This window comes from Daphnia pulex, chromosome 4, assembly GCF_021134715.1.
Source record: "Daphnia pulex isolate KAP4 chromosome 4, ASM2113471v1".
Lineage (NCBI taxonomy): Eukaryota > Metazoa > Arthropoda > Branchiopoda > Diplostraca > Daphniidae > Daphnia > Daphnia pulex.
In genome coordinates this window covers 49,812-1,101,362 of record NC_060020.1, presented here as the reverse complement: position 1 = coordinate 1,101,362, position 1,051,551 = coordinate 49,812, and the positions used below count along the sequence as shown (strand labels likewise).

The 1,051,551-nt window shown below is 41.5% G+C and overlaps 133 protein-coding genes and 37 long non-coding RNA genes across 312 annotated transcripts; 91 read left to right on the top strand and 79 right to left on the bottom strand.

Annotated features, from left to right (window-relative positions):
- Positions 1-2,476: 2,476 nt before the first annotated feature.
- On the bottom strand, positions 2,477-18,770 carry LOC124192354 (protein phosphatase PP2A 55 kDa regulatory subunit-like). Of its 2 annotated transcripts, XM_046585587.1 has the most exons (7): positions 17,538-18,770; positions 10,586-10,672; positions 6,118-6,183; positions 5,938-6,035; positions 5,581-5,859; positions 5,140-5,482; positions 2,477-4,667 (listed from the first exon to the last, which is right to left on the bottom strand). In XM_046585587.1, the coding sequence occupies exons 1-7, from the start codon at positions 17,563-17,565 to the stop codon at positions 4,129-4,131; spliced, it is 1,440 nt and encodes a 479-aa protein (XP_046441543.1). In that variant the 5' UTR covers positions 17,566-18,770; the 3' UTR covers positions 2,477-4,128. The 2 variants fall into 2 exon arrangements, with proteins under 2 accessions (XP_046441543.1, XP_046441544.1); XM_046585588.1 differs by lacking the exons at positions 10,586-10,672; positions 17,538-18,770 and adding an exon at positions 6,384-9,015.
- Positions 18,771-22,518: 3,748 nt separating this feature from the next.
- On the bottom strand, positions 22,519-35,081 carry LOC124192179. Of its 5 annotated transcripts, none has more exons than XM_046585373.1 (6): positions 34,749-35,077; positions 28,999-29,223; positions 28,734-28,913; positions 24,689-24,712; positions 24,487-24,577; positions 22,519-23,034 (listed from the first exon to the last, which is right to left on the bottom strand). In XM_046585373.1, exons 2-6 carry the CDS (start codon positions 29,123-29,125, stop codon positions 22,872-22,874), a joined length of 585 nt encoding a protein of 194 aa, XP_046441329.1. In that variant the 5' UTR covers positions 29,126-29,223; positions 34,749-35,077; the 3' UTR covers positions 22,519-22,871. The 5 variants fall into 5 exon arrangements, with proteins under 5 accessions (XP_046441329.1, XP_046441331.1, XP_046441328.1 ...); XM_046585375.1 differs by having other exon boundaries at positions 28,734-28,910; positions 34,749-35,076; XM_046585372.1 differs by lacking the exons at positions 24,487-24,577; positions 24,689-24,712 and adding an exon at positions 25,633-25,750 and having other exon boundaries at positions 34,790-35,081.
- Positions 35,082-42,029: 6,948 nt separating this feature from the next.
- On the top strand, positions 42,030-45,334 carry LOC124192639. Of its 6 annotated transcripts, none has more exons than XR_006873763.1 (7): positions 42,030-42,166; positions 42,379-42,471; positions 42,629-42,770; positions 42,825-43,474; positions 43,549-44,070; positions 44,130-44,526; positions 45,182-45,334. It is a non-coding gene; the product is annotated as an uncharacterized LOC124192639 (long non-coding RNA). The 6 variants fall into 6 exon arrangements; XR_006873765.1 differs by having other exon boundaries at positions 42,379-42,770; positions 43,549-43,699; positions 43,807-44,070; XR_006873766.1 differs by having other exon boundaries at positions 42,379-42,770; positions 44,130-44,272; positions 44,373-44,526.
- A 2,492-nt stretch (positions 45,335-47,826) lies between these two features.
- LOC124192638 lies at positions 47,827-48,737 on the bottom strand. The gene is made up of 3 exons (XR_006873761.1): positions 48,426-48,737; positions 48,189-48,324; positions 47,827-48,109 (listed from the first exon to the last, which is right to left on the bottom strand). It is a non-coding gene; the product is annotated as an uncharacterized LOC124192638 (long non-coding RNA).
- A 996-nt stretch (positions 48,738-49,733) lies between these two features.
- On the bottom strand, positions 49,734-60,667 carry LOC124192635 (huntingtin-like). Of its 3 annotated transcripts, none has more exons than XM_046586040.1 (40): positions 60,329-60,660; positions 60,130-60,254; positions 59,772-60,067; positions 59,512-59,714; positions 59,272-59,452; positions 58,935-59,206; positions 58,642-58,855; positions 58,149-58,574; positions 57,754-58,076; positions 57,493-57,688; positions 57,032-57,429; positions 56,782-56,967; positions 56,523-56,704; positions 56,338-56,464; positions 56,115-56,275; positions 55,899-56,047; positions 55,702-55,835; positions 55,327-55,590; positions 55,063-55,244; positions 54,836-54,999; positions 54,535-54,773; positions 54,296-54,466; positions 54,000-54,229; positions 53,833-53,937; positions 53,588-53,777; positions 53,189-53,507; positions 53,007-53,127; positions 52,761-52,946; positions 52,571-52,694; positions 52,391-52,509; positions 52,089-52,320; positions 51,824-52,021; positions 51,573-51,760; positions 51,317-51,503; positions 51,106-51,253; positions 50,958-51,042; positions 50,720-50,882; positions 50,479-50,645; positions 50,307-50,394; positions 49,734-50,226 (listed from the first exon to the last, which is right to left on the bottom strand). In XM_046586040.1, the coding sequence occupies exons 1-40, from the start codon at positions 60,593-60,595 to the stop codon at positions 50,125-50,127; spliced, it is 7,812 nt and encodes a 2,603-aa protein (XP_046441996.1). In that variant the 5' UTR covers positions 60,596-60,660; the 3' UTR covers positions 49,734-50,124. The 3 variants fall into 3 exon arrangements, 2 of the variants coding, with proteins under 2 accessions (XP_046441996.1, XP_046441998.1); XM_046586042.1 differs by having other exon boundaries at positions 54,000-54,226; XR_006873760.1 differs by lacking the exons at positions 49,734-50,226; positions 50,307-50,394; positions 50,479-50,645; ... (2 more) ...; positions 51,106-51,253; positions 51,317-51,503 and having other exon boundaries at positions 51,619-51,760; positions 52,089-52,132; positions 60,329-60,667.
- Positions 60,668-60,825: 158 nt separating this feature from the next.
- Positions 60,826-63,432, bottom strand: LOC124192637. Of its 2 annotated transcripts, XM_046586045.1 has the most exons (7): positions 63,227-63,426; positions 63,085-63,163; positions 62,736-63,018; positions 62,347-62,503; positions 62,144-62,270; positions 61,906-62,076; positions 60,826-61,820 (listed from the first exon to the last, which is right to left on the bottom strand). In XM_046586045.1, exons 1-7 carry the CDS (start codon positions 63,293-63,295, stop codon positions 61,651-61,653), a joined length of 1,056 nt encoding a protein of 351 aa, XP_046442001.1. In that variant the 5' UTR covers positions 63,296-63,426; the 3' UTR covers positions 60,826-61,650. The 2 variants fall into 2 exon arrangements, with proteins under 2 accessions (XP_046442001.1, XP_046442000.1); XM_046586044.1 differs by having other exon boundaries at positions 62,736-63,163; positions 63,227-63,432.
- LOC124192636 (SEC23-interacting protein-like) lies at positions 60,889-67,394 on the top strand. The gene is made up of 13 exons (XM_046586043.1): positions 60,889-61,037; positions 64,052-64,282; positions 64,345-64,576; positions 64,652-64,766; positions 64,866-64,979; positions 65,092-65,373; positions 65,460-65,645; positions 65,724-65,954; positions 66,099-66,234; positions 66,351-66,545; positions 66,632-66,774; positions 66,875-67,065; positions 67,161-67,394. Exons 1-13 carry the CDS (start codon positions 61,022-61,024, stop codon positions 67,231-67,233), a joined length of 2,145 nt encoding a protein of 714 aa, XP_046441999.1. The 5' UTR covers positions 60,889-61,021; the 3' UTR covers positions 67,234-67,394.
- Positions 67,395-83,981: 16,587 nt separating this feature from the next.
- On the top strand, positions 83,982-95,514 carry LOC124192631. The gene is made up of 9 exons (XM_046586036.1): positions 83,982-84,861; positions 87,121-87,296; positions 87,385-87,447; positions 89,641-89,887; positions 90,609-90,756; positions 91,236-91,403; positions 93,670-93,900; positions 93,992-94,584; positions 94,707-95,514. Exons 1-9 carry the CDS (start codon positions 84,723-84,725, stop codon positions 95,402-95,404), a joined length of 2,463 nt encoding a protein of 820 aa, XP_046441992.1. The 5' UTR covers positions 83,982-84,722; the 3' UTR covers positions 95,405-95,514.
- Positions 95,515-95,518: 4 nt separating this feature from the next.
- On the bottom strand, positions 95,519-97,577 carry LOC124192634 (origin recognition complex subunit 4-like). The gene is made up of 8 exons (XM_046586039.1): positions 97,326-97,577; positions 97,140-97,265; positions 97,017-97,065; positions 96,795-96,946; positions 96,411-96,713; positions 96,172-96,306; positions 95,899-96,048; positions 95,519-95,808 (listed from the first exon to the last, which is right to left on the bottom strand). Exons 1-8 carry the CDS (start codon positions 97,518-97,520, stop codon positions 95,644-95,646), a joined length of 1,275 nt encoding a protein of 424 aa, XP_046441995.1. The 5' UTR covers positions 97,521-97,577; the 3' UTR covers positions 95,519-95,643.
- A 154-nt stretch (positions 97,578-97,731) lies between these two features.
- On the top strand, positions 97,732-103,543 carry LOC124192633. 2 transcript variants are annotated; one of them, XM_046586038.1, is made up of 4 exons: positions 97,732-97,860; positions 99,986-100,829; positions 100,949-101,221; positions 101,418-103,543. In XM_046586038.1, the coding sequence occupies exons 2-4, from the start codon at positions 100,694-100,696 to the stop codon at positions 103,172-103,174; spliced, it is 2,166 nt and encodes a 721-aa protein (XP_046441994.1). In that variant the 5' UTR covers positions 97,732-97,860; positions 99,986-100,693; the 3' UTR covers positions 103,175-103,543. The 2 variants fall into 2 exon arrangements, with proteins under 2 accessions (XP_046441994.1, XP_046441993.1); XM_046586037.1 differs by lacking the exon at positions 97,732-97,860 and having other exon boundaries at positions 99,078-100,829.
- A 2,139-nt stretch (positions 103,544-105,682) lies between these two features.
- Positions 105,683-107,039, top strand: LOC124192630 (cation channel sperm-associated protein 2-like). Its single transcript, XM_046586035.1, has 3 exons — positions 105,683-105,792; positions 105,946-106,046; positions 106,165-107,039. Exons 2-3 carry the CDS (start codon positions 105,947-105,949, stop codon positions 106,899-106,901), a joined length of 837 nt encoding a protein of 278 aa, XP_046441991.1. The 5' UTR covers positions 105,683-105,792; position 105,946; the 3' UTR covers positions 106,902-107,039.
- A 1,674-nt stretch (positions 107,040-108,713) lies between these two features.
- Positions 108,714-113,329, top strand: LOC124192627. Of its 6 annotated transcripts, none has more exons than XM_046586032.1 (5): positions 108,736-109,033; positions 109,167-110,315; positions 110,783-110,929; positions 110,992-112,232; positions 112,373-113,229. In XM_046586032.1, the coding sequence occupies exons 1-2, from the start codon at positions 108,901-108,903 to the stop codon at positions 109,922-109,924; spliced, it is 891 nt and encodes a 296-aa protein (XP_046441988.1). In that variant the 5' UTR covers positions 108,736-108,900; the 3' UTR covers positions 109,925-110,315; positions 110,783-110,929; positions 110,992-112,232; positions 112,373-113,229. The 6 variants fall into 6 exon arrangements, with proteins under 6 accessions (XP_046441990.1, XP_046441988.1, XP_046441989.1 ...); XM_046586033.1 differs by having other exon boundaries at positions 109,167-110,631; positions 111,002-112,232; XM_046586028.1 differs by having other exon boundaries at positions 109,167-110,631.
- Positions 113,330-113,474: 145 nt separating this feature from the next.
- Positions 113,475-117,522, top strand: LOC124192628. Of its 5 annotated transcripts, none has more exons than XR_006873758.1 (10): positions 113,475-113,809; positions 113,887-114,026; positions 114,083-114,759; positions 114,835-114,985; positions 115,093-115,343; positions 115,403-115,816; positions 116,485-116,554; positions 116,665-116,777; positions 116,844-117,068; positions 117,467-117,522. It is a non-coding gene; the product is annotated as an uncharacterized LOC124192628 (long non-coding RNA). The 5 variants fall into 5 exon arrangements; XR_006873757.1 differs by having other exon boundaries at positions 115,066-115,343; positions 116,665-116,751; XR_006873754.1 differs by having other exon boundaries at positions 115,066-115,343.
- Positions 115,650-116,679, bottom strand: LOC124192629. Its single transcript, XR_006873759.1, has 3 exons — positions 116,462-116,679; positions 116,274-116,362; positions 115,650-116,180 (listed from the first exon to the last, which is right to left on the bottom strand). It is a non-coding gene; the product is annotated as an uncharacterized LOC124192629 (long non-coding RNA).
- A 3,680-nt stretch (positions 117,523-121,202) lies between the features above and the next one.
- LOC124192626 (huntingtin-like) lies at positions 121,203-124,941 on the bottom strand. The gene is made up of 14 exons (XM_046586027.1): positions 124,310-124,941; positions 124,063-124,247; positions 123,875-123,996; positions 123,695-123,813; positions 123,393-123,624; positions 123,129-123,326; positions 122,878-123,065; positions 122,622-122,808; positions 122,416-122,563; positions 122,268-122,352; positions 122,030-122,192; positions 121,789-121,955; positions 121,617-121,704; positions 121,203-121,536 (listed from the first exon to the last, which is right to left on the bottom strand). Exons 7-14 carry the CDS (start codon positions 122,901-122,903, stop codon positions 121,435-121,437), a joined length of 966 nt encoding a protein of 321 aa, XP_046441983.1. The 5' UTR covers positions 122,904-123,065; positions 123,129-123,326; positions 123,393-123,624; positions 123,695-123,813; positions 123,875-123,996; positions 124,063-124,247; positions 124,310-124,941; the 3' UTR covers positions 121,203-121,434.
- A 550-nt stretch (positions 124,942-125,491) lies between these two features.
- LOC124192624 lies at positions 125,492-127,789 on the top strand. Its single transcript, XM_046586026.1, has 4 exons — positions 125,492-125,581; positions 125,679-126,205; positions 126,272-126,437; positions 127,126-127,789. The coding sequence occupies exons 2-4, from the start codon at positions 125,693-125,695 to the stop codon at positions 127,413-127,415; spliced, it is 969 nt and encodes a 322-aa protein (XP_046441982.1). The 5' UTR covers positions 125,492-125,581; positions 125,679-125,692; the 3' UTR covers positions 127,416-127,789.
- Positions 127,790-131,292: 3,503 nt separating this feature from the next.
- On the top strand, positions 131,293-142,613 carry LOC124192619 (FHA domain-containing protein FhaA-like). 2 transcript variants are annotated; one of them, XM_046586021.1, is made up of 4 exons: positions 131,293-131,430; positions 131,612-132,160; positions 141,985-142,144; positions 142,216-142,613. In XM_046586021.1, exons 1-4 carry the CDS (start codon positions 131,334-131,336, stop codon positions 142,346-142,348), a joined length of 939 nt encoding a protein of 312 aa, XP_046441977.1. In that variant the 5' UTR covers positions 131,293-131,333; the 3' UTR covers positions 142,349-142,613. The 2 variants fall into 2 exon arrangements, with proteins under 2 accessions (XP_046441977.1, XP_046441976.1); XM_046586020.1 differs by lacking the exons at positions 131,293-131,430; positions 131,612-132,160 and adding an exon at positions 140,538-141,865.
- Positions 135,201-139,046, bottom strand: LOC124192623. Its single transcript, XR_006873753.1, has 3 exons — positions 138,784-139,046; positions 138,510-138,618; positions 135,201-138,283 (listed from the first exon to the last, which is right to left on the bottom strand). It is a non-coding gene; the product is annotated as an uncharacterized LOC124192623 (long non-coding RNA).
- Positions 142,544-146,676, bottom strand: LOC124192611 (lon protease homolog, mitochondrial-like). Of its 2 annotated transcripts, none has more exons than XM_046586009.1 (11): positions 146,090-146,676; positions 145,935-146,023; positions 145,716-145,885; positions 145,184-145,593; positions 144,656-145,100; positions 144,397-144,518; positions 144,032-144,298; positions 143,884-143,949; positions 143,494-143,818; positions 143,115-143,392; positions 142,544-143,047 (listed from the first exon to the last, which is right to left on the bottom strand). In XM_046586009.1, exons 1-11 carry the CDS (start codon positions 146,570-146,572, stop codon positions 142,697-142,699), a joined length of 3,006 nt encoding a protein of 1,001 aa, XP_046441965.1. In that variant the 5' UTR covers positions 146,573-146,676; the 3' UTR covers positions 142,544-142,696. The 2 variants fall into 2 exon arrangements, with proteins under 2 accessions (XP_046441965.1, XP_046441964.1); XM_046586008.1 differs by having other exon boundaries at positions 145,184-145,644; positions 146,090-146,664.
- A 13-nt stretch (positions 146,677-146,689) lies between these two features.
- LOC124192614 (ankyrin repeat and LEM domain-containing protein 1-like) lies at positions 146,690-148,898 on the top strand. Its single transcript, XM_046586015.1, has 5 exons — positions 146,690-146,913; positions 146,983-148,025; positions 148,102-148,307; positions 148,367-148,496; positions 148,563-148,898. Exons 1-5 carry the CDS (start codon positions 146,831-146,833, stop codon positions 148,721-148,723), a joined length of 1,623 nt encoding a protein of 540 aa, XP_046441971.1. The 5' UTR covers positions 146,690-146,830; the 3' UTR covers positions 148,724-148,898.
- A 10-nt stretch (positions 148,899-148,908) lies between these two features.
- LOC124192618 (glycosylated lysosomal membrane protein A-like) lies at positions 148,909-150,775 on the bottom strand. Its single transcript, XM_046586018.1, has 5 exons — positions 150,490-150,775; positions 150,131-150,388; positions 149,877-150,077; positions 149,586-149,813; positions 148,909-149,520 (listed from the first exon to the last, which is right to left on the bottom strand). The coding sequence occupies exons 1-5, from the start codon at positions 150,604-150,606 to the stop codon at positions 149,083-149,085; spliced, it is 1,242 nt and encodes a 413-aa protein (XP_046441974.1). The 5' UTR covers positions 150,607-150,775; the 3' UTR covers positions 148,909-149,082.
- A 125-nt stretch (positions 150,776-150,900) lies between these two features.
- LOC124192621 (NADH-quinone oxidoreductase subunit B 2-like) lies at positions 150,901-151,998 on the top strand. The gene is made up of 4 exons (XM_046586024.1): positions 150,901-151,191; positions 151,264-151,367; positions 151,445-151,654; positions 151,714-151,998. Exons 1-4 carry the CDS (start codon positions 151,041-151,043, stop codon positions 151,915-151,917), a joined length of 669 nt encoding a protein of 222 aa, XP_046441980.1. The 5' UTR covers positions 150,901-151,040; the 3' UTR covers positions 151,918-151,998.
- On the bottom strand, positions 151,987-153,535 carry LOC124192620 (cyclin-dependent kinase 7-like). Its single transcript, XM_046586022.1, has 7 exons — positions 153,390-153,535; positions 153,267-153,329; positions 152,914-153,195; positions 152,705-152,832; positions 152,463-152,640; positions 152,219-152,391; positions 151,987-152,164 (listed from the first exon to the last, which is right to left on the bottom strand). Exons 1-7 carry the CDS (start codon positions 153,459-153,461, stop codon positions 152,023-152,025), a joined length of 1,038 nt encoding a protein of 345 aa, XP_046441978.1. The 5' UTR covers positions 153,462-153,535; the 3' UTR covers positions 151,987-152,022.
- Positions 153,536-153,595: 60 nt separating this feature from the next.
- Positions 153,596-155,510, top strand: LOC124192613 (DET1 homolog). Of its 2 annotated transcripts, XM_046586014.1 has the most exons (3): positions 153,811-154,093; positions 154,161-154,910; positions 154,968-155,510. In XM_046586014.1, the coding sequence occupies exons 1-3, from the start codon at positions 153,956-153,958 to the stop codon at positions 155,472-155,474; spliced, it is 1,395 nt and encodes a 464-aa protein (XP_046441970.1). In that variant the 5' UTR covers positions 153,811-153,955; the 3' UTR covers positions 155,475-155,510. The 2 variants fall into 2 exon arrangements, with proteins under 2 accessions (XP_046441969.1, XP_046441970.1); XM_046586013.1 differs by having other exon boundaries at positions 153,596-154,910.
- On the bottom strand, positions 155,511-156,674 carry LOC124192622 (cAMP-regulated phosphoprotein 19-A-like). The gene is made up of 3 exons (XM_046586025.1): positions 156,514-156,674; positions 156,199-156,309; positions 155,511-156,035 (listed from the first exon to the last, which is right to left on the bottom strand). Exons 1-3 carry the CDS (start codon positions 156,586-156,588, stop codon positions 155,838-155,840), a joined length of 384 nt encoding a protein of 127 aa, XP_046441981.1. The 5' UTR covers positions 156,589-156,674; the 3' UTR covers positions 155,511-155,837.
- Positions 156,675-157,037: 363 nt separating this feature from the next.
- On the bottom strand, positions 157,038-159,732 carry LOC124192612 (nucleobindin-2-like). 3 transcript variants are annotated; one of them, XM_046586011.1, is made up of 8 exons: positions 159,410-159,732; positions 159,182-159,289; positions 158,699-159,100; positions 158,525-158,627; positions 158,263-158,443; positions 158,036-158,192; positions 157,718-157,843; positions 157,038-157,595 (listed from the first exon to the last, which is right to left on the bottom strand). In XM_046586011.1, the coding sequence occupies exons 1-8, from the start codon at positions 159,545-159,547 to the stop codon at positions 157,128-157,130; spliced, it is 1,683 nt and encodes a 560-aa protein (XP_046441967.1). In that variant the 5' UTR covers positions 159,548-159,732; the 3' UTR covers positions 157,038-157,127. The 3 variants fall into 3 exon arrangements, with proteins under 3 accessions (XP_046441967.1, XP_046441966.1, XP_046441968.1); XM_046586010.1 differs by having other exon boundaries at positions 159,383-159,691; XM_046586012.1 differs by lacking the exon at positions 157,718-157,843 and having other exon boundaries at positions 159,410-159,725.
- Positions 159,733-159,859: 127 nt separating this feature from the next.
- LOC124192616 (ecdysone 20-monooxygenase-like) lies at positions 159,860-162,613 on the bottom strand. Its single transcript, XM_046586016.1, has 11 exons — positions 162,219-162,613; positions 161,979-162,107; positions 161,709-161,888; positions 161,615-161,633; positions 161,254-161,441; positions 160,979-161,177; positions 160,752-160,905; positions 160,530-160,699; positions 160,392-160,470; positions 160,132-160,332; positions 159,860-160,072 (listed from the first exon to the last, which is right to left on the bottom strand). The coding sequence occupies exons 1-11, from the start codon at positions 162,358-162,360 to the stop codon at positions 159,965-159,967; spliced, it is 1,569 nt and encodes a 522-aa protein (XP_046441972.1). The 5' UTR covers positions 162,361-162,613; the 3' UTR covers positions 159,860-159,964.
- A 273-nt stretch (positions 162,614-162,886) lies between these two features.
- Positions 162,887-170,961, bottom strand: LOC124192610 (ras GTPase-activating-like protein IQGAP1). Its single transcript, XM_046586007.1, has 10 exons — positions 170,819-170,961; positions 170,585-170,635; positions 168,145-168,491; positions 166,179-168,068; positions 165,871-166,116; positions 165,630-165,801; positions 164,813-165,565; positions 164,631-164,749; positions 163,317-164,537; positions 162,887-163,248 (listed from the first exon to the last, which is right to left on the bottom strand). The coding sequence occupies exons 2-10, from the start codon at positions 170,613-170,615 to the stop codon at positions 163,120-163,122; spliced, it is 4,908 nt and encodes a 1,635-aa protein (XP_046441963.1). The 5' UTR covers positions 170,616-170,635; positions 170,819-170,961; the 3' UTR covers positions 162,887-163,119.
- LOC124192617 lies at positions 168,629-170,760 on the top strand. Its single transcript, XM_046586017.1, has 7 exons — positions 168,629-168,783; positions 168,881-168,974; positions 169,060-169,285; positions 169,364-169,606; positions 169,664-169,953; positions 170,010-170,247; positions 170,310-170,760. Exons 1-7 carry the CDS (start codon positions 168,738-168,740, stop codon positions 170,511-170,513), a joined length of 1,341 nt encoding a protein of 446 aa, XP_046441973.1. The 5' UTR covers positions 168,629-168,737; the 3' UTR covers positions 170,514-170,760.
- Positions 170,962-188,097: 17,136 nt separating the features above from the next.
- LOC124192606 (lachesin-like) lies at positions 188,098-200,183 on the top strand. Of its 2 annotated transcripts, XM_046586002.1 has the most exons (12): positions 188,098-188,214; positions 188,309-188,474; positions 188,597-188,796; positions 192,937-193,253; positions 195,014-195,150; positions 195,660-195,845; positions 196,717-196,909; positions 196,994-197,065; positions 197,143-197,199; positions 197,346-197,465; positions 198,853-199,023; positions 199,106-200,183. In XM_046586002.1, exons 4-12 carry the CDS (start codon positions 193,187-193,189, stop codon positions 199,429-199,431), a joined length of 1,329 nt encoding a protein of 442 aa, XP_046441958.1. In that variant the 5' UTR covers positions 188,098-188,214; positions 188,309-188,474; positions 188,597-188,796; positions 192,937-193,186; the 3' UTR covers positions 199,432-200,183. The 2 variants fall into 2 exon arrangements, with proteins under 2 accessions (XP_046441958.1, XP_046441959.1); XM_046586003.1 differs by lacking the exons at positions 188,098-188,214; positions 188,309-188,474; positions 188,597-188,796 and adding an exon at positions 189,704-189,930.
- Positions 200,184-200,785: 602 nt separating this feature from the next.
- On the bottom strand, positions 200,786-201,923 carry LOC124192609 (survival motor neuron protein-like). Its single transcript, XM_046586005.1, has 4 exons — positions 201,763-201,923; positions 201,386-201,689; positions 200,949-201,299; positions 200,786-200,893 (listed from the first exon to the last, which is right to left on the bottom strand). The coding sequence occupies exons 1-4, from the start codon at positions 201,802-201,804 to the stop codon at positions 200,832-200,834; spliced, it is 759 nt and encodes a 252-aa protein (XP_046441961.1). The 5' UTR covers positions 201,805-201,923; the 3' UTR covers positions 200,786-200,831.
- Positions 201,924-202,093: 170 nt separating this feature from the next.
- Positions 202,094-204,389, top strand: LOC124192605 (SURP and G-patch domain-containing protein 1-like). 2 transcript variants are annotated; one of them, XM_046586001.1, is made up of 6 exons: positions 202,094-202,422; positions 202,485-202,831; positions 202,930-202,987; positions 203,080-203,401; positions 203,463-203,668; positions 203,732-204,389. In XM_046586001.1, exons 1-6 carry the CDS (start codon positions 202,202-202,204, stop codon positions 204,087-204,089), a joined length of 1,512 nt encoding a protein of 503 aa, XP_046441957.1. In that variant the 5' UTR covers positions 202,094-202,201; the 3' UTR covers positions 204,090-204,389. The 2 variants fall into 2 exon arrangements, with proteins under 2 accessions (XP_046441957.1, XP_046441956.1); XM_046586000.1 differs by having other exon boundaries at positions 202,116-202,422; positions 202,918-202,987.
- LOC124192608 (tRNA (adenine(37)-N6)-methyltransferase-like) lies at positions 204,154-205,538 on the bottom strand. The gene is made up of 4 exons (XM_046586004.1): positions 205,314-205,538; positions 205,086-205,236; positions 204,919-205,017; positions 204,154-204,862 (listed from the first exon to the last, which is right to left on the bottom strand). The coding sequence occupies exons 1-4, from the start codon at positions 205,360-205,362 to the stop codon at positions 204,190-204,192; spliced, it is 972 nt and encodes a 323-aa protein (XP_046441960.1). The 5' UTR covers positions 205,363-205,538; the 3' UTR covers positions 204,154-204,189.
- Positions 205,539-231,804: 26,266 nt separating this feature from the next.
- On the bottom strand, positions 231,805-256,225 carry LOC124192604. Its single transcript, XM_046585999.1, has 5 exons — positions 255,419-256,225; positions 244,276-244,439; positions 237,373-237,583; positions 234,186-234,602; positions 231,805-233,213 (listed from the first exon to the last, which is right to left on the bottom strand). Exons 1-5 carry the CDS (start codon positions 255,492-255,494, stop codon positions 233,071-233,073), a joined length of 1,011 nt encoding a protein of 336 aa, XP_046441955.1. The 5' UTR covers positions 255,495-256,225; the 3' UTR covers positions 231,805-233,070.
- Positions 256,226-305,847: 49,622 nt separating this feature from the next.
- On the top strand, positions 305,848-307,986 carry LOC124192603 (protein odr-4 homolog). The gene is made up of 8 exons (XM_046585998.1): positions 305,848-306,211; positions 306,277-306,482; positions 306,551-306,728; positions 306,797-306,988; positions 307,053-307,163; positions 307,235-307,328; positions 307,402-307,565; positions 307,670-307,986. Exons 1-8 carry the CDS (start codon positions 305,942-305,944, stop codon positions 307,868-307,870), a joined length of 1,416 nt encoding a protein of 471 aa, XP_046441954.1. The 5' UTR covers positions 305,848-305,941; the 3' UTR covers positions 307,871-307,986.
- A 5-nt stretch (positions 307,987-307,991) lies between these two features.
- On the bottom strand, positions 307,992-319,701 carry LOC124192602 (tolloid-like protein 1). 3 transcript variants are annotated; one of them, XM_046585996.1, is made up of 18 exons: positions 319,302-319,701; positions 316,526-316,769; positions 314,945-315,257; positions 312,935-313,378; positions 312,747-312,861; positions 312,608-312,671; positions 311,405-311,511; positions 311,210-311,336; positions 310,919-311,143; positions 310,731-310,853; positions 310,310-310,651; positions 310,118-310,240; positions 309,863-310,023; positions 309,509-309,695; positions 309,191-309,444; positions 308,904-309,117; positions 308,593-308,843; positions 307,992-308,423 (listed from the first exon to the last, which is right to left on the bottom strand). In XM_046585996.1, exons 2-18 carry the CDS (start codon positions 316,737-316,739, stop codon positions 308,265-308,267), a joined length of 3,423 nt encoding a protein of 1,140 aa, XP_046441952.1. In that variant the 5' UTR covers positions 316,740-316,769; positions 319,302-319,701; the 3' UTR covers positions 307,992-308,264. The 3 variants fall into 3 exon arrangements, with proteins under 3 accessions (XP_046441952.1, XP_046441950.1, XP_046441953.1); XM_046585994.1 differs by lacking the exon at positions 319,302-319,701 and adding an exon at positions 316,925-317,681; XM_046585997.1 differs by lacking the exon at positions 319,302-319,701 and adding an exon at positions 316,925-317,681 and having other exon boundaries at positions 316,526-316,758.
- A 308-nt stretch (positions 319,702-320,009) lies between these two features.
- On the bottom strand, positions 320,010-375,845 carry LOC124192598 (collagen alpha chain CG42342-like). 17 transcript variants are annotated; one of them, XM_046585976.1, is made up of 29 exons: positions 374,906-375,822; positions 332,941-333,011; positions 332,353-332,388; positions 331,994-332,029; positions 330,675-330,710; positions 330,200-330,271; positions 329,221-329,292; positions 328,389-328,442; positions 327,788-327,833; positions 327,502-327,653; positions 327,219-327,297; positions 327,051-327,068; positions 326,887-326,975; positions 325,698-325,815; positions 325,500-325,588; positions 325,289-325,378; positions 325,096-325,140; positions 324,132-324,158; positions 323,707-323,745; positions 323,592-323,625; positions 323,448-323,518; positions 323,324-323,368; positions 323,190-323,252; positions 322,784-322,864; positions 322,483-322,509; positions 322,231-322,266; positions 322,020-322,160; positions 321,504-321,613; positions 320,010-321,282 (listed from the first exon to the last, which is right to left on the bottom strand). In XM_046585976.1, exons 1-29 carry the CDS (start codon positions 375,348-375,350, stop codon positions 321,168-321,170), a joined length of 2,337 nt encoding a protein of 778 aa, XP_046441932.1. In that variant the 5' UTR covers positions 375,351-375,822; the 3' UTR covers positions 320,010-321,167. The 17 variants fall into 17 exon arrangements, with proteins under 17 accessions (XP_046441932.1, XP_046441933.1, XP_046441935.1 ...); XM_046585977.1 differs by lacking the exon at positions 322,483-322,509; XM_046585979.1 differs by lacking the exon at positions 328,389-328,442.
- Positions 355,918-356,752, top strand: LOC124192601. The gene is made up of 3 exons (XR_006873752.1): positions 355,918-356,025; positions 356,198-356,358; positions 356,476-356,752. It is a non-coding gene; the product is annotated as an uncharacterized LOC124192601 (long non-coding RNA).
- Positions 375,846-377,217: 1,372 nt separating the features above from the next.
- Positions 377,218-379,286, top strand: LOC124192595 (protein Peter pan-like). Of its 2 annotated transcripts, none has more exons than XM_046585973.1 (7): positions 377,218-377,407; positions 377,494-377,973; positions 378,038-378,222; positions 378,287-378,412; positions 378,506-378,634; positions 378,708-378,919; positions 378,981-379,286. In XM_046585973.1, exons 1-7 carry the CDS (start codon positions 377,375-377,377, stop codon positions 379,226-379,228), a joined length of 1,413 nt encoding a protein of 470 aa, XP_046441929.1. In that variant the 5' UTR covers positions 377,218-377,374; the 3' UTR covers positions 379,229-379,286. The 2 variants fall into 2 exon arrangements, with proteins under 2 accessions (XP_046441929.1, XP_046441930.1); XM_046585974.1 differs by having other exon boundaries at positions 377,252-377,407; positions 377,497-377,973.
- LOC124192596 (protein phosphatase PTC7 homolog) lies at positions 379,276-381,182 on the bottom strand. The gene is made up of 5 exons (XM_046585975.1): positions 380,458-381,182; positions 380,212-380,394; positions 379,952-380,150; positions 379,634-379,890; positions 379,276-379,574 (listed from the first exon to the last, which is right to left on the bottom strand). Exons 1-5 carry the CDS (start codon positions 380,717-380,719, stop codon positions 379,525-379,527), a joined length of 951 nt encoding a protein of 316 aa, XP_046441931.1. The 5' UTR covers positions 380,720-381,182; the 3' UTR covers positions 379,276-379,524.
- Positions 381,183-383,828: 2,646 nt separating this feature from the next.
- LOC124192594 lies at positions 383,829-386,432 on the bottom strand. The gene is made up of 4 exons (XM_046585972.1): positions 386,227-386,432; positions 385,605-386,116; positions 384,537-385,520; positions 383,829-384,339 (listed from the first exon to the last, which is right to left on the bottom strand). Exons 2-4 carry the CDS (start codon positions 385,767-385,769, stop codon positions 384,010-384,012), a joined length of 1,479 nt encoding a protein of 492 aa, XP_046441928.1. The 5' UTR covers positions 385,770-386,116; positions 386,227-386,432; the 3' UTR covers positions 383,829-384,009.
- A 51,784-nt stretch (positions 386,433-438,216) lies between these two features.
- On the top strand, positions 438,217-443,757 carry LOC124192593. The gene is made up of 4 exons (XR_006873751.1): positions 438,217-438,299; positions 438,465-438,566; positions 438,770-438,978; positions 439,791-443,757. It is a non-coding gene; the product is annotated as an uncharacterized LOC124192593 (long non-coding RNA).
- A 14,283-nt stretch (positions 443,758-458,040) lies between these two features.
- Positions 458,041-461,903, top strand: LOC124192592 (thyroid transcription factor 1-like). The gene is made up of 2 exons (XM_046585971.1): positions 458,041-459,908; positions 460,834-461,903. Exons 1-2 carry the CDS (start codon positions 458,957-458,959, stop codon positions 461,526-461,528), a joined length of 1,647 nt encoding a protein of 548 aa, XP_046441927.1. The 5' UTR covers positions 458,041-458,956; the 3' UTR covers positions 461,529-461,903.
- A 7,618-nt stretch (positions 461,904-469,521) lies between these two features.
- Positions 469,522-470,477, top strand: LOC124192512. Its single transcript, XM_046585872.1, has 3 exons — positions 469,522-469,691; positions 469,747-469,985; positions 470,431-470,477. The coding sequence occupies exons 1-3, from the start codon at positions 469,531-469,533 to the stop codon at positions 470,475-470,477; spliced, it is 447 nt and encodes a 148-aa protein (XP_046441828.1). The 5' UTR covers positions 469,522-469,530.
- Positions 470,478-470,540: 63 nt separating this feature from the next.
- Positions 470,541-470,831, top strand: LOC124192591. Its single transcript, XR_006873750.1, has 2 exons — positions 470,541-470,674; positions 470,755-470,831. It is a non-coding gene; the product is annotated as an uncharacterized LOC124192591 (long non-coding RNA).
- A 5,737-nt stretch (positions 470,832-476,568) lies between these two features.
- Positions 476,569-481,631, top strand: LOC124192590. The gene is made up of 3 exons (XR_006873749.1): positions 476,569-476,644; positions 476,837-476,938; positions 477,144-481,631. It is a non-coding gene; the product is annotated as an uncharacterized LOC124192590 (long non-coding RNA).
- Positions 481,632-501,662: 20,031 nt separating this feature from the next.
- On the bottom strand, positions 501,663-516,508 carry LOC124192588 (coiled-coil domain-containing protein 186-like). Of its 2 annotated transcripts, XM_046585968.1 has the most exons (16): positions 516,282-516,508; positions 516,005-516,108; positions 515,562-515,781; positions 505,167-505,246; positions 504,806-505,099; positions 504,610-504,748; positions 504,352-504,543; positions 504,154-504,273; positions 503,812-504,090; positions 503,600-503,742; positions 503,348-503,528; positions 503,047-503,286; positions 502,832-502,978; positions 502,503-502,763; positions 502,053-502,202; positions 501,663-501,986 (listed from the first exon to the last, which is right to left on the bottom strand). In XM_046585968.1, the coding sequence occupies exons 5-16, from the start codon at positions 505,048-505,050 to the stop codon at positions 501,900-501,902; spliced, it is 2,184 nt and encodes a 727-aa protein (XP_046441924.1). In that variant the 5' UTR covers positions 505,051-505,099; positions 505,167-505,246; positions 515,562-515,781; positions 516,005-516,108; positions 516,282-516,508; the 3' UTR covers positions 501,663-501,899. The 2 variants fall into 2 exon arrangements, with proteins under 2 accessions (XP_046441924.1, XP_046441923.1); XM_046585967.1 differs by lacking the exons at positions 515,562-515,781; positions 516,005-516,108; positions 516,282-516,508 and adding an exon at positions 502,339-502,359 and having other exon boundaries at positions 505,167-505,256.
- On the top strand, positions 505,259-507,548 carry LOC124192589 (hexosaminidase D-like). The gene is made up of 4 exons (XM_046585969.1): positions 505,259-505,986; positions 506,061-506,620; positions 506,694-506,928; positions 506,994-507,548. The coding sequence occupies exons 1-4, from the start codon at positions 505,432-505,434 to the stop codon at positions 507,303-507,305; spliced, it is 1,662 nt and encodes a 553-aa protein (XP_046441925.1). The 5' UTR covers positions 505,259-505,431; the 3' UTR covers positions 507,306-507,548.
- Positions 516,509-531,256: 14,748 nt separating the features above from the next.
- Positions 531,257-534,762, top strand: LOC124192586 (homeobox protein slou-like). The gene is made up of 2 exons (XM_046585966.1): positions 531,257-532,257; positions 533,450-534,762. The coding sequence occupies exons 1-2, from the start codon at positions 531,654-531,656 to the stop codon at positions 534,376-534,378; spliced, it is 1,533 nt and encodes a 510-aa protein (XP_046441922.1). The 5' UTR covers positions 531,257-531,653; the 3' UTR covers positions 534,379-534,762.
- A 17,325-nt stretch (positions 534,763-552,087) lies between these two features.
- Positions 552,088-571,741, top strand: LOC124192585 (homeobox protein B-H1-like). Of its 2 annotated transcripts, none has more exons than XM_046585964.1 (6): positions 552,088-552,235; positions 552,416-552,505; positions 552,711-552,903; positions 565,322-566,841; positions 566,914-567,449; positions 569,939-571,741. In XM_046585964.1, the coding sequence occupies exons 4-6, from the start codon at positions 566,360-566,362 to the stop codon at positions 571,105-571,107; spliced, it is 2,187 nt and encodes a 728-aa protein (XP_046441920.1). In that variant the 5' UTR covers positions 552,088-552,235; positions 552,416-552,505; positions 552,711-552,903; positions 565,322-566,359; the 3' UTR covers positions 571,108-571,741. The 2 variants fall into 2 exon arrangements, with proteins under 2 accessions (XP_046441920.1, XP_046441921.1); XM_046585965.1 differs by having other exon boundaries at positions 552,133-552,235; positions 552,381-552,505.
- A 5,255-nt stretch (positions 571,742-576,996) lies between these two features.
- LOC124192584 lies at positions 576,997-577,313 on the bottom strand. Its single transcript, XR_006873748.1, has 2 exons — positions 577,187-577,313; positions 576,997-577,120 (listed from the first exon to the last, which is right to left on the bottom strand). It is a non-coding gene; the product is annotated as an uncharacterized LOC124192584 (long non-coding RNA).
- A 3,723-nt stretch (positions 577,314-581,036) lies between these two features.
- LOC124192573 (hematopoietically-expressed homeobox protein hhex-like) lies at positions 581,037-588,363 on the top strand. 2 transcript variants are annotated; one of them, XM_046585956.1, is made up of 5 exons: positions 582,604-584,589; positions 585,638-585,924; positions 585,998-586,048; positions 587,531-587,705; positions 587,885-588,363. In XM_046585956.1, the coding sequence occupies exons 1-4, from the start codon at positions 584,187-584,189 to the stop codon at positions 587,687-587,689; spliced, it is 900 nt and encodes a 299-aa protein (XP_046441912.1). In that variant the 5' UTR covers positions 582,604-584,186; the 3' UTR covers positions 587,690-587,705; positions 587,885-588,363. The 2 variants fall into 2 exon arrangements, with proteins under 2 accessions (XP_046441911.1, XP_046441912.1); XM_046585955.1 differs by having other exon boundaries at positions 581,037-584,589; positions 587,531-588,363.
- An 808-nt stretch (positions 588,364-589,171) lies between these two features.
- On the top strand, positions 589,172-591,720 carry LOC124192567 (4-hydroxybutyrate coenzyme A transferase-like). Its single transcript, XM_046585940.1, has 9 exons — positions 589,172-589,757; positions 589,829-589,977; positions 590,051-590,072; positions 590,193-590,450; positions 590,525-590,668; positions 590,736-590,807; positions 590,873-591,010; positions 591,082-591,207; positions 591,284-591,720. Exons 1-9 carry the CDS (start codon positions 589,463-589,465, stop codon positions 591,466-591,468), a joined length of 1,389 nt encoding a protein of 462 aa, XP_046441896.1. The 5' UTR covers positions 589,172-589,462; the 3' UTR covers positions 591,469-591,720.
- A 125-nt stretch (positions 591,721-591,845) lies between these two features.
- LOC124192577 (RNA transcription, translation and transport factor protein-like) lies at positions 591,846-593,264 on the top strand. Its single transcript, XM_046585959.1, has 3 exons — positions 591,846-592,124; positions 592,188-592,487; positions 592,552-593,264. The coding sequence occupies exons 1-3, from the start codon at positions 592,064-592,066 to the stop codon at positions 592,914-592,916; spliced, it is 726 nt and encodes a 241-aa protein (XP_046441915.1). The 5' UTR covers positions 591,846-592,063; the 3' UTR covers positions 592,917-593,264.
- Positions 593,265-593,795: 531 nt separating this feature from the next.
- Positions 593,796-595,770, top strand: LOC124192581. Of its 2 annotated transcripts, none has more exons than XR_006873745.1 (4): positions 593,796-594,001; positions 594,070-594,457; positions 594,793-595,045; positions 595,457-595,770. It is a non-coding gene; the product is annotated as an uncharacterized LOC124192581 (long non-coding RNA). The 2 variants fall into 2 exon arrangements; XR_006873744.1 differs by having other exon boundaries at positions 593,797-594,008.
- A 1,933-nt stretch (positions 595,771-597,703) lies between these two features.
- On the bottom strand, positions 597,704-598,178 carry LOC124192583. The gene is made up of 3 exons (XR_006873747.1): positions 598,132-598,178; positions 597,919-598,057; positions 597,704-597,810 (listed from the first exon to the last, which is right to left on the bottom strand). It is a non-coding gene; the product is annotated as an uncharacterized LOC124192583 (long non-coding RNA).
- A 13-nt stretch (positions 598,179-598,191) lies between these two features.
- On the bottom strand, positions 598,192-598,586 carry LOC124192582. Its single transcript, XR_006873746.1, has 3 exons — positions 598,495-598,586; positions 598,310-598,400; positions 598,192-598,249 (listed from the first exon to the last, which is right to left on the bottom strand). It is a non-coding gene; the product is annotated as an uncharacterized LOC124192582 (long non-coding RNA).
- An 854-nt stretch (positions 598,587-599,440) lies between these two features.
- LOC124192566 lies at positions 599,441-601,701 on the bottom strand. Of its 4 annotated transcripts, none has more exons than XM_046585939.1 (11): positions 601,380-601,701; positions 601,249-601,322; positions 601,149-601,181; positions 600,964-601,083; positions 600,532-600,891; positions 600,398-600,471; positions 600,266-600,334; positions 600,049-600,196; positions 599,861-599,980; positions 599,666-599,796; positions 599,441-599,602 (listed from the first exon to the last, which is right to left on the bottom strand). In XM_046585939.1, exons 3-11 carry the CDS (start codon positions 601,165-601,167, stop codon positions 599,534-599,536), a joined length of 1,110 nt encoding a protein of 369 aa, XP_046441895.1. In that variant the 5' UTR covers positions 601,168-601,181; positions 601,249-601,322; positions 601,380-601,701; the 3' UTR covers positions 599,441-599,533. The 4 variants fall into 4 exon arrangements, with proteins under 4 accessions (XP_046441895.1, XP_046441891.1, XP_046441894.1 ...); XM_046585935.1 differs by having other exon boundaries at positions 601,149-601,322; positions 601,380-601,460; positions 601,529-601,701; XM_046585938.1 differs by having other exon boundaries at positions 601,149-601,322; positions 601,380-601,473; positions 601,529-601,594.
- A 142-nt stretch (positions 601,702-601,843) lies between these two features.
- Positions 601,844-603,151, bottom strand: LOC124192574 (vacuolar protein sorting-associated protein VTA1 homolog). The gene is made up of 6 exons (XM_046585957.1): positions 602,963-603,151; positions 602,778-602,896; positions 602,616-602,716; positions 602,456-602,548; positions 602,252-602,396; positions 601,844-602,193 (listed from the first exon to the last, which is right to left on the bottom strand). The coding sequence occupies exons 1-6, from the start codon at positions 603,069-603,071 to the stop codon at positions 601,936-601,938; spliced, it is 825 nt and encodes a 274-aa protein (XP_046441913.1). The 5' UTR covers positions 603,072-603,151; the 3' UTR covers positions 601,844-601,935.
- Positions 603,152-603,395: 244 nt separating this feature from the next.
- On the top strand, positions 603,396-604,036 carry LOC124192579 (transmembrane protein 107-like). Its single transcript, XM_046585961.1, has 4 exons — positions 603,396-603,498; positions 603,563-603,627; positions 603,703-603,803; positions 603,867-604,036. Exons 1-4 carry the CDS (start codon positions 603,403-603,405, stop codon positions 604,034-604,036), a joined length of 432 nt encoding a protein of 143 aa, XP_046441917.1. The 5' UTR covers positions 603,396-603,402.
- A 32-nt stretch (positions 604,037-604,068) lies between these two features.
- LOC124192568 (vacuolar protein sorting-associated protein VTA1 homolog) lies at positions 604,069-606,391 on the bottom strand. 8 transcript variants are annotated; one of them, XM_046585941.1, is made up of 10 exons: positions 606,243-606,391; positions 606,017-606,177; positions 605,837-605,958; positions 605,674-605,771; positions 605,481-605,573; positions 605,287-605,419; positions 605,147-605,231; positions 604,942-605,066; positions 604,755-604,851; positions 604,069-604,590 (listed from the first exon to the last, which is right to left on the bottom strand). In XM_046585941.1, the coding sequence occupies exons 2-10, from the start codon at positions 606,123-606,125 to the stop codon at positions 604,262-604,264; spliced, it is 1,191 nt and encodes a 396-aa protein (XP_046441897.1). In that variant the 5' UTR covers positions 606,126-606,177; positions 606,243-606,391; the 3' UTR covers positions 604,069-604,261. The 8 variants fall into 8 exon arrangements, with proteins under 8 accessions (XP_046441897.1, XP_046441900.1, XP_046441902.1 ...); XM_046585944.1 differs by having other exon boundaries at positions 604,942-605,054; XM_046585946.1 differs by having other exon boundaries at positions 604,942-605,012.
- Positions 606,392-606,507: 116 nt separating this feature from the next.
- On the bottom strand, positions 606,508-611,647 carry LOC124192564. Of its 7 annotated transcripts, none has more exons than XM_046585928.1 (19): positions 610,880-611,647; positions 610,701-610,819; positions 610,518-610,615; positions 610,333-610,425; positions 610,142-610,274; positions 609,833-609,934; positions 609,586-609,762; positions 609,444-609,519; positions 609,231-609,377; positions 608,951-609,174; positions 608,811-608,892; positions 608,614-608,720; positions 608,348-608,465; positions 608,120-608,199; positions 607,930-608,052; positions 607,820-607,861; positions 607,551-607,628; positions 607,099-607,183; positions 606,508-607,024 (listed from the first exon to the last, which is right to left on the bottom strand). In XM_046585928.1, exons 1-19 carry the CDS (start codon positions 610,980-610,982, stop codon positions 606,744-606,746), a joined length of 2,268 nt encoding a protein of 755 aa, XP_046441884.1. In that variant the 5' UTR covers positions 610,983-611,647; the 3' UTR covers positions 606,508-606,743. The 7 variants fall into 7 exon arrangements, with proteins under 7 accessions (XP_046441884.1, XP_046441885.1, XP_046441886.1 ...); XM_046585929.1 differs by having other exon boundaries at positions 609,833-609,928; XM_046585931.1 differs by having other exon boundaries at positions 606,752-607,004.
- Positions 606,508-613,270, bottom strand: LOC124192575 (proteasome inhibitor PI31 subunit-like). Its single transcript, XM_046585958.1, has 6 exons — positions 612,923-613,270; positions 612,714-612,863; positions 612,404-612,645; positions 612,184-612,323; positions 612,020-612,106; positions 606,508-606,743 (listed from the first exon to the last, which is right to left on the bottom strand). The coding sequence occupies exons 1-6, from the start codon at positions 613,049-613,051 to the stop codon at positions 606,682-606,684; spliced, it is 810 nt and encodes a 269-aa protein (XP_046441914.1). The 5' UTR covers positions 613,052-613,270; the 3' UTR covers positions 606,508-606,681.
- A 337-nt stretch (positions 613,271-613,607) lies between these two features.
- Positions 613,608-624,808, bottom strand: LOC124192562 (eukaryotic translation initiation factor 4 gamma 1-like). 5 transcript variants are annotated; one of them, XM_046585922.1, is made up of 33 exons: positions 624,649-624,808; positions 624,229-624,477; positions 623,047-623,159; positions 622,860-622,980; positions 622,708-622,796; positions 622,518-622,640; positions 622,408-622,449; positions 622,138-622,215; positions 621,556-621,640; positions 621,429-621,479; positions 620,757-621,398; positions 619,434-619,702; positions 619,259-619,361; positions 619,072-619,197; positions 618,870-619,000; positions 618,698-618,769; positions 618,439-618,636; positions 618,236-618,373; positions 617,968-618,174; positions 617,819-617,898; positions 617,566-617,752; positions 617,181-617,499; positions 616,904-616,995; positions 616,481-616,835; positions 616,183-616,293; positions 616,019-616,113; positions 615,781-615,953; positions 615,520-615,721; positions 615,211-615,312; positions 614,964-615,140; positions 614,822-614,897; positions 614,609-614,755; positions 613,608-614,552 (listed from the first exon to the last, which is right to left on the bottom strand). In XM_046585922.1, the coding sequence occupies exons 2-33, from the start codon at positions 624,365-624,367 to the stop codon at positions 614,362-614,364; spliced, it is 5,034 nt and encodes a 1,677-aa protein (XP_046441878.1). In that variant the 5' UTR covers positions 624,368-624,477; positions 624,649-624,808; the 3' UTR covers positions 613,608-614,361. The 5 variants fall into 5 exon arrangements, with proteins under 5 accessions (XP_046441878.1, XP_046441877.1, XP_046441879.1 ...); XM_046585921.1 differs by having other exon boundaries at positions 620,757-621,479; XM_046585923.1 differs by lacking the exon at positions 622,408-622,449 and having other exon boundaries at positions 620,757-621,479.
- A 384-nt stretch (positions 624,809-625,192) lies between these two features.
- LOC124192570 (glycosyltransferase 8 domain-containing protein 1-like) lies at positions 625,193-626,903 on the top strand. Its single transcript, XM_046585949.1, has 6 exons — positions 625,193-625,383; positions 625,453-625,792; positions 625,859-626,022; positions 626,115-626,394; positions 626,461-626,573; positions 626,631-626,903. The coding sequence occupies exons 1-6, from the start codon at positions 625,359-625,361 to the stop codon at positions 626,825-626,827; spliced, it is 1,119 nt and encodes a 372-aa protein (XP_046441905.1). The 5' UTR covers positions 625,193-625,358; the 3' UTR covers positions 626,828-626,903.
- Positions 626,904-627,759: 856 nt separating this feature from the next.
- LOC124192578 (protein PXR1-like) lies at positions 627,760-629,707 on the bottom strand. The gene is made up of 4 exons (XM_046585960.1): positions 629,526-629,707; positions 628,997-629,089; positions 628,790-628,934; positions 627,760-628,723 (listed from the first exon to the last, which is right to left on the bottom strand). Exons 1-4 carry the CDS (start codon positions 629,565-629,567, stop codon positions 628,422-628,424), a joined length of 582 nt encoding a protein of 193 aa, XP_046441916.1. The 5' UTR covers positions 629,568-629,707; the 3' UTR covers positions 627,760-628,421.
- Positions 629,708-629,937: 230 nt separating this feature from the next.
- LOC124192580 lies at positions 629,938-631,037 on the bottom strand. The gene is made up of 4 exons (XM_046585963.1): positions 630,655-631,037; positions 630,509-630,564; positions 630,386-630,439; positions 629,938-630,311 (listed from the first exon to the last, which is right to left on the bottom strand). Exons 1-4 carry the CDS (start codon positions 630,730-630,732, stop codon positions 630,128-630,130), a joined length of 372 nt encoding a protein of 123 aa, XP_046441919.1. The 5' UTR covers positions 630,733-631,037; the 3' UTR covers positions 629,938-630,127.
- Positions 631,038-634,116: 3,079 nt separating this feature from the next.
- LOC124192571 (solute carrier family 25 member 36-A-like) lies at positions 634,117-637,427 on the top strand. 3 transcript variants are annotated; one of them, XM_046585952.1, is made up of 7 exons: positions 634,147-634,358; positions 634,418-634,486; positions 634,979-635,272; positions 635,452-635,630; positions 636,414-636,529; positions 636,616-637,019; positions 637,081-637,427. In XM_046585952.1, exons 3-7 carry the CDS (start codon positions 635,124-635,126, stop codon positions 637,115-637,117), a joined length of 885 nt encoding a protein of 294 aa, XP_046441908.1. In that variant the 5' UTR covers positions 634,147-634,358; positions 634,418-634,486; positions 634,979-635,123; the 3' UTR covers positions 637,118-637,427. The 3 variants fall into 3 exon arrangements, with proteins under 3 accessions (XP_046441907.1, XP_046441908.1, XP_046441909.1); XM_046585953.1 differs by having other exon boundaries at positions 634,150-634,252; positions 634,331-634,486; XM_046585951.1 differs by lacking the exon at positions 634,418-634,486 and having other exon boundaries at positions 634,117-634,358.
- A 2-nt stretch (positions 637,428-637,429) lies between these two features.
- LOC124192572 (mitochondrial 2-oxoglutarate/malate carrier protein-like) lies at positions 637,430-639,091 on the bottom strand. Its single transcript, XM_046585954.1, has 7 exons — positions 638,865-639,091; positions 638,562-638,798; positions 638,404-638,494; positions 638,217-638,340; positions 638,041-638,130; positions 637,879-637,978; positions 637,430-637,807 (listed from the first exon to the last, which is right to left on the bottom strand). The coding sequence occupies exons 1-7, from the start codon at positions 638,918-638,920 to the stop codon at positions 637,576-637,578; spliced, it is 930 nt and encodes a 309-aa protein (XP_046441910.1). The 5' UTR covers positions 638,921-639,091; the 3' UTR covers positions 637,430-637,575.
- A 95-nt stretch (positions 639,092-639,186) lies between these two features.
- Positions 639,187-643,682, bottom strand: LOC124192563 (condensin complex subunit 3-like). Of its 2 annotated transcripts, none has more exons than XM_046585926.1 (10): positions 642,655-643,682; positions 642,431-642,591; positions 641,914-642,364; positions 641,557-641,847; positions 641,252-641,494; positions 640,940-641,185; positions 640,751-640,875; positions 640,428-640,680; positions 639,783-640,345; positions 639,187-639,721 (listed from the first exon to the last, which is right to left on the bottom strand). In XM_046585926.1, the coding sequence occupies exons 1-10, from the start codon at positions 643,186-643,188 to the stop codon at positions 639,301-639,303; spliced, it is 3,288 nt and encodes a 1,095-aa protein (XP_046441882.1). In that variant the 5' UTR covers positions 643,189-643,682; the 3' UTR covers positions 639,187-639,300. The 2 variants fall into 2 exon arrangements, with proteins under 2 accessions (XP_046441882.1, XP_046441883.1); XM_046585927.1 differs by having other exon boundaries at positions 639,187-639,726; positions 639,812-640,345; positions 642,655-643,518.
- A 184-nt stretch (positions 643,683-643,866) lies between these two features.
- Positions 643,867-644,901, top strand: LOC124193141. The gene is made up of 4 exons (XR_006874103.1): positions 643,867-644,026; positions 644,084-644,327; positions 644,394-644,506; positions 644,572-644,901. It is a non-coding gene; the product is annotated as an uncharacterized LOC124193141 (long non-coding RNA).
- LOC124193140 lies at positions 644,872-646,760 on the bottom strand. Of its 2 annotated transcripts, XM_046586810.1 has the most exons (5): positions 646,548-646,760; positions 646,333-646,423; positions 646,104-646,269; positions 645,819-646,030; positions 644,872-645,749 (listed from the first exon to the last, which is right to left on the bottom strand). In XM_046586810.1, exon 5 carries the CDS (start codon positions 645,666-645,668, stop codon positions 644,916-644,918), a length of 753 nt encoding a protein of 250 aa, XP_046442766.1. In that variant the 5' UTR covers positions 645,669-645,749; positions 645,819-646,030; positions 646,104-646,269; positions 646,333-646,423; positions 646,548-646,760; the 3' UTR covers positions 644,872-644,915. The 2 variants fall into 2 exon arrangements, with proteins under 2 accessions (XP_046442766.1, XP_046442765.1); XM_046586809.1 differs by having other exon boundaries at positions 646,333-646,760.
- Positions 646,761-646,996: 236 nt separating this feature from the next.
- Positions 646,997-649,504, top strand: LOC124193139 (anaphase-promoting complex subunit 5-like). Its single transcript, XM_046586808.1, has 3 exons — positions 646,997-648,323; positions 648,395-649,009; positions 649,080-649,504. The coding sequence occupies exons 1-3, from the start codon at positions 647,052-647,054 to the stop codon at positions 649,467-649,469; spliced, it is 2,277 nt and encodes a 758-aa protein (XP_046442764.1). The 5' UTR covers positions 646,997-647,051; the 3' UTR covers positions 649,470-649,504.
- Positions 649,505-649,796: 292 nt separating this feature from the next.
- Positions 649,797-656,213, top strand: LOC124193138. 7 transcript variants are annotated; one of them, XM_046586806.1, is made up of 12 exons: positions 649,797-650,006; positions 650,074-650,421; positions 650,482-650,607; positions 650,676-650,795; positions 650,872-651,376; positions 651,437-652,121; positions 652,190-652,536; positions 652,595-652,924; positions 652,986-653,262; positions 653,329-653,487; positions 653,590-653,772; positions 653,843-656,213. In XM_046586806.1, exons 2-12 carry the CDS (start codon positions 650,141-650,143, stop codon positions 654,061-654,063), a joined length of 3,234 nt encoding a protein of 1,077 aa, XP_046442762.1. In that variant the 5' UTR covers positions 649,797-650,006; positions 650,074-650,140; the 3' UTR covers positions 654,064-656,213. The 7 variants fall into 7 exon arrangements, with proteins under 7 accessions (XP_046442762.1, XP_046442760.1, XP_046442761.1 ...); XM_046586804.1 differs by having other exon boundaries at positions 653,581-653,772; XM_046586805.1 differs by having other exon boundaries at positions 652,187-652,536.
- A 1,689-nt stretch (positions 656,214-657,902) lies between these two features.
- LOC124192644 (aminopeptidase N-like) lies at positions 657,903-661,621 on the top strand. Its single transcript, XM_046586052.1, has 14 exons — positions 657,903-658,182; positions 658,255-658,463; positions 658,527-658,682; positions 658,749-658,916; positions 658,989-659,098; positions 659,164-659,197; positions 659,279-659,398; positions 659,461-659,524; positions 659,591-660,032; positions 660,098-660,156; positions 660,236-660,434; positions 660,491-660,765; positions 660,846-661,036; positions 661,097-661,621. The coding sequence occupies exons 1-9, from the start codon at positions 657,940-657,942 to the stop codon at positions 659,912-659,914; spliced, it is 1,428 nt and encodes a 475-aa protein (XP_046442008.1). The 5' UTR covers positions 657,903-657,939; the 3' UTR covers positions 659,915-660,032; positions 660,098-660,156; positions 660,236-660,434; positions 660,491-660,765; positions 660,846-661,036; positions 661,097-661,621.
- Positions 661,622-663,271: 1,650 nt separating this feature from the next.
- On the top strand, positions 663,272-665,571 carry LOC124192645 (phosphatidylinositol 4-phosphate 5-kinase type-1 alpha-like). 2 transcript variants are annotated; one of them, XM_046586053.1, is made up of 4 exons: positions 663,272-663,594; positions 663,691-663,823; positions 663,896-664,090; positions 664,157-665,571. In XM_046586053.1, the coding sequence occupies exons 1-4, from the start codon at positions 663,341-663,343 to the stop codon at positions 664,394-664,396; spliced, it is 822 nt and encodes a 273-aa protein (XP_046442009.1). In that variant the 5' UTR covers positions 663,272-663,340; the 3' UTR covers positions 664,397-665,571. The 2 variants fall into 2 exon arrangements, with proteins under 2 accessions (XP_046442009.1, XP_046442010.1); XM_046586054.1 differs by having other exon boundaries at positions 663,896-664,280.
- A 6,862-nt stretch (positions 665,572-672,433) lies between these two features.
- Positions 672,434-673,209, bottom strand: LOC124192646 (46 kDa FK506-binding nuclear protein-like). The gene is made up of 2 exons (XM_046586055.1): positions 672,961-673,209; positions 672,434-672,890 (listed from the first exon to the last, which is right to left on the bottom strand). Exons 1-2 carry the CDS (start codon positions 672,998-673,000, stop codon positions 672,538-672,540), a joined length of 393 nt encoding a protein of 130 aa, XP_046442011.1. The 5' UTR covers positions 673,001-673,209; the 3' UTR covers positions 672,434-672,537.
- A 1,600-nt stretch (positions 673,210-674,809) lies between these two features.
- On the top strand, positions 674,810-679,920 carry LOC124192642 (aminopeptidase N-like). Of its 3 annotated transcripts, XM_046586048.1 has the most exons (20): positions 674,810-674,967; positions 675,148-675,151; positions 675,518-675,983; positions 676,061-676,281; positions 676,400-676,555; positions 676,642-676,809; positions 676,888-677,031; positions 677,090-677,209; positions 677,271-677,334; positions 677,405-677,561; positions 677,630-677,711; positions 677,786-677,907; positions 678,011-678,069; positions 678,128-678,326; positions 678,385-678,659; positions 678,727-678,917; positions 678,980-679,150; positions 679,234-679,377; positions 679,478-679,556; positions 679,622-679,920. In XM_046586048.1, exons 1-20 carry the CDS (start codon positions 674,922-674,924, stop codon positions 679,784-679,786), a joined length of 3,033 nt encoding a protein of 1,010 aa, XP_046442004.1. In that variant the 5' UTR covers positions 674,810-674,921; the 3' UTR covers positions 679,787-679,920. The 3 variants fall into 3 exon arrangements, with proteins under 3 accessions (XP_046442004.1, XP_046442005.1, XP_046442003.1); XM_046586049.1 differs by having other exon boundaries at positions 674,823-675,191; XM_046586047.1 differs by lacking the exon at positions 674,810-674,967 and having other exon boundaries at positions 675,064-675,151; positions 675,397-675,983.
- LOC124192647 lies at positions 679,464-679,739 on the bottom strand. The gene is made up of 2 exons (XR_006873768.1): positions 679,597-679,739; positions 679,464-679,507 (listed from the first exon to the last, which is right to left on the bottom strand). It is a non-coding gene; the product is annotated as an uncharacterized LOC124192647 (long non-coding RNA).
- A 1,510-nt stretch (positions 679,921-681,430) lies between the features above and the next one.
- LOC124192643 (aminopeptidase N-like) lies at positions 681,431-687,850 on the top strand. The gene is made up of 18 exons (XM_046586051.1): positions 681,431-681,738; positions 683,216-683,715; positions 683,798-684,018; positions 684,135-684,290; positions 684,451-684,618; positions 684,707-684,816; positions 684,896-684,929; positions 684,998-685,117; positions 685,200-685,243; positions 685,307-685,565; positions 685,634-685,755; positions 685,825-685,883; positions 685,945-686,143; positions 686,203-686,668; positions 686,736-686,906; positions 686,971-687,114; positions 687,179-687,260; positions 687,338-687,850. The coding sequence occupies exons 2-18, from the start codon at positions 683,311-683,313 to the stop codon at positions 687,482-687,484; spliced, it is 2,907 nt and encodes a 968-aa protein (XP_046442007.1). The 5' UTR covers positions 681,431-681,738; positions 683,216-683,310; the 3' UTR covers positions 687,485-687,850.
- A 53-nt stretch (positions 687,851-687,903) lies between these two features.
- Positions 687,904-692,644, bottom strand: LOC124192641 (aminopeptidase N-like). The gene is made up of 19 exons (XM_046586046.1): positions 692,068-692,644; positions 691,786-691,991; positions 691,553-691,708; positions 691,312-691,476; positions 691,113-691,200; positions 691,020-691,041; positions 690,885-690,918; positions 690,700-690,819; positions 690,553-690,616; positions 690,317-690,473; positions 690,170-690,251; positions 689,892-690,072; positions 689,623-689,821; positions 689,283-689,557; positions 689,015-689,205; positions 688,798-688,956; positions 688,590-688,736; positions 688,442-688,517; positions 687,904-688,375 (listed from the first exon to the last, which is right to left on the bottom strand). The coding sequence occupies exons 1-19, from the start codon at positions 692,527-692,529 to the stop codon at positions 688,049-688,051; spliced, it is 3,111 nt and encodes a 1,036-aa protein (XP_046442002.1). The 5' UTR covers positions 692,530-692,644; the 3' UTR covers positions 687,904-688,048.
- A 1,673-nt stretch (positions 692,645-694,317) lies between these two features.
- LOC124193199 (aminopeptidase N-like) lies at positions 694,318-699,227 on the bottom strand. The gene is made up of 20 exons (XM_046586914.1): positions 699,103-699,227; positions 698,439-698,928; positions 698,154-698,356; positions 697,937-698,092; positions 697,813-697,851; positions 697,621-697,749; positions 697,433-697,542; positions 697,333-697,366; positions 697,112-697,262; positions 697,006-697,038; positions 696,775-696,931; positions 696,616-696,697; positions 696,359-696,539; positions 696,069-696,273; positions 695,724-695,998; positions 695,472-695,662; positions 695,249-695,407; positions 695,044-695,190; positions 694,901-694,976; positions 694,318-694,824 (listed from the first exon to the last, which is right to left on the bottom strand). The coding sequence occupies exons 2-20, from the start codon at positions 698,919-698,921 to the stop codon at positions 694,417-694,419; spliced, it is 3,219 nt and encodes a 1,072-aa protein (XP_046442870.1). The 5' UTR covers positions 698,922-698,928; positions 699,103-699,227; the 3' UTR covers positions 694,318-694,416.
- A 1,350-nt stretch (positions 699,228-700,577) lies between these two features.
- Positions 700,578-704,942, bottom strand: LOC124193200 (aminopeptidase N-like). The gene is made up of 14 exons (XM_046586915.1): positions 704,477-704,942; positions 704,194-704,396; positions 703,918-704,073; positions 703,669-703,836; positions 703,453-703,596; positions 703,268-703,384; positions 703,121-703,184; positions 702,813-703,039; positions 702,545-702,728; positions 701,841-702,487; positions 701,604-701,762; positions 701,399-701,539; positions 701,254-701,329; positions 700,578-701,171 (listed from the first exon to the last, which is right to left on the bottom strand). The coding sequence occupies exons 1-14, from the start codon at positions 704,846-704,848 to the stop codon at positions 700,752-700,754; spliced, it is 3,078 nt and encodes a 1,025-aa protein (XP_046442871.1). The 5' UTR covers positions 704,849-704,942; the 3' UTR covers positions 700,578-700,751.
- A 1,298-nt stretch (positions 704,943-706,240) lies between these two features.
- LOC124193201 lies at positions 706,241-707,935 on the top strand. The gene is made up of 4 exons (XR_006874112.1): positions 706,241-706,573; positions 706,638-706,801; positions 706,870-707,021; positions 707,272-707,935. It is a non-coding gene; the product is annotated as an uncharacterized LOC124193201 (long non-coding RNA).
- Positions 707,936-708,867: 932 nt separating this feature from the next.
- Positions 708,868-709,271, bottom strand: LOC124192392. Its single transcript, XR_006873709.1, has 3 exons — positions 709,215-709,271; positions 708,996-709,140; positions 708,868-708,924 (listed from the first exon to the last, which is right to left on the bottom strand). It is a non-coding gene; the product is annotated as an uncharacterized LOC124192392 (long non-coding RNA).
- A 676-nt stretch (positions 709,272-709,947) lies between these two features.
- Positions 709,948-710,502, bottom strand: LOC124192963. The gene is made up of 3 exons (XR_006873946.1): positions 710,246-710,502; positions 710,064-710,151; positions 709,948-710,002 (listed from the first exon to the last, which is right to left on the bottom strand). It is a non-coding gene; the product is annotated as an uncharacterized LOC124192963 (long non-coding RNA).
- Positions 710,503-710,976: 474 nt separating this feature from the next.
- Positions 710,977-715,656, bottom strand: LOC124192959 (aminopeptidase N-like). The gene is made up of 21 exons (XM_046586553.1): positions 715,553-715,656; positions 715,123-715,491; positions 714,834-715,036; positions 714,614-714,772; positions 714,464-714,536; positions 714,269-714,366; positions 714,083-714,195; positions 713,973-714,006; positions 713,775-713,894; positions 713,677-713,702; positions 713,584-713,621; positions 713,366-713,522; positions 713,208-713,289; positions 712,954-713,137; positions 712,682-712,877; positions 712,343-712,617; positions 712,072-712,262; positions 711,842-712,009; positions 711,606-711,749; positions 711,453-711,546; positions 710,977-711,346 (listed from the first exon to the last, which is right to left on the bottom strand). The coding sequence occupies exons 2-21, from the start codon at positions 715,483-715,485 to the stop codon at positions 711,047-711,049; spliced, it is 3,018 nt and encodes a 1,005-aa protein (XP_046442509.1). The 5' UTR covers positions 715,486-715,491; positions 715,553-715,656; the 3' UTR covers positions 710,977-711,046.
- Positions 715,657-716,902: 1,246 nt separating this feature from the next.
- LOC124192960 (aminopeptidase N-like) lies at positions 716,903-721,508 on the top strand. The gene is made up of 12 exons (XM_046586554.1): positions 716,903-717,465; positions 717,525-717,680; positions 717,738-717,902; positions 717,960-718,220; positions 718,292-718,355; positions 718,415-718,653; positions 718,721-719,097; positions 719,172-719,449; positions 719,507-719,874; positions 719,938-720,081; positions 720,145-720,217; positions 720,289-721,508. Exons 1-12 carry the CDS (start codon positions 716,987-716,989, stop codon positions 720,421-720,423), a joined length of 2,739 nt encoding a protein of 912 aa, XP_046442510.1. The 5' UTR covers positions 716,903-716,986; the 3' UTR covers positions 720,424-721,508.
- Positions 721,199-725,884, bottom strand: LOC124192962 (G1/S-specific cyclin-E-like). 4 transcript variants are annotated; one of them, XM_046586556.1, is made up of 9 exons: positions 725,511-725,884; positions 723,588-723,670; positions 723,434-723,527; positions 723,313-723,369; positions 723,186-723,253; positions 722,927-723,128; positions 722,742-722,853; positions 722,112-722,680; positions 721,199-722,046 (listed from the first exon to the last, which is right to left on the bottom strand). In XM_046586556.1, the coding sequence occupies exons 2-9, from the start codon at positions 723,599-723,601 to the stop codon at positions 721,792-721,794; spliced, it is 1,371 nt and encodes a 456-aa protein (XP_046442512.1). In that variant the 5' UTR covers positions 723,602-723,670; positions 725,511-725,884; the 3' UTR covers positions 721,199-721,791. The 4 variants fall into 4 exon arrangements, with proteins under 4 accessions (XP_046442512.1, XP_046442516.1, XP_046442513.1 ...); XM_046586560.1 differs by having other exon boundaries at positions 721,199-722,042; positions 725,511-725,686; XM_046586557.1 differs by lacking the exon at positions 725,511-725,884 and adding an exon at positions 724,267-724,357.
- Positions 725,885-727,387: 1,503 nt separating this feature from the next.
- Positions 727,388-731,007, bottom strand: LOC124192961 (GPI ethanolamine phosphate transferase 1-like). Its single transcript, XM_046586555.1, has 11 exons — positions 730,669-731,007; positions 730,483-730,603; positions 730,314-730,413; positions 730,018-730,246; positions 729,834-729,961; positions 729,589-729,770; positions 729,291-729,521; positions 728,978-729,221; positions 728,548-728,908; positions 728,283-728,482; positions 727,388-728,219 (listed from the first exon to the last, which is right to left on the bottom strand). Exons 1-11 carry the CDS (start codon positions 730,884-730,886, stop codon positions 727,561-727,563), a joined length of 2,673 nt encoding a protein of 890 aa, XP_046442511.1. The 5' UTR covers positions 730,887-731,007; the 3' UTR covers positions 727,388-727,560.
- A 185-nt stretch (positions 731,008-731,192) lies between these two features.
- Positions 731,193-732,180, top strand: LOC124192958 (transcription and mRNA export factor ENY2-like). The gene is made up of 4 exons (XM_046586552.1): positions 731,193-731,299; positions 731,382-731,438; positions 731,801-731,946; positions 732,023-732,180. Exons 1-4 carry the CDS (start codon positions 731,289-731,291, stop codon positions 732,100-732,102), a joined length of 294 nt encoding a protein of 97 aa, XP_046442508.1. The 5' UTR covers positions 731,193-731,288; the 3' UTR covers positions 732,103-732,180.
- Positions 732,181-732,292: 112 nt separating this feature from the next.
- On the top strand, positions 732,293-741,217 carry LOC124192957 (protein CBFA2T3-like). Of its 2 annotated transcripts, none has more exons than XM_046586549.1 (6): positions 732,293-733,253; positions 737,382-737,801; positions 738,504-738,680; positions 738,791-739,083; positions 739,405-739,696; positions 739,767-741,217. In XM_046586549.1, exons 1-6 carry the CDS (start codon positions 733,218-733,220, stop codon positions 740,517-740,519), a joined length of 1,971 nt encoding a protein of 656 aa, XP_046442505.1. In that variant the 5' UTR covers positions 732,293-733,217; the 3' UTR covers positions 740,520-741,217. The 2 variants fall into 2 exon arrangements, with proteins under 2 accessions (XP_046442505.1, XP_046442507.1); XM_046586551.1 differs by lacking the exon at positions 732,293-733,253 and adding an exon at positions 734,076-736,832.
- Positions 741,218-742,837: 1,620 nt separating this feature from the next.
- LOC124192956 (E3 ubiquitin-protein ligase Ubr3-like) lies at positions 742,838-744,043 on the top strand. Of its 3 annotated transcripts, XR_006873945.1 has the most exons (5): positions 742,891-743,073; positions 743,154-743,187; positions 743,254-743,442; positions 743,508-743,642; positions 743,716-744,043. XR_006873945.1 is itself a non-coding variant. In XM_046586547.1 (4 exons), the coding sequence occupies exons 1-3, from the start codon at positions 742,844-742,846 to the stop codon at positions 743,605-743,607; spliced, it is 519 nt and encodes a 172-aa protein (XP_046442503.1). In that variant the 5' UTR covers positions 742,838-742,843; the 3' UTR covers positions 743,608-743,642; positions 743,716-744,043. The 3 variants fall into 3 exon arrangements, 2 of the variants coding, with proteins under 2 accessions (XP_046442503.1, XP_046442504.1); XM_046586547.1 differs by lacking the exon at positions 743,154-743,187 and having other exon boundaries at positions 742,838-743,073; XM_046586548.1 differs by lacking the exon at positions 742,891-743,073 and having other exon boundaries at positions 743,080-743,187.
- A 2,415-nt stretch (positions 744,044-746,458) lies between these two features.
- LOC124192954 lies at positions 746,459-748,099 on the bottom strand. Its single transcript, XM_046586546.1, has 4 exons — positions 747,191-748,099; positions 746,969-747,110; positions 746,721-746,899; positions 746,459-746,651 (listed from the first exon to the last, which is right to left on the bottom strand). The coding sequence occupies exons 1-4, from the start codon at positions 747,923-747,925 to the stop codon at positions 746,577-746,579; spliced, it is 1,131 nt and encodes a 376-aa protein (XP_046442502.1). The 5' UTR covers positions 747,926-748,099; the 3' UTR covers positions 746,459-746,576.
- A 2,201-nt stretch (positions 748,100-750,300) lies between these two features.
- LOC124192511 lies at positions 750,301-752,589 on the bottom strand. Its single transcript, XM_046585871.1, has one exon. It carries the CDS (start codon positions 752,587-752,589, stop codon positions 750,301-750,303), a length of 2,289 nt encoding a protein of 762 aa, XP_046441827.1.
- A 519-nt stretch (positions 752,590-753,108) lies between these two features.
- Positions 753,109-755,426, bottom strand: LOC124192933 (nucleolar protein 9-like). The gene is made up of 7 exons (XM_046586523.1): positions 755,184-755,426; positions 754,917-755,113; positions 754,519-754,861; positions 754,141-754,457; positions 753,945-754,073; positions 753,286-753,883; positions 753,109-753,225 (listed from the first exon to the last, which is right to left on the bottom strand). The coding sequence occupies exons 1-7, from the start codon at positions 755,377-755,379 to the stop codon at positions 753,167-753,169; spliced, it is 1,839 nt and encodes a 612-aa protein (XP_046442479.1). The 5' UTR covers positions 755,380-755,426; the 3' UTR covers positions 753,109-753,166.
- Positions 755,427-755,549: 123 nt separating this feature from the next.
- LOC124192942 lies at positions 755,550-856,156 on the bottom strand. 3 transcript variants are annotated; one of them, XM_046586534.1, is made up of 2 exons: positions 856,001-856,115; positions 755,550-756,004 (listed from the first exon to the last, which is right to left on the bottom strand). In XM_046586534.1, the coding sequence occupies exons 1-2, from the start codon at positions 856,091-856,093 to the stop codon at positions 755,696-755,698; spliced, it is 402 nt and encodes a 133-aa protein (XP_046442490.1). In that variant the 5' UTR covers positions 856,094-856,115; the 3' UTR covers positions 755,550-755,695. The 3 variants fall into 3 exon arrangements, with proteins under 3 accessions (XP_046442490.1, XP_046442491.1, XP_046442489.1); XM_046586535.1 differs by lacking the exon at positions 856,001-856,115 and adding an exon at positions 756,097-756,241; XM_046586533.1 differs by lacking the exon at positions 755,550-756,004 and adding an exon at positions 855,332-855,897 and having other exon boundaries at positions 856,001-856,156.
- On the top strand, positions 760,078-760,708 carry LOC124192944 (46 kDa FK506-binding nuclear protein-like). The gene is made up of 2 exons (XM_046586540.1): positions 760,078-760,227; positions 760,307-760,708. The coding sequence occupies exons 1-2, from the start codon at positions 760,194-760,196 to the stop codon at positions 760,624-760,626; spliced, it is 354 nt and encodes a 117-aa protein (XP_046442496.1). The 5' UTR covers positions 760,078-760,193; the 3' UTR covers positions 760,627-760,708.
- LOC124192945 (regulator of G-protein signaling 18-like) lies at positions 760,812-762,017 on the bottom strand. Its single transcript, XM_046586541.1, has 3 exons — positions 761,787-762,017; positions 761,342-761,514; positions 760,812-761,262 (listed from the first exon to the last, which is right to left on the bottom strand). Exons 1-3 carry the CDS (start codon positions 761,869-761,871, stop codon positions 761,047-761,049), a joined length of 474 nt encoding a protein of 157 aa, XP_046442497.1. The 5' UTR covers positions 761,872-762,017; the 3' UTR covers positions 760,812-761,046.
- LOC124192927 (C-Maf-inducing protein-like) lies at positions 767,164-775,952 on the top strand. The gene is made up of 15 exons (XM_046586508.1): positions 767,164-767,665; positions 768,682-769,992; positions 770,069-770,305; positions 772,006-772,056; positions 772,145-772,216; positions 772,298-772,393; positions 772,558-772,797; positions 772,866-772,969; positions 773,056-773,391; positions 773,490-773,582; positions 773,672-773,828; positions 773,909-774,217; positions 774,282-774,479; positions 774,559-774,664; positions 774,744-775,952. The coding sequence occupies exons 2-15, from the start codon at positions 768,745-768,747 to the stop codon at positions 774,866-774,868; spliced, it is 3,372 nt and encodes a 1,123-aa protein (XP_046442464.1). The 5' UTR covers positions 767,164-767,665; positions 768,682-768,744; the 3' UTR covers positions 774,869-775,952.
- LOC124192938 (RNA polymerase II subunit 5-mediating protein homolog) lies at positions 775,791-778,517 on the bottom strand. Its single transcript, XM_046586527.1, has 5 exons — positions 777,766-778,517; positions 777,386-777,635; positions 777,170-777,310; positions 776,946-777,102; positions 775,791-776,863 (listed from the first exon to the last, which is right to left on the bottom strand). The coding sequence occupies exons 1-5, from the start codon at positions 777,850-777,852 to the stop codon at positions 776,098-776,100; spliced, it is 1,401 nt and encodes a 466-aa protein (XP_046442483.1). The 5' UTR covers positions 777,853-778,517; the 3' UTR covers positions 775,791-776,097.
- LOC124192928 (BMP-binding endothelial regulator protein-like) lies at positions 779,293-792,162 on the top strand. The gene is made up of 9 exons (XM_046586509.1): positions 779,293-780,161; positions 784,848-784,948; positions 787,271-787,376; positions 787,895-787,962; positions 788,216-789,055; positions 789,795-790,289; positions 790,381-790,519; positions 790,611-791,127; positions 791,224-792,162. Exons 1-9 carry the CDS (start codon positions 780,065-780,067, stop codon positions 791,423-791,425), a joined length of 2,565 nt encoding a protein of 854 aa, XP_046442465.1. The 5' UTR covers positions 779,293-780,064; the 3' UTR covers positions 791,426-792,162.
- Positions 794,492-799,443, top strand: LOC124192930 (WD repeat-containing protein 26-like). 10 transcript variants are annotated; one of them, XM_046586520.1, is made up of 14 exons: positions 795,078-795,275; positions 795,417-795,473; positions 795,798-796,051; positions 796,141-796,274; positions 796,341-796,585; positions 796,648-797,076; positions 797,138-797,257; positions 797,326-797,464; positions 797,556-797,816; positions 797,891-798,036; positions 798,101-798,203; positions 798,264-798,369; positions 798,433-798,732; positions 798,982-799,443. In XM_046586520.1, exons 4-14 carry the CDS (start codon positions 796,251-796,253, stop codon positions 799,020-799,022), a joined length of 1,914 nt encoding a protein of 637 aa, XP_046442476.1. In that variant the 5' UTR covers positions 795,078-795,275; positions 795,417-795,473; positions 795,798-796,051; positions 796,141-796,250; the 3' UTR covers positions 799,023-799,443. The 10 variants fall into 10 exon arrangements, with proteins under 10 accessions (XP_046442468.1, XP_046442467.1, XP_046442476.1 ...); XM_046586519.1 differs by having other exon boundaries at positions 795,795-796,051; XM_046586515.1 differs by having other exon boundaries at positions 795,078-795,473; positions 795,795-796,051; positions 798,982-799,028; positions 799,110-799,443.
- Positions 799,449-801,489, bottom strand: LOC124192937 (RNA polymerase II-associated factor 1 homolog). Its single transcript, XM_046586526.1, has 5 exons — positions 801,219-801,489; positions 800,895-801,086; positions 800,552-800,831; positions 799,692-800,479; positions 799,449-799,620 (listed from the first exon to the last, which is right to left on the bottom strand). The coding sequence occupies exons 1-5, from the start codon at positions 801,392-801,394 to the stop codon at positions 799,533-799,535; spliced, it is 1,524 nt and encodes a 507-aa protein (XP_046442482.1). The 5' UTR covers positions 801,395-801,489; the 3' UTR covers positions 799,449-799,532.
- LOC124192939 (transcription factor kayak-like) lies at positions 802,530-805,067 on the top strand. Of its 2 annotated transcripts, none has more exons than XM_046586528.1 (6): positions 802,530-802,777; positions 802,916-803,022; positions 803,091-803,310; positions 803,378-803,592; positions 803,659-803,763; positions 803,831-805,067. In XM_046586528.1, exons 1-6 carry the CDS (start codon positions 802,762-802,764, stop codon positions 804,458-804,460), a joined length of 1,293 nt encoding a protein of 430 aa, XP_046442484.1. In that variant the 5' UTR covers positions 802,530-802,761; the 3' UTR covers positions 804,461-805,067. The 2 variants fall into 2 exon arrangements, with proteins under 2 accessions (XP_046442484.1, XP_046442485.1); XM_046586529.1 differs by having other exon boundaries at positions 802,532-802,717.
- Positions 805,211-808,439, top strand: LOC124192929 (tetratricopeptide repeat protein 27-like). Its single transcript, XM_046586510.1, has 11 exons — positions 805,211-805,412; positions 805,487-805,640; positions 805,700-805,934; positions 805,997-806,261; positions 806,327-806,564; positions 806,625-806,691; positions 806,752-807,084; positions 807,140-807,313; positions 807,380-807,532; positions 807,596-807,757; positions 807,818-808,439. The coding sequence occupies exons 1-11, from the start codon at positions 805,316-805,318 to the stop codon at positions 808,379-808,381; spliced, it is 2,442 nt and encodes an 813-aa protein (XP_046442466.1). The 5' UTR covers positions 805,211-805,315; the 3' UTR covers positions 808,382-808,439.
- On the bottom strand, positions 808,435-809,133 carry LOC124192947 (signal recognition particle 14 kDa protein-like). The gene is made up of 4 exons (XM_046586544.1): positions 809,002-809,133; positions 808,865-808,937; positions 808,688-808,800; positions 808,435-808,621 (listed from the first exon to the last, which is right to left on the bottom strand). Exons 1-4 carry the CDS (start codon positions 809,023-809,025, stop codon positions 808,493-808,495), a joined length of 339 nt encoding a protein of 112 aa, XP_046442500.1. The 5' UTR covers positions 809,026-809,133; the 3' UTR covers positions 808,435-808,492.
- LOC124192935 (chloride channel CLIC-like protein 1) lies at positions 809,168-811,495 on the top strand. Its single transcript, XM_046586525.1, has 5 exons — positions 809,168-809,841; positions 809,905-810,141; positions 810,205-810,351; positions 810,417-810,699; positions 810,765-811,495. The coding sequence occupies exons 1-5, from the start codon at positions 809,413-809,415 to the stop codon at positions 811,337-811,339; spliced, it is 1,671 nt and encodes a 556-aa protein (XP_046442481.1). The 5' UTR covers positions 809,168-809,412; the 3' UTR covers positions 811,340-811,495.
- LOC124192940 (uncharacterized protein C19orf47-like) lies at positions 811,475-813,252 on the bottom strand. Its single transcript, XM_046586531.1, has 8 exons — positions 813,102-813,252; positions 812,834-813,030; positions 812,720-812,771; positions 812,578-812,652; positions 812,221-812,516; positions 812,006-812,156; positions 811,784-811,944; positions 811,475-811,721 (listed from the first exon to the last, which is right to left on the bottom strand). The coding sequence occupies exons 1-8, from the start codon at positions 813,121-813,123 to the stop codon at positions 811,554-811,556; spliced, it is 1,122 nt and encodes a 373-aa protein (XP_046442487.1). The 5' UTR covers positions 813,124-813,252; the 3' UTR covers positions 811,475-811,553.
- Positions 813,451-820,728, top strand: LOC124192926 (centrosomin-like). Of its 2 annotated transcripts, XM_046586507.1 has the most exons (10): positions 813,451-813,629; positions 813,945-813,982; positions 815,865-815,926; positions 816,005-816,363; positions 816,424-816,675; positions 816,747-818,859; positions 818,920-819,881; positions 819,945-820,116; positions 820,182-820,408; positions 820,469-820,728. In XM_046586507.1, exons 2-10 carry the CDS (start codon positions 813,963-813,965, stop codon positions 820,508-820,510), a joined length of 4,209 nt encoding a protein of 1,402 aa, XP_046442463.1. In that variant the 5' UTR covers positions 813,451-813,629; positions 813,945-813,962; the 3' UTR covers positions 820,511-820,728. The 2 variants fall into 2 exon arrangements, with proteins under 2 accessions (XP_046442463.1, XP_046442462.1); XM_046586506.1 differs by lacking the exons at positions 813,451-813,629; positions 813,945-813,982 and adding an exon at positions 814,124-814,850.
- Positions 820,750-821,714, bottom strand: LOC124192941 (DNA repair protein XRCC2-like). Its single transcript, XM_046586532.1, has 2 exons — positions 821,123-821,714; positions 820,750-821,067 (listed from the first exon to the last, which is right to left on the bottom strand). Exons 1-2 carry the CDS (start codon positions 821,623-821,625, stop codon positions 820,761-820,763), a joined length of 810 nt encoding a protein of 269 aa, XP_046442488.1. The 5' UTR covers positions 821,626-821,714; the 3' UTR covers positions 820,750-820,760.
- On the top strand, positions 821,912-823,008 carry LOC124192952. Its single transcript, XR_006873942.1, has 4 exons — positions 821,912-821,999; positions 822,068-822,316; positions 822,728-822,888; positions 822,955-823,008. It is a non-coding gene; the product is annotated as an uncharacterized LOC124192952 (long non-coding RNA).
- On the bottom strand, positions 824,057-825,705 carry LOC124192949. The gene is made up of 5 exons (XR_006873935.1): positions 825,584-825,705; positions 825,383-825,525; positions 824,989-825,139; positions 824,666-824,753; positions 824,057-824,572 (listed from the first exon to the last, which is right to left on the bottom strand). It is a non-coding gene; the product is annotated as an uncharacterized LOC124192949 (long non-coding RNA).
- On the top strand, positions 825,793-826,466 carry LOC124192953. 2 transcript variants are annotated; one of them, XR_006873943.1, is made up of 4 exons: positions 825,793-825,901; positions 825,963-826,181; positions 826,249-826,345; positions 826,414-826,466. It is a non-coding gene; the product is annotated as an uncharacterized LOC124192953 (long non-coding RNA). The 2 variants fall into 2 exon arrangements; XR_006873944.1 differs by having other exon boundaries at positions 826,243-826,345.
- Positions 833,094-836,206, bottom strand: LOC124192948. Of its 6 annotated transcripts, none has more exons than XR_006873932.1 (8): positions 836,150-836,206; positions 835,950-836,092; positions 835,225-835,896; positions 834,993-835,118; positions 834,590-834,811; positions 834,382-834,525; positions 834,045-834,226; positions 833,094-833,938 (listed from the first exon to the last, which is right to left on the bottom strand). It is a non-coding gene; the product is annotated as an uncharacterized LOC124192948 (long non-coding RNA). The 6 variants fall into 6 exon arrangements; XR_006873930.1 differs by having other exon boundaries at positions 834,382-834,540; positions 835,225-835,884; XR_006873931.1 differs by having other exon boundaries at positions 834,382-834,528; positions 835,225-835,884.
- On the bottom strand, positions 836,418-839,394 carry LOC124192950. Its single transcript, XR_006873936.1, has 8 exons — positions 839,306-839,394; positions 839,096-839,243; positions 838,857-838,998; positions 838,452-838,620; positions 837,811-838,070; positions 837,402-837,745; positions 837,251-837,340; positions 836,418-836,524 (listed from the first exon to the last, which is right to left on the bottom strand). It is a non-coding gene; the product is annotated as an uncharacterized LOC124192950 (long non-coding RNA).
- On the bottom strand, positions 839,905-845,699 carry LOC124192951. 5 transcript variants are annotated; one of them, XR_006873940.1, is made up of 6 exons: positions 845,406-845,699; positions 845,090-845,257; positions 844,403-844,777; positions 842,712-844,271; positions 841,646-842,647; positions 839,905-841,537 (listed from the first exon to the last, which is right to left on the bottom strand). It is a non-coding gene; the product is annotated as an uncharacterized LOC124192951 (long non-coding RNA). The 5 variants fall into 5 exon arrangements; XR_006873941.1 differs by lacking the exon at positions 844,403-844,777 and having other exon boundaries at positions 839,905-841,159; positions 841,232-841,537; positions 842,712-844,020; positions 845,406-845,695; XR_006873938.1 differs by lacking the exon at positions 844,403-844,777 and having other exon boundaries at positions 842,712-843,785; positions 843,881-844,020; positions 845,406-845,690.
- LOC124192934 (beta-hexosaminidase subunit alpha-like) lies at positions 846,118-848,517 on the top strand. Its single transcript, XM_046586524.1, has 9 exons — positions 846,118-846,348; positions 846,408-846,624; positions 846,749-846,879; positions 846,945-847,266; positions 847,331-847,544; positions 847,617-847,765; positions 847,830-847,924; positions 847,984-848,118; positions 848,179-848,517. Exons 1-9 carry the CDS (start codon positions 846,151-846,153, stop codon positions 848,413-848,415), a joined length of 1,698 nt encoding a protein of 565 aa, XP_046442480.1. The 5' UTR covers positions 846,118-846,150; the 3' UTR covers positions 848,416-848,517.
- LOC124192932 lies at positions 849,337-851,732 on the top strand. The gene is made up of 6 exons (XM_046586522.1): positions 849,337-849,572; positions 849,644-850,057; positions 850,133-850,592; positions 850,665-850,827; positions 850,923-851,107; positions 851,192-851,732. The coding sequence occupies exons 1-6, from the start codon at positions 849,445-849,447 to the stop codon at positions 851,696-851,698; spliced, it is 1,857 nt and encodes a 618-aa protein (XP_046442478.1). The 5' UTR covers positions 849,337-849,444; the 3' UTR covers positions 851,699-851,732.
- Positions 852,232-852,999, top strand: LOC124192946. Its single transcript, XM_046586542.1, has 3 exons — positions 852,232-852,251; positions 852,322-852,445; positions 852,550-852,999. Exons 1-3 carry the CDS (start codon positions 852,247-852,249, stop codon positions 852,790-852,792), a joined length of 372 nt encoding a protein of 123 aa, XP_046442498.1. The 5' UTR covers positions 852,232-852,246; the 3' UTR covers positions 852,793-852,999.
- Positions 853,631-858,684, top strand: LOC124192943. 3 transcript variants are annotated; one of them, XM_046586537.1, is made up of 2 exons: positions 853,631-853,739; positions 858,119-858,684. In XM_046586537.1, the coding sequence occupies exons 1-2, from the start codon at positions 853,647-853,649 to the stop codon at positions 858,476-858,478; spliced, it is 453 nt and encodes a 150-aa protein (XP_046442493.1). In that variant the 5' UTR covers positions 853,631-853,646; the 3' UTR covers positions 858,479-858,684. The 3 variants fall into 3 exon arrangements, with proteins under 3 accessions (XP_046442493.1, XP_046442492.1, XP_046442494.1); XM_046586536.1 differs by lacking the exon at positions 858,119-858,684 and adding an exon at positions 853,837-854,460 and having other exon boundaries at positions 853,632-853,739; XM_046586538.1 differs by lacking the exon at positions 853,631-853,739 and adding an exon at positions 857,899-858,012.
- A 1,833-nt stretch (positions 858,685-860,517) lies between these two features.
- LOC124192925 (unconventional myosin-XVIIIa-like) lies at positions 860,518-886,203 on the top strand. Of its 3 annotated transcripts, XM_046586502.1 has the most exons (22): positions 860,518-860,654; positions 861,359-862,586; positions 862,746-862,929; positions 864,042-864,176; positions 872,934-873,314; positions 873,391-874,072; positions 874,180-875,276; positions 875,380-875,526; positions 875,679-875,912; positions 878,399-878,527; positions 878,611-878,754; positions 878,887-878,976; positions 881,815-881,934; positions 882,001-882,564; positions 883,409-883,558; positions 883,628-883,793; positions 883,881-884,296; positions 884,377-884,523; positions 884,628-884,765; positions 884,900-885,234; positions 885,305-885,454; positions 885,560-886,203. In XM_046586502.1, exons 2-22 carry the CDS (start codon positions 861,370-861,372, stop codon positions 885,597-885,599), a joined length of 6,666 nt encoding a protein of 2,221 aa, XP_046442458.1. In that variant the 5' UTR covers positions 860,518-860,654; positions 861,359-861,369; the 3' UTR covers positions 885,600-886,203. The 3 variants fall into 3 exon arrangements, with proteins under 3 accessions (XP_046442458.1, XP_046442459.1, XP_046442461.1); XM_046586503.1 differs by lacking the exons at positions 860,518-860,654; positions 861,359-862,586; positions 862,746-862,929; positions 864,042-864,176 and adding an exon at positions 867,451-869,645; XM_046586505.1 differs by lacking the exons at positions 860,518-860,654; positions 861,359-862,586; positions 862,746-862,929; positions 864,042-864,176 and adding an exon at positions 871,686-871,796.
- A 772-nt stretch (positions 886,204-886,975) lies between these two features.
- On the top strand, positions 886,976-888,084 carry LOC124192924. Its single transcript, XR_006873928.1, has 4 exons — positions 886,976-887,119; positions 887,184-887,347; positions 887,416-887,568; positions 887,808-888,084. It is a non-coding gene; the product is annotated as an uncharacterized LOC124192924 (long non-coding RNA).
- Positions 888,085-889,952: 1,868 nt separating this feature from the next.
- LOC124192923 lies at positions 889,953-890,877 on the bottom strand. Its single transcript, XR_006873927.1, has 5 exons — positions 890,801-890,877; positions 890,622-890,710; positions 890,222-890,560; positions 890,053-890,143; positions 889,953-889,992 (listed from the first exon to the last, which is right to left on the bottom strand). It is a non-coding gene; the product is annotated as an uncharacterized LOC124192923 (long non-coding RNA).
- A 668-nt stretch (positions 890,878-891,545) lies between these two features.
- LOC124192921 lies at positions 891,546-894,274 on the bottom strand. Of its 3 annotated transcripts, none has more exons than XR_006873923.1 (10): positions 894,166-894,274; positions 894,003-894,091; positions 893,814-893,939; positions 893,251-893,446; positions 892,913-893,187; positions 892,642-892,832; positions 892,411-892,579; positions 892,175-892,318; positions 892,022-892,115; positions 891,546-891,915 (listed from the first exon to the last, which is right to left on the bottom strand). It is a non-coding gene; the product is annotated as an uncharacterized LOC124192921 (long non-coding RNA). The 3 variants fall into 3 exon arrangements; XR_006873925.1 differs by having other exon boundaries at positions 894,003-894,113; positions 894,166-894,268; XR_006873924.1 differs by having other exon boundaries at positions 894,003-894,269.
- A 466-nt stretch (positions 894,275-894,740) lies between these two features.
- Positions 894,741-895,198, top strand: LOC124192510 (uncharacterized protein R102.4-like). Its single transcript, XM_046585870.1, has 2 exons — positions 894,741-894,946; positions 895,054-895,198. The coding sequence occupies exons 1-2, from the start codon at positions 894,741-894,743 to the stop codon at positions 895,196-895,198; spliced, it is 351 nt and encodes a 116-aa protein (XP_046441826.1).
- A 407-nt stretch (positions 895,199-895,605) lies between these two features.
- LOC124192509 (eukaryotic translation initiation factor 3 subunit D-like) lies at positions 895,606-902,103 on the bottom strand. The gene is made up of 5 exons (XM_046585869.1): positions 902,031-902,103; positions 896,419-896,463; positions 896,257-896,363; positions 896,055-896,197; positions 895,606-895,995 (listed from the first exon to the last, which is right to left on the bottom strand). The coding sequence occupies exons 1-5, from the start codon at positions 902,101-902,103 to the stop codon at positions 895,638-895,640; spliced, it is 726 nt and encodes a 241-aa protein (XP_046441825.1). The 3' UTR covers positions 895,606-895,637.
- A 1,031-nt stretch (positions 902,104-903,134) lies between these two features.
- On the bottom strand, positions 903,135-906,617 carry LOC124192922. Its single transcript, XR_006873926.1, has 7 exons — positions 906,313-906,617; positions 906,090-906,233; positions 905,936-906,015; positions 905,822-905,866; positions 905,615-905,748; positions 904,428-905,556; positions 903,135-903,436 (listed from the first exon to the last, which is right to left on the bottom strand). It is a non-coding gene; the product is annotated as an uncharacterized LOC124192922 (long non-coding RNA).
- Positions 906,618-907,241: 624 nt separating this feature from the next.
- On the top strand, positions 907,242-908,122 carry LOC124193284 (fatty acid-binding protein-like). The gene is made up of 4 exons (XM_046587044.1): positions 907,242-907,404; positions 907,477-907,649; positions 907,715-907,816; positions 907,898-908,122. The coding sequence occupies exons 1-4, from the start codon at positions 907,326-907,328 to the stop codon at positions 907,946-907,948; spliced, it is 405 nt and encodes a 134-aa protein (XP_046443000.1). The 5' UTR covers positions 907,242-907,325; the 3' UTR covers positions 907,949-908,122.
- A 328-nt stretch (positions 908,123-908,450) lies between these two features.
- LOC124193283 (14 kDa fatty acid-binding protein-like) lies at positions 908,451-909,385 on the top strand. Its single transcript, XM_046587043.1, has 4 exons — positions 908,451-908,700; positions 908,760-908,935; positions 909,008-909,130; positions 909,225-909,385. The coding sequence occupies exons 1-4, from the start codon at positions 908,586-908,588 to the stop codon at positions 909,273-909,275; spliced, it is 465 nt and encodes a 154-aa protein (XP_046442999.1). The 5' UTR covers positions 908,451-908,585; the 3' UTR covers positions 909,276-909,385.
- A 2,211-nt stretch (positions 909,386-911,596) lies between these two features.
- On the top strand, positions 911,597-913,051 carry LOC124192211 (fatty acid-binding protein, heart-like). The gene is made up of 4 exons (XM_046585410.1): positions 911,597-911,848; positions 912,473-912,491; positions 912,572-912,827; positions 912,897-913,051. The coding sequence occupies exons 1-4, from the start codon at positions 911,782-911,784 to the stop codon at positions 912,945-912,947; spliced, it is 393 nt and encodes a 130-aa protein (XP_046441366.1). The 5' UTR covers positions 911,597-911,781; the 3' UTR covers positions 912,948-913,051.
- A 1,222-nt stretch (positions 913,052-914,273) lies between these two features.
- LOC124192076 (fatty acid-binding protein, muscle-like) lies at positions 914,274-915,500 on the top strand. The gene is made up of 5 exons (XM_046585219.1): positions 914,274-914,443; positions 914,603-914,766; positions 914,851-915,026; positions 915,107-915,214; positions 915,306-915,500. The coding sequence occupies exons 1-5, from the start codon at positions 914,328-914,330 to the stop codon at positions 915,354-915,356; spliced, it is 615 nt and encodes a 204-aa protein (XP_046441175.1). The 5' UTR covers positions 914,274-914,327; the 3' UTR covers positions 915,357-915,500.
- A 907-nt stretch (positions 915,501-916,407) lies between these two features.
- LOC124192077 (fatty acid-binding protein, muscle-like) lies at positions 916,408-919,241 on the top strand. 3 transcript variants are annotated; one of them, XM_046585221.1, is made up of 4 exons: positions 916,408-916,694; positions 916,778-916,953; positions 917,027-917,131; positions 917,203-917,395. In XM_046585221.1, the coding sequence occupies exons 1-4, from the start codon at positions 916,616-916,618 to the stop codon at positions 917,251-917,253; spliced, it is 411 nt and encodes a 136-aa protein (XP_046441177.1). In that variant the 5' UTR covers positions 916,408-916,615; the 3' UTR covers positions 917,254-917,395. The 3 variants fall into 3 exon arrangements, with proteins under 3 accessions (XP_046441177.1, XP_046441179.1, XP_046441176.1); XM_046585223.1 differs by lacking the exons at positions 916,778-916,953; positions 917,027-917,131; positions 917,203-917,395 and adding exons at positions 918,624-918,799; positions 918,871-918,975; positions 919,064-919,241 and having other exon boundaries at positions 916,457-916,694; XM_046585220.1 differs by lacking the exons at positions 916,408-916,694; positions 916,778-916,953; positions 917,027-917,131; positions 917,203-917,395 and adding exons at positions 918,385-918,548; positions 918,624-918,799; positions 918,871-918,975; positions 919,064-919,241.
- A 943-nt stretch (positions 919,242-920,184) lies between these two features.
- LOC124191916 (fatty acid-binding protein-like) lies at positions 920,185-921,146 on the top strand. Its single transcript, XM_046584962.1, has 4 exons — positions 920,185-920,353; positions 920,428-920,603; positions 920,692-920,796; positions 920,868-921,146. The coding sequence occupies exons 1-4, from the start codon at positions 920,278-920,280 to the stop codon at positions 920,916-920,918; spliced, it is 408 nt and encodes a 135-aa protein (XP_046440918.1). The 5' UTR covers positions 920,185-920,277; the 3' UTR covers positions 920,919-921,146.
- A 1,309-nt stretch (positions 921,147-922,455) lies between these two features.
- On the top strand, positions 922,456-924,489 carry LOC124192225. Of its 2 annotated transcripts, none has more exons than XM_046585425.1 (4): positions 922,456-922,844; positions 922,901-923,040; positions 923,114-923,253; positions 923,312-924,489. In XM_046585425.1, exons 1-4 carry the CDS (start codon positions 922,694-922,696, stop codon positions 924,453-924,455), a joined length of 1,575 nt encoding a protein of 524 aa, XP_046441381.1. In that variant the 5' UTR covers positions 922,456-922,693; the 3' UTR covers positions 924,456-924,489. The 2 variants fall into 2 exon arrangements, with proteins under 2 accessions (XP_046441381.1, XP_046441382.1); XM_046585426.1 differs by having other exon boundaries at positions 922,464-922,844; positions 922,910-923,040.
- A 1,396-nt stretch (positions 924,490-925,885) lies between these two features.
- On the bottom strand, positions 925,886-926,819 carry LOC124192141. The gene is made up of 2 exons (XM_046585318.1): positions 926,330-926,819; positions 925,886-926,267 (listed from the first exon to the last, which is right to left on the bottom strand). Exons 1-2 carry the CDS (start codon positions 926,734-926,736, stop codon positions 926,090-926,092), a joined length of 585 nt encoding a protein of 194 aa, XP_046441274.1. The 5' UTR covers positions 926,737-926,819; the 3' UTR covers positions 925,886-926,089.
- A 3,876-nt stretch (positions 926,820-930,695) lies between these two features.
- Positions 930,696-932,107, top strand: LOC124192140 (peroxiredoxin-2-like). Its single transcript, XM_046585317.1, has 7 exons — positions 930,696-930,821; positions 930,886-930,955; positions 931,169-931,310; positions 931,373-931,508; positions 931,567-931,695; positions 931,765-931,870; positions 931,933-932,107. Exons 1-7 carry the CDS (start codon positions 930,798-930,800, stop codon positions 932,016-932,018), a joined length of 693 nt encoding a protein of 230 aa, XP_046441273.1. The 5' UTR covers positions 930,696-930,797; the 3' UTR covers positions 932,019-932,107.
- A 119-nt stretch (positions 932,108-932,226) lies between these two features.
- LOC124192139 lies at positions 932,227-933,620 on the bottom strand. Its single transcript, XM_046585316.1, has 3 exons — positions 933,329-933,620; positions 933,136-933,251; positions 932,227-933,060 (listed from the first exon to the last, which is right to left on the bottom strand). Exons 1-3 carry the CDS (start codon positions 933,446-933,448, stop codon positions 932,370-932,372), a joined length of 927 nt encoding a protein of 308 aa, XP_046441272.1. The 5' UTR covers positions 933,449-933,620; the 3' UTR covers positions 932,227-932,369.
- A 436-nt stretch (positions 933,621-934,056) lies between these two features.
- Positions 934,057-935,317, top strand: LOC124191942. The gene is made up of 5 exons (XM_046584997.1): positions 934,057-934,173; positions 934,270-934,316; positions 934,527-934,714; positions 934,794-934,931; positions 935,001-935,317. Exons 2-5 carry the CDS (start codon positions 934,289-934,291, stop codon positions 935,271-935,273), a joined length of 627 nt encoding a protein of 208 aa, XP_046440953.1. The 5' UTR covers positions 934,057-934,173; positions 934,270-934,288; the 3' UTR covers positions 935,274-935,317.
- A 470-nt stretch (positions 935,318-935,787) lies between these two features.
- Positions 935,788-937,080, top strand: LOC124192166. Of its 2 annotated transcripts, none has more exons than XM_046585348.1 (5): positions 935,788-935,957; positions 936,020-936,079; positions 936,321-936,511; positions 936,581-936,718; positions 936,778-937,080. In XM_046585348.1, the coding sequence occupies exons 2-5, from the start codon at positions 936,058-936,060 to the stop codon at positions 937,060-937,062; spliced, it is 636 nt and encodes a 211-aa protein (XP_046441304.1). In that variant the 5' UTR covers positions 935,788-935,957; positions 936,020-936,057; the 3' UTR covers positions 937,063-937,080. The 2 variants fall into 2 exon arrangements, with proteins under 2 accessions (XP_046441304.1, XP_046441305.1); XM_046585349.1 differs by having other exon boundaries at positions 935,814-935,962.
- A 395-nt stretch (positions 937,081-937,475) lies between these two features.
- Positions 937,476-940,195, top strand: LOC124192165. The gene is made up of 5 exons (XM_046585347.1): positions 937,476-937,601; positions 937,730-938,004; positions 938,071-938,562; positions 938,623-939,160; positions 939,239-940,195. Exons 2-5 carry the CDS (start codon positions 937,732-937,734, stop codon positions 939,397-939,399), a joined length of 1,464 nt encoding a protein of 487 aa, XP_046441303.1. The 5' UTR covers positions 937,476-937,601; positions 937,730-937,731; the 3' UTR covers positions 939,400-940,195.
- A 671-nt stretch (positions 940,196-940,866) lies between these two features.
- LOC124192148 lies at positions 940,867-941,830 on the top strand. The gene is made up of 4 exons (XR_006873594.1): positions 940,867-941,007; positions 941,079-941,206; positions 941,301-941,385; positions 941,453-941,830. It is a non-coding gene; the product is annotated as an uncharacterized LOC124192148 (long non-coding RNA).
- Positions 941,831-942,094: 264 nt separating this feature from the next.
- LOC124193209 lies at positions 942,095-973,567 on the bottom strand. Of its 2 annotated transcripts, XM_046586922.1 has the most exons (12): positions 973,488-973,567; positions 968,301-968,386; positions 967,952-968,082; positions 946,640-946,838; positions 946,218-946,531; positions 945,637-946,128; positions 945,049-945,568; positions 944,428-944,967; positions 943,787-943,902; positions 943,265-943,461; positions 943,090-943,201; positions 942,095-942,670 (listed from the first exon to the last, which is right to left on the bottom strand). In XM_046586922.1, the coding sequence occupies exons 5-8, from the start codon at positions 946,506-946,508 to the stop codon at positions 944,807-944,809; spliced, it is 1,464 nt and encodes a 487-aa protein (XP_046442878.1). In that variant the 5' UTR covers positions 946,509-946,531; positions 946,640-946,838; positions 967,952-968,082; positions 968,301-968,386; positions 973,488-973,567; the 3' UTR covers positions 942,095-942,670; positions 943,090-943,201; positions 943,265-943,461; positions 943,787-943,902; positions 944,428-944,806. The 2 variants fall into 2 exon arrangements, with proteins under 2 accessions (XP_046442878.1, XP_046442879.1); XM_046586923.1 differs by lacking the exons at positions 967,952-968,082; positions 968,301-968,386; positions 973,488-973,567 and having other exon boundaries at positions 946,682-946,943.
- Positions 949,646-966,030, top strand: LOC124193208. The gene is made up of 5 exons (XM_046586920.1): positions 949,646-949,803; positions 951,693-955,820; positions 955,892-959,850; positions 959,934-960,071; positions 960,130-966,030. The coding sequence occupies exons 2-5, from the start codon at positions 951,716-951,718 to the stop codon at positions 964,459-964,461; spliced, it is 12,534 nt and encodes a 4,177-aa protein (XP_046442876.1). The 5' UTR covers positions 949,646-949,803; positions 951,693-951,715; the 3' UTR covers positions 964,462-966,030.
- On the top strand, positions 968,642-969,798 carry LOC124193212. Of its 2 annotated transcripts, XR_006874116.1 has the most exons (5): positions 968,642-968,799; positions 968,878-968,965; positions 969,031-969,108; positions 969,190-969,375; positions 969,441-969,798. It is a non-coding gene; the product is annotated as an uncharacterized LOC124193212 (long non-coding RNA). The 2 variants fall into 2 exon arrangements; XR_006874115.1 differs by having other exon boundaries at positions 968,644-968,965.
- Positions 970,675-973,059, top strand: LOC124193211 (vacuolar protein sorting-associated protein 33A-like). 2 transcript variants are annotated; one of them, XM_046586926.1, is made up of 12 exons: positions 970,675-970,762; positions 970,828-970,905; positions 970,987-971,183; positions 971,248-971,354; positions 971,414-971,547; positions 971,607-971,800; positions 971,862-971,949; positions 972,013-972,117; positions 972,185-972,479; positions 972,552-972,678; positions 972,740-972,900; positions 972,985-973,059. In XM_046586926.1, the coding sequence occupies exons 6-11, from the start codon at positions 971,691-971,693 to the stop codon at positions 972,804-972,806; spliced, it is 792 nt and encodes a 263-aa protein (XP_046442882.1). In that variant the 5' UTR covers positions 970,675-970,762; positions 970,828-970,905; positions 970,987-971,183; positions 971,248-971,354; positions 971,414-971,547; positions 971,607-971,690; the 3' UTR covers positions 972,807-972,900; positions 972,985-973,059. The 2 variants fall into 2 exon arrangements, with proteins under 2 accessions (XP_046442882.1, XP_046442881.1); XM_046586925.1 differs by having other exon boundaries at positions 972,740-972,909.
- Positions 973,568-974,251: 684 nt separating the features above from the next.
- On the top strand, positions 974,252-976,222 carry LOC124193210. Its single transcript, XM_046586924.1, has 5 exons — positions 974,252-974,402; positions 974,473-974,770; positions 974,838-975,329; positions 975,394-975,880; positions 975,939-976,222. The coding sequence occupies exons 2-5, from the start codon at positions 974,489-974,491 to the stop codon at positions 976,097-976,099; spliced, it is 1,422 nt and encodes a 473-aa protein (XP_046442880.1). The 5' UTR covers positions 974,252-974,402; positions 974,473-974,488; the 3' UTR covers positions 976,100-976,222.
- A 432-nt stretch (positions 976,223-976,654) lies between these two features.
- Positions 976,655-978,804, top strand: LOC124192155. The gene is made up of 5 exons (XM_046585336.1): positions 976,655-976,797; positions 976,880-977,183; positions 977,300-977,791; positions 977,857-978,352; positions 978,468-978,804. Exons 2-5 carry the CDS (start codon positions 976,908-976,910, stop codon positions 978,626-978,628), a joined length of 1,425 nt encoding a protein of 474 aa, XP_046441292.1. The 5' UTR covers positions 976,655-976,797; positions 976,880-976,907; the 3' UTR covers positions 978,629-978,804.
- Positions 978,805-979,354: 550 nt separating this feature from the next.
- Positions 979,355-981,528, top strand: LOC124192156. 2 transcript variants are annotated; one of them, XM_046585338.1, is made up of 5 exons: positions 979,355-979,511; positions 979,613-979,915; positions 979,989-980,480; positions 980,545-981,031; positions 981,096-981,528. In XM_046585338.1, exons 2-5 carry the CDS (start codon positions 979,634-979,636, stop codon positions 981,254-981,256), a joined length of 1,422 nt encoding a protein of 473 aa, XP_046441294.1. In that variant the 5' UTR covers positions 979,355-979,511; positions 979,613-979,633; the 3' UTR covers positions 981,257-981,528. The 2 variants fall into 2 exon arrangements, with proteins under 2 accessions (XP_046441294.1, XP_046441293.1); XM_046585337.1 differs by having other exon boundaries at positions 979,367-979,511; positions 979,618-979,915.
- An 886-nt stretch (positions 981,529-982,414) lies between these two features.
- LOC124191940 lies at positions 982,415-988,429 on the top strand. The gene is made up of 3 exons (XR_006873514.1): positions 982,415-982,751; positions 988,094-988,237; positions 988,301-988,429. It is a non-coding gene; the product is annotated as an uncharacterized LOC124191940 (long non-coding RNA).
- On the bottom strand, positions 983,577-984,362 carry LOC124191939 (cuticle protein 2-like). The gene is made up of 3 exons (XM_046584996.1): positions 984,259-984,362; positions 983,980-984,186; positions 983,577-983,908 (listed from the first exon to the last, which is right to left on the bottom strand). Exons 1-3 carry the CDS (start codon positions 984,268-984,270, stop codon positions 983,762-983,764), a joined length of 366 nt encoding a protein of 121 aa, XP_046440952.1. The 5' UTR covers positions 984,271-984,362; the 3' UTR covers positions 983,577-983,761.
- Positions 985,437-986,489, bottom strand: LOC124191937. Its single transcript, XM_046584994.1, has 4 exons — positions 986,210-986,489; positions 986,003-986,140; positions 985,671-985,941; positions 985,437-985,581 (listed from the first exon to the last, which is right to left on the bottom strand). Exons 1-4 carry the CDS (start codon positions 986,390-986,392, stop codon positions 985,481-985,483), a joined length of 693 nt encoding a protein of 230 aa, XP_046440950.1. The 5' UTR covers positions 986,393-986,489; the 3' UTR covers positions 985,437-985,480.
- Positions 988,430-989,187: 758 nt separating the features above from the next.
- Positions 989,188-991,688, top strand: LOC124191935 (F-box and WD repeat domain-containing 11-B-like). The gene is made up of 9 exons (XM_046584992.1): positions 989,188-989,363; positions 989,430-989,569; positions 989,644-989,796; positions 989,870-990,049; positions 990,117-990,260; positions 990,317-990,439; positions 990,506-990,852; positions 990,909-990,980; positions 991,058-991,688. The coding sequence occupies exons 1-9, from the start codon at positions 989,324-989,326 to the stop codon at positions 991,401-991,403; spliced, it is 1,545 nt and encodes a 514-aa protein (XP_046440948.1). The 5' UTR covers positions 989,188-989,323; the 3' UTR covers positions 991,404-991,688.
- A 259-nt stretch (positions 991,689-991,947) lies between these two features.
- Positions 991,948-993,433, bottom strand: LOC124191938. The gene is made up of 4 exons (XM_046584995.1): positions 993,058-993,433; positions 992,853-992,987; positions 992,524-992,770; positions 991,948-992,436 (listed from the first exon to the last, which is right to left on the bottom strand). Exons 1-4 carry the CDS (start codon positions 993,250-993,252, stop codon positions 992,342-992,344), a joined length of 672 nt encoding a protein of 223 aa, XP_046440951.1. The 5' UTR covers positions 993,253-993,433; the 3' UTR covers positions 991,948-992,341.
- Positions 993,434-993,833: 400 nt separating this feature from the next.
- Positions 993,834-995,653, bottom strand: LOC124191936 (UPF0415 protein C7orf25 homolog). The gene is made up of 5 exons (XM_046584993.1): positions 995,375-995,653; positions 995,193-995,309; positions 994,922-995,137; positions 994,194-994,850; positions 993,834-994,135 (listed from the first exon to the last, which is right to left on the bottom strand). The coding sequence occupies exons 1-5, from the start codon at positions 995,528-995,530 to the stop codon at positions 994,031-994,033; spliced, it is 1,251 nt and encodes a 416-aa protein (XP_046440949.1). The 5' UTR covers positions 995,531-995,653; the 3' UTR covers positions 993,834-994,030.
- Positions 995,654-996,235: 582 nt separating this feature from the next.
- On the top strand, positions 996,236-998,569 carry LOC124192519 (putative E3 ubiquitin-protein ligase UBR7). Of its 2 annotated transcripts, none has more exons than XM_046585879.1 (7): positions 996,236-996,576; positions 996,722-996,928; positions 996,988-997,127; positions 997,193-997,253; positions 997,324-997,473; positions 997,536-997,769; positions 997,842-998,569. In XM_046585879.1, exons 2-7 carry the CDS (start codon positions 996,752-996,754, stop codon positions 998,175-998,177), a joined length of 1,098 nt encoding a protein of 365 aa, XP_046441835.1. In that variant the 5' UTR covers positions 996,236-996,576; positions 996,722-996,751; the 3' UTR covers positions 998,178-998,569. The 2 variants fall into 2 exon arrangements, with proteins under 2 accessions (XP_046441835.1, XP_046441834.1); XM_046585878.1 differs by having other exon boundaries at positions 996,239-996,576; positions 996,705-996,928.
- A 258-nt stretch (positions 998,570-998,827) lies between these two features.
- LOC124192518 (E3 ubiquitin-protein ligase Ufd4-like) lies at positions 998,828-1,011,961 on the top strand. The gene is made up of 9 exons (XM_046585877.1): positions 998,828-999,288; positions 1,000,393-1,000,646; positions 1,000,716-1,000,950; positions 1,001,046-1,002,113; positions 1,002,184-1,004,649; positions 1,004,746-1,006,637; positions 1,006,754-1,008,451; positions 1,008,542-1,009,802; positions 1,009,874-1,011,961. Exons 2-9 carry the CDS (start codon positions 1,000,495-1,000,497, stop codon positions 1,010,417-1,010,419), a joined length of 9,318 nt encoding a protein of 3,105 aa, XP_046441833.1. The 5' UTR covers positions 998,828-999,288; positions 1,000,393-1,000,494; the 3' UTR covers positions 1,010,420-1,011,961.
- Positions 1,011,962-1,012,502: 541 nt separating this feature from the next.
- Positions 1,012,503-1,015,391, top strand: LOC124191920. Of its 3 annotated transcripts, XR_006873509.1 has the most exons (9): positions 1,012,503-1,012,596; positions 1,013,068-1,013,189; positions 1,013,273-1,013,337; positions 1,013,499-1,013,768; positions 1,014,187-1,014,343; positions 1,014,410-1,014,564; positions 1,014,629-1,014,772; positions 1,014,932-1,015,118; positions 1,015,225-1,015,391. It is a non-coding gene; the product is annotated as an uncharacterized LOC124191920 (long non-coding RNA). The 3 variants fall into 3 exon arrangements; XR_006873507.1 differs by having other exon boundaries at positions 1,013,273-1,013,768; XR_006873508.1 differs by having other exon boundaries at positions 1,013,273-1,013,768; positions 1,014,626-1,014,772.
- Positions 1,015,392-1,017,357: 1,966 nt separating this feature from the next.
- LOC124191911 lies at positions 1,017,358-1,018,248 on the bottom strand. The gene is made up of 4 exons (XR_006873505.1): positions 1,018,090-1,018,248; positions 1,017,808-1,018,028; positions 1,017,653-1,017,742; positions 1,017,358-1,017,584 (listed from the first exon to the last, which is right to left on the bottom strand). It is a non-coding gene; the product is annotated as an uncharacterized LOC124191911 (long non-coding RNA).
- Positions 1,018,249-1,018,547: 299 nt separating this feature from the next.
- Positions 1,018,548-1,020,418, bottom strand: LOC124192284. 3 transcript variants are annotated; one of them, XR_006873663.1, is made up of 5 exons: positions 1,020,372-1,020,418; positions 1,019,814-1,020,112; positions 1,019,652-1,019,745; positions 1,019,088-1,019,166; positions 1,018,862-1,019,025 (listed from the first exon to the last, which is right to left on the bottom strand). It is a non-coding gene; the product is annotated as an uncharacterized LOC124192284 (long non-coding RNA). The 3 variants fall into 3 exon arrangements; XR_006873661.1 differs by having other exon boundaries at positions 1,020,313-1,020,412; XR_006873662.1 differs by lacking the exon at positions 1,020,372-1,020,418 and having other exon boundaries at positions 1,018,548-1,019,025; positions 1,019,814-1,020,235.
- Positions 1,020,419-1,021,581: 1,163 nt separating this feature from the next.
- On the top strand, positions 1,021,582-1,022,170 carry LOC124192283. Its single transcript, XR_006873660.1, has 3 exons — positions 1,021,582-1,021,668; positions 1,021,763-1,021,860; positions 1,021,941-1,022,170. It is a non-coding gene; the product is annotated as an uncharacterized LOC124192283 (long non-coding RNA).
- A 1,456-nt stretch (positions 1,022,171-1,023,626) lies between these two features.
- LOC124192149 lies at positions 1,023,627-1,024,151 on the top strand. The gene is made up of 2 exons (XR_006873595.1): positions 1,023,627-1,023,794; positions 1,023,893-1,024,151. It is a non-coding gene; the product is annotated as an uncharacterized LOC124192149 (long non-coding RNA).
- Positions 1,024,152-1,025,511: 1,360 nt separating this feature from the next.
- LOC124192193 (diphthine methyl ester synthase-like) lies at positions 1,025,512-1,031,566 on the top strand. Of its 2 annotated transcripts, XR_006873609.1 has the most exons (9): positions 1,025,512-1,025,721; positions 1,025,792-1,025,897; positions 1,025,964-1,026,091; positions 1,026,160-1,026,280; positions 1,026,346-1,026,480; positions 1,026,534-1,026,748; positions 1,028,518-1,030,518; positions 1,030,604-1,031,340; positions 1,031,409-1,031,566. XR_006873609.1 is itself a non-coding variant. In XM_046585392.1 (6 exons), exons 1-6 carry the CDS (start codon positions 1,025,587-1,025,589, stop codon positions 1,026,737-1,026,739), a joined length of 831 nt encoding a protein of 276 aa, XP_046441348.1. In that variant the 5' UTR covers positions 1,025,512-1,025,586; the 3' UTR covers positions 1,026,740-1,027,413. The 2 variants fall into 2 exon arrangements, 1 of the variants encoding a protein (XP_046441348.1); XM_046585392.1 differs by lacking the exons at positions 1,028,518-1,030,518; positions 1,030,604-1,031,340; positions 1,031,409-1,031,566 and having other exon boundaries at positions 1,026,534-1,027,413.
- Positions 1,026,785-1,029,560, bottom strand: LOC124192189 (eukaryotic translation initiation factor 4E-binding protein Mextli-like). 3 transcript variants are annotated; one of them, XM_046585386.1, is made up of 10 exons: positions 1,029,425-1,029,560; positions 1,029,219-1,029,359; positions 1,028,986-1,029,152; positions 1,028,704-1,028,911; positions 1,028,544-1,028,615; positions 1,028,262-1,028,322; positions 1,027,967-1,028,195; positions 1,027,824-1,027,900; positions 1,027,561-1,027,747; positions 1,026,785-1,027,034 (listed from the first exon to the last, which is right to left on the bottom strand). In XM_046585386.1, the coding sequence occupies exons 1-10, from the start codon at positions 1,029,543-1,029,545 to the stop codon at positions 1,026,918-1,026,920; spliced, it is 1,380 nt and encodes a 459-aa protein (XP_046441342.1). In that variant the 5' UTR covers positions 1,029,546-1,029,560; the 3' UTR covers positions 1,026,785-1,026,917. The 3 variants fall into 3 exon arrangements, with proteins under 3 accessions (XP_046441342.1, XP_046441343.1, XP_046441344.1); XM_046585387.1 differs by having other exon boundaries at positions 1,028,989-1,029,152; XM_046585388.1 differs by lacking the exon at positions 1,028,544-1,028,615.
- Positions 1,031,567-1,031,571: 5 nt separating the features above from the next.
- LOC124192188 (coiled-coil domain-containing protein 102A-like) lies at positions 1,031,572-1,034,140 on the bottom strand. The gene is made up of 9 exons (XM_046585385.1): positions 1,033,995-1,034,140; positions 1,033,736-1,033,932; positions 1,033,327-1,033,664; positions 1,032,971-1,033,261; positions 1,032,563-1,032,908; positions 1,032,258-1,032,485; positions 1,032,106-1,032,194; positions 1,031,959-1,032,036; positions 1,031,572-1,031,894 (listed from the first exon to the last, which is right to left on the bottom strand). Exons 1-9 carry the CDS (start codon positions 1,034,032-1,034,034, stop codon positions 1,031,798-1,031,800), a joined length of 1,704 nt encoding a protein of 567 aa, XP_046441341.1. The 5' UTR covers positions 1,034,035-1,034,140; the 3' UTR covers positions 1,031,572-1,031,797.
- Positions 1,034,141-1,034,529: 389 nt separating this feature from the next.
- Positions 1,034,530-1,037,451, top strand: LOC124192186 (low-density lipoprotein receptor-related protein 3-like). Of its 4 annotated transcripts, none has more exons than XM_046585382.1 (8): positions 1,034,530-1,034,599; positions 1,034,669-1,034,709; positions 1,034,934-1,035,141; positions 1,035,214-1,035,485; positions 1,035,558-1,035,806; positions 1,035,874-1,036,115; positions 1,036,187-1,036,335; positions 1,036,398-1,037,451. In XM_046585382.1, the coding sequence occupies exons 1-8, from the start codon at positions 1,034,583-1,034,585 to the stop codon at positions 1,037,044-1,037,046; spliced, it is 1,827 nt and encodes a 608-aa protein (XP_046441338.1). In that variant the 5' UTR covers positions 1,034,530-1,034,582; the 3' UTR covers positions 1,037,047-1,037,451. The 4 variants fall into 4 exon arrangements, with proteins under 4 accessions (XP_046441338.1, XP_046441337.1, XP_046441339.1 ...); XM_046585381.1 differs by having other exon boundaries at positions 1,036,395-1,037,451; XM_046585384.1 differs by having other exon boundaries at positions 1,034,576-1,034,594; positions 1,036,395-1,037,451.
- Positions 1,037,452-1,037,661: 210 nt separating this feature from the next.
- On the bottom strand, positions 1,037,662-1,040,111 carry LOC124192191. The gene is made up of 7 exons (XM_046585390.1): positions 1,039,572-1,040,111; positions 1,039,329-1,039,507; positions 1,039,182-1,039,264; positions 1,038,930-1,039,119; positions 1,038,751-1,038,863; positions 1,038,411-1,038,679; positions 1,037,662-1,038,322 (listed from the first exon to the last, which is right to left on the bottom strand). Exons 1-7 carry the CDS (start codon positions 1,039,818-1,039,820, stop codon positions 1,038,161-1,038,163), a joined length of 1,245 nt encoding a protein of 414 aa, XP_046441346.1. The 5' UTR covers positions 1,039,821-1,040,111; the 3' UTR covers positions 1,037,662-1,038,160.
- Positions 1,040,112-1,040,177: 66 nt separating this feature from the next.
- On the top strand, positions 1,040,178-1,046,870 carry LOC124192185 (chromatin modification-related protein eaf-1-like). 2 transcript variants are annotated; one of them, XM_046585379.1, is made up of 9 exons: positions 1,040,178-1,040,461; positions 1,040,715-1,041,004; positions 1,041,071-1,041,256; positions 1,042,098-1,042,256; positions 1,042,325-1,042,441; positions 1,042,501-1,042,638; positions 1,042,701-1,042,859; positions 1,042,926-1,043,016; positions 1,043,074-1,046,870. In XM_046585379.1, the coding sequence occupies exons 5-9, from the start codon at positions 1,042,334-1,042,336 to the stop codon at positions 1,046,547-1,046,549; spliced, it is 3,972 nt and encodes a 1,323-aa protein (XP_046441335.1). In that variant the 5' UTR covers positions 1,040,178-1,040,461; positions 1,040,715-1,041,004; positions 1,041,071-1,041,256; positions 1,042,098-1,042,256; positions 1,042,325-1,042,333; the 3' UTR covers positions 1,046,550-1,046,870. The 2 variants fall into 2 exon arrangements, with proteins under 2 accessions (XP_046441335.1, XP_046441336.1); XM_046585380.1 differs by having other exon boundaries at positions 1,040,218-1,040,461; positions 1,040,777-1,041,004.
- A 4-nt stretch (positions 1,046,871-1,046,874) lies between these two features.
- LOC124192192 (cilia- and flagella-associated protein 418-like) lies at positions 1,046,875-1,048,771 on the bottom strand. The gene is made up of 4 exons (XM_046585391.1): positions 1,048,138-1,048,771; positions 1,047,626-1,048,069; positions 1,047,516-1,047,569; positions 1,046,875-1,047,447 (listed from the first exon to the last, which is right to left on the bottom strand). The coding sequence occupies exons 1-4, from the start codon at positions 1,048,353-1,048,355 to the stop codon at positions 1,047,243-1,047,245; spliced, it is 921 nt and encodes a 306-aa protein (XP_046441347.1). The 5' UTR covers positions 1,048,356-1,048,771; the 3' UTR covers positions 1,046,875-1,047,242.
- On the top strand, positions 1,048,165-1,051,197 carry LOC124192194. Of its 2 annotated transcripts, XR_006873610.1 has the most exons (7): positions 1,048,165-1,048,292; positions 1,049,108-1,049,258; positions 1,049,335-1,049,441; positions 1,049,509-1,049,699; positions 1,049,759-1,050,057; positions 1,050,116-1,050,657; positions 1,050,719-1,051,197. It is a non-coding gene; the product is annotated as an uncharacterized LOC124192194 (long non-coding RNA). The 2 variants fall into 2 exon arrangements; XR_006873611.1 differs by lacking the exon at positions 1,048,165-1,048,292 and having other exon boundaries at positions 1,048,945-1,049,258.
- The last annotated feature ends 354 nt before the right edge of the window (positions 1,051,198-1,051,551 follow it).

The window sequence follows — 1,051,551 nt, the reverse complement described above, 5'->3', positions numbered from 1 at the left end:
TTCACGATTCAAGAAAGCTACTTTTAATCCACTTAAAAGCGATTGAAATTAAGTATTGATTCGCTAGTAGATTTGCTGCTCTTGCCGCATTGGAGAAAGCCGACGTTCATATTTGGAGGCTCATTGGGCGTGAAAACGTTATTCCACGAACGCGTGTCTTTCACCGTTCACGAAGACAAACTTCGGATGGCGCTTTATATATACAAGTCTTTTCACCGTCCACGTGACCAGCCTTGCAGAGAGATATTTTAAAATGGCCTTTATTATCGTAACAAGCTTCCTCTTTCTTTCGTTGCCAAAGCGTTCTCCTTGTTCGAAAAGAAAAAACAGACTCTTTAGTTATGCGTAATAGCTGACCTTGCCTCAACTCCCGACATCCTCCAGCCTTAACCCACTTGATCATGTCTAATCACAAATTTTGCTATTTAAACTGCGCTGCCGAGTTAGACGACATGTTCGCCATATGGCCATGTCTGCCTGCCACTAGCAACACAAGTTTTATAGCAACATTTGATCGCGGACGGCAATCTAGACCAGATAGATCCAGTTACTACTAGTTCGACGATAAACAAATCCTCTATATGGGTTGGCATCCTTATTATACGGTTGAAATTCGCTGGATAGCCTTGATGGCTGTGCAACGTCGTCATTCGATCCACTTATTTCTATAGGTTAACTTAAACAAATCTAGAGGGCGATTTTAACAGAAATGAAAGTGGAAAGGAAATCTGGCTCACGAGTTATTTTAAAAAGTCTCTTATTTTAAGCAACTGAAAGCAAATTCGGCATTTGTCCTTGTCCTCCATGTTAGCCAAAGTAGTTTTGTCATGGGGGGTTCTAATGTCTGACTCCTTGAACAAAAAAGTTGCATTTTTTTTTCGACTTCCGTGCATGACTTGCTACTTATCATTTAGCATTGCTATTTCTCAGGAACGCTTTCTCCCATATGCAAAGGCTTTTAATCGTTTAAACGCTACAACAATTAGTTTACACTTTGACGTTCTTCGAGCTTGAAAAGGGAAGGAAGCGATCGTGATTACACTGCCTCTTGGTTTTCCCCGCAAAATGGATTCAAAGCCTAACGGACGATAAACGCATCACGTGATGGCTGCGTGCCTGTTCAACAGACAGCCAGCAGCCTCAGCACTCCATTATTGCTCGCGGGCTTCACGAATGATATTCAAACGACCAATGTTTCGTGGAAACTCTGTGTTGATGTTTAGATAGCCGCACACCGTCTTTTGAATTTGTCTACGTGCATGGTTCGCATTCTAATGAGAAGCTCTAAGGTATTACTCGCCCTCCGTAATAGCGCAGTACGATCTTATTGCATCGTCCCATTTCTCATCTTCTGAACAACGAGTTGCTATCCTAGTGATTTCTCTGAAGAGCACACGACTAAGCAACGTTACCAACACACAGACGCATTTACTACTACAAGCGAGCCTCTTAATGAGGGCCCTGCTGCCATAGAGCTTTCTTCTTCTTCCCAACTTAGTTCGTCTTATTCTCTTCTAGCTCGATGCCTTTGGGCCGTCAGCGAATGACGTCATGCCAATCCGGGGAGTTTGTTTCTCCTTCCCATTGCACAATCAGCTATTCTCAGCCGGATGCCTTACAATGATGTTCCTTTATGTCTTCCAGCCCATATGGCATTGACTGAAATTCGCACCCTTTTAGGTATACGTGTCTTATTGTGTGTTACTAAAATGAGTTCAGGGCTTGAAGTAAAATTGATGTTACCTTAATCAAGTCGAAAAGTCCTCTAAACCGGGTTGGATTTCTTGTCCTCCTTATAAAACTGACCCACTACAATAAGACCATGGTCGCATAGCAAGTCCAGCAAAGGAGAGAGTTCGAGAGTTCTGAATGTAAGAATTAGAAAAGGTCGCAAATTAAATAAAAAGCGATAAAATTAAAAAGTAGTTTCAACATACCAATTACCTCTGAAATTCCTCTCATTAAATGTGACTTTGTAATTTTGTAAGACTCTTTGGAAATAGCCAAATGGACTCCAACAAAATTAGAGATACCGAAACCTTGAAATCAATGTTCGGAAAATGGAATATATAACAGTCGATTTCTTATTTTAATGGAGCCCAATATTTCAAACATTGTCAAGTCACACCCCCTCCAAAAAAAAAAAAAAGCAAATTTTTATGGCTTTTTATCCTTCTGCCAAACTGGTTATAACCTATACGAGGTTACATCCGCGTTTGTAAGCCAATATTCCAAATGGAGAATATCGATTTCGAGTTCAGACACCTAACCAACCATGAACAAGGTGGTGATTTCAATTTCTCGACAACACATTTTTAACAATCGCAATTTCGTAATACTGAAACTTTTTAACTGGAGACCATCCAACAGCAGAAACAATATCCAGGTGAAAGCAAACGTACCCAATGAACCCTGGCCCTCGCTGTAGTGTCGGTTTAGTAGGTACTAGGTAGGCAAGAGCACGAGTAACACCCCATCATAAAAGGTCAGTGTATTGTTCCACATGCTACCAAAAAAAGACACATCTGTACAACGTACAACGTGGCCGACTTCACACGTATGAGAGGAAGAAGGGGAAGAAGTGAAAAGAAGAAAATCATTTCATCAACGCAAGATTGGATTTCAAGTGAATCTAAATATCGAAAAAATTACAATAAAGAAATGGATTGGGGACCATTTCTAGAAAATAATAATGAAGAAATTGGAAAAATAAGACGGGAGAGGGGGTGAAGGGGAAATTACACGAGGGCATGTCGGTGTAACACCGCGGGGAGATGGCGAAAGGTTAAGTGCCGGTGTGTGGTAGAAAAAAAAAGGTGATGGATACATTTTTTGTCTGATGGAGGGAACTGAATTTCAATATCGGAAAATGACGTGATTTGTTGTTCCAGTTGTGAACGTTCTCTCGAATCCAGCTCTTTAAAAGAAGAACCTTGAACGATGTTTCGGACAGTCCCTCCAATCACACAAAGAGGTTGGAAGGAGTGTAGAAGAAAACACGGTAAAAGGGTTGCACTGAAGCAAAATTTCTTGGCATGACAGTCGAGCACAATTAGCGTTCGCCACTCTCTTTTTGTTTTGATATCTTTCTTTTTTTTTTCCTCGTGAAATTAATATCGTGGCTCCTCTTTCTCCTTTTTCAAATTCCAATTTCCATCCCCCATTTCCCAACACGAAACCACCGCACGCTGAAGACAAAAAAAAAAAGAAGTCTCTTGAGCTGACTAGGCTTTAAATGGACGCCTCGTGGGAAGAATCAAATCTCGTGCATCAGGGCGGGAATTGAACCATTTGTAGCCTTTTTGATCACATCTATTCACGATCTCTCACATTCGCTTTAAACCTCACTCTCGATATAAACTCTTCGGGGAAGACGATGATGTCCTACGACGAAAGAAACTGTCAGATCTGCGTGGTAGATTGCTCGACTATAGCGACTCGAGCAAGGAGCAAAAATGGCCGAGAGCTGGGAGACGGGGCAAGAGAGACGGAATTCTAGGCCAATGGAGGGAGGCAAAATAAATAAATAAAACATTTTGACACGCTGCAAGAAAAAAGATAGAGAAAAATTGGGACCATTGACATAGTTTGACCGTCGGTCAGTCAGGTTTTTCAGGGGCCGTGGAGAGCATTCATAGACGGACGCTATCGCAGCGTTTCAAGACGAAGTGGAAGAAGAAGAGCCTTAGAAGTTATTTAAGACGGAAAAGGTGTATAGTCGCTATAGTCAGCCGTTCCCATTTTTGTTCCGACACGAAATTTAAAAAAAAAAAAAAAAGGAAAAAAAAAAACAAACAAAAAGAAAGACATGACGAGGGCAAAGTCGTCCAATGGCAAAAGATGAACGATTTGGCTGTGTTGCTTTACAGTATTCTTTTGCTGCTGGCACGACTGCGCCATCAATCATCGAACACAAAATGAAGAATTGTCATTCGGAAGCGTTTCTCAGGCAACAAACAAGACGAGCCAACTCCTCTCTTTGTTTTCAAATTATTACTTGTTATTTTGTTTGTTTTTTTGTTGTTTTTGTTCTTTCAATTTAGTTTTTTTTTTTTTTTAAGTCTCGTTTTTAATAATCTCTGAACACTTCCGGCTGGACTCTTTCCTCCTTCTTTCCCTCGTAATTCTTCAAAACTTGTCTTGGAATATGAACAGGTTGTTGGTGGCCGCGACGGCAATGATGTTCTCAGTCGGGTGCCAGGCCGTGTGGAGAATTTTCTTGTTGAAGTCCAGACTGTCGACACTGACCTCATCCTTTTTTCGTTTGCCTCCCGAGCAAATCTTCTTGGCTTTGAGTGTCGTCTTGGGCCGGGCAATTTCTCTCGAAGCCTCCAATGTGACATCGCGTTTGGAAGTACGATCAAACATGCGAAAGAAATTGTTATACGACCCCGTCAAAACGGCTTGGTCGTTATTGCCCCAGCAACACTCGAACTTATCAAAGATGCAATCGTTCTCGTAGAGTGAGCAGAGTTTGGAACGGAGGTACTCGTGCACTGGATATGTCTCAATCGGTTTCGTCTCCATGTGCAAGTCCCACACTTTAACACTAAGATAATCTCGAGATAGCATGTAACGGCCAGAGCGGGAGAACTTCACATCGGAAATGCTAGAAATAATTTCAGAGAAGAAACTGCGGTTGGCTGGGTCTTCCGCCTCTTCAAACACTAAATATAATGTAAAAAAAAAAAGAAATAACATAAATACAAATGAAATTTTAACTTTAAAACACAAATAAATACTAGTACGACCACCTGTAAATACAAAGTTGTTACAAATTTATGACCACACAGAGCTCTCGAAAAAATAATAAAATTTCCTAGATTGGGTCGTTTCAGCATTCCCAATCTTTATAACTTTTAAGTCAAGCTTCCCAAGATCCCATAAAAGACATACGGCTGGCTAGACTTTGAGATCACTTGAAATGCCGCCCAACTAATCTGTCAAAGTAACGTTATGGACCAAGATGCTTCGGTTCGAAATCTCTCCTTCATCCCCGATAAGATATATTAATGAATTTAATCTCAAGTCCGGTAGAGCAGGATCCTGACCCGCCTTCACATTGTAACCCACAAAATGACACAAAATTGTACACCTTAAACCTAATTAACTAAAGGATAATAAACAAGAGTGCATTACGTTTAGCGTGTCTGTCGCACAAAGCGGCCATCCTCATGTCACAGAGTCTGATGAGGCCCTTGCTGGAGCTGTACACAAAATGGTTGCAGTCGGTCGGATGGAATTCGGCAGCCGTGATGACTTCAGTCAGCTCTTCCATGTTGGCCGGCTTGATGTCGACTATGTTGAAACTCTGATCCGTGATATCTAGATGCCACAGATTGATACGCAAATCGTCAGCAGATAAATACGTTTCGGCATCTGAGTTGACGGAGATCGAATTGATGTGATACGTGTGTGCGTTCGCATAGATGCGACGTGGTGATGCTTCAACCATTAGTTCCATTGGCTTTAACACTGGAACCTAGTTATGGGAAGAGAAAAGTTGAATTTCAGAACTTTCTCAAAGGAAACTTCTTTCCAGCTAAAGTCAATTTATATAAAATTGTGAGTGAATCTTACCCTAAGTCCTGTTAGAACTCCCCTGTCCTTCATTTCACCTGCCTCATCTTTCAGATTGTAACCTTCTGCTCTCTTGTCTCGTTCAGATACTTTCCAAAGTTTGATTGTCTTGTCATTGGTTGAAAGGAGAAAATGAGCTGGGTTCTTCCGTCTTAGCCACCTGATTTTGTTGATCTTTTCTTCAATTTCCAATGACTTGAGGTAATCAAACTCAGGTTCATGACTCTGGAAAGTACTGTAGACATTGTACTCTCCTCGTTTAGGTACTGATGTTTTCGACTGCAATGGACCACAAGGAGTATTAGACAATGGTATACTTGATGAAACAATTAAATGAAATTGTCATGTCAAACTCACCACTGGATCTCTCTGAAAGATGACAACCCGTCCACCCTTATCACCAGTGGCCAGCAAATCTCCATCATGATTGAATTCGACACAGGAAATGATGTCAGCTGAAAATTCAGACACAGCAATATGGCATTATCAGTCAAGAAAGCATTCTACATGGAATGGCACAGAAATGCTGTTTTTTACCTTCTGTGATTTCATCATCTAGTGTGCCTTTAACTTGAGAGAAGCACCACTGAATTTCGCCATTAGCTGTAAAAGAAGTCAACAAGACGGTTGTCAGTGATAAATTACGCCTCAACACGTATTTAAAAACGGAAGTAAACCAGTGTTATCTAGACATATCCGTTAACACGGAAGCAGTTTTGCATCAGTGGTAATGAGTGAAATACAACCCAGAAAAAAAAACACGAAAAAGTTTCGGGAGAAATTCTTTTCCAACTTTTTTGTACCTGCCATTTCATCCACCTCACCCCTCTCACTGGAATCACAAAATTCTTCGTCCTCCAGATTTGATAGTAATTAGCCGTCAAGAGCTAAACACAACTGGATGAAAACGGATAACTTCGAGAGGGAATAAACAAATTTTCTCTAAAATTCCAGTGTCGTCCAATGGCGGGCGCCCGATTTATTCCAAAAAAGAGTAGCACGGTGCAGCATTGCCAGATGACTAGTATGCTCTGCCCTTTCTATCCGAGTAACACCGTGAACCTCACTGCGCCAAATATCAACAATCCCTCCTTTTTTTTCCCTTTTCTCTTTTTTTTAGTGTAGTAGCAGCGTATCGAGCGCTAATAATTACTTGGCGGCGAGTTGGAGCGAAACTTTATTTTTTCTCTCGAAGCGCGTAGTTTAAAAAAATTAAGAAAAGAAAAATGACACGCCCAAATAAACAGCAATATCAAAGTTTTGATTATTTTTTGGAGATTGTGGTACTTCCTGTTACCACTATGATTGCGCCTGCGTCTCATTAAAAAAAAAATAACGACAACGATTGCGTGTATACGTACACGCTAGATATTTAAATGTATTCTTTCGCGGAAACATTTTCTTGCCGAGTCTTAACCGGCACCCGCAGTAGAGCGGAAAAACTGAAGAGGCTCATCGGATAAAGACGATGATGAGGCTCGTGAAAATTGTTGAAAAAGGAAGACGATATTCATGTCTGATTGTGTTTAACGAGCTGTAGCGAACACACACACAAAACGAGGCTAGCTCTAGATATTATTACACAATGGGACTATATTTTTCGTCCGTCAATCTAACTGACTTGTGTGGATGACGTCCATCGGAACTGCGCCACAAGTATGTGTACAAATGCCGCTTGATTCATACATGTGCAGCACACATTTACATTTGCTCTACTAGTACATCACAAAAGAAAAAAGCGTTATAATAGTAGGTAGCTATACCGTCAGGAGGCACTTTTTCTCCGGTTGGCGGAATAATTTGATGACTGCTGTCGTAGAGCCGATCCATCCAATTTTCCTCTAACGTGTAATCTCTATACATCTAACGTCTAACTGTTCAGTGACGAGTCGTCGGACAACCGGCGAGGAGAATATAAAGAACGGCAGCACTAAATGTGCCAGGACAATTTCTAAAAGGCTCCCGAGACCGAGCAAGAAGATAAAACGAGTTGGTTTGAAGAGAAAAAAACTAAACAGAAATGCTGGGAATTCCTGGTTTAAAAAAAGCGGAAAGAAAAGGTAGATAGAAGAAGAATCTCGCAATTCAAAAAAAATGGACTTCAAACAGGATAAAAGAGTATAAGTTTATAGACTTCCGACTTAAAGTTGTGAGATAATATTGCCGAGAGCTTGCCTCTTCAGAAAACTGTCTGTCCGTCAGCGCAAACGAGAACTGCTGGGCATCATGATTACACGACGAAGAGAGCGCGCACTCAATCGATAGACGTAACTGCGTTTGACGTCGGGAGGGGAAGGGGGGCTTCCACGTCGCTCTTTTTTATTTTTTCCCGCGGTGAAAGAAAAAACGAAAACAAGATACGACTTGTTGAACGGTACCGCCGCCCACACACACACACATGACTTTTATCCGCCGCCCCGACATACGTCGCATTTTCGACGTCGACACTTATGGAGGGTGGAAAGTTTGTTTCGGCACGTTCAACCAATAAAACAGAGATGTAAATCATTCCGCTCTCTCACTGGCTGGCTGTGTGTCCTTGGGAATAAGGCGGATGACAATAAAACATGGATCTAGTCTACCAGGAGCCATTATTAAAATGGAGTCGAAGTTGGGAGAGACTATACACCTCCTGGAAATGAAAGAAGATCCTGGAAAAATACACATCTCTAACAGAATAGAAATAATATCGATCACTCGCGCTCTTCGCACGGCAGGTATCGATCGGACAGAGTGCGCTCAAGCGCTCTCTCTCGCTCTCTTTCTCCATCAACATCGTGTGTGTCCTTTTTATTCTTTATTTCGGATACCTAGTATTTTTCTTATGTGCGCTGTGTAGTCTAGTATAGAGTACTCGATGACTCAATATATTGAGACGTGTAGACTGTATATAACTGTGCTAGTGTGTTAGTTGTCGGCCTCTCCAATAACTCGGGTGAAATGTGCCAAAAAAGCCCAGAGGAAAATGAGAGAAAGGAAAAAGTATAGAGAAGAATGAGAGCACTATATCTCTATAGTGAGTGCGTGGAAAAAATAAAGAGCGTTGTCGTGTAAGACGGCCGAGAACATGACAAGCGCATCAAACTTGCGGCTAGTCAATAAAAATGTGCCGCCAGCAGCGCCTTATTTTTGTGTACCGGATAATACGATTGATCGGAAAAAAGCCGCTAGAGAGGAAAGAAGGAAATCGTGGTCAGCCGTTGTTGGACTCTGCGTTCAAACTATATGCGGGGAAATGATCCAATCGTCGCTCTCCACCCACGCACACGCCCAAACTCTCCACATCTACATATACAAAATGCGTCTCACTCATTTCTGGAACGTCTAGCGAGAGAGAGAAAAGGAAACTGCGGAAAATATCTAGTCGATTTCACTCTGGTTTAGTTTTTTTTATCTTTGCGTGTGACTTTCTTTCTCTTGGCAATTGGATTTGACGAAATTCGCTTTGTCATCGTCGGCCGTCATGACACAGAGATATGCGATTTGGAATGCAAGGTTTTCCTTTTTTTTTCTTTTCCAGTGAACTTGTTAATAGGCAAACAGGCGAGAGAGAGGGAGATAATGGCCGCCGTGAAAGACGATATCTTATAAGCGAAAGAGAGCAGAGAGCGTGAGAATTTTTAATCAGGTCCTATCCCCATTTACGGCTTGGGAATATCTTATGGAATGGGGGGGGGACTATATGTAGTACGTACAATAATACATTCAGACGGGCTCTCTGAGTGTATAGTCGATCCGTCCGTGCCAGAGTAAATACACAATAATAGGCCTACACATATTAGATGTAGTCTACCAACAACTGCCAAGCTATACTAGATCCGCACACAACACATGAACCACCGAAATCAATAAAGATATGTGAGCACTGGTGGGGGACTCTCTTCGCTATAAACATCGAAATAAAAAACCGGATTCGTCGTTTCGAACCGGGCAGACAGGAAATATATATCTACTGTATATAATAACAAACAAATAATATATATAACAAAGAATAATGACCAAACATGGAAGAATCGAATCAATCCCCCAAATGAAATTCGATTGTCCTGATGTCTGCGTGTCTGGCTGGCGCTCGCCATTGCGTGTCCTGCGGTTTGAATTTTTTTGTTTTTTTCTCCCTACGGGAACAAACACGGCTCCTTGGCTCCTGGTTCTCGTCCAGCAGGATATATAGACAGCGGGTTTAGATCCAGAAGGGCTTATACGATATTAGGAATCCAATCCCGCTGGCCAGAGCCAACGACGGTACGGAGATGTATGCCACCACTCGTGCCCAGCACATACCAACAGTAGATAGATTCCCACAAACTGAATAATACAAGACATATACGTGTACTGTACAGCTGGCCAGCACGGTCCACCTCCTTGTGATGGGGGGGAAATGTCATCGCCATGGCGCTTCACTCTCCCAAACAATTAGATTTGCCAGGGCTGCCGACGCCGAACCGGTGCTGTGTATAGACGCCGGGCATAGCAGCCGACGTGAACGCAAAACGGAAATGGGTGGGAGGAATAGGACGTGGAGAAAGGAGACACCGCACGTAATACATTGGTGGTTAATAAAACGGTGCGTGTGTGTGTGTGTGTGATCGATCTATACGGCCATAGCTTTAAATAATATACACACAAGACAGTCACGCTGCGTGACGGTGTGGATCCCGACGGTTGTCATTCTTCCCGCATTCATTAAATTATGACCCGTCCTTTACGGTCGAGAACTACTATGAAAGGAAACTGGTGAACTGACTTTTTGCGATGGGATGCGCTTAAATGTTAGCGTGATATTACAAGAACTGCGGGAGTGAATGTATACTAGCTATACTATGATCAGTCGTCGTATATGCATACAAGTGCTGGAGCTGCTGCTGCCGACGATTAGCATAATGTGTTGTTAATTCGGTTGGCGTATGATGGAGACCCCCCAAAAATTATTAGCTACGGCAAAAGGCTCTGTAATTATTAATTAAGAAAGTGGGGAGGGGGGTCATTAAAATAATTGTTTCACCTGGTTTTTTGCTGTTTCCAACGGCCGTGTTCAGCATGGAGCCCAAGCGGGTGAGGCTGGACTGGCGGATCATCAATGGCTTGAATGCTGGATGCTCCATATTAGAAGATTAAACATTAAGTGAGGTTCTCTCTATATTACACAAAGAAGAATGGCACAGCACAGACACACACAAAAAAGAATAATACAAAACTACTTTAGACACCAGTGCAAAGTGCTCCGTTGATTTGATTTCTTTTTTCAAAGAAAAATCACAAAAGTTAACACACTAAAAAACCAAAAAGAAATAAAGAAATATAAATCTTTTGATATTAGTTTTAAGGAGAGAATAAGCGTATAGATAAAAACTAGTGGCGGGAGGATAAAGTTTCGGTAAGTGTGAGAAAAGGGAAGTAAAGGTGGGAAAACATGAAACATGTAACGGGCAACGAAAAGGATCTGCTGATAAGTTTTAGTCCGATAGTATATATACTACGCGCCGCAGAGCATTTTTATAAAAAGGGGAGATAAAAAAGCAACCAACCCCTGGCTCTCTCTATTACGTCATTGTGTGTAGAGGAGAGGAGAAGCTTACAACAGCCGAATCTATATAGCCCCAATGTGTACTTTGTGTTCGGTACCGGTTTAAGGCTTTGAGTGCTTTAGCTAATAGATTAAACAACGCGGGCTCCTAATGGCCGCACAGCAGCAGTAGTAGGCGGTGGGGCCTCAAATGAAGATTATGTATACGGCACAGAATACCAAGAAGCTGCTGCTGCTGGGCCTGGAAAATCCGCGCCGAAAAATTCAAACAGTTTTCCCTTGAAAGAAATCGATGAATGAGAGAACTGCTTCCAGGAGGCATATATATAAAAGATTGCAACCAGCTAGGAGACACGGAGCTATACACGTATATGACCTTTGAAGCCGATGCGCCAACCAGCCAAGGATCGATGCCAAGACTCGACTTGTGTGCTGTCGGCCCAGGTGGACAGCACAGCACAGCAGCAGCTCGGCGGAACGACAATCTCCGCACTTAATAGTTGATGCTGTATAGCGTCTTGTTCGTTTCCTGCCCGCGCATCTTAATACCGGCACAATATCTCAATTGATTACAAATTATTCCGCCCTTGTTTGGGTTATTCATGCCAGCGCACTTATCGGGCTCTTGTTTGTACCTCTCTCTCCCGGCTCGGCTATTATTCGGCATTTTTTTTAAATTAAATTCTTTACACCTTTTTCGTTCACTTTTAGACTTTTCATTTTTGTCCGATCGTTCGGCCATTTTTTTTTCTTTCTTCACGGCCGGATCGATCGCCCCTTTTCTTTCCCAATGGACACACCACCGACTGCGTCTCTACGGAACTTTTTTCTTTTTTTGGGTTGTTGCTCCTGCGATTTTCTATATGAAGGAGCTCAAAAGTAAAAGTTAAACTCATTTGGGAGCCACCCTTAAGGAGGCACAGGTTCGATCAATTCTTTTCCGCTATTTTCTTGTGTGCGCGCTCGCGGAGAGATCAAAGCCGAGAGACGAGAGTTGGATCAGGTCCCAGTCAGTTGCAGACTAGCCGTGAGGATCTAACAAAAGACGTTGATGGTGACAGCTGAGTGACACGTCAGCCCAACCACTCGAATGAGACAATTGGATCAGAGAAGCGATCAACCACCAAGATCCCAACTATATACTCAATGAGAGAGAGAGAGGAAGGATCGCTTCACGGGGGAGGATCTCGCTTGTTTGGGTTGGCAAAGACCCATAATACACATATATATAGAGAGGTGCAAAATCGTTTCAGTCAAGAGACATATATCCATCGGCCGATCAATATTTACTATAGACACACACACTGAGCGGAGGCCAGGCTGGCAATCAACCTCGGGTAAATCCTGTATATCATATCTCGCCAGGAAAGGATATCGCCCCCCTCTTGTCAAGGTGGGTAAGATAAGTAACCTCGGTCGTCTTGGTGAGTACATACAGGCGAAAAACAGCATTTACTATGAACGGGAAAAGCGAAAGAGGATACGCATACTACTACCCGGATACTATACACAGCAGCTCCAACCCGGAGGAATATGGAAGGAAGGAAGAAAAAACGCAAATAAGACTTTCTATACTCCGGAGCTGGTACACATTGGGAGAGGAAGAGATCATCAAATTGAGGCAAATGACGGAGACTTCCTTGATGATGGACGAGAGATAGGATCGAAATGAAACCAGCTGGTCCCCTCCGAAAATCTAACAAGGTCTTCCTCCCGATAGATAGTGGATAGACGTTCTATCGATGTAGACATCCATCTCGTCCATCTTTCAATCATCTTTTCCTATCTTCCTATTGTGTATATCGTTCCATTTTTTTTTGTTTGCCATCGTCGCTAGTGGAGAGGGGGGAGAACCTCTTTGGCTCAATTTTATTTCTCGAATAAATCAGAGATCGATACGTTCGAGATTACGTGTTTCGTCCATCAATCGAAAACTGCCAATCTGAATGAAAGGTCATCCTCGTCCTCTTGATGTGTGTATATAGTGTTGACTGCTGTTCTCTCTCTCTCTTGCCGGAGGGGGAATCAGGACGAAACTACTACGTCATTCCACTCTGAGTCAATAATAGTTGAAAAAGAAGTTGACGTTCGTCTGAAACGCATTAGCTATCAAGTTTCGTTGCCCCATTATTCGTCTCTCTCTGTCCCACTTGGATGCCCACGACTTGGATTCTTCCGTGTAAACACTATAGTGTACACACGTACTTCTCTCTCTCGTTGTCTAGCGTCGCATGTTACGACTTTTGTTGAATTGCGGAAAAAAAAACTGAAATTCAAAATCTTACACCGAAAAACCAAAAACGACATCCATTTCAAAATGACGTTTGTTCTGCTGTTGCCAGATTATTTTCAGCCGCCAGTAACATAATAATCTGTCGAAAGTAAAAAGTTTAAGTCATCCAGGGTCGAACTCGTCTAGAGCTCAAAAAGAGAAATGACAAATGGCAAACAAAGCATCAGTCCTCCAAGCCAAGTTGTCAATAAAAAGAAACTGAACTCTCGGCACACTGTTGACTCTGTTGACAATTTCGGATGACGTTCTTATTTTCCTCAGACTCCGAGTGGATTGCCCCGCGTTGTGGAGAAAATGTGGAGAGCCGCCGCCGTTGCGGCAGAATAAGAGAGAGATCTTCAAACAAGGTGCAGTGCACACAGATGGATTCCGACTTGCACAAGAGTGGGAAGAATAAAATAAAATCAAATAAAAAATAAAGAGAGAGTTGCTGAGGTTTCATTTTTGTAAAGCCGCGCCCTGCTACGGTCTGGAAAACTTTTACAAGCGGGGGGGAATAGTCTCTAAATAAGACGAAAAGACAAATAAAAGAGAAATGAGGTGATCCATCATCCTCTCTCTTATTTCTCTCTCTCTGTCGCCAAGAAATTGATTTCTTTCGCTACTCTCTCTCGCAGAACTTGTCTAAACAAACACTTACACAATAAGCGATAGTATATATAAGTAAGAATATACAAGTTCCGCCGTATATAGATATTTTATTTCCCGGCCCAGTTACGACTTTGTGTCTGTGTGTATTATAGTACTACGTCTGTAGCTGCTCTGTATTATAAGCTGCCGATCTTATTATTTTTCAAGTTTTTTTTTCAAATTTTTTAGACGTCGAGACTTGAGAAAAAGTTTTTCGTTGGCTTTATTGTGTAGGTATATATATTTCCCTTTTATTTTGGTTTCCGCTTCGATGGTTTCGGCTTAGCGCACCGGGATGTGCATATACCTAATAGCTTAAGGAGGGAGAGGCTTCGGCGGGAGTTCACCCAATATGTCAGTCACTTTTATTTTGATATGGGCACGTTCAATATTTCTATATTGCTGTGTGTGGTTGTTATGGTTATGTGTGTTCCTGTGCTGTGACTTGAATTCATGTTTGATTTGATTGGATCCCCCCTCTCCCTTTTCTTTTTTCTGACGTTGTCACGAACGATCGAGTTATTTTGAAGTAAAACTATTCGCATTTCAATACCTATACTACATGTGTGTGTGCCATTTTTGTTTGCTCGTTCGGAATTGTGCAATTGAATTCACGATGCAACAAAGACTTTACGTATATAAGCTCCTTTCTTTTAAATTTTGGAGCATTTCGATTCAGTCTTTTTCTCTGCTGAGAACTTTTGTTTCACTTTTGCTGTCTGCTCGCATTGATTGCGACATTCGTGACAACAGGTTTCTTTATCGCCCCCTTTCAGATTTTTCTTTTCCATTCAAATTATTATTCCAACGTGAATTTCAATTGATTAAAAATTCGGCGATTGACGCAATTCGAAACTACCGCCAAAACAGACAAACACATTTTTCGGTTTTTTTAAAGTGGGTCATCCTTTGCGTAATCAAAGTGTCGAGGTTAATATCGTCATAAAAAAAAAGTTCCCTTTTTTATCAAACGGTCTGGGCCAGCCATATAAAGATATAGAGGCTTGCATAATCATTGGTTGCAGGCCAAGTGTGTTATGCACAGAGATGTTTGCCGTGACACTTGTCAAGTCACTAGATAGGGCGGCAATATATTAAAAAAAAAGCTCGAGTTGTCAAACGCAAAAACGTCTCGATCGTATAATCTAAAAGAAAATTGAAATAAAAAAGAAAAGGAAAGATTGAATAAAATGAGTCGACTGACCAAAATTTTATACAATATTTGCCTAGCGGACATTTAATCTGACGGGTCTTAAATTCTATGCCGTTAGCCGCTCGTAAAATGTTCCCACTCGATAGCACAAAAGGTCGACTAATCCATACATGTAGATTCCCTCCAGATAATAAAGTCGTCATTATTGTACAACAGGCTTCCTTATATTCTTTCCTTCTCCTTTTGGCTTTGTGTGTGTGGATCCTCGACGACGTGGAGGAAAGATAATAAGGACAAGTAGGACACGGAGAGAATATGGCAGAGAAGAGGGGCTTCTTCTTCAACTCTTCTCGGTTCTTTTCCCTGTTGATAGTTTGGCACACATGACATCATTAGATTTCTTCTTCTTTTTTCAATTGGCTTCCCATCAGAGAAGTCACAGGTTTCGGTCTGCATTGAGTTGATTTGATATTGCATTTTCTACCTGACGGACTACTATATCGTTATTCAGCAGTCGACCCTTTCAAATATAATACCGCAAGTCTCTATATGTGCTGCTGGATGGTGAGCACATTAGAGCGCCGTCCTTATAATGCAATAACGGGTCTTTTGTTTCAACTTTGACCAAGTTAACAAGGAGCGGCGATGCACGTAATAACAAATACCGCGGGGAAATTGAATTGCATCCACGACGAAAGAAAAGGGGCAATAGCTCAAAACCCGCCATGTCTAGTAGAGATAGAATAGCATGGTAATAGAGTCTGATATCATATAGGAAAAAAAGGGCCAGTCGAGTCCAGGACGAGAGAGAAAGGGGTACCCGCGCAACTATTACTAGTACTACAAACGAGGTCTATATAGATTAATAAACGGGAAAACTTTTTCTTATCACGTTCCAACGTAATGCAATATAGCAGTATCACCTGGAAACCGAACCCCCCAAAAAACAAAAAAACAACTCTCTCTCTTATTCATTCAAAAGTCGAGACAAAAATTTGGATAACAAGAATAAAAAAACACGAAGAAAAAGGAGGGGGATTGCATGTCGTTCATTCTCTCTCTCTCCCGAAAAAGGCAAAAAGAAAAACACCAATTCTTTTTTGGGGGGGTTTTTAATTCTTGTTGTTGTTGTCTTTCTCTCTTTCCCCTATGGCTCTGTACTACTACACAGCGTGACTGTCTCTCACGCTCCCTTATGTGAGTCGCTTGAATCTATACTATACTTCTTTGCTTAGATGTGCGCTGGTTGGAAGACAGTTCAAAGTCCCGCGTGATATGGCAACACGGAACGCTCACGCGGTTCAACCGTTTCTCTTTTCGTTTCCAAATTTGTTTTATTTTTGTCCTTTTTTTCTTTTTTGATTTCATCATTGGAAATCCAAAACGAAATAAAAACAATGGTTCGAGCGCGCCCGGTGTGTCTGTATATGTGAGACGAGAAGAAGAAATTTAAACTTTTAAGTGGAACGAGGAGAACTGCCTTTTCTTTCGGCCGTGATTGCTGCGCTCGGCTGAGACTGCCGGCGCGTGCGCTTGTTTTTCTTTATTATTATTATGAAGAAACAATTGTAACGTGAATCCAACAGCTTGAAAGCGAAAAAGAAAAAAACCAATAATACAAAAAAAAGGGGTGCCGCTGCGCCAATCGAATTGGAAATGATTTTCGTTCAACTTTTCCAAGGGAGCGACGACAGACAGACAGAAACAGAAATATATCAGACACAAACAGAAGAAGAAGAAAACAACACAAAGCGCTGAGAGAGAGAAAAACAGCTGGGCCCGGCGTGTTGTTGTCGTCGAAGAAATACGCAGACTATAGCCTAGCTGCTGTGCTAGTGCTATATACACGAGAGCTGAAACTGCACCACCTTTTGTCCGGCAGCATCGTCTCGAACGCACAAGCGTGTGTGTCAACAAAATGCGCATTAGCGTTTACACGCAGTCTCGAATGATGGAAATGACGGCACACGCCGAATATCTAATAACTGCCCGTGTGTGTGTGTGTGTGCATGACTGCAATAAGAGAACCTTTGCTTGAGAGTATTTTTTTGTTTTGTTTCTTTTCGCCTGAATCAGAGTTTAATTAGCTAATTGCCTTCATCGTCTAGATGATTACGAATGTCTAGCGCCGGGGGAGGCCGGAATTAGTAGAGAGAAAGGGGAAGTATAGGTAGAGACGGCCACTCAAGCGGATAATAGCCGTTGGGGGTGGGGTGGGGGAGGGAAGTTATGTGCATAACCGATATATATATATATGTACTACACCATTGACAAAACAAAAGAAAGGGAAAACTTAGAAACATTAAGAAATAAAAAAAATAAAAAAGGAAAAATGAAATCGTGTCGGCCATTACCTCTCGTCTGTGTAAGAAACGTAGTCATAAAAATCCCAGTCGAAATTCGATTAGGAAAATGTCGCGGAGACCAGACGGCGGAATAACTTCTTTTTTATTATTTGGCTTTTTTTTTTTCCTGTCCACTAGAGATGATGTAAGTGCGTGAATGAAACAACTCTCGTAATAAAACGTCGCGCACTATACGCACACGGGAGAAGAAAAATTCGTTTGATTTTTGGGCGGCTGCGACGAGCGTCAAACTGTCGTCGGCGACGGCGTCTGGTGAATAAACGAGAGCCCCGACCGATGATTAGGTCTGGAAAAGAAACAAGTGCTGCTGCTGCTGCTGCTGCTGTGCGTGTATCAGACACTCGTCGATAAGAGGCGGACGCCCGTTTGATTTACGATGGCGGGCGCGAATCAACAGCCGCCGATGGAGATATTCCAACCAATTCAGGAAAAAAAAGAAATAATAATTTGTTTCGTGACGATTGCACGCGGGAGTTCGCCTTCACTTTGCGTCACTGTCGTTGAACGTCAACCGAGTGAACGGGAAAATATCAAATAAACTCAATCGGGAAGAACCCGAACAAACAACCAAAATAAAAAGAAAAAAAAGGAAAAGGTGAACGCGCTTGGCGGTCAGCAATGGATCGACTCCGGGAATGGGAATAACTTTGCATCGGCTACTGCTGTGGTGGTGGTGATGGACGTGGATGATTTGAGGTGGTGACAAATCCGCAGGAACGGGAGTAGCATGGCGTTGTCCAATAAGGAATAAATAAGGCAGGGGGCTATATCAAATGCCGAACCCCGGCGTGATGGGAATTTCTTATCGAACGAAAAAAACAAAAATAAAATATTTCTCCGGTGAAAACGACTTCCTCCTTCTCTCCGTTCAAGTCTCTCTCCTTCCTCCTTCCCTCCCGGGCACGGGTGTCTAATGATAACGATCCGAATAACCCCGGATTTCGGTCGACGCAACACCGGATGAACTTGAGATTATCACGTTTGATGATGGTGATGATGATGAACGACGCGTGATATGTCTAAGAGCTAGAACAAGGTCCTCTTCTTCTTCGTGAAAAGAGGTTGTTGTTTTGAATTTGAATAAGGAAAGAAGGGGGGAGGGCGGGAGAAACAAAAACAACGAACGGCGGCTTGTTATTTTGTTTTGTTGTTTGAAGTAGGGCGCGCGGGACACGCAGATAGAACAAAGCTTGTCTTGATGCCCGACCGGGACCAACTGTTGGAAAATGGGGAAGTTGGACGACCAAACACGGCAGAGCGCCCACCCGCGGACTCGGGCGGCGACGGCGCGCGGCGCACGGGCTCACGACGTGACGACGCCAGCGCTCTCTGCCAGCCCACGGCACCAAACAAATCAAACCAAACGAAAGGTTGGACTGGGCTGGCAAGGGTGGGGTTATAGTTACCGATATAAAAGACTGTCTAAACGTCTGCACGTATACGGTTTATATAAACATTTCTCGGCGAATGAAAATCGACTTTGAATGAAGAAAAGAATAAAAAGAATAAAGGGCCAACTTTTAGAAATTTGGGGAAAAGTTGCGCTTATTCCATTAGCGTACGCTATGTATATAAGCGCTAAGCAAATTGAATAATGAATCAAAGACATCGCCAAGTCTAGACGCAGGATTGTACCGCGGGCTAATGGAATAAAGTGGATCGACAGTGAGCTGGAGAAGAAAGAAAGGAAAAACAGCACGGGGCCCAACTTCTTTGAATATAAATAAAGAAAAAAAAAAGTAAATTGGATCGCACAGGTGAATCTCATCGTAAATGCTGGGCGGAGCCAAAAAATGAGGGCCCGGATGGTAAAAGGAAAAGAACGTTTGGCATGGCCACACCACTTTCGGCACAGCAGCAGCCGTTTCCCGAGCAACCCAAAGGCAAACGACGTCATCGCAATGTCACATCGGCTGAATCACAAAATAAAAATGTGTGTGATGTCGCCGAGCGCTTCTTTTTTTATTATCATCATCATCAAGGCTCTTCTTCTTCTTTCTAGTCTATCCTTTTATCGGGCGCATTCTGACGTCATTGGCCGACTCAACAACAGGGGCCCACCATCATTGATTGTGTTTTTATTATAACAAACGAAGAAGTAAAAAGTTTAAACGACGGAAAAAGTTTGCAACGGGAAAAAATATTTATTTGATCTTGCGCCCCCATCACCCGACGGTTTGGCGCTATCAACTTCTTATCACAGCGAGAGAACTTGTTGACTTCTTTTTCTTTTGCTCTCCGTCCAAACAACTGAACTCTGCGATTCTGTCGTCGGTATATATTTTCGTTTTGTTTTTCCTACTCCGAGGACGCGACGTTTGGGAAACTGGCCGTCATCACCCGACCGTCGAGATGGACATCAAGCTCCGCAATCTCACATCAACGTCTGTGTGTCTGTGTACAGTAAACACACCACCCACACAATCAATGTGTGTACACATGCTTGGCGAGTCCGCAAAACGGGAATAGTAAGGACAACAAAAGAAGGAGGAGTTTGAATCGAAGGAGCGCAGTTGAGTCATATGGGACGACTCTCTTATAGCCCACAGTCTTATACTTACTCTCGGACGGATCGATCATTTCTGGGTCACCAAACAGAAACTTTAACGATATAAATACACACGCGCGCGTGTCCACTCTGTTTGGGGGCACACTAAATCCCCTCACCCCCGAGCTGAGGGATTGACTGTTACGTCATCATCCTTTATTCCCATTGATCCAAATGGAAAAGAAGAAGAAGAAGAAATGACCCTTTTTCCATTCGAGTGTGGGATGAGTGCGCACCTCGGACTGATCTTATGGATTACATTTTTTTTAAATCCTTTCTTGATTCTTCCCGCTATAGCGTCAAGAATTGTTGTTCGGGACGATCCTGCTGTCATTGGCGCTCGCCAGATGGCACGATCGTTCCAGGAATCCTCTGAAATTCGCTCCCATTTTTTCTGTGCTCTTAGCCGTCCCTCTTCGATTCGTTTTGTTATTGCGCAACGGGAAACACCAATTTTTGAACAAGAACCAATGGCGAAAATCCTCGTCGGTTAATTCCATTGATAATGAATGGCTCGGGTCGATGCGCTAGATTGAAAATCACGTCATCGAATAACAAACAATTTCCAAGAGCGCAGAAACAGAGTGAAGGGGTAACCTGTTCAGCTTAATTGGTTGCTGAAACTGAAGTTCCTTTTTTTTATTTTCTTCTTCTTTCCATTTGATAATCGCCTTCTCCCCGTCCCTTTTCGGAGCTGCACGAGCGAAAACTGGCAACGACACACATGCTGCGCTGCTACACACTCGGGTGAATGAGCGAATGTAATCATCCGAGTCGCGTCTTCAACTAATCAGCCACTCGACGCTGCTTTTGCGCTTGCTTGTTTCTCTCTGCTGCTGCTGCTGGGTATATAGGTGGGAAGAAGAAGAAGCCTTGTATAAACTGTTATGTACTTTGTGTGTGTGTGTGTGAGTGTGCTGTTGTTATTCGTCGTTATGCTCGACCAGCTTTCAAATAGACAAAGCGGTTGCCTGGCGATGACGATGGAATATCTCTCAAAGCACCAGGCAAGTCCTCGCCAGTGATGATCCAATCTATAATCAAATAACGTGCCGTACGGTACGTTGTATGCAGCACACAAAAAAAGAAATGTTTTGGAAGCTGAAGGCGGGAGACACACATGCTGGGCTGCCTCGTCCCCGTTGTTAAATCGTTTCGTACCCGTTGACTCCAATCATCAGATATACAACACCGGACCCCATACAAATTTAATAATTCACCAACACTCTGCGTATTACATACGAAGCCTTATATTCCCTGGAAATAATATTTCATTTGCTGTGCAATGTTGTATTTTCATGAAAATTATTTTGTTTTCCTACAACGTCAAACTATTACACAGTCCACTTGGCCTCTTTTTATTTTTCCCCCCTTTCTCTCTTCTTTATATATATAGGACCCCCGTCGGCTATTGCCTAGTAAGACTCGTGTGTTTGTATATACAGTCAGGTGCGCAAGGTGGAACCTGATTCGATCAAACAGGGAGAACCGGTCGTTGGCTTGTGTGGGGAACCTGATGTTCAACAACGTGATTCGATCAGAACCGAGAGAGAGAAACAACCAAATGAAATAAAACTTGAAGACAGTCGACCCAGAGAGAGAGAGAGAGAGTCCCGGTGGAGACTTGACAAACAAGAATTTTATGAGCCAAGAATAATATAAAGAGCCATCGATTATTCTTTTTCTTTTTTGTGTCTGTCTGTTTTTGGTTATGTTATTTTGCATCGGATATATTATGTTGTTGAGGCCATATCCTGCTAGTAATGCCAGCATGTGTAGATAGACATTTGGGATATCGAATTCTTGGCTGCCCAGCTGCTGCTGTGACAACCGACACAGCCAACTAGAGTGTTTTTTACTATACTTATTGGTTGTTGTTTTTTTGTCGATCGTGGAAAATACCAATAAGAATAACTGGAAAGGAATTGACGAGGAATAAACCCATCAAGATAATGGAGCCATCTGACTCTCTCTATTGCGGGAGCAAAAGGAGATGTAAAATATATATAAGGAGCATTGCCCAAATTGAAATTTTCTTTTTTTTTTCCTTCAAAAGTGCAGTTTTATTGGAAATATAACGTTCGTAAATGGCCTCTTCGACGTGAGTTTTCTTTCAAAAAAGATGAAATGATAAGAGACAATGATGCCAACAGACGAACAAATAAATCAATGTTATACAACTAATATACTATAACTTTTTTAGGTAAATAAGAATATGTCGATGCTATGTCCTTATACATCATATAGAACGCTATACAGCTTTTACATTTACTTATGTAATAATAAGCCTGGTTGGATATATTTTTAATAAATTATAAACCACACATTTAGATTTTATTTTAGTTTTTTTTTTCTCATCGGCGAAACGGAAAAAGGAATAAAAAAGGAATAATTGACTTTCAAATTTCAAACACAGTATAATACCGTCGGCATGTATATATATTTATACTATTTTCATCTGACAAGAGGAAGAGAGAAATTAATAAGTTTCGCCAAAGAATCAGGAATCGGGAGCAGAGCAGAGAAAAGTCAAAATCCAATCAAATTGGACTGGTAATAGGTAGAGCAAAGAAAAAGAAGACGAAGCGGAAATTGATCAAAAGAGGATAGAATTAACTGAAAAAAAAAATGATCAAAACGTCGAGAGAATTACACGCGAGCGGAATATTATCTTGAAGAATATAATTTCAGAAACAAATTAGCAGTAAATAAATATTCGGCGGCATTTTTAAAAATTCTTTTTTTTTTCATATTTTTTTTTCTTCTTCGATGGATTATCGGAAAACGTGATAGCTGGGCATCACGTTAGCCCAAATGAGGGATATCGTGATGACCGATGCGGCCGCCGTAACTATCCGCAGCCAGCCGGGTCGATCTGATGGCGCACTGTTGCATCCGTCGCCGTCGTCGCAGCTTTGAAGGCAGCCATTAACGTACCTGAATATAGCACACGGAGACGCATCAGCAATTGGCCAGCACCAAAGAGACATCGTTCCAACAAAACCAACAAACACATCAAACCAAACATATCACTCTGTGATTTCAGACGCATATGCAAACACGCACTTGAATTATTATTAAGGAGGGAAACAGAGAGAGTTTCTTCGTCGTTATAACGGGACAAGGTACTAAATCAAATATTCCTTCGAATTTATTTTTGAAATCAAATTCGGAACAGTCAAAACTCCATTAGGTGTCGTGAAAAATAGACCACCGGTCTCTCTGTCAAAACACAAATCTAAAGGTGAGAAAAATATGGGGTCCAGTTGAAAGTACAATTTGAAGGCAAATGAAGAGTGAAAGGGTGTATAGAGGCGGAGTGATGTAAGGAATAGAAAGTGAAATGTGCACGGTGTAGAATAATAATGCAGAATGGGGTTGTGCACTGCTTGGGAGCAAAGAAATATAAGAGTGTCTGTTATAGTATAGTGATGATGTGCGATGCTTAGCTGTAATCCATCAAGCCATGCCGACGAGTAGGATATAGTCTCAAAACTTCATGCTGGCAATCTCTTTCGTTTAGAAAGGACGACGCCCAGGCTCAATCAATCGCTTCAACGAGCATTTCAAACCCGCGCGTATTGAATTTCAATGGCCGGATAGTACTATACTGGCGAAGCTGGATAACTCGGCATCCAGCAGTGCACGGCCGACGAGACTTTTTATATTTCACCCGCCCACTATACTGGTATAATAGACGCGGGAGTGAGAGGCTGTTATAAGCCGGAACACGAGTACGGAGAGCACGATCCCGATGTGTTGCTAGACGACGCAGTCTATATATCGTTGGGAAATCCGGAAAATACAAAACGAAAACAGCCGACAATATAAGATGACAGTAAAAGTTTCCTCTCTCCCAATTTTTAGTTTTGTTTTGTTTGGTTATCTGTTGCCCTCGGCTTCTTTTCTTCGTGTCAAATAAATAAATTGATGGGTCGTGTAACTCTATATAGCTGCAGAGCTTATATTATTAGTATGGGTTAGACAACATCCCGAGTGCGCGCGGGCTGCTGAGTGTATATAGCCTCAACATCCGCCGGAGAGAAACAAAAAAACAACCACATCCAGCGAGTACCACCCCACATCACCACCAGTGTGCTGCTGCCAACATTATGCGCATCTCAAACACAAACAAGACAACCAACAGACAGACACACAACACGTTTCCTCTCTACAGGCACAGCCATTTGAGATGCGCTTAACACGGACCTCTCAGATATGTGTGACACCGCTACATATATCATGCGCATTCCGGCATTCTCTTTCCGCATGCTTCCATACACACACACAACACATTCCGAGGATGCCCAAAACTATAAACGACACGATTTGCCAATATGAAACAAACAAACAGTCAAGATGAAAGGTTTTCGGTGGTCGTTTTTTTACCTGTCGTCGAAGTACAATCCTCCACAGTGAGACATGCGAATGATTTCTGTATCTATTGTCGTCGTCCCAGAGTCCAACGCACAACCTCTAACTAATGGCGCATCATTCAATGAACAGACATATTAGATCGACGCTTATAAATGTTGTAATAATAATCCAATATGAATAGAAAATGAGCAAGTATCGAAATTGTGGAACGTACCTACAATCGTTTCGCCCGTATCGTCTGTATAGAGAACGAAATAAAAAGACAAGGCGCCGGGCGTAACGATCGAGTGTGTGGACGAAGTGTTGATCGAAGAAGACCAAAAGAGAGAAAGAGAGAAAGACAAACACGAGACACAACTTAGAAAGATCAGAATATAATCAAATGATAACAAAAAGGCTATGACCAGCTCTCTGCTGATGCGTATCAAAATATAACCAAACAACCATCTCTCTCTAATCAAATCTAGATTATGATAACATTGGCCTCTCTACGAAAAAATACATGTAGTATATATAACCAGTTAGATTGTATTGATTATTATTTCTATAGCTAGATAGATATTTTTGCTGTAGATGATTTAGATCCGAAATGAATTCGGTTTCGCATGCGATTGATCGATGGAACGAAATACCCAGCGACAGGTCGATATCGGGCCAATATCACGGGAAAACCTCAACTGCGCCTAATAGCTACTGGCCCAGCAGACGGACCACGACAGCTGCTATTCGTCTAAGTTCTTTCGATTACCGGCCGCCGCCGCCGCCATATATACACTCACTTTCTTTTCCCTCCATTTAATATGGGAGGAGGGCCGTGGGGGGGGGGAGGGCTTGTGGGTGGATATACATAGACGAGCGAAGAAAGTTATTGTGTGTTCAATCCATTCTTCTCTTTCGCGCAGCTCACGCAAGGCCTTTTTTTTATCCACAAGATGAATTGCTCGCCGGGAAAATAGTGGATTCATCACTGGGGCTGGGGGGACTATTATACTGGGGAAAACGGTCCGGTTTTTTTTTGGGGTGGGGGAGGGGATTGACTCTCTCTGTTAAAACACACTTTATATATATGTGTGTGTTGCTACAGCGTATGATAATATTGATCGCGTTGAATTGCATGTATGTGGGAAAGAGCTAGACTTGGATGGCTATCAGTCTGACCTTCCATCCAGAACGAAACTGCCACAATGGGACATTCGGACCAATTCCGTGTCAAGTGTCAGTGTACCAGAGTCCAGGGCGCAGGTACGAATCACCATCTTCTCGTAATTACCGTCGGCTGATGATTTGTTGGATGGACGCGGGGCGTTGGTCGACGTGAAATCGATTTGAAAAAAACAAAATAAAATAAACAGCAGGTTCAATTTGATTAGACAGATTTTTTTTAGGTTTCAACCTTATATTCGGCCGTTTCGAAATGAAAATGAAAAGATTCAATTCTATAAAAAGCCATTCAAGAAACAGTGCCCTAGTTACCTGCCGCCCCAACATGAATTTAGACTCGTACGTTAATAACGAAAGAAAACAACTCAAGTTTCGATGCCGTCAGAAGTAAGCCCATCAAAGCGAAAAGTTTCTTCATTTTCTCTTCGATCTTTGTCAAAGACTTTTGGCAACTCGAATCTAGTCGATATACTATACTATATATTCCATCCATTATTTCCTTCTGCACCGAGAGATATATAATAAATGGTGCGCGCAGTTGACGACGTCTGCCCTTATTGTAACAATAGAGTTGGGAAACCGCCGTGCAACTACTCCATATGGGAAAGAAAAGAGCTAAAGAGTCGTCCCTTATATTCTTTGATCTATAAGGGAGGTTATTGAGGCTCACATGCAAGTTCAATATGAAAAGGTAAAGGCTTTGCGACTTGCGAGTCTGCAGCTGAGGCTCGGCTCCTGCGATGGAGAGCTACCACCACCAAGTTAGACGCTGACGATTCACAAAAGTTTTCTTCTCCTGAAACTTGCAAGGCTTTTAGTTCTAGGAAGAAGAAAGGTATAGTAATAAGATAGTATAAAAATAGCTAAAGTACAATTTCATATGCTCATTTCGTGGGTGTGTACGCTGCACAAGTACAATTACTTTATGCATATTAAATCAAAAGAAGCTGAAACGTTGCATCCTCAATTTCACTTTTCGATTAGATTTGAAATTTAAAAAAAATTAAAAAACTAGAATCCACCGGTTAATAACATACGTTAACATATGTCACCAATCTGTTGAATATGTTTTATTATACAACTAACGATCCGCCTTTTTATTTCTTTCCCCTCCGTTTCTTCTTACATTTCCCTACGAATGGCTGATCCCTTTTTTCTGCATTTTCTATAGTCTCTTCTGGATTGGTGCCGCTTCCACGTCAGAATGGAATTGAATTTATGAGCTCCGGATTCCGGCAATTCCGTTTTTTTTTACTCTCTCCAATATATTTCATCCGTCCCGGCGAACGGAAAGACGTAACGATGCGTAAGTACATAAAAATGAAAAAAAACTTGTCTACATTTTTCTTCCTGCTGAAACGACTCACATCTTCATTCAGATAAGATAATCCAAAATTGTCCAACAACGACCACGGTAAAAAAAATAATAATCGGATAAGATTTTGAATGATGCGCCATTAATGCGCGTCCTTGGAGCCCCGTCGTGACTGCACCCGACGTATAGGAAAGCCACTTAAGATTGAAACTGATTAATTCATAAGTTCCTTCACCTTGGTGAATGAAGCAAGGAGCCCGGACGGGAAATTGAAAAGCGGAAGAAGAGACGAAACGGACTCGCGGTGGAAAGGCCCCTTTTGTTTTCTGTTGTTCGACTGTCAAGATTTGGTTAACGAAAGCTGTAGAGCCCACTTCATTTTCCAACAGCATTTGCATGCGTAAACAGCGCGGATCTTTCTATTCTTCTTCTCTCCGCGTTTATAGAAAAGGGCCGCCACTTCCGTGTAACTCTGGATCGATCCCGCCGGGTCCACGGTTGAGCTCAGCTGTTCTCGGGACTCTCTCTCCGCAATATCGCATCAACGTCAAGAAATGAAAAATTCAACCCAATCTTATAAACGACACAGCCAAGTGGAAAAAAAGAAAGAAATTTAATCCCACGACCATATTCAATTTAGAGCGCTTCATATTTTATCCATACATATTATTTTATATATAATGATCGAGTTCACGTCTAACTAAATACTGCATAAATCTAGCCTTATAGTTGATATTTGATCAAACTTAAAAGGGACCCCAGATGTCCTTCTTCCCCGTTCCTTTTTCTTTTTACGTCATCATTTTTTTCCGGGGTCTTCGGGCGCGGTACGTTTCCCTTCGTCTTGATTAATTCTGACACTTTACTGCAATACAGTGTGCGGTGCGCATATTATATATACCGGGGCAGCAGCACACACTCTCATAAATCCACCCTCCAGGAGTGGAGGGTCGACGGCGGCGAGGATCGCGTTTCTTGGTAAAAACTGAATACTAAAGAAGGTACACACAGACTACGCCCTTCTTTGATATCTATGGAAATATAAAAGTGTGGGATGGCGAAATATACAGCCCTATGGTTACGTGTAGCCCACATGATACGGCCAAAGGAACGGCTATTGCCATCACGTCAAACGCCTTATATCTTTTCTTTTTAACAAGAAAAAATCGTCATAAAACTTTATCACAACACAAAAAAATCCGATTATTGTTGCCTCTGAGCTATATGTACACGTATATAGTATCCCATAAAAAAACAAACAAAAAAACATCTATCACGCGGACGTCATCTTCAATTGATCCTGCCTTCTTATCGCCGCATATAGATATGATAGTAGCTATAGTACACACACACATTTCCGGTGACTGCAACACACAAGAGTAAACGTTGGGGCGGTCGTTCGATATGTGTGTGTTTGGTGGCGGGTCAGGTGCGGCACGGATGAGTGAGCATTTCCCCCTTCATCCTTGCCTTTGATCCGAAATGATCGAATTCGCATCCGCACCATATACTTTCCAATATGCAACCTCAACTTAAACGTTTTTCCTTCTTCTTTTCACGTAGAAGAGGAGATAGGCTCGCTCCCGCCATACATCCGAACGCGCCTACACAGTACACACATACAGTCAATGATGCGTGCCCATAAAAAAGGAGGGGTCTATATTATTTTATATAATATAGAAATGAAAGCGGCGGGTGCTGGGGCTCGTGGCGGAAGCCCCAAAGTCCAGCGCAGCGTTATCTGCTGATGATGCGTGTAATTTATTATGATAATAGTGTATACCGTAACGACCGGCGAGCTTCAGACAAGCCGTGGCCGGAAAGAGGCCGTTGCGTCCTTTACGTCCGCCCAAACAGGGCGACTCGAGCAGATCACTGGTGAAGTTATTGTGGAACGGATCTTCGCAGGCCGGATTCTCGCCGTTCACCGACACGCACTTGAAGCAATCGATAGCGCTCACTGATGTTGGACCCGCCAGCGCCAAAGGTTTATGTAATAATGTGTAAAAAAGGTAATTTCATCAAATGAACTTTGATTCTGAAATTACCTGTCGACAGGAAAAACTGCGAGACGACCAGCACCAAGAAGAGGGTCGTCAACAGTCGGAAAGTTTGGTATGAGGTAACCGACGACGAGTGCGACGGCGGCGGCGGATGGTGATGTGGTAAATTCATGACGTCAAACTCGGGAATGAAATTTGATGCAGCAGTTTGGACGAAAATAAAAATAAAACCTTCTGGTTGTTTTCTTCCCTCTCCAGCAGCTGCAGTTCCTGATGGAGTGAAAAAAGAAAGAAGTTGGGATTACGTCAAAAGGCAGTTTTTGTCTAAGCAAACAACGCTGATGCCAAGAATATAAGTATAAGCAGCTGTGCAGATGGCCCTGAACCGCGACGACCGGAATACATACACACACACATACAGCCTGGCCAATGTAAACGAAATAATTTCTCTTGTTATCGTTGCGTTTTTTGTTCCGTCTCTTGTTCCTGTATATGTTTATAGACAACAGGGCCTAGCTCTAGCTAGAGTCGACTGCACGGATCATCTATCACGTGAGAGGAAAGGCCGTCAAATCAGATTAGTAACATCCGTGACATTAAGGGCAACTATATCTCGTTACGAAGGCCCTTTTTCGCTGAGGGTGGGCGGGGGGACATGCTGCTGTGTGTATGCACTATATCTAGTTAGTACTCTCTCTATATGTTATAGACGTTGCGGTAATGATGATACACACGTCGTGTAACTAGCGACGCTATGGATTACCCGGGCACTCGTTATTTACAGCGTCTACATATAAAAAGGAAAAACACAGCAACATCGCAGAAATAAAGAAAAGAGAGACTCTTATAATTCGGAGCAACAGTGATCGAACGTCGGGATTCATTCCGGATCAATGACGCAACATACTGTGTAAGAAATAACAGATGGCTCAGCATGTCTTTAATGCCACAGCAAGAGAGAGAGAGAGAGATATAAGCTGCGTGATTGCATCCGCGCGCTGAGCGATCGTCAACTCGAGAGAGTCGTCCCATCATCAACTGCAAATTGCTAGTTGTACATATTCAACAACCGTTTGATGAGTTGTCGTTCTTCTTCCGCTCCGCTAGACCGTCTAAACGGACAGCAGCAGCGGTAGACGTTCAATTATTATACCATCGACGTCGCTTGGTCGCTCACATCGATTTTGAGCGGGTGGTTCGCCCATTATGGCGTTTAACAAACGGTGGCTGCTCATCCGTTTTGACATCGTTAGAATCGACAGGTAATTGACGATCGATTTTTTTTTCAGTCGCCTTTATCGCGCGTTTATCGGCCACTTTTCCTTTTTCGTGTGACCCTTACTTGTCGACCGAGATTTTTAAAAAGGAAGGAAAATGTCGATCGATTCCCACCATCAAAGGTTAAAAAAAAAAATGTTTCCGTGAATTTTAAATAGTCGCGGGTGGGATGATGGGAGACCACCCAGGGCAATTGTCGGCAGAAGCGCAAACAATCAACAAACGAGCTGCGTCAACAACCAAATTGATTCGCCCTGGCGTCTACATAAAAGAAGAAGAGTAAGAAGAAAATGGTTGTCTGTGTATAAATTCAGAATCAGCCGCGAATATAGCATTACGTCTTTATGCAAATTTCAATCAAACCAAAATCTCTTCTTTTTCCCCCTTTTTATTATTTTTGTTTTAAATAATCCAACTCGATTGAAATGATTGTCTCCCCCCCCCCCTCCACTTTCGCCTACGGCGGAAAGATCAGCAGCACCACAACCGAAAATAAAAAAAATGTGTAGAGACGCTCACGCTCGGCGAGCACGAAATATCTGCATAATAACACGGAGAGAGAGACAGAGAGCAGAGCAGAGAGAGAAGAGCTGTTCGTTTAAACATATACAACCTCTCGTGATGTTGCACCACACCACGACGGTGGTCTCCCTCTTGACAAAACAATCGATATATAGATCTATTGTGTAGATAGATACAGTTTGGGCTGTGTGCCTTTCGGCTACTACCACTACAGCACGAAGCGGCTTGAGCGACCTCAGCACTAGACAGAGAGAGGCTATATAGATTGTAACACCGGGCGAAAAGAAAAGTTTGTCTTGTAACTGTTATACCTTTGGTATTTGACGTACAGCACATCGGGACACGATGCACATCATGCAGAGCGCACAAGAGTGACGTGACTCTGCTGGGGGATGAAGTCCGGGTTATATTTTATAGACGACCATCGTCCAGGGCAGCGCAGACGAGAGCCGATACGTCGTTATACATTCCGTCTTTTCTGTGTGTGTATGTCTAGGATATCCGTTTACGATCTTGTGCGTTTATTACACTCTGATTTTGCGTGCATTTCGCTAGCTCGAGACTTGGGGGGCCACCGGACACGGTATAAACCCATCATCAAAAGTCTCAACATGAGGAGGGCATCATTCGTTGGCCAGCATGTATTAGAGCTCCGTGCTTTCACGGGTTACAGCAGAAACTGCCAATAGATTATGTTATTACGGGTCGTTGAAATCTCCGGAGCAGTGGCCGAGCTGGACGGAATGACGTACTATCAGCGGAGTAGTATACATGGGGTATCATCTGAAATGACGACTGCTGTGAAGCATCTTGTATATACATTCTGACTAATCAGCTCTTCTGTACTGCGCTACTCTTCTATCGATTGCGCCCAAAGTCTCTCTGTTGGATTTCCGTCCCCGCAGAGGATTCATCCGGCAGGAGTGAAACCAGCTGCAGTCGCCAATGCAGAATACCAATAAGGAAAGGCGGGTCCGAGCGCTGCTGCCGAGTCTCGGAGTTCATTCAATTGGAATATTCCATGTAGTAATAAGGATATTCGAACTTGAGCAATGTCACTTGGTCTAAATGCCTTGAAAGAATCGGGAATATACAGCAGGAGCAGCTGATGCAGCTATGCATTAAACAGTTATAATTGAGGTAGGCAAGTCGAGAAATGATTTCCGATGATTTCTTTCGTGGAATTCATATATAGCTATATGCCTTACTCAGCAGTCCGGCCAAGCACTTGGGGATTAAGTGTATGAATAAAAAAAGTGGCGTGCTAAGGGGATGCGCTACAACGAGCAAGTAATGGCAGTCTCAGCAGTAGCAGCAGCAGGCGCTGAGTCGGAAATGGAAAGCAAGATGTCGAGAGCACAAGTTAGACCGAGCGAATGACGACGACGACCGACCGACCACCAGGGTAGTTTTCCGAGAAAAAAGAAACGGTAGAAAAGACATATCAAGAACAAAGGGAAAGAAAGAAAAATGATGGGGTAACTTTGAAAAGAGTTTTGGAAATCCTAAAGGAAAAGGAAGTTTCATATATGTAGATGATCGATCGAACCTGGACTACTCTGTTATTTCGTCATTCTCAATACATGTTGACTACGTTGACTCAAAAGCTGCCCATATCAAGGCTCCTCTCTATAGTATGTCTCTGGACTTGGAAATTGGTCTTACATATATATCTGTGAAGCCGATTGTATTTTAGGGCAGGCAGTGCTTTGAATGAGTCAGAGGCAGCTATAGAGCTATATAGTACAGTTTCGACGGGGGAAAAATGTCTTCTGGAAAGAGAGCTTGAATTCGATTCACGGAATTATGCAAAGGTCCTTTTGAGCACAGCCCACACACTGCTGTGTGTATAGTCCTTGTCGCAAGTCCCGCGTGTGTGTGTCTCTGCATGTATATGAGCCTAGAGCCCCCGCTTTCATCTTTTTTTTGTCTGCTTTTTCTTTTTGGCCATCATAAATGTTCTTTCCTTCAAGACCTTATGGCGAGTGTTCTCGTTACGTGTTGTCTTATTCTTCGCCCCTCAGACCCATCGGGGTCCACAACGAGTGGCAACACTTTGTTCAGCTCAAGTGATCACAAGCGTATATAAGCAGCAAACCCCCGTCCTGATCTTATTCAACATAAGATGATCCATCATGTATACAGAAAGAGGATCATCAACTTCGACAGGGTTTCCAACTTGCTCCTGCCTCACTGTAAAACTTCCTTTTTGCTTTCAGCGTTTGAAAATTGGCCATCGATCTCGAAAAAAAAAAACAAGAATAAAGCTGGCTGGTGAATACTGGGTGAATATGTCTGGGGTTCAAACAACAGATGTTGTACCCGTCGGGGGGCGACGGCAGTCCGAGTGGAAGAACAATGCGGTCCCTCGTCATTATACCATCTTCAGCATCTCTCTGTTTGTGACGGTTTCGATGGGGGGAGAATAAAGAACTCTTCTTGCTGTGAGTGCGCATGCTGCAACTCTCTCTATTTCACAACTTGGTATCAAACGCACGGAGTTGAACACACACACACACACAAACAAACACAGACACGCAGCGGGAGAGATATGACTGCTGGATACTTCAAAGCGACGACGAGATGCAGCCAAACAGTCGAGAGCACAGCAGCAGCTAAGGCAAAACAGAAGTGACCCGACAAATATAATACGGGGTGTAGTCTAGTATATATATGTCCCAGCAGATATAAAGCCAAGAGAGCGCGGACGCGAGAGGTTTTGCAACGTAATTTGGAAACGTGTCCGCTTTCCATCCCTATAGGGACCCTGCCTAGCGCTCGATGGGCCACTTCAGGGTGGGGCCCACCTATTTTTCTCTTTCTCATTCTCTTATGAAAATGTTGGGGCTCTTTCCGGGACGAGCGCTCGCTTCTTATCGCTGCGCCGGTCTTTTTTTCTATCGCCTTTCGGCTCGTTTGTTTTTGACACATCAGCAGCAGCACTCTTGACTAGTAGCTATTGCACGTTGAATGGACTGGACATGGACCTCGCGGGACGACGAGAAAAGTCAAAAGTGAAAAGGAGTCTACAGTTGAGCTCAACAAACATGTCGGACAGTGCTGCTCAAAAAACACAGCTACGAGGACTCTCGACTTTTCCTTGTAGAATTCTTGTCGCTCTCGCTCTCGCCCACGCAAATGCGCGCCAATGGAAGGTATGTACGGCGTTCATGTTCTGTTTGGTTGGAGCCTATACTCGACTGCTCCTACGCTTTTATCGACTGGACCGAAGTAAACACGAGTGAAGGCGTTCTAAAAGTGGATTGTTGATTCTGATGAGCTAGGGTGGGAATCGACGAGTAGTGTTGAACCCGCCATTCGTCCCCCTCGACCCTTTGCAATTTATTCAAGTCCTCTATCTCTCCGCCTCGAACTCTCGGCACTTCCCATTGCATTGCCCGAATGCCATGTCTGAATACATTCTATAAGCAACTGCTACTTATATAGGAACCTCAAAAATGAATAGGAAACTTTTTATTATTTTTTTTTTGTCCTTATTCCGGACGCGCCCTAGTCGGATCCTGACACTTCCTCATTCCCACAAAAGCGTCAAGTTACATTACGCCGTTCATGTTGACAATTTAATGCCATTAAAAGATGATATCCCGGAATCAAGCTGGCGAACCGCAGAGTTTACACGAATTGCAAAAGCCTTTTCCTCGAATACGACTCTACTTTGACGTGGAGTATACATCATGTGAACCCCCATTTTCTTGTTTATTCAAACTGGGAATCAGAATTAGAAACGGGTAAACAGAAAATGCGCCGAGCAGAGGAATGGCGGGTAGAGAAACAAACTCTGAACGGAAGTAGGAAAAAGACAAAAAACGCGCTGACGTGAAACTTGAGCGGGCGAGGAGAGCAGCCCAGCAGAGCCCGTGGGGTAGCCAACCATTGTCGCCGCAATCATTCTAAACGAGTTCATGACTTATTCAAAACACGCGCATTTACACGGCCTATATACGCGCGAGCGGACTAGAGGCAAAAGAGCTTACCTCGCAGCGATCTTTTCTTTCTTTCTTTTGGTTTCACCCACCGCAAAAATTGTGATGATGGCTGATTGGATTGTATCTCTCGTCCAATACTACTAATTTTGATCCGATTTTCCACTCTGAGCGATCACCAACCGGCGGAAGCACTTGTGAAAATAGACACTCACGCTGGATGAAAACGATAGATAACGAAGCACAGGACTATGTGTGTGTGTGTGTAGGACAGAACGGCGGCCTTGTTTCCTTTTGTAAATAATACTGTGTTTGGGGACAAGAACGCAGCAGAGTATCAACCGTACCAGCGAGCGCCGATCGTTCGACTGAAGGCACGGCGACTCCTAAGCCGCGTCGAACCCTTCTCAGACTAGGATCCCTGTGTTGCCCCACCCCAGCCAGACAGCAGGAGAGTATATAACAAGCCAGACGTATTGTATATAGTTCTTGCACATAACCAGAGGAATTCACTTTCCACCCTCTCCCATGTATAAACAGAACGCGCTCGCGTTGGTTCTTGTAGCTACCTGCTATTTTCACCGCTCTTTTTATTTTTCGCACGATTTCCGTCGACGTGCTGCAGCAGTTGACGGATTGCACTGCATCACTTCCTGACGATTGATGCCTCCGCCCTGCTGCGACGTTCGTAAATTTTCCGTCCTTCATTTGCCAGACTGCGTTTTCTTCCGGAATTTCGGCAGCCGTATATATACATAGTCTCAACGTCGTGATTGCTCTTTTGGACTATGTTATACTCGACTGTATACACCGTGCTGCTTCAAGCGTTTATTAGATGGTATAGGTGCAAGTGCAGCTGCTATATGTTACTATAAACCATCGTCAATAAGGCAACGCCAGTTGGCTTCTAATAATCGTTACGAATCGTTGTATCGCTGAAGCGCGTTCTATGTGTATAGGGAGAGCTGGCCGACAGTGTGCATGTTGCACTACTTTGGACTTTATATATACGGCAACTCGAATTGATCAATTGCGTTTCTGTTGTTGGGGGAGACGGGGATACGACCATGGGCGTCGTCATGGAAACGGATCAAGAAGAGGGCTAGTAACTTGACAAAAAAATATACAGCTATAGGTGTTCCATAGATAGAAAGGAATCAAGCCGCTGCTGCTTGCTGCCAAGAAGAATGAACCCACTCTGCTGCTGCAGCAGTCGCAATTGATTAACCTGATTATAGATAGCAAACGGAAGCCCATTTATATTACACGCCCCCTTCGCCAGTCAGCCGTGTCAATTTCAAGAATAGAACGAGAGGGAAAAAGACAATAAGAATGAAATTGATTGAAAAGGGAAATAAGGAATATAGACTATAGTCTAAACTGCTAGTGTTATAGACTTATGGTATACATCAGGATAAAGTCCATCAAGGGATTTGACAACTGCAACAATGTGGCCATTACACCGCCAATTCTTGCCAAATGTATCAATGAATAATGTCACGCGTATGCCGTTATTACATATAATATATAGGGTAGTATAGGCTACTTGAAGGACGTGATCCACTATGCGACCGCGCGTACGTGATAAAGCTCATCTCGTGAAATCGTTACACAGCAACAAAACGATTCATCTTCATTCCCACTCTGGGAATATAAAGCCGATCGCCGTGATGCGACTTGACCAGCAGCGTATACCAGAGGGAGACATTGGAGCTGCCGGCCGCACAGCAACTTACATGAATGATTGTTTCATCAGGGGGAAGGTCATTTTTATGGGCAGCAGCAGAGGCAAAAGCTGCAAGCTGCAAGCTCCAAACAGCTCTATAGCAACAATTTACTCTCAAGGATTTACCGGATTTCGTAAGGTTCGGGATTATTATATATATACGAAAAAGGGGGGCTTAACATCTTTTCCCTCGACGACAGACAAACTTAATGCGGCCTGATATAAATTGGTTGGCGGCCATTTTCGGCCGCTCCTCCTGCTAAATCCGCGTCTAAGTAAAGCTATATCTAATACAGCCGGATGATTTTAGTCTCTCCTTCTTCTTCCTTTTTCGTCTGTTGGCTGTGCCAGCGCCTTTCTCCTAACTGTTGAAAATGAGGGAAAGGTCAATCCATTTATCGAGACAAAAGAGAAATCGCATTGGTAGTTTGGTAAATACCATCAGCGCAGAGCATGAGACATATACCCCATCATGGATTGAAATCACTTTGACTCGGCCTCACGCTCGACTGCTGCATCATGCTGGGGTCTTAAGCTCTTATACATCTTCCGCGATAGAGTCTCACTCGCTTCAAGCTGAAATCCATCCCCAAATGAGTCTGATTCCCAAAGAGCTACAAGGGCTCGTTATGTTCCCGCTGTTGGCTGTTTAAAAAAAGTGACTATAAAACATAGAGGATTAAAAGGGCGCAGAGTACGTGTACGCAATATGCGCACCTAAACTCTGATGCGTACATTTATCGATTTGCGTTTGTTTCACAGCATTCGCGATTGGTTATAGCAGAAGAAGCGGAAGCCTTCAAATCATTTGGAGCTTTTTCTTCCGCTTTTATTATGCTGCGCCCCCACCTGTTTCCACCCTCTATAATCTATCTAGCTACTATGCCAGAAACTCTCAAAATCAAAGATTTGGGGTTGATGCACGTCCGCATAATATGCTGATGATGAGGACGTCTGCTTTTCCATCCGGAACTGGCGCTCGCGTGTGCTGCCATCAATCAACTCGTTCGAGTCGTTTGATCTTTGGGAGCGCGGTGATCCATTTCCGTTGCTTTTGTATCTTATATGTATATAGGCTGCTGCGCTACATGGTGATTATGAATTGAGAATGTCGCTGTGATTTGTGCCAAGGTTTCCGCGCTATAGATATCGTGATTTGTATATATAGCCCACCTTATTTTTAAAACGGCAAGGTATTATAGACCGCCAAGCTTTTCCTACGTTCCCGCTGCAAACGGTTTGAGCCGAGTGCTTTTGCTGACATGTTATATTTGTCCAGCAGCAAAGTTTGCAAGGTGAAAGAACTTTGAAGCGCAGCTTAATAACTTCCTCAGCTTTGGCTTCAACCGAAATATATAGGACATTTAAGATTTTGCCCAGCATCAGTTCGTGAGCTCCAGCAAAAGCTCACGTTATAAATGTTGACACGTACAGTACGTTATTAAGTATAGGGCAAAAAAAAGTTGCTGAAAAGAGCTTATATCGTCAAACAGCTTATATTATTCGGGACATGCTGCATGGCCGCCCATCGGGGTGTACTATAGCGAGGGAACAAAGAATAGCATGTCGAATCAATAAATCACGGAATGAATAATCAAATAGAGTTTCGGGAACGAGCCAATCCCCCTATCATATTAACCAGCTTCACGTGAATCGTGTCCTGGCCATCGCCAAGGCCAGCAGGGCGAGCAAGTACTTTGCGCAAATGAAATTTCAGCCTCTCTCGTCGACGAATCGAATTGCCTTAGGACAAAGACAAATGACTTCCGTTTCTACGGGCCTATAGGCACATCACAGCAATTCTGAACATAACCTACATCGTTATACGGCAAGATGATGATGCAGGATGGACTTGTATCAAAATAAACTGGACATCCTCAATGACTCCGAGGTGCTTGCCTGTTGAGGGTATTTAGAATTATACGGACATGGGGCGCAACTGATAAAAATGCTGAACTCATATGTATAGCGTATTATTCATTTATAACTACCAGCCGAATAAGTCTTCCTTAGAATTCCGCCTGTAAAGTGTCGCTATAAAACCCGAACTGCAAAGAAGTTGTTCAATAACAGAATATACGAGTTGTCAGTTGTCGCAGTCGATTTTTTCGCTCCTGTTGTTAGCATTCAGAGCGCAGCGTGCGCTCATCTGAGAACGAGAGAAAGGACTTTCATTATTCACTTAGGCAAAATAAGTCTGCGTGTGCCAAATCCTCACGCCAGCAGAAGAAAACTTAAAGTCTGATAAGCATCAAACGTTGTCGCATAAATTAAACGAGTCGACGTCATTTGAAAAAAGGACGCGGTGTGAGTGCTGCCGGTCTTTAACCAGCAGAGCAATAGCGATGCGGATCTTTTTAATAAATTGAAAAAAGCTCTGAAGTGCAAGACGATATGCGCACCCATCAAGTCTGGTGGAAAACTCTTAGACTGACGATGTTTCTCTTTATTTGACTCCTTTCCTACCGTCATTGTCGAGGATCTTACTGTCCTACCCGCGCTGTAACGCTGTATGACGTAGACATATTGTGCATCGCCGAGTGAGACACATGCGTCTACGTTGCCCCTGTTTATGTTGCGACGTTAAATTAAATAGTCCACTCTAAATAATTATAGTCATATGTGAAAAGAATAATGGGCTTTTACCACTGCCAATTAATCCCTCCTTCGCACGTACCCTGTAGAGAGCAGTAGGGTATACGGGCATCAGAGCTAGTGCCATAGGCGTAATTTTGTCAGTGTATCATTTGAGCTCATGTATCGGCGATGACAGCTGACAGATGATACTCACGCAGCACGAGTCCCAGTTATTGACACTGAGATAAGACACGAAGCAAAATGTGGGAAAATGACACGCTCGCCAGTTTAAGATGATTCCAATTAGCAATTTCCTCTCCTTTTTTGATAATTTGTATAAAATAAGCGAGTGATTTAATTTAAAAAAAAAGAGAAAAAAAAGAACGAATAGAAAGGAATGAATGGCGTAGTTAGAAAATTGCACAAAATACTACTAGAACGAATTAAGTGTCTCAATTTCAATTATTCCCTCTGAGCATAACTGTAAGACTGCATAACTGTATACCAGTTATATGAACACACAAGAAATATCATCGCGCTTAATTTTTCCACGTGACCATCCACTGCTGGTGATGTGCGGCACCAGATGTTTCTGTCGTTTACTGTCTTATTCGGTGCTAACGATCCCCAGGAGACCTTCTACGCTACAGTCGGTTTATCCCCTTGTCATTACCATATTCTGCGGAAGACGACATGTCTTGACCACACACCCATCGCTAATTCAAGTTTAGACTGTATAGTAATACGGTCATTAAAACATATAATAAATATAATACAGAAGCAATTTTCGGTCGACAGGAAATGACTGCGCATACAAGCGAACGTTGTTTCGTTTAAACTGTGCCAAACAAAGCTCGAAATAAAATCAACGAATTTCCAGAGACGTCTGGAAAAGGGGGGACACAAACAAAAGTTCTGCTGCTGGTGGCACGCACTCTTATATACGGCGCTTGGCTGTTTTGTTGGTGGCCGCGTCTCGTGTCATCGATTTTCTGCACCTTATACCTCTACGCACATCACAGACAAAGAATTAGTTTTTGAGGTGCCAAGCAAAGTTGGCGTGACGTGCGGCAGTTCCTAAAAGCGGCACTTGGCGGCAAAACTCACTTCATCAACATATAGTAGTTTAGGCTATATACCTCCGCATCACTTTATTAATAAAATACTCGCTGAAACTCAATATTCGTCGTGTGCGTGCTGCACACGCTGCTTTATCGCCATTTTAATTATTTCAATGCGGAGACTTTTTCTTTGGCGCATAACGCGATTCCGATTGAGTCTGTTCTTTTCAACAAAGTTTGATGACGCCAAGTTTCTTCCAACAGCAATTAAGAACCTTTAAAGGTTTTTTTTTGTTAAGAACATCACATCAACTTGTCTGCGGGAAATTTGAATTAAACAATGCAGCGGATCAAAATCCATTCAAAGGCCACACCTTGACAATATTTGATGCGCAAACACTTTGTAAACCTCTCCGTGTAGCTTAAGGAGAGAGAAGGGCAACGGGGTAGATCGATACTATCAAATGTATATAACAACGGCTACGTATATACGCCGCCTTTTTCCCTTTCTTTCTTCGTATGAACCACACCCACTCTTTCGCTTTCAGAGAATCTACATTGAAGCAGCTACCATTTTATCTTTTGTCGGCTTATTCGCTCTTCGTGGAGAAACTACTTCGCCCAACGTTTTTTTTGGGACGTAAACTTTCTCAAGTACAGCAAGAAAAGCACAGCTTTCTAGCAAAGAAAACACCAAATTCCATGAGCTATATTATTACCAATTCCGCGACATTATGCACGTTACTTCCCGCCTTAGTTCCCTAGTTTACAGCATCCTCATTTTCCTCAATGCCATCCTCTCCCATTTCCTTTCTGGTTGTTTTCCTTATATTCACGCCGTTTGCGAGCGACTTTCGGAAGCTGGTGACTATATAGGAGCTTTGGAACACCCCCCATACCATTTCCTGCGCGCGACGCTTGCATCAGCAGCACCAGACGAAAGAGTTCATTGCAGAGCTCGAGAGTCTTCTCCTAGCGGAGCATTAGGGACATATGCCCCTCTAGTTTCTTCGGAACATTCACCCCTTTTTTGGAAGAAATCTTCCGAAACGGAAATAAATTGCGCTCCTCGCTGACGAAAGAAATGTGAATTTATAGACTATTCTGGTGAATCGATGGATATCTGCTGCTCTCTCGCATATTTCTTCCTTCGCCAAAGTCACGGGAAGCACAAAGCAAATCAAGATAGCGAGAAAAGTGTCGAGCGGGAGGGTGGCGTCCAATTCCTCTTGACCCATCAGTTGAATGGCACCATTAAATACCCGCTATCCTAGGCGACGAATTTCTAACTTGGCGCAGAAACAAATCCGAGCTGTTGATTAGTCTTTGTCCTCGTATAGTTTAAGAAGTTTGGCAACTCATCCCACGGCAACCTACTAGTGACATCATTTATGACGAGCGAAAAAGTAAACCGTAGTAGCCAAGTTCCCTATTCCTCAGTTCACGACTTCACGAGAAAATTGAAGCAATTGCGAAGCAATTGTTCGAAACTGCAAGTAATAGTTTCCATTAAAGTACGGATCGTCGTATTAATTACCATATCAGGATTACCTCAATTGCTAAAAAAGTGTTTAGGAGGTATATTTACTTTTAAAACGCTGATTCTACGACTCCGGGCATTTGCATTCAAAGAAAGTCGTAACATTACTCATCAGTATATTACCGACTATTTCGTGCCATTAACATTGTGCAGAAGATAGCCACGAGAATTAATAAATCAAATTACAGTAAGTCAGAATTGTTTCGCGGAAAAATATTCTGAAAAAAAAGGTCCTAGCTGTTAGTTGTCACTTGTGAGATCAATCACAAATGAGTTCCCCTTTCCCCTGTTTTTCAGTGGAACGCTGTCGATTGGTTCCCAATAGATGGCGTACTATTTATTTCCCCCAATAGGTGGCGTTGCTTTGGTATTGATTGCCGTCCCCAGATGGCTTCACTGGTCGCCATGCTTCGAGCAGCCGCACTGCCGCAGCTTCGAGTTCGTCGTTCGAGCACAAAATTATTGAGTAACCGACCATGTAACCACTGATACTTCGAAGAATGTTAAGCAGCATATTAAAATCATCGGCAATTCGACAGTGAGGACTGGCTCCCTACGCAGAGTGGTATCGACAGTGAGGACTGGCTCCCTACGCAGAGTGGTATTGGAAATGTTTCAACCCTTGTGTTAAATGATTGTAGTAAGGATTACGAAAACCAAGTCCGTTCGCAAAAAGTTCTCTTTTGCCAGTTTGTGTTATCCAATGGTGTCCATTCCCCTTACGCCCATACACGTGGTTGAGAGAAAGCAGACAAGTAAGGGAAATGTTTTATACAGCTTAGGATTCCCTTGTAACTATCGGTGCAGAAGTGAGGCAATGGTTGTGTCACCTACATTGGTTGATATGTAATCTTGCCATGCAGAAAAAGAGTGAGTGATACAAGACAATTTTGAATTTTGTCTTTATCGGGCCAAGTACCTAATGAAGTAAACTCAAACAGTCAGTGTCACCCTTCCCTACCTATTTGATATGACAGAACCTATTTAACCTGAAATAACAAGAATTCTAATCTCGAGTCTATGCCAGGGTTAGCAGTCACATCAATTTGAACAGCAGTTGCTTGCAGTTGGGGCCAAGACGAAATGTGAGACATCCCTTTGTCAAGAGCTGTACATAATCAGTCAGGAGTCAGGTGGCTCCCATATTCTTTGGACAAAAGAACATAGAGGTATATTAAATAAACTACAAATTTTCTCATAAAAGAGCTAATATTTTATTTTAGGCAGCAAAGAATTATTTCAGACGGTGGAATTTGAACCAATAGCAGAGCCTGAAGAAGAGCCAACAAAATTTAATCTACACTCCCCGAGACTGGCATATAATGGTGGTGTGCACTAATGTTTCTGAAGGAGTCACTGTCAAGGAAGAAAGCAGACTTGGCACCCCTCTCCAAATTCAAAATTCCCAATAACAGCTGACAATATTTTCAAGTTGGTCATGAATGGCCAGTGCAAGAGCAAGCGTATTTAAACTAGCAAGTAGTAATACGTCTTCGCTCAACAAGACCCGATCGTTACAGGAGAGCCTCTGCAAATGATAAATGTCGCGCAAGTTCTCCATTATTGGTTGTCTGGCGAGTTAAAATTATCGTGCAGTACATTTGGCAATCATGCCACCATGCTGCAGACCGTTAGTTCTACTCTCCATTGCCTGCCATTTTCATGGATCTTGATTGGACCAAGATTATTGAACGATCGTCAAGCCGTCAGTGAAAGCGACTATACCAACCTGACCATCTCAATCATGGTTGCTTGCATCTGCCCCCTTGTTTTACACTTGAATGTGAGGAGCAAAAATGGTGAACAAGAAAGGAAGAAGAATTATGAACTAGAAGGTGTATTAACTACATACTGCGCATTGCACCCAAGGCAAGTATTAGAGAAATATTTTGATTTACATTGATTCCCTAACGAATGACAATTTTAATTTTTAACACATGAATGAAGAATTCCGTCGTCACGGTCATCTTGCTGGTGCAGAATCTTTTAGGTGGTTCCCTTATTCTTCAATCAACTCGCTGGAGCGGATGCTGGCTGGTGACGATCAGCCAAGAAGCAACAATAACCACCTCCTGCGTGAGCAGGAGAAAACAGAAAGGTGTGACCTCAAAGTGGAGACTCCTACTTCGCTGCCGTGGCTTTAACGATATCTACATAGTTCATTCAATCCTCACTCTGGTCATGTCCATCCTTTCATTGCTCTAGGAAAGTGCAGCTCCCGTAACAGATTTGGTTATTAAATTCATGCTGTTGGCCACCCACATCTTTTAAAACATATCAAACGACACCGTGGTTAACTCCTGGATATTCTCAAATTTTTTTGAAAATCAAATTTTGCTTTATTCGACAAGTTTTAAACGATCCGAAAGAGAATCCATAGTTTCAAGTGAAAAACTGGCCGGATGTCAAGTCTTGCACCAACTCCGCAGCTTGCAAAGATCTGGAAGTCCTTTCATCAAATACGGCTAAGTAATAGAAAACATTTTGATTTTGATTACCTAGTTACTTATCCTTGTTATTTTCAACAGGAAACACATCAGTGAAAAATTCCATCTTCACACGTTAATGGTCTGCGACGTTATGGTGTTAGTCAACGCGGATGTATTAAGAGCTGGGCCCTTGCGAATCTTCTCTCATACCTAGGGTAATTTTGGAATTGTCTTTTTTTATGGTAAGAGTACCATGTATACTTTTATGGTTATTTTTGCGGTAATTGCATCTCGTCATTATTTATGTGATTTATCCCCTCCCCCATTTGTAACATTTTTGAGGAATTATTTTAACGTTCCTTTTTGAAAGAGAAACAAAAAGGTTCGCCATCTCATACCAGCCTATTACAGCAGTAATCAATGTTCGAGTACAGCGGCGTACAAGATTGTCGCACAAATTACGATGGCAATCGATCTCTGAATTGTTTATCTCAAGGTTTGTTTCTTTTAAATGCCGCAGTGCATTACTGTTAGTAAATGTGTGAGTAAGAATTAGGTTTAGTTAGTAGTTGTGTGTTAAATTTGTACATGTAGGGTTAGGTTATACAGACAGCCATGGGAAACAATAGGACACAGTGTGGAGGGAGTAGGAATCGAATCCGGGGCCTTTTGATACAACACTAGATGCCATAAACCATTACACTCTGACTCTGGTCGCCAATCCGTTATTAACTTTTTCCGGATGTCGATTACATCCGTTAAAGGGTACTTGGCTGAAAATGGTTAGGAATGTTTTGATTTCGTAATTTCATGTAGAGTAGCTTAGTGGTAAAGGCCGTGTCTGCTACGCCGTCTCGTAGTCATAATTAATATGAGGTCTAATGTTTGTAACAAAAGTCACTGTACACTATAATCCATTATTTTTTCTTTGCTCACGTACCGCTTTTATCTTCTTTACTTTCGACACTAGATGCAACTGAAGGGTGTCAACTAAGCTTCGTTTCATTCTTCTTGTTCCCTGGATTTAACCTAACCGCTCAGAAATTTTCGATATGATCGCATTTTAGATTTCGTTTGATACACATTAAGTCTGCTGTAAATTTCATGAGGATCACTAATAATTAGTATCATTTGATGTGAACTTTATGCAGTTGAAGACGTGAAGAGCCCTCGCCTACTCGCGCCTACTATACTTCTGGGAAATTGTCATACAACTTTCAAGTGAGTCTTATTCGGTTATTCCCTTCTTTTTTTAAATCTTTCAAGCTAGATTAAGTGAACATAATAAAGGAAGTTGTGGAAGATTTATTAAGTGTGTTGGCTTTCACTAGGTGCTGGTTAAAATTATGGCCAGTAGATGGCGCGCGTGTCTTCGTCTGAAATGAAAATCCGCCATTGGTTTTCGAGACACTTTACGAAAACGTGAAACTTTGATATTGATCATTGATCAGTAGTATTTTTTTTTAAATAAGTAGGAATAAGAGCCAGGTTAAGTCTGCGCTTCTTTGTTTCAGTCTAATGTGCACAGGATTGGTTGCTGTCATCCAGTGAAAGGTGTGATGCAGTCTTTGGTGCTGATGTTGTCCTTGGAGTGTGGGAGAGTTCCATGCTTCAAGTCTTCTGGGATCAGCCATATCTGAGTTGACGCTAGATCATGCTGCATTGTGGTTGCCAAAATGTTGGACATACAGTAGAACTGCAAGAAGACTCCTTGAAATGGTAATTTGATAAAAATTATAGGTTCTAACTTGGGAAGTATAAGGCTTGGACTACTATAATTGCTTACATTGTTTAATTTTAACATTTGGGGATGATTTCATCATGACAACAACTCTTTCCTTCAATCATATGTAAATTGAGTTATGGATTGTTTAATGGGAATTGATTAACAAGATAGGCAGATACTGTAGAAGAATGTTTTTGTTTCGCTGCAGAGCACTACAAATGTCAAATGAATAATCTAGTTTCATGTAAATTTTTTTTTATACTATAGTTATCAGATAGTGTTGCCATAGAATATTTGGGTGAACTCCATTTGAAGTGATTTTTTTTTTATGTTATACAAAATTTCCATTGATCAAACATTAATTTCATTTTGGTCATAGGTTTATGTTAACGTAGCAGTGATGTTGCTGTCCAATATGGCATGTTGTTGCAGCCTATACTGGTGAAAGATTTTTTGCATCGAGTTATGCTGTTGCTGTTCCTTGGTGCCGGACTGCTGGTGTTGTGCACAAAAGTTACATCCAGTTTTAATGGTTATTTGTGTCTATGCACTATGCAGTTAACCATTCATATGTTGAAAAAGAACAGAAAAGTTCCTTGGTGTTGAATCGCTAGTGTTGTGCTACATAAGTTGCATCCAGTATTTTGTTTAATTGCTATTTGCGTCTATGAAGTTAACCGTTTATATGTTTAAAATGAAAAAAAAATAGTAATACGGGGAATTTTTACGTTGAACAAATAATAAACATGCCTTCGCGATTGGGAAACCAGCGAGGAGGAGATTGGGGGAAGGGGGAAATTGATTTTCATTAGCTAGAAGAAATCGTGGTTTGTTTTAATAAGGTAGACTTAAAATCCTTTGTCTATCACATCCATATACCTACCTATACAACTATATCTATTCCTCAAACCCCATAACATCCACCAACATCCATTCCTTAAACCCCCATTTCTCCACAAATGGCAAATATCTGTAATATGTAAATGTTATTGTTGAATAAATAAACCATTTATATAATATGTAAAACTCATTTTTATTCTGGAACACTTACAAAATAAACAATTCATTAAACAGACCGTCCGGTTCGAGACAATTTTTTTTGTGCGAGGCTTTTTAGCAAGTAATCCGCCACCCAATTAGACAAAAAGTGATAGTTTGTTTTCACGGAAATTGCGTCAGACGGTTACAAAATTTCTAGTTCAACAATCTCATGTAGAAATTTGGATCTAGTCTACTGGTGCAAATTGCGATTCTTTAAGCTTGATTATTTAGGAGATGTGTTAAAAAACCCACAATTGCTTTTAACACATCACCTTAATTAATCAAGCTTAAATAATCGCAATTTGCACCAGTAGACTAGATGCAAATTTCTACATCAGATTGTTGAATTAGAAATTTTGTAACCGTCTGACGAAATTTCCGTGAAAACAAACTATCACTTTTTGTCAAATTGGGTGACGGATTGCTTGCTAAAACTCGCACATGCAGTGTCGGCGTAGATCCAGGGAGATTACCTGGAAATGGAAGAGGAGAGAAGAGTGCGAGGCAAGTTTTACTGGGGAGCGATTAGTCATACTAGGCTTCCGGGTTAGACTCATGACCCTCCAAAAGTTTTCGTCGGATCATGCGCCTTCCAAGTCCCCGTTCGACCAGAGCCCTCCCCTCCTCCTGGTTTCACAGCGGGTGAGTGACCACCGGCGGGCGTTGGTTAGTGGTTAGTTTGGGAAACGGGGCCACAGAAAAGAAGGGAGCCCAAATATGCACTTATAATTTAATGTAACGATTAAACAATTTATCAGTCTTGGATTGCAGCATTCTCTCGTCGGTTTTTCACCGGTGGATGAAGGCCATGACAAGTAGCGAAGGATTACCCTGTAGCAGAATGAACATTTATTTGGATGGCAATAATATTCAAACAAGATTGTAGTGACAGCATAAGCAATACCTCAAATAGCAGCCAAAAGGTTAGTAAACAAGGGACCTTGGTGACTTTCTTGAAAGGACGTGACATCTCATAAAGTCTGCCATGCAAATTTAGAAACCTGGAGTTTAGAACCTGTAAATAAAAAAAGAAAAATAAGTCACCTTGTTTATAATTTGTGTCATCAATTTGCTTGACGTCTATGATCTAGAAGAATAATTTAACAGTTATATCAGCATGAGTATACAATTGAAATTGTCTCTTAATTATTAAATAGATGTAAGTGCAGATCAGTACTTTAAATACATATGAGACTGCAATGAAGAAAGTTCAGTGACATGAGAAGTGAACTTACACACGAAACTACTGATCTGTTATCCAAGGTTCTTTAGAAGATGGAATGAGAGATTGATCCATGATGGGGTTGGTGATCTAGCAAGTCGAATACAAACAGCAGAATATTATGATGAATCCTAATAAAAGACAAGAAGAATACATGTTTCAGCAATACTGTAATAAAGCTAGTGTTGGTTGTTGCCTGTATCATTTCGATGGCACATTTAGTAGAATACAATGATTTTGAACATTGATGTAGGCTGCACGACCCTTTCACCATAGACTACGAGTCTATGCTTTCACGTTTCCTCCTGTAAGTTGATGAGAAACATTAAGATTGAGGTTATCCAACATATACACGGAATAGAACACATCACCGACAAGTTACAGACGAAATATCACTCGAATTTACCTATGAATTCATTAAATCATTGATAATTCTTGAAGAAAAGATAGCTTAACTTTTGACATCATAAGCCTAACTGACACCATCAACACGCCATGTCGCCATCTATTTGACACGTCTCAAAACTCAGTATTTGAAGGACTGGTCTTAAGATGCTCACAAATCTTGATAATACCATTTCTCTTTGCTTAAAATTAGCATGGAGTCTTTAGAGTTCTACAGAGAACAAAGCTCACTTGCTAGTTTTATGCAAATTTTCCGGAAGTATACCGGAAGTAAGCGATAGCGCCTTAACCATTAAGCTGTCGTCAAAATAAACTAAATATTCGTGATCTACGTGAAATTTGGGGTCGATTAGGTGTAATTTAAACGAAATCCAGAATTTGGTCAAAATCGAGATTTTTCCTGAACTATAGTCCAGGAAAATTCTAAAAACCGGAAGTACGCTTTCGTACAATATAAAACATGAACTTTACCACAAATTTAACGAGGATCACGAATATGTGGTTCTTTTGTACGTCAGATGAATATTTGCTGAACTACTGACTGAAAAGAGAAAACCGGAAGTAGAAAAAAAAACTCATTATAAAAATCTAACAAATGAGCTTTGTTGCTGAAAGAGAAACTGACAGCTATCACCCAAAATTTCCTTATAGTAGCAGCGAGAAATTTCTTCTGAGATGTGCAAAAATGTTACTAAACTGAGCGGAAAATGATCGAAGGCTATGCCGTCTAGCGTCAGAAAAAAGAAAGGTTTAACAGTAACATGAAAACAATGTCGGCTCTAGCTCGTTAACACTCACTTGAAAGAACTAACAAACAAAGGCAAATAACTTTGATACTCACGTCATATTCTCCTCTCCAAATTTATACCTCGTCTTCACCAAAAAGCCACCACGACAGCATCACAATCACACTTCACAATAGACGAAATCCCTTCTACAATGAGGAGACGTGCTTATGCATCTGTTAGTGATTCCAGATTGTTGACGAAATATCGTAAACTGCTACTTTTACGTATCACCTTTTCAACTTTTAACTTTATTCCTTTCATTCTGCACTTTGCCTTTTACTTGTGAGAAATCTTTCTTTTTCTCAGTAAGTTTCTATGAGTCTTAGACATTCATTCAGACCAGTGACGTTGAGCTTAATTTAAGACGACCGTTATCGTACGTCGCATCTAGGCGTAACTTCACTTTCGTGCAGCAGAGAAACAATAAAAATTTAAAAAAGTTGATTGATTCACGATGACACAACACAGCTCGAACTCGGCGAATTGGAAGAGGAGAGGAAGAAGAGTATTTAGAATTCATATCTTTTCCCTTCTTGTTCTCTGTATTTGTTAATTATATTGTTGGATTATTTCCTATTTCTTGAGAGAACCTCGCAACCCAACCCAATGGGATGCCAGGTTGCCACTTGCCAGCATGGCATATCATCTCGAAGGATGAAGATAATGAATAGGAGGAGCAGTAACACAAATGATAATTTTTATACCATCTATAAAGGGGAAAACATTAAATTTAGATGAATATAGGAACTGAAAATTTCATTGCAACAATATAGAATATTAGAATATAGCGTAACTTTTAAGGACAGGAGGATACATCTAAGTAACTATGCAATTTAATCGGGTGATTCATTCGTTCATATTTTATGCGTGTTTTGAAAACACGAGACTCAATATTAGCATCCCCGATGGGAATCACAAGCGTTTTAGGGCAACATCAACAGCGGCAAAAAATGAACTTTTTTCTCTCGCAGAATAAAAGATAGAAACTAATGTGGATCGCTGTTGATCATCAAGCTGAAAATATACAAAAAAAGTAGGCAACTATAGATGAATCATTTAAAATTAGATTTAAATTATTCTTGCTCGTCAAATACCTGAGAGTTGAAATCCAGCGCAGATGCAACAAATACGTCTTCCACTAAAGAATCGTTATGATTTACCGGGCGGTTTATGAGAGGAAACCTAAAAGAATCAGCAGCAATAGCATAGTAAATTTTTCGAATGCCGAAACTGTGAAAGATTTAAGACGAACGATGAATGACTTACACTGACTGCAACCATGGGTTGTTGGAGGCTGCGGTGAAAAAACATAAAATATTCCAGATCGAATCATTCGCTGTGTCGCTAGGCGTCCTGGTAAAATTGCTGAGGCTTAAGAGAATCCACTCCATGACTAAACTTTGTTGTCCTTGAGTACGTGCCGTTCCAAAAACCTGAATGAATTAACCAGAGAGTAAACATCTTGGCAGTTGACAATGCCACACAAATTCTACGTTCCACGACTTACTTTGAAAATGGTTGGAGTTAAACAACAGGCAACTGTGGGTCTTGCCGTTATAAATTCACTTAAAATACGATTCAAGATGTCTGCTGGTGGGAAAATATCACAGGTTATGACGGGCATAATTCGCCCCAAAAGCTCCGCCTCTAGATCTGTTCCGCGCTTCATTCTGAGGAAATGGAAAATTAAGAAACAGATACAAATTAATAACTAAGTAAACAAGAATCATCTTATTCAGCTTTACCGTTGGAACAGGGCGCCCACCCATTCCATAGCGGCGAGCATCGTTTCAGGATCTGCTCCAGGTTTATACAATTGGCTACCAAAATCTTGAAAAAGTAAATATTGGTTTGAGAGGAGTGAAAAAACAGAGTCAGCATGAAACCCTATACCTGAATAGACTAATGACAGCAGAGTTCGTAGTGCTGGCTGTAGAATCCAATCACAATCAACATTGCGTATTAAATTGAGAACCTCTTTTTTAACTTGCGTTCGCCAAATCGGAGTCAATACGCCTAGAATGCTCAGCCGTTCTAATCCCTATAACGAATCAATAACGAGATTAGCCTACAACATAAGATCTTCAATAAATTCACGAAATACCTGTAAAATTTCTTTTGGGATCTCGTTTGATTGTTGTTCGTTTTGCACAAGCCTACTAAGAGCGCACTGAACAACAAAATCGACGACAGCATAATTCTGATAGGGCAATACTGCAAAATGTTCGCCGCAATAGAACGCTATTGACCAAACGAAGGACTGATGCCAGGTCGGACCATTGTGTTCAGGGCTTAATATGATATTTCAAATAAATAAACAGACAAATTTCTTTAAACGTAAAGAGATGAATCACACCAACCTGAGACATTTACCGACATAATCCATAGCCAGGTTGACGAGAGTGCCTGTACGAGCAAGATCTGGATTTCTGGCAAACTTTTGAAGTAGATACAAAAGACCATTTAATCCACTAGTTCGCGTGGAAATATGCTGGGAATTCAATGCGGTTTCACAGTGCTTTTTTACTAATTCCCAGTATTCCATATTCTGAGACATGAAAAAATAACAATACATTATCACAAAACTTCAGATTTCAGATGAATTTTGTACCATGGGTATAAAAGAAGCAGATTTCAAGATGCACCCTACTAAAGCGGACTCTAAGCTCGCAGGATCATCAGGAAGAAGTTGCCTGTGTAAGGTTAAGGAGTTATCCAGCATCCACTCAAACTGTTGAACATCGACAAAGAAGTTTGATATGTGCACTAGGGATTGAAACAAGTCCACTAGCAGCGGGTACGGCGTATTCTTGAGAAAAAAAAAGAAAATGTTGAAGAAAAATATCATTATTTTCTACATAGAAGATTAAGGTTACCGAATTCTGAAGCCACTGTGAGTAGAGATCCACTAAGAAGCGAACACAGGATTGGATATCTATATCTGTAACATCTTCGGGACTAGTAGCCTTCTTTTTGGATGGTGAACCTTGATCAATATTATATTGAATGTGTCTGAAGGAGTGACGATTGAGCCAATAACTGCAGGAAGATGATATCGTGTAATCTTCTTCTAGCAAATTGCAGAGTTCTTTCAGCTTCTTGCCCCTTCTACAATATCCATTAAAAATATTGACAATTAGCTATAATTAAGCGAGATTAAATAACACATTGGCTTTACTCAGTTGACGTGAACTCAGGAGGCTTGTCTAGTTCATTATTTTTCACAGATCTTGGCGTCTTAAATGGTAGATTTTTTTGAAGCACCATTGTAAGAGCTCGCACGGCTTCACATGTAGCCTTTGAATTCAAATGGTTTTTCAAAAATTGTAAGAAAAAATTACCAACTCTGTTATGATACCTGGATGACGCTTGCTTGTTCTTCGGGTCTCACTTGATCCTCATTGTGTAAGTTCAAAATGCCAAGAAAAGTCATCCAAATTTCTTCAAATTTCTTTTTGGTAATCCAGCTAATTTGCTCGATTCTTTAAGAATAAGTAAGCAGTCAGCATGATCCAAGATCCATTTATAAGAAAATGTCCCAAAATTACCGGAAAACGAATTCTTTTAAAACAACTTCATCATGCAGAAAATGTGAAGGGATTATTGGTAGATCCAATGTGATATGTTCGACATCCAAATTTAGCTCAGGATTCCAGCCTTTGCTCCAAGCGGATGGCGGAATGCAAATATAGGAATAGAAGAGTGGCATTCGACAAAACACAGTAACAGTCGACCTGAAAATAGTAGAAAAATCTTAATGAATTGATTTATCAATATTCAGAAATACAATTTACAGTAAGTCTTGATGAAGTATTCCTGGAATGTTTGATTCTTGTTCGATAAATCTAAGTATTCGGTTTAATTGTTTCGCACTCGAAACAAAGTTTGGATCAGGACAAATCATTTGCTCCAGGCCTAAATGAAAATTCGTTCGTTATCAAATCTTCAACTAAAGAAGACAATTTAGGATATTTACCGGTAATAGTAGGTTGTTCTAGAGTTGCATTGTTTCTTATCCGAATGCAAAGAGACTCCAAACAATGGATTGCCTTGTAAACAGCCGGTAGATTCTCTTTGTCTGTCCATTCAATTGCAAGTTCACGCCCAAATATGGAAACAATCTCAGAGGACGCCTGTAGAAGAACTAACGAATGGGAAAGCGAATCCATCGCACCAATTAAGGTAAGCGGTGTTTTAGCCAATATGGTGATTTCGGATGCAGTGAAAATATCGTTGACCTCCGATGGTGAGATGGATTTGCACAATGCACTGAGAATATGAGCGATTGACAGGATCTAATGGAAAAAAATGAGATGCTCATTTCATAAAAAGATAAAACCGTTCAAAAAATTAATAGCATCCGAAATCGGCGTACCTTAGAGTTGTCGAAGGCTTCGGCGGTAATCATATTTAAAAGGTATGCCTTGGCATGGTAAAAAGCATCATATTTCAATATTCGACTTCCAAGGACATATAAAAGGAAACTATGATTGCTGCACAATAACGGAAAGTCGTCTGTGTTTGTCTGAGCGACGATTTCTCTCCACATTAAAGGTTCTAACTCCCTAAATTATGAAGACGATTTAGCAAGATAAAACCAGAAAATAATTTTTAAACCACCTTTTCAACGCAAAATCCAGCACAAACGCCTTGTCGATATCTCGCAACATGCTAGACCTATTTTCAAAGGTAGCGCTTGGAACTGCTGTGATCTCGGAATACCATCTAAAAAAGAAAATTGAAGATGTCATAAAACGTAGGATAGTAGGTGGGCGAGTGCCAAGAACCTTTGATTAGCTGACTGAAGAACGATTTTTTGTACATTTTCCAAACAACGAAGCTTAGATTCAGAAGAAGTGAAATTTGCGTTTAGAACAAGTTTGCACATTCTTCTGTGCACAATGCCACTGGAAATTGTCTGAAAACTGGAAATGATATGTAAAAGAATCGCTTCCGAATTCGCAACAAGCTCGACATTCTCTATTATATTCAAAAGAGCCATGGCCGAGGATATCTGCTAATTTGTGAGAAAAACAAAATTTATAAATAGTCACTTAATCCGCTGATCAGTATGATATTTTACCAATAAATCTTGGCCTTTCGCCAGCACACACTTCACAAGTGGTTGAACGTATTTCTCATCATTATGAATAAGGCTTCCAAAAAACTTCTTCACAGGTGTTTCATTGAAGTGATTTAAGATTTGGTCTGCATACAAGCTAACGAACTTCAAGATTTTTTTTTCTTCTTTAGGCTAAAAGTAGATAATAGTCATCTGAGTCGGAAGATAATTTACAATTTAAGAAAGTTTTTCGAGCGTACCACCACACCGGAGAGCAATAGAAAAAGTCCTTCTTGCGCAATACTTCCGTTAAGTCCACCAAAAGAAGCAATATTTTCGGATTGGATGTGATAATTTTCCGACAATAACAAAGCGCAAATCCGCACAAAAACTATCGGATTATTGGGAATCAATTCCCTTGCTACTTGAAATAGAGGAGACTTACACTCGTCACGCGCCAATTCTGCAAGAATGGCGGTCTGCAGCACTGGGAAATCATCTATTAAACAAAATATTAGCTTTTTAAAAATTTTGAAACAGTAGATAACATGATTTACTAACTTGAGTTTAATAAGCGACGACACAAGGCAATCAAGTCCAGTACTAAATGGACGGAAAATGAGAAACCATCAATTCTCCACGATATGGAGGTAGAGCCACAATTATCAACAACCACTTTACTTTTCCAATGACTTAGAGCTAACTTAATAGTGTCAACCAGCAAACTGAGAGAGGAAAAAAAAAATTTAATATGAATTCGTTTGAAGTTGATAACTTTGTTGGATTACCATGACAAGATGTGTTCAGGCGGTGAATTCTCAGTAGGCGTTACATTTAACGGGTCACTTCTCTGATTGACCAAATAACTTAGGTTAAATTCATTTAAACAGTCCAACAAGAAAGCTTCATCAAAAACAGCAATCAAGGTTTTGAAAACCGTTAAACGGCAGGCCAATACACGATGGTAGTTCTGCAATAAAAAAATTAAAATGAGAAGAAAACAAAACCATTTTACTCATAATGTGCAACAGGTGTATCTTAGCGTATGCTACCATAGCTGCTGAAGTATTGAAATCCTCCGATTGCTTAGGGGTAAATGTCTGCAAAAGCCCTAGTAGAGACTCATGCACAACAGGTGGATCCATATGAGAAATCAGCTTTTGAAGCATTTGGAGGGCTTCGTCTGAATCCAAAAATAGCGAATGCCTATTGAGTTGCGGGATGAGTGCATCACAAATTTGCTTCGAGAGGGATTTCCATTTGTTCGCATTTTCAAACTGCACTTGAAGTAATACAGCAGTTATCAAAGGGTAAACCTGCAAATATGATTACAATTATGAAATTTTTTTTATAGGTAAACTTACTGATTTGCACAAAGACTAGTAAATTAAGAAAAAAAAAAGAATTAACTTGCAGTAACTACATACCTTGTGATACTGAATTAACCGAATGAGTAAATTTATAAGGACTTCTTTCTGAGTTTCAAGTTCCTTAAAGTTATCACTCATTCTTTCTCTTGAAAGAAACAAATCTTCGACCATTGGTTGCAATGTGGGAAGCACTAGAAATTTAAAAATTAAAGTTATGCGTACAGCAAAATCAGTAAAACACGCAAAGGGATTACCGTGCAGTTCAGCATCCTTTCCAGTAGCCATTAATCCACCAGCAAGCTGCATAATGCGTGGGACAGAAATAATAGTTTTTGAATGGAAGCGATCATACGATAATAGTGACAAAAATCGAAACATGGAGGGCAACAGAGTTTCGACTTGCCTGATAAAAGATTAAAATGAAAATGGTCAAATCAATACCAATAAAAAAAAGATCAACTAGCACTTACGGTATGAAACCTTCTTCTAGAAACTCAAACTGTTGGATGACAAAATTGAGAAAAACCTGGTCGGCATCGAGAAGGCAGTAGTTGACGCAAAGATGGATCAATTCGCAAAGAAGATCCAAAACTTGCTTTTGAACTAGTGGACAGCTTGTGACGGTGTACAACTTTGATGAAAAACTTATGTTATTAGTAGAAATACGGACACACGCGAATGGCTAAAACTCACCTTCAAGGCCTTGATGACCATCGGCTCAAATAAGCGAATATAAGAAGTCAAGGCAGTTTTATCAGGGCCAATTTTGTTTATAGAAGTTCGAAATTTGGTTATCAGATTTGGCCTTTCATTGTTTCGGCTAAAAAATGAATTTAAATAGAAAACGAGAAGAAATAAAATGTTTTAACAAAACTTACTTGAAATTCATTTGACGTCCAGCACTGTTATACAATAATTCATCTAATCCACAACTCGAGTAAATGCTCTCGTCACATTTCACTGTTGGTTGCAAACTTGAAGAAATTGCGCTTCTTTTAAATCGGGCTGCTTCGTCAAACCAGACAGCTGCTAAATTGGCTCCAAAAAGCGCTTTAAGTAACTGAAGATTGATTCACAAAAGAATTTTGAAATCAATATTCTATTAGGGTTATTTTTTAACAAAGAAAAAAATACAACCTGTTGAACGTTGCGCAAACAGTAGACTGGTTCAGCTGTAATAATGATGCGTAAATAATTGAGAATCTCCTCGCTGTGTTTTCCAATATCTTGGAAAATGGAAACTTCAATTAGAGCGGCTAGCAATTCCAAAGTAGATTGGATAAAATTCGACAAGCGTTCCGAGGTAATCGTATCAAAATTCAGCTATAGTTGTGAAAATAAATATTTACTATACAAAAAAAAAATGTACAGCCCCAATAATACATACTTTGCAAGTGGCGTGCGTACTCTTCAGTAAATCGTAAAGTTTCACGTAGAGAGGTTGAGCAGCAAAAAACCCGACATTACTTGGATTAAGCAAATGTGGTTTGTTCTTACGGCCGGACTCATCTGACTTATCTTCTTTATCTGAGATTAAACTTTCAGTGCTTCGAAGTTTGCGACGTATTGGACTTAACGCGGACGGGTTTGGAAGCGTCACCAATGGTACTTTAATTGAAACCAGTAATGGATTGACATCATCAAGAACACAGCAGAATGCATTTAATATACGGGTAGCATGACCCAATAGGCAAGACGCCGTAGCAGACGAAGGGCCCTTTAGAAAACGCCAATCTTTAAAATCTTTCTCTAATTGGGGTTCGTTTAAACCTGCTTTCACACATCCTATTCCAAGAAATATTGAATGTAGAAGAAATTAATGAGAAAGAAATTAAATGAGAAAAAAACCTGCAAAGAGCTGAGTGGCAAGTGTGATTAGGGTCTGGTGTGTTACTAGATCCAACATCAACGTAGAGTTTGTCAGGAGTGCCATGCATACTTTCAAGAGACTGCAATTTCCTTTTGAGCTACAGCCGTAAACTTCCAAGTACGTAGCGGGAGGATAAGAACAGCTCAAGGTAGACAAACTTTGCAGGCAGCCCATCTGAAATCGAACAACAACAATTTTATTTTCAAATTTTGTGCATTATTAGTAAATAATTGTAATACCTTGACAAACTTTGAATTGGAAGAAACAAGTAGTTGAAATATCTCATCGACAAAATAAGCTAAGTTGACAGAGACGTTCTGGTTCAATGAAACATCCCAATAGGCTTCTGCCAATCCATTGATAGATAGGGGGACACCAGCAAAAGTCTTTACATGCAGTTTTTGTGGAGTTGAACCACTGACAGATGCCAACCATTTAGCGCGAGTAATATTTGAAGGACTTCTTCCTACAGTCCATGACTCCATCAAGCAAGTAAGACAATTTGCTACCGCGCTTCGGACTCGATGATCTTCGTCGCCGATCATTGTAAATAAAAATTTATCTGTTGAAACAATAATTAATATAAACAAAAAATTTCAGAGCAATTTTAAATAATAAAACTAGTCGGACTTACTTAGGAAACACTCTTGGAACTTCGGCAATTTGAAATTTGTTTGATTCTGGAGCCCAAATTCCAAGGCTGTCCAGGAAAACGAACCAAACACTTCTAAGAGATCTACTCTTACCAGCCAATAAGGATTTTCCGAGAGTTTTAACAATGAACGTAAAAGCGGTACAGTTTCCACGCAAAATGGGCCTTCTAAGGCCATAGGTAGGAAGTGCTGTAGACCTTGAAGAGCAAGGCGAGAAGCAGCTGTCTCTTTATCAATTAGAGTTTCATCAATGATGCGAACGAGGGTTCTTTTTTCAACGCTGGTTAAATCAAATCCACCAATTACATTGCTGAGCACCATGCACGCCAGCAGAGCCACTTGCCCTCTTAATTGTGGGTCATCGTGTGTGCTATACTGGAGAACATCAATTATCGCGATTTTCCCATCTTTACTTGGAAAACGTGCAAAATAGTTAAATACTTGTTTTAACATTTCATTAATGTTTAATACCACCTGTGTCTGATAAGTGCGAATTCCAAATGAGAGGCTCCAGTGATCCAATGTGCGCCAAGCAATTGAGGGCTAGACTTTTTACTGAAACACGAACAGATCGATCCGACTTGATTTGGCCTTTTCTTTCGGAAAGCAAGAAACTGTAAGATAAATGGCGGGCGCAGTAAAGAAGGGGGGATACTGTTTTATCATACAGCGTTCCTATGTCGATTGCCTGTAATTGCGTTGAAAGAACACATATTTCAGGTGAGGAAAATAACGAAAAAAAAAAACGATCCGAACACACGTTATACCTGTGGGGCATCAATGACGTCACAGTTTTCTGGCTCAACATCAGTTTCTTCCAGTTCTTTCTCTGAAGCCAATACATCGGTTTCGTTTAAAGTCAAACTTTTTGAAAAATCTTCTCTTTCGTCGACTGAAAGTGCAGCAATCGAATCTTCTGCAATTTCTACGTCACTTTCAGTTGAATCCATGCTCGTCTTTTCGAATTCGCCCAGATGAACTTCCGCCTCCAAGAGAAGAGACTCTTCCGCAACTGGAAGCGCAGTCAAGTTCCACTGACCTAAATATACAACACGGATGAAGATCAGATAGGTACAATTTAAGAGATTTAAGAATCAGGCTAACTGTTTTCTTTGGATAATCCTCTTAGAGAAATTCGAGTCCCTTGTAATCCATTTACACTTTTTAGGGAGGGAATCGCTAGGATAAGGGACCGCATCTTCAGCAATTGTTGTAGGAGTTCTAACGCTGCGTTAACAACATTATGATCCGAAGAGAAAGAATAGTGAACTCCAAGCTCAAATATCTGCCCAAAAGTATCGAATTAATTTTAAATCAAGATAAAGTAAAATTAAGGTGACATACCTGAACAATACGTTCTAAAGCCACGGCGTTCAAGCTGGTAGTGATTTTAGGAAGACTAACTGACAGGTGTTTAGTATTCAAATTTTCATTTGTTTGATTAGATGATAATTGAAAAAGAGGAAGAAGCAATTTTAGAGTTAGCAAAGTTCCTATAATCACTGGTGTATCTGTCATGGAAATATCATCAGGCAAAAGGATTTGATCTAAAAACCAAACAAGAATACAATAATGCAATCATTATAAAGTCTCAACGCGCATACCTGTTAAATATTCCACAACCAGTGCCAACAAAATATCACTTTTTCTGTTTGTAGATATTATTACTGTGATGGCATTGGCTGCACATCTTCTTATAATAGAAGAACTAGAAGATAAATTTGCTAGAAATCCTTTTAACAGAATCTTTGTTTCATTTTCATAAGCAAATATTCCCATAACATTAAAGACTTTGCAAACAAAATTAGACAAGCTTTCATGAAGCATCTCTTCCTTGCGATTGGCAATTGTTGATATGGCATTAAAAAGATTTGCTATGTATGCACGTCTTTTCTGAGGCCTGTAAAAGTGCAACATTTAACTAGAATTGTTTCAATGTTGGAATCAAAACATGAAAAATACCGAGCTAGATGGCAAAGTTCGGCAAATCTAGTCATAGACAACTTCAATATACGAGGAGATTCACTTTTTTTTATCTGCTTGCATAATTCTACTAGAATCCTGTTACTATGCAATGGAAGAAGTGCCTACAAATAAACCAAATTATAACAATAATTCAATAATTGTCAGAAACCAATTAACAAAATAACAGATGATAAACCTTGATGACTTTATACAATCCTTCATCACTTGCTAGTCGAATGTCAGAATCCTTGGAATCACACAGTCTAATGAGGGAATCAATACTCGGACCGATGTACGAGACAAAATCTTTGTGGTTTTGAACGTTAAGACTATTGTTAAATTCAACAATGTTTTGTAGATGTGTTCTCAGTTCTTTTTTCTTTACATGGTTATCAGAATTTGAATTTTCTACAATCTGCAATTGTTCAAGGGCTCTAATAAGTCTTTCTAGAGAAGCCATCATCAACAACTCGAACAACACACGAAATCTTCCGCGGTATTCTGAGACTCACGATCAGCTGTCAATCCCACGTTTCAGTGTTAAATTGTTTCTAGTATTTGAAAAGGTTTCGCGTAGAAAAAATACATTCGATACCAAAATTCGGTTAGCTTATTAATAATTATTTCTCAAATAAATCTATGCTTACAAAAAAATCACAGAACATGAAAACAAAAATGGAATGGAATTTAAAAAACAGATAAAAACATCTTTATTCAAAGTCTGGCATCGTCTTCTCATTTCGTAAACAAAATATAGAGCAGAAGGAAATAAAAAATTGTAGGACAGCCGGACAACGGGGGTAAAAGTCTATATATTCTTTGACTCTCGTGAGTCAAATAGTGACTCATTTCGTGAAAGAAAACAGTACAAAACTCTTACCCAACGAAAATGATGGAAAGCACAAGTAAGTTAAATTTTATAGATTCATTGTTATAAATGTTCCACGTAAAAGTCGTAGAAAATAACCGTTATGAGGAAAAATTTCCAGTCGACTAACTATACTCAACAGAGAGGGATAAATATATCACCTCAGAAACAAAAATAGTTATTTAAGCATTACTTTAAATCATTCAACATTGAAATGGGATTACTACGCACAAACTAGCCTTGTTTTATATGAAAAAAATCAAATGAATGAACAGGGAACAGGAAATATAATAGAAAACACTAGCTGCTAGTAGTTATGTGATACATGCAGACAAACTATTCAATAAAATAAGGAAAATTTATGGCTCTGTTATAAACAGATGCATTGGTTTGAATTTAACATGGATATCTCTTTCTCTGTGAACATTGTCATAAAAATGTTTGTCCTTTTTTCTAAATCCTAATGCAATATCTTAAGACATTAAGTGAGCCACCACCTGTGTTTGGTTCAGTCCCTACTTTCTATTTGCATAGTGTGGTTATCCGAATCAGCCCCATCTTTTGAATCACCTTTACTAGTTGTCACCAACTGTTGTAACAGTAATTGAAAGATCTTTGGGCTTTGACCTTTTGGGACTGAACCGTGCTAGTCACGCTTGATCCTTTTTACTCCTCGGAATTGGTGCCGTTTTTATTGATCTTTCCTTTCTCCGTCTACAGCACCTACAAATGGCCAGGATAATGATAACTAGAAGCAGGATTAGTAGTATAACTCCAAGAGTGATGGCAGCTACATCTCCAGAGCTAAGATAAATGGAATCTGCAAGAAAAAAAAATCCGTCAGTTTCGATCAATAGAGCATTGGTATTCGTGGTAGGCGTCAGTTTTTTTTTTCTTCAAGTTACATTGATCGGCTCGACAGGTGGCTGTATTTCCGCGAACGTCAACTGCCGTAATATCAACTCCAGTTGTGCAGCAAGAAACACTTTGCTCTACAGCAATCGATTCGTTAGTGCCAATTATGAAATCCTCCCCTAGAAAACGCCCATCAGGTTTGATGCTGACGGACAGTAACCCTAGCAAATAACAGGGAAATCAGATTATAGCGAGAATAGCCCAGTATAAAACTTTATTTTTAAATACCCGCTTCTGTATCTTGAATCTCTGCTCTCATGTTCCAATATCGACTTGCGCAAATTGATTCATCCAGATAACTGTCGCAGCGAGTCACTGTTCTGATTGTGCACCAAGGAGCCCATTTTTCTCCTGGCTTAAAAAATTATGTTTAAATGTAATTTAGTTTAATCCGTTTCTCTCCGCAAAAATCTACAAAACTGAACTGTTACCTCTGATTTCGTGCGAATATAAACCTGTCTCCGCGAGATAGCATTGTCAGTCCGCCGCTGCACGATGATCGTCAGTGTAGATACAACGTTATTTGCATAATGGGGAACTCGAATCCTTCCTGGAACAGCTAGCGTTTGTCCCGGACCCAATTGTATCCTGTGTGTCAATTTTGAAAAGAAGGAAAGATAGAACTAGACCAAGTACAAAGTAAAAACAAGAAGCGTCGAATTGGGTCAGATTGAACAATTAAACGGATGATTGGACGAAACACAATGATGTAACGTGACGGACGGAGGAAGGATGTGAGAGTGAAACGGAAGTATCGTCAGCCAAAACAGGTGTGGACAGTCTTTATAAAACACTGTCTGCCCAAAATTGAATGACATACTGAGCGTAGTCGAATTGGATGAAAAAGTTTTTGTCGTCGCCTCCGCTGAGGAGAAAGAAATCGCCTACGCCGTCGTTTTTGAGCAGCACTATAATGCGCCCATCTGTTCCGGGTGGCACGTACAGTTGCGACGCCTGATCAATATTGATGCGGACAGGCGAGAAAAACACCTGTGAAGCCCCGCCGCCCACAAGTGCTCCCGCAGTCCCCGTGTTGACGATAGGCGATGCAACAGGATTGAGAATCGGTGCGGCGTTGACGATGCCGCCGTTTCGAATCGGAGCTGAAGCCAATAAAGACGTGATTATATTGCGGATGAAATAAGTAGACACGTCTGAGAAGATCTTACGGAGGTTATTAGGTGGCGGGACGGCGATGCGACCTGACGCCTGATCGTTTTGACTCGTCGAGACTAAATCCACTTCATCCTGTATAGGAAAACGTTATATAAAAACCAATTTTAAACGCTTTCATCTTGAGGTGAATCTTACTTTTTCGGTTGGGAAGAAAGTCGACCCGAAGGCTAGCGAAACCAACGCCAAACCGATCACGAGTTTCATTTTGTTGACGATTGGTCGTTCGTCAGTCACCAGTCAACTCGTGTGATTCAAATGCCACGTCCGTGCGTACTCTGAGCCCCGATCTGGGGCTGCTAATGAATATATATACACGCGGGAGAGAGACTAAGGGAGGTATAGACTCTTACCTCGGTGGCCTTATCACTACAGGACGTTATATATTGTCGCGAGGGCGTCGTTTTTCTTTTTTCGTCGACATCTACTCGGACAAAACCAAACAAACCGACTGATTGGTCGGCCTTTCAACTGATGTGGCAGCGTCCAAGAAAAACAATGCAACTCAAATACGGCGGAGAATTACCATAAACTCGCTATCGCAATCGGACGCATTTGGAAAAGCAATCACACAGCACAACCCCCTTCGTTTATCGTTGAGTCAACAGGGAGCGGAACCACGGGTGGTCCACAAAAGAAAACAAGAGCGACACGGGCAGCAGAGCTTGCAGCACGTTCACCGGATGTCGACGCCATATAGCGCAATGCTCAGTTGTAGGGTCCCGTCTGAAATATATATTTCAAACGGGGACTGTAGTATTTGCTCTCCCTTTATTTTATTTGTCACCAAACAACATTACTGTATCTTTTCTGTAATATTTTGGGGTTTTGTTGTCGCATTGTTTTTTTAACAGCTGGCCTTTTCCGGTGCTTTGTGGCAGCCTCTCTTTATTCTGTACACATTCTTGTAGTGCCATATGCAATCGTGGGATGAAGAAGTAACCGTATCGTTTGTTTATTTAGGTGAATCGGAATGCATTGCCATTGGAATGAAACCGACCTCCGCCTCGCTGGTCGATGTTGATTCGACTACAACTGCCCCGGAAGTTTCGGATGCCGTTGACGGCATCTCTCACACTTACCAGCCCGTCGTCTGGCACTGGTTCTTCCTCAAAGAGATTGACAAAACCAAACGGATATGGAAACCCTTTAGCATGCTCGATTCTGTCGCTCTTGACGATACCTTCCAATTGCGTAATTCAATCATTAAAAGTTGGACTGTCGATGTAATGCATTTAAACTTTGTTTTTGTTCAGTCAATGAAGGAAAAATAGCCCCGGAAGATGCTATCGTTATGACCGATGGTGGACGTTATGACGTGGACGTGAGTCGACGACTTCGCACAGCCATTTACTGGGAAGAAACCCCGTTGAGTGTCCGTCGTTGCTCGTGGTTCTTTAAAGGCTCATTAGAAACACGCTACACGCCCTATGATGAAGATATGGCAGAGAAATTAGAGGAAGAATACCACAATAGTTTATTGCACAGGTATATAACAAAGATGTTGGCTCATCAGCGTACTGTAAATCGATCAACGTTCCTTTTTTCATTTTTTTTTTCAAGTTTATGGCGTCGCGTTCTTGAATTCCCGTTAGGAAATAAAATCATGTTTCAAAATCCCAACGTGCTGCTAGATTTTTCCAACTATGGCCCCGTAGATGACTGGACTCAAGTTACGGTAATGACTTTGTTCCTCCTTTTGTTTATTATTCTTTTTTTGGTTTCCTCTCTATGTCTTAGTCACTGATAATGTTGTTTGTTTCTGTAATGTTGACAGGAGGGACAAATACGGCCGCTAATTGTCAAGCGAGGAATCGACGGCTTTGATATTAGCGACGGAGAGAAGACGGTCATTGACCATTTGATTTTTCTAGTCCACGGCATAGGCTCGGTAATGTCCCTTATTTCACCTGGCCCAGTTTAGAGAAAGATTATATATAACTCTTTTTTTATTTTATTTATTTTTTTACGCGCGTTGCTTCTATTCAAAAACTGAATAATAGGTCTGTGATTTACGCTTCCGCAGTGTTGTCGAAGTAGTGGACGATTTCCGCATTCTCTCCTTTCAAATGTTGGAAACTCATTTCCCTACGGCTGTGGCCGAGCAGCGTGTTGGCCGAGTGGAATTTCTACCCGTCTCGTGGCACGCTCCACTTCACGGAGATGATACCGGAATCGATAAGCGTCTCCAACCGATTACTTTACCATCAATTCCGAAGCTTCGTCATTTCGCCAACGACACGATTCTAGACGTGCTGTTCTACACGTCGCCCGTTTACTGCGAAGTGAGTGGCAGTTTCCATTTGTGACATCTCCCCCAATCCACAACATCCTTGTAATGGTTCCTTGCATGTTTGAACGAATGAAACAGACAATCATTTCAACAGTGGCCCACGAGCTCAATCGCCTTTACAAGATTTTCCTGCAACGTAATCCCACCTTCCAGGGACAGGTTTCCCTTGGCGGGCATAGTTTGGGTTCATTGATCCTCTTCGACTTGCTGGCCCACCAGCCTCTCATTCCCAATCCAGAACCCGTGGACGATGTACTCTCTGAGGTAAATTCAAAATGTTTTAGTGATTATCATAGGGATTTCAAATGTCTAGCTGGAATTCTCTTGGGTTCTTGTGATCAGGATGCGGTGAGCTACGTTTCGGACTTGAACGATCCAACTGTTGAAGAAGTCTGTCAAGTCCTGCAGCTCGGCGACCATCTAGCCAAGTTTCAAAGGGAGCAGTTTACATTCGGGGACTTGCTTCTCCTGTCGGAAGAGGATTTAGCCAGCCTCGGCTTGCCTATGGGACCCCGCAAACGTCTGCTGACCTACTTACGTGACTTGGAAATTCGACGTGCTAAATTGAAACAGGTGCTGGAGAGGATGTTTACGTGTGTGCAGGGTTTCGACACTTCCGAGTGCCATTTTATAGACTCGTTTTGGCTTTTGTCGTTATTCGGCGTGTTTCACATTCATTGTCACAGTTGTTGACTTGATTCTACAATTCCTAAACAGGAAGACGGAAATATTCCGGCGCACGACTCGACAGTAAGTTATACCATCGGCCTGGCGGGCACGGGACAGCCTAGCATATCGTATCCACTACTTGATTTTCATCCAGCTGCTTTCTATGCCCTCGGTTCCCCTACTGGTGAATGGCCAATTTCCTTTTTTCTCTTTATAACATCTTCTCGATCAATCGGCTACTTTTCCAGTTATCAAATATCAAAACGGTTAATTTTTTTTATTTTTTTTTTGAACGCTCAGCCATGTTCGTCACGGTTCGTGGCATCGATTGTCTGGGCGAGGATTTTGTTCTGCCTACCTGCCCGAAATTTTACAACATCTTCCATCCTTACGACCCAATCGCCTACCGCATCGAAACGCTCATCGACGTCAATATGGTGAACGTGCCACCTGTCATCATACCGCACCACAAAGGCCGGAAGCGAATGCACATAGGTATAAGAGAGCGGCCGCGTTTTTATTTTATTCCCATAGGCTGGCAGCCGTTAACGTTCGGTTCCTTTCGACTTTTAATGTTTTAGAACTGCGAGAGACGATGGCCAGGCTCAGCGCCGACATTAAGGAGCGATTTTTCGGCTCTGTCCGTTCTACTTGGAGCACGGTGCAGAATTTCACTTCGTTTCGGTCAATGCCGCAGAGCGACGGGCTGGATGTCCAGTGCTTGGTATATAATAATTATTACGTCATTCCATTTGAAAAAAAAACTTTCCTTATCATTTTCATTTTTTGAAATGAAAAACTTGGGGTCGATTGTTGCCTTCCAGCAAGAGGATCTGGACACTTCGACGAATTCTGATGACAGCGCAGTCGCGGAAAAGACCACCACCGAGGCGGACCCAGTCATCCGCATCGGCAAGCTCAACGGCGGCTGTCGGATCGATTACGTCCTACAAGAAGCTCCGCTCGAGAGCTTCAACGAATATCTTTTCGCTCTCACTTCTCACGTCGTCTACTGGTACGGTGTAGCCATCATTTCAAATATCGATCCGTCCACCTCATCATTTCTGACGAGTTGTGACTTTTTTCTTTTTCTTTTGACCCAAAAAACAGGGAATCTGAAGACACGATGCTAATGATGTTGCGGGAAACCTACGCTGGCATGGACACCTATCCCGATAAATAGCTACCTCTCTATATACATGCTTAGTTTTCAATTTCACGTATTCTATCAATGACAGTTGATTGTCAAACTTATAAATCTCTTTTGTTTTTTTTCCTACCATTTGATACTCGTCTGGCATGATTGGTTGTGTGCGTATATACAGAAACTTATTGGGAATTGAACAAAATCCAATTTAATTTTGTTTTTTTCGCTTTCGATATTTTGTATTTTTATTTGTCAGCCAGAGTTGTTGACAAATGGCGTGTCCGTATTTTTCTACCTTGAGAATTGTACTGCACACACACACACACACCTAGACGTTCATTTTGACATCATCCTTTGAAGAAGAAGAAGAAGACGAGTTGCTGTAATCTTGTTTACAGTTTTACTTATCTCTCCATCGGGTGTAGACGCTGTCGAATAGTTTCGGTTGTTTGGTTGTGTTGACGTTGGACATCCTCATCCTGTGACTGAGAAATATTCTCTTTTCCTCTAGATGTGTCCGATAAGATGACCTCGGCAGTCGGCTGCGCGATGACGACACATGCCGAGCATTTTCTTGTTTATTTGATGTTGCCAGTGTGACGTCCCGTCTTCGACAAACGCATGATGACGGCGAGTTATTATCGTTGGCTGATTTATTCATTTCCCAAGTGCCCTCGACTTCTTTTGTCCCTTCCCAATTTCACATCCAGTTCACTTGACCCAGCGCGATATCCATTGTCCGTCTCAGCAGTGCGCGACCAGAGTTGGGAAATTGGAAACTTGAAACGGGCGAATGCGAACGCAGTAATGGGCACCGTAATATCGCCTTAAATATCATTGTCGTCCTCCTTATGTTTATTCTTCGAAAAAATCAGGTTAAGTAACCAATTGGCCACTGTTGTGCATGTGCTGTGTATAGAAGGCGGTCAAAGACATCCTTGATTTTTTCGGGTTAACAACATCGGATGACCCAAATTGAACTGCGTATAATAATCTCCTGTTAACGAGGGTAGCGATGAGATTGTACAATTTGATGTCGAGTGTGTATATTATGGCACGAGTGGGGTTTTTCTTTCCCCGGAATTTGTGTGTGTCCATCGCACGCAATTCGAAAAGAAATAAGAAAACGAGAAGCATAATATCACTTGGTGCCAGGTGAATGATTTTCCAGAATGTGTTTCTCATCAAAGATAATAAGACTTCAACGGAGAGCAGTTCAGAGAAGAACAGAAAGTCTTAAGCTCGAGACTGCAGAGAGCATTACAGACATGTCGACTGTCACGATCCTCGGTGGGCTCTCACCTGGCGCTCCATCTGGCGTGCATAATGATTGCCACTAATAGGATGGAGTCAAAGTCAAGAGATTTCTCTGGAGAGATAGATAACAAATGTGTAGACGTCAAGTGAAGAATCTTGTGTGTGTGTCAGAGCTGTCAGCCATTCAAAATCACAGGCATGTTTTTCTTTTCCCCCCTCCTCCACCGCGGGAACAGCGTCGAGACAGCGGGCTAAGAGGGCACACAAACCCCGAATGGAGTTCACGCTGTTCTTGGTGATAGCCCCGTTAATAAGAAGGGAAAAAAACAGATATGTACTCCCCGCTACTTTTTCATTTTTATTATAGACGTACTTGTATATAAAATACTACACGTGTATAGTGCACCCCAGGTGAATTATTTTATCCAAATAGCTTGACTACTAAAGTCTAATCAAGCGACATTCGAGGAAATCCAAATGCAGTTGCGAGAAGTGGGCGCTAATGAAGCGCACCTTCCGGATGGATGCATATATACAGCTCTTATATAATCGGAAGCTTTTAAAATTATATATTCCCCTCGTTTGCTGCTGTTTACGGTTTACCGGCAATTGTCTTCCCCCCCAAAAAATTTACGGCAGCCAAAGATCACGTAGATATCCACGGGAGCGTAGATCGCGTAGCCCATTGGTTAGAATTCACAGGCTGTGTACATCCTGCCGCCATCACCCCTCCAAAAACCTCAAGTGCGGTATATACCGTTCATTATAATATTTATCCAGCGCATTGTTTGAGAGGTTGCTTCCTCATTCGTGACCTTTTTCCATCCAAAAGCCTTAATAATATACATTTTATCTAATAATTCCGTTTTGATTTTCAAACGGGTCCTGCTGAATGTTGAGTGAACAATGAACTGGGTAATAAGTTTCTTGACTCTTCCCATATCTCTTATTCAGATATGGAATCAAATGGTGCACGTTTTAGACATCAGCATTGCCGTTTTCTGGGCAGATGTGTAACTGAGATCTCCACAGCACGCGGAACTGGGTTCTACACGGCGGCTGCTGTGCATGATTGCACCCGAATAACAGACAAACGTTTTACGGCAAGTTAATCGCCAGAATGTCCCTCCATTCCTAGCTGTTAAATAAAATATTTCAGCAGTTATTCCGTGGGTGCAATTCCCGGTTGGATAGAGAATCATGTTTAGGAGTCGGATCGTCCTGCTGCATATAATAAGCGATCGTGACTGGCATCCCGTCTTATACCTATGAATCATATATATCAGCTCATATAGCCCAGGTGTATTGTAAACCTAACCGCCAACAAAATAGGGCCAACGAGGGTTATTCCCGCTCATGCATATTACAGGACCGTGATACAGGTAGGAGCATTCTTTTCCTTAGCAGAGAGAGGCTGCGGGATCAACAGATGATGAACCTGCATTCATCTTTTAGGCATCTTTTTTTTTCTTGTTAGAGTGTAACTAAACGTGGGAAATGGATGTATTATGTTAAAAAAAGAAGAAGAAGGTGCTGGGCAAGTTTTTCGGCCTCTTCAACATTTCCCCCCCATCAGGATGCATACACACACCTGGCTGACTCAGCAGTGCAGCAGTACTTCTTATTCCGTCTAGGTCGTCCCAACAACACGTTATATAGTACTATACACTCTGAATTCGAATAGCCAACCAAATATGTATTAGCTCTTTCATGATTTGAAATTCTTGTTGGATGACATTCTCTACTCTACTGGGAAAAGTGGAGGAACATTTGTAACAGGTTTATATTATTCATCATTTTTGGAATAATAAACAGATTTCCGAGTATTTGGGATTTTTTCTCAGCAAACTCGATTGTGTGGTCGCCTTGGAAATTCTTATTTTCGTCCGCTCTCCGACACGACCCAAGTGAATTCTCATTTCGACAAGTCGGAGGGCTACCGGTTACTATTAGACTTATAACGACACGCATAAATTTTGGCTTTCACTGCTTGCACGATTAGATGGTACACAAATATATATAAGAGAGGCCCTATATACCAGCACTTTGCATAGCCGAGAGCGCAATAATCATAATAATGACGACAACAAGTCTTTTTATGGCTGCTCGTTCTCTCATTGGCCCAGTTAGACTCGGCTCCGGCTATACAACTTTTAATGCTCCGTGCGGTCGTGTAGTTTTGATCCCATTTCCCCCCCACTCTTCGCGTGTGTAAATTATTACCTACACACCCGTCTATATACTTAATAATCGACTATGAACTTGAGGCCACGATTCTCTAGCTGCCACAGGCTTATTATTACTATAGAGCTTTAACACAGACGTATCAAGTCTGATTTTTTAAAAAATCTGAATCCATTGGATTCCTGTGGCGATTTTTCCGGCTTGTGTTTCATGCGTAATCCGATATATAGGACTGATGGATCCAACCAAGGCAGAGCAACACACACACACACACACTGAATACATGAATATTATATAGCCAAGCATATATTGCAGCTGCCTATATAATAGATGCTATTTTTTTGGTTTCTTATACCATTTGAATCTGTTTGCCGAGCAGCGTTAACCTATTTGTCCTATTCTAGACGATGAAAAATGGAGGTTCGAATAGGTTTAGGCCTTTAACGGTAGTCGAAATGTTTTTGACCAAAAAGGAAAAAGCTGGCCAGTAAAGAAAATTAAAAAGAAATCATTTTTAAAAAAATATTCAAGTATAGATACCCGGTCGAATTAGAGTTTCTGCATCTTGATGAGCAAACCGCAACTCTATACATGCACGAGCGTTCTTGCCTATTTAGTTTGTATAACATGAGCGCCCCAATGTGGAAATGTAACATATAGCGACTTGAGCTTTCGTGGTGCACATATATTCATCACCGCAAAGGATTCCAATCGCCATACAACTCCCAACTATTCGCTAATTAAGCAATGCTACACTATCCTACTAATTAGAAATGAAGGAACCAAATTAGAGGCTTTGAGTTTCGGAGATTCTTACATATGCGTATACGTCGTGTATGTTTGTGATGAAAATCGATACTTGTAAAGGGGAAAAGAAACGCGGAACTCACATATGTTGGAAAACTTGTTCCCATATTACGCTTCTGGCATTTTTCAAAATCATTCCTTGACGCATACACACATTGGAGTATTATGTATTATCTTTCTCATAAATTATGCAGTTCATAGATCTTTTTTTGAATTCTTGACATTGTGGAAATGTACCGGTACATTGTTGTGTACAAGGATCTTAAGCTCACTGTTTCATCGCCGCCTTGCTCCGAGGAATCTACATAAAGCAACGTAATCTAATGATAAAAAAAGAAAAAGGAATATAGACGCGGCTGTATGCTGGCGCCCGAGACACGTAAAACGGTCTTCCAGCAAAGGATGCTGCCCAGCAGAGTTATATCATTCTTTTTTGGGTGAAGGGGAACCATATGGTGCGTGACCATATATCGGCACTTCTTTGACGTTTATAACGTACGGAATTTTCGAATGGTGTCAACGTGTCAGGCGCGTTATTAGGCAAAAAGAAAATCGTCATTCCAACACCAGAGAAGAAAAAATAAAATAAAATAAAGATTATTATTATATGTCTATACTCCCGAAGAGAGAAAGTCCCGGATCCAGCAGCGGTCCAGCATCATCATCATCCCCCATGGGTTCGTCAGCTTTTGCCCTTTTTCGCTCGCCATCCGGTCATTTTTGAACGCTACTATAAAGCTGACTGCTGTGTGTGTGCGCTGGCGTCTCCCGCTGAGAAATTCCTGGCCGAATACATTATATAAGGGGCGAAAAATTTCCCAAAAAAAAACAAAAAAAATGTTGATGATGTAAGGCCAAATTTGTTTCATCTCGACACGTTGTGATAATAATAATATAACCGGCTCGAGCGCGCACAGCTCGTCATGAAAAGAATAAAATAGGGCATTTTCGAAATGTCGGTGTTGGGGGTGTTGACGTCTTTGTTTCATCGTCGTCGTCCGCTTTCCCTTTTTCGTGATGTGGCTGATGGCAACTGTCGAATTTCTTCTTCTTTTTGGCCCGAGATGAAAGACATTCGCGAGAGGGTCAATGCGCTCGTCACGATATTTACATTATTATTATTATATCGGCGGACGCTATCAAAAAACCTTGGGGAGAAACAAAAGGTTACGCCTTCGAAACGACTAGTCTACCTGTGTCTAAAAAAAGTACTACCTGTACGCGCGCGGTACTACTATTTATAATAACTACCAGGCACACGGGATAGGGCAGGCTGCTGCACTGTAGGCGTGTGTGCGCATCGGTTTTTCCCATCTTCTACATGTATATATAAGATTGTCCCTTTAAGTAGACCAAGTGTATGCAAATGACTGTTGTGAAGCTGCAGCAGCCCAAAAAGACCGGTTTCCTTTTTGGCCCCATATTGGCATCTTTGGCCACATATCGACGTCGGATTTCGTCTCACTTGCGGTCGGATTCGTGAGCTGCCAAACACGTGTCGCAATGCTCCAAGCACACCAAAGCAAACGCCGAGATTCTTTTTAAACAGCATATATCGGTGGAATATAAAAAGTTCCATTTTTAGAGCGAAGGTGAACATATAAGTACATAAGGCGGTTGCCAATCCAATAAGAGAAAAAGCAAACAGACTAGGAAAAAAAGAAATCTAAACTTGGGACTTATAGCGATGCAACAACATCATCCATTGATGTACGTCAATGGATGATGGCTGATGTATTAGCTCGACTCTTCAAAGCTATATATAGCCAACCAGGTAGTTCGTATAGTATATTTGTACTAGCGGAGGGTTGTACTATAGTGCTATGGACTTTGCTCTTCTTTCATCGGGACATGCGTTCCCATTTCTTTTCCTTTGCGGGAAGATTTTCACCTTACACGGAATTGACTTGGCCACTGTTACGAATAATCAATTCATCCTATAAATAAAATACATCTGTTCAAGATATAGATTTTCTATGAAAATAGTTTTCTTTTTGAAATTATTTTGTTAAATCAAAACTTTTGACGGAAATTTGAAATCGTCAAAATCAAGTTTTTGTCCTGTTGTGCTGGACGTTCGCTGTGAACTCTGGGGGTGTGTCACATCATCTCGGCTGTCCGGTTATTGCCAACGACATTCAGGAATCCTGTCAAGCGCGACAGGTATAATAATCCAAGCGAGAAGAAGAAGAATTAAGAAGCAATACGAGATGACGAATTTGATCCGTCGATATGTGTACGTATACTCTCAGCAGCAGCAGCAGCCAACCAGCACCACACATGTAAAAGAAACATTTCCAGTCAAAAACAGACGGAAATATTTTTCTCACAGGATTTTCCGTTCAGCTTCAGATGTACGGAGAGTATATGCACTCAGGCAATTCCATCTATAACCATTGTATAATCATATACACATGGGAGTAGACGTAATAATAAGAGAGAGACGCATGGTGATGATGTTGTGCGGTTTCGGTGCTGCAGCGGTTTCCAGATTTGTTCCCTATAGCTGCGTAGTCGTCTCTTATATATATATATATATTTTACCTCACTTATAATACAAGCAGCAGCCAAAAACCCCAAACAATTTTGCGGTGGCAGTTTAGAATAGGGAGAGAGAGATTACGCAGCGGCTGCTGCCCCTGCCACGATGTCTTATTATATTACTTTGCCATCTGCCATCTTTTTCCGATTTCATGCGCTAAAACGAATCTTTTCTTTCCCCTGAGCTGCCCTTATATATACATTTACCCACAGCAGAAAGTACACTGTAATTACGCCATCAAATGCACCGCTGAAGCGAATCGATATTATATAGAGCTATAGCTCAAGTCTTCGATTTACCCCTTGGCTAAGTTGACTCGAGCCAGTGGTTTTCCCTACTTATTGTGTGACTTTTTCTTATTAAAAATTTTGTTTTTCGGGTTCCTGGCCCCCCTTTTCTATTCATTTATTTATTTTTAAAAGAATAGAGTATTTTAAAAATTCCTTTTTATCTGATTCAATAATCTGAGGAATGCTCGGACATTGTGTTTTGCCTTTGATAACCTCCCAAGACGACCCCAGGACTTTTTTCTTTCTTCTCCCAGCAGCCGCACGTCCCTTTTAAGAAGAAATATTATCCAATCGAACGAGTCTCAGAGAGCCAGTCGGTGTGTTATGCAAATAAGCCATTAGAGGTGGTGTCCTCTGTTGAAGAGTTGCTGAACGAGGCAATTTCACATCTCGGATATAATATTCTTCTTCCTTTTCACCATATAAAAGAATAATATTACACTACATAGAGTCTCGCTCTTTTATGATGGACAGGAACTTGATTGGATTAGCGTTACCTACTTACATCGTCCAGGAATTTGAAATGAAGATGGATCGATTGGCAATTGCATAATGTGGCCGGAGAAAAGAATAGGACAACCCAAAAATTCAAAAATAAAAAAGCTAGACGAAAAAAAAAATGTTTTAAAATTATGCTAATCGATGCCTCGCCTTCGTAACTCTCTCATCAGGTGATCTAAAGTTGTTTTTTCCATTTTTCTTTTTTCTGCTTAAAAAATATATTCATACGAATGACCCGGAAAGAAAAGGGCAGCATAATAGCAAAGCATTGCCAGCGTAATTTTTTTTTTTTCCAACCAGCGCCCGTCCCGTTAGACCGTATAGACGTTATATACGCGCGACCGTATATACACGAGAGAGAATTTTGACTCTTCTCTCTCTATAGCCGTTCCTTCAATTATCTTTTTCTTTTTTTAGTTTTTTTTTTCTTCTTTGGTTACACATCCCCAAAGAGCCTTAGATGGCAATGACACACGAACGATGCGTGCAATTTAACCGATTTATGATTGAAGTCATGGGGACACACACACACACAGAATTCTCTTTCTTTTTTCTTTCGTTCAATTTTGGGCTCCAGGGGAAGATTGAGGTGCCTGGACCCGTCGGCCCAGCCAACGACATCACACAAAAGTTCCATCGGCTCTGTGGACCGTTCAAACAAGAAAAAAGAATGCTGCCAAGCCTTTTCGTCGGGTATTCAATTAAAAAGTCGGTTGTGTTTGTTTTTCTATCGGCTGGTTATATATATATTTCCCCGTGTGTTTGTTTCTATTTCTTTCTGTGTGTGTGTGTAGGCAGGTCTGCTGTTATTGTGGACTTTTCCCATGCCACCTTAGATCAACATTGACACAGCGACTGGCAACGTTCAAACAGCGCGCCAATATAATGCGCTGCTGGAAGAAAAAGAATAAAAATAATTCCGCGGGTAACGTTGAAAAAATAGACACGCAGTCGTTGCGCGGCATTCAATCGTCTATAAGCCGATAAGTATTAGAGGTCGTGTACATAGCCTTTGCACCCGGCTACACATGGGCAACGGACTGCGGAGCGCGGGAGTACCATTTTCGGCAATACTATAATAATAACCGCGCCGCAAGTTTTCTGTTTTCTATTTTCACCTTGCCAACGACGACGACGTCATCCGCCGGCGCGAGGAGGAATAATGAAAAGGGAAAATGATTTGATATTTTTTTTTGTTATTTTTTCGCCAAGGAAAAAACAAACAGGAGGGGGGGAAAAACGACACGCGGAAACGATTCGTGCGCACCGCCACCGCACAGTCACGAACTAAACGCCAAAAAATGAGAGATGCATGGCGTTGGTCGCGGCCCTGGATATGATGTCCGCGCGCGTCGGTCCATCATTTATTTCTTCCGTGTTGTGCCCTTGTCTAGCTGGGCATAGATAGATTCCCTTGTATATAGGGAAACTCGGTATCAATATGTGTAGTTTTCGACAGGCGCATTTCATATGTAACTACTAGACGCGCGCAGGTACACAATTTGAACGGATCCAACTGCAATTTTTGCAGCTCCAGCAAGAAGGATTGAGAGGCGGTTCTCCCCCTGCTGCTGCCACAGAGTCTGATCACGGCTGCTGGTGGTAAATATTATAGTCGTGACTGCTGAGCGGCAAAATAACTCGTCTGGCTGAATCATTCGAACGAGTCGGTGAACCTTGAAATTGCAGCGCGTATTATACAACCCGCCATCAGTCCATACAGTTCTTTCTCTTATTTATTTCTATGGTTTGATTTTTGGAAAAATGAATAAATCAGTTTCTTCTTCGACTAGCTATCGATTCGTGAATACAAGAGGATCACGACAGGCTTTGAGGTTATGTACGGAATGAGAGGCCGTACTCGTAATAATAATTCTTCCGCGCTGGGTGATGCTTTCATTCTTATTCGCTCTGCAATAATAACCGTGACGATCTCCGAGCAGTTGTGTGCTGTGCGACGATGGCAACCGCCAACAACTTTAGCCATCGAGCGCGTCTATATCCTACCAGCGCCAACATAAACCCATCAAAAGACGAGGAATGATGTGCAGCAGAAAAGACATTATTACATTGCGCTGCTGCTGCGTAGAGAGACTATATTTCATAGACATCTTTTTATTACATAATATATACTCCCGCGTGCGTATAAGAGCTAGGGCGCGCGTGTGTACACTAAGTCCTCTCTTATATATGATATGCTGTTGTTGTTATGTTTATATTCATTCGTTATATAAATCAGGTGGGGGATCATCGCGTGGCCGCTCAGCTGCTGCCGGGGCTCCCGCCGTTGAGCGCCAACTTTCAAATGTATGAAAATGCAAATATTCCATCGGATCTGGCAGCATTCAAATATAACTAATACGGGAAACGGTTTTCCCTGTTGGGCCTTTCGACTCACATGTCACTGTCTCTCTCTCAATGGGTTGGGGCTTATTGGAAGAAGAAGAAGAAGACGAAAACAAAAAAGTATTACATAGATGATGAAAAAGGAAAGTTGCGTTATAAGTTGATCAGCTTCCACTTCTTCTTTCCCATCCATTGAGTTTTTGCATAAAAGAATATAAAGGCTTCTTGCTGCTAGAGAGAAGTTGAGCTCTCTTTGGGCACCAAACAACTTCAACTTGTTCTATTATATTGGATGGACGATAGGGAATAAAAAGGAAATCTCTCGAACGAACGAACGAACGGAAAGATGATAGGAATTGGAATCCGAGCGGAATATGTGTGTGTGTGTTATGTACATATCTGGTGCTCGCGTGATCAAAGCATACAACTCCTTGTTCTAAAGACTCTCTTCTTCTATCCGGAGAAGAAGAAAGGACTCTCTCTAGTTCCTTCATCTTTCTCCTATTTAAACTGCTGTCGAACTCTCTCGCTCATGTCGAATAATAAGCCGAGACCGCGGTTTGGGTTGTTTAGCCTATTTCAAAATTCTCCCCCAAAATGAAATGCTGAATTTTAATGATGCTAAGACGACTGCAGCTATAGCTAGTCAACCGAAACTTTTATATTGCGCTCCGATTTCTGTTAATATCCCGGAAAAACGTGAAACAAAAAAGGCAACTCCGTTTATTACAGAGCAGAAACCTATTTAGAGACCAAGTAGATATCCAGTTGAGCGACTGGGAATTGATGAAATCCGATCGGAAAAATAAAAAGCCCGGCGGCTATAGCTATAGCTCTAGGATATGATGGCGGGCCGGCTCTGATGGAAAAATATAAGACGGGCAGGCGATGACGTTCAAACATGAGCCAAAAAAAGTTTTTCTTTTTTTCATTTCATTCAAGAGGGGCGTGCACTTACGTCTAGAGTCTCTCTCTCTGTGCTGCTGCTCTCTTATAATACGACACGTAACTTGAAGCCCATCGTCGTGGTGGTAGGTCTCTGCGCTGCACAGTGTTGTTGACTGGACCCTTTTGAGAGATGATTGTTCCATCCTGGACGGCTGTTTACTGCTGCTGCTGGTCCTGGGTCCTCTGGGGGCTGTTGACACGATATGGCGTTACGGTGTCGAGTTTAAACTTGAAGTCTTTCCAAGCGTTTGATAGCCGATACACACAGTTCAGAGTAAAACCCCCACCGCCTTTTTGTGGGGGGTAGTCACTAGTTTTTTACTGAAGAATTTTCTCCCCCTCCTTCGAGCTCTTTTAAGAACATCACCCACAGAAATTTATTTGTTTCACAGGGGCAGCATCGTACATTTTTTAAAAAGAAAATTTGAAAGGATATCCCGTTGCGGGAGGATTTGGGGATATTTACCCCCCTCTCGTGAGAGAGAGGCTCTTCTATTCCCTGGCCGAAGACATAAAAGACGAATGAAGTCTTCATTAACTGCAATGACGTCAATAAGAACTTTTTCCCTTTTCTTTTCTTTTATATTTTGGATGTAGCCAACATTCATCATTGGTTGATTTGAATCGCGCGCGGTTTATTCAGACACACACTTTTTGCCAAAAGGAGCGAATGGAGATACATAAAAGACTCGTTTCTCTTGGAGAACTAACAATGAATAGACATTGTGACGCAAAGACAAGAGAGAAAAGAGCACGGGGTTCTCCCTCATTTCTCAAATGAAGCAACGGCATCGTCTCTCAGACTCTAAAACCCCCCGCGAGAGATATATAAGAGCGCGCAGAGCTTCTATCCGGATATAGGAGGAAAGATATTTTATAATTACGCATCAGAAATGTGTGCGGCTGACTGCAGCCGCCGCCGCCGCCGTCTCTTATTCCCAAAAAGTGTTGGGAATATATAGGCGCTATATACACCTCAATGCCTCGCCCATTAATTAAGAACCCCGCTGATTAAAATCTTTTGAAATTTATTTCTTTTATTTCTTCTAACGATTTTTTATTTTATTTTTTTAAATTTATTCCTTCTCTCTCTCTGGTTTTTAGTTCTTTTAAGTTGCCATTCACGCCAATCCTGTCGCGCTTCAGATTTCCGGAAAAGGATTTCGATACATCCATCAGTTTTAACATCAATTTTCGTCCTAGTATTCAAATTAGTTTGGGTTGATTTTCTGTCTTATCGTCGAGTGCTGTGGAATGAGAGAGAGAGCCGAGTCGACTGTTATTCCAGTTTCATTTTGAAGACTCTTGTTCAGAAGTGGCATGCAGCACAGCAGCAGCAGCAGCGCAGGATATCCGCTATTTCTTCGTCTTGAGAGCCTCGCTCTCGTCTGTGTGTACAGACTATCTGCTGCTCTGAAAAATTTGTGCGAGAGTGAAAGTGTAAACTGCTATTATTATTATTACGACGAGAAGATGCCAGCAAGAGGCGCTGCCACTCACACAACCCATCAGGTTTATGCGTATCGATCGCTCTCTGTTGGATGTGTGCATGTTAAGTTCGTTGGGTTGCGCTACAAGGTATAGCAGAGTTTTAAAAAAATAAATAAAATAATCGAATCAAAATAACCGCAACGAAATAGGGTCCCATTTCGGACATGTTTATATAAGATCTTTGGCCAAAGCAATTTGATAACTATCGACGCATATAAACATGAAAAAGAAGAAATCCACCTAGATTTATTTTTCAACGAGTTACATGCAAATGTTGACTGTTGTTTTCCCAACCGTGAAAATAAGGCAATGGCGTCCAATCAAATGGAGAGTCGGATATATTACCTTCTCGACCTGCTCTACCCTCCAAATAGCAAATACAGCTTTGCAGTTTAATACAAATCATATAATCAATAAGCGTTTGATATTGATCTATTTTCTTATCTGCTGTACTATTGTTTATAAATACATATATATTGGGAATTTCCCAGTCAAGCATCGCTCTTGTCTCTCTATCGAATCGAATGTACACATACGACACACAAGAGCAAAGCGACAACGTCTCTTTTGTTCTTCGCCTTCTTATAGTGCTGACTGCTGCTGGTGATGTTGCGCTGTGTAGTAAATAGAAAGTTGAATAAGGCGATTGAAAACCGCGCGGGCCGTGATGACGCGATTGGAAAAAAATAAAAATAAAAAAAAGTAAACAAAAAAAAGATGAAAGGCGAGCGCATTTATTCGGTCACGCCGGCCTTTTCATGCAAATTCCGATAAAACACGACAGCACAGCATTCTCCCGGCTCTTATTCTTTTTTTGTTGGGCTGCTGCTGGGCGGATAGATCATGTCTATATAGAAAGTCGCCGACGAATCAGATGATGACTAGACGCGAGTGAGCCAGCCGTGTGTTTAGTGATCAAGTGGGAGGAGGAGGATGGCAAACAAAAAACAAAAAGAAATTATAGATCGGCTCTCCTATAGACACGAAAACAAATACATCCACTATATATGCCTTGAATAGTACGTGCAGTCGTTTCATGGGCTGCCGATGAGAAGCGGCACGATAGATAGATTCAACACAACTATATAGAGACCCTCTTCTGTGATGTATAATGCACGTATATGCTATACACTAAGGGAAAAGTTGTCGGGATAACAACAAATAAAATAGAAGCGCACGAGAAAACACCAAAGTTAACTTTCCTCTTTTGTTCTTGTTGCGCTACTCATCCGCAGACTATCCGCATGAACGTCGTTTGGCCGCTTGGATATTCTCGCCCAGCATCAGATATTTCCAGGGAATCCACGGTACGTTTATTATCGGGAAAATATAAAACTTTTCTGGTTATATAAATACACGCGGGAATCGCAATCATCATTTCGGCTTCAGTCAAGGATTATTCCCGCAGCTCAACCCCGGATGTACATAAATAGAACGTCGAGAGATGAGCGCTGTGTGTCAACAATTACGATCCTCGAGGGGGAGGACTCGGTTATATTATTCCTTGTCGTTCGGTTGATTCGTTTTTATATATCTTCCACTTGACTAACCTAGCTCCTTCTTCTATCGTATTTATATATCCATTGGTATATAAGAAAAATCAACACGTGTGGATAGTACAACATCATAAAAAGAAATAAAGGCGATAGTAGGTAGTACTATATTTATACTGCAGTTAGAATTTAGATAGAGCCTCCGATTTTTATGTAGTGTACTAGGAATACAAGAAAATATAAGGTTTTTCTTATTTTTTTACTCCGGAGTCAAAAATATTAAAAAAGAGGTCGACATTGCTGGTGCTACCGCTGGGGGGTGGGGTCGAGTCTATTTTCTTTTTGGTATTTCGAGTGAAAAGAAGTCGAAGAAGAAGTGTGAAGGTGGCAAACGAGCCGAGAGAGAGAGAGAGTCCAAATGGGAGGGAGGTTTTTTTGTGTTGTCTGTTTTGAAAGTCTCTCCTTATGTTATGGGGGGAGGAAAGAAGAAGAAGGGGCCAGCAGCAAGGAAGGACGCGGACGTCGGTTGTTATGTACCGCTGGTAAATGTGGTAGAAAGAGAGGCAGCACGCATTGACCTTCCCTTCCACCTCCCTCTGGCACCTTCTTCTTATATTTTTGTTCCTTTTTTCTTTTCTGCTCTTCTGCGTTCCTTCCTTATTTAATCACCTCTTTGCCATCTAATCTCCCGCTGGAGATCACACAGAGACTCTCTATAGACACACCACCAGAAGCAAAAGAAAAAAGGTCCCCCCTCTTCTTCTTCTTAGACTATTCTCTTCTTTTTGGCTTGTCGTCTTTTTTCTCTTCTCTTTTGCCCTCTGGTAGATATCGCCTAGCCTTTTTTCTTCTTCTTCTTCTTCTTCTTCCTTTCGTAGTTTTTCCTTTTGATTATATGAAGAGCCTAGCGCACCGGCAGGCGCAGAGACGAGGTACGTCGGAGAGCCAAAGGGCCAACGTCACACACATAGTATACAAAACGGGTTTATTTTCCATCTTAAAAAGACATGGCCTCTGCTATCCCTCAGGTTACCCCCCCATGCCAGCCCCCCCTCCCAACTCTTCATACATTTGTCTATGTGTTGCTGCTGCTGCTGGTTGGGTTCTTTCCATTCAAAACCTTTGGTATTCATCGTCTTGTTTTTCCTTCTTCTTCTTCTTCTTCCTTCTATTCATTCGACTCTTTTCTATCCCTCATTCTCTCACGAAATGTTTTGAAAAGGAGAGGATACTATAGCACACGTATATAAGGGGGAGAGAGCAGAACAGAATTTTTACCTTTATTATTATCATTATTATTAAATTCTTATAAGCTCTTCTCTTTCTATTTTCCTACTCTCTCTCCACGGTTCTATTCAGACAAAACAGACAGTATGTGTGTGTGTGTGTCTGGGGCTCTCTCTTGACTGTGTGGTTGGCCATCTCAGGCCCAGTCATGTCTTCTCATCCATACATATGAAGTTGACCTTCTTGCTATAGACCTTCATTCTTCTTTCCCAAGCTTTTCTTATTCGGGTTGCCATGGTTACCATTTATTTGTGGCTCTCCAAAGCGACAACGACAACCTATTAGAAAAGGGGAGGCATATCAAAATGAGCTCTTGGAAATACTCCTGTGCTCCTGATTTTACCAGGGAAAAGGAAAAAACTGGACACGAAATAATAGCCCAGGCTCTCCGGCGGTATACGTACACAGACAACAACAACAAATTTCCAAGATACAACCCAGCGGGCATGGGGATGGACAATGTACAGCACGTTTCTGCATATTGAATAATATATAAATCCGAATATGGTCATTCACTTTCCCATCTGAAATGCATTAGATGAGAAGAAAAAATAACCTGCCATCCTGCTGCTAGCTAGCTAGCTATCACCCCACTCTCTTTTGCATTTGTAGATATCACGTCACATGTTTTCTTGTATAGTTATCCCTTTTTTCTTTATTTGTTATGTGAGGGCTGGATATGTTTATATATACGCTGCTGTGGGTGTGTCCAATGTGTCATGTCCAATACCCATATAAAGCCTATCATACCATATATGCTATTGTGTAGCTATACTCTGACTAGCTGGATGGATGGATGGATATAGACCCGAGACGGGCGGTCGATTCAAATCCAGATTGACGAGATTTAGTTTTAGGAAATAAATGAAATAAAAGTTCGTTTTTTGGTGTGATCTGCCTGGATACATGTGCCAAAAAAAAAATAAAATGTAAACTTTTGGATATTTTTTTGAACAGTTCAAATCAAACAATGGCCTTCTAACAAACAAATCGGACAAATATTTATTTTTCCTCCGCAGCGATGATTTCGCACGAGAAATTCCCAATAGAAATTGAAAAAGGTTTGATTCAAATACCTTTTTTAAACAAAAAAAAATAAATCTCTGGAAGAAAATTGTTTTTGGCTGACCGATGGAAAAGCAAAAGAATAAAGTTCAATATAATCGCCATGGGTATACGCATCAGCCGGTCACTCGGAATAATAACTCTTTTCTTCTTTTTTAGTCCGTCCCTTTCATCTCTCTGACACTTTTTTTTCCCCCACGTACAGAATATACATGTATAGGCCTATATAGTAGTGTACACGTCTATAAACTATCCATCCAATTTCACCGTTGCCCCCCGAAAAGATTCTCCCTTTTCTCCCAAGAAAACTTATTTTCCATTTTTTTCCTTTTCTTCCAATTTCAGACTTTCTTTCTAATATACGAAAGATCCCCCATTTTGAACTGCAACAACAAAAAGTATTATAAAAAAAAGTAAGAAAATCATATCTCGTGTAGAAACGGAAACGGTGTAGTTTTTACGCTGAAAAGTTGGTGCGAATTTGGCTTGACGACGAGTATATCTATCCCCACTTTGCTGCTACTGCGTTGGCTTGACTCGCCCTGTATTTTCAAATGGTTCCAAGAAGATTTTGTTCAGTTGTTTGGCCTCCGGCTCTCCCTACACACACACACTTGTTCTCATCATCCGCCCGTTTTCGACTCGCTCTCACTCTTCCTCAGAGACTTGCCGGAGAAAGAGCTCACGTTTCTTTCTCGGCTTCATCTTATTATTTTCGTGCTAAAGTGCTTTGATGACACGAAAAAACAAAATTAGACAATTTTCATCATTTCGTGTTTGTCGTCTGCGGGTTATCCCCCCCTGCAAGAAGTGAGGAACCACGTGCCGTCACGAATTTCCTTCTTACCAGCCAAAGTGAATTTCGTCTGGCGAACATAAAAGACAAACTGGTTTTTTCGATGAGAATGGACGCATTGCAATCCGTGTCGTAACAACAACAAAAGAAATTGGTCTGCATATTTCGGTGAATCAAAGGAAACCAACAAACAAAAAACAAGATTGGACAAATATTTGCGCGGGAATAGCACAGCTGCACTGGCAAAAGTATTAAACAGGATGTGAGACAGCGTGATGTGACAATTCCCATATATTTCTTCCACACCACTCGCCCGAGTTACGATTCACCAATTAACGAAGAATTCCCTCCGTTCAACTGTTTTCATTTTCGACCGTAAAAGTCGTTTGTGCATTCATTGGTGTCGATGTGTGTGGTGTTGATTTAGCCAGTCAACCATCAGTGTGTGAAACCAACCAATTCAATTGTAGAACTCTCTGAGCTATCATCTCGTATAAAGAAGAAGAAGAACAAGTGAAATGGGGAATGCACGAGAAATCCGGCGGAACAATGAAACGGCCCTGGGTCCGGCACCGTCCGAACCACCTGCTCTACCTCCACGACCTCTGGTCGAGACTATCCCCAACAACACCCGAGTCATCGAAAACCAAGATGCAGGTAACAAACTAAAAATCAAATTCTTTTCTTTTCTATTCCTCTGGCGATGAAAAGTGAAATTTCCTACCCCCATCCAAACACACGAAAAGCATTTTAAGGTCTTCCTGTTTTAAAAAAAAAGTCTTCTCATCAACTCACGCCGGTTATAATATAAGAACGTCATTAAATTCTTTTGGGGGGGTGCTCATATCCTCGACACGACGACGTGCGTATTGTTCTATTCCGGTAAATGAATATCCTTTTTTTTTCTTTCTTTTCAAAAAAACGGGGTGGTGCTGCGTGAGGGTGTGTACTATACCCAGCGTGAGCGCACGACTATATAAGAAACATCCGCATATATGTAATCGCACGCGGACCCTATAATAGTATACTGCGACTATGAGACTGAGGGGGGTTGGTTGGTATTTCTGCGTGTGACGTCTGATGAGCGTGAAGAATTGAAGACGCCCTGACGAATTCAAAAGGTAAATGAGGTCACGTCTGTAACCCTCCCCCCCTCCTCATTTGATTTTTTCGCTCCACCAAATCTCTTGCACCCACGACCGCCCCAGAAAACAAACTAACGAAAATCACCACAGCCTAGCTCGTTCATTCCGTTTGAAACCAAAAAAAGAAAAATCTGTTGAAAAATCTTATTTTAGTTTAGAAAAGGCCAGCAGCTGGCAAAGTTCCACTCTATTCCTCTGTCGAGTTGAAGAAAAAAAAACCCAACCGAAAAATAAGAAGAAATACATATATCTCTTTTCTCACGCCATTTGGTTCCGTGTTGGAGAGTGAACGACGTGGGGCGAAAGCAAAGAAGATAGAAAAAAAAAAAGAGATTGGAAAGATTTGGACGAGAACGAGAGTCTGACTGGGAAGAATAAATAAAGAAGTATAAAATGTATAAAAGAAGAAGACTATAAGGGAAAAAAGCGAAAACCTGCCGAAGGGGGAAATATTATAACCAGAAAATTCCACCCGAAAAAAATGATGATGATGATGATGATTCCAGTTTTAGCTAGAACTGTGTGAATGTGTGTGATTTAGTTCTCTCAGACTACGACTTGTCGGTTGTAACAAGTTATATATGGTGGATATGGTGCGTCACGCAGCTCTGGCTGATGTTCGATGCGATGACTTGGTCATTCGTCACCGTCGTTTCTCGTCGTTCAATCGCCCCGGTCCCGCGTGTGCGCGCTCGACCGTGTTGCCCAGTCGTTTTTCTCCTTTCGTTCACGACGTTATTATATTCCAATGAACAAATCACGCTCCAGCAGCAACGGCCGGCCGCCTCTATTTCAGACGTGGTTGAACGTCTGATGATGGGAAATTTTTTCTTTCCTTTAAATCGTCGTCCCGCAATAGTGCTCGCGGGATCTATTTATTTTTTATTTTTTTTGTTTCGTTCAGAAAACCGACCGGACGAACTAATCGCGTCGTCATTTCAAACTCTCCGACGACCGAAACCAAAAATTTTTTTAAAAAATTTTGGCGCCCAAGAAAATATTTTTTGATTCTTCTAAAACGAATAAGAAAAATGAGTTTTTTGATCGCTGAACGAAAAAATTTAGCAACTCGGATGGTGTTGCTACTAAACACGCACGTCAAGATGGAAACTGCAGATTGCGGGAGGGGTGTTATATAGAGTTCTATCTCTCTCTTGTTCGGGAACGGCACCGTTGGGAGCAGCCGAGTTTCGTGTCTCCGATCATTTGTATTTTATTTTTTCCCGGTCTCTTGGTCTTCACTTGGGTCCGTTAATTGAGCGCAGTCATGGAACGGCAGCCATGACATGTCCCCAGTGACGCTGACAAATCTTCCCGCAGTGAGAGCAGAGAGAGAGAGTGGCTTTTTTGGTCAGACCAAGGACTTTTATTTTTGAGTGCGGTGTGTATAGTACATTAACAACGGAAAAGGAACACACATTATACACAAGTCCTCCATCAGATAACAACCAGGTAGAGATTAAGGAAAAAAGTTTAGTTCTCTTTTTTGTTGGTTGATCAAAGAGTTAGCTTCATTATATTACGTGGCACATGTCGCAATATGCTAATATGATGAGTCTCTCTCACCTCTGAACTCTGCTGGAAAGACGATAACGAGCTCTCTTGTGGCGCGTTAGATTCTTCATTCTTTGGCTCAATATGGGAATGAGTATAAACCTCCTCCTCTGACTGTATATGGTCTGGATTCATCACCAGAACTCATCTTTTCTCTCTCTTGTATGTGATGTTACATGGGCCTCATCAATTTTTTCCATTTTTCTTCTATTCACAGCGTCGAACAACAACTGCAATCCTTGCAGCAAAAAATACGTCATGCTCTGTGCCGCTTGCGGCGGACTGGCCATCATCCTGGGCAGCCTCTTTGCCGTCCTCTACGTCGTCCTCCGATCCTACACCTCGTCGTTGCACTACTTTGAGACGGTGCCCTCCTACGTCGCTTCCGTCTCGGTAAATAACATTTTTCTACTACAATATTTAAAACTTGAGCAGTTGGAATTTAATGAATTTTTACATTTTTCGTATTTTAAAAAAACAGCTGATCATCACTGGACTGCTGATGCTCTGCTTCGGTTGGCGACGAAACCGCTTCGGATATCTGGTAATTTCGACCTTGCCTCGTCTCTCCAAGCGAAAATGAATTCCCTTATATTTATTACCTTATTTGGTCGCTCCATTCCGTCCACATGAGTTGAATTTCCATCTGATCTCATTTGACCGGTCTCACCGGGGGGAGCAGCTCTCTCAGACAGACAAAAAAGATAAAAGTTGGGGGGGTTTCACATCTTTTGTTGCTTATCGACCAACCACCACCAAAAACAGGACTCACTCTCTCTAAACCATTTTTGCCATTTTCTCATCTTTTTCAAAAGCGTTTGCAAGAGATGGAAGAAAATGAAACGTGTATGCGCCAATGATTTCCTTTTCGTTTTCTTTTTTTTTCGGGCGATCCTCCCCCGTCGCGTTCGACGCTCTCACTCGAATTGAATGGAACGCGGGAAAGGTAGGGCAGTTTCTTCGGTACGAAGGCAAGAATAGTTGAGCGCTAAAAAAAACCTTCCAGCCAAAAAAGAAACAGCCAACAAAGCAACAACAACACACACGACCGTCTTTAACCCACGTCCAAAAAGATACGTCGGTTGATTATCGGCAATTTATGCGTGACCAACTTTTCATTCCCGCCGGGGGTGAACTCGTCGAGAGTCTCTCTCGCGTCTCTATAAGCTCTGCTGCTGCTGCTCGTCGAGGTTAACCATAAAACTCTCCAGTCGTCCTCTCTCTCTCTCCTTTTAAAAATAAATAAAATAGCAACAAAACTGCACACACACACACACAAATAAAAACATGTTCCATGTTCGTTCGGAGATCGTGAGTCTTGCCTTGATTTTCTTCTTTCTGGTTTTTTGTTCGGGGGAGTTTTTGCAAGAATCGTTTTTCATTTATTTTCAAGGTATTCAACTAAGGTATTTATTTTTTACCGACTACTCAATTGAACGTTGAAGAAGAATTGAAAGTTTTGAAATGAATTGATGCAGACGGAAAGGTCGAACGTAACTCTGAATAGAAAATTCGAACGAAATGAACTTCTTTTTTAAAAAACAAAGTCCATGAGAAACGGGGGAAACAGCCTAGCACAGGGAAACATTTAGATATAAATCGTGTATAGTTTGCCTTCTTCGTATATTATTTGTTTCGCATGACCTTAGCGCAGCAGGAATTTGTGTGTGTGTTGACAAAATATGTGAATTTTCAAGCTCCCAGTTCACACGCCACTTCGGGGTTGGCCTTTTTCTTAACTTCTTTTTTTTTAAGTTTAGCTCCTGGTTTTTTTTTCCCTTTTTCCTGCATGTCTAATATAGGTGTGGTGTGACCTTTGTTCACACACAGACAGAAAAAGGTGGTGGGTATCCGGTTCTTCTATTAGTCCCGAAATACTCGCACAGACTTCCTTCGTGCTGGCACCCCGACAACTTCTTCTTCTTCTTTCTCTAAAATTTTTATTCTCCATCATCATTAGAGACTAGTATACGGCCAAGAGACTCCCCCGGCTTTTTTGTGTGTCTTTGACAGTTAATTCCATTTCCCATCATCATCATCGATCTGTGCATGGGGGTCGCCCTCAATTTTCCTCATCTCTCTAATATCTAGCAGCAGAGACAAATTTTAAGGATCCATGAGCTCGTCGAATGTATAAGCTCACAAACTTCTATTCTAAAAGCTCTGCAGTCGTTGACTTTCCCGGAAGAGGATGAACAGAAGTTATTGTTGAATAGTTAAACATGGAAGTTTATATTTAGACTAGACTTAGCTGCATGGGCTTGTACAGCAGCATTATTTCATATATCCCATGTGAGATCCTTTCAATATTTTAAGAGCTGCCTATCAAAAGCCAGAAGAATACTCAAAATCGTGGGTGGTGTATTAGGGCCAAAAGTTTCAGGGGGGGGATGGCAAATATGTCAAAGTGGCAAAACAAAATTCGACGACCATATGCCCATAAGTGCATTGTTGTTTTGATGAACGGGCGGAAACGGGCAACCATATACGTATATTCATCGCCGAAAAAAAGAAATAACAGAGTTTTTTCCAAGTGAAAAGATATGATAAGCGGGAATGTATGCGCAAGTCCCACAATTTTCAAATGATTGAACTGATGCGAGCGAATTACATGACTAAGAAAACAACTATTTTTCTCTTCCTTTTGCCGATCTTGTTGTTTATTTATTTTTTCTCTTTTTTTATTATTTTCTCCCCTCCCCTTCTGCGTGTGTGTGGTCGGACACGGTTCGTATAGGTGAAATTATGCGGGGCGTGCTGCCTAGTGTGCGCCGTTGTGTGCGTCGTCATCACCGTGACGACGACGGTGGTGCATATGAATCGGCTGCAGACGCTGCGTGAGTGCGTCTACAATGCCCGCGGCCGCTCGTGTACCTGTTTCACAGGTTCGTCCAGTGGAATAGGAGGAGGAGGAGTTGCCAATGTCAACGGCCAGCAACAACCGGCCGGAATCGTTCCTATCATCGATCCGACTCACGATCAAGGTAAATTGTAAAATATATACAAATAAAAATTTGAATCCTTCTTCTTCTTTCCTTCTTCCGTTATTTGTTGGATGTTTCAGAAGACGAAAAAAGAAAGAGAAACTGAGAAACAGACAGGTGACGTAGATGAATCGGATAAAATGAACCAAGAGAAAGAATGGGGAGAAGACTAAATTTGATGTTTTTCCTCTTATTTCCTGCCCGTTCTTTTTAGCTTCTTCTCACTCGTCAAATATCAAAACTATTTCTTTTTAAAAAATTAGTTTTTATTTTATTCAACCGTCGAGCGCGTCGGCGGTTGTTGTTGTTGTTTTATAAGCGGCGCGCACAATCGATCGCTCGTTCATCCGACGGTTTCGTTGCGGATCTCTGGTTTCAAGGTTTCCAGTCGTTTGGGTTGAAACAAAAAAAGAAAAAAACGAGTCACGGTTGTTACAGGTTGAAATGCCCATTCACTTTGAAATTGTCTTGACGTTCATTTTCTCTTTCCTTGATCACCAACTCAACTAGAAACACCATTCTATCTCTCCATCATGAGCGACGAAAAATGAATTTCATTTTTCCTTGTAAAATTTCCTTTCATCATCAGCATGCAAATGACAATGAAAACGAGATTTATACTTTTTTTCTCTCGCCAAATTATTATTATTTTTAAAAAATAACGAAAAACAAAAAACAATTTTTTTTTCTCTTCTCCCCCTCAAACGATATTATAACGCAGGTAGCGCCAAGTATATCTTCGCCGACACGCCAGACTGCGAAGTCGTTCACGGTGCCCTGTACGCCTGCCTGCGGGCCCTCTTTGGACTTTCGGTCATCGGCATCTTGGTCTCTTTATTCTCCGGAATGCTGGTCTACCAACTCCTCGGGTAAGTTTCTTGATATCATCGCTAAAAGAGACTAAAGAGAGAATGGAAAAATATTATTATATCTGGGCTTCTCTTTTCCCTGGTATAGACTGTTGTTGTTGTTGTTGTCTAAACTATTCAAAAGACACGAAATTTAATGAGAAGATGTCAGAAAAATGTGGTCGACGATTTCCTCTCGGCGGATGTTGAGACATTAATGGTCGGAATCAAGTTTTCTGATGAGAAACAAGTAAGAGATATGAAATGGAATAGTTGAGATAACAATAGAGTCTTTTCTGGTAACCAGCGACTACCAAAAGTTGAACAACAACAACAAATATTTTGAAATTTAAATGGCAAGAAAATGTGTGGGGTGGTGAATTTGACGTGTCGACTATATTTTGAATGATGGATGCATCCGATTTGGCCTTAATCCTTGTCGACTTATTCTTTTGTTGTTGTTGTTGTTTTTCTTCTCTCTCCCTCCAAACCCATGACAGGCACGAACGGAAGAAAATGTATTGGGAACAGCTGGAACTGAGAAGCCGCGCCCTATTCCGGCGCCATCATCCTCCGCCATGCTGCGGTTGTTGTCAGGACTGTCGCTTCGCTCCGGCCTCCAATAACCCGATGCTGGCCTGGCCAGCCTGGGACGTCCTGGATGACAGGTAATTCGTCAATATCTTCCATTTTTCCTTCTCTTCTCTTCTCTCCTGCTCACTCATCCGCCTACCCGTTCACTATACTCATTCGTACACGAGTCGCTATTCCGCTGCTGTCTATCCCTTTTTTCACCCTTTTTTGTTTCCCGATTGTTTTGACGGATGGCCGTCCCATTTTGGAACACTTGGGACCCCCTTTCCGTGTATATACAATGGGTGGGGGAATGATGCGGATGCGGGCCCGCACCTTGAACATTTCTTTCCTTATATAGCGCCTCTACTATCCAGTCTCTATACACCTCTTGATATCCTATTGATTCCCTATAGCTGGATTATTGTCTCGTGAATGGTCCCAGCCATTTGGTTGTTGTTTACCAAAAAAAGCCAGAGAACAATTCAGCCATTTAATGGAGAGTCAGAAAAAGAAAAAAAAGATGTCGTCATGAATCGTGGAGAAAACACACACGCCAGGGTTACAAGGTAGCAGCAGCAGCAGCAGCTCTGTTTTGAATTGAGGCTAGCAGGATGCTGCATGGTGTACCTGCGTGTGCTCATTACACTCCCTCCTGCATCATCATCTTCTCCCAGACTCCCGACGTGACCGAGCTGAGGAGAAGATCATCTCTGCCCGTGAATGTGTGACCCACATGGTAATAAACCCAACAGCAACAACAACAACCAAAAAGAAGAAGAAGATTAGGGTCTCTCGGCAAACGCCTGCCGGTGATGATTGTTTTGCTTGGGTTGGTTTTCTAGCGAGTCTGGGACAACTCAGTTCTTCTTTTATTTTTTCCATTGTATAAATATATTATATTTCCATCCTCGCAGGCATTTCCCAGTTCTAAAATTACACTTCTTTTTTTCTTATAGGCCGCTGGATGACGTGTTAGCCCCAAAGACAAACGGCGTAGTTCCTAAACAATTTTTTTATCTGATTCAGAATTTTTTTAATATTTGAAAAGAAGCTGAGCAAAATGCGGAAGTGGGGAACAAGAAAAAAGCTCGTGCTCTTATGAATGGTGTCTGTTGGCAGCAGGGAGGCTGAAGAAAAAGTCCCAAGCGAGTATAACTATAAGAATGGAGATTCAGCAGCCCCCAAAAGTCAAAGAAAGAGCGGAGAAGATTGGTTTAGCTCTACACACACGTGTATAATGTGTATAAAAATACACCTATACATAGCAGCCCAAAAGAAAAGATTCTTCGACGTAAAGAATGTTTTTGAACTGGAAAATCGGGGCGCGTTGGCTTGAAGGGACCAGTGATGGAACTTTTCTTTGTGTTTGCGGCCAAGCGTTCTTGTTCCATTCCGTGTGTGGAATGGGGATGGCTATCGTCGACGGTGATGAATTTGCTTCGCGATGCTCTTTCGTGATGAGCTGCGCTGCTGGTCTTTTTCCCTTCAGCTAAGAGGGCCCCGTGTGTCCGTTATGACGGTTTCAAAGACGGGCAAATACCGAATGAGCCAATCTATAGAGGGCATCGCACCAGCAACGACTCGACAGTTGCTGCTGATGCCCTTGGGTCGCCATTTTCTTTTAAAAAACTCGGCTTGATAATGTACGCACGAAAGATCCTGACAGACACGCGTGGAATATTTGTGTGTGTAGGTTTTAGGGTGTGTACAACACACATGCTGTAGAGTGCTACTACGGTCAACGATGACAGTCAAGTGAAAACCTCATCGAGAAATTTTGTTTATAGAAAAAGAAAAGGACGCGATGGATGGAATTATCCTTCCGTTTTTATTGGCCTTTTTTCTTTTGTTTTGTGGTCGCCGTGTGTCCGCCGGCTGGTGCGCGCTCTTTTATTAGCGATTAGTTTATTACTTTGGTTTTATTATGCACCTTTTTTTTATTTATTTTTATTCCGTGAGTTTCTCTCTCACGGCTAGAAAAAAGTTGGGACTGCTGCGTGCCAGCAGGGGAATAAAGAATCGACCGCATCGTTTTTGGGAATGGTGGCAATCAGTTCTGTCGACGAGGATATTTTAGCCAGTTGTAATGTTGTTGTTGTTGTTGTTGTGCTGGCCACCGTGAAATAGACGAGTCGCCAAAAAGAAGAGTACAAAACAGAACCTGCTGGACGTGCTTCCGCTGATGAATTGCGCCATATTAACTGTCTACTCATTTTCTTAAGACTCTCTCTCTCTCCCCCCTGACATTCTTTTCCCGTACTCCCGCAACTATTTACATGTTGAAAGATAATGACGAGTTTTCGGTCTGGCATGTAAAAAAGAAATATCATTAACTCTTATATCTGTATAATTACCTAGTCGTTACTGGAGTCTTCACGGCGGCAACTTGTACTCTCCCGGACCGTGTGCCAACGGGACGGGCGGCGCCAGCGGACAGATCAGCTGCGGTGGACAGGCGCACGGCGTCAACTCGGCAAATGGAAATTGCCCAGCTCACCGACGGCCAACCGGCAATCCCGGATGGAACTGGCTACCCTGGCGTCCGTCTGTTTCGGATAGCAGCGACGTCAGCAGCACCGTGCGGACCAGGTATAGTACTTACTTACATTTTCATTAGTCGAGCGGTTTTCTCTGGTTTATTGGCTGGAAATTAACATTTTTCATTTTACGATACCAACAGAAGGACAGCGAATGACCCTGGACCCGTCATGATAGGGCCAGATGATCATTACGGCTTCCCATTGAGCAGCAATGGCAGCAATTACCGCTCGCCGCTGGCTTTGACGAATGCTGCTGGAGGAGGAGTAGCCGGGCCGGAGAGAGTGGCCGGATGGGGTCCTCCGCCGCCGTATTCCAGGGGCAGTACTAGCGAATTGGGCTCCATATCTGCATCGACCCCCATAGGAAGCCTTTCACCGGCTCATCGCAGCCCCGTCTCCACCAAAGACCAGCACATCGGACTGGGCTCTTCGCCAACGGCCAGCAGCAGTGCCGTCGGAGGAGGAGGAAGTAAAGACAGTTCGCTGAGAAAGGATCACAGGGCCGCCCCAGGTTTCCCTGTGAACTTACCGTCACGCCAGCAGCAGCAGCAGCAAAATAAAAGTATGGCCTCTGGTGTCCATCCTTCCCCAGTCAGCCGGATGAATATGGATCCGCGCCGGATGCCGTGGAGTCCGCAGACGGCTGGTATCAATCCGTCCGTCATCTCTAGCGGTCCGCCGCTGTTGACAGCCAGAAATCTTCCAGCGGCTCACCAAACAGGATCGCCATCTGGTATGTGTTGTGCAACTTGTTTTCCGAGCTAATGCACAGCTGTAACTTGTTGGTAGCTATATTTCATTTGTTTTATTTTTCTTTCTTCCCCCCTCCGGCCTGTGTTAAATACCGGTTTCCAGGTAGAAGAGATATGAGCAGCGGTAAATTGGTACCGGAATCTGAACTCTATTTCGCTGATACATCCTCGTATGCCGTCTCGGTGAACCACGACAGCAGCAACTCGTCTGCCATGTATGAGGAAATTCACGGTCACCGATACGACAAAATCCAGCGCCCCGTTGCCAAAGTCACAAGTATCCGTAGCGGCGGCAAGCCCTGCCAGAGATCCAGTTGGGACGGACAGAATCAACGGCCCCCACCCGGTGTCCACTTGGCTGGAGCTGGAGGGCAGCCACGATCGCGACACAGCGCTGACACTGTCAGCAAGGAGAAAATGTTCTCGCCCATCGTCGTGCCCAAGTTCATCAACTGCACCAACACCAACGGCCAGCAGTCGTCGCACTGGGTGCCGCCAGGTCAGCCAGACATGACCGCCGATACCTGTTCATTCGTTCCTTATCGTCGAGCGGCCGTTGTGCCGTCTGGCGGCAGCAGCAACGTCAGCGATGCCCGTTTCGCCGAAGGAGAAGTCTACGAAAACGTCACCAACTTGGATTTCGACGAGAAGAAACCGCGCACCCTCTCGCCCGACGAAGAAGTGGCCATTCTGACCAGCCAGTTTCACGGAACTATCCCCACGGAAATGGAAGTGGAGTCGACTCAGATGGATTCGGAATCGGAAGACAACGATTCCGTTATGAGGGCCGTCAATGTGTAAAATAAAAATCACCATAAGTTACCTAATCTATAATATTATTTCACTATTTACCGTGCTGTGTGTTGTATGGAGCAGTGCCATTGTATATTAATATACTGTAACTGTACTTGCGCGTGTGTGTTTGGCTTTTATTTCTGTTTTCTCTTGTCTCGGCAGATTCACAAATGATACACCTTGAAAAACACAATGGACTTGGGAGAACTTTATTACGCATCATGCCGTGGCATTGGAATGTTTTCTCAGAGGCACGTGTCTGCCAACTGTTTCACTTCGGTGGGAAGATTGGGATACTTGGAGAGAGCAGCTGTTAACTGCTCTGACGTGATGAGAATATGGTAAACAACAAATTCTTTCTGAACCTTCGAGCAAGAAACCCCCTCAACGGGCCGGATCAGCTCCAAAGTCTACAAAAGGAAAATTAAGTAGCATGTTGTTCATTTTCCGCCATCAAATTATTACGTTAAAAAGCTGGGCAAACTTTTTTTGTTATTTACCTCGAGGTGTTCCATTGCCTTCATCGCGATTTGCCGGTCGAATTTCTGCATCGAACTGCTTTTCATTTGCTTGGTATACTCGTAAAAGGCCATTTCGTAATTGCAAGGTTCACCAAAGTAAATTTTATCCAAGTATTTCATGCAGAGTAACTATAAATGAACGAGTTCAAGGAGGAATCAATATAATGTATACAAGTTGGCCAAAATAAAAACGTTTTCATTTTATGATGCTTAGCTAGGCAATATGCGAAATTTCTCTTTTACTATACTCACCAACTGCAGTTCGAGGACAGATAAGCCCTGGAGTTGTAATGTTTTGCAATCCGTAGTTTGAGACTCGATGGCGCTGACAATGTCCTTGGATGAGAGGAAAGGATGATTCTTGCCCAGGCGACATACTGCCACCAGCTTTAAGTGCGTAAAATTCAAGAATAATACGGGTACGTTATTGGCGTTCCTTATTCTGATAACAGTCAAGTGCAGGCTGCTATCTACACGATAATAATAAGTACCAATATGTTTTGCAGAAGACGGAGTTTCGGATTGAGGTTGAATAGTTTCTTGAGTGTGCCTTCGACTAATGGATCTTGTGCAAGATCCTTAATAGACTTGTCCCAGCTGCGAACGTATATGGGTTTTAATCCGGGAGGAGCACGCACCAACTGAAGTAAATTGACAAACGTTTCCGTGTATCTCGTGAAATCAGGTTTCACAAACAAATAAATTTGTCGATGAGAGAACCTAGACCTCACTCTCTTTTCAAACAAAGAAATGGCATCCATTCTACATGTCAATCCAATGACAGCCATTGGCGCCTAAATGCGATAAGATGAGATTATGTTATTGTAAATGTTGAAAAGTGAGGAAAGAGAGAATATGCGAATGAAGCTTTATACTTGAGCAGATTGGCAAACATCAAATAGATTGTATAATAAAGTTTGATTTTTATGCTGACAAAACTGATCAAATTCGTCCATTATAAAAATGATGGATTTTGCTTTTTTCCTGTCAGCCATCTTCAAGGAATTCAGAAGAAAATTTAGATTCTCTAGAAGAAAAAGGGAAATATTCAAATAACCTTTATAAAAGAAGCAAAAATCTAAACTGTTACAATTTACCTGAAAATGAGCCAAATGCTCTGCCAGCTGCTTCCTCCTCTAAAAATAGCTAAAAAGAGATGTCACAATAAATTTAAAAAATTGTCAGGAGGGTCATTACAAACAAAACTGAAAGAAAGTTACTTGGCGAGTGATTTCTTGAATGGCTATCCGATCATCAGTTTGGAAGAAGCCATGCAACTTAATGACAACATAATCTTTCTCAAAGTCACAGACAGCTTCCAGTTCAGCCAGCACACTGTTGATCAACTACAAATTTAACAAATTATTAAGCTGCATCAATCATTTAAAAGGAGTATAGGTGCTTACCAAGGTTTTCCCACTTCCTCTCGGTCCAATTAGGAGAGCTGAATTGTTTTCTCCATTTTGCACCGTGCTTTTAAGTAAATTAAAAACGTAATTCTTGTGTTCTAAAAATTCATCAGGAACTGAAATACTAGAATGATTGTTAAAAACCATTCGTTCTAATAGAATATTACGACAAATATCAGTGCAAGATGCCATTATCGTATCACGTACTGGATTTTGAATCGTGCAGACGATGTTTGACTGAAAAAGGGCGCGCAAACTGACACATAAACATTGTGCTGTCAAAATATGTTTGTTTGTTGTTACAAGGTGGCAGCACAATGTAATCTCTCTAGATTTTCAAATTACTTAACAAATCACAAGAAAACCAAACTCACACAAAAAAACAAACAAGTCAGTTATTCATAGCATTTTCGTGTGACGTGAACTGTATGTATATACGCATATGAAATACTTTGTTAACGCAGTTGGTTTTAAATCTTTTAAACCGTCTTGCCCATCGGTTCCACAGATTATATTCGAAGGCTTGTGTATTGTACGTAAAATCGTATCTGATCGATATCTCATAGTTTAGCTTATTTCTGAAATTGGTGAATCATATGTATAAGTGATTAAGACACCGAATGTATACTTAGGTATCTAATTTGGCCCATATGATAAATGAGTGAACCGCAGCAGGGGGATTAAGGTACAAAATAATTAAGGTCTCCGCTCTCCACGCCCGCGGTGAGTGGTAAATTGACAAAATATTTGGCACAACTTGCACTAAGAAAAAAAAAGTTGAGCCAGCCTGTGGAGTGTTACTTGTTTGACTTAGCTTGTTATCCTGAAGATAAAATTATTTTGAGTTGTTACACAGATTTCCTGGTAGGCAAAAGAACTAGAAAACAAACACTTTGATGATCGAAAACTTCATATTTGGTATGGAATGTGAAAAGGACAATCGAGGTACCGTTCGAACAGTAGGTGATTTCCGATTTGGGTGGAGCCGTTGTCTTTTCTCTGCATAACTAGTTTCAAGGTCCGTGTTATGACCAAATCAAGTTGCATCATTTTTCCATTTAATTTGGATAACCATAAAGTCACAGATGCTCCTGTCACTAAATCCTGGATTGTGTATTCAGCAGTGACTGTATGCCGGTGAAACGTGATCGTATATGGTTCGATCAGTTGATAAATTGGTGACGTAAATGCCGACGGGAAAAACAAAGTAAATTATTTCTTTTTTTTCTGTAGAATGGCTGAGCTGCCACATTCCTTATGGGTGCGTTTCTGTCAGTCTGCTGAAAAATCGCAAATTAATTATTTGCGCGCAAAGTAGAACAAGATTAAAGTCACATTTATTTCTGCCACTTGAAAGATCCCATTTTTGGTTATTGGTGAACCTGAGTCCTGAGATAGAATTTCTTCGTATAAATAGGTTGATACAAAAATATGCTGTTGGTGCAACCGCATTTTTTTTCTTCTTGACATATGTAAGAAAAGAATTCCCAGGTTTTGTAAATGAGATCGCGGATGCAAAAAAATGTTACAACGCAACAAATATTTGCTACCTTGGGGCGATTCAAATTATTGCTCCGCCCTGATCAGGGCGTTGGCCAGTCGTTAAAGTATACTAAAATGAATAACATCAAAGATTTAGCAATTTTTGTGCTAATCGACACAAAATCTCGCACCTTAAAACAAAGTGAAGATAATAGTATTTCATCGTTAAAAAATCAATAAATCTACCAGCAAATAATTTAGAATAGATTTTGAAATATTCCGTGGAACAATTCTTCAGATTTCCTCGATTTTTTTTTTTTTTGTGTGGTTTATTTTTATTTGATGTTATTTCTATTTTTTGCACCACTGTGTTTTCCGGCACATAAATTTTTTGAAGCGATTATTGAACTCCAAAAGTGATTCTGCTTAATCGAAACGAAATCGTGCTGGCATTTCGGACTCCCGAGTCCATGTCTCCCTCCCCCTTTCGACAAACATTTTTGTTGTGTGATTACATTCTTTTCCTGGTTTTTATAGTTGCACAGTGTATATATAGACCCAGAACCAGATTCAGAATTCTTATATTTTTTTCTAGCTGCAGATAGTATTCTATATATTTACTTAAGCATGTAAGCGTCTTGCATTATTCGACTCCCTGGGGATAACCCTGTATAATAACAGTTCAGCGATCCTTTATTTCCTTATTCGTACTTTAAAAAAAAGACCTAATTTGCGACGCATCATTAACGAATAATTTCTACTTGGATTTTTTACTTTCCTTCGGCACATAATTTTTTTGATTACAAGATTTTAATGCTTCGGTCAAAAGTTCAGATATTGTTTGCGATGACTTGGAAGATTCCAATCGATTTCATTTCTAAAGAGGAAGTTCACATTTTTGTAAACACTAAACAGACTCTGGCAAAACGTGAATCGGTCTCCAGCGACTTGAGTAATACTTGAAGTCTTGACTAACGGTGAATAAAAAAAACTCAGACCAACGAGACCAGAAAAAAAAACAAACAATCAATTCGCTGCCATAGGGCTTAGATTTATATTACAAAGAAGTCAGAAAGAAGTTGTCTTTTTTTCTTATAAATTCCAGCAAAAAATCGTCTAGAAGCTTACACGAGCACCTGTGCTGGTTCTAACTTTTTGTTTCTGCTTTTAAATAGTGAGCTGCTGAGGAATACCGAGAAAAAGCTGGAGAACGGAGGCGGGCAGAATCACTTCCAGGCAAGAAAAACCTGAGACCTTAAAAAGACCAGTGTGCATGCATAGCAATCCGGTTTTTTCTTCCACCTTTCTTCGTCAAGACCCCCTCTTTTTTCATTCGTTTGAACTCGAATCAAAAGAAAAAAAGAAGAAGCCTACCTTGTTTTTTGTTTTTTGTCTCTTGCCGAGGCCAAGCAAGAGGATCCAATGGAAATCGATGGGCGGGGTTGAGCAGGATTCGTATTAACCTAGATATATTCTGCCCACAATGCAGGAGCCACGCTACCTCCTATGCGCGTGTCGTTTTGCAGGTTTTCCGCGTCGACCAAATCTCACTCGACAAGTCTTTTCCTCGTGTACACATGCATGCAGAAGCGATACACAGCGCACCTTGCTCAGTCTGGGCGATGTTCTATCCAACGACACAAGTGCACACTGCAGCAGTGCAACTGGCCGTCGTTGATGATGGGCAGTTTGATATAGAATTTTAGTGTTTGTATTACAACAGGTGTTTGCTATGGTCGCCTAGTTCGTTTACAGAGGCCTACCCTCCCAAGTCCGAACTCATTTTTCCCCCCAGCTAGTGTTTATATCCTTGGGCAACGATTGAAAAGATATAATAGCCTTCCACTATAACCACAACACACATCGAGAATCAACCCCATAAGATGGTCGCCACAGCGCTTGTTTTCAAAGTTTGGGTTTTATCGGGACTTGTTTGTCTTTCTCAACTGACCTCCACTTGTGCAAGTGCCCCTTCTTTGACATCCGATCTACAGTCGACCAACTTCAATGGCACGCAAGGTGAGTGTTTATGCAGTGTTTATGATGCAATGTTGAATTGAAAAGCTGTTATCTCACTGGGACATTATAACGTTGTTTGATTGCACAACTCATTTCCCAATAACAAATTCGTATTCCAGGGCACCCAGTGGATGGGGGAAAGGTGACTAAATCTACGTCTGAATCTTCTAAGAATGATTCTGTCACTGTGATGAAGACATGGCGCTCAAGGTTCGACCGTATGACGCAGACGAGTCGCAAACTAAACGCCAAATCGCTAGTTAGCCCGCAGTTAACCTTGGACAAAATCTATCTTTTCATCGACACGGTGAATGACATAATGAATGGAAAAACCGGCGATACCAAGTTTAACAGAATGGTGAAGACATACGGCGTACTTTATACTTCACCGGGTAAGTAGAACTGAATACATAGACAATGACGTCAATAATAACCAGTTTGCTTTCATTTAACAACTCTACCGCACACGGTATAGTGCATTAGTAACGAATGATTAATGACTAATGAGAAACGGAAGAAGTTTTTGAATGTCATACAACTCTAAATAGAAATCAGATTTCTAATTTGATCGTTTTTTTTTCCCCGCAGGCGTTGTAGCTCTGAATAATTTCTTAAATATGTGGGTCAGTCTGTGGACCGTCATCGATGCCGTAGCAAACATCGTTCGCGCTTACGAAACCCGGTTTTTAAATACATTTAATGAAAATCAACCACCAGAACCCAACCCTTTAGAAGATTTGCAAGCTTCACTGGACGATGCCAACAATAACATTGCAGCAGTATCGGATCTCTTCCAAACCTTAGCTCGGATGGGGGAAATTGGTGATACCGAAAATCTTGACGACGGAGAAGCGCAAATCCTGAAACGGACGTTACAGCAAGACTCACTGCAAGAAGAGGATGACGACACCGAAAACAATCGCGCTGCTGCACATTATGAAAACAGTACACAGGAGAGAAAAGATCCCGTTTACTTCAAAGGACCAGAAGTAAATATTCCACAGGACCATGTACCGCGTGAGTCACAACTCGAAACAAATCGTCACTTATTTAGTCCAGCCAAATTTGGTAGTGATTCGGCAAATAATCGTCAGAATCTTTACTCAACTACAGAGAGAAATGCACATTTAAATCCCGTTAGCGATTCTCGACAAATCCAGCGTTTTTCCGTGAAAAGCGATCCCGATAACCGAATAAATCGCCGCCAAACGTCGGTACATGAATCGACCTCTAAGTCGACCGGTACGTACCCTTCTAATCTTGAATTGCATCGAGCCTTTGGTGATAGAAACGCGCATAGTCCCACTAGAAGCAAGCGCTCTTTTTTAGACTATGATTTTGGCATCGATAGATTTGTTTATGTCATGAGGAAAATGAACAACGTTTTAAACTCCAACACCAACAACAGGCAGCTCAACAGATTCACTTCGTCGTTCAACAATCTTTTCGCTTCTGACGGCTTGACGGCTTTCAATACGTTTTACACTTTATTGGCTAGCTTCTGGACCGTCGTCGACGCCGTCACCAACATTTTCCGATTCAACGAAGCTCGTATTAGGGATGTAGTTCAACGGAACCAAGATCAAAATAGACCTGATCCACTGGCGGACTTGCAGGCTGAATTGGATGATACCAATGCAAATTTGGAAGAAGTTGCCGAACTTGTTACTACCTTAGATCAAGCAGCTGCCAGACTGGAAACTGTAACCGGTGACGAGTTTGATCGAAGCGGCGTTAAAAATAATAAAAAGAAGAAGAAGAAGAAGAAGAAGAAGTCTAAGAAACACGGCAGTCGCCGGAGGAAACCTTCACTTCAAACTACTCCGCAACCAACTCGTCACCCCTACTATCCAGTGACTCACGGAAGTTACTCCGTAACGCGAGATAATTCATTTTCAACTCATCCTCCAATCCAACCAACATCAAGTGACAGATGGAAACCCATTTACGGTAATTGGTCCCCAATTATCCCCCAATCATCCGCTGAATCAAATCGCAACATTTATCATTATCCGGCAGTTAGCTATGCCAGCCAAATTTCAAACAGCCAAAACAATAATCCCCTCCCATCGAGTACAACATACAGCTATTTCAGTCCAGCAAACAATGCTGTCGGCCGAACGAATTCCCAGCCACCTTCGATCGCAGAAAATCGATACGCAATCAACTACGATAACCGTATGAGCAATCTCCAGCAATCTTCTCCCGAAATAAACCGCCCCACCTATCCCGCTAGCAACGATGACCATGCCAAATACAACAGTTGGGTGGGTCTCCACCGTTCAACAGCCAGCGGCCAACGATACAGGAAGGCTAGCGCCATCGTTCAACCGAGAAGAAAGTAATAATTGCGCTTTTACAGTACCTATACTGAATTTCTCACGAACATGGGAAGCTGTAAAACGCAACAGAAGATGATATAGTTACCTGTTGTTCAAAAGTCTCCCTATTTTGATGTTTCCTATATTGAAGTTTATTACTTGTTGATAAATGTTGCAGTCCTATTATTTAGTGTGAATTCATTTTTTCGATTGCAAGATAAAGGCGAACGTCCATATGAACGGTATATTGATACATATACACGTTTACTATATTTCATATTGTGTGTGTTTAACTATTCACCGTACAGTTATTTGTTAACGCTATCTGTTTGTTGTGATCCTTGAATGAAAACCGTAGAAAGAAACATGAGTAAAATTTTTTAAGCCATCAAAGTTTTGTCGCACTTTATTTATCCCTCATCATCTGTAAGTATACTATTTATTCTAAAAATAATTCTCTAACTCAGGAATAGTACAAAAAAAGGAGGATTAAATTGCAATTACTCCCGGGACTATAATAATGCCAGAATCGCTGCCCTTATCGTGATAGTGCCCTTAACGATAGTTTATTATTTGCAACAATTTCCGTGGTTTTTTCGTGCCCTCAGCTAGGTTTACTTGATAATTTTTTTGGAACTGGCAGTTCTGACCTTGGAAATCCCCTTGTGACCGGAAAGTCCAATACGTTTGCTCCGCAAGAAGTGAATGACCTAATTGATTCGCGCGCACTATATTCTTCGTCTCGTCACGGGAACAGGTTCCACTACAAACCTGTAAGAATTGCTAACTGGTTCCTCTAAATTCGACGAAATCTCTAGCACAGAATTTTTTTATGGTCTGAGATATGGTTTCAATATTTTCTTTTACTATTGGCTTTAGATTGACAGTTAGATCATTAAAAACTGACGACTAATCAACAATTTATTACAAAATATTGAAAAATCTTTGCACAATTCACATTTTCGGGAATCGTGTTTGATACCAGACAGGTTTGTTTTAACAATTGTGAAATTCATGCTTGTCGATCTGATTAAAAAATCAATGTCAGAGACAGCAATACCACGCACACACAGTTACAAATAAGCTGCGCCAGTTTTCAGTTTTTAATTTAGGTTCCCAATTAAACCATGCAGTAGCGCAGGTTTCTCATTAGATTCTCTTTTTTTCAATAGAACTACCATTGGAGGTAAACCATAGTTATAACTCCAGTTACGGCCATAAGGCGTACATAATTCCATTTTCCGCAATAACATACAACGCGGAAAACCTTTCTGCCTGGGGGCTGAATGGATGGATGGATGATTCCATTTCCTTCAAGATTCAGCACGCTTTACGGCCGGAACTGGAGTAGGTTATGTGGTAAAGGGGTCTAACAAGGAAATCTGTTGAAGCGCAAGAAAAAAGACATGGAAGTTCAATATATAGTTATTTTTCAAGAAAATGAATATTAAATTTGTTTATATGCTGTCGCTCTGAGCACACGTCCCGCATTAATAAAGACTATCTGGTTAATACAATTCCGAAACACAAAGATATAAATATATTCAACATTGAATATGTATGAATTTCTATAGTGACAGTATATGACTTCTGAAAGCACAAAAGGAAACAAGGTCAATGGTCCACATTAATCGAGTACCAGGTACAGAGTTACACCGGTTTCTCGATGTTTCTTTTCGTTGGAAAAAACAAAAACAAGATACAAGTCTTATCAAATTTTTTTTCCTCTTTTCTAGCGCACGTATAAAATTTAAAAAACAACAAAAAACCTTGCAAAAAACTACCGGTACTTGGCAATCGTAAAAGTTACCACACGTACCACACAAGAAAATATTTCGACGTAAGGTTGAATTCGCTTCCGTCATCTATACTGATGTATGTAGAAGGAGGAAAAAATAAATGCTCCATTCGTCACCGGAGCCAAAATACGTGAGTAGAATCAAATCCAGGATTCTCTACATAAAATAGCCGTGTCCTGGGAGAAGTTGATTGATCAGTTACGTGTTACCGACCTTTTCTTTTCAAGGAATCAAGAAAACCAGAGCTAGCATAAAACTAGCGCTTCTCAGCAGTCTCTATGATAGGTAGCGCTAGACATCAGGTAGAGTTCTTTTACAATTTCATAGAAACCTTTTGTGAAATTACAATGATTGACGACTTTTATCAATTAAAGAAAAATGTTAAGTTCCAGGATCTTTCGCTTGCGGTAAATTTATGGCCGATGGCAATTTCGATCGAAAACTCGTTATATAGAAGAAAATAAGGAATCCTATAAAAATTGATTGTGCTGATATCGCTTTTTGTTTTCGTTCGAAGGTTGACAATTGACCCGGTTTCGAACCATCAACGCCTTGATGCTCAGACTTGATTGTTGAGCGCTTCCTGATTCTCTCTTATACCCGTCCCGTCAGACGAGTTTTTTTTTGTTGTTGTTGTACTCTGTGGCCATTGCTGCTTGCTTGAATTCTAAAGTAATCTGTAAAAGCCCAACCCAGTCTGTCTGGTCTATAGCTGCAAGCGACGAAAAGCCATTCTAATGCAGCGGTAGAAAAAGAACGATGGGAAAGGTTAGGTTGTTGTTCAGTTTTACAGTTCGTCCGTGGCAGCCGAAACAACACCACGTATACTATCAAGGTGAACATGTAAGAGTGCTTTATTATCGACTGTCCCACGGTCGTCATCAATCTTGTCAATTAGATTAGGCCTACTTAAGTAATATAAACTAACATTCAACCAGAAATCATTGAATCATCATTGAAAATTTTGACTTAAATGTCGCACTCTCTTATCACTAGAATGACCGCCTTTTCGCCATTGCGTGCGACTGTTTATTTTATAACGGGGCTGATTCTATTGTCCTGTGTCATCCAATCTTCTTCCGCCCCCGCTCCGAAAGGTATTGTAAATTCTGTGCATTTTGTGATGCCTACCTTTTTAAAAATCTTACTTTCTATATGGCGTTATACAAAATGTGTGCTTTGCTGTAGGGTTTAAAAAACTATTTGCGCATGCAGAAAAATCTCCCGAAGACGATAACGAACTCAAACTAGACGGCAACACTAAGCCTACGCATGAAAAGCCGAGCTCTGTTCGTACTAGGTCCATTTTCCGAGACATCATGAGTCCAAGGGCTGTCAAATCGGTTTTAGACATTGCAATGGACAAAATGACAATTTTAATGACTGGAACCAATAATTTCCTGAATGGGAAGTCCAATATCGAACCGATCGACCAATTCGCTTCAAATTTCAACATGCTCTTTACTTCACCAGGATCGATGGCTGTTAATAATTATTACAACATATTTGCTAACTTTTGGGTTAATTTCGACGCTATATCTCAGTTCATTCGCGGACTCGAAAATCGAATTGTGGTAAGAAGAGTGACATCGGCATCTGCAGCGGATGAGGAAGAAGCCAACGAAATTGTGGAAGAGACGTTGTTGTCACTTACTGCTGCCAACGCCCAACTAGAAGACTTCAAAAATAACCTGAACAACTTACTCCGTCGTCAAGGTATTGCGATCGTTCAAGGAACTGCCAAATCAAAAAGAGCTGACGTCGTGAATGACAGCGAGGACGAAGACGACGAGGAAGAGGACGATGACGAAGATGAAGATGAAGATGAGGAAGATGCTGTCAACTCCTTAACAAATCAATTCAACTCACCTGCCGCTCAGATCAACAGAAAAAAATATTTTACTGATGAACATAGCGATGATAGCAACGATATTGAATTATCTAGAGTTTGATAAGGGAAAGTAATACTAGCGCTGCATTAAATGTGCGGGGCCGCAGTCTATGTGCGAAAAAATTGAATGTATTTAACTTATTGTAAATATTATTGCGTATTTTTCTGTCACTTGAATAAAACAAAATCTTGAGCGCAATTTAGAATTCTTTTTATTTTCTCGGCGGAAAACACAAATCTGAACTCTTGCCCCAAACAAGTCTGCTTCCCTTTAGGGCGGAATAACGTAGGGGAATGTGTATGCTGAGCCAAAGGTCTACAGTTTTTTGCAAGTCAGATCGTTCATCACTCACGTTCACTATTAAACCAGGAATAAATATAAAGTCGTGACATGTCTAAGATTATATGAAGATAAAAAAGGCATCATCGGTCATCATCATTCCCTGTTGGCAGCAGTGTAGGTTAGCGATGTCATTATATTTCGCCGTAAAAATCACCATAGGTTACGCAACAGACAGTACTTATAGCATTCAGGCAACGTTTTTAAAGAAAAATATGAACACTTATTGTCTTAAAAAAAGGAGGACGAATCTCCTTTTCTTTTTTCGAGTATATCTATGATGTTAAGTATAATGTTATGGTACAAAGCTCTTCAGTAAGCGGTAGTAAATATTGTAAGCTCTCGTGTATTATTATCGCACGTACGATATAAGAGTGTCAACAAACTGGACCTACTTAGAAACGGTCATTGTGGTAAACATAGGCTAAAAGCTTTGACACGACTATTGTCAGACCGATGTACGAGAAGTAAATATTTTAACGGGATTCCATTCAAACATACGTACTCATGTTTACCTTTCGCCTCTTCCTGTCATTGTCTGCAAGCCAGAATTTCTTTTTTTGACATAGCTGATTATTCTTAAATTTCTGTAGGTATTTTTGAAAATGTGATAATGCCCTACGATTGCTCAATTTTGCCGCCATTCTTGACCCATCAAGTAATTTTCTACTTGCCTCGCTACGACGTGGCCAATGACGGTCAATGACTTCAGAAGTTTAAATAGTAGCTTCGATTGGGTTTAAGGTTATTGTTACAAATAACTTACCGTCTTGGAAATGAGTTACGTTATTGCTGATTTTTAACCACCCTTCAATTTTGGCGTCTATCTTCTGAATGAACAATATTGAAGCCAATAATATAAAGATCCATTTAGGGGAAAACCCGAGAAATCGTGAACCATTACAGAAAAACTATTCGTGACACTTTTGACAGGAAGCAAAATGGTGTTAATAGATAGTAATGCTTATATGTCATAGTGCGGTAAACACCTAATATAAGAAATACGCGCACCTAATATAGGCCCTACTGGCCCTTGTGTTTTGGGTATTATTCGAGGTATAAAAGAATGAGAAAGATAAAGGAAATACACATTGCGTGACCTAACGTGAACGTACTAAACAAGTTAGTCAACACAGCGTATAGCTGGAGACGAGAGCGAGGGCTGTTTTCGTGTTGGTCTTTTTACAGACCTTATAAGGTCGGATTAAATTCTGATATGGGTTACAATATGCAGTATACATTAAACACAATTTTGGTTCTTAGCAATAAACCCTCTTACCCTTAGTCGTGTACAGCAATACTGTGTGTGTAACAACTGATGATTTTAATGACTCTTCTGGCCTAGTTAGAAATAATGAACGCATAAGAGCTCTCGATTTTATCATCACAAGTCGCTGGGTGAGTTTTTTGCTGTGGTTGCTTTGATGTAGGTTCAAGGAAAAAAATTCTGAATATATATATGGAGCTCCCCAACCAGGTAGTCGGCTTTTATATAGCTGCAGGGTTAAAAAAAAACGACATATGCAGTGATCGTATAAGAGCGATAGAAAAGGTTTTCGAGATGTTCAGTCTTAAAGTTCATTTGTGCCGAGAAACAACATCACGTCTACTGCGCACGTGAAGGAAATATAGGAATTGAATCGCCTCTGGCTATGTTTATTTTTTTATTGGTTTCGCCAATAATTTTGTGCTCTTTTTGTTGATTTTCAATCTCAAAGCGATGACCGTCCCAATTTATTTTATAACGGGACTACTTCTCACGTCATGGATCTCTCACATCGTCATTCCGACTCACGCTGCTCCTAATTCTTTACGGAGCCCTCAGCAATTGAACTTACCCGCTGTGCCTAAAGGTATAAATTCTTTGAAAGTTGGTATTCATTGAATTCTTTAATTTGCTGCAGTCACAGCACAATTGAATTCACGTTTAATTAACTACTTCTTGTTGGATATGTCACATAAACTTAAGATGATTTTTTATTTCAGAACTTATTAAAGATAGCTGGAGCACAGACAAAAATGTCGAGAAAACTTCCGTTCGCAAATCAACTGAAGGCGCCAAATTCAAAGAAAAAGAGTTGCGACTTATTGAATCGGTGATCGGCATTGGCATCGACAAGCTTGCCGATGTACTGACAGGAGTTTCCAATGTTTTAAACTCCAGATCTAATATTGAAGCCGTTGACAAATTCATGGCAGCTTTTACCTCACTTTTCAACTCAACAGGAGGGAATAATTTATATGTTTATTACTACATTTTTTCCAACTTTTGGGTCGTTTTCGACGCCATGGCAATGATATTTCGAGTGTGGGAAGATCGATTCAAAGAAAGGCAAGCCAACGTCGAGGCTCTACAAACTCAACAAGAATCCGATAGTCAAATTTTAGAGACGTTGGAAGCTCTGAGTGAAGCCAATGCTAGACTAACTTTATTAAAAGACAGTCTGAACAGTTTAGTACGTCGTAAAGACATTCAAAGAAAGGGACTTGCTGCACTGAAGCAAGGTTTTGAGAAGAAAACAATTTACTTACACTCGGGACTTGATGTGATGGACGACGACAGCGTTGATGAAGAGAATGAAGAGGAAGAAGATGAAGACGAGGGACCGGTGGATGAAGATGGAACGGAAGACGCCAATTCCTCACAGGAAGATACTGGTACTCCAAGTGACAATAACAGACAGGACACGAATCCCAGTATTTTAGTCAATCAGGAATTTGGTGAAAATGATATCCCGGAATAAACACAAACTTTAATTACTACTTACCTTGTGGACAAATTTGTAATGGTGACAACTATTTATTGTAAAAACGAAAATTTATCTAATGCTGATGTTCTTAAATGCCGTGTTTTATTTATTATGTAATTGCGCGAAATATTTTTTATTTATTTTATTTCAGTGTTTGAATGACCCACATTGCCAATAAATGATTGCAACACCATTTTCATTTAGAGAAGAAAGAATTTGCTGCCATCTAGGAATAAATAAAAAAACAAGAAGGGAAAATCAAGGCTTTAAGAATTTGCCACCAGAGGGACTTGCAGACGGAACTCGAAAGTCGAAACTCGAAAGTGAAAAACATCAAGTCAGCAAGCAACTCACGCAGTTGGCAGAATGGGCTTAAAAATAAACAGTTAAGCAACGACAGTAAGACTTCCTATGTGCCTACGCAGAACAGTGTTGGAAATTCTTCTGCCTTTGTGTTAGATAATTCTCATAAGGAGTAAAAAAATCAAATCCGTTCGCAAAAAGTTTTCTGTTTCCAGTTTGTGTTATCCACTAGCAGCCTATCCGTTCCCTATCCACGTGATTGAGAGAAAGCAGACAAGTCAGGGAAATGTTATAAACAGCTTAGGATTCCCTTGTACTTGTAACTATCGGCGCAGAAGTGAGGCAATGGTTGTGTCACCTGCCTTGGTTGATATGCAATCTCGCCATGCAGAAAAAGAGTGAGTGATATTACAAGACAATTTTGAACTATGTGTCTTTATCGGGCCAAGTACCTAATGAAGTAAACTCAAACATTCAGTGTATGCCTTCCCAACCTATTTGATCTGTCAGAAACTATTTAGCCTGGAATAACAAGAATTTCAATCTCAGGTCTATGTCAAGAAACCAGTTACATCAATTTGAACAGCAGTTGCTTGCAGTTGGGACCAAGACGAAATGTGAAAAGGTCCTTTGTCAAGAGACATTATCTGTTAGGAGTAGTTGGTTCCCATAGCCTTTGGACAAAAGAACATAGAGGTATATGAAATAAACCACAAATCTTTTCATAAAAAGCTAAAAGTTCATTTTGTACGTATTAGGCAACAAAAGATTATTTCAGATGGAGGAATCTGAACCCAATGTAGAGCCTGAAGAACAGCCAACCGGTGACGAGTTTGATCGAAGTGGCGTTAAAAATTAAAAAAAAAAAAAAGAAGATGAAGAAGTCTTTGAAACACAACAGTCGCCGGAGAAAACCTTCACTTCAAACTACTCCGCAACCAACTCGTCACACTATCTTCTGAGTGAAAAATATATTGAAGCCAATAATATGAACATACACATTTGGGGAAAACCCGAGAAATCGTGAACCATTATACAGAAAACCATTCGTGACACTTTTGACAGGAAGCAAAATGGTGTTCATAGTAATGCTAATGTCATAGTGCGGTCAACATCAGGTTAGCTATAAGCAATACGCGCACCTAATATACAGGCCCGTATAGTGTTTAAGGTAGGATTGCAGGTATATATAAAAGAATGAGAATTAAAAAAAAGGAAGTACACATTGCATGACCTAACGTGAACGTATTACATATAAACAAGTTAGTCAAGACAGCGTAGCTGGAGACGAGAGCGAGGGTTCATGTTGACGTTTTTACAGTCCTTATAAGGTCGGATTAAATTCTGGTATGGGTTACAATATGCAGTATACGTACATTAAACAAACTTTTGGTTTTTAGTAATAAACCCTCTTACCCTTAGTCGTGTACAGCAATACTGTGTGTGTAACAACTGATGATTTTAATGACTCGTCTGGCCTAGTTAGAAACAATAATAATGAACGAATCAGAGCTCTCGATTTTATCATCACAAGTCGTTGGGTGAGTTCTTTGCTGTGGTTGCTTTGATGCATGTAATTCAAGAAAAACATTGTGAATATATATTTGAAGCAACCCAACCAGGTAGTCGGCTTTTATATAGCTGCAGGGTAAAAAAAAACGACATATGCAGTGATCGTATAAGCACGATAGAAAAGGTTTTCGAGATGTTCAGTCTTAAAGTTCATTTGTGCCGAGAAACAACATTATCACGTCTACTGCGGACGTGAGGAAATATAAGAATTGAATCGCCTCTTGCTATGGCTATTTTTTTATTGGTTTCGCCAATAATTTTGTGCTCTTTTTATTGATTTTCAATCTCAACGCGATGACTGTCCCAATTTATTTTATAACGGGACTACTTCTCACGTCATGGATCTCTCACATCGTCATTCCGACTCACGCTGCTCCTAATTCTTTACGGAGCCCTCAGCAATTGAACTTACCCGCTGTGCCTAAAGGTATAAATTCTTTAAAAGTTATTCAATGAATATCAATGAATTCTTTAATTTGCTGCAGTCAACAGCACAATTAAATTCACTTTTAATTACCCTTTATTGGATGTCACATAAACTTAAGATGTTTGTTTTTTTTATTTCAGAACTTATTAAAGATAGCTGGCGCACAGACAAAAGTGTCGATAAAACGTCAGTTCGCAAATCAACTGAAGGCGCCAAATTCAAAGAAAAAGAGTTGCGACTTATTGAATCAGTGATCGGCATCGGCATCGACAAGCTTGCCGATGTACTGACAGGAGTTTCCAATGTTTTGAACTCCAGATCTAATATTGATGCCGTTGACAAATTCATGGCAGCTTTTACCTCACTTTTCAACTCAACAGGAGGGAATAATTTATATGTTTATTACATCCTTTTTTCCAACTGGTGGGTTGTTTTCGACGCCGCGGCAATCATATTTCGAGTGTGGGAAGATCGATTCAGAGAAAGGCAATCCAACGTCGAGGCCCTACAAACTCAACAAGAATCCGATAGTCAAATTTTAGAGACGTTGGGAGCTCTGAGTGAAGTCAATGCTAGACTGACTTTATTAAAAGACAGTCTGAACAGTTTAGTATGTCGTAAAGACATTCAAAGAAAGGGACTTGCTGCACTGAAGCAAGGTTTTGAGAAGAAAACAATTTACTTACACTCGGGACTTGATGTGATGGACGACGACAGCGTTGATGAAGAGAATGAAGAGGAAGAAGATGAAGACGAGGGACCGGTGGATGAAGATGGAACGGAAGACGCCAATTCCTCACAGGAAGATACTGGTACTCCAAGTGACAATAACAGACAGGACACGAATCCCAGTATTTTAGTCAATCAGGAATTTGGTAAAAATGATATCCCGGAATAAACACAAACTTTAATTACTACTTACCTTGTGGACAAATTTGTAATGGTGACAACTATTTATTGTAAAAACGAAAATTTATCTAATGCTGATGTTCTTAAATGCCGTGTTTTATTTATTATGTAATTGCGCGAAATATTTTTTATTTATTTTATTTCAGTGTTTGAATGACCCACATTGCCAATAAATGATTGCAACACCATTTTCATTTAGAGAAGAAAGAATTTGCTGCCATCTAGGAATAAATAAAAAAACAAGAAGGGAAAATCAAGGCTTTAAGAATTTGCCACCAGAGGGACTCGCAGACGGCAAATTCGTCTGCACTCCTGCATCAGTGCAGTCGGAACTCGAAAGTCGAAATTAGTACAACAGCAACTCAGAATTGGCTTAAGCAGTTAATTATATGGTGTTAAAAATGTTTCAGCCCTTGTGTTAGATAATTCTATTAAGGACTACAAAAATCAAGTCCTTGTCGCCTAAAAAAATTTTCTTTTATCAGTTTGTGTTATTCCAATGGTGTCCATTCCCCATACACGTGGTTGAGACCCAGAAGTGCGACAATGGTTTTATCACCTGCATTGGATGTGCAATCTCGCCATGCAGAAAAAGAGTGAGTGATACAAGACAATTTTGAACTATTTGTCGTTATCAGGACAAGTACCTAATGAAGTAAACTCAAAAGGTCAGTGTCAGCCTTCCCTACCTATTTGATCTGCCAGAAACTATTTAGTCTGTAATAACAAGAATTTCAATCTCAAGTCTATATCAAGATCAGCAGCCACATTATCAATTTGAACAGCAGTTGCTTGCAGTTGGGTGCAAGATGAAATGTGAAAAGGTCCTTTGTCAATAGCCAGAGTCGGTTGGCTCCCATAGCCTTTGGACAAAAGAACATAGAAGTATATGAAATAAACCACCAATTTTTTCATAAAGCTAATAGTTCATTTTATATTAGGCAACAACAAATTATTTCCGACAGAGGAATCTGAACCCAAAGTAGAGCCTGAGGAACAGCCAACAATATTTAATCTACACTCCCTGAGACTGGCATATTATGGTGGTGTCCACTTATGTTTCTGTAGGAGTCACTGTCAAGGAAGAAAGCAGACTTGGCAGTTGGCATCCCTCTCCAAATTCAAAATTCCCAATAACAGCTGACAACATTTTCAAGTTGGTCATGAATGGCCAGTGCAAGAGCCAGGCATATTTAAACCAGCAGACTAGCAAGTTAGTAGTAATATGTCTTTTCTCAACAAGACTCGATCGTTAGGAGAGCCACCGCAAATTATAAATGTCGCGCAAGTTCTCCATTATTGGTTGTCTGGCGAGTTTAAATGATCGTGCAGTACATTTGGCAACCACACCACCATGCTGCAGACCGTTAGTTCTACTCTCCGTTGCCTGCCATTTTCATGGATCTTAATTGGACCAAGATTATTGGACGATCGTCAAGCCGTCAGTGAAAGCGACTATACCAACCTGACCATCTCAATCATGGTTGCTTGCATCTGCCCCCTTGTTTTACACTTGGATGTGAGGCGAAAATGGTGAACAAGAAAGGGAAGAAGAATTAAGAATTAGAAGGTGTATCAACTACATACTGTGCATTGCACCAAAGGCATCAAACAGAAAGTATTAGAATAACATTTTGATTTATTTTTGATTCCCTAACGAATGAACATTTTATTCTTGAACCCATGAATGAAGAATTCCGTCGTCACGGTCATCTTGCTGGTGCAGAATCTTTTAGGTGGTTCGCTTATTCTTCAATCAACTAGCTGGAGCGGATGCTGGCTGGTGACGATCAGCCAAGAAGCAACAATAACCACCTCCTGCGTGAGCAGGAGAAAACAGAAAGGTGTGACCTCAAAGTGGAGACTCCTACTTCGCTGCCGTGGCTTTAACGATATCTACATCGTTCATTCAATCCTCACTCAGGTCATGTCCATCCTTTCATTGCTCTAGGAAAGTGCAGCTCCCGTGACAGATTTGGTTATTAAATTCATGCTGTTGGCCACCCACATCTTTTAAAACATATCAAACGACACCGTGGTTAACTCCTGGATATTCACAATTTTTTTTGAAAATCAAATTTTGCTTTATTCGACAAGTTTTAAACGATCCGAAAGAGAATCCATAGTTTCAAGTGAAGAACTGGCCGGATGTCAAGTCTTGCACCAACTCCGCAGCTTGCAAAGATCATCAAATACGGCTAAGTAATAGAAAACATTTTGATTTTGATTACCTAGTTACTTATCCTTGTTATTTTCAACAGGAAACACATCAGTGAAAAATTCCATCTTCACGCGTTAATGGTCTGCGACGTTATGGTGTTAGTCAACGCGGATGTATTAAGAGCTGGGCCCTTGCGAATCTTCTCTCATACCTAGGGGTAATTTTGGAATTGTCTTTTTTTTATGGTAAGAGTACCATGTATACTTTTATGGTTATTTTTTGCGGTAATTGCATCTCGTCATTATTTATGTGATTTATCCCCTCCCCCATTTGTCACATTTTTTTTCGGAATTATTTTAACATTCCTTTTTGAAAGAGAAACAAAAAGGTTTGCATTCAGGTTTGCCATCTCATGCCAGCCTATTACAGCAGTAATCAATGTTCGAGTACAGCGGCGTACAAGATTGTCGCACAAATTACGATGGCAATCGATCTCTGAATTGTTTATCTCAAGGTTTGTTTCTTTTAAATGCCGCAGTGCATTAGTGTTAGTAAATGTGTGAGTAAGAATTATATTTAGTTAGTAGTTGTGTGTTAAATTTGTACATGTAGGGTTAGGTTATACAGACAGACATGGGAAACAATAGGACACAGTGTGGAGGGAGTAGGAATCGAATCCGGGGCCTTTTGATACAACACTAGATGCCATAAACCATTACACTCTGGTCGCCAATCCGTTATTGACTATTTCCGGATGTCGATTACATCCGTTAAAGGGTACTTGGCTGAAAATGGTTAGGAATGTTTTGATTTCGTAATTTCATGTAGAGTAGCTTAGTGGTAAAGGCCGTGTCTGCTACGCCGTCTCGTATTCGAATCTGAAATTAGGAATGTCATAATTACTATGAGGTCTAATGTTTGTAACAAGTCACTGTACACTATAATCCATTATTTTTTCTTTGCTCACGTACCGCTTTTATCTTCTTTACTTTCGACACTAGATGCAACTGAAGGGTGTCAACTAAGCTTCGTTTCATTCTTCTTGTTCCCTGGATCTAACCTAACCGTTCAGAAATTTTCGATATGATCGCATTTTAGATTTCGTTTGATACACATTAAGTCTGCTGTAAATTTCATGAGGATCACTAATAATTAGTACCATTTGATGTGAACTTTATGCAGTTGAAGACTTGAAGAGCCCTCGCCTACTCGCGCCTACTATACTTCTGGGAAATTGTCATACAACTTTCAAGTGAGTCTTATTCAGTTATTCCATTCTTTTTTTAAATCTTTCAAGCTAGATTAAGTGAACATAATAAAGGAAGTTGTGGAAGATTTATTAAGTGTGTTGGCTTTCACTAGGTGGTTAAAATTATGGCCAGTAGATGGCGCGCGTGTCTTCGTCTGAAATGAAATCCGCCATTGGTTTTCGAGACACTTTACGAAAACGTGAAACTTTGATATGATCATGATCAGTTTTTTTTTTTTTTTTTAATAAGTAGGAATAAGAGCCAGGTTAAGTCTGCGCTTCTTTGTTGCAGTCTAATGTGCACATGGATTGGTTGCTGTCATCCAGTGAAAGGTGTGATTAAATTGAGCTGTTGCATGCAGTCTTTGGTGCTGATGTTGTCCTTGGAGTGTGGGAGAGTTCCATGCTTCAAAGTCTTCTGGGATCAGCCATATCTGAGTTGACGCTAGATCATGCTGCATTGTGATTGCCAAAATGTTGGACATACAGTAGAACTGCAAGAAGACACCTTGAAATGGTAATTTGATAAAAATTATAGGTTCTAACTTGGGAAGTATAAGGCTTGGACTACTATAATTGCTTACATTGTTTAATTTTAACATTTGGGGATGATTTCATCATGACAACAACTCTTTCCTTCAATCATATGTAAATTGAGTTATGGATTGTTTAAGGGGAATTGATTAACAAGATAGGCAGATACTGTAGAAGAATGTTTTTGTTTCGCTGCAGAGCACTACAAATGTCAAATGGATTAAATGAATAATCTAGTTTCATGTAAATTTTTTTTTATACTATAGTTATCAGATAGTGTTGCCATAGAATATTTGGGTGAACTCCATTTGAAGTGATTTTTTTTTTTGTATTTTATACAAAATTTCCATTGATCAAACATTAATTTCATTTTGGTCATAGGTTTATGTTTACGTAGCAGTGATGTTGCTGTCCAATATGGCATGTTGTTGCAGCCTATACTGGTGAAAGATTTTTTGCATCGAGTTATGCTGTTGCTGTTCCTTGGTGCCGGACTGCTGGTGTTGTGCTCAAAAGTTACATCCAGTTTTAATGGTTATTTGTGTCTATGCAGTTAACCGTTCATATGTTGAAAAAGAACAGAAAAGTTCCTTGGTGTTGAATCGCTAGTGTTGTGCTACATAAGTTACATCCAGTATTTTGTTTAATTGCTATTTGCGTCTATAAAGTTAACCGTTTATATGTTTAGAATGAAAAAAAAATAGTAATACGGGGAATTTTTACGTTGAACAAATAATAAACATGCCTTCGCGATTGGGAAACCAGCGAGGAGGAGATTGGGGGAAGGGGGAAATTGATTTTCATTAGCTAGAAGAAGTCGTGGTTTGTTTTAATAAGGTAGACATAAAATCCTTTGTCTATCACATCCATATACCTACCTATACAACCATATCTATTCCTCAAACCCCATAACATCCACCAACATCCATTCCTTAAACCCCCATTTCTCCACAAATGGCAAATATCTGTAATATGTAAATGTTATTGTTGAATAAATAAACCATTTATATTCTCATTTTTATTCTGGAACACTTACAAAATAAACAATTCATTAAACAGAGCGTCCGGTTCGAGACAATTTTTTTTTTGTGCGAGGCTTTTTAGCAAGTAATCCGCCACCCAATTAGACAAAAAGTGATAGTTTGTTTTCACGGAAATTGCATCAGACGGTTACAAAAATTCTAGTTCAACAATCTCATGTAGAAATTTGCATCTAGTCTACTGGTGCAAATTGCGATTCTTTAAGCTTGATTATTTAGGAGATGTGTTAAAAAACCCACAATTGCTTTTAACACATCACCTAAATTAATCAAGCTTAAATAATCGCAATTTGCACCAGTAGACTAGATGCAAATTTCTACATCAGATTGTTGAATTAGAAATTTTGTAACCGTCTGACGTTTTTTTCCGTGAAAACAAACTATCACTTTTTGTCAAATTGGGTGACGGATTGCTTGCTAAAACTCGCACATGCAGTGTCGGCGTAGATCCAGGGAGATTACCTGGAAATGGAAGAGGAGAGAAGAGTGCGAGGCAAGTTTTACTGGGGAGCGATTAGTCATACTAGGCTTCCGGGTTAGACTCATGACCCTCCAAAAGTTTTCGTCGGATCATGCGCCTTCCAAGTCCCCGTTCGACCAGAGCCCTCCCCTCCTCCTGGTTTCACAGCGGGTGAGTGACCACCGGCGGGCGTTGGTTAGTGGTTAGTTTGGGAAACGGGGCCACAGAAAAGAAGGGAGCCCAAATATGCACTTATAATTTAATGTAACGATTAAACAATTTATCAGTCTTGGATTGCAGCATTCTCTCGTCGGTTTTTCACTTGTGGATGAAGGCCATGACAAGTAGCGAAGGATTACCCTGTAGCAGAATGAACATTTATTTGGATGGCAATAATATTCAAACAAGATTGTAGTGACAGCATAAGCAATACCTCAAATAGCAGCCAAAAGGTTAGTAAACAAGGGACCTTGGTGACTTTCTTGAAAGGACGTGACTTCTCATAAAGTCTGCCATGCAAATTTAGAAACCTGGAGTTTAGAACCTGTAAATAAAAAAAGAAAAATAAGTCACCTTGTTTATAATTTGTGTCATCAATTTGCTTGACGTCTATGATCTAGAAGAATAATTTAACAGTTATATCAGCATGAGTATACAATTGAAATTGTCTCTTAATTATTAGATAGATGTAAGTGCAGATCAGTACTTTAAATACATATGAGACTGCAATGAAGAAAAAGTTCAGTGACATGAGAAGTGAACTTACACATGAAACTACTGATCTGTTATCCAAGGTTCTTTAGAAGATGGAATGAGAGATTGATCCATGATGGGGTTGGTGATCTAGCAAGTCGAATAAAAACAGCAGAATATTATGATGAATCCTAATAAAAGACAAGAAGAATACATGTTTCAGCAATACTGTAATAAAGCTAGTGTTGGTTGTTGCCTGTATCATTTCGATGGCACATTTAGTAGAATACAATGATTTTGAACATTGATGTAGGCTGCACGACCCTTTCAGGCTTTCACCATAGACTACGAGTCTATGCTTCCTCCTGTAAGTTGATGAGAAACATTAAGATTGAGGTTATCCAACATATACACGGAATAGAACACATCACCGACAAGTTACAGACGAAATATCACTCGAATTTACCTATGAATTCATTAAATCATTGATAATTTTCGAAGAAAAGATAGCTTAACTTTTGACATCATATAAGCCTAACTGACACCATCAACACGCCACGTCGCCATCTATTTGACACGTCTCAAAACTCAGTATTTGAAGGACTGGTCTTAAGATGCTCACAAATCTTGATAATACCATTTCTGTTTGCTTAAAATTAGCACAGAGTCCTTAGAATTCTACAGTGAACAAAGCTCACTTGCTAGTTTTATGCAAATTTTCCGGAAGTATACCGGAAGTAAGCGATAGCGCCTTAACCATTAAGCTGTCGTCAAAATAAACTAAATATTCGTGATCTACGTGAAATTTGGGGTCGATTAGGTGTAATTTAAGCGAAATCCAGAATTTGGTCAAAATCGAGATTTTTCCTGAACTATAGTCCAGGAAAATTCTAAAAACCGGAAGTACGCTTTCGTACAATATAAAACATGAACTTTACCACAAATTTAACGAGGATCACGAATATGTGGTTCTTTTGTACGTCAGATGAATATTTGCTGAACTACTGACTGAAAAGAGAAAACCGGAAGTAGAAAAAAAAACTCATTATAAAAATCTAACAAATGAGCTTTGTTGCTGAAAGAGAAACTGACAGCTATCACCCAAAATTTCCTTATAATAGCAGCGAGAAATTTCTTCTGAGATGTGCAAAAATGTTACTAAACTGAGCGGAAAATGATCGAAGGCTATGCCTTCTAGCGTCAGAAAAAAGAAAGGTTTATCAGTAACATGAAAACAATGTCGGCTCTAGCTCGTTAACACTCACTTGAAAGTTAACTAACAAACAAAGATACTCACGTCATATTCTCCTCTCCAAATTTATACCTCGTCTTCACCAAAAAGCCACCACGACAGCATCACAATCACACTTCACAATAGACGAAATCCCTTCTACAATGAGGAGACGTGCTTATGCATCTGTTAGTGATTCCAGATTGTTGACGAAATATCGTAAACTGCTACTTTTACGTATCACCTTTTCAACTTTTAACTTTATTCCTGTCATTCTGCACTTTGCCTTTTACTTGTGAGAAATCTTTCTTTTTCTCAGTAAGTTTCTATGAGTCTTAGACATTCATTCAGACCAGTGACGTTGAGCTTAATTTAAGACGACCGTTATCGTACGTCGCATCTAGGCGTAACTTCACTTTCGTGCAGCAGAGAAACAATAAAAATTTAAAAAAGTTGATTGATTCACGATGACACAACACAGCTCGAACTCGGCGAATTGGAAGAGGAGAGGAAGAAGAGTATTTAGAATTCATATCTTTTCCCTTCTTGTTCTCTGTATTTGTTAATTATATTGTTGGATTATTTCCTATTTCTTGAGAGAACCTCGCAACCCAACCCAATGGGATGCCAGGTTGCCACTTGCCAGCATGGCATATCATCTCGAAGGATGAAGATAATGAATAGGAGGAGCAGTAACACAAATGATAATTTTTATACCATCTATAAAGGGGAAAACATTAAATTTAGATGAATATAGGAACTGAAAATTTCATTGCAACAATATAGAATATTAGAATATAGCGTAACTTTTAAGGACAGGAGGATACATCTAAGTAACTATGCAATTTAATCGGGTGATTCATTCGTTCATATTTTATGCGTGTTTTGAAAACACGAGACTCAATATTAGCATCCCCGATGGGAATCACAAGCGTTTTAGGGCAACATCAACAGCGGCAAAAAATGAACTTTTTTCTCTCGCAGAATAAAAGATAGAAACTAATGTGGATCGCTGTTGATCATCAAGCTGAAAATATACCAAAAAAGTAGGCAACTATCGATGAATCATTTAAAATTAGATTTAACTTATTCTTGCTCGTCAAATACCTGAGAGTTGAAATCCAGCGCAGATGCAACAAATACGTCTTCCACTAAAGAATCGTTATGATTTACCGGGCGGTTTATGAGAGGAAACCTAAAAGAATCAGCAGCAATAGCATAGTAAATTTTTCGAATGCCGAAACTGTGAAAGATTTAAGACGAACGATGAATGACTTACACTGACTGCAACCATGGGTTGTTGGAGGCTGCGGTGAAAAAACATAAAATATTCCAGATCGAATCATTCGCTGTGTCGCTAGGCGTCCTGGTAAAATTGCTGAGGCTTAAGAGAATCCACTCCATGACTAAACTTTGTTGTCCTTGAGTACGTGCCGTTCCAAAAACCTGAATGAATTAACCAGAGAGTAAACATCTTGGCAGTTGACAATGCCACACAAATTCTACGTTCCACGACTTACTTTGAAAATGGTTGGAGTTAAACAACAGGCAACTGTGGGTCTTGCCGTTATAAATTCACTTAAAATACGATTCAAGATGTCTGCTGGTGGGAAAATATCACAGGTTATGACGGGCATAATTCGCCCCAAAAGCTCCGCCTCTAGATCTGTTCCGCGCTTCATTCTGAGGAAATGGAAAATTAAGAAACAGATACAAATTAATAACTAAGTAAACAAGAATCATCTTATTCAGCTTTACCGTTGGAACAGGGCGCCCACCCATTCCATAGCGGCGAGCATCGTTTCAGGATCTGCTCCAGGTTTATACAATTGGCTACCAAAATCTTGAAAAAGTAAATATTGGTTTGAGAGGAGTGAAAAAACAGAGTCAGCATGAAACCCTATACCTGAATAGACTAATGACAGCAGAGTTCGTAGTGCTGGCTGTAGAATCCAATCACAATCAACATTGCGTATTAAATTGAGAACCTCTTTTTTAACTTTCGTTCGCCAAATCGGAGTCAATACGCCTAGAATGCTCAGCCGTTCTAATCCCTATAACGAATCAATAACGAGATTACAACATAAGATCTTCAATAAATTCACGAAATACCTGTAAAATTTCTTTTGGGACCTCGTTTGATTGTTGTTCGTTTTGCACAAGCCTACTAAGAGCGCACTGAACAACAAAATCGACGACAGCATAATTCTGATAGGGCAATACTGCAAAATGTTCGCCGCAATAGAACGCTATTGACCAAACGAAGGACTGATGCCAGGTCGGACCATTGTGTTCAGGGCTTAATATGATATTTCAAATAAATAAACAGACAAATTTCTTTAAACGTAAAGAGATGAATCACACCAACCTGAGACATTTACCGACATAATCCATAGCCAGGTTGACGAGAGTGCCTGTACGAGCAAGATCTGGATTTCTGGCAAACTTTTGAAGTAGATACAAAAGACCATTTAATCCACTAGTTCGCGTGGAAATATGCTGGGAATTCAATGCGGTTTCACAGTGCTTTTTTACTAATTCTCAGTATTCCATATTCTGAGACATGAAAAAATAACAATACATTATCACAAAACTTCAGATTTCAGATGAATTTTGTACCATTGGTATAAAAGAAGCAGATTTCAAGATGCACCCTACTAAAGCGGACTCTAAGCTCGCAGGATCATCAGGAAGAAGTTGCCTATGTAAGGTTAAGGAGTTATCCAGCATCCACTCAAACTGTTGAACATCGACAAAGAAGTTTGATATGTGCACTAGGGATTGAAACAAGTCCACTAGCAGCGGGTACGGCGTATTCTTGAAAAAAAAAAGTAAATGTTGAAGAAAAATATCTTTATTTTCTACATAGAAGATTAAGGTTACCGAATTCTGAAGCCACTGTGAGTAGAGATCCACTAAGAAGCGAACACAGGATTGGATATCTATATCTGTAACATCTTCTGGACTAGTAGCCTTCTTTTTGGATGGTGAACCTTGATCAATATTATATTGAATGTGTCTGAAGGAGTGACGATTGAGCCAATAACTGCAGGAAGATGATATCGTGTAATCTTCTTCTAGCAAATTGCAGAGTTCTTTCAGCTTCTTGCCCCTTCTACAATATCCATTAAAAATATTGACAATTAGCTATAATTAAGCGAAATTAAATAACACATTGGCTTTACTCAGTTGACGTGAACTCAGGAGGCTTGTCTAGTTCATTATTTTTCACAGATCTTGGCGTCTTAAATGGTAGATGTTTTTGAAGCACCATTGTAAGAGCTCGCACAGTTTCACATGTAGCCTTTGAATTCAAATGGTTTTTCAAAACTTGTAAGAAAAAATTACCAACTCTGTTATTATACCTGGATGACGCTTGCTTGTTCTTCGGGTCTCACTTGATCCTCATTGTGTAAGTTCAAAATGCCAAGAAGTCATCCGAATTTCTTCAAATTTCTTTTTGGTAATCCAGCTAATTTGCTCGATTCTTTAAGAATAAGTAAGCAGTCAGCATGATCCAAGATCCATTTATAAGAAAATGTCCCAAAATTACCGGAAAACGAATTCTTTTAAAACAACTTCATCATGCAGAAAATGTGAAGGGATTATTGGTAGATCCAATGTGATATGTTCGACATCCAAATTTAGCTCAGGATTCCAGCCTTTGCTCCAAGCGGATGGCAGAATGCAAATATAGGAATAGAAGAGTGGATTCAGGACAAATCATTTGCTCCAGACCTAAATGAAAATTGGTTTTGTTATCAAATCTTCAACTAAAGAAGACAATTTAGGACATTTACCGGCAATAGTTGGTTGTTCTCTGGTTGTTCTAGAGTTGCATTGTTTCTTATCCGAATGCAAAGAGACTTCAAACAATGGATTGCCTTGTAAACAGCCGGTAGATTCTCTTTGTCTGGCTGCCGTGGCTTTAACGATATCTACTTTGCTCATTCAATCCTCACTCCGATCATGTCCATTGCTCTAGCAAAGTGCAGCTCTCGTGACAGATTTGGTTATTAAATTCATGCTGTTGGCCGCCCACATCGTTATAGACATATGAAACGACACCGCGGTTAACTCCTAAATATCCACACACTGCTTTTGAAAACTATCATGTGATTTATTCAACATGTTTTAACGATCCGAAAGAGAATCCATAGTTTCAAGAACTGGCCGGCAGTCAAGTCTTGCATCAACTTCGCAGCTTGTAAAGAACTGGTGGCCCTTCCATCAATAACGGCTAAGTAAGCTAATAGAAAACATTTGGATTTCGATTCACTAGTAAATTATTCTTGTCTTTTTTTTTCAACAGGAAACACTTCAGTGAAGAAGTCTTCATCTTCACGCTCAATAGGTGCGACGCGGACCACCGACGTGAGTTGCTGACGTTTTTGCCACTTTCCATTTCCAGTGACCAGTGTCCACTGCAGACAAACTTCCGCCTGCGAAGTCCCTCTGCTGACAGCACAAGAACTTCATGGTACGAGTACGTTGGAAGCAACAGGGACATCTGGCAGGAAGAAGGCGAACACTCAGCTCTCCCATGAACCTTGAACCCATGACTGATTTTTTTTTTATAAATCTGTACGGTTTACGTTTATCAACAATAATAATATAATATTACTTATTCTAGATCGAATGTGCCTTGAATGCTTCGATAATGTTTTCAATTAGATAAAACAAGGGATTATTTCTATTGAGAAAGGTTACTATAAATAAATGTTGAAAGCTTTAAACTTTTAAATTTAAAACAGAATTACAGAACATACGCAGACAGGACGCTAGCGCTCATTAAAGTGACACCATCGTGAAATAATAGCTTCAACTATATGCATCTCAAACGAAAAACAGAACGTCCAATCGCATAATTTTTGCTTTGCAAGGATGGGCCGTCCTTGGACAAGGGGGAGGAGCTCCCAGCACGACGCTCACTGTGTGTGAAAGTGATGAAAAAGGGAACGCAACAGCGACTGTATCTAAGTAATTTCTGTGTCGTTGGATCATTCACAGCTACTGCCAGTCAGTTTTGGCGAGCGGTACGCTTATTTTGTTTCGTGCTTAATATCACTTCTGTAAGTGAATTCAATCGTTTCATTTGGTTTCGTGTCATACATTAAGTGTATTGAAATTCTCGATGAAATCATTTTAAACTTCGATTCCATTTGTTAGTTCAAAAGATAAAAATGAACAAGTTCATTGCCGTGTACACTGCGTTTAGTCTGTTGGCGATTCTCATAGCCGACGAAGCGACCAAACCGTCGTGGGATAAAGCTGAACAACCGTCAGCAGCTATGGCATTTAATTCTAACAATGAACGGCCGAGCAACGACGTAGAAGAAATAGAAGATAACCTCGAGTCTGAGCTCGAATTGAAGAGAATGATTCAATTTGTCACGCCATTGATGGCCATCTTTCAGCAACAGAAAACAAAATCGGGAGCGACGCGACAAAAACGATTTTCTGCAGAAATAAATCCCGATGAACTCAATGGTACCGAAGATTTTAATTCATCGCTCATGAAGATGGTGGAAGAAGGCCGGAAGCGAGGTTCAGGCCGGCGACCAATGTACAAGTCTTCATCTCAACCAATACAGCCCGATCGTAGTGGATACGGATATGGCGACTCCTATTCTTCGGGCTCAAGTTACGGAGGAGGTGGTGGCGGTGGAAGTTACGGTTGTTGTGATAAAAAGGATGTAAGAGTTATCTCATCGTCTTGAACTAACAGCTTTATTTTAATTGATGTGACATTTATTTTGCAGGATCTGTTACCAATTCTTGCCTTGACAGCACTGTCTCTATTACTTCTCTATTTGATTGCGATCGCCACGACGACGACAACCGCAGCAGCTCGAATAAAAAAACGATCGCATGGATCGATCGATGACAACGATCTAATAGACGACGAAAATGTTGAGCCTGACATCGGTAAGTTATTTCATATTTATTGGTATGTAATGCGCATCGGATGATGAGGGGTGGCACACTTGACGGATATAACGGTTAAAAAGGCGGTACATAAATCACCAATTTAATAGCTATATCGTCAGCAATAAGATTAAGTTTCTTTCAGAAAAAGACCGGAGGATATTGCTTTCATATAATCAAGGAAATATATTTCCCAGCCTCGTTATAGTCGTTAGTCGATAGCTGATAGGAAATTATATTGACGTAGTCTTGTTATTGAGCTTTGTCCCGTTACAGCGTGAAACGTTATTACCAACAGTGTTGGCTGTGTCGGAAGGTTAGTATATTATGACTGTTCGGCCGTTGGGTTTTTGCACTACAGGCATCTACAAGTCAGTGTCAAAAGAAAATAGAATATATTTTATGTGGTTTGCAAAGTTAAGCGCAGATCCGGCAGGTAAGAGGAGGAGCACTGACCTGAACTCCCTAGTACATTTTTAAGCTCCATCGCGCCAAGAGAGATTCCTGCCTATGGGGATCGAACAACAAAATTAGTCGGAATTTGGCATCAAGCAGAGAGCTGTCTATTATATGCACATTCCTTTTCGCAACTCAATGAAATTCGGTTGCAAGCAAATGAAATCGTATAGCATAATAACGCTTCGGATTTTCCCTACGTAATACGTAATACGTTGATTTTATTTTGCAGAATTGTTGGATCCCCCCACCTGGGTTTCAATGGTAGATGAGCTCTGGAAATCTGGCGAGGATGAAGCCAGCGACGTTTGCGCTCTTAAAGCCCTCTGCCGAATGAATCGCTTGGCCCTCAGCTCACCTGGATCGACTGGCTTGGCCGTTTCCTTGTCCAGTGTTCCACTCAGCTACTTGCTCCATCACAGACATCAGAGCGGTTTCTTGACTTATTTGGACGCTTCGTTAATGGGCCGCTATGGAGAAAACTGCAGCAACATGTTCAGTAGCTGCACGCGCCTTAATTAAGCTTCAAAAGATTCAAAATTCTCGTATGCTATTACCTCGTAGCAGACAAAATGTTACAATATCATATTACAAATTTTTGAAATTTCGAAGATGTAATAGCACAAACCAAATTTCGTTATCGACAATTCGACATTCAAGATCCTGATCAGCAAAATCTTTAACTTTAGTATGTGACGTTCTATGTTGATTTTTGTTATTTATTTTATTTTTACTAGGGTTAAGGATGGGGATAACATGTTGCACAAAGCGAACATGACACACAGTTAAAGTGTTACCTGTTATCAGGGGATATTAAATGAAGTGAGTAGTGCTGTGGTACACAAATACACTGTGCGTTTGGGAACAAATAACAAAATAAAATAAATTATCTCATCTTCAACATCCATTGTTTTAAATACGAAGCGATATAAAATAAATGATAAAACCTATTAGCTGCCATCGCATGCAGCATGCGCATGCTACACATTACATAATTTTAATACGTTTTCAATATAACTTGAACAGATGACTTAAAGTTTATAATATCATCTCAAAGAATATTTCATTTTCTTAGTACGGGATGTAAAATTATGCATACTAAATGTTCAAAAACGTTATTTTTAACATTCTTACAATGTCATTAATTCAACTAAATTTTTTTAAGTCTTTTGATATAACGATATAACTGCATACATAAAATGTTGTATGGTCGTCTTACCATGAGAAGGCAATAAGAACCAAGACGAAATATAGCCTACAAGGAAGATGTAAATGTATAACATTTATTCCATGTCAATCCCCGCTCTTTCTAGATTGGATCTTAAAAAAAAATGACATAACGGAAATGAAATGGTAGCTATATAGCTAGGGTTTCCCAGAAATAAGATTTATGTGCGAATTCTTTAGAAGGGAATATGTACGCGTCTCTTAACCGCTTTAAGTGGGGATTTAAAATCGTTGCATGTATAAATACAATACATCATCCAGAACTATTAAGGATCACTCGAGCGAGTTACCACCAATCTATTATACTATTGAGATGTGGAGTTTATTTAAATAGTCGAAATAGTCAATATAATTTATTGTGAATGTGACGGTTGATCAACGATGCGCGGGATTTGATTGTAAAACAGTTTGTATTTGTTAAAACTTGACACCGCACTCCATTGTCCAACGAACTATGAGTGCTAGATTATTATACGAGATAAAGCTTCAGGCAGCAATCAGCATCAACAAATGTTCCAATCCCATTTAACTGATGTGGGACCTTTCCTCTTTTATTAGTTTATTATTCAGTCCAGCAAGACAAGAGATATTAAAAAAAACAAAGCGCTGACAACGGACCGTCCATATTTAATCAAAATTTAACATCTCTGTGCTGGAACAAAGCTGACAATAAAAATGAAGTATATAATATACGAATAATTACTTTATGCATCATTTGTTTCGAATCTACAGACGAGGAAATGCAAAACAACAGACAGGTGTTGAACGAGTTGACGGCCAAGATCTTTTCACGCTGGCGTTCCGTCGCAATGCCTCCCGCTAATCTTGCATGACCAAATCCATCCATCCATTTCAACACGTTTTTTTTTTAGATTGTTGGACGCGTCTGAGTTAACGGGAGCGGGACACATATAGGAGCACAGCAGCGTGCATAATGACGTCAATAATATGAGCGGCCTATATGTTGCTATTATAAGTCTTGAAAGTTGTAAATCACTATGCAACCGTTTGATGCTGTCGACTGAATCTGAGAGTGCTGCACAACGGGATTTTTCATTGTGATTCGCTCTTTAATTTGTAAAACCGTATTTTTTGAGGGTTTTTTTTTTATTTTTCCTACTCACGAGTTCTGGCTCTCTGCTGGACAACGTGGATCAATAAGGTTCAACTGTCGACGCTGGCGGAAAAATTTGAATTGTTGTTGGGACCGTTATATCCGTATTACCAGGCATAATACGTGATGTTCGACGATTCGGTAGTTTGTCGCACATTCCCCTTGGCGTTGAAGCGTTTTCACAGACGCGCGTACATTTCGAAATCCAGTCGCGTTTCAAAACAAATCTCTCTTGTGCCAGTGTATTACTCAGCAGCATTTCATAAAAAGTTCACCCGACGTATTTAGCTTTCAGGTTCGCTTCCAGCAGATTACAGCCCATAAGAAATAAGAAGTCAATGGCCTGAACATCGGAGCTTATCGGCATATAGCGTACACCTAAAGGTATAGTATAACACACGGAGACAAGGATGAACTTACAAAGTTGCCGCAGGAGATGACGACCGACTGCTTTACTCAGGCTTTATACTATCTCACGCCAGGTAGGGAACCTATATTAGTTACTCAACTTCTTATTAACTATCGTGCATACAAAACGGAACATATGTTGCAGCTAGACAACATCTAAGGAAACGAAATTATTTATGTACCGGCTATACTTAAATTGAATTAGTAAATGTTAATTCCCTGTGGCACATGAACAGTATGCGTACTAAATGTGGCATACTCTTTATAGAAAATGTAAGAAACAATCAGGCTGCATGTGCCAAATTGTTGGATAAATAAATGTCCATTCGCCTTATTTTTAAATTATAAAGCGGTTCTTATTAGTTGAACAGGATCAACAGCCAAGATACAAGATTTTACAAATTATTCGTTTGGCAAATCCCGGTAGAAAAACAAGAAAAGATAATCTGGTTATAAGTATAACCTAAGGCTGATAATTACGTCAACCGCGAGCGACACAATATTCTAAATATTGAGTTAATTGAGATTTGAATAACACATCCAGGCGTCACATTATATAATTGAAGTTGCCCGGAGCACAAGTACCGTAGGCATTATCTCGACACTGCAGCATTAAAGAGTTAAAAAGTGTCAGACATAGGAAATTCTGTCGGAACATCTGCCTTTTGGTCATCTACACAAGATGTGTACTATTTTCTCCAACATCTGAAATACAACCATCTTTATTCACACTTTTGCTGGTGAACGCTGAAACGGAATGCATCATGACGAATCGCTTCTACCACAACAAAGAAGTCCGCGTGAAGAGGTTCCCTATAAATCGTCCAAGTGTGGCAGCAGGTGCATTGCGCGTGATCTCCCGCTGAAGTCACTTCGTTCAGAAACCACCCTTGAAGCAACGCAGTCCTTATTTTCGTTGAGAAATCGAAAAATGAAGCGCAACCTTAAAGGAAAAAAAAATCCTGCGGTTATTCGCTTCGGTTGATATTACTCGTCTGTTATTACATACCAATGTCGCATAACGGGTTCTATAAGCCGAAAAGTGTTTGATGGACAAAGGACGAGCATCCCTACACGAATATATTCATGTTTTTATATTGGTTGATGATAAATGAGTCGACAGCTGTGAAGGGATTACAATATAACAAATAAGTAGGATGACGGGAAAATGTCATTTGCAATGAAAAAGATGAATTCGTGCAGTGCGATACAGTTAGCTTAAATAGCATCAAATTATGTCTTGCTAATAACGATGTAAAAATGTTGGCTCTGCATCATTCCGCTAGTTTCACATTTCGCCAACGTTCAGGTAACTCATTTGTTTTATTTCCTAAAAGAGTTGGCAATCAGAGGATTCCCTCCGAGTTCCTGCTGCTGTCAGTCGGCGCAATCATCACACGTGAATTCCCGTCGTCGTCGTCCCGTTATACCTGGCCGTTATGCTGCGCCAACGCTTCAGGTCGCTGTCTTAGTGATCGTATTTCCTTTACCAGGCGAAATATCACAAAATAGACTGCTGCCTGATGCAGCACGGAATTACCCATCTCCTTGTATTTGAAGCGAGACGTGAAAAGGCGGGAGAAATGGACGTTGCCGAACCTACTGCCTAGTAGCGATGTTTTTAAAGCGCGGGGGAAAAATAAAATGTTTTATTAAAAGAGAAGAAAGACTGGTTCGCTAAGGGAACTACGATGCAAGCTGTTTCTTGCAGCCCAGCACTGGAAGATGGGAATATCCTGCCAGTCTCTCACCGACCGAGCCACTGTGCACTGAAAGAGCGCTCGCCAGGTAACTGTCATTTGACTGTCTCTTCAGTATTATATTTTGGTTCTATCTTTGTTTTTGCTGTCACATAGGCAGGTCATTGACGCAACACGTCCGTCATCTGACACTTCGTGTACAAACTGCTTTATTTGTTTTATATTATCACAAGACATATAATCAATCAAGCTGTCACAAATTTCAATAGATTTTCATTTTAATCGGAGAATGAATTTTAACACTCGTCGTCGGAGCCGGGTGCTGGACTGCTGCTTTCTCATGGCTCTTGTCGTGACGGTAATTCACGGGCAGATGGACAGGCAAGTTCCATCCCAGCAGCGCTATCAACATCCGTTTAGCGACCATCAACAACAAGACCGGGAGATGGACGAATTCGACCAGTACAACCAAGAAAGATTCGATGAGAAATTCGACAAGCCTTTCGGTCCTAGGCCTCAGCGACCACCGTCTTCTTACGGCATGGGCAATAAAGTCAGCCGGATGGGAGAGGACTTCAAGCTCCGCATGCAAAATTTGAGATCGATGATCAGCGGACAAATAACGCGAAGCAATTCTTACGAAGGATCATCGTCTTCCAGCAGTTACGCAGGATGCTGCGACAAGCTGGACTTTCACACCGTCGTACCCGGCTTCGTCCTAGTGGCCGTCTCCTATGCACTTCTCTTTCTGCTCAACGCCACCGTCACCAGCGGACGCCGTCGCCGGATGGTCACATCGGCAAAAGAGGAAGAAGAAAGTAAGTGATTTATTCACTATTATTCCTTTGAAATTTTCATGTGTCCAGTGTACGGGGCTGCTGAGTGTGTGTAGGATTGCCAATGAGTTGTAATACCGATACAGATTCAGTTGCACAATGACCGCGTGGGTAAACGAGCGAAAAAAAGACACTTTAAATGTAGCCTACAATAAGTGGGAAGGTATATAAGAATAAGGCAGGTATACGGGATTCACGCATGAAAAAGAGGCGGAGTCGTCAAAAAAAGGATACCGCTGCAAAGAAGTAGGAAACCCGTTACAATAGACCTGATAGTAATTGCTGCTGTCTATGGGACGTACGAGAGGCTGCTGCTGGCCGCTGCTGCTGGCCACTGCTGTAAATGCCTCGGCCGTCATTCACTAGCTGGACGATTGCAACGCCGGTTCGGTTTGTTCGTGACAATATCAGCAGTTCAAACATCACGTGAATTTTCTGCAGTTGGCGAAACAAATTAGTAGAACTTTTTCCAATATCGGCGGTGTGAAAAGAAAAACAGAAATGAAGAAATTAGTTTTTGTTTTGATGGGACTAGTGTGTTCTCTGATCATCGTTTCTCATCCGACTAGTGGCCAAAACGGATTCGATGAATCGCTAGAGGTCACCGACAAGTTGGAAGACAGTGCGAAAGTCGAAACGACGATCGACGATGAACTGGAATCTGAGCGTCAGCTCAAAAAGTTGTTGAAATTCGTTACCCCGTTGATGGCGATCCTGAGGAGAAATCCTGGCAGTCGAAACCAATCTCTGCCCCCTGCTGCTGCCGCTCGTAAAAATAATAAGCGAAAGTACGTTGACCCATATTACGACGACTACAATTTGGATCGCAATGGTTACGATCAATTTGATCGAAACGGGTACGGTGGCGGTGGCGGAGGTTACTGCTGCCAGCAAAAGGACGACTTGCTGCCCTTGCTGGCTCTCCTTGGGCTGGCAGGGTTGTTGCTCTATTTGATCGTGATCGCAAGTACGACGACGACGGCTGCTGCGCGCAATAAGCGCTCAGACGACAATAGCGACGACCAAGACAACTGGATCATTAATGATGAAAATATTGGTAAGGCGATTTGTTGAATTTTTGTTGGTGATGTGGTGAACAGCCACCTGCTGCTACATATTATGTCTCACAAGAATCTGATTTGATAATGCCCATCTGTTGAAAGTGTTTAGGCCCTACACATTGTATTATTACTATATCATCTCATTTTGTTCTATTATTGAGACATTCAAACAATTGTTGGCCACATAGTACCGGTAGTATAGTTAATGTATGGTCGGTTAACCACCTGTTGCATAGACCGCTATATACCCAAAACTATAGTCTGTATATGCCAGCAAACAAATATGCTATATAGGCCTAATTTATATAACTGGTTATTTCGGCGCACGATAAGACAACGATTTGTAATTCAATCTATTTACACTTGGGACGATGATCAAAATAATCGCAGGGGACGTCGTTTTGAAAATAACTTTGACATTTTGTCCTTTTGGGTTTTACTTTCTATCAGCGTCGGCGGGTTGCGTATTCGCCTTTTTTTTCTTCTCGTTACCCAATGGCTAGTGCAATAGCGTGTTAACTGGCCATATTCATAGTCACAGTCAGCTGGCGAGAATAGAATATGAAAACACAACTTTTACAAAAGCGGTTACGAGAACTTTGTAATAAGCTGTTCGTTTATAAAACGAGACTTGCGCGTTCAAACTTTTAGTTCAGTTTGATCGTTCATGTCTTCGTGCACGTATAAGAATATCTTCGTCTATTTTTTCAAATGTAATCCTTTGTGACGTAAAATATCCAAAATACCAGTGATCGATTTAAAATACCAATTGTATTAACACGCAGTTAATCAGGCTCGTTTGTGTTAACATATGGTTAGGCTGATATAGCTATCAAATCAATTGATCGAGACGCACTGCCTTGTATGCGCACTTAATCGCGCATCATTCGTTTTACCCAAGCCTCCTGCCTCCTTTCATAAACAGTCGCCCAGCACATTTTTTAAAGTTTTTTTTTGCATTGAGTTTTCCTGAAGTCCGACCAAGTTCATTTGCCATTCAAAAATCGACTGAATTTGACAGGTATACGAGTACGTTGCCCTCAATTTTAAGTGACTCCCCGTAAGCACTTTCGTTCAGATCCTTGTCCATTTTCTGTGTGTTTTAAGCTGACGACCTGTCAGAATGTTTTTGAGAAAAAAAGAGTAGAAAGAAAAAGGAAACTCGTAAAAATGAAACACCCGTAAAATGACATTTATGTTTCGCTATAGTTAGCCAAGCAGAGAGCCGATATGTTTGTTGTTCAGTCGCTGGAACGCGCATCCCCTGCTGATGTGTGGGGCGGATTTTATACCTTGCGGTAGCGTTCGGTTAACTTAACGTAAAGCGGAGATGAAGGAAACAAAAGTTTTTAAAACGTCGACGGAGCTTTAAAAAAATCATATAAGCTATACTTTCCTTCCTTTTTACTTTTACGGTTAACGTTTTCGACATTTCTGTCTGATCGCGGTGCTTAACTTTTTGATTTACATGTTCTTTTTTTTTTGTTTTCCGTGTTTCTTTTGTTTATTTTTGAAGAAATGACATTTTGATTGATACATCCCACATTTAATTGCCGCTTGCCAGATGAAATTATTTTTAAAAACACCGGAACAATTTTACAAGAGGAAAAACGTAAAGCGGAAGACGCTTATAAAATACTCAACAAGCCATGAATAGAGTTGAAAAATCACGTCGACTTTGGTGGCCCACCACTATAACTCCTATTGCTGTTTTCCGACTAGGATTACTTCCGTGTTATAGCCTAAAAACATAACTGAAGTGGAGTTGCTATAGACGACCCTGAACATTCCATTTGCATCACAGAGAGAAAACAAAAAAATATCCTGAGATAAAAACAAACGAGAAATGTATAGCTGCAGGGTTAAGAAAAAAACCCATAGTAATGTAAATCTCGTATCTCTTATTATGGACAGAGAAGAGACGCCAAAGCAAAGTGGGTGCGAAGAACTCAACAGATGAGGAAAAAACACTCACACTTGTGGTGACACCCCGTTATTATCCCCCAATGTTTTTTTTTTTCTCGTGCTGTAGTAGCACGGCTTTTCTTTTCAGCAGAGAAAAATTCTTATTTATACTATAATCATTATCAATTCTCAGCCATTATATTTTTCTAGCCTGGTATATGGCGCGCGGTAGAGCCGATTATTACGGCTGAGAGACTCTTTGGGTTTTTTTTTGTTTTTGTTCTTCAGTCGACAGTGTCGAAGCGGCAGTCTAGTCGCTTTGTCGTCCAATATCGCAATCTATACGCAGAACGTAATTGGAAAGCGTTGGCGCTTGTTGTGCTGTGTGTTATTCGTTTGCGAAAAATGATTTCGACTTGCTCGTCAATTTGAGAACCAAGTTCTATTCCAGCCAAAATGGACAAAGTGTCTTTGGTGCTAGTTACGGCGCTGTTGGTCTTCATCCTGGCAGTCCAAAAGGTGGAACTCGGAAAGGAGACGTTCGTGTACGACGATGACGTGAACGAAAATAACGAATTCGGCTCTGCCTGGTTAGACAGGGCCGACAAGACTTATTACCAGGACTATGACCAAGATTATGTGTACTATGATGAAAAGGTGCCCAGTTTGTATTTACCGCTAAAGCTACTGCCGTTGATCGTGATCAACATCGTCCTTTTTCTGGTTCTCTTCGTGGCGGCATTTGCCACCAGCACAGCAGTGAGTGGCAAAAGGAAACGATCCGTCACGCCGGATAACGACTGCTGCGAGACGGACATCACAGCATATAATGACGGTAGTTTATATTTGTGTTATTTTCCCGTTACCTACAAAACTTGTCATTTATTAAATATCAGCTGGACGAGCGGGCCTTTGTGCTGTACAAAAGTTTTGACGAGTTCTGTTTTCAGTGTACAAGTGTATACTGCTGACTATTTGAAAAATGTTGTACATTCAGCCATTCGCTATTCACGGCTGGACGGGGTTCGGTTAAACTGAAGGTGAATGGAACACGACGAGTGCTGCTGGTGTGCGCTCGTGAGAACCATTGACCATTAAACGGACTGTGACCGAAGGGTTTCCGATATTTCTTCGCGCTTACAGTTCTTTCTTTGTGTAAAGCTGCAGAAATCGAAATTACAGAAGGCTTTCCAAAACCATCATATACGTTGTGTATCTCGTGTGTGCGGTTTTCCCGACAACGTACGTAATGTATATTCTGCTTGCTGGATCAACATTATATGCTACTTGTAGAGTGTTAACTCGTGCCGTGATGCACAATCTCGACAAGATAACTGGCACTATCCCGGAATGTGATTGATGGTGGGTCTAATCACTAGCGTTTAGAGGCTAGAAGCAAAATTGTTTTTTTACAAGGGCGTATGTATTTTGATGTTTAACTAGATATTTACTAGTCCAATGATGAAGTTACTGATTATAGCCAATAGGAGGGACTGGATTTTATCATTTTAATTTCCATCAAGATCGCGCTTGGAATTTCGTCTGATTTTTCTTTGTTGGCCGTTTCGTGCTATAAATAATAACGGTACGAACTCAACCAGGGTATTCGAGTTCAAGAACCAGCAACCTTTTAGAGAGGCGGAGCATAAGATGAGTGTTGGATAGGAGGAGTTATCTTTACACTTACTTCGCTGCTGGACGTGATATTCCTATACGCAGTGCCCGCTACCAAGATAGCCAAACGCTATACGTTCCCAGGGAGTTGCCAATCTCGCTTCATGTCCGTCATTCTTTAGTGAACTGAACGCTGCAGCGCTAGTGTTCAGTCTTCTCATTTTTTTTCGGTTTCTCCACGTATCGTAGAGCTCTGTGTTTCTCTCCCATCGTCCGGTTGTTTATTTCTTGTTCCTGTCGTGATTTATTAAATAACAATGACCAAATCAAGCGCTTTTGTTGGGCTGAGTATCTGCCTGTTTCTCGTGATGGGATCGCTGAGCCAAGAGGCCAGTACCAACAATCAAACGAGTCTAGACTCTGAGAACGAATTGAAACGCATGTTGGTGTTTGTCCGACCACTAATGGGCATCCTGAGAAGTGATCCGCGCATCAAGCGTTCGACCGACGTGCTAGGAGCCGGATGGCTCTCGTCATCTTCCCGCGCTCTTCCGAAAAAGGAGCGCGATGGAGGAGGTTATGGCTACGGTGGAGGCGACAGCTACGGCTACGATTCCTGCTGCCATGAGGGACACGACTACCTGGGATTGATCTCGCTCATCTCCCTCGGCCTCCTCTTTCTCTTCTTGATCCAGCTGCTCAGTACCACAACAGTGGCGGCTCGCCGAAAAAGAAGATCGAATGACCTCCTCTCTCTCGAAGAGCTTCTCTCGCAAGAAGATATAGGTATTATATGAGTTCGACTGAAAATCATATCGCAAATTTGATAGCAATCAGTTGTTGACTAGAAATCAGGACTTAGCTTTGAACTCATCAAAAGTGTTGAATTGATCGGTTCGTTTTTATGTATTCAGTGTTGAAATAACTTGTCCAGCAACTGAATTCTTGAGGGATTGATTGAGACTGAGACCTCTGCCAAAATCTACGAGGTGGCGGCAGATCCCTCTTGATAAAAAAATGGTTTTGTTACACTTTGCTTCAAGTGTTTCAATTTAAAATATTTTCAAATGTGATGATTTACTCAACAGAAAAAGTTGTAAGGTACCAAAACAGGCCTGATCTGCGCAAGTCGTTCGACAACTGAGATTTTTAATGCTGAGAAAAAACAAAAACAAATCCGAGAGAAAAAACAGTTGTAGTCAACCGCCTAGCTCACGAATAAACGTAGTCTGTACTAACGATCGATTTATAATGAACGCTACCAAAAATTGCCAAAAAGAAAGAATAGAGATAAATGTTGTCCTACCTTTGTGCCTGGGAAGTACAGCCATACACCTACAGTTGCTCCATCCATCCGCAGAAGAGCTGAATTACACCAGACGGGATAGGGTAAAAAGGGTGTCCTCGTGAATACACCCATATTCACATGGGCGTACACGAGAACATTGAAAGAAAGGGGGAAAAGAGCGATGCGTAACTCGATTGACATCGGTAGTTTTTTTCAATACAATGGGATGCTTTTTGTCTAAATAGAAATAAAAAAAAAGGTTACGAAAAATTATTGACAGAATAACAACATCCACAACAAGTCAGGAAAAGTTAAAATGAGACACTGGGTAAACTCTAATTATTAATAAATGGATCAATTTAAGGTTTAAATGTAATACACTGCCTTGATGTACAGGTAATTCACCAATAAAATATCTAGCAGATGCAGGTCATGCAGGAATAATAGTAACCAAAAACATTACCTAAGTGGCAGTTCAGAGTTTTTTAGTGACAACAGGTGAGACAGACAGACTGATGACCGACTCAGCACAAGTAGAACTTGTGAATCATGTTGTTACGATGGCCTCAAATCTGCACAAAAGAAAAAGGTTACATGGTGCAAACAAAATGCCATACATCAACAGGAGGCTTGTATGTGCTAGACAGGAACTAGCATTTCAAAAATTTAGAACAGGTTTAACTTTACTAATTAGACTCCCATATAATCATGGCATTTCTATTCTAAGTTTTATTTACCCGCCAAAAAGCATCGAGTGGAGAGCATGAAGAGCTACGACACCAGAGACCAGACACATCACACGAGACGATCACATTTTCGTAATTTGATTTGTTCTTGTTTTTTTAAATTATTATTTCGTGCAGCCACGTACGTTTTCAAAAGAGATATCGTTCAGTTTTCTTTATATTCTGAAACTTTGTTGGCATATGCTTCGTGGCCTCACTTTCAAAACTCAATGACAAACTGCAGACGACACTTGTTCAATCTTCTTATTATTAATCAGCATGCTTACGATTAATGCGATATCGATAGAAATAAAAAATGATAAAAAATCAAACTTCCCCCTCAAAATCAAAAACAGCTCAAAACGATAACCGAATAAGTTGAGGGAATAAGTTTAAGTTGAAAATAATAAAATTTCTTTGGTATATAATTTCCCGGTAAGACCCCTCCCCCAAAAAATAAATAATCGATTCCTCGACTGCCCCCCCACCCCAGAAAATTGATCCCTTCCCTAAATCCAAACTGCAAAAACGATAAAAGCGGTTTAATCGCCAGCACTCACGATCCGCTGAACAGATCGGGAGTATTATTTTCCACATCAAATTTTTCATCTCTTCAAATTTGATTACGCCCACCCTGAACAGACCAGATCTAAATTAAAATTTGCACAAAACCCGCAAATTGTCAGAAAAATTGGGCCTAATAACACCGTCCAGCCTTGGAAGCCAAGAGGGAATAATGGTTTACTTAGTTAGGTGCGGTATAATGAATCATTTTCGTGATCGGAGGAGTTTGTATACTCGAGGCTATTGTAAACCTGTTCTATCGCGAGCCATTTCTTTTCAATCTGTTATACATTTATGATATTGCATGTCGGTTTCTCGTTACGTAAGAAATACGGGGTATTAGCATATGTAACGAGTGGGTAATAACCATCATTCACTCATATATAGTTAATTTTTCTGACGCATCTGTTCCCCCCCCCCCCCCAATTGATATGTTCACCTGTCATTATTTTGATGGATATCGTGCATATTTAGACATAATAACGCCAGTGCAAGTCAAGCGCTGACTTGTATTAAGCAGACTGGGACGTATTGCACTTTACCTATACAGGAATGAATCTTTTTAAATGTTAAAACTAATAATCCTGTGCGTCCTTTTCCTCCAGCGGGTCGTGAATTAAAGTCGTTTGTCATGCGTGTTGAGCAACTACAAGGATGTTGAACTTTTCCGGCTCTGTCGGAATCTTGTGCCGCCTGGAGCTTAGCCTTTCAGAACGATATTGACCTCTTTTGTTGCACATAAAAAGAAATACCATAAAAGAAAACCGACGTGAAACAACATTCTGATTTATGCGATTTTGTTATGGTTCAGAGGCTAACGTACGATGAAGAGAGCATTCGTCCAATTTGAAAATTAGAGTGCTACAGTTTATCACGCGAAGTTTGTGTGACGGAACCAGCGGCAAATTGCAATGATTGAGATGGGAACTAACGGGTTTCTTTTTTCTTTTCTTTTATACTTTTCTTGAATGAATTTGATGGGCTTCGAAATGAACCGTAAATTCCTCTGAACTGTGGATCCAATTGATGCTGCTAGCTACGTGTTGAAACCACATATGGTTCGGGTGATACCTGTCAAGGTCCAGTCAAGCCTAGTGGTCATCGACCTGCTCCGGAGGGGAAGAAAACTCCTCCGCTTGTCGAAGAAGTTTAGCAACGCCTCCTCCAGACAGTTGAGAGGGGCGGCTCTTCTTTTACTTCTAGACTGCCCACAAATTTCGTAATACCTTGCAAGTGTTTCGACACTTGGTCTTCCCTTTCTCCCAGAGAGATTCACTTGCACCGTCAGTTGGCATTCAGCTGCCATGGTGATCGGTCGACATTGAATTAAATCGTCCTTTCATCAAGTTTTATAGCACACTCATACTTCAGGGCGCTTGTTTTTGATACTTCACTTTTTTAAATTTCAAAGTGTTCCGCCTTTTTTTAGATAATCGATTTGAACTCACTGGCGCTCATTTTTTAAAAAGTCGATCCTTCGACATGTCTCGACCGTCGAGAGTGTCGTCGAAGACACTGCAACGCAGAAGAAGCCTTCATCGGTGCGTGGCTGCAGTATTCGTCGTCATGCTTTCATCACGGATGCTTGTCATGACCGACGGTGTCACGGCTACTTTACGGCCGCCAGCAGCTGAAAGTGACGAACGGCCAGCCGAGAATAAACCAGCGGAAAGTGGCGACTTCCTTGCCATGTCTGATGTCGGCACTGGCAAAGAACTCAACAGTCGAAATTTCCGAGTAGCGCGTAGCGAATTCTCCGATTATTGTTCGAATGGCGATTGTATTAGTGGAGATGTCCTCAAAGTTGTCAGCAAGTTGGCCAAGCGCATTCTAAGCGATCCCCGCATCCTCGGTCTCCGGACGACCAGTGAACGATCGGCAGACGATTACGATGTAGCAGAGCCTCCCGAAGAGTCGGCGGCCCGTGCCGTTGGCGGCAGTTCGTTTGACACGCGTCCATTCAGCCGCCGCAACGATTTTTACGACAGCGACCGAAATCGGCTCGATCCTTACAATGACGACGATCGAAGTAGAGTCAACGAGCGGTACAAAGAAGACGAACGAAACCGGCTCAATGAGCGTTACAACGATCCCGATTCTTACCACGCACCGGCAACTCCGGACACGAGCGACAATTACCGACAACGGGATCGCCACAGCGACGCGTATGGATCCAGCCCGGCTTACGAAGACCCTGCAATCGAACGGGGTAGCACTCGATCCGGTTACAATGATCGGGACGGAGGTTACAGTGAAAGTTACAGCGGGGGTGGGGGTGATAGCTACGGGGGAGGTGGGGGATATGGTGGAGGTGGGGGGGGGTATGGAGGAGGTGGTGGATATGGGGGAGGCAGCAGCTATGGAGGAAGTAGCTATGGAGGATACGAAACTTGTTGTCAAGAGCAGAACAAACTTTTGCCCATTTTATTGGTTGGATTATTGGGTCTATTGGCCTTCTTTTTATACGTTCGGTCGACAACAACAACAGCGGCTGGAAAGCGCAGCATAGATGATAACGATCTCTCTGACGGTAAACGTTTTATATGGCCATCCCCAGACCTTAGCGTGCAAACTAACTCTTGTATCTGACAAAACAACCAGTTATTTATCACTACATCTAAATGGTTTTTTTTAATTGTATCCCTACAGTGTTGCTGGACGGTCCCACTTGGTTGAGTATGGTCCATGAATTATGGGAGCAGGACGCTGCGCTCGAAAACACCGCCTGTACCCAAGAGACTTTATGTCGTATGAATCGCTTAGCTATGGCAGCACCTGGACAAGCTGGATGGGCCGTTTCTTTGTCGAGGTATTTATCGAATTCAAATTGAACTACGTTATTAATAAGGTCTCAGTAACTTTACTTATCTTTCATTACAGTTTGCCTTTGAGCTACCTGTTGCACACGCGCCACACTGGTGGATTCAGTTCATACATGGATGCGGCGATGATGGGCCGTTCCGGCGCAAATTGCACTGAACTTTACTCAAGCTGCCCTCGCCTGTCATATTAATAAATGAATCACCGGTGACCTTTATAAAACCCAAATTATAACCGAGCTATCGTTCAATTCGCAAATGTTCAACAGTTATTCAATGTATGCGACCTACTGTTCTGATATTTATTTTATGTGCGTTACAGAACCTGATTTTCGAAAATTGTTTTTTTTGGGGTGATGGATGTGGTTAATCTAGCTTTGTGGAACTCATTGAAGGATAGCTCTTTGTATGATGACCTTTACAAAGATGTGAATAATAAACATTTGGTGGTATCAGCTACATTTTTGTTAAATGAAATTAGTATTTTCAACATGAAAATCCAAATATGGTGGTACTACAGGTAAACAAATGAAAAGAGTCACTCAACTAGAGTGAATTGACTGAATCTGATCATGGTCGGCCAGATGAGGAAAAACAATTGGGAAAATATCTCGATAGTGATCAACAAAGTGAACCTCTAATCCTTGGGTGATGAAACTGGCCAAATCGTCATAATCTTTTCGGTTCTCGGCTGGCAATAAAATGCAGTCAACTCCAACTCGTTTAGCAGCGATGACTTTCTCCTTGATGCCACCGACGGGCAGAACTTTTCCCGTTAAAGACACTTCACCGGTCATGGCGATATTCTGGCGAACGGGTTCGTTCATGGCCAAAGAAAGAAGCGCTGTCACGATAGTACAGCCCGCACTAGGCCCGTCTTTTGGAGTTGCGCCCTTGAAGGTCATAAACAAAATTTTTGAATCAAATTCCAACTGATAAATCATATTTAGTGATGTATACCTCAGGAACATGGACGTGAATGTGCGCTTCTGAGAAGAAGCTGTCATCTGGTCGGATCTTTGCCGAGAACATTTTAGCGACCGTGTAGGCGATGCGGACAGATTCTTTCATTACATCACCCAAATTGCCGGTAAGCTCCATCGATCCTTGACCGTCCTCTTTTCCTTCCTTGTCTTCCAATCTTTTTGAAGATTTAGTCCTTAACGGTTTCCTCAGTGATGTTTCAATGTAGAGGGTAGAGCCTCCCATGGCTGTCCAGGCCAAGCCCATTACAACGCCTAGAAAATAGAGTAATTCAAGGGGATAGAATTCAATGAATTCATGCAAACAAGGAGCATAGTTGGGAATCAATGTTTTGATAAATAGATTATGTTTTTACCGGGTGGTGTAATTTCATAGAGACGATCGTGCGTAAAAACGGGTTTTCCAACAAATTCTTGGAGATTTTGTCGCCCGACGGTGATACTTTCAACATCTCCCTGGACTAGCTTGAAGGCGGCTTTACGAAAGATTTTTTCCACTTGCTTCTGCAGATTTCGAACGCCACTTTCACGACAATAGGACTTGATGAGTGTCTGCAGTGCGTCCGATTCAATTGTAACTTGAGTATCGGCGACACCTGTGTCTCGCCTTGCCTGTGGAATCAGGTATTTCTCGGCGATGTTCATTTTCTCTTCAGCAACGTAACCTGACACATCGATCATCTACGTTTACCAAACAGGATTAATTTAACTTTTCCCAGTCAATAAACAAAACACTCGGTCTATACCTCCATTCGATCTCGAAGAGGTTCCGGAATAGTGTCTAGCACATTTGCCGTGCAAATAAAGAGAACCTAAACGAAATGAAATAAACACGATTATCACAGTGATAACATGAAGCAACAGACAAAAACAGAAGCAGAATTGTGTTCCTACTTTTGATAAATCTATGGGGACATCTAGGTAATGGTCAAGGAAATTTTTATTCTGTTCCGGATCCAGCAACTCAAGCAGCGCAGAGGCCGGATCGCCCTGATAACCTTTTCCGATCTTATCCACTTCGTCGATTAACACCAAAGGATTTTCCGTTTTCGTCTTTTTCAAACATTGGATCATTTTTCCCGGCATAGCACCAACGTAGGTACGTCGATGTCCTTTAATCTCAGCCACATCTGTCATTCCACCAACGGAAAATCTAAAGTACTATATCCAAAACATAAACAAAAACATTAAAAAGGTTTGCATTGTAGTCTTGTTTTGGGACACAAATTGATATAAAATTTATATTCGAAGTTTCATACTTCACGGTTTAATGCTTTGGCGATAGAGCGAGCGATTGAAGTTTTTCCTACTCCCGGCGGTCCATAAAAGCACAAGATTTTCCCTTGTGTGCTTTTCTTCAGTTCACTAACGGCAATAAATTCTAGATGTTGAGGAAAAATATGTGACGAAACAAATCTTGGATTAGTGTGATGGAACCAACAACTTTCATAGATATTTAATGTTCAATAAATGACACGCATTATTGGCCTGTAACAACGAAAACAACATGAAGTTTACCTAAAATGCGTTTTTTCACGTCTTCCATTCCATAATGATCTTCGTCGAGAACTACAGCGGCTCTTTTTAAGTCAAGATTTTCTTTGCTAGTTACTCCCCATGGAAGTGTAGTCAACCAGTCGAGATAATTGCGAGTTACGTTAAACTCGGACGAGTGGTTGTCGAGGAAGCCCATTTTGTTTAGTTCTTCTTCGATGACTTCCATAATGGCAGTGGGTACCGTTTTGTCTTTCAGTCTTGCGCGGAACTTTTCATCAATTGCATCTTTGTCTTCTTTCTCGAGTCCCAATTCTTTCTTGATAACTTTTAGCTGCTCTTGTAACATGTACTTGCGATGCTGAGCTTTGACTTTCTCCTCAACTTCCCGTCCAATCTTTTGCTGAAGTCGGCTCAATTCAAGTTCTTTCTTAAGCAAAGAAAGAGACAAAACTAAACGCTTCGGTATCTAAAATTACAATAAAATGTGTTTTAAATCACAAACAAAATTATTTAATATGATTGTCCTGGGATTTTGTAAAGTTTCCTTACGCTAGTTTCTTCGATGACTTGTTGGAGATCTGCAGGCTCTGCGGCTGTTAGCGCCGCACCCAAATCTGCTAAGTACACAGGATTGTCTACTACTCTTTGTCCCTGGTGAAGCATCTGTTGTATGGACTCTCGATACAGGGGATTGAGAGCAATAATATCCCGGATAGTTTTGATAATCTCCTGAGTTAACGCCTTGGTTTCTTCATTTATGGTGAACTTGTCGTGAATGACGTTTTCCACTTCCACCATTAAAATAGGTTGAGGAAGCTGTTGCGGAGGAGGCTGTTCAACAGGATTAGGTAGCGGATTCTCGACAGCGGCAACTAAACTGATATCTTCATTATCTGGTTTTTCTTCTTTACGCTTGCGTACGTTGGCCCTTTTCATCTTCCTTTTGGTCGCCTTGTCCTCTGTCAAGGTTTGAATTGATGCATTAAATGCAGGAAAATGAATAGATGTCACTACATAAGCAAATTTTGTTGTCAAACTTTGCCTATACACATATTACTCATTCATTAAAACAATTATCAACCTTGAGCTTCTTCATTGAGGTCCTCCATAATTTGCCCAGTGATTCTGATTCGTCTGTGCGCCATGACAATCATGCGTAATTTGTCACCAAGATCTTGAAGCTCGTGAATTTGAACAAATGTTCCCACTGGGTATATATCACTCAAGTTCTTGACAACATCAGATTCCTCACTAAAAATCAATTAGTATCAATCAGTTTATAATATTTTAATAAAAATACCTATCATTGCATTTCATAAAAACCCCTGCATAAGGTTGATTTAATCTAACCTTACGCCTTATAAGATCAGCAAGGGTCTTGTCAGTGACCTGTAAATTTTAATTGATAAATTACTATTTTAAGTATGCTTTAATAAATAATTGTTATATAATTACCTCAATAATTTTTATGAAACGTGGAAAGACAGGATTTCTGTTTATTGCTATAACAGGCACATTTGGCCAAGTTTCTGGAACTGTCATGGTTGCAGGTAATGAATGAATAACTGGCCCACTACCTTGGTCTCCTGCACCTCCCAAATTGGAAATATTTCCAGAAGCTGGCTCGTTATTGTTACCATCATCTGAACCATCATTACTCTGAGATGAGAAATAGCGATTTTGTACAGTTACAACAGGAGAAGGATATCTTGGTAGTTGATGGAGAGGAATAATGTTGGAATTGTAGTTCAGTAATGAAAGATATCCTTTCCGATTTATGTAACTTCTAGAAGTATGACGCAATGAATCCAGCGGTTTCACTCCCTGCATAACATCTGAAGTTTTATTTAGAGTTACTAAGGTTCTGTTTCGAATGACGGTGGATGATCCAGTGAACGGAATTCCTAAAGATCGCATTAGCAAAACACGAGCAGTCATTCTTGCATTTAATTCACAGACAATTTTATGGACGAAATTCTCACGTGAAACAGGGGTTGACAACTGCACATAGAAATTTCGGTGCAGACGAATTTAACAAATTCGGTTTACGGCAACCCTGGCAAGTAACCTTGGCAACCAACCGTTTCTCAACCCATAAAGTTTGAAAGCTGCATCAACAAGTTGATTGTTGTTTTCCTTCCGTAGTATCGTAAAAGAGTTGACTATTGACAAGTGAAATCGTGAAATTTTGATGAAATGAATGAAAAACATGTTCGATTTTATACTAGTGAGCCGATAGAAGAAAAGATTTGTCGTGCGATTGAAAAATGTGATGCAATGTAAGTCAAAATGCATCTCAGTTTTTCACCAATGGCCACAAAATGATAATCTCTCTTTTTCGATCTTAGAAATGTCCAGCGATTACTAAGGATGGGCGTGGACGTAAATGCCCTGACAGATAGTGGAATCACGCCTATGCATTGGGCTTGTGGACTTGGTGATGAAGCAGTACACATGGAGATCGTCCAGCTTTTATTATCTAACTTTGGTAACCCGAATATCAAGTCCACTGAAGGAGTAACACCAGTTCATGTTGCAGCTAGCTGGGGGTTTCTTGGAATTTTAAAAATTCTTATAGTAAATGGGGGTGATCCTTGGTTGGAAGATCCAGAAGGTTGTAATGCATGGGATTTGGCTCTTCAGAAGAATCAATGGTGCATCCTCAAGTATCTTGCTTCATACATGGAAGATGACCACGTTGATCCAGCAGAAGACTCTGTTCAGTGTATTTTTGTGAAGCATCGGGAAGTGGAGTTGGGAACATCACTTTGCAACAGCACTCTCAGCTGTAATGACCTTGGGTTTCTAGGGTCTGATTCTGTTTTGAGCACTACAGCTCTAGATAGTGATTCAGTTGTTGTTAGCTCATCCAACAACGCTCTTAATGTGGCCCTGTGCAATACTCTTGACGTAACCAGCAACGCATCAACCAGTTCGATCGTTATAGTAGAAGAACACATATATTCCGACACTGAAAAAGGAATCGAATTGGTCGAGTGGCACTATCCCCCCCTTGTGAATCAGGATTCTGTTACAGATGCAACCCTAAATGAAGCTCTGTGTACTTCTTCTGACGAAAGAAATTCTGTCAACTGGATTGGAGAATCAATGGACTCACAACTCTTGTTTGACCAATTAAAATCACTTGGTGGCTGTCCTGGACCCATAACACCAACAACCAAGCAAGTTTACCTCCGACAGTTTTTTCGGTTGCGCAGAGAACAGGCTGCGCATGTTCCTTCACCAAAGAGGCTTGGGTTATCCAAAGAACTTCAGACTATTTTGCTTAACTATCCGGGGCTAGAAAACGATACAAAAATAGCTACGCATTTAGACCGATTGTTGGTTACACATTTCACCTGTCCTGACCCGCTTAAACCATGGAGAGAGGGTAATATACCAAGATTGCTAACTTATTTTTAAAAATTTAATTTTGTAATATGTTTTTTTCTTTTTCGACACAATAGGTCTGGCGAAAAAATCTTTTAATTATCTTCTTCTAGACCCGAGAGTCACGCACAATCTGCCACTCAACGAAACCCAGGACCAACAGAAATTGTTCAAGCGCTTTGTATCCAGCATTTTTTACATAGGAAAGGGCAAACAAAATAGGCCGCACGAACATCTTTATGAGGCAATTAAACTTCGGTCTCGACCACAGTCGTTTCTTAAAGTATAAAGCTCGGTACAAATCTATTTAGAATATTGGATAACATGATTGCTCTAATTTAGGTAAGCAATAAAGTTAAGCGAATATTAGACATCTGGAACGATGGGTACGGCGTCATTTCAATTCACGTCTTTCAAAACTCTTTGCCAGTAGAAGCATTTTGTCGCGAAGCCGCAATGATAGAAGCGATAGGTAAAAGTTGATTGAATTAATTAAAGATATTTCTATGACGACATAATCCATTCTCTTCATCTTTAGGTCTTAGCACCATCACGAATATAAAGCGTGGAGACTACTATGGAATTTGTACGTCGTGGTCGAACTCGGACAAACGACGCTGGGGATGCCTTCTGCTTTACAAGTCATTCCACATTTTTCTCCACGAAGGAGAGAGACAAATCCGTCCAGTTGATTTATAGCAGCCTCTACGCAGTTCTGCAGTGCAATGTGGCTATCTCAGTACAATTTTGTTCAAGCTCGCGCAGCTGCAATATTCTTGGCAATATTATTATCTCTTTTATCAAACCGTATATTTCGAGGATTTAATTTGTGTTCTTCATTTCGAAGTTTTGATTATATATTCAGGCAACTTTAGTTTCTGTTGTACAGTTTCACTTTTTTATTTCGATATCGTATGTACACACAAAGGCAAATATTTCGCTCAAGACAGAAAAGATTATGAAATACGTCAGAATAACAGTGGAGAGAAACCGAGAAAGGAAGCGAATCATTTGTCTTAAGATAATCGAGTTTCACTTTGGTTAAAATCCAAATCAACTCAATCACTCAGCAACAAATCATCTTTGCTGTTTCTATGGTTTCGCAAGGCTATGGCTGCGCCACCTAGAATGAGAACGATTGCGGGCAACCCTAATCCGATTGCCATGACTAATATCACCATCAGCGAGAACTGATCGCCGACTGGTCTTCCGTGGCCAGTAACCAAGGTCCAAGCTGTGTAATTCGAAGCACGATAAAAACCGTCACCCTCAACGCCAAAAGACACATTGAAACCCTTCATCAATAAAAAGCGCGTATCCAAATCCAATGATAACCACTCCAGGAGCGTGTTGTCAAGAATATTATCGTCCGAAACATTTCTTATTTCAGTTTGGTAGAGGCCAGTGGAATCTCCGATATCACGTTGAGTTGAGGTGTAGCACACTGGTCGCCATTGAATCCAGTGTTGATTTAAGGCTGAATGAACTTCCATGAGCTACAAATAAACGCAAAATTTGATACTTCAACATTTAAAAAAATTCATATGAATTACTGGGTTACCTTAAAGACGCCAGGAGTGTATTCATCGTCTAAGCTTTGCGAAACGTTGAGAGTAAACCGACTATCAGGTTCGGATACAACAGCTGCCAATTCCATGGCCAACCGTGCGTTGGTAAAAGATTCTTTAGTTTCTACGTGATCGAAGACGAAGTCTACCTGAGTGGAATTCTCTGTGAAGGCTAAGTGAGGCAGTATGGGGCTTCGACCTCGAGTTCCATATGCTGTTAACTATTTTGTAAAAAATGTTATCATAAAATTTTGTAATGACAATTAAACTGAAGTTATAATTACAGTTATCTCAATGTTGGAAGAGAAATCCAGTGCTACTCCATCATAGCTGCTTAAGCGGAATGCCACAGAAGCAGAAACATTCCCTGAACAGTTGGATGATTTGAGTTCCCATGACATCTTCTTGGTACTGTATGAAACGATGTCAAAGTTGTCTGTTTCTGGAATCACACCAGTATCATTGAGATCATTATACATAAAAAACTGCAATAAGAGTTTAAGTAGTTGTAAGGGTGTAAATTTAAGTATTTGTATACTTTGAATATAAGAACTGCAGCAAAATATTGTGGTTCCTTGTTAAAGCTTATGGCTTGACTGTAGTTTCCTGACAACATCTTTTCCCAATCAATCAACATTTCAGTATTCAATTCTGTTCTGGCGTAAAAGAAAGTGGGAACATTTTCCATGGTCCAAATGTGATGGAGAACATCAGCAATTCCTTCTTGTTGAACATGAACAAGAGTGAAATTCACACATTCATTTGTGGGGCATTTTGGGTTTATTGTAGTGGTAACCTGTAAACAAAAAATGATTTATTGCTGTGTTAAGTAGCAATGTCACAAATAAACTAGGAAAGGAAGCTTGAAAAACAAGTGTAGGTAAACAAGATATTTACATTACGATCGTAATTTTTTTGTTCACCATCCAAGAACGTATAGTAGTCTGCAGATAAAACCAACACAAAAAGAGGTAATAGATTTAAAGCAGCAAACACCAGTACTAAATTAGTCATTTTTCTCAAGCCATCAATTCAATCCCTTGTTCATCTGTTAAAGTTCAGAACCAATTTGAAGGACTCGAATTATCACAAATCTCAAAGCCAGCAGACGCCCACTGAGTCATTTGATATAAATTCCTAGGGATAGGGAACTTCGTTACGCAATACGAAACTCCTCGGGGTCACTGTAAACATGCAAATCATGATAAATAATAAATTTACATAAACATAAATTTCAAATAAATAATATTATAAATTAATTGAAATTAAATTAAATTAATTTTTAATTAAATTTGACAACGTTGTCCTTCTTTTTCTCTGATTCTTTACTCATAGAAATTTGTCTGCTAGTGCCCAGAACTGTAGAGCGTAGCCGTAAAATATTTACTGGCGACTCTTGGAAATCAAGTTTTTTACTTTGTTGATCGATTAATTTACAGTTTAAGAATATGCTTGCCCTACGTGGAACATTGAATGGCGCCCTAGTGAAGTCCTTAGGGATTAACAGCAGTGTCTCAGTACCGTCGAGTTTGTCCATGACTTCTATCGTACTGAAACGGAATCAGAGCACCGTTCCCCAATCTGGAACTGAAGGAAATGGTAATTTTCCTTCCATTTTAGGCATTTGAGATCACTTCTTACTACCAACATCTTATCTTTGAATATTCTTAGCTGCCCTGGATAAAAAGAGACCATACTCTCCATTTCAAAACACCAACAATATGGCAGAGTATGCAGTTGCCCGGCTTGATGATCTTCTCAATTGGGGAAGAAAGGTAAAAATTAAAGATTATGTGAAGTTAATCATTAAGGATTAGCTGGAAAAATTTTAATATTCAACTTTCGCTCTCAGGGATCTTTATGGCCTCTGACCTTTGGGCTTGCCTGCTGTGCTGTAGAAATGATGCACATTGCAGCTCCGCGATATGACATGGATCGGTATGGTGTGGTATTTCGTGCTTCTCCGCGTCAGGCTGATGTCATAATTGTAGCTGGTACACTTACCAACAAAATGGCTCCTGCTTTACGTAAAGTTTACGATCAGATGCCCGAACCTCGTTGGGTAACCGGAACACTTTCTCACAGATATTAGGCATCATGAATTTATTTATTTATCTCCAGGTAATTTCTATGGGAAGCTGCGCTAATGGTGGTGGCTACTACCATTATTCGTATTCTGTTGTGCGTGGTTGCGACAGGATTATCCCAGTTGACATCTACGTCCCTGGCTGCCCTCCTACTGCCGAAGCGCTGATGTACGGCATCCTTCAGTTACAGAAAAAAGTAAAACGGATGAAGACTATTCAGATGTGGTACAGAAAATAAGCAAATGTGTCATAAGCTTCTGAAATTGTAAAGTTGTATCAACAAGAGTGGTGGAAATAAACCTAGAGGTTATATTAGAAACACATGTATTGGTTCAACCACTTATTAGAAAACTAAACGTTTCGCTAATGAACCTCCCTCCCCGTTGTCCGTCACTTTACGTTTTGTTCCGCTTTTGTCGACTGCTGCTTGACTTAGAGATGCAGGTAGAGGTAGAGATGATCCTGGAGCTGGAGCTGGTTTATTGCTGTTAAGGAAGAAACTTAGAATTTTATATCTAAAAATTAATCAAAATACATACCTGAAATACGGCATTTGCAAAGCTTCGCTACAAGTACACCTGTCTAAAGGATGCAATGCCAAAAAACGACTCAAAAGCTGCAGCAAATCATCTCCGGCGGCGGTGAAAATATGCCGCATTGGAATCACGGGGAAAGCCTTAAACTGAACAAAATCTGGTAGCGAAAGCAGTCCCTAATCAAGGAAATATGACTAGAGTTTAAAGGTGGGAGACGGTTGAGTTCAAAATTGTTTTATGTACTTACTGGCCAATTCTCTTCGTTTGGAGTGCCCAAAGTTGTAAAAATACGTGTAAGTTGATCTAAGTCAGATTCTCCAGGTAAAAAGGGGAGTCGAAGCAAAAGTTCAGCCATTATGCAACCTACTGCCCATACATCAACACCGGTACCGTACATTCGAGCACCAAACAACAGTTCTGGACACCTAGTTTCAGGTGTGATCAATTTTAATTTCAGCTGAATATTTATGTTGCATTTCTTCAAATTACCTATACCACCTCGTCACAACCTGGTGAGTGTAGATACGAGTGGGTGATGCAAACGATTTTGCCAAACCAAAATCACCAAGTTTCAGTATTCCTTGACGATCAACAAGAAGATTGTTAGGTTTCAGATCCTAAAATGGTAGTTGAAAAAAAAAGAATGTGCATACTTCTGTCATAATGTACAGGGGAAAAATATATATTATTATTATTACTCTGTGAAGAATAAATAGAAGATGGAGATATTCAAGTCCTTGAAGTGTCATAAGAATGTAAGCTTTAATGTGTGCTGGAGTGAGAATGATGGTTGTGTCCTTGATTATTTGCTCCAAATCAGTATCCATAAAGTCAAACACCAGAGATACATTAGAACGGTGACCAAAGACATCAAGTAAACCAATTATATGGTCATGCTTGAGTTCTTGGAGTAACTTGATTTCTCTCAAAGCTGTTCGATTGATTCCATCTCTAGCCTCTTCTCGTGAACCCAGTTTAATCTTGAACAGAAATAGTGTTAGTATTTTATAAACGAACCGGAAACGCTGAAATGAAAACACATTTTTTAAACCTTTTTAACGGCAACTATTTTGTTATCGTTTAGAGTATCTTTCGCCTTGTAGACTGTCGCAAACTAAATTACAAAATAAAACAGTTGAACATACACAAAAGACAGTGCCAATCAAAACCTTACCTGTCCTTCTCCCAAAAATTCAATCTTTTCATATCGCTGAAGTCTAGGTTCTCTTTCTCCACTCACGTGCATTTTTCATTCATACACTCAAAGTTTCTTTCAACTTTTAATCACCCGTCAAGAACGATTATTTTAAAATGGAATTTCACTCGTCAACAGGTGGCGTGAAAAACTATTGTTTATCTTTCTATTACCACCGCTAGATCGATCTGTTCTACAAAATGTTTCGGATTTTGACATCTCAAACCTGCTTCAGTTCTATTTCACATGTGCTTTATCACTAAAAATCTGAAACTTCTAAAATTCACGGCGAATAAAATGGGAATTGCAGATACGTAGTAAAAATGCCGAGTAATAAAAAAGGTTCTGAAAATGATGAACCCCAAATATAGACAGGCTGACCATGGTGAGTTCGAGTTGACTCCTAGAAAAATTCCCTCGCAGAATGTTGTAATTCGACTGATTCGTCGAGAGACTCATGTCAAACCCGGAAACTATCACATTTGCCGATCATTTTATCAAAGTGTTGTCCCAAATTTTACAATTGTCAACATAGAAAAGCCACCATGCTATTTGAGAAAATTTACACCCAACGGCAAGTACTTTATTGCATTCTCTTCAGATCAAACTTCAGTGGAAGTTTACAAATATCTTGGACCAAGTGCAGTAGAAGATTTACTTACAGATGTTCCAGGAACGAGAGAGTTTGTTGGAAATGATACCAATGAAGCTGTAAATTTAAGAAGTAAAGTATTTTCTAAATTCTTCCAGTTAAAGCATACTATTGCTGTAACTCCTGTTGGTGAACAACTAAATCGCGAATGCAGTCTCTTTGTCGGTGACGGAAGATTTGTTATTGTCGGTTCAGCCTCGTACGTTCCCGAAGAGCCCCAGCCAAATTTTTTTGATATTTTCCGTAATAATGAATCCGTATCTCCTCATCCTCGTTCTCCACTAGAAGATTGCTCACTTCACATCGTTGACATCGTCAATGGAAGGCTCTGTGATACTAGAACAATGAAGACCGACAAAATCTTTCTCTCACACAACCAAGGACTTTACTTGTATGAAGACACTCTAGCAGTTCTCTCTGTCCAGCATCAAACGATACACATTTTTAAAATTTCACACGATGGCTATTTTGCTGATGTAAAAACTATAGGTCGATTTTGTTTCGACGATGACGAATGGTTAATCAATCAAGTACGGGGACTTTGGCCTTCGGGTCAGTTGGTTCGTCCGTTTCGAGAGGCAACTGTCAACGCGCTCAAGCATCGTTTACTAGTGTTTCTCTACCGACGAGCAATCAACATGGCTGAAGCCGAAGGGAATCTCTTTCACGTACGAAAGTTCTATCAGAACTTTGATCACATTCGCGCACTCCGAATCTGGAAAATGCAGTTGTTGGATGAGTCACATTTGCTTCTGAAATATGCTAGTGAAGATGTGGTTACACTACGAGCTCCAGACCCAAATACGCAACCGGCCTTCTTTGTCGTTTACAATATGGAAAACGCACAGGTATCTTGATTATAATTAAAAGAAAAAAACTTAATCCCACGTATTATTGTTTTACAGGTTATTAACGTCTATGAAAACACAAGTCAGGAACTACTGAACTTGTTCGAGAACTTTTGCGATTTACTACGCAACGCAACACAAGGATCACCGTCCAGCAACGTATTTGCAAACGTCATTCATCAACGATTCAAGCAGACCATTGTCAGCGCTCGCTTTGGTGGGCAGACGGAAGCCACAAAACGACTTCTTTCACAACTTCCCATTTCAGCACAATCCTATTCCTCTTCGCCTTACCTTGATTTGCAGCTGTTTTCCTATGACGATAAATGGGTTTCGCTCATGGAGCGTCCAAAGACTAGTGGAGAGCACCCCATTCGTTTCTACGTCCGTGAATCTGGACTGCTGCGGTTTCGCATTTATGCTGGTATTCTTGGCCGGCCAGCTCCGCCTTCTTCTGCCCGTCGCCTTGTTGCTTTCACGTTTCATCCAACAGATCCATTTGCCATAAGTGTTCAGAGAACCAATTCCGAATATGTAGTCAATTTTCACGTTCGTCACATTTAAATTCATGATTTAAAAATACAAATCATTTGTGCTGTATTGAAGTGGTGCCACTGTATGTATTTCATTTTTTTAACGGGGGAAAGGAGTCTAACTAGCGTCTTCTGATTTACGGAACTCCTGGTTATTTCTCATCATTTCAAGCGGAAAAAAAATGAAGAGAGGCGGTAAAATAGTAAAGAGCGCGGCCAAAGATTGAGAAAAAAATGTTTTAAAAAAGATTTAAGGGAAAAAAAAAAAAAAAAACTGATGCAGACACCGAAACGTAACACGATCATGAAGATATTACACCAAATTGTATACAAACTGCCCGATACCAAATTCATGCCCGCGAACGGTTAAGACTTTCAGGTGATGTTGCTCTTTTTACATAGCAGGACTTGCCAACTTGCTCTGAATGATGGATGTTTTCCTGGTAGGAACAGATTCCGGAGTTGGAATGGCATCCCCAGTTGGGTGTCCAAGATTGGCAGGTGGGATTACTGCTGTTGTTGCTGCAGTTGGTATTTTAGCTGGTCCTTTTTGTTTTGCCATTTGGTAATCTCCAGAGTCAAAGTACTTTTGCTACAATAAAATTATAAGTGAAATAGAATTAGTTGGTAAAACATTTCAGTTGGCAGATTGCATTCAAACTTTCTCATATTATTGCACAATGGAAAGTAACACAAAACACAGCCAAAAGCAATAACAAAATTAGTTGTTTTAGATAAAAAAAAAGTTTGCTTACGCCTTTGGCAAGTCTCTTTTGCAAGAATGCTGAGTGTCCAGTTACAGGGCGGGCATTGTAACGAGCTTTCAACTTCTCTTCTTCCAATTTCTCAATATCCCTTTGAGAAGCCTATTATGAAATATATCAAAAGATAAATTGAACATACTGATTTCAACAAAATCACAATATGACCAAACAATTTAAAAAAACCAAAAAAGAGAGCATGTAAAGTAAACATACGTGCAGCATAGACATGTTTACACGAGCAAAACGACATGCACGAGTTACTAATAGATCAATTATGTAAAACCAAAATCTATGATTTGCAATTACCATGGTTTCGGTTTCTTCGTTGGATTGAGTGACTTGATTTTCCTTGGGAATGGTCGAACTTTCTTCGCTAGCCATGTTGACTTGTGCAGTTGCTCCGAAAACGGTTTTATGCTGCGGACTCTTTCTCCAGTCCCCCTCGACTTTCTCAAAAGAGTAAAATGAATGCAGAATGCGACGTTGCAATACCATTAAGGCAATATAGGTACGAACGTACTGGACGACATGTAATGGGTTGGGGTTGGGAGGGAATGGATGGAAATTGAACTAGGCTACTTTATTCCTGCCTTATTTATTCCAAACCTTTTTTTTTATTATTTTGATATTTTCTAAGTCTATTTCCTAAATTTTATTAGTTGTTTGCTATCAACTGCGCCTTGAGATTCCATTCATTATTGCCATGCTTTATGACCACCAATATTCAAACAAATGATATATAACAAATGAATTATTTCAGCTCACTGTAGAATTTTTATTTATTTATTTATTCTTTTATTATAGAAACTTTGTTTAAAAAATGGTTGAAATTTGTTTTAATAATTGTATTTTCGTCGATTCGTAAAATATTATAAGACAAGCAATTTGTTTGATAATTGAAATGCAATTAATTTATGTCATCAAACAGTTTTTGCAGCTGGTATTTGCTGTTGGGCAGGCGGGGGTGCAACCGGTTGCGATTGAATTGGGGCCTGCTGTTGGACTGGAACCTGCTGTTGGACTGGAACCTGCGGTTGGACAAGAGGTTGTTGCTGAGCAGGGATTTGCTGTTGCTGAACCGGCTGCTGAGCGATTGGCTGTTGTTGTGGTACTTGTTGAATCGGTTGTTGTTGCTGAGATGCTTGTTGGAAATTCTGTTGTTGTTGCTGAGCCGGTTGCTGGAAATTCTGCTGTCCAGGCTGAGCGAATTGAGGCTGTTGCGGCTGAGCAGCATATTGTGGGTTAGCAGCATACTGTTGTTGTGGGTGACCAGCATATTGCTGTTGCTGAGCGAACTGTGGTTGTCCATAATATTGTTGCTGCGGAGCAAACTGAGGTTGTTGTGCATACTGCTGTTGTTGCATTCTAATCGCCTCTTCAGGAGTTATCTAGAATATTTACATTTTGATTGACTTTAATTTTTCATTTTTATCACACCCTTAATACTGAATCCATAAAACTAATGCAATGCATTAACAATGAAAGACGAAAAACAAACAATTTAACCTACCGGTTTCCCCTGAGCAACAGGAGAAGGATAGTAAGGTTGCTGACCAGCATACTGACCAGGTGCTACACCATAAGGCACGTTGGGCATTCTGGGATGGTTTGGCATCATACCAGGATGTGGAGGTAGCTAATACGGACAAGGGATATGGAATAGACATACATAAGACATGCTCTACGTATGAAGTACGACAAGCTACAAGGCAAAAATTGGCATGATACGCAAAGGGATATTCTAAATTAATTACGCAGTCTAGCCAACAAGAAAAGCTTACATGCATCCGCCGGGTAGCATTGAATAAAATATTTATGTAGTACATACCATTCCTTGGTCAATCAGTCGTTGGATTTCCATTTGCCGTTGATGTTCAAATTCCATGTATTCTTGCTGGCTGTACACTGGCTGCTCGTCAATCGTGTTCCAACCAGGATCACGCTCAAATTCCTGTTTTCGAGTCTGCTCTAAAAACTCGGGAAATCTGAAAAATATTACAACGATCGAAATATAATTAAGTGTAACGGATTTTTTTTTCATGTAAAACAAATTACGAAATTAGGTAGTCTCGGTTAGTATCTGTTTCATTGAAGACATGTTCGCGCATCCTTTCCATCTCTTCGTAGCGTTCAGCCATATCGTCTTCCGGAGCATTGGGATCATAAGCTTTGTCCAATTCTTTGCTAAAAAGAGCTTTGACTTCATCAGGATCCCAATAACCGTTGCCATCCAAATCTGAGTGATGCAGAACAATTAAAATTTGAATAAAGAAGAAAAAAAACAAACAAAAATAAATTGTTAAAACTAAAAACTTACCATGCAAAGCAAAGAAAGTTTTGGGGTTAAAGCTGTCAGGTGAAAGATGGTCTTGTTCTTCCCACACTTCTTCTAATTGTTGTTTGCTACCTGGATGATGCATCTAAAATGAACACATTGAAAAGCAGATTAAATTTTCTGTATGAAATGATAATATAAGTTCAAAATATGTACTTTGGGATGCTGTTTATGTTTTGCTTGTGCTTCTTCCCATGCCTTTTCTTCTGTTTTTCTTTTCTCTTCATCAAGACCCTTCAGTTTGTTCTGATGTTCAAACTCCTTCTGCATTTCATATTCTTTGAATTCCTCCTTCCTCTGTTTGTCAGCTTCTTCCAAATCCTTTGAGGTCTGAACAATAAGCTTTCTCAAATCTTCAGACTCAAAAGAAGGACTTTTATGATCTAAATGGCCTGGAATTTTCAGTCTGCCATCATGAGGGATTCCAAGTCCTCTGGCCCTTTCATATTCTTCCATAGCAAGATGTCTTAATCTTTCCATTTCTTGCCTCTTTAATTCATCCAACTTATTTCTTACATGATGATTCACATACTCCAACTCTTTGGCAACTTTCCCTGTCTACAATTGTAAAAACAAATTTAAAGAAAGAAAATATTTTGGCTAGACAATGAATTATTTATGTTAAAACTTAAAACTTACCCTAATATCTTCAGGATCAGATTTTTCTAGTTTTTGTCTGAAGTCAGGGTCACTTTCCAGCAGTTGCACTACTTCCTGGAGATATCGATTGTATTCTAATCCAGTTTCCTGTAGAGAACGTAATGGGAATGAGTTACAGTAGAACAGACATGCAAATTAAGATATTTCTTGTAGTACTGCCATCCTTTCAATACAATTGACAACTAGAGATTGCAAATATGTACTTACACCTGCTGCATCTCCAACTCCATTTGCATCTGAAGGTTTCTCAGTTGATTTTTTGGGATCAACTGGTGCTGATTCAATATTAATTATCACAACAGCAAAAATGATGACAGCAAAGATAAAATTGGAAAGACCTTTCATTTTAAAGAAAGGCAGGAGACTGTGCGCCTCAACGTTTGCCGACCAATTACGGAAATACCCGAAGGTCGTATCTTACAACGAATGACAGCTACGTTTACTTTACTTTAATACACGTCAGCATAAAATAAACACATATGTGGAGGTATTGGGTAAACAGTGGACTTTAGTCCGCGGAGAATGAACAACTATTACGTGGACTCTTTCGCGGTGCACAAAAATGGAAAACCACTAATAGGTTTCAGCAACCAAAAACTGTTGGCTGCGCTATTAGGCAACATTTTTCCAGTTCTGTTTGAAAAAATCTTCGAAAAATCGGTTTTCATACGTTCAAGTGTATTTCAATATTAAAAGAAATTTAAGGTCATGAAAAATTTAAGGTCATGAATAAAAAGTGATTCGAAATATGTATCATAAATTTCAGGGTCTGTCTTGGAGTGTAGCTCTTATCGGTCCCTTCGGAGAGATAAGAAATTTGTAAACTTGCTCTAAAGGCTTTTGAAAGCTCATGTCAAAAGTTTGTAGTAGCTAGACAGAAACGTAAGAAATTCTTAGGTCAATAAAATGCAAGTTGAAGCAAATTGTACTTTTGCAGTGATGATCAACATTTCGTGTTCTGCAATTCTCTTTCCTGGACACATCCTTCGGCCGACACCAAATGGAACTGCAAGAAACGGGTGGTGATTGACTTTGTCAGCATCAAGCCAGCGTTCGGGAATGAAGCGTTTCGCATCCGGATAATTTTCATCCTGAAGACTAGCAACCCAAGTTTCGCATATCACCATCGCCTAAACAAAATTCAAATAGAAAATGTGACCGACGAGAAGCTGAAAGTCAGTAAACTTACTCCGACTGGAACATTATAGCCTTGGAAAGTAAACGATTTCTCTAAAATACGCGCCACGTTAGGAGCTACGGGTGTTAGTCTATGATTGGAAACGTCGTTAGTAATAAGAGAGATCGGGAAGTGAAAATTTGCTGCTACCTCAAACTTTCTGTGACGCAAGCTTTAAGGTATTTTAACTCTAGCAGAAGTTGTGGAGTTATCGTGACGTGCGAAGAATAAAGAACTCGGTCAAGCTCTTCGTACACGCGGGCTTTTACTTCTGGGTTGCTCACAATGTTGTGTAGAAGAAACAAGGTAGCATTGCCCGTCTTGATAAATGTTTTAATTATGAATTATTATTAAAGTACTTGAAATATGTACCGTTTCAATTCCCGCAGCGACAAGATCGATAAGGGCGACTATTTTATCACGAATGTCAACACCTTCAGCAGTCAAAATTTGATTCAGAACCGGCGACTGGATTTCGGTATTTTCGTCATCACTAAGGGCTTCATTGACCAAATCTGTGAATACGCTTTCAAAACGAAATAACAGAACAATGAATTTTAGGCCACGGGTGTTAATAACATATGGCTCTTGATGTTTACTCATAAATGGTGTCTTCACATTCAGCTAATTTTTTATAGGATTTTGTGGGAAACAACTTCCACCAAGGAAGTCCGTACATGGTTTCATGCGACACCTCAAACAGATTTTCCGTCGCAAACATTAAACGCTCAGCAATCGATGGGATCGAGCTCTTGTTTAAAGCGCCCAGTCTCCGGCCAAACAAAATGGCAAAAATAACTTTTGTGGGAAAATATTATTGCACGTATCATTAAATCAAGAACGGTTAATTGCGCTTTTGGTGCACCAATATTACCTTCTAGTCCACAGCGGTAGATGACTTTTTCAAAGCCATCCACAATGTTTTCAACGCGTTCTTCTTGAATTTTTTCTATGAGCTCATCTGATATGATGCACAATTGCTTTATAGTGTGATCTCCAAGGGCTGTACTGGCCAGCTGGGTTGTTAGTTTGCTTCTCAAATGTTGCCATTCAAATCCTTGGCTGTAAAAAAATAAAATAAAATAAAGAAATACTTTTAAAAGCTTTCTTAGGGGTTCAAAGGCAAACCATGCAATCATGCAAAGATCATTGACATCCACAGGTCATTCAACTTTAAACAGCAACTATGATGCGTCTAATAACTATTGCATATAGATTGGCTAAAAGATACTTACACATTGACCATTCCAGCACCTGTAATTAAACAAAATATGTTTTAAAATTACATGTAAAAATGTTATTATCTACTAAACCTAATTTTACACTCACTTTTGTACCTATCTGGACGAGATTTTCTGTAAAAAATTTGGGCTTCCAGCCCAGGTCTTATTGGATATTTGCTAGGATACTTTAAAACACTTTCAATATCATGTTTGTCATACAGATGAATAATAGGGAAGTTCCACAGGAAGTGCTCTTTAACAACTGGACCATATTTCCTATATTTGTCTAAATAATATAACCAGAGATGAAACACAGAAACAACATGACAGGTACAATTTAACAGCACAGCATTTCTCTTAACTTTAAAGTACTTGCCTTCATTTGCTAAGTGCAATTTATCAAGGAAATAGGGTCCAATCCAAGAATAGAGCCATTGACTTCCAAAAAGGGGTACATGTAATGGGCCAGGAATTTGAGAGAAAGGTTTGGCTGGTAATACATCTCCTAAAAATGTTATTAAAAGTGTAGGTATTAATAATGAACTGGTTTGAATTATTCTTTTGCCGATCACCGTTTTCCACAATAAAAATAATAAGAGATTGATTGTTTTCTTACCATCGTTTAAAAAAAATTTGTTGTCTTCTGCTTCTGGCAGAAAAATTTTGAATGACCATAGAATAAAGTATTTGCTCACCACACGTTGTGTGTGAAGTACGATCAAAATGATAAATCGCTGCAGTTTCTTCAAAACTCCCATTTCAACTGTATTAATACATGTCTAACAGGTGGAAGAGTCCAAGTGTTTGTAAAAAAAAATAAGCAATTTAGTTGGAGAGAAAGAGGGAGTGGACCCCCAGAAGCAAGAATAAAGATGTTCAATTAAAGCTCCAAAGAGATAAGATATAGGCCTAAGGGTTGTTTTTTCGACTAAACGCAATGAGCGATACGCATTCACTGATGCATCCTCGGTTGGAAGCAAGTCAATTTAAATTATTTTACATTTTTTTTTATTTTTGCGCTCATGGGATCTACCCACCCAGACGTTTTGCCTACCAACACAGATCTCATTCCTCACATACGAAAAGGTCGACTCAAGTTCAAGAGAATTCGATCACGCTGTGACGCGCGCGACTTTTCACAAGAAAAACAAACCAGCTATCACATTTCCGCCGTTTTCCCTTGTGAAGGCGCGTCGAGATAACCATCCAATCACTGCTAGGATAAGGCCAAATAATTATATAATGTAGCACAAAACATACAAAGAAAGGAGAATGAAAACAAAGTAATTTCATGATTGAATATATTGTGTATACATAGACGAATTGATGGAAATGGCCGAGGAAACCAATTACAATCACCGGACTACTATATAATATAGATAATCCATACCCGGTTAAGATCAAGGAAATATAAGCATAACAACATGTTGGAAATTAACTGTTTCCCAGCAGGAAAAAGGAGGATAAATTGGAACGAGGATTTCATGAAAGGCTATACAAGTTTAGTTGCCGAAATTTTACTTCTTTTTCAGCGTTTTCCCATAAAATTTCGAATTTAGAAGAAAGATGAGGAGATTAACGTTGATTTTCGCCTTCTTAAAGATATTGAGAACTGTAACGCCCTCAAACTGCATTTGAAGCAAATCCTAAGGGAAAGAAAACACGAATGAATGATGTATAAAATTAATTGGCTGGGTCGATCGAAATTTGATACCTGGATGTTGAGTTGAACTTTTTCGACACTGACACCCATAAATTTGGCCGTGACGTCAAAGACACCGGATTCGACGGCAGGGGATATATCGAAGAAGGTCGACTTGAAATGGGCATGTGGCAAACCTTCGATGTCGATTAAAATGCCCTTCTGGTGCAGTTTGGTGGCTGAATAGTGCAGCATTGTTCGAGACTTGAGGGCGTTAGCCAATTGTAGATGGTTGCCTTCGGCTCGGTGCTGGAGGATACGCTTCTGATTTTTGCCCAGCGTCAAGTTCTTTAGACACGTTTCCAAATATTCTTGGTACGAATTAACTTGCTCTTCGTGGAATTTAGTTTTCTCGTCTAGCAGCCTCTTGGTGGATAAAAGTCGGTCAAGTTCCTGGGAACGAGCACGGCGATGAGTTCGCAAAGTGACAACGTCTCGCGCTAAAGCGGCCACCAAAACCGCGTAGCTATCCGAGCTGGCGACGAGGCCGACCTGTTCCAGTTTCCGCAAATTCCGTGAAACCCTCATCTTCAGGGAATTGAGCACCGTTTCGGTGGTGTCGGTGTTGGAGACGACCCGAGATACAAAGCGTGAACTGTTTTGTTCGGATTGCATTTGTTGTCGGCAGAACTGCGTATAAACGGCTTGCTCATCGATCGATGCTGGCCGGATAATGATCTCTTTCAGGTTATCTCCGTGACAGCAGCGCAAGATGGAAACGAGCATTTGTTTCGTGGCCACAAAAAGCTTCTGGTTCTTCTCCTCTTGGGCCGACACGGACATTTCAAATTTGTTGGTGAGCGTCAGGAAAATTTCCGTCTTGGCCACTTCATTCAAATCCTGGAAAGTTCCAACATTCTCTTTGCTTTCTCCGGCCAAGAGGTACTGGATAGACGGATGGTTGCGCTGATCACCGCTGCCGAAATCGTCGAGAATCTGGTGTAGTGGATCTTCAGGCTCAGGTGCTAAAGCCTCTTCATACTCGACCAAGCACTGGTGAATGTTTGCAACCTCTTGAAGCGACATGCAAACGGTTGGTTTGGTGATCAGAGTTGCTTCGCTGTACTGATCCATGCCAAATTCCACTTCAGGCTCCTCTACTTGGATGCATCCCTTGAAGAAAGCTTTAAACTTCTCGTGACACTCGATAATAAAAGGGTTGAGGCACATTAAATGAGGCGACTCTTCCGCAAATCCTTTCTTAGAAGCAGCAAATTGCAGCATTTTGGCGATCTAGATTTTTTTTAATGTTTCAAAATAAAATTTTTTTAATGTTTCACAATGAAAATGTTAAACTTTGATGAAATAAAAAATCTATTAACTCACATTGCCCAAATTGCGTCGCTGATCCGTCGTCAAAACTTGCGTTGGCGACACCGAGATGATGTCGAAAGCGTCTGGCGAGACGATGGTTGGGTTGATGTACCGATAATAGACCAAATTACCTGTAAATAAAAATAATTTGATTAAAAATCTTCACTACAAAATGTCGGTGGCAATGTTTTTACCAATGACTTTGAGGACGTCTTTTTCAGGAACCAACGGGAACTTGTTTCGTAACGCTCTAGCCAACACTTTAGCCACATAGAGCATGCCGTACGGAATATTACGAATGGAGTAGGTGATTTGTTCCAAAAAAAGGGTGGTTGCAGCCTTAAGGAATTCGATATTAGTTTTCAAGCGGCGTTGAACTTCGGGTTGTTTCAGGGCATCTTCGGCACTAATTTCGTAAGGCATTCCACAAGGTTCTCCTGACGCACTCTCCAACTGGTTGATCCACAACTTGTAAATTTCCACTGGACTGAGATTGATGAAAATGTTTTCTTTGAGAATCCTTTCAACAATAGGACCAAGTAATTCTCGCAGTTGGCCGACGCGGTGACCCTGTCGGCTTAGCTGAAGGATGAGCTTGATGACCAGTGGATTGCCGGTGGAAATGTCGCTCAGGTTGTCTACTTTGTGACGGACCTCTTCTTCTAGCGCACATTTGAACAACTTCAAGAGCAAATATTCTTCACGCAAGTTCGAGCCGTAGTTGTATAGCGACAAGATCATGGTTTCGGGCATCTTTTGTGGCTGCAGGAAGAGTAATTTAGACAAATAACGTGGCTCAGTTTGCAAAAGATAAAAGAGGTGCTGATAGGCTTCTAGCTTATGACGGCCCGTTTTGGTCAGCGAGAGTAATTCAATGCCAGGTCGAGTAAAATGGTGATTCTCAGAGCTCCTTTCCTGCTGTTCAGCTGCTTTGTTCACATGTTTTCCTATGAGATAATCAAAGAAAAATAATGGAATGTCACAATAAATCTTTCCGTACTCGAAACTTACGAAGTTTATGGCCGTGTGCTACCACTTCCTGCAGGGCGATTTGATTCTTAACCAGAAGCCCGATTTTAATATCCATCGTATTGAGATCCTTTTCGAGCTGTTTATTCCGACGAATAGTTTGCACGACGTCACTCTTTAGTAGCTGAACTTGCATCTCTTCATCATAATCACGCTTTATTTTTTAAAAAAATCAAGATATTATTAGTTTGTCTGTTATGAGTTATTCAAATTGATTGTTTACCTGGCCGATGTCCAGCAGATGAAGGAAACGACGCAACGTACACAGTGGCATATCCCCACGCTTGATGGATCGATATGCCCGTAGGGCCAACCAGCGTCTCCAGCACGCTTGAATCAAAACAATGTCGTCGACAAATTGTGAAAAATACTTAAAATCTCGACGTTGCGGCTGTCGTTGCCACTCTTCTTGTTGGCGTTGCTGCAACTGTCGATAGCGCTGCTGTTCCACGACACTACGCCACCAAGACTGGAATGAATAAATACTCATTAATTTGAATGCTTCTTTACAACAACAACCAAAAATCAAACCTGGATTTTGATGACCGAACTGACGTTATTGTGAAAATGATGTAAACGGAAGGCGATCTTTTCCCGCACCAGGAATCCTCTAGCGCAAGCTTGCAGTCTGATGATTAAGGGTTCCATATCATCGTCTTGGACTACCGACAGGACCAAGTCTTCGAATTCACGAAGCCCAACCAATCCAGAGTCGGAATAGTCGCGAGGCTTTTCCCAGCTAATCTCTTGCGATTTGGCGTTGAGGTAAACGGGAATCCCTTGCTCCAATCGATGCATCACCCAGGCTTTGGAAGGCGGCAATTGGTCAATCCGAATGCCTCGAATTCGAGTGCCCAATCGCTTGGTGCACGTCTGAAATTGTGAGCGACTCAAATCGGGAAGGTTGATGTAAGGTGAGTTTAAAGTATCAACGAATCCGGCTGGATCGCGCAAATTGTTGAGGCCAGTCACGACCAGGCAGACTTCCTCAGCTTCGGTGGCCAACTCGCGCGATCTACGCAGCATTTCTTCGACGTCTTCCATCGACAAGAAGGCATCAGAGTCTTGTCTTCGCCTTTTGGCTTCGCTCAACGTCTTTAGAAGCCTCAAATAGAGTGGAGCCTGTTCCTCGATGGGATCCTGATCAGTTAGACCAGTAGAACCGAGAAGGACGGCCAACTGGATCGCGTCTCCGCCATCTACGGCCCGTTGAATCGACTGGGCGATATCACCACGCTCCGCATCTTCGTTCACTTTCAGGATGCATGACTGGATCTCATTGTGCGTCAGCACTGTGCAGAAATCTCCCCGGCGGACCTTTCCGCGGCGTAGATCCGTTAGCGCCGCCATGTAGGATTCCGTGAGGCTTGTATTGAGGCATTCAAAGCTGAGCATAGGTTCCTCCAATACGAAGAGCAGCTCAGTCACATTCCGACCGTCGACGGCTTGCGTGACTTGAGCCACTTGCGTTAATGTGCGAATGGCGCCGCAAATCATCTCGAAGCTGAGATCTTCTTCAGTGACGGAGCGGAAGTTGTTCATTTCCTCGTGATAAAGTGCAGCGGCGAACTCGAGCACCACCAGTTCGGACATGGGTTCAGTGTCAAGTAGTTGACGTAAAATTCGAAGGGTGCGGTTCGGGTCAGAACCTTCCAGCGACTGGTTGACGGCATTGACGTACTTCTGACGCTCGAGAACAGATTCTCTTTCATGATTGACCTGATTAATCAGCGCTTGAACGTCGCAGAGTTCGATCCCTTTGTCACCGCAAATGGCGACGTGCAGAGCTTTCAAGTAAGCGTGGCAGTAATCTGGGTTAAGCCGTTTGATTCCGAGAATTGGGTGCGCCAGCGCCGTCATCATGCGAACGGTGTCGCGACTCTCAACTGACATGGCGATTTTCTCCAAGGCCGAAAACTCGTTGACAGAATCCAGCTGACACTGAATCTCCGATCCAGTCAAGAGCTCGTCGTAAACATCGGCGGTAAAGTCGCTGTTGAGGCTTCGTTCGCGGGACGATTGTTTCTTCTCATCAAGAGCGTCGATGAGAGATTGCAAGTAGAGGTCAGCCAGGCTGGGATCAATGTCGCGCAATTGGGCTGCTGGATGCCCCATGGCTTGAATCATTAAATCGCAATGGCCGTCTTCTGTGGCTTTGTTGACGGCAATAATGGCAGCGTGATGTTCAGCAGCGTCGATCGGCAGCTCACCAGCTAAAATGCCTCCAATTTTACCAAACTGCGGCATAGTTAACCCGTAGCGCTGGAGCTCCCGGCTCATCAATTTGACAGCTTCGTCCGAGAATTGGGCTTTTCCGTACAAGCTGGGCATGGGTGGCGCTTTGCCCAATCTGTAGAGGTACAGGCTAAGGGCGTGGATGCTGTATATGACGCGGGGCATATTCTTCCTGTCGTAGAGATCCTGTTTTTGTTTAAAAAATAAACGAACTGTTAGCATCGGTCATATTAATGATGATGATGGAAGAAAATCAATCAACCGTTGTCTCGGGCAGAAAAATAGATGGCAGTCCCAGACTGGACATGGCTCCCAGCCAGTGATTAATATTATCTGTGTGTCTGAAAGTTAGGCCGGCATCCCTGTAGCGTGTTTGATCTGCGTCGTAGATCTTTTTCAGAGGCACCGACTGCGGTTGAAAGCGATGGGCCAATTTGGCTAAAAAAACTCCGTTGCGTAAAGCTTCTTCCAGTTCAATAGACTGGGGAAGAGGTTCGCGAATGCACATTTCGATCCATGTCTTCGTTTCCTCCAATCGGCAAAGATACTCGTAGGCGATTTTTTCCTGCCTCTTCTCGTCCATCTGATCGGCAGAAACGCGAATTCCATCTGAAATGATAAGAAACAAAAGTAGCAAACGTTAAATATCATAAAATAATCGCCAAACGTAGATGTGATTGAGTGAAAAAAGCCTCGGGGGGAAATGTGAAATTTGACACTGCTCTAGCCATAGGAGCACATCTGGAAATCGTCTAGTCAACAACGCATCAACGTAGATAAAAATAAAATCCCCTCGAGACTCTTTTCATTTCACTTCAGCTCTATTTCCTGTGCCAGTAGAACTCTGTTGGCGTCATGAAGTGGCTGAGCGTTTTTTTCCTGGTTTTTCTCTGCGCTTCGGGTAAGTATAGTGGCGGAAAATACACAACCTCAAAAGTTACTTAATGATCAAGCAAATGGTTCAAAATGAAAATCTGAATTTTTTTTTTTTGGCACAGGAACTGAAATCGAGCCAGGAGATCCTGAGGATATTGGACCCGATGCTCCTCAAGGCACAGCTCCACCGACTCAAACCTCTGACCTCCCCGAAGAGTAAGTGAAATGTCTATATATTCAAGTTTTACTTAGAGTGTGACCACATCAGCAAAGTTTCAGTGCGCTTTTCGTGAGTGAATAGGACAAAGATTGAATTGAGTCTGGATGCGCGCATTCGTCAGCTGTTGGAACACTACAAACAAGATGATCCGCTCGGCATACCGGGAGTGCCCATCCCTGATCCCATGCCCATTCCAGATTTCGAAGGCGATTTCCCAGCGGCAAAAATTAAATTCTCTGAAGCTGAACTTCAGCAGCTCTCCCAGTTTCGCATCAATTACGTCAGAACCGACCTCAAAGATTTGAAGGTAAAAAACTCTACTTAAATTAGATAAAAATGGTCTGAAAGATATTTAAAAACGCTTCTTTTCGGTTGGTTTTCCAAGGTTTGGATTGGTATGACTTTCGACACTCTGCAAGTGGTCGGTCGATATCGTATGAGCTCCTGGTTCAGTACCTCATCAGGCGACTTTAACGTCACTCTAATCCGCGTTCACGCCGAAGGATTCGCCGGATTAGTCGTCGACTCTGAGGGTCTCATGCAAGCTACCAACATTACCTTCGATGTTGGCTTTAAAGACATAACCATGAAATTCGAGAATTTGGGATTTTTCGGTAGTCTGTTTCAGGTAATTTTGTTGTTTTCTAAAACGAGACCAACACAAAAACGTCGATATTAATTGCAGGGAATTATCAACTCGGTTGGCACTTTCATCTTTGATTCCATCAAACCGTTGATTCTTGGTCAAATCAACGATCAAGTTCAAACCAATGTCAACAGCCAGATGAAGAAACTGAATCACATTCTGCCAGATTCGGTGGCACCCTTGGATATGGCAATGGCTATGGGAAGAGCAGAAATCCAAGAAAATGGAATGGACCCGTTCGAAATCCCAGAATACACTAGCATTCTGGGAACTGGGGTTGTTGTGAAAATCTTCAATGGAACGCTGCATGGGCTCTCCACGATACACAGGTACAACGCTTCTAGAATTAAATGTCAAATCGAAATATTGCAGCTATGTTGTTTAGGACTGGAGATGTAATCTTCAACTTTGAGAATGGATCCCTGGTAGTTGGAGCTCAAGCAGCTACTCAACGTCTAAAGGGGCATTTCAATTGGCAGCTGGACTTTAAAGTTTTTGCACCTAGAGGTAAAATCAGCCTTCAAATTGACCACCTTGACGTCAAGATAGGTTTGAGTCAGCCAGTCAACGTTCAAAAGAAACCTAGGCTAGAAGTTTTGCAAGTCAACTTGGGGAACATTCAGGTAATGAAAAAACCTTTGTGGGATTAATTTAAGTGAATGAGACTTAATTGTAACTTTTTCAGGCTCGTTCAACTGGGACGGGATCAGTGGACTATCTCATTGAATTCGCTGTCAACTTCCTAATCAACGGTTTCAGAAGTGTAGTCCTACGAACAATGGAGAAGCCAGTTACCTTCATCATCCAGAAAGAACTGGACAAAATAGATGTTGAGGCTATGATTGAAGAGCAACTGCCCAAGTTAAGTGAGTTAAAGAATGATTTGTAAACCCAAGTTCCCCTTAAACATGTTAGACTAACATTTGGTATAAAGTAAAATGTGTGCTATTTTCAACAAACCTGGGTCAGATGACATTGCTGAATTCTCCATTGCTTAAACTGAGAGAAGACCTGTAAACATACAAATAATTCTTTTAGAACAGAAGTAAATCGACGGGAAAAAAATGTCTTGGGCATACATGCCTCCTGTCATTTTGTCCATACAATATTACTTCAATACACAAAAAAGAAATAAACACACAAGCTTAAATATAGTGTACCAATAATAATGAAAACTTGATAATTTTCACATACTTTTAATTAAAATAATAAAACGATGGTTTTGAATAAAACATGTAGAGACATTAGATTCGTTCTGTTTCAACTTCAGCCTACTGGTCTACTGGTGGTTTTTGAATTTTCAAATTCGTCTATCCTATCATGACGATCAACGATAGATAACCGTTTCAAGGCGGCACCGCCAGATTTCTCCTAGTACCTTCAAAATATTCTTACAGATGGCGCGCGTGAACTTTACATTATTTAAATCGCTTTTTTCAATTTTATCTTTATGTCTTTGGAATTATCTTATAAACAAAACAGTAAAAAAAGGACATCCCCCATTTTTGAATTGACACCGCTGTAGTTTCAAAAATTCCAATGCCGAAGAATTTCGTAAAATAATTTTTAAAAATTTGTATGCTTTTTAAAGAAAGACGGTAAATTTAGATTGTCAAATAATTCAACAGTGTCGGCAGTGCAGCAGCAGTCCCCCGTTTAGCCGATATTATTATTCTTTGTTATCTGCGTGATGATAATAGCCAGACCTCATACTATATATGTACTAAAGCATTTGGCCGTTCTGCTGGCACACTCGTTGACATCCGAGTGGGTGCGATTGGAATGGGGTTGATTGACTCGTTCTTATTCGCCGTCAGTTGTTGTGAATAAGTCCCCAATTCAAAAGCCCAGCCAGCCAGCGAATCTTTTGAATTGTTGGACGGTGGCGCAACGAACGCCGGCCTCCCCCCAAAAGTGATCGACACGCTCCGCTCTCTTTGGGGCGAGCGACGGTTCGACCCCTCTCTATTGTTTCGCAGCACGCGCTCAGATGGGCGACGCTATAGACGCGCTCAAACAATGGGAGAGGAGGAAAGAGAATAGGTGTTGGGCCGAGTCACGACGCCGATGGAATGAAAATACGCAGAGACAATAGAGAATAAGAGATGACGAGCAGAGCGAAGGAGGACGACCAGAGTTTCACTGGTCTTTTCCTTCCTGCCTTGCCTTCACGCGCGTGCAATCTCCCTCAGACATCTGGAGAACGGCACAAGGCCCAGGGAGAGAATCCAGTAGAAAGCCTGGAAATATATAATAATAATAAATCATCAGAATTGACCCTGTTCAGAGACTCTCAGTTCGGCCGCTTGCTGATGTGTCTAAAGTGTTAGCGCGCTCTGAGAATGATTTCCCACTTCCGAATGCCATCATTTCCGCCTACCCTGCTTCCCCATTTCCATTTCCGCTTTTTTTTTATGATTTCTCTCGACATCTTTTGTCGGATTTATTCAAAGGCCACGGCCTAGGGGCTGGAGGCGATGATGTGTGTGTGTGCATATATAGCCTACAGGCTTTATGGCTGGTAGTATATCTGCTCTCCGATAAATTCCCCGTACCAGATAATCATCGCTTTCCGATTGAATCTTCACTACCCACCCCACCGACAAAAGTTGAACAGGAGTCGAAAACAAAAGCGCTATAGATTGAGGAGGAAATCGGATGGTAAAACTCTACGAGAGAAAAAAGGTGACGAGACGATTGGGAACTTTTGGGGTAGAACCTTCACATTTCTCGGTTCAACTCGATTTCACGTTGAAGAAGAAAATCTATAGGCCTCCGCCTCTATATATCATTGGCAGCCGCCGCCAACTCTCGTTTGATCATCACACACAACAAGGACATATATATAGAGATGTATATTTCCGAGTCGAATCAAGTTGACTGGATGGCTGGCTGCTTCACCCGAAGTTGTTCACCCGTTCGACAAAGACTTTGGTGTACGAGACACGAGAATAATTCAAAGGAAAAGAAAAAAGATCGAAGCTTTTTTATTATGTACGTTAACAAACGTCAGTATAAAATCTCCAAAAGTGTCGGGACGGCCTGCTGCATGTATATAGCGACCGAGAACAGTTAATGAACGATACGCCGTGATTGAGAAGCTGAAGCCAAAAAAGGAAAAGCCAATCGGCGTCCACCATATAATTTGCATAATAAACAGATGACTATGCACAATATATCCATCTGCTCTGCATAGATGCCTATACGCGCCGTGTAGAATTATATTAAGGTCTGGGCCAAGTCGAGATATATCTGATGCTGGAACACCAGCAGCTCAGACAAATTTACAATCTCAAGAAGAAGAAGAGTCTCTCCACACAAAATATAGAAGCTAGTCTTTCTCCATAATATCAAAAGGGCGTGTGCTGCTGTTGGTGGTGCGCGGTCGTGAGGGCGCAAAGTAATGACGTGCTATACTGCTGCCACCGAGGCGATGAAAAGACAAGCCCAAATAATGAAAGGAGAACTAAAGAGACACGCGTTAGAAAGACTCTTTTATACTATAGATGATGCTGGGGGTTGCTAGAGACTCTATCAAATGGGCTAGGAGGGCGCGGGTGATTTAAAATTCACGCAATATCAAACCAAGTTCAACCCATTTTACGTTGTGTCGGGGAGAGAATGACGTTGCTGAGGCTCTCTCTAACCCATTGTCATTGAAAGTATTACACCACTGGTCTACTTAAAAAAAAAAGATGTATAAGAATTATAAAGGTTTCTCGTCGTTGGCGTTAATCAGCTCCGCTTTGAGTTTGACATCGACTCCGTAGAAATGGGCGCCCCCGTTTTTTAGCCCGAAGGGCTGTAAATAGTTCTCTCTCCAACTATAACAAATCTGCATCTTTATATATACAGTTGGGATGAGAACAGCTCTCTTGATCAATTCATTCTCGGCCGAAACTTTTGAGACTATATAGATACTCGACCGTCACTTTTTGATTTGGACTTTTCCGCCCCCCGCCGCCGCTCTATTTCGATATAGTTTTCGTGACACCACCCCCTCGGGATTGTGACGATTCTGGCAATCATCAAAAAAGAAAGGAGGGGCCCAAGAAAATCATTTTCTAGTTCCAAGTCTTGTATAGTATATTCGACTTGTTTGCTGTACAAGTCTCACACCCAGTTAATAATTTAGTATCTGCGAGCTAAATTCGGCGATGAGCTGTTGAAACGGCCGTTTTTATGTATGTAGTAGGCCCAGATAATAAGGATGCGCCCATGTCTTACAACACAGTTCTACACGTAATAATAATAATCTCACAAATACACATTAGACGGCGCCAAGTCGACCGGAAGAAGGAAATAAGGGCGTGGGCCGCTGCTGCCGCCGCTCTAATATCATCTCGTCGTTGAGCTACAAACTCAATGAGATGTTCATTAACCAGCAGTGCTGTATAGCAGACCATGTTGTAATAAAAATAAGACACACAGGATAAACTAAATATATACTATATCCATAATAATGTGGAGGCGGCAGCAGCTGCTTTTACTGTCTAGTTATTTGCCTGTGTAGACACACAGAAGCGCGCGTGTATAATATAGAATTGCCGGAAACGGGCCAGCAAATACACAACCGCAGCAGCAGCCGGACATGCAGGAAAGCCAAGATGGACAACAAGAGAGCAAGAGAGAGAGACGGACCTTGTTGATACAACGGCCGACGAGCTCTCCGGTTGTCTCTTAAAAACAAAGAAAATCATCGCAGGGACCGACGACGACGACAGATCCGCTCAATTAAGTCGGACGGACGCGGATTGGGGGAGGAAAAAATTGGGCGGAACTTGCTGGGCTTTTCTCTCTGTCCTATAGATGTTGACAGACCCGAAAGGTTTCGAATGACACACCTCATCTCATCCGCCTGTTGGGGCGACAAAGACAGGAGCAGCAGCAGCAGGGCCGGCAGCATGCGTTGTAATCGCTTCGGTCAACAACTGGCGTTTGCCCGAGCGCCAGTTGTTTGCCCAGCATCACGAGAGAAACCAATACCACCACACAAAGATCTTTACTATAGACTCTAAAAACACACACACACACTCGCAAGATGGTATATATTCTACTCATCCCCTTTTTGATGCTGTACACTCTTTTATAGCTTGTCATTTCCAACGTGGATATCCTCCCCCAACCCCCGATGCTCAATGCAAACAAAAGATCGACGTATTATATCTTGTAGTAACATGTGTGTGTCTAGCCCATCTCCCTTCTATGCATAAGATCAGCTGAGCAGTCCTTTTTTTATTCATTTTATTTGATATTTTATTTTTTTATTATGATTTGTGTTGAGAGAAGATGAGGAATTAAATGAAGACGACCACATATCAGGGAATGAGGAATGCCTCTGACAAGAAATTCATTCCTCCTCCCACATCTTTCACTAGTCGCTTTTCAGCATTTGAATGCCCAGCATCGTCCCCCGTCGACTCTCCCTTTTTTCCTTCTTTTTCCTTCTTTTGATGTTATTAATCTAGATATAAATATAATAATAATAATAATAAGTATAGATGAATAGCGGAGGCATCGGTATTCAATGCGGTCGTCTCTCTCTCTATCCAAAAGGAAAATGAATTTTTGTCGATGCCTATTTACAAACATATTTATATAGACCATCATTTCAGTCGGCTGGGGGGGAATATATATATTTTTCAAGACGAAAAGAATTCAAGGGAAATAATATAGCTTTATTATTAAAAATAATAACAGAACATTCGGCATTTATTTGCAATAACCGAGGCCGCTATATATCAGCCGGGGATGAATAGTATAGATTATTATACATAGGAGATTGTGCGGTCTCTCAACTATAAACTCGACGATTGGCACATCACAGCACAGCGCATGGATAAATAGCTAGTGACGATTCATGGCCGGCTAGAGTGGCGAATCATGTAGATGTATATATAGCGCTGGCCAAAGAGTTTAGCTTTTCTCTATTATTTGTCTCCTTTGGCGACTGGACTGGAAAGTGGTCCGACTGTATATCGCGGTTCATGGTAAATATAGGACTGCTGGCCGTTCTCTATAACAAAACAACTCTTCGATATATTTATGGTTCTCTATACAGCCCATAGATCTCTAAAGGGGCCGGCTGTTTTGTTATATAGACTCTGAGATGTATGCTGTATGTGTGGGAGTTCGTGCGTGATTCACTGATGCTGTTGCTGCTGAGACTGGGCGGGGTTCGTCTCTCTATTGAGTTGACCACTTTCGCACTTTCTCTCGGCTGTCCCGAGGACGTGATGGCCCAAAGTCGCCATCACACAGCCAAGCATTACGTCTAGAATTCTCCCTCCTTCTCCTATGTATCCATTTGCTGGATTATTCAATCGTTGATGCCAGCCAGGAGCAGCTCTCTTTATTTTCTTTCTTTCTTGACTCACCCGCGCCAGCAGCTCCTATTGGGAGGAGGATGAATTCTAAATCTCTTCGTCCCCCCAACCAACCCCTCCAGCACTCAATAAAACATATATGTGTATATTGCATCTACTCCTCTCTCTCTCTCTCTCTTTCCTATGCGCTGACGTCTCTCCACACAGCATCTTCAGAGGTTTTCCTATTCAACCAAGTTTGTCGTCAGACTCTCAGACTCTCTCGGCGGGAAAGAAAAGTTGCGTGATTGTCCATATGCTGCTGCTGCCGGATCCCGAGCAACAACTCGGACGGTACATATATATGGGAGGGAAGAAAAACTAAAAGACTCTGGCCCCTCTTGCTCAGTCACCGTGAAAACGTTATTGACTAATCATCGGGAAAGATGAAAGACATAATAATGGAGAGCGTGTAATCAAAACAGTTATTATTTAGATGGAAAGATCCTTATATATTCTCGGTGAGAGCATATCATAAGTTTTCTGGCACTTTTGGTCAATTATTCAATGTACCAAAAGGACCAGCTGCCAATCTGTTATCATCACAAGTTTTGGTTTGGCCGGTGCTGCTGTGTGTGTCCGTACGGATTCCTCTGCCCATGATTATTTAATGCGCATTTAATGCATATATAATGCGCCTATTATAACAGCTAGAGCTGCCCACACACACATCAATAGAAAGAAAAAACTCTTGGAACATGGCGTCAAATACTATGGAACGCTAGAAGATATATCCAACTAAATATCTACGACATTTCATATGATGTAGATATATAACACGGTAGGCCGCAAACTGTCGCTACGACTCCCGCTCAAGCCCAGCTGAAAATACAAAAGACTTTCTTTTGCCCAGGGTACAACAACAACAAACCGTGCGGGTCTTTTCGGTCTACTGGTCTCCAAGCCACAAAACAGGAGACACCAACAACTTTTGTTTCTTTGGTGGGTGGGAGGACCCTATCCTAAATGATGTGATCCTGTGTGTACCATAGCAGAAAAAATATATAATAATAAATCCAACGAGAGAGTCGAAAAAGGAGGGATTTGTGTGGCCAGGGAACTTGTCCGCTTGATTTTTTACTCTAATGGACGTGCTGGCCATTTACAGCTGATCTTATGTATGTATCGCTTATTCTTTTGTGCGCTTTTGTGTGTGTATATAGTGGCTAGGAGGGGATAAAAAAAGGAGCAGAAATGTGGCTGTGCGGTTGAAATGCCAGAGCCAACGGCGTTCGAGTCCAGTAACGTCGAGGATTGCGGCTGGGCTGTCCCATTTTCACGCTTTTCCATCCTCGGCATCAGTGGCGGTGGGCAGAATAAGATCGATCGAAGATGGGCAGCAAGTATAGTGTATCAACTCAAAGTGGAGCTCCTCCTCAAGTCTCCTGGAAGAACAACGAGTAATATATTTTACCCTCTAAAGATAGAAAAAGAATAGCGGCCAGCAGTGAGTCAGAAAATAAATAAAAATGGACTATACACTTATAAAATAGATAGTATAGAAGAATCTTTTTAAAAAATAGACATAAAAGAAAAAAGTCTAAATCCCCTCTCGGCTGTGAACTAACAAGTCACATTGCATGTTTATTCATGTATACGCGCAACGGATAGATATGCGCTTATGTATAGATGTTGTAGAGCTATATAGTCTCTCTGCTATAAAAGAATGGGATCATTGTTGATGATTTCGTGCTGTAGAGAAACACCGTTGTTTTCGCCCCATTGTGTCGTTGATAGAAACCCGTTAGAGATGCCAAGGAGCTCCTTATAGATTTCTCTGCATATACAGTGACTGTACGTAGTACTGCTATACGGGGTATATATTGAACATTAACGATCGGGATTCGGCGGGAGATGGCCCAACAAGAAAATAAAAAGGAGAACAACTCTGATGAATGAACCGGAATAGGAGGAGGATATCTCAGACAAAGTCCAATTGCCAAGGAGAAACACCAGCACACATCACCACCCCCTGGCGGCTCCTGTACTACTAGACAGCTCCCAGCGTGCATATATGTACATATATTGAAAAGAAGGGTTTGAAAATGAAAAAAAAGAAAAATCTATGGTATATACGACGAGTTGTCTAATGAAAAGAAAAGAGAGTTGTAGACGAGAGAGATGAAGACGGCTGATTGGAATTCGCCCCATTGTCTAACTCTCCAATTTTTGGACCCTTTTGTTTGTGGAACGGAGAACTCAGTGCTGCTGCTGCTGCTGGGCGTGTGTCGACGCCAGTTGATATAGGCGACGACGTGCGGCACAGGGGCCCCAACTTAACGAGCTGTCGATTTGGCTGCACGGCACCAAAACTTTCCATCAGCTAGGCGATAGCAGAGACTCTTCGATCCATCATCGGCTTCCGTCTGTTTCAATCCAGCTGGGCCTATACATGTTACATGCCCTTTTGTGTGTGTGTGTGTTGGGAGTTGTAGATGAGTTTCAATAGTGTCTTCCTAGCAACCGTTTTGAGAACTTGAGAGAGAGATACACGTGTGGATGGGGATCCTGTGCTGGAGTCTATATACCAGCAAATCAGATCCTGACGATTTATTGCCGCCAAACTTTCGAGTTTCCGATTGGAAGAGCGTCGCTGTAGTACGTCATTTTAGATTCTCCCTCCGAAATAAAAATCTCGAATTCACTTGAAATGTGTGTGAATATTGGTCAACAAAAAAGGGGGGAGGGGAAGTGCTGAGGTAGTCGTGACTGGACTGCGGGAAGAAGAAACGGAAAACATTTTCCCAAGCGATCGAATGTTCCACTTTTATTTGCTTTCCATATCCGATGCGGAATAATAAATCAGGAGCCAAAGATAAGAAGAAAAAACAATCCACCTTTTTTTTATATCCAACGGGTCAAATCGCACCAGCGTTGCGGTCGCTCAACATAAACAGCTGCCATTGTGCTGGGTATATATCTGCTATAGCTGGCTGGCCTTTGTATCTAACCTCCTAACTCGATTGTTCAACACGACACTATCTTTTCTCTAGCTCTTCTCTCCTTTCTATATAGACAAGAGCCAAACTGGCCATCGCTCACTCGTCGTCGTAGTAATTGACTTAGTCATTCAACACACAGCCAACGTCAACCCAGCAGCAGCAGCAGCAAAGAACATGTACGCAAAAGCTTCCATCCCAGCAGGGTCCGACTTATTTGCTCAAAAGTGTTGGAAACTTCCCGCGTCGTGTCGAATTGAGATCAAGACAAGAGGCCAAAAGTTGGAAAAGATCATGGAACAAGCAGCAGCAGTAAGACACTTGACTTTTGGGTGATGACAAAAGCATCAGGGTCCTTTTCGTCATCAACGACGGCCCTCATCCATATACTACCTTGTAGATTCTGCAGTGAGCTGTGTGCTATATGACAAACGATGCTGATCCCGGCCCAACGATTGTTCTCCTCCTCGATCCAATCAGCCGGAAATGTCAAGTGCTGGGAGCGCCCACTTCAAATGGGATTGAATAAATATATAATCGAATCAATATTTCTCACCTTTTTCAAACCGGTATAAGGGGAGAAGGATTTGTTTTGTTTTCCGGAAGTCAATATAATCAATACAATCACAGGCCATCGTCGTTTGCATATACAGGCAAAAAGAATCAAACAGAATTTGATGATAAAAGAGAGAGAGAAAGTCGAGCTTGTTAGTTGGCCGGATAGACGAGGGGCTGATACATCGCAGCGATGAGCCGTGATGGAGGAGAGCAACAGCGCCAGTCCAGTGACTCTCAACAACAACAACAACAACAACAAGCCGATAGATATCGAGATACAACCTCCACCCTCAGGCTTGTTATTATAAATACAGAGGCACACACTTGACTGTGTGTATATATCTGATGGCAATCTTTTTCTATATTTTTGTTTATTATCTTGATTTAGCTATTCTTTTCCTCTACTATCCCACCACCCCTTGTGATCTCTCATGTTCTTGGGGGGGATTCAAGTGGCTCGGCTTAATTCGCTCTTAATGAGTCTAATCTCCGTGAAAACGGAACGCAAGAAAGCAAGCGCAGTTCTAATAGAAATAAGATCGGGAAAGACCGGCCTGCCCAGCAGCATACATCTTTTTTTTTTACCATCATCATTTGGCTTATTAGTTTTACGTGTGTGATTCTTTTATTCGTCGTGGTAATATATATAACAGGGCGACAAATAAGGGTACCAGATTAAATTGATTAGGTCGTGGTATATTTATAGCCGAGACGTAAGCTCTTCCGTGAATGATTATTATATCTGTACAATAATCATTGGGTGGTTTTTGTCGTCGTGGTGATGTTACGGCCCACCTTTATGGTTTTGAGGGGAATCTCATTGAGCTTCTTCTATCTACGTGTCGTGTTACATAAGATGAATCTTTTAAGCTGGTGGGATTGATTGGTGACGCATATCAATTGTCATAAGGATGTAACGTGACACCCGATTTAATTGGCACGATTCCAAGTGAATGTCACCAACTCTTCACCTGAGCAATTTCATACATAAGAAAATAACAATTCCTTTTCTTTTTATAATTGGCTAATCGATTAAGTGATCTTTATTAGGTTTGTTTGTTTTTTTTAATTGACTAGATTTCAGAGTTTACACAAGTGAAAAGGACCGGTGTTTAATCGAAACTATACATCAGCTATATAGGACATATCTGGCAGATGCTGCACTGTGTGAAATAAATGTAGAAAAACGGTAACGGTCCATATATAATATGCTAATTACTATGAAAACACATGCAAATGAAAAAAAAAAGGTTTTATACGTGATTTATAGCTCGGCGGATCGTTTATGCTCCACCGTGTAATAATACATCAGGGCAGTTTTCCAGCACCAGATCCGTGATTATTATTCCAGTTGCTGCAGATTATACACAGATGAATTATTAAAAAAATAAATTGAAAATAATAATAAAAAAGCATTTCTTTTTCTTTTAAGTCTCTTTAATTTGTTTCCTGGGAATTGGACTAGCCTATAATAAATTATGTACTCTGGTTCCTGAAGAATAAATAGAATAAATAGAACAGAATAGAAATGGGCGCTTGGCATTAGAATAAAGATTTCCCGATGCTCTGACGGATGATGAAAATTTCATGATTTTAAAAAAGAGGAGAAAAAAGGTATATTTGATATCTGACCTGTCTACACTGGCACTAGATTGTCCACTGCACACAGAGAAAAGGAGCGGCTATTTTAAGTGAGAAGTGAATTTGAAAAAGAAAAGTTTTATCTTTGACAATTTTTGGGGAGACATTTCCAGCTGTAAAACACTCAAAAAGAGAATGACTCGGACGTCAGGTCGAAATCCCAGATAAAAGCTTTCGACTGCCTATCTCAAAGATATATCGCTGAGCTCCATCTTGAATGTATTTATATATGTTGCTCTTTTGTTTCGATTTTTCCCATGTCGGATGGCCATTGGCTGGATCCAACTTGTTATATTTACACAATCCGGTGCGCTGCTGTCCACTCGGCTGGAAAAACCGGCGCAAATACACCAGCACAGCAGCAGCAGTAGGATATATATGCGCCATCCTGCGTCTCTCTACATCCAGCAGCATCCAGCTGCATTCGCTTTAGACGCGGCCACATCTCGTTTCTTATTCCGTCCAGCAAAGACCGACGACAAGTTGCTCCTTTTTTTCTTGATTTCCTTACAGCAGATCGTGTGGCCCAGCATTTTGCCCGATCCGCACCAGCACACAAAAACTTGGTAATCTCATTTCCCTCTCACCGCGCGCCTATATCTCTCTCTCTATAGCTGTATATAGACGCGCATATAGTACAAGTCTATACCTATACTGTACCCATGCTCGACTCTTTATATTTGACAGTTTGTACAATTCGTTATTGGCATTCTTTTATATCTCTTCTATCTTCTTCTCCCGTCTTGTATAGATACGACACAGCACATGTTTATAGACTCGGGTTCATTTTTATTCTTTTAGACGCTGCTGCTGCTGCGCTTGTATATAGGTCGACCGAGCGATACATCCCGCGGGATCTTTTCCGTCTTGTTTTTTTCTGCTGCTGGGAAAATGACAAGTCGTCGCCGTAAGAGCGCGGTCAGTTCTTCTTCTTCTTCCGGGCGTATTACTAAAAAAAGAAAATATCAGCTCAGCTGCTTTTCATTATCCCTCGGACTTTATTATGTGCTACTGCTGCTGCTGTGGTGTCTCATGTATAAAAGACAACAATAAGCGGGCCACACACGTTAGAGATATCATATGCCACTGGTCTCTAATGGTAATCAAAAGGCCATTTCTCTCCCAAGTGGCGGGTGGGCGAGTCTAACGGTCGCCCGACTGAGTGCCGGCCGCTTTTATTATTGACGGATATTAGCGAAACGCGATTAATTTACGCAATCATCTTTCCCCTGGATGGATATATATATAGTATATGTAGACGTGTGTGTGTTTCTATTCCGCAGCAGAGACCTCGGAAATTAAAAAATTGAAACATCCCGCGGAAAAAAGAATTGCCGGACTTACTATACTAGGGCCGCAGGGCTTTATATTTGTGCTGCGGCTGTCATTATCACGCGTTCAACCCGCACGGGGCCCATCTTGTGTCTTTTTTTTCTGTAGCGGGCAGCAGTACTTAGCGCAGAATGGGGTGTGGCGGCCCTATATAGTAGTGGTGGTGGTGATGGCACATATCACATAAAAAGGCGGCCAAAACTAAGCGTTGAACCGTTTGTCCGTCTCTACATAAAACCAGTCCAAAAAACAAGAAACCCATTTCAGACACAGCCGAGACGGCCAAAATACTATATAAGAGATGAAGAAAGACACGGACGTCCTTATCCAATAGAGCATGGCCAGCGCTATAGCTGCTGGGCTTCTTTTTATAACACGTCGGCCGGCCCCGTCGTCGTCTTTTTGGCTGCTATCACGAACGAAAAGTATAGACAATGCATTTTGCACGCTGCCACATCATCGTGAAAAGAGTGGTCGTCGGGGGTGTCATATCAGCTGTGCCACCGGAGGACTAGATGATGGCTGGGCCGCGGGAAAAAATTCGAACAAACTGTGGGCGCCAGTGGAGCATTGTCGAACATTGTACATGAGTCGACCAATCATGGGGCAGACACACGACTCACTACTGTATTATGTACACGACATTTGACGAAAAAGAACTTGCCTGGCCTCTTTTATTTCCTGTCGAAGTTGACTATACTGTCTCTCTCTCTAGTTAGACGCCCTCAACTTTTACACGAGTTGCTAAGTTACCAATGTGTCTCAAATGTCGCCTATACTCATCCGCCGAAAGAGAATATACTGGATAGTCGCCTTATATTCATCCCGCGATAAATACAAATGAAATCAATATCGAAATGAACAGATATAGAGATACTATATACCAAGCGTCAATATAATATTAAATCTAGAAGAAAAATGGGGGCCGTCTAGATATATATATTCCCCGTCGACTGCTGGTTTCCATCGAAGACTTTTCTATAATAAAATATATATATGCCCAACCCAAAAAGCCCTATATATTGTACTGTGCCGTTGGGCTTATTAATGAATTTAATTAGGAAAGACTCTCTCTCGTCTATATACTTCCATCCCACACGCAGTCCTTCCACCCGTCACCACCCATTTTGACGTCGCTGATTATGCGCGCAAGTGGGTGGCCATATAGCAGGAAAGGGGGGAGATATGTCTTAAACTATATGGGTGGTGGGGTCCCTTCATCTATACAGCGGGAATAGGAATAAGGATCGAGCACGCTCCATTCCCAACACACACACACACACGAGCAATTCTAAGTTTTGAAAGCTGGAATGGAATATAGAAGGCAAGAGACAGCAGCAGTATATATAGGAGAGAAAGAGCTCTGCTATATAGATGTACTCCCTGGCTCTCTCGCCCAGCATCCCAGCAGCGCGAAATATGTACACACACACTAGACACACCGGTATATATATAAAACAGAAAGAAAAAAGGATAGATCCTTATGTCTATGGGTGCCGGCTCGGAAGAACATTGTCTTTGTGTGTGAATATATAACAACAGGACAGATGAAGAAATGTCTATCCAAGAGCTATAGGCTTATATATTTGTGTGTGTGTATATAGGCCTATATATCTGTCTATATGTACGTTTATATATACAAGAAGACAACTGCTGCTGCTGCCGTGTAATAGGAGCAGTGCTGGCAGCAGTGTTGTTTCTTCTTTCGGGGTCGGAGGGTTTATTTGTTTGTGAGCCACTTTTTTTCTTTTTCCCATCTGCCAGATATTTGGGCCTTTTATATATTTCTTTTTGATTTCCCAGATACACGCAGAGAAACACGGAGTCGAACATTTAGACTTATTTCTTCTCCCCTCTGCGCTTTGTTCTTTCCCTGGAAATTGTAGTACAAGCTGAAATACATCCGGATAGTTGTCATTCTTCTATAGTACCGCTGATAATAATAATAATAATAATAAAAGAAAACTATTAGATAGAAATCATCGATTTGAATCAGTTTTTTACGTCTAGAAAAATCGTGTGTGCCAGATGAGAGAGACTAGAAAGGAAACGGCCGACTGGACTGATGTGTTGTGACAACACGAATTTTTTCGTGGGGTTTTTTGGCCCGTGGAGAACAAAAATAAAAAAGTTTCTCGGCTGCTGCATTTTTCTCCCCCCCCTTCGCTCACCAAATCCGTGGAAAACAATCGAGCGAGTTGCACGAACAGACAAACAAAACAAAAATATTATAGAAATCTCAAACAGCAGCAAAATCTCGACAAAATAAAAGCCAACGACGAGCGACGAGCGACGACAGTGGGCGACACGATCGATATAGGCATACATCTAAGCTGACGAACGATGACGCTCTGTATAGTATATAGACGGACGGGAAGAGGCTGCTGGATATGACTTTGTGAAACCGCACGTCTATATATATCTGTACATGTGCATTGGCCATTGCCGCAGTATATCAAAGGCCCTGTCTATATAGACATGGTGCTCTATACGTGTGTGTGTTATTTGTGTACACATGAAATCATTCACGCGTTAGTTCATCATTCGTCATGTTACTGTCGTCCTTTTTTTCTTTTTTATTCACCCGCCAGTTTCCCGGGGCATCGAATTTCAATCCTCGTCGACTACGTTATTATTTTTTCCCCTATAGCTCCTTGTGTGTGTGTGTGGGGGGCTGTCGCTGAGGCTGCAGCGCCCCGCTCATCATCTCATCATCTTCTTGTATTCTGCGGTTGAGCAAATTTGCATGCGGCATCAAATCACGACTATAGCGCTCCCCTACCAACACACACAGCAGTAGCGGTATTGAATAATCAATCATCAACCACCACTCTGACTTTCGACTCATTTTACATCTCTTCCATCATCTCTTTCTTTCTATTTGGCTCCCCCCGACGAATGTCTTTGAATAATGCGAATGATAGCCTCTAGCCTATCTATTCTTATACAGCACTATCCACCATTTGCGCACAAATAGATAGGCGAGAGAGAGGTTACAATTTAGCATATTATTATGCCATGTGTAGACGAGGTGTACCGGTAGTTGACTCGACATCAATCGATGATAGCGTATCATCGTTAGATGCACCTCCTGATGCTTTTTGTGTATAGCTGCAGCTATACTACAAAAGGAGAGAAACAGGAAGCAAACGGTGACGACACGCGGTACCACCCAAATGTATCAAAGAGTCGGAGAAATCTGTCGACGATTGAATTTGGCAACATCGACACCTCATCCCAGCAGCAAACGAGGGCGAATATAACGAGCCCCTGCGTTACACCCATCGGTTTGTTATGACGTCGGCGAATCAGACTGTGCTGCTGCATACAACACATTCTGTCAATTGCCGCTGATGGCACACACAAGCAATTCAGCAGAGAGAAATAGAAATAGAGAAAAAGAAGAGAGAGAGTTTTGACTGCTGCATCACAGCCATCACACAGTGTAGAGTCAAGGAGAGATCAAGGCAAAAGACCCAAGTTTGCTCGTATTTATCCTTCACATACATTTAGATGATGTGCATCGGTTCATTGCGTCGCTAACGAAGCATCAAAGGCACAAGCTCTCTCAACGCGCCGCCGCTATTCTCAGGTTTTTGGAAAATGCGTCGCCAAATCAAAACCTGTTCGTCACAGCTATATATAATCCGGCCGGAATCCCCCACCCACAAGTCAATATATACATTGACAATACGCACACAGGTCTCTCTATTATTATTAAATGTTGGCTTCCAAGGGGGTCCTGGGGTTGTGTTATTAGGGCTGGTTTTGTGCACATTTTGATTTGGATCTTGTCCGTCCAGGGTGGTGGGCTTAATCAAATTTGAAGAGACAAACAATTTGATGTGAACATAAAAGCCCAATCCGTTCGGCGGATGTTGAGCGCTGGCGATTAATAAACCGCTTTTATCGTTTTCAAAATCACAACAGAAAGGGTATTAAATTTCAACTAAAAATTATTCCATTCGTTTTCAGCGGTTTGAATTTTTAGGGGGGAGTTTGATTTTTGATTATTTCTTATTTCTATCGATATTTTAAGGTAAGGAAAAAGGTTTAAGGTAAAAGAAGAGGGATCGCCGCACTTTTTCACCGCACACACAGCACACACCGCCCGGCAGCCAAACGGCAGCACAACAGCAAAAGGGCCGACCGTTTTCCTGGAAGAAATTTTTCGACCCTGCACTCTGTCTCAGCATTTAAGAAACCCAACCGACTTCACAGTAATGAACAGCCATACCAAAATAGGTCATATAGACGGGCACGTATAATAGATAGAAAGAAAGGAGCTCCGTTTCACGGCTAATATTATAATAACCACACATTTTTCTTTTCTTCTATTTTCCTTCAAATTGAAAAAGTATTACATCTTGGCTTCCAAGACGGTCCTACCGGGGGTGTTGTATAAGGATCACGAGATTTCACCAACGAAATCAAAGGCAATGATGGGTATATCTAATGTATTTCGGTACGGTATTGGACGAGACAAATCAAAGAAATGAATGCGAACTTTCACGACGATGCGTTCTCAATATATAATATCAATATGTGTAAGACCTGACATTGTTTTTCAATGTTGTGAATTGGGGCCGACGCTAGACCAAGCACAAGGTCATAGGCGTCATGCGGTCAATTAGAGGTCGTCCATTCTGACTCGATTAAATTCACATCGAGATGTGCACTCAACGAGCATCGGTCATCATCTTCGCTTCGCATCAAAAAGACCCGCGTTCGATTCCTAGTACCTCCCAATTGTGTAATACTCCCACTGTAACTGTGTACATAAAACTGTGTGTCTTGAATGTGCTGTCTCTTCATCAATATACGGTCTTCAATAATAATAATATACGGTGGAATAATAATCGATGAATGAATATCTACATATCTCACTTCTAAACTCACCTCCCGATCTATTAGACGCCCTGTTGCTATAAAGGACGTCTATCATAAGGATCGTAACCCATCAAACCCCGGTTTCTCGACTTGCTGGTCACAATCTGAAGTTGTGTCCGTCAGTCTTACGCTTAGCCCCTGACGATAGTCGACGGTTGCCGTTCACTCGGTAACACTAGACGGTCGAATTAAGGCCCAGTAGGCAGCCAATGAAGTAAGAGCGTGACCTCAAGTCAGAGACCATTCCCAAAACCTTCCCTTTTAAGGTTTATTACAATACACTTTGGTAGAAAACACGCTGTTGGTAGGGCGGATTTTTAGTCTTTCTGCGGGTTTCATACAAATTTTTATTTGGATCTTTGGATTGATCAAATTTGTTGAGACCTTTGAGACGAACAATTTGATAAAAACAAACAAATATAATTATAAAAATAGTGGGAGATTTTTCTACCGGAGGGGTAGGGGGTTTTACCACTACCAGGGAATTATATACCAAACAGAAATGGTATTATATTTCAACTAAAACTTATTCCTTATCATTTTTGAGCGGTTTGGATTTTAAGGGGGAGTTTGATTATTGTTTTTTTTTATTATTATTTCTAATTTCTATCGATATCGATTATCGTAAGCATGCTGATTAGAATTTAGAACTTATTAGAAGAAAATTGGACAAGTGTCGTCTGCTTCGTCTAGTTGAAAATTTCTAAAAAGTCAGACAAAGCTCAAGATTTTTATTGTTTTAGATTTATTTGTTCTTGATAATCGCAATACTCCATGCTGTTTAGCGGGTAAATAAAACTAAAAATACAAATTGAATGATTGTGGGAGCTATAGAAGAATTAAACCGGTTCCAAATTTGTGAAATGTTAGTTGACTAGCATTTATCATGTGATTGCCCTGTTGATGCATGGCAGTTTGTTTGTACAATTGTACTATGTAACCTTTTTTCTTTTTTGCAGATTTGAGGCCAGAGGCAGCCATCATAACCACTCAATATGCAAGTTTTTCTGCAGGTGTTAACCTATCACCAGCAACAATCTCATGATCAAATGATTTCGGCAATTGATCTGTGACCTGCTAGATATTTTAATGCTGCATTACCTACATCAATGCAGTTTATTACATGTAAACATTTATTCTCCCATTTATTCACAGTTAGCGTTTACCCAGAAGTTCTCATTTCAACTTTCCCTGACTTGTTGTTTCTGTAATTTTTTTTCGTAACCCCTTTTCTATTTTTAATTTAGATCAAAGCATCCCATTGCATTGGAATGCAATCACGGATCTCTTCAATTCCCCTTTCTTTAAATGTCCTGGTGTACGCCCATGTGAATGTGGGTGTATTCACGAGGACACCCTTTTTACCCTATCCTTCCTGGTGGATTCAACTTCACGGAGCAACGGAGCAACTGACGTAGATACCTGGCTGTATTTCCCAGCCATAAAGGTAGGACAAAATTGAACTCTATTCTTCCTTTTTGACAATTTTTGGTGGCGTTGATTATTACGTAATCACGGAGTATGTTTTTTCCTGAGCTAGGCGGACTGCAACCGTTTTCTCTTTGCGTTTTTTCTCAGTAAGGGTTCACTAAAATATTCATTTGTCGAACGAAAGCACATCAGGCTTGTTTTGTACCTCACAACTTCATCTGTGGGTGAACCATCCCATTCGAATTTAACATTTTAACTTTTAAACACTTGAAGCAAAGTGCAACAAGATAATTTTTTGACCAAGGGACTTGCCGTCACACCGTCACCTCCTCGTTTATTGCATTAGATAGAAAAACCTAACCTACGTAAATCTCAAACACCTTTCCACAGAAATTTTCATAAGCCGGTATATAGCGTATAATAGCATAGATGTTGAAATTAGCCGACATATCCAACGAGGATATCCAGCACGGAGGGGGGATTCGTCTGACACGAAAGTTGCCCGTCTTCCGTATACATCCGCCGCCTCATTAGTTATGAAGAAGGATATTCTAGATGTGCACACTTCTTCCTGTGGTGTGTGGGACGCACTTTTGATTGCGCCTGAAATCCTGGCGGATATCCTGCAAGTCCATTTAGATCAGTGGATCCAGATTTGTTGTGTGGGTGTGTATATCCAACAGCAGCACAAACAGCTCTCTGATGATCATCACCCAACAGTCTGCATCATATAACTTGTGGGCTATTGTGTCTCTCTTATGTCGGATGATTCTCCGATCCTTGTTTCCTCTCATCCCGACGCCGACTCCGCTCGGCCCAAGAGGGAGGGAGGAGTGTAAAGGGTCTCCCGCCACCCTCCTATATACGTGTGTGTAGGTGCAGCAGCAGCATGGGGGGGAGTAGTAGTACAAGTCACCGAGAAGGACCATCTTTCAGTATTCATCGTGACGAGCTGCTTATCGGGTCGCCCCTTATTCTCTCTCCTCTCAACGACATCACTTGATCTCGTTACCAATCACCAGCAAAAATCTTTCAACAAGTTCAATCCCATTTTCCCAAACTTTTGTTGAATTCGAACGTTTCCGGTGCATGTGTTACATATTTCTCGGCCGCGTGTAAAAAACTGAAAATTTGGTGATCGTGTGGATAGGTGAGTTGTTTTAAAGGTTTATTATAATAATTCGATGGTTATCCAGTCAACGGGAATTATTTAATCGCCGTCTGATTGTGACGCGTCTGTGAGATCTGGGCGTGGGTGAGGTCGACATTAATTTTGCCGACTGGATAACAGCCGGGAAAAAAAAAGAGTCGGGCCGCTTTTCCCCCCTGCGTTAATGAACGTCATCTTGTTTGTTCTTGAAGTGGAAACGCGATTGATTACGGCGTCAATCTTTTTGAATAGAAATCCCCCATGTCAAAAATCTAACTAGCGATCTCAAATGTATATGTACACATCGAGCCGATGCGCGTCATTCACAGAGTGTGTACCAGCAACGGTAATGTGATTGTCAAGCCGATATCTTGAACGTCGTTTATTGTTTTCCAGTTGACGATCCCGTTTCTTTTCAAATTGGCATCCGTTTTCTCCCCCCAGCAGCAGCAGCAACAGCCCATTATAATCGGCAAGTGACATGTTATATAGAGAGAGAGATACACCTATAGCTATAGTCAGAGTCTTAAAAAAAGTTCCAGAATCAAAAGCGGCTGCTTTTCTGACATTTAGATTAGTACAACGAGTGCTGCGCGGTTCCCCGTTCCGGAAGTCTGAGCCATCAGGAGTTTCCCCCCGGCCGATGGTCTGAGAGCCGTGCGGTCGGCTGATGTGTGCACACGGAATAGTTTTAGACATGTACAACGGGATACATCAACTATAACAAGTAGAGAGATACCCACTCTATACCATCAGCAACTGACGGAACACGTCTGAAGAAGAAAAGCTCTTTATTTATTTTTTTGTGGAATCGATCCATCACATTGGGTGGATAGATGATGTCACATCTATAAATGATTCGTTGGGCTCATCAGCTATTGGAAGATGTAAAGATTGCTACTGCCGGAATATTGGGGATAATTCGTGTCTGAGATTTTATTTGAGCTGTTAAATTTTTTATGGCTGGACATTGAGGGACAAGTGCGTGATTGTGTGCTGTGTACGTCTGCAGTTGAAGTTGCGATAATTACAACAAGTTCTGTCGGAAAAGATCGGGGTGGACAGCAACCGAGAGAGAGAAACGGGCGGGTGAATATCCATGTGATTGTCGTCCGCTAAAGTATTCAGTCCCGAACGAAATTTCAACTGGCGAAAATCTCGGTCGGCGGCTGCTGCTGCATGATGAAGGAATAGGAGCCGAAGGCTGGAATAAGGAGCGCATCTGAGCCAAAAAGACGACGGGCCGGGCCAAATGAAAGAAAAGCGGAGAGAGCCGAGCCCAGCCCAGCAGCAGCCCAGTCAAAAAAGAAAAAGAAGGGGTTCAAATAGCCGCGGGACTGTTGTACTATCGCGGCTAGCAGCACGCACGCATACATACGCCACTTTCCTGCTGCTGCTGCTGGGGGTCTGTCAGAATACGAAATGAGTCAGTCGGACGGACGACAGGCGGACAGAGGGACTCTAAAACACACACAGAGCAGAGAGAAATAAAGGCAAAAACCGGACGGACGGATAGTTTAACCCATTGGCTTTCTCTCTCTGTGTGTCAGTCAGTTTGGTCCGTCTGTCTCTGTCTTTCGGTTGTATCCGCAACTATAGCGCGCCCAGCGCACATAACAGACATGACGGGATGATTGAATCCCATTCATTTCCTAGACGCGGGCGGACAGCAGCACAGACTTCTCTCCTGCTGCTGCCTGGCCCGCATGATTAATCACGCCCTGCCCAGCAGCATTCGACTATAGAAACCGAATCTCGGCACAGCACAGCCTTTTGCTCTTTTAGAATACTATCAGCTGCTCCTGCTCCTGCTGCGTGGCAGAGTGAGACTAAATAAATGGCGCAACTTTGATTTAAACAGCGGATGAAAGTTGGACAATTTCTGGTATTATTTTTTTTCTCTCTCGTATTTCTATCGATCGGCGCATTTTTGTTATTTTGAAATCCCCAGGCCAATTTGTTGAGTTACGTGCGGGAGCAGACGAGAGAGAGAAGGACCGCTGTATTTATAGACGAGCCGCATTACATTTGGGCGATTGGATGATGACAATTTGGACATGGGCACCCCCCAGAGTGTCGTGTCGATGGTGTTCCGCGCCGGGTCCCTGAACGGCCCGACGCTTGACACCTTTTCTCCTTTTTTTGTTTTGGGCCTTTTCCCCATTGCAATGATGAAAGACTATGCGACTTGCTCTATAAAATACCCAGGGCAATCACATCACAAATGTGTGGTTGAGATTTTTCTGTTGTGTTTTGTGTCAAGAGCATCGGCACGTATATTTAAACCTTGGGATAACCCCGGCCAACAGCTGTTTTCGCTGGTGTATTTTTCTCGTTGATGGAACGAAAAAATCGAATCCTGGAAACCAAATCAAGACACGATATTATATCTGGTTCCATCTTTTTTTTTCCAAGGTTTTATTATACGATCGCGAGGAGGGTATAACAAAATGTCGAAATGGAAAGAAAAAAGGTCCCCCCCCTCGCGTTATTTCCAAAGTAATCAGTGCCAAAAAGATATAGAAAAGAGTTGCGAAGGAGTAGGAGGAGGATTCCTCGTAGATCTTCGTCCGCCAGAGAGAAAAAAAGAAAAAAAAAACTCAAAATGGTTCTATTTTCCCGTGTAATCCGTGCATGGCTCTCCCCCCCCTTTTTTCTTTCCTACTCCCGGCTGTCATTGGCGATGTCGCATCCCCCAAAAACGAGCGATCGTATAAACCTATATATTCCAATAAGGCCGGCGCACAAGTAGTAAAAAGAAAAAAAGGGATAGGAAAGAGGCACATATCAAAGCGACAAATCGACTCTGCTGCCCGAGAGTTGTATGTACATGTGTGTAATTCGATTGTGCCGATCTGTCCGTCCCCTCCTCTTATATGGCAGAGGAGGAACGACGACGACGACAATCGGCGTGCATCATCGACGACTGATTGATGGTTCTATTCCCGGCTTTTTCTTATTATATCGTTGCCTCTCTCTTTCTTCCGCTTTTCATAATATGAATAGATAGAGGCCGGCCCAGTAGCTGCAGACACCCAGACCATCGAGGAGTGGCCGTAAAAAAAAAGGAACAACAAGGAGAACGATGTAATATTGTGAGAGCTGCTGCTGCGCTGCACCACCATTTCCACTATACATGCCAGCCGACACCAGACAACAAGAAGAAAGAGACAACCTCGTATAACATCGGCATCAACCCCCCCCGAACGACCGACCGACTCTGCTGTCATTTCACAAGTCAACGAGTGTGCGATTGATGGCCATCGAGATGACGCCGACGACCTGCTTTTGGATCTTTTCCTTCCTGCTGGCTCTGCTCACAGGTAATACACACAACATTAATTTTTTTATGTTGGCGATATGACGCAATAGGCCGTCAGAAAGGAAAAACAAAATTTCTTTTATAAATGAAATAAGGCACAACAACTCTTTGTCAGTTGGGAACCGTTGATCCGTTCACCTTTTCATTGGTTCTATATCGATTGTTGGGCGATTGTCGATTCAACTCATTGTTTGATAAAATCCCATCAGCGGTCACTTTCGTCTGCGTTCGATTGAAAAGCAGCTGAATTCTTCTTCGAATTCAGCAGGCTATTTCAGAACTAAATAGTGTAGAATATCCCCCCCGCGAGAGGAAGAACTATCCGATGTAGGTTGACTATAGATCCAACGGCCTTATATAAACTTGACGGTGGCAATCTATTATTACACGGCTCCAAGCTGCAGTACAATTACCTCTGTTCACCTGCGCTGGCAACAGAAATCGTTTTTCTCATAGATTCTCTGAAACAAATAAAAAGAAAACTGATTTCCCCCGAAAATAACAAGCGACGACGAAACGCTTAAAAAATGGATGACTGCGCCATGACGTCTCCCACCCGCATTATGTATTAGCCGGTCAAAGTTGTAAAAGGAAAATTGAGCCCATCGATTATTAACTTCCATAAAGTGTACGGAAATAAGTGTTTGACTTGTTGAAGTTTCGTTGAAAATAGAAAAAAAAATTAGATTTGATCAAACTGACGGAAAATAAAATTAAAGTGAAAAACCGAATTCGGACGGACGAATGCGGCGCATTATTATACCGGACGATAGACAATTTTCCCGACATATCTTTTTGTCAACAATATCATTTTCCGTTTTTATCCGGGCATCGATTTTTATTAGCTATTGCCTCACTTTTTGTTTTTTGATTTTCGTTGGATGCCATTAAGTACAAGTCCTTTTTTATCCGCATTGATTGCTACCGCGTTGTGTAATTCTTTCTGGCCGCCGATCCAGCAGCAGCAGCCGGAGAAATATCTAAGATGGAGAGTGGAAGGTTATAACCTCTTGGTCGATCCATATCCTTCTTCTTTCCCCTTTTTCGTCTGCTGTCTGTCGTTTCACTCCGTCTTCTTCTAGACTTCCTGCTCTCCGCCTCCTACGTTATACTATAGTCATCGGCTTCTTCTTTTTTTAAATATAGATAACACACAGAGAGAAAGAGACAGTGGCAGCCGCTAATACTGCCTCTAACAAATGCTTCTGCACATGACACGCGCTCACTGTGTGTACACATTTCCGGGGGTTTTCTTTTTCCGTCGCCAGGGCCATTAAACATTTGCCAGTTGATGATGATACAATAGAGAAAGGCACTACTGCTGGCTTCTATCTCATCCGCCCATCGATAATAGTGTGTTCTCCCCCGGTCCCCCCCTCGCGCAGGATTCATCAACTTATTGACACAAACTCGACGTCTATAGCAAACAACTTCCCTCAACCCTTTGACATAATAGCACGACAACTTTTCATGTCTATCACCAACATCCCGCTCTTTTCCCTCCCAAATCCCATCACCATTCGATTTCTTCTCCAACAAGGAAAAAATCATATCTAATATGGCTGATGGTATAGTTGTCTTACACGATAGTACAGTCTTCTTTAACTGGCTTATCCAATATCCCACAGTGGCTCACGATGCAAGACATAAAAGACTTTTGAAAAACACAGACGTGCATGGGAAAATTGAGTCAAGCCGCTCGAGTCTTGTATATATGCAACGCGGAGAAATTATAATGTCGCTCAAACATGTGTTTGACAGGAATCGACGGCCAGCACCACCACAACAACAACAACATGCCGGCGCCGAGCTTCGGGTCGACGATGGAGAACATAACCGTCATCAAAGGCAGAGACGCTTCCTTCACCTGCGTCGTTCTCAACATTGGACCGCATCGGGTAATAAGCGCCACAACCGTTAAGCGAGTAGTAGTATGCAAAGCGCCGTTGATGCTGCTGCACAAATCATCTCTTATGATTTCTCTCTGCATGTTGACTTGTAGTATAGGTATATTACATTTCTGGCAGAGCCTTGTTTCTTTCCAGGGTTGAGACAGTACTAGGATCTATCAAAAGATGAAACACAAAAAGGAAATAGATGAAAGAGAGAGACAGAAAAAACAATTGATGGAATCAAAAGGGGAAAAAGCTGATTAGAAAAAATTGCGAACGTATATATGTGAAAGAAATGGGGAAAAAAAAAGAGAAACTGAAAACGATCGTTAGTTATAATTGGATGTTTTTTGTTGGCCCGGATGTTGTCTTTTTGATTTCCATCTCCTTTTTTCTTCTTCTTCTTGTTCCATCGTTCTTTATTTATACATATCACATCGAGGGAATGTTGTTTTGATCTGAGCGCAACAATTTGAAACAAACAACTTCATCATCTGTCTGGTACAAATATATAGGTGGCCTGGATCAAGGCCGACGATAAAGGCATTTTAGCCATGCACGACCGTGTTTTGACCAACAACGCCCGGCTGTCGGTCCTCCACAGCGACTTGCACACGTGGACGTTGCACATCAGAGACGTCCACCGATCTGATCGAGGCGTTTACATGTGCCAAATCAACTCGGATCCAATGCTCAGTCAGGTAAATCCAATTTCGAATGATTTATTGTCCATTTTGTATTTCTCCAAAATGTCGCTGTATGATCTGGCCATTGTTCTTTTGAGCAATTGTTGCCGGAGGAAATGTAGAAACTCGACGAATTGTTTGTTTAAAAAATGTTTAGACCATCAAAGCTCGAGTCAAATCATCTGTGAACGTGATTTGCGATGAAAGGAACCATTCCAGTGCAGTATATCGTTTGTTTTTATTTATTATCATCTTTTTATTTGGGTTTTTTTCTTTTATATATTCAATGGCCGAGGGAAAAAAAGATTTGCTGGATCGTCGCTTAAAGAGGGGTAGGGGTGGGGTGCGGTTGAACGGGTAGGGAAATAAGAGAATGGGTTTGTGCAAGCGACCAAAGTGAAATGCGGCGTTCAAATGTGGGCGACGCATCTTTTATACTACACGTTGGATATTTGAGCCCGGGCAGAGTCGAAAAAATATGGGCCAAGCTGCACAACTCGCTTGGGTTTTCTGGTACATGTTATGTTCAATGTCGCAGACGAGAGAAACGGCCTCTTCAACGGCAGACGGAAGGAATGCGCCTGATGGATGCCGTCAAGCGTACATGGAAAGTGGCTCGTAACAAAAGAAAAAAAAAAAGGCCCAGCAACGAAACATAGAAAAGAGGTGGCCATTAATTCTTCGCCGAGTGTGCAACCACCTTGTCAAATCTTTTGGCCTTTTATTTTGGCCCCCCCTCCGTAATATCTCGCGCCTGTGCAAGGAGGAAGAAAAAAGACATTCACAGTTTCTCTGCTGTGACGCAAATAACAGCAGCACCAGGGGAATAAGAGAAAAGCGGATAAGGAATTTTGGTTATCTTTTCTTTTCTTTGGCGGATATATAGACGGCCTCCCTGGAAGTGGTCATCCCGCCGGACATACTGAACGAAGAAGGCGGAGGAGAAGTGCTGATACCCGAAGGAGGAATGGCCCGTCTTTCGTGCAAGGCCAGAGGATTCCCGCAACCTCGAGTCACTTGGAGACGCGAAGACGGCCAGGACATTGTCATCCGCAGCGGATCTCTCCAAAAACAAAAAGGTTTTTTAAAATTTTAATTTCAAAGCATTCGGAACTTTGCTGTTTATATAGATGATGATATATTTAAATTTTTAAAAATGACAGTTCCAATATTCGAGGGCGAAGTGCTGACATTCCACAAGATAACAAGGTCCGAAATGGGAGCGTATTTGTGCAGTAAGTTTCACGTTTTACAGAGTTGGGTCACAATCATAATTGAGTTCGTCATCGCTTTGTTTTACTCCTCTGCGTAGTTGCGAGTAATAACGTCCCTCCGTCCGTCAGCCGGAGGATCGTCGTCAACGTTCACTGTGAGTTTTCCATTTTGTTTCCTGCACTTGATCAAAAAATAAAAAGAGACTAAATTTTGGATTCTCCCCTCTGACATTTTTGAATGACATTTCAACTTTGGTGGACTTTGCACAACTGATGCCGGCCGGGCTATATACTACAACAGTCTACCCGATCATTCAAGTTCACAATCAGCTGGTAGGCGGACCACTCGGCTCCAACATCACTTTGGACTGCATGGTGGAAGCTTCGCCAAAGCCCATCAACTACTGGGCCAGAGAGAGCGGTAATCATCCATCATCCATCCTTTATGCTTCTCTCAATTTCCGCCAACGGCCTCCTAACAAGGGCCGGTGGGCCTGTAAATGACCAAGTTGTTGCGCCACCACCGTGTAGTTACGTGTTGACAGCCTTTCTCTTCCTTGATGGCCGAGTTTGTGCGAGCGACAGCCGAGGCCGCAATCATTTCACTCTCTGTGAATGGTTGATTTGGCACTCTATCCGGTGGTGCAGTCAATTTCCAAAACTCCCGGCCGTGTACGGTATATGCCTTTTGCCCGTTTAATATTACGTATAGGTTGCCCCCGGTATGACTGACGTGTGGGAGTTTGCGTGACGGGCAAGTGCCTTTATAATCCTAGAACACGGGGAAAAGCAGCTCTATAGGCATCACAGGGAAATCGGATCAACTCTCACACCTTCGTCTATAGAAAAGTGAAATGGAAATCCCATCATGTGGAGATTCTACATGAATGACAATGATTCGGATTGTTGCTCTTTGACATCCACTTTTGTTTGGTTTTTATTTACTTGTTCCATTATTCCTTTTCGTCGTCGACGCGATCCTCTTTTGTTTTCGTGTTGTCTTTTCTTTCAACTTGGTGACGCGTGCCGTGTGCGTCTATACAGTTGAGTGCAGTTGACGTTTTCCGCGTTGGTTGTCGCCGACAGATTCGATCAATCGTTATAGACTCTCTCTCTCTCTTTGCTGCGCGTTTCAACCGCCCCGTCGCCACTTTGTCGCTTCAACGGGTTTCGTTTCCCTTTCAGCTGGAGCGACTCGGCAGCCGCTCATTCCGGCATTCTTCGAGGCAATGATAATGTCATCACACAACACCAGAGGCGCATCTTTTTGCTTTATTCACCGCCCTATATTTCCAGTCTCCAGTGATGATGTAGCGCCCAGAGGAAAATCAAATGACTCTTGGTGGTTACACACACACAACTACCCCGTATAGATATACCCTCGATTGCCTTTTCACACCCATTTGACTAAAGAAAACGAGACGATGTTTTTCTTTTTTATTTCTTTTTTTTTCTTTGGGTCGATTTGATTTTGCGCCCCCCAAGTACTACAAGGCACGTCTAACTAAAACACGGGCAAATCACATATTGAAAGAGTGGGAAGACGAAATGGAAAGTCTGAGTTATTGATTGATGGGAAATGAGAAACAAAAGCCGCGTATAGACGCGAGTCAAAGGACCGGGAAATTCAATTTCGTGCGTTTTTCTGAGCTTTTTTTTTTTTTCGAATTTTGATGATGATTGTCTGCGCGGTGAAGAGAGCCGGGGGTGGGGGGAAATAATCGAATGGGGATCGATTGTGTTCTTGCCTTATATAATGCAAAGCATTGTTTTTCTCCCATTCACCTGACGCACACACACACACACAGGCGAGATTATTATACCCAACGACAAGTACCGCATGGAGGAGATTGATGTCAATACGTACACGACCCGCTTACGGCTCCACTTGAGGCTCTCGTCGAGTGCTGACGAGGGTGGCTACAAGTGCTGTTCAAAGAATTCGATCGGAGATTCCGAGGGCACCATCACCGTCTATGGCAAGTCTTCTTCTTCTTATTGTTATCCTATACCAGCAGACGTTGAATATTTTCTATATATATTTTCTCTCCTCTTGCGCAGCCACCAAAAGAGTGGAGGAGGAAAAACCGCTGGGGCGATGGTCGGATCACGACGAAGAGATTGGCGAGGAGCCGGACACTGTCGACGACGCCGACAATACGTCACTGGAAGTGACAACGGCCACGCATTATTCTTTTGGCAGAGCCACACCGCCGGCTGGTGCGAGTAGCCGCCGTTCCAACAACAACAACAACAACAACGTCCAATCGCCGACTCAGAATAAGATGTCCATCATCCGCAGCAGCGGCGCAGCTGTTCGACTCCAGCGGACCTGTTATTACCTCGTCGCCGTCGTTTCCTTCTTCTTAGTCGTTATGCTCCTTTAATAATATTCCTTTCACTTATATTATTCGAATCGTCTCAAAGAATAATTTGAAACAAAATAACAAATGTAATTAATATACAAACTAATTTAATTAACGAACGGATCGGACATCATCACAAGTTTGGGCGACGAAATGCGCTCCTATTATTCATGATCATGTTAGATTTCTCTTCAATAGAGGTTATATTGTCGGGGAAAGAATGGCTCTTCTAGATTTACCTGTTCAAAAGAAGATCTAACCACCAGTGTCCACACATTCTTGTCACACCGCGATTGGTTGAATAATAATTCAATAACTTTCCGACGCTATAGACTAGGCAGAAAATAGAAAACCAACAACCGACGTGTTTTGGGACGCACCGTATACATAATATACAGTCTACATCTCGATTCATCTATTGCATATACCAACATCCACGTGTGTACGTATGTTATTACTGCCCCTCTCCCCCCCAATGTGTGTTATCGTTTCTCCCTCATCTCTTTGACAAACCCAATAATCTCGTTATTTCATCTCCATACTTTTTAAAAACTTACGTATATATTTATAATATCCTTCATTCCTTTTCTGATCGATCGACGTTGCTTGAGACTCTCTCCTCGTGAGTGTGCGTATGCCCCCCTCTCCTCCTTTTCTCCCCGTGTATATATATAATAACACTGAAAGCTCGACTTGTGTGTTTCTCATCAACCGCGTGCGCGTCCGTGTGTAATCCGATTTGCAGGAATGAAAAGATAACAAAAAAAAAGTGATGGAAACGCCTTTGGTTCTCTTTTCTTCTCCCTCGAGACGAATTTCTCAAGTCATCCATCTTAGACACAAGCGGCCGTCGTATATATATGGAAAAGCTGCTGTGGACAAATTTTTAACGATATTTGGCTCAGCCATCACAACAACACTGCGGATATATACGAAAAGGAAGGAGACTAGTGCTTGGCGCATCTCCGGCTATTTTATAGAGTGAATTAGTCGATTCACTTTGGCAAAACCCAGGGAGAGCTTATCCCCGACATACGCGCGTAGTATATTCTGTTGAGGAAAGAACCCAGGTTGCAAGCCATATAGACGGCGCTATTCATCTTTCTCAGGGGACAATTACGCGAAGAAAGAGAGACTCCCCTCATCCTTTGCCCCACCTCTTTTGTTATTATGCACCGCCGCAAAAGACAAATGGCCTGTCACTCGCACACAGCCAACAAAGTAGTGGACGAGAATATTGCTGGATTTAGATATCAAGTGTCTTTCTATATTTAAGTCCTTTCTCAACTCATCTTCATTGGCGCAAATGAGACGAGTTAAAGAAGAATAGATAACAAATTATTAAAGGTGACAAAAACAAATTAAATTTTGATAATTCGATACGCAAATACGCATTGTATTTTACCTCCTTATTTTACAATTCATGATGTACCAGTATTGTTTGCTTTTCTTTTGTTCCTTTGCTGGACCCCTTGGTAATATCCTGGTAAAGAAGTTAAATAACAAGATTGAATATTAAGTTGAAAATTAGACTTTACCTGTGTGGTAGCCAGCCATGTACCAGGACATCAGCATGGAGTAGAGAGAATCTGAATCCATTTCTGCAGTACCATGAGCGGGCCAGGCACTTGGAGGTGGAGGTGGTGGAATGGAAGACAAGCTGTGATTTGGCACAGAGAAATTTGGTATCAGAGGTTCTGGTCTGACAGGTTGCCAATCCAATCCAGCAATAGGTACAGGCTTAGAGGGAGACTGAAATCCTTCACATTCCATGTCACTGGAACTTTCAGGTGCAACTTCACCAGCAGCAACAATTTGTTGATTTCTAGCAGCAAGACCAGATGAAGGTTTCAAATCCTTGATGAATACAACTTCCTCATTGTCATAGCCTGGAGTTATAGTATCAACATTTTGAAGAAAAAGAAACTGTTTAGCATCAATAATTATTTCTAACTACGTTTCATTATATACAAACCAAGATATCTGACGAGACATGTTGAATTAGGCTGCTTGATTTTCTTGATGATGGCTTCATATTCAACACCATCCTCAGAGTAAACTGAACGAACATGGTCTCCAACTTTCCAACTTTCCTTCTTTGACGCTTTTGATGGTGATACAGCTTGTTCTTCTTCTGGAACATCAGATGAAGTGCTTTCTGGGGCTTCCTCTTCGAGACTCAATTGAGAGGCTACCTTCTCCTTTGCTAAGTTGACTGCTCGATCGTATGCTTGTATTAATGCCGTATCATCCCATGCATCCTCGTTAGAGTCTTGATTCTAAACCATCAAAAACAAACTTCATTATGGAACTACTGAAACTTAAATTTATTAGAATGAGACAAATATATACTTGGTCATCCCGCTTGAACAACACGAAATTGTTTTCAGCCATAATGATAAACACAAATAAGAAACAAAAAGGTTAGATATTTTAATATTTTGATAACTCCGTTCAAAACTTCAAATTAGTTAGCAGACAGCACAAAGACATGAAGTGTTTCTAAACAGCAAGACGACGACGTCGATGTGTTTCTCACATTTTTGATTCAAAACTGATTTAAAAGGATTTTTTAAAAATCAGTATCACATTTATTAAAAATGCGTTCATTTAATAAAAATTTCAAGATTTTGAGTGCGGATAATCAGCTCATTTGTTACATTCGTTTAGCTGGGTCCAGACTCCCAGTCAACCCAGATGCTGTTTAGTGAAGATGGATTTGTTTGCATTGGAACCTAAAAAAGCTAAAGCTAAACTTGTCTCTCTGTTGTTTGCGTTTCTGCCCTAAAAAATGTCTTCACCTAGAGGATCTGGAAATTTTAAGAACGTTAGAAAAAATGCCCGAGAGCAAAGGTTGCAGTTTATGAATTCTCAGGCTGCCCTGATTGCTCAAAAAAAGAAGGAAATTGAAGAAAAGCTAGCTCAACAACAGCTACCCCAGAAAGAAGTAAAAGTAGAACCGAAAATAGAAATACAGGAAGTCATCCCAAACGGACAAGAAGAAGCCGTGCAGTAATTTTATTTTCAAAATCGTTTATAAAATTGTGTTAAAACATTTTAAATTTTCTCTCAAGGCTACCACCAAAAACACCAGTATTACCATTCAAGAATGATGGAAGCTTTCTTGAAAAATTCAGACAAATGCAGCAGCAAAATGCAAAATCTGATGTTCAACATAGTGGTGCTTCACAGAGTTTGCAAGCTGATTATTCTTGTCCTCCTCCTATTGATGTGTCGGTCCCACCACCACATTCGCTACCCAATCCATACTACACCCAACATCCACCCCCACCATCATATCTCAGCGCTCCACCCCCAATGAATATCAAAGAGGAGACAAAGGAAGAAAACCGATCACCATCCCCCTATTCTCCTTCAAGACCATGTGAGGATGAAGATGACCTTCCATTCTTCAACAAGGGTGAGTGTAGCACTTGCATTTGGGAATGGGAGCAAAAGTGCTGGACTGGGATCACTACACCAGAGCAGTACTCATGGGTTTCCTAGTTTCTCAATTAGACTACCATCATCAAGGGCCGTCGAACTCGTCCGAGGACTCGGGGAATTTCTCTCAAAGGTTTTCTTGATTTGCCGAGAAACACATCACTTGAATAAATTAAGAAATTATTTTACCTAATTATGAACTAATAAATTCTAACCACTCAATAGCGGACTAAGACGCAAATTCAAAGAAGAACCTGACGACTCAGAGAATTCAAGTAAACTAAAGGAGAGGGAACGGAAAAGACAGAGCCGTTGGGGGCCTCAAGAAGTGAAGATTGAACCTCCAACTATTAATCCTGTACCGATCTCAAATGTGCATATGGGATTTGATGGTCCATCCACAACCAATCAAACCGTCTTGGGACGCAGCTCATTTCTGTCTCGCATCACTTCCGCCGACCCACAAATCCTCACTTATGCTGTGAGGGTATTCGGGACGACTGATTTGACGGAAGACCAATGGAAGCAATGTTTGGACCAAGTGAAAGTATAACTTTTTGATTGCATTAAGCCTTTGATATTTTAATCTGTTACTTTGTTCGTAATAGATGCAATACGTTTATCAAGAGATGTTAAAGAAGAAGCAAGAAAGAGACAGACTTGCTCAGGTGGGAAAAGTCCGATACGAGTACGACAGTGATGAAGAAACTGAAGGAGGAACTTGGGAACATAAAAGACGTAAGGCTGAAATGGAGAAAACAAAAGATCGGGCTGACCAGTTAACTGAATGTGGTCGAGGAAAACATCACCTTGGGTAATGGCTATCAAATTTCTACGAAGATTTAGTTTATTTTAACCGAGTTTTTGTCGTAAACAGTGATTTTCTTCCGCCGGAAGAGTTGGCCAAGTTTATGGAAAAATTCCAAGCCGTGCAAGAGGGACGAACCGTTGACGAATCTGATTACAAGGAGTTCAAGATTGCTGAAGACAACGTTGGCTATCAAATGTTGAAAAAGTTTGGTTGGACAGAAGGAGAAGGTCTCGGAATTGGTGGTTCCGGTATCACAACGCCTGTTAACGCAACCAGACGAAACGAGGCGCAAGGTTTGGGAGCGATTAAACCGGAAGACTTGACGAGTAATGATAATGAATACGACGCGTATCGCAAAAGAATGATGTTAGCTTACCGTTTTCGACCTAACCCTCTCAACAATCCGCGCCGGGCCTATTACTAATCGTGCCTCGCCTGTCGTTGTTTGTGGTGCTTAATTTAGTTTTAATGTATTCTGTCCCCCAAAGTAGTGTTGCACCGTTTATTCGTATTATTAACTCATATTACATCACTTCCTTCATTTTATCTTCGATCTTTGCCAGATTATTATCCCATTGTTGTTTTTTGTTTGCTTCGTTCATTGCTTTTCTTGTTGTGTAAGGCATGACCCTTAAAACTTCGCATTTTTTTATGCATTCGTCAAACCAGGTTGTAACATGCATACAATCGACTACACAGAAGTATAACAGATCTTGACCCTTCATCTTCCTGTATATTGATCTAGGATCCTCCCTCAAAATGTCTTCAATAGCTTTTTGTGCTTCCTCTGGTGATTTAAGAAATGACAGACGGTATGCAGGATCTTCCGCATCAAGGGAAAATTTCCGGATTTGAGACAGCGCGTCTTGAGTAAAAGCTACATTTAACGTTTTTTCTTGACCGCCTAATGTGATCCATTCAGGGTTCGATACAGTTGTGGGTGGACTGCAGTAAGTTGGATCATCAATTGCATCAGTTGATTCAGACACTGCAGTGGTGGCTGAATCTATTGCTTCAGTGGTCACAGAATCTGTCTGTTCATTGTGTTGTGGGTAGTCATAAGAAGGGATGTATGGTTTAATATCTATGATTGGTGTTCCATCCAAGAGATCTAAGCCACAAAGATGAACAGTATCCCCTTCAACTTTCTCTATTTTGGCCAGAGTAAGTCCAATAGGATTTGGTCTGTGAGGTGACCTAAAAGATGAACAGGTTAAAACACAGATTCAATGTTCTCAAACTTAATTACCTACCTAGTTGAGAAGAGGCCAACTCTTGCACCACCAAGTCGGGGAGGAGCTACCATTGTTTTCGTAAATGGCCGGCCATTCTTGTGAAATAAAAACAAAATCCTGAACAGAATATTAGTTATTCCAGTTGCAACTAATAGCTACAGGTTATTTATATAAAAAAGAATTACCAGACATGGGAGAACTGATTAAGGTTTTTTAGTGAATGATGAGGCTGACTAAATATTTCAGTTGATATTTTAATGAAACCTCTCGTCAAAGAAGAGACAGAAGGTTGTCGAGGAGTTGCGTTTTTAAATTTAAACCAGGTAGAAGCGTACCCTAAAATATAAATGCAATGATGAAGTAGAAGTAACTCCTCAGTATGACAATTTTTTCACCAAATTTTGTTCACTTACCGATAGGTTTAAAAACATAACTTTCAATTTTAGTCTCTTCTTCGGCCATTTCAAATATTATCAAAAACAGACTTATTCTGTAAGATTCCTTTTAAATTTTCACGGAGTGATAAAAAAAAAACAAGCCGAAAAGGAGAGCTCTCGTGCGTCGTGAAAACGTGATTTCAATTCAAGCAGACAGCAACTCTTTTATGCACCAAGCCTCTTCTTTTTGCGCACGGCCATGGACTACTTAAGCTAGAGGACGGGACTCTCGTCCTATCCCGCCGTGTTATAGCTTGTCGGGTGGATTTTTAATCATAATTTTTAAAGAAGGGTCAATCGATAGAGATTTAAAAAGCTATTCTAAGTCTCCAAAGCACCTTTCTTGTGAAGATATTAAATTAAAAGATATTTGCGGTTAAATTTTGAGGGGACGGGAGAGGTGTTCGTTGGTTGTCTCCATCTAGCGCTAAGAATTCTAAACTCTTCTATGGTTTTTAGAAAGAAAACAAAACAGAATCCAGAGAATCACAGATAGCAGACGCACCTAATCATACCAAACCAAACCAAAACCAGAGAATTATAGAGTGGTAAACCAACAATCACCGCTAGGCGGCGACAACTAACGAACACCTACGTCAATTTCTAATTAAAATATCACCGAAATTATATTTACCGCATAGGGATAATTTAATAGACTGTAGCTCATTTTTAAAGCTCGATTAATTAAAATAATAAAAAAAAGGGTAGCCGACATAGGATTTGACGAAGTGACCCGTCCTCTAGCTTAAGTAGTCCATGGCACGGCTGGACTACTTTTACCAGCAATAGATGCCTGGTCGGTTCTCGGCTGTGTTGGCTTCCCTATCCCGGTTTCAGGGTAAACGTAAGCCGATTTTCAGAGGGTTTTAGGGCGGGGCCTGTCAGAATTGTGAAGTGGAATCTGGAAACAGAGCCATCTAGGCTCTCAAAAGTAGCTGAGCGTAGTAGCTGACACACTCACTAGGGCGCTCATTCCAGTTTCCAAATCGGCTTACGTTTACTTCAATGAATTTGAAATGACGATATTAATTGTTTTACAAGTTTAAACAAATTTCTTGTTACAAGATATGTTAATTCGATGTCCAATACACTATTTAAAGTCTTTAAAATCAATGAATCTATTAAGACACTCATGAAGGAAAAGAATTAGAAATAAGAGTTGATAGGAAATCTTCCAGGAAGTGATACCACAACTTCAATGAATTTGAAATGACGATATTAATTGTTTTACAAGTTTAAACAAATTTCTTGTTACAAGATATGTTAATTCGATGTCCAATACACTATTTAAAGTCTTTAAAATCAATGAATCTATTAAGACACTCATGAATGAAAAGAATTAGAAATAAGAGTTGATAGAAAATCTTCCAGGAAGTGAAACCACAACTTCAATGAATTGAAATGACGATATTAATTGTTTTACAAGTTTAAACAAATTTCTTGTTACAAGATATGTTAATTCGATGTCCAATACACTATTTAAAGTCTTTAAAATCAATGAATCTATTAAGACACTCATGAATGAAAAGAAATAGAAATAAGAGTTGATAGAAAATCTTCCAGGAAGTGAAACCACAACTTCAATGAATTTGAAATGACGATATTAATTGTTTTACAAATTTAAACAAATTTCTTGTTACAAGATATGTTAATTCGATGTCCAATACACTATTTAAAGTCTTTAAAATCAATGAATCTATTAAGACACTCATGAAGGAAAAGAATTAGAAATAAGAGTTGATAGAAAATCTTCCAGGAAGTGAAACCACAACTTCAATGAATTTGAAATGACGATATTAATTGTTTTACAAGTTTAAACAAATTTCTTGTTACAAGATATGTTAATCTTAAAGTCTTTAAAATCAATGAATCTATTAAGACACTCATGAAGGAAAAGAATTAGAAACAAGAGTTGATTCAACACGAAAAATACTAACATATGTGATAGGAAGAGTCTCCACCACGTTTTGGAAATATTTCAGGCTAGATGTTTGGGACGTTTTTTTTTATATTTCTTCAACACCAATGCAACCTGTCACATGTTCTGAGTTTCTTCTTATAATTATTGTAAAATAGAGTATTTTCTACTTATTCAACACGAAAAATACTAAAACATGTGATAGGAAAGGTCTCCACCACGATTTGGAAATATTTCAGGCTAGATGTTTGGGACGTTTTTTTGGTATTTCTTCAACACCAATGCAACCTGTCACATGTTCTGAGTTTCTTCTTATAATTATTGTAAAATAGAGTATTCAATACTGATTCAACACGAAAAATACTAAAACATGTGATAGGAAGAGTCTCTACCACGTTTTGGAAATATTTCAGGCTAGATGTTTGGGACGTTTTTTTGGGTATTTCTTCAACACCAATGCAACCTGTCACATGTTCTGAGTTTCTTCTTATAATTATTGTAAAATAGAGTATTCTCTACTTATTCAACACGAAAAATACTAAAACATGTGATAGGAAAGGTCTCCACCACGATTTGGAAATATTTCAGGCTAGATGTTTTGGACGTTTTTTTGGTATTTCTTCAACACCAATGCAACCTGTCACATGTTTTGAGTTTCTTCTTATAATTATTGTAAAATAGAGTATTCAATACTGATTCAACACGAAAAATACTAAAACATGTGATAGCAAGAGTCTCTACCACGTTTTGGAAATATTTCAGGCTAGATGTTTGGGACGTTTTTTTGGTATTTCTTCAACACCAATGCAACCTGTCACATGTTCTGAGTTTCTTCTTATAATTATTGTAAAATAGAGTATTCTCTACTTATTCAACACGAAAAATACTAAAACATGTGACAGGAAAGGTCTCCACCACGATTTGGAAATATTTCAGGCTAGATGTTTTGGACGTTTTTTTGGTATTTCTTCAACACCAATGCAACCTGTCACATGTTCTGAGTTTCTTCTTATAATTATTGTAAAATAGAGTATTCAATACTAATTCAACACGAAAAATACTAAAACATGTGATAGGAAGAGTCTCTACCATGTTTTGGAAATATTTCAGGCTAGATGTTTGGGACGTTTTTTTTGGTATTTCTTCAACACCAATGAAACCTGTCACATGTTCTGAGTTTCTTCTTATAATTATTGTAAAATAGAGTATTCTCTACTTATTCAACACGAAAAATACTAAAACATGTGATAGGAAAGGTCTCCACCACGATTTGGAAATATTTCAGGCTAGATGTTTTGGACGTTTTTTTGGTATTTCTTCAACACCAATGCAACCTGTCACATGTTTTGAGTTTCTTCTTATAATTATTGTAAAATAGAGTATTCAATACTGATTCAACACGAAAAATACTAAAACATGTGATAGCAAGAGTCTCTACCACGTTTTGGAAATATTTCAGGCTAGATGTTTGGGACGTTTTTTTGGTATTTCTTCAACACCAATGCAACCTGTCACATGTACTGAGTTTCTTCTTATAATTATTGTAAAATAGAGTATTCAATACTGATTCAACACGAAAAATACTAAAACATGTGATAGGAAGAGTCTCTACCACGTTTTGGAAATATTTCAGGCTAGATGTTTGGGACGTTTTTTTGGTATTTCTTCAACACCAATGCAACCTGTCACATGTTTTGAGTTTCTTCTTATAATTATTGTAAAATAGAGTATTCTCTACTTATTCAACACGAAAAATACTAAAACATGTGATAGGAAGAGTCTCTACCACGTTTTGGAAATATTTCAGGCTAGATGTTTGGGACGTTTTTTTGGTATTTCTTCAACACCAATGCAACCTGTCACATGTTCTGAGTTTCTTCTTATAATTATTGTAAAATAGAGTATTCTCTACTTATTCAACACGAAAAATACTAAAACATGTGATAGGAAAGGTCTCCACCACGATTTGGAAATATTTCAGGCTAGATGTTTGGGACGTTTTTTTTTTATATTTCTTCAACACCAATGCAACCTGTCACATGTTTTGAGTTTCTTCTTATAATTATTGTAAAATAGAGTATTCAATACTGATTCAACACGAAAAATACTAAAACATGTTATAGGAAGAGTCTCTACCACGTTTTGGAAATATTTCAGGCTAGATGTTTGGGACGTTTTTTTGGTATTTCTTCAACACCAATGCACCCTGTCACATGTTTTGAGTTTCTTCTTATAATTATTGTAAAATAGAGTATTCTATACTGATTCATTACGAAAAATACTAAAACATGTGATAGGAAGAGTCTCTACCATGTTTTGGAAATATTTCAGGCTAGATGTTTGGGACGTTTTTTTTGGTATTTCTTCAACACCAATGCAACCTGTCACATGTTCTGAGTTTCTTCTTATAATTATTGTAAATATTTCAACACGAAAAATACTAAAACATGTGATAGGAAGAGTCTCTACCATGTTTTGGAAATATTTCAGGCTTGATGTTTGGGACGTTTTTTTGGTATTTCTTCAACACCAATGCAACCTGTCACATGTTCTGAGTTTCTTCTTATAATTATTGTAAAATAGAGTATTCTCTACCTATTCAACACGAAAAATACTAAAACATGTGATAGGAAAGGTCTCCACCACGATTTGGAAATTTTTCAGGCTAGATGTTTGGGACGTTTTTTTGGTATTTCTTCAACACCAATGCAACCTGTCACATGTTCTGAGTTTCTTCTTATAATTATTGTAAAATAGAGTATTTTATACTGATTCAACACGAAAAATACTAAAACATGTGATAGGAAGAGTCTCTACCATGTTTTGGAAATATTTCAGGCTAGATGTTTGGGACGTTTTTTTTTTTTATATTTCTTCAACACCAATGCACCCTGTCACATGTTTTGAGTTTCTTCTTATAATTATTGTAAAATAGAGTATTCTATACTGATTCAACACGAAAAATACTAAAACATGTGATAGGAAGAGTCTCTACCATGTTTTGGAAATATTTCAGGCTAGATGTTTGGGACGTTTTTTTTGGTATTTCTTCAACACCAATGCAACCTGTCACATGTTCTGAGTTTCTTCTTATAATTATTGTAAAATAGAGTATTCTATACTGATTTAACACGAAAAATACTAAAACATGTGATAGGAAGAGTCTCTACCACGTTTTGGAAATATTTCAGGCTAGATGTTTGGGACGTTTTTTTGGTATTTCTTCAACACCAATGCAACCTGTCACATGTTCTGAGTTTCTTCTTATAATTATTGTAAAATAGAGTATTTTATACTGATTCAACACGAAAAATACTAAAACATGTGATAGGAAGAGTCTCTACCATGTTTTGGAAATATTTCAGGCTAGATGTTTGGGACGTTTTTTTAGTATTTCTTCAACACCAATGCAACCTGTCACATGTTCTGAGTTTCTTCTTATTATTATTGTAAAATAGAGTATTCTCTACTTATTCAACACGAAAAATACTAAAACATGTGATAGGAAAGGTCTCCACCACGATTTGGAAATATTTCAGGCTAGATGTTTGGGACGTTTTTTTGGTATTTCTTCAACACCAATGCAACCTGTCACATGTTTTGAGTTTCTTCTTATAATTATTGTAAAATAGAGTATTCAATACTGATTCAACACGAAAAATACTAAAACATGTGATAGGAAGAGTCTCTACCACGTTTTGGAAATATTTCAGGCTAGATGTTTGGGACGTTTTTTTGGTATTTCTTCAACACCAATGCAACCTGTCACATGTAATGAGTTTTCTCTTATAATTATTGTAAAATAGAGTATTCTACACTAATTAAACATGAAAAATACCATAACATGTGATTGGAAAGGTCTCGACCACGATTTGAAAATATTTCATGCTAGATGTTTGGGACGTTTTTTGGTATTTCTTCAACACCAATGAAACCTGTCGCATGTAATGAGTTTTCTCTTATAATTATTTTAAAATAGAGTTTTCTACACTGATTCAACATGAAAAATACCATAACATGTGATAGGAAAGGTCTCGACCACGATTTGAAAATATTTCATGCTAGATGTTTGGGACGTTTTTTGGTATTTCTTCAACACCAATGCAACCTGTCACATGTAATGAGTCTTCTCTTATAATTATTGTAAAATAGAGTATTCTACACTAATTAAACATGAAAAATACCATTACATGTGATAGGAAAGGTCTCCACCACGATTTGGAAATATTTCATGCTAGATGTTTGGGACGTTTTTTGGTATTTCTTCAACACCAATGCAACCTGTTACATGTAATGAGTTTTCTCTTATAATTATTGTAAAATAGAGTATTCTACACTGATTCAACATGAAAAATACCATAACATGTGATAGGAAAGGTCTCGACCACGATTTGAAAATATTTCATGCTAGATGTTTGGGACGTTTTTTGGTATTTCTTCAACACCAATGCAACCTGTAACATGTAATGAGTTTTCTCTTATAGTTATTGTAAAATAGAGTATTCTACACTGATTCAGCATGAAAAATACCATTACATGTGATAGGAAAGGTCTCGACCACGATTTGAAAATATTTCATGCTAGATGTTTGTGACGTTTTTTGTTATTTCTTCAACAACAATGCAACCTGTCACATGTAATGAGTTTTCTCTTATAATTATTGTAAAATAGAGTATTCTACACTGATTCATCCTGAGATACCATTACATGTGATAGGAAAGGTCTCCACCACGATTTGAAAATATTTCATGCTAGATGTTTGGGACTTTTTTTGGTATTTCTTCAACACCAATGCAACCTGTCACATGTAATGAGTTTTCTCTTATAATTATTGTAAAATAGAGTATTCTACACTGATTCATCCTGAAAACTACCATTACATGTGATAGGAAAGGTCTCCACCACGATTTGGAAATATTTCAGGCTAGATATTTTGTACGTTTTTTTGTGTTTCTTCAACACCAATGCAACCTGTCAGATGTAGTGAGTTTTCAATTATAATTATTGTAAAACAGAGTATTCTACACTGATTCCACATGAAAAATACCATTACATGTGATAGGAAAGGTCTCCACCACGATTTGGAAATATTTTAGGCTAGATGTAAGGGTCGTTTTTTCGGTATTTCTTCAATACCAATGCAACTTGTCACACATAATGAGTTTTCTCTTATAATTATTTTAAAATAGAGTATTCTACACTGATTCAACATGAAAAATACCATTACATGCGATAGGAAAGGTCTCGACCACGATTTGAAAATATTTCATGCTAGATGTTTGGGACGTTTTTTGGTATTTCTTCAACACGAATGCAACTTGTCGCATGTAATGAGTTTTCTCTTATAATTATTTTAAAATAGAGTATTCTACACTGATTCAACATGAAAAATACCATTACATGTGATAGGAAAGGTCTCGACCACGATTTGAAAATTTTTCATGCTATATGTTTGGGACGTTTTTTGGTATTTCTTCAACACGAATGCAACTTGTCGCATGTAATGAGTTTTCTCTTACAATTATTTAAAAATAGAGTATTCTACACTGATTCAACATGAAAAATACCATTACATGTGATAGGAAAGGTCTCGACCACGATTTGAAAATATTTCATGCTATATGTTTGGGACGTTTTTTGGTATTTCTTCAACACCAATGCAACCTGTCACATGTAATGAGTTTTCTCTTATAATTATTGTAAAATAGAGTATTCTACACTGATTCAACATGAAAAATACCATTACATGTGATAGGAAAGGTCTCCACCACGATTTGGAAATATTTTAAGCTAGATGTTAGGGTCGTTTTTTCGGTATTTCTTCAATACCAATGCAACTTGTCACACATAATGAGTTTTCTCTTATTATTATTGTAAAATAGAGTATTCTACACTGATTCAACATGAAAAATACCATTACATGTGATAGGAAAGGTCTCCACCACGATTTGGAAATATTTCAGGCTAGATGTTAGGGTGGTTTTTTCGGTATTTCTTCAATACCAATGCAAACTGTCACACGTAATGAGTTTTCTCTTATAATTATTGTAAAATAAAGTATTCTACACTGATTCAACATGAAAAATACAATTACATGTGATAGGAAAGGTCTTCACTACGATTTGGAAATATTTCATGCTAAATGTTTGGGACGTTTTTGGTATTTCTTCAACACCAATGCAACCTGTCACATGTAATGAGTTTTCTCTTATAATTGTTGAATAATAGAGTATTCTACACTGATTCAACATGAAAAATATCATTACATGTGATAGGAAAGGTCTCCACCACGATTTGAAAATATTTCATGCTAGATGTTTGGGACGTTTTTTGGTATTTCTTCAACACCAATGCAACCTGTCACATATAATGAGTCTTCTCTTATAATTATTGTAAAATAGAGTATTGTACACTAAAAAAACATGAAAAATACCATTACATGTGATAGGAAAGGTCTCCACCACGATTTGGAAATATTTTAGGCTAGATGTTAGGGTCGTTTTTCGGTATTTCTTCAACACCAATGCAACTAGTGACACATAATGAGTTTTATCTTATTATTATTGTAAAATAGAGTATTCTACACTGATTCAACATGAAAAATATCAATTCATGTGATAGGAAAGGTCTCGACCACGATTTGAAAATATTTCATGCTAGATGTTTGGGACGTTTTTTGGTATTTCTTCAACACGAATGCAACTTGTCGCATGTAATGAGTTTTCTCTTATAATTATTTTAAAATAGAGTATTCTACACTGATTCAACATGAAAAATACCATTACATGTGATAGGAAAGGTCTCGACCACGATTTGAAAATTTTTCATGCTATATGTTTGGGACGTTTTTTGGTATTTCTTCAACACGAATGCAACTTGTCGCATGTAATGAGTTTTCTCTTATTATTATTGTAAAATAGAGTATTCTACACTGATTCAACATGAAAAATACCATTACATGTGATAGGAAAGGTCTCCACCACGATTTGGAAATATTTCAGGCTAGATGTTAGGGTGGTTTTTTCGGTATTTCTTCAATACCAATGCAAACTGTCACACGTAATGAGTTTTTTCTTATAATTATTCTAAAATAGAGTTTTCTACACTGATTCAACATGAAAAATACCATTACATGTGATAGGAAAGGTCTTCACCACGATTTGGAAATATTTCATGCTAGATGTTTGGGACGTTTTTTTGTATTTCTTCAACACCAATGCAACCTGTCACATGTAATGAGTTTTCTCTTATAATTATTGTAAAATAAAGTATTCTACACTGATTCAACATGAAAAATACAATTACATGTGATAGGAAAGGTCTTCACTACGATTTGGAAATATTTCATGCTAAATGTTTGGGACGTTTTTGGTATTTCTTCAACACCAATGCAACCTGTCACATGTAATGAGTTTTCTCTTATAATTGTTGAATAATAGAGTATTCTACACTGATTCAACATGAAAAATATCATTACATGTGATAGGAAAGGTCTCCACCACGATTTGAAAATATTTCATGCTAGATGTTTGGGACGTTTTTTGGTATTTCTTCAACACCAATGCAACCTGTCACATATAATGAGTCTTCTCTTATAATTATTGTAAAATAGAGTATTGTACACTAAAAAAACATGAAAAATACCATTACATGTGATAGGAAAGGTCTCCACCACGATTTGGAAATATTTTAGGCTAGATGTTAGGGTCGTTTTTCGGTATTTCTTCAACACCAATGCAACTAGTGACACATAATGAGTTTTATCTTATTATTATTGTAAAATAGAGTATTCTACACTGATTCAACATGAAAAATATCAATTCATGTGATAGGAAAGGTCTCGACCACGATTTGAAAATATTTCATGCTAGATGTTTGGGACGTTTTTTGGTATTTCTTCAACACGAATGCAACTTGTCGCATGTAATGAGTTTTCTCTTATAATTATTTTAAAATAGAGTATTCTACACTGATTCAACATGAAAAATACCATTACATGTGATAGGAAAGGTCTCGACCACGATTTGAAAATTTTTCATGCTATATGTTTGGGACGTTTTTTGGTATTTCTTCAACACGAATGCAACTTGTCGCATGTAATGAGTTTTCTCTTATTATTATTGTAAAATAGAGTATTCTACACTGATTCAACATGAAAAATACCATTACATGTGATAGGAAAGGTCTCCACCACGATTTGGAAATATTTCAGGCTAGATGTTAGGGTGGTTTTTTCGGTATTTCTTCAATACCAATGCAAACTGTCACACGTAATGAGTTTTTTCTTATAATTATTCTAAAATAGAGTTTTCTACACTGATTCAACATGAAAAATACCATTACATGTGATAGGAAAGGTCTTCACCACGATTTGGAAATATTTCATGCTAGATGTTTGGGACGTTTTTTTGTATTTCTTCAACACCAATGCAACCTGTCACATGTAATGAGTTTTCTCTTATAATTATTGTAAAATAAAGTATTCTACACTGATTCAACATGAAAAATACAATTACATGTGATAGGAAAGGTCTTCACTACGATTTGGAAATATTTCATGCTAAATGTTTGGGACGTTTTTGGTATTTCTTCAACACCAATGCAACCTGTCACATGTAATGAGTTTTCTCTTATAATTGTTGAATAATAGAGTATTCTACACTGATTCAACATGAAAAATATCATTACATGTGATAGGAAAGGTCTCCACCACGATTTGAAAATATTTCATGCTAGATGTTTGGGACGTTTTTTGGTATTTCTTCAACACCAATGCAACCTGTCACATATAATGAGTCTTCTCTTATAATTATTGTAAAATAGAGTATTGTACACTAAAAAAACATGAAAAATACCATTACATGTGATAGGAAAGGTCTCCACCACGATTTGGAAATATTTTAGGCTAGATGTTAGGGTCGTTTTTCGGTATTTCTTCAACACCAATGCAACTAGTGACACATAATGAGTTTTCTCTTATTATTATTGTAAAATAGAGTATTGTACACTAATTAAACATGAAAAATACCATTACATGTGATAGGAAAGGTCTCCACCACGATTTGGAAATATTTCAGGCTAGATGTTAGGGTCGTTTTTTCGGTATTTCTTCAATACCAATGCAACCTGTCACACGTAATGAGTTTTTTCTTATAATTATTGTAAAATAGAGTATTTTACACTGATTCAACATGAGAAATATCATTACATGTGATAGGAAAGGTCTTCACCACGATTTAGAAACATTTCATGCTAGATGTTTGGGACGTTTTTTGGTATTTCTTCAACACCAATGCAACCTGTCACATGTAATGAGTTTTCTCTTATAATTATTTTAAAATAGAGTATTCTACACTGATTCAACATGAAAAATACCATTACATGTGATAGGAAAGGTCTCCACCACGATTTGGAAATATTTCATGCTAGATGCTTGGGACGTTTTTTGGTATTTCTTCAACACCAATGCAACCTGTCACATGTAATGAGTTTTCTCTTATAATTATTGTAAAATAGAGTATTCTACACTGATTCAACATGAAAAATACCATTACATGTGATAGGAAAGGTCTCCACCACGATTTGGAAATATTTTAGGCTAGATGTAAGGGTCGTTTTTTCGATATTTCTTCAATACCAATGCAACTTGTCACACATAATGAGTTTTCTCTTATTATTATTGTAAAATAGAGTATTGTAAACTAATTAAACACGAAAAATACCATTACATGTGATAGGAAAGGTCTCCACCACGATTTGGAAATATTTTAAGCTAGATGTTAGGGTCGTTTTCCGGTATTTCTTCAATACCAATGCAACTTGTCACACATAATGAGTTTTCTCTTATTATTATTGTAAAATAGAGTATTGTACACTAATTAAACATGAAAAATACCATTAAATGTGATAGGAAAGGTCTCCACCACGATTTGGAAATATTTCAGGCTAGATGTTAGGGTCGTTTTTTCGGTATTTCTTCAATACCAATGCAACCTGTCACACGTAATGAGTTTTCTCTTATAATTATTGTAAAATAGAGTATTCTACAGTGAAACATGAAAAATATCATTACATGTGATAGGAAAGGTCTCCACCACGATTTGGAAATATTTCATGCTAGATATTAGGGTCGTTGTTTTTGGTATTTCTTCAATACCAATGCTACCTGTCACACGTAATGAGTTTTATCTTATAATTATTGTAAAATAGAGTATTCTACACTGATTCAACATGAAAAATACCATTACATGTGATAGGAAAGGTCTCCACCACGATTTGGAAATATTTCAGGCTAGATGTTAGGGTCGTTTTTTTTTGTATTTCTTCAATACCAATGCAACCTGTCACACGTTATGAGTTTTCTCTTATAATTATTGTAAAATATAGTATTTTACACTGATTCAACATGAAAAATATCATTACATAAGATAGGAAAGGTCTTCACCACGATTTAGAAACATTTCATGCTAGATGTTTGCGACGTTTTTTGGTATTTCTTCAACACCAATGCAACCTGTCATATGTAATGAGTTTTCTCTTATAATTATTGTAAAACAGAGTATTCTACACTGATTTAACATGAAAAATACCACACACCACACGTATATGTGATAGGAAAGGTCTCCACCACGATTTTGAAATATTTCAGGCTATATGTTAGGGTCGTTTTTTTGGTATTTCTCCAACACAAATAAAACCTGTCACATGTAATGAGTCTTCTCTTATAATTATTGTAAAATAGAGTATTCTTCACTGATTTAACATGAAAAATACCATTGTGATAGGAAAGGTCTCCACCACGATTTGGAAATATTTCAGGCCAGATGTTTGGGACCTTTTTTGGTATTTCTTCAACACCAATGCAACCTGTCACATGTTCTGAGTTTATTCTTATAATTATTGTAAAATAGAGTATTTTATACTGATTCAACACGAAAAATACTAAAACATGTGATAGGAAGAGTCTCTACCATGTTTTGGAAATATTTCAGGCTAGATGTTTGGGACGTTTTTTTGGTATTTCTTCAACACCAATGCAACCTGTCACATGTTCTGAGTTTCTTCTTATAATTATTGTAAAATAGAGTATTCTCTACTTATTCAACACGAAAAATACTAAAACATGTGATAGGAAAGGTCTCCACCACGATTTGGAAATATTTCAGGCTAGATGTTTGGGACGTTTTTTTGGTATTTCTTCAACACCAATGCAACCTGTCACATGTTTTGAGTTTCTTCTTATAATTATTGTAAAATAGAGTATTCAATACTGATTCAACACGAAAAATACTAAAACATGTGATAGGAAGAGTCTCTACCACGTTTTGGAAATATTTCAGGCTAGATGTTTGGGACGTTTTTTTGGTATTTCTTCAACACCAATGCAACCTGTCACATGTACTGAGTTTCTTCTTATAATTATTGTAAAAAAGAGTATTTCATACTGATTCAACACGAAAAATACTAAAACATGTGATAGGAAAGGTCTCCACCACGTTTTGGAAATATTTCAGGCTAGATGTTTGGGACGTTTTTTTTTTTATATTTCTTCAACACCAATGCACCCTGTCACATGTTTTGAGTTTCTTCTTATAATTATTGTAAAATAGAGTATTCTATACTGATTCAACACGAAAAATACTAAAACATGTGATAGGAAGAGTCTCTACCATGTTTTGGAAATATTTCAGGCTAGATGTTTGGGACGTTTTTTTTGGTATTTCTTCAACACCAATGCAACCTGTCACATGTTCTGAGTTTCTTCTTATAATTATTGTAAAATAGAGTATTCTCTACTTATTCAACATGAAAAATACTAAAACATGTGATAGGAAAGGTCTCCACCACGATTTGGAAATATTTCAGGCTAGATGTTTGTGACGTTTTTTTGGTATTTCTTCAACACCAATGCAACCTGTCACATGTTTTGAGTTTCTTCTTATAATTATTGTAAAATAGAGTATTCTCTACTTATTCAACACGAAAAATACTAAAACATGTGATAGGAAAGGTCTCCACCACGATTTGGAAATATTTCAGGCTAGATGTTTGGGACGTTTTTTTGGTATTTCTTCAACACCAATGCAACCTGTCACATGTACTGAGTTTCTTCTTATAATTATTGTAAAAAAGAGTATTTCATACTGATTCAACACGAAAAATACTAAAACATGTGATAGGAAAGGTCTCCACCACGTTTTGGAAATATTTCAGGCTAGATGTTTGGGACGTTTTTTTTTTTATATTTCTTCAACACCAATGCACCCTGTCACATGTTTTGAGTTTCTTCTTATAATTATTGTAAAATAGAGTATTCTATACTGATTCAACACGAAAAATACTAAAACATGTGATAGGAAGAGTCTCTACCATGTTTTGGAAATATTTCAGGCTAGATGTTTGGGACGTTTTTTTTGGTATTTCTTCAACACCAATGCAACCTGTCACATGTTCTGAGTTTCTTCTTATAATTATTGTAAAATAGAGTATTCTCTACTTATTCAACATGAAAAATACTAAAACATGTGATAGGAAAGGTCTCCACCACGATTTGGAAATATTTCAGGCTAGATGTTTGTGACGTTTTTTTGGTATTTCTTCAACACCAATGCAACCTGTCACATGTTTTGAGTTTCTTCTTATAATTATTGTAAAATAGAGTATTCTCTACTTATTCAACACGAAAAATACTAAAACATGTGATAGGAAAGGTCTCCACCACGATTTGGAAATATTTCAGGCTAGATGTTTGGGACGTTTTTTTGGTATTTCTTCAACACCAATGCAACCTGTCACATGTTCTGAGTTTCTTATTATAATTATTGTAAAATAGAGTATTCAATACTGATTCAACACGAAAAATACTAAAACATGTGATAGGAAGAGTCTCTACCATGTTTTGGAAATATTTCAGGCTAGATGTTTGGGACGTTTTTTTTGGTATTTCTTCAACACCAATGCAACCTGTCATATGTTCTGAGTTTCTTCTTATAATTATTGTAAAATAGAGTATTCTATACTGATTTAACACGAAAAATACTAAAACATGTGATAGGAAGAGTCTCTACCACGTTTTGGAAATATTTCAGGCTAGATGTTTGGGACGTTTTTTTGGTATTTCTTCAACACCAATGCAACCTGTCACATGTTCTGAGTTTCTTCTTATAATTATTGTAAAATAGAGTATTCAATACTGATTCAACACGAAAAATACTAAAACATGTGATAGGAAGAGTCTCTAACATGTTTTGGAAATATTTCAGGCTAGATGTTTGGGACGTTTTTTTAGTATTTCTTCAACACCAATGCAACCTGTCACATGTTCTGAGTTTCTTCTTATAATTATTGTAAAATAGAGTATTCTCTACTTATTCAACACGAAAAATACTAAAACATGTGATAGGAAAGGTCTCCACCACGATTTGGAAATATTTCAGGCTAGATGTTTGGGACGTTTTTTTGGTATTTCTTCAACACCAATGCAACCTGTCACATGTTTTGAGTTTCTTCTTATAATTATCCCTGAGAGATTTTTAAAATTCTTATTTTAAAAAGCCGAAGGCTTACCGCCTTTTAAGGGTGAGAGATTTGAAGAAACAAAAGTTCCGACAGCGCTCCAAATACCATTAACCCTGAGAGGTCCCTGGGGAATTGGGCGGGGGGCGACGAAAACGGTTTTCGGGACTTTGACGCTCTCGTGATACACCGATCACGACGGGACCTATCGCATTCGACGTAGATTTAGTTTTTACATCTAAGTCACTTAATTTTTACAAGCGTAAACGAAATTAACGGGGTGATAAAGGGGAAAAAACACCCAAAAAAGGGAAAACTTCTAAAACAAATAAAAGATAGCTTGCCAAAAATTTAGAGAATGCGATTGCTTCTAATTGAAAGAAGAACTATCCCTTTAACATTAACACAAATAAAAAAATCGTGTGATTTCTTCGTTCGCGAGATATCTGCAAAAGAAAAATACACCCAGATTGACTTTTAGTTGGATTCCCCAGCAGACGACATTTTCTATAGCATGTAGAGATAAAATGAACACTAGAGGGCAGGACGAACAGAATCCAGCCAAAGTGCTACGTTTCAAACAGTTTTATTACGGAATCAATCTTTTGGAGTTTAAATTCGATACAAGAGGTGCGACAGTAAGATTAAAACATGACAAACCCAGAGAACACTGCGAAAACTAAATTTTTAAATTTCCTAATCAAGAAAAAAAAACGAAAAGAGACTTTTAAAATCTCGAAGGTGCCACAAAGGGGCTTGATTTTAAAAAGCCGAAGGCTTACCGCCTTTTAAGGGTGAGAGATTTGAAGAAACAAAAGTTCCGACAGCGCTCCAAATACCATTAACCATGAGAGGTCCCTGGGGAATTGGGCGGGGGGCGACGAAAACGGTTTTCGGGACTTTGACGCTCTCGTGATACACCGATCACGACGGGACCTATCGCATTCGACGTAGATTTAGTTTTTACATCTAAGTCACTTAATTTTTACAAGCGTAAACGAAATTAACGGGGTGATAAAGGGGAAAAAACACCCAAAAAAGGGAAAACTTCTAAAACAAATAAAAGATAGCTTGCCAAAAATTTAGAGAATGCGATTGCTTCTAATTGAAAGAAGAACTATCCCTTTAACATTAACACAAATAAAAAAATCGTGTGATTTCTTCGTTCGCGAGATATCTGCAAAAGAAAAAGACACCCAGATTGACTTTTAGTTGGATTCCCCAGCAGACGACATTTTCTATAGCATGTAGAGATAAAATGAACACTAGAGGGCAGGACGAACAGAATCCAGCCAAAGTGCTACGTTTCAAACAGTTTTATTACGGAATCAATCTTTTGGAGTTTAAATTCGATACAAGAGGTGCGACAGTAAGATTAAAACATGACAAACCCAGAGAACACTGCGAAAACTAAATTTTTAAATTTCCTAATCAAGAAAAAAAAACGAAAAGAGACTTTTAAAATCTCGAAGGTGCCACAAAGGGGCTTGATTGTAAAATAGAGTATTCAATACTGATTCAACACGAAAAATACTAAAACATGTTATAGGAAGAGTTTCTACCACGTTTTGGAAATATTTCAGGCTAGATGTTTGGGACGTTTTTTTGGTATTTCTTCAACACCAATGCACCCTGTCACATGTTTTGAGTTTCTTCTTATAATTATTGTAAAATAGAGTATTCTATACTGATTCAACACGAAAAATACTAAAACATGTGATAGGAAGAGTCTCTACCATGTTTTGGAAATATTTCAGGCTAGATGTTTGGGACGTTTTTTTTGGTATTTCTTCAACACCAATGCAACCTGTCACATGTTCTGAGTTTCTTCTTATAATTATTGTAAAATAGAGTATTTTATACTGATTCAACACGAAAAATACTAAAACATGTGATAGGAAGAGTCTCTACCATGTTTTGGAAATATTTCAGGCTAGATGTTTGGGACGTTTTTTTGGTATTTCTTCAACACCAATGCAACCTGTCACATGTTCTGAGTTTCTTCTTATAATTATTGTAAAATAGAGTATTCTCTACTTATTCAACACGAAAAATACTAAAACATGTGATAGGAAAGGTCTCCACCACGATTTGGAAATATTTCAGGCTAGATGTTTGGGACGTTTTTTTGGTATTTCTTCAACACCAATGCAACCTGTCACATGTTTCGAGTTTCTTCTTATAATTATTGTAAAATAGAGTATTCAATACTGATTCAACACGAAAAATACTAAAACATGTGATAGGAAGAGTCTCTACCACGTTTTGGAAATATTTCAGGCTAGATGTTTGGGACGTTTTTTTGGTATTTCTTCAACACCAATGCAACCTGTCACATGTACTGAGTTTCTTCTTATAATTATTGTAAAATAGAGTATTCTATACTGATTCAACACGAAAAATACTAAAACATGTGATAGGAAGAGTCTCTACCATGTTTTGGAAATATTTCAGGCTAGATGTTTGGGACGTTTTTTTTGGTATTTCTTCAACACCAATGCAACCTGTCACATGTTCTGAGTTTCTTCTTATAATTATTGTAAAATAGAGTATTCTATACTGATTTAACACGAAAAATACTAAAACATGTGATAGGAAGAGTCTCTACCACGTTTTGGAAATATTTCAGGCTAGATGTTTGGGACGTTTTTTTGGTATTTCTTCAACACCAATGCAACCTGTCACATGTTCTGAGTTTCTTCTTATAATTATTGTAAAATAGAGTATTCTCTACTTATTCAACATGAAAAATACTAAAACATGTGATAGGAAAGGTCTCCACCACGATTTGGAAATATTTCAGGCTAGATGTTTGTGACGTTTTTTTGGTATTTCTTCAACACCAATGCAACCTGTCACATGTTTTGAGTTTCTTCTTATAATTATTGTAAAATAGAGTATTCTCTACTTATTCAACACGAAAAATACTAAAACATGTGATAGGAAAGGTCTCCACCACGATTTGGAAATATTTCAGGCTAGATGTTTGGGACGTTTTTTTGGTATTTCTTCAACACCAATGCAACCTGTCACATGTTCTGAGTTTCTTCTTATAATTATTGTAAAATAGAGTATTCAATACTGATTCAACACGAAAAATACTAAAACATGTGATAGGAAGAGTCTCTACCATGTTTTGGAAATATTTCAGGCTAGATGTTTGGGACGTTTTTTTTGGTATTTCTTCAACACCAATGCAACCTGTCACATGTTCTGAGTTTCTTCTTATAATTATTGTAAAATAGAGTATTCTATACTGATTTAACACGAAAAATACTAAAACATGTGATAGGAAGAGTCTCTACCACGTTTTGGAAATATTTCAGGCTAGATGTTTGGGACGTTTTTTCTGTATTTCTTCAACACCAATGCAACCTGTCACATGTTCTGAGTTTCTTCTTATAATTATTGTAAAATAGAGTATTTTATACTGATTCAACACGAAAAATACTAAAACATGTGATAGGAAGAGTCTCTACCATGTTTTGGAAATATTTCAGGCTAGATGTTTGGGACGTTTTTTTAGTATTTCTTCAACACCAATGCAACCTGTCACATGTTCTGAGTTTCTTCTTATAATTATTGTAAAATAGAGTATTCTCTACTTATTCAACACGAAAAATACTAAAACATGTGATAGGAAAGGTCTCCACCACGATTTGGAAATATTTCAGGCTAGATGTTTGGGACGTTTTTTTGGTATTTCTTCAACACCAATGCAACCTGTCACATGTTTTGAGTTTCTTCTTATAATTATTGTAAAATAGAGTATTCAATACTGATTCAACACGAAAAATACTAAAACATGTTATAGGAATAGTTTCTACCACGTTTTGGAAATATTTCAGGCTAGATGTTTGGGACGTTTTTTTGGTATTTCTTCAACACCAATGCACCCTGTCACATGTACTGAGTTTCTTCTTATAATTATTGTAAAAAAGAGTATTTCATACTGATTCAACACGAAAAATACTAAAACATGTGTTAGGAAAGGTCTCCACCACGTTTTGGAAATATTTCAGGCTAGATGTTTGGGACGTTTTTTTTTATATTTCTTCAACACCAATGCACCCTGTCACATGTTTTGAGTTTCTTCTTATAATTATTGTAAAATAGAGTATTCTATACTGATTCAACACGAAAAATACTAAAACATGTGATAGGAAGAGTCTCTACCATGTTTTGGAAATATTTCAGGCTAGATGTTTGGGACGTTTTTTTTGGTATTTCTTCAACACCAATGCAACCTGTCACATCTTCTGAGTTTCTTCTTATAATTATTGTAAAATAGAGTATTCTATACTGATTTAACACGAAAAATACTAAAACATGTGATAGGAAGAGTCTCTACCACGTTTTGGAAATATTTCAGGCTAGATGTTTGGGACGTTTTTTTGGTATTTCTTCAACACCAATGCAACCTGTCACATGTTCTGAGTTTCTTCTTATAATTATTGTAAAATAGAGTATTCTCTACTTATTCAACATGAAAAATACTAAAACATGTGATAGGAAAGGTCTCCACCACGATTTGGAAATATTTCAGGCTAGATGTTTGTGACGTTTTTTTGGTATTTCTTCAACACCAATGCAACCTGTCACATGTTTTGAGTTTCTTCTTATAATTATTGTAAAATAGAGTATTCAATACTGATTCAACCTGAAAAATACTAAAACATGTTATAGGAAGAGTCTCTACCACGTTTTGGAAATATTTCAGGCTAGATGTTTGGGACGTTTTTTTGGTATTTCTTCAACACCAATGCAACCTGTCACATATTCTGAGTTTCTTCTTATAATTATTGTAAAATAGAGTATTCTCTACTTATTCAACACGAAAAATACTAAAACATGTGATAGGAAAGGTCTCCACCACGATTTGGAAATATTTCAGGCTAGATGTTTGGGACGTTTTTTTGGTATTTCTTCAACACCAATGCAACCTGTCACATGTTTTGAGTTTCTTCTTATAATTATTGTAAAATAGAGTATTCAATACTGATTCAACACGAAAAATACTAAAACATGTTATAGGAAGAGTTTCTACCACGTTTTGGAAATATTTCAGGCTAGATGTTTGGGACGTTTTTTTGGTATTTCTTCAACACCAATGCACCCTGTCACATGTTTTGAGTTTCTTCTTATAATTATTGTAAAATAGAGTATTCTATACTGATTCAACACGAAAAATACTAAAACATGTGATAGGAAGAGTCTCTACCATGTTTTGGAAATATTTCAGGCTAGATGTTTGGGACGTTTTTTTTGGTATTTCTTCAACACCAATGCAACCTGTCACATGTTCTGAGTTTCTTCTTATAATTATTGTAAAATAGAGTATTTTATACTGATTCAACACGAAAAATACTAAAACATGTGATAGGAAGAGTCTCTACCATGTTTTGGAAATATTTCAGGCTAGATGTTTGGGACGTTTTTTTGGTATTTCTTCAACACCAATGCAACCTGTCACATGTTCTGAGTTTCTTCTTATAATTATTGTAAAATAGAGTATTCTCTACTTATTCAACACGAAAAATACTAAAACATGTGATAGGAAAGGTCTCCACCACGATTTGGAAATATTTCAGGCTAGATGTTTGGGACGTTTTTTTGGTATTTCTTCAACACCAATGCAACCTGTCACATGTTTCGAGTTTCTTCTTATAATTATTGTAAAATAGAGTATTCAATACTGATTCAACACGAAAAATACTAAAACATGTGATAGGAAGAGTCTCTACCACGTTTTGGAAATATTTCAGGCTAGATGTTTGGGACGTTTTTTTGGTATTTCTTCAACACCAATGCAACCTGTCACATGTACTGAGTTTCTTCTTATAATTATTGTAACAAAGAGTATTTCATACTAATTCAACACGAAAAATACTAAAACATGTGATAGGAAAGGTCTCCACCACGTTTTGGAAATATTTCAGGCTAGATGTTTGGGACGTTTTTTTTTATATTTCTTCAACACCAATGCACCCTGTCACATGTTTTGAGTTTCTTCTTATAATTATTGTAAAATAGAGTATTCTATACTGATTCAACACGAAAAATACTAAAACATGTGATAGGAAGAGTCTCTACCATGTTTTGGAAATATTTCAGGCTAGATGTTTGGGACGTTTTTTTTGGTATTTCTTCAACACCAATGCAACCTGTCACATGTTCTGAGTTTCTTCTTATAATTATTGTAAAATAGAGTATTCTATACTGATTTAACACGAAAAATACTAAAACATGTGATAGGAAGAGTCTCTACCACGTTTTGGAAATATTTCAGGGTAGATGTTATGAAAAAACACTTTTCTAAACAAAACACCATTTCTTTATTACAGGATGTGTTAATCGATGTCCAATACACCATTTCAAGTATATTGAATCAATAAATTCATAAAGCAATTCATGAAGAAATAGTTTTAGAAAAATGGTTCATGGAAAATCTTCTAGTATGAAAATCTTGAAATCGTAACACGAAAATGTCAACAAAAAATGATGAAAGAAGATTTTCAAACATGAATAACTTTTGAAATCCTATGGGGGTAATGGAATATTTGCCCCTCTTCGTATTATGGACACTCCCCTGAAGGTTTTAAAGTTGAATTTTCGTTTGGGTAACGCGGATTCGACCGTGGCACACTTTGAAAATCTTGAAATCGTATCACGAAAATAAACAAAAAATGATGAAAGAAGATTTTCAAACATGAATAACTTTTGAAATCCTATGGGGGTAATGGAATATTTGCCCCTCTACGTAATATGGACACTCCCCTGAAGGTTTTAAAGTTGAATTTTCGTTTGGGTAACGTGGATTTTGACCGTGGCACACTATGAAAATCTTGAAATCGTATCACGAAAATAAACAAAAAATGATGAAAGTAGATTTTCAAACATGAATAACTTTTGAAATCCTATGGGGTAATGGAATATTTGCCCCTCTACGTATTATGTGCACCCCCCTGAAGGTTTGAAAGTTGAATTTTCGTTTGGGTAACGCTGATTTCGACCGTGGCTCACTATGAAAATCTTGAAATCGTATCACGAAAATAAACAAAAAATGATGAAAGTAGATTTTCAAACATGAATAACTTTTGAAATCCTATGGGGTAATGGAATATTTGCCCCTCTACGTATTATGTGCACTCCCCTGAAGGTTTCAAAGTTGAATTTTCGTTTGGGTAACGAGGATTTCGACCGTGGCACACTATGAAAATCTTGAAATCGTATCACGAAAATCAACAAAAAAATGATGAAAGTAGATTTTCAAACACGAATAACTTTTGAAATCCTATGGGGTAATGGAATATTTGCCCCTCTACGTATTATGTGCACTCCCCTGAAGGTTTCAAAGTTGAATTTTCGTTTGGGTAACGCGGATTTCGACCGTGGCACACTATGAAAATCTTGAAATCGTAACACGAAAATGTCAACAAAAAATGATGAAAGTAGATTTTCAAACATGAATAACTTTTGAAATCCTATGGGGAAATGGAATATTTGCCCCTCTACGTATTATGGACATTCCCCTGAAGGTTTTAAAGTTGAATTTTCGTTTGGGTAACGCGGATTTCGACCGTGGCACACTATGAAAATCTTGAAATCGTATCACGAAAATCAACAAAAAAATGATGAAAGTAGATTTTCAAACATGAATAACTTTTGAAATTCTATGGGGTAATGGAATATTTGCCCCTCTACGTATTATGGACACTCCCCTGAAGGTTTCAAAGTTGAATTTTCGTTTGGGTAACGCGGATTTCGACCGTGGCACACTATGAAAATCTTGAAATCGTATCACGAAAATCAACAAAAAAATGATGAAAGTAGATTTTCAAACATGAATAACTTTTGAAATCCTATGGGGTAATGGAATATTTGCCCCTCTACGTATTATGTGCACTCCCCTGAAGGTTTCAAAGTTGAATTTTCGTTTGGGTAACGCGGATTTCGACCGTGGCACACTATGAAAATCTTGAAATCGTAACACGAAAATGTCAACAAAAAATGATGAAAGTAGATTTTCAAACATGAATAACTTTTGAAATCCTATGGGGTAATGGAATATTTGCCCCTCTACGTATTATGTGCACTCCCCTGAAGGTTTCAAAGTTGAATTTTCGTTTGGGTAACGCGGATTGCGACCGTTGCACACTATGAAAATCTTGAAATCGTATCACGAAAATCAACAAAAAAATGATGAAAGTAGATTTTCAAACATGAATAACTTTTGAAATCCTATGGGGTAATGGAATATTTGCCCCTCTACGTATTATGTGCACTCCCCTGAAGGTTTTAAAGTTGAATTTTCGTTTGGGTAACGCGGATTTCGACCGTGGCTCACTATGAAAATCTTGAAATCGTATCACGAAAATAAACAAAAAATGATGAAAGTAGATTTTCAAACATGAATAACTTTTGAAATCCTATGGGGTAATGGAATATTTGCCCCTCTACGTATTATGTGCACCCCCCTGAAGGTTTGAAAGTTGAATTTTCGTTTGGGTAACGCTGATTTCGACCGTGGCTCACTATGAAAATCTTGAAATCGTATCACGAAAATAAACAAAAAATGATGAAAGAAGATTTTCAAACATGAATATGATATTCATGATTTATAAGTGATAGGAACGGTACGATTTGAAAATTTTTATACACTTTTTGGCAGTATTTTAATATTTTTGGACTTTCTTCAATGCCAATGAAACCTATTACATATAAGGAACTATCTTAACTACTTCGCTAGCTTGAAAAGCTGGCCGCCTGGCAGAGTGGCCTCTGGTGGCATAGCACGAGCACTTCGTGGCACGAGTACACTGTAAGCAACGGAGACATCTGGCGAGAAGAACACTCAGCCTACCGACTCTTCATTCTGACTGGAGTGACTGATCCAAAAGTGCAGTGAGCAGACCAGTAAAGCTCGCTTAAATCCGGATGAATCGCTGGACTTGGAATTACTAGAAATGTCAATAGTTTCCAAAAAAAGCCTTTGAAAGGAGCCAGCAAATCAAGTGGGGCATTCATTGTTATTCATCGCACGAATCGTGTCTCGTTATGCGCAGACGACGTTGTGTCAAACGACGGTCTCGTGTTTAAAAGTCAAATGCTTAGCAGTTGCCTTCACAAGGTGCGTCCCACAATCCCTCGTATAAATGTCAAAATGCCTTCAGCAATAAGAAAGAATGTTGTACAACATTGCAACGAGTTGTTGAGCAATGAGCTGTGCAACTCGTTGGTCGGTCGCTTCTCGTTGTTATCTTGAATGTTATTCTTCTTTAACCATAATGTAAAGATCACCCCAACCAATTAACTAATCTTGATTATATACGCAAAGAAGTTTCCGTTTCTTGGAATCGCTGCACCCTTAATTCTGACTTACCCTATGTCCAATTATCCCATGGATCCAATGACATCAGTTTCTTGTCCGAAATTATCAATTTTCATTCTTCGAGAACTTTATCAAGTAGCGCCCACTGATTTTTGGTCACAGTTGACGATCAACTACGATCAAATGTAATAAACAGCAGCCTAACCACAACCCCAGCAAATAAAAACTAAGCGATCTTCATTGTATACTGTTTATTGATCACGTCAGGCATTCCGTTGAATAAGCTTGACAAAGTCGAGGACATTTCTTGCCGGATACGTTCAATCAATATAGCTCGCCTGTGTATCCTTTTATTGATCATGGACTTTTCTCTCTTAGTATCTACACACTTGAATAATTCATTTGTCCAAAGTTTTCAGAACGAATTGCATTTACATCTAACTTTTCTCTAGTACTTTCCGAACAAGCTCAAAATCAGCAAGTAAATTGTCAATTCGGAAACTTTTTTTCTCTCTCTCTTTCTCCACAGGAAACAAACGAATGAAACGGACAATTCCCTCTGTCTGTCGTATGAGAAGAATGCGACCCAGTTGCTTTCCCGTTCCTCGCTGCGTATACGTATGTATACACGCCTCCTTTGGGTTTACACATCCGACAGCTGGAAGGATGGATAGATAGAATTAGGACCGTCGTCCTTTTTGGTTCGCATGTGTGTGTAGCTGCTTTCAGTTATCCGCTCTTCCATGTATACTATAGAAGCTAGTTTAGTCTCTCAGCACAGCAGGCGGATTATTTGGCCGGCATGCTGGATAGCCGCAGCCCTGCAATGCAGCAGTTGAAAAGCGCTTGATCTTAGTCTTCTATACCATATATCTATTTATCGATTGACGCCAACGATATAATATCGGCGATTCCAATAAAGTTGCTTCTTTGGATTGTTCATTATGAAGACGATCCATTAGTTTTACAAAGTTCTTCCAACTTTTGCTGACGCGCGCGAAATACAAAAACCTTTTCATTTTGATTTCTCTTTAGCAACTTTCCTTTCGGTAAGCAATCTTTAGAAACATTGTCATTCATAAGAATGAAAGAGTTTGAAATAAGCAAAGTTGTTGTTGCATGATGACGACAATCAATTGATCGACACTAGCAGTCGCCCATGTCGCCAACATTTTTAAAAAATACTTACAATAGTCTGACAAGAAACTAGTAGGCTATTTCCATCAGTGGATTTTGGCGATCCACTTGCGTAACGTCATTCAAAACACCCATGTGCTAAGAAACATCATTCCGCCTATGGATCTCTTTGCATAGACGCAAATCCTCTTTTCATTCACATAATATGACCACATTCGGGATTCGCTCCAAAAGACGACAGATTCGGATTATCCCCAGCAAGAAGACGATCATTAGCGTGCTTGACGCCGACATGTAATATTATTTTAGGATCGTCTAGCTCGTTTCCATCGGTTTCCATCGACTGATGTAGACATATACCAGCCACACGGAGTGGAAAGTTGACGTGCCCATGGCTTTTGATATGAAAATGAAATAGCCTATCGTATACATTTGCTAGAATGAGAATCACGCAATATATTAATTGTCTGGTTCAAAAGGCTCTTGCTGATTCTAATATAGAACTTGTTTTGCTCCAACGTTGTAAGTATACGCAAGGTTATGTGACCGTTAAAACCCATTAAGGATTCGAGACGATATCAGACATATGTATTTTCAAAATAAAAAATTAACAAACGAAAAAATCCAAGTGCCAAAACACACCAATGTGTCTTTTTTGTTGTTTTTTTTTTCTTCCACTGGTTCTTCCACTCCGTCCACCACAATCAAGACGGAGAAGAACAACCGTTACAAATGTGGGTCTCACCAATGTGGCATCTAAACGTCTACATCAGGAAATATGATATCATCGTTCAAATTAACGTATATATATATAATATTATCATCATCAGTCCTTTTTTTTTTGTTGGTGTTGTTCTTGTTCTCATGTCGAATCCGTCATCTCACTCTAGAATGTATAAATACGACCTTCATCAATTTTAATTCTAGCCGTTTCGACGCACATGCATACTCGATGGGGAGAACCAGCAGAGGGTATAGCATACAAATTTTGATCCATTCTTAAATTTCAATTTTCGACATATTTGATTGTGTTATGATGGGGCGAGCGAATGAAGAGGAGGGACAACAGGAGGGATCGGGGGGGGGGGGGGAATAAGTTGGATTATTCGATAATATACTGTAAGGAATGTAACTGCTGTGTAAACACACACACACACCCACCCACACATACATCCACAACATGCAACTGTACAACATTGTATAAGGGGATCATCATTGTGTCTAGCGTCAGTGTGTATATATTTTTATGTGTGTGTTCCAGTAGAAATTTTTTTTTTTATTTAGAAATATATATAGAAGAGAGAGTCAAGGAAGGAAAAGCTGTGTTACATGATAATTCTTGATTGTTGTAATTTGGTATACAAAAGAAAGAGATCAGCGTCCTTCGAGGACTCTAATAAAATATAAGTGAGGAGGGTTAAATCAAGGTGATTTGGTTTAGCTTCATATCCTACTTCTTATATCTATTTTTAGTCTTTAGTTCGCCATTACGCATAAGTTTCTTGCAAAAAACTTTGATTAACAAATGTCACCTTTCTTCCTTCCTTCCTATAGTATACCTTTACTGGAGAAGAAAAAGAAAAGTGGGAGATTATGTATATGTATATAGGAGATGAGAGTATACATATAGCTGGGAAAGTGTGTGTACTAGGGCACGTTTTGGGGGCAGAGAGAATATAATTTGTACAATAGAGATGGGAGAGAGAGAAACAAAACTCTCCCAGTCAGCGATGATGAAAGAGGTCCGAAACCAGAAGTTACAAATTATCGGATAGATTTCCCGAAAAAAAAAATGAGAAAAATTTAAAAATAAACGAAATCCCATGGCGAAACTACCGCAATTGTCGATTCCACGACAGGTATCGATGCAACAAAAGCAATAGGGTTGCAAGTAGCACGTAGTGTTGAAATCGGGCGCCTGGTTGCGTGCGTGATATGCCTCCATGACCATGTTGCATTGCAGCCGGATGTTCACCTAGAACAAAAAGAGAATACAAATAAAAATAGAAAGAAAAGAAAATGGTAAAAAACACAAAGCTCAAGAAAGAAAAAGAAAAAAAAATATGAAAAAGTCAATTGAAAAGTAAGACCGACACGTTGGGATTCAATCAAAATATAGCGCCCGCGCGACAATAGCACGATATCGTGTGTGTGTGTGTATTGTGCTGCCTGTCCTTAAACCCTATAGAGGAGAATCAATAACTTCCCATCTGTAATCCCCCAGCCCGGCTAAAGGGAGAAGGGGATATATATCCTGTATATGCGTTTCTCCCGCTCTACTACGAAAACTGTCACGATTTTCTTAGATTCCCAGTTTTGTTTAGCTTATTTCCCGACGTTCGCTACAGCTCTACTTCTGTTTCTTTGCACGTTATTGTGGCAGCCTATATATATGCAAGCTCTCACGTTCCATCAACTCACGCCCTTCCCACCCGGTCTTTCCAGCCATATGTTCTAACCGGAGAGCACGGCCTCGCGTTCAATCTAAACTTTACAAAAGAAGCTAGACAGAGAGAAAGCCCGAACTGACTTGTACGAGTCATCGCATATATATAAACAGCGTCAGCAATGCATTCGATCGTGAATCACGACCAGAAGTAGCTCGACTTTGAGGAAGGTGGGTGGGCTCGCTGGATTGGATGAGTGGGTGTGTCGGAACTATAGTATCAGAACACACCAGCAGGTTTCAACTAAGCACCGCGGGACGGTATATGGACTATACCAACCTTAAACGGACCCCCCTTCGTACAGACATATAGCTTAAAATAAGTTGTGTTTGTGTACAATAAGTCGATCAACTGTTTCTCTTCCGGGAAGAAATTTTTGGCCAACGAATTGTCAAGTTGCGTGACGAGAGGACGCGACAAGGCGAGCGCGCCACTACGCTACTCCGTATACTCGTCATATATTTCTCATAATGAATGGATAAATGAAATTGTTGACATACCGTTCAGAACATGGACGACGATGCTGGCTGGCTCGGCGCCGGCTGGAATGCAGGTGTAGTTGCCGGAATCTCCAGCAACGGCATTGCGTATGAGGAGCAGATTCTCCAGCCCTTGTTGACTCGTTTCAATCGTAACTTTTCTTCCCGACAGCGACGTCATGATGGAAGATTTACCAAAGAAACTCGTCTGCTGCTTGTTGTTGTTCTGGTGTTGTTGCTGTTGCTGCTGCTGCTGCTGGCCATGTCCCTGGAACAGCTGATGACCATCGTTGCCACCGGTGCTGAAGATCTGTAGCCCCTTGTACCAGGTGAAATGTGTCGGCGGCTCGGGCATGTCCTTGGCGACGCAAGACAAGCTGATGTCGCTCCCGCTCCGAATGTACATCTCCGGACTGCCGTGGATGTAGGCTTGTGAAACTGGAATATGACACAACGGTATTGATTTATCCATCAAGTGAACGGGAATTGCAATAACATTTTGATGCTAATCGAATGATGAGGACACGCTGGCTGACGAGTGGACGAGATTGGGTTGCTCAAATGACCAGCTTTATATATATAGGGCCGCCGCCCCTGGATTCGACCGAGAATTCCGTTGAATCCGCGCGCGTAAGCTCCCGAAATTCAGTTACATTCTTTGCATAATTCGAGTCGAGTTGCAGCAGCTCTGTTGTATTGCTGCTGCTGCTGCTTCTTTCTTCTTGTATTGCCTCAATTACTCGCGAGCTTGAAAAAATACCAGCGATAGAGAGAGAGAGAGCTACTCTATACGAGCGCCGGTCTACACATATAAGTACGCTGCTCACGGTGGTCCCTAATAGAGACAACCCAAACCTTGCCCGAGTGTATCCCACGTATAGTTCTATGCTGCTGTGTACGGGCGGTCGATGGGCGACGATACATAAGTTCATCATTTCCCAGTTGGACTCCCCGCACGTCCCACCGGCAAATGCCCCGTTCCTTGTTGTACTCTGCACTATACCCACCACCATTGCTTGTATTATGTCATTACGATTTGCTTCACAACTAATGGCGATAGACACACAACACAGTACCCGTACTAATGCACCGCTAAAAGTATGTTGTCACACACACACACATGCGCCCATTTTTCTTCATTTACATTATTTAACTTTAACTATCGCGGGACAGGGCCGCAGCTCACGCCAGGAAAAAAAAAGCTTCCTCCTCTTGGCATGTGTGTACGTCGATTCTCTGCGGGATAATATCGATTTGAGATGAGGCGATAGATCTAAAAAGAGAAGCGCCAGCTAATTCTTATCATAAATAAATAAATTCTAACGAGGCAATTCTTGTAACGTGCTTGACAGACATTTATTCCCTCCCCCCTTTTCTTTGTTATTCTTACTGTAACTCTGATAACCAAATAAGTTGACGATAGACTCGCACAAGCGCCGTAGTTATTGGCGTCCGTTTAGTTTGGCTCGTAGGCGTGCATCACGTCGGTGGAGGATTTTTGGAACCGTCCCATTAATGATGTAAATCTGTCACCTATCGAATTGGGTTGCCGGCTATAGTCGATTGCTGCTGCATGTCATTGTCTCTTATTTATTCGGCGATGTTGCGGTCGGAGCATTCAAAGAGGAAGAATGACATTTGTCTTCAACGGCCGATCGATACAGAAAATCGTTATAGCCCTCATTAGCGGAGAAAAGCGACGTTTATTTATACCATTGAGCCTGCTGCCTGCATTACTTGAGATACAACAATTCTGACCCGTCGCGTTTTGTTGATGAATGACGCAGAAGCGAAAACAAAAACTCTACTGGACAAATGTCTGTCTGTGGAAATATTTATTTTTCTCCTTCTACGTTTTTGTATATATAGGCTGAATAAAATAACGAGGAAGAGGAAACCCTCAATGCAACTGTTGTTATTCATCCAAGTTTTGAGTCTAACATAGCACTGAGCTCTGCGATCCAATTAAAACGATACCCTCCAGAGCGAGAAAGAGAGAGAGAGATAGAGTAAAAGGATACTACTGTACAGTATACATACACGGATATAGGACTCTCGCCTCCGTGTTCATAATGCACGTCATAGTTCAAAGTTGCTGTGGAATACGCATGTGAGCCGGTGGCGATGCTGTCAGGGCCCAGCAGCCGCCCAAACTATACACAGCACACGATGAGTCTAACTACTAGACGAGATATGCCCTGTGCATTCCCCAACTCTCGTTTTTCCATCAAACTATAATGTTTAATATTCTGGCGGGTATCCGTTGTACGCCAACTAATAATAGTAAACAGGGGAGTCTACAATGATGGACAACGGGCCGATTGTCTATGCCGAAACAGACGCAACAGTGGCGTTGCAAATTTCGTTCCAGAAAAACTCAATAAAACAAAAATTCAATAATTTTGTTTTTCAAAAAAAAAAATCCAAAAATCAATTTCTAGTCCTCAATCTGTTTAAAAAACCTGTAAATTGTTCAGAGTGTTTGAGTTACTTCATCAACGAAAACCACCAAGTGACTTGTTCAATGGATGATGTTGTAAGACAAGAAAACTCTGATGCCTGAATTGATGCCATCATCAATTGTATTCTTAAGTTTTCTTCTAATTCGACCACGATGACCTCAACCTAGCCCCTGACAAGAAAAAAAAAGCTGTCTGTGTCTGCCTCTGCTAGTTTTTATAATACAAAATAATTTGCACTCGGGTTTACATAATTAAGAAAAACATACCTGTCAAAATAGTAAGACGTCCATTGTTTAGTGCAGAAACTATCTCCTTCTATGCTTTATCTTTGATTTCTAGTATTTTATTACGCTCTCAAAATAATAAAAACAGAAAATGCTTAATTGTCGTCTGCTCAGATGGCCAGATAGCCCGGTTTTGCATTTGCCAAATTGCGAAAATTAGTCGGAAATCGACTAAATTTTTTTTTAATTATTATTATCGAGTTTTTTATTGAATTTATCTTAAAAACAAATATTCAATAAAAATAACTGAGTAAAAACTAAATAAAAACTAGATATTGGCAAAACTAGATTTGCAACGCTGGGCGACCGATAATTTTAGATAACAATTAACAATACGAGGGAGCGGCCGAATGAATCTCGTCAAAATCGTTCGATTCTATTCGAGGAAGGAAGTATCTAACAGTCGACAGGCATCTTTTAAAAACGTGGACGGACAACAGACAGCCAAGGGGGTGTACTCACCAACAACTTTTAAGCGAACGGCTTTGCTGATTTTGGGTTCGGAGCTAACTTGGCATTCATAGAGTCCAGCGTCGCGCAGCTGAACCGAACGGATCCGCAACGTCCACAAGTCTCCCGTGGCTGATTTGATGACAGAGAAACGGGCGTCGTTCGTGTAGGTGACTTGACCGAAAGTCAGAATGTGTAAATCTCTTTTCCGTATCCAAGAAACCTGATGGAATATATACAAAAGACGGAATATATATATATAGCTGTGCACAGCAGTCAACACATACGCGTACCTAATAAAACACACACACACACATCCACCGTATACATATATTTTTATAAAGCTGAACTGTTATACATGATTGTATATGTACAATATATTTGATGATTTACCTTTTGTGAGAGTTACCCAACATCAGAATATATAAGAAGAAGAGAGGGAGGGAAAAAAGCGTCGTCCAACTTTTTTTCGGCTAACTATATTTTGTCAGTGCAAAGCAGAGCGCACCATGCATTCGATATGATCTCGGTGGCAGAGAGACAAAAGTATATATAGACGGTATAATAGTATAGCTACACAAAAGCTATACGGTAGTAATATAGATAGATCCGGCGGGTTTGTGTCTGGCCATATGTTTCTTCTGGTTGCTAAGCGAGCGGCTGCTGATGACGATCAACTGATAAAGGATCTCATTTATTATTTAGGTGCCTATCTTATAGTAGGCTGATGTATAGTTTACGTCAAGCTGGAAATATAGTTTGGCGCATGAACACAATTAAAACCAATCCCGTCAACTGCCTGAACTGGAAATGCTCAGGGCTCACGTCATCATCATCATCTATGCATTTCTCAATTTGAAACTCTGCAGTGTCTATACGAAATAGATGTGATGTGCCATCACGGCGGAGTTTTCCGACGAGTCAACAAGTTCGGGAATCAAGCAGCAGACGTTTCCCCTATATATACACACACACAAGTCCATCAGTTCCTTCTTCTTTTATATACACTCCTCACACTCAGCTTTTTTTTTTTTTGTTTAGACGTCGTCGTTCGACATTTGGCCAGAGATGCTTACTATGCAAATAGCCGGGTTGGAGCGTGAAATGAGTTATGCAAATACGCACTCTTATAGAATTTCCACCGACTGCCTTGGCTGCTCCATTTTGATTTTTCCTTTTTTACTATGGTGCCCCTCTTGTTTTTTCAAAGGGAAAACGGTAGCTGCAGACGTCGTTTTTTACGATTATTTTATTTTTGAAGATTATTCGATTTAATTCGCTTTATATAGTGCCCTCCCCTCCCGATGAAGTACGTACGCACAGCAGCCACTTTGGGGGTCCCTTTTGGCCCTTGCCAATATTCACGTCATCTTTTCTTTTCGAAATGGCCGTCGCAGTCGCCGACTGATTGCGGTTGTGGATTTGTGGTCACGGAGCCACGCCAAGAGAGAATGGGATGAGTGGATGACAGCATCAGCTCATCGGGACGAGAGAGCGGCGGCCTGATGCGCTCGCTGGCACCGTCTGCAGTATAGCCTCGCTCCGGCAATGAATTATAGATCAAACCAATCGCACTGTAAAAAAATTTGCCGGCTTTCCGCGCGCTCTCGCGTCCTGCTGCGCCTATTTGCTTCCAGATCCTCTCGTTAAAGTGTCGCCGTGATGAGCTCCGGCTATTTTATTCACTTTTGGTTGGGTTTGGCGGTAGTAGAAACTCTCTCTCTATATCCCTCTTTTTTTTTATTGTTATCTTCTTCTATATAGAATATGTAGTACGTAGTTTATTTCCCCATTTTTTTTCCCTTCTATACTTTTCTCTCTCTTTCCTTTTCAGCCTCCGTCGTACTATATATCTTTGATATTCTCTCAGTCGTGCAACGGTCGCCTGTGCGTGTGTAGAAAAGAGATTATCGATCGACGGAGGACGTCGTGATGGATGAAATGGAATACGTAATAACGCCCAGAAAAGAAAAAGAGAGCAGAGAGAGAGATAGAGAGAGTGAATGAGTGATGGAGAGAGAAAAGAACATGATGGCAATCCTGCGGCCAATATTATCGAATGATTATCATAGATAGAGAGAGTCTATACTCGAGGCTATCTCCAACCCACGTCTAGATACCCCTCCGCCGAATTATATGCACACGAGCTATATAGGGAAGCATAGGAAGAACTAAGGAAAACATTTGCGAATAATAAAAAAAGACTTGGATTGCTTTCCTATATAGCCCCCGCGTATAAAACTGTGGGGCTTTCGTGACACGACTCTACAAAAATCGGGAAAAAAAACTGATTGCACTTGTTGCCCCGCCCTGGAAAAGAGACTCTGCTGGGTATAAGTCTTTTGGTTTCCTACATAATACATTGGTCGCCTTGGTCCAGCGGTTTAAATTTTCATCAACTCTTGGGTGCTGTGTGTATAGTAGCCTATATCGCTGGTTGGACAGCGATATATGTCCGCCTGGGTGGTCGTCAATAATAGTTCTAGGATTTCCATCATCGCAACCCCGCCGCGTGATTCGTACCGCACGGAATTTCCGCTCTCCTGAACCTATTTTTCCTCTCTTCTTTCTCTGTCAACCGCAAAAAGGCAACGTGACCGTTTCGCTGGCCTCTTCACCGGCGTCTTTTCTTTTGCTTCAAGAGGGGGGAATAAAAAAACATTCGACCGCCTTTAGATATAAAATATCAGCACAGCACTGACTCCCTCTTCTTCAGTACACGGAACATTTTTCTCCGTAAGTGGATCGTCTTTCTCATCATTTCCCCCGCCACCCCCTCTTACATAAATTATACCACCCAGCATGTATACCGTTATACGGTCTTTTTTGTGTTATTATTAGGGGCTTTTTCGGGATGTTGTTGTTATTATTGTGATCAATTTCTCCCTTTTCAGTCGTTGACGTGATATCATTCCGGCGATGACGGTTCCCTTTCTTGTAACTCATTTGTTTTCTTCCCCCATGTACACTATACCATGTGTGTATTTTGATTTCCTCTATTATTCCTTTTTTTTTACTTTAACATTGTTTTACACTTCTTTGTGTAAATATGCTGTTGCTGCTTTCTCCGCGCTTGCAGCCAGCCAATGCCTTTCGATCCGTGCCATAAAGGAATGAAACCTTTAGACATATTCTTTTTCTATGGAAACGCGCAGACATGATATGTGTGTCTCTGTTATACCCCCCTGCCATCTCCGCCGCGGCGTATATGGCCGTGAGTTTGTTTGCCTATGCAGTCAAAAGAAAAAAGAAGAAAAAGAAAAAAATGATTGAAAAGAACTTTTTTTCTGGAGCAGAATAAGACGAATAAGAGTGACTTTTCTTCGTCCGATTTCGCCTTGTAACAACAACGAAGCGGATCAATTTCCAACACAAAGTCAACTTTTTTTTCTTTCCCGGAGATTTGCCTATATAGATCTTTTTATTTCGAGTCCATCCCATTAGCGGAATATATGGTAGTCTAGAGAAAAGTTCGGATGACGTTTTCTTGGAATCCAATCCCCCTCCTTTTTTTTTGTTCTTGTTATTATCAATAGAGCCCGTGGACAAAAGCGCTGTTATGGCGTAATAACGATTTGGTTTTGGTGGTGTTCACCAGTTCATTGGGTCAAAGGCTTTGATCAGCGGAGGATATTTAGCCAAACTTTTGATTCCATTCCTCGACACTCGTCGTCGCTGTAATAAATGAATCTTTTTCAACACGACTGATAAGATGTGATTGCAATTCACACAGTAGGTATATACATCAAAGTTCAAATTGAGCCTATATATATGTATGACATCAATGCACACGTAACCACAGATTACTCGACGATCCGAGAAAGTTTTGGACGGATTCGTCGCGTTGGATCACATATCTATATCCCTGGCACACGTAATTGAAGTCGCCAAACAACTTGTTTCTTTGACATCAACTTATAAATGTACCGGAACTATGTGAATATATCCAGGCAAAAGTTGATGGGGAAATAAATTAAGAAATAGAAAAAGCAAACAAGATTACAGGTTCAATAAGAAACTATACGGAAGACCGAAGTCCCTTTGGTGACTAATTTATTATGCTTCAATTGCATCTATATTTACGCATAGGCTTATTATGCATGCATGCGTGTACATCCCATAAAAAGCGGTGAAAAAAAAATAGTTTAAGTTTAGTGATGTTATTTTTTATGCTCAGTTTCCGCATATTGCTGATGGCTGTATAGGTATCGAATATCGATTTTATAAAGTATATTTTCAATGCTTGATGGACAGAGATTAGAAGAACGAATCACCAAAAAAGGCGACATAGTTCGTTTTCCATTTATACAAGGGGTACGGAGTCCACCCAATAGGAATAGACTGAGGGGTCAATGGGTTAACATAGTACATATTCTCTATTCCCCCCTATTTCGTTTCTTGAATATGAAATGAGATTAAAAATGACGTTACGAGGGCTATATACAAGAAACCTATCAAAGATTATCGGCCTCGTATGTGTGGAAATTGAAATAAGGCTAATCATTTCGCCAATTCTATGAAACTTTCTTGTATAAGGATCACGGGGTTCACACGGTTTTCACTTTCAATTGCAAAGCTTCCTGCTAAAGGTTTTGAGGACACGGATACGTAATTCTCAATTTTATTATAGCGCAGTATATTATTATATTGCGCTTATTCCTTTGCTATAAGTCGCCTTATTCGATTGGTTTTCCTTTGCCATCTTATATGTATATCTGACGGGCCTACGATTAATACTGTTTTGGCATTCAATTCCAATTTTTGAATTTAATCATTCATCAGCAGTTGCTAGATGAAACTGACATGTTCCAAATATACACCGGCCAGTAAGTTATTCTCTTTGACATCTGAGAGTTCACTCATTCCTTGACATTTCCCATTTCCCAGAGGACAGTCTATCCCACAGAAACTGCAATTTGAATGTGTTTTTTTTTTAAGTAGTAAATAGAAAAAGGGCTATTTTGAGGTTGGAGCGGATATCGATTGGAGGCTCACGATTGATGTCCGTTCTGTATAAGACGTGATAGAAAAAAAAATCGAGGGGGAGTATATAGAGAGTATAAGCTTTAGCTGGAATCGTCACCCAATATCGTCCACTTTTTTCTCCCCCGCATCACCCGTTAGCCGCTCTCTCTCTCACCAACTTCAACTTTCTTTTCTGGTCTTTTTTTTTTCTTCCCGGAGTACTCTTTTTGCACTCGCCAAGTGTGAGGAAAAGACGAGAGAGCAGCACATATACAGACTAAAGTGTGATGTCTATATAGTGTGTGAGAAAAGCCACTCGGTCGATCGGCGGCTTATCTGTGGCCTGCTTTGCGGCGCATCATCCCATTCTTTGTCGCCCAATTTTCTTTCTTCTTCTTCTTCTTGTTTTGTTTTGTGTTCCGTCGTCTTCTTCTTAACGCGGCGTATATACTTATTGGCTGCTGCTGCTGTTCACTCATCAATCAATACTACGTAGAGCTTTTTGATTGTTTGACTGCTGGCTGGCTCTCTTGGTACGTAGGCTATAAGAGAAAAAGTGCCTGACATAGATCTCTGGAGATTTTCAGCTGGCCGGATCTCCACGCCCAAATCAAAACGAGAGAAATAAGAAAAGAAGCTTATTCTGGCTATTTTCACCCGCTGTATATATATATCTATATACCTTGTGCTGCTGCTGTGCGTGCCTGTGTGATGTGGCGGACAATTAGTTTCACGATGACGAGTTTCTTTTCTCTTGTCCTTATATAATAAGCCACTATAACCCTGTACTTATTGTCCTCCTTCGACTATCAAACGACTTCAACTTAACTCCTCAATTTCCTCCTTTTGTCATTTTTCTTTCTAGCTCGTCTCCAGTCTAGTTCCTTTATTCTTTCCCGGTGCGATCTAAAGATTATAGTCCGTCGCATTCGTTCCTTCGTTCCTCCCTTCTTTTGCGCCCTGGAGATATAGTCACTTGACGTCGAGTCGTTTGGAAATGGTTGCAAATCAGAGGGAAAGTGATCCGTCTTGAGAATGACAAAGAAGATGACATCAGCAGTAGCCGCAGCAGCAGTAGCAGCACTCTCCAGCGAGGACAATGCCAAAAACGACTTTGTAATACCAAATGAAATAACACGCGCACAGCGCAGCAAGGATTTTGACATATTGTATACGTATATAACCATACCGCAAAATCGTCCTCCCGGAAAATAGTACATATAGGAAACGAGTGCCGCATATCGGAGCTATTCGTGGCTATTCGCCTACTACTATACCATTTCCGACGTCGCCCATCTAATAGATTGCCAGGAAAGGAACAAAAGAAATATGTATTCTATCCGTTTAGATACGCCCACATCCGTACGGAATATGGGCACGTAGTACAGTGTACACTAGATGTATACCTTAACATATATATACCAGACAAAAGTGACATTTGACAGATCTCTTTCGATTTTCAACCAGAAAGAGAGAGAAAGAGAATATAGAAAAAAATAGTTTGACTATATTGAATCAGTGTGTCCGGGGTCCCGATTTCCTTGAATATCGTCGTGCATGTGCACGTACATATATATATAGTCTATGTAACTTTGTAGGGAATTCTATACTGTGTGCCCTTAGCCGGAAAAAAATAAGGCAGCAACATAACTATGACGAAGGTTGGCCTTTATGTATACTTGGGTCAATAAATCTCTATTACAGCGAGACTGGAGGACAGATTTCAAACGGAATAGTGTGTGTGTGATATGCTGCATGTATATAGACATTCGAGTTGCAGATATTATGTAACTACGTTGCAATAATGTGGGAGTTGCTGGGAGAATATATATGGTGCTGTGTGCTGGAGGGGAGAGGAAAGCGGCTAAAGTGATGGCCGGGGTGTAGTATATGTATGGGAAGTCCGCGAGTGGTGGGATTATTTGCATTTTTCAGGATGACATCACTAACCTTGCGATCCCCGAGCTGACGAACGCGGCAAGCCAAATAGGCTGTGGATCCAACGGAAACGACGACTGATTCCGGTCCCGTGTCGAAGGAAGGTCCGACCAAAGCCCCGTCCCACGGTACATCCGCCACAACCGACTGCGCTTCGCTCTTGGCCGATATCGATCCTGTGTTTTATATTTTTCCATATAGACAAACAAACAGAAAAAAAAAATTAAACATTTTGGATAATGAAAACAAGTCAAAAAGTCAACAGCAAGTTCTTATATTCATCAGGAGCCATGGGGAAGTGAGTCAAAAGAAAACCTTTCGACGTGATTGAGTGTGTAAATGATAATGTTGACATAATGCGCTTCGCCGCTGTCTCCGGTCCACCATTACCAAGAAAAACGAAGTCGACATTTTCAAGCTCTCTCCTCTCTCTCTTGGCAGTTGTATCTATATGTATGTGTATGTTGTATATATACGCGCGCGGGGCGATATATCCGCGCACCCAGCTGCGGTCATTTACGACTCACATGACAAGAAACGAGTCTTTGATGTCGGCCAAAACACGTCCTGTATCCTAGATGGACTCTTGCGGTACATTACGCAGAGTGACGACACGTTTGGTCCCCCCCAGTCTAAAAGATGATGGTCAAAGACTTTGGCCTTGCCGTCCCATTTGGTTCGGCGCTGGCCAGCAAAAAGAAATAAGGACAGCACATGACCTCATTTCTCTATATACAGTGTGGTCTTCTGCCACCAATGGCAACTGCAATGTGTAGGCAGGGGTCGGAGGTAGAACTTATTGCTGGAATACGTAATAACGGCGGGCGCGCTGGCAACAAATTGAGACATGCAATGTTGACGCGCACACAACTCTACGTCATGATGTGTGTATCTAACGTAAGCCGCGCGGTGACAATCATCTTTTATATAGGACCAAGAAAATAATGTGTCAAAAGGTGCTGCTGGGCCTCTCCGCCCACGTTGCTGTGTGGCAGAGTGTGATGCTGATAGCGGCGCGGTTATAAGAATAGCACATCATCTCCATTCGGTAACATTTATACCGTAAAACTCCCCCCCCCCCCCCAAAAAAAAAGTTGTTGTTGTTGTTGTGTTTTGCCAGAGCGAATCTTTCAGCTGCTATATATAAGACATCACCTTGTCCTGCCAGCACCTTTCTTATATTCTCTATATCTTCCCAGCAGGTGTGATATAGAATGAGGGTTTTTATAGCTTTTCATCACACATCCTGCGCACTGGAGAGATCGTAATATTTTTGATAGGATTGACTTCAATCTTAAAATAACAAATATAGTTTTCCAGGAAAAAAATATAACCTTTCGGCAGAATGAGTTCTGAGCGCGTGATTGTGTGTGTGTGTGCGCTGTATACTGGCGTCGGCGCAGTGTTTTCATTGGAATGTGATTGAATGTAAATAGACGAATGTATAAAAACCAAGCGCGTCAAAAAGAAAACAAAATAAAGGTTCAAACTATTTCTCGGTTGAATCTAGCCGGAAAGGATTTTTCCCATTGAAATTTTATATATTGATACGCGATCTAAAGCAGGCCGTGCATATATGTATATAGGTCTAAGCTATCTCTCTCTACACATTCATTCTCTACAGCTCGATTGCTGAACTGGGATGTAGGCTATATAGCAGCGGCGGCGGCGGCGGATCGACGCTCCAACGCGGTGGAACAATATCAAAGCTGGAAATTGTTTTGTTGCCGTGCTCCCAATATTGAAACACGTGATTGATCCTTTGACTATTCCCTTCGCTCGTTTCTATGTGTTGCTGCAGGATCAGCAGGGCGAATAGATCGTGTGTGTGGGAGCCGGGCGCGCGCGTGTCGACGATAATGCAACATCCTATACCTCCCCTTCGTCTATTCGCTCGTGTGGATTTTCGTGACTTTGGGCTGGGCAAATCCACACCAGCTCCACCAGCAAATAGCTAGGACACACTATATCACCTAGCGGGCGCCCGGCCGATGAACGTGATGACGTCCACCAAGTAAAAAAAATAAAAGAAAATAAATAAATAAATAATAAAAAAATAAAATAAAATGATAAAATAAAAAAGAGCTTGGTGAGCTGGCTGCTTGTATTAGAGGGCCGGTTGAAAATCGTGTGCCGAGCTCTCTCGGACACAATCCATCAGGATTCCACGGCGAACCGATTCACTCTAGATCTCTCGAGTCTCGACGGGACTGGGAGATTATTCTCTCTACTGCCGCCGCTGCTGCTGCTGTTGGCTCTTGCCTTTTTTTTCCTTTGGGTGACGGTGGGCGTAGTCTCTTGTGTCGGCAATTGTAGGCAAACGGGAGGAGGGAAAGAGGGCGGGAGCGACGGCTGCTGGAAGAGATGGAGCATCATCCGCCTTAGATATATTTCCTTTCTCCTTTTATATATCTCTCGAGCATGTCACGATCCCACGGCTCCATCCTTCTCTTCCATTTGACGAAAAATCCTCCTTCTCCTTCTCTCTCATCTATCTCTCCTCTTTGCGTTCAAGTTGACCGTGTGCGGCGTGGATTTCCTCCTTTTTTCTTTCTCTCTCTTCTTTCCTTATTCTTTTTGAACGTCTCTGACTTATTCGGGGCGTCACAGTCGACATGGTCCTGGCGGTCAGGGACCTTCAGGTTCTCGTGTGCCATCACTGATGGGCGCGTCTAGTTCGAGTTTCCCTCTCATTTCCTTTCTATTTGATCCCAGCCAGTCGCTGTTGTTGTATAGTGTCTCTGCTGAGGCTCCCAGTAGGACTATATAGACTGCTTGGGCCATATGGCGTCTGTAGTGAGACAGAAGTCTAGTAGTACACTGGGCTCTCGTCCGTCCGCCCGATAGTCTACACGGAGACCGCCGCCGCTGATGCGGCAACTATTGTTAGACAATGGGCTATAGCAGGCCCATAGTTCCGTCACGTTCAACATCTCTTTGACAAGTAATGGTAATGGGCTTCTCTGCTTTCGCCCCCGCCAGTGCATATGTACATCAGCATCAACTGGAAAATCGTGGCAAGAGAATGCCTGTCTACGCAATAATCAAAATAAAAGGCTAGTCAGTGGCCTATAGATGTTCTTGTGTATATGCAGTACTACCGTACAGTCTAGAGAATAATATTCTTTGTTCAGTCACAATCTCCTTTTTTGTGTAAAGGGACTGCGCATTGGCCGCAAGGATTTCTTTCTTTTTCATGCCGGATTTCGTCTATTCTCTCTCTCTCTCTGAGTTACAAAACACGCACGGCAAATATGGAAACTCTGCGAGTTCGTAGTACATATCAGATACTATATACATGTGTAGGCCTATACATATACTGGGGTATATAATGGCGCGGGGCTGCTGGCCTACTAGCTGCCCGACCTCTCTCCAACCCTAAGAGTCCGTTTGATCCACTTAGGAAAAGAAAGTTCTATAGCTATATCCTTCTTATTCGTTCCTCGGCGCCCGCCGGGGCTTCGTTTCTGACCGGGTTTGAATTGTTTGATTCCCGCTTCCAGCAGCTGTGCTGTGCTTGTGATCCAGCTCTATGCTGCTGTGTTGTTTGCCTCTATTCTCTGTTCTTTTTTCCTTTTTTTTTTCTTTGATTTCTTTCGGTCCGGATCTCTTTCCGTCTGGATGCCGCTCGCGTGTTTTGCATATTTGAACGAACCTTGTCCGCGCGCCCTGCCGTGGATGACAAAGAGAAGATGAGAAGAGACCCCGGCGCAGCATCACTCGTTTCTCCTTTGATTCAGGAATTCAGGTGGAAAGTTGCACCCAAAAGGCCCTAAACAATTCTGAGATCTTCCCACGCTCATTCGAGCTCTCTTTTGTGTGTTGTCTATATACGTTTTGTTGTCTGGGCAGCAAAAGCAAAGCGATCCGGGGAAAATCAAGGCAAACGAGTCCGAAATTTTCCCGAATTCATTTAACGGGAAAAAATAAAAACAAACAGAAGTTGACGAAAAAAATATACAAAGAGAATGTGTGTCTCGAGCGTTATTATTTATATGAGCGCCAAAGTCTACTGTGGTATGAATGTCGGTCTGATTGCGTACCTATACACTTCCTCTCATGGGGCCTCGTAAGTTAAAGACTCTGTTCTCTCATAGCTCGCCATGGAACAGCACAGCAGCAGCAGCCAGTGGTATATAGTCCTGGCCTTTGCCAGCAGCTTTTCGCCTACGCTCTTTCCCGGCTCTTTCATCATTATCAATTAGTTGGAAAACCAGCTTGTCCGTGTCCTATAGCTTTCTGCGAACCACCACAAGGGAAGTCAAAAGACCGGATAAGGCGGGGCTGAAATGATTATACAAGTGGGTGGGAGAGCCCCGGATTGCGCCAGAGGCTGTGTTTAGAGATGGTTAATCATCATTTTCTTGGGCCAGTTAGCAATAAAGCTATAAGAATCATCTCGCCTATGTATTTATTTATACATATCGCGTTAACGTCATTTTCTCCCTTTGGTTATGTGGCCAAGTTAATCAATAGGGAACCAGATCGGCGCCCAACAACATGGCCTCTCTACATCCGCCCTATATATCCTGTCTACGCATCTACCACAAGACTCCGTACCGATAGACCCTCAAAGGTATATACACTGTGCAAACACCACCGTCTAGACGAACAATTTCTGTGTAGGCTATGTGTTGCGGTGACAACAGACACGGCGGGGATGAAGGTGTATACCAACAACGCTCCTAGGAAATGAGATCCTGTGGCCGCTTTGCTTCATTACAGACACCCTTGCTGATGCGATAGGTTGTACAGCAGTTGCAACTGTTCCGGCAGCGCGCATGCCTAAGTCACCTGACACCGCCATCAAGTCGGCCGTCGTCGCTGGGCTCTTGTTTGGCTCTTTTTTTCTTCTTCTTCTTCTCTGCTGCTGTGCTGCAATTGAATTCCGGATGGAAATGTCTGACTATAATATATATACTATCTATCTAGCGGCGGCTCACGTACTCCAAGTTGAGAGATGTTTCCAAAGTCTTATGGACTTTTTCCCTTATTCTCTTCTTCTCGCTGCACACTCAATGAGAGGCTTGATTGGAAATTGGATTCCGTCTGCTGCTCTCCCATGGAAGCATCGTATATAGGGCAGCAGCTGGACAAAGAAGCGAGTCCGGCAGGAGAGAAAAAAAGTGGAAGGAAAAGACCGCGGGAAAAATAATAAAAAAAGAAACACATCAAGTGATCCTTCCCAATTTTCTAGCTTCAAACTTTTGGGCTCTGCTCTTCTCTCCCGACATCAAAGTTGGCTCAAAGAAGAAGGTAATATTATCATATAGATTTATTTAAGTGTGTGTTTTTTTCTTCTTCTTTTCCTTCCTGTGTATTCTCCCAGTGGCCTATTAAGTATCTTTTTTTCTTCCTTTGCGTTTCATTTAGATATTCCGTTGGCTATTTCTTGTTTTTCTAATGAACATTTTTTTATTTTTCCACGGAAAAACAAAACAAACAAGGCCGAGTCTCACACAACTCCCACGTGGCTGAATCATCAAATAATCGTGAACCTCTGCATGTTTAGAGAGATTGGGGGGGGGGGTGACTTGCGAGGATTTCATGTTGCTGGAGATGCGATGTCAGAGTGTAGTACTACGTATATCCTAGCCTTCAACGACTAAATTGAATTAGCTCCATTTTCAGACTTTGAAGTCGTCGATTTTACTATACCAAGAGCCCCCCTCTCTCTCCATCCGGCTGTCTCCCCTTTGGCCCTGTCCAGTGAATCCCATTCGTTTCTATATATCCGCCATGACATCGGCAGACAGTTCTCAGTATCAGTTGGGCATTATACATATAGAAAATATACACAGAGTCAAATAAGCTACTATAACAGAGAAAACGGGGAATTCAAAGTTGTTGTTGCTGCTGCTGCAGAGATCTGGATCTCCGCAAGTTTGACTTTTGGTTTCCAATCGAATCCCCAAAGTCCTCATCCTATATCTCAAAAGAAGGAATAAGGCTCACACTGCGCTGTTGGGCCGGATCGCCTATATATACGCGGATGGGATGACGTCCAGCACACGCACATATACCGTCATTTCAACGGTATCAATTCTAGATGGAGGATAGAGACAACCCAACCGGATTTTCATTCTATATCGACTTGGCAGACGAAATATAAATAACCAATAAAAGGGCGCAAGGACTTATTCTCATCTAATATCAATTCGTCGTCTATATAGGTCGAAAGCCGCTTTTATTTTCTGCTTTTCCCGTCATCATCAGGCTCCTGCTGCTGGCCTTTCGCGAGTGAGTTTGGAGCCCAGCAGGAGCTAGGAGCTAGCACCCTTGGGTCTACCCATCACGCCCAATATACGGGCGCGTATTACGTGATGCAGGTTTTGTTTTGTCTTGGGTCTATCTCCCGTTCCTCGGCTCCGTCAAGGTTTCACTTCCTCGAACTGCTGATGCGTTGCCGCTTGCCGCTTGCTGCAGAGAAAAGAGACTAAGGAGAATATCAATGTTGTCAGGGGGCCGTCAGCCTCCTTCACTTTCCACGGCACAAAGAAAGAGAGAGAGAAATAGTTATAGAGAGACCTTTCGCCGTGTATGCAAATCAAGCGAGGGAAGGAAAAGAAAAGAGCCAACGTATCTAAAAAAATAAAGAAAAAGAGAAATCCCATTTCCGATCCGTCTTTTTTTTGCTTGAAATACTCCGGCACAAGATCTATGGCATTTCCAACCTCGCGCGCATTTTTCAAGTGGCTGTGCGTTTCCGATCGCGGCGCGCCCACCCGCCCAGTTATTTGTATACGATTTGTGGCTATAAGGAGAGAGAGAGGCTAATAATCGATCGCTCCGCTCGACTTTTAGACGAGAAATAGCTCGCGAGACTCGTCTATATTATAGGAGAGAGGGAGCGCGCTCGCCTATATAGCTGTATATATGTGTAACACTCGGCTGTAGCTATTTACACTAGCTCAATTCTAAGCCATTCTTCTTCTCCGCTGCGCTATTCTCTCCCCGTGATTGAATTAGCTAATTATTTAGCGCACGACTGCGGGCGGGAGAGAGAGAGAGAGGGGGACGGACGGGAGTTGGCTGGGCTGCCGAGGGGTTCCGCCAGGGAATCCATTTCCTTTTTTTTTTATTTTTTAAAAACAAAACAGAAACCCAATGACGACGAGGAAACAAGAAGGAAATGGAGAAAAGAAAAAGGAACTTTGCCCTTTTATTTTTCCCTCCCGACATTTGAAATTTGATTTTCTTATTTTCGCCGCTGATGAAGTGCGTGACCCAATGTCTAATATCACCGGGAGTTTCCATCATCGCTGGTCGACGCTAATTTACTCCGATCCAGTGCACTCGTACTTAGTGCACTGTGCATGAACACTATAAACAAAAAACCTGCGTTTATATACATAGGTACCTAGACGTGGAAGCTTAGACTAATCACACGTCTTTGCAGCAGTTAGATTTTGGCGAGTCCAACCGAAACTCTCGTCAGTTGCTTTTATTTTTTGGAGTTCTTCAAATTCAAAGCCTCAAAGGTGTTGCATAATTCTAAATACTATAGTACAGTATTTACTTCAACACGGCAGCAGTCCCTCAACGTGAAAGCTACATATAGCCCGCAGCCAGAACAGAGAGAAGTCGAAAAAGTGATTTCTCTAGACTCTATAATATAATTCAGTTGTTTTTTAAAAGGATCTAACACAGTTAGCATTTAGCATTAAATAAGCTTCCTTTCGTGACTGTGCAATAGATAAGAGGCAGCAGCAGCAGCTCCAATATATTGAGTAATAATACACAATTACACACAGCGCAGGCATCAGCGCTGATGGCATCACCCCCTGAACTATACGAAGAGCAAAGCAGCGGTTGGTGGAGGGGGGACTTTATTCCACTTTCGGATGGACTAATTATCTATTGATCCTCTTTTCTTTTCCATTTTCTGCAAGGGGGGGTCAGAGGAGGAGGATGAGCATTGGGAAATTCCTGAACGCGGCAGCTGACGTACACGGAGGAGCACCTTATTATATATATAAATATATAGACATCGAGTATTAGCCAGGAGGGAAAAATGAATCAAGGCCGCGCTCTGCCGAACCTTTTCCATGTTATCCGCGCGGTATATATTGCCCAAGAGCATGTAATTTTTTTTAAAGATTTCGTTACTTTCGTTTTTTTTCCCGTTTGTTAAATTTATGTTTAACGCCGCTCTTTGACAAGAAAAGTGAAAAAAAGGAGCGTTCCTATCTTGCATCATATATCCTCGCAGCCGCGCTGAGCGGGATTTCAAGCTCTCAATATATCTAGACTACTTCCCTCCCACGTCTATTTAGCCAACAGCGAAACCGGTTATTACACACAAACACATAGACACATCCATCCCGTATATATATATAAGCATTAATAGGAATTAGCCGGGATAACATTGGCAAAGCTCACCGATGGTGAGCGTTTCAAGTAATGCGGCATGAATGTCGCTCTCCCAGCATGCAAACACACATATACATATACTAAACGTATATAGCTATATTAACGTAACAGTGCTGTATTGCGTAAAAACTTATTGCGGTGTGGCAGAGGCCAGCCCAAACAGCTAGCTCTCCGTTAAAACTGTGCAAAATGAGTCTCGATCGCTGTTGTTGGATATATATAGTCTAAAACAAAACTAATCAATCTAGTAGACAAACAACAGTGTCCGTCGCGGCGATGAAACTCTGGTCCCCATCGCTAAAAACATTTCCCCGTTCGCTTCTCTAGGAGATCGGAGAGAGACAGTGCTGCCGGTCTGATCTGACATGATGTATGTATCGATTGAGGGAGGGGGGTGGCGTCGTCCTTATATATATATATGACAGCAGTTTTTTCCCTTCCAAAGTCGCTCGATGATGTGAACACAACGAGCTTTTTTCGAGCTATACGACGCGGAGGAGGAGTCTTGGTAGAGCAGTAGGACGTCCGTCAATTAATAAGCAGCTGTCTATTTTTCTGCACACACATAGTATTACTGATGTTGCCATCTCTACCTCAGCTCTTTCCTTTCTTCTTTATTTCTCCCTTTTTTTCTATTTCTTCCCCGAAAGAAAACCAACGATGACAGCAGCACGGACAGGTCTTCTTCTTCTTTTCTTATCTCGTTCGACTCTCATTTTTTGTTTTCACTTCGTCATTTTCTGGCAGATCCTGGATGGCGGATCGAATTGTGCTGTGTTGCTGTTATGTGTGCTGCAGCACAGCGACGAACGAAAAACTGTTTGCTTCTTCTTTTTTTTATTTTCCTATAGACAGCATCGGGACGGCCGGGACTATTTCGCACGAAGCGGATCATAAGATTCAAGGGCTTGACGTCATCCGATTGCACTTGAGTCTTTTCTTTTTATTTTTTTTTTTTTCAAACAAAACAAATCTATTCCTTGCTGCTGCACTTTTTCCTTTTATTAAACGCAAGTTGACTTTTTCTCCACGGCGCAAGATATATAATCAAGCTCGGGCAAACTATAACTTATTTAGCCCGTATATTAATATATAGTACCTTCATCATTTAGAAAATAAATAATTGGCTCCTCCTACTCCGCTTTTGCTCCTTATAAGTCTGACTGGGCAGTCAAAAGGACAAAGTATTTAAGTGCTTCAAATTCGGCCTTTAAAAGGAAAAATAAAAATAAAAAAGGATGATATATATACAAATATGCCGGCATAACATGTTTTTTCCATCTTGTCCCAATTTTTTCTTTTCGATTTCGTCTCTCCACAGAGCCTTTGATGTTCTTTTTCCTGTGACGCAAAAGGGGATTGACTGGGGACAAGAAAAATGAGCACCATCATAGTATTCTTCCTGTGTCTGCTGCCTCGGTTGGTGAATAAGAATGGGAAATCTATTGTTATATCCAAGATGCCCGGTGTACGTAGTCTATAGGCTACCCGCTGCAGTAAAGACACACTATGTCTAACTATACATAATGCCAGCGTATATATATTATACCCTCTATATACAGCACGCTCTACGATCCTGTCCGGAGCCAATAAAAACCGGACTGGATTTGCTTAACAGTCGAGACGGAAGTTTCTCTCTGATGACGATGATGATTATAAAAGTCTTGGGCCATATCTGTATGTATAACGACGTTAGCCCGTCATAATCGTCTTGTTTTCGCCATCACATCTCCGCTACTCCTATCCGTCGTATATGTGTATCCGCCTGCTGGCTTTGCCCTGTTTGCTGCTGATGCCTTATATCCTTTATCATTGTCATCTGGTGCGCATCACGACACCAAATCTCTCTCTCTCTCTCGTTGGTCCGTTGTCGTGTACAGCCTCACCTTTTCGCCGTAATGACCATCAGCCAAATATACGTTTACTTCTTTTTCTATTTTTTTTTTCTTATTTTATTATGTTGACAACATCGAATCAGACACGCTGGATGTGTCTTTCATTAAAATGGTAAAAAGGGCAACACGCGCGGCAACAGCAACGCGCGCCCACCTCCGGGGAAAGGCGGGCGTATAAAATCTCCCGGGCAACAACAACAACGAGACTCAGGCCGCCTGGCACTTTCAATTACAATGTCAATATTCAGTAGCAGCACTGTCAAAAAACGGAGATGGCAAAAAGGGAGGGGCAGCAGCAGGGTAAGCAAATAAAAAATTCGTTTGAAAAAGAGTTGTGTGTGCGCTGTGCCGCACAGCACAGAAAAAGAAAAGGAAATAAAGTTGGACGACTCGAGCGCACAAAACTGAATCGAGCCATATCAAGTCTGATGTGTATATGATTCGCATAAGGGGAAAAAAAAAGTCTTATAAGGTGAGCAGCATATTCTTATTTCATCAACATCATCAGCAGAGTAGTAATGCGCCTTTTTCTTATTGCATTTTCGCGAGTAGGAGCAGAAGAAGAAGAAGATCAAGTTTCGTGGAAGGCTGGCTGGCTGGCTGGCTGGAGAGAGATGGGAATGATCCATTGATCTCGGCATTGATCTTCGCTCGAGCGATAATCATTCGATTTGAAAAAGTGGAAATTTTTTTACTCCCCACCAAAAAAGAAGAAGAAGAAGCGGATTGAAAATGTGGAATATTCTATAAGGGAAGAGAAAAGAAAAAAGAGACGATTGTGGCTTGCTACACTTTGAGTACAAATACGGAGCCCTATATATAAGCCTATATAACCGGCACACAGCACGAGTCTGAGAGGGAATATTATAGCAATATGGGCGACTTACCGACTGATGGGGCGCCCCAAATCCAGCTGGAAACGATCACTATTCCGACCATCTCCAAATACTTGAATCCCGACATTTTATTTTTAATTTTCTGTAATTTTTTAATTTGCCAAAAGATGAATGGATTTCCCTTAGTCAAAGGGAGATGAGGAAAATTCAAGTTTCTTTCCCGTCTTGACTACGCGATGGCAATCGGCAACTGATGGCAACGAGTGCAATTGAAAAATCAAAACACAAATCTATAAAAACAGTTTTGAGTTTTCCGCACAACAAACACAATAAGTGGGCGACACGATTTTCCTGCCCGTCAGACAGCAGCAGGGCGAGGAGCGACGACGTTGCTCCCGCTGCGATCGAGATGACGTCGAACGGCCGAAGTTGGACGACCAGTCCCGACCCGACGAGCCATTCAAGCGGACACACGTGTTATTGAGGAAGGAATAATATAATCTCAAAGTGGTCGTAGAATAATAACACGCGTCGAGTTCACGAGCCAAAATGAGTCTTGCACCGCAATTTGACGACTGTCACAACTTGGAAAGTCACACACACACATCAAAATAAAAACGACCAATAACTTTTTTTTCTTTTCTTTTTGGATGCACGCTGGACTATATCGTCGCCAAAGAGAAGAAATAAATCTCGAAAAAAGATCTGGGTTGATGGACACACACAGCGAGTCTAACAGTGTCGATCTAGAGACGAGTCACGAAGGACGTGGGAAATAACGGTATTGTTAGACTATGGCCAGCGTGTATATCCTCACTGCGTCGCGGGTGAAAGCAAACTGGGCGGCCCGACTGGGACTCACTGCGTTCAATATCAAAATGCTGCCACCAGCGGGACGAGAGAGTGGGAGCTGTGAGGGCGCTCCTGTTCCGCCCAGGACGCGGCGGGGAGAACCACGTATACGGTAGACAAGGAGGAAATGTATTATTTTCTCTCTCTCCGCCCGGTATAGACACACAACAGAGTCTACACGGGCATCAGAGACTTTTTCATTGTGCAAAGAAAAACTATACAAGATGCTAGATCGCCTATAGAATACTTGGCTGAAGACGAAGCTGTCTGTTTTGTTTGATTTAGACGGCCTAAAAGTGCGCATGTGCTTGGTTGGTCTGAATCAGGAAGATATATTCTACAGGCAGCGATTTTATTTCTGGATTGTTTGTTTTTTTTCGGTTTGGTTCCGGCAGCGGTGGGTCATGTTGTTCATCCGCCATTCACGGAATACGCACCCAAGTCATTATGAGAGTCACCTATATAGCTATAGCCTCTCTGCTCCACTCTGCTTCTGGTCTGCTTCTATGGTCTTAATCATTTCACGTGTCCTTTAATGATTGAAACTAGCGCTCGACGCCAGTTGAGAAGGACGATACAGCTTTTGAATGGCGGCAAGCCCTTTGGCTGAGTGGCCACCTAATAAACAATTGACAAATGCTTTGCAATTAACACCCGGGCAGCAGCAGCAGCAGCCAGCAGCAGTCGCCGACTATATCTAATACGGACACAGCACAATAAGAGAGAGAGAAATATATAGCACATGTATATAAGAGAGGGAAAGAGTATTATATCGGGCGACTTTGACTCCCTCTCGAGAGGAATAAGATGCGATCCATACAATATTTATATTATGGCAGCGCATTGAAATCGTGAGGTGGAAGAGATTTAGTAGCAGGCGGGGGGAGATGTGCGGCAGACGCGTGCAATCCGTCATATTCGTGTTGCACCCCATACATAAGCCATCTTGCTCACATTGGCCTAGCGGTCACGGCCCAATATACCGCCAGACAAGGAGGAGAAGTTGCGCAAATAAATGCAAAAAAAAATAGACAAGACAAGGCCCAAAAAAAAAATAAAAAAATAAAAGATGAAGTGAAGGATATAAGAGAGAAGAAGGCCAAACTTGTCCAGCATAGACAGAATACAATCCCTTTATATAATACTTACTTAGTCTTGTGATCGCTGCCTCGCGTCCTTATATACATTCGATGGGAATAAAAACGGGGGAAAGGCCAGCAGCATGTCTGATGTACGCTCTCGGGACGCAGGAGCATCTCAGCCCAAACAGCAGACCCCCCGACTCATCATCATCGGCCAGCAGAGGAACACAGTCCATTCTTAATGAAGACGCATCGGACCCAACTCAAGTGTACAACATAGTCAGGAGCCCTGGCCGTGAGTCTCTCTCTCTAATAATATACGTAGACGTTGAAAGCCCCAGCAGCAGCAGCCAATGAAAGCGGAAGAAGAAGAACACACCGTCATGCACTTTTGTTCTTTTTCTCTTCCACATCCGAGCTTCTTCTTCTTCTTCTTTTTGGATTTTTTATTTTTTCTCTGATAGATATCGTCGAGGAGTAGATGACGTGCGATCTATTGAAAAGAGCCGATATATCGTGTAGCTTCTAGTATATATATACCCGGGCGCAGCTATTATATATATCGGCTGGATCACGTCATATTTCCCGCCCCGTTGTTATCACGGCAGTGCTCTTGCCCTTCAACGGAGACTTGAGAGGAAATGCGTGAGATCGTTCAATAGAACCGACGTCGGTCCACTTCTATCGAAATGAAAAGACTTGACCTCTCTGCTAACAGCACACACTCTCTTCTCTCTTTTTCGTCTGCTGCTGCAGAGTGCTCTCTTTGTGTTTCTTTTTTCAAATAGGAAAAAAAAAATTCATTTGAGAGAGACAAGAAGATGCCGCCGCCACCGAGAACGAGAGGACCGCGCGGTTCCTGTTTGATCATCAAGGGCTCTGCTGGTGTGGCAACTGCAGAGATATTTTTTTCCTGCTGACGCTCCAGGAAAAATGCTCTTGTGAAATAACATTTTTTTTTTGTTTTTATCATCAAGTTAATTTATTGGGAAAATGACGCAAAAGATCTGAATAACGATTGCCGCAACTTTCCTCTTTTTGTCTAATTCAGATTTGATTTATTCCCATACTAATACGCGCGGTTGTCAGGTGTCTCCTTTACAAATATGTTTTTTCTTGATATATCCACGACAAGAATAAAAATAGACAAGAGAGATGCGATCAAAAAAAAAGTCCCGTCTCATTTTTCTCTCTTTTATTTCCCACTCTATTCGGAAATTCAATCCCGACTGCTTTTTTTGCGGTGAAGAGGTCAAGTCCGCATATAGGATCTACCCTCCCCCTTACATGATATAACAACCCACCGCCGGGTGTATACATGTTATATAGACGATTCAAACATGGCCGGGTGTGGGAAAAAAGAGAAGAAAAAAGAAAAACTAGCAATGACGTATGTTGCGCTGTAATTGAGAGGACGGCAGTCTCACAGCACAGCTCAGCAGAGAGATAACAAAAGACAAGAATCGAAGGAAAATACAAATTTGGTAATAAATATAGAAGAAGAAGAAGAAGGGACAAAGGCGACGACTCTCGTCGGCTCTTCTCGTGTTTCCCAGCTCTTCTCTCTCAGAAATATACTGTGCTGTGTACAGCGCATGATAGATATATGTGATGTATAGAGGTGGACGCCCGTAATCGGATCTCTATGCGGTCTGACCCACCCTACCCACCCCCCACCCGGTCTGCTGTGCATTTTTGACCATCAGAGACGCACCGGGGGGAGGTGCTGTGTGGCCGGTGTAGTGGCCAGGCCACACGCGAAGACGCTTCAATGATACCTCGTTTCTTCTACCTATACCTCCCGTTGTTTTTTTCTTCTCTTTTTTCATTATCTGCCAGCATATAATGTCAAAGAGATAACATTTCGGGGCTATCACGATTCTATACCGTGAATAATGTGATGTAAAATCAAATAACTCTCCATCCAAAACATGTCGACTTTGCTTCTCTTTTTCTATTTTGCGCTGATCATTTCGGCCTTGATGCAGTCCCTTTTATGTGTCAAATCTCCATATAAACATGCGAGTCATGTTTGGATGCAAAAATATTTAAACTACTTGAAGAAATCGAGCGAGGGACGTAGACGAGCCGAAGGACTTTGGACTCTGGATTAAAGTTGCGCCATTCCTTTTTTTTTTCGAATGTAGGGGGAGGGGATAGCAAGGATTTGACTGTCCGGTTCACGCCTGGCCTTAAATGCTTACTCGGCAGTCTCAAATGTACAATTGAAGATTTTCTCCTTCTTCTTCTATTTTTGGGGTTATCTTTCTTTTTATTTGTTAAGGGCTAAGGCCCTGGGCGCGGAGCCTTCTTATATAGCGAGTCGTACACGTCCAGGGTCCGCTCCTGGGGGCTCCGTGTAATAGTAGCGCTATAGTGGCCGTCGTCGCTGTCGTCCATTCCCGGTGAGATAATCAACTTTTGTTTTGTCTTTTTCTTTATTATTTCGTTTCCTTGTTTGTCGTACTTGGTTGTGTTTTTATACCGTCCTTCCCATGTATGTACACACTATAGACGGCCGTCGCCACCGTTGTGTCTTACACATAACGTGATGGCCTATTTGGTTCTGGGCCTCGATATATAGGACTTTTCTCTCCTCGGCGGCCCGCCTTTTATCCCGCAGCCGCTTCACTGGCGAAAATTATCGATCGCCATCGACGACGTGCTGGACGCTCACTCGACCGAAACGGGCAACTAAGGAGGAGGAAGACGAGAGTTGGTACGGTACACTGTAAATTGTGTATCTTGTGAGTGAGGTGACTTGTCACACAGCATCTCAGTCTTCTCTCTATAGTATCCCGAGTTATCCCTTATATTCCCTCCCATCCAGCAGTAGCATGCTGCCGCTGGTTGATCCTTATTCCGGGGACTTGTTCCACCTCACAGGACGTCGAGAATATAGTATACGACCGGGAGTGAACGTGATCAGTCGCGGCACGAGGCGCTACAGGACGCCGACGAGCAGTGGGAGGGGGGGAAGAAATAAAAAAGAGGAGAGCCACACGCCCGGCCTGTCAATGAAATTCCAAAAAAAAAAGGCCAATGTTCAGAAATAAAACTCGAATGGAAGAAGAAGACGAAGATGTATAGGTACACACTTTGTCTATTCTTTTGGCTTTTTTTTGGTCTATATGGGCGACTCAATTGAATCCCGCTGATGGAGAAGGCAACTGCCGTACGCCGCCGCATTCTGTTATTTCTTCGACATTTTCGGATGGCAGAGATGTTCAATTTTTCGACGTTTCCCACGAGAATACCTTTGACTTTTATGAACCTATTTTGGAAAAAATAAGAAAATTTCCAAAAGAGAAATAATGACGAAGCGATTTGTTTTTATATCGTTGCATCAGTGTGACCGAGCAGAAAAGAAAAAAATCAATTACTTAACAATTTATATTCTCAACTTGTTCGGCTTTCCATACCTCCAACCTGAGTAGTTGTCTCGCTCTTTCCTACGTCTTCCTCACAATTCTACACGCATATGATAAATTCCATGTCGATCGATTCCGTTTGTCGCTGTGACGAAATGAAACTAAAGTCCTGCACGTCTAATAATCGCCAAAAGATTACACAGCACATTCCGCCGGCTTCGCCTCGACCAATAACTCTCCGCGATGCCTATACGCAACATACGTATGTACATGGATGTGTAGAGCGACCAGCAGCCAAACACAAAGGACAAAAGATCACCAGACCGAGTCACACAGCACACGGCACACACAGACCAACAATCTATATATAATATAAACTATATACTGTAATAATGAGATGAGACCGTGTGTGCGGTCCCGGCCAGCCAATAGATCAAGGCATCAAATGATGGATTATTTATTTACATTCGGAGAGAGGGGCAACAGCGCAAATGTCTATGTATCCTCCTTCTCTCGTCACTTTCATCTTTTATCCATGTATACGGCAGCAGCACCGAAGGGCAGTATATATACCATCCGCACGACAATGTTGATAGGCCGCCCGTACACACCCGCTAGCGAAGAGGTCTGCAGGGCACAGAGAATATCTGATATGGCCCGCCCGTCTAGTTATACACACAGCAGCACTCGCTATTATAGACGGTCGACGCGGCCGGGCTCGTCGTCGGCTATATCCAATCGCACCCGAGGCTCTCCTATACATATATACATGCGTTCGTGAGTTATGAAACACCTTCTGTTTTTTTCCCGCGCCCTCCTTTCCCGGTCTAAACGATCTTCTTGTCTTATTTTCCACGAAAAAAAAACAAACAAACAAAACAAAACAAAATTCGCATTATCTTTCGCGCCTGGGCTGCTTCTATTCCATTTAGAAAACACACGGGAGAATATACTGTGTATAATAGTGTCTAACCTTTTCTTTTCTTTTTTTTTTCTCTTTTGTATTTTATTTCGTTGAGCCACGCCTACTGAAAATGGGGTTAAAGAGACTCCTGTATATTCTTCAGAGCCAAGGCTCTCGGCTGATGAACGATCGGAGCTTCTTCTTCTTTTTCTACTTTTTTCTTCTAGAAGCGAAGGCGCTTCTACTCAGATATATATAAGAGAATGAAAGGTTTTTTTTTGTGTTCACGGATAATTTTTTTCTTTCTCTTTTTATTTTATTATTCCCGCGCCCGCGTGAGTCGCTACGTATAATACCAACGCCATCGTCCATCTAGCAGAGTGCAGGCGTAAACGCTGACGTCAGTCGCTGCCAGCAGGAAGAGGAAGTGAGAGACGATGCGAACGCATCCAAGCATCATCGTCCCATGGCCGCCCTGCGCACAGCACCACCGCCACCCCATATAGGCTGGACTGGGGCGGACTATTACGTGGGTCTACTGAAATGGATGTCGAAATAAAGAGACTTAGCCGGCGACTGGCAGAGAAACTTGATGGCACAAGTGCTCGCTGAGGTGTGAGTTGGCCAGCTAGGCAGCTAGCAGTAGCAGGCTATAGTCGGGATTTAGAAAAGTGCCTTTTTGTTCTATCGGCTTCCGTAATAGTAAAGCCTTAGAGATGTGATTGATGTTCTATTCTCTCGCACTTATATTGTACAGCATAAAGTGCAGTAGACAGTGGCTAATAGCATAGAGGCATTATCCTCCGAGCGCCCACTGGACTAGAGATTCATCCACGTGAGCGTACTAGCCAATATTATATGTAACAGCGCAGCAGGCGGCAACCAGTGCCAATATATAATAGACCGGACAGTGTCCGGCCGCTTTATACTCGAGTGTTTGAGCTATAGCAGAGACTCGGATACATATATATAGTAGTATAATAACGGGATTTCAAAATCGTCACCGCGTCACACTGGCTGTTGTTGTCACGGCCGGCTCCATTCCAAACTGTCATTATATTTGTTATGGGCTACGCGATTTATTCCTTCGTTTGCCTTTTGCGCTGACGTCCGCTCGATTCTATCATCTCTCGTCTCTAGTTCCCGGCAATCTTTCACAATCATTCCTCGGCGTATAATAAATAATACAACTCTTTCCTTTTGTCCTTTTTTGTGTCATTTGTTTGTCCAACAAGAGCGAAAAGTTGTCGTTCAGCCAGTATCTCTATGACGCGCACACACAAAGTCAATCGCACACAAGTCGATATCAAAATAGTTTTCACTCCGTTTTGTCAGTCGAGGAATCGATTATTTATTTTGGGGGGAAAGGGATCTTACCGAGTTACAGGGAAATTATAAATACCAAACAGAAATTTTATTTTCAACTAAAACTTATTCCCTTAACTTATTCGGTTATCGTTTTGAGCGGTTTGGAATTTGAGGGGGGAAGTTTGATTTTTTATTATTTTTTATTTCTATCGATATCGCATTTATACGATCACTGATTAATAAACAAGAGGGATAATTGGACAAGTGTCGTCTGCTACCTTTGTTTAGTTTTGACTTGAGACCACGAAGCATATAAAGCCAACAAAGTCTGAGAATATAAAGAAAATGGAACGATATCTCTTTTGGAAACGTACGTGGCTGTACGTAAGAATGAAAAAAAAAAAAACAAATCAAATTACGAAAATGTGATCGTCTCGTGTGATGTGTCTGGTGTCTCTGGTGTCGTAGCTCTTCATGCTCTCCACTCGATGCTTTTTGCGTTTTGGCGGGTAAATAATACTAAGAATAGAAATGCCATGATTATATGGGAGCTTAAATAGTAAAGTTAAACCTGTTTTGATTTTTGAAATGTTAGTTCCTGTCTAGGACATGCCCCTGCCGATGTATGGCATTTTGTTTGCACTATGTATAATAATCTTTTTCTTATGTGCAGATTTGAGGCCAGAGCCAGCCATCGAAACAACACGATATACAAGTTCTGCTTGTGTTGAGTCTGTCTTCAGTCTGTCTGTCTCACCTGTCATCAACAAATACCTCAGCATGATCTCAGCATCACCGCTTAGGTAATGTTTTTGGTTACTATTATTCCTGCATGACCTGCTAGATATTTTTGTTGTTGCATAACCTGCATCAATGCAGTGTATTACATTAAAACCTTTGATTTTCCCATTTATTAACAATTATTGTTCTCATTTTTAACTTTTCCTGACTTGTTGTGGTTGTTGTTATTCTGTGAATATTTCTCGTAACTTATTTTTCTTTTTTTTATTTAGATACACAGCATCCCATGGCATTGGAAAAACTACCAATCGTCAATCGAGTTACGGATGTCTCTCTTTCCCCTTTCTTTCAATGTTCTCGTGTACGCCCATGCGAGTGTGGGGGTATTCACGAGGACACCCTTTATACCCTATCCTGCCTGGTGGATTCAACTTATCAGCGGATGGATGGAGCACCTGGAGCAGTGGATGCCTGGCTGTATTTCCCAGGCATAAAGGTAGGACAAAATTGATCTTGATTCTTTCCTTTTGGCAATTTTTTGTGGTGTTCATTATAAATCGATACGTAGTCACGGAGAACGTTTATTCGTGAGCTAGGTGGTTGACTGCGACTGTTTTTTCTCTCCGTTTTTGTTTTTTCTCAGCATTAAAAATCTCAGTTGTCGAATGACTGCGCTGATCAGGCCTGTTTTGGTACCTTACAACTCTTTCTGTTGAGTAAACCATCACATTTGAAAATATTTCAACTTGAAACACTTGAAGCAAAGTGCAACAAGACCATTTTTTTTTATCAAGAGGGACCTGCCGCCACACCGGCACCTCCTCATGTTGCCTGTGCTGCTGCTCCAAACCATCTGTGGAGCCCTTTCGACTCGAACGTATTGATTACTAAAACACTCTCTCTCTACATGTGATAGTCCCGATACGTTTCTAAGCCTATTTGAACGGGAAACTTATTCACGCTTCTATAGTATAGTATCTAGAAAGGGGGGAAAAAAAGGAAAGACTCTAACGAAAAGGGATAATAAATAAAAGGGAAAGACAAAACAAGGAAATGTGAGACTTTCAAAAAAGCACTTGACTTTGCGAAGCCGTCGATTCGGGCGGAGCGCGACCGGTCGGCGTGTTGAGCGTGTGATGAGAGCTTAAGCGCAGAACGAGTCCCGCCGACTTTGTATAGTCCTCTTGTCTTTTTTTATTTTTATTTTTTTTCCCGACAAATTTCATTTAGGGACGGCGTGATGTGTCATCGTCTAACTAAAGCGATCCTGAGATTGCGCTCCTGGATTAGCTGTATTTGAGAATTAGCCTAGTCAAGTTAAAAGGAGCCGATGTATTAAAACCAGAGTCCATCAGCTGCTTGTTTTCCTGGAAGCTTCAACGGAAAAAGGGGGCGGTGCTGAAGTGTTTTTCCAGGATCGACGTCGATATTTCGCCGAAACATTGTAGTAGATGTGTGTGTCTACGACGTCTGGCATTCTCAATCCGAGCAGTTGCGTTATTGGACCATGCTCACACACATTGTGTTGCATATTATACGGAAGCTCTGTCTCTCTCTCTCCCCCCCTGCATGTGCTCCTGGCGCACATCGGAATTATTTAGTTTGCATATCAAATGGGCGGCAGCGAAATATCTTTCGTACATATGTCGTGTAGTGCTGGAGCAGAGCGTTCGTGTGTGGGATATATAGCCGCTGCACACTTTGTCCCCCCCCCCCTCCGTCCCTGTTCGTGAGGTTTGATTTGCAATTCACCAATACAACAGCGAGCATTGCAGCTTGCCCTTTTGGTTGCCATTCTCGTCATCCTCAATTTTTATTTGCCTGTCGCGCCACCACAGACGTTCAAAGAGCTCCCCGTGCCTATGACATGATTCGACCCGTGAATATATACACCGCGCCCATTTCTATTTGCGCCCCACCAGGTATAGGCATACAAGTACACCTATAGGCCTGATAAATGAGTTATAATCCATTGGAAATGCCGCGCGCTCGGATGTGTGCTCTGCACAGTTCAGAAAGAGTTTCGTTCCTCCTCTCAAAGTGCACGAAGTACATAGAGAAAGACTGTGTCATGCACAGCCGAGCGATCTATTGAGCGCGCACCTGGGCAGAGTGTGCACATAATAAGCTAATGAAGTCGAATGCACAAGAGGGAAACAAGGCCAACGGAGAGACGATTGGAGCTTTGTGTTGCCCATGAGAACATTCCCCTTTTTTCAAGATTTCAATCGATGATGACGATGCTGCTGCTGGTCTTATTAGACGCGCGCTCAGCTATATATATACACACCAGCAGCAGCAGCTACTTTGATATCTATATTTTTTCTTCCTCCCCCCCAGAGCTTCATTTTCCATCGTCCTTTAACACACAAAAAAAAGAAAACAGGGGGGGGAAACTTTGAAAAAATAATAACTTTCCTGTCCTGGGTTAGATTCTCTCTCCGGTATATTTTTCCCTTTTTTTTTTGTGTTGCTTTTATTGGGTTGCCATTGTTTTCGTTCTATCTCTCCAACCCTTTTCTTCTAGCTCTCTCTTTCTTTTTGGCCATTGTTTCTTTTTCTTCTTTTGCTGCGTCGACTGGGCGCTCCCAGCGTGTCTATATACACACAGCGAGGTCCGTGTGTTTCCTTTTTCGAGTCTCTCGTATTAGAGTCTGAGGGAGATCCGCTCCGCTTTCACGTCAGCCTATATTATAAAGTTCCCCCCCTTTTGCCTGTGTGTCGTCCGTTGCTGCTGACACGACGGCGACGCCTCTTGAGGATTTCACAATCGATTGGCAAACAGACGAATTCACGTCACCAAAACTGGGAAAAAAAAAGAGTCGGCAAAAGAATAAAAGAAATATAGAACAGGAATTTAAGATCTAGAAGAAAATGGACGACACACAAAGTGTCAGACGAAAAAAATTTCAGACGAATTATTGCGCACATCGAATCGGCGTGGCCCAACCCAAAACCGTGGCGTATGGCGTAATTCTCTTTAGCGAGTTGTGCGGGTTCCTCCTTTTCTTCTTCTTTCCATGGATTTTGATATTCGATCGAAAGGGGACGATCTACAGTTTTTCAAAAAATATAAAAAAGAGAACAAATGGAAGAAAAAGTGCTGCGCGCATCAGGACGAAATAAAGAGCGAAGCAGCGTCAGCTTGATGAGCGAGTTTGATAGCCTAATTCGGCGCGCTGGCCGTGCTGCCGGCCCGAAAATAGAGACAAAGAGAATGAAGCGACATTCTATATCCCAGGAGAGAGAGAGAGACGGGCGAAAAAGGGGAAATATATATACGAATTTATACTCTAAGAAACTATGTGTAACGAGTTGCTGCCGAATAGGGACGACGACGATAGAAACAACAAACAACACACACCGGCCGGTGCTATCCGCGGGTAATTTTATTGAGCCGACGACGACGACGACACCGCCCTTCTGTGTGTGGGTGGGTTGTTGAATGTCGCGATGGCGAAGAAGGATGACGACGATGATGTCGTGTGTGTGTGTGGGATCTAGAAAAAGAGAGAGAGAGAGACCAATAAACTGATGTGTTTATCTTGGAAGTGAGCCGAAGCGAACCGATGCCGCCACCGTCGCGTTGTCTGGTGAGACAAGAGGCCCTGGAATTGGGTCCTGTTACGGGGATGAAAAACAACCGAAAACAAACACGTTGTCTGTCTGTCGCTCTAATTCTCGTTCCACGAAGACGGCCTCAACACACGGAAGATTTTTTGATCAATTTCCTTTGAAAAAAACAAAAAACTTGCCTTCATTATTTATGTATAACCTTTATATATACCTGCCCTTGTCTGGGCGGGTCTCATCCGAATTGTGATGTTGATGCCCATTTTAGACGAGTTTTTGATGGAATAGAAAAAAGAAAAAGAAGAAGAAGACATGCCGCTGATTAGCCCCGCTTCTTCCGACTACTGTCTATGCAGAGCCCCAAATCATCGTCAGTAGATTATACTATAGTGCGGATTATTAAGCTCGCGCTCTCCCTCCACGTGTTTAGGATCGAGAAAAGAAAAAAGGCTTCCACGAAAGCGACAAGGAGAGGTTCCTTATTCCCTCATATCCCAGCCCGTTTGCGGTTTATAATTGGTTTTTACGTGACGTCACTATTATATCCGCGCGCGCCGCTTGCAAACGCTTACCTAAACAATAAAATACTATATAGAATATAAGCAAGCGAATGAATTTCAAAAGCCCAGCCGGAACGGATAATTTATTATTTATTCACTATTATTATTATTTTTTTTAACTTATTATAAGGCGGATTGAAAAAAGATTGGCAATGGATTTTTGTTTTTGGAGGGGGGCTGAAAGAATGGGGAAAAAGAAAAATGCGGCGGCTTTAGTAATCGCAAGCCCAAAATCAATCCTACTAGACGAAATAATAAAAAAAAAAAGGAGAGCCGAGTTTCTATGGCGCGGTATTATATTTTCAAAAACCCGGACCGCCGCCTGCTGTGTCATGTTGATACGCGGCGATTGAACGCGAATCAACAACAAACGGTTGTCATGCGCCTTTGATTTTCTTTCGATTTCGACTGTCGTGAAAAACACACACAGCAGAGCACGGTCGGCGATGAATGGGTGGGTGTGGCAGCACACACATCAGATCCCGCCAACGTCGAAATAAGAGAGAGACAGACAGCAGTTCAGATACAGTTTCCTAGAGATTTAATTTTGGCATCTCGTTAGAGAGAAAGTATTGCGTGACTCTCGTCTAGCGCTCAACATTTTGGGCTAATTAAAATGACTTTGAAGTCTTATTTCCGTTGATAATTTCTGCTTTCGAATCTATCTATCTATCTATATATATAGTATCTAAATAAATAGCGTATAGGCATCATTGTTACATCATCCGATTCACTGTAAAATTTTCTTCTTCTTCGTATCTAGTGGGTCGTCGTCGTGTTTGATAGAAAATGAAGCCTCGTCGCATGAGAATTGCTCGGGTCCGCAGCCTTGACAAAAGGTTTCGTGATTGCATTTCAAACGAATCTCTCAACTGCTGATGAAATTGAAAGCAATCACATTACGCGGAACTTGACAATGGCGAAACGAAGCGACGAGTTATTTAATCGATGCTGTTGCTGCTGCTGCCCAGCAGGCGCGCCTCCCTCCCCCCCCAAAAGGTCCAATGAATACAAAGTTAAATGTCTGATGGCGGTGCCAAAATGTCATCAACAGCAGAAGGGAGGGCGGTGGCAGCCCGGGAGGGGGGGGGGGCGTGAGCGGAATACCTACACGGCATATTTAGACGGAATATCAACTCCATATTTCTGAGTCGTTCTTTAGCGACATTGCCAGAGACGAGCGGGATCGAGCGGGGTGGAAAAAGGTGATGGGGGGTTGATGACCAATAACCTTAAGTCGCACCACCACCCGCGATCTGTAATGTCCACATATAACGTCCCTTCCGTGTCCATCTAGTTTTATAAGAGACATGCTGGATGGATCCGCGTCATATCGCTATGCAGACGATATGTTTACTTTACCCGTTCCACTTCACCGACCACACAGCAAACTCCCCCCCGTCGGTATATAGCGACAAACTCAACAAAAGGGGCGCACCCTATTCTTCCGGCCGGAACATTTTTTTTTCTTTTCTTCTTTTGGTTTTTTTCAAGTGCTGCCGCCATTTTCAAGTGAGAGGCGCTCTGCTGCTCGGTTCTCTGCCCGTCGTCGGCTGCTGGAAATCTATAGCGGGCGCGGGACAAAGTCTATAGCACAGGGCGAGCGAAACAATCCTGTTATCAACTGGGCGACGAATGTATAACTCGATCAGCACGACGGCACGGCATAAAAAGGCGTCTGCTGACATCAGATATCATTCAAGTGCGCACAGAGAGAAGAAGAAAAAAAAGAGAGAGAGAGCAGTTCCTTCCAATCAATCGGTCGTCGTTGTCGCTACATCCTATATGTTGTGCGTTCAATCCAATTCTTTTCTCTACAACAGTTCGCGTGTACGGGGGCCAAATCAAGTTATAGAATAAGGACTGGCGAGAATCAATCAACTGATGGCGCCCATAAGAATGGACCCGGCCGCCCACCCCCCATATCATACGGGCGCATATTTCTATTGATATTTATATACAATCGAGAAAATTCACTCTGTTACACAATCTCCCTTTCTGTGTGTGTACACCCCAGTCACCCGCCAACTGCCCGCACTTGTATATAGCTATATGAATAAGGAGGCTTCAATCATCGTCAAACGTTGCGTGCATCACCCCTGACAACTCCCATTCTGTTGGTTATATCGAGTCACTGCTGCAGCTGGATATAATATTTAGACTCTCTGCTGCTGTGTGTATTAAATCCATCCCTTCCTTTACTCCATCATTTTTTCGGCTATATGTGAATGATGCCGATTCATGCGCGGCACCCCCTGTGTAAATGCACAGTTGAGACGCTGATGTTTCACCGTTGACTGGAACGCGTTTATACGTATATAAGGATCGATCTCCGCACCCTCCATCGCTCTCTCCGGACTGACGAATATAATTTTGTTTGTTTGTTAAACGTACACTATATCGACGTAGACTTTAAATGCGCTGCACAGACACTTATGTGCAGGAGAATTATATATTGACGCGGTCGATATTTCTCTCGTTTGATTAACGATGATTTAATAGCTTCCTTACAACAAAGAGGTGAAGGTCTGGTCGACTAATAGTTGTATGGTACCTCAATACCTTTTCAAAAAAATGGTCAGGAATTTTTCCCACCCACACCTTACTATAACTTATAGTGTTTTAGATATATATATAATGTATAGTACGTGTACTGTTGGCCATCAAAGCATATAACCAAGATAAATTGTCGACTCCCAACTGGCCGGAAAAAAATAAAAAAGCCTTTTTTTTTGTTTTCCTTTCTTCTTTCTCGCCTCTTTGGGCTGACCATCGATCGTCGTCGAGGCGGTGGCTCCTCTACTTTTCGCCACATTCGCCTCCGGGCCTTGTTTAACACACGCTTGCTGTATATATCTATCTATATATGTGTGTATAAATATAAGGAGCAATAAGAAGAGGGAGAAAAGAAAAGAGAGGTGCCGGGGTCTAGTCCGGTCGACGTCGAGCGGAAGAGAGACGAATGGACGCGCGCGGTATTTGCCAAAGGTATATATGTCGGGGCGTCAGGGGCCGTGATTGCTCCGTGACAAATTGAGCGAACGCCGTCGAGCGGCAGAGAGAAAGAGAGAGCTAGAGTGAGTGCATCCTATATATATGCTGTTGTAGCCGGTAACGGCTGTTCCTGCTCCTGCTGCACTCACGTTTTCTTTTTGCTTTCTCTTATAATCTCAATAGCTCTCGGATTCTTCTTTTTTATTTTTATTTTTTTATTTTTTTTGTCTTGGCCTCCGTTTACGGCGACGTGATTGGCCCTGGCCCCGGCTACTACCCTCTTTCCTTAATGTCCTGCATGCTCTTAAGCTAAAGGTTCCAAACGACCTGATGGATTTTGAGTCGGTCTCCTGCCGGTGATTCCGCCCCTCCTCCCAATGAAAATTTAGAGGGAACCAGGGATCGAGTTTTATTTTTATTTTATTTTTATTTCAAATTATTTTCCCATTGAGACGGGCGGCGGTCAATGACTCTTTGATATATCAAGGCGTGGCACGAGCGTTGTTGGATCGATTTCAAACGGTCTTATAGTAGCCTATATATTTATTAGCTGTGAATTAGACCCCTAAAGGATTGAAATGATCTTTTGGCTTTCGTGAGGTGAGTGCTTATTCGGCCTTTGAAACATTTTCAGCGCCTACACCGAAATTGACTGCTATAGCTGCTGCCGGAACAGCGTATTTTATTTCCACTTTTGTTCTAGACTCTTATATAACTGCGAGAATTGGAGGTGAAATTGGTTTGATAAAAGTGCTCACATATTTCTCAGTAGAGTTTGGAGTGGTTCTTCTTCTTCTTTTTCTTTGATTTTATTTATTCGACTCATCATTGGGTTGCCATTGACAACACTGCAATCATATCGGGCCATCACCATGCCTACAAAGTTTTCAGTTCGATTGAGGGGAGGACATACTATGTGATGTGACTGGCCATATAGAGTTATAGACTATGCTATAATAATATGGGGGCGGGGGGAAATGTATATTCCTCCGATGACTCTAACGTCGTCGTCGGTAACACAAGTTTGTCTTTCGAAAGAGCTGCGACCCTTTGCATCGTCAGTGAACTCTCCTACTTCGTCATTCTGTCTATAATAGAAGAAGGGCAATATATGTCGGGAGCAGCACGACGAAATGCAGCACTCTCACGAAATACATATACAGCAAGGACATGTACCATATATGACAAAGACCGAGCCATTGTTTCTTCCACTCGTACGTCAGAAAGACGCTTTAATCGTCACAGCGCACCTAATCTACTAACTGGAAAATCTTGTTGATTTTCCTTATTATCTGCGCCAGAGCTCAGCAGCTATATATACTGTATACTACGCATTTCTAATCTCGAAATGATTAATTAAATAATGAATGACGAAGACACGCGGAAAACTGTATTATACTGCTACACATAAGAGCTCAGGTGGGAGGGAGGGGGGAGACGGAAAGGTGAAATTACTTTTCACCTTTTATTTTTAGTATTTCCTGGAATATTGTGCAAGAAAGGGGGGAACAATGCTGGCCATTATAAGCAGCTCAATGAAATACGGACTGTTCTCCGTATTGTAATGCACCCGCCCAACTTACCTTTCTGTTCCCGCTGTGTTGCAGTCAACGGACGCAACAATTCGAGTATAAATACGTAATATAACAACTTGGACTGTCAAAATGTCCGTTTGCAGCAGCATCCGGGAATATGTTCACCCTTCGTGTACCAGCATATATATAACGCTCGAGAGGCAATTAATTCAAGAAAGTTTATACGTGTACCCCACAGCAGCTGAACCTTCGACAACGTACTATATAGAGGCAAGCAAATGTTTTAATGCCAATTTGCTTATTATATCGATGTACCCAACTGCAGTCACTTATTTTGGCAGATTATTTTATCGTGAACCCTCTATTCTTCTACCTTTTTTTATTGATGCATTATTATAAAGGGTTCACAGGGTATTTTGAATATTTTTTAATACATCACCAAAGTGCTCGGTCGGTGGAAAAAAATCGGTTCCTTTAACCTGCGTAACAATATCAAATTGATTAAATTTCGTATATTATTATGCAGTTATTTATTGCTGGTGAATTTTGTCATTTCTAAAATTCTCCGCCGGAATTTTTATTCTTCACAAATGTGAGAAAAAAAAATGTATTATGCAAGCAGAGTCTATCGATGTCGACACTGCCATCAGACAGCACAGACTTCACGTTTTATTCATCGTTGCGAAAAAACTGGACATTCACGTCAGATCCGAATTCGATCTCTCTCTCCCTCGTGAATTTCTCATCATCTTGAGATCAAACTTGCGCTCGCAAGATATTATTATTCAACAACTATTTAAAATAGCTCAGGCTTTGGGAACCCGCCGTGTTGACGCAATCTTTGTGTTACGGCCCTCGGCCGTTCCGTGTGCGTTTATATCGCGGGCGACGGCGGGATATATGTCCTCTTGCCCAAGTTGTACGACATCAGCAGGAGACAGACACGGTATACTCGTGTCGTCGTGATGTGTCGGCGCTATATATATACCTCGCAGAGAATGGCATTGGGTTGTCCCGCGGCGGCTATAGCTTTCCACAGCAGTTGCCGCGGCATATATATATAAGTTTGGCTGCTTGCTGGTTATGTCTATACAACAAGCGCTCACCTTTGCAATATGTCCTACCTATAAAGTCTGCTGCTAGCTGTGTGTCCTGCTTGTCTCGCTAGCCTCTCGCCTTTTCACTCTATTGTATTGCGGCCAGTTATTATAGAACTCACTCGGCAATCTGAAAGTTTGTGCACACGATATGGTGACGTCCGCGCCGCTGTTGTAGACGCAACGAGTTGATTCGCTCCTATATCCATGTATTTGACACGAGGAGGAATGTTTATTCAGGAGCCCCTCTCCGAATACATGTATATAGTAGAGATAGTATCTACTCCCTAATATCGCGCTATATTATAGATGTTGTGTATAGCTATATGATACGAATGCATCGATTTCTTCGCAGCCAAGGCGCGCTTGAATTATTACTGATCAATGTCTGCTTTGGAGTGTATTGTATCCATATAGAGAAAATGTCATATTATTTCTTGAGCTGAATGTTTTCGCTGAGCTATATAAAAGCGACGATGGATGCAATGGAAATAACACACGCGTAGGGACATCAAAAGCGTGTCGTCGTATATATACCCCCGTCGGATGGATATGCTGGAAACAACCGACCCCCACCACCAGATACTCAACAACTTTTCCCCCCTTTTACTGATGGGCTTTGAGCGTGATGCATGGCTCGGGACTCGATGCCTCTCGCGGAGAACATTCGGAATCGGCGGGCGGAGTGAAGGGGAGAACGAAGGAGGACTGGAGACGAGAGAGGAGTGTACATGCGTCATCAACAGCCAGCCAAGTATAGAATTAGAAAAAAAAAAAAAAGAAGAAGAAGAAGAAAAGAAAGAATATAACGGGTGAAAATGGTCCCTGAGGCTTTCGGTACTTATATACACAAGTCGATGTCACGTGAGGGGGGGTGACTGAGAGAGAGTGGAGGCGCAAGATTTTTCCGTTTAAACACAAAAAGGTTTTGGCCCAACAACGCTATACCGAGTTTTTCCACGAAAAAAAAAAGCTTTTTCGTCATGGACGTCTAACCGTTTTTGTTTTGTACAACAAAACAGTACGCGCTTTTATTGATTCGCTTTCGACTGAGGCGGAAGATTGTTTGAGGATTGAAAAATCTAAAGAGGAGAACAAAAGAAAGAAAAGGGGAAAAGAAGAATATATAAGGAGGCATTCCGGGAACCGTTTAATTGTCATTGCCCTTTATATGTTTATTTGATGTTGTTGTTGTTTCTTGAACTCTCTTCGTATATACATACTATATATACTACAACAAAAGCAACTGAATAAACAAGACAAAAGTGGCCTTTCCTTCTTTTAGATTATAGGCTATAGAGCTCTGTTTTTGTTTCGTTGAATTCGTTGCTCCAGAGCGAGAGGATATCTTGTTTTTAATTGATTCCTTTTTTTGTTTGTTTTTATAACTTAGTGTACTCGACTTTCCTTATTTTTCTTTTTGTTTTTTTTTTCGTTCGGACGAGTTTTGCGCCATCTTGATCGAGTTCCAGTATAACGTAGGCCTATCCATCATGTTTTTTCTTTGTTTTTTTATTTTTATTTTTCTTCTCCGACTGGATGTTGTTGGATATCTGCCGCATTGTGCGGAATTGAAGCCGAGAAAGTGGCGGGACGAGCCCCCGACGGGACCAGATGTTCCCCTCCGTCAAACCTGGCGGCCCATGTGCTCCATTTGTTCGGGACAGACTTCCCGTTCGATTTGAATATTCTTCCATTTTGCAACGTTATTCCTTTTTTCTTCCGTTTTCCTATCCTTATAATATAAATATACCGTACAGTCAGTTGGATATTTGGGATGTGTCAAAGAGATATATATATACGAGATTTCGTGATTCCTCCTGGCCGACGCGTCTTATGCACATCTCCTCATATCATTTCTGATATTTGGTGCAGATATATAACATATGCTCCGGGTGGGTGGGAGAGACATCCAGAGAGAAAGGAAGGAAGGATATGTCTTTCTCTTGATTGCGTTCGCTATACATATTGCCATGTTTGAAAATATCCAGTGCCGTTTGCCATATACTTTCTATATCTCAGTCGAGTTTGCATATATTGACTGTTTAGTATACATGCAGGATAGACTGTCCCGGGCGCCGATGCTGTTTCGGCTCCCGCTTTTGTATTGATAAAAGTGACAGACATTCGTTCTGGCGTTTGATATTTAGACGTTGCCTTTTCTTTCTTTTGCATTGCTCATCTCTACTGCTGAACCTGGCCGTCGTCATGTGTCGCCAGACTCACAGTATGAGTCGTTGAAATTGTTTGTTATTTCACTTTTTTTGATTGCATTTGTTTGTGTTTCTCCGCTCGATCGATGGTTAAAAGACGACAGAAACAAAATGTGTCACTTGTGACTGTTTGGTCTCTTGATTTATTGGTTTTCCCCGTAGAGCTGCTGGACTTTTCTCTCTTCATTATTTTCCATCCAGAAAAGGACGGCCGCGTCGGCTGTTGGTGCCGTTGCGAGTCAAAAGAAACGATTGTCAAATCCAAAAAGAAAAAGAAAAACGGACGACGCTCTAATAGATTCGCCTTCGTCGTCGCCGGACTCGCGGGAATTTGGGTTTCTTACTCTCCCGCTCTTTCCCGCTGCTGCTGCTGCTACTGCTGCCTACCACCCCAGAAAAAAACACAACTTTGCACTCAACTCGGGCTGGCGGTGGGCGCGGGACACAGCCCCTCACAGGGTTGACTGATTCGTTTTTTCCCTCTAACTGCGTAATATCCTCCGTGTGTGCTGTCGGTTCACTTTCTGTATACAACGTCTCAAAGCCCAGCCCCCCCCTTCCCGCCGTCGCCCATAATGTCTATCCCCAATTCGGACATCTATCAATTGCAAACGCTGCTGGGTGCTGCTGCTGCCGCTGTTGCCATCCACTCTGTGTCGTACGTCACACGATCTCTTGATGGTCACGCTCTTTAGCAAAGCAAATTTTCCTGATGCGCTGTGTGCATCTCTCTCTCTCTTTGACGTCGGGCTCGCCATTTCGTTGCTGTATGGTGTTCATGCACTCCCCCCTATATACACGGATGGGCTTTTCATACATTTTAGAGCGAGTGCGAAATATATATATATGTATATAAATTATAGAGAGAGAGAGAGAGCTAGGGAGAGTGACGCAACTTGTTTTTAGATGGAGTGTATTAGTTCTCGGAGATTTATGGTCCAGCAGAGAGCCGCAGGAAACGCGTCCCAGCCAGCCAAAAAAGAAGAAGAAGAAGAAGCGGGCAGAGTTGGCGTGTGCGTGCTGCGGCCTCTCTATGGCAAACTGATGGCTGGCTGGCTGGCTTTATGCTCTAGACTTGTCTATTGAATTAGCCAAGAGGAGTTGATATGTGACGTCTCTAGGCTTAGATCTATCTATTCCCGCGGCCCGGCTCCCTTCCGCTTTTCTCGCGAAAAATATTGGAAGCAACTGCGTAGAGACATCACGTCTACCCACACGTACACGTGTGTACAATAGCGGATGACTCACGTCGCGTATAGGTAGCTCTAGCCGTATTAGGAGGGCCGAAACTATTAGCTCGCCAGTGGCAGCAGCAGTTTATTGAGGAGTGTGCCAACTCGACTCTTCCGTCAAACTTTCTAATTCAATCATTATAAAGGTGCTAGTTGGTCGGCGCTTGAGTGGACGTGGCCGGCGCGTCGACTATTATAGACCGTGCAGGAGACGAGCTATAAAGCTGACGCTTGGCCGGCCGTTTCATTTCGCAATGACGTCCCCACAAATGGTGGGAAACACGGAAACGAGCCGGACCATTTTCTTTTTTGGAATCTTTTCTTTTTCGTCTCCAGTTTCTTGTGGACACGCAGCAGCGGCAGCGCCGGTTGCCGTAGAAACGGAACCGCTGGAGGTTTCATTGGTGGATCGACACTGCACCAGCACCATCCGCGCGTTCTATATAATCTATCGGTCCTTATACTATATCTATAATATAAAATATATTTTTATCTATCTTTCCCGAGGGGGGAGGAGAACAATAATAAGACGCCCGGCGACCGACAATAGTTGTAGCGAAACATCATCCAGCACGACCACTTCTTCTTCTTCTTCTTGGTAGTCGTCGTTCCTGGCTGTTGCTTCGTAGCAATATAGAGAGCGACGGATGGATGCGGATGATGGAAACGAGATACATCACTCCCCACCTCTCCGTTGATCATATAACTCGATCAAAGTTAATTCCAATCATTTCCAATTTCGGGCAGGAAATGGACAAAATGATTTCACGTTGCGTGTTTCATCTCCTGTCTGTGTATAGATTTGATACTGTGTGTCTCCTTACAAAGTGTCGTCGTCGTCGCACATTTATATTAGACAATGCCAGAGGAGAGAAGGCGCCGACACCTTCCAGTGAAAAAGAGAAAAATTCCCAGGCGAGCTATATAGGCGGCGGATGAAGGGGAAAGAGGAGACACAACAATACACGCAAGGTTATTGCGAATCAAAAGCGCGTCAACGATTTCAATATGACACAACAAATAAAAATATATAAATATTATACACAACGACGACGACAGTCTCAGACAAAAGAAGTGAATAGAGTTTTTCTTTTTATTCTTTTTGATAGTTGCGTTGTTGTTTCCCTTTCTTGCTCGTGCAATATGCGACGGCCGTATAGACGAGACGGAGAAATATTAGTCGATGATGCGCATCTTATTTTGTATTTTTTTTTCTGAACCCGGGGAAATATATATATATAAGGCAGTCCCGAAGACATATATGACAGGACCCTTCAGCCGTCAGCCTTTGAGGCAGTTGACTTTGCTGGAAAAATATCTAAATAACAAAATATTATATATATAAGAGCGGGTTTCTTTAATGGAAGAAATATAGGTTCCTCCCCTTTTTTCCGCATATTTCTCGATAAAGTCTTGATATCAAAAGATGGAAATCTATCACTGAGTCGACGGCGCTGCTGCTGCTGTATATACCCGAGTGAGAGAGTCCCTCTGTTGACTTTTGGGAGTCTGTAGTATATAGAGAGTACAAATAAAATATCGCCATGATGATAGAGGAGGACGAAAACGCTGCACAAGGGCAGAGAGATGGAGAAAAGGAAGAAAAAAAATAGTCAAAAGAAGAGATCAAGACTCGGTCCATTTTTACATATGCATGCGCCCCTTGTACGGTAGACGTTGTCATGCAGATGTTGTGCTCTGCGTCTATATATCTAAGCCAATATGTTCTAGCTCTCTTTGACTATACCTCGCATAGATCTACTATATAATATGTGAACTCTCGTCTCTGTATAGGATGTAATAAGATGTGCATTATTCAGGGCTTCTCGGCTATATAGAACCTGTCAACAAGACACGGAGTCGACAGAAAATGAAAAAGCCCCCCCAATTCCTTCAATGGTTTCTCCGCCTTCGTCATTTCTCCACACGTGCTGTGTTATTATTATATACAGGCTACTCTCTCCTCTATTATAGAAGTGTATAATACCACACACCAAATCGCATTTCTAAGTGGAGTGAATTCCATCCAGTGTCGTCGTTGAATTGCTGGCAAATAGGTCACCTTATTATTAAGTGGCCTCGCTCGACATTATATAAGCCCAAATCTCGGCAGCAGTTGCCGTGTTGAGTTATAATTCCACCTGCGCGGCAAGCGCTGCGTGCTGCTGCGGCAGTTGTATAACGTCCGTTTTCACATCACTGCTCCCGCATTTATAATATAGTATACATAGACAAATATACACACACAAAGGCTGGCTGCTGGCTGCGACGTAACTATAGAACTAAATACGTCATAACAGTTTCATGGCAGGTCGACGATGTGGCAAAAGCTGCTGCTGCACTCACAAACACACGGCAGTTGTTATACGGTCATTAGCGAAAGTGGGAGATCATCTAGAGAAGGTGTGCACATATATAACAGGATGGAGCGCGGACTTCTTGCGCGTTTTCTTGTTGGCTTTTCCCATCATCGTTTTGATTAATTGCCGTCTAATAGCTCGACTGCACTCGTCCCAAGAGTCGTGTGTATACAAGTCCCATCAAAGTTCTTCCCAGCATGTTATACACTTGAAGGATGGCTTGAACTATATACGTATGTAGAGATGTGATCTACTATTATATTATTCCCCCAGATTATACTGAATTCATCCGTGTTATTTCGTGTACGTCGCGGCCGTCCTGCTGCTGATGCCATTCATTTCTCCCGCGTTCAATTTTAGATTCGCGGTCGCCGAGCAACGCCAGGAAATGATTTCGCCTTTTTTCAGCCGCCAAGAGCAACAACAACAACAACAACAGCAACAGCAACTCCGTGATTTTCCCTCGTCTGCATGTGATGCGTTGACTCTCTCGTTCCGTCCTATATACTTTTGAATATTAACCACCAAACGGCGACGGCGACATCCTGCCTTTGCATACAAGTAGATTTGCTTTTCGCCCAAAAAAAAAAGGTACATATTGACTGTTGTATAGATTTCAGGGTTTCCCTTTTTTGTTAGCCTATACATGTAGGCCACCACAGCAATGTCGGACACGACCAGCATACATCACAGCACTCGTATAAACATAGGTCTAGAGTATACGTACGTAGGTGTATTGTGTGTGTGTCTGTGTTAGAGCTAAAAGGAAAAAAAAGAAATAATAATCAAAAATAGGGCGAGAGACGAGACGAGAAGAAGAAGAGAGAAGGCGCACAAACTCTTTATTTGATTAGTTTGTGGGGCGGCCAAGGAAAATGGCGAGACTTTGCAAGTGCCCTCGCGTGGCCACAGAATTTTTCCTTCATCGATTAACTCTGTATAGACGTGTTATGTATCATAATATGTATACATGTATATATATATATTCTGTAATGTCACATCGCATTTACTTTAGAGCGTTGTGACTCCTTAGCCGCCGCCGTCGATCTGATGTGTATAAGAAAAACAAATGGGTCCGTGTCGCGCACTGCTGTGCGGCTATATACTTATTATTATTTCCGGTTGTTCTGGAAAGGTGCCCATCGCCTTCGCCTCTCCTCTTCATTTCCGATACAATGTCAATATTTGTTTTTGATTACACGATACCTTGACATGATCACAGTATAGTATATACCCCACCAATAAGAATTACGTGACGTAAGAATGTATGTAATATCATTCCACCCATTTAAAAGGGACTACCTATGCGGAAATGCCGGGCGGTGTGTATATTCATGTATGTATACTCACATGTGGGTTGTTACCGGATGTGCTGAACACGTCATATTTTTGTTATTCTATATCCCCCACCCCTTCGAGATGTTTTTTGTTGTTGTTGTTGCTGTTGTTTCAGTTGAGTTGCGTGTGCCATTGCCAGGCCAAGTCCATTAGGCAGAGTGTTTTCTATGAGTGTTGTCTAGCGTTTTTTTTTCTCCCTTCCTATTATTGATTAACCGTATATAACTATGACTCCCAGCATAAAATACAATGCCATCAATCAATTTATAAAAGGCCTATATCGAAAAGAATATTTCAAAAATAATAATGAGGAAAAAAAAGTTCAAAGTCCGACGAGAAATTTTCTCAACATTTGATGCGACCCGATCACGCACCAAAGTTTCTTGTTATTCCTCGGCGGCCTCCGATCTCACCTTATATCATTGCCGACACTCGTGTGTGCGCACACATCACCGGTGGTCAGACGAACTGTGACGTATATAAGGAAAAAAGGTACTACGTCACATTCATCGTATACATCACACAACCGGATCGCCCGTAGCAACCAAGTATGTGTATATGAAAACAAATAACAAAATGTCAAAAAGAAAAGAGCTGCTGCTGCTGCTGCTGTACCGTACATACAGGGACAGGGGAATGTAATTTCAGACGACCACTCGAAAACTTCGTTCGTCCTGCGCCGCTAACAAGGGGTCCGCAACTCAAATTTACTTTTTATTTTTTTTACTTTTTCCTTGCTTTATTTTTCCTTTTTTACTTTTGAGATAGGCTTTCCTTCAAGCGAAAATAAAAGGGTAGGGAGGGGATGGGGAGGAGGGGGGGTTCGTTCGCGCGCGCCCTTCTTTTAGCACGTAAAGTAAATTTCCTTTTTTTTTCCTTTTTTCACTTTTTTTTGCTTTTTTACCTTTTTTATTGTAGTAAATTTGAGTTGCGGACCCCTTGGCCGCTAATGTCCTATTGCGTCTATATATCTATACGGTATACTATATATAATAATATGTGCGGTCCTGGACATTGCGGGAAGTATTACGCGTATAGGATAGGGATCCTTTGTCCTTTCCAATATATAAAGGTAGAACAGGATCCTTTTTCTTATGACATATTCTCCCCCCGAAAATTAGTTTCCGCGAAAACCGGAACAAAAGACCATGTTGCGCATCTACTATGTTGCACACACATAGAACGGCAGGAGTCCAATTTCGAAGGAAATCCCCAATGCGGATGACGCGGGAAAAAACCCTGCTGGAAGTCGAAAAATATATCTAAAGTACACGGAGAGAAAAACCAAAATGATGGAGATGATATATTACATGTGTTTCAAGGCAGCACAACACTATTTCCTTTTTTTTTTTTCGAAAGAAGACAACCAAACATAAATCTCTCTAGCCGGAATAGATGGGCAGATGGGAGAGGGCATTATATAAGCTGCGTGTGCAAGTGTAAACGGCATATAGTACATAGAGGATGCTGCGCTGCGAGAAGATCTCAACATGCTCCATGCAGCAGCCAGGCAGGGCGTGTAATGCGCCTGCTATTCCGTGCTGCACAGCTTCGCTATGACACGCCAATTAGCCCATACAAAATAAACTAGAATCAACCAAAAACTACGAGAGAGAGCCAAACCGTGCTTTTCTTTTATTTTAAGTCCTCCACAACCAATTATAAACTGCCATCTCTCCGCGTTTATGTTTTGTTTTTTTCTCTTTGCAACACGCGCAACTGACTGATCGATATCGCACATCCTGATGTTAATTGATGCCAGAAATTTGCCTCTTCATTTCCATGTGATATGTTTCCCGGAAATCTACACAGCGCGGTTATAAATGGACACGAAAAAAGTTTAAAAATAGAATATGTTGTGTGTCGTGAAGGATATGTTTGATGGCCTTTCATGCTAATAATAATACGCGCGCCCCAGCGATATCGATTAGTCTCTCTTTTTGGTATATGGAGTGAATGCTCTGTGTGCATTTAAAGAGGGATGTATACCATAGCAGTTGGGAGAAAAATCCGGGGTTTGGTGGTCTTCGTCTCGAGTGGCCGGCCGTCGTCTCTCCCCTGACGACCAACTTCCTCCCAGGCATTCTCAAGTCTAGTGGTTTTTCTGTCGATAGGCCTATACACGTACACTCTAGCTCCCTTTTACCCTATATAGATCTATTCTGTGATGTACTATATCGACGTTAAAAAGAGGCCAGCAGCAGGGCGACCGAATTGAATAGGGAAAGGCATCAGCGAGTCCCGTATAAAACCTCACGATTTCCCATGTACACTTTTTTCCCCTTTCTTATTATATTCTTTCCATTCTTCACGAAATGCTGCGAAATCGATTCGACTGGAAAAGACGAGTGACGGCCAGCCGGAAAAAAAGGGTCTTGCCCTTGTTGGTATCCAGCTGTTGTGTGTGTTTGCGTAAGAGACGCAGAGAATTGGTGGTGGGTGGCTGCTGCGGTCGGTGTCGAGATGTGAGTGTGTGTATAGTCCATGTCGCCGTCAATATCCAGCCAATCAGGGAACAGGAAACGGAAATGAATCCAATAAGCTTTTTCACGTTTTTCGGGTTGTTAGAGTCGTCTGGCGCCCGGGTCGAGCGGGCGGACTATAGCCGGGCGAGGGAAAAAGAAGCAGCAAAAAGGCCAATAAATGCTGGACGGAGAAACAAAAAACAAACAAATCCGACAAACTATTTAGGTCAAAATGAAACGCTCGCATGATAGCCGCTGCTACGGCTTCGTTGATTATCAGACGCCAAAAGGAAATGGATAAGAAACAAAACCCCACCAAAAAATGGCAGGTCTCTCCGCCCTGTTGCTTCCCCCCCGTGTGTGGCTGTAGTGGCGGCTGATGAATTGAATTACAATCCGGCCAAACGGCAATGCGTCTTGATTATATCAAGGCTGCTATTGTTGCCGGGCAGGGCCTATATCAACTCGTATACACGGGGCAGCCGGGCAGCTGGCTCTATATAGGGCGACATGCCAAACCCACACAACTGAGAGACGGGCGGAGAAAATGAGCTGGCGGATGCTGAACCCTATTAGGGCGAGAGAGAGAAGAAAAAAGTTAGACCGGGAAGAATATAAGATGGCCCCCCCGGCCTATGTGCAAAAAGGACTCAGCCGGTCACACACACATCAGCTCTAAACTGGGCAAACCTCTTCCCCCCTATTAACGAGAAGAGATAATGAGGATGGAGGCCGCAGCAGCGGCGGTTGTCCATAAACAGCGGCAGACAATACGGCAACACAGATATAACATCGGATACGCCACAGCATCAGCAGTCGTGATGGAATAAACGAGGAGGATCATCAGTCTTGTGCGTGTACGTTTTTCCAACCCCTGCGTCTCTTTTTCTTTTGTGAGGGCGGATATGTATAACGAGCCGAACCCATCGGTTCTGTGAAGGGGGTAACCCAATCCGCCGTATCAATGTGGAGATAGACAGCAGAGACAAAGAAATAAAGAAAAGGGACTGTCCTGCGACAAATTCTCAATCTCCAAATAATAATACAAGACCCACACTTATTCACTGTGTAGGTTTTCTGGCTGCGGAGCTGATTGGCGTTATTATTATGAATATACTTGTGTCTCGGTCAGTGTTTTTTTTTCATTTGTGCGCACGGGATAGAAATGATACAATTGCAGAGCCATACGAAATACAAGCACCCCACATTTGAATGTGTCTCGTGCAAAGAATAAATCAACAATGACACTAATATGCGGTGTTAGATTAGTCGCGCAGCTCGACGAAACACAATTGTGCTGCGGGAACGTTTTTTCTTATTTCCGGACGAGTATACATTAATATAAAAAGAACCGTGCAAATCGAAATGCTAGACAATGTCATTACGTCGAGCTATATACACCGTGAAAATCCCTTTGGCACAAGAAGTTTGTATCCTATACCAGCATCCCCAGTCGACGTATAGAGACGGAACAAAAATTCGGGCTGCATCAGGCGAGAGAGGTTACACGGTGCTGTTGAATCAATTTAAACCTTAAAAAATAACAAAAAAAAAAAGTTTTCCGCATTGAACTCCATCTGTTATTTCATCAAGTCGATATTGAAACAACTCGCTTAGACGATATTTCCAACGCTAGTATAGTACGGTACTATGCTGCGAATAAATAGAGCTGACATTTCCTCCCCCTGCCGTTGTGTCTATACGTCAATCTCCATTGTCTTGAGGCACAGACAACTTGTGTGGGCTGTCTCTTGATTTCGTGTTGCCCTTGGAAACACGTCAATTTGCATGTAGGACTTCTTTTTATATCAACTTGGCTTATCCATGCCGTACGGTATAAGTTGTTATATACATCCACATCTCGACATCTTATATAATGGAGCAAACATAGCTAAGGGGGGAAACGTTTTCTTGGCCTATCCCAACGGTCGGCGAATGATTTCATAAATGTGCAAAAGAGTCTGACAGATGAACGTGGATGATATAATACACACAGCAGCAGGGTTGAGAAAAGACGAGGACTATTATACGTATTGAAGCGTTGCGTATTACTCCTATATATACGTATATAGCAACGGGAACCGTATTATATTATGCTATATCTATAGTGGTGGTGTGCTGGCACAAAGGGGAACCTTTTGATCCTGAATGGAGCTTAACTTTGCCAGCGTAATAGACTGCGGTTTTAAGGACTTTTCGGCCCGCAAAAGGTGCTATGCCGCGGGATAATGCAGTTAATAGTTGCTCCGCCATCATCACCAAGTTTCGAGGCCAGGAGAAAAGCCACCCACCACCACCTATAGGCTACTAGAGAGAGATGAAATATAAGCGGAGATATATTCCGCGGTATACGTCCGCGAACTATTTCAAGGCCGTGATGAATTTCACCGAGTCGCCAAGGTCCGTAAAAGTGAAGGGAAAGCCGACCGGATGCAATGCGGCACATCAGCTTCCGATGTACAAAGATCTTGAACATTGCGTCAGAAATAATCTGACCGTCTCCGCAACATAACACACACAAAAATAAATAAATAAACTATAAATCTCCTCCTTTATGTTGCACAATCAAATCTCAAATTCGCTTTTTGTGCTACTACATATTTGAAAAACCGGATTGGCCGCATATATGTAGAATCCGCGAACTGAATTGACGGGTATAATGGATCCCATTCAGACGTGTATGTATATATGACAAGCGGCATATATTTTGATATCTATACAGACACAAACAGCAGCGAGTATATGCACGCACAGCACACAGTTGCTGTGCTAAGGAGCTTGTTAGGCGCAGGAGCGGGAGAAAGCACCTTACGGCAATCGGATCTTGTCTTTTCTTATATTCCTCCGCGCGTCCTTGTATAGCTGCTGCCTGCTGAGCTGAGTCATATATGTGCGCGTTATTAGGCTTTACTTTGTGTCGCTGCTTGACTATATTGTATCTACTATATATATTTATACTGCTGTTGGTTTTCTTCTCTGTTGTGTATACGAAGTCTGCGCAGGCAGGCAGTTGGTGTAGCCGAGCATGTAAACCGATGTCTTCGTGGCATGATATAGCCACAGCCGGCAGCACTGTCGTGTCATGTTTTGTGAGCAAAAGAATCAAGAGATTAAGACGATATGCTGGAAAGAGAACTGCTGCCTTGAAGAAGAAGAAGAAGAACATAGTACATAAGCCGATGGGTGGGAATAAGGAGGAAAAAGAAAAGAAAAAGGGGAAAGACTTTCTTGTATTTTCCGTGTTCGGTAAGAAGAAACGATTTTCGGATGTTCTCCAGTTGTCGTGACAACCGGCAGTCTTTTCCTATGTATTCATTCGTTATAGATTTTTCTTCTTCTTCTTTTGATTCTTTTTCTGTCTCGGCGTCCTGCTGTATGTAAGACTTTCGGCGGTCGGGAATTCTGATTGACGACCTCAGACTCTTGCTGTCTATGGTAACCAACCAGCTGTAAAATCTTGATCTTGATCGCTGCTACTAGTTCATCTCTTTCTCCTCCTTTTAGTGCAGAAGAAAGACCCAGCATACATAGAAGAAGGGATCTCTCTATAGTCAAAAGTAGAGAGAGAGAAACTAGTAGTGGCCTGACAGAGAGACGGTTGCGGGGAAGGGCAACTTTCTCTGGGGCCACTTCTCTTTTCCCTTGATCTCTCCATCTACTGTCATCATCAGTGTACTATAGCACAGCAGCGGCAGCAGCAGCATAGTTTTTCACTGCGCTGCAGCTCGCATAGAGTATAGCTCTTCCTATATACGCAACTGTTTCTTTCATCATCAAGTAAAAGTTTCCCTCCGTCTCATTTGATGCTCATTTCCTTTGACATTCTGCATAGAGTATACCCGCATGTTATAGCAGACGCGTATATCCTCACCAACGCCCTGCTGATTGTCACCCAGCCGCGTATCTTTCAAGTTATTAAGTTCCGATTCACATCGAGCCACAGTGCTGAATAATAAGGGTCTCTCACTCTTAACGATTGGACCTCGTCCATATAAGACTAAACAATACAGGACACTCTCTGTCCACGCAGCAGCTTCATCGAGCTAGCTCATTATATGTTGTGCAGTCATAATATGCTGGGCATTTAAAACATCGGTTCTCCGATAATTCCTTATGCTCTTCTATTCTTCCCCCCTGTATATTAAATGTTAAGTACTACCCTGTTATACATAGTTGAAAACGTTTGAATAATCTACAAGGGCGCCACACTGCTTGGACGTCACGTAATTTCCATCGAATAGCTGCTGCTTATACCCATAGCTAGATGCCCTTCAATCTCGTCAAGTATTTCTTTTCTCACTCAACCTCTTTCAATAATGCAAAACTGAGCTCTCCGCTATTCTCTTGTGATGGATCATTAACGTATCATAATGGACATTTGCGCTCTTGACACTTCATCGCTACACAATTAGACACACTAGATGTTATTAGATTCTTTCCTACAACTACTATAATTTCTCATTCTCTTTATTTATTCAAGTATTTCATGGAATTCCGTTCGGAAAAAAAAATGTGTTTTGTAAATTGTAACATCTAATTCGTCGACGAATTATTAAAGCGATTTTCATTTTCCACGGTAAATTATTTGAATGTACATGTAAGAGATGCACAGCGCATTATTATTACTCCCGTTCGTCGTCGTCGTCGTCTCTATCTATATAGCTATACTCTGCCAAAGTTTTCAACTCCGGGGCGAAAATTCGGTTCAAGTTTGTTTGTTTTTCATCGAATGCGCCGACGAGCGCGTTTGGGGAATTCCCGCGGTGAAGTATAATAACACATCCCGAGAAAAAAAAAACCGTCGTCTATATTGCTGGAGTTGAATCTGTCGCGCTCTACTGCTGCATGCAATCGTTTCAAAGAAAAAAAGAAAAAAAAAGGGAAAAAGAAGAAGAAGCGGCCAGTCACGCGTGTTGAATGACCGTTTTGCTCAGCAACAATGGCAATTCTTTTCACTGTGTATATACTCGCTCGGTGACAACTTGTTTTTCCTCCATTTTCTTTCTTCTTTTTTTTCTTCTTTTTCCTCTTTTCCGTGTTGGATTTGTTGTCAACTCGCTCCACCTCGGGGATTTCGTGCGTGGGAAGCGTTGCTATACGATAAAAGCCAAGCGGGGGGAAAGCCGCGGTGCAACTGGAACGAAAAAAAAAATAAAAAAATCCCGTCCGTGCATGGATTTGTCAGTTCCGCCGTATCGAGCGAAATGATTTGTAAACGATTCCTCGCTTGGGCTTCCGTCTCTCTTTACCGCCTCTTGCAGTGTCAAAATTGCCATTTAAAAGCAGAGAGAGAGAGAGAAAAAAAAAAACCAACATAATAATAACTTGAAGGGTTGCTTTCCCTCCCAGAAAACGGGAGTGAACGAAAAATCACGAAGCTCAGACGACCCCTTTTTTTCCCTTTTCAAATGTCATTCAAGCATGAAATCTATATGTGTTACCCATAAGACTTGCGTGTTTTCTCAAATAATATTGCCCGCATTCTTTCTTGGTGGACTTGGTCGAGTCGTACCGTACAGTTCGCTGTATAGCTCCTTCCCGTTCTCAATTATTTGGCATTAAAAAATAAAGGGTGAATTAGCTAATTAGTAATCTGCATGTCAGTAGTGCGAGTCTATCTCGAAAATTGGACGCGTTTCGAATTAGACAGTAGACTCTGTTGTGTGTGTGTGTACACTTTATAGAGATAAGACTATGGCTGGCTGCTGGGATGGTGACGCATCTCAACGACAATAAGGGCGTACATAATGCATTTGCGGACGCTTATAGTATATAGCAGTGGTTATGCGAGCAAATAAACGGACTGCTGGACAACACGGAGACGGACGGACGAACACGCTTTTGCCGACTAAATCTACCGCAGCAGCAGCAGCAGCAGCAGTGGTTATATAAGTAGCTAGCTAGTAGACAAGCGCAGAAAAGGGCTGTGCTGCTGGGCTGTGTCCATGTTGTCGGTTCTAATTTACAACTGGGTCAAACTTGTGCAAAGAGCGCGACTAATCGAAAGTGGCCAACACGAGCCAAAGAGCACCAAACCAGAAAGTATAAGAGTCTGCTGATCACGTGAAGAGACGGGGGCCATAGATATATTATAAACCCTGCATGTATATAGAGAGAGAGAGTGAGCGAACCGACTCTCCTACTCACTTTCTCTATTTATCTCTGCTGTGTTATTCATCATCAAAGCGCCGGTTATAATCTTCTTGGTATTGCTGCCATCATGTCCTTAAAGCGACACACGGCGACACAGCAGAGCCCTGCTAGAGTGTATACATAATATCCCCCCAAAACATGTATATAAATAGACTCTCCTTTCTTTATTTGCCAAAAGTACATTCACTTTTTATTTATTTAAACTTGATTATATAATGTCTGGACTCTTGTGATCGTCTCAGCGCAGCAGCCGGCCACTTTTGGAATTTAGACCGGAATGAAGTCGTTCAACTCTCCTGTCTAGGATACATTTTGTTTTTATTTATCCGCCTTTATAATACTTTATTGTAATAATGAAGACCACCGTCTGTGAAAACAAACCGCGCACCGAAAAATTGGTTCCCCTTTTCTTTTCCATCGTAGATTTCCCCCCTGGATAGTTATGTACCCGCGCACGGCTGATGGATATTGCGTGGCATATGGCCAAATGGCCTACCATTATTATCTATGCCCCGCTGTTTGTCCAGCGATAAGAAAATCCATTAAGAAAGCGGACAGGAAGGACGAGGGCCCAGTGCAGTGGGTGTATCCTAGCTTCCTATATATGCTATATGCTGTTAGACCACCGCGACACACAACACGCAAAGCCAACACCATATAGACGAGAGAGATACAAAGTCTTCTCTCTCTATCTCTTTAATGCACGTAAGAGTACTTTAGATATTCCGAGAGTTCCTGATATAATACCGTTAGTATATGTATATAGGAGACAAACCGGATTTTTTTTTTTCATTTTTATTGTGTCGCAGAGCACGTTGAGTACAAGGATTTATTTGCTTGTTGTGCTATTCTCGGTTTTCTCCCCTGCATAGATGTGCATGCATGTTGTTCGGTTGTTCGGTTGCTTGTTGGTCTTCCTCCCACTCGCATTCCTCGACGTCCTGCGATGAACCGGGCGGGTCTCTCTCTCTCCTCTCCCTTGTAATTCACTTCATGTCCTGCCCGGCGTACAATATATCATTCGCTCTCTCTCTCTCTCTATTTTTCTTTTTAGATTCAATTATAACCTGACGCCAATGTGGACAACACACATTGTTCGTGGAAATGACTAATTACAGTTGCTCTAGTTGACATTTAATTTTTTACATCAAATAATAATTGGCGAACTCGGTAAACTCTTTGCTTTGCGTGCTGTCGAGTCATCAGCATTCCATTCAATCTATTCTATAGATAGATGTGTATATATATACTTTCAACCCGTCGCCCAGCAGCAGCCCAGCCTTGTATAATACGTTCAAATAGGCAAATACCGGCAAATACCCTTCTTTACGTGTGTGTTGTCCGTATGGCCTTTTACTCCCAATTTTAGTATTTTATTTATTTTTTCGCCGCCGTCTTCTTATCTGGCGAGCATGGGCGTTTGGTTGGCATTTGGAGGATTGGATTCGGTCGTTACACGCACACGTACGGTTCGCCGATGCTATATACGCCGTCCACTATAGCAGCGATGAAGGGGAAAAGGTTGAGTCTCTAGCGGATTATTCCGCCGTGTTACGTTGGATATATTCCCTTCATTTTCTTTTTGGCCCATGCTCTCCTACGTGCTTCACATCTAAAACCCTTTTCACTGATTCACTCTCCACGGCAGTTGGGGTGAGGGGGTTGGTTATGGAATAAGGAAACAAATGGCTGGTAAATGATAGACCTTATCGACTACGAAGTCTTATCGTATAGTGGATGCCCAAGTAAAACACTGGGGTTGCGTAGGAACGTGCTTTAAGACATGATGACGGTGATGTTAGACTGGCTGGTGATAATTTTCAAAGCAGGGACGGAGAAAAAAGGAGAAAAAAAAGGTGGACCTTATCGACCTTATCGACGATATTAAATTTATCCAAGAATTTATCTTCGTGCCTGCCGGCCGGTAGGTCTTAACCCATGTGCATGCACCCTATACGGTTATTAGGGCCTATATGAATTGTCATATTTCATTCTGCCTACCGGCCGACCTGACATCGGGAAGAACATGCTCTTCAATGTTGTGAATTGGGGCCGACGCTTGGCCAAGCACAAAGGTCATAGGCGTCCCTGCCGTCGATTAGAGGTCGTCCATTCTGACTCGATTAAATTCACATCGAGATGTGCACTCAACGAGCATCGGTCATCGTCTTCGCTTCGCATCAAAAAGACCCGAGTTCGATTCCTAGTACCTCCCAATTGTGTAATACTCCCACTGTAACTGTGTACATAAAACTGTGTGTCTTGAATGTGCTGTCTCTTCATCAATATACGATCTTCAATAATAATAATATACGGTGGAATAATAATCGATGAATGAATATCTACATATCTCACTTCTAAACTCACCTCCCGATCTATTAGACGCCCTGTTGCTATAAAGGACGTCTATCATAAGGATCGTAACCCCATCAAACCCCGGTTTCTCGACTTGCTGGTCACAATCTGAAGTTGTGTCCGTCAGTCTTACGCTTAGCCCCTGACGATAGTCGACGGTTGCCGTTCACTCGGTAACACTAGACGGTCGAATTAAGGCCCAGTAGGCAGCCAATGAAGTAAGAGCGTGACCTCAAGGCAGAGACCATTCCCAAAACCTTCCCTTTTAGGGTTTATTTAAATTCTTTTATTTCTTTTGAATCTATTTTATTTTTCTATAGTATATAAGGACACGGGTAATATAAATATATAATACAGAATAGCCACCGTCTAATCAGCGTTGATCAGACGACGGTTATCGTAGTGGATGCACTAAGTAAAACACTGGGGCTGCGTAGGAACGTGCTTAAGACATGATGACGGTGATGTTAGACTGGCTGGCGATAATTTTCAAAGTACTCAACATCCTCGCTGTCCAAAGAGAAAAAGAAGGCGATCCCTTCGTCTAGTATATACTTCTCTCCCCCCACTCACTGCTGGTGTGTGCTGCGTGTGTGTATGTGTGTGTATATATACAATCAGATATGGGAGATCGGTGGGCGGGATCAACAAAGCCCTTAGCTGGGACGACTCCGTTGAACTCCCGACCGAATCAAGTCGATAAGTCACCCCCCAAAAAAGTATAGCGCGTACATAACAGATCCGGCCGAGTGTGTATAGTATATCTGCTCGGACCTCAGACGTCTAACTGCTGATTCAATTTAGATATCAAGCGCCCAAGAGAAAGAACGAAAAACATCTCTCGTCCCCTCAGTCTATATTATATGTAGTTGTTTTTGTTCAACTCTTCCAAATGTATAGCCTCAAGTGCTGAGCCCGGCCCATAATGTCTATAGGCTGACATTCGTTTCTGGGAACAAGTTAGACACGTTTTGTAGGTATCACCTTTTTATATATTTCAACCGTGCAAATGGCAATGCATCACAGCTTACAGAAAGATTTATAAAGGCACTCTTGTCAATGCTAGAAAAAGAAGTTTCAAAAAGAGCTTTCGGAGAGGTTATTAAAAAAAAATGATGGCGATGCACACAACCAGAAGCCAATTAAAAAAAAATTTCACCAGTTTATTATTTATTCGGATGTGTAGTTATATATCTTCTCCCCTATAACTTGACTCTGTAACCTTCCTTTTCACTTCACCAGTTTCCACCTTGAACTCTGGTCTTTAACAAGGCATAGACTGCGCTAAAAAGAAAAACAGCGCGTGGTAGTTCTTATTTTTTATTTTTTTGTTGGGAGATGAAGAAAACTTTCAGTCGTCAGGGACCCATCATATTATAACCGAGACGCCTGGCGGGCTGCTGGCAACATTTTTTTGTTGTTGTTGCTAATTGAGCAACTGACGTTAATGCACATCTCGTTTCGTTAATGAACGAGTTTCCAGTCAAATGTGGAACGGCAGAGGCAGAGCAGACAACTTTGATACATGTGTACCAAACGATTTGCGCAGTCTAGCGCAATATCTGCTGAAAACCCAGGCATGAAGGGGAAACTTTGATATCAGCAGGCTTCTGCATTTTTAAAAGGAATTAACTTAAGCTGTTTTGTATATAATATGGCGCTGGAGTTCGCCTATCACCCGTCACCTGTCAGTTGGACTAGACAGGATTTGAAAATCCCACGTTAATAGATCGATCGGCGTTTTTCGAATCGGTTTTGAAATTACCGCCACGTCGGTGCCGAGCCGCTTTCATTGGCCAAATAACGTTAATAAAGGCAAGTTAATCGAGGACATCGCTTTCTTTTTTGTAAAGGTGTGTGCCCGATTGTGTGTTGCCATAGAGGAGGGGCCTGGGCGACGGGACGGGAAATGGGGAGCTTTATGGATTATTTTCTATAATAGAAAAGTAGATTCAAGCGGCAAAGTCATGATGAATGGCTACAGCTCAATGGCGAAGGAGAGATATAGTGTGCAGCGTCTATACATTTTTTTTATTGGGATTTACACTAGATATTCTTGTATTTATAGATAGACTAAACGAATCGAGCGGAATAAAGAATTAGTCCATCGGCGCGATCGATCCCCGTGCACTCAGATGGCGACGCTCTCTATACAAGGTACGCACAGTGCTCTGATGGAAAAGAAGAAGGGAGAAAAAAAGGAAAGAAAATATAACGAACAAGGAAAAAAAAAGATTAATCGGCGCGCCAGAGAGACACACAGGGAACCGGAGAGCATGGTATATATACAGCTAGTCGTCGTAGTAGTAATGCGCACGCCGTTAATGAGACTACGACGCATTTCGGGCTGCATCAAAGGATAATCCGAGTGGGAAGACTGCTAGAGCAAGGAAAAATATCAAAACTAAAAGATCTTTTTTTTTCCTCTCTCTCTTTTTTCCTTGTACATGTAGTCAGTAAAAAAAAACTCCAAGTTCGGAGAAAAAGAAAGATATGGATACATCAATTATTTCTCATGTGTTATCGCCAACTTGTTTTCTGGCATCATAGTTTGCAACTGTCATTTTCAATTGAATTTTAACTTTTTTTGTCTTTCTTTCTTCCCAAAACAGTTGAAGAAGAAGGAAACTGAGTTGAGTTTAGAGTCAGGCTCTTTAAATACTTGCCATTTGTACACACACACACACAGGGCCGCTGTTATCCCTTGGCTCCTCTGGAGCCCATGTGTGCATTTATAAATATATACATAGATAGATATGTATCTATCTACTAGGCTGACTACACCGGAATAATTGCTAACGTTCTCCCATGGGTCGGAGATGATGACGTCGTAGTCGTCGTCTGTGTCCTGGTATGAATTCTTCAGGTCACGAAACGCACGATGAACGCTTCGAGTTGGTTGAGAAAACGGGCAGATGTGTGGATTTCGTCCGGACAGAAGCATTGGCTGACAGCTACTTGGGTGGGGGATGCTCGTCCTTGTTTGACTCTCTCTCTTTTTTCTTTTGCCCTCCTTTTTCATGTGTCCCGCCGACCCGTCACACTCCCTATAGCTCAAGGGAATGTTCTCATTTGCATTATTAAACGGAGCTTTCCTCGTCGTCGGTGAGTGGGTTAAGAGTGGGGCCATCTGAGCCACTCGCAGGGCAAATTTGAATTAAGATAAAAGCCATGGAATAAGGAGATTTGTATCATATCATTCGCGAATAAAATATAAATGGATCAATTTTGTGAGAGTTGAGCATCGAATGTGCTCAGCAGCAGTAGCAGTGACGCCGTGTGGTAATCAAAGGCGCGCAACCTCAGTCTGAGAACGAATAAGTCTATTTATCCGTCGTTATTCGTCCTACCCACAAGGTATATCTCTATCTCTCTATTCGTCATTAGCGAAATGGGAATAACGTCAAGTTCATCGCAGAACGCGGCCCCAAACGGACCCAACGGCCAGGGAATCTCATCAACTCGGTTGTATCATGTGTTTCTAGGTAGACACAGACACGCCGAGTAGTACACTATACGTAGTGCGTCACTCGCCGGTCTATACTTTTGGCCTCTCTCCGCTAATTTCATACTTGCCTAAGCCTTTTGTTGGGATTCCCTCCTCCAATAAGTATATAGAAGACGGAGGTTAATCAGGATTAACCTGACTGGACTCTCTTGGTGAATGATTTCTTCGGCTAAAATGTATACGTTCGCCGGGTCCGTTAAATAAATGAACGCAACTGGAGACTTGCCAATGAATTTGAACTACTTATTTTTCTTTTTTTTTTAAATTATTTTGGGACGAATCGAGATGCGCAGAAAAATAACTAGGCATTTGAAATTTTGGCTATTATGTAAGTGTTGGGAGAAGAAGAGAAAAGTTAAACTCGATAACCTTCGTCTGGCGGGGCGGGGTCACACACGGCACGACGAAGAAACGCACTCCACACTCGTTGAAAAGAAGGAAAAGGCAATGTGTCAAGCGCTTTAAATCCTTTTGCCTTCGTTATATTGTATACATATCTCACCCATTTCCTTTTGCCTCATCCTGCCTAGTATATATAGAGCTCTCCTTTCCCAATTCTATTGGCGAAAGTTTTCTTCTTCTTCTTCTTCTTTTTTGGGTGGGGGGTTATTTCTCTCCACTCTGAGGGCGAGGGAAAGAAGAGAAAAGCCAAAGTCGAGAGGGATGACATTTCAATCAACAAGGTAACGAAATGAACGCCGCCCCGAGTGACACCAAAGAGCTCCCCAGCAAAAGGAGAAGATGAAAAACGCGGGCTCGGGGATATATAGATTTGTCTGTGTGTTGTGTGTTCCTATTATTATTATATGCTGTGCCGAGTTCCCTGCAGACCGGTCGAAAAAAAAGAAAATATCACGAAGAAAGAAAAATTTGTTTTTCTTTCCTTTCGTTCGTCTTGTCCGCTTATGTATCTATCTATCCCCCCTCTCCCCGTATAGCAATAGTCTATTTCGTCATTATTTTTCTTCTTTTGCTGCCCTGGCCATGTCACGAGATCCAAGCCAGGAAAAACCGTCGAGGAGCGCTCCGTGTGCAACAACAACAACAACACACTCACCATCTGAAATGGAAAGATCACACGCCGCAGCAATTGTCTGTCGAGTCTCTCTTATATCTATTCGCCATAGAGCTGCGGTATCATTGCAACGCGCGGCGCACTCGACTGCCGCGCCCGGTGCCAAAATACTAACTCGTCTCACTCGCCTCTTGACACACATCTCTCTCGCCGTAGATATATATCCCACGATGTCCTTGTGTTTCTTATTTGAAGGAGCCTCTTTGATTTGCCTTGCCATCTGTATATATACCAACGCCTTTAGAAAAGGAGTGCTGTCGATATACTATACACTTCAACTTCTCTCTTATACTCGACCCCCTTTTCCCTGGGCAAAATGCGTCGGGGGGAAAACCTGGACCAATTAGTCAACTCTTATAATTGCTATATATCTATCACATCTAGTTTAGGATACATAATAGGTTATACGTAATAAGTTGTACACGCAGCTGGGTGACCCACATACCTCGCCACAGCACGAGCTTCTTCTTTTCGACTTGGTAGCTGCGTGTATTAGAGTCTATACAGTCTCTCCAGCGGCACTATTACTTCATTATACGACGAGTTTCATCTCTTTGTATTGCTTCGTATTTTTTTTTCGGGGGGTTGTTTGTCGCTCTCCAGCAAATAACACACACACACACTCTCTCGTTCTCTAGCAGGTTCTTCTATATTTTTTTTTCGGGGGGTAGAATTTCCTTTTTTTGTATCCCTTATTCTTTTCATCTCTCATCGTCTGGCCCTTTTTTTCTTCTTCTTCTGTTCTTTTTTTGTTTGTGCGGGGTGTACAAGATATGGGATCGCAGGCACTCTGCCGTACACAAGTTTTATCCCGAGGTGATCAGCACACGCCCGCCAGCCACAGGAAACTCTGAGGCTTGGGTCCCTCTTGAGCATACGACCCACCCGACATCTCACAGTTAAACAAACAAACAAGCAAACATAAACAACAAAAGAAAAGAAAAAAAAATTGTGGGGGGGGGGGGATAACGTCGTATACCCACAGTACTATACTACTGCCACCAGCCACCCATCCACTGCTACATATAATATAGAACTCGCGGGATATTATATATATATTATATCCTGATGCCCACATTATCCGCGTGCCAAGTTTCTGTTGCGTGTTTTTGGGCTGCTGCTGGTATGTGTCCCGACGTATTTAAAAATACAGAGAGTAGCGCACACTTTATGTTACGCTAGTGTACATATATATCCCCGCGCTTGTATGACGGAAACTGTGAGAACAAAAGACAGTGTTTATCGAGTGGGCTATAAATAGTTAGAGGATCCTAAATGTAGACATCACCTTTTATACTTGTAAATACTATATAACTATAGATACTGCCATCCAATTCTCTCTATCCATATAGCCTATATCGAAATCGAGATGTTTATTTAAAGGCTTGTTTTATTCCGCACTGATGCTGCTGTTGCCGCTGCTGCACGCAAGTGTGCGATGCATTAATCATAGCCGGTCCCGATCCACTTGACACATATACACCGCTCCTTCCCGCTTATACGTTCCTATATGTACGTGTATGGATATTCAAGTGAAAGGATCTGTTGTAGACTGTGTATATTCTGCTGGTTTTATCACAACATGAGAGTGTACAGTCTCTCTATAATCTTTCCGGGAGATGACAAACGCGCCTGCAGGCACGTTTTCCGCACATCTTATTTTTGTTTTTTAGACGTGAGCAATTCCACAAGTCTGAGACTTGAAAATCCATTATCAAGTCTATTTACTACCGAATGTTATGGGGCCCAGCTGTCTTGTATTTATAGAAACACGGAGGATCGTTTTCACGTTGTTGGGAGGAACATATCCACAACGGATACCGTTACGTTGTTTTCTCGCACGCAGAAATCGGCGCTGGCAATATTTTGGTATATTCACGTTCTCAAGTGTGTATAGGCCTAGATGTGGTCCTGTTTTGTCGAGATTCATCAGGAGAGAAGAATGGCGGCACGTGACGTTCATGACCGCGCTAGCTGACATTGGAAAGTGTCATAGACACGAGAGAGAAAGAGAGAGCGATGTCTGAAGTAGATGTCTCATTTCACGCTGTAGAGGCCGACGAGGATCATTCAACTTCTCAATGGGACCCCATCAAGGCAGCAGCAGACCACAATCATACAAGGACGCCCGCGTAATATATCTGTTTATACAGCCACTATATATACCATTCTCTGTTTTTTGTTTTGTTTTCTTGCCTCCTTTCTTTCTCTTTTAGATGTATAGAAATGAATAACAATCAAATAAAGGAGCTTTGCAATCCTCGGGATTCCTTGTCCTTTTTTTCTCTTTCCGCTCTCCTTTCTTTTTTGAAGGGGCGCGCTGTTGTGTCGTTCGTCTGTGCAAACGGAGACTCTCTTTTCGTGAGCGACTCGGCTGGCTGTGTGATGTTAACAAGGGAGTATCACGCAGACTCTATCATCATACGACCAGGTGGAAACAAAAAGCAACCCCGTGTATACTGGTAAATGTATATAGTACAATCTACCATCATCCGTATGAACCAGCCGGAAGCGATGGATGGGACTGCCTGGCCATCGGCCTGTGTAAAACTATATAGTCCCGTCGAACACGAACAGCTCCTGATTTATGGATGTGTGTACTACATACACGCCCACGGTCGTCTTGAAGATCAAAGCTCGTGTGCATGCAACAACATCCCATTAAAAAAAAAAATCCATTGATGTTATTCCTCGATTCTTTTCCGATCCCGAGAAAAAAAAAGGTTATAAAATACAATGATGGGGCGGCATGGCATCGCTTCGTATAGATTAGCGCGTGGACTGGATAGGCCAAGGTTATATAGATATTATATAAATAATCGTTTAAATAAGAGATGCGGGTAAAAATCGGTTCTCGTGACACGAACTCAATGCCTCTGCTGTTTGACTTCAGCTTCAGGGCGGTGGAATGGCTCTTCTTCTATTCATATTTCATTCGCTTTTTGCCTAGTTTTTATCTTTCCTATTCGGTTGCTGTATACTCGTCATCGGCCGCGATCCACCAACAGCTGCATATTACATGGCATATTACATATTACATGAAGATCAGCGACTCCGCGCGACTCCACGTATAGCTAGGAGGTATAGGTACGTTACAAGTTGTGTCATCGTCGTTGATGTCCTGCCCTTTTCACGACAAGTACCGCCACTGCCCGCGACACACACCACCCGTGCTGAATAACGCCCAAGGTATATATTTATAGAAGATATGACCAGCGGAGACTATAAGAGAGGCGGCCGTTGGTGCTGATGTGGATCTATCAAGTCCCACAAGTAAACCACAGTCAAAGTGCTGCTGTGCATATCTAGGCACACGAGTTTCGCTTGTTTTGCGGCTTAATGCCGCGTGCGCCGGCCGCCAAAGCTCGTGGGCATAACAAATTCTCAGACAACTCCAGCAGCACGGGGAAACATTTAGACAAGTTTACACAAGAGAGCGGCGTCGAGACATGTTCAGAAAAAGGAAACAATGTCGAGTGCAAGTGTCCCGAACGGCATTATAAGAACGACAGGATTGCATAAATTTTTTTTGGAAAAACTAATACCCGGCGTTTGTAAAACAAAAAAATGTTATAGGGACGGCCATAAGTGGCTCGACGGAATCATTTGTCATGTTGGCTAACGACCGGCTAAACTGAGGCGGCAGCGATTAGTGATATCCGCTCCGTGTTATCTATAAAAGTGGAGAGTATAACAAGGAATGATAATGAACGCGCCATATACCCCCCCGGCAAATGGCAGCAGGGCCCAAAGAAGAAAATAGGAATAAGACAATCGGAAAAAAAACAAAACAAAAAAAGCCGAGAGGAGCTCGCAATCGAAGCATTTGGGGAGCTGAAGATGGGCCCAATGGCCATTAGTGTCACGTTCCAGCGTCTAGCTTTCGTTACAGCAGCTCCTGACCGCCTTTGGGTACGACGCGCGAGATCAGCGCAGTGGCTAAGGCCTTCGTGCTGGTTGGTTCCTTTCTAAAAGAAAATAATAAAAGACGTCCAAAAACAAGAGAGAGAGAAGGATCTGTCTGATGGCGGGGAGAGCTTAAGCTGTAGGTATATCTGTGTACATTTTATCCATTAGCAAAGAAGAAGAACTGTGTATGCTGGCCGTGTAGGAAACATGCACAGGCACAAGACTTTTATTTATAGGCCAGCTGTAGCTACTAATGACGGAAAGTCATTCGTTTGCCGCCCGAGAGTATACAAGAAGTCGACGTGGAAAGAGACGCGCACAACACGGCAGGCCGGCCGGCCAACAGCTGCCCAGCCGAGCTTCTTCCCCGCAACTCGCCGCTCTATATATGACCGCGCGGTCCATGTATAGACTACATATACCCGCAATAGAAAACCGCACCCGATTATTCCCTGCACGCGCGTTTTCCTCGCCCTCCCCGAAGCCAATGCGCATTTCCATCCGGAAGCCATTTCCGTGTTATTAGACGAGGTAAACAATTAGGCTGAGGAGAAAAGATCAATACATTTACATTAGGCCTGCACATATATATATAGAGAGAAAAGGAGACTCCTTGTATTCTTTTCTTTATGGCTCAATCTTCTGCGGGGGTGGATATGGTTCTCATTGACGTCAATGGATTACAAGTGGGGTGGGTGGATAGATAGACGTTCTTAAAATTCGAATAAATATGCTAATGTAATTTCCGGTTTACATCTTTCTTCCCAATTTGAGAAGAAGAAAAAACCAAGGAAGAAATTGGAGATTCTCGTATATTAAGTACGGGTATCGAATATAAGTTCACGAGAAACACGATTGAATCAAATCGGTTCGGCTGTGCTCTGCTGGCGGAGATTGTGCCGACATGGCAGTTTTTGGAATCTGTTATCGATTGATATAGTAATAGGTATACGCTTTGTGTTAGCTGTATATATCCGTATTACGTATATATAGACAGCAACAACTCATGAGAGAGACTGATGGTTGATGATTTGAAATTGCTCGCCTCGAATGTTTGTATGAATGCAGCCAGCCAATACAGCAGCTGGGCAGTGGCATATCGGTGCATGCCCTACACCACTACACACACAGACGAGTCGAGAGTGTATTGATGTGCAACTATGCGGGCACATATCAGCACGCACGGGGAAAACACTACAAAGACGAAAATCGCTGAAAGGCACGCTGCAATATCTTTTCCATCTCTCGCCGTCGAAATGGCAGTCGGCAGCAAAGATTTTCCGATTTCTATTTTTGGATTTATTTTGATTTCATTTTTTAAGCAGCAGCGTATAGAGACGGACTATACTACATAGTATATACTATAGTGTAGATAGAAAGTCGCCCGGGATAAAGTTACCTCATGAGCTTCGCGGGACGGGAATTTCCACTCGACTCGATTATTTCCTCTATTTCATCCCTATACCCTAACCAGTTGGTTTGTCCTTTTCACCGAGTAAACAAAAAGAGTTGATAGGAGTAGGGAAAATGCACGTCAGAAAATATATTTTGTCAAGTATATAAATAGAAAAATTTAAAGTTCGCGGGAGTTGTATGGGAATATCAGAAAAAAAGCCAGAGATGACGTCGATGCAATCCGCCATTCCATCGCTCTCGTGTGTACATGTTTAAATGAAATCCACCAGCATATACCCGCCGACCTCTCCTGCGTTATCAACCTCATCTGGCAGCTATAATACATGTGTGTGTGTGTATGGACTTGTACATATACAAGCTGCCTTATCTTATTATTATGATTATGATTGTGCGACCGCAACCACTCTCGTCGTTGTCTTTTATTTTCCTGCATATAACGATGCATAGACACACACAGTCTTTCTCATACTGTCTGTATTATATATATGTTGTGGGTTGCTGCTGCTGCTGCATTTCCTCTTGCCATCCAGCCCCTTTGTTCTTTGATTTCCTGACTCGTATATACGCTGGAGATGTATACATCGTCAGCTCGCAAAAGAATAGAGGAAGAGCGCTCGTGGGGGGACCAAAAGTCGCCGTCGTCTCGTTTTCGACTCTCTCTTCTGGCGGCTGCGGTTGCATGGACGACTTCGGCGTCAGCGGATGCTGGATATCCGGCCATCGAATATATAGCTAGAAGAGAGCTACCGGTATATTCCAAAAGAAACAACAACAACAACAACAACAACAATAGCGAGCGGCTATGTATAAGAGTGCTGCTGGAGATGTGACGCAAACGCACGTACACACGGGGCCATGATGATGATGATGATGAAGGGGTTTTAATAATAACTGAGACGCCGAATCCTAATATAATGACCGCCATAAATTTCCAGGGAATGCCCACAGTGTTCTAGCTCTCTCTCTCGTGGGCCCCTTTTATGTAAACAGCGTTTTCTTATCGAGACTCTCAAATCCACTTCGGGTAATTTGTTTTAAAAATTGAAAATGACGCACGTCGCTCATAAGAGATAATTATACAAGTATAGGCGACTGATGATGAGGCAATAAAAATGTAGAATCGCTTGGTTTTTTTAGTTGTTGGTCACGTCGTCCGTATCGGCTCGTGTCGAGTTTCGGAAAAACAAACTAAAACTTTTACAGTCAGCGTTATATTGTAGTCGCTTCATGTTTAGGGGAATTTCATTTCGTACCGTTTGTTGTAGCCATCAATTCTATCAAGGCTAAATAATTAATCAATTAAAAAAGTCATGAAAATGCGCATCACTTTCCGTTTGCATTAAAAATAAAAGTTGCTCTGCTCCCCCGCTCCACAAGAAATCAGGAGGAATACGAAATAATAGAAGCCTATCGAGTCACTTTAATGCCAGCAGAGATCACAGACATATATAGGAACTGGCGTCTTGTGAAAAAGGCCTTTCGTCCGACTAGAATATGCATGTCATGGGCTATTGTACATCCATTAATCTTTCATCTTAAAGGCAGAAACGCGTTCAATCTTAATAGAGGAACCAACGAATGGAAATTCCAGGGACTCTTCATTTACCAGAAACTCGTGGAAATAATTAGAGTAGATGCAAAGCAGCCCTTTGATTTTATCCGAGGTAAGGGATCCGCTGTGAGTGGGACGGTGGACATTTTGTATTCCATCAGATCACTGAACCTCCTTCTCCATCCGATGCGTTCGGGTTACAATCAGGCAGACGGGAGCGACTTTGGGGCTCGTCTAACGGGCAGAGGAGGAAAAGCGTTATACACGCTGCAGTTGCTAAGCCATAACAACGCCGTACGTAAGTTGATCAGGTTTCAGTTCAATCTCATTCGCTTTCTGGAGTCGGTGAACACAAACTTGAATGGAGCGCGTTTCGGCCGCCTAATTAACAGAGAAATCTTTTTTCAGTTTCTTTTTTTTTTAATACTTGTTCCGATCTATTTGCGAGATGACGTGCTCATATTTTATAAAGAAAAAAAAAGAGGGGGGAAAAATGTTGCTCATTATAAAAGTTGCTCGTTTTCTTTTGGTTCGAATCAGTTTCATCGGAATAATTACCCCCTTGTATTCAGGAATTCTAAACTTATCAGACTATACTCATCAACTCAGGGAGGAAAGAAACCCGTGTATAGGATTCTTATTTTATATTTCTATCTAATGTCATGTCATCCGAATCCAAGTTCAACATATTCAACATCATATTGATTTTTGAAAGAAAAGAGATCGCGGCGATATTTATAGGTCGTTGTTATTTTTCCTCCCTCCCCGCGTCTGTTCTTTCTTTTGTTGAATTTCTCTTTACAGAGTATACAGCATCTCCAGTTATTACAGCCGAGTCTATAATAATAATGCGGAAATGTTTTCTATTCTGTTTGTTGTGAACCGTCCGTTTGTTCCCAAATAAAAAAAGACGCTGGCCCTGCAGCCCTGCCCAAAGTCACATGTAAGGTAATACTGCTGTTGCTCTTGCGTCAGTATAAACTAACAGACATATCCGGGCGCCGAAAGGATTGGAAAAAAAAAACTGTCAGACGACGTGATTCTGTACTCTCCTTAACTCGCTCCTTTCCCAACGAAAACTCTGATAACCTTCTTCGCCTTTTAAGTAATATCCAGCAGAGTAGTAAATAGTGTGTGTCCAGTCTTCTCTAGCTCTCTTTCACTCTGAAAATGGCTATTGTAGAACATCAAACTACTACACACATATAGGCCTATAATACAATTTGTCGTTTACGAACTGATAGTCCCATAGTGTATACTGTATATATATACGGCTGGCGAACCAGCGCAGAGAGGATATAGAGTTTGGTGATTTTGTTTTTGATGGGACTCTATCCACCTTAGCTGATCAGCTGCCTTTATTATAAAATGGGGGCATGCAGCAGCAGCGCTGGTGCTGGGAAGGAGAGAGTCTATATACAACAACGCGGGTGACATGGCGTGGCTTGATGTTATTTCCTGTATTATGGGGATCGAAAAGAAACTTTGGAAGGAACAATCTCACCCGGGCACGCCCGCATATATCCCCCTGATTTAGAGACGGCTGATTGATTAAGACAGATATGTTCCAATCTGCTTAGACTGCCTGGCTGTGAGATAAAAACACAAAATAAGAATGCGGGTCTAAAGGGGTTCCGTACAGCTCAGAGGAATCCCTTTTCTTCTCCTCGCCAAATATCTACTCAGAGTTTGGGACTATCACTATAAATCCCTGCCTAAGCTGGTCTCTATACTCTAAGATCATTTATATAAGGGAAAAAAAAAAAGAAAACAACGAAATAGTAACTCCACCAGGAGAAAAGTATAATAGAGCCGTCCAGGATGAAAATATAGAGAAAACAAAAAAGGAAATCCGAAAGAGCTGCGAACTCGCAGCCTGAGACGCATCCGATATCGTTTATCCTCTGTGACGGTTCATCTTATCATTTCTTGTTATCGTAATTGTATGAAATTGATATGTAACGTAACCAAGTTGAACAGCAATATAATGCATGGGGAACTACAAAGGAATAAGCACGGAAGAAAGAAGGTAAAGTATATCCTTTAGGTCCTTTTTAGAAGCATCGCGTCGACGACGGGGCACAGAGGACGCACCGCGGTTATCGCATTTGAGAGTGTCATTTGTGCTATAATTCGCCATAGTTACCGGATTTTTCCAAGGTTACTTTGGGAAAAATGATTGACCGTCATTGCTTTTGCCATACCAGACGGCCAGACAGACACCCCGACTGCATTGGCACTATGGATACAAAATTCAATTGTCAACAAAAACGTTTGGCCTTCCCCCCCTTTTTTGACATTTTTTGACAATAAATGACAGCGGATGTTCGCCTTCCTTCACTATTTACTTTTTTTAGTGCACTTTGCGATGTAAGGCATGTGTACATTTAAGCCACTCATATATACACAGTGTGAGAAGTGCTCGTGTTATTTGATCCATTTTATGTTAGAAGAAAACTTCACTTGCAGAGGTAAAAAAAAAGTATGCCGTAATAGTATTTAAAAAATAAAGTCTCGCCAAATTTGGAACCCAAATCGCACATCAGTGCGGTAGTTCGCTCGGAGCAGCGGATTGTAAAGGTAGTGTGTAAAGTTCTAATTACTATTGATGGATTTCAACAAAGTTGGAGCGCTATCAGCAACATTGATGGATTTCTGAAGCAGATCGATTGCACAGCATTGTTATATAACCGACCTTTACAATTGGCCCAGTGTCAAATCTTTAGCTTCTTCTGCAACGAATCGAAATTTGGGATTATTTATTGTTTTGATTTCATGATATAAGTAACCAACTTTTGGCATCTTTTCAGATATTTCGAAATTCGAAGTTTTTGATCGGTTCTTAAATATCGATTCAAATTGTAACTCGATTCATAAAAAAAAATCGATCGTTTGTCTGCTCATGTTGTTTTGACATTTCTTCCTGAGGTTGCTGTTCTTTTCAGTTTTCCACGTAAAACGTAACCACTGTCATTTCAATTATGGGACGAACAGTCATTGCCGAAGATGGAATTGAGGCGTACGTAGCATGTTTGGCATCAAAAAAAGAGTTGGTCGTTGGTTTAATTTTCGGCCAAGAAATTACTTCCCAAAAGTCGTGTGTAATTCACTTGGCTCGAACGCCGGAACCCGTCCCTGAAGATAATGAAGAAAACGAATTGGAATCCTCCTCACAAACCAAAAATGCAGACAAAGGAAAGCTGATTACTGAAGATTTCGATGATTCTTTAGTGCTTGACCATGCTCGACAGGTTACCTTCAACTCATGTTTCAGTTCTTTCCACAATCATTATTGTTATTCTGTTTTATTTTATAGGTGATGAGATCTTTACCTGGAGGGATCACAATATTAGGTGTTTTTATGGTTTCAAGTGCAGATCCATTTCAGAATTCCACAATGAATAATCGACTAAGAAAGCTATTGACTTCAATTGATCTTATTGTTGGGAAAAGTTCTGTTACTGTCAGACAACAATTGACATGTGAAAGAATTGCACTACACATTTCGAACACCAACATTAAGTAAGATTTATAACCTATTTTGTTAATTATCACAAACAGCAATAATATGTAAACATTGTTTTATGAAGGTACAGTTGCAAAACCTTAGATATTGCTAGCCCAATTGCTTCTCCTAAACCTGCTGATTGGAAATTTGTTAATGCTGCTGGTTCTCCTTGGATAGAACTACAGTGCACAACAAATGTAGAGTTTTTTATTGGGTTGTCAGATTCAGAATCTTCAGGTACCCTGAGACAACAGCTGGAAGTATTATAAATATTAATAATAATTTACCTTGTGTTCTGCCATAATTTATGTGTTAAATTTTTAAAAAGACCGGGATAGATCTGTATAGCAAAGCTGTCAAGCAATGCATCTCTCTTTTTGATGGGAAAATCCTATCGGATTCGGATTTATTGGATGACGCATCCACCGAAAAGAGCACCGGAAAAAAGAAGTCCTCAAAGCAACATAATAGCAGCGAGGAACGAATGAAAACTATAAATGTTCAAATCCTTATTCCAGAGGCAGGTTATTTAGGTCATCGTCGCTAAGACCTCTAAGCTCATCATTGTTTTTTAAATATTGTAGATCGAAACTAAGCAAGAAAAGCAAGAATGTTCTTCAGAGCTAAGATTTGGAGGCCTTATGTGTATCAAGGCTTATGTGCACGGAAAGGCTACTGTTCGGGAAGCAGGCCAAGTAAGTCATCACATTCCCCTCTGGAAATCTTTGTTTTATTGAATGACGAAATCGTTACAATCGATCGATAGGTCATCAAGGAAGATATATTGCGCTCGCTATGGGCTCGATGTGACATGCATTGCGATTCGTTGATTGGAGAAGAGCAGCGAGGGCAGCCGGATGGTATATTCTTTCTTGTCTTATCTTCGCCGGTTGTCGTTTTCACGGATTTTAAACCCTGTCATATTAATTGTAGTCAAAGCTGTTCTCCACGAACCTCCAAGAAGAGTCTTGGCTCCTCTCCCGTTTAGTCCAATATCTGTGTCTGATTACCTTTTTCCCGGAGAAGGACCAGCAGACTCTTTGGCATCTCTGGCTGATCTGCTGGACTTGGGCACGCTATTGGATGGCGACGTTCAGGTATTCTTCATTTCCTTTTATTTGTGTCTTTTCTGTGATAGTTGGTTTCTTTTATTCCGACTGATTCTTAATTAATCATTATTTGTTCAATTGCATTCCAAAAGGATTATTGGGAAGCAGCTGCAGAGGTAAATGATGCCGAGCTGCAGATCCAATCGGATAGTACGCTCTTGGAAACGTCAGTGACTAAACAGATTTTAGCGACGCCTTCCACTAATTCACGCGCCATTTTGCTCTCCGGTCTCATCGCTCTTCTGGCTATAGTTTTGTCATATTTAACTCTACAAATATTCAAAACCAACTGATGATCTTTTCAGTTTGAAATTGCCTTTGTTCAAGGTTGGCTTTGGTTAACCTGGTGATATTTGTTACTATGGTTTATACTATTTTACACGGTAATAAAGAAAATGGGTTGGCTATACATCGTTTAACTTTTTTTGTAACTTTTAAGGTTTATTGTGCTCCAAAGGTAATATCTGCAAATGACGAATACGAATAATAGTTAAAATTTTTTGGCGCAATTAGATGATGCACTTTTTCGACAATAAAGAAAAGGGAGAGCTTAAGAGAAGAAGAAAAAATTACGTAGAAATGAAAACACTGACGACAATGTGGATTATTCACACGTTACACGTTACCAAACGTCTGCTGTTCTTCTCCTTTTATAATTATTATCTTTTCTTTTTTTTTTATTATCTCTTAGTTGTATCTAACACTTTGTTGGGATTTGGGCAAATCCTCGTTTTCGTTCTCGTCAATAGCTACATAGGCGGCCGAGAACCCCTTGCTGTTGATAGTATCGTCACTCTTGAAGCGAACTAGAAGGGCTTCGTTTAACGAGACGATCTCTGGAGGTACCTAGAATCACAAAATAATTATCGTTTTATGGTTCAGAGAAAAATGATAGGGACGTTCAAAGGAAACCACGGTTTTCCTCTTGAGACACAGAGACACATGAATTCCACCGTGAAAAACGTTTAATTTAACGTCTAAGGGGAAGTTTGTATCGGCGGAATATTTTAATTACCCGATTGCCGCAGTAACGACCGTTGGTCGGACCCGAGTCATCGAATCCTTGGTAAACCTCAATGGAATCATATCCACACTCGTGTTCATCTTCCAGCTCAAAGGTGAGAAAAGTCAAGTGAACATTTTTCCCGGCCGGTGCCTCGATAATCCAATCGCAATCTTCCTTATTCTCGTAGTTATGGTCTCCGTACTTGGCGTGAGAGTAAAAGTGCTTCACACCAGTCGTTGCCTGAAGGTGGCCGCCGCAAACTATTGAAACAAATGGAAAAGTTGCAAGAGGCCGATTTTTTAAAACAAAATGAATAATACCGGTTGCGTGGGTAGCTTGAAAGCCTTTACGTTGAACGGAGGCATCCGATTTGAACACCATGTAAAGCTCATTGCCGGATGCCACGATGGGATGAGGGGCTTTTAATCCGCAGAATCTACCCAATGTTGTATCTTCACTGCTATCGCCATCGAACAAAGCGACATGATCATAAGCGCATTCGTGGTGAGATTCGATTTCAAATTCGTGGAATACCTGAAAAGAAAGGCATTAAACAGTTAATAATTTCTGTTATTATTGAATTCCTTTGTCTGGAAATTGTAGTTACCAATTTGATGCGATGGCCCGGAGTTGTGGTGAAATGCCAGACGCATTCTTTGCGTGCTGGATACGGATGAGGATAATTAGGGCTCAGGACCTCGCCGTACGGAGCTCGAATTTCATGTTTGCAGCCACCCTCTTTACAATCGTGTCCATTTTCGTGAAGTGTGAATCCGTTATTGCAAGCGCAAACGTAAGAGCCGATAGTATTGCGACATTCCTGTTGGCAGCCGCCGTTGTTCACTGCGCATTCATCTTTGTCTATTCACACATTAAAAACAATTATTAATTTTACAGTGTCAATACTATGAGAAGGTCAACTAACCGGTAAAGTACACGGCCGCAAAGCCCGTCTTCTGAACGGAATTGTCTGAAGCGAACTCGATGCGAAGAACATTTCCTTCTGAAGTCACAACGGGAGGCAGGTGGGTCCCGCAGAATACGCCGTGTTTCCTTAATTCATTCTCGCTCAACTTGCTCCTCACTTCCACGTGATCGTACTCGCAGTCTTGCTGCAAAAGAAGTAGAAATAAGCATAATATGTATAATTATGTTTTGCAAAATCTCTCTCAAGGTTGGAACAATCAAACAGAAATGGGCGAATTCAATACCAGGTAGTTTGCCCATAATTTTCACTCATTCAAATTAAAATCCCATCATAATAAAATTTCTCACTTACGTTGTTCCCTTCCAAGTCAAAGTGCGTGAAGTTGAGAGTAATTCGATACTGAGGTGGGGCGAATATTTCCCAGATGCAGTGCTTGTTGCTTGGATACAAATCAGGGAAGGACGGGCTGATTATGGTCCCGTTGGGCGAGTCAATCAACCCACCGCAGGCATCTGTGGTGAATACATTTGTAAAAATTGTGTGTTAGTTGACGCATAAATTACCGAATCGCCCTCAAAACACAAATAGTCTGCAAAATCAAGTTACCTTCGCATCGTTTCCCATCCGAATGCAATTCAAAGCCGATTCGGCATTGGCATTCATAACCTCCTAGGGTATTAACGCAGCTGTGCTCACATCCATGATCCAGTGAAGCGCATTCGTCAAATTCTGAATGTTCAACATAATCACGTTATTCTCTTGGTTAAATAAAAGATGGCAGGGAAAAAAAAAGATTACCATTCATGAAAATAGCGGAAAAGCCGGCCTTTTGAACGGAATTATCTGAAACAAATTTGATCCACATTTTGTTGCTACTCGATTTGATATCCTCTGGGATATTGTAGCCGCAATAGACACCGATAAGCGGACTAGTGGGCTCGTGTCCGTCACGGATTTCCAGAAAATCATAGACGCAATTGTCGTGGTTTTCAATTTCAAAGGATTGAAATTTGAGTGCCACCTGATAATCGGAGGGCACAGTGATTTTCCAAGTGCACTCCTTGTTGGGTTGATAGTCGTCGGGGAAGTTGGGTGACTCGAGATGACCGCTATCCACGTTCAAATCCCCACCACACAGCGCTAAACGATGAGCCGATTTCCATTATGACATTATTTATCTAGTAAAACCCACTAACTTGTGCTTTGAATTTTAAGTTACCTTCGTAAGAGGCGCTGAATCCTTTGTAGCCGATCTGCCGGGGAGAACTTTGGAAAGTAACCAACATCCGACTTCCGCTGGACATGACCGGATCGGGCAGACGAGTGCTGCCGCAAAAGCGACCTGTGCGTGTTTCGTAACAGTTTAAAAGTTGGAAATGTCATTAAAATGTATTCTCGTTGACGTACCGAGTAGGGGCGACTTGTGCCAGTATCCATCGCGAATTTCGACATAGTCATACTTGCAGTTGTCTCCTTTGAAGACATCCAGTTCCGTAATGTTGAGAACAATGCGTTCACCATGCGTGGCCGTGATGCGCCACTCGCACCGTTCACCGTCTTCGGACACAGTGCCGGGCGGGAAAACGGGCGAGGTGAACGAAGCTTTGTTTTCCTGGAATGTACGTCCGCACTCTGCCAGAAGACTGGAAATTAGATCTCGCTCGCTTCGAGTTACATTTAAATAGACGGTTGACCTACTTGGACATTTGTAAAGTTTATTTGTCTGGGAGATGTCGCCCTCGCTAAGACGAATGCGCTGGCCAATTTCGGGTCGTGATTTTGTCTCGGGATCTGCTTGCGGCAGAATCGTATCCAAATAAGTCCCCTGTTAATTCAACCATTTTTATTACGGCTGAGATGTTGCGAGATGAATAACAAAAGCGTAAATGATACCTTAGAGAAAGTGTTGCGGGCGTAGTGCATGATGGAATCAAAGTCGTAGGACAAGCCCAGCGAGTTAACCTCCTCGGATGTCAGTTTGTTGAAATTGTACTCTTGACCTAAGACAAACAGAAAAAAAAAAAAAAGGAAAAATCTATTTTTTATGTTCTTTTTTGTAAAAGTTTTGGCTGGAAAGACAAGAACCGACTCGACGTGGCAAACGCCACCGCGTTCAAATATTGATGCATATCGGAAAAATGTCTTTTGCTAGCCAGTGGCATCATTCCAAAAAGGAGCCGTCGCACTCACACAGAGTCATAAAGACTCTGGCGAACAAACAAAACGATAGCGGCGCGGGGTTCTATACTGTAGAAGACATATCGATCGGGGCTGGAAGAGGGTTCGATATAGTATGCGTTCCGCTAGATTCATTAATTCGACTTGGCTCGACTGACGGGCAAATGTATACACAAGAAAAAGGGAGAGAAGACATTTGGGAGACAAAAGAGAGAGAGACACAAAAAGACGAGTTGAAGCGCCGAGACGAAAGATAACAATTGACAATTGAAAGACGAGGATCGTGCGGCATTCTTGTTGGTGCATCTTCATTGCTCTGGCACACAAGATCGTCTGTCGATCACCTTGACACTAATCGACTAGACGAAGGAGGCGGGACGGAGGAATGAAAATGTCTTCGCACTATCACAGCCAAGAGTTTGATGGACTCTTTGGTAGAAAACGAAAGCCAGACACGGTGTAGACTGATACGCAACACTTTCGAGTATAGCTTATTGGCTCTTGTGACGTGTTCTTTGTAACGTCTATAGCAGCTGGAAACTTGGCTGTCGTCCTCTTGGTGCTGTTTCGATAGCTCCCACTTGTTTTAAGAGTCCAATAAGGCCAAACAAAGGACGCCCAATTTACAAATGATGGCGAGCCTTTCCAATGCTGCCTTTCTCGATAATTGATTGTTATGTCGCTTAGAAATGGCGACGGTGCAATTTGCATTAACTATCGAACGTTACTGCGTTTGCTTTCTAAAAGCCCTTTTTTGTTATCCAACATAAGCCTCTAGTATTAGGGGTAGTTGTGGAAGTAACGAGCAACCAAAATTATATGGCCCAGCCTCGTTGTCATTCTACGCTCGTCGACTCGTTACGTCGTCAAATGTCCGCCTTTTCGGGCAACGACAAAATAAGAAATCAACAAACATACCAGCCATGATGTTTTCGCGGATAATGTGCACGTGATTGTCTCTGTCTGGTCTTGTGTGTTCGTGCTAAATGAGAGAAAAATTAGAAGAGTTACACGAGATAACGAGTGGTTAACCAATTAGCAGCAAATAGTTAATTACCCAAAAGCCGACAACGTGACCCAATTCGTGGACGACGATCCCAAATTTGTCGCAATTTTTCCCGATGGAAATGGCTTGTGCTCCGTTACCTCTTTTCCCGACGAAAGAACAGCATCTGAAAAAGTTTTTTAGAAATTGTTTTTAAAAGAACATTTCAAATACTTAAATGCTGTAGACGAGCAGTATACCCGCAAGCGCGTTCCGTGAAAACGATAAAGTGGGGATGATCGGCCGTCCGTTCAACAAATTTGACGCAGGTAAAGTTTTCCCAGTGGCGCATGGCCTGTTTAAATAGGGCCTTGTGGGCCCCAGAGAAATTGGCGTCAATTTCGTAGGGGATGACTCCAAAGTCCCAGATGCGCTCCTTACGTGCCGTGGCTGCCCGTCTGGACCGGATCAGCGCGGTAGGTTTCTCGGTGATCTGTCTGATCCGATCTTTGCGCTTGTTTTTCTTGGCCTTGGTCATCTTGGATTTCGATCTCTTTGTCGTCGACTTGTCGTCAGTGGAACGCGACGGCTTACTCTCGTTGTCATGGCCGTTGCCATGTGCCTCGTTGCTGGACAGAGTCTTTGACCCCGCCAGCGCATCCAACTCCACCAACTCATCCTCCAGATCGCTCTTCCTCTTATGTCTAAGACATAAACACAACAAAAAAATAAATAAATAAGAAAATGTGAACGAGAAAATCGAAATAAAAGACAAATGCTGAAAAAGAAGAGGGGAGAGAAAAAGGATATCACTCGGAATAAACTGAATTGCTCTTAAAGGGATCCAGAGTATCACCAACTGGGAGTTATTGATTTGCTCCAGACACAAGGAGAGGGGGGGGGGGGAATCGAGTCAGTTGTGCACTCTTGTCGTATTTTCTTTCCTCTTTCTCTCTCTCTTTTTCTTTTTTTTTTCTGAGATGACGACCCCGGAGTAGCTGAAAAGATTTGCAGAGTCAATTGACAGGACTCGTTGTTCCCTAGTCTGGTCTGGCTCCGCAGTGATGGTAGCAGGAAGTTGGATGCCATCACATTGAACATCTTCCGCGAGGCATTCATAAATCCTCCTCTCCAAGCTGTATATTCTCAACTTGTTCTCTAGCTCTTCTTCCTTACGTGTTTTGTATATTGAAATAAAATAGATTGGACAACCTCCGTTGCAACCCCCCATCCCTCGTTCTTTTTTTTTTCTGTTCATTTCCTCTCTTTGTTTCCAAATCCTCTTGTTCCGCAACTCCTGAATGGTCAGATCTTTTCTCTTGTAGCTGGTTGCGTGCTTCGTGTCGCCTTCCAGTTTGTGCTGAGCTGATTAGCAAGGAAAAATATGTTCTTCCAGCAGGGTTTCACCGAGCGTTAGTGATCGGATCAATATAGGCTGCTGCCCGGATTGGTATCCATCGGAAGGGTTTTTTCTTACTGTACGGGAGATATCTCGATCTAAACAGCCCTGAAAGTAGCAGTCCCGAAATCCCGCAAAAGCTGCTGCTGGAGTGCGCGCCGCCCAACAATAGGTGGAAGAAGAGGAATCGGGAGATTTGTCATGAGAAAAACGAAATATTTCTGATTACTTCTGTTGGCAAGTTGGAATCGTTCGAGCGGAAAAAGAGATTGCTTTTTTAAGATTGTCAGCCCTTGCTGATCCTGCTGGCGATGCTGCGTTGCTACACTATGTGTATCTATTGAATAAAGGCAGAATTTGATTAGAGTGCCACGGATTCACGAGCTGGAGAAAATGGATTTGGGACGTTGGCATGGGTCCGTACACCCTGCGTAATCCATCATCCATTGGAGAGGATCGAAAACCCGTGCCAGTGAACATGTCTCTGATATATTACTCACACAGACAACCGCAGAAAAAAAAAGAATCATAAACGTAAAAATAATTCGAAAAGAAGAAGATGCTGGACTCCATTCCAGTTATCGATTGCTGATTCTTGATCATATTTTTATAGCCGTTATTTATATGTACATGGTGGCCTCGATAGAGATATACGGAAAGCTCGATCTGAATTTCTTTTCTGCGTTCAGACTCTATTTGGCATAATCTTTGGAGAAACCAATCGAATTCTTTACGGGTGACTTATTCCAACGCAGCGGATGGCAAGGCAAAAGAGTCCGATATGGGTGTCCAATGTAAATATGTGTAACACAGGAAAAGGAAGGGTGGGAAAAAGAGAGAGAGAGAGGGTGGAGGAAAACGGATGACTTACTCTGTGATGGATGCTTGCTTCCTGCCTTGGCGTTGCCGACCGCCCGGACGGGCTTGCTGGCCATCGTTGGATGTCTCGTCCGACTGCAGTTGAGCAGAATGATGGAGACGATGCGGCTGAAGGGTGGATGAGCCGTTGAGGAAAGCTGTTGGCCGATCGGCTTCTTTCTCGGCTTCCGCTTGATCGCCGTCGATCTCCCAGTCGATGAGCACTTGACCTGTTTTGCTGGCCAGCTCTTTATCTCGCCTCGACTGCAGCTCGTACTCCAACTCGTAGCGAACGTTGGGCAATGCAATGTCACCGACAAAGCCCTCTGCAAAGAAGAAGCAAAACAGATTTTGTTTGATGTCTAGCCTTTTGTTGCGTTCGCCTCATTTTTTCGGATATTGAACAATGCAATTAACTGCGCTCTTAGTTACAAAACAAAATCGCGGCATCCAATTACGGTCCTCCTAGGCTACGCTAAGAAGGGGCGACCTTATCACTGCTGCATGGCTATTCAACATAATAATGGTTGGGGAAAATAAGTGAATTACCAAGCGAAGCCGATCGTATGCACAACACACCATCACGGTTATGGTTTCCTCTTGGCTTTTGCTTAGTTTATTATCCGCGGGCTGTCGTCGCTACCTTCATTTCCCTTTTATACCTTCATCTGTCTATCGATTCGTAGAAAAAATCCCAAGGGCTTCAATCGATATTTAATCAAGGACATCTTTTAAATTGCCTATTTGCGTTCAACCGCTGCTGCTGAAGCGACTTGGACGCGTAAACGATGCAAAGAATTTCTCCGTCGAGTTTAATTTCTCTTGGCTATTTTGTTTTCGCATTGGTAAATGCTCCATGTAGCTCTAACGAGAACCGCAGCGAGTCAAGAATTCCGCACTTGGATTCGCTGCTAGCCAGTTTTAAGCGTTTCGCCATTTGATGTTTGACGTTGCTTTCCAACCTTGATAGCAGCGTGAATTGCTGCCGCAAAAAAATAAGAGAGAAAAGGGGGTCAAACAGTCAACGCATTCGACATGTTTTATTGGTCTGCTTTTCCCTGGAGGAGGGAAAAGGAATGTGAAACAGTCTGCGAAACATTAATAACGTCCAAGTTTTTTTCTTCTTCTTCTTTTCTTTTTTTCTGAGAAGATCGCGTGAATCTCAGATGAAGGCAATACTTAAAATATTCAGGGCAACGATCTCTCCGACACTCGACAGGCATCAATATGGCTCGTGGCGAAATCGTCGATAATAAATACCCAGAAAATAAGCCAGAGGAATGCTCTTTGGATTTATCGACCCTGAAATGTCTTATTCACGATAAGAGCCAAATGACGACGTTCGGCTTATTTCAAACCGGAATGATGATGACGAACGCTCGGTAGACGTTGTTCCATCAAACAATGACTTCAAAGCTTATTCCTTGTTGATAGATGTTTGCCATGTCATTAGCTGTAGCCCCCAGACACTTTGAAGGTAAGCAAATATGTATACGTCTTTCGGGTTTGTTTGTCAAAGGCAGTGAATTGCAATTCACGTGCAACTTTCTGTTGGATGTTTGCTTAGAAGAAAAATAGGATAGTGTTTTATTACCTGCTTTACAAGGATCCAGGTAAATGTCGTCAGATATCCGATGAGGAAAGCGTTTGGTTAAGAGTTGCTGGATACTGAATTCTTCGGCCAAGTGAGACTCGACCGGTTGCGGACCGACCAGCAACGCCGAAGCGACGACGGCAAGACCCACATGAAACAAAATGATGACGGGCGGCCGTCTGACAGCGGTCCGACTCGTAATGGACGGATGCATCTTGAACAATTCCCTCGTACTGATTTGAAACTACAAAAAAACAAACAAAAGAAGAATCACTGGACTTGTTTTTCTTTTTTGGCTCCACAGTCGTTTGCTGACCCCCCGCACCGCTCTACTTTTCTCTCTGTATAGTCGGAACGTACGAAAGTCGAAAACGCTAAAAGAAAGAAAAATCGACTAACGCTATTTTTAGGTAGGCTCGCAATCGGCTTGCTCTTTTCTTTCTGTCTTGTTTTTTAATCGCCAGACCCACCGGGATACTTTTTGTCCACCCCAACAAAACGTAGGCAGCCAAACGAAATGAATCAACTTTTGGGTTTCGCCTTGATCTCAGCAGATTCTCCTGTGGAAAAGAGCAGTGCAGACTGTTGGCAGGTTAGATGATTGATGATTCTGACACGGGAGAAGAACTCTCAATTGGTCGGTTTGTGTTGATCACTGGAAACCAAAGACTCTCCGACCCTATATACGTATTAAGAAACGACGGGGGTCGAAAAAATGGAGGCTCTGTTTGACACTGACACCGAAACCACTTTGGAATAATAAGGAAGGATCACAGCCGCTGTTGTTGTCGGGGCTCTATACTCGTTGATGGGACAAATCGATCCGCTTCAAGTTCCCATGCCCATGTCAGCTAAAAGTGTTCCAGATTTGTTTTGTTTTTTGGGTTGTGTTCCACAAGCCGAAAGATGAACTGACAGCATACACACAAACAACACGGAGGGGCGGAGGAGAGACGACCGAGCCGGGCAGAGAGTGAAAACAAAATAACTGGACAAGAAGGGAAATGGGCTTGTTGTTTTTCTTCTTCCCCTTTTTTTTCGGCGTATGTCTGTGCTTGAATTGGAGACAAGAGTGGAGGATCGGGGTGAGTCTGCTGACGTCGCTGAGAGTGCGTGTGGACAACACCACTGCTCAGCGTCGAGTGCGCGCTTGTGCCCGTCTCGACCCGGCCAAGAAGAAGTTGGGAGAGGAGGGAGGGGAAAAAAAGGAGGAAGAAGAAGAAGAAGAAGGGGGCTATATCTAACCTTAGACACAAAGACAAGAAGAGGACGACCAAGGAGAGAATAGAAAAGGGAGGAATATATAGAGACACATTTACAACCCTCTCTCTCTCTCTCTTTCCCTCCGTTTTCTTTTCCTACCACTTTTCATTTTTTATTATTCGGTTTCATTGGGAGAGATTTTTAACCGAAAAGAAGATGAAACAGAGGTTAAACGAATGGACACTGCAAAGTTAAACGCTGTCCTTTTTTTTCTCCTTATGGCCACCTTTTCTTTTTTAAATGCTTTAAATTGCTGCTTAAATAGATTTCCTACGGGATACCGGCACCAGGAAACGAATCAAAACGCGGCGCTACCCCTCATATAGGCTGAGTCTTATATAACCCGTATCGGCCAGCGCTTTTTTAGAATATTTATTTGAAAGGGTGGAGGCTAAGATAGGCATAAAGAGCGGGAATCTAAATAGAATTTAAAAATAAAATGAGTTTCGAGCGAAGAGAGATAAGCTTATTTTTTTTCTTTTTTAAGGCTTATTCACTGACTGAATTGGTGATGAGATAGCGGAGGCTCCACAAACTGCCTATGTTTTCATAATCACGATGGAACGACAACAACGTTATATTGCTCAGCACCTGCTTCCCAGCTCTTCGCCACAGTTTGTTCCGAGGCAATCCGAAACTCGTGAAGTTTCGTGATCCTTAATTTATACCACAAACGTTATCTATGAATAAATACAGCGCCCTGTGTGTGCCTCGGTTTCTCCAAAAAAAAGACGAACGATTCATTTCCAGACTGGTAAGTCGTAAAGACAAACTTTTGATTAATTTTCTTCAAGCGATGCGCTGTTGACGTTCTCACATGGAAGCAATTGATCTTGCACAGGATTCATCGCTGCTTCTGCTGCTCGAGCGAATGTGATCTCTCAGACGTTGCCTAGTTTGCCGACTCCTGACAGCCCAGGGAAGAAGAAACTTTTCGTCTCGAAAGGAAAATTGGATTTTCTTTTGTGACCCTTTTCCCTCACCCTGATGGTATCTGGTTTCCGATTCCGGTTTCCGAAAGTTTTTTTTCTTTTTTCTTAGTCGTCCCCCAGACAGTTGATTCCTCAATATAGTGTGTATGGCTACACACACACGCTCACGCAACCCAAAGCGTCTACAATCTCCATTATATTTATATGATACCCCACATCTAGAAGTGAAAATGAGAAGCCGAGATTCCATTTCCTACCACGTTCAATCAGATGTAGCCATCCATCTCCGGAGACTCACGTAACGCGCAGTTTACACGACTCAGCTGGATACGAATAAGAAATTGACGGGGTGATAACAAGGCTATCATCGCATCATATCCTTACACCGGTGGGAATTTGTAGAATGTTTTGTGGGTTCGAGTTTAATATACTTTTGTTTCTATAATTGAATTTCAATCTACTTGGTAGACATTCGAAAATTGGTTGGAGGAACGCTAGACTATTATTTAGCAATTTGTGACTCCACTACTCGGCATACTTTCGACTGACAAACAAACAAATTAGCAAAAGAAAAATCGTACCTGCTACTGCATGACTGAACTAGATTGGAAGATGCTTGAAACCGAAGCTTGAATTTTTTTCTGGACCAAGGCCTTATGTGATTTTGCATGAAGTGCACCTTCTCTGCATGCCGCCCAAGAAAAAATTTTGGTTACACCACCGACACTTGCAATATTGTTTCTCGCCTTCAACTTTTTCCACCCACTCACGAAAATCTGGGTAGAGCTCGGCATTTTGCCAATCGACATTAAAACAAGTAGATTTACTTTCTCTATTCTTCTTTTGCTTGCGAGACATCTTTCTCTGCTTGCTTGCCCGTGTTGAATTATATCACATTAATTTAACACAAACACACAATTATTACCCTATTACTAACACTACATCACGTATTCACGTATACGTCTTCAACAAAGAAACAATATACTTGTAGTCTGCTAAAGCCCTTAAAGGATTGCCAATGGCTAATTTTCCCCCCAAAACGTAAGGAAGTTGCCATGTTGCGAATCAATCACAAAAAATTGAAAACTGCTAGGAAATTTCGATTTTCCAAGAGTTTTCCAAAAAAGGTGCTCAAATTCAAAGATTTTAAAGAATTCAAAAATCGTTTTTAAAATCAAAGACTTTTAAAAAGAATTCATTATCGGTGGCATTGTGGCAACCCTAATATCATTACGTGTTAATATGTTGGCCGAGTATATAAGAAAGAAAAAACAAAACAATCGAAGCACTACCAGATGATTTTCTATTGTTTGTTTGTCTTTTTTTTTAATGTTTTAAATTTTTTCTTTGAATGTTTTGATGGTGACATATTGGTTTGTTGTTGAGGTTTCTATGACGCTGTGTGATGAAAATGTACAGCAATATGTAATGTGAAAGGGGTCTGCGGGTAAACAGGAGACCGGCGGGTTAACACATGATATTCTGAATTCTGATAAATGGTTATACGAGAGAACACGATAAGGAGGAAGAAGATGATGGGGGGGATTGTGGTTAATTTTGGCGTTTCGAAGACCGTTCAGAGGGAAAGTTATACATATTGAACACTCGTTTGCTGTTTTGTTAATCAATCGAATAGTTAGAGAAGAGTCGAAGATGAGGGAAGTTTGACAGGGAGAACGGGCGGAGCGGGAGGCAGCAGCACATTTATACAAATGTCACAGTGAGTATTATGGATGGCATATTCGAAAAATAGAAAATTGATGAGGGAAGGGGGGGGGGGAGAGAAGTGCTGTAATGTTATGTTGGCCAGTAATTTGGGTCGACAAATAGACGCGATACTGATTATGTCAGGCGAAAAAAGGTTGAACGGGAACTTCATTGGTTTATTGTAAAATAACATTTCACGGAGACATTTGGCAAGACATTATTATTATTTTTTTTTTTTCTGCTTTTCTTTTGTTTTGTTTGTGTTTAGAGGGATGGTTTATTATTATGTAAAAAAATTTTGTCCTGTAGTCACATAGCGCGTGCAATTTACATGATTCCGCAAACAATACTATGAAAAGAAAATCACTGCAACTTTTGTTGTTTTACTTGCGAAGACATCAAACTTTTCAAGAGTTAAAACAAGACAAAAGAAAAGGATACAGAACTAAACAAACAAGTTGAATCTATTTTCCGCGAGAAAAAAAAAACATTTTTGTCGTTAGTCGAACGTTATGATGAACAGAATATAACGCACAGAGAATTAAAAAAAAAAAGAACGAAACTGAGGACGAACGAATATTTTTTTTTTCAGAACAAATTGATTTCTCCGTTCGAGCCTCTTATTGTAATTTGTTATTGATCATAGGGGATGGAAGAAGCGAGTTTTTTTTCTTCATTTTCTTTTCTTTATTTAGGGTTAAATGTTTGTTATTTTATTTTTTCAATTTCTGTTTTTTTTTTCACTGTACAGTTTTCAATTTGATTTCTCCTGCGTCGCCTCCACCGCCGCCGGCTCCTCCTCCAATTTGGCCCATTAATTTAAATCGTCCGACGCGCTCGTTGTGCTCGGGCGTCCTACACAATTTAATCCCATTCAAAGCAAGCCATAAAGCAAGGTATTTTTATTTTAACTGGCTAGAACGATATGGGGCAATCTAATTATTTCGTATTGTTTATGGAATTTAAATTTTTTAGAACAGTATATGGGATGAATATGAGAAACATGAAAGTGATCCTCTTACAAATTAATTTTCTTTTTCTTTTTTTTTTGGCTCAATGAAATTTTAAATATTTACACGTCGTCATAGTCGTCTTCGTCTTCGTAATCGACCGAGTCGGGTGCGGTTGTTGTGGTCGTCGGTGGACCAGCCGGTCGGTTGGTGCTGCTTCCCGGCGCTCCGTAAGACTGAAATCATCATCAAGAAAAAATAGGCGCGCAGAGATTCATTAAAAGCCCATTCATTTACCAGCGCGGGGGAAAAAAAAAGGAATAAAAATCAAGGCCTCTCTTAATAATACATGACAAGCTGAAATGTTCGCCAGCTGTCGCAACTGGTTATTTTGATTGGATTTTCAAGGGCCTTATTTGATTAGCTGAGAGTTAATGCCGGGGCATTCTTGTCAACACATGACTGATTAACTGTACGAACACCCGACACCCCAGTGAGATTCTTGATTACACTGTGCCATATACGCATTGACTTGATTTCCATACGAAAGTATATGTAGCCTAAGCCCATATTTGATTTAGGAATGCTGTCGTATTATAACAGTCTCACTATTTTGTATTTGATATTGGGAAAATAACTCACTGGTTGGCTTCCTGGTCTCCATCCGCATCCAGGGATGGGCAAACCATCCGCGCCTAAAGGACACGGTGCATCCAGTCCGCTAGGTCCCTGTTCTCCTCTCGGTCCTCTCTCACCTTTCTTTCCTTTCTTTCCCAACATTCCCTAGGTAAATTGAAAGGTGAAATCATGATTAGATTAAGTAGACGGCAGTCGTGTTTTTGTGTTCGCTTACCAAGTCACCTTTAGTACCTTTTTCGCCTTTCTCGCCCTGAATGGTTGAAGAAGAAAAAATTCAGAGTTGATCGAGTACATCAAGAATGAACAAAACATAAGAAGATTTCGGCAGGAAAAAAAGAAGTAAACAACAAACAAGCAAAGACGTACTAAACAGCGGATGCGTTGTTAACAATCGACTTATTTAACTACTACAGGATAAATTCAAGGTGGGTCAATGGGAGCGAGAGATAAATGATTCCAGGTATACCTTGATTCCAGGTATTCCGTCCGTCCCCTGTGTCAAACAAGACCAGGAATCCAAACAAGGTTCATCAAATGGTGAGGGTATTGAGTCAGAAAAATTAGTTGGGTTAATAATAATAAGGAGCTACAACTACACAATGGAGAAACCAATCATGCAAATTATGTTACGACTACGTAACCTAATTCGAAGAGAAAAACGGAGTCAAAATCTAAAATGTTAACAACTACAGAAAACAACGAACACGTAAAAAATGATTTTCAAAGCCGTTTCCGATCATTTTAGAATTTTAAAATGAGGATATTACCGGTAGACCAGGCTCGCCTCTTTCTCCTTTCCGTCCCGGTTCTCCTCTACCTCCTTTGATTCCGTCCAAACCATTTGGTCCCTGTTATCGATTTGTTGATGGATGGCAACAGGAAAAGGAAAGAAAACAAACAAATGCGACGAGCGCGAAACGCGTTAGATTCGACGTTTTAAAAAATCAATTTTCCATGCCGAGTACATTCGAGAATCAAGAAAAAACCCTGGTAGCCACTCAGTGTAGTGCTGAGTTGCTATGTCAACCGTGAGAGTGGGGAAGGCTATGGCGGTGTTATTGGGAGAACTCATAACACAAAACGAATAAGACTACTTAAGATTAACAAGAGTGTTGTTAGTGTTGGCTCATGAATATTTGAGCGTGTTTCGGCTTTCTCTCTCGTCCGTCTTACCATTGGGCCCATCTTGCCTGTTTCACCTGTCCGCCCAGGCTCTCCTCGTAATCCCATCGGTCCCTAAATGATAATTGGACAGTCAAAACTATGATTTTTCAAAAATGATTTTTAATTAATATTTGATAGTTTACCGGAAGACCAATTGGTCCAGCATCGCCCTTTTCACCTCTTTCGCCCTGTATTTCGTTTTCAAATAAAAACAATTAGATTCTTCTTACTCTGTAAACTGAAACAAAATGAACAATTTGAACATACGGCTTCGCCTTTAGTGCCATCATTTCCTCTATCTCCTTTGATTCCAGGTGGGCCCTGTAGTCCGGATGCTCCTATTCGGCGAAACACACACAATTATTAATATTTGAAAATGAAATATAAATGCATAGTAATGAGAACACATACCAGGTGGTCCTGGAGGACCTGGAGCTCCCATGACCTTCTCAATCAAATAGAAATCACATGTTACAAATGTTGTAATATACGGGATTCAATTGCATGTTATGTTGGGATGACTTACAACTTCGGTGACAACTCCGTCGATAGCGCCATCACCCTGCTGAAATAAGGAATTGGTCGTTAGATAACATGCCTAAGCTTATTATTGCTAGGCTGATGGGTGGAGGAGATGGGTGGGGTATGTGTCTAGACGACTAAAGCCAAATCAGCAGATTTTTATAATACTATATAGAAAGAACAAGACAAAGTCTAATCAAATCAAAGAGACATTCCAAAACGAAATTTCACGAAGAAATTCGTCCAATCAGAAAGATGTAGTAGTTTAGGAACAAAATAACTCGCATGCACTACTCATTCGATAGCGGGAATCTGACCACAATTTGAACCGTGACATATAATTTCAAAGTATAAGAATAAGGTTAATGTATAATACATGGGGTGGGATTGATTAGTAATAAAACTGATGAACAAATTGATGAAAATTACCTGTCTTCTCCTGAGCTTTTTATACTTCTGTGATTCGAACGGATTGGTATTTTTTTTGGTCCATCATAGAGAAGTGGAAGTGAGCACCCCAGACAAAAGACAAACGTTTGTGTTGTTTTAATAAATAGAAAAACAAAAGAGATGAGAAAAGAAACAAACGGAAATATCTCGAATCATGTGTGTGTGAAGAAGGAATATAAATATTCGATAAATCACCGGAAAAAGTGAGAGGCATGAAAAAGCACTACATGCACTTTCGATCAATATCTTTGCAGCTCAAGCCTAAAAGAGATACAAGAGCTATCGAATTCCCCTTAGAAATTTCCGAATGGCGAAAAAATTTAGCTTGCAGCCAAATCCTCTTGATTGCGTTGGCGAATGATAGGAAAAGTGTGAAAGACGATAAGAAGAATCGAGAGAATCAAAGTCTTAAAAAGGCGACTTTTGTGGTGACGATACCAGTTGCAAAACTAAGGACGACAAGAAGAAACTACTCCAGACGGGAATAATGTAAATGAGCTAATATAAGTGGAATTGGTGAAATTGGCGTGTAGCGTGAATCGAAAAAGGGTATAAATAAGGGGGAGATATCGGTTTTATGATGGTGGAGACTGGTGACTTACTCGTTTGAAAATACCTTGTCTGCCAACCGACTGTCGTTGTACATGGGAGACGACAATTCAAAAGAAAACAAAATAAAATTTCCAATCATTACGGCTTTTTTTGGCCTTAAAGGACATTTTTTATAGGTTGGAAACCCCTCGTTCTATTCCCCCCAGCCCAACCCCGAAAAGAAAAAACACCGGCGAAGGTATTGACAAGAAAAGAAAAATAAGAAACAAAAAAAAAACGGTGATGGCGCATTTTTGTGACTGGCAAGCCATATGCGGATGAACGTTGTTTTATAGCACATGATAAGAAACACAGTTGAATAGAAAAGAAACAAATTTGGGGTCAACATTACCGACTCTCCTTTGTCGCCTTTTTCTCCCCTGACGCCCGGATAGCCCTGTTGGAAAGAAAAGAAAAATAAAGAGTTAAACAATCGCCGTCGCCCAGTCTCTCATCCAATGGACATTTCGAGTTGCGATAACAAGAAAAGAACGAGACACAAGTTCAATGAGGGTGGGGTTAGGGATATTATAAGAGAGACTTACAGGTGGTCCAGGTAAACCGGGGGGTCCCATCAATCCTGGGGGACCAATATCGCCGTACTCGCCTTTTTCGCCTTTGGGTCCCATCAGTCCCTGTTGCATTACGCCATAGAGAGAGAGAGAGAAAGAGAAAAGTGGAGGGGAAAAGTGTGAACATGAGATCGAAATGTGTCGAGTTTCGCGTCAACATGTCGAATTGGAAGATCGCACGTACCGGTAGGCCCGGGGGTCCCTGAGCTCCAACCTCGCCATCGTTACCATCGGCACCTGGTGGACCGCGCAGCCCACCTTCACCTTGCACTCCTAATAAATGATTTTTTTTGTTTTATATCATTATTTATTTATTATTCTCTTTTAGTGAGTGTCAAGTTCCTCCAGAATAGTGTTATTCTCGTCGGATAGGTGGCATTACCTGGTAGTCCCATGTCTCCTTTCTCTCCCTTTTCACCGCGGTAGCCGCGCTCGCCTATTTCACCCTTGGGTCCGGGTAGTCCGGGAGCTCCGCGCTCGGCAGCTTCTCCTGATTCGCCCTTTTAAAAGCAAAAATGAAATAAAAATACATTCAACAAATTTGTAAATTTTATCTCCTCTTAAACTGTCAACGCTTTCTCCGCAATCACGAAGCCATTTATGCTTTTCAGACCACAAGCCGCAAGCACGTAATAAACGACAAGGAGCGGGGAAAAAAGCGGAAAAAAAATAATTCATCGTGAATCATGCGGACGGTAGGTGATGATGAATGAATTGAAACATTCAAAAAGAAAGCTACACATAAACACACAAACAAAAAAAATGTCGTGCTACGAAATGCTGCTGCTGGGGGATATTTCTCAAACATGTTTTAGAGGACTTGGCGTTTGAAAGAATAGCTTGTTACTTACTCCAACGACCTTACAATAAGAACACGTGATGGGAGGATGTTTTGTTACACAATTCCTGCAACAACAGAGTTTGGGTCGGGCCGTAACATACAGAGCATTGTGTGTTTATTTTTAAGGAAAAAAAAAACGAAGTAACTCAAGTGGTTAAAAGAAAAACAGTTAGTCGATCTGTGTAACAAGCAGCAATGGTATAACTTTGCCGTGGAAGTGCGCGTTGAAGGAAATCATAAAAATGTTTGGGGGAGGCAGATAATATGACACTGTGAACACTGTACACAACGACAGCCGAGCAAATAAAATACGAGATAAGACACCGATCTCAATAGGCCGTATACGAATTACATATACGTAATAGTCTAGAAATAATACGCATGGAAATGAGTGTTGTAACACGATCCGCCATAGCCCTCCGTCCATATAGAACACGGACCAAACAAATGGGATAGAGAAATCTTTTCGCTTTGCGCTGTCAACCGACACCGAAAGCCGTTATACATGTCTAGATTGTACGATACAGTGAACGGTTGAACAAAACAACAACCCAAAAAAAAAATGGAAAAGAAGAAATAGCTGTACACATTGAAACGAGGCTATTATGCAAGTAGAGTAGACATGTAACGCGATCCGATAGGGATCGTTTCAAACTACTTTGGAACAATTAAATGTAACTATTTCTAAAAAAAATAAAATAAAAGACAGATATATAAAATGGAAACTTACGCGTTTGCCTCTCTTGCCGCGAATACCCTTTTCTCCGTCACGACCCGGTGGGCCGATCGCTCCCGCCTCTCCCTTTTCACCGGGCACACCTATAGATCGGAACGAATCGTATAAGTAGAGATAAGGAAGGAAAGCACAACATTTTTTTGAAGTCATTGACGTACCTGGAGCTCCTGGCGGTCCTGCATACGTTCGAAGATGTAGGAAAAAGATTGATATTTTTTTTAGTTTTTTGATTGCGCATTCTTGAAATTGACGTGTCCCTTATTTTTATTGTTATTATAATTCTACTGGCTAGAGCAAGAGAGAGCAGCAGCAAAGTATGTGCTTACCTGGTGGGCCTTCGACTATTCCGCCGGGGAAATTCTTTCCATCGACATTCACGATCGGTCCGCGTTCACCCTTTTCTCCCTGTCAGTAACATGGCGCACTCAATTATCTTTCTTTCTTTTCGTCGGTCGAGTGTAGCAATTTGAATAGACGAGCTCTCGATATTATATGCGATAGGTGAGTTGTGAATGAACTTTTTTTTCTTTTGATTAACGGTCCGTGAGCGGACTGGACTGGATGAATGTTCGCGCGGCGTTGGTTTATTACAGGATTTATAGATATTACCTTTGGGCCAGCTGAGCCAATCATTCCTGGCGCTCCAGGGAGTCCGGGAGCTCCTGGGGATCCAGGGAATCCCGGCTGTCCGGCATCTCCCGGTTGTCCAATTTCACCTGGGGGTCCTGAACGGCCGTCAATACCAGGTAGGCCGGTCGGTCCTTAAAAAACAAAAATGATTTCCGATACTTAATTGATGAGTTTCATTAATAGCAACGCTTGATCGTTTATTCGCTAGTAGACTATTCGATTGAATCTCTCTTAAAAGATGAATTAATGAAACTCAAGTTTTTACCTGGAGGACCAGGCGGTCCTGGCGGTCCGGGATCTCCAGGTTCACCCTGTGAATAGTATCGCGTGAACACGTTCAAAAGAGTAAAATGATTAGAATCAATCAATCAACAAGAATAAGGGGGAGATTTGATAGAGGGAGGAGAAAAAAAATGAGAAAATAATAATAAAAAAAGCAATTTTTTTCGAAAGAAAATAAAAAGCAATCAAAATGTTGTCTACTTGTCTAAATACTACTACAACTCAAGGCCAAACTCTGATAGTTAACCGGTAAAAGAAAAAAAAAGAGTAAGGTTGGCTTTTGCCGGCCCTTCCTTGTCCTGGAATCTCGTTTCTCATTAACCAAAACCGAGGACAATAGACGTAACATTAAACAACCCGAAATTGCCCCTTATACCATTTTTATTAACTCTTTGCCCAGTTTGAAAACACAACAAGAAGATTATGCTCGAGACCCTCGAAAGCTAATCTACTCGTATATTTTTCAAACAAAGTTTAGGCAGCTATAAAGTGAGAGAGAGTGAGTGAAAGATGGCGTTAGAGAAAGAGAGAGAGAGATGAGGAAATAAAGTTTAAGGAATTGATTCTCGTCAGTCGATCTATACCTTGAGCATCAGTATCGATTCCGGATCAATGTTGAAGCCCAAACCTTTTAGACCCTGTACGTGAGAAAATAAGAAACAACGGCAGGTGAAAAAGGGTGTGTACCACACTACGAACTGATGCTATCACACAACAATATCTATATAGATGAATCATTTGAATAGTATGCGAAGCAGCGGCGATTGTTAGACAACAGCGAAGCAAAAGGCGAATGGAGAATGATTGCAGCGATATACAAATGTTTGACAGGTACTTGGCAGATTGCGTATTAAAAATGCAAGAGAAAGTGACCTCGTCTCGATAGCCGCAAACTTAACAATTTTATGGTTTAGCTTTTTTTATTTTTAAAATTTTTTTTTTTCTGTGGGAGTTTTGTGGGGATCCTCGTTGTCCTTCTATTAATCTCTTTAAAGATCAGAGTTATTTCTCTTTGTTTGTTTGTTGCTTTTCTTTTTACTGTTCGGCGTGCAGGTGCAATTCGAATCGTAATGAAAAGAAACCGATTTGACGAGCGAGAGAGTCCAAATTTGGAAGTTTCCTTGTTTTGATTTCATTTGATTCTTTTTTGCACGTGTAGATCTCGCCCCCAATGTCTATATTCAGCCGGGTCGAATCAATTGGTGATTTAAAAAAACCCTCAAAATGCCTCGAGCCAAGAAAGAAAGCCGCTAGCCCAAAGCCAAACCAGAGGTGAGAATAACAAAAAGTTGCGATAGTGCAAAAACAAGTAAAAAAAAACAAACAAAAAGAATCATAAAATAAAGAGAGAAAAACAACAAACAAAAAAGTCCGTGGGATTATTATGATAAGATAAAAAAGTTCGTTAGATTTCACCTTGACCATGTAAACGGTGCCATAGCCGAAGAGATCGGTTTGCGTCGTGATGGCAGAGCGCTTGATGTTCTGCTGCTCACGTCCAAAGCAAAGCGAGAGAGAGATTACATAGGCGCCAGCACCGAAAGAGAGTCGCATCAACATTCACGAATAAAGCGTGCAGCGTGAAAAAAGAAGCCAATCAGAAGATGAGAGTTAAAAATAAAATAGTCAACAGCGTTATATAGCAAATGCGTTGAATAATACAATCTACATCACAGTATAAGTTTGAAAATGATTTGTCAACTAAATGAAGAAGACCGTGACGCTCGTGTTTACAAGTAACAGGATCTTTTTTTCTTTTTTTTCTTTCCTTCTCTCCCGAAGATGACTGCCACTTATTTGAAAGTGAAAGATGCGACGAGAAAAAGCGTCACGAATTGTTTACAGAATAGACGAGAAAGTGTACGAAGAGATGACGAAGCGCCAGCTGAGGTTCACTGGCGTTCGCCACGTACAATTTAAGATCTGTGCACACACACACACACACACACACACAGCAGGCAGGCACACGCATCATCGCTCGGACGCTTTCGCTTCAATCTTAATTAGAAAACATTGTTAACACGGCGGAGAACGGCCGATGGGCGGCGTTGCATCCAATGTGTGTTGTATACACTCACTGCCCATCACTGTTGCCCTTTTTTTTTCCCTCTCTGCGCCGTGTGTTAAAAGGTTTCCGAGTATTTAGACTCATATGAGAAGAAAAAAATGAAAATAAAATTCCTGTTGTCGGATGTGAATTCAGCTGATTACAAAGAGCCGGCGTGTTAATAGCCTTTAGCGCCCGGAGCAGAGAGCGATTAAAGCGTTCGTCATCATCATCATTATCATCATCGGAAGAGAAAAGTTTTGGTGGTTGGAAAGAGAAGAAAAAAAAAGGAGAGGACGACCACCGATAGTACAGTTTATGTGTGTGTTTCCACAAGAGGATAAATACCTTGGACGTGGATAGGAGATCGTAACCGCTGTTGCCCGTTTCGCCCTTGTTGCCCTTCTCGCCTGGACGGCCCTGCAGACAATCCAAGAAGACACAAGAGATGTAGAAAAGGCAAGGCAATATTAAAGGCAATCAAATGTTGTTTAAGTATAGATATTTGCATTGTTATGGCTCTATCAAAATAAACTAGAAAACGAAACGAGGTTGATCTTAATGACAGCAAAGAGGTTCCCGCTACGTTTTTTTTTTTTAAGATTTGCTGGAACAAACGTCTAATTATCATTTGGACTAAGTCAGATTAAGCCCGGAATTTAGTATTTTTTTAAAAAGAGAAAGCTCTCGGGGTTTTTCTTTCGTTATAATTCAACAAATGTTTTTGATTCGATTTCTTTTACGTCATTAAAAAGCAAAAGAGTTGAGAGATTGAAGGGACTGATGAGCGCCCAGCTAAAGCATTCGCGTGAAAAAAACTTACCGGTTCGCCTTTCGGCCCATCTAACCCAATAGGGCCCTGCAATAGCCGTCAAAAAAAGAAATGTTTTAGTATATTTTAGAATTAAAAAATTCGTGTTAGAAAGCCCAATAACTAGGCAAAAATTATTTTAAAAAATTAAAAGGTACAGAATAAATGAATGTGTTTTGTTTTTTTCTGAAGTGTGTTGTTACAAGGCGTTATTTCTGCTCAATACAAGTTGTAACCCAAGAGCACCAGAGACAGAAGCTATACTAATAAATCGGCAGACACACACATTCAAACAACCGGGGCTAGTTCGTTTCGGTCGATGCTTTATGAACTAGTTGAGATTCAAAGGTGTGTGTGTTTGTGTGTGTTGGAATGTCTAGGTAGAGAGAACCACGAGCGATAGCATGACCGACAAATTGATGATTGATTGAAGGCTGATGTCAGTGCAATCCACCAGGTGAAAAATAAATCTAGGCTACGTGTTTGTCTAAACGTCTTGGTTAATCTAGAAAGAAATTCATTAGTTTGATTCACGCGTTCCCAAAAAAAAAATAAGTCCCAACATGGGAAGCCACCAAAACCTCTACTACATCACGTCCATCGCCCATGTTTTCTTGTACAGAGTTAGATAGAGAGAGAGAGAGAAATAAGGAGGAGGGAAAGATCATCAACTGTGCTGGGCACGGTTCAGCCCTCTATTGGTTTATTTTGGATCGACCGAAAATATCATAGAAATGAAGAAAAGTCATCAAACAGCTGACTGCTGGGTTTGACGGGTCAGGGCAGGGCGGAGGACAGGCCGTGAAGCCCCCAGAACGAAATAATGTGATGTAATAAAATGAAAATAAGGAGGGAAGAAGAAGAAGAAAAAAAAAAACCCCGACCACGAACAGCGCGTCCATCACAACCAGTCTGGCTCTGCCGTGGCAGCTAATATAAATAAATATATATCGAAACGTTCCGTGTTAGGACGACGATAGAGAGAGAGAGATAGAGAGCGAGAAATAGACGTGGAGCGATGGATGATGGGCTGGTGGGGAAGAGATGAACGCCCCCTTGGACCAGTTTTCCTGACTTCTATATAACCTCCTGTGAGTCAGTCGGTGAGAGGTGAAAAAAAAGCTCGCCAGGGAAGTTCGTATCCGCTTGAGATTTGTTAGTATTGATTTGGCCAACAAGGAAGGCGTTGAAGAAGAACTAATAGTCGGAAATCATAAACTAAACTAGACGAAATTTTCCTTCAGGGAGTCGAGAAGGAAGAGAGAGAGCTAGAGAGACTAGGTGAAGAGAAAAAAAAATAATCAAATAAAAAAAAAAGCACATCCACCAACCGGAAAACCCGGGTAGCCTCGTGCGCCAGTCAGTCCCTGTAAAAAAGAAACATAAAAAAAAAAGACAAGCGACGTCCGCTGTGTTGAACATATTGGGAAAAAAAAACTCGATACGCATATTCTTTTTCTCTATCTTTTGAAAATCCCGCTTAAAAATATGACAAAAAACCCTATATCTTTCCTTATATGCACATAGTCTGAATCAAAATACATCAAACAAGAATCGTTATCTTCTATTAAGGACAATTCAAACAAAAATGTGTCACCTGAGTGTTTTAGATTTGCATGTATGAATTTGTAAGTCGAATTTTTTGTTTTTTAAAATATATGTCAGTTATTATGGAAAGTGTTATACTTACAGGAAATCCATTCTTGCCGATGGGTCCGGGTGGGCCCTGCGCATCAGGATCGGTAGATGAACACCAAAAATGGAAGACAAAAAAAAAATAGAGAAAATGTTAAGTTTACATCTTAATTTACGTTTGAAAATCAAGAGGGTTTGACACGTCATGGCCGGGAAAATGGCCAGATTAGCATCAGACCGAGAGCCCCGTCAGACCCCAAAGAGACGGAGGGGGGTTGAAAAATCTCCTCTGAAAAACCCAGTAAATAAATCACGGAGGAAACCGAAATGTTGGGGGCTTTCGTCCCGATATCCATCTAGGATCTACGTGTCAGTGAACAGATGCTAGATCCCGTCTTATCCCCCCCAACTCAACCAGTACCCCCCAAAAAAGAAAGAAAAATACAAGAGAATGCAGCACAGGCAACAAGCTCAATCAAATCAGTCTAGCCGTCATCAGTGTTTCAATGAACATCAAGACGTCTTAGAGCAGAGCCAATAAGATTGACACTCTATTCCCGGGATACTAGTCCTTTTTTGTTTTAATTTTAAAAGAAAACAAAAAACAATAATCCCTGATAATATATTCACTTATTTTTCTTACCGCTAGTCCAGGATCTCCAGCGTCACCTTTCTGACCGCGCTTGCCTCTCTTACCGGGCGGACCAGCTGGACCTGAATATTTCAGAAAAAAAGAAAGAGAAAACCACAGATGAGGACGAGAGAATTGATGGTGAAGAGTCGGGCGCAGCTTGCACACACACATATGTATACATTTCACGTATTAGGAGAGAAGATAGACAGACAGGCGGGAGGGAAAAAGGAGACGGACGTCCTTCAATTTCAACACAAAGTCACAGTGGCATGGCCACAAAATGTTGACGAGCGGTTTCATTTTCTAATATATTTCTTTTGTTTTGTTTTTTTCTGAGGGGGGGTTTCTTCTTCTTCTCGCCTTTTAAACGCCGCTCATCAAGTTCGTTTTTCCAGGCTGCAATTCAAACTGCCTTTCATCATCATCATCAACCCGTGGAGAGAAAAGGAGGAGGAAAACTGATTCATCAACAGGATCCTTGCATGGCCGGCCGGCCCTTACAGAGCGCGCGGACCTCATTCTCTCTCTCCTTCCTACAGGTGAAATGATGGACAAGGATGATGAATGCGTCGGCTGGGAATGGATGGGCAGGACGTGTACAGCACATCGGCACGTAGGAAAAAGAGGGCGACTATTATGAGATGAAGAGCGCAAGACACGCTATCGCATCATCTGTGTGACTCGTTGTAATGGCCGCGATGAGAGGCTCCCCCGCTCGCGTAATAGTTGCTCGCCGCTGTTATTCTAACACCAGGCCCCTTTTAAGAGGTCAGCTGAGCAGATCCATCAGGAAATTTGAACGACGTGAAAAAAGAAAAAAGCTCTCCGGCTCCTGGCCTCCATATTCCCTTGCGTTTATAAACTCATTCCCCAGTTTAGAGACCTATACCATATGTGTGTGTGTGTTTGGTAGAACCTATACCACACAGCGATGCATATAGAAATAGGCGAGGCGGCCAAAGAATTTTTGTTTCTTTTTTTTTTCCTTCCCGTTTTTCCCGATCAACGACCGATTCATCTCTTCAACTGGCGGGCGCTTCTTTTCTTCGAGACTTTGTTTGACCATCAGACCCTCTTGGGGGTAGCGCGTAATTGAGATGTTGGAAGAGGAAAAAAGAAAAGAAAGGTCCATTATTATTTATGTTTTTCTTTTCTTTTTCTTTTTCCATTATTATTAATAATCATTTGACACGGATGATCCGTCCCGTTTGTTAGAGGCCTCTCATTCCCTATTAGTCGCTCTCTACCTACTGGTCTAAATACTCCCGAGTTCCCTTCTAAATCATTTGCTGGGTTTCCCTTTGGAATCTCAACGCTGATTAGAGCAGATACAGAGCTGATTACAGCCCCAGAAATGTGTACATGTTCAAGAAGAGACACGGCAACACGCCCACATTCTATCCACACACACAAGACATGCAGTTATTAGATATCCAATCCGGATTGGAGTTGGGCGAGAGTCGACTGGACACACACATCAGACCAAAAAACAACAACAACAAGAGGGACCCAACTGCGATATTCGTGGTAGTACTCGACGTAATAGCGCATGTGAGCGACAACACTCACATCAACGGATTTTTCCTTTTTTTTTTTAACGAGAGGAGCATCTGCTCGTTATGAGGGCCGCAGTGTTTTCCTTGGGAGTTGAAAGCAAAAGTCGTCCCCAGTTGGTGAGCCAACACATCACGGCCAGCAGGGCCCCCTCTACTCTTCTACCCCGAACTGGCCCTTCAGTCTAAATCAGCAGTTTGCTTCTCTCTCTCTCTCTTCAACCGTCGTCTAAGCATGCTGCAGCTATTAGTTTAGACAGAGTTGGAAGTTGTGTTTGACTTGGCCCTCGTCTGCTTGCCACACAAGAGTCCCTGCGTTGCGTCATCCAAAGTGTTTGCTGGCCTCTTTTTTTTCCTCTTTGAAAGAAAACCCGTCACCACAGCTTTGAATTAGCACGTCCAGTGCAGATCGTTGACAGCTGCAGCGGCGACTGCCCTCATTGAGACCCACTTTGTATTTGTTTGTTCAGAAACATTAAAGTTGCGCATTCCTATCTGGCACTCCCGTCGACATCACGTCATTTGACGAATCGGGGGGCAAAAAAAAGTCTGAAAATCAATTTGCTCAAACATCTCAAACGCGTCGGGATATACACAACGGCGGCGGATATGCGCAATCACTCGTCCCGCCTTATCTCCCGTGCAAGTCGATCCCTGAACAGTTTCCAGAAAAATCCCCTAGTAGGCCTCTTGCTGGGGCCCATAGGTCGTTAACTCGCATTTCGGATGACGCGTATATGGGCTGGCCAAGAGAGGGGGGGAGTAGGAAGAAGATTTCACTCACGTAAAAGACAAAAAAGTTTAGTGAATATAGACTGCCAGCTGCTGCTGGTGTGTGGCATTGCAGGGCCTCTTTTTTTTACTTCTTCAAATGGGAATGAGTGGGTGATGGGACGCTCCCGTTTTCCCCGTACACGCTCGTCGCTGAAGAGATCAACATACCAGCAAAAACATTTCAGTCGGTTTCCACTAAATATACGGGGCGACGAGACACTACAAAGTGGCCAGATTTTACTTCCTTTTCTTTCTTTTTTTGGCTTTTCTCCCCGGGATTTTGTCCCTCTCACTTTCGTGATAGTATGCGCACAAAAGTTGTATAAATAAGCTCTTTTTACTTTCGACTGTGAGAGAGCCCCAAACATGTCAACAGCAATTACCAAGTAGTCGCACAAAGAGACACGCGACTGGTTATCAACAATTCTCTGGCTCTATAGTTTAAGTTCTAAGCCATGCGAGGAGCTTCTTTTTTGTTAGCCGATAACAAGTTTCGGCCGGCACCCGAAATGAATAGCTCAAAGTAACAGACAAAACTTCAATTCAATAATACCATTGACGTACACACACAAAATAATAGTTGTAATATCCATTTTATAATTTATACCTTTGGCGTCTGATGTTTTTATTTTATTTTGTTTGTTCCTATGATCGACCGGTAACGCAATCAGTCTTTTTTTTCTTTTCTTTCTCTACATGTTACAAACTCTCCGACGCAGGGGGTAATTCAATGAGCGATGGATATCTCAAAAAACAAAACCTTTTTTTTTGAAAATTTTGTTTTTTTGTTTCAAATAGTCATCTCATCGTGATGGATTACCAGCTGAAAGGTATAGAAAAATACTATCTACTCTTGTTTTCTTTCCATTCTCTCTCTCTCACTATTTCATGTTTTTATTCCTATAGGAGAAAAAACAAAATAAAGGAGCGTCCGGCTCCTGGATATTATAAAGAAAACCCTTTAAGGGGGAAGTACTCTTGGTTGCACATCAACAATATAGGCCTAGAGACAAGCTTCTCTTTCAGCTGTTTTTGGCTACTTGCCGCTACTGGATGGAGAAGAAGAAAAACAAAACAAAAAATAAGAAGAATCTCGGCTTGTTTCTTCTTATTTTTCCTATAGCGACGAATGTTTTGAGAAGGGATTGTCATTGTTCTTTTGGTTCTTTGAAAGTTCAAGTTGTCTCCCTACTCCCCTTGCCTTTGCACGCGGTATTGTGGGTACAGGAAAACTGGAACACGAGAGAGAGAAGAGTGGCACCGCCCTTTTGGCAGACCGCGTCTGGCCAGGTCCTTTGCTGAGAAACCTACTGGGCACACGCTCCGCGTTTGTTGTTCTTGATGTTATTTTGTTTCTCTTCTTCTTCTTTTCTCCTCCCTTCAACCCCAAACTTAAGAAGTGGCTTCATTGACTGACAGACGGTTTGTTTGTTTTGGTTCTTTCCGCGGGAGCCACCGCCGCTGCGCATCAGCTCGAGACGATTGTCTATCCTCTTCACGCGGGATTTGTTTTCCAACGAGAATCTACAAAAGAATACAAGAGACCCTGTCTCTTTTTTTTCTCTCTCCCCACCGGTAAGTGGCTATGGCTAACCAACGAGCCAGCCGCTTGTGTCTAGTTTGCTCTATTTAGTGCGCCGTCGGCTAGGCGAAACGCCGAAAAAAGACGAAAAGAAAAGAAACAGTTGGGAGCAACATCCTCCCAAGAATGAATGGGCTCGCCTGCCACTGTGTGTGCGCGCACACACACAAACGCCGATCAGAAACAAGAAGAAAAAACAAAACCCCCTCCCGAATAATGAGAAAGCGAAACAACAAAGTCGGTCACGTTCTTCTCCGGGAGGAGCAATAAGAAACCCCCCAAAAAAGAAAAACAACAACATTCGGACGCCTTTAGCTGCGCATCTTGCGCTCTGCCTACATATCGAATATGCATCATCGTTTAATCACAAATGAAGTCGACGTTAAAGCTCGAAGAATCGGGTCGTTGGGGCGTTCGGATTATGAGGCGCAGTTACCACACACACCCACACGGTTATGTGCAATCACTGGCGCACACCTGTGAGCTTCACAATCGAAAAGAATAATAAGAGAAAGAAGATTCGTTTCTTTTCTTTCTCTGATGGTCTGCGCCGTGAGTGCCCCGGTGCAAATCGCCAGGCATAAAACACAATCAAGAAAAAAGAAAAATGAATAGAGAAAAGAGGAACCATTGAACTGTTGGTTGCGTTAAATCGTGTTCGACTTGGCAATCACCTTTTTTTTTCTCTTTGGCATCAGCAGCGCGGCCATTCAAGTGCGTGTTGAACACCAAAGTCGTAAATTTTCACCTTTCGGCCAGCCTCAGCCGAAAATGAATTATATGAGCATACGCTCGTTACACGTCCCAGTGAGAGAAGAATGGGGATAACAACAAAAAGATGGAGCACACTCAGCAATAGCGGACAACTTGGAACGTGCGAAAACAAATGAGAATCGCGAGTGGCGGTGATAGATAGTGTAGGTGGGAAGAATAGAACGTCGTGAGAGCTGCTTAGTAATTCATCGTGTCTAATTCTTTTTTTTTTTTTCATTTTATTTGTACCGAGTTGATTCGTATATGGCTGAGCTGGGCCTGACTGAAAAGGAGGAAGAAGCCAACAAAGATGAATTGGAGTTGGTGCCTTGTTATTAGTCCTGTCTGTTTGGCGTGCGCTGCTGCGTGTACGTTTGTGTTTATATTATTTTCCTGGCCGTTTGCAAGAGCTTCTATTTCAAAAGTCTTTCATCTTATTCATCTTATTCTTCTTCTTCTTCTTCCTTTGGGCCGTTTTCTTCAATTGAGGCGACCGAACGCGTTCACGGTCCTCACCTTTTTTTGAGTTTTTATCGACACGGAAAGGGCGTGCCCGAAATTGTTCCGTTATCAAATCTGCGCGCGCGCGCTCGCACTTTTATTCCTCCTCAATTCAAAAACAAAAGCGCCGAAAGAGAAACAAAAAGAAGATGAAGGCGAATCGGGGCGTTTGGCTTCGACGCGCTCCCGTGTCGTGTGCGTGAAACGAAAAAAGAAGAAGCGCAGATTTATTTGCATTAATTTGAAAAAAAAAAAAGAAAATCGCGCGGCTAGACGTCTGATTACGTGCATTGCATCCTCTAATGAGAGAACACGAACATGGAAATCATGCAACGATTAAACTGTATACACAACCGATAGCTGAATTCTTATAAAAAGACAATACTGTGGGATAATTGAAAATTAGTCTTGGAAAAAAGAAATCAAACTAAATTCAATCATTTGGATTTTTGACAAACGTAATACAATTAAATACAAATTGAGTATTTTGACAAGACAATAAACAAGATAATATTTTGTTTATTATTTTGTTTTACTTCTTTTAAAATTAAATAAACAGCTCAATAAATTGATATTCCTAGTCCTCAATGCATAAAAAAAAACCTGTATGTAGTTCTGAACGTTTAAGTTGCTTCACCAACGAGAAACACCAAGTGACTTGTTCACATGGATGATGTTTGTCAGACAAGAAAACTCTAAGATGCCTGACATGATGCTGTTCATTTTGTCAAGTTTTATTCTAATTCGGCCACCTCATCATGGCCTCTGACAAGAAAAAAACTGTGTCTGTGTCTGCCTCTGCTAGCTTTTTGTACTACAAAATAATTTGCACTCGGGTTTTACAAAAAAATTAAGACAAACATACCTTCCAAAATAGTAGGATTCCATTGTGTAGTGCACAACTATTGCCTTTAATGTTTTACTTTGAATTCTAATTTGTTTTATCACGCTCTCAAAATTGAAAAGAAAAATGTGCAGTTCGTTTAATTGTTGTCTGCAATCTGGGACTGGGATGACTGACCGGATGGGGTTTTGCATTTGCCAGATTGCGAAAATGATTCGGAAATTGATTTATTTTATTATCGAGTTTTTAATTGAATTTGTGTTCTAAAACCAAATATTCAGACTCGATAAAAAAAATAATAAAAAAGAAAATAAAACTAAATGATAAAAGTCGAATAATAAAATAAAACTTGATATTGGCAAAACTAGATTTGCAACGCTGTTGGAGATGATACACCCGCGAACAGTGTAATTCATAAATTTCATTTTTTTTTTCCCGTTGCTGCCACCGGGCGATTGGTGTTGCAGCTTCATTTCTCCTCTCCGAACATTTTGAACGAAGAGAGATGATTGTATTACTTGGAAAGGAAAGAAAAGAAAGACATCTATATATCCAGCCAACGTTATTTCGGCTGCTGCTGCTGCCGGTGTTTTGCGTTTATAAATATTATGCACGCCGTTCGTTCGTGCAGCCCGGCAAATGATCGTTTCTCTTTAGATTCCCTCGCCTCGTCTCTCCATCTGTGTTGTATATATCTATCTCTCTCCTGCTTGGCTCTCTCATCTGAGCTGTTTCCAGGTGAAAATGTTAGACCTGGCACTCCAAAGTTATTCATATGCTGCGGTGGCGGTGGCTAAAGGAAGAACCGAAACTAGTTTTTTTTCTCCCGCACGCACCATTCATTTACTATTATGGTGAATTCGGCCTACGGCGTGACTGTCCGTGAATTTGAATACATGCTTTCCAATAGCCTATAGCCGTGGAGAAAAGAACGCCACACCATTCATATAATATGCGAAGATGCTGTCGAGGAAGAAAGAAAAAAAAAAGAAAAACATCTCGGCTTGATCCTTTTAACATTTAAAGAGGCCCTGTCCCCTCTTATTCTTGTATGTACATAACTTCTTTTTTTCTTCTCCAAACAGAATCAAAGAATATAAGGACGAGGGAACCAACCCAAAAAAGAAAAAAAGAAGAAGAAGAAGAGGGAGATGATAACTGGATGAATGTGTACATATAAAAGAAATTCGGTGAGGAATGTTTGCTCGCCGGATGATGGATCAGCTCCAAGTGGCAGCTGTCTCTCTCTCTCTTCTCTCTTTCCATCCCTTTGTGTGTGTGTAAAAAGGGTAGAGCACATCAACGAATCGCATCCGCCCCATCGATAGAGTATAGTATACATGGCCCTTCGGATTTTCTCCCAAAGTCTATATCGTTTCAATGGATCTCATCCGGCGGCTATATGGTTACAAGTCGTTGTACAGCCTCGCACACATATAATACAGTGTGTAGTACACCACATATTTACTTCGTATAGCTTAACTCTCTTGTATGGTGCCGACCAAAAAACGGACCGGTTATTCTTTTTTGCATGTTAAAAAATGCACAGCATGAGACACACCCCCTCCGCAAACGAAGCGGATTCATCTTTTTTGTTCCCCCCTCTCTCGCTATTATCGCGATTGTTACCCGTGTTCACCTGCAACGGCCCGCGGTAATGTCGCAAGCTATACAAAAGCAGCTGGACAATAACACAAGAGTAGTATTCAGCTGGCTTTCTTTTTTAGCCGTTCGAGCGAGCTGCTAGCCTATAATACATCAGCTGTGTGTAAAAGTGGTAGGAGGTCTCTCCAAATAGCTTATCTCACCTATTGGATCATGGCTTCATGCATATAATCTTGTGCTATTCTGGACAGCAGCAAAAGAAAACCTCAAATTCTTTTTTTACACAAGATTCCAAAGAGCTCACTTACAGAAGACATACCCCGACAGTCTTTTATGATTCTTTTTCCTATCGCTCTGAATAATGGTAATAGTTTTTGAGGCTAGTTACCTTTTGGTTTGTCCTCTTATATAACCAGACCAGAAGAGGGGGGAAGAAAATAGGGGACCCCTTTTTGTCCTTTTAAAAAGTTCCTAGAAGAGAAAAAGGTTTGGGCCAGCAATGGAATAAGATCAGAAAAGCCAAAGAATTTCTGGAACAACTGCTGCGCAACTGGAACAGAAATCGGCCGAAATTCAAGGGAGACTTTTTGACTTTGAAATGAGAGACTGGCCGGGCTCAGTCTCTGTGTTATAGCAGCAGCTACTCTCTCGGATATATTTACGAGCACAACGGTGAGCAGACTTGAGGATTACATCCCTCTGGCCATTCGTGCTGAACTGGGAGTATGGCGAAGAAGAAGATTCATGTCCGCGCACTCACGCTCATGTCTTATTTCCAATCAAATAAATCACTGGCACGGAATAAGAGAAAAGCTTAAAGAATCCAATGGATGACTGTATACAATTGTAAAAAAGAAAAAAAGGCAAATAATATACAAGAAAAACATTCCCAATTGAGGAAATAATTCCAGCAACGGGTGGTGCTGGGCTCCATCTTAAGTATAATGCGAACATGTAACATACGCAGCTATACAGTCGAGAGGTGTACACACCAAGACAAATTATCCATCTCCATCATTTCATCGAGAAAAAAAATATATTTTTGGAAGGCAAATTTGAACGTTGGCCATCACCTTAACATTTTTTAAACATATTTATTTATTCTCGACGGAAGAAAAAAAAAATAAAAATTTCCGGATAGGAAAAAAAAATATATGCCCATAACCCTTTCAACTGATTATTCACTTGAAAAAAAGTATGATTACCTCTGAAGCTGTGAAGGTATATATATATATAAGATACAAGAAGAGGAACACACCTTCGGATAATGGGCTCCATTATACAAATAATATAGAAGAGAATTTCTTTGAAGCGGAGGAGGAAAGACGCTGGATGGAAATAGACGAGGCTCGAGTGTGACGAATTATTTGACGTCCCCGATTTTTTGGGGGAGGAAAAAAAATAGAAAAAAGGGCGGAGGACGTGAGAGACAACACGAGCCGAGAGGGGAAGGAAAAAAACGTTCACGAAGAAAAAGTTGGTCGCCATGTGTGTGGCATTTGTCAAGACGTCGGGAGAAAATCTTCGCCAGCCTTTTCCCACTTTATCCCGTCAAAGCCACTGCTGCATTCCTCATTATAGCCAGCGCCAAGAAAATTTTCGTCGCAAAGGGTAAAAAAAATAAATAAATAATAAGAACGAAATAATACACACACATCTCTCTCTTATCGCTGTCTGTGAAATAGCTGAAGGACACGCGATAAATCAAAGCTACACACTTTTCAGGTCGTGTGGGGTTTTCAGCGTGACTCACAAATGAATTATTAGATATTAGGATATATAGACGCGCGCGTCCACATTCAAATTGCTGCCGTGCGCTGTAGCTGAGCCTCAACTCTATAACGCGCGGTTGTTGTTGTTGTTGTTGCATTTAGCCGCTGATCCGGATGTGGGAGAACACGCGTCGTCGTGAGGAGAGAATATATATAATATAGAGCCATTTTCAAATGCGATTAGCATTACGGGAGCTACTGCTGCTGCTGTATTTAAACTTCCGCGCCATTTAGACTCGTCGCCTTTCCGTGTCGTCTCATCTTATTAGAATTCAAAATCTATCCGACATTTTTATTTTTCGGGTTTGCTCCGGCCTTGATAATAATTCAGCGCAACAACGAGAGAGACGGGCGGAAATTTGTACACACACAAGGAGTGCCGGCCCACAGCGCACTGTCTTTTATATACATCCATTTAGTGAAAATGCGCATGTGAAACAGCTCATTAAGTATATAGTTTTTTTTTTGGTTGTTGTTTTTAGTTTTCACTGGCGTAGTGTATATATAATGATTGGTTTCGGCGTATTCGCTCCCTGTACTTTCTTTCTTATATTACGAACAGGAGCGCGACTGACTCGTCGGTTGTCCTTATACTTAACTCGCCTGCTGTTGTGTGTGTCCCTGATGCGCGTAATGGGCTGCTCCTTAGATATTATTTTTACATAGAGGCGCCAACGAAAGGCTTGTCGTTGGGGCAATCATTACGTCGATGATTACCAGGTCTTGGCGCGTTTTCTTTAAGTAGGAAGGAAAGAAAAATAGAGGGATCCCCCCCTTTGAATACTTTTTCTTTTTTCAAATTTTTTTCGTCGACACGCTGGAATGTCTCAGCAGAGCTAGCGAAAGAGTCAATGTTATTCTTTGAAGGTTTTATTATTACTTTTCCTGTTTGTAAAAAGAAAAAAAAACTCAAGTGTTGTTTCTCTTTGCCAGACAATCGGTCGCTTTTATAACGACCTCTGCTAAACAAAAGAACAAATGGAAATAATATACATAAGAAACTTTAGCCAGAATATTTCCCCAAGTCTATTTACACAAAAAACGATAGCCAAAAAGGAAAAGAAAAAGGTTTCCAGGGTCGCCGTTTTTGTTTTTTTTGTTACTTGCTGGAAAAGCGACTCGTGAGAGTCCTTCATTCATTATTCTTCAAAGTAAAAAATAAACAAACAAAATATCTATACAGTACACACAAAAGGGCAAACAGTTTGTTTTCCAGTTTTTCACGTTCACAATATAATTCGTGGCTGAAAAAAAAACTCTTTTGTTTCACCTCTCTCACCCACTTTTGTTTCATCATATTCGTCTCTGAATCTCTTGTGGCCTTGTTGAGCTGCACTGCGCGGTTAGACAGCAGATGATCTGTTCGATCATCATCTAGCTCCGCATCGACTCCGAGTTGCGTTCGCGAGCACCCCCAAAAAAAGCCAACCAAAAGCCAACCAGGAATGTCTATAGTGGCATGGTGGCTTGTATAAAATATCATATGCATAATATGGAGATACGGTGGGGGACTCGTCTAGTCCTCCCCTTATATATTCTTCTTCTTCTTCGCATACATCCAAACGCGTTCGTTCGTTCGTTCGCTTCTCTACTCCGTTCGTCGTTCACACATCACGACACACCTGGCAGCAGGTTATATCCAATTGAGAGAGGGGAGTCGTCGAAATGTGGGAATTAGTCAGCCTCTCTCTACCACCAAAAAAAAGTTGCCTGGACTGACGGGAATGCCCTTTCAACCGGAGAATATCCATTCGAAACGGGATAGTAGAAAAAAGAAAGAATACAAAATTCTTTTTCTTCACAAAAATATCCTACGTCAATTTGAAATTGTTTTTCTTCTTTTTCCCGTTTTATTATGTATCTATTAAACAGTGTACTATTGTGTTGGAATAGATCGTCTCTCTACTTAGCGTATACATATCCCGCCCGAGCGCGTTTCAACTTGGATGCAGGGACAATATAATATCTACAATGCAGTACTGCCATTTTCGGAGTTTCGAATTTATGACTTTTCGATACACTCGTTTAGATTATTTCACGTTCTCCTCTGACGTTCGCTCGTGTTCCAGGCAGACACAAGTTGCGCTTTCTCTCTCCGCTCCTTTTGAGCTTTTTTTTCTTTTGTTGTGTGCTGTGTCTTCGGATAATCTGGGTCCTCATTGTGCGTGCAGCCAAAAAAATAAAATAAAAACTGATGGAGGCACTCCTAGCGGAGTCATCGCCCATTCATCCGTGAGTGCACATCCAAGAGGGGATACATATATAGAGAGGTAAAAATCTATCTAATATCTAATATGATGTATTCGTCTTATTCACAACCAGTGTGTATATATATATCCTCTAGGTACAGTACATATCTACACACATGGATGGGCAGGATGTTATTGTGCGTGTGGTTGCGATCACGGGCCGGGTTCTCTGCCAGCCGCGCAGCCGACGGGGGAGCCGACCAAATGAGACAAAGTTGTCAGCGGGGAGCTCAGCAGCGCATCCCACACAGCGACTGGAACACACGTATACACGACGTACATATACACATTCAGCCGACCGAAAAAAGAGGGAGAACCAAAAAAATAATACTAAATATAAGGGAAAAAAAATGTACACTTTTTCCCCCCTCTTGTGAGTCTCGCCATTAGGCCTATAGCCATTCCAAATTGACGAAGAGGATGCGGAAGATTCCCTTCCCCCCCATTCTAAAATGAATTCGTATCCTTAAGACAGGAGGGGGGAATGTAGGTGAAAAAAAAGGTAGTTTTTCCTTTTTTTTTTGTTTTTACAAGGTTTTTATTTTTTCGCTGCGATTTCTCCTGCCAGCAAGAATAAAGAAATGGCCCTGGCGTCGGCCACCTCTGCTTGGTAGCACCGCGCGTTCGTTCTTCTCTTCTATCCCTCATATAAATATCCAATAAAAACCAGAACGGCCAGCTAATAGTCCTCCTTCCATTTTTTCTCTCTCTGTTTTTTTATTGACATCCATCACAAGAGTTATCTGCTCTCCCACAAAAGACCCAACCCCTTTCTTCTTCTTCTTCTTTCAAGTTGGAACAAGAAAATAAAAATAACGTTATGCCTTAACACGACACGAAAAACTCTATTTTTTTGTTATATGTTGTCTTCCTTGTTTCTCAGAGGCGGCCCAAGTTTTTCCTTTTTTTTTCCACTGAATGCTGAGAGAAATATTCTGTTTTGAATATTTTACAACATATCTATACACATCGAAAAAAAAAGTCGAAGATGAGAGAAGAAAAGACGAACACGAGAGAGCGAGAACGAGTCAAAGTCAGTCAGTGTCACGTTATGAAGTGGAGGACATTTTTTCACATCGGAGTATATAGTGTGGATGGAGTCCGGCTAGCAGCTAGCTGGCCCGTATATGTATAAAATATATATATCTATATTTAATAACTACGCCAAGCGTGTATAAGAGGATCTGACAAAGCGGACAAGTTGTGACAGTTTAAGCCTCTCTCTCTTCTCTCCTTTTAGAAAGAAAATAAAGACTCGGATCGAGAAAATCGAGTTAGAACTTGTTGTTTACGAATATAAGCAACTTTGGTTCAACAATATCTCAAAACAAAGGAGAAATTATCATCGGGATCGGCTCGAGGGGCTTTTTTTTTGTCCTTATTTTATCTGATTTTATCCTAGATATATTCTGCGCTTATTATATGAAAGACGACGTGACAGTCTCAGCCGTCAGCGGTTAGCTATTTAGCCTCACGCTGGGTGTGGTCACTTTTTTGTCTTTACCATTTTTTCTTTGGCCGGGACGACGATGATTATCATCTGATTAAATTATACGGTGCTAGCTGCTATATACAGCTCTGCTCTATGTACATGTATATGTAGTTGCTCGACATGCTGTTGGCCCATCTGGCTGGCGCTTGTGATTATACTCACGAACGGTGCGCAATTGGCGATATTAAAAATCAAAAAAGAAATTGAACAGACGCCTGATGGCCTGCCCCACCTGCCAGAATGTGAAATAAATACCGGTTTCCGATCGACTCGCACGGCTCTACCTGACTGTGTAAGCACTATAAACAAAATAACTGCTTATGTACATATTTAATATATAATGTACCGTCTTTTATTTTTGTTTATATAAAGCACAGAACTGATTGTATTTATATAATATCCGCTATCTCTCAAAAATCGTCATCCATGTTTAGAGTTCTAAGAATGAAGTGTCTCCTCGGAGCTATCGACCAACGCGCGTCATCGTCTCCCATCTCTCCTCGTTATTCTTCTCCTTCCTTTTAAGTAATACTTATTTCTATATATATATACGTATATAGTTGTGTGTAGTTGCCCCGTGCTGTTCAAGAGAGACGAGAACTCTCGTCTTTGGTCGCCCCGGCCAACCAGCACTTCAAGGTCCATCCGCATCGAATAAATCGGGCGCTTGACGCTATCGCAGCTGGAGTTGGCGTCTACCAATTTGTCCCCCGATCGACGACGACGACCAGCACGGCCAGCAACGATGTCAACCGTTTCTCTTATTCTCGCCATAGAGACACACACAAGCAGAGAGAGAGTCTTCCACTACCGCAGGTCTATAATCGACAACTTCCTAATAATATACCTTCAACTGCCCGCTGTGTTCTTCCAATATGGCTGTCTTAATGACTCACTCATTCCATTTCGAGAGAGATTCGTCGTTCCGCCCGGAGTTTTTCTTTTTCTTTTTTCCCGTTAGAGAAGAAAACATAAGACGGACGGCAGGCCTAAATGTCCATTAACCTCCTCGGGATATTGAATCGAAAATGTTCCAGCTAGATTCTTTTTCTTTTTGATTTTTTGTTTTTGGACGCAATCCAATCGCCAAACGTTTTCTCTTTTATTTTTATTTTTTTCCGAGATGTTGAGGTCTCTTGTTGTTGTGTGTGTGTGACTTCTCATATCTTTTTCCCGCGGCTGATTGCGTCCATCACTATACACTATATATGTATAGGCAGTCGTCTGGGCGTGAAAGAAGGGCCTGCCATCACAAGGTCGTGATTGCACGGAGCTAACCCCCTTTGGCTTTTCGGAGAGTCGGGGTTGTGGTCCTGGCAGGTTATGTGCCACCAATCGCCACCCAACCAAAAAATGAAAATGAAATTTCTAGTCGGGGAAAAAAAAAGAAAAATGCTCCGAGGGCTCGTGACCATCCTAACCCAAAACATACGGGCCAGCAACAACAGCGTGAGCCCTTTAATAATAACGGCCGTGTGTATAATAGTTGTATGCCCAGCTCAACATCTCTCGGACGTGACAGACTCGTTTGCTCCGGAGTCGAAAATTGGCCCGAACTCTCCCATGGGTCGTGTTATCAAATTCCTATTTCTTCTATACGACTCGACACGTCAAGCTGACGCCAGTCAAACTGCCCTATAGTTATCTGCTTATATTTATTCACGAATCTTTCTCGCCAGTTTTATTTTTGACTGAATCAAATGATAAAACACAAGAGAGGCTGCTGCTCTCGTGACGGTGACCAGCGCATCAACAGGTTGTTGCGATATGTAGACCTATAGGCACGTCACATCCATCTCTCTCCGCTCATTTCCACCGAGAGTCTATCCATCAGCCAACAAACTATACGCCGTATACACAAATTGCTGTAACAATTTGCCGTGTGTATAATATATTAAAATAAATCTGAAATTCCGACCCATCGTTTATATAGTAGTAGACAGGCAAAGGAATTTTTGGTCGTTACATTTAAAGGAGGGTTGAAATATAAATAGAAGAAAACTTTTAGCGACGGCGTCAAAGGTATTTTTTTAATAGCCCACCCAATGGGTGGAGAGGGAACACTCTCATTAACCTGATGAGCTCGGACGCAGGCGCTATTATAGACCAGTGCTTAAAGACTAAATAGGTATCCTATTTGTGTGCTGTGCTGCCCTGTGAGCGTTGCGGGGGTTATATTCCATCTTTTTTCCCACAGATTTCCCATCGCATTAATTTAAGACGCTCAACTGTGTTGTATGGAACGCGGATGATGAGATGAATTTCGTCCCATCCGTGTGCTGTGCCCAATAACATGTGCGTGTTTCTCTCTCTCAAACGCCAACGTGCCAAGACACTCCTGATGAAGACATTCGACCATCTTCTATACACAACACAAAAACATAACCCACTGATCTACAAAACAAGACGAAATAACAATTCCGAAAGAACAACAAAGGGATGATGATGAAGACCTTTATTCTTTTTGAGAGACTCTAGCTGGCGGAGTAAGAGAAAATGAGAATCGGGAAGAGATTCATTTATAATACCGTCGTAGAGATCGTATATTGTAGACATATAGCTAGTTTGCGTTTGTTATAGTGAGGGATGTATAAGAGCTGCGGACAACAAAAGGATAGCCAACGGTATAGGATTTATATCTTTCTCCCGTCGCTGATGAAACTCACGCTAGAGATATTAAAGGCAACCGCGTCGGCTCTGATAGATGTATAGGCAGACGAAAAAAGCTATATAGCGAGTTGGGTTTGCTGCTGCCGCTGCTGCTGATGGTGAAATTGTTATCAAAGATATTCTCATTTAGAATGCCATGGCGGCCCGTGTGCGTCTCTCTCGTGTGTGCCATATATACCTCGTTCCGCGTCTATCTATCTCCACTCAATAATCCTTCCCCTTGATCTCGTCTCTTTCTTTTGCTATATTCGATCGAGGGGAAAATCCAATCTATTATCGGTTCCCATTAATAGACGTCGTCTTTGTTCATCCCCTTCCTTCGCTCTTTTCCCGTGCCTATACTATGTACCTGATGAGACCTCGGAGGGAATGGCCCCGGTTCAGTTAGTTAACTTATAGAGTTACACCGACGCACTCAACGTACAAGACACACACACAAGTCTATTATAATAAGTTCACTTTAGACTATATGCTATAGTTTATGGCAGTTATTCCAATGCTGGGAAATAGAGCCTTGTCATGTTATAACCCCGACTAATATCCAAGCAACGTACATATATATACCCGGCACCAGTCAATAAGTGCCCCATCGCGATGGATCGATACGAGTTCATTTACTTCGCCTATTTTTCTCTTTTTTCAGACCCCCCATATCTCTCAGCTGTCTCCATCCTCTACCGGTTCTCGTACGTCTTGTTCGGAAAAAAAATAAAAAGAGTACCAACCGAGAGCAATATACCTGCCCGTTGTTTTGCTGGGGCACCAGAGAGTCCAACAACATGCCTCCTGCTGGGCCAAAAAAAGAATTTCACTTTTCACGGTCATGATGTGCTCTCTGTGCTCTGTGCTGTGGGCCTCACAAGTCGACAAAGTTCAACGAGAATTTTCGGTGTCGTTCAATTGGAAATGATATTCTTGTAAAAAAGGCTGAATATGCGCATTTGATTGGAATAATAATATGCAGATTCGGTTGGGGGGGGGGTTGAGGGGGAATATTATAAGATTATTACAAGTATATTTATATGGATGTTGGGCGGGATAAAAGGGAAGGATGATGATGTCGACGAGGGAATGAAAAGACTCGAGAGAGAGTCTCTTTGACTCCTTCAATAGGCGAGTAAATTGAGAGAATGTTGGGCACCGTACAGCCGCATAGTAGAGAGACCAAACTTTATTCAAATGAAGACGTTAAAATCTATCCGTTCTATACAAAGTTGGGCCTTGTGGCTTGACTCTGTTATAGCCTATACGTATATATAAGCGCCTATCGTATCCTATTCCCCGGCACCAGCCTCTATATAGAGATGGTAAGTTTTTACTTTTTATCCAGAGTCGGTTCTTCTTTTTTTTTCTGGGAGGAAATTATTAGATGGGGGCTGTGCATGGATGGGGTCGCCAAGGGGAGAAAAATTTCCATGATACGATTTACGAGCGCCGCCCGGCGTTATTTTTATTTTTCTCCTTTTCTTATACAACTTCTTCCCGACTTGACAAACGGATTATCCACTACCACTCTTAGATTCTCGTTCATTCCACCGTCTATTGAACCAGTCTTTATATACATCCATTACATATTTTTTTTCTTTAAATGTCTTCATAATACAGCCCTTCTTTTCTATTCACCCCGCAGTTGCTGTGGGTCGCCGTGACCACATTTTTCCAGTTTGTATGAATACCAAAAAGAAAATCATCTAGAGAATGTGCACATTAAGTTATACTACACGTCCTTAACAAATTTCATATTTCTCTAGATAATATACCGGCGCTATCACCTCTATGTAGTACAAAATTGGTCGCCCTATATGCGGGTCGGTCGGGGTGGAAATACCAAAAATAAAATTTAAAAAAAAGAAGAAGTAGGCGAGAAAACTGAATTTTTTTTCTCTACTATGCAGCTGGATGACGTTGAAGTTAAAAAATAAAAGGTATTCAAAATTTTCGGAGGAGGCGAGGCACGACGGATGCTGCGCGATGTCTGATCGATGGTCCCTAGGACCGCCCGGCTAGAGCCCTCGACATCTTTTCCCCTATGTAGATACAACCCCCTCTGAAATAAATAAGAAACTTTTTTGATGGTGGAAAAAAAAAAGCTTCATCTTCCGTTGAAGCCGAGCCTATACACATCTATTGCACACAATTTTTTAAACAGCATGATGATTGAATCAACAGAAGGGGATTTTCCTCCCATTTTTTTCCCTTTTCAAAACGATCCGCTCCTTTTATTGATATGCGCATATTGAGCAACCAAAAAGATTCTATACCCGCCCAAAAAAATAAAAGAAGTTTTCAAGTGGCCGACGGACAGCGTTCTATACATTTACGTACAATACACAGCAACCAAAATAAACAACTAAAAGTTAAAAAAATAACGTCAGCAATCTTCACGATAGTTTGACGGGTGACTGTGTGTCCGTGAAAGATCTGGAACATTGTAAAAATGTTACAGGTTTTTTTTGTTTTTGTTTGTGCTATTAGACATTTTTCCACGTTTTCGTGAATAATATCTCCCTGGCAATTTCCCGTCACAGATAAAGTCAAACACGACACCCAACGTATACTGTGGATACTGCTCGTATAGCAAACTATGTGCGCAACAAGGTCAGCCAGTCGGGAGTGAACCAACTTCTAGCGGCGCGTCAACATAGTGAGATTGTCTGGATGACAAGCGGGAGTTGATGAGAGAATGACTCCCGGTATAAGGTAGACAGACGCCGAAGACATGACGCAATGCACCCTCAAGGCTTGAATGTGTAACACACAACAGGAAAACAGAGCGCTAGAAAGTTTGGTGTGTTTTTCAAATTTTATTTTCTAAACAGTAGACGCTGACCGTCAGTGTTTTACGTGTGGTTCTTATCTAATATTTATTTCATTTAAAAAAAAGGCGAGGTTGACCATATAAAATATGACCAGAGTTGGAGACAGAACCGTGACGTACAGATTACACCACCCCCACCGGAGAAACTACTCCTCCCATCTCGTCTAGCAGACGCTAACAAGCGGCTAATTAATTGCTCGTTAATAGATTTTCACCTGGACCCTGAGCGTCACTTCGTGAATGAGAGACTCAACCCAAATCATTTCAGATTGATTTATAAAAATGAAATCGGAGTTTTGGCCCACTTGATTATATTATTGTGACTCGAACTGTCGGTCGTCTCAATGTTGAGTTTTCCTGATTACTTTCGGCTCTTGTGCGGAGGATGTCGCCCATATAAGAGGCAGCGTCTGCAAGTGAGAGGTCCCTTTCAACTGACAAATTGAATGTATGTTGTCACTTCATTTATTTCTTCTCGGCATTTTCTTTCTCCGGGAGCGGATCAAAAACGGGTGGGGCGGTACAATCGGGAACAGCTCATCGTGGCGACTTCCATTTCCGCGTTTGATGGCGTCGTCGATGAAGGAGAGGGGGGGAGAAAAACGGCTGACAAGGACAGACCGCGCGCGTCGCCCGTTCGTCAACAACTCGGCCAAACGGATAATAATGACGAGCGCAGGCGGCATCAAGTCGTGCGTGTACACGTCGCGTATACATGTTTCTCTTGTCGCTATATCGAAATCCTTCATCTAGCAAATGCACTAGTAGTTCTAATCTCGTCTAAAAATGCTATCAGCAATTCCGTGCGCTTGTCCAGCGCACACATGTATTGGCGGCGAGAGCGCAACATGTCCAGCAGCAGCTAGTCGGATCAACCAGCATTTTCCCATTTCGTGGCGTTCACAACCTTCTGTCGGCTCTTTTCTTTCTATCCTGATATGCGCCAGTCCTTGATCTGTTTCTGAAAGGAACTTGTTGAATTCTTCCCTTGGTCGCACACACAGCACACATGCCCAGCACCGCCCGCCGACGTATTAGATTGAAGGTCCCGCGCAAATAATAATCAGATTCTTGTGTACTTTCAATCAGAGCGAGTGGATGGGGCTGCCGCAGCCATGCAGCAATGCAACTTGTTTCGTTTTCCGTCACAGCACGCTCGGACGAATCCGCAGCGGAAATATTTCTAGCGCTTGTACATCCAAGAATGCCCGGCCCAGTCCCATTTAATAAAAGGTTCAGAGAGGAGAACGAGCTCGCGGGTCCGGCATATGTTGTTGTTGTTGTTCTTCTTTTCGCATGATGGAATAACAACCAAATAAAATCAAAATAAGGGAATGAGGAGGAGTTAAAAGTTGCCCAAATGAAAAGAGATAGAGCCAAGCAGAGAGAGAGAGAGTCGAGAGACATCGATGAAGACGGATCGACTCCGTTGCCGTTGGCCGCTCATATAGCTCTGGAGCAAATGCAGCGCGAAACAAGACGTGGGCAGCAGCTTGTATATTGCCCGCCTCTCTCTCTCTATACATGCACACTGTGGGTAATCACTGGTTTTTTGTTCTTCTTCTAGCGATGGGGGAGGAATTGAATGATGGAAGTTTGCGCGCTCTATGGCTCTATGGGAAAAGATAACAAATATCAAAACAAGGAGAAGATATCTTTCATCCAGCGGCCCGGCTCGACTCATATTTTTCCTCCCGTGTATCCCATAGCTGCGGGGCTATATGCACATCCGACGGTGCTGCGGTCAAAGAAAACCATCGATATCTCTCGTCAGATGGTAATGGATGACCTAGGCCGTCGTCGTCTTCTCCTTTTATATAGTATAACATAACTTATTTTATTTCGAAATGCATATAAAAGGGAAGATGGAATGGAGCCCCAGCATAGAGAGAGAGAGAACTGGCGCACACAGTGTATATAATGGTAGACTTCATTCTCTCTAGCTGGGCTGTGAGCTGTCCTTAACGGCCCACGACAAGCACCGATTGAAAGGCAGCCAACATTCATCAATGAGATTCTCTTTTGTGGAATGCGCCCGGTCGTCGAGAAAAATGTAAGGTACTACATATATATATAGATTGATAAAGTAGGAAGAAGCCAATGTTTCCCTCTTATCTTTTAATCACATCATCGATAGCGTACATCCGTCAATTTGAAAGATTGGCCAAAAGCGCGCGAGACGATTCTTATATTAGATATATAGACGACGTTGTGTTTTGTTGTCTGGCCGGATTGAATCACTCGGAGATAGTGGAAGAGATAGTGCACTTAAGTTATAACAAGGAGCGCGAGGAGTGTGCGTACTACAAGGAGAACACCCTCCCGGCTAATTCACGATGAAGTGGGCCACCCTATAAGGGCCGCATTGAATATAAGGAGGACGTACCCGAGTGATCATCCCGACAATCACGTGCGGTTGGTCTCCAATTTTATCGTATTAAATATATCAGCCTCCAGCTTATTCTCTCTCTCTTTTAGTAATGAGTCTGCAGTTTTTCTTTTTCTCAAAATAAAATCAACCGGCCGGCTTTTACACAACAAACAAGAAAGAAAAAATAAGACTGATATGCTGGAACATTAATAATATCAAGCTCACTATATGTATAATAGCGGCCGCATCATTTTTCTTTTTCCATCTCATTTCCCTTCGACCCTGTAACTCAGCATCAAAGAAAATCAATCAATAAAATCTTATTTTTTTTTTTTCTCGGGTTGTTTTTCTTTCAGTTTTCTTTTGGTACACCGCACAGTCTCTCTTTTAATTCTTTTTAATATTCTGGTGCTTTATAATGATCAGGTAGTTTTTGATTGGCGTCATGGGAGCCGCGCTTTTTCGATGGTTGTTTTATACGTGGGTCGTGTGGGTCATATTTGACGGAGGTAAAAGAAGAGGGATCGCCGCACTTTTTCACCGCACACAGACACAGCACACACCGCCCGGCAGCCAAACGGCAGCACAACAGCAAAAGGGCCGACCGTTTTCCTGGAAGAAATTTTCGGCCCCGCACTCTGTCTCAGCATTTAAGAAACCCAACCGACTTCACAGTAATGAACAGCCATACCAAAATAGGTCATATAGACGGGCACGTATAATAGATAGAAAGAAAGAGCTCCGTTTCACGGCTAATATTATAATAACCACACATTTTTCTTTTCTTCTATTTTCCTTCAAATTGAAAAAAAAATTATTACATCTTGGCTTCCAAGACGGTCCTACCGGGGGTGTTAAAAGAGATTTCGCCAAGGAAATCAAAGGCAATGATGGGTATATATGATGCATTTCGGTCCGGTATTGGACGAGACAAATCAAAGAAATGAATGCAGAATTCTCACGACAATGCGTTCAATATATAATATCAATATTTGTAAGACCTGACATTGTCTTTCAATGTTGTGAATTGGGGCCGACGCTAGGCCAAGCACAAAGGTCATAGGCGTCCCTGCCGTCGATTAGAGGTCGTCCATTCTGACTCGATTAAATTCACATCGAGATGTGCACTCAACGAGCATCGGTCATCGTCTTCGCTTCGCATCAAAAAGACCCGCGTTCGATTCCTAGTACCTCCCAATTGTGTAATACTCCCACTGTAAATGTGTACATAAAACTGTGTGTCTTGAATGTGTCTCTTCATCAATATACGGTCTTCAATATCAATATATCAATAATAATAATATACGGTGGAATAATAATCGATGAATGAATATCTATATATCTCACTTCTAAACTCACCTCCCGATCTATTAGACGCCCTGTTGCCATAAAGGACGTCTATCATAAGGATCGTAACCCCATCAAACCCCGGTTTCTCGACTTGCTGGTCACAATCTGAAGTTGTGTCCGTCAGTCTTACGCTTAGCCCCTGACGATAGTCGACGGTTGCCGTTCACTCGGTAACACTAGACGGTCGAATTAAGGCCCAGTAGGCAGCCAATGAAGTAAGAGCGTGACCTCAAGTCAGAGACCATTCCCAAAACCTTCCCTTTTTATAGGGATTATTAAAATACACTTTGGTAGAAAACACGCTGTTGGTAGGGCGGATTTTTGGTCTTTCTGCGGGTTTCATGCAAATTTTTATTTGGATCTTTGGATTGATCAAATTTGTTGAGACCTTTGACACGAACAATTTGATAAAAACAAACAAATACCGGAGGGGTAGGGGGTTTTACCAGGGATTATATACCAAACAGAAATGGCATTATATTTCAACTAAAACTTATTCCTTCAACTTATTCCCTTATCATTTTTGAGCGGTTTGGATTTTAAGGGGGGAGTTTGATTATTGGTTTTTTATTATTTCTAATTTCTATCGATATCGATTATCGTAAGCATGCTGATTAGAACTTTTTAGAATGAAAATTGGACAAGTGTCGTCTGCTTTCGTCTAGTTGAAAATTTCTAAAAAGTCAGACAAAGCTCAAGATTTATATTGTTTTAGATTTATTTGTTCTTGATAATCGTAATACTCCATGCTGTTTAGCGGGTAAATTAAACTAAAAATACAAATTGAATGATTGTGGGAGCTATAGAAGAATTAAACCGGTTCCAAATTTGTGAAATGTTAGTTGACTAGCATTTATCATGTGATTGCCCTGTTGATGCATGGCAGTTTGTTTGTACAATTGTACTATGTAACCTTTTTTTCTTTTTTGCAGATTTGTGGCCAGAGGCAGCCGTCATAACCACTCAATATGCAAGTTTTTCTGCAGGTGTTAACCTATCACCAGCAACAATCTTATGATCAAATGATTTCGGCAACTGTGACCTGCTAGATATTTTAATGCTGCATTACCTACATCAATGCAGCGTATTACATGTAAACCTTTCATTCTCCCATTTATCTTTTTAATTAACTTTCTTTATAATTTAACTTTTCCTGACTTGTTGTTTCTGTAAATGTTTTTTTCGTAACCCATTTTCTATTTTTATTTAGATAAAAAGCATCCCATTGCATTGGAATGCAATTGTCAATCGAGTTACGGATCTCTCCTTTTCCCCTTTCTTTGAATGTCCTCGTGTACACCCATGTGAGTGTGGGGGTATTCACGAGGACGTCACATCTCGCCCTGGTGGATTCAACTTTTCAGCGGATGGATGGAGGAGCACTTGCGGATGAAGGCCTGGCTGTATTTCCCAGGCCAAAAGGTAGGACAAAATTGATCTCTATTCTTCCTTTTTGACAACTTTTGGTGGCGTTTGGTGGCTGCAACTGTTTTCCCTCAGTTTTTGTTTTTTCTCAGTAAGGGTTCACTAATCACTTCAAGTAAAGTGAAACTTTAACAATTTTTTTACCAAAAGAGGGACCTGCCGCCACACCGGCACCTCCTCGTTGGTAAAGAATAGCAGCAGAGTGACTCCTTTTCTATTATATTTGAGCAGAGCAGCTCGACGGCTATAGTATAATACCGTGGAACGGCACCCAAAATTTTAAAAAAAGAGAGAAAAAAGGTTCTACTCGAATTATTCGGATGAACCTGCGATTAGATTTGCCAAGATGTCGAGTGGTAAAAAAAAAGAGAATGCGACCATTGAAATGTTTTTTTTTTAAAGTTCCAAATGTAGAGGTCAAAATAGGAGGGGGGAAGACAGAAACGATTTCGCCTGGACTGTAAAAATGTTTCCTCAATTGTGTACGGTATACATTGCTGCTCCTGTCTAAATTACCCGGTACCGTAGAGAGATAGCACGGCCCAATATAAAGACGAAACCAAACAACGTTGGAATCTAAGTATAGAGGAGTATCAAGTAGAGGAAGTCTCCAATATATTTCCATGCGGTTCGATATCTATTATCTATGCTCGTTTGGAGACAAGAAGAGAATAGCCAAAGCTGCTGTAGTATAGGAAAGAAAAAAAAGGCAAACGCGCGCGCTAGGTTGATAAATGGCTCTAGACGGCAGGCATCCTACCCAAATATCTCTTTTTTTTCGATGGGGATCCTCCTATGCCAGTCTATACGGGATGCGTAGCGCGTATAGCTAGACCTGGGGTTGTATACAACAATGCTATCTGATTGGCAGCCACCAAAAAAACACATTTCTCCATTCGGCCCGGACTATATCCTTGGTCCCATCCGCCCGCAGTTCGATCCTGTGTGAGAGGTGGCACACATGAATTTCCCCTTTTTAAACGTGTCCACGTGTCCCCTGTGGGCCATATATATGCAGATGATCAAATAAAGACCGGAAAAAAGCCAGAAAAATGCGATCAGCGAAACATGGAGACTGACAAGCAAATACAAGGTGCGAAACAACACACAAAAAGGTGCTGGCTTTCTCTGCGTGAAATCCAGGTTAACGGATTCAGGGGGGGTATATATCTGCTCTATTCTGCATCTATACGAATGCAGATGAATGTCCAGCATCTTTATCAGTGGGGTCCATCTGCCCGGCCGATCTCTCTCCCCCAACCGTTTCTTTTTCCCTCCCAAATGGGGGTGGACATTTCACACCATTTGTCAGGCCATCGGGTGTCCCAGAACGCGGATGTCTGAGGGGGTCAAAAAAAGGGACACATTCCAGGTTGTTTCTGTCTGTCCATCTCTGCTGCATCATGTATACAGCTCAGCAGAGAGAGAAGCTAGGATATAATAATACCAGTCGAGTATTTTGTGTCTATATTTTGACCGAGTGTCTTCATACGGGAGACTCACGCTGCGGCCGCAGTGGCCCCCACCGTCTCCCGCTGCGAGTGCAATAGTCAACGTCATGTCTCTCTTCTCGGTCCGTTTCAATTCTATTCTTTTTATTACTATAGACCATTTTTTTTTTACTTCGAGGGTTATTTCATTTTTTTCGAGGGGAATTTTCTTTCTTTTTTCAATTACATGATTTTCCAAAGAAAAGTGGAATCTCTTAAATGTTTAACTGCTAAAGACAGCTGGATGGCGGTTGGGGGAAACACATTTCTCAGGTGGTAATTGAAACCCCCCCACCACAAATCCACCTCTTTAACCTCCTGAAATCGCCTTGTCTTGGATTTTTTGGGTTTCTAAATAATAGTTTTTTCGACAATAAACTCCATCAGGATTGGGTAAATATAATAAGACGATTCTCCCTTAAATATATATATTTAGCAGCTGCTGGATCCGATGCTGTCCGGATCAGAGTTCAATCAGTGGGAATAAGAAAAACATCCTATTCTTTTTTTCCTTTTTCTTGTGGGGGGGAAGGTATAATGCCGTCTTATGGCGGCCGTCCTCTTTGGCCCAGTCAGCAGCAAAGTCTCTGGTGGACGACTGATCCGGACTGAGCCGTTGGACAATCCAATCTTTGTCCCACGGAACCTGTGCCGACGCAACAACAATCAAGAACGTTTCGTCTCTAATCCCGCACAGTCGTTGTTGACCGGGACACTTTCCCGTCTAGCCGGCGGCAGCAGAAGCGCAAATGAATGATATCTCGCGGTGACTGGACGCTAAATTCGACGTATAGGATATAGTATAAGACCCTGGGCCGTACGGGTACACGATAGGAGGGCCGCCCTCCATATAGATACACACACAGCTCTCCTCTTTTTCCATCGTCTTGGCTTTTCCTTGGCGATGATGTCAAGTGCGCCTGCATAGCGTTGCCATGGGTTACTCGGAAAATGGTAGGACTAAACTATATACTGCGCTCGGTCGGACCCGGTTCAAGTGCTAATATACGCCGCTCCCATTGTCTCCCCGGGATCTCGTCGCTCGTGCGGGAAATAACGGTTTTTAGAGAGCAGCAGGGAAATGAGAGGGGGGAAGAAGATATCACGGCTGCAGCACACACACACACTCGACCGCAAAGAATAGAAGAAGAAGAACATCAAGCGGCAGCTAGCCAAGTGGGCACATTGCCCCTTTTTTCTCCTCTTTTCGACTCTAGAATATTATCCCGTTTGTATAACTTTGCGTCCGACTCTACAGAATTCAATCGAATGGGTATAGAGGCTGGTGTAGCTGTAGCAGCGCGGTGCAACACGCCATTTCGTTTTCTGTTTTTATGACTGGCGTTGTGTGACTCGTGTCGCTGCGATGACGGGCGAAAAAAGCACCAAAAGATCCTGGCGACTCTTTGTTGTTTCCTATAGATCACGCGATATCATCAAATGGAGACAGACGACGCACGAATCTTTTATTGTAGTGACTCCATGAACAAAACGAGCGGACGGACATCGATCGCAATGAATCCCAACGCCCCGCGCTCACTCTTCTTCTTCTGGCGCATTTTATAAACAAGGCCATCAGCTATTCATCCCCCCTCTCGCGCTACCAGCGCAGCCGTTTGCCCTTCATTCCATCCTGCCTGCTGATTCATTACCGAAAGCGTGTCGCCCGCTCCTTCGATTGTTATAGAGACGGCCGGGACATGGAGGCAAAACAGCCGTTACCTTGTTGTTCGACCCCCCTTCTCTCTCACTCTCCAGTCGAGAGACACACACTATAAATTCAGTGTCGTCAAGGATTGGGTCTGTACCAAGGATCCGTCGTCCCATTCCAGACCCGGAATAATCCAAGGGCATCAGGATAGAATCTCTTCTATTGGCCCTTTTTTTCTTTATATGTGTATATACCGCGATGAGCAAAGGAGGGGGGATATCATCTCGTCGATGAGAGTGTCTATAAGAAAAGGCAAGAATAAATAGATCCGAGTGGCAGCAGCAGCAACACAATATACAGCGTGTCGACAATCACAGCGTCACCGGTTCCAACTTTCTTGGGGCGATCGATCGATCGCAATGAACCGCGTTGCCTCTCTCGCACCTCCGTCTTGATTTTATTCGTTTTCCCTTTTTTTAAAAAAAACCCCGGGTGCTGCTGCTCTATGCGTCACTGCGAGCTCTCGTTTCTTTTGTGTGTTTTTTTCGAGTTAAGTAATGGCCGTAATCTACTCCCATCTTCAAAGCAAGTCTCCAGAGAGAAAAGTAAAGAAATTGGAAAATATCTTTTTCTTTTTCGAGTTGTTGAAGCGGATGCCATTTCTTTGTGACCCTTGTGTCTCTCTTATATTGTATCCATGTGTGTATACCAGTAAACAAGCCGGATACGATCACGATGAGCCCTAAACGGGAAGTAGTTGGTATATATAATGCTGTTCAAATAAGCCGCGCCACTATTTCACTTTTAGAACTTTCTTTCTTGCTGGGCAGCAGCCCGACTGCTGTCTCTTTTTCAAGTCCCATTGGACGTTTCGAGTGTGATGTTCATATATCCAGCGAGTTAGTCTTGAAACGGACCCCAGACTGTGTGTGATTAGCCAAATGGTCTGTGGGTGCCCACTTATTATTGGCTGGGCGTGTCTCTCTCGTTGTCTTTTGTTCCATTTTTTAACGACAGCGGAAACTCGAAACTTATCGCGTTATCGTCAAGTTCCTATCGGTCAACTCGACGAGCGGGCGCGACAATGAAACGGGGGGGACTGATGCAGCAGTTAATTCCAGCCGGCTTTAGATATTTCAAAAAGAGAATAAACTCCAAGCTGCTTAGCGCTGCTCAATGTTTATTATCCCATTGAAACTCGTACACGTTTCCTTCTTACGTCGATGTAGGGCTTCCAGTTTTGAGAGCTCCTAAATAATACTATCCGTCTAATTTCATAGGCGGGCGATTGCATGATTCGTTTAACGCCTCCCTGTTTTCTGACCAGCAGCATCGAAACCTCACGCCCAATCCGAAAAAAATGCGGCTGATTGAGCGTCGACGGAACTGGCCAATTGGATTCTGTAACAGATGGGAACTTGGCGAGAGACAATAGGGGACGAGTTGGAATTGAGTTATTTATTCTCTTGTTCGAAAACGAGAAACCTTGTCAGAGTTGATCAAGTTCGATGTCTTTTGTTTTGTTTTGTTTTCCTTTCCATTTTGTTGGCTCTTTTCACCGAGTTGAACGCACAGCTGAGCAATTTTGGGGTTTCGCCCTTGCGTCTGTGTTGGCCGACGACCACCACTTGAGAAGCGGACCGACTTTATTTTTGGGCGGGTTCGAAAAAAGACAAGAGCGGACACACAGCTAAGAGCTCCAAGCTATATACGAGGGTAGAGACCAGCGCAAGACAACAAACAATCATCCCAGTCTCTCTCTCTTTCCCAATAGAATCTTCTGCCAATAGAAAAAAAGGATCAGATAACGGGCGAGCGCAGAAAACCCAAAACAAAACAAAAAACTCTCGGGGCTCCATTTATTTTCGACAGCGAAAAATGGCCGTGTTAAATGTACAACAGCTCACACCTTTGGCTGTGTGGAATAGCGGGCGGCTGTGGCGGATAGACGTGCGTGTGCCGTGGAATAAATGCCCGATGGAGCGCCAACCGCACGCGCATTTTTCAAATGCAAATGTGTCGATAATTTTTTTTTTTTTAGATTTTTCTCTCTGTGTTGTACCACTGAGTTTGTACCACTTGTGTTGTACCACTTGATTCCTTTTGGCCAGGAAGTTGGTCGCCTTTCAATTCTTTATCGCTGACATGCGATCGGACACCTTTTTCTCTCTCTCTCTCTCTCTGCCCATCTCTGATTTCTGTTTCGGTAATAGTGTCCAGCTGTCAAAAGATCTTGGAACTCTGCTCTTCCAAACTTGTCTGTTTGTTCAATTTCTTGGCTTTTAAAGAAGAAGAAGGAATCTGAGACAGTCGACGTCCTTCGTCTGTCCGTTTTGCCTGCCCCCTTGTCTCTCTCTCTCTCTACTCTCAGGCTCTTTGATTCTTTTAAAAGGTGCAAGTAAATAACACAAACAATATGAATCGAGAGGGCCCATTCTCAGACAGATACTTGTAGGAGCCACTTGGCTTTTCCCCCTTTCTTCCAACTGAGGGAAGGGGGGTTTATCATTTGGTAAAGAAAACATTTTAAAAGCTTCACATGTAGTACAGTATAGATTCTCCCATCCAGATAGGAATTTAACTGGCCATCCGCCGGTCAACCAGACTAGTAGATACTGACCAACCTTAAAAATGTCAAGAATAAAAAAATATTTTTTTCTTTTTCTTCTACCAGTTTACCCGATTCAAACAGACGAAACCAGCGCACTCCTTTTTCTATATTTATAAAGATCAACCGACTCTGTCATTCAAAAAAAAAAAATGTACATTACGCGGCATAGTGGAGGATGGAAAACATTTTTCGAATAAGCCACGAACGTTTTGAGAAAAGGGGAAATACCGAAAAAAAGAAACGAAAATAGGAATAGGAATGTTTGGGTTGTTATGTCGCCGCAGAATAGAATATAGGTATACTGCTTTTCGTTAATGACCCCCTTCTTTCTTTTCTTTTCCCGATGTTTGTAGCGTGTTTCTTATTCTCTCCCGTCTTCTTTTAAATACGCGGAATTTGTCGATTCGCCGCGCCGCATACGATGAGTAGAACCTAATCAGTGTGTTTCCCTTATAGTAAACATAAAAGATTGGAATTTCTGAAATTCTTCCATTTTTTTTTGTTGTTGTTGTTATCTTGTTTCATCTTTTTGTTGATGAAAACTCTATTTCAAGCTGGCCGGGCCCTTCATTCCCCACTTTGGCCTCTTGTCCTGGACTATAGAGAGACGCGCAATCGACGGCGTAATATCATTCACGGCACAGTCACGCTCTCCGGTTCAAAGAGTCAGGTGAAGGGAGGATACAACAGACAGATAGAAAAAAATAAGGGACGCAACAACAAAAAACAACAACAATCTCCAGCTTTCCCTCCCCATTCTATCCTCCCATATAACAACAACAACCCAACCAAAAAAATCAAGTGAAAAACGCTTAGATCACGGTCTCGCTCGAACCGCGCGCCGAGAGTCGCAGCGGTTGGTTACGCGCGCTCATCCGGGCCTCCTCTTCTTCTTTTTCTTCTTTTTTTTTCGTTTCTATGGAGCATTGCACGAGAGCAAGTGTCGGGTTCCTCTTCACACATAACCCCCGCTGTTTAACCAAAGTTTTTTTCAAAATTTGTGTTTCAATTTTCAATGATTTTTGGTTATGTAACGTCCCTCGAAAGGGAGAAAAAAATTCAACCAGCCGGAAGCATTTGGTCGGCGGAGGGGGGATTGATGGATCCGGCGGGGTGGTGGCTGTCCGCGTTTTGTGACGTCTTGTTAAATAATATATGAACACATTACTACACAACTCTTGCGTCTCGAATTCTCGGCGGGCTACATGAAATGGATTTCGAGTTTGCCCGCGATCCTGATGGTTCCTTATTTTGCTGCTGTGCCCAGCTCTCTCGCCTTTCATTTCGTCCTTATGTTTCCTCCTTTTCCGTCCGAGCTGCTTCTCTCTCTTCTGCGGTTACCAGCTGCATTTCAAGCGCCCCCCCCCCCTTTTCTTTTCCCTTGGAATCCCTTGAACTTATTTGGCTGTCAACGCCATGAAACAAAGATGTCAACTTGATATTCCGCCAAAAAGAGAAAAAAAAAACATAAAAATATGTCGAGGAAAAAAGAAGAAGAAGAATGACGGGCTGGCACACATCCGCCCGTGCCCCCCACACAAAAACAAGATGTGAGCGAAAAAATATAAAATTTCTGATGAATCTGCTTCTTCCGTGAGAGCTCCTTAAAACATTATCACCGTCTAGCGTATAGGGAAAAATAATTCGAAAAATCACATCGATCTTTCCAAAGAGATTTTCTATTTTTTCGAGGGTTTTTTTGTTTATCCTGCGGTGTTGACGTGTCCAGCAGCCAGTAGCCCTTATAGTTATTTTTCATGGTCGCACCAAACAAACACGCAAACGCACACAGAAAAGAAAGAAAGAAAGAAGAAGAAGAGTATTTTTTCTTCGGCCTTTGGTCGCGGCCGTGGAGAGTCTCCGGTTACATTCCTCCTCTCTCTCTCTCCATTTTCTTGTGAATTGAAAAAGAAAAGAAAAAAAGTTGTATTTCTTCTTCTTCTGTGTTGTTTGCTGTGCTGTTCAGTTGTGTACGTGTAGAGCAGCAAACGTAACCCGAGTCGGTCTCCTTTTTAAATATCAAGGCCCACCGTATTTTCCTTTAGTCTTTCTGTTGCCTTTTTTTTAAAAATAATTTCTCGGAGACATCAAAATGTGTCTAACCATTTCAAGGAGGTTTTCATTTTCTCGTTTCATTGTCGGTTTGCTGGTTCCATTTGGTCTCTGATATTTTGATGATTTTTCAACTGAACACACAGACACACAGACACACAATCCACTTATCGTGACGTGGATTTGTGGATGAGAGAAAGCCAAAAAGATTTTCTTTTCCCCTTTTTAAAATTTTTACCTTCTGGTGGACGAGGGGGCAAGCGCATTTGGGGAAAAAGTGGCCGAGTCATGGGACCATGGCACAGCAAGAAAATCCAAATCCAAATTTCGACTTGAATGAATATAAGCGCACGAGCGCCACATCAACGAAACTGAAAATCCCCCAAATTTTCTTTTTTAATTTACAATCGCAGCAATGAAAAAGAAAAGAAAAGAAATAACACATTTAGGCGGGGCCAATCACGGGGCGATGCTAATCACAAGATCGAACTGAATTGTCGAATTATCCCGCCAAACACCCGGCAGCACAGCCTCTCACGGTCTCCGTGTCCAGTTGGACGTCGAAACGAGTGTCGGGCGGTGGCGCTATAACTAATTTTAGCTCATTCAATCACGTGAATGATAAACAATCTTTTTCGAGTTCACTTTTTCCAAGTCGTTTTCAACCTTTTGATTTCACTGCATGGCCAGCAGCAGAGGTTGTATGCGTGTCGTTCTCGCTCCATTTCCCACCGTATAGCCTGATCTGGTGTCTGTCGGATAACTTATATATTATTATTGCCGGGCCATTCCTTTTTTAAAAAGAAGAAATAAAAAATAAATCAAAAGAGAAACAACAAGCCCCGCGTGACTCTCTCACGACTTTTGGCGCTTGCGTCGTCATCTTGGGTATATCCCCCCTCACTTTTTGGTTTATTTTTATTTTTATTTTATTTTTTTTTTTTCTTGGGAGAATTATTGTTTGATATACATTTCTTTATTGCGGCTATAGTTAAAAACTCGTAGCGGGCCGTGACTGGCTAGCTGTATACGTATTTAAAAAAGAGACGCGCCGGTTTTTTGATGTAGTATACTCCTCATAATTCAACAGAGATGGGCATTATACGACGTCTAATGCCCCGCATAAGGGCGGCAATTTCAAATAGGGCAGCCGAAAAAAGAAAAAAAAAAAGAAATCAAAGTGAATGAATGTCGAAATAATTCATCGTGAGCGCATGCCGTACGAAATGATCTAGTCCATTCCCTCGTGAATCAAACAAAAATTTAAACCATGACCGCACGCCACGATAGGAAAAAAGAAAAAAAAAAACAATCTGCCGAAATCACGAAGAATCAATTGGCTGGTCGAAATGAGAAGATATAACACACGTCGAAACGGCAATGCGCCTCGAGGCTATCTCTATCTGTATATGTGTTTCGACCATGTAACATTTGTGAACACGTGTGCGCATAGATGTATATAGTAGATTCCCCGGTATCTTTTTCCTTCGCTTGTGTGTTGTTCTCTCTCTCTGTTGTGGCTTATATTTATTCACGAGGACGGACCAAGAATTCCCGATTGGCCGTCGCACTCCACGCGCAGTCATCAGACATGTGTAGCAGCAGCAGCAGCAGCTACACAGAGAGAGAAAAGAGTCGATCTCTTTCTGTGGACCATCGCCAACGTCCTTGACGTTCATGCCGTTCTTTTCTATGTGTACACACACACACACGCTTCAGCTACGATTACCATAAATGCCCCGTGCTGGGAAATGACCGACAAGGGCTCCCGCGGCTACCTCCCGATGCTTTAGCTGCCGGTTATTTCCCATTCAAGTGTGTTATTCTTATTTCTTTGACTCGTCTTCTTCTTCCAAAAGGAATTTTTTTTTCCAAACAAGTCGGGACTGAGGCGCGTATAGGGGACGTGCGCATTTCATCCGCCTATCTCAAAGCTTTTTTAAAAAGAAAAAAGAAGATCGGGCAGGCTGCATGTGCTCCGGATGGGGGGAACCGTGAAAGACCGCAGCGACTTTTTCACGACGGAAATCAAAGCCAAATGAAAATAAATAGGAAAACACGGAACGGAACGACCCGTATCAAACAGGACGGGCCAGCCACCAGCCTCAATGAATTTCAAATCGTTGAAGAGAGATACGGTATATCCATTAAACATGAGGTAGATACACAAAAAATAAAAAGAAGTTTAGAAAAAAAGCAAACCAACAAGAGGAGCGAATTTTTCTGTGGCTGCTCTCAACACTCGTTAGCTCATTGAATAATGCACAAACCGGGGTGGATAAAATATTTCCAAAAAGTTTCAAACATTTTGAAAAAAATTCTCCAACAGAGTTGTTTCTTATTGTCATTTCTTTAAATTTCAAAATGTTCTTTTGAGGACGGCTCCAATGATTTCCACTGCGTATATTTCCCGTCTCTTTGAACTATTGTGTCGCTACATAGGCCGACGAAATAAATCAGGTGGAAAAGTTGGGTGCGCTTATTCCGCTTGGCGTCCATGCATGTCTGGCATATATACTAGCTACCTGGCGTGCTCAATACAAGGAGATATGTTTCCATTGTATTTGACTTTGTGTGTCTAGAAACGGACTGTATGTATCTCTGCTCTCTATTCATCTAAATATCTGCTGGACCGGAGCCAATTGGGTCTGTCAAGATCGCTGAACTGGAAAAATGAGGACTGAACGGTGGCCGTTATTATATTGCAGATCGATCAAGACGTGCCAATCCGCGTGACTATTCATACCCAGGTAACCAGCTCTATAGTGTCACACGAACAAGTTATTAGATATGCGGGTTACACATACCAAGAAAAAAGGAGAGCCCAGCAATATATGGCAAATGCGCGTGCCATCGTTTTTTTTTTTTCGATTGTCTGTCGCCCGTGGATACCCCCCCCCCCCCAAAAAAAAGTTTCGATGATTTTCACTTGGTACTAAATTGCGTTTGGCTGTGCACAAGAGGAATTCTTCCTGTCGCACACGTGTGCGCAATAATCAGAAAAGAATGCAGACTGGATCCCATGTGATTTTTTGATGTAACGCAAAGGGTTTTTTTTTTTTTAAAAAAAAGGTTGCGAAGGATAGAAGAAATTGTCCATTGAGTTCGATTCTTTTATGTGTAGGGTCAAAAAACCTTGTAGGCTGTGATAAAAAGAGGAAAGTTTGTGATGTACCTCTGGGGGGCTTGAGAGTGAGAGAGATGGGACCGTTGGAACCCCCCATCGTTTAAACATTGTGTCGCCCATATAAAAATCCTGGACGCCGGACTCAAGGTGTATATATACTATAGCTATATCTTTTCTATACACCATATAATAATATACTCTCGGGCAACACACGAGGAGGGGAGAGAAAAGAAACTGCTTTATTCCTCAACTTCTTCTTCTTCTTCTTCTCCCGGGGCCCCCACTTTACCTCCCGGGTCTTTATTATTGACTGATTACTCTGTTATACACAAAATATAGCCAGTGGCAGGGGGGCCATTTCTTTCTTCCACCCCCAGAAAATTTCCCTTCATTTCTTTCCCCCCTCCTCATTTTATATTTTTCCCATGCACATACTTGCGGCTCTCCATCGAGGAGGACCAATAGACCAGCAAATGCCGAGTCAAAGTGTATATGAAGAAGAGGGGGTCATTTGAAAAACCTGGCGGGCGGCGCGCCCTGTGGAAGAGAAATGCAAAGGCCAATAGGCCAGTGAGAAGAGAATAAGGAACACGATGGTAGCAATAAGTCTCTTTCTCTCTCTATATACAAGTGTACAGCTACCAGCAGACAAGAGAACTTGACATTTATGAGCATTCTTCAGCCGGCCGCCGTCGTGTGTTTTGTTTTTATTTTTCTCCGCGTTTACAACACGTCTAACGTCCGATTGTGTGTGTACACACACACTATAGACAATATATCCTGTCGACGATTCGTAATGAAAAAAATAAAAATAAAGAAAAACACAACCGACACGTTGGGGGTTAGATATGACGACCCAGCAGAGAAAATGCGCCCCGTGAATTGAATGATCCGAACGCCCGCGCGCTCATAGTCGATTCAAACGGGAATATTTTTTGTTGTGTTTTATTTTTCTAACGGTCCGAGCTCACGGATCCGGGTCTCTCTCTTTCTCGTCACCCCTTGCACTGCTGTATATAATAGCAGTTGTATTCATGAATATATAAATAGAAAATGAAATTTTTTGTTTTGGTGTGGGGGGAATATTCTTTTAGTTTTTTTCGTCCGTCGCAAGCGTAGAAAAAAAAATAATTCTGGAAAGGTGAAAAAACAAATAGAAGTCTAAGGGGAAATATATATATATATATATAAGAAAGATATAAATATATAGTGTGGGTGTATAGTGGGAAAAATGGCCGAGCTGTCGAAACAAAGGGGGGGGGGAAGAGTCAATCGAGTGTGAACTTTTTTTCTACCAGTGTGGGTAATATTGCTGTTTCTTTGGTTAGGGGCGAAATAATAAATGAACGCGGCGCAGCACACAGCAGACGCAGTTAGAGGGAAATGTACATACATGGCGACGTGAGCGCGGCACCTGTAATTTGCACCCGGAACAGGAACAACCGAAATACAAAAAAGTCCCCCCCAGCTGGAAAGAAAAAAAAACCCCATGCAGTTTGTGTAAAAAAAACATTGGATGACGGACGACCAAACGTGACTTTTGGTCGACGACGTGAGTTGCTATAGCGCGACCGCCAAGCGCAGCACTCGGCCAGCAGCCAGTGTCTGACCCTTAACGCACTTCCCTATTATACTTCCATCCATCCGCATGTTGATTTTGGGAGTTGGTTCACTTCTTATATTATTCCCCCCTCCATTCCCAAGTTGTTTATCAACTCGACAGAGTTAATGCACCTGCGACCGCGACGTTTATTTTATTTGGGTTTGTTTTCTTGGGGGTTTGCTCGTTTCGCTGTCGTCTCAGCCGCGTGACGGAGGTGGCCAATCCGACAAGAAAGCGGAGAAAGATGAAGCCGTACTCGATATTTTATTTACTATCCATGGAAGAAGTTTGGGGATTTTATAGAGATTCAAACGAGAATAAATGTCGGGATTATTTGAATTTACCTGTAGATTTCCAGGGAAAATCCGAAAGAAAAAAAAAGAATAGTAGAGTTTTTCTTTTTTTTACAGGTCTGGCACGGAATAAAAATAAGAAGAGCTATACCACGAAAAAAAAAATAACTTGATAAATAAGGGACATTGTGGGCAGTAAAATGGGAACAATGCGCTCGTCTCAGCTCTGAAAAGAGAAGGTACAATTGAGAGTCGTAGTTCAATTTCAGAGGTGAATACGGCAATCAGGTGTCCCATGAAATTTTATTTGCCAGTCTACACTCTATTGCGACGTTCTAAACCAATAAATATACAACTCGGTCGTTATTGCGCAACTCGTGCTGTTGGCCCCCAGACCGGAGATGAATCAAACCGGACCCACCAAAAAAAAAGTGCGACAGACAGACAGATGAATACAACACAATACAACTCTCTCTTTTCTTTTTTTCCAAACTGTAAAACAACAACGACACAACTTTTTTAAGAGCGGATAAAAAGACTCGGGTCCCGTCCGGGGGGGTTAGAGCGGAAGTCATCGACATTGGTCCGGTCGTGCCTATGTACTATAGCAGTATAGCTATTGGCGAAAGTGAAACATCACAGTAGCAGCAGCGCGTGCAGCACGCAAAGGCGTAGATCGGGAAAACAACAAAAAAGAATAGACACACACAAACAAACTTTCGCTGAGGGGATACTCAACAAGTGAGCGTGTCTACATACATTATATGTACACACAGGGGGGGGGGGGGAAAGAGTATCGAAACAAACAAACAAACAGAGAAAAGTTTTTTTTGGGGGGGGGCCTCAAAACTCAGCGCAGAACGGATATAAAAATAGAAAATTTATTGGTGACGCAAGAAGTGATGCGTGTAGGTTTCCGACCGTGGTTGTTGGGTGTGTGCTGTGTGTGTGTACAACAGCACACACCTTTGTTCTTTCGTTTAGAGCTAATATACACATGTGTGTGTGTGTATGATCTGTTTGTTTGTTATGTCGTCACGAGCATTAGACTTGTTGTCGACACTGGCGGACGGAACACGAAAAAGATTTACGTTGCGTCGTTGTATTTTTCTCTGATCCCATTTTCTGCGCGCAATCCTATTGAGTCGCGCCGTTTTGGTTCGCACGCACGCACTCATCGTTTTGCCTATCCTGATCGCGTCACACAGTTGGCCGGCTCTTATATTAGCTTCCCATTTTTATTTTATTTTACCGGTTGTGGAATCAAGGAGACAGTTAGACGCGGACGCCGTGCGTTTAGTGGCGTGTCGTCACGGCAGTTATAATACCGAGCGCACACGAGACAAATGGAAAAAGAGTTTGTCGAGACTAGAGTGGGAAAGAAAGCGAATAGTCTGTGACGGAATATAAGGAAAACTAAACGGGCGCTAAAGAGATGTGGCGGCCCTCTAACTGATGGCTATATGCGGACTAACTAGTAGTATACGAGGAACTAACTATACATGTATGTGTAGGGTTTCCATGATATTTCCAGAGTCTATACTTGGTGTACGGTAACTCAAACCATGGCAACTCTTTCAAAACTTTGGCAGCTTTTTAGATTACTTTTCTTTTTCTCATCAGCTGTTGCACTTCCTGTGACACCTGAGTCGTCCGCTCCTCTGCCCGTCCCGTCAAAAACCCCCGGGGGCCATTTAAGCGGACGAAATATCAACTTGTCAAAAAACTTGCTCGACAAAATGGACAAGAGAAAAAAACCCCAAAAATGGAAAATGAACACAACGACGGAATTATTAGATTCTCCCTCGACCAACTCATTAACGAAATCCATCTGATATTTCCTCTCTCTCTCTTGTATATTTTCTTCCTTCCATCCCCTTAATACCTAACCGAAAAAAATAACAACGAAATTATGAAAATATCACCTGGCCGGGGTTCTCATTCCAGCGATGAGGAAAGCTCTTAAAATTGGGCGGAGGTGCTCGCGTGTGTGCTGCTGGGATGCTGCTGGCCTGTTGTTCCTATACAGCCCCGGATATGCATCGATGAGGAGCCATCTCACTCGGAAAATGTGTGTGTGAGGGGGGGAGAACAAAACCAACAAGGAGCCGAGAGAGAGAGAGAAAACTAACGAATTTTTTTTTTTTTTTTTAAATTAAGAAAAAGAAAAGGGAAGAAATGTCTCGATTCTGTTATCGGTCGAAATCCCAGTCGCAACACGGAGCTGCTATTAGCGCGCCCTGGTCCGTCCTTTTTTCCAGCAGAGTCGGTCCGTGCATGCACCACCGTCCAGACACACCACAGAGCCGAGTTATCCGAAACTCGGTCGACTTGTATCAGAAATCCACGACGGATGGAAAGAAAAAAAAAAGGCCGAGCTCCGTCAAGAGAGAGAGAGACAAACGAGAAAAAGAAGAAGGAGGAAAAAGAAGCCTGACAACAATTAGCCGCGAGTGTATCCTATGTATATTATATAAAGAGAGAGAGAGAGGAAGATAGAAACAACACACAAGAAAAAAAAAAAAAAAAAAAGGAAAGAAATTCAACCTCTTAAATAAGACACACAGCGACGAGAGAGAGAGAGAGAGCACACGAGCGGACGGAGCCGTTTCCTTCCCCACTCTTTGCCTTTAGATGTAATCGCATTTCCCTTCGTTAGTCTTTCTCTCTTTTTCTCTTTGCTTGGGTTTTGGACTCTTTGTTCTTTTGGGGACTGGCAGTAAGTGAACCGTTCGGCCAAACATCAAAAAGACGGAATTCCTAAACGTCAGATGATTATTGCCTATATGTACGCGTAAATGGGCATTGCGCCCACCTCTTCCTGGCGTTCGTCTGCTGGTTAGTTTATGCAGGATTTCAAAAAGAAATAAGAAACAAAAAAAATAGAAACTTTCAAATAAATAGACGAGACTGTGCGTGTGTTTTCAACCAAGGCCATCATTAATTACTACACATCGCGCAGCAGCCGATAGACCCAGAAATATTGAATTCAGAAGAACATATCAATATATAAACTGGTTGGTCTGTTTTTTTCTCTTTTCTCTCAATGCGTTATATTTTCTTATTTTTATTTTTTTTTTCCGATCGCTTTACTGGCCCAACGTGCCGAAGTGAGTCGGTTAATCTTATCGAATCGTGTGCGTGGAGCTTCTGCCTGAATGAGAACCAGAGAAAATAAGAAATAAAAGAAGAAGAAGAAGAAAAAAAGAAATCCATCGTCTCTCATTTGGAACGTCTCTTATCGCTGCAAAGGACTTGTATAAGTCAGCCAGCCGAATCTCGTTAGACCGTATATTATAACGAGGGGAAGAGAAGAAGAAGGTGTTGGGTATGTGTGTGCATCGTCGGTTGCGTCTCTTTTTTCCCTTTTTCTTTTTCTTCTTCTTCTTTCCTTATTTTTGTCGTCGTTCGTCACTTCTTTATCACTTTCTGAGATTTCTCCTCCGCACTCTCCCATTTTCTATTGAAAAACACAAGAACCCAAGCGTCTTAATGGGTACATTCCTCTGATGAATGTCTTGATTGCTCTCCCTGCAAGACTCCGCGATTGATTGGGTCATTTTGATTTCGACCTGGTCGTTTTTTTTTGTTTTGTTTTGGTCGCCAAATAAACAGGGCGGGGTTTGCGATCCGCCCCATAAAATCTTGTCGACATTTGATCCGATTGCTCCGCATTGCTCAACCGAAAACGCGACGGCGTCTCAAAACAGCGTGTCGGATAAGACGGGAAAGGGGAAGACGAGACGGGAGAAAATGTGGAGAATCATCCTTCAGAAATACACACCGGGCAGTGTGATGGGCGGCGAGACTTGGGCGCCTCCTCGCATTCCGTGTTGTCATAATAACACGCAGATCACGAGAGAGCTCTTATATAGACTGACCCAAAGGGCTATGTAGCAGCACCAGTCATCCACGTAAGGATCAAGGGGAAATACACACGGACGACAGAAACAACCGAAAACTTGAAGGAAAGTCACGAAAAAGAAGAAGAATAGGACAAAATAAAGAGAGAGAAGGAGTGATCCCGACGCAAAAAGTCTAATCATCGGGATCCCGGCGCCAGAGAAAAGAGTTTACGTGTCACGGAAAGGAGAAGCCGATCACGCTCGTTGCACAACAGCAGACATGCATACGTATATACGTAGGCTATATAACTCGTCTACAGCTTTTCTTTCCCCCCCGTTTTTTTCTTTCTTTCCATAAAGACCTTCTTGATATTCTTGTCCAAATATGAAGATAAATGCAAGACATTGTGGTGGCCAAAGTCTATGACTCATCGAAGGTTGTACCTCGGCAATCTAGCTCTCTATATACTGCACCGTCGTTCGGTCATGCATTTTTCAGTTCTTCTTCTTCTTGTATGTTATATCTTTGAAGACGAGGTGCCAGCAGCAGTTGCTGGGCTGGCGACCTCGCTCTCTCTCTCCTGCTCTATACTCTCTATATCCATCTTGATAATCTCTCTCTTTCAAAAAAGCAAAAGTAATCGCACATTGTGAGATCGGCGGCGGCGCCCATCACCTGCAATTATCTTCTTCTGTTGGGCGACGTCGTCTTGACTTGCGACCTCAAATCGAACTCAAAAGATAAAGCTTCTCGTTCGCCATTGAAACATGTGCGCATCTAATCTATCCTACGACACACGTCCAGTACTTATATGTGCATAGTTTTCCTTTTCTTTCTTCCTTTAGATGGCTGTACAAACCGCAGTAATAACGTTAATGGCTTTCAGGAATCGGGGTTGAATCGAACCCTTCCTCATTCTCTCCACACGAGAGATGAGGAATATTGTACAACCAGTTTTACCATCTTTTCTCCTTCTTTTTTGTGTGTGTGTTGGGAGGGGAAGGGTTGGAAATCGACAGTGTCGTAATAGGCTGTACATACATAGTATAAGAGTGAACGGCGCAAAGGAACAAAGTGATAAGCCGTAATAATCCGGTAAGCGGCGCTGAAAAAAAAGAGGGCGAGACGCCAAAGAGAGAGAGAGAAAGAGAGAGAGATAATATGTATAGTACGTACGGTGTATAAGTAGTTACATTGTCCGTCTTTGTATGTGTACTACATTATCGCATTCTCTCTCTCTAGCTGCCCTTCAAACTTTAATCACAGGGTGAGAGTCGATGACGATGGAGGTGTGAGGGTTGGGGGCAAGGAATAAAGGTACCGGGGGGAATACATAATAGTACTACCACGTAATAGCAAAACGGAGGAGGAAAAGAAAGGTCGAGGAATCTTTTATCCGCCGACCGAGTGTACATATACGAAAAATATTTCATCAAAGGTGTTTGTGGAAGAAGAAGATGGAATAGTGGGGGGTTGTTTCCAAAATGAAAAAAGGCAAAGCGACTATGTCTAAGAGTTGATGGTAGGAGGGTGAGGAATTACCTGGCGGGCAGAGGCAATCTGCCGGTGCCGAAGCGGCTTGTCTGATGGTGCGGCTGCGAGCCTGACTGCTACCGCTACCAGCATTGCCGGAGCTGCTGCTGCTGCTGTCGGGGAAGAGCATCAGTTTGTTGTCCAGGAGGGCCGTCAGTTTGACGTCGAGCTGCGGGTCGTCGATGGTGAGCGAGGCCTTCAGCCGTTCCTCGACCAGCAAGAGACGCCGATGAGTCGAGGCGTTCTGAGACCAAGTCACCGCGCACAACAGAACACTCAGCGTGGAGATGGCCAGCGCCAGCACACAGTACCGCCGCCAGACCAAATGACTCTTGCCGTTCGACGGCCCTGACGACGACGACGTGTCGCCGACGCCGCAACAGCAGTCGGGCGACGCTAGCAGTGCCGAAGCTTTCTTCTCATCCGACCGGCCGAGCTGGTCGCGGTCCGTCATTTTTCTGACGCTTCGGAGGATTTATTAATTTTGTTTTGTTGTTATTTTTAAAAATCTTTTCTTGGCCTTATTGCCGCGATGGTACCACACAATTGTTGAATCGAATCGGTCTTGATTAAACAGTGATTAATACTCGGGAGTGAAAAAAAATAAATAATGCCAATCGCAGTCGCATCAATCAATTGAGATTGACAGATAACATGGTCGTCCCACTATCGATCCCGCTCTTTGCGGCAGAACACGCTCCGGGGGGAATTGAACAAATACTCGGGGCTAATAAAACAAAACTCTTTTCTCTTCTTCTTCTTCTTTTACTAGCAAAGTCCGAGTAGGCGACACGGGGGAGAAAAAAAAAAACACGGCAATGCTCTTTAGCTGCTGGAGGATTTTGACTTTTTTTCTTCTTGCCACTAACAACACACTAGACACATCCAATCACGACGGCAGTGGGCAAACTACTGGCGGAGAGTGGAGAAGCTCGGGCACACAGACCCTACCCCAGCAGCGCCCGTTTCCACACCAGCACTATAACGGCTCCTCCCCCCTTCAACCTCCTCTTCAAGCTAGCTGGCTGTGAAAGGCAAATAGAGAAAAAAAAATATTTAAAAAAAATAAAATTTTTTAAAATGGTAAAATAATAATTTTGTAGAAAAAAGAAAATAATTTTTCAAAATGAAACGAAGCGTTTTTATTTTATTTAAACAAAAAAAAAAAAACTCAATGGGAGAAAATGTTTGATTGCGTCTCGAGATTTTCATTCACGTGTATAGCCTACCTCTTTATGCTCAATATCTTTCATTCTGGAGAGGCGCGCCGGTCTTTTGCTGGCCTTTCACTTATTCAAATCACCTCATCTACTCGATTACCTATTACATTCTCTCTCATGCCGTTCCGAGCTGTCACGTCGATATTTTCAAACACATTTTTCTCTTTTCCCCCTGTATACTCTGTATCAAACTGCCGAGTTATAATCAGATCGTTCTTTTCCGCTTTTCGCTTTCACGGTTTCGCCCGTGGATCAAGTAGTATACAAACTGATGCATAATTGTACTTCTTTTCGAATGCTATTGAAAGCATCCCACAAAGTGAAAAGGTCTTGCTGGGCGATAATCACATTTCACTCAGTTTGTCCCAAACTGGACAGCAGGTTCAACGTGTCATGTGTTTTTCCCTTAGTGACCTTTTCTAATAGAAACATTCCCACTTCACTCGGAGGCAACATATTGCTTTATGCTATATCCTCACTGACTGTCGTCTCGCGAAAAAGGCAATTTAACAACATAACGGAACAACACTTGTCCATAAAGTGGCAAAATTAAATACTGTTAATAAGGAAAGGAAAAAAAAAACCAACTGCATACAACTCTTGGTTGGCTTCGTTCGTTCATCCATCATCAAGAATGATGGGCTTAAGCGGTATTTCAGGGGTGTCGGTAATAAGGAGTAAGCCAAACAGTCCTTCGTCCGCGTGTGTAATATCAGTAAGCATTATTTGTTTCTCTTAGGTAAATTCTACCGGCGGATCGGAAGCATTTTCGGTTGTCCTCTACCCCATGCATCAAGTGAAGAAATATTTGACACGGAGAAGGTTATAGTTAATTTAAGTTAAGATGGTCCAAATAAGCTGTTAAAAAACACACTTTTTCCTTGTAAGGTGTGATATTATTGTTTTTATATTGTAACAAGGCAAACATTTTGAATTTCTATTCAAATTAAAGACTAAAAATTCTTTTCTCGCGATCTTGCCACTTTACCAGATAGATAGTACGTAGACTGGCCGCTGTTGCAGAAAGTTTAACGACATCTGTTGGGCTTCTTGCATACCGTTCCCAAATACTAGGGTTCGCCACAGTACAGACTGTACAGTCGAGTATAAAGACAACCGGATAGTGTGACTAGTCTCTACTACTCTGATAAAGAGTCGTCTGCACTCTTTTCTCCTCGTGGGCTCGTGGCTGTCGTTAACTCGTGTCAATCTCTTTTGAAGTTTGTGAGAGTTGAAGCTTATTAATAAGTTGAAAAGGATGCCTCCTAAAAAACAGAAACACAAGAAAAGGGTAAGTAAAATATTTGTCTATTTAACTTGACATAGACGTGATTGCATTAAGACCTAACACTGACAAGAGCATTTTTTTTTTTCTAGAAGAATAAGCCTAAGAAAAACTGGGAGGAACCAGAAGAAATCAAACGGGCTCCCCACTCGATTGTTATTTTCCGTGGAAATGTCGGAAAATACATTGAAACACTAATGAAGGATTTCCGACGAGTAATGGAGCCTAATACAGCATCAAGCTTGAAAGCTACTGAAAAGAATTCCATCAAAGACTTTGTGTCGATTGCTGGCCCCCTTCACGTGACTCATTTGGTGATGTTTTCTCGTTCTGAACTCAGTCCTTTCCTTAGGATCTGTCGTCTTCCTCATGGACCTACATTGACTTTCAAGATTTTGGAATACAGCTTATCCAAAGATATTGTTTCAATTCAGAAAAGACAAAATACTTATGACAAACAGTATCTCACCCATCCACTTGTTGTGTTAAATAACTTTGCTGGTGAAGAACTCAAATTGAAGTTGATGACGTCCATGTTTCAAAACATGTTTCCTTCAATCAATGTCGCAAAAGTATGTTTTTGATCCCTGTCCAATAGTATGATTTTCTAATTAATTATATTTTGATGTATTGCAGGTGAAACTGAACACAATTCGTCGTTGTGTTCTGTTACATTATTATCCAGAAGATGGTAGTGTGGAATTCCGTCATTATTCAATCAAGGCTGTGCCTGTTGGTGTTTCAAAAGCTGTGAAAAAGCTTGTTTCAAGCAAAGTTCCCAATCTGGGAAAATTGAGCGACATTTCCGAGTTTATCGAAAAGTAAATTTTTAAAATAAAACTCTTAAGTTATTTTATAATTTTAAACAATTCTTGTTAATCTTAGATCAGGTCAATATTCAGAGAGTGAAGCTGAAGATGATCCTGCAAGTAATGTCACTCTTCCACAAAATTTAGCTGGTAGAGGATCAAAAGCTGGAGCGAAATCTGCTGTTCGAATGATTGAACTTGGGTACATTAATTAATTTGTATTTCTTTCGTGACTGGCAATTTTCTCTGATTAACCGGCTCTTTTGCGTGTTTTTCATTTAAACTCTTTCAATAGTCCCAGGATTCGTATGGAATTGATAAAAATAGAAGAAGGTATAGTTGATGGAGAAGTCCTTTACCATCAATTCATCCAAAAGACAGAAGAAGAAAAGAAAATAATTCGACAACGAAGAGAAACCAGGCGGTATGAAGACTGAACAGAAATTTCAAGTCCTAAAGGTGACCAAGATATTAACTTTCCATTTCTTGAATTTCAGGAAGAACGACGAAAAAGTACGAAAAATTCAAGAAGCGCAACGGAAAAAGAAGGAAGAAGTAAAAGAACAGCACAGGGAGAAGTCGATGGAAGGTATGAAGCGAAAACAAGACAAAGAAGCTCTGGGAAAGTTTGCTGAAAACGAAGAAGAAGCCGCTGAAGACGATGACGCAGAGTATTATCGAAGTGAAGTTGGACAGGAACCAGAGAAAGGTATAACGTATTCAGAATCGGATTTAAAAGAACGAAGTTTTAATGATTACTTTGATTTCAGATCTGTTTACTGCACGTGCTAGAAGTACCAAATCATCTCTATCTGGACCAGCAGCTAAGAGGGCTAAAATCGAGAAAAAGAAGATGTTGGAAAGGAATAGCAAAGGCAATGGAAGAAAAACTGGTTCAAGAGGAAAAGCTAATGACTCGGGTGATTCCAGACAAAAAAATTTCAAATCTGGACGTACTCCGAAATCAGGTGGTAAATTGGGTTTCAAAGGGGCATCGAAAATACAACGGAAACGGTAGTGTTTTATGCCTTACGATGTAAACTCGTGAATTTTGAATACAAAAAATTTTAATTGCGTCTTGTATTACGATTTTCGCTTCTGATTTCCTTTGCAATATTTCGGGCATTGCTCTAACGTGTTTGACACTACATATATACAAACCAGTGAGCATTTCAATCTCTAATTCTAGGATCACTTTGATTTACGACTGTTTTCATATAAGAAACATGGGCATAGCGATTTACAAGGAGCTAATCCATAACCGTGAAACCTAATATTCGCAGACTACAGAATCTGAAACGGATCGAATTAATTTTAAATCGCAACCGTTGCTAACAGGACCGTTATATCGTCAGGTTTTCCACCTAGTAAAAGACAATTTAATTCACATTTATTTGATAAATTCTGTAGTTCTTTATCTTACCAATAGCCCGGATTCCATAGTCTCGAGCTCTCTGGGAAAAAGGTGACATGTATCTTCCGTCAAACGACAAATTTCTTGCCATCAAGGCAATACTATTCGCAGTTTGTTGAACACATAACTGATCTTTTACACCACCAAGTTTGCTGAGTTCTGCTACAAGTATTGGGGTTGGCACGTTGTCGAAGACACCATCCGTCGCAAGAAGTATTACATCACCATCTTGTACAGCAAACTGACTTTGGCTGGCAGACTGTGGACTGTAATTGAATGAATATGTGATTTAAAATATTCCAATTCCTTCATGGTTCTGTTATTTACCTATCACTAAGAGCAGAACCATGGTGCCCTGGGGGAGGTAAGGCTAACTGAAATGGTGTGTTGAAATAATGTTGTTGTTCTTCAGATTTGTGAACTACACGACCTTTTCGAACTACTAAAAATCCAGAGTCTCCAATATTGACAGTAAATAAGTTGTTAGACTCATGCTCGAGAATTAAAATACATGCAGTGCTGCTTCCTATACAGATGTTTTTTATATTAGCTCAATTTTCATTTCACCTCAAAAGTAAAATACTTGCCTGTAATTGGCCGCTTAGAATGAAGTAACTCACGAAAAGCAGCAGATAAGAGATCAACAGGATTTCGAAAATTACAAGGACTGCTAACTGTGGTTATTCTTTCTATAGAGCGCATAAGTGATAACGAGAAATCACTAGGGTCAACTCCATAATCTCTCCATCCTCCAACACCATCAGCAACAGCTAGAGAATGAAATCAGTAGCTTACACAAATCTATATGAATGAATGTACAGAATAACTATTACCTAGGATATCTGCACTGTCTATGTTTTTCATAAGCCAAGCATCATCACCTATTTGGCCCTTACGAACTTTGCCAGATCTAAAACTTTTAGGGAAACCAGCAACAGCAGAAACCAACTTTGGCTTAGACTTGATCGAGACAGTTTCGTTTGAAGAATTCCCAACGCTTGTTCGAGAAGAACCACTAGAATTATTGGAGCTTGAACAGTTATACAATCCACTGATTATGGAACGCGACAACAAACGGCCATAAACACTATGCATTGTTACAACGAGCGAGTGTTTGAAAAAGCCTTTCAAACTAGAATATCAACTCTGACTAAATTTACTGAATTGTTTGCAATGTTTGGGGCTTAAATATGAACGCCAATCGCATGGTGCAAGAACAACAGTAGTGAAACAAACTTGATGAATTTAAGTAAGAAACCAAGATCTTCTCTGACTCTGGTATACAATACATGAACCAGACGACGGTCGAATATGAACATCAACAATTGTTAAGATAATCTCCCTTATGTCATGCTTATGTATATCACCTTTCACAGTTTCAGTGTTTCTGTTTCATTATACATTATTCAATAATAAATTCTAGCGGTAAGATAAGTTTCAGAGAACAATGGAGAGTTAAAAATTTGTCTTGGAATTTCCAAAGTTTCCAGGGTATTAAATATTACTTATATTAGTCATGTGATTTGATTTTTTCCCCAAACAAAAACGGAAATAAAAATGTTTATTTTTGGTTGACAGATGGCGTGAAGAGGCATACATTTATGTGAATACCCGAGGAGTTTCTGTACGGTGCAGTTAGTTGACAATTTTCACACTAGATGGGAAATCAAGCTGAAATACAAGAAATACTTTTTTCATAAGTAGTAAGTAATAAGTAGTAAAATCAGGGGTATGGAGAGATGGGACCATGTTAAATTTCCCATAATTCGACGGGGGAGCTACTATTTTACTATAGACTTTTGTATGGGGGCATAGGGAGGTCTCAACGAATGCCACGCCATCTAGGCTGTTGCGGCATATGGCCATCCAAAAGACTTTTTAGTAAAATGAGTGTAGCCCCCCCCCCCCTAATGTGAAATTTAACATGGAGACTGGAAACCATCTCTCCATGCCTATGCCCATGGTTCAAGGTTGCCATCTTGGCACAGTATTATCCCCTTTTAGTGCAGCCACAACTGAAAAGCATTGGCATTGTCCATAAGAAAAGTTTACGCACGATATAGAGTTGGCTAACGTCCGAAGTTGCCAGTTCGTTGGACGTTGACGATTGGACGGTTGACGTCCAATTTTTCGATTTTAGACGTCAACCGTCCAATCGTCAACGTCCATTCGTCCAAGTCGAACTGGCAACTTTGGACGTTAGCCAATTCTATAATAGGAAAGGTACACTCTCGCGCTATCCCAGTCTCTTGGAAGAAACGGCGGGTGTTCAGTAAAGGGTCCCAAGATTCCCCGCCAGGTTCGCTAGGTTAGAAGGCCCCTCGCCTCTCGTGGGTATAGTAAAAATAGAGGTTTTTCTGTTCGTAACATAAAAAATTATTTATCAATGTGTCCAGAAATAGATTTCATTTAAACTTTATTGAATTTCCTATCCTTAAATACCTAATTCATCTGGGTTAGGCAATTTTTTAAAAGTTTTACTTGGGATTGAAATTCAAAATTTTTTGAAATTTGCGCCAAAAAAATCAAATCAAATGTATTTTTTATTACTTATTTTTGTTTATTCTATTTTAATGAATTTTCAAATTCATTTTTAATATTTTCAAATTCATATTTAATATTTTAAAATAGAATTAAAAAAAAATAAGATACGGTTAGCGCCACTGATACCAGAAGACAGTAGAACGGCGGCCAGAGTGACAAAATTTCAATTGTTTTCGCACTAGAAAGAATTAATAAAAATCTATTTATGAAGAAAACAATGAATACAATTTAAGTACGTTGTGACATTGAGAATTTGGACGGGAAGAAGGTATGGTTCCCTTAGATGGTTCAACTAATAGTTCCACTAACTATCTTGCCGTACCTGAGTTTTTGATAACTGCTGGTGCCAGACCAAGGTCTGCCTCCTTTGATGCGAACCGACAGGCCAACCATGCAAGTGTAATGCCAGTGTAGAATACTATATTTTACAATAAATATAAGAAGAAACTCATTACATGTGACAGGTTGCATTGGTGTTGAAGAAATACAAAAAAAACGTCCCAAACATCTAGCCTGAAATATTTCCAAATCGTGGTGGAGACCTTTCCTATCACAAATAATGGTATTTTTCATGTTGGTTAAGTGTAGAATACTCTGTTTTACAATAATTCTAAGAGAAAATTCATTATATGTGACAGGTTGCATTGGTGTTGAAGAAATACCAAAAAAACGTCCCAAACATCTAGCCTGAAATATTTCCAAATCGTGGTGGAGACCTTTCCTATCACATATAATGGTATTTTTCATGTTGATTCAGTGTAGAATACTCTGTTTTACAATAATTCTAAAAGAAAATTCATTATATGTGACAGGTTGCATTGGTGTTGAAGAAATACCAAAAAAACGTCCCAAACATTTAGCATGAAATATTTCCAAATCGTGGTGGAGACCTTTCCTATCACATGTATTAGTATTTTTCATGTTGAATCAATATAGCATACTCTATTTTACAATAATTATAAGAAGAAACTTAGTACATGTGACAGGTTGCATTGGTGTTGAAGAAATACCAAAAAAATGTCCCAAACATCTAGCCTGAAATATTTCCAAATCGTGGTGGAGACCTTTCCTATCACATATAATGGTATTTTTCATGTTGAATCAGTGTAGAAGACTCTGTTTTACAATAATCATAAGAGAAAATTCATTATATGTGACAGGTTGCATTGGTGTTGAAGAAATACACAAAAAAATGTCCCAAACATCTAGCCTGAAATATTTCCAAATCGTGGTGGGGACCTTTCCTATCACATATTGTTAAGACACAAATTATCAGAGAAGAGTTTTGTCAGTTTGAATACTCGCGTAGAGTGTATATTTAGACTCCTGATTAGCATAGGAGATAAGTTGTATATCAGTCTTACCAAATACATCAATTCAATTCACACAGTACTTCAACACACTTGTTCTTTGTCACACGATCCACACAGAAAAAGAAGGAAGTATCTTTCAACTTCTCTGAATCAACGTCGAGAGCCACAGCGTCATTCCACCGACGTTGTCTTCAATGTTTTCTCAGTAAAACACAAACACTGCCATCTAGTGCTGAATGAGTTCAACACAAACCTCAACACTCTCTCTCATTCAGAACTCAGATAAAGTCATCATCAATATAAACACATAAAAATGATTGAAGATTAATTTTGACATAAACGATAAATCCAAGTGTTTCATATCTCAAACAAGAACAGAAACTTTGATTTGAAAAATAGAATTCAGTTTACACAAAATTCTCAATCGGCACAGGATTCAACAGCTTAATTTAACGTATCTCCCCATCGAAGTTTAATCCCCACGTACACCAATTTTCTTGAGCAATCACTAGCAGCAAAATATTCCGATTACATGGTAGATGTGGCGACAATGGGTTGACGTTGAGAACACCAGCTGATTGCCCTTCCGTTAAGAGCGAGAATGTATCCAGTGGTGGTCCGTTTTGAATCCGCATCCCCAGCGTGGTCTACGTCCGAAAATGCAACAACGGTGGTGTTGTCATGGCCCTTACTGCCGAACTCGAGACCATGGTAGCGTGTTGTGCCGAGGTATTGAAGAATACGTTTAGCAGCTTTCCAGTGGATTATGGTAGGATTATGAAGGTGCTGAGCAAGTTGACTTGCCATGAAGATGACGTCTGGTCGAATTTCGAGTCGAACTTTGAGAGCCGCGTACATGTTACAACGGTGGTGTTGTCATGGCCCTTACTGCCGAACTCGAGACCATGGTAGCGTGTTGTGCCGAGGTATTGAAGAATACGTTTAGCAGCTTTCCAGTGGATTATGGTAGGATTATGAAGGTGCTGAGCAAGTTGACTTGCCATGAAGATGACGTCTGGTCGAATTTCGAGTCGAACTTTGAGAGCCGCGTACATGTTACTCCCCACGAGTTGGCAGTAAGGAATGTGGTGCATAGTAGCGACGGTAGCAGGAGATGCTGCAAGGCGGACGTCAGTGAGAGGAGCAAGAGTAGCTTCAGCACGATATAGAGTCTCCCCAAACCGGGATGCTGTTAGAATGGTCGTCTTGTTTCGTTTAATGATAGCTTGTAGGCCAGAGAAAGAAACTGTAAATCCACTCTTGGTTAAGCAACCAATAGAGATGAGATTCACGCCCAGTCCAGGAACAAACAGAAATTCTTTAACTTCACGAAATGTAGACGAATCATCAACGTGTCGGACAAGTCGCATAGTCCCAATTCCACGGGCATAAAGGACTGTACCACCAATTCCATTCACAGGCCAGCTATTGTCAGCGATAATGCGTAGATCAGTTAACATGGATTCATCACCACTCATGTGCCTAGTTGCACCAGAATCAAGATAAATGTCCTTCGAATTCTTAGCTGTCAAGCAACATGAAGAGATGAGGGAAAAATCGACATTCTTCCCGGATGAATTAGTTGTGTCCCGATCATCTTTGGGCCGTTTGTAGTGAAAGGAGCTGGACTTGGTTTTCTCGTTTTCATTGGAAATACGAGTTCGACATTCGAATTCAAGATGGCGGTCTTTCCCGCAGTATGAGCAAGAGACAAGATCCCGATTGATTTCGCTACTCATGTGCCCTCTTGACTGGCCTCTTCCACCACGAAAGTGTCCTCTTCCACGTGAATCGTTGCCAAACAGAGCAGAACTCTCAATGGAATTGTCAGGGGGTCCTGTGTCTGAATTCAAAATCAATGATCGAGCATTTGATTGTCCTTGACTGTTGTTGAATCTTCTTTCTTCCCCAACAATGCGAGCACGCAGTGCTTCCATTGTTCTATCAGCGTCAGGGAGATTGTCCCAAATGGACGTCAGATTGGCAAATCGTTCAGGAAGGCTACACAAAATGGTAGTGATGAGGTGGTGTTCTGACACCTAGATTAACCAGAAATGGAGATCAACAAAGACTGCATAAGACACAACTCAGAAAACAAAGTGATAAAGATATGTATCAGTTACCATCACTCCAAGATCATTGAGTTCAGCGGCTTTGGATTCTAATTCAGTGATGTGAATCATGATATCTTGGTTGTCGACTGGTCTCAGATTCATGAAGTCTCTGTGTAAGAGATGTTTGTTGTCTGCAGCCCGTTGAAGATATTGGGTTTCCAACCGAGTCCACATGTCGTAGCTAGTTCTACAGTTGAGAAGTGCCAACTTTCTAGTCTCATCACAGCAATTGAATATGAGAAATCTGCCGTAGCAATCAGTTGTCTTCCATTAATTGATCAATTCCTGGTTGGTGACTACACGAAGATCTCCTTCACCAGCAAAGATTTCTTGAGGTTCGTTGTCTTCTCCTTGAATGAATTGTCTCAGTTGTTTGAGAGTAAACAACATTTCCATGTTGTGTTTCCACGTAGTGAATTGAGTTCCATCAAACTTTCTTAAATGCTTTATAGCATCCAAAGAGTAGTTTTGAGCCATTCTGATAAGTTCGTTAACGGTATGGCGAAATCTGGGCCCATAACCTGTTAAGACACAAATTATCAGAGAAGAGTTTTGTCAGTTTGAATACTCGCGTAGAGTGTATATTTAGACTCCTGATTAGCATAGGAGATAAGTTGTATATCAGTCTTACCAAATACATCAATTCAATTCACACAGTACTTCAACACACTTGTTCTTTGTCACACGATCCACACAGAAAAAGAAGGAAGTATCTTTCAACTTCTCTGAATCAACGTCGAGAGCCACAGCGTCATTCCACCGACGTTGTCTTCAATGTTTTCTCAGTAAAACACAAACACTGCCATCTAGTGCTGAATGAGTTCAACACAAACCTCAACACATATAATGGTATTTTTCATGTTGAATCAGTGTAGAATACTCTATTTTACAATAAATATAAGAAGAAACTCATTACATGTGACAGGTTGCATTGGTGTTGAAGAAATACAAAAAAAAAAGTCCCAAACATCTAGCCTGAAATATTTCAAAATCGTGGTGGAGACCTTTCCTATCACATGTATTAGTATTTTTCGTGTTGAATCAGTATAGAATACTCTATTTTACAATAATTATAGGAAGAAACTCAGTACATGTGACAGGTTGCATTGGTGTTGAAGAAATACCAAAAAAACGTACAAAACATCTAGCCTGAAATATTTCCAAATCGTGGTGGAGACCTTTCCTATCACATGTATTAGTATTTTTCGTGTTGAATCAGTATAGAATACTCTATTTTACAATAATTATAAGAAGAAACTCAGTACATGTGACAGGTTGCATTGGTGTTGAAGAAATACAAAAAAAACGTCCCAAACATCTAGCCTGAAATATTTCCAAATCGTGGTGGAGACCTTTCCTATCACATATAATTGTATTTTTCATGTTGATTCAGTGTAGAATACTCTGTTTTACAATAATTCTAAGAGAAAATTCATTATATGTGACAGGTTGCATTGGTGTTGAAGAAATACCAAAAAAACGTCCCAAACATTTAGCCTGAAATATTTCCAAATCGTGGTGGAGACCTTTCCTATCACATGTATTAGTATTTTTCGTGTTGAATCAGTATAGAATACTCTATTTTACAATAATTATAAGAAGAAACTCAGTACATGTGACAGGTTGCATTGGTGTGATTCCATTGGTGTTGAAGAAATACAAAAAAAAAACGTCCGAAATATCTAGCCTGAAATATTTCCAAATCGTGGTGGAGACCTTTCCTATCACATGTATTAGTATTTTTCATGTTGAATCAGTGTAGAAGACTCTGTTTTACAATAATCATAAGAGAAAATTCATAATATGTGACAGGTTGCATTGGTGTTGAAGAAATACCAAAAAAACGTCCCAAACATCTAGCCTGAAATATTTCCAAATCGTGGTGGAGACCTTTCCTATCACATATAATGGTATTTTTCATGTTGAATCAGTGTAAAACTCAACACCAAAATGAAAACTAAGTCTCAAAAGATTGAGGGGACTGTCCTCTATTACCTAGGTTTCAAATATTCAAACACCAAAATAAATTTCAAAAGTTATGAGCATTTGAAGTTTTTTCTGCCATCATTTTTGTGATTTCAAGACTTTACGGTCACACCACAGGCTTAAAACTCAACACCAAAATGAAAACTAAGTCTCAAAAGATTGAGGGGACTGTCCTCTATTACCTAGGTTTCAAATATTCAAACACAAAAATAAATTTCAAAAGTTATGAGCATTTGAAGTTTTTTCTGCCATCATTTTTGTGATTTCAAGACATTTACGGTCACACTACAGGCTTAAAACTCAACACCAAAATGAAAACTAAGTCTCAAAAGATTGAGGGGACTGTCCTCTATTACCTAGGTTTCAAATATTCAAACACCAAAATAAACTTCAAAAGTTATGAGCATTTGAAGTTTTTTCTGCCATCATTTTTGTGATTTCAAGACTTTACGGTCACACCACAGGCTTAAAACTCAACACCAAAATGAAAACTAAGTCTCAAAAGATTGAGAGGACTGTCCTCTATTACCTAGGTTTCAAATATTCAAACACCAAAATAAATTTCAAAAGTTATGAGCATTTGAAGTTTTTTCTGCCATCATTTTTGTGATTTCAAGACATTTACGGTCACACTACAGGCTTAAAACTCAACACCAAAATGAAAACTAAGTCTCAAAAGATTGAGGGGACTGTCCTCTATTACCTAGGTTTCAAATATTCAAACACCAAAATAAATTTCAAAAGTTATGAGCATTTGAAGTTTTTTCTGCCATCATTTTTGTGATTTCAAGACCTTTACGGTCACACCACAGGCTTAAAACACAACACCAAAATGAAAACTAAGTCTCAAAAGATTGAGGGGACTGTCCTCTATTACCTAGGTTTCAAATATTCAAACACCAAAATAAATTTCAAAAGTTATGAGCATTTAAAGTTTTTTCTGCCATCATTTTTGTGATTTCAAGACTTTACGGTCACACCACAGGCTTAAAACTCAACACCAAAATGAAAACTAAGTCTCAAAAGATTGAGGGGACTGTCCTCTATTACCTAGGTTTCAAATATTCAAACACCAAAATAAATTTCAAAAGTTATGAGCATTTGAAGTTTTTTCTGCCATCATTTTTGTGATTTCAAGACCTTTACGGTCACACCACAGGCTTAAAACTCAACACCAAAATGAAAACTAAGTCTCAAAAGATTGAGGGGACTGTCCTCTATTACCTAGGTTTCAAATATTCAAACACCAAAATAAATTTCAAAAGTTATGAGCATTTGAAGTTTTTTCTGCCATCATTTTTGTGATTTCAAGACCTTTACGGTCACACCAAAGGCTTAAAACTCAACACCAAAATGAAAACTAAGTCTCAAAAGATTGAGGGGACTGTCCTCTATTACCTAGGTTTCAAATATTCAAACACCAAAATAAATTTCAAAAGTTATGAGCATTTGAAGTTTTTTCTGCCATCATTTTTGTGATTTCAAGACTTTACGGTCACACCACAGGCTTAAAACTCAACACCAAAATGAAAACTAAGTCTCAAAAGATTGAGAGGACTGTCCTCTATTACCTAGGTTTCAAATATTCAAACACCAAAATAAATTTCAAAAGTTATGAGCATTTGAAGTTTTTTCTGCCATCATTTTTGTGATTTCAAGACTTTACGGTCACACCACAGGCTTAAAACTCAACACCAAAATGAAAACTAAGTCTCAAAAGATTGAGGGGACTGTCCTCTATTACCTAGGTTTCAAAAATTCAAACACCAAAATAAATTTCAAAAGTTATGAGCATTTGAAGTTTTTTCTGCCATCATTTTTGTGATTTCAAGACTTTACGGTCACACCACAGGCTTAAAACTCAACACCAAAATGAAAACTAAGTCTCAAAAGATTGAAAGGACTGTCCTCTATTACCTAGGTTTCAAATATTCAAACACCAAAATAAATTTCAAAAGTTATGAGCATTTGAAGTTTTTTCTGCCATCATTTTTGTGATTTCAAGACATTTACGGTCACACTACAGGCTTAAAACTCAACACCAAAATGAAAACTAAGTCTCAAAAGATTGAGGGGACTGTCCTCTATTACCTAGGTTTCAAATATTCAAACACCAAAATAAATTTCAAAAGTTATGAGCATTTGAAGTTTTTTCTGCCATCATTTTTGTGATTTCAAGACTTTACGGTCACACCACAGGCTTAAAACTCAACACCAAAATGAAAACTAAGTCTCAAAAGATTGAGAGGACTGTCCTCTATTACCTAGGTTTCAAATATTCAAACACCAAAATAAATTTCAAAAGTTATGAGCATTTGAAGTTTTTTCTGCCATCATTTTTGTGATTTCAAGACTTTACGGTCACACCACAGGCTTAAAACTCAACACCAAAATGAAAACTAAGTCTCAAAAGATTGAGAGGACTGTCCTCTATTACCTAGGTTTCAAATATTCAAACACCAAAATAAATTTCAAAAGTTATGAGCATTTGAAGTTTTTTCTGCCATCATTTTTGTGATTTCAAGACATTTACGGTCACACTACAGGCTTAAAACTCAACACCAAAATGAAAACTAAGTCTCAAAAGATTGAGGGGACTGTCCTCTATTACCTAGGTTTCAAATATTCAAACACCAAAATAAATTTCAAAAGTTATGAGCATTTGAAGTTTTTTCTGCCATCATTTTTGTGATTTCAAGACTTTACGGTCACACCACAGGCTTAAAACTCAACACCAAAATGAAAACTAAGTCTCAAAAGATTGAGAGGACTGTCCTCTATTACCTAGGTTTCAAATATTCAAACACCAAAATAAATTTCAAAAGTTATGAGCATTTGAAGTTTTTTCTGCCATCATTTTTGTGATTTCAAGACATTTACGGTCACACTACAGGCTTAAAACTCAACACCAAAATGAAAACTAAGTCTCAAAAGATTGAGGGGACTGTCCTCTATTACCTAGGTTTCAAATATTCAAACACCAAAATAAATTTCAAAAGTTATGAGCATTTGAAGTTTTTTCTGCCATCATTTTTGTGATTTCAAGACCTTTACGGTCACACCACAGGCTTAAAACACAACACCAAAATGAAAACTAAGTCTCAAAAGATTGAGGGGACTGTCCTATATTACCTAGGTTTCAAATATTCAAACACCAAAATAAATTTCAAAAGTTATGAGCATTTGAAGTTTTTTCTGCCATCATTTTTGTGATTTCTATGTCTCAAAAGATTGAGGGGACTGTCCTCTATTACCTAGGTTTCAAATATTCAAACACCAAAATAAATTTCAAAAGTTATGAGCATTTGAAGTTTTTTCTGCCATCATTTTTGTGATTTCAAGACCTTTACGGTCACACCACAGGCTTAAAACGCAACACCAAAATGAAAACTAAGTCTCAAAAGATTGAGAGGACTGTCCTCTATTACCTAGGTTTCAAATATTCAAACACCAAAATAAATTTCAAAAGTTATGAGCATTTGAAAAATGAAAACTAAGTCTCAAAAGATTGAGGGGACTGTCCTCTATTACCTAGGTTTCAAATATTCAAACACCAAAATAAATTTCAAAAGTTATGAGCATTTGAAGTTTTTTCTGCCATCATTTTTGTGATTTCAAGACTTTACGGTCACACCACAGGCTTAAAACTCAACACCAAAATGAAAACTAAGTCTCAAAAGATTGAGGGGACTGTCCTCTATTACCTAGGTTTCAAATATTCAAACACCAAAATAAATTTCAAAAGTTATGAGCATTTGAAGTTTTTTCTGCCATCATTTTTGTGATTTCAAGACCTTTACGGTCACACCAAAGGCTTAAAACTCAACACCAAAATGAAAACTAAGTCTCAAAAGATTGAGGGGACTGTCCTCTATTACCTAGGTTTCAAATATTCAAACACCAAAATAAATTTCAAAAGTTATGAGCATTTGAAAAATGAAAACTAAGTCTCAAAAGATTGAGGGGACTGTCCTCTATTACCTAGGTTTCAAATATTCAAACACCAAAATAAATTTCAAAAGTTATGAGCATTTGAAGTTTTTTCTGCCATCATTTTTGTGATTTCAAGACTTTACGGTCACACCACAGGCTTAAAACTCAACACCAAAATGAAAACTAAGTCTCAAAAGATTGAGGGGACTGTCCTCTATTACCTAGGTTTCAAATATTCAAACACCAAAATGAATTTCAAAAGTTATGAGCATTTGAAGTTTTTTCTGCCATCATTTTTGTGATTTCAAGACTTTACGGTCACACCACAGGCTTAAAACTCAACACCAAAATGAAAACTAAGTCTCAAAAGATTGAGGGGACTGTCCTCTATTACCTAGGTTTCAAATATTCAAACACCAAAATAAATTTCAAAAGTTATGAGCATTTGAAGTTTTTTCTGCCATCATTTTTGTGATTTCAAGACTTTACGGTCACACCACAGGCTTAAAACTCAACACCAAAATGAAAACTAAGTCTCAAAAGATTGAGGGGACTGTCCTCTATTACCTAGGTTTCAAATATTCAAACACCAAAATAAATTTCAAAAGTTATGAGCATTTGAAGTTTTTTCTGCCATCATTTTTGTGATTTCAAGACTTTACGGTCACACCACAGGCTTAAAACTCAACACCAAAATGAAAACTAAGTCTCAAAAGATTGAGGGGACTGTCCTCTATTACCTAGGTTTCAAATATTCAAACACCAAAATAAATTTCAAAAGTTATGAGCATTTCAAGTTTTTTCTGCCATCATTTTTGTGATTTCAAGACTTTACGGTCACACCACAGGCTTAAAACTCAACACCAAAATGAAAACTAAGTCTCAAAAGATTGAGGGGACTGTCCTCTATTACCTAGGTTTCAAATATTCAAACACCAAAATAAATTTCAAAAGTTATGAGCATTTGAAGTTTTTTCTGCCATCATTTTTGTGATTTCAAGACATTTACGGTCACACTACAGGCTTAAAACTCAACACCAAAATGAAAACTAAGTCTCAAAAGATTGAGGGGACTGTCCTCTATTACCTAGGTTTCAAATATTCAAACACCAAAATAAATTTCAAAAGTTATGAGCATTTGAAGTTTTTTCTGCCATCATTTTTGTGATTTCAAGACTTTACGGTCACACCACAGGCTTAAAACTCAACACCAAAATGAAAACTAAGTCTCAAAAGATTGAGGGGACTGTCCTCTATTACCTAGGTTTCAAATATTCAAACACCAAAATAAATTTCAAAAGTTATGAGCATTTGAAGTTTTTTCTGCCATCATTTTTGTGATTCCAAGACCTTTACGGTCACACCACAGGCTTAAAACTCAACACCAAAATGAAAACTAAGTCTCAAAAGATTGAGGGGACTGTCCCCTATTACCTAGGTTTCAAATATTCAAATACCAAAATAAATTTCAAAAGTTATGAGCATTTGAAGTTTTTTCTGCCATCATTTTTGTGATTTCAAGACTTTACGGTCACACCACAGGCTTAAAACTCAACACCAAAATGAAAACTAAGTCTCAAAAGATTGAGAGGACTGTCCTCTATTACCTAGGTTTCAAATATTCAAACACCAAAATAAATTTCAAAAGTTATGAGCATTTGAAGTTTTTTCTGCCATCATTTTTGTGATTTCAAGACTTTACGGTCACACCACAGGCTTAAAACTCAACACCAAAATGAAAACTAAGTCTCAAAAGATTGAGAGGACTGTCCTCTATTACCTAGGTTTCAAATATTCAAACACCAAAATAAATTTCAAAAGTTATGAGCATTTGAAGTTTTTTCTGCCATCATTTTTGTGATTTCAAGACTTTACGGTCACACCACAGGCTTAAAACTCAACACCAAAATGAAAACTAAGTCTCAAAAGATTGAGGGGACTGTCCTCTATTACCTAGGTTTCAAATATTCAAACACCAAAATAAATTTCAAAAGTTATGAGCATTTGAAGTTTTTTCTGCCATCATTTTTGTGATTTCAAGACATTTACGGTCACACTACAGGCTTAAAACTCAACACCAAAATGAAAACTAAGTCTCAAAAGATTGAGGGGACTGTCCTCTATTACCTAGGTTTCAAATATTCAAACACCAAAATAAATTTCAAAAGTTATGAGCATTTGAAGTTTTTTCTGCCATCATTTTTGTGATTTCAAGACTTTACGGTCACACCACAGGCTTAAAACTCAACACCAAAATGAAAACTAAGTCTCAAAAGATTGAGGGGACTGTCCTCTATTACCTAGGTTTCAAATATTCAAACACCAAAATAAATTTCAAAAGTTATGAGCATTTGAAGTTTTTTCTGCCATCATTTTTGTGATTCCAAGACCTTTACGGTCACACCACAGGCTTAAAACTCAACACCAAAATGAAAACTAAGTCTCAAAAGATTGAGGGGACTGTCCCCTATTACCTAGGTTTCAAATATTCAAATACCAAAATAAATTTCAAAAGTTATGAGCATTTGAAGTTTTTTCTGCCATCATTTTTGTGATTTCAAGACTTTACGGTCACACCACAGGCTTAAAACTCAACACCAAAATGAAAACTAAGTCTCAAAAGATTGAGAGGACTGTCCTCTATTACCTAGGTTTCAAATATTCAAACACCAAAATAAATTTCAAAAGTTATGAGCATTTGAAGTTTTTTCTGCCATCATTTTTGTGATTTCAAGACTTTACGGTCACACCACAGGCTTAAAACTCAACACCAAAATGAAAACTAAGTCTCAAAAGATTGAGAGGACTGTCCTCTATTACCTAGGTTTCAAATATTCAAACACCAAAATAAATTTCAAAAGTTATGAGCATTTGAAGTTTTTTCTGCCATCATTTTTGTGATTTCAAGACTTTACGGTCACACCACAGGCTTAAAACTCAACACCAAAATGAAAACTAAGTCTCAAAAGATTGAGGAGACTGTCCTCTATTACCTAGGTTTCAAATATTCAAACACCAAAATAAATTTCAAAAGTTATGAGCATTTGAAGTTTTTTCTGCCATCATTTTTGTGATTTCAAGACTTTACGGTCACACCACAGGCTTAAAACTCAACACCAAAATGAAAACTAAGTCTCAAAAGATTGAGGGGACTGTCCTCTATTACCTAGGTTTCAAATATTCAAACACCAAAATAAATTTCAAAAGTTATGAGCATTTGAATTTTTTTCTGCCATCATTTTTGTGATTTCAAGACTTTACGGTCACACCACAGGCTTAAAACTCAACACCAAAATGAAAACTAAGTCTCAAAAGATTGAGGGGACTGTCCTCTATTACCTAGGTTTCAAATATTCAAACACCAAAATAAATTTCAAAAGTTATGAGCATTTGAAGTTTTTTCTGCCATCATTTTTGTGATTTCAAGACTTTACGGTCACACCACAGGCTTAAAACTCAACACCAAAATAAAAACTAAGTCTCAAAAGATTGAGGGAACTGTCCTCTATTACCTAGGTTTCAAATATTCAAACACCAAAATAAATTTCAAAAGTTATGAGCATTTGAAGTTTTTTCTGCCATCATTTTTGTGATTTCAAGACTTTACGGTCACACCACAGGCTTAAAACTCAACACCAAAATGAAAACTAAGTCTCAAAAGATTGAGGGGACTGTCCTCTATTACCTAGGTTTCAAATATTCAAACACCAAAATAAATTTCAAAAGTTATGAGCATTTGAAGTTTTTTCTGCCATCATTTTTGTGATTCCAAGACCTTTACGGTCACACCACAGGCTTAAAACTCAACACCAAAATGAAAACTAAGTCTCAAAAGATTGAGGGGACTGTCCCCTATTACCTAGGTTTCAAATATTCAAATACCAAAATAAATTTCAAAAGTTATGAGCATTTGAAGTTTTTTCTGCCATCATTTTTGTGATTTCAAGACTTTACGGTCACACCACAGGCTTAAAACTCAACACCAAAATGAAAACTAAGTCTCAAAAGATTGAGAGGACTGTCCTCTATTACCTAGGTTTCAAATATTCAAACACCAAAATAAATTTCAAAAGTTATGAGCATTTGAAGTTTTTTCTGCCATCATTTTTGTGATTTCAAGACTTTACGGTCACACCACAGGCTTAAAACTCAACACCAAAATGAAAACTAAGTCTCAAAAGATTGAGAGGACTGTCCTCTATTACCTAGGTTTCAAATATTCAAACACCAAAATAAATTTCAAAAGTTATGAGCATTTGAAGTTTTTTCTGCCATCATTTTTGTGATTTCAAGACTTTACGGTCACACCACAGGCTTAAAACTCAACACCAAAATGAAAACTAAGTCTCAAAAGATTGAGGAGACTGTCCTCTATTACCTAGGTTTCAAATATTCAAACACCAAAATAAATTTCAAAAGTTATGAGCATTTGAAGTTTTTTCTGCCATCATTTTTGTGATTTCAAGACTTTACGGTCACACCACAGGCTTAAAACTCAACACCAAAATGAAAACTAAGTCTCAAAAGATTGAGGGGACTGTCCTCTATTACCTAGGTTTCAAATATTCAAACACCAAAATAAATTTCAAAAGTTATGAGCATTTGAATTTTTTTCTGCCATCATTTTTGTGATTTCAAGACTTTACGGTCACACCACAGGCTTAAAACTCAACACCAAAATGAAAACTAAGTCTCAAAAGATTGAGGGGACTGTCCTCTATTACCTAGGTTTCAAATATTCAAACACCAAAATAAATTTCAAAAGTTATGAGCATTTGAAGTTTTTTCTGCCATCATTTTTGTGATTTCAAGACTTTACGGTCACACCACAGGCTTAAAACTCAACACCAAAATAAAAACTAAGTCTCAAAAGATTGAGGGAACTGTCCTCTATTACCTAGGTTTCAAATATTCAAACACCAAAATAAATTTCAAAAGTTATGAGCATTTGAAGTTTTTTCTGCCATCATTTTTGTGATTTCAAGACTTTACGGTCACACCACAGGCTTAAAACTCAACACCAAAATGAAAACTAAGTCTCAAAAGATTGAGGGGACTGTCCTCTATTACCTAGGTTTCAAATATTCAAACACCAAAATAAATTTCAAAAGTTATGAGCATTTGAAGTTTTTTCTGCCATCATTTTTGTGATTTAAAGACCTTTACGGTCACACCACAGGCTTAAAACTCAACACCAAAATGAAAACTAAGTCTCAAAAGATTGAGGGGACTGTCCTCTATTACCTAGGTTTCAAGTATTCAAACACCAAAATAAATTTCAAAAGTTATGAGCATTTGAAGTTTTTTCTGCCATCATTTTTGTGATTTCAAGACCTTTACGGTCACACCACAGGCTTAAAACTCAACACCAAAATGAAAACTAAGTCTCAAAAGATTGAGGAGACTGTCCTCTATTACCTAGGTTTCAAATATTCAAACACCAAAATAAATTTCAAAAGTTATGAGCATTTGAAGTTTTTTCTGCCATCATTTTTGTGATTTCAAGACTTTACGGTCACACCACAGGCTTAAAACTCAACACCAAAATGAAAACTAAGTCTCAAAAGATTGAGGGGACTGTCCTCTATTACCTAGGTTTCAAATATTCAAACACCAAAATAAATTTCAAAAGTTATGAGCATTTGAAGTTTTTTCTGCCATCATTTTTGTGATTTCAAGACTTTACGGTCACACCACAGGCTTAAAACTCAACACCAAAATGAAAACTAAGTCTCAAAAGATTGAGGGGACTGTCCTCTATTACCTAGGTTTCAAATATTCAAACACCAAAATAAATTTCAAAAGTTATGAGCATTTGAAGTTTTTTCTGCCATCATTTTTGTGATTTCAAGACTTTACGGTCACACCACAGGCTTAAAACTCAACACCAAAATGAAAACTAAGTCTCAAAAGATTGACGGGACTGTCCTCTATTACCTAGGTTTCAAATATTCAAACACCAAAATAAATTTCAAAAGTTATGAGCATTTGAAGTTTTTTCTGCCATCATTTTTGTGATTTCAAGACTTTACGGTCACACCACAGGCTTAAAACTCAACACCAAAATAAAAACTAAGTCTCAAAAGATTGAGGGAACTGTCCTCTATTACCTAGGTTTCAAATATTCAAACACCAAAATAAATTTCAAAAGTTATGAGCATTTGAAGTTTTTTCTGCCATCATTTTTGTGATTTCAAGACTTTACGGTCACACCACAGGCTTAAAACTCAACACCAAAATGAAAACTAAGTCTCAAAAGATTGAGGGGACTGTCCTCTATTACCTAGGTTTCAAATATTCAAACACCAAAATAAATTTCAAAAGTTATGAGCATTTGAAGTTTTTTCTGCCATCATTTTTGTGATTTAAAGACCTTTACGGTCACACCACAGGCTTAAAACTCAACACCAAAATGAAAACTAAGTCTCAAAAGATTGAGGGGACTGTCCTCTATTACCTAGGTTTCAAGTATTCAAACACCAAAATAAATTTCAAAAGTTATGAGCATTTGAAGTTTTTTCTGCCATCATTTTTGTGATTTCAAGACCTTTACGGTCACACCACAGGCTTAAAACTCAACACCAAAATGAAAACTAAGTCTCAAAAGATTGAGGGGACTGTCCTCTATTACCTAGGTTTCAAATATTCAAACACCAAAATAAATTTCAAAAGTTATGAGCATTTGAAGTTTTTTCTGCCATCATTTTTGTGATTTCAAGACTTTACGGTCACACCACAGGCTTAAAACTCAACACCAAAATGAAAACTAAGTCTCAAAAGATTGAGGGGACTGTCCTCTATTACCTAGGTTTCAAATATTCAAACACCAAAATAAATTTCAAAAGTTATGAGCATTTGAAGTTTTTTCTGCCATCATTTTTGTGATTTCAAGACCTTTACGTCGAATTAACATATCGTGTAACAAGAAATTTGTTTAAACTTGTAAAACAATTGATATCGTCATTTCAAATTCTTTGAAGTTGTGTTTTCACTTCCTGGAAGATTTTCTATCAACTCTTATTTCTATTTCTTTTCCAACATGGATGTCTTAATATATTCATTGATTTTAAAGACTTTAAATAGTGTATTGGACATCGATTAACATATCCTGTAACAGGGAAACCCTTGAAATTTGTAAAACAATCAGAATCGTCATTTTAAATTCATTCTTTTCCATCATGAATGTCTTAATAGATTCATTAATTTTAAAGACTTTAAATAGTGTATTGGACATCGAATTAACATATCATCTAACAAGAAATTTGTTTAAACTTGTAAAACAATTTATATCGTCATTTCAAATTCATTGAAGTTGTGTTTTCACTTCCTGGAAGATTTTCTATCAACTCTTATTTCTATTTCTTTTCCATCATGGATGTCTTAATAGATTCATTGATTTTAATGACTTTAAATAGTGTATTGGACATCGAATTAACATATCGTGTAACAAGAAATTTGTTTAAACTTGTAAAACAATTGATATCGTCATTTCAAATTCATTGAAGTTGTGTTTTCAGTTCCTGGAAGATTTTCTATCAACTCTTATTTCTATTTCTTTTCCAACATGGATGTCTTAATATATTCATTGATTTTAAAGACTTTAAATAGTGTATTGGACATCGATTAACATATCCTGTAACAGGGAAACCCTTGAAATTTGTAAAACAATCAGAATCGTCATTTTAAATTCATTAAATTCATTCTTTTCCATCATGAATGTCTTAATAGATTCATTAATTTTAAAGACTTTAAATAGTGTATTGGACATCGAATTAACATATCATCTAACAAGAAATTTGTTTAAACTTGTAAAACAATTTATATCGTCATTTCAAATTCATTTAAGTTGTGTTTTCAGTTCCTGGAAGATTTTCTATCAACTCTTATTTCTATTTCTTTTCCATCATGGATGTCTTAATAGATTCATTGATTTTAATGACTTTAAATAGTGTATTGGACATCGAATTAACATATCGTGTAACAAGAAATTTGTTTAAACTTGTAAAACAATTTATATCGTCATTTCAAATTCATTGAAGTTGTGTTTTCAGTTCCTGGAAGATTTTCTTTCAACTCTTATTTCTATTTCTTTTCCAACATGGATGTCTTAATATATTCATTGATTTTAAAGACTTTAAATAGTGTATTGGACATCGATTAACATATCCTGTAACAGGGAAACCCTTGAAATTTGTAAAACCATCAGAATCGTCATTTTAAATTCATTAAATTCATTCTTTTCCATCATGAATGTCTTAATAGATTCATTAATTTTAAAGACTTTAAATAGTGTATTGGACATCGATTAACATATCCTGTAACAGGGAAACCCTTGAAATTTGTAAAACAATCAGAATCGTCATTTTAAATTCATTAAATTCATTCTTTTCCATCATGAATGTCTTAATAGATTCATTAATTTTAAAGACTTTAAATAGTGTATTGGACATCGAATTAACATATCATCTAACAAGAAATTTGTTTAAACTTGTAAAACAATTGATATCGTCATTTCAAATTCATTGAAGTTGTGTTTTCACTTCCTGGAAGATTTTCTATCAACTCTTATTTCTATTTCTTTTCCATCATGGATGTCTTAATAGATTCATTGATTTTAATGACTTTAAATAGTGTATTGGACATCGAATTAACATATCGTGTAACAAGAAATTTGTTTAAACTTGTAAAACAATTGATATCGTCATTTCAAATTCATTGAAGTTGTGTTTTCAGTTCCTGGAAGATTTTCTTTCAACTCTTATTTCTATTTCTTTTCCAACATGGATGTCTTAATATATTCATTGATTTTAAAGACTTTAAATAGTGTATTGGACATCGATTAACATATCCTGTAACAGGGAAACCCTTGAAATTTGTAAAACAATCAGAATCGTCATTTTAAATTCATTAAATTCATTCTTTTCCATCATGAATGTCTTAATAGATTCATTAATTTTAAAGACTTTAAATAGTGTATTGGACATCGAATTAACATATCATCTAACAAGAAATTTGTTTAAACTTGTAAAACAATTGATATCGTCATTTCAAATTCATTTAAGTTGTGTTTTCAGTTCCTGGAAGATTTTCTATCAACTCTTATTTCTATTTCTTTTCCATCATGGATGTCTTAATAGATTCATTGATTTTAATGACTTTAAATAGTGTATTGGACATCGAATTAACATATCGTGTAACAAGAAATTTGTTTAAACTTGTAAAACAATTGATATCGTCATTTCAAATTCATTGAAGTTGTGTTTTCAGTTCCTGGAAGATTTTCTTTCAACTCTTATTTCTATTTCTTTTCCAACATGGATGTCTTAATATATTCATTGATTTTAAAGACTTTAAATAGTGTATTGGACATCGATTAACATATCCTGTAACAGGGAAACCCTTGAAATTTGTAAAACAATCAGAATCGTCATTTTAAATTCATTAAATTCATTCTTTTCCATCATGAATGTCTTAATAGATTCATTAATTTTAAAGACTTTAAATAGTGTATTGGACATCGAATTAACATATCATCTAACAAGAAATTTGTTTAAACTTGTAAAACAATTGATATCGTCATTTCAAATTCATTTAAGTTGTGTTTTCAGTTCCTGGAAGATTTTCTATCAACTCTTATTTCTATTTCTTTTCCATCATGGATGTCTTAATAGATTCATTGATTTTAATGACTTTAAATAGTGTATTGGACATCGAATTAACATATCGTGTAACAAGAAATTTGTTTAAACTTGTAAAACAATTGATATCGTCATTTCAAATTCATTGAAGTTGTGTTTTCAGTTCCTGGAAGATTTTCTTTCAACTCTTATTTCTATTTCTTTTCCAACATGGATGTCTTAATATATTCATTGATTTTAAAGACTTTAAATAGTGTATTGGACATCGATTAACATATCCTGTAACAGGGAAACCCTTGAAATTTGTAAAACAATCAGAATCGTCATTTTAAATTCATTAAATTCATTCTTTTCCATCATGAATGTCTTAATAGATTCATTAATTTTAAAGACTTTAAATAGTGTATTGGACATCGAATTAACATATCATCTAACAAGAAATTTGTTTAAACTTGTAAAACAATTGATATCGTCATTTCAAATTCATTTAAGTTGTGTTTTCAGTTCCTGGAAGATTTTCTATCAACTCTTATTTCTATTTCTTTTCCATCATGGATGTCTTAATAGATTCATTGATTTTAATGACTTTAAATAGTGTATTGGACATCGAATTAACATATCATCTAACAAGAAATTTGTTTAAACTTGTAAAACAATTGATATCGTCATTTCAAATTCATTGAAGTTGTGTTTTCAGTTCCTGGAAGATTTTCTATCAACTCTTATTTCTATTTCTTTTCCAACATGGATGTCTTAATATATTCATTGATTTTAAAGACTTTAAATAGTGTATTGGACATCGATTAACATATCCTGTAACAGGGAAACCCTTGAAATTTGTAAAACAATCAGAATCGTCATTTTAAATTCATTAAATTCATTCTTTTCCATCATGAATGTCTTAATAGATTCATTAATTTTAAAGACTTTAAATAGTGTATTGGACATCGAATTAACATATCATCTAACAAGAAATTTGTTTAAACTTGTAAAACAATTTATATCGTCATTTCAAATTCATTTAAGTTGTGTTTTCAGTTCCTGGAAGATTTTCTATCAACTCTTATTTCTATTTCTTTTCCATCATGGATGTCTTAATAGATTCATTGATTTTAATGACTTTAAATAGTGTATTGGACATCGAATTAACATATCGTGTAACAAGAAATTTGTTTAAACTTGTAAAACAATTGATATCGTCATTTCAAATTCATTGAAGTTGTGTTTTCAGTTCCTGGAAGATTTTCTATCAACTCTTATTTCTATTTCTTTTCCAACATGGATGTCTTAATATATTCATTGATTTTAAAGACTTTAAATAGTGTATTGGACATCGATTAACATATCCTGTAACAGGGAAACCCTTGAAATTTGTAAAACAATCAGAATCGTCATTTTAAATTCATTAAATTCATTCTTTTCCATCATGAATGTCTTAATAGATTCATTAATTTTAAAGACTTTAAATAGTGTATTGGACATCGATGAAAATATCCTGTAACAGGGAAACCCTTGAAATTTGTAAAACAGTCAGAATCGTCATTTTAAATTCATTGAAGTTGTGTTTTCAGTTCCTGGAAGATTTTCTATCAACTCTTATTTCTATTTCTTTTCCAACATGGATGTCTTAATATATTCATTGATTTTAAAGACTTTAAATAGTGTATTGGACATCGATTAACATATCCTGTAACAGGGAAACCCTTGAAATTTGTAAAACAATCAGAATCGTCATTTTAAATTCATTAAATTCATTCTTTTCCATCATGAATGTCTTAATAGATTCATTAATTTTAAAGACTTTAAATAGTGTATTGGACATCGAATTAACATATCATCTAACAAGAAATTTGTTTAAACTTGTAAAACAATTGATATCGTCATTCAAATTCATTGAAGTTGTGTTTTCAGTTCCTGGAAGATTTTCTATCAACTCTTATTTCTATTTCTTTTCCATCATGGATGTCTTAATAGATTCATTGATTTTAATGACTTTAAATAGTGTATTGGACATCGAATTAACATATCGTGTAACAAGAAATTTGTTTAAACTTGTAAAACAATTGATATCGTCATTTCAAATTCATTGAAGTTGTGTTTTCAGTTCCTGGAAGATTTTCTATCAACTCTTATTTCTATTTCTTTTCCAACATGGATGTCTTAATATATTCATTGATTTTAAAGACTTTAAATAGTGTATTGGACATCGATTAACATATCCTGTAACAGGGAAACCCTTGAAATTTGTAAAACAATCAGAATCGTCATTTTAAATTCATTAAATTCATTCTTTTCCATCATGAATGTCTTAATAGATTCATTAATTTTAAAGACTTTAATTAGTGTATTGGACATCGAATTAACATATCATCTAACAAGAAATTTGTTTAAACTTGTAAAACAATTTATATCGTCATTTCAAATTCATTGAAGTTGTGTTTTCACTTCCTGGAAGATTTTCTATCAACTCTTATTTCTATTTCTTTTCCATCATGGATGTCTTAATAGATTCATTGATTTTAATTACTTTAAATAGTGTATTGGACATCGAATTAACATATCGTGTAACAAGAAATTTGTTTAAACTTGTAAAACAATTGATATCGTCATTTCAAATTCATTGAAGTTGTGTTTTCACTTCCTGGAAGATTTTCTATCAACTCTTATTTCTATTTCTTTTCCAACATGGATGTCTTAATATATTCATTGATTTTAAAGACTTTAAATAGTGTATTGGACATCGATTAACATATCCTGTAACAGGGAAACCCTTGAAATTTGTAAAACAATCAGAATCGTCATTTTAAATTCATTAAATTCATTCTTTTCCATCATGAATGTCTTAATAGATTCATTAATTTTAAAGACTTTAAATAGTGTATTGGACATCGAATTAACATATCATCTAACAAGAAATTTGTTTAAACTTGTAAAACAATTGATATCGTCATTTCAAATTCATTGAAGTTGTGTTTTCAGTTCCTGGAAGATTTTCTATCAACTCTTATTTCTATTTCTTTTCCATCATGGATGTCTTAATAGATTCATTGATTTTAATGACTTTAAATAGTGTATTGGACATCGAATTAACATATCGTGTAACAAGAAATTTGTTTAAACTTGTAAAACAATTGATATCGTCATTTCAAATTCATTGAAGTTGTGTTTTCAGTTCCTGGAAGATTTTCTATCAACTCTTATTTCTATTTCTTTTCCAACATGGATGTCTTAATATATTCATTGATTTTAAAGACTTTAAATAGTGTATTGGACATCGATTAACATATCCTGTAACAGGGAAACCCTTGAAATTTGTAAAACAATCAGAATCGTCATTTTAAATTCATTAAATTCATTCTTTTCCATCATGGATGTCTTAATAGATTCATTGATTTTAATGACTTTAAATAGTGTATTGGACATCGAATTAACATATCGTGTAACAAGAAATTTGTTTAAACTTGTAAAACAATTGATATCGTCATTTCAAATTCATTGAAGTTGTGTTTTCAGTTCCTGGAAGATTTTCTATCAACTCTTATTTCTATTTCTTTTCCAACATGGATGTCTTAATATATTCATTGATTTTAAAGACTTTAAATAGTGTATTGGACATCGATTAACATATCCTGTAACAGGGAAACCCTTGAAATTTGTAAAACAATCAGAATCGTCATTTTAAATTCATTAAATTCATTCTTTTCCATCATGAATGTCTTAATAGATTCATTAATTTTAAAGACTTTAAATAGTGTATTGGACATCGAATTAACATATCATCTAACAAGAAATTTGTTTAAACTTGTAAAACAATTGATATCGTCATTTCAAATTCATTTAAGTTGTGTTTTCAGTTCCTGGAAGATTTTCTATCAACTCTTATTTCTATTTCTTTTCCATCATGGATGTCTTAATAGATTCATTGATTTTAATGACTTTAAATAGTGTATTGGACATCGAATTAACATATCGTGTAACAAGAAATTTGTTTAAACTTGTAAAACAATTGATATCGTCATTTCAAATTCATTGAAGTTGTGTTTTCAGTTCCTGGAAGATTTTCTATCAACTCTTATTTCTATTTCTTTTCCAACATGGATGCCTAATATATTCATTGATTTTAAAGACTTTAAATAGTGTATTGGACATCGATTAACATATCCTGTAACAGGGAAACCCTTGAAATTTGTAAAACAATCAGAATCGTCATTTTAAATTCATTAAATTCATTCTTTTCCATCATGAATGTCTTAATAGATTCATTAATTTTAAAGACTTTAAATAGTGTATTGGACATCGAATTAACATATCATCTAACAAGAAATTTGTTTAAACTTGTAAAACAATTGATATCGTTATTTCAAATTCATTTAAGTTGTGTTTTCAGTTCCTGGAAGATTTTCTATCAACTCTTATTTCTATTTCTTTTCCATCATGGATGTCTTAATAGATTCATTGATTTTAATGACTTTAAATAGTGTATTGGACATCGAATTAACATATCATCTAACAAGAAATTTGTTTAAACTTGTAAAACAATTGATATCGTCATTTCAAATTCATTGAAGTTGTGTTTTCAGTTCCTGGAAGATTTTCTATCAACTCTTATTTCTATTTCTTTTCCAACATGGATGTCTTAATATATTCATTGATTTTAAAGACTTTAAATAGTGTATTGGACATCGATTAACATATCCTGTAACAGGGAAACCCTTGAAATTTGTAAAACAATCAGAATCGTCATTTTAAATTCATTAAATTCATTCTTTTCCATCATGAATGTCTTAATAGATTCATTAATTTTAAAGACTTTAATTAGTGTATTGGACATCGAATTAACATATCATCTAACAAGAAATTTGTTTAAACTTGTAAAACAATTTATATCGTCATTTCAAATTCATTGAAGTTGTGTTTTCACTTCCTGGAAGATTTTCTATCAACTCTTATTTCTATTTCTTTTCCATCATGGATGTCTTAATAGATTCATTGATTTTAATGACTTTAAATAGTGTATTGGACATCGAATTAACATATCATCTAACAAGAAATTTGTTTAAACTTGTAAAACAATTGATATCGTCATTTCAAATTCATTGAAGTTGTGTTTTCAGTTCCTGGAAGATTTTCTATCAACTCTTATTTCTATTTCTTTTCCAACATGGATGTCTTAATATATTCATTGATTTTAAAGACTTTAAATAGTGTATTGGACATCGATTAACATATCCTGTAACAGGGAAACCCTTGAAATTTGTAAAACAATCAGAATCGTCATTTTAAATTCATTAAATTCATTCGTTTCCATCATGAATGTCTTAATAGATTCATTGATTTTAATGACTTTAAATAGTTTATTGGACATCGAATTAACATATCGTGTAACAAGAAATTTGTTTAAACTTGTAAAACAATTGATATCGTCATTTCAAATTCATTGAAGTTGTGTTTTCAGTTCCTGGAAGATTTTCTATCAACTCTTATTTCTATTTCTTTTCCATCATGAATGTCTTAATAGATTCATTAATTTTAAAGACTTTAAATAGTGTATTGGACATCGATTAACATATCCTGTAACAGGGAAACCATTGAAATTTGTAAAACAATCAGAATCGTCATTTTAAATTCATTAAATTCATTCTTTTCAATCATGAATTTCTTAATAGTTTCATTGATTTTAAGACTTTAAAAAGTTTATTGGACATCGATTCACATATCCTGTAACAGGGAAACCCTTGAAATTTGTAAAACAGTCAGAATCGTCATTTTAAATTCATTGAAGTTGTGTTTTCAGTTCCTGGAAGATTTTCTATCAACTCTTATTTCTATTTCTTTTCCAACATGGATGTCTTAATATATTCATTGATTTTAAAGACTTTAAATAGTGTATTGGACATCGATTAACATATCCTGTAACAGGGAAACCCTTGAAATTTGTAAAACAATCAGAATCGTCATTTTAAATTCATTAAATTCATTCTTTTCCATCATGAATGTCTTAATAGATTCATTAATTTTAAAGACTTTAAATAGTGTATTGGACATCGAATTAACATATCATCTAACAAGAAATTTGTTTAAACTTGTAAAACAATTTATATCGTCATTTCAAATTCATTTAAGTTGTGTTTTCAGTTCCTGGAAGATTTTCTATCAACTCTTATTTCTATTTCTTTTCCATCATGGATGTCTTAATAGATTCATTGATTTTAATGACTTTAAATAGTGTATTGGACATCGAATTAACATATCATCTAACAAGAAATTTGTTTAAACTTGTAAAACAATTGATATCGTCATTTCAAATTCATTGAAGTTGTGTTTTCAGTTCCTGGAAGATTTTCTATCAACTCTTATTTCTATTTCTTTTCCAACATGGATGTCTTAATATATTCATTGATTTTAAAGACTTTAAATAGTGTATTGGACATCGATTAACATATCCTGTAACAGGGAAACCCTTGAAATTTGTAAAACAATCAGAATCGTCATTTTAAATTCATTAAATTCATTCGTTTCCATCATGAATGTCTTAATAGATTCATTGATTTTAATGACTTTAAATAGTTTATTGGACATCGAATTAACATATCGTGTAACAAGAAATTTGTTTAAACTTGTAAAACAATTGATATCGTCATTTCAAATTCATTGAAGTTGTGTTTTCAGTTCCTGGAAGATTTTCTATCAACTCTTATTTCTATTTCTTTTCCATCATGAATGTCTTAATAGATTCATTAATTTTAAAGACTTTAAATAGTGTATTGGACATCGATTAACATATCCTGTAACAGGGAAACCCTTGAAATTTGTAAAACAATCAGAATCGTCATTTTAAATTCATTAAATTCATTCTTTTCCATCATGAATGTCTTAATAGATTCATTAATTTTAAAGACTTTAAATAGTGTATTGGACATCGAATTAACATATCATCTAACAAGAAATTTGTTTAAACTTGTAAAACAATTTATATCGTCATTTCAAATTCATTTAAGTTGTGTTTTCAGTTCCTGGAAGATTTTCTATCAACTCTTATTTCTATTTCTTTTCCATCATGGATGTCTTAATAGATTCATTGATTTTAATGACTTTAAATAGTGTATTGGACATCGAATTAACATATCATCTAACAAGAAATTTGTTTAAACTTGTAAAACAATTGATATCGTCATTTCAAATTCATTGAAGTTGTGTTTTCAGTTCCTGGAAGATTTTCTATCAACTCTTATTTCTATTTCTTTTCCAACATGGATGTCTTAATATATTCATTGATTTTAAAGACTTTAAATAGTGTATTGGACATCGATTAACATATCCTGTAACAGGGAAACCCTTGAAATTTGTAAAACAATCAGAATCGTCATTTTAAATTCATTAAATTCATTCGTTTCCATCATGAATGTCTTAATAGATTCATTGATTTTAATGACTTTAAATAGTTTATTGGACATCGAATTAACATATCGTGTAACAAGAAATTTGTTTAAACTTGTAAAACAATTGATATCGTCATTTCAAATTCATTGAAGTTGTGTTTTCAGTTCCTGGAAGATTTTCTATCAACTCTTATTTCTATTTCTTTTCCATCATGAATGTCTTAATAGATTCATTAATTTTAAAGACTTTAAATAGTGTATTGGACATCGATTAACATATCCTGTAACAGGGAAACCATTGAAATTTGTAAAACAATCAGAATCGTCATTTTAAATTCATTAAATTCATTCTTTTCAATCATGAATGTCTTAATAGATTCATTGAATTTAAAGACTTTAAAAAGTTTATTGGACATCGATTCACATATCCTGTAACAGGGAAACCCTTGAAATTTGTAAAACAGTCAGAATCGTCATTTTAAATTCATTGAAGTTGTGTTTTCAGTTCCTGGAAGATTTTCTATCAACTCTTATTTCTATTTCTTTTCCAACATGGATGTCTTAATATATTCATTGATTTTAAAGACTTTAAATAGTTTATTGGACATCGATTAACATATCCTGTAACAGGGAAACCCTTGAAATTTGTAAAACCATCAGAATCGTCATTTTAAATTCATTAAATTCATTCTTTTCCATCATGAATGTCTTAATAGATTCATTAATTTTAAAGACTTTAAATAGTGTATTGGACATCGATTAACATATCCTGTAACAGGGAAACCCTTGAAATTTGTAAAACAATCAGAATCGTCATTTTAAATTCATTGAAGTTGTGTTTTCAGTTCCTGGAAGATTTTCTATCAACTCTTATTTCTATTTCTTTTCCATCTTGAATGTCTTAATAGATTCATTGATTTTAAAGACTTTAAAAAGTGTATTGGACATCGATTCACCTATCCTGTAACAGGGAAACCCTTGAAATTTGTAAAACAATCAGAATCGTCATTTTAAATTCATTAAATTTATTCTTTTCCATCATGAATGTCTTAATAGATACATTAATTTTAAAGACTTTAAATAGTGTATTGGACATCGAATTAACATATCATCTAACAAGAAATTTGTTTAAACTTGTAAAACAATTTATATCGTCATTTCAAATTCATTGAAGTTGTGTTTTCAGTTCCTGGAAGATTTTCCGCCGTCTTTCTTCAGTCCGAAGAAAAACACCGGCAGCATGAACAGGCAAGAGTCTCCCGTCTCTCTCCCATGACGATATATATGGGCTTCATAATCGTTTATGTCTTTTGTTGAAATGATGTTGACGCCAGAGAATATAAAGAGACCAAAGTTGAAGTTTTCAATAAACCCGATGAAGACATCACCGTGCAGCATGTCAGCAAGTACTCGGCACGACTTTCGGTCGGAGATGTAATTTTTGGCTATACGGAAATGATGGTGATGAGGAGGGAGAGACAGAGGAACAATATTTGTTGGGTGTCATTAAAAAAAAACATAAAGACATCCTCCAGGCTACGAACCACAGCCAATTAGGCATAGAATTATATATTATAAATATATCGATAAATATATAGATATACTACAACAGTCGGCAAATGATTATACATGCCCATCATATATGCGCCTATAGCTGTTGGAACTGCTTAATGGAAGAATTTTTTTAAATAATACGCACACGCGGAGTCACGACACGTCTATGTGTATATTTAGGGGAGTAGGAATTTCTACAACACACATGTATAAAACACAAGAGCGGTTCCCTCTTCTTTGGTCTATACGCGTATAGTTTAGACCCCATTAATTTTTATCGCACTTGTTATTATTTTGCTTTATCTTCTTATTTTCTCCCCTCAACGAGAAAAAGGGCCGCAGCAGTGAAATGTAGCTAGTGTAGGTATGCAGATCAGTTCTTCTCTACAGCAGAAAAGTGATGTAATAACTCCACAAATCTGTATGCAAATCACATATGCTTGTATATGAGCAAAGCGAGCCATTTTGGCAGCACACAATGAGGAAAAAGGTCCGCCGCTGTGGCGGCCCCAAAACGCGCACGCACCGCCCAATTATATATATTACACGGCGGTTCAGGTATATATATATGTACGCATATAAGAAATTAAGCAATTATTCACCTATATCGGCAAAGGGAAAGAGCTCTCTATATCACATATAATAATGAATAACAAATACGCAGAAAGAAAAATCGTCTTTGGAATATGCTATGCAGCGACTGCTTATTTCCATCGAGCTTATAAATTTCAAAATTAAAAACTGCATCTTATTCTCTTAATGCACAGTTATATTTTATTTTCCTACATCCCGCCTACATCCCCTTATAGAAAAACACAAGAACTATAAACAAGAGTCTAATTAGAGAGAGAGACAGAACGAAATGGGTGGTGGAGCTGGTTATAGAGAGAAGGAAAGTAGGCTATATTTATACATAGACTATATATATTATGGTGAATCTATCGATACACATCTTAATGTAACAGGATATGCTGCTGCTGATTTGTGGATGAACGCATGAGGCTCATATCGCCAGAAGACGCGTCCGTGAGACTCTCTACTTTGCGTGTTCACGGTGACGCCTTTTTTTTTTTTTTTGTCTCTTCTGGCTGTGTCCTGTCGTGCCATGCAGGGCCCAGGTAACTGCAGCATATCCAAATAAGAACGACGCGCTGGGGACTGACTTGATATAATATTTAGATGCTGTGAGCGTTCGTTATTCGTTAGCTCAATCTGTGACGTGAATCGGGCAACAACTGATTGCTGCGCACAGCAAACAACCGCGCGATTGACGCGTTCTTATAACCTAATACCAGGACGAAAAAGGAAAAACAAATCGCGCGCGGGGCTATACTGGTTATATTTCTTTATCTTATCCTTTTTCGTATAGGAATCTCGTTAGCATGCGTGTGGATATATAGTTAAATAGTTTTTCATCCACGTCGTGCATGCGCATTTGTTTCTTTTACGGCTTCTCCTGTTGAATGCCAATTAAATCCGTGGAAAATTGGGAGGAAAAGAAAAAGAAAAGAAACGGACAAAACAAAACAAAAAATCAAACAAGAAATAAACGCTCTCGATGCAAATTTGCTCCGATCATTAGCCACATTGAAATACTTTTTTTTCTCCTATATATGCAGATTGATGTCTTTTTTCTTTTTTCTCTCTCTCTGCTGTGTATTAACCTATACGCCGATTGAATGGCTAATCAAGTCCGACTGAATTATTTCTTGTCTTCATTCATTCTAGGAAATCAACTGCACAATATAACAACAACAACCGGTATTTCGAAACCACCAGGAAAAGCAATAAAACCAATATCATTTCGAAATGTCTAATAATCTAACTGTTGTTGTGCTGAGCTGCGCAACCAAAATCATTTCTTGGATTCATTCTTGCGTGGTTCCCTTTTCGTTTCTCTCGTCTGGTCTCTGATGGATACAGGCATATTTATTTATATACCCACCTTTATCTCCGCCACTTGCTGCGATGATTGTTCATCAGCCTTGTTTGTCTGAGCCCCATTCTTACATGGATTTGGGTTCCCCCTACCCATCATCCTTACGGACGCAAATAACACAAACACACACACGCACCACTCACAAACTGTAAACAAAACGTCAAGAGGTTTTTTTTTCTTTTCCCCTGAGAGAAGAAAAAAAAAAGAAAGAAAAGGTAGCCGACTAATTGAGTTGTATATCTATTGCCGTTGGGTTATTACTCTTATACATATATTCTTTTTTTCTCTTCTCTGTCTTCGGAGTGTATTTATATATACATATACCTGCGCCGATCTCACAGACCGACAAGCCCGTCAGGTAGAGAGAAGAGAGACCCACCTGGCACTTTATTCGATCCCGGCATGCAAACCCCCCTTGCATTCTCATTCTTCCTTTTCTTTTGGCTGCTGCCCCCTTCGGTCTGACGCGGTCCGACAAGGAAACAAAAAGTAAACAGGGAACGACCCAAAAAAAAAGAAGAGAGAAAAGAAATAGTAAATAAATAACCCGATACCCTCAGCACACACTCGCGTATAATAAATTTGATAATGAATTTGATCTTATACGGGAGATTATATTGGACGCAAGACCACCCAAAATAACGACACAAGACGAAAGCAAAGGAAGAAGGAAAGGGGGAAGTCGAGGAATGAAGGAATAAGCCCATCAGCTGTACAGCTGATGCACATGTATATACATAAAGAGTTGAGAACGTAAGGGAGAGAGGGAACAAATAAGCTTACGTAAGGCTGTCCCGATTCCCGAAGTGCCCAACAACCTCGGTAGAGTAGATACAAAATTATATTTAGGATAGAGAAATAACCAATTCTGGCAATGAATGAGCACGGACCATGCAGAGGGGTTTCATCAGAGCGCACTGATCAACGACAGCATATATAGAAAAGAGAAGAGTTTTCTGGCCACACGACATTCTTCTCTAATGAGCTTCATGTTTTTTTGGAGAGGATATAGGGAGCCCCCGATCCGGCCCTGATGCCCGGCTCAGTTTGTGTGTGTTGTGCTGCTGAAATGTCACCGACGATGAATAGCCGACATCCATCAACTTGTTTATTTCAATCAACAGCCGAGTGTATAGGAGCAGCAGTAGCACAGGAGTGCGCTCCTTTTCGAATAAAATATATAAGAATAAACAAAAAACCAAAAAAAAACATTCCTTTATTTCTTCTTCTTCCTTTATCGTTCAATTAGTTGCTATCTCATCTTGGTTTTCCACCCTTCTGTGTTTGACTGCTGTGTCCCCTCTCCGAATGCTAGAGGCTCTATTCCGGAATGCTAGTCACATATACAGTTGCTCCGGCAAAGGAAAGAAGCGCAGAGAGACGACTAAACTATACATACTACTTATACTTAACAAACCAAATAAGCAGGAATAACAATTTTTGATGTGGCTGAAGTGGTGTCAATAATCGTAACGAATAAGCCAAAAGCACTTGAGAAAAAGGAAAGCAAAAAAAACGGAGCAAACAACAACAACCCCATAAAAAAAGGGCAATTTCTTTCTCTCTCTTTCTCTCCGGCTTGGAGTGATGTGTGTGTTTACACAGCTTTGGCTCATTGTTTGTCATGCAAGTGTTCGTTAAATATATAACGCGGACAGAAAAAAGAAAAAAAAAAGGTCGTCTCTCCTCGTCGGTTTTCTTCTCTCTCTTAAACACAAATTGTTTCCATCCTCTCGCTCCCTATTGACTCACAACAACAATGAGGACCTAACGAGAGAAGGCAGGCAATATTTAGACGCGCGGCTGGGGCCGGCAACACATATAACATATTTGTAGAAGGATTGCGGTGAAAACGGCGGCGGCGGCGACGACGAGACGGGATGCAATTTCGGCCCGTGATGCGCGCGCTCTTACAATTTTCTATTTTTTTTTTCTCTCTAATGTTATTTTGTAAAGGTGTAATTGAATTCGTCAGCGTCTATTTTGCTGCTGGCCGCCGTGTGCTGCTGGCCCGTTATAGAGTCTAACGCTCTTCAAAGAAATATTATATAAGACTCCTGCTGACTGACTCCTGCTTGGTGTGCTGCTGCTGCTGTCGAATAATGGTTTTCTTTGATATGTTTATCTTGCCATTACACGCGCATAGCACAAACTCGCCGGTAATGACTCTTCTCTTTCCCCCCGGGTCGTTTTGATAAAAATACCGGCCATGTTGTATTAGTGAAACGACGTCAAACTAGCAGCAACTGCGTCATTCATATAGGACGAAGCTTATGTGTATTTATTTTAGTTATGGAGAAGCTAGAGAGAAAGTGTATATAATATACGCACAGAATGAAAGTTATGTACCACAACAGCGGGCTGTACAACACAGCACAGGGGGGAAATACCACAGCACCTGTAAATGATGACGGACGATCATTGCGTCATTTCTCTGCGCGCGGTGGGTTCCTTAACTGAATATGACGGGGCCGCTTGTTCGTAACGAAATGGGCAATGTTGGAAAATCAGAAGAACCAACCTTCGTCATCGGCTCCTATAAATATTACAGACGTATATGGGCGGCGGTATATAGTATATTTAAATTTTCTCTCGTAGGATTATTATTTTCTTAAATTAAATATACTTCTGTAGTTTATTTCATATTATACATTTTTGTTTTTCGCGCTTATTATTAGTTGACTCCCATAAAAAAATCGCCGGAGTCCCGCCGCTCGTTAATATTTAAATTTCTTGTCGTAAGACAAAAAGGTGATAAACGTACTACATGATGTGTGATACGTATACAAAATGTACTACATTTACAGGAAAACATAGGCCCGGTAAATATAGCCGCCCCTCTCCTAAAGGAAAAAGCGGCCCAACCGCATATCGTTGTGACATCTTTATTTAACCAAGTCAGTTTGAACACAACAAGCGCGTCGGCGTCGGTATATAGACGATAGTTTCGGAATAGTTTCCCACTAAAAACTCAAGCGCGTCGAGCCGAGCGAAAGGAGCACAGCAGCAGCAACACTTCCGGACGTGAATGGGCGTCCGGAATTCCGTCGTCGCCTTATTTGATTTTATTTTATTTTTTTAAGCTTGTTCATCACTACACAACACACGAGTTTACTGTCTGTATATACAACACGGAGGCGAAATCTAACGACCAACAGTTGATCAATGACAGTCTCGTCCTCCTCCTATAAGAGCAGCGAGCAAGCGACGTCCTGTGAACGATAAGACGTCTCGTTTCCGGCCCGAGGGGTTGTCGCCCATCTAGTAGTAAAGTTTAGTAAAGTTACACACCAAGAGTAGAGAGCGGGCAATCTATTTGACACGCACCGTGCTGTGTAAAGCACTATACACGTAATAGACGCGCGGATAACTGGTTTCTTCTTTCTCCTTTTTGGTTCTGCTGTGCCCTTCAGATTATTCGCAGCCGCCCCGACTTATTATTGGCCCATCTCCGCGATTGCCACGGATAATAAAGTTGCGCATCGGCAAGAGGAAATGAATACAGACAGACGCATACATATAGGCAGGCTATAGAGATGTATATATACGTAAACACATCTATATGATAGACTCTAGATATATTATACAGCGAGACCCCTTTTCATGCGTGGTGTGGGAGAGAGAGAGAGTCTATAGAAAAAGAGTCTAGAACTCTAGATGGGAAGGTTGGATATTACGTCTAACACTGGGGAGGATGAGAAGCGCTCTGCCCCACAGCAGGGCAACGGCGATGTATAGAAAAAAAGCGGGGAAGAAAAACGGCTGCTGATGCAAATCAGATGATGATGCCTCTTCCGCGTGAAATTTGCATTTGAAAAGCGCGGGTTAGCGCACGCCGACTTCGATATTACGTATTATATATACCAGTCATGGAGCAGCGGGTCTGCATGGGCGCTGCTGGCCTATCCAAGCACATCATAGGCGCGAAGGGGGGAAGTGAGAGAGAGGAGAAAGATATCGTACGGAGATATTATAAAGAGAGGTCGTAGATTTTCGGCTGCTCCTGCTCTTTTCGGGTTGCTGTTAATGGCTTTCGATTGAGCGCACGACAGCTAGCTTAATGCTGCCAGCAATAAATAAAAAGAGAGAAATAATCATGTATAATAACAAGGCTCGTGCTGCAGCAGCGCCCTTTTGGCGCCGTCGCTTATTACGACAAGTCCCGGCCGCGCTGTATAAGAGAGAGAGAGAAGAAATTGACGTCACGACTCAACGAATATTGAAGGCGATAAGTGATGTTATATTTTAGGGCGATTATCTTTTTTCGAGTAATATAGAGCTCGTCTCTCTTTGATTCTCTTCATGCTGCTGATTAGTTCATTTTGATTGGCCCTGCTATGGCAATGAGATTTCTCCGCGGTTACGGGATAGACGCTAAGATTGTCAACAATAGACGGTCTCTACTCGTCTATTAACCCTTTTTAATAAAAAAACATCCAGTCGTCGGGCCGTGCGGCGGCGACGCTCCACGACGTCACTCCATTGTCCGCCGAGCCTTCAGCCTCTCCCCCCTCTATTGTCGTGGGAAATTGGCCTTCTAATTGTGGAATAGTGATATTTCAACAGCAACAGCAGTGCAGTTAGTTTGGCCTCGTCTTCTTGATTGGCCGCCATTGTTCCGTCATATCCGCCGCTTTTCCTAGCCTCCCTCCCGCCGGCGCCACCCTCTGGCACTTCCTCATTTAGCCACCCACCCACTCCCCCTCAGGAGCACTCCTCTTCTCTCTTCCAACACACAGCGGCTTGATTGAGCTCCTTGTGTCTGTCTGATAGCCTTGTCTGGTTGCGTGAGCTTCTCCCGTTCCCGCCGCTAAATGATGTGATACGTGGACGAATAGAGTCCGTGCGAGGATATATCGCGCCATCACCACCAGCCAACGAAGAGGAATAATGCGCCTTAGCGGAATACAACGGCTGATTGTGTGTTGGATTTGTTTTTTTTTAATTTTAATTGTCGAATATAAAAGATGATGACGTCATGTATCGACCGGTATCGACGGCCATCAAATGAAAGATCTACTTGATATAAAAGGCGAAATATAGTCCACAACTCGGCATCACTCGGCATTTAAAAATCACTGTTGTCAACTTATGGGTTATGGCATAGTCGTCGTATCTGTTTATGAACACTGTACCTTAATATATGCTTCATCGTTCTATCTTATTATGGATATAAGATTCACGCGATTACTTGTTTGAAACTAAATGGATACAAATTATGTTCGCCAACTAACATTGCGATAATTGTTGGTATTTATTTGAACTTTAGTACTAGTTTAATGCGAATGAATATCTTGGATGATAAGAAATGGTGTGAAATAGCCCTTTTGGAAACCTTCACTGTGATTACAATGAAGGTCGGGTGTGCCACCTAAAGTTGATGATTTCACCCACTAATCTTGACATCCATATTATTCCGATGAATTACTGAACTATGGTTTCAGAATATAAATGATTACATGAATGAGTACGTGCTGATTAAATGAAACGTACTTATACATACGTTAAACACACAGTAACAGAATAATATTGGAAATAAACAACTAATTTAGAAATGTTACAAATTGCACTTTAGTGTTCACTTAGTAAAATTCAACTTGTATGTACGCATCAATGGCCATCACAAAAGTAAAAGTCGACCGGAGAACAAATTGGCCAATACAGGATTCGTACACTAGTCTCATGAGATGAAGACATGTATGATGGGATATAATTGCTAATATAAATAGTTTTTCTTAAACAACTGCTCAGTTTGGTTTAATGAGCACTATAACTACAGAGTAGTACGAGGCGTTCCTGACTGTAAATTTCAATTGGTGTAGCGTGATCACATAATGTTAACGTCACTAGTCCATCCACGAGTCCATGCGAGGATATATCGCGCCATCACCACCAGCCAACAAAGAGGAATAATGCGCCTTGGCGGAATACAACGGCTGATTGTGTGTTGGATTTTTTTTTAATTTTCATTGTCGAATATAAAAGATGATGACGTCAGGTATCGACCGGTAATCCCGGTATAAAAGGCGAAATCTAGTCCGCAACTCGGCATTTTAAAGTCACTGTTGTCAACTTTTGGTGCAGTCGTCTTATCTGTTTATGAACACTGTACATTAATGTATGCTCGGTCGTCCTATCTTATTGTGTATGTAAGATTCACGCGATTACTTGTTTGAAACCAAATGAATACAAATAGTTTTAGTCAGTTAACGCTGCGAAAATCCATAGTTTAAATTAGAATATTCATACCCAATTTTATTGATAACAGATCAATGATGAAGAGAAATCTTCTTAATCAACCATAACAGGGGTGCGATCCCTTTCATGGTCAGATGAGTAAATGTAACCCTTACTACAATACATCTGGGTCAATTCCATGCTGTACTGAACTATCGTTTCAGAATATAAATGATTACATGAATGAATTCGTGCTGATTAACTGAAAGGTGCTCATACATACGATAAACACACATAACCAGAGTGAAATTGGAAACCGACAACCAATTTAGATATGTTACAAATTGCAATTTAGTGTTCATTTAGTAAAATTTAAGTTGTATTTACGTATTCAATGGTCATCACAAAAGTAAAAATCGACCGGAGAATAAATTTGCCAATACAGGATAGCTGGAAAGCAGGATACGACACACTTGTCTCATGAGATGGGGACCGGTATAATTGGATTATTGCAAATATAAATTGTGTTTCTGAAAAATTGTTTGGTTTGGTTTAATGAGCACTAAAACTACAGAGTAGTACGAGGCGTTCCTAATTGTATTTTTTAATTAGTGTAGCGTAATCATATAATTTATACGTCCATGGAATCGAACGTATACACCAAATGTAATAGAGAAACGTGTCCATAATATATCCATATGCAATATTTTTACTTATTCAGTGATGGTTAATTGATTCAATTGGAATACAACCATCGTAAATAGTTCGGCGTGCCAACTTCCAACTGTATAAGGAAAGAATAATTATTCGCTTGTACGGAAGATTGACGAAATAAAATTAAGAAGTGACCATGAATATAAAAAACATTACTTAACAAAATATGGTTATAGTTAAATTGGAAAAGTACTAAAAACATTATGTCATAAAGAAATATAGTACAACAAAAACGCGGCGTTGCATTGCGCTGCGGATTTTCTTATTTGCAATCAATATTCCATTTCCTCGTCAACTTTTATCGCACTTCGCAATAATCATATTACTCGATAGTATAAGATTACATTACAATTAAGGTACATTACAATTTATAAACTTCTAGTATTGATTTTATCATTTCAATTTAGATAGAGAACTGCTATGACATGTTTCAATTTGTATTTAATAAATTACCCTTAACATCGATGTATCCCAGAACGCTGGTGGAATCATTATCTGGTATAAGTCAGATTCAGATGAAACACACGTGTAATTAATGGGAGGCATGCCACGCACGGTAGTTTAGTGATTCAAATAAAAACTAAAAATAACGGTCCTATTAAAAACGCATCAATTTTTAAATGATCGACAATGTTGGATGACCCATTGCAACCGCTTTCGAGTCCTTCCAACAATTCGAAACCAAAACAACTTTCCAATTAATCGCTAGTCAATAAACTGAATTTCGTAGTTCATATATCCAAAAATTTCAATTATCCCTGTAAGAACATGATTCATTCAACACTACGCCCGTCCAAAGCAAATGCCCGATAAAGGATTGTGGCACACAGAGCCCAGCGGAATACAACAGTATAGTAGCTGGCCTAGCGGGGATTGAGTGGGTCGGCTGATGCTGTGAGATTTGGGCGAAAAAGGCCAGCGGAGAATAGTAATAAGCAATAATAAGTGTTGCGATTGTGCTGGCGTGCCGCCCCGTGTTTAGTTTTATCCGTAAGAGGGCGCGGCGGCCCTTATTGCTGGTGAGCCCCAGTAGATTTCCTCTATAGACGTCGTCGTCCTTTTGATTGCCTCTCTCTCTCTACTTACTTGCTGCTGGTTTATTCAATATATCCTCTGGTGTAGTTGCGCTGGAGACCAGAGCCGGAGATATGGGCCTTTAATGAAAGCAAACAGGGCGGCGCCTTTTATCACGGACCCATTCTATTATATCTATATCACGAGACCGACGACCCGGCAGGAGCCGAGCAGCAGCAGCCATATTGGATTGCTTTGCCCTGATGCCGCTCCTGTGTATGTGTTAATAACATCAAAGAGCTTTATAACCTCCCCTCCCAGCTCCCTATATATAGTTCCCCATCACACACACTTTTCTATTGCTTAGATCAAGAGGGAAAAGGGCAGCATCTTTCTCTCTATTATGGCCGAGTGTAGGATAGCTGTTCTTGCGGTGTTTATATAGGCCGCTCTCTCTATGGTGGTGGTTATATAATAGCGTCGGTGGGGTGGGTTGATGGGAATATGAAGAAGAAGCGAGAAGAGGGGATGTGTCTGGTTGTACACATCTAAACGAATATGGGGCCCTATATATCAGTGGAGCGGATGTCGAGCTGTGTGAATTTCGCCTCTATTATATGCCGGCCCCTCCCTGCTGCCAACACTCTCATGCGCTATGTGTATATAGTCCCGATACACCCCCTCTATATATCCGCCTTCTTATCCCGCCCTGTAACATCTGATTTGGAAAAAAAAAATAAAAAAAAAAAGACGAGAAAGCGGAAGAAAAAGAAAACGGAAGGAAGAAGAAGAAGAAACCTCGACTTGTGTTGTCATGACGACGGCCAATCGCGCGCTCCTTTTTCGAGTCCTATATAACCAGCGCCCCGTCCCGAGATCCAATCTAATCGCTTAATCTACCCCATCCCGCCCCTCTCCTTCCACTCCTTGGGTGCAGTAGCGAGGCAATGACGTGCTCAGCGTCGACGCCATCGGCAAAAAGAATAAGGCGACCGAAATAAAAAAGAGACGGATAATACAGCGCTTGCACGATGATGTTATTGAAGAAATCTTTCCATCTAATATAAGAGGGGATATAAGAAAAATCCTTTTGATAAAAACCAAATAATAACGCGCATGTCTTTCACTTTTCTTCCTTTTTTTTATTTTGCTTTTTGGTCTTTTTTTATGATTATTATTCAATTTCCAGGAGATTTAATAAATCGACTCGAACATCAACTTTGAAAACAATCAAGAATAGGCTTATTTGGGTCGTATATAGCTCCCGTGCGTGAGCGGCAAAATTTAAAAGCTAATAAACCCCCCGCTAATATAAGCGCAAGTAATATAAAGCGCAGGTTGTCAAGTCAATACCGACGTCGTATAAACCCACAACAGGATATTGGTTCATATAAAAAATTGAACGCCTAGGCGTCCTTATCCATGATTTTGAGTTGACAGCTTTAGAAAATGAGCTGTCATTACGTTTGCTTATGTAGCTACGTATATGTAGTACGTACGTATACGCGCGATGGTGTGAATTTGTTTATTTGCATATACCAACATTCAAAGGATCAAAGTATAGGGTGTGGACTGTGGTAAATATGGTGCAGAAGGCGTCGTCCTTGTTCATCACGAACCGGAGGTGTTTTCGCCTCTCATCACCGCGCCGAGTACAGCAGCAGAGGATTGACTTTTAATCAAAACGCCAGGGAACAACAAAAGACGTCGGTCGGTCGGTCGGCCGACCGTCGTTGATTATTGAATGAGGCCCCACCATCATACAGAAATATATAATATCCCGCGTCAGTGTGGAGGATAGAAAGAAAGATGGAATCTATTGAGAGAATAAGTTGCTGGGGACGAGGATTACACAGGAAACCGCAAGGACATGTATAGGCCGCTTTGGTGTTTTGTAGCCTATATGATGATATATATAAATCTAAACGCATGGGGCTGTGCGTCTGATGTGTGTGTGCTTAAGCGCCGGCCTGATGTATTTATACGATATTTATATGGCAGGCAAAAGGATGGTGATGATGATGGAGCCGACGACAAAAGGGGCCAGCCCGCTAGCGCTATATAGCAACAGCGAATAATAGCTACACACAAGAACGCGGGTCGTGTGTGTGTATATATATACGCGGGGAAATTTGAAAAGGGATTAGAAAAAAAGATGCTGCGCGCTCTTGTGTGTGTATACAAGCCGACGGGCGTTAGAGAGAGAGAAATCACTGAAAGAGAGTTTGTTATTATTATTATTCAAGAGAAGAAACTGTGTACAGTATTTCCCCAAAGTGGGTCGTGATACATGGGGCTTGACGGTGGCGGACGTGTGGCATCCTCCTCCCCTCCCAAACACACACACACCAGCCAGTCAGCGGGGTTTAATGAGCCGCAATTGCGACGATAAACGGCCGTTTAGCGCCCTCCGTGCTCCGTCGACTGGATGGGGGCCGCGTGACCTTTCCCTTCTCGTCCGTCCGTCTCTCCCCCCTTTTTTTCATTTCTGCATCACCTTCCTAAACAAATATTCTTTTGACTTGACTTTTTCTCTTTTGATATTTCCCACCCCGGTGCAGATTGTAGGGCCTTTCATCGATGACGTGATGAATATCGATGACCTTTTATTGCAACTTTGGTGCTGCATTGAACGTGGAGGAGCAGTTTGAGCTCGACTGAGCACACGGCCGACCAGGATAAGACTCCAAGATTACTAGACACAACATGGCCCTCTCCATGCGCATCCTTATTAATCCTATAGCTAAACGCTATGGGACCTTTTCAGTCCACGTGCCGAATTGTGGCGCAGTTTGCACGTCATCAACTTTTTTTTTATCCGCGATGAGATTTCCCTTTTGTTTTGCTCGCTCTCTCCGTTTCAAAGTTATTGACTTCAGGTCAAAAGGTCCATTTGCGCATTATCCACAATCATCCGTATTATATGGGACATGCGCATATATGCAGGAAAATAAGGGAAGAGTAAAACAGCGACGATGGGAAATGAATAAGCAAAGGGGGTCGTGGGAAACATCGACATTGTTGCGACTATCGCTCGGTCCATTTGCGAGTCGAAGTTGAGCCAGACACAATCATGCGCAAATCTTTTAATGGTGACATTGGCACAGATGACTGAATATGATGAGTCAGCATATATATAGTTCCTATATGGGCTATAGCTTTCTGTTATTCAATCAACACTTTTATGTTTGCCATATTTATTTCCGGCCAATCGCTGGTATCGATGCGCCGCTGCGCAGTTGGAAATGTGATTACGACAGCAGATTTTTCCTCGAGCAATAAAAAAATAAGGAAAAATAAAAATAATATGCGCTTCGGCATATAATGAATCGTGTCTATAGGGGAAAAAAAGAAGAAAAATAACATTTCAATGGGCAGCAGAATATTAATGAATTGTTATCGTCGGCTCGAGCGCGGGGCTCATGACGGCCGGGCAGCATTTTGGTTTATCGCTGTTGGCCTAATACATAGCAGTTAGTTATATAATGTCGCCTCGTTAACTGGAGCGGATTAACAACAAAAAAATAATAATAATAACCCATAGAACCGGCCGCACGGGCTCAGCGCGCCAGAGACCATTACGTCATACATAATAAAATGGAATTTGAAAAAAAAAAAAACGCTAATTAAAAAACTAATAAAAAAAAACAATTTCAAGGATCGAGGAGAAATTAAAAAACAAAACAAAAAACAGTGAGGCCAATTTAGAAACAATTGGTAAATTACAATTTGAGAACGGCATTTCATTTTTTTATTTTACCCAAATAATAAAAAAAAAAATTGGGGGCCGGTCAATCTGTGTATTATACGACAGTGCTATAACTATAACGTTTTGTTTTTATTGTTACGAGGAGGGAGCCACTAAATTGCGCCACCAAAGCGCAGCCCACATCAACTGCGACAATAACTCTGACTCGTAAAAGGGACGAAAGAAAAGAACAGACGGCAGTAGGAGCAGCAAGTTAGTGTATTATATTCATCACCCAGAGTCGTAACTTTGCGAGTCTGTATATATACGGATATATAAAGTCTTCTGCTGTTGTGCCTTAGAGCAGCCAGCAGCAGCTCTATGCGCTCAGACTCGGCAGTTCACCGTTTCGTTTTTCTTATTTGGGATGCAGGGGGGATTTTCCGATTCTATTATTTTCCAGCTTATGATATTATATTGTGGTCGTTATTTCCGTGCTGGTCTTTATATACGGCCACACGTTTTTATATACAGCTACAGCCACCGATAAACGTTATGTATACATTATGGGACTATACGATGGCTCTCTGTTATTTTATTTGAAAGAGGAGGACGATTCGTTCCATCTTGGGAGGTCAGCATTGCAATAACTCTATCATTACCGGCCACAAATATACGCCCTATCTGAATTTCAGGGGAAATTATTTTTTGTTGTCATTTTTTTCTTATAGGGATTTGATTGAAATAAATAGAATTAAAAAGACGGATAAATGAACTCCATCACACTGTCATATTGTCATCATACAAAATCAAAATATCCTAGTCCCGCGCGACGACGGGGTAGTGACGCTGTAGCCGGGACTTGGATGAATGAAAGCGGATCCTATTAGTAGAATAGATATAACTTTTATTTTGCAAGTCGTGTCAAAACGGGGTATAACTTTGATACTCAATAATTCCTATTGTGATATCTAACTAATATATTAATGTCTTGAAAACATTTTTAAATGGATATTAGTGCGATGCGTATTACGTATTGATGAAAGTCTGTCTATATACGTATACCCAAACCCCGCCAAAATATGCTTTCGAGTTTTGAGGTTATATCATTCAATATATAGCCTATAGGCATCTCATCGTCAGTTAATTTAGTTAAAATCCGCGCCGCCCACCACGGGGTGGCTGTCCTAGACTTTGATATTACTTTACCGCCTATATCTTCTTTTTCGTATAATAAAACTGTATAAATAATATAGTTATACAGGAAGCGCCGACCGCTCGTTGACTTTCCCCATCAAAGAGGCCGTAGAAATTAAAATTAATAAAATACACACAAAAAAATAATAATAAGTCGAAAGGGAATAAATTTATTGCATAAAAATAATATTATTATTACGGATCTAACAGAAGACGCAGGAGAGCGGCGGCAGCGGCGGCGGCGGCATTTGCCCGGCCCGAAACGATGATGAACTTGTCATGTGAAATTGTTATTTTATTACCTTTTACCTGCGCGCTCCAATGAATTGTTTGGGCCGTTGATTTACGGCACGGCCGCCTTCCGAAAAAGAAAGAAAGAAAAAGGGAGAAAGAAACTGTGTGGAAGAACCGCGCACAGCCGTTATAGACATATAGAGACTCTGTTTGTATGAGTATAGACATAGGCGCTGCTTTGTGTATATATAGCGGCCGAGAAATTGTTTGGGAAAACGTCCGTCCGACACGCAAAACCGACATCACGTCATCAACGACGCTCTGCGGGGAGTTTTGCGTGACGTCGGAAGAACAACATTAGAAGAAGAATAGTCGGGGCTCTATAACACATGCCGATGGATGATGGGCTGTTGTGTTATGTTTGCCGGAGAAAACGTCGAAGGCCCTCTCGGGTGAAACGATAGATCAGCAAACAAGAAAATGATTTGATGGCAGAATAATAGACGACGGCGTATGTATATACAGCCAAGCAGAAAGCACAGCAGCAGCGTCTACATTTCTAAATGGAACGTCGACACACACACAAAAAAGGGCCATCACGAGAGATAGCATCGATGCGAAACAAAAAAGAGCGCCCGACCGCGCGTTCATATCAAATATTATCTAATCTCTTTTTGTCGTCTTTTAGTTGCGTGTGTTTCAATTCGTCCGTTTTCCGCGTCCGCGGCCAACCAGCAATCGAGACTGGTTATTATACACATATATAGAACCAGAAAAAAAAATAGAAGAATTCAAACTGCTGACGGCCATCATAGCAGCAGCCCAAATTCCCTGGCCGGAGAAATAAGGAATCCCACCGTTAAGTTAGCGCGCAAGAGGCAAATTCCAATGCGAGACACCCCAGCAGTCGTTATTCCGAGAAGTCTATTATTATTTGATTTAAATTCACTAACGGCTAACGACGTCTCGACGACAATAGACAATCTGATGGCAAATAGTCAAACTATATAGATAATATAGTCTCTATTATGTCATCCGCTTCTGGTTTTTATCATTTTTAATTTGAAATAGGGCGGGCGGGGTTGGATGTTATATTAAAAGATGATGCTGCGTTAAAGCCTTGTGTTTGTCTGCGACATGTCCGCAGTAATTGGACACGCCATCATCGCCATACGGAGACGACAGATCGTGAATAATTCGAAAAATATGGTCGACATTTGCTGCTGTGGGTCCGGTTGCTACTGTTCCTGGAAGCCATCACTAATAGGCGGAGGGCGTGGTTTTTCTCGTGTATACTAAATATACTTGGTCGAATATACGTAGAGAACTATCCCCCCTAAAAAAAAGAATATAAGAAAAAAAAAACCAGCGCACACAACTATGTGTGGATAAGTTATAGCAGGGCAGGGTTTCTTTCCAAACTAAAAAAAAAAAAATAACAGAATTAAAAAAGAAAAGAAATGAGGAAGAAGAAGAAGAACCAGGAGCCAATTAGCGGACCAAGCTGCATAGTTGACGTGCGACCTGAAGATGGAGGTCGAGCATAACTCTCTTTCTCTTTTTCCCTTTGTCTTTGTCTTTGTCTTTTGCCTTTTGACAATAGTCAACTCCTTTTTAGCTTTTTCCCGGTTGGCTGCTGCTGTGCTGGATATCCTCCGAGTAGAACACAGGATAAGAGAGAGAGTCAAAAAAGGGTGCCAAATCATCAGTCAGTGTATAATGGCGGACAAATGCCGAGATGATTATTATTATCCACGTATGTGTCAGCCGGCCAACCAGCCTCTATATCCCGTCTGACGCGCTATGCGTGGCTATATTAAGGGCCCGCGACCTCATCCAGCGCCTATAAGCAAGTGCGGGATGTATATAAGAGAGACAAGACAAGTCGATTTATCAAGGTGTGCCAAGTTGTCGTCCGACATTTTTGGGGGGCTCGTTAACCAGTTAACCAAGCCAAACGGAGCCAAGCAGCAACTAGACAGACACGGCGTATATTATAATATGCCGAAAATAAGTGAAAACGGGGACGCGGAGGAGTTGACGAGTTCCAATCAATTAACACACACACGCGCATTAACAATATACCTGGGAACCCTAAAAAAGGTAAACGTCAAAAACTCCAAAACGAGTCGAATAAGAAGAAAATGAATGAAAGGGGAATAGAAGCCAGTCAGCCAAGTTGATGAGAAATCTAAAAGGGGAGAGAGAGAAAGAGATACTAATATAAGATTGACAAGCCGTCAGTCAGTTTTGTAAACGGACATCTTGATAACAGATTGTTTCCCATACAATTATTCTGCGAAGACATAGTTGCCGAGAAAGGGCAGCAATACGAAAAAGACACCCACATTTCCCCAAATATGGTTCTCGTCTCACTTCTCTTTCTATGTATACACTGCTGTACACAGACCACTATTTATCAAATCAGGCTTCAATTATTTTGTTTCATTTTTCCTCGTTTGGTGGACGCCGTTTTTCCCCGTGTCGCACAGGTAAAAAACAAGAAAAAAGTCGGAAAAAAGTGAACAATGGCAGCAGCAGCTATATGAGGCCCTTTTCTCGACGGGAGGCTAATGGATGCCTTTCAACATCGACAAGAAGAAAATAATCAAATAATAATAATAATGACATCAAAAATAGTAAGACCAATAATGAACTACACGACTTGTTCGTACACATTCGGGAATAGGCTATCAACTTTTATTTTTCCAGATTGTCATCGCGCTGCTTTATGAGCCGTTCGTGTGTTTGGATCGAGCCGGCGGATGTTTGTGACCTCCCCCACAATCGTGTAACCTTTTTTAAATGCATTGCTGAATGTCGTTTTTTTTTCTTTGAAAGAAAAAGAAGGAAAATCTATTTTTTTAAATTTCATTTTTTTTTCTCGTATAACCGGTGCTCAACAGTCGAACTTCATCAAGGCGCTATTCATTCGCGTTAGCTTACATTCTATTTATCGTTTCCTGTTGCCTTGCGCCATCGTGTGCTGTTGTGATCGGTGTGTAGAAAAATATACGCCGTTGGATTATTTATATATGGATGCCAGTTTAAATGGCGTCTGATTTGTATGTAATATTGATTAATCGTCTTGGGAGGAATGAAAACGGCTTATTCCGTGTTGATGTCATCGAAGAATTCCTTTTAGATTTTACAAGCGAAAAAAAAGAGGGAGTGTCTGTTTTCATTGTATATAGTGGGATGGGTACGATTGGACGTTAGGCCTGCCCACACTGATAAATATTTAGGCCGCCGTACATACACACACGGATGGAGAGAAGGGATTTTTTTTATAAGGAGACACAATCAAATCAACTTATAGAGGTCAAATAATTCGTGAGAACGCCTTCCTACATTGCTTATTCAACATTCTATGGAGTGAACATCAATTTAAGTAATAGCACGAAAAATACTCGATTATTTTCAATAAAAATTGATGGGCAGGGCTGTTAACAGCATCGTTACATTAATAGTCGGATCTATCATATGGGATTATATAGGAGAAGTTTCATATTCAATGAGGTTTCACGTGTGAATGTGAAGAATTGTTTAATGTGTACGATTAACTATATCAATACAATTCTCTTCAAGATGAAATGAATTGGCCATCGTTTTAGGACGTTAGCAGTAGACTCCAGATCATACAGTCTTACTCATCTATCTTATGAGCGATGAGGAACATTTGTTAATTCACCGATATTAATATGAATGATTAGCTATCTAAGTATTAGACATTGTATACAAACTGAATTGCGAAAACATCATACTGAAACTTACAATATTCGTTAACAATTCTTCGGGAAAATGATATTTATCCACTCTACTTGACGCAAATAGCAATGCCCAACAATGTTCACGACGCGCAATCGGATAACACGTAATGAAAAAAAAAATACCGCTACGATTTGGAATAAAAATGAAATGTTCAGTCAAACGGAAAGGGTGCATAATCACTATTGTATGAGACTGTGGGTGGTACTTTGCGTAAATAAACGGCAGGAAATTGTTTTTTACTATTTTTGTGCACTAACCTCACACATTTTCTCTTTAAAGAGAGTGAACATTAAACAGACAGTTTCCATCTAGACCATTTAATATGTAAATATGTTTTTTAAAGGAATACAGACTTTACCCTGTAGAACTAAAAGTATCTGCAAAATCAAGGTCGTTTAATTTCAAATACAATTTATATTCTGGAAGTATTTCCAGTTAAGATATTCTGTCGTTGTCATTGGGAATTAGAAACCAAAAAAAGATCATTACAACATTAATGAAATAATTCTTCGTTCATGATTCCCATCTAACGGATGACTTAATAAATCAATGTAAATGCATCCAAATTATGTTGATCAACATTTGAATGAGACGGTTGGCGTCAATATCATCTATAATAGATATTGTTAATAACTAAGTCTGTGCCCAAACCATTAATAAACAACATTCATCGAAGATGGTTACAAACTCAAACAATGCTCGCTACTCAGAATTCTATTTATAGGATTGGGAGATTTAAAAATCCAGTTGGACCAGTGCACTCAGATGGTTGTTCGGTTTTGTTTTGTTATTTCGAACAGAGGCACAATCGAGTCAACTTACAGAGGTCATGTAATTCGTTATTAGAACGCTTTCCTACATTGCACATTCAACATTTTGCGGAGTGAACATCAATCAAGCCATAATCACGAGATAGATTTGGTTATTTACTCGTACATCGATGAACAGGTTTACAAACAGCGACGTAACTATAACAACCGGATTTACACATAAGAATCAAAATTGATAGGATTTATATTAAATGAAATTTAATTTTTACATTAGCTGAATTTTCAGTGCGATTCCCTGTGGCAGGTAACTTGATATTTACGCTCGGTTTCGGTTAATGACTTAGACCGTTACACAAAGCAAGCAAGCAAAGCTGTTTCCTTGCAGCTGCAGACAGGGTATCGCAAGTCACAAAAAATGAAAAGAATAAACCAATTAAGTATCAGACGTTGTCCACAAGCTAAATTGCGAAAATGTCATACTGTAGCTTGTAAAATTCGTTAACATTTCCTCAGGAAAATTGTTTATGGGTACTCCACTTGACGCCAATAAGAGTGCCCCACAATGCTCACGAAACATAATCGAATATAAACATGTGATGAAGAAAAAATTCCCGCCACACTGATAAATATTTAGGTACAAACACGAACGGAGATAAAGAGATTGGTTATATTTATACGGACACCTCATCGAATCAACTTACAGAGGTCAAATAATTCATTAGAACGCCTCTCAACATTGCACATTCATTATTCTGTGAAGTGAACATCAATCTAGCCAATATCACGAAACACACTTGACGATTTTAACTAGAATTGATGGACTGGTCCGCAAATTGCAACGTTATGTTGACAGTCAGATTTACTGATTGTGATCAATTAAAATAAGGCTCATAACTAAAACATTTTCATTTAATTTATTCAAGCGATTCATATAATTAGTTGTGGTTGAATGATGATAACATGACGCTATAACACATTAGTTAATCAACTCAGTGTTGAGAACTTATCGTCACACTCATCTTGGAAATCATTTTCAACTACTCAGATAATTGCAAGTCTAATAAAAGAAAAAATTTAGCTATCTATAAATTTTATAACGTTTACAAGCTGTATTGCGAAAATGTCATACTGTAACTTATAAAATGTGTTAACAATTCCTCGGGAAAATTGTATTTACCCACACCACTTAAAGCCAATAGAAGTGCCCAACAATGTTCACGACACGAAATCGAATATTAACACGTGATGTACAAAAAAAAGGTTCCCGCTACTATTTAGAATACATTAAATCGATTTCGGTCAAACCGAAAGGGAGAATTGTCGCTGTACAGCCTTTAGTGAAGATAGTATTACTATGCATAATACAACGACGGATGATTGCTTTTACCATTATTGCGCACTAAACTGACGAATTTTTGCTTGGTTGAGAGTGAACTATATACAGTCATTTTAGATTGATGCTAATCAGTACGTGAATTGGTTAATTTGCATGAATATAGACCTTTCCCTATAGAATGAAATGGAGCTGAAACATCACGATTATTTAGTTTCATTCATTATTTATATTCTGGAAGCAATCCCAGTTCTATATCTTGTTGCGTTCGTCAGATTTTAATCAAACGCACAACATCATCTTGGCAAAGTAGATGTTGTGTAGTAAGCTAGGTTGTTATTGCTTCCCCTTTAGTTATCTGACGAATCTCACAACTGAAATATAAAAATAATTACATTCTCAATAAATCATCCCTAGTCGATAAAGGATTGATAGTGTCAATTCCCATCAACATACAAAAGGTAATGAGTGAAGACTCTTTCTTGTCGATCGTTACACAACATTCATTAAAGAAAGTATCATCAACGAATATTGTTCGTTAGTCACAATTCCTTTATATAAGATGGGACGAGCGATTAATTCAATTGGGCCATTGAACTCGCGTGCTTTTATAATTTGTTTCTATTCCCAAAATAAAAGAGGGGTTATCTGCTGTGTGGTGTTTCTCTCATTCCCATCAATAACCCATTCATTCGCCATTAACTTAGCTTGCCGATGTTGCTCATACTTGATTTATTTCCTTCCAAATCTGAAAAGTTGCGTGATAAGGACACGAACACCAACTGAATTATTGGTTATATTTTTATAGCTCTGATACGGGTCTACTGTGTGATGTAATAGTGCTGACACAACAAGTTAACAGCGACGACAACACAATTCGAATGAAATGGAAAGGAAAATCAGCCTGCTGGCGTAATTAGAGGTGATTCATTCGGTCCCAGTATGTGATAAATGGCCTATCACTACACGTTTGAGTCGATGTGCACACGTATATACCGCAGCAGTTGATGGTTAAAAAAATCTGAAACATCATTCCACTCGATCGTGCTGGAAGCCCAAAGAGGAAGAAAAACAGGTAAGAGCTCGGCTGCTATACGCCAGCCATGTCTTTATACAAGACCAAAAGTCAGTTCAATATTTCCATACGGTGCGCCATGATTTATGGCACCATTGAAAAGTCTCACGCATATCATTATCGATCGTGATCATTATTATATAAACCGCCCGCCTATATCTCCTACGTTCTTTATATATATACCTTACATAAACATCTCGTCATTGGGGGCGCCTTTTCACGAATCAAATCATCATCCCCGTCTCTCTTGTTATTCGATTGCTTTGTGTTGAACGTATGCGCCTAATGATTGAATACTACGTGAATTTCAAGGTTGGAAAGACGAGGGCCGCAGAGGAGCAGCTGCTGGCGTGCTGGCCTATTGAACGCGCTGGCCGATTGATGGGGGGCTGACGTCACAAAACATTACACGCCAGCCCGGCAAAATGTTGTTTTTTGATTGTGGGCCGGAGAGAGAGAAGAGAAGAAAAAAAAAGGGTCTCACAATGGCGTTTTAATTAACACGTATAACAGCAACGTGTTACACGCCTTGACAGGCAAGCCAATAGAGCGAGTGGCTGTGTGTGATTCAAAAGAGGTGGATGTATATTATTCTATAAAAGGAGGAATCTAACACACACAGTCAGCCAGCCAGAGCATATATATATAGGATGGGAACCAGGAGGGAGAGAGAATAAGGAAAAGAGAAAGAGGGAGAGAGAAAATGTTTCAATCGGGGCCACGTCAAACGGTCGAGCGAACGCGCGGCGCAGTCCGGGGAAGTTATAAATATACGACGACGACGATGACGAGCGGATATTAATTAAGTTGTTTCTGTTGCTGCACAGCCAGTTAGTACTATATACAACACACACACAGTGTGGAGAGAGAGAGACAGACATTGTTGTATGGCGCTGGAGCTGCTGCTGCTGCTGCTGGGGTGAGAAGGCGAAAACCTTGGCTGCTGTTTGCACCTCCCATTTGTGACTGGTGACAAGTTTGGCTGAAATGCTGGGCCAGCAGAGGAGCGACGGGCGACGGAAAGATAAAGAAGGAGCGATCAAACGTGACCTGAGAACAGCGACGCTCAATCACGAGCCATCAGCTGTCACTCCCAATTGAGTCGACACACAGCAGCACTGGCTGGCTATAGGAAAAACAATCAAGCAGCGAGTCTCAATTTAATGATAACCAGTTTAGATTCTCTTATTATTATTCTATCTCCTTATTTGTTCGACATAAACAGCGTAGTTTGTTGCCAGTGTTCCTGGTATATGTATATACAGAGACGTATAACTAGCGACCAGCGCAAGGCCATCGGGAGCTGCAAACTGCAGCAGCAGCACAACCAAAATTGTCTTAGCTGATTGGAATATTTAAAAAAACGAGTTGACTAGTTGGTCAGACACAGCAGCCCCCGCCCTTGATAAAAGAGTCGACTCATTTTCACGCTGGCTGTTTTACATTATTATAGTCGGTTACATTCTCTGTGTGGCTGTGCTGGGGGGTCGACAGTTTTCAACCCATCCAGCGGATGTGTCCAACTACACATCGACTTGTAATACGGTCGAATGACGACGACGCAGTTTCTATGTATAAAGACACACATAAGGCTCTCACTAATGAGCGGGCCCTATCTATATAGCCCAGCAGCGATGCATACATCTATATCTGTCTTCCTGGAAACTGCCTTGCTGATAGACTTTGGTCAAAATATTTGACTGAACTCCTGCTGCTAGCTGCTGGCCCCCCCTCCTTCGAGTTATATTCCGGGTGGTGGGAGTGGTACACGGAAGCCAATTAAGGAAAGCAAACTGAGACTCGTGTCTCTCTCCGAGTCGTTGGACCAGGAAACGAGCGCCAGGCCAACACACAAGAGGAAAAAGATGTGTGGAATAATATATAAGAAATCTATAAGAATCTGAGAGGACGGACGGATATTGTAACTTTTTGACTGTTGTGGGTGCTAAAGACATGTCTCTTATATGTTGCGCATACCTCTGCCGGAGCAACTATAGTCTCTCATTTTCCACTAAAGCAAACATGCACTTACTACAAAGCTGTAAATGGACTAAGCCTATATCTCTCTCTTAGTGATGGTATAGGCCTGTCATAATGAGACCTAATGGAGGGGTAGGCCAGCAGGCCCCATCAGCCCTATATATACACAGCATGTGTGCGCTAATGGGGGCACCGTCTCCTCCCGTCAAATATGCGCCCGGCGCAGAGAAAAAAAACTCCCATCGAAGAGATGAAGTTGCTGCTGGGCTGTCAGTTATTTCTTCAGCAGCGGGAGATTCTTTAGGCCCCGCGCAACACACAGGGAAAAATGTTGAGCATTTCCCGAAAAATATATAATTTATTATCACCGGAGCTGCGTCACTGTTACACAACATCCGAATAGTTTTTACCATCTCTTTCTAAAAAAAAAAAACTATTCGTGATTTTTTACACGCGGGGCCTAAAATGTTATGTGGAATGCAAACAAGTCAGCGTCGAACCTTTCTTCTTTTAACACTTGTGACACTTCCGACCCCAATCAATAACCTCATTTTCCCTTTTTTTTTCCTCTCTCTCTCTATTTTCTTGCTGTGTGTTGCTTATATTGCTTGGCCCCATCCCTTCTTTGTGGCCGGCTCATTACCGTAGAGACAGCAAGGGGACGAAAAAAAAAGTGGAGCTGTATAATAATTCAATTGACAAAACATTGTATCCCAGCCACCACCGAAAGCAGCAGTTAAATATACAGAATAGAGGAGGACTATATCTTATTCTTTTTGGCTGATGGGACTAGGGAAAAAGGATTATGGGTGAAAAGAGAGCCAGCGCACGATGGGGACCATGGGACATGGCGGTGGGAGGAGATCGGCGGGCGCCAGGAGACGGACAAATGTGTCCGACTAGGCCCAACCCCGGCGCCATTCATCAACGGAAACCTCAGCAGCATCCACCCGCAATATACTTCACAGGCCTTTTGGCATTGTTAACATATATATTCGATTCATGTATAATGCGCAAATAATTAATTGGGCGACATTTTTCATTCTGGTGTCGACTGATATGGCCATAGTAACGAGGTCGGTACGAGAAATCGCTTCGACGAAATATCCAAAACGAAAGCGAAACCAATACGGTGAACGTGCGTCCGTGTGCAACTTGTTTATACCGAGAATTCTCTGGAAAAAAAATAAGAATTCGGTCAGCAAACGGAAAAAAACGTGAAGATAATTATAATATCGAACGATATGTATTTATTATTGACGTCTAACGATCTACGCACATCACAGACGCGGATGAGAGTCAGCAAGAGCAGATGCTGCTGTGCTGGCTCAGCCCCCAGCCAATATAATTACATGCGTGCAATCTCGAAACTGATATTATAGAGCGCCAACACTTTTCTGGAATATAATTCATATAAGTTTTGGCCGGAGAAGCGACGACGCAAGCGCTTCGTGATGACGTTTCCTGGAAACGAGACGAAACGTTTTAATCTGGTTCCGCCCCGATGGGAAATAACGAACAAGTCCCACCAACATCTCATCTCTCATCAGTTTGAGTCTCCTCTTGTTTCACTCGATCGCCAACACATTTCTATAAGGGCTAGCTGCTTTGGTTGTTGTGTGTACATCTATCTGTTGTAAATACACGATTATCCATTTATCCATTTGAGCAGAAACCAGTTGACCCCCGTGACACAAAGGGCACCGAGTATGCAAGCACATAGGGACACTACATTTACTTGCCTGTGTGTGTTATTGATTGCGTCCGTCTCGGGTCGGGTGATGATTTTATTTTTTGATTTCTCTCTTATATGTTTCCCCTTTAGCGCGCCAGCAGCATTGCCCTCAATTACCCAAGGCTATCGCTCCACTATATAAGTTGATGCTATGCTCATCATACGGGGGTATAAGGGGGTCACGGGTCCCGTCCCAGACATCACACATTTTTATACATGCATATATACTCGCGCTCGTTCATCATCTCGCCGCAACCAGACACGAGTTTGACCGGACCGCGCTTATATATTTCTTTTTTACTAACTAAATAACATTTATTTATAAACGCGCAGCGCTATATATGCTATGCTGTGATGATTGGGAGAAGATGAAAGTTGTTTTTTTTTTCTTTTTTTTTATCAGGGGATTTAATATTATTATTATTATTTAGTGCCAACGTCGTATTATGTGTGGCGCTATCTCGCCACGGTCCCGCGACTCCGTGTGAGGACGCGTCTTATTGACGGAGAAATCCAATCCTTTTATTTTTAATCTCTTCTTCTTCTTCTTCTACTCTCCCCCCAGCATGCAGCACACACAGAAATGCTAACTGCTTCAGTGTGCGCGATGAGCTTCCCTTATTCCCCCTGGAAAAAAGAAAAGCTCAACATATACAATGTAATGTGGTCTTCGCTAGCTAGCTACCCACCCTCAAATGGGATCCACATCTTTTTTATTGACGATAAAATTTTAGATTACTTTTTTTTTCTCAGAATTATAATTTGACCCGGATGCCTGACCTGTTGGTTCTATTAGCTGCATTGTATAAGGATCGCAGTATATGCACAGCTCTAATATCTCTCCAGACGAGAAAATCTTATTTGATTAATTAACCAACAGACTGATGAAATTAAATTTTCAAATTGCAGTTGACGATAGTCCCTTATGTTTTAATAACACAACATGTATGGCCTAATCAGCAGCTAGCGTATAGTATGAGGAATATAAGAAAATAAAGAAATCAAACTAGTTCTCTCTTGTTTTGTGTGTGTGTGTGTGTTCAATGTTCAACAGGAAACAGGATCGGGCCAGTGGCTGCTGGTGTTTGTGTCTTATACGTTTTCATGTTTGATGATGCGATATTAAATATACCTCCCAAACGGCAGCACGCATACTGGCATATAGGCATGTCGTTCTTCTATATACTATACATGTGTGTGTGTGTATATAATAAGCTGCAATGTGTTTATCATTTTCCCCCCGTATAATCTATCAAGCCCCTTTAGATATTGATAACCTTTTACGGGCGTGCTGGATACGAGGAAAACTATCTCCCCGCTCTCCACGCACTTATTGCCCTATATGCTGGCTGATGTATAATTGGTCTAGCGCTGCGTATATTTACATGCGCCTAAGCTGATAATTTTTATGACCAACTTTTCATAGAAAAAAATCCGATCCGGCCATCCTCTGTCGTCAACAAACTTTTTTTTAAATCCCGTCCTCGTGCTGCGATCGTTCCCTATAGACATGTAGACAGAGATAACATTTTATTAAGATGGTATCAATTGCCCTGTATAGGAGCTGTACAGCCACAGACGGTTCCACACATAGTTATGGCGTGTTTGTCTATGGATGTGTGTGCGCTCGTGACTTCTTCTTCTTCTTGGTCGCCTCCACATAAATCTGGGCTCGCCCACACCGCCCCTTTGACACGCAGTCGATTTATTCGGACCTGCTCTTGCTGGTTCTTGACACCCCCCAAAAAAGTGTCCCAACATCACCCACCAGTTACACACACACTGGTCTAATAAGGAACGAGAGGCGAAAGTCAGAAAGTTTTTGCAAGACGAGCGCGTTTGGGCAACGTACATAATTTATACATGCGACTTGGTGGTTTTTGGACCCCCAGCGAGTAAAAAGATCGACAGACTTTGTTCGGTGTCATTTTACTAACGTTTGTTTAACCAATTCCATCAGCTATCTCGGTCGTCTGAGAGTTAACCCAACAAAAAAAAAAAAAAAAAAACCGAACTGGACCCCCTACTGAAAATCTCTAATAAATATAGAACGCACTAGGCTATATAATACGACTCTTGGCTGCTGCTGCTGCGGTCCTATAATCGAGAGACCCGACCCAGACCTATACAAAGTCCAAAAGTCCAAATGTCAGAGTTTATATACTCAGAGTCTCAATATGGAGGTTCATTCCGTCTCTGCCATTGAGAATAATCATTATTCCCTCTTGGCTTCCCAAGAGGGCCCTGAAGGATTTTATATTTTAACTGTTTCGGTCTAAAAGCAATTATAATATCTGAGGGTTTCGTGCAAATTATTTGTTAAGGGGGCTCAGTGTAATTTGATGAGACGAAATAAATTAAATATTAAAATAATGCGACTGAGAAAACCGCTTTATCTTTTATGAACCGTTTGAATTTAGGCGGGAGTATCGATTTTAGATCATTTCTATCGATATTTAGGCATAGCTAATTAATTAGACCGATTAGTGTCGTCTGCTGTTAAAATTCCAAAAGCGTGGTCGTCGCGAGAATTCATGGTCGATTCTCTCTATGGATTCCTTTTATACACACTCCTTCCTATTTACAGGTAAATAAAACTATAATACAATAGAATGATAATGGGAGCTCTTATAGAAGAGAAACCTGTTTGAAAATTGTGAGATTAGTTTCTGGCTAATAGCATTTATTACGTAAGCTCACTGCTGGTGATGCTTGGCAGTATGTTTGCTCTACAATCTTTACCTTTGTACAGATTCAAGGCCTGAGCCAGCCACAATTACTACAAGATATGCCAGTTTCTGCTTGTGGTGGTGGATTGGCCTGTCGTCAGCAACAATCTCATCTCATCACTTGGGTAATGTTTTTCGTAACTTTTGTTAACCTGTTACCTGCTAGGTATTTGAATGATGTGCGAGTTGCATAAGTGTATTGCATGGAAAACTGAAATTCTCCTGTTAATTTATAATTTTGGTTTACTCGCTGTCTCCATTTCAACTTTTTCTGACTTTGGTTCTGCAGATATTTTTCGTAACCCTTTTCTTTTAATTTTTTATTTAGATAAACATCATCCCACTTGATTGGATAACCTACCTATGGCCGAGCTACGGATCTCCTTTTCCCCTTTCTTTCAATGTCCTCGTGTACGCCCATGCGAGTGTGGGTGTATTCACGAGGACACCCTTTTCCCTATCCTTCCTGGTGTTGGATTCAACTTTTCAGCGGATGGAATACGTGTGGAAGCCTGGCTGCATTTCCCAGGCTTAAAGGTAGGAAACCCAAATCTCTATCCTTCTTTTCTTACTATTGAACGGCGTTGATTCTAAATCGTTGCACAGTACCAAGTACCATTATTCCTGAGCTATAGGTCGTTGACAGGAATTGTTTTCTCTTGCCCTTTTTGTTTTACTCAGTTAGAGATCATTCAAAAACTCATTTGTAGATCGACTGCAGATCAGGCTTGTTTTGTTTTTTTTCCCTCGCAACTTTTTCTGTGAGTCAACAATCAAATTAAAAAAAAAAAAATATTTGATCACTTGAAGCAAAGTGCAGCTAGACAACTTTTTGACCAAGAGGGACGCACAGCAGGATCATCTCCGGTGTCTTGTGGCGATCCTCTTTTTTTTTCAGGCCTTCTTTTTTTTTGTTCTACTCACATGTGGATGTAACTATGCGGATGCATCCGATCTTTATTTATTACACATCAGCCCAAAGATGAATGAATGAGAGGGGAAGACAGAAAGAGCGGACGGACATGTGTATATTCAGATGACAGTGTCTCTCTTGTATATACTTTTACGCAATAATAGATGGATAGTTTAGTTATAGAGTTAGAAACGCTTGTTCGGTGGCCCGTAACGCCTTGGCCTAATATTTACAATGTGGCAGGGCCTCGCTAGATGATTTTTTCTCCTTTTTTTCTTAACGAGGGAATCTCTTAACACGTGTTATCCGCTCTATGTGGCACTTGCCTGCTGTGTGTGTTTAGGTTAAACATATGTTTTTTCTTCTCTCTCATCGTCGCGAAGGGTTAAAACAGAAAAGAAAAATCTTTTTTTTTCTTTTCTCGTTTGCTGCCCAGGGTATGAGAGGAGATGAGAGTGTAATTTCTCCGGCCTGGCGCCATAGCACACGGAAATGAGTGGGCTGCTGAGAATGGGGCGGAACGACGACGACGTTTCTTTTTTCTTTTTTTAAATTTTCTTTTCACCAAGGGGTTTGTGTGTTGTTGTTAAAAGAAAAATTCATCTTCTCCTAATTCCCTTGTTCTGTGTTCCAAGTTGTCCTCTTCATCTTTTCTGGCTGTTTAAAGATGAGAAACTCGCTGGTTTTTGGAGGTGTCAAATGGCAATCAATTATCTTTTTTTTCCTCTCCCCAGTCTCTTTTTGCTTATATTCTCTCTCCATATCCTTTGGGCCATCAATGCCGTGTATATATATACGTCAACGTTGTTCTTGCTGGGCGCCCCGGAGAAATAAGAAAATGATTGATGAGGTCGTATATATATATCTCTACATTTTTACGACTCTGGCGACTTCCGATTCTCTTTTTCTCTCTCTCACCACCACATAGAAGGAAGATGAGTCTAATATCTGTCCTATCTGTCCCATCCCTCTCTCGTCAAATGAATGAATGGGCCTGATGTATTGATCGGTCCCGTGAGTTTTTGATTTCTCCTAACCGCAGCAGCAGCAGCATCTTTCCCCCCTCTCTCTTTCATATCACATTCGGTGATATGTGTCTTGTGCTGGTCCTCTTTTTAATAGCCGGTCACAAAGGCCCCACTGGAGTCTATACAGAAAGGGGAGGAGTCGGGTCAAAGTCATCGATGCGCATCTATTGCGCTGGGAGAAGAAGTAGAAGAGAAAAAGGGGATAAAGATATAAGTGGTAGTCCCTCCGGTGTTGGTTGTGCCGAGAGGAAAAGACTGCAGGGTTGATTGCTGTATAGTATATCCTCTCTTGAATATATTTGGGCTGGCTGCTGGACTGTTGTTGCTGCTGCCGGGGTGCGATGTTCATCTTTTTACAGCGACCCCGCCCGTTATATATACATCGCTGTATGGGAGCTATAGCTAGAAACGTCTAATAAGGATACACATCTGCGTGTGTGTGTGTATCCATATGGATGTATAGATAGCCCATACATATATCGCTTCTGTTTGACCGCGCCCATATTCTGACTTTTCCGATGACTTGACTGAGATATCTCCGAGTTTCTCGGCTACACACACACACAGCAACTTGACCACTGTCTGTGTGTTCTGGAGCCCCCCTTTGCTGCTGCTGGGTCCCCATTGCACTTTCTCCCAGAAGACCCAGTAGCGCTAGCTAGCCTCTCCATCGAGTCGTTCCTTATAATATCCGTTTTTCTCTTCTTTTTTTCCTTTTATTTTTTGAGAGTTCCAAGATTGTAGAAGATTGATCTCCAGAGAGTCATCGGCGGAGAGAGCGGTTAAATCAAGTGCACAGTATTGAGATAAACGAACGGCTGATGTGGGGAGGCAAAAGGTCAAATGGATTTCAAGGAAAAAAATATAAGGGAATATACAGAATTGGCCCATTCATCAACTGGCCAGCCAGCAGCGGTTATTACGATCTATAAAAAGGGGGGACCCGTCAAATAAATTGGTTTGGAATTCCTCCAAGACTTTTTTGTTTTATTTTTTTTCCTTTTTTTGTTGATCGTCCATACTCGGCCGCATTGGGAGAATTAAATAAGGGGGTCACGTGAGATTGTTATAATTAGTCGGCTGACATCATCAGCGCATGTAGATTTACGAGCGGGGGGCTTCAAACAGCATTCGAAAGTGCGCACACATGCTGCAACTGGGCGCAAATGATGCCAGTCGTTGATTAACTCCCTGCTGATTTAATCGGCGCCCGTTTCTTGGAATTATCAGATGAAAAAAGAAAAAACAAAAATAAAGGGGGGAAAGAAATTTGGTGAAAATTTGGGAAAACAAATCGACGGGAGATACGGCTGGTGTCTATAGAGCTGCGAGATTTTGGTTGAGTTTATTGCGAGACAGTAATAACGCCACTCCCTTATCGTGTTGGCTGCCTCTCAGCTGTGGCTCCTATACTAATATACGAATGACTTTTGAAATTGATTAGCATTCGAACGGGACGACACACGCATTGCTCGCTCCCAATTGAGTCCTACTCACGTTGCACGCCACATGAGACTCTATACGTAAAGGGGGGAGAAGAAAGAAGAAGAAGAATAACGGCACCCACCGAACAAAATTACTGGCAGCTCGAGTCACTTTGTCGTTATCAATGAAGTTTCACGTTTCACTGTTGCGACTCTACAGAACAAAAAAATAAGGAGCTGCGTGTCCGGTTCTGTTTTTTTTCTTTCCTTATTTTGGAAAGATATACTCGTTTTTCTCTCTCTCTCTTGTTGTGTTACTATACTTTAAAGTTTTTGTCAACTCGTTTGTTTTTCTTTTTCTCCTGATCTGATGCGACCCGACAGCAAATCCATTCCCAAAAAAGAAAAGGGCGCGTACAAACAGCACCTTATGCTGTTTGGTTATGACTCTCTTTTCTCGTTCGTCCATTAGGAACCAACGCGGTTGGGATACTGCCCAGCAAAGAAGGGCTGCGCTGGGCGACTGTTATAAGAGAGCCATCAGTGTCGGAGCACACACACGGTCCGGCTGTGTGTTATTATTATAAGTTAGAAATTGGGAATGTAGACTAGGAAAAGGGAGCCCCTTGTGTGTAGTATATCCATTAGCTATAGGCATTTGAGTTATAGGTGGCCAGGCAGTCAGGCCCGGCTCGGTTGGTGGATATCCAACACTTGGACGAATTTCTCGTCACCGTCCGCTTCAATGTTCTTCCCGCCGCCACCTCCCGCGCTCATCATTAGTTACCGTATACCGCAGATGGGGCTCGTTATGAGTGCCGCTCGGTTTTGTCCCTCGGTCGGGCCGTGGTCGCAATGTAATATCGAAAAACGATGGGGGGAAAAAATAAAAGGAAGGTTGCGCTCGCCATGCATGGGGGGTTATTATGCGCAGTACATTATGGAAAAATACTTATGACTTGAGGGTGAGAGTGTCAAAAAATAAAGGGGGACCTCTCTTTCACTTTGGTTTTTTGATCATTAGTCAAATGGCAAAACGGCATGAGCGCAAATAGAGAGGCGAAACAGACCTAATCGCTTTTCCCACACTATAGACTCCAAATGTTGGGTAATGGCTACTTCACCACAGGCGAAACAATCAGTGTAAAATACTAGGGCAAAGTCTACTTTTTCTTTTTCTTTACGAGTTCCCATATAAACCAATCAACTGCATTCCTCAATCGATTCCGGCGGAAAGATTCGCTCCAGCCTCAATTCAGAGCCACACCTTATCAATATAATATCACCACCGTGTATACAGTCGGTCACAATGCCGAGTCACACATAACGAAAATATTTCTGTATATTCTCGTATAGAAATCAAATCCCAAAATATGTTTTTCTTCTCCCCCCCTTGTAAAAAAAAATTGAATTGAAAATTGAATTGGGCGCGGATCGACAATGTGGAGGAATTCGGGGAATCCGCGTCCATATTTCTCCAATGTGGCCAGCGTGTGTGTACGTCTATTTTTCAATGAAGAGTCTTCGCAGCTGTGATATGGAAAGAGGAGGAGTTAGTCAAGTCAATAGGTCGCCTACAATGTAACGATAGCCAAAACCGCTTTGCACTTTTATTCCCCTCCGAAAAAAAAAAATGTACAACCGTATACAACATAAACTACATACACACACAGCCATACATGGTCTGAGCATGGAGAGAGTGAAGTGGTTGAAAGAGAGGAATACACAAAAAAAGTAAAATCAGACCGAGATGTTAAAGAAGCCATTCGTTCTGGATACCTGACAATCAATGGAGCGTCCCCGAATAGGTCCCTCTGTCTGTGTTCAAAAAGGTGAATGAACACAGGGCTGAAGATTGTTGGGTTCCCTGCATTATGTGAATGTATACAAGGACCCAAAGTCTCTCTGTTGTGAAGACAAGAAAAGAAGAAGAAAAGGGGGGAGGAAAATGTCTACGGTTTTCTTTTTTTTTTTTTTTCCCCCCTTTCCTTCATCCGCGTGTTATAATGGATTTCGTATGCACGCGCGCAGCATGATCTCCCCAATTCTTTTTTTATTATTATTTTCCAAAAGGAAAAAGTCGGAGAAAATGTCCTTTGATGCTGATGGCGCGCTCTCCCCCGCGCAGTCATCATAGATTCACAACCACTTTTTTGAGTGGTTCAGTCTATCAAAATCCAGGTGTTTGTCCCTTTGGCTGGACCATCAACTGCCTGCAGACAGTGCTGGGTGGTGGGGCGGTCTTGAATGTATAGGAACCCTTTCAATATAAACCCAACCGCGTCATTCTTATTCATCCCTTTTTAGGGTGTAGTAAACGTTCCATTCATTTGTTGTAATTGAATCAATCAGTTTTCAGCTTCATTTTTTAATTTTATATTGCAATTTTGACAAATGAACTGCAATATTCAGATTAGTCATTTACAAGCACATGAGAAAAACTAGTTAATTGGTCCTTATTGTAATCAGATTATCTAAATGTTGAGGTTTAACTTAATCACTCTACTTTAAATGAAACATTGATTCATATTCTGGGGATTTACCAGTTAAATTACAGAAAAATGTTGATCGTCCCAAATGCGACAGTTTAATAACTAGTCTGATTCCGCCATCAAACCATTGGCCAAATTACCGATTGTGGGCGATCAATCATGTTCAAATAATGTTAATTGCAATTGATTGATGTATCTTAATTCTATTGAATCTTCGTTGAGCTATAATCGCACATTAAACGGAAGGAATATGGGATTCGGTTGAAGAAAGATATATCGCTCACAAATATTTCTCACGCCTTTAAGGCTGAATAACTGTGCTCTAATTAAAATCTTTCAATATCTCTAATGCATTACAGTCAATCAAAGATAATGCCATTAATTTAACGGGATTCTATTCGAATTCCAACTGCTGGCGACCTTCGATCGACGCTCTAGATTTGCAAACGTTTTCAGGTGTAAACGTTTGGATTCCGGATATTTTCTTGGATAACCGCTTTAAAAGTCCAACTAAATCTCATTACAAGATCTCTGGGTCATAATTGAATTTTTCTGTGATGTGTAATAGAGTTCCGGATAGATTTCTGATTTCTCTACACGAAAGTATTTGCCTCTACTTAAAAACGCTCTTATAATGTCGGACCCATCAAAGTAATTTTAAATTCCATTTTGACCAGATATTTTCTTTTTCGCGATGCGCAGCTCATATCAATTAAATGAACTGTATTTTCGAGATTGATTCCTTCAATCTGAGTCATTATTGTTTGAGTGATGACGTGACTCCGAAATATTAACTTATTCGATCTCTTAAGCATTCGCAAGTCTGATTCCTGATGACATATTATTTTTATTATGGAGCGTGATCCATTTTAATTTAAGCCGACTGACACATCACGAAATGATTCGGTTATGCAAACCATGCTGGACTAAAATTTCTTTATGTGTCAGCTTGGCCGTGTTCTGCGGTCCACCTGCTGGTTCCTTCAATATAAATCATGTGGTTCTTCCCCAATTAGATTGGTCAATGTATGTCACATTTGTTCAAGAAAATTAAATATGCGAATCGTATATTTAAAAACTTATATGTATTTCCTTACATTAACCAATCATCTAAACTTAGTTCATTAGAAAATATCAGTTTTATTTGCATTAGACATTAGTGGCCACCAAATCTGAGCGATCAAGTCTGCGCTCCCGCATCTACCCATACAAATCTTCCAGTATGTGTCCGTTTGATTTCTTTTCTCCGAATATCATTGCGAATGGTTTTCACTTTTCAGCTTGATTTTTTATTTTATATTGCTACTTTGGTGAATGAACTGCATTATTAAGATCGGTCGTTTGCAAACACATTACAAAAACTAGTTAAGTGGTCCGTATTGTATGCAGAATATCTCAATGTTGAGGTTTGAATTAATCACTCTATTTGCACCGCATCATTAGTTCATATTCTGGGTTGTTACCAGTGTAAATTGTGAAATCGTTTATTCGTCCAAGATCGCGATGAACATTATTCTCACAATGATGAATTAATGATCCCTGAATCATGATGCAAAATCATGATTCAGTTCTGGTATTAAATCATCTCTATTGGAATTGTCTAATGGGCGATTAAACAGATATAAATAAGGAAAAATTACATTCGGGTAAAAGAACTTTATCCTATTGAATCTTCATTGAGCAAATTTCGCACTTTTAACGGACGGAAGTTGGGATACGGTTGAAGAAAGGTGTATCGCTCATAGATGTATCCCACGTCTTTGAGAGTGAATAATTGTGTTCTCATTCAAATCCATTGATATCTGTAAGGCGTTGCCGTCATTTAAAGATATTGTAGTTATTTTGACGCGATTGAATTAGAATACCAAGTACTGACAATAGCCGTCGTTCGACTGTTTCCCGCACTAGTTTTCAAATGTGTTCAGGTGTAAATGATTGGATTCCATGATATTTTCTCGGACATGCAACCGATTAAATATTCAAACTAAATCATATTACAATATTACAATGCGTCATAATTACTTTCTTCTCGCTAAGTGATATGGAATTCCGTGTGGATTTCTCTTCACACGAAAGTATTTGCCTCTACCGATAAAAGCGGTTTATACCAGTGTTATTTAAGCCAATCGTTGATCGTCCAAACTTTCCTAAGCCGGTGCAATTACCAACAAAGCAAGAAAAGTTTTGGAAAACTATGTGAACGATCAATGATGTTAAGTAACAAAAAATTGCAATCGTTAAAAATATCCTAATCTTATTGTTTCTTCGATGAGCAATTATCGCATATTAAAAAGACGGAAGTTGTGATCCGGTTGACAAATGGTAAATCGCTCACAATTATTCCCACGCCTTAGAGACTGAATAACTGTGCTCACATTCAAATTCTTTAATATCTATAAGGCGTTGTAGTCATCTAAAAATAGTGTGGTTAATTTAACGTGATTGAGTTCGAATACCAACTGCTGTTTCGTTCGACTGTTTCCCGCCCAAGATTTTCAAACGTGTTTAGGTTTAAACGTTTGGATTCTATATATTTTCTCGAATAACAAATTTAAACAGCCCAACTAAATCACATTAAATGTGGGAGCGGGTCATAATTGCATATTTCTTGCGACGTGTAGCGGGTTTCCGAAGAGATTTCTCTTGAAACGAAAGCATTTGCCTCTGCCTTGACGAATGTCGGAAACAAATCTTTCCTTAAATTTTTATCATTTCTTTCTATTTCGTGTTGCGCAACAAAAATCAATCAAGTGAACCGTAACCTTCCATTTGAGTATCTTTTGACCTGAGTAGTAATTTTTTGGCTGATGAAATACCCTCGTTTATTGAATGATTGGAAGGTTCGCGCAACCGTGAGTGTAATAACAATTTGCATTTACCTTGTAATTGAGCTTTTTTTTTAATTTGAAATAATTTTCGGCCCCAGCTCAATTGCTGCTTCCCTGTCCAATCATTGATGATTACGGTTTCAATAACTATATCAAATTCAATTGTCTCAGGGAGACGGAACAACTGGCCAAGCGATTAGTTCAATGAACCAGTTCTTGTGTGCCGAAAGAGCTTTCAAAGTGATTCTAAATCCAACTCAGCTAAAAGATGTGTTTCTTTTCCATATTGGCTGGTAAATATACATCACATTTGTCCATGAAACTGAGATGTGTAAAGCGAATAATAAAAAACCCATATTCATCTGCTTAGACATGCAATCGTCTCAACTTTGTTCATTATTCAAATATCAAGTATATTTGCAGTAAAGTGGTGCTCGAAGTTGATTCAAACTTTTCTGATGCAAGTCAATTACACCGATTGGTAATCGACAGCACACCAAATCGAAGCGATCGAGTCCGCGCTCCACCATACAAATCTTCCAGTATGCGTCCGTTTGATTTCTTTTCTCCGAATATTATTGCGAATGTTGGTTTTCACTTTTCAGCTTAATTTTTTAATTTTATATTGCAACTTTGGTAAATGAACTGCATTATTAAGATCAGTTTGCAAAAACACACGAAAAAAAACTAGTATTGTAGTCCTTATTGTATCAGAATATCTCAATGTTGAGGTTTGATTTAATCACTCTACTTGCACTGAAGCATTGGTTTAGATTCTGGGATTTTACCAGTAAAATTTAAGAAAGTTATTGATCTTTTGTTATTCACAGCAATCAACACTATCTGAAATAATATATTAGTCCCTTTTATATGATATATCTATGTTGTTTCTGCATCACAGATACGGGGTATTTTCTTTTGAGCGATCAAGCAGATTAAAATGAAGACAATTGCAGTGGGTTAAATATCTTAATGCTATTGAATCTTCGTTGAGCAATCATCGTTCATGAAACCTACGGAAGATGGGATACGGTTTAAGAAAGGTGTATCGCTCAAAAATATTTCCCACTCCTTTAAGGGTGAATAACTGTGCTCTAATTAAAATCTTTTAATATCTTTTATGCGTTGCAAACTTGCAGTCAATTAAAATTGGTGCAATTAATTTAACGGGATTGAATTCGAGCATCAACTGCTGGCGACCTTCGATTGACGCTCTAGATTTGCCAACGTTTAGATTCTGGAAATTTTCTCAGATAACCGATTTAAAAGTCCAACTAATCCCATTACAAGATATGTGAGTCATAATCCATATTTCTTTCCCTACATTACGCAATTGTGGCATTGACATTAGTGGCCACCAAATCTGAGCGATCGAGTCTGCGCTCCCCCATCCACCCATCCAAATCTTCCAGTATGCGTCCGTTTGATTTTTATTCTCTGAGGATCCTTGCGAATGTTGGTTTTAGCTTCATTTTTTATTTTATATTGGAACTTTGGTAAATGAACTGCATTTTTTAAGATCAGTCGTTTGCTAACACATGACAAAAACTAGTTAAGTGGTTCTTGTTGTTTCAGAGTATCTCAATGTTGAGGTTTGATTTAATTATTCTACTTGTATTGCAACATTTGTTTATATTCTGGGTTTTTACCAGTGTAATTAAAGCCAATCTTTGATCGTTCAAACTTTCCAAGAACAACATATTTTTTACTTGACTCGATAGAGCCACGAAAAATGTTACAATTGGTCTGTTATCCAAAGTCGAGTTGAGTTTGGGGAAGTTTTTCAAAGTGTCTGGAAAACCATGTGAACGATCAATGATGTTAAATAAGAATAAAATTGCAATCTGTAAAAATATCCTAATCTTATTGTTTCTTCGATGAGCAATTATCGCATATAAAAAAGACGGAAGTTGTGATCCGGTTGACAAATGGTAAATCGCTCACAATTATTCCCACGCCTTAGAGACTGAATAACTGTGCTCACATTCAAATTCTTTAATATCTATAAGGCGTTGCAGTCATCTAAAAATAGTGTGGTTAATTTAACGTGATTGAGTTCGAATACCAACTGCTGTTTCGTTCGACTGTTTCCCGCCCTAGATTTTCAAACGTGTTTAGGTGTAAACGTTTGGATTCTATATATTTTATCGAATAACAGATTTAAACAGCCCAACTAAATCACATTAAATGTGGGGGCGCCAGGGCGGGTCATTATTTCATATTTCTTGCGACGTGTAGCGGATTTCCGAAGAGATTTCTCTTGAAACGAAAGCATTTGCCACTTCCTTGACGAATGTCGGAAACAAATCTTTCGTTAAATTTGTAACATTTCCTTCTATTTCGTGTTGCGCAACAAAAACAATCAAGTGAACCGTATCCTTCCATTTAAGTATCTTTTGACCCGAGTAGTAATTTTTTGGCTGATGAAATACCCTCGCTTATTGGATGATTGGAAGGTTCGCGCATCCGTGAGCGTAATAACAATTTGCACTTACCTTGTTATCAAGCTTTTTTTTAATTTGAAATAATTTTCGGCCCAAGCTCAATTGTTGCTCCCCTGTCAAATCATTGATGATTACGGTTACAATAACCAAATCAAATACATTAAAACAGTGGAATGGAGTGGAACCACGTTTTTGTGCCGAAAGGGCTTACAATTAGATTCTAAAGCTAACTCACCTAAAACGTGTTTTTCTTTTCCATATTGGCTGGTCAATTAACATTACATTTGTCCATGAAGCTGAGATGTGTAAAGCAAATAATAAAAAACCCATATTCATCTGCTTAGACATGCAATCGTCTCAACTTTGTTCATTATTCAAATATCAAGTATATTTGCAGTAATGTGGTGCTCGAAATTGATTCAAACTTTTCTGATGCAAGTCAATTACACCGATTGGTATTCGACAGCACACCAAATCGAAGCGATCGAGCCCGCGCTCCCCCATCCACCATACACATCTTACGGTATGCGTCCGTTTGATTTTCTTCTCGAGTCCTATATTGATATTATTCAAGCTTTATCAAGGCCCAGAGGCCCTGTATGGAGGCCACGGGTCCCCAGTTTTTCTCTATGGCCTCTTCCTAAATGACTTGGAATGCCAGAAGCGCATAGCCAAGCAAATACTGGAAGGAATGCGCCGCTATATAGCTTCTATTAGTATATCTATCTGGAGAAAAAAGAAAAAGGCTACCGGTCCCTGCTGGTTTTGACTGGTGGCTTGTTGGCTGCTTCTTTGCTCGCTTGACTTCATCGTAATCGGCGTATAGCCCCGCATACATCCCATATCTCTATCTCTATATATACACACACACTCGTCTGGTTTGTTATAGTTCTCCTGTGCGCGTCTGTTTTGTGTCCTACGCGGTGGAGCGGACACGCTGGGAGCATCGACGAAGGCCAAGTCACAAAACATCATCACAAGTTGCTATCGTTACTGGTTCGTTGGTTGCTCAGCTGGCGTGCCGCTGCTACTGTTTTCCCCCTTCCGACTTTGTTCGGAGCAAGATGATGGATTCTCTCGGTCCGCCATATATCCAGTCCAGCACAAGAGGGCCGGGGCCGGCAGCCAGCTAGCTAGCGCAGAACAATGTTATTATAAAGCTTGAACGGAATTAGCCGTGCGTCGATTTCCTTTTTCTCTTTCTTTGATACGCGCATTATTTGATGTCACATTGATAAAAAGGCAGAAGAAAGAAAATAAAGGGATGCATGGCCGAGATATGCCAGCAATGCTATTGCTCCGCTCCTGCTATTTGCTACTGGCCATACGTGTCTATATGTTTCGGCTTCTGTTCTACTGCTGATGGGGAAGAATGCTTTCCAAGTTGTGTTGTGTCTCCGCGAGCTGTGTCAAGTTGGCCAAGCGTCGGCTATCCCTTTATATCGTTTGTGGAATGAGATGCGATGATACGGTCTCCGGTTCCGTCTTTTTTTTTCCAGCACCGCCCGGCCGCGCATTGTCAATCAAAAAAAAAAATAAGAAAAGAAATATAATATCAAATTTTGAGCTTTTGTATAAATATAGTCTATTCGCTCTGGTGAATGCCCGTATAGAATTGACTGCTGCTCTTGTACAGTCAATTTTCTTCTTTTAAAAATAAGAGAAATGCAGAAGCAGATATAGAGAGAACGGCCGACCTTTGACCCGATCATCCAGTGACTTTGTCGGCGGGTGCAGCCTCTTCTCTTGGTTGATACGCATATCATCCGCACAGAATCAAGAGTATAGTATATACACACACACAATGGTTTTGACTTGGCATACATATTCCCTTCAATGGAGAAAAGGTGCCGCCCTGTGCTCCTTTTTTTCCGCAGTGATTCTTGTCCATTCCTCGGCGGATTAAAAGGAATACACCGGCCAGCAGACCAGGCAGCCTCTGTTAAAAAGGAAAGAAAATATAGAGGACCGCGGGAATAGACCAGCAGCACCCAGGGATGGATGAATGGGGTTCCCTTTTTTTTCTCATTGATTCGTTTGATGCGATTATCCGAGTCTGATGAGATGAGAGAAGGAAAAGGGGAGCCTCCCCCGCCACTTATTTTCATTCCGCCCTTTTGATGCCTCGTATTGTTTCAGCAACATTTTCTTCCCTTTTCTTATTTTTTGGCAGCTCGGGGATATAGTTTTTTCTATAGCGCAGTCAGACTTTTTTAAGCTTCTTTTTTAATCCTGTGGCGGCGGCTGTGGCTTCGACTTGGCGGCAAAAGTCGGCGACGTTTTTCCAGCACCCGCAGAGTCTCTTCTGTGGCGGAGGAGACTACGTATCCGCCGCGCGGAAGAGAGTCTTGACTCGGCGGCGGCATATCGCCCTGTGTGACTCTCCTGCCTATAGATGGACGGATTTACGTCGATCCTCTCTCTCTATACATGTTGTAGTCGATCCCTTTTGCCGTCTTAAGCCTATGGGCTTACGCTCCGGCGGAATTGGATTTAGATTCGCTTCCAGCCAAAATATAGACATGATATCCTTTATAGAACGCTTCAAAAGTCTTTCGCTCTATTTTTTGTTTTTGTTTTAAAGGCTTATAATGAATGTACAGCTCTGCTTGTGTGGGCTCGCGGTGATTGAAGAGAGTCTGGAGCCGTGTGCTTTCTTCTCCTTATTCCATATGCATGTCTTGCGCTGTGCGACGGAGATGGCGGATGGAGAGTCATTGTTTTCAGATGATGTTATCCGTTTGTCTCTCTCTCTGTTCCGGCAAAAGAGAAACGCTTTTGATCCCTCCTTTTGGCACATTTACCAGCAGTTTACCAGCACAACGTTAATCCCCCCCCCCACACAGCCAAAAGACGGATCGATCCAGATCTCTCAGCCCAGCATGTCTGTATACAAAAATTCAAATAACTCTTCTATCCGCTAATATCCCAAAAAAAGAAAACTGGCGACTGTTTTTTTTCTTCTTTCTTCGGCGGGGTCAGAATATAAATACAGACGGCTTTTTCTTCTTTCAAATAGAAACGCATATCTTTGATGACTGATCGCAGATATACTTCACGGCAAATGTCAAACAGACTGTCATTCTCTTTTTTTTTCTCCTTTCCCAGGATTTAATATGCTGATCTCTCTGTACTTTATACGTTTACTCTCCCCCTGATCGGAGAGAGAGAGAGAGTTAACTTCCCCCCAGTGTTCTCAACGACCCTTTTTTATTTGTAATGTATTCATGTGTCGTAATATGCCTAGCATATAAACCGGTCCGACCAGCCGACAGCCTCTAATAACAATTTCCACGTTGAATAATGAGATTGTGTTGGCTATAAATCAAGCCGAAACAAGTCTCTTTGTTTTTTTTTAAAAAACAAACAAACAAACGCCCGAATTGTTGGTAGTATATTTTCTCGGTCGCATTTGATTTTAACGACGTCAGGGTTTTATTATAATAGGGAGCGACGAGTCACGCGTGGAATGTCGGCGGACGTCCACGCTGAGAAAACAATGTGTAACACACTGCGCAGGACTGTACGGCAGCAGCAGCAGCAGCTGGCCAGAGCTGGACAAAAATATGATTAATAATATGTTCTAGTAGTATAACCAGAGCGAGGATTGGATAGGTCGAGTCTTTCTCGTTTGTTGTATTCTCCTCGAATGAATGTCAAACTCGTTGGATAAATATATAACGAGAGCAAATGTCATTCCACCTTGTTAGACGTCTTGATACGGAGAATGGAATGGAATATAGAGACGCTATCAACAAAACAGGAGCTGCGCTTTTACATGTCGACATGATTGTCGGTCAATGGGTTTATGGAATGAGGAATTCCTATTCTCTTCTTCTTCATCCAAGGCCCCGGCAGCTTGTCTGTCATTTCATCAACATCACCGGCTTCCTTCCTATATATAGTATTCTACCTTCATCGTCATCATCATCAGGGGTAGATATAACTATACCTGCTGCGTTGGATGGTCGCATAGTCCCGGTGCGGCCTGGCGTGACGTAATACACGTCCTCAAAAACGCATCTCGTCGATCGACGTCACGACCGAAAATGTCGTCGGTTGTTGTCGTTGTTTTGCGTGTCGTATCAGATCGACGACCGCGTCTTATAAAATAATAAGCTAATCTTCTCTGCTATACAGCTCGACTCAAGCGCAGCTCCTTATGTAATCTCATGCTGCTACACAGGATGTTTGTAATATTAGGACAAAACGTGTATACGATCTCCCAATTCTTCTCTTTCGGCATCACGATTTTGCAGTGCAGCGGCGTCGAGTCATTTGTCGGTACCCAAACGACGATCAAGTTTTCTTATTGCATGTGCTCTTGGCTAACATAACAAAATAGCTCAGGTTTTTATATGCGTTTTCTATTTTGACTGCCATTTTTACGGGGGGAGCTGATAGCATCGGCAGACGCGGGAAGAATGCAGACGTGCAGCTGAGAATATAAAAAAAACCCGGCGAGGACAAATAGCATTTTATTATAGGAATAAATATATTCGCTGCGGGATATGGATCAATGATGATAATACGTCGTATAGAGAGAGAAAGAGACAGCCATCTTTAATATCTATATTTTACATTGATTAGTTGGAATGACTGGTTGTTTGTTTCTCTTTGACATTCTTGCCATTGCTCTGTTGTCAGTTATTTGACGATTCCAATAAAAGACAACAACAAAACCCCGGCATTTTATAGCCTTAAGGAATTAGCCGAAGAAGTAGACCATGCAATCAATCCTGTGTGTATTCTCACATATGCCGTGTACTACTAAATCATGTCCAATTGTCCATCGGCGTGTAGAGAGAGAGTTGGTTCTCATATAGTAATAATAGTGGCTGGTGCTGAATAATCTGCTGGTGTTGGCCTTGTTATTTTTATACCGCAGTGTATATTTGATTTGTACGTACGTCTCTTGGTGTATTAAGCGCCAGTAAAAACGTGAACGGGCCTCGTAAAAGAATACGAAAACTAACGAGCAGCTGCCGCCTCCACCACCAGCAGCCGGGATATATAGAAGTCGATTGATCATTTGATGTGCGAATTCTCGGCTGCTGCTGGGCCATTCAGCCATCGAAGCTTTTAGTCACAGCTCGGCAGCAGTTAGAGACGCGCGATACACAAAAAGGCCAGCCGATATAATAGGGGCCATCATAGAGCACTGCTGTTTATATACTTGAACGGCTGTCTATATGAATCAACATAAAAGAGCATATAAGAGAACGTGAATGGGAAATGTTAAAAAAAGAAGACGAGCCAAATAACTACAGGCTGGTCACAAAAAAATAAATAAATAAAAATAATATCCAGTGGGGTTCACTCTAAGGTCATGAGCACGATGAGAAAAGGAGCGCAACAGGGCGCCAACCCCCTCATTTCTCATATGGCGGAGCTCAGCCGACCGAGACGTGCGCTAGCTTCATTCGTCCCTTTTTGATTCCTCTCCAATGTATTATTGGATATATACTACATGTCTTTTTTTTTTCTCTCTACTTTTTCATTATGTTATGATGATGAATATGAATATAAAAGCCCGTCAGCCCCGGCGACAATATGAGCCATCACACACAGCCAGCAGCAGCTCTCCGTCGTCCTATTATGTTGGCCAAGCAGTTGGTGTTCTCCATCACGTCCCTTTGGAAAACATGGCCCTTTTGACCGCTTTGTATTCGTCGTCAAATCAGTTTTAGATTGACTGTCAGGAACACGGGAATCATTCTGGCCTTATTCCTTTTGAATATCTCGACTCTGGTATTCGGCCGCAATGCCCACACCAATTCTCCTACATGTTTTCTTAGCTTGAATTCTTTTGTGTTTAGCAATAAAACGTGAAATAATTGGCGACTTTTAGGCGAGAAGCGCAACATCGCCAATTAAGATAAAAAAAGAAACAAATTGAGAACTTGACCTTTTTTATTAGTGATATGGAAACATGTGTTTTTCTCATTTAGCCCGAGACATTCACAACATTTTTTTTTACAGAATAAAGACCCTCTTTCATCGTAATAGATACTTATCTTTTTTTTAGAGGCTTGGGAATATTTTTCCGGTATAAAAGAAAAAAAAGTTTAATGTGCGCGTCTGAGTTTTATTGATGCGATAAACTGACAGCCTGTGATGCTGTCCTATATATTAGCGTCGATCTGCAAAAGAATAAGAAAGCGATGGAGCGTAAGAGGTCGGTGCAATCGATGATTGATCTATATGGGGTTCTTCCTCCGTTGGCTTCTTGTATAAAATCTGCTGGATGTGTATCACACATTTGACTGGGCTGTTGTTGCGCGCGCGCGCTGGCTGGTCGGATGGGAATAAGGTGACGGCAATCAGCGCCAAAGAAGGGAAGAATCAAAAGGGCAGCCGCTTCATATAAGCCCCGGCAACATATTATCGTCATCATCATCATGGCCATCGAGGGAGAACGGCCTGATAATAATAAGAGAAAATACTCATCATATGCTGCCTCTGTGTTGTGTAGAGACGACGCCTCATTGTTGTTGTTTGGAACCATCAAAGGGAAATCGAGCGTCGGGGCTAATGGCAGATAAATGACGTCGCGCATGGTCAATCAACCGCTCATCTTCTTTTATATATGTGTGTGCCACTATTCTCATATCTCTCTCCCAAGTTCCGTCTATATATTCTCTTCCACCGTTTTTATCTCTCCGCCGCTCTTTGATGAAGGATCGACACTATTGGCCGTATATACAGGAGAATGACAATGGCGAATCAGTAGCTCGTTGACTGGCCAATTTCTTTACGATAAAACGAGCCCATTGAATATCGTGCTGGGGCGACGTGGCGATGAAAAATCAAACGCTTTTTATATTCATTATTATTATTCCCGGCCGTGTCCCATTTGATTCTTTTTTGGCCGTGCTCTCTTTCAACATCTGCCGTTATTTTTACATACAGAAAGTTAGATTGCTCTTTTTAATTGACTTGTCTGTGTGAGAGCTGCAGAGAATGCCTCGAGGAAATGGATCGTTGGACTGGATGTGTGATGGATCAATTCATCATCGTTGATACAACAAACACGTACGGCGGTGTCTTATTCATCATTTTAATCGAAACCTGTTACTATTATTGCACAACACATAAACGTCGTTCCCGGGAGACGGACGAGGGAAATTTGACTCGAGCACACACACACACACCCACCCACAAATTGAACTGTTTGTATTATGCAGATGAGCAGCAGCAGTCGTCGTCATTGTCTGTCTTTTCAAGAGACTAGCGCACCATATATAGCAGCACTGTGTTGTGTTGTAGCTGGAGGGTTCAATTCTCTATTATGTCAGAGATTGAAAATTGGCCTGTTCATTGAAAAAGCTGCATATAATATTCCCGTCTAGCTGCTGGGGTACTACATACATTTAGGAAACTATATGTGAGAGGACTACACATCTGACGGCTGCACTTTTGATAGAGTGTATTCCTTTTCGTTGGTCTCTTTTTTTTCTCCCCTCAATGGGGACTTAAATTGTCGAGATGGAGAGAAGAAAAGAGACTCGACTCTGAAAGAAAATAACTCTCTCTCTCTGTGTGTGTGCAGCAGTCGGGCCAAAAGGGAGAAGAACTGAAGAAAAAGCTTTTGTCGCCCCTCTTTTCAGCTCTCTGCTCTGTTTTCTATCGACTGCAGGTAAGAAGAAGGGAAAAAAAGATAAGAAGAATGTCCCAAATAGAATCAAAAACGTGTGTATTCACTCTATATATTCCTCTCCCCATCCATCCCAGCACTGTATATAAACACGCTAGTTCAGTTCAGAGTAAAAACAAGATATGCGACTCGTATACAACAACGCGAGCAGCAGACAATAAGAGCCAAAGGGAGTGGATGTAACGTGTACACAGTAAATAAAAATTCCCTCTTCATCATTTCCTCCTCGGCTTTGACATCATTTCCTATTTAAGAGATATGGAAAATCTGTTGAAACCGACAACAGCACTCGAGGCGCCCCCCGATTTTTATTCTAAAATTGTACATGTTTCTCGCATTTCAATTGTGCGCGTATTCGTTGCTCTAGATTTATTTATGTCCATACGGTGGAATGTTGTAACTGGGCGACACAAGGAGCAACCAGGAGCGTGTACGCATCATTGGCCACGAATAGAAAACGCCACGACATTTAATAGACACGTAATGCAGGGAGCACCACGTTGATTTGTGTACCAGCATCATACGTCGTATAGATAGTATTAATCTTTTTTTTTCTTTCATATTATACAATCGACGCTCTCATAAGGCGCACAGCTCTATTGTGCAAGGAGGCCTATAAATTTCATTCTTTTCTCCTACCCGTTTTCTTATCAAAACGGTTTCTTGGCTATTCACTAACAAAAAAGTTGGCTCCGCTATTTTAAACCGTAACATCATCACCTTTTTTCCTATTATGTCCAATTCACAATAGACTCTGGCGATTTAATAGATTTAACGTATAAGCAAGAGCCCAGATTAAAAAAAAAAATAATAGCTGTTAACTATATAATAGTGTCTGTATATGGCTGGCTCATTAATATTAATAAATGGTTTGGTGCGCATGCGCTGGCAACGGCAACGGTCGATTGATTCCCACAAGGAAAATCCCAAAAGTCGTCTGCGCGTTTGTATTTATTATCGTCTCGTCCATTTGGAGAAATCAAACGATCGACAATCGTCCTAAAGGGGAAGCAAGAAAAGGAGGGGGGTCTTGATGATAGACGGTCGTGATATGGGAAAATCGTTGGACACCCACACGCCTACCGTTTAGTGTGTAATCATCAAGAGAAGAGGGTTGGGGTGGAATTGTTGGCCGATGTGGGAGGAAGTGGTGGGGTGGCCGTCGTCTTCACCCTGATTGGCTGGCCGATGTTTAGCGTGCGGACGGAAAGGAGAAGGGAACCTCCTCCTGGGCGTCGGTCATTGGCAGGCGTCGACTGGCTCCAATCGCTCCTAGCTCCTCCCTTTTCCCCACTGAGGTGCCTTCCCTTCTTGTGCTGGTAGAGGAACGGCTCCGCCTCCTCCTCCCTGTGATTGTCGACGGACCCGGAGTCAAATCGTCGCTGGAGGGGCCAAGGACCGGCCCCTTTATACTCTGTCGGTACGGACGGTCGAGCATTCAGAAAGCCTTGAGCTGAGCTCCAAGAAACAACCATCCAACATTCGTTCTTCCACTTATTTTCTCCCCCCACTACTCAACACAAATCTCAGCGACAACTTGTTTCATTCTCAACCAAAAGTGCAAAGTGATTTCTTAGTCTCCCATGGTGCTCCAAGTGTCGACCCATTTTTAAATTCAAATTCTCCCGCGTTCGCCACTTTGTTCGGTTTGATTATTTGGTTGGTTCATCCGAAGAAAAACCTAAAAGGAGGACAAGAGAGTGCGATTGATTATAGTTGTCTATATTGAATGATGATTGCCGACCAAGTTAACGCATTGAATCGCGCTCGGGAAGTGGCCGCAGTTGCCAATCTCATCCGTTTGGCAGCGGCATCTCACCAGTCGGCCCAAGCCGCCGCAGCAGCAGCAGCCGCAGCCGCCGCCAGTAAAGCCGCCGAACATCAGAACAACCAGCCGTCGCCCAAGATCAAGCGTGATCCGGCGGAAGACAGCCGCAGCAGCAGCAGCAGCCGTCACAGCACGGAAGAAGAGGAAGAAGAAGAGACGATCAGAATGTCGTCGTCAATAACTGGACCGGTGGTCGTGTCGTCGGCCGCTTCCGTCATGCCCGTCTTGCCCGTCGTCCCCCAACCGTCGAAGCGCATCTCCTTCAGCGTCGACTCGCTCCTCTCCGACGTCCGCCGGACCTCGTCTTCGTCGGCCCAGCAGCCGCAACATCCACAGACTCAGGCCGCCGATTTATCCCTCCGCTCTGTCGGCAACAACAACAACACGAGCACCGGCAGCCACGGCGGGTGTCACACATCCAGCGACGAGGAGGACAACAAATCCATGATGGACTCGACGGAAGAGGTGGACTGCGACGTCGATTGCGACGAAGATGACGAGGATGTCGACATTGAAGAAGAGGAGGGAATGTCCGAAACTTCCGACTCGACACCCAACGGCAAAATCTCCCGGCCGTCTCCCACGTTGGCCTCAGCGGCCGCCAGCATGTTCCACCACCACCATCCGCACCATCCGGCCAATCTCATGAGTCACCACCATTTCCAGCAGGCCAGCCTGCAGGCCATGCAAATGAGAGGCATGGTGGCCGGAACTCACCCCAATTCCGGCGCATCCGTCGGTGGTCCGTCTCCGTTCCCCGGTTCAGCCGTTGGACCGGCCTCGCACGGATGGCCTTTACCTTACGGCTTGGCTGCAGCCGCCTGGGCCCAACACGCATCTCAATTTGTCTCCAGTAAGTTCGCGTTTTATTTCATTTTATTTTTTTCTTGTTACGTCATTACCCATTATAAATTATACGGGGGGCCTATAAAGAGATGAACCATTTACAAGTTCAATTACAATTGCGGGAAAATTAAAAAATGAAGCTTCTGTTACTTGTCCGTCGGATTATTAAGTGAAAAACAAAAATAAAAATAAAAGTTTTTGATTGTCTAATCACAAAGTTGAGGGCGAGAGAAAACAGAGATTGATAACGGAGGAAATTCTGATTTATGTAGTTGTTGTTGTTGCACGGCTGCTGATGGGCAGATACGAGGTCCCGGACAAGAACAACACAACACGTGAAGCAATTGAGGGGCGAGAGAGACTTTGCTGGGGCTGCGGATGGTCACTGAGAAGAAGAAGAAGGAAAAGATAATTATACACTCACGTCCAACTTATATTATATGCCCAGCGTTGTTGTTGTTGTGAGTGTGTATAGGGTTGGGCTTTGGCTTGGGGGACGCGTGCGGTCGGTCAATCGGAACGATTGCGTGATGAGAACGTCTTCTTGTGATGTTTGGGAGCGTGAGTCACGCAACCCTTTTCTCTTTTCATTTTCAGTTTCGGGTTTGGACGATCCACACACTCTGGGTGGATGGCATGGCTGTTATTTATAGAGCGAGCTCTTCATTATATCGCCGTGGCGAGGCTTAATTAGCGGGGGCACACATGCAGCAGCAGCAGTTGGGTATAGAGGGGGGGAAAGAATATATAAGCCAAGCTTCAAAAAGCTCATTTAAATAATCTATTTCATTCTTGTGTTGTCTCTCTCTCTCTCCGGTGTGTACGTACGGCAGTTCACGTCAAAGGGCGGGATAGAATCAAGTCTCATTTCTACGAAATTTTCATCCAATTTCAATTGTTTCATTTGTATCTTTTTTTCTTTTTCTCTCTAGAAGATGGATCTGATTTGAGCAAATTGCCAGCCAGTCTTCACCATCAAGGCCTAAATCACCACCACCACCACCACCTGGACGGTCTGCCCAAACTGCCGCCGGGCGGTCAACTCCGCTGCCAACTGCGCAAGCACAAGCCCAACCGCAAGCCGAGAACGCCGTTCACCACCCAGCAGTTGATGGCCCTCGAGAAGAAGTTTAGGGAGAAGCAATACCTGTCCATTGCCGAGCGGGCCGAATTCTCGGCTTCGCTCTCGTTGACCGAAACCCAGGTGAAAATCTGGTTCCAGAACCGACGCGCCAAAGCCAAGCGGCTCCAGGAGGCCGAGCTGGAGAAATTGCGGATGACGTCGCGCGGACCTCTCGGGCATCTCATGTCGCCGCACAGCGCCGCCGCGTTCGGCCTCTTTGGTCCCGGCGCCATGTCCGGACTCTACGGACCACCACCGTCGGGAGGCGGAGGTCCCGGCGCCCCGCCCAACTCTTCCAACGGCGGCAGTAACAATCCTAACTCTTCCGCCGGAAGCAACGGCAGGCCTAGCAATGCCTCGGCGGCCGCAGCTGCTGGAATGATGAGCGCCTTCGCTTCCCTCTACCCGATGACGAGCAGCTCGTCGGCCATCAGTTCCAGCGGCCCGTCTATGGGCAACAACAACACCGTCACCACCAGCGTCGCCGCTATGATTCACCGCTAAATCCATCATCTCTTATTGTGTTCTCAAAAAATATTCTACAAATGTTTATTACATCAGCATTCAATATCCTCCTTTCATTACACCTGCCGTGTAAAATTCGATACAATGCAGCGCATTTCAATTGCCATCAACTCCCCACTATATAAGAGATATGTAAATAGTGATGTAAATAATAATTCCTATAAAAGAAAAATCATCTTTTTTTTTTTGAAAAAATTCTCTCCTTTTGTTTTCCGGTTTGTTGTGCATCTCCCATTGTTTCTCTCGCCGCTGGTTACATCATTTCTCACTCAACTGTGTTTATATATAATTGTTTTTTGTATTTTGTATAATCATTCGTTTCTGTTTTTGTGGCAAATGCAAAATGGAAAAATTCATTCATTCATTCATTTGAAAATTTCTATTTGAAAAAAACAAAACTACACCCAAACTACCAATTGTTCCGTCGCCGAGTTGCTGGCGACTAGACATCGATATGTGTAAATAGGGCGCTTCCAAGTTGGACATTACACACCCACATTATTACATAATAACCTTCACCCTGTGTTCTCTAATGTATACGTGTGTCTCGTTCAAAATTATAAAAACGAGAGATTGTCAATGTGAAGAAGAAACCCATATAAGAAAAGACAATTGTTGTGCTGTGTATGCGTGTGCCGACCGTTCATCTCTCAGCTTTCCGATCTGTTCATAATAATAAACTCTCCCCTCTCTTTCGTGAATGTGTGGAACAAACAAAAGCAAATCGAAACTGTCTATCTGTTTTCGTTCATTCATTCCCATTATCGCCGTCATCGGCGAGAAGCGCGCCTGATTGATTGGGTTGAGGGATATCAAAGAGCAGTTCTCTCACTCACGTTTGCTCTTTGGCTGATTCGATCCATCATACGCAGGGGAACATTGCCTTCCACTTATCAGGTAGATGTTTGATTTCGATTCGTTTTCTATTGGCTGTTTGTTGCTGGCGTTGGAATGACGTCACACCGCTGGTAACTCACACACACGGATGTATGAAAACCCGTGTCGGGAGATGAGACATCCATCACGTCATCTCACGACGGCTGGGCCATCCGTCACAATGCGGCGGCGGCCGTCTAGATAGATATCGCACGACTCCAATCGAAGATTCGCTGCTGGGCCAAATAATAACCACAATCATTATTGTTGTGGATTGTTAGTCGCTGCTTAACTATTAATCATCATCGCTGCATCAGCTGATCTAGAAGAAAAGATAAGTAGGTCTCGTCTACTCTTGCGTCACTCTTTTTATTATGGAATTTTGATTTTGGTTTTGTTGGTCCCGTCCGTGACTGGATGCAGCTGCACGACCGGCGGTGGCACCAGCGGGTGGTTATAATCTATAGAGACCCCAACAACTATACAAAAAGAGAAAAGAGTTTTCTTTTTGGGAGCCTTAATTTTTTACTTTTATTTTTTCGCGGTCCAGCAAAACAGCAGCAGCTCTCAAAGTGGTTAATTGCGTGTCGCCGGACGTACGGACTGAATAAAATAAAAACCCAAAGGGGAAAAAAAATAAAAAACGAAAACTGGGCGACCCCTTTAAGTAAATCAAGTCCACAACTGGTCGCCGTGGCAACCAGACACAGCACACAGACAATGGGAGGGGAGAAAGAGACACTTTGGCCGGCATTGAAATTGATATTGACGAAACCTATTAGAAGAAAACTTGTACACAAGTTCCCTGCTGATAGACTGTTCAATCAATTAACTGCAGCGCCCAGGTGAAAGTCGTTCAAATGTCAATTGTTATAGCTACTATTCAAAAAAACAAATCACAGCACGAAATTGGAGTGCCGATACACATATTAAAACACGTTTGTAATGACCTTCTCCTCATCAGTCAGCAGTTGCAATTACAAGGAAAACTATACGTATAACAATCACGGCTCTTATTTTTCATTCATTCAATCGTCGGTCCCTAATGGAATATAAAAGGTCGAGGCAAATAGATTTGAATTTCTGCGTAGCGTGTTCTCTAATATGGCCACACCCTTTCTATTCCAAAGAATTTCTGTTTTTTCTTTCTATTTCTTATTCCTTTTTTCGGTATATAGAACTTGACACCAATCAAAAAATGTTGGTTTTACCCAACGACGAAGAGAAAAGAGATATATGTTGTATTGATCTTATATGTTTTTGTCTTGTGTGTGCTGTGTGTGCTGGAATAGACTTTCGGGATCCCGGCGTACGTGCATATATAATTAGACGGAACGACCGCAAACAAAACCCCTAGACAATTGGGCATTGGGTTTCCCTATACAACAGAGACGAATACTGTAATCACGCGATATCTATTATATCTGCTGGATATGTGCATGTCGATGTAACAAGCCTATACGCACACACACACACACATTAACTGCTGTTGTGGGGGCCCAGATTTTTGGCTTATACATACCAGCAGACAATCGATTTTGATGGAATAACACGCATCAGCAATCACGACGTAATTAATAGACGCGGCCCTGCTGATGATAATGCTGGGGTAGTACCGAATCTATACATGCAGCCGGGGTTCTTTTTAACACACAATCGACATTCCGTGTTTGGGGTAGAGAATGAAGAGTTCAAAAGTCAGGTGGTTAACTGGTTATGCTTCGATGAACGTCTCAATGGAGAATGGAATCGATATACAAGGCAGCAGGGAATATAATAATAATAAGAAGAGAAATCCAGCAGGTCTATCCCAGCACTCGAGGAATATAGATGAGAAAATAACTATAACATCACAAGAGAATCGAATGTATAAGATGGATGGCTTTTTTCTTTTCTTTGGCCAAGAATATATAAAGGTGCACCTCTTTTTGGGTGGATATAGGAAAGAAAAAAACCATAACAATGGGACCACATGCTGCAGCAGCCATTTCTCTCGATTTTCCCCATTCCCAGAAAATGGTTTATGGGAAAGTATATCGAGAGTGTAGATTGGGCGAGGAGGGGGGCAGACTATTTAAAGGACTAAATAGCTCAAGGGTCGCGTTGACAAATGATTAGAGAACAAATCGCCATCAAACTATATATACGAGTGTATATGTACACGCGTATAGAATATACAAGGATAGAAATATCTTTATAAGGTAAAAATGAGCAGAAATCAGAGACCAGTCTCTACCTGTGTGTCATTCGAACCGGTCAGTTCTTTTGTGTTCACAAGAATAAAAAAGTGAATTTTCGTTTTTTTTTTTACAAATAAAAGAAATAACTTCCCTTTATAAGAAACACCAGCTACTCCAAGACGACACGAAGAAAATCTAAGCCTCAAAAAAATTCCCACCAGAAGAAGAAAAGGAATCCGAATTTTTTTCTTTTTCGGAGGGGGGTCACATTAAATGGGAAAAGTATAACCGAATTATGTGTCGAGTCAAGCCAATTCATTTTGCTATAATACGCGATGATGACCTCGCAGTGCAGGTTGTGTGTTGGTATAAATTTATAAATGTCGACCTTTAGAGCTGGGCCTTTTTCGGGGCGGGCCATTGATCTTGATGTCTAAGCGATTCAACAAACGCCGCATTAAATGTGTCATATGGACAAGGATATTTTCTTATTTCTGATTTTTCCCTTCCAACTTTCTTTTGCTTTCTTTCTTGATAGAGGTGGACTGTCTACGAAACCATTTGCCAAAAATGCTACAAGAAAAAGAGAAGGGCCAAGTCACACAAGGAAATTTCAATTGAAAGAAACCGACACTATTACGTCAACTGCACAGCAAGGTAAACTATACAAGACGCGCTATACACATATAGCGTATAGTGGATTCAATTGAACTCGAGGACTGTGCTGTATATCATAAAGCAGATGGAATGCGCATTCATCAACTCGCCGCGTCTGCTGCTGCTGCCGGCCACTGGAATGTTTTCATCATCGTTTTTTAAATATTATTTTTTACCTTTTTTTAGCTCAAATTTGATTTTTCATCATCACCGCGTCATCAAACTCGAGGGGGAAAATTCCCTCGATCTCCTAACAAACAACAACAGCAGTTGAATTGGAATATTATTTAGCGCATTACATATAATAAATGTATAAGCAGTACGTCAAAGTGGCGCTTTACGGTCGTCGTGTGTCCTCATTCCGACGCCTTTTTTCTCTCTCTCATTCTGGTTATATTGCTGCTGCTGTTGTCAACATTCCGCTCGGTTACATTCGACAACCTGAAATGACTGTGCACTGCACTATAGGCAGCAACTGTACATAAATAGGATACTGGATACTATAATAAAAAGCTGTAAAACGCCTTTTACATAATGGGCCTGGCGCTTCGGAGGTGTATGTAGCAATCAGTCGCCTGTTATACACAAGTTATAGCCACCCCATCGCCTCCCAATGGCTCGACAATTAGACATAACATTTTATTATAGCCTCATTTGTTATTAAATTATTACACGACACATTTGAAGAATTGAATCTTATTATATTCCACTCATTCCTCGACATCCATCTTCATAGTCGATATAATTCTTTGGCTTCTTGTGTGTCTATTAATAGAAATTGTGTATAAAAGTGAAGGCGGAAACTGACTCTCGTGTTGTTGCCCGTATGTTCTGCTGGCTGCTGTTACCGTGCAAGATGCGAGGATATGATATGGCCATCTCATACATTTACTTTGCGACGATGGAGGCTATTGCAATATACACGGACAAGTGTTGTGTATTTCGGATTGGGGGCGGACAGGGCCAGCAAGAGAGCCTGTTTTATCAGAAAATTGGGCCTGTCAGTCTATAAGATCACCAACAAGACGAGTCGCTCTGGCGCATTACATTTCCGGCGACCGGAAAAGTATAGCCTATACACACGTTTATCCACAGGCGTGAAGTTTGTCGTTGGCGACAATTTTCAGAGTCATCCGTGTAAGCGTATATTAAGGCACGTGGCGGAAAAGCAAAGAGATGGCCAGTTCCAACAGGACGCGGGACCGAGTGTAGAGGCTGTAAAACGTTCGGAAGGAAACGACAGCCCGCGCAAAACCTGATGACGTCGCATCCTTTCCAGTGTGTCAACCAGGAGGACACATCAGCAAACAATATCAATGGAAGGACACAAGGCCGAGTCCAGAAATTCATCTGATGTTTCTTTTATTATTTGCGCATCCACTACGACCCGCTTATATTTCCGTCCCGATTTCTTGTACGGGGGTTTGGACGCTAGCGATCGTTTTATTATGACGTACTGATGGGAATTGGCCGGAAATGTAGTTCTGCCACAGGCCGTGTAGGTAGGACTCTCGGTTGGTTTGGTGGTGTGTGATCCTATATTTGAAAATCCCGCCAATCGCCGCCGGGAAATGAGTTGCTCTTTCTCGTACCTCTCGTCGTCCTTGTTAGATTTGGCTCTTTTCTTGTAATCCCAACCAGTTTGTATTAAATTATTATTCTCTCACGGAAACGACGGCGTACGGCGGTGGCTTCAATAACAGTCGCGCGAACATAACTCGCTAAATAATGCTCGGTGTGAGGGTGGAAGGCGAGCAAGTCACGTGACCGGCACCCTCCCCGTCATATCATTTCTAATAGAAAACGAAGCCAAATCGAAATACGTTCGGTGCTGTATTATAGGGCGGTGCTGCTGGGGTCCGTCAGACATTTATAAGTAGAATAAAGGCTGTGTGTTTGCTGTTGTAATAATATAGCCTTTGTAAATAAGTTTAGCTGCTTTCCCCTTGATTATTGTAGACATGCGCCCCTAAATATATTACAATAGACGACTGACTGCTCCTTCTTCTTCTACATGCTGGGCTTATATATTTGTGGCCGCGTACATACGTACGCCTCGAATAATGTATTTATTTCTTATCTCATATCATTGGCTCGCGCGGGATTGCCGCTGCCGGATCAGCAGCAACACACAGTAGAATAGATTAGACACCCACAGTTGATATGTGTATATAAGCCTGGCCCCCCAAAGGCTTGGCATCATAACCCACACAACATTTCAGCGTCGAGTCAATTTCCTTTTTCGAACGGCGTCAAATCAACTCGTCCACACGTTTGGCAATTGACAAAAGTTGAATCCTATCAGCTCCAAACGTCAAAGTGATTAAGAAATAAAAACGTATCGAATGGAAATATTAAATAAGGAAACGAGACTTTTATTAGATTCGACCTGTTGGTTATACACATATCAAATCTATATTAGACACATTTGCGTGTTTGGGCGTCTGTCAGCGGGGCGTTGGAGTTGACGGCCATAAGAGAGAGAGAAATAAAAATAAGACTTGGGAGATCGATGTGTGCTGTAGTCTCCGCGCCAGACAGAAAAATGTTTTCCAAGAATATAAGAAAATCTCATCCGTTTACATGGTTAGATTCCTTTTTTATTTTTGTTATTCGGTTTTTGTTGGTGAAAACGGCGCGATACGAACTTGTCGTGTGAACGAACGAGATGATGATGGAAGATGATGACGATTCCTGATGGGCCGTCGTGTGCTCTTGTCGTCACGTGATCCACCAAACTCTTGTCATCGACTATAGCTCTCTCTCTCTCGCTGGTTCGTGTCGTGACACAGCAGGTGGCACAGCCAAAAGGCACCAAGCAAAAACAAAAAGAGAAAGAAAAAGTCGTCACACACACAATCATCGCTCTTTGATGATTTACTCGTTCGTGTTATTTTTTTTTCTCCATCCATCCATCCGGCGGATTATATCCCCCCCCCTCAAAAAAGAAGAAGTATACAAGGCCTGGCACACGCTGAGGACATAACATCAGGTTTCACTTATTTCCTTCAGTTGATATTCTCTGATGGAGTCGCTCATCTGTTGCCATCGAGAAACAAAAGCGGACGATAGATCGATGGAACTCTGCATTGCAGCGCCGAATAGAAAATAATAGAGAGAGAAACGTGCACAAGTTGACTATACAGTACCAAAATACCTGCTGGAGCAAGAGCTAGGGGGGAAAAAATAAACATACCGGACATTCCGCTGATGCAAAACTCTAAGAGGAATGTCTTTTTTTGAGATTTTGAATGTTTTCTTACTATACGTAGTATGTAAGCTCGGGACACAGCAAACATTCAACGGTCGTGATATTCCTCTAGAGAAGGAGGAGGAGGAGGGAAGAGGTTCTTTGAATGTGTGGATCCTCCTCCTATCCATCCATATCCCTCCCCTGATTCTCTCTACACATCCATAGTTTCCTTCTGCATGTGTATAATAGTAAATACCAACTTTAGTATAGAGAGACTATAGAGAGGAATAGGGCTCGGCCATGTCAACATATCGTCCGCTTGTTCGTTTTCGTCTCTTTCTCGACGACTCGGGTAACACATCGCCGACACGCCCACACCTTATAGACTCGTCGTCGTTGGTATTTCTTTTCTCTTCTTCTTTTTTCCCACTTGGATTCCGTTTATATTTTTACCTCCAGCAGATATGGAAGGAAGACAACAGGGACTAAAGATTATACATCATCGGTTGATTGTTGTTGAGTAAATATCCAGTTGCACGATGAGAAACTGTTTTTATCATCAGCATTTATATCGAATGAATCAGATATAACACTGAAAGAATTAAAGACAAAGTTCTCACCGATCCGACTCTTTAATAGGCTCCAAAGAGTCCAAACGATGCGTGAAACGGGACTCTATTCTCAAATTACCAAGCGGTATTTGAAGCCGATCGACAAGTGTTTAGCTTTGGATTGAAAACTTCATAAGAACCCTATAGTAAACCAATGTTGTAATGTCTTATTTATGGAGTCCTATCCTATATCTGTACAGATAGGGTGACGACGTCGTCACCTCAATTCAATTTGTCATATATGTCACGTATAAAGGATATACGATTCAAGTACGTGACCCATCAAGTATTATTATATTTCAGCACCTGTCATCAGTTGTAACTTAAGCGTTTTCTAGAACAGCGTAGTTAGGCGCCAACTACGTGGCAATATAAGCGCTTGGGTATATAACATGATGATAACTAGTTACTGCCATTGTTGTTGTAGTCTCATTCAAGAGACGAGTTGAATTCAGATTAAAAAAATGAGTCTTCTTTTCTTGCCTAACGAAGTTTTAATATGGTGCATCTTTTCACTGGATACTATTTCCATATCTGACTTGCAAAGTCTTATGGTTTCCTGTCGGCCTTTATACAACATTATTCGAGAATCAGATGAGCTATGGAGGCTCAAGTTCATTCAAAGGTTATAAACTATTAATGTTTTTGCTTTCTTTTTACAATTAAAAACTGTTGCACAGGTGGGGCAATTTTCTTTCGCAGACTCCCAATAGCTATGAAAATGATTGGTTTGAGTGGACAACTATGAGATTAAAGAAAGCAAAAGAAGTCCAAGAAGCTGTTCTAAACATGTCCTCTGTAGCTTATCCATTGGGTCAATCTCCCCTCATTGTGATCAATAAGTTGATTGCGGGGTCATATCCCATTCCTGAATATGTGCAGAATGAACTTGAAGAAATCGTCGATGAGATATTTATTTGTGAGAAATTTTTTCTTTTAAGTAAAAAAGAAAAAAGAAATGTTTTCTTTATAACAGAAAATAAAACAACACTTCACTATGCCAAGGATGCATTAGTCAAAGTGAGGATCTCTATACTGGACAAAAAGTGGAGAGATTTTATGGCCCAACCAGAATCTCGAAAGTCTCTGTTTGAGGGAGTTGCACTTTTATCACAGTGGTCAACATTGGAACATGGAAAAAAACAAACTTGTTTGAAAGACCTGGAAAGCTCCATTGAAAAAATAACTGATAGAGTGAAACAACTGCTGGAATTGGAAGTGGGAAAAGTATCATGTGCTAGCACTGATGAGCCAAAGAAGAAAAATCTTAAAATTTTGAATTCCTTAAACCAAGTTATGTTCAATGAATTGGGTTTGAAAAAAATTCATAATTTTTATACTTCTGATTACCTTCGTCTCTATAGTAATAATTTTCAAGAGGTATGCCTTGCAACTTTATCAATTCGGCTAAAATGCAATGCTGATGAAGGTCTAATGTTAATTATTTATATTTTTCGTTCTCCATACTTTGAAGGCGTTAAGAAAGGAAGGATGCCCAGCAGTTGTTTGTGCCATCTATCAGGAAGTGGCTAGGAAAATGGGCATTGTTTGTGAGGCGGTTTATTGTGACCAGATAAAGCTTCTTCTTAGATGGAAGGATTCAGCCGGGTAACAGCATAAACTATTGCCGCTTTTTACACAGTTTACACAGTTTAACATTGTAAGATTCTTTGGTTTCCCTTCGTTAGGTCAGAGGACGATACTATTTATATTGACGTCTTTCGTGGAGGGTCTTTAAACCAGTCAAGTTTGTATCCATCCCTCAGAGAACAACCAGCAGCGTCAGTCGACTCAGTTTTGTTTAAAATGCTAGACGTTTTAACGAATTTTATGTGGAACCGATATGAGGAATATTCGGAATATTATGAGCTGAATAGGGTGCAAATGTTATTCCATTTACGATTGGTGTGCTCCATGTCGCCCCAAAACCCAGACAAAATCACGTGCTACGCAGAACACTGTATCGGTTTGGGCATCCAATTAGACGATGCAATCCAACTACTTCAAGTATGATATCCACCTACTGTTTTAAAAAATTCATACGATTAATTCTTGTTGTTTATTTGTAGAATTATTTTCAGTCTCCAGAAAATGAACGTTTTATTGGTGATTTATATTCTCGGAGTCCATCGAAAATGTTAGAGGAATGTAATAGTAAGCTCAACGAACAAAAAGCTGAAATCGCTGCAGCGGTGAGGTTATATCTTGAATGTGCAAAGTTTTCCCTTTCATTATTGTTTTGTCTTCTTCAGAAAACTGTTCATCATCGGCCGTCCTCGTTAAAATTTTCAGTTGGTCTCGTTGTGATTTACAATTACAAAAAATGGGGAATAACGCAAGGCTCCCTAAAGTTTCTTAACTTTAGGGAGCCTTGCGTTATTGTGTCTTGGAATGTGAAGTTCCAAGAATCGAATGAATGGAAATCCAAGGTGACAAGCATTTATGATCGTTATTACAATTCGGACGATGAGACAGTTGATGAAGACGAAGCTTGTTCCCAAACAAAGAAAGTCATTCCCAGCCAAGATCAGCCGCACTATCAAATCTTGATGGTTACTGAAGATTGTAACCCCCAATTTCAATTAAACGTTCCTGAAGGTAACCAATTATGCGTTTCTGGACCACTAAGAATTAATATCAAATAACCATCAAAATATCCTTTTTTGTTTTGTTTCATAAAGAAACCTTGGAGCTCCTTCCTCCTTCCAACAGCCCGTTGGGAATTAAAATCCAGCATGATAAAATTTGGTTTCATTTTGAGAGATTCGACGGCCGTAGGTACGTGCCGAATGCGGAGAAAAGAGCCCAGTTTCCCGAGGATGAAGCAGTCACCTTATCATTGATTGGATAACTCAAACTGGTCAATATTTCTTTCTTTTTTTTAATGGGTTTTATGGACAGTTCACTTTTATTTCTTGATTTTCTTTTCTCTTCTAACTTGGAAGCTTCTTTTTGTTGTGAAAGTTGTACGTCGTCGGCTTGAAAGTTCCGTAAAACTTGAATTCCGTTAAATTAAACTTTTTGTGTTGCAGAACTCCGAAAAGTTGCTTCATTAATATCCATATTGATTGGATTCTATTATCGCACATTTCTGAAACACATAGCCAGTATTAGATGTTTATTCATTATATATTTCTTTAGAATTTGTTGCCAAATAGTTTCATCCGTATACAGCGATTTTTATAGTACACAACTAACAATTTGGGTAATCAATACGCAACTGGAATAAACATATCTCCTTAACATTTTACAGTCGCGCGCAGAAATAATTCTGGGTTGAACACATTCCGGGGGGGGGGGGGGGGGTCCTATACATTCGCTCGTTATCCGAGTTTGTTATATTTGGTGACCTGTCTCTCTCTTTTGTGCCAATTATACATTCATCGCCGCATATCCAAAAAATCTTGTCCGTATTTTCCTTTTGATTAATGCCATTAAAAAGAAGAAGAAGAATGATAGAGTTCGCTTTTCATAAAAAAGAATGTTTGATATTCGCTGGGCCAAACGGAAATTTTTCTTTGAGGCTGATGCGCGCGACATGCTGATGTCGTCCTTTTGAATTCTAATTTTCAATGTCGGACAGGCGACACACATATATTTATATTTCTAGGACTCTCAGTCGAGTAAGGACACCTTATATAATATAAACAGCGCATTCCCCCAGCACGTCCTGTATGTATAACTCTCGGAGAATGTAATTGATAGGCTCGATCGATCTCTCCGCGTGTCGCATATCAAAAGAGGAGAGACCTGAATCGCATCAGTCGTCATCATGGTCTGTGTGTGTAGTATTTTATTCAGATTTCAGGCGACGTGATTTCAATAGGGAAAACATGTACAACCAGCAAAAGTCGCATAATATAATGGTACCATAGCACGTGGGGGGAAATCTAAATACACATGTGATAGATGTTACGTTGAAGGTATGTTTCATCTATTAGAAAGTGATGGGCAGAATAACTGGGAAAGAGAGATAAACAGAGTCTAAACATTCCATTTGTTGTTTTCTCTTGGCCATATTTATTTATGAGGTTTACGAGACTGATCTGCGATTTACATGATTTCTCCTATAGCCAATCTGAGTCTGCCATCGCGGCAGAGTTCCAAATGATTCTTGTCGTTATGCTGTGGTGACACAACACGCTTTTGCGTGCAGGTATTTGGGGGGAAAAACTGTCGTCAGCCACATCGCGTTAAAAGAACAATGAAGATGTTTGTGTCTTCTCCAATATCAGCCAATATCTCTCCTTATCCGCGCTAGCCACGAAAAAAACAGGAAAGATATTTCCTTAATAGACCCACAAAGCCAGAAGAAGAAGGCTCGTCTCTATATTTCCTGTGTGTTATTACCCTGTGTGCACCTCCCGCAGTGAGACCTCCATCACGTAGCTGCGGCGGTTATCTTCTCTCCTCTTACAGGAGGTCCGGCCGACCCTATAGGATCGGCTGCAAAGTGAAAAGAAGAAGAGCTCGCGCTCGATCCTCAGTCCGCCGGATGCCTGACGAGGTCGCGCACAGCAGAGAAATAAGATGAATCGATTTCGATAGATTTTTTTAAAATTCTTATATACAACCTTTGCGCAGCATATAGCACTCGGACTATCCATCAAGACATTTTTTGTTTGTTACCCCCCGATTTTTCGTGATGTGCTGGACCTGCTGACTCTCTCTGTGCGGTCGCCTCTAGAGATAGACGTGCTGCCTATTGCCCCCATCATAGTGCATAGTATAATATTCCATCTCTATCTCTCGGCTCTCTTAACTTATTGTGTCAACCTTTTTACCTTGTTCCATCCAGCACGGTTCCCCCCAGCGTGTTCTTTTTTTGATAGAGCCATAAGTCTCACCATCTTGTATTTTCAACAAGGCAAACGGACTGCGTGGACGTGGAGCACACGCTTTGATAGCATCTCCTTTTTTTCTATACCAGCCCCGCGCGAGTTGTATAGCTAGGTATATATCTCGTTGACTTCATTATGTTCCGTGATGGATTGGACAGACGATCTGCTATTGTTCTCTGATGTGATGGCCGATGATGCGTCTTGTTACGTAACTGCACACACCACGGAAGAATCCATTGAACACTGCGCTGTCTCTTTCTCAGTTTCAAAAAGAGCGCGGTCGCGCTAACAGTTGGACTGACTGGACTGAGAACAATTTTGATGAATATCCACTCCACTTTCACCAGCCACCCACAAACACGCCATTATTATATTGCTACACATTCCTCTTCTTGGATGAATATGCGGGTTTATAATTGAATTAGATTTTTCAAATGATTAATCTTTTTTGGACTGTATTTTGCATATTAGACTTCGTGCCGCAAAGGTTATATTCTGAGAGACAGCAGGATTTTCCTGTTGCATGGCTTGATTATTCAGAGCCCCGTGTCTTATGTACAAATGAAATTACGATCGTAATCACATTTCTTTCTGCACGCGGATATTATAAGCGCTATAGGGCCGCGCGGTGCTGGGTCTGATGCTGGTTATTGTATTTTATGCCGTGATTCATCACAGACGCGTGCGCCGGCACGTCATATGCCCCGGTCGCACACACACTTTTTTTTTGTGTGTGTTATTAAACTTTCGTTTTTGATTTGATGAGAAAGTACATACACGAGCGACTTGATAAATATTCATATCAACTTTCACTTGCGCCTTTTATGATAAATGCTGAAACATAAGCCAGCAGGGCTTTTCAATATATATACTTATTTTCCCAACATGTTATAGAAAATTGTGTTTGATGATGGAAAATATGTTTTCCTCCGGGGGAGAGTTGCTGCTGTCGCCTTCAAATGTCAGTGCCATCAAACTTAATTGATGCTCCTAAATGTTCATCACGTACGTTGCCGCAACAACATGAGACGATCACGTCATAGCCCAAACTATTTAGCGGGTATAAATATACTTGTTGGTTTTAAAAGGCCTTGAAGGATAGACTGCAGACTTATATTTCCAGGTAACCTAACCACCTCCATTCAGCTATCGAGTAAAATCCATTGATCGGTTTTGAGAGAAGTGAATTCATTGAGATCTCAATTTTCGGACGTCTGGATCGAACCCAATACATTAAAGTCAGCACATAACCGCGCTAACCTCACGCTCGTTTTACACGAAATGATTTGCGAATTCCACAGGATGATATTTCAATGAAGTCATATAGATCGCAGTCTGCCCAAGGTTCTATCCCGAAATAAGTTCCGTCCACATTCAACAGGATGGCAATAACTTGCAACACGATGATGTAACAACGTAAAAATTGGCTCCAACATCAAGGAACAAAATACCGCGCGGGTTACAAAATACAGGTGGGTTCTCAATCAATATAGCTATTCTGAATATAGGAAAGGTTTCATTCTATCTATACCATTATTATATAACATGGCTGACCTGTAATAACAACATTCCGCATCTAAATTACAAATGGAAATTGATCGGGGCCCAGGCGGCTCATTCAAACCAACCCCAAGACAAAATATGTAAAGGAAGACATACACATCTCCATTATCTAATACAGTGCCGGTCCACTTATGCGACCACTTTGTGCAGCGGTCGTATAATTGGATGGTCGCATAACCGGCCAAATGAATTAGTAGTATGTAGAAGGTGATGGCTGAATCTTAGTAACACTTTGCTTAAGGAAAACAAATTGTTACGACTGACGAAATTCATCTTTGTTCGAAAAAGTCCAACCCTTTTTCAATAATGAAGGTCAACGATGATTTAAAAACAAAATACCTTAAAGTGGATTAAAATAATTCAAGTCGCGGTATGTTTATCGACAGAAAAATTTGAACTAGGGGAATCTCGCGCCAGAAAGTGGTGCAAGCAAAAGGGTGGTCGTATACCTGGATTGGTCGTATGGGCAGGCGGTCTGATAAGTGGACCAGCACTGTAGTGCGTCACAACAATCAGCACTCATGGAAACCCTTAAAAAAATATAGAAATCCACCAAGGAGGATCGAATAAAAGGCAGAGAATTTTATTATCTCTTCGCCTGTGCCAGTATTAAATAACCAACCTGACCTTTTCTATTACAAGTGCCAGTTTCCACCGCACCGAATATCGAAACGGTTCCAACTCGGATAATGACGAATAAAAATTTGATTTGGGTGGATCAGACCGGAACAAAACTGATCCGTTATAACAGCCTTTCCTGTAACAATAACTCAAGTCCCCATTTCAATTACTAACCGACTCATCCAACTTCACTCAACATTAACTCTCATTAACTCAACAAGACTAGTCTGGGTCGGTGGTCGGCTCCTTCAAACCAATAATTGCACTGGCAAAATATGTAAAAGGGAGAAGAAGAAGACTCACCACATCTCCATTATTTAATAAAGTAATCCTGATTCGTTCAGCGACTGAGAAAACTGCTTTTATCGTTGATGAGCGGTTTGGATTTTGGCGGGAGGATCGATTTTGATATTTCTATCGATACTTAGGCATAGCTAATTAATTAGAATATTAGTGTCGTCTGCTATGAAAAAGACCAAAAATGTGGTCTCGTGAATTCGTGGTCGATTCTCTGGATGGAATCGCTAAATACCCACTCCATGCTGTTTTAAAGGTAAATAAAACTATAAATACAATTAGAATGATTATGGGAGCTACCTGTTTTAATTTGTGAAGTTAGTTTCTGACTAACAGTATTTATCATGTAAGCTCACTGCTTTTGATACATGGCAGATTGGAAGTATGTTTGCTCTGTACAGCTATAACCTTTCTATACAGTAACCTTTTGTCCTTTTCCTTTGTACAGATTCAAGGCCTGAGCCAGCCATCATAACTACAAAATATGCCAGATTCTGCTTGTGCTGGTGGATTGGCCTGTCGTCAGCAGCAATTTCATCTCATCACTTGGGTAATGATTTTCGTAACTTTCGTTAACCTGTTACCTGCTAGGTATTTGAATGATGCTTGACTTGCATAAAATGCAGTGTATTGCATGGGAACCTGAAATTCTCCTGTTAATCTATAATTTTGGTTTACCCCGTTTCATTTTCAACTTTTCCATGATTGTTTCTGCAGATATTTTTTGTAACCCTTTTCTTTTAATTTTTATTTAGATAAACAGCATCCCTCTTCGTTGGATAACCTACCTATGGCCGAGCTACGGATCTCCTTTTCCCCTTTCTTTCAATGTCCTCGTGTACGCCCATGCGAGTGTGGGTGTATTCACGAGGACACCCTTTTCCCTATCCTTCCTGGTGTTGGATTCAACTTATCAGCGGATGGAATACGTGTGGAAGCCTGGCTGTATTTCCCAGGCTGAAAGGTAGGACAAATTCATCTCCATCCTTCCTTTTTTACCATTTTGGGTTGCGTTGATTCTAAATCGTTGAATAGTAACGGAGTACGATTATTCCTGGGCCATAGCTGAAACTGTTTCATCTTGCCGGTTTTTCTTTCAGTCAGGGTTCCTTAAATAGCTCACGTGTAGAACCACTGAAAATCAGGCCTGTTTTTGACCCTCGCAACTTTGTCTGTGGTTAAACTATCGAATTCAGAAATATTTGAAGCAAAGTGCAACTTGAGCATTTTTTTCTTTTTAACCAAGCCCATCAACTTAACCTTGCCGCCACACCGGCACTTCCTGGTTGGGGTGGATCAGACCGGAACAAAACTGACCCGTTATACAAGATTTTTCTGTAAATAAAAGTCCCCATTTCAATTACTAACTGACTCATCAGACTTTAAACCAAAACTAAGTCTGGGTCGGCGGTCGGCTTCTTCTAACCCCATTCAACGCCGAAATATGTAAAAGGGCGAAGAAGAAGACTCGTATCACATCTCCATTATCTAATAATACCTGTTGAAATAACGACTATACACACACACACAAAGTACGTCTCATTGTGTTTGTGCCTATACGTCTTGTAATAATAATCACCCCCCTTGGAAATAAAAAACTCGACTCTTTCATACGCTTTTTCGAACGGAACCTTTTCGGAGATGGTTGACTGCTTCATTTTGTGTTCAAGGGAGAAAACGACTGGCGGCATACTATGCGCGGCTCCTCTATTATTCACTAACAATATTATAAAAAAAAAAGGGCCTCTCTTCTTTTCTCTCTCGACTCCTCCCCTATTCTCTCCGGTCCGGCCCTATCCTGCTGGAGAGTCATTCATAGCGCATCACCAATTTTTCCAGCCAAGAAACACAACACACCCATAGCCCGGCGTGTGTGTACCCATGTAGCTGCAGAGAGAGAGAGCGGACACTGTGTAGGCGATGTGGCGGATGAGTCTAATATCTAAATAGCACTAATATAAGCAGGACGCGACGGCGAGAAGAGAGACGACCCTTCTCTTGTTCACTTCTTCCTCCTTTTTTTCTCCTCTTCTTCAAGTGCCGAATTAATTAATTGATTTACGATCTCTCCTTTTTTCTTTAAGAGGGAAACAAAAAAATAATAAAAATTTCCAAATTTGGTCGTCTTGGGTTTTATATTTTTAACGACAAAAGGGCGCGCTGGCGCGAGCCACACGGCCGATATGCAGAGAGAGAGAGGATGGATGTGCCTGTATAGACTTTGTATATATCGTTAACATTCCGCAAGCATCTAGAGTTTCCCCCATTCTTCTCGTCTTTCCATTCAATAAAGTCATCATCATCATCTTCTTCTTTCTCTGGCTGGCCCTCCCCCCCTCGGCTGCCTTTTTGACAGCTGAGTCAGCGACTGGGGGTCTCTGGCTGATATGCGCTCAGGTTCATTGATATGCGCACTGACTTGTGTGTGTGTGGCGGATAGGAGAAGAAGAAGAGAGTCATCAGCTGTTGATGGCTCGGCAAACAGCGACTAGATGATGATAAAGATGGATGATTAGTTTTTTTTTACACACAGCCGATCCTCTCGTCTAGATGCATCCGCATCGAATAGTTTTCAACCCATCTACACATTCCTACAAGGACGTACAATTGAGCGTCTTATTCCCCCGCCGTGTCGATCCATTTCACCAATCAAAAGGCGAACATTTTCTGCGCACATTTTCCAGCCGAACAGAAAAATGGACATCATTTGAAGGGCTTTTTTTATTGTGGGGGAAAAAATGGGCGACAAACAACAACAACATTCCGAACCAATTGAAATGGCATTCATCTTCATATATTGACTCGCCCCCATGTCCCAGAATTTTCAGCTCGCACAATTTGGGGACTTAAAAGGCCCTTAAATGGTGGACCGCTCGCAGCGAGACCACAAGTCGGTTCCGCTCGTCTACTACCTCGATGATGATTTCTAATGAGCCGCATACACAGCCGATCTGTGTGTGTGACTCTGGTATAACACACACACTCTCTCGGGGCTTCATCATTTGATATCGAGAAATGTACTTTTGACCCGCGGAGGAGTTCCGCACCTTTTTCTTTCCTCCCTCCGCTCTTTTGTAATTATACGAACAGGTATATATGAAGAGAGATGAGACTTATATGGTGTACACAAGCGCGCGGTGGTTTTTACAAGAAGAGAGGAATCATACCTTCGTTAGAGTGTCTATTGTGTGTGATGTGCTGTCCGTTTGAACCGCAAGAGAGGGTCACGATGACGAGATTGGACTCACATGAAGCCAAATCTTCGCGGCTGTCAAAAGATTCACTTAATTCTCCAACAATTTCTTTGGCTTGTTGCTCTGCGGTTCGGGTAAAAAAGAAAGGTACCACCTTTGGCTGGTTGCTGCTGCTGACGGCCCATTTTTTTTTTCTTTTGCCCAGCAGCTATAGATCATAAAAGGCTAAATATATAATCTTACAACTGCGCACGATATTAATGTCGTCATCACCGGCGGAGAAGTTCACCGACGAGCACAAAAAAAACTAAAATAAATAAATAAAAGGGGAAATTTTCGTGAGTGTTTTTCTTCTCTTTCTTGTTTTCTAATTCTTTTGGCGCGTCTAGAAAATTGAAGGCAAACAGATAAGAGAGAGAGAGAGCCCATTACAGGCCATTATACACGTCCCATGTATATATAAACATCGACTCTCGGCGACTAGAGTGAGTGTGTGTGTTGTGTGTAGCCTAATTTTCGTGTCTTTTAACGGCTGGGAAGTTGGTAAAAAGAAGAAAACGGGGTCGTCAAAAAAGCTTGTCGTCCCAAAATTTTGCTCCTCTATTTTCACTTTTATTCTCTTTCGGCTTCTTTCTAAAAAAAAAACACGCCGGTTTTATATACGTGTGATGATGATTGTTGGCCCTCGGTTTTGTCGTACTTCTATATTGGATAATATAACACAACAGTCGCTTTCCACACAGGAATAATAAAAGAAAAGGAATATATACGTCTAACTGCTGTACAGCGCATTAAAGGTGATGTGTGCGTACATGCCCAGCAGAGAGATAGAGAGAGAGTCCGTGTCTATCTAATACGTCATGGTTTTTATGGCTTTTTTGTCGGCTCCTTGTGTCCTGTCCTCTTGCGTGTTACAACCTCCAAAATTGTGAGCAACTCAAGTACATGCACACACAGAGAATAACCAAGAGGGGAGAGAAAATGGCCATCCAACAGATAGAGACACACTCTCTCTTATTCCTCTAAGTCTGTCTGTGCATATAATACCATACGTATGTGCACCTAATGTCGGAAACAATTATACGTATATATACACCGCACAACAAAGCTCTGTACTCGTTAGATTTCAGTAATATAACCGTAGGTTCATAATAGATATGTTACACTAGGCATCATGGATTTGCGTCATGTTTTCACAGCACCTTCTCAAGTCAAACTTTTTGAGTCCATTATATTTGGTTATTTTCCATCGTGGCCACTTTCACCTCCTCACTTCTTTTTCTATGTACTCGTCATTTCGCCGGCGCTTAATGTGAATGTTTATTTAGGTAAATAGAGCCGGCGTGACCCTACTGTGTGCTTGTAGATTTAAGGGCTGGCAGATTCATCGCGTGTCGTGTCTTATTGAGGTCGGACGAGGTTTTACCCCGCACCATCCGCATAGCTTTTGGCCAATTATAACAATTCTAATGGAGAGTGGGGGTAAAAATATCTCATCATCATTATCGCATGCAGCAATTAACCTTCTCCGGTGGAGAGGAGCAGCAATCACGCGGTTTGATGCACGCCGGCGAGCAATTCGAATTCAAATGATGTGAGGCTGTCGGCGTGATTATTATTTTCGCCTAATTCCCGTCTTTCCTCTCTATCTCGTTTCCATCTGCGTGCAACTTGATACACACACACACTCGTGTAGAGTATCTGAGTAATAACAATAATAATTGAGACTATACAGCGGGGCTATAAAGGAGGCTGATTAGCGAGCAATTATTATATACCTGGCTGGTTGCAATCAGCACTTTGGGGCAGGGCTGATTATTTGCGTGAGCTGCCTTTTGTGCATGTCGCGCTTAAATCTCGATGCGGCTGTTGGTTTTTTTAATTTCACATTTCCAACCAAATTCATTTTGGAATGTTTTCCAACAAATGAACCTCACCTGTGTTGTTTCTCCTCTATCCAGTTTGTTTGTTTGTTTTCTTCTGCAAAACAAAACAGATGAATGAAGTGATTACTGCTGATATCTTACACACGCCGAGTCTATTCTCGTTAGCCTTCACTGCAACTTTTTGTTTGTTTGTTTTTTTTTTTTTTTTCATTTTTTCTTTCTCGTCTGCTGATTTATGAGCGCGGCTATTAGCCTTCCATCATAGTCCCGCGGTTGTTGGCATGGCGTAATGACCAGCACATCAGCAGGACACATGTGGCCTTGTTTCTTTTCCTTTTTTTCCGTGTAATGTTAAATTATTAATTATCTCGAGCTGATAGACATACACAGATGCAATAACACCCAGCAGCCATCCACCTGTAGACGGAGGGAAAAGACCAATCAATCAAAGTGTGTGTGTGCATCCGTATATGCGTACACACAGAGTAGTAGTTGGATAACAAAATGAATTCAGCAGCAGCTCGCACAAAATACCGTGAAAAGAATTCATCTCATTTTGCCCATTTTCGATTGTTGCTCGGCGTGTTTTATTTCGTCTCGATTTGCAAAATGTGTCCGCCAGCATTTGGCAGAAATGTGTGGGAACTGGTATCAAGTGCGTGTGTGTGTCTGTGAAACAATAAGACGACTAATCACCGTGACTGGGAGGAGAGAGAAACTGTGCAGCTGCTGTGTGTGTTGGCCAACAAGAAATCAAACAAGGAGAACTAAAACAACAAAACAACAAAAACGAATTCTCTAATACGATTATCGCATCGTTATCTTTTGGGAAAATTGAAGGTTAATTCCGACCTGTTGGGCGATGAAATAAATGTGGACAAAAAGCTCGTAACCTGTCGTGAAACGAGAGGGGGAGAATTAAAAACCGGTCGCATTTCTTGGTTGATATTTTTTATTTTTAAATTTTCCAGCAGAGTTGTTTGATATTCCAATCACTCGCGTCTCTTATTATTCATTCGCTTCTTCATCACGTCGTTTGAGTCCAAAGTGAACTTGTCCGGGTTGTCCCCTCCCCCCTTCGTTCCATTCCACGACTTGTATATGCTGCTAGAGAGCCCGTGCTCCGGTGTTTTCTTCTTGTTGTAGAAATAAATAACGAAGCTAATTAAACAGAGCGTCCGGTTGTTGTTATTTCTCAATCGACAGGAGAGCCGATAAATCGCTGCCGCCCAATTTGGTATTGAGAATATCTATCCATAGACTAACTGGTGGGACTATTTCGGTCCCTCTGTGTAGCAGCTAGCTATACGTTAGACGATACGGCAATATCTCGGAAAGCAACTCGATATCAGTGGGTATGATGATGATTATTATAGGATGGGCCCACAGGTTGACTCCTCTATAGACGTATATAACAACCTGATTCTCTTTTCTATATCTATACGTGTGTGTGTATAGAGTTCTTTTCTCTATATATTCACCCGGCCATCCATTCTCTCTCCCATGCTGATGGCTCTTCCCACGGTCTTGATGACATCATCCGAGCCCCCAGCAGCAACAGTTTCGGGTCTTGTTGTATATTCCCTCTTTCTTCTTTCTTTCTTTCTTTCTTTCTTTCTCTCTTCTATTCTCTCTATCTCGGCTGTTTCTGTGTCTAAGCATAATGTGATAATGGGAACTGCCAATTAGCCAGGATTATGGAGAGTTAACTGGATTGTTATCCACCGGTACTTAACCTTGCTGGCTCTCTCGCTCGTCTATACTTTTTCTTTTTGTTTTCCAGAAAAAGAGATACGCCATAGATACACAAAAGGGCAGAGCATGGCCAACTAGTTCTTCTCTCTCTCTCCATCTGTCTTATGCGCATATTGCTGTTTAGTTTTTTGAACCAAGGACCTTTCTTCTCTTCCTTCCTCCTGTTGCGTTCGACTCTCGGAAAATTATACCTACGACGCACAGGTATCTAAAAACAAAAGAAGAGAGAAAATGAAATGAGCCCGGGTCTCTTAGAACGTTGTCGCAAACGGAAGCGCAAGGCTTTTTGTGTCATCTTTCATTTTCGAAAAAGAAAGAAACAAAAAGGTTGTGGACGCGACTAATTGGAGAGTGAAAAAAAAAACTATTTTTGCCTTTTATTTTCTTACCAATGGCGGCCGCTCCGGTCCTTTAGCGGCGAAAAATTGAAAATTGAGATAAAACTCAAAAGAAGAGAGCTAGGGAAAAAATCTTAAACAGCTGCAACAGAATTTCCATAAAAAGGCCTTTTCTCTGATATAAATATCTTCCTTCTCTCGGACGAATCTCGATGGTTATCGCCGATTATTTGTTAGCTATGCCCTTCTTCTGCATGTTAAATATAATGATGGGCCCAGCTCCACATAGTTTTCCTTCCAATTTTTGCCTTTCTATTTCTTATACGTCGGTCGAGTTGACATGTCAATTCATTTCCCCCAAAAAAACTATCGCCGCAACATTTCCAGCTGCTGCATATGGCCGGGCGAGCAGAGCCCATCCATCGGCGTATTTTTATTCTCGTTTTGTTTTCCGAAACTTTTTTTTTATTCCAAATTGTTACGTGTGGATCAAAGCCTTCTGAGTAGTGACCGCCATGTCCTAACTGAAAGGCAAGAACGTGGAAAGAAATTGGAAGAAGCCAAATAGAGCGGCGACTCAATATAATATAACTGACGGATAGGTTAATAAGGTATAAAGTTAGATATACAAGAGGCTCCAAAAGAGCCCGGGCTTGCGTCTAGCTAGCTATAGCTATTCCTCCTTCTCTCTATCTCTTTTTAACTTTCCCTCCCACCTTGGATTAGTTTCCCTCCTCCTTCTCCTCCCTTTCCCCCCTCCTGCACTGATGGATTGGAATTTCGAATTTGTTACGACCAATTAGGTAGTAGATTAATGGGCCCCGCAACTCAGCTATATCTGTGTGCCGTTGTGTTGTTGCTCCTGCTGGTTCTGCGTTGGCTCAGCGTTCGAATCAATCGTGACGTGACCCTCCTTCGGGGGCTTTGATTCTTTTTAATTTTTAATTTTGTTTTTCTTTTTTTTTTTTTAAATCGAGTGGAACAAGAATTTAATGACAAACAGTGAACCGGAGTGAAGGGGAAATAAAAGTAGAATTTAAAAACATTTTTTTCAAAAAGGGAAATTGAAAAAGAAATGAGGCAGACTCATTTGTTATACGAGTGTTCCCCCCCATCAAACGTCAACCCTACTGTTGGTTTAACGGTGAACAAACAGACAGACAAACTAACAGCTTATAGGAAACTACTCAGCCCAGCCCAACACACACTGGACAGAAAAATCAGAAAGAAAAAACAGGTATAGGTTACAAGGTTAAAATAAAAAAGGCCAGTTGGAAAAAAAAGATTTTTTTAAAAAAGGATATCGAAAAGTTCAACAGCAGAAGCCACGGCAGCCAGGCAAAATATATAATAACAATAATACCGGTCCGACAGGTTTTTTTTTCCCTTTAATTAAATTTGATATTTTTATTTTTCTTCTTCTGGTATTTCGTTCTCCCATTTTCCTTTTTTTTTTTTTAAATTATTTATTTATCCCCCAATCCACCTGCCTCTCGTTCAATTAACGAGCGAAAGAATGTTGTTTTCCCTTTAAAAAAGAAAAACATTTTTCCAAAAAATTAAAATGGAAGTGATTTTCATTTTGTCCGTTTTTTTTTTCTCTATCCCCCCACCAACAGTCGCCAAGAGCCACTTGTTTATTTCTTCGATTCGAACGTGCTGGCTGCTGTTATATGAAGCCCCTATGGCGTCATCATCGTAATTTCTATTTGAAAAAAAAAAAAATTCCGGCTTAGCTTCTTCTTCGTCTTCTCGGCGTATATAATAATCATAATAATAAGTGATGCGCTGGGCTTGTTATAGCCGCAATACTTGTGTGTGTGTGTGCCGCGGACGGGCGGCCATATCTATACAACACACACACTATAGGAAGAGCTGCAGCATATAACTGCAATTTATGATAATTCATTAACAACTGTCACCGAGTTCTAACGATCCCATTGTCAACCAATTAGGGCCTTCGTGATGAACAGCGCATACACACACAAGGTAAAAAAAAGGGGGGGGGGGACTACACACATAACCCAAAACCGACCGACCTTTTATGGATTGGGAGAGAACTTTTCTTCTTCCTCTTTTTACGAGATGGGAGAGGTTTATATTTTTTCCTTTGAGGAGGAAAAACTTTTTTTAAAAAGCCACCCGCTGGCATACAGCTGCGTTTCAGTTGAAACTCTCTCCATCCTCTTCTTCTTCTGGTTTTTTAAAAAATGTTGACGTTGTGTGTCCTTCTTTCAATTCGGGTTCCGATTAGTTATATAACGGATGGAAATAAAATTAAAGAAATGTTTGGATTTATTTTCCTAATTTTTATTCGGCCGTTTTTTCGTTTTCTGGTCGTGAATTTTTTTTTCTGCTGGTGCTGCTGGGGGGTTATTAACGTTTCCTATAAGCCACCGCCTAACGACCACCTCATCAATGAGCCATCAAAAGAGTTAAAAATCAAGGAACCGAGAAACAGCATTTTTTTGTTGATTTGTTATTTCCATTTTTATTTTTCCATATTCCCCCCTCCCGGCCCCTCTCGGCTATGATATGACGTCCCGGCAAGGGCTGCCGTAATATGGCCCATTATTATAGACACGAAATGTCTGTCAATAAAACATTTCTGCGCAATTGGCGGCCCGCGCGCTCTATTCCTTCTCTCCCCTCCTCTCTATCAAAATAATTAGGAAATCGTAAAAAAAAAATGAATAAATGGCGATAAGAATTTCTTTTCGAATATTTATCTTCTTTTTTTAGAGAAATTGTGAAATAAGAAAGAATAAAAAAAAAGGTTTTTTTTTCTTCTTTTCTTCAAACGTTTTTTGGGGAGTTTGGTCCGCTCTGTTGGGTCGTAGATCGTCCGGCAGGAGCCAAAGGCAGGGTGGTCCGGTCCGTCCCGTGCGATTGACGGTGCACACAACTCCCTACAGCGCGTCCTACGGAGCACCTGTCACTAATATTAAGAAACGACGACGTTAAGAAATTTTTCTTCTTTCCTTTTTTTTATGGCCAACACACACACACACACACACACAACAAATTTTCTCGATTCAAAATGTTTGTCGAGTTTCAATTCCTTTCAATTCAATGGAGAAAAGTCAAAAGGTAGAAAAAGAAAAAAAAAAGGACAAAATTAGCCGGGGATTGAAGCAACCAGGTAAACGGCTTTATGCTCCGTCCCAACAACATTCCAAATACAAACGGCCGTGTATAATCAGCTATTTGGAACAGCTGACACCCAATTTATGCCTGTAGTGTGTTATTACAAATATTTTTTTTTGATTCAAATTATTATTAACTCTTCTGTGTACATCACTGCCAATGCGGCCCGTCCTATTGAATCGAGTTGAGTGTCGGCTTCCCTTTTTCCTTCCCATTCATTTCCCACGTCGGGATAAAAATTCGGTTAAAATTAGCCGCATAGATAATTTTCCCCCGATTCTTTTTATTGATTTCAATTTTGATTTGGGTGGGTTCGATAAGAAGAAATGGAAATCAAGAGTGTGTAGAAAAACTTGTTTCTTCATCTCCACTTTTCATTCATTTGTTGCAGACGTATATAGAGATTTGAATATTTATTTAATTTGGAATATATCGCTGGCACGATATGAAATGATGATAAGAGTCGACTCGACAGAGAGTTGCAGCAATGGGAAGGCAGAGGCAAGAAGTCGACGGCATTCCAACGGGGCTAGTCGCATTCGGATTGGATGGGGCTGTGTGCTGTGTCGCATTCTTGACTTAAACTAAGACAAGCAAATTCGGTAGCCCAGCTTTTTTGTTTCTTTTTCTTTGTTCCGTCGGGTATGTATAGTCGTGTTGTTTCAACTTGATGTGTATACGTGTCCATTAAATAAACATACACAACCGACGACGACGACAAAAGGAGGAAGATCAAAGTTATGCGTGTTAGATGACTTTGCTGCTGTTGAGAAATTGAGACGAGAGAGAGAGACCGAGCGACGTTGACAACGCTGTCGAATAGCGTGGGAACAATGCTGTCAAAACCCTTTATTCTTCTTCTTGTCTCTGATGAAGAAATAACAAAAATAAAAGAGAAGACTTCTTGCACTGATAATCATCGCCGACCGTTTCACGAGTCGAAATGTTAAGCCAACGCGCGGGACATATACGCCACCATTTTCCCTTTTACATTTCTTTCCGGTCCGATTTCACTTGACAGACAAAAATTTAAATGCGAATCAAATTTTATGTAATCCGTACTCGAGTTTGAATTTTCCAGTTATTTGAATTTCGCTCGAAATGATTATTGCCTTGAGCTTAGGCCATTTTCCTCTTTTTATGTTTTTGATACTCCACCCTGGGGACTTACCGATGAGAGGAAGAATTTTCAGTCGGATTATTGTGTAAACTCTCGACTGTGAACATTTTGACAAGCGACTCGAATTTGGCCACTAAATATCCGACGACAATCGTGTGAATGATTAGACGAGCTGCGATTCAAACCAACGCGCTGGGTGAGAAGATGCAACCAACTCCATCGAAAGAGATATGAGGATTATATACGTGACGTAGCGCATCATCAGGTGATGGCGACTGAATGAAATGATGAATCGAGCGAGTAATTCAGCCGATTGGTCGCGCCCGGCCTATACATGCGGATGCAAAGGGCCCCATACTCAGCCAATCAGTGATGCCCAGAAAAATAGAAAAAGTTAAAAAATACCTTTTTTATTATCTGTGTGTGTTAGTCTATAGGCCTATAATAGAAAGGTGCATAGTACATTTTAACGTCGAGTATATACACGAGACAATATGGCGACTCGAGCAGATGGGACTCGTACCTATAGGTTACATCAGATGTCTCTTAGAGAAAGAAAGAAAACCACTAATGGAAGGGAACGATGACAGGGACAAACCAGGCCCACCCGTCGCTCTGACATTACCACCATTTCTCTCTCCTCTTTTTCTTTTCTTTCTTTCGGATCCTCCTCTTTTTTATTTAGTGGAGAGAAGAAGGAGATGGGATTTAGTTTATACAATTGCGTCAGATGAACATCAGGGCGGCGGCCACGCTCGTTGTGGAAAGTTGCGCCCCGATTGCGGGGCGGATCCGTATCGCTCTCGGCTTCATTATATCACCAACTTTAAATTATTTTGAAAAAAAAAAAAAGAATAAAATTAACATCTTTTAACGGTGTGACGCAATTTGATTTGCGAGGAATTACCGAGAATTCAGCTCACAGCTCGCAGCGTGAATGAATCAAATCCCGTCGGACGACATGGAATATTTTTAAAACAGACAAGTCGAAAGAAGAAAAGATTACGGGGCAACTTATACCGGGGGGAATGATTGGCCTGTCAGCTGTTTGTTATTAGATAATGTACCGCGTCTTTTTACATATATATATACCGATGCTGATGGCCGATGGGAGGGAAATATAAACACACGTAGACCTGATGAGGAGTTCCATCCATTCCATCTCTGTAATATAGTACAATATAATGATAATAATAATAACTGCTGCCGGCGCGCTATTCAATTAGCCCGGCTAGCTCGCTGCTCTCACGATGATGCGTCCGTACGGCCAACAACCCAAAACCGACCGCTGAGCAAAAAGGGCCAGCCGGCCAGAGCACGCGCTATTATATTAGAATCGACCCTCTTGTTGTTGTACAACATTTTCTTGTGAAGAAAACGTTAAGGAAATTTTTCTCCCCTTTTTTTTCAAATGAATATTTATGACTTTTCATCTATACTACAACAACATAACATCGTTTTGATAATAAGAGGCCCGCCAGCGGCGGCGCTACAGGACGGACTGGAAAAAATATTTCCAGTCGTTGAAATAATCATCAAAATGTCTTTGGCATTTCATTTGCGCAGCAGCACCTGCTCTCTCTAGTCCCCAGCACACAAAATAACCCGGAAGAATTAAGGGCTTAAGAAGGAACGAGCTGCTAGAGCCTCTGATTGCTGCGGTTGCAGCTCTTATGTAAATGTGATTCCCAATTGAATATATTTACCTAGATACAGTTTTTACAGGGCCTCATTTTCCACTTCTTTTTAGCTGTGTTGTTGTTGCTGTTGTTGTTGTTGTCGGCTGTAGCGGCGGCGGCGGCTAGCGGCCCCCCTCCCAAATTGGGAGCGCATTTTTCTCCTAATTTAACAAACCCCGAAAACACATCATCTAATGACTCTTGTTGCCTTGCCAGCTAGAGCGCTCGGCATATATATTATTCACCGCAACGAGGAGACAATGAGTCGTTAGGTTATCGAAATTTTTTCCCCTTTTTTTAATAAATAAGCGGCGGCGGTTATAACACTGAGCGCTAAGTTGAGCAGCGCCGCGTCTCTTTTATTTTTCATTTCAATTTTTTTTTTTTTTTTGAATCGAGCCCGCGCGCCCAATTAGCAACACATTCAAAACAACATGAAAGAATGTGCTGCGACCGTTCTATTCGTTATATGATAATAAATGATCTTTCAGCAGCAGCCCCAAAATTTATACCTTGGGCGATGGCTGGGGGGGCGACCCGCCGTGTATATCCACTGGGCCTGATGCCATGTAGAACTCGTGTATTGAAATCATCGGCTCCTGCGCCGCGAGAGATATCAAAAGTGAACCGGAGAAAAAAAAATGTCTACCTCATCATCATCGTCTTATGTGTGGAGCTAAAAGACTCACGGAAGTCAAAAGTCTCCGTTTGGGCCACTCTGGCGGGCCTGTCACGTTCCAGCAGCAGCCGACTGGAAATGTTGTATTTTTTTTTATTTGTTTGTGATGATGTCAGATTTATTAGGCAACCCGACAACATTTCGTAGAATAGTAGAGAGAGAGAGGGGGGATTTGGTGTAGTGGATCAACGGCTGGAGACTTGATGGACCGACTTGATTTCCCGCTGAGCGTTTAGACGTCGATCGACGGCCGGGCCTCGGAGAGTTGGACCTCGTAAGGAACAAGATGAAGAAGAAGAGCTGAGGGGGGCAAGGAGATTGTATGGGAGGGGGTCCCCTCAAAGGAGAAGATTCCAAGTTGCTGCTGCTGCTGGAGGATCGCCCACCGCGACCAAATGTGTGTGTCTAACTATTCCGATGGGGCCCATCACCAATCAAGCCACACACACAGGCAGAGCTAGGGGTCGTCTCCGGCCCCATTACCATAAATACCATCATCAGCATATCGGACTGCTGCAATGCCATTTACAACTGACGGGGGCCCCCCATTTGATTACGATAAAACAGTTGCAGTCGACTGACATATCCCAACAACTTTTTCGCCCACCTCTTGACGTGATGTGAAATTCGTGAATGTGTTAACCATTTTTTTTTATTTTTTATTTGATAAATGTGGCACGAAAGAAGTTTCTGTGCTCGATAGATATGCGCCAAGCCACACAGCCCAACAAACATTTCTATTTCAAATCATTTCGCCTCCCCCGCGCTTGTATAGTCGCATCACTGATTGAACTGGGCGTGGCTCGTCCACCTATAATCAAGTGGCTTTTATATAAGCACCTGTCATGTGTGTGGGAGGAGTTGGAAGGTCTATTTCCCCCCCGTGTTTTAATAACGAGGGGGAAGAAAAAGTTTTTCCATATTATTCCAAAAGGGGGCGAGTTGAATGTATCAACTTTAGCGTGTTTTTATTTCAGCACAGAGAGTTTTGATATGGTGAAAGTATTACCTGACTGCCGACACGGAAGAGACTGCTGCTCGGCCGCGCGCGTATCTATTTATTTTTAATAATAAACTAAATGCGTTATATTATTATACTCGGCAGGGTAATCATCTCACAAAAGTTGCGGACACACACGCTGCATCGATTATCATCAAAGTTAAGATGTGATTATCAAGAGAACTTTTTTATTTTATTTTTGGTTTGATATTTTTATCGTTTTCCACTCGTGAGGGACGGCCAGGAGCACGTCAGGGTATCCGGTCCACTCAACCGCGAAGTAATATTTATATAGATAGATATTCCCTGCCCAGCTGTAGTTGCACCGCCCGAATCATGTCCGTCCTTCTATTCTCTCTTCTCTCTCTGCTGGTTTATTTTTGATTTTGGATGGCACGCAACTCGTCACACAAGACATTTACAAACTTATTGAGAGCTGAGTCGCTCAATTGCTTTTTTGAGCGCTGCTGGCCTTTTGTCTCTTTTTCTCTTGCCCATTTGCCTTTCGCGTCCGTTTCGTTCAGCTCTTTTGTATTTTCCGTCGAATGGGCAAAAGAAACTTTGGCCGTCGTTGTGTGTCTATTATGGCGTGCTGTGGTGATAGGCCATCGATCGGCGCCCATCACCAATATCCGGCGGCCCACCCTCATCATACAATTTTTTAAAAACTTTTCCTTCTATCCATTTCAAATTGTATTGTTCCCCCCTTGTCTGGTTGTGGGCGTGATTCATCGACATTACGGCCCTAATATAACTGGATTGTTTCCAAATCACAGCAGACGAAATTTTACGAGAAATGGTATCCGCTTTTTGATGGATGAGGTGTTGTGCTGCTCATTAGTCGCGATTCACTGTGTCTTTTTGTAAGACTTAATAGAATCACTTTTAATTTAGCGCATGTATAATACCAGTATCTCATTCTCTAAATGCTCGACACGATCGCTCCCGGAGCGGCCATGGGTGTATTTCTATGCATTTTCCAAACGAAAAAAAAAAGAGAACAAGAAGAGCATGGCAGATGTATATAGTCTAATGACTGGTGTATAGAGCTATAGGATCGGTATGGTAAGAATGGGCGACAGGATGACGACGTGATAGTCGGTCGTTTTTTTTTGGGACGACAACAACATAGTTGAGCAACTGCCTTCAACTGTCTATTGTTGCCCGTCACAACTGTGTGGGGAATGCGAGGTGCAGTGAAGAGCGTTGATGAGCTCGTTAGTAAACGAGCGCGGTCCCAGGGCCGTCGGTGGGGGTATGCGCATATTAGATGGAATGAGGCAGCAGCCAAGTTCTTTTTCCAGGCCTTTTTGCTGTGCTGTGCGCCCGTTGGTTCATTGGCAATGGATCAACTGTCGCCGGCTAATGATCTGGGCGCCCAGCAAAGGGGGGCGGGGCCGACGCTTCATCATCCGTCGTCACTTAAACAACATAGTTCACGTCTATCTTCTTCTTCGACTCTCTCTCGACTACCTCTACACTCTTTGAAATGTTCTAATCATCTGAGTTCCAAAATAAACGGTTCAGCCCGGCAGCAGCTTCGTTTTGAACATCACACGACCCCTGCTGATGCTCTATCCTGCAGTCTAAATAACATTTAGACTGGCGGGCTGTTTAAAAAATACTCTGATGATTCAACAGTTCTTGTCGTGTCGCCATCACACCATTGCCGTGCAATGTAAATAGCGGGAGATGTTTATATATAAATCTGTCACACGGTTAATTAGTTTTTTTTTTTCAGCGTTGTATATTCTGTGATGTTATACAGCAGAGCGCTGTTGGATTATAATACTTGGAATTGGGTGGGAAATGTATCCAGCGGATGCGGAGCTATTTCGTTTTTTTTTATTTGATCGGAGCGGACGATTGGGCGACAGTCGCGCAAATGGGACTCGTATCCGGCAAATGTTTTTCTTCGAGGGCCCAACTGAACTTTTGATGAGATGCTCCTGTGTTGTGAAGGAGAGGATATATGTCAAGAACGGACGTAAGCTCAAACCGTGCGGAAACGGCCGTGATTGCGTTTCTCTCTATTCCTACTCCGGCCCGTAATACGATCTGCTGTGCTGCCATGAATGAGAGGCGCACAAATTCGATAGCATCATTGGCTCTCGGCTTGCTGTGTGCTGGCATATATGCGCGTACAAAACGATGTTGACTCGCCCTGTCACACATTGCCTATGCCACAACTAAAAATGGGGAACCCCTGACTGACGGCCATCCATTGCAACCAATCAGAAACTGATAAATACATCAAAAGCTCTTTCGCATATAAATACGTTTACATGATTACCCTCGGTGCTTTGCTGCTGCTGAGAGATGATGAAGACATATCAGATGATGATGATGATGGGGGGAACAGAAAGGAAATAATATTTCCAAGGAATGCCGTGATAAAATAAATAAAAAAAGAGTTGAAACGAGAAGACTAAAAAAGAGATAGAAAAAGGTTGTCATCATCAAGTTGATGGATGATGAATATCGCTCTTGGTCAGCCACACCAGGGGGGTCAACTTGATGAGACATTTGCTCAGACTCGTTTACCTTGTTGATGATCAGCAGCGAGCAACCCCAAAAAAGTAAAAAAACAAGAGAGGAGCGTGTGCGAGTCAAAACTACTATCTCCAAACGGAAAAACAAGATGTCCATCAGCTTTGCTCCCCAGTGAACTCTGATGATGTTTGATGATTTAGCTGATGATTTAGCCTTCCGAAAAACAAAGGTCCCAAGTTTCCCTTTGGTTATAGGCCTCTATACTCTATAACCATCAGCTTACAATAACCGAAACGACAAGTGGTTTCCCGCTGGTTCCGACAACGTTTCAGTTCACTTTAAGAGTTTTTTTTCTGACGATGCTGGAAATGGGAGACGCACATAAAACTTCTAGGCCTGTTGGAAAATGGAGATGTATAGAGGAGGCACAGTGAAAAGCTTATGGGTTGGAGGATCGTGGTAGGGGGGCAGCGGCGACCACCACCGCCAAATAACTCGGATGCCCAGCAAATGCGTCTCAAAAGTCAGAGAAAACGGCTCATCCATTTTTTGATAGTTTGGCTTCGTCTAGTATATACACATCTCTGGTTAGTAGTGGTGGTGGTGGTGTACATGTCAAGGGTCTGTAGGCCTAAGTATATTTAAGAGGCTGACCTGCTGCTGTGGCCGCACAGGTGGGCTGTTGAGTTGACGGACTGGGATGGCGGCCGCCCGCCATCCAGCACCAATAATAACAATAATATCTCCGTTGATGTCGTCGACTGTCCTCCTCTATAGCGTTTCACTCTGTCCGCACCGCTGACTGTATATGCTGTGCTGGTCCTTTTTTTCTCTTGTCTTTTATACATTTCCGTCAAATAGAGTCATCATCCATATTTTTTTTCTTTTAAAAAGGGAAATAGTTTTCTTGTCTTTTATATCTCGAGTCCTCCTCCTTTTTAACTGTCCCTTCCGTGAAATACCACCCACTCCCCCTGATAGTCTTGTGTATCAGTTAAGACAACACGGGACTCACCTGATGAATGACACTCTGATGGGAGGCCTATACCAAGAGTTCCAAACGTCAAATGAAAAGAAAGAAAGAAGATATTTGGCTATTTGCCCCCCTCTCTTAGACAAACAAACACCGGTGCTCTGCCCCGCTATATGTATGTTTTCTTGTTGATGTCTTTTATATATATATTTAGATGTATCTAGACTCTCCGCACATGATAACAACCCTCGCCCAGCTAAGAAGAGAAGGAGAAATTTCTCTGTGATTCTTTTTCCCCCTTATACCTTTTGGGTAAAAAGTTAAGAGAGAAAAAATGTCTGGTATTTCACCCCCGAATCTTTTCCTACCATCTCTCTCTCCTACTCTCCTAACAAACCAGAAGACATACATATACATATACTACACACATATAGCATTGATTATATTATGTACAAGGAGGGGGGAAAAGTAAAAGAGAAAGAAGGCTAAACAGGTAAATAACATCTTTCTCTTCACCACGACGACGACTATGTGTTGAGCAGACTGATGGATGTATATGGCCTACTATGCTGTGGGATGAAGGATATATGCGAGGGGAATATAACGGGCCAGCAATTACCACCTGTGTATAGTATAAAAGTCGCCGAAAACCACTGGCAACCGGAGCGACTGGTAGATCCTGATGGAGTGAAAACAAAAACGGGGTGGACCCAGTTTACTCTGCTCTCGCTTGTACATCACTCCGCTAGACCCCTTTAATCATTCCTTCTTTTCTTTTTTTTCAAAGGGGTTAATCAATTTAACTAGTTGCTTGTATTTTTCTTTTTTCGTTCTGTCACATCCCAAAAGAGGAGGTGATGGGACTGAAATGGGCCAGAGTAAGAAAAAAGGCTTTGGCTAATGACTGGAAATAGATGATCAAGAGAAATAAGAATAAGAGCTATAACTGCTGGAATGTTGTTGTGTTATTTGCTCGGAGGGGACGCGAAGAAAGAGGGGAAAAACACAACAAGAAAAGAAATAACCCGCTGTTAGCAAATGTCTTTTAACATCGAGGACGATTGTTTGCTGTTAAACTATTCCCTTATTAGCTAGCTGCTGCCCCCCTTCTTCTTTCTCTCTCTGCTGGTAATTTTCTAAATACCTCTACACGGCTAGTTAGAGAAAGCTGAAATGAAATAGCTCGCTCCTATAAATGTAGTATATTCCTATTATCCATTAACGAATAGCCTAACGAGTTGTTGAAGCGCCACGGCCCGCGTTTAGACACTTAAAAAACGAACCGGTCCTTCGGGGAAGCTCTAACAGGATCTGTTATACAGCAGAGTGACTGACCCTTGTAATAGGCTTTTAGTGGACATATAACTATAGACAATCTTTATAATATAACTGTGTGTGTTTGAAGCGCTTGCGGATATCCATTCCGCTAATATGTTGTACACAAACAGCATATTAGTTGAGTTGGGAAATTAAACTGGGAGCAAAAGAATGTGGGGGCCCCGATTTTTGTGTGTCAAAGCCCATCGCAACTGCTGGCAAAAGAAATTCGAGCTCTGCCTTGGCGCGTTGCTGCCTGGAATTGTGTCCGAATTCAAAACCCCGCGCAGTGAAAACTAATAATATAACGTCGCGTCTGTTTATTCCTCAGCCATCGTCCAAAAAGGGCTTATTAACGTTTTAAGTGTCGGCGGCAGCATCAGCGAGAGGCGGCTGCTGAGCACTCACAAACATACGACAACAAATGGGCTGAATAGTTCGGAAAAGTACGTACCGAATTGTGTTACAGCGCAATGCCGGACTAACTCCTTATCCCTTTTTTTTAAGGAATATAATAAATATCGGAGATGTGCTGGATGTGCCCCCCTTTTTTTTCTAGTATCGGGTGACGAGACTATACGCACAAAAGTCGTTAAAATCCGAGTTAAATGATTAGGGTTTTCTTTCATCCCTTTTTTTTCGGGGTGGACACACAATTTTCGGTCCGATAGATCAAGTGACACACGGAAAACATTTTTCTTTTGGCTCTTTTTTGACTGTGTAAATGCGCGTCTCGTCCGTCCTTCTTTTTCTTTTTCCGTGTAAATCGAGATCGCAAGCGGCGCTGTTTAGTTGCCGGTCCACCATAAAAGCCGGCGGCGCGATTCTATGGAACTAATTCCAAAATTTTTTTCCTTATAGTTTTTCTTCTTTCGAAGCAGATATATAGCTTAATTGTGTTGTTTGTTTTTTCGGGGTAGGGCCATTTCTATTGCATTTATGGCCAGGTTGAATGAATTTTTTTCGGGGGGGTTATTTGAAATTACCGCGCTGACTGATGAGCGGCCTTTTTAAAAATACTAAAGAGGAGAAAGGCGATCGTTCATTTCTACTAATAGAACAACACACATTTCGTTGATGTTGATGGTATAATGGTGAAAGAGAACGAGGAGAAAGGACCCGCCGAAAATTGTATTCCCGTTGTGAATATATCTATTCTTTATTATTCCCAGCGCGCTATTTAATTCTACACAGCCGACGTGAATTCATTCATTCATCATTATTTCTCCTCCAACTAAACATTTCAACAGCTGGGGAAAAAAAAACACCTTTCATTAGGACGAGGGCGCCCTCCGCGATGCTGTGGAGCCAAACGATGGGCTCATTAAACGAATCGGCCGCGATTGAATAATGATGAGACTTTAACAACGCAGCAGCAGCAGCAGCTATAGCAGCTCTATATAGTCCCACCATGCAATAGAACAAAAGGATAGCTCTGAGCTGCACGTTTGGAGACGCCATAGCCAGCCAGCCAGCGTTTGAAACTCGTCTCGTTATTATTATTATAGTATCCTTTTAGTCCCTTTTTGTTCTTTTGGCCTTTTCGTGCTGCGTCTATAAATCAGTCGACATTTCCAGGAGGCAGCCAAAGCATTTATTGCGTGGGGGGGACATAACGCAACACAAACGGGCGGCCTGGACGACTTTTAGGGACTACAGGATGATGATGATGATGATGATGATGAGCCTAGCTCTTTATTAGCTCGTTTGCCCTTCAAATGCAACGCCAAAAAGGCTGCACCGAACAACAACAACAACAACTTTGATTTAATAAGTAGCTTATACAATCAACGTCGGCCGAGTCTGAAACTCTCTGAGATTTGTGTCCCCCCGTGTGTAATATGCATGTGACGATGTGTATATATACACACACACCCCCATCCAGCAGACGAGAGTATTAGACATATAAACGGACGGTTGGATATTCCTCGACTGTGCGCTTAATTGCTTCCGCCTGGGAAACATCGCGTCGTTTTGCTTTCAGCTTTTTCCAGGCGGGGGCTGTGCCCACCACCAGACCAACTACTCTGTCATGATTCATTACTCGGATTGTTCTCTCTCGCAACTGTTATTTACGATCCAGCACACACGTATGTGTACATATAGCGCCCATTTCCTTAACAACGACACACAACACAATAACCAAAAAGGCGAAAATATTCACAGAACAAACGAAACGCTATAAAAGTACATCATACGCGGTAGCCAAACCCCAAAAAAAGTTTTCCCGACAGACAGACACACACAGGGAATAGAGGGCGACTGCCCATCAACGAGTATAGGAACCGAAAAAGCTTTTATATTTCGAATATTATATAAAGTTGGATCTATTATGATGACCTCCTATTTGGACCATTTTGGGAAGTAAAACCCCCTCCTCATTTATTGTTATTGTAGACCTTTATTATATCCTTTCACCTGACTCACTTTTCGGACACACACGCAACGCAATCACCGGGAGGAACCGGAACGAAAAGTTGCGCTTCTTCTATTTCCAGTTGCCACTGATGTGCTGTTGTTGTTGTTGTTGAACCGAAATCGTTTTCAGTTATTCTCGGCGTCTGCGTGCCAATGTAACGATAATCAGACGAAACAAAAAAAACAAGGTCCGCATCATCAACAATACGTCGCCGGGTCACGAGATATGTAAATGCGCTCTCCACGCACACAGCACAGTAGACTCATATAAAAGCTACTTTATATGTGTGTGTCCATCACGGCCATCACATATTCTCCGTCTATCTCTATATATATATACAAAAGAGTCTTGACACTATCAGCAACTGTTGTAAATCAATTATGCTATATAGCGTATCAACCGCTCCCCGTCGTACATATATATAAAACTCTATTCATCTAATAGTAAGAATGTCTAGCTCTCTTGTTGGTTTTTCATTATGTTTTATAGACTAGCCTTCGTCGCTATTGTGTTTTACCTTTGCCGCTTTGTTGTTGTAGACGACGCATATAACAAAACCCAGCAGATGAAATGAGTTAGATTTATAATCAAAGCCTTTCACGGGGTATAGATATAAATTAAATTAAAATTATTACTACTCGGGCACATATCATCTAGCCTCCTGGGTTTTTTCAAAGTTTGGCCAGCAGCACCTGTGTACAACCGGCAGTAGCTAGGGCTCCGACACATACACGGAAAACATCATCAATCTCCAATCATCATAGAGTTATTATAGTTATATAAGGTGGATAAGCTTGGTCGGTGACTTGGCTGGTGCTGGACAAGTCTAAGCATTCTTTATTTTGTCATTTGTTATTATGACATGTGTTTTTGGGGGTGCACACGGGCGCGTCTCGAGTGGGAAACGGAGGATAAATCTGTCGGCCCAGCGACGACGACTGCTCGTTATTTGCTTTATGAAATGGCCCCAAACAGAGCCGGCCACAGCAGTCATATATATAGCCCCCGCCGTGTGTGTGTAAATCCATAAAGTGTCAAGACGCACATCACCGAAAAAGTTGTCTGGCCGATTGATTTCGGGCTAGCAAGACTTCAACTTCTTTTTGTTGGGTTTCGGCCATCATCTGCATGTTGTTTTACACTCCATCGTCATTCCGCTGCTGTGTTAATAATAATGGATTTCTTCCTTTTCTTGTGTGTCGTCGTCGTCGTCGAGCAAAGAATGCGCCATTCCGTGCTGCCTGCACGTCTATATAATATCCATCGCGCGGTAGGAACGACGATGAGAAGTTGTTAGACGAACGTTAGTTTAGTTTCTGAACTGCTGCTAGGTCTCGCGTGAGTGTTTGGCTCTACGAGCCAACGAGTGGCGTCATTATCTTTAGCCAAAAAGCTCCGAGCCATGCAGAGAGAGAGAAAAAGATAAAGAGAGAGAAAAAGAAATAAAGAAGGCGGTAATTATCTAATGAGATATGACAGTGTTGGCATTATTAGAGAAGCTCAAATGGTCATGAGTCAAATGGGGCATCATCTTGGCGCATTCCCGCGTGCAAGCTCCTCCCCCTCAGACGAAAATCATCCTCTCTCCTTGTATTTCTGTTTATTTTCAAAAGTTGGCATGGCTGATGCGCATCTAAACGCACACAAACTACTACACTGCTCTGTGTGACGAGCTTTTTTTTTTCTCCCCCGAGCGCCAGTTAGTGGCCCATTTGGCGATCCGGCCTATTCATTATCACCGACACATGACAAACGGCCATTTTCCATCATTCCTCGCCGCATGCAAGGCGCACCACCACCAGCAGCTATCGTCTTCTTCTTTCCACTTTTCTTTTTCATTTATTTATATTTCTAACCGCCCATTGCAGATATGTGCAGCTGATGGCTGCTGCCTCTCTCCAAATAAGCCACAAACTAATAGACACGGCAGTCGACGGCTATAGCTAGTGCATATATCTACCGACGTATATTACATGTGAATGTTTGGTTTTCCTTATTTTTTTTTCTTCTTCTTCTTTTGGCTGGCTTGTTACACAGTACAGACAACCATAGAGATAGTCTATAACTTATAGCTTTCTTGCACACACACATAACCCGGGCCGCCAGCAAAAGTATCCGCGTGATCCGCATTTAGTCTAATCGTTCTGGCAGCCCCATCCTACACATACAACTGAAAGATTGCTCAACTCTATCCCAGCTCTATTCTTCTTTCTTTCTTTCTTTTCTTTCTTTTTCCTAGCTACACTACTATTTCCCGTCATTGGCGCTCCCTTGGTTCGTGAGTATATATTTAGACTTCGGAGAATGAAAGGAGCAACTATTTGCCTTAGCTCCATACCTCCTCCTCCCCCACCGTGTTGTTCATCATCATTCAGAATGCGTACGATCGCTAATCATTACCTGTCGTTCACAAACTTGGATGTATCCCCCCACTTTGGCCGTCGTCCGTCGTCGGTCGGCATTAGGATGATGACTCTTTTTCTCTTCTTTTTTTCTTTTCTTCTCTTGTACAATCACCTGGCAGCAGCACAGACGTCTCTCTCCATCTTTATATCCGCGTTGGGGCCGCCATGGCAGATTATCATATTCATGATATTGGATACGAGTACACAGCTAAGGGAAGATGGGACGAATTAGCATGTCAAGTGCCGCCGTCGTCCAGCTTTCTTCTACCGCCCGCCTATTGCCAGAAGAGTCGGAAAAGATTCCATCAGTCGAGCGCGCCACACACAATCTCGTTTGCTTCTAAATTTCACATCTCGATGCCATTATTACGACATGTTCGACTCCAAAATCGAACCGGATTCGAACTGAAACGCGCGCATTCAATCGACTAAAATCTGATACCGGTTCCTACATCGTTGAAAGAAAAAAAAAGGAGCAAGGAATCGGTCGATTGGATGGATCCTAGCCGACGCTTTCAAGTGTGAAAAGTCAAACCATCAGATAGTCAATCCCCCCCCCCCCTTCCTGTCAGCGCGGTCCGGTTCATTTCTCTGCAACAACTTTTTTTCCAAAATGGAATTGGAAGAACAAGAAGAATCGGGTCTTTATCGCTCAACTTCCACCTCGTTTACTCCGCAGCGACGCGACCAGGAGGAGCTAACGTAGACACTCAGTCGGCTCCTATCTTCTGAAAAAGAAATAGGAAAAAATTTGTTGTCAGCTGGAAGCAAGCGACATCGTGACGCTCACGTTACAAGACAATCCAGGGACGATTTCGCGCTACATTAACCCTCACACTGAGAGAAACAGACACATCAAGCTTTCGAGATATGCTTTCGGGTATAATGGCTCGTAACGTCTGATTGCACACATTTAACAACAACAGCAACAACAACATAATAGTAATGTAGGGCGAGGGGGATGGTTAAGGGTTACTTTTTCTTAAGTTATCCTGTTTTAAAAAAAATGAAATGAGATATAGATATTTAAAAAATAAACAAAAAATGACGATCGAAACGATGAGATGCCACGATGCGAAGAGAATACACGTCATTCTTATCCGCCTTTATTTTTGCTTTTGTTGTTGTTGCAGCAACGATTGATATTGCTGGCTGATTCGAGCCACCTCGGCTCCTAAGGTGCTTAAGCTATCCTGCGAAATTCAAAGTAAGTTCGTTAATTAAACAATTACGAGTGAATAATACTGACATGTTTATACTTTAAGCGTTATGTTCTTCAATAGAGTATCTTCTAAAACTCCCTGTAACTTTTGGTTGATTTCCAGGCACAGCTCCAAGTTCAGGCCGTCGTCCAGGGTCTTCATATTGTACATGGAGGACATGATGCCGCCGTGCTTCGCCATTTCAGCCTAATGGGAAATCCAAAAGAAAAATAATAATAATAAAATTCCACATCCATTTAGTTCAAACAGTGAAGCATAATGTAACAAGTTAAAATATTCCGGAAGAATAAAAGGAATCAAAATTATTTTTGAAACATTTTACCTGGTACATCAATTTCATGTCCTGAAAGCGCAGCAAATAAATGAAAAAGGGGATAGAAAAACAAGAAAAATTGTGATCTACTATTTCTATCGTGGCTTTCTTATTAGTAAAGAGTAAAAGTCGAAGGGTGAGTTGAGGAATTTATATGAGAAACGGCCAATCACCTTGTGCCGGTCACTAGCCTCGGTGGCCATAGATCCCGAATCCTCCTTGGCAAAGAAAAACTGGATGATTCGATTCTTTTTCTTGACTTCGGCCAAAAGGTCTTGGACGTGCTCCTCTAGGAAATCGAGTTTTTCACTCTTCCGGGCATTGTCACGTTGGACGCGGACCATCTTTTCAAAGAGGGCGCTGCGCTCCCAATCTGGAGACATGTTGACCGGAGCCGGAGTGGGAGACGGAGAATGCTCCGGGGTTCGATGTTCCTGTTGCAATTCCAGAGTCCGTTAGACAACCCCAATAAGGTAAATAAACCGTGACGGAATTCGCTTACGATGCCGGTGGTATTTATGGAAGTGTTTGAACTCGTTCTGGAACCCAAACTGACTCCGTCATTGTTGAGAGTTGTGTTGGCGTTGGTCGAGGAAGACTCGACGTGATCTAGTCGTTTCTTGGTCACTCTCAATTCCCGCGTCAATTCCTGGAAAATAAAAATTAGCCAATGAAATAACAAATGGGAAAATAATGTCGAAAAAATGCTCGTGACACCTTGAGATTAATGGCGTTTTTTCTACGGACCGATGCCAGCTCGTTCTGTAGTTCGCGGACCTGCGTTTGCAAATCTTCGCAAAGGCGTGATTTCTCCGAAACGGTACGGGTCCAGGCGGCGGCCTCGCCACTTCGATTTTCTTGTTCATGTTGTAATTCAAGTTTGACATTTTTCCACTTGCGCTCGGCTTCTTCCAACTTCACAAGGATCTCATCCCTTTGAGTCTCCAACGATTGTGCCTGTCCAATTTTTCGCAGATTGTTATGTAAATTCATTTTTGAATAGTCAAGTGAAACGGACCTTCTCTTGGAGAGTGGCCAACTCTGACTGGAGCCGAACGTTAGTCTCAGTTAGTCGCTGTGTGAATTCAAGCAGTTCACTTTCTTTGGCCCGACACCTTTGCATGTCCTCCTCCAGATCCAGGTTGGACTGTTTGATGGTTTCGAGTTCTTCTTGGTGTTTCGAATCTCTCTGCCTCTGGCTGTTTTCACGAAAAATAAAATAAATTTAAGAACTTGCAATAAATTGGTTTTCCAGATATTTAGGTATTACAATTCTAATTGTGCTTGCACTCCGTCCATCTCGGCCAATTTGGTTTGAGCCTGAATTAAAGATTCTCGTTGCTGAGATACTTGTTCTTTCAGTTGATTTATGTTATCTTCCTGCTCTGACCGCTCTTTCTGTATAGCTTGCAGCTGTCAAATTCATAAAAAAGAGTTAGTATTACCAAAAAATTAATGCATTTTCACCAAATATTAAAGTACTTTAGACAAAAGGCCGCTGTTCTCTTCAACTAGCTGGGTGTGTCTTGTTTTGACCATTTCAAACTCTTTAAGCGCGTTTTGGTAGCCGGCAGTCTTTTCCTCCAAGTTCTGCTTGTCCATAATGAGCCGTGCCTTTTCCTCAAGCAAATGGGCGTCGTTGATTGCTTTGACGTCACTCTGTTTCGATTTCATTTCGTTGCAGTTGCGCTTGAGATCCTCGATTTCATCCTTCAATAGCTTGATCAGCTGCACACTTTTCTCGTATTTTGATTGCGTTTCCTAGGTTTCAAATTATCTGGATAACTTTACTGCAATACGAGTATAATGCTTCAGCTATTTTACCTGATGACTCTCAGTTTCGGCCTTTAGCTTGTTTTGACCCCAACGGACTTTGATTTCCCTGGCATTGACTTCTTCCTTCAGTCTATCGACCTCTCGTTGCGATGCAAAGTACTCGTTCGACTGTAAGCAAAAGTAAAAAAATTAAAAGTTAGTTAGTTTAAATTTACAGATGAATTAAGTATTAAATAGATGTTATACCTTGACTTCTAGCATATTGCACACTCTGGATTTCTCATTATTCATTGCTTTAATCTTCTCCATCATGACATCTCGCTCTTTCAATGATTCCTTCATTTTCTTCTCCATGCTGTCTTTTTGGTTGTGTGCAACAATGACTTCCTTTTCGCTGTGGGCATACTTGACCACCATGGAGTCCCTTTCCTTTTGAACCTATGATTACAAAATTTTTTTACTAATAATAAAAGCAACAGCACATTCACAAATGATGAAACTTACTTTGGATAACCTTGTTTCATAGTCATTTTTCAGTCTTGCAATTTGCTGTTGCCAATACTCTTCTGTTTTCACGAGATGACTTCTAAGTTCCAAAATCTCTTTTTGACAGTTGTTTCGTTCTTCCAGCACGCTGTTATACCTGCAAAGAAACAGTTAATGAAGGAATATGTTTACATGGTTTTTAACAAAACTGTACCTTTCTTCTTGGTCATTGTGGGATGTGTCTGTTTGATCGGAAACTTGTTGAAGTTCAGGTTCAATTGATAAATGTTGGAGTTTCTCTACTGACACATCATAGATAACAGGAGATAACTCTTCTACATCTCTAATCCCATTGGAAATACTATTTTGGTTTTCATTCGTTTCGTTCAAAATACTCGTCCTCTCGTCAGTGACGTCAGAAATTGAGATATCTTCCAAAAGGGGTGACGGGTCCATCATCCTTGTTCCGTGAGTGTGATCATGGATCACACTTCCATATTGTTTCTCACTGAAATTGTCACAAAGAGCCGTTAGTGAACTGTTGATAATCAACGGAAAGGGAATAAACTTCCGACCTAATCTGACATTTGTTGGGCCGCTTTACAGACAGCTGATTGAACGTGTCACATCGTCGTCATGGCAACTCCATTAGCGTCTGCTGCGAAGGAAATCAGAGGAAAAAGAAACGCAATTTTTATGCTTGCTCGATATTCTTTGTGAACGTTTTACAGTTTTTTTTTGTTGCAACAGTTAATGCATAATGTAAGCCAAAGTATTTTTCTATTTCGCGTACAAGTGCTTAGTTTTCACTGTTAACGTATCAAAGCACGTCATCTTGTCATGGCCGTTCTAGTCAAATTATGTACGCATTGGAGTGCCAAACGTTTTTTATGGCTTGTGACAATAATCTTCGTATTAGTAACCCTCTGTTGGTATATGACCGTTCCGCCAACAGCTGAGACAGGACAGCGTAAAATTGATTGTTCACAAACTTCTAGTAACCCCGAAGCTGTCAACAGTATGGACTTGGATGACATGGAAACGGAACAAATAGGCAGCTATGTTCCACTTTTTAAAAGCAAGATAGTCCACTTGGATCTAAAGGGAGCACCTCCCAAGCCAGCATACTTTGAAGAAATTTTTCCACTGCTAGCCAAACTTGGGGCCACTGGCATTTTGATGGAATATGAAGATATGTTTCCTTACGCTGGTCTTTCCCTGGAAAATACTCCTGCTCACAATGCATACACCCCTGCAGCTGTCACCCAAATCAATCAGTTGGCGAAAGAAAATCACCTGGAGATCATCCCACTCATCCAAACATTTGGGCACCTGGAGTTCCTTTTAAAACTTCCAGAACACTTGCATCTACGAGAAGTACCAGATCAGCCTCAGGTGTGTATACTGTATACAGTGGCTTGTAAAATATTCCATATCTAATATTCCCTTTTTTTCTTCCAATTTAATAGGCTATTTGCCCTACTCAAAACGAGACTTTGCCTTTATTGTTCCAAATGTTGCAACAAGTTGCCAAATTGCACCCAGAATCGAAAAGGATCCACATTGGGGCCGATGAGGTCTACTTCATTGGCAGATGTAACGCTTGCCAGGAGCGTATGAACACCAAACTCTGGTCTACTTCAGATCTCTTCATAGATCACGTCTCAGCAGTGGCGAAATTTGTCAACGACAAGTTAGGAATGCGGCCCATGATGTGGGACGATGAATTCCGCTCCTTCTCCGAATCCCAACTGGTTCAATCGGGCATCGGCAAGTTGGTGGATATTGTCGTCTGGAACTACAAGCCAAGTCTCGAGCTGGACCGTGAAATTTGGACCAAATACTTGAACGTTTTCGACAACATCTGGGCAGCTAGCGCATTCAAAGGGGCCACTGGCTCGAATCAACAAATCACCAGCGTGCGATATCACGTCGAGAACCACCGGGCCTGGTTACGCCTCATCGATGAGTATAAAGACACGGCTTTTATCAGCAAATTTAAAGGCATCATGCTGACGGGCTGGTCTAGGTAATTAATTATTTGCATTATAGTATTTTCATTTTCGAATAACTAGATAATCTTTTTCCTTGAAAATAAATAGGTACGATCACTTTGCAGTCTTGTGTGAACTACTGCCGGCAGCATTCCCCTCGCTCGCTGTGGATCTACTCCTCCTACAGTACGGAGAAAATCACCTGCATTTCATCGACCAAGAAGCTGTGAAATATCTTGGTTGTTCTGGCAGTTTTGTTTTCCAATTGTCACAAGAAACCTACTACCCCAGTTGCAATTTCCCTGGTTGGGAAGTGCTTAGCGTCATCCAAAACTATGGCCAGGTAAACGTCCATTCTCAATAAATTATAATGCTAAATAACTTCATTCCGTATGTTGTGATTTATAGGTAATGGAGCAGTACGCTAAAGTGCTCAACAATTCCGTGGTACGTGGTTGGTTGACCGACTACAATTTGGCCAAGCAATTTTCCAGCCCAACTCACCTGTCTGGCATCGGCACTGAGCTCAGCTACTTACAGACCAGTTTCGATTCGCTGAGGCGAGAATCGGAGTCGTCCTTCGACGCCGTGTACGACACCAACACGGCCAAGGAGTGGTTTGAAACGCACGTTAAACCAATGGCAGATCGGGTCAACGAGCTCCTTATGGCAATCGAGACGCTTCGGACCAAAAACGTTTGGCCTCGAAGACCTCTGTGAAAATCGGCTCTACCCTCCCGAATCAATTACTCAACAGGCTAGTTGGTTGTTTTTAATTTTTCCACAGTATTTCCTCCTTTCTCTACTCGTTTATCCTTTACAATTTGTACTATATTATTATAACCTATTGGAAGTATTCTTATTCATCAACGTCCAAATTTGATACCGTGTTTTTTTGTATTAATTCCTTTTTCTTTTGATGTTTTGACTAGCTTTTCGATTACACGTGTCAATCTACCCGTTTCCAGCAGACTTTGTGCGCTCCAGCTCTTTTCTCGCGCTCGGCTAGCGCTGCCATTTCAACCGGGGGGTGGTTCAATCGGTCCGTCGACATCGTCAGCCGTCATTCCCCTATCAGCTCTCTCTCTCTTTCTCGAATCCCTGGGCTCGTCGACTTTTTGGAGAAGCAGGGTGGGCATAGTAGAATAGTCTGTGTGACGTGTGCGAGTGTGATGGCTTGATTACGAGCCCATCCATTAATCAATCTAAGGAAAATAGGCGTGGCCAACTCGATTCCTCTTTTCGAAGCAAACAAACAAACAACAAAACGTCAAGAACAAACAACACGAAGGGTTTTAGAAGCTAGAATGATAATAATAAAAAAAAAATACCCAAATGACTTGGTAGGGGCTTCAGGCACTTTGCTGTCACTTTTTTTTCGCCTCCTATTTGTAGGTCGATTTAACCCAGGAATGGAAAACGGTGATTGCGGAGATATAAGTGGGCGTTGTGTGGAAAGGGAATTGAGTCTTTTTGAGTGAGTGCTGGTGGACGACCTGACCTAACCTTCCTGGGCTTTTCTGCCCATTATCAGACGAATGCCAGTTATAGCTCGAGCGAGACTAGCGGCCAGTTAAACCTGGAACAATTGGACGATGGGTCCCAAGTAAAGGGAGGGTGGTGGTCGAAGCAGGACGATGAGCGATTGTAAAACAGGGAGAGCACAGAGAGGGGCACACGTATCGTATCGCCACTAATTTGCATTTCAAAAGAAACGGTCGCTGCCGACTGCCGTTGCGTCGTCCCGGGCAACAGCCCCGGCAGCTGTCGCTTATTCTCTCTGAAAAGTCTCTTGCGGTGTGTGATGTGCACGTGTGTGTATGCTTCTCACTGATAAGCTGTATATGTATATAAAACTACAATATTGAAACCCTCCCCTCATTCGACTGGATGTGATTTTTTTCCCCCTTTTTACGTTGGTGTTGGCCTCGACACGCTCCCAACACAAAACACGTTGATGTTGGCTCGGTTAATCATTGATTCCTTCACTCTATACAACATTGGGCTGGCATGGCTGTGCTCTATAATATGCAAGAGCTACAGCCATATACACTGGGCCTATATACGTTTAGGCCTAGAGTATAATCGGATCAATCCATAGTCGAACAAACAGACCGATTGAAAAAGCCTTGAAGGAGGAACGGGCGCACGGGAGGGGGGAGCCACAGAAAAGAGGCTCAATTAGTCGATGCAAATAGGCCGGGCAGTTTATTTTATTTCTTATTTCCTGGTGTTGGGAGTTTGCCATTCATTCTTCCGATTTTTTTTTTTTAGAATATTATTATTTCCACCGTCCCACGAGGAAATAGAGGAAAAAGGAGGATCGCTCACACAAACACGGCGCGAGAGAGAGAGAGAGCGATCTATTTCGTTTGGCCGGAGATGAGTGCGTGTCACAGGCTTGTTGTTGTCCCCCCCTGCTGGTGTTGCTCCAATTTTCCACTCGGTCAGACACGACTTTCTCATGCACTACACTTGACGCCGCGCAAGACGAGATGGGCACACACAAATCAATTCGACATGTGCACACAGGGAAAGATGCACACAAGGCCTAGCGGGAAACGAGATGAAAGGAGCGCTAGATTGTTAAATGTGTAAATGTACATATTGGGTATTAGTATTTGAGTGTATGACAGACGTTTGCCAATTGAAATTGGAAGATGCCGGAGCGTGTGACTCCCCCGACCGGCAATTTCTTACTCCGGATGCGGCCGATTTATTTGCCTATTTCAAACATCATCTCGGACAGATATTGGCTCTTTCCCGGCGTTCTTTTCATCGCTGAACTGACAATCAAACGAGTTTAGATCAACCGCCAGTGTTCATTTAAGAATTTGAATGCGCCGGATAATAGAAGGGAAGATGCTGGGAACGAGAAAGACGAACAACTTTGAATAGAAAAGAAACGATCCTGTCTTTCGCTTGTTGTGTGTGCGCGGCAAAGTTGGGACGCCCCCAAACAACATTTGCTCGACATTCGATTGGGAATAGAATCGGACGGGAATGAAAATGCGGCGTTCCCAAGACATATACCTGAGAGAAAACTGCTTAAACAAACTTTGACCGCGGTGGAAGATTATAACGAACCGGGGTTTGTGGGGCACGGGGCGACGGTTTTCGTCAACAACAGCCTTCGTTAACTTGTGATTAGGGCGGAGTATAGACCTGTCGTTCAACTTATTGTACTGATAACAGCAATAAGTTGAAGAGAGACGGTGCGAAACGACGAGATTGAAGACACGGGTAGGGCTGCTGCTCTTGCCAAGTTGTTTTTGAAAGAGGCTCGATGGGCAAGCAGAGTTTAGACGCTGGCGTCTAGGGCTGCCTGTGAAAAGTGAGAGCCGAAATAGCCGTTTAACTCGTGAATTGTTTTGATCATGGAAAGTTGAACAACTACACGATATGATTGATCAAAAGTTGACATGAATAAAAGCCAAGTCTCATTTCAACAAACAGCCTGTGCAAGAGTCGGATCGAGTCTATATGCCGGTCGTCTTCTAGTTAATAGCCTACGCGCAATCTTCTCAGCGAAAAGATCGGTGCCTATTATTTATTCGCTCTTTATTTTGTAAGCGTTTTTTTTGGCAAGCCTACGCTATTTAAGTTTGATAAACATTGCTGATGATAATTTCTGGGACTAGTTATACATTTTTTACGAACAAATCAAGTAAAAATGAATTTCTGTGAAAGGAATACAAGTGAAGGTATACATAGTAAGAACATTAAGGGACATTAATAAAGTTTAGAGCGGATTTAATTTCGCTTCATATTTTGGGGCATTTCTTAAAAGTCACATTCCTTATTTAAAAACTAATTGCTGAACACTTGTTATACCCTTGATAGTGGTCGACATACATTTTGTAGCACTCTGATAACGAAATATTGATACAATTTTAGTTAGGGTTAACAACAAAGCTATCACCGTTCCAACCTAGTCTGTGGACTTAACCTTATTGGTAGGAATTTTGTTTTAAATTATGAATTAGGTTGGCAGGACTTTATGATTCAAATTGCTGCAGGAACAATCGTAATGTAAGAGTCGGTCTCTTGTTGTTGATTGAATTGGCTTTAATTCAATCAGAAGTTCAGAACTACTATTTCCTGCCATACTCTAACATAAACTGGAAATAGTTCTAGAATATAAACATTATCATTTTCACAAGTCAGGCAGTATAATGTGAATTTGTACAACGCCACATGATGCGCCAAAGAATGCATGGAATTTAATAATTTTTGCGCTTCCCAAATTGGCATATATCAAAAATTCATGTTCACTTTTTCGAATACAAATTAATGGATAACTAACACAACAAATTAACCATACGAGCCTTAAAGTTACTGAAATGAGTTTCCGTGAAAGGAAAAGCGGTAGGTATAGTAGGCGGAAGGGACATTATTAAAGTTCAGAGCGTAAACAATTTCGCTGCTAATTTCTTAAATGCGATTCCTTTATTTTATAACCATCTACTGAACATTCAATAACCCATTGATTTTGATGACATATATATCCTGTAGTACTCTATCGATGAATACTAATACAATTGTAGTGAGAGTGAACCACAGAGCTTTCACCATCCCATCAGCCTTTGGATTCTTATTGAAATCGATTTTCATTTTTAATTTTCTAAATTAAATGAATTTGACATTAGCACGCAATACCAAGCGAAATACAGAGGAAAGCAAAGGTATCGTGTTTGCTTTCTCTGGTATAATGGGTGTGCTATGCTTGAACGTCAAACTAATAACTCCTAAATCGACTGGAACTAGTTCTAGAATATCAATATTATCATTTTCACAAGCTAGATTGTAAATTATGAGTATGTAAATCCTCACGTGATGCGCCAAACTTGCACGGAGTTTCAACAATTTTGCGCTTCCCAAATTGGTTTGCACTTAAAGATCCGTGTTCACTTTTTTGAATACAAATTAATGAATAAAATACATATCAAATTAACCATACGAGCCTTAAAGTTGCTGAAATGAGTTTTCGTGAAAGGGAAAACGGTAGGTATAGAAGACGGAAGGGGCATTATTTAATTTCAGAGCGGAAACAATTTCGCTGCCAATTTCTTAAATGCGATTTCTTTATTTTATAACCATCTACTGAACATTCAATACCCCATTAATTTTGATGACATATATATCCTGTAGTACTCTATCGATGAATACTAATACAATTGTAGTGAGAGTGAACCACAGAGCTTTCACCATCGCATCAGCCTTTGAATTCTTATTGAAATCGATTTTCATTTTCATTTTTCTAAATTAAATTAATTTGACAATAGCAACCAATACAGAGGAAAGCAAAGGTATCTTGTTTACTTTCTCTTGTATGAAAACTGTGTTTGAACGTCAGACTAATATTTCCTAATTCGACTGGAACTAGTTCTAGAATATCAATATTATCATTTTTACAAGCTAGACTGTAAATTATGAGTATGTAAATCCTCACGTGATGCGCCAAACTTGCACGGAGTTACAACAATTTTGCGCTTCCCAAATTGGTATGCACTTAAGATCCGTGTTCACTTTTTTAAATACAAATTAATGAATAAAATACATATCAAATTAACCATACGAGCCTTAAAGTTGCTGAAATGAGTTTTCGTGAAAGGGAAAACGGTTGGTATAGTACGCGGAAGGGATACATATGTACCCAATATTTGTTAGTATTCAGCTACGACATACAGGTTTGGGAAAACATGTTTCGGGGAAAAAACATTTTACTGAGCCTAACATATAATTAAGACTACCCCTTTTCGGAAGCCAAAAGTTTCCAGACCCAATCAAATAATGAATGATGGGATATCAGAAAGAGGTACAACGCGAGTTAGGATGGGTTGGGTAGGCTATTACCGTCTCTTTTATACAGTCACGTACGCCCATAAAGCAGAGATCTACAAGGGACACATCAGAGAGCCCAAGAGTTGTAAGGCGTAGGAGAAAAAAACAATGACGTCATACTAAAGGTGAATAAGCTATAGCCCACGCCGATAGAATAGGAAACAGATAAAGGGTGAGTCAAGGCAGTAACAGCAGCCTAGCAGTTATTCAGTTGAGCGCCCTGATTGGCCTCTTCATTAGTAGTGCCATCTCCTTGTGTTTTATATATTATAAACCTTTCTCTATCTCTCTCACTCTCTACTAGTCCTATACGTACGAAGAAAATCCCCAATTGACGACAAAGTTGTTTGGCCTCATTTTCGAAAACTTTTACCATCCCATAATACACATCCGGCCGTTTCATGCAGCCAGATTACTTTGACTTGCATGACATAAATGAGTAAGATGATCGATCTCTATTCTCCTTTGATCTTCGCCATTATCCATCCAGTCACAGCAGCCGACTCTTCCAACTTGCAAATAGGATGAGCCTTCAACTAAATCACAAACCCAACCCAACCAAAGATTTTAATAGGCGTCGTATCCTGCGAATGGAAGCGAGGGAGTAATGCCTTTACATAGAAAAAGGACTTTTGCGGGTGTATAGTTATGACGTATGCCGTTGACACGGTCAAATAACTGATCGCACTGAGAAGAGCGAAGAGGGAGCGGCACTACATATGCGGTCAAAACAGAATACAAGACGATCGTCTTCCTGTGAAAGCGGAGGAGGTGCTGGTTGTTGGAGTCACACCGATCCAGCGATGAACTCAGAGAAGAAGCGCAAAGGCAAAGAGGAAAAGGCAACAGCTATATTCTTCACAGAGCCACGGTGCAGGAGCGGGTGCGGCGAATTGGAAAACGAGATATATCAACGTCAACGTGTACAGCAAGTCATTAAGTTGTCCTCATTACCGGCCAAGAAAAAAGAGGAGGCAGAGACAAAGCGGCCCGCTCTCCCCTTCAAACACTTCTCTTCAAACAACACACACATGAGGCGCATACAACACCCATCACGTATATGTATAAGGCTGGCTCTATATTATATTCTCACCGACAACCCAACTCTATGGATGTATAGAGTCCCTCCAGCAGCATCAGCAGCGGCAGTCAGCGCTGATTGAGGATCTATTCGAAGCCGGTGCAGGAGCAGAGCAGCCAACTAGCTCCTCATTTGCCCCTTAACCGCATCGTATTAGGCCATTTTAGCTCTGCTCTATGTGTGGGATAAATATAGGAGCGGATGTATTCTTTTCTGTCGATGGATGGGGCTTGACCCACTGTGCCGCTCGCTCTATTACTCGCCCTGCCCTTTGACATTTCACTAGTTCGTCTTTCTCCACTTTGCCGTCCATAACTCAAATGGAAATTCTTATCTAGAAATGTGTGTGACGTTGGCCGGCGGAAGTTGTCTCTTTGACCCGTACCATCGCTTGGCCAATTTCCATATTTTTTTCCCTCTTGTCCATCTGCTTGTTGAATTTCTCTCTCACAGGCATTCGAAGAGACTATATAATCAAATAATTCGGGAGAACATAATACTCTGATTCACAACAAATTAGCGAATGAAATGGAGCCAACTAAATAGCCAGATCAATGCTGCTGCTGCTGCTGTTGTGTATAATATTCCAAGCCGTAATATACAACTCATCTCTGGCATCGCGCACACACTATTATTATACAGGCAGCAGAGAGTGAGGGGGCTATAATGCATATTAGTATAGAAGGCCGACCCGACATTCAGCTGGGCCTATTATACAAAAATACAAGAGGGAAAGCAAATCAAAGCCTCGCCCAAAAGGGAGAAAAAAAAAGAGAGAAAAAAATGATTTGAGAGGATCAAATTATCGGAGCGATTTGTCGCTTGGTTGCTCCTCAATGTCGTCCGTAATGACTTGGATTATACACGTCCGGGAGGACCGCGTATCCTAGAGGGACTTGTGCTTTGCGCTCCTTATTCCCCGTTTTATTAGAGAGAGAGAGAGAGAAGCCTATCCCCCACCCCTTGAACAGGATCGCGCCCTCAACCGTTCACTCCGTTTAGTCGGCGTTTGATATAAATCCGGGCCAGCCTCACCAACTCTAGCGCGCCGTGCATCAGGCATCGCCTATACACAGGATATATATACACGCTCGTAGCCGTTTAATCTCCATATATTATACACCATCCATTTCATGACGTATCCCCTGCTCGTCATCGTGCATCAGAGTTCAGCGCAAAGTGGGAAGGAGAGAGAGAACCGGTAAAAGGGGCCGGCTGACTGATGGGGTCGTGCAACTCTATATAGGACGGGCGGCGGGCTGTATAGGATATACACGCGAATATCTCAGTGCAGTACATGGCGGAGGTGATGGGAGGCAGAGTGGAGCTTTGTTGAATATAATAGACCGACAATCGCTTATATTTGCTTGCTGTTGATGCCGCGATGCTAAGCTGCCCCATCATCTAATCAGTGCCGTGGCACGGAGGAAAGGCCCCGACTGCACAGACAGCAAGGATTTATTCAGAAAGAATAGTACTAACGAATACATTTTGTATACTCGAAAAATTGCTTTGAGACTGGGCGAGACTGGGTTATTTCATTTGGACCTAGACGCTCGTGAAAATGAAAAATGTCTGTACAAATTTCTTGAACATAATACAGTAAAAATTTTCAGCCATTTAAGGAGATTTTTTAATTGTAAGGATTGTAAAAAGAAGCGGCACTAAGCGAAACTTGGTTTTTAATCATAATGCTAATGTTATTGAATCTCATAATACGAGGAGGTGCTGGTGTGGCGGCAGGTCCCTCCTTGTCAAAAAATGGTCTTGTTGCACTTTGCTTCAAGTGTTTCAAGTTCAAATATTTTCAAATGTGATGGATTGCTTAACAGAAAAAGCTATAAGGTACCAAAACAGGCCTGATCTGCGGATTCGTTCGACAAATGAGATTTTTAGTGCTGAGAAAAAACAAATCATAGAGAAAACAGTTGCAGTCAACCGCCTAGTTCACGAATTTAAACGTAGTCTGCACTCTGTTCTAACGATCGATTTACAATGAACGCCACAAAGAATTGCCAAAAAGAAAGAATAGAGAACAATTTTTTTCCTACCTTAATGCACCTGGGAAATACAGCCAGGCATCTACTCAGTTGCTCTATCCATCCGCTGAAGAGTTAAATTACACCAGACGGGATAGGGTAAAGGGTGCCCTCGTGAATACACCCACATTCACATGAGCGTACACGAGGATATTGAAAGAAAGGGGAAAAAGAGAGGCCCTTAACTCGATTGACATCGGTAGTTTTTCCAATGCAATGGGATGCTGTGTATCTAAATAAAAAAAGAAAAATAGGTTACGAGAACTATTCACAGAATAACAAAAACCACAACAAGTCAGGAAAAGTTTAAAATGAGACAATGGGTAAACTCTAATTGTTAATAAATGGGTCAATTCAAGGTTTAAATGTAATACACTGCATTTATGCAGGTGATGCAACAATAAAAATATCTAGGAGGTCATGCAGCTATAAATAATAGTAAACAAAAACACTACCTAAGCGGTGATGCTGAGATATTTGGTGATGACAGGTGAGACAGACTCGGCACAAGCAGAACTTGTGTATCATGTTGTTCCGATGGCTGGCTCTGGCCTCAAATCTGCACAAAAGAAATTAAGGTTACATTGTGCAAACAAAATGTCATACATCGGCAGAGTGCTTGCATGTGCTACACATCAGGAACTATAACATTTCAAGAATTTAAAAACAGGTTTTACTTTACTATTTAAGCTCCCACATAATCATGGCATTTCTATTCTTAGTTTTATTTACCCGCCAAAAAACATCGAGTGGAGAGCACGGAGAGTAACGATACCACAAACCAGACACATCACACGAGACGATCACATTACCGTAATTTGATTTGTTCTTGTTTTTTTTTTCATTATTATTTCGTGTATGCACGTTTTCAAAAGACTTTTCGTTCCGTTTTCTTTACATCTCAAACTTTGTTGGCATATGGCCATATGTTTCGTGGTCTAAACTCTCAAAACTAAACGAAAGCAGTTAGCAGACGACATCACGACACTTGTCAAATTTTCAGTTTTCTTCTTATTAATCAGTATGCGATTAATTAAGCGATATCGATAGAAATAAAAAATGATAAAAAATTAAACTCCCCCCTCAAAATCCCAAAACTGCTTAAAACGATAACCGAATAAGTTGAGGAAATAAGATTTAGTTGAAAATAATAACATTTCTGTTTGGTATATAATTCCCCGCCGGTAAAACCCCTCTCCCCCCCAAAAAAAATAAATGATCGATTCCTCGACTGCACCACCCCCCTCCCCACCCCACCCCAGAAAATTGACCCCTTCCCTAAGTCCAAACTGCAATAACGATAAAAGTTAAAAGCAGTTTAATCACAAATGAATCGTAAATTCAATTCAGACAATAAGTAGACATTATTATTTTTTATGAGCTATTTGCGTCACTTTTAATATAGTATGAATCACTGATTCTATCTCTGCCTTACATGTTTTTCATTGTTTCTTGATATCTAATGTGAAGGTAACCACGCTATCTGTGACTAAGTATGGTTCCCATATTTATTAGTTGTTGTTTCCTTACTTTTCAATTGACAGGCTAGTTAATTGGATTTCGCAAGATCTGATGAAGGAAAGGATCTGATTAGCAGAGCATCGATCACTTTCGTGATTATCAAATTCTTGCTCACAAATAAGCCAGTGAATTACTTAACTTGACTGGATTTGGTTCCAGAATATAAACATTAAATTTTTTCTAAGACTTGTAGCGTGGGCAACCATTATGAACCTCTGCTGTTAACCATATCGAACAATGTCGATTATGCCAAGTATGTTTACTATATTAATTAATATAATACGAACACTGTTCATGTGCTCAATTACGCAATATGTTGCGTGATGATTGACCCATCTCCCCCCAAAAAAGAAATAATCGATTCCTCGATTGCCCCACCCCCAGAAAATTGACCCCTTTCCTAAATCCAAATAGCAAAATCGATAAAAGTTAAAAGCGGTTTAAACATGAATGAATCGTACATTCAATATGACAGGTATGAGAATATAATTTCTTATGAGCTATTTAAGTAACTTATTACACTATATAAATCACTGAACCTATCTTCACCTTGAGTGTGTTTCATGCTTCTTGCAGTCTAATTTGAAGGTGAGCATCACTATCTGTAATTGAGAACAGTAAAGAAATAAATTAAGAAATTTCCTTTTTTCTATAATCATCTGGCAAGTCAGTGTAATTCGTCAAGATTTTTGTCAATTCGTAAAAATGAAATCTATTGAGAAGACCTGAATCTATCTTGGATCGAATTTTGCCCAAATTACTCTGAATATGATCCAAAATATTAACTCTTAACCCTTTCTAAGATTTATAGTGTGGAAAACTGTAAAAACCCCCTGTTATTTCCCGCATCAAGCAATCTCGACTATGTCAAGTAGATTTACGAAATGTATTAATGTAATACAAACACTGTTCATGTGCTCAATCACGCCATATGTTGTAAAAAAAGCGGTGATAAGCTAAACTTTTAATTTAAATCATGATTCAAAATAATATCATCACGTTTGGTAGGCAATTATTGTTCACCTAATGAATCGATTCAAACGACAGGTATATTCATTATACATACCTTAGATAATACATAAATGTGTTAGATTACAGCCAATGCCTCAGCTGATGTCATTTATTATATAGATGCGAAAAATTACTTTGAGACTGGGTTTTGTCATTTCTGATGTTAAAGTGGATGATGTCTAAGCAGATATTGTGCTGGGACACTCACTTTATTTGGGTGGAGAAGAAAAATGAATCATCACTGCTCTGCCGCGTTATTCGTGTGTCTGTCAGAATCTGCTATATAAAGACACTAGGCATAGACTTTACAATAATATATTGTGAGCTTTTTCAGTCACTAATTTTACTGTAAAAAATAATTGTGCCTGTCCACCTCGATTGCGTTTTATTGCTTCTTGAGGTAATTTTAAAACGGCGTCGCTACTATTTGTGGCTAGTATGATTAATGTATTAAATTTTATGTTTTATTATTACGTTCAAGTAGATTGGCTTGTCTGTGCACTTGATTTAGGGGTCACGGACTGTTAATCGTAAGCGGGCACCCTGACGATTCAAAAGTAACAGAACCGGTGAGCTTCAGGTTGAAAGTTGCACATGTGATTACGGCCTGGAAATCGTACCAGAGTATAAACTTCGCATCTGTTTTAAGATATATAGTGTGAACGCTCACATTTCGATCTTTCAAATGATTTGTTTCGCGCAATCTCACCAACTCCAAGTTGAATTTCTAAGTTACCCATTGCACTGCGATCACTGTTCATTGGCTCAATTCCGCAGCAACACATCATAAAAGAAGCGGCGCTATGCGAAGTTTAATTTTAATTAGAAATCTATTAAATTAATCTCCCAACAAAATAGGTCATGATTGTACAATTAAAAAATAAATAAATAAATTTGATTCCATCATACTATTTTACTATCATACTATTTTGATGAGCTATTTTAATCAGTGATTGAACTATCTAAATAATTGTTCTAATCGCCTCTTGAATATGTTTAATGACATCCTGCGTCATCGTTTTAACGGCTCCATTATCATCTGTTACTGAGGATAGTGACTGTATATAAAGTCTTGGTTAAACTTTGTATTAATATGATCACTAGCACCTTGCACCATGGCTGAAAAACAATATAAATTTCAGCTTTTCATGTGATGGGCAATAGCAAGGAAGGAAGGAAGGAAGGAAGGAAGCTGCCATCTTCTATCCATCGTTCAAAATAATCCCACGGCTAGTGAAAATACTCTAAATATATGACGGAAATCGTTCCGCAATGTAAATTTAGGATCTGTCTTAAGTTAAATTGTATAGTGACCCGTAATAAATCTTGGACAGTTGTTATATCAAGATATCTCGACTACTCTAAGTTGATTTTTTAAATTATTTATTGTAATGCTATCAATGTTCATTTACTCGATCACGCAGTACACGATAATAGAGGTGGCGCTGGCGCTATAAGCGAAAATAGGTTTCCAACGAATATTTCTCAATGAAATCAATCACCTAAGACAGCCAATTATTGTTCATCTAATGAATCAATTAAATCCAAACGGTAGGTAAGATCCTTTCCATTGTAGTAGGCCTACCTTTATTAATACAGAAATGTGCTACGCTGTATAAAGTTTACGGCAAATGCATCAGTCGTGGTTTTTCGTGGTTTTTTTCTTCCGTCGTTCCTATTGCCCCTGTTGGCCTCGCACAATCATTCCGGAAATGTGTCGACGCCCGTTGCCTCTCCTTCCCCTTTTCTGAGGATCGTCAGTTTAAATAAGAGAATTGGTCGAGTGCCAGTCGTTAAAACGCAAATAAATGACAGTGAAGAAACAGTTTTAGAGAGAACAAGACTCTCGATGGGATGGGCCATATAGAGCACATATAGCGCACCGTCTGTTACGGGGCATGTTGCATAGAGGGAAAGGCTCCGGCTCTACAGCAGCACAACCCGGACGACAAAAGAGATGGAGACGACGACGAACGAGAAGTCGTTAGGTCATTCATCAAGGCGGGGGACGCGGGACAGTAGGGGGGTATACACACACAGCAGACGAGAGCGGAGAGGACAAACCCGAAACAAGACGTTATATATGCAGTCAGCCCGGCACATATAGCAGCGCTCTCGACGCCATGTAACAAAAAGCTCCATTGTAAAGTTCGAAGCTCAGCTATGTGTTGTATTCTAGTAGTGACACCACAGCAACCGGCGTCGGTCTAACACTAACAAGAGTGAAGAATTAATAAGACGACGCTCTCGGGTCTCATCTCCACATGGGGAAGAAGAAGAAGACGCTCGAGTCGGAGTGTAGTAAATTATGAATCGGGGCAGGAAAGAAGAAAAGAAGACTAATATAATACGCCAGAAGAAAGACTAATTTAAAGGCCAAACGGCAGAAACAAAGTGGCAAACAACATATACCAAAAGGAGAAAAAGGGACCATTCATCAAGTGCGCATAGCGTTCGTGAAAGTGAGGAGGGCCATCTCTATACAAGTCGCAAGGTGGAACACACCAAAAAAAAGAGGCCCGCGTGCAACACCACCCTCTTCTCATCCGTGAAAATACCCCCCCCCCTCACCCACAAAGCAGTCAGTGTATAGTATTAGTCTGCCCCTTGCGTGTCGTCTGTATAATAGGAAGTATACACCTCGTTGCCAGCGTGTCACGCTCGGTCAGCTCGGAACAATGAGCCTCCCTTATTCTTTCCTTCCTTTTTATTCCTCTCGAGTTCCTTGGTGAGTTGTCCCATTCGCTCTCGACGAATGTGATAGGCAATTTCTCTTTTTTGTTTTGGTTTTCCCGACTCGCAACAAGCAGCGGGCAACTATGCGCTTGCCCGTTTGACGTGTTCTTGTAGATCGCGGCTCTCGGCAGAACATTCCGTCGCGGTCGAAACGGCCGACTTTTTCTTTTCTCCGCCGAGCTCTTGATGATTTCCTCGCCAATACCTTTACTCGGTCAAAGCCACAGTGATTCTTGTTACTCCTACGTGATTTGCATGTTTAACTACATTTGATTTATTTATTTGATCTAACGGTGTTGGACGTATTTTTTCGGATAATGAACTATATCAGACACACACGTATTTATTAGTCTGTTTTGGATGTAACGACGTTAACATTTCCCGCCTATATTGCATACTTGCTAATCAAAACGCTTCTGCACATTGATAAAGAGGGTTTAAATGCCCATGTATACATAGATTTTTCTTCATTAACGTCAGATATGATAAAAGAGTGGTAAATATCTCATGAGTTCTATTATGCTAGGGAAAACTTGGGAATTATTCCATAGCGTATTTAACTCAAATTTAATGACCTATCTATCAAAATAAATTATAACAAATAGTGATGGAAAACTGGAGTATCTTCCGGAATAATAAAACTTAACTCTCAAGAAATTCCGTTAATACACAACTCCAATTTCAATAAATTCTTAACATCTTTGTATTCGAGTAAACGAAGCAAATTAAACATTAAACCACAAGTCATGTGGTAATTAATAAAGTTCAATTTACTAATTTACATCTTGCAACTCGATATCATTAGTTACTCATTTTTTAACTGAAAATACGACAATTTGAAAGAAACCCCCGATTAGAATAGTTACTGGCGCATTGGTGGGTCACGAGAGGGAAAAGCAAAGCAAGAAAAGATAATTAAGTTCGTGAATTTAATCGTGAAAGCAGTATTCCCAATCTTTACTTCAAATAATGAGCTCACTTATACACGGTTATTTCTTACACGGCAATTACGTATTTTAATATTCAGATCATAATCACTTAATCCACAGTTAGCGACAGTAGATTTGATTTGCTACCGACTGCGGTTAACGTAAAACATCCTTACTCGAGTTTTATCATTGACATTGTGCATTTCTATACCATACTGCCGGATCTTGTCAGAACAAAATCACAAGCCATCTGGACTCTTTAGTTGATTTAAGCTAGAGCACGAAGGTGATAATTAATCACTTTTCACCGATTTTAGTATGATGAAGAAGAAATTACAAAATATTACCTTACCACACAGGAATAATAACGTCTAATATAATCCCCATATCCTTGATATTCGTTCGTGAGAATAATCGTGTCTGACTTGCGTCCTTCGTTTAAACACAAATAATTGTTAGCATATTAATGTACAAGCAATATAAATCAATCGAGTTCGTTAATAAGGAAATTCCCTCAAAAGTTACCCTTGATTCCAACCGCGATTTTCTCTATGAAATCACGACATACGCCGTTTACAACGTTACAAAATGAAAATAAAAACTGCCAGACCGCTAATGAGTGTACGGTGCGACGATAGTATAATGGCGATGTGCACTGCAGTTATACATTTTAGACACACGCACGTCAACCCCCACTATAGACCAATTTGCTCACGCCGCCCAGGTAACGCTTGGCATTGTGTGTGTACATACGTACGTGCGCTCGGGCACAGGAGAACAATAGGCGAGAGAGCGATCGACACGGGTGTCTATAGTGTACATTGTGACCGCCGCTGCGGGAGGTGCCCCCTGCATCATCATCAGGACTCCTAGGAGGACACATTTGGTTGGAAACGAGTCGATAACAAATAATAGACGATCCCATTGGAAATAATGAGCGCGGGGCCGGCCATCTTTTTTTTCTTCTTCTTCCTCTATTCTTTTTAAGCCGTTCTAGATAAGTAGATAGTCAGCGACAACGGGGAATGATGCGATCATGAAAAAACGAGCCCCGGCTATACATGCTATATCACGTTGACGCAATTTGTTGTCTCAATACGGAAATATAACAAGGTCGATAACTCCATCGACAGCCAACAATGTCATATGCGCTATACTCTATATTATGTACAATGGCTGATGGAAAACTCCTGAGCGACAATATACTATATGGCGCTATATAGGGTAAAACAGCGAATCCGGACATCGTTTTTCTTATTAAGCTTTCTTATGGCGTTTGTGTGTAAATCCGAAATGCGAATGTTCGGACAAAATGCGAATGCCCCGGACAAAAATTCGAATTCCGGACAGAAATATTTTCAAAAAATAATTTTTTCATTTGATTCAGTTTTTAATTCTGAATCGAATTGCTTAAGGCATCAGGTATGGTGCAATGGAAATATATTAAGATTTTTTGATTTGAAAAATCAAAACATTGATCTGTCAAATCCATTTTTCGTCTGCCTGAAAGTTTTAACTTGAGTTCAAAACTGCCAAGCAACAGAAAAATGATTTTTTATAAATATTTTATATATCATTAGGTTACCTAACTTTTACTGAAGCAAATAAGCCCAGAATACTTTAATAAAAAACTAAACTAAAATCGGTGGTAGAATTTTCGAGAAATCTTATTGTTAAGCCTGACATACGTGTTGCGAATGTCCGGATCTAACGAAATATCGAAGAATTAATACTTATTTCAAATAAATGTTTTTAAAATAAAACTTGGTATAGACAGATTCAGAATAATGCCCTCTACAATTTGAGCTACATAAATATAATAAAGCGTTCATATTATTAACTATATTAATGGCGTTGTTCCCCCATTTGAGCCCACGATGCGAATTCCGGACAGCGAAACTGCAGATTACCATAACATCCATTTTACTATTGTTTCATAAGTAATGGGATGGCTTAGAGGTAGCATCTTAGACTACGATGCTGGGAAACTGTGGTTCGAATCAATTAAAATACAATATTCATATGAGGAATTTTCTCAAAGATACTCGTGAGTTGTATCTTCATTACATATCGGTATGATGTTCTACATTTTGTATGCATACATAACAGCTTATTGGTAAATACTAGACTTAATTAACATCATTGAGATAGATCGAATTTTCAAAGTCGAATTAGCTCAGTGGTAAGACCGTATATGGTAGTACCTAAAGTTGCCGATGAACTAGAGTTCAAAACTCTTCCTACCTGATAAATTTTTTGATATGTATCGTCTTATAAATTCAAACATATGTAAAAGTAAATTTTAGAAATGAAACCTCATGTTTATTATGAATTAACCTGCTATATTCTACGTTGGATAATCTGATATGAAAATTATTTGTAAATCCCATCATTTTCGGGATTTGAACCCCAACCCTCAATGTTATCACGCTAGACTTCATCCACAGAGCCATACCAACCGTTATTATGATAAAATTCTTAGAAAATAATGAGTAGGCCTATAGCTTGTGATGAGACTGTCCGGATTTTGCATCACGGTCCCTTATGGGAGCAGGATTAGAACGGCACATTTAGATTTTGGGGGGGAATATTTAACTATTTTTACAATTTTCTTGGTTAATACCCACTATGAAGGGATATATTTACTTAATTAAAGCAAAATAACGAAAAAGTCTTAAGTATTTTACAAAAAAAAACTTCGGACGTAAGGTACAGCTTTTTGAGATATAGAAGCAATTATGTAAGTGAATTATTAACATAAAATCATAAAATTTTGAAGATCATCACAAAAACCCTACGTTCTTTAAAACCATGCGAATAAAAAATAGAATTAAAAAAAAGAAAGCAGGGACAATATTCTTGGATCTGGCCAGGTTCGATCCTCAGCCACTTTAATCTTTTTTCGCATATAATGTTAAAATTACGCAATTAAACGTATGCAAATTGCACATCAATCGATTTGTCTCAAAATTCTACGTCGATTGATGTGCAATTATAATAAAATAACTAAAATTTAATTTTAAGAAAATTTTCTGTCCGACATTCGCATCAGCTGTCCGAACATTCGAAAAATGTAAACATTTTCTTTTTATGCTGTAGTTTCGTTTAATTCTACACAATCTTGACAAATGTTTATATAATAATGTAGAGCTTTTCAAGCTCTATCTTTTCATATAATTATTTATTCGATTGTTCTAGTTTATATATTTGATATTCCTTACGGCGTTAAGCTGTCAGCTAGCAAGGAATACTCAGAATTACCGTTTAAACCGTAAGCGAAAATTTCAATTTTCAATTAAAGATATCTCAATTAATCTTCAATATTGTTTTGTGCCCTTTGGCTCAATTGTGTATCCTTCTTCTTAGTTTAAAGCTCATTTATCAGATGTGGCAATAATCTTATCGTTTAATCGCATTTACAATACTTTAAAAATCGCTTATTTTGTCCGGAATTCGCATTTTCTTGGGCCGTGTCCGGATTCGCTGTTTTACCCTATATAATAAAATATACCACAAACGGGATTTCCCCTTTTATTTTGTATTTTCGGTTGTTCTTCTGCGCCGAATGTATTACCGCACACTTTCTCTCTCCCCCTCTCTCGCCTCATTTTCTAAATATAAAACACGACGTTTCGGCTATCCAGCCTATCGAGTCTTCGCTTGGAAGGTTTGGCTCGGCTCATTGGACGTCACGGGTCACGTGCGTCAAACAGGATCCCTCCTTGTATCGTCTCTCTATACATTTCTTATACGTTACCAACTATAATAATATCCAGCAGAGCCCACCAATCTATCAACCTCACGGGGAGGTAGTACATACATGCGCTCCACGGCTGGACGGTGTCGGGAAAAAAGTCGAAATCGAATCATGAAAAGCGGAATAGTTGAGGTCCTTTGAAACATTAGAGCTGCTGGCGACACTTGTCGGCGCTTTAGAGACAAAATAACCATCAGCCTGAAAAAGGGCTCGCCTATCTATACACAAGGGCGTGGATAAGAACATCGTTGGAAATAATATAGGGGGGCAGCACCAAAGTGACAACTAACACACTGCCAAGGCCCCTTTCTTTTGCCGATCCTTGTTGGCAACAATTCACCAGCTTGTTTTCGCTTCTCATTTTAAATTGACTCTACTGCTGCCAGCGATCCTGTGTGCTCCCGTGTCTCTTTATTATTGGCCGTATAGAGATAAAGAGAGTCTTTTGGTGTGTTTGCTTCGCCAGTCATCAGCGCATGTGGGACGGGGCTAATGAATATTATAAGGAAAAACCAAAAGTCATTTATTTTCCAGAAGGAACAGCCCACTGTATACACTATACAGGCTGGAATAAGGTTGAAGTTCTAAAAGGAGTTTTGAGGACCCTGCGACCGCTAATTGCCCCGTCAAGCTCATCCCCAGCAGATCTGCCTTTTCCCTATATGTACGGCGCGTCCGTGTTGTGTATTTATGCTGCGGTCTATAATGGACTCTCATCATCATCTGCTTTGCTGGGAGCTAGCCTCTCGTTCAACCTTTTCTTGTTTGTGTCTATCCATAAAGCGACCAGAGAGTCATCAACGTAATCGGAGCGAGTTAGTCACTTTGCTCCGGCCCGCCGTTTTCTCTCCCATGAAATATGAGCGAAATCCCCCCCATCCACAAATTGACGCTGATGCTGTCGCAAAAGATGCGGAGGAGCTATAACAAACACGGCGTCCACAAAAAAACAGGATCATCAACAGTTTTCACAAACACGGAAACTCCCACAAATGGCACACACACAACACAACAGCAGCGCCCAGCCAAATGGGTTCTTTTTTTTTCTCTTTCCCGTTAACGCTCTATTATATATAGCGGGTCTATCTACTAGTTCTAAGTGGATCCTCTAATATAGCCTCCCTCTGTACAGCCCCAGCAGCAGAAAGAGGGTGTGGCTGACGGCTGCATGTGCTTGCAACGGCCGCTCATGAAAAATGCCCAAAGTCAAGTGATCCTGATCGACGTTTTTCAGCCTCTTTGAAAGAGAGCTAGCGCCCCGCGAAGAATGAAATAGACTTTCGCGGTGGTGAAAGAAGAAGAAGAAGAAGAAAAGAGTCCATCAAGTCCAGCATCCAGAGCAATTCCAGCACAGCAGCGGCAGTCAATAGAGGAGAATCGGATATGGTTAAGTCTCTTATTCTTTGCGCGCTCACCGGCCACCGCCGTTTGTTGCTGGAGCTGCCCGTCTCTATACAATCGCATCGACAGCGCACACACACACCGCGCTCCCTTATTTCTATCTTCTTTCTATATTTTCCCTTTTGTGTGTGGGTAACCGCGTCGGGTCTCGGGCCATTGCGGTTCAGCAGCATCCGCAACTCCGCCCATTCTGTCGGTTCTTCCTTTCACTCGCATCTCCGCTCCTTCCCCATCACTCGTATGCGGCCAGAAATAAAAAGACATGGGGGCGAGGAATAATCAAGATATCAAGGACTCTTCTTTTAACTGGGAGTTCTGTTTTTATTTGGCATCAGAAGAAAAAGTCGATTCATTGGGACCTTTCAGCCGGAAATCACTTGGATAAAGGGAAGGAGGATTAGTTGACAAAACAATCATTCAAAGTCAGGAGGATGACTGTCTAGCGCCTATACAGATAGAAATGAGCGGAATAATTATATAGCGTTTCGCGCCTCATTTGCCTATTATATTGTGCACTCCCATTTGAATCCATTTGGGCGCGGCTCGATGGAAAGCGACCGGCTTTTTCTTAGACTCTTTCGTCGACTAAAAGGATTGAATTCAATTGATCTTATAGCATCAAAGCCAAAATATATATCTAATGGAAATGGCCAATCTCCATAAGTCGCCGGGAGTCGAATGCAATTGATTGTAAGATATAACGCGCTGAAAGTACATATAGAGTTGCCAGCAGTCCATGGGAAAATACGGGAATTAGCATTTACATCTCATAAATAAATGAACAGCAATCCGACAATCCGGCAGTATGTATAAGTAGAGCCAAGAGTCATCTCGTGTTAGATCTAAAGTTCCGTCGCCCGCCGGATAGATATCAGATGCTCTCCGACGAAATCAAGAAATCAAATAGTCAAGTATATTCACCCGAGGATGACACGATAGCAGTTGAAAACATGAGAGAGCCTCTCCCGCCGATCTATAATATTATCTAGTCCATATCACGGCTATAGACATAAAGTGCCATAGTCGGATATAAATCTGATTTTAAAAGTATCTCTAGTATTTATTTCTATCTCTCTCTAGTATGTACATAGATCGTCACTTTGCGCTGCTGTTGCAAATTCTGCATGTCCCACACCGACGGATGGATGGATGGATGGATGGATGGCCTTATTCGAGCGCTTTGATGCTCGCTTTTTGATCCGTCTTATCGAGGCACAGACTATTGAGCAAAGCGTGAGAATGCGACCCACTGCAAGTCTTCGTTATTCCAATTTTTTCTCTCTCTTATATTATATAGCTGTGCTCCCCCCTCCTTGCTGCTGACGGCATATCACCGTCGCCGCTTTACTCTCCGCGTGTGTGTGTGTGTGTCTATATAACAGCGCAATCGGATTAAAGCTTTTTTTATTTTTTGAGCGCCGCCGACGACACCATCGTCACCTTATTATAAGAGAAAAGGGGAATTCTGTCTCTATATAGGAAAGAGGCAGCGCAGCAGCAGCAATATAGATATAAAACACACAGTCTTTTGTCGTCCTTTATAGAGCCTATCCCATCACTACTCAACTGGAAACGAGGAAAATATATTATATAACAGCTAGCGCGCACCGCTCAGTTATTATACATAGAGCCTGTGTGCTATGCCCCATTTTTCACTTTTCCTTCCAGGAATTATTGGGATTTTTAACTGCTGTTTAGTACGTCTAACTTTGATGTGCGCTACTAATATGGGGAGAGTGAGAAAAAATGATCATTTCGTTTAGTTTTTGTCCATCACATTTTCTGCCTTGATGAACGACAAAATGGTTGAAACTATTGCGTAATTTTTCTCCATCATAAAAATCCGCTTCTCGGTGGGCGCTTAAAACTGGGCACCGCCTTCTTATATAATTGTTGATGTAAAGAGCATGACGCACTTTAATATGAGATTATAATAATAATGGGCTCTGTGCTGCTTTGTGTAAAGGACTGATGTGATTGGAGTTAATTGCAAAAACCTGGGTCTCGCATTTGATCCGGTTTCTCTCGAACGATTTCACGCCCATTTGAAGCCAGCAAAGCTCCCCCTTCCTTCTTTCCCCTTCCTCCCTCTCTGTACACACACACACATTTATACACACACACTATAGGCCTATATGTTCTTCCCCGTCTATACTATGATGCTGATATAGCCAGTGCGTATTATAAGTTGATAGATAATGGCTATATTGGCTAGGATCGAAACGACGCATACACTCGAGCACGATCCGCACCGACTCGATCAAATCCGCATCTAGATAATATCCTCTCAATCAGCTTAGGATGTATACACATGAAAACCGACCAGGGAAATCGATCCATTTATTTATAGGCAACACACAACAGCAGCAGCAGCCGAGAGAAAAGCATGAAACTATATACTCTAATATGGCCAGCAAGTTGCAAAAGGGCCTCTTATCAAATGATTAGACGCGCGGCCACTTGGACCTTCTGTCTCCTATTTTGTCTCCCAGAACCGCACGGGATATAATATCCAGGCCGGAATATATTTCTCTCTTCTATTATTTAGTCATGACGGACCACTCGAATGATCATCGTCGCTCACATTTCGGAAAACTGTAAATCGCAGCCGATGGGATTCGGATATAGACACGCGAATCATATCACGGAGCCCCCCATAAAATATAATGGGAGATATAAGAAGAGAGGAAGGAGATATCTTTACGCATGGATCGCTCCTGTGTTTAGCCGGATTATATGCAGCATCCACCCCATGCAGCTCCGCGCGCCGATTCGACTCAGTTTGACGCCGGTCGACCGGGTCCCTCTCGTCTCCCATTTGAACTTGAATAATAATCTGCCGCTGCTGCTGTTTATTTTGACTTTTAGTTTCATATCGAACAAATATAAACGATGGATGCATCCATTCGACTTATTATTCGAGGGGGGCAGAAGGCGGATGCAAAAGTGTTGAAAATGGTCCCCCAGAGGGAACCAGGGCCAACAAACAAGAAAAAGAGAAATGGGCCTGTATATCTCTATAGCAGCAGTTGAATTGTACATGCGCCATTAAGAGTTGATATCCCATTAGATCTGCCATTCTCCGCATGCGAAAACACGATTGGATTTGCATATTCGGTGATTTTGTGGGGGCGCCTATTACTCCCCTGATGCCGCATTGGCCAAAATCTAATAGACTAGGCCAATGGCATTATAGGGGGAGACTTGATAGTTTGTGCAGATTAAATGTAAAAGAGATTCTGTGTCATCAACGATTTCATTTCGAAATAATAATACTAATATGCGGGCGCCGATGGCATCACGGGTCTATATTAGTCGCGTCTAATATTTACGGGTGCTGCTGTGCGGCGGGACGAGAAGATCGTTTGGAATCGGCCCAAAACGGCGTGACGGCGATGATTAGACTCGACTCATTTGAGACTGAAAAAAGCTCCGAATATAGGAATCGCTTGATTTGACGTGAAAGAAGAAGAAGAGAATGAAAGAAAAAGAAATAAGCAGCTCGAGAATTTACAAGTTAAATCAAGAGGGAAAAGAGCGACTCACGCGAGCAGTTGGCACGGCCGCCGCCGCCGCTGCGCTGCTGCTGCTGCCGGGAAAATGCTGGGCACATCGGCGGCGGCGGGTATAGAAGGGCTCATGATGGAAAAGCTAATGACAGCAGCACATAGAAACGCAATGGGCCGGCTCTCACGCAGCTTATTTTCTCCCGCGTAATGCTGATGCTAGGAAGATGCGCGCGGGACAAGCGGGAGCCGAACGTTCAACCGTGAAAGCCGCTCTCATCGTTTCCCATCTCCTCCCTTTTTCTCTCTCTGCCTCTTCTGTGTGTGTGTAGACTAGACTCGGGCACCACCCACGCCGTCTCTTTTCTTATTTCTTTTCAAATTCTTGAACGACGACCGACACAAAAATAAAAATTTGAAAAAAAAGGAACAAAAACAAATCAAATAAGAAGCGCGATGATCGTTTTCGGTAGGCGGCGGAAATTATAGTTGATATACACAGCACCGGAGGCATCCTCCTCCAAGCCCCATTTGCCCGGCCGCAGCTAAATACGTGTGTGTAGGCTATATGGGAAGAGAGAGAGAGAGGGAATCAGCTAAAGTGAAAGTAGCCGTCATCGCTTGCTGATGGGCACCCGAGACGATATAGAGTCGACACTCTGCTGCTGACTGCTGGTGAAAGAGCCGAAAGAGAACAAGCTATTGAGAGAATCAGTCGGGGCCAATCGGATGTTGCCCAGTGGGAGGAGCCATCCGCATCCAGATGACATAGAGGCAGCCGCGCAGCATCCGTGGAGATATCGCCTCCGACTGTATAAGACGAGGGGAGGCTCTTTTTCTCCCTCATTCTCGGCCTCTCCCACTTGATTGCCCCGGCGAAGAGAGCTGGGCGGTTTCACGTCGTCCGTATTTATATACACACTCATCCGCACTACGTATTACTGTACATCTTTCCTCTAGGTGCAGTAGTACATGGACCGGATATCTCTCCATCCGATATAGAGACGAGTAGTTGTGGCTGGTGCTTCATTCAGTTCGTCAATCTCCGTCGAGCAAACAACTCCTCCAGTTGATTTTTATTAGACGTGTTCGATCTCGTCCGTTTGAGAGTTTCAAGTTCAAACAAGTTCGCGCCATCAGAAAAATTTAAAAAGTGCCGTGATTGTTTGAATAGTTTCGACAGTGACAAATTAACTTTTGAGCTGATATTTATTGACTGTCCGTCGGGTTTTTGCTATTGCGGATGGACGCAACTCTTCCGGTGGATCTGAGACGATTCAGACCCGTCGTCGAGACGTCGTTCAAAAAAATCGCCCACCAGCGTCCAGTAGCAAATCAAGACATGGAAGTCAATGTCGAATCAGACGGTGGTCCGTTCGTGGCCGGAATCGGCAAAGTGTCGCCTTCGCCCTCAGCAGTCACGGCCGCTTCCGTCCAGGAGGAATCGATGCCGACGGCAGTCCGAACAGAGCACCACCACCAACAGCAACAACAACAACAACAGCAGCAACACAGGTCGCTCAAGTTTAGCGTTGAAAACATTTTGGACCCGACAAAATTCACCGGCCACCAGCACAGTCAACTGCCACCTCGTCTCAACAACAACATCTTCCAGCATCCGATCCAGCACATCCATCACCACCATCCACTGTTCAACCATCCAGGAGGGCATCACCCGTGGGTCTTGCCCGTCAATCCGGCCAATCTGTTGCATCACCAGCAGCATCTCCAGCACCATCACCAGCAGCAATTGCAGAATCAAGTCCACCACCATCACATGGACGTGCACAGCACATCCGTCGAGTCGGAGGACAGTCTCTACGACCGCAGCAGCGACCTCGAATCAGGTAATTTTCAACTGTGAACTGTTTGACACCCGTTCGACACGTGTCTAACCGGAATGGGGCTTGACTTTTTTGTCCTTTTTTGTGGTCGTTTTTTATTGCGTCTTGAATTTCATTCCCCCCCTGACACTCGTGCTGCTGTCCAGTGCAGCAGCATCAGCTGTCTCGGCTCGTTATGCTACACATTGTCTTGCCACCCTATTAAAAGAGATACCCTTTTGAGCTATATGCACGTATATAGAGTTGGTTTCCAATCGGGTCGTCCAGTTATATTGACAAAGGCAACTGCTGTTCGACTGTCGGAGGTTTCCGGTTTCCCGACTATTGTGTAAAACAGAGGACATTAATAGGTTGGGGCTAAAGTCATTTGATTGCTCCTTTCTTGTGGAAGAACAAAAAAACAAAAGTTAAGAAAAAGGGCAATAACCGGAGTGCGTATATACATACAAGGCGGAAGTTGTTGCGGAACCCTGTCAAGTATATCCAAGTCGGTATATAGATACTTGCCCTCCCCCTCCCCATGTTCATCCTCCTGTTGCGTCCGAGAAAGATACTTCCGGCCCGGCTCCTCCCTCTTTTCTCTTCTAGCCCATATCATGCAAAAACTAAACCCCTTCTTCTTCAGTTGTCACTAGTACTAATTTGTTCAGTCAATCTATACTTGTTTTCCACCCCCACCCTTTTTTGCTCGTCTCCTAATAACTGGCAGAGTATGTACGAGCGTATTAGATGTCCTATAGGGAAAAAATAATTTCTCCGACGTTTTCTTCTTCCAAAAAGAGCTGCCAAAGCCGCGCTTGTCTGTTATTAGGAACTGTTTAGGGGCTGTACGGGAAGGTGTCGCCCAAGAGACGTTAAAGGGAAAGGCTGAAAAAGGGGGGCGCAAAAGTGGAGTCCTGGTGTTTCAAATTAGCGTTTAGAGCGGCAGTGAGAGGAGATAGATGATGACTTTGCCAGCCAACACCACCAAGGGACAATCTCAACAGGAAAATAAAAAGGACCATTTTTAATTTAAACGTATTCATATTGCACATATATATACAGCACATTGCCGAATTGTTGCTCCGTTTAGCGCGCGGGGGATATCCTCCCGAGACGAATCCATTTCTATATACCCCCCGACAACAGCGCAGCCAAAATGCTAATCAAACATCTGTTTTTCCTTTTGTTTTTTCCCATTCGCGGAATATTTTAGAGAGGAGCTATCGGGCCCGATCCATTACCAGTCACAAAGGATCGTCGGGGGACGATGACGACTGTGACGACGGAGTGGAAGATGATGAAGATTGCGACGACGACGATGAGGATGAAGATGACGACGACGACGATGACGAAGATACGGAAGTGGACATGGACGATTGCGACGAAGTCAACGACCCGGCCGCTGTCCTCATTCGACTGGGCAACGTCGGCGGAGACGATCTGCTCATGGGCGACGGCGGCAACAAGATGGTGGCGGCCGCCGAGCTGCTCCAGCAACAGATGGAATCTTCCGGCCGGAAGAACAAACTCGGCAAGAAGAACAAGAAGAAGAAGAAAAAGAAGAAGAAGAACAACAGCATGGCCATGATCAATTCCATTTGCTCCGAGGACAACAACGGCAAACACAACAGCGGCGCCGGCAGTTGCACCGGCTCGGCCAACGGAGGCGATCGAGGCGGAAGCGGAGGAGGGAAGCCGAGACGGGCCAGAACGGCCTTCACTTACGAGCAGCTCGTCGCATTGGAGAACAAATTCAAAACGACGCGCTACTTGTCCGTCTGCGAGCGACTCAACTTGGCCCTGCAATTGTCGCTGACGGAAACTCAGGTGAAAATTTGGTTCCAAAATCGGCGCACCAAATGGAAGAAACAGAATCCCGGGCTGGACGTCAACTCGCCGCCCAGCAGCAGCAATCCACCCGGCGGCCATCAGCAGCAGCACTCGCCCGTCTACGGCCAGCAACAGCAGCAGCCGGGCAACGGAGGCGGCCAGCAGAGTTCTCCATACTCGGCCGGACTAGTCGGTTCCATGATGTACAATCCGCATTACCTGGCCAGCGCGGCCGCTCTGCCGTTCCTCCTGGGCAACGCCAACGGTGGAGGAGGAGGACACCCTTGCTTCCACCACATTGGCCATTCGTGATCAATTCTTCGTTTAGTTTTTTAGGTAAATAAAAAGGACAAATCAAGTCTCATCATTTTATGTTTGTTTCATTATCTCACCTCTCTCAACTGTTGTGTAATTGGACTCTTATTATATCCGTTTGTTATATCACGTGATTGTGTACATAATAATACAAGACGATGACACACAATTTCAAAATTATATTTTGTACATTTCTCCACCACCCGACTCGGACTCGACGATATTCTCATTGAAATTATTGCGACGATTTGACGTATGATGCGGCGACGATGATTGATGTGCGTGAAACGTTTCCTTATATATTGATCGGCCATGTTAATTACATCCAACCCTTGTGTTATAATATTATATATCGAGTCTGAATATACAGAGTGAAGCCAGCGTCAAAACGGCGTCGTCTCTTGTTGTGCGTGTACAGCTGTTTCGACACTGTGAGAAATCCCATTTGCCTATACCATGTTAATCCAAGCAAAACGTTACGTGTAAACGTCGACTGTCTCGATGTATGTACACCATGGACTTAGTCTAAGAGCCAGAAGAGTAGTATGTATATATAGCTGGGCAATTACAAATTGTAACCGGGCCTAGGCACACACAGCCCAGCAGTCGTACACAGAGCTGATGCTGGGCTATTATGGAGAGTTGGATTGGGCTCAGCTTTGCCGAGAGTTGGGGATTGGCGCCCACCATGGAGTCGTTACTGGATGTGATCCACAGGGGGAGATTTATAATGTCTTCTGCACTATACACAGTGGACGACAGAGTGTACTGGACATAATAGCTGCCGGCCCTGCTGGCCGCGCTGGCCATCGAGACGGATGTGCTTCTAGGAAGTCAATCGAAAGGCCCATTACGTGGTATTATACAGATAGGGAGATGGATGGAATCATACAACCCAACAAAAAGTAAAAGGGGGAGACATGTTTTTTGTTTGTTTTTAGTTTCTGTATAGTACAGCTTCTTATTCCCCCCCTCCGCCTTTTTTCCGCGTGTGCTGGTGCTCAACGGGCCGTGGCCTATTTGGTTCCGTCCGGGTTCCGTCTTTTATTTTATTTAATTTTTTTTTGCTCCGAGTTTTGAGATGGGACGACGACAAACGAACAAGGGCAAGTCAACTATATAGTATAGACCGTGTATAGCACAGCAGCTATAGGCAAGCGCTTGTTTACTAGCCCGTGTAATCGGACTTTACACGCAGAACGATGGAGGCTATATAGAATAAGGCCTCGTCCGCCATCACATCCCGTTGCTGCTACTCGCCTCTGTAGCTCGGCGCTAGTTCTCTCATTCTCGATGTAGGATTGCGAGCAATCCGGTTTGTGTGTATAGCTCCATTAGACGTCATTACCGGAATAACTCGATTCGTAGCATTTCTTTTTCTGGTTCATTCTTCGCCCGGCGTCACAACAAACAAGACGGGCTGCGTGTTTACACGTTACGTCACTGGAAGAGGACCCACCCCGGAGGAAATTGGGAAAAGAAGAAGATAAATGAAATCACGAGAAATGGTATAATTAGGGTGAGACGCACACACAACAGGGAACCATTTGACAGTTGAGTAGGTCACATCATCACCGTGAGTGACTGCTGCTGGATTAGACGACGTAATTGATCCCGTTCCGGTCGGAGATGTGCTCCTCAGTTTAGTTCTAGATATAGTTTATATTAGTCTCCACTGTTTGTTGGGATTCATTTCATTTCATTTGCTCGTTTTGTTTTTATTTTATTTTCGAATATTTTTTAACCCATGGAAATGAACAAATTCAACTATAATTTTGATTCAATTATCCCTGGTTAGGACGCGGTAGTAAAATTTCAGTTGAAGACAAGTGAACAATGATAACTAATCAATAACCTTTCGACGACTGCCCAACAATCGTGTGCACATTAAATTACTGCAGTAACAGTGTTTGACTTGTTCATGTTAAAATCTACACTGTGATTAAAAAATTACGACCTATATTTGGGTTATATTTTCATTTAAACTATATGTTCAAGCCCACGCATGATAACGAATTGTTGAAAACACCAAAAAATGAAAATATAAAGATCCAGAATCCGATTCTGGCTTATTTCGGATGATTTTTATGGTGATTATCAATCTTCGGAATCATGTCTTGGTTTTGCTAGTGAATTAAAGAATAAAACAGCTATCATGTAGAAAGTCCTCGCACTATGAGGGCCGACAATACTATTGCATTAAACCACGAAACAATATCGGAAATTGACATCAATTACGAATCCATTATTGCTCAAAAAGGAAGTTCGTTACTGATTTATTGCAGCTCATTAATAAATTATTAATAAAAATCTTCCTAAAATACTTAATTGGAATTATTTCGGTATTTTGTATTGACGTCTCTAGATCTCCCCTCAATATTCATAACGTCCCTATCGTAGAAACAAAGCTTGTTCTGCATCACACTCTGATGAAATATGACGACAGTCTCTCCGTACCCCTGACGAATGCGATTGACCGATTGTAATGCTACTCTATATGATTAATTTCTCGTATGCGTTTAAAATTTGATTCACTGGTGACAGTTCGAGAAAAATGAACAATGTTAAGTAATTAATTACCTTTCAACGTTTACCTCACAGTCGTGTGTAGATGAATTAATGCATTATTAGTACAATGATTAATTAGGTTGAATGTATTGCCTTTGTTGGAATTTTCATATGGTTTATATTTTGAAGGTATATTCTGTTTTACTATCTTCATACACTGATCATACGATACTCTCTCCTTTTGCTGGGGCAAATTGAGAAGGTAGTAATGATTTAGTACATTCATTCTAAGAAGAAATTCTCCTCAGCCTCTTATTAACAAGATGGTACAATTAAGTAGAATGAGTAAGGTTATTAAAATATTTAAATGATCAAAGTTTATCTAAGATGTCTTCGTAACAGTGTGGTCAGCAATGCTATCGACTATATAAACATGAAGGAACATCAGAATTTCACAACATACATGCAAATCCCATACATACATGTTACGAAGTTTTTTCTTGATATTACAGCTCATTAATAATTAACAAAATCTTAACGAATATCCATCTTATAACATTTGTAACCTAGTTATTATTTCGAGATTTTGAATTCACGTCTTTTCAAAATTTTCCCATCAATATGCAAGCGCTTCAACGGCCCTTATCGTAGAAACATATGGCGTGTTCTGCATAGCCCTTTAGCAGCGCGTATACATCTTTAGCGAATAAATCATAGATGTATTACATTCACACAGCGCACCATCAAGTCTAAATGCATCCGCGATCAATCGGCGCCGTTCAAGGTGGGAAGACTTTTGCCCGGCAACGGTAATGATCCCCGACACTTTGTTCACGATCCGAACCCATTGTGGACGGCTGCTCGCTGATGGGCGCCGCGCTGCATGATGCTCTCATGGTTTCATCCTGCCATCCAGACAAGTAGATATATGCACTGCTACTGTACAGTGTACAATTTGTACATTCACTTCTATTATAACAACAGACAACATCAGCTTATAGAGCCTATTTGCAACAGCATCCTGAGCTCCCAGTTATATAATTGTCACCGGCGCATCACTCCTACACAGCCCACTATATGTATATCCCCATATTAACATCCTAGTCGCATATCCATTCAATCCGCATCCATCCAAGTTGATTTAGATTCTTCTTCTTCGGAAGCCCCGCGCTTCCCCGCCGGTTATTCCGTCGATTATCATTAGGCCTAAACACAATCTCCCGTGTACCAGTTTAAAAAAGAGTCTGTCCTACATATAAAAGTTTGTTCCGTGTTGTATTATATAGCCGAGTCGGTGTTACCGGGCAAAAACTTTAGACGCGGGTGAACGTGAAGCTCACAGACACATAACAGCGAGAAAAGATAAAGCGTCTAGAAAAAAAGGCAGCAGTTATAACTTTTCGAGTCATCCGGAGCAAGTCTATGTATGTATCCAGCTCATCACTGATGATGGCAGAGCGCTTCTAGTTGGGTCATTGAGTCGTTGGACTTGTCGTCGGTCCAACTAATTGGCCAATCCTGATATTATTGCGCCAATGAGCAGCCGAGTGACGAGTCCAATCAACCGGCAACCTCATCAGCTATATACATCTCTTACGTCTACGTATCATTATATTAAGTCTCCCCTTAAAAAAAAAAACCTTTCCAAATTTTCTGGCCAACACGAAAACCGTGCCATACGTGTATAAATATAGAAAGCAGAAACACAAAACACTTTTCCAAATGAGTCTCTGCTGTTTGAGTCCCAGCAAACACATTAGCCGGGCTCAAAAGGAAAAAAGAAAAAGTCAGAAAATGAACTTTTGGCTTGAACTGTTTTCTCCCTCCGCTAGAACATTTAACCGACACTTTTCCTGTCCTGTACAAACCAGTAAATGAAAAATCTTTTCTCATTTTTCTTTTAAATTTCCCTGTACATGCGAGGGGTGCGTCAGTGGCGTCACTCTAAGCATAACGTGTGTAGCCGTTCATATTATATATAATGCCGGCCGTCAAAGAGGCCACAGCAACAGGAGAGAGCCCAGCGATCCATAGAGAAAGAAGAGTGACTCTATGTGGAGGATATAGCCAGTCTCTTTGGTGCTGTGCTGTCAAGTCTCGTCATCGGTATATACATACACACTGCTGCTGGGGGCTACACTTTTCTATGGCTGTGCTACTGGGCTATAAGAGGAATGCGACGGAAATTAATTTGCCATGAGCTGCGCTAACGAGCTGGCCCGTTTTGTTGAGCGGAGGGGGGAGAAAGAGAAAAAAAAAAGAAGAAGAAACGGGAGGATGTGTTCCGTGATGTGGCCGAGTGTTATATACAGCCCCGCGCTTTTCAGTTCCTTCCCCATATGATGAGGATGACGATAAGAGACCTCATGATGAGCCTTTTTTCTTCTTTTTCTTTTTCTTGTTTGACGTTTCAACTCCGGACTGGAAATGTGGCGCTCAGCAGAGTCAAGTCATCCGTGAGCGTCTCTCTTTGCTCCGCTGCTGCTGGATGCTGGGCCGTGCAGAAGAAATGTCGAAAAATATGAAGAGAACAAAAAGCTAAACTGGAAGAATTCACAGAAAACAAAAAGAGCTAGGGAATAAGATGGAATGAGAGGATATAAGAGACAAGAGGAAAGCGTCCAAAACCAGATAATGTAACCGTGTTGTGTAAAACAGAAACATTTCCAGCTGTGTGCAGAGCATTTGAGCCATGTCTAATTATCTATATTCGTTGTCGTGCCATTTTGACAGGGGATGAGTAATCGGAAAGGACAAGTTGCTTTTGGCTATTCGAGTGTGTAGCAGCGGGTGTGTAGCAGCGGGAGCGATAGGTATCCGATTGCATCGGGAGAAAACAGCTCAGCTGCTGGGCAGCAGCAGGGGTGGGAGGTATTGGAGGGGAAACATTCCCGAACGCGATTGGGGGGCCCTCTTCTTATCTGTCTGTGCCTTCTCTCTCTCTGATTATTTCGCTTATGTCTTGTGTACACATTTTCTTATGCCACCAGCGTATATAAATATAGCAGAGGGCGACGCCTGTATTTTTATACATACGGGGAGACCGTCGTCGTTGACGTCGTCCCTCCATTCACGTTTCCCATAAGAGAAAAACAAGCGACGCGCGGGACCCGAGAGAGTGCCTGACTGGTGTGCGGCCGCATTCCAGCCTTGATTTGAAAACATTCCAGCCTTAATGACAATAGAGTCGCGATGTAGCGCGCTCGAGCGAGCGAGCCGTGTGTGAGGCACAGAGGCGAGCAGCATGTATTGGTGAGCTATTGGTGAGGCTATAACTGTTCCCTGAAAAAGCTCTTTGCTGTCGGGTCCGTCTGTCGCTATACAGTTCGGAGCAGAGGCGACGTATACGACTTCATTGGGGCTCATCATCATCATGACCGCGTACAGTTCTTTCTTCTATTATCTCTGCTAGCCACTTTGCTTATTTGTTGGGGGGAGAAAAACCCAAAAAAGAAGAAACGAAACTTTTTGTTCCTTTTTTTCTTTCTTTGTATGGCCCTTTTTTTTCGCCGCTGATGGGCTTCTGGAAGTTGCGGTGGGAGGACACTAGCGCTGCTGAGGGGGTTACGAACGAGACATCATTCAACAGCCAGGCCCATATAGTGTATAGCGCCGGAGAGAGAGAGGAGATTTGGCCATCCATCATCGTAATAATAATAACTCTCTTCTTCTTCTCTCTCATCCGCGTCATAAGAGTCTCATTCCAGTCGAGTTCCAGCAATGCCGGGGGCGATATACACGAAACGAGCCAATAGCTATGACGAGTGACTCTATAGGAAAACACAAGACAGGGCATATACATCAGCTAAATAGACGCACACACGTAATAATAATATGCGCTGCCATAATAGAGTCCTATACCACAGCACCCTTTCCCCCCTCTCTGCCGTCTACATTTTTTGAGTGTCTTGTATACACACACACACACACAGATTGCTTATAAAGGAGGACATGGTGTTTGTGTCTATCGCTTGTGTGTGTAAGTGACGGGCCAGATGACAAATCCGCTCGGCTGGAAGATTTTCGGGCCGCTCGACCATTAATATCGTCGCTGCTGTGTGTGTGCATGCCTGTGTGTGGTGTGTGTGTGTATGCACTTTATAGGATTATGATGAAGAAACCGTTTAAACAAACAATGTAACGCAACCGATAGTCGATCCCAAAGTCGCTCAGGATCGTTCACACGGTTTCTAGAGCCTGGCTGCATCATTGGGATTCCAAATGGAATTATTTTGTTCAAGGATATTTTTTAATTCGAAATTTTATGATTAGAAAAAATGAACATTGTTGTTCAATGCGAAACGCGTAGAATGAGATATATTTTATGTGAAAAAGAGCATTCCACTTGGCCAATTGAGAATAGACTATACCTACACTGTCAGTAACTCATCTACTAACCGAATATTATTTATTAATTTAAGAATTTCTCTTATCTGTTCAAGTGAGAAACTTTGAAGTGTTGATTATATATGTATGTTGTTCAGCTGCCAACATACAAATGATAAAACCAAACATCAAAGTCGCATCACGTATCAGTTAATATTCACTGGAAACACCCAGAATATCAAATATATTTATTTCGTAAATCTTATAGCTGAACCAGTTGTCGTCATAACATTGTAAATTAGTGAATAATAATACCCTAACCATGGCTGGTATTTTTCAACATGGTTTTCCCGTCTTAAATTAAAGTTCATTCATCTAAGTAGCCCATAACTTTGTTTAATGACTGAGAATCGCATGCGAAGTCATGACGTCAAGAAATGTGCCGCCTTTTCGATATGCGCTCGAACATCCTTCCGGCGCTACACACGAAGAGGGGTTGCGATATATTGGCCTAATCTTTAATTCCATTTTGACAACGACAAACAACACAGCTTTAACAAAGCGACACCGGGGATGGCCACACCCTTTTTTGATTTGCATTCAAATTTTTTTGATATAAAGCAATCGGGGAAGATGGCTGTGCTTGCCTGCGTGTGATGTGCGTGTGTATGCACTTTACAGCAGGATTGTGATGAAGAAACCGTTTAAACAAACAATGTAACACAACCGATAGTCTTTCCCGATTTCCCAAAATCGCTCAGGATCGTTCACACGGTTTCTAGAGCCTGGCTGCATCATTGGAATTCAATATGGAATATATTGTTCTAGGATAATTTTTTTTTTCTGAAATTTCTTGCTTAGAAGTAATGAACATTGTTAATTAATGCGAAACGCTTAGAATGAGAATATTGAGTGCGACGAAATGTATTTCACTATGCTTATTCTCACTTGGTTTTTTCTACCCTGATCGTAACTTAACTATTAACACAGATTTGTTTATTTATTTTATCATTTTACTCCGTTGTTGGTGAAAGACTTTCGATAGCAACTGGTCTCAATTTCTCCAGAATGACTTATAACTATCATCAGCTGAAAACCAATGCAATGAAGTCGTTTCACGAATCTCTAAATTTTCACTGGAAACATCCAGATTGTTAAACACATTTATTTCGTAAATTTTATGGCTGAACCAGTTATCGTCAAAACATTGTATAGTAGTGAACAATAATACCCTAACCATGGCTGGTATTTTTCAACATGGTTTTCCCGTCGTAAATTAAAGTTCATTCATCTAAGTAGCCCATAACTTTGTTTAACGACTGAGAATTGCATGCGAAGTCATGACGTCAAGAAATGTGACGCCTTTTCGATATGCGCTCGAACATCCTTCCGGCGCTACACACGAAGAGTGGTTGTGATATATTGGGCTAATCTTTAATTCCATTTCGACAACGAAAAAAAAAAAAACAGCTTTAACAAAGCGACACCGTGGATGGCCACACCCTTTTTTTGATTTGCATTCAAATTTTTTCGATATGGCAATTGGGGAAGAGAGTGGAAGGGAATTTGATTTCCCGTCAAGTGGCGCTCAAACCAGCAGCAGCGGTATGGTATTCACTGCTGGTAGCCTCCATACACAATTTGGCGTGTATAAATGAGATACAGAATTGCTACGGGAGAGAAGTGGGGGGGTTTCTGGTGGAGGGCTAACACGGCCGTAACAAGTCTCCGGGGGATTGCATCACGGCGCAAATATACGCATTCAAATGACACAGGAGGATATATGTCTATAGCCCAACCTAGCAGCATGTCCATCAAGTTGTACACGCTACATAGTTCTCTCCTGAATAGTTAGGCCGGCCAAACCGTCAGCCGTCACTTTGCCATCGGTTATAGGCATCATTATTCGTGTTATATAGAAAAGAAGGAACTGGTGCGCTGGGTCTCCTCTTATTCCCACTTCGCCTTCGTGACACCCTTCAACCCTCCCTCCCCCCCTCTCCCCTATAGGCCTATAGGCTGTTGCAGCACAGACACACGGGGCAAACGTAATGGACTTGCCAACTGTCGACTGTGATACCGCGACAAGTTCAGAATAAAATGAACGTGTATGTTTATAGATAACACGTTTAGGCGTACGTCGGGAGTCGTTCCCAACTTGCATCCATGCTGACTTTTGACTTTCCAGACTTTATATCCGAAAAGGTTATCGAGTTAAATACGCAAGGACATAGACGGAGATAGTAAAAAAAAATAAGAGACATGCGAGATGGGATATCACTTGTTTATTATTATTTTAACTTGGAAAGTGAACATAGTCTTACTCAGTAAAATCCATCAATCGCCTTGAATTCACATCGATAGATGTGCAGTCAGACTTTGATGAGGTCCTTATCAACACGGATTCATATCATTTGGTCATGGACGACGATAAATATATATATTCAAGAATTCTCTTGTTTACAAATAATCGTGTTAGATTTCTATTTTTCTAAAGAAATGTGAGTGCGCTTAATGTTAAAGTCATTAATAACACCGATCACGAAGTGATCGTTACTTTTTACAACAACAACCCCACCATATTCTTCAGAATTTAATGAGATCGACTAACTGGAAAACTTGTTACCTAATAAAACGTAATGGCTAACCCTACTGTCGTCAGTGAAGGGTGCGTTAAACAAATATACAGGAATTCAAGGTTATTTTTGACTCGACAAACAAATTAAACACGAGATATTATTGACTTCACAATTAACATTGTTCACAAGTTAAACTCGCGAATTTTCAAGTTGAAACATAATCGAGTCCATGTGATGTATAGTTAAGCGTATGACAATCATCGTGATACCGAAAAAAAGACCCAGTGTATCTATAGCGCTGATGGCAAGGTGGGTGGTTAAGATGATGCGATCCATTTGTTAGGAAAGGGTGCATTTTGCAAATTCTCATCTAATTTGCTCAATTGCATTGCCTATACAGTTTGAATTTCTAACGAACTTTGTGTCAATATTAACACTTATGAGTTCTGTACTATAGTTATTACGTTACGCCCTAATGTCTCAGATTGGGAGTTGATACTTAATTTATCGAATTGTAAGTCATATTACCCAACTTTAATGTTAATATTCTGGAGTAATATCCAGTCAATGTCAATTGCTTATTTTTCACTCCTTTTCGCAGATGTATATCCATTTGGGGGGAACGAACGAATATACGTATCGAACGAGAAATAACTCTACGTAAGGATGAAAAGTACTGGAAATATCTAATATTTCCAAGATAAATTAAAATATGGTAACCGAACACGACTAACTTTTAAGGAATGAAAATATCGAACTTACAATGAAAGAATAAGCAATTCTTATTAACATTTATAAAAGTACGTCAAGCAATCCATTGAAATAATAAAGCTCGTTTGAAGGAAATATTAATTACTAAAAAAAACAACAAAAAGAAGGGCCAAATTGCTGATATGCCGCGCGGACCTCATGCGGATCCATCGTCCATCCGACTGTTAAACGAAGACAATGTCAAGGAGCATAATAAAATAAGTCGAAAAGTGAAGTCAAATGCGCAAGGATACCGACTTCGATGGTAAAAAAATAAGAGAAATGCGAGATTAATGTTTCAAACAAGAATATTGTCAATCATTTGTTTGCACATGGATAAGTGAACATTGTCTTTCTCAGTGTGATCTATCAGTCGCCTTGAATTTACATCGATAGATGCGCATTCTAAGACTTTATTGAGGTGCTCTACGACATGGATATTTAATAGCTGTGCATCGACGTTGGTACTAGTCTATATTCAAGGACTTCTCCCCGCCACATTTTCATTCACACGATGAACGTGTGAATGTATATTATGGTGGGGTGTTTATGAGAGATGTGGCCATATTTGCATTTAAATTTACTCATTTTGTCAATAGGATACAATCAATGACGAAATGATGTAGAAGGAACCGTCTTAAGAACGAACAAGATACTTATTATACTGTGCTACAAACATAATTGAGATACAGTATCTATAAATGACTGTCAACAACGGATCAAGAATACTGTGCATTACTAATGAAAACATGCACAATTTAATTAACAAACCCCCCATCTTCTTTTTCTGATGGGGGTTATAGTCGCCGCCGGTAAAATCTAGAAGTCCCCGCTGTATATGGAAGGTGGCTTGTGACCTTGGGAGGTTAGTGTAGGAGGGGGGAGGCGATTGATCGCATGTGTATGAGTTTATTTGTTTCGATCAAGAATAAAAGATATCCATTAGAATTAAACGTGGTTTAATTTCATTTGGATCACTGAACATGAGTAACTGTGTAATGTCTGATATGCCATACAACATGTAGATATTCGTCACCAAGTACAATTTTTAAAGGATAACTGACAGATACATACAAATTGGTAAATGCAATCGTCTTAATAATGTGTGTTAACGAAAAATACAGGGATTTAGGTGCATAATTGAATGGAAAAAAAATAATCTGAACACGATATATTTATGGTCTCATAATTAACATTGTTCACGAGTTAAATCGACGAATTTTCAATTTAAAAGATAATCGAGTCCAAGCGATATAGTGTATGCCATCATCGTGATACCGAAAAAAGACCCAGTGTGCAAGGATGTGATTAAGGCGATGCCATTCATTTGTGAGGAAAGGGGGCATTTCCCAAATGCAAATCTGAATTACATAATAACACAGCGGCATACCGTTTGATATTCAAACGAACTTTGTATCAATAGGTAAGCTGATAGGTTTGGCGCAATAATTTATACGTTACATCCAAACGGCTCACATTTATCATAGAAAAATATTGAAGCAACTTAAAGATGCAGTAGCAATGTTATTTACGTTCATATTCTGGAGTAGAATCCAGTTGATTTTGGAATAATTCATTCCTCATGACTCAAACCGTGACAATCGAATCCACGTCAGAAGTCCTGTTCTAAGGTCTGAATCTGAGGTAGATATTGTAGGTGACAATGAAAGATCCTAACATTAATGAAAAATAAGACGCTCAACACGCCCATTATAAAAAAAACGAGATTACAGAACATGTAATGAAAGATAAGCAAATTTTAAAAACATTTGGAAATGTCCGTTATGCAATTCATTGAAATGATAAAGTTCGCTTAGAGTAAATATAAATTTCTTAAAAAACAACAAAAACAAGGACCAAATTGTTGAAAATTTGCCGTGCGTACCTCATGCGAATCCATTCGACTATTAGATGAAGACAATGACAAACAGAGTAAAAAAATAAATCGAAAAGTGAAGTCAAATACGGTAGGATACCAGCCGACGGCGATAAAGAAGCGATAAAAGCGATAATAAAAAATAAGGGAAATGCAGGATGTGTCAAATCACTTGTTTCAAACCAGAATGTTTTCAATCATTTGTTATTTGTGCGAATTATTTCCCATGAATAAGAGAACATAGTTTCCCTCAGTATGATCTATCAGTCGCCTTGACAACATCCATCGTTGTGCATTCTAGGACTATAATGAGCTACTCTACAACATAGATATTTCCCAACTGTGTATGGACGTTGAATAATGTTTATTTTCGAGGAATTTCTCCCCTTTCTAAAAGATGAAATCAGAAATGTATGAAAATGGAATATTTTCTGAATAAAATGTGATTGAAAAATGTTTTTCCAAATGTAATTTTATTTAGATTGATATCCCTATAATACATTCGTCAATAAATTAAAATATAAAATAAGCAGATATATATATACTAGAGCATAACTGAAATCGTTATAGTGGTGTGCGCTTGTGAAATATATACAGGATTTCAGGGGCATTAATTGACAAGAAAAATCGTTCGAACACGAGACATAACTGACATCTTATTTAGAACTGTTCACGAGTTAAAATCACGAATTTCCAAGTTGAAAGATAATCGGGTCAATGCGATATAGCGTAAGACTATCACCGTTAACCCGATAGAAAAACCCAGTGTATAACGCTGATTGCAAGATAGGTTGTTAGGACGATGCCGTTCATTTGTGAGGAAAAGGGGCATTTCCCAAATAGTTAATCTAATTTACACAATTGCATTGCTGCGTACAGTTTGAATTTTAAACGAACTTTGTGTCAATACTTAAGCTAATTGGTTTTGCACGCTTATTTATTCGTAACGTACTAATGGTTCAGATCTGAGATATAAAACTAGTTTCAGCACATTACAAGCTACAATACCACACTCTTCAGGTTCATTTTCTGGAGTAAAGTCCAGTTAGTTACGTTGAATATCCATTCCTCTATTCAGAATTGCATATACCAAACTCATTACCAAAAATGATAATAAATAGTTGCAATGACTGAAATAGTATGAATGAGATTAATGAACTATGAAAAGTTCGAACATAATTAAAGAAACAATCTCCTTAAAATGGCTGATAAAATGGGATCACATGCATTGGATTTAAATTGATTAAATATATGTTCTTAGTAAACATCAGTACAAGTATGTGAAGCATTCTATTGACATGTGTAATGTTCAGTTCAAGAACATTTGTTATGGCTTGAATAAGGTTCAATAAGAACCAAATTACAGATATCTTTGCCGTTCGGGCCTCTTCAACGCGGATCCAGTCGGCCGTTACATGAAGACATATCAAACAGAGTAGCAAAGGAAATCGAAAAGTGCAGCAGGAATAATTCAATTCGACCAAGTCCCAAGTCAAGAAACGATTGACGCCCCCCGAGTAAAAGTGGAGTTGCTCTAATTTTCCGTGAATGCTCATCAACGCTGAAAACTTTGTTGAATTCGATGCGAAACTTGAGCGCTAATGACTAATGCGCCATACCAAACGCGTCGACGAAACTCAACTAATAGCATCACCAGCAAACTGGCTGATGGATCCGTATATAGCTGCTATAGTCGTGCTGTGCTGTTGGCTGGGTCCAATAATAAACCAAGCGTATTATAACGGTCCATCAGTTGTTAATGATAAGTTCGCCGTCTATTATAATGAGCCATTAACACCATTTTGGCGCGCTTTATACTCCATGGACTTATTAACGACAAGATCACCAGCACAGCAGCAGCAGCAGCAGCGCATAACACGACAACCCGACAACAAAAAAATAATTGAAAAAACTGCAGCGCAGCACACAAGACAAATGATAAAAAGAATATAGACGAGACGGGAGCAGAGCGGAGCAGAGGACGAAAAGAATGTTTGCTGCCGGGAGAAGACCAAAAAAAAAAAGCGAAAAAAAGGAATTTTGATTGATCATTTTTCTTGGTGGCGGGTCGAGTCGTTTCGTTTTGTCGTGGCGCAGTGAACAGGATCGGCGACGGGTCGCGACGACGACGAGGTCGACGTTTATATGGCACCCTCTGCTGAGCTCTTCCTGTTCTCCTTTTCCCTTCTCTCTCTCTCTCGTTTGCTCACGCGCGCGCACGCAGACTAATTAAGCCATCAATCGCTCAACTGCCGTGTTGTGTTGTAATGAGCCTCGCAAAGCAGCAGCGAGCAAGCCGGAGCTGATGCTGGGAAAGCTGGAAATGCTCTCGTTTCTCTCTCTGTGGCGTTGTCGTGTAACTACAAACCATCACACAACTGCTCCTGCTGCGAAGGGGTCCAATTCGTGGCCGATGCCAATTACTGACGTAACGACAGCTTCATCGCCGACAGTCCCTCGGCTATTGCCGGACGTCAACTCTTTTTTCTTCTTCTTCTTCTTTAATTATTATTATTTGCTTTTACCATTTCACGAAGACGACTCCGACTCGGTGTGCGTGTGTTTATTCCTGTCCAGCACAGCATCCTGTTGCCGTGTGTTTAGATGGAAATGAAGTCGAGACAAGCGGAGAAGAAACGACGGCGACGATGGAGAGCCGCACCTGACGTCCACCATCCAGCCAATAAACCAAAACCGCTCGGCACTCGCGGACGACATTCAATACAGTGTCTGCAGCATTTGCCCCCCGTGCGTGCATATAGTCTAGCCTATCTAGCATGAAATGAGAAGCCGTTAAACTTAAGTAGGGGCCATTCCGACAGAGTCGTAACGACATCATTAACAAGATCTATTATAATTGCAAGCCATCAGCTTTGCTCACTGCTCTGCTCTGGCCCTTCTTCTCTGCATGTGTAACAATCGGCATGATATGCGCGGAGGGAAGTGACGGCAAAGAGAAAATTTGTCAATTTATATTCTCTTTGGGGGATCGGATGACCTATTATAAAATCTGCAGACGGCGCGGCCTCATTTTCGAAAAAAGAAAAAACAAATTTCTAATGGGGGAGAAAAGGTTCGTGAAATTCGACGCCCGGCCTCAGCGCGCTCTTATAATAGCCTATGCATATTGGATATGATAGACCCGTCTCATTTCTTCATTAAAACTTTTTTTTTTTTTTTCATTTATCTTTCGACTGCTGTATATTCTTTCACCCTTGTTCTGCCCGCGCTGCTGCTGCTGGCTGCGTCTATTTCATTATTCGCGCAGCGCCTATATGTACGGCCTATACGCGACTTCTCTAGACTCGACTCATGATGACTGTGATGATGATGATGATGAGAACGACAAAGAATTCGATACGCTAAAACGGGGCTAATTAGCGATGCGAGGCACAAAGTAAAAAAAAAATAAAAGAAACGAAAAAAGATGGGTGCGCTCTGGCGCGAGTGATATAGTTCATTCGATATTGCTGATCATTAAAAGTGAAAAGACACCCGAGGAAATCAGCCCAGAACGAAACTGGGCAAAATGACAGAAGGAATAACTCAAGAAGAAAAAGCCAAACTTTTGAATGTGACTTTTACGCTATACTTAACAAAAGTTTAGAGTCTTTTGGGAAGTTTGAATTTTTTGAAAATGGCGCGCACCGAGAATCGAGCGGGGGGGTGGGGGGATTTTTAACAGGGGGGCAGGGCAGATGACGTTAGCACCTTATAAAGGCAGCTCTTAAAATACTGTGGACGACGCCACTCTGCGTATCTACTGCTGCTGCTATGCAGAAGAGCAGAAGAAGAGCCAAAGTGCCAGAACGAGAGAGTTGAAAGAGAAGCACTCGCAAAGAGACGGGCAGCAGCATCTTCTTGTCGTTTTCGTCTCTTCTTGGCAGAGAGAGAGAGGGAAAGTCACGTGACGTAACTAATGAACCTATTTGTCCAGAGTCGCAGCAATGTTAATGACTTGTCGCGCTTTGCTAACGAAGTTAACGAGGTTGATAAATGGGCACCAATATGGGAGGGGGGCTATACAACCACCCTCTTTTTTCTCCCATCGCGTAAATATCCCAAGGGCAGCGCATATATAGGAAACTAGCCAAAAAATCTATTTTACATATAGCCGACCAGTATGTATGTCTATGTGCGAAGGAATAACCGAGTTGGCTGTTAAATTAAACACTCGAGCTTATTCGGAGAAGAGCAACAACAACAACAACATAGTCTCTATACTGTCTGCGTGTACACACACACACACACACACATACTGCGTCTAATAAATAGTCTAACAGTTCCCGCATCGTCCTATCCATCCGAGTGTTTGTAAAAGAGCAGCGTGATATTTACGTCTAAACCGCACCTTTCTCTCATCATCAGCAGTTTCAAAATAAACAAGGACGACGACGACGAGTAGAAGAGTCTACTATCCTATACTGCTGCTGTTTTGGGCCTTATATTTCTCAGGCTGTGGAGTCGTCGAAACGATCCATTGGCAGTGGCAAGCAATATCGACGGTCGTCCCGCCCCAACCCAACCGTCGTCGTCGTCGTTCCGTCCCGTTCCGGCGCTCACCCGCGCCCTTCACGACGCTTCACGACGTCTTACGTGTGCATAAATAATGAAGTGGGCGCCGACGCGGGGGCATCGTCGCATCGGACTCGATAGAAACTCGTTAACATGTCAAGGGGGAAAAAGGGGAAACGGCCGTGACATAGGCCCCATATCAATCCTTGGCATCTCGTCCCGTAATATACTGTTGCTCCGTGTTCTTTATTTGAGACGGACGACACTCTATCGGCCTACATGAAACAAAACATCAAATCATGGCGGAATACGAGCTAGAAGATTTCGAGTTTTGACAGCTTTTAGTTGTCTCTTGACAACGCATCGTTGCGAATTTTTTACTATCAAAGAGAAGGCCCCTTTTGATTAATCGCGCTATCAGTGAATCTCACTCATAGCCAAACGAATTGAAAATGTTCGATTTTCACGACGACGTGACATTTTTCTTTCATCAGCGACTTTGCGATATTTTAACATTCTTTACTATTTGTTTACAAATCCTTGCGTTGCTAGTCGGAACTTTACATTTGATAAATGAACCGTATTAACATTATTTGTGACCTAACCGAAGTTTTCGAATATCTATTTTACTTTAGTCGCAACTTAGTTACGGCAAATATTGTCTAGCAACAACATCACCGACCGAGGTCAGAGAAGAAAGTTAATTTTCTGGATTTAACATTATGAGATACTACTGATTCCATCAACTTGTTTTCCTTATCTGCTGATTGAGCAATTACTCATCAGCAGAAGTATTGTAAATGTGTAGTCGTAACACAATCACCATAAGGAACGTACAAGGTTGAGCATATGTCTGTTTTAAAAGAAAGATTAATTAATACAATTTTCATTCGGTTGTAGCAATGCATTTTAGCAGTATATCTAACACAATAGAATGCTAGTGTTTCTATACTACACATTTAATTTGCAAGCCTTTCGATTCAGTATGATGTAATATTGAATGTTCATTAAGGAAATTTCGAAAAAATCACAATGATATGAAATAAAATGAACAAATATTCTAAAACTACTAAATTCTTGTAAATGAATATTGACTCATCTTTTTTCATTGTAGTCGAAGGTAACTCGTCTTTTGTTTTAACTTGGCGGGGAGGCCGGAGGGAAGTATATTTTGGAATTTGGCAACGGCTTTAATGGCTGTGTGAAAAATTCCAGAAAATTCCAAAAATGTGATCGTCGTGTCGAGTTAGTCGTGTCTAGCTTTGGATATCTGCCACAGTTAAATATATTCTGATAGCAGGTAAATAGCTTTGAATTGAATCATATGATTTGTGGGGCTTTAATAAAAGCAGTATCACGAATCAAACTTGTACAATTTTTGTTTCTGACGAGCATCAAGTAACGAGACAATTCAGCGTGGCATTGACTTTGTTTCAACTTTCAAGGTGAATCCACTTTTCCATTTTTCTTCTTCCTGCAGAGTTTTGTCGAGCCAGCTATCATCTTCAACTACAAGTGAAGGTTGTCTTGCCTCAATCTCATCAGCAGCAGAGTCAGCTTCATCGATTCAGTATTCATTTTGCTACACTCTTACTCATTTATTGTCTGTTATGTAATTTATTCATTTGCACATGTGTTTGCAATTACATTGTGTTCCATGACAAGGTTACATTTTCTCGTTTAGAAATATGATTACCCACTGTCTCATTTTCAACTTACTCATACTTGTGGCTCTCGCAAGTGTTTTCTATTCTAATAATTTTTGTTTTATGTAGGTTAAACAACCTCACATTTAATGGAGAAATCACCGATGTCGGACGATTCATCTCTTTCTCCGTTTGATCTTCTTTCCTCGTGTATGCTCGTGTGTGTGAGTGTATTCACGAGGACGCCCTGCGTGCCTGACCTATCAACTTTTCTGCAGATGGATCACCTGGAGACGTCTGGCTGTATTTCCCTGGCTTTAAGGTAGGCAAAATTATGCCTATTTTCCCCTTTTTAGGCCTAGAATATGGTCACAACATTTCCCGACTGCTGCTGGCTCTTATGCGAATTGCTCCACTGCCCTTGGCAGCAAAATACGGGGGTAGCCGGATATTATTTTCAAAAACCCTATTTTCATTTTTCACAATTCTTTCGTTGAAATCTGCTCAAATTTTTGATGTGGTACGTGAACCAGTTCAATATCATATGTGACTAAACGACTAATTCGTTTATTTTCCATATCATCTTGAGCTTATCTTGGACGTGATTAATTTTGAGTAGCAACAACGTCCTCGATGCAATACAGTGGAGATCATTTATATTCTGATTATGACATCAGTGATATTTTGACAGGAGTTTAAGATAACCTAACTACTCTGACATCTTTCAAATTGGTATGCCCAATATGGAGTAGTGGAGTTCATTGGTATGAAGCAATCCTACTCTAGAGTCTAGGTTCTTAACTTTTGAATGAAAATCAAAACGAAAGACATCTCAAGGTGTGTGTCATTCGGAAAAAGGAAAACAATCAAGAATTTTTTCCATCAGAATAACATTCTTGTGGTCCAATACTACCTTTAGTATTGTGTACACTTACAGACCAATTTTAGATAATGTTGAATGTTCATTAAAAAAATTTCTTGTTTCACTTGGAGAAAATAACAGAAAATAATTATCAGGCCACAAACTGGAAAATTATTTGTCTCTCAGCCCCGTGAAAACCCTCCAATTATCGGGTGCCGTTGCCCAAATTCCTTTCGTTCCTTTTTTATTCACACTTGATTAGTGCAGTAAAAATTGAGCTTTCCCAATCAATTACGCCTCATTTAACTCTTGATTTTCTTCCTTTTTACAAACGTATTTGCCTCCCTTTTTTTGTGGAACTCTTTCGTACATCCGCTGAAGGTACGGCGGTTGCCTGTCTTTCAAACGAGCGTGTGGGAGCGGGAAATTTGACGGATCGTTGCCGCGGCAAACCAACCGAAAAGACGCCATCAGTGTTTACCATAGAACTGTAGGAGAAGAACCCGTATAGGGCCCATAGACTTTTTTTTTCGGCCCCCCGTTCCTTATTCTTCATCATCTCTTTTGTGTCAGTGACTAGGCACTTACTTTGCGGTGCTTGGCTTATTTTCTGACAGGAAGTCATCGGTCCTGGTGCGAAAAGAGGCACCCGTAAAAGAAAAAAAAAGGAATCTATAACTAATTCTCTTTTCTCTCTTGTTTTTCTCAGTCGTTTCACCCCCATCGTATGTCAACAAAGAAGGATAGGTCCAAAGTGAGGGGCTAGGGCGTCCAATTTATCTCTTGATGGGGTTAGTTAGGGGTTAATTAGTGCCGTATAGGAGCAGAGTCGGTTCAGTCACATGTGCAGGACACATGTGCTCTGCTTTGAATGGCCTCCCGTCTCGTCGTTAACCCATTCAGGTCTCAACTTATTAGCCTATTGTATGGAGTTGCGTCTATGGCCCATAGAAACATACGCGGAGCGTTACAAAATGCGTAACAATGTGTCTCGTGATCGAATCAGTGATGTTATTACGTGGGTCGTATCGAAAATGATGTCGCACCTGACGCAATCGGCAGGGTGGATCGATCCATTTCCGAAGAAATTTTCCAAGGGCAAACGGACTGAATGGAAGATTACGTATGCTCGACCTTTGATGGAAAATTGAAAGCACCTTTTTGTCGTTGACTGATGGCTTTTTTACGTCCTTATTTCATTTTACGACTGTGCTGATGAATGGCGCCATCTACCGTTCCCGTTTACAAGTTTTGAATTTGGCGCTTGATTTGAGTCGTTTGAAAGTTCCGCTGACTCCCTCTCTTGTCTGCCCTTCCCAGTTCCCACACAATTCCCATTTTTTTTTTCACGCTCGGTTGCGCACACGAAAAAAGAGTTGCTACTTTCGTCCGTTAGATGTCAGCACTGGCTTCTACAGTCTAGGAATATTCGGTTAAGTTGCCGACGCGTGAGGAGACAGAACGTGAACGGGAGTTTGATGAGCGCCAAAAAAGCAAGAGGGAGAGAGAACTAGGAGGGAAAAGGGTGTACATGGGTGAAGCGAACGGGAGAAAAGAGCGAGTGAAGTGAAGAAACCTTAGACCATCAAAAGCGAAAGGGAAAGAGTCGCGATGTCGTTCGTGCGTGACACCAAAGCTCAAAGCCAAAATAAGTCAGAAGCGAGAGAGAAAGAACAGAGGAAGCAATCCTATATATCTACTTGAGGGTTTAAAATGTATTGAAAGGAGAGAGAGAGAGAGAGAGACCGGGGGTCTGTATAGCTCTAGCGGCACGCAAAGTCGCTTATTAACTTATGTTTCCGTGCCTGTCAAACGCAACCGATAAACTTGACCTTTTATTTACACTGAAGAAGAATATAGCGCCGTCGTCGAGTCTCCTTAGTGTGCAGGCGACTAACCTGCACTCACGAGGCATATCGGCTTCGCTATCAGCGACAAATTTAGCCCCAATCGATGCAACACTTTTCGCACTTTATATTTCGACGTCTCGTTTGTTATTGACAATTTTGATCGGCATCGCATGAGGTTCTAAATCTCAATCGGCGAATGACATTTTTGTTAATTTGCCTTTATCTTGATTGCGTGCGTCTTTTTTCAATTGTCTCCATGCACAAATGTATCCGTACAAGTAACGCATACGATTTTTTCCACTTGACGAACACAACAGTATCATCGTTATTATCGGTTAAATTTGTGAATGTCTTTGGTTTTTTATTTCAATTCACTTTTACTTAAATGAACATGAATAACCGACATTTAATGCGTCAGCGAATATCTTTTGGAATGGAATATTCGTGATTGAATTTGATGTAACAAGCAATTCAATAACGGACGAAACATTTCCGTTTTTATTAGTAGGCGGGTGTATTAATTTTCTGGTCGCTCACCAGTTGCATTACTCCCTCCCTTCCACTTTCAAATGCAACACTCTGCCAACACTCAACTGGCTAAAGCAAAACGGACTACGTTCGGGAGGAATCCGAACTCGAACCGACTTTGTCATGAGCACCTAGGTCATTTGAGGGAATGTGAGGCGTGATAGTTCCATAATATCAGCTTGGGAGAAAAGTTGAAAACCCACTGTACATATTCAATTTTATTCCGTAGGAGAAGTTGGCTCATTTTATCATAGCGAAGTTAAGGTTACACCGCACAAACAAGCCGTAGTTTAGATTTTCGTTGCTGTGTGTATAGAAGTAAAAGACAGTAAAAAAACTCACTTTTCAAAATTCCGAATCGGATTATTCTTTACCTGTTTTCGAGTAGTGCCAAAATATTTTTAAATATCGTAGAGATGCAAACTGCCGTTGCCTACCTTACGTTGTATGAATTCACGAAACCACTAAGGAAAAACAGATTTTTTTTCAACCCACACATTAAATAACGATAGTTTATTTAGTTTTCAAAGCATAAGTGGTCCAACATTATCTATCTTGCGTCTGTTTTCCGCGTACCAACCAAGAGATTTGTACCTTTTTTTGTATTGAAACCTTTTTACTTATTTGGGCCCGTATAGTTTTGCCATTGAGTAAAGTAAGACTCTTCTCTTGCAAGATAAATCAGTTAGCCACAAAACTCTTCCATTCCATCGGCACTGCGAAGTTATACGCCGAAGAAGAAAGGCAACCGAAGGGTTTTATACGTTTCCAGATCCGTCTATATTAGATGTTGGGCTTTATCGTCGACAAAAAGAAAAGGGACACGACCTGTTTTATTGTTGGAGGAAACTCTTTTCCTCCCGTGCTGAAACATCGTTGATGGTACACGTATACACTCAACTCTGTTTCCGTTCTTTATAGTCGACTCTTGTCGTCTAGTCTTCCAATCGATAGACGCGCATAGCGAACAGAAGAAGGAGAAGGTAACAAGAGGTAGCTGAACTGAAAGAAGCCCAGCATCATCATCATGGCTAACGGGGGGGCTACTTTGAGTCTAAGTGATTATCGTAACTTGAGACGTCCATTTCCCCGTCGCTGGTCGCGTCGTCTCCATTTGCTGCTGCTGGCTTTCTCTTTCAACAGGAGCACTGTGTGTACCTGTATAGTATAGTACATGGAGACTTATTGTCAAAGATGTTGTTGGCTGTCTTATTTTCTGCCAGATTCTCTAAATGCTGTAGTTATACACCAGCCGATTTGGCTGGCATTTCCCAGACATCAACAGAGCAAATTATCAGACCATCAGAACTATAGGCTATTTGGCATATTTACTTTTACTCCAGGTCTTCTCTAGATGATACACCAACAAAACGACAATAGGAAATCTCCCTCCAATATCAAGGCCCATAGATTGTCCAGCGATGAGGGAAAGCGAGAAGAATGAAAAAAGGGGACGGTGCTTGTTATATTGGTCATTATAAGTCCGCAGGAGACTTTTCAATGTGCAGGGTATATTATTATTCCAGGTGAGCTTTTGTCAATGAATAGACCCCGCGGACAGTTTACAAGCGCTACGGGCCTGTGTAGACAAACGGCGCTGTGATGGAAATGCGGTTTTTCGGAAAAACAAATCAAAAGATTCTCGTCGTCGGCTGTGTTATATTTCATTGTAGTATTTTGATTGTATGTGCAGTTGGGTACAAAGGTCCATAGGTCATACGATACTGTAGTTTGTACGACTAGGGACCGTGCAGGGCCAGTCGAGCGTCGCCAATCGGTAATGAGCGGTCAAAATGCGCTCGCGCTCGCATCCCTTCCAATATAACCGCCAAAACTGTTCTAACACTAGACAATAAATAATATCCATCGTCTTCCTCTGCGGCCGCAATCATGCCGCTCCGCTGGATTCTTATGAATCGACATCCACACACACATTTATATAGATAGATAGACGTGCTGCTGCCGGACCCTTATAATATGTGTTTAGCTCTTGAATACAATCATATCCGATAGCAGCAGCAGCCGGTTCTAATATTATCCCATGAGGGCAGCAGATTTTTCTTTCACAAGTTTCACGCTTCAACGCATCAGCACTAGCTTCTCGTGTCGGAATCATCAGCCAGGCCGCTATAGGAAAAAATTCTTCACCTGGATACTTTTTTTTCTATTCCTTGTGTTTGTGTTAGATCGTCCTCCCCTCTCGCCTTTCTCTATTTTTTTTTCACAATTCCGCCCTAACTATAGACATCCAACCACGATACATACCGTATAACCCTCATTATATTTGTTTGGATATATTTACTGTATCTACCATCAGATGATATAGCTTTACCGCCGCAGCAGCAGCCGCAAACAAAAAGAAAAGAAGTGGAAAGAAGAGATAGACTAGCTCTATTATGTTTTACCTATAGTCTTTGACGTTGTGCTGCTGTTGGCTAATGATCATCACTGGTTTCTCTTTTTTGGGCCGGGTCGGAGGGATGAGAGCCCATGTGTGGGAGGGTACGAAGGGTGGTTGGGAGCAACAGATTGATTACAAACCAGCGCATCAGAAAAAGGGAACAAGGAGCAGAAGGAGCGAGCGCGTCTATATCACGGCAGAATGCGCGCGTATTCAATCTAATTAGGCTGATGTTACACAAGCGACCGGCGTTACAAGCCTCTCTCTCTCTCCTGCTCCTCCTGTGTATATATCATTCGATCCGGCCCCTTTTTCATACATATTAGTTGGGATAAAAACGACGTTCCTCATCACATTGAGGTATAAAAGGAGGATGGCGTAAAGAGGCGGGAGAGGTTTATAAGCGCATCATTTCCTTATACTATATTTTCAGCAGCAGGAAAAACGTACCCGGGCGATAGATGACCAAGGTGCTCATTTTTCCTATACCGTCGGACCCCAAACATGTGAAAACAAGAGCTAGCCATGTGTCAGTTTACAATTTCTGATCGATGTTTCTTATATCAAATTGCCGATGCAATCCGAGTGAATTTTCGTCAGACCTCCATCATTTTTGTAAGATTGAAAGTTTTTCTTTTTTTCCAAAATAGATAATTCAGAGTTTGATTATTGGAACTGTACAAGTGCCTCGCGTGTCAATTGTTTTCGCTACTTTGGCAAAACGACATTAGCAGGGGCACAGAGTCGCTCTATAATATGAAAATGTCTGCAGCTCCAAATCGGGTTTGTTTTGGCTGTGTGCTGCCTTTCTCTCATTCCCTTGGTCTCTGAATTTAACCCATAAGCCGATTATGACGAGACGACCGGATTGCTCTCTCTCTCTATAGAATGAAAGGGAAACAAAAAGAATAGGAGATGGAGCAGCTGATCCGCTAGCTCCAAACAATAAGAGACGCGGAAACTCATCAGACCGCGAGACATTAGCAGAGCGCAAAAAGTTATTGGAAGAGCCGAGGGGTTTCTGTTTTGTTTTTTTAGAAAAAGGGGGATACAGTTTGTTTGTTTTTTCGTGTCGTTTCATTGAGAGAAAACCCACCACCTTATCTCCTCTACACTTAAGACCTATGTGCACACAAACCCCCCGATAAACTTGTCTTAAAAATATCTCTCCACACTATCCGGGCGATTAAAGGATGTTTAACAGATTTAAAACGAATAAGGAGAGACGACTATCAAGTATACAGGTATATACATACAAGTAGCTTGTTATTGCACAGTTTATAACAATTGCCACTGTATGTACATGTCTAAGATTGGCTGGTTTCTAGAGCGGATGGTTATCGTCTACTATAAATCCTCGCATGATCACATAACATGATCGCCCCCCTATTGTATAGACATCCGCGAGAGAGCGCACGTCTAATATCTGTAGAGAATTGGGTACGATCGTTATCGATTTTGAAATATCTGTGCGCTGCTGTTGTTTGCCTCTAATTTCTCCGGTTGGGCTGAATCGACGCAGATGATTAGCTGTTTAGGCATTGTTGTATCTTGCGTCTATTGTGTTTGATGGCGGTGATGCGCGCTGCTGTATATACTCCCCGTGACGATAATAATAATAACTATCGAATAATAATCCATATCATATTGTAGTTACAGTCCATCGAGTCATGGCCGATGAAGAGACCGCAAGAGCGATGGATATCCAGCTGGTATATCTATCATAGGGCCGACTTGTGTATACATCTATAAAGCGAGACTGAAATATCTTTTGAAATTTTCCAATTCAATATCGATAGATAGACTCTTTTCATAGCGGATAGCTTACACAAACTGACATGTACCTACATACATATCTGCCTGTGAGGATGTGTATGGACAGCACAGGAAAATGGATCGAATATCGTTTCAGCCATTACACTGGGACAATAGACAAGCAGCCACTGGAAGGTTTTTTTTTTCCTCTCTCTCTCCCCTTTTTCCATATTTACCGAGATCAAACTCGTGATAGATGGGGGGGAAACCAATCGATGACCCCCTCCCACAGCACAACTCCAGCTCTCTTATAATCCTCCACTTTTTTCTTTTATGTGTACAGTGAATGTCTTATGTCTCTCAGCTTTGGTTCGATTATTATTATTCCGAGCTCTTCTCAGCAGAGAGAGAGATATCCGTGCATTCCCTCTTGACCTTCTTCTTCTTTTATCTCTTCTGCGGCTATTTGCAATCAATAAATTGCGGCCCATTTCATCTCACGTCCTATATCCAGCGACGTCCGTCACCGATCGACAGCTGTTGCGCTCCATCGGGACGTATTAACGCCCCCCGCCGTCGGCCAGACATAATAATCCGCTCTCATCTTTGCTTTAATTTTATTCGATATAGCTTTTCATGTGTATTGCATCGACGCGCGCTTTTTGAATGAAATAATATTTTCGAGTGGCCCGAGTAGATTTATAAAAACGCCCTGCGCAATCTGCCATTGATACGGCGGACTATTTTCCACAAACAAAAACAGACGAGGGGGGGCCAGAGAAAAGAGAATTGCCCAAAAGATTGTTCCGTTTATATACAGTCGACGTAACAATAGGGAAGAAACGAGTCAAAAGAGACCGGTCGTGTCAGTTCGCATCAAATCCGCTCAAGGAGAAACAAAAATCTTAGACAACGACGATGGATATTTTACCCCCAAGCAATCGAGAGAAATTCTCAGTGACGAATAAAAGAGAAATGATTCACCGTACCGACGGAAATAGTTAATAGCGATGGGTATATACCGGCGTCGAGATATCAGCTGCACAGTTGGGACCCGCCGCCACCGACCCACAGTCACGTGCCGGGGGGTCTCAACCAATGGCCTGCATGCGGCACAAGTCTATTGATAAAGAGGGAGGGTCTGCAACATAAACGTTCATGGGAGAGCTAATCTATACGTTACATTGTAACATGGTTCTCCTGTAGCACCTCAGCACCAGTGGCTGGCTGACTGGCGCCCTCACATCCGGATGAATGGATGTGCGGAGATAGGGACTTGAATAATCGGTCATTATAATATTAGAAAGCTCTATAATACGACATCAGGCTTGCGTATTATACGTGTCTAATCACTTCATCATCCTTGCATGGTGATGGGCGGTTCCCACCGCAGCCGCCGCTAATGTCGAGTGGACTTGGAGATGAGTGGTCTCTGCACGTGCCTCATCCCGTTTACGTTTCTCGTTTTCAAATACTATTTTTTAGCTCTATAACATGATGTATCAATATCAAACCCCCCTCTTTCCAAGTACGTACACTCGAGATAACGTATAACCAACCAGCAACAATAACCGGTTTCTTCTTGTTTATTCCACGGCCGACTCGCTAATAGCTGTTGTGATTGTTTAAACACGAATAAAGGGTTCGCTCTACTATGGCCACTCGTAAAAAAGTAAAAAAATGTATACATAAGCGCTTCAATATTTTTTATCCCCTTTATTTTTTTGTTTCATTACTTTTCTGGCATGTACGATATGTAGCAATCGAAAAATGGCACACATTTGTTTACCATTTACATAAGATTGTGCCGTGGGGTCTATAAAAATTACCAAGGCAAACCATCCCGTTTTTCTGGTCGAATAGTTATTAAGAAAGAGCCGTCGTCATCAACATCAAAGGCTATGTGTGTGTGTATATACATCTAGGACATACAAACACGCAGAGAAAGGCCTCATCTGTTTTGAAAAGAAAAATAGGAGGGTCCCCCCAAATCAGAAAAAAAGGGAAAAGAACCTTTTATGGAGAGATCATCAGCTCGAAAGGGTGTAGCATATGGGAGAGAGTATATTCATAAATAAATCTATGAATAAGAACATCATAGCATAAAACCAGACAGAGACAGAGAGAGAGAGAGAGTGAAAGAGATATGGTGGATGTAGTCTGGTGGAGAATGAAATTCATTTCAACATCGTCGTCTAATAAACATGTGGGATATTGGCCATGTATATAATAACCAGCCGAGATTTTCGCCGAGAGATAATAATAATGTCTCGTCTATTTAGTCCTCTTGTGTGTGTATGGGCCTGTGGGTAAATAGCTAGCGTAGCAGTCGCCGTATAATAAGTTATATCCACATGATTACGTGCTGCACATCAGACGTATATATACGGAATGTAGGCCCCTTTTTCCTCTTTAACATTTGTATGCGCCCGACCGTCTACGTGGAATCCGAAATGCGCCAAAGGACTTTTGTGGTTTACATTTCGTGCAGAGGCAGGCAAAGGATATATATCGCTTGATGACAGATTGAATCCCATCAACGCCGAGCTCCTGGGTGATTCCGTCCATGTCCTACTATAATAGATCTAAATCCCTTTTTTCCTCTCCTATAAATATGATTGGAACATCAGGGAGAAGAGCAGCGAATTATGGAGGAATCAAATCAAAGAGAGGCCTAGATAAGAGTTTATAGATGCTGCAAGCTGCTGCGGTGAAGTGCCCCCCCAATATCACAACTGTGTACAACAGACTGTTATACGTCTAGATATCCTCGCAGGGTATATGTACAACAACAACAAGCAAGAGAGATATAGCAAACAAACAAATGTAAACCCCCCTCTCTTTTCCTTTTAATAATAATAAAAAAAATAGAAATCCAGTCTCTCTCTCCTCTTTTATGATGTACAATGGATGAGCAAAGGGAGGGAGAGAGATTTTTTTTTATAGCCCAGCATCATCACATCCCAATCATCCGCTTTTTTCTTCTCTCCCGGCATATCTACCTCCTATTCACGCAACAACGCCCCAACAGCCTCCAGAGACTGACTTTCCAGTTCTTTTCTCCAACTCTCTATCTCTTTCCCCCCTTTTTATATATACAACATGCACTAGACTTTATATATTTTTTTTTTCTCCACAAGGAAGGGATTATACTAGGGCATTTTCATTTCCGTGTTATAACAGACGGATGTATACTCAAAAGTCATTTTTAAAAATTCTAGTCGATCTAAACGATTTGAAATATTTTTTCTAGCGCCATCATTAGACGAAGTCTAACAAGCCCAGGTCCAAAAGTGCAACCTATTGTGTGTGTGTGCGATGATGCTGGTGAAAAAAGGGATATAGAACCAACAACTTTGACGGCTATTACTGGCAGGTTGTGCATGTACACTAGAGAAACTTGTTCTGTTTGATTCTGTACCCTTTTCATTGCTGACGACGACGTCTGAGCTCTTGGCCGAGAGCAATCATCGATCTGTCATCGTTTCCAGTTGTCGGCCATTCAAGGGCAGGAGCAAAACGGCGCAGAGAGAAGAAATAGAAATAGAAGAAGGATCGTTATTGTTGGCGACGATCGTGCCCAGCTCTACACATCTGATGCTGCGATGGCTAATGAAACGCGAGTGAAAGAAGAGACGCAGCAACTGAAAAGCTTTTGGCAGACGACGATGAGGAGGAGGAAAGTGGAAGTCTCGAATGGACACACAACAGCAGAGAAAAGAGATAGGGACGTTTTAATCAAGGATGCACAGTCGAGAGCAGCTCCCCCCCCCAATCATCGTGATGATGGGCTTTTCGTTCAATGCCCCAACAACGACGACGACAAGATCAAAAGGCAATATGTGAAGAGAGTATTTAGAGATATACACACACAGAGTAGTAGTCTGCATCGACCCAAAAAAAGAAATCGACGATGTAAAAGTGGAAAAAAAGTCGAGAGAGAGAGTTTAGATGATCTTTTCTATACAGAAAGGCAATCGGGCTGAAAAGACACTTGAGAGTTGCGTCATCCTCGACATGATGGTGACGTATGTCCTGTATATGCACGCTCAATCTTTTTCTATACACTGCTGGCGGGATGCGCGTACATTTCAGAGCGATTGCTGTACTTGCCTTTATCAGCTCTAAGGTAGATATACAGCACTCTATTTAAGTGATTGCCTCTCTTTTCTCTCGCGCTACTTTTTTTGGTCGATCGGCTCCTCCTTCAATCCAAACTGTTCCGGCGGAGGGAAAAAGTTCAATTTCTTGTCTTGCGTCCAATCTGTTTCCATCCAGCGACATCTCGCAATAGAAAACAAAATTCTACCCAAAAAATGTTGTGTGCCACAGAGTCTTAAAACTCTCTTAAATCTCTTTCCCCCCCCCCCCCCGCATTTGTATTGAATGGATATATCTGCTGTGTGTGATGGGGTATACACAGCCTGGGGGGATGCACAAAGGTTCTGACATTTTGTCGTCTAGAAATCAATTTTCCTATCTTTTTTCCTGCGATATTCCATTGGGCGGAGCGGATCAAAAACGGCGAGCTTGGAATCAATCGACCAACTTGGTGCTGCTCCTTATTTCCTATACCAACCGTCAAAGACTCGCGGAAGGGATTTCTCGATCCTTTCCATCACTATGTCTCTCTATTCAACGAATCCATCGAATCATCTTCTTTCTCTTGTTCAATGGCCGGCGATGCTCTGCAGACGACTATATAGGAGCGAGAGAAAAAAAAAGATCCAACGCAGTCAAAGAAGAAGAAGAAGAAAAGTTCCTAATCAAAAACCCATCGATCCTAATGTGAGCGTGAGTGGGCGTGCGATACCTCTCTGCTGAGAGAGGCTGTACACGTCGAATCGATCGTTGCAACTCGCTAGCTCTTGTTGATGCGGCCATCGGCCAGCAGCAGCTCATCCATTCCAATCAGCGTTTGCTGTTATTCCTTCACTGCGCCGAGAGCGCCGGAATAGATATATCTAAAAGCCAAAGAGATCAGACAAATAGGTAGCTGGACATTGTGTACACTGATATATACCGGGACGGAGTATATGTCTATACGGCGCTATTAGTGGATATACTTTTCCAAATTGATCCTCGACCGAGGGAAATGCTTATATTTATAAATACATCAATATCATATAGAAGCTGATTTCCTAACTGCGATGGATATATTGTTTCACGTGGCTCTTATACATAAGTCTCTTATTATAATAGTTGTCTATAAGTTACAAACGGACCGTATAACCTGCCTCTGTTTGTCCCCAAAAACTCTAGCATAAGCTAATTGGTCCGCCCTCAAACGATCCATCCGTATAATAGAAGAGTCTCTCATTTCCATCTTTTATGTTTATTGCAGCGATTCTTGTTGTTGCTGTGCTGCGCATTCAACGTCTCGTGAGTGCCGGATGATTCACGCAGCCGAGCGAAAGAGAAATGAAAAGGGACGCCAAATCATTTGCCATTTCTGGCTGGGGCCGGGGCTGCTGCACTGCACAATAATATCCTCGTCACTTTGCTCGATGAGCCGATGAAAAGGTGAAAGAAGAAAATGCAAAGAATTCCGGCCGGATCAGTTTGGGTTGTTTGTTGTTGTACTACATCAAGTGAAAAGCATCCGAGCCACCCAAAAAAAAGGAGGAGAAAGAAGAAGAAGAAGGAAGAGGGTTTGGCCTGGTGAGAGTTGTCGACCAATGCGGATGGAGAGGGGGACGACGCCAAGTGGCCGGATTGGTCGGCAAGTATAGCAAGAACCTGTTCCGGCATCATCATCGTCTGCTGCTGCTGCAGGGATAGTTGGATGTATATCCATCTCGTCTCTCTATATTCTTCTTTTTTCTCTCAACGTGCACACGGCGCGCACAGGCAACCGCTCAGCGAAAAACGTTGAACGAGATCTGCGCAGTTTGTGTGTCTATTTGAAAACTGTTCCGCCGCCGCCGATCCTTTGCTCGCTCTTGTGTCTCCCTCCCACTCCCACCCCACCCTGTGAGTGTGGCTATGCGAGGCGGTGGCAATCACCCTCCCTCTTTTTGGGACCCCAAAGTGGGGAACTGAAATTGCTATCCAATAGACAACTTCTTCTTTTTCCCTCAGTCCCACCCACCACCCACCTCCTACTTTACCACCCTCCTGCTCTCTCTCTAGTCGATCGTCCTCCCGTTTTTAATTCTTCGGCTGACTGTCCTGTTATAGTCGAGCACCAAAAAACGTCGTCACTTGACGTCTACCTGCCCAGTGAAACGGACATCCTCTCGTTCCTTCTCTTCCGTTGCAATCGATCCCGGGACATTGTGCGTGAAACAACAACAGACGAAAAAAGTGTGTCGCAAGTGATCACCTCTCGTGTCACGGTTGGGGGGTGAAAACAAACGAAAAACAGAAAAATTATTCTGCGATGAGTCAAGTTCAAGTGGATTCATCGCCTTCGGTGATGGAGTCGATTGTCGTCGGTAGCAGGATCGCTAGTCCTACCACTACTACTACTACGGCTTCTGCTTTGCCGGCCTTGCTGCATCTTCAAGTCCCGCCGCCGCCGGCTACCACCACTCCGGCCGCATCAAAACGATCCAATTTCAGCATTTCCAATCTGCTGGCCACGGAGGAAGACAAGAAAACGGAATCCAATGACAAACAGCCGAGATTGAGCGATGACGAATCAAAAATCAACGACGGCAGGATCATGAGCAGCAGCATCCAGCCATCCAGCGTGGGATCACCGTTTCTCAACGCTTCAGCTCTGGCCCATTTGGCCCACCTCCACCATGGATCCAATCCGCCAACCACTTCGTCTTCCTCTAATTCAGCCATTCCCGGCTGGCCAGATTGGCTCGGATCAGCCGGACTCGGTCCAGACGCCCATCAATCCTTGTGGTCTCGGTAAGTCCCATTTTACAATTCAAGCGCTGGATAGGTTTTAATAAATTTGATTTAACTTTTGGCCTATTATAGTTTGGGATTATTGTCGCACTTGTCGATGCGTCCATCCGCTCACCATCCGCATCATCCGTCGTCCGGCTCGGCTCCCGGATCTTCACCGTTCCCCTACGGCGCCGCAAGTCCGGCCGAGTTTGCCAGCAACCTCCAACACTTGCAGCACTTGCACAGCGTCCAGCAGCAAATCGCCGCCGCGGCCGCCGCTTCCAGTTACTGGACGTCGTTGAAAAGTTCGGCGCTGGCCGGCGGCGGGACCAACAACGGGACTCCATCGGGTCGCGACGGCCCAGCCGGCCTGGATCATTCCCACCAGCACCTGCCGCCGTCTTGGCGCTACGACCAGCACGGCCCACCTCTGTCCAGCAGTCCGCTCTCGCTGACGGGCAAAGCTTACAACCTGGCCATGAGCGGAATGGTCGGGATGGAACCGGCCAACAAATCGCCGACCCATCCGTCCTCATCCGTCACACCGATGCTGAACAAACGGAAGCGATCCAGCGGAAGCGACGACGACGGCGGCCACAATTCATCGGCCTCCTTCAATCACGACGGTCAGTTTTCTCTTTTTAAAATCAATTGAAACCAATTATTGTAATTGGGCGGGGCACTTAATGACAAACGGAGAATCCATTTGTCAAATCCGGCCGGAGTTCGTTCGGCGGGATTATTATTATTTTCCGAAATAAAAAAAACGAATTGACGGGATTATCAGTCGGGCCCAGTGGTCCGTGTCATGTCGTTGACGGTCTTTTTTATAAAAATAAAAAGAGGAGAGCCCCTAGGCTGTGTGTTTGAACGCCAGAGGAGGGGATTTTTTTATCGTAACACGAGTTGAGGCGTCGTTCAAGAGCACAAACAATCGATCATAAGCCGCGTTCAAAATGCCCCCGGATAGCTGCAATCTAGGCCCGTCTGCACAACCCCCCTCTCCACCAGCAGTGTTATATTTGTGTATGTGCAATACATAAGAAGCGGGAGCCGCGCAAGTCGAGCGTGAATGAGCTAATCGCGTCAACTCTTAAGTACCTCGCGGAGGAGCCCAGTCAAATGTGGGCCAGCAGCGCCAGCAGAAGAAATTCTGAATTTTTCCGGTTAGAGTTTTCATATTTTATTGATAAGCTCCGCAGCGTTTTGAAACATCAAAAATAAAAGAATTATCCTTTTGTTTCCTGTGCGATATTTGATTCCTCCTCGTATCTTTTGATGTGAAACAAACCTTTTATTTTAATCAAAGAAAAGGAAAAAAGAGGAGGGTAGCCCCGCCTTTTCCGTCTGGTTTTAAATGTCTAGAAGGAACTTAGGCAATTGCGGGACTCATCGGGCAAATGAGGGACATAATGGGAAAAGACGCAACGGAAGCCCCAACAACACGGCCCCCGCCGTCGTCGGTATAATGTGTCCGATGCAAAGTGGATGGGAGTGGCCGTCACACAGCACAGCGGAATCACATCGAACGATAAGCATTTAGTCGCTACTATCCATACATACACAATATGCTATGTGTGTGTGGATATAAAAAGAGGGAAACCTGCCAAAAGGAAGGCCAATTGTACTACTAGTCCCCGTCGTGTGTTGGAGGGGGGATGTCCCGTTAAGACTTGGTTGCTGTTTGTTTGAACAGTTGTGTGTGTAGGCCAACAAACACGCACTTCTCTTTTATAAATAGCAAAGGGCACGCATCAAGGGGAGATCTAACCGAAAAGTAAAATATTAGCCCGTCGTCGCCGATGAGGAATCCCCAGCAAAGCCAAAAGGAAAAGAAAAACATGTTTCTGATCTATACGTGTATTATTATACTGTAGAGGTGAGTAAGCCCTACAGGATCGCTCCTCCAACACCAACTCCTTTTTTTTTCTTTTCACCCCATTATTACATAACAGAGTTAAAAACAAGACAAAGTTTGGGCATATGGAAAGAGGACAATTGACGGGGAAGTCCTTCAGGTGTGTCTATTTATAGACACGGAAAAACTATAGACGCAATTCGTTTTATCTTTTTCCGGGAAAATTTGAAAGTTATGCAATTTACCTTTTGAACTTTGGAAAGATGACGGGAATGAATTAATCGAGTCGGAAATTTTTGTTCCGTGTTTTTTCACCTGGAATTAAATGAGGAGCCTCTAATAGGGCGTGTGTAAAATGTAGTGAGTCTTATAAACAAATGAGTCGGAAGCCATTCAAGTGTGGGAGGGGGGGCACTGATGTGCGTGTTTTTACTTTGGCTAGCCTTTAATAATATAAGGAATGTGCAACATTCTTTCGACTTAATTTTGGCAGCGAGTTCAGCAGTTCTTCTTCTTATCTTATATAGATCGCCAGTTTGAGTTGTTGTTCGGCCCCGACATTATTTTCGCTGGGGGGCAACTAAACGAAGTCTCTCAAGTGGTCACAGCCCGGCCCCCCCATCTCTTATAGACAGTACTGTCTATATATTTATAAACTCTCTTTCTCTCTTGTTGTTGTATTACATCGACCGGAATTATAGAGATCAAATAGCTACTCACTCAGCCCTTCAAGTGCTTGTTGCCAGCCCTTCACCTTCGGCGCAAGTTTTTTTTACTTCAAATCCTTTATTTTCTGTTTTCCCTTGAGCTAAAATGGTGAGTGTGTGTCTCCTCTTCAAAGACAACCACGATTACGAAGCCGAATATATGTGGCGCCCAACTTACCGTGAAAGATATCGGGCGACGACTATATGCGATGGGGAGAAGAAGCTTTTCGTTTCACCTTTTTTTTATTCACATTCCTCGTCTTATTATGACATGACAAAGTATTTATAGAGAGAAACTTCACCCCCCCTTCTTTTGTCCACCCTTTTATCGTCTTTATCCCATCCACTCGTTTTACTTAAATGGACAATCATCCGATTCGAACGGCGACCATTTCCCCCCCCCCTCAGTAGACGATGCGGTTTCAAGTGGGAAGCTCTGCGTGACACTCCCTCCTCTTTACTATTAACTCCTCCTCCTCTATTCACTCCCCCGTCTAATTGTTTAATTACGACAACTCAAAAATTCATTTGATTTTGTTTCTGATTTCAGATGACAATTTTTCGGACGCTGACAGCAAAATTGACGTGGGCGGAGTGGATGACACGGACGACAACAATTCGGTGCATTACATGATGATGGAGGAAGAGGACGGGTGTTGCGAGGCCAACGGATCGGGAGTCGATTCGGATGGAGAAAGGGACGACCACCTCCATGGCCATCACGGCCATCACCACGGACATCATCATCATCACAACAACAACAACAACAATGGGAGTAAAGGCAAAGGTTGTTCTTCTTCGTCATCGGCCACCGACGCCGGCCAACACCAGCAGCTACACAACAGCAGCAGCGGGTCGGGACACTCGGCTGGCAGCAACAGCAAACGCAAGAAGAAGACGCGCACCGTCTTTTCACGCAGTCAGGTGTTTCAATTAGAGTCGACATTTGATATGAAACGATACCTGTCCAGCTCTGAACGGGCCGGTCTGGCCGCTTCGCTCAGCCTGACGGAAACTCAGGTGAAAATTTGGTTTCAAAATCGGCGCAACAAATGGAAGCGCCAATTGGCCGCCGAGCTGGAAGCCGCCAATATGGCGGCCAACATGGCAGCGGCCGCTGCTGCTGGACACCAGCGCATCGTCCGCGTTCCCATCCTCTACCACGAGAACGGTCCCAACAACAATTCCGGCGTTTCATCCAACATGACTACGTCGACTTCCGCATCTTCTTCCTCTCTCAATCACCTCCGCCACCCCATCGGACCCAACACTCCGACCAGCTCCAGCGGAGCTCCGCCCGGCAGCTCTTCCGGCAACCAGCAGGTCAATTACAGCGGAGGCAACAACAACAAAACCTCTCCGCTATTATCCCCTCAACAACAGCAACAACAGCAGCAGCAAAACGGGAATAACAACAACAGTGGGGGCAACATGGCGGCTCCTTCGTCAGTGACGTCAGCGGGCGCGTCTGCGCAACTCCCGTTCTCGTCGCTGTTCTACACTCACGCGGCGGCGGCAGCGGCGGCCGCGGCAGCCGCGTCGCTCTACAGCAACAGCAGCGGGAGCGGGAGCAGTAGCAGCAGCAGCGTGGGCTCAATGTCTTCATCGACCAATCAGGTTGGGGGCGTTCACCATCTCCACCATCACCAGCACAACCCGCATCACGGACCGGCAGCCGCCGGCAATTCGTCACGATCTCCACTCACGGGAATGGTCTGATTGGTTCAAAACACTCACGGCGGCGGCGTCGTCACAGGATGAGCCGCTATAACGGTTTATTTGATCTGCTGTACATCAGCCAAAGTTGCGCTAATATCGCTTGAGGGGTTTATTTGATTAAAATTGAGTTTGGCGCATTTAGTCATTTGCATCGTCCCATTTTGTTTTGAAAAAAAAATTATCAAAATGAAAAACGCTTTGATTTCAGTCGATTGTGCGGAATCTTTTTTAACTTAATTTCATTGCCCACCGCGTTGATACTTAATTACAATTGCGTTAAATCTTAGCCGTTTTTTGTTGTGTGTCCGTATGGTCGGGTCTCTTTTCCATTGTTGAATGTTGTCGTTTTCTTCCATTTTCTTATTTTTCAAAAAATTAAATCTTATTCGGTTGTGCTAAATATTCGCTCATTTTTTTAAAAAGGAAATGTGTCTCGTCCTCGATTCTCCCCGTTCGTCGTCATTCCATTGGCCGTATTATTTTAAATCTTTTTTTATTCTCTCCATCAGCGTGTGTCACTCGACTTATTTTTAATGCCGTGCTGTCTAAATACCCTCGCATCATTGACTGTGGCCATAATATAAAATATTCCCACCAAATGGAAATGGATAAACAAATACAAAAAAGGAAATAATTTTCAAACGTCATTATAATTTACAAACATGTCGACAATTCGGTAGGATACAATTGCCAATTAATCAAATTGGATCCCAATTTCAAGCGAACGAGAATGGACGGGGTGGATCCAATTTCTCGTGGCACGAACTGGTGAATGAGTTTCGCCTTTCTTCGTTTGTGAAACGAGAAACTCGAGAAAAACCCACGTCGTCCCAACAGCATCAGTAGCCTAGCTATACAGGCGCTCCGATTTCGTTCACGGGTGTGAGTGTGTAACTAAGGGTGGGGAGGGGAGGGGGGGGGGGGGGCAGCAGTTATCGTATTGCGGTTAGACGCCGTTCGAGTGTTATACATTTGCTTGTTGAACGGGTAAACGATTCAGAACAGTCGGTGGATGTCGGTGAACGAGGCAAGTCGCAGCAAGTGCGAAAATTATTTTCAATCTTGCTGCGATTTTTCAGTTCATTGCCGGACATGACCGATGTTTTCATATTCGCTGGCAATGGGAATGGAGCAGTTGGACATGGGGTCTAGAATTTAATTCTGTGATCAATAGGGTCAATCAGCGAACAGCATTTTAAAGAGGCTGTACGCTGATCGGCTCTATTGGACACAAAATTGTTTTCCAGACCTGGCAACGCAGGATCTCAAACTGCTCCATTTGGGTAATAGAGTTGGCTAACTTCGGACGGTAGCCAACTCTATAATTCCCTCTTGGCTCTTGGCCGTTTTTGCGGTTGGGATTGGGGGAAGGGAATTTTAACTTCTAGGAGGTAATGGGATGGGGGGAGGGGGTAGAAGATTTCACATTTAAGTCGGGGGGTCATTTTCGTAAAGCCAGTCGGCGGCTGCGACTACAACTTTTTCACTTTTAGGTCGGTTGGAATACCTGGGCTGTTGTTTGTTGTTTAGGCTATCCAAAAATTGCCTTAAGTGATTTAAACCCCCCCCCCCCCAAAAAAAAAAATTTTTATTGCAGAAAACAAGTTTTGAAAAAAACTTTTAGCTGTTTGGGGGCTGGCATCCGCTTTTTCAGTAGCAGCGTGAGCAGCGTGTTGAATTGTTTGCGAAATTTCGGAAACCCAGTTTTCGGAAACGTAAGCCAGTAACGACGTGGCCTTTCGGAGCAACTAAATCATCCAGGTCAATTGCTCGTTCTTCATAGCGCAAAGTGGCATAGCCAAGCCCATCTTCTACCGATTCTTCTTGACCCTTTAATACAGTGAGAGGCGGTGTAGGCAGCCATTGGACCGTTGATTCGTTAACTGAACCTCTTGGTAGGGCTTCGCCTTCTTGTATTTGGATGTGAAGAATGCGGTTAATTTTTACGAACCGCACTCCCGTTACTAGTCGGTTGCTGGAAGTAGATGCCATTGCGGATTGTAGGCTAACGTAGCGGTCGGAATGTAGCCCTGGTTGATCACACAGGCACATACAATAGGAGCAGTGGAAGAGAAAGCGCCAAAACGAATCGACTTTGTGATTCTTGTTGCTGGGCGCCTTGCATTCCGACTTTTGACCGATTACTTTCCCACTTTTGTATTGGATCCAATCGTACCTTCTTCGGGGCGAATTGTTGACGCAAATGTTTGAATCGGCTTCGATGAAATCGCAATTGTAAATGCGGCCGCTGGAGCATCTGCGTGAGCTAGCACAAATTGTTGGGGAATTTTAACTTCTAGGAGGTAATAGGATGGGGGGGGGGGAAGGGGTGGAAGATTTCACATTTAAGTCGGGGGGTCATTTATCATTTACTGTGGCCATAATATAAATATTTCACACCCGTGAACCGGTGAACGAAATCGGAGCGCCTCTATGTTGATGCTGTTGGGACATGGGTCTCCTTTTTTGCATTTGTTTATCCATTTCCTTTTTTTTTAAAGGTTTTTAAGGGGGAGGGGGTACAAAAACACCAAAAAATCTACTACGTAATTTATGAACAGCCCCTTGACGGGGGCATATGTTGCTGCCGGATAAAGTTCTGGCCTGGCAAAGCTGGGCCAGCCAAACCAAGAGAAGAAGAGTCAACATGGAACGACGAAAGAAGAACGACATGGTTGCAATCGCAACTTTCAGTACTAAAATGGCCTTTTTAACTCAATTGCTACTTTTCAGTCTTCTACTCTTGGAAGCTCAATCAACACAGTTCGGTCGATGTCGGTCGTTTGAAAAAAAAAGGCACAGTAAGAGGGGGGGGGGGGGTGGAAGATTTCACATTTAAGTCGGGGGGTCATTTATCATTCACTGTGGCCATAATATAAATATTTCACACCCATGGGGGGAAATAAGGGAAACATAAGGGAAAAAAAGGGGAAATTTTCAATCAAATCAATAAGACAACAGAGTGGCAACACATCAAAAAGAAAAGAGAACAAGGTCATCTACATTATAGTAGTCGTAGGGGTATCTGTCAAGCAGAATAGGGGGGTTCAATATGTTAGAATGTTTTGTTCAACAACATTTTTAATGAATGACTTTTTGATTACCTTCCAAACAGTCGTCCTCGAGTGAATTGGGTATTGGCGTAGACCCGCCAACTCCTCCGTTGGCAGCCCCCGTCGAACAGCCGTAAATTGGGTTGTCGAAATCGAAATCATGCCGATCTGCCACCCCTAAAAACACACACAAAATCGTTCACAATTAAGAGAAAATAGATAAAATGCAAAGGAATGACGTATACAGTACTTTATACAGTACGTAATAGGGTAGTAAGGGGGGGGGGGGGTTCTTTATCTATAAATAAAGCGCAGCTATATTATGTGGGAGAGAGTTCTTTCTGGCTGCGTCTAGTCGGGGAATAATGAAGTTGAAAGCCATCAGGGGCTTTGGGTCCTCCAAACTGGGCGCACACACAACACAACCGTATGCTCTGGTGTGTGTATGTGTGTGTCGTCTGTATACGTCTCTATAACTCGCTATTATTGAGTGAGTCTTCGAGGTGCAATGGGGCAGAGTGTCGCATGATAATGCGGCTGTCAAAGCACCAGCAGCAGGCGCTCCCCCCCTTTTAGACTGTAATGGCTCTTTCAAACGCCATCGATTCCCGCAGGAGTCATCAGCCGCCGGGAGAAAAAAAAATAAATGGGGTAATATAAAAAAGATAGGGAGACTCAACTGCTCCCAACTATATACACTCTACACACATTGACTGTGTTTTGAGTTGATTCGTAAAAACGAAATTCTTTAAAGCTTGCAGAAAACAAATTGTTCTTTCTATTTGCAAGGTCTTCCTTTATGGGGTCTAGTAAGGTTGTTTTAACACAATTCCGGGGATGAATCGGTTGAAGCCGTTTCAAAATGACTTTGGGTCGTATACGATATCAACTTTCATGTCATCAGCACATGTACAGAAAAGAGCCGAGTGCTCTATCTGTCTAGTTTTTTCATCCGGAATGGATGTGTAAAGCTTTAATACCTTCACAAATATTTAGGAAGAACTCTACACTTCTAATAATTAAAAGTGAAATGCCAAGTGAACCCCTCCCATCCCCCTCCCAATAGATTTAGTAGTGAATAAAAAGGGGCCATGTTGTGCGTGTGTCACAGACGGCGCGGGGAACCCAATGAAGGGGAATCTATCAAGAATGAATAGATATATGAGTCTTGTTTGTGGTGGGCTCTCTGATTGAATAATATTGGTGGCATCTGTTTGTCTTCGGCAGATTACACATGAAAAATCCATTTATCATGGTAAAAATCAAAATTCAAATATTGACTTTTACCTTAAACGCGGAGGTGAAAAACCTCAACATGATGAAGAATTCAGTGATTCTTTACTTCGACAGGTGCTAATGGATTCAAATTCATTATAGACTCTCGTTTTTAAAAGTTTGATAGAGAGATAGATAGACTCGGCTGACGTCATCATCCGAAATTGTCTCTTGGAAGATTTTCAGAATCTCTCTAGAAATTTAAAATAATTATGTTGGATTTTCAATGTTTAATTTGAAAAGATTTGATTCTGTGTTGAATCCGCCCCCGGTTGCAATTAGTAAAATTTGCAACGTCGACAAAAACCGATAAAATTCAGACGAATTTCGTCAATCATTTGCAGCTGTTTTTGTCTCGGTTGTTGTTTCCTCTGATTAAACTGCCATTTGGTGTTCTTTGACTTCTTTCATCGTGTTTCCTGTTGCCTCGTGACTTGCTGGAAGCCGAAAAAATTGGATTCAATCAGATAAGTCATTAAAATCATTTATTTCAAACGATGTATGTTTGAAATTCAATTTGTGGGTTTTTGCTTCACTTTGGTGTGTTCCAAATACCATCCTTGGGTCTATTATAAACTGGTGATGGTTTATAGTTTATGATCAATCTAAGCAATCTTCTTTGCATATGAAAACGTTGCCGACGTTTGTGATTGAATGGCTCTGTTGTAACTTGTTTCCTACCATTTGTTTTTCAAAATTGAAATTGTGGGGTTTTCCCCACTCTGATAGTGTGTTCGCAAGACTAGCAAGGTATCAATTTGAATTTCAGTTATTCAATATTTTTTCGGTGGTTGTGTGGGTTAGCTGACAACAACCTACATTGTCTAGGTCGTATCTTCAGATTTGCTTTTGGTTTCATCAAGTTTCCTGTTGCTTCGTGACTTGTTGGAAACCAGAAAAGTTTGATTCAATCAGATTAGCTATTCTTTCCTCAACATACAATTTTTGGGTTATTTCCCCACTCTTGGTAGTCTGTTAATAGGGCAGACATCAATCTAAGCAATCTTACTGCATATGAAAGAATTTTTTAAATTAAATTTTGGGGGTTTTTCTTCTCCACTTTGGTTGAGTGTTCCAAACATCATTCCAAGTAATATTATTTGCATTTGAAAACCATGCCGAAGTTTGTGATTGAATGGCTCTGTCGCTTCTTTCCTACCAAATTTTCGAATTTGTAATTGTGGGGATTTCCACATTGTAATGGTGTGTTACCAAGACTGGAAAGGTATCAATGGGTCGATGTATTCTTCTCTGGTCATTCGTTCTAGTGGTCTTTTTAGTTCAAATTTATTTGAATTCATTTTGTTTTTCGGTGATTGTCTTTTTAGTTCAAAAAGAAAGAAAGACACTTCTATTTCTGTCTTTAATAGGCCGAGCGTGGGCGTCCCATTTGATGGTCGATCCTGAATGGCGAACAGTGTCTAAAGTCTAAACGAAGAGTTCATCGATTCGGTGATGTCGATCGGTGTCCAGGGAAATGAGTGAAAGGAATAGGTTGCCGTTGGTCCGCTGGCAAAGTAATATAAGTATAGCCCTGGCCATATAATACTTTTTTTTCCCCTTTCTTTTGCTACTAGTATTATATCCATCGGTTGGGAAATGGTTGTTGCCGGGCATGTGAGATGTAAAAGTGGGCGGCTGAGAGCCATTCCTTGTCTGCTGGGCCAATGCACTAGTAATAGTAACTGCGTATAGAGAGAGAGAGAGAGATACTTCTGTGAGCTATCAAAAGAGTAAATAGTTATCTATACATCATCTCGAGCTGCTGTGTGGCCGCTCTTTTGTTGGCTCTGGCTCTTTGGGGACCAATCCTTTTTGTCTGATGTATAGACTGGGCTGTGCAGCACTATATTGCCGGGTGCTGGGCTGCCAGCCGAGTACGAGTATAGATACATGTAATACTTGCCCACTTTTTCGCTACCACTCTACTCTCCACTTTTCCTTTTTCGATTGAGTTATATTAGTCATTTGATTCAGCTTTTATTGTCTTTTTTCCCGGGGAAAAAAAAGGAGGGCATCTGATTTGGCTCGTTGTCTAATGGGAGTTGGTCGACGCCATTCTCCCGAAAAGTAGCCAAAGTCACGAACGACACACAATAGAGCGGAGCGGGAGAGGACATGACAAACGACCCGTCGACATTTCATCGTGAATGATGTTTCTAATAGAAGAAGAAGCGATAGACGACAAAAGGGATGAAACGAAATGGGGGGGGACTCCCGCGCGATATTTTCTCAATTAATTAGCGAGAGCTTAACGGCTCTTAACGGAGGCGGACAGACAGAAAGGGAAACGATGATGAGGGACGATGATAATAATTACCTATCCCATCTAATAAAGACAATGTGTTATAGTAGAGAGAGGAATGGGGGGGATTGCTGGGCACGCAGGGAGAGTTGAACTGCGTCATATATGAATAGAGACAGCCGGTGCAATACATTTTCTGACAGATGGCCTTTTACACGCACGCACGGACGGATCTTTTTTCCTTTTCATTCCACCCTCGCCCTTGTTATTTGTTTGCTCATCATAATACGACGTCGATTTGCTCTTTGACAAAACATTTAGAGAAAAGAAAAGGGGCCGGTTGAGAGAGGTCGTCGTTTGTTTATGTGAGACGATTTTGGTTGTCGACTGGAGATGATGAGGCAATCGTGCGATAGACACTTTGAATAATGAGTCGTTTTTCGTTGAGATTCTCTTTTGGAGGGATGAGATCCGGCCGAGCGGACACCATTTTATTCGTTTAATTTAATTTTTTTAAACTAAAAATTTGTATTTGATGCATTTTTGGATTCGGTAGTTTATATCGTCTGTCGAATAATGTTGTGTACGATTCGCTCGGGTAGAAACAAAAATAAGCGGCTTACGAATTTGAAATTGGGGAAGAGAAATTTGAGTCTCGCATTTCTCTTCTTTTTTATTTGTGACCGGGGAAATGATTTACTGCGTAATAATATTTGAATTTATTTATTCGCGCTTGGAAGTCTTGGAAATGGGAGGGGAATGATGATCAATTCTCTCAAATTACCGCGTGTCTTATCGAAGTCGATAATGACTTTTCCCAACTACTACTGTTACACGGCCACAACGTCACAAATGCTTGGCGGTGGGGAGGGGCTCATGATTCGTGCATGGCCTACCACTGCGGTGCATAATCCGCACCAGAAAAGAGCTAGAGAAAACACGAAGAGCTGCTGGAACGACGACGAGGAAGCCCCTATTTAGTCGTTGATCTCTAATCAAAGCTGCACCGGACTCTCTCTAGGAGTTGTAATCAGATTAGACTTGTGTGTGTGTGTGTAGTTACTACCCACCATCTCCCTCCCTTTTTCCCCTGCGATCGAATTTATTTGGTGGGGTGGGGGGGGAACGATTTGTCGACTAGTTGTGGCTCGTTTCTATTAATAATTCCGTCTGTCCTCGCACTGATTCCACCTGGGCTGCTGCTGCTGCGACGTGAGTAACTACTGCTGCGTCATTCCAACGAGATTTCATCTGATGACAGATTAAGTCATCAGCAAAGCCAGATCGTCCTGGCTATCTTATTTACTGGGCATTAATCATCCTGGACAGAGCTTTGAAATATTTGTACAAGAGCGCTCGTTTTTTCAAAATCATAATTCACGTTCTGGGTTTTTCTTAACTAATACAATACAAATAGAAACTATAAACGTGTCCTTGGAGCAGGGTCAGAGTTTTATCCGTCGTGTTAGTATGTCTATATCGAACGCCACTTTTTTTTATATAAATTTTATGATTCAATTTCTGTGCCGCTGTTGCTGGCCGACGAAATTTTTAATCCCTCGACCGGCACTTAATACCTTGGTGTCGCGCCTGTTTGATTACAACAAAACATTTTTTTCCCGATAGATACACACAACATGCAATGAGGTTGTGCAGCTGATAAAGTCAATCATCGTCTCCATCAGCGGACGTCTGATTCACCATCCAAACACTTTTCGAATTTCTTAATTCGTTTGAATGTTTTCTCTTCGTTATCACTTTGGGAAATTAACCAACATCACGTTTTGTGTTTGAATTTCGCACCGTCATGCCTTTTCACGTTTGTTTGCGTGTGTTTTATCCCGCTGCTGGAAACCGTAGACGAGTGTCTTAATAATAAGCTTTTCTCGATCTCTACCCGCGTAGATTTTGGTTGTTGTTGTTGTTGGGAGGGGGGAGGGAAGCTAAACGCGGATGAGGAGAAGTGCGTCGGCCGTGAAATGAAAAACTACCGAAAATCGACTCTCATGCACTGCCGTCGTCCATGAAATCAAAATGGAGTTGTCTCTTTTTTGTTATCACCTCCCCTTTTTTTCGCCCCTTTTGTGTTGTGTACAGTCGAGAGTCTTGTGTAGATATTTATAGCAGCAATCTCGCTCGGCTCAATTTGACGCCAACACAATAACCGCCTCCACCACTACCACCAGCACTCCGGGAGTTGGTGACATCTCAATCCCCTTCTCTCCACTCATCCACTCCGACGACAACTTTTTGAAACTTTCCATCGTTCGTCTTATTCTTTTTGGTTCACCCAGCACCAGCATTGATCTCCCAGCAGCTTCTTCTTCTTCTATCTTGTATAAATTCTTGGGAGGCTTTTCGGTCGTCTGACGTCGGTGCGCAATACGATTTGTTATTTCCACCCACTCCTTTTTTATTCCTCTTATTTCTCGTGTATAGACACACCGAACGTGTCGGTTGGTTGGATGGGATGATTGTCAGAGACCGGGATTTTCTTTCTTTTTTCCTCTGGTAATATCAAATCGATAATCAAATATGCGACTATAAAGGAAAAGAAATAGGAAAGTTTCTTTTTTATATGGAATAAGTCGTAACGCCATTACATACATCACATAATCTCTTATATAATAACGGGAGGTGGTGGTAACAATTTGATCACGCGGTCGACTCCCCCGTGGATTGCGACCACGTCTAAAACCAATAACCTTGCCATATCAAATGTTATTCTTGTGTTATAGAGATTTCCATCAGTCCAGTCTCTTTCATGACTTTGTAGATTATTTACTTTTTGACTGTGCGTTCGCTCCAGTCGAGTTTAATGTTATTTGAATTTTTTTTTGAAAGTTTTGAGTCTTTTTTTTTTTGTCGTGCTCCCCTCGGTTGTTGTCGCGGCTGAATGATTTATAGACACACATCGACTAGTCTTTTTTTCCCTCCCGATGTGTGTGTATTATGTAGACCGCTCAGACTCTTTGAGCATGTATGCCGAACGTCGACTCTTTTGCCCGGCTTTAGCGTGAACTCTGCTGGAGATAGAAAAGTGATGGAGAGGCCCACCACATATGCAAAGCAGCTTACGACTTTGCATTTAAACGTATACTCGTCCCGAGATGCAGCAAGGGAGGCAAAAAGCCTTTTTCGATTTCATCCCACCTCCTCCTGCTCTTGATTCCCACTTTTTGGAGGTTGTTCTCCACTCACCAATAATCCGCACTCTGTTTTTCCTTTGGCATCTATTATTATACATCTTTTCCAAAAAGTTGTTGGCCTCAAATCACATATGGGCCTTAGTTTTTTTCTTTTCTTTCAAAAGACTAAAACGTAAATGCGCCAGTTACTTTTTCGTCGCTAAATTCTCTCCAAAATCTGACCGAAACTCTTTGGGGTATTGCATGGTCTACTGCGTTGCGCGCTTTCTTGCATTTCTTTTTCGACAGGTTTTTTTGAATAATTTCACGACCGACTGAACGGAGAAGTGAAAGAATATAAAGCCGTGAGCGGAGCAGCATATGAGCACAGTCGAAAGATTATTCGAATTGAAAAGTTGACATTTTATCGTGTATAATACGCTGGTGGTCAGTTTAAGCCGGTAAAGACTAGTTTAACGCAGGGTTTAATACCGTGCTGTGTAGAGAATGGGAGAAAAATATTGGAAAGTTATCGTCGAAACATGTCGACCGATGGGTGCTGTAGAGGGCGGTTGAAGGAGGAAGTTGTTGCACTCTGATGTTGACTGGTACTATAATCTCCGATGTGATAGTATAGTCGAATAGTACATCATCCAACAAGATATTGTAAAGCTATCAAGGATCAAATACTTGCGATTATAAAGACACCATAGCAAACAGACTCGGGACTGGGCGCGATAGTGCTGCAGAGTATAGATTGAGCTATTTAACAAGATAGGCCAGTAAAAGAAGATTGCGATGGGATTGACACAGCACGGACGTGCCTGACGGGCGATATATAAAAAAGGAATCTTAACGAACCGGCGGCCTAAATAATCACGGTCCCGATGCGTGTGTGTCTATGTGGAGATGTTGAGTAATATGCCCTGAGCTCTATATACTCTCGCTTTAGAGTTATTGTGTGTTTTTTAGCCAGCAGCAGCAGACAGGGGGAATAAAAGGCTTTAGTCGCTTTAGTTCAGATATTTTGTATTGGCTGCTGGTGATTGGCCAGTCCCGCACAGCAGATGCAATCGCGTCAACGGAACGAATTGAGAAGCGGATCAGACAGCGTGTAATTGGTCCGGTCATCTGGTCCGCGGCCATCGTTCGTTCAATCTGCCACAGGCTAAATACGACGGAGAGGCAGACGACAAAACAAAAAAAGGGGAAAAAAGAAAGAAAAAAACAAATAACCAGAAATTTGGGGTGGAACCGGTCGACCTTTTGTCCTTATTCTTCTTCCTATCCTAGTCGAAGCAGATGGCGCAGTTAATCGCGGTTAATCGCTCCAATGTTTATGTTTAAGATATTGATGAATAACGACCCCATTTCGGCCCCCCCCCCTCTATCCCATTAAAGAGTGGCCCCCTTTTCTATATATAGACTTTATCTATACTATTTCCCCCCATCAAAACTATCCCCAATCACACAGTAGAAGGATCTCTCTATCGCATATGGAGCAATCATTGGCCGCTTCATTGGGCCAGCACAATAGGCGTTATATACATACAAGAAAGGCCAGCAGGCAATATAGTTGTGTGTGTTGAAATGGTTTGAGATGATGATGATGATGATATGTGTGTGCCGCGTCTTGGACACAAAACTTTGGGCCGGCCGGACGACCCGCCCCCCATCTCTTGTGGTCCCTCGCCGCCGAAAAGTTATTCAATCCACGCCATCCATAATAATATCTTATACAAGAGAACCGGCTGCTTTTCTTCCTTTTGATACATTCTTCGCTGCTTTTATTTTTTCTCTTCATCTTTTGTGTGATCAAACTGGGGCACCACTTGATGTGGATAGCGACGAAATGTCACTTTGACTTACGACACGCTTCAATAACCATTTGATGTGTACACTCGATTGGATTTTTTTTTTTTTAATTTCAAACCGGGAAAAGCGGTTCCTATTTTTATCAAAAAATAAAGCCGCCGCTGCCGCCTCATATTCCGGAATAAAAAATTGATTTTTCCTGAAATGTGAAAATGGATCCGTGCTGTTTGGACGATTGGCTCCTCTCACCGCTGGCGCACAGTTGACGGCTGATTGCGCTGTCTGTGTACATAATGGTGGCACCATAGTTTGTGTATTGTGTGTACAGAGCCGACTAGAAACATGTTTTTCCTTTCCTTTTTGTTTTTTCCTGACAGTTAATCGCTTGTCAATCACAAATATCCCCACCCCACTCCACTCAATCGTGTCAGCGCCTCGTCTGATTTTTTCGACCGTTTTATTCATTTCCTTTTTTTTCTTTTTATCAAATTCGTTTCTCTTTTTCTTTATCGGCGTTGTATAATGCACACTCGAGTCACACAAGCAAAAGGTCCTTTTCAGTTGTGAGAGTGTACGAATTACTTGGCGACTGTTATCTCGGCATTGGGTCGTGTTGACTTAGGGCTCAATCAATCTCGTTTTTTTAGAGTTATACTCTCATTGTGAATGATGTGTTAACACCCCCTCGGATCTGATGCGATTCTTTTGTAACCATTTGTGACTCTACAAACACGACCCGCGGGATTTTGTTGGTTTTTCTCTCTTCCCGTTATCGCGTTGGAAATCGGTCAAGAGTCGTGACTTGGCAATAATCACGAAATAGTTTTCTCTCTCTCTCCAAATCTCGTTTGTGTTCTCTATTGGCTTATTGGAGCATTTCAATGCCAACGGCTCTGCGTTGACTGGGCCGCTTTTGAAACGTATAGCAATCGGCCGTCTGGTTATTTTTTGGTTCTGCTGCCGGGACAGATACTGATGGCCTTTTCCGTTGAAAATGTTCCCTTCAGTTTTATTTTCTTATCATCCAACTGTGTGTGTGGTTGCAAGACTATAGCTCTCTGCATGCTGATGTATTTATATAATTACAAGTTGAAAATATGACAAGGACTGGCTGGTAGTTGGTGGTGGCCATCGAAATGCGTCGTCGTAATCGAAGGAGCTTACCCGTGGCAGTAGGCGGCGGCCGAGGAGGGGGGCGAGATGGCGGGAAAAGGCCACTTCAAACAGGAAATATGCGGCCGATTGATAACGATAATATCCTGCCAACTCCTCTCTTATATTATATTATATGTACACGCGCTTGGAACATATTGTTTTGTATACACACATCGGAGAGAGACACATACGCATTTCGTGTCAGTGTCGAGTCAGAGAGAAACTGAGGCAACAGGACATTTGATCACGGCTATAATAACGGCCGCTCTCCGAGTCTATAGATTCGTGAACCGGGCCCCATGATATGGCCAGTACTTGACGGAGATTGTTCGACGTCGCAACCACTTGTCACTCTTGTCTCAATTAATTGTTATTATTATTATTTTTCGGCCCGAGTTGGATTGAAAGATGGGCAGTAAATCGTTTACCATCGATCACATTCTTCACGGCCCTTCGGCTCCTGCTGCTGTCGACCCATTGATGACATCCGTCGGCGACCACTCCACCTATCCAGATGTCCATCCGCAGCCACTTGTTCCTTACTGGACAGGAGATCCCGCCGCTTATTATCCGCCGTCGGGTTGGCCGAACGCTGCGGCCATTTGGTTCCAGTCTCAGCAGCAACATCATCACGCTGCCATGCCCGTCGATCTCTCGACAGGAGCTCAACGTCCAGTGCCAACAACTGGGTCGATTGGTCCGTCGTTATTCGACAACGTGAGCAATTGGATGGCGATGCCGTCACCGGCGGCGGCCATGACCGGATGCTGGCCAAGTGCAGCCAGTCCTGAACTCTCATATTCCCACCACGGTAAAAAAAAATATGAAACCAATTTTTCCGATTCTTTCTCACGCAAAACGTTGGAGTATAGTAGCCCCTTTTCATCGCGTCGTTCGTCTTGGGAGTTGGTGTCTTCCTGTCTGTGCTTTATTGCTCGAACTCGTTCAAGTATGAAAGTGAAGAAAAGGAAACAAGATGAATGGAACAGCTAGTAAAAACCAATCGATGATGATGATGATGGAGAGCAGGAACTTGACTGTTTGTGTATCGGTAAGGGGGGAGCAGCTCTTTTGAAAATGAAAAATAAAAAAAAGTTCATTGTCCGTTTTGAGTCTCATGGCCCCGGTGATTGACGGCTGAATTTCATTCCAGGACACGGGAAAATCATTTCGAGTGGAACTAAAATATATCGACTAGACGGTCGATCGCTGGATGAAGCGATGCTTTATTGTTTTCGCCCATTGTGTGACGTGGAGTGGGGGGGCTGTTATTGTTAATTTCATTTCCCAATGATTCTATTACCGCAGCGGGCGCTATCATCCGCATGTATGGATCGAGAGAAAGGATGATTACGTTTTTTTTTCTTGTAAAATCACACAACGGGTAAAGGGTAACATCAAAAATCCTGTGCATGGGGATTTAATTCAATTTATTGAACCCACATCAAGTCATTTTCAATCATAATGCGATCTTGTATCTCGGTTACGGCTTGGCGGGATGTATACATTTTCTGATGTTTATTTGACGGGTTTTACCAGTCTAATTGGATTGCTAGTGGCTTATTGTTTCTTTTCTTTTTCGGATCCTACTTTTTTATTCAATGGCTACTACACCCAACTAAATCCAGTCGCATCCTCGATACAGATCCGCGAGCCTATATTCGTTAGACGAAGCCAAAATGTATGTGTGACAGGCTCCAATAAGTCAACACATGTTTTTTGTTATTTAAGTCTTTCAATCCGTCCGCTCCTCTTTCATTCATTTTTTGTTTTCCTTTTCTTCTTAAATCCTTTTTGTGGTTTCCGTGCTGTAATATGAATTTTTCTTTTTTGTTTCGTTTCCTCCCGGTGCCACACAGGTTTATCAACACCAATGACGTCCGCTTCGGTCGCTTCCCCTTTCTTTCTGGCTCATCCGCATTCTCACGATGCGGCCATCCGGTTGGCAGCCATGGCGGCCAGCAGACGTCATCACCACCACCACCACTTGCCGATTTTGCATCAACAAGCGACTCGCAAAGGCGGCCAGATTCGTTTCACTCACCGCCAAAGTCACCACCTGGAGGAAACGTTCAATTCCACTCGATACTTGACGCCCGGCCAAAGGAGGACGCTGGCCAATCGACTCTCCTTAACCGAACGTCAAGTATACGCACATGAAATGCCAGCCCATTAAATGTCATATCAAAATAATTAATAGACAATTGGCCTTATTGCAGGTGAAAACGTGGTTCCAAAATCGACGGGCCAAATGGCGACGAACTCGCAAGGTAATTGTTTCATTTTGATTCACATGTTTTATTAGCCGGGAACATTTGAGCCTGACGCCTTCACATGTTCTGCTGTTTAGTTACCTAATACGTTTCATCCCTCCCTACCTCCTATAATATATTTTAATAAGAAAAAGGAGCGTGGGTATAAAAAAAATATATGACGGCGAACCTAATAGCGCCACCAAGTTCACAGGATGAGAAGTCGACCGTTACTAAGTTTACGACACATTACGTAATCCGATCTGTTGGGAGGTTACCTCAAAGCATTCTTCTTATATAAGAGTCGAAAAAAGTTTGTTTTGTTCTCCCCCTCCAGCTTCCCACCTTTTTTGTCTTAATAGTCTAATAGCTGCTGATGTTACACTGTGTGTAACCTATATGCGCTTTGATTCATTTTCAACGAGAACGCCCCTCTTGTCTTTGATGTACGCATGCGAGTATTTAATATTTAAAGGGGTGGTGGTGATTTGAGTTCTAATACTTGACAAGTTTTCTGCCTTCCCGGAAGTTTGTTTGGGGTTGGGGGAACTGAAAGGAAGTGAACGATCAGGTATTGATGGGAAGATGGAATCCGTACGGTTTAATCATCGTCACTTCCGGATCTGTCATACATTAGCTCTATATGAAATTGGGTTGTGTGCGTTGGCACTACTTTGCTGGATTTCCAGTTTAAGCAATCAGGGATTACATCAGTTGTTCACGCGTTCAATGACTTGACGTGAAAGATAACGTTGATTGTGGGCGATAGATATTCGAGGGGTTTGCGCAATCATCAGCATTGAGCTTTTGATGATAATCAAGTTGTCGACACGTCATTTTTAACAATGGACATTTATTGCGGTGATCCCGAGATTACACTGTAACTGGCTATAATGCATTTCACTTTTCGTTAATATTTAAAAGTCGTAAATCCCTATCTCGCGGGGAACTTTTTCGATAATCAAGTGATTTTAAATTCACATTGATATTTCATTGTTTATCCCGTCGTGTTTCTTTGCAATTAAAGTGAGCAAATAACAGGAACAATTATTATTAATTCGAAAGTCTATCAATTCCTTACAAATGAATTTGAACGAGTAAAATTATTATTAAACTAAAGCCAAAAAAATGTGTCTACTCATCTACTTTGTCATCCGAGTTTCAAATTCGTCATCAATACGGAGATCGTTTTAATAACCGTCGTCAAGTGTGGGAGCCATTACTGTTTACAGTAGCACTGGACAATAACAACTTGAGCTGGACAGCTCTCCCCCAAACCTGTGGCATTTGATAGTATACAATATATAGCGCGGTCTAAGTGAGTAAGCAGACGGGCAACTTTGCTAAGGATTCCGATTGAATAACAGCTGACAAATCCTTATATAGTCTCTCGTTATATACGCCTTTGGTAATAGGCGGTCACTCCCATGCGCACCCCTTTTATTTGTAGTCTATTTATGCCTTCTACTATTACTGTTATTCTCGTTGTTTCATTGGCAGGGCGAGAAATTGTCGGCCAACGGATTAGCCAAAGTCGCAGACAACCAGACGACGATCGACATCTTTGACGAAAAAGAAGAAAACGAGGACGACGACGACGACTTGGAGATTAGCAGCGAAGAAGAAGAAGAGAAGCCGAACAATCCAAACAATCAATAGTCAATTGGATTTTCAGGTTCAAATGTTGACATCCAACAAGAGTGCAGTGTCTGTGTGTACGTGTGTGTGTTTGTGCTCTCAAGGTGAACGCAACCACTTCAGGCTAAACGGACCCCTGGCACGACTTGGAAGGAAACGATAATAAGCGCATATTTTTATTTCTTTCATTTTTGAATGCGGCACGTCAATCTGCAGTCGTCATTTCACCCTGGACTTGTCTATACTGGACTTTGTAAGCTTTTTCGGCCAGCAGAAGAGTTATGGACGCTCATATCGACCTGCCGTTGGAACCGAAAATGGCTTCTGTTGTACCGGCGGACAAGGTGGAAGGGGGGAGAGAAAACCACCACCAGTCAAACTGATAGAAGACTTATAGATGATGATGTAATAACACAAGGGAGAAACTGTTTCTCCCTTTTTTTCCCCCCTCTTATTTCGGGTTGTCGCCAAAAGCTTTTCCACTCGAAAATGAGATGTTTCCTCCCACCCAGTACTCACGCCCCGCCCCTCTTATCACTCGTTGCAAAGGCTTCCACGTTTAGCCTTTTTTCCCCTTTCCGCGGTGTGTGTACATACCACCCTGTACAAATCTATTTTTTTAACAAATCAATTTTTTCAAATCATCTGTGATAATCATTCATCATTCAATCAATAAATTCTTTGTGTTGAGTCTAGCACACTTTGGGTTTTTAAAAAGCGGATGCACTTTTATCGGGAAAAAGAAAATATTTACAGGTTTGTTATTCCTACCATTTAGAAATATTTAAAGTTATTGATTTGGACAATATTTTTCTGTTACTTTTTCTTAGGTGGACGAATTACATTTGCCGATATTCATAGGAATCCCTGCAAAGGCATTCGGTGTTCGTCCTTCGTCCGGAAGCAATCAAACCGTAAACCTAAGGGGGGAAGAATGTGACAATCGCGAAACCGGATCAGCATCCAGCAATAATCGTCAGCCCATTATTGGAGTGCGAATTCGTTTGGAGACTGTATGATTACAATCAAGTCCCATTCCGGAGTAACCAATCCGGAAGAAAGGCTCTGCCCTTGCAAAGCGATTGATTTCCGCATGACTAAAATCGATACTCGACGCTTCTCGGTCACAACAACGTCCAAGTCTGGCCATCATTATCAATCCGACGCAGATAGGCCTTTTCCCAAGGATCGTTGGGTCGAACATCTCACGATTGGAAGAAACTTTGGTATCACGCCATCGTTCTTCCGTCGTTTAAGAATATTGGTTTCCAACTTTCGTTGAAGCAAATGGAAAGTTCGTCGGCCGTCAATCATCCGACTATTCAATGACAACGTCGTTTCAATCGTTTTATTTCCGTTGTTTATACTCTTCTCGCAGTACTGATCTAATATTCCGAGACCTTGAATCGTTTTTAATGAGTTAATCAACTTGATTATGTGTTCAAAAAGCGTAACAAATCATTTTGTCCGATTCGAGTCATCTAGCGGTGGTTAATCTAAGCTCGGATGTAAACAAACATAGAAATACCAGTGCTGCAGTTAAAGGTCGTTGGATGGATCAGATGCCCACTAGTCACTCGTTTCCCAATAGACCCACTCAACTAAAGAGACTAATTAAATGACAAAGCATTTTTCTGGAAATCAAAAGACCGTTATTCGATCTCTTCTTCAGCCCAAGGCTTTCTTCAGTCTTCATCTCACGTCCTGGCTTGTAACGTCTTATCTTAGATATCTCAATCTGTAGTCAAGTATTTTCCATTCACGGTCACGTAGTGAAAGAGACTAGTTTTTACAATGTATTTTAGCGGACTTTTTAAAAAATTCAACCGTGGAATCATTAGGCATTATTACAGCTATGCAGCTGAACCTTTTCATCCATTGCCACGAACACCAATCACTCTGACTGCAGAGGAGGCCATTAAAGTTGTCAAGTCAGGTGATACGGTTTTTGTTCATAGTGCAGCAGCAACACCGACAAAGCTTCTAGCTGCACTAGCCAATCATGGAAAAGAGAGTAGACTGGAAAAGGTCACTGTTTGTCACATCCATATTGAAGGACCAATGGAATACTTGAAACCAGAGTATAGTGGTAAGTTTAAAATATAGTTTATGCTGTTTCATCTAATACATTTCCTTTTAATTCCATCTTTTTTTTATTAGGAATATTTCGGGATAATTCATTCTTCATTGGATCTAATGCCAGGGAAGCAGTCAACAGCGGTAGAGCTGATTTCGTCCCAATATTTCTCTCTGAAATACCTCTCTTGTTTCATCGGAAAATCATCCAGCTAGATGTGGCTCTCATCAATGTATAAAGACTAGCAATTGCAATATGAGAAATGTTAAACTAATTACTAATTTTGGGATCAAAATTTTTTTTAGGTGTCTCCACCTGATCAACATGGTATGCATGACATTGAACATTTTGTATTGCAGAGACAATTAATGTATTTGCAATTCACACATTGCAATGCCTGTCCATTAATTGAGCCTCGCGCTAAAACCATTTTTACTATTTAATCAGGATTTTGCAGCTTTGGCCCTAGTGTGGACGTTACGCGTTCAGCCGTTAAGAATGCCAAGTATATCATAGGCCAGGTGAATCCTAAAATCCCAAGAACCTTTGGAGACGGAACGATTCACGTTTCTCATTTGGACTGCATTGTCAACGTGGACGAAGAGCTGCCGATGAGATATCCGGCTAAAAGCAGCCCTATTGAGATCGCCATAGGCCGGCTAATTGCCGACAACTTGGTCGAAAATGGGGCCACTTTACAAATGGGTATTTTCTCTTCTAACTTTCTTGCAGTTAAATTCAAGAAATTCCCCCTCATTTTATTCATTTCAATCACGTAGGTATCGGGAACATTCCTGACGCTGTGCTTTCGTCATTGAAGAGTCACACCGACCTTGGAATTCATTCTGAAATGTTTAGCGATGGAGTGGTGGATTTGGTTGAAGCTGGTTGCATAACCAATAGCCAAAAGAAAATATTGCCAGGTATCTTAGTACCACTATTAGCGTAGTTAAACACGGCCTCATTGTTCTCTCTTACTTTTGACCATAGGCAAAATTGTCGGTAGCTTTTGTTTGGGATCCCGGCGACTTTATGATTTCCTTGACAATAACCCATTCATTGGTATTCAGTTCACATCATCTTTAACGGATTTTTTCTTCCATGTTATTAAATCTTTTACTTTGCAGTCATGGGTGATGTTCAGTGGGTTAACTCATCTTCATTGATTGCGCAAAACCCCAAAGTGACGGCCATTAATTCGTGCATTGAAATAGATTTAACTGGTCAAGTTGTAAGCGACTCTATAGGCACCAGAATGTATTCTGGTAAGCTTGTATTAACACAAATAATATTTTACTGAACCGTTTGTTTGAAATGGATGACGTTGTTTAACTAGGTGTCGGCGGACAGGTAGATTTCCTACGTGGAGCGGGACTTTGTCCCGACGGTGGCAAACCAATTCTAGCTTTGCCATCTAGCACGAAAAAGGGCGAGTCAAAAGTTGTACCCTACTTGAAACAAGGTATCGTCCCCCTAGTTTCTATAAATGCATTTATCACGTCGATTTGGCTAAACGATGCTTCTGTTCCAACATAAAGGTGCTGGGATTGTTACAACACGTGCCCACGTCCACTATGTGGTAACCGAATACGGTTATACAAACTTGTTCGGTAAAAATCTGCGCCAGCGCGCATTTGAACTCATCCGAATCGCCCATCCAGATCATCGAGAAGAACTTGAAAAAGCTGCTTTCGATCGCTTGGGCTGTATGCCCTCTCCTTGAAATTAACTAGCGGTTATTTCAAAAGCAAATATTTAACGAATGCTGTGATTGTCATTATATCTATTATCAATATTACAACTACAGTATTATCTTTTTTCTGCACCTTAAAAATTCTGCACCCTCCTTTTTATCCTTTAGTCTAATTGGTGTGATTTTAAAATTTTCGCTCTTTAGAGTCCAAGACTCCTAGAGATGTTTTATCTTTGTTTGTTTGTTTGATCTCTCAAAATTAATAGACTGTTCTGAAAATTGTCCTTGATTCAATAATTTCATTGACATTTTATGTAGTTCTATGTCCATCTGCAACTGGTCCGAAATTCGATTTTACAATTTTTCAAATTCTGAAAGTTGAGTTTTAATAAATTTGGCATTGCACAACAGCACATGTCGACAAGTACAAAAATAAGCAGACGAAACAGATTTTCTGAACCATCGTCATTCGTTGTCGGTTCGTTGTCGTTCATTCCATTCCTGTTTATTACTCATTCAGACTTTTTCAGGGAGCACACAATCAATATCCTTACTTATTATTTTTCATCTCACAATTTCTGCTCATCTGTGGAAAAAATTATTCACTCGAAATATTGCGTTAAAAATGTTCAAGCGAAAATTACAAGCATTGGGTTTTCCTAATCCCGATACCTTGAATACTGCAGGTATTACATTATAAGTGTGTTATTGCAATGAGATTTAAACTACCACTGTTTCTTTATACTTAGACGAAAAGCAATTTCGAAGCACTATTGTTTGGCTGGAAGATCAGAAGGTACGCCGCTACAAGATTGAAGATAGGGAATCTCTAAGGAATACAACTGCCGAACAGTGGAACCAAGCTTTTGAACAATATTTGAAGGATCTGGATTGCCCTTTTGCCAATGGTTCTAGGCCGGAAATTGTAGACTGGCTTCTTGGGCTGGCAGTGCAATTTGAGTTCAATGAGAAACCCGAAAGCTACACTTCAAGTCCTAAGATTCAACAACAAACTTCTCAGCAATCAAATCCACTTGACAACTTGGATTGTAAGAGCTTTTTATTTCAATATTTTTTAAATCATTGTTAAGAATTCTTTACATTTTGATGCAGTTGAAAGTGAAGATTTCAAAGTTGGGGTTGTTGAATTGGCTAACCTTCTTCAAGTTCCCAGACATCCAGATCATCTAATGACATTAGAAGGAATTTGCAATGTAATCCAAGAAAAGTTAAGTCAAGATGCATTGAAAGAGGCCTTGAAGACCAAGAATCCAGGAAACCCTGTTCAATTTGAAAACATCAGCTTTGGCTTGGACATAAAATCCCCCAATGTAAGCAGTGCTGCAAATGTCCTTCGTTATTTATTCATTCATGATCTAAGAGATCTCCAAACCAAAATCAATGAGTGCCTTGTATGTGTTCAAGCTCTCACTGCTAATCCCAAAACAGACACAAAATTGGGGAAAGTTGGATTTTGAGTGTATTTTCTTTCTCATGGCTAACAAGTTAAACTCCAAACATTTTTCACTGTTAACTTCCTTCTTGTTTTTTTTCCAACTGCAAATTCTTGTGAGTCACATTGAATGGGTAAATATTCAAGAGTCTTGCTGCACCCACTGATGCAAAGCCTAGTAGATAAAAATCATTTTGCATTAAAAAGATACTTTTCATCTGAAATTCAGTACCAAAGCTAGTGATTTGCATAAAAAGCCTTCCCCATTTGTGAACCGATTTCTTTGATTGATGTGCTATGTACGCAGCAGCTCCAATTAAACCTGTGGTTTAAACATATTGATATCTGTTACGAAATACACGGGTTTGTCATATGTCCTGTACCTGAGCCGCTTACAATCCTACAACCTAGGCAATCTTTATCCATTTCAATACAGTGATGTTAGCAATACAGAAGATGAGAAGAACAACTGGTGGTCTTCACTACAGATTTCTCCGACTATGAAACTTGAAGAAAAAGAAAGAAAGTAGAGATATAGGTACAACTAATGACGACCGATTCTCGACTTCTGTTTTTTCGAAGGTTTGTTATTGCACGCCGAAAGAAAAAAAAATAAACGTTTCGCAACGCCATCTAGCAATCAAATATAGAACTACATACTTTTCCTGCCCCAAAACGCGGAAATTTTCTCTGCCATAGGCCCATAGTCGGACATTTAAAATATTTAAAATTCAATAGAGTTCTACTGTCGAACATGAAAATAATTAAAGAATTTATTGGAGTTTTATTGTCGCGTAGTGGAGTTCTACTGTCGGGCACTGGAGTTCTATTGTCGGGTATTTTTAATAATATTTAAAAAAGGAGCTCTTATTTCATGTTATGTCTTTGGAGTTCTACTGTCGCATACAAAGAAATTTTTTCAAATTTAAAATATTTGGGTTCTATTGTCGGCGGAGTTATACGGTCGCCATAACGGCGGATTGTCCCCCCATCCGCCAGGTGGCGCGAGTGTCTTCGTGAGGAAGAAATATTTGCCATTTGTTTCCGAGACGTGACTTTAAAGTGTCTTCCAAGTTGATTGGTGTCGATCTACATTTTTAGCCATTTAATGTAATTGGTAATGCTAGTTTGGATTTCTTAAATTTAATTATCCTTGACGTCTCTGTCTGAATTTACAGGCGATCTGGCTTATAATTTCACTTGGCCAAATGTGATGACGTGGGTCGAAATGTCGGCCATTGTTAGCTGTACGTCTCATCTCGTGCAGAAACTCTTCAGAGCTAGTTAAGTAATTTTGTTGATCAATCTCCCTGCAATAATGTAATAGGTTTTACTTTTATTAGTTGATTTTCAGGTCGGAAATGGAGATCCCTTTGCTCAACTGTTGCAAAAATTTTGAACACGACAAAGTCTGAGCTTCATGGCTGTAGTATCATTTATGTGGTTTTGTTGCAGCCAGCTGGTGAAAGGTGTGATCGAGTCATGGTTGAGTTGCAGCTTCTGCATGCAGTTTATTGAGCTGGTGCTATCCCAAGTGTAACAACTGCAGGAAAACTTCTTGAATTGGTAATTGGATTGATATTATTGGTTGTAACTTGGGAAATCTTGTGTTTTTTTTTTTATTATTTTGTATTCAACTGAGTTGATCGCTACAGATTTAGTTAATGACTAGAGAGTAGACCCCTTTGCTTCTCTGTTGCAATTATGAGTTAAGACCATTATGGAAATGTGGATTACATTTGTTATTATTAAGTTAGAAAACTTGACAACTACAAATTCCTTTGTAAGATTTATCAAGGTAATTCTGAGAGATTGTATAGTTTAACTTCATACTTCTGTCGTTTTGTTATGTCACATGAGATTCTATTCCTTGTTAGTAACTTGATTTTGTTTTTCAATAGCCAGGTGAAGTCTGCGCTTCTTTGTTGCAGTCTAATGTGCGCATGGATTGGTTGCAGTCATCCAGTGAAAGGTGTGATTAAATTGAGCTGTTGCATGCAGTCTTTGGTGCTGATGTTGTCCTGGAATGTGGGAGAGTCTCATGCTTCAAGTCTTCTGGGATCAGCCATATCTGAGTTGACGCCAGATCATGCTACATTGTGGTTGCCGAAATGTTGGACATCTAGTAGAACTGCAAGAAGACTCCTTGAAATGGTAATTTTATAAAAATTATAAGGTCTTAACTTGGGAAGTATCATGCTTGGACTACTATAATTGCTTACATTGTTTAATTTTAACATTTGGGGATTTCATCATGTCAAAAGCTCTTTCCTTCGATCATGTGTAAATTAAGTTATGGATTGTTTAAGGGGAATTGGTTAACAAGATAGGCAGATACTGTAGAAGAATGTTTTTGTTTCGCTGCAGAGCACTACAAATTTCAAACGAATTTTTATTGAAATCTTTAATTCTGAGTAATCTAGTTTCATGTAAATTTTTGTTTAAACTATTGTTATCAGATAGTGTTGCCATAGAATATTTGGGTGAACTCCATTTGAAGTGATGTTTTTTTTTATTAAAAAAAAAATTTCCATTGATCAAACATTAATTTCATTATGGTCATAGGTTTATGTTTACGTAGCAGTGATGTTGCTGTCCAATATGGCATGTTGTTGCAGCCTATACTGGTGAAAGATTTTTTGCATCGAGTTATGCTGTTGCTGTTCCTTGGTGCCGGACTGCTGGTGTTGTGCATAGAAGTTACATCCAGTTTTAATTGTTAATTGTGTCTATGCAGTTAACCGTTTTTATGTTGAAAAGGGACAGAAAGGTTCCTTGGTGTTGAATCGCTGGTGTTGTGCTACATAAGTTACATCCAGTATTTTGTTTAATTGCTATTTGCGTCTACGAAGTTAACCGTTTATATGTTGAGAATGAAAGAAATAGTAATACGGGGAATTTTTCGTTGAACAAATAATAAACATGCCTTCGCAATTGGGAAACCAGCGAGAAGGAGATTGGGGGGGTGGGCAATTGATTTTCATTAACTAGAAGAAGTCGTGGTTTGTTTTAATAAGGTAGAAATTAAATCCTTTGTCTTATCACATCCATATACCTACCTATATAAACCACATCTATTCCTCAAATCCCATAACTTCCACCAACATCCATTCCTTAAACCCCATAATTTCCACCAATACCCATTCCTTAAACCCCATAACATCCACCAACATCCATTCCTTAAACCTCCATTTCCCCCACAAATACCTGTAATATGTAAATTTTCTTGTTGAATAAATAAACCATTTATGTACTATGTAATACTCAATTTTATTCTGGAACACTTACAAAATAAACAATTCATTAAACAGAGCGTCCGGTTCAAGACAATTTTTTTTTGTGCGAGGCTTTTAGCAAGTAATCCGCCACCCAATTTGACAAAAAGTGATAGTTTGTTTTCACGGAAATTGCGTCATACGGTTAAAAAATTTCTAGTTCAACAATCTCATGTAGAAATTTGCATCTAGTCTACTGGTGCAAATTGCGATTCTTTAAGCTTGATTATTTTAGGAGATGTTTAAAAAAAATTGTGAGTAGCCAATAAATTGAACTAATTCGCTTTTTCAGAATATTTTGAAGATAGATCACAAGAAAATCTAAAAACAACAAAGTGATCTATTACCAAAATATTCAGAAAAAGTGGATTAATTCAATTGTTGAGCTACCCACAATTACTCTTTTAACACATCACCTAAATTAATCAAGCTTAAAGAATCACAATTTGCACCAGTAGACTAGATGCAAATTTCTACATGAGATTGTTGAACTAGAAATTTTTTAACCGTCTGACGCAATTTCCGTGAAAACAAACTATCACTTTTTGTCAAATTGGGTGGCGGATTGCTTGCTAAAACTCGCACATGCAGTGTCGGCGTAGATCCAGGGAGATTACCTGGAAATGGAAGAAGAGAGAAGAGTGCGAGGCAAGTTTTACTGGGGAGCGATTAGTCATAATAGGCTTCCGGGTTAGACTCATGACCCTCTAAAAGTTTTCGTCGGATCATGCGCCTTCCAAGTCCCCGTTCAACCAGAGCCCTCCCCTCCTCCTGGTTTCACAGCGGGTGAGTGACCACCGGCGGGCGTTGATTAGTGGTTAGTTAGGGAAACGGGGCTACAGAAAAGAAGGGAGCCCAGAAATGCACTTGTAATTTAATCTAACTACACAATTTATCAGTCTTGGATTACAGCATTCTCTCGTCGGTTTTCGGTTTCACCAATGGAGTCCATGATCAGTAGCGAAGGATTACCCTGTAAGCAGAATGAACATTTAATTGGATGACAATAATTTTCAATAAGATTGTAGCGACAAAAACCAATACCTCAAAGCAAGAGGGACTGTGTAAGGAGCTAAATAGGGAGATTCAAGGGTAGCAGCCATTGGGTTAGCAAACAAGGGAGTAAGGGACCTCGTTGACTCTCTTGAAAGAACATTACTTTTCATATTTAGGAACCTGTTAGTGAAAAAAAAAAAAAAAAAATTTTAAAAATAAGCAAAAGAATAATTAAACAGTTTTAAGTATATTACTCACGCAATATTCATCTCGTCCAAGGAAACGCCATCACACATCGCGAACAGCCAAAAATCTAAAGGTAAAACTCCGTGCTGTGTTGAGAGCAGGGTAGTAGAAGCCGGTTGGGTAGTCGAATGATGCTGGCCGCCTAAATGATGTTCATGTAGGCCGCATCTTCTCGGTCATTACCTAAATGGCTAAATCAAGAAACAAAATGTAAACAAAATTTAAATTCAGTGACATGACAATGAAGTTACACAGGTAACACCAATCAGCTTTCCTAAGCAATCCAGAAGATGGAATGAGTCAAGTTCGATGACAAACCGAATGATCCGCGTTGAACATGTGGTCATTGCCTTATTTTGGAAGGATAACCAGATACCCCACATTTGGTCTTACAGGCAACATCTAAATAAGAAACCAAACAATCGTTAAAATTGCTATTAGTATGACAACTTCTCTAAATTCAATGTAAACACAACTTACAATGATGATAGCATGATCACAATAGTTAACCTCTTTTTTTGTTGTTGAAAAATAGGGAGATTCATGGGTAGCAGCCAACGGGTTAGCAAACAAGGAATCTTGTTGACTGTAAGTCCTTTTCTTGGAAGGACATAACTTCTCATATAGTCAGTCATGCCAATTTAGAAACCTGTAAATAAAACAAAAATTCATATTAGACTGCAATTAATAAATTTCAGTAAGATGACAAGTGAACTTTTATACACATGAAACCACAAATCAGTTATCCAAGATTCTCTACAAGATGGAATGAGAGATTGTTCCATGCTGGGGTCGGTGATCTAGCAAGTTCAATAGAAACAGCCGATAATTAAGATTAATCCTAATAAAACATGAGAAGAATATATGTTTCAGCATGAATAAAGCTAGTGTTGGTTTTTACCTGTATCATTTTGATGACACATTCAGTAGAATACAATGAGTTTGAACAAAATAGTTGACAGTAGGTTGCACGACTTTCACGTTTACTCTGACTGAGTTGATGAAAAACATTAAGGTTATCCAACATATACACGGAATAGAACTCATCACCGACAAGTTATTACAGACGAAATCACTCGAGTTTACCTATGAATCATTGGTAATTTTCGAAGCTAGCTTAACGTTGATTGTTGATCAGATGAAATGATTTACCTATGTATGTTACAACTTGTCAACTTCACACGTGGGGTGGGGAAGGGAATTTTGCATGCAGTTCTATATTTAACCGCTAGGTAGCGTTGTGGCGAAACTTTTTTTTTTTATTTAAACATTTTGTTTGTGACTCTTTTGGCGTGCCATAATATTTCGGCGTGCCATAGTATGTTAATTGTTTTTTTTTAATGGATAGCGATGTAGTTAGTATCTATTACCGCCCGGCAACACAAGAGATTTTCTACACTCCTGCCGCTAAAGTTCGCTGAGTACGAACACTCTGTTGTTGCTGGCATGTTGCTATTATTTATTAACTGATGCAAAGCGCACTGTTTAAGACTTGTGAGTGACAAAAATTTTTAGAATTGCACATCATATAGAACTGTGTGGAATCGCCGTAATAGCTGAATAAAGCTTCGGTATCAAAATGCCAATCTAAAGTAATCATAACATCATAAGTAATACAAGTAACATATAATGCCGCTATACTTATGGGTGACCAAATCCTTTCAAGAGCCCGTTCAAACTCCAAGTAAAATTTGTAATCATAATTTTTTTTCAATACTTAGGTAGTATATCATTCATAAGACATGATTACAAAACTATACCATTAACTCATGCAGCTAAAGTTTGACTTGAATCCATTTTTCAGAGACCCTCTAGAATTCGTTTAAGATCTTCTGGCTTTGCTGGATGTTGCGCTGCGTTCGCTTCTCTTTCCCAGGATAACTACATACAATATACTAACTACATGCAAACTAATAAAGACCAAATTCTTATTTTTAAAAATAATAAGATAAAAATTTAAGAAATTTAAAATAAGAAAAACAAATTATAAGTTGAATGTTGAAAAAGTGAATTATTCGTGTCTATTGTCCAATTAAAAATGTCACTTTCTATGTCGTCTCTTGAATTTTAAAATCAATTATATCTTCGATCCTATTTATATTCGCATAAAAATGCAAATTAAAAGTTATTTACTATGTGTTAAAGCTAGTTGTTCTTCATTTCTGATCTTCTTGAATGAAAAAGAAAACATGATCTACGGGAAAAGGGAAAAAGTCCGTTGAGAATTAAGTTTGAATTACACTTAGATGAAACTTACTCCTAATAAAATCAGCAGTAGTAGTGGAACAGACATTTGCAAGTAGGGTTGATGCAGGGTGGCTCCTCCCCATATCGGACCGATAATTAATCCAGAAAAGGTAGCAAGTCGACGGAATCCTTGTGCAATACCTTTAACATGCAAATTCTTTGAATAGTTAAATATAACTTAACAAAATAAAATAATGCACGAAACCTTGAACACGAAGGGAAACGCATTTGGACAGAAGAGATGTGGAACCAACGGCAGCAACGGGAAACCCAACGTACAGAAACATAAAGCCAGTCAGAAGGATAGGCATCATGTCCTTATCTCCTACGTGAACATCCAAAAATTAACATTTGCTTCTTTCATTTTACAAAAAAAAGTAAATATTTATTTACCAGGCTCTATTCTAGGTAACCAAATGAGACACCACGTGAAGCCCAGAATATGCATTAACCAGCCGAATAACACGAGATAAGTATCGGTGGTCCATCTTGTAGTCAAGGAAACTAACACGTAGATCGCGATGGAGAAAACTCCTGCAACCTATCATTAATGAAATGTTATTAGCAAGAGTAGCAATTCAAGCATTAGGTTAAAGTAATAAACCATTACCATGTAAACCAAGCTTGTTTGAAAGCCAGTAAAATCAAAAAGTTTTGACAACAGGGGCGGAATTATGGTCTGTCGGATAAAATCAGATTTTTTCAAATAAATTGAGAAACAAATAAAATGGTATTATGTAACCTCTATGGAAACCTGACCAAAGAACAAGATCGTTGTCATGCCAAATAACACGACAGTGTCGTCGTGAAGAAATTCTGAAATAGATACAAATTAATCATCGTCAACAGACATTGACAAAGTTGTTAGCGCTCTACCGTCAATATAGGTTGCAAATGTGACAGGTTCGGGAACGGTTTCTTTGTCAAAATTTTCTTCAATAAAATACCAACGACGAGCCGCTATGCTTGGCCGCTCATAGCTTGCTGATAGAAGGTTTTCTCGGCTAGTGCTCAATTCTATGGAATGGCCAGCTATTTCTAAACCCTCATGTTCTTTTCTTAAAACTTCGTAATGGTATTCTACATCAAGGTTCTGATAGAAAGCCAAAACGAAGAGGAGGAACAGAACCCACAAAACGGTCATGAAAAGGCCAGGCGCGTTAAACGGACGTACTACCAGGGCACCACCAAACAAGCTAAAGTCAAAATACTCTAGAATGATCTGAAATCCAGGACCTGAAATATAAAATCGAAACAGTGAAATGAAGCGCGTTAAAGAAAATAGGAATGTTATGAACATTAACTTACCAATCAGGAGTCCGACTTGTCGAAGACCACTACAAACAGATAAAATTGAAGTTCTTTCTCTAGGTGAAGTTGTCCGACATATTTCTGCCAGTAGAGCTGCTCCCGCCCCACTACCCAATCCTAGAAAATCCACGCGTAATAAATAAGTCTATTAATTCGATATCATAAGAAGAATAGTGTTTTACCGCACATGACACGCCCCATGATCACATAAATCACTGATCCACCAACAAGATACATCATGTTTCCAAGAATCATGGCTAAAACAACAACAATAACGATAACCTTTGATTTCGTCGGATAAGAGTCGGCCAGTCGTCCTCCGACTAATCCGGCGATGGCAGCAGAAGCACTAAAACCTGTAGAATGACGTTACATTACCTGTTCTAAATGTGAGAGCAGACATATTTTCCAACCTGAAACGGTGATCCCCAACAGATATTCTTGTTTCGCTCCTAAAAACGTCAAATACTGCCATGCTGTTGGTAAAATGATGGCTAAAACGGAATGCTATATATGTTAAAATAATTTTAAGATCGACACAGAATTAATGTTCCATAGTCACCGTTTTCTAATCCACTTAAAAACAAGTAGCTTGCGACAGTAGCAAAGGCTAACACACGTTTCGTCCAAAATTGCATGATTTGACACAAATTGAACACAAATTGCAAAAAATGCACTCGGATATTAATAGATGACTCTTTCTCTTTGTCTCAGCGCAGTGACTGTGCATGTACGATTGTTTTGAGTTTCTCTCCGCAAGAACCAAAAGTCTCTTGAGACAAAACCCCCTTTAACCCTTAAACGACCTTGTCTCTATACTGCAGTAATCTAAAAATAGATAACAATTATCTAAACTTACTGTTTTGTAGAAGAAAGGTGGAATAGTCTAAATTTTATTGATAAATTATCGAATAGATGAGGAAGTTTACAAACAAAAAATAATACCCTCGCAGATGTTGCTACTCTTATCTAGGACTGCTGACCCGCTTGAAGAACACGAAGTGCTTTCTGCAAATTATCGATAGCAGTAGGCACATCTTCATAAGTCAAAGCACTAGACGCGTATTTGCAATGTTTTTGCGCTTGAACTATTTGTTCGGGTGTGACTAGAACGCTGCTACTTTCTTGAACGTATGTGGGAACTGAAGAAGGTGGAGTCACTGGTTTCGGTTGAACGTTAATTGATGGTCGAACGACATCGTGGGCATAGGAATGACCAGCTGGTTCCTGTGGACATACTGCACTCAAGCTATTGTTTATATTTCAAATAAATATCCATAATTACTGCTGGTTTCACGTCTGATGAAAATCCATACTCCAGGTTATCTGAATCATTTATCACTTGGTCATCTGGCTTTGGTGCTGGCTCTGATGGTTCTTCCCCAGAATTCAAGCAATTGTGTAGATGTGCTGCACGCCATTTAGCATACCTGTAATAATCAAATTGCTGAATATGCTATTGGAGTTTCAATCATTGTTCAAAACTCACTTCTTCTGCTGAGCCACATCTTCATTTAGTTCACCAAAAACAGCACATACATCAAACAGCATCCCAGCAGAGTAGAAGGCTTTGACAACATTTCTTGAAGAATCGTAAACCAAAAATATAGTAAACTGCATTATACATAAATGGTATTTACAATTCTCACTTGTTGTAATGCTTGTGGCGATCTTCAGTATCTGCCCAATTGAATAACTTGACAGCAACATTTTCCATGTGAGCTTGGGCAACAATTTCATCCGAGACAGTCTTAAAGTAAATAAGTAAAATGTGATTCAGCAAACATACAATTAAGCTGTGAAAAATATACCTCATGGACTTTCATTTCCTGCTTTGTTTTTTCCAACCAATCCATCAGAGAAAGTAAAAATGACAAGTCTTCTTTATCTTTTTTAATATTAAGTCCTGTTTGAAGAGCATGTAATCGACCTGGAATCAATCAAAGTGGACAATCAATACAACTTATAAAAAGAGTTGGCAGCTGTCAATTATTACACCAGTAACTAATAGGAGGATCTCTGGTTTCGTAATCCATGGCGATTTTAAGATAATGTTGAATGCTTTTTAGGTTAGAAGGTAAAGCAGGTAAAGACGGAGGAGCCATATCACTGTTTTCAATTTTTTGTAAAGGGAGAAAATTACGTGTTTTACTCTATCACTCTCAAATTAGTCAAGATGTCAACATAATCAGCGGCGTTGCCGCAATTTTTCAGATATGTCGAGAAAATGAAAAGTACTTCAGAAAATAATTCCAACTTTTTCAAAGTGAGCATTCAGCTATTAAAAATTAAAAATTCAAGATTTTAAATTTTCAATTATTGTAGCAATTTTGTAGCAATTCATTATCATTTATCAAAGTGCATGTTACCAAGGTTGTATTTTCGTTGCCATGGTTCCCGGTGCGGGAAAACAAATAGAATGCCTTGTTTTATAAAATGGTTTTAAGAGGTGTGTATTCAGTTGTTATTCCGACGAGATTTCTTACTTTATTAGCTCACTTCTTTATTCTTGTGTGTCTTCTTTGGGATAAAGTGAGTAAGCAGTGTTGTTTTTGTTATTTTCTTTTAAAATCACTTAACTGTTAATACTGTTCAGGAAGAAAACTTACGCCTTTGTTTGCTCAAGTATGACACGGAGTATGCCGGCTACTTCCATAATGAGTATAAGAACGAAAAAAAAAACATCGATTGATTTACGTAGTTATATTCACGTTTCATGTTTAATTATTTTGACAGGTATGTAATAAGCTTAGCGTTAAGCTTGACCTCAGTGGCATTCGAATTCTTTGGGTTTCTGTGTGGCATTTCCATGTTCTCCGAACTTCACAGCCTCCTATGTATGTATCATTTTTTTTCTGAAGACTTTGGGAAATTCAATCTGTTATTATTGTCAATTTTAGCGATTGTGTGCCACACAGTTGCTGCCTTCATGTGGTCGATTTCTTACATTGAGCAATGGGATTGTTCTTCACCGTACAGCTGGTACCTTTTCATTTTCTGTTCGGGCCTTCCGTTGACATCAGAGTTGGCCGTTTTCATCAGTTTCATACGTCGTGTTAATTTACGCTAAATATAATCAAATGAAGCGATAACCAAAACGCGTTGCATAGTAATGTGTATATGAGTCTATGAATTTTGGGGCTGGTGTTGCTGGACTTGTTGGCTGCTAAAAATGGTGCTAATAGGCTGCTATGGTGGGTAATAATAACTAATATACAGCTAGCGCTAGCCATAATTATTATAACCAATAAATGAAATATAACAATCAATATTTCAGATTATTAATATTCAAGATTTACAGGCGCCGTCGTGGCGATTGCCACAATATAGGAGGGGTAGAAGTGGTTGGAGAAACCATTGCTGGCCGAGGCGCTTCCTCGCCGGTCATGATATCCCTATTAGCAATGGGGTCAACAATACGCAAGGAACTTGACCTTTCCCTCCATGATCCTCCTAGACTTATTAAACGCGGTTGTGCTTTCGTTGGTGTAGTGACAGGGACTTGCTGAGGTTTAGTTTTGGTGATGGGTGAAGTGGGACCCAGATGTCCAGAAACTAGCGGCAGACGAGGAGGAACTTGTCCAGCTTCGGTGCCAACTACACACGGTCCCCCGTGATTGTTCTCTGTTAAATATTTAAAAGTGCCAAAAATGAGTGATAATTCTAAAGAAACAAATTACTGGTAAGTAGTAAATAGAATGGGGGGGTTGGTGGTAAAGAAAGACGGTCCTGCATCATGACTCCAAGAGAAAATTTTTTTTTAATTCGCTTACGATTACTTTACTTACTCTGTGAAAAATTATCAAAACAATGGGGGTTGGCATTTGGTTTCAGTTGAGACTGCTGATGATATATTTCATCAGCGATCATTTTATTTCGTCCAATCTAAAGATCATCGCTTTCCATTATTGGCGAAATTGTCATGGGAAGAAACGAAATAGTATGAGTCGCATCTGTTGAAATGATATAGCACACCTTATTCCGAACAATGTCCAAACTGGGCAGTTCTTCCGGCCTTTTCAGTGACGCTGGATGGTTCCGTAGTTCTAAAAGGAAAAGGTGGTCATAGACATAGATTTTTTTCCTTTCTAGTAACCAAACTTCATGCATTAATATTGGACAAATTCAATGAAAAAACGACTTAAATTAACCGCCAATATTGAATCCAATGCTTTACTACCTGGTTTGGAAACTTTTGGTGTCTGTGCTAGATTTTCGCCCTCATCCGTTGTGGTAGATGATGGTGCTTGATTCTTCTTCTTCTGCTTAAAAATATACATATTAGCTGGAAAATTATTAAAACCATTAAACTAATTATACCTCATCATTTGGGAGTTCTCCGGAAATTCCACCAGATAACTTACCAATATCTTGGTACTGAACGTTAGATTTTTTTTTAGTCGACCCAGAATGGAATTCACTGTGTGTATTGTCTTCAGGTGGGTCGGTACACCTGTGTCATCGTAATAAGCAAAAGGGCAATATAAATTGAACTATGGTAGCAACTAGTTTACTTCTTTTTCTCGGATTCGCCTTCATTTGGCTCTCCGAATATAGAGCACACATCTAGCAGCATTCCAGCAGACTGAAATGCCTTAGCAACAACACTGCAATAATAAGAATAGTATACAAAATCAACAGACTCTAGGACTTAAAAAAAAACCTTAAAAAAATGCGATATAATGTATACAGCAATAATTTCCATACTTAGTTAGTGATTCCAAAGGCGGCACATTTTCTGCCCAGCTTAACAACTTCTGGACCACACCTTCAAGGTGAGCTCGAGCAACAGGTATATCAGTAGTCTGAATAAAACATTGCCTTGATTAAACAAACTGTTGACATTAAAAATTGATTTTTGAAGTCCTACCTCTATTTTAGATTGCAAATCTTGTTTGTTCTTTCCCAAAACTTCCATCAAAACGAGCAAAAATGAGAGATCATCTTCTACTCTTTTCAGGATAAATCCTTGCTTTAGAACATACAACCGGCCTTTGAATGACAAAAATTTAAATACAAATGTGGAGACAGATTTTTCAAGATTAATTACACCAGTAACTAATGCACGGATCCTTGGATTCATAATCAGTGGCCATCTCCAGATACGGTTGCATACTTTTCAAGTTTGCGGGCAAATCAAATGGCAAAGAAATAGCCATGATTATATCAAAAATCCTGGCGCGACCTACAGCGAGCTGAATCGTCTCGTAACTAAAAAAAAAATCATAAAGAGTTTATTTATTTGTAATTGTGCGTAATGAGTCATCGCTTGTTACCTGGATAATAAAAGATAAGATAAGGAATAATCTCTCACACGTCGCTGTTGAATAGGCCGGTTGAGACATGATACAGCGCTGGATAAAACTGCAAAATGCGGTTAGTAAAGATGAAATTCCGAAACACGGCTCCTTCGATTTATTTTTACTACTACAAGAATACTTTTTTTGTCCTTTTCGTCCGAGTTTTCAGGTTTTGCTGATCAAGCGTTTTAAGATAAAGAACAAAGATAAATAATACAGATAATACTTACACGCAAGCCTATTCAAACTTTGAAATTTCTGTATTGGGTAAGTGAAAAATAAACATAAGATACACGCTTCCTTTGTTACAACACATCAAGGTATTACATTTGCTTACATTTTTAGATTATTCAAACTGATCGACAGTTTTCATCCGCCTCACACAACCCACTAACCGTAATTTTGGACAATGTTTTTACATAAACATGTCATGCGATCCAGGAGGGGGGAGATGATCGAAAAAAGGATCGCCAAAACCTAATTTGGAGGCGTAGTAGTGGTTGGAGTAACCACGACTGACGTACTGACCAACACTTCCTCACCGGTTAAGACGTCCCTATTAGTATTGGGGTCAACAATACACAAGTTACTTGACCTTGCCCTCCGGGATGATCCAGAACTTTCACGCGGTTGGGCAATCGGTGGTGGAGCGACAGGGACTTGCTGTGGCTGTTGGGGCTGCTGGGTTTGTTGGGGCTGCTGCTGTTGGGGTTGTTGTTGAGGTTGCTGGGGTTGAGGCTCTGATTGGTAAAAAACAGCTAGATAAAAACACAAATCAATAATTATAGCTTTGGTGAAGCAGAGCAAATCATGTCAAATCTCTTAACATTACCTGGAGTACTCTTCATAGGAAAAGTCGGGTATGGGGGCGTCTGTCTGTAACCATACGTTTGCTGAGCTGCTCGTGGTTGCTGGAACTGATCGAAAAAAAGAAGGAAGGAAAAGAATGGTTACAACATATGTTTGAAGGATAAATGTGGGCCGACACCAGACTTACTGCCTGCCATACCAAACTTGGCACACGCACTGGTTGCTGAGCAGAATGATACATTATTGAACTGTAAATCCCCGTGCAACACGACCAATAAAGGTCCTAAGACTTGAAAACTTTTGACTGCATGAACCAAACCATTAAATTTTAGGAACTTGCAATATCAACCACAGTTCTTTCTCGACTGTCGGAACAGAACCGGACACGATCAACCGGACCCGAACTGAACCAGCGACGGAAAATATTGCATTCCACCAGCCAAAAGAGAGAAAAAAAAGGGTTAAGAAACTCACCGACACATTTCCGGGAGGCAGGTTCCCTGATTGCGGATAAGACGCTGGAGGATTCGCCGGGTACGATAAATAGGGCGACTGCAAAAGAAGGAAACAGTTGGCTCAATATAAGTATCAAGATACCACATCACACCCGAAGGTTTATAATAAAAAATTGATCAGTATGTGAGATAAGTTTTGTCTTCAAGTATATTAGTCAGAAGACCGTCGTGTTTTTTCATCATTTCAAATCAAATAAAAAGCCAATTTTAGTGAAATTAGAAACTCACTTGCTTGCTGAATTGATCTCCAATGACGAAAAGTAAGGGTTGCTGTTATATGAAAAGCAATGCATTAACCAACCACCCATTACTATAAAAGCTAAGAATAAAATACTTACAGTCATCCCAGGGTAAGGTAAGGCCTGAGGAGCATTGGGTGGGTGATTGGGATTAATGGTACCCTCTGCCATAGGGGGTCTAGGCATGTGCTGATTTCCCGGACGTATCTGACGACCGAAAAACTTAAATAATAGAGTAATTATCTATTTGTGATCATCTGTATTATTTGACAGGGAGTGATAAACTTACTTGGTTATTTCCCTTAGTTTGTCTACCCTGCAGTGGGCCAGGATTTGGCATGGCTAATTTTTTATCCACTTCCAACGAAGCTGCAAAAGTAGAAAATTGTTTTTACTTGTCAACACATTAATTGCATACATGGAGAGTAAATAGATAGGGTGATCAAAGGTGAAAATATGGTTCTGCATCATGAAAACAGTACTTACACGCAAGAAAAAAAAAGGTTTCTTCACTTACTCTTAGAAAGATCCTCAAAACAATAGGTATTATTCTCGGTATTATGAGCGTTTGGTGTTTGTTGAGACTGCTTCTGATGTATGAATATTCCAGCAGCGATTATTTTATCTCGTTTCATCTAAATATCATCGCTTTACATTACTTGCTAAAAAATTGTTATGGCTATAGGCAAACTGGCAAAGATCGAGTTCGTTGCCCATTTATTTTCTTAGCCTTTAATTTTGTGAAATAGTAAGAGTCGCATATGTTGAAATGATATAGCACACCTTATTCCGAACAATTTCCAAACTGGGCAGACCTTCCGGTCTTTTCAGTGACAATGGATGGTTTCGTAGTTCTAAAAGGAAGAGCCGGTTATAGATCTTTCTCCTTTCTAGTAAACCAAACACCATAGTACATTAATGAATACAAAATTCAAAATTGCTTTAATTAACCGCTTATATGGGAATAAACACTTTACTACCTGGTTCAATGGCATTTTTTGGTGACTGTGTCGTCAGCTTTTCCCCCTCATCCATTGCAGTAGATGTCAAATTCTTCTTCGTCTGCTTGAAAATATACATATACGTATTAGCTGGTTAAAAACCTTTAAATTAACTTTACCTCATTATTTTGGAGTTCTCCGGAAATGTCCCAAAAATCATCCGCCTCTTGATCGCTTTCAGGGTCAGCATCCTTCAGCCACGTCAGAAAAGATGTGATCATCTTGAGTGCCACAGCTTTGCCTTCACGTTCCAAAGGATCGTCGGCAGACACCCACGACTCAAAGCCCTCTTCTGAAACGACCTTACTGTCATAGAGGGTCTCGAAGATACCTTGAATTAAACCTACAAAATACAAAAGTTTAGAAAATCGAATCTTGCCACAATTTATAAGCACATACCTTTGGGGTGTTGTCGCTGGGTCACTAAAGTCTGAACTGCGTAAAGCAGTTGAAGCTCACGATCAGCAATGTTGTCAACGTACCGCCTCAACACCTCCGTCCGATTTTTCAAAACAGTGTTGTTCAGTTTACTGTCTGTACCACGTCCTAAATGTACAAACAATTTTGTCATTGAAAATTGTTATTCGACAATTAGTAAAAAAAATTCCTCACCTTCAATAGAACTCTCGGTTACTGCGGTGACCAAGGCACGAATGAAAGCGGGATTCACTTCACCAACATATTGTTTCTGCAATGGGGGAAACAAAACGGCAATGAAAATCAGAAAATAAAAAAGAAACTAGGGAACTCATACCTGAATCCAGCTACAGACGTCATCTGTAGTCAATTGGGTCGCGTCTCTCAAGTACTTCTCCAGGCTGTGCTGAAAATCGATGTTAACTTGACTGGCGGGGGTAGCACTGCTGCTGGACTTGCCAACACTGCCGCTACCCCTTGGTATAGAATCGACTTTGGAAAGGAATTCGAGTTCCTGAAACAATAAATGCAAGACATTTTTAATCGAATTCGAGGAAGGTTGTCAAACTACAATTCAAAATTACCTTATGTTGAGCGAGGAATGCATTCAGGTCAACACCAGATGGTAAAACACTGGTGAGTGGTGCATTCGACATGATAAATATTCTTTCAGCTCCAGCCACACCCTGAAAAGAAACGATGATAAAATTACTATCGATTTAATTTGATGCGCATTGTAAGCTAATAATTAATGTGAAATTAGGAAAAAACCAAGTTTAATTCAGTTTTCAGATAGGCAAATTAATGTAGCACTCTTATCTGCCGCATTCAATGATTAAACAACATCAAGGGCGGGAACGAAGAGAGCAGCAAGGAAAATATGGTCATTATACCTCATCATTTTGGAGTTCTCCGGAAATTCCACCTGATAACTTGCCAATATCTTGGGAATGAATGTTTGATTTTTTTGTGGTCGACTCTGATTGGAATTCGCTGTGCAAATTTGCTTGATGTGGGTCGGTAAACCTGTAACGTCGTTAGCAATAGGGCAATATAAATTGAACTATGGTAGCAACTAGTTTACTTCTTTTTCTCGAATTCGCCTTCATTTGGCTCTCCGAATATAGAGCACACATCTAGCAGCATTCCAGCAGACTCAAATGCCTTAGCAACAACACTGCAATAATAAGAATAGTATACAAAATCAACAGCTAGGACTTCAAAAACAAACATATGCAGTATAAATGTGACACAATAATTTTTTCATACTTAGTTAATGACAACAAAGGCGGCACATTTTCTGCCCAGCTTAACAACTTCTGGACCACACCTTGAAGATGAGCTCGAGCAGCAGGTATATCAGTAGTCTGTAAAAAACAAAAATAACAAACAAAAAAACATTGCCTTGATTTAAACAAACTGTTGACAAAAATTTGATTTTTGAAGTCTTACCTCTATTTTAGATTGCAGGTCTTGTTTGTTCTTCTCCAAAAGTTCCATTAAAACGAGCAAAAATGGAAGATCTTCTACTCTTGCCAGGATAAATCCTTGCTTTAGAACATACAGTCGGCCTATGAATGAAAACAGTTTAAATCTAAATCGATGTGAAGCCAGATTTAGAGTTTAATTACACCAGTAACTAATGAAAGGGTCCATGGATTCGTAATCAGTGGCCATATCCAGATATGGTTGCATACTTTTCAAGTTAGCAGGCAAAGAATCACGATCACCCATGATTATACCATATACATATGGTCACAATTCCGGATTCAGTCGACTAACATGTACAGTGAGAATCAACGCTGCTAGGCAGACAAGGAGTCTCACTCTGGCACAGCACTGCACAATAACCAGTACGCAGTAGCTTGATACACTTATACAGGAAAATACGGTACCGACTCAATCGTTATATTCTACAAAACTTTTGATACTAGAGAGGACAGAAAGCATCCAACGTCTGTGAAGGTAAACAAACGTTACAGAATCTTGAAAAAACCACGTTTTACTACCATGAAGGAGGAATGGAGGAGGGCTACTCGGGGTCTCGGGCTAAGGCTAATGTCGACATCTAGTAACGAAAAAAGAAACCAATATATTGCAGCATCTCGAAACTGTTGCCTGCAGGGCCTTATGAGTCGCTCCTCCTCCTTTCTTCCTTCATGATCCGACTTACAGCGAACAAAAACACGACTTGAAAAAATTCAGAAAGAATTTATTTCGTTAAAATTGTACGTAGTGAGTCATCAAGTGGTTACCTGGCGATTAAACTATAATATAAGGAATAATCTCTCACACGTCGCTGTTGAGTAGGCCGATTGCGACATAACACAACGCTGGATTCAAATAAAAAATGGTTGGGAAACGTGAAATTACGAAACACGCATCTTTTTGTTGTTTGATTTTAGGTAATTCAAGAATATTCTTAGTCCTTTCTGGTTTGGATAATCAGGTTTTTAGATCAAGCGTCTTAAGATAAAGAACAAAGGTAAATGATACAGAAAATACTTATAAGTACATAAAGGCAAGACTATTCAACCTTTGTAATTTCTGTATTAGGCAAGTGAAAAATAAACAACCGATCGATACACGCTTCCTTTGTTACAACACATCAGGGCAATACATTTGCTTACACTTTTAGATTCTTCAAACTGATTACGACTTTTTCATCCGCCTCACACAACCCACTAACCGTAATTTTGGACAATGTATTTACATAAACATGTCATGCGATCCAGGAGGCGGGAGATGATCAAAATCAGGGTCGCCAAAACCTCCACCACTTGGTCTCGGTCCTCTAATGGGAGGAATATTACCAATCGGACCGAAAGGGTCGAATCGCGCGCCAGGCGGGACAGCTCCTGATATGCGGAAACGTTATACATGTTAAAATTATGTTAACCTATTTTTAGAAAATGTTTCAATCAAGTCCAAATACCTGGAGGAAGGTTCCCTGGAATACCCAATGGTGGCCGTCGGCCCATGTGACGAGGGTCCATTAGCATACCGCCACCTCCAAGTCCTCTTCCCAGCGGATTCAAATCACCTCCTCCGACAGCAAACGGATCAGGGAACGAACTATAATGTTTCAATATACATTAATGAATGACTAAAGAGATGAAACCCAGGCATCAAACTCTTAAAAATGCAGTATTTGCCTTGCTGAGGGGTATGAAGGGGCTCCAGTAGATGTACTTTGTGGTCTCTCATCAATGATAATGGTGGAAGTTCCAGAAGGTTTGGAAGACACCTTTTCAACGAAAGGGTCCACCAATTCTTTTTGAACAAAATTGTCCAAAGTGACTTTTTCTTTGTATGCCTCATTGAAACTCTGGAAATTCTCTCCAATCCAACGATCTGTGTCCAACACCAGAGTAGCAACTTTCTCATCTTTAACTCGCTGAAAAAGATTCAACACAGATTCAACTACAGTTAATAGAAAAGCAAAACAATGCATTCAATAATTACCATAACAGTAAAAACCAGTTCTCCATCAACAATAACGGCTTTTAACAAATGTTGTTCTCCATTTTTTACATATTGAAGTTCATACACTGCTTCTGAATTCCAATTTTCGGGAAGTACTTCCTTTCTCTCTGCATCTTCAACATTCAGACCCTTTCCGAAAAATGTTAGCTAACTTTGAAAGTGGATTCTATAGGTGTCAATGCACGTACCTGTTTAGAATGCAAAACCAAATAACCATTCGACAGCAATTTCCAGTGAACGAAAGTAACAAGACAATCTTGCTTCTTATTTAAGGGTTGAGAGTTGTGGAAAGTCGATTCTAGCCACAAAAAAGCCATTTTCGGTCTATTTGGAGTACAACGTTCTAATAACTAATTTTTAAAACGTTTACACTCCGTTACCAGAAGACAGTTACCAAAACCAAAACAAACATGACTCGACGTTGCCATTTATCATAGAACCCCTGACTAAACCAATCAATCAAAGAGAAAATTTGATTCCAATCCCCATCAAGCGAACTGAAGTCGTGAATTCGTGATACATACACCTTACAGGAGTTGTCTTTAACTGATTTTAATTATTCAACTGTGGATTGCTGAATGGGAATATAAATTCTGGATTTTCGGCACCCACTTACCAGTTTTACCACAGACGTAAGCTTTTTCCATTTCCAAATAATCCTACCCTATCAACCTTTTCTAGAGGACGACGCTAAAATAATAAATCGGAATTTAAACAACATTTGAAATACAAATTAAGCATTCGTTTCAATTTCAAATGCTTTTCTTCTGTTATGACCTAATTCCTAACATTATAGAAGCCCTTTCTGTTTATATTCATGTAATGATAAATGTATTAGTAATATGGATGTAAACTGAGACATTAGTTTATCAATAACCTTCTACTGCAGTGTATGAATAAATCCCTTCAAAGTATCAGTCTTACAACAAATGTTACAAACGTTGCAAACAAAACCGCCACGTTCACAGAATGTGTAAACCGACTGTCTTTCACGTGGAAGGGAAGGAGGAGCGAGAGCAAGAATGAGTGGAACTCTACGTTCCAAAACAATTGCTTGCTCATTTCAATTAGCGAAAGCGCATCCATGAAATTATGGGTTGTTGTTTCTTATCCATCATATGTAAATCGATCATGCAATCAACATATCGCCCCCGGCCCAGCACAACATTTTTTTTCTTACACACATACAAGAAACAAAAAAAATTCAAACAGAAAAATGATTTTAAAAATTCTTCTCCTGTTTTTCATTTGCCAATGAAATGAAACGAAAAGAAAAAACAAACTAACAAATTATTCACACGATACCTTTCGCTTTTCTCTGACCGATTCTTTTATATCAACATTTGCCCTTCCTTGGATTAAAAATAATCCGCCCACACAATCAGTTGAAAGGGGTGTATGAAAATAAAGGGGCAAAATTCCAACTACATCATTAATAAATTTAGCCAGGTGTGCTCTTGGAGCACAATTATCGCTCAAAAATCAGCTCATTTTCATGTAATTAGGGAAGATTAGGGGCGATAAATCCCGCCAATCTTCTTCACTTACACGCATGCACACTCTGGCCTCACCCCTTCACTCACACGATACACTCACACAAATGCTCCTCAATATGCTTTTCATAAGGTCAGGCATCCGCCTCTTGATCGCTTTCAGGGTCAGCTTCCTTCAGCCACGTCAGAAAAGATGTGATCATCTTGAGTGCCACAGCTTTGCCTTCACGTTCCAAAGGATCGTCGGCAGACACCCACGACTCAAAGCCCTCTTCAGAAACGACGTTACTGTCATAGAGGGTCTCGAAGATGCCTTGAATTAAACCTACAAAATACAAAAGTTTAGAAAATCGAATCTTGCCACAATTTATAAGCACATACCTTTGGGGTGTTGTCGCTGGGTCACTAAAGTCTGAACTGCGTAAAGCAGTTGAAGCTCACGATCAGCAATGTTGTCAACGTACCGCCTCAACACCTCCGTCCGATTTTTCAAAACAGTGTTGTTCAGTTTACTGTCTGTACCACGTCCTAAATGTACAAACAATTTTGTCATTGAAAATTGTTATTCGACAATTAGTAAAAAAAATTCCTCACCTTCAATAGAACTCTCGGTTACTGCGGTGACCAAGGCACGAATGAAAGCGGGATTCACTTCACCAACATATTGTTTCTGCAATGGGGGAAACAAAACGGCAATGAAAATCAGAAAATAAAAAAGAAACTAGGGAACTCATACCTGAATCCAGCTACAGACGTCATCTGTAGTCAATTGGGTCGCGTCTCTCAAGTACTTCTCCAGGCTGTGCTGAAAATCGATGTTAACTTGACTGGCGGGGGTAGCACTGCTGCTGGACTTGCCAACACTGCCGCTACCCCTTGGTATAGAATCGACTTTGGAAAGGAATTCGAGTTCCTGAAACAATAAATGCAAGACATTTTTAATCGAATTCGAGGAAGGCTGTTAAACTACAATTCAAAATTACCTTATGTTGAGCGAGGAATGCATTCAGGTCAACACCAGATGGTAAAACACTGGTGAGTGGTGCATTCGACATGATAAATATTCTTTCAGCTCCAGCCACACCCTGAAAAGAAACGATGATAAAATTACTATCGATTTAATTCGATGCGCATTGTAAGCCAAAGTTTAATGTGAAATTAGGAAAAAACCTAGTTTCATTCAGATAGGCAAATTAATGTGGCACTCTTATCTGCCGCATTCAATGATTAAACAACATCAAGGGCGGAAACGAAGAGTGCAGCAAGGAAATTATGATCAACACTTAACATACCTGTGCTTTGACTAATTCCTTCAGAACTGCAGCTACAAAATTAGCAACCAAAGATGAATTCAGGGTCGATGACAACTGCGGAAGAAAGTTCAAATTTATCACGCCTTCTTCAAACAGAGGCTCAACCAGCTCTGCCACATATTCCCACAACTTGGGAATGTCCACAATGAAGTCTTCAGCCGATTGGAGGAGTTCAGTAAATCTGAATCAAAGAGAACATTTAAAACCACGTAAAAAAAGAAAATTTCAAGGCGAACTCACCCTTCCATAATGTCAGAGGAATTAAACAGTTTTCTTTTAACCATTTCTTTCAACAAAGTGCCTGTCGCTCTACGTTCTTTTTTATTATGTTCTAGTACGTGCAGCAAGCATTGATTGATAAATCTGGCTATGGTTGATGGATGCAGCCATTCCTTCATGTCAAGAACAGCATCCTAAAAAAGCAATTAACCCACATTTTTATACAACCTTCAAAAATCCCATTTATATTTATGTTTACCTCTATTTTTTCATTCGTGAAATATTCACCTAGAAGCGAATGAGACTTTCGCTCAATCTCGTCATCTGTCACGGTAGATTTACCTAAAAGTACATCTGGTCACCATAAAATAAATCAGTTAAGACGAAATATTCTTCGAGAATTGCTTTCTTTAATTCTAGTACCTTTGGATACTTCGCGTGATAACGCTGGTGGTTGAGCCGTTTCGCGAATGACGGGACGAGTAACGGAGTTTTCACGAGAAGACTGCTGACTACGAGAACGACCAGAGAAACCTATTTTTAAAAATCGAAGAAAAAAGGATATTGTTTAAATTGGCAAAAATTGAAACAATTGTCAATTGAAAATGGAAGAGCTTCAGGCCTGTTGAGCTTGATAAACCATCATGGTTCAATACGGTATCAAGTTTGTCATCATTTCCGCTACTGAAAATAAGGATGTGGAACTCAATGGGAAACGTACCGGAGTTCTGTGAGCGAAGAGGGTCAAGCCCACGATCACCGTCCTTAGGAGGGAAGAAAGCACTTTTTGTGGCTCCAGGCATTGTCCGGTAGTCTTGATTACCACCGCGACCACTTTGTGGCGGACCACCCAGACTAGAGCGTCCAGCGAATGGTGCTTTGCCGCTTTCGTGTTGAGTTCCAGAGTCGTCTTCCAAGATTTGGTAGCGATTGGATCGAGTATCTTGCGATGCACCACCACCGACACCGCCGATCATCGATTGAGACATGCCACCTGAGGCTCCTCGACCCCAAGAAGTCATGCCCTTACCTCCAGGGCCTAAACTAATAACAGCTTGATCAGCATCTCCAGACGCCTACAACAAAAGAACAATTAGATAAAAAGAAATCCGATGAGAAAGAAAACAGAATAAAGATGCAATACCTTGGGTATCCGAAGTTGCTTCATATCTAATTTGACATTGCCACCCCTATTACCACTATTCTGAACGGTGTTCCAGCCATCGTCACTGGGACCTGAGGATAAAATAAAAAATTTATTTAATTGAAATAGTAAGGGCAAACTAAATTTTTTGGGAAATTTATACGCGCATCAGCCCTGTTGAGCTTGTAATACCATCATCCATAAATACGGATACAAGATTGTCATCATTCACGCTTTAAACGATAGTGAAGCACTCGAATGAGGAAACTGAACTTACGTGATTGTTTCCGATTACGGTCATCACCACCGCGTCTGTCGCCCATTCTACCGTCACGAGAAAGACCACCCATGGAACCCATAGGTCCCTGGAATTGTGGGTTGTTCAACTCCCTCTCCTGCTCTTCACGCTCTTTGTGAACTTCCCTGTGGATCTGGTCGATCGTCTTGGGATTATTGTCCTCACGACGAGGCTTCCACCCGGTTTTCCGCAAATCAACGACGTCTTGAATCATGAAACGGATACGGTTCGATATTTTGCGCTTATTAACGATACCGTCCAGAGTGCTGAAGTATGAATTCATGGTCTCGCGATTCGTCTGGTAAAAACAAATTAAATATTTTATGAATGAGTTATGGAAATTTAAGCTTAAGCGATGACATACCGAAATTGATGTTGATCTTCCGGCGGGAACTTGCATTGGAGTTTCCAATTCCTTGCCGATTGTCGACAACAATCTACAGAGGCACTCGAGCGACTCTTCATCTTCAGGTTGACTCAACAACCGAAGAATACATTGATGCATAATTTTCACGGACAGAATTCGCAATTTAAATAATTCTCCAATAAACCTAATAAGAAATGTTTTCATTAAATCACATGATCGACTGTTCAATAAAGCTAGCTTGCACAATTACCTAATGTTCCCTAATGATTTTCTTCGATTTGAATTGACCAGATCTTCTAGTTCAAGTTCGAGTTCCTTTTTCTTGGCCTCCTATTGAATATAAAAATAAAACATGTACGCGAACTGCAATTTCAATAGGTACAATTTAGTTCTTCATACCGTTTCGGCGGTTTCAATTTCCTTCTTTTTGTTTTCCACGTCAACTAGACCGGCACTATCCTTCTCAAATTCTTTCTGGCAACGAGTCAGCAGTAGCTTACGAAAGTTCGTCGTTTCAGCTGGATTAGCTGCAGAAGCTACTTCTTTTGTTGACAAAGCTTGACACATTTTTGCATACATAGACGAGAAAATGGGTTCATCAACAGCCTAGAGGAAGATTTCTCATGAAAACTAAATACAACAATTTAAAACGTATAACAATAAATACCTTCTCGAAAAACAGCTTGATTACTCCCGCTAACCGATCTTCGCTATCAATATCTAAGGCTTGAATCCTCGCTAATAACGCTTCAAATTTAGAAGGAGTCAACTTGTTCAGGATTCCTCGGACGGTCTTTAGCATTCCCTATTCATAAACAGTAGGTTACAAAAGCTTCTTCGCACTTAAGTAAACCCGGTTGATATGATTACCTCAGTGCTGGCTTTATCGGGGTTTTCTTTCTCTTCCTTTGTTTTTGAAGCATGCTTGGGTTTCCAAACGTTAGGATCTTCGGGACGTTCTTGTCTTACTAAAGAATTCATCAGCTTGATTTCTCTCCTTTGGGGTGGTTGTTGCTGACCCATTCCCTGATCTCGACTTCCTTGTTGACTATTCCTTTTAGGAAGCCCCTATTATGAGAAAAATAATCATTAAGACTTACAAGTAATTAAATATTGTTAAGCAAGGTACCTTTGCCGGCATCATTTTAACAAAGGGTGGAGTGAAGTCACCAACGGAAACACCACGCTTCATGGTAGAAGCCTATCACAAAGGATCGTGAATAGGTTAAGTTACATTCCGACATTTAATTTTAAAATTTAATTTTAGACATATCTGATAAAACCATTGGTTCATTCATTACCTTATCGCGAACTACTTCTAAACTGGGCAGACCATCCGGTTTCTTTTGGGAAGCGGGATTGTTCTGTAATTCCAAAAGGAAGTTACGGTCGTATGTCTTTTTTCCTTCTGGATTGACCGGACTCCATTGATCTGTGATACATAAAATCGATCCAATTAATTACTTATTTGAATCACAGTCAGTGTTTCTTATATTAACTTACCATCCTTGTAGGTGTATTTCAGGGACGACGATTTACCAGGTGCCCGATTTTCTCCATCATCACTTGCGGTAATCGGTGGTGGTGTCATCACTATCACACTAGGCGAAGGGCTCGATCCTTGCTTATCTGTAAGGAATAACAGTTAAAAGTTACTGTATTAAGATACTTTGACGACAGCGTGCATTACCCCCATTGGTGATCACAGGCTCTGTTTCGACTGCAATAACGGGCTTCTCTGAAGGCTTTTCGACATCCGATTCCGGAACGACCGGCAATGGTTTTGGCGTATCCTTTTAAAATTTAAACAAAATTTAAAGTTATTCATGGATATGAAACCAATTGATCAAGAATAGAAAACATACTTTGATTTCAATTTCCACCTTGGGTGATGAATCAATCACTGGTGCTTGAGTTGTCGGAACAACGGCAGAAGCAATTGGAGCAGCAACCGGCTCAACATCTTTCACCGGAATTGGAGCAGGAATTTCGGCAACAGTAGCCACAGGTTGGGCCACGATTTTAACTTCCTCGATGCTCTGTGGGGGAGGGGGAGTGGGAGTAGGAGGTGTGGGGGTCGAACCCGTCCTTGAGCTCTTACGTCCCTTCTTTCCACCCTTGGGGTTGCCTCGTCCTAAAAAGAAGAAACGTTAAAACATAAATTATAAACTCAATTTAGCATTATTTTACAAGGGATGCCATTAAAAAAATTATAAAAAATATAAGGATTGTTTTCATGGAAGGCAAAGATCCCCGTTCTGGAATGTTCACGAAAACCATATACGCTCGCCTTTTCAAAGCGCTGGACTACTATTTATAGATGACACACGCTCTATTACCTCCCACGTAAAACAAGAAAAACATGGCGAATCAGAAAAGCAACATAGTAATAGCTGTGGATATTAACTTTTGGCGAGATTGTCAAGCTTCAATTCCAGATTAGGTAATGTCGAAGGTCAACATAACTAACTGTGAAACTTGAGTCCTGAAACGGAAATTTGGCTGCGTTGGCAAGTCTGCAGTTAAAAGGGGAGGTGGGGGTGGGAAGGATGAGTGAGAGCACAAGGTTGATGACCCGTCTCTGAGACACAGCATCTTTCGCTATCGCGATTGAAAAAGAACTGTTTAACACGGCCGCAATACTTGTTCAATAGAATTCTTGAACTAACCTTGAAGAAGGAGCATCGCCATTGTGTGCGACAGCGCCCGGTTTTCACTTCTGTGTTTTTCCCAATGAAATCACTGGAGCTGGACGTCCTTTAAGGACATAATAAGAGATGGGCTACTTTCGGAAGAAACTAAATCCCATTCAAAACTAAAGACTTTTTCAAAGGTGGCTAAGAAACAAGAGACCACCAGACCTGCGAAAGTCGTACAGTCGAATGAACTGAGAGATGCGTAACATTACACAAATAGAACGCCTATAGAGGGCACAAGTATCGCTGTCTGCAAAGTCTCGACGTGACGCTCGCTCTCGTCTGCTATTTTCTCGTTTCCCCAATTACTTTTCATCAACCCTTTTCATTCTTGCCCTGTTCTACTTTCAACATAATCGCATTCTACCCACGCAAACCATTAAAGGTTCAGCCGGATTTCTGACTTTAGTTATTTGACTTATCTTTTTATGCGATTTAATAGAAGCGGAAAAAAGATTTAACTTAATACAATATTAACAATTGGTTTTGTACCTTCGCCTTGTTCGGGACTAACAGAAGTCGAAGCGGGAGTGGGCGATGCCGAACTGGAAGGTGGCTCACTGGGAGAGGGTACTTCACCGTTCTCCTGGGTAACGGGAACAGTGATGACCTCCTTTTCGATGACCGGTGCCGGCGGTGTCGCTACTACCGGAGCAGCGACTGTGGCTGGCACAGGCGGCGTTGGTGCTGGCGGTGCAGCGACAACTACGGGAACAGCAGCTACTGTTGGTACCGTCTTTTCCTCGGCCTTAACTTCTTCGATTACTTCAACGTTTGTATTGTCTGGTGGAGTAACAACAACAGCTTCCTCCTTCGGGGTCGGGGCCATTTCTTCCGTCTCCGACGTGACTGGTGCCGTCACTGTTAATGGTGCCTCAACTTCGTCCACGGCCGCTACAGGCGCCGCCGCAACACCGGGTGCCACGATTTCGGGAGGCGTAGCAGTGGTTGGAGTAACCACGACTGACGTACTGACCAACACTTCCTCACCGGTTAAGACGTCCCTATTAGTATTGGGGTCAACAATACGCAAGGCACTTGACCTTGCCCTCCGTGATGATCCAGAACTTTCACGCGGTTGGGCAGTCGGTGGTGGAGCGACAGGGACTTGCTGTGGCTGTTGGGGCTGCTGGGTTTGTTGGGGCTGCTGCTGTTGGGGTTGTTGTTGTTGTTGAGGTTGCTGGGGTTGAGGCTGCTGTTGCTGGTAAAATACAGCTAGATAAAATAACACAAATCAATAATTATAGCTTTGGTGAACCAGAACCAATCATGTCAAAACTCTTAACATTACCTGGAGTACTCTGCATAGGAAAAGTCGGGTATGGGGGCGTCTGTCTGTAACCATACGTTTGCTGAGCTGCTCGCGGTTGCTGGAACTGGTCGAAAAAAAGAAAGAAGGAAAAGAATGGTTACAACAGATGTTTGAAGGGTAAATGTGTGCCGACACCAGACTTACTGCCTGCCATACCAAACTTGGCACACGCACTGGTTGCTGAGCAGAATGATACATTATTGAACTGTAAATCCCCGTGCAACACGACCAATAAAGGTCCTAAGACTTGAAAACTTTTGACTGCATGAACCAAACGATTAAATTTTAGGAACTTGCAACATCAACCACAGTTCTTTCTCGACTGTCGGAACAGAACCGGACCCAGGGAGCAATGGAGAGAAAAGAGAATGGCATTACACCAAGACTCGTTCGGCAACTTTTACTTCCCCGACTATCACTTTTAGGTCTTCGAGGTCGATCCCCCAAAGCGCACAGCACAGACTTTCTAGAAACGGCATCTAGTGACCCGATGACGAACAAGCGACGAAAAAATATTACATTCCACCAGCCAAAAGAGAGAAAAAAGGTTAAGAAACTCACCGACACATTTCCGGGAGGCAGGTTCCCTGATTGTGGATAATACGCTGGAGGATTCGCCGGGTACGATAAATAGGGCGACTGCAAAAGAAGGAAACAGTTGGCTCAATATAAGTATCAAGATACCACATCATACCCGAAGGTATTATAATAAAAAATTGATCAGTATGTGAGATAAGTTTTGTCTTCAAGTATATTAGTCAGAAGACCGTCGTGTTTTTTCATCATTTCAAATCAAATAAAAAGCCAATTTTAGTGAAATTAGAAACTCACTTGCTGGCTGAATTGATCTCCAATGACGAAAAGTAAGGGTTGCTGTTATATGAAAAGCAATGCATTAACCAACCACCCATTACTATAAAAGCTAAGAATAAAATACTTACATTCATCCCAGGGTAAGGTAAGGCCTGAGGAGCATTGGGTGGGTGATTGGGATTTATGGTACCTCCTGCCATAGGGGGTCTAGGCATGTGCTGATTTCCCGGGCGTATCTGACGACCGAAAAACTGAAATAATAACGTCATTATCTATTTGTAAAAATTTTCATTATTTGACAGTGAGTGATAAACATACCTGGTTATTTCCCTGAGTTGGTCTACCCTGCATTGGGCCAGAATGTCCAGGATTTGCCATGGCTAATTGTTGATTCACTCCCAACGAAGCTGCAAATATAGAAAATTGTACCTATTAACTAGCACTTCTATGAGTATAATACAAATATATACCTGGAGGAAGAGAGTGATGAGCAGACTGATGGTGTGGTGGTGTCTGCTTTGACAGGTCAAGTGGACTGTGGCCTACAAAATTGCCTGGTGGTGGTCCTTGGGGCATTCCTCCAACAGACGACTTTAACGATAAACAGACGATTTTAATAGAAAGAATAAACTCGTCAATATTTCTGTGAATACTCACATTAGGAGCAGCAATAGGTTGAGTGGGACCCTGAAGCCCAGAAACCAGAGGCAGGCGAGGTGGGACTTGTCCAGCACCGGTGCCACCTACATACGGTCCCCCGTAACCGAACTCTGTTTAAAAGAACGCATTGTGAATTATCAGCCATACATTATATGAACAAAACATAGGAAAACTTAAACCAATAGATACCCAATTTGTTACTCGTGGAAGTAATAAAGGAAGTTGTCAATCTTATCCAGCGATCAGATCAAGCTACAGTATCCCATTAATATAACTGAGCTTTAAAGTAACACAAATTTTCTCTAGAACTGGCTAGTACGACAAGAGTAAAACTATTCCAAATATAGTAACTCAAATTCCTGGGAATCAAGAAAATTATCCACTGTAATTACGAATACGTTTTTTATGATTAATCTACAATGGAATGAAACCCTATTAATGAAATTATCGACCCAAATTTTGTTGGCAACCTCACATCAGTAATGTCACAATTGTTATGACGTTATTTCTTGAAATTTCAACGTAATCCTTACAACTGTATCCATATTCCGGAGAATGGACAAAACTGAATAAAAACTTGTGGCAATAGAAAGGCTACTCTGGTCAACGTTTCAACAAGACCATGACAAGACGTGGACATGAAGAAATCTGTCGAGCTCGGAAGACGCCATCTGACGAGGGGCGACTTCATGTAACACATACATCTACTGGAATAAATACCATTGCTTCCAATTCTAAAATGTACGACTTAGTTTTTTAATCCCTACTTGCATGAACAAAGTTAGGAACTCATCAAGCAAATATAATATCAATAAAAGATCACATTCACGTAACACTGTAACGAGCCGATACCGGAAAGAGTTGTTCGGCCATCTTGACACGTGGGGACGTGTCCAAAATGATCCAAATCTCTTGCAGGCCGGTCACGTGCACACTCACCAACTATTAGCTTAGACTTCAATTTTCCATATCTAATTAACTATATACTAGTTCACTAGAATAGAATTTCACGCAGGAACACAACCGAGTTCTATATCAGCACTATCCTCAATAGCCTTGGATATAGTACAAGGTTGCAGCTGCTACTGCTAGTCGCCATTGCTACTCGTCGTGTAACACTTAAATTGCACTAGTCAATAACAATAGATAATGAATGAATGAACGTACGAATATACATACTCTGTGAAGCATCATCAAAGTGATAGGTGTTTGGTCTGGATTGTTGGTTGGGATAACTAGGTGGTCCGGACTGTGGCTGAGGTTGCTGCTGCTGCTGCTGCTGGCTGTGGATGTTTTTGGCCTTCTGGTGATTGTGCATTGCCTCTGCCAATCGATGGTGGAGGACAATTTTCAGCAGCGGCAATTCGTCGGAGGCGTCGTCGACGAGCAAATGGACAGACTGCCCGACATTTAAACTTTAAAGTCAACCTGTATTACAAATGAGGAAAATGTAGGAGATGGAGGAGGGGAGTTTTCTCGTCAACACACTGAACTCTTGCTCGAGAGTTTGCACGGCAACATGGACTCGAAACTCATAAATTACGACACGATTCGATGTTTTTGTAATGACGTTAACTAAAACGTAACGAATATACGTACAATCAACTGTGAATTTGAAGAGAAAAAAGGCCTCGATGCCTCAGATGTCACGCGATATAAAACGGCAAAGAGAAAAGGTTTTTAGGGACTTCACCGCTTTCTGAGTCAGAAAAAACACTTTTTTAGTGCTAGCAGTTCCAGCTCAAGAGAGCCATCTGTTGTTCAAACACTATACATTTGATCTAGACTTTCATAGATGGCGTTTAACCTCACCCTTACTTTTTTTAAAATTTTCCATCTATTTATATGATCTATCGTTTTGATTTTTCATTAATCCACACGGATTCATTTCCGGATTCATTGAATTTTTATCAAAGTATTATCAAATTTATTGGAACAACCATGAAGAAACGGGAAGTAGCGGCATCTAACGATACTTTGTTGCTAACTCTTTTAAGCTATCTGTGCTCAGTTTGATTTTGTGGTTTTGTTTGTTTTTTTATCATATTTGATCTGAAATTTAGATTGATTTTATAAGAAAATCTAGTTTTAACTGGTATTTTTGAAGGAATGAAATATTAATCAGTGTTTTGCTCGCCACCTGGCGATTGATGTTGGAAGCCTACTTCCGCGCTAGCAAACTACAAAAACAAACTTGATCTTGATTGTTAATGAGTTGGAAGTTGGTGGCAACAACTTCCTCAGACAGAAAATTTACTTCCTTTCTAATATATTCATGATATTGAAAATTTCTTGTATGTTCCGGTGTCATGTTCCATAGGTGTCCCAAAAAAGGTATGGTCTTTTGTAGAAATGAAATCATATGAAATTTGCATAACATTTCCTGAAAATATTGATTATTAGTGGTGACTGGAGCTTCTCTAATATGGGCTGGCTTCATGATCTATCTTCTGGCTCATGTTCAGAATTTTGCTGACTATGGAGGAAGGTTCAAGACAGGAGCAAAGTATGCCCAAGAGCTTGTGTCAAACATCAGTCATTCAACTTTTAACAAAGCAGAAATAGCATTAACTGAACCAACTGCTAGTCATCACACCAAAAGCAATGTAATCAATGTAATCATACAAGCCAGAGAAGACAATTTGGGTGGACTCATTAGTGCTCTTAATAGTGTCGTTGTCAACACGAAAAACCCAGTCAGTTTCTATTTGATTGTGCCTGATGAAACCACATCCCACTTGCAGTAAGTGATATACATTTTTTAGAGAGTTCATCATCAATTCATCGTCCTTTTATCATTTACAAATAGGGAATGGATGAAAGTCCCTGAACTCTCAAATGTTCAATACTCACTTGCCAAGCTACCTACAGACTTGGAAACATATTCTAATGCTGGCAAATTTGCTTTTATTGATCTCTTCCCATCACTACATGGCCCTGCAATTTATCTTGATCCAGATGTTATTGTTCAGGGTATTTATCATACTTTTGTTTTAAATCTATTAATGTTTTATAAATGATAAAATGTCTTTAAAAACAAACAAACTTTGCGTTGGTCTTGATAGGTGATGTGACCGACCTACTCGATACACCGTTCCTATTTAAAGATCTAGGAGCTTTCTCAGACGATTGCCACACAGGATCTGTTTCCAAAATGGTGGCCTCCCGCGGCGAAACCCGATACGCTTCTCGTTTGAATCTCAAGCAACCTACTATCGCTAAACTCAATCTCAACCCACTAACTTGTACGTTTAATACCGGGGTCTTTGTTATTTCTGACGTCGATTCTTGGAGGAAAGAAAAAATATCAGATACAGTCCTAGATTTAATTCATTCGCATGAAAGGTAACAAGTTTATTCAAATGTCATCCCATCTCCTATCCGACAGTTTGTTCTCGTTTACACATTTAGGTCTTCTATTATGGGACCTCAAGGAGGATCGGATGTAGTTGAAGCCGCTATATTGGCCGCTTTCTACCGACGAACATCGCCGCTCGATCCACTGTGGCACGTCAGAAATTTAGGTATAATATGCAAGTTTAGTCTTTAATTCATTTCAAATCACATTTTGTTTACGTCAGGTGTAACGAGAGGTTCGAGATATTCGCCTTTTTTCCTGAGCAACGCCAAACTCTTACATTGGAACGGCCATTTCAAACCGTGGAAATCGAGTCGCAGCTACGGAAGCACTTTTGAACAAAAACTATGGGACAATTACTTTATCCACGATCCACTAGGCCGCTTTGTGCCAATTCGCAAGAAGAAATCTGAGATTTAAATCTACCTCTTTTTTTTTATTATATAGAAATGTGTGCGTGTTATCAACTGAATTGTAATAGAGTCATTTAGAGAGAGCAGCTTACATGTCCTATCTTCTTGTGAAAGAATCAAATATCATCGATGTCAATTACGACCTCTGGAAATTGAATCTGAAAGAGTATTTGAGACGACGTGGGAGGGTTCCTCCATCCTTTCTTACAACGCTACCGGTTCCATTTCCGTTTGTAACGTCATCACGCCATGCTGCACAACGCCACAGATCGTCAACTAGCCAATCGACGCCATTGTGAACTAAAATATACAGCACCCAGATTTCTCCGGACCCTATTCATGAGCTCCAGGCTATTCTTGTATTCACGAATGATTTTATCATCAGGAGAAAATACAAGAGGAAAAGCGAATGTATTAACTTTTCTCAAAAAACAATATGTAACGTGTATTGTATTGCACCACTCAGTTGGAATAGATGATTTCAGTCCCGGAAGGTTCCCATCACATGAGCCTGAACAAATATGTAAGAAAAGAAATAAGTTATTAGATATTCGGTAGCCAGCATCGAAGATATTATATGAACGTCCTTCTCGGAACCCGTGACTCAGACTGTTAAGCTTGACATTTTTATAATAAAAAGCATCAGAGAGCGAACTCGATCTACTCTCAAACTTTGATAGTTTCGCATCATTTCCAGGGAAACGCGAGGCGGAATGGTGTAATAACCTATGAATGAGTTGAGCAAACTGATCAATAAAACTTACCAGACTCGGGTCGAAAAGTACCGATGGAAGACACAACTTGTTCAACCAGACTGCGGGAATGAATAAAGACTGCCTAACTTTCGTGCAGCCAAGGCAAACTTATATAAGTTGCTCCCCTCTTTGTGATATATTTAGACTGGAGAGTTGTACAAAATTTGGCGCCCACACACGAAGATCGCCATGAAAAACTTGTTGTATTTCATATTTATCTTTCTGAAAATTTCCGCCAGATAAGTGAAAAAGACACACACATATTTGAAATCAAATGCGATTGATTCGAATGAATTTGTGGGTGATGAGAAAAAAAATACTAAGACAAATAGTATTTCGCATTCAGGGGCTGGGGTACCACACGCAGTGCAGGATGAATGGGAGGGAAATACAAATCAGTTGGTCCAGGGGGGGAAAGATGATGACGATAACAAACAAACTGGCGTTAGGTGAAAAAAATGTGTTTGGGGTTTTCTGGGTAAAAACAACTGATGCATCGTGATGGGCAACTTTTGCACTTTCATTCATCCCAATACTCTCCAGAAAACCAAAAGACGCCCATGAACTTATTACCCCAAAATCCGGAAAAATATAACTGTGGCACAGTTGGGAAAATTAAAAAAAAGAGACCAAATAAGAAACACGACCCCAAAAATAAAACACAAATTGCTATTCCAAAATCTGTTTTGTGTCTGTGTTAAAACATTTAAACGAATACCGTACTTATTATTTTTTTTTTGTTTCGTGAAAAAAAAAAACAATTTTTTCGTTCTTGTTATAAAAAGGGGTGATACGGGGTTATAGGAGGTTTTGGCAGTTACATTTATATTTTGTGTTTCTTATTTTCTAATCTGAGGCTTTACTTTCTTCTTTGTCTAAAAGGTTCTCTTTCTCCTTGACAGGCTCGATGACAGCAGCAGCATCGTTGTTTTCTTTCTTGGTTTCCTTCTCTGCTTCTTTTTCCTCCTTCTTCTCCTCCTTGGCTGCCTCTTCGGTTGGTTTTGTGTCACTTTTGGCTTCCTCTGTGCTGCTGACCTCTTCCTTCTCATCTTCCTTCTCCTCTGCCTTCTCGTCTTCCTTCACCTCAGAATCTTCATTTTCTGTTGAGCTGTCGTTGACTGTCTTCTTTGGGGGTCTGCCTCTGCGACCTAAAAGAGGAAAATGAAAAGGATCAGTACTTTTGTACAACTCGGCAAATCAATTCTGCCACTCACCGGTACCGGGTGTAGCTTTAGGAGTCTTCTTGGGAGTCTTTTTCTCCTTTTTGGCTGGGGGTGGGGACGCAACAGCAGCTGGCCTCGCACCAGATCTCGTTCTCCTCCTGCCTTGGTCTTCACCATCTTCTTTGTATCCCATCTCCTACACATAACATTTCATCAAAAATTAGAAACGGACAACAATCAACATGTGCAAGTGGGTACCTTGAGCAGAGCTTCTCCTTCTTGAGTTGTTCGTTCCAGGGCAGTTAATTTCTTCCCCAAACCTTTTTTTCCTTTGGCTTCAGCAGCATCATGCTTAAGAAAAGATCAAATAACACAAGAATAAATTCCCATGTTCAACTACGCGTGGCGTCGCAACTGGTCGCAAAAATAATTTCCCGCCAAAAGTCTGTTCGAACGTCAATGGATGCTGGCAACCGACGCCACACATATCTAATAAACAAACTCCCCACTTTGAAAAGAAAACAAAGCGTGCACTTGGAATTTCTTTGAAAACATTTGAAAATCCAAACAAGAAAAGCATTTTTCAACCGAAACTCGAAGTAAACGTTGATAATCGGATTACAGATGTCATAAACGATAGAGAAACAAAATCCCCCAAAAGGCCCAAGGCATAATGTATGGTCGTCAACGGCTTTCTCCACCCCAGAGACCCAGGGCAGCATCTCAATCTTAGGCCTATTTCCGATTCATTTGCCACACGAAATTTCAATTCCCTCATTTTTCATACCTGGTTGTTTTCACTCACGACTTCGGCCACTTCACTCGACATGTTGATTATTAATCCAACCGATTTCAGACGAATATTTCAAAGTGAGAAAGTGAGAAATCCAAGCCAATACCGGCGAACACGGGGTAGTAAACAAGACACACCAGAGAGGACGCTTTTGATGCTAAGCTTGCATGGTCACGTGATTAACGCCATCTTTGACAACAATGCCAGATCGCTATAATTGGTTTTGTTTTTGGAAGAAATTCACGAAATTTCAAATAATCAACAGCTATTTTTTTGCCACGAATGATCGAGTATATTTTCAGTCATTCTACGTTTGTTTGGTCAAAGTAATATCCAGAAAACGAAATTTTCTGTCAATATATAGGGAAATTTTAATAATGGCATAACAAAACAAATAAATAGAAGGTTTGTCAGGATCAGAATAAGATATAATAAACACTGACGCGCAGAGGAACAAAATCAAAGTGAGTATGAAGGTTTTTAAAAAAAGCCATTTGTTCGCTTTTTAAGTAGGTGGGTTTTTTTTGCGCATACATTTTTTCGTTTCTTTTTTAATACTCTTTTCACTTTTTTTTTTTTTTGTATTTGTTGAATGTTCACAATTTCATGTCGATCAAATTGGCCGCCGTATCAATTGAGCTTCTTCCGGCACCGACGGCAGAAGCGCTGCCTCCGGCCAGTGGAGAAGTTCGACTCCGGACGCAACGGTAGACGTAAGCTGAGATGGATACATCGTCGCCCGCACGCAAGCAACGCTCTTGCGGTCGGTTGCACGTGCAGCTATTTAATTTTAAAAAATGTTTCCACATGAAAAATTGGCCAATCAAAGTTAACAAATAAAAATAGAACCTTACATGTTTCGGACGAAATAGTCCATCTGGCGTGTATTTGAATTGTATACTCCCCAACTGAAGGCCAACCAATTCGAAATTAAATCACGAATTTCTCAATAGGGAATATTAAATGTTCTGACTTACCCGCAGGGAGTGTGGAGTCCGCATAGCGTTGCTTGGCCGTTGTTGCCACTCTGCCTCTATTTAGAGAGTAAGAAAAACAATTATTTCCCAATTTATGGCTAATATAGTCTACGATTGATTGTAATATAGAAACCGTTAGTTACAACCTTGGCGACACTCATGGGTCGAGCAGAGTGGATGATAAGCAGCAAACTAAAGAGAGCCAATCGAAATGCAGCACTCATGTTGTTTGATTTTTGATCCGTTCGTCCAAAGTTCTTGTTCAAACGAAATACAAAGGGAGCTATCGTGTAGCCTCTAATATATCTTGCTCAATTGCTGCTGGGTAGATTCTGAATAGACGAAGACGATGCGTGCTGGTACTCGACTGAACCAAAGAGTTCGACTGAATGGAATCGCTACGACTGGAAACGTTCCCTTTTATATGCTCGTGGCCGGTGGCACCACCACTCTCGTCTGGCCATGCTATACGTTATTTCCCAATTCCCAGGCACCCACGCACCCAGATAAATACTACAGGTATCAAAATGCTATACCAAAGCCTCTCTCTTTTCACATTATATACCTTTTTTCCTTCACGGTCAAAGAGTACGTAAATAAGCGCTACTCGGCGGTATTTGGAAAGTCGAAAAGTATAGAATATGATGACATACTGGACAACACTTGCTGGATAGCCTAAATTTTGAGATATATTCCTTAACTTATAAGTCTAAACACATTCTCTATTGTGATTGCTTGATCTTCTTATCCCGAAGAAGATTTTTTGGAAATACTTCGTCTCATTTGACCTCAGCACACCGACAGCCTTACAAAAAAAAACCTTTGGCTGCCGCTTCCGGTGGTCATTAGCTGGAAAAGTTCTTTTTCCCCCCTACTAATCCCCCTTCTTTTAATAATGGTCATAAGCGAAATGATTTATGTTTGTATTAACATTCTAGTAAAAAGAAGACATTTTCCCTATATGCGTCGTCTTTTATATAAGTTAAATCCTTAACTGCGCCGTGGAAAAAAGAAACGTCAAGCCAACAGCAGTTGGTAGGATTAAATAGGGGAAAGATATGGCTGACGCAATCACATCACGAGTAGCCGTAAGCCTATTTTCAAATGTTCTTCAACCCAAAACTGGAAATTCAAGAATATAAGGGGCAAACAGTAAAAATAATAGGTCCTATATATTCTTTTATCGTGTCTCCGTTTTAGATAAGTAATACAAATTACTAGAATAATAAAAACCCGTTTTTATATAATGCATGGTTCGACTAGTTGATGAATGGCTACCAAAGATCGGACCATTTTTTTAAAAGAGGCAATCAAAAATCCAGACTGGATTTCCGCTTTGTGCATAGTTACTGAGAATAAATAGAAATAGAATTTTATGTTGAACCAAATCTAAAAACTGGACTGACGTCATCATCAACTCCGCATCATTTTTCCTGAAATAATCCTTTTAGGATTTGTGTTGTTGATTCGCAGCTCCATTCATCCGATTGAAAACGAATCCAGAGTAATGGATTGCGAGGGTGTTTGTCTTTACCGCCGACACCATCATCAATAAATGCCCACTGTAGTTGTAAAAGTTAACCTTAATCGAATATCCAGCTGATTACACCCGGAGGGGCCTATATAAAACAGAGTATAGAGGGAGGGATTAAGCTGCCATCGGTTATATGTAATGCGCAGTGACTGAATTGTGCTGTAGAGGCTCAGCAAAACAAAGTTATAATTCTTATTGAATGTCACAATGGCCGCCCGCACACGTGTAAGTTTGTTAAGAAAGGAACTATAGATGAGAATATCTATTCAAATGGATAGTAGAAACGTCATTTCCCGCCCAATCCAATTATGGGTCAAGATCAGGCCCTTTTCCATAGGTCAAAATAGATGCGTAGTAGTATACTATGGCGGTTTCGGTTATCAAGCTGATGCGTAAGCAATTTCAATTCGGGGGCTGTTACTCAACAACCAAATGTTACTACGTATATAATCGAATATCTATTTCAAAATAGTATCATCGCAGAGCGCATCCGTTGCCATTGATAGTATGTGTGTGCCGATAAAAGTCATCAGTCCTTGATGGATTGGGGTTTTGATGGATTGGATGGATCGTCCTGACAGCAGCGGGGGATTGTTGCTATCTCGACAAACTCGCATAGGTTTCGTTTTCAATTAAGTAATGAAAGAAGCTGTTGACGAGTTGAAAAAAGAAATTATTCCATGTACTATAAGGCTTCTTCGAACGTCAATGTACTTGTTTCTCGGGAATCACTACAACGGCGTCGAACCATTCAATCAGTCGCTACACCAAACTAAACTAAAAATAAGATTCATCACCAATCAGATAGATATACAGTTACCTGTATTACTTACAGTATCATGAATGAGATCTGCCGTGAATGATCTAAGATCTTCAACTGATGATTTCTTTGAATCACGCGCACCGTCTTACGCGCCATCTGTTAATCCGTAATGTGACTGGTGGTGACATTCGAGTTGAACTGTCAAAATAATAATAAAAATAATAAAAAAAGTACAAAAATTGAGACAACCGGTGTCGCCTTGACCGGCTTGAAAGCCAACATTTCCAACGGGAAAGTTTGCATACGTGGCGAAAATTTCCTAGAAAATAATACCGAAATAATTGCAAATATCAATTCGACACGCTATTATTATTATTATTATCCCTCTCGCACGCACTCCATTTGAACAATAACACGACACATGTGTTATTGTTCATAGAAATATTTCACATCCTGGGTTGAGACTAGTACATCCTGTGGGCTGGGTTTCACATCCTGTGACTGGCCGGATCTTTGATTGGGTCTACTGTCAAACATTCAAATCATTTTTCAGAAATATTAGTTCTTTTTTTTTAACGGAAAATTGAAAAAAAGAAAGAGCCTCATGAACAATTCAAATGTCATCACCCGGGAAGAGGAGCTTTAGCCTCATTGTGAAAAAGTTATTTTAGTCCTTTTTATTATCTGGAAATTTTTTTTTCTATCAACTTTAACCACGAGTCCACGAGACCCCGACATGTGATTAAGAATTCTATATGCAATCCAACTACGCTGTGTGGTTATAAATGTGGTCGAGATAGGACACGTGAAAGCAATCAATGTTTATATTGACTGATGCGCAATAGATTTCTTTTACCTTTCTCCACCCTTTACTTTGAAATCATTCAATCAATAGAATTTATGTATTTTTTTAGGGTAGGTAGAGCCTGAAATATTTCCTGAAATTCCATTAAGCCATAAGTGATTCCAGGGAAGCCATCCGAAAGATGGAAATTCTCCAGAAGTTTGGACAAATCTGGAAATAGGCGATTCAAAGTCAAAAACGTTGAAATAGGTTGGATAATCAGATCTTATGAAACAGGACACAGTATCAGATTTTATGAGTGTGTAATTCAATGCTGCAGACTTGGAAGAGATTTTTTTCTGCCCGAGGGCTCTTGTTTGATCGATCTGAAAAGCCGATAAACAAACAAGCGTGTTTGTGGGAATTGCGTCGTTGGGTTTTCCATCACGCGGCGCTAGGTGGCTCTGTCGTAGCTTAGATACCCAATAGCGAACGAGCCATTGGTTCGCCGTCCCCTACCCCCATTTCCCTTACCTATCCCAGTCAGATCAGCAGCAGGCCAGCAGCTGAAAACGAACTCGTGTTGGATTTTGTTTTATTCTTCCGTCATCTTTAGAGCAAACTACACTTATGTTTACAATTCGGCCAATCCGGTTGGTCTTGGTAAACATTTAACTATACAAAAATATTACTTTCATCTTAATTGATGTGCAATTGCATTACGTGTTATGTCGAATGCAGATACATTCATCCATCTCTTCGCTGGCGGGTAAGATTTTTTTCGTTTTCTTCGTTTCGGTTCATTTTTCGTCTTCTTCCCCCCACTAGGCAGAAACCATTTTGGCCATTACGCCGAACACACCGACATCCCTTCCTTTAGTCTTAGTCAGAAGGGAGGTAGGGATTAAAATTTTCAAACTACATACTACATTATGTTGCCTTGGGTTTTAACTTGGGTGAGGGAGATGGTTTTCATTTAACCTATAAAACCTATCTTACCTGCATCAGTTATCTTGCCCAGTGTACCCTTCTCGTTATCTTCCATTTCAGTTTCCCTCCTAAGTTGGTCCACTCCACAACTAGAATTTAAGCAGTGAGGGATGTTTGTGCATTCCAAAATAATGGCTTTCTTCTGAGCCAGATGTTGTAATTTGAATCCTAGTGTGTTTGCCATCGAACTCTAAAATATACGTACTTCAGTTTTCAAATCCTTGCAGCAACTTTTCCCTTTGAAAGTTGCAGGCTACTAAACCATTCCAAAGACAAGTTGGCATTTGTTTGAAGTTAGTATTTTAAGAGGCGACATTTTTGGCTAGCCCAACGCACTCGTTGACCCATTCTCGTTGCTAGGACTCAATTTTTTAATGTTTCTTTTCTGTGACGACGTAGGGTTGGTGGTACTGTGGGAGCCATAGTGACGTGCCCACTTGAAGTTATCAAGACTCGCCTGCAATCGTCTTCCTCTGAAATCCACTACAGTGCAGTTCGCTCCCTGCGAACAGCTTCGTCCAACGCAGGATGCAGCGCCAATCACATGTATTTCACTCCAGAAATGAACTGGAACGTTTATTATCATCACCAACAATGCTCGTCCGTCAATTCGAGGTTGGCTGTGTTTCCTGAAGCCGTCCTCCCTTGGCCGGCGTCTTCCGCCCAACCCAAAGGAGCCCTTTCTTGTTTTCGGTAAGAAAAGGGAATTCTATGAAACAAACGGAATATTTAATCCTTTAATTGACTTGTTTGTTTGCTCTACATATATACATTTAAACGATAATAAAAACTAGAACTATAAAAAGGAGATAAGGTGTGGATTTCGATAAGAACAACGGTTAATTGATCAAATTCTTTGCCTTCTCACGTAGGCACCTGATCGACCAAGAAGGATGCCGGGCGCTATTCAAAGGTTTGGGACCAAACCTGATTGGAGTGGCCCCCACTAGAGCCCTATATTTTTGCACCTATTCAACGGCCAAACGAAAATTCAACCAGATCATGACTCCAGATTCTCACTTGGTCCATATGCTCTCGGCTGGCTCTGCAGGTAAATATGTCCCTCACGTCTAGTTGCGCAAAATTTCTCTTTTCTGTCCAGTCGAGGCCGGTTTTTCGCCCATATCGCTTTAGTTAGACATAGAAGGACGTCCTTGTATTAGTTGTTCTCTTCCCTTTTAGTTGTCACTTTTTAACGCAATAACCAACTTGGCATTTAGCCCAAAATTCACTTCTTGCTGGCAGTCGGGAGGGGGGTTAAAACTTGCTTTAAAATGACGTTGCACAAATTATATATTCCTTTTAAAAAGAATGCATGGAAGAGAAGACAAAGTCATTAGGAAGAATGTATTAGCTGATTCACCCTGGGTTTTCTATGTGAAAATAATTGAATTAATTTCGTATGCGGGTCAGCATCAAAGGGTGAAAAAACCAGACTTGTCCGGTTGGTTGGCTCAGCCGTCTTTTTTTCTCTCTCCACTTACCTACGTGATTCACGTAACGAATGCCCAGTTGCCGTTTCTCTCTCTCCCCCCTCCTTGGAAGAATGGTCTGGTGTATTTTTAAAAACGGAACACGTGCACAAGCCGTGCTCCTGCCCAAGGTTCGCCCAGACTTTGAATAAGTTAACAAAATCCACTCCGGGCGGGAAGGAGGGCATTATTACGTAGTCTACCTATAGAGCCCGTTTCTAACATTCGCGGATATGGCGCATTTTCCCGTTTCGTCCTTGGGACGGTTAAGGAACTCGTTGTGGCCTACGTAGTACGTCATTCGCAAATTGAACAGATCCATAAATTAATCGTTTTTTATTAACTTCTTCCTGTTTCCACAGGATTTGTGTCGTGCACTTTAACCAATCCAATTTGGTTCGTCAAGACACGTCTGCAGCTCAATCGCAATCAAAACGTCACAGCTTGGCAGTGCATTTCCAACATCTATCGTAGTCAGGTAATTTGGAAACCAATTCGTCGTGACGTTACGTAACAGGCTCAGCCAGCGCCACCAATCTAATTTTGGAATTCTTTTTTCTTTAGGGTGTTGTTGGCTTTTACAGAGGAATAACAGCCTCATATTTCGGTATCTCAGAGACCATAATTAAGTTTGTACTTTACGAGTACCTGAAATCGACCCTGCAACAGATGCGGGAAACGCAGACGGACAGTCCACTGGGCAACTACCAAGCCATGGACTACATGCTAGCAGGAGCCATCAGCAAGACGGTGGCTTGTTGTGTGTCCTATCCGCATGAAGTGGTTAGGACCAGGCTGCGTGAAGAGAATTCACGTTACAGGGGATTTTTTCAAACGTTGCACACAGTCTTCCGCGAAGAGGGACATCGAGGGCTCTATCGTGGACTGTCGACGCAGTTGATCCGGCAAATTCCCAACACGGCCATTATGATGACCACATACGAGGCCACAGTTTACGTGCTCAACAGGTAAAAATAATAATTAGAATAATCATAATATTCTTAATAACTAACCGGTTTTCGATTTTAGTTTGGTAAACGAAAAGCGGTACACTGGTTCGGAATAATGAACTGCCGTCGCTGTTTTCAAAAGTCTTCATTCATGTAATCTCCCACCCAAACCCCTTTTTCTTAATCAGCTTTGTCTTTCGCGCAAAATATCGAATTGTGATAGTTATTCTGACTATTTAGATTGTGCCTTTTTTTTTAACTTAAGAAAAAAGAAAAAAAAACGTGTATAGAGCTTGTACAGTATGACTAGTCACTCGTTATTCACTAGTTATTTTGCGCAATCGAATTCATTTGTTAAAGTGTATAAAAGGGTGCTTCCAGCACACACTTGGAGTAATTCTTAATAAAGTTGTCTTACAAAATCGATATGTGTTTTATACCTTTTTATTTGATAACAAAATCCACCTAAATTACATTCACAGTCACCAATTTAACGTGTCGACAACATGGATTGCAGACTAAATATCAGGCTTGATGATTTTCTACCAAAGCTTCTCTCTATTGACAAGACAATTTAAATGCCACCTCCTTTGGCGTCCTTGAGACCGAGAATATTTCGCTTGTAAAACGTATTCATCTGTTCGAGGAAAATAAAGGTGAGAACTGTGTGCGGTCCGATGCGTGCGTAGTACGGCGTGAATCCCTTCCACAAAGCTAGGATTCCTTCGTTGCGTACGACGCGACCCAGTACATCGACTGCGCCCTTGTATTCTGGCTTGCCGTCAATGAACCTCATATTTTGCAGCCTGAATCAATGCCAAAAATGTTATTTTCTCTTATCTTTCGATACTAATCGATGATAATACGACGTAGTTACCTAGTTTTTGCAATGTCGACAGGCATAGAAGCGGCTGTCGTAACTAGACCACTGATCATGGAAGCCCAGAAGTGAAGAATCACGTTTTCACTAAAATAACCTAGAGAAAAAGAGCCGTTTAGTTTTTGCGCTATAAATGTGGGCGTTAAAGACTAGACTGACCAGTTGACATGAGAGATTGTTTAGCTTGAGAATAGGAAGCAAGTTGGGCGGCATTTACCACCATTGCCCGAGCCATCGTTGGGATCGCTCCTACGATCAATTCAAAGGAGATTTAAAAGGAAATTCAAAAAGGAAGAGAAATTTCCAAGGAAATTTCCAAAGGAAATTGCAAAAACCTCTCCAGAGAGTGACCAATCCTTCCTCCCTGACCATCCGAACCAACGCGTCACCGACGTGCTTGTAATTCCTTCTGTCTGCCTCTGGCAGTCTTCCATCTGCTGTCATACGAATAAGGGCAACCTATAATAAGTAATGAATACCGGTAACTTTTTGTTACCATGTGCCCTTTTTCACTAAAATTACCTCAGCTGGGGTTCCCACAAATGCTCCTACAACTCCAGCAGCCATTCCAAGCACAGCTTTTGTTGCAAAACCTGGTGGTTTTCCATCAGGACTAGAAATAAAAAAACAATATAGATGTATTGAACTATAACATTTGTCAAGGTCACAGTCCTACTAACCCACTCATGGTGTCAAACAGCCATGTGTAAATTCCCAGCCTAGTTGTTGTATAGGTTGCCTGTCTCAGAAGGCCTGCAGATAAACCAGAATACATGCCAGAGATACCCTCTTTCATCATGATGGATCTAATTGCGTGCAAAGTGTTCCTGTGTTCTTTGGCTTTGCCACCTTCACCGCTCAACTGCATTCTGTTCTTAATAAGATCCATAGGTTGGACAAACAATGTGGCAGCCATTCTAAAATTGACAAAATCCTTGTTAATAAAACTTATATATAAATAAAGTAAGACTGTAACAACTTACCCTGACAAACCTCCAATAGCAAACCTAACTGGTTTTGGCATTTGAGCTTCACCCATTTTAAATCTAATGGGATATACTTGTTTAAAACTTAAACAAACCCTCAGGAATGACGAATAAACTATTTAAACACGTACTCCAGTCTGCTCTCAAAACAAGACACCGGAGACCGTAGCCTACAGAGACAGACGAGTGATCTGTGATCAAAAATCCAGAAGCGATCGTTGATCAAGACATCTACCGGCATATCACAGTATGATATTTGAATTTCACAATGTCACACAATGTCACAAATGAGTTATTTTTCTAGTGAAACATTCTGGAATTGCTCAAGTGACCGAAATTTATTTGTATTAATATCTCTTACAGGAAAGTAAGTAAAATTGTAAAGGAGAAAAAAAAAGATGATAGAAAAATGAAGAAAAAAAAATTTGTTTTATCAACGCTTCCTGGTTGATCTTGCCGACTTTTTAGTATTTTTATTTGGAGGTGGGGTCGGAGGTATAACATCTTCATCCTCGTCGGAACTAGAAATCACGGCTGGTCTCGTCGTTCGTGTTCTGCGCAGAGGTGGGGAAGGAGTTGTTTGTTCCCCACCGTCCTCGTCGACACTGGAAACCACAACTGATCTCGTTGATCGTATTCTACGCCGAGGTGGGGAAGGAGGTGTTCGGTCCCCATCGTCAACGGGAACACTGTCCTCGTCGACACTGGAAACAACGACTGATCTAGTCGATCGTGTTCTACGACGAGGTAAGGAAGGAGGAGGTGTTGTTCGTTCCTCAGCGACAACGGAAACGCTGCGTGGAGCCTGTCGTCGAGTTCTTGAAGGTACAGTTTTCTCGCTGTTTGTGGTCGAACTAAACGAACGAAAATTTGATGAAAATAACACGTAGAAAGCGAAATTAAATATGTAATCACCTTAAATCCATTTGTTCAATAACAACCTCATCCATTTGTTCAATAACAACCTCGGGTGATTTTTCACGAGGTTTTTCCTTTTGAGTGCTTGTCTTTTCTGGGCTGAAGAAAACATCGGAACTTTGGGAGACATCGACGTCGCTACTAGTATCCATTAAAAGAGTCGCTGCATGTTTACTTCCTAATTTTCTTGTTCTTGGCTTATTGATGGGAGGAGATGGGGGAGCAATAACAGGTTCAACTTCCATATCGGAATCGTTTTCAGTAGCAGACTTGGCCGAGTCCGCATTAGCCGTCAAATGCTTTTCTACGATAGATTCAAATTGCTCAATCATTCTGATGGAACCCTTCTCTCTGAAATTTCGAAGCATTTTCCGGATAAGAGTGTGCAAGTCTTTAGTGTTTGACGGATTGGAGAACGACATGTTCAACTGCAACAAGGCCTTGAGGTAGACTTTACTTTCGTTCGTATCAGGAGATCGCATCGATTCAGTACAAAGTTTCATAGCGAGTTGATCGTGGATGGTGTGATCGACCTCAGGCTTGGCGGCTAATAAACTTTCCTAAATAGCAAATATAACAAAATTAGGTTACTTGTAATTAAGATATTTGTAATTCATGTTAAGGCTTGTAACATTAAGTTACCTGTGTCAAGTCGACAAAGAATTTGACGATCATGGAAATGTCTATCTCCGCCAAAGGAGAAGTACACGGGGCCTTTTGAATGGTCTTGATAGTCGGTACGAAAGCCGCCTCCAATTGCTGTTGGTTTGCAATATCCATGGAAGCAAAGAAAGGAAAAAAGACGTGGAGGACTTGACGCAGACGAACGTTTTCATCCGTCAGCGGGTGGAACAGGAAAATGACCAAGCGCGAAAGAATCATGGACGATTCAATTCTACATGTCACATTTAAGTTATTAATACAACGAAAAGGAAAAATTTTACTGACATTTCAAAAATACATACCGGGAAGCAATCAATAGTTTAGCGAAACCCTCGACAGCAATTGTTTGAACATCTGCATCTTCACTATCCAACAGATCAGTCAGCACTGTAGCTAGAGATGTACCACTCTCTTGGTCCTCAAAAGTCTGAAATGAATCATGTATGATTTAAGTTTCTTGATGAATAAAATAAGAGTAATGCATGACTCACGGAAAGACCAAATAATTGAACGAGATCAAAGAGAACTTTGGCTGTTGTGATCTGAAGGATTTGGTGATCCATCTGAACTGCTTGTACAAACAAGAGCAAACGTTGTTGGGCCAGTTCCAAGTCGCAAGTACACAGGCAACCCAAAGCTTCGAAAGCGGCATTTCGGACAGCTGGATCGATTCTCTCGACGCAAGGCAAGATCAGAGACATTAAAAGTTGGTCCAATTCTTTCGTCAATTTAAGCATCTAATAAAAAAGAATCATTACTAACCAGCAATGTTACTGATTTTTAAAAATAAGAATGAAATATACCGGCGAATTTTTTAGCAGCTCGCAAACGGTGCTGAGACACTTTAGTAGTGTTAAGGGATCATCTCTCTCTTCGCGGAACACTTCAACGTCATGAGTGGTGGGCCGACTGCACAACTCGCTTAGTTTCGTCTCCAAAACGACCATCTTTTGTTGAATCTCTTGGGCACCAAGAAAGTTTTGTTTGTCAATGGCCTCCTGCAATTCTTCCTTTAATTCGTTCACCTGGACTCGGCATTGAGCAATCTATTCAGAAATAATAATGAATCAAAAAATGAATTTCTTTTGGATCCAATAAGCCAGTTCACCTCTAATTTGTTTCTTCGCTGCTGATCTTCTGGAATGAGTACTTCCGCCTGAGTTAGTGGCTCTCGCAGCTCTGAAATGACCTCAAGCAATTTGGCGATGCGAACATCCAAATTGGGCTCAATCAGACTAATACACTTGACCATGGTACGAGTCAATGCTGGGCTAGTCTTTTCGTGTTGTAAAAGATCGCAGAGATCGCGTCGCAAGTTCAAGCGACCCGCTTCATCCGCAAGGTCAAAGTGTTGTGCCATCTCCAATAAGTTGGCAACGATAAATTCCATACTCAATACCTAATGGCATACATAATGACATGTTTTAACGAAAGAATACAATTTTAGGAAATACAATGTTTTTACCTCCATGTCGTCGGTTTCGGTAAGCCTTGCCAAAACGAAAATTTTCAAATATTTCCCAAACGCTGTCATTTCTGGCATAATGGTTTCAAGAGCATCTGCTGCATGAACTCCCTCGTTTCGCAGGAAAGAAACGGCCGTGCACCAATAAAGAGCCACTTCTGGCTTTAACGCTTCGATACTAACCAGATTTTCTTCACCAATAGGCAACTGAGATGTTATCTCCTTGTAGTTGAGCGTTTTCAACCAAACTTGCAAGACTTGAACAGCAGTATCGCTGCAGCCTTCCACATCAAGACCACGCAGGAAATTGAAGATGGAGCCTTCCATGGCGTTGATCCAGGCAGGGATAAGTTTGTCCTGCACCATGGTCGTCACAGCAGCTGATTTGTCGTTGAGTCCGAGGTTCAAAATTGTCACACGATTGGCAATTGATAATGTTCGGACATGAACTCTAAAAATGAAAATAAATGAAGATAAAAATAGACAGCATGCAATTATTGTTTATTCTTCCACATACCTCTCACTAATGAAGATATAGGCCTGCCTGCGAACAAGGTCTTTGACGTCACGCAGCCTGACCAAAACGAATTCGAGCGTAAAATAATTGCATCCAAGTGCCTTAAGTACAGCTCGACGTACTTCGGGATGAGGATCTCTTTCCAAATGGAAAACTAATGCCTGTACAAGGGTGAAACATTTTTTAAATACAGAAAAGTAAAAACATTTTTAACGCCAAGTTACCTTAATAACTGGACATTCTTTGTTGGTAGGATCTTGCAGGCGCTGTAAGGCAATGACAGCCTGGACCCGAACTGAGGCAATTCTGTCTTGAATTCTTTCAAGCATGGCATCATAAATTTTTTCAAAAAGTTCTGCGCTGATGCAAGCAGACTCATTCAACTCTTCTAGCATTCTATTAATGAACTGGCACACTCTAAATCGAACAGCCTGGCTCTTGACATTGTGATGGGACAAAAGAAAATCAAAAAGTTTTTCATAGAAAGGGTGGCATTCACCATCTTCATCTTCTGGATCTTTTTCCAGTTCAAACGATGTTGCAAATTTGGCTGCAAAATCTAAACAAAAGTTAACAGCAGTCTCCCTTTCTCCATGAATCAAGAGACACTTGAAGCATTTAATAAAATGTTGATTAAAAGAATCTACATCTTCAATTTGGTCATAGACTTTTCTAAGGTTCTTTACTAGTTTGGGGTGATCAGCAATGGAATGTTGGCTTTTGGTAAATATCTCTTCAATGTGTTTGTTGCCTACCATTTTACTCAGCCTGCCTTGGGCTTACAATATTTGTACCAAGTTCAAAACTGATGTCAGGAAGCGGATCTTTCCAATATTGGTAAGTATTGAAACTATTAGCGATCTCTTCTTTGCCCTTATCTGTTTCTGTTTCAATGCGAGGTTCCTTGCTGGGAGGTATCGTGCACTTGTCAACCTCCGATTTCCGCTTCGACAAATTTTCTTTCAATTCCAATGATTTTGTAGAAAGCATTGGGAAAATTATAGAGCAATTCAAAAATCAGTCTTCTAATTATCTGAAATCACAAAATTTTCTGAAAATAACGAGAGTACGACGTTTCTCAACGGCCGCTTAAACTTTTTTGAAGCGGAGAGACGATGCGACGTTGACGAGTAAGACGAAATAAAACAAGGTGACAGGTTTTTTTTTAATATCAGAGCTATAGATACCTGGTCAGTTCATGGCTGTGTTGGCTTCCCTATCCCGGTTTCAGGGTAAACGTAAGCCGATTGGGAAAAATGGATGAGCGCCTCTAGTGAGTGTGTCAGCTACTACGTGAAGCCAGCCAATCAGGAAGGGTCTATGAAAAACTCATTGGCCAATCACAGCTTACTTTTCTACAAGAAGTGAAAAACAATAATAAAAGGTTTTCCATAATAAAAAGGTAGAAATATCCAACTGTCAAACCTCTAAGTTTCAAGCCGTATTCGATTTTGAATAGCCGGTTGTTTTCGCACAATCCTAAATTAATTTGCCGTAATTTATAAAATGTTGTACTATTTTCAATGAATGTTTTTACTTTCCAACTATTAGGCTCGTAACTTCAGCACCAGTTCATCATCCCAGCAGTTGGTGAAGGTAAATCATGTGAGTGTGGTACAGGTACATTTTAACCTAATTGTGTAATTGTTATAGGCTCCAGTCCAAGTTTTTGGGTTGTATGGTCGCTATGCCTCAGCACTCTACTCTGCTGCTTCCAAACAGAAATCTTTGGACAAAGTTGAAAGCGAGTTGAAGGACTTTCATGCAACTATCGCCAAAGATTCTCGTTTGGCAGAATTCATTGCCAACCCCACTTTGAAGAGATCACTTAAGAAAGATGCTCTTATTTCAGTTGCCAAGAAATTGAAAATGAGTGCTGTTACAGGCAACTTCCTTGGTAAGTTTTTATTTTCTATTGGTTTTCACTTTATTCTAATTGTTATTCATATGGCTATGATTACAGAACTCCTTGCTGAGAATGGAAGACTTAACAAATTGGATGTTGTCACTGGCCATTTCTTTAACATGATGGCTGCATTCAGAGGTTAAGTTGTATGTGAGGTCACCTCAGCCAAGGTAAAATATAAATCTAAAAAAAATTAAACAATTACATGTTTAAAAAAATCTATTCTTATATCAAGGCCTTGGATGCTGCTACATTGAAAGAGGTTACTGCCGCTCTTTCTGGATTCTTGCAGAAGCCAGAAAGGACAGTCTCAAGATTTCAACCAAGGTGGATCCCTCCATTGTTGGTGGACTTGTAGTTGTCCTTGGAGATCGCTACATCGACATGAGTTTGGCATCAAAGATTGAACGTTACACCACTCTCCTTAAACAACCCGTCTAGAAATTTAAGTTGGCTGCGTTATAGTGGGAAACAAATATGTACATCAAATGGCAAAGATATGATGTAGTGGATATGAAAAATAAAAGAAATCGTATCACGAGGTTCTCCTTGTATGCAAACAAAATTGTCATTGTTATTTCAAACACCACATTCAGCTAAAGACAATAATTTGTGCACATTATATCTGGTTGAAACATTTGTCTCTTCTTGGTCCATAAGTTCTCGCATATACCTTTGTCTTCGTTCCCAGTTTCGACTAAGTTCTGTTGGGCAAGCCGAGGATTTCTTTTTGGAACTTTCAACTACTGCCAAATGATCCTTTAGATCGGGAAGATTACTCACAAAGCGGGATGAGACTTCAACGAGCTGTCGCATCAATTTAACATTCAGCATGCAGGGAGGGGTAACAAACCGGACGGTCTTCAAATCCTTCTCCTGAGCTGCTTGAATGATGCTTTTGGATTCGTGAATGTGTGAAGCGACGGAGCATAATACTCGGGCGTATTTGTTAAACGTAGCATAGTTTGGCTCAGCTTCATAGAGTACATGCCACACTTTTACCATCAACTGCATTAGCTCACACATGATCCAGGGAGCAATAACTTGTTGCTGCATAGGAAGTAAATTCCAAATAGGTTTTCTGCTACTGATTTTAGCATTCTGCATCTTGGGTTTGTTAGTGGTTTTGTCGGCGGTATCTTCGTCTTCGGCTTCCATCATTTCGACCTCCTGTTCAAGTTTTGCAATAGCTTCTTCGTCGTCCTTTTCTTTCGACTCTCTCTTCTTCAGCATGTGAGTGTAGAGCGTGTCACACATTGTCGTCACCACCGACACCATCTGACTAGCTTCATCTGCAACGGTGTCGGTCAGCAAGAGGCTGTCAAGCCACATGATAAGGCCACGATGTTGAATCAAGTCATAGGTAATGGTTGAATTCTGAAGTGAAGATTGTACGACTTCAAGTATGAGCCGCTGTAAATCAAATAAAGAAAAATGTCTCGATGAAATCTCAAACTAAAATTCAATTGCTAAAAAAATAACCTTATCAGTTTTGTCAGACAATAGATTGGATGGCTGCAAGGAGAGAAGGATTCGAAAGACTCTTCTTCGAGCACACACTAAATAGTCCTGACGACTTTTCGAAGAAGGCTGAGTAAAAAACTCCTTTGAAGCGACCTCTGTTCAGGTAGTTCAGTGTTATGAAGCATGACGAAAAATTCGGGAACTTGGGTCACATCCATAGCCGATTTTACCTAGAAACAATGAAAGGAATGGCGTTTAAGTTTTAAACGAGAAGGAAATTGCAATCAATTAACAGGAACATACCAGTAGAAAGTTATTGATTGCACGGTACATTGGGTGAGAAGGATCTCGAACGATGGCTGCAGCTTTGGCAAGAAATAATGCAATGATATTGGACAGCTTTGGTGGTAGCTGTCGAGCACCACTGAATCGCTCTTTGAAGTAATCAGCAGTTGTTGACTAGATGTATCTAAAATGAAAATGGTTCGGTTTCTGTGCATTACAGATTGTACAGAACATACAATATCACTACCATTTAACAGAAAATGTTGGTTTCCAGGGCATTGCTCCAGCGTTAAGAATCCTACGTTTGAAAGGATGGAACACGTTCAAAATTTCAATCCCTGTTTGAAAGTCACTTTCGTTAAAATGACGGGAGCAAATATGTGAGGTGCTCGTCAAATTACTACATGGAATTAGTTCTCGCCATTTTGATAATGAAGTTTTAGGAATTGCAAACAGGGTAACCTCGTTTTCTTTTTTATTTCCTTTGAAATATGTTGATTTACAACCAGGAACAGCACACCTGCCAACCATTTTTACAGAAATTATGGTTAGGCTTCTTTCACGTAATACACGAAAATGGCCGCCGAAAGTATTATTTGAAAGTCAACGTCTTATCACTAGATGGCGCTGTCTCATTTTTACCACTTCACAACTTCTGACAAGCTCCGCCCTAGAACCCCCTGAAAATCGGCTTACGTTTACCCTGAAACCGGGATAGGGAAGCCAACACAGCCATGAACTGACCAGGTATCTATAGCTCTGTTAATATAAACATTTGTCATTTATTAATAGTGCCTTGTTATTTATTAGAAATAATATTTTATTTAAATTTATATAATTTGCTAAAAAGCTTTAGTGCTATCATTTTTGTATTTTTTAATTAAAATAAATAATTTCCACGCAACGCTGCAAAGTATCAATGTCTGCTATGTTGTTTTCTGAAAATTTAAAAAAACGTTCTCAGAAATGGCTACTCGGGAAAGCCTTCCCCTTAATTCCTTTAAATTAAATAACGATGACCGTGTCAGTCCGTTTAAAGTTGCCGTTCTTGTTTTTGTTCGGGAATACTGCACTGCTCGTTTGGCCCAATTGGGAATGTCTCCTCATTCTCACTACAATTCCATCCCGCCCTTTTCACCCCAGCAATGTAAAGATTTTTGCCTGCTGTCACTTGAGCTTATCCAGTGTTATGATGTCACCTGGGAAGATTTTGAAATTATTCTAGAACCAGGACACTACAACCTTAATGCCACTATAGTTTCTGAGTTCATTCAGAGTCTGCAACAGATTGTTAAAGATGGAGCGTCTGGGTTGCTCGATCTTGGAGAAAGTTTGGAAAAACTCTTGATGGAACCAGCCAAAGGCAAACCTATGATCAGAAGAGACAGTGTACTTGGCATTTTTATTAGGAAAATGGTTCTGCAATTGGATAGAATGACATTTGAAGGAACAGTGGAACTGAGCAATAACCTCACAACATATCTGGACAAATCGAAACAAAGTGATGATCCCCTAGAAATGGTGCAAGTATCAAGAAAGCAAGCTGAACTGCTTGTATCCCAACAACTAACTATGCTTCAGAGGAATGAGAGCTTGGCCCACAGCCCTGTAAACTTGCAGAAAATCATTGACCGTATTCTACATGAGAATAAAGATTTTGCAGAGGCAAACTTTCTTGCTCACTTGAATGAAATGAGATGTCAAGACTTTGGCCAAGCTCAAAAGAGACTCCATCAGTCGTATGATCAAGGAACCATTTCTGTTGAAGGCCTTATCCATACCAAGCTAGAAGAAAATTTGATGAATAATAAGACATTTCGCCACGCATCGCTGAACATGGCTTTCTTACACGCTTCTTTTGGGCATCACAAGCTGGCAGTTACGGCTTTGCGCGAGACAGTTGCCTTGTCGGGAGAAGCAGCTGACCACGTCTGTCTTCAAGAATCACTCGCTTGGTTCTGTCATTTGGAAGAAAATCCCGAAATGAGATTGAAGATGATGGAGCGTCTCGTGACCAAGTCTAGTGAATCCAACCTGCACTATCTCGCTTCCCTTGGTTTGGCAATGTGGACTCAAGATTGCGCCTTAACTGGAGTTGATCCAACAAGAATCTTTGAATACCTTCACACTAATGATGTCGCTAATTGTCAACATTCACTCACGGACATGACGTTAACTTGTTTGGCTTTAAGAGCAGCCATTTGGAATTTTTATGGTTATCCTAGGAACGCTTTGCAGGTATTTTTAGACATTTTTTCTTCTTTTTTTTACCGTTTTCTTTTTTTCAAATTTTTTTGTGATTTCTTTAGGTATCCCAATTGTTGCTGACGTTGCACACCGGGGACCCGACCAAGGGCAACATCTATTACAACAACGAGCACATGCATATGGCTATTTGTAACATTGCTCTACATCTTTCCCGGGAAGGACGTTATGTCGACGCAGAGTCGATAACCAAATTTGCAGCTAGCCAGTACGCCTTTCAGCAACATTCACAGATGTGGAAAATGACGGACCTACACGTGACATTCTACCGAACACTTTGGCTTGGGCAATGGGACAAAGCCGAACTAATCGTCTCCCAACTGGCCGTGTTTGACCGTGCTGAAAGCCAGGCTAAAAAAGCTCATTTGATGTTGTGTAAAGGTGATACCTCTCAGGGAAAATTCGTACTGAATGCTTTGGAGGAAAAGCTTTCAAACACCAAAGAGTCCAGTAACCATCGAATGCCCAATCCTGGGTGGAAAATGGGTCAGAAACTAAGGCTTCAAGTTCAGTGTTTGATGCTTCGTGCTGTGCTACTTTCTGCACGACAGAACTTTGTCGAAGCACTTTTGCAAATTAGTCAAGCTTCGGACATTTGCACCAAACATCACATGAGCCTCGAGCTCGCTTTGGTTGGAATGCAATCGGCTGAAATCCAGGTGCTATTCCACATTTTAATCTCATGGTACAACCATGGTTCTAACGTCTTTTCTGTTTCATTTCTCCCAGTTATTGATGAATTTTACCGCCAACGCGCTGGATCTAGTCCGCAAACACCTCAACATCATTTACACGCATGGATCATTATTCGAGCAGGGTGCTGCAACATATTTAATGGCGAGGTGTTTGCTTGCTGAGAGCGGGGCCAAGAAATGTGACCCCGGGGAGTTAAAAAGCAAGAAAGCGGAGATCTTTCCTCTCCTAACTCGAGCTAAAAAAATCTTTAATCAAATCGAAGCTTTTCATCACGTCAAGGACGTTGTCTTTTTGGAGGCCTTGCTCTACAACCATCTAGGTTACGAAAAAGAAAGAAATACGCGAGCAATGCTTTTCAAACAGCTCGATGAATTGTACCCCCTCAAAACATCAAACAACATACAGATTTTCATTAGTCTCTAATCTCTTGTTATCGTAATACAATCCGTATACTCTAATATGTGGCGATCCCCACTCCTCGTTTGTATATCTATGTAGGGTATAGAGTGCAGCCTCCGCAGCATGCATGGAGTATCGTATGACAAAACAACCACATGAACAACAGCCCTCCCAAAACGATTGATCAGTTTCCAGAATTTAGAGTGTGGAAATCGTTGATGTACAGTCAGTTGATTTATCTGTATAAAGCTCTGTGGAATTGTGAGGTCAATAATTATTAAGCAAAAGTGGAAAGAGATTTTATTTCTTTTGTGAACATTTATTTTTTTGGCAAAAAGGCAACGTTGTTGCCTACAGGGGGATGGGAGAGAACAGAGCCCGAAAAAAGATAGCTGTCATGGCGTCCGTTTAGTAAGACTTGGGAAGGATTATTTCCCATTCCTAGTGGAAACCCGATTTAGATTTTCCCTTAAAATTATTTTGAATTGGTTCCTTTTCTTCTTTCTCTCTTTTTGGTTTACATGTGCTGTGAATGGATTACTCATTTGCTCACAACTTGAGGTAAGTCAAAAGTCAACATTAGTGGTCTTTGTTTGTTATTAATGGGTTTTCGTGTTACGACGCACAGGAAAGTTTAACATAAACCGTGTTGGCTCGCTGTGTCATGGAAAGTTTTTACATCGAGTCATTATACAATGGCCCGGACGTCAGAAAATGGTGATCAAGAGGGGGACTCTGCTGGCGGAGTGCAGGAGAAATGGCTTGGAAGAGACGGTATCAAGCAGGAAATCTTAATTGATCTGGACCAGTCTTCCTCCTCGATTGGAGAAAAAGATTGGTCTTTCATTCCGGCTGTACCTGCATCAGACATCACTAGTGGAAATGAAGTTGTCCAACAGGCTGTACTCTTTGGGTCAAACACATCTGATCCTGTCAACAAAGAAAAGATTGAAAAGCTTTTGGATAGTTCCACCAGGTATATTTCCAAACCACTTGATTAAACATGCTGTTATTCTAACTTGTCCTTTTTTTAAAGCATGGCTTCAAAGAAAATTGTATCCAATCTACTCCTTGAAGTTGAAAAGTTATCAGACACTGAGCGCCTACTACTTTACTACAAATTGCCACTTGGAAGGTCTTCAGATGTTGATCCTCTACGAATGTAAGCAATCAGTCAAATATAAATGCCTTGAAATGTCATTAGTTTCATGTTGTTTTTTTCTACTTTAGGCCGTTAAACCCTCTCGGAAGTCGACCGGAAATCATGCAAACGGTTGTTTGGATTCAAACTCATTTGGAAGAAGATGTAGAGGTGTCACTTCCCAAACAAGAAGTCTATGAAGAATATGGGTATTTAAATTCACTTTCGACTCAATCGTTTTTTATTTAATCTAATCCATACTTTTTATATTGTTATTTACAACAGAGGCTACTGCACAGAGAACGTCATCAAACCTTTATCCACTGCCGATTTCGGAAAAGTTATGAAGCAAGTATTCCCTAATGTGAGACCGAGGAGGCTGGGGACGCGAGGCCATTCGCGCTATTGCTACTCCGGCTTGCGGAAGAAGGGTGAATTGAGTCCACCCATTCTGGCCGACCTGTTCTGCGACAGTGAAGCCGACCACCAAAGCAATGCTCAATCGCAGAACAACCAACGTCCGGCGACAGAAACGCCGGATTTGTTGAAAGAACGAGCTTGTATTTTAGTCCGCGAATGGGCCGAAAAGCTGCTTGGCATAAACTTTAGTGGGATGAGTGAACTAGCCAACTTTTTAGTAGACAAATTGTATGTGGACCAACGGAGTAAAGCTGCGTCGCAGTGGAGCAAATTGCGCCCTTCGCAAGGGCAGAGCGACGATGAAAGTGAAGTTAAAGCTGAAAGTGGCTGTGAGCAAGAACAGATGAGGGAATTGAAAAGGAAACTGCAGGTACGAGTCGTCATGTTATGCAATCAGCAACAAAAATTTTGATTGTTATTGTTATTACAGGAGCAGCACAATTTGGCCACCCGAAGGCAATCCGTACAGAGTCGCCATAGTAAGAAAACTCGAGTCTCCAGTTCAAATGCCTCTCCGTTGCCTCAGGCAGCGCCAGCGGTTCCGCTTCCCGAGGAGACAGAGCCCAAAGCGTCCAATAAAAAAGGCTGCACCCGCAGCAAAAGAAAGCAAAGAGGCGAGGATAATAAAAGAAATGCTTCTATAGACTCGACGGAAATGGAGGGAACGGCTTCTGCTTCGACTGCTAACCCATCAGCGGCCTCCACATCCACCGCTGCGCCCAACCAACCTGCAAGCAAAGTGGCTATCCCACGCCTGGCCAGCAATCGCAGTCCTCGTCCCTCATCGGGCATTCTGCTCCTACCCAGCCACTCCCAGTCGCCCAGCCCAACCATTAGCAAGCCAAAGTTTGTTGCGATTCAGCCCAAACCGCATTTCGCCAGCGATAACGGACTGGCCGCCCCATCTCTGCCCCAACTGAAGGAGGAAGAGGCCAACCGACGAGCTGGGCCCGAGCAGCTCGAAGGCCCGTGGGTTGAAGCACTCACGCACAGTCACGATGATGAGTTAGCACATTATTGGTCTCAGCCTGGAGAGGCGATTACCGATAGCCTCAGCCCCAAGGTGCAGAACAATGAGCTTTCACAATTGCGTGTTCTACTCGAGCAAAATGAGGGTAAGCGCTTTCTTCGGGGCAACCTCATTTCATAGACATTTTAATATTTGATTGTTTTTCTGTAGCAGCTAAGAAGAAGCTAGCAACAACAGCTGGATTGTTGGAGCGTCGCAATGTTCGGTTCGAAACGCCGTCGTCCCTTACCGATCATCCCAACGGGTTGGGCAACGGCGGGGCGGTCCCACCCAGTCCCAACACTCGTCGAATGGCTTTCAATTTCACGCCGATCTCTCCTCGATTGACGCCCGACGTTCCACCCTCGCCTGGATCTTCAGGACAACCTGTGCAGCTCCGCCAACTGTTGTCGACCCACGGCGGTGGTGTCACGAGCCCGTTTGTTTCACCGGGTCAGACGCCCGTCCCGTCGAGTTTGCCACCCTCCCAGCCCCATTCGAGACACAATTCAGGACACATTGTAGGCGAACAAACAAACTATTAAATGCATTAGAAGTATTCTAATAATTACTTTTTAGATGATGAACATGGACACCCCGACTTCATTCGTCACAGAGGCCAGCAGCGTCAGCAATGACTCGGCCTTTGTTTCGCCGCTCAATACACCATTATCGGTTAACAGATCGCGCCACAATTCAGCCTCCAATCTGCTGGTCAATCGAGCTCGCCACTCATCTGGAGCCTCGATTACTGTCCGTCACATGCCATATGCAACGCCTTCTTTGATGAATCACGGTCAAGACGGACTGTTTAATGCTTCTGTGCGTTCGCGTCACAGTTCCGGAGGATCGCCCTCGCTGCCTCGCTCTGCGCCGCTCTCGCCACTTGTTCAGTCTTTCCCGCAACAGGTATCTTCGTTTTTTATTTTTAAATTTTTCAACATTTCTAACCCTCGACTTGTTTCCTCAGGGGGATTCAAGCGGCAGCGAACGCTTTCGCCAAGACTTGCGTCGCCGCCACGTTTCCGCCGGTGTTGTGCTGGGATTGAATCCTCATCAGGTGGCAGCTGCTGGCCGAGTCCAGACCACGCTCAACAATGCTGTGCCACATTTATGGGGTAGCGACCCACTTGCCCAAGAAATCGAGGGTCTTCTAGATTCTGCTCCAAGCATGGTCAATGACTCTGTGATGAGTCGCTCTCAGTCAGTTCCGCTTCACCGGATGCTCCAGCAATTCCAGTCTCAAGGTATCACGAGATGTGAAATTGATCGCAGCTCAACTGTAAATCAAATGTCGTACGGTCGTATGGTAGTTGGACAAGGCTATGCGACCGCCTCGCAGCCCAGTACGCCTTTCGGATGCGGCGGCAGGAATTTCTCGTACAACGCGTCCGCCACCAGCAGCCCCTACAGTTACACCGCCACTCCCGTGCCAGCCGAATGGAATGATTTCAATTCAAACACAAATAACGGTGAGCTCAACTTTAAATAAATCAAGAATCATCAAGTTCTCTTGTTTATTGATCCTGCATGTTTGTTTCTTCTCTTTTTTCCTTGACGCAAAGGCGATTCAGGGACGGAAGGATTCGCTCAACTAGATTCGGCCCAACAGGATTTGGAAAACTTCCACGAAATCATCAGCGAAGTCTACGCTAACAATCACCAAGAACTGGCTCCCTGCCTAGATGGTCTGGGTGCGGAAGCCTTGCAAGAAGCCTCTTCCGCCACGTTTTCCCAAATGAATTTTCAAGGATCCGGTTTGTTTCTTTTTACTTATTCTCATTTGTTGTCCTTTTGTAATTATCGTTTTTCTTCTGTTTCTTTTAGGCGCGACTAATATGGATTCGGATCCTTCGCTGAGCTGCTCGGACACTGGCGACGGCTACCCACTGTCTGATTTGAGCGATTCCGTGACACTACCAGGTTTGATGGGTCCCGATGACTTGGCAGCCACTCTGGTAGCCTTGAAAGAAGCGCCCGAGTTGAACCGACTGGTCCAGGATGTGGTTGAAGGACAACAGTCTGTCGCCGTTCCCCAAGGAATGTAAAACACCCGACACAGAAAAAAAGATCCCCCTAGTCCAGTCAGCCGCTCTCTCTCTCCACCGGGTCTACTCTAATTGTTTGTGTCTCTAAAGCGTTCCCTCCACCATGGTGTATCGGGATAAGAGCAGAGGGTGGGAGAGAGGGGGGAGGGGCAATGTTACACGATTTAAAAAAAGGGAAGGAAAAATCACACAGTACAAAGCTATATCTAAAGCGAATAGCGTTTCGAAGAGTGCATTATTGCATGTTGTACATAATATTTCGAATCAATTTAGGCTCGCATCATTTTACCCTCCCGCTCCCTTAACTTTTTTTTTTCCTTCATAATCCTTGGCCTTTTACTTCACAACAATAGAATGTCTCGAAGACGCCGACACGCACAGTCTTGCTTTTCGTTTTTTTTTCTTCTTTGCGCGCGACATTCAATTTTTTGTGACGGCCTCAGCCAATCCGAGGATTCGTTTTCTCGAGGTGTGAAGAGAAAAAAAAAACAATTGAAAACAAATTTTTCTTTTTTTTTTTAATTATTTTAAATATTTTGTCCTTTTTGAACTTTGGGGTGGATTGAACGAAATTGAGGACGGATATTTCTTCCCTTTGTGTGCGATACTGATTCGTTAGAGCTTTTTGACGGATTGGACGTTGTAAAGATTCCGCCGAGGATTCTAGACAAAGATTTTGTGCGGGGGGGGGGTCACGTTTTGAAGATAAGAATTACATATTCTGAGCTTTCTTTTCTTTTTGTTTCGATTGATATTCTTTTTCTCTTTGCTCGTTGTATACCAGTGTGCCTTTTTGTTGGGCAGGGCGGCAGATATGTTTTGACGTGAAAGGCAAACAGAAAATTATTTGGTTATCTAATAATTTGGAGCAGAAAACAAAACGAAAAATTTCAAAACGATTAAAAATTTATTTCTTGACGAGAAGACACCTGGGATTGGTTTTTTGATGCGAGGGATTTTTTTTTTCTTTCGATTACCTTTTTTTTCTCTTGCACTCGTTTAAACATAATTTTTTGTCTCTTCCATTGTGAGGATAGATCCAATTTGATTTCTCTTGTTTTCCCTTCGATTGAGTTTAGAAATTTGTCCTGATACAGAAAGCTGGAAGGAACCTACAAACAGGAAACGCCAAACGAAAAGGTGTGTCACGATCTCTCCTGGCTAGAAAAAACAAGAAAACATAAAATATTTTTTTCTCCTCTTGATGATTCTCCGTCAAACGCGGAAAACAAAACTAAAATTGAAACTTGTACCTTGTAAAAAGGAACAACCAAAAAAAGAAAAAAACTATTGAAATTTGTTAGAACAGATATAGAACTTATTACGTGCGCGGACAGGAGGTCGTTTATCTATATAGGCTTTGTATACCTCTTACTTTCTCGCGGATCGTGCTGTCGTTAAAAAAAAGCAGAAATTTTTTTGGCCAGAAATTGAATCGGGGAGTACGGACCATTTTTCAGTTTCTTAATTCAAATGCGAAATTTTTCATTTTTGTTTCAACTCCTTTTTCCCCCCCTTTGTTAGGCAAATGGTGCATTGCGAATATGTTATGAATAGATTTGAAATTTTCATTCATTCTAAAAATGGAAAATGATGGATGTGTGCAAAAAAATGTTATCATGTTGTCATATAGGAAATGTATGCGCGCTTCACATCGAACCGACTCTTTTTTTTTTCATTTTCTTTCTCCCTTGATCATATTGTCTCATCCTTTCCAAACTAGACGACACACACAAATATCAATTCTTTGTACTCTGGTGGTTTCTTTTTGGCCTCGATCATCTGCGTCTGTCGCTCCTCTTTTCTTCCTTATTGATTCCTCTTGCTGATCCACCTTTCGTTCCCATTAACTATTGTTTACCTTTCCCCCACCGCATTCGATGGAATGACGCGGCCTCGATGAAGACGCCACGTCGTGCAGCTTTTGATTTGTAGCTACGATTATTCGGATTACATTGAGAAACCACCTTTACCCACCACCATCTCCCCGAACAGTTTTTCTTTCTTATTTTTTTCTTCCTTCCTTCGTAATTTTTTTTTTTTTTTTTTACTGTTACAAAAAAACCCTAAAAATAACGAGACATATACACGCGAGAAACACAAAAACATGTTGATTGGATCGTCGGCTTTGAATATAAAGTTTATCCTGACTGTTGGCCACCGTTTTTTTCTTCTACCAAATTGTAATTTAATGGCGTCAGCTATTGCGAACGAGTGGTTTTTTCCCCGATACCGTGAGGGGAAAACCCTTGGTTGAATTGTTAAAAAAAGAAATTCTAGCGGTTAAATTCTTAACTATAAAATGTGTTGGTTGCGCAACATCGGTCCACGCAGCATAACATCCCCCATCCCTCCATTACGTGGTAGAACTGTAACTGTTTTTCCATTTAGATTTTTTATTTGTTTTAAATTGGGTGTGATTAATTTTGAATTATATGCGTAAAACTACTAATTTACTGAAAATGTCGGGAATCATCAATTGCTATTTGAGATTTTGATCGTAAATTACGAAAACTCAGCCAATGGAGGGTTTGCTCATCATGCAGTGCAACACAACGTCTATATTAAGGGAAAAACGAGGTGACGTTAATAACACGATATCTTGAAGCATTTTCATTCACAAAAGAAAATGATTAAAGTAAATATTTCCCCATTGATTGTTTTGGAAATGTTGATTTGGATTATGACAGGAGTCTTTTTTCATGGGATATCCGAGCGATCCTGGATGGGTTTAATTGACTGCACTTCCAGTGCCTTGACGCCCTTCAGTTTGATGATCGTGTACATTCCACAAAGTCGGCTTAAGATTCGATCGGCCTTTAACGTGTACAGTTGGATATATCTCCTTCATTTTGGAATATTTTCTTTCTTAACTGGTACTGGTCACTCGTCTTACTTACAAGTGCTGCACGCATTGAACTACATCGAAGAAATCAACTTAGACTCACTAACTCCCAGTCCCTCACATCTTCATATTTGTTTCGTCTGCGCAAAGATAATCAACTACGTTTACTGGAAGCTTAAACAGTACATGACCAGGAATGTAACTGTTGAAAAGCAAATAAATCCAAACGCGATCATTTTCGACGACGGAGATTGCGCCATTTGTCTGAGTCCCCATGTCAACGCGTCGCGGCCACAGTGTGGACATACTTTCTGTTCCAGTTGCCTCAGGAGTTGGTGCCGCATCAAGACAACATGCCCTATATGCAAGCAGCCCATCACGGCTATTACATCCGAGCGTACAACAAATTATGAAGACGGCGATGACCTCCATTCGACACACTTCGTCTGTTTGAATTAAACGTTGATCCGGATTTACTAAATCATGAAATGTTCGAGATTTTCTACGAAACAATTATGTTTGTGAAAAGGTTCATACTTGTTTGGATATTCTGTACTGCGATGGATAATGTTTCTGCTTTGGTAGCCATGAGCAATGCCAAGAAAATCGGCTTGGATTTATAATCAGGCAATAAACCAATAAACACTTCAATGTTTTTCACCGCAAAACATTTAAATGGAATCGATCGTCTATAACCGACAAATAAATACACAGATTTGTGATAAATATTTAAAGCGCATTATTTTTTAAAAAATATTAAAACTTCATTTAATTCTCTCGTAATGATATCTCTTATAATCCAAAAGCAGAGATTTTGGACGAAATCCAATTTAAATTAAAAAATAAAAGTACCCCAAGGCTACATCATCCTATTGGCAAGATTCGCTGTAATCTGGTCGAATGTGAATAAACTCACAAGATTCATATTATTCCCGTCGCACAATGCGTGTTGTTTTCTGGATAACGGTACTTGGTTGTTAGTATATACATACTCGTCCCGACTCGTCCGCACTGCACAAAGCGCTATAACAATGAACGCACCAGTATTTCTGGCTTCCTTGTTATTTGTGGCACATCAAACTCTTTCTGGTGCTGATGTCCGTCTACCCCAAACAGTTTCCCCTCGCCATTATGACGTTCGCCTTTTTCCCATATTGGAGAAAGGCAATTTCTCCATTTTAGGGCAAGTTTCGATTGACTTGGAATGCAGCGAGGACACCAACCGTATAGTGTTACACAGTGCAGACATTGTCGTCGATCCTCAATCAGTTCAGGTACAGTTTTATAATATCTTGAATCATCTAATTGCAGTTGCATAACACCAAATTTAATTCTATGATTTATAGGTAATTGAGCGATGCAAAACCGACAAGTTTCTCCAAGTCGAAGGGATTGAATATGACACTAAATTGGAATTCCTTATCGTCCATCTGAATCCCAAAGTCAAGTTAACTGCGGGGTCCAATTACACGCTCTCTTTGAGTTTCGTCGGGAATCTAACGGACCAAATGAGGGGATTTTATCGTTCGGTTTACACTGAAGATGGTATTGAAAGGTAAGCAAGCTAGATTATGTTTATTCGTTACTTCAATTATAGAATTAAATGATTGCCAAACAGATACATGGCCTCGTCGCAAATGCAGCCGACGGATGCCCGCCGAGCATTCCCGTGCTTCGATGAGCCGAATTTGAAGGCTACTTTCACCGTCACTTTGGGCCGCCATGGAAACATGATTTCCCTTTCCAATATGCCGTTGATCGACACGACTCCAATGTAAAAAAGCATTCCACTATTTGGTTTATCTATTTGCTTCAAATTTTGAGTTGTTGTTCTTATAAGGATCGGCATGGAGAATTTCTTCTGGGATCATTTTCAACCGTCCGTGCCAATGTCGACGTACCTTTTGGCGTTCGCTGTGGCCAACTACGCTCAAGTTCCATCGGTTAAAACGAAAGGCAAATGGAATTTTAATATTTATGCCCGTTCATCGGCCTATAACCAGACTCGGTAGGTTATAAAAGAACTGACAAATTTCACCAAGAAACATTTTTTTGATTATTATCTTTTATGCAACAAAAGATACGCCAGTGATATAGGCCCAAGAATTCTGTCGTTCTTTGAAGATTATTTCAATATTTCATTCCCACTACCCAAACAAGACATGATCGCCGTTCCAGAATTTGCATTGGGTTTGTTTCCTTGATGACTATTATCTTTAATCCATATCAGTTTTATTATTCATTTTCTAAATCAGGTGCCATGGAGAACTGGGGGCTCATCACTTACAGGTAATCAATTTCGCTAATTAATCTCATAACATCGAATGCAGACCTGGGGAAATTAGTGTTTTATTTTCCGTTTATTTGCAGAGAAAAGTATTTGTTGTACGACGAAACAGTTTCCTCGTTTGATCACAAAGAATTAGTGATTAAGGTAATCGCTCACGAGCTATCCCATCAGTGGTTCGGCAATCTCGTCACTATGGAATGGTTAGCAATTTTTCATGATTTAGAAAATAGCGACTTGTATTCATATTTGAAATATTTGAAAGGTGGACTGATTTGTGGTTAAACGAGGGATTCGCATCGTATGCAGAACATATTGGAGCCGACCACGTAAGGATTCTCAAGTTGGCTTAAATTAATATTCCTAGTGATTATCACCGGCGATCAATTTCCCAGGTTGAACCGGGCTTCAAGTTTCTTGAGCAAATAGTAACATTCGCATTGCATCAAGCCATGAATCTCGACGCACTAGAGTCCAGCCATCCCGTAAGTGTAGTGGTACACCACCCGTCCGAAATCGCAGAGATTTTCGACGTTATCTCGTACCAGAAAGGAGCGGCGATTATACGCATGCTGGCCAGCTTCATTGGTGAAGACAATTTTAAAAAGGCGCTCTTCAATTTTTTGGATAAACGGTATGTTAAAATGACGAATAACAAATATCCTTTTCCGTCAACGATTTGCCTTTTACATTTATTGTTCGTCTCGTTGTCAAGTTAATACGGCAATGCGGTGCAAGACGATTTGTGGAACGCGTTCGACAATCAAGGCAAAGTCGATCATATTATACTGCCGGTCAATGTCAAAACGATTATGGACACTTGGACTCTAAAGATGGGTAACGAACTAACGACTACATATTTGTAAAAACCTATCAACAGTGGGATGTTTTCTTCCTTATAGGTTTTCCCGTCGTTACAATTCGGCGCGATTATCAAAGCCGGAACATTTCAATTAGCCAGGTGATTGTCGCTTACCATTTCCTTTTTAAAAAAGTTTTCACCGATTTAGTTTAGAATTGGTGCTATCTTCTTAATTCAGGAACGATTCTTGCTCCACAAGTCTGAAAAAGCCACCGATGATCCGACCGTCTACCTTTGGTGAGTTCCCCTGACTTACACGACTGACTACAAGACAATTGGATCCACCTGGTTGGCAGACAGCCAGCCCTCAAAAAATCTCACGCTAGAATCTGAAATCGGAATGAATGACTGGATCATCTTTAACGTCGACGAAACTGGTAAGTTCAGATTTCTTGTACCTGGATCTAATATTCCTAATCTATAATGTGAACAGGCTACTATCGGGTCAATTACGACGCGCACAATTGGAAGTTGATTGGCCAACAACTGATGACGAATCACACGGCCATTTCAGTTATTAATCGAGCTCAAATTATGGACGATTCGCTTAATTTGGCCAGAGTTGGATTGGTAGATTATGAAACTGCTTTCAATCTAACTGAATACCTGAAATTTGAAGGCGAGGTCCTGCCATGGGAATCCACATTTGCAGCCCTAACGTACATTGACTCGATGATGTGGCATAAACCTGGTTACGACCTTCTTAAAGTAGGCTAATCGCTAATGGTTTTCCTTTTTAACACGACGGGAAAGATTTTTAGCCTTTTCTCGCCTTTTCTTTTTTATAGAAACACTTCCGTAATATTTTGTCGCCGATTTTCTCCTCGCTGGGATTCCGCCAAAAGACCGAGGATTCTCCCTTGACAAGCAAACTGCGTCTTCTCATTTCAAAATGGGCTTGTTATTATGGCAACGAAGAATGTATTCGACAAGCCATTGAATTGTATCGCCAATGGATGGCCGATCCTGAAGATCCCACGTTAGATTGCCATTTTATTATTTAGCCAAGATTTTATACTGACTCGTTTTTTTTAAACAGGATTGTCCCGATTGACGTGAAATCGGTCGTTGTCTCCACGGCTATCCGCGAAGGCGGTGAAAGAGAATGGAAATTCGCGTTCGATCGCAATTAATAGTCCTATTTCGCTCAATACAAAATCGCTATATGTTCTAAATCATATGAAAAATGGCTAACAATTCCATTTATGGTGCTGACGAGATTGCCGAATCACTGATGGAATCACCAATAGACTACTTTTTGTGATCATCCATTTGGGGAAAATAACTGTTATTTCGTTGTTAGAACAAAACATTTTATCCATGCAAATTAAACGGAAAATGCTGAACAACTGATTTTCCCAGGTTATTTATATGTTATTCGAATCAATCAAAGCGAAGGTTGGCAAGAGACGATTATTAAATAGCCTTAAGGGAATTTTGTTTTTATGTTAAATTCAATTTCATCTCAAATAAATCTGATTGCTGCTTGTTATATTGTAATATGATATTTCATATGATATAGGATTTACGCCTGCGAGAGAATGAAATGATGAAACTGTTAGTATATATATGTGTGAAAAGAAATCTGTGATGTATTATTCATTTGCGACATTTGAACATTTGATTGTGATGCGCGCGGTAACATTTGTATTAATTAATTGATGCTGATGAAAATCCAATTAAGCCAAGCCGTCAACTTCGTTCATTAACTTCAACAACGCCAAACAAAAAACCACAGTTGAGCATAATATCAGCTTGTAGGTCATGACGCTTTCGACAATTTCATAGAATTCTCGTTCTAGAACATCCCAATCCTCGTCCGCATGTCGGTCGAAATCAAATAGAGCTTCAGCTGGAACAAGCAGATCTTCTGCACTCGGTGTTCGGTCGTATAATACTTTAGTAACGGGCCTTCTGCACACGGGACACGTTGCTGACCGTACGCGGCACCAGGTATGAATGCAATAACAGCAAAAGACATGACCGCATAAGGGCTTCGTCGGGTTTCTATGAGGGCCCATGCAAATTGGGCATTCACCGTCGTCCGGCATGCTGGCGAACTGGGCTAAAAATCGATTTTTTTCTTCCTCGTATTCAAAGTGGCTGACGGTTACTGCGGGGTTTCTTGTTTGTCTTGAAAAGAATTGGTAGTGGGAAAATGCATAGCAGACGTCGAGACAGCAAAAAACCAGATGGATATTATTAGAGATGGTAAGTCTGTAGATCTGCTGTAATATCGCCATTATTAGGTTCCAAGCTTTTAGCGCTTGGAAGCGAGACGAAAGTCCTGCTATCAGTGATGTCGGTGCCCAATAGCCGAGGTAGGCCCAACTAAAGGCGTTGAATAACCATCGTATGTCTGGTCGGATAGCCGAAATAGTCGTGAAAGTGAGGCATATAGTTAGGAAAGACAATACGCACTCAGCGCAGGCAATGACGCCGGTCCAGGAAAACTCCAGGCGACACACTCCATGCCAAAAGACAGCTGAGATTATCAAAATGAAAATCTTTGTCACGAGAAGGGTGAAAGAGTTTTTTTCTATCATTATGTTGCTGGATTTCGAACATGCAAGCTCTACGGAATATTGTTTTCGCCACATCGCTGTTGCCTTTATATAAATGCTGTAGACTTTTGGTTGCACTGCAAACCTCCCATCTTATGATTTTTCGTCATTTACGATCAAAATCTCAAATGGAAATTAGCAAGAGATGACATTTTCAGTCAATCAGTAATTTTACGCATTTTATTCAAAATTAATTTCACACATAATTTGAAAAACAAAATATGCAAAATCGAATTGAAAAATAGCTATCCTAGTCTAGTATTCCTAATATGCGGACATGGACCAATGTTGCGCCATCTTGTGTTGTTGCTTCATTGCCATTTCGACTGATGATGCAAGCGATCGTCGAAGGGCAAAAGCATTTGGGGCGTGGGGCCGTTTGGGGCTTCGTATAGGGGTGTTAAAATAATTAAATTAAATTAATTAATAATTGAATTAAAAAATAATTTCGTACCCCTCCATGATGACGTATCGGCTATAGCTATTACGTAACACGTACTACTTGGCCTTTTGAGGATAACGGCCGAAGCCAAGCCCTTGTCTGGGCTTGTCTAGACTTGCAAAACACGAATTGGCGGGAACTCTATAATAGCGGATAAGATAGCAAGCTGATAGCAAGCTTATCAGCTCGCCGAAGGGATATACAGGAAGCGGAGATATACAACGCGCTGATTAATTCCATCCAGCGAGACTGCCGTGTTTTGGAAAGCTTCAAAATTATGGACTACAGTCTTTTGGTTGCCATCCACAATCTCGATTTGGCGGCTAAAGACGATGCCGAGCATCGGCGCAACAATTCGATTGACGGAGAAAACAGTGCGGGAACTAAAACTTCGACAGCCAAAACTAGTCAATCGCCAATTATTCTTCGAAAGGGTTCCATCGTCAGTCGACGAAAACTAGTGGCCCATTCAACTACGCTAGAAAGTATCCAGATGAGAAATGAACCCAGTGGCAAGGGAGATTATAGTCGGTAACTATTTAAGGCTTTTCAATTTTCCACATAACAGATTATTTAATATATTTATTCGTATTTATTGGGTTTTCTTTCGATTTGGCAACTAAACAGACTTGACGGTATACCAGCTCGTAACGCCAAGGGCGAAAGATTGATTGTGTTTCTAGGCATCATCGACATTTTGCAGAACTATCGACTGGCGAAAAAAATTGAACATGCGCTAAAGGCAACCATTCACGATGGAGTACGTTTGGCTTTAAATAAATTTTTTTGGAAAAGGGCGAATAGCTTAACTCTTCATTTGTGAATTATATAGGATTCGATATCGGTTCACCATCCTGCTTTGTACTCCCAGCGTTTTACATGTATCTTCTATACTATACACTCGGCTGGCAGCCCAGCACCCGGCAATATAGTGCTGCACAGCCCAGTCTATACATCAGACAAAAAGGATTGGTCCCCAAAGAGCCAGAGCCAACAAAAGAGCGGCCACACAGCAGCTCGAGATGATGTATAGATAACTATTTACTCTTTTGATAGCTCACAGAAGTATCTCTCTCTCTCTCTCTATACGCAGTTACTATTACTAGTGCATTGGCCCAGCAGACAAGGAATGGCTCTCAGCCGCCCACTTTTACATCTCACATGCCCGGCAACAACCATTTCCCAACCGATGGATATAATACTAGTAGCAAAAGAAAGGGGAAAAAAAAGTATTATATGGCCAGGGCTATACTTACATTACTTTACCAGCGGACGAACGGCTATTCCTTTCACTCATTTCCCTGGACACCGATCGACATCACCGAATCGATGAACTCTTCGTTTAGACTTTAGACACTGTTCTCCATTCTGGATCGACCATCAAATGGGACCCCCACGCTCGGCCTATTTAAGACAGAAACAGAAGTGTCTTTCTTTCTTTTTGAACTAAAAAGACAATCACCGAAAAACAAAATGAATTCAAATAAATTTGAACTAAAATGACCACTAGAAAGAATGACCAGAGAAGAATACATCGACACATTGATACCTTTCCAGTCTTGGTAACACACTACTACAATGTGGAAATCCCCACAATTACAAATTCGAAAATTTGGTAGGAAAGAAGCGACAGAGCCATTCAATCACAAACTTCGGCATGGTTTTCAAATGCAAATAATATTACTTAGAATGATGTTTGGAACACTCAACTAAAGTGGAGAAGAAAAACCCCCAAAATTTAAATTTTAAAAATTCTTTCAGATGCAAGTAAGATTGCTTAGATTGATGTCTGCCCTATTAACACACTACCAAGAGTGGGGAAATAACCCACAAATTATTTGTCGAGGAAAGAATAGCTAATCTGATTGAATCAAACTTTTCTGGTTTCCAACAAGTCACGAAGCAACAGGAAACTTGATGAAACCAAAAGCAAATCTGAAGATACGACCTAGACAATGTAGGTTGTTGTCACCTAACCCACACAACCACCGGAAAAATATTGAATAACTGAAATTCAAATGGGTACCTTTCTAGTCTTGCGAACACACTACCAGAGTGGGGAAAACCCCACAGTTTCAATTTTGAAAAACAAATGGTAGGAAAGAAGAGACAACAGAGCCATTCAATCACAAACGTCGGCAACGTTTCCATATGCAAAGAAGATTGATCATAAACTATAAACCATCACCAGTTTATAGACGAAGGATGGTGTTTGGAACACACCAAAGTGAAGCAAAAACCCACAAATTGAATTTCAAACATACATCGTTTGAAATAAATGATTTTAATGACTTATCTGATTGAATCCAATTTTTTCGGCTTCCAGCAAGTCACGAGGCAACAGGGAACTCGATGAAAGAAGTCAAAGAACACCAAATGGCTTTTTAATCTGAAGAAACAACAACCGAGACAAAAACAGCTGCAAATGATTGACGAAATTCGTCTGAATTTTATCGGTTTTTGTCGACGTTGCAAATTTTACTAATTGCAACCGGGGGCGGATTCAAGACAGAATCAAATCTTTTCAAATTAAACATTGAAAATCCAACATAATTATTTTAAATTTCTTGAGAGATTCTGAAAATCTTCCAAGAGACAATTTCGGATGATGACGTCAGCCGAGTCTATCTATCTCCAATCAAGCTTTTAAAAACGAGAGTCTATAATTAATTTGAATCCATTACCACCTGCCGAAGTAAAGAATCGCTGAATTCTTCATCATGTTGAGGTTTTTCACCTCCGCGTTAAAGGTAACAGTCAATTATTTTTCAAATCAATTTTTACCATGATAAATGGATTTTTCATGTGAAATCTGCCGAAGACAAACAGATGCCCCGAGAAGAATTTTAGCGTCGCAGGACCATTCCGTTCGGCTGCACTTAAAGTAAACGCGTCTTGAAAGAGTTTTATTAGAGTTTTTCGGTTGCTTTTGCTTTTTCAAATTTTCAGCAATGCCACCAATATTTATCCGGAGAGCCCACCACAAACAAGACTCATATATCTATTCATTCTTGATAGATTCTCCTTCATTGGGTTCTCCCCGCGCCGCCTGTGACACACGCACAACATGGCCTCTTTTTATTCACTACTAAATCTATTGTGAGGGGATGGGAGGGGTTCCATCCATTCCGGATGAAGAAACTAGACAGATAGAGCACTCACTCGGCTCTTTACTGTACATGTGCTGCTGACATGAAAGTTGATATCGTTAACCACCCAAAGTCATTTTGAAACGGCTTCAACCGCTTCATCCCCGGAATTGTGTTAAAACAACCTTACTAGACCCCATAATGGAACACCTTGCAAATAGAGAGAAAAATCTTCTTTTCCTCCTTTTTTAAATTTCGTTTTTACGAATCAACAAAAAACACAGTCAATCAAAACACATCAAGTCAGAGTTTATATAGTTGGGAGCAGTTGAGTCTCCCTATCTTCTTTATATTACCCTATTTATTTATTTTTTTCCCCGGCGGCTGATGACTCCTGCGGGAATCGATGGCGTTTGAAAGAGCCATTACAGTCTATAAAGAGGGGGGGAGCGCCTGCTGCTGGTGCTTTGACAGCCGCATTATCATGCGACACTCTGCCCCATTGCACCTCGAAGACTCACTCAATAATAGCGAGTTATAGAGACGTATACAGACGACACACACATACACACACCAGAGCATACGGTTGTGTTGTGTGTGGGCCCAGTTTGGAGGACCCAAAGCCCCTGATGGCTTTCAACTTCATTATTCCCCGACTAGACGCAGCCAGAAAGAACTCTCTCCCACATAATATAGCTGCGCTTTATTTATAGATAGCACCCCCCCCCTTTAATACCCTACAACGTACTTGTATATAGTATGACTTGACTGGATAGATCTTCGACTCTCTCTCTCTTTTACAACATTCTCCACGTAAACCCGCAACGGGAGAAAATGGCGGCGCCTATATCGACACTCGCCAGAATATTCAAGTTGTTTGATTGGGTCTCTCCCTCACTGGCATAATAGCAAGACACATTTTTTCGTCTCCAGATATTTCGTGACGGTGAAAATCTCCTATTTGCAGCCGTACGAAGTTACATACGCAACACGGCGGTGTCATACCTCCCCCCCCCCCTCTACCATATTTAACCTCAATCCTTTTGCTAATCATCATGTCACATTTTTTTGTCGCCCAGCTCCCAGAGACCAGACTAATAGGCAAAAATGTTTTCAAAGAGAAGAAAGGGATGGTGCCCCATCTACTTAAGGATTGTTGGCATGCATCAGCCATTCTAGGGTCCCCAGTGGATCCTGTACACATTTGGAGAGAGAGAAAGAGGTGGAAATGGATGGAGCTGGGACGAAATGATATTAAGGGGACAGGACAAAATGATCAAGTCTCAGTCGGGAGTTTTTGAACGTTTTTCGGGATTTGCTGTCGCTTAGTTAGAAGACCCAACTGTGTCCAAGCTTTTCTTTGACATCCAGCGACTGTCCGGCGCTAATAATACTCTAGACCCCCTCTGACCTCCCTACTCTGACCCCAAAACAGTTCAAAGTTTCTTTCAACACTTGTTTTCTGTTTTAAAGAATTTTTTTGGGGGGGTGTTTTAAAAACTATTCATTTTCGGATAGAAAAAACAACAGTAAAATCACAGATAAAGACCTTTATCTTATCAATTTGGTCAATTGAATTTTGTGACGGACAGCCCTATTGTAAGGATGCGTCAACCGTGCTCTGACCCCCCCACCTACGTATATCGACACTCGCCGGAATAATTATTCAAGGCGCGGTGTTTGATTGCGTATTATTTTTTATTTAAATGACCCCCCCCCCCCCGACTTAAATGTGAAATCCCCCCCCCCCCCCCCACGGTTAAAGTCTATTTTAACCAGCCCCAAAAAAACAGCCAAAAAATTGTTTGCATTTTTTTTAAATTTTTTTTGGAAGGGTTTGAAAAGTATTAAAACCTTTTTTGGGTATTGTTCAGGTTACCCCCGAACGGCTGACAATAGCAGCTGCGATCCCATTTGTGGCCAGTAGTGCCTGCACGGAACTTGGTAAAATAACACAACCACTATATAATACTATATAATATAATATATTAAATGACCCCCCGACTTAAATGTCAAATCCCCCCCTCCCGTAATACGATAACTGCTGCCCCCCCCCCTTTCTCTCCGTACAAAACAGAAGAAGAAAATTTGATTTTTCTATATTCTTTCAGCTTTTATATGTGTGTGTATGGTGTATGCTCATTCGTTTCCGTTCTATTTGCCGCGACTGTATACAGTAATGTCCCATATATGTGTCATTATTATTTCCCTCAGGGTTTGTATTTTGTAACTATTAGGCCTAAGTTTTGGTGATTCTTCTTTCTTAACATTGTAGTTTCCGAAATTTCCCAACCATCTCAACACGCTGCTACTGAAAAAGCGGATGATAGCCCCAAAACGGCTAAAAGTTTTTTTCAAAACTTGTTTTCTGCAATAATTTTTTTTTTTTTTTTTGGTTGGGGGAGGGGGGGTTTAATCACTAAAGGCAATTTTTGGATAGCCTAAACAACAAACAACAGCCCAGGTATTCCGACCTAAAAGTGAAAAAGTAGTCACAGCCGCCGATTGGCTTTACGACTATCCCTTCGGCGAGCTGATAAGCTTGCTTTTCTATTTTATTATGGCCACACCATAAATGACCCCCCGACTTAAATGTTAAATCCCCCCCCTCCCGTTATCCCTACAAGTTAAAATTCCCTTCCCCCAATCCGAACCGCAAAAACCCTCTTGGAAGCCAAGAGGGAATTATAAAGTTGGCTAACGTTCAAAGTTGCCAGTTCGATGAAATTGTGATTGCTACTGGTTCGGTGTCCAATCGAATATCAATTATCAATTGATCACCGAACCAGTAGAAATACCCAAATGGAGCAGTTGGTGATCCTGCGTTGCCAGGTCTGGAAAACAATTGTGTGTCCAATAGAGCCGATCAGCGTACAGCCTCTTTAAAACGCTGTACGCTGATTGGCCTTATTGGACACAGAATTAATTTCTAGACCCCATGTCCAACTGCTCCATTCCCATTGCCAGCGAATATGAAAACATCGGTCATGTCCGGCAATGAACTCAAATCGCAGCAAGTGCAGAAAATATTTTTCGCATTGCTGCGACTTGCCTCGTTCACCGACATCCACCGACTGTTCTGAATCGTTTACCCATTCAACAAGCCAATATGTAACACTCGAACGGCGTCTAACCGCAATACGATAACTGCTGCCCCCCTCCCCATCCTTAGTTATACACTCACACCCGTGAACGAAATCGGAGCGCCTGTATAGCTAGGCTACTGATGCTGTTGGGACGACGTGGGTTTTTCTCGAGTTTCTCGTTTCACAAACGAAGAAAGGCGAAACTCATTCACCAGTTCGTGCCACGAGAAATTGGATCCACCCCGTCAATTCCCGTTCGCTTGAAATTGATGGGATTCAATTTGATTAATTGGCAATTTTATCCTACCGAATTGTCGACATGTTTGTAAATTATAATGACGTTTGAAAATTATTTCCTTTTTTGTATTTGTTTATCCATTTCCATTTGGTGGGAATATTTTATATTATGGCCACAGTCAATGATGCGAGGGTATTTAGACAGCACGGCATTAATAATAAGTAGAGTGACACACGCTGATGGAAAGAATTACAAAAAAGATTTAAAATAATACGGCCAATGGAATGACGACAAACAGGGAGAATCAAGGACGAGACACATTTCCTTTTTTTAAAAATGAGCGAATATTTAGCACAACCGAATAAGATTTAATTGTTTTTTAAATTAAGAAAATGGAAGAAAACGACAACATTCAACAATGGAAAAGAGACCCGACCATACGGACACACAACAAAAAACGGCTAAGATTGAACGCAATTGTAATTAAGTATCAACGCGGTGGGGAATGAAATTAAGTTAAAAAAGATTCCGCACAATCGACCGAAATCAAAGCGTTTTTCATTTTGATAATTTTTTTTTCAAAACAAAATGGGACGATGCAAATGACTAAATGCGCCAAACTCAATTTTAATCAAATAAACCCTCAAGCGATATTAGCGCAACTTTGGCTGATGTACAGCAGATCAAATAAACCGTTATAGCGGCTCATCCTGTGACGACGCCGCCGCCGTGAGTGTTTTGAACCAATCAGACCATTCCCGTGAGTGGAGATCGTGACGAATTGCCGGCGGCTGCCGGTCCGTGATGCGGGTTGTGCTGGTGATGGTGGAGATGGTGAACGCCCCCAACCTGATTGGTCGATGAAGACATTGAGCCCACGCTGCTGCTGCTACTGCTCCCGCTCCCGCTGCTGTTGCTGTAGAGCGACGCGGCTGCCGCGGCCGCCGCTGCCGCCGCCGCGTGAGTGTAGAACAGCGACGAGAACGGGAGTTGCGCAGACGCGCCCGATGACGTCACTGACGATGGAGCCGCCATGTTGCCCCCACTGTTATTGTTATTCCCGTTTTGCTGCTGCTGCTGTTGTTGTTGAGGGGATAATAGCGGAGAAGTTTTGTTGTTGTTGCCTCCGCTGTAATTGACCTGCTGGTTGCCGGAAGAGCTGCCGGACGGAGCTCCGCTGGAGCTGGTCGGAGTGTTGGGTCCGATGGGGTGGCGGAGGTGATTGAGAGAGGAAGAAGATGCCGAAGTCGACGTAGTCATGTTGGATGACACGCCGGAATTGTTGTTGGGACCGTTCTCGTGGTAGAGGATGGGAACGCGGACGATGCGCTGGTGTCCAGCAGCAGCGGCCGCTGCCATGTTGGCCGCCATATTATTGAGGGGAGCTGATTTTTCTTCTACCAAATTGTAATTTAATTGCGTCGGCTATTGCGAAGAGTGGGTTTTTTCCTTGCAACCGTGAGGGGAAAACCCTTGGTTGAATCGTTAAAAAAAGAAATTCTAGTGGCTAAATTCTTAACTATAAAATGTGTTGGTTGCGCAACATTGGTCTACGCAGCATAACATCCCTCCATAACGTGGTAGAACTGTAGCTTTTTTCCATTTAGATTTTTTATTTTTTTTAATTGTGTGTGATTAATATTGAATTATATGCGTAAAACTATTAATTTACTGAAAATGTCGGGAATCATTAATTGCTTTTTGAGATTTTGATCGTAAATTACGAAAAATCAGCCGATGGAGGGTTTGCTCATCATGCAGTGCAACACAACGTCTATATTAAGGAAACAGCGAGGTGACGTAAATAACACGATATCTTGAAGCATTTTAATCTACAAACGAAAATGATTCAAATAAGTACTTTCACATTGCTTGTGATGAAGATTTGTATATGGATTATCGCCGGAGGTTTTTGGAATATAGTCTTAAATGGAAGCTTAAATTCTTATTGGATTGACTTACTATCCTGCTTTTTGGCTTTAATGCCTCTATGTCCAATTTTCCTTTTCATCCCACTAAGTCGCCCCGAAATCCGATCTGTGTTTGACGCCTACGGTTGGATTTTCAACTTTTATTTCGCAATCATTTCATCTATACTTAGCCTGACGTTTATGTTAGAAGCGTTTAATATCGTCGAAGGAATAATCATCTTGCCCCAAATTTCAAATCCTCACCCTATACAAATTTGGTTCGTCTGCCTTCTCATAAACGAAAACTGCTTCAAAAAGATTCAATTGTATTACATGAACAGAAATGTAAATCAAGAAGCGAAAAAGAAAAACGCGATCATTTTCGACGACGGAGTATGCTCTATATGCCTGGAACCCCATGTCAACGCGTCGCGGCCACAGTGCGGACATACCTTTTGCTACAGTTGCCTCTGGAATTGGATTCAAGTTAAGTCCACATGCCCTTTATGCAAGGTACCAATAATCATCCCTTCCGCTATAACATCGGAGCAGAAACCAAAAGAAGACTTACGAATCAACTTTCCGTTGTTTAATTTCAATGTTGACGAGGATGAACTACACCAAGAAATTCTTGAAATGACCAACAGCATCGTCGTCTATGCGCACAAATTGTTCTCAACTTTGGTTTTCTCCTTTTTCTGTTTAGCACCGTTTCTTGTGTTGGAATTATTTTGGGATAGACACACTTTTCAGGATTTGCAACCAGACACAGGCAATTAACGAAAAACCAAATCACATAAAAAAATGGATCAATCGTTGCCGAAAAATGAATAAACAGATTAATGTTCAAAAATATTTCACAATTTTCTTTAATTTTCTGACCCGATTCTACAATTGACTCGTAAAACCGTTTGAAGATAAAGTTCCACGACTAACGCTCGCATCATTTCGTCTAAATCATTTGATTCTTAATCAGATTTTAATAAGGCGAATAATTTTTGCCTGCGTACCCTTTCTTAAGTTATAAACGAAATGAAGGGCATTTTTATAAAGGTTTTGCTGTATTTTAATTTCTTGATTATTTTAGAATTTGTGTGTAAACAAACGATAGGTCTCTGTAGTAATTAATACTAACCATTTTCAACAGCGTGCTAGACAGTAATCTCATAACCCGACAAATGGATTGTTAACGTTTGGTAGAGATTATTAGTGGACTCGTCGGGGTGAAGTTTGACGGAATAAAGTGTGATTTCCTGCCCAGTCTGAAAGTGTACGTCTAGGTCAGCTTCTGGCCTCAGCATTTTCTTGGTTTCTTGATTGCCAAGATTGCAAAGGATGATTCCCTTTTGATCCCCACAGTCCACCACTAGACTTGTCATGGCGGAATGAAGGTAAACTCCGTAATTATCGCGAGGGCGTGAAGAGAAATCAATAACAGCTTTGGAAATGTGGAAAGACCGTTCAACAGTGAACGAATACTTGTTCTTCGGTTTGATGACCATACCTTGGGGCAAGAATTGAATTAAGGAAACGCGCAAAGTCATATAAAAGTTTGTTTTTTAAAAATCACTTACTCCAAAATGACTTTGGAGAACAAGTGTTAATGCACGACATTTTGATGGGGAGATGTTAGGGTTTTAGAAAACGAGGTTGTTAAACTGATTGCGCCAAGAAATGACGTTAAGACTCAACTGCTGTACTGCGCTCCGATGAGACGACGAGTGACCATAAAAATTGAGATGCGCGTCGTATTATAGGGAAATCAACGTCGATAAGATGAGAGAAAAGCGAGAAAAACAAGGTCGGTCTAGGTCATTACAATTATAAGCCCAATAACATTTGATTTCCACGTAAAAGTGGAGGAATGAAAGGTTGAAAATCCAAGATTTGTGCAACGACTGTAAGCATTAATGCGGGCCGCTGCTGTGTTCAACATAAGAGGTGAACACATTTTACCTGGTTTAGCTTTAAAAATATTTAGCCTTATACTCTGCAGTTTGAGGTGAAACATTCTTTCGCCGACCGTTTTCTGTTGCTGAATCGATAATTATTGTTTGCGCTAGATATTTCTGTCACTCTAAACGACTGGTGGATCAAAGACACAATAACAGAAAGTATCAAATTCTAGCGACAACTTCTTTGAAGAAACCCCTTATTTATTTTTCAAAGGTAGGCCTAATATGATTTTGTTGTTCAAAAAGGAATTAGAGTTGGTGGACGGGGGGGGGGGGGGGGCGGATGCCATTTCCTTGTGCATTTTCTAGGAATAAAAGGTATACTTTATGGCTATATGAGCTGTCTAGAAGGAATGTTCAACGGATAGGCAAGTAATATAAGGTTCAAATGTGTATTTTAAAATTCAGCTGCTGGACTCGACAGGTAGTGACAATAAGCACGGAGGTATTGATTTAGAGGGAGAAATTGTAAATTTAGTTAAAGACATCCTCAGAGAAAATTCAAGTGAAACTATCATTGAAACATATCAGGGATATAACTAGGGTCTAGCTCGTCCTTGAATTCACCTTGAATTTACCTAAATAAACGTTCCATCCTGTTTACCTGACAAGGTTTTCACTGTGCCGAGTACGACTCACGCTTAATTGGAAGTTGAATGGCCAGTGAATGGCCGTAGTCTGACAGTCAGAAACCGCACCCAGATCGTGACAACGATGCCTCCCAAATTTGGCGAAAGTTTGGCTTGTTAGTTAACTCGGGAAAACAGGAAAACGACGATCTGTCTTATAAGTTAAATAAACTATATAGGAGCCAATGCAAATAGCGTTGACGTCCATCGATTGAAAAATAATTTGACAAGACAGCTGGCTGGTCACGTCTCCATCCAACCATTATGAAGATTGCGTAAGAATAATAAAACGCAATCACGGTCCAAGAATTTGTTTTGGATCGTCCGCCAACTGATGGAAAGGCGATATCACCGATGAAAAACTATCCGAATGAGTTGCAAAAGAACAGTGACCAAATGTGGAGAGGCGACTGACTCGACTTCTCCTTATTTACACATATTCACGATTATTAATCACAGCTGCTGAAACCTGACCAAAGTTAATTAGAAAGTCAAATACGTTTAATTAGAAAATTTTGCGGAATGTATTGAGTGTTGCTCTCGTTTTTTAATGCAACTGCTCAGACATTCAGCAGTCACTTTGTTGAGTTATTAATGGCAGTGCGATTCATCAACGACAGTCTGAGAAGCTTTTGTTTTTCCCCTTGGGCCGTTATAGCCTGCTGTGAGTATAGCTACGATGGGAACGTTTTCATCGAACTGGGCGGGCCCAAACTTGGAGATTCAAATGGAACTATAGCGACGAGGCAAGTCTTAAAGAGAAAGAAAGAACCCAATGTCTCTTTTCCAGCACTATATATACGCTGTATAACCTGTAACTCAAGTTTTAGTCGCCCAAAGGCACTTTCGTACCAGAAGACACAGCACGGAACCGCAAAGAGTTGGGTCCGGTCCGAGTTGCCCACTAGTTGAATCGGTTTCCAAGCCAGCACACAGTGCAGCTAGCAGCGAATGGTATTGGTACACAGTTTCTACCAAAACATCCGCCAGTGTGGAAGTATACACGGCCATAATATAGACGTGATTTAATAACCCTCTCACTTTTGTTTTTCAAATTGCTCTTGTTCATTTCTTATTTCTGGCTGCTGGGCAACCAACAATTCTATTTATTCATAATCTCGCGGGGTCCTTGGCATCACCGACGGCCTTCAAAACTTGTGGAAATTCACCTCGACAGTCAGGTGTGTAAACACTACACAGCAATCACAGTTGCTAGGAAACGTGAGTATCTCCTTGAATTCAAAAGTGTGGAACGTGCGAGGAATTTCTCCGTCGTGACCCTTGTGCTTATCGTCTGGTCGTAAATCAGTCCCATGATTTGCCAAATTTGAAAACGAAAAATTCAATCAAAAAAGAAAACTGGAAATATTGTGTACATAGAAATAAAGAAAGTGAAGCTGGTGACTTTTCCTTTTCTTCTTGCCAGTCCACTTTCTTATTGTTTCGAGTCGCACAAAACCTTGGATGGAAGAAGAGAAAAAAGCAGAAAGACGTGACGCTGCTGCTGCAACAGTTGCTGTAGTTTTCACTTTCGTGCGTGATTGCAGGCGTGCTGCTGCCACACCGGGACGACGACGACAACGTTTGGAGACTATTGACGTGAACGACGAAGCGATGTCTGATGGTGGTCCTCGCTTGACTGTGACCAAATGTCGAGCCTTGGCAGTCATCCTCTTCTTCGTCGGCTGTGTGATGGCCGTTGGTCTTTCCGTCTACTTTCTTGCCCGCCCTCATTACCCGACGGCCAACAGCTGTTCAACGGCGCCCAGCAAGAGGCAGCCGCTTTCTCAATCGTTCCTCGGGGCTGGCGCTTTATCTCAGCTCGTACAAAACGTCACCAGACTACCCCGAACCGTTTTGCCTCGCCACTATGACGTCCGTCTATTGCCCATCTTGGAAAAGGGCAACTTTACTGTGCTGGGCCGAGTGTCTATCGACGTCCAATGTTTGCAATCGACCGACCGCATAGTTCTCCACAGTTCAGACATTAAAGTTGATCTCAAATCTGTACAGGTATAATTCCGCGAGACCATATTATATTATTTGGCGATTCAAATCTATAACGATGACATTTTCTTTTGTATTGATAGGTAATTGAACGTGGAGCAAACAAGACGCTTTCAATCGAGCGGATCGATTACGAAACAGTGGCGGAATTCCTCGTCATCCGCTTGAATGTCGGCCAGCAGCAGGGTAAAGTCAATCTTACCAAAGGAAGCAACTACACAGTGTCGATGAATTTCGTGGCCAATCTAACGGAGACGTCGGCTGGATTCTTCCGCTCTGTTTACATGGAAGACGGCGTGGAGAGGTGAGCGCCTTTTTTCAAATTTGTGTGACAGATGTTATTCCAACAAGATCAGCCGTGTATGTGACTATGTGTCCATGACCTCATCTAGTTGACGATGTGTCTACTTGGATTTATTCAGGTACATGGCCGTGTCCCAGATGGAGCCAACAGACGCCAGACGAGTTTTCCCATGCTTCGACGAGCCCAACATGAAGGCTATTTTTACTGTCACTCTCGGACGTCATCGCGACATGATGGCCCTGTCCAACATGCCGTTGATCAACACAACTCAAATGTACGTACATAGTATTAATCCAAGTGGAGAGAAATTCCAAATGAAACCATAAACAACTTTCTTGTTTTTATTGGACGCTTTTATAGTGACGGAATGGACGATTTCTATTGGGATCATTTTGCTCCGTCTCTGCTAATGTCAACTTATCTCGTGGCGTTCGCGGTGGCCAATTTCACCAAAATCGAGGCCGATGTCGCCCACGGAAAATGGAAATTCAACATCTATGTCCGTACGTCAGCCATCAGCCAAGCTCAGTAGAAAAACTAGAAACCAAATCCGTTTAAACATTTTGCATCGATGATTATACATTTCTCGTTCATTACGAAAATTAGGTACGCCAAAGTCATAGGACCCAAGACACAGGCCTTTTATGAGGATTATTTCCAAGTGCCATTTCCTTTGCCTAAGCAAGACTTGATGGCCATACCTAGCGCATTCGTTGGAGCCATGGAGAACTGGGGACTATTGACTTTCGGGTATTCAATTTCCATTGAGCTTAATCAACTATACTTATTTGATATTTGGGTTTTTTAGAGAGTCCGTTCTATTATATGATGAGGATGTGTCGTCATTGGACGATCGTCAAACCGTGGTTGAATTGGTAACTCACGAATTAGCACACCAATGGTTCGGGAACTTGGTTACGATGGACTGGTAAGACTATATAGCGTATTAAATAAAAATTGCGTCATATTTATCCGCTTGATTTTTAAAGGTGGACAGAGCTGTGGTTAAAGGAGGGGTTCACTTCTTATGTCGAATGCCTTGGAGCGGATTTTGTAAGTTGTCACATTGAAATGTGGAAGTGAATTTTTCAAAAATTACTATCTTGTGAATTGAAATTAATAGGTGGATCCTAGTCTTGAGAGGCTTCAGCAATTTGTGACTAGTGGACTCCAAGCAGTCATGAGACTGGACGCGCTAGAATCCAGTCATCCAATCAGCGTACTAGTCAATCATCCCGATGAAATTGGAGAACTATTTGATGACATCTCATACAAAAAAGGTGTTGAATTATTGCCGAATACAAAATAAGAACATCAATTAAAAACGGTCCGATTGATAAATGCGCAGGAGCCGCCATCACTCGTATGCTGGCCAGTTTCATCGGCGACAAGTCCTTCAGAGATGGACTCACAAACTACTTGAGAATACAGTAAAAAACGAGACGCCAATAACGAACGTTACCAACGATTTGCTTTACACAGTATTTCTTCTCATATTGTCAAGTCAATACGGCAATGCGGTGCAAGACGATCTGTGGAACGCGTTCGACAAACAAGCCAAAGTCGACCAGGTTTTCCTGCCCACCAAAGTCGAAACGATTATGGACGCTTGGACGGCCAAGATGGGTTAGCGCTAAGCTCTGCAATAATTGATTTTACTACCTTACCTTAAGACTTTGATTTAAATGAAATTTAAAACTAAATGAGCGTTTGACGCTATTATAATTAGGTTTTCCAGTAATAACAGTTCAGCGGGACTACAAGAATCGCAACATTTCAGTTACTCAGGTAGATTTTCTTTGCGTTTTTAAATTTAATTGATTAATTTATTTTTTCACCTTTACAGAAACGATTCTTGATTCGAAAATCCAATTCATCTACAGCCGATACGACCGTTTACCTTTGGTGGGTCCCCCTCACCTACACGACTGATTTCCAAACTATTGGGTCCACTTGGTTGGCGGATAATCAAACTTCAAAAAATTTAACGTTGGAATTTGAAGTCGAGGACAATCAGTGGATCATCTTTAACGTCGACGAAACTGGTAAGTTCAGATTTCTTGTACCTGGATCTAAAAAATTACTAATCTATAATGTGAACAGGCTATTATCGGGTCAATTACGACGCGCACAATTGGAAATTGATTGGCCAACAACTGATGACGAATCACACGGCCATTTCAGTCATCAATCGAGCTCAAATTATGAACGACGCGCTCAACTTGGCGAGAGCTGGCCTGCTGGATTACGAAACGCCACTCAATTTGACGGAATACCTGGAACGAGAAGAGGAATTTCTGCCGTGGGAATCGACGCTGACTGCGCTATCTTATCTCAATTCAATGATGCAGCGGACACCAGGCTACGGCCTCCTCAAGGTGAACAAGAAATCCAATCATTTCATTGACACCCAGCATCAGTCAGTGTAACCTTTTCTTTCTCCAGAATTACGTCATGAAGATTTTGATGCCACTTTACAATTCCTTGGGATTCGTGCACAAATCAACCGATTCCCACTTGACGGGCAAACTGCGTCGCAAAGTTGTCGAGCGTTGTTGTTTTATGGGCCACAAGGACTGCGTCACAAAGGCTATCGAGTCTTACAGTCAATGGATGGCTGATCCTGGAAACACCACGTAATAATTACGTCGTTGCATCTTTAATTCTGCCAATTCATTTTGGATTTTATTATCTACAGGATCGTTCCTTCCGTCCTGAAAGGAGTTGTGGCTTGCACGGCAATCCGACACGGTGGCGAACTGGAATGGAATTTTGCTTTCAAACGCTTCCGGCAAAGCAATGTGGCCAGTGAGAAAGCCACACTTCTTTCCTCGTTGACTTGCACCCAAGAGTCCTGGATTTTGGCTCGGTTGGTTTTTGCTGATTTCTAATCTAAATTTAATATGTTATCTGCCATTATACACATTTCGTGATTGTGTGGGGTATATTTAGATTGCTGGAAATGTGCCTGAATCCGGCTGTGGGATTCCGCACGCAAGACGCCCTCGACGTCATCAAGACGCTGGCCGAAAATCCGATTGGTCGCTTCATGACTTTCAATTTCGTGCGCGACAAATGGACGGAAATGACGAAAATGTAAGACGAGCCAATTTTAGTTCCCCCCGCGGGCAATCAAATCCAATACGACAGCCGGAATCCCATTACTATAATGTTGTTTTTTCCTCTCTCCGTGTAGTTTCAACTCGATCCACAGTTTGGCCCACGTCTTTGAATCGGTGACGAAATCGTTCAACACCGACATGGAATTGAAAGAGGTGAGTTTAAAAAACAGAAATATTTAACGGTCCGTAATACCTGACGATTATGGCTGAATTTTTAGCTGTCGGATTTCGTCGGAAAGAACAAGGAACTGCTGGTCAACGCCATGACACGTTCCACTCAACAGTCCATCGATCGAGTTAGAAGTAATGTGAGCTGGATGAGGCTAAACTATCGGCAGGTAGTCAACTGGCTCCAGCAAAACAATCCTGCCACCTCTCAGTAAAGTAGTACCTGATCAGCTGTTTCCCATTTCCCAAACGCAATAAAACACAATACATGTTGTGACGTGTGGGATGGCGTGAGATTGTTGACACAGCTGCACGGAATGATTCATAAAATAAATGTTGAAAAAACAAACATGTGGTTCCGGCATTATTAATGTATCTATAGTTACCCATCAACGACGCGGGATTGCCGCTCTCAAAGTTATTTTCGAAAATACTGTTCAGTTCGGTAGTCGTTCATTTGTTGCAGTGTCAACAGATTTGTTAATCGCTGCACGTCATGTGACCTTGTTCCATATTTGTGGTTGCACTGGCATGTTTTTTGAAAAATACGTCGAGTCCGATTGACACAGCTGGACACGCGCCAGCAGCCTTTACTCTCGGCCGTGTTGCGTTGAACCGCATGCTTGCTGCTGGCAACTCCCGACTATATTGTTGACAATTCACCGGCAGCTGAACTCTTTAAGGACGCACAAAAAAGATACAGATGATCACCGTCAAACCTAAAATATTTATCTATACTTTGCGGGGGTTTTTGTTGAATAGAAAAAAGGTCGTGTAGGAAAAACCCGGCGCATTGGGAAAACTTAGGAAGAAAAAACCAGTAAGGGAACGTAAGAAAGGTGAAACAGGTAAAGAAAAATGAAATTAAATTTAAAAGAATTGGGCTGAAACAAGAGAGAAAGTAGAAACAAAAAGGGTAGTGAAAATTGTTCAATTGGAGAAATGGTTAGAATCACCCATATCCTTTAGAACAAATGTTTGGTGTGGGTATACAAAAATATGTTACCCTCTCCCATAAAAATGAATTAAGAACACACAAAAAACAAAGCATTATTTCACCAAATAAAAAAAACCCGCCTGTTAGCTAACTAATAGCCTGAGGTGGCAGGTCTTTTGAACTGCTGATAAAGGTAATTTCACAAGCAATTAAAAACAACTGCGCATATATAATCTATTTGAATGATTTCTTTCGATTGAAAAGAAAAGTCCAAAAAGCAATGGCCCCCGAAGCCATTATAAACCTTTTAAAACCCGAACAAAGGCTACAGATACAAAATGTATCGACTAAAATAAAGATTCAAAAAAGCAGTCCTCTGGGAAAGTTGACCCGGTGCCCTGATTCTGTACAGCAGCGACTGCTGCCAGTCAATCTATGCCAACACACATTTATTATGTCGTTTCTTTGTGCTCATATGAGATGATGTTGCCGTATTTTCTTTTTGGGCTGCTTACGGACAGAGTGAAGGAATAATGTTGAATTACAAGATGGGCGGTGGGCCAAGGTCGACCACACCTGTCAAACCTTTTTATTTGGCATACAAGAGGAGGACGACAGGTCTAGAGTGCTGCTCATAGTACTCAATAAAAAACGAGTCTTATAATTTCATCTTTAGCTCTTTAATTTGCATTACACGGTCACCGGCTTCTTAGATTTCTTATCTTATTACACGGTGCACTGCGTGGTGTCCTGTAAGTACCTGTTTAGTTGGCCCACTCTCCAAATAGTCGGTCGACTATATTTGCGATATCATTAAGGAGAGAAAGCCACCAGAAAGTGGCGAGGTGACAGTAAAAAAATCCAAAAGAGATTACATAACAACCTTAAGGCTTATGTAGTATGTATACCATGCGCATGGGATATGGCGATATAGTGATGTTATGTTGATACGTGGCTCCACCGTACCGCGTAGCTGAGGATGTAAACACCCCGTTCGCGTGTCTAACCGACACCCAGTCCGTCGCTAGCGCTCGCTGCAAGTGGACGCGCGCCTTTTGCGTTCCACGGTAAATTACATTTTCCCCCCACTCTCTCTCTCTCATTCTCTCTTGTTTGTTTCTTTTTTTTTTCACCGCGAGCTTTTCTCTATTCATCACTTTCTCCTTGATCGTTTTACCGTTACGTATTGTTGGCGCTTCTCTCTCTCTTCGGCATCTATACAATTTCCAGGTAACGTTTTCTTTTATTCTTTGCCACTTTCATCTCTTTACTTTTCAATTGGCTTTATTGTGCGGCGAATGCGTTTCATCGTTTCGACTAGAAACAAATTTTAAAAAGATATGTGGGAAAGGACAATCAGATTGATGGGGAAAATGGCGACTATAAAAGAGCGGGTTGACGTTTGCAATTGTTTATGACGTTGTACATCTTTCTCTCTACGTCCGAGTGTTGAGAGAGCACTCTCATTTAGCATCGCAGTGTATATATATGTGTTTGTTGTCTTGTCTCATGTCGTGGGTGGTGGGGGTTTCTTTCCGCTCCCAAAGACAAGAGGGGGGAAAACCTATTTTAAGAAAAATGGCTTGCGCGTTTCCCGCGTGATGGACGAGATTGTTTATTTGCACCGAGCCCATCTATATAGCGCGCGCTTGGTAGTTTCTTGCATGTGCTTTCTTTCTTTGACTCTTATCATCAAACCGTTTTGGAAAAAGACAAAACAAACAGACCAACGACTCGAGAATCTTTCCGTTCTTATTATAGCTGACGCCATACCGTCCAAAAAACGGGGGCGGTTTAAATAGCGCGGAGCGAAAATAATAGCATTTTGATTTTGAATGACGTAGGCACTAGAAATTGATGTGGAAATGTCGGAGGTACAGGCCCTTGAATCTTGCGGGGGCGAATTATTGCGCTGCGGACTGAATTTCAAATTTGTTTGATTGCGAGCCGCGCGTTCGAGTGAACCGTTTCCAACCCGATGGCAATCGTCGAGTTTTGGGAGGAACCCATTCAATAACAAGTTCATCTTGCACCACTCCACTTTGGGCCGATAGGAGATATATTTTTATTTTTCATCCAGTACATGAGCAGTTCATGCAGCAGCTGTCATGGCCTCGAGTCTCGTAGTACTTAAATAGAGGGCCGTATCGCTCTATTGAAATCCGATCGCTGCTCTCTCTAGCCCACGGCCAGATATTTCAATTATAAAAGAGTCAACTTGTTCGCATTGCATTGATAATGGCACTTCTCGTGTAATCTATAAACGTCTGGCGTGTGTGGGCCTGACCGACTTTGAATGATGGAACAATATGCCAGCGGCAGCCAGACGGATTTGAATTGCGACTCGGAATTCCATTCGACGTCAAAGTCACTGGATCGGACAAAGACAAATTCATCCCCGAGAATGCGGACGACAATGGTCCATAGTACTACTACTCCCCCCTCCCTCCGTACCGTAGCGTACGTGAGTTTTGGAATGTTATTTCCTATTCACCGTCGTAGTTGCGCAGAGCGCGCACATACGCGCAGAGATGATTTGTTTGGAACAATGGGGGGAAAAATGCATATCGTATTCCATTACATGCCAGGCAGCGAGCGATATACGTGTATAGTTTCCTTTTGTCTAACTTTTGTTTGTTCTTCGTTTGTCTAAAATCAATTCCGTTTTGTTATTTTTACTTCCTTTAACATTGTATAAATGTGATAGAGATTGGAGAGCGGACGAGCCCATTATTCTGACCACCCCGCAGGGAAAAGCACTTTGAAAGACGAAAACAATTTGAAATATAATAACAATCGACAATGAAAACGACCAGTGGCGGTTACGTGGTGTCCAAATGCCGGGCGCTCCTACTACTTTTTGCTTTCATCGGCTCGCTCATTGCCGTCGGTGTATTGGTCTACTTTCTGGCCGATCGCCCGTACCCGGCGGCCGCCCTTACCAACGGCAATGGAGCCGCTGCTTCCGCTTCATCTTCGTCTGGTAGCGGCAAAAAAGACCAGCCTCACGACATGGCCGGCAATAAGAACGTCCGTTTGCCGCGGGCCGTCCTGCCTATTCATTATGATGTCCGACTCTTCCCCGTCTTGGAGAAAGGCAACTTTTCCATTCTGGGTCACGTGTCTATCGACATCCAATGCAAAATGGAAACGGACCGCATTGTCCTCCACAGCGCCGACATTGTCGTCGATCCCAAATCCGTCAAGGTATATAGACGGCCCAGTATATCCAGCAGCATCTAGAAGATAATGAGGGTTATAATTGGAACATTTTGTTTTTCTCTCCCAGGTATTTGAACAGGGAAAACCTGGAAAAACCCTAATGGTGGCTAGCGACGGGATCCATTATGATACGGATATGGAGTTTCTAGTCATTCGTCTCTGCCCCAAACATAAGGACAAGCTGGCCAAAGGAGCCAACTACACGTTGTCGATGAATTACGTCGGCAACCTGACCGATCAGCTGCGGGGCTTGTACCGTTCCACTTATAAGGAGGATGGAGTTGAAAAGTAAACACTCACAAACTACTATTACCTTGTCTTCAGCCTCGCTCAACCCATCCAATCAATTCCCCCATTTCCTTGATGGGTGAAAGCGTTGATATTGATTTACTCTTCGACATCAGGTACATTGCCGTGTCTCAGATGGAGCCGACGGATGCCCGCCGAGCATTCCCGTGCTTCGACGAACCCAACATGAAGGCAACTTTCACCGTCACTTTGGGCCGTCATCGCGACATGATTTCACTATCCAACATGCCGTTGATCAACACAACGCAAATGCAAGTCACGCTGTATCTCATTATCTATAGACTTTATTCGACAATTTTCTGTTTTCAATTGGCATCCGTTGGTGATTGCATTTCAGTTTGACGGCAGTTTCACTTGCATTCACGCCTAGATGATTATGAATATCCTTTTTAAAAATATTTGACTCGACAGGGAAGGCATGGAAGGATTTTATTGGGACCATTTCGCCCCTTCAGTTCCCATGTCAACTTATTTGGTCGCCTTCGTTGTGGCCAATTTCACGCAAGTCGAGGCCGACGTCGGCAACGCAACGTGGAAATTCAACATTTACGCACGCCCTTCGGCTCGCAACCAAGCCCAGTGAGTTTATTCCTTCCTCCTTATGTTCACTTATCAAATTTTAACTCCCGAATTTTGAAATAATAATCTCATTTGTGCGCATTCAAAGATACGCGAGCGAGATTGGGCCGAAAATCCAAGCCTTCTTTGAAGACTATTTTCAGATTCCATTTCCGTTGCCCAAACAGGATATGATTGCCATTCCCGACTTTGCTGCAGGTCTTTTTTTCATTTCATTCAATTTGTTTCGACTATTTGGGTTTTTAACTGAGATTCGCTTTCATTTCTCCGAGTTCAGGTGCCATGGAGAATTGGGGATTGATTACCTACAGGTTTTTAAATTGAGAAAATTCTTTGGCATTTTGACAACATAATTTTCATTTCTGTTTTGGTAACCCAGAGAAACTGCGTTGCTGTATGATGAAAAGAAATCGTCGGTTAGCAACAAAGAAAGAGTGTGCGAGGTTGTCGCTCACGAATTGGCCCATCAGTGGTTCGGAAATCTCGTCACAATGGACTGGTAAAGATTGGATATTTTCCATTTGAATTATTGCTTGAACACAACATCACCATTGTTTTATTTTTAATTAATAATTGTAAAGGTGGACGGACTTGTGGTTGAACGAGGGTTTCGCAAGCTACGCAGGTACAATTTAATTTGCTATTTTTTTTCTATTGTTCAATTATTGAATGTTTTAATTTGATGCAGAGTACCTCGGCTCCCAACATGTCGAACCAGGGCTGAAATGGCTGCAGCAGTTCGTGACTAGAGATCTGCAGGACGTGATGAGCTTGGACGCCCTTGAATCAAGTCACCCAATCAGCGTCGTCGTTCACCATCCGAATGAAATCAACGAAATTTTCGACCGCATTTCTTATGGAAAAGGTGCCACCATCATCCGAATGTTGGCCGCTTTTCTTGGCGAAAAAACCTTCAGACAGGGACTTACAAACTATTTAAAATCACGGTAAGTGATGTGTAATGAAACACCGAAACCTGTTCGCTGTTTAAGTTGATTCTGTTTGTCGTCAACAGCCAATACGGTAACGCCGTTCAAGACGATCTCTGGGACGCGCTAACTAAACAAGCCAAAGTCAACAAGGTCCCACTACCCACTGGCGTGAAACAAATTATGGACACTTGGACTTTGAAGATGGGTAATTGGGCGTGAAACTCTTGAATGTACATCAATCTAATCTTGTTGTTGTTAAATGGTGTTGCTGCAGGTTTCCCGGTCGTCACGGTGACTCGAGAATATGAAAATAGTTCCGTTTCCCTCAGCCAGGTAACACTAATGGCATATCAGATTTGGACAGGCAATAAAATATTTATCAAATGGAGAATAGGAACGATTCTTGATGCAACGCTCCAACGCCAGCAGCCAGGACAAAACGGTTTACCTTTGGTGGGTACCACTGACCTACACGACAGACTTCCAGACGGTAGGATCAACTTGGTTAGCTGACGGACAGACTGGCAAGAAACACGAACTGAGCATTCCAGCCGATAAAAATCAATGGGTCATTTTCAACGTTGACCAAATGGGTAATAAGGCTTCCGCAAATAATCCGTCCGGTTTCATTACTAACGCGCATTAATTGTAGGATATTATCGCATCAACTACGATTCGAAAAATTGGCAGATGATTGGCCAGCAGTTGATGACTAACCACTCGGCCATTTCCGTCATTAACCGAGCTCAAATTATGGACGATTCACTGAATTTGGCCGAAGCCGGCCTGCTGGATTACGAAACTGCGTTGAACCTGACGCGTTACCTGGAACAAGAAACCGATTACGTTCCATGGGATGCCGCCCTTTCCAGCATGGGTTACATTTCCTCAATGATGTCTCGCACTTCCGGTTACGGGTTGCTGAAGAAACATTTCCGCACAATCATCACGCCGCTGTACAACCTGGTGGGATTCGACCAAAAGGTCGGCGAGGATCTTCTAATGACCAAATTGCGTACCAACGCCGTTTCGTGGGCTTGTTCCATGGGCAACAAGGACTGCATCAGCCGCGCTGTCAATTCCTACGCTCAATGGATGGCCGATCCTGAGAATATTGAGTAAATCAGAACTATTAGAATAATTATAGTCTTGATTTACTTATAGCTTTTTGTTTCCCTTTTTTAGTATTATTTCGCCTAACCTGAAAGGCACTGTGACGTGCACAGCCATCCGGGAAGGCGACGAAGTTGAATGGGAATTTGCTTTGAACCGCTACATGGCCAGCAACGTGGCCAGCGAACAGGCCGTTCTTCTTTCTTCCATGTCGTGTTCAGAAAAGCCCTGGATTTTAGCCAAGTAAAATCAGCTATAATATAGGATTTAATTTACTTGATTTTTAAATTGTTTGACTGTTTGTTAGGATGTTGGAGATGAGTCTCAACTCGACCTCAGGAATCCGAAAACAAGACGCTGCTCGCGTCATCAGCCAAGTTGCTTACAATTCACTTGGCCGCTACATGTCTTTCAACTTTATTCGTGACAAGTGGACAGAATTGCGCAAAGTGTAAGTGCTTACTACTACCTAAATATTTCCTAAACAATAATTATAATTTACCTTCTTTTGATAGGTTCCCGTCCACGTTTAGCTCAATGTCTGGCATCATCAAAGCAGTGGCGACGTCGTTCAACACCGAACTTGAACTGAAAGAAGTATAAATCAAGTTGCAAAAAAAAATTTACTCACTGATCAATGTTAAAAATAATTTCCTGTTTGATGTGCGCAATAGTTGATTCAGTTCCGGGAGGAAAAGAGTGAAGGGCTTAGCGGTGCGGAACGAGCTACTCAGCAGTCGATCGACCGGGCCAAGAACAATCTCAACTGGATGAGACAAAATTACCAGAAAGTGGTGGACTGGCTTCAACGCGTCTACTAATCGAGTTGACAACACAAAAAATCCTGATAAATTTCTACAGTATAAATCTCCTCACTTTTTGCCTTTTCTCTTTTTGGTTCCCCGCAACATTTCACACCCCCCAACTAATAATGATGACGAATCAGGTCATTACCGATTTCCAGAGGTGATTCCTTCTGGAAATTCTTAAGGAAATCAGGAATTCCCTTTGGTTGATTACCTGTCGTCAATGAAACACCAATAAGCTCTATATGAATTATCGATAATCGATTGATAAAAAAAATAGGTCACGAGCACAGCCGGAGAGAAATTGAAATTTCACTCTAGGTTCGAGTGCCAAAATTATATGTATGAATCGATGAACGGCAGTAAACAGTTTTCGTGTTATTATGATTAATTTTTTTTAAATGTTTTTCATCGCTAATTTAAAATCTAAGTACTGGTTTATTTTGGGTGTATATTTTGATGCAGCTACAGGACATTCCAGCCAACAACAAGAAATTAATAACTAAATGTTTGCTTTTATTATGGTAAATGCTTAGGTTCCATCTCGACTACTGGTGGGTATGCGTTTGTTTTATTGATTTAAGGCTTGAAAAACATTCCGGATAAGATGACCGCTAAAATAAAAGCAGCATTCATTTTTGCATTTCCGTTGGCGGACGAAGGAGTGGTTGTAGCTTGGGTAGTTGTCGTCGTTGTGCTGCCGGATGTTGGTTGAATTGTTGTTGTTGTTGGGGTGGAGGTTGGGGTAGTAGTAGTAGGCTCATCGATGTTGTCCGCCAACCAATTTCCAATTTCATTTTGATGCAGTTCCATCCACTTGATGTTCTCTGTGACGACGTCGATACCTTGTTGGACGGTGTTGGAACTTCCAAGGATGTCGGCATGAGTGTTGCGCAATTCCAGCAACTGAAAGGTTAAACCCAATTTAGGTTATTGATGTATTGGATATTACCAAAGACGAGATTCACTCACCCTGTCGAGTTGCGCTTGCGTGTTCTGACGGTTGCAAACGTAACGGAAGAAATTGACGAAATAGCCAGTCCCCAACCTAACCATTTTTATTCGCGTTACAAATTCTCTTATTATTAGTTCTTATCAGGTTGTCATGTAGTGAACTTACCAGGATTGTTCAATAGCGTCCCACTGATTCACAAGGAAATCGGTGGCCACTGCGTTACCCACCGGATTGGACGCTACATTATTGAACAAAGTGTTGACGTCTGACAGACGGATACCGGACGCGCTGTCCAGCATCTTGTTCAGCAAACTATAGAGGACAGTATTAACCGTAAAATAGAACTATTGGCTTATTGTAAATATGCGCATACCTGTTCAGCCGGGAAACATCTTTGCTGCTAGCTGCAGCGATGAGGAAGGAAGTGTCATATTTGCTTGTGTACTGAGTGAACGCGAAATCATATTCGGCCTGGCCGCCGTTTTCCACACCTGTTTTAAGGATGACGCTCTTCTGGTTCGGCGACAAAATTCTGAATGAAACACTCGTGAGTTTTTGCTAATTGAATAAATGGTAGACAATTGAATTACAAGCTGTTGTCTGGCTCTTTCATCAGCTCCGCGTATTTGGCTTTGGAGTTGTCGACACAGTCAGCAATTTGTAATTTACAAGCCCAGCTCATTGCGTCGCTGCGAGCGAAAACAGTCAAATGCGCATCCAATGTCGACTCTTGGAAACCGACGTGGCTGTAGTATGGCGTCACCAAATTCATCATGTGAGTCTACGACAAAAAAACAAATGATAGAATTAATGCTCAAATTTCAATAATCCCAAATCGTTTTGACGGTATGTACGTACAAGCCAGTGCGAGTATTGTGGCTGGCTGTACAGCATGGAATCGATGTAGCTGAGCTCAGAAAGGACAGCATTCCAAGGCACGTATTCCTTCTCATATTTCAGATAGAGAGACAAGTCCAGGGCGGATTTGTAGGGAAGCAAATGGACAGAGGCCAGCACGAAAGCGTCGTCCAGCAATTGGGCACGGTTGTTGTCCAAGATTCGTCCATGATCGACCATGAGTTGTTGGGCAATCAAACGATAGTTTTCACTGTCGTAAGCTACGCGGTATAAATCTACGTGCAACCAAAAAGTAGGATTTATACTGCGGCAATTCATTAAAATACTTAAATGCACTAACTTTGCTGGTCATAATTGAAAATAACCCAGTTATCTGAACTAGCTCCGAGATTGCCAATCGTTCTGGATGGTTGGTCTTTGGAAATCCATTCTGTTTTGCGCACCAGCAAATCGCCTCCGTTGGTGTGAGTCAACGGTACCCACCAGAGGTAGACGTGGGTATCGGTCGAGTTGGGATTTCTGCGGATCAAAAACCGATCCTGAATGACAAATCAGAAACGGAGTTAATAATGGCACACTGGGTACCAAATTTTCTATCCAGATTTTTACCTGCGATACCGAAGCACCGCCAGTGGTGTAATCTCGAGTCACGGTAATGAGCGGGAAACCCATTTGTAAGGTCCATGTGTCCATAATGTCCTTGACGGTGGTAGGGAGGCTAATTCCGTCTTCGTCGACTTGCTGCTGCAACGCCAACCAAAGGTCATCTTCGACGGCATTTTTATATGACCTGTTATCGTTACGTCATCACGTATATTTAGTTGTCGTATAGATTTGTATCAAGATCGGAATCCATTAATAATCTCATAATGCTTATTGATTGCTACCTGGCGTTGAGATAGCGAGTGAGACCCCGATTGAACGTCTCCAACCCAATGAAATCAGCGGCCATTCGGATGATGCAGGATCCTATGACGACGGAATAAAGAACCATTAAAAGTTAATTTATTGGAGAGGAAAAATATGTCGAATGCCTTTGTCGTAGGAAATGGCGTCAAACATTCGACTGATCTCAGCCGGGGTAGTCACTGGCAAATTAATGGGTCTGGACGTCTCCAGAGCGTCAACACCGAAGACATAGTGCAGTTCACGGACGACAAACTGATCGAGCATCCTGAAATCAGGTTCCACCTATCCATAGTCAAGCGTCAAATTATTCAGCTCGACAGCAGTTAATTCATTTCTACGGATTTTAATTTAAGGAATTTACCGCATTCGTGCCAAGAAATTCTACATAAGTAGCAAAGCCTTCGTTCAACCAAATAGTATTCCACCTATGAAATGCAAATATAAAATAGGATGCAATATTTTGCAAAGAAATTTTTTTTTTTTTTACACGAAGTTATTTAGTATTTACCAGTCGGTTGTCACCAAGTTGCCAAACCATTGGTGAGCTAATTCGTGAGCGTTGATATCAGCTACGCTCTGCTTCCGGCTTCTGCTCTCGCGTGGGACATCAATAAGCAAGGCGCTTTCTCTATATTACATATTACATTTTTATTACGCTAAGTTACGTGAATTATACATTTTTATGTAACTGACCTGTACGTCACCAATCCCCAGTTTTCCATAGCCCCTGCCAAGAGATAAAGAAAAACAAACAGTGTAAGTAAATACCACTATAACATATGGCCTACTGATAGTGCTGAATAAATACTGAGACAGATAAACATGTACCTGCTGAAAAGTCCGGAATCGCCTAAAAATGCACAAGAGAAACATAATGATTGTATAACCTAAAAGAGAATAATTTTGTCATGTCTAAATTACGGCCAAATCTTGTTTGGGTAGCGGATAGGCTATTTTGAAGTAGCTCTCGTAGAATTCTTGCATACCAGGAGCAACGCTCAAGCTATATCTGTTAAAAGAAATTTGAAAAATATTGATTAACAACATAAAATAACGCACAGGGGCATGTAGAATATGTGCAGCGCAATAGCTTATATAATTTTGGACAAGCAATATTTACCCAGCAAGATGGCGAGATTCTGGCTTTACCCAGAGACGGAACGGCACTCGGTGGGACGTGGTTGTCGCAACATCCTCAAATTCCGACACCAAAAACGCCACCAAATAGGAGGACATTTTCACACTAGTCTGGTAGGAGTCCCAAACGTAGTCGGGCATTCCTTCACTGCGTATACAATTAAGTAAACATAATAGGGGTATAAATAAAGAAACTATAAAGAAAGACTATTAGAATGACAGACATTGGGGTGGAGGAAATAATGTTCATATTGCTTGCAGTCCTCATGGTTGTCTTCCGTCCGAGAATGATGGAAAACTGGGCTTTCATATTGGGTTCGTCGAAGCAAGGAAATGCTCGGCGGGCGTCTGGGGCTTCCATTTGAGTTACAGCCAACCACCTGTGCACACATAAGGAAAACAGAAAAATTTCAGATATGCACGAGACCACCGAATCTGATTTACATTGGAAACATACTTCCGGACACCGTTCTCCATATAAGAAGAGCGATAGAAGCCGCGAAGTTCGTCGTTCAAAATGGAAACAAAGTCCATCGAGATCTTGTAACGTTTGCCAGCTATCAACTTGTCAGCCGTACGAATGGTAACGATTTCTCGATTGCTCTGCTCGTCAATAAAATCGACCATGGCCAGGGGATTATTGTTGTTGGAGAGGTCGACCACCTATTAGAACCGGAAGTGGGGAAACATGAAATTAAGAAAATAAAAAGGCTGGAATAAGACTCAGTCGTATTTTTACCGTAATAGACAACTTTTTAAAAGTGATGTCAGCCGCGTTCATGGAAATGCTATTGGTATCTCGAACGCAGTCAACGAAGATGTCGATATGGCCATCGGTAGTAAAATTTCCTTCTTCGATGAACGGTAGCAACCGAATGGCGTAGACGCTTGGCAAGACGTCGCCAGGAAGGCGCAAATCTTCGTCGACTTTGTTGGACAGCATCAGACTTTGCATCAATCGGCTTTTGGATTTTCCGGAATGGATGTGAGCTTTGCGCGATGGAGTGTACCACCACCGGCCACCGTCTTCCGGTTCGGGCACGATGGCCGGCTCCATCAGACTTAACCCATCTTCAGACAATTCCAGTGTTGATGGATACTGCTGAGCGGAAGATAATACTGGTCGTGACTTGGGCGACGAGCTTTCTACTTGCAGTAAACAGGCCAGAGCCAAAAGGAACACGAAGCTTCGTTGCTGCATGTCGAGGAAACCAAAATTTGCTGGTACGATTAATTGTCGACGTAAAAACGACAACGATCTGCCACTTTGTCAAAGTCGAGTGAGAGTCACTTTCACTCGAATAAATTTTAAACGTCAATTGTTTAGCCTTATAAGTTTTCCTTTATCGCTTGACGAAACGGAAAGATAAAAATGATCCCGACGAAGATGACAATGAGCTTATTTGTTTGCCATCGAAAAAGCATATGCTGGTCTGAAATCTATATGGCTTTGCCTAAATTTTTAAGTAATCCTAGCTGTCAAATGTGCATTAAAAGTCATCAGCTGTCACCATTTAAAAAAATGTCCGTTGCCATCTTATTGTTTGGTTTTCCTATCGCGAACAAATACATTATATTGCATAACAGCATAATGGTGCTGACAATAAATTTTCCGAAAGTTGCTCAACATGAATGCATTAAGTGACTTTTATTTGCTTGATCTCGAACTTTCGATCGTCGTGTTGGATTCGATCGATTAAACTTCGCTACGCTAGTGGCCTTGGGCCTAGGGAACTGCCTCTACTGGGAATTATACACTAGATAGAAATGGTATTAAATTAAACTAAAACTTATTCGGTTATTCTCTCAACTTATTCCCTTATCGTTTTTGAGCGATTTGAATTTTTATAAATTTCTATCGATATCGAACTTCGTAAAGTGTCGTCTGCTCTGCTTTCGAAACAGTCAGAAACAAAGTTCAAGATTTTTGATAACCGTGTTCTCCATGCTGTTTAAGTGTTTAGCGGGTAAATAAAACTACAAAATATAAATAAAAGAATACAAATAGAATGATTGTGGGAGCTATAGATGAGTTAAACCTGGTCCAAATCTGTGAAAAGTTCCTGACTAGCATTGATATATCATGTCATTTTCCCTGTCGATGCATGGCAGTTTTTTGTTTGTACCATGTAACCTTTTTCTTTTTTTGCAGATTTGAGACCAGAGCCTGCCATCATAACCACACAGTATGCAAGTTGTTTTTGTTCAGGTGTTGCAACCTGTCATCAGCAACAATCTCAGGATCATCGCTTCCAGGCGGGTAATGATTTCCTTTACTTTTATTGACCTGTGACCTACTAGATATTTTAATGCTGCATTACCTGCATCAATGCAGTGCATTACATGTAAACCTTTGATTCTCCCATTTATTTACATTTAGGGTTTACCCAGTGTCTCATTTTCAACTTTTCCTGACGTTTCTGTCAATATTTTTTTGTAAGTCATTTTCTATTTTTCATTTAGATAAAAAAACACCCCATTGCATTGGAATGCAATCGAATTACGAATCTCTCTTCTTCCCCTTCCTTTCAATGTCCTCGTGTACGCCCATGTGAATGTGGGTATATTCACGAGGACACCCTTTTTACCCTATCCTGCCTGGTGGATTCGACTTTTCAGCGGATGGATGGAGCACCTGGATCAGTGGATGCCTGGCTGTATTTCCCAGGCATAAAGGTAGGAAAAAATTGATCTCTATTCTTCTTTTATTTGATAGTTTTTGGTGGCGTTGATTTGAAATCGTAGTAGTCACGGGGTACGCGAGAGTACGTTTATATCTGAGATCCTGAGATAGACGGTTGACTGCAACTGTTTTCTCTCTCCGTTTTTGTTTTATCTCGGTAAGGGATCACTAAAAATCTCATTTGTTGAACGACTGAAGATCAGGCCTGTTTTATTTCCCACCACTATGCATGTTATATGCATGCTTATGCTTATACCCCACAACTTTTTCTGTGGCGAAAATATTTGAACTTTTAAACACTTGAAGCAAAGTGCAACAAGACAATTTATTATTGACCAAGAAGGACCTGCCGCCACACCGGCACCTCCTCGTTGTAGCTCTTTTTTAATTGGTATGTGGATTGGTTTAATGCAAAATAAATTTCCCTAGTAACATCACGGCAAAAATGAAAGCAACGTTCATTTTTACGATTCCACTGGCGGCTGAAGGAGTGGTTGTTGCTTGAGTAGTTGTGGTAGGTGAGGCAGTTGTACTGGATACTGTAGAAGAAGTTGTCGGGATAACAGTAGTTGATGGGGTTTTAGTCGGAGTAGTTGTTGGGGTAGTAGTCGGAGTAGTTGTCGGGGTAGTAGTCGGAGTAGTTTCTACGGTAGGTGACGAGGGTTCTGTCGCTGACGGATCGGCCAACCAGTTTCCGATTTCGTCTTGATGCAGATCCATCCAGACAATGTTCTCTGTGACGATGTCTAAACCTTGTTGGACTGTTTTGGAATTTCCCAGAATGTCGAAATGGTCAGCTCGCAACTTCAATAACTGTAAAATGAACAACCGTCAATAATGTGAACGTTATTCATTGGATAGGATTTGCCTTGTAAGTTCACACACTCACCCTATCCAATTGCTGCTGCGTGTTTTGTCGGTTGCAAACGTAGCGGAAGAAATTTACGAAATAATTGGTTCCCAACCTAGTCAAAAGTTCCAGTTTAAATTATAATAACCGGGGAATTTTCATTTTTCAAGTCATACACTTACCAAGATTTCTCTATGTCATTCCATCGATTGACAAGGAAATCAGTAGCGATGAGGTTTCCCAAAGGATTAGACGCAACGTTATTAAACAAAGTGTTGACGTCGCTGAGCCGAATACCAGATTCACTGTCCAACATTTTCTCCAGCAAACTGAGAGACAAAATTAGATTTTGATATTTTTTTAAAAAGTTATTGATTTTTTTCATACTTGTAAAGACGGGAAGAATCTTTGCTGCAAGTGGCGGCGATGAGGAAGGAAGTGTCATATTTGCTTGTGTATTGATTGAATGCGAAATCATATTCGGACTGGCCGCCGTTTTCCACACCTGTTTTAAGGATGACGCTCTTCTGGTTAGCTGACAAAATCCTATAAATGAAACAATAATTTGAGGTCCTTTGTCGAATATTTAATGCCAATTATATTTGCTTACGTGTTGTTGTCTGGGTCGCTCATAAGCTCTGCGTATTTGGCTTTAGAGTTATCGACACAGTCTGCGATTTTCAGTCTACAAGCCCAGCTCATTGCGTCAGTGCGAGCGTAGAGGGTGAGCTGTGCATCGGTCTTGGACTCTTGAAATCCGACGTGTTCGTAATACGGAGTCACCAATTTGGTCAAGTGAATCTACGTAGAAAAATGTAATTAAAAGAATAATCATTGAAAATAATTTCATTCGTATTATTACAGTCCAATCGGGAAACTGGGCTTGATTGTGCAACATTGAGTCAATGTAGTTGAATTCAGCCAGGACAGCGTTCCAGGGAACGTATTCCTTTTCTCGTGCTAAATACAACGACAAGTCCAAGGCTCTTTTGTAAGGGACCGTGTGAACTGACGCAAGGATGAAAGTGTCGTCTAGCAGCTGGGCTCGATTGTTGGGGACGATTTGTTCGTGATCGTCCATAAGCTGCTCAGTGATTAGACGGTAATTATCTTTGTCATAAGCGACGCGGTAGTAGTCTAAGATTTGAAATAGAATCGAATGAGCATATAAATGTCGAATATTTGCATTTCAAATAATGGAACAAACTTTGTTGGTCGGCGTTGAAAATGACCCATTGATCGGCACTTGCCCCAAGGTTGCTCAGCGAAACACTGACTTCGTCTTTCGACATCCATTCGCTCAACTTTTCAGAAACGTTAACTTTTGAGTTGATGTAAGTGAGAGGAACCCACCACTGATAGACGGTCGGGTCGACCTCCGATGTGTTGCTTTTTCTCAACAAAAATCTTTCCTGCAAACGTTAAATAAATTTTTGTAACGCTCCTCTACAGACTACAGAGTAAACAGAGAATATGAGATATTGGGTCGTCATATACCTGAGTTACCAGTGCACCTCCAGTTGCGTAATCTCTCGTCACTGTGATGACTGGGTATCCCATTTTATAAGTCCACGTATCAAGAATCTCTTTGACGGTAGCGGGTAAAACGATGCCTTCTTCGTCAGCCTGTTCTTGCATTGCTTGCCAGAGATCATCTTGTTGGGCGTTACCATACGCACTATGAGAAATCAATCATTCAAAACACAAAATTCCGTTCCGCTTATAATATGATATTTTTACGGTAATAATCGTACTTGGTACTCAGATAGCGAGTCAGTCCGCGTTTGAAAGTCTCAATGCCCAACATATCGGCGCACATTCTAACAACACACGATCCTATAGTTGAAGTTCAAAATGAAATCATTCTACCAATTGAACTGTTATTAAAAATTTGCTTATTTTTTATGATGTACCTTTTTCGTAAGAAATAGCATCGAAGAGCGATGAAATTTCTTCCGGTGTGTTCACTTCGATGTTAATCGGTCTAGACGTTTCCAAGGCATCGATTCCGAAAACGTACTGCAGATTTTCTATGACGAATTGGTCGTTCATTTTGAAGTCGGGCTCCACCTGTTGTTCGTAAAGATGATAGATGATTTTAATGTTCTGAGTACAACCGTAGTTCACATTTAATAGTCGATTACCGAATCAGTGCCGATGAACTCCATGTAAGATGCCTTTGCAGATGAAAATTGTAAGATATCTATATTACTACCATAGGAACTTTTGACTTAAATAAGGTATAATTACGAAGCCTTCGTTGAGCCAAATTGCGTTCCACCACTCCATGGTCACCAAATCACCAAACCATTGGTGAGCCAACTCGTGAGCCATCACAATTGCCACTCGCTGTTTCTGTCGGGCACTGGCCGTCTCAGTATCGATGAGTAAATCCTGCTCTCTTTAAGGATGAAAATCGAATACGCGAAATGTTAACGCATTTGAAAATGGTGACGCTTTAATTCAATTACCTATATGTAATCAATCCCCAATTCTCCATAGCACCTATACAGTAAAAGATAAAGATGTCAAATGTACCCATTAATTGGGATATTGTAATATCAACATTACCAGCTGCAAAATCAGGAATGGCGGCCATATCTTGTTTCGCTAATGGATAGTCGATGCTGAAATAGCTTTCGTAATATTCTAAAATTCTGGGTCCAATGTCGATGGCGTACCTTTTAAAACCATCAACACAAATTAACTTATTGAAATCGAGTAAGCTCATTTTTATTCGCAAAATAATAAAAACGTACGAAGTGATGTTTGCAGCGTTTGCTCGAGCCCAGATGCGGAATTGAACATTACTGACTCCCGGCTTGGCTGGAATGTTAATGAAGTCAGATACCAAAAAGGCGACCAGATAGGAAGACATTTTTACGGATCTTTTTTTTTAAATTTTTAAATTTTTAAATTTAAATTTTTATGAATTTTTAAAATTTTTTTACGGGGCAAAGTAATCCCAAACGTATCCGGTCATTCCAGCTCTGCAAAAAAAATTTGTTTCAGTACCAACTTGTTTGATATAATTTCTGTTTTGGGCGTATACAAGTGAATCAATTCTTAACTCACATGGGCCCACTTTTGGTTTGAGGCATATTGCTGACAGACGTCATTGTATCTTTCCGACCCAGGGTAACTGTGAAATTGGCTTTCATACTCGGTTCGTCGAAACAGGGAAACGCTCGACGAGCGTCGGTTGATTCGAACTGAGTTACGGCTAACCACCTTCAATTCAAATTGAATAAGAACTTGCTATTCAGAATATTGAGAAAAAATTGTTGCCTACTTTCTTTCTCCTTCTTCCTCATAAGAGGAGCGATAGAATCCTCGCAATTCGTTATTGAGAGTCGAAAGGAAACTCATGGAGATCTTGTACCGTTTACCAACAGCGAGTGGAACGGCCGTTTGGATAGTTACGATTTCACGAGACGATTGCTCGTCAATGAAATTGACCATCGCAATCGGACTATTGCTTTCCATGTCCAAGATCTGAATTTTTATAAAAGAAATTGAGTTGATTAGGGATATTTTATTTAAATTTTCATTAACGCAGTAAACTAAAATAACCTACGGAAATGGTTAATGTTTTAATGTCAAGATCAGCGCTGTTGATGGAAATGTTACTGGTCGCTCTGACGCACTCGGCGACGATTTCGACGTAGCCGTCGGTAGTGAAATTTCCGGATGCAATTAATTCAACGAACGGGAGCATTCGAATGTTGTACGTGATGGGAATAATATCGCCAGGCAAGCGCATGTCTTCACCTTGCTTGCTATTGGTTCTCTTTTTGTTATATTCCTGCTGCAAGTTCCTAATGGCTTTGCTGTACCGGTGCTTGTGAATATGAGCCTTTCTCGATGGAGTGTACCACCAAGTACTTCCGTCTTCCGGTTCAGGTACAATTTGTGGCTCCATCATTTCAATTTCATCATCAATTAAGTTAGCCGTTCTCACAATAGTTTCATCTCCCCATTGCTGCTGAACGGATCCATTTGACACCGTCAGGCAAAAGGCCAAGACGAGAGCAATAAGACCGCGTTGGAATGCCGCCATTTCTCTTCTAATAAGAATTAATGTCGCATATTGAAATTAAATGTGCAATCGAAACTGATGGACTAATGCATAAGTGAGTAACTGACTGTTTATATGGTGGTTACGAGATGCATAAATTGTTAGCATGTCTTTGAGTTAGGAAATACTAAAATTCGTAAAGAAAACCGAACGATTGTCTTACCTAAAATGTAGAGGAGCAGAAGACGTCCAAGAGTGATCAGTCCCGCTATCGATCTTACTGCACTCATTTTCACAGCGGCTGCGTTCATATAACCGAGATGATTGTCACGTGAAAAACTTGTGTTTGATTATTTGAGGCTACATTTCTTATCAGTGTCAGCAATGAATCCAATAGACGTAATCACCGGCTAAATGAACGACCCTGTACAAAATGAAAGAATGGGAAGAGGGAGAAAATGCACGAATAGGGGAAGATGCTATATAATCATGATGTGTCGGATTTTTCATTGTCCAAATGGCCGGTGCTTTGAGCATTGGCCAAACGCGGGGCTAAACGTCGTAATATATTTTCAAGAATCCTCCTCTATTTTAATCAAAACTTTAATGAGGAAATAATTGAAGAAACAGTGTCACAATGCATTTTATCTTATTAGTGTACACTAGACTCTTGCTTTAAAAAATACCCACATCGAATCTATCACAATTCATCTTTGACGCAGGCCAATATGTTTAGCGATAACAGTAAAGTTCTGTAATCTTGAGTGGACCGGTGGACCTGTACACGTATCTTACTTGCTGCCAGTCGTGTGGTATATAATGCTGCGACGCCAAGACGGAACTTGTTCAATAATACAGGATGTTGAAGTATATATTATCAATTCATGATACAAACATCTATTAGATATCCAGGTCAGCGCTTGACTCGATAAACTCATGCAAACCAACAGGGAAATTTATTATTTCCTTCCTTCTTGTCTCAATTTAAAAAAGAATTAAAAATAAAGCTGAAATTTCCTCGAATCACTCGCAACAAACAACAGCGAAAACAGCCTTATCGCAAGTTCCTTTAATAAAGTCTAGTCATTGGTTAACTTTACATAACTAACAAACAGTTCAAACTTCCCGCGACAAAGTCTACATAAATTAATAACCAAAGATCGGATAGATAGATCACAACAACAGATCCGGGTTCGTCGCTCATTATGAAGGCTCAGACCGGTATTGCTTAATTAAGTGATAATAATGTGATGCAACGCTGTCATTCGAATGGGAAAGGAACTTTTTCATGGACAAATTTAGGCAAAAATTAGTAAAAAAATTTTTTCCAGCACTCTTTTCCCCCTAATAAATTGAGGTGATTGTTGTTCGTAGGTGAATGTATCCAGATCATAAATTTGTAATAATCTGTGTACCAAATCCAAAAGTTTTATGGCTATATTTACGAAGCACATTTATATCGACTTTCTTTCAGCACTGCCTAGCTTTTGTATCCAACCTTGAAAGTCTAAGATATTATACTTGTAAGTACGCCGGGCAATTTTTTATCGCGTTGATAGCCTATTATTGTACACGGTTGATGTATATCCTAATAATGCAGGGGTCTATGAAGGTTCGTGTTACGCATTATTTTCTAAACACTTTTGATATTTTCGCTGTTTTATTATTTATTATGAATAGAGACGAAGATAGAAAATCTCTGATTAGAACGCAGTATATTGGATTATTGGTATACTCAATCGTCTATCGTAATCTTTTTATTTTTCCCTCAATCGTTTAATGGGGAAAAATGGCACAAGTAATTTTGTTGAATTTTTCCGTTGCAAGATTTCGAAAAAAAAATTTACTCTTCATAGTAGTTATTCCATAATCTTAGTTATGGAGAATCCAACGACCAAAGACAGCAAATACGAGTGTAAGACACAAGTAGGGTTGAATAGTGGCACCAGATGATGATGGTGCCGCGGTAGTGGTTGGTGCTGTGGTTGGTGCCGGGGTAGTAGTGGTCGGTGCTGGGGTAGTGGTCGTGGAGGCCGTGGAAGAAGCGGTCGATGTAGTAGTGTCTTCAGTTCCAGGTTCTACCGTAGTTGTCACTATCACGATCTCCGTTGTGGTCACGGTGGTTGGCTCAGTTGTAGGCAATGCCGTCGCTGTCGAAGGGTTTTTGAGCCATCCGCCGATTTCCTCTTGGTTTAGAGTCATCCATTCAACGTTAGCTCGGACAATATCAAGGCCTTGCTCGACCGTAGTCGAATTCAGAATATCAATGTGATCGTCGCGCAATTTGATCATCTAAAAATTCCATTCAAGGGTTATTCAAGTGAATTGTCTATATTCAGGATGAATTCACAATCTGACTCTGACGAATTCATACCTGATCGTATTGGGCTGGTGTGTTAAGGCGGTCACACAGCGATCGGAAGAAGTAAACAAAATGGCTTGTTCCCAATCTGTGGATGACAGGCACATAGTTTGACTTTTGTTATTCGCGCCACTTTTTTCGAAATAGACTAGCTTACGCTTTTTCGATATCATTCCAGCGACGAGTTAAGAAATCCAAAGCCATGGTGTTTCCAATTGGATTAGCGGCCAAGTTGCCAAAAAGCGTGTCGACATCCTCGGATCGAATCGAGTTGGGATCCAACATCTTGCTCAGCAAACTGTATACAACACCCAAAATCAATCAGTTTAATAGCTACACAATAAAAAACAAAAGTTTCGTACTCGTAGATGATGCTGCTCTCTCTGGTGCACGTCATGGCGACAAGGAAATTGCCATTGTCTGTTGAGCGATACTGATCATATGCGAAATTCCACTCGAGTTGACGGCCGTTTTCTACTCCGGCGCACAAGATAAAGTTTCTCTGATTCGGCGACAACCTCCTGTTGTTTTCATTTTTACAAGAAGCCGTTTTGATTTTGTTTGTCTGAGAATTCAATAATAAATAGATGTATACGTACATGTCTGGTTCTTGCATCAGAGCGGCGTATTGACTTTGTACGTTGGTGACACAGTCGGCAATCTTCAGTTTGCAGGCCCAGTTCAAAGCATCGTTTCGGGACAAGATGGTCAAATGAGCGTCCGATTCCGTCTCTTGGAATCCGACAAAGTCGTAATAGGGTTTCACCAACGAGGTCATGTAAATCTTCCAATCAGCATACTGGGATTCCTTGTAGAACATGGTGTCGATGTAGTTGAGCTCGTCGAGGACAGCGCGCCATGGAACGTATTTCCGCTCGTATTTCAAAAAGAGGGTCAGATCGAAAGCGATGGTGTAGGAAATCTTTTCGACTTTGGCCAGCACGAAGGCGTCGTCGAGCAGCTGGGCGCGATTCATGATGGAGATGCGCAAGTGATCAGCAATCAGTTGGTCGGCAATCAGTCCGTAGTTGGTTTCGTCGTAGGCCACACGATAGAAACCTGCCTGGTCAACGTTGAAGATGACCCACTGGTCTTTTGTGGCTGCCAGAGTAACTAGCTGTCTGGTTTTGGTTGACATCCAGGCAGTGGTAGGACGAAGGCTGAAGTCGTGAGTATAGGTCAACGGCACCCACCAAACGGTCTCTTCATCCTCGATATTATCTTCGATTGGCAATAAGAAACGACTCTAGAATAAAAATTCAGAATTAATATGAGTATTTTCTAGGTAAAATTCGGGACAAACCTGCAGGACCAAAGCTCCATCTCCTTCGATGTAGGTTCGTTTGACCGTGATCAGCGGGTAATTTTCAGTTTGGGTCCATGATGCCATAATAGTGGCAAGAGAATCCGGTAGGATAACGCCGTCAATGCTGGCCTGCTCTTCCAGAGTGTTCCAGAGATCTTCTTCCATTGTATTGCTGTAGGAGCTGAAGATTCCAATAGAAGACATTGCAAGATTAATAGATTAATAGTACTTAACTTGGACGATATCAGATAAAAGTTTGGTATACTTTTTAGTGAGGTAGCGGTTGAGGCCACGGCGGAAAGTGTCTATGCCAAGGAAGTGAGCGGACATCCGGATCACGCTAGCGCCTTTGTCGTATTCAATGGTGTCGAAAACGTGACTTTTCAACTCTGGATCGCTCATCGGGTGAGTTGTGCTGAGGGAATCAGTAACAAACACTTTCTGCAATGTGTTGACAACGAATTGCTCGTGCAAGCGGTAGCTGGGCTCAACCTGACAATTCAATGTATAGAAAATTGGAAACATATGTAAGCAAGACAGCAGTCATTATTCATTCAGATTTTGTGTCATTACTGAATCGGCGCCGAAGTACTGCAGATATCTTGCAAACCCTTCGTTCAGCCAGATATTTGTCCACCTATTTTTAATTAAAATAAAATTTACAGTATGTAATTTTATTTAAGTACTGAATTAAACTGCCAATAAGACTTGAGATAATACCATTCCATAGTTACAAGATCGCCGAACCACATGTGAGCTAATTCATGTGCGATGACTTCCGCTACGCGTTGTTTGCTAGCAGCTGTCGTATTCTCATCAACAATCAGATAGCTCTCTCTAAATAAAAAATAATCTTGATCAATAACAGAGAAGTAAATATTGAAACGCTAATATATGATACGCACTTGAAATCAATATGCCCCCAGTTTTCCATGGCGCCAGGTCCAAAATCCGGAATGGCGGCTAAATCTTCTTTGGCCAACGGATAATCGACGCCCAAAAATGACTCGAAGAATTCCAAAATCCTTGGTCCAACATTGGCCGCATATCTATGCATTGAGATAAGAAAAATCAATAACAGAGTTATACAAGGTTTTGAATAAATAAAAAATAATAATTACGCAGCATTTTCTTGGAGTTCTGGCCTCGTCAAAACACGGAACTTGACGTTGCTCAACGAAGGATCGGAAGGAGTGCTGACAAATTCAGAGACCATCATGGCCACCAAGTAGGTAGACATAACGGGTGTCGTGTCGAAGTAGTCCCATACATAGCCAGGCATGCCATCACTGTTTATCCAGATTAATCAAATAAAAAAATAATTCATAAGCTGTATAGCACAGTCAACAAATGAATATAGAATGACTTACATTGGATTCGTTTCTATTTTAGCCATGTTACTGGAAGCAGCCCAAGATGAATTGCGACCCAAAATGATGGAGAATCGAGCTTTCATGTCGGGCTCATCGAAACAAGGGAAGGCGACACGGGCTTCAGCTGGCTCCATGTCAGATGTGGCCATAAACCTATCACACAGAAATTTATTCTCAATCTACCTTTTTTTGTGTGTAAATGTATTTTATTCGACCCCTTATTTAACCGTTCTTACTTTCTTATAATATTTAGATTTAAAAAAATGGTCTTACTTAGTGACACCGTCTTCGACGTAGGACGAGCGGTAGAATCCAATCAGCTTATCGTTAAGGATGGATGTGAATCCCATGGAGATTTTGTAGCGATTACCAGATTTCAAACTATCGGCTGTTTTAATAACGATTTTCTGGAGAGTCGACTGCAAGTCTTCAAGACCGACTATAGCCAACGGACTGTTGGTATCTAAATCTAGTACCTTTAATTTTAAAAAAAAATCCCGTTTAGTTGGTAGCTCCTAACCAAAAAGTGATGTAGATGATTTTTTTTTTAAATTACCGTGATTGTCGCTTTATGAATGTCAATGTCGATGCTGTTCAACACAATGTTTTTCGTATCGTTGACGCAGTCGACGAAGATTGTAACGTGGCCATCGGTGGTGAAATTGCCTTCTTCTATGAAAGGCAGAAGTCGTAAGGTGTAGACGCTGGGCAGAAGATCGCCTGGTAGTCGGTATACTTCATCGTTCCAGTCAACCGCCGAAGGTCCGTTGTCGGCTCTCCAAGAAGGCAGATCCGGGTCGAAAGGATCATAACTACCTTGTTTACCGTTGGCCAAGACTTTACCTTTTACCGACAAGGTCGAGGAAGTAGCAACCAGGCTCGTTAAAACAACGGCCGCTATTAAAATGGCGTTTACAAGTCGATTCATCCCGAGCGGAGTTTTAGTTTATCTAATTGGCCCGCCGAGATGTGTAATCCTGGCGATCAATAAAACTGGAATGAGGACAGATGGATTGTCAACCTAGAGTCTAGTCTCAAATATATGACTTCTTATCATTATTTGTCGTTGAGAATTGTTTGATGACTCGGAGCAGTAAATATGCACGAGTGCCTATTGCATCTCGAATCTCCAATGCTCTGAAATTGTGTAACTTGCTCTATTTGGTCCACATCTCGAAACGAGAGATATCACAAGTTTGATGGACAGGACGTGCCCTGTAAGCTGTAAGAGATTTTTATCGTCTTTGCCAATCATTCCTGAAGGCTTTTCCGTCCAACGTTCGTCAAAAACTTGACACTGCTCTGCTAGCTAATAAGTCTAACGCTGTCGTCACGTCAAATATAAAACAAAAAGGATATCTATTTAACGGAAAAATGTGTGTGTGTATGACGTGAGGTTCACATGATTCCGTCATGAAGACATTCTATTGTTTGTTCAGTTTTGAGTTTAACCTCGGACATTGCATCAATGAGGCAACCTTTAGTAACTGCTTGGAAATGTGACAAGGCCTTTTCAAGTTAAAGAGATTATAATTTAAAGATTAAAGCATTGCAAAGTGCAGTCACACACATCAGTTGACAGTTGACTGTGTTTATTTTATTACTCTCTTCATGGGCTTAGAGAGAATCTCTCTTGCAAATTGAAATTAAAATGTAATGAAAATGTGAGAGAGCAGTCCAGCAGCACCATGTGGTAATATGCCGTGATGCTATTTAAGCACGCACTATGTATTTGAAATTTGAACTAAACCTTATTGAAAAGGATAATTTTAGATTTAAGATAGTGTATTTTTTCAGACATTTGAAGGTTATATCCTGTTTTGCACGGCAAACAATCATCAGTCATATCCTGTTTTGCCATGTTTTGCATCACAAACAACCCTTCGGGGGGGGGGGTACCTTGCTAAATGCTAACGCAGGTATCTGACAATGGTTATGGCTTGGTCACTGGGGACATCTGTTGCGGCTGCGACCAGTACTTCATGTACGACTACCAGAAATTTTGGAATGATTACTTCGTGCAATCTGCAAACTGCATAGTGAACTACTGGTCTCTGATGGCGCGCCAGTACGTTCCCTACCACATGTTCTTTTATTTGACTTGCATTTGTGATTTTTCACTAGCCCGGTCGAATTTTAGCTGCGTGACGATAAAGAAAAATCCCAAACAACTTATCTTTTATCGCTTTTATCCTGTCTCTTGGTTTGTAATTCTTTTTTCTGTATAAAAAGTAAACATTAAAAAAAACAGTCTATCGGAACCGGAGCATTAATAAAGATAAGGTGTGCTGAAGTGTTTTCTTAATCATAAAGATTCTATAGACTTGTCACTGTTGATCTCGGATCTGGAACGGGTTTTTCTTTATTAAAGATTCTAACACAATTTTATTTTTAAATTAGTCGTCAAGCCCAGCCGGTTATAATGCTGAACAGAGAATATTTTATATTCACAGTTCACACTTCACACAGTCAAACTTTTGGCGCTTTGGCTAATTGGCTCTTAGCAGGGATGCCAGATGCGGACGTTTTTAATTGTAAAACTGATAATGGCAATGTTGCGCCTTACTTTCAAGATGGCTGCTGACAGTCTGACAGCCTCGACGAACTAAGTCAACTCAACTGATTTTCCCTGACATTATTCGTCATAAAAATGGTAACTTCTGCTTGTATTCATTTAAGGCTATTAAATGCAAATTTTTTGTGTGGTGCATTTACAGATAAAATAGCCTACAATTTAAACTTGCCAATTCCATCTGATCATGTGGCCTGAAACGGCTGTTTCCCAAAATGTCGTCTCTTGCTGCACGTACCAGCTGTGCGTTTCGTCACATGTAGAAATACTTCACAACAGTAACAGTGATCATGTTGGTGTAACCCTAAGGTTACATGTTTTGTTATTTGATGAGCTTGTTTCCGATAATAATTGAGTTTTTATTTTTCTATTAACAGCATGGTGAAGTCTGAGTTTCTTCATGGCATTCCAATGTGCTGTGCAGTGTGATATGTTGCAGCCAGCTGTCGAAAGGTGTTCCTCTTGCAGTCCTGTACCTGTACCGTCTGTAGCTTTCGTCACATGCAGAAACACTTCCGAACTATTCAAAGTAATTAAGTTGATCAACTTTTTTACAGTAAGGCTACACATAATGTACTTTGTTGATGACTATCTCTTTGCTTCATATCTGTTGACTTTTCGGTTAAGACTGTATTAAAAGCTTGCCAACTGTTGATTCCTTTGTTATGTTTTTAAAAGTAATTTTTAGAGATTGCTTAGTTTAACTATGCTTCTGTTATTTTCTTGTGTTACATGTCCCTTTGTTTTCTGATAGTAATTGAGTTTTTTTTTTCTCCTAGTAGGATTAACAGCCACTTGAGGTCTGAGCCTCTTTGTTGCAGTCCAATTTGTACATGAATTTTGTGCAGCCAGCTAGTGAATGGTGTGGTGAGCTGTTGCATGCAGACTGTGGTGCTGGTGTCGGTCATTCGAGTTATGCTGTTGCTGTTCCTTGGTGCCGGACTGCTGGTGTTGTGCACAAAAGTTGCATCCAGTTTTAATTGTTATTTGTGTCTATGCAGTTAACCGTTTTTATGTTGAAAAGGAACAGAAAAGTTCCTTGGTGTTAATCATTAATTGCTATTTGCGTCTATGAAGTTAACCGTTTATCTGTTGAGAATGAAAAAAATAGTAATACGGGGAATTTTTACGTCGAACAAATAATAAACATGCCTCCGCGATTGGGAAACCAGCGAGGAGGAGATTTGGGGGGGGGGGGGTGTAATTGATTTTCATTAAGTCGTGGTTTGTTTTAATAAGGTAGAAATAAAATCCTTTGTCTCTCACATCCATATACCTACCTATATAACCACATCTATTTCTCAAACCCCATAACTTCCACCAACATCCATTCCTTAAATCCTATAACTCCCACCAACATCTCCCCCAAAACTCCCCATCCATTTCCCCATAAATAACTGTAATATGTAACTATTATTATTGAATAAATAAACCAACTATATATTATGGTAAACTCAATTTTATTCTGGAACACTTACAAAATAAATAATTCATTAAACAGAGCGTCCGGTTCAAGACAATTTTTTTTGTGCGAGGCTTTTTAGCAAGTAGTCCGCCACCCAATTTGACAAAAAGTGATAGTTTGTTTTCACGGAAATTGCGTCAGACGGTTACAAAATTTCTAGTTCAACAATCTCATGTAGAAATTTGCATCTAGTCTACTGGTGCAAATTGCGATTCTTTAAGCTTGATTATTTAGGAGATGTGTTAAAAAAATTGTGGGTAGCCAATAAATTGAACTAATTCGCTTTTTCAGAATATTTTGAAGATAGATCACAAGAAAATCTAACAACAAAGTGATCAAAAACCAAAATATTCAGAAAAAGTGGATTAGTTCAATTGTTTAGCTACCCAAAATTGCTTTCTAACACATCACCTTAATTAATCAAGCTAAAAGAATCGCAATTTGCACCAGTAGACTAGATGCAGATTTCTACATTAGATTGTTAAACTAGAAATTTTGTAACCGTCTGACGAAATTTCCGTGAAAACAAACTCACTTTTTTGTCAAATTGGGTGGCGGATTACTTGCTAAAACTCGCACATGCAGTGTCGGCGTAGATCCAGGGAGATTACCTGGAAATGGAAGAAGAGAGAAGAGTGCGAGGCAAATTTTACTGGGGAGCGATTAGTCATAATAGGCTTCCGGGTTAGACTCATGACCCTCCAAAAGTTTTCGTCGGATCATGCGCCTTCCAAGTCCCCGTTCAACCAGAGCCCTCCCCTCCTCCTGGTTTCACAGCGGGTGAGTGACCACCGGCGGGCGTTGGTTAGTGGTTAGTTAGGGAAACAGGGCCACAGAAAAGAAGGGAGCCCAGAAATGCACTTGTAATTTAATCTAACTACACAATTTATCAGTCTTGGATTACAGCATTCTCTCGTCGGTTTTCGGTTTCACCAATGGAGTCCATGATCAGTAGCGAAGGATTACCCTGTAAGCAGAATGGACATTTAATTGGATGACAATAATTTTCATTAAGATTGTAGCGACAAAAACCAATACCTCAAACCAAGAGGGACTGTGTAAGGAGCTAAATAGGGAGATTCAAGGGTAGCAGCCATTGGATTAGCAAACAAGGGATAAGGGACCTCGTTGACTTTCTTGAAAGAACATTACTTTTCATATTTAGGAACCTGAAGGTTAGAACCTGTAAATGAAAAAAAAAACACATTTTTAAAATAAGTAAAAGAATAATTAAACAGTTTTAAGTATATTACTCACGCAATATTTTTCTCGCCAAAATCATCATCTCGTCCAAGGAAACGCCATCACACATCGCGAACAGCCAAAAATCTAAAGGTAAAACTCCGTGCTGTGTTGAGAGCAGGGTAGTAGAAGCCGGTTGGGTAGTCGAATGTTGCTGGCCGCCTAAATGATGTTCATGTAGGCCGCATCTTCTCGGTCATTACCTAAATGGCTAAATCAAGAAACAAAATATAAACAAAATTTAAATTCAGTGACATGACAATGAAGTTATACAGGTAACACCAATCAGCTTTCCTAAGCAATCCAGAAGATGGAATGAGTCAAGTTCGATGACACCACACATTTGGTCTTATAGGCAACATCTAAATAAGAAACCAAATAATCGTTAAAATTGCTATTAGCATGACAACTTCTCTAAATTCAATGTAAACACAACTTACAATGATGGTAGCATGATCACAATATTTAACCTCTTTTTTTGTTGTTGAAAAATAGGGAGATTCATGGGTAGCAGCCAACGGGTTAGCAAACAAGGAATCTTGTTGACTGTAAGTCCTTTTCTTGGAAGGACATAACTTCTCGTATAGGTCAGTCATGCCAATTTAGAAACCTGTAAATAAAACAAAAATTCATATTAGACTGCAATTAATAAAGTTCAGTAACATGAAAATGAACTTTTATACACATGAAACCACAAATCAGTTATCCAAGATTCTCTATAAGATGGAATGAGAGATTGTTCCACATGCTGGGGTCGGTGATCTAGCAAGTTCAATAGAAACAGCCGATAATGAAGATTAATCCTAATAAAACATGAGAAGAATATATGTTTTAGCATGAAATAAAGCTAGTGTTGGTTTTTACCTGTATCATTTCGATCACATTCAGTAGAATACACTGAGTTTGAACAAAATAGTTGACGGTAGGTGCACGACTTTCACGTTTACTCTGACTGAGTTGATGAAAAACATTAAGGTTATCCAACATATACACGGAATAGAACACATCACCGACAAGTTATTACAGACGAAATCACTCGAGTTTACCTACGAATCATTGGTAATTTTCGAAGCTAGCTTAACGTTGATTGTTGACTCAAGATGAAGTGATTTTACAACTTCTCACGTGGGGAAGGGAATTTGGCATGCAGTTCTATATTTGACCGCTAGATAGCGTGGCGAAACTTTTTTTTTTTTAATTTAAACATTTTGTTTTGGACTCTTTCGGCGTGCCATAAATTATGAAGAAATTCACAAAGGAAGACGTACCGAATGATCAACCACCATCAAGGCATCAACCTAGACATTAGACAAACAGGAAGTCACGCGTGATGCGTGAAGGAAGCAGAGCAGACGACAGAATAAACTGGATTCCATAAAGTAGTACCAAATTTCTCTACCAGGTGCCTCTGATAAAGAAAACAAATTGTGCGGTTTTTTTTTCAAAAACGGTGAGTAGCCTAGTTTCAGTTTTTAGCATTTCACATCCGAGTTTCTAAAAAAATAGTGCGGCATTTGTATCGTGATGAATGATGCAGATAAAGAAAATTATGGCTAACGTTGAAGGCCCTTCGGCTTAGTTACGTTGTCAGAGTTAAGAGAAAGCTTGTAAGCTTTCGCAATTGGCGACCTTACTAATATCCAATTGGTGCAAGTTGCGAAAATATGTGGAAAAGTGAAAAAAAACAGGTGACTTTGGTCGGAGTATATCACGAAATTCCGGCTTACCAATTTTAGACTGTACCACTAGACTATCTATCAGGTAACGTGGAACACAGTTTAATCATTCATTTGTAAAATTTATTGTTTCGCAAATTTGCATCTCCCTCTTTTATAGTCTCCTAAGTTTCATGGAAAAGAACAAAAACGCGTCAAACTCCAGAATCCAGCCAATACGGCCATTATCAAAGCGGAAAAGTTGTCAAGGTAAACACTGGAAGCTGTCGAAGGAGTGGTGGCAACTGTCGAAGGAGTGGTGGCAACTGTTGGTTGTGTGGTCGCTGCAGATTGTTGGCTCTTGAGCCAATTGACGATGGTATCGTAATGTTGTTGAACCCACAGGACGTTGGCCTCAGCCACTTCCATTCCTTGGCTAACTGATTTGGACGAACCCAATTCAGCCGGGTGATCGCTCCGCAACTTCTTCAACTATACGATGGGGACGATAACGAACATGATAACGTGATTGATATAAATATCTTGATAAACAAATAATAGCACCAACTAAATTTTGATTCAAATGAAAAGGATATACTTGATTAAGCTTCGCTTGAGTGTTGACTCGATTGCAAAGAGAGCGGAAAAGTCTCGCCATGGTCCCTCCGCCGAAGCCTTGAAAGCCGCCGAAACTGTGGACAATAATTGTTACGTAACAGCGTCGCACTTTCGTAAATGTCGATGTGCTTACTAAGCGGAGGTTTCATTCCAACGATTGGTCAAGAAATCCATCGCCACTTGATGTCCCACTGGATTGGCAGCAATGTTGCTGAAAAGGGTACTGGCGTCTTGAAGTCTTATATCCGAGTTGTTAGTAATCATCATAACAAGCATTCTGTGTCATCCAACGCATCCAGTGGAAGGATAGTTTTAATTTGAATAAATTCAAGTGAAATAGTCATTGGAAAATTATTGTAGATTATTTACTCGTTGAGAATGGTGACATTCACGGTGCAAGTGATGGCTCGGAGCAGTTCAGTTTTCTCGTTGGGCAAAGTCGAATTCACGTATTTATCGAAGCCAAATTTCCATTCGGGTCGACTTCCGTCAGCAATGGCCGTGCAAGAAATCAATCGGCGTAAATTAGGCGACAGTCTGCGGTAAAGATTCAACACATGAATTGTCCGCCAAATTTAGCTTTTTAGAAATGTATATACTCTTTGGCGTCGTTGGCCATCCAGGTATGGTAATCTCTATCGGCGTTCTGGACACAGTCGGAAATATTTAATTTGCCGCAAGCCCAATTGAGAGCTTGAGAACGCGTGAAAACTGTCAAGTGAACGTCGCTGGCACTCTCGGTATATTTTACGTGATTGTATAGAGGAATCACCAAACCGGTCATGTAATCCTGGATAAATGGAAATTGGTAAAAGATTAATCAGCTGTAAAGGCAAGTATTTTTAAATTCCAAATAATTATGAAACATACCTTCCAGTCTCTTTCATCGCGTAAACCATAAAACATGACGTCAATATAATCGAGAGCCACAGAAGCAGCTGTCCACGGTGCGTAGTCGTGTTCGTTGGTGAGATAGCGGGTCAGTTCCATGGCGGATACGTAGGACGTCAGATTCGCCCGGGCCATGTTCAAATAATCGTCCAAAATTTGAGCTCGATTCTTTTTCGAAATGACAGTGTGGCTCTTCATCAGTTGCTCTCGGATCATATTTAAGTTTCGTTCATCGTAAATCACCCGGTAATAGCCTGTGGATTCAATTGAGATATTTTCACCAATTACATTTGATTTATAGACGGGTATTAAAAGTACCTTCTTGACCGACGTTAAAGATAATCCAATTTGATGATGAGCCAGGGAGTCTTGAAATCTGAATCGAGTCATTACTACCGGGCAGCCAAGAGCTCTCTGCTGGAGCTGAAAAGTTGTTGGTGTAGGTGAGCGGTACCCACCATTTGTAGACGTTTGTGTCAGTGGAATTTAGATTCTTGCGCAACAAGAATCTTTGCTGCAAATAAAAAGAATACGAGAGAACAAATTACAATAACAGCTAATTATTAAGAAATAGAAACCAACTGTCTCACCTGCGAGGCGGTAGCACCATTGTTCGCATTGTATGACCTAGTGACGTTGATAACAGGGAAACCCATTTGTCTTGTCCATGTTTCCATAATATTTTCAACAGTGTCCGGAAGAACGATATTTTCTTGATTCGCTTGCTGTTGCAGTGCTTTCCACAGATCTTGTTGTACCGTATTACCATAAGCGCTAGAAACCATGAACACCGCATTATTACACATAAATTCGCAATATATATTAAAGGGATAATCAGACATACTGAGCGTTTAGGTAGCGTGTTACGCCACGTCTAAAAACTGGTTCTCCCAAAAAGTTGGCGCACATGCGGATGATACAGCTGCCTGTGTTTTAAGTGATTGAATTTGGTTAACTAAACCATTCATTCTGTGATTCGAAATTATGTTTTTGTATGTTTACCTTTCTCGTATGAAATGGCGTCAAACATTTGATTGATTTCGTCGGGCGTATTAACTTGGAAATCGATGGGCCGTGACGACTCCAATGCGTCGATGCCGAACACGTAATGCAAATCAGTCACAGTGAATTGTTCGTTCATTTCAAATCCAGTTTCAACCTGCACCATTATTGCAAATAATAAATAAAAACACGCAAACGATAGATTTTATTCGACTTACATAATCGGTGCCGGGATACTCCATATAAGATGCAAAACCTAAAATTCAACATTGATCAAACGAAATTAACATGAATTTTTGTAACCTAATAACCTTCATTTAGCCAAATGACGTTCCACCTGTAAAATGTAATAGCAAAACATGCTTTTACTTCTCTCCTATGACGAACAAGCCAATAATGACATTAATACCAGTCCATTGTTACGTAATCACCGAACCACTGGTGAGCTAATTCGTGAGCGATGATGGTGGCCACCCTTTGCTTCGCCGAGGCCGAAGACCGTTTTGGATCGTATAACAAATCTGTTTCTCTGTCAAACGAGATATTTCGGTTTCATTGTTCAAGTGATCTCACAGGATTCTATAAGCTTTATGTCTTTTGTTCATACCTGTAGGTGACCAGACCCCAGTTCTCCATGGCACCTACAAGCGAAAAACAAACAATACATTGAACCTATAATTATGAAAAAAATAAGTTTAAGAACTTGATGAAACGAACCTGCGGCAAAATCAGGAATAGCGGCCATGTCCATTTTTGGAAGAGGGAAATCAATCAGGAAATATTTCTTGGCGTAATCGGTCAAAATTTTCGGGCCAATTTCGGCGGAATATCTAAGACAATTCAATCGAAATATTGACATCGCCTTAGCTTGAGAAAAGCTTGTTTAAAGAAAGAAATACTTACGCTGTTTGGTTGCGGAAACTTGGTCTTGCCCAGATCTTGTATACAATTCCAGGACTAAATGCAGGATTGGAAGTTTCGCTCACAAACTCGGAGACCATCTAAATGAATAAAATGAGAATTTTTGAAAATAAGTGCTGATGGATACAACAGATGGGCAAAGAGATTCTAAATTTTTTTAAAATCTTTTCGGCGTACCATTGCAACGAGGTAAGAGGACATTTTCACAGACGGATTAAAATGGTTCCACATGTAGCCCGGCATATTTGCACTGAAATGTCAATTTAAATATATTTAGTTTTATTATTAAAAGCATCCTATTGATGAACATATTCGAATTGTGCTCACATGGGTTCCGTTTTATTGACAGGCATGTTGCTGATGGCCGACATTGTATCATTTTTGTAACCGACAATGATTGTGAACACGGCCTTCATGTTGGGTTCGTCAAAGCAAGGAAAAGCACGACGTGCATCGGGCGCCTCCATTTGTGAAACTGCCAAGTACCTGTACACACAAATTTGAAATGATACAAGAAAAAGCCAAGCAAGTGATTTATTCTTTTTACTTTGTAACGCCGTTCTCTTCATAAGTTGACCGATAAAATCCGCGCAGTTCGTCGTTCAAGATGGAAACAAATTTCATCGAGATCTTGTATTTTTTGCCGACCACCAATGGTGTTTTCAAATTAATTGTAATAATTTCCCGTTCAGTCTGTTGGTCAATCAAGCTAACCACTTCAAACGGTGAGTTGTTCTCATTATCCAAGACCTATATATATTACAAAATGGAAGTCATAAAGAATAGTAGCCCGTACTTACACATTGATTGAACGGTTATTTTAAAATGGTGCTTACGGTAATTGATGCGGTATCAATGGTGAGGGCGGCAGCGTTCATGGATATACTGGAAGTGACCTTTTTACATTCGACCAATATTTCGATATGGCCATCCGTGGTGAAATTGCCCACTTCAATAAAAGGTAGCAATCGAATGGTGTACGATGTGGGCAAGACATCTGTGGGTAGTCGCATGTCCTCTCCTTGTCTAGCGGCCGCTCTTACCAACTGGTTCCGAATCCCTTGGTATTTGTGTTCGTAGAGCGGAGCCTTCCGTGACGGAGCGTACCACCAACGGCCGCTTTCCTCCACTTTCAGCTCTTCGACGGCCATCCCAATGGCCGCAATCAACAGCAGCCCGAATAAAACGACGACTCTCATTTCTTCCTGAAATGTTTAAATCAAATAAATGTCAATTCATATTTTTTTTTTAAGTACTGTAATATACCTGTTGGGTGTGTCAAGTTGGAGACGGCGGGTAGCGTGAGCACTCTCTCGAGTGAGAATAACTCCGAATTGTGTTGCCCATCCGTTTAAAATACATTGATAGCCGGTGCATTTTTAATCTTTCCTGCTTATTTGTTTCGTATCTAAAGCTTTTAAATGTAATTTATAAGCTAAGGAAAGTTTAGTAGTCAGGATTTTTATCTGAGGGGTGCTACTAGGAGTATAATTTGACAAACAACATAGTAATTTATTTACGATGACGCTATTTAAGAGCCCAGGATAGAAAGTCACATGTCTCGGTTTCACACATCACAGAGCATTAGATAATCTTTCACATAATCCCCACGAGTATGGTGAGCCACTTATATTTATGACACTAGTCGGTGCCCTCCAATAACATTTCGTGATGTTTTTTTTTTCATTTAACACAAAACCTTTTGCAATTTCACGGTGCAATACGTAAAATACAACGACGGTGTAAAAAATGTTCTTTAGACCAGGAAAACTTTATAGGATTCTGCACTGGCACAAACTGGGTTAGTACTGAAGCAATTTGCCAATAGCTCTTCACACCACCGTGTATAGTTGGTTATGTAATGATCACCAACTTTTCTGTTTCTACCTGCTTTGACCTTACGTCATTCCAGGAAATGGCAATAAATTGACTGTGGGGGTTAGAAACGATAAAAAAACAAAGGATCTTTTTCTTCTGTTGTCTTACTGACACGTGCCGTCGTATTTTCTAACTGTACCGAGAAATTGAGTTCAAAAATATACAGAAATAAATGGAAAATAATGCGCCGAAACGGTTGGTGTTAACCGACACGATTGTGTAAGCACGTCAACAAAGTTGATTGATTGATCATCGTGAAACATTATTAAGGTTTCGAGAGCAACGCGCTGTAACACTTTTTGAAGCAACACGGAATGGGGGCCTTACTCCGCCGTCATATTATTCAACCGGAACAATCCACCGCCGATACCACAACAACAACAGTGAATCCAACATTATACCGTTGACCTTATTGTTAGTTTATTGCAAAAATTGTTTCATCCTTTTCTTCTTCCTGGAATCGTCCATCATTCTGTCGATTGGTGTAAATAAGACACTTGGTGAGGACACGGTGCATATCGGACACGTGACAAAATAACAAGTAGTCTTTGATGTGCACCTGCCGGCCAGCGCTGTGACACATTTTCAATACGACTTCCTGCTGGTCTACGTCTTTATTATAGCTGTATGATTCACCACCATGGCTCCGCCTTTAAATTTCATTAAGTTCTCTATTGATTCGTGTACACCACCATCACCTATATATCGGGTTGGTCGCTGTACAAGTTTCCTTATGCGTCGCCTCTTTCTGCTATAAAAACTCGCAGTCGCTAGACAAGCACCAACCAGTCGGCTTGACATTTTCTTCGCAGTAAAGTAAAGATGCAGCCTCAGTGGTGTCGTGCGCTTGTGATATTGTCAACGGTGCTGGTAACTGTCACTGCCAATAATGCACTCCAGGGTGGAGGGATGAGATTGTCACGAAATCTGATACCTCGTCAATACACGCTCCGGTTGCTGCCACACGTCCTCGACGAGAGCGAAAACGCCATCATTGACGGTTTCGTTCAAATCGACGTCCGCTGCACTAAAGATACTCGGCAGATCGTTTTGAACGCTGATGATGTCCGCGTCAACTTGGAATCCATCAAAGTGTACGATCGTGCATCGAGAGAGCGTTTCTCCGTTGAAAACATCACGCAAGATGTTGACAACCAGTTCGTGATCCTCCACTTGAGACGCAAGACCCTAATTAAGGGAGCCAATTACGTGATTGCCATGAATTTCATTAGTCAACTCAACAGTCAGGAAAAATCTCGAGGGTTTTACCGCTTAAAGTACACGGAAGCTGGCCAGCCAAGGTATATTCGATTTTAGATATTTGACGTGAATCGTAATATTTATTGATCGTGATTATTAGCGTGATGGCGTTGACTCAAATGGAACCTGTCGATGCTCGTAAAGTGTTTCCGTGTTTTGACGAGCCGAATATGAAAGCTGATTTCACCATTATCGTCGGCAGACCCGCCAATATGATTTCTGTCAGCAACATGCCTCTCTACAAATCGTCACCTGTGTAAGTCAATTGTCACTTTCTAATCAAACAATTTAAGGCTGAAATCATTATTGACAGGGAGGAGAAACCTGGATACGAATGGGATTTTTTCCATCGATCCTTTTCCATGTCGACCTATTTGGTCTCGATTGCCATTTTGGACGGTCCGTCTTGGCTCAGTTTGTCGGACGGTAATGTCAAATTGAGACTTTGGGCTCGTCCGTCACTTCTCAATCAGACAAGGTACTTGAATTCAATTACAACACCCATTCGTGAATACTAAATTTTTTTTTTAAAAAGGTACTTTTTAAAAGTGGCTAGAAAAATGCTGGATTTCTATCAAAACTATTTGGCGCTGGATTTCCCGCTGCCCAAGCAGGATTTGATCGCTGTCCCGAATATCGACTCGGCCATGGAAAACTGGGGCCTCATGATTTTCGGAGAGCAATTCCTCACCTACGAAAACGGAATCACGTCATCTGATAAAGTAGAATTCAACACTTTGGCGATGGCTCACGAAACGGCGCATCAATGGTTCGGCAACTTGGTCACCTTGGACTGGTGTGGACTTTTACCAACATCGACTTAACTGCTCAAATAATACTAACTCTCATTTGTTTCCTAATGTACAGGTGGGCAGAATTGTGGTTAAACGAAGGGCTGGCAACTTTTCTATCTTACGTCGCAGTCGATCAGGTACACACAGGCTACTTTTATCTTATAATGTCATAATCATCTGATGATTAAAAACGTAGGTCTTTCCCGAGTACAAAATGGAAGAAAAATTCGTCCTTAATGAGATGCAAAAAGTGATGCAAGACGACGCGTCCCTAACTTCTCATCCCATTTCTCAGCCAGTCAACCAACCAGAGGAAATCATTTCGGTTTTCGATGCAATTTCGTACAAAAAAGGCGCATCCATTTTGCGGATGTTGAACGAGTTCCTCGGTCACAAGACTTTCAAACAAGGACTAACGCGTTATCTAAAAAAGCTGTAATATACTTTAATTGGTTTACTGTTTTCAATTCCGTTATTATCGCGGGTTCCTGGGCATTTTTAGAGAATACGGGAACGCCGTCCAGGACGATTTATGGGCAGCGTTTACTCGGCAGGCGGCCATCAACAAAGTGAAACTCCCCTACGATATCAAGTTCATTATGCAAACGTGGACTCATAACGTGGGATATCCAGTCGTGACAATCGCCCGCAATTATTCGGCTCGAACGGCCACTGCATCGCAGTCACGTTTTCTGGTTTACCCAGGCAAAAATTTCTCCCAGGAGGAGAACGACCTTTGGGTAATTCCTCTCACTTTTATTACGCCATTATCGAAAGAAACAAAACTGAGGTGGTTGCCACCGTCAAGCCGCGCTGAAAACATTACGGATTTAAATGTTGACGCCGACCAGTGGCTTATCTCCAATGTGAATCGTTCAGGTATTACTTTACAATCGCCCTAGCTGCTATAGATAAAATGTTTACCCGTGTCTTATTTTTTAAATTGGTGCAAGGATTTTACCGAGTGAATTACGACGAGCGCAACTGGAATTTAATCTGGGCTCAATTACTTCACGACCCAAAACAAATCCCCACCATCAGCCGGGCTGAACTGATCGACGATGCTTTCCATTTAGCAAGAGCTGACCTCTTGCCTTACCGAACGGCACTAAACTTGGCCAATTATTTGAGAAAGGAAACGGAATATTTGCCGTGGAAATCGGCTTTCGACGTCTTCCAATACATCGACGCCATGTTGACTCGCATGCCGTCGACCTACGAAGCTTTCAAGGTGATGAGACTTTGCTACTTTGAAAATGAAATGGTAATTCTGACTTGTTATTTACAGCAATTCGTCGTCGGAATTCTTGCACCTTTGTACGAACAATTGACAGTCATTGGCCAGACTGACGGCGACGATTTAACGACTCTGCGACTTCTTTCGGAAGCGACTAAATGGGCTTGCCGATGGGATCAAAAAGATTGCGTCGAAATGGCGCTGGTCGTTTATCGGGAGTGGATGGCACGACCCAACGACCCGGAAGTGATAGTCCCGGCCGATTTGAAAAGGGTAATCACTTGCACGGCAGTACGTCACTTGAACTGGACCGAATGGCAATTCGCTTGGACCAAATTTCAAGAGTCCAACATTCAAACAGAAAAGAGCGATTTGTTGAACGGAATGGCTTGCACAACCAACACTTCTCTACTTTCAACGTAAATCTATCGGCGATAGCTATCGAATTAATTTAAATTATTAGCTAATCTGTTTGCAATTAGAATGTTGGACTGGACGCTGTCCTCTTCGAATGAGGAGAATATTTACTTCCACGGTGTCATAAAGAGTATCGCATCCGAGTCTTTAGTGGGCAGAGATCTCGCCTTTAACTTTCTAAAATCTCATTGGGGTGCGCTAAAACAAAGGTTCGTTTAAGATGCAATGTTTTAAAAAAGGATTTTCGTTTAAAAGTGGGGATCTATACGCAGATATAACGGGAGACCTGACTCTGCATTGGAGGGTGTCACTTCATCTTTCAATAATTTATCCGATTTGGAAAAGGTACGTCAACAAATGTCAATCATTATCAGTTTTTTTTAAACGATATAACAATTGATTTTCAAATCATGCAGTTGGAATCTTTCCAAAGCGAAAATGGAGAAGAGGATTTAATCTCTTACCTTAACGGAATCACCGAAGCCAATGTCCTGTGGATGGCAAAGCACTACCAATCCATCGATGAGTGGCTGCATCAGTTGTTGGTTTAACCTAGTTATAAAATAATTTATTGTGAGCTGTTAAATTACAAGCGTTGTTGATTTAAGAAAATACAATTCGAGACACTAATTTCGTTAAATAATCAAGGTAAAACGGATGTGAAACAGATTACCTGGAGAATGAAGTCCCGAGTCCAAAGGGTCCAAGAAATTGCTGCATCACTCATGACGCAATGCAGACAGATGAAAGTGAATCTCACCGGATGCCAAAATCCTTGAAGGTCAGCCAACAGACACAGAGACGTGTAGCACATCATCCATGCAGTTTTAAAAGTACTGGTATAATTGAAATATAGTTTATTTATTAACCTCAGGGAGACAAAAAGGGAATCAAGAGACTGATGTGATGGCATGACAAAATCATAATGGGAAAATCCAGAAAAATGGAAAAAGAAATGGGAAAGAAATGGATGATGAAAATGTACAAAAATGGCAGGTAAAATATGCTGAATTCAAGAATTGAAGAGAGAAACACACAAAAACGAAGAAGGAATGAATGTCTAGATGTCAATCCAAGTCCGCAAACTTTTCAACTTTCTTCTGTTCAAGTCTTTTACTGACACGTTCGATGTCTGTGCACATTTTCGTTGAATTTGGCGAATCAATACGAATACAGGTATGAGGCACGGCATGGGCAAATACAAGGGTGGATTGGTCGTCGGCAAACACTTAACACTTACCACAGACAATTATTATACGACATTGAGGCTGTTGGAAGTTCAATAGCAATGGCGTCAGTCGCATAAAATACACTGCGCTTTCAGACGATAGGCTCAGGCAGTTGTTTTAAAACGAAACCGTTAAAAAAAGAGAAAAATGAATTAAAAATGAAACGGCTCATAAAAAGAAATCAAATGCAAAGGACGTCCTTGAGATGTGAACTGTACGGTGTTACGAAGTTGAGAATGGCTTCAACCCCACCTAACCCAAGGCATTATTGCAACTGAAAGGACTAGACTATCATGCGAGCTTCGTTAATTCTCTGATGAACCAAAAATGAAAGAAATTAAGTAAAATCCTCAAATCAGGTTTTCATTAAGAAAAGATGAATTGTTTTTTGTAAAAATAATGCCTTTCCCTGAACAAAAAAAGATTATCAAAAAGCTTGTGGAACCATTGATCCTGTCAAATAATTACCGGTGACATGGAAATTCTTCAAACTCTTTTGTAAAACAAGGAAAAGGGAGGGGAGGAATGGCACTCTTATTGCGGTCGTCCAGCTTCCAACAACAAAAAAGAAGAATTGAAAAGAACGTTTGTAGCCATGTCCTGTGTCGAACAACGAACGATAACGCGCGCAAAATGACGCCGTTTGAAATGATGATCGAATTTAAAACGAAGAAGAAAGGAAATTTTGTTTTACGAATACGAAATGGCTGACTGAGCATCGTCATTCCACTCGGATGTTATGGTCGAACAACGAGGGCTTTCAGAGTTCAGAGTGGAAGGTGTCAGTACTACGGCATTGGCAGTGGTGTTATTGTTGACGGGTGAAAGGGGAGCGCTCGTCCGGCCCTTGTTTTTGCTTTGCGGAGGCGTCAGCATACCCAGAGGCCCCAGCGCTGGACTGGGTGGCGACGCGGCAGACTCTGTTAACCGGCTTTGAGCAGCTTCCTTAAGGTGCAAACAATTAATTAATAGTGAACCTTAAACTTTTAAAAGAAATTCAAATAAAATACCAGTATGCTGAGGTCGATGTTGTGCGTCTGTATGTTATGCGTGTCCTCGATGGGAATTTGCGAAAAGGTCTTAATTTCCACAGGTCCAGCCTCGCGTAAAGTCAGTGCAAAAGGTGCCATCCAATAGATGCACGATGAAATTTCCTCCCAAGAATAACCAGAGCATTGAAGCGCCACCCGCTCGCCCACGATGTGGTAGACGGCGGCTGCGGCGATGGCGCTGTACGTATAGCGAAGACTGAGAATGTCCATTGTGGAAAGGTCGAGCAGACGGGCAGCTTGAACAAAGGTGTGACTGGAAAACTGTTTAGTCTCCATCTTGCTGCCGCTATTCTCCTTGGATTCCAATTCTTCCTTGTCACCAAGTGCGTTGGCCAATTGCATGTAAATTCCCAGCCAACAGTTGGCAGTGGCGGGCGACAGTTCCCAATTTAAGCTCTTCATGATAACAAGCTCCTTCATCATGATCTCGGCCTCGCTACAGGCACCGTCAGTGACGTAGGCAAACTCGTTCAACTTGGGAGGATAAATCTCTTCGATCTTGGCAGCGATAAACAAAGCGGCGATACCTAGATATCGAAGTGTAATCATTACGATCTGTTTAACATCAATTAAATATCAAAAACGTACCAATCAACTGGAGTTGCTGTTTGGGTATGTCGGTCTGGGTGGCCAGGTAACGGTCGACAAAGTCCAGCGCCAGATGGTAGGTCTCACGATGCAACCGGTACACTTCACACACCTTTAAAATATTAAATTAAAATTATTAGTCGCCATTCAAAGCAAAATTGAAGTAGAAATAAAATGGAACATACCTCAACAAGCCAGTCGAGGAGGATGGCCCGCATTCTTGGTTGCAGAGATGGATGAGCAAGGATGTAGTCGTGATTCCGCTTGTAAAGGCGATCCTTACGACACAAAGAATTCCAAACCTCATCCGGATCTGCCCAGTTGAATTTGGGGAAAGGGCTGAGTCGCGATGTTAAAATTTGCGACGAGACAGCCAGTCGGCGGAAGCTGTGAAATCAGAATATTAAAATCTATTCTTGTTACATTAATGAAACAAATACGTACTCTGAAGTAGAATTGCTGACAGATGATGACTGACTTGATGTCTCCCATCCTACATTATCCTCCCAAGCCTGCAAGAAACAAAGATGCTGAGGATATTCGATAAAATTCACAATGAAAGTGAAGCTACCTGTTGCTGATGGTACGGCTGCCTTGCCCTCATGTCCCTCACATCATTCTCGTAATCCTACATCAAGAAAAATTAGCTGTGTAATCAAAGTCACCACACTATCAATGAACTGGTTGTTTACCTGCACATGAGTTTCAGATTTTCGCTTGCGGTTAAGGATGACAGGAAGTAGTTTCTGTCCTGGCAGCGATTCCCTCTTGTTAGTCACTCTGCATCTGCAAGGAAATTATGGAATTAAAATAATTGCAATACATCGAAAGTAAAAGAAATCATACCCTCTCCTGGACATTTTCCAGTAAATTCAGACAGAGTGAAATAAGTTGAGGGCAGTCAGTTCTTTCTACACCTCTGGTGAAACCTGCAACAAATGTAGTGAGATAATGAATCTCTCCAAGAAAGAAAAAAACGATTGCGAAAGTGGGAGCAAGTTCAACGAAAGCGAATTCGCTTTCTTAACATGAAACAAAAAGTGAAACGCCACCGGCTTCCGACACGAGAAGAGGCCATGGCCACGTCCAAGGCTGGGGGATTTAGAGGCCAACGAGTAAAACCCCGTGAAATGGAAACAAGTAATGGTGGAATTGGAATAAACTTACAGTTTTCGATAGAGGAATGAAAATGGCACACATTGGTATCAATCACTTAAAAATGTGAAGCCATCAAGTTGGGAAACTAAGGCGTCAAAGATTTGACATATTCATCGTGGGGGATAAGAGCAGCGGTGGCGGGGCCCACTTGGCGCCCAATATGGGACAATGGGAAAAAACGCGCGCGGGGACCAACAGGTCGCACTTAATGGTGGGTTTTCAAATCCGTCCGAAATTAAAACGAATAGGCCGATTGATGAAATTTTCACACGGTCGTGCAGCTCAACATGTCAGCTTTCGATTGGTTCAATCAAATGTCCATTGCGATGAACGTGGGTGAATAAAACGAGTTGGATACGAGTGTTACCTTTTGGTGTGAACGGGTCGGCGTTGGTGGATACGAGTGCCCGTTCGCAGTGAGCGCGGGGAATTGACAAGTAAAGAGGGGCAGGGAAAAAATGGGAACCGGGGCGCAGCGCCGCCAGTCGGTGGTCCGTCTCTACTTTTTCCCAAATATCCAGCGGGGGCGCATCCGGTGCTGCCATCCGCAACTTTTTGACAATTTCAATAGCTTTATCTTCTTCTTCTTCACAGCATTTATCAAACATGATAAATGATGATGATGATAAAAAGGACAACCATCGGTGTATGACTACAATTTCACAATTTTTAGAAAAGAAAGAGAATGGCCTGTCGGAGTAGAAAGAAGCCGGACGCAAAAGATTCGCCAATAAATGAACTGTAAAGTTAAACAACAACATGTTTGTTGGGACTTATTTTCCTAACGTATAAATCACAATAAGAAGTGAGCGGCATTGACCAGAAAAATGTGAGTGCAGAAATTGTTGATTCACGCGGAATGGACCGCGTCTCGGCCATTGCAATAACCCAGAGGGGATTCACATCGAAATAATAAATCTCAGTGTAAAAGAAGATGGAAAGAAGAGCGAACTGCAGGAATGTCATCAACATAATCATCATCTGCCCCAGCAGTCTGAAAACGCAATCTGTTTCGAGCCGGCTGAGCCTATTCATTGGACGCCAGTGGTTCCCCCCCCCCCCCTTCGATATCAAATCGACATGGGGTTGGACAACAACTGCAGCAGCAGCTCTATATTGAATGATAGCACATACGTATATAATAATAGTATACCACCGATGAAAATGCATTCAAACGTTTTGATATTGAGTGAGTTTCACTGAGGCTTTGAGGGGGTGCTGCTGGGCTAACGGGGGGGACACACAGAGAAGGGGAGAAAGAGATGGAGGGAAAAATGAACAAAAGGTGCATCTAGGATATCTCTCTCTAGCTGCGTTAGATTCCACCCTCCGGGCGCCCGGTTTTTTCCACCCTCGACACACACACACACACACTGTACACACCCGAATTCTAGTTAAGTCGATGATAAAAAAAGAGAAACGCGCGCCAAATCTTTTTTTCATCAGTGAAAGCAATTTTGTCTCTCTCTCAAGAGTGGTTTAGACTTAATTTGGAGATTTATAATCAATTCTGCAAATCGTTTTGATGGACTTTTTCGAGCAAATCAGTTTGGGGAGACATAAGGATTGGGAACTAGAAATATTTTTGGGAAAAAAGGACACCAATAATACCTGTGATGGTTGAATGAGTTCAAATCCAGTTTGTGTATGAAAGAGCGTATAAAAAGACAAAAATCACTGAAATAATAAAACTAAAATATCGAGTCGGTGGTAGATGAAGCAAGTGAGAAAACAGAATCCGTGTCGTCGAGGAAGTACAGTGAAACTGGGAAGAAGAATCTCTTTCATGGTCAAGATCGAGAGCGAGCGCCCTCTCCATTTGAAAAATTGTCAGCGGCTCCACCTAGGATCCAGCCGGAAAGGAGGACTCTGATTGGTCCAACTCGAGATGTGGGCGGAGTCGAGCCACAAAAGACTCACGTGGGGAGCTACTAGTCGATCAGCTGTTTCCGACTATTTTCGCGGCAAAAACAGGTGACTGAGACTGACTGGGCGGGAAATGAAAACAAACGGGACTCGAACAAGGGATAGAGTAGACGTAACCCAGGCCGGTATCGATTTCACGTAGACTAGACAAGATAAAAAATTCTTTCCATCGTCTTGAATAACCCATCAATTCCCATCTGGCTGTTTTTTTGATGGGCCTAGGAAAAATAAAAGTATTGAACCAGAAAAAAGGAAAACGATTAAATTTCAACCAAGTTTTTGGAACGGGGAAAAGCCCGCGCGCGCTCTTTTTTTACTCTTCTTCCGGAAATGGAAAAACTGGTTACGGCAACCTTGATCAGACTGTTCTTTTTTGGGGGGTGTAGTCTTTTGATTGTTATCCTTCACTGTCATTTTCTTTTTTTTTTGTTATTCTTGTCATTTGAACTTTGTAACTTGAAACTATTCAAAACTGAATATCCTGTTCAAGGAGGGGGACTAGTACCAATGCAAGTAGAATTTCAACTAAAAGACCATCTGAATCTATTGGTTTCGGATGGGAAACCGAGTTTGTTTGCTGTCATTTCTTGATAGTTGCCGAACCCGATCGAGTGGCTCTGCTTGGCATTTTGGACACAATAAAAAGGAAGAAAGAAGAAGAGGCGCGCGCTTAAAGAAGAAAAACTTAAATGAGAATTCACCCTCGAGTGACGAAGAAGAGAAGAGGGGTTGGTATAGTTGGATGGACTCTTTTCCCAGAATGCCTGGACCTTCACTGGGGGGTGAACTGGACAAGAGTAAACTTTTTATTTTTTCGAAATCTGTTGTTTCCAACATTGATCAATTTTTCCCAGAATAAATATTAATTAACCTTAATGCGCTACCCAGAATATTTCGTCTGATTAAGAGCCAAAAAAACAGGGTGGGGTTAAAAGACGTGACTGTAATATTAACATGACTGGTGACAAGTGTACAAAACGTATTGGGAAACGTCCAGTCACGCTTAAGACGTGTTTAACTCAGACGTTCTTATAGTTTGATGGTCAATTATTATTTGATGGTTCTTTCTTCTCCCCCCGAAATGCCCTCAAATGGCAAAGTCAACATATCATGAATGCCAAGGTCATTTTCAACAGCGGAGGAACACGAAAGACAACGGCCAAAAGAGTTGGCGAGTTTGAACTCTGCCGTGTTCAAATCTAATAATCCCAAGGTTTTATGCGTTCCTCCACTAAAATAATAAAAGAAGCCAACCCTCCGGTTCTGCTGAATAATTCACGAGAGAGAAAGGAGTCGGTTAAAGATAACACAGTGGCATAATCCGCAACAAAAGGAAAATGTAGCGCCTTTTGACTGACCAATCGAATGGTTCTCTCGGTGGCCCTGTATCCACGTGTATATTTTTACATGAGAAGACTGTGTCCTCCACCTGATCTCTCCCTAAAGGGGACAGGTAAAATACCTGTGCGCGGCCGCTGCTGCCCACGTATAGCGCACAAAAGAGGAAACCCCACAAGGAAAAAATAGAAAGGGAAATCACAAAGAAAAGAAACAGCAGCAGGTGAATGAACTGCGGCATGGGGATTGGCCAGTTTCAACTCATTAGACGGCCGAAACATTTTTCCCATTTTATTGTTGTGTGTGCGCGAATTATTTCAAAAGGAGGAGGAGTAAATGGAACTAGAATTTTCGCTGGATTTTGATGGGTGCCATTCTTCTCGTCGTCGTCGGCAGCTCAGTCTTTGTCGTATTTACTGGCGGTGGGTCGTGTGGCGTGGAAATAGATGGGGCCGTGTGTCAGGAACTGGACGACGGAACGGAGGAGCATCACAAAGACAACGGTGAATTGAACGATAACGTAGTGAGACAGGGAGGTGCCAATGTCTAGCCAACTGCCGCGCGAGGTCACCCAGTGGAAGAACTGGACGGCCATGGCTGCCGATAGCAACAGAATCATCAGGTAAACATTCTTCATTGACAGTTGGTGCTGGACTGTAATTGCCCAAAGGGCCGACGAGACGGCAATGAACGGCACGGTAATCTTCCACAGGAGAAGGCCGGCCATGGTGAAGGGTGAGAAGGTCGTGACAAAACAGCGGACGCTGCTAGGATCGAAACTGTTGAGACTGGCCAAATTGCCCAGTCCAAAGAACGAGAGAAACGTGAGAAAGAGGAAAAAATACGAGCGCCGAAGTTGAGTCCAAAAGGAATCCGTGGCCGGAATGGCGGCCTCCAATCTGATCCAAATGGCCAACGCCACGACTAGAACGGCGAAAAAGATTCCCTCGTAAGACAATGACAAGAGCAGAAAGGACGGTGTCAATGTGATGACGATGCCAATCAAACGAGGCCAAACTAAGGACGGACCAATTAGAGGCAGTGTCAATGGCAAACCTGTAACGAGTTTTCAAATGATTAGAGATTAATTTAGGAATAAATGGCATTTAAATGTGTTACAGAGAAGAATCCAAGAAAGGGCTTGTTCCAGTACTGGGAGTCCTTGCCCTTGGACCAGACTATCGCTGACACTGTGGCGGACGTAGAGTGTGATTGGAATGGCAATCGTGTAGCAAACTAGAACCGTTCGATCACGGTCGTGGTGCATGACCAACGAACTCCAGAAGGCCATGACCGTCAAAATCATTCCTCCGATATCTCTGATCAATTCAATTCCAAATCAGTCAAGTGAGAATACAAAAGGCCATTTTAACCATAAACTTACACGAGGATTGGGACGGAATGTTTTCCGACAGGAGGAAAGACGGGAAACATGGCCAAAATGAGGAAAGTGAACATCCACAAACTCTTGAACGTTTCGTGGTGTCGCCATCGGCTGGATGAGTGTTGGTCCCAGTGCGGCCAAAGTGACATGAAAACCAGTCCGACAGAGAGAAACCACCGGTAAAAGAACCCGGCCACAATGAATTCAAGTCCACCGAGAATGAAGGTGGCCCATACAAAATGGCGGATGCGGATTAGACGGATGGTTTGGCGGAGCATTTGTTTCGACTGGCGTAAGCAATACCACCACAACATCAAAGGCAGTAAGTGATAGGCGTAATAGAGAAACGGGACTCCCTCCACTGTCAATTTGAAAGAATCAAAAATTGGCATGACATCCCAACAAAATGGAATTTATAATTATTATGTACCCGTTAGAACGATGAAGATGACCACAGATAATCCGAAAACGATTTGATCAATTAGCCGGAACTGATGACCAGTTTTCTTTTTAGATGTCGTGACTAGTCGTTCTTGAATAATAAACACGGCGAGGATGCCAGCCCATCCGATGTAAGCCAACGTGATAAACATTTTCAGTTGAAACTCGTCGTAGCGATAAAAATAATCCATGCCTTGAAGGCAAAGGTCCATTAAATTGAGACTTTGCTGGATCTATTGAAATAAAAATGGTCAAAAAGATGAATCACATTTTTTAATGGAATAAAACTTTAGTAGGCCTACCGATTCATTGTAGTAACCAGAGCGGATTGACGCTTCAATCTGTTGAAGATTATGGGCGCTCACTTGGTTGGATTCCAGCGGCCAGAAAGGCCGGAACCGCAACGAAAGACTCCGGTCTTGCTGACGTTGAGAAAGAGCTTGAAAAGATCGGCTCAGTTGTTGGACATTGGCTAAGGCACAGTGTGACTTCCAAAGCATTTCGTCGGCCAGATAAGCTAAAGGTAATTTTCCCTAAGCAGATAAACAAGTATTAGTTAGTTATTAGTTAATGAAAATGACAATGATTTCCATTTTTTACCACAGAATTGACTGGAAAATTGATTCCCAGTAATGCAGCCATCAAAGGTGCAACATCAGCTTGTTCCATGTCGTTTCTGTTATTCTCCCAGTGTATGGCATCAATGTTTTTCGTATTGATTCCAGCGCCCCATGCCACTACCGGGGTTTGTGTTTCGGACGGATGACCCGCTCCATGAGATCCTATGATTAGATATTTGTGTCAGTTAAGTTTTATTTATTTAGATTTATAATTCGAAAACGTACCCCAATCGGTCATTCCGTGATCGGCAGTAAAAATAAAGGCAGTGTGATTGTCTTTGAAATATTCGTTGATTAACCCTTCAATTTTGGCAATCCCTTGGTCCACGTACCGAAGATTATCGGTATAAAATCTAAACGAATTGCAAATTAAAATACAAACTTATGAAATGAAAGAAGCTGGAATTACGTAGAGTGGGGTTTGTTCGTATGGCCGTTGGTGTCCAATCCCAGAAGGTGGATGAAAAATATCAACTTTCGCTCTTGCAACATGCTCGAAAGTGTGGCGTTATGAGGAGCCATTTTAATGAATCGCTCAAAATGTTCAAATACCCATTCGTCTAGTTTGTAGGCGTCATGCCCAGTAAACTGTTCACTCTCGGACGAATAAGTATATGACATAACATTACCCTTTGTTCCTGCAGAAATCAATATTTTTTAAAATTTCCTGCTTGAAACTTTAAGAAAATTCTGTAAATTACAAACCTTTTGAAAACATGGAAAGAATATCTGGGCTACCCCAGCCAAATGTGTAACTGCTTTGATTGAAAACAGAGTCAAATTCAACTGGGTTCTCTTTCCAGCCCTAAAAATAATCACATTTTTATTCGGATTTTCAAAATTTATTTTAAGTGCGAGTTTTCTTATAATTTACTCTGAAAACAGCAGAAGGATCTTCATACAATCCAGCGATCATGGCTACATGTCCAGGACGGGATTCGGTTGGCACTCTAGTGTTGGACAATCCCCATTTTCCTCTACTGCTCGCTATTGATCTGTAGTGAAATATTATCAACATATTAAATTTGAAGTTTTTCCCCTCTTGAATACAAAATAAAACCTGAGAAATTTCGCATTTGGTTCTCGATCGTTGCCGTAACTGAGAAATGTGTCGAATCTTAATCCATCAGCTGAGAAAAGTACCAATCTTTTGGCCGGTGCTGGGATAGGGTTAGCATACGGAGTCATTCCCTTGACTATCGGTGAATGGAAATGAATATCAAACACTGAAAGAAGAAAGACTATTTGCACGAAAACGGCGCTCAAAATAATCCACATTTCGGCGTGTTTTTAAACGGATACTTAAAATCACAACATGTTCTCGGGAAATGCTAACTTAAATGCTGTTTGACGTAAACAACAATTTGACGTCTACTGCTATTGTCGCGTTGACAGCGATGCCGTCAACAATAAACAATAACTTACTTGTGTGACACTTTGGGCATTATTGGCATTTCTGCGCAAATAAATTAAGAAAATTACATTATAATACCGTTAAATTATCATTTTCCTAATTTATAAGGCCTAATTTAAACTCTGAAGTAAATTATTTTTAAAATTCATATTGACCGACAATGTTGCCAACACCATTAGCAGACGACGTGCATTGAAATTCAAGAAAAGAAATCTCGTTCCGTGACGTTTCGCTCTTCACTAAGCTCATGCTTTTAACGTTTTAAAATGTCTAATGAGTAAGTTTTGACATGTATACATTTATTTATGAAGTTGTAAAGAAGAATGAAATCAATTACAATACTTTTGTATTAATTTTAGCGACAGAGAGTACGCCATCATCAACCAAAGATTGGTGGAAAAAGGAGACAAAGAAAGGTATACGATGCTTACTTAATTTCTTAGTCAATCTAAAATCAAATTAAGGATTGTTTACGTGACATTTGACATTATCCCTTTGGTTGTTTACTTTTAAATGTTCTTGACCATTTCTACAGTAATACGATGCTGGCGGATTGTAAAGATTATATTATTCCGCAGTGACATCTCACTTTGAGAAATAGGCCTATACATGCCATTAAACTTGTAGATGAAAAAGCTTGGTTATGGTTGAGTCCACCTTTAACCAAATTGCCTGTTACTTTTGCTTAAGATGTTTACATCAATATGGCAAAGTGTCTTGTAAACATTCTGTACCCTATGACAATTTATTGTAATTCTATTCATTTGAATATCGACAGATTAAGAGCCGTGCTGCGTGAGCAGTTGATCAAATCGGGTTGGCGAGATGCTCTGAAGCTGGAATGCCGCAAAGTCGTCCAGGAACAAGGTCTGGACAACATCAGCGTGGACGAGATTATCAAACAGGTGACGCCACACGCACGGGGTAAGTCCTCACCTACCAATTATCTTTTGACGTGGACTAGTTGTTGTTGATTCTGGCCTTGTTTGGTTTCATGCAGCCACGATTCCTAGCGACGTCAAACAAGATTTGCTGAACCGCATCAAAGAAATTGTCCAGAACGAGTCTGATTCATTCTGAACGAAGCAAGTTAACGTGAATCGTGATGTTTTCTATGAAAATCGAATAATAAAAATTGCTCCCATTTGACGAAAAAAAGAACCTTCTTGTTCCGAATGCGTGTGTGTGTGGGTGGTCGCCTTGGTAACAGATCGTGGCGTGAAACGTTTGTCGAATTCTCACGAGTCGATGGGGGGGGACATGCACAATGGCCCTCGCCTGCAGTGTGTGGGAGACGCGTCGATGACGGATCATCCCGGGAGAAGAAGAAGAAGAAATAGTCAGGAGAAGGTTCTCAGCAATGCTGGGCGCCCGTTGCATTCATTCACACGCATCAGCATGTCTCTGTATAAATACACAGAGTGAGCGACTACATCATTCGCAGGTAATAAGAAGGGCGCGCCAGCCGAGGAAATAAGTAATAGGAAAAAGCGCATCTGCTTTTTTGGGGGGGCTCGGTACTTTTATTTTTCTCTTCTTGTTGGCGGAGAGAGAAAATGGCGATGGCAGGTGTCGTCATTCACTTGAGAAAAGGACCAGACGACGTCGTCGCGTAACAACCGAAGGAAAAAACGGAAATTGGAATGACGACAAGATGGAACAAATCAAAAAAATTGGAATTAGAAAGAGCACAAATGACAATATCAGCTGTCAAAAAACGGGTGAGGGGAGGGGAAGGAGAGCAGATGGCACTTGGTTATTGATAAAAACGCCATGCAGCACACACAACTGGGATAGGAAGAAAAGAAAATGGGAAACACCTGGAACGGTTAGGAGGAACTAGCTGCTGAAGCATCTGACCCATTTGTACTGCTACTAGTACGTGTGCACGCGCGCGCTTGTGATACAATTGTGAAACGATTGAATAGATTCGTCGATCAAGAGGGGCCATCATGATAAGGGGTGACTAGAGAGAAGGAGGCAGGTGGCCATGAAACCACTTTCCAGTTTGTGTTTGCTCCGCTAAACCCCTATATTACAATGGGATTCGAGTGTGTGTTGGGTTGGGGGGGATTCCATATGAACATCTGTCGTGTCTACTGCGCCTTTTTTTGGTCCATTTGAGTCCCAATTTTTTTGCGCCAGTTTGTGTCGGCATTCGCTGGTGAACGGACCGCCAAAAAATCGACTCTTGAATGTTTTTACCGAGTCATACGATCGTTCGAATGAAGGTGAGTCCCGATTTCCCTATTTTGTTTGTGCGTTTTTAACTAAGAAAAAAAGGGAGAAAGTTTTATATTTTTTTTTAATATTTCGGGTTCACGCGGGGGAGATTGAGAGTCGTGAGTGTTGTTGAGCGGCTGGGCGGTCGGGTGTCAACGACACTAGTTACACGGTCGGTGTTTGGTGATGGCGTGTTGATAATGAAAAAAGACGAGCGCGAATATAAGCCCCCGCTGCTGCTGCTGCCGAGCTCTGGATAAAATGAAATAAATAATAAAGAAGAAGGGAAAGGCCAAGTTGAAAGGATCGAGAGAGAAGAAAGAAAAACGTGATTCGTGATGGCTCCAGACTGCGTTGAAGGAGCTGCAGCAGCAGCGACTGGAAAGGAGATTTGCTGCTGGGCAGTCTCTGCTGTGCTTTAGAGCTCTGCTGCTGCTGTTTGTGTATGAAGGAGGGCTGGGCTGTGCAGACGTTTTCGAGTAGTCTTTCTGTCACGACCAGATGTGCTGACTGCCTGCCTGCGTGAGCCCTTCCTTATACTACTGTGAAAAGCGTTCACCACCACTGTTGAACTGTCTGCAGCACTCGGCCGTCACCTTCTTCTTTTTCTTGTTGTTGTTTTCTTTTATCACGTTCAAATCTCTCAGACGTTTTTCCCCTGGGTGAATTGCCCCTCGTCTGTGATTGACACGACTCTCAGAGTCCACGACTGGGCTGGGCACTAGTGAAATATCTCGGCTGGCTATGATGGATCCTTCTTCTTCTTATTTCTAGTCGATTTATCATTTGATTTCTCATCGCCCAGTTCAACCCGAAATAGTCGTCGCGTCCCTGCGTTGCGCCATTAAACGTACCTATCGCAGCATGTCGTAGTACTAGTATCTCTAATAATAATAAGCTGTGCAGTTGGCGGTGCGGGAAAGGAACGGAACGCGGGCGATCCAGGTGCGATTCGGCTGAGAACGGAGGCATCTGCCGACGGTGTAGATATTCTATTATCCCCCCCTGCCCTCCCTATACGTGTGGTGGCCGCAATGCCTGTTGTAGAGCTGCACAGTGCGGATATGTATAGGTTGTAGTAGTAACTCTTGTATGGGATAAGTCCCGTCTCTCTCTCTGCTTTTCCCAGGTTATGAATCCTCCCGCGTCCTCACTATTTCATCTTCTTCACGGTGCCTCAAGAGTCCGGCAGAACAGTCCGGCTCCTTTTCTCTCTCACACAGACCGACTGGCCGGGAAAAAAGAATATCTCTGTGAAAGGGAACAAACTGGAATGATCCAATGATATTACGTTTACATCCCCACCCACCCCATACTAAAACTCCCCATGTGAATCTGGATGTCTGTCGGCAATCATTTCTTCTTCCTGTGAGAATCCGCTGATTCCCAATAAACGGAGCAAGAGCGATCCAAATTCCCACGGCCTTCAACCGAAGGTTAACCTTGTAAAACCTTGAAAATCCAAGTTTACCCTTCTTCACACCTTAAACCCACCGAGATTTCTACCTTACTTGACCTTGTTACGTTCATATAAATATTTGCCTCTGCGATACGATGAACCAGTCTTATTCTTGCTGTCGGGGTTGAAACCTCTGCTCGGGTGTTGCTCCGGCAGTGTGAAGTATCTTACTGGTAGCCGCTGCGTGTATGTGTCGTGTGTGAACGCTTGAATAAAGACTTGATCGTGACGTGGCGGTGCGTTGCTGTTATTTTCTTCCGTTCCCCGGATCGATTGGCCGCTTACCCGCCGCTACCCGTAGAAACGAATCTACGTCCCCCAGCAGACCCTGCGTCCATCATGGCGGTTACGCCTCGAGTGTAACTATGTTTTCAGTATCGTTGCTTATTATTATCGGTGTCATTTGATTAGTCAGCTGAGGCCAAGTGTATCGAAGCGGCTTCACATTCCTTTTTGTTATTTTTTATCTTTCCGCTCAAACGGTGTCTGTCGTTCGTGAGGGATGTTCGTTTCGTTTTTCAGATGATGAGTTGTTGTCGATCGATGGCAACAACAACAACGACACAAGTTGCCACCGCCGCTGATGTGATATGACACGTGTGGATTGTCCCACATTAGGATTTCCTCCCCCCACCCTTTTTCTTATTTTTTCCTCGCCCAAAACTCGAACGGGACTATTTTGTGATATCACGAAGGGGGCCTGTCTTGTTCCGGCGTCATCGCACCATGTGATATGGGACTGGACCCCTTTCGTCGTCGTTTTTTTCGTGAGAAAGAGAATCGAGTCGAGCAGCAGCCGCAGGAAGAAGAAGAAGATGCACACAGTCGGCGTTCACGTGCTGCTGTTTGTTGTCTCACGCTCCTAGTCCTTCATCTGAATGGGGCGGAGCGATTTTGATGGATGGGATTCGGATGTGCTGAACGATTGCCTCGTTTCACAACCGCGCCAGAGACAAAGTTGCTGCTGCTGGCCGTTTCGACAAGAAGATTCGATTGTGTTTTCTCTACATCAGCATCAGATGAGAAGGAGGTTATTATCGTCCAGCCGGCGTCTATTCTATTGGCGTTAAGCCTCGGATCGGATGGAATGAAGAGGAGGCGCAGCTGTGCGGATTTTTCAGCTCGGCGTAATGATATCAGTTCACGATGGGCGGTAGTAGTTGCGACGCAAACACCTTGACGGACGCCCGAGCTCAACAGTTTTAGAGTTTCTGTCCGCGTCGTGTGACATGGCAGCGACGATGGCGACGACAGTTGGTCCACCTGGCGTCCGTCCGTCCCGTTGACAAGACACCGACAGCCGTCGTCGACCCACCAAACCAAAGAGAAGCGACCAACTACACACAAAAGAAGAAGAAGGAAAACAAACCAATTTAGAAACACGGTCCCACCGCTATAGGCGGTGCTGGGGTCGGTACATTTCCGCCAAAAATGATGTCGATCAGAAATTTCTAGCTTTTTTAAAAAACGGTCCGTCATCACTAACTCTTATTATTGTGTGGCGATGATATGTTGTCCGTCTTCTTTTCCCCCTCATCTCTCATCAGCTGGGCAACTTTTTAAAAAATATCGGGAAAGAAAATAAATACGTCCGCCATACGTAGAGGCCAACGTATTATTATTATTATTATTACTTATATAGCTTTCCATCTTGTTTCTCTGGCCGGGAGACTATACTGTGAAAACGATTCCGGCCGCCCTTTTATTTTTGATCCTGTGGCACCTTCTGGTGCCGGCTGATACTGGGCCCATGTAACACAAAAACCTTTGCAGATCCTCCCTTTTTTTTTATTTTTGTTGATGTATCGTAAAAAATAATGATGGTCGCCTTTAAATCAAAGACATTAGCAGAAATGTCATTTTGCCAAAAATCGCCAAATTTTTCGGTGGTGGGTGCGCGCGCAGCTCCCGCACAATTCTTTCCTTTTAAAAAGTGGAGGAGATGTGTGTTATAGCTGGGCTTATTTGGTGCCGAGCCCAGCAGTTCCTCTACGACCATCCGTCCGTCCAGTTGCTGGGGAAAGACGCTCGTCAGAAAAAGACACAACTACTCGTTGGCAAACTCATTTCTCCGTGTATTCATTTGGATAATTTCTCAAGTTGTTGACCGTTGATTCATCATCAAAAGGTAAGTCGATGATATTTAAAGAATAGTCGCCATTTCATCTGCTCCCAATCGAGAAGCAATGCCATAAAAAGGTTGTCAGATATGTGGAGCAGAGGTGTCACATCATGCGGGTCGGCCTCGATGCCAACCATTTCGATTTATTATTTTTATTCGTCTGCTGTGTACACACAGACGTGGAAAATTCTTTTTTTCTTTTTTTCTGTCCGTCTGTTTTATATATATGCCTCCGTTTTTTGTTCCCCTCCTCCATATGGGATGTCAGCATGTGTTTGCGCTGAGCGCATGTGGCGGATGAATGGCGCAGCTCGGTCGCAACAGCTGGGCCACCACCCATCCCGCCCTGTCGTTGAGAGGAAACGAAAAAAGAAGAGAGTAGTATCTGGCATATCGCACATGTGTTACTTACACACCGCAGCAGAGTCCACAGTGCAACTTATTAGTAGCCAGCCCCCACTATTACACCACTGTGTACTTACATAAGCGTCTCTGCGATTCAACTTTAAACTTGAATTACGGATCAATGATTGGATTGCTGATTGATCCTGACAGGTCGCCATCAAGAAGAAGAGAATGCCGGATGAGAATTTATCGCCAGAGAGTCAGGAAGAAGAAGAATCTGTCGGCATCAGTGGTGGCGAGGAAGAAGAATCTTCGGCCACCAAGAGGAAACGGTCGGGAAGATATTCCCCCCACAGCACGACGACTACGGGAACGACTCCACCCAGCCGGAAGAGACATCCAGTGACGCCCAAAACCGAAGAAGATGAAGATGAAGAAGTTGCTGCTGTCCATGCCGGAAGTTCAGCCACTTCCGATTCGGATGTGGACACTTCAGCCGACAAGAATCTGGAAGCGGAAGCGACGACGACGACACCTTTGAAACAAATTTTGGTGGCCGCCATTAAATTGTCCGGCTCCATTTCCCGGCAACATTGCGACAGGGCCCTTCAGATCATCACCGATCTTCTGGTCAGTTCATTTTTTAATTTCTTTTTATCACCAAATGTTGCACGAACTCACATAAATGCGCCGAGAAAACAACCGCCATTTTGATCAACATTTTCCATCTGTTGGGGATAATTTCGTGTTATTTGGGGTGGGGGAAAAGAGCCTACACCACCGATTTTGACACGTACGGCATCGTGAGCCGAGGGTGGGATATAGTGAAGAACAGCTGCGTTCATCCGGCCGCAACTGCTGCTCCTTATATTCCCGTCCGTCCGCGTTTCTTGCCTTTTCATTCGTCGTCATCTATATAGGCTCCTGATTCCTCGGGGCTATATATCCCGGCTCCTTCCTCTCTCTCTATGGGCCGCCCATAGAGGCCAACGACCATTATAACCCCCGTCTGTGCCGACGCTACAATATAATTCCCCCTCCCACAAGTCTATCTGCGTGCAGACTGGGAAAGGGAAAAAGAGTTGGCCAGTCAGTCAGTCTAAGGAGATGCGAGATCAGCAGCGGTGACGTGCTAACAACATCTGTTTCGCCACCAACTTTTTCTCTCTAGGGGCGACGGACGGCGTCGTCACAGCAGAGGCCGTCCGTTTTTATTTTCTTCTTCTTTTTCCGGCTGGGCTTTTTTCTCTTTCTGTTGCATCCAGCAGTCGCCTCGTTCTTCTCTGATTCTGAATTTCCCTTCCTTTTATTTTTTGGGGTGGCCGTGAGTAGATTGGAGCCATCGATTCGACGGAATTTCAACAACGGATGACTCAGCTCGTCCATCTGCCGTTCCGGCCGCTCGTCTTGCCTCTGCTGGACAAACATCTCAATTGGCTGCGCAGGGAATTGGCTGCCAGACTTCATCCTGTCCGTCTGCTGGCCCAGCACAGTTCCGGACAACAACAGGTATAATAGGCCTTACACTACACGTTTTTTAAATATTAATAATGAAGAAGAAAAATATGTCAATTTCAAGTAATTTGATTTTTATTTTTATTATCCCCGCGGTTGCCTAGACGACGACGCATTTCGTCAAGGAGCATGTGAAAGCCCTGCTGTCGCTGGACCGTCAGCTGCTCCAAGATTCGACCGAATCCTCAGCCTCGTCGCAGCACCAGCCCCAACTCGGCGTCTGGCAGGTGTTCCAACCAGGTGTAGGAGCCGACGGAAGCCCCAGGACTCCTCCTTCTGGGGGAAGTGGCACGGCTGCTCCTGCATCGCTGATCATGGCGGAGGCCACGCAACTGCAGCAACAACCGCACAACAACAACAACAATAATAATACGAGGAAACGTCGGGCTTCGGCCAGGTTGGTGACACACTTGATGTAGCGTGCATTATGAAGACTCCCGCCTGTTGTTTGAATTGTTGATGATGTAACCGAACGATCCAGCACGCCCAAAAGGCTCATCATTTATGAAGAGTGGACTTCTTGTTGACTTGGTCCCGTGTCCCGATGTGAATAATTGAGCAACGGAATTGGGAGTGGTGCTCAATCACTGGCTTGGATTGCATCGTTCAATTTTGATCGAGTTTGTGATTCCGCGTGCAACTCAGCCGGAGAGAGATGGGAGGGAAAATGATGTCCGCGATTATTGACGTTTTTCTTGTTTATTTGATGATGACGCAGTTTGGTGGAAAATGGTGGAGGATCGGGAGGAGATGACGCGGTGGAAGAGACGAGGAAAAGAGTCGCCTTGTATTCGACTCATCCGCCCGTTTGGCCCATTCCGCCCAAAGGCAACAGCCAACCACAACAACAACAAGAATATCCAGCCACCAACGGCCAGCAACGTCAACACGATCGGGAAATGTCATCGACCAAAAGTTCATCCTCTTCTTCGTTTTCTGCTTATCCATCGACGTTGATGACGTCATTTCAACCGCAACAAGGCGACGAGGAATGGGCAAACATTCACACGGTCCGTCTTTCATCCATCGTTACATTATTTCACAAAATCGTAAATTAATTGTAAATTTAATTATGTTTAGATGCTGAATTGTATCCTGTCGATGGTGGAAAAGACGAGACGGGCGCTGGGCATCCTCCAGCAACGGGCCAGCAACGACAAACAAGTGCAGCAACAAAAGCGCCGGGATTCTTCATCGTCGTCGTCGCTCATCCACCATCAGCAAGTGACGTACGAGGCGTCGGAATTGCGTCGGCAGGCCGGCGAGTTGATCGCCCAAACGCTCAAAGCCACCGAGGATCGCGTCAGTCAGGTCAAACGCAAAGCGGAGGAGGCCGTTCACGACGTGAGACGGGCAGCCATGGCCGAACTGCAACGGGCCTTGTCGGCCGAGCGACTCAGAGCCGAGCGATTGGCGGCGGAAGCGCGTCGCCAGGGAGCGGAAGAAGCTCTTTCGGCACTCGGCCAGCACGCCATGATGGGCGCTGGAAGTCACCACCACCATCCAACATCATCGCCAGCCAATAAGGAAGTGTGCTGGAATTGCGGGAGACGGGCCAACGAGACCTGCAGCGGCTGCAACGTGGCCCGTTATTGCTCCACGTTTTGTCAGCACAAACATTGGGAGATCCACCACAAAATCTGCGGAAGGGTTTCACAGGTGATGCTGGCGGCCGCAGCTCCTTCGACAGGATCGTCGATGGATCACCAAAGTGAATCCGGTGGCAGTCCGTCCTCTTCGTCGCAGCAGCACGGCCATCGGCACAGTTCGAAAACCCCTAGCCCAGTCCAGCAGCAGACAAATGGATCGGGTCCTGCTTCATATGTTCACTGATTGATATAGTTGAGTTAAATTATTGTTTGACACTTCAGATTTCCTTAATTATAGGCTCCCACCTAATTGTCCTTTTTTAAAAATAGAAATTGCTAGTCACCTCTTAACCATGTAATTCAATGTTTGTTTTTGTGTGTGTTATGCCCACAACCCACCCAGGATCCTACGATTGATATTATTATTATATTGTATTAACAGTTCCATAATTATTAGGTCATCATGTCACACACGATCTCACCCCTATTATAAATCTCGTTTCTTTTTATGGCGCACTCACTGGCGGTTCCTATTTGAAATAATCTCACTCACTTTTTCTTTTTTTTTTACTAATCACCACAAACGATTTCTGGTCACAGTCACTTAAATGTCATTTTCTCTATCATTATTCTTATTTATTTATTTTTTCCTGTTTTTAAAAACCTTGTAATGTGACCGAAACTAATCGAGTTCCTAGTCAATAACCCAATATGCAGAATTCAATGGAACGTATATCCTCTTTAACAGGCAGCGAGTTTCGTTCAAATGTTTAGTCAAATTATTCGTCAAACATGAGCTGTCCTATCTGAACTATTGAAGATCACCATCAGTGACAGAAATAATCAAACGGTATAATATTTAATCATTCAAAAGTCTTTTTCATTCGAGCAGGAAGAAATATCGAGCTTAATTTTAAAATAAACACTATAAACTAATATTGACATGGAATGTTATTCGGTTTATTGTTATCATCATATCGGTTAGACTACACCATACTTTTGTATGAGAATTGTTCGGATTGAATTTTAGTAATGGGGTCGTATTCGTGTTGCAAATACGTGGACCAATCGACCACGTCCTCCTCTTCTTCTTCCTCCTCGTTAATCGGGTATCCAAACCATTGACGCAATCGGATCATTTTCGGCCAGTGAAATCGCCAATGGGCTACAATCAAGTACAGGGCGTACAAAATGGCGACGCAAAGTGGCGCTAGAAAAGATTCTTCGACCAAGTGAGCGACTGATTTGCTTCCCATTTGAATGATCCGGTAGCCGAGCAATGCCAAAGGCGAAAAAATGGATAAGCAAATCACCTGGTCGATCGGCTCCCTGTGCAATTCGGGACTCGTGTTGTAGAGCCTTTTCCTCCTTCTCCTTCTTCTTCTTCTTCTTCTTCTTCTTCTTCTTCTTCTTCTTCTCCTTCTCCTTCTCCTTCTCCTTCTCCTTCCGTCCCGTTCCATTCCTTTCAATTCCATTCCTTCCATTTCTCCAATTCCTTATAGACACATTATTTTGTAATACTTTTTTTTAAGAACAAGTTGAGTTTGGATTCAAGATCAAGTTCAAAATCAAGATCAAAAATATCAAAAATATCAAAATTGCAGAAATCTCGCCACCATAGCAGCAGTCTGGCCACACTTTACAGCAAAAGATGAAAACGATTATCAACAAGACTGATAAAACCGAAAGTGCTGCAATGCCCAATGCATCAATTGTGCTTTTGTGCGAAATGATGACTTCGGGTTCAACGGGAATTATAGTTCTCGTGATATTGGGTTGGGAGTTTATAGACTCCGATTGGGAAATGGTTTCAGAAATTGTTTTCGAATAAGTTGTTGCGTCTTCAATAACAATATTATTTTCTTGTATGTCAGGTAAGTTAACGTCCGTATTCGTGGGGCACGGACTTCGGGTAAGGCATGCTATGGTAGGTTGGTGTGTAGCCAACATAACTATGAAACCAATCAAAAAGCCAATAGCAACAATAGATGAAAAGAACGCAACACATTTGGCAGGGTTCAAGGTGTGTCCTTCCATTTTGATGTAGGCCTATTTAATAGCTTTTTGATTCTTACCCTCGAACAGCATCCCCCTTTATGCATTCGTGCAGCGAGTAAGCGCGTTCGCAGATCTCATTTCACCTGATTTAAAGTAGTTTTACCCCAATTTAAATATTAATTCAACATTTTTTAAAATTTGAATCGATTCCTTTGATTTATTCCAACATTTTTCAGTAGTAATATTGAAGTAAAGTGTAATACTTTTTTTTAAAACCAAGTTTGAAATAATTTTGTACAGGAATTCCCAACAGTTTTGACTTAGCAACTAGCGGTCAAAAAGAGAACTAGCGCTATCATTAGTTATTGTGTAACCGGTGTTACTATGGAGTTGAACGAAAAACTTGTGATTAGATTTAGTATGATTTAGTATTGCATTTGAAGACTGTTCCAAATCAATCTCAGACAAAAAAAATGAGATGTTTTGTAAACTACTACAAACAAGGGTTATCTGGAAGAAGATAAACTCGAAAGAGATTCTATTCCGTCCAACGTTAAATTGCTTCCGTGGATGCCTCTACAGGATTTACTGGGCCATCCAAAAATCCGTTTGCTCATCACCCACGGTGGACTCAACAGCAAACAAGAGGCCGTCTACCACGGGGTTCCGTTCATCGCTTTGCCCGTCTTTGCCGACCAGCCCATCAACGCCCAAAAGGCCCACGACGACGGGTACGCCGTACGCCATTCGACTCGTTTGGGACCATTTGACGCAAGAAATTCTTTTCGGCGACATCTAAGGTTTGGTGTTGGTCAATGAATTATTAGTTTACGAGTAATATCTCCATGTATGACTCTATGTGCTGAATGTTTTCAAAAAGGAAATCATGAAGGTCATGATTTCAACATGTTCAGGTATGTACATTAAAATTTTTGTACTCCCATTACTTCCTTCATTAAGTAATTATTTCAAAAATCTAGGTCACAGGCTGGAGGTGCATGTGATTGTGGTGATACTAGTGTCATGAAAGAAGCTGGTTTTTGTGAACGTCATCATGGTCCCCATGCTCATGTAGGGAAACCCATTCTGCCACCTGAACTGCTTGCTATTTCTCAAGCTGTAATGCCACTAATTATTTTACAATTGCTTCAACATTTGAGATCACACAGGTAAGAATTGTTTAATCCTTTCTCTGTGTTCACAGACTGTTTATACATATTCATTTTTTTTCCAGTATAACAGACATTTTGGAAGATCAACTCCAATCTGTTCAAGATGCAGACTGTTTCATCACTATGTTGCATGACTATATAGTGGAATGGGAGCAGCTATGAGACATGTCATGACATCAGCACTAATTAGCCCACAAGTATGATCAATTGTTATTTTTTGAATAAAATCAATTCATTTGTACTAATTACTGTGATTGTATCTTTACACAGCTTTATGCTCACCTAACTGAAGTCCCTTCAGGTGATTCAGAATATGCTCAGTTTATGAAAGAGGCACAAAGGATGTATGAAAAGTCTCTAGAAAGTCTTCCAGGTCCTGAACCACCAGATGAATATAAAGGTATAACAACCAAAAATAAAAATGTTTACATGGAATTTTATTCGGTTTATTATTATCATCATCGGTTATACATACTACTGAAATTTTACTCAGAAATTACTCAGAAATTTTAATTCTGACTTGTTGAAACATGTTGGGTCTTGTATTTGTTATAACATAACATTAGGTAATAATAATATACGTTCATATGAATCTTAATTGATTAAAGGAGGGTGATTTTAATCCAATTTTAATAACTGCTAATATAATGCGCAACGTTTGTCTAGGAGATTGTTAAATTTTTTTAGAGTGGAGGTTTGTAGAGGTTTCGTGATGAACTTTTTGCAGTTTTGGTGGCCGAATAAAAAGCAGAGGAGTAAGATTGAAATTAACAGAGAAATCAGAAGAAACAAAGTAAAAAGCGAAACATCGATGAGGCAGCGCTGGAAAAGGGAAAGCTTGCGCCAAACCAAACAGAGATGAGGCGCTCCTTGATGACGACTTACTCGATCCAGTAGATGGCTTGGTCTAGAAGACGGTCTGTTTAGTCACGCATCACAGCCGATTACTTGATTCATTCTTTCAATGTAACTGTAATGGATAAAACCGGATAAAATATTGGACTATAATAATAAACTAATAATTCATTGACCAACACCAAACCTTAGATGTCGCCGAAAAGAATTTCTTCCGTCAAATGGTCCCACACGAGTCGAATGGCGTACGGCGTAGGCCTACCCGTCGTCGTGGGCCTTTTGGGCGTTGATGGGCTGGTCGGCAAAGACGGACAAAGCGATGAACGGAACCCCGTGGTAGACGGCCTCTTGTTTGCTGTTGAGTCCACCGTGGGTGATGAGCAAACGGATTTTTGGATGGCCCAGTAAATCCTGTAGAGGCATCCACGGAAGCAATTTAACGTTGGACGGAATAGAATCTCTTTCGAGTTTATCTTCTTCCAGATAACCCTTGTTTGTAGTAGTTTACAAAACATCTCATTTTTTTTGTCTGAGATTGATTTGGAACAGTCTTCAAATGCAATACTAAATCATACTAAATCTAATCACAAGTTTTTCGTTCAACTCCATAGTAACACCGGTTACACAATAACCAATGATAGCGCTAGTTCTCTTTTTGACCGCTAGTTGCTAAGTCAAAACTGTTGGGAATTCCTGTACAAAATTATTTCAAACTTGGTTTTTAAAAAAAGTATTACACTGTACTTCAATATTACTACTGAAAAATGTTGGAATAAATCAAAGGAATCGATTCAAATTTTAAAAAATGTTGAATTAATATTTAAATTGGGGTAAAACTACTTTAAATCAGGTGAAATGAGATCTGCGAACGCGCTTACTCGCTGCACGAATGCATAAAAGGGGGATGCTGTTCGAGGGTAAGAATCAAAAAGCTATTAAATAGGCCTACATCAAAATGGAAGGACACACCTTGAACCCTGCCAAATGTGTTGCGTTCTTTTCATCTATTGTTGCTATTGGCTTTTTGATTGGTTTCATAGTTATGTTGGCTACACACCAACCTACCATATCAGCATGCCCAACCCGAAGTCCGTGCCCCACGAATACGGACGTTAACTTACCTGACATACAAGAAAATAATATTGTTATTGAAGACGCTACAACTTCGATAAAAATTTCTGAAACCATTTCCCAATCGGAGTCTATAAACTCCCAACCCAATATCACGAGAACTATAATTCCCGTTGAACCCGAAGTCATCATTTCGCACAATAGCACAATTAATGCATTTGACATTGCAGCACTTTCGGTTATATCAGTCTTGTTGATAATCGGTTGCATCTATTGCTGTAAACGGCCAGACTGCTGCTCTTCTTTACCATGGGGCGAAATTTTGGTTTCATCTTTGTTCTCGTTTTTGTTGAACCGTTGAACCCGAAGTCATCATTGATGCATTGTGCATTGTAGCATTTTCGGTCTTGTTGATAATCGTTTTTATCATTTTGCTTGCAGTCATCGAGGCACTCATCGAGTTACTCACAGGCTATATTAGGCCTAATTAGCTATCATTCAAAACATCTCATTTTTGTCTGAGATTGATTTAGAACAGTCTTCAAATGCAATACTAAATCCGACTAAATCTGTTGAAAGGAATTGAAGAAATGGAAGGAATGGAATGGAATTGAAAGGAATGGAACGGAAGGAGAAGCAGAAGCAGAAGCAGAAGCAGAAGCAGAAGGAAAAGGAGGAAAAGGCTCTACAACACGAGTCCCGAATTGCACAGGGAGCCGATCGACCAGGTGATTTGCTTATCCATTTTTTCGCCCTTGGCATTGCTCGGCTACCGGATCATTCAAATGGGCAGCAAATCAGTCGCTCACTTGGTCGAAGAATCTTTTCTAGCGCCACTTTGCGTCGCCATTTTGTACGCCCTGTACTTGATTGTAGCCCATTGGCGATTTCACTGGCCGAAAATGATCCGATTGCGTCAATGGTTTGGATACCCGATTAACGAGGAGGAAGAAGAAGAGGAGGACGTGGTCGATTGGTCCACGTATTTGCAACACGAATACGACCCCATTACTAAAATTCAATCCGAACAATTCTCATACAAAAGTATGGTGTAGTCTAACCGATATGATGATAACAATAAACCGAATAACATTCCATGTCAATATTAGTGTGGTGTTTATTTTGAAATTAAGCTCGATATTTCTTCCTGCTCAAATGAAAAAGACTTTTAAATGGTTAAATATTATACCGTTTGATTATTTCTGTCACTGATGGTGATTTTCAATTTGGTCTTTGCAAGTGTTGTCTTGATTGAGATCCAACTCGTTGACAACGTAACCCTGAGGGAAAAAAAAGAAGAAAGCATCAGTAGGCGGAGTTATTAACTTTTCTCGTCTCAATGGCCTTACTTGCAATAATTCTTTGAATCGAATGTAGGTTTCGTTCTCGATCTGGTCGTTTGTGGGTGGATCGCATTTCCACATCCAAGTGGATAGCTGTGATAACACTTTTTGTGCAGCTTCAGCCTTTTCAGTCATGCGCTTTTCGAAATCGACTCGAGCTTTTTCTGTCTCGTTGGAATTATTTCCTGGAAAAACCCCCAAAATCCAGCATAGAATCGCTGGTTAGGCCTATGTCTGTTTGACTTAAACAGTACCTCTTCCGTATAGACGCAAAATCATCCAAGAGAACTGCATCATTGCGTAACCCTTGGCGTCAGTCAAAGTTAAAAGGGCATAAAGGTCATAGACGAGTTGGTGCGTAGATTTGGGCAAAGAGCAGATAAAGCTATCGTTGGCCTGTTGATTTCAAAATATAAACAAATCCTTGATTAGTTTGAAACTGCTCTTGACATAGTAAAAATACTGAACATTCGAACCCGAGTTATATCCGTTTGCAAAGTCTCCAGAACTCCTCCGCGACAGATATCTGTGCTGTTATTTTCGCTTTCCGTGTAATCGTCGTAGGCGTCGTCCATGCTGAACGGGCAGACAGCCTTGTGGATTGAAATCAAAGCTTGGCCAATGGTTAGCCCATCCGTGCTATGAACGGTGTCAGCATAGTCGCTCAAAGTACGTCTGTTGACGACAGTAGCGTTACGTTGGAAGCAGTCGAACAAGTCGTGTAGATTACCGACTGTGTGTATCAATGTTTGCAATTGCGGCCAGATACGAGTCCACGTTGTCATCGATGTGTTTAGAGCAGCCAGCTCGTTGAGTTGCTCTTCGATACCTCCATCTTGTCCTTGGTTGAGTCTCTTTTCCAGTGAGGCAAAGTAAGGTCGCATTTCCGCGAATCGTTTTAGAATCTCACGGTCACCACCAAGAGCTCGCAGCATGGCCTGCCAATTTCGTATATTCATCTCTCGATTCAAGGCGTCCGTTACGTGCATGACTACAATTTGCAACGACAACGGCTGAGCGAACTCTGTTGGCACTTCTTCTTTGTCTCCTTCGAAGAGTTCCTTGAGTTCGAACAAACGCTCTTCTGCTTGAGCTTGATGAATCAATTCTATGACTTTTTCACGTGCCACGATGGATGACCAGGCGGGTTGCAAAAACACCAAAAGTAGTAAACAGGAACCGAGTAACTTGTTATTGATTAACGGCTTCATCGTCTCACTTTTGACGAACGTAGCTTAAACAAAGGAGCACTAATAGATTGTGGCAACCCCTCTTCTGCCCAAACAGATGAAGAGTCGTGCGTTACGGAGAACTCGACTCGGTTTGATCCTAGCTGCGCTGGTTCAAGTGGTTCATGTAGTTTTGACATGCACATCTAGCCTGGAGCGGGGTAGCTACGCAGTTCTAGAAATGATTAGGTTACATTTTATGACACGTATACGGAAATGCAATTACAATAAAGTCACGCACTATGAACTCATGGATCCTCCATACGAGTCCCACAAGACGCCAAACGTTCAATCAGCACGTTTGGAACACCTGCAGAGCTCAGAAATACGAACAACATGACATCATTAATCAATATAAATCTGGTGCAACATGATCCGTTACAGTTGCCAGAGGGAATTGTTAAGGCCTTGACGATGAAGGGGGGAGTAAGTCGAACTGCTGCTTCCATCTGAGATCTGCCCTTCCTGTTATTGCCGTATTTTTTCGTCGTTCCTAAACTTTGTTATGAATAAAACCAAAATTCTGAAAATTATATGAAGGCTGTTAACAAAATGGCCCTAGCAATAACGGATTTAGTCGATGCAATCGTCCAGTTTTCTTCTTTAACTATTTTAATTAGTATTTCAAAAGATTTACTGAAAATTCAAATTCTACTACACTAGAGGTGAAAAATATAAATATTTATTTATTTTCGCTTCATTACGTAACCAACCAATGCCGATTGAGCAAACTGGTTCAACCGTTAATTCTTATTTTATTTCAAACTAAATTAATTTAAAAAAAAATCTGCTTGTTCTTTTTTCTATAAAGTAGGCTAATAACATTTTGTAATTTTTTTATAGGCTGCTTTCTATGAAATTCTTTCTGGTTTGTGGGTACGAAATGGATTGCAAATCAAGGGACAAGCAATGTCTTACACCCAGTGTCATTTTGGCAACTCGATGGTGGATGCGGATATTTATCTCCTTCAAATTTGCGCAACACAGTTGTCTCCCACCTTAGTCTTACCAACAATTTTCGAGAGGTAAGTTGGACAACTAAAATCATGTTTTCCGTGCGTTTTGCTTTAATTATTATGTCTCTGTCGTTTCAGATTTCACGTCATGGAGCTTCTCTCCATGAATCCTCCGGAATCCTCTGCTGAAATCAAATTTTCTAGAAGGAGAACAAGAATCCACTATGCTAGAAATCTGCCTAATTTTTATTGCTAGCCTCATGTCTATCAGGACCAACATCGGTATAAAAAACATTACTGAATGTTATTTTGGCACAAGTTGCGAACGCCAGTTTTCTTACAACGTATTTTCATGAATTTTTTCAGGTGCAAATGAATCTGATCTTGATCGATTAGAAATGGTATCGCTGTTGTGTATGAGTGACCGCACGCATAGCCACTAGCCAGCTCATGGAATTGTTATCCAAAAAATGCGGGGCACCCCAAAACAAAGATTTTGACGCAATTCTGGCTCAGGTATTTATTCCAACTTGAAGCTGAACCTTTTGCCATATGGATTTTTGAATGATTTCAAAAATTGTCCAAACGGCCCTCCATAGGCTAGGCCTACCTATCTTGCAGACATGCAGAGTGCATTTCTGCTGTTTTAATCAGATTTCTAGTTATGTTTATGCTATTTAACTTTTTGTATCAAATTTGTATCATAGTTAAAGTGTAAAGAACATTGTTCAATTAGTTTAGAATAAATTGCAATAAATTTTAATCTTTTATTTGTATTTTGAAATCAATTCCCGATCTGGAAAACGCGAGGGAAAACGGCAGGGCGCTCATAGCGGTAAGTTCGGAAACTAAGAAGAAGAAAATTGAAGAATTAAAACTTTAAATGTCAATTTCAAACTTTAATGTCATTCCGTTTGCAATAAAACAATAATCTCCATTCAAATTTTTGCATTTTGTAACCGTAACAATGTTTTAAAATTCAACGAAAGAAAATATTTGCCGCTATGGTTCCTAAAAACGCCGCCGCATACATAGTGCGTTTACCGTTTAGTGCGCAACCTTGTAATGTGACCAAAGCCAATCGAGTTCCTAGTCAATGACCCAATATGCAGAATTCGGCAGGGTATGGAATGTATATGATGGGTATATCCTCTTTGACAGGCAGCGAGTTTCGTTCAAATGTTTAGTCAAATTATTCGTCAAACATGAGCTGTTCTATCTGTACTATTGAAGATCACCATCACAGTGACAGAAATAATCAACCGGTATAATATTAAATCATTCAAAAGTCTTTTTCATTCGAGCAGGAAGAAATATCGAGCTTAATTTTTAAATAAACACTATAAACTAATATTGACATGGAATGTTATTCGGTTTATTGTTATCATCATATCGGTTAGACTACACCATACTTTTGTATGAGAATTGTTCGGATTGAATTTTAGTAATGGGGTCGTATTCGTGTTGCAAATACGTGGACCAATCGACCACGTCCTCCTCTTCTTCTTCCTCCTCGTTAATCGGGTATCCAAACCATTGACGCAATCGGATCATTTTCGGCCAGTGAAATCGCCAATGGGCTACAATCAAGTACAGGGCGTACAAAATGGCGACGCAAAGTGGCGCTAGAAAAGATTCTTCGACCAAGTGAGCGACTGATTTGCTTCCCATTTGAATGATCCGGTAGCCGAGCAATGCCAAAGGCGAAAAAATGGATAAGCCAATCACCTGGTCGATCGGCTCCCTGTGCAATTCGGGACTCGTGTTGCTGATGGCGTACATCTCCATCAGGGCGGCCCTATCGCTTAAAAATCGACAAATGCCACAGACCCACGACACCACTCCGATGACCGGGAACATGATGAAAATGAGCATCGTCAGGCCAAAATTACTAGTCAATTCCGCGTAATTGGCCGCAAAGTCAAACTCGAGACGGTAGTTCCTCCTCCAGGTGATCTGCTCCGCGTTCGACCGAAAAGTGAACCATTTCAACAGGTAACTTGTCAGAAATTCTAATCGAACGTGATTCATTAAAATCCCACTTGCAGTGTTGACAATGATGGCGCAAGTGATGAAACTACCATGTTCCGGGAAAAATAGGCACGCCCAGCTAATATCCCCATAAGTGAATCTTCCAATGAATAATTCCGCCAGCGGTTTTGTCGCCATCATCCGGATCAAGTAGAGGATGGCCGATAGGTTGCATATTGATCGAAATCTACCCAATTCGATGCTAGAAACAAACTGGTGATGTCGGTACCTGTCGATGTTGGTCACTAACTCGGTCAGTTTGCTGGTGAAGAAAGACGCCAGGGTGGGCAAAATGAAGACATTCCACGACACAGAAAAATGATCCGATCCATGTCCTACCAAATGTAACAATTCGACAATGTATCCGGGTGCGGCCAATAGAACAATGTAGAGAAAATATGTGGCTGCTAAAATTAGCAAGACGACCAAGGTCTTCCAAAGCGGACGTGGTTCTTTCAATTGAGACCAATTGATCTGCGATCCGGGAGGGGCGTATTCGACGGACCATTTGGAAGGCCGGAATTCCTGGTTTTCCACCACATCATTCCAGAATCTAGCGGATTGCTGGAGTTTTCGCAGTTCCTTTTTGGTAGTCTTGGCATCGGCCGGACTGTTGAACCGGACAAAAGCTGTTCCGGTGAATTTTCGGTTACTTAACATTTCGTCCTTCCGGGCCAATAGAGTTGCTTCTCTTTCGCTGTAGAACTTCATAGCGTCGACGTTGTCGTATTTGCTGGTAATTGGGGAACTGGGATGTGGGACTCGTCCGCTCTCAACGGCTTCACTGAATCCATCGCTGTAAAAGAAATCCAATAAACGATTCTGAATCAGTTCCGGTCCGGAAGTCGCCAATGTTTGTTTTACTTCTCGTAAGAATTTCAATTCGTCCAACACGGGCTGCAGTTTGGTGAGATCGTAGGCAAGTTTGATTTCTTCACGGGAAATTCCTTTCGATTTGAATCTGTTCTTCAAGTAATCAAACAAGGAATCAGCCGTAGTGGTAAGCGGCAATCCTGAAATCATTAGCCAACGTCTGTTGCGAAATCTGTTTGGGATGCTGGGACTAGCCAAAGATCTGATCTTGCGTTTTTGCCCGTGTAGGTACATCAACAGGCCCAAAACGCCCAAAACGGTCAAGGAGAAAACGGGGTGGATGCCATTCACTCCGATGTTACTAAGAGTTGTAGAGCTTAGATGTTTGTCTGATCCTTGCTTTTCACCAAACATGTGTAACACGATGAGAACAACGCTGACGATCATAATCCAACTGTTGACGACCATTTTTCGGGCTTGAAACCATAGGTAAGTGGCTCCATCTTGGCCGACTGCTTGCTCGTCGATCCAACCGGAACAGCTCTTATTCTTCTTATTCTGCTGGGATGGCTCGGCATGGCCGACAAATCTTTCGGTAAGCCATTGCCAACTGAATATCCGACGGAGTGAAAGGATAATTGCAAAGAATATGAGTGCAATTATAAGCCAATAAACAACGTGAAAGGCGATTCCGCCTTCCCAGACTATCCACTGGTCAAAAAAGCCGAAATTTGTAGCATTTGTCGAATTTGTTTCGAAATTGAAATCGAATTTATCCTGGCTTTTGCACAGTGAAGTATCTACGCTTGAGTACGAATCGCTGATGAGACGCGTATCAACACTCATTTTTGGGAATTTTAATCATCAAAGTTTTACCCTCCTTATATCAACATCTGACCATCACCATGGCGTGGCAAGTGCCGATCAGGCAACTAAAACCCTGTTAATATAATTATCTTTGAATGATGATGAATTAACTATTGGTTAAAAATTAGTAAAATAATATTACGAATATTATTCAATAAAAAATTCGACCAAAAGGATTAATTTTAACCTTAACACGTTAAGTTAAATAATGACAAGCTTTAAAGGGCAATCTACTACGCAGTAGATTTAAAGATTTCCTCATTGCACCACCTCACCTGTAGATGATGCAACTACATCCGGGATTGCGCCACAAAAATAAAAAATAAATAAAAAATAAATCAATTAAATTTAAAATTAAATTTAAAAAAAGTTTAAAGTTAATAAATTACCTTTTGGTTAAAAATGCGTTAATTAATATTACGAATATAGTTCAATTTAAATATTCGACGAAAAGGATTAATTTTAACCTTAACACGTTAAGTAAAGTACAAGCTAACGTGAATTGTCCACGCTGTATTGGAAAATTATCAAACGGTGATAATAATAACTTTTGAATTTATGCCTTCGCTTTCTTCTTTTTCTTGACTCGATCGGAATTGGAGCCCTCGCCGCCATCTATTGATATTCGCCATTAAATAATAATTCGAAACGGGGAAATAATAAATTCAAACTCACCGGCAAGTGGATCGACGATATCTGCAAACAGTTTCCTCTTTTTGCTCTCCTTGTCCTGTATCGTCTTCCAGTCGGACTTTTGTCTCTTGAGAAGAGGCAACGCGTAATTCTCGAAGATGATACGGCCGAAATAATTGCCCTGCAAGGCCGTCTCTTTCTGCAAAAGTTCTTCGCCAATCGCTATCCTCGTCTTGACAGGGCTTGATCGCCAAACGGAGTCCAGGGAACGAGAACCAAATTTGGTCGTGGCCAGGGAATAGAAACTTCCTTGAAGCTTCTGAATGAGTTTGTCGTGGCTCTTTTCACCGACAAATTCGGCGCTGAAGAAAGCGTCCATGATTCGACTACCAAATGTGTCGCTCAGCAAGTCCCTCAACTGGCTCGTCTCCATTTCGAGCAGACTTTGGACGATTTTGATGGGTTTCCCAAAGTGAAGCAACGTCTGGACAATTTGCGAGCCAATAATGTGGCAATTAAAAGACGGTTTGTCATCACCTGGCTGCTCAGCCACTTCGTAAGTGATAAGTCGAGAAACCAAAGGCACAATCTTCATCTGGCGTGTTTCGGGAGTGAAACAATGGAACGTTTCCATCAAATGCTATCGTACAACAGAAATATTAACATCATTGTTATTGACACACAAAAAACATTAAATTCACCTGTAAAAACTTGGCCTGTAGTGTGGAAAGGCGTTTGCATGCATTTGCCAAACCCAAAACGACTGTTCCGCATCCGGCAGCGAAAATGTCTTCCATGAATGGAGCCAGTTCTTCAAATATCTCTGTAAACTGTACGACAAGAACATGAATGCATTGTAAAATAAATATGTCAGATCTCAATTTCAAATATAATTACCAGTTCTTTATCCTTGACGGCTTCCAATAGTTTCAGAACGGAGAATTTAAGATCAAAATTCTCTGCCAAAGTCTTCAATCGACCTTTGAAGTAAGTTTGATAAAGCTGTTGGAAGATTTCTTCGTCACTGACAGTCAAACACGTTTCTAGGGTGTGAACGATAGCAGCACTGGAGAAGATGTCATCAACTTGCATAGCTGACAGAATTTCTTTGACGATAAAGTCCAATAACTTCTTGCAAAGATCAGGAGCAGTTTTGTGCAAGCAAAATAAAACCGTTTGGATAACAGCAGAAGAATCTTGGGAAAGCACCATGTCTAATCGTTGAAATAAATTGTAAGTATAAACGAAGAATGGATTACAATATGAATGGATTACCGTGAAGCTGGGGCCAGCTGGCAAATCGTTCGCCAAAATCCCTCAACATAGTGACGAATTCCTCCGATTCGTATTTGGGTATGGAGCTTGAAGCCTCGGTGTGATCCAGATGTCTTCTAGACCGATAGCTTTTCATCAGCAAGGTGTCTAGTTCAATGCCACTGAGACATTGCAATGATGTCCGTAGAATGTGGCTGGCATAAATATCTGAAATAAATTCTTCAACATTGTTGAAGGCGTAGCGGCTGACAGAGGAGAGCCACTTGAGGCAGAAAGCTGAATGTTCATCTTTGCCGTCAGTTGGATTGGTTTTAGAGATGGTCTCCAAACAAATTCGCATGACCTATGTAAATGAAAAGTAAGCATCCTTGTGGTACATGCAAAAATAAGTAGCATACTTTTTCCAAGACGTGGCTGGCATAAGGGTCTGTACAAATAATTCGCATGTCATTCAACATCAAATCAGCAAAGTGCTTGAGATTTTCACTGTTGGCGAGTGGCAGAAGCTTTTCCATGATTTTTGACACAACTTGATTGCAAATCAGATCCATTTCTTTTCCTTTGGTCTGTTCAAAAACGTTGACGACAAACATTTCTGTGTGGCAAAAGAATTCAACGTAAATTGATTTAAATTTAAATGAAAACATTCAAAAACAAAAGTGTACCTTTTTCTTCTTCATCCTCAAATTCATCTTTGAGTCTTTCCATGACACGGACGAAATAGTTGTAGGTTTCTTCATCAATATTTTTTCCTCTGCCATATAATCCTTTACTTGCGTATTTACGAGCTTTGGTAAGAAAAGAATGTTTCTTTTTTACACGACCTCCTCCTCGTCCACCTCTAGAAAATCTTGACGCCATGCTCGAAAAGTCAATAGTGAACTCAATGCTTTTATTTTTTGAAAATTCGTCTGCTCAATCACTACTAAATCTGGGAAAGGCAAGCCTCTTCTCACTAGACGATGAAAAAGAACCAAATAATTTTTTAAAAATTCGAATGCGAAATAATTGGAAATTTGAATGCATTAGGATAATATGCAACTGAATTTATTTTTTTAAAGTATTAATCCAAAGTGTAACAAACAAAAGTCATCATGAAAATTGGGAAAATTAAAAGTGACAGAGCATTCAACATGAGCACAGCTCATAGCTCATCAACTTTAATCAAAGAACGTATTTAGGCCTTTTTGGCAGGAGTGGCTTCTGGAACGGGAGCGACGTAAGGGATAGCGCCATAAGGGTAAGCACCGTAAGCGTAAGGGTAGGGGGCGTAAGGATAGGCTACATTCTTAACTCCGGCGACGGCAGCTGGATAACCGGTGAGAGGGTAGCCGGGGAAGGCGCGGACTCCGTTGAAGGCAGTGATGCCGTATGGGTACCAGGCTGGGTAGAAACCATGGATGCGGTAGTACTGCTCAGCAGCTTCCTGATCCTGGGCCTCCATGGCGAAAGCGCAAGCAGCCAAAGCCACCAAAACCAAAAGGGTCTGCGCAATGATATTTTAAATTCGATTAGACATCTATTTAATTGCAAGCCAGGGATTCAATAAAAAAAATTTATATTTAAAAGAATATTTACCATTGACTTGTACATGTTGAAGAAGACGAGGGTTGCTGTTGAGCTGATACTTGGTGATCAAGTGTGCCTTTCCACCGTCCAGCTGGATCAATTTATACCCCATCATCTCCCATCATGCGAATATTTAATTGCACGATCCACCTTTCTCTAATCACAACCACACCCAAAGTCACATCTCTTCCACATTCACAACCAGTTTCGATCGCATTGCTTCTGTATTATCACGACATTGAAATTGTTCGTTAGGATCATGATGGTAACTCCACCCTAAGTGACTTTTTTTTTACATTGTCCTTGAAATAATAACAGAACAGCGAATGTGTAGCTCTCGGTTGAGGGGCGTTGGTTATACTTTTATTTTTGCTAAACTTGCGTTGGCAGAAGATTACACAATAGTCGTGTGAATCTTTGGTGAATTCAGTATCTAAGTGGATTTCTTCCGCGTATGTTACTAACTCAGTTTTAAGGGAAAATGTGATTTCAACATCTTTCAATCTTAATAGAAATATTAAAGTCAAAATTGAAGCTCAAAGAAATTCGGATTTCAGTTAATTTAACATTGATGTGATTTTCTTCAGCGGCAACTTGACGATACTTCTTCTCCTTGTCCTTTTCCTTGTCCTTTTCCTTTTCCTTTTCCTTCTCCTTCTCCTTCTCCTTTTCCTTCTCCTATTCCTTCCGTTCCATTCCTTTCAATTCGATTCCATTCCTTCCATTTCTTCAATTCCTTTATTCCTTCCGTTCCATTCCTTTCCATTCCATTCCTTCCATTCATGAGGATCCAGCTTCTTCTGGACACTAAATAGTAAACGCTTTCTTGCTTGAAAAAAACATGACAGAGCACTGACTCGCACGTCTGACTCTCTCAGTGACAGCAGTCAATTCAACTACTCTGCTGCATTTTTTTCAATTTAAGGCCAACATTCAATTATGAGGTCGTAAACCTCCTTATAACTCTTAAAAAGATCTTCTAACAGCTGTCTGTCTGATTCGGTCAACTCCATATGTCGATCAGGATGGTACTTTAAGGCCATGTCTTTATAAGCCCTTTTAACTTGGGCCATGGAACAATTTTCGTCCAGTTTAAATAATGCAAGTAGTTTTTTTAATTTTATTTCCTTCTTCTCCTTCTCCTCCTTCTCCTCCTTCTCCTCCTTCTCCTTCACTTCCTTCTCCTTCTCCTTCTTCTCCTTCTTCTCCTTCTCCTTCTCCTTCTCCTCCTTCTCCTTCACTTCCTTCTCCTTCTCCTTCTTCTCCTTCTTCTCCTTCTTCTCCTTCTTCTCCTTCTTCTCCTTCTTCTCCTTCTCCTTCTTCTCCTTCTTCTCCTTCTCCTTCTTCTCCTTCTCCTTCTTCTCCTTCTCCTTCTTCTCATTCTCCTTCTTCTTCTTCTCCTTCTTCTCCTTCTCCTTCTTCTCCTTCTCCTTCTTCTCATTCTCCTTCTTCTCCTTCTCCTTCTTCTTCTTCTCCTTCTTCTCCTTCTTTTCTTTCTCTTTCTTCTCCTTCTCCTTCTTCTCATTCTCCTTCTTCTCCTTCTTCTCCTTCTCCTTCTTCTCCTTCTCCTTCTTCTCCTTCTCCTTCTTCTCCTTCTCCTTCTTCTCCTTCTTCTCCTTCTTCTCCTTCTCCTTCTTCTCATTCTCCTTCTTCTCCTTCTTCTCCTTCTCCTTCTCCTTCTCTTCTTTTCTCAGAATTTTTTTGAAATAAACTGATAATTTGTTTGGTTTTTTATGATAACCTTTATTGGTCTCTTTCTCAGACTGAGATGGTTGTTCTCTCTCCTTTGAAATCGACGGAGACGATTCTTCGCCCTCAACTTTATCCGCTTTTTTCTCATTAACGGGATCGTTGGAAATGGGGGACGTCATTTCTTCCAGCCGGTCAATCTCTTCAGCACTGGTATTCAAGTCGAATTGTTTTTCATTTGAATTCTCATGTGTACAGGGGAAAGGTAGCGATCTCATCTTCAACTTCCCGCCTCGTTCTGGTAAATTCTGTCTCAATTTTTTCATGGAACCTTCCGGTTTACTTTTCAATTTATTATTATCATTTTCCATTTTTAAATCGTCGTGGTGTTTGTGCAACAGTTGCACCTCTTTTTGTTGGGCTATATAAAGTTGGTCTGGGACAGACGCAACGTTACCTATATTGATGTTTGGTTTTATCATTATTTTTTCTTTCATGGATAGGCCTAGAGAAAGTTTGTCTTTCTCCGCTTCACTATTCTCAGACTTACTCTCAGAAAAATCAGGTAAAACGGCAGAGTTTTGGTCAGGTTTCCACATAACGGGTTGAGGTGTTTTGCGGATCTGCTGGCCGGTTGGATTGTTGGATTCTGGTTTGGTTTCTGTTTCGGTAACAGATTTGAAACACATCCGAATAATAATGATCCAGAATGATATAGACTCTAGAATCATTCCGTAAAAAACTTGGGCCATTTGCGTCAACATTTGGAAAAACATTTGTGTAATTTTTCTTTGCAATTGTTGAATAGCAGGAATAGTAGAATCAGTAGATAGACTGTACTCAAGCGTGTTTAGCCTTATGCAGCCTTTGTACCTCCTTTATATAGACTCGGACAAATGAAGAACACAGCGCAGGAGATTGTCGTATTTTTCGCAAATATTTAAATGTTCCACGTCATGATCTCAATTTTTTTTATCGCAAATGAAATCAGCGGAATTTAACCATTAATGTTCAAAAGAATGTATCGCGATAAAGTTAATTTTAATGTTGATATCGACGATTTTAAATCATGGATTGTAGGTAGTGAGGCACTCGAAGAGCAAAAAGTCGCAAGACTTTTTGTCGACTAGCGCGCACCGTAGTGGTGGTTGGTGACATTTAGGTAAATACGGCTAATTAACTAAATTAACTTGATCTTGATCCTTACTTTAGAACATAACGACTTAACGAGTAACCTGAGCCCCGGTCAAATCCGGGGAACTTTTTTCTAGCGTAAAGTCGGATTCTTTTGCTATTCGCTTTTCTGTAGCTTAATCATCTGCCCGTGATAGATTTTATCGTGGAAAATCTGCCCAGTGACTACCTTACTTGAAGATTTCATCATCATGGCGATGCTATAGACATCTGGTGGTGATGCTGGTTGTTGCGTCATCACGGCGACGACATCTGGTGGTGATTTGTTTGGGCATGTTTGGGCATGTTCCATTTTGGGGGAGGAGCCTGTGTTGACACAGACACAGGCTCCTCCCCCAAAAGAAACTTCAATGTGATTTGAGTTAATTTAACATTGATGTGATTTTCTTCAGCGGCATCTTGATACTTTTATGCAAGTGAGGCGTTACAACTTTTACAAGGAAGGCGGGGATAATCCTGGATCGTTTTGTTTTTTTAAAATTGACTCAAATAATGACTCTTTGTTTGAACGGGCTGCGGGAGTCAAGCCATATGATGAAACATGCAAGATTTAATGAGCAACTTGGCAATTTCATAACCTCTTTGTTGGCATAATTATGTTTAATTTTTGAATCGTGGGTTCTGTTTGAATGGCATACATTTAATTCGTTGTTTATTATCTTCATCATGCGTAGCGCAAATTTTAATAGACGTGGACAAGTAAAACAGTCAAGAATTATTAGAAAACAAAAATATGACGTATTAGTGGGTATTACTATAATTTCGCGTGTTTTATTCCAAAAAATGCGTCCAGAAATTTCCACTGGAAATAACCAGTATTAATTGGAGTATTGGACGGACATTGCCTTATTATGGTTGCCGAAATTTAGAAAATTAAAATAAAATTAGAAGACAAGCAAAAAGTCGTGCGCAGTTTACGCCGATAGCAGAAGAACGAAAATTTTAGTTACGCTTGATAGTTGACTTTGACGTTACGTACCGTCGTCTTTTATCCCTTTATTCTTCCGCTTTTACTGGGCTTTTATAATTGTGATGATCTAGGCTGACCTTGTTTATCTCTCTCATCTTATCGACGTTGATTTCCCTATGATATGACGCGCACCGCAATATTTTTGGTCACTCGTCGTCTTATCGGAGCGCAGTACAGTACTTTCATTTCTTGGCGCAATCAGTTTTACAAGTTAAAACCTCATTTTCTAAAACCCCGACATCTCCACATCAAAATGTCGAACATTCCCAGAGAAAAGTCATTCTGGAGTAAGTGATTTCAAGCAAAACATTACTTTTGCGTCTTGCATGTTTACTTTCAGCATTATTAATTTTTTTATATCCATAGGTATGATTATCGATTCGAACGACAAGCAAACGTTCACTGTTGAACGGTCTTTCCACATTTCTAAAGCCGTTATTGTGCCAAATCTTAGTATTAAATTGAGTCCAATTGCACGTCTCATGGTGGATTGTGACAATAAAAAAGGGATCATCTTGTGCGAACTCAGGAAAAATGATCCCGAGAAATCATTGAAGCCCGAAGCTGACCTAGACGTACACTTCCGTGTTGGACAGAAGATAACACTTTATTACGACTTTGGTGGGATATCGCTTGACTATGGAATACCAAAAATCCATCTGTCAGGATATGAATTTGTAGTTTAGCGCACTAATAGGCGTAGTTATCTACCCCTATTTAATTTCTTTAACAACCAAAGGTGTAAAATACAATACAAATGATATGACAGCCATGATTATTATTTTTATAGAATCGTCATATTATATGATGCTAGCAAAAGGATGTAGCTTAAGGGACAATTTTTTTAAAATCTGAATTGAGATCTGTTGTCTTGGGTGTTTAATATCAATTGTATTCGAATAGACTAGATCTATATCGTGATTCAGCGAAATAATCCAAACATCTGATGCTGCTGTGATCCCATCATCATCCGGAAACAATTTGAATTTGTACGTGTGTCAATGAGAATTTCCTGTTACACATGTTATTATTTTGGCCAGCGTAATCGAGTCCAATTTGCACCTAATAAACTTCAATGAAATTACATAATAATATGAGAGGTATATTTAGGGTAGAGAAGATGACAAGGAAAGGAATCTTTTCCAATTGCTGGCTCCATTGACACGTCCGAGATAGGCTTCCGACTTGAGAAAACGTTGGTAAGAATCCCGTTCCATCATGTGCTGGATCCTCCTCTGGGCCCGATCGAAGGCGTGCTGGTCAGGATTGTTGCACTGGATGTTGGCCAGCGTGATGGATCTCGTCTCCGCGTCCAGATTGACCTACAACGAATATAGTAAGATGAACAATCAACCCCAAATAAGGGAATACCCCCAAAAAAGGGTTGACTTTTTGGTGTACTTGTTGCTTTTTAGATGATTGATTGACAGTCAAAAAATCCTTGTAAATCTGCTGGGCTTTAGCGGCCATGTCTTTGGGTTTGCTGTTCTTGTAGTCCTCGACGGCCTGCCAAAATTCCAAATTTTCGTTGCTGAATTCCAGCTGTAGAAATTCGTGGTAGAGCGCCGATCCCTCTGCAACAAAATAACGTGAGTATTTTTCTTAAATTTCTTTGTTTTCCACCCAAAAGAAAATTCCTCTGTAACGGTAAAAAAGCCAACAAGAGCCCTGGGGCCATGATTCATCGAAGTTGCAGCAGCACTGCTGGCGTCTATGATTCGACATTGGGCCATCAACTTGTACAACACGTCGAAAAAGAATAAACTTGCCCGACTATAAACACACGAAACTAAAAGTAGTTTTGCGCTTGTGATCACGAGAGATGACGTAATGAAAAATAACTCACGTTTGGAAGCCATGAGGACCGTGAACGATTCCGCCCATTTTTGCGCCTCTTCCGACCCTGGCGATAATTTGATCCTGGCCAGCATTTTTGATTCACTCGAGCGACTAATTGTTCGTCAATGTGTTGTTTACCCCCCCTAAAAGGTGGAACGAGCAAACTTTTAGTCACAGGTGGAAAATCTGACGGAATCACACGTCACTGCCAGACGACGCCGCACGACATACTGCTGAGCTGCTGCTGCGTGTGAACCAGCAGCAGACACGTTGTGCTGGAGCTTCGTGAATAGCAGTTCTTTTGTTGTGTGTGTGCGGTCGTTTCCTTTTTAGCTCATGGGCAGCGGCGACCTTGAAAGACACGGATGATTTGCATGTTTCAAAGATGTTTATGTGCAGCTGAACGCTTGTGCTGTATACTTGCAATGGGCGTATACATCGTTTGTCGTGTGCTGTTTACTCACTCCCGGAGGGTAAAAAAACAAACAAATTCACGTTCTTTTTTTTGCGCATATAACACCGGAAGTCTGTTGGAAGTTGTTATCCTCGAATATCCGGACGACTATAGACGAGATTTCAAAAAATATAAAACGAGTTATTCGACCTCTTCCGTTTTGTCCATAATTTTCAGCCAATGTCGATCCTTTCACTTGTGACGAGAAATTGTCGCTGCGCTAGAATTGGCAGGTGTATCCAAATTTATGCACGTCCATATACACAGCACGTGTGCGGTCTATAAAAAGAAAAGTTGCTGCCAACAAGGAACGAGATGTGAATTCATTTCTCACGCGACATTGAAATTCAGTCAATTTCGGTTCAGACATTTCCTCGTGTGCACGACGGCGTGTACACCTTGAAAATGCAGGGGAGGAAGTATAGTCATATCCGGTGCTTCGTATAATATCAAAAAGACTTTTGGGCAGGAAACGGGAAATTCCCTTCAATTAGACGTACCCGCTAAAAAATGTTGATGAATAACTTTAACGGAATCCTATACAATTTATTTATTATTTTACGCCAGTAAGACGACGTGCAAAAGAAATTGCGCATCGTCAAAAAGGTTTCGGCGAAAACGGACGCACATAAAATCCCGTGGGGGGGAGGGAATAAATAGTTGCAGCTGCTATTCACGGAGTTATATGTAGCGTACAAATTGTGTTTGTTTGTTCAAAATTTAAAAAAAGACACTAGAGAGCAGCACTGTGTGTATATAATCTCCTTCCGCCTTATATTCATCTCTCGGCCAACCCAAAATCTGAATTCGAGCGACAGCAGCAGCTTATAAGGTCGTCCACACACAATGATCCGACTCTAAGGATCGTGACTATGAGAATCTCTCGTTTTAATAACCATTAAAGGGCCGATGAAGGCCATTAAATGACACAGCAACAATCATCCCAGCACGGCAAACATTTCTGATGATTCCAAGATGAAACGATTCAATGGCCGGATATTCGCGTCTATTCTTTTTTTTTCGAATGGAATATTAACTAATCATTGTGCTGCTGCTGTCCCATCTGTTTTAACAAAACTTGCCTTAATATTATACATCCGCCCGGTGGAAGCGCAGCTGCGCAAGGATCGGCCGCGTTCAGATCCGATCTAAGGCATCGGCAGGATCAAACGACACATCTGCCAAATATTTTTTTTTTTCATTTTTATTTTAAAAGAAAGAAAAGAATTTTTGGCGAAAAGTGAGCGGCGTCACGCACGATTCTGCCAAATCATTTGACCCGAACGTAAAAAAAACCAACGTCCGCCATGGATGTCGTGCATAATAATACAAGACGGACGCCGACTCGAATGTCATCATTGCATGTTCAGTTTTATGTTTCCCGTGATGTGTACAGAAAAACGTATTATTACTGCTGCACATACATCCTTTGTGAATGCTGTTGGCCATTTGTTCATGCGTAGACGTGAAATGACGAAAGCTCCGCGGCGACTATAAGATTGTAAACATAAAAGCCACCTAACGCTTGGACCGCTCACTACTTTTATGGCCCATATCTTATACCCTAGCTCTTTCTTAATCGGCGGCTACTATTTTCCTATCGTCAAATGAAAATCGACGCAATTCATTAACAGTTAAAAAATGAATTTCAACCGACTTCTGAATCTATTATTAAGATGGTTGTTCAGGTTTATGCCGATGTTTCATAATTGAATTAGGCCCCTAGACGGCCCCCCTATACTGCCTATAAGGGCCGATCTTTTTCTAAGGTTTCTATAACCCTCATGTTACACAGCGGCGGTAAAGTACTTAATTGGGGTACTAAAACGGGGGCCAGGAAGTACTTAATTTTTTGGGTACTTAAATTTTGAAATTTCAGATAATTTAAGTATGTTGTTTTGTGAGTAATATTTGCCTACTGAATAGTATCAACGTACTTAAACTAAAATTTATACTTACATTTTTTCCTACTTAAAATACTTATTTTCAAAATAACAGCTAAGACTTCTTTGGGTATTGAACACGGGACTCCCGGGTCACAGTCGGATGCTCATCCGCTGTGCCATTCTATATGTTTAAATTGTACTTCACAATTGAATGGTTTTACACGACGGGCCTTGGGACTTAAGAAATTTTTCCAAATGTTCAAAGTTCTCTTCCAATTCGCTTCCTACCAGCTACCACCCTCTTTTTGCACTGAACATTTTTAGTACGTGTTTTAGGGTACTGAAAAGGAGAATTTTTGCACTTAGCCTAATGTAAAAGTTTGACACTCATTATGGAGAACCCGTGGAGAACATAATTCAATAATCTTAAAATAAGTGTCCTTTAAAACAATTAAGTACTTACAAAAATTTAAGTACTCTTTGGCAGTATACTTAATTTAATTTACATACTTAATAAGTTTTTTCAATGGATTTAAGTACCTTACCTAGTACGTTAAGGAGGAAAAGGTACTTAAATCCATTGGGCACTTATTTAAAAAACTTATTAAGTATGCAAATTAAATTAAGTACATTGCCAAAGAGTACTTAAATTTTTTAAAGTACTTAATTGTTTTAAAAGACACTTATTTTAAGATTATTTAAGTATGTTCTCCATATTAAGTGTAAAATTTTTACATTAAGTGCAAAAATTCTCCTTTTCAGTACCCTAAAACACGTACTAAAAATGTTCAGTGCAAAAAGAGTACTTAAAACACCCGAATTAAGTACTCTACCGCCGCTGTGTAAATAATCCCGTATACATATTTATCAGTTTGAAGGCGATGATTTAATTATTCATAATTTTAAATCCTATCGGCTTACACACCGTGTATTTCTTTTTTTAAATCCCCCCAAAAAGATATTGTGGGTTTTTACAATAGGAAAGCTGGCTCGTTCAACCGGATTTACCTCCGAGTTTGTCCAAGCAATTTGCACTTCATCACCTGGGACTGAACAACACCAACAACAACAACGAATTACGGCATAAGCAATTACAAGGGGGGAACCCCGTTTCTCCAAAGATTAGACACCGACGTCGTAGATAGAATAAGATTGTAAACACCCGACGAGTCGTAATAACAATTCCACGACGTATTGACAAGAGTCACACGATGATTGAAATAAAGGCGATCATTGGCGAAAGTTGTTGCAGATGCCAGTAGCAAATATTATCGTGAAAACTTAGACGAGGCCACACAGCAGAGCACAGAGAAACTGCTGTGTAGAGAGAGAACGTAATCCCTGAAGTTAATGGAGGAACAGATAGGAGCAGCTGCTGTTAAGGGCATAACACAACTTTGTCCGTCTGTTGGTCCGGCAGGCGTCCCTGGCCTACTTGTGCGGTCGAGTCATAGTGCAGTCATCACACAGCAACAACAATATCACCAAGTTGACTTGACACACTACCGGGTCAGATTGTTATTTCTTCATATAGGCACAGCACATGATCTGTCTGCTGCTGTGCCATCGGAACCCAATTCGAGGACGGCCTTCGTGACTGTTGGACGTTTCGCAGAAAAGAGATAACAGCCGCTAGGCCATGCATATAAATTGCATAACAGAATAGGGAACGAAACTAGGTTGTTGTTGTTGTTGTTGTTCTACGGCATTGGGGGATGACGAAAACTGACAATTATGAAGCACCTGATCCTGCCAACGTTTTCACTGCGCCTTTTGCTGGGTCGTGACACGCGTGATCGAGTGGCGTTTATCCCCACGTGATGTAATTCATTTGATTTATGTCGTGACGGCAGCAGTCTGCATGACCTCGAACGTTTCCCTTTTTTCTTGTCCCGCGAGAGTGTACAAACCGGTCTGGCCCCGATGATTAGCATCATTATAGTATGCACACACAAGAGCTGGAATCAAACTAGGCCAACCGTCAACAGTCCCACCGGTGAGGGGAAAAATAGAGCGAAAAGGAAGTGATCGATTGGTCGAGTCTGTTGTGTTATGCAGTACTACCTCAGTTTATATTGCGGTCCATATTTTCTAGGATGATGATTGGCGAGTCCCTTAAGTTGAACAGGAAGTGAAATTTCCTGATTGTTGCCGATGGGAAATTGGGTCGGAATTATTCACGACGAATGTCTATTTGAGCTAGTCTAATTATTCTCAACCGCAGCAGCAGCTGAGAGAGACTCATCTTCCTGCTTGACAAGCAAATTGTGCAAGTCTATAGCAACCAAGGTTATCTTGCGTCTATATTAGAGAGAGCCGGGCGGCGTGAGACACAACATTTTCGTGACCCAATCAACAGCATTTCTGGCGGAAATTTCCAATTGCATCAACTGGGAACATGTTTATTATTCAATTCAACATTGACGCACTTGACGCCAACCCCACCAAGATATTTTCTGTTCTGGTGTGATGACGACAATTCAACGTTCCCTCCCATCGTGAGGGATTTTCGACGAAAAGTCACGCGGCCGTGAACCGAGCGAGTCTAAACCTTGAAACCTTTTAGTGATGTGTGCAATATGTTGTGCCCTAGTCTAAATAGGTTTTGACATATAAAAGAGTCTTATGTATAGTTAAGACCAAGTATATGATGAAAGCCTTGATAGTAATAATGCAATTTGCATACATCAAAGTCACACACAAAAGGAGAGAAAAGTGTGTGGGGGTGGCACTGGGTCCTCGTCGTTCGTCGTCGCTAGACACATTGCCAACAGGATCAAATGGTAGTGAAAATCCTCTTTATGCTGCAGGGCTTCTTCTGATTTGATTATGAGCTCCGGTTATTATTATCTATTATTCCTTAGGAAAAAACCTCGCTCGCTTTTCTTCTAATAGCCTCTAGATATAGTATATTATAGAGTAGGTCTACAAAACATCAATGGCGGCCGAATGACGTCACGTGGCTCGTTTTCCTTCCAAGCCGCCGGGAACGCCACTACCGCCTCCAGGCACTACTAGGCCACACCCCCCTTTAAAAAAAGGATGGGAGAGAGATACCCCCTACAGGCCCACAGTTGCCAGTCAGTCGTCCATGCGTTCGGTTCTCTTCTCTCCTCCAGTTATTTTCTCGATGGTGAAAATAAAATTCTATTCTCCAGTGTGTGTGTGAAATGGATTTCGTGTGTTGTTGAAAAAGAATGGCCATTTTTTTTCGAGTCCGAGTGTGTCGGACGTGAAACAATCGCGTGTGTACAGTTGGAGAAAAAGTGACGAGTGTATAACGATCGATTAAGTTTTTTGGGTATATTTATATCCAACACTCATATAACCCCCACCGTCCGGTTTTTTACACCCGGATCTAAAATTAGGTCGTCGGCTCTACTGCACTGCCGATCGTTTCGTTTTCGTTCATTTCTGTGTTGTGTGTGCACAGCTGTTATTCGTGTTGTTGTTGCAGTGCTGCCCCATTCCAGTCCAACAACCAAAAAAAGTTTTCAACGAGAAACTGGCTGATTATGTCTCTGTTGTTGCACAGTTTCCATCAAGGTAAATATTGCGTTTTTTGGGTGGTTTAATTATTGTGTTTTTGAATTGGCAAAGTCGTGAGCTCAGTGGAGAGTGTCGTGAGCAGTGCGTCGCCGCCATGGCGGACATGGCCAGAGTATTGATCCGCTTCTTCTACACACACATACACTGCAGTCTCTCTGTCGTATATAAGAGTTAAACACACAAGTTAATAATAATAAGTAGTATAAAAAGTATAGGCGTGTGATTTCCAGGGAATGTCAATGCCGTTGATCTCCAGTTATAATTCTGTTGGAGAAAAGAGAAAACCTTGGCTGGGCCCTGTACAAGGCGATGGCCGACTTTCTATTGTTCATTCATACATGTAGATTCTCCCTTTTTTGTTTTATTTTTATTTTTATTTTGGATGTTGTTGGCGAGTGGTGGGAGAGAAACGGGACGGAACAATCCGGACGCCATCACCGCAACCGCAATGAAAATATTGTTTTGTTTTTCCATTATTTTTATGAGCATTTTCTCTTTTTTTCGCTTGGCAAAGATTCTTGTGTCATCCAATTGTCAATTGAACCACAGCTGCACGCCAAAACAGTTGGCACACAACAATTAGTAAAAAAATCCGTTCCGCGACCCCGAGTCTCACAACGTCGCCGGAAGGGCTGGAAAAATAATAATAATAATAATAAAAAGGGAATTTCCCTTTGCCAGAAAATATGGCACAGCCTAATCAATAACAAAAAAAGGGAAGTCCCCTTCTTACTCCCAGGCATTCCGCAATTTTCCAGGAGAAAAACAAAATTTTTAACTTTTTGAGCAGATTCATCCACTTCCGTGTAAACTTTGTTGACTTTGGAAGCCAACGGATGGAATTTGCTGGTCCAGTCCTCCTATTTCTAGACCGGGCCAATGTCGTCATCCGATTACATTTGAAAAAAAAAACAGTCCAGGATGTGGCGCAATTCCCACCCAATGTGCACACATGATTCCGCCTTTTTCCTGTCCGTTTCATTGATTCCGCTTTTCTCTTTTTCTCCCCACAGGCACAGAGGGAAGCAGAGTCGTCGGATGCGGCCGTTTCGTCTTGTCGTAAACTCCCGACCGACATGAAGTGCTGCGATTTACTGGTCAGCGCCAGCCGACTGCTCCTGACTCCTTCCCAGGATTCGACGGCCATCATGTCGTCGTCGTCATCGACTCCGCCGACGACGGCCAAGGAATCCATCAAGAGTCAACAGTCGACCATTTGGTTGAATCAGCCAACGTCGACGATGAAACGTCGAAGTCAAACGCTTCCCGATTTGTATTCAAATGGCAACAACAACACGACGGCCTCGGCCGCTGCTCTCGAACGACGACTGTCGAGTCACGGGGGCGTCACCCCGACCCACAGGAGGCGTCGCCGGAAAGACGTCGTCGCCACCGCTGGAAGTACCCAGGAACAGGTGATGGAGAAAGACGAGTCGTCGGCTGGTACAATCATCAGTGACGTCGTCGTTGACGGCCCTACAGCGGTGGCACAAGGCAAAAGTTTTATCAGTGACAAGGGGCCGGTAGTGAAGCAAGAGCAACAGATACCGCAGGTCCATTGCTCGTTTATCGGCGGGAGTAGACGGGACGAGCCGAAAAAAGTGGCGGCCACCACCACAAAATCGTTGGACTTGTTTATCCGATCCGGTCGCCATTCCAGTTGGTCATCCAAGACGTCGCTCCTGTCCATCCACCGTTGCTACAGCCAATCGGCGCTCGTCTTGACTGGCCACAATCCCGAAACGGTTCTCGTTCGTTCGTCTTCTTCCGCCTCGACAGGGGATGATGGAGGTCTTGTTGATTTTGTGACATTGATGGACGATGACAAACGATCCAGCAGCAGCAGCAGCGAGACCGTTCATCATCATCCGGCGAGCTCGACAGGGCGACGATTGCTAGGCACTTGCAATTCCGCACCAACCACTCCGCATTTGCAGCCGCGCTGCCATCAACAGCAACTGAGAAATTCGAAATCTTCTTACGGATTCAACGATCCAGTGGCAGTCGTGGCGGCCAGCGCCACGATGGCCGTCGAGGACCAAACGACGACCAATTCACCGACGACGCATAATGGCCAAGACCCAAAATCTTGTTCTTCTTTAGTTGTCCCTCCTCATTCCTCCGAGACTCCAGCCGAATCGTTTCCTGGACCTCCGCCCGTCCTCCATCGGCGCTTCCTCAAACTCTTGTCGGAAGGCGACATCCAGCTCTGCCGCGTCACCCATTCCGGCACCGTCATCGGCAAGATTCTGAGCTCGAAATTCTTGCGACGCTGGGAGACGCACCACCTCTACCTCAACGACGCTCAAATCTCGTCGAAAACGGTACCGTCCATTTCTTGATCTTTTTTAAAATCAAATTATTGAATGACATTTTTAAATATTCATTCGGGTGTAATAGCCGTCGGGTTTCATGGAAGAGTCGACGCCTTATTCTTCCATGAAGGAAATTAGTCTTGTCGTATCATCTTCCTCTTCCTTGACTTCATCCGGTTACTTGTGGGATCGCAGCTACTCGGATGCGGCCGTCGGTCCGGCAACGGTTGAAACCCAAAATTCTCTGCTGACGGCGGCCAATAATTCGCCGCAGCACTGCCTGATCCGCATCGTCTTGCCGGAAGGATGTCTCCTACTTCAGGTACTACTACTACGCACTTATTACCAACGCTCCTTCGATTGATTTCGGCGTGACGCGCTTGTCTATTTTTAGTTGTAACCCATTACGCCCCTACGTTATATATCCGACAGGATCTCTCACGTGTTTGACTAAAAAAAATCCACCCCGGGTTGCAGATGTAATGGCGTCAAAACAGAAAATTTTGCCCTTTCCAGACATAGAGCGAAAGAGGGCAGACATTTTGTCTATTTTATTATTCCCTGGGATATTTTCGTTCGTGCAGTTTCCATGGAAATTCTCTCCGTTCCAGTGTGGGTGGGACGCCTCCGTTTGACGTCGGAAGAAATGACGCTGGCGGTTTGGGAGTTGCTGGTGTAGTAGGATCTGTGCTAGACGAAGCCTCTTTTGATAGCTCTTTGATCTTTTTGATTGAGTTGCACCAGGAGCAGACGTAGGAATAAATATAGAGACAGGCAGGCAGGCCGTGTGTGACCTGTTGGTCGCGTGTGCAATCTTGGGGTTGGCTGGCAGCGGGAATAGAATCACGGGTGGTGGGGCTATTAGTAGTCAGAGTCCATAGCTTCTTATATAGATTCGCTGCTGGGCGTGTTCTCTCTGCCGAGTATTTATAGAGTACGACGTGGTGTTTAGTTCCATCTATCCATCCACTCACGAGCATGATTATAACACGACGCGCATCATTTCATCTTCTTTTTTATTGACTTTCGACGGCCCGAGAAAAAATTCGTCGGATGGCGTGGCAATCGAATAGATTAAACGCCCAGTGCAATATGCGACAGAGAGATAATAATAAAAAAAGGAAAAAAAAAACAAGTTGGGACTGTTTATCAGCTGCTGTAGACGTCAACTCGTGGCGAGAGCATAGCACACACACATCATCTCTCGAACCGGATATGAACCAACACAGGACAAAAGGGTCTGCGCCCCGTAAATGCTCCGCCCGTCGAAAAATGTCTGTGCAAATTCGGTGATGAAGGGGGTGACGCAAGGTGGCCGACAACCAAGACAACACGCCAGGATATTTAATATATTATATAGAAGATGAAACGAACAAAACGACCATGAAAAAGATGGCGTCCACGCTCTTAAATATACATTGGCCTGCTGGCGACGTCACGGCACACGCGAGAGAGCATTGACGTCAGAGAGGACCCAAAGTTGAGCTGCTCCCCTTTTCATATCACGACGACGGACGACAAACCTTTTTTTTTTTCTTTTATTTCGTGAGTGAGAAAACCGTCGGCACGTTTCACATTTCGTCCACCACCGCCAAATTCAATTTGCCTTTTCCTTGGAAATGATTTGTTACTGTGTCCGACTTGTCAATCAACAACTACCCGAGCTCACAAATGAAATGTTACGTGAGTGTCTGCGTGTGTGGAAAGGTCGAACGTTGGGGGGGTTATCGATTTCCGATGGAATCCACTGGGGTAAAATAAACGGCCCGGATCGATTTAGTTTTTTCAGTACTTTGGCGACCAGTTTTTGATTTTCAAACACACGCCCATTTTACAATCCCTTTGCAGGGCGACCGGAATAAATAAAATAAAAATAATAATAAAAAAAAAAAGATGTCGGATCAATAATTTCCTTCCAGCCCTCCTTTACGTGTGTAATATCCCCAACAATTTTAGGCTCTCTCTCCACCAGCCCGCCCCAATCTAAATTCTAATGATTTTTTTCCTTTTTCTTTTATCCAGGCCAACAACGCTTACGTGCGCGATCAGTGGTACCACTCCATCATTTGGAAGGTATTTCCCAGCAGCTTACTTTTAATACGTTTTCTTAATGAGAAATTATTTTTTTCTTAAATGACTTTTTTTCATTTTTGTATTAAAGAAAAATCTGTTTCGGTACCACCAAATTACGCGAAGGACAACCAGGCAGGAAGTGTTACTTAAAGAAGTCAAGGTATTACAACTATTGTAGAGAGAAGATAATGCCCGGCAGGACATGACAATGTGTTTTTTTCCCTTCCATTTTGTCAATTAGAGCATGGTGGAATTGGCGACTTCTACCCCGTTACAGGATCACTGCATCGCTCAGGCGCCATTCCAAGTCATTTCGTCGCTGCTCTCCACCGTCAGCGTGAGTGCCACCGCTCATACATATCAAAATATATATAGCGCGGCCAATGACGTCAATGGGCGCAACCTTCAAATGCTTTTTCCATAGAAAAGCGATAAAATAAGATGAAAAGAAAAAAGATGAAAATGTTTTGATCTTTTTCCTCCGCTCGCGGTTTAATATAGGAAGAGAAATCTGCACATCATCAGCAAAGTCGTGTCTGCATCGGCATGCCCGGCGGCTGTTATTATTCTCAAACGGTCCTAGAGGATTTGCTGTTGACCTTGTCGCCTCTGCTGGAACGCCAACCGCCATCGCGGGAAATGTGCACAGCCTTCAGCCGACACTGTCGACTCCACCCGAGGTCCTCGTTGGTTCGCGGATTGTTCACTTCCGTCGTCCATCGCATCCTCAAACACAACGTCGTCAGTCAAAATTGCTTTTTAGCCAGTTTTTAATTTTATTCAAATTAATTCATTCCATTTTAATGCAGGATTTCGGGAAAAATCCGTTTATGCGCCGATTCGTTCACGACTACATCCGGGTCCTCTACGCCCACAACGACGGCCCACAAGCCGTCCGCGACTTTGTTCGCAAGTGCGTCACACGAAATTTTGTTTTTCATTCGAATTATGAATCATTATTAATACAATAAATTCGATGATTTGCATTTGATTTGGCAGCGCCCACGGCGAAGGAAGCGCCTGCCCCCATCCTCGAGTCCTTCCCAATTTGGTGGCCGTTTGTTTGGCCGCCGTTTTCAGCATTTACGAGTATCGACGCCGACGTCAGCGCCATCCATCCGACTGGGTCAATATCCAAGCCAATCATCCCGTCGATCACAATGAAGACAAAATGACGCAATCGCCGCCCGTTCTCCCGGATGAGCGACCAACGTCATCCGCCAGCAGCCAAGACCATCGCCAGAAAATTAACAATAAAACCAGCAACATTGGCAGCAGCAACAACAACAACAACATCTGGGATATGCAGTGTTACCTGGCCATCATCAAGACTGCGTCAGTTGCCCATTTTCTAATTATTTTATTGTCCTTATGAAAAACCTTTTTCAGCTTTTTGTTACGACGTTTTCTTTATGGCAATTGACGTCATTTAGTTGCGAGTTTGAAGACTGGCGTCCCGGATTAGCCCAACTGTTGCAGCCGGTCCCGTTCCCGGACGAAGCCCTGGTGGACGACATTTTCATCAAGTAAAAGTTTCCCATCTCGAATTGTTTTCCCCTTTTAGAAATTGGGGACAAATAATTTAAATTTGTAATTGGATTTGCCAACGTCACAGGGGAATGGGGATTGTGGTCGGGGCCATAGGTAACGACCCTCGATGTGCCGTCCATCAGTGCGTGCTGGGCATCCGCGAGGGCAAAGAAGGCTGGTTCCACGTCATCTGCCCTTCATCCGCCGCCTGCTCCGACGACGGATCCCTTTGGGCTTCCATCGTAACCGATTAGAAATAAATACGACAACCATTTTGACGATTCAGGAAATGATGAAAAATTCTTTTTTTCCATTTTGACAGTTGAAGACGTTGCTGGACTGCTGTTGTCGCCGCAAAGCATTTTTGGCTTCGATGACGAAATTGGTGGGCGCTTGCCAATTGCTGGCCCTCAGGGATCATTCGTCTGCCCAGGAAACCCTGTGCCTCATGCTCGAATGGAATCTACTTGAAGTCGCCGACGAGAATAATTCCAGCCATCCATCTGGCGGATGCGGCGCCGAAGAACGCAATTCGCTTCCGCTTCAAATTGCCACGACCTTGCAGAGCACCGACTCCGGCAGGCGACTCTATTTCGAACTCTGCGATCGCCAACTTCACTTGAAAGAATTGGTAATTTTAAATATTCAAATGTTTGTTATTTATTTATTTTTCAACTTTTGGCGGTGACAAATAGCAACAAAAAGGTGGACCGAAAAAGTTGACATTACCCAACCGATCGACGGACGAGGATTTATCGAAATTGCTTCTCAATTGCGGCTCACTGGGTAACCTCGAATGTCTGAGTTTGGCCTTCACTCAGGTGACTAGCGCCTGCGCCCAGCATCTCATCAAATTGCCGTCGTTGCGTTACCTCAATCTCTGGTCCACCCAGGTAACGTTTTAATCACACCAACACCTTCGTTTTCCAAATTGATCCAGACGGCCGCAACAATTGATTTTTTTTTGTACAGTTTGGCGATGCTGGCCTTCAGCTGATTAGCGAACACCTCCACAAATTGCAGGTGCTCAATCTGTGCGAGACGCCCGTCACCGACAAAGGCCTCGCATGTCTGGCCAGTAAGTCGTAAATGATTCGTGAATTTCACTAGTCGTATAGTATTTCTTAATTTTATTTCCAATTGTCCACCGAAAAAAGGCATGAAGAGTTTGCGCAAGTTGAATTTGAACAGCACGACCCTGTCCGTGTCGACATTCGAGAAGTTGAAGCAGAAACTGCCGTCCCTTCAAGAATGCGACGTCCGCTACACGGACGCCTGGTGACAAGATGGGCCGAGGGAACAACATCAGTCAGGAGGTGGACAACAGTCCACTCCAATTCCCTCGAATGCCCAGTCTTTCTTCTGCATCCGACCACAACAACAACAACATCCATCGTCGACGACGACGTCATCGGCCGCCAATCCCAACCGCAACGCCAATCTCTTTTTCTGCACTCGATATCATTCGACACGTCAAGCACCGGCCAACTTCCTCGAATTGGCCGATCAATTCCGTTGAATTGCGTCAAGAGAATTCTTATTTATTTTGGTTGGATGCCACCGCTAGTCCAGCTTGTCCGTCGCTAATAATGTGAGAACTAGCCCAGACAACTATACTTCTTCCCGCCCTACTTTTTTTTTGTATCACCAAAAAACAGAAAAATCTCGTCATTTCTTATTATCAAATCCATTTTTCCTACCAGCGGCAGCTGTTTTGCAGTTATAAATATTTTATTTATATATATATATATAACTAAATTGGTGCGTTTATATATGATCATGTCAAAAAGGGAAATTTCTTGTTTGGCTCTTTTTATTTTTAAAATGTTTGGTCCTCTTTTAATTTTTGATTCGCCCCCGAAAGTGTAAGCCCTCAGTGATGGGCATCATCGCGTACAGCCTTTTTAGCTGATGTGTTATATATTATATAATTCTTTATGATTTCTCTAAATTTACTTTTCTGTGCGAGCTTTTCATTTCCTTGTTCATCATCTCCTTTTGTGCGAGCCTCTCTGAATTTATATACTTATACTCTCTCCCAATGACAAGTCAGTCCCCCCCCCTATCTCTCTCTCTCTCCTTTTATCACGTATTCTAATATTTAACGTCATCTAAGAAAAAAAAAAAGCCACCAACCGATTGCAAGAAAAACAAGATTTTGTTATCTCTATTTTTTGATTGGAGGAAGGAAAAAGATTCGTGGGAAATGTGAAAAATGAATCTATTTTGGTTGATCTTCTGAACGCGTTGCTGTACCGATTCACTTCGGCACTCAATACAATTTGGTACAACAAAACAAGCAAAGATTCCGCAAACATTTTCTTTGTTCATCTTTCACGCCATCACTCACTCGTCGCCCGCCGAGATAGAAAAAAAGTAGTCGACTGCATCCGCAATAACACAACAACAGACATCCGTCATTTATCCGTTAGATGGCGGCGTAGATTGTGTGATTATTATTGTGTTTTTTTTTTCGAGGGCACAGAGATATGTTGTTGTTTCTTGCCCATCTCAGAGTTTCTTGCCCATCCGGGCGGCCCTGAAGCGACTGACGGGTCGGTGGGTGTTGACAGATTCGTCTCCTCCTCCTTCTGCTGCTGCTCCGACTTGTGAGGATGCTGTTTCTCCTCTCTCCTTGACCTCATCACCAACGGCCGTTATTTGTTGTTGTTGTAAAAGGCTCGACCGATCTGGATCTGCAGCTGGACCGCTCGCGTCTGGTCCCTCCTCCTCCAGCAGCTTCTGCTTTTGTTTCTGTCTCTGCACAATCTCAATCACCGGCGTCGTTGATTTTTTCACTTTCAATATCGATTTGGGCTCGCTGCTGCTGCTCGGCTCCCCACCGGAAGGCTCCGTCGTGTGGCTCCTAAACTTGCGAAAGATTTCAGACGGACTGGACACCACCGACGACGACGACGACGACGGATCGGCTTCGGCGATAAAAGAGGCAAACTTGGCTTTTCTCTTGTTTGAACTGGCCGCTGCTGACGACGACGACACGGGCGAATGTTTAAAGGTGATTTTCAACGTGTCTTGGTTCTTGTCCTCTTCGTGGCCGTCGTGGGCGGCACCAGGAAGGATCAGCTCGTCACGCCGAAACTGTTTGACAGCATCGGGACTCTCTGACCATCTCACGCTCTTCTTTTTATTTTCTTCTTCCTGTGGTTCTTCTTCTTCTTCTGGTGGTTCTTCGACGCTAATGGCTTCGTCTTCTTCTTCTTCTTCTTCTTCTACCAACTCATCCCCCCAGTCGATATCGCCATTTCCCACACCTAACCTTGATATAAAGTCACGCAGAAACAAGATTCATTTGGCAATCGTTAAGAGAGAAAGTGATTAAAAGACGTTCAAAATCGTACTTGGCCAGCTCGTCTTGCAGCTCCTCTTCCATTTCCAGCTCGTCCAACCTCCTAAACAATTCCTCCTCTTCGGACCTTTCGTGAGATTCCTCGGCTGACGCTTGTTTCAGTGCGGCCATCTTCTGCTTGTATTCTCGGACTCGCTTTCGGTGCTCCTCTGTGACAAGGCAAACAATCAGTGTGACTCACTACCACGGCTAGACAACAACAACAACAAATCATACCTCTCCATTGTTCGTCCTCTTCCTCCGTCTCCAATATGTTGAGTCCCTGATTGAGGTCCTTCTTGAACTTGTTGGCCTGATCACACCAGCTGTTCACCAGCTTCAGCTCATCGTCAAATCTTTTCAGAGATTCATTGCAGCCTGTAAGTTCAAAGTAATGAGCAGTTGGTTTGATTAGATTGGGACTCGTGGGATTCAGATGATCTGGGGGGTTACCTTGTATCCTCCGCTCCACAATCTTGGCGGCCTGCTTGGCAGATCTCTCCACAAACCAATTGTCACCCAGCAGGCAGAGAATCTCGTTTGTGTGCTTGACTCTGCCAGGTACGAAGGCCAGGCTTCCAAAAGGGACCATGACTTGGTGTGAGACTTTGTCAGGCAGTGATTCCAATCTGGCTTTGAGGGCTTCATAGTCTTCCTTGAACTTTGTCAATTTCTTCACCTTCTCCTTGACGATATCCGCTGCCTGTGGGGATCAACAAGATTAATCGGAATCATCAGACTTGCGTCAGTGGAGACGACGACGACGGGTATAATGTAAACATCAAAGAGATACCAATGTAATGGATGTCGTCACCCAAACATATTCGACTCACTTTGGTTTGGTGTTGAAGCAATTGGACGAGAGGATTACTACTCCCGGATGTGACTGATGAAACCTGCACATCGTCGGCCGTCGCCATTGTTTTTATTTTATTAATTAATCTATGTTATAATGTCTCTCGTGGTTCTTATTTTATTATTTCAAATCGGATTCTCCAGCAGAAGAAAAAAGTGTGACACACACACACCGAGAGCGACGAGTGGCAGTCAGGCGTTGCCGCACCGGATTCCCGACCGCAACGAACGTTCGAGGAAATTGAAATTACAACACGTCATTCTCTGCCTGCGATTCCGTCATGTGCTTGCGGAATGATGAATCACGCGTTTCAATATATATATCATTTCACGATCAATAATAAGCACATCAGCAACTTTGTTCATTTGGATGAGTCACAGTGCCAAATGTGGACGCTAGATGACACTCTTGCCAATTGGCGCAATCGGAAATATTTTGGCTGGACGGATTCGGACAGGAAGAAACGACGTTTTTTGGTCGAGCCGACCAAATTCGCGCACAGGGAATTAATCGCAACCACCAGATACATACCACAGTAGTAGAAAATAGAGACGACTGCAAACACACACACACACACACATTGTGTGTGGTGTGTCAGCCAAATCCAATTGGGTGGCGCGCGGTCTTTTTGAATGGGAAGAAGAATAAAAATAGAAATAAGCTCGGGCGGCAGCGCCTAATAATATAATACAGGACAAATAAATCTATACACTAAACACAGAGAGAAAAGAAAGAAGAAGGAATATAATAAAAAAAAAAACAATTTTAAAGCGGGGACTTGAAGGGAGTGTGCCGATCGACTCTGGAGACTGTCGCGACGTCCATCCGCGAGACTCTGAAAAACAAATTCCCGTCGCCTTTTTTCATTGTTTTGTGTGTCCACCTTTTTCTATTTCTTTCCTTCTGCTACCAAGGCACACCGCTGCTGTCAACTCTAATCAAGTGGAAAAAAAAAAGTTGGAAAATTGATTCATCTGAGGGGAATAGAGGAATGCGCGCCCGATACAAAGTTGTGGCTTCTTTTTTATTTTCTAATAATATTCCAAATCTGCGCTGAAAAGTTCAAAAGGTTAGAGTCCCAAATGGAAATAGTTTGTGTTACATATTCGTAGAAAACAACACGACGACTCGTGTCCATCGATAATGGCGACGGAGCAATTGCGGGTGAACGGATTAACGACGCTAATCCCCCTTCATTCGCTAATCCTGGGCTGGTTAACGTGTGTGGTTAGCTGCTTGTTTGCAGTTATTGACGATGACCAAGCAAATTTGAGTTCAATTCGCTCAACTCTAGTTTAAATAGAGAGATAGAGAAACAAGGAGCTTGTGTGCAGTTACGGCGGTTAAGTTGGTGGTGGGCAAAAGGGACTCTGAGGGGGTTAAGCGGCTTTTATTTGGTCGACGGCCAATGAGAGGAAGGCGGAGCTTGTTAAGAGAGAAAGGAGGCGGAGCTTATAGACTCTCTCTCTCTCGTGTGTGTGTGTGTGTGTTAAGTTTAGGCAGCAGCCAAAAGACTAGCAGCAGTTCTTTGGGTGTGTATACGTAGTGGCCGTCTCTCTCTCTTTTACTTTTGGGTTGGACTGGTGGTCGGTTGGTTCTTGTCCGTCAGTTGGGGCTCAACATTGTCGGCCATCGGACGGGACACGTCTCTCCCACCCAGCACAGCACACACGAACTCTCTCTCAATCATTCCCCCCCCCCCCTCCAGCTTCGTTCAAACATTTTTTTCATTTCACTTTTGGTCCAAACGAATCGATCGTAATGAAGTTCACGTCGTGATTGTGCCACCGCGTTCCAGTTGTTGTCTCGTCCCGTGTGTTGTGTCCCGTGTGTTTTTTCTTGTTCGACATTTTGTGCGGGTGATCAACAACATGCGACAATTCTTCCTGTTGTAACAACAACAACAACAACATCGACAACAAGTTGAATGTTGGGTGAAAGTTTCGTCAGCGATGAACGACGGGCAGTGCCAGTGCCAGCCAATCCCGTTTTGAACTGAGAAAAACTTGAAATTCACGATCGTTTTTTTGTTGTTGTGTTGTTGTGTGTGTTGTTGTGTTACCGAGAAAATAAAAAACCTGAAAACTCGTTGGCCAGCACTCTGAATTTCGTGTAAACTTTGAATTCAGAAATTTCGACTGGGGCCAGAAGATTATCGGATTAAATTGTCGTCGTCGTCGTCGTGTCCGGCCGTTGGATTCCAAAGTGAAAAGAAAGAAAAGTGTGTGTGTCTCGTTTCGTGTTGTGTGTAATATTTTCACGACGAAATAATAATAATGGTGATGGCCGTGAACGCCGGTCGCTGGTTGGTGTTGGCCGTCGTGTTGGCGACGTCGTTGATCGGCGGCAAACCGTCCGACGCCTTTCAAATCGGTCAGTTTTGTCTTTTCTTTTTCGTTTTCTTTTGTTATTTGGTTGGTTGGTGGGCCTACATATTTTTGCTGGCCCTGCCGCCCGTCTGTGCTGGGATATGTTGTTGTGATTTTCAAAAGGGGTCAGGTGATATTCATCACGGAGCACAAACAACAAGGCCGGCGGCGACCTTTTTCTTTTCGTGAGCTGCTGGGCTGTTCCATCAAAGAGCAGCAACAGCACCGCAGCACAGCACAGACTCTCTTCATCATCATCTTATCTCCTTTTTTTCTTCTTCTTCTTCTTACTCTTCGTCTCCCATCTCCCAAGGTTTTGGTTACCTTGGCAACCGGCCGCTTTTTGATTGCCAAAGCTTTCGCCCGACTGCAGTCCAGTCGGTACTACTTTGCTTGTTTGTTATTTTCTTCTTCTTCTTCTTCTTTTCCTTCTTCTGCTTTATTCGTATAGCAGCACAGCAGTATACAGCAGACACAGGAGCAGCATCAATCAAAAGGCATCGCTTTTGGCTGGCCCCGACTGTTGGCTGTGCTGACGTTGCAGCAGCAGCACAACGGCGGCGGCGGACGGACAGACGGACTTGATTCTTTGGCGAAATAGACTTTTACTCGGCGTGAGCGAATAATCGAATTGCGTCGGCCGGCCAGCAATCGGCAAGGGCGCCCGGTTGCGCAATTGGGCGCAGAAATAAAAAGATAGAGAGAAAGAATAGGAAAGAGAATAAAAATAATCAGACGGGCGGGAATAATGGATGACGTCCCAGCGCCAAGGTCCGCGGCGTGAATCAATCAGTGCGACGTGCTGGCCAGTGGGAGATGCTGGGCAACCAAACGTCTAACTGTAAACCACTTTTTTCTTCTTCTTCATCTTCTTCTTTTTCTTTTTGTCGGGCAAAAGGAAAAAGTTGGTCGGTCGGTGGTGGCTGGGCGGACTGTGTGGCTCTTATTAGTGGCTGCTGCTGCTGGCCTCCAGCAGGAGTTGGTATAAATGCACACGAGAAGTAAGAACGAAAGAAAGAAGAAGAAGGAACAAGTTTTCTCTTCTTCTTTTTCCAGCGCAGTCCAGCAGCAGCAGCAGCGGCGGCTATGCAAATTGCAGCCCGAATAACACACACATCGACACGGAGCTGCTGCTGCTGCTGCTGGCCGGGATAGGAGAGGATAGAGGAGGTGGGCAATAAATACAGGTGGGCAGAGAAGGAGAAGGAGAAGGAGAGTTGAGCGAAAGAGGAGAGAATGGAGGAATAGAATGGCGCTAGCTGTTCTCTCTCTTTCCTCCCGACAACTCCCGCCGACAGTCCCGTCTGCACAAGTCACGACCCACAACAACAACAACACCAACAACCCTCATATAACCATCTTCTTCTTCTTCAACCCGGCCAAGCAACTTCCTATATATCCATTGTGTCCAGCTACAATAAGCAGTCTATGGCCTGGCCAGCAGAGAGCGGCTGATGGCGGCCAATAAGCCAACAGATCGCGGGAGGACGGGGGAACGGGGGGTGAGAAAACTCACGTGTGTGACGTCAATGGGCTCCCGGCCAATAACAAGAAGAAGAAGAAAAAGAAGAAGAAATTTGTTTTCTTCTTTATTATTCTCCCGCCGGCATTCACGAATGAATCTGATTAGAATTTCAGTTTTTCTTATTTTTATTTTTATTTATTTTTCGGTTACAAAACAATTCCGGCCTAAAATAATACCAACAATTTTTCCGTTGTTATCAAACGGATGCAGATGTCTTTATATATTGAGAAAAGAGAAAGAAAGAAGAAAAATGTGTTTTTTTTAGTGTTTTCGATGATGCGGTGGTGATGTGATGGAATTCAGGCGGGAGTGTTATAAACTTTGGCTGGCCCGTCGGCTGCTGCTGCTGTCATCGGATCCGGGTCAAGTCGAAAAAACTTTTATAAGAGAAAACAATTTTTATTTCTTCTTCTTCTCGTCTGTTTGGAGAAGAGGAAAAAAAATCCGATCGGGAAAATTCCCAATGAACTTTGACAGGAAAAAATTTAAAAAGAAAAAAAGAAGAAAAAAGAGGAAAAAAATTCAATTCGTATCGTTCGTTCGTTGCTATGAGAGACGCTGACACGAGGACGACATGTGACTACTCCCGCCGACGTGTCGACACCAATTTCTTTTTCTTCTTCTTTTTTTCCTTTTAAAAGGACTTCCGCTTTTGGCGGGCGGCTGTGACGTCATCGCCATTCCGCCAATTGAAATTCCTCCTTTTACCGAAATTTTGTCGCAGCTAATCGTTCGGCGTCCGCTGTCACTTTTTTCTTTCTTTTTTCCTTTTTTCTTGTAAACGGGACAAGAAACAAAACAAAAAAAATCAGCTGCTGCTGCTGTGCGTTGCCCGCCAGCTATTTCGGGAGTCGCGTTTTTTTTTTCTTCTGCCGGGATGCCCAGCTGTTGCAGCCAAAAAAGTTTCTTCTTCTTCATTTTGGCATATCTCCGTCGGTCGGTTTCGGGACCTGAATGTCTGATCAGCTTCTCTCTCGTCTCTCTCAGCGGGAATTTTTTTGCCCGTTTTTTTTTCGTGAAAAAACGGGCAGCCGGAAAAAAAAAGTCAACGCGCACGCGCGGGACTGAAGATCTGAAGAAGAAGAAGAAAAATGTTTTGGTTTTTGCTGGCCGGCTGCGGAATGCGGCGGGAGCCACACGTCGCGGGTTTTTTTTATTTTTTTATTTTCTTTTTCTTTTTGCCATTTGACACGAGAATTTCGCCAAAAATAAGAAAAAAGAAGAAAAATAAGAAAAGGAGAAATTTGAATAGACAAATAGGCGCGGGCGAGGGAGAGGAAGTTGTTGTTATTGCACACAAGATCCGTGTGTCGCACATTTGCATGGCGTCGTTAATTTTTTCTTCTTATTTGCGATAAGAGCCTGTTTACGAGATTCGGCCCGCCGTGACTTATCGGCCATAAAAAGACGGACGCTGGAAAAAAAGAAGAAAAAATGTCCGGCCAGTCGACATTTATTCAAATGAGGTGGTGGTGGTGGTGGGGGAGAGCGTCGGCCGGCCAGCCAGGCGCCGGCTGCTTGTAAGAAAAAGTTAGGCAACCGGCAGCTCAACAATTACGTTGATGGATTCGCGGCCGTTGAGTCTAGAGGCGCCAGTTGGCTGACGTCAGCCGCCGCGGCCATTTGTATATTGGCGGGACCGACTGGCGATTCAAATTCAAATTCATCATCGGAGCCCTGCGCACCGCGCCGGACTGCCCGGACCGAGAGGCAATTTAATGACGACGGCGACCGCGGGAATAAAGCAAGAAAAAAACCCAACAACAACAACAACAACCACCACCACCAGTTATTTTATTTTTTTTTGGTTTGGCACGTCCTTGCGCCTCTCAGTTTTGTGTTGTATAAGACGGTCGTCGGTGTAACCTCTCAAGGCCGTCACCTGATGAACGACGACACCTTTGTGTCCGTTTCCTCGTCCGTGTGCTGGGTCGGCGGCGTCCGGTCGGTCCGTAGAGAATGTGATTATTTATCCATCCATTCAATTGGCGTGACACGCGAGGGGCGCCGACGCCGGGCTGCTGCTGCTGCTGTTGCCCAGTCGCGCTGTTTGGCTGTTGCAGTTTGTCATCGACGGGGTTGCCGGCCTGCTGTCGTCCCACGCGCCTCACGGCACGGCTGGATGGTCGTGAAATATCCTGGTCGATGCATCATCATCATCTTCTTCTTCTTCTACCACTACCAACACCTTCCACATTCCACAATCGCCAATTATTGATTGATTATTGATTAACCAAACTCGGTCCCTATTTCATTTTCATTATTTGGAGATGATGTGATTTGAGCGAGAATAGCTCCGCCCACCTGGAAGAAGGAAGAAAGATAAGGTTGCACAGGTTTTTCCAGGAGGGTTCAATTAGTTGTGGAATTTTGATTCTACTGGGCGTGAAAATTGTTTTTTTCGCGGAAGAAGAAGATGGACAAAATGTCTATACGCCGATTATTGGGTCCTGTTTTTTTTGTTTGATGGGAAATTGTTGGTTGTTGGAGGTTGTTGGGTTGTTGGAGGTCGGCTCCTTTTTGATTCTTTCGGAAAAAAAGAAGAAACAAAAACGGGAGGGGGTGAGTGTGGGGGGGTTGCGTGCATACCACAACTAAAAAGAAGAAGAAGATTTTTTTTTCCCAGGCACCGCGGGATGACGTGCGTGCACGCCATCTATCAGCTCAAAGAGCCGACACATGATTGAAAAAAAGAAAAAGGGGCCCAGGCAAAGAAGAAAAGACAATAAGTCTCCCCTCCTCCTCATCGTCAAACGGTTGAAACGACCGAAACAAAACCGTGAAACCTGCAAAGAAATCCAACCGATGAGAAAGAGAGAAGAGACGAGTAGGGGGTGGATCAGTGGGTTCGACCTTTTTTTCTAAATTTTTGTTTCCCTGGAAAATTGACTCGTTTTACCGTAAAGGTAAAAGCGGCGGCTCCTTGATTGTTTTTCCCCCCCTCTTTCTCTTATGTAATAATAATAACCAAATATAATAAAAAGAGTTACCTTTCTTTACCCTCTTCCCCCCTCTGTGTGTGTGTCTAGCGGTGAAATTTATTTTGTGTGTGCATGCGGTTTTTCTCTTTTGAGAAGAAAAAAGAAGGGCGGAGCCGCCCTGGAAGTAAAAATGGAAATTGATTTTTGTTTTCTTAACTTCTTTTTTCTTTTGTTTTTCCCATAGCGAGTTTGACGGCGACCAATCAGAACTGCACCAACGAGGGCCAAACGGTGGTCGTGAAAATCGTCGAGGAATTCATTCCCTGCATGACCTGCATGTGCAAGGTAAAAGCCAGCCGGCCCGTTTGAAAATCTTTTGTCTTCTTGCCCAGTTATTGTTGATTGAGATTTGGGTGGTCCCATTTTTTTGGCCCCTGGGCGGCGGCTGTGGTGGCGGCGGCGTGAGGGAACATTAGAAAAAGAAAAAAATGTTGACCGACGACAAAATCATCCGGGGCGTCCGCCTCATTCCTCCCGGATGAATCAATGCGGAGCAGCTGCTGCTCTTGCTGCCCTTGGGCCATCGTCTCCTGGTGGGGGTCTTTGTGGGTTTTTCGGTGGTTGTTTGGCGGTCGTGACTGTGACCTCTTTTATCTCCCGCCGCCCCTTGTGTTTGCCAGTCTAAAAGTCACGCTTCTTCTTCTTCTTCTTTTTTAATATTATTTTTGGGGGAAATTTTATAATTTGGTTGTTGTTGTTGTTGTTTGTTGTTCCGGGATGTTGTCACTAAATGGTCGCAACGCCTCCTGATTAGTTTTCCGAGTCGAGTCGAGGGATTGTCGAGGGGGGAGGTGAAATGAGACTTGATGAATTTGATTTAAAATAAAACATTCGTTGCTCTTTATTTAGACTGTGGTCGACTTGAAATAGTTTTTAGTCGTGTGTGTGTTGTGGGGGGGCTTGAATGAATGAGGAATAGGTATAGGCTTGGCTAGGCTGGAGTGGATTTAAAAAAATAAATCAGGTGTGTCTAAGCGCCTATAGCTTCTCTTTTTCTTATTCTTTTTTTTTAAAAATAAGAAGAAATAGAAGAAATAGAAAAAGGGGAGAATTTGTGTGTGCGGTCGGTGCTGGGTGGATTGGATGAGCCCCCCATCCATCCATCCATTTCTCTTCCATTCTCCGTGTGTGTTTAAGTGTAGAGATGAGCCGTCAGAGGAATGAGCCGAGCCAAAGGAATCAGAGAAGAAGAAGAAAAAGCCCCACCATTTCTTCCTCTATAGACTCGGACACCCAACAACATGGTCGAAAGGGAAGATGGAAAACCCATTAAAAACACTCTTCTTCTTCTTTTTTACTCTTCCATTTCTTCTTCTTCTTCTTCTGGTGATAGATAGCCATCGACCAGAAGAACACTGGACCCCTGAGTGGGTGGGGAAGGGGACAAGGGGAGGAAACGAAAAAAGGGAAAAACTAAAAGCAGAAAATCATATCCAATTCACCTTCTTCTTTAGTTCTTTTTTTGAGTTTCTGCTCATCTCTACTCGCTGATGAATGAGCAACCGATTGCGTCATTCCGATCGGATGACTCCCACGTCGTCATTCCTTCGAATTGCGCCATCGACCGAAACTCGTCCAACACCACCACGTCCACCACCACGTCCACCAGTGTCCAATTGAACATATAGAGCCCCCAATGACACGCCGATTAGATGAATCATATACCTGACTCTCTCCCCGTGTGTTATTGGATATACAAGAAAATAAAAATTAAAAAAAGGAAAGAGAAAAAAGGGGCTCAAGGGCGGCGTGTTTCCGCATTTCAACCGTTTCCCTTTTTTCTTCTTTTCTTTTCTTCTAAACTCCAAACTGTCAACTGAGCAAATAGACACACACAGAGAGACACAATAACCGCCCAGGCTGCTACCCTCCCCCACCCCCCAGCAGCCCAGTTCAGCTCAGCCTCAAAGTCTTTTCTAAACCGTCTTAAGAGTTATTGGCCGGCCTGCTGCTGAGCACTGCTGGCCACAGTCGAGATAGAGAGAGCCTTTAACCCCCTGCCAACACACACACACAACACGCACAGCCTAGTTGGAAAATCATCAATTCATATTCCACCTGCTGGGAAAGAGAGGCATGTGAATAGAGGGGGGAGAAAACAAAAGAGAAAAGAGATGGAATTTCAATACAAAAGAAGAAGAAGAAGTAAAACGATACACAGATAATGTAAATAAAACACACACACACAAATATCTGATGATTTTGGAATTCCTTTTGTGCTGTGGGTTCGATCCACTTTTTGTGTGTGCGTTCCTTATTTCTTTTTCCCCTTGAAAATGGTTTGGTTCTTTTTGAATTCCGGTTTTCTGTTTCAACAATCCGGATCGAATGTTGGTAGTACTAGTAGATTATATACCTTGAAGGATTGACCATCCGGTGATGGCCGGCAGAAATAGATAAATAGAAGGACGACGTACAAGGGCCCGCCGCCCGTTTCAATCAGATGAAATTACCAACCACCAACCGCCGCCCATTTGTGATGAACTGGATCTCCTGTTTTTTATTCAGTGTCCTTGTGTGTGCTCAGAAAACTCTGCTAATGGAAAAAAAAAAGACTCTAATGTTCTTCTTTTTCTTTTCTATTTTATTTATGCGATTGTGAAACAGGATGGCCACGTCCAGTGCAAGAAGGAGATTTGTCCCAGCACGGGCAACTGTTACGTGTTGCAACAGAACAAGAGCGCCGCCGCCAAGTGCTGCCAAGTTTGCAAAGGTAAAAACAACAACAACATTTTAAAAGCCTCGCGACCACTTATAGACATCTCTAACCACTTTTTCTCCTGATGTTCTATAAATAATTGGATTGAATATATAAATCCCAATGTATTTTTTTTTCGGTTTTAACTTTTAAGTTGCACAATTTCGGTTGAAAAATTTGTTTGTTTTTACAACCTTTTTGGGGTGGTGGTGGTTGGGGGGATTGTTTTGTTACGCCTTTGTTGATTGTTTCCCATGGCATTCCACGACTAGAGCGGATGACCTTTTTTGTCTTTTAGCTCCGTCCTGCTGGATGGATGGATGGAATTTTTTTGGGTTTGTTTTCTATAGTCGAGAGCGACAACTAATTAGAGACGAATTGAAAGTTATTGTCGGGTCGTGTGGTTTTATTGGATCGGCTCCTCGTTTGATTTACGACCGTCTGCACTCAGACATTGAGACGCAAACCCCAGAAAATGAAACTAAAAATTTGTTTTTTTTCCCTTTTTGATTTTGCCGCCCGTCTGATTGCAGGTTGCCATTACCAAGGTGTTCATTACCAGAGCGGCAGCCAATGGAACGATCCCGACGATCCTTGTCAGGTAATTTCATTGATTTTTCCTTTTCTTCTTTTATAACCGAATAAGAACAAAAAGTGGACGGGCCACTTTTTTTTATTTGACTCGTTTTGGCTGGGCAGGAAAATGAGTCACCGCCGGGACTGGTGACTCATTTCAATTTCCTTTCCCCCGAGTCAAATAAGCATAAATTAGCATAAAATTGCACGCAGACAGAAAAAAAAAGACAAATAAAAATGTAAATCTAATGTGACTCGCTTTGATCCAATTATTGTAGACGATGACGTGCCAGGGCGGCGTGGTGACCCTGTCCCGTCAAACGTGTCGCTGGAATTGGCCAGCAGACGGACAACAAATGGCCAGCAGCGGGTCCGAGCCGACCAGCAGCCAGGACGGGACGTGCCATCATCTCTTACCGCCCAGGACGGGCGAATGCTGCCCGCGATGCAAAACCTGCAAATGGAACGGCGGCGGCGGACGCAATAACGTGACAACAACCGACCACGGCCAAGGCCCAGTCAGTCCCGACCCGCAAAAGGAGCCGTGCACTCTATGCCAATGTCTGCCAAACGGACAAGGCATGACGTGCATCCGCCAGACTTGCCCAGTCTTGCCCTGCCCGGCTAATAAAGCCCTCCTTCAACCGGGCGCTTGTTGCCCAGTCTGCCAGGGCGTCCGCAAGGAGATTGTCCCGTCTCCGCCGTCGGCCATCAGCAGCAATTGTCACATTGGCAAAAAGACGTTTGAATTGGGCGCCAAATTCCGGCCGGACCCTTGCACCAACTGCACGTGCCAGGCCAATTCGACGACGGTGTGCGTGCGGGACAACAGCCGACGACTGGGCGGCGGCGTTGGCTCCTGTCCCAACGTTCACCCGGCCACCATCACCGTGGCTCCTCCTCCAGCAGCAGCCGGGACGGGCGATGACACGACGACGGAGCCGTCGGCCTTGCCCGTCGTCGATTCCTTCCAGCGGCAACAAGAAGCAACTTCGTCAATTCCGGCTGGTAGTGGTAAAGTCATTGGGACGGCGGGAGTAGCAGCTGCGATGGCGACGCCGACGGCCCTGCCGGCCTCACGACCTCTGACCTGCGCCTACCGCGGCGTCACTTACCAGGTACGAGCCGGCGTCTCTTATTTTTAATAATAATTATTCTTCTTCTTCTCATGGACGGGCGGTGGAATTTGTTGGGTGGGTGGGTGGCGTGTAGAACGCGGGATGGACCACCCGGTGGTGGTGGTGGTGGGGAGTCGATGACGTCGTTAAGAGAAGAAGATCAAAGAACTGGGGCCCGTTTGTCTTTTTCTCGTTTGTTTTGTCTTTTCTTCTTCTTCGCCGCCTTCCATTTTATTTTTATTTTTCTGTACAGTCACAAATGGGTTGTTGGGTTGTTGTTGTTGTTGTTGCTCCTTTTACGAGACGATGATTATCCACCACCACCACCACCTAGCGTGAGAGGGGGGATTTCTTGTTCTTGTTCCGTGTGGCTGTGGACAATTATCCACGGCGGTACTGCTGGGGCTGGGCTGGGCTGGGCCCCCTCCTGCCCATTGTTTTCCCTTTTGTGTAAACAGCCGAGTATAAGACGACTGGCGCGGTCGTCGTTCATTTCTCTCTCCCCACATTTTCCAAATCATAATAATAATGACTCTCTTCTTTTCTATACCACCCCCCCTACACGCCGACACACACAAAACAAAAAAGACAATCGTGGGCAGCAAACGCCGAACAAATATTTGACCTTTACCTAACCAGAAACAATTGACTCGACACACAACCCCTAAAACTACAATTCCCCCAACCAACCAAAACTCAATTTTCTTTATTTTTTTTATTTAAAATAAAAAATAAAAAGGACGGAGCTGGTTGGTCGCTGGATCCGTGCACTCAATGCAGCTGCGCCCAGGGTGAAGTCCGCTGTGCTGTCCAGCAGTGTCCAGTCTACCGGCCCAAGGATCACAACCCGAACCGGCGCAAACACAAATCCTCGTCGTCGTCGGCCGATTCTCCTTCCGACTCGTCCGCATCCGCATCTTCTTCTCATTCCGGCAACAACAACAACGTCCAGCCAACTCTGCAAGGGGGAGGTAGCAGCCAACCTTGTCCACCTGGGCGTCATCCCGTCAAGGAGCCGGGCCAGTGCTGCCCCAAGTGCGTGGAGGACGATGCCGTGTGCACCGTGTTTGGCGACCCGCACTACCGGACGTTCGACGGGCGGGTCTTTAATTTCCAGGGGGCCTGCAAGTACCTGCTGACTTCCGACTGCCGCAATGACAGTTTCTCCGTCCGGGTCACCAACGACGCCCGTTCCTCGCGCTCCTTCTCCTGGACAAAGACCGTCACTCTCACGGTAATTTTAAAAAATTTCAAATTTCCCGCCGCTTACATTCGACTGGCAGCTCATTTTAATTTTTGTTTTTAATTGATCAAAATGGCAAAAGATTGAAGATTTGAAAGTGACGCTGGGCCAGAATATGAAAGTCAAAGTCAACCACAAACGAGTGTCGCTGCCGTTCGTCAGCCTGGGCGTCCTCTCCGTCGTCCAGGAGGGTTACAGCGTCGTCGTCCGGACGAATCTCGGTGAGTTTAGGCTCCTCCTTTTTTCTGTCCATCCTCGTTGTATCCATTTGGGAATTTGTGTCTAAAATCGGTTGTCATCCAATTTGTCCAGGAGTGAAATTGCTGTGGGACGGCGAGAGCTTCCTGGAAGTGACGGTGCCGCCGGCGTTCAAGCGCCGACTCTGCGGCCTCTGCGGCAACTTCAACGGCCGCCGGCGCGACGACCTCCGCATGCGATCCGGCCAATTGGCCCAAACCGTCGAACAGTTTGGCGCCTCCTGGAAAGTGGGCGGACCCAAATCCTGCAGCAGCGCCACTTCCAGTTCTTCATCTTCTCCTCACCAACGGATAGAACAGCCATCGCCTTCCTCCTCCCTGGAACACAACCAGCGGCGACTGCAACTCCAACAACAACAACAACATCCCAACCAATTGGCCAGTTCTTCTTCTTCTTCCGCCATCCGGAAAAAGACGACAGTAGCGGCGGCGACGGTAGTGACACCGGCGGAAGAGCCGCTGTGCCAGAGGCAATGGCACATTCGCATCCGGGCCGTCCGGGAGTGCAGCGTCCTCAAAGCCGCCACGTTCGCCCAGTGCCACCCTCAAGTCAGTCCCGTTCGGTTTTTCAAGTAAGTCCTATTTTTATTCATTTTTTGAATTTTTAATTCAATTTGGTTCAATTTTAATTCATTCATTCATTTTTTTAAATTTAAATTTGAAAACAGATCGTGTCTATTGGACATGTGCGAGTGCCCGTCGGGAAAGCAGTGCTACTGCGAGGCCTTGACGGCCTACGCTCACGAATGCGCCCGTCACGGCGTCACGCAGATCGACCCCAAATGGCGGGAGGTGACGGCCTGCACCGGCCACCACCACCACTCCTCCTCCTCCTCCTCAACGACCAGCGCCCTCGTCACTCAACTCTGAAAAAATAAAACAAAAATAATTAATAATAATTAATAATTAAAATAATAATAAAAAACGACAAATTTTTGTTCATTTTTTCAAAAAATGCCAAAACTCGTTCTCCTCCTCCTCCTCTTCCCCGAGCGCCATCTTTTCTTGTCTGTCCAATTTCAGATTGGAAAATTGTTTTTCTCTTTTCTCTCTCTCTCTCTCACCCAGTGGCCATCAGCAAATTGTTTTGACAAACGGACAAAAAAAAGTTTCACGATTTTACCCGATTCATTTTAAGAAAAGAAAAGACAAAAAAATAATAATCCGATCAATTGTTTTTTTAAAAATCCCCGAAAAGAAAAAGAGAAAAATTATCGGTCCAATGCGTTTTTCATCATTCTACTAATTATAATTTGATTGTCCATATGAATATTAAAAAAATTGGCCAATCAGCTCCTCCTCCTGTGTCTGATGAATCAAGTCAACTGCGTGTGGCTCTCGTCGCGATCTCTTCCCTCCCCCGCCCCCTCCTCCTCCTCTTATTCTTAATTATTATTTCATTATTGATGATGTAATATCATTTTATTATTTTTGGCTTTTTTTTTTTTTCAATTTTTTTGTTCCAGCCCCCAACATTATTTGTTTTGTTCGTCGTCGTCATTCTCATAATTTGTGCGTGTCTTTTTTGCTGGGGATGTTCCACATTCAAGTGCTGTAAATAACTAGGCCTCTTTTTATATATATTATATATATCAATTCAACCAACATTTTACTTGGTGTTGTCTCCAATTATTTCATCTTATTTTCCTTTTGTTTCTCAAATTTTTTCTTTTCCTTTTCGCCTGGGAGGGTCTTTTTTATTTTTGGTCCTTTTTGGGTTTTTAATTTTTTCCAAAAATCAGAAAAGAAAAAAGAAATCCGCCCATTTTCTTTTTTCTTTGGACAAAACAATTTTGAATTTGACGCAATTTGATAATAATAACGATTGGATTTCTCCTTTGTTGTCTCAGTGATGTGTGTGCTCTTTTCCTCATTCTATTTGGCTGCGCTGTAAATACTTTGATATATCTCTATCAATATATCTTAACCGAGCTCTGTACAATTAAAAAAGGAAAGACAAACAAACAAACAGACCGACCCCAATTGCACCTCGTTCAATTAAGCGACGTGTCGCCTACAGAATCGGGGGAAAAAAGTAGACGGACGGACAGACGGGCGGGTGTGATGAATGAAACATTGGGTGCCGTTTTCTTGTGCTGGATGTGTCCGGAGCTGAGCGACGCGTCTCTTATCAAATTCATAACAACAACAAGACACAAGAGAAGAAGAAGAAGGAAATGATCAAACGAATGGAGGGGGGCCCATCTACTAGACGAGACGAAACCAGACGAGACCGGAGACGAGGTCGAACAAGAAGAAGAAGAAGAAGAAAAGACATTACCAAATCATCGGCGTGGACGATTATTTTAATGGATGGGTGGAGAGAAAAAGAAGAAGAAAAAAAGACACTTAACTTTTTTTCTTTTTCTTATTTTCTGTGTGCAGAGAGGACGACCCCCCTCACATCTATAGGAAAAAGGGAAAAAAATGTCCGTCTCTTTTTTGTGTGTTGGCCGGGCAAGAGCACTTAAGTGGGGTCTAGAGTCTCTAGCTGCTTTTAATTGGTCGGAAGAGAGTCACACACGTCGAGAAAAAGAAAGAAAAAAAAAGACAAGAGATTGAGTGAGAGAGAAGAAGAGAAAAAGGTCACCCACAAAAAGTGGCCACTCTGCCACTGGAATGTTGTCGCCGCCCTTAACTTTTTTTTTATTTTTCTTCTCTCTTGTCCTTTTTATTTTAATTTTTTATCTTCTTCTCCACGGCATACTGCTGCTGCTGCTGCTGGCCAGCACTAATAATAACGAGTTCAAGTGAACAACAACAACAACAACAGTTGATCCACGTTCGAGATTCTTTCTTGGGTGGTGGTGTTATTGTCTTATTGGATAGCAGCCCCGGTTTATTATTATTATCCACCAACCCTCATATCCTCTTCAGGCTGACTGGATGGCCACTGTACACCTTGAAGAGACAAAATAATAAGAAAAAAGGTCATCCGGAAGGGGTCAGCTATACTCCACGACCGACCGATGATGATGGCGGTGGTGCTGGGCCCACCATCTGTCGTTATTTGGAAAGTTGAAGGGTCTCTCCTCTCACAGTTGAAAACTCTAAACCTGAAAAAGGGACGCCAGCCTACATATAATCAACCAACTGCTGGGCATTATTTAGTCACGATGCCAATGTTCATAAAGACAATAGAAAAAAAATCTCGTCCAAACAGCACGGAACAATTTCTATTTTGTCCGTCCATGTCATTTTTTGGGGAAACGACATTGGCACGTCAGACGGACAAACAGAAAAACACGTAACCATTTTCTCTTTTTAATTTTTTAAAATTTACTCCGTCCGATTACCGAATTTTTCCATTTTTCCAGTTTCGTATCGCCGCTTTTGTTTGGCTGGAAAATAAATAAAAAGAAAAAAGAGTCTTTTATTATTATTTGTTCACGCTGCTGCTGCTGCTGCTGCGACGCGACATCTGCTCCTCTCTCTCTCCTTTTCGTCTTTTTGCGCCGGCTGGATCGTGTCGGCCCGCACGTCTCGTCGAACGGGAGAACGTGACTCGAGCCCAGCTGCCGACATTCTACACGCTCGATCAAATATCAAAAACCTGCACCGGGCCAGTGCCAGCCTCTCTTTTTCTACTAGAATTAAAAGAATTTTGAAAAAAAAAACAAAATTACTTTTTTTTCCCGCGTGAAAAATTATTTTTAAAAATTTTATTTTATTTAAAAAGAATAAGAAAAAGAAATGTCTGGGTGAAATGGATTCAGTCGGATGCTGATGAACATTCCGACAATTTCAAGTTGGGGCGTGACACATTAGATGGCGATGACTGGGGTGTCGATTGCACACGCGGCACCGGTGAGCGTCTCTCGTCGCTCAGACCCGTCCGTCCGTCCGTCGCAGCAGCCGCCGCCCAGTCAAAACTTCACGAACCAACGCACCGACGTCCGACGCATGTGCTGATGGGGCGCGGCTTCATTTCACTTCTTGCTGCCCGCCATCTCGTCTGACTCATTTCAAAGTCCTTGGACCAAACTTTTTTTTTTCATTTCTTTTTCATTATTTTCGCTTTTTATTTATTTGGTTTTAGTTTTGTTGTTGGTTGGCTCATTACATTGACCGCGCGTCTCTCCAGCAACTCTCGGGCCGCGCATCTCCATTTCCATCCATCACCGACTTTGTTTCCTAGTCGCATTTTCGCTGATTATTCGGAATTTTCAGCTTTTTGTTCTTTTTTCACTTTTCCTTTTCTCCCTTGTCTTATTTTTCATTTTCGTTTAGTGGAGCGGATCTTGAACCCCGTTTGCCAAGCCTCTGCCCAGAGCAGTCGGATGGCCCGTCCTTCCTCCCCCGGTGCACATTGAAACGGGAGAAGGCGTCTGGTTGCAATTGAGTTTCGTAATACTTATTCCATAACTGCTGCTCATTGCCTCATTACGACGTTCATTTGCTCTTTTTTGATGACTTTTCAAATATTTCGCCCTTTTTTTGTTTTCGTGCTCATCCGCATCGATAGATGGCGTTTTACTTGTAGTTATGGAAACGACCGCTAGATGGCGGGCGCAGCTTGGCGTTTTCCAAGGGGAAAAGAAGAAAGCTCTCAGCTCTCTGCTGGGTTTTTTCAGAGTTTTTGATCAAAACATCTTGGTCAGCTGTTCAGCTTTTCCTGTTTTTTTTCTTTTTCATTTCCACTTCGCCATATCTTTTGGGTGGGAAGAAAAGGGAAAAGGACAAGCAGTGCCACCCTCCCATTAGCACCGAGACGACCCCAGTGAGTCTCCTCTCTCTCTCTTGTCTGTTTTGTGTGTACACAGTTTTTTGGCAACAAGGGCTCGCTCGCTCCACCATCATTCGACTCTGATCGCCCGTTTAACCTACGTATTTTATTTCGTCCCGTGCTACCAGCAATTAGGCACGAACGGAAATTTATTTAACGTCGCAGACGAGGTCGAGGAATCGTGTTACAAAGGTATACACGTTAAAGCTATTCTCATCGAAATTCGATGTTGCTTTGTTTGGGGTCACTCTCTCCCCCCCCCCTCTTTGTCCTTGACGGCTGCACTTGCACAGACACGAGTAATGAACAGTGGCGAAACGTTCGATTTCTTTTCGAATCGGCACTTTTCTCTCTCTCTATTTTGATGTGCGTTGCAAATTCGTCCTCGTTCTCTGATTTTGCAACCCATTTTTATTGGACTTGATTGATTTCTGCTTTGTATCCTTGACCAATTGACAATAATCTGTTGTGTTGGCCATTATGACATTTTCTCTTTTTTTTTTTTCAATTCAGCAGGTGTGTGAGTGTCTCTTGTGCGTGGAAAAAGTGTTGTGGTGGACATGCAGCCTGCTCCCCGAAGAAGTTGAAGACCTACAACACCACCCCCTACTTACCAGGGAGAAGAGATTGACGGTGGCTCCTCAACTTGGGCAAGATTCCGCGTAAGGTGTCTGGCATCCCGCCGTCTCTTGAAGGAAGAGCAGCGTGGATTGGTGAGCAACAGCAACTTGGTGGGGAGGCGCAGTTGGCCGGTCATCTGGCCTCACTAGGTCTCATTACTTGGCCCCAGTTGCATAAGCCCTGGCCTCTGTTCTAACCCCCCGTTTCTCTCTTTGTTTTCTTTTGCCTTCCTGTTCAGGCCACGCCATACTGGCCTCGAACAGTGAAGAATCCGATGAAGGTGGAGCAGCCCAGCCACCCAAAAAGAAGCTCCGCTCCTCACCCTGCTCAGCTCTACCCAGCACCAATATGCAGCAGCAGCAAGCTACAGCAGTACGATATATATGAAAATCAATAGGCTCACTGCCTGCATTCCTAACCATCTCTCTTTTCATGCAGGCCAAGAATGGCTGTTCATCAAAAGATGCCAATAATGGCAATAAAAACGACGACGGAATAGAGTCGCTCTACGGATTGAAGGAAGTCGACGGCGTCGTGGGAGGCATCAAGCATGGATTACTTCATTCCGACGCCGATCCGAGTTTCGCCGAATTGGATGGGCTCATTCAGCCCAAAAACGTTTCGAAAACTGACCAGGAGATTGTGCGCATCATCGGCCAGCATTTGACCTCGATAGGACTCCAGTGAGTTTCCCTTAGTAACGTGTCAATGTCGATTGATTTTATAAAACTATTTTCCCATCCAGTCGGAGCGCAGAGGTGCTCATGCAAGAGTCGGGGTGCAGATTGGACCACCCGGCCGCCGCCAAGTTCTGCCAGCACGTCATGGATGGCGATTGGAATAAGGCCGAGATGGATCTGAGCGAATTGAAGAATGTCCTGGTCTGCCCTCAGAATTTGGTGGAAATGAAATTCCTGCTCCAGGAGCAGAAATACCTCGAGTGCCTGGAAGATGGTCGTGTTATGGAGGCGCTGAACGTTCTGCGCCACGAGTTGACGCCTCTCGGACACAATGTGGTACGCGTTCACGAGCTCTCCGGTTTTATGATGTGCTCCACTGGCGAAGAGCTGCGCGAAATTGCCCGATGGCAGGGCAAAGGACACGTGTCACGCGGAGCTCTCATGGAGAGACTTCAGCGCTTCTTGCCCGCCTCAATCATGTTACCTCCTAGAAGGTGAGTGTTTCTATGCCATTCAAGTCTTATTGATCTCATGTGGGTCGATTGATTGATTCAGGCTCCAGACTTTGCTGACGCAAGCCGTGGATTCCCAGAAGGAGCGCTGTCCCTATCATAATGTGAAATCTAATGCCCCTTTTGACAACGTCTCTCTGTTGAGTGATCACCTGTGCTCCAAGTAAGAGGAATATTGTCTTTGTTGCCGTTTGACGTGCGCTAATCGTTTCATCTCGTTTCCTTTTTCAGGGATCAGCTTCCATTGGAGACGTGGCAAGTTCTCAACGATCACTGTGATGAAGTTTGGTTCTGTCGCTTCTCCCCCGACGGCACCAAACTTGCTACCGGATCTAAAGACACCACTGTGATGATTTGGAATGTTGATCCGGTTCGTTCAATTCCCATAAATATCTCAAACATCTGTCTGGCAGCAGTTTTTTTCTCATATTTATAATCTTCTTTTTAAAATTTCATGACAGGAAAACTGTTCGCTGACGCATTTGAAGACGCTAGAAGGCCATTCGTACGGCGTGGCTTATTTATCGTGGAGCCCAGACAGCAGCCACCTGGCCGCGTGTGGTCCAGACGATTGTCCGGAACTGTGGGTTTGGCAAGTGGAGACGGGACAACTTCGGGTCAAACTGTCACACGCATCCGAGGACTCGCTGACGTCGTGCTCCTGGCACCCGGATGGAAGACGCTTTGTGGCCGGCGGTTGCCGTGGCCAATTTTATCTTTGCGTAAATGGGTTTTTCTTCTTTTTATTGTCTCCTCACCTGACCATCTTCACATTTATTTTATTTTGTTATCAAAGGATTTGGAGGGCAACGTTCTGGAATCGTGGGAGGGAGTTCGCGTCCAGGCATTGGCCTGGAAGGCGGACGGCAAGACTGTGTTGGCCGCTGACACGCATCATCGCATTCGTGGTTACAATTTCGATGACCTGACCGACTGCAACATGTGATGATTTCATTTTTGCTCTTTTACATTTCATATTTATTATCTTCGATATTCCGTCAAACAGATTACAGGAAGACCATCCCATTATGTCGTTCACGGTCAACAGTACAGGCCGTTTGGCTTTGCTCAACGTCGCCACTCAGGGTGTCCACCTGTGGGATCTTCAGGTTCGCATTTTCTTGTAATTTTTTTCCCCCTACAAACGTCAATTTCGTCTTTGTGTGCAGGATCGCATTTTGGTACGCAAGTACCAAGGCTTGACCCAAGGCTTTTACACGATCCACTCAGGTTTTGGTGGACTAGGACAAGAGTTCATTGCCAGCGGCAGCGAAGGTGACGGGTTTCACATGAAATTGTCAAATGACATCCAACTAAATTTTCAATTAATCAAAACAGATAACAAGGTCTTTGTATGGCACATACGTCGCGAATTACCTCTGGCAACACTGACGGGTCACTCCAGAACGGTCAATTGTGTTCACTGGAACCCGCGTTGGCCCCATCTCCTCGCTTCAGCTTCAGATGATGGTACAGTACGCCTGTGGGGCCCGTCGCAGGAGTGCCGAACTGCTGCTGCTGCTGCTGCTGCCGCCACCGCCGCCAGTACCCAAGCCACTACTAATAATTCGGCCGCTGCTCCAGGATCGGCCGTCACTAATCATTCGTCTGGTAGCCCCAAACCATCGTCTAACTCAGGTCCGTAATTCCTTCATGTCCTCGGGGGGGCCACGTTAAAAAAGCACGACTCTGAAATTGAAATAAAAGAATAATAATAATAATTTGCTATTATAAGAGAAAAAAGAAATCGGACTATTTTTTTTTGTCTTTTTTTTTTTGTTTATTCGTGAAAAAATAATAAAAAAAAAAACCCTTAAAAATCAATCGACTGAGTGGTTTTTTTTTTTTTTTTCTCTTTTTGCATTGTTTTCTCTATCTGATGTACAGGTCACCCAACTTTTATTGGCGGTGCGTCGAATGGATCCTAGTTTAATGTATGCAAATGTTTCTGTCTGCAAAAAAAAAGGAGATAGTGTGGCGGGTTGCTAATAACCAGTTCTCTCCCTCCCGTATAGATGTTTATGTACATACGACATTCGAGCGATTTGACGATGGAAAGTGTATTGCAGAGAAAGTGATGCATTTCTGGGAAGGGGAGGGCCACCATTTTTGCTTCACTTTCGATGGGCGTCCGTCAATTCTTAATAATAAAAGATAACTTGTTCATTTTTTTTTTTTTGCTATTGCTAGGCGCGTCATTTTCTGTCCCCCATTACATCATTCAAAACAGTCAAGTCGAAAAATAGACAATTCGAAGTTCACTCATTTGGACGTCTTGTGTTTGAATGTCTTCGTTTATTTGACCGTTCATCCCCTTTGATGACAAATAAAAGTAATTTGGAAAACCAATGGGACAAAGTGAAAAAGTTGTTTTGTATTCAATGCCGATTTGTAAACAAAAAATTTGTGAAAAAAGGAAATCTCAATGCAGAAGAGGCTCACTCGCTGTCGCTGCTGCTTCCACTGCTACTTCCACTACTGCTGGCACTCGACGACGAGGACGAACTACCGCTGCCACTGCTGCTCCTGTTTTCCCATCAGAGAAAGAATTACATTACAACGTGAGAAGTAAAAAACGGGTAAAATCCTGAAAATACTTTTTGTCACGCGGTTGGTCCTCAACCTTAACTGGTACAGGTGAGGCAGATCGGTGAGATGAGGCTGCACTAGATGACCGTGAACGACTGCTGGAACCTCCGCTGCTGGCCGATCGGGGAGATTTAGACTTGGATCGGGAGCGAGATCGGGAGCGATTGCTTTGAGCGTCACTGTCTGCATCTTCTTTCCCTTCGTCTTCTTTGTCGTCGTCCTTGATGACTCTCTGGCCACCGACAGCTCCTCCTTCGTCTTCGTCAATTTCTTCGTCATCCTCTTCCATCTCCTCTTCATCTTCAGCTTGATTGGCTGGTTCCAGCTGCCTCTCTCTCTGGCGGAACATGCGATGCTCACGGGATGTCAGCGAGCGATGTTTGAGAACCAGACGGGTGTTGGACGTGGCAGGCTCGCCAGGCTTGGGTCTCCTCTTGGTCAATCGAACGCGCGTCTCCAGCTCGTTATAATAGACGGCATCGTCCCGGAAAACTATAAAGTAATTCTCCTCGTAACCTTTGGACGCTTTGCTTTTGACGTTCCAGTGGTACTGTCGGGCCATTTTGTAGTCGTACTCGTCGTTGTCGTCGTAATCCACCGACTGGGAAGCGTCGCGAGCTCGCTTCGTCAATGTCTCCGAAGTCGGCAAGAAGTAGGCGACAAACTGTTCACCCGTTTCGTCCATCACACCTCGAATCATTGCCTGGGACATCTCCTCCACTTGTATGTTGGATGGTCGGTCTACAGGTGCCGGATTGGCGTCGAAGATGACCTGAGCGCACGGATACTTCCACAACTATTTAAGAAAAAAGAGACTCCACAGTTTAGCAACAAGTTTGAGGTAAGTTGTGATTAAGTCAAGGCAAACCTTGAAATCGGGAATGACAGGCAAGACTTCAACTGCAGTGACACCCTTTTTGGTTGAGTGTTCCAAGATGGGTTTCTTGGCATCAGCAAATGTCTTTTCAATGGCTTTGAGCTGGCTTTCATGATCCATGTAGGCATTCTCTTCCTTTAGAGCCTTCTTCATGCTGTATCCCACTTTAGCCTCAACCTTCTCAATTGACATGGGCTGGAAACGTGTGGCTTCAGTTGAAATGTACTCTGTGCGCCTCAACCAGGATACATTCTTGGCATGCTGTGCTTTCCTGAAGATGGAGTGAACATAATTCATGTGCCTAATAACAACTGATTTAAAATATGGAAATTACCTTCTGGCATCTTGAGGTGCGTGGTGAGTATCTTCTTCAAGCAATCTTTCATCAGCCGGATCTAAATGGGCATTTTTCTCTTTGGCGTAGGCTTCAGGGTTAATAAGATCAATGGTAATGCCAAGATCATATTCAGCAAGTAACTCATACTTGTAGCTTTTTTCTAATGATGTAGCATTATAATTGATAAACCTAGGAATGAACATTGAACATCAATGTTTACCACTATAAGTTTGTTTGTAGTTTTAATCAAGAGCTTTTTCAGTAAGGATTTCGTTCTATCCCATCTAAAAAGAAGATCAATAATAATAAAACAACACATACCGATTAGAGTCGAACGGATAAGTTATGAATTTAGGATCGAACGGAATGTCAGGAAGAGTGTTGCAGTATTTCACTCGACAGACAAGATCAGTTCTCCTCTCTCCAGGTGCTGCTGCTGCTGCTGGGCGTCGTCGATCTCTATCCGCATTTTGCGGTGGATTTATCGTCGGAGGCATTCAATAACTTGTAAGTTTTATTCCTTTAAGAAAACGGGGAAGAAAAACAACTAGAGTCGAAAAAATACAGCCGAATGAAATGAGCCGACAACAGCAATATACATACGGTTGCCAGATTGTAGTATTTGTTTATCAAAACTAGTTTTCGAGGTTAGTAAAGTCAGTTGTTTTTACGTCTAGATATGATACACTTACAAGACTGAAAAATTGGACTTAATTATTTATAATTTTTTATTCATATCAATTATTCGTTGAAAAAATTATTTCGTAGAATATTATCAAACGTTTTACGAACAACAGATGGCGTATAGCATTAAGAGTTCACGACATCGCGTGGCACGCGTGCCAATCTAAAACATTGTCGCCGTCTCGCCACTATAAAAATTGACGTATAAGCTCTTTATCATTTAAAAACATTGAGAATTAGTGTGAGTGTAAATAAACAGAGGGGCATTGACGTAAGAATATCGTAATGGACGTCATAACAGACTGAAAAATGACTGGAACTACGCCCTTGATATGACTAGTTAAACTTAAAATAACTGTTTTGAAATACCACCCAAAGTTTTATTTATACAACAAGATTTTTTAAATGAATATTCTACCCAGTCCGTTATTATGACTTGCAGCTCAGCAATCGCAACATGTCAGCAAAGCTGATGTAAGTGAGAAGTTGCTTTCGGAGCGAATCGCTTATCGTCATCTTTAAAATAATAATTCATTGGTTCCCAAGTTGTTAAGTTAAAACTAAATTATCATTCCTACAATAGTAGAATCAAGTATAATTTATTGACTTTCAACACAGAGTTGTCTGGGCGGAGAGAATTTCGCTTTGACGTATTCTATTGGTCCCTATTTTCCCGCTACAATTTTTATTTTTAAAAAACGTTCTCCAAGAAGAGAGAGTTGGTTTTTTCCAAATCCGGCTGACGTCACGATTCCTTGTAGTCACGTGACCTGCTCAGCGCGATGAGATCATCGCCAAACATAGTAAAAGGAAAAAAGAGAGGCAACTTTTCTGTGGCCCCTAGACGCAGCGGCTATTGCCTAGACTGGCGAGACGAAGTCGGAAAAATGACGAACGCATAGCGAAATACGACTCGGCCATTGCCTCCGGCACAGAGTTGTCGATGCTCTTTTATGCTTGACCAAAAGTGTACCCAGGGAAAATAGTGGAACGTATAAAGGCTTCCCCCAATCGTACGGAATTATGAGTCACCCTCTTGTGTTGCAGTAAAGTTTGTTGTGTGGATAACGAACAGAGTGTTTTTCCAACCATTCATACTAGTTTGAACTTCAGGGATTGTATCAAACATAAGCTGAGTAAGTAAATATACCAGACCTTCTGTTGAAAACCGTCGTGTTTCATGGCTGCCAGGAAGGGTATGATCATGGCCTTGAATTGTCTTATCGAAATAACCGTGCTAGGCGTCACTAACATCTGCGTCTTAATAATTAAACTTAGTCTTATCAAATAGAATATATCAGTTTTTTAAATGAAATGTTTGTGAATCTTTGCAGAAATCATGTATTCAGCACCTCACGAAAACCATGATGCCACCCGTCTGACTGTGGCAGACATCCTCTCCACAATGGCCAATTCTGTTGACGCAATGACACCTACTACGGTAAGACTGTCTCAGCAATTCAATTTTGTGTGCAGGAAACATGATTGATGTTCCATTTATCTTCATAGCTGTCTTTACTGGATGGACTTACCGGTGTGCCTACAAGAACAACACCCACTTTAACACCTACAACACTTAGAAGCATTGAACAGACTTTCTTGGACATGGCAGCCAACCAGATGTCTCATGATAGGGAAGCTGGTTTTGTACCACCTATGGTGCCCTCAAATTCATTTTCGTCCACAGCTTCAAATTATACTGTGACTGTTACAACGTCAACTGAGCAAGGTATAATTTGCCAAAAAAAAACATGAAACAAAACAGCTATTTTATTCTGACAAATTCAAACTTACAGATGTGAAACCCCAATGGCCTGGAGCCTCTTCTGTTCCTAATAACAATAATAGTGATTCACCACCAGCAGGACCAAGAAATACAGGAAGACGAATGAGTGTGGGCAGTAACAGCAGCAGTAGTAACAGTGGCTACAGCAGTACAGCAATGAGCTTCACTTCCGGTTCTGCACGTCGTGGTGGTGGTCGACGCAAAGAGGATCGTGACAGAGACGAGGTAATAATCGAGTTGATTTTCAATATAATTGAAATCAAGACTAAAATTACTTTCCATGCTTTTTAGCCCGGTGAGGACTCGGGCAAAAGGTTGATGCGGCGCGAACGAAACAAACAAGCTGCTGCCCGTTGCCGTAAACGACGTCTGGACCATACGATGGCTCTCCAACAGGTAATAATTTTGCCAGCGATATTTGTAGAAACAAATGCAAACTGTTTTTTCTTTATTCCGTCTATAGGAAACGGAGTTGTGGGAAGACAAGAAACAAATCTTGCAGAATGAGATCCGTCAGTTGCAAAAACACAAAGAAGAGCTGGAACAGCTTTTGGATTCTCATAGACCTCAGTGCAAGATGATGAGAAAGACGGGCCATTATCCGTCGAACAACAAAGCACCTCTACTTCCCGCTATGCCTAACCTAATGCCGATACCAAATGTCCAGCAACCCCAACAACAGCAGCAACAACAACAACACTCCCACGTTCAGCAGCAACCAATCAAAGAGGAACGTCACGAAAGCGATGAATCTTCATCAGACGGCGTCGGCTTAATCGAGTTCACCCGACCTACCATAGCACCACGCCCTCGTCCTACAACGCTACCCGTCGCTTCCCCCTTTACAAATGCTCCACCGCGTAATTCTAGTTGGCATGAAATCGCCGGTATCGCAATCACTACACCTTCATCCGGAATCCCTGGATTCAACTTTGACTCGCTCATGGAGGGTGGGACAGGGCTCACTCCCGTTGTGCCTAGCCCATCGTGTGGCACTCAGCAACAACGTAGTAACGCAGGAAGTAATGGAACAACTCTGCCCGTTGATTTGTCCAGTCCTGAGGCTGTAAACCGAAAACTGGTTTCACTTTGATGCGTTTCTTAGTAGATAATTATAATCTGAAGTTACTTTTTTAGGGGAAAAACTGGGTAAAACTTATATGAGGTTGCAAATAGATTTGTATACCTTTTGCCCCCTATATTTATTTTTTAAACAACTGAAAGAAAACAATTGTAGTATGTTACATACTAAAAAAATTCTTCAAGCTCATTCAATCACTATCGATTGACCTATGCAAATCAATGTCTTTAAAAGCCTTAATAATTGCGGGAATCGCTTTTAAAAAATTTCTTCCTACTATTTCTAAGTTTAGTTTTTAATCCAACAGAAACTAACATTGGGTTGTTTGAATTCACACGTGGTTTACCCCTTTGCTCTCCCACAGGACCCTTTTGCATTCCCGTTGCTCCACTAGTCTCGAGCGATTCGATAACGAGCGCCGTTTCTTCTCCTTTTTTTTTGTTAGCTCCCGTCCCTTGGTTTTTTTTCCTACGCAGAATTTATGTAGATTGGCTACAACGAAGTCTATTGCCAATCCATGCCTTTATTTGTTTTCAAATTGTATTTTGTCATAAAATCGAATGCCACCCTTGTATAATCCGCTTACATTGATGCAATAAACAACATTTGATAGCTTCAATTTTGAACGATTCTTTATAATTGCTTATTAAACTCAAATTGAGTTTAATTGAGTTGCTCTATATGAATATATTCGGAAAACCTAGGTTAATGAGTCATCATGAAGCAAGATGATCCAGTCATCCGCATTCCGCTGTTTAAGAAAAAATTATCGTCGTCTGCTAGTAGACATTTCCCACGTGTTGTTTCAATCTCGAGCGCGCTTTCATCTGCGACATTTAGGATTACATTTTTCGAAGCCCACAGAAAATGCCAGAAGTGTGTCGAAAGCAAGTAACTCTTGAAGTAGAGCTATCCCTATTGGATCCTCAACTTAGATCAACAGATCTGACACATTTATGTGATGGTGAGTTTAATTAATGTGACAGTGTAGTACTCAGTTAAAAAATGACATGATTTGACAGCTATAAAATTTTTTAGATCTCAAAGACCTGATTGAACACATCCAAAAAGGAAACTTTGAAGATGTTCTAAAGCACTGTCCAATTAGGATTTTTGGAGCAGGTATTCAACAATCATCAATCAAAGAAGCAGTTGAACGATTTTGCCATGATAATTCAAGTGATGAAACCAGGTAGAATTGATATTATATAAATTGAACAGCAGTAATTCTTATATTATCAATTATTTCAGTTTATTTCAGTTGCTTTGCATTGGGATATCTGCCTTACAGCGCTTTATTCAAAGTAACTGGCTTGGATGCAACAAATGGGAAATGTCATCTGATGATGACATGATAGACAGTGCATCCAAAGAATGCTTAATTATTGATGCAGAATGCTTATTTCCCACCATTAAAGACCTACAATTGCTCTTGGCTGCAAAAACCATCTTATTTGACTTCAAGGAACAGTTCATGCACTTCAAGGTAATTTAAAGTTGTTTAACAAATTGAATAGCAAATTGATTCTCATTGTATTTTATGAAAAGCTTTCAGGTTGGTGGCTTATGAGGTATTTATATGTCCACCAACGAGTCTTAGAGGAGTCATCCCAATTGCTGCATTCTGCATTCCTTGAAAACATTATTGGCAAGATTGATCAGCTTGAAGAATCACTTGGAGGTAACTTGCTTTTCAGCTCTCTGCTGCAGTTGGAGCTCGGTTACACCTACTTGCTGTATGGTGAAGTGCAAAAAACCAAACTTCATTTTGAAAAAGCCAATGAGATTGTTGGTTTTAGATGTGAATGGACAGGTAGGTTACAAAATTTAAAACATAAAAAACACCCCAAATATGTTGAAAATGTTTGTTTACTAAAGGGGCAATGGGGAAAAGGACACAGTATCAACAAACTCCGCTACCCCAATTAACGATCAAAGTTCATTTCAACATGGATGAGGCGCTGCTGACAGATACTACCGAACGAGCAAGTGATCTGCCAAGAGACGTACGATTAGAGGATGACACCCGTTTGAATCACATCGCCTTTATCAACAAAGATGACAATATTCTCCCTGATCTTCCTCCTCTGTACCAATCTCTTTTGATTGCTCATGCGTAAGGAAAATTCTAACTTTTGTTCAGTGGCGTAAATTAAATTTATGGATTCTGTTTTAGAACTCAAATTGAAAAATTCCATCCTAAAGATGACCTTCTTGGAGAAGAACTATCACCTTTACTAAACGTGAGACAAATATTTCCATTTTTTTTACAGTAACATTGAGTTGAAGAATATGTTTTACAGTGTATCTTAGGCTATCCAAAAATCTGGTCTTTTCATGTCAGCTCTTTGGTGATGCGCTCCAAGTTGGAGTCTACGCAGCGCCGCGCTGTTGAACGAGCTCTTTCTCAGTTGCAAGAGCTAGCAGATTCTCTAGCAAAAGTCAGCCCTGATGCACATCGTCGAATTGAATATTTTTATGTTTCGCGAATTCCGCTCGAGTGTGAACTTCAAAGCGAATTGGCCGAAGTTCTTAAAAGTCTTGGAGCAATCAGCAGTGCGTTAGACATTTATATTCGTCTCCAGCTGTGGGATGGTGTTATTGCTTGTTACCAACAACTCGACAGAAAACATAAGGTAAACTCGTGTTGTATCAATAAATCCTCAGTAGCTTGTAAAATTTAACATTTAGGCAGAGGAAATTGTCCGCCAAGAATTGGCAAAAGGTGAAACACCCAAGCTGTGGTGTCTACTTGGAAATTGCACTGATGATGTGACATATTACGAAAAAGCATGGGAATTGTCCAAGCACTCGAGCGCTAGAGCTCAACGAGATTGGGCAATGCACTTTTACAACAAAAAACAGGTCCGATTTTTTTATTATTTACTTTTACGAAGCTTTTTGACTTACATTAAATTTGTCTTTGAATAGCTTCGCGAAGCTATCCCCCACTTTCAAGAGTCCTTGAGAGTCAATGGATTACAGGAAAATATCTGGATTCGATTGGCCTTTTGTGCTATGGATATGGAAGACTGGGAAATTGCCGCCTCTGCATACCGTCGATATTGCGGTCTGAACTCTGAGGTATGTGCTCTAAACGTTCACAAAAAATTAATTAATAAATCGTCAACGTTCACATCTTCTTAGTCGTTTGAGGCTTGGAATAATGTAGCCAAATGTTATGCCAAACTGGGCCAGAAAACTCGGGCTTGGAGAGCTTTGCAAGAAGCTGTCAAGTGTAACTATGAAAATTGGAAGATTTGGGACAATCTAATGATCGTATCCATCGATTGCTGCGAATATGAAGAAGTAAGTTCCTTTAATCGTGTTGCATCTGAACAACATTTTATCGAGTGATCATATTTATAGGCCATACGTTCGTACAACCGTATCCTTGAACTGAAAGAAAAACATGTCGACGTTCAAGTGCTGAAAATATTGGTTCAAGCAATCGTGGAGAACAAAGAAGATAATTACGGCCAAGAAGTCAATCGACTCGGTGCAGTTGTTCAAAAACTTTTTGGCCGCTTAACTTCACAGGTGACCAATGACGCACAAGTTTGGGAAGTGTATGCCGATCTTTTGGCTGGCAACGGAGGTACGGAAACAACGACGGCCTTTCGAGTGGCTCAACTCATGCAAAAATCCTATCGAAGTGCCATCCAGGAAAAGAACTGGGAAAAGGATATTGAATCTTGTACGTTTACTCTTAGGTTGTGTAGAAAGTACGTAGAAAGTTGTCTAGACTTGATGAATAAGGATTCATCCAAAGAAAATTTTCAACTTGCTAGTTCTGCAAAACTAAGTTTAAGGTCTGCTATAAGCCAGGTTAACCTTTGCTATGAGTTGGACATTCCAGAGGAAATTAAAGAAATTCTTGATGCCCTGGAAACCCTACAAAAAGATTTACAAAATAAATTAACTACTAACTAAATTTGCTACTACTGATATTGCAGTGATTGTATGTGAATAAACTTGAATAAAAATTTTATATAACACTTTTTATTTTCCACCACTGATTGGATATGGGAATGATTGGACAGGTCATTGGGTGGCTGTGGCTTTAGATTTACGTTTTCCCTTTGATTTCTTCTGCTTCTTCAAGCCATCCATATTAGATCTAATGGTGGAACTGAAGGCAGCTTGAAATTCTGATAAAGCATTTGCAGTCACCTATATAAACGAATAAAAAATTTGAAGTTGTTCTAAATACATGTTACTAAAAAAGAACTTGTTTACAATTGTGCTGATTTTCTTGCTGGCTAGTGTAGCTCTGAAAATACAACTGTACTCTGGTTCCTCTTTGTTGGCTGTAGCCTCAACTCTAGGCACTGGTTTTGTCCGTCCATCGTCTGAAAAAAATATGAATTTTGTATTAGAATTTGGAAACTTAAACCCGATGTAAGTGATTGATACATCTTTTCAGTGTCACTCGCACAGATCCATGTAGCCTGGCTTTCTGGTACATCAAAGTGAGCGACGTCAAAAACTAGGAAGTTGAAGATTGAAAGAAAATCATTGGCATATACTTTAAATGTGATTATTTAACTCACGGCATCGTTTTCGAGAACAACCATGGCTTCAAAATACGGTTTAAACTACTTCAAAATTTCAAAGAATAAATTTACTGGAGCCAGCTGGACATGCAAAATCTATTTTCAGCAGACAACATGTCATTGTATGTGGTACTTGGTAGATATTTTCATCGCTAGGTGTTACATTTCGAGACCTGACACGATAGCAGACGAAATAAAAATGCAAGTCTTCTTGCTTCAAAATGCGCGTTTTCCGATGTGATCGTTTGAATGTACACGCAAATAGCACTTGGATTAACAAGTATCAGTATACTCTTTATCAAGAAAGTGGTGCGAAGGGGTGCAGAAAAAGTAACCGACAAATTGGACCTAGCTGATGTGTTGCAGAAGACACGTGACCAGTGCACCCAATCTTGAAAGAAAAAAAAAATGCATGTTTTTCGAATAACAATATCAGTTTTCGTGACTGTCCAGTTGTTTTTATTAGTCTGTTGTGATTTCGAAGATGACGATACATATCCGGAATTTGAGTTTACCAACATTGATCGATCTAATTATGTTGATCCTCATGATATGCTCAATTACGATAGACCCAAAATCAAAGCCACTTCAAAGGAAACAGCTGAATCAAGAACACATTGTGATGAATGTACTGCCATGGTGTGTAAACCAAGTGACCAAAACTTGGATTCCCAAGAAGAAACTGAACTTCCAGCTTTGGTTGTAGGTTCTGAAAATTCCACACAATTAAACCAAGAGGGCCAGGAAGCAGTTAACTGTTCAAAAAACACAACATTGATTGAGTTACCTTTTCTTGGACGATTTGTTAAAACTTTAACAGTAACACTACAAATAAAGGTTTGTTGCAATCTTATTGCTCTTTAATATCAATACTTTTCTTAAATTTTGAACATTGAACAGGATAAGCTTATGGAAGACAATGATGTTCTGTATGTACCTCTGCTAGCAGTTGTAAGTAAAAGAACACAGTTTATTCTAAATGAAATCATAAAGGAAGGAGAAGGTATCCAGCTCAAACACTTGGCTGATTTGGATGAAATTCTTACCAATCTTCTAATACTAAATGAAGAAAAACAAGATTCACCAGATCTTTTTTCTATTAAAAGCATTTTCAGCAGTGATTTACTCCAGCCTAAGGTACTCAGTTATGAGATGTGTTAAAATACTTTCATCTTTGATTAATGACAAATGTTATTGTAGGATTGGATTATGGTTATGTTTGTCTTTAGCCTTTGGTTTGTGTTGTGGCTGACGTTTAAGGGCTATTCGTATTCATATATCTTATCTCGATCGTTTCTGCCGTTCTTCACCGTATGTTGGTTCTGGCACTGGCACTACATGCAGCAGGTACTTCAACCATTTATTCAATAATCTATTTCAAACCATTTATTTATGATGTTAAACCTTCACAGGTGGTTTCTGCTAAACGACATTCAGACTTGTCAAAAAATGTCGATATTCCTGTAGAATGTAATCTGGAAAAATTAACAGCGTGGGATACAATGAGGCTATATATAAGTAAAAATGTTTTGAGAAATCCTGATCCGTGTGAAGAATATTACCGAGTTTTGATGACCGACCCCAGCTATGAAGTAAATCCGTTTGTCGCGCTGATTGACATGCTTGTGATTGGAGTATTTCAACCTTTGGAATACATCGGAACTAAAATTGGGAGCTTTTTCGATGGACTTCTTAGTAAGTAAAATTCAAACTCTTCGTAATTGTGTCTCTATTTTAATCCGAGTTTTTACTATTTTCAGCGTCAACAGGATGGCTGTACAAAATCCCAGTTTTAGTAGTCGTTCTTCTCATAATTCTCATGATTCTTCTAATGTGTTTTAATTATGAAATCCGTCTTCCATTTGTCAAATTGGCCCCCTCAGCCCCATTGCCTTTACGGCCTACAGAAGCTACTAAAAGTGTGCAGCAGTCTATAACAGGTTCTCATAATGTGCAACAGGTTCCAAGATTGGCGCCTGAACATCACCGAATAGTAAGTCATCCAGCACTAAATGTGGCTATGGGTGATCCCAGGCATCAGTACGTCTATGAAGAACAATCTGTTACAATAAAGCGAACATATTCGCAAGTGCAACCTGTTGAACAACGTGCGCAAGAATCAGTTGAGGATTCTCCAGAAGACTCTACTGTTCCCTCCGGAACTATAGAAGAGCTTGCCGGTAACACACTTCCCATCCTGAAGGCGAATGATGTAAATAATCGAAAACTCCCCCAACCTGACGAATTGGTGTCCGCAGATTTGGCAGAAGGGTCTGAAAAAATATCTGAGGATTTCACATCAACTGAAACAACTTGTAAAGGTATTGATCCCTGATTTCATTAAATCCGAAAACCATACGTTCAAAACTGCTTGCCTTTGTATCCGCTATAAGCAACTTCCAATCACAAATTTTTATATTCATGTAACTCAATAAATGCTTTTTACTCAATAATTATGTAGCTTAAAAAATAGAATGTGAAGATGAGTGTATTATCAATAGTCTTAACTGTTTATGATTAAGAAGAAAAGTAAAAAATCACAATCGATTTCATTTCTTATTAACGCCAAGTCGATTGAAAACGCTAGAAGACGTCGTCGATGAGCTGCTTTTAATAACAGCAACAGATCCTAAACGTTGTTTCACTCCACTTGACTGATGTTTTATTGATGACGATGATGATTGAGGTGGCCTGACAAGCCGTTTTTGTTGGATCTCCTGTTAAAAAAAAATTGTGGATGACTTAACACATAATTTAAATTAAGAATAAAAATAAAAACCTTGGGTGAGACTATAGTTCTTATGGGATTTTTTGGAGCCACCTTTGTAGAAACGACACTTATCTTGGAGCTGCTTGGCCTGTCAAGCCCAAGTCGCTCTCTTGCACTCTGTTTAATAGCTGAATTTTCGATGTCCATTCTGAGGAAAGACTTACTCGAATCTACGATAATATCACTAATTTATTATTATACTCATTGACAGAAAAAACCTAAGACAATTACCTGACGCTTTGCTTGGTTTCGTCGCGACTTTCTTAACCGTTTTGCCTGGTAAAGTACTGATCAGCGTTCTTGTGACGGCTTTGACGTCCATTGGAGATTCTTTCTTCTCTTGAATACCACCCAATCGGCGAAAAACTGAACTCGGTTGTATCTATTTAAATATAATGTTTCATGATTTGAATGCTAGATACGGATTTAATATTGCGATTAATTACCTTGGAGGCGGCAGTGGCATTAGTAGGAGAGTCTTGAATTTCAGGAGTGGTGCTTGTCACGTTGCTCTCTCCTAGGCGGTCAAAGACTGAAGTCTTTTTGACCACTTTAGTTGGATTCACAACTGGTGCAGCTTTTTTAGTAGGCAATTTGGGAGGGATGACTTTCCTCTTAAGTTCCTCAAACTCTTCTACCTCCTCTACCCATTCAATTTCTTCTGTATCCTTTAAGACTTCAGGTTTGGTGGTTTTTAATTTTTTAGGAGGAGAAGGCCTTGTCACTGTATTGATTTTCGGAACTGTCAAGGAAATAAAACCATGATTAAAAAGTTCAGAGCTGACCTTAAAGGATATTATTACCTGATATTTTAACATTATTAACTACCGATTTGGGTATATCATCTTTTAGCAGCATTTCATTCAAATGCTTTGTTGCTGAGGGAAACAAAATAAACATTATTTCTTTATGAAACAGGACATACAATTATAACTATATCATTACCTTTCATTACTGAAGTCTCTTTGTCAATAGCAAGAACTTTCTCTCTTGCAACCTAGGTAAAAAATTGTTGGTAAACTTTCCTCCCCTTCAATGTTTCTACACGTAAACAAATACCTTCTCATGGTAACGTTTGGAATGCTTGAGAATGGCAATTACATCCCCTAAGACAGTGATTCCCATATCTTTGAGGTATTCCTTGGTTAAATCGAGCAGCATGTGTTTTTGAATACGATTTTCTGTGAATATTATGGCGTAGTTTGCTGCAGCCGCTGGAGGTATTCCAGCTTCGACGAAAAATGAGATCCAGAATGCTGTGTAGGTTTCAAACATGTTATTTAACAAATGGTTTAATTTAACTAGAAAAGAAAATCTAGTTACTCACGAGCAGTTACTTCCTCGTCCATTTCGTGATAAAGTTGTAGAAAAGGGTGAAACGAACAACTTCTATTTTTAAAAACAAGCCTACCCGAGTTTACGTCTTCGTCAATTTTGCAGACGTCTGTAGATGGCCTTGTCTTCGGCGTCAGTTTTGAAAACGCTCAAAATCTAATTAATTTTAAAAAACAATTTAACAATGTGGATTCATAGAATTCTAATGTTAAAATAAATATTTATTACAAATTTATGTTTAAAAAAATAAATACAAATCGTTCATACAATTTCAACCCATTTCACCAACACCCAATATTACCGAACCGGCAACAGAGCAAATTCAATTTTGAAAATGAAGGATGAGAAATCATCTGTTGAGACAGACCAATTTTCACAAACGACACAACGGTTTAGCTCTTACAACTTTAAATACCTTTGATTTTATTACTCTGAAATAAATATTACATAATCTATCATTGCCGTTGTTTTAAAACAAGTTACATTTCTATCAGTGTTAATTTTTTCTATAATAAATCAGGTAATACTCAGTTTCCAGTGTCTCAAATTCTTTTGGCTAATTCAATCCACATCAATCTTTTATTCTATCAATTTTTTATTCTTTTATTTATTGTAAGCATTTGAATTCATATGCTGTACAGACATTCCTTATATAATTTACACAGAAAAACAAAATGAATAATATTTATCGAATCAGATTTCCTTGTCTTGACTTATTCTAGGTTTTATGGTTTTAAAATGGGATGTAACATTCAAGTTGACATTTATGCTTAACTTTTTTGATTAACTTTGTATAAAACGACTTAGTAATTCACATCTTGTTTTATTGTTACAGGAGACTCGTCCAGACAGAATGGACAATCTTAGTGTAAGGTGAGTCTTCCAGCCATGTTTGTTTTCTATTTATGGATGCTACTACTTGATTTTTTGAAAGGAGTCTGCTGTTGTGTTTTGAACAATTTTCACCTTAAAAAAAAGCGAAATGATAAAAGGCTTTGTTAAAGAATTTAGAATTTCACACCCAGTTAATTCTGTGTTTGGGGTTGTTTTGGGGTGGTCCACTCTTAGATTGTTAGATGAGACCATTAGTGATGTGTGGGAAGTTAGATTAAGAGTAGTTGAGTGATGCCCTGTTGTAGGACCAATGTTGAGCTTGAACGTTTCGGCCGATTACGTATTTGGGGGGGAACGAGAGATAAGCCTGGCTGGCCTATGTTCAATAGTCTTTAAGCAGCTGTAACAGTCGGGTCTCATGCTGGCCTTCCTCCCCACCCAACCCCGAGTCTCACACATACCGATACTACTACTGCTGGTTTCTCTTATTTTGCCTCTCTTCCGCTAGCCCCTCCTCCCCACATCCGCGCGCATTCTCTTGGCGGCGTCGACGCAGATGCGGCCTCTGGGAAGTTGTAAACCGAGAGATGAGAGAGGGGAGAGTGCAAGATGAAAGACATCTGCTGCAGAAACAAGACGTCGAAACGCGAAGAACATTTGCTGCCACCATCGAGTGTAGATCGCACGATAAACAGTTGTCTTCTTCTTTTATATCGGTTGAAAAGTGCGAGTCTTTGCCATTGTGTCGCTCGGTATTTCTTTCGTGAAATGGATAAATTCGTCTTGACCACGTGACAGTTGAGAGCAAGTTAACTGAAAATTACTAACTGATGGCTTCATTCCGGCTTGGTCCGTTGAAAAGTCCGAATCGACGCTTGTTGAGTCATCAAAACACGCCGCCGTTTAGGTGAATTGAAAAATAACTATTTTTGCGGTTTGATTGTTTTTGTATTGTTCGTGCGCAGTTCAGCTTGACGTCACTCGTTTTCTGCACAAGTAGCAGATCGATAGCGGCCTAGCTGTGCTTTAATATGTGTGTGCTGGCCTAAATATTTTCCCGTGAGATGATGTGTGCAGCTCTTTCTTTTAAAAAATGTATGGGACTGCCAAGCCTGTCGGAAGTGGGAGAGGCCGACAAAAAAGAAGAGAAAACGGTCTGGGGGACTAGTAGTAGTAGTAGTAGGTGACATTTCTGGAACAAGACGCCCCAAACCTTCCCAATTTAAAACTCTCGCAAGGTCCTCTCTTTCTTTCTCTTTGGCACCCTATACTACACACCATGTGGCCTTCTCTTCCTGCTCCCAGTCCACTAGTATACTCGAGGGTATTTTTATAGTTTGGTGGGACCCACCATCTCTCTTCTTCACATGCTTCCAAGCATGAGGATGGTGCAACTCTTTTCCACAGCCGTCAAAGTTCGTCATCCCGACCAGCGGGAATGTCGCTATCATTCCTCACTCATCAAACGACACGATACACTTGATTCCCGTGGCATTTTTGGCAGCCCACATCTTCTTTGACACCTGATTTTTGCCACATCACGATATTATATATGCGTTTCGTTGCGGACCGGTTTGAAGTCTCACTTCAAAAATGTATTTCTCATCGTCTACTCTGACGTGTTGTCCGGCGCAGCCCACCAAAAAACAAATAAAGATAGCTTGGGCGATAATGAACTCTAAGTATAGCTTCTCTGCCTTTTCTTTGCGATCGTCATGCGTTTCGTGCGACACGCACAGCATTCTCTCGCGTAGACCGTAAATTGCAAAAATGGAAACAGACTAGGGCGTTTGAATCGGAGCCAGGTTACGTTAGATTTATTTATCTTGTCTCGAGAGAGAGAACCACAACAACTGCGTGTTTGTTTTTTCTTTGCTCAAGACTTTTAGTATTCATTTGGTTTTTTCGCTGTTTCTTTTAGCATCGATCCTTCGCAATTGCAAGTATCTCTGGAACAGACACAAGGTGCTCCCCCGACGCCTCGTAAGTTGTAGCTTCTAGTTTCAACACGAATTTAATTTTGAAAAATTCTTCATCGCGTTCTTTGTTGTTTTTGTACAGAGGCCAATAGACAATCCTCTGGCAAGTCATCTCCGTTACGAGGTCGCTGTGTCAAAGAATACGAAGAGCAATTGCAGCAGCTGCAGCACGAGAATTTCAACTTGAAACTTCGCGTTTTCCTGTTGGAGGAAAGAGTGGGCAAAGCTTTGGGTAGGACCGATGCGGCCGATATTATCAAGAACAATATTGAATTGAAAGTTGAAAACGAGACATTGAAAAAGTCTCTTGCTGAGAAATGCCAGTTATTGGCTCAAGCTTCGGGCGCTATCGAAGAGCTCGAGAATCAACAGCGCGCTTCCCTAGCTTCTCATCAGGCGGAACAACGATCTCTACAGCAGCAACTGCAGCATCTTCAAAAGGTAAATAGTCACTAAAAATACCTTCTCATGTTAAATGCTTAAATTTCCTGAAATATTTAGGAATTGGCTGAAGCTGAAGAAGCTCGCGTCAATGGACGTATGAGTCTCATGCCGGATGAATCCAACGACTTGTATGCCCAAGCCTTTGGCTCCTTTCTATTGAATCCGAATCAGCCAACCTGCAACTACTCTGATCATCACAGCAAGAAGGAGATGGATGAGCTGCAAGCAAAAGTGGATCAGCTCGTCAGTGAGGCCACTGCCCGTGTGGAAGAAATGGACAAGTTGAGCAGCGAAGTTAGTCAGTCGCAGGTAATTCCATTATACATCTATTTTTGTGATTTTGTCAATTAATTGCCTTGATTGCCTTGACATATTTTTAGGGTCAATTGAAAGAGTTCCAGCAACGAGTCCAGGCTCTCGAGAACGACATCACTCAAATGGAGAACAATCGAGTTGAAAAAGACTTGAAGATAGCTAATTTAACTTCCCTGCTGGACAACCAGACTAGAGAAAGCAAAATCCGTCATCCGGCTGTCGAAAAAGACAAGATAATTGAAGAGAAACAACATCAACTGGAACAGCAAAACAAAATTCTTGTCGAAATTCAGATTACTTTGGACGAGAAACAAAAGCAAATAGCTGAACTGGAAGGATCCCTCAACGACAAGAAGAAAAAGGTTGTCGAGTTGGAAAAAAGCCTATCAAAAGCTGGCCGTACGCTCCAAGGTTTCGTGTCAGAGCTCCAAAAGAAAGAAAAAGAACTGGAACATTTGAAGGTTGAAGGCCGCAAAAAAGATAAACGCGTCAAGGATTTGACGGCCGAACTCAAAGAAGCGCAAGAGCTATTCAACAAGACTAAATGGGAGACGGAGGTGTCCGGTAAAGAAGACAACATCAAAGCTATGGCTGAAGAAGAGAATGAGCGTTTATGGGCCGAATTGGAGGAGAAGAAGAAACTTTTGATTGCCGCCGAACAACAAAAAGCTCGTCTACAGCTCGATGCCGATCAACTGGCTTCGTTACGGCTAGAAGTAGGCCAGAAGGAGCAAGCTGTTGCGGAAGCTGAGACGCAGATTGCCACCCTGAAGCGCCAGATGATGGATCTTCAGCAAGAGATGAATTCTCGAGCAGCTATTCCTTCAAGCCATCGATCAGAACTGAGATCTCGACATTCCTTGGATTCGACAGAACAACAACAACAACAACAACCTACTGCCCTCGCTGCCCAGTTGGCAGCCTACGTCCGTGAGCGCCAGGATCTTACCGAGACTGTACAAAGTCTAAAAAACCAGCTGTTGGCCTATCAAAATGGCAATGGCGAACCGACAGAAGCCGCGTCATGGAAATTACGCTATGAAGAATCGCAAGAAAAGGCTGAGCGTATGGATAAGGAACTGCAGCGTCTCAAGGCGGAGATTCGCAGTTGGAAGAAACAAGCAGAAACGAGTTTCAACGGGTCTATGCGGGCAGGTGATCATGAAGTGAGAAGCTACAAAAAGGAGTTGACTGCGTTACGACAACGTTTGGCAGATTCAACCAATGCCTGTGATTTGTTACGTACGCGTCTTGAAGAGATGGCTGACTTTTTGGAAGAGATTTTGTCGATGAGCCAACAAGAGCTGCTCAATCTGAGCAATTGGTCGGCTGCCAGTAAACGTCGACAAGCGTTGCAGCATTCCATCCTGCAAAGCAGAGAATTGTCTCGAACTCTTTCGCAATCGCTGATGATTGGCGTCGATCCCGACGACCAGCAACAACATTCGAGCAGTTCCCTCTCGACTACGAGCAGCAATTGGAGCTCTCATAGCAACGAACAGCAGCTGAAAATGAGTCGAGAAAAGTCTGTCGACAGTCTACCTCCGCCTTGCTTAGACACGGAAGAAATCGGTTGCCAAGTTCAGCTGGAACTCTCGGCAGCCAACGAACCGTCTCGCAAGATGTTGGTGGATCAATTGCGTGAAACGGTCAAGGAGTTGGAAGACCAGGTCAAGCAGCGCGATGAAGAAATTGCTCGAATGAAAATTACCAACAACACTGTGGCTAATAATAAATCCATGCAGACAGATCGACTTTCGTTAGCTACGCAACCTCAAAACAAAAACTTGCTCATCAGCAGCACGCCTTATCATCGCCCAGGGCAGTCTGGTGCCACGTTCTTATCTCCGGTGGCAATGACGAGAGGTAAAACGCAGCCGACAGCTTTCTCTGGAGAACTTTTCCCTCCGGAACCAACAGATTCGATTAACTTTTCGGCAAAAGAAAGCATAAGTCCTCAGAAGGCGCCGTTGCAACCTCGTGACGTCGGGATGTCGGAATCTGAGGCTTGGTCGGAACCAGATCGAACTGTTTCATTCGCCCGTATTGGCTTACCTGTTCAGCATCAAATCGAAATCAATTCGATCGCCGCCCTCCTTTCGAACAAGAAACCCATCGCACATTCCAACGCCGGTCTCCTGACTACGGTCGATAGTAGTGATTCTTCCAAGCGGACAGGTAACACATGATAATTTGATAATCTAATGCAACTAATTTGATTTGATATCTTCTCATTAGCGAGACGCTCGAGGTCTGATCCCTGCGAAGTCAAGCGCACCGGTAACCGACTACGATCGCTGGAGCAGGAAAACAGTAAACTTCGCTTGCAATTAGCAGAATTGGTCAACTGTCTGCGTTCCACCTATGACATCCAATTTTCCAAAGACGAGTCCGTTCTGTTAGAAGATTCGCAAGATAAGGAGGAATCGATCAATGCCAGTGAAAGGCGTAATTCCATCGATGATCTGGCTGGTGCTGGTGACCTGACTACAGCGCAATACATCATTGATGCGCTGAAAAATCGTCTTCTGAAGATGAAGGAAGTCATTAAACGGAGAGAATCGCGATTGCGTGAAGCCAAGGATTTGAATACGCAACTTGAATTCAAAGTCAGGGAAAAGTACTACCGGGAGTGTGAAATTCAATTGCAGCTCAAAGAGGTGCAGGAGAGACTTGGCGACAAAAACCGTGAAGTGGAGCTGCTGGAAGCTCGCTGGATTGAAGCGCAATCGCAATGGATGTCGACCACCGCCGCCAAGGATCGCCAAGCCGCTGAGCTCCGCAGCGCACTAGACGCCCGTGAAACTGAGCTCCGCACTGCTCTGATGAAAGCTCAATTGTGGGAGACGTCTTACAATGATGGACAGAAAACTATGCGTCAAGTGGAGAGTGAGCTGAAATCGCAGCAGGAGCGTTTGATACAATCCATGTCCTTGTTGGAACAGCAAGTCCGTGTGTTGAAAGAGGATTTGGAATCGGTCAGGGAAGATCGAAGTAGGCTACAAAAGGAGTTGGAGATGTTTAGAGAACAAGCTGCTAACGCTGAATTGTCGCAAAATTCTCCAATCCTCCATGCTGCTCTCCAGTCGACATCACGTCGGCGTAGTAGTCAAGGAATTCAACGTCAGGCTAGCCAAATGTCGGATTACGTGTCGGATCAAGCAGTTTCAGAAGATCAAGCCCCTAATCTCGTCATCCAGGTAGAACGAGTTTACGTTGCCTTGTTGAATGATGTGGTAATTAAAAGTATTTTACTTTGGCAGGCTGGAAAGAATAATGAGTCCAACACCAGTGCGAATGCTTCAAGACCTTCGGCACTTCATCTTTCACCTGATTTGGGAATTGATTCCGATCCGGGGCGGTTCTCCAGTCTAGAACATTCAGCTGTGGAGCATAAAGATGCTCATGGCTTTAATTCGTGGGCTACTAATAAAGGTAATTACTCTTTATTTAATCAACGATATTAGCGGCAATCGTACATTTAAACCATTATTCCGTAGTGAGTCCTAAGCAAAAAGAAGCGGTACTTCATAAGGATGGCCTTTCGCCTGATGTTTTGAACTCTTCCAGTTGTGTCAACTGTAACAGATGGGAAAATAAATATATCAAAGCTAAACAAACGTTGGCCGCTACGTTGGAAAAACTTCAAGCCGCCAATGTGCGCAAGGAAAAGGTTGATCGAGCTTTAAACAAAGAATTGGGCAAAACCCACAACATTCTCAGTCAGGTAAACGTTTATCGACTTAATTATGTAAAAACATGTAAACATTTCTTTTCTGTTTTGCAGGCTAGAGGCTTATTGGAACAGGCTAATCATGCCGGCAATTAATTTTTTTTTTACGTACTTTTACATTTCGGAGAGCCTTTAAACATTGGAAGAATGTGCCTCATGTTTTAATGTGATTCTTGTAAATGATAATTATTCAAATTTTTTTCTATGGTTCTATAAATTGGATCTAGGTATATAGAAATTCAGTCGATATTGAATACTTGTTTTACATCGCTTTCTTGTCTCGTTGTGCGGAATACAATCGGTATAATAACGTGCGCAAACAGTGGTTTATCAATTTAAAATATATTTATTTAATTAACAAATCTCCTTTCAGAATTTCAATTTTTTTTGAAAATTTTTTGGCATTTCTTCTGTCTTCGATGTGAATCATAGTTTGGGATTCATTTTCTAGAGATAGGGAGTATATTAATAACTGATCTTCAGCACTCTCTCTTTCATGAGATTCCCTAAGGAATTGCTGGACAGTGTATATAATGGTAATGTTGGTTTGCTTCAATTTTTCAATAAGGCAGAGTAGAAGAGATTGGCAATATTTGTCAAGGCTTTGCATTGTAGAAGCTGACAGTCGGTCTTCCCAGTAGAATGCTGATAGACTATTAAAAGGTATAATTAATGATACCCCCTAATGTTTCATGCTAAAAATATTACCTGTCAAGCATCACAACCGAAGACTTAGGGTGGGAGAGAATGTAGGTTTTTGTAGAACAGAAATTAAAGAGTAGCTCAGTCTTATTAAAACTTTCATACACAGAAAGTCTTTTGAGGGAATCCTTGACAATTTCTTCAACTATGGAAATCCCAGAAGCAGGTAATAATTCATGGTACTGACGAAGATTTCTTTTCAATGTCCTTTCAAGCACAGTGACTAAGTTTAGAAGTGAAAAGTGATGATCAGTAGAGAGGAAAACCACTCCCACTTCTAGTCCACCAATTTTTATTCCTTTCCATATTGATGGAAGAATACACCTTATGATCCATTGAGTCAACAAAACAGTTTTGAGGTTTGTATTCTTTTCAGAGATCTCTATCACGTCACCTGGTTGGGGTCCATTTTCGCCAAAGACTTCAGTTTGTAATCCTATGAGTTTAGGCCTGACAGAGAGCCTTTGCAATAGATCGATACCACTTTCTGTCTTGACAATATTTGCCATTTAATTCAAATTGCTAATTACAGAAAAAAGAAAAAGACCATTATTAACCCAATCAATCATTGTGCAATTAAGCAGACGACAAAATTCAAACAATAATAAAAGCAGCGCTGTGCGACAGGATCGTGAAGTACTGAAGTACAAACATACATGACAAGCCATTCAATAACTATTTCCAGATAAGAATTTTTATTTTTTTTTTCATTCACGAATTCAGTGGATTTAATTTGTTTAAGAAAAAAACCACTTAACTCTATTTTTCTCTTTATCTAAAATGTGGCAACGTCGCCCTTTCCTCTTTTCTGGCATTCCGAATGGCGGAGCCCAGGTGAAATGTCGTTTGTTGCTGTCCTATTCCGTGGCGTTAAATCATAAAAGTTATTTCTTTTTGTTACAATCTTACATGCAATTTCAAAATCTAAAGTCACCTCCATTATCGTTTCAGGTTAACCTGTGCCGCTATTCCATGGACTGAATCCATTGGTGGTAACTTACGACAAATCAGTGACAACTGACTGACGTGATGTCATTCAGCAATACTTCTCACATGCGTGCCCAAAGACACGGGGGAGTTGTGCCTGCTTCAGCTACGAGGACAGCATAATTCGACTACCCAACCGACGGCCTGGTGGGCCAACTCACCCATCACTGACTCCTACTCCCTGCTCTCAAATGACCAAAGGTCAATGATGTTGTGAGTTTCGTTTTTTTTGTCTTATTTTTGTTGTTGGGTGTTGATGAGCTAGAGCAGGGACGCTTTCATTTGAAAAAAAACATATCTTCTTTTGACGGTAGATGTCTATAACATGGCCTTAGTTCATTTCTCAGCTGTCAGTTGCACCAGCTTCTTATTTTGCACTTTTCTAAAGACAATTATCAGAGTTACTGAAAGATAATTTTGGGTGATGTTTGAAAGTATAATGTTTAAGTTTTTTTTTTAGTAATTAAAGGACTCATCTGCCCATACGCCCACCATGTTTTAGAGACGAGTTTGAGTTTATACTAGTAATTCTTTAATTATTCTTTAAGATCATAGACGTCAAGCACATTGATCATTAACACAAATTAGAAACAAGGTGACTTATTTTTCTTTTTTTATTTACAGGTTCTAAACTACAGGTTTCTAAATCTGCATGACAGAATTTCTGAAAAGTCATGTCCTTTGAAGAGAAAGGACAAAAACTATACATTTAACAAGGTCCCTTATTTGGTAACCAGTTGGCTGCTACCATTAAATCTCCCTCTTTACTTCCTTCTCGATTTGAGGTATTGCTTTCTGTCGATACAATCTTATTCAAAATTATTGTCATCCAATGTTTATTCTGCTTACAGGGTAACTCCTTTGCTACTTATCATGGACTTCATCCATTGGTGAAAACTGACAGAAGAGTCTTGTAATTCAAGACTGATAATTTCTTTGCATTTTGTCGATATGTCGTCTCTTGCTACCTGTACCGCCGTTGAGGTAATGCTTGATGTACAGTCTCATTTAATTATTGTCTAGGTTAATATCTCCGTTTTCATTTCAGTTGATTCGTTCGTCGCCGTTCCTTAGACTTGATCCAGTGGTGAAACTATGAAGACGTTACTGAAATTCAAGATCGATATATCATATAAATGTTCATAAATTACAAGTGCATATCTGGGCTCCCTTCTTCAGTGGCCCCGTTTCCCTAAATAACCACTAACCAACGCCCACCGGTGGTCACTCACTCGCTGTGACAACCAGGAGGAAGGGAGATGTTTGGTCGAACGGGGACTTGCAAGGCGCATGATTCGATGAAATCTGTTGGAGGGTCATGAGTCTAACCCGGAAACCTAGTATGACTACATCTCCCCGGAAAAACTTGCCTCGTACTTCTCTCTTCTTCTCGGTCCAGATAAATATCTCTGGGGGCCGTAGACATATCCTATAACAGCATGTGCGAGTTAAACAAAGCAACCCACTGCCCAATGAAACAAAAAGCCATGGTTTATTATTTGCGCAAATCTCCGTCAGTCAAGTTACAAATTTTCTAATTCAAGAACTCGTGTAGAATTTTGCATCTAGTCTATTAGTGCAAATCGCGATTCCATGTGTTTGGTAGTTAAGAAAATGGTTGTTTAAAAAACAAACAATGGGGTGTTTTGAGTAGCCAAAAAAACTCACCATCATTGTTTGTTTTTTAAACAACCATCTTCATAACTACCAAACACATAGGATCGCTATTATTTGCACCAGTAAATTAAGATGCGAAATTCGACAGAAGTTGTTGAGTTTGAAAAATTTGTAACTTGACTGACGCAGATTTCCGTAGAACTAAACCATCGCTTTTTGTCTCATTGCCGCAGCGGTGGTGGCGGGTTGCGTTTAAGCTCGTGCAGTAGTAAACAGTCTTGAACCGGATGCTCTGTTTATTGAATTTTTTGAACATTTTAAAAAGAAAATAATAACTTTAGTTCATGCAATATATTTATTTTTATTTATTACGGATATTACATGGTTAAGGTTTAACATTGGTTTATAGGGATAAGGGTATAAATTTAAGGGTTAGTAAGTGTAACAATGGGGTTTGAAGGATTGGAAGGTATATGTTTGTGGGGTTTGGAGATTAATTGGTAGGGCAACATTTGTAGGGTTATAGATTAACTGAATTTTTATCCAAACTTGAAATATCCTCCCTCCCCCCTCCAACATCCTCTACTTTCCTTTCCCAATCCCGGAAACATGTTTATTATTTGTTGACATAAACATCCCAAATTTTTTTTGTTGCTTCTGAACTTATAAACGGTAAACTGCAATAGTCACGATGACAATTTAACAAAATATGATGCAACTTCGGTAACACAACATCAGCACCAAGGAACGGACAATTGAACTTGATGTAGAAAGATCTTTCACCAGCATAGGCTGCAACAACGTTCCACATCGGAGTATCGGACAGCAACTACACGAACATACATGATCAACCTATAACCAAAATGAAATGAATTAAATCATCTTCAGCATCAATGGAAATGCTGTCAATTAAAAGACGAATAAATGTCACTTTATGTTATTTACAAGAATTAAAGCCCTCAGCTGGCTACGTCAAATCCATGTGTAAGTTGGGTAGCAACAAAGAAGCTCAAACTCCACCAGGGTGTTAATCCTATTTAAAAAACAAAACAAACAACTCAATTACTTTCAAGGAACAATTCTCAAATGACAAAACAATTTGAACAAAGTTAAGTTGAACTACAAAATCCTTCAGAATAAATGTTGCAAAGGAATGTACAGTTGGCAAGCTTTTCAAAGGTTCAATTTCCACAATTGAAATAGGTTGAAGAGATAGGCACTAACTAAATCTGTAGTCTCACAGTTAGAAAGTTGAACATTATATTTACCTGAATTGTTCTGAAGTGTTTCTGACAAACGTGAAGCTGGTACAGGAAAAAGAGACATTTTGGCAAAATGTTCAGCTGCTCAGGCCACATGATCAGATGAAATTGCCATGTAGAAATTATAGGCTGTTACCAGATAACAGGGGTGTTAATCCTATTTTAAAAAAACAAAAAAAAAACTCAATTACTATCAAGCAACAATTTCTCAAATGAAAAAAACATTTTGATCGAAGTTAAGTTAAACTACAGAATCCTTCAGAATAAATTTTGCAAAGGAATGTACAGTTGGCAAGCTTTTCAAAGGTTAAATCTCCACAACTGAAATAGGTTGAAGAGAACTAGTTGAAGAGAACTAAATCTGTAGTCTCACAGTCAGAAAGTTTTACATTATATTTACCCGAATTGTTCTGAAGTGTTTCTGACAAACATGAAGCTGGTACAGGAAAAAGAGACGACATTTTGCAGAATGTTCAGCTGCTTAGGCCACATGATCAGATGAAATTGCCATGTAGAAATTATAGGCTGTTACCAGATAAATACCTAAATTCACACACAAATGATTAACACAGTCACATCCAAGAATCCTAAGAGCAATTACCATCATTACGAATAAAAATGTCAAGAAATAAAAGTACGCCGTATTATCCAATCCAACAATACGTTTTCAACATGTGGTTTCCAATCAGTGTTTTAACTTTTAAGGGTATCGCCATTTTGTCGCCTGCTACAAAGTTTTTACAAAGTGCCCAATATTGCAACCAACTTAGGATTCAAAACTCATTACTAGATGTCGCCAGTGTCGCCCTTGTTGTTTTTACATCGCGAAAGGAGGCAAAATGGGCGAAACAATTGGATGCTAATTAATATTTATATTCCGGTGATTTCATATACCAAATGGAACTTCGTATCAATATAGGTTTATCTTTACCTAATTTCCTTATTTTGATACTGTACCAACTTATTTCTTCAAATTTTAGATGCATACTGTCAGTCATTCCAAAAAGTTGACTCAGCGCTCAGTCACTTTCCCTCCAATAGACCCATCATGTTGTCAAAAGCCTTAAAACTCATCTGTGAAGCTCACATATCGTGGAATACAAATGTGCGGAGACAAGGTATTTCCCCATTCCGCTACCACACCAACCACACCACATCAAATGCCTTACTAAATTCATCACCATTCACATATGATAAAGGTAAGCATCAATATAACCTATCACCACGCTACTGAATACTTCATAATGACACTTTCTTTAGCATCAGGAAATTTACCTCAACCTGAAGAGTAAGGCTGTTGGTTGCTGTGATTTCCATTTTGCGGTTTTTTATCATGAAAACTTCAGTGTGCTTGTTAGTATAGGTAAAGATTGAAATGCTTTATTAACTGTTATATTTTCAATTCATTTATGCAATACATTTTTTTTACAGAGCTCATAATAGATCCTTAAGCCAATGCTGACCTTTGTCCATGAAGGAAGAGGGACATCCAGCAACGTTCTGCTCCATCCTTATCTTCCCGACGTACGCTCATCTAGCTTCACTGCTTTTGCTGCTACAACTTGTCTTATTACTTCACCGACGAGTTGGAACACTTCAGTGGTCGCTACCCTTTGCTGTTACACACCTGCAGTTACTCACCACGGGATTATGCCCAGGTAACCGACAATTGACTTACTTTCGTAGATTATCTACTAATAATCTAGTTGCGTTAACTCTGTGTCTGTGTAATAATTCAAAAATCAGGCCCACCTTGCGCGCAAACAAAGTTTTTCTTCGACGTTTCTTTTTTCTAACGCTAGATGGCTTTTTGAAAATTTGCAGCTGTCAAAACAGTCAGTTTCAGTTACTTTGCACATCTTTTTAAACATTTATTGGCAGTTATTTTGTTGAAATATTTAGTTATAACTAACGATAACTAATCCCCCAACAAAGCTCATTTGGTAGATTTTTAAAAATGTGTTTTTTTTTCTACTTCCGGTTTTCTCATTTCTGTCAGTAGTTTAGTAAATATTGATCTGACGCACAAAAGAACCACATATTCGTGATCCTCGTAAAATTTGTGATAAAGTTCATGTTCTGTTTTTTACGTTTTCGTACTTCCGGTTTTGAAAATTTTCCTGATGCATAGAATTTATTTTCATGTGATCATGACAACGATCTATCGATAAAATGTGAACGATATGATAATACATTTAAGAGAATTAAAACATGGAGAGTGAAAAAATGGAGAGATGGAGTAACTACAATACGCAATTACAGCACATGTCACATATCCACTTCGATTACACTTACACGACACGATTTCATTAAGTTCATACAGTTTGAGTACTGGAGCTATCCTTTTGCGGGCCCCAGTAGGCCTTCATCCCCGTCAGCTGCGTGAAGGTGGTTCGATACCACTCTCATTGACCCTTGAATGGCTGCAAGTCGACTCTTCCGCCTGAAACGGCGCCACGCATTAGGCTGTATGTTGAGGGAGTTGGCCACCGCGTTGTTGGACGGCATCCAGGAGCCCAACGCGCCGATCACCACCGGAAGCGTCGGTCCAAGGTGACCATATTTGGCCACTTTCCGGTCGAATCCAGCTTGTAGGGATTCCGGAGCATCAAAAGGTATCGTCACGTCGATGATGAGCTGCGGTGTTGCGGAGGTGATGACGATATCTGGGCGGAGGGTAGTGTCCGGGAACACCTGGTTGACACGAATCGTGTGACCGGCCCTGCAGATGATTTTGGCCAGTTCCAGCAGAATTGCGTCATGTCGCCGTCCGATTTCCGGAAGGTTGACCCGGCAATGGCTGGTCACATGTGACGTGGTCTCGGCGTCCGTCCTGCACCTTCGGCACTTCTTGTCAGGAGCCGAAATTCCAGGTGTGCCGAAAAGAGGTAGGATGGATAGTCGGCTGCGATGGATCAGCTTCCATTCTTCGAAGTTGAGTTTGGTGCGTGATGATGTGAGCCTGGCGATGTCGCTCGACGAGTCCAAAAGGAGACCCCTTGCCACTCTTCCCTGGTTTGAGGCGTTGGAGAGCTCGGTTGTCCATCGGCCCCTGATCACCGTCCTCAATCCGCGGACAGCCTTGCTCGACAGGCAGGAGACGTCATCAGCGATCACTTTTGAAAGGGAACTATCGCTGGATACGTCGATCCTTGCGTGAAGACGCCTGGCTGCTTTTCGCGTTCGAGTCCATGTGTTCGGACCGCACCCGTAGAACCGAGTGTCGTACAGGCCACCCTGTGTTGAGCCAGACAGGAAATCGGAGAGGGGGAGCGGCACATCCGTGGCTTGGTCAATACCCCTGGAGACGGTTTTCTCAAGTTGGGCTCTGGCAACGAGACGGACAACTTGATCTTTGCTGTCCAACAGCTGAACGGCCCTGGCAATCGTCCACACATCAGCGTCTTTTTTAAGCTGAGAGGCGCCAAGCCCCCCAGCCCTCCGGTCAGCAAACAAGAAAGCAGTGTGGGCTGTGTGTGGCACGTATGCCACTTGGCGGAGGAATTCCGCACATCGAGTGTCCAGCTCGTCAAGGAAGCCCCTCTGTACGCGGCCGGTCGCTAGGTGATGCGAGAGAGACGGCAGGAGGTGCGCACGAAATACCTCCAGCTTCTGCCAAGGAGCCAGCAAGGAATCCGCAATCTTGACTAGCTTCTCACGGAGGTCTGTGGCTGGTCTGAAGGTGAGCTTAGTTCCCATAGGGACGCCAAGATAATTTTCATACTCCCCTACATCCAGCGCCCGAATCTGGACACCGTTGATGGAGAGCTTCGTGGACGTGCTGGCTCTACCGTTGGTGATGGTGAGAGAAGAGCACTTCTTGGCATTGAAGCGGAGACCAAGAATTGAGGCTGTCGAATTCATTCCATCGATAGTCGATTGGAGGCTGGTAGTGTCGGAGTCGGCCGCAGAGATGTCGTCAGCATAGGAAGTGGATTTCAGGCGAGTATTGAAGAGCTGAAACCCATGGGAGTTCGCCTTGGCCCGGCGGACTAGAGGCTCCGCTGCAAGATTAAAAATTATGGAGCTAAGCCCATCGCCTTGGCGGACTCCGGATGTCGGTCTCACCATCACCAGCTCCTTGCCGACAACGAAATGGAACTCGTTATGTTGGTAGATGTCGGTCAGGATGCTCCTTAGGGCCGGAGGGACTGGAAGACTGCAGAAGAGTTGGTTGAGGTAGTCATGAGGAAGTGATCCAAAAGCATTGGCCAAGTCCAGCCAGCAGATTGTTAAGTTTCTTTTCTGGGACTTGGCCTCCTCGATGGCACTCTCGAGCAGCATTGTGTGCTCCTGTATTCCGTGCACCCCCGGGAGGAAACCTTTCTGCTCCGGTGAAAGCCACTCGTTGCCGCTGGCCACTGTGGTGATCCGGGAGGCAATGCATCCGGAGAAGAGCTTGTACAGCGTTGAGAGGAGTGAGATGGGTCGGAAGTTGCTGTAGTCTTCAGTCGACCCTTTCTTGTAGATCGGGATGGTTCGGGCCGATTTCCAGCACTTCGGTACACCAAGGCGCCATACTGCGGCATAAAGGACCTCCAGCAGGCGACATTCCGGATCCAGACGGGAGATGTCCTTGTACTCGACTCCGTCCGCTCCTGGGGCCGTGTTTGAGGCTCTTTTGAGTTTCCTGGCAATCTCGGATCTTGCTGGTGGGCTGGCAAGATGTTCGAGCTCTTCCTCAGATGGATTAGACCAGCTGCATCCATCGTACACCCGCCTCGCTTCAAGTACTGCTGCCTCGGACGGGCGGGGCTGTTCATATGCACCCTTCAAGAAGTCAGTGGCAGCCTCAACAGTGCCGGTGTAGGCCTGGGAGGTCTCGCCCAGCACCTTCCGCACAGCTCGTTTCGGGAATCGCTTGAAAAGGGCTTGGATTCGGCCGGCCTCTTCCTTCTTCTTGGTGTTGTCTTTTTTTTTAATCCGCTGTTGTTGTCTTGACTGCTGTCTTCTGTGAGCTACAGGGCTGTTCCGTGATCGCTCCTGAACCACTTGCTTTCTGCTGGCAGTAAGATCGTCCGACTTTTTAGTGAGTCGATGCCAGTCGGCAGCGCAGCTTTCTGTCGCCAGATCCACATCCTCACGGTTGGAGCAGCGTAAGAAAACCGGAGCCCAAAGGTTAAAGAAAGCCTCAGCTGGAGATAAGGTGGAATCGACGGCCTCCTCCGCATCGTCATCGCTCCCGTCCGATTCCGTTTCGCTATCAAGTGGCATAGTGATCACGGTTCCAGCACTCCGAGGTGGTTGATTGCAGCGGAGTGAAGCGTCCACCGATAGGTTGGTGTCAGAAACTTGTGTTGAGGTCGGAGGCTCCACTGGATAGGCAGCCCAACCGGTTGCGTCGAGAGCCCGTTGTGTTGTTAAAAGAGGAGATGGGTCATCAGAGTGTTCACTCTCAACGCTGGTGAGGTTGTGGTTGGCTGGAAGAGCGAGAGTGGCGGCTTGTGAGACCGGGAGCAAAGAAGGAGCAACGGCTGATGATGTTGGAGGCGAGTTGTTGGTGACGCCATGGTTGTTGATGTTTCCCCTCCTATGCTGACGGCCCTCGGCCAGCGTGGTCGGCGAGCGACGTTCCGGTGGTGGGAACCAGGAGTCATCACTGGCTCCTGAAGCAAGATTTCCATCCGGGGTCTCAACAGCCACCAACTGAGCAGGAGCAGGTGAGAGCGGAGTGGTGCTAGGAGCCGAAGCGTCTGTCCAAGTTGGTGAGATGGCCGGCGCAGCTGCCGATTGCCTGGTAGAACTAGATGGCCGGCATGGAAGCGAACAGTACTGGCGGCTACGCGAGGTTCGAGAAAAGTAGTTACAGCAGGCTGTGTTGCGACAGCGGATGAAAGTCACGGCATTCGTCGATGAGCGGCCAGGAGTGGTAGCAGGACGGCCGGACGGAGAAGGAGCCCAAGATGTGTCGAGGCTTCTGGCAGCTGGAGAGCTGGAAGGAGACTCAGTGTAGATAGGTGGGGCAGCTGGTAGGCTAACGGCTGGAGCTGGAACGACTGATTTCTGGCCTCGGCCCAGACGCTTGGCAGCTGCAGTAGCGATGACTGACGGGTAGCAGGCGGCCGAGCAGAATTTCTTTCTGTTGTTGGAGCTGAAGAAAGTGTTGGTGCATGCCTCGTTCCCGCAAGCCTTTTCCATCTTTGAAGAGTTGGTGTAGTAGAGTCGGTGTAGTAGAGTCGGTGAGGTAGAGTCGGTGTAGTAGAATCGGTGTAGTTGAGTCGGTGTAGTAGAATCGGTGTGGTCGAAGAGAGCTGTAAACGGAGAGACGGCTGGCGCCCAGATGATCAGTAGATAGTAAAATTCTTAAAATTTAGCTTGCCGGAGGAATAAAATATGATGATAATAATGATGATGATGATGTAGGGAGCGTCGAGAGACTCCGTTAGTTAAAGTGGCTTTATTCCTCGATGCCAAGTGTCATTCTTGCATGCCCCAGTGGCAGCTGCCATCTGGTGGCGTTGTTGGAGTGCTGGATGGAGGCCACCTGGTGGAGAAAGTTGAAAACTCGGGCCGTAGCGTGGAGCAGAGATCAGAATAAAAAAAATGCAGATGAATGAATGAGAGGATGGCTGGGTCAGCTCGGACAAAAATCAGCAGTGGCGTAGATTGATCATGCGGAGATGAAGACGAGCAAGCAATATTTTAGAACCTGCCCATTAGTTGAGTCCAGTGGAGCAGAATCAGCCGGGGCAGCGGTGAGGTGCCGAACAGAGTGGAGATAGAGAAGTTGTCGTAGCCGAAAAGTGGTTGCAGCCAAGATGTGCGGTGTGGTGGTGGGAAGCGATGCGGTGATGGCCAGCTGCGGTGGAAACCAAGCTAGACCAAATGCGGCAGCTAGGCTAAAAATCAAAGTCGGAGCACCAGAGGATTAGCTCGGGCACTGGAGTAGAAGAAAGAGCCTCGGTGTAGTAATGGGAGCGGCCAAGAATAGTCGGAGCACCGTAGATAGTTCGCTGGGCAGCGGAGTAGAGTTTTGCACGGCAAACAGGTGTAAGGCGCAAAACAGTAGGAAGGACCTCTAGCGGCAGAAAGTTGGAGCTTGGGCCAGGGCGTTGGGCTGTCAGATGGATTGACACAGTAAAATAAAACTTGCCCGAGTGCACTAAAATCACGACCGAAATGTGGGGAACACTTAACTGCACGAGTGGGCGCACTTTGGGGCACGAAAAGTCAGGATTTCTCACGAAAACAAGCAAGATCTTGGGAGCTGTTTACACACACGACCGAACGCTGCCGTAGCAGACGACGTCATTTTGGATTTCGTTTAAATCACACCTAATCGACCCCAAATTTCATGGGGATCACGAATATGTGATTTAATTTGACGACAGCTCAATGGTTGAGGCGCTGTGGCTACTTCCGGTTTACTTCCGGAATTTTTTTTAAAGACTAGCAAGTGAGCTTTGTTCTGTTAACAGTTCTCAACATTGCAAGCTTGATTTAAACTTTAAAAAATTGCATATTCAAATCTTTGAGCTAAAAAACCTGATTATTGTTTCTTTCTGTATTATGTAACTTTCATTGACATGTCAGTAAATAAGAATTGTTGTCTCTTTATTCAGGTAATGCAGAGGAAATTTCGAGAAGATGGACACCATAACGTCGCCGGTATCTCCAAAGTGTCAGCGCGGATCATCATTTGTTGTTGGTAATATGTGTTCGTTTGTGTTAGTTAACCCGTTGTCTGCCACGCCTTTGTTCTCCCCTAGCTCCTTTGCACGGGCCGCGCTGGCCGGCCTCGTGGATTTCATGCCGCGAGGTCGGAGTGTCGCCAAGCCCAAAATTTGCCGCAAGGCAAGCCTGTTAGGCAATGCACCATAGGGACTTCCCCCTTGTCGATACGGTGATGGATTCTCCTGTCACCGTGTCAGCTCAGCCCGGACTTGTCAGCAATGGCAAGTCCCACCTTGGCCATGGATCCTTCAGACGTGGCGCGTAGAGTAGTAGAGGACAACCTACGGGTTGTATGGCGTGGCAGCCAACGGGTTAACTTAAGTGTATGTACGTATGTGATTGTAAAATGTGGTGGAATTGTGGGTGGAGGTGGGACAATAAAGCAATTCCTTTTAATGTTTCTGTTGCTGTGTCTCATAACTTATAATAAAAAAATGTTTAGTTCAAGACTTGTATATTTTTTACAACTTTGAAGTTTTACATAAGTTATGGGCAAGTGACTGATCAACTCCAGACCCTTCAAATAAACTTCTATGAGAAACCAAACACTATATACAACTCCTTTGTCCAAACACTAGAATATGTTGGAGCTTCAGTGTAGCTGGTCGGAGCAGCGTGAGTAGTGGTATAATACTGGTGCCTTGGTAGCGTAGTACTTAGGTGCCTCGGTGTAGTAGCTAGGTGTACCGTAGGTTGTGGTGTAGTTAACTGAAGCCTCGGTGTAGTATTCCGGTTCAACGTAGTACGAAGGAGCAGCAGCCGCTGTGTAGTAAGTCTGTGTAGCTTGAGGCAGAGTAATACTTCGGGGCTTCGGTGTAGTGGCTCGGGGAAGCATGAGTTGTGGTGTAATACTCTGGAGCCTTGGTGGTGTAGTACTTGGTCGGCTCGTTGTATATTCAACCGCTTTGGTGGTGTAATAAGTAGTTGGAGCCTCGGTGTAGTAGCTAGGAACTGAGTAATACTTGGGAGCCTCGGTGTATAAGCTGGGGCAACATACGTGTAGTACTCCGGTGACTTAGTGGTGTAGTACTTGGGAGCCTCGGTGTAGTACTCAGGAACTTTGGTGATTTAGCTCGGGGCAGCATTGGCTGCGGTGTAATACTCTGGAGCCTTGGTGGTGTAGTAATTGTGGTCCTCAGTGTAGTAACCGGTTGGTGAGAATGTTGTCGTTGCGTAGCAAGGCGGCGGCGTGGTGCTTTGGTATCCGCCATACCCAGGAGCCACGAGTACACCAGTGATCGACCCAACCTTCAACGATACGACAAACGGCAACAGCACGACACTACAATCAAATAGGCGGTAATTGATTTGAACATTAATATTCAATATGGTACATTAACAGATAAAAACAAATAATTAATGCAAACTCCATGAAACAGAATATTTACCCGATTGCGTACTGATAATACGACGAAGAATGAACTTGGTGACAGTGCACTGCAGTTGTTCATCCATGTTTCGTTGCCAGCATTGTTCTCTCCAGCAATCGCCCTGATACAACAGCAAAGTGATGATGTTCCGTACGACGACGACCCAATTTGATATCACAAAAAGACGTAACATCTCCAGCCTAATAAAAAATAAAGTCCATACCCAATAATTAGAATCTAATTTAACAAGAACTTCATATACTATCTAACAACAACATCAGAGCAGTCAATGTTGGTTAAGTTTCAGTCACAAGTATTACAATTTATATGAAATGAAATGTTCAAGAATTCTTACCAACCAGACGTTCGATCGTGCTTCAAGCTCGGTATTGACTCGATAACCACCAAAATTGAAATCTATTTCCGAACCAGAAACGACAGCCAAATCCGTGAAGTTTGCGTCTCAATCGACAACAGCGACGTTATGGCCAGTTTAAATCTGCTGAAATGAATTCTAGATTTTAATTAACATCGCTAAAACATGTACTGAAATAACTGTTTACCTTTTGACCATCGTTTAAGGTCAATGCGACCTTGTAGTCTTCCAAAATTGCACCCTCAACATTAGCTTTGGACAACACATTGACACCTTGCGCTTTCACCTTCTCGGAAGTCGATTGGCTCAAATATTTAGGTGGCCTATGTTACCGCCATCGATGTTGCGGAACAGCATTACGTGCTCGTTGACATCTTTGAGGGCACCGCTCTAAGATTTTTGTTACCACCTAACAAGAAAATAAAGGCCATTTTTAGAGTGATTCGTAACCACAGAAATAAATTGCTAGCAGTTTAAGTAGACTCTCCGATACTATCAAGCAGGAAGATTATCAAAGTTGTTCAACATTCCATAAAGGAGTAATCATTGAGACTTTTAAAGATGAATTTCGTTTGACATAAAATGTTTACCTGTGGCAATAAGGCACTTGTCGTAGGCTTATGGCACGGCCATCGTCAAGTTCGGCTTTCCGACCGACAATGTCAAGTTTAACGACGCGGTGTACACGTACGAATGCTACGCCACCGTTATCTTTGCTATTCAATTAGACGGGATTGCAGTAAATTCGTCCGAAAAACAGACAAGGAAGGAAAACAAGTCATTAGTACATGTTCAAAAAAATTACAATAATAAAGAGCTCACCCTCACTCTTTGTCGTTCCACTGTTTGAAACGAAGATTATTCGAAACTTCGAGGCTGCCGTGTTGCGTGTCGGAGAAGCTCACTTGACTGACTTCTATCGTACTTGGGCGCTCCAGTGTAGTATTCGACAGCTTTAGTGGTGTAATAAGCTGGAGCCTCGGTGTCATAGGTTGGGGCAGCATACGTAGTTGCGTAGTTTCAGTAGGTGCCTCGGTGGTGTAGTACTTAGGAGCCTCGGTGTAGTACTCCGCGCTTTGGTAGTGTAGCTCGGGGAGCAGCACAAGTTGTGGTGTAATAATCTGAATCCTTGGTGGTTTAACTGTAAACCCAACTGTGCAACCTCGGTGTAGTAACTGGTCGTTGCGTATGTTGTTGTGTAGTAAGGCGGCGGCGGCGTTGCGGTTTGGTATCCGCCTTATCCAGGAGACATTGGTACACCAGTGGTCGACCCAGCCATCAACGATACAACAACCAATAGCGGCACGACGGCATAGTTAACTAGACAATATTAAATATTCAACAATAACGGACATACATGGAAAGTGATACAGAATTCCACGTAGAAATACAGATTATTTACCCGTGATTGCGAACTGATATTACCACGAAATATGGAGTTGTTGCCGTGTCGGAGATGCTCACTCCACTGATCCCTGTCAACTTTTCTCTCGCCTTTTTATACAATTTTTTCTCACCCCTCCTCTTAAGCCTAATAGTTATTTTACCTTCTTGATAATGAAGCAAAACGTCCCGTTCTCACCCAACCTCTACACCAATGCCTGACACCTTTTACGTATTGATATCCATGACCTTCGATTGAAATGCAAACTGGCCTTTCCTGCTGCAGGTGACTTTGCCGGGGATGGGTCTACAATAACCAATATCAAAATGAATACCAAATAGCTTACACTTGCGGCTATTGCACCTTTTAGATAATGAAGCAACACGTGTCATTCTCACCCAACCTCTACACCACTGCATGACACGTTTTACGTAATGATCTCCGTGACCTTCGAGCGTCAAGGTCATAGAAACTGGCCTTTTTCTTTCTGCAGGTTGACGTTGCTGGGAATGGGTCTACAAAAACCAATATCAAAATAAATATCAAATCATAAATGATAATGGCTTAAATTTTAGTTACTTTAAAAATACCACATTTGAGTCATTTGACTCGTTTCTTCGGTGAATGAATTCGATTTCGAACCGTTTGAAGGACTGTCGGTTTTTTTAAAATATTCTACTGCAACATTTTCTAAGTTTCAAACACATAATCCTTGCACCTGCGGTCGGAGAAGAAAATCTAAAAAAAAGGATAAAAAAAGGTAAATTATTAATATAAAAAAATTCAAATCAAAGCTTCTCATTAAACGGTTGAATAAAATCATTAAAATAAAAAATTAAGACGCAATTGCTTAAGCTCGATAGACTGTCAGAGTTCGTCCGCTACGTTCACAACGCATAACTAAAAAATTAACTTCAATGATCTTAAGTAAACACCCAGGAGAAGCGGGGGGGGGGGGATCGTATTTCCACAACTGATTTAGGAGTATCTAAAACGCAAATCAAATGATTGATTGACAATACCTGAACTCTAGGGCTATGGATTTTGTAACGGCAAATCAACAATGAGATCCTACTAGCAGCTATTTAATAACATAAATGAATAACATTTACAGGAGCTACCCTTACCCTATCTTTTACATTGACACGTCTATCATCTTGAATAGTTGATCACCGCCAGAACCTATCGCGTGTCGTTTGATGCTGCATCAACAAAAGGGAAAACAAATTTCACCCTGTTACATGACCAACGCGTTTCTGCCACAATAAAGTATGCCCAAGTAAAACAATGTTTTGACACTCGCTTTGTTTTCGTTGCTAAGCAGTAAAATGTGTTGAAATTCGGGTTTTGCTCTTCACACAGAATGTTGACGGAAAGGACTCGGCTCGGATGAATAAAGAATCGTTGGCGGCAAACAAATTCACATTATTTTCTGCAAAAGCTTCATGTCGTATCTAGCATTACCTTTTTTCATTTTTTTTTCATTTGGTTTAGCGTTTCGTTCAGTGACTCCTTGTCACCAAAACCCCTCAATATGAAACACCTCCGCGTCATCTGGTAGTACAAACAATTGAATTAGTAGCTTTAGCAATTTGACTAACGTGTAATTACGTACCCTCGTTTAAGCCTCGATGGAATGGCAACCCTAAAGGTTTCAGGATAACCTAACCATAGTAGGCTTCCGGCTTAGAGAGACTCATGACCCTCCAACAGATTTCATCGAATCATGCGCCTGACCAAACATCTTCCTTCCTCCTGGTTGTCGCAGCGAGTGAGTGACCACCGGCGGGCGTTGGTTAGTAGTTATTTAGGGATACGGGGCCACTGAAGAAGGGAGCCCAGATATGCACTTGTAATTTATATACATCTACATAATTTATTGATCAATCTTGAATTTCAGCAACGTCTTCTTAGTTTCACCGGTGAATCAAGTCTAATGAACGGCGACGAACGAATCAACTGAAATGAAAACGGAGATATTAACTTAGGCAATAATTAAAAGTAGACTGTACATCAAGCATTACCTCGACGGAAGTACAGGTAGCAAGAGACGACATATCGACAAAATGCTGCCGATAAAATAAGCCCGACAGCCATAACGCAACATTGACTATTTTGCACAACAGTTCAACACTGCATGGACACCAAAATAGGAAAATGACACATTAAAGTATGATGTCCAACTGCAAGTCTGCACAAACTCCATTTCAGCGTATCTGTCAACTGGAAAAATGTCTGCAAAACCACTGTACCCCAAACAGCTCATAAAACTAACCATGGTAATCTACAAAGCAAAAGAACATAAATGAATCAATAAACATTTGAAGTGTAAAAAATATACCAATAATCTGATTTACTTGAAATGTACACTAAACTAGAGAAAAAGAAATCAAGAAGATGATCAAAGATCATCAAGATTTCATTTCACCTTTTTAACAAGCAAAGGGAATTTCAGTTATGTTTCATCAACAAAAGTTTACAACTCTTTACAAGTAATTTCCACAAAAGCACTTATTTTGAAGCACAAAATAAGATGTCACTTGTCTTCAATATCAAAAACAAAATGCAAACCTACTTTGCCACCTGGTGGACACAATTTTAAACACCTACTACAAGTGAAAGATATCTTACGATAAAAGATTCTTTACAATAAAAGATTTCTTACGATAAACGAACGACCCAACGGTGAAGGGTCCATAGTTAAATGAATGACCGACACCAGCACCACAGTCTGCATGCAACAGCTCACCACACCGTTCACTAGCTGGCTGCACACAATTCATGTACACATTGGACTGCAACAAAGAGGCTCAGACCTCAAGAGGCTGTTAATCCTACATGGGGAAAAAACTCAATTACTATCATGAAACAAAGTGACATGTAACATAAGAAAATAACAGAAGCATAGTGAAACTAAGCAATCTCTATGAATTACTTTTAAAACATAACAAAGGAATCAACAGTTTGCAAGCTTTTAATACAGTCTTAACTGAAAAGTCGACAGATATGAAGCAAAGAGATAGTCATCAACAAAGTACATGTGTAGCCTTACTGTAAAAAAGTTAAATACTTTAAATTGTTCTGGAGTGTTCCTGGATGTGACGAAAGCTACAACCGGTAGCAAGGTTGCAAGAGGAACACCTTTCGCCAGCTGGCTGCAACAAATTCATGTACACATTGGACTACAATGAAGAAGCTCAGATTTCACCATGCTGTTAATAGAAAAATAATTACTATTTTTAAAAAACCATAAAATAAGAAAATGTGTAACCTAAGGGTTAAAAAGTTTATCAACATAATTACTTTTACCTTTTACTGTTCTGAAGTATTTCCCCATGTGGCGAACAAGAAACGTACAGCCGGTAATGCAGCAAGAGACGACATTTTGAGAAAATGTACAGCAGTTTCAGCCCAAAGGATCAGATGGAATTGTCAAGTAAATTGCAGGCTATGTTACCTGTAAATTCACCACACAAAAATGTATATTTGATAACCTTAAAGAATAAAATTAGGATTTACCATTAATATGAAGAAAAATGTCGGAAAACAGTGTCCTCGTAATAACTAACATGTACGTTCTCGAACAGTGTCTCGTTAAGAAATGGCAGACTACATTTTCTAAAGAAGACACCGGCGCCGTCTAGCGGACTTAATTTTGGCCACCTAGTGACAGCCCTTTTAATTTTTTAAATTTTAAAATCAAAATAGCACATGACTTATTAAAGTCCAGAAAATTAAAAATATCATTACATGGTACAATCAGCAAGCCATGTGCTATTTTGATTTATTTAAAAAAAATAAAAAACAGCCCTTCGGGTACCTCTCTAATGCAGGTAGATGACAGTGGCGAATGTGAACAACAATAATGCGATTAGCGCCATCTTTTGCGTGTTTCCATTAAAGGCGAAAATGTTAAAAGTTAAATGATAAAATCAATGATGCAACGCATTTCACACTCAAATGAAATATTAATTTGCTAAAAATTATAACGGCTGTTCACGAAAAGTATAAAATGTTTTATTCAATATTATTTTTCAATTTTTACAAAAAATGTGTTTAAGGAACTTTTCAGTATTGATATTTCTTATTACCGAAACCCGTTCTTTAATATTGAACGCGCACCACCTTGCAAATATATTTTTTTAAGATTATAAATCAAAACTGAATACGAACGAATCTTTGTAATTCATTATTCAATTCATACTTGGATCAAACCAACACCCCTTCGATCATGTGACGCATAAGTGACTGGAGCCTGCGGGCAAGGGAATTCCAGAGGGGCACCCCCGCGGACGTGAGAAGATGTGTTATTCTAATTTGGCCAGCGAAACTGAAAAACAGATTCAGTGTCGTGATAACACCAAACAAGTCAAAAGGAAATTGCGAAGGAGACAAGAAACAAGTTGGCTCATGCAAATTAATTCTTTGGGTGTGGACCATACAAGGTGAGGATCATGCGGTTTCAAACAACAACTTGGGGGTATAAATTGATTCACCCCAACGATGGAAAAGACACAGTTGATTGCAGTTGATCGTCAAGTATCAGCTCAGCAACTCTCTTCAACATGTGCAAGTCAATGGTAATTATTCCAACTTATATTCTTCTCTTCTTACCAAAGAGTGTCATGAGATTAAAAATGTGCAATCGTATCTATTTAGACCCTTTTGGTTTTGGTGGCTTTGGCCGCTTGCGTATTCGCCATGGAGGGTCATCAGGATCAGGAAGCAGCTGAACAATACTACCACATCCATGGTGTCTACCCAACCTGGTCCTTGGCTGTTCCAGCTGCTGACGTGGGTAAATTGGTCTCCTTTCTGCCCAATCAACCTTACCCGGTGACCGCCACCAATGGAGCCGCTGCTTCCGCTTCGTCTTCTTCTCGTGGCAGCAAGAAAGACAAGTCTCACGAAAAATCCAGCAATGATAACATCCGTTTGCCGCGGGACGTCCTGCCTATTCGTTATGATGTCCGACTCTTTCCCGTCTTGGAGAAAGGCAACTTCTCCATTCTGGGTCACGTGGCTATCGACATCCAATGCAAAATGGAAACGGACCGCATTGTCCTCCACAGCGCTGACATTGTCGTCGATCCCAAATCCGTCAAGGTAGAGACGGCCCAGTATATCCAGCAGCATCTAGAAGATAATGAGGGTTATAATTGGAACATTTTGTTTTTCTCTCCCAGGTATTTGAACAGGGAAAACCTGGAAAAACCCTAATGGTGGCTAGCGACGGGATCCATTATGATACGGATATGGAGTTTCTAGTCATTCGTCTTGTAGATAAAGACAAGCTGGCCAAAGGAGCCAACTACACATTGTCGATGAATTACGTTGGTAACCTGACAGATGGGCTGCGGGGCTTGTACCGCTCTACTTATAAGGAGGATGGAGTTGAAAAGTAAACACACAAACTACTATTACCTTGTCTTCAGTCTCGCTCACCCAATTCAATTAATTGGTCCATTTCTTTGATGGGAAAAGAAAGCGTTGATTTTGATTTTCTCTTCGACGTCAGGTACATGGCCGTGTCTCAGATGCAGGCGACGGATGCCCGCCGAGCTTTCCCGTGCTTCGACGAACCCAACATGAAGGCAACTTTCACCGTCACTTTGGGCCGTCATCGCGACATGATTTCACTATCCAACATGCCGTTGGTTAACACAACATCAATGCAAGTCATGCTCCATAATTATCTATTTATTATTTTTCTATTTGCATATCCGATTACTACGATCACGTTGTTCACGCCTAGATAATTAATAAATAATATCCTTTTAAAATATTTGACTCGACAGGGAAGGCATGGAAGGATTTTATTGGGACCATTTCGCCCCTTCAGTTCCCATGTCAACTTACCTCATCGCCTTCGTTGTGGCCGATTTCACGAAATTCGAGGCCAACGTCGGCAACGCAACGTGGAAGTTCAACATTTACGCACGCCCTTCGGCTCGCAATCAAGCGCAGTGAGTTTATTCCTCCCTCCTTATGTTCACTAATCAAATTTTAACTCCCGAATTTTAAATAATCTCATTTGTCCGTACTTAAAGATACGCGAGCGAAATTGGGCCGAAAATCCAAGCTTTCTTTGAAGACTATTTCCAGATTCCATATGCTTTGCCCAAACAGGATATGATTGCCATTCCCGACTTTGCTGCAGGTCTTTTTTCATTTCATTCAATTTGTTTCGACTATTTGGGTTTTTACTGAAATCCGCTTGCATTTCTCCGAGTTCAGGTGCCATGGAAAATTGGGGTTTGATTACCTACAGGTTTTTAAATTGAGAAAATTCTTTGGCATTTTGACAACATAATTTTCATTTCTGTTTTGGTAACCCAGAGAAACTAGGTTGTTGTACGATGAAAAGAAATCGTCGGTTAGCGACAGAGAAAAAGTTGTCGAGGTTGTCGCTCACGAATTGGCCCATCAGTGGTTCGGAAATCTCGTCACAATGGACTGGTAAGGATTGGATATTTGCCATTTGAATTATTAATTATTAACTTAATAATTTAAAAGGTGGACGGACTTGTGGTTGAACGAAGGTTTCGCAAGCTACGCAGGTATACCTCAATTTGCTATTATTCCGTACTTACCCTGTGATATTGTTTTTTAATTATTTAGTTTTTGATTTGATGCAGAGTATCTCGGTACCGATCATGCCGAACCAGGGTTGAAATGGCCGCAGCAGTTCGTGACTAGAGATCTGCAGAGCGCGATGAGATTGGACGCCCTTGAATCAAGTCACCCGATCAACGTTGTCGTTCACCATCCGGATGAAGTCACTGAGATTTCCAGCAAGGTTACTTACGAAAAAGGTGCCACCGTTATCCGGATGTTGGCCGCATTTCTTGGCGAAAAAACCTTCAGACAGGGACTTATAAACTATTTGAAATCACGGTAAGTGGCCTAATAGTGTAATAATAACCTGCTAGCTGTTTTTAAAACCTTCTTTAGCTGATTCTTTTTGTCGTTAAAAGCCAATACGGTAACGCCGTTCAAGACGATCTCTGGGACGCGCTAACTAAACAAGCCAAAGTCGACAAGGTCCCACTGCCCACTGGTGTGAAACAAATTATGGACAATTGGACTTTGAAGATGGGTAATTTGGCGTCAAGCTCTCGAATGCACATCAATCTAATCTTGTTGTTGATAAATGGTGTTGCTGCAGGTTTCCCGGTCGTCACGGTGACTCGAGAATACGAAAATAGTTCCGTTTCCCTCAGCCAGGTAATACTAATGGCGCATAAGATTTGGACAGGCAATAAAATGTTTATCAAATGGAAATCAGGAACGCTTCTTGATGCAACGATCCAACGCCAGCAGCCAGGACAAAACGGTTTACCTTTGGTGGGTGCCACTGACCTACACGACAGACTTCCAGACGGTAGGATCCACCTGGTTGGCTGACGGACAGACTGGCAAGAAACACGAACTGAGCATTCCAGCCGATAAAAATCAATGGGTCATTTTCAACGTTGACCAGATGGGTAATAAGGCTTCCGCAAATAATCCGTCCGGATTCATTACTAACGCGCATTAATTCCAGGTTATTATCGCATCAACTACGATTCGAAAAATTGGCAGATGATTGGCCAGCAGTTGATGACTAACCACTCGGCCATTTCCGTCATCAACCGAGCACAAATTATGGACGATTCACTGAATTTGGCCGAAGCCGGCCTGTTGGATTACGAAACTGCGCTGAACCTGACGCGTTACCTGGAACACGAAACCGATTACGTTCCATGGGATGCCGCCCTTTCCAGCATGGGTTACATTTCCTCAATGATGTCTCGCACTTCCGGCTACGGGTTGCTGAAGAAACATTTCCGCACAATCATCACGCCGCTGTACAACCTGGTGGGGTTCGACCAAAAGATCGGCGAGGATCTTTTAATGACCAAATTGCGTACCAACGCCGTTTCGTGGGCTTGTTCCATGGGCAACAAGGACTGCATCAGTCGCGCTGTCAAATCCTACGCTCAATGGATGGCCGATCCTGAGAATATTGAGTAAATAAGAATTATTTGAGTAATTTAGTCTGGATTTACTTATAATTTTTCGTTTCCCTTTAATAGTGTTATTTCACCTGACCTGAAAGGCACTGTGACGTGCATAGCCATCCGGGAAGGCGACGAAGTTGAATGGGAATTTGCTTTGAACCGCTACATGGCCAGCAACGTGGCCAGCGAACGAGACTTTCTCCTTTCTTCCATGTCGTGTTCAGAACAGCCCTGGATTTTAGCCAAGTAAATTCAGCTGTAAAATAGAATTTGATTTGATTTTTAAATTGTTTGACTATTTGTTAGGATGTTGGAGATGAGTCTCGACCCGAACTCAGGAATCCGAAAACAAGACGCTGCTCGCGTCATCAGCCAAGTTGCTTCCCATTCACTTGGTCGCTACTTGTCTTTCAACTTTATTCGTGAAAAGTGGACGAAATTGCGCGAAATGTAAGTGCTTACTACTGCCAGTATCCTTCATCCTAAACAATTTGTTTGATTTACCATCAGGGTTCCGACCAAGTTCTTTCCTGCCATCATCAAAGCAGTGTCGACGTCGTTCAACACTGAACTTGAATTGAAAGAAGTAAATCAAGATGCATAAATTACTCACTGACCAATGCTAAATTTCCTGTTTGATGTGCGCAATAGTTGATTCAGTTCCGGGAGGAAAAGAGTGACGTATTTAGCGGTGCGGAACGAGCTACTCAGCAGTCGATCGAACAAGCCAACAACAATCTCAACTGGATGAGACAAAATTACCAGAAAGTGGTGGATTGGCTTCATCGCGTCTACTAGAGTTGGCAATAATCCTGATAAATTTCTACAGTATAAATCTCCTCACTTTTTGCCTTTTCTCTTTTTGGTTCCCCGCAACATTTCACACACCCCAACTAATAATGATGACGGATCAGGTCATTGCCGATTTTCAGAGGTGATTCCTACTAGAAATTCTTAAGGAAATCAGGAATTCCCTTTGGTTGATTACCTTTCGTAAAAAAAATTTTGGAAAATGGAGAGAAATTTTACTCTAGGTTCCAAAGTTATCGAAGAAAGGCAGTAAACGGTTTTCACGGTATTCTTGTTAACTTGTTTCCCTTAGCGTTAAAGACCAAAAAATAGGTTGATCTGGGACATTCGACGGTACTATGATAAATGACATATGATGGATAATGCAACAACAAAGGCAACTACTGAAACTATCAAACTGTTGATCCAAACCACAGTTGTGTTGTTGATATCATCCATAAGTGAGATGTAGAAAACACATGGTCTAAGCTATGTGCGATGATCAACTTACCCTGACTGAAGGTTTCCTTGGACCCAGAAGAGATGAGTAGAGGAGAGATAAGAATGCCCATAGCTACACAAGATGAGATTAGAAGAAGAGAGCTACACAGGATGGATCAGTGGAGATCAGAAGACTGGAGCATGATCCACTCATGATCCAATCGCTGTCAGGTGTCATCTGAAATGAAAATTATGAAGTTGAATCCATATTACTTAAAAAAACATTTGACAGACAACAACTAGCACTTGCAGTACAATTCTAAAAAGTTATCAGTTGAATTATTTACAATAGTTATACTACTGGTATGATCCAAATATATTTGTACCAAGCATCATAACCTGAGAATGGATAGAATGTTGGCAATTTTAATAATTGTTCAGTTTATCCAAACTTCCATGTGCACAGAAAGTTCGACCATGGAAATCCGAGGCAGGGAAAGGCGGGAAATGTTAATGGCACTGAAGGAAGAGTTCTGCCAGCCAAAGTCTTACAATTTGCAGTCCTGCGAGTTTAGGCCTGAAATAACCTGCGTTACATATCATTTTCAAGTCACTTGCTATATACACGCCATTTTCTAACAAGAGTACAAGACACTAAGACAGGATAAGAAGAAAAATAATCACACAAGATACAGACCGCATCCGCATGCTATGGACCACGACAGCAATAAAGTAATGGCGGCAATTGGGCCAACCACACAGCAGACGACAAAATTCAACATTTCGTTAGTGAATGCATTGTAGCAAAACGAGGAAGGGAAAACGAGCTACTTCATTGAAAATAAATGCACAAAATGATTTCTATTAAGCCCTAATATCTGTCAAAATCCTAATCGGCTCTGACGTGATGTGGTCCATCAATCGCTTCGTCTCTATTGAAATCTGAGATTACACCAGTGGACGACACTCCATCATTTTTCAAACCTGTAAAGCAAATAACCTATCTCTGAAGATTTTTTGGTGGCAGATAGCATTTATTTGGACAATCCATATTTTCCTTTATTTGCATCATGATACCATTGGCATATCGGTTCATTTACCGTCTACCAATAGCCTTGTTTGGACATTACCATGCATCTTCGTTCCGTATTGTTGCTGGTGTTTTTGTGCATGGCCATGAAATGGGTTCCGTCGAAATCTGTGCCATTTGTTATTCCATATTACGGCCGCTGGATCCTTCCAACCGTTGGACAAGTGTGGCCGAAACCACAGCAGCAAACATACAGTGAAACCTTCTTCGTGCTCAGGCCCACCATGTTCCAATTTCAAGTTAGTAGGCTCTATATTGTATTTGTTAAATTTCCTGGGTTTAAAATGTTAAATATTAGGTAGTTGGGGAGCGATGTGATATTATTGACGAGGCCGTCCGGCGTTATTATCAACTCATCTTTTATCCCGGAGCTGCTGCTAGTGCTCCGTTGGCTTATCCTCCGACACTGTCCGTCATCCAAGATAATCCACAATTTCGTGCATTCCTCGATTCAGTCGACATCGATTTGAAACAACCTTGTGAATACCTCCCGTCCACTGACATGATTGAAAGCTGTAAGTATTTTTATTTAATTTTTAGTACAATTAAAAAGACAGATATAACAATCAAATTTAGATATGTAAATAGAGGAATGAAAATATTCTAATCCTAATGTTATTGTTGATTTTGTGTAAACAGATAATATCAAAATTGACACCCCTGATAACCCGCTGAAAGCCACCATCAGTAGCGATAGCGTCTGGGGTATTTTGAGAGGCTTGGAAAGTCTGAGTCAACTGGTCTACTCATCTACCGATACTGGTGTGGCTGTAAGATCAATTGGAATAACAATAATAAGATTTTTTAAAATCATTCAACATTTTTCTTTATATAGTATCAAATAAATGCGACCGAAATAGTCGACTTTCCCCGATTTTCCTATCGCGGTCTGATGATGGACTCGGCTCGTCATTACATGCCATTAAAGACGATCAAAAAGATGACGGATTTAATGGCTCAGAACAAGATGAACGTCTTACACTGGCACTTGACCGATGACGCCTCTTTCCCGTACGAAAGTACGCTCTTTCCCAACATCAGTCGGTACGGATCGTTCCAGCCCTTCAGTCACATTTACACGGCAAACGATGTTCGGGAAGTCATTGAATATGCACGAATGAGAGGCATCCGAGTCATCCCTGAATTTGACAGCCCAGGTAAAACAGCTTTTACTTCCCACCAACATGCAAATGCGTATAATATGCCTCTATATTTAATCAGATCATACCCAGTCTTGGGGTCGTGGACAGCCAAAACTATTGACCGAATGCTACGACGACAACGGAGTCCTTAAAGTGCCAGACGAGTACGGCGCTATTATGCCAATTCGAGAGGAGAATTACGTGTTTCTACAACAATTTTTCAGTGAAATTTTTAACACGTTTCCTGATCCTTTTGTCCATCTTGGAGGAGACGAAGTTAGCTATTACTGCTGGTAACTAATAAATGACTTGATTAAATATTTCATAAAAATAATAATAATTCTTTTATTTTTTTACTATTAAAGGCAAAGACATCCAGAGATCAAAGCTTTTATGGCCGCCAATGGATGGGGAACTGACTTTACAAAGTTGGAGCAATATTACTTTGATCGACTGACGGCTGCCACTCAAGAGATAACGCAGAATCAGATGCGCTACATCGTCTGGCAAGAACGTCTGTATTCATTCCATGTAGAAATATTTATTCATTTCCTAATGTCGTTTTCTTTGCCCGTTAGTCCTCGACCTCAACATTACTCTACCGACGGGCACCATCGTCGAAGTATGGAAAGGAGCTAAAGAAGAATTGAATTTCTTGGACGAACTAGCAAGAGTATATTTAATTCAATTCAATTTAAAGCATCAAAATGAATCATATTTAAATTTAAACAGATTACTAAATACGGATATCAAACGATTCTATCTTCACCGTGGTATCTCAATTACATTTCCTACGGATTGGACTGGGAAAAATATTATCTAGCCGAACCGCTGGATTTCGACGGATCGGATGAGCAAAAGAAATTGGTATTACCGTTTCTTATTACAAATTGACGTCGTAATACGCTTATTATTTTACTGGTATAGGTTATCGGGGGCGAAGTGGCGATGTGGAGCGAATACGTCGACTCTGTCAGCGTGATCCCGCGCACATGGCCGAGAGCCTCTACCGTAGCCGAGCGACTTTGGTCGGACCGTAGCGTCAACGACACAACATTGGCCGTACTTCGTTTGGAAGAGCATCGATGTCGATTACTCAAACGCGGATTCATGGTCGATCCCAGCAATGGTGTCAACTTTTGCGAACAAGAATGGGATATGTAAAATTACTATTCGAATTCCAGTGACGATTGTATAGGAAATTTTCCTAAAATATGGACATAGATTATTAAAGCAACAAATATATATATAGTCATGCAATTCAAACAGCTTTTTTTATTTTACGTTCTTTTCTTCGTTGTAGCCTTACATGGGATTTTCATTGTCCGATTGCGATTCATAAACAGTGTAAAGATAAAAGATTATCAGTAAAGCTGACTACGGTGCATCCGGGATCTAAAAACTAGGCAATAAAATTTAAAAACACATCCCATCCACGCCGTCGTTAAATATGTTTCACATCGTAAAATTTTTCTAGAAACGACGTGAGAATATTTAAAAAAAAAAAGCGTCTAACTTTGTCAAATGATGTGCCTGGTAACTGCTGCCACCTGGATGCCTTTCCAGTTTCAAGAAAACAAGCATAATGTGATTTATAGAACAGAATCGTGTACTCCATACATGGAACATCTCTTTTATAGGTTTTTCAGTGTTCCGCGCGTTTAACAAAGTCTGGAGATCGTGATCCCCGATAACGATGAACGTGTCTGATAAATTATGCAACAAGGCGGATCTATTCGGTCTGCACCGTACGGTTATAAAGTTGTTACCTCAAAGTTAAACGCTTTTTTATTTTCACACTATTGAAATCTTATTTTTGACAGTGAGGTGGAAAACGTAACTATATTACAAATAATATCCCTCAACTATAAATTGTTTTCAAGTTGTACTGTACGACATTTCGAATTTTACCCGGAAGCTGGAACTAATTTTAAAAGTTGCCAAAAAAGAGAATGCATTGAGAAAAAACTAATTGCGCAATATTTTGTAAATGCTTTCTGATTTTCGATTTTATTTGAATAAAAAAAAAAAAAAAATTGTCGCAGAAATTTTTACACTTGAATACTTGCAAGAAGTCATCTGGCAACGTCGTTTGTTTTGATTCTTTACAGAATTTTGAAACATTGATGCTTTTCGCTTTTACCAATCTGAAGATGATAAATTAACAAATTGTTAATCGATTACAAATTGAATATGGATAACATACACATACCAGATGACATATTTCATTATCTGGTTACATTTTTAACTCCAGTAGACTGTATGTCATTTTGTTTATCTGGCGTTTCTTCAGGCTTTACAAATTTTTATTCCAGGAGACGGTAACGAGAAAATACTTATGATTGATGCAATCTATTCTAAAATAGCTGAAATTTGATGTTCCCTCATTTAGGAATTGGAAACTAAGTCGGTGCTTTTGTTTAGAGCCAAATATTTTTCAGCAGTATTTTTCCAAATGTGTGGTGTCATCCAATGTCCGAGTTCTTGACATGAGCCACTGTTTCTGGCTTCCAGAGACTTCCCTATTAAATGGTTGTTTTTCTTCTAAATTAAACAACTTGACGGAGCTCAATGTACTTGATACACAGCTATCATTAGTCTCTGTTATGATGCACGTTATGCCTAAATGCCAGGGGTTGACGAAGCTGTCTTGCAACATTGTGGAGCCAACATGGAAAGCTTTTCATGACAAAATTCAAGATCTTGGTGACACTTATACAGATAATTTTAAGAAGATAACAGATCTGAAATTATGTGCTAGTAGCAGATCACCTTATATTTGGATCCTTTTATTTAATGTTTTGGGGTGAGTTATTAACAACAATGCAATATTTTGGCACAAATTTTTTATTTTCATGTTCACTTTTATTTACTGTCACAGATGGTGCAGAGATTGTGTTCAGCTACAGATAGAACTGTTCAAACCGAAAACTGTTCGGCGTGGTTCTCCATGCGAATGCCACGAGTCAAAAACGGCGATTCAATTGGCAAAGGAAAATCTCTACAAGGGTATGGAATGGATGATCTCTTTGAAAGGATTGTGTGTCCTGGCCAATCAACCGGACCAATGCTTTGACGATTTCTGCCGTTGGTTACTGCACGAAATAAATCCGCCCAACTTGGAGAAGCTTTGGATTCCATCCGTCCAGTTGAGTTCGCCACCCAGCACATTCGTGCCGGAACCTCCGCTCAGATTTCTCAATTTAGGCCGTTCAGATTATCAGTTCGACTTTGCATCAAACGTGTTTACACAAGTGACTCATCTCGCCGGAATTCGAGTACAATCCAATTTGGTATTGCCGCAATTACGATTCTTTCGAGGGAACTTCATATCAAGTTCGGTAAGTGTATTGCCCATTCACTTTATTACCTCTAAAAGATAGATAACAACTATACTTTCATCGGTGATTTAGGTTTTAGATCAATTTTGTCGCAATCATCCTCAACTGGAGCATTTGCATTTCAATGATCATTATTACTGCATCGCCAATAGCCGAGAGAAACGAATCATGTTTCAATGTCAATGGGCGTTGGCTCACTTGCGAACTTTGATTTTTGCCAACACCCCCCACTCAGGTTTGTTACTTTTGATATTCTTCTACAACATGTGTCGAGTCAAAAACAAAACATAAAGAAAACCGGCTTTCTTTCTTTCTTTTATCCGCATGCAGATATTCTGAGCAAGTTTATGCAATCGTGTTCAAAATTGGAAGAATTGCATATTGGGCAGCAAAGCAACATGTTCCTTGCGGAAGAACCGGTCCACGACGCTTATCGCTCCATATCAAAACAAACGCATCTGAGGAAGTTGACTCTCAGGGGTCTTGAATTCACTAGTGGATCCTTTCTCCAACAGGTACGCCTTTTGTTTCTCTAATGGCTTAAGCAGCTCCTATTCTAATTGCCATGGAAATCTTGTATTTATTATTCAATTGCGAAGGTGCTGGGCAGCTGCCAAAAGCTGGAAAGCCTCCACGTCGCCTGTCCATTTGAAGAAAACGACGGTTTCTTTTCCGATTTATTAAATTATTTGCCCTTGACGAAGAACCTGCGTGATCTCCGAATCCAGAAAGCAGACATCTCGGAATCACTTTTGATGGACATGATCCACAGCATTGGATGTTGCTCGACTTTGGAGCGTTTGATGATTTACCAAGAAGAGTATGGCAGCGTCAGCTCACCCTTTCAACTGATATTGCCCGATTGTATCAAAAATCTGGTCGCCAATCGTTTGACTCGATTGGTGGCTTTCTGTTTCATCTATCCCGTTGATGAGTCGAAAGGGGACATCTCTCTGGCGCTAAAGGATGTTTCATCTTCCCGCCCTTCTTTTTGGTTTTACGTTGACCACAACGATCTGCCTCGGAGAGCTCGGGTCCCGCGTGTCCATCTCGATGAAATCGTTGATCCGTTTCATTACATCGATTCTTTTCCTGTATTTGGATAATCTCCGATTTCCGTAGGGGAGACTGGAGTATGCCGGGACACCGGGTCAAGAGGGACAGTAGGGGGGAAAATAGAAGATTTTAATAAAATTCAAAACATTTTTAGTATGAGCTTTAGATACATGCCAAATTAGATGGCATGTATCTAAATAACATACTAAAAATGTTTTGAATTTTATTAAAATCTTCTATTTTCCCCCCTACTGTCCCTCTTGACCCGGTGTCCCGGCATACTCCAGTCTCCCCTACGTGCTAAATCAAGTCAAATCAAAATTGTTATTTCTGTACTACTTCTCGTAAATGGAAATGTTTGCGTCGAAATAAAATCAAGATATTCTTATTTTAGTGTTTTTTGTTGGGTCACGCCCAGTTTAGATGAGGGGAGTTCAATGACTTCCCGAAAGTGGTTTCGTGCGGCTTCTGTTGCCATTGGAACAAGAAGGGCGAAGTCGATTCACGAGATCCGCAGGCGATGCTCGAGGAAAACGGGAAACCAAAGAACAAAACAAAAAAGTGAAACTATTCAAGGCCAATGTCACGGCAATGCCAAATGCGGTGAAAAGAACAAAGCGTGACGAGTCTTTGGACGATGTTGTTGTTATTCAAATTTGGATGTTCAACAAAGACGGGGCTTTGGGTGTGGTGTGATGATTGCTGGGTATAAATACGGACCTTCTCGAGATCCCCAGACATACACACCACAATCTCGTCGTGAAAAAAGCTCCTCTCTCAACTTCGCAATGTACAAGGTAAACAGTCTTTTATATTTTCCTTTTTATTGGCTTGCACAGTTTGATGTTTCGAGCGTAATTTTATAAGTAAATCATTTCTGTGGTTTCTGACAAACATTTAGATTGTTTTGCTTCTGTTGGCTTTGGCCGCTATCGTCTTCGCCATGGAGACCCAAGATCAGGAATCTGCTGAGCAATACTACCGCATCCATGGCGTCTACCCATCGTGGTACCCATATGGAGCCGTTCGCGCTTTCGGTAGCTACCCATACGGTTACAACTACGGCGCTTATCCCTTTGGTGTCCGAAACTACTACGGAGCTGCTTACCCCGGCTATAGCTACGGCTACGGTTACGCTTATTAAATACCTGAAACATCTTCCCTCGGTTTTTTTACTCTGTGCTGCCTCTCAATAATATCAAACAGCTCATCACTTGATATATGCCGTATACAGCCTTTCACTTATTCTCGATTTGATTTTATGATAGAATTCGAATTAAGCCTCTTTGTTAGTACAACATCAAAAACTGTCGAAACATTATGCAATACAGTGACAATGTAACTCTTTTAACTTTTGCCTTTTTGTTCATTTCTTTATACACAGCATGATGAATTTACTTGAAGAAAATATCACAATAGCCTGCTCCACTGCTGGCAAAGAGAAAATCGATCAAAACATTATTTTTAATTATGATTAAGAGGCAAAATAAATCTGAGATTCAAGTGTTAAAACCGGTTTTAGCAAAAAGCACTTTATTTCACCACAAATAATTCAGAATATGACTATTAAAAAATCATCATCAATCCAGAACCAATAATAAGTATTTATAATAGCAGAACATACATTTTCCCGTTCAAAGTTCATAAAAGATTGCACTTTGATGCGCTTTCATGATAATCATTTAAAACAATAAAATAAAATGCTGCTCATTTGTAATGGTGAGCTGATAACGAATATTATTAAATTTGACTTTTAAAACAAGGGCTGGATCCTTTATTATTTCAAGGTCAGATCGCCGCAATAAAATTAGGAGTTGAAAGATAATGCGACTTTTTCCAACGCGTTCTAGTTGGTATGCGTGATCTCAGTCGAAATCGGGAAACAAAACCAGTCTGTGACGGACGAAGATTGGGTGTGGTTAAAGACGAACCTAAAATATTGTTATCACAACCATCCAACACGTGTGTTTATACTTTATACTATGTGGATGGTATAAAATGATCCAGCCGGACGATGGAAAAGACACACTTGATCGCCAAGTGCCAGCTCAACAGCAACTCTTCCTCATCCTCAACATGTTCAAGTCAATGGTAAATATTCTTTTCTTAAAATAGTTCTGTAAATATCTCTGGCTTATTGCAATTAAATGTATCTTTAATCGTATTTAAAATATTATTCCATCATCAGACCATTTTGGTTTTTGTGGCTTTGGCCGCATGTGTCTTCGCCATGGATGCTGAAGTCCAGGATCAGGCGGCTGCTGAGCAATACTACCGCATCCATGGTGTCTACCCAGCCTGGTACCAATACGGCGTCAATGCCTTCAACGGAGTCCGCGGCTACCCCTTCGCCGGCTACCCCTACCCCGGCTACCCCTTCACCGGTTACCCATCTGCCGTCTACCCCGCCGCTGCTGCTTCCACTGTTGTGAAGAACGTCGCCTATCCCTACGGTTACGGCTACAACACTTTCCAATATGGCACTTACGGAGCCGTCCCTTACGTCGAGCCTTACGTCGCCCCTCCCCACACTTCTGCCCGCAGAGCTGCTGACCCCGGCTGTGGCAAAGACCCTAACCCTGAATGCTGCTATGGCTCTTGCGGCTAAATTGACATTAACACAACGGCCAGCATCCACATCATTTACGTCAAACGAAACTCGATCGATTTAACCAACTGTCTATACTTTGAAAAAATGTAACCTTCATCGTCACTGTAATAATATCTCACTTGAAAATGCTTCATTGAGTATAAGGACTAGCAGTGCTGTGGTTCCCAACTCAAAAGAAATACAAATTCGTCAACAGTAAAACCTGAAATTTTTATTATTTTTATTAGCCTACTGCGCATGATACTGATGTGCTTAGATCTGCTTACAAAAGGAAATGCAATTTGATTTCAAATGGCATTCGAATTAAATTGCCAAGTATAAGAACACAAAACATGAAATAACTCTGCAGCCTCTTCATCCCTCTCTTCTTAGTCATTACGCTGCTGTTTCTTATGTTGTATCGAGGTAATTGACGCGTATAGATTAATTTATTATATGAAGTGGATTGAGCTTGTATTACCCACATGCATTACACGGAAGGTTCATAATAACACCATTTTCACTCTCCAACGGTGTTCGTATAAAGACTTCAAAATTATGTTTTGTTATCCTACAATAATTAAAACTAGGCACGAAAATTCTCCTCGGGAGTGGTCTCGCAATGAAAAACAAACATTTGTCTCTGGTTTTTAGTAATTAACTAGCGTAGTATTTAACTATTTACCCTTAAAACATAACTTGATGAAAAATTTCAGTTCACCAAAAACGGATGAATTATGCTAATAGGAACCACGTTTGTTCTCATTTCCTTTCAAATAGAACATCTGCCAAACACACGGAACTTATACGTAGTATATTTACGTATTACTTTCGGTACTTTATGTATAGTGGGCTCGTTTTCAACGGTTTTCAACTCCATTCATTTCTCCAATTTTGTCTGTAACTGTAACTGTAACCTTACGTGTTGTTAACTCTGCTGCCCTTGTGCCATTAACAGCAATAACCCATAGACTACAGCACACAATTTTAAGCGACATGAATATGCGCATCACTGGTGAGCGCTGGTGAGCATTTTTCCATTCGACAAATCTATATTACTTGGTTTTAAAAAACCAAACAAGACAGCAAAGAGTTGAATTGATTGGTCTGATTTATTTGAAGACATTTTTGTTTAAACGACGTCTGTTGTTGTTCGTCTGATGAGCAACAACATTACAAATTATCGCAAAACGTTTCCAAAGTTCGAATTTCGTGGTCAACACGGGTGATTTCAAGTGAGTAAATATTCAATTTGAGCACAGCTCAGGTCGATGATGTTGGCAGTTTTAAACGGCAGCGAATCTAGGCCTTGGCGGGAGCGGCAGCTGGGGCAGCGGCGACGTATGGGACAGCTCCGTAAGTGCCGTATGGGTAAGTGTTGAAGCCATAAGGGTAGCCGGGGTAAGGATAGGCGACGTTCTTAACAACAGTGGAGGCAGCAGCGGCGGGGTAGACGGCAGATGGGTAACCGGTGATGGGGTAGCCGGGGTAGGGGTAGCCGGCGAAGGGGTAGCCGCGGAATCCGTTGAAGGCATTGACGCCGTATTGGTACCAGGCTGGGTAGACACCATGGATGCGGTAGTATTGCTCAGCAGCCGCCTGATCCTGGGTCTCCATTGCGAAAGCGCAAGCAGCCAAAGCCACCAAAACCAAAAGGGTCTGATGGAATGAAATAAAATACGATTAAACCGGATTAAACATATTTTTTAAATTCCAAGCCAATGATTTAATAGAACAATGTTATATTTAAAAGAATATTTACCATTGACTTGTACATGTTGAGGATGAGGAAGAGTTGCTGCTGAGCTGATACTTGGCGTTCAAGTGTGTCTTTTCCATCGTCCAGCTGGATCATTTTATACCCCTGAAAGTTGCTGTCCGAAACCGCATGATCCTCCCCTTGATATGGGCCACACCCAAAAGTCCCATCTCTAATATACACGTGCATCCGCATCAGCCATCAACTGGTTTCTCGTCTCGCTCGCCTTTCTTCTTTTTTTCTTTCTGACTTTGGCGCGTATGACCGTTGCACGACATTGAATTTATATTCTTCAACGTGTATATAGGAAGATGATGGTGGCAAGGTTTCCCACCCATCTTGGCGGTTACAGACATTGGCCTTGAAATCGTATATCAAACCATTTCGCTGGCCATATCGGAAAATATATATGTGTAGCGCGGATTGTAGTTTATAAGGGCGTTGGCCATTTTTGTTGCCATGGCGTCAGTTGTTGCTCCCTCAGCAGAAGATTTGGCAATTTACAATAAGCCAGTCCCTGCAACCATAATACTATTTATGGGACTTTCTTGAATTAGTTATTTTCGTGGAAATTGACTTGTGTACTGTGACGATTCTTTTTGTTGAAATCCTTAACTATGGACGACTCGTGCTGCTGTTCCATCTCGACACCTCATCCCCCTGTTGCTCTCCAACGATCGTTCCGAAACTTCTTCCTTTTTTTAAAACAGCAAACAAGTTCCTCAATTTTTTCTTGTGCTTTTGGCATTTGCACATTAAAAACAGTTATGGTAATAAATCTAGTCTTTATATTATTCATAGCAGAACTAGAACCAGTTGTCGTTTCGAAGAAACTAGAGAAAAACTAGTCGGAATGAGACGTTCATCTTCTAGACCAAGTTTCTACGTCGGGAGCCAACGAACATGAAGTGCTGCAGTCGAGTTCATATAATTTTTTGGTTTAAATGGTTTATTCCGTTATTACAAAAATAATTGGCTATCAAAATCTAAAATAAATTTTGCGGATCATTGCTTTGAAGAATAAAAAAATGAAATTAATTTTATTAGAATAAAATGAACTAGTAAATAACGTTCAAAGTAAATTACTTCCTACGTTGAAGTTAAAGTTGTTTTCATTTTCAGGAAAAATAAAATGTCTTTTTGATCAAGCAGCATTATTTATTATGTGTATGTAGCTAAACTGTTATTACGCACAATATCAGACAAAGGCTATAGCGAAAGTATATCTCGCCAGTCGCCACTTCCTTTCCACCTGCACATCTGCCACACACCTGTGGGGCAGACAGACTTAGCAGTTCATATAATGTCGTTCCTTTTTTCTCGAAATGTTTCTCTTTCTGTCCTTGTGTGCCGTAGGAAAAACGCCAGAACAAGGGGCGGTTGCGACAAGGGAATACACACACAAAAAAAACAGAAACAGAAAAGCGGGTTTCATTCCATTTAAAAAACAAACAAAAATGAATTATCTGTTTTATTAAATTTCGTTTTCGCCCTTACACTTAACGATGCATCCAGCATCTCGACTAACGGTGCGGGTATACGGTACATAGAGCAAATGCTACACACTTTGCTTTCATATTGCGGGATTGTGGAATTATTATGGGAATGCGATGTTGCGGATGGGATAACTATTTGATGCAATTTTACAAAAACTTTCATCTTGTGTATTAATTTGGTTTGAAATAATAGCAAATTTGTTCTGACAGCAATAGACTTTATTTCTGAATTTTACTTGTTACAGGAAATGAAGGAAACAACGGCGATGCAAAGAAATCAGCAGCTAATAATAAAAGTGAGAAAACAAGTGTGATCAACTTGATGCCCATGGAGTTGGGTGTGGTCGGTTGAGGGGCGCTGAATATCGCAAAACCCGGTTAGCAACTAACAATATTAGCCATCAGCTAACTGCAGGGGTATAAATTGAACAACCCAGACTGTGGAAAAGACACAACACTTGTTTGCCAAGTATAAGCTCAACAGCACCTCTCCTCTTCCTCAACATGTACAAGTCAATGGTAAATTATTCCAACTGATATTTTGTGTTTAAACTGTGTATTTAATTATGAATCTCTCACTTGCAATTAATTCTGTCTAATCGTATTTAAAATATTATTCCGTCAGACCCTTTTGGTTTTGGTGGCTTTGGCTGCTTGCGCTTTCGCCATGGAGACCCAGGATCAGGAATCTGCTGAGCAATACTACCGCATCCATGGTGTCTACCCATCGTGGTACCCATACGGCGTCGCTGCCTTCAACGGAGTCCGCGCCTTCCCCGGCTACCCCGGCTACCCCTACCCCGGCTACCCCATCACCGGTTACCCATCTGCCGTCTACCCCGCCGCTGCTGCCTCCACTTTTGTTAAGAACGTCGCCTATCCTTACCCCGGCTACCCTTATGGCTTCAACACTTACCCATATGGCACTTACGGAGCCGTCCCATACGTCGCCGCTGCCCCAGCTGCTACTCCTGCCAAGGCCTAAATTGACACAAGACAAACGACCATCCCCATGATTTTGCGTCTATAAGAACAATTGATCGATTTAACCCAGCTGTCTATTTTGGAATAGTGTGATGTTGATTGTCACATGGTAGCTAATAATAATTCACCTGAAAATGTTTTCATTTAGAAAGAACAAGCAGAGCATGTTCGAGAAACTAAAGAAATACAAATTCGTCGACAGTATAACCTTATAAGACCTTAAGATTTAATGAGTTGAGTAGGCATTTAATCGTGTGACATAAAATTGCAACGGTAAGGGGGCCTATTCGACTTGCAAAAAATGAAACGCGCAATTTCTTTCTTGCAGTAGGCAGTCTATCTATTGGCACTGCGCTCTATTGAATTGCAATGGGAGACGAATAGAGACATCAGCAGGAACCTATTGCATTGCTGTTCCGCAATGCCCTCGGCAATGCCTGGTGTATAGAAATGTAATTGCAGTAGTACAATAGACTTGCAGCAAATCAGCAAATAGGATTGATAATGCTGAGTTTGGTTGAGTTATGCACAGAAATGAGTCGTAAAAAGAAATAGAGTATATTATACGAAACTGGATTTATATTGGGAACCATATGTGTTCCCATTTTCTTTCGATTGAACATTTGTCACACACATAGAACTTGGCAGACTGTTTTTGCTCGTATTATTTCTTTTTTTCTTCAAAGTTATCTGTTTTTCATCTCCATGTCGTTAACCCGGCCTTTTACGTCAGCAGATAGTCACGCTCATGCCAGATACCACAGAGAAAAGCGACTTGAAAGGGGATGCATTTTCGTTGGTCGTGTGCCGCACGGAAATTCGCTCATCTCCGACGAAAAGGCCTTTAAATTGAACCTCTCAGAGGGTGGAAAAGACAAACAACACCTGATCGCCAAGTATAAGCTCAACAACTATTTATCTATCTCTTCTTCTTCAATATGCTGTACAAGTCAATGGTATAAATCCCTAAAAATATTCTTTTCTTGTGCTGTAAATATCCCTGCTGGCTTATTGCAATTATAATTCTGTCTAATGGAATTTAAAATATTATTGCGCAGACCCTTTTGGTTTTGGTGGCTTTGGCCGCTTGCGTCTTCGCCATGGATGCTGAAGTCCAGGATCAGGAGGCTGCTGAGCAATCCTACCGCAATCCTACCGGGCCGCCTATGACACCTATTCATGGTGTCTACGGCCCACCGTCGTACCAATACGGCGTCAATGCCGGTGGAGACATAAATAGAAACAGGTTTCCCGGTTGGCTCTACGGTTGAGAGTGGCAACACAAGTTCCCCAATTCTTTTTGCATTCAATGTCAACATTTAAAAAACTGTTTCGCTGTTGACTGCAAATGGAAAATACACACACGTATATGGCAAGTCACTGTACAAGCACTACTACACTTTACAACATTTACAAAATTAAAGCCCCTATAACATTCCCCGTCTTCCTTATATTAAACCATCACCATTTGCGTCTCTACTGGTTTTTGTGACTTGTAGACCTTTCACCATCTGAAAATTGCCACCCAACGCGCGTACATTTTGCATAAAATATTTTCCAATTTGATGTCATTTTACAACTGCCCAAAATATGGAACACTGTAATTCGAAATGACAGAAACAAAACAAAAAAACTATTTGATTACTTACAACTTTTTTTAAAATATTTCTAACTCGATTATATTACAAAAATACATCTGATATGTTTGAACACGGCGTTTTTCAAAACCGGAATAAATGGGCGTATTTACACTCGACTAAAGCAAAATAAATGTTGAAAAAAAAAACCTGTTGAGACCGTCCCGGATTCGATACGCTGAGTCATTTGAATTTCAAGTTTTGTCTCTCTCTCAGTCTAAAACAACGAGCCGTTTTGTCTCTCGAGAATCTCGACCAATCAATTGCCAAAGAAAAACAACGATGCATGTCATTTGATATTGATTGTTGGCTGGTGTTGTTTGAAAGCCCGCCCGCGAAATCAGCCGAACCAGTTCGCCACCTAGCGGTCGAAATAGAAATCTCTCGCCGCATTCCTGGTGACCAGACTGGGGCGCCTGTCATTTACGTCGACTCGGCCGAGACCTCTGCAGACGTCAAGCATTTGCTGGCGCCTTAAACTCATCAAACGCTTTCAAGTGAAATAGTTTGATTCCTTTCCACTGTTCGATGAGCTTTCAGGTGAGTCGTGCATTTGTTTACAGTCGGCCCTGACCATCTCTGACGGCGTTTCTCGGTGGATTTGCTTGGCATTCGACAAGGAAGAGCAAGGGCCCCCGCAACAAGCCGTCGACCCTGTGTGGTGCTAGTTGGAACGGGTTCTCTCTTACCTAAATTCCATCTAAAATGTTGACTCATTAGCGTCCCGAATAGGTGTAGCCACGATTCCCCCTGGGCCTCGCTTCTCTGGCTCTGCTGTGATTGCCAAGTGCAAGCCCTGGCCATTTCTCATTCGCAAACTCCTGTGAAGATGTCAAAACAACAAGCAGAAGGCCTCTCACTCTCCCTCCGAAGGCTTGGTCAATTCTCCCATGACCCGTTGCCAATGCAGTGAAGGAATGGGGGTAGAGAGAGAGACGTCTGTGAAATGTGCACATCAAGTTTCGATAATTGAAAGCCCACATGCAATGGCCAAGTTTTGAGGGTTTGTGAGACGTGAAAAGAGTTCCATGAACCTGCCAACCTCCCCCGTAATCAGTTTGAGGTTTCCTTAGCTCCTTCCTGCCTATTCTGGCTGCTCATGTTTCTTGTGGTTTCCCGATAAATGCCAACATCCTACACTGGCATGTGTGTCTGTGTGTGTGTGTGTGCATTGTGTTGACCATCGATGTAATGTTTCTTTCTTTTATTCTCTCTTTTTTTTCCATTGTTGTTTGCATGTGCAGGACTGGCCGCCATGTTCAGCTTTATGAAGAAGGACAAGGCGGACAAGAGGGAGAAAAAGGAGAGAAAAGAAACGAAAAAGCCTCCGACAAAAGATGCTGCTGCTGCCTCCCTTTTCCACCAGCAGTCGTCATCTGGCAGCGGAAGTGGCGGGGTGGTGTACGGAGCATCTGCCGCCGCCGGATCCTCATCGGCCAACGTCGACAAGCTGACGGCCGACGAGCTGCTGCGATTGGACGAAGTCAGGCGGAGTCTCAAGATCCGCACACGCCGCAAAGAGAAGGAAAAACTGCCCAGCGGCATCACGGCCGACTACACGGCCCATTTGGGTCTCCACTTGGTGGACGGCGGCCACGCCTCATCCGGACCCTGGCCGGAACTGCCACACAGTCCCATCAGCGACGGGGGCAGTTGCACCAGCGACGGGACGCCCAGTTTGAATTCCCTGACGTCGACGACAACGACGACGGCCATGATGATGATGAAACAGGAGACGTTGTCGGTTTCCTCCCCCATGCCCGTGCCGCCGGCCCGCGGGATCCTCAAGGGCAAGTCCTCGTACGGCCTGGAGTCTCCGCCGCTGCTGGAACTGGACGACGACAACAAATTGGTGGAGAACACGTTGAAAAACGAGTTGATTATTTACGAGAAGCCACCGGCTGTGTTGGGGGTCAAGAAATCGCTCTCGAGTCCGTCGGCTGCTGCCCAGCTGCTTCTGCTGCCTCCCCCTCTGCCCAAGTCACAGCCTCCGTCGTCGTCTGCCAACGGGCAGCTGGGCTTTCAGCGGGCGAGGGCAGCAGCAGGAGGAGGAATGCAAACAGAAGAAGAAGACGCGTTTACTTATAGCAGCCCACGACCACATTTGGCACCGCTGGATGCGGCCACAGCTGCTGCCATCGCCGCCGCTGCCGGTCTCGTTCCGGCCGACAATTCCAGGCCGCCATCTGCCGCCACTGCCAAACCCACGACGACGACGACGGTGGTGGCAGCGGTCAAGGTTTTATGGAGCGAACCTCCTGGTGAAGGCTCTGGCTGGCTGGATCGCATCAAAACCCACAAGAGTCTCCATTCTTCCTCATCCTCTTCATCTTCTCTGCCTCTTCCTGCTCTCGTTGAGCCGGCCCTGCCCGAACCCAGAGATCTGACGCTGCAGCGCAAAGAGACGGGCGATTTTGGTTTCTCGCTCCGGCGGAGCGTCGTGGTCGAGCGGTCGCCCAACGATCCGTCCAGGTATTAAAAATAATATCTTCTCGTTATGATTGCTGTGGGGGCGTTAATGACGGGCTCGACCCCGTTTCCCCCATTGATTTCATCCTCCTCCTCCCCCGCCTGCCCGTCTGATATAATCATTTAAAGAAATGTCCGTTTTTGTTTGTTTGTTAATTTCAGGAATTCGGTCAAGAGGACGGTGATTTTCGCCGAGCCGGTGACTGGCAACACGAACAAGCAATTGGATGCGGCTCTTTTGCCCGGCGACCGGCTCCTGGAAGTCAACGGTCAAAACGTTCAGAACACGAACCGCGAGGACATCATCGACATCATTCGGAATTCAGGATCCACCGTCACGCTCAAGGTTGTCCGGCCTTTATTTTTCTAAATGTTTTATTATTTTCATTGATTTACGGCTCCTTATCTCTTTTTTTATTTTTATATTTTTTCTTTCATTACGTTTTACGATTATGACTTGAATTTCAATTTAAACGATTGCGCCTTGGCCGTTCATTGGGGTAGATAAGGTTAGATGGCGCCAGGGATTAACTTTGATGGCGCATTCCCGGAGCTTACCTGGGCTAATAGACCAACCAGTTTTGTGTAGTTTTTTTGGTGGGGTGGGGGACGATCAAGTCCAACGAGAGAAAGGCCACAACGGAAAAGAAGAGAAAGAAAGAATTTATTTTTTTACAAGCGAGTAGTAATCTGGCCAGCAGCGTGCGTCACGTACTGCATAATCATTACGGGGCAGGATGCGACTGTACGCGTGATTTATGGCCGCGTGATTTATTTTCACGTTTTTGAATGCGTTCGCTCGCGCCAGCTCAAACGTCTCGAGCCTCTTGGCCTTGCGTGAAACATTCTGCCCGCCCGTCCTGCCCGTCTCTCCTTGGCAGTTGAGTAGAACCGAACCAAAAACACCTGTGGCGACGGCGGCGGCGTGCCGATTATCGCACGAAGCCTTTAATCCGCTGCCACGCCACGACCCGATTAATCTCAGCTTGCCCAATGTTTGACTAATCGCCAAAAGTCAAAACGCCTGTGAAAACGGGCCAGCCCGTTGCGAAACGGTTTCACGGGGCGACGGCAGCAGTTGCGAAACGACCAAAACGAGTCGCTCACGACGCCGACTGAAACAAACAAATAAACGACGACCGCCGAATTTAAAAAGCGAACGCGAACCAAAAAGAGAAGAAAAAAAAATGACCTATTCCTAAATCGGCTCGTGTGTGGCATTTGATTCAGTCACGATCCCGTCCAAACCAGTTTTTTGTTTTATTTCTTTTTTTATCTTGAATTTTTAAAATCAAAATTAAATGCCGGTGGAAGAAACTGGTCGTGTCGTCGTCGGACGTCTCAGATATAAAGTGGCGGCGCTGTTGTTGTTGTTGTTGTTGTTGTGTCTTTTTTATTGTCTTGATTTATATTCGATGATTTGAATTTTTTTGGGGGGGTTTTGTTTTAACGACACAGGTGCAGCCCGTGGCCGAATTGGTGGAGTTATCGCGCCGCTGGGCGGCCGACGGCCGTCAAATTCGCCTCAACGACGTCATCGCTAAAGGTGGCACGTTGCGCCGCACCGGATCCTTACGCCACCGCCATACAAAGGTAAACGACAATCGGCTACTACTTGTTCTTCTATTCCATCCAGTTCTTTTGAATCTTCTTCTTCTTTGCGGTCCGGCGAGAGTTGCCCGTCATAATCGTCCACTCCCTAAACGGTCACCATCTTGTTCCTTTTTGTTGTCTAAAGCGGCCGAACAAACAACTTTTTTGTTTTCCTTTTTCTTTTAAAAAAAATGGGAAAAATGGCGAATGAGAAAATATAAGAGATAGACGGAATGACGTGGACTTGTTGCGTGTCTGCGGTCCGTGTCGTCCGACTCTCTTTGGCCAGCCGATTATTGGGTCGTAAAACGACGAAATGGACTTGTGGGCCTTTGTGTGTCGCACAATAACAACTGGGCAGGAGGAGGACAATTGTCGTAAAAAGAAGTGCCTGGTCAGCAGAGATGACGACGATGATGATGTGTCGTCTTGTGTAAACCAAAGTTGTCCAGTTTTCCTCTTTTTCTTCTTATGAAATTTATTCGAGCGGAGAATAAAAGAAAAATGTGCTGATGACTTGTGAAGTGAGGGAGGGAATACATAATGCATCCGCCGTCTCCTTCTTTTGATCCTCGTGATTCCGGCGGCCATTGACGAGTCTCCTCCTGCCAGCCTTTTCTCTTTTCTCTGTAGTAGTGTTTTGGTTTGGGGAGTTTGGGGTCGGATTTTTCCATATTTTAATGAAATGGCCGACGAGTTTCGATGCAGCACCCAACAATCTGTCGATTGATTCAACGCTGTGCGCGCAGCTCCATCTTCTTTTATGGGCCGCCTGTCTCTCCTCCGCATCGACAAGAAACAAAAAAAGGGGGTGCGGTCAATTCCCTCCCGGAAGAAAAAGGAAAGAAAAAATCTTTAGAAGAAAATTTTTCCCTTTTTCGACTTTCAGGTTTGACGTATCGATCGAAGCTTCTTCACTTGTATTCCGACTGCGTGTGCCGTGATGATTATGATTATTATTTCGACTTTCTTTTTCTCTCTCTGCGTGTGACTCATTGGCAGTCATCAGTCAATTGGAGTTGTCACATTTGCTGGCCAAAACTGTTTGCTGTCAACTGGAAAACGAACGAGCCAAAAAGAGATTGGACCCAGTTGACATTGTTCTCGTTTGAGATTGTCCTGTTGTGCCGATGCAGTTGTTTGGTTTATTCGAGTCGCCTTGACCATCTCATCGAGAAATGTTGTCTCTTTTTTCGGATGACCATATTTGCCGGGATTGGAGCGAGGACTCGATCCCAATTTCGATCCCCTTCCACCATAAAGTAAAAAACGTGTTTCTTTTCCAACAGCAGCGACTTATGAGAGAGATCCGATGGAGCGATAGGCATTCGCCGAGCATTTAACCCAAAAAGTGCGCACTCGCCGAGACAGAGAGAGAAAGAAAAAATGATTTGATTTTGCATATTCTCAAATGACTCTGGCCTGTTATTCTCTTTCTCTCTCTCTCTTCGTGTGTGTGTCCTGACGGCCTTGACCAGGCCGAGAGCAAAACAATGGAAGGAGAATGGCGTAGGAGGCGGTCGTTGTTATTACAGCATCCATCTCTCCGGCAAATAGAAAAGAGCCTCAGACCAAGTACAGCCAGTGAGACGAGGTACAACAACAACAACAACTCTGCCGGGTGATTGGCAAAAACGCGACCTCTCTTCTCTCTCTCTCCATATTTTCCACTTTTTTTTTCTTCTTCTTCTATCCCGTAAGTCGTGAACACACGACGGATCAAAACGGCCTTGCATTGCTGGCCCAACTCTCTCTCGGATCGATCGCACCATCTATGGGCAAGCGAAAAATCGTTTGGGAAATTTTTCGACTACCCGCGTCGTCAGTTTTTTTCTCTACTCGGTTCAAATCGTCGCTGAAAATGGCCTCAATTAAATGGCCCCGCATGCCACTCTCTCTCTCTTTCTCTGTCCGTCCGTTCAATTGCTCCTTTTGATTTCGGCTTCAGATGAAAAAGTGACGGACAAACGTCGTCAGATTGTCCACCACTCGCAAGGTCATAGTGGCTGTTGTTGCGCAACGACGCCGGGGCTGAATCGGCCGCCGTAAATGGCCCGGGCCGACCGTAACTCACACACCAACGGCCAGCCGGCCGGCTTTGGTCAGCATCTTTTGCCCATATTATTCTGATTTCTCCTCTCTCTCCTTTTTTCTTCTTGATTCTTGATTCCGAATTCGTGTCCGGCTGAATAATAATCGACTGGTGGAATAATATCGTCCCGAATGGCCGAATGGACGACCCCCTCAACCACCCAAAAATGGTCGTCGTCTTTTTCTTATTCAAAACATTTTGTGCTGGCCATTTTTGGCGCATTCAACCAACTACCAAAATGACGAATAGAATAAATAATCGGAAGACGAATCAGAAGAAGATTCAGTTTTCTTGGTCAAACGTTTTAAATCACAAACGGACGGTGACGATGGATCTTTTTCGTCGATTCCACTTTTGGTTTTCTCTCCTCTTTGAGTTGAATGTGGAAAAAGAAGAAGGACGGGCAGACGCCCTTTTTTCTCTTTATCTTTTCTGGTTGTGTTGCTATTGGCGAGGCGTGTTCCTCTCTATCCTCTTCTTCTCACCTGTTTCTGCCGGATGAATTGCCCATCGCCTTTTCTTCTTCTTTTACAAAAAGTCGTCAGCTCGAGAGAGAAATAGAGAAACACCTGCTGCTGCTGCTGTTGCTGCTGGCCCGCGTTTGTGATTGTCCATCACGCCATTTCTGCTTATCCTTGGAAATGGCGTCGTCGTTTTGCTATTTAATCTCTTTTATTTTTCTCGGATTTTATTTAAAAATTGAAGCGCACGGACGGGCGAGCAAACACGTCCGTTTCGTCGACCAAAAAACAAACAAAAAGGCAAACACGATTTGGGGGGGAGAGATTTGTTATCATCGCCTCCCCTTAATTCGTCCCCCATTTGTATGTAGTTGTAGTTGGTTGTTGCTTTCAGTTATTGCTGCTGCTCTTGTCTGTTGTTATCTCGTTGGATGACGTGCCACAGTCCCTCGCCGGTATCATCATTTGTAAATAAAATCATTCCGCTGGACTTTTGGACGATTTCGACAGCTGCTGCTGCTGTCCAGTTGAGATCATTGTCGATTCGGGTTTTGTTTGTGCAATTTGATTCGTTTTTGAGAAGGTGGCGTTGTTTTTTTTTCCTCCTCCTCCCAGTCCAGTTGGGCTGGCCGGCTGGCTGCTGCTGCTGCTGCTGCCCGGTGGCTGAGCAGCGCCACCACAGGCCGCCCGTTTTTCTTGTCCACCTGCAACCAACCACTCAGCAGCAGGGACAGGGAGGGATAGGGAGAGAGAGACGTGAGAGAGTCGAGTCTAGTCACGACCGAGACGCGGCCGTGTCCTGTTAGTCTTGCGCCAACAGCCCGACCGAGTGGTACTACCCCACCCACTCTCTCTTTTCTTCTATTCTCTTCTCTCTCTGATTTGATTTCATTTCATTTTGTAGATTTTTATTTCCAGTCGTATTTGTTTTCTATTTTTTAAATCGTTTTCTTTCTTTTACGGGGTGCGTGCGACTTTTGTTTTGTTGTTTCTGTGTCAAATCGGGGCCGGTCGTTTTGTGCTCCGCTGCGCTGCGCGTTTGTCTTTTATTTTGGGCCGTTTCTCTCTGTGTGTGTGTGTCGGTGGTTCGGTTCGCACGCGACCAATTCGGGACAATTGCAAAAAAAAGAAGATCGTCGTCGTGGATCATTGGGCCCGGAATTGATTGCAGCATCCGACAGTTACGACACACGTGTGTCTCTGTGTGTGCGGAGGGGTGCCGATGAGTCAGTTGGTGTGAGCCCCGTCCATCCAGTTGTTGCCACACACACAGCACCACAGACAGGTGGGCAAGAAATGACGCTCACCTCCGCCCAAGACAAAACCCCAACAACCGACACACAAACGCCCAAATAGGAAACACTAAAACGACCGGCCCGGCCATCCGATCGGCCATCCTTCCATCGGAAAAAGTTAAAAGTAAGAACAAGTTTAAAATTAAAAAACAAATAAAAACGTGAGAAAATGGCGAAATCGTCGTCGTCGTCGATGGAAATGCATTTCCGCTCGTCGCTTCGTGACGCGGCCAACAACAAGTCGCCGCCGTGCAAACTCCACCGCGGATGCAGTGGCCACCTGCACGGCCAAGGAGTTTTAAAGGTCAAATCCAAAGTTGATCCGCCGCCCTGCCACAGGAGCCTGGCCGCCGCCAGAGACTCGAGATCGTCCAGCCGTTCGCCCGTCTGTTACGACAGGGGAGTCGTCCCAGGCTACGACCTGCACCGCGGCTACAACAACCACCACAGCAGCCGGGAGACGGACGGCGGCGGCCGAATGTCGTCCAATTCCTACGCATACAACAACCACAACAACAGCAGCAGCCGGGAGACGGACGACAGTTGCTACAACAGCAGCAGCGACGTCGAGTCGTCGCCCGTCAGGAAAAAGTCGATGCTGGGACTGGGCAAAGTCCTGCCGGCCCCGGCCTCGGCCGAATGCAAATCGATCCTGCCTCCGCGCTCACCGCCCAAATTCCTGGCCTTTTCCAACCGCTCCCTGTCGTCGTCGACTTGCTCGTCGGACCAGTCGTCGTCGTCCAGGTACTCGGGCAGCACTCCCTCGCCCGGCATCTACGACTACCCGTCGTACAGCAACCCGCTGCAGTGGCCGTTGGCTGCGGCCGCCTCGTCCGGCCTCTACCTGGAGGAGGTGAGCGAAGAACTGGACGACGACCTTGACCAATGGTCGGACCACCAGCACAACAACAACAACAACAACAGGCGGCCGAGTCCTAGTCCGAGCCCGTGCTCCACTTTGGCCTCGTCCACTTACGAGTCTTCAATAGATCAAGGCCGTCGACTGGCAATGTCACCGCACCAGCTGAGACACTCGACCCCCAATCGGTCGCCATACACGGAGAGAAATCGCCCGTCCAATTCCAGCAGCAACGGCCCAGCAACCACCACCACTAAGAAGGTGACGCCGTCAACGCTAAGGAGGTCGACCCTTAACAACAACAACAACAACAATGGATCGCACAACAAAGGAGTAACCAGCAGCAACGGCCTGGACAACGGCGTCGGTGGGAAGAAAAAATCAGCCGAGAGAATCGCAGCGACGCCGTTGATGAAGAACAAACGGGTGGCCGATTTGGCCAAAAGTGGCGGCCAGTCGTCGCCATCGTCGAGATGCTCGTCTCCTTCGCTGTCGCGACAAAACTCGGCCGGCAGCTCGTCCAGGAGTTCCTTGGTCAGCCAAAGGTCAACCCTGGACACTCTGCCGAAACGGCCGTCATCGCTGACGGCGTCTGGCAATCAGAAACAGCGGACGACGGTGGCGGCCAAACCCAAATCTTCTTCATCTTCGTCTGCGGCCATTAAGAAAACGGGCGGCCCAAATCGAAATTCGGGATCCAGCCAACAGCCGCCCACTCCCCAAGCCCAAAAGGAAGAGGAATCGAATGAGTCTGACCAGGAGGTAGTAGAAATAGAAGATGAAATTGACTTGGTTTTTATCCTCGTCTTTCTTTTGTTTTGGGGGTTTTGTTTTTCTCTTTACGTTTAAATTGTTGTCGGTTGTTGAAGAGTTCCGCCCTCCATCGAGTCGTCGATTGTTGATTGGCCAAGTTGTTGTTGGTTGGTTGTTTGTTTGTTTTTTCGTTGCTTGGCTCGCGACGGGTGGCCGGCCCGTCTCTGATTTCCTTATCGAGTCAAAAGTCAAAACAAACTTAGAAAAATTTGCCTTTTGCCCGTTGCGTTTGTTGCAACTCTTTTGTCTTTTGGGGGCCGTTGATGATGATGAAAGATGATGATGATGGGCTGTGCAGTGGAGATTGGCAGTGGTGGTGGTCTCGGTCCAGCGGCCCTTCATCATCATCTTCCCTCGTAACCAAGAAAATGCCGAAACGGGTCCGAATGAATGGCGGAGCGAATTAAAGTTTTTTCCTGCCTGAGGTGACGGTGAAATATCGGCTGGAATGAAAAGAGAAAGAGAAAAGGGATATGCAAATAGAACGAGCGCCTCATCATCCCGACGACGACAGCGACGACTACGACGCAATTTCGACTTTTGTCGACTCGTCGTCACACGCAAATGCGTCAATTGCCGTTCGCTTTTATTCCACGTTCCGCCGACGCCCAAAATGAAAACAAAAAGAAACGTTTTTTGGGTTTTGTTTCTTTTGTTTCGTTTCAATTTTCTCCCGACTGCCGAGTTCACCGACGGCCCCACTTTACAAGTACATTGGCTGTGCCCGCCTTTGTCTTGACGTCGGCCGTTTTTTCGGCATTGGAAAAGTTGATTTTCTTTTGTTTTTTTTTGCGCCGGCCCTTTTTGGTTTTTCTTTTGTTTTTCTTTTGGTTATGCCGAGACACGGACGCCCGTCTCTTTTTCTTCTTCTTCTTCTTTTGGCCTTTTCAAACGAACGAACGAACGAACGAACGAAAAGGATGTGAGACTAACGCGTCCTGACGGAAGACGGTGAGGGGGGAGGTGAAGGGAGTGGGAGGGACCACCCAACGATGCCCATCATCGTTGGCCAGCCAAAGACTCTTTACGCGGTTTTCCTTTTGTTGGCCTTGTTAAGGGCACCGACGGTCGACGGGCCGTGAAAACGGCCAGCAAAAGAAACAAAATTACAACCGGGACGAGAAATGTGGGAAAAATCAACTGTGACAGGAAATGCAACTCGGAAGAAAAGAAGAAAAGAAGAAAAAGAGATTTTTCACTTTTTTTTCTGTTTTTCTGTCGGTTGTTGTCGACCCCTAAGGCGGCACGGCCCTGCCCAGCCGGCCGCCCGTCTCCTATGCACAACATCAACATCCCCTCAATGTAATGCAGTACAACACACACAACTAGACACGACAGAAAGTGCACGTTTTACTCGTTTGGAATGAGAGGGTCCAGTTGGGGCGAGTTGTGTGCAGGTGGTGCAGGTTTTGATGGTAGTCGTCGTCGTTCACCCCCTCGAGCTCTTTTACTTCTCCTCCTCTGCCACCGATGGCTCGTGACTTTTTCCCCCTTTTTTCCCTTTTTGTTTTTAATTCCTTCGACTTCTCGGCTTCTCAGTTTCCCAGTGGGACCCAAATGGAAATGAAGAATCGACGCGGTCGTGCCGACTGCTGGGCTGCTGGCCAAGGGTGGGGTACTCCTTTCTTATTGGCTTAAGTGAGTGGATGGAGGGGTTGAAGGGTAGAGATGATGGGCCCAGCGGTACCTACGTAATTGTACGACGTACTCAACAACCCGCCAGAGTCAACAGGAAGCGCCGTCGACTTTGATTCCAGTCGTGACGTTTTATTTTTCGTGTCTTGCGGCGGAATTTTTTCCTTTGATTTTTATTGCGGGTAGTGCGTGGTAGTACATCCCGAGTCCTTTAGAGCCGATGGAATTGCCCCCGTGAGTTTTTGTCCAGGGTTTTTTTCTTCTTTTCTCGGTTTGTTGTTGTTGTTTTTGACGTTGTCGTCGGGAGCGAGTCAACGGACGACGAGAGGGGGGGAAGTTGATAATTAAAAAAAGGGGAAAAAAAGGCGACGAGCCGGCGGCTATGAGTCTCATAAAGACACACGGCGGGTGCTGCGGGATTGCGGGCGAGTTGAGGAGGGACGACGACGAGCAGACCGCCGGCAGGTGAGCGCGGATGAGATTCTTTTTTGATTCGTCAAGAAAAGGAGAAGGAGAAGGAGAGAAAGGGGAATGAGACTTTTTGAGTTGGTGAATGGAATGGATGAGAAGAAAAAGATGGAGAGAGAGAGAAGACCTTCGAACAGGCAGAGAAGAAGAAGAACTTTCGATTGAGAATTTTGTGGGTGACCCACTGCCAGATCATTCCACTTTTCCTCCCTTTTTGGGATTCCTTTTGACTTTTTATTCCCCGTCTATTTTGGGTGTTGAATGTGACGGGCATCGCCATTATCCATTTCGTCTCTTGTGTCAACGCGACTGTCGCCCCCCTCCTTTTTTGGGCGTCGGTGCCACTTTCGCCACCCATTGACGACGACTAAGACGACGACAATGGGCTGCTGTCTCTCCTCATTGTGTTGGCACGACAATGCGCCACTTGTGTCGCTCCCCCCTTTCACCTTTCCTTTTAGTTTTCCCTTTTTTTAGAGAATTCAGACAAAAGCGACAAGCGACTTTTCCTCTTTTTTCCCCTCCTTTGGGTGTGGGTTGCCCCTCATCTCTTCTTTGGTGTCGAATTTTGGGTTCTTTGGTTGACACAACAGCCAGGCCATGGAAAGTGATGCCACTTCTCTTTCTGAGCTTCTTGTGTCTGCCAACCGGTGGGCGTTGTCGTGAGTGCCAGTTAAGAGCCACCACCACCGCGGCGGCGACTGGCTCCTGACGCAACTCAAACAGAGTGGGAGATGTGGGTGGTGATAGAGTCGAGTGGAGTGGGGGGCTACAACTACAAAGCCAAGTTCATTACGAGTTGAGTGAACAAATGCAAGTCGTGGCGTGTTCTTGATTTTTTGACTTTTTGTTCACTTTTTTACCTGTTTGGGATGGGTGGGACGGGGGGGGGCATTGGTTGGGTTTTCCTTGCTGGAATGAACGTGCAATCAAGTTCTTGATTCTCACGACTGGAAGGCCTCAGCCAATAAAAATCTTATCATCAGATTGTCGTTTGACATGTTGCAAGTTCAGTCAAGACGAAAATAATCAAGATCAATCGAAAGAGACGGGCGGGAGAGGCATATCGTTAACATTAACTGGACACATTGAATTAATTCATTTGCATTTTTTACGTTTGACCAATGATCGCAGGCCAAATCGGATGACGAATTGACCAAAGAGAAGGAATGGATCGAGTCCGGCAGAGTTTGGCTCCAGCACAAGGACGGATTCACCTCGGCCCGGCTCCATCCCATCGGCAACGGCGAGGAACCGGTCGAAGAGGAGGGACGGGTCCGGCTCAAGTTGGACGCCACCGGCGAACTCGTGTCGGTCGACGAGGACGAGGTCGTCAAAGCCAATCCGCCGCAGTTCGACCTGGCCGAAGATTTGGCCCAGCTGCGACACCTCAACGAGGCCTCGCTCCTCCACACGCTGCGCTGCCGCTACGCCGCCAGTTTACCGCACACCTACGCCGGCCAAAGTCTCGTTGTCATCAATCCCGTCACACCTCTGGCCGTCTACTCTGAACGGGTAAACTTCAACTTTCTCCCATTCAAAAATGAATTTCATTGTTATTTCTAATTAATTTCCAATTCCTCGTCGGCAGATGATCCAGCTGTTCCGCGGATGCAAAGCCGAGGACATGCCGCCGCACATTTACTCGTCGGCCCAGTCGGCCTACCGTTCCATGTTGGCCACTCGCTGCGACCAATCGCTCATCTTTGTCGGGCGCAGCGGGTCCGGCAAGTCGCACAACTTCCGCAATTCCCTCCACTACCTCTGCCTGGCCGCCGGCTGCCCGTCCAAAATCATCACCGTCGAAAAGCTCAACTCCATTTTCCTACTGCTGGAAGCCTTCGGCAACTGCCGCACGGCCCTCAACACCAACGCCACCCGATTCACCAACATCTTTTCCCTGGACTTTGACCAGTCGGGACAAATTGCGGCCGCATCCATCCAGGTGCTGATGCCGGAGCGGGAGCGAGTCACACGCCGGCCCGATGGCGAACCTTCGTTCAACGTCTTTTACGAGCTGGTGGCCGGCGCCACGGGCGAGCTCAGACGCTACTTGCAGCTGGACAGCGTCAGCGGTGGCGGAGGGCCTAACGCCGAGCCGTGCGCCTACATGACGCCGCTGCAGTCGGCCGAAGATCGCCAAAAGGCGGCCGTCAGTTACGCCCGTCTCGTCGCAGCTCTGGAATCTTTGGGCGTCGCCGAAACCGATAGTCGATGCATCTGGTCCATCTTGGCTGCCATCTACCATCTGGGTGTGGCCGGAGCCATGCGAGGTAGTACAACACTTGAGAAATATGGAAATTTTTAAAATAGTTATCGACTCATTAACACCTGGAAACTTTTTTTCTTTTTTCTTTTTTTGATTTCATTTGCCCGGCAGGTGTTAGCAACAACAAGATCGTTTTCGCCCGACCGGCTGCCGCCCAGCGGGCCGCCATCCTTTTGGGAATCGGATCCCTGGAAGAACTGGCCCAGTTGGCCTTTTACGCCACGCCCGTCCAGGGCGCCATGATGAACGGCCGCTCGTCTTTCCGCACAGGCTCGCCCGTCCACAACGCCGACGGCGCCAAATTGTCGATGGCCGACAAACACCTGGATCCGTCCGAGGCCCTGGAAGGTTTCGCCCAGGGTCTCTACGTCGAGGCCTTTAGCGCTTTGGTGGCCCTCATCAACCGGTCCATCTCGTCGACGGCGCGGACCATCAGCTCCATCGTGGCCGTCGACACTCCTGGATTCCAGAATCCGGCCACCACCACCACCTCGACAACGTCGTCGAAGGCGGCCACTTTCCAGGACCTGTGCCACAACTACACGCAGGAGCGCCTGCAGCTGCTCTTCCACGACACGCACATCACGGCCCAGCTCAACCGCTACGCTCAAGAGCACATCGACATCACCCTGGAAGGCGGAACCGGAGAGGAGGAAATGCCCTCGCCCGAGCCGCTGGTCGACCTCCTGGACAGGGCGCCGCAGAGCGCCGTCGCCCGCGCCCAATCGGCCACCAATTTGCGCGACGTTGAGCGACGAGGTTTCCTCTGGCTCCTGGACGACGAGGCCCTGGTCAGCACCACCAGCGAAGACGAACTGCTGGACAAACTGTCGGCCATGTACAACGACCGGGTCTTTGAGAAACTCTTTACTCGGCCGGAAGGGACCGACTCCCGGAAGCAGTTGATGATCCACCACGGCCAGGGGACCAACAGCGTCCTGTACGACCTGGACGGCTGGCTGAAATCGGCCCGCGAGATGCCGACCACCCGCAACGCGGCCCTGGCCCTGACGGAGTCGACCAAGGAGGAAATGGCGTCGCTGTTCCGCTCGTGTCGCGGCCCTCTGCCGACGACGGTCAGCGGCTCGGTGGCCGGCATCGAAGGAAGCCAGTCACTGCGCAGGGCGTCGAGCATCCGACGCACTTTCACCTCCGGCACGGCCGGCATCAAGCGCAAATCGCTGGCCCTCCAGTTGAAGTTTCAAGTGGTCAGTTTTTTTGGGGGGATTTTTGTGATTTATTTTGTTATGTATCGATTTTGGCATTTGGCAAATAATTGGATTTGTTTTTTGTTTCGTCCCAAAAATGTAGGACGGGCTGATTGAGACGTTGCGACGGACCAAGGCTCGTTTCGTTTATTGCTTTATCCCCAACCACCGGGCCGGTTTGGTGGACCTGAGTTCATCGACTTTCTCCGCCAACGACGACTCCCTTCAAGTGCCTCTGCTCCGCTCCCAGGTCTGTACACATACCGAAACAAAACAAAATTATCCCAAATCAATCAAAAATAAGCTGCTGCTGCTGCCCGGCCAACAAAAAGGAACCCATGAAATGGCATCGAATGACATTTTCTGCCCGTTTGTTTTTCTTTTTAAATTTCGGATTTGCAGCTGCGCGGATCTGAATTGCTTCCAGCTATCCGGTTGTACAGACAAGGCTATCCGGATTACATGCCGCTTGGCGAATTTGTTCGCCGCTTCAACGTGTTGGTGCCACCGGACGCATTACCGGCCTCCCTCCTGACTGGACTCAACAGCTCGACGGCCAGCGAGAAACAAGCGGCCGAGATTCTTTTGCTTCACATCGACATGGAACGTTCGTCTTACCGTCTCGGCCTCAGTCAGGTGAGTCCAGTTGTGGCCGTCTGTTTTCCTTTTTTCCCTTTTTTGTTTAAGACCGTGGAAGCTGGGCAATTGAGAGGATATCAGACAAGGGGTCCATTAAGATGGGTTGGCCGTCGGTCCGTGTCCAAGTTGTCTGTTTGACTGTTTTGGAGTTAACGGAATTCCGGCGTCCATCGCAATCGGCTCATCATCGTCAATTGCCTTTGTGATTGTGCGGTCGCATCCGATTCGGCCGGACAATTGATTGGCCGTCGTCTCTCTAATGGCGTTTTATTTTAAATGCCCTACGCTACGCCTAGTGGCTGGCTGGCTGGCTGGCCCTGGATGGGGTGGTACAGCTGACAAAAATGGTAATGGAGCGTCGAATAACGTTGCGTCCATCCGTGACGTCCATTTTCTCTGGCGATTGACGAGTTTGAGAAGAGAAAAAAGAGAAACGACGGACGGAGATGGCCCGTTTTACTTTTTCGGTTGTTTGTGTTTATTTGTCCGTCTGTCGGGTTTGTTTCCATTTCCAAACTTTCGAATGAATGAAGGGGCCAATCGACAATCGACAATGACTGTCTGAATCGTCTGCTGGGAAATGGGCGAATGGATTGCGATCCGGCTGACTAGCGGCCTTCCGGCTGACGCTGGTGGTGGTGGACATTAGTGTCACCCCGTTCCTCAATTTGAGCGGCTCCTCCAATGACGTCATCCGCACGAGTGGAGCCGAAATGTGTGGCCGGTGGTGCCCAATGCTGTCGGTCCGTCCACCAAACACAAGAAATGGGCGATGGAAATGACGCGGAAAAAAGGATCCAGCCAAACACCAGCCGGTTAGCGCCAGCGCCAGCTCGAGTTGTGACGGACAACAATGGCCGAGTCGATTGCAGTTAGTCCAGCCCGCCCATTTCGTGATTGGCTTTTCTCACTTTTGCTTCTCTTTTGAGGCGAACAATTGGGTGGGGAAGAGAAAAGAAAAAAGAAGAAAAAGTTCCCACGTTGGCGCCCGTGAAGTCCAGTGAAGTCGTCCGGTCGACAACCCTTTCCTGGTGGCCGCTCACTCCACCACCACCACCACCAGCACCAGCCGCCAGTAGTCGTTGTGCAAAAGAGAGAGAGAAACAAACAGCAGCAGCAGCCGGGCATTAAACGGAACGTGGCAACTACCTGTGGGGAGGGTACGTTACACAGTCGTGTGTCCAGTGCTGGGCAGCAGCCAGCAGAGTGCCCTTGAGGGCTGGAGGAAATGTGGAATTCGTACAGGAGGAGGAAAGAAATTAATGAGCCGCGACAAGGTGGAAGAAGAAGAAGAAGAAGAAGAGAACGGCCAGCGCGGCCCTGGTCACTTATTCGCCCAGTGTCGGATGGAATCGCCGATAGACAAGACGCGTCACCGTGTGCGCCGTGTGCCCAGTTTCTTCTTCTGCCCTCCTCCAGTTTGCATTGCCCCGTTTTGAAGAGCCGGAAGAAGTTGAGCCGCCACCAGGAAAGATGAGGATCTCGACGTCCAGTTGGAACTTGACGGGCAATCCCATCCACGACCGCCGTCATCAATCCATGGAAATGGAACACAACCGCAAGGCCAGAGAAAAGGATCGCGGCGCCAGTACTACTCCGACGGTCGATCCGCTGGATTTGGCTCCGGCTGTGGCCGATCGGATCAAGGCCTTTGAGGATTTGATCCGTCGCTCCAGCCGGTTCGACGCCGCCTCCGCCAACGAGGATGACGAGAACGCGGGCAACAATCGGAAGAAGCGGAGTCAGTCGTGCCCGGCTCGCAACGGAATGCCCAACTCGGTCGACAGTCGATCCCTTCAATTGACGTTCCAGCCGGACCAGCAGACGACGATTCCGCACAAGCCACTTTTGCGACGCACCGGCCTGCTGGACCACAGCAGCGGCCGCAACAGCAGCAGCCATTTGAGTTTGTTTACGTGTGGCAGTTCGTCGTCCGGCTACACGTCGACGACTCCGCCCAGTCCCGAGCCGGAATTGTCGCCCAACCGCTACATTTTCTTGACGGCCCAGCCGGCCATTTCGGGCTGTTTCGACAAAGACGACGGACACGACGACGGGCAAGAAGAAGAGCTGGAAGACGAGGACAAGCAAATTGAGCTGGAAATCTTTAGCCGCCATCCGTCGAATGCGAGTCAGGCCGGTCAGATGGACCGTCGACTCTTCTCCGCCACCTCGAGCGACGACGAGGCGGACGTGGACGAGGAGGACATGGACGACATCCGCTGGAGCGACTTGGAAAGCGAAATGGATTTGGATGAAGTGGTCGACATTCTCATTCAATCGAAAACCTCCAACGAGGTTAGACTAGACGGAGACGGACGGCCCCACACTTCCTGGGCGAATTTCTTCTTTCCCCCCTCCCTGGGATTATTTCGATTCGTTTTTCTTCTTCTTTCGTTCTTTGATTGTTTTCTCCATGTCCAACTTGTTTTGTGTGACTTAATTCATTCATAATTGGAATTTGGTTTGGGTTTGATTCACAGGTTTTCTTCCGGCCGGGTGTCTTGTCTCAACTGGAAGACCAGCGGGACGAGAAAATCACGAACCGCGTCATCAAATTCCAGGCCCAATGTCGCGGCTTCCTGGCCCGCAAACGCCTCAGCAAACTCAAGGTGAGCTGAAATGGACGACAAAATGATTGAATTTTCGGTCTAACTAATTTCCTGTCTGTTGTGTGTGTTTTTGGGGGGGGCAGGTGCAAGATGTTGCCATCCGCTGCATCCAGCGCAACGTGCGCAAACTGCAGGCCGTCCGAGTGTGGCCGTGGTGGCGCCTGATGCTCCGCTTGTCTCCTCTGCTCAACGTTCACCGGACCGAAGAGGAGCTCAAAGCGAGAACGGTAATTGAATGGCTGTGGGCAGGGCCAGGCCGGTGCTAATTGCTATTGTGCTGGCCATTGCCGTTGCCCACGGTGTCATTTCACATCATTCTGATTCTTTTTCTTCCCTTTTTGTTTGGCTGATTGACGCAGGAGGAAGCCGAGAGTCTGCGCAGTAGAGTCACCGCTCTTGAAAAAGAGCGAGCCGATCTCAAATACGTCGCCGATCGACTTGAAACCAAGGTAGTACACTCATTCAGTCATTCAGTCATTCACCGTTAAATCAACTACTTGCCCCACCCCAACCCCAACCTCAAATCACTCTACAGTCGCTACCAACTAGCGCCGCTTTCCGGCCGGCTGGGGACTGGCTGCTGGCCAGCTATGAATCCATCCCCGTTCGAAATGGAAATGTTTTTAAAAAAAGAGCGACGACAAACTGGCAACCTGGGTCACATCTTTCTTTTTTCCCCCATGTTTCTTTGGGGGGTTGGAATGGTTCGAATTTTCCCGCTTAGAAAATAGCCCGCCGGACGCGCTGTGGTACACAACAACCAAAACAACAACATCTCGATCATCCCTGGTTGGGGGGATTCTTCTTTTTTTCTCTTGTCACCGTCCCAAAGCGGAAATATCATGTCGCCCGCCCTCCTTGATAGGCCGCGTCTCACATCGATTCCCATCCCGCTAGAATGTCCTTTTTCTCTTCCTCTTTTTCCCCTTCCCCCTTTAGAAAAATAAATAAACCCCCCCCCCCCCGAAAAAGCGGGATGCTTCCACCCTGCCGTCCGCCCAGGGGGGAAACGCTTGTAAATGTCGTTTGAAATGTCGTGAGAAAATGCGCTGAGCTCTGCACTTTGCCCGTCTCGTCAGAGGGATGGGTGGGTGGAAAGAAAAATGAAAAGAGGGACGATAAAGAGCAGCAGCAGCCAGTGAGTGAGAGAAGAGAGAAAGACCTGACACCTATAAATAGGGACCTTGCACCGCACAGTCAGTTGGGGTGAGGGACCGGGCAGGAGCGGCCGGAAAAAGGGACGAACAACAAGAAGAACAAAAAAGACAGGCAACGTCATCGCCGCAGCAACGCAACGTAAAGTGGAGTTGAACGCCAGCCAATTCCGCACGTACACAAAAACAGAAAACTTTTTCTCTTTTCTTCTCTTTTCTTCTCTTCACTGGCGTTTCTCTCATTCCTCCTCGTCCATCCAGGACAGTTTTGTAGCGGCTGGCGCGCGCCTCTTTGCCCGTCTGTGTGTGTTTGTGTCGTCCAGGGCCCAGGCCCCTTTTAGTTGTTGCCCATGACTCGTGCCGTTCAAAGGTCTTTTCTCTCCTATTCTTTCCCCCCCTTTCTCCTCCTCGGTTTGCATTTTGTGAATATTTCGCAGTGTGTGGTTCTCTTGGTTTTGCCCTCCCTACCCCCCCACAACGAATTCCGTCGTAGGTATTGGCCCCGCCCATTTAATCGCATTTCCGCCAAATCAAATCGCATCGGCCACCACCGCCGCAGCTCCACCGACGATGAGCTCCTTGTCGTCGCACTTGTCGTCCAAACGTCGACTGGAAATCCAGGCCCAGCGCGACCACAGCCAGACGCAACTCTCGCTGGCCCTCTCGCCCGTCCTCACTTGCGGCTACTACAGCGAGTCCCTCTCGCAGTCCGTCTCGGCCAGGCGAACCTCGTCCCATTCATCCCACCAGCAGCAAAATCGTCGATCCACTCCGCCACCGGCCCCGCTGTCCGCCCGTGACGAAGGAGTCGTCATCCAGGCCGGCATGAGCTTCGTCCTGGGACACAAGGCCGTCCGATCGGCTTCCGTCTCGGCCATTGGACCAGTGGGCAGTGGCCAGCGCCCCAGCCGCTCCTCGACCACCACCACTTCGGCCGCTGCCACCACCGGCATCCGCCAACACTTTCGTCCGCTTCCGGCCCACACGATGGCCGACACGACGTCGTCGCTGCTGACGCGGGCCATCCGTGACTTCCTGGGCCGCACCGACCACGTCATGAACGAGTGGAAACATTTGGGCAAGGACGGCCCGGGAGGAGTGCAGCGTTCACGCTCGTCTACCCGATCCTACGTGCCGCCCCGCTCCAGTGGCCAGCAGCAGCGTCGCTTCTCTGCCCGCTCCTTGTCCAGCAGCCGCTACTCGTCGTCGGAGAGTCCGTCGTCGGGCGGAGCGGGCGGCGTCAACGAGTTCGTGGTGGTGGGCGGCCCGTTTTCACGAGTGCCCAGTTTCCAGTCGGTCCGATCGACGGCCGACACGGACTTTGGCTCCTGCCAAGATCTCAATGACTACGACGAGGTTTCCACTTTCATCTTCCCACCCATCCGCCCGTTTCATTTTTTTGTCGGTTGTTGTTGTTGCCTGTTTGTCCGTCCCTGTTGTTTTTTCTGGTTGTTTAAAAGTCGAATCGTTTGACACGCTCGGCTGGTGGTCGTTGATCCCCCCGGTCGGCCGGCCGTCCACTGCTGTGAGATTCACGATCTCTGCGGGATGTTTCTCGATGATCGGCCTCACGCTTCGTTAGTCTCCGTGTGTAAAAATTCCTTTCCCCTTCCCCCCTAACAACGACTAGGGCCTCCCTCCCTCCCGTACTTAAAAATAGGCACCAGGGAAATGGAATTGAAAAGTAGAAAAGAAGAAAAGAAAAAGGAGGAAAGAAGAAGAAAATCCAATAAAAATCGGCCCGATCCGCCCGCCCACCCACGAGAAAGAACGTGAACGACGACACACCGACTGCCGATATGATTGCACGCGCGCGTGTGTGTAGTTTTGTAACCAACCAAAAAAAGTTGTATAGTTGCAATAGTTGCTCAACTTGACTTTTTCCCAACCAGACTCTTCCTGGCTCCTGGCTCCTGGCTCCTTGCCCTTTTCCACTTGATCCCAGTGTGATTCCTAGTTGTTGCTCGTTCCTCTTTTGTTTCCTTTTTTCGTGAATCTTGTTGCATTTTTTCCCCCACGTCAAATGGAATCGCCGGGAAAATGGGGGGGGGGAAAAGCTGAGCGCTGGTTGTTGGCTTTGCCGTTGTAAAAATAAACGCTGACGATGTTTTTGTTGTTTGTTTTTCCCAACAGGTCAGCGAATTGACTGCCGACTTGGCCGAGGAACACTCGACCGCAATCTTGGCCACGGAACGTCTCGAAGCCGAAACGGCCCAACGGATGAAGCTGGACAAGGATTTCAGCGAGTTGGAAGTACAGTTTTTTTTGTCATTCATTTGTATAATTCATTCAACTTACGTCATTTAATTTGATTTAAAGGCGAAATTCCGCAAACTGTCTGGCGACCACGAGAAGATGGAAATGGAAGTGTTGCTGAACCGGTCGGCCGGCCTCAACGGCAGCGGCGGCGGTGGCAGCGAGTACAACATGATGATGAGCGGAGCTGAAGACGACGATGAGGAAGATGACGGGCAGCCCAACGTGTTCCGTCAAAAGTGCGAGCGTCTGTCGCGGGAGTTGGAGCTGGCCAAGCAGCGACTGGCCCAGCAGCACGAGGACGACCTGGAGCAGACGGTGACGCTCAAGAAGCAGCTGGAGAAGAAACTCAACGACGCCTACGAGGAGGTGGAGGAGCAGCGCCAGGTGGTGGCCCAGTGGAAGCGCAAGTCGCAGCGGCTGGCCGCCGAGCTGAGCGACACGCGGCTCCTGCACGAAGACCAGACCAACCGCAACGCCGTCCTCGAGAAGAAGCAGCGCAAGTTCGACACGGAGTTGCAGCTCCTGCACGACGAGCTGCGTCAGGAGCGGGGCAACAAGGAGCGGGCCATGAGGGATCGCGACGCCGCCATCACCGACAAACTCACCTCCGAACAGACACTCCAGGTCATCATCTTTATTTCTCTCACACACATTTACAACAGCAGCCACTTTGGCATTTCAGACATTAGACTGTTGTTGTTGTTGTTGTGGGCGTGTCAACCTCATTTTTTGGGGGAGGGAATGAAAAAAGAGACGGACCGGTTGTTGCTGACGTATGGCATTGCCCAAGAGTTTTTCCCACTTGAGAGAATGGACGTCGGCATCGGGCCTCGTAGAGCCCAACTGGAGAACAGCACTACAGCCGCCATTCCGAGGTCGAGTGGCACGGACATGATCAGACATAACACGTGTCAGCCAGCCAGAACAACATGAAGGGCAGCAACTACTTTGAATTGAACAAGTGAGAGAGGGAAACGAGTAGTCGAGACTAATAAAGAAGGTATGCCGATCGGCTCCTTTTTTGGCTCGACTCGCAGTGTACCCACGGTCAGCCCCTGGGGGTGTTTCTTGCGGTACCTGACAACCAAACAGATAGGCCCTGCTCCTCCTGCCCTGTTGGTTGTTGTCGAAGAATCACAAGAGGGGGGAGGTGGGAAGAGGGGGAAAACACACACACAACTGGGCAATCCCCACGAGTTCACAGGGGGTGGAATTCAGTTGGCTTCAGACGTTTGAAGGTTTAAGGGTGACGCGCTCAACTGTTGTAGTAGTCGGTTGTGTGTTGTTCCTGCTGGTGACACAACGGTTGCGTCTCGTTTGTTTGTTTGTTGTCTCTGTGCCACCACCACACATCATGCCTCAGTTTTACGTAGGAATAATAATGCTCGACGATTCTTTTTCCTCGCCTTTGGCCTTGACTGGTTGAATATTTAATAACGTTATTTGCGTTTTCCTCTTTCCCATGCAGAGTGTGCAGCTCGATTTGGAGATGAGGGGCGAACGGCTGGCAGCCCTCACCAAGGAATTGGACGAAATGACGACAGAAGGTCGATCCGATGCTGACATGACCGCCCTCAGAAGAGCCAAACACGAACTCGAGATGAAAGTCAAAGATCAGGTGAGATTCTCATTGCATACGGTGGAAGTGTGCAGCAATCACCAACTTGTCGTTTTGTGTGTTTTGCAGGAGGAGGAACTTGACGAATTGGCTGGCCAAGTCCAGTTGCTGGAGTCTGCCAGGCTGCGACTTGAAATGGCCATGGAGCAGATGAGGAAGGAGAACAAGAAGGAGCTGGCCCAGAGGGAGGAGGAGATGGAGGACACTCGCTGCAGTGCCCAGAAGAAAGTCAAAGGTGTGTGCACACACTCACTGCGAGAGTCAACAGACATGACTCGCTCCCTTTACACAACCACTTTTATTTGTTTTGTTGACATGACAGCGTTGGAGGCCCAGTTGGAGAGTGAACATGAGGAGAGAACACTACTGGTCAGGGAGAAGCACGAACTGGAACGCCAGCTGCTCTCCATGGCCCAGCACGCGGCTCACGCAGCCGACGACGACACGATCCACAAGCTGAAACGCGACCTGAAACGCACCAAAGCCTTGCTGAAAGACGCCCACAGCCAATTGGAACGCTGCAGATCCGAGACGCCCAGCAAAGTCCTGCTGAGGCAGTTGAAAAATCAGCTGGAAGACTCGGAATTCGCCCGCACGGCCGCAGTCAAGGGTCGCCAACACGCCGAGCAGGAATTGCTCGAGGCCCAGCAGCAGCTGGACGAAGCGTTGAGACTGCGCGGTGAAACGGAAGACAAGTACTTGAGCTGCAACAGGGAGCGCAGCAATTATCAGAGTCAAGTCAGTTTCACCCCCCACCCATTCCGTCGCTGGATCAAATGACATCAATTTTTTAAAAATATTTCAAAATCCGTTTGCAGGTGGATGATTTAGAAGTGGAGTTGAACGAAGTGATGCGCAAGTACAAAGCTGCCGTGGCTCAACTCAGCGTTGACCAAATCACCCTTCAGGATCAGACTGCTCAACTGATGACCCTGGAACACGAGAAATCCACACTCAAGGAACAGGTACGACCGGTTTTTGGGGCCTTCCATCTCGCTCCATGGCATATAATCGTTTCGTTCTTACTTATCTTATTTATTTATTTATTTTTGAACGGCTGAATCCACAGGTGGCCGAACTGAGCGCCCGACTCGAGTGCCTGGAGATTGACACAAAGTCGGTCCATACCCAGAAACGTATGGAATTGAAAGTCAAGGAACTGGAATCGAGAGTCGAACTGGAGCAGACGTCCAAGTCACGATTGGAGGTGAATAATGTCGTGATTGAACAAACAGCCGGCACCATTTTTGACATTTCCAAGCCGACCGACCTGTTTTTCATCTCTTCTTCTCTCTTAACACAACATTTTGGTTTGCTTTTTTTTATATTTTTGTCATTTAGACGCAAGTGTCACGACTGAAGGAGATGTTGGATAAGAGCAACCTGGAATTGGATTCGCTGCGCTGCAAGGAGCAACTGTCGCAGGAGAGTAGCAAACGCCTGCAGCGGCAGTTGCGTGACGTTCGCGAGGAGTTGACGGGGTCGGAGCAGAGAGACGCCGACACGTCGCAGCAATTGCGGGAATTTGAGCAACGCATCGAACTGCTGGAATCGGAGAACGCCACGCTGGTCAAGGATTTGTCGCTGGCCCTGCGCCGCATCGAAGACCTCCAGGTCGCCATGCAAGGCGAAATGGACACTTCCGATTCGGATCAAGACCCCCATTCTGTCGACAGGTTCGATTAGTGTTTCCCTAAATTAAAACTTTGGTTCATTTGGCTAATTGTTTTCTTTCAAATTGGGCAGCGACAGCGATGACGATTCAGACACGTCGTTCCACACATTCCTCAGTCAACGCAAGTACGGCAGTACTTCCGGTGTCAGTTCGGCCTCGGATGCCCGCCGCCAGTCGCCTACAGGTCTCGACAGTCCGTCCAGTAGTCGCGTTGATTTGACGTAAGCGAAAAAACATTCTTTCTGGCCATCCGGTCCAGCATGACCCCATTCCATTGTCTTTTTTTTTTCAATTGTGATTTGACATTTCGTTTTGTGTTTTGACAGGTCGTCGCTAGATAAACCAGAAGACGAATCTGTGGCGTAAACAAATGGGAAAAAGAGCGTCGCATCGGCCACATTTACCCGTATAATATAATAATTATAATATTATGGAATAATTTAGTTATTTACTTTCCCTCCTTGTTTCCCCCCCTCCTCACTATCCTTTCCACCTTAACTGCCTTTTTTCAACTAGCGTCACTACGTGTGTATATATAATTAATTAATTATCGATGGGACAACTCGTTCTTCTCTTTATCCACCATCCGCCTTGATTAGCTTCATCGTTGATAGATTAACCTTGTTGGTCTTGTCGCCATTTTCTCTTCTAATTTTTCCCTCCCTTTATTTTTGTTTCCTCTTGCACCTTTGTTGCTCCAGTATTCAGTTATTATTATTATTCATTATTCAACCAGCTGCCAATCAGCAATTCTGCCCCTTTCCTTCCCTAACCCAACACTTATGATTATTTGATCCGTGTATGATAGACAGACTTGCTCATACAAAACAAATTAATATAACGAAATCCCCCAACCCCAATCCCCCACCCCATACAAAAGTAAGAAAATAAATCCCGATTTTTTCTTTTATACCCTCTTGTTGTTTCAACGGTACCAAGAAAAAGAAATACAAACCAATCTAATATTTGATTGACGCGGCGGTTTCGCCTGGCATTCTTGAACGTCTCGGATACATCAGCACCTCTCATGTGCCCTGAAATTGGTATGGAAGTTGATCCAATCGGCCATGAGACGGTATGAAGTAACAAGAGTACAGAGTCTGTACTTGATCAGAGGGGGTTGTTGAGCTGTGTGGGAAACTGGGTGGAATTCTACTGTCGACATAATCCATCTGGCGGCTGCGACCAGTACTTCATGTACGACTACCAGAAATTTTGGAATGATTACTTGAACTTGGTGCAGTCTGCAAACTGCATAGTAAACTACTGGTCTCTGATGCCGCGCGCCAGTACGTTCCCTACCACACGTTCTTTTATTTGGTTGCATTTGTGATTTTTTACTAGCCCGTTCGAATTTTAGCTGCGTGATGATAAAGAAAAATCCCAAAAAAACTTATCTTTTATCGCTTTTATCCTGTCTCTTGGTTTGTGATTCTTTTTTCTGCATAAAAAGTAAACATTAAAAAAAAACAGTTTACCGGTACCGGAGCATTAATTAAGATAAGAAGGTGTGCTGAACAGCTGAAGTGTTTTCTTAATCATAGAGATTCTATAGACTTGTCACTGTTGATCTCGGATCTGGAACGGGTTTTTCTTTATTAAAGATTCTAACACAATTTTATTTTTAAATTAGTCGTCAAGCCCAGCCGGTTATAATGCTGAACAGAGAATATTTTATATTCACAGTTCACTCTTCACACAGTCAAATTTTTGGCGCTTTGGCTAATTGGCTCTTAGCAGGGATGCCAGATGCGGACGTTTTTAATTGTAAAACTGAAAATGGCAATGTTGCGCCTTACTTTCAAGATGGCTGCTGACAGTCTGACAGCCTCGACGATCTAAGTCAACTCAACTGATTTTCCCTGACATTATTCGTCATAAAAATGGTAACTTCTGCTTGGATTCATTTAAGGCTATTAAATGCAAATTTTTTGTGTGGTGCATTTACAGATAAAATAGCCTACAATTGAAACTTGTCAATTCCATCTGTTCATGTGGCCTGAAACTGTTGTTTCCCAAAATGTCGTCTCTTGCTGCACGTACCAGCTGTGCGTTTCGTCACATGTAGAAATACTTCACAACAGTAACAGTGATCATGTTGGTGTAACCCTAAGGTTACATGTTTTGTTATTTGATGAGCTTGTTTCCGATAATAATTGAGTTTTTATTTTTCTATTAACAGCATGGTGAAGTCTGAGCTTCTTCATGGCATTCCAATTTGCCGTGCAGTGTGATATGTTGCAGCCAGCTGTCGAAAGGTGTTCCTCTTGCAGTCTTGCTACCTCTACCGTTTGTAGCTTTCGTCACATGCAGAAACACTTCCGAACTATTCAAAGTAATTAAGTTGATCAACTTTTTTACAGTAAGGCTACACATGTACTTAGTTGATGACTATCTCTTTGCTTCATATCTGTTGACTTTTCAGTTAAGACTGTATTAAAAGCTTGCCAACTGTTGATTCCTTTGTTATGTTTTTAAAAGTAATTCTTAGAGATTGCTTAGTTTAACTATGCTTCTGTTATTTTCTTATGTCACTTTGTTTTCTGATAGTAATTGAGTTTTTCTTTCTCCTAGTAGGATTACCAGCCACTTGAGGTCTGAGCCTCTTTGTTGCAGTCCAATGTGTACATGAATTTTGGGCAGCCAGCTAGTGAACGGTGTGGTGAGCTGTTGCATGCAGACTGTGGTGCTGGTGCTGGTGTTGGTCATTCGAGTTATGCTGTTGCTGTTCTTTGGTGCCGGACTGCTGGTGTTGTGCACAAAAGTTGCATCCAGTTTTAATTGTTAATTGTGTCTATGCAGTTAACCGTTTATATGTTGAAAAGGGACAGAAAAGTTCCTTGGTGTTGAATCGCTGGTGTTGTGCTACATAAGTTGCATCCAATATTTTGTTTAATTGCTATTTGCGTCTATGAAGTTAACCGTTTATATGTTGAGAATGAAAAAAATAGTAATCGGGGAATTTTTACGTTGAACAAATAATAAACATGCCTTCGCAATTGGGAAACCAGCGAGAAGGAGATTGGGGGGGGGGGCAATTGATTTTCATTAACTAGAAGAAGTCTTGGTTTGTTTTAATAAGGTAGAAAATAAAACCTTTGTCTATCACATCCATATACCTACCTATATAAACCACATCTATTCCTCAAATCCCACAACTTCCACCAACATCCATTCCTTAAACCCCATAACATCCACCAACATCCATTCCTTAAACCTCCATTTCCCCCACAAATAACTGTTATATGTAATTTTTATTGTTGAATAAATAAAACATGTATAGACAATGTAAAACTCAATTTTAATCTGGAACACTTACAAAATAAACAGTTCATTAAACAGAGCGTCCGGTTCAAGACAATTTTTTTTTGTGCGAGGCTTTTAGCAAGTAATCCGCCACCCAATTTGACAAAAAGTGATAGTTTGTTTTCACGGAAATTGCGTCAGACGGTTAAAAAATTTCTAGTTCAACAATCTCATGTAGAAATTTGCATCTAGTCTACTGGTGCAAATTGCGAGTCTTTAAGCTTGATTATTTTAGGAGATGTTTAAAAAAATTGTGAGTAGCCAATAAATTGAACTAATTCGCTTTTTCAGAATATTTTGAAGATAGATCACAAGAAAATCTAAAAACAACAATCACAAAGTGATCTATTACCAAAATATTCAGAAAAAGTGGATTAGTTCAATTGTTTAGCTACCCACAATTACTCTTTTAACACATCACCTAAATTAATCAAGCTTAAAGAATCACAATTTGCACCAGTAGACTAGATGCAAATTTCTACATGAGATTGTTGAACTAGAAATTTTTTAACCGTCTGACGCAATTTCCGTGAAAACAAACTATCACTTTTTGTCAAATTGGGTGGCGGATTGCTTGCTAAAACTCGCACATGCAGTGTCGGCGTAGATCCAGGGAGATTACCTGGAAATGGAAGAAGAGAGAAGAGTGCGAGGCAAGTTTTACTGGGGAGCGATTAGTCATAATAGGCTTCCGGGTTAGACTCATGACCCTCTAAAAGTTTTCGTCGGATCATGCGCCTTCCAAGTCCCCGTTCAACCAGAGCCCTCCCCTCCTCCTGGTTTCACAGCGGGTGAGTGACCACCGGCGGGCGTTGGTTAGTGGTTAGTTAGGGAAACAGGGCCACAGAAAAGAAGGGAGCCCAGAAATGCACTTGTAATTTAATCTAACTACACAATTTATCAGTCTTGGATTACAGCATTCTCTCGTCTGTTTTCAGTTTCACCAATGGAGTCCATGATCAGTAGCGAAGGATTACCCTGTAAGCAGAATGAACATTTAATTGGATGACAATAATTTTCAATAAGATTGTAGCGACAAAAAGCAATACCTCAAATCAAGAGGGACTGTGTAAGGAGCTAAATAGGGAGATTCAAGGGTAGCAGCCATTGGGTTAGCAAACAAGGGAGTAAGGGACCTCGTTGACTCTCTTGAAAGAACATTACTTTTCATATTTAGGAACCTGAAGGTTAGAACCTGTAAATGAAAAAAACAAACAAAAACATTTATAAAATAAGCAAAAGAATAATTTAACAGTTTTAAGTATATTACTCACGCAATATTCATCTCGTCCAAGGAAACGCCATCACACATCGCGAACAGCCAAAAATCTAAGGGTAAAACTCCGTGCTGTGTTGAGAGCAGGGTAGTAGAAGCCGGTTGGGTAGTCGAATGATGCTGGTCGCCTAAATGATGTTCATGTAGGCCGCATCTTCTCGGTCATTACCTAAATGGCTAAATCAAGAAACAAAATGTAAACAAAATTTAAATTCAGTGACATGACAATGAAGTTACACAGGTAACACCAATCAGCTTTCCTAAGCAATCCAGAAGATGGAATGAGTCAAGTTCGGTGACACCACACATTTGGTCTTATAGGCAACATCTAAATAAGAAACCAAACAATCGTTAAAATTGCTATTAGTATGACAACTTCTCTAAATTCAATGTAAACACAACTTACAATGATGGTAGATGATCACAATATTTAACCTCTTTTTTTGTTGTTGACAAATAGGGAGATTCATGGGTAGCAGCCAACGGGTTAGCAAACAAAGAATCTTGTTGACTGTAAGTCCTTTTCTTGGAAGGACATAACTTATCATATAGTCAGTCATGCCAATTTAGAAACCTGTAAATAAAACAAAAATTCATATTAGACTGCAATTAATAAAGTTCAGTAACATGTCAAGTGAACTTTTATACACATGAAACCACAAATCAAATGGAATGAGAGATTGTTCCATGCTGGGGTCGGTGATCTAGCAAGTTCAATAGAAACAGCCGATAATTAAGATTAATCCTAATAAAACATGAGAAGAATATATGTTTTAGCATGAAATAAAGCTAGTGTTGGTTTTTACCTGTATCATTTCGATCACATTCAGTAGAATACACTGAGTTTGAACAAAATAGTTGACGGTAGGTTGCACAACTTTCACGTTTACTCTGACTGTGAGTTGATGAAAAACATTAAGGTTATCCAACATATACACGGAATAGAACACATCACCGACAAACAGACGAAATCACTCGAGTTTACCTACGATTCATTGGTAATTTTCGAAGCTAGCTTAACGTTGATTGTTGACTCATCAGATGAAGTGATTTTACAACTTCTCACGTGGGGAAGGGAATTTTGCATGCAGTTCTATATTTGACCGCTAGATAGCGTGGCGAAACTTTTTTTTTAAATTTAAACATTTTCTTTGGGACTCTTTCGGCGTGCCATAAATTATGAAGAAATTCACAAAGGAAGACGTACCGAATGATCAACCACCATCAAGGCATCAACCTAGACATTAGACAAACAGGAAGTCACGCGTGATGCGTGAAGGAAGCAGACGACAGAATAAACTGGATTCCATAAATTAGTACCAAATTTCTCTACCAGGTGCCTCTGATAAAGAAAACAAATTGTGCGGTTTTTTTTTCAAAAACGGTGAGTAGCCTAGTTTCAGCTTTTAAGCATTTCACATCCGAGTTTCGAAAAAAATAGTGCGGCATTTGTATCGTGATGAATGATGCAGATAAAGCAAATTATGGCTAACGTTGAAGGCCCTTCGGCTTAGTTACGTTGTCAGAGTTAAGAGAAAGCTTGTAAGCTTTCGCAATTGGCGACCTTACTAATATCCAATTGGTGCAAGTTGCGAAAATGTGTGGAAAAGTGAAAAAAAAACAAAAAAAAAAAATAAACAGGTGACTTTGGTCGGAGTATATCACGAGATTCCGGCTTACCAATTTTAGACTGTACCACTAGGCTATCTATCAGGTAACGTGGAATACAGTTTAATCATTCATTTGTAAAATTTATTGTTTCGCAAATTTGCATCTCCCTCTTTTATAGTCTCCTAAGTTTCATGGAAACGAACAAAAACGCGTCAAACTCCAGAATCCAGCCAATACGGCCATTATCAAAGCGGAAAAGTTGTCAAGGTAAACACTGGAAGCTGTCGAAGGAGTGGTGGCAACTGTCGAAGGAGTCGTGGCAACTGTTGGTTGTGTGGTCGCTGCAGATTGTTGGCTCTTGAGCCAATTGACGATGGTATCGTAATGTTGTTGAACCCACAGGACGTTGGCCTCAGCCACTTCCATTCCTTGGCTAACTGATTTGGAAGAACCCAATTCAGCCGGGTGATCGCTCCGCAACTTCTTCAACTATGCGATGGGGACGATAACAAACATGATAACGTGATTGATATAAATATCTTGATAAACAAATAATAGCACCAACTAAATTTTGATTCAAATGAAAAGGATATACCTGATTCAGCTTCGCTTGAGTGTTGACTCGATTGCAAAGAGAACGGAACAGTCTCGCCATGGTCCCTCCGCCGAAGCCTTGAAAGCCGCCGAAACTGTGGACAATAATTGTTACGTAACAGCGTCGCACTTTCGTAAATGTCGATGTGCTTACTAAGCGGAGGTTTCATCCCAACGATTGATCAAGAAATCCATCGCCACTTGATGTCCCACTGGATTGGCAGCAATGTTGCTGAAAAGGGTACTGGCATCTTGAAGTCTTATATCCGAGTTGTTGGTAATCATCATAACAAGCATTCTGTGTCATCCAACGCATCCAGTGGAAGGAAAGTTTTAATTTGAATAAATTCAAGTGAAATAGTCATTGGAAAATTATTGTCGATTATTTACTCGTTGAGAATGGTTGACATTCACGGTGCAAGTGATGGCTCAGAGCAGTTCAGTTTTCTCGTTGGGCAAAGTCGAATTCACGTATTTATCGAAGCCAAATTTCCATTCGGGTCGACTTCCGTCAGCGATGGCCGTGCAAGAAATCAATCGGCGTAAATTCGGCGACAGTCTGCGGTAAAAATTCAATACATGAATTGTCCGCCAAATTTAGCTTTTTAGAAATGAATATACTCATTGGCGTCGTTGGCCATCCAGGCATAGTAATCTCTATCGGCGTTCTGGACACAGTCGGAAATGTTTAATTTGCTGCAAGCCCAATAGAGAGCTTGAGAACGCGTGAAAACTGTCAAGTGAACGTCGCTGGCACTCTCGGTATATTTCACGTGATTGTATAGAGGAATCACCAAACCGGTCATGTAATCCTGGATAAATGGAAATTGGTAAAAGATTAATCAGCTGTAAAGGCAGGTATTTTTAAATTCCAAATAATTATGAAGCATACCTTCCAGTCTCTTTCATCGCGTAAACCATAAAACATGACGTCAATATAATTGAGAGCCACAGAAGCAGCTGTCCAAGGTGCGTAGTCGTGTTCGTTGGTGAGATAGCGGGTCAGTTCCATGGCGGATACGTAGGACGTCAGATTCGCCCGGGCCATGTTCAAATAATCGTCCAAAATTTGAGCTCGATTCTTTTTCGAAATGACAGTGTGGCTCTTCATAAGTTGCTCTCGGATCATATTTAAGTTTCGTTCATCGTAAATCACCCGGTAGTAGCCTGTGAATTCAATGAGATATTTTCACCAATTACATTTGATTTATAGACGGGTATTAAAAGTACCTTCTTGACCAACGTTAAAGATAATCCAATTTGATGATGAGCCAGGGAGTCTTGAAATCTGAATTGAGTCATTACGAATTACGAGGAACAGATGTCTGTCATGGGACATAACACATTTGCAAGGAGTATTGTTGAACTATGCAGTATCTCAAATCATGTGAAAAACTTTACTGGGATACTCAGTTGTCAAGATTTCCTATTTGTTAAAAAAAAAAAAAACTTATGCTACTTAATATGGTTTCAATTAGAGCTAACCCAAATATTTTGTGGCAACATTCCCTGATACAGTGATAGGCCTACTTATTGTTTAAACAAAATGTTACATGCAACTAGATGACCCATTTAAGATTTAAACCCGATCTATTTTGTGTACAACAAATAATTTCACTTTACACAACCCTAAACTAGATACATAGAATTGAAACAAAGAGCTGTTGACTTGATGAAAACCCGAATTATTAAAACTAAACAACAACAGAAGCAATGCTTTGTTTCTGACAACTTCTTTAGTTTTGCTTTCATCTCAACACTTAATTTTCAAATAAACTGCATAAGATAGTCACCTTGGTGGTCTGTGTACATGTTATGGACATTCACATCTCACTAATGAGAATTCCACGCCGCCTGCATAATTGGATACAAGTCCTAGATTGGAAGCTTGAAGTGAAGTTCCATATTTTCAAAGGTGTCTGCAATCAAACATTACAAACATCATTATCAAAATTTGATTTAGTTTAATAAATTAATTTTACCATTCAGAACATTTCACATGTAAAATGTTACTCATCTTCTGGACGTGGGGAACAGCATGGTTTTCAAATCCTTAAGCTTCAAGATCCGTCTACAATAAAAAAAAAAGGGCACTAAACACTCTCGAGGTTACTCTGCGTCAAAACCAAAATTAATCACGCTCACCATCGCCATCCCATCATAGGTAGAAATACATCATCCAAGCAATGCAGCTAACATCAAAACCCCCCAACAAACGACAGTAGCGTCCCTTTCTCTCTGAACCCACGCTTCAACTAACACTCAAAGTCTCAAACAGAAACAGAATCAAGATTCCAAGGCCAAGAACAAGGTAGGGGCTAAAGAGCTAGTCTACGCGCCAACAATTGAAGGCAAATCTTGCCGCCAGATGTCCTCTTCAGTGCCCCACCCATAAACAGAAAATTTAAAAATGTCTACGACCAATTTCATCAGGGCTTTCGTTCACTAGACCAATTTGATGGATGCCGATCCCTTGCTTCGCGCGCGAGTTTCCCGATAGGGTGTTTTTTTCACGGGGTTTAGGTTTTTTGGGGGGAATTTGTCAATATTTCCACCAATCATCAATTTCTCATTTTTCCACCAATCAACAATTTCTCATGAATCATTTTAATGGCATTAAAATAGATCATGAATGTGGAGAGAACCCTTATGATGCAGTGTCATTTGCTGTGAAATCGGCCCTTTATGCAACATAAATTCCATCTATTAAAATATCAACCATGGATGGATATCAACATGAACTGGAGGTATTCAGTAACACTCATACTCAGGCTCATCGTTGTCGAAAAGCACTTGGAGGAGGAATGCGGCAGGCGGGTATTTTGGCCGCAGCCGGAATTTTGTCACTTTCAAAGGGACCTACCAGGGTAGCTCAAGATCATATTTTCACCAAACAATTGGTCAATTGGCTGTTACTGCGCAAGAGGTTGGAAAAAGCGTTGTGGAAGTTGATCGATATACCGTAGAGACGAATATGGTTATGCTAAAAGTCGAGCCCATATCAGGTGCTACCCCTAATTCAATTGTGAAAAGATTTGCTGAATCTACTGAAAAGGAAGTTCACGGGATCGGTCAAGATATTCGTTGGCTTGCTTACCCGATGACTGAAACGAACATCATAATTGTTGTTCACTGCAGTAACCCACCTGAAGACATCAATCTCGCTCAAGACAAATAAGGGTATGTTTTTGATGAAATCAATCAAAGTAACGCTGTATAAGTAAACTGGAAGCTTCATAAGTGCTTTATTCCATGTAACGATCATTACAAACGTAGTATTGTTGTAGATTGGGGAATTAGTGGAAGAGCTGTTCTTTTGTTTGTATCAGCCGTTACTCGTCTTCTATTCATGTGTAAAAAATGAATACATTGTTATTTACCATTTCGTAGTTGTCGTTATGAAATCATGCGTTTTATAGCGCTTTTTTTAAAACTACCTTAAGTCATGTCGCATATCTAATTAGGTTTTTTTCCCCCAAGAAGCCAAGCACTTCCACTAGTGGTTAGATATTATACATAAATACAAAGCTCGAGCTTCGAATTCAAGCAAAACGTAACACGGCGTACAAATGTAGGGAAATTTGATTAACTGCTTGGACGTGTTTATTTAATCTTTGCTAGTAAAAAAAAAGAGAGGCCAACACCCAAGCAATAAAAGTAAGCCAGCAGTTACACACGCACGTTACGATATTGATTGGTTTCAAACCTTCTCCTTCTCCGAAAAATGCTTCATCGTCGCTCTCAAACGTGTTATCGGGCACCTTGTAAAGGCGGATGACGGGCTTGTTAGGATCCTTCACCAACAAATATTTGCCATCCTCTTCCTTCATACACAAATCATTAATCCAACGGAGAATGCCCCAAGCATTGTCGATATTAAGGTTGATTTGCGATGCGAAATCTGACAGGTGGAACTGCTGTGTTCCAAGGATTACACGACGCGATGTATCTCGTAAGTGCATACGTGAAACATATCTGAAGCAAACAATATTAGTTACAATAATGTTCGAAGGACAACAGGAGCCTTCACATACCCGAATTTAATCCAATCAGAGTTGGCGAGCAGAGCTTGCACAGTCCATTTTGCTAGCTTGCATGCATTATTCTTCAGCTCGTTGGCCTGAACAGCACCTCGCTGAGTGTCCAGTTTCTGGCGCCATTCGACTTCACCAGACAACTTGAAGTACAAAATCATTTTAAAGACACAGTTTTATTACGAACAGTAAATATGCATACCCTTGAGTCCCATTCATTAAGAGCTTTGATGTTGATAAATTGTTTATCACCAGCCGATCCAACGGTGACAGCGTCATGTTCGCAACGTGCCACCAGGACACCACCTCCTGAAAACTTAGTATTAGACTATTTATTTCAAATTCAAAGTTTTAACCTACAAACCTTCATCAAAGTCAGTACACAAGGAATGTTCTCTGTGTTTAGTCTCTTGGTATCATAAGGATCATCTGAGAGCTCCAGTTCATGTTGATATCCGTCCATGGTTGCTTTTTTAATAGATGGAATTTGTGTTGCATAAAGGGCCGATTTCTCAGCCAATGACACTGCATCATAAGGGTTCCCTCCACATTGATTCATGATCTTTTTTAATACCATTAAAATGTTTCATGAGAAATTGTTGATTGGTGGAAATATCACATCAGCTATATCAATATGTCAACATACATGACCCAACATTGCTGTCGTGTCAATAAAGAAAGTTGATGTTGGGAATTTATTGCATCCCAACAGTGATCGACATTATTGCTACTGTTAATTCTGTGTAATTTGTAGGGACCTCAACAGAGGGCCCCGATTTTACCCTCTCTTCCCATTCAATCTATTGTTCCCTACCCTACTCAACCCTAAACCAACTATTGAAATACCAAAATGCTGTATTATACGGCAGTGTGAAATATAAGGACGAACTAGCAACAACAAAGGTGTCATCTCTTATCTCAATCTTGGAAGTTGAACGGTCGACACCGCCAACAAGAGTTCCATTTCCAACATGGTCCTTCGAACCGGAGTTTTCTCCAACCAGTGTTAAGTTAGTTTCGCTCTATCACACTCAAATCTTTCTCTCGTTATCTCCTTTTGCTTAATCATTGCCGCCATTTATCAAAGAAAATTGTGTTTAATTATGGCAGGTCAGTCATTTATTAGAATCTTTTTCTCTCTCTCTGAGTTTAACTTGTTCTCAGGGGTCTAGTAAGCAAATAGATCCCTCTAAACAGTAAATTATTTTTCTTCTCTCTCTTGAATTAAAGCTAAAATATTTCCTCAAAGTTTCTTAAAATTAAAATAGGATTCCTAAATCATTTTTGAAGGGGGATTTCTTTTTTTGTCACGTAAATTATCATCGCCTAAGTTGATTATTCTCTCTTCCCTTTCAACAAATTTTTTTTTTTTTGGGGGGATATTGCTTTCCAATATCTAAGATTGGGCAAACTTGGGAACTTCCCTACCTCTTTAACGTGTTCACCTCGTGTGAGCCTTAGGTTAAATTCCCTCTCTATCTCTTGATACGCCTCCCGGCATTGTAAAAACGAATCTCAGCTGATTGGGTTCACTGCCCGTTCTTTAAAAATGGGATAACGCGGGAATCTCTTTCCTTTCAAGAATTTTTTTTTGGGGGGGCTTGCTTCCCTACCTCTTAGATTGGGAAAACGCGGGAACTTCTCTAACCCTTCAATGAGTTCGCCTCGTGTGAGCCCCAGGGTGAAAAGACTTAAATAAATTATCGCTCTCTTTGCTATGGCCTTAGACCATTTCCCGAAAACAAATCTCTCTCATTTTTTGAATTAATTTGCATTGTTTGTTATTCAATCATTTGGGTAAATCTCTCTCTGTCTCAGAAGGCACAACGATCTCTCTAAATACGACAGAAAAATATTCTCTTTTTTGGGGGGCTAGGCCGGTTTCCCCTTTAAACTGGAAAAAACGCGGGAAAATTCTCTACCCTTTCAACGCGTTCGCCTCGTGTGCGCCTTAGGGTGATTAAAACTTGAATTTTTTTTCTCTCTCTCTATTTACAAAGGCCTTCCGCCATTTCGAAACAAATCTCGCGCTCTTACGCTCTTGCATTTTTTGTTTGCTTAAAGGGAAATCTTTCTCTTTTTCTGAGAAGGCACAAAGCGCCCTCTGAGCACAAAATTGGGAATTAGAAACCGCCGTCTTGCGGCAAAAACTCTTTAAATTCTCTTTCCTAAAAATTGTTATTATGCCGTTTGTGGGATTGTAAGGAGCTAGAAAATTACCCTAGCTCCAAAATCATTCAGTTTTTGCAGATATCTTCACATAAAGGAATTCAAAGAAAGTGGAAAAGACAGCAGAATTTAATTCGGCACCACGAATCTCCGAAGACCGAGCAGAACAACAAACAAAAAGGCTAATCAACTTAATCAAAACATTAATTTAAACTAATTATCTTCTTTTCGTACTCTCAGCAGCTCCTTAGGAGCCACCTCCAACTCACAATGGCTCCAAATTACGCAAGAACTTTAATTAAAAAGCATATCACCCGTATCATTAACCTCGTCGAAACGTACAAATCAACAGAAATGACGTTGGAAGCGTTTATCGAAGTCGAAAAATTAGAAAAAAAGCTAGATGGATTCTACAAAACTTATGAGATATTCTCAAAAAGGGTCCAGGCTGAAATGTACAAAGAAGGCGAAGACCAAGAAGAGATCAATGCAGACATCGACACCATGTACCAAACAATGGACGATGTTATTGTCGCCAAAATTCACATCTTAAAGAAAAAACGAAGAGAATGGTTAGACAAACTCGAAAAGGAAGCAGATGACGAAGAATGGGAGAAGGACAGAGAAAGAATGCTCCAAATTCTCCAACATCAGGCAGCAACCCAGGCAGCAAACCAGGCAGCAACCCAAGCACAACTCAATCGGGACATAATCAGTCAGGTGATCGCAGCCATCTCAACAGCCTTTTCAGTGCCCGTCGCTCCAGGAGATGTCAACTTATCACCAACAGCTTCTCAGGAGCCAGCTTCTCAAACAAATCCAGTAATAGAGTCAATTCTCAAAACCCTCTCAACATCTCAATTTGCAGCAGTATTAGTGCCAAACCCAACTCCACTAGAAGTGTCGTCGCTTACGACAACAAGCTGTAGTTTTCAAAACACCCCTTCATACCAGTCAAAAGAAAATATCCAGACGGAAGAAAAAGAGACTGGAACGGCCAGTCTCCCTCACCCACCGAAAAAAGGAGACTCACTCTCGGATTCTCCGGATGGGCCAGACGGATATCCCGACAAAAAAAGGTTTGAAAGGAACGAAATAAAAGAAAATAATTCCTTTGTTTCAAAGTTAGAAAACTCAGCAAAACTGGATGGAGCAGAAAAAATCACATCATCGAACGCGAAAAGTTGCTACAGCGACCAAAACGTCAAATCAGCCCAGTCAAAAGAAGTCCCGATGGAAAAGGAGCCTGGAACAGCCAGTCTCCAACAACGACCAAAAAAAGGGCTATCAATCTCAGATATTCCGGTCAAATCCAGTGGAAACAAAGACGAAAAAAGGTTTGAAGACGAGCTGAAAGCAACTAACCTCAAATTTGCAAACTTAGATGGTGTAGATGCAGTGGAGTCCAAAAATCTCTTGAGCTCCTCTAGCAACGAAAAAACTGCTTGCACACTCATTATTCAAGAAGCTCCAGCTACTCCGGCAGAAGCTCCTCGTCCTCTCATTATTCTAGAAGCTCCAGCTACTCCGGCAGAAGCTCCTGGTACTCTCAATCTTCAAAAAGCTCCAGCCAATCCGGCAGAAGCTCCTCACTCTCTTAGTCATCAAGAAACTCCTACTTATCAAGCAGAAGTTCCTGACACATTCAATTGTCTAAAAACTAAAGATTCAATTATTAGGATTCCGCCAGCCGGCTCCAAAGAAAAGGATATTCCTACCTTTCTTTTTTTCCCCTCGGGAAGGCCAGCTGCATCGCTGGAAACACTTAACTCTTTTCCGAGTCAACTTAAACAAACCAACTTCTCTTCTTCTGGAAATTTATCATCGTCGCCAGAAATCCAGGAAGCTTCGAAAGAAAATCCTCAAGAAGCCGCTGCATTTGTCAATTCAACAAACGTAGAAAGCAACCAAGAAATCATTCCGAAGTTCAGATCGCCGTGCAGTCAAGCAGCAATTCTTCCGGAATTGGCCAATCAACAAAACTCAATGAAACGGAAGCGCTTGGAGCCAGTAAAACCAGCTCCTAAACGCATCTCAAGGTTACCAAGTATAGAAGAACATCTCATCAACCAGTTGCTGTTCTCTTATTCGTTAACCCAGGTACCAAACAAAATCGTTTCACATCTTCTAAAAAATATTCTTGTGTTAAAGGACATTGAAGAAGATTCCAACACACACCAATCGGTATGGGATCCTGGTGGCAAACTTCCAAAGAGTCAGCCAACTCTCAATCGGAATCAAATGGAATGGACAATTAACTGAATCCGTAGCCAGTCAACGAAACAGCTCCTCGTAATCCAGGCCATCCGGCCATCCTTCTTCAACCGCATTCTCAGATCTCTAATCCAACGGATATCAAGTCGATCAGGATGTCGAGCCAATTGAACGGGCTCTACTGGGGAGTGTGTTGGGAATTTATTGCATCCCAACAGTGATCGACATTATTGCTACTGTTAATTCTGTGTAATTTGTAGGGACCTCAACAGAGGGCCCCGATTTTACCCTCTCTTCCCATTCAATCTATTGTTCCCTACCCTACTCAACCCTAAACCAACTATTGAAATACCAAAATGCTGTATTATACGGCAGTGTGAAATATAAGGACGAACTAGCAACAACAAAGGTGTCATCTCTTATCTCAATCTTGGAAGTTGAACGGTCGACACCGCCAACAAGAGTTCCATTTCCAACAGTTGACATAAATTAATTAAGTATCACCTGAAGCATAGGATCTTTGTAGGAATTTGCAAATTTCATTTTCCAGATGTTGATGAGTTTGCAAGTCTCAGCCTTGCCGATCCACTGGCATTGGAAACTAATGTAGTTTCAAGAATTATAGGGTGATAATCCAGCATTGTTCTACCATCACATCGTAAATCATCCATTGATATATCCAAAGTTGAATTTCGTTAAGTAAGGACAATTTTATTTCAATAAGAGACCAACAGAATTTAATTATTTATACCTGGACTCCATGATGAATGAATGCTTTACGGTATATAAAAAACCGTACGGCTATTGTACCAGCTTTACGTAGTAGGGAAAATAATTTACAATCAAAGGATTATACTACCTACATTATTTAAAATTTGACTACATTTTGCTTTAAACTTGCCTTGATTCAGTTGATTTGATTGATTAGCAGCCAGCCTTGTTTTGTTTTTGTTTTGTTTTTGAATCCAATCCAAGGCCGCGTTGAAGTTCGACGGCCTTGAATTATGGATTGGCGTCAGAACCACCTGTCGGGAGAAAAACTAACTAAAAATAAGCGATTATTTTTTACATTTAAATCACAACGACCCCATTATCTCAATCAAAGCGGGATCACGACGTTGCAATGTAAAAGCATCCCCTCTACAAGACGGTCGAAATTTGAATACCGTGACGAAAACCCCCGCAAATCGCATAAAAGAACAATGGAACCCCCCAAACGAAAATCGTTTCCCTATCTCTCCGAGAGGAACAGCGCCACCTCCCAGAGAGAAATCGAGTGAAAAACCCCGAAAACAGCTATCGAGCCGTAGAAGAAAGAGACGTCGTCCCACAGTCGGAGTAGGAGGTGGGTAGAGTGGGGTCGGGTGGGGTGGGGTGGTGGGTGGGAGGAGACAGGGTCGTTTGCCGATAAATCCCTATCGGGAAATGGACGGGTCGCCCAGACTTCTCAACACTTCAAGCTGAATTTACTCCAGATGTTTACCTCCAGAGATCCCAAAGTCCCTAAAAGTCTGCCCTTAAGTCGAGAAAGATGAGGTGTCCTTACTGGTAGCAGCTTTTTCGTTCCTCTCGTGAAAAATGCTTGGTAGTAACCTGAAGTTCCTAAATCCAAACTATCTTCAGTCCTGTGACCATCCATGCCCATGTTGCCAGCTTTGGTCGCCATTTCTTCTCAGCGGGAAATGCACAGAAGGTTCGAACTCACAAACCGAATTCGCTCAACAATTAGGGGCCGTTTCTGCGGGAAAATGAGACATTCAGCCAGAAACAGAGGATTAAATGGGTAGATCCCAGCAGACGAGTTTTTCTTGGGGCCGTGATGAAAATCTTGAACAACATCTGGATAGATGCTTCACTTCGTGATACGGTCGAACTCAATTGACCGTAATTACGAATTATCACCCATCACCTTTCTGTTTCTATATCTGTTGAAGAAAATAAAATGCTCATTAGCTATGGTTGGAGAGAAATAAAAATGTTCCCTTTTACCTGGTGCTTTAGTCCATTGATATAATGTAAGTGATAAAAGGTTTGATAAGAGGTAGTAGGAGAAGATATTTCGGCAACAGTAGGAGGCAATTTCAGGCCAAGTGTAGACTACACCAACATTCCAAAACAAAATCATTAGAATCAGGAAGCCTAAGTAGATTTAAAAGAAAGAAATATTATAGGCAGCTTCATAATCTATGAAACTAACTAACAACACATTGACTTGCTTACAAGAACTAGATTTCCAGTGGGGTATATCATTATGGGATACATCATTTACTTGTTCATTTAACTTTCAATGTAATTCACTCTTTTGAACATGAATTTTGATGAAAGATGTCATAAAATCAAAAACAATGTTTAAGGAATAGTTGGAATTTACAAGCAAAGTTAAAAATTGTGCCCACACGACCCCTCCAACCGGAGCTGCCTCCAACCAACCGACTAACATCTTCTCTAGTCATACAGATGAATAAAATAACATAAAATGTTAGGGCTTTAAATGTAGTAAAAAGAGAGATACTTGTAATTATGAAGATATTCACAATAAGGAAGACGTACCGAATGATCAACCACCAGTCCGATTAAACCATGAAGCATTGTAGCCACGCTAAGAAGGAAGCAGACGACAGAATAAATTGGATTCCATAAAGCAGTACCAAATTTCTCTACCAGGTGCCTCTGATAAAGAAAACAAATTATGCGGGGTTTTTCAAAATGGTTTTACTAGTTTTATCATTTCACATGCACATGAGAGATTCGCAAGAAACAGTGCGGCATTTTTATCGTGATGAATAACACAGTTAAAACAAATTATGACTCACGTTGCAGGACCTTCGGGTAAGTTACGATGTCAGAGTTAAGAGAAAGCCTCTAAGCTTCGCAATACGACCTTTTAATATCCAATTGTTGCAAGTTGCGAAAATATTTGGAAAAATGGAACAATGGGTGACTCCGATCGGAGTTGAACCCGGGTCTCCGGCGTGCCATGCAGAGACTATACCACTAGACTATGGAGAAACATAGAAGGGAAAAGATAAATTGTTAGATATATAGCCAATACTTTTTGAGGATATGATCTATTTCCGGAAATAGTTAGATCAGGATATGCGACCATGATTTAGTGGTTATAGCATCCAGTGTTGTACGCAAATGTCCCGGGTTCGATTCCCACTTCCTCCACATTGTCCTCCTGCCCCTCACATTGTCTCTCATTGATCTTCCCCATATCGCTTTGTATAAAATTAATATGTATGCATGTAAACTAACCCTCACTAACCCCTACTACTAACCATTAATATGCGCTGCAGCATATTGAAAAAAAAACAAAACACTTGAGATAAATTCGTTGGGGCAAGTCAGATCGATTATCATCGTAAGACGTGGGACACTCTTGTACGCCGTAGTACTCGAGGGTTGGCTACTGCTGTAATAGACCGGTATGAGATATGACGAACCCTGAACGAAAAATCCTTTAATTCTAATTTGTTTTTAACCTTGTAGTAAAAATTGAAATGGTTTCTGATGCACCAAAATACATTCATGCTCGGCCAAAAATTGTTTGCTTGGTGACTTCTTTAGACAGTAGACAATCTGCACGCTAAATAAATATTGTTAAACCCCTTAAGCTACATTTAGCTTTTAACAAAAAGTATTGGTGAACTAGCTAGCTATATACAGTAAACGTAAATTTATGTACAGGATACTGCAACGACTGCAGCTCTTTTTCCCATATTTTCTGATGAGGCACCCCAGACTGTGACAGATTACTTAACATTTCGTCTGCTTGCTTTGACACATTCGCGTCATCTAGAAAAATAAACATATTTTGGTAAGAAAATCTGGTTTTTAATTTTGAGTAAAGGTGGCCAGCTGTCACAAAAAAAAACATGGACCTACTCCATTTATTTGGCCATGACCTCCATGTTGGCAGTGTGTCAGTGAATTGCCTGACAGAATAACCGGACAAGGAATAACAAGACAAATGAAATCCAAGCTTACCATAAGTTGAAGATTAATTGGATTGGAATTCCGAAATGGGCCATTTTGACATGGATATAGCCTAGCTTAAGCATTTCAATTGGGTAGGCTGAAACTTGACGTTTTAGCTCACTCCATCAGGTACTTTTTCTTCATTACTGGATTACTGCCTGGAAATGTTGTCAGTGATGCACTTTTAGAGTGTAGACTGATGGAGTTCCTGTTATTTCAGCAATGGTCCACTCCAGCTGGTTATCACTGAACATTTCACTTCACTTCACTTGTTCTTCACAACTAGTTTCTTCATAGCCACTGGCATCATACCGCACTTTCAAGGCTTACACTTTTTACGATTCTTTTACCGACGTGATCTGGGAGACTAGGCAATTACCACATGTTTGACTTTACTGTTTTGTTCCAACCACCTGTTGGGACTTGACTTTGGAGACGCGAGACCACATCTTCATACAGGCTCACACGATCGATGAAGCAGAAAACTTGGCACGAACACACATCCGTGACTGCAAACGTTGTGTCTTGAATAAGTCAATGAACCGTGATTGCAGCTATGTAACTTGAATATGTAACATTAAATTAAAATATGAAGCCAGTCACAAAGCAAGAACTACAATAGGAAACTAGGATACCACATATTAAATACAAGTTGTATAAACTTGGATTTTAACACGAGACTCACACATAGCAGTCGAAGGCTATCCTACTTAGGTATTGTTATGACTTAATACGATAAAAAAACTTAGAAAATCAGCTTGACTCTAATTTAAGGCTATGATTTGCCTCCGGAAATAATTGAACCTGAATGTGCGACCATGGATATGGCGCCTAGTGTTGATACGACTCCTACTCCCGGCCACCTTTCAAATCCCTCCCCATATCCGTACATCCCAATACTGTTTTGTACTGTTTCCCATGTCCGTCTGTACTCTATGTCTGTATGATATTAACCACCATAAATGTAACTCACACATCTACTAACACTAATGCACTGCATCTAAAAGAAAACAACATAAGATTAACAGTTCGGGGGGAGCCAGATCGATTATCATTTTAAGACGTGGGACAATCGTGTCACCGTAGAACTAGAGGGTTGGCTGCTGCTGTAACAGACCGGTATGAGAGATGTCGAACCCTAAATGAACAACGTTTATAATTTCTTATTTCAAAAACATTAATTTTAAAATAGACACCCAGACTTTCTCCAGCGACAGTTGAACCATCGTTACTTGCGCCAATGATGTTGTTGGCTGGGCTTCGTTCGCAATATGCCAATTGTCTACGCTGAAGTCGAAGAACTCCAGTTGCTTCATCAAAGAAAAAAAGCCTTAAACAAACCAAATGTAACAAATAAATACATGACACATTCATATTAACTAATGGGGGAATTAATCTTTTACCTCATCACCAGAATGTGTTTAGTCCATTAGTTCCAAAAAAATAACCTAAAAAAAAATAGGCAAATTGTTGTATTTAAATGAATTATTTGATCTTTTAAATATAATGAAAGTTACAAGGTTGATGCCTCGGACTGGAGAGTGAAGAACTACTGGATGGCAGTAAAAATTCGATTCAGGTAGTGACAATAGTTAAGCTTTTGAGAGACATGAATGAAAACAAAGAAAATTCTAATTATAAGCGAATGAATAAACACGAGAAAAGAAGCACCTCAATTTCACCGTGTTTGGTCCAAGGTATCATGAAATTGTTGAAAGTGGTAACCAGCAGTGATAGATAGGCCACCAGAATGTAACGATCTCTGCACAGAGATTTCAGCATTCCAACAGAATCTGAACATTAGGGTTCATCCACCTAAAAGATAAGTTTTTCAAAAAGCTTAATATTTTTCAAGCAACTCTACTGCACCTCAAATGCCCCTGCAATAGCTTACACTGTTCAATCTTAGAAACAAAGTGGTGGAAGAGTTTAGACGAACTCCTCTCCGTCATCTAAATCGAAAACTGTCGTGTTGGTACTGGCCATTTCATTTTTCATACCAGCAGCACCAAGTTGCAAGGGTTCGCCCACACGAGGCCACAATAAATTCGAACACTTGATCAGTTTACAGGAACCGGAAACATTTGAAGAAAATGCGGATGGCCAGAAAAAGAAAATCGCGACACACTTGGTCCTCTACTAACAAAATAAAGTGACATGACGAATGGCGACAAACGAGACATGACAATTAATGGCGGCCGACAGGACCCGGACTCCCGGAGCCCAGACTGGAAAACCATGAAGTTCAATAGTTCAATCCCTAAACACACTCAAAATCAAATTTAATCCTCGTTAAGAGATCCTTAATTGGTATGCGAAAGGAATTTGTTTTACTTAGCTATTTTTAATAAGAAAAAAAATGTATTTACTTTTTTAAAAGTTTTCTTTTATTCATACAGTCCTTGCAATCTGTTACGTGCAGATGGCGTTGACGTTTCAAAACAAAATTGACAGCTGTCAGTTGATGATTTCGATTCGATTTCAAATATATTCGGTATATAGACTCTAGTTGTGGTATAGGGTTTTTGATTTAATTATTGATTGAGGCGTGACTGGCTCTTTTGTGAGCTGGGCAACAGCAGCCAGGACACAGGACATTTGATTGGTAGAGCGGATCTGACACAATCAAAATTTAATGAGTTGCCCGTCTCACATGAGAGGCATCAGCAACCAGTGGAAGCAAAAAGGAACGTCATGACAACGCGGGAGCATATCAAACCATTGCTACAACAAACCCTGGAATCATACAAAAGAGAGCAGCTAGCTATATAGATCCTTTGGTTTAACATAACTCTGATATAAATTGAAGTCGGCCGTCAAGTGTTCAGCTCAGTCAGACCCGGCAACTCGACGACCCACGACAATCTCTTCTTTATCCAACATATAGCAAATTATAGCCTTTGAAAAATGACTGGCGGCCAGCACTTTGTCGGTAAATACCAAATGATCAGCCAGGACAACCTGGACGACTATCTCAAAGCCATAGGTATAAATTATCATACTCCATTTAATTGATTTGATTATAATTCATTTATATTTTGGTGGGTATAAAAAAAAGGCGTCAACGTTCCAATGAGAAACATGGCAACTAGTGTCAAAGCTCACATCGAATGTACCATCACCGACGACGTGTGGAACTTGACGATTCATATGGGCGCCCGTGACGTCACCATCAAATTCAAATTGGGCGTCGAGCAGGACATGCACACTCCCGACGGTCGCCAAATCAAGGTATAAATACGTCCCACTTCCGCTGAATAAATTTAATTTTCATTTTAACTGAACGGATAAATAAGGCGACGTACAATTTGGAAGGAGATAAATTGATTGCTCACGAGATTTGGGGTGACAAAGAAGCCACCGTCGTTCACGAAGTCAACGGAGAAGATTGGACAGCGGTAAAATTCAAAATCCAGTCGACATTTATTCCTGACGATGATGGGCGATTATCTAATATTTTTGTAATTATTTAATTCTAGACAATGACTTGCGGTGACGTCTGCTGCGTCCGTCGCTTCAAGCGTGAATAATCATCCGCACCCACCGGCGTTTAATACTTGGAGAAAAAATTGTTGTTCTAGCGCCAATTTGGATCATTCACGCGGCAGCACACCTATATGCTTTGATTGTTTCTCTGTGTTTAATTTGATGTATTACTCATCTCTGTCTCTAGTCGTATAAAATACACGTATTGATTCACCCAATGATTTATTATTTAATTACTGGAGTATCGGCTCGTTATTGAGTCCGCCCTTTTGTGTGTCATCGCCCGGTGGCCGGCCGGCCGGCGCTCTCATCAATAGATAATGATGTAGTCGCAAGGAAGACGGGCCGTTGCCACCGGAAACTGCTGTCCCGTGTGTGTTCTGTTGTTGTTTGTTGTTGCAGAGTTGTATAGAATAGTATATACGTGAGGTTATCTTGTTGTTGCTAAACAACACAGCAGAGGTGCCTGAGCAGCACTGGCGTCGTCTATTTCATCGGTGCTGGATGTGCGCTGATGGTCGGGGCTAATGCTGGATATATAAATCATAGACACGTAACAGGGGAATGGCCCAGTTGATAACGCCCAACTGCTCCATCGACACACTTGACTGGCGGTGTGCTGCGGTTACGTACAAGCCAATAATTATCGCCAGCACCACATAGGCCATCAATCTCAGTAGAATGGACGACAATAATCAACACGAGCAGCAAAAGCAAACGGATTTCATGGCTCAAGTCGTCGGCAAGTATCGACTAGTCGGACAAATCAATTACGAAGAATTCCTCAGAGCCATCGGTAAGTTGCATCATCTTTGAATTAATAAATAATAATTGAAAATTGCGTTTGATGGACAGGGTTGAGCATGGCCAAACGGGCCATCGCCATCAGTCAGGTGCCCCTGGTCGACTGTCGGATCGACGACGACGGCCAATGGAACGTCCAGGTGACGGGAATCAGCAAAGATTCCGATTTCAAGTTCCGGCTCGGCGTCGAAATGAAGCGGGTCACGATAGACGGACGTCACGTCAATGTCAGATGATATAATAACTCACTATATTATAGAAAAATAAGAATGATTGAACGTACATTTAATGATTGACAGGATTTGTTCACCGTGGAAGAGGAAGGCGGCAAAATGAAATTAATTCAAAAAGAAATTTGGGGCAATAACCGCAGCTGCGAGGCCGTCATGGTGCACGAATTTGACGGAGATGATTGGAACATGGTATATAAAATTATACTTAACAAATTCAAATTTCTATAATCGGTTCATAAGGTATAACGAGTGTATAATTTGTCATATTATTTCTGCTGGACAGACGATGACGTTTGGTGACGTCACCTGCGTCCGCCACTTCCGGCGTGAGTGAAACTGAAAATGGGTTGGGTGATGATCTCTTATATAATAGATGTTGTTGAATTCTAAATGTTTGATTGTTTTCTGGCGGCAATAATAATACACGAATTAATGTCGAGTCTATAATGGCGACTGTTGATGCATTTCCTAGAAAACTAAAGCGATTGAAATGTGCAGATGGAGCTTAATCAAATGAGAACCCATCAGCCCATTGGAGATATTTATGACTCAACTTCCTGACAGCAGATAGCCTCCAACATGTAGCCCCAATAGCCTTGTATATAGCTATAGCTCTATATCAGCTTTTACAGATATGGACACAATCGATGGCCATCTAGGAGGAATTCGACGAGTGCTGTTTTATATTTTCCCCTTCAAGTGTTTTCCAGTGTGGTTGCATTCCATGGGTTGCATTGAGTCATCATCTTTCCCACCCCCCCCTTTTGGTAGTCGGAGACGAACCGGAAACCAAATAAGCCATTTGTCTAATCTCTCTTTTGAAATTTTGATGGACACATTTATTCTAGACGGCCCCATATTGTAGCACAGTCGACTGATGGAAAGAATCAGCTGGACTCTGTCACTTGTTTCCCTTGCAATGGACATTGAATCGGTCCTATAAGTAACAATTGTTGTACTAATACTCATTTAATTTGGGTCGTCGATCAAAGAAGTTAAGGATTTCATCGGTAGATGGGAGTCGGGAAAAAGGATGAGTCACCTTCATTGGTTGGTGGCGTGAATGCCGGGGGGCATCGTGAAAATAGACTCGCGGCCAGCGCGCCACAATTGTTTACTGCAAATGATTCCGCGTCTAATAAAAAAGCGACGCCAAAAATTCTTTGGCGTCTAAGAAAATATAAAAGGGCCATCGCATTCACAAAACTATTAAAAGTCTAAAATTCACGCCGGGCTGTTTTTCTGTGCGTGTTTTTTATTTTCACGCGAAATGGCGCGGGATCGAAATTCACGTGAGACCTTGAAACTTTGACGACGACGACGACGATTGAGCAAATAATCGCTGGCCGTTGGGTTATGGCCATCACTCGATCCGTCCGACAGGATGAACGACGGCATTTTTTCTGCTGATTCCCGATGAGGTCCCGACGATTTTTGATCTTTTTCTTTCCAAATGGAAAGAAATTGGATCTAGGCACCGCCACTCTTATTGTGTTGCTGCTGCTGTTGCGGACAGCCGCGCCCATCATCATCGTCTCGGGTTGGCTCACCGTGACCGACTCTGCTGCTCGGCTCCGGGATTGAAAACGGAAACTTCTTTTTCGAGGAGTTTGAAATTGGACTCGCTAGTCCAGGCCACAAGCTTCAGCGCAGAATGAAATCAATCAATCCCATCATTCATTGAAATAAGTGAATTCCAACCAATTGGATTAATTATTGCTTTTATTATTGCGTCTTATAAATTGTTGTAATAAAAGGGCAGGGAGCATAGGTAAAAGATTGTTTGCACGCGTGCAAGTCTCAGTTAAAAGTCCAGTTAAACACAGAAAGTAACTCTTACCAATGTAACCTTATTGACATAAGATATTATCGGGATATTTGAAAATATCAAACGTTTATTTTTCTAAACTTATCGCCAAGATCAGCTGTTTTTAAAATGGACATGATCGAAATCAGAAGTCAGTTGGACCACAGCTTATAATAACTGCCAGCCACAGTTTAGAACGAGAGCGCAATGTCCGAGGATCACGGCCATATAACCACGCCCCAATAAAGATTGCGTGAAAAATAAACAAGGAGCGTGAGATCCAGCAGAGCAAAGAGAAATAATCCAGACGCGATTATATCGTGCCGTGTGCCAAATGCTACATATATCGCACGTCTTTCGTACATCGTCGCCTTTGACTTTTATATTTATCTTTTCAGGGTTTTTTTTAAATAAAAATAAAATGTTCGCCTTTGGCTGGGCATTCAGACGAATCATCAACGTTTAAAAAACACAAATCAAAACGATTTTTTTTTTGTATTGTTGGCTTGTTGCTATACGCGATAATGTCAAGTCCATTTTGGTCTAAATTCCTTTTTCTTAATTCTAAATGATTTTCTCTTGTCCAAATTTTAGTTTTGTCTTAAAAATTTTGTTTAGAAACTGGAAGCGGATATTTGGTATAACCTTGTAGAAATGACGTCATTGTCAAACATGATTCATTTGAATATAGATGGATTAAAGATAATTTTCTCAATATTCTCATCCCCTTTACAATATAAGCTCTAGAGTGGGGGGGGGGGAGAGAGCCGAAATGAAACAGAAACAGAAAATAAACAATTCCAAACTTTAAAAGATATATAGAAGAGCTAGGGGATTACAGCTGTCAATATAGTTATAGCTATAGTACTATATACAAGGATGGGAGTGGAGCCTGGGGGAGGAGCAGTCGATCCTTGGCTGACGGCTATAAGAGCTTCCAGAGACGTCAGTCAATTCCCGTTCAGTCTTGGTCGATTTTTGTGCTCAGCATCTTCACATTCGGTCCTCCCCAATCATTTCCCAATTTATCGTCATGTCTTTCGTTGGAAAGTGGAAACTCACTACCCAGGAGAACTTTGATGACTACATGAAGGCTATCGGTATGATTTATCAATTTGAATTTTATTATATCACGTCCAAAGTACAGCAGTAGCAATTGTGGCCAAAAGTCGTAAAACTTGTTTTACGAGATAATTGGCTTGTAAAAAACCAGTTATAATCTCGACCATCACACGGGCCGTTCATGAGAACAATTAACTAATAATATTATTATTATAGTGTCGTATATCTTTCCCGTGTGTTTTATTGTGCCGCTTGATGAGTTGGCCAATCTTTTTATTATACAGCAGCGGTCAAAGAACAGAAAGTTAATTCCTTTTGCATTGAGACTGGCGGGTTTTATTATTTGCCTAGTCACTGGGAATGGAAAAAATACTGAAAATAGTTGAGTCATCACGTCGGATGAACGTATTTACAATGGGGGGCAGAGAATAATATAACAACCGGCCATAAATGGCAGCAAAGTCGGATAATGTAAATATTAATCTCTGGCTTTTGTACAACGGAATAAAATTGTCAGGCGACAAAGTATTATTTAATTTACTTTTTTTGAGAGGCCCCTGGAAATATTGTTTAAATTATTACGTGTGTTGTACCCTATGAACTTTGATGTTACTCATTAATTTGTTTTCAATTTCTTTTTATTTTCATGACCTAATCATCAGGTGTTGGTATGGCCAACCGGTACGTTTCATTTAATTATTTTCATTAATTGATTAACTTGTTTAATGTATAATTTTAAAATTACTGCGATTGCCGAATAGAATGCTGGCCAAGGCCGCCACTCCGCAGGTGGAATACACTGTGGCTGGTGACAACTGGACGATCGTCACGACCGGATTGAAGGATACGACGGCCAAATTCAAGGTGGGCGTCGAGCAGGACGACGAGACGACCGACGGCCGCAAAGTCAAGACCGTCTACACTCTCGAAAGTCCAACCAAATTGGTCCAGAAGGAGAAATGGGACGGCAAAGAGGCCACCCTCATCCGTGAAGTCAACGGTGACGAGCTCAAAGTGGTAAGATTTTATTATTTATTACTTTACTTATTATTTTCTCAATTCCAATTGTCTCAATTTGTTTTATAGACCATCACTCTGGACGCTGTTGTTTGCACCCGCAACTACAAACGCGTTTAGACGTTCAAGTTGGAAATTTGAGTTTGAAAAAAGATTATCAGGATGCCGTTTGTGTATACAAAGATTTTAATACACTTGAAAAATACAGTGACGAAAACAAACAATTGCGCTTCTTTTTTTCCCTGTGTGTCTTTTGACTTTCTTCTCTTGCATGGATAAGGATATTATTCGTGAGCTGCCTGTCAGTTTTTATTATTTTCATCTTTTGAAAATAAAATGAAAACTGTTTGCTTAAATTCTTATCATCTTTTTCTACTGGTGGGGGGGAAAGAAACTTTCACCGTTTTTATTTGACAGTTAAGTCAACTTATACGTGCACAAACAACCGACCGGAGTTGTTTTAAAAAGTTCGTTATCGTTTCTGTTGGTAAGGTACCGGTCAATCTTTCCTTATCTTTATAGATGAATTGAATTCATTTGAGTAAAGTTGATCAAATGGGTGGCTGAATATAAACGATGGACTACATGATTTGATATAGTTTTAACTGCCGGATTAATTAAAAAAGTGAGCAAAGTCCATTTGAATGTAATCGCCCTTGGATACGGTGTGGTAATAAGAGATGGCGCGCCCATTCAAATGGGGAAACTCTTTTTTATCTCGACTGTTGCTAGGTGCTATAGTTGTTTTATTTGCTGGTTTCATTGGCAGCGATAAAACGACGTGCTGTACGTATCAGTTGCCACTGCCAATATTCGGCTCTGCTACACCACCACCCGAGTTTATTAGTGCTGGGGCCTGGCTGCTGCTGTTTTAGCTGTCTAGACAGTTACATGCAGTATACATTGAACATATGAGAGACGACGAGATACTAGATGCAACACAAAACACACTGCTGCTGATAATAAACAAGACATTGTCTATAAACGCAAGTCGAGTTGAAAATAATACAACGGGGCCATCTGAGTTGAACGTTCGATAAAAAAGAAAGTCGAGCACATCAATCAACCTGTTGGGTTTGGCACCACACGTCAATGATTGTTTCTCTAATATAGCTAGACATACGTGTCTGACAGAATAAGGAACCGTTTATTCTATTTTATCACAAGAGAAATGGAACAAGGAAAATAAAAAGTCGACAAATAATTCTTCTCAATGAATTCAACTTTGCATAGCTCTTCCATTAATTAGGACTCTTTAAATGATAATTTCAAGCGCATTTTAGCGGCCAATACTTGATGAATTTCTGTATACAGGCGACACTATAAGAAATTTGGCTTATTGACGAGTGACAGACTTTCTCTCGTTCATTTTTACTAGACAATTGCATAAAATAAATTTTAATATTCGATGAGGGATTAGATGGGGGGGTGAGAGGGCAGAGTCATTCGAGCAAATATTGGACCCGAGACCACGGGACGAAAATCACAGAACAAACTTTGATGCTTTCGGGTCGTACCCGCGTGCATGCTGCTGCTGCCCGGCTGACGTGCCCTGGCACCATTCGTCAATGGCAATACAAAAGGAACCAATGGCCAAGGGGCGAAAATACAATCAGGTATAGAAACTGTCATTTGGCTGGCCATCAGTGATGATAAGCGACGTGAGGTCCCAATCATCCCTTAAGCTGCCACCTGTCTGCTGTGAGATGATATGACGCGTGTCTATAGCCCGGCCGATTTGGTGCTGATCGATTTTTATTTTGTGTATAAATAAGGGCTTGCGTCTGTGGTGTCTTCACTCTGTGCTTTCCCGTTTCACCTTCTCCACTCCATTCCGAATTCATCCGCTGCAGTCTAAAAATGGTTTACGAATCGACCGGCAAGTTCCAACTGGTGGAAGGAGACGTCGACAACTTTGACAAGATGATGGAAGCCGTCGGTGAGCATTCCATTTCATTCGTCTTGTTCTTCTTTCTATTAGTTAACGGATTATATTAATTCAATGTGCTGGATGATTGGGCAGGTGTTTCGGCCGAGAAGCGCCAAAAGGGCCGCACCTTGAAGCCCATCATCGAGTTCTCGCACGATGGCGACAAGTACAAGGTGACCGGATCTGCCGAAGGCATTCCCGAACGCACCAAGGAATTCGTCTTGGACGTCGAGCAGGAAGAGACCACCATCGACGGACGCAAAGTCAAGGTATTAATTAATTCTATTACGTCTGCTGTAGGCCGTTGCCATGGCGATTTGTTATCTCATCTTTTTTAATTTTAAATCAGAGCACTTACAAGCGTGAGGCCAAGGGACTGATGATCCAACACGAAGTCCAGGAGAACGGCATGGTGGTCGTCTACCACCGTGAAATCAAGGGAGACCAAATGCATGTGGTACGTTTCAAATTCCATTAATAGAGTCGAGTTGATATTATAAAAGTTGCAACTTGTAATACATTAATTAATCATTTGATGCGATTTACAGAAAGTCACTTGCGGTGATCTCGTCGCCAACCGCCTCTACAAGAAAATGTAAATCACATCAAGAACCTTTTTGACGATCGGCTAATTCCATCGGCTGATTTGATTGTACATCGGAAATTGAATTGCAATTTATTCGATTATTATATTCAAAGAAAGGCTAGCGCGGTTGAAAATGAATAAATCACTGCACAACAAACACATATCTCCCTTGTTTGTTTGTTCACAATTCAATTTAGACATCTTTTAAATTTCTAAAATTGTCGCAGAGTTTCCAGACACATTCGGATTCATTTTTATCGTCTAAAAATACGAAAACTGATTAGAAATCAGTTGCTATATCTGAAGGTCCCCTGTCAATTGATGGGCATGGACAATAATAGATATTAGATTCTAGTCGTTTCAAAATTCCCGCCGTCAATATTATTTTGTCGCTCGTGATCCCCTTCCTCGTTAAAATATTAATTTAACTGCATAGTACAATGAACAGTGCAATATGTGTGGATTAATGAAAAGAGTATAGGCTAAATTGTGCATCACCACCATTGACGCAAAATCCCATCCATATAAACTGGCCCAGCAGTTTTTACGTAATTGACGTTATTAGGTATAATGGGAACGAATAAAGCCCAGAAACAGTAGCACAGCACATGTGGTGAACTCTCTGGGACTTTCCAGCGATTATTATTGCCGAGTCAGGTTACAAAGTACACAGCTGATTATAATCCGGATAATATTCAAGACTATCCCATCATCGTGGTTCGGTTAGCTCTAATGGCGTGATGGTTCATAGGGCACATCACATGCTGTCCCACGTTAAAAAATTTCATTACTGGTATAGACTGTAGAGACGCTTTGTTGTACACCGATCAACTGGTAGCAAGCGGTTTAGTTAAATAATAATAAAATCATTAAGCCCTGCGGATGACAGATATAGTAGTAGCCAATGTCCTGCATACAATAGGAAGAGTACAAGTGGTGAGTGTTCTTGTTAGGATATGTTGAATTATGACACTTGAGCCCACATAATTAATAATCATCAACAGATTAATGACAAGGAAAATATCAGCAGCAGCAGGTAAAGGCGATAGTGGATAAGGTTTTTCGACTTTTTCCCATAGTCAGCTGGTTTGACGCCGGCGCGACTGATTTGTAGTAATTTTATTTGTAATCTATTATATGCCAGTATATACGGTCAACTGCTCACGTATATAAATAAAGTCGTTTTCCCTTTGTTTTGTCACCGGCAGTCTTGCATCTCCTCTTGTCCACTCGCCACTTATTCACAAGTACCAGCAACTTCTCCAATCCAAAATGGTTTTCGAAACAACCGGCAAATTCCAATTGGTCGTCGGAGATGACGACAACTACGGCAAAATCATGGAGGCAGTCGGTAAGGAATCAAATTCAATTTCAGTTTAAATTATATCATTCTGCGTCTAATATAATATAACGAAAGTCAATTCATTTTTGAAGGTATCCCACCGGAGAAGCGCCAAAAGGTGGTCAGCCTGCGGCCCATTTGCGAATATTCCCACGATGGGGACCAGTACAAAGTGTCGGGATCGGCCGAAGGATTTCCTGAACGCAGCAAGAATTTCGTTTTGAACGTCGAGCAAGAAGAGACAACCATGGACGGACGCAAAGTCAAGGTAACATATTAATACAGATTAAGTTGTATCCCTTTATTCTCTAATAATAATCTCCATGTAATAACAAATGCAGAGCACTTACAAGCGCAATGGTAAGAGCATGGTCCAACACGAAGTGCAGGAAAACGGATCGACTATCGTGTACGAACGTGAGATCAAGGGAGACGACATGCATGTGGTATGTTTGATTATTACTTGATAATTATTTATAGTCACTTCAATTCTATATTTTAATCTTGTGCCCAATAGAAAATCACTTATGGCAACCTTGTCGCCAATCGCGTCTTCAAGAGATTGTAAATGCGCACATAACGACGCTGGATCATTTGAAACAAGGAAACTTTTGACTATAGACCGACAATGTTTAATAGAGACGAAAACTTAAAATTCGATTGTAATAACCAATGACGATTGAGAATAAATATAATCACATAGCACAGTATCTCATATGTCTTCCTTATTTAATTCCTTTACTCTAGTTTGAAACGTATTATTAATGCAGCCGGTAATAATAGTGAAAGTTGCCTGATGTAATATAATTAAGAGGGCTGAGTTTCTCTATTAAGTTATTGCCAGAAGGCCATTCATATGCTTCTAGTGTTGAATCTATTGCCTCTGCTGTGACCGTCTTACTATTTTGAGCGAAGAAGTAAAAGATTCTGACATTGCAAAAACGACGGTGCTGTGCTCTCGATGAAAAATATGATCGCTCTTATAATTTTCAACTATCAAATTGAATGTTCAATTCTGATGTTTGGCTTGTTTCTATTCAAGTTGAAGTCGTGTCGTATAAAATTCCTGATCGCAATGGGCGACGCCCTTATATCATATAGACTTTTCTCTGTATAGCATAATTAGACAGGACGATCTCATAGTCTTGTAATTTAGTTTGTGCCAACACCGAGATGCATAATTAATCTTATTCATCACTGATGGTCTTGGAAATTCTTCGCAAGCGACTTAAATTAAATTGAGCATTTCATTCAAAAGGTTTAGCGCTTCACGACTAGTTTCAGCAGCAAAGTCAATTAACGGTCGTGCTCCCAGCACCACGACGGTTATACACAACTGATAATGCCGCTGATTACAATAACGAAATCCTGTCAATGTCTAGTGTTTTACAAGAAAAAACTATCGGAAGTATTACTATATAGATGAGATCATATATGCGCTTATCTAAACGAGCTTATTAGTTCTACACCGCCCCTCAAAAAGTCTGGTTAAAACCACCTCAGCAAATGGCCATTAGTTTTATTCTGAATCAAACCAATAATCGGCAAGTGAACTTTGTGTTTGGGGATGACGACATCACGCCTTGTAAATCACTAAGCAAAGCTAATGCAGAGTGGCCCCGGTGACATAGTGATTCGTCATTGAGGTACCACTGAATAAGCAAACGCTGTGCCCAGCACGGAGTATAAATAAAAGGCAATTTCCCTCATTGGGTCGCCAACAGTCTTCTCTCTTCTCTTGTCAACAGCATACCGGCATCAGCCTTTCTGACTAACAATTCAAAATGGTTTTCGAAACAACTGGCAAATTCCAACTGGTCGTCGGAGATGACGACAACTACGACAAAATTATGGAGGCAGTCGGTAAGGAATAGAATTTCATTTCAGTTCAAATTATTTTTCCATCTGTTTATAACAAAAGTGAATTAATTATTAAAGGTGTCCCACCGGAGAAACGCCAAAAGGTGCGCAGTCTGCGACCTGTTTGTGAATATTCCCACGACGGGGACCAATACAAAGTGGCGGGATCAGCCGAAGGTTTTCCTGAACGCAGCAAGGATTTCGTTTTGGATGTTGAGCAAGAAGAGACAACCATGGATGGACGCAAAGTTAAGGTACTATATAGGATAAATAAATGTTGCATTCTTTTCTTTATACTAATAATTTCCTTGTCTAACAAATGTAGAGCACTTACAAGCGCAATGGCAAGAGCATGGTCCAACACGAAGTTCAGGAAAATGGATCGACCATCGTTTACGAACGTGAGATCAAGGGAGACGACATGCATGTGGTATGTTTGATTATTATTTGATAATTTAACGGTCTGTTTATTTCTATACAACATCATCTTAAACCAATGTTTGATGTGTGCCCAACAGAAAATTAGTTACGGCAACCTCGTCGCTAACCGCGTCTTCAAGAGATTGTAAATGCGCGTACAAGAACACTGCTGTTGGGACATTTAGAATTTATAGTTGTCAACTTCCATGTCAACCCAAAATTCTAGAACAAACGGTTATATTGGGAAATGAATAAACTCTGATCGCATAGCCATAATCTCAGCATTCCTCATTCGTTTTTAGTATACTTCAACAGCAGTAAAATATGGCACTAGATAGATAACGTTTTCCTTCTTAGCGAAGCCTTATTATAGAAAAACCTCGTCCGTGTTCGCATTTCTGCTGGCAACTTGGATAAAACACCAAGCAGAGAACGCCGACCACTTCAAAACTCACAGTAAAGATTAGAATAGAGTAGAGTAGTTGAGATTAGAGTCAGCTCATATTATTATATACTGTACGGAATTCAAACTTCCGCCTTCCTTGTTCCAAATTCATATTTTTTAAATTTGTCTATTAGTCCTACCCATCGCCGTTTTTAAGTTATCGTTTCCTGTAGTCCAGGTACTCACTTAAATTTTACAAAATTTTGATACATTTACTCTTATCGCTAGAGCCAACAGTTATTTTGTAACTGTTCACAGCTTATAGTGCCGCATTATTATTGATTACTAATTTGATAAGCTCCTTGTTTTAATCCCGGACTATAATTTATATAGTAGCTGCACTATCTTGACGTGGTAGTCCATTTTACTAAGTCGTCTCGAAAATTAAATTTGAAAGTAAAATATGGGTTCCATTTATTTCGCAAGTCGTCGGCATACAGAGCCCTTTAACTTGTCCATAACTGCTGGTGTAGAGAAATTCAAAGTGAAGTCGTATAATTGCACTTTGTGGAAAGATAAGAGACATAAAAGTAAATTTGATGTATTGTTATGCCTTTATGGTTGCACACCACAACTGATAAGGCACATCATTTGGTCGAACAAACCAGCAACTCCGAAACACAAATGAACATTTTATGGTACGAAAATGAGATCAATTTTAATGGAATATTTTATTGTTTTACTAGATGTAAGAGGCTCTTATTTGTTTGACTCTCGACTTTATTATAGCGATTTGAAAACATATAAATTCGGCGCCCAGCTCATATAGTCAGCTCATTGCATCTCGACACCCACCAAAGTGACTTTGTTATATCCTTATTATTTTCCTCGGCTGAGAATAACTCTATTTTCCCGCGTGCGCATAAAATGGCTGAACTCTCTGGTAAATTTCAACTGAGCGATGCTGACGAAGACAATTTCGACAAGATCATGGAAGCCGTTGGTAATTAAATAAATTCCCCGACATATATAATTATGGCACGAAGAGAATTCACTTTTTGAATTGGCATCATGCAGGCGTGTCGGAAGAGAAACGGGCCCGAGGCCGATCTATGCGGCCGACGATTCAATACTCACGCAACGGAGACGATTACACGATGACTTACATCACCGGCGATGGCAGGGAACTTGCCCACACTTTCCAGCTGGGCGTCGAACTGGACGAGACCACCATGGACGGACGCAAAGTCCTGGTATATTAATTAACAATCGAATCAATAAAATCTGTACATATCCCCTGTTTCACTATATTTATATAACGGGAATTATTGGTGACGACAGAGCACATACAAGCGCGATGGCAAGAACATGATCCAGCACGAGAAACAAGAAAATGGACTGGTGATTGTCTACGAACGCGAAATCACGGGCGACGAACTTCACGTGGTATAATGAAACATTTATTTTCAACTATAAATCTAATGTCCGCTCTAATTCAAATATTTTTCATTGATTAGCAAATTTCATGTGGAGATCTCAAGGCCCACAGAGTCTTCAAGAAGCTGTAAACGCTGTTATAAAACAAGTCGTATAATAATAGCAAGACACAATTTTGGCGTTAGACGTTTTCAACTATTACATGCAAATAATAAAACGTTTAGCGCTTAGTTTGTTGGAATTTTATTTTTGGTTTGTTGATTTTTCTGTTTTCTTCAAGTCAAACGAAAAGTGAAAGTGGCCGAAGGAAAAGTTTGTTTGTCGGGTCAATATATGACGCCCACGATGAGTTAAGATAACATCTTTTCTTTTGAGTTAAGTCAATTTTGATAAAAAGTCCAAATTGGGTAAACAGCACAGGTAAGAAAGTTATTGGGTTCAAAGTGTCGATTTAATACACAAACTGCTGGGAAGCGTCGTGAGAGAAATGTCCTCATTTCAATGTTTGAAAAACATATGGCGCGCGGGTGGAAACCAACGGCGACGCTGTGCCCGCAACGATAAGAAAAACCAAATATTTCCCAATCTTACTCTTCCACTGACGATTTAATAGCCTCAGTGTAATTTTGGCCGAACGATTATTGCTTCACACAACGGTAAGTTATTCCATCAGTAAAAGATAACTTTACTGGTTTGACAAACCCTAACAGATGAACGTGTAGGCCTATTCATTTTTTATAAGGCTAGCTAATGGGCACCATAACATATAATAGTGCAACATCAGCCCAGGACATCGTTAAATTAAAATTAAGATTTATTTTTTATTTTATATTTTGCGATATTTTGTATTTCTTCTAATAAAATTAATATTAAGTAAGGTGAATAAGCAAACGTAATTAAGGCACATGCTGTATTAAGTATATTAACGTCAAAGTTTCAATAATTTCAACATGTTAATGAAATGTTTTACTAAATATAACCAACACGCGGATGGCTAAACGACTACGGGGCGTTTATAGTCGGACAATGTTATTTTTTATGACATTTTCCGCTAGTATCGGTCCAAATTGTGCCCATCTTTGTGTCGAGGAGGTTGCCGGATTCATCGACGATGACGCTGTCGTTGACCGACTTGGAAACGGCGTCGCAAATGACCTCGCCACTCTCCGTCACGATGGTGATGTACACGTAGGCGCTGTTGGATGTGTCGGGTTCGAATTTGAAGAAATAATTGGGGGCAATCTTGGTGAAGCCGCGATCTTCGGGCATTTCTCCCAAACATTTTTCCCGTTCTTGATCCCGTAACCCGCGATGCTCACGCCAATATCTTCCTCCAGGTACCTCATGTCAGCCGTAACCTTAACGTGAAGGTTTTCGATGTAAGCATTTGCGACGTGCGTTACTCGACTGAATTTGAATAGTTTGTCTTCGGCCGATTTCAACCACGACATTTCGACACTTTGATTCACTCACTTGCAAGTTGCAACTACTACAAAAATGAATAACTGATTGGTTTCTCGTAAATAATCCAACCACTTGCTAGATGATTGCATCAACAACTTTACATGCACACTTCTAGACCGTTAATACTTTTTTTTTTGGCTAATTAACTGGCCCTCTGGTGGCCCGTCGTCGAAATAAGATTTTAGTTTTGCTTGACCATGGTTGCCATGGGCGACCATCGCGAGCAATAAACAGCCTATTTGACAGTTGACACTATAGAGCACTCCACGGACTCCGGTTTGCAATAGCTTTTACCTTGAGAAAATTGATAAAACCAACAAGTGGTGACCAATCGAGCATCAGTGTCGATTACTGAATCTTTCTTCTCGCTGTTACTGTAAAATTCTGGTTTTTTATTATCTCAACTGACTTAAGTACTTTAACTGAACTTCAACAAGTAGAAATGCCACGAGTGAAATGTAACACTCCAAAATCTCTAGTAAAAGTGTGTGTTGAATTTATTGCAAATAACTTTGATATATGGTGTAGACAATCACCAATTGAACTATATGAAATTGGTCCCGAAATAGGCAGCAATCCCTTTGATCAATTACGTAAGTTGATAATATTGTTTCATTAATGATTCTTATTTAAAGTCAAATTTCTCTAGCCTGTACAGTTTTAGAACATATTGTTAAAGCAAACAGAAACATAGACAATATAGTTTTGCAGCATCTACTTACTCCACAACTCACTAGGGTAGTTCTGTGTGGCCAAGAACTTCTTGAACTTGCTTCAAATAGATGCCCTGTAAGTACAAGTGTAAAACTTACATGTTAACTTGCTTTGTTCTTAATATTTTTTTTTTCTAAAACTATTACAGCAGCTGAAACATTTGAGAATAAATGGTTGTAAATTGAATTTCTGGCCAAAATTTGAAAAACTGCAAGTATTACAATTTTCTTCAGGTGGAGCTGAAGACAGCTTTTTACATACTATTGGAACTTACTGTACCGATTTAAGGTACTACATTTTTTTTTCTGTAAATAGTTGTTGACTCATTTATTTCTCCTTTTGTCAGGGAATTGGATCTTAGACGCTGCCATCGTGTGACTGATTATGGCATTCAAGGACTGTGTGTCAGTGTGGATAATCTGGGTAGAAATTGTGAAACTCTGGGACAATGTAAATCCATTCAGTTATTAAGTCTTGAGCGCACAGTAAGGGTGACGAAGAAGGGTTTACAAATGGCGCTCAATAACATGCCTATCTTGAGAAACCTACATCATGACGCTACTGTTGAAGCCTTGGCAGAAATTGCAAACAATTCTTTTAATGGCAGACTCCTGGATCCCCCCGAATTCGCCTTGTCCGTGCTACGTATGCCCTTCAACTCACCTGATTATGAAAGTGGTAACTTAAGATTAGCATTGTCCTTGTGCCCTTCCGTTACGGTGTTACGTATCGTAGAGGCAGAGGGATTTTCTAATATAGACCTTATAGGGCTATCCTTAATGGCCCTTAAAAGCATACGCGAGCTCTCTATATATGGAGATTTGAAATTACAAAATCACACCACCAGTAAATTGACTTTTAATGGGGGTGTGGTTCCACTTCTGAAAGCTATTGGAATTATGCTTAAGAGGCTTAAGCTAGAAAATTTAAAAAATGTCAATATTGAAACTGTAGTAGAATTTTGTCCAAATCTTTTAAAATTTTGTCTAATTGACAATCTTAGTTATACTACAACTTGTCAAAAAGTGCAAAAATCTGTGATATTCCAACAAAGCAAAGAAATTTCAATGTTTCAAAAGCTTAGGATTTTGAACATAGAAATACTTCAATTTGAAGAATTCATTTTAACTGGACTTAGCAGCAGTGATCATTTGATGAAGTTGGAAACATTAGTTCTTCTATTGTCTTCTCCCTTGTTGAGTAATATTACTATTTTAAGTTGTGATTCTCTCACTGATCACGTTTTCTTTGCGGCCGCTAAGCTCCACCGCTTTCAGAATCTCGAGATATTGTTCCTACAAAATTGCCATTATGTTACAAAAAGGGGTATCGATATTTTAATGCAAGATGGCAACGTTCTGGAAAGAGTCGAATTGAACGACTGCATGAATGTATCTTCTGAAAAAAATATGCAGGATTGGGTTGACCAAGCAAAAAAGAAAAATTGGATATTAGCAGTCGATTGTGATGAGAAGTCGATGTGGAACTGATAATATTTGAAAATAAATTTTTGATTTCTTCGGATCTTTTGTCTTCACTGAAACGAGGGATTAAAAAAAAATGCCATGCGGGTTTATTAAATTTTGTTTTCGCACGATAACTGTTTTCATTTTCTATTTGCAGTGGTTAAAATAGTTCACATTCAAAGTTGGGGGTAATAAAAAGGAAGAAACACTTAAAAAAATACTTAAATTGCACTTGACGCGCACTTCTTTATAATCGCAATTAAAAATTCGTTAAAAATGCATTAATACCAGAAGAAGTCGTAAAAAATTGTTTTGCTCATCTATTTGCTATTTTCATCATTTGTTTTCCTCATCTTTTAACAGCTCCACGCTTATAAGCATCTTTCATATTCTAAACGTAGATTCTAAACGGAGTTCTGTGAGTCACGTAAGCAGAGCCATTGGAACCTTAATGGCTCTAATAGTCTAATATGTAAATGTAATATCCTAAATCCTAATAAATGAATCCTCTTATCGCCAATATTCATGCCATAGTGACGCTTTCGCGTCTGTATTTATTTATATCTATTTTCAACTTAACCAACTAAACCACGATTCGCCAAAATCTACAAATTACGGCCATGTTGAAATTGGCAACGGTGCCATTGGATCTGTCACTGTCAGGTTTATGTGGGTTTATGAAGATCTGCAAGAAGAGAAGGGCAAGAAGAAATTACACGTTTGTCTTGGTCTTAATCAACCGACATAGCCAAGGAGAAAAAGAGAAAAGGAAATATTGTGATTTGTTGCGATTAGTTCGAGGAAACTCCCCCTTTTTCCTGTGAACTTATTCGACATTTTTTTCTGACAGCTGCATTGAATAGACTCGACGAGAGACAGGGTCAGAAAAAAACCTTTTTTTGTTCTTCTTTCGTTACCATTACCCTGAAATTGCTGTCAGTCACTCAGTCCTTGCTTCTTGGGCCAGAAATGAGAAAATGGTGTAGTCTGATTCCGGCAAATTTTTCGGGATGCACGTGCTCAATGAATCGTTAAATTATAGGTAGACCAAATCTAAATTGCTTTAAGATTGTGTCCACTGTATTTCATAAGTGCAAAGGGCTGTTGGATAAACCTTATGCTCGATCCTGTTAGTCTGACCAAGTTGTGATTTATGTGATCTTCTTATGTATGTTTATGTATTTCCACAGAGACATTTTTCTGTTAACGACTTAACGGATCTGCTCGTGTGCTGGCGTGCTGGACAACTGCTGTGGTTATTTTCCACCTGTTCAGCACTGAATGTGTGGTCCTACTACGAACTTCATCAAATGAAAGGTAAATTGGCCAACTGTTTTATTACTATTATGATTTGAAAATGAATTGGTAATTGGTAGAGGTGCAAAAGTCATGAACATGGGTTGAGCCATTTGACTAGGTTAAGGGAAGGCAATGATGTAGATTCTCTTGATGTTAATTATTGTACTGTTTAACATTTATTTTCTACCGGTTTAAAATATTGGCCTAGTACTAATAGTGAGAGACAGTTTATTTTGCATGCAGTTATACAAATGTTATTGCAAGTAATTGAAATGTTCAATTACTTTTTCTTTTCTAGACATTATTACGAAATTTATTTTGAGCAATGCGTCGTTTATAATTCCTATATTTTCTGTTAGCTAAAATCTTGTTCGGCACTGCCCGGTGGCCTCGTTAAATTGAAAAGATGGGCCGCAACTGGTTGCACGATTGTCATTCACGCACTGTCCTCCAGCTTGCAAGAAGCTCCCGTTTCTCGGGCAGGTGAATGCCGGACTAACTGGTGGCCGCGTTGGTCCTGCAGTGCTCAAATCTGGCCTGGATATCAAACCAATAATTTAATAAATAGGGAAAGACAATTTAGTTTCATCTTGACTTACACTAATGGATTTGTGCATTTATGGTTGACGCCTTGCCGAGCTCCAGTCCGACAGGGTTGTAAAAGTAAATCAATTTTCGCTGACACGTTAGATCCTGGGAATTGAAATATCCCACCGTTGTCCTGTCGGCGTCTTTCTTCTGTTTTACTTTTTGTACTTATTAAAACGTTTTCTTGATCCAACTTTAATTGAACTTTTCTAGAAGAATGCAGTGGGTTACGTGATTCAGAGGCCCTTTTATTGGACGATCCGTTTTGTTTTGGTGAGGTAATAAGGCTGATGATGTTGACGCACTGTAATTGGCGTTTGAAAATATCGTAACCCAGTACTTGTGAATTGTTTGCACAGAACTCCTGCGATCCTAATGCGTAGCAATCTCCTTTCACGGTCGGAACCAGTTGCTGCATTGGACTTTTGAAGGATTGACACTCGGCTGGGCCACAGAATAATCGACCCCCTTGACTAATTGTCACCAACTGTTTATCTGGACAGGGACCTTTTCACGACATTTCAGGTAAATTAATTTGTATGTGATATTCGATTGGTTTATTTTTACCTTGGGTAAAGAGTGAGACGCAATCGTCTTGTGTGCTGTTGGGAAAAGGATATTGTCCGACTGGACAATCGCAAATCGAATCGCCATACGCCGTAGTGTAAAGACGTCGTCCTCCTTGACATTCATTGGGATCGTTGATGTCGTGACAAAGTCCAGTGCGACCCACGAAAACTCTTCGGTCGTCTATGCAAAGACGAGGACTGCATTTCCCCTATAAAGGAATTATTACAATCTCATTTTTAGTTACAACAATAATGGAGAAATTGATTTAAACCTGTAACGATATGGGGTTGATGGTAACCCAGTGGTTTGTTTCATTGCAGGGTCCTCTGCTCAAAACAGGGTGACAGTTACCATCGGAAAATCGCACAGAATTGTCATCGCATCCATCTTTTGGAAAATCTAATCCAGTTACGGGAAACGGCAAACTATTGACAGGTATTTGATTGATGACACTCTGTTGATTGTTGTTGTTTTGTTGATTTTCATTGTTCTGTTGGTTGTTGCTGTTTAAACTGACCACTGCTGCAATAATGGCCATTCCGGCCGATAATGCCCCGGAGACTCCCGCAGCTATTTCACCTGACCTTCCTGCGGCAACAATGGCAGACGATGCCATACAATTTGCTTCCAGTTTCTCACAATCCTTTTCATTGCTGACATAAATAGACCGACCAATATCTCGACCATCATCATCATCAACATCTGATGGTGCTGGAGAAGATGATGGATAAGGTGGCGGATTAACTGCCTGCGTGGAATTGAGGTAAACGCAATTTTCAAAAATGGAAGTACGTGTGCAATAGCCACCACATAATATTTCTGATGACAGACAAGTGGTTGTACAGTCCCTACTGGCAGTGACACAAGTGTATCCCGCATCCTGTCGCCGAAACCCAAAAGGACTCTGCCGCAATTCCAAGTTGATTGAACCTTCTATGTCTGGTAGTTCGATCCTTTCGTTTAATTCTGTTGAAGTTCTTGTGGGATGTTTTACATTGTTTTTCGGTTTCCAGAGCATCCTGTTCATCAGTTGCTGTAGCCATTCTGTCAACGTCACTTTGCTATTCAACGAGCGTGAAAGCTCTTCGGGATCGGTCAAATCGTGAGTTTGGTGCCTCTTTGCATCGACATAGTTTTGTAATAAATCGTAAGTTGATTTTACTTTTCTTTTATTGCGTATCGCTTGATAAAATTCTGGTGTTGGTTGGTATTCTTCAGTTTGATTCTTTTCCTTTGATTTCATCCCTGCAGCCATCGCTAATGCAATACTCCCGATTCCAATTCCCGCCGATAAGGCAACAGCGGCTCCAACGGCTATTGCACCCGATTTTCTAGCCTCGGCTAATGCGGAAGAAACGACACATTCACTTTCAAGTATGGCGCAAGATGTTTCATCAATTTGTTCAAATTTCTTGGTCACAGTAGCCGATATGAGATCCGACGTTCCATCTAAAGTTTGGAGTCCTAAAAAACGAGTGAAGACAGCCGTGAAAGTGGTAGTGCGGGTGCAAATCTGTCCATTACATAATGTCTTGACAGTTGTACAAGTGGTGCTACAAATTCTCCCGTAATAAGCCGATTCCTGGGTTGTTAAACTTGGGTTTGGGTCAGCACACGAGCAAAGGCTTAAGCTGCTTTGTAAATTGAGATATTTTGGCTGGTCCAAACTGTCGTCAATTGATGGGGTTATTGAACTTTCTAATAGTGGAAAGTCATTTATCTTTTCATGTTTGTTTAATCGGCTCTTTGAAAGGGTTTCCCATTTTGAATTTTTGCTTTGCGTACTGCCACCCAAAACAATAAGCCACGACGTTAGTTTTCTGATCAAAGATTTTAAAAATCCCACCGGTTGATTCTCTATTGATCTGCGACGTTTGCGACTAAAAATTCGATTTTTGCCATTATCGATTAGTTTTCCGTAAAAAGGAATGTTTTGTTCTTGATAATATTCTTCTGTTTCATTCCGGTTTATTTCTCTTGTTTTCACAGGGGTTGGAGCCAAGGCAAATGCTACGGCTCCAGCGGCTATTGCTGCCGATATTGCACCTGTCACTACAGCGGATACCGCTCCCGATTTGGCTGCAGCGACGATGGCTGACGAGCCGATGCAGTCGACTTGCAGTTTATCACAATCACTTTTATCGATTGTCAGAAAAGTGCGAGTAGTTACGACGCTTGTTGAAGAAATGAGATGCACAACAGCCTGGAAAACGGACGTTCGAGTACAAAAGTGACCGCAGATCTGCTCCGATGACAGGCAAGTAGTAGAACATTCCTGTTGACCCCATAATGGAATGCTTACTTCACAAGTACATTTCGTGTTTTGGCGCTTCATCTTAAGAAATGTTGGGACTTCCAGTTGTTCTTCAATCGAACTTTTTAATGCTGATTCAACTAATAGACTCCGCTTTATCCTGTTTTGTTTATCCGTGTCAATTTCCACCTCACTTGTGTTGAAATATTTTTGTTTTTGCCAGGTTGCAGCTAGTCCTATGGCTCCGACAGATATTCCGGCGGATAGAGCGACAGCGGCTCCAGCTAATTGACTTGCCTTAGCCAATGCGGATGACACGATGCATTCACTTTCCAGTTTCTCGCATTCCTTTCCAACGACCTGGGAATATTTTGATGTGATGACAACTGAAACAGGAATTGTACTGTCCCATTGCCACTGCTCACCGGAAAAGAGTGAAAAGATGGCAGCGTATGTAGTCAAACGAGCACAAGACCGTCCACAATGCGTTTCTGATGTTGTACAAGTTGCGCTACAAGATCGTCGCACAGTTCCTGCGTCCGGACTTGGATCAGAACACAAACATTCGGTATTTTGTCTTCCAATATTTAAAAAACTGGGCACACTCAAATTTTCCTCTGGAATCATCGAACCTTCCAGCACAGCTGTTGTCGATATTTCTCCAAATATTTGGCCAACATCGGGTTCCATTTTTCCAATTAAATTTGTAATTTTGGGTTTCCTTCTGCTCAACAGTTTGAGCAAGGATCCGTGTGGTCTTGCGTGATTGTTTGATTGAAATAATTGTGCATGGTTTGAGCCGGGATTGAGTTCACTAATCGAGATGAAATTGGCTATTGAGAATAACAAAACAGAGACAATTCCTTCTTGGCGAATAATATGCATTTTGGCTAACAAGTGTACCTTTCGCTTTGGTTCCGAAGATGCAACTAACTAGTAGATGTTCTCTACATTTTTGGGCTTTGACAGTTGCTTTAGTTATTATGTAACAGTTCTCAGATAATTTATAAAAAAAGCATGTAAACATACGTAACACGAAACTAACTCGGTTAAAATGTAGCTACTAATGATTTTCTGTTTCTAGGTAACAGTGAAGACATGTTAAAATCTATGTAGCGGGTACCACGATTTATTTTTTGTTTGTTTGAAAATGACTGGAGTAACGAAACAATTAGCTGTGGGATTACTTTTCGTGGTGGATGGGCTTCAACACTAACAGCGCCCAAGTGATTTAGACATATTACTGTTATACTCCAGTGAGACAGACAATTACTAGTAGTTTTCTCATTTCGACTTTGTGGGGAACATTACGGGAAAATAACCAGTCTGTCCGGTCTGTCTAACACAAACCAAGTCGTTTTTAACTAAACTTTCAGGTATATTCTAATCCTAGGTTTTAAATCATTTAAAACAAATTATTCACAAACAAGATATTTTTTCGGAACGAGCAAACATACTCATTACTCATTTTAATTCTAGTCTATGGAAAATTGGAAACGCATTATGTAACTGCTGGTCTGGAATGGCAATGCTGTCTCTCGTTGTTGTTAAAGTATAAGCAGACGAATTCAAGTTATCTTACTCGTCTGCGAACACTCGAGTAGTCGAAACGAATTATTTTTCAGCTTGGATTCTATTTTCCTGTCAACTTAAACATGAATTCCGCACTTCGTACTCTGGTAAATCTGAAATATTCTTTTACTTTTAAACATCAAGTAACTTTTGGTGCCAATTGTAATAAAGGGATTTGCTTTGTCTCGCCGAGCTGCTTTGCCAGCCAATGCCAGTTCGCCTCAACGCTTCCTACACACCGGTAAAATATTTCTATAATGCATTTTATATGTTGCCTTTGTCTTTGATAGTGACCGAAACTTTAAAGTTGCATATAGTTATGATTGATTTTCTCAAATAGTTGCTTTCTACTTCTTGCGTACTTGCAGGAAATAGGTTTAAGCAAAGCATTTTTAAATTATAGCATAGTGATTAACACAATGGACAAAAATATAAATTTATATTCACTCAACAGGATCTAGATTATTGGCAGCACAGGTACAACTTCCAGCACCTGACTTCAAGGCCACTGCTGTTGTTGACTCAGCCTTCAAGGAAATCAGTCTCTCGGACTACAAGGGAAAATATCTAGTACTATTTTTCTACCCCCTTGACTTGTAAGTTGCACTTTATAAATTAAAACAATTATTTGTTTATTTAATTTTAATTTCTTACTCAGCACCTTCGTTTGCCCTACTGAGATTATTGCATTCAGCGATAGAATTCAGGACTTTAAGGCTCTGAATGCTGAAGTAGTTGGTGTTTCCACAGACTCACACTTTAGTCATCTTGCCTGGATCAACACTTCCCGAAAGGTAGCCTCTTTCAAGTTATCCATTGAGCAATATAAACATACTATTTCTGCTAAATTAGGAAGGAGGTTTGGGCGGTTTGAACTATCCATTGCTAGCCGATTTCCACAAAACAATCTCTCGTGATTATGGTGTCTTGATTGAGAAAGCTGGCATTGCTCTTCGAGGACTCTTTATCATCGACCCTACGGTTATTAATTCCTTTCAACAAATTTGAATCAAAAGGTATTCGAATAAATTACATTTCTTTCCATCTCAGGGTGTTGTCCGTCAAGTGACGATCAACGATTTGCCAGTTGGCCGCTCTGTCGACGAAACTCTGCGATTAATTAAAGCTTTTCAATTCGTCGAGAAACACGGCGAAGGTTTTTAAAACAAGAAATGTAACAGAAGAAGACAGATTTTTAATTCTTTTGTTTTTAAATAGTTTGCCCAGCCAATTGGACTCCTGAATCACCTACTATCAAACCCGATCCCGTTGGCTCAAAAGACTATTTCAACAAGGTGAACTGAAAGGAATTTTGTTAGTTAATTGTTTTTGGTAACAGGATCTTAGATACATTTATCTGAAAAAATATAATCGATAACGGGTTAACAATGGATTTGTGTTCCTTCACCGACTGTTTCATTAGGCCGTATACCCCTTTTCTTTCGTAAAGGGCATTAGCAGTACGGAACCGTTTTCTTTTATTTTTATCTCTTTAGCGCAGCAGACCAGAAAAATATTTCTACAAATTTATTCCGGGATACATGCGTACAGAAAAATGCAAGTATATCTGCGTTAATAGCCTGAAATTCGTTTTTTTTTCGCATCGAAGATGAAGATCAATTTTTTAAAGATACAAAATTATGTTGGGCCTTTTTTCACGAAACAAGGTTACAAATTGAAGTATCATTTGAAGTAAACCAGTGAAAGGAATCGTCTGAAAGAAAGTAGTTGTTCAAAAACATTGAAAAAAGAAACCATATCAAGGTAGAAAGAATCTTGAATGAATTTGAGATAAATACAAATACAGTTGACCAACGTGAAGGACGATTCAAAATAATGGGGTCATTGTGGGTAAAGAAACAGTGGATGAAGAAAAAAAACAATGCATTGTTAAATATCATCAAGTTTGCAGTAAACCTTTGAAAATAAATCACCATGGCAAATTTCTCAGTAGTCCATTTGCACATGCTTACAATTGGCCAAGAATAATCTAGGGAACAAACCAATTGAAAAGGAAGTTCGTTTTCAACAGTAAATTCAATAACTTCTTCAAAGCTCAATTTTTGTGCTGATATTATGACTTCAAATTGTAACACTTTGAATGCTTTGACACTTAAACTGTTTTTGGCAAAAGAACCCATTAGGGAAACAAATTTGGTATTAAGAGATTTTTTCCATTCCACAACATAAGAATTATTCATGGACACACCATCTAGTACATCGCAGGGGGCACTGTTAAACTTTGAGATGCCACTGAGACTGTGTAGTGAAAAATTTATCCATGAGATAGCCATGCTACACGTTGCAATAACTGCAAGTAAATGTAATGCAGTGGGATTATTATACCTGATACCCCCAAAATAAAAAATTAATGTTAACTGATTTTGATAAAAGATAACTTTATAAACTTTATGCACTCACTGCTTTATCAAGAAGAATAGAAATGAATAAGCCAGGTGAACATTTTTCAAGAATTCAATCCAGTCAAAAGTTGCCTCGGAAACACTAGGAATTGGAAACTGTGAAACCTTTGCAAACTGAAGATAAAAACAGAAAATAATTGTTTAATATTAACATAAAAAAAACACAGAAGATGTAAGGTGATCGTACTTACATGAAAGCATAACTGAACTTGCAACAGTACAAGCAACAAGTTTCCAATCAGAAAACAATCCTTGATTTCTTTTTTCAAAATCCAATACTTATCTGGAACTCTTCCATTCTCAACATCCATTTTGATTGAGTGCTCTTAATCAAATTAATTTGCTGATAAGGAAGACTTTCGTAACGCGACTCTCTACTCCGCAACCAAATTTTCAACTGATTTCATAACGAACCACGAGGTTACAGCAGCCAATCAGGGGGGACTTTCCCTCCCTTTCTGCTTCTCCAGGATTTCGAAATACATAAAACTATGCACTAGGCAGACTGGACAAGATACAAGTTTTAAGTTTGTTTGGATAACCAGTAAATGGTCGGTGGAAATTATTAATTTAAAATTTTTAATAAATGGTTGAAAAAATACAGGAATTCGACATTTCCCGATTCCGCCGTGACCCGGCCGTGAGAGCGTTAAGCGTTTGTTCTGCCACTATCTGTGCGTGAGAGGATGTTAAATCTTACACACACGTGTAGCTATAATTAAATGATTGACCACTTTGTACAGCTTTGTACACTGCAGTCCCTATTCTTATTGTATTTTTCAATGATATCCGGGCCTCTTACAGTCTTACTCACTTTAAAATTGACCTTGTAAACTGGTAGCTCTTTTTGGGGGATAGGAATGGGGGAGGTGACGCCATCATTACCATGGATGGACGCCATATTTGAAAAAGGAGGGGAATGACTGTTAACACTTGAACTGGTCGGCAGTCGGACATCTTTCCCAGACAGAAGAAGAAGAAGTACTGGAAAGTGGAAGGAAGTTAATTAAAAATTTTAAAACGATTACATTCGCAGGTAAAACAGTCAAGGAAGTAAAAATGCAAAGTTGTATGAAAAGTTTTGATTTATTATTTCTTGAAATCTGTAACTAATTTATGTTAATTAATTTAGTGGAGAAATTTTCATCACCATGGCATCCAAAGGGAAGCAGTTGTTGGGTAAAAGCCAAAAATCTTAATGTTTGCTTTCAATATTTGCTTAAAGGAAAAATTATTTCTGTTTTCTATCGTGCATATTTGTTGACACAAATATTTTTCCATGTTTTCCCCTTTTGCATGAAGTGTTATGAAGTATATAGCTGTTCAAATTCTTATTCATGTTGCTCTACACATTTTCTGTGCTAATAATCTATTTAAATTGTGTTGTAGCTATGGAAGACCAAAATGGTATTGCTGAAGCTGTAAATGCACTTGCACCCAAGAAACGACCAGCAGATACATCCTTTATGGCCCTTGCTGGACCATCAGCTAAAGTCAAGAAATGCTATGGACCATCTAAAGCTAAAGCTAATGCTGCTCCTAATAAGGCTTGTGCTGTTCCCGAAAGTGGAAAGAAAGTATAATTTTCATATAACTGCAAATACTTATTGCCATCCATCACCTTAATTTTAACTTGGTGTTTTTATTTTATTTTAGACCATCCCAATTGATGTTGTAGGAAAGCTTGCCGAGTTTCTTGCAACCATTAGGGGTCAAGAAGAAAGAGATGAGGCTTACAACAAAATGAAACTTGAAGAAGTCAAGAAATATTTGGACACCTTGAGCAGACCCAATGTAATATACCTATAATACAACTAAAAGTTTTCATAAAATTTTCCAATTTTCATCCACAATATTTTATAGATAATGAAAGCAGTTCCTGATTGTGTTCTGTCTGAAGATGCCCCAAGCATTTTAAATTTGCTATTGGATGGATTGGGGGAGAGTACGAAGCACGGCAATAAAATGGTGTTTGCGGTGATGAAGGCCATCGTCAAAAACATGGGAGACAGTGAAGCTGTGCCAAAAGAAAAATTCTCAAGCATTCATAAGGTTATCTATGTTCATAATCAATGTCAACTGACTATGAAGCAGCATTTTGAAATAATTGGCCTGTTATTTGCATTGAGGCGTTAATGTGCGCACTATACTGCCGAAAAATAAACTACGAGGTCATTTTATTTTTATTTGTGCGTTTATAAATAGCTAGCAGTATTTAAACCCAGCAAACTGTAAAATTAGAGTATTAGACTTTAAAATCTTTTAAAAAACACGCGTACTTTCTTTGTCTAGGCTCCTTGTATAATTATAATCCGACTGGATATTTACGATAATCTAGGTTAAAACTTGAAATTACGAAATTATTATAATGAATGTTAATGATTGTCTAATGATACCTATTAGCTTAATCTTTTTAAAAATTATGGCTAATGATTGCAAAGTAAATTAGCATTTTGACAAGTGCTGCCTCTTTCGGGTTTCGGGACTGTAGGTTTTTCCTTTGTTGCCAATTTAAAGCATTCGAATTCAAATAATTGAAGCAAATGATAACGAAATATTCACTATTTAGTAGTTATAGTTATGTATATTTGGGATTTCATTTACATGATGTGTTAGTATTAGTTTATTATCAACGTTATAAATTTTTTTCAAGAAGGCGTGGGGGCGTGGGTGGGACTAGAACGAAGCAGGCAGCCATCTTGTTTTTGAGTAAAAATGTGTTGGTAGGTTGGACTGCTTGATTTGCTTTCCTTATTTAGTCAGTTTTCCATTTGGAACAGCAGTTAGAGACAAGAAGAAAAAACAACAATAAACAAAAGGGTAAGGTAATATTTTAAACGTGGATACAAGTTTATTTTCATTCACACTTCTCTTCTTTATAGTCCCAAAGCTGCCAATCCTGCCATAAGTTAGTCAACAAATGGCGCCTACAAAGAAAAAAGGTGAGGGCATTTCTAGTTTGGTGCCGTGTGGAATTCCGTTAGTTTCGCTAATTTTTACCAAATTTAGATTAGTGTGATTCTGAAAGTTTACCATAATTATCATTAATTTGTCTCGGCGTGTGCTCGAGTTATTATTTACGTTTACCACGTGTTTGTATCATTGTGACTATACATGGTGCCATTGCTGATGTAATGCTTACTTGATTGTTTTAAATTTCAACTAAAATGTATTATCTTTCAGTGAAAGAAGAAGAGTATGCTGTCCCATCTGTGTCAAGGAAAAGAACAGCAACTGCTGGCCCAGCACCCAAAGTTAAAAGAAGTGTCGAGTCACTTGCACCTTCTACTTCTAACAATAAGGATGCTGTTTCATCCAAGAATGCTGCGTCTAAGACTTTTAAGGCTGCCACCACTCTCAGAGTTGGGAAAACTGTAAGTTTGATTCTCGTGAAATTTTTAGTAATGCTTATCTTGAAAGCAATAATTTTATTTTTTTTTAAGATGGAACCTGAGGTTGTTGTGAGAAAATTTGTAGAGTTTCTTGAAACAGTTCGATCAAAACAAGAAAGGGATGATAACTACAACAAACTAAAACTTCAAGAAGTGACTGCAACCTTGGACACGATGAGCAGACCTACTGTAAATAGCTAATGGAGTTCTATCAAATATGTTTAATCAGCACACTTATCAATCAACAGGTCATGAAAGCTGTGCCTGAATTTGTCCATTCCGACGATGCTCCAAACCTTTTGAACATGCTCTTGGATGGATTGGGGGAGAGTAAGAAGCACGGCAACAAAATGGTATTTGCTGTAATGAAGTCGGCTATCACCGAGTTGCGTGACAATGAACATGTGTCGAAAGCCCACGCCTCAAGAATCGTTAAGGTCCTTAATATTCAAAGTGAGTGTCAGTTAAATTCTAGACAGATTGAAGTAACCACGGAGCTCACAAGATTATTGATGCATCGTAAATGGAAATAAATCTTGGGTTAACTTTTATTAAATTTTTTTATTTTATTGGGTTTCAATTATTTTAAACGATTTGGTGTGCGCCTTTTTCAATATTTCTATATTAAAACTTGTTTTAGCACTTAACACATTTTTAAGACGGTGTGTATTACAACTAGGAATTTTGATTACTTTTGTGTTCCCCAAAAATGACCTCTGGTTGTGGTATTTACTGGACTCTTTACGGTACTTTAGGTTAGGCTAGACGTGGACCTCGGAAAAATCCACAGTGAAAACCAGTCGTGTATTAGGTTTTTCTCGTTTTCTAGTGTTTGAATTACTCGCAATTCAATCGATAATTTCCAATGACGTTTCATTTTCAGTTACTGGGGGAGTTTGTTTATTTACTTTGGTCATCTGACTCGATTGCTCTGGGTTTTCACTGATTGTCTTGATTACCAAGATAACAAATTGTAATATAGACTCTGGATTTGTTTTTAACTTTGTCGGAGCACATACAACGCCTTCACTTCATATCGCTTCACTTCATTCATTATCCACTCTCAATTGAAGTAATACCATAAATGTTTCATCTCTATGTATTGTGTTATTAATCTTTGCTTCTTTGTCACTTATATTGTTCAGTTATTTTATCTAAATATTTTTTATTCTCTTTACGAATTCATTGAGAATCCTGAAGAAATGACTCGTCCTAATAACGTGATGAGCCTGTTGGAGCAGCAGCTGTTCTGGAAAACACTCTTTGAAGAGAAGAAATTTGCCTCGCAATTACCTTCGCTAGCAGCAAATCACGTTGATGGCGTCACTTACGACGATTTACCACAATATGGCAAAGTGCAAATCGTTGTTCAGGCAGCATCTAGTCTAGGCGATAACTTTATGAGCGACACCTTCACCATGACGGCTAAATTGACGCGATGCGACACGATCGAAACCTTGCAAGCATTCACAAAGGTATTTGTTTTATTTCTATTTGGTTCTCTTTGTGAAGATCTATTGAATATATTTTCCGTTTACCAGGTGCTTCCATCAAATCTGATGCTTCGCCTTGCAGCTTACGAATCCCGAACTCATCACCACGAGATGCACATGTACCTCCATTTCTTCAATCTCTTGCGAGAAATGCACGCTGGACAACAGATCCCATTAGATATTCCGGCCATCTACTACGTTAACATTGAAGAAATCATCCCTGGCGAGACGGACGGATCGGGTACTTGTATCGTCCTCGAGGATCTTTCAACGCAGGGCTATTGCATGTCGGATAAATTTGGCGGTGCTGATTATCGACACTGTCACTTGGCTCTCACTTCACTTGCTCATTACCATGCCTTGACAATGAGTGCCGTGAGAAAATGGAAGGATCCATCGACAGACGAGTTATCCAACTTACCAGAATCAGTCAAGTTTCTTGTGAAGGAGAAAACAGTCTATGAAGTCAGCGCCGTCCAAATTGCCAGAGATTTTTCCAAGAAGATGATTGAGTTCGCGCAAGATGTCAAGCGGCCTGATGTAAGTGTTTTCTATTGATTTTATCATTTTTGATCCTGTTTTTCTTTTTTTGGCCACCAGCTTGCAGAATGGCTTACACAACTGATTGATGAACGTTTGCCCGAGGTTATTCTTGTCGACACGGTAAAAAGTTGCGGTCCAATGGCTTGCATTCTCCATGGCGATTTTTGGAACAACAATATGCTCTTCAAATACGCGGACGTTGAGGGAAATGAGACCGAATCGACCGCTTCTTCTTCCATTCCAGTGTCCTTGAAGCTGATTGACTTTCAAATGTCAAGGATCGGCCATCCGCTCACCGACATCCTTTACTTTATGAACGCTAGTGCCAAGCCGGAAGTCAGAGAGCGGCGCATGATAAGATTGTTACGCCACTACTATGACACGTTGACTGCTGATTTGCGACTTCTCGGCATTCCTCTCGATAATTGCTCTTTGCAAGACTTCCTGAGCGAGTACAAGAGAAGGTCGTTGATGGGTTTGTTCTTTGGCGGCCTGATCATGTCGATGGGACTAGCCAAAGCTGTCGTCTCTACGATGCAACAGTTGGACGAAGAGGAGCAACTGAAAGAACCAGTCAACCGCACAAGTAAACAAGGTGAATTATATTTTATTTTTTGAGTGGATTGAGTAGTGCAAACATAATAATAATTGCCATCTTTATAAACTTATTTAGTTGTGAAAACTGATTCAGAAGATTTCAGCGGGAAGAGTGCATCGTTTGAAGAGACTATCAAGAACATGATGGCCTCACACAAGTTGAGCGAAAATCCAATCCTAACCGACCGCCTCCTTAGACTCATCATCCAAGTTCACACCTTGAACACCTCGTCATAAATAAGAGATAACTATCAGTCATTTACTTTAAGGTGTTTGCTAGCCTTGGCCGGTTGTAACCAGTATCATACCCCACCTAATTTGTTATCATTCTTTATTGATAAGGACCAGGATGCGTTATATAATGTAGTGTCCTAATTCGTGAAGTTTTTTTAAGCCTGAACGAATTGTATAGATTTTGCATTGATTCTGTATGGTGGAATTTCTGTGTAACTATATATTAGTTCAATTATATGTCCCGATCGATAACAACTACTTGAAAATGAAATATGATGAAGGAATTTACGCTACTGTTCTGTTCTTTGATGAATATTCTATACTGACTAGTAGGGCGATATTTACAGAAAACGATCACATGCGTGATAAGAGTGATTGATTACTGGATCACGATAACAATTGAAATAACAAAAATAAACAGACGGACATGTAGAACTGACGGTTTATTTTAGAATTAAGAGTGAAAACAGAAGCAACAGCCCCGTGATGAAGTCGATTGTTACCGGCATCATCTGAGTGGTGACGACTGTTGATGCCTGCTTTATTCCGCGCACCCTTATGTAACCTGCAAAGCTTGAAACATTTATAATACAAACCTCACTTGATAATTTATGCATATTTTCCGCAAGTAAGGATAATTCCTTAACTTTGAGCTGCCATAGATTTTCCGGTCAATCAAGTTTACCCCAAATTTGATGAAGATCTCGATTACTAAGTTCTGTTTTACGTCGTATCTCATTGAACTAAAAATCTATGACAAACGTGAATTAGATCGTGAATAAACGGTGAAGTTACTTAATCTACCGCCCGATGTCATGTTGACTTTGTATTTAATCAACCGCTAGATGTCCTATATTTCCTTTGAAAAATGTCTGCTACCAAGCCTACCATCACGGTTGCTGTGTTATCGAGTTACTTTGGATTTCTGTTATTTGGACAAATAAAAAAAACACGTATTCCCATGTAAGTTCACCTGCAATATTTAAAACCACCATAGTTAATATTTAGACCCATATTTTACTCAAAATTTTAGATAAGTGTAGACCAAAACAGAACAGCAGATCTTGATGTTATTAAGCAAGCATGGGTATGCTACGTGAAAACCAGAACAAAATTGTCTACCATAATGCTGAATCATGAATGTTCCTTTTAGTCACATATTCTGCTGAAAAAATGCATCTCTGTTGCTCGACAATTATGGAATCACATGTACAGTACAGGTTAGAGTGATAAATTTTTGATTTACCAACACAGTGGCACGTTGATCAAATTTGACTCATTATTGTAATTTGTTGTACAGATTTATTTAGACCGTGGATCATGAACGCTTCTGTCATGCATATTTCAGTATACCTCCTCAGCTCATCAGCTAGGAGATGGAGGTTGTTTGGGAGGTAAAGTAAAAGTGGATATATAAGTTTTGTTTTGGGGGGTTCTTGCTAATGCTTTCCGATTATATGCAGTTTAGATTTTGACGACTCTACCTGACCCTACAAAGTGAGTGTCATGATTCTTCAAGGCTGCTCTGCACAAATTTTACTCCACAAATTTTAGATAGGTGTAGACCAAAACAGAACAGCAAGTTTTCAAGGCTGCCATGCACAAACAAAAGTAAGCTGTTTTATAATCCATAAGTTTTTTTTAAATTAATTTTACTCTTATTGTTGTCATTTATTGTACAGGTTCATTCATGCCTGTGAATGATTGATGCTTCTGTATCATGCATATCTCGGTGTGTGTGGAAGTAGTTGTGAAATTTTAAGTACAATACCATGCACTGTCATTAGAAGCCTTCCTTCAGCAGATGGAGGTAAAGTATAGAAAGTGTGATTGAGTTGTGTTTTGGTATTGCTAATGCTTTGCACTTAAATGCAATTTTGTTATACTATGTTCTGTGTTTTCAGAGAGGAAATTGACGACCCAACATGAGCGAGACTGAGAGAGTCGTGATTGTTCTTCAGAATTAAACTGCACCAACGTCTATCAAAAGTAAGTTGTTTTTTACCATTTTAAATGTATTAACAGCTGTTTTAATTATTGTTTATTTCATATTTAGATTATGGAATGAGACTGAACGAGACTTTGCTTCCGGAAGAAAACTGCGATGACAGGGGCCGGGCCTACAACACGTTCAACGCGGATCATCTATTTTTGTTCTTGGTAATATGTTTGTTTGTTTGTGTTAACCCGTTGGCTGCCACGCCTTTGTTCTCCCCTGTATTAGCTCCTTAGCACGGGCCCACGCTGTCTGGTCTCATGGTTTACATGCCGTGGGGTCGGGCAGTCGTACCAGCCCCAGATTTCGCCGAAAGGCCCTGTTAGGCAATGCACCATAGGGACTTCCCCCTTGTCGATACGGTGACGGATTCTAGAGGTTGTGCATTCCATCTTCTCCTGTCACCGTGTCAGCCCGGACTTGTCAGCAATGGCAAGTCCCACCTTGGTCATGGATCCTTAAGACGTGGCGCGTAGAGTAGTAGAGAGCAACCTACGGGTTGTATGGCGTGGCAGCCAACGGGTTAACTATGTGTGTATTGTGTGTATGTATGTATGTTGTAATATGAAACAGTGGTGGAATTGTGGGTGGAGGTGGGACAATAAATAACAATTCCATTTTTAATTTCGTCTTTACTTTATTTTGTAATCTCATCTATAACATTAAGTATACACACACACACAACTAAGAATTATCACAAAATACTGTCTGATTGTTATTTTATTTTTCAAGCAATACTAACATTGTTGTACCCAAAAGCAAAAGAATACGTCTTCTAAGAGAACCTCCAATACATCACCAGAATACCTCACATTTGCAGATGACTACAAGAGACTGTCAAATGAACTGATCCCAAGTGACTAAAACAAAATCTTTTTTTCTTCTCTGTTGCACTCTGCAGGAATCATTTACGTCAAAATTACTTTCAAGCAAACAAACTGTAATTTAGTAAAAGAATCTACAAACATTTAATTGCGTAAAAGCAAACTGTTATTTCCTTTTTAGATTTCCCATTTCCGAAAACAAAACCTAAACTGATGATAAAAACCCTTTCCTTTACTGTTTGTCGCAAGTTTGCAAAACTCGGAACTTGAAATCAAATCAAAATCTATCCTCACTTTTTCCGACGACTAATATAATACGACATCGAATGAAAAAAGGCAACTCCTGTAACTTCGAATTTTCACAAAAGAAGGATCTTAGCGTCAAATGCAAAATACTTTTGACGATTGTCGACTATGATGAAAACGACGGTCTAGCTGTCCACACTTGGAGAAACTGAAATGAACAAACTAAGAATTAAGGGGAATAAATTGGTTATACATAAAAATATGTGAACAACCTTCTGTAAAACAAGGTTGCAGAACCACAAAATTGTATAAAACTCGAATATCCTAATTTTTAACCATGCTGTCAACATGCTAAGTTTTACTGCTGTAATTTACCAGAATTGCAACTGCTTTTATAAATGACCTTAAAACACTGTCTAAACAATTGTGATGGAAAACTGAGTTTTGAGCGAGGTTACACAATAAAGATAAAAAAATTTAGAAATGGAGTATCAAAGTGCTCTCACCAACTCTCGGTAAAATCGAAAAACTTTTGGAAGAATTTTCAGCTTATTTTATGAAACTAATCTTGAATAACGGTTTTCTTTTCTTTTGCAAGAAAGTTCACAGAAGGTAAACCATAATTACCAAAAGCCCGAGTTGATAAGTATTGCTGATGAAGGCCATAAGCAGCATTCTTTTTTCAAACAAAATACACCTTCAGCGGCACATGGAAGATGTATGCTGAGAAACGATTTTTCTGAAAAGTAAATCATAGATATTATGAGAAAATTCTTTTAGGTATAATAAACAATTCCGTCACTTGGATCTGTTGTCAGCCTGATGGATCGGTTAGAGGAATGCGCAATCGAGAGTTGAACGAATTAGTTGCAAGTCGAAAAGTGGTACAGGTGCTTGATCTTTCGACTTCATTTTCAGACGGATGTGCTGAAAATATTAATCACTGCGTACTCCACGTGCCGGGACATAAAACGATTCGATATCTCAGTGCATCTCCATCTGAAATACACAAGTTTTGATTAGATTGTGACAATTGTACGTTACACATAAATTTTGAATGCCTTCACGATGACTGACAAGAATTTTTTTAAAAAAGAGCTCGAACTATTGAAATAATTTTAAATACATTCAAAACGAAATCTAAATTAATAGACTTAATTATAGGTCTTTAAGAAATAGAAAACTAATCCTCCACGACATGCCGGTGCAGACACAGCAGTGGAAATCAACGTCACAAAGTGACTCATCATTACAATGAATGAGTTACTTTGTGTCAACATTCTTCCTAATCTACTGCAAATCAACTAAAAAACTCATAACATACCTTAAATTCACCATTAGAAAATGAGTTCAAGGGCAACATCAATACAGCAAGAAATTGGAAACCAATTTGAACATCGAAGCTCCACACATTTGTAAAAGGAATCCCATCATCAGAACCTGTATAACGGAAATTACATTGCTATTATTAAGGATAAAAATATGTACCGTCAGTCTAGTGCTGCCAGTGCCATTCCCTAGCAAACATCACACACGAGTTTTGAAATCAGTCTTTAAAACAAAATTTAACAATCAACCTGCATAATCATTTACATTTCCTTCAACCTCAAAGTCTTCAGCTTAATAACTAACCAATCACATTTAAAATACCTAAATCTCCAAGCTTTCATACAACTTGTCACAAAACAAATGAAGTTAACTTGCCTATACTTCTTTCACCATACCCGCCTCGTAAAAAAGTAACTAATGAAAATGTAGAAAAGCAGACTAGCAAAACAGGAGATATCTGCTGAGCAAGTAGTTTGAATTAAACGCAACATAACTTAAGCAAAGTTTGATTTCAGGCTTTTACAAGGTCAGGATTGAGGAATCAATCAATATTTGACTGATGGCCATCAAAACACAATGAAATTTTAATCAGTTTAACTTAATACGCAAAATTCTTCTATGAACCTTTTTACATACATGATCGTTTACAATAAATTCGTGAAATACCGTCTGTAAAACGAGTTGATTTAAACAAGCAGCAATTTTTATTTTAACCACAGCAAACCACGCGATGAGACGCGACTGAATGAACTCAGAGAGAAAACGTGAAAAGGGCCCGTTGGCTTTCCAGTGGTGGCACTGCTGTTCACAACGAAAGTACACACAACTAGCGCCACGGCGAGTTCTCGTTAAGTTAATGTTGAATGTTTTGTTTTTTAACTTTCTAGTTGTATGGTTAAGTTTACAGCACAATTTATACGAAAAAAGTTTTGCAAACTTTGAACGTAACAATACGGCATATAACAATTTAATAGAATAAGCGAAATTGTAACCGTCTAGGACGAAGTTTCTAGGATTAGCAGCAGTTTAAGGCTTTGACTTCATCCATGAGTTTAAGAATTCGATCGGATAAAATTGGGCTGTCACTCAATTTGTATGACGCCATTAAGGTCTTCATCGTTTCTTCCATTTCAAGGCTTATTCCCATTTCTCCCTTAATTGGCTCCACGTCCGTCTCTGAATTGGATTTAAAGAACAAAATTTTTATGTTAATAATCACACCTCATATAAAAATATAGCAGAAAATAAGGCATTCACTTGGTGTTGGTCCCTTAAGCTTCTCCTCTGCGTCTAGGTCTTGTAAATTACTAATGGCTTTCTTGTTTAGGACTGCCGACAAAACAATGGTGCCCATAAACATCCACATCAAGGATCTTTTTTTGTAATCAGCCAAGAAATCTTCCCAGGAGTAATCGTCGAGGGAGATGCCAAGGAGTCGCAAGTCCGTCGTCAACGTGTCGAAATAATATCGAAGCAAATCCGGCATGTACTTCTGTCTCGTTTCCGGCTTGGTGCTCGTGTACAAGAAGTACAGGACGTCGCTGAGTGGATGGCCGATCCTCGACACTTGAAAGTCAATCATTTTCAGAGAAACGGGGATGGAAGGAGATTTTTCGCTGAGTTGAGTTTGACTTTCATCGTCGTATTTGAACAGCATATTGTTGATCCAATAATCTCCATGCAAAATGCAAGCCAACGGACCGCTGCTCTCCAGTGTGTCGACGAGGATGATCTCGGCTGGACGTTGCTGCACTAATTCTGCTATCCATTCAGTTAGCTGGTAAATATAAAGTTTTAAAAGGTTATCCAAGATTTTATTTTTAAATAATTTATTCAAGTACTCACGTCAGGTCTTTCTACTTCTTGGGTAAATTCGACGATACATTTGGAAAAATTTTCAACGTATTTTACCATCCCATACTCGAAAAATGTTTTCTCGTCTACAAGAAACTTGGCCGGTGGAGGAATATTGGATAATTCGCCAGTTGCCGGATCCTTCCACTTTCTCACCGCACTAATCGTCAAGGCGTGGAAATGGGCCAGTGAAGTCAAGGCCATGTGACAGTGTCGATAATCGGCGCCTTCCACTTTATCGGCCATACGATAACCCTCAGCTTTGAGATCCTCGAGGAGGGTACAAATTCCTGATCCGTCCGTCTCTCCTGGGACTATTTCCTCGATATGGGTGTAGTAAACATTGGGAACATCCAGCGGAATCGGCTGGTCGACGTGCATTTCCCGGATGAGTCTAAAGAAATTGTGGTACATGTTGATTTCGCGGTGGTGAGTACGTGCTTCGTAAGCCGCTTGGCGCAGAAAAGAGTTTGATGGCAACACCTTCAAAGGTAAAAACAAATCAATTTAGTAAATTATTACTTGGAATTTCATCCGACTTTTGTTGATGCAATTGAATAAGGATATTATACTTTGACGAAAGTACTCCAAGTGTATGTGCAAGTGTCGTCATTGGTCGCATTTGGTCGCGTATTTTGAACCGTCACAATGAAAGTGTCACTCTGAAAATTATCACCAAGGGCAAGGGATGAGCCGGATTCCACCTTGACGTGTAAATGCCCGTACTGCGGCAGGTCATCGTACGTAATGCCATCAACATGTTCAGTCGCTAGCGAGGCAAGTTGGGACGACAACTTCTTTTCCTTGAAAAGTGTCGTCCAGAATTGTTGCTTTTGCGCCAGACTCGTCATTCCATCGGCCATTTAAGTGTCGTTCTGGGTTTCACCTTGAACACAGAACGCTATATTAGTTTCTAACTTTATACAAGGATAGGAGAAAAATAGACTTGAAAATTCTGAATCGACAGTGACAAAATGAAATTGAATTTTATTACGTTTTGAACTTAAGTTTTACGTTGTTTTGTGTTGCATCTTACTTTCCACTGACGAATAATAGTTGTAGAGTTGAACGAACGTCGCTTCTTGATGAAAATCCAAAATGATACTGAAATGAAATACCCACAACACAACGGGGCCTTGTGTAAAGAACCGTAAAGAACGGATGAGAAAGTCGGCAACAGCCTGTCGAGTGTCCTGAGGGTTAAACAGAATTTTTAGGTGCTGTAATAAGTGCTGACATAGTTTCACACAGAACTTTCTTTTCGTTTTATTTAGTAATTCGTTCCCTCCCCTTGAAGCTCAACTCAAAACTGAGCGACGAAAAAACCCACATAGTAGCTTGTCTACAGTATAACGCACTGAATTAAGGAAATGCGTGAGGACAGTGACACATCCTTTTTAACAGAACTAAACGCAGCAAATTGTGACATCATTTCCTTTTCATTAATAAAGCTCATGACAAATAGGGTCAAACCTGCGACTTGTTGGTTGCAGCTCGCTGACTACATACATTGACGTTAATGTTAATTCTATTAACAGCACGACGACGAACAAGTGAAAAAAGTTGCGGGTGGCCTGGCTTAAAATGTCGATGGTAATCTAGATTCATGACTAGTTCGTACATGTAGAGCTACCATCCAGATTACTAAACAGCATTAAGGCCGTCGTCTGATGGAATTAAATTTATTCGAGCCATCCCTGCTCTTAGTTTCTGATTCTCTTTATTCAAAAACGTTAAACAAATTAAAACTATTTTTCTTTGTATTCCCTTATTAGAAGAAATAATACAAATTACCAGATTTTTTAAAATAAATCCAATGCAATATTTGTCAAGATGGTTAAGATACGTAGGGGAAACAATGTCAAGACGGGCCCGGTCTCCTCTTCTATGTATAATTTTACTTATATTCCTGGTTCGGAGCACGTTCGTGAGTGAATTCAGTTGTTTACTGTCTAGTTTAATGCTGTGGACGGGCAACTGGCAGGCATGTTTTATAGTCGAGTTTGTTTGGGTTTCGTATCGACTATTATTAGACTCAGAAACGATCGATTTTCCCCGTGAAACGTGAAAGAGACTCATAACATCATCGGTGTAAGACGGCGAAGAGACGGTAAGTGAACTTTTTCCAATTAATTTTGGTGTTGGGTGTGTTATAATATCATAATTCTTTAAAATTTCATTGATGATCATTTTCATTTAACTGTTTTTTTTTTAAGCTTGACGTTTAATGACGCGATGAGTGACGTATTTATGCCGCAAAAAGTTTTAAAGCGCAAACAAATAATTTCATGGCTAAAAATCCGCTAAAAATGAACATCAAGAAGCCTAATCTGCTATGTCGGCTATAAGCTGACAAACAATTTAAAACGTTCAATAATTTAAAGTACACATATATACTCGGGCATATACTGTATGTGAAATCCAAAATTTGCCACAGATGAGCATACAACGTCCGATTAAAGCGTGCTAAATCCTAATACACTTTCATTTCAGGGCCTGTCTAATACCTTCATTGCTGCACCGAAGCGGACAAAATGGAAATCAAAACTGAAGAACAACTGACTGCTCCTCACGTAATCATTGACATCCTAGTGCTCTTATTTCTCCTGCTGCTGCTACTACTCGTACTGCGATCCTTACGCTCCTTGTTAACGTAATTCAAAAGAATATTTTGATGCTACAAAAATGTTTCCCTCTCTAACACTAGTTCCATTTCCATACAATAATTTACGCCATCTGAAGAAACTGCTGCACGGGAGTGAAGAACATGAAAATAAATATTGACAGAAGACGGACTCAATACAACACCGATCCAGAATGGGATCGATCTCGACTGCAAGAAAATTTAGAGATAATTGGTTCGAGTTTAATGTCGATTCATCCCTCAAGTGGACGGCCAATTTTTGACATTGATTCAATGGCTACCTACTTGATTCAACACGAATCGAATCGATACGACGGTAACTACAACTCAGAAGAGTTGGGAAACTCTTTTGTCGCGGTCAAGTATTTTATTTGGTACGACAAAGAGACGAAGCCTTAACGGAATCACAAAATGGGGTCAAACAGATTACAGGTGTACCGCGCGCCTAGTGCTAATGTGTCAGATGGTTCGAAGATTAAAGTACTTTTTTCGTATTTTGTTGAACGAAGCCAATACGAACGGGGACGCAAATCATCGGTTACCATTGCGAACAAAAAATCATGATAGATCATGTTGCTCTGTTCAATTCTCTCACAATAAATAGCATCAATCAGCTACTTTATTGTCATATACTTTATTGGTCCGTATAGAGTAAATGTTTTCTTACACTTAAACGATTCAACGGATACGACTATACGAATACTCTTCAGAAACTGATGTAAGTATAAATTTCACTGTTGTTGTTTTATTATGCCACGGAAAATTATTATCGGCTACGTAAGTATGTTGGAAGAGCCGAAAAAGTTTCTGATAACCTGCTGAAAAATAAGTGCTGGCAGTCTCTTAAAAATTTCCGCACTGTTCTGATTGACTGATTTCAAAGTTTTGATATTAAATACAATATAGGGTATAACAAAAACATGCCATTGCAAAAACATATTTGTCCGGACCTATAACCATCCAGATTACGAATATACCCAATATACCATTATCAGATAAATTAACCAAGAATAACAGTATCATAAATATATTGGTTATACCTGTTTCCTTTATTGCTAACATATAGCATTTCTTTTTGACGGATTATGAAAGACGTAAAGGGCCTAAAAGGCCTATAGTTGAGGCACCTGATTTAAATGAGAAATGCTCCGTGGACTCCATGAACGAGGCTATTGATAAAAGGCTTTACAAACAAAATTAGTTATTTGTCAGAGACTATACTGTACGTAGCATGAAATTTTACATGAGTGATGAGCTTACAGTTCGAGTTTAAAGAACCGCCCAATTTTGGTCGTTTTATCTTTATGGCTTTACAATGCAATATTGTGCAACAGGAAAGTCCTCCCTGCTTTCGACTTTGTTATATTGGTAAGGACATTCAGGTGGTAACCGTTTAGTTGATTGTGATCACCTGAACAGACAACTAGCAGCCTGCTTTATTGTCTTGCTTAGATTTCGCGTCAACTATTATTAGGCTTCCAGAAACATCACCCATTTAAAACAGCTAATAATCGGTAAGCGAATTTATTCGAATTTAGTACTAGGTGTTATTAGAACACATCAGGAAAAATATAAACATCCCCAAATTAAATGTCGTATTAAAATTGAAGTGAAACGCATAAACAACAATTTTTTAAAAAATTATTGACATTGAATTCGTAATGAAAAGAAATTGTCAACCTGTGTTCAATACTGCAATCTAAAAAAAGTAGTTAAACTGTGGCAAAAAGCTAATTTCTCGCAAACTTCAATAGGGTTTTGTTATCTTTGGCGAATGAAATTTTTTGTTGATGCAGATTAAATTTAGTCTCGTTTAGTTAATTGAAAAATAAATCGGAAAAGTTCAGGTTAAAAAAATGAACATTGACGAAATACGATGCACGATGGACTTTTATTCCGTCGACTCAGAAATGAGGGAAAGATCCAATGGCGCAATCTCTAATACACGATAAAATTTACTCATAGTTGGCTACAGTTCTCATATTTTGTTATACTGAGTTCTATTTCTATCAAATATCTTGTACATTAGAAAAAGAACTTTAGCTGTGTTTTCCATTTTTATTTTACAACATGTTTCACTCAATATAAAAAAATCACCATTATACACCATGATAGTGGACAGAGCAAAGAAGAGAATGCAGTAACTTTCTCCTATTTGTTTTCAAATTGAGGTGTCAGTAATCGGATAAGATTCGGTTGCAAATGCTTCACATAAAATGGTACCTCTGTCCTATTTATCTTATTTGTTTTGAGATTTTTCATGGAGGACTTTGAGGTCGTATTTGTGCTGTTAATCTAAAAATCAAATAAAAACGTCCTGAGTAAACTGTATAAATATTTCATACTGCGACATTTGATTGACAGCAGATAAGCATATCATTTCAAATGAATTGCCATCTAGTATATCTTACATTGGGATCAAATGTGAATAATGTAAATGAAAAATGGACTTAAATTAGGATCACTAGATTCCGAGGCCCTTTATTATGGAACGCCATAGTGATAATGCATTAAGTGCTCGAAAATTTAGTGCTCGGTCCAATTAAGTGCTCGGTCCTTTTCGCCTGCTAGGCGGCGGGCCTATTTTTGTCGTTTCTCCTCCCCTTGGAGGGGGAGATCGGAGATATTGATTTAAATGCAATAGTTTTGAAACAATTGATTAACAGACGAAGTTTCCCGGTGTGTCACGCTGTCCGTCCTGTGGTCCGTGAGTTGTCGTGGACATTTACTGTGTTGTTTCTCATTTCCAATTCTTGCTTATCATTTCTATTCCGGTAAGTTGAACAAGTGTTTTTCTTCTAATCGCCAATTGCTTAACTAATTTCGTTCTTTTACCAGATCCTGAGCCTATTTTAGAATTTTTGGTTAAATTCGGTTAAAATCTCTGAGCAGATTAGCATACCAAAAAGAATTTAACCAAAATTTCCAAAGACAGACTCACGATCTGGTAAAAGAACGAAATTAGTTAAGCAATTGGCGATTAGAAGAAAAACACTTGTTCAACTTACCGGAATAGAAATGATAAGCAAGAATTGCAAATGAGAAACAACACAATATAAAAGTTCACGACAACTCACGGACCACAGGACTGACAGCGTGACACACCGGGAAACTTCGTCTGTTAATCAATTGTTTCAAAACTATTGCATTTAAATCAATATCTCCGATCTCCTCCTCCAAGGGGAGGAGAAACGACAAAAATAGGCCCGCCTCCTAGCAGGCGAAAAGGACCGAGCACTAAATTTTCAATCACTTAATTCATTATCACTATGGCGTTCCATACTATATTGCTTTCAAAAATCAGTAAATGTATGAGCAGAGGCTATTTCTAAATTATTACAAATAAATTCATAGTCTCCTTAGCACACTCAGTTTATCCAAATATAACTAGCGTTATCTATAGAAATACTGCACTGAATTGGGAATATGGACATCAACGTTGAAGGACGACGGATTTCCATCGATCCTGAATGGAATCGATATCGTTTGCAAGAAAATTTACAGAAAATTGGTTTGAGCCTGACGTCGATTCACGCCGCAGTTGGACAGAAAATTTCCGCCATTGATTCACTGGCTGTCTGCTTGATTCAACACGCGTCGAATCGATACGACGGCATCTCCAACTTGGACGAGGCTTGGGATTCGGTGGTCTCCAGCACCGAAACCAAAGAAGAAGATTGGATCCGATTTCGTGTCCAACTGGAAAAGAAACGCCAAGAGCTGCTGACACTTTCAAGCCTTGACTTGGAAAAAGTAGTTGATGAAGTCATCCAAGTCCTTGGCGAATTCCAATGGTTTCAACTAACATCCAGTCGTAAACTCCACTTCACTCTGTTTACTGGCAAATCGAAAATTCAACTAGAAGAAGAGCATGGAGACTCTTCTGCCGTGACCGAATGTTTCATTTGGTACGACAAAGAGGCGGAAGTTTTCAACGGCATCGCAAAATGGAGTCAAACATTCGCAGATCCTCAGGTGTACCGTCTAGCGCTTTTGTGCCAGCTGGTTCAGAGCTTAAAGAACTTTTTTCGTCTGATGTTGAACAAAGGCAATCCGGACGATGACGAGCTGGTGACGCGAATCACCTGCTGCCTCGAAAACTTGACAAATTGCGGGAAAAAAATCGAAGATCACGAAGCATTGCTGCTACAATGGAATTGCTCCGACGATGGGTTGAAGATCCTGATGAAAGAGCTACTCAATCCCAATTTTGTTGAAGGTAATAATAGGCGAGACGAGATTGAAAAGGAATTAAGAAAAGAATTCATCGAGAGTCTGGAAAAGGCCGCGGAAGAAATTCAAATCGAGCGCCTCGAGTCTTACGAAAAAGCCCGTTTGGAGGCCATTGAGAAAAAAGACGAAGCTGAGAGACAGAAACGTCGTTTGAATTCTCAGATTAAAGACAGCGAAAGAGAAATTGCTGAAATGGAACGAGAACTTGACGAAGAGCAATCCGACACGATGCTGGGAAGAAATGACACACCGTCGCAGCCCCGCGCTCAGTTGAGCCTTGCAGCTATGTTTGTACTTCAGAAAAGGGATAACCTGCGGAGAAAGAAGGAGAAATTGGCGTGGGATCGATTTCTTTCTCTATTGGGTAAATCACGGCCGCGATACGAACTCGCCCGTCAACGACGTCACCATAGACTTTTCGATAGCCAGTACGACAACGTGACAGATTTCGCAGATAAAATTCTAAACGAATTTGCATTGAAAGAATCCTTTCTAAAGGAGGGAGGCGACCTATCGAATTTGATGTCGTATATTCAACACAACACATCTGATGTCAAGAGCGAGATGATTCGCCTTTTGGAGGAGATGGTGAAAGAACCGATGCAGAGCACCACCAACCCGACGTGGAAATTCGATGGAAACGCTCTCGTCCTGAGTCAAATTTTAGACAAAGTCAAGCCGAAGATGCCGTTGACTTGCGAAGAGATCCACATCTGCGCCGCCAGTGTCATCTACATTGATTGCGACTGGGTCGTACCTGGCATCAGTCTGGCCATTTCGGCGCCTCGCATTGAAACAGTTGGACTAGAGAAACGAGCCATCGACACGTCGGGTCGTCACGCCCAGAAGATGGAAAATAAGGATGCTAGAGACGGAGTTGGACCGGGAGTTAGCGGTGAAGACGGACTGAATGGCGGAGCAGGACAAAGCGCGGGACACGTTCAAATAAACTGTGACACTTTTCATGGTGTAAAATTGAGTATAATTGCACGTGGAGGCGATGGAGCAGACGGCCAGAATGGTGGCAATGGAATACCTGGATCGGATGGTAAAGACGGAGAGGACGCAAAGTTACGTCCGCCAGCTGATGTCAACCAAAATTTCAGTTACATCCCCCTCACACTTCTCAAGTACTTTGTTCCGGTATGGAGTGTATATGAGATGTCACGTAGTGTCGTTAACTACTATCAAGGTTCAGAATACGCAATCAAATACTTAGAGAAGGGTGAAGAAGGAGAGCCAGGTATCGCCGGCGGATCTGGCGGATCTGGTGGAAGTGGAGGTCAAGGCGGTTTCCGAGGTCAAATCGACATCCAGTGTCAATCCGGGAAACACCTTTTCGATCCAGTAGTGGCCGAAGATGGAGACTCCGGTCAGAATGGAACCCCAGGCAAAGGAGCAACAGGTGGAAAAGGAGGCCGGAATGGATGGGACGCGGCTCGAGTCTTCACTCCAAACGATTTGAATCCGTGGTTTTCCAATACGGGAGACTGGGTGGAAGACAAGGGCAATTTGTCGATAGAAGACGTCCACTGTACCAGCAACAATGCGGTTCTCGGATGTAAAATCGTGAAAAAAGACCAAGACAAAGGAGTAGCAGCCGATGGCCAGCACGGACAAAACGGCCAACAATCGCAGCGGAGCGAAAAGAACACGGCCGTACGCAAGAAAGCCATGACCAGAGTGAATGCCGATTGGAAGAAGGAGGAATCGACCGCCGCATCACTGGCTTATCTCGAGCAATCCATTCGTGCTGACGCCGCCTCCCTTCAATCCGCTGAAGCTGCAGCCAATCGGCACGAAGAATTGTCAAAAATCTCAGCGGAAAATGAGAAACGTGTGAGAGCAGCCGCTGAAGAAGAAGAAGCCAACAAGCAAAAACTGAAACACGCCAAAGAGTTGGAACAGCGGATTAAGAAGGAATTTCAAAAGGCCAAAAAGATGTGCACAGCTCAATCGATGCAATCACAGCGGACGAATAGAATTACCGACCAACTTCCCAATGAAACTAAAACAAAAGAAGAAGCTGAAGAATTTGACTCCACCGATAATACAATTCGGACGATGCCGATAACATCCAGCGACGAGTGGGATTCGCTTGAAGGCGTTCCATTATTGGATGCTCTTATTGACAAATTCTCCGACGACACAGAAAAGTCTCAAACATTATCGATGCTGACCCAGTCTTTGGTTTTGCAAATCCGCCAACAAGATTTGTGGGTTGAAGTGACGACTATTGTCCGGCGTCACGTCGACTGCGTCGATGATTTGATTCAGTCCCTCAAGTACATCAATCAAGATATCGAACTGGCGCAACTGTTTGTGTTCAACAAGGAAGAACAACACCTGAATGACCTCCAACGAGCTGTTCAAGTTAAAACTTTGGGATTTAACCTATTTAACGATGCCGATAATAAGAAGAGCACTTTGGCTACAATTTATTATTTCCAACAATTGGTTTGGACCTACGACGAACTTGTAACCTTATTGAGGCCCCTGGAAAGTGTTTCTTCACCAGAAAAGAGCGAATCGAATGCTCGGAAACAACTGATTGATATTCTCGGCAATCGACTAGTTTCTATTGTTGCATCACAACTACCGGGCATCAATCAAGAAAAAGTTTTAACAAATCTCCTACAGTGCTGCCATCGCAACAGCCCATCCCCTATACTATTCGGAACATTTTTCAACAATCTGGTGAGGGAATTAACGACCAATACATCATCCGATCAAGATAAGGAGACCACTTTGAACAAATTTATACAGGAGAAATTGGCTGTTCGTCACGTGAAAGACTTGCTGCCGTCAGAAATTAGAGCCATCAGCATAGAGCAACTGGATAAGCTGGCTTTCTTACTTAACAACGTAAAAACTGATGTCAAAGATTTGGACGACATCCGTTCGCGTGTCATAACATTATTAGAAAAAGATAAGGTTGAAGAGAAAGAATCTTTCAAATCAGTCTTATTGCTGATTGAAAAGGCATTTGAACAGTTTTACTGGAATCATGAATGGAACGAAATTCAAAAAATGTTGGTCAGATTTAGAGAAAAGATTCAGCGCCAATCAACTGATGCTGCGCCGATTTCAAAAGAAGCTGCGATGGAGAGAGACGCTTTTCAGGATTCAGTGGATCGACTCAAAGTTGCTCTTACGTGGACCTACTGCCGCAAATCTTACCAAGAAAAGCTTGACATTTGCAGCGAACTCAAAAAAAGATTTCAGAATACTGGTAGGAAGGATTTAGTTAAAATTGCCCTGAAAAAACAATTTTCCATGGAGAAAATTGTCAGTTTCTGTAAGTATCCAGTATGAATATTCAAAATAGCAGAAACATTATTTACATAATTTTTTTTTTGTTTTGTGCAGTGCAATCGATCGATTGGATTAAGAAACGAGAGATCGACATCATTGGCTCCTTCAAAGATCAAGGCGAAAAATCTGACAAGGCATCCTTCGTGGAGTTTGTCGAACGACTTTTGGAAGTGGAACCGAAAAAAGTTGACGTCGATTTGATGAGGCCGCAACTTCAAAGAGCCCTGCACTTTCTCCATCACAATCGAATCGTCTCATTTACGGCAGCTGAAGTAACTTTATTAAATAAGTTATTTGATAAAAGCCGTTTTGGTCTTGTTCGAGACGATTCCTTCTGTCGAGACGAGGCCGACTTGCGAGCAGAATATTTTCTCAACTGGAAAGAGCGTTACTTTTTGCGCTGGACAGACTGCTACGCTGAAATCGATCGGATTCGGAAGAAACTCCGTGAAAATTGGAAGGAAAACTGTATCAACGCGGACCTGGTTGCCGAACCAACCAAAGTTATCCGACAGATGGACGTGCTCCTGAACAGGTACAAATTTCTTACCAGTCTGTTCTTGTCGCCAACAGAATCTGTCAAGCAATGGCAGTCTCTTAGTGAAGAGCCACCTGAAAACTTGGAGCAGCTCATCAAAACGCGAATATGGCAAGATTTCTCGCAAATTTTCAGACAACTCACGAATGATGTCGTGACGCAAATCAAACAACTTTCAATTGCTCTAAAGCTAGGTAGCGCTAATCAAATTCAGCAGATTACTCCCGAAAACTATCAGCAATCAGAAAAGAACCTGCTGCAAGTATTGGATTCACTCGTGACTGTTGCTGCACAATGTGAGGGATCAGAAAATGAAAAGCGTCTCTCCACTTTCTTACCCGATGTGGAATTGCTGATTCTATGCCAAGTCGAGCTGGACGGCAGTGACCCAGCACGGACGTCCAACATCGTCTCTCAACTTGAAGATTGGAAGGAAACAATCAACCTGATGGGAAAGCACCGAACTAGCATCGAAAACCCAAAAGACGATATTTGCAAGAGCTTATCAAAAATGCTGCACCTCGTTCTTTGGTCCGTCACTGACGATGAGTATTTAATTGAAGAGCTGACTTACAAAGATCAAGAGAATCGACAAGATGTGGAAAGAGCAATTGCTTCACTTGAATCTTTTGTTGGCCACTTGTTTATGGCCAATGAAATTGAAAAATTGGACACCTGCAGAGCGACCGTCCTCGTCTTGAAAGACGGAGAAGACCTTAGCCCTTGGCGTCTCGCCTTTGACAAAAAACAGGATCAACAATTATTGGTGGATAAGCAGATTGACATTTGGCAAGAATGTGTTTCGGAGAAAAAATTTCATTTGCCGAAAATGGACAGTTGGAAAGAAAAATTTCAGAAGAAAAAAGTTTCTTCCAATAGCAAGAGCGCTGCTGTATTTGAGGAGGTGCTTTTAACTACGTCGTCTCATTCGATCCTTCAACTGCGATTGGCTGTTGTGACCCAAATTTTGGATCAGCATATGAAACCTCTGGAAGATGTGGCCAGCATGCTGGAACGTTGGTCTGGACTAGTAGCAACAATTTCGACTTGGTCGGAAGTCCAAACTCATGAAGAAATAACCAGTCGGCTGGTAGCTGTTGAAATCTGCCTCATTCGTCACCTTGCAGCATTCATAGGACGACGGCTTAAGCAGAAAAAAGTGAAAAAGTCCATTGAATTCAATTTCAAGGAGATAATTAATCAATTGAGTGTCGCTGCCCATTTTCTCGGTCAATCTGAGGTTCAAGCCAAACTTCTCGTTTTTGGTGGCCTAATGCACTTGGCAAAAACCAGCAGCACGGATACAGTTATAGACGAACTAAATCCATTGCATTTCGTGGCCCAATACATTCGACACTTGTATAGTGACAAAGGGGCGATCAAAAGTTACGGACTAAAAAAGAAAACTATTATCCAAGTTCTTTATTCCAACGATGGCAGGAATCAACAGCAAGAGCCAGTTTTCACTACTCTGGAAAAGGCTTACGTAGAGCGTTGGCTTCAGACCAAGTCCTGCTTCCAAAGCAACGACCGTATCCGGGATCTCTATGACCAAATTCAATCCGTTAAAAAGGGAGCAGCAAAGACGAAAGAAAATCGCCTTTTTTCTTCGGTTGGATTCGAATTATTTACCAGAGAAGAGAAGAGGTACATTGTCATTGTAGGCAGAGATGTCGCAGAGGAGTTGCTACGAACCCAACAGCCTTTGTCTTACATGCATGTTTTGAAAGAGAGGGCAGTACAAAAGATCTACCAAAGCTTTTTAAAACACTTTTATCCGGAACAGAGTACAGAACTTCTAGATCGTCAACCCAGCACCGCAGAGGCACGGAACCCAAAGTCAAATGAGCCGATGGATCCGCATGACAAGCAAAATTGCATTGACGAATTCCAGCGAGCATTCAATAGAGCTCACTTCTTCGCCAAACGAGAAGGTGTGGAATTCGAGTGGCTCATTTGGTTGCAAGAAACCGTGTTGAGGTCCATCGTATCAACGCGGGACCAAGTGGGATTGGCTCTGGTAACCGAAATCCTTTTGTCCTCAATCGAGTTCACACCCGAGCAACTTTTCAGTTGGACGACGATGAGCCGACCCCACCGATGGATCGACGACGCCTTGGTCAATTCCATCATCAACGCCACAGCCCAGTTGAAGACAAAACCGCCGACAAGAAATGCTGCTGGTGGCAATCAACTAATAGATTCGCTCAAGTCTGATTTGCAATGTTGCTTGAAATCCCATCAACAGAAAGGAAGGACCGTACTCAAAATTTTCCTTCGCAAGTTGGAACAAGAGGCTAAGCAGAATTCGGCGGGTGATCCCATCGATTTGTCATTCGTGACTAGAATCGTTGCCGAAATAAAAGCTCTACAACGCATCGACGACATTGGACGATTCCAGGAAACTTCTCTCAGGCAATGGATGAGGCTGATTCGGCACGCCCGTCTTGCCGACGATTGGCCGTCTTCTTTGACTGATCAATTGACGACTATCCTCGATCGACGCTTGGGCCATGACAAAACCGACCGTTTCCTCCAGCGGTTCAATTCAAAATTTAGTGAAATTCTGTCAGGAAATGCGAGCAATGAACGGAACCACGAAAAGATTTTGGACGATATGCTCAAGAACCTATCCAAATACCCGTGGGTTGTTGATCAGTTTTTTGCCTTGGCAAACGAAGAAGTTGGTCAACAGGACGACCACCTATGGGAATTCATTCAAAATCGGACACTAATTGAAATGGACAAGGAAAATGCTTCGAAAGCTAATTTAGACGCCAGCCAAATCATCAACATGATGAAGAACGACATTAGCAGTAGCGCCATCGTTGGTGGCCTCCAACAACAAAAAAAGCTCATCGAACAGGTGAAAGAAATCCAACGTTTAGCATTGGAAGAGCGGAAGTCGTGGGATAACCCCAAAATCAAAGAATGGAGTGAAAATCGAAAGAAAGTTTCAAAATCCGTACGACTGGATCCTGCCGATTTCTTGTCCGTCGCTTTCCGGGCTGTCAAATTAAAAGAAAAACATCATTTGCGCGACGCTCAACTTTTGGCAATTTTGATCTTCGTCTCTTCGGCTAACCAGCAAAGTGGATCTCAAATCGGACGTAGAATGGCCCAGATTTCGACTGGCGAAGGGAAAACGCTCATCACTGCCTTATTGGTTGTGTATCACGTGCTGGACAACTGGTCCAACGGCCGGCGTTTCGTCGACATCATCACCAGCTCGTCGGTTTTAGCCGAGGAAAATGTGAAAGAGATGCAATGGTTCTTTGACCTTTTTGGGATTGTGGTGGCGAACAACTGCGATGCAGCTTGCACCGAGGACGAGAGCCTTCGCTGTAAACGTTACAACAGTGACGTCATTTACGGCGACATGTCCAGCTTCCAGCGCGACATCTTGTTAAGCAATTTCTTCTCCGAACGAAAAATCACCGGCGGTCGAAAAACTGGAGCCATCGTCGTCGACGAGGTAAAATCTTTCCTTATAACTTAATTCTACACTTTAGGCTCATTGAAATGATAAAGTTACTGAGGTTCTTTTCTATTTAAAAGGTTGACAGTATGCTACTAGACAAGGGTGAAAACATCCTCTACTTGTCGCACAAAATACCAGAAATGGACGATCTGACCCAGGTGTTTGTGGAAATTTGGAATGCCGTTCACGCACCTGACGTGGCCATGAGCGATGAGGTATTTCCAAGATAAATATTTCCATCATTTATGATCATAATGTTATTCCCATTCCTAGAGCGCCCAAGCCAAAGTCTACCGTTACATGAAATTGCGACTAGAAGAAGGTGAAATTGCGATCCCGAAATGTCTGGACACTTATGTCCATCGCCATCTTTTGGCATGGACGCGCAACGCTTTCCGTGCCAAAAACCTGGTGACGACCAAAGATTCCTACAAAGTGGACGATGTCGGCGACGGCCGTGGCCAACAGATTGTCATTATGGACAAAGAGACGGGCGTGGAACAGGCCTCAATGCACTGGTCACAAGGGCTACACCAATTCATCCAGCTGAAACACACCCTCAAACTGAGTCCAGTCTCACTGAAAGCCGTTTTCATGTCCAACATTGGCTTCTTCAAACAGCACGAAAGAGCGGCCCTGTACGGCATGACGGGCACACTGGGCTCGACCGCCGAATGCCAGTTGCTCCACGACGTCTTCAACGTCGATTTCTTCAAGATGCCACGATTCAAGCGACGCTTCTGCCTCGAGGAAGATCCCCTTTTGGCTTCTTCCAAAGGTAAATGGTTGACAAACATCAACAAAGCGACTCAGACTCAACTGGATCAGGGGCGAGCTGTTCTGATTGTCTGCGAGAACATTGCAGCAGCCGAAGCAATCTACTCAAAGCTACTACAAAGCGATGACAAGACAAAGGCGTCCAAGATTGTGAAGTACGTAAGTTCCTTTGACACAGAGTTTCAGACGAAGCAACGCAATACAGCGTTGGGTCCTGGTGACGTGATTGTGGCTACCAACTTGGCCGGACGGGGAACAGATTTTAAAATCAATGAGCAACTGGCCAAAAACGGTGGCCTGCATGTCGTCATCGCTTACATGCCGCCAAACGCTCGAGTCGAGGCCCAAATTGAAGGACGAGTAGCAAGAGCCGGGCAACCGGGCAGCTTTCAATTTGTCCTTTGCCATTCCAGCGTCAAGAGCAAAGAGGATTCGATATCTGAGCTCCTTCGACTCAAAGTGAAACGAGACGATAAAGAATGTCGCCGATTGGAAACGATTCGCAACCGTGGACTTGAAAAGATTTACCTGGAGGAGAAGCTCTTTGATCGATTCCATCAAGAAATTTACAACAAAATGAAAAAAGAATTGGATACCAGCCCCGACTGCGAAATGCAGATGAAATTTTTGACAAATCGCTGGGCATTGTGGCTCGACGAGAACGCCGAGCACATCAACAACGTTCACCTGAAAAAGACTGATAATGTGGTCGAGAAGAATTTTCAAAATTTCAAGAAAGAATGTCAGGGCCTTCGCCTTCTTCCCCTTGCATTCGCACTGACACCATCGGAGCTAATGTTGCTGGGTGATTTCTACGAAACTTCTCCAAAAGTAAAAACTGATGTAACCAAAAGTGGCTTGTGCTATGATAAGGTCATAAAAGATGAACCCAATGCCTGTGAAGGCGCCTTGATCCGAAAGGCTAAACTGATATTGCAGGAGGCCACTTTAGATCAAAAGAAAGAAGCAAAAGTTTTATTGAAACGAGTCAAGACTTTGATCAAACAGAAAATGGAGTTCCTAACGTCCACGAGCGAACTTGTCAAACTAACATCCCAGGCGAATCAGAGAGCCGGCGGTGCAGTCCCGAGCGAAAATCGTTTCGAAGAACAAATCACCAACCAGTTGAGTCTTTTACAAATTCATTTGACGGCGGTGGAGGACATTCTCGGCCGACCAGTTCGTCAGGTGCTGGGCATGCAGTTCCAGAAAGAAGAAGAATTCCGTGAATTGTTAAATGTCATCGAAGCAAGGGCAGACCTATGCAAACCGTATCGCTTGTCCAAGAAAATTAATTTCTTCAAAACAGACAGCGGTGATGAAACCATTTGTATCAAAATAAACCACCAGACTCAAAAGACTGTCAAATGGCCGTCATGTCTGGACCACTGCCAGACGCAAACCATTCACCTCTTCAAGGCCAAACACCAAAAGAAATCTTACGCAATCGAGAAAACGGAACTGGAAAGTGTCATCGTGACGAGAGATCAATTGTGGGAAACGCTTATTGAAGAAGGATTCGTCGGTCAAGAGGAAATTATTCAGCAACAAATCATTCGTTGGGCGGACCAACAGGTGGACGATTCATCAGCCAAGAAACTACTGGACAATTTACCTAAAGAACTGATTGGTTACAATGGCCTCCTGGTGAATTGGCTTCAAAGTCACGAGGGCGAAGACTATGCAACAGCAGTGGGGACATTGGGACTCGGCCCTGAACATTCGACTATACTAGAAGAATTTTTGAAAACCAACAAGATCCTGTTGTACGTGGATGAACGCCATGGGAAACTTTTGAAGACGCTAAACTTCAAATCCGATACCAATCTACCAGAAAAACTGAGAAAACATTACTGTCTCTTGTCAGCCTGGACACTATCAGTCGACGGAGCTCGAATGGAAATCGACGACGACGTGTCTAGAGAAGATCTTCCGTGCCCGAAGGACAGTAGGGAAGCAGTCGACCAATTATGGAATTACCTGATCGAGCAGGGCGTCATCAAAGAAAGCAAAATCGTATTCTCTCATGGACTGAGATCCGACAAGGATAAAATTGAAGAGCGGAAAAATCAGATAAAAACAACTCTCGATACCTCAGCATTGTCCTCTGTGATTGATGACATTTGTCGGAAACATCGCCCTGCCCCAGAACCCGTGACTGAAGTGTCCTACACCGATATCCCAGCTTACTTGGCCGATAATAAGATGTCGTCCGTTGTCACTGCCTTGGAATTCATGAATCCATATGCTGATGAGAGAAAACTGGTGAAAATAACTGATCGTGAAAAGGAAAACATGAAAAAATGGAAAACAGAGCAACAGACGAAGCAACATCTGGATGCTTACCGCGCCGAAGTGAATATGGCCTTGGAAAAAAGCATCGGGCAACTCAAGACCATTCCGAGGGTGACGGCCTCTTTCCAGCCATTGTCCAAGTATTTCATGTCTGATCCAAATACGAAACGTTTCCCGGCCGAAGAGATTCAGAGCTTCCAAGACAAGACGTTCGACGGGGTCATCACCTTGAAGGCCGTTCAATCATGGGGGGATTATTGGGATTGGCGAGTTTTCTTCGTCACCATGATCGCCGCTGCGCAAATCTCAGCTGGCGCAGCCGTAATTGCGTTATCCGGTGGAACTATGTCTGTTTTAGGTGGAGCGTTAATAGCCGAAGGTGTCGGAGATATGATGTTCGCCATCCAGAACGGCGTGTCTGGCACTTTTAGCTGGTCAAGTTACGGCTCGCACAAGTTGTGGAGCGTTGGTGTGACTATTCTCACTGCTGGATTAAGTTCCTATTTGACTAAAGGAGCGATTGCGGGCAAGGCGGCTATGACCGGTTTCCAGGGTAGAGCAGGATTATCCCTCTTCTTTGCCGCAGCCAAAAAAGCGCTGGCCAAATGCGGCAAAGCCATCCTCTCGTATTTGACCAGTTTGGGTGTCGACAAGTTTCTCACCTGGCTCAAAACATTCATCATCGAAAACATCATTGTTCACATCAAGTTCCTTATCAGCAAACTGTTGTACCCGTTGTTTGACACATTAGCGGCGAAGCTGGAGAAAATATGGACATTGATGAAGAAACTGGGACGACAAGCGGGCGAGGCCATCGGATTGATTAATGCCGACCTGGATAAAGCTAGCACTTCAGACTTGAGTACACTTTGGGGCCGGCGTGTTGTCGGCCAAGTTACTTCGTTAACCAGTTCCATCGGCGGTTGTTTCGCCGAGTCAGGGGATGTTTGGAAAGCTCAGGGCACAGAAGAATTTAAAGCGAACGATGCGGTAGGATTGAACAGCAAGAAAACATCTTTCAACTTCGTCGAGTACGCCAAAAAAGCCACGACAATCGTCAAATATCTGAAAAACGGAGCAGAAATTCTTGGTCTCGTCAGCTACGCTCCAGAATACGTCAACAATGTCAACCAGACGCTGGATGCAAAGATAAGAAAGCTAGAGGATGAGATTGAGATTGAAGAGGAGAAAAAGAAATCCACTGCTGCAGTCCAATACCATCAAATAATAACAAGTGACAGTGAAAGTTTCGAATCGGAGGATGAAGTGGAATCTGACGATGACGATGCGACTGAATCTACTATGCTCAGTACTGCTGCAACGGAGAGGAGTACCTTTAACGAGTTCAAGGAAAAAGTCAAGGGACGAGTTGAAGGAGACATTTCCAAGTACATGGTTGACAGCGTCACAAGAGCCTGGGTTCAACCGTGGCTCCAAAGCAAAATTGAAGGCATGGTCGAGCACTATGGTAAAAAAAACTTTTCAGGCAATCGGCTCAATGTGGCAGGGCTCAGGAACGGGCAATTCTGCTGACCAGGGAAACAATAAAGGGGACCAGCAAACGGCCAATGCAGAGAATGCGGAGGCCGATGCCGAGAAACTCAAAGATTCGCTCGGTGAGGACGGGTGTGAAATCCAAAAGGATCGCAATGGCAATGCCGTTGTCGAACCAAAAACATACGAAGAAGTGGTCGACGGCATAGGCAGTGGTAAAACAGCCGGCCTTCTTGAAATGCAAATGATTGCCGATGCCCTGAATTGCAAACTTGAAATCGTCGACACAGTGGGTGACTTTGCGAAGAACGGAAATGGATCCTTCGAAATCGATCCGGAAGGTAAGGCGACTGGAACCATTCAAGTCAAGTACACTGCCAACGAAGACGGTACCAAACACGTCACCTTAATCGGACCTGATGGGAAAGAAATTGAAATACCGCCCGCAGTTGACGCCAACGGCAAGCCTGCCCCACCCAACAGATGCCTTTACGATGCTGTCGCCAAATCCCAGAATTGTTCGACTGATCAGCTGTTAGGTCGAGTTAAAACCCACGCCACTGGCAACAAAATGGCTCGTTATTTGTACGACGAAAAAGTGGGCGAAGCTTGTCCGGGATTAAGAGTCGGCAATAGAACAACGAAAGAAGATAGCATTCCGGCTGAACTCTACCTTCATCATAACAAAACGGGTAGGGTGCGTACTTACGTAGCAACCATAACGAAAGAGAATATCGGTGGTGGCAGTAATGTTACCATAACCATGTACAAAGCATTGGACAATGCAGGAAGAAAGGGAGAAACCAATACGACGGCTGATGAGAATAATACAGATCAAAATGAACAGCAGAAATATCATGCTGGACACGTAATTGCCTTTATATTGGGTGGAAAAGGTGGCCTAAAAGAAAACGTAGTAAATATGGCGGCTGAACTCAATTTGGGACCATACAAGGAATTAGAAACTGAATTGCGCAAATTCGTCGAAGTTTCGAATGGTCCGGTCCACATCAATATTGACATAGACGAAGGCATCCCAACTAACAAAGTCAAACCCTTGACTCCCGCTAATTTTCGTATCCGTTGGTCTTCGGATGATGGAAAGACGGTCTACAGAAGCCCTCTATTGAAGAACACGAAAGATGGTGTAAAAGAATACAGAGATACGCCCAGAGCTGAACGAAATGAATATTTTCAGGGGGATCATTTTGAGAATCTACGGAGTCAACAGAAACTTGTTGATAACAATCCCAAACCTTCTAAAAAACCGATCTTAGTGGCTCAGCCGGGAGTAAAGCCAAACGTCACCGATACCCGGTCCGACACAAAAGTAGGTGCACAAACCGGTCCCCAGTCTATTTACTTCCCCGGGACCGAAAACATGATAAAAACAGAGTTCAAAGCATCGTTGCTGCGTTCAAAAAAAAAATGTCCGCCTGTTAACACGACCAAATCAAATTCAGGAAACAAAACTAAGCCTATTGGTGCTGCTTCAACATCAGATGAATCGCTTATGGCAACTCCACAGAAACGACGCGACATGCCTACAGCGGAAGATGAGAGTAAAAAGGCTTCAACAGTAGCCAATCAATAATCATTCCCATTTCCAACGCAATAAATGGTGTAGCATTTTGAAATGCAGATCGTATTTTAACTTGACAAGCATTTTAAGGTGACATATAGCATATGAAAACCAAATAAACAACCAAAATTACGTGTATCCATGCCAATCATCAGCGACAATGTACAACTAACCATTGCCCTTAAGTTTCCTATGGACTCGCTTGAACTTTGATTGTGCTATGCCGCTTAGGCTATAGCCAAGCTGACGAGCTACTCATTTGAACTTGTTCTTATATTTTCAGTACCGCCGCCGAAGCCAAACGAATTCAAATATAAAACATCCAAGCATTAATGCAATCAAATAACTTCATTTCTTCGAACTTGCACTAAACCAAATTAGGAAATCAAGTTTATAAAAAAAAAAAAAAAAAAGAAGATGAAAAATTTCGTTTCATTTCCTGTGGGCTAGGTCTAGGCAAAAACTAACATTTGTACTTTATCCCAGCTTTATCCGGTATAATAAATATACATACAGTATTATGGGCTCATGGCGGCTTATATGGCGTACAATATTCGTCAAGAATGGGCTTATTCAACATTAGAACACATCATCAATTGGCATAACTACATTTACCCGCAAAAAACTTTTCCAGTTCAAAATGTCCACGAACAAAGGAAATAGAAAAAAGGGAATTAGCATGTAATTTCATATACTGCAGCACCGAAATGGATAATAGTCAATCAAAGGAAAACCATTAGATTTTTGCTTCTATATCCCCTTAACATGCTCAACTTTATAACGATAAACGCCGAACTATACACTCTGTCCCAAGCAATTGATCCCTCTACACGTTCCATGATTATTCTCGTGTTGCCTACTAAAAAAAATGCATGCGTGCGGACAACTGTCTCCGCTGTACGTTACAGATGTTTCTACCTAGTACATCCATATTAAGAAGGGGATAGGCCCGGGACAAGAGATAGGATGTGATGAATTGAATTCGAGCAAGTTTTAGTATTACCCAATTTTAGTCTCAGCAGTCAGTCTCCCCCCCCCCCCTCTCCTTCATTAGTGGCCGTGGCCGCGACTGGTTGGGTGCACGTTCGTGAGTGAATTCAGTTGTTTACTGTCTAGTTTAATGCTGTGACCGTGAAGTCTCAACAAATTGCACAGGCGAAAAAAAAAAAATCTCTGGAAACTGGACTGAGGGAAACTAACATTTTAAAAATCAATTCTGACCAGTTATCTGGGGATTCTAATTATAACCGAACTTAAAATAGTCACAAACGCGGAAATCGACAGCTTCTTGGAAGAGTTCCGACTTTGTTATATTAATCAAATTCCTGAAATTCGACGTCATCATGAAACACGAATTGGAAAATGATTAGAAATTCGGGCAATAAAAATTTCTAATCTTGGCTATTCGATGGCAAAAAGGAAATAAGAAGTTAGCTCAAAGCTTTGGAGCGAGTATTTGCAGAGACGACAAACAAAAATGTCGTCAAAATCTGCTTGAATTTTCGGACAAAAGTTTTGAAGGAAAAGTGAGCAAGGCTTTACACGTTTTTGAAATGCGTGTCCAAAAATCTCAGAGGTGCAAAGTAAAAATAACTGCGCTGTCTCAGGCTCACGGCAGAATTTTTCGTATGACTCGTGACTTGCGTCATGTTTAGTGGACCTGAAGGGGCAAGACAGTTTTGTTGAACCCACGTGATGAACGAAGAAGATCGTGTTGAGATTCGCGTTCGCCCACTTCGCGTGTGAGACCCAATTTAAGACTCGGGAAAGATCGCAGAAAAAACTTAAATTGATACTCATTTATATGAGTTTGCTCTCTGTGTTTCACTGCCAAGGGCAGTTGAGCAACTTAAATAACAGTCAGCAGCAGAGGGAGTAGGAAGGGATGTTTTAACCAAAATCAACGCCAGCAGATAGCAAAGGAAAATACGGCAAACTTTTTCCTACCTTGGAGCCTGGGAATTACAGTCAGACATCTATTTCTCCAAGGGCTCCATCCACAGAAGAGTTGAACTTGAACACTCCAGGCAGAATAAGAGAATAAGAGATAAACTGCAATCAGGACGGGATGATGTTTCCTACAATAAACAAACAGCACATGTTAGTGAGAATATTTAATGGAAACCACAAACGGCTAAAAGTAAGGACAAGTTTTGAATGAGACTGCTACGTAAACATTAAATTTTAATGAACACACTTGACACATGGGCACACTGAGCATAAGCAGGTCATGCAAATCATTTACATACAAATACAGATATAATGAGTAAGAGTATATCATAAAATGATACCATACCAACGAGGCTGACACTGCTGCTAAGCAGCTAAGGGTAGGTTCAATGGTCACAAGGTTGATGATGTTGGGCGGCTAATGACTCAAATCTGCCAAAGAATCAAAGAGGAAACATGAACTATAGCATGGCTAACAAAGTAAATGGTAAAAGCATGCCATTTATTTAATAGGGTCTTAATGTTGTCTCACATGTGCTCAGTATGTGCTTCTCACACCCAAGACCAAATTTTACAAGATAAACTAATTATTCTATTTGATTTAGCATTAAAGCCCAAATTTTATCCCTGAGGGTAGTACTTGTACTACCAGAAGGCATTAAAGTAAATGCGGGTGTCTGGGTGTGTAGGAGGGGGAGGGATGTGGGGGGAGTGTACGGTGTTCTGGGCCAGGCTTCCAGAACCTTTAATTCAGAATCAGAATAAATTTATAGAAATCTAAACTACTGCATCGATTTTCTTCAAACTTTTTGTGTAAACTTACAGTAATTTATCTCAGCGGATAGGTAAGTTTCGATTCATTTGGTAATACTAAATTTTATTTCATTTTATGCGGATTTAGTCATTAGCTTTTTGTGACTTAGGACAACCACAACATCAATTCGATTGTCTGTTTGTTTTGTTTTTGTTGCTGATTTACCAGTTACCGAACGTTGTCATCATGTTGACATGGTTAGATTGCAATTTGTAATGATTAAAGTAACGTATAATTTCAACATTCCTGTTTCAATTCTTAGGCAAAAGACTATACTATGGATTACCTTATTCATCATTGTCATTGTAATTGTTTCGCATAGCTAAATGCTTCATGAAGGGTAAATCAACGAAATATCATTTATTATTTTGAGTTTTCTTACGTATTTTGTTTGCCTAACTAATTTTGTTGTGACGCCCAGGAAAATGACCATGATTTTCATGGTAGTGTATTAAACCATTTCTCTGAGTCACTCACTGATTTTGTTGTGACGCCCAGTAAAATGACCATTAAATGGGTTTGCTTGATTTTCATGGTAGTGCACTAAACCATTTCTGTGAGTCACTCACTGATATCAACACCATATGATGAGTAGTCATCATGTATGGTAAGCACTGAAATAATTTACCATATTTGTAATGCCCTAACGATAAATTTTATTTTGACTGTTAGGCTAATGATTAGAAGTTAGACATGAATATGTATCGTCCTCACCTAAATTTGGATGTGCACATGTCTGTTTCAGAAAGAAAGTTAAGGATAGGAGAAGATGAGCACATTAGCTTAGGCATACCAGTAATTTTAAATCTACGTTGATTGCATCTGTTGGAAAAATGGAAATTTATTTAACATTTGATTTTAACTGAATAGTCGTATGTGTAATATTTTCAAATGCAATCATTGATGTCTTAAAATCTTCGAGAGCTGTGCCGTATCACGACAGAAATGTTTACCTAAATCACATTTTGACTTGGCATTGTTGTAATCATTGTAATTTTTCATTTTCTAATATACCACCGTTTTAACTATTCGTATAGACGCATACTCGCTTTTCCGATTGCATAATACTTAGCACAAAAACAATTCTGTTGCGGTAAGATACTAAGATCCTCTTTTTTCGCGCCTTTTTTTGGGGGGGGGGGGGGAAGGGGGTATAGGGGGTAGATATTTATGGACTTGAGTGTAGTTATAGCTTGACTCGCCCCGGAAGTATTCGTTCCGTGCTGTCTGTCAAACAGGTTGATTTACTTGAAATTTTGCTAAAAGATGCCACCAAAATCAAAAGAGTGTTTTTCAAGTCCAAAGGATAAAAAGCGGAGTAAAAAAACGTCAGCAGCTTAAAGCTACAAATTATGAACAGAATAACATTATGGATAATAATAATATTAGAATTGCTCAACAAAATTCTTCCGCACTACTGATTCAGGTGATTAGTTTAATAGAAAATTACAATAAAACAAAATCTTACGAAATTCCTACATTTTAATTGTTCTGAAAATAAGCAATTTAAGCTTTTAACTGATAGCTTGCCCGTTAATACCCGAGGGCGAACCTGGAAGGGTCTTGTAAAGCCTATTGAATTCTTAGTTTTTAAGTTATCCCTGAGGGTAGTACTTGTACTACCAGAAGGCATTAAAGTAAATGCGGGTGTCTGGGTGTGTAGGAGGGGGAGGGATGTGGGGGGAGTGTACGCTGTTCTGGGCCAGGCTTCCAGAACCTTTAATTCAGAATCAGAATAAATTTATAGAAATCTAAACTACTGCATCGATTTTCTTCAAACTTTTTGTGTAAACTTACAGTAATTTATCTCAGCGGATAGGTAAGTTTCGATTCATTTGGTAATACTAAATTTAATTTAATTTTATGCGGATTTAGTCATTAGCTTTTTGTGACTTAGGACAACCACAACATCAATTCGATTGTCTGTTTGTTTTGTTTTTGTTGTCTGATTTATCAGTTAGTCAGTTACCGAACGTCGTCATCATGTTGACATGGTTAGCTTGCAATTTGTAATTATTAAAGTAACGCATAATTTCAACATTCCTGTTTCAATTCTTAGGCAAAAGACTATACTATGGATTACCTTATTCATCATTGTCATTGTAATTGTTTCGCATAGCTAAATGCTTCATGAAGGGTAAATCAACGCAATATCATTTATTATTTTGAGTTTTCTTACGTATTTTGTTTGCCTAACTAATTTTGTTGTGACGCCCAGGAAAATGACCATAAAATGGGTTTGCTTGATTTTCATGGTAGTGTATTAAACCATTTCTGTGAGTCACTCATTGATTTTGTTGTGACGCCCAGGAAAATGACCATAAAATGGGTTTCTTGATTTTCATAGTGCACTAAACCATTTCTGTGAGTCACTCACTGATATAAATACCATATGATGAGTAGTCATCATGTATGGTAAGCACTGAAATAATTTACCATAATTGTAATGCCTCACGATAAATTTTATTTTGACTGTTAGGCTAATGATTAGAAGTTAGACATGAATATGTATCGTCCTCACCTAAATTTGGATGTGCACGTGTCTGTTTCAGAAAGAAAGTTAAGGACAGGAGAAGATGAGCATTGGTAATACTAAATTTTATTTTATTTTATGCGGATTTAGTCATTAGCTTTTTGTGACTTAGGACAACCACAAAATCCATTAGGTTGTCTGTTGACAGTCTGTTGATGTCTTGTTCAGTAAAAATAAATTTCGTCAACAGTTTTGTTATTGTTACAGGATATTGTTTCTCTTTTAGAGAAGTTCAGTGGAACAAAGGTATTTTGGTGTGTGCTATTCCATTTAAGAAATGTACGTAAATTCATCAATTATGCTAGGCAATATTTTGGGATGAACAACTCACTGGCCCCATTGGTTTGGTGGCAGAATACAGTTTTCTTAAGGAACTAGATGTTGTAAAAATGTTTCAGTTAAAATCTGGGCGCTTGCCTTCCATATCTGTTAAAAATATGCTGTTCATCACAAGACCTGAAGTTGAGCTGATGGATTGTATTGCCGATAACTTGCACAGGTATGAATAATCTACATATTTTAACTTTAAATAGTCAACAATAAGTTAATTTACATTTCAGCGAAGAAAGCCAAGGACATTCTGCTAGTAAGGAATATCAGTTAATTTTTGTCTCCCGACGAAGTGCAGTATGTGAACAGCGGCTCAAGGTTGGTTAAAGTTACTTAAATCAGCGAAGAAGAAATTGTTGACAAAATTATTACTTCATTTAGGACAAAGGAGTGTATGGAACTCTTACTTCTATTGATGAACTGCCTGCTGATTTTTTCCCACTAGATAGTGATGTCATTTCAATGGAACTCGATAATGTTTTCAAGGTATTTATTTATGAGCCAAACTTTGAAAGGGATTGCTTGTCATCAATTTCTTCAAATTTATTCTCAGGATTTATATGTTGACAATGAAATCAGCTCCTTACACCAAATTGCTCATGGGTTAATGTCCCTCCAAAGTTTATATGGCATTTTCCCCAACGTTGTGGGTAAGGGGCGCCATGCCCGTAACGTATTCGAATTGATGACTCGAATGCGACGTGATATTGGGGTAGACTGTGATCCCCCCATGTCTCCGTTGTTCGACACTCTCATGATCATTGATAGGACTGTAGATTTGATAACTCCTGTTGTCACTCAGTTGACCTATGAGGGTCTTATCGACGAATTCCATGGAATAAAACATAGTAAGAAAGTATTGTTAGCTTCTGAGTAAAACAATTATTTTACTTGCATTTTGTGGTTTCATTGTTATTTAGATACAGTCAAGCTTCCAGGAGAAAATTTTCAAGCCTCATCAAATGCGGGCCAGTCACCTCGCTCTGATGGTAGCTCTGTTAAATCTGTTGTTCTAAACTCGGCCGAAGAGCTTTACGCTGATTTGAGGTGAAATTTTTAATCAGACAAATTTTGCTTCCGACAGTTTTAAAGTTATTTATTTTCGCAGGGACAAGAACTTTTCAGCCGTGGGTACTGCACTCAGTCGCAAAGCTAAAGCTATTTCAGCTCAGTAGCCTGGATAACGCCATTGTTGCATTTGGAGGTGTTAAGGTTTCTGCATTCGCACGCGATAGTGGAGAAATATTCCTAGACTCCTTCGATGATTCGGTAATCATGGTTAGTTTAAACTCAATAATATTTCTCCAGCAGTTTTTTTCATCGGGATTTTTTTTTCTTGTGTATTCTCTTTAGATCAACCCGGATATACCTGATGAAAGGGAGCTGAGGGAGTGGCTTAAAGACAATCAGTAAACAAATCCTTTTTTACTGATTGTCTGAAGATCTTAATTACTTGACGTCCTTAAACATCGACTGCAGCTAATTGCCTCCATCTTTTTTCTCGAATTGTTGCCTCCATCTGTTTCCCTGAATTGTTGCCTTGCCTCAAACTTTTTTCCTAAAATATGGCTTCGATCTTGTAACCTGAACTGTTGCCTTTTTACCTCAGCCCTTGTGATGGAGAAATTGGGCCACTGTCTGAGTTTAACTCAAGAATTTCGTAAAATGATAAATGATAAAATAATAATAAATTTATTTCGTAAATGATAAAGAAAAAAAATCCAGGAAATTACAATAAACAAAATCTTACGAAATTCCTACATTTTAATTGTTTTGAAAATATAAGCAAAAGCTTTTAACTGATATCTTGCACGTTAATACCCGAGGGCGAACCTGGAAGGGTCTTGTTTATCTACCGTTGCAGTTAATAAAACATATAGTTAAACTATTGAATTGAAGAGAAAAGAAAAGAGAGTAAGAGAAAACGAGACACGACGAAACGACGACCAAACAAAGACCACTTCGATCATTTAATTTTTTCGTGCAGTCAGCCATTAATTTAACGGAGTTGCCAAATGTATTCCTTTGACAGTTTTTTATTGTTTTTGACATTGAAAATTTAATCAGATTAATTTTCAGACAAGATCGTGTGAAAGTGCGAAGCGAGTCAGCGTGTGAAACTTAAAAGCACGAAAATGAAATGAACGTATAGGTTAGCTTTTGAAAGAAAGGATATACTCTACTGAAATGACGATACAATGTCACATATTTTGTACCAAATAATCGATGAGCAATGAGCAGACATATATCTTTTAACATTTCTTTTTGCGTTTCATTTGTTCTGGTCTTCGTGTCCAGTATAACGCAGCTAGTTGATGGGAAAGTGGATTCAACCATTTAGCTGGGTATATAATTAAAAAAACGAAAACAAAAATCACAGGAATTATACCAAACACAAAAACAAAATCACAAGCAGTGAAAAATATCATTATTTTATTATTTACGAATTACGACATCAGTCCTTCATTTCTTTTAAGCTCATCGGAAGACAAATAACAAAATAAGGTCCATCGAACGTCTCTCGTGATTTACAACTGTCGACATTAGACGGTTTTATCTTTAGTCTTGTGATAAGGAGAGGCTATATTAATATAAGAAAAATTGGACCGTGGGGACAACAGTATGTAACCGTGTGTCGTAAATAACATATTACTGTGCGTGTGTGACTATCAATCTATATACTTATACTCTCTCCAAGATCTAATTCCGATCAATTTAAAGGTTCTCAATACTTCCACAATTTTTCCGTATACGAAGGCAGAACTTTAAAGGTATAACCATACTTAAACCGGCACCGGAGGGTTAATTTGCTAGTCAATTAAACATGTTTATGCGATTCAGGCTATAAAATCTCACAATGGGAGACCGATTCAAGAGTCTGGCCGATCGGCAGTTTTTCTGGAAGACACTTTTTGAAGAGAAGAAAATAGCGAAACAATTGCCCGTGCTGGCGACGGATCACGTTGATGGCGTCACTTACGACGACCTGCCACAATACGGTCAAGTGCATATTGTGGCACAATCCGCTTCCAACCCGGGTGACAATTTCATGAGCGACACTTTCATTGTGACGGCTCAATTGATAAAACGGGATGACTTTGGAAACGAAACTAAAAATACCTTGAGTGCTTTCATCAAGGTGATTGGTTGGAATTATCTTTAATTTATTTTAAATGTTTTAACTTTTGTAGTACCTTGTTGCACAGGTCTTACCATCGAACACAATGCTGCGCGTCATTGCTTACGAGGCACGGACTCACCACCACGAGATGGACGTCTACCAAAACTTCTTTGGACTTTTGCGAGAGATGCACACAGGGCAATCGATTCCGCTGGATGTTCCCGATGTCTACTACACTCATATGGAGGAAATTGTTCAAGGCGGAGCGGATGGATCGGGAACTTGTACCCTCCTGGAGGATCTCAAAGCTGAGGGTTACCTCATGGCCGATAAAGTCGAAGGTGCTGATTATCGACACTGTCAAATTGCACTGACGTCACTGGCCCATTACCACGCCTTGACACTGAGTGCAGTGAGAAAGTGGACAGACCCATCGACGGGCGAACTATCGAAAATTCCACCTGCAGCCAAACCCATCACGGATGGGAATAAAATGCATGACACAAGCCTTTTTCAGATGATCAAAGACAACATCGAAAGTGTGATCGAATTTGCCAAGGATGTTGAAAGGCCTGATGTGATTCTTAATTATTTATCTGAATATTACCGGTTGGCCTAATTTTGTATTTGTTACCGTGCAGTTAGTTGAATGGATAGCTGGTTTTGTGGAACGTCTACCGGAGATTGTCCAAATTGATACGGTGGAGAGCTGCGGTCCATTGGCATGCATCTTACATGGGGATTACTGGAACAATAACATGTTGTTTAAATATGCCGACGATGGGAAGAAACCAATTGCCTTGAAAATGATCGACTTTCAAGTTGTAAGGATCGGCCATCCACTCAGCGACGTCCTGTATTTCCTTTACATAAGCGCCAAGCCGGAAATAAGGGTTAGGTACATGACTGATTTGTTACGTCACTACTACGACACGTTGACTGCTGATTTGCTACTGCTTGGCATTTCACTTAATTGCTACAACTGGGAAGATTTCTTGGCTGATTATAAGAAAAGATCCTTGATGTGGATGTTTATGGGAATAATCGTCCTGTCGTTTGTCTTGAACAAGAAAGTTCTCGACAGGTTGGATGAAATGGATGCGGCAGAGAGGCAGAAAGAACCAAAAGGTGACTATTATCAAATTTAATTTTAATTACTAATGATTTTATAATTTCTTTTCTATAGTCGCTGACGGGGAAATAGTCAAAGGGGCCAGTGGAATGAGTGTGGAAGCGGAGGAATTGATGAAGGCTACGATGTTGTCAAAAAAGTTGAGTGACAATGTAGTTCTAACCGACCGTCTCATCAAACTCATCGACGAAGTTAAAGCCTTGCATGATTCTTAAACAAAATTTCATTGATATTGCTGTTCGTACAACTATTTTCTGTATGTTCCAGACCCTATGTTCCCAAGCTATTGTGTATATTAGGTCTTGAATATGGTTAATTATAACTAATTTGAAAGGTTATTTTTGTGTGTTTATACTGGCTGTCTACTTGATTCGGCTGCATCTACAACGCTTACATTTTCTGTCGTTATACCAACAGTTTTAGTTGGCGTGAAAAAGAGGCGGAGCTTTCAATGGAATCACGAAACAGAGTCAAACTCGGTAGAGTCGCTTCGAAAAGTGTCTTTCAAAACAGCTGGCGACCAGCACCCAAACTTTTAATTTCGTAAGTCATCTTGTTTAATCACCTAAATGCTTCATAGGTGAGATACAGTTTATACAGTCTATACAGCTGAGCATTATAATAATATTGTGATTATTGTCGGTCGGCCTTCCATTCCGTTGCGCAACAACATTAGGAGATAAGAGACTAGCACACAACAATCATGAGAGTGACGTGACTGGCGATATAGATAAAATACTGCTGCGCTGAGGTATAATAAGGATGTCAATTCTCGCACTGCTGTTTGGATTCAGCATCTCTCAACATTGGACCTAATTGTCCTTGCATTTTTAAATCTTAATTTTTGATTTTCTTATTCCTCCTTCAATAGCTATATCGTTTCCTCAATTTGTTTTCCTGCTTAAACTATAAGGTATGAAAAGGCATTTAATAATAATAATTTTTTTGTTTGTTTTAGCCATAAATTGTGTCTAAGCAGGATCTCATTTTTATAGCATTCAGGTCCCACACCGGATAAACAAGATGACCTACGAAATTAAAAGTTTGGCTGGTCGCCAGCTGTTTTGGAAAACCCTTTTTGAAGAGAAGCAGTTGGCACCTCAACTTGCCACGCTAGCGACTGATCATGTCGATGGCATCACGTACGATGACATACCCAAGTACGGCACATTGCACGTCAAAGTGGAATCCGGCTCAACTTTGGGCGATAATTTCCAAAGCGACACCTTCATTGTAACGGCACGGTTGATGCAACGTGATGGCGAAGACATCCCAAATAACTTAAGTACCTTTATCAAGGTAACATTTAATAACTCGCTTGGTTTCGGTTGTATCCAACGCCAATGATGCAGCTAACCACTAAATTATTTAGAATTTGGAAATGTATGTCTAAAATTCTTGTCATTACAACGCAGGTGCTGCCGTCGAATTTCTTACTTCGGAAATCAGTTCACGAATCACGCGTCCATCATCGGGAAATCAACATGTATCACCATTTCTTCAATTCACTGAGAGAAATGCACGCCGATCACCCGATTCCGCTGGATGTTCCCGATGTTTACTACACCCATATTGAGGAAATAGTCCCAGGAGAGACGGATGGATCAGGAATTTGTACCCTCCTCGAGGATCTCAAAGCTGAGGGTTATCGTATGGCCGATAAAGTGGAAGGTGCCGATTATCGACACTGTCACATGGCCCTGACTTCACTGGCCCATTTCCACGCCTTGACGATTAGTGCGGTGAGAAAGTGGAAGGATCCGGCAACTGGCAAACTATCCAATATTCCCCCGATGGCCAAATTTCTTGTCGAAGAAAAAACTATGTACGATGTGGGAATCATTAAAATCATTTCAGACTTTTCCGTGTCTATCGTCGATTTTCTAAAAGATATCAAAAGGCCCGATGTGAGTATTAAACATTTTTCTGTTCATCGATTCGCATCTCAACTAATTGGTTTTATTGTTATCAGCTAGTTGAGTGGGTGTCGAAATTTACATCTCAAATGTCTGAGGTCGTCCTAGTCGATACGTTGGAGAGCAGCGGCCCATTGGCTTGTGTCGTTCACGGAGATTATTGGAACAACAACATGTTGTTCAAATACGCAGATGGACTGACTAATATCCCAGTCTCACTGCGAATGCTCGACTTTCAAATCTCGAGGATCGGCCATCCACTCAGCGACGTCCTCTATTTCCTGTACACGAGCACCTTGCCGGAAACGAGACAAAAGTACATGCTGATTTTGCTTCGTTACTATTTCGACACGTTGACGGCCGATTTGCGTTTGCTCGGCATCCCCCTCGAAGATTACAACTGGGAAGACTTTATGGCCGATTACAAGAAACGATCCTTGATGTGGATGTTCATGTCCACCATGGTCGTTTCCATGACTCAAAACAAAAAAGTTGTTACCAGTTTAAAGGATTTGGATGCTGAGGAACAACTAAAAGATCCCAAACCAGAAGGTAACAAAACTTCATTCATTATTTTACTTCTCTGCATCTGTAGAGGACTATAGGGATGTGATTGTTTTGTAGTCGACTATTTAATTGGGTCTGTTGTCTTTTTGAAATTTTTCAGACGAGGTCGTGGAACCGCCAGTCATTGGTGAAAGCGGAATGAGCGTGGAAATGGAGGAAACTTACAAGAACATGATGAAAACGTTCGTATTGAGTGACAGTCCAATTTTATCGGACCGGATTATGAAACTCATTGAAGAAGTTTACCATCTAAATAATTAATCGTTCGTTTTGGGGTAACCCTTGGTCAAGGGACTTTTATTTTCTTTTGTTGGGACAAACCATTTTATTAGATTATTTTCTCAGCTTTTTAAAGAAAGGATAAGATAATGGAAATGACGATGCAGTTTTATATTGTGTACCAAATGTTCGGTGAGCTTATACATCACTTTCTCTTTGCTTTCGTTTTTGCTGGTCTACGTGTCCGATAGTCCCTCTAATTTATTCTATAGCTCACTTTGGATGGGAATATGGATTCAAGCCTCTATACAATTTGATATCAGCCTTTTGATTATTGATAAAAAAACATACAATGACCACCAGCAGCCCATATTTCTTTTGGTTCAAATTTGACAATAAAGACAAATTCGAACTAGACATAGTTATGTAACGATAATGTGAGGTTTAGTTGCTAGGCTCTAACCCATTTACCTGATTAGTAAAAAAACGAAAACAAGTAAACGCAACAGAATGAGTCGACACTTTTCAGTTGCAACAGAAAAAAACAAATCACAAGCACTAGTAATATCTTTGTTTTATTATTGACGATATCAAAGTCCTTTATCGCTTATAAGCTCATCGTCAACCACATAACAAGGCCGTCGTCTATCGAACGTGGCCGCCGTCTCGTGGTTTACGTTTGTCGCCTCATCAAGGTTTTATTTTTAGTCTTGCCTACATTTATTGATAAGGAATGGCCGAATAGCTATTAGAAGAGAACTTGGACCATGGAGACAACAGTGTATTACCATATGCCACATAAGATATATTACTGTACGTGTGACTATCTGTATTTAAGTGACTCTCTCTGAGATCTTTTTTCGATCAGTTTAAAGGTTTTATCAACACTTCCGCGATCTTTTCTTACGTGGCCAGAACTTAAAAGGTATAACCATACTTACACCGGCATCGGAGGATTGATTCGCTCGTTTGTTTTAGATTGAATTAATTTGAGAAGTAATTAAACCTTTTGGTGCTGCGATTAAGGACAGGCGAAAAAACCTCACAATGGCAAACCGATTCAAGAGTCTGGCCGATCGGCAGTTATTCTGGAAGACACTTTTTGAAGAGAAGAAAATAGCGAAACAATTGCCCGTGCTAGCGACGGATCACGTAGATGGCGTCACTTACGACGACCTGCCACAATACGGTCAAGTGCATATTGTTGCCCAATCCGCTTCCAGTCTGGGTGACAATTTCATGAGCGACACTTTTATTGTGACGGCTCAATTGACAAAACGTGATGCCTTTGGGAACGAGACTAAAAATACCTTGAGTACCTTCATTAAGGTATATACTAATCTTTTGAATTTTTATTAAAGTAGGCCTAATTTTTTTTAACTTGATAAACCTTTCTGCATAGGTGCTACCTTCAAATGCGATGCTGCGCATCACTGCCTACGAGGCACGAACTCACCACCGCGAGATGGACGTCTACCAAAACTTCTTTGGACTTTTGCGAGAAATGCACACAGGGCAATCGATTCCGCTGGATGTCCCAGATGTCTACTACTCCCATATGGAGGAAATGGTTCAAGGCGGAGCGGATGGATCGGGAACTTGTACTCTCCTGGAGGATCTCAAGGCTGAGGGTTATCGTATGACGGATAAAGTGGAAGGCGCTGATTATCGACACTGTCAAATTGCACTGACGTCACTGGCCCATTACCATGCATTGACGATTAGTGCGGTGAGAAAGTGGAAGGATCCAGTAACTGGCGAACTTTCCAAAATTCCACAAGGAGCCAAGTTTATCGTGGAAGGGACAACAATGTACGACATTGGTACTCTTCAAATGATGCAGGACAGTTCCAAAAACGTGATCCAATTCGCCATAGATGTCGAAAGACCCGATGTAATTCTTATTTAATCAATTTCAATATTAGCTGATTGACCTAATTTTGTATTCATTGTACCAGTTAGTTGAATGGATAACTGGTTTGGTGGAACGTCTACCGGAGATTGTCCAAACTGACACTGTGGAGAGCTGCGGTCCATTGGCCTGCATCTTACATGGCGATTACTGGAACAATAACATGTTGTTCAAATACGACGATGATGGGAAGAAACCAATTGCCTTAAAAATGATCGACTTTCAAATAGTAAGGATCGGCCATCCACTCAGCGACGTCCTGTATTTCCTTTACACGAGCACCAGGCCGGAAATAAGGGCCAGGTACATGAAATTTTTGTTACGTCACTACTATGACACGTTGACTGCTGATTTGCGACTGCTCGGCATCTCACTCAATTACTACACCTGGGAAGATTTCTTGGCTGATTATAAGAAAAGATCTTTGATGTGGATGTTTATGGGTTGCGTGGTTTTGTCGTTTGTCTTGGACAAGAAAGTTCTCGACAAGTTGGGTGAAATGGACGTAGAGGAGAGGAAGAAAGAACCAAAAGGTAATAATAACTAAATTATTAAATTCAATTAAAATTCCTTTTGATGAAATTATTTCTTTTCCAGCCGCTGACGAGGAAATAGTCAAAGGTGTCAGTGGAATGAGCCTCGAAGCTGAGGAATCGATGAGAAATATGATGGCATCGCAGAAGTGGAGCGACAATAAACTTTTAACAGGTCGGCTTCTCAAACTCATCGACGAAGTCAAAGCCTTGCAAGATTCTTAAACGAAATTTCATTCAAATAGCGCAAATAGTCTATTGGTAAAATCAATTGCTCATTATATACCACAGACCTTATGTGAGTTATGTCCACAAGGCTGTTAAGCATATTAGGTCTTGAATATAGTTTGTTAATAAATCAAATAATTCATTATTTCGTACGTAATGTTTACATTCCACATTTCGAGTCCTTTTGATATCGAACAGTTGGCTGAGTTAACTTGTTTGAGATGGGCAGAACACGCTGATGGCCATTTGAAAACTTAAAATCACATTTACTTCGATTTACTTTGTCTCACAATTTCAAACAACATAGACGAAATTCACGAATAATAGAAACGTAACCCACGACCCATTCGCCGGGAACCATCTTCGTGTTGTCTTCCTTGAGAGGGTATTGGACATTGGACTGCCTTAAATTGTGGCGGTTTCGGTCTTAAAGTTATTACCGCTGGTTTCGTGCAGATATTTACTTTTATCTTAACTGCTGCGTTAGGGGGGGGGGGCTCGGCGTGCTGTAACTTGATAAGAAAGAACCATGAGATACTATAAAACAATAATCCCGATCCGTTCAGCGGATGAGAAAACCGAGCTTTTTTAAAGTTTTTTAGCGGTTTGGATTTAGGGAGATCCTGGTGATCGATTTTTTAAAATCATTTCTATCGATATCTTCATGGTAGAAAAAAAAGTCGTCTGCTTTCGAAATAAAATGACAAAAATGTGGTCGTTGTGTTCGTGTTGATTCTGTTCGTTTATCTTTATAGAGGAGTAGCTTCATGCATTTTAGCAGGGAAATAAAACTAGAAATACAAATAGAATGATTGTGGGAGATTGAATAGAAGTCCTAGCAGTTCAAAGTTCGTGAAATGTTAGTTCCTGACATTATTCGTCACGTAAGTCCCTCGTCGATGCACATGATGGCAGTTTGTTTGCTCTGTATAACATTTTCTTCTTTACAGATTCGAGGCCTGAGCCAGCCATCATAACTACAAGATATGACAGTTTCTGCTTGTGCTGGCATTGACCTGTCGTCACCCACAATCTCAGGATACCACTTGGGTAACATAATGGTTTCCGTTTACTTTTATTAACCTGTTACCTTTTAGATACTCTATAATGCTGCATGACTTGCATCAATGCAGAGTGTTACATTAAAACCTGAAATTCTTCTGTTTATCAACAATTTGGGTTTAGTTTACCCGCTTACTTTTTACTTTTCTTTACTTGTTTCTGTCAATGTTTTTCGTAACCCATTTTTTTATTTTGTATTTAGATAGACACAGTGTCCAGTTTGTTTGGAGAAACTATATACCGATGTCGGCCGAGTTCTTGCCCTTTCTTTAAATCCCCTCTGTCCTCGTGTACACCCATGCGAGTGTGGGGGTATTCACTAGGACACCCTTTTTACCCTCTCCTGCCTGGTGGATTCAACTTTACTACTTACGGGTGGATGGAGCACTCTTATGGATGCCTGCCCTGGCCGTATTTCCTAGGCTTAAAGGTAGGAACAATGTATCTCTATTCTTCGTCTTTGACTGTTTGGTTCTTGTTTATCATTCTTGCAATAGGGTAGGAATTATTCCTGAGCTAGGCCTACTAGGCAGTTGACTGAAACTGTTTTCTCTTGTTTTTGTTGACTCAGTCAGGATTTATTAAAATAACTCAACTTTAGAACAACTCTAGATCAGGCCTGTTTTGTTTTGTACCTCACAACTTTTGTTCTGTGGGTAAACAATTGAATTACATAAATATTTAAACTTTAAACACTATAAGCAAGTGTAACTAGACCAGACCAGACCGGCACCTCCTAGTTGGCCGACGGCAGATGATAAGCGAAAACTTTTCAGAATCTTGAAGTCGAGAACAATCGAGAATAAAAACAAAGCCAAACTATTGACTGGTGCGAAACCCAAATTTCAAACTCAGATTTTTCATTATCTAGGACTTGTTTCTATCGAATTTGTTGCATCTGCGTGCTGAACCTGTCGTCGTTATTGTGCCACAGATAATCTTGTAGCAAAGGTATCAGGGAACCATTTGAAACCAAAAATTCGAATGTTTTTCTTTTTATTCGCACTCCGCCCCTAGTCGCCGGTATCTCATTATGTCGAAAAGCAAATAAGACGTTGGGTTATTGCTTTGTAGCCTTTGCAGTGTTGGGAAATGCGACGCAATTTCCATGCAGAAGTTAGAAATTTTTGACTCAATAAACTCTAGTCTAGATCACATCAACTTTAAGCCAACAGAACAAATTGAATTCATTTTGATTTGATGCGCGTGTCACATTTTGTTTTGGTTTCTTTGAGGCACATATAAAATGCAGAGATATGTAAGAAAGTAATTGTATTTGAGTTGAGGGCACCGATTTGAACGCGAACGTTGTACATTCAAAATCTTATCGTCCCTTTGGCTTGACACAAAATCGGTCGGGATCAGTCGAAAGTTGCGTGCGGGGCTTTGATAAACCAAAATAAGTCTTCGAGTATAAAAGAAATGGGCAAAATTGGCCGATTATCCACGGGCGGCAGCGTGAGCGCGGAAGTGGGCCTGTTTGGCCTCCCAAACTTCCGGGGTGTCGGGAATGGCCTGGAAATAATAAGGCTGCAGGGAAGGAAGGGAGGCGACGACTCCGTTGGCAGCTGCAGCTGTTGCGTAAGCCTGTCGGAAAATATAACAGCCAAATTGTATTTAGATTAGACCATTAGAAATAATTGAGAGTTGATCATTACCTTGTAATGTTCGGCTCTAGCGGCCCAGACTTCGGGAGTATCTTGAACGGCCTGTTCCAGGTAAATTGGGCTGGCCGCCGGTGGCAGAGCGTTGAGGGCTCGGGCAGTGGCGTGAGCTGCGTTGTGAGCGGCGCGGGCGGAAGCCACTTCGGGAGTCTCCAGGACGGGACTACCGTAGACGGTGCACGCCAACAACAAAATAGCAACCTATTTCATTTTCCATTTAATTACTGTTATATTCCATTGTTAAAATTTGAAAATTTAGTTCTATAAACTTACCAAGGATTTCATGTCGACTCGCTTGAGATGATTGGGAGAGCAGCTGAAGAAGTCGGTTGACTGATGCCTTTAACCAACATTTCAACGGGGTTTATATACCCCTTGACACAGCTGGATAGGAAACTATTATACTAGAATATTTTGGCCAAATGCCGAAATGCTGCTAGCAAGGCCACTCATCTGGCCTGCTGGGATCCTCTTCTCCTTCCGTATTTCAAACGAGTCAGAAAAGAATAAAAAAAGAAAAAATTCAATTTTGACAGGACGAGCGACCGCGCCCTAGAGCTGCTGCATGATCTTCATTTTTCAGACTGACTAACAAGGAATATACTATACGAGTCGACCTTGCAACAACAATTGAAATTTGCATATTATTTTAAAGAAAAGAATATAGTAATATTAGATCAGCAGCCACAAGCGTGTACATACAAATAAGCACATCCGTATTTGGACGGATGAAGCGGATTTGACTCGATTTTTCGAATTGGAATCGACCTTGATGCCGGCACCAAATCGTTTCCTTTTCCCAACGTATAAGATCTAATATAACTTTCTTTCTCTCGTCGATTGCCGAGCAGTTTTGTGGTGTAGCATTGGCACGAGCTCCGTTAAGAGCCCACCACATGTTTAGCGACAGAATTGCTGGGATTTCTCAAGGTTTTTCTCGAGAAGACTATAATACGGTACACAACTACACCCTGTCGGAGCAGAGTAGATTAATGTTAGCGATTATTTGATCTGATTGAAAAAGAGACAGTGTGTGATCAATCAACGTCATCCTCTGTTCGTGTTGAATTCACCAACGATTTCTGCCTTAATGGAAGACTGAAATCGATCTCATATACAATTGATAATCTGAGAATCGCCTTGTAAGAATTCAAACGAGAAAAGTGTCCCAAGTATGGCTGTCGCTATGGTAAAGATATCGAAACAAGATACCACAATTGGATTCTGAAACTGGAATCAAACTATAATAATATGTCTCGATTTATGTCAGAAAAAGGTTTTGGATATCTCAAGTATTACTCCTGTTTCTAGCGAAATAGAACTCTGTGGTTATCAGCCATCACGTCGTGTAACATTTAATTTTCTAATAATAATAAATTTAATATTCAAATTTTCGTTTGGTAATTTCTATTAAAATCACAAAGTACACAATTAAAATATAGGAATATCGATTTCATTACGTAATACATTTTTTTTGAGCGAATGTTTGGCTGGATTAGGCACGCGCCGGAAGAATGGAAACATCTGCGCAGTTGACGAACGATTCCTGGTAACAGTAGCCACTGCCTCCGTTGGGGCACAGCCCTGGGCTATTGGCTGCACGACACGTATAGCGAAATAATTATAGTAAAGCCGACGTATTTTTTAAAAATAAATGAATATAACCAGGATTTCGGTATACGCACCTACAGTCCAATACCATTGCAGGACACAATGTTCACAATTGACGCCAGCCGGTAACCTGACGCTGGGGAAGTACAGGCCGGTGGTGCTGCCGATGTGGAAATTAATTCCGTCGACTACCCCGTCACCTTGTCCCGGCATCTCCACCAGTTGAAGTGGGTAGCGATCCAGACACTCCTGGGTGACCAACTCGTTGGCTGTTTGTTTGGGACACAGACGGAAAACGAAGGTGCCGAAATGATTGGCTGTAACGTTCACAGTTAGCCGGACGACCTGGGGGATAATATTAAGAGCTTATCATAGATTATACCCTTAATTGTACAGCTCTATATACCGATCCTTCTGTGTAAGTCTGTGAAATAATGCCAGTGTCGTAGATACCACCTTCGTCGTTGGGTCTCGGCCGGGCCAATTTCCACTCGTCTCCGCACTCGCCGCAACGGCCTTGATTGACTTCGTCGAAATGCTGGGCCTTTTAAATCCATCACGTTTCAAATATTAGTAATCATTCAATACTTTTGAAAGTTGAATAGACTTATACTTCTCTACCGCCGCAGTTGAGTTCCATGTCGTTGTAATTTTTCTGATCTTCGGGGACGTTGAAACCGAATCGCCACACGGAGGATCGGCTGGGTGGGTCGTACATGTAACCGTGTCCTTCGCTTAGGTGGACGAGGCAATTGCAGACGGCCAGGAAAAACAGGATCGATGACGAAACAGTCATGTCGATAGATGAATTTTTGGAAAAACTAAAAAGAATAAGAAACTATCGCGTTTAATAATTTCAAAGCGCTAATGTGTCGTAGTGTCTAATATAAACCTGCTGTTTCTGTGGTTGCGCTTTTATATAGGTCGCGCTATGCGTGATAATCAACAGTCGTTAAGTCAACAAATCAAGAAATCAAGAGATATAGGACGCCGGGTGAGAGAGATACGGGACGTGCCGCTGAGTTTGTTTGTTTTTTTATCGGCCCAGTGGGGAAACTGCAATTATCTAAGAATATTTACCCTCTTATATTAACGCCATCGTGAAATTTCAAATTGCGACAGGTTTTGTTTTTCCTGGTTATTTATTGAGTTATTATATGATTTGACGTAACTGAATGTTATTACAGAGAGCTGAAATGAGAGCAACATCGGCATAATGTCGACAGCGTAATTGAATTGATTTGAATTTAACATTTGAAATGCGACGTCATTGGGACCCATTGGGACGTGAGCATAGACGGACGAGATGTGATACGACGAATGACGGGTGTGATGGTTATTCTGCCATGTGTCAAAATGCCATTCACTTATTGACGAAACAAACGTCACATTGCAACACGAACAACAAATCAAATGCGATAGGAAAGTGCGCGTCCATCAAAACAAACAGCACGATGTTGTCATCAGTTGGCAGGGAAAGATAAAGAAACGGTTCGGTTGTCACGGAAGGGAAAATCGGAAGCGGAGAATCGCATTCCATTGGCGTTGGGTCAAATCGTAGAGTGACATCAGCGGGAACGAATTGATGGATGACGATCCTTTCCAACTTCTCCATCGGCGTGCCCAATCTATTATTTCCAGCCATTCGAAAGAAATGTCAAATAGCTTCGTCAATGCCAATGTCAATCAGGGAGAACCTTTAAACTGGATGGAAAGTAAATGCAGAGTGCCAACAACGTATTTTTATGATGAGGTAATCAGAGCGAGTGTGAAGCTGATGCTGGGAAAAGGGGAATTTTTCTCTTTGGAAAGATACGATAGTCTGTACTTGATGACATGCAAATTGGATCAAGACTATAATCACACCTGATGGTTTATATAAATCGATAGTCAACTCTTGCTCGCAATTGGCTCGACCTTTTTTTGAGCCGGAGGATTACAGCAGGGGATTGTCAGGGTACGCACAATAATCTCCAGAGATTTCACAGTTGGTCGACAATTTGTTTTTCTGGGTTTTCCATTTCGAGACGAGTTGCAATCGTCCAACGGGAAATTATACGGGCACTGCTGTGAATCGCACTCAAAGTCCCCGACTTAAACTCCTTGTAAATCTATTGACGTCTTTCATCAGCATCTCTTACTCATCCTTGTACGTTCTGTCGAAAAAGACTGTCGAGTATAATTCAGATCGTATTGGGCAGAAATGGACTTGTTGAAAGATAACTTGGGTGATGAATTATTTAGTCTAGTCTGAACTCGTTTGCATCCGTCTGCACCAATTCAATGCAGAAATAGAATGGAAAAAAAGTACAGCAATGAATTGTTTGATTGATATCGCTTCGACCGTTCATTAATGGAATAAGGTATAACTATTTCTTAATTTCATTTGTATCGTATTCCTTCACCGAATCATATAACTCATAAATTTATTGGCGCATTTTTATGATTGTATAATACTAGAGCTGTTTTTGTATTAAAGTCATTTTCATTTCTGTAGAGGAGTGATGGCTACATCTGCGCAAGTGACGAAGGATTCCTGGTAGCACAAGCCGCTGCCTCCACCAGGACACATTCCTGGGCTATTTCCTGCATTGGGTGAAACAACATAAGAGTTTAGTTACAGGCCAGATTTATCCACATGGTAGGCTACACAAAATTCAAAGAATATTTGTAGATGACAAATGACTTAATACCTGTTGTCCAGTTGCAGAACGCAGTTGTCGCAAGTGACACCCATTGGCAACTTGATGGTTGGGATAAATTTGCCAGTTGTGCCGCCGATATGGAATTTCGTACCGTCAACTATCCCGTCACCTTGTCCCGGCATCTCCACCAGTTCAAGTAAATTACGATCGAGACATTCCTAAGGAAATGAATTGATTTGACTAGATATTATTGTTTTTTTATTTGTTAATTATTTTTTTTTAAAATTAGATACCTGAGTCACAAGTTCCTCAGCCGACTGCTTCGGACACAAGCGAAACTCAAAGTAGCCTGACAGGTGACCTCAATTGTCACTCGTACAAACTAAATTAAAGTCAATTAAAAGTTATAGTAAAAACGGACCATATCAACTATACCCTATCTTGTAATGAAACAATATAATTGATTACCGATCCTTCAACGTAAGTTTGCCCAATCATTCCCGTTCCATAGAGTCCACCTTCGTCGTTGGGTCTCGACCGGGCCAATTCGTCTCCGCACTCGCCGCAACGGCCCTGATTGACTTCGTCAAAATGCTGGGCCTGTACAACAGTTCATTCAGTATACCAAACATAAAACCGATAAGCTTTAGAGTAATAAAATAAATGTAGTTCAAGGCTATTTGACATCTAAATTTTTGTACTTTAATGGACTCATTGAAATACAGATAAAACGTATCATCAGCAGGCCGGTGTACGTGTTGTGAGACTTTGTATATTACCCAATTTATTTTCCGTGGGTCATCAAGGCCGTGATTGCTTACAGTTATTTGCTGCTAGGATGAATATAGTAATATAGCTTAATTAATAGTGAAGGATTACCTTTGGGGGGTCATGGCCGTCGTGCGTTGATTTCTCCTTCAGCCAATCAGATTATAGAAAGGGGTAGGGTCAGAAAAGGTGAGGACGCCATTTTGTTTAGAACTTGTTTTGGCTTTGGCATATGTCAGTTTCGCAGTTGTCGTGTGATTTATACTCCTCTGATAGTTTCATGGTTCTCTTTTCGTCAAATCACACCAATCGCCATGGAGGAATTTAAATTTGACTTAATTGAAAGCCTGCATAGTAAACCCCAATAACCATTTGCATTAAGAAAACAAAAGTTTATTGAATTGTGTAATTTGTGTATAGGTCAATACCTGGATTTCATATGTGATCAGATTTTTGCCTATTTGGATTACGATTCTTTGACGAATTCAAAAATGGTCTCAGTTGTTTGGAAAAAGATCATCTCCAAAGGAGAGTTCTGGAAGGTGATGGTGGAAAGAAAGGTAAAGCGATATCTTTTTATCTTAGCATGTGTTTGAGTAGGAGATGCTATGGTGTTAACAGTTACGTTACCTAGAAAAAAGTGTTGCCGTATTGGAAAAAAGTGTTTGATGCTGTGAAAGTATTTAAAGATAAGGAGCTGATGAGTCGTGGAAATGCTGATGCTTCTGAACGTCACTGTGAGTACTACCACACAATGTATTGTCTGGTGGAAGATGAAATTCAAAAGGTAAAGTGTTCAAGTAAAAAAGTGTTTCAATATCAGTTTTGTTCATTTTAAATAATTCGATATCCATTTCTAGAGTGTGGATTCAAACTGGAGAGCTGGAGGAAAATATCAGCGTGTAAAATATGCAAGCTTTGGAAATCAAACTTTTGGGGTTCATGGCTGTGAATGTGAAGTGGATTCACAATGGATCGTTCAAATACAGCAGCATTGTCGTATACTTGTTCGTAATCGCTGGACCCTCAAACTGGAAAAGGTTTTAATTGAACTATAATGTAGAAATTTGCTATTGTGTATATTAACTTTGTGTTAATATCCTTCAGGTTCTTGAAATTCCATTAACTGAAATCAACATGAATGGAGGTTATCCTAAACTGACTCGTTTGAAGATTAATTCGAATTTCATCACAGCATCCTTTTGTGTCCACCCAGAAATTTGCGTTTGGGATGCAAAATCACATGAACTGGTAAGCAAACTCTATATGGTGTCACACAACGTTGATTGTTAATAAATTGCTTTAAGTTGAGAGTCTTGAAACCTGTTCCGGAGCAAGGAAACCAAGTTGAAGGAGAGTACGGACAATTCTATGTGAAAGGCCATTGCCTATGGAATGATTTGCTACTGTCTTGTTACGCAAGGATTTCGGTATTAAATGCAAACTCAAGTTCCTTTGAGTCAGTTTACTTATTTTGAGTAATTGGTTATTTTTAGGAAGCCGATGAGTCGTTCATTGTGACACTACGTAGAATTCCCCTGAATGGTGACGGAGAAGTGACTTTACTATATTACCAGAAAGTTCTACCGAAACCCATATCCTCTCTGGAAGTTGCAATGGATGACGACTATATCGTCTTATTTGTCCCCAAATATCTAAATTTCTACGAGCCCATGCCCAACTTCAGCATGGACGCAACTTTCGAAATAGAAATTCGATGTGCAGTTTCCTATGATGTCGTCTATAACATATCGATTCCAACGTCTTCACCATTTCAACGCTTCCAATTCCATTATCTTAATGGATTTATTGTTATGGGCCACACAGAAGAGAATTTCTTTAGGTTTGATTTTACTTTATTTTTATGTCGGTCACATTAACTATTTTCCCTCTTATTAGGATTTGGAGTGCTGGTGATGGTCGTTGTGTCAAAACCATTTGCTATGGCGACAAAGGATTATGTGCAATCAGGTAAGTTAACCAGATTAAATCTTACCGTATTCTTACAGAAATTACTACAACCTTGTTTCTTTGATTATTTCTATTAGAATCATCTCGGACAAATACATCGTCACTTGTGATGACGACGGTGTATTGAAGATCTGGGATTTCCAAGCAGCTCTCATTCACCCGGAGCCATTCAACTCTAATTTCCTGATCAGACAAATGTCCCACCTGAAAGCCATTCCCCGTGCAGCTTCGGTTAAACCATCTGTGGTATCCTCGAAGGTGAAGAGGATCGATGCCCGAAAGAAAACTCCGCGTGTTCCGCCAATTGAATACATGGGATCTACCTGCATGGTGGCCGACGAACTTCAAACGATCCTTGTTTCTCATTCGGAGGATGGTTCTTCCTATTTGCACGTTGAAACCTTCTTGAACGCTGCCCAATGAGAAAGCCAGTAATGTAAGTCTTCCACCCTGCCTGCTTTATAGTCTTTACCATTCTCTTTTGTCTTTTTAATGCGTTAAAATTCCTGTTTAAAAGTGACGTAACATTTTTAAAGATTCGCATTTGTTTCACACTCAAGACGCCACTTTGCTATCGTTCCACTAATCTTACCGCGCCTTACCGAAAACATTTTGAAATTCATTTGATTTGAGTTACAAGAAAATGTAGAAATACAATCGGTACACTACCGTACCGATTAAACTTGTCAAATACCGTCCTCTCTTGACTTTTTCTCTCTTGACCCTACCAACCATTTCGGTTTATTTCAATTTGAATGAGCGTCCGGCCCAGCTTTCCAAAGTTGGTTCCGATTCATACAAAGGCACAGATTCCTGATGATTACTATTAAATGTCATGCAGAACTTAACGAACGAAACGACTGCTGTTATCTTTTTGATTAAAGTGCCACTTTACCCTCTGCACGTATCGGTATGCGGACACACGCAGAGAAAACATTTTGACACGTCGAGAGAGCGGGATAAGATCAAGGAATTCTCAACTTTTATTTGATTATCTCGTTAAAATCTCGAATCATATTTTAACTTTTGATAGGCAGCTAAAGTTTATAACTTTAGACATGCAACAACAGGTATGAACCGACTGTTAATGGACATGAGGGAGTGTTAGATTGTAGATTGTGCGCATCAATCAATCTCTGAATTGCGTAATGCTTATATTACCGTATATTACTGCAGCATAGGAAACTGACAACGACGAGATGTAAAACAAGATATAACAAGAATTTTCAAAACTGTGTCACTAACAAAACAAGTAAATAATTTTTGAATATAGGAACGCGTATAGATAAATACACACAGGGAAATTGCTCAGTATCACTTACTGGCACCAAGTCAATCGGCACTGATATTTGATTGTCGGACTAGGCTGTGATGGCCACATCTGCGCAGTTGACAAAAGTCTCTTGATTGCAATCAACCGAATTGGCCACACCATTGCACACCGTTGGGCTGTTGCCTGTTTTGTTTTTTCGTGATTAAAAATTAAAAAAAGAGAAAATGTTATTACGAGTTCGATCAAGAAAAATGGGAAATTAAAAGTTACCAGTAGAGTATGTCCACTGAATGACGCAATCATCGCACGTTAAGCCGCTCGGTAGTTTGACCATCATATCGTACCAAGTAGTGGTAAAATCCGTCACCTGATAACGAGTCGATCCGTTGCTTAACTGAAGCAAATGTCTGTTGAGACACTCTTGCGTCACCAGCTCTCCGGCCGACTGTTTAGGGCACAGGCGGAATTCGAAATAGCCCAAATGGCTCGAAGTTAATTCCACCGACACACGGATGTACTTAATAATACAATGCGCACAGAAATATAAAAGTTGAAAGACAAAAGGAATTTAGTCAGTTGGTTATAAATAATTGACTTACGGAGCCGGATTTGTAAGTCTGGCCGATAGTTCCCGTTCCGTAATAGCCGCCCTCGTCGTTGGGTCTCGGACGGGCCAAACTCCACTCGTCGCCACATTCACCGCAACGCCCTTGATTGATGCTGTTGTACTGTGCCTGTTTAAATCGAAACGAAATCAATCAAAGTTAAGGTTTTGCTAGGAACAATTTTGAGACGTAATATTACCGATCTGCCTCCGCAGTTGAGGCCGTTGTCGTCGTAATTCTTTGGCGTTGGGAAGCCAAGTCGCCACATGGAGGACCGTGCTGGTGGATCCAGCAATCTACCATGACCGTCTACTTGGTTTAGACCCCCCAGAACGATAGTCAACGCCATCAACACCCACAAAGAAGCTGCTGAGCAAGAAATTCTTTTCGCCATTCTTTTTCCCGACAGCCAATAATTTGCTAACCCAATTGAAATGAAACTACAGAGTTTATGTAATTACAGACTGACAAGTGAACTCGTTGCGGATTAATTAAACACGAAAGAATTGAGTGAATTAAGCGCTCTGAGCGACTATACTGATGAAGCCAATTATTGTCTGACAACGGTGTCATCACCAATCGAGACGGGCCTATTTATACTGGAGACGAGTCGAATCACTCGAATGTCATAACTCATAACCGGCTAGCACACGTCATTGCGCTCACATCGACATCCAACACAATCAGAAGGGATTTTCCAAACTTATCATCAGTTATGTTGATTCTATAAGACCTCCAGCAGCGCTCACTAAATCAATGCGATAGCAGCAGTTCTAGATTCCAAATTGAATTCCGGGCTTAGTTCAGCCTTCACCTGTCAAAGACACATCTCCCCGTGTTTACCTAATTACGCCATGGGAATTAAGGGGAGGGAATTAAGACTCGTCACTTTTCATTTTAATCCCGTTGGAAATTTGTTAAGCAAATAACATTTCAGGTGGTCTTTGCTCCCTTTCACTCGATACAAATCCAAAATCCCGTGCGTTGTTATCGTGTATTGGAGTCCAGACACAACAACAACGCCAGTTGCCGAATGTTGACAAAAATTTTATAAGCAGTTCCAATACTGAACTGGTAGGAAGAAAAGAGCATCCTTACTCTTTGGAATAGGTGAGGCACTCGAAGGTAAACGAGATAATGTCAATTCAATTCGTCAAATCGTCTTGGTAATATTATGAAGCATTTTCGGTAGTCGACGGATGGAGTGGAGTTGAATAACGCTCCTGCTGCTCCGTCAAAACTCGAGGCTCGTGGACATAATGTGCGATTTCTATTCCCTAAAGACACGAATTGATTGTTAGATTAAATTTTATTCAATACGGAGGTGTAGATTACTTGACTGGCTGCTGATCGGACGAATCCCGTGTTGGCTGTGACAATCACAATGCCCAATTGGTCGGCTGTACAGAAAATCAATCTACTCCTGGTCTTCACATTGCTCGTCAGTTGGAGGTGGGACACTCTCCCGCAGGGCGAATCGTCAACAATATCCAACCGGCTGATGAGATCCTGCGTTCGTTGCTTCTCTCCAGGGCCGCCCATTCGCTCCACTAGCGTTTGGAAATCGATGAGAGCTTCGCGGCAAGTCACTAGCTGTTTATCTCCAAACAGAGCGTCCAATTTGGGCTTGGCGGGCGACAAACGTTCCCACTCGGCCTGCTGATTGTAGATCGTTTTGGGGAAACGATAGTTTGCTCCGCCGTTGGTCATTGATGAGACGTAGGCCACCATGCAAGTGATGTCGAGAAAGAGTTTGTCGCTTTGTTGCACCATGTTGCAGTGATTGGAATGAGGCAAAGTTGCCATTCCGTTGTTTTCTTCGTCGTCTTCTTCATAATCTTCGCTGTCGTCTTCATCGCTATCCCAGCCACTGCTCGTGTCACTTAATTCGTCTTCCATTACTGGTCTGACGTCACCTTCCACATCAACTCCTAGTTTCCTCAGTTTGACAGCAATAGTCAAGCTGATACTGTTGAAGAAGTGGAACACAACCTGTTTTGATTGACACAATAATAGATGAGTTAGTTGTTATAGTGAGTTGTTGAATTTGGTTTGGATTTCACCTTGGGCGGGTTGAAGAGGTGTGGATGCAGTCTTGCACATTTGATGTAATCTGATGCTTGGTCAATTACTGACTTTTGGCCACATGAGGTCCTGCCTTTCGATATGTCTTCCAGCGCTTCTGCTTTGCGAGCTATGGCTTTGTGCCAGACTGCCCCTCCCTTGGAGACCACATCCACTTCAATTCGACTTATGGGGCCATTCTCTAGGCTGAAAGGCTACTGAACAACAGCTATAAATTTCAAGTCATGTTAAATTTAAACAATATCTCACTTTAAAGACAGCAGCAGGACTTTCGCATTGATGAAGAATTTCAACCACTGCAGCCAAAGATCCTAAATTGCTGGACAGAATGTGTTCCTTTTTTACTCCTGTTTTGGCCTCCAACAACTACACCATCAGAAATCAAATTATTAAAATTAAAAGATGAGTTAGATCATTACTGCCAAATTTACCTTTTGAAGGAACTTCATTTCAGAGCGGATACGCCTTTCGAGTTTCTTGCTCCCTTCAACGGCTGTGAAATGAGATTGCACTTGCTGCAAAAGATTTTCTCCATCTTGGACTTTATTCAGTACAAGGTGTTTTAACTCTTCAATGTCAGTTTCCATTTTGAGATATTCTAGCGATTCAAATAATGAAAATTAATGTTACTGTAATTTCTTACGCCACTTATTTACGTCACTCATGGAATTCGCGGTACACGTTGTCAATTCGTCTGCTAATCAAAACATTGACGACTACCACCTAGCGATAGAAAACGCAAACAAACTAGACCTAATATATGAATAAATTTTAAAAATACCCTTGTTTTCTGATTAAATACGTCTAAAACAATGATCCCGATTTTTCAAGAATCCAGAGCAGGCCCCGCAGAGGGAAAATTCTTCCGGAGAAATTGAAGTTGCATAATTTTCTAGTTTTCCATTCATTTAGCAGTTGCATGATTAATTAAAAAATGTCCTATCGTGCCAAAGAGAGCATGAATAATTGAAGTGCATTCTTGTTAGGAATGTAGTTAAAAAAAAAAACAACTTTACTCTGAGTCTGACACAGCTGACTATGATGGAGAAATGCCAACGTCAGACGAACAGACGGAAGGCACATCACTTTGTTTTGCAGGTGTGGTTCCATTTTAATAGCAAGCCCCAAAGGCCAAAGCCTCTGATTTGGACCATTAAGAAGCCAGTGGCCCATAAACATGTTTTACCAGGTTTCTATTAAAGCATGGTAATTTACTAATTTGGATTGAATTACAAAATCAGAAAAAAGAACAAAAAACAAGTAGCCGGTTCAGTCTTCTAGAGGCAGTAAAAACCTAATCCTAATTTGCTGAAATTTTTTTTAGACCATCGCCTGATCAGAAGCTTTTGCTAATCTGTTGGTGAACATCCCTTCAAATATCAAATTGATTATGCTATAAAAAAAAAAGCTTTCTCAAACTTATTGCGCAATACCTTTGTTTGCGCTAACCCATATCGCCACCTAGGAGTAATGATAAGCACCAATTGCTCGAATCTTTTCCCGCTCTGACATTGATCAGGTAGTTTTCACGTCACGAATAATCCGAGCTTTCATTGTCTCTTTGTGATTTCCCGTCAATTTCAAGCACTCTTCAAGTCTTCAAAAAGTCTTCAAATCATCAGAATCCCCATTGGTACTGAACCATTTGATTTCAGGAAAATTTCATAATTATTGATAGCTTGCTTCAGTTTATCCATCACTTCTTCATCACATCATAAAAAAGACTTTCTTCTAACTATTAATATCTTATCTTTTATTTAGGATTGTTTAATCAACAGACATTTTAAATTTTAATTCTTCCTTGACCAATGGCTTGCCCCGAGAACAAAGAGCCCAATACCAGCTCTGATGCTGGAAAACACACCGATGATGAAGAAGACAATGGTGTCACACTGGTTGAAATTTTAGAAGAGGAAGCACAACTTGAAGAGGATGCCAATGCTGTTTTGGGTGGATCTGATGATGCTAACTGCACTTACCGTCTGGTAATTTCCCCTTAATTTGACCAGATGTGATATACTGTTCTAATGCAAAATTGTTTCAGGGTTATGTCAATCGCCAGGCTCTCTATGCTTGTGTGACCTGCAGACAGCAATCTGGAAATACTCAGTTAGCTGGCATTTGCTTGGCTTGTAGTTATCATTGTCATGATGGCCATGAGCTGATTGAATTGTACACAAAAAGGTAAACTATTGCATGCATAACTTAATTCATGTTGCCCACTATAAAAATACAATTTCTCATTTCAGAAATTTCTGTTGTGACTGTGGAAATTCAAAGTTCCCATCTAACAAATGCACACTAGCTACAGTATAAGAACATTTAAAAAGAAATTCAAGATTGATTAAAAAAATAATCAAAATGAATTTTTCTTTTTCAGGAAAAATCTGGTGTGAATGAAAACAATGTTTACAACCACAACTTTATGGGGAAATACTGCACCTGTGAAAAGCCATACCCTGACCCAGAGGACACAAATCCTGATGAAATGGTTCAGTGCGTCATGTGTGAAGACTGGCATCACAACAAGGTTGTATGACGCAACAATTTGATTAGGACATGCATTAACTTGGGGATCTTGGATATATTTAGCATTTGGGCAAGACACCGCCACCGGATTCGGATTATTCTGAAATGATCTGTGATGCTTGCATGGAGAAGCACCCTTTTCTTAACGCTTATTTTTCGCTGGTTGATTCTGCCCAGACGGCATCGTCCTGCAAACTGGAGAATGAAACCATTGATAAAAATCTGCTGAACTCTAATAAAGCGACTTTTTGGCCGGAGGGATGGCGAAATAGACTTTGCAGATGCGAAAAGTGTCTGGTAAGTCTGACAAGTCTCCCAACTTTGCGCCGAAACCTTATAATTATCAATTGGTTATATTTCAAATCATAGGCAATGTACGAGGAAAAGAAGATCAAATATCTTACAGACGACCAGGACACCGTGGAACATTACGAACAAAAGGGCAAAATGGCCTGCGTCAACCGTCCGTCAAGCAACGAGCGACTGATGGAAGCTCTTTCGTCCCTCGATCGAATCCAGCAAGTGGAAGCCATCACCGAGTACCAAAGTTTCGCAGCGGAACTAAAAGACTATTTGAAGACTTTTGCCGACAACAAGCGAGTCGTCAGGGAAGAAGACATTACCGAATTTTTCGGCCGTTTGAAGGAACGTAAACGACGTCGTCTTGACGACGGCCCTGATGGGATGCCTCACTTTTGCCGCTAAATGAAACAGCCAATCTGATATCTTGTACTCGCCTCCAATCCGCCGTTTCCTTTCTACCTAAATTTTGTCGTGGATGGCTGTGATTGAACCTTTGTCATTTTTTCCTCCCCTCTCTTCCATTTTGGCGGTCATATTTGAAAAAAGATGAAAGCGGATTGATCCAAAAGAAAAGGAACAATTGCGGTGAAAGTGTAATCGTTTTCCCAATTTCTGGCAACCCAAAAGTAAAGTGGTAAATGCCCTAGATCCTAGTTTTCTACATTTTCATACACGTGTCGCAAATATACAACACTCCACACGCGACGACGTTCATGTGTGCGTGGATAACTTTTTATACGATAGTACACAAGACATTTCGGATGACCTGAATTACACAATCCACTTCCATTTTTGATGACGACCATGCCATGAGGCCCTCTGCGCTTCGTTTGCTGATTGGAAAAATGAGCATTAATGAAAAGGAGTCATATTCTCCGCCCTTGTAGAAAAAGAAGAAGAAGACGAAAAAATAGGTGCAATAAATCTAATAATGGCTGTCGCGAGATGTGAATGGAAATGAGGCCGCGGCCGAAGCAACGGTACCTGCGCCGGTGGAGCTCCAAGCGGTGTGCGATGTAACTAGTATGGCCGTACAGACACCCAGCTGGTTTCGCCTGGCTGCTGCTGCTCTGTTCGTTCTGTTCTGTGTGTCCATCCAGTTATCAGGGAGAGCAGCCAGGAAACGGAGACACACCAGAGCCAGTTTGAGTGAAATTGTTTCGTGCAGGATTAAAAACGAGTCAAGTTTCGGTCGAGTTGAAAAGTCAAAACTGTCGAAATGAAGTGTAACAATTGACCTGAAAGATTTGCTCTCTCGCATCTCTTGGTATAGTCTTTTTCGTCGTGTGTGTGTGTGTGGTTCTGTGTGGGATTCCCAAGGCCACTGCACAGTGTGTGTGTGTGTGTATTGTGTTGAGGAAAAAAGATATTTCTGAACTCGATCCAATTGTATGAAAGACCTCGCGTGGTTTTGTTTCTCTTTGTGGGGGGTTGGCCCACTTTTTCCCCCTTCATTTGGACAACCACTTGTCTCACCATCTCCAAAGAACCCGAAAGACATCTTGATCACAGGGTAAGATTGGGCCAGCGAATTTGATTCCTTTGTTTCATCATCCATCTTTCATGTTCCATCAATCTGCCCCTGTATGGCTGTAATGACTTTCTCATTTTCCCCGTCCAACTGCTCACAGGTCCTGCACACAAAGGTAATGTCGCCTGGATGGCTTGCTGCATGGGGGTGCTGAAGGGCCCACGATAGTGAGGAAAGGGAAAGAAAGTTCATCCATTATTCACTAAGGCCACTGATATGTATCGAGACTTGATTGATGGCCAGGACTCATCGAATTGCCATTTCAAGTCAAAAGGGCTGACAATATGTAGGGATAATCAATATGGAATGGACATGCAAACACGCCGTGTGTCGCGTGTCGTTGCTACGTCGATACTTGCAACAAACACACACACACAGTGGCAGAGCTGTGAAAAGATAGAAGCAAGAAACACAAGAGACAGTGGGAAAAGGGCCAAAAAAGATTGGTGGTGGTGTAAAGGGTTGTTTGGGGGCTACCAAGTTTAACGTTAGGGAGAGATGCGCGGATTTATTAATAGCACATCAAAATGGCGTTTGTTGGAGTCTTGCCCGAGTCCGGCCGAATTCCAAAACGTTGTCAAAATGCTACGAGCAATAAGGGGGAAAAAAGGAAAAGATTTTCGTTGTTTGAGTCGAAGCATGTCAATTGTGTTGCTGCCTCCCCGTAGGTCTCTCTCTCACCCCACACACCAGCAGAGGCCAAACTGCGTCGTCCCCATCGATTCGTCAACAACAATCGAAAACAAGAAAGAAACGAGGCAAAAGAAGTAAAGTTGATTTTCGTTCCTTTTGAATGGGCCGAAGAGAAACAAAAACATTTCGACTGGTTGGTAGTATTGAGTTAAAGGTAGTTTGTAGTGGCGCCAATGAGAAAGAGGCCGGAACACGAGAGTTTGTGTTGTTTCTTTTTTTCCATGTGATTGCATTGGATGCGCCATAAGGCCAAGTCGAGGGAATTGGAACAGCACCAGTAGAGAGAAGACTGGCAGAAGTAGAAAGACAAGCATGAAGAAGAAGAAGAAGACAGTTAAATGACCTCAATCGTCTCATGTTCTTGTTTTTTCTTTCTTTCTCTTTCCCGAACAGGTTCTCGGGGCCCGAGGAGTAGCCCTCACGAAGAAGAAGAAGACCAAAACAAACAACCCTAGACAGTTTTGCTTGCATCGTCTAAATTAACAAATATTGAAAATGGCAGACGTGGATCCCGAAACGCTGCTCGAATGGCTAACGATGGGCCTCGGCCAAGAGGAGCTGGCCGAGAGAGACATGCAGCTGGTGGCGTTGGAGCAACTCTGCATGCTCCTCCTCATGTCCGACAATGTCGACCGATGCTTTGAAAGGTAAACACCCTATTCTCAATTACATTTGATTCAACCGTTCCATCATTTTTTCCCCTTGGCAAACAACAGCTGTCCACCTCGGACGTTTCTGCCGGCCTTGTGCCGTATTCTTTTGGACAAGACGGCGCCCGATTCGGTGCTGGAAGTGACGGCCCGCGCCATCACTTATTACCTGGACGTATCGGCCGAATGCACTCGACGCGTCGTCGCCGTCGACGGAGCTGTCAAGGCCTTGTGCGGACGCCTGGGCACGGCCGACCTCCAGCAACGCACTTCCCGCGACTTGGCCGAGCAATGCGTCAAGGTGAATTACAGAACAGAATTTCCAAATTCAGTCAAAAAACTTTTTTTTTATCCAACGCCATCAAAACTTATTTGTCTAATTTTCCCATCAAAAAGGTCATGGAATTGATTTGCACACGGGAAGCTGGCGCTGTTTTTGAGGCCGGCGGTTTGCAGTGCGTCTTGTCGTTTATTCGCGACGCCGGAACTCTGGTCCACAAGGATACACTTCACTCGGCCATGGTGGTCGTCTCTCGGCTCTGCTCAAAAGTGGAGCCCCACGACCAGGGATTGGCCGCTTGCGTCGACGCCTTGTCGACTCTACTCCAGCACGAAGACGGACACGTCGCTGACGGAGCTCTCAGATGTTTCGCCTCGTTGGCCGACCGTTTCACTCGACGCGGCATCGACCCTGGACCCCTGGCCGAGCACGGACTCGTCTCTGCTCTCCTTTTCCGTCTGTCGAACGCGGCCGGCACTGCGACGACGACGACGACATCACAACAATCGACAAATTCTCCCGCAGCTGCGGCCGCCGGAAGCACCAGCTCGGCCACGGCCTCCGCAGCCACGACTTCTAATCCGGTGGAAGCGACGGGAACGAAATCGGCCACTTGCAGTTCCTCCATTTCGACCGTCATCAGTTTACTGTCGACTCTGTGCCGAGGATCGCCCGGAATCACCCACGACCTTCTCCGCTCTGAACTGCCGGACGCCATCGAACGGGCCGTCAACGGCGAGGAGCGATGCATTTTGGATACGATGAGACTCGTCGACTTGCTCCTGGTTCTCCTCTTCGAAGGGCGAAAAGCTCTGCCCCGCAGCGGAGGAGGAGGACTGGCCAACGCGGCCAGCAGTTCGGCGGCGCCAACGACGCCAGGCTCGAGCATCCGCGGCGGAAGCAGCGGCAGCAGCAGTGGCAGCACAACGGGATCCATGCTGCGCCGACTGGACAGCGCAGGGGAGCGGACGCACCGTCAGCTGATTGACTGCATCCGCAGCAAAGACACGGACGCCCTGATCGATGCCATCGATTCGGGCGGCATTGAAGTCAACTTTATGGACGACGTGGGCCAGACTCTGCTCAACTGGGCCTCGGCTTTCGGCACCCAGGAGATGGTGGAATTCCTCTGTGAACGTTGCGCCGACGTCAACAAGGGCCAGCGATCCTCATCTCTCCATTACGTAATTATTGTCCAATTCATTCCACGTAGTTCGATTGCTCATTTCTTTTATTTTTCTCTCATTGATCCAGGCGGCTTGTTTCGGCCGCCCAGCCATCGCCAAAGTCCTTTTGCGCTACGGAGCCAATCCCGACCTGCGCGACGAGGACGGAAAGACGCCGCTGGACAAGGCGCGCGAACGCAACGACGAGGGGCACCGCGAAGTGGCGGCCATTTTGCAATCGCCCGGCGAATGGATGATCACTCCCACCTCGTCGACTCCGCCGAATCCGTCATCGATGGCCGACGCTTCGGGGTCGTTCACTTCCAGCGGACTCGGCCGCCGAGGCGACGGTTTGACGCCCAGCTCGACGGCCGTGGCCGAGGACTCTTCCATTCTGCTGGACGGGACGACGACTTCGACAGAGCCCAAAGGCGACCCGGACATGGCCCCCGTTTACCTGCGCCGACTGCTGCCCGTCTTTTGCCACACGTTTCAGAGCAGCATGATCGTCAGCGTGCGCAAGGCCAGCCTGACCATCATCAAGAAGATGGTGCACTACACCCAGCCGGCCCTGCTCCACTCGCTCTGCTCTCACGAGTCGAACGTGTTCATCTCGACCCTGGTCGAAGTGGTGGCCGCTGTCCTGGACAACGAGGAGGACGAAGACGGCCACTTGGTCTGCATGCACATCATTCAGGACCTGATGAACAAGTCGGCCGACACTTTTCTCGACCATTTCGCCCGCCTGGGCATCTTCAGCAAAGTCCAAATGCTGGCCAACGGTGACGGACAGGAGAATAACGGAGAGAATTCCTCTGGGCAGTCAGTTGAGGGGGAACAACTGCAACAACAACAACAACAACAGGAGGAAGAAGAAGATGCGGCCGCTTGTTTGGAATCGGCCGACACCGAAGACAAAGCCAATGCGGAACTGCAGTTTGTTGACTCGACCGCCACCGCTGGCCAACAGCCGACCAAACCGCAAGGAGAAACTACCGCCACTGCCACCCCTACCGCATCGACCACCAGCGCTCAAGTGGACGTGGTCAAGGAGTTGATGGCCGGGCGACCGTATCACTGGCGGGACTGGTGCATCGCCCGCGGTCGCGATTGCCTCTACATTTGGAGCGACGCCGCGGCTTTGGAACTGTCCAACGGATCCAACGGATGGTTCCGCTTCATCTTGGACGGCAAACTGGCCACCATGTACTCGTCGGGAAGCCCTGAGGGCGGGTCAGACAGTTCGGAGAATCGAGGCGAATTCCTCGACAAGTTGCAGCGCGTCCGCACCCAAATCAAACCGGGAACGATGAGCCAAGCCGTTTTCCCGCCCGGCGTCAAAATACCCGACGCCCTCCGACTGACGGTCGGCAACTGGTCACTGTCGTCGGCCAAAGACGGAGAATTGGTCATCCAGAACTCTGACGGGCAGCAGCAGGCCACCATTTTGCGCGAGGATCTGCCCGGCTTCCTCTTTGAATCCAATCGAGGAACCAAACACACTTTCACGGCCGAAACGGCCCTGGGACCAGAGTTGGCGGCCGGTTGGGCTCCCGTTCACTGCCCGGGATCGGGCGGAAGACGCAGCGTCGGTGGAAATGGAACCGGACGCTCGGGTCTGGTCAGCGGCGGACGTTTCCGCTCGTCGCAAGTGGAGGCCACCAAGCAGAAGGTGCGGGCTCAAGCCCAGGAGATTTACCAGCGCTACTTCCAGGTGGCTCAGGCTCAGCCCAGGGGCGTCGTGGCCCGTCTGGCCGCCATCGTCGTCCACATCGAGCGCGGATGCGCCGCCCAGGAGAACAACCGGGAACAGCAGAGCCGCGACCACTCGTCGTCGCAAGGAGGAGGCGGAGCCTGGCGCGATCTCCTCCGCTCGTCACTCAACGACTTCCGCTCTCTCCTGGAAGGAGAAGACACAACTTTATCGGCTTTCGAACTGCAATCCAGCGGCCTGGTCCAGGCACTTCACCGCCTCCTGTCACCGGCCGGACTGGACGATTACCTGCAGGGAACTCGACGCGGCAACCGACTGCTGCGCCAGCGTGTGGCCATCTTCCGCGAATGTTTCCAATCGGCCGACTACCTCTACCAGAACGGGCCAAAGGGACCGGCCACTTGCCTCGTCCGCAAATTGGTTTCCGTCCTGGAATCGATCGAGAAACTGCCCGTCTACTTGTACGACGCTGCCGGCGGCTCGACCAACGGCCTGCAGACGCTGACGCGACGACTCCGCTTCCGACTGGAGCGCAGTCCAGGTGAAACTGGGCTGACAGACCGCACTGGCCGTGCTTTGAAAACGGAGCCGCTGACGACGGTTGGGCAGCTGGAAAAGTACCTGCTCAAAATGGTGGCCAAGCAGTGGTACGACTACGAGCGATCGACTTTGGCTTTCGTCCGCAAAATCCAGGCGGCCACAGCCCCGCCGACGGTGACCGGCTGCCCGTCGGCTTCTCCTCTGGTGTTCCGCCACACCCGCGATTTCGACGAGGGCGGCATCATCTATTGGCTGGGCACCAACGGCAAAACGGTTCCCGATTGGGTCAATCCCGCTCAGGTAATTTGATCATTCTTCATTACTACTCATTATCGGTTGATTGGTTTTGACTCGATTAATTAATGGATGGACGATTTGATCAATTGGAATGTGCAGGTGGGTCTGGTGGTTGTGACGTGCTCCGAAGGACGCAACTTGCCCTACGGCCATTTGGAAGACATCCTGTCGCGTGACAGCGCGGCCCTCAATTGCCACACCAACGACGACAAGCGCTCGTGGTTCGCCCTGGATCTCGGCCTCCACCTCCTGCCCACGGCCTACACGCTGAGACACGCCCGCGGCTACGGCAAATCGGCCCTACGTCACTGGCTCCTCCAAGTCTCCAAGGACGGACTCTCGTGGACGACCCTCTTCACCCACGTCGACGACTGCTCCCTCAACGAGCCCGGATCGACGGCCACTTGGCCCCTGGAGCCGCCCGGCGGCGAAACACAAGGATGGAGACACATCCGTATCCAGCAGATGGGCAAAAACGCCTCGGGACAGACGCACTACCTCAGCGTCAGCGGATTGGAACTCTACGGAACGGTGACGGGCGTCTGCCAGGATCTGGGCCGGGCGGCCAGAGAGGCCGAGGCCAATCTGAGGCGACAGCGGCGAATGGTCCGCCATCAAATGCTGCGTCACTTGGTGCCGGGCGCTCGAGTCGTCCGAGGACTCGACTGGAAGTGGCGCGATCAGGACGGATCCACCACCACTGCGGCGGCGGCCAGTGCCGGAGGTTTGGCCCAGCCGGCCGAAGGCCTGGTGACGGGAGAGCTGCACAACGGCTGGATCGACGTCCAGTGGGATCACGGCGGATCCAATTCCTACCGGATGGGAGCAGAAGGCAAATACGATCTGAGGTTGGCGCCTTCGTACGATCCCGACGCCGCCCAGCAACAACAGCCAACGACAGCCGCCGCCGCTTCGTCGTCGACAGCGGGCAAAACATCTTCTGCCCTCAAGACCATCAACCTGGACAAATCGTGCACTTCGCTGGCCACGGGCGTCAAATCTTCGACCCCGACGTCAACTTTGACCAGCACCGGACCCGGCAACGCCCTGACTGGTAGCCGCAAATCCAGTTCCACCCCCAGTTTGCCGGAAGCCACCGGAGTGGTGAAACCCTCTGTGGCTTCGACGGAGCAGGCCACCTCGGTGGATAATCTCTTGACCTCGTCGTCTTCATCAACGGCCGCCGCTTCGGCCGTGGCCGAAAGTGTTTTGAGTCTGGCCAGCGCCGAAGCCGGCCTGGTGTCGTTCGAGCGCGTCCGCGGCGACAGCACGGGAACGCAGAGCACAGACGACGACGAAGCGACTTCGACGGCCGTCGCCGCCCTGGTGGGGGCCCTCAGTCTGATGGATCCCAGCGGCTCATCCGCCGAAGGAGCAGCCGGCGAGTCTCAAGTTTCCGACAGTCACAAGAACGCCAAGAACACTTATTTGGCTGGACAATCGACTGCGACGGCCACGGGAGCTGCAGCCACTCAACTCATGGATCACTCGAGTCTCTTGACCTCTTCCGGCGCTGCCACTGGATCATCGGCCGCATCCATCAGCTTGTCGGCGGCCAGTCAAGCGGCCGCAGCCGCCGCATTGGACGGCATCGTCGTCGACGATTCGCTCATGGCCGACGTGACGGAAGAAATGCTGGAAATCAACGCGTTCGATCTGCTCCGCAGCCTGGAACGACAGGCCAGTCAATTGCAGGCCGAAGCCGAAACGATGGCCGCCGCCTCGTCGGCCCTTTCTCACGTCGAATTAGCCGGGCAACAGCAACAACAACAACAGGCGGATGACGAACAGGACGACATGTCGTCGCCTCCTTCGCCTCCCTCCCAGTCGGTCAAAGTGGCTTCCGGCGCCGCTTCTGGCGTTCGCACGTCTGGTTCCATGAGCGTCAGCGTCCCCAATTTGACGACGACGTCATCAGAGCCGGAACGAGAAGTGGGCGGCGGACCCACGCCAGCTGCTTTCCTCGAAAGCTTCGCTAATGTGGCCCGAAGGTAAAGAGATGAGTTTGACTATTATTATTCAAAATTAACAGCCACTTACGAGTTGCATCCACCCGGAATGAATCATTCAACTCATTTCGATTTCTCTCTTTTGTTTTGTGTGACAGACGCCACCAAGCGGGCAATGCTGCCAACAGTGGAAGCGGCGGAGCATCGGGAGGAAACGCTTCCGGCTCACCCGTCGACCTGTCGAATGCCAATCGATCCAGCGGATCCAACAGCGGAGCGGGCGCAATGGCGGGCGGCGGTCACGGCCACGGCGCTAGCGGAACCAACGCCGTCAACGTCTCGTCTTCCTCGTCATCGAACGCCTCGTCGTCGCTGCTCTTCCCTCGCGGTCCCAATTCCGTGTCCAGTCTGGTCCGTCTGGCCCTGTCCTCCAACTTCCCCGGCGGACTGCTCAGCACGGCCCAGAGCTACCCGAGTCTGAGCAACACGCTGAGCAGCCTCTCGTCGGTGGCCAGCCACGCCGTTTCCATGGCGGGCGCCTCTTCCACCAACTTGCACCACGCCCACGGCGGCGCTGGTGCCGGCCAGGGGGGACACCAGCAGACGAGCAGCAGCAGCAGCCACGGATTGAGCCAGGCGCTGTCGATGAGTCTGACGGGCTCCAGCGACTCTGAGCAAGTCAGTTTGGAGGACTTTTTGGAGAGTTGCCGGGCCGGCACTTTGCTGGCCGAGCTGGAAGACGACGACGAGTTGCCCGAGCCGGACGAGGACGACAACGAAGACGACGATGAAAACGAAGACGATGAAGATTTCGAGGAAGTGACGGAAGAGGATGGAGGAGGCGGAGTCAGCAGTCTGGTGGGCGGGGCGGGCGACGGCAGCGGAGCCGGATCTCGACACGTGACCGGCAACACGAAGCGACGCAGTTGGGACGACGAATTCGTCCTCAAGAGACAATTTTCCGCCTTGATTCCGGCCTTTGATCCCCGTCCGGGCCGTACCAACGTTCACCAAACGTCCGATCTTGAAATTCCGCCACCCGGAGCCGCCGAAGGAGCGCAAGGAGCCGAAGCCGTCATCACCACTTCTTCGTCTCCGTCCTCGTCGGGCCTCTCGGCCACCGGCCAGCAATTGCAGCAGCAGTCCGTCATTCAATCGATGGACGTGGAAGCCGACGCCGATCTGGTGCCGCAACCCAAATTGCACCTGGTCCTGCGCGGCCCATGTCTGCCCAACATCCCCGACGTGGAAATTGAGCTGACGGACAGCGACTGGACCGTCTTCAAAGCCGTGCAGAAGCTGATCCAGGCCTCGGCCCTGGGCACCCGCCAGGAGAAATTGCGCCGCATCTGGGAGCCGACCTACACGCTCGTCTACAAGGAGCTCAAGGACGAGGCCGGTGCCGTCGTCGTCGTCGGTCCCTCGACGGGCGGAGCGATGGGCGACGCGGCCGGACAGCGCCGACTGATGGACGACGAACTCTTTTTGCCCGACTTTGACGTCAACACGCAGACGAGCAACACGGTGGGCTCGTGCAGCGTCGGCGACGTCCTCCTTTTGCTGCGGCAGCTCTACGTGCTGAGCAGCCGGCCACCGGCCGCCGGCGAGCAGTCGGATGTGGAGCAGCAGCAGCTGCAGCATCAATCGCACCACAGTCCGACCATCTTTATTCCGCTGGAGGAGTTTAGCAGCAAGAAAGTGACCAACAAGTTGATGCAACAACTTTCCGACCCTCTGGTCGTGTCGTCGGGCGCCCTGCCCGCCTGGTGCGAGCAGCTCCTGACCGTCTGCCCCATTTTGATTCCGTTCGAGACGCGCCAGATGTACTTTCACGCCAACGCTTTCGGCACTTCTCGGTAATTTTTGAATTGGTCCATTCGGTTTTTCCGTCCGTCCGTTCGTCTTTTTAACCAAACATATTTTCTCTTATTTCTTTGGCATTTCAGATCGATCGTTTGGCTGCAGAGTCAACGCGATTCGGCCGTCGAGAGGCAGAGAAACACGGGCGCCGTTCCCAGACGGGACGACCCGCACGAGTTCCGCGTCGGCCGGCTGAAACACGAGCGTGTGCGAGTGCCCCGCGGCGAGCGGCTCCTGGACTGGGCTCAGCAGGTGATGAAGGTCCACGCCGACCGCAAGGCCATTTTGGAGGTTGAATTCCAGGACGAGGAAGGGACGGGCCTGGGTCCGTCGCTCGAGTTTTACGCTCTGGTGGCGGCCGAGAGTCAGCGACGCGATTTGGCCCTTTGGATCTGCGACGACGAGGACGAAAACGAGTTGACGGCGTCCGAAACGGCGGCCTCCGTGGCGGATTCAGGAGTCAAACCGCCCGGCTATTACGTGGTGCGGCCGTCGGGTCTCTTCCCGGCCCCGTTGCCCCAGGACTCCCCCATCTGTGATCACGCCGAGCAGCTCTACTGGTTCCTGGGAGTTTTCCTGGCCAAGGCCCTCCAGGACGGCCGCCTTGTCGATTTGCCTCTCTCGACCCCTTTCCTCAAATTATTGTGCCAGGGCGACGTCTCATGCCCGGCCCAGCAGCCCGTTGTCGTCAGCGACAGCAAACGGAATAAAAACTACCGGGCTGGATCTCACCCGCCGCCGCAGCAGCCGCCCCCACCTCCTCCACAACAACAGCAACAACAGCAGCAACAACAACAACAGCAACAAGAAGCGGAAGACCCCATGACGTCGTCCGTTTTCTCGCAGGACGGCGACGTGCTGGGCGGCAACGGTAAACCGTTGACGGGCAGCAGCAGCCCTCGAGATCCGTCGCTGCCCTGGTTCTCCGGCATCCTCTCGCACGAAGATTTGGCCGTGGTGGATCCGACCCGCGGCCGATTCCTCCTCCAGTTGCGAGCCCTGGCCACTCGTCGCCGTCAGATCCTGACGGACCCGACGCTCAGCCACGAGGATCGCTGCCGCCAGGCCGACAACTTGGCCCTGGCACAGCCCAATCTGTTGAACAGCAACACGACGACGACCGTGTCGAGCGTGTCGAGTCAGAGCCACAGCAACATGTCGCAGAAGCCGGCCACCATCGTCCCGCCGCAATCTCAGAAGATTCAGAGCGCCGCCCAGGGACAGGGGCAGGGAGTCGGAGGCGGAGTCCGCCTCGAGGATTTGGCGCTGACGTTCCAGTTTGCCCCGTCGTCCAAAGTCTTTGGATTCACCGACGTTGAATTGCGTTCCGGCGGTGCCGATTTCGAGGTGGGAAATTTAATTTTTTCTATTTTGTGGAAATGGAATTTTGATTTAATTTGAAAATTGAAAATGTCAAGGTGACGCTGGAAAATGTCGAGGATTACGTGGAACAGATGGCGGAATTTTGCCTGGAACGAGGCATCCGCCGCCAGATGGAGGCCCTTCGCCAGGGATTCGACCGCGTTTTCCCCATGTCGCGATTGGCCGGCTTCAGCCCGTCTGAGCTGCGGCTGCTCCTGTGCGGCGACCAGAGCCCCAGCTGGACGCGCGAGGACATCCTCAACTACACGGAGCCGAAGCTGGGCTACACCCGCGACAGCCCGGGCTTCCAACGGTTCGTCAACGTCCTGACGGGCATGAACGCCGAGGAGCGCAAGGCCTTTCTCCAGTTCACGACGGGCTGCTCGTCGCTGCCGCCCGGCGGACTGGCCAATCTCTACCCGCGTCTGACGGTCGTCCGCAAAGTGGACGGCGTCAGCGACCGCAGCGGATGCGTCAACGGCAGCTACCCGTCCGTCAACACGTGCGTCCATTACCTCAAATTGCCCGAGTACGACTCTGAGGAGATTTTGCGCGAGCGGCTCCTGGCCGCCACTCGCGAAAAGGGTTTCCACCTCAACTGAAACCTCAGCCCCACACACAATCCGAAAGTAAAACCTTTTTTTTTTTTCGTTGCCTAAACATCATTTTTTTTGAATTTGAATTTTTGTTTAATCCTTAACCCTTTTGGCGGGCTTTTTCATTGTGCGTGCATCCACACCATTTTTTAATTCATTCATATTTCTTGGTTCGCCTCAATTTTCCCCCTGGAATTATTAATTTTTTTTTCTTGTTGGAGTTTGACTTTTGTCACCATTTCACCGTTTTTTTTTTGGCTCTCTCGTGTACCCCCAAATTGTTTCCCCCCTAAAATGCCCCACCAGCCACTACACCCGATGTGAAAAAACCAAAGTTTTTGCGATTTTCAGAGGAGAAAAACAGACAGACAAAGAGGAAAGGAAAAAAGTAGCGCTAGTGTCATTTGATCCCAGTTGGAAGGCGGGGTGTGGATCAGCTGGTGAAGGTGAAGGAAAGAAAAGAAGAAAATGAAGGCAGCAGCTTATTTGTTTGTTTTTATTATTTTTCCCCCCCAGTCCCTGCAACGTGAACATTTCTTTTGTTTTTCGATTGGCTTGTTTTTTGTTCCAAACTGCAGGATACATAAAGATGAAACGTAAATCAACGACTACTTGCTCCCCCCTGATGATGATGATGAAAATCGTGTGTCCTTTCCCCATGTAATCCCTTTGATACAATTTAGGGCTCAATCAACGGCCAGCTCTCCTCTATTTTTTAATTTTAACTTGTCGCCTAGATCTAAAAGAATTCTAAAAAGAAATTTGCCATTTCCTTTGCTAATCTTTGACTCGCTGGTAACAGGAAGACAAAAGAGAAACAGGAAAAGAGAAAACGAGTGCGCAATTGGTTTTCTTGTTACCTCCCCCATCAGCTCCCTGATATCACCGCGCCCCTTATTGATGGCATCCACTAAAAAAATAGACTAAAAACGGAAAAATTCGTTTGCGAGAACTTGCGGAAATCTCGCAAGTCGGTAGTGAATCGATGGTAGGACACCAGCAGAGAGTGGGGAAAAATAAAAGTTACACACGAGCCTCTTATTGTCGGCATTTGGAGATCTTTAAACGTGTGTGATTGCGTGTCGGTTAATGAGACTGTGGGACTCTTGTCCACATTTCGACCGCTGCACTTTACTTCTCATTTAGCGCGCCATCCCCCCCCCACCACATTTATTGTGAAATTTCAACTCGCATCTTTATAATAAAAACAAAAATTTATTGTGCCCTCATCATCCCCAACCCCCTCACACACACACATATGATGTAATCTTTCTCGCATCGATTGCGCATTGATTGATTTCATTAATTATGATTCAATTTATATGTTCGTCTCACTCCCATCCCGGCTACACCCCTTTCTATTCTCGCCCTCTCCAAAGAACTACTATCGGGATTTTGTCTTGTTTTGTTTATCTCTTCTCTTCTTCAATATATTCTGCTCCTCCTTATTCAGATATTTCATGTTTGTCATTTGGTCATGCCGGATTTACTCTTGCACATGATGGTGTAGTAACTACTACTTTAATCAAGTATACGTTTCAACGATAACTCTCCTAACCTGAATCACCAATCTCCGTCCTCCGTCCAAACTCTTTGGCCGACGATTTATTCACGACGTTTGATTTATTTTAAAAAAAAGACCAAATTGGCTTGCTGAGACGTTGAAAAGCAAACCCCAGAACAATGCGGATCAATAGGAACCTGCGATTTTGATCGTGGGTTGTTGGCTAAACGAAATTTAATTGCCATTTAGAGTTGAACTGAATTGTTTTCGTGGGGTTCAAATTACTTATTTAGTCTACTGTGAGAATATTTTAGTTTTCGATTGGAGACTTGTGCCATCGTGTGACGACTGACGAGAAATCCAGGGCCTCGGGTAGACTGTAAGTATTTCTTCAGAATCGTGAAGCATAAACGTACATGACAAGCCATCCAATAACTATTTCAAGATAAGAATTTATTTTTTTTTTCATTCACGAATCACGATTCACGAATTCAGTGGATTTAATTTGTTTAAGAAAAAACCACTTAACTCTATTTTTCTTTTTATAAAAAAATGGCAACGTCGCCCTTTTCTGGCATTCCGAATGGCGGCGCCCAGGTGAAATGTCGTTTGTCGCGGTCCTCTTCCATGGCGTTTGATAATTCAAGTTCTCTGACGTGCTTATTTCATTGTTCATATTGTAAGTAAGGTACACTTAATGCGTGAATCTTTAAGATAAACGGCTGTGGTGCCAAGTATGTGTGATATAGTAATGGCTGCCAAGGTCTATGCTGTTATTCACCCGTATACCTTGTCAACATTGGATGTGTCCCAATGTCAGTGAGTTGCCTGAAAAAATAACCAAGGATAACAAGTCAAGAGAAATCCTAGTGAACAGCTTACCATTCTTACTTATTTTTAAAAGAAAATGTTCAAATTTGGTTTTATTAACAGTTCATTTGATCAAGTGTAATTTTTCAACAGTAAACTTTCAAATCGCAACATCTCAGTATCAAGCTTTTTGCTTTAGTGTATTGACAATCCGTAAATTTTCCTACCTGGTCTTTCATCAACTCTAATTGTTACCCCATTAGTTATTTTGACTTAGAATTTATAGAATTCAACATGTCGAGTGCAGTAGTTTTGATTATTTGATTTTTTTCTTATTTAGATTGTGTCAATCACTGAAAGAGGATCAGCATCCTGGTGATCTCTTCCAGGAGGAAAATGACTACACGGTCAATAAAAACAGGGTGAAGAAAAGATAACAAATTCTATTAAAGGGGTCATCAAGTTAAGTTTACATAGAATCTTGAGAATCATCATGTTGAGTGCAGTAGTTTTAATTATTTTTTCTAATTTAAATTTTGCAATAGGCAAAATGAGAACTATCTGGTTATCCTTCCACGGAAAAGGCAAACACCACCAACATGGTCAACAAGTTTGTTAACCCATTGAATGTTACCGGGTAGCAGTAACCCTTGAATTCCCTCTCCTTAGTTCCTTGAAATGGGCCCACTCTTATTTTGAGTTATTGCTTGCTGTCGTAAACAATCTTACATGCAATTTTAAAATCTAAAGTCACCTCCATTCTCGTTTAAGGTTAACCTCTGCCGCTATTCCATGGACTGAATCCATTGGTGGAAACTTACGACAAATCAGTGACAACTGACTAACGGGCTGTCATTCAGCAATACTTTTCACATGCGTGCCATCCTTCCGTCGCCCCAAGGCACGGGGGAGTTGTGCCTGCTCCAGCTATACGAGGCCAGGATAATTTGACTACCCAGCAACCGACGGTCTGGTGGGCCAACTCACCCATCACTGACTCCAACTACCCCTGCTCTCAAATGACCAAAGGACGACGATTTTGTGAGTTTCGTTTTTTTTTTCTTATTTTTGTTGTTGGGTGTTGATGAGCTAGAGCAGTGACACTTTCATTTTAAACATATCTTCTTTTGACGGTAGATGGCCATAACATGGCCTTAGATCATTTCTCAGCTGTCAGTTGCACCAGCTTCTTATTTTGCATTTTTCTAAAGACAATTCTAAAGACAATTATCAGAGTTACTGTAAGATAATTTTGGGTGATGTTTGAAACTATATTGTTCAATTTTTTTTAAGTATTTAAAAGACTCATCTGCCCATATGCCCATGTAATGTTTAAGAGACGAGTTTGAGTGTATACTAGTAACTGTTTAATTATTCTTTAAGATCATAGACGTTAAGCACATTGATCATTAACACAAATTATAAAAAATGTGACTTATTTTTCTTTTTTTATTTACAGGTTCTAAACTACAGATTTCTAAATTTGCATGACAGAATTTCTGAGAAGTCATGTGCTTTGAAAGAGAAAAGACAAAAACTACAGTCAACAAGGTCCCTTGTTTGGTAACCTGTTGGCTGCCACCATATCTCCCTTTTTACTTCCTTCTCGACTTGAGGTATTGCTTTCTGTCACTACAATCTTATTGAAAATTATGGTCATTCAATGTTTATTCTTCTTCCAGGGTAACTCCTTTGCTACTTATCATGGACTTCATCCATTGGTGAAAACGCAAGATTGGTGAAAGCGCAAGGTGTCAATGTGTTGTCCAAAGCTAATGTTGAGGGTGCAATTTTGGAAGACTACAAGGTCACATTGACCTTAAACGATGGTCAAAAGGTAAACAGTTATTTCAGTACATGTTTTAGCGATGTTAATTAAAATCTAGAATTCATTTCAGCAGATTTAAACTGACCATGTCGTCGCTGTTGTCGATTGGGACGCAAAATTCACGGATTTGGCTGTCGTTTCTGGTTCGGAAATAGATTTCCATTTTGGTGGTTATCGAGTCAATACCGAGCTTGAAGCACGATCGAACGTCTGGTTGGTAAGAATTCTTGAACATTTTATTTCATATAAATTGTAATACTTGTGACTGAAACTTAACCAACATTGACTGCTCTGATGTTGTTGTTGTTAGATAGTATATGAAGTTCTTGTTAAAATTAGATTCTAATTATTGGGTATGGACTTTATTTTTTATTAGGCTGGAGATGTTACGTCTTTTTGTGATATCAAATTGGGTCGTCTTCGTACGGAACATCATCACTTTGCTGTTGTATCAGGGCGATTGCTGGAGAGAACAATACTGGCAACGAAACATGGATGAACAACTGCAGTGCACTGTCACCAAGTTCATTCTTCGTGACGTCGTATTATCAGTACGCAATCGGGTAAATTTTCTGTTTCATGGAGTTTGCATTAATTATTTGTTTTTATCTGTTAATGTACCATATTGAATATTAATGTTCAAATCAATTACCGTCTATTTGATTGTAGTATCGTGCTGTTGCCGTTTGTCGTATCGTTGAAGGTTGGGTCGATCACTGGTGTACTCGTGGCTCCTGGGTATGGCGGATACCAAAGCACCACGCCGCCGCCTTGCTACACAACGACAACATTCGCACCAACCGGTTACTACACTGAGGACCACAATTACTACACCACCAAGGCTCCAGAGTATTACACCGCAGCTAATGCTGCCCCGAGCTAAATCACCAAAGATCCTGAGTACTACACCGAGGCTCCCAAGTACTACACCACCAAGTCACCGGAGTACTACACGTATGTTGCCCCAGCTTATACACCGAGGCTCCCAAGTATTACTCAGTTCCTAGCTACTACACCGAGGCTCCATCTTATTACACCACCAAAGCGGCTGAATATACAACGAGCCGCCCAAGAACTACACCACCAAGGCTCCAGAGTATTACACCACAACTTATGCTTCCCCGAGCCACTACACCGAAGCCTCGAAGTATTACTCTGCCTCAAGCTACACAGACTTACTACACAGCGGCTGCTGCTCCTTCGTACTACGTTGAACCGGAATACTACACCGAGGCTCCAGTTTACTACACCACAACCTACGCTACACCTAGCTACTACACCGAGGCACCTAAGTACTACGCTACCAAGGCACCTGATTATTATACCACTACTCACGCTGCTCCGACCAGCTACACTGAAGTTCCGACATATTCTAGTGTTTGGACGAAGGAGTTGTATATAGTGTTTGGTTTCTCATAGAAGTTTATTTGAAGGGTCTGGAGTTGATCAGTCACTTGCCCATAACTTATGTAAAACTTCAAAGTTGTAAAAAATATACAAGTCGTGAACTAAACATTTTTTTATTATAAGTTATGAGACACAGCAACAGAAACATTAAAAGGAATTGCTTTATTGTCCCACCTCCACCCACAATTCCACCACATTTTACAATCACATACGTACATACACTTAAGTTAACCCGTTGGCTGCCACGCCATACAACCCGTAGGTTGTACTCTACTACTCTACGCGCCACGTCTGAAGGATCCGTGACCAAAGTGGGACTTGCCATTGCTGACAAGTCCGGGCTGACACGGTGACAGGAGAATCCATCACCGCATCGACAAGGGGGAACTTGGTGCATTGCCAAACAGGCGCCTTTCGGCGCGGCCCATGCTAAGGAGCGGGGAGAACAAAGGCGTGGCAGACAACGGGTTAACTAACACAAACGAACACATATTACCAACAACAAATGATGATCCGCGCTGACACTTTGGAGATACCGGCGACGTTATGGTTTCCATCTTCTCGAAATTTCCTCTGCATTACCTGAATAAAGAGACAACAATTCTTATTTACTGGCATGTCAATGAAAGTTACATAATACAGAAAGAAACAATAATCAGGTTTTTTAGCTCAAAGATTTAAATATGCAATTTTTTAAAGTTTAAATCAAGCTTGCAATGTTGAGAACTGTTAACAGAACAAAGCTCACTTGCTAGTCTTTAAAAAAAATTCCGGAAGTAAACCGGAAGTAGCCACAGCGCCTCAACCATTGAGCTGTCGTCAAATTAAATCACATATTCGTGATCCCCATGAAATTTGGGGTCGATTAGATGTAATTTAAACGAAATCCAAAATTTGGCCAAAATCGAGAATTTTCCTGAACTATAGTTCAGGAAAATTTTCGAAACCGGAAGTACGAATACGTAAAAAATAAAACATGAACTTTACCACAAATTTGACGAGGATCACGAATTTGTGGTTCTTTCATACGTCAGATGAATATTTACTAAACTACTGACAGAAATGCGAAAACCGGAAGTAGAAAAAAAAACACATTTTTTAAAATCTACCAAATGAGCTTTGTTGGGGGATTAGTTATCGTTAGTTATAACTAAATATTTCAACAAAATAACTGCCAATAAATGTTTAAAAAGATGTGCAAAGTAACTGAAACTGACTGTTTTGACAGCTGCAAATTTTCAAAAAGCCATCTAGCGTTAGAAAAAAGAAACGTCCAAGTAAAACTTTGTTTGCGCGCAAGAAGGGCCTGATTTTGGAATTATTACATAGACACAGAGTTTAACGCAACTAGATTATTAGTAGATAATCTACGAAAGTAAGTCAATTGTCGGTTACCTGGGCATAATCCCGTGGTGAGTAACTGCAGGTGTGTAACAGCAAAGGGTAGCGACCACTGAAGTGTTCCAACTCGTCGGTGAAGTAATAAGACAAGTTGTAGCAGCAAAAGCAGTGAAGCTAGATGAGCGTACGTCGGGAAGATAAGGATGGAGCAGAACGTTGCTTGATGTCCCTCTTCCTTCATGGACAAAGGTCAGCATTGGCTTAAGGATCTATTATGTGCTCTGTAAAACAAGTGTATTGCATTAATGAATTGAAAATATAACAGTTAATAAAGCATTTCAATCTTTACCTATACTAACAAGCACACTGAAGTTTTCATGATAAAAATCGTAAGAATGGAAATCACAGCAACCAACAGCCTTAGGTTGAGGTAAATTTCCTGATGTTAAAAAAAGTGTCATGAAGTATTGCAGTAGCGTGGCGATAGGTTATATTGATGCTTACCTTTATCATATGGGTGAATGGTGCTGAATTTAGTAAGGCGATTGGTTTGGTGTGGTTGGTGTGGTAGCAGTAATGGGGAAATACCTTGTCTCCACACATTTGTATTCCACAATATGTGAGCTTCACACATTAGTTTTAGACTTTTGACAACATGATGGGTCTATTGGATGGAAAGTGACTGAGCGCTAAGTCAACTTTTTGGAATGACTGACAGTATGCATCTAGAATTTGAAGAAATAAGTTGGTACAGTATAAAAATAAGGAAATTAGGTGAAGATAAACCTACATAAGTTACGAAGTTCAATTTGGTATATGAAATCACAGGAATATAAGTATTAATTAGCATCCAATTGTTTCGCCTATTTTGCCTCGTTTCACGATGCAAAAACAACAATGGTAACACTAGCGACATCTGGTAATGAGTTTTGAAGTTGGTTGCACAGTCGCAGACCCGCAGCTCAAATTATCGGAGTTATATTGTCGCGTATTGGAGTTCTACTGTCGACACTGGAGTTCTATTGTCGGGTATTTTTAATAATTTTTAAAAATGGAATTCTACTGTCACATACTAAGAAATTTTTAAAAACTATTTAAAAAATCCGGCAATACAACAGATGTCGCCCATGTTTACATCGTTACGACGGTATGTTTAATAAATTATTTTATAAAAATTTGTTGGTTACTTTTGATGGATCTGTATATTAATATGATGAAAAATAAATGATACAATGAGGTAATTGTAATTTTTTGTGCATGGTTTATTCAATAAACAGACCGTCTGGTCCAAACTGCTGCCAGTCGAGCAGGGGGAGACACTGCCCGACTGACTCGACCAGGGAGAATACCCGGCCATGGTTAAGAGAAACCGGAAAAAGAGCGATGAGAGCTGAGGAGCAGTTATTATGAGAGCAGTATGTCATAGTAGGCTTCCGGTTTAGACTCATGACCCTCCAACAGATTTCATCGAATCATGCGCCTTGCAAGTCCCCGTTCGACCAAACATCTCCCTTCCTCCTGGTTGTCGCAGCGAGTGAGTGACCACCGGCGGGCGTTGGTTAGTGGTTATTTAGGGAAACGGGGCCACTGAAGAAGGGAGCCCAGATATGCACTTGTAATTTACAAACATTTATATAATATATCTATCTTGAATTTCAGCGCGGCCGACCACTTTTCATTTTCCGCCAATTGATAGTCTATCGAACAGCAGCGAGGGTAATCCTGAAAGAGAATTAAGAAATTAATTACGAATGCAATAAATTAATAAAATCAAGGCAAGATACCGGGAACAAATCTGCCATAATTGTTGGAGGAATGAGATCCTTGAAGTATTTTCTCCTCACTTTCTCTTCAAATGTAAACCTGGAATAAAAATAAATATTCTCATTAGATCGTAATAACAATAACACAATACCATTTCTATCACTTATGATTATGAAGGACATCTACAACATTGTTCTCAATGTATTATAAAAGTATAAAACTAACAGGAATTGCAAGTGTGCGGGGAAGCTAAAACATTTTTGGTATAACAAAACAGTAAATAAAAATTTAAAAAACTAAACTATATTTTCTTGTTTCATTTTAATATACTATGTGGACCGCAGAAACTACTCTTTTGACAAATGTAAAAAATTTGAATCCAGCACAGACTTAAATGGATGGGAAACAAATTGAAAGGAATGCCAATTTTGAACAGCAAAAAATCCCTGAATAAACTAAAACCCTCCCATCCTGGTTATTACAGTGGAAGCATAACTAACAGCTGGATTATTAGGAGTCTAGGGGAAATGGCAACAGAAAACAGGGAAGCTCAGGTATCACATTAATTTATCAAATCATATTACCAAATTATGATCTTGCACCAAGTGTTCTCTTCCGTTCATGGCAAGATCAGAATCATCAGATGTTGCCTTGTTGCTTGTTGGCCAATGAGAAATACTAAGAGAATACAAAGACTTTATCCATTAATGCTTAATTCTCTATGCAAAAAATGTCACACAACTTACAATTTAGAGAATTTCAGGCTGTTCAGTGTTAAGTTCAGAAGTGATATATCTCCAAATTCTCGACCCTCCCAACATTTTTTCGTTTTCCATCTTGTCACACTAAAGTTTTCTTTTCTCTCCTTCTTCCTTATTACGAATTTTGATTGAACTGTGTATCGGCTGGAGTTTTCTGTAATAGCTTCGCGTAAAATAAAGCCGAACGATGATTTCTAGAAAAGTCACTTTCTTCTGTCCAGAACAAAATGACGTGTAATATGCTGTCTGCTGTCAATGGCTGAAACTTATTCGCCATGCGCCATCTAGGGACAAATTAAAAAATTATCGTAAATTGTCAGCTACCTGCGTAAGCAAGGTAACCCCAAGGGATGTTTGTGATTTTTTTTTTCATTTAAAAAAATCAAAATAGCAAATGACCAAATGACCTATAAAAGTTTGGATAAAAAATTTTACTAGATTTACAAATGTCTTTTTTATTAAAGCTTAGTTCAAGTTCAAATACCTAGTTCTACGCTACACCTTGGTCTTTGAATTTCGAATTCAAAAAAAGCCAACACTCACAATAGTACTGCGTCACTGCTTGTCAGCAACTAGAAGGATAAATCGGACTATTAGCAACAAAAAATGAAGTTTAGATTTTTTTTACCCGGAAGTTTACTTCATCTTGTGTGGTGCTTCCACGCTGATCGACGATCGATTAGAAATTGAGATTTGTTAGTTGACGTCGGTAGTCACTGGATTTTCTTTATTTGCTAGGTCTTGATTACTACTAGGACGGTGGCATTAGGAGTAGCAAATGCAATTAGGATTAGGTCCATGCCTTGTTCGACACGAGATCTTTTCTCTTCTGACACCTCGCTCACCAATTCGACTGCTTGTTTTCGATTTTGGTATCTTGTCAGTTGTCCTCCACCAGTTTGCTGGAAGCATAGCCTATAAGTTCCCTTTTACTTGTCCGCACAACCTCACACAATTCAATTCTTCAGTCAAGTCTAAATAAAAAATAACAGAATCATTACTAATGATAATCATACTAATCATTAGCAAACAACTTATGGATATTTGTGGCGGAAAAATCCTAAAATTCTACATATACAAATATCCCATTAACCTAAACCATTGATCGGACACAAACAAAAAGACCCAATAACGTCAGGGTACCACCATGCATATTCATGCTAAATATTCATACCACATAAACACAATAAAAAGAACCTGATTCATAAATTTGTCTCTACTTATGGGGGTTACCCTAATGGGTAGGCTAAGATTCACCATGTTTTACCAGTTGGTTAAATATAACTTGATTTGACTTTATTACGTAGGTGAAAAATTTACATAGACTAAACCTAACAATAAAGAGACAAATTGAGAACACTAAGAATTGCTGGAATCTTGGAAAGCACGAGAAAACAAACGAAACCTTTCCAAGTTTCCAACCATTTTCCAACGACCAAAACAATTGATCATGGGAACAATAATAATGCGATTAGCGACATCTAGTTTCGTGTTTCTATTAAAGACGAAAATGTTAAATTTTGAATAACATAAATGATGCAACGCATTTCACACTCAAATTAAATTTTCTAAAATTATAAAGGCTTTTCTGGAAAAGTATAAAGCCACAAAGGGTTTAATTCAATACTGTTTTTCAGTTTTTACAAAAAATGTGGCCAGTGGCCAAAATGTGTTTAGGGAACTTTCCGAAAATGGTACTTCTGATTGCCAAACCCTATATATTTCTCCGTAGCCAACGTTCGTTCTCTGTCTCCTTCCGTCTCTGGAACTGTGAGGTTGTCTACACGACTGGATGGTGTGGTGAAATGCTGGTTGTTCTGAATCTGAAACTGGAAGTTTTGTATTTTAGTTTTTTCTATTCATTTCTGTTTCTATTCATTTCAAGGGGATTTTTTTTTTCCAACTTGTTTCAGCTGTTTTATTTTTATTCGCAGGTGATTCGGTTATGGTTGGTGTTTCGCCTCGTGTCGCTAGCCTTGGGTCGTCAAATAGGCTTCGTCGTACTCCGGGAGAAAATTGCAGCTTTTAAAAAGTTAAATAATTTATAATAGCATAGTTTTCTAAAGTTTTTTTTCTTTTCTGCTTGAATATAAAACTTTTTATCACTTGCAGGAACATCGCTTGGTTTAGTTGCAGTCATATCTGTCGAACGAAATTTGAAATGAATAAATATGGAAAAAGAGAAAAGTGACACCTTGATAGTTGAAAAATAGTTTTAAGTATCGGGAGATTGGGCCCTTCCGATACTTTGATTGATACGAACTGATTTGGTAGACTGATATTGGTCACTTCTTGTACGCACAATAAAAATATCCAACAAATTAATAATGGAGAAAGTAAGCACCTGTGTAGAAAAAAAATAATTGAATTCAGCATAAATATCAGGATAAAAGCAATTGCAACATAAATACTCTATTAATCTAAAGAAATTCGCACTAAAATTTACAAATACTTATATTAAATCTCTTACTAGAACAGAAATTTTAGTCCTGTTAAATTTGATTTAAACACTGTAAAATGATTTTATGAAAACTAAAAATCCAATTGTTATTCAATTTTTCACGAAAAACTAGACTATTTTAGCTTTAGACATTAATATTGAAGATATTTAGTAAATAGCAATCTGATAAATTCCGAAAACTCGTACTAATAAACAACAAATAAATATTACGGATTAAAAACATTTTTGCATTTGAGTAATTAAATATATCCATAATACAGTTATCTCTTAAAAGCAATTTTACATTACCAAAAATATTTCTATGTAATCATGAATAAAATATAGAAGAAATTAAAATTATGCGTGAAAAACTTTCAATATTTTTGATATACCAAACGAGACACGAGCTATCAACCGAGAAAAAATGCTATGATGCCTAAACGATTAAAGACAACGATAAAATATTTGTCACGTAACACTTGCAACATAACATTAAAATGAAAGATAGAAACTTAGGAACATCTTTATGTACACATATATTATTAAGTCCACGATTCACTTCCGAAGATCGTTCATACCGAATGTGCGACCACGGTATATTGGTTATGTGACCTAGTGTTGATTGATTAAATTAAATGTAAATAACCAAACTTGATTCAATTGCTAGAGACTGAAAGACGGTACTGGTAATAAAGGAGTTGGAAGCGTAATAAAAATACCGGTACAATAACAGTTTAACTTGAATAACTTTGTTGTCAATGAGCCAATCAAACATGGCGTCCAACAAGCTGCCACTTCTCTCCGAACGCCGAAACAACCAAAAAGCACAAAACACGTGTAAACCACAAACCAAATGATTGCCAATGAGAATTCCCGACTGCTGAATAACTTACTTGTTAAATAACAAGATGCATTGACGTCACAACCTGAAAAACCGATTCAGCTCAATGCTCCTCCAACATAGTTGACATTAAAACGTGTTCCGCTCGAGCTCGACAACATACTGACGAAAGTGGATAACGAACACTTCCTTTCCAGGAGAAAGAGAAACAGACGGAAACCAGCTAATATTTTGATGTTTTTCAAAATACAACTAATACTCATTAGACGCGAATCGTAGCCAACATCCTTTCTCGCTAAACTTTCTTTTTAAAGTGACTGTCATTTGGCGTGAGTCTGTGAGTCCGTGACAAAGAAAACGGAACTAACAGGGTTGACAGTTTGCTGTTATGCCATAAAGTTATTCCACTTTTCAAATCATGTAAAATGTCACTGTAATAGTTTAATTCATAAAATATTTACTTCATTATCATTTATCTTTAGTTAAAATTTATTTTTAAAAAATTATTTCATTTGTTGGGGTGTCCCTAAACTATGGACTTGGACAGTCCATTTTGGACTACTAAACTATGGACTTCGATCGAAAACTATGGACTTCACCAGATGGCGCTGCCTGTCAAAGTCCATATTTTAGAACCTGAACGCTCCACCAATGGCCATACTAAACTATGGACTTTTCCTGAAAAGTATGGACTTTATCCAAATTCAACGTAAAACATAAACTACGAATCGTTCTATCATTTTTTTGTTTTATATATTTAACGTCCGTTCAATAAACTACAAGAAGCCACGAGCTTTCTAGAGCTGGCGGGATACTTACTTTTTTAAAGCAAAAATTTGTTTGGTTCATAGTTTTTTATTATAATAATAGTATCAAATGCCAGAACACTGCTTGGTAGAATTCCGTAGGCGGTAGGATATATTTTTGTAAAATATTCTATTTTTTTGTTAATTTCTTCTAAAGTATTATTTTTTATTAATTCGCTGTCTTGCTTTATCCGATCTATAAAACGGTTTAAATACAAGATGTTTTTCCGTGTTAATTAAAGGCCAAATCTCTTTTCTCTTATATATCTTTAAGCTTCTATTTGCGAATTTAACTAATATTCCTTCCTCCTATATCCACATTACTCTCACTAAGTTTACCCGGTTCTAAAGATAAAATTGAAAATTCGGGTTGTCCAAGTAAAGCACCAACTGCAAGAGAAGCATGAGCTACATATCTTTTTTGCTTAATTAATAGGTTTAAGCTTTCTATCAGATGATGAGCTATGCTTTTTATATCTTTGATTCATACTTAAGATCTCATTTTTTTAAATTGACTTTTGCTTTTATATAAAACAACGTATAGGGCAAGAACAGTCTTTAGAGACATAAGCGGTTCTGCAGCACATTTAAAATTAATTCCCTCTTTTGAGAAATGTGTTCATACTGTGTACCTAAAAGATCAATAGCTCCATTATTAACAAAACCACTACCATATCTTAAAAAAATAAAGGGATAAAAATAATGGGTATAATGGGTAATGCGAAAGCCAAAAAGAAAGCGGAAGTTGCGGATTATATGCCATCGCATTTGCGACAGCCTTGGCATTTTCATTTAATCCATCTGAATTGAGGTTTGATGGGTCACAAATGCGCTGCCATCTAATGAAATGCATTTCCGACGGCGCAATCATTCCTTTTCCAACCGAAGGACTCCGAACGCGTTCAAATTGGAGACCAAAGAAACAAATTTCCATTCCCCTCTTCTGTGTGTGTCGGATGCCCGACTTTGGATTTCATAAACTCCTTCCTAAAAAATTTCACGCTATGGTACAGTGCAACATTTGCAAAGAATATTTCCATCCGGAATGCGAGAACATACCCGAATCTGCCATCAAGTGCAAAAAAGTGCTCTGGTATTGCTCATCTTGCATTTAAACGTTAAATGACTTTGTTTTATTTCGTTTCTCAAATGTCAAATCAAGAATAATAAAACCTTTTTTGAAATGTTCAAAATGTACCTTGTAAATCGTGTATTAATATTCGCAATACACCATTCAGAATGAATTTGTGGTTTGCTTAAATTTAATTAAAAGATATATTCATATAACCGTTTAAAACTTAAGCGAAAATATTCGGATCTAAAAGCCAAGTTTATACATTTAAAGTCCATACTTTAGACGCCAAGTCCAGTGTTTCGGATATAACGCCATCTGATGGAGTCCATAGTTTCTGCAGGTTAAAGTCCATATTTTAGGTCCCTAAGTCCATAGTTTCGGACAGGCAGCGACATCTGGTGAAGTCCATAGTTTTCGATCGAAGTCCATAGTTTAGTAGTCCAAAATGGACTGTCCAAGTCCATAGTTTAGGGACACCCCATTTGTTGGGCGTGGATCGTGGAGCGTGTTTAGACGGGAGCATGTTGTTTTGAATCGAAAAATCGTCTGCTGATACACGTTTTGATTTTCCTTTGCTCGCTAGAAATTATTGCAAAATGCTGTATTTGGTTGGTTTAGGTTTAGGCGACCCTAAAGATATTACAGTCAGAGGTCTAGAAATAGTAAAAGCAGCAGATGAAGTATATCTGGAAGCCTATACATCTATATTAACAGTTGGAAAGGAGGCCTTGGTAAGTTTATCATAGTACACTGTATAGATATGAAAATGAATAATAACTTGTCATCTGAATATTTGTACAGGAACAATTTTATGGCAGAGAAGTTATTTTGGCTGACAGAGAGTTTGTGGAACAAAAGGCTGAATCGTTTATTGAATCAGCTAGAAACAGCAATATCGCTTTCTTAGGTATCAAGTTACTAATCTAAAATATTGGTTCAGTTATTGCACTTTCAAAAAAACATTTCATTGTAGTTGTCGGGGATCCATTTGGTGCCACAACTCACACAGACCTTGTGTTAAGAGCCAAAGAAGTTGGAGTTCCCTTCCAAGTGGTGCACAACACTTCCATTCTCAATGCTGTGGGTTGTTGTGGACTTCAGGTAAAATATATACTTATAAATAATGTGAGATTTTATTTCTGTTGACAACAAACCATTCTGAATTTTAGTTGTACAGTTTTGGAGAAACTGTGTCAATACCATTTTGGACAGATACATGGAAACCAGATAGTTTCTTTGAGAAAATTGAAGGAAACTTGGATAGAGGATTGCACACCTTGTGTTTACTTGGTAAGAAACCTTGCTAATAAGCTAGTTATGTTTCTAATATACTGTGATTACTTCTTGTTTTCCAGATATCAAGGTGAAAGAACAGACAATTGAGAATATGATGAAGAATAGACCAATCTTCGAACCCCCACGATTTATGAGCAATCAGCAAGCTGCCGAACAGCTGATCCAAGTCGTCAAATCCAAAGACAACGCGTCAAGTAATTCCGTAGGCGTTTTGACGTTTGATTTTTTCTTAATATTTCTTTTGCAGAATTGACTGGAGACACTTTATGTGTTGGTGTGGCACGAGTTGGCTGGCCGGACCAGAAGATTAGTGTTTGTACGCTGAATGAAATGTTGAATTGTGAGTTGGGCCAACCACTTCACTCTTTGGTCATCGTGGGAAAAATCCATCCTCTCGAATTGGACTTTTTACGCATGTTCAATCCCGATATCACCCCGCCCGACAGTTCCTAACGGAATACGGTAATAAATTTGCCATTGATTTTCAAAATGATTTGATCTCGGTTTCAGCATTTAAATGTATTTCCCCAGAAATCGATTAACTGCCGGTAAAAAGTGTGTAATTGATGAGAGTTGAGACTTTTGCTGCAAACTTTTCCAAAAATGGGTTGAGAAGTTGAAAATGCTGTGCTTAGAAATCATCGGAGACGTCGTAATGCCGCACAATTATGTCTTCAGAAGCATTCAACCGATCGGGGTGTTTTTCCAAATACGCCGTCGCGTTAAAAAACGATTCGCTATGCGGATCCTAATGACACACCATTTTTTAATTGATTGGTGTAAGGAATGTGACGGGATTTAGGGTCAATCATGCACACACACACCATCCTTCGTAAGAAGGTGACAGGCAAATCACTCGTGGAGGGGTTTGTTAGTCAACGTTGACATTCTGTGTATTGTTATTATCGATCATTAGTATCAAAACACAATCAAATGGGCATAACATATTAGATTAATTTCGAGTGAAACAGGACAGGTGTGATGAAATTAGGTAGCTGAGTTAATTTCTTTGAAAAGACTCGAATGAAACGTTTGGTATAATTTTGAGACTCGTTTTCGAGATTAAAAAATCAAAAAAAAGGAGAAAAAAGGGAATAATAATACGGTAGTGACTTCCACCCAACACACAAAAAACAAGTAGGCACATGTGGTAATTTTTGCAAGGCCACAATAGGAACTTCCCTATATATATATATATAAATGTGTGCATTTTGGTTTTCAAAAATAACATGCTGCCAACTTGACGCTCAACGTCCGCTTTCTTTTTTTCAAACCTTTCTCGCTATGTCCGGAGCATTTTGGAAAACCAAGTCAAAATTAGCAGGCGGCTGACGACACAGGGGCGATTTTGACCAGAGTAACAAACTTTCGCGATTGTACTTCAATATTTTCTTGATTGACGGGGCACCATCTCTTGGACTTTCCTGCGACGGGCAATACATGACGACACCGTCATCCATGCTGCACAGCAAAAGTTGAATATATTAGAACCGTATTACCAAAAATGTGTTTTGTTGAAAGAAATATTTAAACTTGCCTGCTGCAGACGCTGTAATTGCGTGGACGTTTGTTGGCTAGACCAGCAAAGTATTCATCCAAAACCAACTTGGCCGTCTAAAAAGAGCGTAGTTATTTTCACTAAATGGTTTTGAAGTATTTAAAGATAATACTATTTCATACCTGAACCAAATCGAGACTCTGGCCTGTAATTTTAATGCATTGATCTCCAATGACAACCGAATGCTGATAGTCTTCCAAAGCAGAATCCATCAACGATAGTTTACGAGATTCGTGGCAAGACGGAAGATCTTGATTATTTGATGTCGCTTGCGCAGAAATAATCGACTCCAACTGTGGGACGGGACTGGCATTTCTTTGGATAGTCTGTTCAATCAGCTGCCTAGCTCTCCTGCAATATTGTTCAATTTCATTAAACCTTTCCAAGTTCGTCCATAGCAAAATTATTAATCCGTACTCGATATTATCTGGAGCAGCTCCCGTGATTTGTACTAGTCGTTCGGAAGCTCCAGGATTCACTGTAAAATGAAATCACGTATTTTAATACAGCCCCTTTATCACGCGCTAATGTCGACGGCATTCCAAGAAGGAGAACGAATAAATACGATAGATCCGTGCAGTTATTTTTTTTTTTAGAAATCGAGCTTTAGTTAAAAGAGTTATTTCTAAATAAATGTAGTTTGGGGTTTTAATGTAATTTGTTTGTTTCCAAGCGGGCAGGCAAAATGTTGGAGAATACCTCGCTGGAACGAAATGACCGTGTCGCTTATCTCCTCGATCAAGTGCACCCGCCTTCCCTTGATACCCATCACTGGCGAAGCGAAATAGCCGTTTTGGGAGGCCCATATTATGTCAGACAGTTCATTTCAAATAGTCATGAGATTCTACTCGTTTTGTACCTTTTCCAGAATCGGCGTTCCTGATGACTACTTCGTCTTTGATAGAGTTCTTGGCCGGGGGGACACTGCCGCTATTCGTGATGTTATATTTGCCAGAGGACTTGACCACTTCACCAGGTAACAGCAGTGGCAAGGGACTAACCGGAGGCGAAGATGGCTCGTTCTGCCCCGCATTCTGGCCGACACTATCTATAGTGCCAGGGGCTTGCTATTACCGATATGCAAAACAAGGCTATAAGTAGGGCAGAGCATCAATCAAATAACATTATAAGTAAGACATACCACCAACTCATTGAACTTTGATTGATAGTAGTTATTAACTTGCTCTTGGGCTGACCAACGTCCAGCTCTCAGCTCTACCACCTCCAAAAGGTGCAAGCGAGAAACTTTATCCAGGCTGTCATCCCTGCCTGCATTACGAAGATGAATGAAGACACGATCCAGTTGATCTGAAAACACAAATATGTAACTTAAAGAGTTCAAGATGGGTGAAATTTGGAGAAGAACTAAATTACCTTTACAGTTAATTTCTAATTGAGCTCCAAAATTCTTGAGATTTGCACAAAGAGTGAGGACAGCAGGACGAAGATCTTTATCAGATGAATTTGACTGTGCCAATTCAATGAAATTTTCCATGAATTGGACAACCTCTGAAACTAAATCAACCATATCGATATTAATACGTTGAAGGGAAAATATAATAAATGAATGTTTGACGAACTATTTTGAAAAATTCCACTAGCTCCTTGTGTAACATCTTTGTTCTTGAGCAGAAGTTGTGGGTTCTTGGTTCTCACATTCCTGGGAGCTCTGGCAAAAGGTGTTCCTATCACAGACGTCATGTTGACTAAGGCAAGTTACTCCTGTTTAAGAGAGAAAACCAAATTCGTTGTAAAATGTGCCACGAATATGTCTAAACGTCGAGGTAAACTTTGGGCCTTGAATTTCCCCTTCTTTCTTCGTATAACGTGGTCGTGCACACCTCATAACAGGACGAATAATTTTGTTGTTTACTTGAATTGTATATTTACCTTTGACTTTTTGAGTAACTTAAAAGCAGCTGTGAAGCTCGCCCAAAATATTTGACGACGCCCTTAAACAAACCACGTCTTCTTCTCACATCTGCTGTCCTCACTGGCTGTGTAAGACGAATTCGACCGTGTATAATAACGTTGGCACGACACGATTAGAGTTACACAACCAAGTAATTATTTTGATCGACAGATGTCGCGGGACTTTCAACACAGTTCAAATTCTTCTTTTTTTACATGAAAACCGGAAAACTAAAACTATAATAACTAAATAGAATTTTTCTTTTATTTCCTTTCTTTATTTGCGCCATAAAATATATAAGCGGATTTAAATTTGAAGAAAATCAATTTGGCACAGATAATGTTGCTTTTCTCAAGTTCCCCAAGACAAAAGGAATTTCCTGTTCGCGGTTTTATAGCTACAGGGGATCAAATGTAACATGGACTCGAAGCCGCTTCGATTTTCTCATGTTGAATGGACTCCGATCAAAATCAACCAATACCGCTGGATTATTAACACCTTTGAAGTTCCAGGGCGTGGCAATTAGTTCCACGATCCTCGTTACAAGTCCTTTGTTTGAAGTTTCCTCCGCTAAAATGGACTCTACTGTAACGCCGCTTCGAAATTGACTCATCTGTCCTTTTAAAAGATGTTCGTTATGTTAGCAACAGTTTCACTTTTCTGTTCAATTGCAAATCTGTATTGAAAGGGTGCAGTGAATTTTAAGTCAAATTGGACGTCACACCCATTTTTCAGAAAATGGAATCTAGTTCATCTAAAGAGGTAAAATTTAATTGTCTCTGATAAGAGAACAACAACTACACATACTTATTCAATAAATAATTTGAATTGATTTATCCTTTTCAAGTTGCCTTCGAAAGAATTATTTTCAAAGCTCCAATGGGAAAGTGCAGAGATGATCAAAATACCCGACAAACATTACACCGATACGTATCATCTATTCCACCGACGAGTTGGCGATGTTAGCTCAAAACTGTTGGCAAATTCATCCGATTTGGCAGGAGATAAAACGGTACAAGTTTCTGCTGGAATTGGGTCCTTCATATCTGGTAGAGTGGGTCATGTATTGAATTATTTCTCTCCGGCAGAGCAATATCCTCTTCCTGATCACGAGCAAGTTCGTTCGCTAGACACTACGTCTTTCAAAGATATGACCGAAATTATTGTTCAAAATTGTAAACCAAGTCATTCAGAAACTTTTTCCAAGACAACCAAAGCGACCAATTTAAAGTCTTTAAAGAAATTTGTTAAGGATGCCACGGAATCTATTGCTGAAAACTTTGGGGTCATTCCTCCGACAATTTATTTAAATTTGTTAAAATCCATCATATCCATTCTGGATGATGCGGAATTGCTAGAAAGTGAGGAAGAAACGAAAATGGAAAAAGAGAACAATTCAATTGAAGTTCACAAAACGGGCCTCGTCGTTATCGCTTATTACCGCTACGAGTTCCATGGTAAAATCACGCAAAACTGTTGTTCTACTACCCACGACGCTAATGTAGCGATTGAAGTGAAAGTCTGGAAGTTTTCCTCTACTGCCGACTTGGAGAAAGAATACGACAAAATCACACATCAGAATGGGTAAACTTTAAGTTGAATTGGTTTTTAATGAATGAGTAAATCTTACAGTTGCTATTTTCTCTGCACAGAGATGCTCCTCCTCCTTCAGTGCCTGGTGTAGGAGACCTATTTTGAACTTAAAAATTCTTGGTTAATTAAATGTTTAATTCTTCAATTGCAAGGCAACAGCGTGATCCAAGAGTGCGGCTCCCTTTCAAAATAAAAATTAGAAATGTTGAAACAGAAACTGTCTAAGCAAAAAACATTCTTTATAAAGCGTTTTCTTACATCTCTTACAAAAGATAACAAAACCAAGTGCAAGAGAAAGAACCAATAGAGATTCTACTTTCAACTGAAAGCAAGTACTGATGTAAATGATGAGGGGGAAATTGAGTATACTGTGTGTAAGTTATAACTTATTAAAACTTGGGTCTCAATACTGCATGGCAACAACTCGAAAAGCTGGTCGTCGTTCTTATTAGAATTCATTATTTTCATCCTCGCTGAGAGTGTCCTGTAAAAGTTCACACTCTCGGTGGAGAAGGAAACTGCTACCATTATTGCTGCTTCTCAACCTGTCAACAAGTCAACATTATAAGACCCAAGTAGTGCAGTTAACAGAAACTGAATTCAACTCACCTGGTTTGCAAATGAGTAGCTTGAATCTGAAGGCTATCAACCTGCTCTTGCAATTCTTCATTTGTCCGTTGAAGTTTACTACAAAAATAACAATGAATTGGTGAATTGTGATTGAATGATCATTTTAAAGATAACATTTTCGTTTACCGAACGTTATTAGTCGCTGCATCGAGTTCATCTTGAGCTGCGGCAACTTCTCGTTTCAATTCCTCGATCCTGGATCGCAATCGACGGACCTGGCCATACAAAAAATTGGTTGTCAGATATTTCGAAAACAATTAAACAAAATATAATTTTACTTCAGCTTCTGAATGTTCAGCTCGTCGTAGCCCGTGGCCGAGTTCAACGGAGCGATCCTGCAATGCCTTTTTTAGTTTATTGTGAGCGTGTCTTAATTCGAGCAATTCTTTGTTCCTTTCTTCCAGTTCTTCGTGAATTTTGGTCATTTCAGAGTCTGGCCCAGATCCCGAATGGCCTCCACCACCCGAACTCGATGAAGAGTTGAAACATTTTTTTTCCAAACGTTCCTGATTCAATCCGACGAGATAAAATATTTCAGTTGAAAATTGTCAATCAAGAAAGCTATCTAGCTGATCTAGTGTACCTGCAAATCGGAGATAGCCGTCCGGAGTTTCTTGTTTTCTCGCTCTAAAGCCTGTCGCTCAGTTTCAACTCGTTCCCGCCGACCCCATTCCGCGGCATTCTCGGTCTGAAGGCGTTCCAATTCGCCACGGAGTTCCGCCAACCGTCTGTCGAGTGTTTCTCGCGTGCTGGCCTCATCGCGTCGATCCTGTTGCAAACTGATGACCTGCTGGCGATGAATTTCTTGCGACGAAATCAGCTGTCGTTCCGCTTCTTGTTTCGTGCATTTCAATTCTTCCAAACGGCCGCGCAAATCCAACAACTCCAGCTGCATCGATTCCATTGCCTTGTGTAAACTTCCCTTTTCTCTGTTGGTACGAGAAAAACGATCAAAATACATCCGATTGCACTTAAAACACTTGCAACTCACTCTCTCTCGGCTTGGATGGTTTTGGCCGCTTCGTCTAGTCTCAACTTGAGATGTGTCAGTTTCTGTTGTAAGTATTCGACATCGTCCGTCTCGAGCGAATCGACGGGATTGCGCAAGATCTGCTTTGGCACAGCGCCGCTAAAGTGAGAAGGAACAATCTCGGCATCGAAACCATTGCTCATAAAACTGGAGGGAGTCGATCGGTTTCGAGGACTGAGCAACACTGGGATAGGATCGTTGTTATCGATGGGAGTACTCGTAGCTTCCCTCGACAGTTCCGGCGTTCCCAATCTGTTGGAGAAAAAAAGTATATCTTTAATCTAGGAGTGCAAAACTTATATAACACCAAAACTAACCTAGAAGTATCTTGTTGGTGGTGATGTGGAATGAAGGAATGACAACTCTTTCGCTCAGATTGGCTGTCCTCTTCCTGTTGTTGTTGGGCCATTCGCTCCAACTCGCTCCGCAGGAACTCGTTCTCGTGTTCGATGGATTGCTTTTCTCTCCGCACTGCGGAGCTGTCTTTCAAGGCCATTTCCAGTTTGGTTCTTAGTACTTTGGCCTCTTCTCTCGATCGGTTTCGTTCCGTTCTTACTTTACTCCATTTTTCACGCCAATTGGCGGTGCAATCCGACCACCAGCGCATCGTCTTTTCCATTTGAGCAGCTCGTGCACGAGCTTCTTCTAATTCTCTCTAATGTAAAATCGGGAAATTTAATTAATGCTAATTATTAAACTGGCTATAAAATAGTGTTAGTTTCTCACCTCTTTAGCTTCCCAATCAATGTCAAATCTGCTCGATGAAAGATGAGAAGCCGACTCCAATTCGGCGTGGATATGACCGTGAACATGATTGCTACCGCTGCTTCTGTGAATCTGTGAAGAGTGAATGTGTCCGTGAGAATGATTTACATGATGCCCAGCCATGGGCGACGGAGCGGGACGACGAGGCAATGGTTGGCCTATAAACATTTGGGGTTTATTAGCTTAAAAATTGAGTTGTTTTATTGGGCAATTTATTTACCCGGTGGCCCATTTGATGAAGGAATAGGAGGTTGTGACATTTCTCCAGTGTTTGAATAGGTTTTAAAGATTATCAACCCATTTTCAACACAACATGCAGACTCACAGCACGTTTTCTGCACTTGTCATTAAACAAAGTGATGTGTTGACGTGAACCAGGTAAAAATGTTAACCACAAAGTTAGACAGGTGTGTAATGTTTAAATTCTGCAGAGTGCTGTAAGTAATAATGAGTTGAAAGTACTGCAGTTTATCAAAAATTCGTGTGAGAATGCATTCGATGGATTTGAGACACGACACACAATTTTACAACATGGTTTTACCAAGTCGAAAGTAACGAACTGAAACGTTTCTCAACTCAACAAAAAATAATGATTTCAGATCTTTTTGACAAGAATTTCAGTGCTCTGAACTGTTACGATAAACAGTTATTCGTCCTACCTAATAAATGATCAACTGTTTTTAATAACGTTGGCAAAAAAATAAGCAGAAACTCTTCCATGACAGTTGTGACGTTGCCACGTTGTGGACAAATTACCGACTTGCGACGCCTTTTTTCTCTTGTTTCTTTGCGTGATTCTGATTCGTGAATGGCAGTGAAGGCAAGGTTATCATCAGAGAAAATGTTATGAAACATAATAATAATAAATACGCCATTATTTTCGACCTTGTGCAGGTGGAAGATGCTGTCGTCTTTTAGGATTCTCTTCTTCCACAGTAAATATTTACAATTCTCGTATTTTGTTTCAAGGGGAAATCCAGTTATTGTGAAACTTTTGTGTGCACTTGTGTAAAGTCATGCTCAAAGTATGCCATTTCATTTGTAGTGCACAGGATATGGTTGAACAGATAACTTGTATATGCAGCTAATGAACTTTGAGTCTTTTTTGTCAAAAGTAGAATGTTTTGTCCGCCACCTACACTTGTGTTTTCCTTTACAGTTCTTCCCGTCTTGCTAAGCAGTTCCACAGTTAGCTGCACCGCACTCAAAACCCAGCACTCTTGTGACAAAATTAACCTAATTGAGAGTTCAGCTGGGCAGATTCTTAGTCCTTCTAGAGATTATGGCAATGGAAATATTTCTTATCCATCCAGAGTGAACTGTGCCTGGTACATCAAGATTCAACCAGGTTCGGTCATCACGTTAAGGTGAGAGGGATTCTCCAACAGATGTACTACGACTCCTGACCGACCATCTAATATTCTTTTGTTCGATTACAGTTTCTCAATGTTTGACCTGGAAGAAGGGAGGCATTTGTGCAGCGCCAAACCCTGTTGTGGTGATACGTGGCTCTCAATATTGAGCATTCCGTCTCACTCTGCCCAGCTTGTTCCAATGTTTAATTTTCCTGTCCAAGACACAGTCAATTTTCTCTACTGTGGTTCCTTGTCACTGCCTCCATTAGTCTTCTCAGGCTCTGGTTTGATTTTGACGTTTAAAACGGGCGATATAATTAGCGGAGGAAGAGGTTTTGTTCTCGATTTCACAATTGGTAAGTTCCACTATTTCTGGATCTTAAAAAAGACGAATTTGTATCATTTGAAAGAAAATATTTGTTTTATAGATAAACCGATGAGAAATTATTGCGAAGACGGCCACTTCCACTGCGCCAATGGTAAATGTATTCTCAAGTCTTGGTTATGCAATGGCTGGGATGAATGCGGAGACTCCTCCGACGAGCAAAACTGCACAGTGGCATGCAAAACTGGCTACTCTCACTGCAGTTCAAACAGTTCCCTTTGCTACGACTTTATTCACGGAAGATGTAACGGAATTCTAGACTGCCCAGGTGGAGAAGACGAAATAGCGTGTGGTATGTTCTCGGTTCGATTGCCATTCATTATGTCAGTCTAATTGGCGATTGGTTATTCGTCTTTCAGCCTTAACTTGTGGAAATCAACTCTCTTGTCGGACACGAGGCGGTTGCTACAGATCAACTCAGCGTTGTGACGGAATGAACGATTGCCCGGACGGTTCTGATGAAGATGGTTGCGACGCAGCCCTTTGCGGGCCTCATCGTGACGGATTCCTGTGTCGGAATCGTCACTGTGTCACGGCCTCTGCTCGTTGCGACGGAGTCAAAGATTGTGGCGATTTCAGTGATGAAGAAACTTGCATGAAGGTAAACATTTTTTTCAATCTTATTGTTTTTTTCAGTGTTTTATTATTTTTAATTATTACGAAAAAATGTAGATGTCTGTCATAACTGCCGTCATTCTGGGCTCTTTGATCTGTGGACTTTTACTCGTCATCGCTGCCGGTTGTGGATTGCGTCTCTATCATTTGAGAGTGGCCCTTGAGCAGCGATGGTCCACCATTCGCCTTCAACAGCGCACCGTCCAGTAATGATTCAATTTGCCCGGTCCCTTTTTACTAATTTGACTAATTTGATTTATTCCAGTAGTCAAGATTTCGACGAATTTGGACACAGACGCCCAGTGATGGGTCGATTGCCACCGCCCAGCTACGCTCAAGCCACCGGTGCTGTTGATCTTTCCTCGTCTTCCCACCGAAATATCTCATCGCCGGGCGCGTATGTCCCGTCTCAACGTCAGCGGCAATCGAATCGCGTCCGCCGTCCTGCCCCGCCGTTACCCGAACCGCCAACGCCTTTACCATTGCGGCTCTCCACTTCCGGTCCGTCCAGCGTTGAGGTGGAATTGCACACATCACAAATGCCTGGGCATGAAATCATCGATCCACCACCACAATCGTCATCGCAATCGCCACGGTTCGTCCCTGGCAATTTCTTGTCCCGTCTGGTCCGGCGGGTCTGGCGAAAAGATTCCGCCAACGACGACGGCGGCGGCAATGGTGGTGGATCCGGTGATGGAGTGTCTTCCTCGTCCAGTGCATCCGGTCCTCACGATCTGCAGATCCCTTCCGCACAAGACGGGCACGTCACTAGCGGTCTGACAACAACCAACAACAACAACAACTATAATTTCTCTGCCTTTGTAGTAGCTACTCCCAACCGGTCGGACGATTTCGACGACGCTGCAGATGACGACGATGTCGACACGGAACCTCTCATCGAGTCTCATGGTCCCTAACTTTGGTCTGAACGATTTTTTGTACATTTTATCCTCCTCGTCTGCCCCTTTTCCAAACTGTCAAAGAAAAATATCATATTTAATCTCATTTATGGAAGGGAAAAATCAATCAAGAAATCAACTCCTCAAAAAATTTACCTCCTCATTTAGCGGAGGGTCTTACATGGTCAACGCCAAAAATCAGCGAAAGAAGAAAAAATCTTAACAAACATTTGGAGAAGAGAAAAGCTTTATAAATATAGAAAAATGAAAAGAGGGTCTGGAACAATTTCTTGTTTTTTCTCACGTGTTTTACTCGTTACATTGGTGCGCCTGTTTTGTTCCGTGTATGTGTGTGTGTGTGTATTTGCTAAGTGTACAGCCTTATTTTTTACAAAAGATAAAAGTGTTCTGTTAGTAGCGTGACAACTTGCCTCACTTTCTCTATTTGAAAACCTTGAAAATCGTCTCGCATCTTTTGTTTTGTCTGATGGTAACTCGAGCCCCCATGACCCGATTCGAATCTCTTTCCCCCCTCTCGACAGTCGTGACATCCTTTCACAGAGGCCTCGATGAATAATTCACAGCAACCAACAAAACTAAAATATGGGGGTGGTTCAAAGTGAACACTGAGGCTACCGCGCTGAGTTGTTTTTATTTACATTATTTAAAGACATTTGAATCAGGTGAGAGAGAGGAAACAACACCGGGCTGGAAACCGAACATACACATACAATTGGGCAACAAAATAATCAAAGGTAAGAAAACAAAATGGGATCCGGGAAAGTGTTGACGACTGCCGTAGTGTCCAGCCACGGGGGGGATATGGAAGCGAAATGAATTGCAGTTTTAGAAAATAGTTGAGAGTGAAAGAGACACAAGTGGAAGGGAGACACGTAAATGTAATAGTTTTTAGTATGTTATTTTTGAACCATATTGAGAACGAAAGCAAAAGGGAATGAAGGACTTGAGGGCCCTAATGTACGACGGCAACTACTTCAATCCTTTTCTTTCTCTCTTCCATCTTGACAAACGACGACGACTAAGCTGCCTGCCTGCCGAGTCTGCAGCATCTGCTCCGACCGAAACACAACTAATTAATTACACTCTACATGACATCATGTCACTTGACGATTCAACAAGGTCGACGGACGTCGTTCATGGCGTATTTGCTCGTCCAGTTACGGGCGACAGCGTTGAAACGGGCCCGCTGATTTGTGTACATCTCGGCTACGTCCGTCTCCATGGCAACGGCGCAAAACGGATCAGTCAATAAGCTCTGAATAGATATAAGCACCTGCGAAATATTCAAAAGAATTTTAGTTTGGTTTCTTATTTTAATTTTCAAATCGTCTTTTTCAGCTCTTTAACTAAACTCAACTTACTTTGGCGATAGTCAGAGCGAGACTCCAGTTGTGCTGGATACAATCCAGCCCGATATCACCGTGACGTGAGATGTTGGGATGGAAAATCTTGGTAGCAAATCGAACCGACGGCGGTCTGATCGGGTAGCTGTGAGGGATCTGAACGTGAAGGTAAAAGACGCCACCTTCGTAAGGACTGCTATGAGGTCCAGTGATGGATGCTTGCCAGTGGCTCCACGCCCGATCCAACGGAGTGGCTCTGATGCCTTCAGGAGGGTCCGTACAAAAGACTAGACGAAGCGCAAAAGAATTATATGTGTGTGCTGATTTGTGTTGGCTTTTTAGTTAAATGTCGACTCACTTCTCCACTCGTTGCATAGCCGATTGTTGCGCCAGTGATTCGAAGGCTCCCAGGCGCCTTCCTCTTCGACATTGGAACGATGTAAACAATAAAGACAAGGGGAACTATCCACTCTGCAATGGAAATACATACGTAATCAGTAAATGCTGTAAAAGTTTAAAAAAAAAAAGGAATTTTACAAATTAGCAAAGACTCCGGCCCATTCTGCCACCGTGTAGTTGGGTCGAAAGAGCGGCCATCTTCGGAAGGTAAACTGATTCCATTGATCATTGGTGACGCATTCCTCCACAAGCTGCTGCCACCTCTTGCAGACATTAGAGGCGCTCCACAATGAAATGTCGTCCAGGTGGGAAAACACTTGGATCAACACTGCCAAAGAAAATACACTCATTAAGCATTCATCTATACAGCCAATCAGATGCATGACTCACACTCTGGTGGTAAGGCCTGTACTGCAGTCAATGTGGAGTCTGTCAGTCTCGGAGTGGAAAGGAGTGACAACTGCTCAGCAAGCCTTGAAAATCACCAATGAAATTATTTGTAGCATGGGAAATTGGAAACTTATAGAGGACGAATACCTGTCAATTTTAAGAGGTGCTACTGGCCATCGAAATGGTTCTGCCCTCCTAGGCGCAGCAGGTGAAAGGGCTGGGTGGGAACTGTTTTGGCCATGGAATCCACAGAATCCAATGTCTTTGAAATCTGTAGGCAGATCGCTCGGTTCATCATTCCCAGAGTCGTCATCATCTGTCTTGTGCTGAGTGAAAGTAAAAGACAGTTTAACCGAATGTAAACGTGATATTTAACATCAAAATGGTTACTTCGCTAAAATTGGCCTCTGGAGGTTGGTTGATGTTGTCTGGGAAGAGGAAAAGATGGCAGGTGGTGCAAGTGTGCTGACCAAAACAGGGACCGTAGTAACCATCGCAGTGACTGCAGACTTGGTTTGGGAAGTTGAAAGAGTCATCCACTGGTTCTTCGACAGTCAGGGCATCAGCAAGAACATCTCCCTCGTCGACCCAGGCAAGATCGTCCTGTCCTTCATCATCGACGTCATTCCTCTCAGCCATAGTATTTCAAGTCACAAAGATGTTGTCGTTTTCTTCATTCGCCAAGTAGGATTCGGCAGCATGTCACAGCTCTTTAAGTATTCCGGTTCCCTGGTATAAATAAACGGCTAAATATTTATATTCCGTGGAGATGGGTCTTGGTAAACTGGACTCGGGCTAAATTACGAAACAACAACATTTGGTTATTTCTATGGCATGAGGCAACTTTTGATTTAATTTTCAGGATTTTTTAGGAAATGTGTGGTGGAATATGAACGTGAACTGCAATGGAGTTGTCATCGGCTGGTGATGAACTCAAAGGGAATTATTCTTCCGCTAGATGTCGCTAGAATCATGTAAACAAACTCATTTTACACCTGATTTCGCCCAAAATTGTCGCGGTTTTCATTTTTCAAGTGGGAACAATGGAAAGAAGACGTATTAATATTTCTGGAATCAACGTGTTGTGGACCCTAAAGAAGTAAAAATAAGATATTCAAACAACTTTCTATAGCCAATTGTCGAAAGAATTTGCAGTAACAAGATTACAATCTTTCATACGGTTTCGACAAAAGGCACACGTTATGTAAGATTCCAATCACAACGAGATTGTTTGCCACGTGCCAAATCTTAAACATGGATTTAGAAAGTAATTCTCCCAAGTACGTCTCAGTTTTCCATTCCATATGTGTCAATCAAATAAATCGCAATATTCTATGCCTTTTTATCGAGATCATTTAAGCCATAATTGTATAAAATCGCGGTAAAATCTCATATGAGATAGGCAGTAGTAAAATGTGTCCTTTATCTTTTGATTTCTTGGCCTGAACGTCTAAACTCTAGAGGAAGTGTATCTTTTGGTGTTAACACAAATCAAACAACAGCCTTATTTCTTGTTATATATTTTATTGATAGAGAAGAGGATAAAGTCCACGTTGCATGGGCGTCACTTGCTTATCGTCGTTTTGGTTTTCCAGTATGATGACGAAGTGCTGCACCCATCAAAAAGCCAACCCAATGGATTTCTCTGGACGGCGACGTGATTCTTTGATTGACTGACCTCGGGATCATATCGACATGTTGTACATACGAGACGTTGGGTTTCAATTCTCCCCCCACTCTCACGACGATTCGATTTGGATTTCTTCACTTAATTTCCGAGAGTTTCGCATTTGGAAACACAAATCTACTGGCCAAGTTTCAAGGTCCTGCATCTGTTTATAGGCTACGATATGGCATATATAAAATGTTATTTTTGTATTCGTGTATAGGAGATGTTTACGACATTGGCACATCCCAGACAGCGCCATATCATCTTGGTCCAATAATCTTGATCAAGCTGGTTGAGCGCGCGTGCTGTTGAAGGACGTCTATCCCAATCAACAGGACTAGGATCTCTCTACTCAAGATGAAATGCTGCTAATTCTCACCTTAACATCACTACATGATGTGGGTTGGTATGTATTTGTGATTGACAGGGGCAGTTAATGTAAGAGAAATTGGATTGGGGGAACCATTTTCAGAATTATTGAGGCCATTTTGTAGACTAAGGGTGGCCTTGACACACAAGCGAGTTGACATTAATCGAAGAAAATCATATCTGTAGACGAGATGTATCAAATGTTGTATGGTCGACGATGGCTGTAGGGTTTCAACGGTCCGACCTTTCATCAGATGGGTCGCATTATGTAGAGATCCCAGAGAATATTTTCAAGGCTCTTGTCCACTTCTTTGATTCTCCTAGACTTTTATTAATAGGTCACATCAAAATCAAGATTTTCGAGTTCAATGTAATGGACAGGAAAAACCTCGAGATAGTTACGACATCACTAGTCGAGAAAATATGCGCAGCATCCGAGTGATAATCAGCAGAATGAAGCAATGCTGGGTGGAAATGGAAACACGTCAGAGATATAGTTCAATCCCCCGATAGACCTCATCAAAATTGAATTCCAGATAATACTCGTTCAATTCTACTCCAAATGCCAGTAGGAATCGAATTTAACCGCCGCCAACTCTTATTTCATCATCATTTTGTTGCTGATGTTTAAAATGACGCGCCAGTACACAGATGCAATGCAATATCGCGCTAGGTCAGCTCGACCTCCTCATCCACAGCACACACTGGGCTAATATTTATTGATAATATAAATACGATGTGTTCCGTCTGCCCCGTTGAAAAGCAACAGTCGATATCAAGCGGCGGCATCAGCCACTGGCGTCCTCCTCCTTCTCCTTGACTTTTGATATTTTATAGACAACATACGTCAACAAAATTTCGTTTTTTCCCCCTCCCAGTCGTTCGTCCATCATTTCATTGAATTGAAGCAACTGCTGTCGCTGCATACCGTCGCCGAGTCTCAAACTGCGCAGTTGCAGCAGAAAATTACTGGCCACTATTTCTGTGTTCTCTGAGTGAATTTTCCCATCACCTATTGCGCTCATTATTTTCTTCTGGTGCGGATATTTTTATTTAAAAAAGGTTTATTTCTATTTGAATTCAATCATTTTTCTAATTTTCTCAGGTTAGTAAAATGACGAGGGGTAATAGACCTCAGAATGGTCTCCTCTTGGCCGGCCTTATCGGCTTGGCGATCTTGGCCACAATTGCGGCGGAAGTAGCAAATTCATTGCCTAATGAGGTATAGCCCTTTATTAATAATTCAAACGAATTTTTAAATAATAATAATTGACTTTGCAGATGATGACCATTCACAAAGTCGGTCGTAAAAGGATTCCCGTCCGAGTGATCATCAATCACGAGGAAGAAACAATTTGGTCCATCCCAGTCACGAAAGGAGAACATCACGAATTGGAAACACTTTACGATTTCAAAGCCGTAAAATTTATTTATCAATCCCGTTTTGTTGTGCAATTCATTTGAGTCTTTGATTGTCGCAGGGAATTGCAATTTACCGGGCAGAGGGAGACAAGATCTGCTACGTCGAACAGTTGGTCGACTTGAGTTTCGATCAAGTCCTCAAGGCCGTCAAGGATCAATCGCTGCACGAAGTGTTTGTCCGACAGCCACCGCGCACTCTGTTTGTCGTCAATGCCACTGTAAGTGAAATTTAATTATCTTGACTCGATTTGTCATCTCGTGATTCAAATGATTTACAATTTCAGATGGAACCGACCGACGAGCGATTGAACGCCATCTGCCAGGGGCGAGAAATCCACATGCTCATAAGCGATCCTGAACAACAAGCCACTGAAGGTATCGTCACAGACATTTATTTAAAAATTAACTTTAAATCAACTCTTATTGATTCAGAAAACGAATCGGGAAAAGTGAGGTCCAAAAGATCTCCCAACTGGCAACCGACTTCGAGTTCCGCCTGGGCCAAAGCTACCCTGGACTCGGCCGAATCGCGCACCGATGGAAACGGATACGCCCAGGCTTACAGCAATTTAGGTGAAGATCAGCAACAGTCCAGGTATGCGCCGACCAAGAACCACAGGCGATTGGAAGCCACCAGCGCTTCCGGCACTTTTGCCCGAAGACCAGACACGCGATCCCTGGAATCCGCCGGTCACACCAATGACGCCCAACTGCAACAAGGAAGGCAAATGTCTCAATTCAGTTTCCAGCAGTCGGCCGGGTTCCAGTCACCCGAGAAGGGTGTCAACATGCCACCGGCATTCCCCGCCCCTTTGATGGCCACCGGAAGCAAAGCATTCATGATGCCACCACCGTCTGAACGCTCCGGCCTCTCCAACAGTTTCAGCAGTTCCAGCTCCTTCGCCAGCTCCTCCTCGATGGGAGCGGCCGATTTGCAATCGATGATGATGCCCGTCGGACGTCACATCCCGCAAGGTAACAGCAAGGGACCCGGTATGGGACCCGTGGCCTGGACTGGCCCCATTCCTCGTGACGCCACCGTCACCCAGGAGGCTGGATCTTCCCAATTGACTTACACGTGGAAAGTGCAGGACGCCAATGGCTACTCGACGACTCACTGGTACACGGGCCCATTGGGACCCGACAGGACCCCCGTCCGAGTCCAAATTCCGACTGAGCTCAACTTGGCTGCCCCAAGTTCCATTTTGGGCGGTGGTCGTCGTCCAGTTGGTTCCTGGACTGGCCCCATTCCACGTGATGCCACCGTCACCCAAACGGCCGGCTCGACTCAAAAGACTTACACCTGGAAGGTGACGGACGCCAACGGCTACACCACCACTCATTGGTATTCGGGACCTTTGGGACCCGACCGAGTCCCCATTTCATTGGGTTTCGATTCGGACATAACAGCAGCCATTCCCCAACAACCACAACAACCGCAACAACCCGCACAGCCGGCTCACCGACGAGTAGCCGAATCCCGGACTGTCCAACAGCAGCAACAACAACAACAATCGATCATTCAACAACAGCAGCAACAGCAATCGATTGTTCAACAACAACAGCGAGTCAGCCAAACTCAACAACAACCACAACAGCCCCGCCGCGTCGTTTACCAGCAGCCCCAACAGCCCCAGCAGCCGCAACAACCTCAACCCGATTTCCAGCACATGGTCGGCCAGGTGGAGAGACAACAACCCAACCAGCAAGTGGTGCAACAACAACGCCAACAACAATTCTCCACTTCTGAAACTGTCCACCGCGTCTCTCAGGCGCAGAAACAGCAGGAGCAACGGAGACTGGCCCTGGAGGAGCAACAACGTCGCGTCGCTCTAGAAGAACAACAACGACAACAACAGGCCGCCCAGGAAGAAGAGGAGCGTCAACTGGAATTGGCCCGTCAGAGGGAAGAAGAACTGGCAGAAGAAAGGCGCCGAGTGGCTCTGGAAGAACAGGAAAGACGTTTAGCCCTGGAAGAGCAGAAACGTCGGGCCGCTCAGGAGGAACAACAACGTCGGGCCGCCGCCGAGGAGCAACAACGCCGTGAGGAACAGCAGCGCCGTGCCGCTTTGGAGGAACAACAACGCCGGGCTGCCCAGGAAGAGAAACTGCGTCGTGAGGAGCAACAGCGTCGGGCCGCCAAGGAGGAACAGGAGCGCAAACAAGCGCAGATCCGCCAGCGGGAGCAACAGATGCAACAACAACGACTGGAACAGCAGCGCGTCGAGCAGCAGCGTCGATCGGAGCTGGAAGAATACAACCGCCAGGAGCTGAAACGTCAGCAAATCAAACAGCAACAAGAAGAGGAGCACCGATTAGCCATGGAAGAGTACGAGAGACAACAGGAGCTGTACCACCAACAACAAGAGTCGCAGTCGACGCAGACGTCGTCCCGCCAGTCGTCTGAGCAGGTGGTCCATCAGGAGCAAGTCTCACCTGGCGACATGATGGAAGAGTCGACCATGTTGAAGATTATGGAGGAGCAACAACAGGAGGAGAATCACCAGTCGGCAGCCGAGGAGGAGCACCACCACCGCGAGCATCACTGGACGGTGGGCAACCGCAACGGCAACGGCAACGGACGTCAATCGGTCACCACCCAACAGCACAAGGAGTCGCAGCAGCAGAGCAGCAGTCACGGGAGCAGCAGCAGTCTCAACAGTCAACGGGAATTTGCCAGGAGGACCCACAGGGATTCGACTCAATCCTTTGTCGATCGCGGTCAAACCAACGGCAACGGTTTGAACGGACATTCGGCCACCAACGGCCATTCCGCCCCCAACGGCCATTCCGCCCCCAATGGCCGCAACGGCCGTAACGGCAATGGCAACGTACCGACGGAAGAAGCGGCTGCTCCTTGCGACAAGTGCAAGAAACTTGGCCAGCTGGAAGACGACATCAAGGATCTGTTTAGCCGACCTTCGTTAACCACGTCGGGACGGGCCGACATTCCCATCGAACACGACAACGAACCCGAACTTCAGCTGCCAGAGCCCGAGGAGCCCCAACCGGAAATGAGAGAACCGGAAACTGAAGTTGATTCGGGTCGACCTGGTTACGCCCCCGTTCAGCCGATCCGTCCGGCTGAACCAGAGCCGGAGCCCTACGTTCCCGAACCTGAGCCCTATGTTCCCGAGCCACTACCCGAAACGGAGCCGGCCTACGTTCCCGAGCCGATTGACAGCGGCGCAGGCGGTGAGCCGGTCGAGTACGAAGAAACGGATCAAATCATTTGCGAGGAGGACGAACAACAGAATCCGACTGGCGATCAGGACTACGTCGGAGGTGGATGTGGTGGCAGCCCGTCCATGACGGCCACTTCTTCCATCTTTGAGCATCAGGTCTCGATGATCAGCGTCCCCATTCCGGCCATGATTGATCACGTGTCCAGCAGCAACAGCAATGCTGGCTCTTTCATGTCGACTCACCACCAATTAATGCAGCAGCAGCAGCAGCCCAGTCAACCCATTCCGGCCCGTCAGCAACCCCAACCCATTCCGGCCCGTCAACAACCCCAACCCGGTCCAGCCATGGTTGGGCCGCAACCGAAATTGATGAGCGGAAGCAAACACGTGACGAGCAGCAGCTATTCCAAGACTTATATTAGCAGCGGATTCGTGCCCATGGGCAGTCAGCCGGCCAATGTCCAGCAGCCGACCATCATCATGCCTTCCCTTCCATCTTCTCCCGGTGGTGGTTCCATGTCTTCTTCCAGTTCCAGCATGTCATCCATGTCATCATCGTCCATGTCTTCCTCCATGTCCTCATCCAATAAAGGATCGAGCGGCGGATGCCAAGCTTCCGGCTACACTTACAAGTGCCAGATTGTCTACGGGCCAGTCAAAAGGACGAAAATTTGCGAAACTGTCCCCATTGAATCGACCGGAAGTTGCTGTTCCATTTGCTAAATTTTAGTTACGACATTTTTATTTTTCATTTCTTATTGTTGATACAAAATTTGCATTACTTTAAGGTTTCTCTCTTATTCCTTTAATCTAATCTTTTTATCTCTTTATCTTTTACTCGCCACATGTGTGTCACGTTATTCATTCATTTCAAATGACCTGGGCCTGTCAAAATGTGACAATTATGTCGACGGTCGAGCGGATCTTGTCGTCCGCCGAGTTGACTAAATCTTTTTAATGTAACCAGTGCACGCGAACCATATTTCTCCAAGAAATCTGCCCTGTCAAGGCCTTAACAAAAAACAAATATACAACTTCCGGTAACGTGTTTGAGTGACGTGTCGATTGTATTTGACTTGGATCTCTTGTACGTACAGCAGAAATATCGGCCATTATTATTGTGCTGGATATTACGAGATGAGAGTCTATGTGCAAATCCAAATATTCTGTTTTCATCTGTGCATGTTATAACAATCAGTTGGCGGCATTTTACTAAAGGGTTGAGGATCTATTTCTTAACGTAACAAATGAAATGATTCCTTTTTCTTTAAATTCATAAAAAAAGATTTCCTTAAGGCATTAAGATTTCAATATCTTGAATTTCTTTTGAATTCAAAATATTAATCTGATCTGAAAAAGCAAAAATAGATCCTGCCATTTCAAAAATGCCCCATTGAAATATAAGATTGTGCTCATTTAATGGCCCAGGCAGATCCACGTCGAAGCGAAATCCGGGCCCAATTTGGTGAGGTCGACCAAATCTTTGACGGTGACAAATTTGCATTGACAGGCGTAAGCGCGGCAGAATTTGGCCGTCGAGAGTTTGACGCGCACTCGGTCGAATTCCGGCATGTTGTTGCGTAAGAAAAGGTAATCCGTTCCGGGTCGCCAACGGTAATGCCTAATGTGTTTTGCCTTTTATTATTATTTAAAAAAAAATTTGATTTAAACATAAATGAATAAACTTACGCGAATTGACTCACGCGAAAGTCACAGCCGGTGCACCGCAAACTACTGCACACCCTGTTATGGACGATAATGCAATTATTTGTGACGTAATTGAAAATATTTAATAATACCTGACGCTTTGGCTGTTGTCGATGCTGTCGATGACGCCACTGACGTAAATGGGATAACATTTTTGTTTCTCAACGACGACGGCGTCGATTGAAACGTGAGTGGTGCGTGACCCACTGACGTTGATGTGATGGTGAACGAACGGCGGGGCCGACCGCACTCCTCCCGTCAACGACGTCAATTTGTTCGAAGCGGCGGCGTCGACAGCAGCGCTCACCTTATTGGCAAATTCTTGGCGTTTCTCAGCTGTCGCGTGATGGTTCTGCAATTTGCTAACGCCCGGTGGATCCATCACGGACGATGTAAACGATTTGCCAACCATCAATTCCCGAGCGCTGGCACTGCGGCGTGGGCTGCGCTTGCAACGCAATCCGACCGCGGCCGCATCCGACAACCCACCGGCCTCGTCCAGTAAATCCGACAGCTCATCTTCCAGTTCGCGACATCTTTGGTCAAATAGTCAAAATAAATAAATTTTTAAAATAAATAAAAAGTGAATTAAATTTCATATTACACAATGTCGGAAGAATGAGCTCTAGTTGTAGTTTTGGGCGCCACCGATAGATCGCGTTGTTTCTCTGCTGTTTGGACGGGCGGATTATTGCTGGATTTTGATGGATTCATCAGACTGCTGCTGCTGCTGGGATTCTTTTCTTGGGGCCTCGGCAGGTATTTCTCTTCCACTTCACGCAGCAAATCCTCAATGTCGTCAGCCATGTCTTTGAATTCCATTCAGTCGGATGAGAGACTTTAGTTGGTGGTTGTAACTTTCGCCATTTTCAAACGGGATAACAGAACAGCTGATTTCGCTATGAGAAAATAATTCACGCCAACCACAACCAGTTATTCACACAAGTTCAATTTGCATTCGATCCAGTTGTTGTTTTTGTTAATTTTGGTTCGCACAGTTTTGAATAATAAGGAAAGAAAATGTGACTGAGATTTGCACAGTCTGTCCTCCTGAATCACACCACTTGAATTCACCAACTGAGCCGGCTGTTTGACGGTTTGTTTTCACATTGTCATCACCTTGGCGACGAGAATTCATTTTTTAAATCTCTATAACATCGATGTGAACGGACACACGAAGGGAGTGTGTACTAGAGCGGGTGCCGATGTGTTTAATCGATTGCCCGGCAACACACATTGCTATTGCAGCAACTCGATTCCTATCATCAGTCATAGATGGCGTAGACCCGCTCAAATTCAACAAAGGCAATAAATAACAAAGCCATTTTTTAAAATTAAAAAATGGAAAATTTAAATGGAAGATTTGATGTATGTAAATTCAAGTGTGGTGGAGGTAGGGACTAGGGAGAAAATGAATTTCAAGATGGCCGATTTCTTGCCTTTCCTCCCGTTTCTATTGATTCTCGTTGGCAAGGGGGCGCGTGTTTCGGTGTTTGTTATGATTTTGTGTCGTCTCGGTCAAATGTTTCAAGTTCTTGCCAATTGTTCTATCCTATCTGTTATTTATTTCTTAGCAGCCTGTGTGTGACGTGTGACTGCCAGGACTTTTATATCACGAAGCAAAGAAAAGGTGTTTGTTTGGAGGAGAGCTGTCATCAACATTCATTTTGCTTCTACTTTTTTATTTAGGATCATGTGATGTCAATGCTTCTTGTTTTCCAACCAGTAAGTCACTCGGCAGTCAGAAATTCTCAGCGGCAATCATTTGGTTGGTGTTTTACACATGTTTTCTGCTTTTCAGCTGTTGAGGCGTTCTGATGGCTGCCTGTCACACATTCAATTGGTTCAAGGACAACGTGGGACAACAGTGCTGGCCACAACTTGGGGAGACTACTAACAGTTGTCCAGGTAATATTTAGTTATTCATATTTTGGTTAAATTCCATCATTGTAGTGATCTAATTTTATTCTTCCAGGGTGGTCAACAACACTTAATGGCCAAGTCTGATCTTCTGTTCAAATGTTAAAAGAAGATTGGCCAGTTGATGGTAGCCTGCACCAATGCTGCCGAGACAAGTTCATTCACCAACACCTACTACGTTCCTCTAAAAGATGAAAGAGAAAACAAATCATCAGAAGCATAGGTGTTAAACTACATAATGAATTGGTAAATTGATTAAATTTTCTGTGCTTATGTTTCAAACTTAAATAATTTTGAGATTTCAGTTGCTGGAAGCTCAAATGGTTTGTGCTATTTTCCAAAATAATGCCCTTAAACTGTGCAGCGAACTGAGCGACAATGTGGTCCAGCAATTCGCTCAGTGCATCGAGACCACACGCCGTCACGTGGAATATCTCCCCTTTCTGCCAACGATCGTGAAAGGCCAAATCATTCGTAAGAACTGGTCGAGGAGGAAGTACTCTTCTTTTACAACGACAAAGGCCTTGTTCAACGACTTTCTCGACATGATGAGTGCCGAATGGTATCGGCTGGACGCCAGCACTAACAGCAGCGGAGCTCTCAAGTAAAACCAAAAGAATCCTTATTCCCTAAAAGCTTCCGACTTATTTCGTCTTTTTTAGGTACCACATTGAACATGTGCGGCTGCTAGCGCGTTGCAAGATGGGCAAGAACGTGTACAGGGAAATCAAGTGCCACAGTCTGTTGACGTTGAACGATATCGTTGCCATGGTGTCACAGAAATGCATCCCTCGAAGTCAAGAAAGTTCACATCAACTTTCTGAATCACTGCTACATGGACACGGAAGTGGAAGTCAAGGAGATACGAACCTCGTCTCACATGTGTGTTTGAACGCAGAATTCTCGTCGACACGGCTCCCTGTGCCTCGGCCACTCACGATCGGTAGCACGCCGAACACAGCCCTGGAACAGTAAGTCACCGAAAATTCCGCCAGCGTCATTACCATTTTGCTTCCAAAGTCCAGTGACTTTGCTGTTCAACAAACCAGCCCAATTATCGAGGGCCTGCAAGATTTTCTCGGCTTGTTAGAGGCTCAACTTCATCCGTTGGTTCAAGCCAAAACCTCCTTCATTGTCCTTTACCGACCGGAATACCTTTTTCAGCCTGGCACGGAAGAAGTGACAACGGCGGATTGATTCGCAGGTACATTCAACTTACATTTATATTAACCATTGATCTAAGTTGAATTTCTATTTTATTGAAGGTGGATTAAATCACGTCGTGGACATCGGTTGCAATCGCCTTCCATTCTATTTTGCTGTCCCTTGAGCGTTGCAGCAGGAATTTTACTGTTCAAGCAATGTTGTGTCCACACTAACATATGCGCTCAGCAATTCAATTAGCGATTGACCTGAATATCAATTACAACACATGTTATTGACTCCGCAGCCGTGGTTTAGTATTTTTATTTTTGTTTGCGCTGCCAGTGTTGTGCTCGAGAAACACTGCTGTGATGTCAATAACATTGGTTTTAATATTGATATCCAGGTCAATCCTTCATGAAAACCGACTGCGCATTTTTTTTTATAATTGAAGCCAGCAGCAGTTGAAGAGTTGTCTCTTGAATATCTTCCTCCAGTCGTTTCCATCGCCGAAGTGAAACCAGAAGTTAAATTTTGTTGGTTTGGGGAAAAGTGCATCAATAATTTTTAATCATTAAAATAAAATGACAGTTTGACTGTGTCCTTTCTAATTAACACACTCTCAGAAACAACTAGACCATAAAATAGACATAAGAAGATCAAAGCAATCACAAGAAACTGTTCTTTTTTCCATTACCAACAATCCTACACCGCGTCAGACACACCGAATGATAGCAATGCACAAGCCACATCAATGCAGATATGCAGACGACAATCACGCATGATAAAGTTTTATGCAGCGCCATCTTTTTTAAAATAAAAAGACCTTAAAAACTTGCCAAAATGTACTCAAAAGATAAAAATTGATCCGGGTAACACGAATATAGGATTTAAAAAAATGATCTGACCAGTAAGAAGTGCTTTAAAACTCAATTGAAAGTTTTCTATATCAGCG

Coding starts and splice junctions, on each gene's coding strand:
- LOC124192354 (XM_046585587.1), bottom strand. CDS start 17,565: ATGACTACGTTTCTTACACAGACGAGAG. Junction 10,673..17,537: donor GTTTCTTACACAGACGAGAG/GTAATGGCCGAC, acceptor TGGAGCATCCAG/CATTCAAGCCATTGATGATC. Junction 4,668..5,139: donor GTGCGACAGACACGCTAAAC/GTAATGCACTCT, acceptor CATTATATTTAG/TGTTTGAAGAGGCGGAAGAC.
- LOC124192179 (XM_046585372.1), bottom strand. CDS start 29,125: ATGAATTTACCACATCACCATCCGCCGCCGCCGTCGCACTCGTCGTCG. Junction 28,914..28,998: donor GCAGTTTTTCCTGTCGACAG/GTAATTTCAGAA, acceptor CGGGTCCAACAT/CAGTGAGCGCTATCGATTGC. Junction 23,035..25,632: donor AGTTTCGTTCTGGATGGAAG/GTCAGACTGATA, acceptor TGCTATATTCAG/GTACGTTAATGGCTGCCTTC.
- LOC124192635 (XM_046586040.1), bottom strand. CDS start 60,595: ATGATGGCTTCTCTAGAAAGACTTATTAGAGCCCTTGAACAATTGCAG. Junction 56,276..56,337: donor TGGTCATCAAGGCCTTGAAG/GTGAGTTTTAGC, acceptor TTTTCATCAAAG/TTGTACACCGTCACAAGCTG. Junction 51,043..51,105: donor GCTGTCATTAGTCTATTCAG/GTATAGGGTTTC, acceptor TACTTTTTCAAG/ATTTTGGTAGCCAATTGTAT.
- LOC124192636 (XM_046586043.1), top strand. Junction 64,283..64,344: donor TGACGATACCTTCCAATTGC/GTAATTCAATCA, acceptor GTTTTTGTTCAG/TCAATGAAGGAAAAATAGCC. Junction 65,955..66,098: donor GACGTGCTAAATTGAAACAG/GTGCTGGAGAGG, acceptor ATTCCTAAACAG/GAAGACGGAAATATTCCGGC.
- LOC124192637 (XM_046586044.1), bottom strand. CDS start 63,295: ATGAAACTCGTGATCGGTTTGGCGTTGGTTTCGCTAGCCTTCGGGTCG. Junction 63,164..63,226: donor CTTTCTTCCCAACCGAAAAA/GTAAGATTCACC, acceptor TTTCCTATACAG/GATGAAGTGGATTTAGTCTC. Junction 62,271..62,346: donor ATATTCGCACGAAATCAGAG/GTAACAGTTCAG, acceptor TAATTTTTTAAG/CCAGGAGAAAAATGGGCTCC.
- LOC124192631 (XM_046586036.1), top strand. CDS start 84,723: ATGGGGAATGCACGAGAAATCCGGCGGAACAATGAAACGGCCCTGGGT. Junction 84,862..87,120: donor CATCGAAAACCAAGATGCAG/GTAACAAACTAA, acceptor TTCTATTCACAG/CGTCGAACAACAACTGCAAT. Junction 94,585..94,706: donor CCAAACAGGATCGCCATCTG/GTATGTGTTGTG, acceptor ACCGGTTTCCAG/GTAGAAGAGATATGAGCAGC.
- LOC124192634 (XM_046586039.1), bottom strand. CDS start 97,520: ATGGCATCTTGCACTGATATTTGTCGTAATATTCTATTAGAACGAATG. Junction 96,307..96,410: donor GTCTTCTGCAAAACATATTG/GTACTTATTATT, acceptor ACGCACTTAAAG/CTGGTGGCAGTATGTCGCCT. Junction 96,049..96,171: donor CTGTCCTCGAACTGCAGTTG/GTGAGTATAGTA, acceptor GTTCATTTATAG/TTACTCTGCATGAAATACTT.
- LOC124192633 (XM_046586038.1), top strand. CDS start 100,694: ATGGTCGCCACAGCGCTTGTTTTCAAAGTTTGGGTTTTATCGGGACTT. Junction 100,830..100,948: donor CAACTTCAATGGCACGCAAG/GTGAGTGTTTAT, acceptor TTCGTATTCCAG/GGCACCCAGTGGATGGGGGA. Junction 101,222..101,417: donor CGTACTTTATACTTCACCGG/GTAAGTAGAACT, acceptor TTTTCCCCGCAG/GCGTTGTAGCTCTGAATAAT.
- LOC124192630 (XM_046586035.1), top strand. CDS start 105,947: ATGACCGCCTTTTCGCCATTGCGTGCGACTGTTTATTTTATAACGGGG. Junction 106,047..106,164: donor TTCCGCCCCCGCTCCGAAAG/GTATTGTAAATT, acceptor TTGCGCATGCAG/AAAAATCTCCCGAAGACGAT.
- LOC124192627 (XM_046586034.1), top strand. CDS start 108,901: ATGACCGTCCCAATTTATTTTATAACGGGACTACTTCTCACGTCATGG. Junction 109,034..112,372: donor CTTACCCGCTGTGCCTAAAG/GTATAAATTCTT, acceptor TTTTTATTTCAG/AACTTATTAAAGATAGCTGG.
- LOC124192626 (XM_046586027.1), bottom strand. CDS start 122,903: ATGGATTATGTCGGTAAATGTCTCAG. Junction 122,809..122,877: donor TATGTCGGTAAATGTCTCAG/GTTGGTGTGATT, acceptor TATCATATTAAG/CCCTGAACACAATGGTCCGA. Junction 121,537..121,616: donor CGCTGGATTTCAACTCTCAG/GTATTTGACGAG, acceptor GTATATTTTCAG/CTTGATGATCAACAGCGATC.
- LOC124192624 (XM_046586026.1), top strand. CDS start 125,693: ATGAACAAGTTCATTGCCGTGTACACTGCGTTTAGTCTGTTGGCGATT. Junction 126,206..126,271: donor GTTGTTGTGATAAAAAGGAT/GTAAGAGTTATC, acceptor TTTATTTTGCAG/GATCTGTTACCAATTCTTGC. Junction 126,438..127,125: donor AAATGTTGAGCCTGACATCG/GTAAGTTATTTC, acceptor TTTATTTTGCAG/AATTGTTGGATCCCCCCACC.
- LOC124192619 (XM_046586020.1), top strand. CDS start 140,818: ATGTCTCGACCGTCGAGAGTGTCGTCGAAGACACTGCAACGCAGAAGA. Junction 141,866..141,984: donor TGATAACGATCTCTCTGACG/GTAAACGTTTTA, acceptor GTATCCCTACAG/TGTTGCTGGACGGTCCCACT. Junction 142,145..142,215: donor TGGGCCGTTTCTTTGTCGAG/GTATTTATCGAA, acceptor CTTTCATTACAG/TTTGCCTTTGAGCTACCTGT.
- LOC124192611 (XM_046586008.1), bottom strand. CDS start 146,572: ATGACTGCTCGTGTTTTGCTAATGCGATCTTTAGGAATTCCGTTCACT. Junction 146,024..146,089: donor GTTTCATAAAAATTATTGAG/GTAATTATATAA, acceptor TAAAATTTACAG/GTCACTGACAAGACCCTTGC. Junction 143,393..143,493: donor CTATGAAATTACACCACCCG/GTAAAAACATAA, acceptor TCTATTTTCTAG/GCGTTGTAATGGGCTTGGCC.
- LOC124192614 (XM_046586015.1), top strand. CDS start 146,831: ATGAATGAAAAACATGTTCGATTTTATACTAGTGAGCCGATAGAAGAA. Junction 146,914..146,982: donor ATTGAAAAATGTGATGCAAT/GTAAGTCAAAAT, acceptor TTTCGATCTTAG/AAATGTCCAGCGATTACTAA. Junction 148,308..148,366: donor GACCACAGTCGTTTCTTAAA/GTATAAAGCTCG, acceptor GCTCTAATTTAG/GTAAGCAATAAAGTTAAGCG.
- LOC124192618 (XM_046586018.1), bottom strand. CDS start 150,606: ATGACTAATTTAGTACTGGTGTTTGCTGCTTTAAATCTATTACCTCTT. Junction 150,078..150,130: donor CTGCAGTTCTTATATTCAAA/GTATACAAATAC, acceptor CTCTTATTGCAG/TTTTTTATGTATAATGATCT. Junction 149,814..149,876: donor CTTCCAACATTGAGATAACT/GTAATTATAACT, acceptor TTTACAAAATAG/TTAACAGCATATGGAACTCG.
- LOC124192621 (XM_046586024.1), top strand. CDS start 151,041: ATGCTTGCCCTACGTGGAACATTGAATGGCGCCCTAGTGAAGTCCTTA. Junction 151,192..151,263: donor ATCTGGAACTGAAGGAAATG/GTAATTTTCCTT, acceptor GAATATTCTTAG/CTGCCCTGGATAAAAAGAGA. Junction 151,655..151,713: donor AGATGCCCGAACCTCGTTGG/GTAACCGGAACA, acceptor ATTTATCTCCAG/GTAATTTCTATGGGAAGCTG.
- LOC124192620 (XM_046586022.1), bottom strand. CDS start 153,461: ATGCACGTGAGTGGAGAAAGAGAACCTAGACTTCAGCGATATGAAAAG. Junction 152,833..152,913: donor TTCTATTTATTCTTCACAGA/GTAATAATAATA, acceptor CTACCATTTTAG/GATCTGAAACCTAACAATCT. Junction 152,165..152,218: donor TTGCAAATGCCGTATTTCAG/GTATGTATTTTG, acceptor CTTCCTTAACAG/CAATAAACCAGCTCCAGCTC.
- LOC124192613 (XM_046586013.1), top strand. CDS start 153,762: ATGATGAACCCCAAATATAGACAGGCTGACCATGGTGAGTTCGAGTTG. Junction 154,911..154,967: donor ACAATATGGAAAACGCACAG/GTATCTTGATTA, acceptor ATTGTTTTACAG/GTTATTAACGTCTATGAAAA.
- LOC124192622 (XM_046586025.1), bottom strand. CDS start 156,588: ATGGCTAGCGAAGAAAGTTCGACCATTCCCAAGGAAAATCAAGTCACT. Junction 156,310..156,513: donor ACGAAGAAACCGAAACCATG/GTAATTGCAAAT, acceptor ATTTCATAATAG/GCTTCTCAAAGGGATATTGA. Junction 156,036..156,198: donor AAAAGAGACTTGCCAAAGGC/GTAAGCAAACTT, acceptor ATTTTATTGTAG/CAAAAGTACTTTGACTCTGG.
- LOC124192612 (XM_046586010.1), bottom strand. CDS start 159,547: ATGAAAGGTCTTTCCAATTTTATCTTTGCTGTCATCATTTTTGCTGTT. Junction 158,628..158,698: donor AACATAAACAGCATCCCAAA/GTACATATTTTG, acceptor TGTTCATTTTAG/ATGCATCATCCAGGTAGCAA. Junction 158,444..158,524: donor AACTTTCTTTGCTTTGCATG/GTAAGTTTTTAG, acceptor TGCATCACTCAG/ATTTGGATGGCAACGGTTAT.
- LOC124192616 (XM_046586016.1), bottom strand. CDS start 162,360: ATGGGAGTTTTGAAGAAACTGCAGCGATTTATCATTTTGATCGTACTT. Junction 160,700..160,751: donor TCGCTGCGGGAATTGAAACG/GTACATATTTCA, acceptor ACATTTATCAAG/ACGGGCAATGCTACCTTGTT. Junction 160,471..160,529: donor TGCGTCACAGAAAGTTTGAG/GTAGCAGCAAAT, acceptor TTCCAATCATAG/ACTAACACCCGTAGCTCCTA.
- LOC124192617 (XM_046586017.1), top strand. CDS start 168,738: ATGAAGTGGCTGAGCGTTTTTTTCCTGGTTTTTCTCTGCGCTTCGG. Junction 168,975..169,059: donor ACCTCTGACCTCCCCGAAGA/GTAAGTGAAATG, acceptor GTGAGTGAATAG/GACAAAGATTGAATTGAGTC. Junction 169,286..169,363: donor CCGACCTCAAAGATTTGAAG/GTAAAAAACTCT, acceptor TGGTTTTCCAAG/GTTTGGATTGGTATGACTTT.
- LOC124192610 (XM_046586007.1), bottom strand. CDS start 170,615: ATGGAGAATTCAGCAATGTCATCTGACCCAG. Junction 168,069..168,144: donor TTTTTCTGCCCGAGACAACG/GTTGATTGATTT, acceptor AAACAAAAACAG/GATCTCTACGACAGGAAGAA. Junction 166,117..166,178: donor GTTCGGTCATCAAAATCCAG/GTTTGATTTTTG, acceptor TATTCATTCCAG/TCTTGGTGGCGTAGTGTCGT.
- LOC124192606 (XM_046586002.1), top strand. CDS start 193,187: ATGGCCATCGAGATGACGCCGACGACCTGCTTTTGGATCTTTTCCTTC. Junction 195,846..196,716: donor CGGATCCAATGCTCAGTCAG/GTAAATCCAATT, acceptor GCGGATATATAG/ACGGCCTCCCTGGAAGTGGT. Junction 197,200..197,345: donor GATCGTCGTCAACGTTCACT/GTGAGTTTTCCA, acceptor ATACTACAACAG/TCTACCCGATCATTCAAGTT.
- LOC124192609 (XM_046586005.1), bottom strand. CDS start 201,804: ATGGCTGAAAACAATTTCGTGTTGTTCAAGCGGGATGACCAA. Junction 201,690..201,762: donor TGTTCAAGCGGGATGACCAA/GTATATATTTGT, acceptor TTGATGGTTTAG/AATCAAGACTCTAACGAGGA. Junction 201,300..201,385: donor ATGTCTCGTCAGATATCTTG/GTTTGTATATAA, acceptor CTATAACTCCAG/GCTATGACAATGAGGAAGTT.
- LOC124192605 (XM_046586000.1), top strand. CDS start 202,202: ATGTCTTCACCTAGAGGATCTGGAAATTTTAAGAACGTTAGAAAAAAT. Junction 202,988..203,079: donor TCGGGGAATTTCTCTCAAAG/GTTTTCTTGATT, acceptor ACCACTCAATAG/CGGACTAAGACGCAAATTCA. Junction 203,402..203,462: donor AATGTTTGGACCAAGTGAAA/GTATAACTTTTT, acceptor TGTTCGTAATAG/ATGCAATACGTTTATCAAGA.
- LOC124192608 (XM_046586004.1), bottom strand. CDS start 205,362: ATGGCCGAAGAAGAGACTAAAATTGAAAGTTATGTTTTTAAACCTATC. Junction 205,237..205,313: donor TTATGTTTTTAAACCTATCG/GTAAGTGAACAA, acceptor TTTATATTTTAG/GGTACGCTTCTACCTGGTTT. Junction 204,863..204,918: donor GTTGGCCTCTTCTCAACTAG/GTAGGTAATTAA, acceptor TTCATCTTTTAG/GTCACCTCACAGACCAAATC.
- LOC124192604 (XM_046585999.1), bottom strand. CDS start 255,494: ATGTCGGGATTCAAGTATTTGGAGATGGTCGGAATAGTGATCGTTTCC. Junction 237,584..244,275: donor GTCAGCTCGGGGATCGCAAG/GTTAGTGATGTC, acceptor ATATTCCATCAG/GTTTCTTGGATACGGAAAAG. Junction 233,214..234,185: donor CGTCGTCCATGTTCTGAACG/GTATGTCAACAA, acceptor TTTTTGTTCTAG/GTGAACATCCGGCTGCAATG.
- LOC124192603 (XM_046585998.1), top strand. CDS start 305,942: ATGGGACGAACAGTCATTGCCGAAGATGGAATTGAGGCGTACGTAGCA. Junction 306,212..306,276: donor TGCTTGACCATGCTCGACAG/GTTACCTTCAAC, acceptor TTTATTTTATAG/GTGATGAGATCTTTACCTGG. Junction 306,729..306,796: donor CCCTGAGACAACAGCTGGAA/GTATTATAAATA, acceptor ATTTTTAAAAAG/ACCGGGATAGATCTGTATAG.
- LOC124192602 (XM_046585996.1), bottom strand. CDS start 316,739: ATGCATCCGTCCATTACGAGTCGGACCGCTGTCAGACGGCCGCCCGTC. Junction 311,144..311,209: donor TAAACTTTACAAATGTCCAA/GTAGGTCAACCG, acceptor GTCTTCTGGCAG/AGTGCGGACGTACATTCCAG. Junction 310,652..310,730: donor ATTCAGCGCCTCTTACGAAG/GTAACTTAAAAT, acceptor CTCATCGTTTAG/CGCTGTGTGGTGGGGATTTG.
- LOC124192598 (XM_046585976.1), bottom strand. CDS start 375,350: ATGACGGACCGCGACCAGCTCGGCCGGTCGGATGAGAAGAAAGCTTCG. Junction 325,141..325,288: donor CCGGTTTACCTGGACCACCT/GTAAGTCTCTCT, acceptor TCTTTCCAACAG/GGCTATCCGGGCGTCAGGGG. Junction 322,267..322,482: donor ACGGAATACCTGGAATCAAG/GTATACCTGGAA, acceptor TCAACCATTCAG/GGCGAGAAAGGCGAAAAAGG.
- LOC124192595 (XM_046585973.1), top strand. CDS start 377,375: ATGCCTCCTAAAAAACAGAAACACAAGAAAAGG. Junction 378,223..378,286: donor ATTTCCGAGTTTATCGAAAA/GTAAATTTTTAA, acceptor TGTTAATCTTAG/ATCAGGTCAATATTCAGAGA. Junction 378,635..378,707: donor CAACGAAGAGAAACCAGGCG/GTATGAAGACTG, acceptor CTTGAATTTCAG/GAAGAACGACGAAAAAGTAC.
- LOC124192596 (XM_046585975.1), bottom strand. CDS start 380,719: ATGCATAGTGTTTATGGCCGTTTGTTGTCGCGTTCCATAATCAGTGGA. Junction 380,395..380,457: donor AGACAGTGCAGATATCCTAG/GTAATAGTTATT, acceptor TTCATTCTCTAG/CTGTTGCTGATGGTGTTGGA. Junction 379,891..379,951: donor GGTTCTGCTCTTAGTGATAG/GTAAATAACAGA, acceptor ATTCAATTACAG/TCCACAGTCTGCCAGCCAAA.
- LOC124192594 (XM_046585972.1), bottom strand. CDS start 385,769: ATGTGGACTCGGTTGGAAACCCAATATCTTCAACGGGCTGCAGACAAC. Junction 385,521..385,604: donor TCAATGATCTTGGAGTGATG/GTAACTGATACA, acceptor TGGTTAATCTAG/GTGTCAGAACACCACCTCAT. Junction 384,340..384,536: donor GCCAACTCGTGGGGAGTAAC/ATGTACGCGGCT, acceptor CACCGTTGTAAC/ATGTACGCGGCTCTCAAAGT.
- LOC124192592 (XM_046585971.1), top strand. CDS start 458,957: ATGATGATTGCCGACCAAGTTAACGCATTGAATCGCGCTCGGGAAGTG. Junction 459,909..460,833: donor CGCATCTCAATTTGTCTCCA/GTAAGTTCGCGT, acceptor TTTTCTCTCTAG/AAGATGGATCTGATTTGAGC.
- LOC124192512 (XM_046585872.1), top strand. CDS start 469,531: ATGAGTCTTCTTTTCTTGCCTAACGAAGTTTTAATATGGTGCATCTTT. Junction 469,692..469,746: donor AGGCTCAAGTTCATTCAAAG/GTTATAAACTAT, acceptor ACTGTTGCACAG/GTGGGGCAATTTTCTTTCGC. Junction 469,986..470,430: donor CGTCGATGAGATATTTATTT/GTGAGAAATTTT, acceptor TCGTCTCTATAG/TAATAATTTTCAAGAGGTAT.
- LOC124192588 (XM_046585967.1), bottom strand. CDS start 505,050: ATGATGGACCCGTCACCCCTTTTGGAAGATATCTCAATTTCTGACGTC. Junction 503,287..503,347: donor TGGCCACTCTCCAAGAGAAG/GTCCGTTTCACT, acceptor AAAATTGGACAG/GCACAATCGTTGGAGACTCA. Junction 502,764..502,831: donor CCATAAATACCACCGGCATC/GTAAGCGAATTC, acceptor GAATTGCAACAG/GAACATCGAACCCCGGAGCA.
- LOC124192589 (XM_046585969.1), top strand. CDS start 505,432: ATGGCCGTTCTAGTCAAATTATGTACGCATTGGAGTGCCAAACGTTTT. Junction 506,621..506,693: donor ATGCTGACGGGCTGGTCTAG/GTAATTAATTAT, acceptor GAAAATAAATAG/GTACGATCACTTTGCAGTCT. Junction 506,929..506,993: donor TCATCCAAAACTATGGCCAG/GTAAACGTCCAT, acceptor TGTGATTTATAG/GTAATGGAGCAGTACGCTAA.
- LOC124192586 (XM_046585966.1), top strand. CDS start 531,654: ATGGACGCAACTCTTCCGGTGGATCTGAGACGATTCAGACCCGTCGTC. Junction 532,258..533,449: donor CAGCAGCGACCTCGAATCAG/GTAATTTTCAAC, acceptor GGAATATTTTAG/AGAGGAGCTATCGGGCCCGA.
- LOC124192585 (XM_046585964.1), top strand. CDS start 566,360: ATGAGTCAAGTTCAAGTGGATTCATCGCCTTCGGTGATGGAGTCGATT. Junction 566,842..566,913: donor CATCAATCCTTGTGGTCTCG/GTAAGTCCCATT, acceptor GGCCTATTATAG/TTTGGGATTATTGTCGCACT. Junction 567,450..569,938: donor GGCCTCCTTCAATCACGACG/GTCAGTTTTCTC, acceptor TTCTGATTTCAG/ATGACAATTTTTCGGACGCT.
- LOC124192573 (XM_046585955.1), top strand. CDS start 584,187: ATGGGCAGTAAATCGTTTACCATCGATCACATTCTTCACGGCCCTTCG. Junction 584,590..585,637: donor ACTCTCATATTCCCACCACG/GTAAAAAAAAAT, acceptor GGTGCCACACAG/GTTTATCAACACCAATGACG. Junction 585,925..585,997: donor TCTCCTTAACCGAACGTCAA/GTATACGCACAT, acceptor GCCTTATTGCAG/GTGAAAACGTGGTTCCAAAA.
- LOC124192567 (XM_046585940.1), top strand. CDS start 589,463: ATGTATTTTAGCGGACTTTTTAAAAAATTCAACCGTGGAATCATTAGG. Junction 589,758..589,828: donor CTTGAAACCAGAGTATAGTG/GTAAGTTTAAAA, acceptor TTTTTTTATTAG/GAATATTTCGGGATAATTCA. Junction 591,011..591,081: donor AGGCACCAGAATGTATTCTG/GTAAGCTTGTAT, acceptor TTGTTTAACTAG/GTGTCGGCGGACAGGTAGAT.
- LOC124192577 (XM_046585959.1), top strand. CDS start 592,064: ATGTTCAAGCGAAAATTACAAGCATTGGGTTTTCCTAATCCCGATACC. Junction 592,125..592,187: donor CGATACCTTGAATACTGCAG/GTATTACATTAT, acceptor CTTTATACTTAG/ACGAAAAGCAATTTCGAAGC. Junction 592,488..592,551: donor TCCACTTGACAACTTGGATT/GTAAGAGCTTTT, acceptor ATTTTGATGCAG/TTGAAAGTGAAGATTTCAAA.
- LOC124192566 (XM_046585935.1), bottom strand. CDS start 601,604: ATGCAATTTTGGACGAAACGTGTGTTAGCCTTTGCTACTGTCGCAAGC. Junction 600,892..600,963: donor ACAAGTCGGACTCCTGATTG/GTAAGTTAATGT, acceptor TTTATATTTCAG/GTCCTGGATTTCAGATCATT. Junction 599,603..599,665: donor TACTGCTGATTTTATTAGGA/GTAAGTTTCATC, acceptor CTTTTCCCGTAG/ATCATGTTTTCTTTTTCATT.
- LOC124192574 (XM_046585957.1), bottom strand. CDS start 603,071: ATGGCTCCTCCGTCTTTACCTGCTTTACCTTCTAACCTAAAAAGCATT. Junction 602,717..602,777: donor AGGAAATGAAAGTCCATGAG/GTATATTTTTCA, acceptor ATTTACTTTAAG/ACTGTCTCGGATGAAATTGT. Junction 602,194..602,251: donor CATCAGACGTGAAACCAGCA/GTAATTATGGAT, acceptor GTATGTCCACAG/GAACCAGCTGGTCATTCCTA.
- LOC124192579 (XM_046585961.1), top strand. CDS start 603,403: ATGGTTTTAAGAGGTGTGTATTCAGTTGTTATTCCGACGAGATTTCTT. Junction 603,628..603,702: donor GCCGGCTACTTCCATAATGA/GTATAAGAACGA, acceptor TTATTTTGACAG/GTATGTAATAAGCTTAGCGT. Junction 603,804..603,866: donor CGAACTTCACAGCCTCCTAT/GTATGTATCATT, acceptor TGTCAATTTTAG/CGATTGTGTGCCACACAGTT.
- LOC124192568 (XM_046585941.1), bottom strand. CDS start 606,125: ATGGCTATTTCTTTGCCATTTGATTTGCCCGCAAACTTGAAAAGTATG. Junction 605,574..605,673: donor CCTTTGGAATCACTAACTAA/GTATGGAAATTA, acceptor TTATTATTGCAG/TGTTGTTGCTAAGGCATTTC. Junction 604,591..604,754: donor TTTTGATAATTTTTCACAGA/GTAAGTAAAGTA, acceptor AATATTTAACAG/AGAACAATCACGGGGGACCG.
- LOC124192564 (XM_046585928.1), bottom strand. CDS start 610,982: ATGGGTGATCGTGATTCTTTGCCTGCTAACTTGAAAAGTATGCAACCA. Junction 609,935..610,141: donor GAGAACTCCAAAATGATGAG/GTATAATGACCA, acceptor GTTTCTTTTCAG/GGTGTGGCTGGAGCTGAAAG. Junction 607,862..607,929: donor TACCTTACCCTGGGATGACT/GTAAGTATTTTA, acceptor TTCATATAACAG/CAACCCTTACTTTTCGTCAT.
- LOC124192575 (XM_046585958.1), bottom strand. CDS start 613,051: ATGGCTTTTTTGTGGCTAGAATCGACTTTCCACAACTCTCAACCCTTA. Junction 612,646..612,713: donor AACTGGTTTTTACTGTTATG/GTAATTATTGAA, acceptor AATCTTTTTCAG/CGAGTTAAAGATGAGAAAGT. Junction 612,324..612,403: donor CCTTCATACCCCTCAGCAAG/GCAAATACTGCA, acceptor GAAACATTATAG/TTCGTTCCCTGATCCGTTTG.
- LOC124192562 (XM_046585921.1), bottom strand. CDS start 624,367: ATGCACAATCACCAGAAGGCCAAAAACATCCACAGCCAGCAGCAGCAG. Junction 617,500..617,565: donor GAAGATCAACATCAATTTCG/GTATGTCATCGC, acceptor TGTTTTTACCAG/ACGAATCGCGAGACCATGAA. Junction 615,954..616,018: donor TCACGAATGAAAAAATAGAG/GTAAACATAAAT, acceptor TTGCTTTTTTAG/GATGCTGTTCTTGACATGAA.
- LOC124192570 (XM_046585949.1), top strand. CDS start 625,359: ATGTTCCATAGGTGTCCCAAAAAAG. Junction 625,384..625,452: donor CCATAGGTGTCCCAAAAAAG/GTATGGTCTTTT, acceptor ATTGATTATTAG/TGGTGACTGGAGCTTCTCTA. Junction 626,574..626,630: donor GTGGCACGTCAGAAATTTAG/GTATAATATGCA, acceptor TGTTTACGTCAG/GTGTAACGAGAGGTTCGAGA.
- LOC124192578 (XM_046585960.1), bottom strand. CDS start 629,567: ATGTCGAGTGAAGTGGCCGAAGTCGTGAGTGAAAACAACCAG. Junction 628,935..628,996: donor AAGGAGAAGCTCTGCTCAAG/GTACCCACTTGC, acceptor TGTTATGTGTAG/GAGATGGGATACAAAGAAGA. Junction 628,724..628,789: donor TAAAGCTACACCCGGTACCG/GTGAGTGGCAGA, acceptor TTCCTCTTTTAG/GTCGCAGAGGCAGACCCCCA.
- LOC124192580 (XM_046585963.1), bottom strand. CDS start 630,732: ATGAGTGCTGCATTTCGATTGGCTCTCTTTAGTTTGCTGCTTATCATC. Junction 630,565..630,654: donor GACCCATGAGTGTCGCCAAG/GTTGTAACTAAC, acceptor CTCTCTAAATAG/AGGCAGAGTGGCAACAACGG. Junction 630,312..630,385: donor GACTATTTCGTCCGAAACAT/GTAAGGTTCTAT, acceptor AAAATTAAATAG/CTGCACGTGCAACCGACCGC.
- LOC124192571 (XM_046585951.1), top strand. CDS start 634,318: ATGTCGAATGCAGATACATTCATCCATCTCTTCGCTGGCGG. Junction 635,273..635,451: donor GGAGCCCTTTCTTGTTTTCG/GTAAGAAAAGGG, acceptor CTTCTCACGTAG/GCACCTGATCGACCAAGAAG. Junction 636,530..636,615: donor CCAACATCTATCGTAGTCAG/GTAATTTGGAAA, acceptor TTTTTTCTTTAG/GGTGTTGTTGGCTTTTACAG.
- LOC124192572 (XM_046585954.1), bottom strand. CDS start 638,920: ATGGGTGAAGCTCAAATGCCAAAACCAGTTAGGTTTGCTATTGGAGGT. Junction 638,799..638,864: donor GCTATTGGAGGTTTGTCAGG/GTAAGTTGTTAC, acceptor TGTCAATTTTAG/AATGGCTGCCACATTGTTTG. Junction 637,808..637,878: donor GTCGACATTGCAAAAACTAG/GTAACTACGTCG, acceptor GCATTGATTCAG/GCTGCAAAATATGAGGTTCA.
- LOC124192563 (XM_046585926.1), bottom strand. CDS start 643,188: ATGGTAGGCAACAAACACATTGAAGAGATATTTACCAAAAGCCAACAT. Junction 640,876..640,939: donor TTCAATTATTTGGTCTTTCC/GTGAGTCATGCA, acceptor GATTCATTTCAG/ACTTTTGAGGACCAAGAGAG. Junction 640,346..640,427: donor TCTTTGTCGACTTGACACAG/GTAACTTAATGT, acceptor TTTGCTATTTAG/GAAAGTTTATTAGCCGCCAA.
- LOC124193140 (XM_046586809.1), bottom strand. CDS start 645,668: ATGTGGCTTGACAGCCTCTTGCTGACCGACACCGTTGCAGATGAAGCT.
- LOC124193139 (XM_046586808.1), top strand. CDS start 647,052: ATGGCTACTCGGGAAAGCCTTCCCCTTAATTCCTTTAAATTAAATAAC. Junction 648,324..648,394: donor ATCCTAGGAACGCTTTGCAG/GTATTTTTAGAC, acceptor TGATTTCTTTAG/GTATCCCAATTGTTGCTGAC. Junction 649,010..649,079: donor TGCAATCGGCTGAAATCCAG/GTGCTATTCCAC, acceptor CATTTCTCCCAG/TTATTGATGAATTTTACCGC.
- LOC124193138 (XM_046586800.1), top strand. CDS start 650,141: ATGGCCCGGACGTCAGAAAATGGTGATCAAGAGGGGGACTCTGCTGGC. Junction 652,122..652,186: donor TCTACTCGAGCAAAATGAGG/GTAAGCGCTTTC, acceptor GTTTTTCTGTAG/CAGCTAAGAAGAAGCTAGCA. Junction 653,773..653,842: donor AATGAATTTTCAAGGATCCG/GTTTGTTTCTTT, acceptor TGTTTCTTTTAG/GCGCGACTAATATGGATTCG.
- LOC124192644 (XM_046586052.1), top strand. CDS start 657,940: ATGAACGCACCAGTATTTCTGGCTTCCTTGTTATTTGTGGCACATCAA. Junction 658,917..658,988: donor TCGGCCTATAACCAGACTCG/GTAGGTTATAAA, acceptor ATGCAACAAAAG/ATACGCCAGTGATATAGGCC. Junction 659,525..659,590: donor AACATATTGGAGCCGACCAC/GTAAGGATTCTC, acceptor TCAATTTCCCAG/GTTGAACCGGGCTTCAAGTT.
- LOC124192645 (XM_046586053.1), top strand. CDS start 663,341: ATGGACTACAGTCTTTTGGTTGCCATCCACAATCTCGATTTGGCGGCT. Junction 663,824..663,895: donor AGGCAACCATTCACGATGGA/GTACGTTTGGCT, acceptor TGAATTATATAG/GATTCGATATCGGTTCACCA. Junction 664,091..664,156: donor ACACAGCAGCTCGAGATGAT/GTATAGATAACT, acceptor CTCTATACGCAG/TTACTATTACTAGTGCATTG.
- LOC124192646 (XM_046586055.1), bottom strand. CDS start 673,000: ATGTCGTGCATTAACACTTGTTCTCCAAAGTCATTTTGGA. Junction 672,891..672,960: donor TTCTCCAAAGTCATTTTGGA/GTAAGTGATTTT, acceptor TCTTGCCCCAAG/GTATGGTCATCAAACCGAAG.
- LOC124192642 (XM_046586047.1), top strand. CDS start 675,435: ATGGAAGAAGAGAAAAAAGCAGAAAGACGTGACGCTGCTGCTGCAACA. Junction 676,556..676,641: donor TTGATCAACACAACTCAAAT/GTACGTACATAG, acceptor ACGCTTTTATAG/TGACGGAATGGACGATTTCT. Junction 677,562..677,629: donor TGACATCTCATACAAAAAAG/GTGTTGAATTAT, acceptor ATAAATGCGCAG/GAGCCGCCATCACTCGTATG.
- LOC124192643 (XM_046586051.1), top strand. CDS start 683,311: ATGAAAACGACCAGTGGCGGTTACGTGGTGTCCAAATGCCGGGCGCTC. Junction 684,019..684,134: donor AAGGAGGATGGAGTTGAAAA/GTAAACACTCAC, acceptor CTTCGACATCAG/GTACATTGCCGTGTCTCAGA. Junction 684,817..684,895: donor CATTCCCGACTTTGCTGCAG/GTCTTTTTTTCA, acceptor CTCCGAGTTCAG/GTGCCATGGAGAATTGGGGA.
- LOC124192641 (XM_046586046.1), bottom strand. CDS start 692,529: ATGCAGCAACGAAGCTTCGTGTTCCTTTTGGCTCTGGCCTGTTTACTG. Junction 690,252..690,316: donor CGCCATTTCCTACGACAAAG/GCATTCGACATA, acceptor CCGTCGTCATAG/GATCCTGCATCATCCGAATG. Junction 688,376..688,441: donor CGCAAGCGCAACTCGACAGG/GTGAGTGAATCT, acceptor TTAACCTTTCAG/TTGCTGGAATTGCGCAACAC.
- LOC124193199 (XM_046586914.1), bottom strand. CDS start 698,921: ATGGCGGCATTCCAACGCGGTCTTATTGCTCTCGTCTTGGCCTTTTGC. Junction 696,540..696,615: donor ACTCGCTATCTGAGTACCAA/GTACGATTATTA, acceptor GATTTCTCATAG/TGCGTATGGTAACGCCCAAC. Junction 694,977..695,043: donor AATGACATAGAGAAATCTTG/GTAAGTGTATGA, acceptor ACTTTTGACTAG/GTTGGGAACCAATTATTTCG.
- LOC124193200 (XM_046586915.1), bottom strand. CDS start 704,848: ATGAATCGACTTGTAAACGCCATTTTAATAGCGGCCGTTGTTTTAACG. Junction 703,385..703,452: donor TGGGGGCATATTGATTTCAA/GTGCGTATCATA, acceptor TTTTTTATTTAG/AGAGAGCTATCTGATTGTTG. Junction 703,185..703,267: donor GATCTTGTAACTATGGAATG/GTATTATCTCAA, acceptor AATTAAAAATAG/GTGGACAAATATCTGGCTGA.
- LOC124192959 (XM_046586553.1), bottom strand. CDS start 715,485: ATGAGAGTCGTCGTTTTATTCGGGCTGCTGTTGATTGCGGCCATTGGG. Junction 714,196..714,268: donor AGTTTCCGCAACCAAACAGC/GTAAGTATTTCT, acceptor GAATTGTCTTAG/ATATTCCGCCGAAATTGGCC. Junction 714,007..714,082: donor TATTCCTGATTTTGCCGCAG/GTTCGTTTCATC, acceptor TTTCGCTTGTAG/GTGCCATGGAGAACTGGGGT.
- LOC124192960 (XM_046586554.1), top strand. CDS start 716,987: ATGCAGCCTCAGTGGTGTCGTGCGCTTGTGATATTGTCAACGGTGCTG. Junction 718,356..718,414: donor CTTACGTCGCAGTCGATCAG/GTACACACAGGC, acceptor TTAAAAACGTAG/GTCTTTCCCGAGTACAAAAT. Junction 718,654..718,720: donor ACGCGTTATCTAAAAAAGCT/GTAATATACTTT, acceptor GGGCATTTTTAG/AGAATACGGGAACGCCGTCC.
- LOC124192962 (XM_046586556.1), bottom strand. Junction 723,370..723,433: donor AATCTGAAACTCATGTGCAG/GTAAACAACCAG, acceptor TTCTTGATGTAG/GATTACGAGAATGATGTGAG. Junction 723,254..723,312: donor AGCCGTACCATCAGCAACAG/GTAGCTTCACTT, acceptor TGTTTCTTGCAG/GCTTGGGAGGATAATGTAGG.
- LOC124192961 (XM_046586555.1), bottom strand. CDS start 730,886: ATGTGGATTATTTTGAGCGCCGTTTTCGTGCAAATAGTCTTTCTTCTT. Junction 729,522..729,588: donor ATTTTCCAGTCAATTCTGTG/GTAAAAAATGGA, acceptor TTATCTGCTTAG/GGAAAATTACCTTTAGCTTA. Junction 728,220..728,282: donor CCTTTCTTGGATTCTTCTCT/GTAACACATTTA, acceptor AACTCGTTACAG/GTTTGCCATTGACACTGCCT.
- LOC124192958 (XM_046586552.1), top strand. Junction 731,439..731,800: donor GAAAAAGGAGACAAAGAAAG/GTATACGATGCT, acceptor GAATATCGACAG/ATTAAGAGCCGTGCTGCGTG. Junction 731,947..732,022: donor GGTGACGCCACACGCACGGG/GTAAGTCCTCAC, acceptor GGTTTCATGCAG/CCACGATTCCTAGCGACGTC.
- LOC124192957 (XM_046586549.1), top strand. CDS start 733,218: ATGTTTTTACCGAGTCATACGATCGTTCGAATGAAG. Junction 738,681..738,790: donor ACAGTTCCGGACAACAACAG/GTATAATAGGCC, acceptor GCGGTTGCCTAG/ACGACGACGCATTTCGTCAA. Junction 739,084..739,404: donor AAACGTCGGGCTTCGGCCAG/GTTGGTGACACA, acceptor ATGATGACGCAG/TTTGGTGGAAAATGGTGGAG.
- LOC124192956 (XM_046586547.1), top strand. CDS start 742,844: ATGCCTCTACAGGATTTACTGGGCCATCCAAAAATCCGTTTGCTCATC. Junction 743,074..743,253: donor TCTTTTCGGCGACATCTAAG/GTTTGGTGTTGG, acceptor TCAAAAATCTAG/GTCACAGGCTGGAGGTGCAT. Junction 743,443..743,507: donor CAACATTTGAGATCACACAG/GTAAGAATTGTT, acceptor TTTTTTTTCCAG/TATAACAGACATTTTGGAAG.
- LOC124192954 (XM_046586546.1), bottom strand. CDS start 747,925: ATGAAGCCGTTAATCAATAACAAGTTACTCGGTTCCTGTTTACTACTT. Junction 746,900..746,968: donor TTTGCGTCTATACGGAAGAG/GTACTGTTTAAG, acceptor GGGTTTTTCCAG/GAAATAATTCCAACGAGACA. Junction 746,652..746,720: donor GATTCAAAGAATTATTGCAA/GTAAGGCCATTG, acceptor TTTTTCCCTCAG/GGTTACGTTGTCAACGAGTT.
- LOC124192511 (XM_046585871.1), bottom strand. CDS start 752,589: ATGAGTGTTGATACGCGTCTCATCAGCGATTCGTACTCAAGCGTAGAT.
- LOC124192933 (XM_046586523.1), bottom strand. CDS start 755,379: ATGGCGTCAAGATTTTCTAGAGGTGGACGAGGAGGAGGTCGTGTAAAA. Junction 754,862..754,916: donor CCAGCCACGTCTTGGAAAAA/GTATGCTACTTA, acceptor TCATTTACATAG/GTCATGCGAATTTGTTTGGA. Junction 753,884..753,944: donor TACAGGCCAAGTTTTTACAG/GTGAATTTAATG, acceptor GTTGTACGATAG/CATTTGATGGAAACGTTCCA.
- LOC124192944 (XM_046586540.1), top strand. CDS start 760,194: ATGTCGAACATTCCCAGAGAAAAGTCATTCTGGA. Junction 760,228..760,306: donor CAGAGAAAAGTCATTCTGGA/GTAAGTGATTTC, acceptor TTATATCCATAG/GTATGATTATCGATTCGAAC.
- LOC124192945 (XM_046586541.1), bottom strand. CDS start 761,871: ATGCTGGCCAGGATCAAATTATCGCCAGGGTCGGAAGAGGCGCAAAAA. Junction 761,515..761,786: donor GGTCCTCATGGCTTCCAAAC/GTGAGTTATTTT, acceptor ATTTTGTTGCAG/AGGGATCGGCGCTCTACCAC. Junction 761,263..761,341: donor AATCATCTAAAAAGCAACAA/GTACACCAAAAA, acceptor TATTCGTTGTAG/GTCAATCTGGACGCGGAGAC.
- LOC124192927 (XM_046586508.1), top strand. CDS start 768,745: ATGAAGTGCTGCGATTTACTGGTCAGCGCCAGCCGACTGCTCCTGACT. Junction 772,057..772,144: donor ACCACTCCATCATTTGGAAG/GTATTTCCCAGC, acceptor TTTGTATTAAAG/AAAAATCTGTTTCGGTACCA. Junction 773,392..773,489: donor CTGGCCATCATCAAGACTGC/GTCAGTTGCCCA, acceptor GACGTCATTTAG/TTGCGAGTTTGAAGACTGGC.
- LOC124192938 (XM_046586527.1), bottom strand. CDS start 777,852: ATGGCGACGGCCGACGATGTGCAGGTTTCATCAGTCACATCCGGGAGT. Junction 777,103..777,169: donor AGAGGACGAACAATGGAGAG/GTATGATTTGTT, acceptor GCCTTGTCACAG/AGGAGCACCGAAAGCGAGTC. Junction 776,864..776,945: donor CTGCAAGACGAGCTGGCCAA/GTACGATTTTGA, acceptor CTTTATATCAAG/GTTAGGTGTGGGAAATGGCG.
- LOC124192928 (XM_046586509.1), top strand. CDS start 780,065: ATGGTGATGGCCGTGAACGCCGGTCGCTGGTTGGTGTTGGCCGTCGTG. Junction 787,963..788,215: donor ATCCCGACGATCCTTGTCAG/GTAATTTCATTG, acceptor CAATTATTGTAG/ACGATGACGTGCCAGGGCGG. Junction 790,290..790,380: donor CAAAGACCGTCACTCTCACG/GTAATTTTAAAA, acceptor AAATGGCAAAAG/ATTGAAGATTTGAAAGTGAC.
- LOC124192930 (XM_046586512.1), top strand. CDS start 796,251: ATGCAGCAGCAGCAAGCTACAGCA. Junction 797,077..797,137: donor ATCATGTTACCTCCTAGAAG/GTGAGTGTTTCT, acceptor TGATTGATTCAG/GCTCCAGACTTTGCTGACGC. Junction 798,733..798,981: donor CAAACCATCGTCTAACTCAG/GTCCGTAATTCC, acceptor TCTGATGTACAG/GTCACCCAACTTTTATTGGC.
- LOC124192937 (XM_046586526.1), bottom strand. CDS start 801,394: ATGCCTCCGACGATAAATCCACCGCAAAATGCGGATAGAGATCGACGA. Junction 801,087..801,218: donor TATCCGTTCGACTCTAATCG/GTATGTGTTGTT, acceptor GTTCATTCCTAG/GTTTATCAATTATAATGCTA. Junction 800,832..800,894: donor GCACCTCAAGATGCCAGAAG/GTAATTTCCATA, acceptor CTCCATCTTCAG/GAAAGCACAGCATGCCAAGA.
- LOC124192939 (XM_046586528.1), top strand. Junction 803,311..803,377: donor TACAACGTCAACTGAGCAAG/GTATAATTTGCC, acceptor TCAAACTTACAG/ATGTGAAACCCCAATGGCCT. Junction 803,593..803,658: donor AGGATCGTGACAGAGACGAG/GTAATAATCGAG, acceptor CATGCTTTTTAG/CCCGGTGAGGACTCGGGCAA.
- LOC124192929 (XM_046586510.1), top strand. CDS start 805,316: ATGCCAGAAGTGTGTCGAAAGCAAGTAACTCTTGAAGTAGAGCTATCC. Junction 805,935..805,996: donor AACAGTTCATGCACTTCAAG/GTAATTTAAAGT, acceptor TTTTATGAAAAG/CTTTCAGGTTGGTGGCTTAT. Junction 806,565..806,624: donor TCTCTTTTGATTGCTCATGC/GTAAGGAAAATT, acceptor ATTCTGTTTTAG/AACTCAAATTGAAAAATTCC.
- LOC124192947 (XM_046586544.1), bottom strand. CDS start 809,025: ATGGTTGTTCTCGAAAACGATGCC. Junction 808,938..809,001: donor TTGTTCTCGAAAACGATGCC/GTGAGTTAAATA, acceptor TCAACTTCCTAG/TTTTTGACGTCGCTCACTTT. Junction 808,801..808,864: donor GCGAGTGACACTGAAAAGAT/GTATCAATCACT, acceptor TATTTTTTTCAG/ACGATGGACGGACAAAACCA.
- LOC124192935 (XM_046586525.1), top strand. CDS start 809,413: ATGCATGTTTTTCGAATAACAATATCAGTTTTCGTGACTGTCCAGTTG. Junction 810,352..810,416: donor ACTGGCACTACATGCAGCAG/GTACTTCAACCA, acceptor AAACCTTCACAG/GTGGTTTCTGCTAAACGACA. Junction 810,700..810,764: donor CTTTTTCGATGGACTTCTTA/GTAAGTAAAATT, acceptor TACTATTTTCAG/CGTCAACAGGATGGCTGTAC.
- LOC124192940 (XM_046586531.1), bottom strand. CDS start 813,123: ATGGACGAGGAAGTAACTGCTC. Junction 812,653..812,719: donor AGAGACTTCAGTAATGAAAG/GTAATGATATAG, acceptor TGTTTCCCTCAG/CAACAAAGCATTTGAATGAA. Junction 811,945..812,005: donor GAAACCAAGCAAAGCGTCAG/GTAATTGTCTTA, acceptor ATATTATCGTAG/ATTCGAGTAAGTCTTTCCTC.
- LOC124192926 (XM_046586506.1), top strand. CDS start 814,774: ATGGCTTCATTCCGGCTTGGTCCGTTGAAAAGTCCGAATCGACGCTTG. Junction 816,676..816,746: donor GCGAAGTTAGTCAGTCGCAG/GTAATTCCATTA, acceptor ACATATTTTTAG/GGTCAATTGAAAGAGTTCCA. Junction 819,882..819,944: donor CCCCTAATCTCGTCATCCAG/GTAGAACGAGTT, acceptor TTACTTTGGCAG/GCTGGAAAGAATAATGAGTC.
- LOC124192941 (XM_046586532.1), bottom strand. CDS start 821,625: ATGGCAAATATTGTCAAGACAGAAAGTGGTATCGATCTATTGCAAAGG. Junction 821,068..821,122: donor TCGGTTGTGATGCTTGACAG/GTAATATTTTTA, acceptor ACCTTTTAATAG/TCTATCAGCATTCTACTGGG.
- LOC124192934 (XM_046586524.1), top strand. CDS start 846,151: ATGCATCTTCGTTCCGTATTGTTGCTGGTGTTTTTGTGCATGGCCATG. Junction 846,625..846,748: donor CACTGACATGATTGAAAGCT/GTAAGTATTTTT, acceptor TTGTGTAAACAG/ATAATATCAAAATTGACACC. Junction 847,545..847,616: donor GAAGTTAGCTATTACTGCTG/GTAACTAATAAA, acceptor TTACTATTAAAG/GCAAAGACATCCAGAGATCA.
- LOC124192932 (XM_046586522.1), top strand. CDS start 849,445: ATGGATAACATACACATACCAGATGACATATTTCATTATCTGGTTACA. Junction 850,058..850,132: donor CTTTTATTTAATGTTTTGGG/GTGAGTTATTAA, acceptor TTACTGTCACAG/ATGGTGCAGAGATTGTGTTC. Junction 850,593..850,664: donor GGAACTTCATATCAAGTTCG/GTAAGTGTATTG, acceptor TCGGTGATTTAG/GTTTTAGATCAATTTTGTCG.
- LOC124192946 (XM_046586542.1), top strand. Junction 852,446..852,549: donor TCAACTTCGCAATGTACAAG/GTAAACAGTCTT, acceptor ACAAACATTTAG/ATTGTTTTGCTTCTGTTGGC.
- LOC124192943 (XM_046586536.1), top strand. CDS start 853,647: ATGATCCAGCCGGACGATGGAAAAGACACACTTGATCGCCAAGTGCCA. Junction 853,740..853,836: donor TCAACATGTTCAAGTCAATG/GTAAATATTCTT, acceptor TTCCATCATCAG/ACCATTTTGGTTTTTGTGGC.
- LOC124192942 (XM_046586533.1), bottom strand. CDS start 856,093: ATGATCCAGCTGGACGATGGAAAAGACACACTTGAACGCCAAGTATCA. Junction 855,898..856,000: donor TCAACATGTACAAGTCAATG/GTAAATATTCTT, acceptor TCATTCCATCAG/ACCCTTTTGGTTTTGGTGGC.
- LOC124192925 (XM_046586502.1), top strand. CDS start 861,370: ATGTTCAGCTTTATGAAGAAGGACAAGGCGGACAAGAGGGAGAAAAAG. Junction 873,315..873,390: donor TGGCCGTCTACTCTGAACGG/GTAAACTTCAAC, acceptor CCTCGTCGGCAG/ATGATCCAGCTGTTCCGCGG. Junction 875,913..878,398: donor ACCGTCTCGGCCTCAGTCAG/GTGAGTCCAGTT, acceptor TTTGATTCACAG/GTTTTCTTCCGGCCGGGTGT.
- LOC124192510 (XM_046585870.1), top strand. CDS start 894,741: ATGGATGGATATCAACATGAACTGGAGGTATTCAGTAACACTCATACT. Junction 894,947..895,053: donor TGGCTGTTACTGCGCAAGAG/GTTGGAAAAAGC, acceptor AATTGTGAAAAG/ATTTGCTGAATCTACTGAAA.
- LOC124192509 (XM_046585869.1), bottom strand. CDS start 902,103: ATGGCGACCAAAGCTGGCAACATGGGCATGGATGGTCACAGGACTGAA. Junction 896,364..896,418: donor GTGTACTGACTTTGATGAAG/GTTTGTAGGTTA, acceptor CTAAGTTTTCAG/GAGGTGGTGTCCTGGTGGCA. Junction 896,198..896,256: donor TTAATGAATGGGACTCAAGG/GTATGCATATTT, acceptor TTGTACTTCAAG/TTGTCTGGTGAAGTCGAATG.
- LOC124193284 (XM_046587044.1), top strand. CDS start 907,326: ATGACTGGCGGCCAGCACTTTGTCGGTAAATACCAAATGATCAGCCAG. Junction 907,405..907,476: donor CGACTATCTCAAAGCCATAG/GTATAAATTATC, acceptor TATAAAAAAAAG/GCGTCAACGTTCCAATGAGA. Junction 907,650..907,714: donor CCGACGGTCGCCAAATCAAG/GTATAAATACGT, acceptor CGGATAAATAAG/GCGACGTACAATTTGGAAGG.
- LOC124193283 (XM_046587043.1), top strand. CDS start 908,586: ATGGACGACAATAATCAACACGAGCAGCAAAAGCAAACGGATTTCATG. Junction 908,701..908,759: donor AGAATTCCTCAGAGCCATCG/GTAAGTTGCATC, acceptor TTTGATGGACAG/GGTTGAGCATGGCCAAACGG. Junction 908,936..909,007: donor TAGACGGACGTCACGTCAAT/GTCAGATGATAT, acceptor AATGATTGACAG/GATTTGTTCACCGTGGAAGA.
- LOC124192211 (XM_046585410.1), top strand. CDS start 911,782: ATGTCTTTCGTTGGAAAGTGGAAACTCACTACCCAGGAGAACTTTGAT. Junction 912,828..912,896: donor ACGGTGACGAGCTCAAAGTG/GTAAGATTTTAT, acceptor TTTGTTTTATAG/ACCATCACTCTGGACGCTGT.
- LOC124192076 (XM_046585219.1), top strand. CDS start 914,328: ATGCTTTCGGGTCGTACCCGCGTGCATGCTGCTGCTGCCCGGCTGACG. Junction 914,444..914,602: donor AGGGGCGAAAATACAATCAG/GTATAGAAACTG, acceptor TGTATAAATAAG/GGCTTGCGTCTGTGGTGTCT. Junction 914,767..914,850: donor CAAGATGATGGAAGCCGTCG/GTGAGCATTCCA, acceptor ATGATTGGGCAG/GTGTTTCGGCCGAGAAGCGC.
- LOC124192077 (XM_046585223.1), top strand. CDS start 916,616: ATGGTTTTCGAAACAACCGGCAAATTCCAATTGGTCGTCGGAGATGAC. Junction 916,695..918,623: donor CAAAATCATGGAGGCAGTCG/GTAAGGAATCAA, acceptor TAATTATTAAAG/GTGTCCCACCGGAGAAACGC. Junction 918,800..918,870: donor TGGATGGACGCAAAGTTAAG/GTACTATATAGG, acceptor TAACAAATGTAG/AGCACTTACAAGCGCAATGG.
- LOC124191916 (XM_046584962.1), top strand. CDS start 920,278: ATGGCTGAACTCTCTGGTAAATTTCAACTGAGCGATGCTGACGAAGAC. Junction 920,604..920,691: donor TGGACGGACGCAAAGTCCTG/GTATATTAATTA, acceptor TGGTGACGACAG/AGCACATACAAGCGCGATGG. Junction 920,797..920,867: donor CGGGCGACGAACTTCACGTG/GTATAATGAAAC, acceptor TTCATTGATTAG/CAAATTTCATGTGGAGATCT.
- LOC124192225 (XM_046585425.1), top strand. CDS start 922,694: ATGCCACGAGTGAAATGTAACACTCCAAAATCTCTAGTAAAAGTGTGT. Junction 923,041..923,113: donor TTGCTTCAAATAGATGCCCT/GTAAGTACAAGT, acceptor AAACTATTACAG/CAGCTGAAACATTTGAGAAT. Junction 923,254..923,311: donor ACTTACTGTACCGATTTAAG/GTACTACATTTT, acceptor TCCTTTTGTCAG/GGAATTGGATCTTAGACGCT.
- LOC124192141 (XM_046585318.1), bottom strand. CDS start 926,736: ATGCAGCAACTGGTTCCGACCGTGAAAGGAGATTGCTACGCATTAGGA. Junction 926,268..926,329: donor AAATGCACAAATCCATTAGT/GTAAGTCAAGAT, acceptor TTTGATATCCAG/GCCAGATTTGAGCACTGCAG.
- LOC124192140 (XM_046585317.1), top strand. CDS start 930,798: ATGAATTCCGCACTTCGTACTCTG. Junction 930,956..931,168: donor TCAACGCTTCCTACACACCG/GTAAAATATTTC, acceptor TTCACTCAACAG/GATCTAGATTATTGGCAGCA. Junction 931,871..931,932: donor CGTCGAGAAACACGGCGAAG/GTTTTTAAAACA, acceptor GTTTTTAAATAG/TTTGCCCAGCCAATTGGACT.
- LOC124192139 (XM_046585316.1), bottom strand. CDS start 933,448: ATGGATGTTGAGAATGGAAGAGTTCCAGATAAGTATTGGATTTTGAAA. Junction 933,252..933,328: donor AAGTTCAGTTATGCTTTCAT/GTAAGTACGATC, acceptor TTTTATCTTCAG/TTTGCAAAGGTTTCACAGTT. Junction 933,061..933,135: donor CTATTCTTCTTGATAAAGCA/GTGAGTGCATAA, acceptor TGGGGGTATCAG/GTATAATAATCCCACTGCAT.
- LOC124191942 (XM_046584997.1), top strand. CDS start 934,289: ATGGCATCCAAAGGGAAGCAGTTGTTGG. Junction 934,317..934,526: donor CAAAGGGAAGCAGTTGTTGG/GTAAAAGCCAAA, acceptor ATTGTGTTGTAG/CTATGGAAGACCAAAATGGT. Junction 934,715..934,793: donor TTCCCGAAAGTGGAAAGAAA/GTATAATTTTCA, acceptor ATTTTATTTTAG/ACCATCCCAATTGATGTTGT.
- LOC124192166 (XM_046585348.1), top strand. CDS start 936,058: ATGGCGCCTACAAAGAAAAAAG. Junction 936,080..936,320: donor GGCGCCTACAAAGAAAAAAG/GTGAGGGCATTT, acceptor ATTATCTTTCAG/TGAAAGAAGAAGAGTATGCT. Junction 936,719..936,777: donor ACACGATGAGCAGACCTACT/GTAAATAGCTAA, acceptor ATCAATCAACAG/GTCATGAAAGCTGTGCCTGA.
- LOC124192165 (XM_046585347.1), top strand. CDS start 937,732: ATGACTCGTCCTAATAACGTGATGAGCCTGTTGGAGCAGCAGCTGTTC. Junction 938,563..938,622: donor AAGATGTCAAGCGGCCTGAT/GTAAGTGTTTTC, acceptor TTTGGCCACCAG/CTTGCAGAATGGCTTACACA. Junction 939,161..939,238: donor CAACCGCACAAGTAAACAAG/GTGAATTATATT, acceptor AAACTTATTTAG/TTGTGAAAACTGATTCAGAA.
- LOC124193209 (XM_046586922.1), bottom strand. CDS start 946,508: ATGGCCGATGGAATGACGAGTCTGGCGCAAAAGCAACAATTCTGGACG. Junction 946,129..946,217: donor CTTGGAGTACTTTCGTCAAA/GTATAATATCCT, acceptor TTACCTTTGAAG/GTGTTGCCATCAAACTCTTT. Junction 945,569..945,636: donor AAGAAGTAGAAAGACCTGAC/GTGAGTACTTGA, acceptor TATATTTACCAG/CTAACTGAATGGATAGCAGA.
- LOC124193208 (XM_046586920.1), top strand. CDS start 951,716: ATGGACATCAACGTTGAAGGACGACGGATTTCCATCGATCCTGAATGG. Junction 955,821..955,891: donor GGAGAAAATTGTCAGTTTCT/GTAAGTATCCAG, acceptor TGTTTTGTGCAG/TGCAATCGATCGATTGGATT. Junction 959,851..959,933: donor GAGCCATCGTCGTCGACGAG/GTAAAATCTTTC, acceptor TCTATTTAAAAG/GTTGACAGTATGCTACTAGA.
- LOC124193211 (XM_046586926.1), top strand. CDS start 971,691: ATGTTTCAGTTAAAATCTGGGCGCTTGCCTTCCATATCTGTTAAAAAT. Junction 971,801..971,861: donor ATTGCCGATAACTTGCACAG/GTATGAATAATC, acceptor TTTACATTTCAG/CGAAGAAAGCCAAGGACATT. Junction 972,679..972,739: donor GAGCTTTACGCTGATTTGAG/GTGAAATTTTTA, acceptor TTATTTTCGCAG/GGACAAGAACTTTTCAGCCG.
- LOC124193210 (XM_046586924.1), top strand. CDS start 974,489: ATGGGAGACCGATTCAAGAGTCTGGCCGATCGGCAGTTTTTCTGGAAG. Junction 974,771..974,837: donor CCTTGAGTGCTTTCATCAAG/GTGATTGGTTGG, acceptor CTTGTTGCACAG/GTCTTACCATCGAACACAAT. Junction 975,881..975,938: donor GAGGCAGAAAGAACCAAAAG/GTGACTATTATC, acceptor TCTTTTCTATAG/TCGCTGACGGGGAAATAGTC.
- LOC124192155 (XM_046585336.1), top strand. CDS start 976,908: ATGACCTACGAAATTAAAAGTTTGGCTGGTCGCCAGCTGTTTTGGAAA. Junction 977,184..977,299: donor ACTTAAGTACCTTTATCAAG/GTAACATTTAAT, acceptor ATTACAACGCAG/GTGCTGCCGTCGAATTTCTT. Junction 978,353..978,467: donor AAAAGATCCCAAACCAGAAG/GTAACAAAACTT, acceptor GAAATTTTTCAG/ACGAGGTCGTGGAACCGCCA.
- LOC124192156 (XM_046585338.1), top strand. CDS start 979,634: ATGGCAAACCGATTCAAGAGTCTGGCCGATCGGCAGTTATTCTGGAAG. Junction 979,916..979,988: donor CCTTGAGTACCTTCATTAAG/GTATATACTAAT, acceptor CTTTCTGCATAG/GTGCTACCTTCAAATGCGAT. Junction 981,032..981,095: donor GAGGAAGAAAGAACCAAAAG/GTAATAATAACT, acceptor TTTCTTTTCCAG/CCGCTGACGAGGAAATAGTC.
- LOC124191939 (XM_046584996.1), bottom strand. Junction 983,909..983,979: donor CTAGAGCCGAACATTACAAG/GTAATGATCAAC, acceptor ATTTTCCGACAG/GCTTACGCAACAGCTGCAGC.
- LOC124191937 (XM_046584994.1), bottom strand. CDS start 986,392: ATGACTGTTTCGTCATCGATCCTGTTTTTCCTGGCCGTCTGCAATTGC. Junction 986,141..986,209: donor TCAACTGCGGCGGTAGAGAA/GTATAAGTCTAT, acceptor TGGATTTAAAAG/GCCCAGCATTTCGACGAAGT. Junction 985,582..985,670: donor GCAATGGTATTGGACTGTAG/GTGCGTATACCG, acceptor CGTGTCGTGCAG/CCAATAGCCCAGGGCTGTGC.
- LOC124191935 (XM_046584992.1), top strand. CDS start 989,324: ATGGAGGAATTTAAATTTGACTTAATTGAAAGCCTGCATA. Junction 990,853..990,908: donor ACAGAAGAGAATTTCTTTAG/GTTTGATTTTAC, acceptor CCCTCTTATTAG/GATTTGGAGTGCTGGTGATG. Junction 990,981..991,057: donor AAAGGATTATGTGCAATCAG/GTAAGTTAACCA, acceptor TATTTCTATTAG/AATCATCTCGGACAAATACA.
- LOC124191938 (XM_046584995.1), bottom strand. CDS start 993,252: ATGGCGAAAAGAATTTCTTGCTCAGCAGCTTCTTTGTGGGTGTTGATG. Junction 992,988..993,057: donor TCAACTGCGGAGGCAGATCG/GTAATATTACGT, acceptor CGATTTAAACAG/GCACAGTACAACAGCATCAA. Junction 992,771..992,852: donor AGACTTACAAATCCGGCTCC/GTAAGTCAATTA, acceptor TGTATTATTAAG/TACATCCGTGTGTCGGTGGA.
- LOC124191936 (XM_046584993.1), bottom strand. CDS start 995,530: ATGGAAACTGACATTGAAGAGTTAAAACACCTTGTACTGAATAAAGTC. Junction 995,310..995,374: donor AAATGAAGTTCCTTCAAAAG/GTAAATTTGGCA, acceptor CTGATGGTGTAG/TTGTTGGAGGCCAAAACAGG. Junction 994,136..994,193: donor TCCGATCAGCAGCCAGTCAA/GTAATCTACACC, acceptor TCGTGTCTTTAG/GGAATAGAAATCGCACATTA.
- LOC124192519 (XM_046585879.1), top strand. CDS start 996,752: ATGGCTTGCCCCGAGAACAAAGAGCCCAATACCAGCTCTGATGCTGGA. Junction 996,929..996,987: donor CTAACTGCACTTACCGTCTG/GTAATTTCCCCT, acceptor AAATTGTTTCAG/GGTTATGTCAATCGCCAGGC. Junction 997,128..997,192: donor ATTGAATTGTACACAAAAAG/GTAAACTATTGC, acceptor TTCTCATTTCAG/AAATTTCTGTTGTGACTGTG.
- LOC124192518 (XM_046585877.1), top strand. CDS start 1,000,495: ATGGCAGACGTGGATCCCGAAACGCTGCTCGAATGGCTAACGATGGGC. Junction 1,000,647..1,000,715: donor GTCGACCGATGCTTTGAAAG/GTAAACACCCTA, acceptor GGCAAACAACAG/CTGTCCACCTCGGACGTTTC. Junction 1,009,803..1,009,873: donor CCGGCGGTGCCGATTTCGAG/GTGGGAAATTTA, acceptor GAAAATGTCAAG/GTGACGCTGGAAAATGTCGA.
- LOC124192193 (XM_046585392.1), top strand. CDS start 1,025,587: ATGCTGTATTTGGTTGGTTTAGGTTTAGGCGACCCTAAAGATATTACA. Junction 1,025,722..1,025,791: donor CAGTTGGAAAGGAGGCCTTG/GTAAGTTTATCA, acceptor ATATTTGTACAG/GAACAATTTTATGGCAGAGA. Junction 1,026,281..1,026,345: donor GCACACCTTGTGTTTACTTG/GTAAGAAACCTT, acceptor CTTGTTTTCCAG/ATATCAAGGTGAAAGAACAG.
- LOC124192189 (XM_046585386.1), bottom strand. CDS start 1,029,545: ATGACGTCTGTGATAGGAACACCTTTTGCCAGAGCTCCCAGGAATGTG. Junction 1,028,912..1,028,985: donor CAAAGTTCAATGAGTTGGTG/GTATGTCTTACT, acceptor TATCGGTAATAG/CAAGCCCCTGGCACTATAGA. Junction 1,027,035..1,027,560: donor CTCCGGACATAGCGAGAAAG/GTTTGAAAAAAA, acceptor GTGTGTCATTAG/GATCCGCATAGCGAATCGTT.
- LOC124192188 (XM_046585385.1), bottom strand. CDS start 1,034,034: ATGTCACAACCTCCTATTCCTTCATCAAATGGGCCACCGG. Junction 1,032,909..1,032,970: donor ACCATCCAAGCCGAGAGAGA/GTGAGTTGCAAG, acceptor TCGTACCAACAG/AGAAAAGGGAAGTTTACACA. Junction 1,032,037..1,032,105: donor GCAGCGACTAATAACGTTCG/GTAAACGAAAAT, acceptor TTATTTTTGTAG/TAAACTTCAACGGACAAATG.
- LOC124192186 (XM_046585381.1), top strand. Junction 1,034,710..1,034,933: donor TAGGATTCTCTTCTTCCACA/GTAAATATTTAC, acceptor TTTCCTTTACAG/TTCTTCCCGTCTTGCTAAGC. Junction 1,036,116..1,036,186: donor ATGAAGAAACTTGCATGAAG/GTAAACATTTTT, acceptor GAAAAAATGTAG/ATGTCTGTCATAACTGCCGT.
- LOC124192191 (XM_046585390.1), bottom strand. CDS start 1,039,820: ATGGCTGAGAGGAATGACGTCGATGATGAAGGACAGGACGATCTTGCC. Junction 1,039,508..1,039,571: donor CAGAGGCCAATTTTAGCGAA/GTAACCATTTTG, acceptor ACTTTCACTCAG/CACAAGACAGATGATGACGA. Junction 1,038,323..1,038,410: donor TCGCTCTGACTATCGCCAAA/GTAAGTTGAGTT, acceptor AATATTTCGCAG/GTGCTTATATCTATTCAGAG.
- LOC124192185 (XM_046585379.1), top strand. CDS start 1,042,334: ATGACGAGGGGTAATAGACCTCAGAATGGTCTCCTCTTGGCCGGCCTT. Junction 1,042,860..1,042,925: donor TGTTTGTCGTCAATGCCACT/GTAAGTGAAATT, acceptor TTACAATTTCAG/ATGGAACCGACCGACGAGCG. Junction 1,043,017..1,043,073: donor TGAACAACAAGCCACTGAAG/GTATCGTCACAG, acceptor TTATTGATTCAG/AAAACGAATCGGGAAAAGTG.
- LOC124192192 (XM_046585391.1), bottom strand. CDS start 1,048,355: ATGGAATTCAAAGACATGGCTGACGACATTGAGGATTTGCTGCGTGAA. Junction 1,047,570..1,047,625: donor GACAACAGCCAAAGCGTCAG/GTATTATTAAAT, acceptor CGTCCATAACAG/GGTGTGCAGTAGTTTGCGGT. Junction 1,047,448..1,047,515: donor TTTCGCGTGAGTCAATTCGC/GTAAGTTTATTC, acceptor AAAACACATTAG/GCATTACCGTTGGCGACCCG.